The sequence below is a fragment of the Lissotriton vulgaris genome, chromosome 10, assembly GCF_964263255.1.
Source record: "Lissotriton vulgaris chromosome 10, aLisVul1.2, whole genome shotgun sequence".
Classification (NCBI taxonomy): Eukaryota; Metazoa; Chordata; class Amphibia; order Caudata; family Salamandridae; genus Lissotriton; species Lissotriton vulgaris.
The window spans coordinates 702,232,801-703,386,233 of record NC_141698.1 but is presented as its reverse complement, the minus strand read 5'-3'; the positions used below and the strand labels follow the sequence as shown (position 1 = coordinate 703,386,233).

The following is a 1,153,433-nucleotide window of genomic DNA, read 5'->3' as shown; positions in this document are numbered from 1 at the left end:
GCGGCTATTCCGCCGCAATGCTAAGGGGGCGGTTGCGCTATGCTCATGATGGAGCGGTTCCGTCACGGCCCCACCCGCTCAATAGAACGTTCAGCGCAGGTGCGGAATCCGCGCCGCGCAGGCATTCCGAGCGGCCGTAACGTCATCAGCACAGCGCGACCGCGGCTGATGACGGAGTGGTTCCGTCACCAGAAGGGGAGGAGTTAAAGGAAATATGTGGAATGCTTTGTGTGTGCACGTCTGCTTGTTACTTTGTGTGTGTGTGTGCACACTCGAGAATATATAGTATTGTGCCAAGCAACACCAAATAACAGTATGAAACTTCAAATATTATAAAACAAGGAAATGTTAAAACATCACCGCGTTTGGCTTTCGTTAGGAGTTAGCCTATTTTGTTGATAGAAACACACTTCTCGTGTGTTTTGGTACTGCTGCAACTAGTATTGAAGTCAATAAGTTACAGTATGTCTTGCTCTTAGTCCCGCCCCTAGACCCGCCCACTCGTCCCATTTAACTGAGTACCTGCGCTATTTTCTCCCCATTTAAAGCACTGAGAATGAGGGAATGTAAATGAGAATGACACCGCTCCATGGTCTGACCAACTAAGAGGGGACAAGGACTGGAATGTTACTTGAGCATCATACGTAAATACACTGTCTAGAATGTGTTCTGCCTCGTAGGTAGGTGCCAGGATAAGAGGTCTCACCAGAAGAGAGAGACTTTGCTTCCCCTTGCCCCTGGATTGGTATAAACAGGGAAAAAAATTACAACTGTAAATCATAAAGCCAAAAGGGAAGACAAGGCACTCAGCCATTGAGGCTCATAAACTACAGTGCATGCAGCTGAAGCCAACTTAAATCTACCACAGGGAGAGTACAGAGCTTTGAAGGACGGGAAAACAAATCAGGCTAGAGAAGAGACAAGCTCAGCGAAGAACTAAGAGTTGAAGAGCCCCCTTGTGAGCCAATATGAATAACCTAAAAGAGTGGAGAAACACCTAAATCTTGATCATCACACAAAGAGGACAAAAAGTATTATAGGGTAGAACCACATTCCCTATGAAAAAAGAAGCCATTTAGGATTGAAGTTTAGGACTAAAGGCGCCAGAGGTGATGAAGAACCGCAAAAGAAAGCAATCTTTTTTCTTTTTTATATTTAATTTATTTGAATTTGAACATATGATAAGACATCAGCTTCGAAAGGTAATGTAGAGTATAGTTATTGCAGTTCCTAATCACACCACTCACAGTCTGATCTACATAACACTATAACGAACACCGTCTTTGTACACAAAGTTCTCTTGACAAGTTGTAACGGGCGAGGAGTTTCCAAAACTAAACAGAAGCCATGTATTGTCTTCATCATGACCAGATTTGTCGAGGTTTGGCAGAACACCTCCATGGTCTATACACTTCATCTTCTGGCAGGCACAACTATCTGTGCCGCCACAGTATTCAATAATAGTTAGCGGCCTGGCATTCTTCCATTTGTAGGCAAAGTCGCTTTTTGCAATCAAATATTCCAGGCCCATTAAGAATCAAGTACTACGGTTGCCATCCCAACTATCCATAATTTTTGGGGTCTAAGCTGAACACAACCCACACAACTCCCTTGACGATGGTATGTATTCTCAACCAATACTGGGCAATAATCAGGCACCTCCAAACTCTGTATGTGAAAGAGTTCTCATTTTTGTTGCATCACCAATACTCTGCAGAGGGGGGGGACCCACCCGGGGGGACCCACCCATCCACCACAGCCTAGTAGGGTGGTAATACAACCTGTGCGGGTTCTTACATTGTATGATTTGAAGCAGAGAGGAGATAACCAGTGTTCTGGGAGCCATCTTTGCTGTGATACACTCATTCTCCAGGACTCCAGATTCACCCACTCCTTTTCCCCTTAAACTTAACAATGGGTCTAGGGAGTTAATAATAAGAGCCCTGTATATATGCGAGACACCATTTCCTCCTGCTGTTCCATCATTATTTTGCCTCTAGGGAATGGAACACTGAACTGCCTCAAACGTATCAGTGTGTGACTCTGGAGCGTGTCTCAGATGGAGTTATCAAAAAAATTGACTCTTAGTGAGGGTGAAACAGCCTTAATTTGTAAAAACATTATTCCCTGGGCTCTCGTCAGGAGGTCGCTGTAGATTGCACCACACTTTGCCCCCTGCCATGCTGCCATAGTAAGAACACAACTACAAGTGTGAAAATTCAGACTATTTCAAGCTCCAAATCTATAAGATTGGCTTGGGCGGCAGGTAATAGTCATTTTTAAGTGTATTAAATTAATAATTAACTGTTGTTGTGGTCATCTGTAAATTAGTCCGACAGCGCCACCTTGTGGCAGACTGTCGCAAGCGCCCGCATTGACAATTAAGTGCTGGTGTCGAGCACCGTAAACCACTGGCTCAAATTAAGCACTGGGGTGAATTAATTTGTCAGTTACTCGAAGTTTTTCTTTATGTGACCTGCTGCCTTGACATCATCAATGGAGACGCCAATTAGGTCCCAAACATGGAAACCCCAGGGTCCCAACACCTGTTCTGGGCCACCGGGATTTTTCTGTGTCATTGGTCGGTAGAAAGCCTTTGTGTTTTACTGTTGCTTTCCAGAATTTAAGTGTGATTCTGGTAACTGGAGCGAGTGCGTGTGGGACCAAAGCTCTGTACAGTAGGGAAAAAAGATCAAAGGGTTGTAGAGTATTTAATTTCAGGTGCACCGCAGTATATCCTCTGGCAGGAAAAATCCAATAATTCAATGGGATTAGGTGGAATGCCTAGTAGTATAAAATGAAGTTTAAACCCCACCCCCACCACCATGAGAGGTCCCATGTGTACATTAAGCAAAGGAGACTCTTGGGTTCCCAACCGCCTGGAGGAAACGGGACAATGAGGAGGGTATAAACTGGGAGAATTGCTGGGAAAGTGGAAACAGATAATTCTGTATTATATATAGGAAAATGGGCAAGGCAATTATTTTAAAAAGGGCCCCTCTTCTCACTATAGTGAGTGGCAGCTTAGCGCATCTCCCCATGTTATACCTGGTCCTGTGTAGTACCGTCACCATATTTAGATTCCAGCCCAAACTGGACTCACATGTTGTGAGAAGTTGGCCTGGTATATGCTGCCCACTAGTTATAGTGGGCACCTTCTACCAGTCCAAACAACCCTTATTGATGATTATGTTAAAGACAACCTTTATTGAAAGCTATCCTAGTGGTAGCTATGGAGAGCAGCCTTCAGGCTAAGTCTCAAAGGAATGTAAAGCAGCTTGGTTTACCAGATTTGAACCTCATGAATGACCAAATGAAAGGAGAATTACACAAGGTATATATTATATATAAAATATATGTATTTATTACTAAACACTCTCTACTAACCTCTTTATGAGATTAGAGAGCAAGGTACACAATATTAAAGCAATAGAACTACAGTAAATAGCACAATGCACAGCTGGCTCCTGGGGGAGACCGAACCATATATTAAGAAAGTGGTATAACAACCCCAACTTGACTAGACACAGTGCCTAGAGCACGTAGAATCTCTGGGACCCCAAAGAACCACCCAAGGAAGTGACACAGGGGGACACGTGCAGTGTGAGAACACAGCTGCGAGCTCTGGACAATCCTATGGGAAAGTCGCAGTTGGAATTTTAAAGCATAAGGATACTTAGGAGAGGACTTTGAGCAAACCCTTTTAAACTTAGAAGGTTCTATGGCACCCATGTGAGCACCAGAGTGATTGTGTTACCTCACCCCGGGAAGCCGGGTGCATAGGTGTCAAATGGTGTTGGGAATCTTAGCCTTTTTCAATGGCTTGATGCTGCAAAGTGCTGCTGCCATGAAGGAGGAAAGTGTCCGGTGTCATCCAAGCCTGGATCAGGGCTGAGAAGAACCTGAAAGCAGAGGGGACAGAGTCTGGGTCGCTTGCCAGTGACCAGGGGCACGGTAGACAAATGCTCACCGACCTCGAGTGCCTCAGGTGCGAACAGGTAAAGCTTGACTCTGCAGCCACGGGGACCAGGAGACGTCGACGATGACCAAAGTCCGCAGGTGAGCTGTCCCACGAAGGATGTCGAGTGCTGGGGGGCCAGTGTCCGGATTGTAGACCAACAAGCCTTGCTAACAGCAAAGCATGCGGTCCGAGAAAAGATGCTTCGGTGTGGACCAGCAAGGTCCTGTGGACTCCCCAAGCTATGGAGAGTCAAGGCATATCTGGAGCAACCAGGAAAGCCCATGCAAAGTTACATTTCCCTTTTAAGGGACCCGCAGGTCGACGGACCAGGGATCGCGACAGGGCCTCAAGAGGAATCACAAAATACCAGCCCACGGAACACTTGTGGAATGTAGGCTAGTAATCTTCAGTGGAAACACTGCTTGGGGCTTGGACTACAAGTAGCCCAAAGCACAGCCTCAGGGATCGCCAAAAAGCATATGCTGCTGCAAATGTGTACGGTGTTCAGGAGTTCGGGTTGCACGGTCCCCAAGAGGTCTGCGGGTCGCAGGTTTGCTGAGAGCACTTGTCGGCCTCGGGGAAGCTTGGGAACCCACCTCCTGTGTTGCAAAATCTTCGGAGTCCATCGGAGGCTGCATAGATGCAAACTGGTCAGATGTGTTGTGGTGCTTGTCGTGCAGGGGAGTAACTCCTTTACTCCAAAGGAGATTCTTCAGTCATCCAGCAAAACGAAGATCGTCGATGGATACTTGGTTTCTGTAGCAGAGTTTAGTCCAGGTAAAATCTAAAGTCCTGTAGTCAGGGGTTCCTACTTTATACCCAAGGAAGGTGTGGGACAAACTCTGGGGACCCACCTATGGGAGGGTCAGGACAGAGGGATGGCTACACCCAAGTCCTTTGTCCAGTTTCATACCAGAGCAAGGGGCTGATAGCCCCTGCAACTGGCTTGAGCGGGACTATGCACTGGGACACCAAATGTGCCCCCAGTGCAGACTTCAAAGCACTCTTGGAGTGCACCCACCCAGCCCCAATACACTAAAGCCTGTCTGGGAGGTGGTCACACCTCCATGTGACAGGAAACCTACTGTCCAGCCTCCCCTGCCGGAGTTTTGTCTAGCAGCAGGAGGGCAGGCACGTGTTTGTGGCTGGCAGCATCCATCTTGTGATGCCAGGGTCAAGAAAGCTGGATCGGGTGTACTGGTGCTGTCATATTTCTCCCTCTAGGAGGGTGGAATCATACCTCCCACACCAATTACTGGTGTGGAGGTATGATTCCAAGGTATTTGACACCAAATACAACATGTTTCCATGCAGCAGTTTTAAAGTTAACATTTACTGCGAGCTTATAATGTACTTAAGAGTATATGGTTGGCTGCATCACAAACAACCCCGGAATAGAGGTTCCGAAGGCTGCAGAGGGGCTCTGCTCATGCAGGAGCACCCTCTCACATAAAACCCAGCACCCTGCCTTCAGGATTGATAAGGCCTGCAATAGGGGTGACTGATAGGTTTATATGTGCAGTGATATGGATCAATATAGTGAACCTATATCTAAGTAAGGGGTGCATGCACCACTTTACACATGCTGCAGTAGCAGACCTGTTGTGTCATTTTGAATAGTCTCTCAAGGGTAGTATAATACATGCTGCAGCCCCTGGGGGGCCTCTGGGGTACGTATGCCCTGGGTACACTAGGGACTTATAAGGGTACCCCGTAATCCAATCTGGAGTGTACCTAAAGTACATGCAATCAATTTAGAAGAGAAAGCAGCTAGGCTGGGGTCCTGGTTAGCAGGATCCCAGCCAGACTAAGTCGAAAACAGTGAAACGTCAGCAAAAAGAGGGGGTAACTATAAGAAGCAGATCCTACCCTCCTATACATGTATAAACATATCTAGGTATTTGAAGTGTGCCATGGCTATTTCTAATCAAGAGGCATGAAAAGCACTGGGGGCCTCTCCAACTATTGGTATGTATGTTGATTTCTCCCAGTTCATCCGCAGACAAGAGGCATCTTCATAGACTTGCAGTTTATGAAGGATTCTAGCAATGAAGCTATTGGGTCAGATGTATAAGAGGACATTGTCAGCGTACAAACATACTATCCTCCGACCCATCTGCAAAGGGAAGCACTGTTACCCCAAAAGGAGGAGAGACCGGAAAAAGACTCCGGAAATCAAGGGTCCCATAGAGGAATGACCTCAGGAAACTCACTGAGGCACATGATCAAATACAAAAACAGGCCACGAGACACCCATGTACGGCCTCAGCAGTCCAGTTGAGGCGGGAAGAAATTAATGAAGCGATCGGATAATACAAGAGAAAGGGGGCAGACCAAGTATATAGTGGTGATAGAGGTGGTGCCAAACTGTTATTGATGTAACCAAGAAGTGTGTTGGTATATTGCTTAAGTGATGTCTGTAATTTATCTGTTACTTCCAAAATAAAAAGGGTTTGAACAAAAAACAGGCCACGAGACAAATGAACAAGTGACTTACTTTTGTTAACGCTTTATTTGGTAGAAATTCTATCTAGCCAAAGATTCCTTTCCTTAGAATATTCCGCAGGCGGCAGACTGGATCCAGATATTTTTTAGCAATCCCTTTGCACATCTGTAGGTGGTGTTGTTCAGCTCTGCGTGGCGTTGTCAGAGTTGTCTGTGCCAGAAGTCATGTGCACTGTGTGTACATAGGCGCCAACCCATTGTGCTGACTTCAGTTCATGACTGTATTTCCCCACCAGAGAATGGATCCAAACTGAGGTGAAATGACCAGTGTGCCAAGGTGAGGTCCTGAATGATCTCTGTGAGGTGAGAAATACAGTTTGCAGAACGGGGACGAAGGAGGGTCAGTATGAAATCTGTGGCTAGATAGAGTCTCTACCAGATAAGGCATTAGATAAGTAACTTGTTCATCTGATAGAGACTTCTAGTGGCAAGTTCTTTACCTTAAATAGATACCAAAACAATCTCTCCCCGGAGGTGGGTCTGCAGACTGTTGCAATAAAAAGTCCAGGCGGGCCAAATGGGCAAAATGTCCATCTTGCCGGACCTGACTGTTTTAAGCAGTAGTGTTTTACAAATGTGTGCAGCGATTCCCACATAGCTTTTTTTTACATGCATTGATGCCCACATAGCTGGCTGGCAGATGTCCAGAACTGGGACTCCTCGAGCTAGTGAGGTGGTAGCAGCTCTAGCTCTGGTGGAATGAGCTCTCAAGCCCTCAGAAGGTTGTTTCTTCGCCACTGCACAGAGGAAAATCCATCTGGAAATTGTTCTCTTAGTAAGCATTATTCCAACTTAGAGCTGATCAGTAGGCATATGAGTCAGGCCGGAGGCTGCAGCCGTTTTTACGATTGTTTGTATATTTGCACCGGCCGCCCGCCTTTACTTCACTCTCCATCCTGCCGTAATGTATCTCAGTGTTTCATGTCAAGGACACACGCGCTGGCCTACAGCCGGGTGATTGATTCACGAAACTAACAGCAGTTTGCAATCCATATCCATCTCTATGTAGTCTTTTTTATTTATTTAGGGCCAATCGTGTGCGATATATGTATATGTGAATAACCAAGTGTCGCCACGGACGTACAGACCTATGCATGAGATTTTGAGCTTTTTTATTTTCAGCTCATCAATATCGGACACAAGTGGCTATCCATGCCCTATTTCCAACCGACACATCACAAGAATCCAATCTATAGATCCATTTAAGGTAACTATGACCATACTGCAAGGTTCCATCTAACGCAATAGCTTACCTATTATTCATTCCTCATACTGGCTCTGCTCATGGTTCTCTTACTTGTCATCTTACAGGTCCGCCTGTGTTTCTTTTGGTGCTCTGCACCTAGAGGAACCAACTCCACGGTTTTGAAGTGTCCCATAATCCGGCTAATATTTACGGTTCATCCATTTTAGACCTTGGTTTTACACTTTATCAGGTAGTGTAGTATTTGAGCATTTAGACCATATTGGGTGCCTCTCCCATAGTGAACAATGCAATATGTGGATTTGTATATTTTTGTTTTCTTGCATGTTCTAGAATGGCGTCGTGATCTAAACTCCTCATTACTGAAGTCGCCATTTATCATTGTCCTGAAGTTGCCATTTATCCTTGGCTTCATCAGTGGATTGATAACTTCTGGGTAAATATATTATCTGTATGCCCATCCACCTAGCAGCAATGATTTCCATAATCACTCATAATTATTCCTGAATGTATTTCCTTTGTTATTTCTTTTAGTCAAGATTGCTGTCCATATTTAAGACATACCTTTTTTGCGCAATCCTGCGCCAGTTTTTAATTAATTTTTAGGTAAGATTCCACATTGATTTTTAAGACGCCCCCTTGCATGTCCACTGAATGTGATTATTACACCGGGATGCCTGGCTAGATCTATATTCCTCCTGATTTATTCCTGTGTGCACAAATCTATCCTTTGGATCTATTACTTTTTTCATCTACTTTTCACGCAGTTTGGACTCAACATTCTTGGTGATTTTATTATTTTATCACTCTTTATTTCTTCAGCACAAGCCAGCTTTCTCTAACAAATGCCTCCACTATTAAGACATTTTTTCATTCAGCTGCAGTGTACTGTTTTTTTTTTTTTCACAACAAATTTTATTTGTAGGATCGGGCAAGTAATACGCGTGGCTCTCCACAATCAGGAGAACACCACCAAGCATTTTGGTACTGTTTCAGCATAGGACCAAGCGTCCAATCAAGGAGTCAAGAGAAAGCAGTTATAAGAGAACACAGCTACACCCACCCCTACCCCTATCAATCCCAACTACCCAACTCTCCCACACCCTCCTCTGTGCCCCACCCTAACCCCGTGCACGTGTGTACAATTAGCTTCGGTGTTTAATCGTGACATGTTACTCGTGGCGTATTGCAAGGACTTGCATATATCAGGGGACTAAAGATCTTCTAGTTCTGCTGGAGGGTCCAGTGTCAACCCCCTATAATCAGCCCACCTCTTCCACACCTTAAAATGTTTGCGGGGGCACCCTCGTGCTTCAAAGATCGGTCGCTCTAGACCCATACAAAAGTCCATTCCGGCTCTCCATGCACTCAGGGGGGGGGCTCTCACATCTTTCCACGCTCGAGCCAAGTCTCTTTTGGCCACTACCAGCCCCAGGAGCAACAAGTGACGTTTGTATATGTTTCCACCAACCCCCTCTAGGATGTGGAGTAGGCCCAGGCGATGAGTGCGAGGAAGAGTCCAGCCCAGCACCTCCGACAGGCAGCCCCACACACCCCTCCAGAAGCCAACCAGCCTAGGGCACGACCATACCGTGTGGAGCAAAGTGCCCACCGCATCACCACAGAGCAAACATTCCGGGGATCCAATCAAGCCTGCTTTCCACAGACGCTCACGGGTGTAGTAGGCTCTATGGAGAATTTTGAATTGGATTAGTCTAAACCGTATGGCGATGGCTGCCCCCCTAGGGGACTCTAGGGCTTCCCTCCAATCATCTTCATCTAGGGGGCCAATATCGGCTTCCCAAGTCGTCTTTAATGGAAGAAGGGTGGAGGAACAATGAGTGACCATCGTCTGATATATACGAGAGACTTTCTTGTCCCCCAGGTCACCCATAAAGACTTTCGCCTCAATTGGACTAAATTCAGGAAGCGAGTCAATGTTGGCAATACTGGGCATTACTGCGTGTCTGAATTGTAAGTACCTAAAAAATTGGGACTGGGGCATATTCAATTCGGTGCTAAGCGACTGAAAGGACTTGAGCGTTGTCCCGGACATCACATGTCCTAGCTGTGAGATCCCGATCGCGTCCCAGCCGTCGAATCCTGATAAGGCCGACAATTCGGGTAGCAGGCCGTTATGCCATAGCGGTGTCTCAGCGGTCAGTCGACCCCACCAGCCCATGCCGCGCAAGGCCTGTCGCCATACAGCAAAGACGAGTCTTGTGACCCTCGGTAGCTTCCGGCGCAAACGGGCTGAGTAGAGGATTGTGTGGAGCGTATTGTCGCCCATCATTGTGCGTTCCAGGGCATATGCCGGATCCCCGCCGTCGCCATACCACCATTCGTTCAGGATTAGCAGATGAGTGGCTTGGTAATAGGACAGTAGATTCGAGGTGGCCAGTCCTCCGCAGTAAGTGGACAAGAAGCATGTACGCAGTGCTACTCTGGCCGCCCCCACAGCCCATAGAAAGCGGCCCAAAACCGAGTTGATCTGTCGGAACCACCGGGGTGCAATTGGATAGGGATAATTCTGCAATTGGTAGAGGAGACGCGGGAGCGCGACCATCTTAAAAATCGCAGATCTGCCAAATATAGACAGGGGCATCCGAGACCAAGTTTTGACATCCGTCTGAACTCGGTCCCAAACGGGCACTATGTTGCGTTCCCAGGCAACGTTCGCTGACTCCGACAGGAACACCCCCAGATATTTCAGGCCATTCGTAGCCACCTGCAGTCCCGATGTCCAGGGACCCGTTGCGGTGTCCCCACTCAGCACCCATAGCGTAGACTTCCGCAGGTTCAGATAAAGGTCCGAGACGTCCCCAAAGATTCGCATAATTTCCAGTACGCGCGGTCCCGAGCGCTGCAAATCGGTAAGAAAGAAGAGGACACCGTCCGCGTAAAGCGCAATTCTATCCGATAAGTTGTCGTTCCATACAAAGCCCCGCATTTGTGCATCTATACGCACCCAGGCAGCCAGTGGCTCCATGACCAGAGCGAATAGATAGGGGGAGAGTGGGCACCCCTGTCGGGTCCCTCGTCCAATGTGAAACGTCTCCGACACCGCTCCCGCAACACGTACCGAGGCCGTAATGTCTGTGTATAGTAGCCTGATATAGGACAAAAAGACTGGGCCTAGATTGAGACGGGGCAAAAGTGCAAAAAGATATGTCCAACTGACGGAGTCAAAGGCCTTGTTGATATCAGCTAGCAACAGAGCCCCTTGTTCTCCTGTGACTCCCATGGCGTCAATTGCTGCCTGTGCGCGTCGGATGTTATGCTGTGTCGCTCTATGAGGCATGAATCCGGCCTGATCTGGATGCACTAGGTCTGTTATATGCGGGGATAATCGATTCGCCAGGGCCTTAGCCAGGACCTTAGCCTCAATATTGAGTAATGAAATGGGGCGATACGAGTCGTGTCTCTCTGGGGGTCTACCTGGTTTCTGAAATACTACAATCTGGGCATGTCGCCAGTCTCGGGGCAGTGTGCCCTGTTCACGCGCCGTCTCGAGTGCACGGTGATAATGGGACCCCAGTTGTATGTGAAACTTCTTGTAAAACTCACTCGGGTAGCCACTTGGGCCAGGGACCTTCCCGGTATTAAGCTGTCCCAGGGCATCGCCAAGTTCCTTAGCTGTAAGGGGTGCATCGAGGGCCCTCCTGGTCTCATCCGACACCGCCTTAGGGGGCATGCCATCAATAAAGTTAGCCACCTCGTCAGCCGATAGATGGTCGCATGGGGCGTACTGAGTTGTGAAGTATGTGGCAAAACTCGCAGCTAGCTCGACTGTGTGAGAAGGTGGCCTGATATGCAGTGCTCACTATTCTAGTGAACACTATGTATCAGTCCAGCAACCCTTATTGATGATTGGTTGTAAGTCAACCTTATAGACCAGCTATCCTAGTAGCGTGGATACGAGCAGTCTAAGGCTAAAGACTCGAGAGGGCATGTTAAGCCAGCTGTTTAACATACATATACCCCTTGAACACCAAGTGAAAGGACACCACACAAGTGTTATGAAAATAAACAGTTATTTATTAAGAATCACAACAGCCCTGTACTCTTTATGAGGACAGGGTACTAAGCACAAACCAAAACTCTTACAGAAATACTTAAGTTAGCACAGTATATACAAATGCCCGAGGGGCACGGAAAACCATATACTTGAAAAGTGGAATGCGAAATTACTAGCAGGTAAGTACAGTACTAATAGGCTTTGGAATCGCTAGGACTTGACTATAGAATCATTAGATTACTTCTAGGAGACCCAGGGGACTCGGGTGCAGTGTGTGCACTCTCACGCGAGATGCGGGACAAAGTCTATGGTAGCTAGAAATTGCAAAGTTAGTGTTCTCGGGCGAACCCGACCTGGTAGGAGGAAAACGAAAGTAGATTCTGACCCTTGGATACTGAGGCTATGCTGGGGCACCGAAATGCCGAAGTTACCTAGCCCAGGGGCTGCAGCTGCATAGGACTCAAAGGACGTCGGGAATCCTCGTTGACGGACTAGGAGCCTGGAAGAAAGAAGTTGCTGGCAGGCGACCAGTGAAGAAAGTTCGGTGGATCCAAGCCTGGATCGATGGAAGATGACACCTGAAAGCAGAGGGGACCAAGTTCGAGACTACTAGCCAGTAGTCAGTGGGCACCAGGAGGGCACCGGATGGTAGCCACCTCGACTAGGCGAGTGGGTGACGCTGTGCTCGAAGATCTCACGGACCAGGAGGCGTTGTCGGCGACCAGGAAGGAGGATCGAGCTGTCCCACGAAGATAGAAGCTGTCGGCGTCGCTGGACCCAGGATTGGGCAACAAAGCCTTGGCAAATTCAAGCCCACGCGGTGGACCTAAAATGGCGTCTGGAGTGGACCAGGAGGGTCCGGGGTGCCTCTCTTCAAGAAGGAAGCAAGGGCCAGTCTGGAGCAACCAGACCAGCAGCAGTGATGTCGTCGGGCGTCGTTCCGAAGGCCACAAGCCAGCCGGCTAGTAGCCAAACAACGCGGTGCACAGCAAACAGCAGAAGGGCCCCACGCAGATCATGGAGATGCAGGGAGGCTGACCTTGGGTGCTGGAGCTGCACAGGGTCGGGGCTTCTCGGACCCCAAAGCACTCACCAGTGGAGGACACGGTGGGCTTGTTGTAAAGATGTCGTGCAGTCTTGGCGATCGTCGGTCCCTCGAGGTCTCGTCGCACTCACGGTTCTCAGCTTTGCTGTAGAGGTGAGTAGAGGTCAGAGGTGCCAGGGAAGCCGGGTCTCGTCGAGCTGGGTCGTCGGATTCGTGATGAAGGACTTGCAGCAGACCGCAGTGTTCTTTAGGATGGTGCCTGCGGATGCAGGGTGACTACTCCTTAGCCACAAGGGAGAATCTTGATGAAGAAATCTTGAAGTCCTTTCGCAGAAAGTCGTGTCTTGATTCCATAGATGATCTAATTTGAACAGGGGGCCCGCTCCTATCTTTATACTAAAAAAGGGGGCTGACCCGGTGACTAGGTCCTGCCTATGGGTGGGACTAGGAGGGGGGTGGTTACACCCCTCTGCCATGCCGGACTTCCCCAGGCCAGGGGCTGGTGTGCCCCTGGAACTGGTTCAGACCGGCCTATGCGTAGTGAGCACCGGGGTGCCACTCAGCAGTCACCTTCCTGTAAAGCCCTGCCTACCCAGGATACACAAAACGGTAGGGTGTTAAAATATCGATAACAAAAATATAGCTGACATAAATATCGTTGCAAAAATATCGTTTACAAAAATATCGACACCCTATACTTAAACAGGTAAGTACATAAATATCGACTCCAAAATATCGTTGTAATTAATATAGATGTAAAAAATATCGACTTTTTAAAATAATTAAAATTACATTAAATAATAAATAAATATAAGTACTATTAACAAAATACATTACATTACTTTTATTTTTTAACTATTTCAAACAAATTTACTACACTTTTTAATTATAAACTTAATAAATGTGGACATATAAATTAATTTTACACATTACTTTATATAACAACAATAATACATATATATAATTAAAATACCCCTTTACCCAAAAACCCAAAACTGACCCTGAACACTAAAAATACCCCTATACCCAAAAACATTTTCACTAAAAAAATCCTGTACACACACCTAAAATTAATTAAAGAATTAACATAATTAATGACATAATTATTATTCAATTAACTAATTAAAATTAATTAACTATTATTTATTACACTATTTATATTTATTTAAAACATTAATTAATCTATTATTTCATTATATTTAAAAACCCCTTTACCCAAAAACTGAAAACTGACCCTGAACCCAAAAAATACCCCTTTACCCAAAAACTAAAAACTGACCCTGAACCCTAAAAATACCCCTTTACCCAAAAACTGAAAACTGACCCTGAACCCTAAAAATACCCCTTTACCCAAAAACTGAAAACTGACCCTGAACCCTAAAAATACCCCTTTACCCAAAAACTGAAAACTGACCCTGAACCCTAAAAATACCCCTTTACCCAAAAACTGAAAACTGACCCTGAACCCTAAAAATACCCCTTTACCCAAAAACTGAAAACTGACCCTGAACCCTAAAAATACCCCTTTACCCAAAAACTGAAAACTGACCCTGAACTCTAAAAATACCCCTTTACCCAAAAACATTTTCACTAAAAAAATCCTGTACACACACCTAAAAATAATTAAAAAATTAACATAATTAATTACATAATTATTATTCAATTAACTAATTGAAATTAATTAACTATTATTTATTACACTATTTATATTCATTTAAAACATTAATTAATGTATTATTTCATTATATTTAAATTACTTCCCACCCTACTCCCCTATAAACCCACAACCCGCTACGGAACTATTAATACTAAATTCAACTGAAAATACATTATTAAATAATAATATACTACTAAAAATACTACTTTGACTAAAAATAATCATTAAAAACACTACATTACTTATAATTATTTAAAAAACGATATTATTGTAAACTATGTTTTTGTAAACGATATTTATTACAACTATATTAATGTTAACGATATTACTTACCTGTCTGTCGATATTTTGGTCAGACGATATTTTTGTCATCGATATTTCTTCCTGTAGATATTTTTGCGGCGATATTTATGTTAGGCGATATTTTTGCGGCGATATTCCTGCTCTGTACCACACAAAACCATGTCTGGGACGGTGCTAGCACCGCCCCGGACAGGAAACCCTTTGTCCAAGCCTCCCTCGCTGGAAGGACTCCCAGCAGCAGGAGGTCAGACTCGTGTCTGTGGTGGCAGCATCCATTTTGTGGAGCTGAGGTTTTAGTTAACTTTATCCGGGGTTCACAGTTACATACATGTCGTGTCCCTCTAGAAGGGTGGAATGCTAACCCCGTCGCCAGAATTGGCGAGGGGTTAGTATTCCAATTCGTATGACACCTTACTCGACATGTTTTGATAAAGCAATACCAAAGTTAGCATTTAACCGCGAGGATTATAATGCACTTAAGAGTATATGGTATGCGATATCATGGAACAGCTATTAGGACTTGGTTCCGCAAGCTGCAGACGGGCTCAGCTCATGCCAGAGCACCATCTCACACGATTCCAAGCACTCTGCCTTCAGGATTGTCAAGGCCTGCCATAGGAGTGACTGATAGGAATCCGTGTGTCCATTTTAGGGTTAGGTATAGGTATACTACACCTACAGCAAAGGGTGATTACACGACTTTGCCCCAGCTGTCATGCAACCAGTTGTGTCAAATTTAGGAGGCCAGCCAGGGGTGGCATAATACATGCTGCAGCCCCTGGCAGCCCTGGGTACACCTATGCCCTGAGTTACAGGGTCTGGTAAGGTGGCCCAGTACCAATTGGTAAATGCACCTAGGGTACATGTCGTAATTTAGAGAGAGAACAGCCAGGCTGTGGGTCTGATTAGCAGGCCCACAGCCAGAGAAAGTCGTAAACCAGTGAAACAAAAGCAAAAAATCTGGGTGATCATAGGATTGCAGACCCTACTCTCCTACATGACCCCCCCCCCAAACTTTGGGACAATAAGCTAACCTTGACCAGGTGAGTCTTCTTGTTCTAAGTGGAAATATCTGGAGAGCCCATCGGCATTGCCATGATCAGTACCAGGTCTATGTTCCACTGTAAAGTCCATCCCCTGTAGGGAAATGGACCACCTAAGCAGTTTGGGGTTTTCACCCTTCATCTGATTTAGCCACAAGAGGGGCTTATGGTCGGTCTGAATCTTGAAGTGAGTGCCAAACAAGTATGGCCTCAGCTTCTTCGGGGCCCAAACCACAGCAAAGGCCTCCCTCTCAATTGCTGACCAATTCTTCTCTCTGGGGGTCAGCCTTCTGCTTATAAAAGCAATGGGCTGGTCTTGACCATCAAAATTCAGTTGAGAAAGAACAGCTCCCACACCCAACTCAGAAGCATCTGTTTGGACAATGAATGGTTTGGAGTAGTCTGGACTCTTAAGGATAGGTGCTGTGCACGTGGCCTGCTTTAGGTCATCGAATGCTTTTTGACAGCCTGCTGTCCACTGAACCTTTTTTGGCATTTTCTTACTTGTCAGTTCATTTAATGGTGTCACAATGGAACCATAGTTCCTGACAAACTTTCTGTAGTATCCAGTCAGGCCCAAGAAAGCTCGAACCTGAGTCTGGGTGGTTGGAGGAGCCCAGTCCCTGATTGACTGTATTTTGCTCTCTAGTGGCTGAACCTGGCCTCCACCTACAAGGTGGCCCAGGTATACAACCTGTGTCTGCCCTATCTGGCACTTGGTGGCCTTGATAGTGAGGCCTGCTGCTTGCAGAGCCTCTAACACTTTCCTCAGGTGGACCAGGTGATCCTCCCAGGTGGAGCTAAAGACAGCAATATCATCTAGATATGCTGCACAGAAGTCATCCAGCCCAGTAGGGACTTGATTCACCAACCTTTGGAAGGTGGCAGGTGCATTTTTCAGACCAAAGGGCATTACCACAAATTGATAATGCCCACCAGGGGTTGAAAATGCTGTCTTGGGCTTGGCATCCTCAGCTAACCTGATTTGCCAATACCCAGCTGTTAAGTCAAATGTACTTAAGTAGTTGGCAGAAGCCAATCTATCTATAAGTTCATCTGCCCTTGGTATTGGGTGGGCATCAGTCTTAGTGACTGCATTGAGACCCCTGTAGTCTACGCAGAACCTCATCTCTCTCTTACCACCCTGGGTGTGAGGTTTAGGCACTAGAACTACTGGACTAGCCCAAGGGCTATCTGAGGGTTCAATGACTCCCAACTCCAACATTTTCTGCACTTCAGTTTTTATGCAGTCTCTAACATGATCAGGCTGCCTGTAGATTTTACTCTTGACTGGCAGGCTGTCCCCAGTGTCAACCTCATGGGTGCACCAAGTGGTCTGACTGGGTGTCAGAGAGAACATATGTCTGAAAGACTGAAGAACCTGTTTACAGTCTTTCTGTTGATGCTCAGAGAGGCTGCCACAAAAGACAACACCATCTACTGACCCATCATCAGGATTCTGAGTGAGCAGGTCTGGGAGAGGGTCACTCTCTTCCTCCTGTCCCTCATCTATGGCCATGAGCAAGCTCATGTCCTTCCTGTCGACATATGCTTTGAGCCTGTTGACATGGAGTACCCTGTGGGGGCTCCTGGGAGTTCCAAGGTCCACCAGGTAGGTGACCTCTCCCTTTTGCTCAAGAATTGTGTGGGGCCCAGACCATTTGTCTTTGAGTGCTGCTGGGGCCACTGGCTCCAACACCCACACCTTCTGTCCAGGCTGGTAAACAGTCAGGACAGCCTTTTGGTCATGCCAAGCTTTTTGAAGTTCTTGACTGGCCTTAAGGTTTTCAGATGCCTTCTCCATATACTCAGCCATCCTGGAGCGGAGACCAAGTACATAGTCCACTATGTTGGTTGCAGGCTTTTTGAGAGGTCTCTCCCATCCTTCCTTCACCAAACACAGGGGGCCTCTCACAGGATGCCCATACAAAAGTTCAAAAGGGCTGTAGCCAACCCCCTTTTGTGGGACCTCTCTGTAAGCAAACAGAAGGCAGGGAATCAGGACATCCCATCTACGCCTGAGCTTTTCAGGTAGTCCATGAATCATCCCTTTTAGGGTCCTGTTGAACCTTTCAACAAGCCCATTGCATTGTGGATGATAGGGTGTAGTGAACTTGTAGTTGACACCACATTCCTTCCACATAGCAGTTAAGTAGCTTGACATGAAGTTTGCACCTCTGTCAGAGACAACCTCCTTAGGGAAGCCCACTCTGGAGAACACTCCAACTAGGGCCCTTGCCACCACAGGTGCTGTGGTGGTCCTAAGTGGAATAGCTTCAGGATACCTGGTGGCATGATCCACTACCACCAGTATAAACTTGTGCCCTGATGCTGTCTGGGGTTCCATTGGACCAACAATGTCAATCCCCACTCTTTCAAAGGGCACCCCCACCACAGGCATTGGTATAAGGGGGGCCTTTGTTGTGCCACCTGACTTACCACTGGCTTGGCAAGTGACACAGGAGCGACAAAACTCCTTGGTATCCTCATTCATGTGAGGCCAGTGAAAGTGTGAGACAAGCCTGTCCCAAGTCTTTGTCTGGCCTAAGTGACCTGCTAAGGGAATCTCATGGGCCAAGGTAAGTAGGAAACCTCTCAGAGACAAGGGTACAACCAGCCTCCTGGTCATGCCAGGCTTGGGGTCTCTTGACTCAGTGTACAGGAGTCCATCTTCCCAGTATACCTTGTGGGTACCTGTGGCGTTCCCAGCAGCCTCAGCAGCAGCCTGCTGTCTGAGGGGTTCAAGAGAAGGGCAGTCTAACTGGTCCTTCCCCAGGTCTTCCCTTGAGGGTCCCCCTGAACCCAAGAATTCAACTTGATCAAGTTCAAACTCTCTAGGCTCGGTTTCCCTCAATTCCTGTAGGTCAGCCTCCTCTGAGACTTGATCCACAACCTGGGGCAAGGGGGAAGGCACAGCCTTAACCCTACTGCTCTTTTTCTTGGAAGGTGTCTGGTCCATTGTTCCAGGATCCAGCACCTGTTCAGTGGGGCATTTCCTGACCTGTGACCTGGTCACAGCAAACACATGTGCTGGCAAGCCTAACATTTCCATGTGAGTCCTCTGCTCCACTTCTGACCATTGTGATGACTCCAAATCATTGCCCAACAAACAATCCACTGGGAGGTCTGAACTAACTACAACCTTCTTTTGGCCAGTTACCCCTCCCCAGGAGAAAGCTACAATTGCCATACTGTGATTGGTAGTGACATTGCTTGCATTGGTCACCAGGAATTCTGTACCTGGCATGATCTGTCCAGGGTCCACAAAGTTAGGTGTCACCATTGTGACACTGGCACAAGTGTCCCTATAGGCCTGAGCCATTGTTCCATTTATGAAAGGTGTCTGTCTGTATTTGCCCAAATATCCCCTGTACTGACAAGGACAGCCTGAGTGAGTGTACCAACTAAGTTGTCACACCCCTCAGAACCCAGGGTTAACCCTACTAAACCCTTGGGAGGTGCACTACCACTGCTGGCTGTACTAGGGGGCACAGGTGCCTTAGGGGCTGCAGTGGCAGGAGTCTGCCCTCCTCCTTTCTTGGTGCACTCACTAAACCAGTGAGTTTTACTTTTGCAGTATTGGCACCACCTTTTAGATTGGCCTTCTTTCTTCTTTTGGGGAGCCTGACCCCCACCCTCTTTGGGTTGTTGGGGACCTGTCGAAGACTTCTGGTCGTTTTGTTCCCCCTTAGAATCTTTACCCTTCTGGTCTGCTTTCTTCTGACCACCTTGATTCTGGCCCTGGTTCTGTTTAACTCTCGTACAATCACAGGAAGGCTGAAATAGCCGAAAAGTACACTTCAACTATTTCCAAAGTAAGGCTTTGCCGGGCAAGGGATAAATCAAACAAAAGAACTTCAGACAAGGGTGCAGACAGAGGATCAACAGATCCGGAAACACACCAAGCCACAAATGTGCCCCATCAGCAGGTGTAAATTGTATTCGTGGAGTGAGGCCTGGCTGCCAGGTTGATATAATACCCTTCTGGGGGGATCAAATACCCTCGACTGTCAGCGTACAATCTCCATGCATATAGATGGAGAGTGTGCATGTTCGGGTGCAGGACTCTGCCCTGTTGCTGCGACAGGAGATCCTTAAGAAGGGGCAGCCTGATAAGAGGACAGATGCTCAATTCTCAGAAGCTTGGGATACCAGACTATCCTTGCCGAATCAGGAGCCGTTAAGATGACTCAATCCTGTTCTTCTTGTTAATTCTGGACAGGAGTGGTATTAGTGCAAAGGCCACCCAACAGACCCTATTCATTTGGACCCCGCTCACGACAGAAGACATCTTAAAGACCATGAAGAGCATTCACTCCGGAGCACCCTCGGACCCCTGTCCACCCCACATCTTCCACAGGGCTGCAACAGCCACCGCGCCCAAGCTACGCCAAACGATCAACTGCTCCCTCAAAACCGCCACATTCCCTGATGACTGGAAACACGCAGAAGTCAAAACCTTCTGTAGAAACCTGCCACAGACCCAACGGACCAAAAGAACTTCAAGCCCATCTTTCTGCTTCCATTAACAGCCAAGGTCATTGAAAAGGTGATCAAAAAGGGCACCATCACCCAGCTAACAAACTTCATCATAGCCAACAACGTCCTAGAAATAACTCCCAATTCGGATTCCGCAGTAACCACAGCACTGATACCGCCCTTCTCACTGCCCCTGACGACACCTGTACCCTCCTCGGCCAGAGCCAAACGGCAGCCCTCATCCTCCTGGACCTATCAGCTGCCTTTGACACCATCTCCCACCGCACACTTGCCCCCAGACTCCACGATGCAAGCATCCGAGAAAACGCCCTTGACTGGATACGCTCATTCCTCCGAGTCAGAACACAGAGAGTTAGACTCCCGCCCTACCTCTCAGAACCAACAGAGACCAGATGTGGTGTGCCCCAGGGATCCTCCCTCAGCCCGACCCTCTTCAACATCTACATGGCACCATTCGCAACCATCATTAGAAATCACAGGCTCAACATTGTCTCCTATGCCGATTATACCCAGCTCATACTCTCTCTCTCACCAAAGAACCCAACATCACCAGGCACAACTTCCAAGAGGGGATTAAAGCTGTTGCAACCTGGATGAAGAATAGCTGCCTGAAACTCAACTCAGAGAAAAGAGAAGTCCTCGTCCTGGGCTTACACCCCTCAGCTTTGGAGGACAGCTGGTGGCCCCCTCCATCTGAACCCCACCCACCCCAATTGACCATGCACATAATCTCGGCTTCATACTGGACTCATCGCTCACTATGAACCGCCAGATCAACACTGTATACTTGGCCTGCTTCAACACCGTCCACATAATCCGAAAAACATACAAATGGATCCCCTCAGAATCCAGAAAAACAGTCACACACGCCCTCATCACCAGCAGACTGGACTACCGCAACGCCCTCTACGCCGGAATCAACAAAACACTCTTCTGCACGCTCCAGAAAGTCCAGAACGCCACAGCCAGATAAATCCTTAGCATCCCCCGGCACATCCAAAGAAGAATTACATTCAAGCTACTCACGCACGCATACAAGGCCCTCCACAACATCGAACCAGAAACCCTCAACAAATGCTCTCCTTCCACGTCCCCAAGAGAAACCTACGATCAGCGGACCTCTCCCTTGCCACAGTCTCACGCTCCTACAGGACCAGAACGGGCAGAAGGTCATTCTCCTACATCGCAGCCAAGACCCTCTGGCAAATCCCTACACTGCTGAAGTTCAGGAAGGACCTCAAGACCTGGCTCTTCAGATGGCCTCAACGGAGCCACAAACCCCCAATGCACCTTGAGACCCTAACGGGTGAGTGGCTGCGCTTTACAAACCTCTGATTGCTTGATTGACCACCAAGCAGGGGAGGAACTCGTCCTGAATGCAAATGAGCTACAGGTGAACTTTAGAAGCGTTTGTATTACGACAGTGCAACTACTTTGGAAAGCAGAGCCTTGTCGAACACATCAGTATTTATACAAATTGCTGGAAATATGGGCATTGGTCTGATTCCTGCGAGTGAGGTGCTTATGAAACTGGACATTAAGGCAGTAGCGAGAGTAATTATTTAATCATTTTTTAAAACATCACGCAGCTGGCTTGAATTTTCAAATGCACGTCACAGACAAATATGGAGCAAAGAGGACTGAGTAATTTAAGTAGTCTGTGTGACATTTAATCAGCAAGCAATCACAGTGCAGTACAGCTTTTTAAGGCAGAATTAACTATTTGTGTAGATTTCGATCTGTGGGAGATTAAAGTAGTGCGTGAACGCTACCATTTGGCATGATGGAGAAAAACACACAAAGAGATGGCTGCCATGGATAGTGAATACCAGAAAGGCTGGCAGCAGTCCTCTTTTGCGTGAGACTCTCAATTAACCAATAGAAATGTCACAGTTGAATTTACAAGCATTGTTGCAATACCAAATTGTTGGACTGTTATAATTGTGAAATGCGAAAGCCGAAACTTGTTTACTGGCATTAACTGACTACTGAAATGCTATTCCGTGAGTGCTCCGGGGTTTTCCATTGGGATTAAAAAATGCATATATATATATATATATATGTGTATGTGTGCGAGCGTGCGCGCGTGTATGTGTATATATATATATACGTGATTGCCAATAGGTGCGCCTACTAATGAGGGGAGGTGTTCAGTGTCGACCGCAGCACACAGCGAAGCAGAAGTGATGAAGCTAATGCGAGACTTTATTTGGAACACTGGCACTGAGGAAGGCATGGGTTTGCCGAAATGCATTTGCCGCTTCAAATGAATGTTTCTGTGAAATAAATGGCTTCCGAAAGATTCCCCTCTGACCTCCGCGCTTTTCATTTTGGGAAGTGGTTTTTCATATATATATACGGAGAAATTGCGATACAAGTAGTAATTTATGACACATGTAAATACACCCCATATTTCTCTGCGCAACCGGTATGAAAACTAGCAGCAAGATTTTCATGGCCTTATGATTTGCTGAGTATTATCAGCCGTTTTGTATTGGGTTTTGTTATGGTTAAACGCGACACCTAGAACCTGTCACAAAAACTACTGAATCTTCTATGTCTATGTTGATATGTGTATGGACCATGACTCATTGGTAACTATGGTAATGAATAGCCTATCATGATGGAGGGTCTGTTCTTGATGTGTCATCATGTTAAATGTTATATATGCGAATGTCACTCACAGCAGAGTAAGTGAGCAAGGCGGAGGCTTCCGCCGAAACGCGTCTGTGCAGCATGTCGGATTAAATATCTTTCTTGAGTAAAATCCACGGAGTCAGTGCCTTCCTTCTATCGCATGGGAATCGGATTGGTACACAATATATATATATATATATATATATATATATATATATATATATATATATATATATATATATATATATATATATATATATATATTCCAGTGCTCTATCTCACGGAATCCAATCATCAGCAAGGACTCGGATAGACAAACGCGGAACCCATTTTTTCGTGCTTCATTGTTTATTCAGAATTGTTTCGCCACGCATCCGTATGCCGCCATGACGCGTTTCGGTCCGACCTGGACCTTGATCACATGACGCGTTACAACGGACCCAAGCCAAATTTAAAGTGCTTAGTAACCAATAATTGTAAACAGCTGCAACATTACAAATGAAACTAAAAGACAGACTATGCAATGGACACAATGTGAATGGACCAAACTGCCGATAAAGAAAACAATAACGGTCAGTGATATGTACAGTTAAAACCCCACGTATTTACAAGTAATTTTATAAATGTACATTTTAGTTGATAAAAAAATATAAATGTGTTATATACATGGATCAAAATAGAAAAATATATATATATATATACATCCATTAATAGATTTAGGACATCCTGAGTACTCACTCCCTAAGAAGCATTCCTCACATAATCCTCAATATACAATCAACTCATAGGTCCTATTTTGTACAGGGTCCATGCACAGTCTGCAATATGCTGTTTACGTTAATATAGCCCAAGTGGGCAAACACTTTCACAAAATTATGGCAAAAGGATCCTGTATTGGATAGATCGATTTATCAGCTGCCTAAAAATAAGTAGGCGAAAAATTATGTGATAACAAAACCTGTGATTCAGTGAAAAATTACAAATGAAGTTATAACCCAAGGTACTCCATTTGATCACTAAAAAAGCAAAAACCCCTTAGTGTGTTACGTGAATTTAAAAAAAAGACAATGCTAGAGATCATCTTATAGCGCTGATATACATGAGAGAGACATATGTCTAGGCCTTATTTGTTACACTAGATGGAGATTCTGGATAGTGCCTAAAGGTAATTCAATGCATCAGTAATTAAAATCTATTACTTCTCGTAAGGCCTGTCATAGCATAATGTAATTTATGCAATTTTTAACCCAAATCTAGAGACATCATTCATATGCAGGTATATAAATCCTCTGTGGTGTTGAGACCGTTCGGGACCTTAGAATTTAATTCCAGAATGTATTTTGTCTCTAACACTCTCAGGGCACTGTCTCTATTGCCGCCCTTGCGAGTTGGAGGTATGCAGTCAATGGCAAAGTACTGTAGCAGAGTATTATCGCTGTTGTGCTTGGCTTCAAAATGCCGGGCTACCGGATAGGTTTGATCCTTATTGTTGATGGCCCTGAGATGTTGCAGGATCCTCATATGTACCGGTAGTTTAGTACTGCCAATATAACGCAAAGCGCAAGGGCACTCCAACACATAAACGACGTATTCTGTTTTACACGTAATACGTCGCTTGATTTTTGCTGGTTGGGGCAAAAACGGAGTACTATACTCCTTCACATTTTTGGCATTTTTGCAGGCCTTACAGTGGGAGCACTTGAAAAAACCTTTTTGCTTAGAGAGCCAGTTGGACGGGGGTCTGATTTCCGGATTACATCTATCCAAGCTGTTACCCATGGTTCTGGCTTTTCGAAAAGTTATAAGAGGGGTAGGGTTGTCTTTAAGCAAATCATTGCCTATGACAGGGTCTTTCAACAGTAAATCCCAATGCCGTATATATATATATAATAATGAGAGAGCCCAAACCTTTGAGGCGGGTAATCTCAGGAACCACAGCACCAATCACAACACCCAATACAGCGTTGGAAAGGGCAGTTGCTGCAGAAGGACATAGGCTATGAAGACGCCCATCATATACATTTAAAAGGTAAAAGAACCATGCCAGCAAAGTAGTCCCTTGTGGGCGTGTCTGCGTTGTGCTGTGGGTGTGTGCTGGGGGCGTGACAAACGCTGGGGGTGTGTGGTACATTCCGCACTTCATGCCATGTCTCATATCGTGTGCTAATCCCACCCTGCTCCCTTCAAATACCCCTGCACCCCATAATCATAACCCACCCTTACTCCTTAAAATACCCCAACACCCTTAAACACTAACCCATCTTAACCCTATAAATATACCCTGTACCCCGAAACCCAAACCTATCCCTAAACACTAAAAATACCCCTGTACCCCAAAACCCAAACCTAGCCCTTAACCCTAAAAATACCCCTGTACCTCAAAACCCAAACCTACCCCTGAACCCTAAAAATACCCCTGAACCCAAAACCCAAACCTAGCACTGAACCTTAAAAATACCACTTTACCACAAAACCCAAACCTACTGCTGAACCCTAAAATACCCCGGTACCCCAAACCTAGCCCTGAACCCTTAAAATACCCCTGTACCCCAAAACCCGAACCTTCCCCTGAACCCTAAAAATACCCCTGTACCCCAAAACTCAAACCTATCCCTGAACCCTAAAAATAACCCTGTACCCCAAAACCCAAAGCTACCCCTGAATCCTAAAATACCCCTGTACCCCAAAACCTAAACCTAGCCCTGAACCCTAAAAATACCCCTGTACCCCAAAACCCAAACCTAGCCCTGAACCCTTAAAATACCCCTTTACCCCAAAACCCAAACCTACCCCTGAACCCTAAATATACCCTGTACCCCAAAACCCAAACCTATCCCTAAACACTAAAAATACCCCTGTACCCCAAAACCAAAAACCTAGCCCTTAACCCTAAAAATACCCCTGTACCTCAAAACCCAAACCTACCCCAGAACCCTAAAAATACCCCTGAACCCAAAACCCAAACCTAGCACTGAACCTTAAAAATACCACTGTACCCCAAAACCCAAACCTACCCCTGAACCCTAAAATACCCCTGTACCCCAAACCTAGCCCTGAACCCTTAAAATACCCCTGTACCCCAAAACCCGAACCTACCCCTGAACCCTAAAATACCCCTGTACCCCAAAACTCAAATCTATCCCTGAACCCTAAAAAATAACCCTGTACCCCAAAACCCAAAGCTACCCCTGAATCCTAAAATACCCCTGTACCCCAAAACCCAAACCTAGCCCTGAACCCTAAAAATACCCCTGTACCCCAAAACCCAAACCTAGCACTGAACCCTTAAAATACCCCTGTACCCCAAAACCCAAAACTATATCTGAAACCCTTAAAATACCCAAACACCCCAAAACATATACCTCAGTACACCAAAACATATACCCATCTTTACCTTATCCAAACATTAAAAAAAACATGATTTTACCATTCATGCATTTACAACGAATTTCGTTGTAAATGTATGTGTGGTAAAAGCATATAAAATGTAATGCCATGCGTTATAATGGCATTGCAGAGTCATGGTACTTTCGTAATAAAAGTATGCGGAGTGATGGTATGCGGAAAGAAAGTTGCAGTATAACGGGTGTTTACCCTCTCCCGGTAAGTACATTGGTGGCAAGGCGGCCACACATCTCCAGCAACATACTCATATTTTTTCACCACCCATTTGAAAAATGCACAGGTCTCTCTCATTGATGACCAGCACCGACATACACTTTTAGACACACCTCCCGCCACAAGGTCTAGAATTGCGAACTTTAGAGCTGGGGAGCAACGTTCGAATCTCGGCATCAGCTCAACATCCTGTGATTCCAAGCAAATCGCTTTGTCTCCCCGTGCCTACCACAAATGAATGTGTTCTTCTGTAATGTAAATTGTGCTCATGCCATGTTGTCGAGTTCGCGCTATATAATATTGCAAGGAAAAATAAAGTAAGGAAACTCGAGTTCACACACTACTGAACGCGCACTCTTAAGTGCATCAGCAGTGCACTGTGAATCGGGGCGTTTCACAGGCCTGTCACAGATAAGAAATGCTATCAAAACGAAATCCTACAAAACAATATACTACTGGCCTGCAGCAATTCATACCCGGACAACGTCAGGACAGGCTGCTAGTATATATATATATATATATATATATATATATATATATATATATATATATATATATATATATATATATTCACTATTATCAACGCTCTTCAGAGAGGTTTATCTTTGTCCAGACACAATGAAGCACCCAGTATAAGTCAAAACAATAGCCTTTCCGGCATAGAGAGATGAACCTTTCTGAAGAGCTGTAATGATAGCGAAAGATGTTTCAGGGTTGCTTTTATTCGTTTCAGGTTGGCATTTTACTAATTCAAAGCTGTAATACTATGCCTCGAGTGGTAAAAGGCTCTCGTCATGTTGCAGCTCTGCATGGATAGCACTGTGCTAATCCTGTGCTTAAAAACTTTGCTGTTGTAATGGCAAAATACTTTGTCCATACTTAAAGATTTTGAAAAAAAGCAGACATTTGAGGTGAGAAAATTTAGTGTCGCTGGTGTTGAGGGTGCTTTATACAGGAGCTGTCTTCCTAAACTTGTGAACTACCCAGAGTTCTGCTATATATATATATATATATATATATATATATATATATATATATATTACCTACTGGCGATTTCTAGTAGGTAGTTATAGAGTTATAGTTAGGACCTAGTTTCCATAGGAAATCCACAACATTCTATTTGGAATAACTTTGGCGCCTGTTGACGAATCTTCGTGAATGTCTCCAAGAAAATGGCATGCTCGGTGCCGCTACCTCCCTGAAAGTTTGGGGGTGATTCGTCAAGTGGGGGCCGAGAAAAAAGGGGGGTCCCAAAACGTGTTTTCCCCATGCAATTTCCCATAGGGACCTTTAGCCAGGGCTACAGCCCGAACGGCTGAACGGAATTACACGAAATTTGGCAGAGAGGTAGAGTTCGGTTCGCAGATTGTGCTTTTTGTTAAATGGTGTAAATCCATTCAGTAGCTTCTGAGAAAATTGCAAGTAAACTCATAGCGATGTCTAGAGACAGAGTTCAGCACACGTACGGAAATCCGTTCAATTACGAGCGTGAGCTGCATGCTGATTGGCTGTCAACCTCGAAACCAGGAAGTGTTGGCGGCCATCTTGAGTCTTGTGCCGAGTCACAAGAAAACAGTAAAACAAAGTTGAGAAGTAAGGGAAGGGGGCAGGCTAGAAACATTCTGATCCTCTAGGCTAGCTCTGGGGGTCGTATATGGATGTTTAGGCTCTATTTTTTTTTCAAAGAAAAATTGCGGCGCGTACGGAAATCCATACAATTACGAGCACGAGCTGCATGCTGATTGGTTGTCAACTGTCTGTCAGCACTCCAAACCAGGAAGTGTTGGCAGCCATAGTTTATTTTGAAGTATGCGGGGGGTCACGGGTCTCCTACATTCTTCGGGGACCGCCACCTTATTGGGGCAGTAATACTTACAATAGGGGGGTCCGTGATGGCACGGATTTCCCAGCTCCGGGGACCTCCACTTTTCTGGACTTTTTAATGTTGGGAGAGGGTCGCGCGGCCTCCTTACTGGAACCCTTGATGGCCCTGGGGACCATCATTTCCCAGGGCCGGCTATTGCAGTGTCTCGGGCGCCTATCCCCGGGACACTGCTGTTTGCTATGGTAGGGCGGGAGCGCCATGGCACCCACTTTAGCACAGCAAACTGGTTTACTATTTGAAAGAGAGAGCAAGTTAATCAGCTGTGTCTTTCAAGTAGGAAAGCAGATTGCTTTTCCTTAGAGAGAGCAGCATGTAAGCAGTTCTCTCTGAGAAAGCAATGCCGGCTCTCGAAGGATGCAGGGAGCCAGCTGGGACCGTGAGGGCATTGGCGTTCTCTTCACGGTCCCAAATGTTATTTTTTGAGTCCCGGGGATGGGGTCCCTTACTTTTTCTTTATTTTAATTCCGCTTTATTTACAGTATGTTTCTACCTTTCTTCACAATGAGTTCCACAGCGTAGCGTCCGTTGCAGTGTTCTTAGCCTTTTTGTTCATTTGGGGACTCACCAGTTTGTGTTCAAGATTCAGTGACCTATTTGTGTTGCTTTCCTTTGTGTATCTTTTATGCAGCCTTTTTTGTGTATGTTCTTTTGTATCTAACTTTATTTATTCAGTGCTTCATCCAGTGTTCTAAATATAGGAGTACATCTGTAGACATGTAGTTTACTCCTTTCCTTTGCCTCCCTCAACCCTAATTGAGAACGTAATGGGGTGAGTCAAACTAAGGCAGTGCTGTCGTCATTGTTTCAAGTTTGCAAAACAGTAGGAAGTATAAATAAATAAATAAAGCACTTGACACAATGCAGAGTGACGCAAGTGTGCAAATTACCCACTGCTATTCATGGGTAGTAGTTAACAAGAAGGGTCAATGAAGGGCCTGAAGTTTGAATTTCAATTTCAAGAAGAATAATTAACAACGCTAGCGAAGAAAGGCTGCAAATGTGGAAACTTCTACAACAAAAAGGCTTAATAAAGGGCCTTGACTTTGAATCAGAATATGAAATTGAAGAATAATTGATAATCCCAGTCAAGAAAGGCAGTAAGTGTTCACTTTTAGTACAATAAATACATTAGTAGATAGTGCTCAAAGCTTTATTATTTTTCAACAATAAATGTATTCTATTAATATCTCATAATTTATTTCAAGGCTTCGTACAGAATAATAGCATGTACAAGGTGCGGGAGTTGGAGGGGAGACTGACCCATTTCATGTTTTATGATGGGGTAGGGGGCTGAATGTGTTAAGTTGGAATGTAAATGGGTTGGGGGACAACATTAAACGAAGTGTGGTTCTTCAGTTTCTTAAATGCCACGCCCCTGATGTGGTCCTGCTTCAAGAGACGCATTTAGTGGGGAACTCATGCAAGGCGATGCACAGAATGGGGTACCGATTGGTGGCGCATGCGGGATTCACTTCAGGGTCCAGGGTGGTGGGGGATTAGAAAGACGCTCCCGATTGTGATTGACTCAGTTATTGAGGATGATAGGGGCAGATATATAGGGGTGTATGGTCGTTGGGAGGGGCACACCCTCTCCTTGTTGTCGGTCTATGTCCCCCCAGGTTTGCAGGCAACCACTTTCGTAGATTTGAGGAAAATCCTCCTGGACTTCCCAAGGGGTCTATTGATCTTGGGAGGCGACTTTAATGCTGTGGTCTCCGGCACTATAGATAGGCATCCACCTAGAGATACGGGGCGGGCGCAAAGATGGCTTCCTGAGTTTACGGATGCATTAGGTTTGGTCGATGGTTGGAGACTGCTTCATCCGGACCAACGGCAGTACACCTTCCACTCTGGTGCCCATGGTAGTCTTTCACGTATTTTTTACTGTTTGGTGTCGGCGGCTCAAGCATGCTCCATTACGGTAGGGTGTTAAAATATCGATAACAAAAATATAGCTGACATAAATATCGTTGCAAAAATATCGTTTACAAAAATATCGACACCCTATACTTAAACAGGTAAGTACATAAATATCGACTCCAAAATATTGTTGTAATTAATATAGATGTAAAAAATATCGACTTTTTAAAATAATTAAAATTACATTAAATAATAAATAAATATAAGTACTATTAACAAAATACATTACATTACTTTTATTTTTTAACTATTTCAAAAAAATTTACTACACTTTTTAATTATAAACTTAATAAATGTGGACATATAAATTAATTTTACACATTACTTTATATAACAACAATAATACATATATATAATTAAAATACCCCTTTACCCAAAAACCCAAAACTGACCCTGAACCCTAAAAATACCCCTTTACCCAAAAACATTTTCACTAAAAAAATCCTGTACACACACCTAAAATTAATTAAAAAATTAACATAATTAATTACATAATTATTATTCAATTGGTAGGGTGTTAAAATATCGATAACAAAAATATAGCTGACATAAATATCGTTGCAAAAATATCGTTTACAAAAATATCGACACCCTATACTTAAACAGGTAAGTACATAAATATCGACTCCAAAATATCGTTGTAATTAATATAGATGTAAAAAATATCGACTTTTTAAAATAATTAAAATTACATTAAATAATAAATAAATATAAGTACTATTAACAAAATACATTACATTACTTTTATTTTTTAACTATTTCAAAAAAATTTACTACACTTTTTAATTATAAACTTAATAAATGTGGACATATAAATTAATTTTACACATTACTTTATATAACAACAATAATACATATATATAATTAAAATACCCCTTTACCCAAAAACCCAAAACTGACCCTGAACCCTAAAAATACCCCTTTACCCAAAAACATTTTCACTAAAAAAATCCTGTACACACACCTAAAATTAATTAAAAAATTAACATAATTAATTACATAATTATTATTCAATTAACAAATTAAAATTAATTAACTATTATTTATTACACTATTTATATTTATTTAAAACATTAATTAATCTATTATTTCATTATATTAAAAAAAACCTTTACCCAAAAACTGAAAACTGACCCTGAACCCTAAAAATACCCCTTTACCCAAAAACTGAAAACTGACCCTGAACCCTAAAAATACCCTTTTACCCAAAAACTAAAAACTGACCCTGAACCCTAAAAATACCCCTTTACCCAAAAACTAAAAACTGACCCTGAACCCTAAAAATACCCCTTTACCCAAAAACTGAAAACTGACCCTGAACCCTAAAAATACCCCTTTACCCAAAAACTGAAAACTGACCCTGAACCCTAAAAATACCCCTTTACCCAAAAACTGAAAACTGACCCTGAACCCTAAAAATACCCCTTTACCCAAAAACTAAAAACTGACCCTGAACCCTAAAAATACCCCTTTACCCCAAAACTAAAAACTGACCCTGAACCCTAAAAATACCCCTTTACCCAAAAACTGAAAACTGACCCTGAACCCTAAAAATACCCCTTTACCCAAAAACTGAAAACTGACCCTGAACCCTAAAAATACCCCTTTACCCAAAAACTGAAAACTGACCCTGAACCCTAAAAATACCCTTTTACCTAAAAACTGAAAACTGACCCTGAACCCTAAAAATACCCCTTTACCCAAAAACTAAAAACTGACCCTGAACCCTAAAAATACCCCTTTACCCAAAAACATTTTCACTAAAAAAATCCTGTAGACACACCTAAAAATAATTAAAAAATTAACATAATTAATTACATAATTATTATTCAATTAACTAATTGAAATTAATTAACTATTATTTGTTACACTATTTATATTCATTTAAAACATTAATTAATGTATTATTTCATTATATTTAAATTACTTCCCACCCTACTCCCCTATAAACCCACAACCCGCTACGGAACTATTAATACTAAATTCAACTGAAAATACATTATTAAATAATAATATACTACTAAAAATACTACTTTGACTAAAAATAATCATTAAAAACACTACATTACTTATAATTATTTAAAAAACGATATTATTGTAAACTATGTTTTTGTAAACGATATTTATTACAACTATATTAATGTTAACGATATTACTTACCTGTCTGTCGATATTCTGGTCAGACGATATTTTTGTCATCGATATTTCTTCCTGTAGATATTTTTGCAGCGATATTTATGTTAGTCGATATTTTTACGACGATATTCCTGCTCTGTACCATTCAATTAACTAATTAAAATTAATTAACTATTATTTATTACACTATTTATATTTATTTAAAACATTAATTAATCTATTATTTCATTATATTTAAAAACCCCTTTACCCAAAAACTGAAAACTGACCCTGAACCCTAAAAATACCCCTTTACCGAAAAACTGAAAACTGACCCTGAACCCTAAAAATACCCTTTTACCCAAAAACTAAAAACTGACCCTGAACCCTAAAAATACCCCTTTACCCAAAAACTGAAAACTGACCCTGAACCCTAAAAATACCCCTTTACCCAAAAACTGAAAACTGACCCTGAACCCTAAAAATACCCCTTTACCCAAAAACTGAAAACTGACCCTGAACCCTAAAAATACCCTTTTACCCAAAAACTGAAAACTGGCCCTGAACCCTAAAAATACCCCTTTACCCAAAAACTAAAAACTGACCCTGAACCCTAAAAATACCCCTTTACCCAAAAACTAAAAACTGACCCTGAACCCTAAAAATACCCCTTTACCCAAAAACTGAAAACTGACCCTGAACCCTAAAAATACCCCGTTACCCAAAAACTGAAAACTGACCCTGAACCCTAAAAATACCCCTTTACCCAAAAACTGAAAACTGACCCTGAACCCTAAAAATACCCTTTTACCTAAAAACTGAAAACTGACCCTGAACCCTAAAAATACCCCTTTACCCAAAAACTAAAAACTGACCCTGAACCCTAAAAATACCCCTTTACCCAAAAACATTTTCACTAAAAAAATCCTGTAGACACACCTAAAAATAATTAAAAAATTAACATAATTAATTACATAATTATTATTCAATTAACTAATTGAAATTAATTAACTATTATTTATTACACTATTTATATTCATTTAAAACATTAATTAATGTATTATTTCATTATATTTAAATTACTTCCCACCCTACTCCCCTATAAACCCACAACCCGCTACGGAACTATTAATACTAAATTCAACTGAAAATACATTATTAAATAATAATATACTACTAAAAATACTACTTTGACTAAAAATAATCATTAAAAACACTACATTACTTATAATTATTTAAAAAACGATATTATTGTAAACTATGTTTTTGTAAACAATATTTATTACAACTATATTAATGTTAACGATATTACTTACCTGTCTGTCGATATTCTGGTCAGACGATATTTTTGTCATCGATATTTCTTCCTGTAGATATTTTTGCAGCGATATTTATGTTAGTCGATATTTTTACGACGATATTCCTGCTCTGTACCCTCCATTACAGAGGCTACACACCTGGCTAGGGGCATATCGGATCATTTGCCGCTCTGGTTCATATTCGATATAACTTCGGGATCGGGTGGTAGGATAGCCCCCAGTAATCCCTGGTACTTGCGCAATCCTAAAATCCGTAAAGACCTGATGAGGACATTGGAGCATTATTTTCAGGAGAATGAGGGATCGGTGTCATCTCCGCTTTCGCTTTGGGAGGCTTTTAAGGCGGTCATAAGGGGCCAGGCATTGTCACTGATCGCAGGAGCAAAGAAGGATCGGAACGAAGAAATTGTAAAAAGTAGAATCTGAGATAACTTGTATTGAGGCAGAATTGGAGCAGGAGGTGACCCGTGCAAAACTGCATGTCCTGAGTCTCAAACAGCTTGAGTACAGAGCGTTAGTCACTAATAGCACCAGAGCCCTAAGTTGAGAGCAGCAGGGCCGGTTACATGATGTTGGAGATAAGGCCGGGAAGCTCATCGCCTGGTTAGATAAGAAAGATAGAGCAGATCGTGTTGTTCCGGAACTAGAGACGTCTGCGGGTGCGCAAATAACAGACCCCCAGGGTATAGTAGATAGTTTTGCGGAATATTTTCAAACAGTGTACACCTCGGTCGCGGGGCGGCCAGAGGAGGATTCTCACTTGCTATTGCGAGATATCCAACTCCCATGCCTGACTAAGGAAGACTGTGATTTTATGGACAGCGCCCTAACTGAGGATGAAGTGACCCTGGCAGTGCGTTCATTGAACTCTGGTAAGGCACTGGGCCCTAACGGACTCCCGTTCGACTTGTATAAGCTTAGGCCTGATAAGATTGCCCCCTATCTTAGGGGTATGTTTGTTGCAGCACGAGAACAGGGAGTATTACCGTATGATCAGAGAGTGGCATCGATCGTAGTTATCCATAAGGAGGGGAAATCAAAAACCAACTGTGCCTCGTATAGGCCTATTTCGTTAGTAAATGCGAAGCCTAAGATTCTCGCCAAACTATTGTCTAACAGGATTGTTAAGGTGATTAGCGGACTGATACATGTGGATCATTGGGCTTCATTCCCCATAGAAATACGGCTTTAAATCTTCGCAGGTTGCACGGAGTGTTAGCCAGAGCTCATACCCTGAAGGAACAGGTATAGTGGCATCGCTCAACGCAACTATGGCCTTTGACACGCTAGAATGGCCATATTTGTGGGCAGTCTTAGCTAAGTTTGGATTTGGACCGGAGTTTATTAGTTGGGTAGGACTGTTGTATTCTGAACCTCTTGCGCAGGTGGTAGTAAATAACCGAGTTTCGGCAACATTTTGTCTTGGGCGAGGCACCAGACAGCGATGTCTGCTTTCTCCCCTTCTATTTTCACTGGCACTTGAGCCTTTGGCGGCCTGGATCCGCTGGGAGCCCTCAATTCGGGGTATTCGATGGTCCCCTCAGTTAGAGGACCGGATCTCTTTATATGTGGACAACATTCTGCTCTATTTGACCTCATCCAGAAAGTCCCTAAATGTCATCTGTGATGTTTTGGCTTCCTACGGTAGGAACTCGGGGCTTACTATAAATTGGGGAAAATCCTATTTGTTTGTTCTGAGTGGTGACACCCCGATTCCCCCGCGAAACTGTCCGATTCAAATTGCTACTGATGGGTTTAATTACCTGGGGATTTTTATTTTGATGGATCCCAAAGTCCGATTCGAGAGAAACCTCCTTCCCCCTCTGGTTAGATTGAGAAGCGATGCAAACAACTGGAGGAAGCTCTCCCTGTTGGGGCGGGCAGCCTCTTTAAGATGATGTCCTTGCCTCGTTTTCTCTATGCCCTCCCGAATACATTGGATATAGTCCCGGACAGTTATTTCCGAGAGGTGGAGGAGGTGCAGCGTAGTCTGTTATGGGAGGGTAGGCCGCGTATTGCCTTGGCTAAAATGACGTTGCCATGGTATGACGGTGGTATTGCCCTCCCTGACATCAGGAGATACTATTGGGCTTCTCAATTGGCTGCCATAAACCAGGGTACTTATGGGCCGGGTTCAGACCCCGGATATGCGATGGATAGGTGGCTGCTCCCTGGTGGAAATTATAATAGAGCTTTATATGGCAAGTCGGGGGGGGGGGAAATTTGACGGGTAGCGGTGCGGATATGGCACGACGCCACTAACTCTTTGGAATGGAGAGGCCGACTTACGCTGGCTACCCCACTGTTTGGCTCGGACAGATTGGGCAAGCTTTGGAACACGAAGTGCTTCGAAATTTGGTACTTGATAGGGATTGCTACAATTGGAGATATCTGGGTCAAGGTCAGGATTACAACATTTGCTGAATTACAAACTGAATTTGAGTTGAATGGAGCGGAGTATATCCGCTATGCGCAAGTTCAACATGCGCTAAAATCGGCGGTACCAGCGGAAGAAGAGATACCCGAGGCTGCGCCCCTGGAGGATAGACTATTGGATGGGCATTTGCCGGATAGAACTATTTCCCTGATTTATAGGAAATTGATCAACCACAGAGCAAACCTCCTTATTGTTATTGTTATTGTTATTGTTATTATGGGTTTATATAGCGCCGGGTCACCTACAGGTCTCAGGGCACTTTGACCACAGAACATAACATCCAGGAGAGAGAGAGGGTGGGATGCCTAGGCTGGGCTAAACGATGTTCGGAACAAGCTGGTCTTCAGGGCTTTCCTGAAGCGGAGTAGATTCTCCTCCTTTCGGAGTGTTTCAGACAGGGCATTCCAAAGCTTCGGTAATAAAACCGAAAAAGATCTGCCTCCCATTGTGGCCAGCTTAAAGCGAGGACATACAAGGAGTTTGGCATCAGAGGACCTAAGATTTCTTTCTGGTCTGTATATCTCGATCCGTTCCTTGATGTAGGTCGGGGCCTTCCCGTAAATGGCTTTGTGGGCTATGCAGAGGCTTTTGAAAACAGACCTCTGTCCAATTGGTAACCAGTGTAGGTCTTTTAACAATGGAGAGGCATGGGTTCTCCGCGGGAGATTGAAGATAAGTCTAGCGGCGTCATTTAAGACTACCTGAAGTCTGTTTGTTAATGTTTTTGGCAGGCCTAGGTATAGCGCATTGCCGTAATCGAGTCTTGACACTATAGTAGCCGAGACCACTGTGCGTAACATCGATTGGGAAAGAAGAGGGACCAGTTTACGCAGCTGTCTTAAAAGACCTGTACAAATGCCAACCACGGTGGAAACCTGGTTGGTCATTGAGAGGCCACTGTCCAGTTTAATACCCAGACTTTTGACCGTGGCTGCCGGCTGTGGGGTTGGGCCCAGCTCCTGGGGCCAGTACAAGTCACTCCAGGAGGTGCACTTGGATGGTATTATCAGCACCTCTGTCTTTTCCGGGTTGATTTTGAGCTGGTTGATGGACATCCAGTGGACCGTGTATCGGAGTATATCTTGCGCATGCAACTGGGCATGTGTTGTATCATCTATGCCCAGCAGCAGCTGCGTGTCGTCAGCATAGTTAAATACTCGACAGCCCATTCCCGCTAGTGTGTTAATCAGGGGCTGTAGATATATATTAAACAGGAGTGGGGATAGTGCTGAGCCCTGGGGGACACCACAGGTCAGACTTCCCACTCCTGATACACTGTCTCCCATCTGGATTCTCTGCGTTCTTATAGAGTTGAGGGATAAATGGTCGAGGGACGGTATTGAGCTAGATGATGACTGGCAATCGTTCGTGTCCTCCCCGAAGGAGGTAGCGATCCCAGCGTGTTTGAGCCTAGTTCAGATGAAAATACTGCATAGGGTTTACATCACGGGTCCACGTTTGGTCCGGGTGGGACTATCTGAAGAAGGTTTATGCAGGCGAGGATGTGGTCGGTGGGCACGTTCCTCCATATCCTCTGGGAATGTTATTATATAGTGGAGTATTGGAGTGCGATACATGATGTTATGCGAGAGGTACTGGGGGTGACGGTGCTACCAGAGGCGAGGAGATGTCTCCTTAATACCTGGGAACCTACAGATCTAAACACAGCACAGACCAGGTGGGCCACTCTAGGGGCAATGATAGTGAAACGAAATATAGCACAACAGTGGGGATCCAAGAGACCGCCCAAGATTGAGGAATGGAAAGAGATCATGGACTGGTGTATGTTCCGGGAGAAGACTGTCTACCTGGCAAGAGGCCGACCTTGTAAATGGGTAACTGTTTGGGGGTCGTGGAATCGATACAGAGCGGGGATTTGTGTACCACCAGTTGACACTAGTTTGGATATACCTGTATCCCCGTGACCCTTGTAAGTTAAATTATTTCGCCCCCTCCATTCTTGTCCCATCCCCCCAGTTATTATTGATATGATGTAATGCTATGTGGGAATGTTTACCCTCTGTAATACGCACTCATTTTGATGCCTTGATTTAATAAAAAGAAATATAAAAAAAATCTCATAATTTAACTGACATTCCAATGCAACTTCATCAGATATGTTATTCAGATCAATTTCCTCGTGAGCAGTTTCTGATTTAATTTGTACTAAAATTTCAACATAATTTAAAACTGTGCAGTATCTATATGAAAAAGGCTTCAGACAGGGTAGTAGCTACAACCAAAAGGATCGATAAATGGACTACACTTTGAATATGAATATGAAATAGAAGAATAGTTGTTAACCATAGTCAAGAAAGGCAGCAAGTAGGTATGTGTATGTGTAGATGATGATGATGTGTTGAATGAGTGGTAGTTGAATAATGTAAAAAATATGAAAGTGTCCAAATTACCTACTGCCATTCACAGGTAGTAGTTAGCAAGAAGGCCCAATAAAGGGCCTGTACTTTGAATTACAATAACAAGCAGAAGATTTGATAACCATAGACTATACTGGCTCTTTTTTAATATTGTTAGACTTTTAAGCTTTTGTTTATACATGAATGGCAGGAAGTGCGCAAATTACCCACTGCCATTCACGAGTATTATTTGCCAAGAAGGCTCAATAAAGGGCCTGCACTTTGAATTTGAATTATAAGAAGGACGATTGACAACCCCAGCCAAGAATATGTATTATGAATTGGTATCTAGTTGTGAACTCTACAGAGCGCAGAATTGATTGAAGGCAGTTCTCAGCACACACAGTGAAGAGAAATTTACATGGAAAAGTGAATTGAAGTTGTGAACCCTGCTGTCTGTAATGTAGATTGAAGGTACTAATCAATAGATACATTGATGAATGGTATTTTGTACAGTTAACAGAATCTTTGGACAGAGTAGAATTGTATCTGCGTTAAGGAAAACAATGTTGAATGTAATGCTGTCCTTAATGTAAAAGGAAAGCTACATTGAAGGTCTGAATGCAGCTGACCGCAGTGTAGATTGAAGGCAGTTGTTGACACAAAGATCGATGAATGCTATTTTGTATAGTTAACAGAATGTGAGGACACAGTATAATTGTCTCTGCCTTAAGGGAAGGAAGGCTGAATGCAATGCTGTCCTTTATGTAGAAGGAAATCTGAATTCAAGTTGTGAACCCAGCTGTCTGCAGTGTAGATTGAAGGCAGTTGTTGACACAAAGATCGATGAAAGCTATTTTGTCACTGTTTGCATAACCTGAGCACACAGTATAATTGTCTCTGCCTTAAGGAAAGCAAGGCTGAATACAATGCTGTCCCTAATGTAGAAGGAAAGCTGAATTGAAGTTGTGACCTTAGCTGTACGTAGTGTAGATTGAAAGCTCTTGTGACCAGTTAAAGATGAATACGATTTGTGCCATTCTTTTACAAAATCGGAAGACATAAAATCCATTAGTCTCTACCTTAATTAAAGTGAGGCTGAATTCAATGTTTTATAGTAGTGGAGCTCTTGCTATGAAGTTTTAATTTTTACTGACCGCAGAATATATTGAAGGTTGTTGTGAGGACAAATATTGAAGATAATTTTAGTTCTAAAGCTGAGTTGAAGTTGTGAACCCTTCTGTCCGCAGTGTAGATTGAAGGCAGTTGTTGACACAAAGGTCGATGAATGCCATTTAATCACAGATAATAGAATCTCAGGATACAGTATAATTCTCTCTGCCTTAAGGAAAAAAAGGCTGACTGCAATACGGTCCTTAATGTAGAAGGAAAGTTGAGTTGAAGTTGTGAACCCTTCTGTCTGCAGTGTAGATTGAAGGCAGTTGTTCACACAAAGATTGAAGAATGGTATTTAGTTACAAATAACAGAATCTGAGGAGACAGTATAATTGTCTCTGCCTTAAGGAAAAAAAGGCTGAATGCAATACGGTCCTTAATGTAGAAGGAAATCTGAATTCAAGTTGTGAACCCAGCTGTCTGCAGTGTAGATTGAAGGCAGTTGTTGACACAAAGATCGATGAAAGCTATTTTGTCACTGTTTGCATAACCTGAGCACACAGTATAATTGTCTCTGCCTTAAGGAAAGCAAGGCTGAATATAATGCTGTCCCTAATGTAGAAGGAAAGCTGAATTGAAGTTGTGACCTGAGCTGTACGTAGTGTAGATTGAAAGCTCTTGTGACCAGTTAAAGATGAATACGATTTGTGCCATTCTTTTACAAAATCGGAAGACATAAAATCCATTAGTCTCTACCTTAATTAAAGTGAGGCTGAATTCAATGTTTTATAGTAGTGGAGCTCTTGCTATGAAGTTTTAATTTTTACTGACCGCAGAATATATTGAAGGTTGTTGTGAGGACAAATATTGAAGATAATTTTAGTTCTAAAGCTGAGTTGAAGTTGTGAACCCTTCTGTCCGCAGTGTAGATTGAAGGCAGTTGTTGACACAAAGGTCGATGAATGCCATTTAATTACAGATAATAGAATCTCAGGATACAGTATAATTCTCTCTGCCTTAAGGAAAAAAAGGCTGACTGCAATACGGTCCTTAATGTAGAAGGAAAGTTGAGTTGAAGTTGTGAACCCTTCTGTCCGCAGTGTAGATTGAAGGCAGTTGTTCACACAAAGATTGGAGAATGGTATTTAGTTACAAATAACAGAATCTGAGGAGACAGTATAATTGTCTCTGCCTTAAGGAAAAAAAGGCTGAATGCAATACGGTCCTTAATGTAGAAGGAAAGCTGAATTGAAGTTGTGAATACAGGTGTCCCCAGGGTAGATTGAAGGCAGTTGTTGACACAAAGATTGATGAATGCTATTTTATCTTAGTTAACAGAGTCTGTAGTGAGGACACAGTATAATTGTCTCTGCGTTAAGCAAAAAGGAAGGCTGAATATAATGTTGTTCTTAATCTAGAAGGAAAGCTGATTTGAAGTTGTGAACCCAGCTGTCTGGAGTGTAGATTGAAGGAAGTTGTTGACAGAAAGATCTGTCAATGCAAGTTGTACAAGTTAACAGTATCTGTGGACGCAGTATAATTGTGTCTGTCTTAAGGAAAGTAAAGCTCAATACAATGGTGTCCTTAATGTAGAAGGAAAGCTGAATTCAAGTTGTGAACCCAGCTGTCTGCAGTGTAGATTGAAGACAGTTGTTGACACAAAGATCGATGAAAGCTATTTTGTCACTGTTTGCATAACCTGAGGACACATTATAATTGTCTCTGCCTTAAGGAAAGCAAGGCTGAATACAATGCTGTCCTTAATGTAGAAGGAAAGCAGAATTCAAGTTGTGAACTCAGCTGTCTGCAGTGTAGATTGAAGGCAGTTGTTGTCACAAAGATCGATGAAAGCTATTTTGTCACTGTTTGCATAACCTGAGCACACAGTATAATTGTCTCTGCCTTAAGGAAAGCAAGGCTGAATACAATGTTGTCCTTAATGTAGAAGGAAAGCTGAATTGAAGTTGTGAACTGAGCTGTCCGTAGTGTAGATTGAAAGCTCTTGTGAGCAGTTATAGATGAATACGATTTGTGCCATTCTTTTACAAAATCGGAAGACATAAAATCCATTAGTCTCTACCTTAATTAAAGTGAGGCTGAATTCAATGTTTTGTAGTAGTGGAGCTCTTGCTATGAAGTTTTAATTTTTACTGACCCCAGAATATATTGAAGGTTGTTGTGAGGACAGATATTGAAGATAATTTTAGTTCTAAAGCTGAGTTGAAGTTGTGAACCCTCCTGTCCGCAGTGAAGATTGAAGGCAGTTGTTGACACAAAGGTTGATGAATGGCATTTAATCACAGGTAAAAAAATCTCAGGATACAATATGATTGTCTCTGCCTTAAGGAAAGCAAGCAAGAATACAAAGCTGTCCTCAATGTAGAAGGAAAGCTGAATTGAAGTTGTGAACCCGGCTTTCCGCAGTGTAGATTGAAGGCATTTGTTGAGACAAAGATCGAAGAATGCTATTTAGTCACAGATAATAGAATCTAAGGAGGTAGTATAATTGTCTCTGCCTTAAGCAAAGCAAGCAAGAATACAATGCTGTCCTCAAGGTAGAAGGAAAGCTGAATTGAAGTTGTGAACCCAGTTGTCTGCAGTATAGATTGAAGGTAGTTGTTGACAGAAAGATCTGTCAAGGCAAGTTGTGAAAGTTAACAGTATCTGTGGACGCAGTATAATTGTGTCTGTCTTAAGGAAAGTAAAGCTCAATACAATGGTGTCTTTAACGTAGAAGGAAAGCTGAATTGAAGTTGTGAACTGAGCTGTCCGTAGTGTAGATTGAAAGCTCTTGTGAGCAGTTATAGATGAATACTATTTGTGACATTCTTTTACAAAACCGGAAGACATAAAATCCATTAGTCTCTACCTTAAATAGAGCGAGGCTGAATTCAATATTTTCTGTTGTAGTGGAGCTCTTGCTATGAAGTTTTAATTTTTACTGACCGCAGAATATATTGAAGGTTGTTGTAAGGACAGATATTGAAGATAAGTTTAGTTCTAAAGCTGAGTTGAAGTTGTGAACCCTTCTGTCCGCAGTGTAGATTGAAGGCAGTTGTTGACACAAAGGTCGATGAATGCCATTTAATCACAGATAACAGAATCTCAGGATACAGTATAATTCTCTTTGCCTTAAGGAAAGCAAGCAAGAATACAATGCTGTCTTCAATGTAGAATGAAAGCTGAATTGAAGTTGTGAACCCAGCTGCCGCAGTGTAGATTGAAGGTAGTTGTTGACAGAAAGATCGGTCAATGCAAGTAGTGAACGCTGCTGTCCGCAGTGTAGATTGAAGGTAGTTGTTGACAGAAAGATTTGTCCATGCAAGTTGTACAAGTTAGCAGTATCTGTGGACGCAGTATAATTGTGTCTGTCTTAAGGAAAGGAACGCTCAATACAACGGTGTCCTTAATGTAGAAGGAAAGCTGAATTCAAGTTGTGAACCCAGCTGTCTGCAGTGTAGATTGAAGGCAGTTGTTGACACAAAGATCGATGAAAGCTATTTTGTCACTGCTTGCATAACCTGAGGACACAGTATAATTGTCTCTGCCTTAAGGAAAGCAAGGCTGAATACAATGCTGTCCTTAATGTAGAAGGAAAGCTGAATTGAAGTTGTGAACTGAGCTGTCCGTAGTGTAGATTGAAAGCTCTTGTGAGCAGTTATAGATGAATTCTATTTGTGACATTCTTTTACAAAATCGGAAGACATAAAATCCATTAGTCTCTACCTTAAATAAAGCGAGGCTGAATTCAATGTTTTCTGTAGTAGTGGAGCTCTTGCTATGAAGTTTTAATTTTTACTGACCGCAGAATATATTGAAGGTTGTTGTAAGGACAGATATTGAAGATAATTTTAGTTCTAAAGCTGAGTTGAAGTTGTGAACCCTTCTGTCCGCAGTGTAGATTGAAGGCAGTTGTTGACACAAAGGTCGATGAATGCCATTTAATCACAGATAACAGAATCTCAGGATACAGTATAATTCTCTTTGCCTTAAGGAAAGCAAGCAAGAATACAATGCTGTCTTCAATGTAGAATGAAAGCTGAATTGAAGTTGTGAACCCAGCTGCCGCAGTGTAGATTGAAGGTAGTTGTTGACAGAAAGATCGGTCAATGCAAGTAGTGAACGCTGCTGTCCGCAGTGTAGATTGAAGGTAGTTGTTGACAGAAAGATTTGTCCATGCAAGTTGTACAAGTTAGCAGTATCTGTGGACGCAGTATAATTGTGTCTGTCTTAAGGAAAGGAACACTCAATACAACGGTGTCCTTAATGTAGAAGGTAAGCTGAATTCAAGTTGTGAACCCAGCTGTCTGCAGTGTAGATTGAAGGCAGTTGTTGACACAAAGATCGATGAAAGCTATTTTGTCACTGCTTGCATAACCTGAGGACACAGTATAATTGTCTCTGCCTTAAGGAAAGCAAGGCTGAATACAATGCTGTCCTTAATGTAGAAGGAAAGCTGAATTGAAGTTGTGAACTGAGCTGTCCGTAGTGTAGATTGAAAGCTCTTGTGAGCAGTTATAGATGAATTCTATTTGTGACATTCTTTTACAAAATCGGAAGACATAAAATCCATTAGTCTCTACCTTAAATAAAGCGAGGCTGAATTCAATGTTTTCTGTAGTAGTGGAGCTCTTGCTATGAAGTTTTAATTTTTACTGACCGCAGAATATATTGAAGGTTGTTGTAAGGACAGATATTGAAGATAATTTTAGTTCTAAAGCTGAGTTGAAGTTGTGAACCCTTCTGTCTGCAGTGTAGATTGAAGGCAGTTGTTGACACACAGGTCGATGAGTGCCATTTAATCACAGATAATAGAATCTCAGGATACAGTATAATTGTCTCTGCCTTAAGGAAAGCAAGCAAGAATACAATGCTGTCCTCAATGTAGAAGGAAAGCTGAATGAAGTTGTGAACCCAGCTGTCCGCAGTGTAGATTGAAGGTAGTTGTTGACAGAAAGATCGGTCAATGCAAGTAGTGAACGCAGCTGTCCGCAGTGTAGATTGAAGGTAGTTGTTGACAGAAAGATTGGTTTAATGCAAGTGTGAACCCAGCTGTCCGCAGTGTAGATTGAAGGTAGTTGTCGACAGAAAGATAGATGAATGCTATTTTGTCACAGTTAACAGAATGTGAGGATACAGTACAATTGTCTCTGCCTTAAGGAAAGCAAGGCTGAATACAATGCTGTCCTTAATGTAGAAGGAAAACTTAATTGAAGTTGTGAACTGAGCTGTCCGTAATGTAGATTGAAAGCTCTTGTGAGCAGTTATAGATGAATACTATTTGTGACATTCTTTTACAAAATCGGAAGACATAAAATCCATTAGTCTCTACCTTAATTAAAGTGAGGCTGAATTCAATGTTTTCTGTAGTAGTGGAGCTCTTGCTATGAAGTTTTAATTTTTACTGACCACAGAATATATTGAAGGTTGTTGTAAGAACAGATATTGAAGATAATTTTAGTTCTAAAGCTGAGTTGAAGTTGTGAACCCTTCCGTCCGCAGTGTAGATTAAAGGCAGTTGTTGACACAAAGGTCGATGAATGCCATTTAATCACAGATGATAGAATCTCAGGATACAGTATAATTGTCTCTGCCTTAAGGAAAGCAAGCAAGAATACAATGCTGTCCTCAAGTTAGAAGGAAAGCTGAATTGAAGTTGTGAACCCGGCTGTCCGCAGTATAGATTGAAGGCAGTTGTTGAGACAAAGATGGAAGAATGCTATTTAGGCACAGATAATACAATCTAAGGACGTAGTATAATTGTCTCTGCCTTAAGGAAAGCAAGCAAGAATACAATGCTGTTCTCAATGTAGAAGGAAAGCTGAATTGAAGTTGTGTACCCAGCTGTCCGCAGTGTAGATTGAAGGTAGTTGTTGACAGAAAGATCGGTCAATGGAAGTAGTGAACGCAGCTGTCCGCAGTGTAGATTGAAGGTAGTTGTTGACAGAAAGATTGGTTTAATGCAAGCTGTGAACCAAGCTGTCCGCAGTGTATATTGAAGGTAGTTGTTGACAGAAAGATCGATGAATGCTATTTTGTCACAGTTAACAGAATGTGAGGATACAGTACAATTGTCTCTGCCTTAAGGAAAGCAAGGCTGAATACAATGCTGTCCTTAATGTAAAAGGAAACCTGACTTCAAGTTGTTAACCCAGCTGTCCGCAGTGTACATTGAAGGCAGTTGTTGAGACAAAGATCGAAGAATGCTATTTAGTCACAGATAACAGAATCTGAGGACAAAGTATAATAGTCTCTGCCTTAAGGCAAGGAAGAATACAATACTGTCCTTAATGTAGAAGAAAAGCTGAATTGAAGTTGTGAACGCAGCTGTTCGCAGTGTAGATTGACGGCAGTTGTTGACACAAAGATCGATGAATGCTATTTAGTCACAGATAACAGAATCTGAGGACACAGTATAATTGTCTCTGCCTTAAGTAAAGCAAGGCTGGATTCAATGATGCCATTAATGTAGAAAGAAAGCTGAAGTGAAGTTGTGAACCCTTATGTCTGCAATATATATATTTAAGGTGCTACTCAACACAAACATTGATGAATGTTATTTTGTACAGTTAACAGAATCTGAGGACATAGTAGAATTGTCTGTGCCTTAAATAAATTGAGACTAATATGTCATACTCTGTTTTAAGAGTTTGCAACATTCTTAAATGCACAAAGGCAAGCATTAAGCTTGATACCATGCTTATGTCATCAATAATGAGAAGTTTCATTTTCTTCAAGAGTCTTCACAACAAGCTTCTCCAGATATCTTGTGGTATTGTAATTTGTTGTTATGCTCCATAGGTAGTATAAGTAAATGATGTAATGTAGCATTGGTAATGTTAACATCTGGTTATATTTTTAATATAAGGAAGTTATTACAAATATGCAATAAGGAAATGATGCTGAATATGGAACTATTCTACAAGAAATAAGAATTGGCGTACATAAGCACCAAGTTATCGGGGGGATTGGTGGACAGGTGAAAATTGTTATTTTGATAAAATGCTTGTAAATGAGAAGGTGGATGATCTTGAGAAATTTAGGGTAAAATGGGTCAACAGTCTAGGGTATACAGAAGTGGTTGTGGAAGATCTTATTTTGTTGTCTAAAGAAGCTTTAATGTCGGCTAACTTAAAAGCACAATTTTTAAAAACTTTGTTTGATTTATATTATACACCTGAACGTATGTCTAAATGGGGGAGAGTTTTGATGGAAAATGTTGTCGGTGTAAAACTGATCATGCAGATAGTTTACACATTTTTTTCCCTGCCCTAGACTGGCTGGATTCTTAGAAGATATTGAAAAATGTATGTCCTTAGTGCTTAATTTTCGCCTGACGATCACCTCTTCGATGTTGGTGTTGAGGAAAATACCTAATGATAACCCTGCTGACAGATTGTATAGTTTTCGCCACTTTATTTTTTTTACTATGACTGTTGCACGATTGTGCATCGCTACAGAGTGGCTACAGGAAAAGCCACTGTTATTTCAACAATGGCGAGCACGAATGTATAGCTTATATAAATTGGAGTGGGGTCTTTTTTCAGTTTCTGGGTCTAGGAGAAAGAAAAAATGGGTGTGAAAATCTGGGGGGCCTTCTCAGATTACTATGAAGATTAAGTATGTAATGTTATGAAATTTGAAAGGTATCTATATATATTGAAATGTTTTTCCGTGCACATGTATAACTGTGTTTATGGCCTTGTTGTTTTGGATGTATCTAGCCATTCTTCATTCATATATATTAGTTGAATTATTTTTTCTTTTGTATTTTCTGTCTTCTCTTCATTTGTATTGTGGTACTATTTCATTTAATTCTGATCTCGTATTCATGATGTGTATTTATGCTGTGAACCAATAAATATAATAAAAAAAAAAAAGAAATAAGAATTGGAGAAATGACTGAACATGTCAAAGAAGTTTTACAGAGACGATTAGTTTGAAATTTGTTTCCAAAAGAAAATATTGTTGCTAAGCTTGTAGGTACTTTTAAAATAATTGACAACCCCAGTGAAGAAAAGCAGCAAGTGTACAAATTTCCCACTGCCTTCTGCCAGTGCAGTATGTATATGAAAAAGGCTTGATAAAGGGCCTTGACTTTGAATCAGAACATGAAATTGAACAACCATTGATAATCCCAATGAAGAAAGGCAGTAAGTGTCCAAATTTGCAACTGCCTTCGACTGAGGTAGTAGCTACAACAAAAAGGCTCAATAAAGGGCCACAAGTTTGAATCAGAATATGAAATTGAAAACGAATTGATAAGAGCAGCTAAAAAAGGTAGCAAGTTGGTGTGTGTTATGTGTAGATGATGTGTTGATTGAGTGGAAGATAAAAAAAGGTGAAAATATAGAAAGGCTGCAGACGCGCAAACTATCCACTACGTTGTCAGGGAAGTGGATCTTTGGATTTCCAAGTCATTATACGGATAGGGCATCAAATTTTGCAGTGGGAGCATAAGAAATGGCTACGACATTGAAGGAAGCAATGTGAGTGCATTAAGTTACCATTGTGGGGGGTAGGGCTGAAAAATTACAACACCGGGCCTATTTCAGGGACTCTACTTTTAATTAGAATAATACTTGGCAAAGGCTGCAAGAAAGTTAGGTGGTATGTGTGTTTTAGGTAGTGGATGCAGAATAAGGTAAAAAGGAAGAAAGGTAGCAGATGTGGAAACAACCCTCTGCCTTGAAAAAGGAAATGGGTGTTTGGTTTTCCAGTCCATTACAGAGTCGGATTCTGCAGTGGGAGCCTGAGAAACGGGTATCTCATCTAAGGAGTTAAGCAAGTGCATCATGTACACACACTGTGTGGTAGAAAGGGCACAAGAAAGGTCGCAAGTGTGCAAATTACCCACTGCCATTCTCGAGTAATAGTTACCAAGAAGGGTGAATAAAGGGCCTGCACTTTGCATTTGTATTAGAAGAAGGATAATTGATAAACGCAGCGAAAAAAGGCAGCAAGTAGGTGTGTGTATGTGTAGATGATGTGTTGATTGAGTATTCGATGAATAATGTGAAAAATAAGAAAGGCTGCAAGTGTGCAAATTACCTACTGCCATTCACGGGTAGTAGTTACCAAGAAGTCTCAATAAAGGGCCTGTACTTTGAATTACAATAACAAACAGAAGATTTGATAATCAAAGACTATACTGGTTCTTTTTTAATATTGGTAGACTTTTGTTAAGCTTTTTTTTTTAGACAGGAACGGCAGGAAGTGCGCAAATTACCCACTACCATTCATGAGTATTAGTTACCAAGAAGGCTCAATAAAGGGCCTGCACTTTGAATTTGTATTAGAAGAAGGATAATTGATAACCCCAGCCAAGAAAGGCAGCAAGAGTTCAAATTTCCTACTGCCTTCGGCCGGGGTAGTTGATAGAATAAAAAGGGCTTGATAAAGGGACTGCAGTTTGAATAGGAATATGAAATTGCACAATAGTTCATAATCCTGCGAAGAAATGCAGCAAGTGTACAAATTTCCCGCTGCCTTTTGCCAGTGCAGTATCTATATGAAAAAGGTTTGATAAAGAGCCTTGACTTTGAATCAGAATATGAAATTGAACAATAATTGATAATCCCAGTCAAGAAAGGTAATAAGTGTGCAAATTTCCCACTGCTTTCGGCCGGGGTAGTGGGTACAACAAAAAGGCTCGATAAAGGGTCACGAGTTTGAATCAGAATATCAAATTCACGAATAATTGATAACCCCAGCCAAGAAAGGCAGTAAGTGTCCAAATTTACCACTGCCTTTGCCTGGGGTAGTAGGTACAACAAAAAGGCTCAATAAAGGGCCACGAGTTTGAATCAGAATATGAAATTGAAGAGTAACTGATAACCCCAGCCAAGAAAGGCAGCAAGTGTGCAAATTTTTAACTGCGTTCGAACGGGGTAGTTTTTACGACAACACAGCTTGATAAATGTCTAATAACTAATGTTGAGGACAGCGCTGCTCCTGTTTCTTGTTTTTGATGAGGTTGATATAGTGTTTGCATAACACAAACGGTCATCACAATCAATTCATAGAAATGTAAGTTTACGAAACTCAAGATCAATATGTGAGTATGGACTGTTTGCTAAAGATGGTGTTGCAGCTGTTGATGTGCTTGGTGCAGCAGTAAGTGGTTGTCCTGCAATCTCTATGTTGCAGCTCAAGCAAAGTTGTTCGGGTGCAAGTAGTTTATGTGTTTTGTACTATATTTGATGTGCCAAAGGAGTATTTTTTGGATTGATCACACCTTGAAAGAGTTGTTTGGCAAATTTTACAGGTAACTAATGGTTGGTGTGTTCCAGTTAGTATGTGTTTGGTCTTCGCTTGAATGTTTAAGGGACGGATTAGGGATTCCATAATACAGAAATACTTTGTACTTAGTGACATCCAATTCTATTTTATGAAGAACGGTTGAATTCTACATCCACCTCTAGGACTAGTGGGAGGGTAGTATTTCAAAGTGTTTGACAGGTTACACTACATGTTTCTATGTAGCTAAAGAAAAGTTAGCTTGGTTATGGATGGGCATGCTCTCACACAAAACTCAGCACTCAGCATTCAGGATTGTAAAGGCTTACCATAGGAGTGACTGATGAGTTTACAAATGTCAGTTTACAAAAGAGAAAACAAGTACGATTCTTTTACATTAGAGATATACGGACCTGAAAGACTATGCATGTAAATTCATGAAATCTTTTTTGAAGGTTTGGAAGAAAGCAGTGAAAGGGTGTTTAGAAGCAATACTGTCCAGCATAAAAAGTGCATAAGTATTTGGACACTCCTGCAGTCTAGTCTTGTGTCCAAATTATCTTAAAAAGTAATGTTGAGACACACTTTTTTTCACCTGTTACAATTTGCACAATGCTTTTAGAGTTGGAGCAGACTTCGTCTAACATTCCTACTTAATTTTCTTTTTGAAATTGAGTAATTATTTTGTTTATCTGTTGAAATATAAATTTAAATCTTCCTCTTTGAAGGTGAAGAAGCTACACCGCTCCTCTATACATTATTGTTGACTAAAAAGTAGTGGTAATTCCACTATCACCAAGGTAGATATCTGACAATAGAATGAATTATATTTTTATACCACTTTTGCATAGTCCTAATTCAAAAGGTGTGTTCAGACTCAACACAATTGATACATTTTTTACATATACAGGCAGTAAAAGGCAAGTATGATTTACATTTGCTTTTGTGAATTGAAGGGTCTGTCATCTGCTGCATTCGAAACATCGGGCCTGTTGAGAAGAAAGTGAAAAGTATGTTGTAATTAATATTGCATTGTTTAAAGGTGAATAGCTTTTTGAAATAAAAAACTTTATATGTATTTACATGTTAAACATAGTTCCAGGGTCAGAATTGCCTTTTGAGTCTGTGCAAACCCACTAACTTCCATGTTTTATGCGTTTTTAACAACTCTTCTCTAATCTTTTGTCATAGTGAAGAATGTGGGAAATTTCTTCCCGACAATGGCAGACATCAACCTTCTTCTTGAGTTGGGAAAAAAGGTGTTGGAGGAAAAGTGAATTTGTAAACATTCAGATTTTCGCATGAGCAAATCTACACATGCATATTTGCTCATGTTAAAATGTAGTTCACAAATATTTTCTAGGAGTACTATTTCTTGTCCTACTTGTGCACAACTTTTTGGGAATTCACAATAGCTGTATACAGACCCCCCAGGATATAGCGGGATGGATTAGCAAATTTAGCGGCACAAAAATTGAAATTTAGCGGCACAAATATGGAAATTTAGCGACATTTTATTTGGCGTTTTTTCCTACAACAAACACAGATATCTGTGTGTGTTGGTCCCTGGTGTGTCTGTGGTCTGTGTGTGTTGGTCCCTGGTGTGTGTTTGTGGTCTGTGTGTGTTGTTCCCAATGTGTTGGTCTGTAGTGCGTTGACGCCTGTGCCGCCGGGCACTGATGTTTTCCTCTTGTCCTTGAACTATCTGAAGCTGCTGCTGTCTGCAGACACTGAAGTCCCCCTTTGGGCCCTCAGGAGCCGGGGCAGTGCACGTCTCCAAACAAGGGCTCGTCCGGGAGCCAGGAGAGTGAAGGAAGCCCCCAGAAGGGCTGGGGCAGAGTCAGGCTTCCAGCAGGGACGGATCCCCAGGTCTGTGCAGCTGCATTAAATGTTCCTGTAATTACAGACACAGCTTTCTTTGAAAGAGCCATCAGTTTATTTTTTAAAGTTTTATATAGCGCTGGCTAGACCCGGAGGTATCAGAGCGCTTTACATGAGCATCAGATCATAGTTACAGGTTACATCGTTACAAAGGTTACACAATTCTTAGAGCATGGCAACATAGTTACTTGTAAGGTCAAGATAAACAATAAGCACAAATACGTAAGGGGAAAAGAAGGCAAGGTGAGAGATTCAGGGGAGGGGGATGGAGTAGGGGAAGTAGACAGATAATGAAGGCGGGAAAGAGGAGGGGAGGGTGAGAGACACAGCATGGGGAGAGGAGGGGAAGGGTGACGGGGACACAAACCGGTAGACGAGTCAAGGCAACATCAGAAGTCCAGTAGGCTGTGATCCCAGGGGAAGGGGTATCCCTTCCCTATCTCTATTGCGAGAGGCTCCCTTTATGCAGTGGACTCTCCCAGAGGGGTCTCTGAGACTCCAAGGCCTACATAATGGATCCTTCCCCAAAAAGGGGAGAGGCAGTGCTTTGGCAAGGGGTGTCATACCATACCTCAAGTGTGAATGGCTCCCTTGGCACAGTGGACTCACTCAGCGGGTTCGCTGAGACTCCAGAGTATAAATATTGGATCTTTCCCCAGCAAGGGGAGAAGGAGTGCTTAGTCAAAGGGCACAAAGGACAGGGGGGTAGGCAGAGTAGCAGGCAAGGGGAGAGATTCAGGGGAGAGAGGATAGGAGCTAAGGAAGAGACAATAAGGAGATACGAAAAGAAGTCTGCCTAAAGACCGTCTGGGTAGGTGAAGACCAAGGAGGGAATCCACAGCCCATCTCCCCTATAGCTAAACCAGGGAGCTCCATCGGGCATCAGACGAAATAGACTGGTGATACTATTTACGTGCTGTACTTGAATACAATGTGGTCCTATGCTTTGCTCCATGTGCATCCCTGCTTGTGCACCTTACTCTTGGCACCATCATTTGGTGTTGCACCATTAGTGTATGGCAAATTGATGCCATCGATGTGAAGACTTCTTCACTGGCACAGTCCCTCCAGACCATGTTAAGCAAGTTGTTAGTCTGCTGCATTGTATCCAGTTTCTTGAGGCACTCCTCTGTGATGTACTGAATGAATATTTTCCCATCACCTGTTGTAGTTGACATCCGGCTAATTGCTTCCTCTTCATCTTCAGAATCACTTCCTTCTTGTGAGTTTGTATTAGATGCTGAAACTGGTAACTGTGACAGAAAAGTCTGCAGCACCCTCAAATACACAAGTAAACCTTCCTCTGAAAGAGTTTCTAAATATGATTCCCCAACTCTTAAAACAAAATAAAAAAGCCAGGGTGCTTTATCCCTTTTTCTTGAAAGCTGGCTTTCATACGTTAAAAGTGCATTCAGAAAGAATTCATAAGGGAAGGCAATCTGTATATCAGCCAGCCCTGGAATAATGAAATTGAATATCTGATCGGTGAAAGGTGCAGCCTGAACTCCTCTGGAAAGGCAGTGAAGATCTGAATCCTTGAGCCCTCTGGACAAGAACGGTATGAAAAGTGCAGTGGTTTTAAAACATTCTCAAGAAGGATCTTTGCAGTAGGAACTCGAGAAACATCAGTGTATTCAATGCTTGACAGAAGTTTGCAATTTATTAACAAGTAAAAATACCTGTAGTATCCTTTCTTTATCATGTAGTGCAAAATGTGTTCAACTATTGATGCTACGTAGTTGGCATCCTGCAACTTAGGCAAATATGTACTCTCAGATGCAAATATCTCAGTCATTCTCAGTGGAAGTGTTATGTTACCCAGAAGAGCGCCTTCTCTGCTGAATAACATTGGGATCATCAAGTTGGTGCATTCGTGAAAACTACAGATCCCAGAAATCTTAGTGTTATTGAGCCGATGGGAGGTTTCATATGGGAGTCATTTCCTGTCCTCTGTGTCGTATATTCGATCTTGCTTTCAACCGGCAACGGAGTTAGTCAGACTCTGTACTGTGGATTCTTGTTCTTGGAATATAGTAAGCTTCTGGTCTTTCGAATTTGTTTGGTTCTTACAATCGGCAATCCTGCTGATTTTCTGTTTCCGCTGGGTCCTCCGTTGGCGAGTCCTGAATGACTCATGCGGAGGACGGCTGTTTATGAGCGCAAAGGAATTAATCTGATTCCGCATTGCCCTCCGTTGGACGAGCCAGGATCGGCTCATGCGGAGGACGACTCTTATATTTCTTTTGACAAAGATTTTGTTTGCTACATTTGCCCTCCATTGGGGAGTCTGAAGCTAAGGCTCAAGCGGAGGACGAAAACGCTACAACCTCGGAAGCTCATTACCAGGCTTGGTAATTGGTTCTTCTTGTACGGAGTTGGCTTCTTGCGGCCCTGGCAAAGGAACATCGTTTCTGGCGCTACAGCAACACTCATACCTTCCAGTCCCTTGATTAATCTATGGCGACTCGGTATATCTGACATAAGGTACTGTACAGTTCTCCATACTTACTGGGTGAAGTAACCCATTCTGGATTAAGTTCTTAGACAATTAAGACTAACTTCGGACTACTCCTTGATCTCCCCTTCTGAGCTATAGTCTTAGCAAAGGGTGGTGGGAAGTAGCGCTGTCCTTAGTCTTCCAGGCTTTGATGTTGGTGAAGAGCCTTTATCTTCTACAGTACAGCGTCTTTAGTTTCCTTTCCAGGTAGAGTGAGAGAGGGGGTTGATCAGTGGTTTATTTTACATGGTTATATTGTGGATATTCCAGAGAAAGAACTGGTTCAACAATCTTTATTGTTTGTCGTTTCAGATCTCCCTCCCCGCAGTTCCCTTCCTTCTCCGCGGGCTTCATTGCCCTCATCTGATCCTTCCTTAACCCTTGGCTATCACAGCATTCGGGATTTGGACAGATCAGGAGGTGGCCTTAATTTTGCATCATGCTGATCCTGAGGACTAGAAGGATAACAGGAAGTGCGACATTCAAACTGTCTTCATTGCAGTGTTGCAACAATCTGCAACACAGCCCTAGCAACCTCTTTATCTGAATTAGGCATGTCCGTCTGTCGGGACCAGTCAGCTGCTTTAAAAACTGAGCATTCTGATTGATTAAATGTTGACATATCCACATCAAACGTTTAGAATCCTCCTTTTGCCTATAAAAAACAGAAGTTGCAGTACTAAAAGAGTCAGGCTAGTTTCAGGGGTAATGGACACAGTTCCCTCTGATTGTGTCAAAGCAGCACAGCGATCAAATTCACTTCTCTGAATGGAATATTGATGTTTTCTGTCCTTGTAACCTCGTACAAAGGACTGAATAATTATTGAATTTTTTAATCTTCGTCTTCCTTCCTCTCTTTTTCGTCTTTCTTCCTGAGTCCGATGCAGAAGAGATGACTTTTTTTCCTTTCTACTTGCACCGCCAAGTGACACCTTGGGTCTTGTCTTGAAATCTCCTTCAAAGCTAAACATCTTTATTATTTATCCCATCTAGATATGCGGCTCCAAACCCGACGCAGCATGGATACCATTCGCACTTGTCGCCAGTGTCTCCAACTGGCTTTGTGTCTGATTGCTGGCTGACTTAGACAAGAACCATCCCCCCCGCACAGGTCGAATGCTCTCCTTGGAGCCTCCCAAGTTACAATGCGGCTCTCTCTCCCCTCGATCATGCGATCAGCAGAGAGCACCCCTGGAGGGTCCCACAGAGCGGCTCCTCCCCAGGCTTCCCACGGAGGCTGCCACTGCCTCCAGAGGCCTGAGATTGACCAGATGGCTCTTCCATTCCCACCCGGCCCCCACCCCTCCGCAGACTGGCCCCTTCCCCTTGAAAGGGTTCTGGATGTCTAGATTTCGCTGGAACTTTTGTAAAAATCCCGCCATTTTTACAAAAGTGTCGATTTTGCGGGCACCTTTGTAAAAATCACGGCATTTTTACAAAAGTGCCGATTTCGCGGCAAACCGCAAAATCGCAATATCCTGGAGGGTCTGTGTATAGCTGCACTTAATGCTAGGACATATTCCATGGGTGCACTTTTGAGACTTTCATGAATAATTGGGCATTAACTGTGACCTTTTGCGTTTATTACCTCTCTCTCTCTCTCTCTCTCTCTCTCTCTCTCTCTCTCTCTCTCTCTCTCTCTCTCTCTGTTCCCTCTACTCTCATCTACTCTGCTCTCTCTCCTGTCTCTCTCTCTCTCTATCTTTGTATCGGATGGCTTCACTGTGAGTCACAGCATTATGCTGTTTCACAAGTGCCAGTAACTACTGTGGAAGTTTGTGCTTTTTAAAACCAAAAATCTTTTTTTGCTTTTGCCAAAGTTTGTTATAATAGTGAGGGCGCAGCAGCTTACATGCCAATAACGTTTTACAAACACAATGCCAAAACGAGTCACACAATGACAAAAGTAAAAAGGTGACCATCAATTTCAGACCTACTGTGTTTGCCAATGCTTGTTGAATTTTGTTTCCCATAATCTTATTGAAAGTAGTTACAGAGATTTTCAATAATGTATATTTTTGGGAAATACTAGCATGGATTAACACGTTATTAAATGATGCTGCAAAAAAACGGTAACAGAAATGTTATAGTAGTTTAGATTTTTTTTTCCTGCTTTCTCTTTTTTATGAACATTTTATTTTGAAAGCAAAGTATTATCAAACTTGCTTTTAACCTTCTGAAATTATTTGCGTCAAATCGCAGAGTATTCTGGGAGCAGTGTACATAGCCTCATTGTGCTAAACTTTGGAAGTGTGTGTACACTTTTTTTTTCTACAGAAACTGTCAGTAGTGCAGTCAGAGTTTACAACATTTATTAGGAACTGTCACTCTAACTAATAATAATGACTGCATCAATGTTGTATAAGTTTGAAGGTCATTAACATATGGACACAAATATTAACTCAGCAGCAGACATTTCTGATAAGCATACGTGGGTCAGGCGTGTTTCAGAGCTGCACGCTTTTGTATACTGGAGCCACTGACAGTTGTGCACTCAGAGGTTACAACATTTACTTAGAGTGCACGCCTGAGTAATACATGCATTCAATTAATGAACCATAAATACAGGTTTGAACAGCATTAACATATGGGAAAACATATTACGTTAACTACAGACAGTGCCCTTCTCTGACCCATTATGTGGTACTGGTAACTGTCAGCCATCAATCAATCAATCAATCAGTGACACTTGTAAAGCGCGCTACATACCCGTAGGGTCTCAAGGCGCTTGGGGGGGGGGGGGTGCCGCTACTGCTCGAACAGCCAGGTCTTCAGCTTCTTCCTGAAGGAGAGGTGGTCTTGGGTCAGGCGCAGGTCGGGCGGGAGGGAGTTCCAGGTCTTGGCGGCCAGGTAGGAGAAGGACCTTCCTCCTGTAGTCGCTCTTCGGATGCGGGGGACGGCGGCGAGGGCGTGGTTGGCTGATCGGAGGTGGCGTTTGGGAGCGTAGAAGTTGACTCGGCTGTTGAGGTAGCTCGGGCCTTGGTCGTGTAGGGCTTTGTGTGCGTGGGTGAGGAGGCGGAAGGTGATTCTCTTGTTGATGGGGAGCCAGTGGAGGTCTCTCAGATGTCCGGAGATGTGGCTGGATCGTGGGATGTCGAGGATGAGTCTGGCTGAGGCGTTTTGGATCCGCTGGAGCCTCTTCTGGAGCTTGGCGGTGGTCCCGGCGTAGAGGGCGTTGCCGTAGTCCAGTCGGCTGGTGACGAGGGCCTGGGTGACGGTCTTCCTGGTCTCTGTGGGGATCCACCAGAAGATCTTCCGTAGCATGCGTAGGATGTTGAAGCACGCCGAGGAGACGCTGTTGACTTGCCTGGTCATGGAGAGGGAGGAGTCCAGGATGAAGCCCAGGTTTCGTGCATGGTCTGTCGGTTTGGGTGCGGTGCCCAGGGCGGGAGGCCACCAGGAGTCGTCCCAGGCGGAGGGTGAGGAGCCCAGGATGAGGACCTCCGTCTTGTCCGAGTTCAGTTTCAGGCGGCTGGTCGTCATCCACTCGGCAACCTCTCTCATCCCTTCGTGTAGGTTGGCTCTGGCGGCGGCGGGGTCGTTGGTCAGGGAGAGGATCAGCTGGGTGTCGTCGGCGTAGGAGATGATGCTGAGGTGGTGTTTGCGTACGATGGCCGCGAGGGGGCTCATGTAGACGTTGAAGAGGGTGGGGCTCAGGGATGAACCTTGGGGGACGCCGCAGATGACTTCGGAGGCCTCTGACTTGTGCGGTGGTAGGCGGACTCGCTGTGTTCTTCCGTCGAGGAAGGAGCTGATCCATTCCAGCGCCTTGTCCTGGATTCCGATGTTGCTGAGGCGCTGTATTAGGGTGCGGTGGCAGACCGTGTCGAATGCCGCGGAGAGGTCTAGGAGGATGAGGGCCGCTGTTTCTCCGTTGTCCATCAGGGCTCGGATGTCATCGGTGGCGGCGATGAGGGCGGTCTCGGTGCTGTGTTTGGCTCGGAAGCCGGACTGTGAGGGGTCGAGGGATCCATTCGTCTCGAGGAAGGCGGCCATCTGCTTGTTGACGGTCTTCTCGATGACTTTGGCTGGAAACGGGAGAAGCGAGATGGGGCGGTAGTTCTTGAGGTCGGTGGGGTCCGCTGTTGGTTTCTTGAGTAGAGCGCTGAGTTCGGCGTGTTTCCAGCTTTCGGGGAAGATGGCGGTGTCGAAGGATGTGTTGATGATGTCTCGCAGGTGGGGTGCGATGACAGCGTCGGCCTTGTTGAAGATGTGGTGAGGGCAGGGGTCGGTTGGTGATCCGGAGTGGATGGAGTTCATCGTGCGGATGGTGTCTTCGGTGCTGATCGGGGTCCAGGCGTGGAGGGTGGTGGTGGGGGGGGGTGGCTGGTCGGTCGTGGTGTGCGTTGGTTGGTTGTTGAAGCTGCTGTGTATGTCCGTGATCTTGTTGTGGAAGTATGAGGCGAGGGAGTTGCAGAGGTCTTGCGATGGGGTGATGTCGTTGTTTCCTGCGCTGGGGTTGGAGAGCTCTTTCACGATGTTGAAGAGTTCCTTGCTGTTGTGTGCGTTGTTGTCCAACCGGTCCTTGAATGCTGTTCTCTTGGCGGCGCGGATCAGCTGGTGGTGTTTCCGGGTGGCAAGTTTGTAGGAGGTCCTGTTGTCCGGTGTCGGTTCCCTTTTCCAGACTTTCTCGAGGGCTCGGCAGTTCTTCTTGGAGCTCTTGAGTTTGTCGGTGAACCATGGGGCCTTCTTGCTGCCGGGTCTGCTAGGCGGGGTCCTCAGCGGGGCGAGCTCGTCTGCGCAGTTGCTGATCCACTTCGTGATGTTCTCGGCGGCCTGGCTGGGGTTCGCTGAGCTGGCAGGAGGGTGTTGGCTCAGGGAGGTGGCGAGCTGGTCTGTTGTGATCTTGTTCCAGCTTCTGCGGGCGGTGTGTTGCTGGTGTTGGTGGGTCGTCGTTCTCTTGAAGGTGAAGTGGACGCAGCTGTGGTCCGTCCATTGAAGCTCTGTGGCGTGGCTGAAGTCGATGTCTGTGCTGGATGAGAAGACGGCGTCGAGTGTGTGTCCGGCGAGGTGGGTGGGGGTGGACACCAGTTGCTTGAGTCCCAGGTTGGCGAGGTTGTCGAGCAGGGTGCTGGTGTTGTGGTCGTTGTTGTTCTCCAGATGGAAGTTGAGGTCTCCCAGGAGGATGTAGTCAGCGGAGGGGAGGGCATGCGGGCTGATGAAGTCGGCGATGTCCTCGCAGAATTGCGTGCGTGGTCCAGGGGGTCGGTAGATCAGGGTGCCTCTGAGGGTGGTGTTCGGGTTGGTGTGGATCTGGAAATGCAGGTGTTCGGCGCTGGTCAGGGTGTTGTCGGTGCTGGTCGAGAGGCGGATGGTGTTCCTGTGGATGATGGCGATGCCTCCTCCCATCTGGTTGGCGTTTCGGTCCCTCCGGACGATCTTGTAGCCCTCTGGGATAGCGATGGCAATGTCGGGAGCTGACGAGGCGTTCATCCAGGTCTCCGTGAGGAAGGCAACGTCAGGGGCTGTTGTGTCTAGGAGGTTCCAGAGTTCGATGGCGTGTCTGTGGACGGAGCCATAGGGTTTGTGCTGGTGGGAGTTGGGCCTACTTGTGCCAAGGACACAATTCACATGAAAACCTATTGCCCTTGACCTCAAACAATATGTTCTGTGCGTCGGGCTATAGGGATTACACATCCTTGACGGTGCATGGTCAGCTTTCAAATATAGTGCACGCAACTCTTTTTTCTGTATAAGTTGCTGAAGCTTTTTGGTTGCAGACACCACAATACTTTTCAATAGGCTGTAAATGTAAAAAAGATGTATATTAGGGAATCATAATAGCAATGCTAACCATTGAAAAGGTAGTTTGCAAAATAAATGTTATCCTCGAAAACCCTCTTTGGTATTTACGCGTATTTTAAAGAAGTTGCATCAAGCAAAAAAATGGTCGCAAACGGGCAGATTCTCAGAATCTTTCCATTTGTGACCGGTATTTTTGCATTTGGGATGCATTTAAGCAGCCACAGCTCGTGCAGGGCGTTACGCCGGGCGGTGACGTCAGGCAGAGGAGGGGCAGGGTGGGGTTGTAAAATGCGGGATATGGACGATGTCAGGTAAGTACCGAAGAAAAAAAAAACACGAATTTCGTAACCCACGTGGCATCGGCAAATGTGATGCAGCGCGGGCAACGAAATTCGTTGTATTTTTTTTTTCGGGTACTTACCTGACATAGTCCATATCTCGCATTTTACAACCCCCCACCCTGCCCCTCCTCTGCCTGATGTCACTGCCCGGCATAAAGCCCTACACGAGCCATGGCTGCTGACGTCACCGCCCGGCGTAACGTTCTGCACGAGCCGTGGCTGCCAATTACATTCGTTTAGACTTACAAGTATTCGAAAACGAATACAGGCTTGGGATGTCACACGACGCAGTACTAAATATTAAAACTAATGGGAGAATTAGGAGGGAGCAAATACGATGAACCAGAAAGCATATATTCCAGAAAAATAAAGCAAAGCAGAGCTGGGAGGGCCACGTGATGGATTAAAAAAAATAATAGTATTATGAACGCACAATGTATAAGAATACAGGCTAAAGCACGTGACAGTTAAAAAATACGAAACCGAAATTTACGTACGCAGAATTTATAAAAATACAGGTCTGGAGGACTTTGTGACACAGAAAGAAACATTTATACTATATACATACAAAATCATTGAGGGGTAGGAGGGGCACGTGATTCAGAAAAGAATACCATCATGAAGATACAATAAAAAGAACACATTGTAAAGCACGTGACACTTCAAAAAAAGGATACAGAAATTCATGGAAGCTCAATTTATAAAAAAAGGCGTGGGAGTGCTCCGTAAGACAGAAGGAAATATTAGGATCAACAAAGGAAGATCAATAAGAATAAAGGCCTGGGACCAGGGCCGGAGTGGGAACCAAAACCGGCCCTGGCAAAGTGCTCGGCCGCCCCCGGGAGGGGGGGGTTGGGGGTGCAACCGAGCTCTTTGCCGGGCCGGTTTTCGGCCGATTTGGTTACAGGGCCGATTTTGCAGCTATAATGCAAAAACGGCCCTGTAACAAAATCGGCCCCCAGGGGCCCAAAACCGGCCCCCACCCTTGTGGCCCACCAGGGGATTGCCTGTGCCCGCAACAGCCAGTCCAGGCCTGCCTGGGACCACACTCGTTGGCGGCGCCATGTTACAGGGATTCTGCTCATACACAGAACTGTGCACAGAGACTCAGGACCTCAGTGAATTAGGGTGTGCCAAAAACTCACATTAGTACCCAAAATCCCCTACCAGACTAGCAATCAGTGTCACATTAGCTCTTCGTCCTATAGCAAAGAAACCAATGATTAGACAACCTAGAACATGCGACTTAGGACCATCTCAGGAATGGTGGGAAGTGAGAACACTCTTTTGTTATACGCTCATACCAGTCCACAACAGGAGTAAAATAGAGACACAGTAAGGTTAAAATATTTATTTTAACGACATGATCTCAAGCGCAATATTTTAGTCAACATAAGCATACATAGGATTACAATTAATATGGTCAGCATGGTTACAACTCCATAAAATACAAAAGGAGGAATCATATCACAATGATAGTGCAAACAGGTGATGAAAGCGCCTAGTTTAAGCACCCTCCCTATCTAGAAACTATGTATTATAAAACTATAGAAGGTCTCTTGAGCTTTATTAGGGGGACCCCATTTACCTGTCCGCTCAGTAAGTGTAAATTACATCAGGACCGGTTATTCTCTCTGCATGCCTGTAATCTTCCAAGTGTGTTCAATTCTGGCAAGTGTGCTATGATAAAGGAGCCAGAATCGAACTCGGCTTGCAGCTGGCAAATTGTTGTGTCTAGAATGTCTTACAGGGACACGCCGATAAACAGGCTCGCACGTTATGGTAACCTTGGCGGCTCAGCACTCACTGTACAGACTGGGGGCACGATGTATGTCTAGAGATGTTGAAAAACAAACCTTTTATCATGTATAGACCTTCGTGAAATCTAACTCTGCAAAAACAGCTAAGCAGGGTAGTGTGCAAAAAAGCAGCAAAAGGTAAAAGGTAAAATTACATTTAAACTCCTAATAAGCCATGCTAACTTACATGCACAAAAAAGAGGCCCATAAACCACACTACACTTCTTTAATTTCCAACTCAGCACTATGTAATAAACTGTTATGTAGTATTAAAAGTTTAAAAAAATGAAGCTAGATATAGGTTTGAATTCCTGTTTTTTGCATGATTTCTCTGCGAAGATTGTGAAAACATAGCAAACACACATAGATGGGAATATCTTTTTGAAAGAGAGGGAAAGGGTTAACATTACCAGATATTAACCATTCACAAGTGGAGATAGTGTAGTCTAAAATGAAAGACATGATTTAATTTGCTACCTTTCTTATGATCACAGAGTGCAAAGTTGAGGAGGTTGCCATTTTATAGTTGCTTTGTGTGAGAGTGGTGTACCATTCTTGTGCTTAGTGTTTATAAATCCTAACAGTGTCAAAACTATCCACAAAGAGCTAACACAACAATGTAATCTACAAACTAAATTCACTGGGATGTAGATAACTATTTTATCCTTTATCAAAAAAGTATATTAGAAATGTACTCATCCATTCACTCAGGTACTACCCATGCACTCATCCAATCACCCTGGCACTACTCATGCACTCATCCAATCACCCAGGAACAACCCATTCACTCAGGCAATCACCCAGGCACTACCCTCGCAATCATCCATTCACTCAGGCACTACTCATACAGTCATGCAATCAACCAGGCACTACCCATGCACTCATTCAATCACCCAGGCAGTACCCATGCACTCATCCAATCAATCAGGCACTACCCTTGCACTCATCCAATCACCCAGGCACTACCTTTTCCCTCATCCATTCAATGAGGTACTACCCATTCACTCCTCCAATCACCCACGTGCTACTCTTGCACTCATCCACTCCCCCAGGCACTATGTATGCACTCATCCAATTACTCAGGCTCTATACTTCTACGCATCCATTCACTGAGGCACTACTCATGCACTCATCCAATCACCCATGCACTCATCCAATCCCCCACGCACTAACCATGCACTCACCCATGCACACATTCATTCACTAAGGCACTACCCTTGCACTCATCCATTTGCTCAGACACTACCCATGCACTTATCCATTCACCCATGCACTACCCATGCACTCATCCAAGCACCCAGGCACTACCCTTGCATTCATTCACACAGGTACAACGCATGCGCTCATCCATTTACTCATGCACTACCCATGCACTCATCCAATTACCCAAGGACTACCCATTCACCCATGCAATCACCCAGGTACTACCCATGCAGTCATCCATTCACCCAAGCACTACCCATGCCATCATGCAATCAACCAAGCACTACCCATGCACTCATTCAATTACCCAGGCAATACTCTTGCACTCATCTAATCACCCAGTCACTACCCTTGCACTCATCCATTCACCTAGACACCACTCATGCACTCATCAATCAATCAATCAATCAGGGAATTGTAAGCACGCTAATCATTTGTGAGGGTATCAATGCTCCGGGGGGAAGGAGGGGGTCTGCAGATCTGTTTAGCCAAAGAGCCTGGTCTTGAGGGTCTTCCTGAAGATGTTCAGGGAGGGGTGTGTCTGTTGTCTGCCGGTAGCTCGTTCCAGGTCTTGGCCGCAATGTGAGAGAAGGATCTTCCGCTTGCTCTGGCTCTGGATGCTCAGGGTTTTTGGCCAGTGCAAGGTTGGAAGATTGGAGGTTTCTTTTGGGTACGTGGAAGTTGATTCTGTCGTTGAGGTATTTGGGTCAGTTGTTGTGTAGGCATGAGTGAGAATTTTGAAAGTGACTCTTTTCTCCACTGGGAGCCGGTGGAGACTTCGTAGGTGTTGATTCATGTGTTCGTGTCGGGGGATGTCGGGCGGCAGTGCTCTGTATTGTCTGGAGTTTGCAGAGTAAGGACTTGTTGATGCCGTTGGTGCACTTACCCAATCACCCAGGCACTATATGCACTCATCCAATCACCCTGCACTCATCCATTCAATGAGGCGCTACCAATGCACTCATCCAATCTCCCAGGTGCTACTCTTGCACTCATCCAGGCACCCAGGCACTACCCTTGCACTCATCCATTCAAGGAGGTGCCACCGATACACTCATCCAATCACCCAGGTGCTACTCTTGCACTCATCCACTCACCCAGGCACTAAGTATGCACTCATCCAATCAGTCTGGCACTACACTTCTATGCATCCATTCACTGAGGCACTACTCATGCACTCATCCAATCACCCAGGCACTACTCATGCAGTCATCCAATCACCCACGCACTATCCATGCATTCACCCATGCATTCACCCATCTTCAACAAAGCAGACTCCGTCATAGCTCCGCACCTCCAAGACGTCATCAACTGCTCCTTCAACTCCGCTACCTTCCCAGAAGACTGGAAACACGCTGAACTCACCGCCCTTCTGAAAAAACCAACAGCAGACCCCACCGAACTCAAAAACTACCGCCCCATCTTGCTTCTTCCATTCCCGGCAAAAGTCATCGAGAAAGCCGTCAACAACCAGCTCGCCGCCTTCCTCGAAGCCAACAAATCACTCGACCCCTCACAATCTGGCTTCCGAGCCAAACACAGCACTGAGACCGCCCTCATCGCAGCAACAGACGACATTCGAACTCTACTGGACAATGGAGACACAGTCGCCCTCATCCTCCTCGACCTCTCTGCAGCCTTCGACACAGTCTGCCACAGCACCCTTTTACAACGCCTCAGAAACATCGGAATCCAAGGAAAAGCACTGGAATGGATCACCTCGTTCCTCACCGGAAGAACCCAGAGAGTCCGCCTCCCACCATTCAAGTCCGAGGCCCATGAAATCATCTGCGGCGTACCTCAAGGATCCTCACTCAGTCCCACCCTCTTCAACGTATACATGAGCCCCCTCGCGGCCATCGCCCGCCAACACAACCTCAACATCATCTCTTACGCGGATGACACTCAACTGATCCTTTCTCTCACCAAGGACCCCAGCACCGCCAAAACTAACTTACACGAAGGAATGAAAGAAGTCGCCGAATGGATGAAACAAAGCCGTCTGAAACTGAACTCAGACAAAACAGAAGTCCTCATCTTAGGTACATCCCCCTCTGCATGGGACGACTCCTGGTGGCTGGAAGCCCTCGGAAAAGCACCCATCCCGACTGACCACGCACGGAACCTTGGCGTCATCCTGGATTCTTCACTCTCAATGAACAGACAAGTCAGCGCCGTATCCTCTTCCTGCTTTAACATTCTTCGCATGCTCAGAAAAACATTTCGCTGGATCCCCTCCGAAACAAGGAAAACAGTCACCCACGCTCTAGTCACGAGCCGACTGGACTACGGAAACACCCTCTACGCAGGTACCACCGCTAAACTCCAGAAGAAACTACAACGAATCCAAAACGCCTCAGCCAGGCTCATATTAGACATCCCACGCAACGAACACATCTCTGGTCACCTTAAAGACCTCCACTGGCTACCCGTCAATAAGAGGATCACTTTCCGACTGCTTACCCACGCACACAAATCACTCTACGACATCGGACCAGATTGCCTCAACTCTCGACTGTCCTTCTACTCCCCCTCCCGCCAACTTCGCTCTTCCAGCCAAGCCTTCGCCACTGTACCTCGCATCAACAAGACCACCATGGGAGGCAGATCCTTTTCGTACCTGGCTGCCAAAACATGGAACTCACTCCCCGCTTACCTTCGCCTCACCCAGAATCACCTAGCATTCAGAAAGCAGCTTAAAACGTGGATATTTGACAAATAATCATCCTCCCCTTCCTAAGCGCCTTGAAACCCTCTGGGTATGTAGTGCGCTATACAAATTTTATGACTTGACTTGACTTGACCCAATCACCCAGGCACTAACCATGCACTCACAGAATCACACATGCACTACCCTTGCACTCATACATTCACTTAGGCACTACCCTTGCACTCATCCATTTGCTCATGCACTACCCCTGCACTCATCCATTCACAAAGGCACTACACATGTAGTCATCCAATGACCCAGGCACTACCCTTGCAATCATCCATTGACTCAGCACTACCCATGCACTCATCCATTCATCCAGGCCCTAACCATGCACACATCCATTCACTCAGGCACTACCCATGCACTCATCCATTCGACAGGCACTACCCATGTACACATCAAATCATCCAGTCACTATCTTTCCACTCATCAATTCAGTTAGGCAGTTCTGATGCACTCATCCATTCACTCAGGTACTACCCATGCAGTCATCCAGTGACCCAGTCACTACCCTTGCACTCATCCATTCACTCACACCCTACCCATGCACTTATCCATTCACCCAGGCACCAACCATGCACATATCCAATTACCCAGGCACTACTCTTGCACTCATCCATTCATTAAGGCACTACCCCTGCGCTCATCCAGTGACCCAGTCGCTACCCTTGCATTCATCCATTCACTCATGCACTACCCATGCACTCATCCATTCACCCACTAACCATGCACACATCAAATCACCTAGGCACTACCCTTGCACTCACTCAGGCACTACCCATGCACTACTGATACATCCATCCAATTACCCAGGCACTACCCATGCACTCATCCTATCACCCAGGCAATATCCATGCACTCACCCAATCACCGAGGCACTATCCATGCACTCATCCAATCACCCAGGCACTAGCTTTGCACTCATCAATTCCATGAGGCGCTACCTATGCATTCATCTAATCACCAAGGTGCTATTCTTACACTCATCCAGTCACAGAGGCACTACTGATGCACTCATCCAGTCACTCAGACACTATCCATGAACACACACAATCGCCCAGGCATTATACATTCACTCATCCAATCACCCAGTCAATACACTTGCAGCCATCCAATCACTCAGGCACTACCCATACATTTATAAATTCATTCAGCTTATCTTTTTTTTAACCAGCAAAGGCAGTTCTAAAAAGAACAGTTTTTAAAATATTTTTTGGGGTGTTTCTTTCCAAAGAAATGGTAAACAAGGTATAAAAACTAAAACAAGCAGCAAAAACAAGCTGCATAAACTAAGATTTGAAAAATAAAATTAACAATTGTGCTGCTTTGCTGCATCTCTCATAGCTGCAATTAACTGCTCTCCTGCAGTGACTATGGTGTACAATACATGCAGTACATTGCCATACAATAGAATTCTGGAACCAGGTCTACATAACAGCTCTCAATTTCAGATGGGACGTTTTGCCCCTGGAACTGGTGGTGCAGCTGAAGATGATGATGGTCCTGCAGCTTCTCCGTCTTTCCTTGCCCTTTTTAAAGCATTATTATGGTATGTTTTGAGATGGTACAACATAGAAGTTGTACCACGGGAGTACTTCTTGTTTAAACCGCTTGATAATGTTTTCTCACAAGGAGAGCACTTTACCAACTTTCCATCCATCTAGACTCCCCAGATGGGATAGTAGAAAATTCCCAAGCTATACTGCTCTTCTTCAGCTGGGGCTCTTCACCTTCTTCTCCTCCTCCTTCCACCAACTCAATATCCTGTTCTTCCTCCTGTTGGAGCTGGTTCTCCTCTGCACCTCCTGGTGACATTTTCTCTTAAAAAATGAAAAAGCAACCAACCTCCATAATGAGTTCTCCTGTGCATACACACCTGCTCAAAATGATTCCCCAATGAATGGAGCATTGAAAAAAAAGTATGGGTGGGGACTTCCTATTAATATAGTTGAAAACTGTTTTATCCAATCATATAACATTCTTTTCAGGACACGTGATCTTCATGACTACGTACATATTCGCGAACACCGGAAATGGAATGTAAAAGCAGGTTTGAATACAGTACATGTAAAAGCATGACTTTAAAGCTGTGGTATATAAGCACCTACTGTCACACTTACTCTAAAATATGTGTATATACATTTTTAAACTGATCAAAAACTAGCTATGGTCGCAATTATAAATATATTCGCAAAGATCAGCGTCACCGCAAAATTAGAAAAAAAGATTTCAACATTACTTTAAAGCTAAATAACAACAACAACATAAAGTTTAAACAATAAAAAAGTACACATCTACTGTAGAATATGTCGATATGTTTATTTTACACTTTATGACTACGGACGTCACCATAATTATGTCAGTAGTCACAAATATTTTTTTTTTTTTGAAAGGTGGTTTTCTCCTAAATTGATCATAGAAAGAAAAGTTATAAAATATCTTACTAAATATATAGACTTAAATTGTATTTAACAAAATGTCTTTAAGTCTATTTTTCAGAATGTGAAATACATTTACTGATCACATATTCTCCACACTAAGGGGCCGATTATGATCGCGGACGGACTTGCGTCCGTCCGCGATCATTGAGGAGGAGGGGACGTCCGCATGGGCTGCGGAGTCCCCTCCTGTGCGATTAGGATGTGACCGCCACCCTGGCGGTCACATCCTCTATTTTTAACATTGCCGCGGGTGCAGCTTCAAGCTGCACCCGCGGCAATGTTAAAAATGCACGCATTGCATTTGCATGCAGAAAGAGGCAGGCACCGCGCGGTGCCTGCCGCTTTCTGCATGCAAATGCAGGGGGGGTACCATAGGTACCCCCCATGTGCACCCCCCACCCCCCCCCCTTCACCTAGGGGGCCCGCAACGGGCCCCCTAGGTGAAGATCCGTATGCTTTTCCACGGCGGAAAACCCGCCGCGGAAAAGCACTTTTAAAATCCCATCCTGATATGGCGGACGGTGTCTGAGAGACACCGTCACCATATCAGAGCTTTTCCGCCGCGGTTGTAAGCCAGCCGCGGCGGAAAAGCTGCGGACGGAAACCAGGACCCACCAGCCATCCTAATGTGGCGGTGGGTCCTTGGTCAGTCCGCTGCGGTTTTTCCGCATCCTCGGGGCCGGCGGTGGCTTCCGCCGGCCCCGAGGATGCGGAAAAACCGCAATCCTAATGACCCCCTAAAAATGCGACAATGTTGTGCTGACTCACAAAACTGTTAAAAATAAAACCAGTTATTAATGTACTTTCTGTTAAAAGCATACCAAATAAAAAAAAGAGTGGTATATAATATAAATATAATACACAATATCCAATAATAGAATGAAAATATGAAAGTCTTAAAGGTTGTTCCAGGCCCACTCACCAATATCATCAATACTGCAGGAGCGACGATAGTCACACCCACCCCTCCCTAAAGCCTCGACCCTCGAACTCCAAAAGAAGGGTGCAGGGGCGATTCCCCCCGCAAGAAAATTTAAAAAAAAATATATTTATATGTTGGGTTTTACACCACTTTACTGCAAATTTCAGAAAAAATAGGGATCCAAATGTAGCATCTTGAAGCTACAGAAGATGGTAAACAGGGAAATGCTTGTTTTAAGAGCACTGTTTTTAAGTGTTTCCTAGATCGAAAAAAACTACCTACGTGGGGCAAGTCATGTGGGAGAGAGTTCCATAGGACAGGAACTTGTACCGAAAAGCTACTGGCTCCCTTACTTGTCTTTACCAATAAGATTAGGGATATATTTCTCGACTCCTGTCCACAAAGCAAGGACCCATGCCATTCAGGACCTTAAAGCGGATACAACAGGTCTTAAACTGGATCCTGTGTCTGACTGGTGGCGAATGCAGGGACATCAATAAGGCAGTGACATATGTGATCAGTGAGTAGATATCAGACATACACTTTTAGACAACAGAGTCACAAAGTCCTGATGTACATGCAAAAGCTCAGCTTTACAGCTTCTTAAGCTTCACACTAGGTATAGTTTTCTGTGAGAAATTTCAAAGTTGCAAGAAGAAATGTTTGGCAATTCTCAAATCTATAAAGAAAACACTAGACACCATGTAGCACAACAAACCAGAACATAGCACCCAGCAAAGCATATGAACACATCACAGCTCAATACAATATAACAACTCAAGGCATACCGCTGCATCGTATCATAGCTCACTGCAATCCATCATGATATCAGAGCTCAAGGCAACTTGTAACATCATAAGACACACCACACCACCAGAGAGCAGCTCGTCACAGTATCAGAATGTACTGTTTCAGGCTCCATTCTGTTTTTATAAGAATCACAATCATAGTAAGTACTGTACAACAAAACTCATTAGTAAATCAGCATGTCAAGGTAATGTAAATGTAAATGTATTTGAGCTTATATAGCGCACAGCTACCCACAAAGGGTTTCCCAGCGCTTGCTTAGGGAACCCGTCCTGGTATTCCCCTGTGAGATAACCCCAGCAGGGTATCCACAAGGTGAAAGCCAGGCATCCCGCCGCGAGGGGCCGTTGTGGAGATTAAGCAAGCTATTGCCCAGAGTCGCAGAGTGTGAACCCGTGAGTCGAGAAGGCACCGGAGCGAGAATTATCAAGTCCGTGGAATTTTTGAGCCCAAGACCCACCGAGGCAGGGAATTGAACCCCTGGTCCAGGGCCGATCTCAGCTTCCGGGTCTGCCGCCTCTAACCCCTGAGCCACACTTCTCCACTGGTAATGCAAATCAAAACTCAGAATCAATAGTAACATCAAAATATTATTATTCATTATTAGTTAGTGCACAAAAGTATATATTTGGAACGCTTCCACACTACTAAAAACGTAGCGAAACAGCTCATCAAACTTGAAAGCCATTCTTACAAAGGTTGACTGGTAACCCTTCAGCTGATTATTACTCTATTTGTGTGTAATCTGGTACTAATGTGGTCAAACCTCTGCCCAGTATTAACATGTGCATAAAATGACAACAGTATGTAGTAATACTATCAGACAATTTGCCACATTAAGCCACATAATTTGCCTTTTCTTGGCACATAGTTTAGTCAACCCAGCCGCATTATTTAGCCCTCCCCTGTCGCATAATTCCGGGGCCCTTAAATAAAGCCGATTAAGGTGGGAATACCATGCTCTATGTCCCCAAAACAATTTGCTAATTGTGTGCAGTTCTCAATTGTTACCTCCTAGTCATTTCTTATGCACACTGTTGAAGGAAATTGTACACGTGTTAATACAATTCATATTCAATTTTCCTTCATAGTTTTATCCTGGATCGGTTCGCAGAGAAAGCAGATTACAGGCTGTTCAAACAGAAATCACCAGCTGAGAGAGCAGCATTTGACATCAAACCCCCTAGCTCCATGGGCAATAACCCAACAAGAGATCAATTAGAAAGGAAGCATCAGAAATCTTTCTCATAATCTCATTGACATAACCTTGATGTATGGTTTGATATTGCATTGGATTCTTGTTCTGCAGAGACAGCCTTGCAGGTGGCAGGTTTTCTTCTGATTTATTTCATGTCTTGATAGATGGCCACAAGCCTTTGTGGTCTAAGAGGTTATTGCGTTCATGAGGCTGTCACGTTTGATTGATCCATTTGAATGTGGGCCAAACCAGGGGTTAAAAGTGGGTGGAGGCCTCCTTAGAACCATTTTGGGCACCGACACTATGTGTGTTCCACATTAATCACTGCTCTTTGCTCTTCTAGGTCTCAGTAAGAAAACAAAAGTGAGATTACGGAAATATCACACACAAAGGAGATCAGTGCCAGAGCGTGCAGTGACTGCCGGAAGAAAACAACATGCGTCATTACTTTATTCACCTTCACACCACATGTCAGGGAAACAAACTTTCAGAGTCTGGTTGTGGTCACGTAATGAACAACATGAGGGTTCACTCGAGCTGATAATGCAATGCGATGCAGTGGTTGCTTAACCTACAGATCTAATATTCCCTATTTCTTTTAATACTACATTACTACATTCAGCATTTAAAATTGTCTTAAGGTCAAACTTCACATCTCTGGTTGCAAACTGCAGGCCCAATATCTGGATTATCTGAGTGGAAAACTTTGCCTTTCATCTGTCAAAAGTGGATAAAACATTATAGACCCATTTAAAATAAGTAGCAATCACTGAAGTTCTAAGAGACAATTTTTTAAACAATGACATGAAGAGTCACAATGAAGGATGGTAGGAGCACGGTATGCTCTGTAAGCCAATACAGTACACATATAAAACCTAAAATAATAGAACACAGTAAAAGCATAATAACCATCTTATTTATCCTAGACAGATGAACGCTGAAAGCCACCCATCCTCATCACCACTCCCAGAATTGGTTTGCATTATGTTGTAAATCTGATCCCTACTGTACCTTTAAAAAATCTGATTGCTTTGTCTTTGCCTATGCCTCATTTCTATTAAAGTAACTATTTTCTGTGTAAAGCACTCTATCACTGAGCGATGGGTTTCAATGGTGCTATATAAAAACCAATACAATGATTGCCAAACAACTGAGTTGGAAAAATAAATAAGTAAACATGCATTTTTTTTAAATTGTGCATGCGATTCAATGAGCTGTGCCTCAAAGAACTTGTGTTTTAATGTGCTGTGACTTATTCTTGGTTTTCTATTTCTAAGAAACACTAAAGAAAAAAGTGCTTAGTTTAGCTGTGTCGAAGGGCTGCTGCACAACATTGCAAACCAGCGCCTATGGGGCCTACAAACGTGAAACCACAGTAAATTGCACAGATCTAAGGGGACTTTAACGCGGGCTGGAAATGTGTACAGTACAGGGCAAGTACACATGGAATGCGAGGATAAAAAGGCATCAGACACATTATTTAGGCTTTGGCCTATGGTAGCTCGTATTAAGTCTCCACCCCTAACCCTGTGTGCTTCTTTGTGTGCTTATGCAATAAAAATGTCACAACATCGCAAAGATTCTCTGGCCAGTAAAGGCAAGCAACTATTACTTGTTGCTTTACAGGTTTTTGTTTAGTTTTTTTGCAGTTTTATATGGCGTGATATCAACCTGAAAGTATTGTCGCTTTAAATTAACACCAGCTATTACAGAACAACACATTCATTTTTGTAGCCACAGGGAGATTAAGTAATGTGCCCAGACTCACAAGATCTTGATATTGCGCCTAAAATAAACGTGTGAAAAGCAGGTCTACTGTATGGGATTACAACTCCAAATGTGTGAAAATTACCCCCGTTCAAGCCGAATCAGATATGACCTGCAGATAAAACTCCTCCTTTCTGAAAATCAAACAGGCATGGGCCATTAGAACAGGTCCTGAGCCCTCGCCAACCCTACAACAACTCGGGCAATGGGTGAACCTCAACCTGGTCCCACACACCAGAGTTAATAAAAATCGATTCCTTGAGCATTGTTGTGAAGGGCAGCCTTCTGCCAGTAAAACTGAAGCTTGAAGACAGTAAAACTGAAGCTTGGTAAACCATAGGCGGCAATGCAGTAGCCCTGCTTTTCACCCTTCCTGGGGCATGTGGTTCGATCGCAAGGCTCAGAAATGCGGTATGTTATTTAGCAGCAGGCCCTGAAGTAAGTGAAAGAGAGCATTACCTCCTCGTCCTGTCTTCCTCGCCACAGTAATATACATATGAGCCTCCGGCTCCACACAGAACTCCAAGTAAATAAAAGAGCAGCGCTCTAGTCTCCCCTCCCTCCTCCAATAGGGCCCCAGAGGCTTCATCCAATCCTATAAAAGGATACAGAACAACCAGCCCAGCCTGTTCTTTTTTTCTGCACTTCTCCGAGTGCTGTGGTTTCCCTGCTGGTCAGGTGAGTGGGAGGGGGTTCCTGCTTTAGCGGTTTCCCCTTGTCCTGTGGTATCTAGTTGGGGGATGTTAGTTTAATGCCTTATGTTTGGTTTTTACATTGCTTTATCACCTTCGTTTTTCTTAAGTTTTGTTTCCCCCTGCTATTGCCTTGCTACCTCGTGTCCTGCTTAAGCGGACTTGCGTGGTTTGTTTTCCGGCATGGTTTGGTTCTGTTTGGGATCTTCTACGCATGATGCCGTTTTTTTCACATTCCCGGCCGCGCGTCCTGCTGAGCGGACGTTGCACGGCCGGGTGCGGGTTCTCAGGTAGCCGGGGCTTCGTGGTGATACGGTCTGAGGGCTTACCTGATGCCGGCGTTTTCTGCCTCTTCGTTTCCTGCTGAGCGGGAGGCGCGTTTGGGGGATGTTTGGGCTTGGCGCGCTGCGGTCTAGGGCCTTTTCCTACCGCGGCGCGCGGCTCTTCCGGTTGCTTTAATGACATCGGCTTCGGTCCGGGTGGAGTTTGTTCCGCTGCCTAGCAACTGGGATCCTTTTTTCCGGGCTGTTCTTCGTGATGCCTGTGTTTGTTTGATTTCACTGGGCTGTCGATCATGGATTCTTCTGACCGGGATGTTCCTGTTCCTTTGGCCGTGGCTTCCGGTTCGGGGGTGCATGTTCCCTCTATGGCAGTTTTGCAGCAGATGATAAATGCGGCTGTTTCTGCTGCTTTGCAGGGTCATGTTCCTGTCCCTCCTCCTAAAAAGGCGAGGGTTGCTGGCGCTGCTGCTGATGCTGATTCTGAGAATGTGGAGGAGGTTGATGTCAGGGGTCGCCTTGTGCAAGGTGCCGACCTGAAGGAGGTGCTGGGCCACATTCGCGAATACTTGGTGTTCCCTGCTTCTGTGGTGCATCTGGAAGACGATCTGTTTTCGCGATATCGTCGTCCCGAGCCGGATTCTTTGCCTCTCCCTTCCTCTGTCTTGAAGGTCCTGGAGAATGTATGGAAGGATGTGGACAAGGGTTCCTTTCCTCGTTTCTTGAGTAAGAGGTACCCTCTTCGGGTTTGGCGGTGAAATGCCCTGCCTCCGTGAAGGTTGACTCTTTGTTGGCGAGCATGTCTTCGCATGGGTCCGTTGTCTCGGAGGACTCTTCTCCTGCTGACCCGGTTGCCCGTAAGGTGGATGGTGCTGTGAGACGCACTTTGGCGGCTGCCAGTTTTTCTATCAGGGCTGCGGCCTATTCGTCTTACCCGATCCAGTCCTTGCTCAAGGATTTTCAGTCTCTGTCGGAGTTGTTGGACCAGGGGGAGGATGTTTCTTCTACCCTGGCGATGTTGGAGCAGCAGGTTCGTCTGCTGTCCGATGTCTCCTTTGATTCGCTGGGGGCTGCTGATTCTGCGGCCGGTTCCTCTGTGGCTGCGAGGCGTCGGTTGTGGCTCCGCTCCTGGAAGGCTGATGCTGCCCAGAATAACTTGCTTATGTATTTCCCTTTTTCGGGGGTTAAACTTTTTGGTTCGTCTCTTGCCGTCATGGTGAAGAAGCCGGAGGAGGTCCGTTTACTGCTTGCTCCTGACCGTCCTGGCAGGCTACGTGCCTTTGGTTCTCAGAGGTCTTTTGGTACCTCGAAGAGGGGTCGGGCTGGTCAGCCCTTTCGTGGACGGGGGCGTGGCCGGGGTGCTCCCTCCTTTGGTATGTCCCGGTTCTCCGGCGCTTCTGCCTCCTCCGCTCCTGCTTCCGAATCCTGACTGGGTCGCTCCTGGTGTTGGTCCAGTTGGGGGTCGACTCACTTGCTTCCTGGACTCTTGGCGGGAGACTGTGTCAGGCCAATGGGTGCTTCAGGTGATCTCGGAGGGTTTGCGCATTGGATTTGCCCGGACGCCCCCAGACGGTTAAAGGGCCACTCCTTGTCCCAGAGATCCTGTGAAACGTTTGGCGCTTTTGGGCGGCATTGCTTCCCTGGTGGTCAAGATGGCGTTCGTTCCTGTGCCCAGCGATCGGTTGGGAAACGGTGTGTATTCGATACTTTCCTGGTGTCCAAGCGCACTGGGGATCTGCGTCCGGTGATGGACCTGGAGTGGGTGAATACTTTCATCCCTCACCTACGGTTCAAGATTGTTTCCCTTCCCTTGATCCTTCCTCTGATCTCTCAGGGGGATTTCCTTGCATCGATCGACCTGAGGGATGCTTACCTTCATGTTCCTCTTCACCCGGACTTTCCGTAGTTTTTCCGGTTTTGTGTGCAGGGTCGTCATTACCAATTCCGGGTATTGCCTTTTGGGCTCTGCTCTGCTCCCCGGATCTTTACTGAGATTCTGGCTCCTCTTATTGGACATTTGCATGGAGAGGGGGTTGGTGTTTTTCCTCATCTGGACGACATTCTGATTTCTGCTTCTTCTCTTCCTAAGGCGGAGTTGCATGTCCAGAAGGTGTGCCATGTCCTGACGCATCATGGGTTCCTCGTGAATGTGCCGAAGTCCTCCCTGGTTCCTGCACAAGAATTGACTTTCATTGGGGCTCTGTTCACGACTCGGTTGGGGATGGTGTTCCTACCCCCTCCCCGTGTTTTGTCCCTGATGTCTACTGTTCGTTCCCTGTTGGTGGGGGTTTCTCATCCTGTGAGCCTGTGGTTACGTGTTCAGGGTCTGTTGTCGGCTTCATTGTTGACGGTGCCGTGGGCTCGCCTCCATATGTACCCGGTGGTGTCCCACATTTTGTCGCATTGGGACCCCTGTTCCCTCGATATGGATGTTCTGGTTCCTATGTCGGAGGGGGTTCGGGTGGTCCTGGTTTGGTGGTTGGACGTGGGTCTTCTGTCCAAGGGCCGCCCTTTTCTGATTGTTCCCACCCGCGTGGTCACTACTGTTGCCAGCCTGCTGGGATGGGGTGCTACTCTGGGGGTTTCGGCGACTCAAGGGATTTGGCCTCAGTCCGTTTTTGTCGTGTTCCTCCAACTACAAGGAACTTCTGGGTCTGTCGGACTTCTCGGATCTGGTTCGGGGTCGCCACGTGAAAATCCGGACGGACAATCTGGTTGTGATGTCTTATGTGAACCAGCGAGGGGGGTGCAGGGTTTGCTCCCTCAGTTGCCTGGCTCGTCGGATTGGTTCTTGGGCGGAGGTGCATCTGGAGTCCCTGTCTGCCATCTCCCTGCCTGGTGCGGAGAACACTGTGGCGGATTGTCTGAGCCGGGTGTTTCCTTCCATGGGGTCCTTGTCTCTCACGAGGTGGATGTTCAGGAGGTTGCTGGTGATGTTTGGTTGTCCGATTGTGGACCTGTTTGCCTCCCAGGTCAATGCCCGGACCTGTTGTTTTTGCACGATTATGCCTTGCCGGGACGCCTGGAGGGTGGACGCCCTTTCGTTCCCTTGGCCGGAGGGTCTGCTGTATGCATTTCCCCCTGTTCCCCTGCTTCCGGCTGTGCTACAGAAGATCAAGAGGGTGGGGTCGTTGGTGCTTCTGATTGCACCTTGTTAGAAGCGTCGCCCTTGGTTTCCCCTTCTGAGGGTATTGGCGGTGTCTCCGGGGTGGCCCTTGCCGTTCGTGCCGTATCCTCTGATGGGTCCTCTTCTTCCTCTGCCTGTGTTCCGTTCCCTGGGTCTGCGGGCCTGGCTCTTGAGAGGGAATCTCTGATGCGTGAAGGTTGTTCGGTGGCTGTGGCTGGTGTCTTTCAGCAGTCCCGGAGGCCTTCTACGCTTACGTCTTACGCCAAGCATTGGGATCATTTTGCTTCATGGTGTGTTGATCATGGGCTGACGTTGGATTCTTTGGATCCGGCTCGCATTCTGGACTTTCTGGACGATGGGTTTGTGTTGGGTTTGGCCATTTCGACCCTTCGGGCTCAGTGGGCCGCCATTCGGGCTTTTCATGTCCTGCCTTTGGTTTCCATTTCTCCGTTGGTTGCTCGACTTTTTAAGTCTCTTTCTTTCCAGCGACCACGTCCTTTCATGTGTCCTCCTCCTTGGGACCTTCCTTTAGTTTTGCGTTCCTTGCAGTTGGCTCCTTTCGAGCCTTTGGAGTCTGTGGACCTGAAGTTTTTGATGGCGGACCGTGTGGTCTTGCGCCCTCATCCCACCTTTGTTCCTAAAGTGGATTCTTTTTTTTTCACCGGTCTGCCGTGGTGGTTTCTTCCGGTTCTGTGTCCTGATCCCTCCTCGGCTGAGGGGTCCCTTTTGCACCTCTTAGATGTTAGGCGTGCCTTACTGATTTCCATTTCTCGCACTTCTCCCTTTTGTAAGGTTGACTGCTTGTTTGTCAATTATGGTTTGTCGCGTCAGGGTATGAAGCCCTCCCTGTCCACGATCAGTCGGTGGATTAAGGAAGCCATTCTTTTGGCCTATGCTTCGGTATCTGTGGTTCCATCTCTTCCTGTTCTGGGTCATTCCACCAGATCTGTTGCTGTATCCTGGGCTTCTTTCAAAGGGGTGTCTATGGAGGATGTTTGCAGGGCTGCTACGTGGTCTTCTCCGCATACCTTCATGTCCCATTACTGTTTCGTTTGCCTCTTCTGTTTTGACTGCTGGGGTGCCTTAAGAGGTTGTCCATTTTTTGGGTTGTTGTGCCTCTGTATATTGAAATTATGTTTCGCTGCACTGATGGTGTGGTCTTTTTTCCTTACATGAAGCTGATTGCTTTGGTATCGGCTCATATGTATATTACTGTGGCGAGGAAGACAGGACGAGGAGGTAATGCCCTGGTTACTTACCGGTAATCTTCATTACTCCGAGTCCATGTCTTCCTCGCCACAGTATAGTTTCCCTTCCCTCCCGGCCCTGGTGGTGGCTTCATGTCTGCGGCTTGGTTTTTCAGGCTGGGCTGGTTGTTCTGTATCCTTTTATAGGATTGGATGAAGCCTCTGGGGCCCTATTGGAGGAGGGAGGGGAGACCAGAGCGCTGCTCTTTTATTTACTTGGAGTTCTGTGTGGAGCCGGAGGCTCATATGTATATTACTGTGGCGAGGAAGACATGGACTCGGAGTAATGAAGATTACCGGTAAGTAACCGGGGCAAGAAGGGTGTGTTGATGACAGGAAACACATCGAGGCACACAGGAGGAGAGGATTAAAAGAAGGTTTATGCCGATGTCCCGTACCAAGAGAGGTGTAGGAGGAGGGACCCAATTACATATGCCTATAGTTAAGGCAGGTTTGTGCAGGCATAAATTAACCCCAGTAGTCTGCCTACCTATTGTTTCTGCAGCCCAACTGTAACGGGTGACTGTGGCTCAGAGGAAGGCATGTGGAGGCTGGAATGCCCGAGCTGAATGGAGGTTTTGAACATGAACCCCCGCCGCTCTGACAGAAATATGCATCCAGACATCACGTGCGTCCTGGGAATTGTAACGTAACTGGTTCTAATCTATTGTACAGCGCTCGGACACCTTCGGGTAATGTCAGGCTTTATAAAAATGCACTTAATAAATAACAATTGTGGGGAACGAGGCTTTGATGTTTTACTCCATGCCAAAGGCACACAGCTGATTTGAGCCGTACAAGCTGCTAATGACCAACCTACTGCAAAGGTTTGCTTTTCACTCATAACCTGCCCTCGACCAGCAGCATTCTCTCAACCCTCATTATTTGCGTGTTCTAGTTTTGTAAACTGGGAGAGGTTTGTCTTCACTGCAAACGGTTAAAACCCACTCACCACGAAGAAGCTCTCGCTGCATCTAATGGCGGAAAGGATACTTCCCCTCACCGTCCCACAAGTACATGGCAAGGAGAGACACAGCAGATCTCTCTCTGGCGCCGTTCTTTGTCCTCCTCAGCAGCGGCAGTAGCCACAGTAATTCCGCCAACGAACCACGGGCGCAAAATCTGCACGGCGCCACTTTGAGGTACAGGCACTATCTAAGCACAACTTTCACAGTTCACAGCCAGCAGCAATAACTTGAAATGTGCCCTGGCCCGGGCTCCCACAGGCAGTAGGAGGGAACTGACAGACACCGTAATTTGATTGGTCACTGTCAGGGCAGGGTGGGGTTAACACTACAGTGAGGCTTGCTCAGCTATGATTGATGTGTAGCCCTGGTTTTGCGGAGCTGAAGCCGACAGCGCCCAGGGCTAGCTTTATTGGCGGGGGAGGTCCTTCAGCAAAGACTTCAATGGCTTTGCCGAGCTGGTGACGTCACAACCCTCGGGGCTGTGAGCTCCTCAGCCGGCAAATCTGTGTCCCTGGCTAATGCGCAGAGTGCATGATTTGTGCCTGCCGTAAACCTGACTTGCGAACGCTGCTTGAAGTCATCAGACAGCCCGAGTCAGTTTACTGGCACTTTGGCAAAAAGTTGTTTTCACTCGTAAATGTAGTCACAATTGGACAATAAAATAAAAGCACAAATTAGGGGGTAGAAAAAGGACGAGGGCGTAGCCCCTCCGCCCATATAAAGGAACCGCCACTGCTCCGTGGAAGTCTCAGCAGTGTCGCTAGGACGCCGAGGCAGAATACTTCCGGGGGCTGAAAACCGGAAATGAACCCAAGCACTGACATATGGGTAGGCGGCCCTCAAGTACACCTGCTCGCACATTGCGGTTGCACAGAAACAGAACAGCAGCGCAGCCCGCGGGGCAAAGAAAAACAGAAAACCCCACCCCCAAAGGCAAGATAGCAGGAAAACAAAAAGGGAACAGCCCGCTACCAAAAAATAGTCATACCCACACACTCGGAAATAAGGTATGGGGCAAAGATAAGCCTCATACTACAACAGTACCCCCCTCAAAAGACCCCCTACCGGACGGGGCTTGGTAGGATGATGAATATGAAATGAACAAACCAACCGGGGAGCACAAACAAAATCAGCAGGCTACCATGTACGATCCTCAGGGGGATAACCTACCCAATCCACCAGATAAAACAAGTGACCCACTATGCCTTCAAGAATGGCACGCACCTCAAACTCCTCATCATCATCAACCAACAGGGGGGGTGGACAGGGCAAGGGCAAAGAGGTAGAGGAACTGGGTTTAAGAAGGGAGGCATGAAACACAGGATGGATACGATAATCATCAGGCAACACAAGCTCCACAGCCACAGGATTAATTACCTGAAGAACCCGAAAGGGACCCAAAAATCGAGGCTGCAACTTCCGGGGCCCATCCAAATGCAGATTCTTAGAGGACAACCAAACCTGATCCCCAGGGGCATAAGAAGGAGCAGGGAGATGGTGTTATTCAGCATTAGATTTCATTTTGGCCTTAGCAGCCACCATATGGTCATGGGCCGCACGCCAAATGGCAAAAAGTTCTTGACTTAAAGTGTCAACAGTCGGAACCCTACCAGAAGGCTGAATAGGTGTACCCATAGGATGAAATCCCATAGAACAAAAAAAGGAGGAACAACCAATGCCGACTGTAGACAAATTCGGCAATGGGCAATGCCCTCAACCAGGAACTAGTAAGGGAAGAAAGAAGACAACAAAGATACTGCTCCATTGTTTGATTAGTACGCTCCGTCTGCCCATTAGTCTGAGGATGGCACACTGAGGCCAGCCGGTGCTCCACCTTCAGCGAGGAACACAATTCCATCCAGAAATTAGACATAAACTGCGCCACCCCCCCCTGTTCGTAACAATGGCAGTAGGAATGCCATGTAAGCATAACACATGTGTAATAAATACTTTAGCAAGTTTCAGGGCAGTCGGCACCTTTGGCAAGGTCACAAAATGAGCAGTTTTTGTAAACATATCCACCGCAACCAAAATAACAGTACACCCATCATCCAACGGCAAATCTGTGATTAAATTCATACTTATGGTATGCCATGGGGCAGGAGGGACAGGTAGAGGAAGTAAAAGACCCACCGGAAGAATGTGCGAAGCTTTATTAATAGCACACATTGGACAAGAGGACACAAACACCTGAATATTGTGACTTATCGTAGCCCACCAAAACCAACGGAGACAAACCTCCCTGGTGATTCCAGGGTGTCCCATCAATGAAGATGAATGACACCAACCAATAACCTTCCTTCTCAATTCGGGGGATACGAATAACTGCACACCACGAAACAACAACCCATCCTTTAACTGCAACGATGAATCCGTCAACCAGGGAGTCACATCAACAGAGGATAACAGCACCTGGATTTCTTCTTCAAACTCCTTAAAAGAGGTGCAACCAATAATCCTCTCTGTTGGTATCATACACCCATCACCGGAAGGTACCTCCCTACAGAATAGAGACACATGAATGCGAGGCAAGGCATCATATTTTAAGTGCTGGGCAGCAGGCCTATACATGATGGTAAAATTGAATTTGTTAAGAAATGATACCCATCTCATCTGCTGTGGTGTCAAAACCTGTGCCAAGCGAAAGAACTCCAAATTCTCGTGATCCGTATGGATCATAACTGGATGTCTTGCATCCCACAAATGATGTCTCCATTCCTGAAATGCCAGCTTAATAGCGAGCACTTCCCTCTCCGCCACAGTATAATTTTGTTCGGCGGACAACAATTTCTTAGAAAAATAGGCAAGGGGGTGCATGTGACTAGATTTAATATCATGCTGGGACAAAACTCTACCCATCGCATACTGTGAGGCATCTGCCTCTATAAAGAAAGGGCCAGCAGGATCCGGATTATGCAATGTAGGAGCGGAAGTGAATTTCCCAACCAGGGTCTGAAAGACTAACTGAGCAGCCCGTGTCCAATGGAATGCTACACCCTTCCATAACAAGGTGATAGTGGTAACCACGTCTGAAAAATGGCAGATAAAACACCAATAAAAATTGGCAAACCCCATTAGCACCTGTACATCTCTAACACAGGTTGGACTAGGCAAGATGGTAAAGTCCTCAGACTTTTTGGGATCCAGCTGAATACAAATCAGCAGTAATAACAAAACTCAAAAACTCTACCCGAGATGTCTGAAAGGTACATTTCTCCAATTTAACGAACAACTGGTTATCACGCAATCGCTGCAAGACCTGAGCCACATGCAAATCATGTTCCCCAATATCCTTGGAAAATACCAGTATGTCATCGATATATGCGTTGACCCAAATATCCAAGAGATCCCTCAACAGCTCATTAGTAAAAAACTGGAATGCTGGGGGGCGTTACACAACCCAAAGGGCATAACGCAGTATTCGAAGAGACCAAACTTAGTTCTAAAAGCTGTCTTTCATTCGTCCCCTTCACGGACACAAATGAGATGGTAAGCTCCCCGCAGGTCCAGTTTAGTAAAGTAGTAATCAATGTAAATGTAAATGTAAATGTAAGGCCCATTTATACCGCGCTAGCAATCGCTCCAAGGAGCATCTCGGCGCCAATGAGAGGTCAACTTGATGTTAAAGTTGCCTTACTGCTTAAGGAGACCAGGACCGGAGTCACACTAGTGCTCTGGCGGTTATATGTGGAAGATTGTAAATCCAGGTTTTTAATTGTTTGCGGAATTCGGATTCCTTGTCCTGTGCTCTTAAAAGTGGGGGAAGGGCATTCCATGCTTTTGCACCTAGTACCGCTAGGGATTTACCCCCACGAGTTTTAAGTCTGAACCCTGGAACGGTCAGTAGGTTGGCATTTGAGGACCGTAGTGCTCTAGTTGGGCGATACCTTACAAATTTTTTCCTTAGGTATAGAGGGCCTGAATTGTGTACGGCGCGAAAAGTGATTGTCAGTACTTTGTACAGGACCCTTTTTGTTATGGGCAGCCAGTGTAGTACATTGAGGGCTTTGGTTTCTGAGGATTTCCTTGGCCACTTTAAAACCAGCCTTGCTGCCGCATGCTGTACCATCTGGAGTTTATGGGTGACCGCCTTATTGGTACCGGCATACAAGCTGTTGCAATAGTCAATGCGAGATGTAACTAATGCAATAGTGACTGTTTTCCTTGCTTCGAGGGGCAACAAGTCAAAGAACTTCCTGAGCAATTTTATCACCCCAAAGCAAGTGTCTGCCACTTTTGATGCCTGATGTTTAAAGGATAAATCGGCGTCAAATTGTACCCCAAGGTGACGGGCCGAGAAGGTAGTGTTGGGTGGTATTTCTGCCTTCTCAGGCCACCACAGTCTGGGGATAAATTCGTTTTTTGGGCCTATAGGCATGATCTTGGTTTTGCCTGTGTTGCATTTTAGATGGTTTTTCCGCATCCACTCAAAGGTGGCCGTTAGGCAACATTTGAGTTTTTCCTCCCAGACCTGGTTATCTTTGTCCATTACCTGCATCAGTTGAGTATCGTCGGCATATGCTATTACATCTATGCCGTAGGACGATATCAGCTGTATCAGGGGTGCGGTATAGACATTGAATAATGTTGGACTCAGGCTGGAACCTTGAGGTAGTCCCGTCGACAGTGACTTCTCACTGGAACGGAATTCCCCCAAGGTCACCACTTGTCGCCTGTCACTAAGAAAATTCTTTATGTTATGTTATGTTATGTTATATGATTTTGTATAGCGCACGGATGCCGCAGCAAAGTGGCGTCCCGGCGCTTTGGAGAGTAATAACACAACACAACAGAAAAGGGGTAAGGAAGAACAGTGGAGAAGAAATGGGTCTAAGTTGTGGCAAAAAGAAAGGTTTTAAGTGCTTTCCTAAACGGAAACAACTCAGGAATGGAGCGCAATGAAGCAGGCAAAGAATTCCAAAGGGATGCTGCCATCACTGAAAAGGAGCGACCGCCCATCCTAGATTTTTTAAAACGCGGCACCATAGCCAAATTAGCTCCGGCAGAGCGAAGAGCTCTGGCAGGGACATAATGCTGGATAGTATGTGCAAGAATAGGAGGGGAGGCTGCTTTAAGAATTTTAAAAGTCAGGCACAAGGCTTTAAATTTAATTCTCTGCCCCACTGGCAGCCAATGGAGATCCTGAATGGTCCGACGTGCCGAGACAAACTTTGGAAGGCCAACAAGCATCCTGGCCACCGCATTCTGAACCCTCTGAAGGCGAGATAGCTCAGCCTGGTTTAGGCCCAGAAACAGGGAGCTAGCATAGTCCAGTCTGGTAAGAACCAGGGCTTGAACAATAATCTGTCTGGTCTCCGCATCGAAGAACTTAAAGATTGGTCGTAAACATTGCAGAGTGCCGAAACAAGTGCCGGCCACACGTTTTGTGTGGGAAGTGAAAGAAAGCTTATTGTCAAACCACACCCCGAGGTTTCTGACCTCTGTCACAGGGGAGGGGACAGGGCCAAGATCAGAAGGCCACCACTGATCTCCCCATAGTTCACTTTCCCTACCCAAAATAATGACCTCGGTCCTAGAGGCATTAAGTTGGAGCCGATTGTTCGCCATCCAGCCTGCCACAGCTTTTAGAGCTGACTGAAAAGTGGGGGCATCCATATTGGAGTCGCCATTAAGTGCCACCGCCAACTGCGTGTCATCGGCGTATGACACTAAGGAGAGACCAAAACTATGGGCTACCTCCGCTAATGGCTGAACATATAAATTAAACAAGGTAGGGCTTAGGGCTGACCCTTGGGGGACACCCTGGAGTATGGGGCGAGAAGTAGAAACAAAAGGGGGCGTAGAAACCTTGAAGGCACGATCCTTAAGAAAGGAGCGAAACCACTCGAGTGCCACCTCTCCGACTCCCGCTTCCATCAGGCGGTGTAACAGAATCTGGTGAGACACAGTGTCGAATGCGGCACTAAGATCCAGAAGGATCAGTGCCGCCGTCTGACCCAGATCTAACAGATGCCTGATGTGTTCCACCACAGCCAGAAGGGCAGTTTCTGTGCTGTGGCCTGCACGGAACCCGTTTTGGGAGATATCCAAAATATTTGCTTCCTGCAAATGAGAAGGTAAAATAGCATTGGCATGAGCTTCTGCCAGTTTAGCTGGCCAGGGAAGAAGAGATATAGGTCGGTAGTGTTCAGGTTTGGTAGGGTCGAGGGCGGGTTTTTTGAGAATGGGAATGACCGTCGCCTGTTTCCAAGCCTTAGGAACACTACCCGAGCTGAAGGACAAATTAATAAGGCCATGCAGAGCAGGATAGCAGCCTTCAGCAAATTCCCAAAATTGGTTGGGTCTCATGGGGTCGTCTGGGGAGCCGGATTTAACTTTAGTCGTCAGGGCAGTGAATTCATCCAATGTCAGACTAGGAATAGTCAATAATGGTTTGAGAACCAGAGACGTAGGGCTAGTCTCCACAATAGGAAGCTGAGCGAATGACTTGTAAATAGCCTCCACCTTTTCGACAAAAAATGAGGCTAAGTCCTCACAGTGTGTCCTGGAAGGTTGAAGAGCAGCAGTATCAGTCCTTTTACTAGTAAGGTCCTTACACACCCTGAAGATGACCTTGGTAGGGTTGGTGCTGTTCTTTATCTCCTGAGAGTAAAACGCAGCCCTGGCCGTGCATATAGCCCAATGATACACTCTAGTGCAGGCCCTATAGGCTGCCTTGAGGTCAGTATCGTAAGTTTTGCGCCACGCGCGTTCTGCCTTTTTACAGGAGATTTTGAGTGTTTTAAGAGAATCATTGTACCAGGGGTTAGAGGGACTAGATCTAGTCTTGCACCACTTAGCCGGGATAAGTAAGTCTAATGAGTGATTTAGCCACTCACAGAAACTGTTGTAGCCGCTGGAAACTTCAGTAGGGGGTGAAGGATGAAATTTCAACAGGAGCTGATGAAAATGCTCTAGATTTAAGTTTCTCCAGGTGCGTCTAAGGCTAGCAGAAGAGTTATTCTTAGGAAGAGAACAAGAGGTAGTGATACGAAATTCAATAAGATGATGGTCAGTCCAAGCCATAGGTCTGGGATGGAGCATTGAAATATTCGTAGGGATATTCGTCAGAACGGGATCTAATAGATGGCCGCCTGTGTGAGTTGGAAATTGTACCATTTGGGTCAGTTGGAACGCCTCTAAATCAGCCAGCAAGCTATGGACCGAGTTGGAAAGAGGAGCGTCCATATGCAGGTTGAGGTCGCCGATGATCGTGAAGTTAGCAGTTTTTAAAGCCAAGGAGGAAATCACCTCCGGAAGGCTTTGACGAAAGGCGACGTCAGGCCCAGGTGGTCTATAGATTAGAAGTCCCGTGAAGGTAAAATGGGGATTCACTGCGATGTTAAAAAGAGCACTCTCGCAGCCAGCTATGGTGATAGGTTTCCAGATGCAGGAATAGCAGGTTTTTACCGCAACTGCGATACCTCCACCTCTGGTCTTGCGAGGGAGAGAGTGCATAATATAGCCCGCAGGAAGTGCTAGATTAATGACTGCCATGGATTGGTCATGTAACCAAGTTTCCGTTAAGAAAAAGATATCCGGATTGTCATCAGAAATCAAAGAAAAGACTTCTTGGGAGTGACAAGACAGTGATCTAACATTCAAGTGCATCACTTTAAGGGTGGATTGATTAACTGTGCCTTTAATATTGGTAGGTAAGTTGACCGCCGAGGGCTTAGCCTGAAGACTTTTAATGCACAAAGGCATAGGGAGTTTAAAAGGACACGTGGGACATTGAAAAGGGCCACTAAGAGGATCCAGAAAGCCGACACAGGAATCACATACCAAGGCAATGCCTTTAATGCCAGATGTTATTAGCCGGTCTATTAAGATAGCATGTGAGACCGTGTCGAAGGCCGCCGACAGGTCTAATAATATCAGGACGGCCTTCTTGCCTTGATCTAGAGCTGAGCGGATAGTTTCAGTAGTGAACAGGAGAGCTGATTCGGTGGAGTGTTGAGTCCTAAAGCCAGCTTGGTTGGGGTGCCATGCTTCATTGTCTTCCAGAAAGCGTGTCAGCTGTTTATTTACTGTCGACTCAGTGATTTTACACAGTGCCGGGAGCAGTGAGATTGGACGTAGATTTGAAAGTGTGGTGGGGTCGGGAAGTTGTTTTTTATGTAAAGGTTTTACTGCTGCCAGTTTCCACTCTGGGGGGACGTTGGCAGTAGACAGTGAGTTGTTGACGATGTCATTTATGTCTGGGCTCACAATATCAGCGATGAGATGCAGGAGACCTATAGGAGATGGATCAAATGGTGATCCTGACTTGGTTGCCAGAATGGCACGTTTTGTCTCCTCCAGACTAATTGTACGAAAGGCTGTGAGCTGGGTGGCTTCCTGCCTTGTGTTTTCGTCCTCATCCCTAGGACCGATAATAGGAGCCTCAAAATCTTTCGTCAGACCCAGAACTTTTTCTTCAAAAAAGTCTGCGATAGAATCACAAAGCATTTGTGAGGGTGGGATGTCCTGCATTAAACATTTGGGTTTACTAAAACTTCACGATTTTAAAAATCGCTTTCTGTTTACTATTGGCTGTTACTATGGCTGACGTGAAATACTTTGTTTTAGCCTGTTTAATTTGTGCGTGATACGCTCTCTTAATCGTTTTATATTTGCTACGTTCTGTGCTAAGGTAATTTTTCCGCCAGCTACGTTCAGCCCATCTTACCTCCCCCTGTTTATTTTTGAGCTCTCAGTCGAACCAAGGGGCAGATCTCTTCTTTTTCCCGGGTCTAGGCATGCGTCTTCCCTGTCCGGTCATACTTTTTAGTTCAGTCATCCAGTCCCTAAAAGTGTTTAGGTTTGGGGATCCTGCTAACTTAGGTCTACATTCTCTAGCTATGATAGTTAATTCTGGATGTTTCATAGTAGCTTTCCAGTCATCTTGTCTGACCTGGTTGCTTTCACCTGTATGCTTATTTATGGCATTAGTCTCCAGTGTAATCGTAAAAGGTATTAGATCTGTCCATATTTGGGGTTTCAGCTGGTCTGTTGTAAGTTTATCTAAGTTGGTGGCAATGCAGTCAATCGTGTGTCCCGCCTCGTGGGTGGCTAGGGTGTCACATATTTTGAGACCCAGTACATCCATAGTTTCTAAAGGAGGCAGTGGATGCTTCCGTTGTGGACTCTAGATAGATGTTCATATCCCCCAGCATGGTAAAATTAGAATATCTGAGTATCAATGGACTTAGCACATCTCCAATACTCCCTAGAAAACCTGTACAAGTGCCGGGAGGGCGATAGATCAGTGCCCCGGAAAAAGAGAAGTTGTCATGGATTTTAAGACTAAAGCCCATCCGTTCCGCATCCTTTAAATCATGGAGTTCTGTCATCAAGCAACCAAAAGTATCTCTATGTATAATGGCCACTCCCCCCCGTTGTTCATTATCTCTATCGACCCTTTGAATGCCATACCCTAAAGGTAGGGCATGCACCAGATCCGGAGTGCACCAAGGTTTGAGCCAAGTCTCTGTAATAAAGAGACAATCTAGGTTGTCGTTGATTAAGAGGTCCTGTATATGCTGGGCATGTTTTGGCCGAGATCTAGCATTGATTAAGCCAGCCTTTAGGGTATGAGTAGGAACAGTAGATGTGGTGAGGGCGGATACCTGAGACCACGAGAATGTACTGTGGCATTTATGGCAACTCACCGAGCCTGTCCAGTCCGAAGGGTCAAATTTGTGCAGGTCACATTCATAGTCCGGTTTTATGGCTAGTAGTTCCTGCCTACTGTAATTCCCTTTAGTGATCCCAGCAGAGTTCTTAGCCCTGTGCCCGGCCCGTGCGCGGACGGGCGCAGACGGGCTGGACTCTCGCTTGACTCCGGCGCGAGTCTGGCGCGTCCGCTGATCGCGTCCGCTGATCGCGTCCGCTGCGCGGAGTCATGGCTGTCTATTTTTATACCGGTGACTCTCACCCCTAAGGGACGATAGCCCTACCCAAGATGGCCGCCGCAATAGTTCAGCCCTTGCCACCAGGTCGAACAGCCCTGAAATCGGCTGGACCCTCTGGGGGAGGCAGCGCTATGCAGGAAGAGTGCAAACCAATATTAAAATGGTGAGTGTTATTTAAAATAATGTCTCTACCCAAAATCGGCAAAGACACCAAAGCGTCACGATAAATTCGCGCGCTAGTGCAGGGGGGAGAGGACACAGAGGGCAAGTGCAAACAATAAGTTTTTAAAATTGCAGCAAGAGAAAAGAATGACCGCCCGGCTCAAGCCTCAGGCGAAAATAGCAGTGAAGGGTAAAGGATATTTGTTCTTGCCTGTAACCTTATTTAATGCCCTATAGTCTATTCAGGAGTGCAAACCACCGCCCTTCTTTAGTACGAAGAAAAGTGGAGACACCACAGAGGAAGAAGATTGCCCGATAAAACCTGCAGCCAACATCTCATCCAAACATACCCGCAGATGTTGTGTTTCGGGGTTAGACAGGGCATAAATCCGGCTACAGGGCAGAACCCCCCCAGGAACCAAATCAATACGACAATCAAAGTCGGGGTGAGGTGGCAATACACACGACTTGACTACATCAAAAACATCAGCGAACTCCATATACTGTGTCAGGACACTAGGTTTCTCCAAGGACCAACCCATAGTGCAAACCAATGGTGACACCCAATCCAACGCCTCCTGATAACAATGTTTCAAGCAATACACTGAATCCATGGTCACGGTACGTCTCAGCCAATCAATCCGGGGGTTGTGAGTCTGCAAAAAAGGCACCCCTAAAATTATTCCAAAGGTCGGCAGCAATAAGATCGAAACTCACAGCTTCCGAGTGGCCATTGTCACAAATCAAGACAAGAGCCTCCGTCTGTTTCCTGATTAACACCGATGACTACTCAATGCCATCAATCGCCCTCACTGGCTTTGGATGAGTTTTATGAATACAAGGGATCTCATATTTGTTCGCTAGTTGAATATCCATAAAATTACCGGTTGTGCCAAAATCAAGTAAAACTGAAATGAAAATCAAGTACTATTAGATATCACAAGGGTGACTGAGATTGTGAAATGGCGCGGTACCCGGGATACCAGCCATGCCACATCATAGGGATTAATGTCACATATGTTTTCCTGACATACCAATGACTCCCCCTGTCCTACAAGAGCCACAGAATTCCTGGCAGGTACAGTCGAAGGCTTAACCGAACATTCACGTGCAAAATGCCCGCTCTTCCCGCAATATAAGCATAAGTTAAGCCTTCAAAGTCGCTCTTTCTCCTCTTTGGATAGGGGTCCTCGCACACCTATCTGCATAGGCTCAGGCCGATTCTTGTATCCTCCTTTTTCTTTAAGGTCACTACAACTAGTGTATAATCAAGACATGAGCAACCAATATCTCTCATTCCTTCTTTCTTGCAATATGTGGTCCAATTTAACCACAAAATCAATAAATTTGGTACAATCTTCAGGAGGGTTCACAACTTGAGACAACACATCTTTCAACTCTTCTCAGAGTCCCTGGTAAAAAAGCAAAGTCCTTTTCTCAAGAGGCCAGTGCGTCTCAGACACCAAACGGTTAAAGGTGGTGATATACGCCAACAGATCCTGATTATCCTGTCTTAATTTAAGCAACTCTGGTTTGCTCGCCTGCATAAAGGTGTGTTTGGCAAACAGGCGCCGCATTTGTTCCTTAAACACTGGAAAATCGTACAATACACGGTCATCATTATCCACCAAATGCACCGACCACAAAGCTGCTGTACCAGCCAAATATGATATCACAAAAGCCACTTTAGCTGCATCATCTGGAAAAGCAGCAAGTCCTCAACCCCAGCTCCAACATCAACGACATTCTGCCGTTGCAAGCCCTGTGCGACTCCCTCGCCACCTTCTTCCACCGCAAAATAGCAGACATCCACGACAGCTTCAACACCCAGACAGCCCCAACAGACAGCAACACAACAGACCCTCCGTACACCATCGACCAAGACCCCCTGCTAGCCTGTGCCAGCGTGAGCATCAATGACACTATCAAGACCATGTGCTTAATCCACTCCGGCTCTCCGTTAGACCCATTCCCGCACCAAGTCTTCAACAGAGCAAGCAGCACCATGGCACCCCACCTGCACAACGTCATCAATCTCGACCGCGACCTTGTAATGTAATGTAATGTATACTTGTAAAGCGCACTGTTGACAGTCGGCGTCCTGGCGCTGTATAACGCTGGGGAACCCGTCCTGGCTTTCCCTGTGGGATGGTCCCTACTGGGAATCCCCAAGGTGGAGCCAGGCATCCCCGGCATTGATGGGGCAGTTGTGGAGATTAGGCAAGCTAATACCCCGAGTTGCCGAGTGGTTAGAGTAGGCACCGAGGCGAGAATCATCGAGTCCGCTGACCCTGGTCCACAAACCCTGCCGCGTCGGGAATTGAACCCTGGTCCCGGGCTGACTTCTGCTTCCGGGTCTGCCGCCTCTAACCAGTGAGCCACACCACTCCACTTCCCAGATATCTGGAAACACGCCGAGATCAACGCCCTACTAAAAAAACTGAAGGCAGACCCAAGAGACCTCAAGAACTTCCGGCCCATCTCTCTGCTGCCCTTCCCGGCCAAGGTCATCGAGAAAACCGTCAACAGACAGCTAACCCGATACCATGAAGAAAACAGAATCCTGGACCCTTCCCAGTCAGGGCTCCGCAGCAACCACAGCACCGAGACTGCCCTCATCGCCGCCAAAGACAACATCAGGACCCTGCTGGACAACGGTGAGACCGTAGCACTCATCCTCCTAGACCTCTCTGCCGCCTTCGACACTGTCTGCCACCGCACACGACGCGCATGCCTCCACGCCGCAGGGATCCGAGACAAGGCTCTGGATTGGACCAACTCCTTCCTCTCCGGCAGAACCCAGTGAGTCTGCCTCCCCATTCTGTTCCAAAGCCTCCGAGATCATATGCGGCGTACCCCAGGGATCCTCCCTCAGCCCGACGCTGTTCAACATTTACATTGCCCCGCTCGCACACATAGCCCAACAGCACGACCTCCACATAATCTCCTACGCCAACGACAATCAGCTGATCCTCTCCCTCACCAAGGACCCATCACAGCCAAAGCCAACCTCCACGAAGGAATGAAGGCCGTCGCCGACTGGATGAAGACCAGCCGTCTGAAGCTGAACTCGGACAAGACGGAGGTCCTCATTCTCTGCTCCACCCGTTCAGCCTGGGACGACTCCTGGTGGCCGATGGCACTGGGGGCAGCCCCGACACCCAACGAACACGCACGCAACCTGGAAATCATCCTTGACTCAAAGCTCTCAATGACCAAGCAAGTCAACGCCGTCTCCTCCTCCTGCATCCATACCCTCCGCAAGATCTACAGCTTGATCCCAACAGATCCAAAAAGACAGTCACCCAGGCCCTCGTCAGCAGCAGACTTGACTACGGAAACACCCTCTACGCGGGAGCCCCGACCAAGCTCATCAAACGACTACAACGCATCCAAAACGCCTCAGCACGACTGATCCTCGACTTACCACGCCACGGCCACATCACCCCCACCTGAGAAACCTTCACTGGCTCCCCGTCAACAAGTGGATATCCTTCAAGCTCCTTACCCACGCACACAAGGCACTCCACAAGACTGGCCCAGCCTACCTCAACAGACGGCTCTCCTTCTACATCCCCAACCGCCAGCTACGCTCTGACGACCTCTCACTCGCAACCGTCCAGCGCATCTGAAGAACAACCACCGGTGGGAGATCCTTCTCCCACCTCGCCGCCAAAACATAAAACACCCTCCCACTGAGTCTACGACAGACCCAAGACCTGCTGACCTTCAGGAGGATACTCAAGACCTGGCTGTTCAATCAGTAGGACCCCCCCACGCCTCGAGACCCTCGCGGGTATGTAGTGTGCTTTACAAATGATTGATTGATTGATTGAGTGGCACTGATTCATAAATACGTCATACTTATTGCTGTCCCCAGAAAACCTCTCTGGAACAGCCAATGGCACTGGTACCGGTGTATTTACAGTCAAAGAAACAGAAGTACCCCCAGAAACACCAGAGGCACGCTCAAAACGGAAAGTGACTGGTTGTACAAGGGGCGTGTGTGTGGTTTAGATGCCCCTCCCCATTCCTTAGCCTTATAGGCATTCAGTTCAACGTGTTAGGCCTGATTTTCTTGCCACAGGTCTCTCACCTCCTCTTGCAACGAAGAGAGAGCCAAGGCTAGATCACGTAAGGAAGGACCCACCCCCATTACTCCCTGTAAGGGGGCAGCGGCATGCCGTTCAATCCCACTCACCAATATCACCAATACTGCAGGAGTGACGATAGTCCCATCCACCCTTCCCTAATGCCTTGATCCCCCAAGCCAAATATAGAAGCACGAGCGGAATACGCACCAGGGGGAGAGGGGGGGGGGGAATTGGAAGGGAAAAATAACAAGGTGGGACGTAGAAGGATAGAACAGCTACCCTCAGGGGTTCCTCAGGACTGGAGGCATACAGCAAACCATCAACAAGGGCACACTGTAGAAGAAAAGCACATCCGTTAACAGCAGTGAAAACAGGGGATACCAAAAAGGAAAACAGTAAATGTCAAGACAAGACTACAAGAAGAACCCTGCTCACCCCGTACTGTCATGGTATGGCCTCCATAAGAAAAGAAATGCTCAAAAGGTAGTCCCAAACAAAAAGAACAAAAGGGAGAATGAATAAATGCAGTCCACAATGTTCCGAGAAGAATCCAAGCAGGGGTAATGCCAGAAAAGTGGGAAAAAAACGCCTAGCGTAAAAAAAAACACTATAAGAAGGAGGAAAAGCCAAATAAAAGCCGAGTCCAATAACCACTAGGCAATCACCAGTGCACAGGGGTTTAAACAAAATACGACGCTGTGGCACCTCGGGGTTAACCTGTTCGCTAGTGGGGTTCGTGGCGGCAGCTACAGCACCGTCTAACAGACTTACAGACACAGGTACTTTGGGTAACGCTGGTTTTATTGCTTTCAATATACGTTTTCGACGTATTGCTTTCCTGTAATACGGTAACGTTGATTCGGCCTCGTTGGTGAGTCTCTGGTAGCGTTTCTCCACAGCCGTTCGTCGAGTGTCCCGAGGGCTTCTGGGACTGGTGGTCCAGGCGTTCACCTCCACGATGTCGGAAATGACTCCGCCGGGCAGGAAGGAAAAAGAACAGCGTTTTAGACTTACTGGTTTTGGACCATCGCACAGGGTAGGGAGTGAGGTCTCACACGTGCACACTTCTCCGATTAGTGTTGGGTAGTGAGGGGAGGGTAGTGCATAGGGTGAGTGACAGTTTTACTTGCGTGGTTTAACCCACTTAAAACCCGCCCAGCCTGAAAGCCGTGATCGTACCTCTGGTAGCCACACTTCCCTCGATGAAGTGTGGCTGGGCGAAGCGCCTTCCTGTTGGCCTCCTGGCTTGTCGTCTTCTTCTTTACGTCTTCCGTATTCTCTGTTCTTCAGGTCTCCTCCTTGGCTGTTCTCGTCCGACTCTGCAGACCTTTGTTGCTCCGGGGTCTTTTCTCCTGGACTCCTTTCGTCTGCTTCTCGTCCTCGTCCGAAGGGCAGTCCTCGGTTACCAATTCATAAGCCCTGAAGAAGTCCCATGTTGGGACGAAACGCGTCGGCTGTTTGTGCTTTTATACCGATTGAAAAATAAAGATTGAAAGAAGAACTCTAAATATCTCTGAGGAATTTTCTTCTGATGGTTACTTTAATATCGTTTATACCAACTGATTCATTTTTTGTGGTGCACCTTTGCTGTTGTTTGTTTTGCAGTCCTCGGTTACCGTCTTCTTCTCGTCCTCGTCCGAAGGGCAGTCCTCGGTTACCGTCTTCTTCTCGTCCTCGTCCGAAGGGCAGTCCTCGGTTACCGTCTTCTTCTCGTCCTCGTCCGACGTGCAGTACGACGTGCAATCCTCCTTCACCTCCGGGTGTAACACACACCTGTGAGTCGTCCTGGGCGGCTTTTACCGGAACTGAGTGGGCGTAACCAACGTCGTGTTCATTGTCCAACCCCGCCCAGTTAAAGTAGCAGGATTCAACATCGTCCTCTGGTTCCGAGTCGTATGGCTCTTCACTGCGCCGCCATGTCCCAGAATGCTGTTCAAAGAGAGGTGAAACAGGTAAGCCGGAAGAGTCAGAATCCCCGACCCCGTCACACACCTCCCCCCTAGGACTCTCCCGTTCGGGGAGAGGATATCTGGAGAGAAAATCAGCATTGGCATTGTCCTTCCCCTTACGATGTAACACTTGGAAAGAAAAGGGCTGTAATGACAAGAACCACCTCATGACTCTGGGATTATTGGAGGCATTGCGACTCATCCATTGGAGTGGGGCAGGATCAGTGTACAATCGGAAGGTGCGTCCCTCCAGGTAGTATCTCAGTTTATCCACAGCCCATTTGATCGCCAAACATTCTTTCTCGATTGTCGGGTACTTCACCTCCCTGGGAAAAAGTTTTCTGCTAATATACAAGATGGGATGTTCAAATCCCTCTTCCGTTAGTTGGGATAACACAGCTCCAACCCCGAAGTCAGAGGCGTCCGTGTGGAGAATGAATGGTTTGGTAAAGTCCGGTGACGTCAATACGGGACGTGAAGTTATCGCCTTTTTGAGGCTTGCAAAGGCGGTCCTCATCTCCGGTGTGGGATACAAAAAGTCTGTTTTTGAACTGTGCTTCGTTAGAGTGTTGGTAAGAGGAGCTGCAATGTCGGAAAAGGAAGGGATAAATCTCCTGTAATATCCCACTAAACCAAGAAAGGCCCTCATCTCACGAACATTGGAGGGAAATGGGGTGTCCGCAATGGCTTTTACTTTTTCATCTTGAGGTTCAATGAGTCCACGGCCCAGTACATATCCGAGATACTTCACTTTCTGAAATCCAATCCGGGACTTTTTGGAGTTGATGTGCAATCCTGCTTTTGAGAGTTGTCGTAGAATGATCTCTAGATGTCGAAGGTGAGTCTCCCAGTCCGGACTAAAAATGATGATATCGTCCAGGTAAGCAGAACTGTATGCCTGATGTTCTCGCAGAACTTCATTCATTAATCGCTGGAAGGTCGCCAGGGCCCCATGCAATCCAAACGGTAGTACCGTAAATTCAAACAAACCGTCTGGTGTCGAAAACGCGGTTTTCTTGCGGTCTTCCTCGCGTGATGGCACCTGCCAGTACCCTTTGGTGAGATCTAGGGTGGTGATGTACCTGGCTTCTCCTAACTTCTCGATCAGTTCATCTATCCTGGGTATGGGGTAGGCATCAAACGTGGACACAGCGTTGAGGGCGCGGAAATCCATGCAGAATCTGCTACTCCCATCGGGTTTGGGAACCATTACGATCGGCGAGGACCAATCACTCCGTGATGGACGTATGACTCCTAAGCGAAGCATCTCCTTCACTTCCTTGCTGATCGCATCTCTTTTGGCGGCCGGTATCCGGTAGGGCCGTTGTTTTACTATGGTCCCTTTAGGTGTTTCAATCCTGTGTTCGGCCATAGTCGTGGCACCTGGTAAGTCTGAAAATATGTCTGCACAGTTCTGGAGTATTCCTTGTAAGCGTTCTCGTTGTTCCCGGAGTAATTCTTCGTTGATAACCAACTGGGATACTGTGTTTTCTTTTCGGGTTTCGTTCTCTGTAAAGGCTATGAGTGGAGGAGCTCCGAGCCACTTCTTCAGGACATTGATATGAAAAACCTGGGTTCTTCTGTTCGACAGTCTTAGTCGATATGTAGTCTTCCCGATAGTTTCTACGACTTGATACGGTCCTTGCCATTCCGTTTGAAACCGTTTTGTGGTGGAGGGTAATAGAACAAGGGCCCAGTCGTTTAGTTCGAGTTTTCTCCATTTCTTCCCCTTGTCGTAATGACTCTTTTGTTTGGATTGACTTTTCTCTAGCTCTGCAAAGGCGAGTTCCCGGATCTTGCCGATCTGGTTTTTGAGAGTCTGACTATATTCGAGTAAGGTTTTCGTTTCTCCAGTAGGTTCGGCCTCCCAATATTCCTTCGTCATGTCTAAAAGACTCCTTGGCTGTCGTCCATACAACATTTCAAAGGAGGAACATCCAAGACTGCTTTGGGTTTGGCCTCTGATAACATACAAGGCCAGGGGAAGGAGTCGGTCCCAGTCTTTTTGATTGGCTGTGAGCATTTTCTTTAATATGCTTTTCAGGGTCCCATTATAACGTTCCACCAGCCCGTCTGTCTGGGGGTGGTATATGGACGTCTTGATCTGGTGTAGGTCTAACAATTGACAGACTTCTTTCATGACTCGAGACATAAACGGGGTCCCCTGATCCGTTAAAATTTCCTTCGGAAATCCAACACGTGAAAACAATTCAAGGAATTTTTCTGCAATGTTCTTGGAGGTTGGATTCTTCAATGGGAACGCCTCGGGGTATCTGGTGGCATAATCTACAATGACAAGAGCATACTGATTACCCCTACTTGTTCGTGGAAGAGGTCCAATAAGGTCCATTGCAACTCTCTCGAAGGGTGTACCGATTATTGGCAACGGTTGTAACGGGACAGCCGCAGGTTTCTGTAAGTTTTTTCGTTGACAAACATCGCAGATTTGGCAGTGTTTCTTTATGTCTTGATAGACTCCGGGCCAGTAAAAGTTCTTCAAGATATTTTGGGTCATTTTTTCGCTGCCTGTATGTCCCGCTAGGAGATGGGTGTGAGCATAAAACATGATCTGTGCTCTAAAACACACTGGGACTAGTAACTGTTTCGGTTCATTCTCTTTTGCCTGTCTGTACAACAGCTCGTCCTGGATTACGAACCGGGGGTACCTGGGGTTCGGGTTATCTTGATCTGCATGGGCTTGTTCCCAAGCGTTGTGCAAAGTGCTATCGTTGGCTTGGGCAAACTGGAAACTTCGATCCCCCTCCCATGGATCAGGAGCTATCAGCACTGGTTTGAAATTTACATTGTCATTGCTTAGTCTTTTCGAGAATAGATCTAAAAAGTGAGGATTATCAGTTCCCAGTAAGAGTTCTTCTGGCAGATTGTTCATTATTCCGACTTTTACTATTACCTGTCGTCCTCCCTCTAATTCTAAAGGAACACAAGCGACTCGGTAACTTTTCACATCCCCGTGCACACACTTAATGTTAACCAGAGAGTCGGGTATTAACTGCGATTCACACACAAACCTGCCCTGTATTACAGACTGCTTACACCCTGAGTCTAACAGAGCTTTAACGGTTTTGCCATTGACTTGAACACTCATGTGATATGCGCCTCCGAGTTCTGCTGAAAACATGACGGGTCGGGGCAGGTAGCCGACCTCCATGGGTTCCTCTTGCATTCTCTTCTTGGGACAAAATCTGGAAATGTGAACCCATGTGCCACATTCAAATCATTGAGGGCCTCTTACTGGAGAGACCTCTGGATTCGGCGGTCGGGGAATAGGAACCCCGGGAGGTGGTCTTGGTTTCCTGTCAATTCGCACCAGAGCTTTTATATTTTTTTCTGCTTCCGTGGGATGTAGTTTCGGCTGAGCTTGCGCATATGTGGAAGCCATCTCCATGGCTTGCGCGGTGGTCAGATTTGAATGTTGCCGTAGCCAGCGTTGAGTTCCAAACGGCAGAGCCTCGAGATACTGTTCTAAATATATTTTGTCCATTATGGCGTCTTTCGAGCTTTGAGCTGGAGTTAACCATTTGTCAGCAGCGGCCTTTAAACGGAAAAACAGGGTCTTTGGATTTTCGCCTGGGTTTCCTCTCTCCTTCCGGAAGCGGACTCAATACGCTTCTGCGTCCAGCCCCAGGTGGTCTAGGATGATGGTTTTGATTTGTGCATACGGTGTCTGTCCGTTTCCATTGGCTACTTGGTATGCCGCCTGTGCTTCTCCAGTTAACAATGGCGCCAGAAAGAACGGCCATTTCTCCAACGGCCAACCACAAGCTAGTGCAACTCTTTCAAAATTAATTAGGAAGGCGTCCGGGTCTTCTCCGGCTACGTATTTTTGTAGAGAAATTCCCGAAGGCGTAGGGTTTGTTTGTCTTACTTCCCTTACTGGAGTGCCGGTGGTATCGATCCGTATTGGCTGTAACTCCCCGAGGGTTTTTACCACACTATCTCTGAGAGCGTCTCTGTCGGCTTGTGCGGTGGCTAGTTGTTGTTCTACAGCCCAACCCAACTGTTCTTGGCCCTTCACTAGGCGTTGTAGAAGTTCTTCCATCTTTGGTTCACAGATGGCTATCGGCGTGCCCGCATTCTCCACCACTTGTGGCACCTCGGGGTTAACCTGTTCGCTAGTGGGGTTCGTGGCGGCAGCTACAGCACCGTCTAACAGACTTACAGACACAGGTACTTTGGGTAACGCTGGTTTTATTGCTTTCAATATACGTTTTCGACGTATTGCTTTCCTGTAATACGGTAACGTTGATTCGGCCTCGTTGGTGAGTCTCTGGTAGCGTTTCTCCACAACCGTTCGTCGAGTGTCCCGAGGGCTTCTGGGACTGGTGGTCCAGGCGTTCACCTCCACGATGTCGGAAATGACTCCGCCGGGCAGGAAGGAAAAAGAACAGCGTTTTAGACTTACTGGTTTTGGACCATCGCACAGGGTAGGGAGTGAGGTCTCACACGTGCACACTTCTCCGATTAGTGTTGGGTAGTGAGGGGAGGGTAGTGCATAGGGTGAGTGACAGTTTTACTTGCGTGGTTTAACCCACTTAAAACCCGCCCAGCCTGAAAGCCGTGATCGTACCTCTGGTAGCCACACTTCCCTCGATGAAGTGTGGCTGGGCGAAGCGCCTTCCTGTTGGCCTCCTGGCTTGTCGTCTTCTTCTTTATGTCTTCCGTATTCTCTGTTCTTCAGGTCTCCTCCTTGGCTGTTCTCGTCCGGCTCTGTAGACCTTTGTTGCTCCGGGGTCTTTTCTCCTGGACTCCTTTCGTCTGCTTCTCGTCCTCGTCCGAAGGGCAGTCCTCGGTTACTGTCTTCTTCTCGTCCTCGTCCGAAGGGCAGTCCTCGGTTACCGTCTTCTTCTCGTCCTCGTCCGAAGGGCAGTCCTCGGTTACCGTCTTATTCTCGTCCTCGTCCGACGTGCAGTCCGACGTGCAATCCTCCTTCACCTCCGGGTGTAACACACACCTGTGAGTCGTCCTGGGCGGCTTTTACCGGAACTGAGTGGGCGTAACCAACGTCGTGTTCATTGTCCAACTCCGCCCAGTTAAAGTAGCAGGATTCAACATCGTCCTCTGGTTCCGAGTCGTATGACTCTTCACTGCGCCGCCATGTCCCAGAATGCTGTTCAAAGAGAGGTGAAACAGGTAAGCCGGAAGAGTCAGAATCCCCGACCCAGTCACAGATGCCAAGGAGAAAAAACTCCTCGCGCCAAGGAGAAAAAAACTCCTCGTTAACCTGAATACTCCAGTCATCCTCAATAAATACTGGAATGAGGATCTTTACGCGTCTACTCCAGCCGGAATAGACTAAATCCTCAAGGGAACAAGGCAACGTGGTTTCTTGCTGCAGAAGGGAATCCGTCTTTTCCGAATGCATGGACTCTGTCTATTTCCTGCAACAGAATTCCGTGGAAGTCTCAGCAGAAATGCCAGGACGCTGAGGCAGAATACTTCTGGGGGGCGGAAAACCAGAAATGAACCCAAGCACTGACATACGGGGAGGTGGCCCTCAAGTACACCTGCTTGCACATTGCGGCTGCACAGAAACAGAACGGCAGCGCAGTCCGCGGGGCAAGGAAAAACAGAAAACCCCAACCTCAAAGGCGAGATAGCAGGAAACTGAAAAGCGAACAGCCCACCACCAAAAAAAAGCTGGGCGCACACACTGCGATATAAGGTATGGAGCAAAGATAAGCCTCAGACTGCAACAAAGGTTCACTTAAAAAATGGATGTTACGATTAAGAAATAGAATTTTTTAAAAACCTTACAAATTCACTGGAAAAAAAACAAAGGTCAGGCATTAGCATTTAAATAACCTTAGAAATTCACTGAAAAAAACAAAGGTTACAGGGACGTTATAGTTAGGCTCAGGTTCTACTCGTATAAAAACAGTGAAAATCACCAGATATGGTTAGCTAAGCTAACTATAACTTGCACCCCCGCAATGCACTGCTTATAACCTCACATATTATATCACTCATGACATGGGCAGTGCCATCACTCATGTCATCACTGATGGCATCTCGTATATCATCACTGAATACATCATCCACAGATTCTCTCACATACCCACTCACACCCCAATATAACCTTTTAATTTGCCCACTCCAATTTTCATACTACCATTCTCAAAACCATTGACACAACCATACCAGTACATACACACCCACTCACTGATTCATAGGTCTACACACACAACTTTTCCTTACACCCATACAGCCTCTCATACACCAACTCACTCACTAATACAGCCAATTATATATCCACTCATACACCCTTACAGCCACTCACACACTCTCAGTCACCCAAAGAGGTACTCACATACCTACTCACTCATCAATAGAGTCAATCACACATCCACTTACTCAACACACACAAACTCACTTATCCATACAGATACTAACACATACTCACTCACCAATATAGTCACTGACACAAGCACACACTCACCATACGGCCGCTCTCACAATCACTCACTCACACATACAGTCACTTATATATTCCAACACTCACCTATATTGCCTTTCACATATGCAGTTACTCACTCATATACCACTGACACATCTATTCATTCACTGACACAGCCATACACACACTCACTCACCCATACAGCCCCTCAAAGACATACTTGTGAACCATTCAGCCACTGACTCATCCATGCAGGCAGTCACAGACTCCTTCACCCACTCACAAAGACACTCATACACCCATAAAGGTACTCAGACAACCAATCAATAACCCATACAGCCACTCATTTACCTACTCGCCAACCCATACAGCACTTACACACCAACTGACAAACTGATAGACATTCACACAAATTAGTCACTCACTCATACATTCACTGAGACACGTATAATAACACACTTATAGTCATGCACCCACTAAATCATTCATACAGACACTCATACACCCACTAATTCACTCATAAACATTTTAGAAACACTCAGTTACGGGATTATGTTATCAGTGATGTAATGAGTGATGTTATTTGAGATGTCATCAGTGATGTCACTGACCATGTCATGAGTGATGTAATATGTGAGATCATAAGCAGTGCATTGCGGGGGCCTGAGTTAAAGTTAGCTCAGCTAACCATAACTGCTGAATATCACTGGTTGTGTATGAGTCGAACCTGAGCCTAACTTTAACATCCCTGTAACCTTTGCTTTTTCGTGAATTTCTCCAAGAAAATGGCCTGCTTGGTTCTGCTCCTTCCCTGAAAGTTTGGGGGTGATTCATCAAGTGGGGGCTGAGAAAAAAGGGGGATCCCAAAACATGTTTTCCCCATGCAATTTTCCATAAGGACCTTTAGCCAGGGCTACAGCCCGAACGGCTGAACGGAATTACACGAAATTTGGCAGAGAGGTAGAGTTCTGTTCGCAGATTGGGCTTTTTGTTAAATGGTGTAAATCCGTTCAGTAGTTTCTGAGAAACTTGCGTGTAAAATCATAGCGATATCTAGAGACGGAGTTCAGAACGCGTACGGAAATCCGTTCAATTACGAGCGAGAGCTGCATGCTGATGGACTGTGAACTGTCTGTCAACACTCAAAACCAGGAAGTGTTGGCGGCCATCTTGTGCCTTGGTAGAACCGAGTCACAAGAAAACAGTAAAACAAAGTTGAGAAATAAGGGAAGGGAGCAGGCTAGAAACATTCTGAACCTCTAGGCTTGCTCAGGGGGTCGTACATGTATGTTTAGGCTCTTTTTTTTATATAAAGAAAAATCGCGGTGTACGCATACGGAAATCCGTACAATTACGAGCAGGAGCTGGATGTTGATTGGCTGTGAGTACTCCAAACCAGGAAGTGTTGGCAGCCATCTTATTTGTCACGAGAGCCGAGTCACAAGAAAACAGTAAAACAAAGTTGAGAAATAAGGAAAAGGGGCAGGGTAGAAACATTCTGAACCTATAGTGTTGATCCGGGGGTGGTACATGGATCTTTAGGTTCAATTTTTATTTATTTTTTCAAATAAAAAATCGCGGGGTATTCGTCCAGTACTCATACGCGGTGGAAAAGGTGAAAAAAAAACTAGAAGTTTGTTTTATTCATTAGGTCCCAGGAGGCAAATTACGGGGTCAAATATTTTGCATAATGGGGGCTTGTAAGGTGCTTCGAGCACTGAGGAACGGCACTGCTGTGGTTTTATTTTGAAGTATGCGGGGGGTTACGGTCCTACTCCCAGCAGTCTCGGGGAGCGGCACCCCTCGGGTCTTTTTAAAAAAAATTATGTTTTGAGTTCTCCCTCCCTCTATCCCCGTACACATCGCGGGGAACGCCACGCTTTAAGGACAGAAATATGTAAAATGATCTTCCAGCTACAGGTATCTGCACTGTCTGGGTTTTTTTATTAATGTTGGGAGGTTGGGCTTGATAATAAGTCCTTGTTAATTCCCATAGAAGCCCATGTTCTGGTGTTATCATGGGTTTCTATGGGAAATAACAAGGCCGTAATATCAAGGTCATTATCGCCGTTTTATCCGCAGTTTCCTGCCAATAAAACGGCGATAATTTTTACAACGGTCTTTGATAATATGCACCTAAGTTTACTGGTCAGAAAAAGAGCAATGGGGGGGCGAGGCCAAGATGGCGTCCTGACCAGACGTATTTCTCGCGGCTCCCAGGCCCTGAACCCCGTTTTGCCCCTTCCATTAGCCCGCAAACCCCCTACACTGCAGGCTTTTTGACCCCCTTAACGGTGCTGCTCGGCGCTGTGCCCTTGACGCATCTGAGGCAGCTGGAGCGCCTGCCGGAGCCCCGCTTGCCGAGCCGCGAGAGCCTGCCGGGTTACATGGTGTAACGGCAACCGCGGGCTGTGAGCGGCTGCAGTGGTGTTACGGAGACCGGCAACCGTGCGCGATCCCCGTGCTGCACTACAGACCGGCGTTCACTGAGGCAGGGGCCCGAAATAGCTTGGTGGGATCCGGCGGACTTTGAGCAGCGCTGGGGCTCCGAGGTGACAGCGCACTGGTGCAGCCGGCGGGCCGTCACGAAAATCGAGGTCCCGGCTCTGGGCTTGTCCCACGTGGAGCGGTGGGCCCAGGCGCAGCAGTTTTAACTGGCGGAGGCTTGCCACAACGGGTCTCACAGCGGGCACCTCCTGGTGCGGGCGGACACTGGCCTCCACAACTCGCCAGCAACAGGGAACCTGCCACCAGGTAGCTGAGGGCCGCCCACATAGGCAACGTGAAAATCGAGGCCCAGGCTTCTGGCCTGGGAGGGCCTGACCGGCCTGCCTGCAGTGGCGCCGAGGACTGACACCAGGTACAGGCGATACAACCCGCTCGCCGGCCCCTGTCCCCCTTAGGCTACACTCCCGCATGACAGGTAAGAGGGGGCACAACAGGGGTGGAGGGGCCCAGCTACCTGCCCCACAGCGAGACGAAACAGCCCTACAACGTGGAGACCCCTTTAGGCGGCATACACCCTACTGGGCTTGCCTGGTCCCTGCTGGCTTGCCTGTTCCCCTGGGAAGCGTCCAGCCATCCCACCCCGACCAATGGAGAGCACCACCATACCCTGCCCAGTGGGGTCAAGTGACAGAAGCGACATGGCCAACATCGGGCGCAGGGGGGGCTGTACTATAACTGATATGCTGGTCAAGGGCGCCGCAAAGGGGGAGAAAACTCAAACACCCGCCCCTCGCCAACAACGCCGGCCAGGGCCCCTGCGCAAGAGGACGGGGGCCCCTATTACAAAGGCCTTCTTGGAGTCGCTATTTAACACCCTGTGTGACGACTTCCAGGCTTTGAAGCAGGACCTGGCCGGGGAGCAAGTGGCAAGGAGCCCTACACCAGATGCGCTCGCTCCGAGACACTTGCACCTTGCTGGGCATTGAATTTTCAGAGGATGAGCTACCGGGAGGGGCTTCGCCGCGACGCTCACAGGAGGGACCCTCACAGCCCTGACGGGACGGGTGGCAACGAGTGCAAAGATGACGCCCTCCTAAAGGGGACCTTAAACCTGATCCGGCGACCATGGCCCAGGAACAAGGGGCGGCCATCCAAGAGGTGGTCAAGGACACGTTGGGCCCTCACTGAGACAGTGAAGTTGGGGGATTTGCCTTCACCGCATTGACTCCGCAAGGCAGGGGGGAGGGGCGGAGGGGCCGCCGGGGCAGCTACTGCTACACACTCCTCCACGTTGGGACTCCACAGGTCTGGACTACGTTCTGATAGACCTGGGACTATGGTTTGTTCTTGGGGTTGCTCAGTTGGGGTTAGGAAGGGGTGTTGGGGGGTCGGTAGGGGGGATGGCGGGTTGCAGGGGTTGGGGTTTGGAATGGGGAGGGGGGCAGGGGTGGGGGGGTCCTCAGTTGGGGTTGGGACGGGGGCGTCGGGAGGGGTTGAGGGAGGGAACCAGTGTGCCAGGGGGGATTCAACGAGATGGATCAACCGCCTTCCACTTACATCTCGCAATATGGGGTATTACCCTAAAACGGCGCCTTTTTCCACTCGACCTGCGATGACTAACTCAGGTTTGAAGGTATTGACCCTTAGGGTGAAAGGCTTGAACAATCCTGTTAAACGGAGGGCAGTGATCTTGTATCTAGAAAACTCAGGGGCCGAGATTTGTTTAGTCCAAGAGACCCACTGTGGCGCGGTGGAGAAGCAGACCAGGACCAGAGAAGATTGGTTTAAGGAGTGTGTTTTTATTCTGACGTAACACAAGGAATTCTGAAAACTGTAGGCTTTAACACAAGGAATTCTGGGATTTGTAGGCGTAACACAGGGACTTCTGAGAACTGTAGGACTGGTTTTCTTTCTTCCCTTGAGTTGTTGAATGCAGTCTGTGTCCTGAAGTGTTCCTGTTCTGCTCCCAAAGGTCAGGCCGGTGGCTCGGGACATGAAAGAAAAGAAAACGGGTCTTAGGAAGGGCTCTGGAAACGTAGGGATTGGCGCGGGAAGCCAGGGGGTGTCAAAGTGAGGGAGGACCTAATAAGCACACCGCAACCGTCAACAGTGTTATGTGAGCGCTATGCCGAAGTGACTATCAGGCTCGGTTCTAGGCTAAGTCTTTGCTCTCCCTTCACCCCCCCCTTTAGTCTCCCCAGTCACGCTGCCCCAGCGAAGCCCAAAGCGGCCCCGTACCTTGTTTAGCCACATCCCTCCTAGGCCGTGGCTGGCTTCTGCGCGGTACCAGGTTGGGTCTGGCTGCCCGTTTCTTCTTTCTTACGTTTTTTCTCGCTTGGCTCTTCAGTTCTCAGTTCACCGTCGTTCCGGGCTGGCACAAGGAAGGTCTTGACTCGCTTCTCCTCCTCCCAGCTTGTCTGCACGATGGGTCCTGGCGAACGGCTTCCATCTCCAGCGTCTCCGCCTTTGAACCAGTCCTGGTCATGTGACTCCGTCACGTGCTGAGGTAGATCTAGGTCCTTAAAGGCACAGTACTCGGGGACGCTCTGTAAGCAGAGAAGGGAAGAGGGAGAAAGGTAAGGGGGAAACTGTTCCGACTGGGGGTCCATCACTTGCGCATCGTCACACACCCTTACCCCAGTTTGTTCATGTCGGGGAACAATGAAAATCGAGAAAGGAAGTCAGCATTCCCATTGTCAGCACCCTTTCGGTGTCTCACTTCAAAAGAAAAGGGTTGGAGGGAGAGGAACCATCGTAGAATTCTCGGATTATTTCCCTTATTGCGGCTTATCCAAAGCAACGGGGCATGATCGGTATAAAGGAGAAAATGGGTTCCTTCCAAATAATACCTGAGTTTGTCCACTGCCCATTTAATAGCCAGACACTCTTTTTCTATGATGGGGTATCGTTGTTCCCCTGGGAAGAGTTTACGACTAATGAACAGGATGTGATGTTCTACTCCTTCATGGGGAGTCTGAGTAAGGACAGCCCCCAACCCATGTTCTGAGGCATCTGTGTGTAACAAAAAAGGTTTAGAGAAATCAGGGGAGAGTAGGACAGGGGCGCTGGTTTTGGCGAGCTTTTGATCCGTGAAGGCTTTCCCTGCAGCGGGGTTTGCTTGTAGGAAGTCTTTACTCTTTACATTCTTTTGCAGTAGGTCAGTGAGTGGTGTGGCTAGTTCAGAATACTGGGGTATGAACCGCCTATAATATCCAAGAAGTCCTAGGAAGGCTCGTACCTCCTTTTTGGTGCATGGAAAAGGGGCTTCTGTTATGGCTTTTACTTTTTCAGATTGTGGTTCAATGATGCCATTGCCCAACAGATATCCTAAGTATTTTACTTTCTGAAAGGCTACCCTGGATTTTTTTGTATTGACATGTAAGCCTGCGTTTTGAAGGGACAAAACAACCTGGGAACAATGGTGAAGATGGGTTTCCCAATCAAGGCTGAATATGACTATATCGTCAAGGTATGCTGATGAATAGTCTTGATGATGTCTTAGTACCCTGTTCATGAGTCTCTGGAATGTGGCAGGTGCCCCATGCAAGCCAAAGGGCAGGACCGTGAATTCATACAACCCTGTGGGAGTGGCAAAGGCGGTCTTCTCCTGATCCTCTGCTTTCAAAGGCACCTGCCAATAGCCGTGGTCAGATCAAGAGTGGTTATGTACTGGGCTTCTCCTAGTTTTTCGATTAATTCGTCCACTCTAGGAATGGGATATGAGTCACACATCGAGATGGCATTAACAGCGCAAAAGTCAATACAAAAGCAGACTGATCCATCCGGTTTTGGGACTAAAACTATAGGAGAGGACCAGTCGCTTTTTGAGGGTCTGATGACTCCCAGGTCTAACATGCTTTTTACTTCTTGTTCAATAGCATCCCTCCTGGCTGCTGGTATACGGTAAGGCTTTTGCTTTACTATTTTGCCTGGTTGGGTGTCAATCGTATGCTTCGCTAAATCGGTTCTCCCTGGGAGGTCTGAAAAGATTGTTTGGCAGGGGAGCAGTGTATCTTGAAGGGTGCTACCCTGCTCTTTGTTCAGGTCGTGGTTGATAACCAACTGTCCTAGTGTGGTTTGGTTTTGGTTTGTCTTTTCTGCATTATGTACATCTTGGGGAGGGGGCCCTAACCATTTTTTAAGTAGATTGATATGGTAGAGTTGTGTTTTTCTGGGGCTCATTTGGAGTCTGTAGGAAGTTATACCCACTTTCTCTATGACTTTGTACGGCCCTTGCCACCCTGCCTTAGTTTTAGTTATGGCAGAAGGAAGAAGTACCAGCAACCAGTCCCCAATGTCTATTTGTCTCCACCTCTTTCCTCGATTATATATGAGTTGTTGTTTCACCTGGGCTTTCTCCAGATTGGAGTCAGCGAAATCTCTTAACTTCTGTAGTCTAGTACGTAAACTCTGAGTATAATCTAGGAAGGACTTCGTCTCTTCCTCTTTTTCCTGTTCCCATACCTCCTTCGTAATTTCCAAAAGGCTTCGAGGTTCTCTCCCATGAAGGAGCTGCAATGGGGAACACCCTAAGCTGGCTTGTACCTGACTCCTCACCACATATAACGCCAAAGGGAGAAGCATGTCCCACTCCTTTCCTTCCACTGTAAGGAGTTTCTTTAAAGTTAACTTTAAAGTGGCATTATAGCGTTCACATAGTCCATCTGTTTGGGGGTGATATACAGAGGTTTTAATGTGTGAGATGTCTAAGGTTTTACAAATTTGAGCCATTAATCTCAAAACAAAGGGAGTCCCCTGGTCAGTGAGGATTTCTCGAGGAAACCCCACCCTGGAAAAAAGTTCTAGTAATTTTTCTGAAATGTTACGGGTTGTGGGAGTTCTCAATAGAAAGGCCTCGTATATCGAGTGGTGTAATCCACTACAACCAAGGCATAAACATGCCCCTTCTTCATGCGTGGGAGAGGCCCAATAAGGTCCCTCCCAACCCGTTCAAATGGATTGCCTGTGACTGGGAGAGGTTGTAACGGGATAGCAGGGGGGGTATAGGGGTTCTTTTTTTGGCAGACCTCACATTCCTGACAGTACCGAGTAACATGAGAAAATATCCCTGGCCAGTAAAAGTGCTGGAGCAACATTTGAATGGTTTTCTGGGCTCCCCTGTGTCCTGCCAACAGGTGTGAATGGGCAAAAAAGGGACTTGTTCCCTGAAACCTTGTGGTACCACTAGTTGTGGTGCGTCCCCTTGCTTGCCTATCCTGTACAACAATCCGTTTTCTATTTGAAAGGATGGGAACGAAGTTGGAGCTCTCTGGGGATTGTTCTGGGCTTGGTCCCAGGCTGCCTGGAGGGTTGGGACGTTTTTATGAGCATACTTAAAGCTTTTATCTGTTAACCAGGGAGCCTGTGTTAGGAAAGTGGGCTGTGTAGTGGTTGGAACAGGAGAAGTGAGTCCGTGAAGCTTATCCTTCAGCAAAAGCAGAAAAGTGGGGTTGTCCTGTCCTATGATCATCTCTTCAGGTAAAGTGGGAACAACCCCAAGCCTAACATCTATGGACTGTTTGTTTGGTAAGGTCACAGGAAGTCGAATCAAGGGGTATACTTTCACGTCTCCATGCACACACAGTATGGATACTGTCTCCGTGGTTTCACTAGATAACGGGGCTACAAGCGATTGTAGGACCACTGACTGTTTGCAGCCCGAGTCTAGTAATGCCTTCACCCAAACTTCATTTACCCGTACACTTACGTGGAAACTTGGCCCCATTTCCGCTGAGTACAGAATGGAACGGGAAAATGCACCCAATATCCATGGGTTCTTCTTGGGGTTTTTTCCTCGGACCGTTTCTGGCGATATGACCCCACTCACCGCACTCAAAGCACTGGGGGTTGCGAAGAGGAGCGGGTTCCATACGGAAGGGTTTGGGTTTTACCACTTCAAAAGAGGGTTTCACAGTTTTTTTCTCCTGTGTTCCTGGAAGAGCCGGCTGTTTTATGGTTTTGTCATTGTCCCAAGGCAAAGCCCGAGGTTGCGCCCTATAAAAGGTAGTGGCCATTTCTACTGCCTGCTCAGGGCTTAACTGCTTGTGTTGTTTTAGCCACTTTTGTGTAGGGAAGGGAAGAGCCTCAAGGAATTGTTCCAGATATATCATTGCCATGATTTCGACTTTTGATTGAGTCTGGGGTCTCAACCACTTGTCGGCCGCTGCTTTTAGCATAAAGTATAACGTTTTAGGATTGTCTGCTGTTGAGCCGCGCTCTTTTCTGAATTTAACCTTTTATGCCTCTGCCTCCATCCCCATGTGGTCTAGGATCAATTCTTTTATCTCTTTGTAAGGAGTGTTCCCATTCAGATTAGCCACTTGGTAGGCAGCTTGAGCTTCACCTGTGAGAAGGGGGGCTAAGAAAAAAGACCACTTGGCTTCGGGCCACCCTGAAGCCCTTGCTGTCCTTTCGAAGTTGAGGAGAAAGGCGTCAGGGTCTTCGCCTGTCGCATATTTTTGCAGGGAAACGTTAGGACCCGTTCCTGCCCGAATTTGTAATTGTGTAGTCAGCTCGCGGCGATCGTCTGCTACTTTTAACATTTGGTCGGCATGGTTGGCGAGGCTGTCCCTTAAAAGTTCTCGGTTGGCTTGGGCTGATGTCATTTGCTTTTCCACCGCCCACTCTAGCTTCTCCTGGCCCCGTATTAATTGCTGGATCAAATTCTCCATTGTGAGGCGCCCAAGATCCCACTTCTGACACCACGTGTGGCGCGGTGGAAAAGCAGACCAGGACCAGAGAAGATTGGTTTAAGGAGTGTGTTTTTATTCTGACGTAACACAAGGAATTCTGAAAACTGTAGGCTTTAACACAAGGAATTCTGGGATCTGTAGGCATAATACAGGGACTTCTGGGAACTGTAGGACTGGTATTCTTTCTTCCCTTGAGTTGTTGAATGCAGTCTGTGTCCTGAAGTGTTCCTGTTCTGCTCCCAAAGGTCAGGCCGGTGGCTCGGGACATGAAAGAAAAGAAAACGGGTCTTGGGAAGGGCTCTGGAAACGTAGGCATTGACGCGGGAAGCCAGGGGGTGTCAAAGTGAGGGAGGACTTAATAAGCCCACCGCAACCGTCACCAGTGTTATGTGAGCGCTATGCCGAAGTGACTCTCAGGCTCGGTTCTAGGCTAAGTATTTGCTCTCCCTTAACCCCCCCCTTTAGTCTCCCAGTCACGCTGCCCCAACGAAGCCCAAAGCGGCCCCGTACCTTGTTTAGCCACGTCCCTCCTGGGCCGTGGCTGGCTTCTGCGCGGTACCAGGTTGGGTCTGGCTGCCCGTTTCTTCTTTCTTCTGGTTCTTCTCGCTGGGCGGGCTCTTCGGTTCTCGGTTCACCATCGTTCCGGGCTGGCACAAGGAAGGTCTTGACTCACTTCTCCTCCTTCCAGCTTGTCTGCACGATGGGTCCTGGTGAACGGCTTCCATCTCCCGCGTCTCCGCCTTTGAACCAGTCCTGGTCATGTGACTCCGTTTCGTGCTGCGGTAGATCTAGGTCCTTCAAGGCACAGTACTCGGGGACGCTCTGTAAGCAGAGAAGGGAAGAGGGAGAAAGGTAAGGGGGAAACTGTTCCGTCTGGGGGTCCGTCACTTGCGCGTCGTCACACCCACGTACTGGCGAAAGATTGGCAAAGGATGCGCTCCCGCGCCTTCCCCCAGCAGTTTTTTTCCTCTCTCCCGGTGAAAAGGGCAGGGGTAGCCATTCTAGTGTCTAGGCGTTTTCAGGGGCGGGTGGGGGATAAAACGGGGGAGATCAAAGGCAGGCTTCTCGCCTATAGCTTCATGATAGGTGTCCAGCATCTGACAATTGGTTCCCTATACAATCCGAACACAGGGCAGGAAACCTTTCTGAAGGGCGCCATTTCAGAGACACTTCAATCCCCTAACTCTTTAATGCTTCTGGGGGGGGGGGGGCCTTATTCTGGTGAGGGACACTCACATGGATAGATCTGGGCATAGGTACGGGCACCCTCTCCACTGCAGGCAAGGCTTGGCTACACAAACGGGATCTGGTGGACCTCTGGAGAGCCAAACACCCTGGGGCGTCCCAATTCACCTTTTACTCACACGTGCACTGCACCTATGCCAGGCTCGACCACTTCCTTGGCTCCTCTGATTTATTCATGAGCCTTACGGACGTTTGCATTGTACCAGCAGCTCTCTCCAACCATGATTCTGTTGAGCTACCACTCACGATTCCCAAACCTAGCCGTCCCCCTGGGACATGGCGGTTGCGCAAAACTCTCCTGCAGCGCCCGGAGGTCGCTAAGCAACTTCACAAGTGCATTACTAATTACTTAGCCATTAATGACACGCCCGAGATGCCGGCCTCAGCCCTGTGGGGGGCCCTGAAATCGGTGGCCCGAGGCAAACTCATCGTGATTGTGGCGGCGGAAGCGAAGGTCCGTAAAGCGAAACGAGAGGACCTCACCACCAGGTTTCTGAACTTGAGAGGGTTCATAGCCGTACCAGGGCTCCACGGGTGTGGAAGCAATTGAAAGCGGCCAGGGCCCAATTGGCCAGCCTAGACACGGACAGGGAGGAATTCGCTGCTCTCCGCCTCCGCCATGCTTACTATGTTGGGGGGAACAAGATCGGTCGCCTACTTGCCAGCGAGCTGAAAGCAAAGTCCCAGCGCTCAAAGATCTTAGGCCTCAAGGATGGGTACGGCGTTGACATCGAGGGGGAGACACAGGTCGCAGTGGCGTTCGGGATTTCTACGCCTCTTTATACCACGTTGACACTGTTTCGGGCAGGGACATCGATGCATACTTGGAGACTGCGGAGATCACCGCACTTTCCTCAGCGAGTGCAGATGCCCTGGAGGCTCCCATACGTTTGGATGAGGTGATGGCAGCTATATCTCGCCTCCGCCCCCTCATGTCATACTTTCACGTCTCCATGCACACACCGTATGGATACTGTCTCCGTGGTTTCACTAGATAACGGGGCTACAAGCGATTGTAGGACCACTGACTGTTTGCAGCCAGAGTCTAGTAATGCCTTCACCCAAACTTCATTTACCCGTACACTTACGTGGAAACTTGGCCCCATTTCCGCTGAGTACAGAATGGAACGGGAAAATGCATCCAATATCCATTGTTTCTTCTTGGGGTTTTTTCCTCGGACAGTTTCTGGCGATATGACCCCACTCGCCGCACTCAAAGCACTGGGGGTTGCGAAGAGGAGGGGATTCCATACGGAAGGGTTTGGGTTTTACCACCTCAAAAGAGGGTTTCACTGTTTTTTTCTCCTGTTTTCCTGGAAGAGCCGGCTGTTTTATGGTTTTGTCATTGTCCCAAGGCAAAGCCCGAGGTTGCGCCCTATAGAAGGTTGTGCCCATTTCTACTGCCTGAGACACAGGTCGCAGAGGCGTTTCGGGATTTCTACGCCTCTTTATACCACGTCGACACTGTTTCGGGCAGGGACATCGATGCATACTTGGAGACTGCGGAGATCACCGCGCTTTCCTCAGCGAGTGCCGACGCCCTGGAGGCTACCATACGTTTGGATGAGGTGATGGCAGCTATATCTCGCCTCCACCCCCTCATGTCCCCGGGGCCAGACGGCTTCTCAGCCGGTTTTTACGAAACCTTCAGCCCGCTACTCGCTCCTGTCCTCACTCAGCTGCGCATATGTTGGAGGCTGCAATTGTAGTGCTGCCTAAACCTGGCAGAGACCCCACACACTGCTCGGCGTTTCGCCCTATCTCCCTCCTCAATCTGGACCTGAAGCTTTTTACAGGTGTACTGGCTGCACGCCTTGGGCCCTACCTGCCTGGGGTTCTGGAGCACGACCAATCGGGCTTTGTCCCAAACCGCCAATGTAGTGATAACACCAAACGGATACTCCACCTGGTTGACAAGGCCCACTTCCAACAATCAGACTCATCTCTGCTGGCCATTGACGCTGAAAAAGCGTTTGACCGGGTTGACTGGACCTTTCTAGTATTAAATATCTTTTATTGAGTAAGTTAACACAGTGCAGACACCAACCCTCGAGAGTGGTTGCCAATCGTTGCCATAAGAGCTAGGGTTCGACTACAGCAGAAGGGCCAGGACTATGCAATTATCACAGGGCGGGCTTATACACAGCAAGCCGCCTACAACCCAGTATGGGCCCGCCGCGTTTCAAACATTGCAGTCTTATTTCAAGACCGTCCCAATTCCATCCACTGACCCACACCCCCTGTCGCCGACGTGTATCATAGCTCCCTCTCTCTACATGGCCTCGCTATCGGTCAACACACTCTTTGAACAACCAACCCCAACTCCCCCTATCTTAACCGACCTATCCCTCCCCGTGCCCAACACCCCCACTACCCCATTGCCCCAACCCCAACGGTCCCTACCCCCCTCATACCACCCCTCCCTCCCCCCCGTGGTCCACAATCTCGTTCCAGCTGGTGGTACTACTTCACTCAGCCGTCCCCAAGGCGGGTTTGGTGCCCTTCTCCTCCAGGGCAGTCTCTGTCAGCCTCAACAATCTCAGATACCTCTGGCAGGTCACCTCTACAAACTCTGAGGACAGGAGGGCTAGAAACGGCCGCCAAAGCTCAGTATACTTAGCCCCCTCCCCGCCTTATACAATGAAAGTCTTTCCATACCCAGGACCATCCACAGTCGGTGGAGCCAACCTTGATACGTGGGGATAAGGGTAGTGCGCCAGTGTGCTAGGATGTTTTGTAGCGCCGAGCCTAGTGCTATGGCCATCAAGCGTCCCCTTCGTGATCTTAATGGATAGGTCAATGCGTTAGGGAGCCCCAAAAGGACGTAAGAAGGGAAGCGTGGCATTTCAGTGTCAAAATGGTTATCCACGTCATCCAATACCTGACACCAGTAGTCCTGTAGAAATCTACATTCCCAGAGTATGTGCGTGAGAGTGCCCAATTGTCCACAACCCCGCCAGCATAAGGGGTCCTTGCTACTGTCCATTTCGTATAGTCGTTCTGGAGTGTAGTACCAGTAGGTCACCACTTTTGTAAGAGTGTCTGTGAGTCCCATATGGTAAGCGGAGTGTCGCACTCTATAGTATATTCCTTCCCACTCCTTATGTGTAAAGGACCTCCCCATCTCTCTTTCCCAGCGAGCCCTACTCGCGCTGTAGGTGTACTTGTGCTTGTGCGTGAGCCGTTTGTAAAGGTCTGAGATCAGCTGGTTGTCGGATTTGCGCGTGATCAACCAGTATTCGAAATCCGTCAGTCACCTGTCAGCCTCCGATCTCACTGTCCTGTTGAGGGCCCAGTGTCTGACTTGGAAGTAGCGGAGTCGCTCGGACTCCGGGAGGCCGAAGTCTTGGCGTAGTTGTGGAAAGGGGACTATCCCTTCGGGACCATACACCTGGCCAAGGGAGCGACAACCAGCAGACTTCCATCGTTCGAAAGCCTTCCCATCCAGTCCCGGATGAAAGTCGGGGCTATCAAAGAGGGGGGTGAGAGGTGAAGGCAAGCTGGTGAGACCGAGCTCCACCCCAACCTGATCCCAAATCTCCAGCGGGACTCGCGTGATGTAAGACACGTACAGGTTGCGGGGCCTGTGCTCCTTGCGTATAAACGGGATCTCTTGCAGTGTTCTCCCAGCGACCGCCTGGTCCTGGAATAACCAGTGCTTCCCCGACTCCCATTGGACCCATTCCGCCATGAAGCATAATTGCGCCGCTTGGAAGTACATGGCTAGGTTCAGAATCCCGATCCCTCCGTGTTCCGGGGCAAGCATCGCTATCTGAGCTTTCAGGGGCGGCTTCCTCCCGTTAAAATAAATGGAAAGAGCTCTGATTGCATTAATTTAATCCAACCCTTAGGGGGGGGCGAGAGGTATAGTGCGAAAGATGTAAAGAATCTGGGGAAGAATCGTCATCTTGATCGCCGCTACCCTGCCTAACCAGGACAGCGGATAGTGTTTCCACTGTCCCAGCTCCCGTCTAACCTTCTGCCGTAGGTGGGTGTAGTTGGCTTCCACCGTGGTCTGTAGGGAGGCCGCCAGTTTAATGCCTAGGTATGGGACCGCTTCCGTTGCCCACTTCAGAGGAAATTGGTTTTGTAACACAGCGTGTGTGGTCAAGGTCAGGGATAGATCGAGGGCCACTGACTTTGTCAGATTGACCTTAAAGCCCGACACACTGCCAAACCTGTCAAGGGCGGCCATGCAGGCGGGGAGAGAGCTCCGGGGCTCTGCGAGGGACAGCAAGACGTCGTCAGCGTAGAGACTTATAGCATGGACGTCTGCCCCAAATTTAATACCTTTAACGTCCGGGTCAGATCGGATTAGCTGTGCCAGCGGCTCCATGTAGAGGGCGAATAAGAGAGGGGATAGTGGGCACCCCTGTCTGGTGCCCCTTCCGATCTCGAATCGGGGGGAGGACAAACCATTAACCCGGACCGTGGCAGAGGGAAATTTATAGCAGTTCAGCACTCTGGTCCGGAACTTGGGTCCCATACTCGCCTTTAGCAACACCTTCCCGAGATAGGGCCAGTGTGCCTGTCAAAGGCCTTCTCTGCATCGATGGCCAGCATCATGTATTCGCCCCGTGTTTGGTGTTATCGAAGGTCTGTCGCTCCGGAATGAAGTCAGACTGGTCCGGCTGACTGAGACCTCCCATGCAGGGGCCCAGTCTGGAGGCAAGGATCCCTGTATAGAGTTTAAGGTCAACATTTAACAGGGAGATGGGCCTGTATGCCCCACAGTCAGTGTGGTCTTTGTCCGGCTTGGGTATAACTGCAATGGAGGCCTCAAGCAGATCCCAGGAGATCACCCCATCCTGCGCGAATGAGGTAAAGAGTCTGGCCAGCAGCGGAGCGAGCTGACCACAGAAGGTTTTGTAGAAGCACGCCGGGAAACCATCCGGCCCCGGCGCCTTCCCGAGTTTGAGTCGGGAAATCGTCGAGATGACCTCCTCCGGGCGGATGTCCTTCTCCAGGCCCTCCAGTTGCTCCTGGGTCAGAGCTGGCAATGGGATCGCCTCTAGGAAGGCCTCTTCGGCCTCCGGGTCGGGTGTGGCTGCTTCGTAAAGCGTAGCATATAAGTCGCTGAAGGCCCCTGCTATTGCTCGATCACCGGTGATACCTTTTCTGAGAAATCGTCCGGAGCTTATGTGCTAGCAGCCGCCCGCATCTGTCCACCCCGTGTAGTATGCGTGCTTCAGCCGTAAAGCTGCGTACTCCGCCCTGTCGATGTCCAGTGCCGCCAACTGCTGACGAGCCGCCCTTAATTGGCGCCAAATCCTCGGCGCCTCCGTCCTCCTGTGAATGTGCTCTAACTCCCTGGTCTTCTGGGTGAGTTCGTCCCTCTTGACTTGGCGCTCTACATTCTCCGCAGCCGAGATCGATATGAATTCACCCCTGAGCACGGCTTTGAGCGCAGCCCATTGAGTAGCCAGTGCGGTGTCCCTGTTACCGTTGTGGGACAGATAGTCCTCTAGGGCCCCTTGGATTCTGGCGACCGCCTCTTTCCTGTAGAGCAACAAGTCCCGGAGCCGCCATACCCTACCCACGCGCGGTGCCTTTGGCCCTGCAAGGGTGATCGTGACGGGGGCGTGATCTGAGAGGGACACTGTACCGATTTCCGTATTGGTGATAAGCGAATGCGCAGCTGTGGAGACAAGCAGGTAGTCTAGGCGCGCATACATCTTACGCGCTGCTGAGAAGTGCGTGTAGTCAGTTTCACCTGGGTGAAGCTCGCGCCATGTGTCCACAAGCCCAAGATCTTTCAATCGGGCTAGACCTTTTGTCGACAAAGCACCCACCTGGCTAGCGCGCTGGCAAGATCGGTCCAGTGAGTTATCAAGGACCAAATTCAAATCACCCCCAATAGAAAAGTGGTGGTCCATTGTGTCAGTCGCCTCTGTTAGCGCAGTGTGCAGAAACTTCTCTTGACCTTCATTAGGGCCCGTAGATCAAACCAATCGTATAGTGCAGGTCTCCCAATGTGAACCTATAAACCAGCAATCTTCCCTTGATTTGGGCTATTTTCCCCAGTACTTTCCCCCGGAATGTGCGTGCCACCAGGATTGCCACCCCAGCCTTCTTCTCTGTGCAGGAGGAGAAAAATTGCAGCGGAAACTTGCTAGAGTGGAGGCGGTGGCAGCCCCTAGCTAGGAGGTGCGTCTCTTGCAGGAGGCAGATATCCGCCTTGGATTGTTCTAGGAGCAAGAGGACTGCTTTGCGTTTCACTGGATTGTTCAGCCCTCTCACATTCAGAGTGAGAACAACAAAGTCAGTTGGACCCATCTAAGGAGAAAGAATCTGGCAGGTAGCCATTAGCGCTGTGCCCAGATCGCCCCATCCGGTTGAGTCTCCCACCTCATCGAACCGCCACCGCCCCCCCCCCCCTTCCCCCAGGGAAGCCGACACACTACCCCGCCAGCTGACCATGGACCACAGTCCCATCCCCCCTCCCACTGTCCAACCCCTAGGAATTCTCCCCAACTCAAACGGAATCCTCCCCAACTCAAACTCCCCCCCATACCCCCAACTGCAAACTGTCATTGTCGTTCTTGAAAAGTGTCATTGTCTCTCATCCGAAGATGAAAAGGAAATAAGGAGTAAAGTAAGGTAATCTTACTAGTCTATCCGGGAGTTTCCCTCCCGCCAACGGCCTGGTGGCCAGAGCGGACATTCAAATCAATCGGCATCCTGAGTCTCTCATCCTGTGGGACCGGCGCCGCTATCCGTGGCTACAGCATCCACCGCGGCGCACTGTCCTGCTGCGATCTCCTTCGCCGGAGGCTTCTTGACTCGCCTCCGCCTACACTGTTGGGTCCACTGCAGCCTCTTCCCTTCTGTCTCTGGCGCCGTTCCCTGGACCTCCGCTTCCTCTGTCGTCACTTCGATACCTAGCAGAGTGCAGGCTTCTGAGACCGATCAGAGCTGGTACTGTTTATTCTCCAGTCTGAAAACGAGGCGAAAGGGGTGACCCCAGCTGTATGGAATGCCCTTCTGTTGTAGGAAGGAGGTGACTGGCTTGAAGAGCCGGCACTTGTGAAATGGGAGCGCCGCCAGATCCTGAAACAGCAATGGCGAGGTGCCCTGGAACGCTAGCGGGTGCTTCTGGCGTGCCCTCTGTAGTATTTCCTCCTTAGTACGGTAGTCCTGAACGCATACTAAGATGTCGGGAGGAGGCGCCGCAGCCGCACGAGGCGGACCGGTCCTGTGTGCCCTGTCAAGCTGTTGAGGAGAGTCCAGCGGCCTCTCCAGCACGTGGTTGAAGAGCTCCCTGGCATAGTGAAACACATCTTGGGTGGCATCCGAAGTGGCCACATTACGAATGTGAATGTTATGACGCCTGGAGCGATTTTCTAGGTCTTCCAGGTGGAGTTGTAGGTCCACCTGCTGGTCGTGCAGTCGGATAATCTCCTGTTGCTGAGTCGAGAGTTCCGTCTCCCGTTTGTCGCCCTTGGCCTCCAGGTCCGCCACCCGCTCCCCTATGCCATCCATCTCGCGCCGCACTTCTCGGATCTCGCTAGTGAACTCAGTTTTGAAGGTCTGAATATCGTCGCGCAGGGAGGCAAAGAGGGACTCCAAGAAGGCCTTTGTTATGGGCTCCGTACCCTCATCCGGGGGCCGCTCCAGTTTCTTCGGCGTCGGGGCCCCGGCGTCCTTCTGCGGTGGGGATTGAGACTTAGCAAACATGTCCTTCACTGTTTTGCCTCGGGGCGGCCTGCCCGTGAACATCCCTCTTCCCTGACGGGCCAGCCACTCGGAGTCCCGGGACCTTCTTCGGGCACCTGGTCGCGCGTCTCAGTGTGCTTGCAGGCGGGCGACGGGCCCCACCGCGGCCAATGCGCACTCCGGTCCTCACCTGCACGGGTGCCCCACTATAGTTCCAGGTTTGTGTTGCGACGCGCCTCTCTCCCCCTCAGCCCGTCGGGTTGGGCTACGCTTTTCGCAATGTCCAGGCTGTGGGACTCGAGGGAGTCGGGGTGTAGAAATGCCTGAGCCCGTGAGGCCACCTCCCAATGTCACCGCACACCACCGACAACGTGATATGAACAGCCGGGATTTGGGCAGGTATGCTGCCGAATGGTATCTTGAGCCACGTGGGGTGGCCGCCGCGTGACGCCGCGTGACGCGATCGGGCCTTGTGGCTCTTTCGGCGGCCTGCTTCAGCCCGGGGTGGGCAGTCACAGGATGCGATCACCTCATATGTCTGGGAGGGCCCCTGACGCAACCCCTCGGCGGTCGCCTCTTACTGTGAAGGGAGGGAGGCAGACCTGGGTTTCTCCGGTATCGCGGCCACTCATGCCGCCAGCCAGCGGGCCCCACCAACCTCAGTCTCTGCCGGGGGGGGACCTCCCTCCAGGCCCCGGGCGTGGGCTAGACCAATCGAGGAGAAGCAGGTATTCAGGTGTCAAACGCTGGGCCGATATGCCCGCCGAGAGGCCAGCTGCCACAGTTCTCCAAGTGCCGCCCAGGACCAGCCACAGTGCCGCCCGCAGCGCCCAGGATCCGCTCTCACCTCTCGCTGCGGCCTGTCTCCGCCGTCTTCTGTGCCTCGCGGTGTCCCCGTGATGCTTCAACGCCTGTCGGGCTGGCCGCCGACCTACGCCGAGCTCCAGGCGCCTTCCGCTAGTGTTGCAGGCCCCTGGGCAGCCTCCAGAAGCCCATGGGTGGGACCTGCCTCAGGCCGCGTTGGGACGCCGCTTCAGGGCCTCTCCGATCGACCGCGTCCACCGCACCACGCTGGCCTCACTTACAGGACGAAGGGGGGAGGGGCGCCTCGGGCCGCGTTCGTCCGTTGCAGCCGCTCGTGGTGCCATCAGCAGCCCCCACCGGGTCTGCTCCGCTGTATGGACGGTTCCGACAGCCCTGAGCATAGGCTGTAGCTGGAAAAGGTGTCGGAACCGGTGCTGGAATCAGGCCGTTGGCAGGAGCTGTGGCGAGACACGTCCTCTCACTCCGCCATCTTGGCCACGCCCCACTGGACCTTTCTGCAGCGGGTCCTGACACGCTTCCAGTTAGGGGACCGCTTTCAATCTTGGATCGCGAGTTGTTATCACCGTCCCCTAGCTCGGGTTCACTTGGGCGGCTTACGCTCGAGCCCCTGCGAGATCCAACGAGGCACGAGGCAAGGGGGCCCACTCTCGCCTCTCCTATTTGCTCTATATGTAGAACCGCTAGCGCAAAAGATCCGCGATAACCCCAACATCCATGGCAGTACTTTGGTGGGGAACCTCCCTCGACCGGCCTATACGCCGACGACATCATAGCTGCTCTTGACTGCCCGGAACACTCAATTCCTGCGTTTCTGGGGGAACTAGAGTCCTTCGGCGACCTAACCGGCTTCAAAATAAACAGGGGGAAATCACTGATACTGCCCCTAGGAAGAAATGCCCACTCCCTCGCGGGAGCACCAGCGTATAGAAGAGGCCTACAGACGACTACACAACTCCCGTACTTGGGTATCTCCCTCACTTCCTCCACGGACTCGACGGTTGCCCTCAACGACGTGACTCTCACATACCAGATTCGAGCGTACCTTGCGCGGTGGTCCAAACAGCCGCTCTCCCTGTTAGGGCGAGTTGCGACAGTGAAGATGTCAGGCCTGCCTAAGATTTTGTATATCTCTCAAACCATTCCAGTGCTGCCCCCAGCTGCCGCTATAGCAAACCTACAGGCTGCCTTTCACCACTTCATTTGAGGGGGGAAGCGACCACGGTTACACAAACAGCTGGCATATCGGGGCATAGATGAGGGAGGTCTTGGGATCCCCTACCTCCAGCAAAATTTCCAGGCCTCCCAACTCCACTATTTGGTGGAGTGGTATAGACTGGAATCTGAAAAGCGATGGTTGTTTCAAGATAGGGCGATGGCTCAGACATCCCTTTGGAAGGTTCCGTTCCTTCTCCGGCACAACAGACCGCGGTACCTCCAGAGGTCACCCATCACCCGCACCATCATGCGTGTCTGGGACACGGTTGCCGTTAAGAGAGGCCTGACGACCTTTCCCTCCCCACTCACTCCCTTCCTAGACAACCCGGAGTTCCCACCGGGCACTGACCCCCACGCCTTCTCACAGGGCGCGGTACGAGTTGCCAATCTGCGGGTCATCTCTTCGATCTTCAGGGCTTTACTTCCCTCTCCGATCTATCGCAGGGATATGATGTTGTCTCCCCCCACCTATTCCAATACTTTCAAATCTGGCACTGGCTCACGCACCCGGACTATGCTCCCTTAGTTGGCAGACGTATGACAGAGTTCGAGAGGTGGCTAGTGACGAAGGAATCGGACAAACGTCTCATCTCGGAACTCTACAAAATGCTCACACCCCCCACTGCACCGGGTCGAGCGGCGGGACAGAGGCGCTGGGAAGCAGAGTTAGTGAGGACCCTGACAAAACGGGAATGGAGCTACATATAGGGCTTCCCACACCACACGCAACACAGCAGGCAGGGAGGCAGCAGTGAAACTGGCCCTTTACTGGCACCTCACCCCTGTTCGGCTCAACAAAGGGAATCTAACTCGCAGTGCGCTCTGCTGGAGGACTCATCTCCTCTGGGAATGTCGAGAAGTTAGGGACTATTGGAAAGCGGTCTTAGATGACATAGACAGTACATTTGACACTGAAATCTCGAGATTCCCAGCTTATACCATCCTAGGACTTCCCAATGCACTTACATTCCCCCTGAAATCAATCCAAGGACGTCAGATGGGGATCGCCATGCAAGCTGCATCACAACACATTTTGTTACTCTGGGGATCGACCACCAGACCCACTCACACGGGATGGCTGCATAAAATCTGGTTTACACTTGGTATGGAGCGTATTCAGGCTACACTCACACAGTCCGCAGCCACGTTCCGGAAGGTCTGGCTACCATTATTATCCCTCCTCTCAACTGAATTCAACGAAATCACATGTCCTAGATATCTCCGTTTACTAAGCCTTACAGAGACCCCACATGTCCCTCCATGACCTCATGAAGGGATGTGCTAAACGAAATATGGGCACCTTGGCGATTGTCTTACTGGTATGGCACACTGGTTGGGGAGGGAGGGGGGTTGGGGGGGGAGGGGGTTCTTGGTTTCTGTTTCTGAAGTTTTGCTTCTCTACCAGGCTCAGCACTTGCGGTTTTTGCATCGTACTTATGATTTGGCACATGTACCTTGCTTACAGTTTGATTTGTGGAGAAGACATGCATGTCTGTCTCGACCGCTTTCTATATATGATGCCTTTCCATTGCAACATATTGCCTGTCTTTGCTTTTGAAATCAATAAAACACATTTGAATTTAAAAAAAGAGCAATGGGCCATATTATCAACAAAAGACGATACAAATATCGCCCCTTTTATCGGCAGGAGACTGCCGATAAAGTGGTGATAATGGTCTTTATAATATGCCCTTGTGAATTGCCATAGCAGCCCATGTTAATACCAGAACCTGGGCTGCTATGGGAATTTACAAGGGCCTATTATCAAGCCCATTATAGCTGCTTTATCGGCAGTTACTGGCGATAAAAGCGGCGGTAATGTATCGCCTTTTGTTGATAATATGCCACTTGATTTCTATGATAGTATGTAAAACTTTCCTTTTTTATGTGTAGCAGTTGTACTCTCTACGCATGCGCAGCCTCGTTTCGAAGCCCACGTTTTTTTCTTTTTATTCAAGTTCAACAAACAAACTTTTCTTTATTTCAGGTATTAAATTTGCCGCTTTGTTTTCCGGGTTGTGTGTGTCATCCGCTGCTGTACTTTTGTAATATATCAGTAATCGTATTTTATCTAGATTTATTTGGAACGTTGTGCCGAGGCGCCAAACGTTGATCATGTACTCCGTCCAGTGCCATTTTAGTAGTTTTTCACCGTTGTTTTTATTATATCTGTTACTTTCATTTTATCATCCTCGTATTTTCTTTGTGATCGACGAGATTTCGATGTCCTTAAACTCTGATGTTATCAGACTTGGTCACACGTATACCTAAAAACTGATCGTAAGTCACAGGCATTACAACGCGTGTTTGTCAACACAAAGACATTATTAAGATTATGCGTGGTAAATGGATAGTACTTGTAAAAGCATGCGTAGTAAAACTTTAGGGCATATTAGATTATCGCCGCTTTTATCGGCAGAAGAAATCTGCCGATGAAGCGGCGGTAAAGGGCTTGATAACAGGCCCTTGTGAATTCCTATAACAGCCCGAGTTAACACCAGAACCTGGGCTGCTATGGGAATTTCCAAGCCCCTATTATCAAGCCCATTATCGCCGCTTTATCAGCAGTTTCCTGCCGATAAAAGCGTCAATAATGTATCGCCTTTTGTTGATAATATGCCCCTTCGTTCCGTGCCCTGCATCGCATTTTGCGATGCAGGGAGCAGGCTACGAAATTCCTTTTAATAATTTAATTGTTTACTTACCTGTAATCATCCAGATTCCGCTGTCTATGACCCCCCCACCCTGCCGCTCCCCCGCCCCACCTGCCTACCCCACTAAAACTCCCTCCAAAGGCCGCAGCTGAGTCAGTTACTTGTACGTACCGTAAGCATAATAAAAAATAAAAAAATAGATATTATAAAATTATCACCTGTGGTAGATACAAAAAACATAGTTACAATATATATTTTACAACACAAAATAATTTGTAAAACATTTCATTTGCCTTTTTTGCTGTTCTCAGAATATATTGAACTTCACTACAAACAGTGAGTTCAATAGTACTCATCACATAACAGCGGGCAAAAAAAAGACAATCCATAAGGATATCTTAAAAAAAAACAGTCAACATTCTCAATAACAATATAAAAAATAGAAATAAAACATCTTAAATGTTTTTTTCTAAGAGCAATTTCTTACGTAAATATGACACATCTAAAACAATCATAAAATAACAAAACATTATGATTCATTTTCTTACACTGTAAATAATGTTACTTACAAATATATGCTGTCAAACTACACAGCAAAAACTCCTTAATGGTTTCACACACTTTTCCTTACGGCCAAATAGTATGCATCAAGTCCTTTGTTTGGAAGCTGTTCAATAGTAATCCTGAACGTCCGCCTCCCAGCCTTCTGATCCAAAACCACCGACATCATCTACGGGTCCCCCAGGACTCATCCATCAGTCCGACGCTGTTCAACATCTACATGGCCACCCTAACACAAGTAACCCACCATCACAACTTCAACAACATCTCCTACACAAAGAACATCCACTTCATCCTCTTCCTCACCAAGAAGCCACATACCACCAAAAGCAACCTCCACGACACAATGAAGGACGTCACCAACTAAATAAAGAGCAGCACTGTAAACACAAACTGGCACAAGATGAAGGTACTCATCCTCAGACCCACCCCCTCAGCCTCAGACAACTCCTGCTACCTGACTGCACTGTGAATGGAAAGGGAAGACCACTCGGTCCCCCCGAACGTATGGATGGGTGCCCCGATCCCCCCGGGAAACTGTTGTGGGCGGGGGGCGTGTTTCGGCTGGTATGCCCAAAGCGGCGTAGCCGGAGCACGCCCTTCCCGCCCAGAAGGGGTTGTCCTAGACACTCGCCCGGAAGTCCGCGCACGCATGGGCGTACCTGAGGCGGGCCCCCGCCCTCCCGCAGAAGGATAAATAGAGCTGGAATCCAACAAGGCTTCCTCTTGTTCCTGTGCTCTGAAGGCTGCCCCACTCGTCGCTCGTGAGCCCTCGAAGGAACAAGCGGCAATTTTGAGAACTTGTAATCTTTGTTGTTTCTCTTTCAGTGTCAGGCGTGTGGACGATCTAGTACCTTGGGATCAAGTCGGACGGAGTAACCGAAGGCATGTCTGGCAAGAAGGCGGGAAAGAGCTCCGAGATGGAGAAGATGCTACGCACCTTGGTGAACCGAGTAGCGGTGATGGACCGAAGAGTGGGTAAAGTGGATGCGATCGGTAGGGGCTTAGCGGATGTTAAGAAGCAGATTGCAGCCCAGAACAACCTCTCGGGGTGGCCTAAAAAGGTAATAGGGCCGGCCTTGCCGGATGTCGCCCCAGAGGGTATTGGTAAGAGGAATAAGAGAAGGGCGGGTTCCAGGGAGGTCCCAGCCCCAGAGGTGCCCCCAGCGAGCCCGGGCCCCATTAACCCAGTCGCGACGGTGGATAGCCCGGTACCAGGCCCGGACGTGGGTTTACCAATCCCCGTAGTGATAACGCCAGTTGAGCATGACCAGATGCCTCCAGAACTGGCCCATCAGTTAGCTGCTGTGTTACCTTGGCTAAAGAAGAAAACAGGGGGATCAGTGGAGGTCGGGGATCCGGCTGAGGAAGCCAGACTAATCATCGAGCAGTTGCGGCAGTCAAGGGAGGCCGGGACAGCGAATGTACCTTGTATTCCCCCACAGGTAGCAACAGGGGTCACAACGGATGGTCGAGCGAAGACAACGGACACGGCGGCTGAACCCGGTAAGAGACCATTGCCATTGGTAGGGGAGAGTTCAGTGCCTTCAAGGCGGGAACGTTTGTCTCAGCACATTCCAGCGGCCACGAAGGAAATGATATGGGGGGACAAATACATTAATAGGTTTTCACTGTTGACTGACCATCGTGAGGTGGAATATGCAAAGACCCAGAAAGATTTGTGGCACCCCAGCGTATGGCGGGCCAAGATGGCGGAATTTAGGGTCGATGAGACCATGGTGAACTGGGTCAAGGCCTTTTCTATCTTTACGGCAGTAATGGGGGAGCGTAGACCTGAAGTGTTGCCCGATTTATCATGTTACCAGAACAGGATCATGAATTTCTATGCAATGTACGGGGGAAATGAATGGAAGGGTTATGATGTTAACTTTAGAAAAGCAAAAGAGTTTAACGAGGCTCTAACATGGGATTGTCTGGACACGGTGTCATGGCATAATCAGCTGTTGCCGGGACCTGCAGGTACGTCTGTGCCAAGCACGAGCGGGTCTGGGACATTCCAGCAGAGACTAGCACAACCCTTTCGGGCGAACGCCGGGGGGGAATCACATCCCAAGTCCGGCGGGAATGGAGGCAAGCGTGGGGTTTGTTGGGGTTTCAACAAGGGAACCTGTAACAGGCCTCAAGGAACATGTAGGTTCCGGCATGCTTGTTCAGGCTGTGGGAATTCCTCACACCCAGAACTTAGCTGTAGATCTAAGTCCAATGGAGCGGGAGGAAAGGGGGGATCCAAGCAGGATTAAAGTGGTGCCTTGGAAGCAAAAATCTTCACTCATCGATATCTTGGCTTTGACCCCCTGGCTGAACCGATACCCGGATCATGTATCCGCCGGGATTCTGAGGAATGGCTTTTTGTATGGCTTCGAAATCCCGGTGGGAAATTTTCGGGGGAGCCCCTCCTGTAAGAACCAACTATCTATTCAACAGAACTCGGCGGTGGCCGCCAAGAAAATAGCAAAAGAGGTCAGCTTGGGACTGGTAGCGGGGCCGTTTGCATGCCCGCCAGTTGCGGAATTTGTGTGTTCACCTCTAGGAGTGGTCCCGAAGAAGGACCAGGGGGAGTATAGACTCATTCACAATCTGTCGGCCCCGAAGGGGGCCTCGGTGAATGAAGCTATTGACCCTGAGGTATGCTCAGTTCGATACGCATTGTTCGACAATGCCGTCGATCTACTGAATCGCCTGGGCCCCGGTGCATTGATGGCGAAATCAGACATCGAATCGGCATTTAGGTTGCTCCCGGTACACCCTCGGGACCAGCGCTTGCTGGGATTCACCTTCCAAGGGAAGTATTACATGGATAAATGTATGCCCATGGGTTGTTCAATTTCATGTGCCTATTTTGAAATGTTCAGCTCTTTTTTGGAATGGGCGTTCACCGAGGCCACTGGGCATAGACAGGTGATGCACTATTTAGATGACTTCCTTTTTCTAGGTCCGGCAGACACTACGGAATGTGCATAAACACTGCAGGACTTCTGCACACTCATGCGGGAGTTTGGGGTCCCTTTTAGCGCCAGGTACGACGGTGGGGCCATCAACCTCACTTGAATTTCTGGGAATTGAGCTCGCCTCGGTGGAGGGGTTTTTCCGTCTGCCAATTGAGAAGGTGGACAAGTTCAGGGCTTCCTTAATACAATGTCTCAGTAGGGACAAGGTGACCCTACACCAGTTGCAACAGGCAGTGGGCCAGCTTAATTTTGCCCTAAAGGTGATACCGATGGCTCGCCCCTTCTCACGTTCCATTGCACAAGCTATGGTAGGCCTCAAGGAAGGACACCACCGCACAAGACTGTCGGCAGAGATTCGCCAGGACATGCGTATTTGGTTGGCATTCCTGGCGGACTTCAACGGTCGGGTGGCGTGGAACAAACCCCCAGCATGGTCTGACGAACTGGGCTTGTGGACCGACTCAGCTGGGAGTGTGGGATTTGGCGCGATCTTTGGTAACCGATGGTCGGCGCAAGTGTGGCAACATGGTGGCACTCCAGTGGCCTAACAGGTAACATTGGGTTCTTGGAGCTATTTCCCATTTGGGTGGCTCTGTTGGCTTGGCCGGTAGACTTTAGGGACCGTTCAGTGGTGTTTTGGTCAGACAACATGACGGTGGTCGAGTGCATTAATCACCAGGCAGCACGCTGCAAGTGGATCTTGAGACTGTTGAAAGAAATTGTAATGCGATGCATGAGATTGAATGTACAATTCAGGGCAAAACATGTGCCGGGTGTACTGAATAATGCAGCTGATGCACTCTCTCGTTCACACATGCAGGCTTTCAGGGGTTATCTACCCACAGCGGAGCTAGTGCCGGCACCGTTCCCCAAAGCACTATGGCAGATCGGTGCCCCGGATTACAAGACCTCGTGGCAGCCAGCCTAGCGCCCAGGACGAGGAAAGCTTATGAGGGAGCGTTTCGTTCATACTGCGCATTTTTAGGGCCGGTGGGGAGGCATAGCTGGGGACGGGAAGAATCCTTCCTAGGGTTCCTGGTGGCACTTCATAAGGAAGGCCGATCGGCGGCAACTGCCAATAGACATAGGGCAGCCATATCATTCATGGCACAGCTCCATGGGATACGGGACCCGACGGGTTCCTTCTTAGTCAGGAAGGCGCTCCGCGGTTGGCAGCGCCTGGAGGGTCGCAGGCAGGACACAAGGCACCCGATTGGTTTAGAAAGATTGTCCTTGCTGCTAGCAAAGCTGGATGAGACATGCTCCTCCCCTTCCGAAGTAGTTCTGTTCCGAGCGGCTTTCCCATTGGCATTCCATGGGGCCATGCGGGTAAGTGAACTCGTAGCAAGAAACAAGCAGGATGTGGAGGGAGGTTTATGCAGGGATCATGTTCAAATACGAGGTGATTCTATGTTGATCTCGATAGCCAGGTCCAAGACAGACCAGGAAGCTTTGGGGAGTAGTGTTGTGTTGCAGCGCGCCCGAGGGAGCCCCAGTTGTCCCATAAGGTATTTGGAGGACTACCTGGTACAGAGGCCGGCGACATGGGGGGGGGGGGCCTGCTTAGACACAAGGACGGCACACCATTGACGAAATTCCAGTTTCGGAGGGTGCTGGCAATTACGATTGCTGCGGTGGGCTTGAACCTGTGCGATTTTGGGACCCACTCATTCCGAATAGGGGCCGCTACTGAGGCTACGGCTTGGGGTATGGGTGCGGAAAAAGTGAAACAGTTAGGCCGTTGGTCCTCGAACTGTTTTAAGAGGTATGTGCGACTGCACATGTTGTAAAAGACTGATGAAATGCACTCACGCTTGTTGTCTTTTGTTTGGATTACAGTTTCGCAAGCCTGTGACGCGGGGCGGAATTTGGGATCGACCCAACACCAGAGGACCAGCGGTCAAGGATCACCGACTGGAGATCAAGTGGTATGGGTCGTGGGCCACTCATACGTGAGGCGCGCCGGGGACGTATTCATGGCAGGTGACGCGACTCACGCATCTGGGGAATACGGGTTTAGAGTGACCTTCCATGGGAAGGGAGGCCTTTGTTTTGACCAATTTCAAACCTTTGTGGAGGGACTCTTAGGGCGGCAAAGGTCACCGCCATCTGTAATCATAGTGCACCTGGGAGGCAATAACTTGGTAAGACTGGGAAGACGGGTGTTAGTGGAACACATATTGTCGGCAGTCAGCTGGTTGTCTAGGAGGCTCCCGGGGTGTACGATTGCCTGGCCCCACATGATCCCCAGGAGAATCTGGCGGGGGGGTATCTCTGTATCGGCGTTGAACCACTCAGTAAAGAGGGTCAACAACAAGTTGTTTCGCTCCGCGCATTTGCAAAGCATTCCCCATGGGTGTATTCGGGGCGATCACTGTTACTTGAATGATGGGGTTCACCTTTCCAGGGCTGGGAATGATTTACTCATAGGAGACTGCACAGCATGGCTAGCAGGATTAAGGAGACATGACCTTTAGGAGGTGTGGGGGGCCGGATAGTCGGTCAACTATCCGGCCTGTGGCGGTAAGGTCATGATCGGTGAGCAGTGATTTCAAGGTCCCTAGGGGGGGCGCCACCCAGTACGAATGGGAGCGCCTAGGGGGGCCCCCACGACAAGGGAAGTTACAGTTGGCACCGTGAGGGCGGGAATATGGTAGTAGGGATCTGACACCGGTTAAGACCTTGCCGTTGGCCCTTAATGCTTAATGCTAGGATGTACAATTTTATTTTAGAATGTTATGCATTTTCAGGATGTTAGACTCGGCTAGGAAACCTTTGTATTAGAGATCTGTTAAGGTTAGCCAAAAAACTTGTCTTCATCGAAATGTAATGGAAGTAAAATTGTACATAAGTCATGAAACGTTTTAATTTAAAGTTTTAAATTTTGTTTCATATTTTAATAAATACGGCCGGGGGGGGGTAACTCCCCCCCGCCTTCCAAAAGCTCAAACTTGTGTCTGTCTCCTCCCATGGGGAATTGGTGTTGGGAGGGGGTGGCAGGCATCACGGCCCATACAGTACTAACACCTACCAACCATGTCAACAACATAGGATTCAACCTCAACTCCTCCCTCTCCATGTGTAACAAAGTCTACACCGTCTCCTAGTACTGCTATAACACCCTCCACATGCTCTGCAACATTTACAAGTGGATCCTAACCAAAAGAAGAAGAACAAAGACACAGGCCCTCATCAGCAGCAGACTACACTGTGGCAAAACACTACACATGAATTGCAGGCAAACACCTACAACAACTACAAAAAATCCAAAAGACCTCCACCTGAGTGATCATCAATGTCCCCGGCTGATACATCTACACTGCCTCAATATCAACAAAAGGATCACCTTAAAGCTCCTTACCCTCACTTACAAAATACTCTATAACACCAGACTAATCTACCTTAACAGCAGTAATCCTAAAGGGCAAATTTTGATCTTAAAATGTTGCCTTTAAAAATATTAGGTAAGAATTTGGTAACTCTTTGGGCAAACGTTGCTTAAAAACTAATTGAGTATCATTACAATGTATCCAACCTTTCAGACATTTTAAATATACAATGTAATGTCCAGATGTGGTAGAAGATCCATCATGAAAAATATTAGCAACAGCTACAAAAGTTCTTCCTGATATTGAACATTGACCAGCTACAACATTTTTAATTAAAGTTTTCAATTTTCTTCCATCAGCTCTACAACGTTGCAGCATTAAAATAACAAACTGTCCATATCTTTGTATGAGTAATGTTGATGACATTTCTGATTTACATTAGCAACACTCCATGTTTTGCCTTAATCCTCTAATTAGATTGTTAAAAGACACAGTCAGCTAAAGTCAAATATATGAATCTGCCAGTGTCTATGCCAGTGCTACATGTAAACAAACAATTTTGACAGTCATGTTGCCATTTATAAGAAAGGCCAAACAGGTTTTCAATATCTATACGTTCATCTTCCAGTACACCAAGCATAAACATTAAAAATTCCTGACAATCTTGCTGAATATTCTGCGTAAATTGAGTACAACCAGAACATATGTCCAAAACATTTCAAATATCAGAAACACTTTGTATTTTACTTTTATCACTAGTACATTTCTGAAAAACAGAATTCAACAATGAACAGAATCCTTTGTCCCGATTTTCTGCAATTTGCTGTTGCAAACTTTCAAGAAAAAAAACAATATTAACAGCTACATTAGCATAGCAGTTGACACCACAACTATTTTCAAACCTATAACCAACATTCTCTTCAACACTGTCCTTTTTCTTTTTGCTTGCAGGCGCAACTTCATCTTGTTTTTTTTCTGTCTCTAGAGTTTCACAACAGATATTCTGAAATCTTCTTTATCTACCTACTACACACTTTTCAACTACTGGATATTGACCTAAATTGGGTGGATATTCTCTTCTTAACTTATTATACTCTTTCACACAATTTGCATCTGCACCAACCTTTGTCTCATCAAAATCAATCAAGTACAATCCAGATAAACTTATGACTCGAGACAAAGCAACATATGCCACACCTTCTTTAAACACGGTACTTGCAATATTCACTTAAGCACAATCTACACTTAAACCTTGAGATTTATGAATGGTCACCGCATATGCCAAACAAACACGAAACAGTTTTCTGCAGACATACAAATCTTTTACAAGCAAAAAACGAGCTGCACAATGATTAACTTGTTGTACTTCAGCAATTTCATCGAATTTGATTTTCAAAAATTCAATCCCACCTCTATTTACATAATTAACAAAATCAACAATTTTACCCATTGCTCCATTTCCTAAACCTTTTTCCACATTCAAATTACGTCGCAAAATTACCCTACAATTTACACATGCATATAAATTCTTTTCTAAACCAGCAGTTTTACTTATCGATTTCTCGAAACAATCCAATTTCCTCTTCAACTTTTCACTCAAAATAATACTGATTCCTTCATGTTCTATTTTATCAATTGCTTCCAATTTTATAATTTCTTCCTTTTCCAACTTTAACATTCTTCATTGAATATAGAACATTCACGCAGTGTTGGCATTAAGCAGATTACAATTCTCATGTATATTTTCTCTGGGACAATATTTGCATTTGGAAACAAATTGGAAAGTAATCATATCTGTAAAGCTTGTTTGCCATGTTTGGTCAATTTTCCAATTCTTATATCTTGAAGAATAGTTCCATAATCAACATCATTTGCCTGTCGCATATTTGTAGTAAGTTCCTTATACTGAAAATATGACCAAATGTTTACATTGCCAATACTCCCCAAAGACTTTCTAGTATCTTCATGCACCATGCATGTTTTAAACACTGGCTGTCCTTTTACAGGAGTAAGTTGTAGAAGATCTCCAAAAACGATGACGTGTTTTCCTCCGAATAATGCATCATAATCTGTTTTAAGAATTTGCTGCATTCCTAAATGCACAAAGGCAAGCATTAAGTTTGAGACAATGCTTACCTCATCAATAATGAAAAGCTTCATTTTCCTCAACACTCTTGAAACTTCACAAGAAGCTTCTCCTGATAGCTTGTGGTATTCTAATTTGTTGTCATGCTCTTCTGTCGTAATTTGACGATGGCCGGGTTAGCGCTTAGCTTTGCTACACGTTATTCCCCTTAACTTGGCCATATTAGGAAACGCCATTTTGTATGTCATGGCGGCCATTTTAGGGAATGAGCGGCCGCGTGGTCAGCATGCCCTTTAGTCCGTTGTCCGTACCACTGACCACTCGGTTTTGCCCAGCAACAGGCTATTTTTAGTAACGGTCAAGCCTGTACATGCACAGTTCCAACTGACCAGTCACCCCTCAGGAATGTTCCGCCAAACTGACCAGTGGAGTTGTAACCCCTCCCATGAGTTGGCTGTGCTCCAAAAATGACCATATATGTACATAAAGCTCTGTTACTTTGTACCGCCTACCTTTTTATTACCTGTAAATTGTATAAAAGAACGAATCGCACCAATGTTCGGTGTGATACTTCTTGCATTGCCGAAGGGTGCTGTAGGAATGTACCACCACCCCATGGGGTCTTAATAAACTTGTTCTTTGTACTTTTCAGTTTCCGTGCCAACAGTTATTTTGGTGTAAGTGGGTTATCTACGGAGCATGTAGGCCTTGGGAACCCGATACCACACTACTGGTAGCATTAATAAACAATGTAAAGTAATTCCTTTAATATTGTGAGCTGCTAATCCATTTGGAGCAGTGACAACACAAGACAAATATGACTTAGTTCTTTTCTGTAGAAAACGTGTGATTACTTTAATTAAAAAACTTTTTCCTGTTCCAGCTTGTCCACTCACATACAAACGGATAGGTTCAAATGATGTGCAAGAGCATTCTTTCTTCTCATGAAGTAATCCATGGTCAATCTGTTCTCTCACTTGCTCATATATTTCTTTCTGCTCAAGATTTAGTTGAAGTTTCCTAAGTTTGTTTCATCTTCTTGACATTGATACATTGCTGTTTCCACCTCTTCCATAGCAGTAGCTGCTTCATTTAGAACAATTGGTTCTCCTAATGGGTTTTGTCTCAATGGAGCAGAAGTTTGACTGTCTTGAGAACTTATTCTAGCAATCTCAGCTGCAATAGTAGCTTCTTGCTCAATTTCGTCATTCAACATTTTCACATAATTAGCAAAAACCGGACATTCTATAGTATTTTTAGTTGCATTGAAGGAATCTTCATAGCTCTCAAAATCTCCAAGTAATTCCAATTCTGAACGCCATGGCTTGAAAAGTTGCAAAAAAGCTAAATAGTGATATTCCCTTTTGTCAGGTGTTTCGCAACTCAGTTTACGGTGATTAATCAAATGTCCTTTTCTTTGTTTCACCAGACATCTTTCGGAACCAATCACGGCATATATTCCATTATTGATGTTTTCGGTTATATTCTGTTTAAAAATATAGTTTTGCAGCACTTCATAGAGACAAATGTTCTCAAGATGATGACTTCTATTTGGATAATATGTATCCAACATATTTGTTTTCACAATATCTGTACTTTCTGTCTCTTTTTCAGCTAAATATTCAATTTCTTGTACAGATTTAAGAACTCGGTTTCGTGTTGCAGCAAGACCTAGACTCGCCCAAATGATTCTTCTAGATTTAGAGTACAGACTTGCAGATGATAAGTGATCCGAGTATTCATACACTCCAATTTCTCGAGGAGATAACATCTTCAAACTGTAACTGTATAATTTCTTACTTAGACTCTTCTCATGGGAACTCTCTTCCCACATTTCCTTCAATTCCGCCTTTTCTGACTTTGTTATGTACGATGTCACATATCGAGCAACAGCAATGGAATTGTCTGCAACATATTGATTATCAATATTAGCATTCCACATGGATAAAATGACTGGGTTGTAGTCATTTATGTATTTTGACTCTTCATTTGTTCTTAAGTTGTAGGTAATTTTAGGAGACTTTCTTGTGATAGTATGTCGCAAAGATGACATAAAACTGTTCACTCTTCCTTTCGATATTACAGGTTGAGGAAATGCAAAACGGCATTTGCTGTAGAATTTGTCCTTAGATTTGTACTTTCGACGACAGTATTTTCCACAACGATGGCTTTGGAATCGTAAGACTTGTTGTCTTAAGTCCTTATCTCGTGTACTTTTGGGTGCTTCACATGTAGCATATTCTTCGATAAAAGACAACACAGGATCTTTGATCCATAATAGCATATGTATGTGAGGAGCACCTCTTCTTGATACTCCTTTCTCCAAAAGAAATCCAGAACCTCTCCAAGAGGAGGATTTTTTTATTGGTGATAAAAGACATCATAGCTTTGAATCTATGATTGAAATACCTGCATACATTAACAGGATCCAAAGAGCACAGTTCTCCAGGTGTCTTGTATTCAATATTTAGTATATTTGGATTTGCCTCTCGAAGAAATTGAAGTAAATCATCCCAAGCATATTCAGCACAGCTTAGAGTAAGGAACCATGTAGGAGGTCCTAAGTTCCTTAGCATACATTTGAGTTCTCCGTGATGACGGTACCAGTACTCATTAGTACCACGCTGACATGCCATCAGATTAATCAGCTGAGATTCCAAAACATTATCTTTCTGCTGTACTTTATCCATAAATTCCTTTGCCGAAACATTTTGCAGATATATACCTGTTTTCAATATATGGTTTACTGCATAAGAAAGTCCAGACAAATCACTCTCAAACAAAAGTTGAAACAAATACGTAATACATTGTCTAAATCTTGGATCTTCTGCATATAATCTTGATGTCCGGTATTCAGATGCAGGAATCTGCACAGATGGTTCATCATATCGTCCTCCTTTTCCTGTAGGAAACAACTGTGGGAAACAACGAGCTTCCAAGCTTTTTTCCCATACACTAATGGGACTTCCTTTTGCTTCTTTCATTTGAAAATAACTCTATAGCATTCCACATCATTTCTTTGGAATGCAATGGATGAACACTATAATGTTCGTAGATTTCTTCAGTTCTGGACATATCCACTTTTTCAATTTGTCCAGATGGCAAGTCAATATCTTCTTGTACAGTTAATTCTTCATCTCCCACAAACACATTTTTGTAATATTGATTATTTTTTTACCAGATACAACGTTGCCTTTTTAACTTTCCTAACATCCACTAATTCTTGCCAGATTTTCTTACTCTTAGTAGGAACGCCATTAACAAGAATAACTAAAGGTTCCTCCTCTACATTTTCTACAGCAATGGTTTCAATATTTTTCTTTAAATCTAGAGGTAAATATACAACTCTTCCCTTTAATCCTCTCTGTAAATCAGAAGGAGGCAATTTTCCTGTCTTAGGCTCCATACGAACAATAGCCTGAAATGGATGCACACATTGAATAAGAATAGACTCATAGGTATTTAAATCCATCAATTCCGAAGGAATATTTACCAACTCAAGATTATCATGCACAGCTCTAGCAGGCATTTTGTTCTCATCTAATTTGTAATAACAATATTTACAAATACGCTGATCAGAACCCAAATCAAAACAATTCTCTACCAACAAATAAGTTGCAAAATCCTTCCACTCATTATTATTTTCTTTTTCACTTTTTAAATATAGATCAACAGTCCTGGTCTGATTTTTATAATGAATTCGTCGACAACAGATACAAGAAAAAATTGGCCTTTCACCTGAAATCACCTTAAACTGTATAATTTCTTGCTCAAAATTTTCTACACTGCACTGTCCTACATTCTCTTCCACATTTTCTTCCATTAATCTCTCACTTTCTCCACTGTCTTCCTGAGGACCAAAGTAACTAATTTAAATTTCATCACAAACATTTGGTATATCTGATACAGATCCATGCAAAAGAGCACTGTTCAACTTTTTTAACATTAGTGCTGGACTTTTCGCGTTATACAATGTTCTGACTAATATCCTCATTTGAGTTTGATGAACTGCTAACATCCTGAAATGGTGGAAAACACTTCCAAATACTTTTTTAGAAAGACAAGCCAGAGAATGACCTTGCAAACCAGTATTTTCTCTCACGCTGCAAGGGTCTAGTCCTTGAAACATCTTAATCTTTTGTTTAACATTTTTCTTAGTATAATTACGTAAGAAATTGCATAAAAAATCAATAGATTATTGCCGCACACTGCAAATACTACTACAATTCCAAGTGTACACTGGAGCTTTAGGACGTCTCGCGTTATACAATGTTCTGACTAATATCCTCATTTGAGTTTGATGAACTGCTAACATCCTGAAATGGTGGAAAACACTTCCAAATACTTTTTTAGAAAGACAAGCCAGAGAATGACCTTGCAAACCAGTATTTTCTCTCACGCTGCAAGGGTCTAGTCCTTGAAACATCTTAATCTTTTGTTTAACATTTTTCTTAGTATAATTACGTAAGAAATTGCATAAAAAATCAATAGATTATTGCCGCACACTGCAAATACTACTACAATTCCAAGTGTACACTGGAGCTTTAGGACGTCTCCCTAAAACTTCACCAGCTAACACCTCTTCTGCATTTCTAGAAATAATTTTCTCTTTCTCAATAGGACAACCATTTCTAACCTCATAAGCACGACCACTGGTGTGAACTGCATGCAACAAATCATTACTCTGAAGATAACGTTCTTCATTAAAAAAAGGCTCAGAACTTGAACTATGTTTCCATTCACCCAAAAAAACCTCACAAAAATTACTTTTGTTAATTAATCTTCTCCACTTACTTTTGGACTTCATTAAATGGATTCGCTTATCTAGTGATCTAACTCTATTGATTACTAAAATAAACAATTTTCTTTTCAATTCCAAAGCTTTCTCAACTACATTTTCTATAGCTTTCTTCTTCTTATAAAATACTGTTTTTTTCTTACATACCTTAATTTCTTTAATTAAATTTGTTACAAATCTATTATAAAACATTTGTTTCCTAATTTCTATAAATTGATTTTTTCTCCTTTTACTATATACAGTTTTGTCTGCACTTGATTTTCCATTATTCTTTTCTTTATTAGAATTTTTTTCGTTGCTGATACACTAAAAACATTTTTCTCTTTCTGAACACTGCTCTTAGTCTTTAATATTTTCCTTAAAAATATTTTCCTGCTCTTACCAGGCCTTTCTTTCTCTTTGTTAAGACATGTCTCTTCATGTAAATCTTCTTGATGACTTCTCTTCAAATACACACTTTTTTTTCGTTGCTTGCGCTTTTGGAACTTCGTTGGCATCATATAGTATTTTCAGTAGCGATAAACACAACCTATAATAAAAAAAAATATAACATTACAAAAAAATATATCAAATATTCTATTATATTGCTTATAAGAACAGAGGGAGGATTAGGAGGACAAACCTCGAGCTATAAAAATAAAAGGACTTACAACAAAAGAACAAGGAGTATGAAACAAGGAAAATATAATAAAAAATGAGAGTATTAATAGACACTGCAATATAACGGAATAAAGAAACAGCCGCGGCCCGTGGAGGGAGTTGTGATGGGGCAGGCAAGCGTTTCGGGGGAGGGGCAGGGTGAGGAGTGATAAACAACGGAATGTGGACCATTGCAGGTAAGTAAACAATTAAATTAATAAAACGAATTTCTGGACATATTATCAACAAAAGGCGATAGATTATTGCCGCTTTTATCGGCTGGAAAATGCAGATTAAGCGACGATAATGAGCTTGATAATATGCTCTTGATAATCCCATACCAGCCCAGGTTAACACAAGAACCTGGGCTCCTATAGGAATTTACAAGAATATTACCAAGGGGGGCGATAGGCAATTATCGACGATTTAGCGGCCGTTTTTGGCCGCTAAGCGGCGATAATTCTATCGCCCTATTAGCAATCTGTTGCTAACTTATGTTAGCGACAGCTTTTAGGCGATAGCGAGCAGTTTGGGGCCCGCTTTGCATGTCAGCGATGTTTATCGCTAATGACATGCAAAGTGGGGGTACCCAACTAGTTAGCGACTGAAAGCAGTCGCTAACGTCACTATCGCCCATTAGCAAGGCAGGCATAGCGTTGGAAATATTTGCGCTAAGCGCGAATATCTCCAAATACTAACACTTGCCTGGACCAGTTCTTAGCCATGTTATCCAATGGGAGGTGGATAACATGGCTAAGAGCATTTAGTTGCTAATCTGTGAATATCGCTGTATTCTCAGCGGTATTCACGCATTTCTCCGCTATCGCTGGATATTTTAGCACAATGGAGAAAAACGTTGCTAATAGCATGTTTTCTCCGCAAACATATCCAGCGATAGGCAGCGATAAAAAAATCGTCCCCAAGCCTATTTAGCGATAAATATCGCTACTTGTTGGTAATATGCCTCTTATTACCAAGACCATTTTCGCTGTTTTATCTGCAGTTTCCTGCCCATAAAACGTCGATAATTTTAACACCGATCCTTAATAATATGCCCGTCAGTGCCATATTATCAGTAAAGGGCTATACATTATCGCTGCTTTTACCGGCAGGAAACTGCCACTAAAGCTGCGATAATGAGCTTGATAATATATCCTTGTGAATTCCCATAGAAGCCCAGGTGAAGACCTTAACCTGGGCTTCTATGAGAATTCACAAGGATATATTATCGAGCCCATTATCGACGCTTTACCAGCAGTTTCCTGCCAATAAAAGCGGCGATAATGTATCGCCCTTTCTTGATAATATGGCCCATAATCCGTTGATATACAGAGACGGACAAAATTATATTAAACAAAAAAACATAACAGCATGCATTATAGCAAAACACATTTACTACTATAAAACGTTTAACAACGGACGAATATAGGCGATAACGTTATCGCCGCTTTATCAGTAGTTTTCTACCCATAAAGCTGCAATAATATTATCGCCTATCTTGATATACCCCATAATTCCTTAACCCCTTCCGTGCTGATGACGAGTTGAGCTCGTCATGAGGCACGGTGCTCGTGTGCTCATGACGAGCTGAGCTCGTCATGACCACACCCATTTATATTGGTCCTCAGCACAGAAGAAAAATATCTCAAGCAGCGATGGTGTTAATGTACAAAGATGCACCCCACACACTCCCATACAACTTATCAACTCACCTTTCAAATTGATTTGTAGATTAAGAAGAATACCACTCACACAGTGGATATTCTTGTACAGCAGAGTTCTTCAATCTGTGGGGCACGCCCCCCTGGGGGGGCAGGACACCGTCTCAGGGGGGGCGCGCACTCCACACTAAAATCTCACCTTTTTCCTCTAACAAACGGGGCAGAGTGGAGCTGCAGGGGCCCTAAGAAGGGGTGAAAGCCATCAAATCCTCATTAACAAGAAAAGGTCTTTTAAAGACCTTTAAAATACTTGGGCTGTGTGCGCGCTGGGAAGCTGTCTCATCAGGCTGCCACACACTGGGCTGGGGGGTGGGGGGGGGGGCTATCCTGGTTAATTCTTACAGCTGAAATGCTTTAGCTGCAGTGGGAGGCAAGGAGCCCCCTTTGCTAAAACTGAAAGCAACGATTTCATAGCAGAGGAGACCTTGCCTCACACTGCAGATGAAATAAATGTCTGTTACTTATTTTCAGTTTTAGCAGGGAAGGCTTCCTGTCTCCCACTGCAGCTGAAGTATTTCAGCTCTCGGAATTTAACCCCTTCTAGGGAGGGACAGCTCTTCCCAGAAAGGTGACAATGTTGCTTTTTAAATTACACCAGCAGGAGCAATGATCACAGGGCTAAAAGGGTTTTAAGTTGCCAAAAGACAAATCCCAGTCAGTTGTTTAAACAGCCTGCACATTGCTTCTCTTGACACTAAATATGAGTTATAAAGAAGTATGTATTCATTTATGTTACTTTTCTGTCTTTATTCCCTTTTATTATCAGTCATATCATTCAAGCATCCCTAAAACACATTTTAAAGTGCTTTCTATTTATATTTGCTGTTCGGGGTATGCACAGATAAGTGCTGAAAATAGAGCTTTAGGTGACTGCTTTTTTTTTGTACCACGTGGAACATCAAATTAATTAGCTGGCAACCCTAGGGGGCGCTAGAGGGCGCACTGCGAGATGGCTGCCTAGTTAGACAGCTCCGCCGGACGGTTCCGTTTATCTGCATCTATAACGTGTACAAGGTCTCGGAACCTGCTGCCAAGCGGTACCATCGGCCAGCGGAGGATGTGCGGCGCATTTTGATATCCTTCTCGTCGCTCTACGAGCGAGTGGGGCGAAGAAATCCACTTAACAGGTTTTGCTATGGTCCGCGACCTGTGCGGGCAGGATGACGACTGCCTATAAGCGTGTGGGGCAGTGAGCGACGGAGCCTCGTGGCACACACATCACAGAACCGCGCAGCAACCCTGTCACAAACCCGTGAGTACCTCTTGCAATGCGACACGCTGCTGACACCTGCTGATGGGATAACTAGCGCAATCGCAGCTTGTAACGGCGACTTGTCACCAGACCCCTCCCGCTTTATGGGGACTTATCACGTCCTGGACTGTCCACAAACTCACTGAACTACCCACACCATAACGCTGCGAGGGTACTCACTGTTACAACGACCGCTCTTCAGCTGCCCAGCGTTACGGAGATCATTGCGGGGCAGCGCTGCAATACACAGTTAATGGCGCCAAACCTGCCCCCCAACATGGCGGCGCCCGATCAGAGGCAATGTACCGCTGGCGCCTGTTCACATACTGAAAGTCGGCATATGTCTGAGGACGTGCGCACACGGACTGATAAGGAAACCCGTATGCCCCAATGCTGATCACTTGGAAGCGACCTGCGCAACGTTTTATGTTATTGTTCATGCTGATTATGCATATGCGGCGCCTGTGATAAACGTGTCGATGTGCCCAAGTTTGACTGTCACACCACGCTAGCCTGCCAACGGAACTGCTACTGTGTCTGTCACTGCTGTGAATAGACGGCGGCTATCTGTTTATTACATCACATATATGTAAATCGGAGACAGCTCCTTCCAAGATTTTGCTCCATTTACATTTATTGTCATTAACCATGGACTAGTGAAGTGTCAAGCCTCCCGAATCGCTGCAGGTTGTTAACAAAAGTCCATTCATACTGCAAGGGGACACTATCTTACTGCTCAGCACTGTGTTGTACTGCTCTGCCCATGTCTGTGACGGCTCTTTCACGTGATACCCACCACAGTCCACCAGAGTGGTGCCCACCATCCTCCATGTCAGGCCCTGCCTTTCTTACGAGACACTAACGGCTGTGTACGTAACCTCCGCGTCTTCTACACCTACACTGTTTGACCGTTCCAATTGGGCCGAAACCCGATACTGCTGATCTCACCTCTACCAGCTGACTAGACACCGGTGCAAAACGTACCTTCGCTACTGGCCTATACCGGTATCAACACATACAAAGGAACCGATACCCCGCAGGATGGGGAAACCGGACAAACAACAACCAAAGCTCAACTTTGAACAACGTCGGACCGTGAGAGGGTCCCATCCCCACTCAGACACAGAGACTGACTCAGAGCGCACGCCGCCTAAAAGTATGGAGGTCATGTTAAAAGCAATACAAGACAGCCTGCAGGATATGCATGGTAAAATGGACCACCTAACGTCGCGTTTGGATAACATGGCAGCCAAGGTGGATCAACATGGGGAACGACTAGACGAAGCAGAGACGAGATTGTCCGCAGTAGAAAATGCATCACGTGAAAGCACCTCTAAATGTACAGGATTTGAGAAGATCCTAGAAGTTATCAAATCCAAGTCGGAGGATTTGGAAGCGAGGTCGCGTCGCAATAACATACGCGTAGCGGGTGTACCAGAATCAACAAACATTGGTAATATGGAAGCATATGTTGAGGAAATGTGCCTATCCCTGTTTGGCAAAGACAAACTATCCCAAATCTTCATCGTAGAAAGGGCACACAGGACACTAGCACCGCGACCACCCCCGGGTACACCACCGAGGCCCATTGTAGCCCGCATACTCAACTACCGTGATAGAGATGCAATCCTACGTATGGCACGGGAGCAAAAAGATCTTCAATATCAATCTAACAAACTTGCATTCTACCCCGACTATACGCAAGCAGTCCAACAGGCCAGAAGAGGATTTAATGGAGCGAAGTCGAAATTGCGTGAACTCCAGGTGGACTACGCCATGCTCTACCCGGCAAGGCTGAAAGTTAACTGGGAAGGCAAATCCACACTGCTCACCTCACCCAAAGCAGCAAATGAGTTCATAAAGAAAATCACAAGCCACCGGAAACATGACCAACGTAAACAGCAAGATCCAGAGGAAGACTGACAGCAAAGAGAGGATGCGACGTCTTGACTACCCACCTTGCTAGAAAAGGCGCAGCCACACATTGGGGATGGTACGAGCTCCTACCTGATGCGAAAACTGTGCTCAAATATGGCTTCAGCGGGTAAGGATTGCTTGCACCGAAACATTGCTTGCTACTGAAGGTCCTGATCCCCACGTCAGGTATGTAGAACTGTGCGAACTGTCTGGTGTATATGGCGTGCCAAGGTTGGAAAGCAGAGCAGGACACAGGCTTACTGACAGCTCTTCGCTAAATACTGAATTATGCTGTCCACTGGCACCATATGTGACTAACGCACTCTTTGGTGCAAACGTGCATACCCTGATCCAATGTTACTCACCTGCACAATGAGGCACACTCTGGACTTACAGATTTTTCAGTTATAGACAGTGTGGATGTACCAGATGCTTACCATTGTTGATGTGCTAAAGTGCCGAACACTAATGTTCTCCTGCTTCTACTCTGGTATAATATCTCACACAACTATACCATATCAGTGTTCGATCACATAGCCCAGGTAGCACTGTTGTAAATATCGTAGCTTCATACGCTCCGCATTGGGATGCTCCCCCCCCCCCTTTTTTTTTTTTTTCTCTTTCTTGTACCTACACAACCGTAACGAGTTACATGGCGAACATTATCTATGGTAACCCGTATATTGAAAGCTTCACATAGTTACGCTAGACATATAAGAAGATACATGCATGTTATGTTAACTTATGGTTATGCACCTAGTTGCATTTCGGAGTGACTATGTGGGACTGATGATACACATCTATTAGCTCTGGGCATGTATATGGACATTGTGCACTGTTAACCTATTCATGGCAGGTGACCTATGACCTTGAACGTTTAAGCAACCGTCCACGTTCGTTAATTCGGACGGGGATGTGCAGTCCCGGCGGGCCCCCACATGGGTGACCCCCACCACTGTTTGCATATTAATGGGATGTTCATTGAGGGTATGGCCTCAGCAGATTTGGGCTGCTGTTGTGGGGCGGGGGGAGGGGGGTGGGGCTGTTCTTGTTGTTTATGGATCGGACCGCTTGAGATGCATTGCCTGTAACCAGCTGTACCACTTTTATCACCGCAACCATAGAAGCCACTTGCATTACACTTCTAAGCTACTGAACTTCCCCTTAGGCGGGACAAAGAGAGCGTACACATTTATATATGACCCCTATTATGGTTAATCCCACACATCAATCCAGAGTCCTGAACGTCCTCTCATGGAATATTAGAGGCTACGCCAATCCCAAGAAAATTCGACATATATTTGCCTGTCTAAACAGATGGAACATAGACATAGTTATGTTTCAGGAAACGCACGAACCTCCACACACACATTCCCAAGTGGGGCGCAGATGGGCTGAGTCTATGCACTGCTCAAGATACTCAACCTATGCTAGGGGTGTCTCCATTTTGGTTAAAAAAGGCACGAACTTTAAAGTGAGCACGACAAAAATAGATGACGGTGGAAGATATGTCATAGCACAGGGTGACATACGTGGTAAGCACATAACACTAGTTAATACCTACGGACCAAACACGGACACTCCGGAATTCTTCCGGGAAATCTGGCACCACCTAAACACGGCTACTGATCGGACAATACTATGGGGTGGAGATTTTAACATTGCACTGAACGATGCCCTTGACAGATCAGAAGGTACAGTAGAACATCACACACGTGCTAGGACTGAGCTACTAGACATCATGAGAGATCTATCCTTACAAGATATCTGGAGGGCGAGACACCCTGAGATTACCGAAGCAACACACACGTCAGGAGCCCATGCTAGCTGGTCGAGGATAGATTACTGGTTGGGGACAGGGGACATTTTGCTGTGGACACGCACAGTTGATCACATGCCCAAGACATTATCCGACCACAACCCTGTTAAGCTGTCATTTACCATCCCTAATTTCGTGCCACCACCATACAGTTGGCGTTTCAAGTCCCTTGCACTTACAGACCCACTATATGTTGATACCATCGGTAAGGCTATCAAAGATTATTTCAACCTGAATGCAGAAACCACGGAAGACGCGGGGCTTCTATGGGAAGCCTTTAAGGCGACCATACGGGGAGTCTGCATAAGTACAACCGCTGGTATACTGAAAGACATTAGGGCGCAGATTGCACGATGTGAATCTACACTCCGTGCTTTGGAACGACAATACGAACAAACCCCGACACACAGCATACTTAGCGACATTAGAACTACACTCATCGAGCATCAAAACTTTGCTGCTGACGAAATTAAGTATCTAAACAAACGTTGTGTGGCTAGATCATACGGGGAGGGTGGCAGACCGGGAAGGGCCCTAGCTTCCAAAATATGCACAGGACACAAGCAACACATCATCACAAAGACGATTGATGAAGATGGGCAAACTCACACCGACCAGGCAGGCATACTCAAGAGCTTTGTACGCACTTATCAGGACCTATATACCTCACGACCCACGGCCACACAACACGAAACATTACAATATCTTGAGGATATTGCTATTGGCTGGTTGTCGGATAATCAGAGACAATACTTGGCCCGACCACTGACAAAAGAAGAGATTACCGAAGTCATAGCATCTTTACCGAACGGAAAAGCACCGGGGCCAGATGGGTTCACTTGCGAATTCTATAAGACCTTCAGCGAATTACTGTCCCCATACCTAGTAGACATGTTTGGAGAAGCCTTAGAAGCCCAGATCCTCCCAGCAACATTACGAGAGGCTGTGATTATAGCATTATTGAAGCCAGGTAAAGATCCCGAGACCTGTGCTTCCTATCGCCCTCTGTCGCTCTTAAATGTCGATTCAAAGATACTAGCTAAAGTCCTTGCCACCCGATTGCAACCGCTAATGACCTCCCTAGTTCTTCCAGACCAATCGGGATTCATCCCCTCCAGAAACACCACGCACAACACCAGAACATTATTTGCCACCGCACATTATCTTGCACCGTCCACCAAAGCAGCAGCGATCATGCTGGACGCTGCTAAAGCGTTCGACTCTATTGAATGGTCGTACCTTATAACGATATTGCATAGAATGGGCTTCCCACAGCTCTTCGTTCAATGGGTACAATTACTTTACACCAAACCAGTGGCTAGAATCAAGATCAATGGTTACGTGTCGGAGTCTATTGCCATAGAGAGAGGGACGAGACAGGGCTGTCCCCTGTCCCCTCTCCTATTTGCACTGGCGCTGGAACCTCTAGCCTGCATAGTCCGACAGAAACATCACCATCTTGCACTCCAATTCCCGAACAGGCCTCTGCATATATCATTATATGCGGACGACATGTTGCTATACGTCAGAGACCCAGCTGCCAATCTGGACCCACTCCTAAGGGTATACATCCGTTTCGGTGGATACTCAGGATTGCAAATAAATTGGGATAAATCCTCCATCTTTCCACTGACTGACTCCACCCAGCAACATATGACGGAATACCCACTAGAGTGGCAGACGGACCCTATCCAATATTTAGGCATTTGGTTCCACCGAGATCCAGAGGTGGTTATTAGAACCAATTATGGTAGGGCGATCGACACACTTGAAGATAAAATCGCAAGATGGATCCAACTCCCGCTATCGCTGGCCGATAGGATGGCAATCGTGAAAATGGTAGTACTCCCTAAATTGCTTTACCTTTTCAACAACATTCCGATACAACCACCGAGAGAGGTTTTCAAACGCATCACGTCCATGATCTTGACGCTCATTTGGGCAGGGAAAAAAGCACGCATAAAACTAGACACGTTAACTCTACCGGTTCATAAGGGAGGCTGGGGGGTACCAGATTTTTGGTTGTACTATCTGTGCGCACAAGCCCAATTTGCCACCCATTGGTATCACACGACGCCATACTTGACTCATGTCGCAGTGGAGGAGGGAGACGCGGCCCCGATCCCACTGGACGCTATAATAACGCATAACAGACCCCCACTCCATAACAAGGATATTAACACGATAGACACTACCAATGCCGCCTGGAAAACACTAGGCCATATGATGCGCAAGCTCCCACTCTACGCTCCAGCACTGCCACTACATCATCACCCACATCTATCTGTCACCAGCGAAGAAGTGGGCATGGGCCTATTGAAACATGTGGGTTTATGCACAATGGGTGACGTCTACAAGGACGGGGTCTTTCTAACTGATCAGGACTTAGACTTTATTCAAAATCAGACGACCCTCTTCCGCTTCACTTTCTATAGACTCAAACAAGCGATGAAACAACACTTTCCGACATTCCCGAACGAACCCCAGACGATGGACACCCTACAAATGTTGATCACGTCTACGAACACTTCGCATCTGGTCTCGCGACTGTATACACAAGCACAGACGGAATTAGATCATAAAGCTACTAATACACTGGGGAAATGGAATGCGCTTTTAGACACCCCACTTACAGACAAAGAATGGGAGGCTACATGCACACTCACGAAAATGCTAACGCCAAATGGTAACCTACGTATAATCCACTTCAAATATCTCCACCAGGTCTATTACACTCCAGTCAATGAACACAACAAGTCCTAGTTCTCAATGCAATGCTACTTAGTGATGCATAGACGTCACTGGTCGCTAGTAATTCACACCAGGGAGTTCCTTAATCTAGGGATACTCATGACATCTCAATCAATTGCTTAATTAAAAAGCAACCTTACTCTGATCTTGACATTACAAGACAACACAGAACTCACGAACACTTTGGACGAACAATGATGATAACAGGGCCATCCTGGTGAGTACCAGCCAGGGGTCCCATTGGTGGTGCGCCCGTGAGGTGCCATCTTGCTCTTCACACATTTTTTGTTCGTCCAAAGTGTATGCTGCTATTACACTCCAGCCCAGCTATATAGATACGGATTACGTGAAGAAGCAAGGTGTAAAAGATGTGGTTACGACCAAGCAGACTTTATACACCTGGCTTGGAACTGTGTAGCGATACAGGCTTACTGGGCAGCAGTGACCGGTAAACTGACAGACATGGTAGGAGTGCCGATCGCATGTACGATTACCAGCTGTTTATTGGGCCTGCTGCATAATGTGAAGGCGACGCGCCGTAAATTCTGCGTCATAGCACTATTACTAGCCAAACGCAGACTATCAATGTGTTGGGATAGTTCACACACACCCCAAGTTAAATTATGGATGCAAGATATGGCGTATTGCCAAGATACTCTAAGGACATATGAGGAATCTCTACCATTGAGATCTAGACCCAGAGACTACTGGTCTTACTTCACAGCATACTTAAACACACAATTAGAGGACTAAGGGGCCCATGACATCACTGATATTATTTGGTGGCAAGCATGTGTATTATTGTATAGTGGTTTCACATATATCGAGTTATAGACGAGTGGAGCTGGTGTTGGAATGCGGTAGTGGAATGATCAAGTTAAGTTAAAGACATTAGTTCTTTAAATAAAATTAGTCAAAAACTGAGACCAACTGATTTTGTAAACGCGGCCGGCCCACAGTGGTTGTAGGCGACTTGCTGTGTACGTTAACGTATGTTATGCATGCAATCTGCTCATGTTCATCTGCTTCAATAACTTGCCGCCGGCCTTATCCTGTAAGGTTGTGGGCGCTACACTGTGTAACTTGTGTGCATACTGATAATAAAGGTCTTGGAACAAAAAAAAAAAAAAAAAAAAAAAAAATTAGCTGGCAACCCTAATCATAAAACTGGAATTTTGTTGCAAGATCAGCCCAGTATCTATTTTCTCCACCCTTGATCCCTAGTTAATACCGTAATAGCAATAGCAATAGTTTAACATATCTAAAACCCTGCGCTGCCGTCAATAGCATGCTGAGTTACTGCAAGTGTCTGGGAATGCACCCTGCATTCAGACAACTTGCTCCTCATTCTCACCCTTCACTTTCATGCTCACCCTGCACTCTCAGCGATCACAATTCCCTCACACTAACCCCCATGCACTCACACCATTCACCCTGCACTCAGTGATCACTCTGCTCTCACAATGCACTTGCGCGGTTTTCCCTGAACCTCAACCTGCAGCCACTACCAACCCTGAACTCATGTGACACTTCACTCACCTGTCCCATCACTGCTCAATATGCAATCTCTCTTAAACAACCCCATCACTAACCATGCATTAATTAGTCCCACTATGCACTAACATGCACACCCAAATTCATATGGTTTCCTCACCCTGCAGTCACTCCACTTACCCTACTCTCACACTGTCGCATACCTCACTGTGCAATCACATGAGCACTCCTGCCACCCTCACCGCACAGAGGGTTAATGTGCCTGCTACAAAGAAGGTGTACCATGCAGATCAAAGAACTGAGGGGCATATGTTCAAGGAAGTTGCGGAGTGAGGCGTTAGCAGTCATGGGTTAATGCCTCTCTTCACCACTTCAGAAAAAGAAGGCTGCACCATATTTACAACAATATGGTGCAGCCTTGCGTTTCCCCTGCGCTGGCGCTACACTTAGCAGTGTAGCCCCAACGTAGACACCATTGCACCATAGTGCAAGGGTGTCTGGGTGCAGGGAAAAGATTGTTTATGTACAGGAGGGGGACCTTCCTGTACATAAACAATCTTTAAATGACATTTGTCCCACTTACATGTGTGCTGCTTAATGCAGCACACACAGAAATCACAAAATTGATTTTTTTTAAACATTACAAATACAAGTCATTTTGCTTTTTCCATGTGTGCTGCACAAGGCAGCACACATGGATGAAGCAAAAATGCGGAGAAATAATGCATTTCTCCTAGTTTCGCCAGCTTAAGACCAGGTTTTCCCTGTTCTTAATTTTAACGCTGCCTCACTTTTACGCTGCCCTTGTTAATAGGGCACAACATCAAAATCAGTGCGTGTTGCAGTGGAACGCCCACTGCAACAACCACTGCCCACCCTTTCACGCTAAGCATAGCATGAAAGGGGGCCTTATTTACAAGGCAGCATTAACCCAAATTAAGTGGCTTAACTCTGCCTTGTAAATACGGCAATGCCCCTATCGCCACCAAAAAGTCGTAAAAAGTGACAGTGTGGTGTCTATAGGGGCTTGTACATATGCCCCTTAGTATGATGAAACTATGAGTAGCACTATAAAAAAATTATATGTTTGCCAGAAAGGTGTTATAGAGAGATGATGCATTGTTGGTGAGTGGTAGTGAGGGAATTCATGGAGGAGGAAACACTCATTGTTTTGAACATTATTTGCCGGATATGGCCCTGGATATGTGGGTGGCGGTCGATTATGTAGTGTACCAGATTCCAGAAATTTCTGTCAGGTGGTGGGGGGGCCCGACATTTAAAAAAATTCAGCTGGGGGGGGCTCAACCTTCAAAAGTTTGAAGACCTCTGTTGTACAGAATCTCTCTAGTTCCGTGTTTGCAGCAGAACCGTCAAATGGAACATTTTCTCTCTCATTGTACACATACATACATATAAATAACCAATTACAATCCTGTACACATTAATTCAAAATAAAACACACATTTCTATTGGTTTAACATTCCAAACCTTTCCAAGTAACAAAACTTTTAACCCTTACCCCATTCCACAATCTGCCAGTTACCATAGAAACACTTCAGGGAACACCTAACTGAGCACACAGGTGAAAAGTTCATCATACATTGTTGCAAATTGAAACAGCAAGTATGCTTGACTGGAGAATATACCAGATTATTTTATGTAACGTTCTTTTCTATCACTTTTTCTTAACCAATAAAAATAAGACTTTTAACCCCTTGTATGCTGGTGACGAACCCCAGCCGTCATGCACTACGGTGCTCGTGTGCTGATGACGGCTGGGGTTCGTCATGGCCCGCCCCTGTTCATTTGTTTACCGCACAGCGGCAGAAACGGGCCAGCAGCGAAGGGGTTAAAAAACAGAAATATGCAACCTAGTTTTCTGTAAAATGTTGTCAAACAACCAATCATTTCTTTTCTTTTTCAAAACTGCATGTTGTTCACCATTTGGAAAGGGGCGACCACTCGGTCCCCCCGAACGTATGGCGGAGTACCACGATCCCCCCGGGAAGCCATCTTGGGCGGGGAGCGAGTCTCGGCTGGTATGCCCGAAGCGGCGTAGCCGGGGCGCGCTTTTTCCCGCCCTAGAGTGGGCTGGCCTAGACACTGACGCGGCTGGCCACGCCCTTGGGGCAGGCAGGGGCGGGTTTACGCCCGCCCTGAAGACGGATAAAAGGAGAAGCAAGACCAGAAGGCATCCTCTTGTTCCTGTGCTCTGAAGCTGCACCTCCTCGCTGCACGTGAGCTCGAGACGGAACGAAGAGCCAATTTTGAGCGTTTTAATCGTTCTTGTTTGTTTTTCAGATACTCTGTTGGAGAATGCCGAAGAAGGCGGGAAAGCGCATGACTACTGACCAGATGCTGCGCGTTCTCATGAAAGAGATGACCGAATTAAAGAGGCGAATGGATGAAAAAGAGGAAGGGGGGCCGAAACGTCCTTTGGCGGGAGCAGCCCCGGGAGGGAAAAACAAAAGGCCCAGGAGGGGAACAGCTGGGGGAGACATCCCGGGTCCCAGCACCCCGCTCGAGGCACCCACTCCCGTGCCGGAGGGAGGGAATCCGATTCCCGTTGTGGTCAGTCCCGTATCCGGGGAAGATATGCCGCCCGAGTTGGCAGCACAATTAGCAGCGTGGTTGGGGAAAGGTAGTGAGGGCGCCACGGCTGTCGACGCACAGGTGCTGATGAAGCAACTGCGTGAGTCACGGGAAGCTGAGAAGGTGTCCACGCCGGCTGCAGCTGTGGAGAAGCCACAGAGGACGGGTTCAGTAGCAGAGGCAGCGTCCGTTTCAGGTAAGCGGCCATTGCCGATTGCGAGGGATGAGTCAGCACCCTCTCGTAGGGAAAAGTTGGGTCAGCATGTTCCTTTGGCTATTAAAGAGAAGATATGGGCAGGGGAGTACGTAAACATCTTCTCGTTGCTTACTGATCACTATGAGATGGAGCATGTTAAGGGCCAGAAGGATCTCATGCATCCGAGTGTTTGGCGCGCAAAAATGGCCGCCTTTAAGGTAAATGAAAACATTGGCAATTGGGGCAAAGCATGGGGGGTTTTTACGTCGATCTTGGGGGAACGAAGGCCCGAGTTGCTACCCGAATTGCCGACTTATCAGTCACGAATCATGGGGTACTCGATATCACACGAGGGTAATCATTGGTTCTGCTATGATAATCTTTTTAGAAAGGCTAAAGAACATGATAAAAGCTTAACTTGGGATTGTTATGATTCTGTGTCATGGGATAAAATGAAGGAGACTGGTATGTTGAAAGTGCCATTAGTGGGGAGTAACGTTGGCGAATCCTCCCGCCAGTATGCGGGGACGCCTTTTCGATCAGGTGTGGGTACCGACAATTACTCGAGGCCTGCCGGCAATACAGGGAAAAGGGGGTTTTGTTGGAATTTCAACAGGGGTAAATGTACTAGGCTCCAGGGATCGTGCAAATTTAGACACGAATGTAGTGGGTGTGGGTCATCCCATCCTGAGTCCACGTGCAGAGCCAAAACGGGTGATAACGGGGGTAGAGGAGGCGCCAAACAGGTCTAACATAGTCCGAGGGGCGCCTTTACCTACCCCGATTGATACCTTGGCAATGATTCCCTGGCTCAGTGAATACCCGGATCGTACTTCTGCTGGGATGTTGCGGAACGGGTTTTCTTATGGTTTCCGCATCCCAGTAGGGGACTTTCAGGGTGTGGAGAAATGTAAAAATCAACTTTCGGTCCTGCAGCATACGACCGTGGTTCAGGATAAGATCCGGAAGGAGGTTACTCGAGGTCGGGTCGCCGGCCCGTTTAGTGTACCCCCGGTGCATAACTTTGTTTGTTCTCCTCTAGGAGTGGTCCCCAAGAAGGACCCGGGTGAGTTCCGGCTGATACATAATTTATCAGCTCCACGTGGTCTTTCTGTGAACGAAGCGATCAACCCGGAAGTGTGTTCGGTGCGGTACGCATCCTTCGATGAGGCCGTAGCCATTTTGAATCGCCTGGGCCCCGGGGCGCTGATGGCAAAATCGGATATCGAGTCAGCGTTCCGGTTGCTCCCGGTACATCCAGACGATCAGCGTCTCCTGGGTTTCATGTTTCAGGGTCACTATTACATGGATAGGTGTATGCCGATGGGGTGCTCTATATCTTGTGCCTATTTCGAGAAATTCAGTAGTTTTCTACAATGGGTCTTCACAAAGAAGACGGGTTTCCAACATGTAATGCATTACCTCGATGATTTTTTGTTCCTGGGGACAGCCGGGGATCCCGAATGTGGTCAGGCCTTGGCCGAATTTTGTGTCTTAATGAATCAGTTTGGCGTGCCATTGGCACCAGGTAAGACGGTGGGTCCTTCGACTTGCCTCGAGTTTCTGGGGATCGAGTTAGACTCCAGGGAAGGTCGTTTTCGTTTGCCAGCTGACAAAGTGTTAAAGTTCAGGGCAGCCCTGCAAATGTGTATAAGTGGATCTAAGGTTACGCTGCATCAATTACAGCAGTTAGTTGGACAGTTGAATTTTGCCCTGAGGGTGATACCAATGGCCCGCCCCTTTTCCCGTTCGATTGCCCAAGCCATGGTCGGCCTGAAGGAGGGCCATCATCGCACAAGGCTCTCGGCTGAGGTCCGCCAGGACATGCGCATTTGGTTGGCATTTCTGGCGGATTTCAATGGTCGAGTCGTCTGGAACAAACCGGCCGTGTCCTCTGAGGAGCTGGGGCTATGGACAGACTCGGCAGGGAGCATAGGTTTTGGTGCCATCTTCGGCACAAGATGGTCGGCACGAAAGTGGCCGGCATGGTGGCATGACAATGGACTGACAAGTAACATTGCTTTCCTGGAACTTTTCCCCATCTTGGTGGCCCTGAGAACTTGGCCCGAGGGGTTCAAAGATCACTCTGTGGTATTTTGGTCTGACAATATGACCGTGGTCGAGTGTATCAATAGCCAGGCAGCACGATGCAAATTGATTTTGAGACTGCTCAAAGAAATTGTTTTACTGTGTATGCAATTGAATGTGCTATTCAGAGCAAGACATGTCCCGGGGGTAATGAACCAGGCGGCTGATGCACTGTCTCGTTTTCGTATGCAGGCTTTCTGGGGTTTTCTTCCCACAGCGGACCCGGAGCCGGCACCCTTTCCCGAAGCTCTCTGGTCTCTCGGTGCCCCGAACTTCGTAACCTCGTGGGAGAGAGTTTAGCACCCAGGACAAGGAAGGCATATGAAGGGGCGTTCCGGTCCTATTTAGCCTTTTTGGGGAACGCTAGAGAGGAGCTTTGGGGCCAGGAGGAATGGGTAGTGAATTTTCTGATGTCTTTACATCTGGCAGGGAAATCGGTCGCCACGGCCCAGAGGCATCGGGCTGCCATTTCCTTTGTTGCTAGGGCTCATGGGATCCAGGACCCGACAGCGTCTTTTGTTGTACAAAAAGCGCTACGTGGGTGGCAACGCCTTGAGGGTCGCAGAGTAGATGAGAGGCGCCCGATAGGTTTGGATAGGTTGGCCCAGTTGTTATCCACACTCCCTGCTACATGTTCATCTCAGTTTGAGACAGTGTTATTCCGAGCCGCTTTTACGCTGGCATTTCATGGGGCAATGCGGGTAAGCGAACTAGTGGCGAGGAACAAGCAGGATGTGACAGGAGGTTTGTGCCAGGAGCACGTTCAGATCAGAGGGGAGACCATGACTGTCTCATTTGTCAGGTCCAAGACCGATCAAAGTGGGAGGGGTGACTGCATAATCATACGCAGGATTCCCGGGTCCTCCATGTGTCCGGTACAGTGTTTAGAAGATTACCTAGCACGAAGGGTGGCATCATGGGGGGGGACCTTGTTGAGACACGCTGACGCCACCCCACTGACAAGGTTTCAGTTTCAGCGGGTGCTTGCGATGTCGATTGCCGCTGCGGGCTTGAACCTGGGCGAGTTTGGGACCCATTCCTTTCGGATAGGGGCTGCTACAGAAGCTACAGCCAGGGGTCTGAATGTGGAACAAGTTAAACGGGTGGGGCGTTGGTCCTCCAATTGTTATAAAAGGTATGTGCGGTTGCACATGTTGTGAAGCTGTAACGATGTACTCACGCTTCTTGTTTTTGTTTGGTTTTCAGTTGCGCAAGCCTACGAGGCGGGGCGGACTATGCAGTCGACCCAACACCGGGCCAGCGGTCAGACATCACCGGCTGTGAAAAAGGAGGTGTGGGTCGTGGGCCACTCATACGTGAGGCGTGCCGCGGACGTATTCAAGGCAGGTGACATGATTCACGTAGCTGGGGAATACGGGTACAGGGTGTCCTTCTACGGAAGAGGCGGTCTCTGTATTGACCAGTTTCAATCATTTATCGAGGGTTTGTTAGGGCGGACGAGGTCACCGCCGTCTGTAGTCATAGTACATCTTGGGGGCAATGATTTGGTCACCACTGGTAGACGACTTCTCCTTGAGGCGATGCTTTCCACTGTAAGTTGGTTAGCAAGGAGAGTTCCAGGGTGCACAATTGCGTGGTCCCATATGATCCCACGAAAGGTGTGGCGGGGGGCTATTTCTGTTCCCGCTTTGAATCATTCTGTTAGAAAGCTTAATAACAAAGTGAGTAGGTTGTTCCGTTCCAAGTCACTGCATTCTATTTCGCATGGGTGTATTAATGATGACAGTATGTATTTGGGGGATGGAGTGCATTTGTCTCGGGTGGGGAATGAGTTACTCATAGGAGACTTCTTAGCATGGCTAAAAACGTTATAACATGACCTTGAGGTAGGAGTTTTGTGGGGGGTCCGGATAGCCGGTCAACTATCCGGCCTGTGGCGGTAAGGTCATGATCGGTGAGCACTAATTGGAAGATCCCTATGAGTGGGCGTCACCCAACACGGATGGGAGCGCTCGGGGGAGGTGGCCATTGGCCCCTCAACGGGGAGGCGGTCCCTTCTAAGGATGGGTCGCCGAAAGAAAAGGAAAGGCGGTCAAGGCCCCTTCCTGGGTAGGAGGGGTTACAGCCCCCTCCTGTGGAATTTCCCGGGGCCAGGACGTCTGCGACGGCAGACGTGGTAAGTTGTGTGGGGTTTGGGGGGGGGTCTACGCTACCTTCTAGATACCTCACACGAGTCCTCGTACGACCTCTAAGTGGCGTCGAGTTTTAGTGGGGCCCCCGTCAAGTCAAGGGAAATTGGTAATTGCACTTGAGGTACGCCTCTGGGCCGCCCCTCACAGGTGAGGGCGATATTTCTGGGTTAGGGATCTTGACACCGGTTACGACCTTGCCGTTGGCCCTTAAACGTTAGGATGTACAATTTCAAAAGTTCAAGTAAATGTTTTGTAGGATGTTAGTTCGGCTAGGAGAACCTTTGTATTAGAGAATCTGTTAAGGTTAGCCAAACATCGCAATGTGGTAATGAAATTGTACATTAATATGAAACTGTTGATTTAATGTTTTAATTTTGTTTCATATTTTAATAAATACGGCCGGGAGGGTCACTCCCTCCCTCTTCCAAAAACTTCAGAACTGTTTCCGGTTTCCCATCCTTTTGGGGATTGTGTTGAGAGGGGGTGGCGGGTATCTCAGCCATATGGAAAGGGGCGACCACTCGGTCCCCCCGAACGTATGGCGGAGTACCACGATCCCCCCGGGAAGCCATCTTGGGCGGGGAGCGAGTCTCGGCTGGTATGCCCGAAGCGGCGTAGCCGGGGCGCGCTTTTTCCCGCCCTAGAGTGGGCTGGCCTAGACACTGACGCGGCTGGCCACGCCCTTGGGGCAGGCAGGGGCGGGTTTACGCCCGCCCTGAAGACGGATAAAAGGAGAAGCAAGACCAGAAGGCATCCTCTTGTTCCTGTGCTCTGAAGCTGCACCTCCTCGCTGCACGTGAGCTCGAGACGGAACGAAGAGCCAATTTTGACCCACCCACCAGCCCCTGAGGACAGCAAGTGGTTTTGAATAAAGTTGATGGATAACTCTGATTTTCGTTTACAGGTTGTGGTATTATCGTGATGATTTTGAGTATGTAATAAAGAATGGTCGATTTGTGTTATGTTTCGCGAATAAAGAAATTCTGCTTTAGTGTTCATTGGTAAGCATGCTTTTAATACAGTTGTAGTTGCCAATATCTTTGTAGTTTAGTCATTTAGTTAGCATTGTCGTATTTATTTTGGTCGGGCGGTAAGGTCATGATCGGTGAGCACTAATTGGAAGATCCCTATGAGTGGGCGTCACCCAACACGGATGGGAGCGTTCGGGGGAGGTGGCCATTGGCCCCTCAACGGGGAGGCGGTCCCTTCTAAGGATGGGTCGCCGAAAGAAAAGGAAAGGCGGTCAAGGCCCCTTCCTGGGTAGGAGGGGTTACAGCCCCCTCCTGTGGAATTTCCCGGGGCCAGGACGTCTGCGACGGCAGACGTGGTAAGTTGTGTGGGGTTTGGGGGGGGGTCTACGCTACCTTCTAGATACCTCACACGAGTCCTCGTACGACCTCTAAGTGGCGTCGAGTTTTAGTGGGGCCCCCGTCAAGTCAAGGGAAATTGGTAATTGCACTTGAGGTACGCCTCTGGGCCGCCCCTCACAGGTGAGGGCGATATTTCTGGGTTAGGGATCTTGACACCGGTTACGACCTTGCCGTTGGCCCTTAAACGTTAGGATGTACAATTTCAAAAGTTCAAGTAAATGTTTTGTAGGATGTTAGTTCGGCTAGGAGAACCTTTGTATTAGAGAATCTGTTAAGGTTAGCCAAACATCGAAATGTGGTAATGAAATTGTACCTTAATATGAAACTGTTGATTTAATGTTTTAATTTTGTTTCATATTTTAATAAATACGGCCGGGAGGGTCACTCCCTCCCTCTTCCAAAAACTTCAGAACTGTTTCCGGTTTCCCATCCTTTTGGGGATTGTGTTGAGAGGGGGTGGCGGGTATCTCAGCCATATTAGAAAAATCTTACTTTTTAAACTACCATTTCATTTACACACGCCATCAGAGTGCATCCAGACCTCTCTTCAAAATGCTTACAGTGTGGATTTTGGGACACAGCTATATTTTCTGGAGCCAAAGGTACGCACAACAGAAAAGAATTCACAAGGACCTAGGTTTACCAAATGTGGGCATTAAATGGATTGGACAGAGAGGATTAAAGTGTCACCAATTGATGCCATTGGTTAAATCCTTTATGCAACTCCAACACCCTGACCTCATAATTGTGCACTGTGGTGGGAATGACCTAGGCTCTTTGACTGAGGTAGCTCTGGAAATGCTTATGAAGGACACATTTGCACAATTGATGACACTGTTCCCCAAAACTGCCTTTGTGTATTCTAATATATGCCAAAGGCAGAAATGGAAGTGGTCCAACCACTATTGTCCACAGTTTGGAAAAGCTAGGAAACATGTGAATAAATCTGTTTCTGCCTTTCTCCGAGACTACTGAATGGGGTCCATTTACAAAAACAATCTGCGTTTCAATATGCATGGCATCTATAGGAGAGATGGTGTACATTTTACAGATGAGGGGAACAGAGTCTTCCTCATAAACTTAAGATTCTGCATCGGTACTTATTTGTAGGTACTAAAATCTCCCAATAAACACAATGGCTCTTTTTAGAGCCACACAACACATAAACAAATACACTTCATAAATATCTAAAATAATTTTTATTTTTCTTGCTTACGTACGCTTACTTGACGATTTTCAACATTCCAGCTGTACGTCGTCCATACGTGATTGGTACGCGTACAATAAATCTACCACCCCCTAAGCAACAGTATATGTTCAGAATGTTTCTACACTACCCACTTTCCTTATTTCTCAACTTTGTTTTACTGTTTCCTTGTGACTCGGCTGTTGTGACAAATAAGATGGCTGCCAACACTTCCTGGTTTGGAGTATTGACAGCCAATCAGCATTCAGCTCCTGCTCGTAATTGTACGGATTTCTGTACGCGTGCTGCGCGATTTTTCTTAAAAAAAAAAAAAAGAGAGAGTAAACATCCATATACGACCCCCGGAGCAACCGTAAAGGATCAGAATGTTTCTACCCTGCCCCCTTCCCTTATTTCTCAACTTTGTTTTACTGTTTTCTTGTGACTCGGTGCTACTGAGGCACAAGATGGCCACCAACACTTCCTGGTTTCAAGTGTTGATATTATCAAACCCATTATCGCCACTTTAGCGGTACTTTCCTGCAGATAAAGTGGCGATAATTTTGTCACCCAACCTTGATAATATGGCCCAGAGTGCGTAGTGTATAGCAGCTTCTCTGTAAAATCTATAATTACCTTCGAGCAGTGACAACAGATACCTTACAACAGTCTGACAAACAGATCCACAACCGTATTACGCCACTTTTGAGTTACTTTTAACATGGGTAAAGTGACGCAAGGAGCTTGTAAATCTACGTTTCACTTTTCAAGAAAAAATCTCAAATCCAGACTCTGCAAGACAGTTTTAATGTTCTTTTCTCTCTCTTTCGCTCTCTCACTCTCTGTGACATCATTTCTCTTTCTCTCTTAAACTTCTAGACACTGCTGTCCACTTGCACATGTAGAAGAACAGCCCAACTGAAGTTGTGAATTCCACTGTCTGAAGTCTTTGGCCGCAGTCTTTATACAACGGTAAGCACAGAGGCCTAGATCTACAAAGCCTTCATAGCACTGCATTAGAAATAACTCGACATATTTACAATCCCGTTATGCCACTTTTGTGTCAGTAACGCAGTAGGCACTTCCATATAGACACCACTTGAACGCGGCATTATAACAAGTGAAATGTACGAGGCACAGTGCACACGTAAAACCATAGAGTTACCTTGACTTGTAATGGATCAGCTCATTTACTCACATCTACATAATTCTAAACTCTAATTTTCTTTTTTGTTTTCCAGATTACCAATCGGACATCTTATGAAGTCCATTTAACAATTTGCTTATAATATTGTTTGTTATTAAACTTATTTTTCTACTTGTTTGCAATATAGTTATAATAGTTATAATTAAGTTTTGTTTAGTTATTGTTTTACTTAAAGTTAATAATAAAAAAAGTACATACTTCTTTTATTTTGTGGGGGGGAGGGGTGTGTGACGGTCCACAATAGAAATAATGTTGAAATAGTATAGTAAGATATTCAAGACTAGGATTGAAAACTAATGACTTCTATTTCCTCTGAATAGACTACAACTTGGAAAAGAAATCAAAATAATACGAAACAACATGTACCACATTTACAAACCTCTTGCAACATTTTCCCATGCAAACTTACCCCCCTACAAAATTAAATGTTTGGGCCTCAATCATACCCCTCAAACCAAGGAAACAATCACCCCACAAAGATTTCTATATTGTATGAGGAGCTGTGTGGCCCTCCGCCTACTGCCCTGGATGTTAACAAATGGACCAACTTCCACGGGAACGAAGAAGAATCCCTCCACCTCCAGAACACAGAAGCAAGAATGCAATATGAAACACACTCCTGTCTACTGTCCCCTAAAAGTATGAGGGAATAACCCAAGGAGTGTCCACCACTCTCCTCATACGAGGGGGTCAGCTTGCAGTAGGAAGAGTCTCAGGTGGTGGTCCAGGCTAGGAAACAAAACCAGGTTGCACTATGTAATTTACACTCCCACTAGATAATGCTGTAACTTGTAAAACATTGACATGCGTGGTTGTACCAGGTATTCTTACCCCAAATGAAGGTCGGGCTCTCCTTATCGACGAGTTCAGTGAAGAGGGACTTCAGAAGACCCATATAATAGGCAAGAACAGACAGAACTCACGAAGGACTCACACACCAACTCACAAAAGAAACAATAGAGGGAGTGAGGTGTACCACCCGGCTGTATAGGGGTCTGAACAGCGGAGCAGTAACACACTCAGGAGGAGAGAAACCCGGCCCTAAGGGGCATCCAGGGCGGAGCGCTCTCTCTCAGAAGGTATCAAACACAACGGGGTTAAATAAAGGATGCTATTTGTCACAGCACTGGTAGGAAAAGAATAGTGTTGAGCAGAACGCCCGCAAAATGCGTGAGGAAAGGTAGGGAAAGGAGTCGAGCAAGACACCCGCAAAATGCGTGTGAAAAGGTAGGAAAACAAACCAGGCACACGCGCGAATACTGAGAAATGCCGAAGAAAGGCAAGAACTTTCTCACTGAGCACACAGAAGGTGAGACACTGCGGGAAAGGGTCGGTGACCAGCAGCAGGAAAGGAATTCTCCACAGACGCCTAGCGGGATCTGCAGCACGCCAAGAAGGACGCGAACAGGAACCAGGAAGAGGAGAAGGGGGTGTGGTACTGGAACAGTAAGCCAAGCAACGGCTACGTTCCGACGCGTCCCCTTACTCGCATTAGGGAGCGTCAACAAAGTGCAATAGATAAAAGTTAGGGCTCTGGGCGAAATACCGGAATCTTTGCAATCCCACATGTCAATGTTCCTAAATCCTAACAGTACCCCTCCTCTAAGGCCTATTTCCAGGACCCGGCTTGGAGGGATGGAGTCTGTGAAATTGTCTGATTAATCTAGCTGCATGGATATTTTCAGCAGGCTCCCAAGATCTGTCTTCCGTGGGTACCCCACCCAATCTATGAGGTATTGGAGTTTGCCTCTAGATTTCCTGGAATCGACAATTTTACGTACTTCGTATTCCGCTTCACCATAGATTTGTACAGGTGGAGGAGGGATCTCAGGGACAACAGAGAGTAGGTATTTTTTGATCAAGGAACTGTGGAAGACGGGATGTATTTTCATGTATGCGGGTAATTGCAGTTTCAGGTTGACAGGGGATATGATTTTTCTATAGGAAAGGGTCCTATGTATCTGGGTTGGAATTTTTTCGAACCTTCCATCCTAAGGTTTCTAGTGGACAGCCACACTTTCTCCCCTACCGTGTACATGGGCTCTGTCCTTCTGTGTTTATCAGCTTGTTTTTTCATGGCTTCTTTGGCTTTGCCTAGCTCTGTCTTTGCTGATTCCCACACTTCTTGAATGTGTGCATGGTGCTCATCTAGTGCTGGTACGGTTATTTCCTTCTGCTGTAACACAATAGGAAGCATTCTAGGGTGCTGCGCATGCAAAAAAAAAGGGGGATACGTCTGGTGCTGAGTGACTAGAATTGTTGTAAGCAAATTCTGCCAACGGAAGAGCTTGAACCCAAGTAGAGGGGATGGATGTTAATAAACACCGTAGGAACTGCTCTAGGGTCTGATTGATTCTTTCTGTTTGCCCATCGGTTTGGGGGTGATATGAGGTAGAAAGTCTGTGATCAATACCCAGAACGGAACACAGCCCCCGCCAAAATTTCGAGACAAACTGGGGACTTCTATCGGAAATGATGACTGTGGGTAATCCATGCAGTTTTACAATATTGTCCAAGAAGACAGATGATAGTTCTTTAGAGGAAGGCACTTTTTTCAGAGGAATAAAATGACTCATCTTTGACAATAAATTCACTACTACATAAATAGTGGTGTACCCTTGTCAGGAGGGCAGATCCATCATAAAATCCATGCTTATGGTGTGCCAGGGTGATGGAGGAATGGCTAGGTGTCTTAGTAGCCCTTTAGGTGCACAATGCAATGCCTTTTGACGAGCACAGGTGGCGCAAGATTGTACATAGGCTAACACATCTTTGGACATGGATTCCCACCAAAACCATCTGTGGCACAACTCATTTGTTTTACGACTGCCAGGATGTCCTGCCAAGTTGCTGCTATGACACCACTCTATGATCTTTTGTTGAAGAGAGGGAGTAGGGACATACAGTTTGTCCTCATGATAATACAAACCTTCTCTGATGGTATGTAAGGGATTGTGCAACCAGTCTTCTATTGGCATGGCAAGGAGATGTTCCTTGATATCATCAAGGAGTGTGGAGTCTTTTTCTCCCACCCCAAGTATCTTGTTCGCAGGAATAATAGGAAGGGGTTGTTCCTTGTCTGTGCTTTTGTCAAGTCCCAAACGCGACAAAGCATCAGCTTTTCCCTGCTGTGATCCCGGTCGATAGGTGATAAGAAAATCGTATTCACTAAAGAATAACAGCCACCTCATTTGCCTGGGTGTGAGTGCTTTTGCTGATTTAAAAAACTGCAGGTTCTTGTGGTCGGAATAAATGGTGACTACATGAGGAGATCCTAACAAATGGTGTCTCCACTCCTGAAAGGATAGCTTGATGGCCAACAGTTCTCTTTCTCCTATAGTAAAATTTCTCTCAGCAGGTAATAAAGTTTTTGAGAAATATGCTATAGGATGCATTTGTCATGTCTCGGTGTCTCTCTGTGAAAGGATTCCTCCTACAGCATATTGAGAGGCATCCGCCTCCACAAAAAATGGTTGTGTGTTGTCTGCGTGGTGAAGAATGGGCGCAGTGGTGAACTTGTTTTTCAAATCACAGCAAGCTTGTTCTGCTTCAGCCGACCAGACAAAAGGCACCCCTTTTTTCAACAGCTTGGTCATTGGGGAAACAGACTCAGAAAAGCGGTTGATAAATCACCGATAAAAATTGGCGAAGCCTAAAAAAAGACTGTATTTCTTTGATGGAGGTAGGACTCGTCCACTTGACCAAGGCTTCCACCTTCTTGGGATCCATCTGAATGCCTTCAGGCTTGATTATGAAGCCCAGGAAGTCCACTTCGGTAGTGTGAAACACACTTTTATCCAATTTGGCGACCAAGTGGTTTTCCTGCAATTTTCTCAAGATTTTCCGGACATGCTCCACATGATCAATTTTATTCTGTGAGAATATAAGAATGTCGTCGATATAAACGATGACAAAAATATCGATATATTCCCATAAAATGTAATTTATAAAATATTGAAACGCTGCAGGCGCGTTACACAAACCAAACGGCATGACGCAATATTCATAAAGACCGAATCTGGTGCGAAAGGCTGTCTTCCATTCGTTACCCTGCTTGACGCGGATCAAATGGTATGCACCTCTGAGATCGATTTTGGTGAAGATGTTTGCTCCTTTAATTTGATCAAGGAGGACTGGGATCCGAGGAAGGGGGTATTTATTCTTTATGGTGATGTTATTCAATGCTCTGTAATCCAGGCATGCCCTGAGCCCACCTTCCTTCTTATCGATGAAAAACAGAGGGGATGACACAGGTGACGTAGAGGGCATGATAAACCCCTTGTTTTGCATGTCATCCAGATAATCCTTCAGATACTCAGTTTCTGAGGGTGTCAGAGCGTAAATGCGACTGCAGGGCAGGTCTGCCCCGGGTATTAAGTCGATGCGACAATCATAGCTCCGGTGAGGAGGCAACTTAGTGGCTTCTTGTTCACAAAAAACGCCCCTATAATCCAGATACTGGTCAGGTACTCTTAGGTCAGTCCCTGTTTGGACGGCACAATATAAAGCGAGTTCTGGTTCTATGGCTTCTTGGTAACAGTGAGCTCTGCAATATGAGGATATCAAGGTGACAGTTCTTTTTTCCCAGTCTATTAGGGGGTTGTGTACCTGTAACCATGGAACCCCCAAAATAGCACCGAAATTGGGAGCATCTATTAAATCGAAGACCATGCTCTCAGAATGCCCATTGTTAAAGACTATGACCATAGGCCATGTTTGATAACTTATCAACCCCGAGGATAACTCGGACCCGTCTACTGCCCATATGGATTCAGGTTGGGGTTTAGCAACAAAAGACAGACCCAGTTGTTTAGCGAGTTTGATGTCAAAAAAGTTTCCAGTAGCTCCGGAGTCTAAAAGAATAGACATGTTGTACTGTTTTTGATTCATGTACGTGAGGGTGATGGGCAAAGTAAAGTGTTTTATCACTTGGTGTGTTAGTAGTTTATTGGTAGAGATCTGCTAGTGTTTGTAGCTTGAGGAATTGATCTCTCTGTTCCTCAAGCATTCTAGTTTTCCGAACTAGAAAGGCTACTGGCTGCTAGTCTTGGTGTTTTGGGGCGAACTAGGCAATCTTTTGCATAATGGCTCCCTTTTCCTCAATATAGGCATACGTTCAGCTTTCTTCTCTTATCCTTTTCCTCTGTGGATAAAGGACCTCTTATTCCCCCTATTTGCATGGTTCTGGAGTATCTTTAGGGGGGGTTTCTCGAGTCTGGGTAAAACATATCTGGGGACACTACTGCGATTCTTTTCCCCTTTCCTCTCATGCAGTCGATGATCCAGCTTTACGACTAGATCAATGAATGAAGCACAGTCTTCCGGTGGGTTAACTATTTGTGAGAGTAAGTCCTTTAACTCATCACATAACCCACGGTAAAACAAGAAGGTTCTCTTATCTTCGGGCCAATGTGTTTCAGAGACCAGACGATTAAAACTAGTAATATAGGAAAGGAGGTCTTTGGATCCCTGTTTAAGATTTAGTAGAGCAGTATCACCGGCTTGCATATAATTATGTTTAGCGAAGAGGCTTCTCATCGTCACTTGGAACAGGGAGAGATCGTATAGCAAAGGATCATTATTCTGTACCATTGGAACAGCCCATTCAGCTGCATTCCCCGCAAGGTAGGAAATGATGAAAGCTACTTTAGCGGAATCATCTGGGAACGCAGCGGCTTTGCATAAGAATTGGAGCTGGCATTGGTTCTTAAACACATTATATTTGGTGCTATCTCCTGTGAATCTCTCGGGCATGGCTAGTGGAACCGGGCTGGGAGTATGTACTGTGACTTGGACAGGAGATACGGTGGAATCACCGCTAGCCCCTTTTTCAGGTTCTGTGGACCCCAGAGTAAATCTGGCGGGTTGTATGTAGCTCTTGCGGGATTTAGGGATAGTTCCTGGTTCTCTATCAGCTGTTCCTAACTGATGTACCTCTGCCTGTAGTCTTTGATTTTCCACCCCCCAATCTAGCCACCTTTGACTGAAGGGCCACTAATGCAGCAGTGAAATCCTCCATGGTATGGGCCTGGAGGTTAAGGTCAGGAGCACCCAAAGAAGGGTCGGGATTCATCTTCGCTCGGGGGAAAGATATTTCGTGGGCTTGGCTTTCTGTTAACAAATAGACCAACTTCCACGGGAACGAAGAAGAATCCCTCAACCTCCAGGACACAGAAGCAAGAATGCGATATGAAACACACTCCTGTCTACTGTCCCCTAAAAGTATGAGGGAATAACCCAAGGACTGTCCACCACTCTCCTCATACGAGGGGGTCAGCTTGCAGTAGGAAGAGTCTCAGGTGGTGGTCCAGGCTAGGAAACAAAACCAGGTTGCACTATGTAATATACACTCCAACTAGATAATGCTGTAACTTGTAAAACATTGACATGCGTGGTTGTACCAGGTATTCTTACCCCAAATGAAGGTCGGGCTCTCCTTATCGATGAGATCAGGGAAGAGGGACTTCAGAAGACTCATATAATAGGCCAGAACAGACAGAACTCACGAAGGACTCACACACCAACTCACAAAAGAAACAATAGAGGGAGTGAGGTGTACCACCCGGCTGTATAGGGGTCTGAACAGCGGAGCAGTAACACTCTCAGGAGGAGAGACACCCGGCCCTGAGGGGCATCCAGGGCGGAGCGCTCTCTCTCAGAAGGTTCAAACACAACAGGGTTAAATAAAGGATGCTATTTGTCACAGCGCTGGAAGGAAAAGAATAGTGTCGAGCAGAAGGCCCGCAAAATGCGTGAGGAAAGGTAGGGAAAGGAGTCGAGCAAGACGCCTGCAAAATGCGTGTGAAAAGGTAGGGAAACAAACCAGGCACACGCGCAAATACTGAGAAATGCTGAAGACCGGCAAGGACTTTCTCACTGAGCACACGGAAGGTGAGACACTGCGGGAGAGGGTCGGTGACCAGCAGCAGGAAAGGAATTCTCCACAGACGCCTAGCGGGATCTGCAGAACGCCAAGAAGGACGCGAACAGGAACCAGGAAGAGGAGAAGGGGGTGTGGTACTGGAACAGTAAGCCAAGCAAAGGCTACGTTCCGACGCGTCCCCTTACTCGCATTAGGGAGCGTCAACAAAGTGCAATAGATAAAAGTTAGGGCTCTGGGCGAAATACCGGAATCTTTGAAATCCCACATGTCAATGTTCCTAAATCCTAACACTGGAGTCCACGACACCCAGACCAGGTTGGTGCAGTGTTCTGGAGGGAAACAGCCATTACAACGCTGTCATAACCACGCGTGATCGTCACCACGAAGCCATTAGCATGCATTTCGGGCCATATTATGAACAAAATGAGATAGATTATCGCCACTTTCCTGCTGATAAAAGCGGGGATAATGTATCGCCTTTTGTTGATACGCGTTTTGTTGATAATATGGCCCGAAATTCGTTTTATTAATATAATTGTTTACTTACCTGCAATCATCCAGATTCCGTTGTTTATCACCCTTCACCCTGCCCCTCCCCCGCCCCCCCTGCATGCCCCATCGCAAGTCCCTCCACGGGCCGCGGCTGAAAGACGCAGTTGCGATCTAGTCATTTACCACAGAGTTGTGGGGAATCCTTGGTGAGGCGCGCGCTGACTAACGAGTGCGCACTTCACCGAAGATGTTCCGGAGTTCAGACCCGTTTTCAATTGACCTTTAGACATTCCTGAAGAGAAAGTGGAAATATTTCTGTGAGAGTTAAAGAACGTTGTTAGACAAGTTAGTGAGTAAGTAAACTTACCTTACATTATAGACAATATTGAATGTACTCAGTCGATGTATTTTCTCTAACTTAAAACAAGAAACGATAAAATTTGTGTTAAGGAAGGTCTTAAGGGAAAAGAACACATTGAGTTAGGAATAGTAGGAAGACTTTTGAATTAATAAGGAACATTAATGAAAAACATAAGATATTGAAGGATTGAGAGAATAGATAACGAGCAACAGCATAAAGAAAAGTTAGTAGAAGAACATGAGGAAATTAATAACATAAAAATTAGACAATAAACTGAGAGGCCTAGGTTAATGAATGTTACGTAATTATAGTTGTATAATTTTCCAAAGGGCTAAAACTCTACTAATAGAATGTTATTAGATAATAGTAATTATACAGTATTTTTTGTAGGCCAAAATAGGTGAAAACTGTAGTTTTGTATTATATATTACGAAAAGTGATAAAATTAACTGGACAAGATTTACTTGATTACAAGACGCGAAGTTTTTTATAGTGCTTACAAGGCGGGAGGCGCAGCGTGTGCACAGTGAAGTGCACGGCCATTCCAGGAGGCAGCGGGAGGACTCGGGAGGCGGCGGCCACACCCCCTTGCTACCGGGGGATTCAAAAACAGACCTCGCGTCTCCCGCTTCGCGGGAGGCGCAGCGGGTGCACAGTGAAGTGCACGGCCATTCCAGGAGGCAGCGGGAGGACTCGGGAGGCGGCGGCCACACCCCCTTGCTACCGTGGGATTCAAAAACAGACCTCGCGTCTCCCGCTTCGCGGGAGGCGCAGCGGGTGCACAGTGAAGCGCACGGCCATTCCAGGAGGCAGCGGGAGGACTCGGGAGGCGGCGGCCACACCCCCTTGCTACCGGAGCCTATTTCAGTCAGCCCTCACTTCCGGCCCCGTGGGACGCGCGCGCGGACGGGCGCCGGGCTAAGCCCGGGCAAAGGGCGGGCCCTCTACGGCCCTCATCGGACAGAGGAGGACGGGGACGGGCCACTCCTTTTGGCTGTTTGTTGAGGTAATTTACCGACTTGTATTTCATAAACACATGCCCAAGCCCAAAGCAGGTGAAATGCCCAATACAATCCCAGATGATATATTCGCACATTCTCCATCTAACTTCCCATGGCTGGATGACCTAAATAGTCTGTGCAAGGTTAAATATGTTCCAGCAGCATTCTCCCCCACGCGAAAACGCAGCAGCTCACTATCACCTACAAGGGAGCTGAAATCTCCTCCGGATACAAAATCTATACCTTTCAGGGTCACGCCTGCCAAAAGGAAGATCGAGGGGGACAAAGACAATGGGAGTCTTACTAAATCTCAAACATCTGATAAACTTTCTGTAAGTCCAATTCCACCTTTAAAAATTATTTCTCCTTCTACTGTGCCACCTGTTGTTCATCTGGACGATTTGTCACCATCTCCCCATCAGGCCCTTCTGACCATGATCGAGCAATTGCTGAAATCTTTAATACACCCCTTGATGGATAAAATCAATACGCTGGAGAATAAGCTCACGGGGCTGGAGAACTCCATTGAATCTTTCCTGAAACCAACAGCCCACGTCGTAACAACTGATTGCTCGCCGACAACCGCCCTTACAAATCTACCTAACCCGATTACTCCATATGATGCGGCGCCTATTCAATTCTCAACCACCACTTCCTTGTTGCCCATCAATCCCACAGGCCCCCAGAAAGTGACAACACCACGCCACATCCCACCTAAACATGTGCGAACCACCCATATACATTTACCGCCAGAAGCGGCGCCTTTTGTAATAGTTCTATCGGGAGTCCCTGAACTAACAAAAGGCAAAACTGAGAGACCCAATGAACTTATGAATAAGGTCAAGTTCTGGTTATCAAAAAACAGACCTCTGCCTTACCATCTTGATGGCCGTATAATAAGTGTCCGGAGGGTGGGATGGCTTGGACCCCTTAAAAAAGACATCTTGGGGGATTTGATCCTGATACGATTTAGGAGCAGACACATTGTGCCATACTTGCAAACATGGCTACCTCAAAATGGAGATGGTGTTATCTCTATTTGGGATCTATATGATTTTTACCCTTATACGCCCTTTAAGCTTTCACCTAGTACCCGGGGCTTTGTTAACATCCCAGTGGGCAGAGGAACCCATTTAAGTAATGGCAGTAGTTTTTCACTGGCTCCTAACTGTCCCAAACCGTTGTTTTACAGTTCTTTGTGTCGTAATTATTAAATCTTTTAGAATACTGTGACCTATAACGTTGCCTAAAGGTTGTGTAAAGTATGTTTATTGCGTTAACTGTGCAAATCTAAAGCTATTATGAGATTTATTTTAAAATGTTGTTAGAATGTATTGTGGTATTTGTCTGTATGCTTTTATGATTTTAATTCTCAAAATCGAATAAAGCTTTGTGATATGATAACTGTTTATATTTTTATACAAGGAGCAAGAACATAAAGGAAAAATCATGGAAAGAGAACAGCCTCAAACTCAGGAGATTTTGGATATTACTTTGAGTATAATTGAAGAACTAATCCTATCTGTCACAGGCAATGAGAGTGAAGGAGAAATTAGTGCTGCAGACATGAATTGTGATTTTGAAGACGAAAGTTTTGATGGAGATTTTCTGGAAGTTTTAAATCATGTTGAAATGTTAGTACAAATTAAATCAGAAACTGCTGACGAGGAAATTGATCTGAATGACATATATGATAAAGTTACATTGGAATGTCTGTTAAATTATGAGATGTTACAAGAATAAATTTATTGTTGAAAAATAATAAAGGTTTGAGCACTATCTACTAATGTGTTTATTGTACTAAAAGTGAAGCAGTTATAGATTCAGTTATAAATTCTTTAAATATTTGTATTGATTTAAAAGATGCAAATCGGGTTTGAGGGTATCAATTGCTTAAAATCCGTATGGAGTATACATGCAGTCTTGTATGCAGCTGCAAACTTGAGTTTTATGCCTTCAATTGCCCAGTCTGTTTCCTTAGACTTCCTGCAAACACTGTAACACTGCTGTTTTAGTATTGTAGTGAGCCAGTCAGCAGTATGTTCTTTTTCATTGTACCGTGGTAAAACTGAAGCTGTAATAAATTTAGTGAGGCACTTTTTTTGCAGAAGTGTAATGATCCAGTCAGTATTTAGATACTCAAGGATTTAAAGAGGCCTTAGTGCATAGGCTGTTTCAAACCTTTATAGACTGTGCATGCACTGTTCTATGCACCAGAAAACGTATGTTTTATACGTTCAATTCCTCAATGTGTATCCAAATACTTCTAGCAAACATTTTCACACTACTGTTTCAATATTGTAGTGAGCCATTCAGCAGTATGTGTTTATCTGTATACTGTGGTACAACTTAGGCTGTTATAAATTCAATCAGGTTCTTTCCTTGCAGTCTTGTAATCATCCACTCACTATCTAAGTACTCATGCTTTAAAATAGGTTTTAGGGCATAGACTGCTTCAAAACCCTTATAGACGATGTATGCAGTCTTCTATGTACTTGCAAATTTGTGTTCTATTCGTTCAATTTACTAGTTTGTATTGTTTCCAGCAAACACTCTGTCACTGTTGTTTTAGTTTTGTAGTGACTCATTCATCCGTATGTAGTAATCCTATCACTACATTAAAACACTAATGGGCACATATACAATAACTGGCATATCCCCAGGAATATATCAGTTATTGTGCTCCGTGACACCACCACCATGGATGCGCCGTATTTACAATGTGGTGTACCATGGGACAAAAATGGCACATATATGTGATGTATCTGTGTTGTAAAGTTGGTGCATTGTTTGAGTTATGTTGCAAGTGCAACGCATCTCCAGCAATGCTCTGGGGGCCCTATTCTCAGACTGCTGTCTCAATCCTTACACCTGCTTCAAGGTAGTGCAGGGTTTTGACACAGCATGAGCCCAAAAGTGACAAAGTGAAATCTTGTAGTTTTCAGTCAGCCACTTTTAGGAGGTGTTCCTGTGCCGGAACGCCCCTCCCCCCCCCATGTAGGAATGACTCCTTCTGGTACAGGGATTTACAATGTGACGCACCTTCCAGATACGTCACATTGTAAATACCACTACCATGGCGCATTTTTTGCACCACTGCTTCATCAGAAAAGTGATGCAACGGCGGTGTAAAAGAGGAACAAGGGTGTTGTAAATCTTACAAATTCACCCAGGCAGTTTCACTAGCAGTGTATTCTTTATGAATTTACTTTTGTTATTATTTTACATTACAAATATGAAATGTAACTTTAAAAATAAAATAAATATAAGTATTTATAATAAAAATGTAGGTAATTACTATTAAAAGAAAGAAATATAATAATTAGTACATTTTAAAATTATCATTTAAAAACCTTAGAAATTCACTGAAAAAACCATTGGTTTCAGGCACGTTATAGTTTGGAATTAGCATTTAAAAAACCTTAGAAATTCACTGAAAAAACTATAGGTTTCAGCCACATTATAGTTAGGAATTAGCATTTAAAAAACCTTAGAAATTCACAGAAAAAAAACATAGGTTTCACCCGTGTTATAGTTAGCTGGACAAAACCATTGAAATTCCTCCGTTATAGTTAGTTGAGCTAACTATAACTCGTGCGCCCGCAATGCACTACTGATGATGTCACATATTACATCATTCATGACATGGTCAGTGACATCACTGATGACATCACTGATGACATCTCAAATGACATCACTGATGACATCATCGTTGTGAAAGAGTGGCAGACCTCCTGTCAGCGTAATATAACCCTTGATACAGACATTCAAAAATAGAAACTAAAGTTTTCAAAAAATGGAGATGCCAATATCAGTTACAACAACATATTCAGTCATTCTTAAATCTACATACATATCCACTCATTCACTAGCAGTTCTATATAGTCACTCATACATGTACTCACTCATCATATGTTCTCATACACCTATACATCATGTTACACACTGACACTCATCCATAGAGTTACTCACACACTTACTCACACATGCAAATAAACTTTCAAACATCCATTTGCTTGCATATATAGCTATACATACACTGCTACACTTATTTGTACAGAAATATACACATACTAACTCTCTTAAACAATCACTTATAGAAACACATACTTATTAATACAGGAACTCTTCCAAACTCTCACTCTCACATATACTCACATATATACATCAATATTCACTTATACTAGTTTAAAATATATGTAGTTACTCATAAAGATACTATTGAGACAGCCATTCACTCACTAACACCCCATACACACACTCATCTACCCATACAGTCCTGCACACATGTTGTCTTCAAAACACATACAAACAGTGAGTCAGTCATTCATGCATCTATGCGCTAAGTAATACCCCCCACAAAACCATACAGACACTCATACTGATACTCAAAAATCAACTAATAGCCCATATATACATTCATATAGCTACTCACCAACCCATGCAGCCACTTATACACAAAGTGAGACACTGATACAGATATTTATATATTTAAACATTACTCGCTAATACATGTATTCAGTAAGATACACCTAAGTCAGTTATACAATCAATTTTTACCAAAAAAACAATCATTTAGACACTTATTTACCCATTTATTCTTCCATCTACCTTTAGATATACATATATAAAAAATATTTATTTTTCAGAAAGACACACATTCACTGGATGATGTCATCAGTGATGTCATCAGTGATTTCATTTGAGATGTCATCAGTGATGTAATGAGTGATGTTACTGACCATGTCATAAGTGATGTAATATGTGACATCATCAGTAGTGCATTGCAGGTGCCCGAGTTATAGCTAGCTGAACTAACTATAACGGAGGAATTTCAATGGTTTTGTATGAGAGAAATGTCCAGCTAACTATAACATGGGTGAAACCTATGTTTTTTTCAGTGAATTTCTAAGGTTTTTAAAATGCTAATTCCTAACTATAACGTGGCTGAAACCTATGGTTTTTTCAGTGAATTTCTAAGGTTTTTTAAATGCTAATTCCTAACTATAACGTGCCTGAAACCTATGTTTTTTTCAGTGATTATATATATGTATGTATATATACATGCAGGACATCACGAATTTCGCTGCGACATCGTGAATATTGGTAGAAACATTAAAAAAAATATATATATATATATATACACATATACGCACCCTCGCTGGTCACATTCACACACTCACAAACTCACTCAGACACCTATACACCCATTCACCTACCCACTCACACACATATATCAAGTCATATACCAACTCAGATACTTATGCACTCACTCACATACCCATTCAGGTACTTATGCACCCACTTACAAACTCACTTGGAGAGTGATGCAACCATGTACAGACCCACCCAGAGACTCATGAACCTACTGAGTCTCAGTCATAGACTCATGCATACAGTTTCATACCTACGTAGAGACTCTTGCACGCACTCACTCAGAGACTCACGCACCCACTTACAGACCCACTCATACATTCACTCATACACCCACTTACAGATCCACTCATACACCCACTCACCCACCCATACATGCACTCTCACACTTAGTCACAGACTCTCTTAGAGATTTATGGACTCAGTTACTCACTGATATACTCAGAAAGTCACCCACCCACTCACAAGCTCACTCAGATATACACACACCCACTCACTCACCCACTCAAGGCTCATGCATCCACTCACAGACCTACCCAGACACTCGCCCTCCCAGTCACAGTCACAGACACACTCAGACACTCACAGTCACTGATACTTATAATCCAACTCACAGGCCCACTCAGACACTCACACACCCAGTCACTCCACACCCTCTCACAAACCCACTCAGAGACATATGCAGCCACTCACTCATATACTCAGAGACTCACACATGTACTCTAAGTCCCACTTAGAGACCCACGGACCCACTCACAGAGCCACAGAGACACTCACGCTCCCAGTCATAGACCCACTGAGACTCATGTACTTAGTCAAAGACCTACTCAGACATTCATGCACCCACTCACTGACACACTCAGACACCCACTTAGATACTCATGTATCCACTCACAGATCTAGTCAGTTGTGTACTTACTTACAAGTACACAAAGGCACTCATGCACTTACTCACAGATTGACTGAGTCATGCAATGAATCACAGATCCATTGAGTCACTGATGCACCCACTCATAGATGCACTGAGACAGTCATGCAGTTTGTTACAGAAGCATTTATAGATTCATGCACCATGTTACAGATTCAGTGACATTATTATACAGTGAATGACTTACTGATACATGCAGTTATAGATTACACTGAAAAAGTTATGCACTGTGTTTATACAAACTCCCTATAACAATATGACTTTAAACAGTGCATTAATAAACCCCTAGTGTCTAAAATACTGTACAATGGTGGTATATATGGGTTATGCACCCCCTAAAAAAGGGGCAATCCTTGCGGTTAACGAGTCATTGCAACTCTCTGCATAATGGCAAAAATAAGTAGGCTTCAAACGTTTTTTTTCAAAGTTACTACAAAAATGTGTGTACAAACATCCTTTAAGTTAGAAATGTGTGTATTGTAATGGAATTCATTTTTCAAGTAAAAATGTTGGAATGTGTTGGTCGCTGAATATCTGCTTTTGTTTTGCGATTATAAAAAATCTAAAGAAGATTAAAACTACGATTATTAATCCACTGAAGAAAATACAAGCTTGTAAAAATACACCTTATAGAGCCCTTTTAGATAGAAAATACAATTTAAAATCTTCAAAAATGTAATAAAAAAATCCTTGGTTACACTGGCGTTATAGTTGGGAGATCGAATTTGAAAAATCTTAGAAATTAACAAAAAAAAGTTATAGGTAGGAAAAAGAACTTTTTAAAAACATAGAAATTCACTGTAAAAACAAAAGTTACAGGGACTTTATAGTTAGAAATTGACATTTAAAAAACCTTAGAAATTCACTGAAAAAAACAACGGTTACAAGGACGTTATAGTTAGGAAATTGAATTTTAAAAAACGTAGAAATTAACAGAAAAAAACAAAGGTTACTGAGACAATATAGTTAGGTTCAAGTTTCACTTGTGCAAAACTAGAGAAATTCAGTAGTTATAGTTAGCTAAGCTAACTATACCTTGCGTCACCGCAATGCACTGCTTATGACCTCACGTTATATAACTTATGACATGCTCAGTGACAAAACTGATGACATTTCAAATGACATCTCTGATGCACCAACTCACACCCCCATATAGCCTTTCTTACAGCCACTCCAACTTCCACACTACCATTCTCAAAACATTGACACACCCATACCAGTACTTACACACCTTCTCATTGATTCATAGGTCTACATACACATCCACTCAGTCACCCATACAGCTACTCATACACCAACTGACTCACTAATACAGCCATTGATAGATTCATTCTTACACCTATATAGCCACTCATACACTGTCAGTGACTTATAGAGCTACTCGCATACCTCCTCACTCCCCTAGAGTCAATCACACAGTCATTTTCTCACCTACACGGATGCACTAAGACAGGTAAAAAAACACACTGACCACTACTCTTAACAGGAGCGCCTGGCAAAAGGCTCCTGCGGCAGACTATTTTGAGCTAATTATCACTTAATAATTCACCTCATCAGCACTGTTTTTAAACCTTTCATCACTGTATTTTAGCATTATCACTGACAAAGTTGCTCTCACCATTTGCACTTCGCCGGTTCATGAGGTACCGGGTTTTTATGGACCCGGCGGTGCCAGGGGGAACACCCAAAGACCTCTTGAGTCCTTCCTGTTTTGGACCACAGAAACACAGAGTCTTCTAGGTGATGTCAAGGATCGAGTTTATTGGCTGCAACCAGTAACAGGTATCCTAGAAGTACAACGGCATATAGCGCATGTATGTTCTCTCACGAGACTGCTCGTTTTTACAGAACCAGTCTTCTCTCTTTATACTGAATTTCTAGCTTTAGGCAAGAATTCCTTGCTTTACAGTTCGGCCATATAAATATTTCTATTACAAAGAGAAGCAGAGTCATGATGACAATCCCACATTTCAGTTTGTCCAGTTCGTGATAGATTACCCAGCAAGGCCCAGAACTTTCATCAGATATCGACGAACCCCCAATAAAATCGGGCACCTCCTCCTTGTAAAACTAGTCATAAAGAAGAAACAGGGACAGGTGTGTGTGTGATTAAGCGTAGCTTGTATGCGATGAATGGTTTATGACATGTTGTGCTTTGATGCTAATCTCGCTCGGCCATTGGGATGAGGACTGCCCAAACAGGTTTGGCTTGAGGCAGTGGAGTCAGCTCGCCCAGGTCACAGAGGAGTCAGCAAAGGTGTATGTGTCCTTTCAGATCGAATTCGGCCTTGGTCATTTTGACTATGTAAGGGCAATCACAAAATGGATGCCGCTCACAAAATGGAACCCGAGGGTTCAAAACGGAAACTACGGTTTCAGGGTGATTGCGTCACTCAAATATGACGCAAATGGATATGTATAGTAGCCCAATCATTACCGGTCTGCCGATACCAAAATCGTCATGATACGATTATATTTCTGACACGAGTGTAGAGCTTCGGTACCACACAATAGCAGGGTCCAGAATTTTCAGTACCACAGACCCTCCTTTTGCCCTTATATAGGCAATAACCTATACTCATGCTAATCTGAGTCCAGGTCTGTATACATAAAGTCATCGAGATGCTGTTGTAGCATCATCCTGTTACTTAGTTCGTCTCTTGACACAGGCTTCCTTATACATGATGTAGCACAGAGGCCACACATTGCAGGAGCACACTGCACACACAGGCAGAACATGAACAGAATGACTAAGACCATTCCAATGACTATCAGAATCTTCCATCCCCAGGCAGATATCAGTTCCCAGAACCACCCCATTAAGGACCAGTCCCCTTTATCCACGTGGATGGATTCAGAGATTGTATGCAGGTTGGAGATGGCCTGGTATACTGTCGGAGCGTTATCGGGATGAAAATGCAGCAACTGGATTGGATCACTTTACATACCCCACCACGGTCTGCAAGTATGACATCTAGGGCAACCCTGTTCTGAAGAGTCATAAGGCGGCCCGACTGGAGCTCTGCAGTCAAGTTACTAAGGGCACCAGCCGTTTCAATCACGGCGGATTCAACTACCCTCGTCAGTTGGCGAATGTTCCTGCTGTTCACCATAGGCCCCTAAAACGGCAGAAAACCTTTTGCGAAATCCCCAAACTCCTGTTCCGCGGTGTCGTCTTTACTCACAACACCCCTAACTGTCCTTGTCCTATGGTAATCTGCTGCGGCCGTGTAGGTGGGTGGCAACAGGAACGAGATAAAACATGTGCCCGAAAAGTCAGGGGGCAGCCATGTATATGCTCTATCATGGCAGACGAAGAAGGTACCCTTAGCCGCTAAGAATGAAGGGGAGGTCTGAGACGGGAAAACGTACGTTTCGGTACAGACACTCTTCCCTAACTGAGCTCTGGGGTTTTTGCCATTTCCCTGCAGACATAGGTGACCCTGATGGGGAACTATCCAGATTGGGGAGGACATCTTTGCTTGCTGGCTTTCACTCAAGGAAATTCCATATTTTGTTATATTCTATCTACTGTAAGCCTCCAATTCATCTCTGGGAATCGTTCTATATGTGTCGATATCTCTGCTCATATTTCTGATTCCCGCCACTAGTACCTTGTTGCTTGAGTTGCTTCCTGTGGGACGTGGGGGATATGGTTCGATGGCAAATAGGAACATTGTTTGAAATGCCCACAGAGAACCATAGTAGCTAAATTGCAGGACAAAATATGGGATACCCTTATCTGTTGTATGTGGCATAAGTCCACATACCCAACAATTCGTTGTGTTCATTACAACCTGGTGCTGGTGTAAGAGCTGAAGAGAATGAGTTATTTATGAATTCTAATCTTCTGGCAGACTCGTGTTCAGGGAGAGGGTGAAAAGAGTGCGAGGAAACAGTAGGAGGAGGTATGGGTTGTGTAGTGGGTGCAAATGAAACTCGAAAGGTGTGTAAAGCATAGCCAATTAAAAACATCATTATACTACACAACATGAAAATGCATATTATTAAAAATCGTGTTTTTGCCATCACAGTGCATATTCTCGTTTCAAAGTTCGTTGATCTGGCAGGTCTCTCCATCTTGGGAAACACCATCCTCTAAGTTGCTGCCCGCGGGGGGAGATTGTTTCTGCTGAGGAGTGCTTCTGTCAATCCAGGGTAACTCCCTTGAACCAACAGAACTGTCGACCTAACCGTCTCCAGCTGCACTCCAAAGACTGTGGCAACCGCGACCCTAGCAGCAGAATCGGATGGCGGTTCGAAAATCAAAAATGAGCAAGTTTCTTGGATGAGATAGCTGCACAATCAAAAAGAAAAAGTCTTTATTTGTCCATAGTCATAGGTCTTGGCCTCAAATTGTAGCGATTTCGACCAGGTGCTGTGTGGTCTAGAAACAAGAGTTCAGGCTCAGTAGTGTTCAGTCGAATTGACGGAGGCACAGCTTCTTGTAGAATGTTATCGCTTTCCTTTTCAGAAGTAGTTCCTTTCAAACGTGCATCACTAAAGGGTAGGAAGCGAGGCACAGTCTCAGCCTCAGAGTCAGCAATTCCCTCCTGGACCCACCGGTCATAAGGCAGAGGTAACGGGACTCTCTTGCAATGGGTCCCGTGGATCCAGTTTTTCTTTCCTTCCACTCGAACGGACAATCTCGTGGATAGGAGAACTAGGTAGGGACCGGTCCAGCGGGGCTCATCATTCTTTGTCCGCTGGAAGGTCTTGACCAGCACGTTGGATCCAGGGTCGATAGGATGTCCTGGAGCTTCAGAGGCCTGAGGTAGACTGTTGTGGACCTGTTGGTGTAAAACACGCAATTTAGCCGTCAATTCATACAGATAGTCAAGCAGTACAGGATGCTCTATTTCACTGAACCTAGTGGGCCTCGGCACTCCCCATATGTTGGCTGGGCGGCTGAACACAATTTCATGTGGATTAAGTCCCATTCTAGAGTGAACAGTCATTCTTGGTTATAGGAGCGCCAAAGGCAGGGCGTCGGGCCATTTAAGACCTGTACTTGCTTGGATCTTGGCCAGTTTAAGTTTTAACGTGCCATTATAGCACTCTACTAGTCCAGCTGATTGGGGGTGATTTGCAGCGTGGAACTTCTGTTGTATGCCTAGCCCCTCACACACTCTCTTCATCACTCGTCCCACGAATTCACTCCCATTATCACTCCAGACCATTCTAGGAATTCCAAACCTAGGGAAGAACTCTTTGACAAGGGCTTTAGCTGTGGATAAGGCAGTATTGTCCTTAAAGGGATACGCCGCCACCCACCTGGAAAAGGCACAAACAACAACGAGTACGTATTTCAGATTGTTGCACCTTTCCATGTGGATGAAATCTAGCTGCAAAACCTCGAACGGATACGTTGGAGGCGCAAAATGACCAGCTGAAGTTGGGGTTCCCCTACCAGGATTGTACTTCAGACACACCATACAATTCTTGACCACATTCTCTGCACATTTAGGGATTCCACTATTCTGCCATACTGGAGCCAACAACTTACAGATCCCTTTCACACTGATGTGAGCCATTCCATGAGCCATTATCACCACTGCAAGCACATACGCATCGGGTAGCAACCATCTCTGATGCTCTGACAATTCAATCCAACAACCCTTTGCATCCAATTTACCCTTTCTTTCTCTCCATTCATTCAACTCTTTCTCTGTGGCTTCGGCTTGGATGGACTTCACACTCTCAATCGTATCTTCACACATACCCACATCACCAATCCATCTTGTGGGACCTGCAACATACATTCGACTCATTACATTCCTTGCAGTTTCTTTCGCAACTTCATCAGCGAACGCATTCCCACGACCAACATCATCAGTCACCTTTTTGTGTGCACTGCATTTCACAATCGCAACTTGTGATGGCAAGGTCAGTGACTCGAGAAGCTCATTTACTAACTGACCATGTTAGATCTTGGTACCATGCGATGTCAGAAACCCACGTTCACGCCACAATCGTCCAAAACTGTGAGCCACGCCAGAGGCGTATTGGCTGTCCGTGTACACATTCACTCGCTTTCCTTTTGCCAACACACATGCTCTCGTGAGTGCAATCAATTCTGCTGCTTGTGCAGAGTTGTGTGGGATACGTGCAGCTTCAACAATCGTATGCAAAGTTGTCACAGCATATGCTGAAGTCGTATCACCATTTGGCAACTTGAAACATGAACCATCAACCCATAAAGCATTGTCACACTCAGGAAGAGGAGTGTCCTGTAGATCTACTCTCCCTTTTGTCTCTTCTTCTGTCCTAAAACAGCAGTCATGTTGTTCAACCTCATCTGTCTCTACCGGAATGGGCAATAACGTGGCTGGGTTTAGTGCATCACACCTCTTTATGTGTACATGACTTGCTAAGAGTGTCAGCTCATAACTTGACAATCGAGCACTAGTTAAGTGCTGTGTCTTTGTTCTGTTTAACAAAATGTCTACTGCATGTGGGACCTTGACAATCAGTACATTATTCATTACTATCCCAGCAGACTGTTGAATACAGACAGCTGCTGCCACAGTGGCTCTCAAGCAACTTGGCAATGCCTTAGCTACCGGATCTAGAGTTGCTAAAAAGTACGCGCATGGACGCTGTTTGCCCCCAAAAGATTGTGTCCGGACTGATAATGCACAACCTTCTTTCTCATGAACATATAATGTAAAAGGCTTACTGTAGTGAGGGGTACCCAACACAGGAGCCGAACACAATGCATCACGCAATTTGGAAAAACTTCTCTGACACTCCTCAGACCACGCAATGGGTTCCGGTGTATCTTTGCGAGTTAATGCCACCAAAGGTTTGGCCAACAAGGAGAAATTCGGTATCCATTGTCTGCAATATGATGTAATGCCCAAGAAAGCACGCACTTCTCTCTGTGTCCTTGGGACACTCAATTTTGCAATTGCCTGTATTCTTTCTGGGGTCAGTTTCCTTCCCTCCTTCGATAAGATGTGACCTAAGTAGGTCACTTCTTGTCGACAATATTGCAATTTTGAAAGAGAGACTTTGTGGCGCAAATCACATAAATGACGCAACAATGACAACGTGCTTTGTTTGCAAATCTCTTCAGTATCTGCAGCGACCAGTAAATCATCGACGTACTGAATTAGGGTCGCGCCGTCAGGTAGGATAATCGTGTCAAGCTGAGATTTCAGAGCCTGACTGAATATTGATGGACTTTCACAGTAGCCCTGAGGAGCGCGTTTGAAGCGGGAAACTTCGGCCTCCTAAATTGAAGCCAAAAATATCCCTGCTCTCCTCGGCAATCGGGGTGCTGAAGAAAGCATTCTTCAGGTCAATCACTGTGAACCAAGTTGCTGAGGCTGGAATCATAGTCAATAAGGCAGTGATATCAGGAACAACTAGAAATTGTGGCACAACAATCTTATTCACCTCTCCAAGATCAATCACGAACCTATAGACAGGCGGTTGGGAAGGATCAGTACGCTTTAAAACCGGCAGAACAGGACTGTTACAGATGTTCCCTGTTGTCTCTTCAATGACATCTTTCTCAATCAGATCGTAAATGATTGCCAACAACGCCTTTTCACCTTCGCTAGAGATCTTGTATTGGGGAATACGTGGCATTCTAACATTGGCTTTCAATGTTATAACATATGGCGCTATTTCCAAAAGACCCACATCATTAGAGCCAGTGGCCCAAAGTATATCTGGAAGAGAAGACAATTCTGTTGGAACTTTTTCCCTCGACAAATATATTGGAGAAACCACTTTCTTACCCAGTGTAAGTTGTATTCCCGAAGGAGAACAGTACAAAGTCGCATATAATCTCTTTAACAGATCCAGTCCCAACAAGTTTTCACCACAACCTGTTGTAAGAATGAGGGGTGCTTCTAATTCACATGGCCCAACAGAAAGGGACATAGGACTAGAGATCGGGTTCCTAACCGGGGCGCCAGAAAAACCTACTGAAACGTTCATTTCGCCAGACAAAGGTGCGCCAGGAAGTTTTGAGTGCATAATAGAACTCTTTGTAGCACCAGTATCCAACAGAAAAGGCTCTGACACACCTGATGTAATCACCTCAACATAAGGTCCATTCTGATCTACTGGAACTGAAACCACTCCCTCTCTTTGTCCATGGCTGTCCTAGCAATCATTACCCTCATTCTCATTTTCTGCATAGTAGTCATCAGCATAGTACTGAGCTGTCCTCGAAAACGCGTTATTCTGTTGGTCAAAACTATTCATAGAATTCTGAGGCGGAAAAGAAGGAGCATTCTGGGGGAAATTTCCACGACCCCTACCTCTAGGGGCTTGTTGAACACCTCGACCTTTTGCACCAGAGACACCATTCATATGCCGTAACAAAGCCAGACAACTACTCTTGAAATGACCCTCTTCCTTGCAGTACGCACATTGATTTGGACCATATGGTAAACGCTGTTGAGAAGACTCGTTTCTTTGAGAGTTTCTCGAATACTGCTGGGGTTGCTGATAGACGCGCTGACTATTATTACGGGGTGGATAAGCTTGCTGCAGAAGGACTTTAGTTTTCAATTCTTTAGTCTTTTTATCTGCCTTCTCTAGCTCATCTTTACGTCTATTCTCATAGTACTGAGCCGTGACTAGAATCTGCGCTGACGTGGAAACAGCCCATGCACTCTCAGAATCCTTCAACTTATTACACAGTTCAGGAAGCAAATTATGTACAAATTTGTCAACAAACAGTCTTTGGCCACCCTCAGTAGCCCTATCCTGACCACTATGATCGACGAAAGTCTCTTCAAACCGCATGAAAAAGTCAGACACATTCTCATCTCTCTTCTGTTTGCACGCAGACAACTTGTCCCAATTCACACGCAATTCGGGCATTTAAGTCTTCATATATGCAATAATTCTACCAGGAAGTTCTGCTACTAAAGGCTCGGGCTTAGAGCCACCAACTTGTCTAGCATCAGCAGCAGCAATATTAACCCATGTGTCACCTATTTCTTGATCATGATCTGTATGACGAATCTTTCCCCATAAAGGCTGTGGTACGACATTTCCAAACAACATGCCTACATCTGCTATATTCATGATACAGGAGCTGGCAGTTTGTGATAACTCCTAATAATACCCTGCAGGATTTTTACGGGGACCAGGCAACGTCTGTTTTAGCGCTAAAACCTCAGATCTCTTCCAAGGAACATGTACCCATACGCGCTGAAAATGCGGGGAATGGCTGGATTCGCATTTGCATCGCCTTCCCTCCAAACTGGGGGAACCTCTCTCATGGGATACTGTCGCGCCTTTTTCCTACCTGGCATGTCATGCTCAGAAAGTGATCTAGAATTGCTCCCCTTACTCCTATAAGACAACAACATCTCAATTGCTTGTTCAACATCGGCACCCACAATCATGCCTTCTGCGAACTTGAACCGCACACGGAATAATTCAGGCATGTCGTGCTCTGGATCATTTCCTCTCAAATCTTCACGGAGATATACGCACATTTGTTCAAATACATATCTCTGCGTAGATGCTTCCCACTGATGGAAGACTTCCATGACGGACTGAACGTCATATCTTACAGTATCAGTAACCCATTTGCGTGCTAACTCATTTAGTACTTCTCTCTCTTGGTAGTCAGGCAGTCGACTCCGCAACTGTCTTCGTTCTGTGTTAGGAGTCGTATTAGGCGACCCAAAGAAAGGTGAGAAAAGACCAGTAACAGTGTTTGCCACTCTCTGTCGAACAGAGGGAGAGGCTGACGGAAGGGCAGATACTCCAGAAAAGACAGGCTGATGTAAAGTAGAAGTCGAGGCAGTAGCAGAAGGGGTATTAGGATAATCAGTTGGAGCAGTAAGCAAAGTCGTAGAAAAAGCAGATGAAGTATGTAGCAAAGGCGGCGGCCCTTGAAAGGGCTGCGCCGGAGGAGTAGAAACCAGCTGAAGAGGAGCTGGTGATTGTATTAGAACTTGTTGTCCAACAATAGGGGGTTGTACAACCAAAGGTTGCTGTGGTGCTGTAGCACTTTGCGCATATGGAGGTGGTGAACTCAGTAGATGAGACATTAAAGGATCCTTCTCAATTGTCTCTTTTGATCCTTGTCCTTTATTTGGCAGAACTGGGTAGCATTTATCTACTGCTAGCTTCCTACTTTTAAGTGTTTGTTCATTCTCTTGCTCTTCCTCATTATCCCTGAATGCAACGCCAGCTTGTACCATTGACATACCTCGTTTATTTTTCTTTGCTAATTTCATTTCTTTCTGTTTGGCTTCTTTGCGCCATAGGCGAAAGGAGTCAAACATCGCCGGCCGGGCTTTCTTCTTGAAAAGTTTCACCTCTAGATTATCTAAAATCTCTGTGTCAAAGCTACCGTATTGTGGCCATTTTAAAACACCATCGTTTCTGGTGTACCGGATCCATACTTCATTATATGCGATAGGGCCTATGCCATGCTTCACATAGAGCTCATATGTTGGAGTTCCAATCGGAGGAACAGGACACGAGTCCTCCAATCGGGAATCCCTATTACAACCAAGACAAAACAAGTTTCCAAGTCTTCTAAAACCAGGCATCTTCGCTCTCTAGTCTAGCTTCAAACTTCAAAGGATTATCGAATACAGGTTTGATCTACGCTGCAGTTTTGGAACACTGGGAGGGAAGGTCCGTCTCTATCAGAGACGATCTTGGGATGTGTAAGGGGCAAAAGAGGAGGGGGGGAGTTTTTTTGCAGCAGCTGGACCTTTTCCTGAAAAAAATCCACAATGCGGTCACAGAGAGATTGTGAAGGGGGAATCTCTTGTTTGAGTGTCGTGGGGTTTAAAAAGGAGCTCACAATTTTAAAAATAGTTTTTTGATTAGAAGCCTGTTCAAGTATTTCAGTAAAATATGATTTCTTGGTAGTTTTTATAAATTGAAATTGGTACGCTCTGTCGGATTATATTTAAATCTTCATCTGCGTTCCAATTTTCTGCAGTGGCTATGCATTTCTTTTAACTCTTGGGTATACCAAGGGGCCGAGGGCTTCTTTAGCAAGCGGTTCTTTTCAGGACCGGGTGCTGTGAAGTGATCCTTCAGGTTGGTTAACCATGATGTGAATCGTTTGTTGTCTGCAGTTGGGTCCCCTGATAGTATATGCTTGCCTGCTGAGGCTACAATATTAAAAAGAGTCTTCGCAGTTGTGAGGGCTGTTATTAAGTTCCAAAAGAAATTCTCGAGAAAAACGTGTACTTTGTGAAAATTGGGCAGCATTTCTGGTGCTGGACACGTTCCAGACACGGAAGGACACAGACGAGCCTGACTCTGACGTGCCCGCTGCATGCGTCCGCTGCGCCTCAGCGTCATCCCTTGTTTAAATACCGGAAGGGAGGTGCTCAGGGAAGAGATTAGACCGTCTCCTTCCCAAAATGTCGACCACTGATTGCCATACGGAAATAAGGAAACAGAGGTCCAAGTCTTACCTCCACTCACACAGCACAGGAAGCTGGGGTGGACTGGGGAAAATAATGAGAGAGCAGCAACTACTCAGGTAGCGTTTCCAACAGTTAGGAAACAGATACCGGCGTTTTAAAAAAACAAACACATTAAAAATGCATTCTAACAATGTCCAACAGTGCAAGTTTAAATTTAAATCATATTAGACAGGTTCCAAAAGCGATACCTGTCTGCAACTTTTCAGCTGCGTTTCGACGCCATCTCTTGTTTAAATACCGGACGGGGTGTGTTCAGGGAAGAGACTAGACCGTCTCCTTCTCAAAATGTCACCACTGATGGCCACACAGAAGTGAGAAAACAGAGGTCCAAGTCTTCCCTGCACACAAACAGCACAGGAAGTTGCGGTGGACAGGGGAAGATAGCGAGAGAGCAGCAACTACTTAGGTAGCGTTTCCAACAGTTAGGAAACAGATACCATCGTTTAAAAAAACAAACACATTAAAAATGTATTCTAACAATTTCTAATAGTTTAAAAATCAGAGCAAGTTTAAATTTAAAACCGATTAGACCAGTTCCCAAAGTGATACCTGTTTGCAACTTTTCAGCTGCGCGTCGGCACCATCCCTTGTTTAAATACCGGAAGGGAAGTGCTCAGGGAAGAGATTAGACCATCTCCTTCCAAAAATGGTGACCACTGATGGCCACACGGAAGTGAGGAAACAGAGGTCCAAGTCTTTCCTCCATTCAAACAGCACAGGAAGCTTTGTGGACCTGGGAAGATAGCGAGAGAGCAGCAACTACTCAGGTAGTGTTTCCAACAGTTAGGAAACAAACATCGGCATTTTAAAAAACAAACACATTAAAAATGCATTTTAACAATTTCCAGTAGTTTAAAAATCAGGGCAAGTTTAAATTTAAAATAGATTAGACCAGTTCCCAAAGTAATACCTGTCTGCAACGTTTATCTGTATATATGCCATGATAGTCTCACTGCTTTCCTCCATGGTGTGTTGTGTTTCCAGTGCCCATCCTGTCTGCCCTCCATGGTCAGCTTGCTGCTCCTTCCCTGCCTCCTTCCCTCAGTTTTCCGTGTGTAGACTCCTATCTCCTCCCTTCGGCCGTGTGGTCCATTGTCGTGCCCCTGCCCCCTCCCTCCTGCCCTTCATGGTCCATTATGCTGCAACTGTCTGTCCGGTATGGTCAGATTGCTGCTCTAGTATCCGGTATTTTTGTATCCGTTCTTTGTAAAGCGCAAACTAATCACCCACAGGGTTCTTAAGGTGCAGGAGGCAGTTGGGGAGATTAAGGGGCAGATGTATCATCCTTTTTTTTGTCGCAAACGCTGCGAATCGCAAAAAAGCAGCTTTTGCGACAAAAAAAAAATCAGCAAATGCGATGTACCAAACAATCGCACCGCAAAATTAAGGAATCGCAAAATTTGCAATTTCTTTATTTTGCGCAAGCATTTAAGGAATCGCAAATTGCGATTCCTTAAATGCTATGTATGTAGCATTTAAGCTTTGCGAATTTAGGCTAAGAAATCGCAAATTACCACCAACTTGTAGTTAGTGGTAATTTGCGAATTCTTTTAAAAAAGCACTTTTTGAAATTTCTAAAGGTGCCATGTGACGCTCATACATGCCCTTAGGGCATCACATGTCAATTTCAGGGGTGCAGCAGGGTGTCCTTAAGACAACCTTGCACCCTTGAAATTATTCTCAATTTGCGATTAGCAAATGGCAAATAACAAATTGAGAACAACTGTCCTTTCATTCCTATGGGCCTCCTTGCCCATAGAAATGAATGGGAAATTATTCCTTAATAGCAATTAGCAATTTGCTAATCGCAATTAAGGAATTTTAAGAACTCGCAAAAAAAATAGCGAATTTCTAGATACATACCATTTAGCAATTCTCAAATAGCGATCCTTAAAAATTGCTATTTGAGAATCGCTAAAGGGTATCTTGATACATCTGGGCCCAAGTGAGCTATGGTCCGGAGTCACAAGGTGCTGAGCTGAGCTGCTACCGATGATCAAACCGTAAGCCCCGTGCTCCGGAATCAGATGCTCTGGCCGCAGCACCACACCTCTCCCTCCCTTGCCTCTTTCTTCTCTGCTCTCTGTTGTCCATGTGCATGGCCCTGTTCCTATTGCTTTCCATGCTCTGTTGAGCTGTACTGCTGTCCTACTTGCCCTGTGGGAGATTTTGAAAAAAAAACTGGGGAATTGATTTCCCCCTTGACTTACATTGAAAAAGAGATTTTAGGCATTAGACAGATTATACAAAGCCTTTTTGGGCCTAAAAACATTGGCAGTCGCCTGCCTGAATCAAATCTGTTATTATCAAAACAACAAGTGGTCCTGAGCTTACAAGAATGAGGGAAACAGATATATATAGATCACAATGGAATTCTATATAGTTCAGGATTCCTTGACCAGCCGGCCAGGGAATGTTTATTTGTTCAATGAGTATAGGATCTCAGAATGCAACATATAACCCAAAACATACGGGTTACATTAGGGCACAATCCTGTGCCAAGCGAAAGGAAGAGAGGTGAGAAAGTGAAGGCAAGTAAGAGAAAATATCAGGCAAACAGAGTGAGCTTGCAGGTCACTGAATTAAATTCACATTGACAGTGTATCCTGGAGTCATTCATACAAACAGTAATATCAGGGAATTAACTGTATGAATTACTCTACGGTCGTCGACGTTTCGATCCCCAGCTCAGTTACAACGGGATCATCATCAGGACAAGTAAAATAATTTTGCCTGAACAAAAAGTCAATTATAACACCTGTTTTGAATACAAAGGAGAGAAAGAGAACAGAAATATGTACAGTCATTATTAGTCTTGTCAGCGCTCACATTGTAACTATAGACATTGCATGCGTATTCGCAGTATTCGGTGTTGCCGTGAGGCGTGAGTTTTTTGTGAACGGCCTCTGATACTCATGCAATTTTTCAAATTATGTTTCCATGATTTGTGAAGCACCACACATACATTTGTGGTAGTGAGTATTCAATTGGTTGTGAATAGTGAGACTAGTTGTTGGGAAAAATTGGTGAGCCGTGAAGGTTGTGAGGCTTGTGGAGGTGAAACAACAAGGTGTCATCGGGGATAATTGGGCCAGTGCTGGCAGGTCGGGGCGTTTGACAACTGTTGGCTAGTCGAACCTACCAAGTTGGTGGGGTGAAGTACGATTATCTTCAACGGGCAGATCTGTTTTTTATCATCAGCGCGATTTGTTCTGTTGAGAATAAAAATTATATCAGGGGATGTCCTTTTCAGATGGGGAGTGGGGAAGAAAAACTAATCTTGGCCTATTTACCATTATGTGGGAATCTTTCCTTTTTGGTGCAGTCAAAACAGAGATTCTGTGCAGGGGCAGGGATTAGTACAGAATCACGCCTGATCTGTAACAGATATTAAAGTGAATACATGTATTTTACATTAGGAAACACTTTTTCTGTGGCCAAGGTGAGGGAAGTTAAATTACCATTTGCCTTTCAGAGGAGTATGGCACCAAAGGAAACGTCTTGTAAATAGTCAGCCAGGGACTGTAGTACTTAATGATTATCCGGCTGTAGAGATACACAATACAGTTAAATAAGGCAGAATACTGGTCTCAAAGGAAAAGAAATAGGTGGCCGGGGCTGTATTACCATGGTTAAACTTGGAGGTTGCAGTGGTTTGCAGAAGGACTGTTTGGTTGGCGTATAGTTTATACGTCCAACCTCTGTAGAAAAAGAAAATAGAGGTTTGATTTAAAAAAGGTGAGGGGATTGCGGGGACACCAAAAAGTGGCGCGCTAAATTACCGGCAGCTTCTGGGCAGGGTCGCCTTCCTCCAATGCTGTAGATAGCCGGTGGGTTGTGCGGCCAGGCGGATCCCTGGTCCGCTCTAGGGTAAAGTAGAAATTATTAAAAGGAGCCTGTGCAAGGTTTTGGCTTGCTGTCCTGCGTAGGGGCAGTGGTTCTGCAAACTTACCGGGTTTCTATGATCGGTTTTCCTCGGGAGCTGCTCTCGATGGGGCGCTTCCGGGTGTGAGGAGACCTCCCATGTTATTGGTTTCGGTAGGGAGTCACGTGGTTCGGGCTGGGTGGCGCTGGCTCCATCTCATTGGTGGAACGCCGGACCTGTAATCGGTAGCGAGTCACGTGGTACGGGCTTGCTGGTGCTCGTACGATTCTATTGGTGGCCCGCCGGACATGTGATGAGGGGGGGAACACCAAGCCCGAGTGGCTTCATTGTTTAGGCGAGTGGCCATTTTGGGCAGGGAAGACAATCCTCTAGAAGGCGACAATTGAATCCTTCCTTCAGTTCGGGGGAGTAGAATTTGGCATAATTATTTATTGGGGTGTGAGTTTCTGTGTAGTTAAAGTTAAGGTGTTTAAAATAAAAATTGAAAATTGATAAATAAAAATTATAAGTTATAATAATAAAAAAGTGCTCATGATGTGACCAACATCATTTTGGTGATTAAGTATAAGGAAACTTACAAACCTATACACAAGTATAACACAATATGCATAACAACATTTTGCAGATTTTTGCCAGAAAAGACCTTTCTGAATTCTGGCTGTTCTGGGCCAAAGTTTATAATTAAGGGCACTTTGTGGGCTTACAACAGGGTTGTCCAGTCCTCACTTCTGTTGAGCCCTGTGTGGATGGTATCAAATTGTATAATTGTCTTTAGTTCTTCTCGATTAAGGAGTTGAGCCAGGTTGCCTCCTCTTTGTGGAACTTTCACTGTTTTTAACACCGTCCACTTGATGTCATCTGCCGTATGTTTCAATTCTGCATAGTGTTCAACGAGGGGGGCATTTGGCGTTCCACATCGTATACGGCTTCTGTGCTGGCCGATGCGGGTCTTTATTTTCTGGGTAGTTTGGCCAACGTACAATTTTGGACATGGGCACACAATTGCATAAATGACATTGTGGCTATTGCAATTGGTGAAGCTTTTCATTGTCAATGTCACATTATTATGGCTAAAGTTTCGTGCCTCAATAGTGAATTCACACATTGTGCAGCATCCACACTTAACGTGCCCCAGGATAGGAGGGAGACCCCAGTTACTTTCAATTGTGGTAGATGGAGTGGGAGCTGGTAATGCCGCTCTTACTAGGTGGTCTCTCAGATTTTTACTCTTTTTAAAAGCAAATAAAGGCCTCTCTAGATGTATTGGGCCTGCATTCAAAGTGGGCCATTGCTTGAGAATGGACGGCCGTATTTTATTGGAGACAGGGGAAAAGGTGGTTACACAAGCTAAGAGCTCAGTTCTGTCTCTTTGTTTTGGTGTCAAAAGGGCTTCCCGGGGGCAGTACCAGGCCCTTTTAGTGGCTGTTTTAACCAATCTTCTCGGGTAGCCGCGTGCTTTCAATTTGCTCGACAGCACCTCTGCTTCCCTGAAATAATCTGCTTTAACTGAGCAATTTCTTCTGATTCGCAGAAACTGGGAATAAGGTAGGGAGTCCCTTAATGCCCTAGGGTGGTTGCTGTTGTAGCTCAAAAGTGTGTTGCGTTCCGTGGGCTTACGGAAAAGGCGTGTCAATAGTTCATTGTCATGATGGAAAATGGTCAAATCAAGGAAAGCTATCTGGCTTTTGTCATGGGTCAGGGTGAAACTGAGGCCGGCACAGTTGTTGTTCAACCAGTGATTAAAGGAATGCAGTGTAGGTATGTCATGGTTCCATATAAGGAAGATGTCGTCTATATAGCGACGCCATAAGCAAATCCCTGTGTAAAAGGGATTGCTTTCGGTTAAGATGTTGCCAGTCTCTAGGGCATCCATGAATAGGGTTGCCAGGTTGGGGGCAAAAATAGCCCCCATGGAAGTCCCCTTTACTTGTTGGTAGTACGTATTCTCAAACAGGAAATAGGTCCTAGTTAGGCACAGTTCAAGGAGCTGTAGGATGAAGATGGTGGGGACCCTGTGAGGACGTGGTCTTGAGTCTAAGGTTTTTTGGATGACCAGTAAAGCCGCTGTCTGTGGTATATTTGTGTACAACGACTCAACGTCCATTGTACAGAGGGTATGTATCGCTGGGTCGAAAGGGTGATGTTCCACCAAATTGATCATCTGCATACTATCCCTCACGTAACAGATAGTAGATGGAACAAAATCTTTAATGAAGAAATCAACATAAGAACCCAAGGGCTCTAAGATTGAACACCAGGCGGATACTATGGGTCTGCCTGGGGGGCTGTTAATATTCTTATGTACTTTCGGGAGAGTATAGATAACTGGCTGGCGTGGGCTTTTTACATTCAAGAATAGGTGTTCCTTCTTACTCAGGAAGCCCTGGGAAACTGCATCCGTGGTGATCTTAAGTATTGTCTCTTGTACAGTTTTGGTAGGGTTGCCTGGTAGCCTCTGGTAGTGCTCTGTGTTCCCTAACTGCCGTAAGATCTCAAGTTTATAGGAATCGGCGTCTTGGAGGACAATTCCTCCACCCTTGTCGGCGCTCTTGATGACAAGAAGAGAATTGTTCTTTAGTGATTTGATGGCATCTTTTTCTGCCCTAGATATATTATAGTGGACATATAGTTTTTTCTTTTCGATAGCACACAGGTCCTTATGTACCAATTTTTCAAAGGTTCTGACCTCTGAGGGAATCATGCTGGCCGATGGGAGGAATGTGGAAGGTGGACGAAATGGAGTATTAGCATTGGTTGCAGGAGGGGGATGTAGTTGAAAAAAGGCTTTCAGACGAATTAGTCTAAAAAACCTGAGGAGTTCGGTTTGTAACTCCATAAAATCTGGACGAATGGTAGGTACAAAAGAAAGTCCTTTCTTTAGTAAGGCTATCTCTGGGTCCTGCAGTAAGTGTCTAGATAAATTGAAAATTGGTATTAGTTCCAATGTACTGGAGGGGGGGCGCGAGGAATTTGTGGTTCCTGTGTGGCTTACCACTGATAAAAATTGTTCCTTGTCTTGCGTTCCCCCGGAGGGTTGACCCATCTCTGCGGTTTCTTGACCCTGCCTCTTTGCGGAGTGTTGGGCTGGCCCCTCGATAAAAAATTAGTTTGGGCTCCACCCCCGCGTCTTTGATTACTGCCGCCCTCACCTGGGTCAGAGCTTTCAGATGATTCCTCTGAGGTTTCAGAGAAGCCTACTATGTTTTGGCGTCTATTGTACCTGCCCCAGGGTCTGCTGTTAGGATTAAATTGGGGCCTATTGACATAAAAGTCTTTCTGAAGGTAGGGGTAAGTGTTTTCCACGTTATAGTTCTTGATGTCTTTCTTTATGTGTTGGACTTTTTATTCTGTTCAATGCGGTGGAATTCTGCCACCGTCTTTTCTACCTGCTCTAATAGTTTTTTACAATCTGAAGAGGGGTCAGAGTCATTGATTTGTTTCAATAAGTCGCTAATTTCAGTTTCTAGCGTTTTAAGGGTCTCTGAGGCAATATCGATACCTAGGGCTAGCCAATGTCGGGAGCATGTAGTGCCTATGTAGCTAAAGTTGGAGATGTACTTCGGGTTGTCTGTAAAGATCCCCGGTATATTACGGACCTGTAGGCCTACTGGAATTACATCTGCCTTAAGGTAATCTGTCAGCATAAGTACCATGAGTTGTAGTCGTACTTGCTTCTTTTTTAATTTCTCCAATTGCTCAGGTAAAGAAGAGTTGGTAACTGTGGGTACATCAGGGGTATCCGATAGTAAGGATGGTCCAGAACAGAGTTGTTTAAGGTATTCTGCGGTGTACAAGGGAGCATGTGCTGACATAACTATTCAGAGTGAAAGGTACAGGAGAGGTAATGTGATGGCACTAGGGTGCCCAGCCTCGTAGTGACGAGGGTAAAGGTTTCAAGAGAAAACCCCTGCAATCATGCGATTGCGCTTAATTGTTCAAGGAAGGACAAGGGGAACCCATAAAATCGCTCGGGACCATGGGTGACAAGTAATTATCAAAACAACAAGTGGTCCTGAGCTTACAAGAATGAGGGAAACAGATATATATAGATCACAATGGAATTCTATATAGTTCAGGATTCCTTGACCAGCCGGCCAGGGAATGTTTATTTGTTCAATGAGTATAGGATCTCAGAATGCAACATATAACCCAAAACATACGGGTTACATTAGGGCACAATCCTGTGCCAAGCGAAAGGAAGAGAGGTGAGAAAGTGAAGGCAAGTAAGAGAAAATATCAGGCAAACAGAGTGAGCTTGCAGGTCACTGAATTAAATTCACATTGACAGTGTATCCTGGAGTCATTCATACAAACAGTAATATCAGGGAATTAACTGTATGAATTACTCTACGGTCGTCGACGTTTCGATCCCCAGCTCAGTTACAACGGGATCATCATCAGGACAAGTAAAATAATTTTGCCTGAACAAAAAGTCAATTATAACACCTGTTTTGAATACAAAGGAGAGAAAGAGAACAGAAATATGTACAGTCATTATTAGTCTTGTCAGCGCTCACATTGTAACTATAGACATTGCATGCGTATTCGCAGTATTCGGTGTTGCCGTGAGGCGTGAGTTTTTTGTGAACGGCCTCTGATACTCATGCAATTTTTCAAATTATGTTTCCATGATTTGTGAAGCACCACACATACATTTGTGGTAGTGAATATTCAATTGGTTGTGAATAGTGAGACTAGTTGTTAGGAAAAATTGGTGAGCCGTGAAGGTTGTGAGGCTTGTGGAGGTGAAACAACAAGGTGTCATCGGGGATAATTGGGCCAGTGCTGGCAGGTCGGGGCGTTTGACAACTGTTGGCTAGTCGAACCTACCAAGATGGTGGGGTGAAGTACGATTATCTTCAACGGGCAGATCTGTTTTTTATCATCAGCGCGATTTGTTCTGTTGAGAATAAAAATTATATCAGGGGATGTCCTTTTCAGATGGGGAGTGGGGAAGAAAAACTAATCTTGGCCTATTTACCATTATGTGGGAATCTTTCCTTTTTGGTGCAGTCAAAACAGAGATTCTGTGCAGGCGCAGGGATTAGTACAGAATCACGCCTGATCTGTAACAGATATTAAAGTGAATACATGTATTTTACATAAGGAAACACTTTTTCTGTGGCCAAGGTGAGGGAAGTTAAATTACCATTTGCCTTTCAGAGGAGTATGGCACCAAAGGAAACGTCTTGTAAATAGTCAGCCAGGGACTGTAGTACTTAATGATTATCCGGCTGTAGAGATACACAATACAGTTAAATAAGGCAGAATACTGGTCTCAAAGGAAAAGAAATAGGTGGCCGGGGCTGTATTACCATGGTTAAACTTGGAGGTTGCAGTGGTTTGCAGAAAGACTGTTTGGTTGGCGTATAGTTTATACGTCCAACCTCTGTAGAAAAAGAAAATAGAGGTTTGATTTAAAAAAGGTGAGGGGATTGCGGGGACACCAAAAAGTGGCGCGCTAAATTACCGGCAGCTTCTGGGCAGGGTGGCCTTCCTCCAATGCTGTAGATAGCCGGTGTGTCGTGCGGCCAGGCGGATCCCTGGTCCGCTCTAGGGTAAAGTAGAAATTATTAAAAGGAGCCCGTGCAAGGTTTTGGCTTGCTGTCCTGCGTAGGGGCAGTGGTTCTGCAAACTTACCGGGTTTCTATGATCGGTTTTCCTCGGGAGCTGCTCTCGATGGGGCGCTTCCGGGTGTGAGGAGACCTCCCATGTTATTGGTTTCGGTAGGGAGTCACGTGGTTCGGGCTGGGTGGCGCTGGCTCCATCTCATTGGTGGAACGCCGGACCTGTAATCGGTAGCGAGTCACGTGGTACGGGCTTGCTGGTGCTCGTACGATTCTATTGGTGGCCCGCCGGACATGTGATGAGGGGGGGAACACCAAGCCCTAGTGGCTTCATTGTTTAGGCGAGTGGCCATTTTGGGCAGGGAAGACAATCCTCTAGAAGGCGACAATTGAATCCTTCCTTCAGTTCGGGGGAGTAGAATTTGGCATAATTATTTATTGGGGTGTGCAATTGTGTGCCCATGTCCAAAATTGTACGTTGGCCAAACTACCCAGAAAATAAAGACCCGCATCGGCCAGCACAGAAGCCGTATACGATGTGGAACGTCAAATGCACCCCTCGTTGAACACTATGCAGAATTGAAACATACGGCAGATGACATCAAGTGGACGGTGTTAAAAACAGTGAAAGTTCCACAAAGAGGAGGCAACCTGGCTCAACTCCTTAATCGAGAAGAACTAAAGACAATTATACAATTTGATACCATCCACACAGGGCTCAACAGAAGTGAGGACTGGACAACACTGTTGTAAGCCCACAAAGTGCCCTCAATTATAAACTTTGTCCCAGAACAGCCAGAATTCAGAAAGGTCTTTTTTGGCAAAAATCTGCAAAATGTTGTTATGCATATTGTGTTATACTTGTGTATAGGTTTGTAAGTTTCCTTATACTTAATCACCAAAATGATGTTGGTCACATCATGAGCACTTTTTTATTATTATAACTTATAATTTTTATTTATCAATTTTCAATTTTTATTTTAAACACCTTAACTTGAACTACACAGAAACTCACACCCCAATAAATAATTATGCCAAATTCTACTCCCCCGAACTGAAGGAAGGATTCAATTGTCGCCTTCTAGAGGATTGTCTTCCCTGCCCAAAATGGCCACTCGCCTAAACAATGAAGCCACTCGGGCTTGGTGTTCCCCCCCTCATCACATGTCCGGCGGGCCACCAATAGAATCGTACGAGCACCAGCAAGCCCGTACCACGTGACTCGCTACCGATTACAGGTCCGGCGTTCCACCAATGAGATGGAGCCAGCGCCACCCAGCCCGAACCACGTGACTCCCTACCGAAACCAATAACATGGGAGGTCTCCTCACACCCGGAAGCGCCCCATCGAGAGCAGCTCCCGAGGAAAACCGATCATAGAAACCCGGTAAGTTTGCAGAACCACTGCCCCTACGCAGGACAGCAAGCCAAAACCTTGCACGGGCTCCTTTTAATAATTTCTACTTTACCCTAGAGCGGACCAGGGATCCGCCTGGCCGCACGACCCACCGGCTATCTACAGCATTGGAGGAAGGCGACCCTGCCCAGAAGCTGCCGGTAATTTAGCGTGCCACTTTTTGGTGTCCCCGCAATCCCCTCACCTTTTTTAAATCAAACCTCTATTTTCTTTTTCTACAGAGGTTGGACGTATAAACTATACGCCAACCAAACAGTCTTTCTGCAAACCACTGCAACCTCCAAGTTTAACCATGGTAATACAGCCCCGGCCACCTATTTCTTTTCCTTTGAGACCAGTATTCTGCCTTATTTAACTGTATTGTGTATCTCTACAGCCGGATAATCATTAAGTACTACAGTCCCTGGCTGACTATTTACAAGACGTTTCCTTTGGTGCCATACTCCTCTGAAAGGCAAATGGTAATTTAACTTCCCTCACCTTGGCCACAGAAAAAGTGTTTCCTAATGTAAAATACATGTATTCACTTTAATATCTGTTACAGATCAGGCGTGATTCTGTACTAATCCCTGCGCCTGCACAGAATCTCTGTTTTGACTGCACCAAAAAGGAAAGATTCCCACATAATGGTAAATAGGCCAAGATTAGTTTTTCTTCCCCACTCCCCATCTGAAAAGGACATCCCCTGATATAATTTTTATTCTCAACAGAACAAATCGCGCTGATGATAAAAAACAGATCTGCCCGTTGAAGATAATCGTACTTCACCCCACCAACTTGGTAGGTTCGACTAGCCAACAGTTGTCAAACGCCCGACCTGCCAGCACTGGCCCAATTATCCCCGATGACACCTTGTTGTTTCACCTCCACAAGCCTCACAACCTTCACGGCTCACCAATTTTTCCCAACAACTAGTCTCACTATTCACAACCAATTGAATACTCACTACCACAAATGTATGTGTGGTGCTTCACAAATCATGGAAACATAATTTGAAAAATTGCATGAGTATCAGAGGCCGTTCACAAGAAACTCACGCCTCACGGCAACACCGAATACTGCGAATACGCATGCAATGTCTATAGTTACAATGTGAGCGCTGACAAGACTAATAATGACTGTACATATTTCTGTTCTCTTTCTCTCCTTTGTATTCAAAACAGGTGTTATAATTGACTTTTTGTTCAGGCAAAATTATTTTACTTGTCCTGATGATGATCCCGTTGTAACTGAGCTGGGGATCGAAACGTCGACGACCGTAGAGTAATTCATACAGTTAATTCCCTGATATTACTGTTTGTATGAATGACTCCAGGATACACTGTCAATGTGAATTTAATTCAGTGACCTGCAAGCTCACTCTGTTTGCCTGATATTTTCTCTTACTTGCCTTCACTTTCTCACCTCTCTTCCTTTCGCTTGGCACAGGATTGTGCCCTAATGTAACCCGTATGTTTTGGGTTATATGTTGCATTCTGAGATCCTATACTCATTGAACAAATAAACATTCCCTGGCCGGCTGGTCAAGGAATCCTGAACTATATAGAATTCCATTGTGATCTATATATATCTGTTTCCCTCATTCTTGTAAGCTCAGGACCACTTGTTGTTTTGATAATTACTTGTCACCCATGGTCCCAAGCGATTTTATGGGTTCCCCTTGTCCTTCCTTGAACAATTAAGCGCAATTGCATGATTGCAGGGGTTTTCTCTTGAAACCTTTACCCTCGTCACTACGAGGCTGGGCACCCTAGTGCCATCACATTACCTCTCCTGTACCTTTCACTCTGAATAGTTATGTCAGCACATGCTCCCTTGTACACCGCAGAATACCTTAAACAACTCTGTTCTGGACCATCCTTACTATCGGATACCCCTGATGAACCCACAGTTACCAACTCTTCTTTACCTGAGCAATTGGAGAAATTAAAAAAGAAGCAAGTACGACTACAACTCATGGTACTTATGCTGACAGATTACCTTAAGGCAGATGTAATTCCAGTAGGCCTACAGGTCCGTAATATACCGGGGATCTTTACAGACAACCCGAAGTACATCTCCAACTTCAGCTACATAGGCACTACATGCTCCCGACATTGGCTAGCCCTAGGTATCGATATTGCCTCAGAGACCCTTAAAACGCTAGAAACTGAAATTAGCGACTTATTGAAACAAATCAATGAATCTGACCCCTCTTCAGACTGTAAAAAACTATTAGAGCAGGTAGAAAAGACGGTGGCAGAATTCCACCGCATTGAACAGAATAAAAAGTCCAGCAAAATAAAGAAAGACATCAAGAACTATAACGTGGAAAACACTTACCCCTACCTTCAGAAAGACTTTTATGTCAATAGGCCCCAATTTAATCCTAACAGCAGACCCTGGGGCAGGTACAATAGACGCCAAAACATAGTAGGCTTCTCTGAAACCTCAGAGGAATCATCTGAAAGCTCTGACCCAGGTGAGGGCGGCAGTAATCAAAGACGCGGGGGTGGAGCCCAAACTAATTTTTTATCGAGTGGCCAGCCCAACACTCCGCAAAGAGGCAGGGTCAAGAAACCGCAGAGATGGGTCAACCCTCCGGGGGAACGCAAGACAAGGAACAATTTTTATCAGTGGTAAGCCACACAGGAACCACAAATTCCTCGCGCCCCCCCTCCAGTACATTGGAACTAATACCAATTTTCAATTTATCTAGACACTTACTGCAGGACCCAGAGATAGCCTTACTAAAGAAAGGACTTTCTTTTGTACCTACCATTCGTCCAGATTTTATGGAGTTACAAACCGAACTCCTCAGGTTTTTTAGACTAATTCGTCTTAAAGCCTTTTTTCAACTACATCCCCCTCCTGCAACCAATGCTAATACTCCATTTCGTCCACCTTCCATATTCCTCCCATCGGCCAGCATGATTCCCTCAGAGGTCAGAACCTTTGAAAAATTGGTACATAAGGACCTGTGTGCTATCGAAAAGAAAAAACTATATGTCCCCTATAATATATCTAGGGCAGAAAAAGATGCCATCAAATCACTAAAGAACAATTCTCTTCTTGTCATCAAGAGCGCCGACAAGGGCGGAGGAATTGTCCTCCAAGACGCCGATTCCTATAAACTTGAGATCTTACGGCAGTTAGGGAACACAGAGCACTACCAGAGGCTACCAGGCAACCCTACCAAAACTATACAAGAGACAATACTTAAGATCACCACGGATGCAGTTTCCCAGGGCTTCCTGAGTAAGAAGGAACACCTATTCTTGAATGTAAAAAGCCCACGCCAGCCAGTTATCTATACTCTCCCGAAAGTCCATAAGAATATTAACATCCCCCCAGGCAGACCCATAGTATCCGCCTGTGGTTCAATCTTAGAGCCCTTGGGTTCTTATGTTGATTTCTTCATTAAAGATTTTGTTTCATCTACTATCTGTTACGTGAGGGACAGTATGCAGATGATCAATTTGGTGGAACATCACCCTTTCGACCCAGCGATACATACCCTCTGTACAATGGACGTTGAGTCGTTGTACACAAATATACCACAGACAGCGGCTTTACTGGTCATCCAAAAAACCTTAGACTCAAGACCACGTCCTCACAGGGCCCCCACCATCTTCATCCTACAGCTCCTTGAACTGTGCCTAACTAGGAACTATTTCCTGTTTGAGAATACGTACTACCAACAAGTAAAGGGGACTTCCATGGGGGCTATTTTTGCCCCCAACCTGGCAATCCTATTCATGGATGCCCTCGAGACTGGCAACATCTTAACCGAAAGCAATCCCTTTTACACAGGGATTTGCTTATGGCGTCGCTATATATACGACATCTTCCTTATATGGAACCATGACTAACCTACACTGCATTCCTTTAATCACTGGTTGAACAACAACTGTGCCGTACCTCAGTTTCACCCTGACCCATGACAAAAGCCAGATAGCTTTCCTTGATTTGACCATTTTCCATCATGACAATGAACTATTGACACGCCTTTTCCGTAAGCCCACGGAACGCAACACACTTTTGAGCTACAACAGCAACCACCCTAGGGCATTAAGGGACTCCCTACCTTATTCCCAGTTTCTGCGAATCAGAAGAAATTGCTCAGTTAAAGCAGATTATTTCAGGGAAGCAGAGGTGCTGTCGAGCAAATTGAAAGCACGCGGCTACCCGAGAAGATTGGTTAAAACAGCCACTAAAAAGGCCTGGTACTGCCCCCGGGAAGCCCTTTTGACACCAAAACAAAGAGACAGAACTGAGCGCATAGCTTGTGTAACCACCTTTTCCCCTGTCTCCAATAAAATACGGCAGTCCATTCTCAAGCATTGGCCCACTTTGAATGCAGGCCCAATACATCTAGAGAGGCCTTTATTTGCTTTTAAAAAGAGTAAAAATCTGAGAGACCACCTAGTAAGAGCGGCATTACCAGCTCCCACTCCATCTACCACAATTGAAAGTAACTGGGGTCTCCCTCCTATCCTGGGCACGTTAAGTGTGGATGCTGCACAATGTGTGAATTCACTATTGAGGCACGAAACTTTAGCCATAATAATGTGACATTGACAATGAAAAGCTTCACCAAATGCAATAGCCACAATGTCATTTATGCAATTGTGTGCCCATGTCCAAAATTGTACGTTGGCCAAACTACCCAGAACATAAAGACCCGCATCGGCCAGCACAGAAGCCGTATACGATGTGGAACGCCAAATGCACCCCTCGTTGAACACTATGCAGAATTGAAACATACGGCAGATGACATCAAGTGGACGGTGTTAAAAACAGTGAAAGTTCCACAAAGAGGAGGCAACCTGGCTCAACTCCTTAATCGAGAAGAACTAAAGACAATTATACAATTTGATACCATCCACACAGGGCTCAACAGAAGTGAGGACTGGACAACCCTGTTGTAAGCCCACAAAGTGCCCTCAATTATAAACTTTGGCCCAGAACAGCCAGAATTCAGAAAGGTCTTTTTTGGCAAAAATCTGCAAAATGTTGTTATGCATATTGTGTTATACTTGTGTATAGGTTTGTAAGTTTCCTTATACTTAATCACCAAAATGATGTTGGTCACATCATGAGCACTTTTTTATTATTATAACTTTTAATTTTTATTTATCAATTTTCAATTTTTATTTTAAACACCTTAACTTGAATTACACAGAAACTCACACCCCAATAAATAATTATGCCAAATTCTACTCCCCCGAACTGAAGGAAGGATTCAATTGTCGCCTTCTAGAGGATTGTCTTCCCTGCCCAAAATGGCCACTCGCCTAAACAATGAAGCCACTCCGGCTTGGTGTTCCCCCCCTCATCACATGTCCGGCGGGCCACCAATAGAATCGTACGAGCACCAGCAAGCCCGTACCACGTGACTCGCTACCGATTACAGGTCCGGCGTTCCACCAATGAGATGGAGCCAGCGCCACCCAGCCCGAACCACGTGACTCCCTACCGAAACCAATAACATGGGAGGTCTCCTCACACCCGGAAGCGCCCCATCGAGAGCAGCTACCGAGGAAAACCGATCATAGAAACCCGGTAAGTTTGCAGAACCACTGCCCCTACGCAGGACAGCAAGCCAAAACCTTGCACGGGCTCCTTTTAATAATTTCTACTTTACCCTAGAGCGGACCAGGGATCCGCCTGGCCGCACGACCCACCGGCTATCTACAGCATTGGAGGAAGGCGACCCTGCCCAGAAGCTGCCGGTAATTTAGCGCGCCACTTTTTGGTGTCCCCGCAATCCCCTCACCTTTTTTAAATCAAACCTCTATTTTCTTTTTCTACAGAGGTTGGACGTATAAACTATACGCCAACCAAACAGTCTTTCTGCAAACCACTGCAACCTCCAAGTTTAACCATGGTAATACAGCCCCGGCCACCTATTTCTTTTCCTTTGAGACAAGTATTCTGCCTTATTTAACTGTATTGTGTATCTCTACAGCTGGATAATCATTAAGTACTACAGTCCCTGGCTGACTATTTACAAGACGTTTCCTTTGGTGCCATACTCCTCTGAAAGGCAAATGGTAATTTAACTTCCCTCACCTTGGCCACAGAAAAAGTGTTTCCTAATGTAAAATACATGTATTCACTTTAATATCTGTTACAGATCAGGCGTGATTCTGTACTAATCCCTGCGCCTGCACAGAATCTCTGTTTTGACTGCACCAAAAAGGAAAGATTCCCACATAATGGTAAATAGGCCAAGATTAGTTTTTCTTCCCCACTCCCCATCTGAAAAGGACATCCCCTGATATAATTTTTATTCTCAACAGAACAAATCGCGCTGATGATAAAAAACAGATCTGCCCGTTGAAGATAATCGTACTTCACCCCACCAACTTGGTAGGTTCGACTAGCCAACAGTTGTCAAACGCCCCGACCTGCCAGCACTGGCCCAATTATCCCCGATGACACCTTGTTGTTTCACCTCCACAAGCCTCACAACCTTCACGGCTCACCAATTTTTCCCAACAACTAGTCTCACTATTCACAACCAATTGAATACTCACTACCACAAATGTATGTGTGGTGCTTCACAAATCATGGAAACATAATTTGAAAAATTGCATGAGTATCAGAGGCCGTTCACAAAAAACTCACGCCTCACGGCAACACCGAATACTGCGAATACGCATGCAATGTCTATAGTTACAATGTGAGCGCTGACAAGACTAATAATGACTGTACATATTTCTGTTCTCTTTCTCTCCTTTGTATTCAAAACAGGTGTTATAATTGACTTTTTGTTCAGGCAAAATTATTTTACTTGTCCTGATGATGATCCCGTTGTAACTGAGCTGGGGATCGAAACGTCGACGACCGTAGAGTAATTCATACAGTTAATTCCCTGATATTACTGTTTGTATGAATGACTCCAGGATACACTGTCAATGTGAATTTAATTCAGTGACCTGCAAGCTCACTCTGTTTGCCTGATATTTTCTCTCACTTGCCTTCACTTTCTCACCTCTCTTCCTTTCGCTTGGCACAGGATTGTGCCCTAATGTAACCCGTATGTTTTGGGTTATATGTTGCATTCTGAGATCCTATACTCATTGAACAAATAAACATTCCCTGGCCGGCTGGTCAAGGAATCCTGAACTATGTAGAATTCCATTGTGATCTATATATATCTGTTTCCCTCATTCTTGTAAGCTCAGGACCACTTGTTGTTTTGATAATTACTTGTCACCCATGGTCCCGAGCGATTTTATGGGTTCCCCTTGTCCTTCCTTGATGAATCAAATCTGTTGGCATGTATAGTTGTACTGCCACTGCCTTTTCCTTCTTCCCTCAATGGTATGTTATATTGCCACATCCTCTCTTGCCTTTCTTGCAGTGCTGGTTTGTTGCCCCATGCCCCTGCCCTCTATGGTCCGTTGTGCTGCCAGTGCCCCTCCCGCCTTCCCTTCTTGGTCAACTTTTTGCCTCTGCACCCTCCTCCCTGTCCTCAATTATTCGAGTCCGTGCCCCAGAGTTCTGCCTTTCAATAGTAATCTAATGAACAACTAGATTGCTAACATTCTATATTTATGACAAATGTGGGCTCACTTGACATCTTCTTGATGTAATCAAAACAGTAATACCTAAAGCATTTCCTTTAGAAATTATAAAAACGAGAGGGTCTTAATCCCATAGAAATTATGGTTAGTGTTCTAAAAAACAAAAATGAGGACATATTTTCTGAGCTCACAAATAGCTAAAAGGCACTTTTAAATTATGTTATCTTTATTTTTTTTTTTATCCAGTTGATAAATTGGTTATATGGTACACTAGGGGAGAGGATGAGCCGTTACGGCCCATCTGCATAATTTGCAACAGGGGAACCAGGTTCAAGTTTCGCGTCAGCTCGACATCCTGTGATTCTTATTAAATCACTTAATCTCCCCATGCCTAAAACCAAAATGCAGGTGTCCTCGGTAATGTAAATTATGCTCGTGTAAAGCACTCCAGTACCTTTGAGTCAAGTCTGCGCGAAATAATACTGCAAAAAACAAAACATTTTTGCACACTTGTGTTACTGGGCTATACTTTGGCTATATTTAGGTGATATTTGTGCTATATTTGGCCTCCAATTTTCTCTGGTGACTATATTGGGAGACTTATTTGTTATGAAGCTTCCTAAATCTATGTCAGGACCCATAGGCGAGGATTAGGCTGTTCTTTCTTCTTTCATTTAACCAGCAGCCTTTTAAAACAAACAGTAAATCATCAAAAGGCTTCATTTCTCCTGAAGCCTAGAGAAAACCCATCAAGTTCATAACAAGTCCATCAGCCAATCAGGCGCACCCTGGGGTGATAAAAGTCAACAATCCCTGCTGCACCTCCTCTCTTTCTTAGCTGCTGGCAGCCTCCTTCAGTTAACTTCCACTTCCCTCAGTATTTCTATGCTGTGTGGGTTTTGACTTGCTTGGTTCATTGCCATTGTTTCAGGTTGTCAAAGTAGCATCCGTTCCTCATATGCGGCCGCTTGTGCCACGTTTCCTTGGTTTTTGTTGCCTTTATTTTCAGGTTGGGGTTATCAGAGCCTCCGCTCCTAAGACACGGCCGCAGAAACGCTCTGTCGTTCTTACCCGGCCCCAATAGCTGGTTACTTACCCAGCGGGAGTGTGCGGCAGTACGCCGACCACCAGAGGACCCGCCTCCCTTTCTCCTCACAGGCACCTTTCTCCTCAGCGGGACGCGGTCGGAGGTCTCGTCAGTTGCAGCCATCGCTGAGTACCTCCGCCCGCGTCTGTGCTGTTGCGCCTTTTTTCTGCTGACTCAACCTGGAGTTTGAACACCCCTCTAGGGGTAGGATTAGTGTTATCTCTGCCTTAGAGCAGCGCGGATTAACCCAAGTTGCTCCGTTTCTGCCTATGTAAATGTAAGGGCGTGTTGGTATTTTCTGCAAGTTTCAGCCTAGTGTGAGAGACCAATATTAGTAGGTTTGGGCCCCTCTTTTAGACCCGCTTTGCTTGGGGTTAACATCCCTCTTTTGAAACTCTATTTGGGCACCGTCCCAGTCCTTGCTAGCCCTCTCACCTGGTGGGTGGCCACCAAGTCACTTACCTTACTTACCTGACACCTAACTCAGGTCCTCAGCTTCTCCTGTTCTTAGGGGAATGGAGGAGTTTGACTAATATTACGAGGAGGAAGAGGAGAGACAATACTTCCCGCTCACAGATTACATGGCGTCAGGAGCCCTAATACCACCAGAGGTCTTGTCTCATTGGGCCCAAAGGGTGAATATTTTCCTAGGGAATGCAAACTGCGCCATCTCTACTGAGAGGCGCAGGTTGCTTCTCATCAAACTGGATCCGAAACTCGGCGAACTGGCCACCTCAGTGGCGGGTCAGGTGGCTCAGAGAGGCCTGTTCGGGGACCCGTTTGTTAAGGAGCTGAGCAAATTTTACTCAACATTCAACTCCTTGGACAAAGCGCAGTCCACCATTAAGCGTATTTTTAATGCGCAGGTTTTCGGCGGGGCCGGTCATGGAAGAGGGCGCTCGGCAGGCCACTTCTCACAGATAGCCTCTGGTAGAGGACAGCAGTCGCTTAGGGGACAATACCAGGACTCCTCGCGCTTCTGTGGGTTCGATCCCACCAGGGGTCGTTCCTGCCGCAGAGGTCAGCGCAATGGAGCATATGGTGGAGGTGCTCCCACCGCTCACAGTAAGTTATTTTATAACCTCATGTCATTGCTTGTGGGGCAGCCTGGCCTGCTTTATAGACAATTGACAGGCCCTTACAAATGATGTTTGAGTTCTCCAAACTGTGCAGGGTTTTCACATACAGTTTTTTGGCTCTGCCGTCCAGGCCTTCCCGCCGACATCAATCCGGTACTCGGACAGGGAGGCAGCACTGTTACAGCACGAGGTCCAGGAACTCCTGGACAAACTGGCAATTTGCTACGTGTCCCCCCACCCAAGGGCTTTATTAAGCAATCTTTTCCTGGTTCAGAAACAGGATGGGGGTCAACGCCCGGTGATAAACCTCTGAGATTTCAACGAGTGGCTGGTCTCTAACGCCATTTCAATATGGAGGGCATTCACCTTCTCCGAGACTTACTGCTTCCCAACGACTGGAGGGTCCGCTTGGATCTCAAGAACGCCTACCTGACAGTCCATATTTTTCCGCCTCACCGTCGTTTCCTGCAATTCCAGTAGCAGGGCCAAACTTTAGTGTTTACCTCTCTTCCCGTTGACCTGTCGTCAGTACCCTGGTGTTCACCAAGGTCCTGCATCCGGTGGTGGAGAGTTTGAGATCGCAAGGAGTCAGGATGATTGTTTATCCGGACAACATGCTGTTCATGCATCAGTGTCCACGAACGTTGTTGCAACAGTTCCAGTCGGCAGTACTTCTTCTTCATTCACTGGGGTTTGTAATCAACCAGACAAAGTCCTGCCACCTTCGCACTCGCTCGATCCCCTTCCTAGGGTTCTTCATCAACTCCGTGGAAGCAACCCTAAATCTCCATTCCAGGAAGATGGTAAAGATTCACCACAAGATACAGCAAATTCTTTGGTAGCCTCTGACTTCCCTGCGAAGTATCGCCAGGGTGGTCGGGTTGTTGTCAGCCTCGATTCAGGCCATCTTTCGGGGCCCTCCAGAGACTCAAGGTGTATCACCTGCGCTGGGGTTTTTCAAACACTCACTGAGTTCCTCTGTCCGAGGAGGAGCTCCAGTGGTGGATTTCCCACATGGAGGCCTGGAACGGGCGGGCTATCTTCAGATCCCTCCCGGACCTAGTGATCGAGTCGCACGCCAGTGGTTCCGGCAGTTGGGCACGTTGTGAGGAATTCACAACAGGAGGAGGTTGGTCCGCCGCATAGCGTTTCCCTCACAACAACTGCCTAGAGCTCATGGCGGGGTCCTGTGCGGGCCGTTGTCGGACCAGGGACAGAGCTCACTCATGCGTCCTTCTGAAGATGGACAACGTTGCAGCTGTGCGCTACATAAACCACCTTGGTGGGACCCACTCCAAAGCTCTAGTGGGTTTGGCCAAAGACTTCTGAGAATACTGCCTGTCCGACCAGGTGTCGACGATAGCGGAACACCTTCCGGGAGTGGCCAACCAAGTGGCAGATTGTCAATCCTGACATCTTCAAGACTCAAGTCTATGGAAGCTGTTTCCCCTAATGTTCCAGGCCCTTCAGGGTCAGTGGGGTCCTTTCTCTGTCGATCTGTTTGTCTCACGCCTCGACAAGCAGCTTCCTAGGTACTTCAGCTGGAGACTGGACCTGGGGGCGACAACCACCAACGCATTCCTCCAGGATTGGTCACTGGAGCAGGGTTATGCCTTTCACCCCTTCGCCATGATAATGTGGTTGAGAACATATGTCCGTCAGCAGGCGGCAGAGTTGGTTGTTATCACCCCGGTCTGGATGGTTTCTAGTTCTGATGAAACTCTCCTGGGCTTCTCCAATCCGTCTACCCCAGCTCCCTCATCCCCTGCTCGATCCAGCGTGCAACCCTCATCCCCTGATAGTGAACGATTCACTATCCCTGATGGCATGGATGATTACGGGACTTGATTGAAGGTCTCGGGACTTTCGCGACAACGCTGCGGAGCTCCTCTCTCGGGCATGGGCAGACGGTACGGTTAAACGCTACCGGTCAGCCTGGTCTCGGTGGATGGGCTGGTGTCTGCAACGGAGTCTGGATCCCGTGGGGGCAGATATTCTCCACATCCTAAACTTTCTTACTCATCAAGACAGAACTAATTTTTCTGGGCAAGTCTCCTTCACCTTCTTCGGCCCTCTCTTGGCCGCCCTGTCTTGGTACGATGCCTGTCCCACAGCGGTTAAAGAAAAAGGGGTAACCCTGTGTACCTCAGTACCTGGGTAATTTATGGTTAAACAAGAAAGTGGCTCAGTTGGGTAAAACAAAATTACTTCAGGCACTGCTATGAAATGCAATCTAAGACGGACGCTCTCATAACATTGTTTTCAGGAATAAATGTCTAACAAATAAGTCATAAGATCGACTGATAGGTTGTACTGTATCCTTTTATCAGAATTACGTCATTCAATGATATACTACAATACATGGGTAGATTGTCAGCATAAATGGCAAGGTGCACTTCAGTGACAATTGTGTTTTAGTGCTCAAAAGGTGAAAGATATATACAGTGTAGACAATATCATATGTACAGATATATGCAAGGTTTTCAGTGGCCCGCTAACAATTTTCAGCCAAGGATTCCCCATCTTCTTGTTGGAATCCTGGTTATGCTGGACCCTAGGACAAGCGTCGACGTTTCAACCCTATGGTGCCCCAATCGGTGGTCACGGTGGGTCTTTTTCAAGACAGGAATGGGTTGGGTTTGGTGACAGACTGCAATTAAATAAATGCTGTGTATCAGAGAGGCTATAGGGGCACTTAGAGTTGCAACTATCAATCAATCAATCAATCAATCAATCAATCAAAGCATTTATATAGCACACTACTCACCCAGAGGGTCTCAAGGCGCTAGGGGAGGGGGGTCCGCTACTGCTCGAACAGCCAGGTCTTGAGTTGCTTCCTGAAGGCGAGGTGGTCCTGGGTCAGGCGGAGGTGGGTCGGGAGGGAGTTCCATGTCTTGGCGGCGAGGTAGGAGAAGGACCGTCCCCCTGTGGTGGCTCTTCGGATGCGGGGGACGGCAGCGAGGGCGTGGCCGGTCGATCGATCGAAGCTGGGGTTTGGGAGCGTAGAAGTTGAGGCGGCTGTTGAGGTATCCTGGGCCTTGGTTGTGTAGGGCTATGTGTGCGTGGGTGAGGAGTCGGAAGGTGATTCTCTTGTTGACCGGGAGCCAAAGCAGGTCTCTCAGGTGTCCAGAGATGTGGCTGCGACGGGGGATGTCCAGGATGAGTCGTGCTGAGGGATCTATGACAGAATTTCGACAGACAGAATTTCGCCCTACACAAATATCGGCGTAATTATATCGATAGCAAAAATATCGACGCCCTATGTACAACATGGTAAGTACCAAAATATCGAAAAATTAATATCGATGTAAAAAATATCGTTGTTAAATATATCGATTTTTTTTAAATTAAAAATAACATAAAAAAACTGTAAATAATACATAATAATTACTTAAACATATTTAAATATATGTAATAATTGTTAAAAAAAATAATAATACATATTTAATAAAAAAAAAAATAATAAATCATATATAATATATAATTACTTAACAATAATTACTATTCCCACTCCAGTGGGTGCAACAGTAGGGAAAACTGACCCTGAACACTAAAAATACCCCTTTACCCAAAAACCTAAAACTGACCCTGAACCCTAAAAATACCCCTTTACCCATAAACTGAAAACTGACCCTGAACCCTAAAAATACCCCTTTACCCAAAAACTGAAAACTGACCCTGAACCCTAAAAATACCCCTTTACCCAAAAACTGAAAAACTGACCCTGAACCCTAAAAATACCCCTTTGCCCAAAAACTGAAAACTGGCCCTGAACCCTAAAAATACCCCTTTACCCAAAAACTGAAAACTGACCCTGAACCCTAAAAATACCCCTTTACCCAAAATTAATTAATATTACAAATAAATTACTTCCCACCCTATTCCCCTATAAACCCACAACCCGCTCCAGTAGTAAAACATATAATTTAGTTAAAAATACACATAAATTATCAATTAATTAATCAATTAATCAATTAAAATAAATCATTGCCAATTAATATTTAATTGCAAAATAAATTAAGCATTGAAAAATAATTATTTAATTACAAATAAATTACTTCCCACCCTATTCCCCTATAAACCCACAACCCGCTGTGGTAGTAAAACATAATTTAGTTAAAAATATACATAAATTATCAATTAATTAATCAATTAAAATAAATAATTGCCAATTAATATTTAATTGCAAAATAAATTAATCATTGAAAAATAATTATTTAATTACAAATAAATTACTTCCCACCCTATTCCCCTATAAACCCACAACCCGCTGTGGTAGTAAAACATATTATTTACTCTTATATATTTTTAAATTATAAAAACATATTAAACACATATTATAACAATTAATTTAAATACTTAACTTATATTTCTAACACATATTAGTAAATCGAAATTACTTACATCGATATATATGCTATCGATATTAGTAATTTCGATATTACTTACCTTAGGGTCGATATTCTGGCCATCGATATTCTGGACATCGATATTCTGTCCCATCGATATTAGCAACTCGATATAAGTGTAGGTCGAAATTAAAAACTCGATATTTTGACTGTTTACCGTGCTGAGGCGTTCTGGATCCGCTGGAGTCTCATCTGGAGTTTGGCGGTGGTTCCGGCGTAGAGGGAGTTGCCGTAGTCCAGACGGCTGGTGACGAGGGCCTGGGTGACCGTCTTCCTGGTCTCGGTGGGGATCCACCAGAAGATCTTACGTAGCATGCGCAGGATGTTGAAGCACGACGAGGAGACGGCGTTGACTTGTCTGGTCATGGAGAGGGAGGAGTCCAGGATGAAGCCCAGGTTGCGTGCGTGGTCTGGTGGTTTGGGTGCACTGCCTAGGGCGGGGGGCCTCCAGGAGTCGTCCCAGGCGGAGGGTGAGGGTCCCAGGATGAGGACTTCCGTCTTGTCCGAGTTCAGTTTCAGGCGGCTGTTCGTCATCCTTTCGGCTACCTCTTTCATCCCTTCGTGAAGGTTGGCTCTGGCGGTGGCGGGGTCGTTGGTGAGGGAGAGAATCAGCTGGGTGTCGTTGGCGTAGGAGATGATGTTGAGGTTGTGATGGCGTGCGATGTCTGCGAGGGGGCTCATGTAGACGTTGAAGAGGGTTGGACTGAGCGAGGAGCCTTGAGGAACGCCGCAGATGACTTCGGTGGCTTCAGATCTGAACGGGGGGAGGCGGATTCTCTGTGTCCTTCCGGTGAGGAAGGAGATGATCCACTCCAGTGCCTTCTCCTGGATTCCGACATTGCTGAGTCACTGCACTAGTGTAGGGTGGCAGACAGTGTTGAAGGCCGCGGAGAGGTCTAGGAGGATGAGGGCTGCTGTTTCTCCGTTGTCAAGCAGTGCTCGATGCCATCGGTGGCTGCGATCAGGACGGTCTTGGTGCTGTGGTTGGCCCGGAAGCCAGACTGGGAGAGGTCGAGGAATCCGTTTGTCTTGAGGAAGGCGGCCAGATGCTTGTTGATGGTCTTCTCGATGACTTTTGCAGGAAACGGGAGCAGCAAGATGGGGCGGTAGTTCTTGAGGTCGGTGGGTCGGCTGATGGCTTCTTTAGTAGAGCGCTGAGTTCGGCGTGCTTCCAGCTCTCCGGGAAGGTAGCAGTGTCGAAGGAGGTGTTGATGATGTCCCGCAGGTGGGGTGGGATGACGCGTCGGCCTTGTTGAAGACGTGGTGAGGGCAGGGGTCGGTAGGAGATCCGGAGTGGATGGAGTTCATCGTGCGGACGGTGTCTTCAGTGCTGATCGGGGTCCAGGCGCGGAGGGTGGTGGTGGGGGGCGGTGGTTCGGTCGTGGTGTGCGTCGGTTGAGTGCTGAAGCTGTTGTGTATGTCCGCGATCTTGTTGTGGAAGTAGGAGGTGAGGGAGTTGCAGAGGTCTTGCGAAGGGGTGATGTTGTTGTTTCCGACGTTGGGGTTGGAGAGCTCTTTAACGATGTTGAAGAGTTCCTAGCTGTTGTGTGCGTTGTTGTCCAGTCGTTCCTTGAATGCGGTTTTCTTGGTGGCGTGGATGAGTTGGTGGTGTTTTCGGGTGGCGAGCTTGAGGGCAGTCATGTTGTCCGGTGTTGGGTCTCTGCGCCAGGTTCTCTCGAGGGCTCGGCAGTTCTTCTTGGAGCTCTTGAGTTCGTCGGTGAACCATGGGGCTTTCTTGCTACCGGGTCTGCTAGGCGGGGTCTTCAGAGGGGCGAGGTTGTCTGCGCAGTTGCTGATCCACTTCGCGAGGTTGGTGGCCAAAGTGAGTACACATGCTTTCCTCCATTTTAGGTGCAACTCTAAGTGCCCCTATAGCCTCTCTGATACACAGCATTTATTTAATTGCAGACTGTCACCAAACCCAACCCATTTTGTCTTGAAAAAGACCCGCTGTGAACACCGATTGGGGCACCATAGGGTCGAAACGTCGACGCTTGTCCTGGGGTCCAGCATAACCAGGATTCCAACAAGAAGAATAGGAATCCATGGCTAAAAATTGTTAGCTGGCCACTGAAATCCTTGTATATATCTGTACATATGATATTGTCTACACTGCACATATCTTTCACCTTTTGAGCACTAAAACGCAATTGTCACTGAACTGCACCTTGCCACTTATGCTGACAGTCTACCCATGTATTGTAGGATATCATTGAATGACGTAATTCTGATAAAACGATACAGTACAATCTATCCGTCGATCTTATGACTTATTTGTTAAGCATTTATTTCTGAAAACAATGTGTATATGAGAGTGTCCGTCTTAGATTGCATTTCATAGCAGTGCCTAAAGTAATTTTGCCTGTCCCAAAGCACCAAATCAAGAGCCTAGGCATATGGCTCGACAGTTCCCTGGGCTTTAATCATCAAGCCACCAAGCTCTCTGCTACCTGCTTAGGCCTGATGAGGATGTTAAGGAAAATCCTCCTTCTACTTCCCTTCCAGGCCCGAGGATTATGGTGCAAGCTCTCATCTTGTCCTGTTTGGATTACGGGAACGCATTGTATCTGGGCGCTCCGCAGCCACCATTCAAAAACTGCAGGTAATCCAGAACTGTGCGGCCCGCCTACTCCTTGAGATTCCCCGGAGACAATCAGCGAGACCTGCTCTGAGGAAGCTCTGTTGTGAATGTAATTGTGTAAATATTCCTGATTCATGCCCTTATGTGGTTATGATAAATCATGTCCTTATGAAGGCATAAGAATCATACCCATATTTAGTCATAGCCCAAGCAGCCCAAATACGGCAAGGCTGCTTTCCTAAGATTCCTAGAGAGCACAACGAGTTCTTTCAACACACCAAACCTCCAGCAACCTGGGAATTCCCCATGTCTTTGTTTTGATTTGTCATAGAACTCCTGCGAGCACTAAAGGAACAGCCAGTCCTTAGTGACATCTTTTATTGACGTCTTATGTCCAACCTTACGTCAAACACGACACCTTCCAGGTATAAATATACCAACACTTGCCTTAAGCAACACACGGTGGTGTGGAGCAGAGCGGCTATCTACTTATCCGAAGCCCAGCTGATGCGAGAGCCGAAGGAAGCCGTCCCTCCCCTTTGACACACCGGGAAAGAAGCTGCCATTTCTCACGCCGAGAAATCCAGCTCCGGTGTTTCCAGTCACCCTTGCGGGTTACTGGGAGATCGAGTCCTGAGAAACGAGATACAAGACCTCCTTCATTCTATAACCAAGGTACGGAGCTGATTCAAACCTTAGAGAGAATTCTTGATTCAGATTCTTGGCAAAAACCTAACTTAACTAAAAACTGCAACTTACTTACTCCTTCCCACGTATTAGGCTTAGGTCAGGTACACCGGGGTAAACGTATCTTAGAAGCACGAGTTGAGTTCGTTAGTCAAATGTTTTTATGTATGTAAATATTTTATTCATTTTAAGTATCATATGGCTAAGAAACCATATCAATGCTTTTACAGTATTTCATAATACTCCTTTTACTGTACGCACTTTACTTCATAATAAGTATTTCAATTGTGGCAATTCATTTCTCTTGCATGAGAAAGAAGACTGCTCAATAAAATAACACCTTTTATTGAAAACGCCCGTCTCTCTATTTCTCTGCACTCTGGTGAAATTAAGCATGCTCGATTGACTGAGTGAAATAGCTGTCTATTATTTTCACACGACTCTGGAGATATACTCCTTATTCTGGGGGAGCAAAGTTGTCATGTTATATGGTTGTCAGAAGCTAATCCCTTCTTGTCTAAATCAGGGAAGTTAACCCCTCCCTATTCATTCGAGAAAGTTTCTAGTGACCTCTGAGCTAGCTGGCAAAACTAATTAAGTCTAACATAGTCAGTAGAGACCTAGATGACCTCAGTCCTACGTCTACACTGCTGTTTATGTTATTCCAATGCGCAGAGCCTATTGGGAATATAGGAACTACACTACATGGCTCCCAACGTTTGGTAAGGCGATAATCTAACGTAAGATTCTAGAGTAACTCAGTCGTGCTTTTCACACAGACCCCTTTTTCCCGTAAAAACTCCAATAGACGCCTGGAGTGGGTGAAAGGTTAATATCCGCCGAAACTTAGTAGGATGAGAATCCTATGTATTAGTTTACGGTATAGTCAACGTTGAAGGATACAGTGTTCCAAAATATTGTGCACCTAATCTTTGTTTCCTTGAAACTTGATCTACAACAAAAAAAACTTTTGTCAGTAGAAATGACAGAAAGTAAAGAGGAAAGAGACAGGGAGGCTTTAGCAACTCAACTCTTAGCGGATGACACAGTTATCCAAAATGACGACCCGAATGCAATATTCATCCCGGTCAATATAAGAAAAACCATAACTGTAAAACGTATAGAAAATGGGGTATCACCGAGAGGTGGTACAGTTGTATTTGTGGTAGAGGCCCATGAATATCAGCAGACAGAGGTATTCTATTCCTGGATAACTATTCCAGCTGCACACGCTGTGACACGTGAGTTCCACTACTATAAAATAGCAGAATCTCCATAGGAATACTCTCCTTTCGAGGAAATTGAAATTCCACTAACATACCAAGAGCACCTGCTCTTATTTAATGGCGCCCTAAAACATCATAATCACATTACCTGGCTCAGGACGGTTCTAGCCAGCTAAACACCACACCCAGACATTGAAATAATGTCAAACGGAGAACTTTTGGTTCAGATAAAACAACTAATTAAAATTCATAGACACTTGGTCCAATATGTCATGTGGACTTCAACAGTCCAAACTACAATTAAAATACCACAAAAAAACCCTCATCAGGGGAACAGAAATAAAATTACACCACCGAATATACAATCATGTCTTGGTAAAACACCCGCAAAACGGGAACAAATTCCTTTCTGGTTAGCTCAAAAAATCACTCAGATAGAGGCAGTATTTCCTGATACTACCCCTCACGAAAAACACAGAATTCTGACTATCTGTCTCCCAATGGGGATAGCACCACATGTGGAGGACTGTGACACTTGGGGCACGGTCTTTGCTTCTATCCATACAAAAACACATGGTGTTCCGTCAATGGCAGTTATACCAGATGTACTGAGACAGATTCAAAACGAATACGGTCCAGAACCTGCTTTAACTATGGGTATGAAATTACTGAAAGACTTTAAGCAGGTCTCGGCTATATTATTAGCCAACATAAAAGGAGAAGCAGCATGTGTGGCAATCCGCCAAAAATTGAAGGAGACGGATATAGACCAACCTTTTGAGCTTGCTAAAATAATTGAAAAATCCTATGAAGAATTAGGCAGAGATAGTTTGGGTGGTAAACCAGTAAAACCCCAACTAATTGAAAATCCTGAAAAACCTTTATTAAAAACAATCTCAATTCTCAAAAGAAGAAGTGGGAGGGTAATAAACAAACCACTCCTAGAGAAAAACAATTGCAGTCCAGAGGAAGGTCTCCCCAACGGAGAAATAGATCTCCAGAAGGAGGGGGCAAGTCTCCCCAAAGGGAGCCCTCTCATAAAAAGATACAACCTTAGAGATAGGGATAAATTAAGAAAACCTGACAGATATCAAGATATTGATACACGTCCCTCTCGATCTTTTCAGACTTCCTCACAGAAATCGGAAAGAAGAGGACGGTCAGAACACAAGGAAGAGCACGTCAAGTCCAAAGACAAAGAACCTGCTCATCAAAGTATAAAATCACAATTTCCCCGAAAGAAGGTAGCAAGTATTAAAATTAAACATGCTGAGAATCCTGAGGACACAACTGAAAAACGGAGAGTGGGCCCCGTCAATGCTAGACAGCGCAGCAGAAGTGACCATAGCTCGCAAGATCCTGATGAATCTTCTGGAGACAGTGGACACAAATGAATACATTCAGGTGGAAACTACAGACACGCGAGTTAGCGTGCCCCATAAACTATATGAAATAACATTACGTATAGAGGGAGATAAAACTAGGAAAATAAAAGGTCTCTTTTGGGAGAATCTATCTAAAGGCTATGATATCCTGTTCGCTGAAAAAGACTGGCCACCAGAGTTTGTCAGGGAGTGCCCTCATGGCGAAGAAATGATTATGCCAGCCTTCTCAAATCATATCTCAATTCATAAAAAATACACATTTGCAAGAAAATGGGCAGTGGCCCAAGCCCCTGCTTTATATAAAAATCATGTAAGATGGGATGAGGATTCTCCTCCCCACAAAATCCAGTTAAAAAATCAACCCACTGCACAAAGGCAGTACCCAGTTAAACAAGAAGCTAAAAAGCAAGCCAGGGAGATCTTAGATCAACTTGAATATCAAGGGGTGATTGAAACATGCACCTCACAAATGAACAATCCTTTGTTTCCTGTCTCCAAGCCAGACGATTCATATCGTCTAGTTTTGGACTACAGACATCTAAACTCCTACTGTAAAACTTTTGCAGTCCAAAACTCACACAGTGCAGCACTAATGAATAACATTGTGCGCAAAAAATATAAAACGACATTAGATATATCTAATGGATTCTTCTGTAAAAACATTGCACCTGAAAGCAGGTATTTGACCGATTTCTCAATAATGGGGTCGCAAAAACAATTTTGTCGACTCCCACAGGGATTCAAGAATAGCCCGGGATTATTCTCAGCAAGGGTAACAGAATTACTACAAATATATGATGATGAGGTATTATCCTATGTTGATGACATCTATCTTACAGACGATGACCTGGAGACTCACTTCAAAAGAGTGAACACCATAATACTTGGGTTCGCATCGGAAGGTTACAAATTCAACTTTAAAAAGTCAAGAATAGCCTATCTAACTGTCCTGTTTTAGGATACAAATTATCAAGTGAAGGCAAAAGCCTAGCAGACAATTTCTTAGAGAAATGTGCAGTTCTCCAAGCACCAAAAACGCTGAAGAATTTATAATCAATACTAGGTTTCCTGAATTTCGGAAGAACATACATTCTAAATTATGCAGAGAGGGTTAAACCGCTCTACGAATTAATAAAACCTGATTTCAAATCAATTAATTGGACTCAAAAACACAGAAATTTTGAGATCATTACAGACAGACATGTTAACTAAAAACAACAGAGCCCCTGCACTATACAATGTCAATCAATACTTGGTAATCCTGGTGTCAGTTGAGGTGAAAGTTGATTAAGCACATCAAAACTTTCAGGCAAAACTTCGAGAATGAAACAACATCAAATGACATATCAGTTCAAAGAAACGTTCTGTTCTTGGTGTAGTATTTCAGTTTATTGTTCCTTTGCATAGGCCAACACGTGTTTCATCGCAGGGAACAGACTGCGAATCTTCAGGGCTGGATGGAAACATACAAAGTACATTTGCGAAAATGTTCTGTTCGTGAGCATATTATGATAGTGACTTAGTCGTGTAAACCAGGGTGATAGAAAGCATGCCATTCAGTGACTCTGTGTCAATGTGACTCGAGATCACTAGCTTGGTGACATTTGTGAGCTAAAAAGTTTTATGCGGTTGGATAAAACTTACAGAAAATACACACTGGCTGGAAGGAAAGTAAGGTGACAAGGTGAAAAAAAGTGTTGCGTGTTTGAAAAGACGGTATCCCAAGTGACTCAAGTGATATATAAAAAAAGACACCTAAAAGCATGGCAATTGTGACTTGTTCTTTATGCGTTCGACATTGTGCTCATGCTTTAATGGATAACTGCTTCTTTTGACTGAGGAGTATAGTTACATGTTCAGTGCACTTGTTTAGAATGCTAAAGCCTCATTTCTACTTAGAGAGAATCATTTATCATGGATAAAAATAGAGTTATGAATTACAAATCCCTGGGTTTAAATATAATTTAAATTGGATGTCTAAAAATCCGTTGTGCTATGTCAGATAAGTTAGGGGAAACAAGCCGGTCAGTAAGTAGACTCTGTTAAGTGTCTACAAAGGAATTTAGAAAATGTAACTGAAACGAGGACAAAGGAGAAAGAGTAAAAATGGAATTGCCAGGTGTATGACACACAACCTCTGGAATTATTGAACTAGACTGGACAGGCTGGCGGGTATTAAAATACATGAAGGTGTCCGTTAGTCTCAAACTCCTGAAGATACAAAAATCACAAAACACACTCACCCTCATAAATGTTGGGCGAAAGTACGTTAGTAAGAGCACCCGGTTGGGGCGATATATGGAATCCTGTATTCGGATTTCCAAAAACGTAAGTATTCGCTTTCTGCATGATTTTATGACTCTATATGGTGTATATAATCATAAGGACAGAATGTTTATACTTTCAATATTAGAATAGTACATCATCAGACAGGGGAAGCAACAATCCAAAATATGACCTACCTCGATTGTTAGCTCGACATGTTAACTAAAACAAAACTGCAAACACATGCAAATGAACGAAACCTTGTAATCCGAGTCATCCGAGGAAGATGCGGATTCACATACCTGACCTCTAATGAGGGAGAAACTGTACCAATAGCTTACAAATCACATTTGTACACACAAGCTGAAATGAAATTCAGTTCTACAGAAAAAATTCTGTAGCAAAAGAAAGAGCCCTCGCACAAGGTAAACGCATAATAATAGTTACACCTGTACCTGCTTTAGAAGCAGTAACAAGGAGCAACCATTCCAAATGCTAAGGCACTACATCCAAGATGGATACAGTGGGTTAAATCCCTTGCTGCACCAGACGTAGTATACGAATTTGATACTAATTTAAAAACACAAGAATTTCTCCAATATGAATATGAATGTCCTCTTCCTACCGAAATTCTGCCTCTTGAACATTACGGTTGTATAATATATACAGACGGATCAGCACAACCCGCAGTTTGGGGTAAACAAGCATATAGTGCTGCGTGCGCGATTGTTAAAAGGTCGTTGGCACAAAGGAAAATTTAGACCACTGGTCACTAAAACTCAATCTCTAGGAGGTTGTACAGCTCAGCGAGCTGAACTACTGGCTTTTAAGATGGTGCTTGAAAATACCGATCGTGAATTCCCCACACTAATAGTGTGCGATTCATATTACTGCATACAGTCTTACAATGAATACTTGCAGAACTGGGTTCAAAATGGTTTCAAAGATGCAATAGGTGGCACAATCAAGCATAAAACGCTTTGGGAACAAGTAGTTCTTTTACAGAAAGAACTACAAAAGACTCACGTGATACATACACTGAGTCATCAACGTGATGGCGTTCACGTTGCGGGAATTCATTGGCTGATGAAGCAGTGAAGGCAGCTGTGCAAACGGCTTCCGTAGCTGCAATTACCCGGTCAAAAACAAAAATAGACAGCGATATAATGCAAGCTGTCAGTGCTTCAGTAAAAGATGATAGAAAAACACTCCTGAAAGGCTTTCCAGCAAAGTACTCATACATAACTGATGCGAATAATGTTCCTTTTGCTCGAATCCCTGGCGTGGGGGATAGGGCAATTCCAAACATGGAACACAGATTAGGACTAATTTTAGTGGCACACGAAGGGTTCGCTTCTGCACACGCTGGTGTTTCCGCCACATTATCATTATTAAAACAGAGATATTGGTGGCCACGCATGAGAAAACAAACTAGGAATTACGTTCTAGAATGTGAGATATGCCAAAGAATGAAAGTATCAACAGTAAAACGACCAGCACAGACGCCCCTTCTAATCTCAGATAAACCATTAGCATGTGTTTACCTGGACCACTGTGGTCCCTTACAAAGGGATGGCAACTATAAATATATCATGGTCGCAGTGGATTCCTGCACAAGATTCATTTGGATGTGGCCCCAGCGTTCGGCTGACGCCAGAACTGTTATAAAAGATTTGCGAGTCTTTATCGGCACATACGCAATTGGCATACTACATTCTGACCAGGGTCCTGCGTTTAGCTCTCGAGCTTACAAAGAGGCCATGACCAGCATGGGCATTGCATTACGGTACTCTTCTGCCTTCCATCCTGAGGGAAATGCGGTTGTGGAAAGAAAAAACCGTGACATAAAGCAATCTATAACAGCGAGAGTATTAGGTTCGGGTGATTTTTTATTTTTTTTAATTTGTTTTTATTGCAGAATTATAAACAAGACATCTAGGTAGGTCAACCAATACACTCATGACATTGCAAAGCATATCTGCGTCAATAAAAGTTGTACACAGCCATTCAGCCCACATCCCGGAGGCTGGGCGGCGTACCAGTGCGTTCCTGCAAACTGTCACGGTGGTCATCTCACAGAGATGTCTGGGCAACAACACAGTTTAGTATCTGCTTTTATACCCACCAAACTCCCCCCCCCCCCTCTAATCACCGTCAAATGTAGTTAGTCACCCTGCGTGGGCGACGCCAGTATCATCAATGCCCACATTAGCAGGTCCATTCTAGCACCCTTCCTCAGTGGCTATCTTTGGGGTCTATCGATAATTACTCTACGTGAACCCAAAGTGTGCCGCCTGGAGATCCCATTCCTTTAGTGACCAGCCCTGGATCCCTGCTACAGGCACTCTTCCTGATATTACAACGGTACCCTAATAACAACCCTCCAACCTTCCCTCCCCCAACTGCTGCTGATGTGGGTTATAAACGTCGGTTCTGATAGAAGAGGTCGCCACTAGTCGGGTGTTTGCATTCGTCCTTCTAAGCCTCATGGAACCCCTTTTTCCGAATGTAGCTAGTCTTCATCCTCTATCAGGTAGTCTCGCAAAGCCTGCACTATCATCTCCCAAGCCCTCGCCATCTCCAAGCTCTTATCATTATCAGTCTTGGTCGCCTGTCGCATTCTAATCACACTTTCACATCCGGACCATTTCAACAACTCATTCATCCATCTCTTCACCGATGGGCCCTCCTTGGATTTCCAGTGCCAGGTAATCTCTCTCTGGGCCAATATAAGTCCTAGGTCGATAAATTTGCTCGTGATTTTTGTCTTTGCTGTGTGAGGGAACCAAAGCAGCAAACATGCCGCCATGTCAAACTCCACCTCCCGGTCAGTAACTGCGTTCAGAAGCTCTCCCACCTCAGGCCAATATGTCCCTAACTTCGGGCATCCCCACAGCAAGTGATCCAGCTCAACTTCTGGCGCTAAGCACCTTGGGCACGCCGCATTCTGTACCCGAAAGTATCGCCTGATCTTCCCTGGAGTCAGATAGGCCCTGTGTAGTATGAAGAAGTGCACCTGCTGAAAGCGGGCATTTCTGCTACCCTTCCATGTCCGTTTCAAAATAATGCCCCAGACCGTGTCTGGTATAGGTTTACCTATGCTGTCCTCCCATTTCGTCTTTAGCATATGCAGCGGCTCCAGTCCCTCGTGCAACATTCTAGACTGAAGGCAGGTCACCGCTTTAAATGTGCCCGCAGCCATCACCACATACTGGCAGGCCATGGTCACATCTGGTTCCGCCAGCCCTCCCTTCCAGTGCTTTTGAATCGCCGCAACCACCGCTGCATGTAAGAGATAGTGCCCATCCGGGAGACCAAACTGGTCCCGCAATTCCCGGAAGGGAACCAGCACTCCATCTATATACAAGTCCCCCACCATCTGTAACCCCATCTCCTCCCACTCCGACAAAGGGGACCAGTCACCTCCATGCGGCAGCGCCGTCAGCATCCCGAGTGGGATCTCCGGCGCATACGGTCTTGCCACCTTCGCTCTTCTCAGACTCCTGTACCATCACAACCGAAGGGTCTTTTCCTCCATGGTGAGATCTCCCAAATCTAGTTTCTGTTGCATAATTATGTATGATAAGATATGCCGCTGGATACCTGTCCCTCGCTCTTGATCCGGGCCTCTAAATTCTCTGGCAATGCTTTGCGTCAATACCTGCAGTTGAGCCGCTAGGTAATATAGTTCAAAGTCGGGAACCGCCAACCCTCCCTCAAGTTTGGGTCTGATCAGGGTATTCAGTGCCACCCTAGGCCTTCCGTGTCCCCAAAGGAAGTCAATAATCATCGTCCTCAAAGTTTTGAAGATCCGCTGAGGGATCCAGACTGGTAGGGTACGGAAGTAGTACAGCAACCTTGGCAGCGCTACCATCTTCAACAGTGCCACCCGGCCTTGCACTGACAGAGGGAGGGAGGCCCAAAAGGACATACATCCCTTCAACGCCCTTATGCAGCACCCTATATTTCCTTCTAGCAGACTTGCGGCGTCGTGGTAAACGCGGACTCCCAGATAGGTGAAGCATGTGTCCTCCCAGACCACTTTCACTGTGAGGGGGATACGGCGTATCCACCCGCAGCGGAAACACACAGGTCTTATTCCAGTTCACCTTGAGGCCTGATAGCCTACCAAAGCTGGACAACATCTCTACAGCCCCTTCCAGAGCCCTTTCCGTATCCTCCAGGTACAGCAACAGATCATCTGCATACAGTGATATATAATGTGTCTCCTCACCACGTCTAACCCCATTGTACAATGCTCCTGTCCGTGCTTGCCCCGCCAATGGCTCCATCGCTAAAGCAAACAGCAGGGGAGATAGTGAGCAACCCTGCCTTGTCCCTCTACGCACCGGGTAATCGGAGGATATGACAGGCCCCAATCGTACTCTGGCGGTAGCAGAGGAGTAGAGAACTCTCGTCCACCGCCCAAATCCATCCCCGAGGCCGAACTTCTTCAACACCTCATCGAGATACTTCCATTCAAGGCTATCGAAAGCCTTCTCGATATCTACCGATAATACTGCTGGTTTGTGATCCGAGCCCAAGGCGTTGTCTAATATACGGACCAGGCGGCGAATGTTTATGGATGTGTTCCTAGATGGAATAAACCCTGCTTGGTTCCTGTGTATCAGCATGGTCATGTGTGGTAGTAATCTAGTGGCCAGTATATGACTCAAGATCTTATAATCCACCGTCAGCATAGACAGGGGCCTATACGACGTCACATCGGAAGCCTCCCTACCAGGTTTCAGCAGCGGCACCACTAGTGCTTCCCTCATCGATTTGGGCAAATGCCCTAGTACCATGGCCTCAGAGTACACCGCCAGTAGCTTGGGTGCCAAAGTATCGATATATTTCACATAGAATTCAATCGGCAGGCCATCTACACCCGGAGTCTTATTTCTAGCCATCTGCTTAATGGCCACCCGGATCTCCAACAGCGTTATTTGGCCGCCCAAGTCCTTCGCGTCTTTGCCGTCTAGCACTGGGAGATGGACAGTCTCAAGGTATTCGCCTATCGTCGAGACCTCCACCCCAAGCTGACTCTCATACAGTCTCGTATAATACGACTGGAAGCGTCTCAGAACCGCCGTTTGCGAGTAGACTGTATCCCCCGTCTCCTCTTTGATGCTCATGATAGGGCAACCGCTAGGTTCCGGTCTAGCGAGTTTTGCAAGCAGCGTTCCCACCTTATCCGTTTCTGCAGGTACCTTGGTAGTATAAAGCTTATAGTCATAACATCGCAGCCGCTCTGTCGCTACTAATTCCTTCGCCTCTAGCAACCGATCCTGTAGGTCTGGTCGCTCAGGCCTACGCTGCTCTAGATCCCTCAACACGCATTCCGCCTTTTCCAGATCAGCCAAAACCGACGTCCTTGCATTCGAAAATCTGCCCATACAGACACCTCTCACTACCACCTTCATCGCATCCCATTCTATCGATCTCGTGGCAGCTGAACCCTCGTTCTCATCAAAGTAGTGCTCAATGCCCTGTAGGATCGTGTCACTAAACACCAGGTCCTCTAATGTATCAGGCCGCAGTCTCCATGTTGGGACCGCAGACCTCGCCTGCTGCCATTGCACCATCACTAGTAAGGGATTATGATCTGAAATGGTTCTAGCTAGGTACTCCGTGTGTGTTATCATGGCGGCCAACAGGCCACCACAGAGGATTGAGTCTATCCTAACATGTAATGCATGTAGAGCTGAGAAAAAGAAGTAGTCCCTAACATCAGGATGCTGCTCCCTCCATACATCTATAAGGCCCCACCTCTCCTGCCAGTCTTTCCTGTGTGTGGCTAATCTGCGCACTGGGGAGTCGGCTAATGGCGGATGCGACCTATCGAGTGCCACATCAATGATCGAATTGAAGTCACCTCCCAATATGATGGGGCCCGCCAGAAAGTGTGCCAGCGAGCCTGTGAGACTATCGAAAAAACAGGCCTGATCAGCATTGGGGGCATATACACTACATAAGACCACGTCACGGCCGTACAGCCTCCCTTCCACCGCCACATACCGACCCCCAGGGTCCACTAGCTGGTTCGTGGCCTGGAATGGGACCCCCGCTCTCACCCACATCAGCACCCCCCTGGCAAACGCTGAGTACGTGGTGCCAAACACCTGTCCATGCCATCTTCTCTGTAGTGCAGTGCATTCCTGCTTGGTTAGATGAGTCTCTTGCAACAGTGCGATTTGGACGCCTCGCCTCACCAGATAGGCGTGCACCTTGTATCTCCTAGACATTGTTCGAAGTCCACGGACATTCCATGTGAGGCATTTCAAATTAGGTAACGTCCCCATAGTAGCTATCTCCCCACCATTTCAACAGTGTCAATTGGTTACCCACATCATTGCAGCGTGGCCCCCCTTTCAAAACACCCAAAAGAACTTCCCCAACCCCACTCCCCAGAACAGGACCTAATAACACAACATCAGCCCCCATCCAAACCTGTAACACAACACACATTCCACTACTCTGTAGTCGTCACTACAGAAGGCCTTAAGGGCAACGAGAGGGTGATTCAGAGCAAACCCAGGGCAAGCAAGGCCCCCCGCCCCGCACCCATGATCCCATACTGCAATTGCAACACAGTACCTGCCAGTTCGCCAAATGCCAGGGTAAGCTGCCGCAACAGGAGTAGCAAGTGTGGTCCTCGCTCTAAGTGTCATTCGTTAAATAGTCCATCTGCTGTCTGTGGGGTGACCGCCGGCCCAGCAGAGCTATCAGCTTCCGAGACGTCTCCTCCAGATTTTCCTCCGTCGCCTTCAGAGTCCGAGCCCATCGATATCCTCTCTTGTTGTGATCCCGTAATGATCGCCGTTTCAGCTACTGCCCCTTTTCTGTCCGCCGCCATCTGGTCGTCCCGCATCGCTCTCTTGAGTTTGTTTCGCTTGCGGATGCGTTGCGATTTTCGAATCTGAACCGGTTTTTGTTTCTCCTTCTCAACCCTACTCTTGCGGTCCGTACCAGCATGGTACAACTCGAGCCACGACCACACTTCATCAGGGGTCTGAAAAAATTGGGTCTTTCCATCCAGGATCACCCGTAGCTTGGCCGGAAAAAGCAAGGAGTATTGTATGCCCTCCTGCCTCAGTTCTTTTTTGACGGTCAGATAGGATGCCCTGCTCTTTTGGACTTCCTGTGTGTAGTCTGGGAAAACTGTGACCGAGCTATTTTCCACCTGAAAGGGGCCCTCCAAGCGCGCCCTCTGTAGCAATAGATCTCGGTCCTTGAAATGCAATAGTCTGAACACCATTGGCCTGGGTGGGCGGCCCTGCATAGGTGGGCGGGCCGGGACCCTGTGCGCTCTTTCCAGGGAGAAGAAGGGAGAGAGGCCCTCCGGGGCCACAACCGTTTTAAACCAGTTTTCCATGTAGGCCACTGCGTCATCCCCCTCAACTTTTTCCGGCAGGCACACCACCCTCTCGTTGTTTCTTCTGTTGCGGCTTTCGAAATCCTCTGCGCGTTTCTCCAGCGTCGCCAAGCGACCGAGGATATCGGACAGTTTGTGTTCTGTGGTCACCACCGCCGGTTTGAGCTCCTGAAGCAGTAGTTCATTTTCTTTCACTCTGTTAGTAAGTTTAGCATGATCCGCTCTTAGGAGGCCCAGTCCTGTGGCGACCTGCACTATATCTTGATGTAGGGACTCCTTGGTCAGGGTTATGGCCTCCAGTATTCCATCCAGTCGTTTATTCAACCTCTGTTCCTGGGCAGAAGCGTCCGGGGCAGTAGGAGTTCCGCCATCCTTGTCCGGCACATTCGCCTGGTCTTGCCCCTGCTTCATGTTCAGGTCACCTCCCTTAGCGGCCATCTTGGGCGCCGCGTGCACCCTCGTAGATTCGACTCTCGAAATGTTCCGGTCCCAGCTTCCAACTGCGAGAAGTGAAGGCAGTCTCCTGTATCCTCTCGCTGCACAGTAGTTTCAGTGTTCTCCCCCCAGCCGTTGCCTCCACTTCCAGGTGCCAATTTGTCTATGGCACGGGGGCCGCACTACCGAGCTCAAAATGGGCGTCCACTGCTCACCACCTCTTACAGTACTCCAGCAAGCCCCCCGTGGCTCAGGGGTCTCTCCTCACGCAATTTGTTGCTGTCCCCAGTGTGGGCTCACCATGTCCTCTCGACAGAGTCGCGGGGGCCCAATCCCAGCGCGTGGAGGAGCCAATAGTGTGCACCTGGACAAACAGGCAGTCTTCGGCCAGAGCCGGACGTGCAGTCTGTGCTGGGGCGCTGCGTCCTATCAGTCTGGTGCCCCAATCTCCCACTCCGCTCAGTCACTGAACCGCTGCCCCTATTCAACCTTGCAGTGCCAGTATGCTGCCGAAATTCGCTGGCCTTTGGTTGCTGAAGCCAGCCCACAGAGCCCGCCGGGGTCCACTTCCCACTCAGCCCAGTAGTGCCCGTAGCAGCCGATATCCAGCTAGGGGGGGCTACGCCCTTCCAGGGCTCCCACCCGGTGCGAATGGTCAGTCCCGAGGTCGGGTATAATTCCGCCACTCTGCACTCCCTTTCCAGCCCTTAAATGTGGCTGCTCACCGGGTTTCCGTGGTTCGACAGCAGTGGTAGTCATGGGGTGCAGCCATGGAGCGGGACCGTCCTCAAATGGCCGCCATGCTAGGTGATGGGGGATGGGCGCCACGTCCGCCGGTCTCCGAGGTGGCTTAGAGCACTCCCCACCGTTTTGCCCGCCGCGACGCTCTGCGCCATCGGGACCCCACTCTGCTCGCTCCTTCAGGCCGCAGCTCTCACCCCACCTCAGCTGCGGACCGCCGTGCCTCGCAGATCAGCCTCCGTAGTTCCGGGCCGCCGCCATCTTCGCTCTCATGACGCGACACCTCCAGGCTCCGGAATCGGGTCCCAGCGCATCCCCCGGACTCCAGCTGGCCCGCAACCGTAGTCCTCTGTCACCCTGTTGCCTCGCACAGAGTGTCCGCGCCACAATCAGCGCTTGTGAGGAGGTTCCCAGGATAAGTTGCGGGATCAGGCGCGGAGCTGCAGGCTCACGCCGCCATCCCGATCGGCGTCCAAACCACGCCCCCTAGGTTCGGGTGATGGGTGGGTCAAACATCTAACAAGTGTCCAACGTAGTCTTAATAATCTGCCAAGAAATTCTCTAAAGGGTTTCACTCCATATGAACTATTGTTAGGCACTAGAATGAAAATTCAGGATTTAGATTGTCAAACTTCAGTGGTGGAAGAAAAAACCTTTGATATCAAAGATCGTTTGGCTGTTTTACAGGACTTGAATGATAGAAGAAAAAGTCTAAGTATCATAAAGTCTAAGCCAACAACCACTGAAGACCCACCTGTCCCAGCAAGACCTGTCTGGATTCCAAAGATTGGGGATCTGGTCAGAGAGAAGATTGCGGTGAAGAAGGAATTTGGGCCTTCTTACAGAAAAGCAGTACCTGTCTTAGCTGTCAGCGGAACAAGATCAGTAGTACTACTGCCACTTGCTGGTAAAAAGGAGAACAGAGTTGTATCCATCAACCTGGTGAAACCACAATCATGTGGCCAATAATAAGTAGTAGGCCCAGTGGACGCCCAAGAAATAGCAGAAGACCAAATCTTGCTACAATCCAAGAGGTTCAAACTGAAAGATTAATCATTTTCGATAAACCATCAGTGAATAAAAAAGGACTATGCAACAAAACAATGGAACTTGTGCCTCTTGAAACCCAAATTGCAACAGTTCATGAAAAAACACCAGTCTACAACGATGTAGCCTCGGACTATACAAATGTAACAAAAGAAAATGCAAAGATCAATGGAAATCCGGAAGCAATCCCACCAATTGACAGAACTGCATCTGGCTACTTTATCAACTTTGATGATTTTTCCGATGATCCAAGTGAACATAGAGAAAAGTCAGCAACAAAAACTTTCTAAAAGAAAATTACAGAGCTTTTTCATCAACTCAAAGAAACATATCCGATTTCCCCTTGGATTGAACTATGGATTGTGTGAGGTGTACTTATCCTATTACATTGGCTAACCTTAGTTCTATGGTTGGGAAAAAGCATTGATGGAAAATACAGTACAATGGACACAGCAAGTCAGAACATCAACTTGGTCCTGAAACCACACAGATCATCTCACATAGAGAAAATAGAACTATCATCAGTGAACATCACAGCAAAGGCTATACCTGGTGGCATAGCATGGGACAAAACGGACTATGAAATCTATGGCCCGGTAGAGCTCTTGAAGTATCCACACCAATTCAAGATTTCATTAAGTGACTTTGTGACACCAAGTTCTTTCTCTGATGATTGGGACTTTGAAAATATTAATAATATGATGTCAGATTTAGAAATGTCAGTAAAATTTACAGAACATGATTATCTACATGGTTCATCGAATTATGAAGAAATGTATTGTTATAACCACTATGGTCATCATTATCTGCATAAGTCTGCGAATCCTAGAAATGGTTTTACTTATAATCAGTGGGAACATTGTCCAACTCCGCCAATAGGCAGTTCAAAAACATTTTATGAAAAATTCCCATACTTTTCAGGGTTTAATCACACTGATCCAGAAATGTTTTTATTTCAAAATGTTAAATAAGACAGGAGTGAAAAACATGCTGACAAATACTAAATTGATTTATTCTGAAACATTTTATGATAAAATGTCTACATTTGGTTTGAGTTTTGGAAAAACAACATTGAAACAAAAACCATCTGGGGAACAAAAGAATGGCAGGTACTAGGTCTAGAAGCATTATTCAGAGCCTGCATGATTCCAGAACAAATAATGTTCCTGAATGACAGAATTCAGCAAACAACCTGTCTTGGTTTAGCCAAGATAAAAGATTTAAATAACCCGTCTATACCAAAGCCTATGCCTGATAGAAACACCACTACAGATGAGGGGTCAGACGTGTCCTATATTTTTAAACAAAACAGAACAAATCCTGATTGGAAAACATGGTTGATCTGGCCCATAGACACAAATAATTGTCAAAATAGATTCCTGAACAAAACACAGGGGTTCAAACAGAACAGACCAGACCCTAGATATTCCCAGAGACAACATGCAGGGATAGTCACAACATATAGTGTAGGAAAACTATGCCTTGACTGGCTACAGAAATCCACACTTCCCGAAATCAAGCAACACTTAACTTTACTTAAAGAAGGTGCTGACTTGCGAGATTTCATAATGGGACCTCGCAAACAGCGTCAAAAACGTTTCATATACGCCGGTATATACGCAGCTTTCAATGAAGCTTAGAAATTACAACAAATTGAAACTGCAGAAAAAATACGGGAAATTGATCGTATTAATTTGGAGAACTCACTTTCTGTAGTGGACAATGGGTTAACGACTCTGTCCTCCAGAATCTATTCACTGGACAGCATTGTATCATCTGTTATTGATATAATAGAGCAGGACATGCTAATGTTACAACATGGCCAGTCCGAATTACGTTCTATTGTACAGCTAGGCTGGACGTTGCAAAACCTGCGTTCAGGCTATGTGCCATGGCGTTTAATCGATTCAGAAAAGGGGGTGGTGATGAACAGAGTGTCTGAATTAAGCAGACCACTCTTACCCAGTCCAAAGATCAGGGCTTGATCCATCACCGTTATTTAGCTCACTGCACCATCCCAGCTCAGAACCTGGCTATATGCAAATTAGTCTGTCCCTGGCCCAGTGCATCATGGGAACAGGGCAGACCAAACTACCAAGCCAATTCTTATACTGGGAAGGAAACAAGCTTCCGGGGACCGGTTTCTGGCATTTCAGCCGTCTTCGGCCCGGCTTGCTTGAATCCTGATGGTGCAATGAGCAAGGGACTCACATCTGAGTATACCCTTCCACGCTTATGGTGGACAAAAACGATTCAGAAAAGGGGGTGGCTTATTTTGGGACTCGTAGCAGGAATTTTATTTTTGTTCCTTCTGCTCCGATATGGCAAGCCAAGTCACAGACAAAACTCTGGCTACGACGGAAGAAACGATCCTAGCAATACGATACCGAGACCGTATCACTAAGGTCCTCAGATTGGCCCGGCTAAGAGATCTGAATACTATCTGGTTTCTTTCATTCAGAACAATTTAGCAAAATTGCATCTTACCTGTGCTTCGATGTCTGCTATACGGAGAAGAATGTGTGTTGGACGTTTGTCTAAACTACCATCAGCAGTACCAATGGATATCGACGCTTTGCTTTGTCCGGTAACGACTCATGCAACGTGTTGTCCCCAGCGACTACCTATTCTGATGACGGCATTCGTTGAGACTTCACCATTACGATTAAGTGGCGGTGCGGTACGAGATTAAAGCGGCACCACACAGGTACAACCTTCTGTGAACATTGCTGATCCTGACATTGATGATGGCAATGCATCGCACATATGCACTATTTCCACCTTTTCGGAGTTGGAACAACTTTCACCTACTGTTGTAGACGCATTTTTTGCCGGCCTATCAGAAGTAATGTTCTCCCCTAACAACGAGAATAATATTTGAAAAAGCGAACTCACAACGTTCCCTGAACTCTGAATTCGGCCTTCAGTTTTGATAAACAGGACTCTAAAAAGACAGTGAAACTATTTTTTTTTTCTCCTTTCCCGAGAACGAAATTATTTATTCCAAAGTTTCCAAAATATTTACTGTTTTTTGGCACATGGTACTCTGCTTAAAGTAGAACTATTCTTAGAGAACAGAAGTTCTATTTTTAGAGACAATATTTCAAGCCAGCCTCTAGCCTATATACAATCTTGTATAACTATGTGATGGAATGGTCTCGACTTTTTTTTCTGTATTCAGAGCCATTTCATAAATGTAATTTTCGCAATTCATTCAGCCAATATTTATATTTGCATTTCCTGAATGATAACTGTGCTTGAAAACGTACAGTATAATACTCATTTCGTGTATCTATACCACAGCTTTCCAAACTTTTCATGTTGGTGACACACCCTTTTGTGAAAACATTTTCAGGGACACGGTAACGCGAGGAAGCGCAGCGAGCGAGCTCGACCCACCTATGGTGGGTTCGGGCCCCACACCCCACACACACCCCACCCCACACACAACCCCAGACACACCACCCCACACACACACAACCCCCCACACACACAGCCCCACACACCCAACACACACGCCACACACAGAGACTTGAGGGGCACTGTTAAAGGGTACTAGTGAGGTAATCAGTGGCGGAGGTGGCCTTTCCCTTCACCTGTCTCCCTCCATCTGTCTCCCTCCGACTGTCTCCCTCCCTCCCTCTCTGTCTTCCTCCCTCTGTCTCATTCCCTCTCCCTCCGACTGTCTCCCTCCCTCGGTCTCCCTCCCTCCCGCTCTGTCTGTCTCACTCCCTCTCTGTCACACTCCCTCTCTGTCTCACTCCCTCTGTCTCACTCCCTCTCCCTCTGACTGTCTCCCTCCCTCTGTCTCCCTCCCTCTCTGTCTCCCTCCCTCTCTGTCTCCGTCTCACTCCCTTTCCCTCTGACTGTCTCCCTCTGTCTCCCTCCGTCTCCCTCTTTCTCACTCTCTCTGTTTCACTCTGTCTCCCTCCCAGTCTGTCTCCCTCTGTCTCACTCTCTCTCAGTCTCCCTCCCCCTCTGTCTCCCTCCCCCTCTGTCTCCCTCCCCCTCTGTCTCCCTCCCTCTCTGTCTCAATCCCTCTCTGTCTCAATCCCTCTCTGTCTCAATCCCTCTCTGTCTCAATCCCTCTCTGTCTCACTCCTTCTCTGTCTCACTCCTTCTCTGTCTCACTCCTTCTCTGTCTCACTCCTTCTCTGTCTCCCTCCCCCTCTGTCGCCCTCCCTCTCTGTCTCCCTCCCTCTCTGTCTCACTCCCTCTCCCTCTGACTGTCTCCCTCTGTCTCCCTCTGTCTCACTCTCTCTGTTTCACTCTGTCTCCCTCCCTGTCTGTCTCCCTCTGTCTCCCTCTCTGTCTCACTCCCTTTCCCTCTGACTGTCTCCCTCTGTCTCCCTCCGTCTCACTCTCTCCCTCGGTCTCACTCTCTCTATCTCCCTCCCTGTCTGTCTCCCTCTGTCTCACACTCTCTCTGTCTTCCTCCCTCTCTGTCTCACTCCCTCCCTCTCTGTCTCACTCCCTGTCTGTCTCCCTCCCTCCCTCCCTCTGTCTCCCTCCCTCTCTGTCTCACTCCCTCTCTGTCTCACTCCCTTTCCCTCCGACTGTCTCCCTCTGTCTCCCTCTGTCTCACTCTCTCTCTCTCCCTCCATCTCCCTCTGTCTCACTCTCTCTGTCACCCTCCCTGTCTGTCTCCCTCTGTCTCACACTCTCTCTCTGTCTTCCTCCCTCTCTGCCTCACTCCCTCCCTCTCTGTCTCACTCCCTCCCTCTCTGTTTCCCTCACTCCCTATGTCTCACGACCTCCCTCTCCCCCGACCAACATATTCTGTGGGTTCCATAAGGGTCTGTGACAAAGAGGAAAATATGTTGCTTTCATTCTTAAATTGTTTTAATATCTTCCTGTATTGGTGGTGCCCAGGTGCACAGCGCCCCTCCCCACTCCCTCCCCCGCACTCCTCCATGCCCATGGCTCACACGGGCATTCTCCATTGAACTGAATTGTTTTTGTTTTCAGGTTACAAGCTGCAGCGTGCAATGATGTAAATGTGAAAGCTTCTACATAGCTGCCAAGGTTTCAGATTGCTTATGTGTGACATGTTCAAAATGTCATTGTACTTATGAGTGACATTCAGCAACCACGAGTGACACTTTCTCGCAAGCAAAATCAAGTAATGAAGACAAAGGGAACATATATATGTCAGAAATTACATCCATTTGAGGACTGAGAAAGTCTTTAAGAACATCTTAAAACTGCTGCAAAACACCAGGAATGCAAGTGCATTAACTTCGCAAGAGGTCCTCGTTGTGATAAATGGATACCAAATTGCCAGTTTAAGAAAAACAGCTTGCGAAGAGGTGCACCACAGCTGCAGACTCTGGAACCCAAGTCTCCTCATCAGCTCTGTGTAAAAGAAACAGTGCTAGGTGCTTGGCTAGGAGGGGAAATCAAAAACACCTGGAACACCCCCCCCACATACACACACACAGGCTGTACATGTGCTGAGACGAGTGAAATATTGATGTTCTTGTCAGCAAATTAATCTGACCGGTGTAATCTGGGGAGAGGCTGGGGACCGGGTGTAGTAAGTGGAGAGAGCCATATGATTTCTCTCCCCCATGCTGGTAAACGTCCTGCTATAGTCTGGGCCTGCCGGCGTCGGATCTAATGAGTAAGCCTGTGTCCACCCTGGGGCCATCAGTTTGCCGGGCACCGTGTGAGCTTCTGGAACCAACTATCCTTGACCTCAAAATCAGCGCACGTTACCGTGACCAACCAGCTTAAGTGCCATTACCTTCAGATGCAGTGTTGTGCGGAGGCCAAGGGGAGGGGGAGGCGTGAAGTTGTTTAGTAAAATATATTTTGCAGGCTAAGATGCGGTGCTGTTAGGACTGTGAACCTTCTGCCCTCCCAGAACCACTTTATCCATATCTTAACCCACACGGGGAAACTGGGAAACTGATTTTTCACGGTGCACAATAAACCTAAATGGTGTCAAGCTGCTTAACTGTCACAAAGCCGGCTCAAGTGTACGAGGTGCGTCAGCCTTTATTGTATACTGCGGCAACGCGTCTTTGCAGTCTTACCGGTATACACTGTAGTTGGAAGCTGGAGACTGCAGGCTACCAATTGTATATCGATCGCTGTAAACAGTTATTTGGCTGCAATTTGGCTTTTTGGCCGTTGTTCATAATCAGTAGGAATCCATAGCCTTTAGTTTGGCAGCAGTACTGTGAGCTGAAATCACAATTTTGGTCCTCACAATTCCAAAGCGGTTTCTTGCGCACACCAATGCTCCATTGGGCCTCTGCTAGTTTCAGGTAAAAGCGGCAATGGGGCTAAACTGGCGGTGACTGCTGCATGTGCTGCCTTTTACCTTCTGCCTCCACATCGTAGCCGATCGTCTGCAAGGCAGCAGCCAGGCTCTTCAGGTCACGAGCCACTGACCCCCACGGGCGGCAATCATTTTGGTGTGCCACCCTAAGTTCAGGCTGCCCAGTCTAATCAGGACACGAACATAGTGCATACTAGCTGACGCTGAACAAGAGGGTCAGTCACTGACTCTGTGACTGCCACTCTCCCAGGCTCGGCAAGAATTCAATTTGCCTCGGCAGAAGCCATAATTACAGGCATAGCGCTGGCGAGTCGGTTCGAGCAACAGGCAGCGCTGCGAGGCGAATGCACGAGTCCCTTAAATCAGGAGCCTCCTGCCTTTTTCACAAACTTCCTGCTCTGTCAGCAGGACTACCCCCCCACCCACCCCCGTCGTGTGTGGCAGCCCGGGACGGCTCACAGCCACACCCGAGCACTTCACAGGTCGTTAAAGACATTGTGCATGTTAATGGGGCTTTGTTGTTGCTTCGCCCCTTCTAAGAGCCCCAGCAGCTCGACTCTGCCGATGCGACACACCTACATATGGGTCACGACACAGTTTGGAAAGCTGTGATCTATACCATTTCAAATGCATCCATTGTATTTTGGGGTGGGCTGGAAAACACATGTATACCTATATGTTTATATATTGCTTGGTATTTAGTAATGATGGCACATTATACGTAAAGTGGGTGTTGTGAATGTATCTAGGACCCTAATTAAATATTCCTGATTCATGCCCTTATGTGGTTATGCTAAATCATGTCCTTATGAAGGCATAAGAATCATACCCATATTTAGTCATAGCCCACGCAGCCCAAATATGGCAAGGTTACTTCCTTAAGATTCCTAGAGAGCATGAGTTCTTTCGACACACCAAACCTCCAGCAACCTGGGAATTCCCCATGTCTTTGTTTTGATTTGTCAGAACTCATGCGAGCACTAAAGGAACAGCCAGTCCTTAGTGACATCTTTTTTTTTTTTTTTTTTGTTTTTTTTTGAAAACCTTTATTAAGCTCTTTGCACAGTACAAATACGGGCCCACAACCATCCGGCCGGCCACAACACTTCTGAAGCTTGTTAGCAAAGTATACGTCCACTCGGTGGCACGGCAGCACAGAAAAGCATACGACCCATGTTACAATAAATCTACGTGCACCGAGTGGCAGGAGACAGTAAGGTTAATTTTAAAATAATTTTGTATGTAAGGAGATACAGAAGCTAGTACGGATCAGTGCACAGTACAGACGATCATATGATAAATGGGTAACGGCCAACAGGAGAGTCCACTAACAGTAACCACATCTAAAATGGCGGCACGATACTGTAACATCAGGATATAGATACGCAGCGAGATGTGCCACCCAACCACTACCCACCTAACACCAGTCCCCACCACTGACCCTAGAAAAGACATAAGAAAAGGACGGAGAAAGAAAAAGAAGGCCCATAGAAATAAAAACTTACCAAAGATGACCCCCCACCCTACACGCATGCCGAGGCTATGGCCTACCCCCCCCCCTAGCTACGTGTCTGTCGCCCCAGAAGAACCCGAAATGTAGAAGTAAGAAAAGAGAAAGGAAAAAGGACCATAAGATCACGATTGAACCCAGGGAGAAAGGAAGAGTGCATTACCCTACTACTCCCAGGAAAAGGAAAAGCGGGGAGGAGCCCACCCAACAATCGAACTCCCGGACTCCCACGCCGCCCATATATCCTGCGCCAAGTACAATACAGTCTCAATGGACCCCCGTAAACCCGGTGGTCCCGATTCAATACCACCCAGCACCTCAGCACTTCACAAGTCCTCGACCCGGCAGAAAAGGGAAACAGGAGGTGAAATCACAGCGACATGTAGCAAAAACACAGGATATCAAAAAACTACTCAGCCAATATTGCAAAACGTGTGTCAGTCCAAGTCCCCGCCAGCCAGTCCAATCAAAGCGACAACGAGCACGCCTTCACCCCTGTCCGGACCGGGAGATGTGGTTCAGGCCCGTCCATTGCTGCGAGTCACCTTCAGCCAGGACAAAGAGGCAAGATGGCCGCTCTCGAGGAAAGGGGACAATGAAAACGTGTCGCACCGCGGGGTCCCAAACACAGCAGTAACATGCCACAAAAGTTCCATCAATAGGTGCAGCCAGGGTAGCATCAGGCAAGTGACGTGGAAAGTCAGGTCTCGACAGGTAGCTCAGAGGCAAAGTCACAGCATTCAAAACGAAGGGTGTCTCCGCAACTGTATCCGTGTCGGTGGGTTGATGCGATACAATGTAGTCAAGAGGACTCCGCACCGCCGTCCCTCCGCTCTGCAACAGTGTTTCACCTCCAGAAGAATGCATGGGCGGCGGGGGATCCTCCAGCCGGGAACGTCCCGTTGCAGACAGTGCCCCATCGAGTCTTCGGGTCAGCGCCCGGCCGGTACTCTGCATCTCCACTTTCAACGCCACGAGGGCGGCCAATACATCCCCACAGGTCGGGTCTCTCAGTACCAGGCAACGATCCGCACGTTCCCTCTGCTCCCTCGATGTGGCAATCAGCTCCGGGGCACAAGGGCGCGCAGGCACTGTGAAACCAGGGACAGTCCGCGTCCCAGCATGATGAGCAGGCGCCATTGTCATCTCCGATGCGGGCAATGAACAGCAAGTCAAGAAACCGTGTATTTCGGAGACATTAGAATACAGTCCCCAGAAAAGCTCCGTGCGCCACTCGGAAACTGCCCAGGGCGAGAGCGCCCTACGGTTACATGAATGCCAGCAGTTCACCGCGGGAAGACACCTCGAAATGGAGTCCGCTCGCTTCTCGTCAGGGTGGCGGAGAGCTATTGTTAGAGGGCTCCAGCGTCGTCTATGCCGCCGTCAGCGCGAGGGGGAGTCCGACCCGGGTGGAAGGGTCCGATAACAGTCGCACAGCCAGCGTTTACACCCCCGCGATCACCCACAGTGTTTCAGCCCAGCTCGCCGTCCACATCCCTCGGCATCCGGTGGCGGCCATCTACGCGGGGACCAGGGGAAGCGTCGGAGGTCGAGTTAATCACCGAGTCTGCTACCAAACCAGCCGACAAAGGTGTCAGGAGAACGCCGGTCGCTTCAGTGCTGGAAATCCACGGCGGTAGAGCGGCGCAGGACAGGAGAATTGTTCAGGATTATCGAAGAAAGCCGGACGGTCCACGGAGCCGGGAGCTCCAGTGACATCTTTTGTTGACGTCTTATGTCCAACCTTACGTCAAACACGGCACCTTGCAGGTATAAATATACCAACACTTGCCTTAAGTAACACACGGTGGTGTGGAGCAGAGCGGCTATCTACTTATCCGAAGCCCAGCTGATGCGAGAGCCGAAGGAAGCCATCCCTCCCCTTTGACACACCGGGAAAGAAGCTGTCTCTTCTCACGCCGAGAAATCCAGCTCCAGTTTTTCCAGTCACCCTTGCGGGTTACTGGGAGATCGAGTCCTGAGAAACAAGATACAAGACCTCCTTCATTCTATAACCAAGGTACATAGCTGATTCAAACCTTAGAGAGAATTCTTGATTCAGATTCTTGTCAAAAACCTAACTTAACTAAAAACTGCAACTTACTTACTCCTTCCCACGTATTAGGCTTAGGTCAGGTACACCGGGGTAGGTTGTATCTTAGAAGCACCAGTTGAGTTTGTTAGTCAAATGTTTTTATGTATGTAAATATTTTATCAGTTTTAAGTATCATATGGCTAAGAAACCATATCAATGCTTTTACAGTATTATTTCACAATACTCCTTTTACTGTACGCATTTTACTTCATAATAAGTTTTGCAATTATCGCAATTCATTTCTCTTGCATGAGAAAGAAGACTGCTCAATAAAATAACACATTTTATTGAAAACGCCAGTCTCTCTATTTCTCTGCAATCTGGTGAAATTAAGCATGCACGATTGTCTGAGTGAAATAGCTGTCTATTGTTTTCACACGACTCTGGAGATATACTCCTTATTCTGGGGGAGCAAAGTTGTCATGTTATATGGTTGTCAGAAGCTAATCCCTTCTTGTCTAAATCAGGGAAGTTAACCCCTCCCTATTCATTCGAGAAAGTTTCTAGTGACCTCAGCTATTTGGCAAAACTAATTAAGTCTAACATAGTCAGTAGAGACCTAGATGACCTCAGTCCTACGTCTACACTGCTGTTTATGTTATTCCAATGCGCAGAGCCTATTGGGAATATAGGAACTACACTACAGCTCCATTGGCTGCCAGTTCAGTCCAGAGGACGTTTCAAGGCCATGTGCCTGGGCCACAGAGCTATCTTGAAAACTGGACCTGCCATCACCCATCCTCTGGTTACCCTATACTAACCATCCAGGAGTCTTTGTTCCAGTTCCGCCTTCCTCGCGACCACAAGGAAATTTCGTAGATCCAGATGGGGTGGTTGTTCCTTTTCTTGGAATGCCTCCATTCTCTGGAACTCCCTGCCCTCCATTCTTCGCAGGGGACCCAACCTACCGACCTTCCGCCGACTTCACAAAACTCATCCCTTCCCCAACCCTTACTAACCTGTCATGCCTCCTTTGCCCCTGCTTTGTCTGGTCCTAAGTGCTACGAGGCCTCAGGGTAGTAACACGCTTTAAAAGACCTAATTCATTAATTCATTAATTCTGGCTTCAGAAGGCCTTGCATACAGAAGAATTAATAACTTCCGATCCGCAATCTTGGCCGGCCATACAGTGGATACGGATCATCCGGTGGGAGATCATCCGCTGGTAAGGAAGCTCCTTTGCGGCATCCGACATTCTCTTCCCCCAGAACCACAATATTAATTTCTCTGGGATGTAAATAAGGCTTTACGCCTACTATCTGAATGGCCCAGCAACAAGTACTTGATGCGCAAGCAGCTTTCTTCCAAGCTGGCGATTATACTATGTTTGGTGTCCTGTGAATGGGTCTCGGATGTCAGGGATCCAGACATTTCCAGGAGGTCCTTCACCCCAGACGGGGTCACCTTCCATGTGTCCAGACATACCAAAAGTCAGTCTCTGGTTATTTCCTACTCGACCTTACCTGACTCTCCCAAGTTCTGCGTCGTAAGATGCATCAAGACTCACAAGGCCATGATGGATGATGTGTGCCCGAATGGCAAGCGTCAACTCCTATTTGCCTTGAGGAAACCGTTTTGAGCGGTCTTATCCCCGACCATTGCACAATGGGTTCGTTGGTTGATGATGGAGGCCGCATCGAAACCAAGGATTTCGGGGCATACTCAGCGAGAGGCGCCATGGCATCCAAGGCTTTCATGCTAGGAGCTTGCTTGCAGGACATCGTGAATGCGGCGGACTGGTCGTCGGACTCAAGCTTCAAGAGGTTTTACTTCAAACCAGTCTTCTCCATAGTTGCCATAGTAGTAGATAAGCTTTGAACTAGCCTAATCCTCACCTCTGGGTCCCGACATAGAATTAAAAAATTCCTAGCTTTCGTAACAGAAAGTTTCAGTTCTATTAAGGCCATGGAGGCGAGGATTAGCCCTCCCTCAGGAAGTACCTGGACTCACCCAGGTTGATCAGACGTGCGTCAGACGTAAGTAAAGCGTTTTCCTGATCAGTTATGTGTGTTGCTATAACGATGTGTTCGATAGTCTTGTCCACGCAACTTATTATGACTCCTTTTTTCTAACCACAGGGACAGATTCTTCGAAGCAGCTTTAAAGAACTGCTGCAGTCAGTTTTGTCGCAGGAAGAAAGAGGAGGTCCAGCAGGGATCGTTGACTGTTATCGCCCCAGGATGCACCTCATTGTCTGATGGACTTGTTATGAACTTGACCCTTTTTCTCTAGGCTTCATGGGAAATGAAGTCCTTTTGATGCTTACTGTTTGTTTTAAAAGGCTGCTGGTTAAATTAAAGATGAAAGAAAAGCCTAATCCTCGTCTCTGTGTCCTTAATAGAATTGAAACTTTTTGTTACGAAAGCTAGGACATTTTTCATTTCCTTATTTACTGCAGTATCCTCTTAGAAAATGCTTTCAGTTTTCCACTTCGATTCCATCAAGATGGCGTTCAGATGTGCCACACTTTTGGCATATATTCAGAATGTTGCTCATTAGAATACTGTAGTAAAACTGCTGATTACCAGGGAGTACTCTGGCAGTGTGCTGCTGGAGTTGAAAGTGCATATTTCGGTCTGCATTTCAGAATGTTTTAAGGAAATAGAAGAGGAAGATATTTGAGAACTCACTTAAAATGTGTCCTTCTTTTTCTTTCTACGGCACCAACCATAATTTCTATTACAAACTGAACCCCCTAATTGTCTCCCTTTCTAAATTAAATGTTTTAAGTTTTACCAGTTTGATTCAATCAAGATGGTTTCAGGTGTGCCATACTTTTGTCATAAGTAAGAGTGTTGATGTGTTGATGCTCTAGTTGTTCTTTAGAACACTCTGGAAGGCTGTAGTAGAACACAAGGGAATCTACTGACAGACTGCTTCTGTTGGAAGTACATGTTTTTCTGAGAATGTCAGGCTTCATTCTCATATGGCTGAGATAGTGTGTATTTGCAGAACATATGCTATCATTTAAGCTTCTGGAGCACCTTCCATAACCTCTATGGGAAAATCACAAGAAAACAGTTTTCTTTCAAACATGTTCATGAAATTCCAGCAGAAGGCTTTTCCACACTGTAATATCACCTTAGAAATTCCTAAAATGAGTATGGTACCATCAACAAATAATTTATATCCTATCTACAACCTGTTATCATCCTTTTACATTCTCCTTTTTGTGACTCCCAAAACCTGCAGTTCACTACAATGCATGTCAGTGGCTGCTATCATATATGGTGCTCCCTAGATGACTGCCAGCACTTCCTGCTTGAAATGCTGACAGCCAATCAGATCTCACCATGAGATATGTGCTTAGGTTCCGCCCAGATATACATATTTGGATGTACTTTAATTTCTCAAACACTACGAGGCCTCCGGGTTGTTTGCGCTTAACAAAACACAATTAATAATAATAATAATAATACTGAACGGATTTACACCAAATAACACAAAAGTGTGATCTTCAAAACAAAATCTACCTTTCAACTAAATTTGGTGCAATTCTATCCAGCAGTTCACACTGCAGGTAACTCTTTAAATCCCTAGGGGAATTAACATGGGAAACACTTTTTTTTTTTTTACACACCCCATCCCCCCTTTTTCTTGGACCCCGCTTGTTGGATCATCCTGAAACTAACCATGCACAAGACCCAACTTGGCACATTTTTGGGAAAATTTCGTGAACATTCGTCAAACTGGGCCAAAGTTAAAGGCAAGCCAAAAACTTGTTTCTCCTATGGAAACATGGTCCTAGCTATAACTACCTACAGGCAATCCAGTAGGTTATACTTTGAAAGCACTACACAGGGTTTACGGGGATACTTAACCCTTGTGCATCGTGATGACTAAACTAAATTCAGACAAGTAGTTATTTGCTGAAGAAATTGATTCTAACTTTTTATCAAGTGACTCAGCCATAAATGGAATTCCACCTTTCCTTGATATGTGCTATTGAAATAAACAGATTAAGTGAAAGACACAGAGATATTGACTATTTTCTCCTGAGAATTACAAAGCATTCTGGTTGAAGTGGTCGGAGAGACATCAGACAATTAAGCAAAATCAGCGCATTGGCAAACACTTTTTTAAGTGTAACAACATTGTGTCCAACAACAAAGTTAAGGAAATTATGCAAAGATGACACTGCTTTTTTGGCAAAGATACATATTGATTATCGCAATAATTGACCTACTGCCACTTTAACACAATGGTATATGCTGAAAAATAGTAGTTCTATCTCAGTGTTGGTGAATATTTTATCCTTTTTTATAAAAAGAGCAAAACAGATGCACGTACTTACCAGCTGCATATGATTAAGACTCATAAGAGTTGAAACGTGTTATGCTGAATGCTGAACAACTTGCTGAAATAAAGGACTGTCATATAAACACGTATGGATTGGCCTGTCTACACCTACCAAAGAGAATGTGTTTTTCTTCTGGAACATTTACACACACACACACACATATATATATATATATATTTAAAGAAAAAGATTGGATTGATCGATTGAAGCGAACCCCCAGGAGGTCAGTGAGCACAGGGACAGATTTTCAGTTGCCACTGCTCCGACACATTTCAGGCCCACACTCTTCATCAAAGGAGTGCTGCAAAAAGACCACCAACAAGCATGGATTTCCAGTACCTCCCCTTTTAATCATGTGAACATCAACTCAGGTGAGTAAAATAGCGTTCTGGGACTAGAAGTCCTTGATGTGAATCCCAAGTGGGCTGCTGGAGTCTTGCACTTGCATGGTGATTTAAAAATGCGGTTTACCGAACATGATACGGGCCGGCCTCAAACCTCCTGCTCCAAAGTACGCTATCACCACAACAGCAGCGGAATCGCATCCCCGGTGTTGCGCCTCATAACCAGTGCTGGCCATCAATATTTAAAGAAAAAGAGTTACCCCTTGATTGAAGCGCACCCACAGGAGGTCAGTGAGCACGGGGACAGATTTTCAGTTGCCGCTGCTTCGACGAGTTTCGGGCCAACGCCCTTCAACAAAGGAGTGCTGCATGAAGGCCACCAACAAGCATTTCCTGTACCTCCCCTTTTAATCATGTGAACATCAAATCAGGTGAGTAAAATAGCATTCTGGGACTGGAAGATCTTCAAGTGAATCCTAAGTGGGCTGCTGGAGTCTTGCACTTGCACTGTGATTTAAAAATGCGGTTTACCAAACATGACACCGCCCCAGACCTCCTGCTCCAAAGGCCTGCTGTCACCACAACAGCAGCGGAACCGCATACACAGTGGTGCGCCTCATGACCTGGGCTGGGGTATCGAGGGATAACTCTTTTTCTTTAAAAAAAATATATATACATATACACAAACAGATAGATAGATAGGTGAAATGTTCAGTAACAATATAACATTTTAAACTCTAAAAACCACACTAATTCATCAGTTATAGTTATTTCAAGTAATTATAATTCGCGCCCTAAGGTAACTATAACTCGGCCCCCTGCAATGCAGTTTTCTCATCAATAATTTTGTTTAATTTCAAATAATGCAGTAATATTGTCATAAATGATGTCATGAGTGATGTAATATGTGAGGTAATTCAACAGTGCATGGCGAGGGCGCAAGTTATAGTTACCTTAGGGAACGAGTTATAGTTACTTGAAATAGCTATAACTGGTGAATTTCTCAGATTTTTATAGAGTTTAAAACGTTACGTTGTTACTGAACATTTCAACTAACCATAACATTACTTTAACCTTTGTTTTTTCAGAGAATTTCTAGTTTTTTTTAAGGTGAACTAAAAATGTATTAACATATGTACATCGAAGCAGATGCATGCAGTCAACCCCCCAAAGGAAGCAAATTCCACGATGCACCGGGCCTCTGGCTGTGCATGACAGGGGATTGGCCATAGGGCCTGCGGCTAACACCCCACCACCCCACAAGCAGTCAATCTTATGCTACAAAGATTGAGCCCTTGCCACACGGCATAGGATTGGTCTTTGGGCCCGGAATTCCACCCCCCCCGGGCCAAATATAATAAAAAAGGGAATGGAGGCTACGCGGTCCCCCTCCTCAAGCCCTATTACGGATCCGCGAATTTGCGGATTCACAGATTTCCTTAATGGGAGGGGTCTTCTGTGCGGCCGCGACGACGCTCACAATTGTTTTTGGGCTGATGAATGAGTCACTGAATTTGAGCTTCAACTAGTTCCCAGCGACCATGTGTGTGTTACTATGCAATCGCCCCGAAGGGCGCAGGGGTCCCTTGAGTGAGCTGTCACTGTCTCAACCTATAATCCTGTAACTATTTTAGGATGGCGCCGGAAAGCTGCCAGCGCCATCCTAAAATAGTTACTAAATTAGCTTCATCAGGAAGCACTAATAGATCAAATAAAGCAGGTGCTCGAGCACCTGCTTTATTTTATCTATTAGTGCTTCCTGTTGAAGCTAACTTAGTGGGTAAATGGCGGAAGTCAAGGATGCAAAGGCCTCTATCCAGCATCACAGCTGATTTTCGACGGTAGATTTGGGAAGAAGGCACACCTGCCCAGCCTCGACGACGCTCACAATTGTTTTGGGCTGATGAATGAATCACTGAATTTGAGCTTCAACTAGTTCCAGCGACCATGTGTGTTTTACTATGCAATCGCCCCGAAGGGCGCAGTGGTCCCTTGAGTGAGCTGTCACTGTCTCAACCTATAATCCTGTAACTATTTTAGGATGGTGCTCGAGCACCTGCTTTGTTTTATCTATTAGTGCTTCCTGTTGAAGCTAACTTAGTAACTATTTTAGGATGGCGCTGGAAGCTTGCCGGCGCCATCCTAAAATAGTTCCAACTTCAAGCTTTAAGGCGTGAACTTTTGCCCCCCGAATCCGCCGCTCGTGGACTCGTGGATTTTAGGTAAATTCACGGGATTTCGCGGATTGCGGATTTACCGAAAATCCGCGAAATCCGCGAGCGGAACGGATTTTGGGCTCACACCTACTGGGTATGCATTCCCCCAGGGCCACATGACTGTCTTCTCCTAGGGCATTTATTTTCTAAAGGGGAGGGAACCCTGACCCTCATAAGGCCTTGTGTACCCCATTCCCCAGGGCCGCATTTAAAAAAAATGAAAGGTGAGCTAGGCCACATGCCTCCCTCCCCTTTAAAATTCTTTGGCCTGGGGGGATGGGATCCCGGGGCTGAAAAGTGCCTAGGTAGGGGGACAGTGCACCCCCTCCCCTTACAAAATACTTTGGGCCCCAGAAGATGGGGTCCCCGAGGCGGAAAACAGTCTGGTGAGGGGGGGCCACACCACCCCTACCCAAAAAAAACAAATATGTGTCATCCCCCCACGCCCTGGCCCACCTCTGTATGGTTTTAAAAAAGAAGCGCGGGATCCCGCAGTTTATTTTTTTTTAAATTGCCCAGATTGATGGATCCACAGCGAATTTGAGGAAACATTTACAAAAAAAACACATTTGTTACATGTAGGGGTTCTCTCGGACCCCACCACTAGGCCTGATACCCAGCCTTCTTATGTCTGTTTATTTTAACTTTTTTTTCTAGGACTCTGGACTGAGTCCCGAGTCCTAAGATGTCTGTCACTACTTCCTGTATGAGATGGTGGCAACTAATCAGATCTCAGTTTTAGATCGGTCAGCTTCAAGCCTGATAGATACCATTTTTTTAAACTTTAATTTCTCCAACTGACTGAACGCATGTACAACACAACACAATAGGCACTCTTTCCGGACCAAGATCTAGCTTTCTGCCAAATTTGGTGTAAATCCGTTCAGCGGTTTGGGCGGTGAAGGTGGCTAAAGTTCCTATGGAAAAATAAATGGTGAAAAGTGTTTAGGAGTGCCCACTTTTTCTTGGCCCCCGCTTGACAGATCACCCCGAAACTTTTCATGCACTAACTAGTCAAAAAGTAGCATTTTGTTTGAAAGTTTTGAGGAGATTCGTCAAACATGGCCAAAGTTATTAGCAACACTAAATATGCATTGCCTATAGAAACACTATCCTAACTAAAACTAACCAGTGGCAACTGCTACTGGGTTATATATATGCACACTTTTTTTTATTGCTGACTAAAAGGAAAACGGTTTCCATGTTATCCCGGTGTGACCAGGACACTCGCCCTGAGCTTGAATCTCTATAGTACAAATTCAATAAAGAATAGATTTTTCAGTTTTTAGTCATACTAGATTCCCATAGAACAGGTTCTTGTCAAGTTTTGCGAGTCAGGCTGTTCCAATTAAAATCCTGCTCTATATCTGGTGATCAAAACAATTATAGTTAGATCATACAGAGTCTTCAGGGAAGAGGGGAAAGTAACGAGGAAGTGAGAGAGAGAGACATATGTCAAACCCAGGTGGGTACAGTCTGTAAATGCTAAAACAGGAAATGGACAAACAAACAAGGAAACTATCCTGCCTCACCCCACTTCATGAAGGAACCATGCAAGAAAAACACGATTAAGGTGCTGGTATTGAAAACTGTGACAAACTCTCAAACTGGGTAGCCATACGACTATCTGAAATGTTGCTAGCCAGCTACAACATTCTTATTAAAGGCTTATGAGCCCCCCTGCTTACAAAGCCCTGGGAGTGGTAGGTCTGAGCAGGAAACAAGTACACTTCTAGGTTAGCGGTCTATTCTTTCCCCCAAATTTCCAACAAGCCATTCTTAACGTTGTCCATCTCCCTCAAGTTAGGCATCTGGGAATAGTAGTTGCTATTTTCTCTTCTGCTTTCGAACAGTCCTCAAGACCTGCAAAACTGATCATTAGAGTCTTTCTTATACTAACCCTGATACCACTAAACCGATGAACAGTGTCAACAGCATCTATGTGTGCTGCGCAGTATTAACGCTGGGTACTATGTTACCAAGTTACAAGACAGGCAGGTTTGAAACTACTGTCAGATACCCTGATCTGCTAAGGGAAATAGCTGTGGCGCATTTATACTTTTCCTTTTTTATTGGTGAATAATAAAGATAATTTCTTTTGTGGTCTTGCTACAGTCTGTTCCTCTGTCACAAACAGCATTGTATGCAACACTCCTCAGAGCTAATCCTCGCTTATGAAATGAAATGAAATGTAAATTTGTAATTTCAAAACAACAAACAAGGGCTTGGACTCACCTACAGTAAAGCAGAGTCAAGTACTGGAATAAACAAAGAGGGTGCCAATACTGTGTCTATTTCCAAGAAACCAACCCAATTGAATTCAAAACTAACACAGACTCAATTGTTAGTCGAATGTTGAAGTGTATCCATGATTATTTATTTCTTTTTAATAGAAAATGTTTTTAAACAACACAACTACACTAACAAAACTTTTTCTTATATATATGTAAGAGACAAGAGCAAAGGAAACAAATTTGGAGGTAAGACGAACAATCCGTGCAGTGGACAAGTAATACAAAAAGTTCACGGAACACTGAACATGTGACACGGAAGACACACAAGAGGGGCAGAAAAGGTCAATGGCTCAATCAAAAGCAATTCAAAATAACATAGAGAAAGGACTGTTATTCAAAATACTTAATATCAAACAGTTATAAAACAGTGCAGATATATACAATTATTTTGACCATAAACCAAACAAAGAAGGTAAACAAGGTCGACGCGTTTCGAATCGGACCCTTTGTCCGATTCTCATCAGGACCAGAAAATCTGAAAAAAGGAAAAACACATTTCCTTTAGTATGTGGCGGGACTATTTTAACGAGGGAAAAGCAACGACCATACCACAACAAGTATCGCCTCCTACCTGTGTGTGATCAAGAAACGTGAGGTAGCCCCCCTATCTCACGATTGAATTTATTTTCACTGTATATATATATATGTTATTTGTTGTCTGTCTAATATTTTACTAACAAGACATTAGGACGGTAGGACTATGAATGACGGTGACACCTTCGCCTACAGCGAAGATCACATTAAAAAACTGCTCAGCGCCCCACCTGCATTCGCCTCCGCTACCCTAAGTGTTACAGCCAAGACTCAAAACGAATCTGAAAAACTTATCAGACTGAAGAAAAAACAAATCAGGACTGATCTTCACGGACATTTCTTAATCCAACATTTAAGAGCTGGCACTATCCCTGGTGGTCTCCAAATTCGTAACATTCCCATGGTCTTCACTGAGGACCCTGACTATAAAAAAGGTTTTAGCTGTATTGAAACCAAATGCAGCCGTGATCTCATGGTTCTAACTGTTGAAATGGCGTTAAGAATATCAAAAAAACAACTGGAGGAAATAGAGTCTCTGGTATCAGAAATATCTAACAACCAGCAAATTGCTGATTCAAAAACCCTGTAGGAGAAAGTAGATAAAGAAATCCTGGAATTCAAAGACTACACAGTGGCACAAAAATCAAATACATTTGAAACAGACAAAAACAACTACTCACTTGAAAGTAATTATCCTTACCTAAACAAGGACTTCCATACAACAACTAACTCCAGGAGATACCTTCAAAACAACCAGGGGCGATCAAAAAATCGATTTCTGACTTTTTCAGACACTTCCTCCTCGTCAGGCTCTGAAGCTGGCACAAGTGAGCAGGACAACAGCGGCTCTAATAAAAGAGGAGGTCAATCCACTTAATATCAACAAAGAAACAATCAGCAGCCTTTTTTAGGAAGAGGCCAACGGAGATCCAGGGTCAGACCCTGATACAACTCCCAACCATGGGAAATGACAACGAGACGCCAATTTTACAAGAACTAGGCAGCTCGTTGATCTTCAATTTATCTGACAGGGAGTTGACGAAGACAGAGATTCTTGTTTTGGAGAAAGGACTTTCTTTTGTCCCTTCCAGGAGAACTGATTTTGTAAAAATGAAATTAGAAACCCTAGAGTTCTGCAGAAAAATTAGACTAAAAACCTATTTTAAAGACCAAGAAATAGAACCAAATGGAGAAGTTACAGGCTTACGCCGTAAATCAAACTTCTGTCCCCCAGGAAATAAGGTACCTAAGGAGGTCTTAACTTTTGAAAAAACTTTACTATCCGCCATCACTCAAATGGAATCTAAAAAACAATATGTCAAATTCAACCTACCCAAAGATCAAAAAGATGCCATGCTCTCCTTAAAAAATGACCCAACCTTAACAATAAAGCAAGCGGATAAAGGAGGAGCAGTAGTGGTATGGCAAACGGATAAATATAAAACAGAAGTTATGAGCCAATTGAACAATTCAGATTGCTACAGAAAAATCAGAAGTGACCCTACGGCAGACCTACAGGGACAACTGCTCAATATCATACAACTAGGACTTGAACAGGGTTTTCTTGGCCCAAAAGATTCTTCTTTTCTACAGAACAAAAGACCACGCATACCAATCTTTTATGCTCTACCAAAAATCCATAAAAACGAAACAAACCCACCCGGTAGACCCATTATTTCGGGGTGTGAGTCACTTTGGGAACCAGTCTCTAAATACATAGATTTTTTCCTAAAACCATTTATTTCCTCAGTCCCAGCACATCTACAGGACACCACTGCATTTATCAATAGACTGACCAACATCTTGTTTGACCCATCCACACAGCTGTTGGTCACAATGGACGTGGTCGCCTTATATACTCAGATTCCTCAAGAGGAAGCACTTGGGGTCTTGACCTACTTTCTGAACACAAGGGAACAACCAGTAAGAGTACCCACAGACTTCATTATTTCTTTGGCTAAACTAGCATTACAAAAAAAAAATTTTATGTTCGGGCCTGATTTCTTCTACCAAATCAAAGGGGTGGCCATGAGTTGCCCCTTTGCTCCGGAATTGGCTGTCCTTTTCATGGACCTCTTTGAGGCGAAATTCATCATGGACAATAATCCATTCAAGCCACGCATCAGTCCTTACATGCGTTACATCGATGACGCATTTTTTATTTGGAATGGCTCTGAAGAACAGCTCAAAGAATTTCTTGATTGGCTGAATGGACGTACTAAGGACATCAAATTTACTATCAACTACAACAGTCACCAAATCACTTTTCTGGATGTTAAAGTATATTCATTGGAAGGAACACTGGCCACTACTTTATTCAGGAAAGAAACAGATCGAAACCGGGCATTACATTATACCAGCAACCACCCGCGAAACCTCCGCCAAAATCTGCCATTTGGCCAATTCTTACGAATCAGGTGCAACTGCACAGTTAAAGATTAATATTTTGACCATGCTCAAAATCTGTTGGAGCGCCTTATGGTTCGTGGATACCCCAAGAAACTCCTCAAAAATGCCATGCGCAGAGCATGGTGGACCCCACGTGAAGCTCTCCTGGAGAAAAAGGAGAAACCGAACCTCGAAAGAACAGTCTGTGTAACCACTTTCTGCCCACATGCCAACCAACTTAAGAAAATCATTAATCAGAACTGGCATCTAGTTAAGAACCTTGAAGTCAGTCTGCTTCAACCACCCCTTTTCGCGTTCAAAAAAGAAAGGAGTATCGCAAATTTTCTAGTCCGTGCTGCATTACCTCCAAAGGAATCCCCTACATTAAGAAACCTACTTGGTTTACAGCCCATTCGCGGCCACCACAAATGTGGCACTTGTGTCTGTTGCGACAAGACCATTGAGGGGGATGTGTTCTCCTACAATGGCATATTCTGGAAACACTCAACATTCACTAACTGTAAAACCAGAAACGTTGTTTACGGGATCCTCTGTCCCTGCAAAAAATTGTATGTGGGAAAAACATCCCAAGAAATACGCCAGCGCATCAGCCAACATAAGTCGAGAGTTAGAAGAGCTGTAGTTAATGCACCGCTAGTTAATCACTGGACTACAGAAGGTCACACTGAACATGACATAAAATGGACTGTTCTGCCCAAACTGGAAATGGATGTGAGAGGAGGCGATCTGGAAACAAAACTTTGTCAACGTGAGGCAACCCTCATTTTAAAATTTAACACAGTCACCAACGGACTAAATGAACTGTCTGAAGTTTCCCGAGCGTTCTGAACCACTTCACCTGCATTTTTTGCCCTGATTACCAAGAACCACAACTCCCATAAGCCCAGTTGCGATCACATGACTTTGCACAACCAATGTGCTGCCGTGTTATTACTGACTACTTTCGCTTGACGGTCACCGAGACTGAATGCCGGTATGCACGAACCTTGAGCAGTGCCCTGGTCCACGCAGCGGGAAAGACTGAAACGAGGTAATGCCTCACTCAGCGTAGCTGTCCACCCTCATGCGCCCGCTTTTTAGACTCAGAACTAAATCAGGCTCCTTATTTCCACAGCCTGCGGCGAACTTTCGCGGACCTCCCGCCCCATCCTCAGCCCCATTAAACATTAACACGGGGCTGAACACAACCTCCGCCCGGCTTCTTCACAGGTAATTGGCTCTGGCTCATAAACATCGCACCAGTCTGAAATATTACAGCATCAGTCCCTCTGAACCGGTCCGCCTTTCCATTTTTGTATTCCAGCCCCAACAGTGATTGCTTCATCTCGTTGGCCCCCTACTATTTCGCGCTCAATTCACTACCGCTTGGAGATACGTTAACAGCAAAGACTGTGTTCAGGTATTGTCCTCACAAGTTTCTCACTCTTTTCTTTAAGACGACTTTAGGTCCAGTCCTTTGACTAACTCTGAGTTAACCTCTGTTTACAGACATCTGTCCTCTTGTGATTTTTCTACAACCTTGATCACACACAGGTAGGAGGCGATACTTGTTGTGGTATGGTCGTTGCTTTTCCCTCATTAAAATAGTCCCGCCACATACTAAAGGAAATGTGTTTTTCCTTTTTTCAGATTTTCTGGTCCTGATGAGAATCGGACAAAGGGTCCGATTCGAAACGCGTCGACCTTGTTTACCTTCTTTGTTTGGTTTATGGTCAAAAGAATTGTATCTATCTGCACTGTTTTATAACTGTTTGATATCAAGTATTTTGAATAACAGTCCTTTCTCTATATTATTTTGAATTGCTTTTGATTGAGCCATTGACCTTTTCTGCCCCCCTTGTGTGTCTTCCATGTCACATGTTCAGTGTTCCGTGAACTGTAAGGAGTGTGTGTATGAATGTAGAACGGATGTTTTATGAATGACTTTTTTGATTTTTTTGTATTACTTGTCCACTGCATGGATTGTTCGTCTTACCTCCAAATTTGTTTCCTTTGCTCTTGTCTCTTACATATATATAAGAAAAAGTTTTGTTATTGTGGTTGTGTTGTTTAAAAACATTTTCTATTAAAAAGAAATAAATAATCATGGATACACTTCAACATTCGACTAACAATTGAGTCTGTGATAGTTTTGAATTCAATTGGGTTGGTTTCTTGGAAATAGACACAGTATTGGCACCCTCTTTGTTTATTCATGTAAATTTGTAAAGCGCGATTGCTGCCCTGGGGCGTCCAAGCGCTAGCGGCCAGTGTGAGATTGCTTAACAGACGGGAATCACTGAGGAGTTACTGTGGAGCATTAAATAGAAAGGTCTTCAGCTGTTTCCGAAAGGAGGAAAAGTTGGAGTTGGACCTGAGTTGAAAAGGAAGAGAGTTCCATAGCTTGGCGGCATTGTGAGTGAACATCCTGCTGCCAGCTCTTGCCTTTTTTATTCTGGGGACTATGGCCATACAAGCCTGGCTAGAACAAAGGTTTCTGCTAGGTTGATAGTGTGTTATTAGGTCCCGGGCAATAGCCGGTCCTGTGTCCCAAAAGGCTTGGTGGGATATACACATGGCCTTGAAGGCAATTCTTTGTCGTACTGGTAGCCAATGCAGACTGCTCAGTCCAGGTTTGGCTGACGTCCTGCGCAGCAGCTGAAGCAATGTGCGGGCCGCACAATTCTGCACTATCTGTAGCTTGCGCAGTGTGTATTCTGGGGCACCGAGATAGAGGACGTTGTTAAAGTCCAGACGAGACTGGATCAAACCCTGAATGGCCACTTGCTTTGCCTCCATAGGCAGAAGAGGGAGAACTTTCTTCAACATCCTAAGGAGGCCGAAGCAGGTAGCCGAGAGTTTTATAGCCTGGGTGTTAAAAGAAAGGGTTATGTCCAGCCAGACCCCAAGGCTCTTTATATTGTCCTTGGGTGTTGGGGGGTGCCAAGGCAGGGGGGCCACAAGGAGTTAAAAAAAGTAGGGTTTGCGGGGCCCAGGAGCATCAGCTCTGTTTTGTCCCCATTGAGCTTGAGGGAAGAAGAAGTCATCCATCCCTTTACCTCCTCTAAACATTTCATCAGCCCACCTGAGGATGATACTCCAGCTTCCTGCGCCAAGGAGACCACTAGCTGAGTGTCATCCGCATAAGAAATAATTTTAATACCGAACGGAAGGACAACCTCAGCCAGTGGTCTCATGTAGATGTTAAAAAGCTCAGGGCTTAGGGAAGAGCCCTGCGGGACTGCACATCTCAGTGGCCTACTCGTGGTTACTGTGTCTCCATCAAAAATTTGGAAAGACCTATCGCTCAAAAAAGATTTGAGCCATAGCCATGCTCCGCCAGCTATTTCGACATTCGAGAGACGGCTCAGCAAGGTGTCGTGGCTGACCGTTTCGAATGCCGCGCTTAGGTCAAGGAGGATCACTGCCACTGATCCCCCTTGATCCAGGATCTTTCTGGTTTCCTCGGTTACTGCCTGCAGGGCAGTCTCCGTCCCATGTCTAGGTCTAAAGCCCGTCTCGGTGGCATCTAACAGCTGGTTATTCTCGAGAAAGTCCACCAGATGGATATTGATGTGCCTCTCGAGAATTTTTTTGCTTACCCAGGGGAGCAGGGAGATCGGACGGTAGCTGCTGAAGTCACCAGGGTCCAGACTGTTTATTTTTTAGCAGAGCACGAACCATGGCCCGCTTCCAGGCAGGAGGAACGGTACAGGAGGTGATGGAGGCGTTCAGGAGGTTCATGATGGTCGGTAAAATGACCCAAGAAGCCAACATCATGACTTCTGGGGGTGCTGGATCACATGGAGACCCAGATTTTACCTTACAGGCTGTAGACTCCAACGCTTCAGGGTCTAGTAGTGGAAAGTGATCCAAAGTTATCAGGGGTTGAGATGGAGTGTCCCCCAAATTTGTCTGACCCTTAGCTGTGGGATCTGGTGCTATGGAGGGAAAAGAAGAATAGATTTTGTTAACTTTCTGGTGGAAAAATTCTGCCAGGTCATTACAGTGGGCTGTAGTTTTATCCAAATGCGTGCTAGGAGAGGGAAGTTTTGTGAGATTTTTCACTATTTGAAAGATTTCCTTCGGCGTGGACTTAGCTCGCATGATTTTATCAGAAAAGTACATAGATTGGGCAGATTTGACCTCAGCTTTATAGGATTTAATTGCCTCTCTATATTGGGCTTTTTCCTCCGGAGAGTAACCTAAGCGCCACCGTCTTTCTATTCTCCTGCAGTGGCGTTTCTTTTCCCTAAGGGCTTCTGAATACCAGGGGGCGGTTTTTTGAGAGCGTTTCAATGTGATTTTACATAAGGGTAAGGTAGCCTCAAGGGATTGTGCAATCCAGTCTTCATATTCCTGACTGGCCGTACATGGATTCTCGTTATAAGGGGGCTGGTCAGTCATGAGTCTGCTCGACCAGGATTCAACTGGTAGCCGGGCCCAGATTCTAGCCTTCCTTACGATGGATCTAGAGGGGACTGACTTGAATGTAGTCCAGGTGACAGGCACAAGTAGGCGATCAGTCCGTGGGAGGGGAATTAGCAACCCCACCACAAGCTATGTACAGTTGCTGAACACTGGGTCCAATAAGTGACCTTTGATGTGGGTAGGTGCCTTCACTCGTTGGACTAATTGTAGTGCTGCTAGATCATCTGCAAGTGCCAAAGCAGTATGATCCAGGGCAATCTGGGATTAATTCAGGAGTTACTCGACAATGGTATTGCTCTTTATATATAATGGCTAGACCTCCTCCTCTCCCTTCTGGGCGATCTTGCCGAATAATTTGGCAGCCTGATGGAGGGCTGTCGCTATGTCGGGGTCAGAGTCCGTCGTAAGCCACGTTTCTGTGAGAAAGACTGCATCTGGCATACGTTCCTCTAACCGAAGGGCAAGTTCCATCCTATGTTTTGGTAGGGATCTACAGTTTAGTAAGAGCATACAGTAGTCCCGTTTTGCATCCCGTAGCTGCAGGGGCTTAAGGATCTGTTTACACCTCGGACAGATCGCTGGTAGCTCTATAGCATGAAAAGAGTGCGAACAGGATTTGATTCCCAGAGACCTCATACTGAGGAGGGCGCTATAGTGCTTGACATTTAGCGACTGAGATGTAGGGGGTATGGCCCTCGGCCAGGACCAGGCGCGGACGGGCGCAGACGGGCTTGCCTTCGGCGCGCTGCCGGCGCGCCCGCTGCGCCCACCCGCTGCGCGGACGACTGATGGTAGTCATATATAGGGGAAAGAGGGGGCGGGTATCTCCAAACAAGTAGACCGTCACCCCAGACTGGTCCAAGTATGGCGCCTAGGTTCGCGGTGGCAGTGCGGAAGCGAGAAGCACCGCGTGGGGCAAGTGTAGGGATGACACAGTAACACAGTAAAATACGAGGATTAAAAACGAGCACTTAAAAAAAATTAGCAATCAATTTTTTAAAATTAGTAGTACACTCCTAGCTTTCCCGGCTGTGCCTCAGGAAGCGTCTGAATAATCACTAGATGGCTTTCTTGTCAGTCTCAGTCCCTTGCATTTTTTTGGTTGTTTTTCTGTTATTGTCTCTCAGACCTGGGTTTGCTGAGATATGTTGAACTATATCACCAATACAAATTGAATGGTAATCAAAAGAGAAATACATAGCTAAGTTTATAACAACTGTCCCGCTGGTTTGTAAATCGTTAATGGTGTATTAAAAAGCAAGTTAGGTTTCATATGTGTTAAACATAATATGCTGAAGATGTTATTTATGTTTTGAATTCAAAGCCTTGAGAAGGTGGATCTATCCAGCAAAACATGTTGGCTGTCTTCCTAGTCACTTCTGGAGTGGAATCAATCTGGCGGTTACATATTGCATCCAAAGGTGATCGATTTGTGTTATATAGCTACATTAGAATATATATTACATGTATTTCAGTATATGATCATTGACACTTTCATATCATTTTCGAAAAAACGTGTTAAAAGATCCCCGTATGGAAAACTGTCTGTACATTTACAGAACACGTTGTGACCAGTTGTGCAATTTCGAGCACATCTGCCAAGTATCATTGGTCATAAATGATATGTATTAAAAGGTGACCCGTTGTTTGTTTTCAAAATCTGGGCATTTCACAAACGTGCAGGACTATAATTTTGCATCATCAGCAGGACACCGAATGACTTAATTGACAGCGGTCAACAACAAACAAAATGCAACGAGGCACTACGTGGAATTAAGTGTAACCTTTACACACAGTACCATGTGTTAACTAAATTTCTTTCTGCTAAGGGCTGCTAATTTTGCGCTTCAACACATGAAAACTTGCCTGCCTCCGTGTTCAACAGAGCCTCTCTGAAAACCATAATATGTGCTAAATTTACTGTCATTTGGTGGGACAGATGGTGAAAAAAGCAGGGCTGTACTGGCAAATCCAGAACGCCTGGTCACTGTACTAAAAGGGCCCTATTTGGTTGAAGCGTTATGCTATGTCACAGATTGAAAGTTTTGTAAATGATTTAAATTGTAGAGTTGGATAGAGCTTAAAAACAACTTTACTTGATGGGTATAGTCCATATTAAACAAAAGTTTGAAAACATACATTGTAACACATTTGGCCGAAGTAAATGGGCAAAAATTGGTGTAATATCTAAAAACAACTTGAGGGGCTGGTTGTTGCAAATTAGAGCTTCCCCACCCCAGAGTAATTGGTGTTTAAAGCCACTAGAATCTGTAGGGATACTTCTTTCCTCCCTTTCCCCTCTATGTCGCCACACCATGGTATAAAGGGGGTTGATGAAAACTGTGGACATTGCTCCATATAAAAACATTGGCCTATAAAATGCCAGAATGTTTTCCACACACAATTATTATTATTATTTGTGTATTTTGTAAATCGCGCAGCTACCCCAACGGGGTGTCCCGGCGCTAATAGAACAGGCAATAGATGGACGCAGACAGGTGCTTAGGAACCAAAGAGGAAGGTTTTGAGAGATTTGCGAAACTCAAGCTCTGACCGGCTCAAGCGGAGGTACAACGGAAGCTTATTCCAACTCTGTGAGGCACAGACTTCAAATGTTTTCCCTCCCATATGGGATCTTTTGAATCTGGGACTCACAAGCAGAACTTGAGAGTTGGAACGCAAAGTTCTGGAATTGCAGTAAGGACGTAGAGTGGACTTAAGGTGAGCGGGTCCTTTACCCTTCGTGGCTCGATAGGCCAGTGTCAAAGCTTTGAACTCGATTCTTTTCGAGATGGGGAGCCAATGTAATTTGCGGAGGTAAGGGGATATGTGATGCCTGGGTGGAATGCCCTCCACCAGATGAGCCGCCTCATTTTGGACAATCTGAAGCTTATGACACAGACCTGCTGTAAGGCCCAGGTATAAAGCGTTGGCATAGTCCAGATGGGAAGTTATCAGGGCATGACTATGGTTTTTTGATTATCACTGGGCAGATAATTTATCCGTTTTTTTATGGTTCTGATCTTTGAGACAAATAACAAAAACAAACTGGGGGTCTATATAGGAGCTAGCCGAACTCCAAAGATGCGCACACTCCTATATAAGTGAGTGGTGCTTAAGGAGCTAGATAAACCTAGCTCCCTCATAAGGTGTCAAAAAGACAACCTATAAAGTTGGACTCATTGCGATTGTTGATCAGACCCATACAGAGAAATACTGGATTCCCATCAAAGTCAAATGTAGATCAAATATTCTAATTTGGTCATCCGAATGGGGATGGCATGTCTCATGATCATCGAGACTAGTCCATACCCCATACTCATCTGGGTCACATCCTCAGTCGCGTAAAGACCATGAGTTAGTGATTGTGATGGAATTAAGTGCAGGGCAAAAACAATAAAGTGTGGTGAGTTAAAAAAGGATAGAGGATCAATAGGATAAACTTTAATAGAAATTGACCTCTCCCTCAATAAAAACAAGAACAGTGCAAAGAAAGCAGTCTAACCATATAACTGCATATACAGGGCCAACATGTTTCAGCCTAGAGGGAAACAAATCCTGCGGCTTTCTTCAGGGCCACAGTCCTTAACTTTTGCTACTGCGTATCAAAAGTGAAAAATAAATAAATCAATTAAAGGATACTTGTGTGTAATCCAAACGTCATGTTCCTCTGCAACAATCAGCGTCTTTCACATCTGTTCAAAAAAATCACAGTACAACGTGAGTCCTACTCATAGGATGTAATCTGGAAAAGATCCCAAACAGGTGACCAAATTAATTATTTTACTTGTACTCACCTGTATTGTAGAGGGAGTATACCTCACCTCTCCTGGAACCTTGCTCAGGATAAAAGAGGCCCCGCTCTGTGGAAGATAAGGGAGGGGTATCAAAAAGGAGCGATAGGCCAAACTACCCTTTTCATCACCTTATTCCTTAGTCTGTCCCCTCACTTGTTCAAACCTCCCAGAACTTACAAGAAGTCTTTAAAGAAAAAAAAGAAACAGGTCCCATTCTCGGAAACAAGTCCTCGGTCTCTCACTCGCCATATGTAATCAATAGAGGGCTATATATAACTCTCTTGTTAAAATCCAAACTGGGTATCACTCAACCATTTAGTTTAGGAGTCACCCCAAACTGACCTCACGATCTAAGCTCAACCCTCTCCCAAAGCTTGAGACGCCCCAACACCAACCTGTCCGTCGTTGCCTTGCTGTAGGAAACTGAGCTCAGGGGGAGGCAACTTGGACTCTACTATGGCTGTATATAAAGGGGAGGAGCGTAATAGAGGAGGAGCATTCATTTAATCGATGCTCTAACTTATTTAGTGTTCGCAATACATTCCTCACCTTAGCTTAGAAGCCGCTGTAAGCAGAACCTCTGATCTTTGAGAAGCAGGCTGCCGCAACTGCTTGAACCTGGGAACCGAAGGAAAGCTGGTTATCCCATCGTACTCCTGGATTCCTGATCAAATCTTTAGGTGCAGGGGCCTCACTCAAATCTTCCGGCCACCAGAGATTAGATTCCAGGGGGGACGGTAGATTAAAAAACAAAACTTCCGTCTTTTCTGCATTTAGTCTCAGAGAGTTCCGATCCATCCATTTTGCTATGTTCCTGAGGCATGACTTCAGGAGATCAAATGTAGTGGATGAGGGCTCATCAAAAGAAAAGAGGAGCTGAATATCATCAGCATAAGAGGTAAATTTAATACCAGCCTTTGCAATCATTTCAGCCAAAGGGGTGAAATACACATTAAAAAGGAGCGGGCTCAGCGATGAGCCCTGAGGGACTCCCCATTTAATTGGCCTAGCTAATGAGGTGTAAGGAGGGGTATGTACCTGCTGGGTACTGTTAGATAAGAAAGAGGCAATCCACTTTAACACGGTTCCCTGAATGCCTATGGCCCTTAGTCTTCTCAGCAGAATCTTGTGAGAGACGGTGTCAAATGCTGATGAAAGATACAGCAGCAAAAACACCACCCTCGACCCTTGATCCATCGTCCACCGCACAGTCAGCCATTTCGATCAGGGCCGACTCTGTGCTATGGCCTGAACGGAAGCCATGCTGGGAGTCATGCAAAAGCCCCTGGGACTCTATAAAGCTGTCAAGTTGTAAATGCGCCAACTTCTCCAGGATTTTGGCAGAGGCCGGCAAGAGGGAAATCGGCCTGTAATTGCTTGGGTTATCAGGGTCTGCATTGGGCTTTTTCTAAATGGGAACTAGACAGGCATGCTTCCAGATCTCTGGATACCTACCCAATCTCAGTGAGTCGTTCCAGATGGAATTAAGAAAGGGGTTGAGAAGAGTAGCGAATACCTTATATTGTTTCGCTGGCCAGGGGTCCCTAGGAGACCCAGATTTGCATTTAAATAATTCCACAAGGGACACCTCTTCTGAAATTTCTGAGAATTCCGTGAGGGAAGGAATCGAGATGTTCTGATCAGTCAATTCCCCCTCAGAGTCTGCGGTTTCAATGATGGGGAAAGAAGCATATATAAGTGCAATTTTCTCCTCAAAAAACTCCGAAAGTTGATTGCAGAGAGACTGAGAGGCAGGCTGGCGCCGATTCAGCGCCTGTGGGTCCGTAAAGGATCTGACAATGTTAAAAATCTCTCTTGGACCATTTCTGGCTTTATCAATTCTGCTGGCAAGATAGGCTTTTTTATGTTTAACGATTAATTTACGGTATTCTTTAAGAGCTATCCTATACTCAGCCTTACATTCAGGAGAGTACTTTTGTCTCCAGGCCCGTTCTAGGACTTTACAAAAGGCTTTTTTCCGTCGAAGGTCATCCGTATACCAGGGGGCTGCCGGTGCAGTCCGGAAGGTTTTAATGGGTCTTCGGGGGGCCAAGGAGTCAATAGCCTGGCTTATCCAGGCATCCAGATTACCAATGCGAGAATCCAAATCTGTATCAAAGATAGGCTGAGAAACTTTTAAGTAATCATGAAGGGATTCAGGGGTAATTTTGCTCCAATTTCTCCCTGATTGCTTCGGGGTCAGGAAGGGTCTATCATAGAGTGTCATGCCAATCAAAAAAGGGATAAGATGGTGATCTGACCAGATCACCGGTATGGAATTCTCCACCCGAATATCCGCCAGGTTGGAGCAGATTAAATCTAACGTGTGGCCAGCTCTATGAGTGGGTGACTCCACCCTTTGAATGAGACTACATGCCGCCAGAGTGGAGATAAAACTCAGACTAAAAGGACAGGAGACCTCATCCACATGAAGATTAAAATCCCCCAAGGCTGTGAAATTAGCGTATTGTGTACTAGCTTGGATGATATAATCTGCAAGGGCAGGGAGATGCGAGATGCTGGAGTGGGGGGACGGTAAATCAAAAGACCTGAGCAGGAAATTGATGCCGATAGCTTTATACAGAAAGGGAGAGCCTCAATGCAGTCAATATGATCATAAGGAGAGGTGGTAACAGTCCATTTAGATTTATAGATTAGTGCCACTCCTCCCCAGTGCTTGCCATTGAGTGGATTGGCAGAGATAATAGTGTAGCCTTCAGGGATGGCTAGATTTAGGGCTGGATTGGTTGTTTCACTCAGCCACATTTCGGTCAGAAAGAGAAGATCCCAGTCATTATCCAAGACGGACTGCCAGATGTCAAAAGCATGTTTAACCAGTGATCTACAATTTACTAGTGTAGCTTTGAGGGTTATAATAGAATAGAGGCCCCGGGGCGGGGCGGGACAGGACATGTGGAGATAGCTATCGGATGATTTGCAATGTGTTAGCGAAAAGCCGCAACCATTGCATGTACAATCTGAACTGCATATGTCCAATGAGAGTGGAACGCAGTGCGGGCGCAAAGAGGGCCTGAAAGCCAGAATCTCCCTCCGACTATAGGTCATCCCTGCCCCGATGTCCAAACGGGCAGGGGGACCGGCCCCGGTCGCGTCTTGGTCGCGGACGGGCCGCGCCACCGGCGCGCCCGCTGCTCGGCTGAGTAAGAACGGCCATATCTAGCAGGTGAAGGCGGGAGGGGCCAGGCTACTGGACCGCCACCCTATACTACCCCCAAAATGGCGGCTAAGCGTTACTAGACCTCCGCGCCAGCACCTAGTCGGCTGCGCGGTGTCTACAAGAGGTGGAATACGCTGTCAAATGCCAGCAAATAAAGACAGGATTAAAACACAATGTCCAAAAGTAAAATAACAATTTTAAAAAGTTCGCCGCACACTTCCCGGCTTTCCGCCTCAGGAAGGTCTGCTTGTCTGATCTAATGCACGCGATGCCCTGAGCAGGTGAGGGCGGGAGGGGCCAGGCTACTGGACCGCCACCCTATACTACCCCCAAGATGGCGGCTAAGCGTTACTAGACCTCCGCGCTAGCACCTAGTCGGCTGCGTGGTGTCTACAAGAGGTGGAATACGCTGTCAAAATGCCAGCAAGTAAGACAGGATTAAAACACAATGTCCAAAAGTAAAATAACAATTTTAAAAAGTTTGCCGCACACTTCCCGGCTTTCCGCCTCAGGAAGGTCTGCTTGTCTGATCTAATGCGCGCGATACCCTGAGCAGCGCGATTTATGAGCAGGTGAAGGCGGGAGAGGCCAGACTACTGGACGGCCACCCTATACTACCCCCAAGATGGCGGCTAAGCGTTACTAGACCTCCGCGCCAGCACCTAGTCGGCTGCGAGGTGTCTACAAGAGGTCTACACAATGAAAAGGTGTTTCAAACTGGAGGGCTCCCCTTGAATCACTTTGCTCTCAAGAATGCTGTCTATGTGTTACAAGATGCAGCCTATGTTTAGAACGGGTATCTCATGAGCTACCAGTAGCTTTCTAGGTACCTGCGAGTAGCTCTCCTGTGTGCAGCCCAGCCTACGAATATAGAAGCTTTTGATTGGTTTAATTATTGTATGTATACTGTTGTAAACATAGTCCAGTGGCCAAAGTGTAGCTTATAGAAGGTTTATTAGATTTGGTTACAAGTAGGTAAAAGGATAGCTAAGCCAAAGTATAGCCCCACCATGAAGAGCCTCCTTGCTGCTCAGCCCACACACCACCTGACAGTCTCAACCTCACCAGACACTCAAGCATTTCATTACATCACCAACCACTCCAGCATTCTACTACACCACATTCATACTGGCTGAGCTGCACAGACTTGGAACACTGGGGAAGATGCATATAGTTATTACACTTCTCCCCATATATGTATACACACAACTTCTTGCACAACTGACTGGACAAAAGTATCAGGTAAAAACACACCAGGGTACACAACTCCGAAAGGCACACAACTTCTTGCACACCTGACGGGAGCAAAGTCTCAGATAAAAACAATCCAGGGTACACGGCCCTGCAACTCACCATTTCTTGCACACCTGTCAGTTAATTCCCCTACGGCATGACAAGCCAAACAATGAACTGCTCACACAATAAGCTGGCTTGAGAAAATGCCCTGGACTGCAGGCTGTCTGTTGAAATAAACACTGGGGAGGCTGAATCCATGGTGGGTGTATTACTTCTGACAGGCTTCAATTCCTTTGGATCCTTGTTTCTCTGTAGGTACAGTTTCTTTCAGGCTTCTTAGTTTCTTCTGTATTTCTCAGATCTCCATAACCTAATTGGTAGTTCATCACACATGGATTCTTCTCCTACATCATCGCAGGTGTAGTAAACGAAGTCCAGCGGCCGTAGTGTACGTTTTTTATTTATTTTGGTGTAAGAAGTTTATTGCACTTTTCACATTAATAATACACATGTTTGCGCCTACAACCATATCAGGCCGGCTATTCAGTTGCATCTTCCACAAATTAATCTCTTGTTGTACACGGCCTATCAGCCGACATCCATAGGACCGGCGGCGTTGTAGGAGATAGCAGTGAAAACATGGAGCAGTGCTACACATGCAGTCAATCCTGTTTGTTTTCTTACTTTTTTTATACTTTTTTTGGTAAATTAGCAAAACAAATAAAAAACAAAGAACTTTGAAAATAAAGATCACTTTGCCACAGCATCCTCCCCCCCATTACAAGTTGACATTTCAGCATTCCATTAACTCTATTACAGTCCTTGCTATGAGTTATCGTCGTTGCATGTCGTTTCATGTTCTAATAAATAGGTACATAAATATATCCAATAGTCTCTTGGACGTGACCTGATTGGCAACTTTTCCTCATAAGTGGCCACTGTATCCCGGCAATACGTTAAATCTTCCAGCCAGTGCGTAACCTTCGGTCCCCTTTTGCTATTCCAATGCAAAGATACCCTCCGTTTGGCCAGTAACAGTGCCACCACACAAAATTTGCGCCTTTGCGCTCTCAGCTGCGGAACAATACCCAACAAACAAACTTTGGCCGTACATGGTAGTGACGCCCCAAGCATTTCGTTTAGAGCTTGCATCACCTGTTCCCAGAAACCCGCCACCTGGCGACAGTGCCACGCTAAATGTATGAAGTCTGCACCTTCTTGTCTACATCTAACACAGTTGGAGTCATCTCTCAGCCCGTACTTCAGAAGCACTTTATTCGATTATTTTAAAATCATAAAAGTATGCTACAGAACCATTTTCTATTTTACAGACAAGTTATTAAAAACATTTACAAGGTTAAAGATTTACTATACAGAGTAAAAAATGCATATACAAATTCATATAAAAAAACTTCCTTACCATCATATTTACAATAATCACAATCTTATAGGCCTTTAACAGTATACAAAATTTAAAGATAGTACAACTAGGATATTTTTACAATTCTAAAATTAAAATATTAGCAGCCTGAGGGGTGTAGTGCAAAACATGCAATCATAAATTCATATTTGGTATATTTCAAAAGTGCATAAACAGTGGCCCATATTTTAATTCAAGTAGTTATGTTACATTATTTATTTAGTTTCAATCTTGCTTGCTTTGATCGAATTAACATAGTCAGAAAATTAGCTACCCCATACATTACTACTGAAGTTTCCATGAGTTGTAGGTACAATAAGGCTGGTTTAACCTGCACAAAATCTAGACCTCTCAGAATTGTTTTAATGTACCTCTCCCTCCCCTTCTTATAGAAGGGGCAGAAAAACACAAAGTGTAATATATCCTGATCTGAGAAGTTATCACATTTGCAGGGAGCGTTTTCATGAGGCTTGCACCATTTATCAAATTCTCCTAACAGGAAATGTGCTTGATTAAAACGAAATTTAGTAAGGACCCACCTATGATAAGGTTTGTTTACTATCGTCAAGTAAGATTGAATTGTTAACGAAGTAATCATCATGTAGTGAGCCCTAACAGTTGGTTTTAAAATTTCGCTGGCCTCTCTCTCAATTTCCTTTTTTTCTTTAAAATTTTTCTTTACCCAGTCAATGTCCTCTCTCATAATACTCTCGGGGTTTGTGTATAACTCCAGTCGACCTAAATATTCTGCTGTATTCTTAATGTATTGTAGCCAACCGATTTTAGCCGCGTTTTCCCTTCTCATACAATCTCTGATGATCACATGGTTTAAAATTAAAGCTGGATTTAGCCATATCCTAATCCATGACAGGAATGGGGCTAAAGTCAATGAGTCTTCAATGTACCCTATCCCCAATTCCATATGTACGGGAAAGGCAGGGGTGGATTTTGAAAGGCCCAGTAACGATCGCAAAAATAGGTTTTCTTCTCTTTGTATATGGACTAGATTTTTATAGCCCCATATCGTTGCCCCGTACCTTGCAATGGATAGGGTTTTGGCTTTATATATTGCTAATATAGCCTCAGGTGGTTTTCCTCCCAACCTTTTTGCGAAACCTAGGATGGCGGCAGCCGATCTTTTTACTGCTGCAGCTTTATTTTTAATTTGTGGTGCCCATGTCCCGTTCTCATCGAACACCACGCCTAGATATGTAAAAACTTTAACTTTAGAAAGCACTGAGCCATTACAAGTAAGAGTTTTAAAACTTTTCTTGCAACTACCTACTGCCATAACATGGGATTTCTCAATGTTTACTGCTAAATCCAAACTTTGCATAAAAGCCCCAAAGGAATTTAAAAGACGCTGTAAACCATTAGGGGTTCTTGCCAACAAAACCGTATCATCGGCATATAATAAAACCGGCATTAGGGAGTCACCCATACGTGGTACATCAATAGTGGCAGTTTCCAAAGTCTCGCCCAGTGAGTTGATATAAAGTGAGAATAGCATTGGTGCCAAAATGCACCCTTGGCGCACCCCCCTTCCTGATTTAAAAAAGGCAGTACAATTTCCTTCTTGGGACATGCGTATCGTCGCCCTCAAGTCACTATGAAGTTGTGCCAAGAAATTCACCAATGCTTGGTCTAGACCCAATTTTAAAAGTATTGTCCACAGCTTTGACCTATTAACTAGGTCAAAAGCTGTGGACAAATCCATAAAAGCCAAATACATCATCCCCTTTGATGCTACAGTGTATTTACCCAGAGTAAGGTGTAAATTTAGGCACTGTTCTTCTGTGCCTCTCCCGGCTCAAAAGCCATACTGGGCTTCACACAAGATATCATTATTTGTTGCCCAAGTCGAGATTCTTTCCAAAATAACTTTACCCAATATTTTAAAAGAAGAATCTAACAAAGAAATGGGTCTGTAGCATCTAGGGTCTCCCCTTTGACCCTTCTTAAAAATGGGGATTATAACAGACTGTGACTATGATGCCCGTACTTGTACAGCCTCAGGGGGGTATAGTACATTTGATGTAGATACTTATAGTGAATGATCCTCAAGTTCCCATTCGGTGTCAGTATGCCAGTGAGTAGGCAAGTATTTATTTATTATGTTTTGGCTCTCAAAAGAGGGCCACATAAAATTTACAAGATAAAAGCAGAAGACAAATACATATCAAAGTTATGACATTTAAGAAACATATTTAAGTACAAAAATAACATACAATGACAGATCTACAGCAGGTCGCAATGTCAAACATCTCCAGAGGCATATTAATAAATAGCTAAAAAACCTTTAAAAAAGTTAAAAATATGGAAACAGAACATTTCATTAGGAGGCCAATAAAGTGCTTGGAGAAAGCCGTTCAAAGAGGAAATGCCCAGACGGATACAAATAAATTTTAACCATCTGAGACGCAATTTACGGAGCGCAGGGCAGATCAATAAAACATGCATACAATCCTGGGTACTCAATTTACATAAATTGCACATAGAAGAAGAACCGTACCATTTGGATAAAAGTAGGTTTAAAGGTACTAGGTCGTAATGTAGAAGAAACCAAAATCTACGAATACCATGCGGCAGGTTCCATGTAACATAGGGTTGGGCCGACTTCATCACATAGGAATTAAGGAGAAGGTCTACATTCCTTTTTTCACAGATTAACTTTTTATCAGACTGAAAACATAGTTCCCACGAGGCCTGTTTTAAAACGAGTTTTAACTGTAAGGGAGAATACAAAAACAAAGTGTTTTCATCTAATTTTAGAAGGGTTACGGCTTTTCTAAAATTCCTTACAAGTTGTGAAAACTCTTTAAAATTACCCAGTAATTCACTTCTGAGGAGAGCTCTCATCGTCCCTAGTTCAGCTCTAGCCAGGCAGGCCACCCATCTTACTAGGGCACATAGTCCCTGTACCCAACTGCTCCTGAGACCGAAATCGAGCCTACAGGCGGCCAAAGAGCACGCAGTATTTAGAGAAGATAGGGATCTTAAGAGTTTCCCCTCAATCTTATGGCAAAAGTCCCAATATTTCACCTCTATAAGTTCTATACCATACAGTATCGTTGCGGGGATTTTAGACTTCTACACCTCCAATAAACACGAAAAGTGCCTTTTCCCCGTAGCCTGATAGAGGGAGTTTAAACCTTTGCCATGGGCGAGGGCTTTGCGTGAACTATGCTCAATATGAGGCCTCTCACTCAAGTTAGCCGTAATAATTTTCCCCAGGAAGGTATAGGAGTTAACAACCTCCAGTTTTTGGCCGCCGATATACCATCCAAAATTTACAGATCGGCACTTCTTCTTACCGGCTATGCACATGACTTTACTTTTGGATATATTAATCTTCATGCAATGGGCAGCAGCAAAGACATGAAGGGCATGTAGCCGATTTGTAAGTCCTTTAGGGGTCAAGTCTAAAATAAGGACGTCATCGGCATACATCAAGCAGGATATTGGGGTCCGCCTCACCACCGGGGCAATACCCTCTCTGGCAGACAAGGAGGCGGGTAGGTCTACAGTGTATAGGGAGAACAAAAGGGGAGCCAATAAACAGCCTTGTTTAAGGCCATTCAAAGACGGAATTTGGTGGGAGAGCCCCCTTTCGCCCCCTTGCAAGACACTACACCAAGTCTCTGTGTGGAGAGTCTGAACCAGCTCCAAAAGATAAGCTGGAACACCAAGAGCTGCAAATTTTCTCCACAGCGTTCTGCGATCTACTTTATCGAACGCTGTGGAGAAATCAATAAAAGCCGCATACACCACCCCCCATCTCACCTGCACGTATTTATCAGTAACCACATGGAGAGCGGTGAGGTTATCTAAAGTACCATGCCCCCTACGGAAGCAAGTCTGTTCAAAAGGCAAAATATTGTTCTCCTCGACCCAATCGGAGAGGGAATTTAAAAGACATTTCGCAAAGACCTTTCCGATAGAGTCGAGGAGGGCTATCAGACGATAATTGCTGGGACTATCCCTAGTTCCCTTCTTAAAAATAGGGACCAAGATACTTCCCCTCCAGGAGGCAGGTACCGTTTTAAACAAAAAATAGGCTTTAAACAGTGGATACAGGATTTTACTCCACCTTAAAGGATCCTGTTTCAGGACCGTCATGGGGAGTTCGTCAGGACCCATTGCCCCAGAGGCACGCATGTTTTTTATAGCCATCTCAATTTCTTCCTCTGTGGGATAATTAATGAGTCCTGCGGGTGTTACATCTAGGGCAATATCTTCACCTGTAATACCATTCCCTGCATAAAGGTCCCGAATAAAAGTAATCCATACCTCTTCAGCTATAGGGATGGGGGAAGGTCTTATTCGGGTACCACATCCCTTCCCAATTATTGCCCAAAATTCTCTAATCCTACCATGAACAACTGATTCTCTCAAGTTGATCCAAACAGTATCATCCTTTTCCTTTTTTATTTTCGCCTTTAGTCTGCATCTCTTTCTTTTTAGCCTAGAAATTTCTATTTCTCGTTCCATAACTCTATCTAGATATTGCTCACGGACTAGTTTATTTATTTCCTTGTTCAGGATGCGCAGTATACTAGGCACCACTACCCCTTTTCTAGGGCGGGAAGTCTTTTTTACATGTAAGATAATGTTTCGCATGAATTTTTCAAAATTGACTATTTCTTGCCCACGCCACTCATTTAATTCTATTAAAGTTTCACATAATATATCCTGTACCCCATTAATGGCAGAAGGATTCCAGAAACACCTTCCCGTGGAAGCGTGGAAGGCAGCATCACTGCCGTTAAGTGACCATGGCGCAGTGGGCATGGGATTTAGAGAAATAGTTATGAGCAATATACTATGGTCGCTCAGAGATGTAGGAATAATCTTAAAATCCTGAATATAAGGAAACAAGCCATAGTCCGAGATTGCATAATCCAAGATAGAAGACCCAAAAGGAGACTTATGTGTGAATTTGGCAGGCACATCGGACGGGAATCTCCCATTTAATACAAGTCCCTCAACGGCCGCTAGTTCTTTTAGCAGAATCTTCCCTCTTTTATTAGTCACTAACTTATCTGGGAAGAGTGGTTGGGGAACAAAATGCGCCTCTTCTTTAGATTTATTTCTAAAAAGTTTCAGACTAGCATTGGAAATTTTGCAGTTCAGATCTCCTACGAGAATAATTTCAAAAAGGGCAAATGGTAGTGTCATAGTAGGCAAGTAGTTAACCATTCGTCATCTGTGAGTGGCTCTTCTAGTGTAGCATTCCATTTGTCTCTCACCCCCTCAGTGTTCCCTCCTATGTCCCGTTGTAGGCTTGTGTATAACTTCGATACCAAGTGGGAAGCCGCGGGCGTGGTGAGCACCAGCTGAAAGGGTGCCAGAGTCTTAGGTTCTTCCGGGTAGGCTGGGAAATGCTCTTTTATCGCCCTTTGCAGCCTGTAGTAATTAAAACTAAATAGCAGTATCGGATTGCTAATATACTCCAATTTGTCTAATGTCTGAAAGACCCCATCCCTATATAGGTCGCCCAACTTGTCTATCCCAGCACACTTTAGTAAATCCATGCCAACTTGTTCCTGTGTGACTGAGAGTGCCGGATGATGCGCTAGTGGAAGTGCGGGAGCGTAAAGCGGCAAGCTATTGGCAGCTTTTCCCATCAGTCTCCACGCTTCCGTGGTAGTGTTTACTGGGTTAATGTCACGATCATGTAGTTTAAGTTGTCTGTGTGGTAATATGCTGGCTAGTGGGATCGGGTCTGTATCCCCTGCTTCCACCGCCACATGAGTCAGGAAGGGTATTTCGTGGAACCAGTAGTGCGTAAATTGCGCCTGGGCGCATAAGTAATACAGATAGAAATCTGGAACTTTGAAACCCCCCTGAGCAAATGGTAGTGTCATAGTTTGTAATTCCAACCTGGCCTGTTTCCCCGCCCAGAGCAGATTAAGCACCAGCTTTTTAATGTTTCGGAAGACCTCCGCAGGCGGTTTTATTGGGATATTATTGAACAAATAGAGGAACTTCGGCAGGAGCACCATTTTGATTATCGCTACTCTGTCCGCCAGGGACAATGGCAATTTATTCCATCTCGTAACCGTGTCCTCCAAGGACGCTATCGCTCTGCCGTAATTAGTTTGGATGACCAATTCCGGATCCCTGTGGAACCACACACCCAGGTACTTGGTCGGCTCATCTGACCACTCTAGAGGGTAGTTGGGGTGCGTTCCATCGGACAGTGCTAATATAAGGGATTTGGCCCAATTTATCTGTAAACCCGAGTGCTGGCCGAATTTTATATACTCTCTTAACAAGGGGTTGAGGTTCTGTTCCGGATTCTTTAAATACAGCACCATATCATCTTCCTAAAGCGAGATGTGTATGGGGCGTTTCGGGAGCTGAATGGCCGAATAGTGGTGATGTTGTCGGATGTTGCAAGCCAGAGGCTCTAGTATTAGGGCAAAAAGCATCGGTGAGAGTGGGCACCCCTGTCTGGTGCCTCGACAGATCGGAATGGGTTCTGAGACATATTTGTTAATCCTAATGCGTGCTGTTAAGTTCGTATATAGCATTGCGATCCACCCCATGAATATTTGTGGAAAATCCATACGCAACAGAACAGCGTTTAGAAATTGCCAGTCTATTGTGTCGAACGCTTTAGCCGCATCCAGCAATACTGCCACAGCTTTAATGTCTGGCGCCAGGTAGTGGGCTAAAGCAAATAACGTACGCGTGTTATGTGTAGTGGATCTATCAGGTATGAAGCCCGACTGGTCAGGACGTATCAACAAGGGCATCAGCGGTTTAAGTCTGTCTGCTAGTAAGCTTGCTATGATTTTTGTGTCAACGTTCATAAGTGAGAGGGGGCGATAGGACTCGCACTTATCCTTTTCTTTACCCGGCTTCAACAATGAAATAAGCATAGCCTCCCACATGGACACTGGTAGAGTTTGTGCCTCATGCGCCGCTCCATACAATCTCACCAAATATGGGGCTAGTAAGTCCGCGAACATTTTATAGAATTCCGTCACGAACCCATCCGGCCCTGGTGCCTTGCCATTTGGTAGTCGCTTAATAGTATCCGTGACTTCTTCAAATGTTATAGGGCGAGCTAGGTATTCCCTGTGACCATCAGCCAGCCATGCAATTTCCACATCTGCCATGTAGGACATTAGGTCCTCCTGTGGCATTGATGGTCGTGCCTCATAAAGTGCACCATAAAAGGCCATGAATTCGCCTGTTATACCCTTGATGTCCCTCGTGACACCTCCCGTCCGGGTTTGTATGGTTGTTATATTTTGGGGTGTACGTCCTGAGCAAATTTTGTCAGCTAGGGCTCTGCCTGGTCTGCCTCCTTCCCCGTACATTCTAGCAGTTCTACGTTTGGACACGTATTTAAGCTCATCAGCTGCAAGCTGGCGATGTTCAACTAGTAGCGTTTGTATTTCTCCTAATATTTTAGTGTCGCCTGTTTGTGTATATCGTTGTTCCAAAGCGTGTATTGCGCTCTCACGTGTTTGCAGTTGTTGTCTAATGTCCCTCAGTATGCCCGTGGATGTACTTTGCACACCCCTCGGATCGTGGCCTTAAACACTTCCCACTACAGACAAGGGCCCTCAGTCGTGGGGCCATTCAGGTCAAAATAATCTACCATTGCCTTATGTATGGTGTCTACGTACAATGGGTCTCGCAATGCAGCAGCATTAAAACGCCACGTGAAGGGTGGTGGCTCGTGGTTTGGGATATTCATCTCTATGAGCACATGGCTATGTTCCGAAAGTGTTCTTGGGAGATGCTTTATATGAGCGGCCCATGAAATCACATCCTGTGTGCCTAGCCAATAGTCCAGTCTGGACCAGCTGTTGTGTGCTGCGTTAATGTGTGTTGCTACAATCTCCCCCGGGTGATGTGTCCTCCACACATCGGCCATTCTTAAGTCTTTCATAGCATCTTGTAGCATTGCTCTCGCCCTGACATGTGGTTCCAATATGTGTGGGGTCCTATCTAACCCGTCCCGCAGCGCTATGTTGAAATCACCACCCCATATTACATGTTCAACCTGAAGATCATTTATGGTGTGCCACACTTCCCTGAAGAACCCTGGATCGTCCACGTTAGGGCCATAGGTGTTCACCAGTGCCATCTGCCGCTGTCTCACCGTGCCTACCACAATGACACACCTACCCTCAGGGTCTCTGTGTGTTCTCGAGATCTTAAAGTGTACCCCCTTCTGTATCAAGATGCTAACCCCTCTAGAATAAGATGAGTAATTCGAATTAGTGACGGACTCCGCCCATCTAGCGCCCAGACTGGATGTATTGGCAGTTGCTAAATGCGTTTCCTGCAAGAAGGCTATGTCAATGTGTAGTCGATCTAAGTACGCAAATATCTGCCTAATTTTCTTGGGGTTGCCTAGGCCTCTCACGTTCCATGTGATAAGCTTCAAAGCGTGAGTTCGTGTCACGACATTAAGTGTAGCGTGCGCCAGTTTGTGTTAGGGATCACCCATGTGCAAGGTATGCCTGCAGTGTGTCGCACCTCTCGATGTAGGAGTGCGAGTTTGGAATGTAGTATAATATCTGTTGCAATAGTTGTCAAAAATAGGGAGGTCGCCATGCTTCTCAGACACAGTGATTCAACTCGAACAACACCCAGGTCTCCCACCCACCCCCGCCCACTTTAGCGCCCAAACTGTGCCAAAGCCTTCCCCTTATAACAGTTAAACCAGTAGTTGAACCTGAGTTGGGGCGCACCCTCTTGGGGGTGTCACCAGATACACACATCTCCATCCACATAGTGGACGTCGACAGATGCATGTGCTCTAGTCATTAACTCGCAACAATTTCCTTAACACCCTCCGTCCGCCCTACACAATCCCCCAACATCACAATGCAACGTAACTTCTTTGGTTTGCACTTGCCAAATTCTAGTAGTTCAGTACGCTAATTTTCTTGTGTGCCAGTCTATCTCTGCCATTCTGTCCAGTAGGACCGTGGAGCACAGTTCAAGTTTGCAGCCTTGTACACTAGGCCCAATCATGGGAAACCCTCATGCCCACTTAGGTCAGGGAACCCCTCCCAGTGTGGTGCTGCATAGTCCAACGTCAGCCATACCGCTTCTCCCATAAACTTAGTTTCCAATGCACTAACAGTTTACTCACTGCGGATTTTACCTGCTCGTGTTCAGACAGCCAGTGTGGGTCATTGGCACGGTTCATGTGAGTTCCCGCCGCCGTGCAGCGGTGCATTGCAAGTGCAGGCAGCTGGTCCCATGTGAATATTAAATCTGTCCACACAGGCACCATTTTACAGTGCTGTCAAGGTGACACTAGTTCTTTTATGCTCTGTAATGCAGCGCAGATTTCACTCCTTCGACGTGTCAGTCGATATCACTGGTCGGTTCGTCTCGATCCTGCGCCTTTCTCCGCTTCCCCATTTTCTTGATATACTCCTGTGCCGCTTGCACCGTTGGAAGAACCACCGGCTTACCCGCATTCGTGATTTTGAGTTTCGCCGGGTACAGCATGGCGTACTCTAGTCCAAGATCCCGCAGTTTCTTTTTCACCGGGGCGAATTCCTTGCGCGCCATCTGCACAGCCATGGTGTGGTCTGGGTAGAATTCCAGGGTACTCCCTTGGTGTGCGATTTTGCCCATGTCTCTTGCAAGTCTGAGGATCGTGTCCCGGTCCCTATAGTTGAGCAGGCGGGCAATGATCATGCGTGGGGTAGCACCAGGTTTTGTTGCTGGCGCCAGGGAGCGGTGCACCCGCTCTACCAGGAACACCGAGGATAGTTTGTCAGCTCCAAAGATCTCTTTCAGTAATGCCTCTATGTAAGTCTCCATCTTGCCAGTGTTGGTTGATTCCGGCAGGCCGGAAATGCGGACATTATTGCGCCTAGATCTCGCTTCCTGGTCCTCCACCTTGGCCCGAAGGCCCTCCAACGTTTTCTCAAAGCCGCTGCACGCTTTCAACGTGGTTCTGGAGTCGTCTTCCACTTTAGAGATCCTCTGCTCCGCCTCCACTATCCGCTCGTCATGCTTCTCCATCTTCGCCGCCATATTGTCCACTCGCAGCATCACATTGTCCAGATTGCTGTTCATCTCCTGTAGGCTCTGTTGAATTGCCCTCAAGACTGTCTCCATGCCAGTTCCCTCAGGCATCTCTTGCTGCCCTTCTATATCCGAGGTAGCCGCATTGTTCTTGACCTGTTTCCTGGTCTCGAATGGAAGTTTTGACTGTTGTTTATCCGGCTTACCCATAGCGCCGGCGCACGTTGGAGGACTACGCTGTAAGTGGCTCACCGCCGCCGGAGCGCCTGTAGTGGACTGGTTGCGGCGAGCCGGTGTTCTAGTCCCCGACAGGGTGGCTGCTTTATGCATCAGACGTTGTATGAACCTGTGTGTCCCTTTATGATGTTTCAACAGTCTTGTAAGGAAGCAAGCATCAGCACAGTCATAACCTACTGCCTTACTCCAGTTCACAGGCGCCTGTCGCCAGATATAGCTTCAGTGCTTTCTCAGGCTGTGCCGCACATGGCGCCTCCACAGCTGCCTTATCACAAGCATTCCTGCCCTGTATATTCCAATAGATCGGCACTTTGGCAGGGTTTATTGTATCGCCAGTGTTCACATCGCTATTTGCTATTCAGCTCGCCCTCGGTGCACAGTTCGCTATCAGTCACATCGAGCAGGAGCATGCACGTACTCAGTGCCGTAGTCGAATTTGCACGTTGTAGGCATTTACCTCGACCGCTCCGCTGGCATCGCCGGGAACGCACCCCACCTCTCCGAGTGCGTCTCCGTCCGCGCGGCAGTTAGACGCTGAATGTCCACGCTCTCGTTCGTGCCTGCAAATCAGGATCCCTCCACCTCTTGCTTTCTCCCCTGCTTGCCTTCCGCTCCAGCCTCCCTCCGATCGGGTACCTTTCGCACTTGGCTCAGCTCCTCACGGACACACGGCCTCTGCACTCGCCACCTCCGCCGTTGTGTACTTGCGTTCCAGCGCCTCCGCCATTTTGTATACGCTGGAACGCATCTCGTGTAGTCGCGTCCTCCTGTCCCTCAGTCGCCCATGGCAGACTCGTGTCCTTAAGCGGGCAGCGACACAGCATGTCTCTCAGCAGTGCAGGATAAGTCAGTTGCAGGCTCGTAGCCATCCCAATCATCGGCAGCAATGAGCGTCAGGCGCGGACATCTTGAAGCTTCGCTCGTCCCCACTGCAATTTTCGACGTTATCTGTTACAGCTTTCGTTATTTTGGCATATTACCGTCTGGGTGTCGCGAGTTGCATATTCCGACGTCAAGCCTGTGCTTTTTAGTCGCATTTGCGGTGTCCGAAAGGGGTCAAAGGCCGCACTTTCTGCTCCCATCCGGCGGAGCTGACACACTAGCCAGCCATTCCGCAGTGCGCCCTCTAGCGCCCCCACCGTAGTGTAAGTTAAAGGTTTATTAGATCTTGATTACAAGCAAGATGACAGCTAAGCCAAAGGGTAGCCCCACTAGGAGCAGCCTCCTCGCTGTTCAGCCCACACACTGCAATTGACACTCTCAACCTCACCAGACACTCAAGTTTTCTATTACATTACCAAGCACTCCAGCATTCCACTACATCAGATTCATTCTGGCTCAGCAGCAGGGACTTGGAACACTGGGGGGGATGCATAAAGTTATTACATATTCCAAAATTAAAAAACATGTATTTAAGAAAAAAATGTGTGAATTTCCAGAGCCTTAAAGCTGATTGGTGTTTGGAGAAAAACTGTTGAATTTTAAAACTGTCTTTAAAGGTACTATTGAGTTGGAAAGATGTATTAGTATTATTTCCTTGTTGTCAGGGGAATTGCAGGTATGGCTTTTATGTATTACCCATGTACAGTCATTTCAAATTGTCAAAGCTATTTTACATCACTGGAAACCCTGCCCAATGCACTGATGCAATCACTACTGACAATCTTGGAGGAGGTAGTTACTATTACATCACTAATAATAGTAGCTCAGGATGTTTTTCATAGAACATATGTAGCTATTATTACGTGAAAATGTTGGAGATCCATGGCTTTAGAAGTTACAACTAACTGCATATTAACAGAGTTTACAAAAACACTTCAGTCCTGAAGAGTATGGGAATTGTATGCAATGTTCCTCCTTCTCACACTCCAAGTCTCAGATATTCACTGTCCAGAGTTTGGCTAATATCAGCATCTAAGGTCCACTACTGAACAATAGGTGCCAAGAGGCTTAGCTGTCCAGCTTAACCCCTTCACTGCGGCGGCTATTCCGCCGCAGTGCTAGGGGGGCGGGGCGGCCGTGCGGCGGCCGCATGCTGATGACGGAACCGCTCCGTCACCAGCGTCGGTTGACCTGTGCTTGTGACGGAGCGGTTCCGTCATGGCCCGCCCCGCTCAATAGAACGTCAGCACAGGTGCGAAATTCGCGCCGCGCAGTCGCGCCGAGCGGGCCATGACAGAACCGCTCTGTCATCAGCACAGCTCACCCGTAGCTGATGACGGAGCGGTTCCGTCATCAGCACTTAAGGGGTTAAAGTTCCAAAAAGCAGAGCAGGATAGAAGATGTAAAGAGTCAAGTCTTGTGGCCTCAGCTCCCACTCTTTCAACTCACAGGAAACTGCCCCTTTCCTTCTTTACACGTGGATATTTTTTCACACATTCAGCCAAATTTAGCAGCTGATACACTCTCCCACTTTGATCCCAGCTTTTCTTTACCTTCATGGCTGAACATCAATCCCTCGTATTCACTCTAGCCGAGCCCTCTTCCTTCTTGGCAGCTCTTCCTACTCCCCTTCTACTTTACTTTCTTCCTCAGAAGCTCCCCTCACCCACCTAGCTCTTTCCTGCCTTAGAACAACTTGCCCTCCTTCAACCTGCTCCCCTCTCCCGAGTTTACCTTTACCCCCCTCTCCGCAACAGGGGGGGGGGGGGGTAATTGTCTATACTTTACTCAGTTTGACGCACCTGCACTGCTCCAATGATTCAATCTTAGGATACCAACTTAATTTTTAGCCTTCACCGTTATAGAACCTTGTAACATTTGTAATTTTGCTTATTTATATTCTCTTCAATATTTGTTATTATTTAATTTTATAAGCTGTCGTGGACCCATTGAGTAGGGGATGCAGACCCCCAGAGGTCTTCAGGTCCCAGGTTAAGAATCGCTGCTTTAAAGAATAAATAAAATTAGAAAAAGAGAGCTCATAAGTAAATACACTGTGGAGATCTTTTTCCATTGATAGGACACTTCTTGAAGATGTTCACAGTTCTGTAGTCTTGTAATTTTCCAGCACCAAGAAGGTTTCACTGCTGGGAAAGCTGACGCTATCTGGGATCACAAAAGCACTGGGGAGGCACTTCTATTTGAGGTTCCTACAGCACTTACAAAAAACTTTAGGTAAAGGCTCACTGGTAGAATTTTCAGGAACAAAAAGGCACAAATGAATAAAAGCACACACACATGAAGCTCTCTTGACCTCTGAAAGCATTCCTGTTGGAGTTGATGCCACCCTTCTATGCTAAAGCACTGAAAAGTCTCCCTACACCCTGCCCTCCCTCCCTCCCTCTATCCCTCAACTGTTTCTCCTCTCGCCCTAGTTGGTGTCCTCTCCCACCTCACCCCTGCTTTCCTTCCACCTTTGAGCTCTGAGCTTCCTCCGCTTCTATATACAATCTGCCCTCTTCCAGCCTAGCTCCTATTGTCTTCAGTTACCAGTTAACTCGCCCTCTTATAACCCCAGCTCATCTTACCCTCTACAGTCTCACCTTTGCACACCAGGTGTCCTTTACCCAGAACCTCATTTTACCTTTGCCATCTTTCTCAGAAAAAACATACCAGACATGTGTTTATGTTTTGCTTTTCTGGGAGGAACTAGCCTCTTCGCCGCGGCGGACATTCCGCTGTGGTGTGGGCAAAATTGATGCTTGCGCATTCCGCTGTGGTGTGGGTATATTTGATGTGTGCGCAGATTGGACGGACCCGGCTGTCTGATGCACACACCCACAGCGATGTCGGACGGTCCTGGAAGCGGCTAGAGCTGGTAGGTACATTTGCATGCAAGAGCTTCTATATTCAAATGTCAACTATCAATAAGCTAGTTTTAATAATCATTTAGAAATAACTATGTTTTCATCTACTTTTTAGGGGATTTCTTCATGCATTTGGTTTTTAGGTTTACATTTCAAATGGGAAAAATAGCAGACTGAAATAGTGTACATGTAACTGTCCATATGTAACTTGTTTGCGTGTTTAGTCTATCTTGTATACCTTTTGTAAGGTACTTGGTTCTTTTATAAAGCGCTTTGACACTTGTGGGTAAAGTGTGAGCTATATAAAAGTGCATTAAATAAAATAAATAGTTTCCCAGGTAATTTGTAGTAACCATAACATAAAAACAAAGGACAGGCTGCCAACAAATACCCGATTCATAAAAGGGGGTGGTGATGAACAGAGTGTCTGAATTAAGCAGACCACTCTTACCCAGTCCAAAGATCAGGGCTTGATCCATCACCGTTATTTAGCTCACTGCACCATCCCAGCTCAGAACTTGGCTATATGCAAATTAGTCTGTCCCTGGCCCAGTGCATCATGGGAACAGGGCAGACCAAACTACCAAGCCAATTCTTCACCGGAAAGGAGACGAGCTTCCGGGGACCGGTTTCTGGCATTTCAGCCGTCGTCGGCCCGGCTTGCTTGAATTCTGATGGTGCAGTGAGCAAGGGACTCATGTCTGAGTATACCCTGCCACACCTATAGTGGCCAAAAACGATTCAGAAAAGGGGGTGGTGATGAACAGAGTGTCTGAATTAAGCAGACCACTCTTACCCAGTCCAAAGATCAGGGCTTGATCCATCACCGTTATTTAGCTCACTGCACCGGTGGCAGTCCTATTACCTCTGTTCCTCCATTGGGAAAAAGTGACATACTGGCGGCGCAAGGGGCTTGTAAATAAGCTCTAAATGTCTAAGGAAAAAATATATTTCCCTGCAACCTCTGGAGCGAGTCTGTCCTAAAGTACACAAAGCTTCTGAAACATGCAATAGTGTAACTAGGGTGACCAACCGTCCGTAAATTTCACGGACTGCCCGTTATTTGGGCCTCTTGTCCGTTGTCCGTCAGGAAGTCTTTCACGGACGCCTTTTGTCCGTAATTCTGGCCGCTGGTGCAAGCTGTCCCCCCTGCAAGCAGCCTGAGAGTTCTCTAACTCTCACTGCAGGGGGCAGATCGCACTGCTGTGAACTGAAGGGCCTGCAACAGCCCCTCTCGGCACAGATTGCTATCGGCCTTTATCATTCTGTTTGACTGCCTAATTGCTAAACACAGAATGATAATGGGCCCCTCCATTCAGATACAGCATTTGCTGCCTCCTCCTGCCAGAGCTGTTCATACTGTGCGACGCGCCCCCCTAGGGGCTCAGTGACTGCATTCCCAGGGGGGTGCACATGCCATAGCAAAGAAGTGTAAATGAAGACGGCCTGGAAGTGTGGCCTTTTTTTTTATTAGGCGCAATTCCAGGCGGTTTTCATTTACAGACTTGAAGTGTAAAGTACACAAATCGTACTATGGGGGCTGGGGTCATTGAGTGTGGTGATAGGGTCGAAGAGATGGCTGAGAAGACCAAACTATTCTGTAAGGAATTTGTTACATATCCAGTTACAAAGGGAAAAATGTAACCCACACACAATGAAAGAATAAAATAATTCAAATGTAATCATGTTATTCTGGCAAATCCCTTATTATCCGGTGCCTACAAATTAATGTGACCTTGTGTAATGTAATAGGTGCTCATGGCATTCTGGTTTTGTTCTGAAACTAGTGATAAATGAAGGCGTCCAAAGGTATTAACGTAAGACGTCTGATATTTATCAGAAAATACTTCTACTATGTCACACCAGTAGGTACACAGAAAAAAACCTAGAAGGGTTCAGAAATATACAAATGAAAAAAAATCCAAATTGGTATTATACATTATATTTGTGAACAGTGTGGCAAATTCAACAAATGCGTATGCCAGGGTCAGTTCCCCCAAACTGACTTAAGAGTTCCTGGTCGTCTGGATGATGCTGGTGTCTCATTTTCTGCACAAGGGACAGGATTACTCTACATTCATAAAAAGCTGTGCAGCCTGTAATAGATTTACTCAAAACACAGCTTTGATAGAACTAGCTCTAGTCTAACACCACTGAGGTAGTTGAGCCTGTGGATGAGTGTTCTAAAGTAAATTTAAGAAACTTAGAATCTGAGATCAGTTTTTCATTATTCGCCATAGTTCTTTCCCGATGCTGCAGAAGCGCTCCATTTTCCAAATAGTTTCGCCTTAATTTTATTAGGGACTTTTGCCGAAGTGTACACCACACCCGGAGCGAGGAAGGTGTCTCGTTTTTTTTTTAGACTGGGTGGGCTGCCTGCTCTTCTGCCACTGTAAAATGCTGACTCAGCAAATACAGGAGTCAATAACAAAGGTTTTACTGATCCAAACATTGCCCATTTTCACGTTTTGAGCATATATGATTTTAATTTATGGTTGACGACGGTGAGAGTATGCGTGTTTGTGTTGTTTTTGCAACTTCTGAAGTCATTGGATTTATGTGAGTTCCTACTCTGTGCATATGATGTGGCATGTGTGCATGATGGTCTGAGTGTGTATGTGAGGGTGCATCTTTATGTGATTATGTATGATGTAGGGTTACCAACTGTCCATAAATTTCACGGTCCGTCCGTAATTTGGACCTCACATCCGTTGTCCGTGAGGATCCCTTTACGGGCACCTTTTGTCTGTAATTTTGGGCATTGCAGAGAACAGCACTGTTCCCTGCATGAAGCCTCAACTCTCTGATGGGGCAGCCTTGCACTCCTCCTCGGAGCATAAGAGCAGCCCCACCCACCCCTTGTCATTCTGTATGCTGGCTGATTGCCACATGCAGAAAGAACATGGTCCAGTCTAGGCTGGTATCGCATGTGGTGGGTCTCCCCCAGCCTCTGTCTGGGGCAGGGCCTTCTGTCAGACAGAAGAAAGGTTCAAAAATGCCAATTTTGCACCATGAGAATCCAGTTCAAGAAAAGAAGCTGGTGAAAGAAGTTAAATAGAAGGGGCTAGAGTTCTTTCACAGTCTCGTCATTTTTAGAACTGATGCATTTTCAATATTATACTCAAGGAAGCCATGATTGCTACTTTTTTATTTTATGCAACTAACAACCATTGACAAAACCAATAGTTCTGGCTTGTTGCAGGTGTTATGTTACTTGTTGTTATATAGCTGGATACAATGACAGAAGAGGTTAAATACCAGTCAGGCAGCACACTATACTAAGCACAGATGTTTAGCTTAAGTGTTTTAAGCTATGCCTTTAATTACATCGAACACCCCCTTTGGAGAGGCCCCCCCGGTATTTTCATCCCACTTAAAGCCCTGGAAACAAACCATGTCACAGTCACCTCATGGCCTCACACTGTGCATCATGCATGGCTCATGACTCAGATTGCCTATGTACAGGGGCAAAGTGAGCCCTGCCCCACCCCACCCATTGCTTTAGGAACTACAGAAAGGGTGACATTCTTGATGGACCTCTTCTATCTGCAACTCTGCGGATAAAAGGCACAGCTCATAATTCATATGAAAAGGTGGATGAGTAAGTGAAGGGATGGGTGGATGGCTGGATAGATTAGTGAAAGGGTGGATGGATGAATGAAAGGGTTAATGGATGGATAATGAGAAAAAGGATGGATGGATGAGTGAGTGTAAGGAAGGATGAGAGAAACGGTAAAATAATGTATGTATGGGTGGACGGGTAGATCAATGGTTAAAAGGGTGGATGGATGAGTGAACGGATGGATGATGGGTGAGTTAATGGGTGGATGGATGAGTGAAATGATGGATGGATTGATGATTTGATGAGTGAAAGGGTGAATGGATGGATGAGTAAACAGGTGGATGCAAGGATGGATGAGCGAGTGAAAGGGAGGTTAGATGGACAAAGGGATGGATAGATGAGTGAAGGAGTGAAAGGGTGGGTGGATGGATGACTGATCGGGTCAATGGATGGATTCATGAGTAAATGAATAGATGGATGGGTGGAAGGAAGTGAGGATGGCTAAGTGAAAGTGTTGATGGAGAGAGGGAGGGAGGATGGATGGATGAGTGAATGAATGGGTGGAAGGATGAGTGACTGGGTGGATGGATGAGTGAAAGGATAAAAGGCTGTATGGATGAATGATGGATGGAAGTCGATGGATGAGTGTACCGATGGATAGGGTGGATGGATAATGGAAGGATAATTGAAAGGGTAGATTGATGGATGGATGAGTGAAATGATGGATGGAAGGATGCATGAGGGATAGGTTTGCAAATGATTGAATATGTTTGGATATGAATGGGCTTAATTATATTCTATTGCCCGACCTCCTCTGATGTGTCTGTAAAACTTACCTTTTGTCCCGAAGTTTTGTCCTGAATTTTGACCTCCTGTCCTGAATCTTTGTCCTGAATTTTGACCCTTTGTCCTGAATTTTTACACTCCCCGTCCTGAATTTGCACCCATTCCAGTTGGTCACCTTAAATGTAACTAGTATTTAGCAGGTTCTATCGACATGAAAGGATTATGATAAAAGACATTATATATATATATATATATATATATATATATATATATATATATACACAGACGACACGTCATAATTTGTTATTGCTTTGATTTATGCCAATTTGCAAGCAATTAATTGGCTATCGCGCCTCTAAGGTTATTTCGCGGGAACGGCCTGCCGGGCTCACAAAGGTGTGAGCATTCTTTCAAGTTGTGCACGTGCTGCGGCGGTTGAATACGCCCAACCGATTAACATTCGCGTTCCACACGTCGCTCCTGTTTCCATTACTAAATACCGCGCTCGCGTTGCCCAAAGGCCCCCGCTTCTTTTCTTCCCTACCTAACAAGCGCTCTTTCTACTGGGCTCGTGCTGGTGAGCAAAGCGTCGTTCTCTGCGCTGAGGAGGGCGCGCAGACCCCGCCCCGCCGGCATTTTCTCTCCACGCAGAGTCGCATCAGAGCTGACGTGTTGGTTACGTGGGCTGCTTTCGCAGCCATCCGCTCCGCCCGTAATCAGTGACGGGGCCAACTACGTAGTGGCGACTACCGCCTAGTCTGGGTGAGTCGGAGAAGGAGGGAGGCGGGGCAGATGAAACTCTGGGTCACAAAGACGGTTAGCGTGAGCGCATGATGCAGATAGCTTGCACCTCTCTCGCTCAGGCGTGTGTCCCTGAAGTTAAGAGCTAGGCCTGTGCCCCACATACCCCACTTTGTTAGCTTCCGTCGTACACTCTATTCATTGGTATTTAGTGATCCAAATAGTGAATAACTTTTTCGTTACAAATTAAGGCTCGTCTTTATAGTACATCGGCATAAGAGACACTACAACTTCCCGGCAGTTGTTTTCTTGGCCAGCGTGTAGATATTATTACCCGTCAACCTGAATTTACCCATAGCGTAAGTACTACTGCCAGCTTGTACCATTAAACATGCCAACAGACCAGAAATAATTAGGTTTTGAAATAAAACTCACAAGAGAACCGTAGAAAATAGTGATAGCTTGCAGGTATAAAAGGGAAAAGGAAGCCTAGATTCATCAAATGGCGGTCGTTTTCAGTGGTTGACACCATTTTATTAGGGGTGCTGTTGAGACAAATGACTTCGTCTTTCTCTAGGGCACCGATTTTAATATATTCCTGCTGAACAAATATTTAAGTTCTCCCGCTTCACCGTTACTTAAATTGCGCCCAGTGTAAACTTGCACATCTGCTTTGTGGTACTGAACAGGAACTGCTGGGGACCGGGCATTACATCTTATTTCACATCTCCTTTGTTTATTTATAATCCCACAAATGCTGTAAAGTAGTTATTTGCCTTTTGACCTTCTGGGGACACCCACTGGAATCTGGCGATCCCCACCACCCTTGGTCCCTATTCGAATCCAGAGACCCCATTCCAAGCAACTTCGATGATTTGAACTGCAAAACTACACACAAAAATACGGAAACAAACTCTCAAAAAAATGCTCTAATGAAGAAATATTTTATTTAATTTACAAATAAATATAACAAAATCAAAAAGGGAAGTTTGTAGCTTTCCCAAATTGTCTATACTTTATTCTGTTTGACGCACCTGCACTGCTCCAATGATTCAATCTTAGGATACCAACTTAATTTTTAGCCTCAAATTTCCTTCACCGTTATAGAACGTTTTAACATTTATAATTTTGCTTATTTATATTCTCTTCAATAATTGTTATTTAATTTCATAAGCAGGTGTTGACCCATTGATTAGGGGGTGCAGACCATCAGAGGTCTTCAGGCCCCAGGTTAAGAATCGTTGCTTTAAAGAATAAATACAATTAGAAAAAGAGAGCTCATAAGTAAATACACTGTGGAGATCTTTTTCCACTGATAGGACACTTCTTGAAGATGTTCACAGTTCTGTAGGCTTGTAATTTTCCAGCTCCAAGAAGGTTTCACTGCTGGCAAAGCTGACGCTATCTGGGATCACAAAAGCACTGGGGAGGCACTTCTATTTGAGGTTCCTACAGCATTACAAAAAACTTTAGGTAAAAGCTCACTGGTAGAATTTTCAGGAACAAGGCACAAATGAATAAAAGCACACACACATGAAGCTCTCTTGACCTCTGAAAGCATTCCTGTTGGAGTTGATGCCACCCTTCTATGCTGAAGCACTGAAAAGTCTCCCTACACCCTGCCCTCCCTCCCTCCCTCTATCCCTCAACAGTTTCTCCTCTCGCCCTAGTTGGAAAAACTATCTGGCATGCATTGTAAATAAATGTTAAAGAACACTGCACAGCTACTATCCGCTTTATTACAGACAACGGGTAATGCCACAACTGAAATTACTTCTCCCCTTAAATGGTACCTCAGTTTAACCCCAAATCGTTCCTATGATATTTGCACGACGTTTGTTCATTCTTTTCTTGCACCAGAGACCCAGCATTATTAAAACAAAGGAAGGCTTGCTAAGGCATCAGATCAGGACGCCTCTGTGATTAATAGTACTTGGTTTTCTCAATATAGCTAAATACAATTGTTGACATTTGTAAGTACTGTAAATATCTAGTTGTAACTATTACATAAGCAATGGTATTCAATTAATCAACCTCACAAAGATGAAAGGATGGGTTAGCCTTTCCAGATTTCTGGCTTGTGATTTTTTTCACACCGATAGCAGCATGTCCATAATTTGCTGTTTCATCTTGCTCACAATAAATGTGAGGGTTTATTTTGGAGGCTTGGAGCATGCTTTTGGTTGGCTGGTGAGAATGTTAAGCTGGGACACAGGTAATCTCCAAATTTGACAGACAGCAGTTCGTCACAGTGGTGCAGGTGATGTTCCCTGCCACCTGGGAAGAGTATATTGTGTCTGCCAAAACCTAAATTAGGCCCCTAAGTTTTTTACTGTGATTTCATTTCTAAAACAAGACTGTGTTTCGAACAGAGAAACAACCACAATCATCAGAATGCTAATAAAGCAAACACAGAACTGGATCAACTCATCACACCTGGGAATGGGACAGCTTGGGGTCCCCACGGATGTTTTGAGTTCCCTCACACACTGTTAACTGACTTAATTACAGGTAACCTTAATCACATATTTTTAACAAAGGAGAGCTGAGATTTGAGTGTAGGTATCTCAGCTGCAAAGTTTGCAACTTAGCTGCTAGATGTTAGGCCCTCTCAACTTGTGGATATTAACCTCTATCTGCAACCTGCTTTCTAACATTTTATTCAGTTATTTGAAAATAAAAGTGCATATTTTTATTCAGAATTAGGGAATTGTGAGGAAAAGGGCCAGAAACTCAACCCTCCTAAATAGCTATTTGACTTTTATCTACGGAATGTTTAGTCTGTTTGTGCACAGCTCAGTGGAAATGTTTGTTTAAATTATGGTCTGAAATGCAATAAAGCCTGAATTCCAATCCTGTGTCTCCTCTGATCTCGTCACTCAAAAATCTGTGAGGGGTGGGATAAGTCCCCCACAGCCCACTCAATTCAATTCAACTTTATTCGATTCATACAAAGAATCGTAAAAGTTTGCGGTTCAGTACACATTTAAAAGGAGAGTTATTCAGTCAATACACTCATATTAGTAGGTGTCAGATCAATTTTGTTTTATTTAAAGTGAAATGTGTGATTGGGTAGCTAGATACGAATCAATGTACATTACATCTATTCTGTGAGGATATTTTGCATGGATCTTTAACTATCAAATGACAATATGTTTGTATTAGAAGCGTTTACGTTGTCGTTCTGATGTGCTTTGGATGTGTCTGTTTTGCTTGAGATAGATGTTAGATATTTTGGTACACCTGACCTTTCTGCTGCTAGGAGGGTAGCAATGTGTTTAGGTCTGGCTGAACAGATTCTATTTTGTTTTTGTTCGATGGCACTCTGGTATATTTGAAATTGATTGTTAAAAAGGAGCCAGCATATTTAGATCTTATAACAGGGCGTGGTTGGAGCTTCTTGCACAAGTTGGATCAATCCATAAGCCAGAATACATAGAGTGCGACATTGGATTATTCCCTCTCACCCACTAGTTTTATAGCCAGTGTTATATTATTGTTTGTACTGAACAGCCATTTGGTGGTTTGGGTGTTGGGCATTGTGAGTAAAGCCACTTTGCTCCATTATATCAGAGAGTGATAGGTGAAGTATGAGACTCTAGATGCAAGACTATAGAAATCAATGTGTCTGGTTCATCACACAGAGTGCCTTCAAGCAGCAGTTATGGTGTTTGGTACTGGACCAGCATATGAGGTGCACCCTGATGCAGAGTGTCATCCCAACAGTACCTTCCTTACTGCCTTGTGGTGGAGCCCAGGCAAAAAAGTAAAATTCAGAAACATGATTTTTGATTGGCAAGTGTGCGAAAGAGATGCACAGTTGTTTGTGAAATTGCCACCTTTTCACTGGCTCGAAATTGCCTGTCAAACTTTAAATCGGAGCTAAGAGGGAATAAGGAAAGGGTTGCCCTCCACTCTAAACCTGTACTTCAACCACAGACCCAATCCAACGGCGTCAAGGTATATTAGTGACTCAGAAAGAGGGGCAGTCAAAATATACTGCTCCCAGACACTCTCTTATACACTTTATAAGGAGGTGATGCACTGTACTCCGCCCACGTTAAAAGACACACCTGTTCTCCCCGACAGTACCACAGAACAACACAAATTGTGACCCAAAGAAAGTTGGTCGAAGAGTCCACACATAGTGTTGGACTAAGATCTTAATAGAAAAAATGTGCGAGAAGCAAGAGACGCCTCATGGAAACACCACCAACGGGGTAACTGGTATGTAATTTCCAGACAAGTCCCTGTCTCATCATCGGTAGTCACTTGCTTCTCAAAAGAAATAAGAAGAAAGAAAAGAAGTGTCCAAAACAAACAACAAAAATTGTGACAAACAGTGGAGAGCAGAAGAATCTGCTGGTGACAAACACACACATAAACAAGTGCCTAAAAACACAGCACACAAGTCCCTTAACCAACTTTATTCATAGGGAGGTGATTATATGCTGTTTGTATTAAAAAGGCTGGCCTTTTTGATACAAACAGCATATAATCACCTCCCTATGAATAAAGTTGGTTAAGGGACTTGTGTTCCTTGTTTTTAGGCACTTGTTTATGTGTGTGTTTGTCACCAGCAGATTCTTCTGCTCTCCACTGTTTGTCACAATTTTTGTTGTTTGTTTTGAACACTTCTTTTCTTTCTTCTTATTTCTTTTGAGAAGCAAGTGACTACCGATGATGAGACAGGGGCTTGTCTGGAAATTACATACCAGTTACCCCTTTGGTGGTGTTTCCGTGAGGCGTCTCTTGCTTCTCGCACATTTTAATGCCAGGCATTAGGTAATGGTATGCATGAATAGCTACCAGCCTTTTTAATACAAACAGCATATAATCACCTCCCTATGAATAAAGTTGGTTAAGGGACTTGTGTGCTGTGTTTTTAGGCACTTGTTTATGTGTGTGTTTGTCACCAGCAGATTCTTCTGCTCTCCACTGTTTGTCACAATTTTTGTTGTTTGTTTTGGACACTTCTTTTCTTTCTTCTTATTTCTTTTGAGAAGCAAGTGACTACCGATGATGAGACTGGGGCTTGTCTGGAAATTACATACCAGTTACCCCGTTGGTGGTGTTTCCGTGAGGCGTCTCTTGCTTCTCGCACATTTTTTCTTTTAAGATCTTAGTCCAACACTATGTGTGGACTCTTGCGACCAACTTTCTTTGGGTCACAATTTGTGTTGTTCTGTGGTACTGTCGGGGAGAACAGGTGTGTCTTTTAACGTGGGCGGAGTACAGTGCATCACCTCCTTATAAAGTGTATAAGAGAGTGTCTGGGAGCAGTATATTTTGACTGCCCATCTTTCAGAGTCACTGATATACCTTGACGCCGTTGGATTGGGTCTGTGGTTGAAGTACTCGAAATTGCCTGTAACATGAACAAACCTGGTAAGTGGCCAGTAGGGAGCACATAAGAGATGATCTTTCCTTTTTTTGATGTAGTATCACAGTGAAATGAAAATGCGATGGCGGCGTCCTATATTTTGAAACGCCACGCAATGTATTCTCAGGAATAGATAACGTTTTCCAACTCTTAATGCTGATCATGGCGTAATGGCTGTAATTCTTAACATACTATTGATACACAGGCATAATATTGCTTACTCATAGCTAATGCTTGCTCTGGCATAACACGGATAGTTCTTTACATCCTGACACATCATTGACACAGTGGTGACATGCCTGCCGTAATTATTGCACTTGAATGTTTTGGTAATACCATTGTTAAATATTGGGGACAATTTTTATGTTGGATCCATTAATCTATTGCCATATTCTGCATTCAGTTTTCTCTTTGATCTGTATTCTACCTCTGATCTTATTACATTTCATGAATTAATGAAAACTTGACTTTGCTCTTTTAAGCTCTTTGTTACCTCTCTGTTTAATGGAGAGTTGTTTTGTATCAGGACTGTTGTTTAGCGCCAATATATACCTTAGGAGATGAATGTGTGCTTTATAAATGCTATAAATAAAAAGAGATATGAGGGTGTTGCGGTTAGATCAGTCATACATGGGGATTGCTTTGGCATGTTCATATGGATCTTTATTGTGTGTGTGGCTGTAGTTGGATACAAACAGTTGGTTTTCAATAGCGTTTTTCTACGTTCGTTTTTTCTTGAGAAATAATTGACAAAAGGTTGTACTGATAAAAACAATACGCAAATGCGGAACTAATATTTTTACAGTTGAAACAAGTTTAATATGTATAGAAGTGTGTTTACTAATATCATTTAGTTATGCCACATTTATATGAAAAAAACATCTTGGATAACACAGATGCTGTTTTGATGCTGTTTCTATTATTCACTCCTCTTCTCCCCCCTCCTATCTCGTCCCCCTGTGCATCTTCACTCCTTACAAGTTCTGCAGAAACGAAAGCAAGCTGATGTCATAGATTTTTACTATTGTGCTTTAAATGAACTTCCTAATATTCCAAACACTTTCCATTTTCCAAGGCCCTTCCTCTTTAGTTCCATTGCTGGGCCTGATCTTATTCATTGGTGTGAAGCGTCATTGTTGAAATGTTTCATATTAGTTTGAATATCTCTGAGTAGCAATAGCTTTGAAGATACTGGAAGCTTTTTTTAAAATGGGATTGTGCTTATGAACTTAGAATATGACCTGTCTGTTTTTTGATTTTCTAAAAGAGTTGTTACCGGTGATCATACACTAATGATTCTGTTTGGTCTCTAATTTGTTACACAAAACCTCTGTATAAGAACCCCTTGATTCTGGAAGTGAGCCAGATTTTTTTATTAGATCTTTTTCCTGCTAGGGATGCTGCCCTATTTCTTTAAGATGTTTCTGTTCATTTGAGATGTCGGTTAATCTCTGACGTTGCTACTCTGTACAATTTTGTGTTTCAGCCTTCCGGGTGTTTATTCTGAATCGCCCGATTTCTGTAAAAAAAACACCTTTTATCTTTTCATTGGAATGTCCTGAATATTGGGATACAGTTCTGCTGCTACAAATTTGTAGAGGAGGATGGTTACGCATTAAAGAGTACTTTCTCTATCTCAGGGGTCCCCAATAGGTCCTTAATGCCCTGTCCGAAACTAGCAATTTTCTGTAACTTTGCCAACGGTTCTAGTGCTGGAGTTTCTCGGGAGGGGATTTCATTGCGTTCCTGAATGATTTGGAGTCTAAGTATAAATAGGGTGAATTGATTTGTCAGTGTTGTATGTATTTGTGAGGTTCTTAAAGTATGAATTTGATTAGTGGATTGCTATGCCCTTTTGAGATGTTTGGATATGCAATGCTTATGGTGGGTGCAATTGCTGGATTGATAACTGTATTGCTGATGTGTTATTCAGATTTGTGAATATATTTTGTTTATTGTTGGTCGGTTTGGTTTTGGATTCGTCGAAATCCCAACATTTTAAGATAGTGTGCTTTTTCTTGTCTACACAAGGTAGTGTGTAGTGTGTGGCGCTGCATGCACACAGACAGGTGTTTCTGAACTCATACATTTCCTTTCCAGGATTGTGTATCTAATTTGGGGTACTGTACATTGCTCCTATGGACACTAGAGTGAGTTGAGACTTAAAACAATATTCTGAAGGGTGCTGTTTAGCTATTCTGGTTTTCTATCAATTGAGAGTTTGACCCTGCCGTGATTTACTGAATTATTTTTAATTTAGTTTGAGCAGAGAAGGGTTTATTTAATTTAAAATTGAGTTAGAAAGGTTCTGTAATTGTTCCCTGTTCAAGGAGAAGTGGCGCTGTTATTGGTTAGTCAGCCAGGTAGCCTTGCTGGAAATAGTGAGATGTCACCACAAAGCCTCCCTTTCATCGGTCGATTGCTGACGGGTCTGCATTTTGATATTTTGACCTTTGACAGATTCACACTGGGATTGTTTGTTGTTTGCTAGTTTGCTTGTTATGATTTTTTTTAGATAATTTTAAGCGAAAATAATGGGGAACGTAATGAAAAAGCCTAAAGTTTATTTTTTACCTGCAGAGGGCCAGAAATGATCTGCTGAGCGAATGCCAGCAGATAAAATGATGACGGACCATGGGTTCTCTATACATTCACTTGGATTTCTGAACGACATGAATATACTGCATCTAACAAAAAGTTACAGTTTATGTTCGAGGTTACCTTTAACATGAAAAAGCTGGATTTTTTAGGACAAACCATTAATGACATGAAGCCGATGCCCAGAGCTACAGTGTTTCAGGAATTAACGAAATGGGATTTAATGGCAAGAGAGGAAGAGAATTTCTAAGCAGGTAAAGGGTTTATTTAGACAGTGGCCAGACAGTAAATGGAATTGACAAGAGAAATGCCGGAGAGAGGTTATGATGGAAGTTGTACAAGCCTATCCTGCCATAGTTAAAGAAACTAATGATAAAGACAAGACAAGAGGGAGAGAAGCAAACCAGCGATTCTGATGAGGAGGATAATTTCCTAAATGATCTTCTGAATTCGCGATCTCCTTGATATTCAGCTGGAGCAAAGAAGACAAATGATTCTGTTTCGGGACCTGATGGGGGTACAGGCAATAGAACTACTGCTGTAGGAATGGTCCCGAATGCACCAGCTGAGACGGCAATGACAGCACTGCCTAGTTTAAGTAGGGAAACACAACCTGATGCTCCATTTCAAGTTGATTCATCTGTAAATATAGTGATGTTTGAAGAACCTCCTAAAGCAATTAACATTTGCTTTTAAATTTGAACTTTGTGAAATGTTACAGGGAAACATTGATCTAAACACAGCGTTGACATACAATACAGATGAAATGAGATATTTGATCAAAGAAGCCACCAGATATGTAAATGAGGCTGAAAGGAGGCACTTCATAGGTAAGAAGTATGATTTTATTCTTTAAGCCAGCAGGAGCACCATAGCTGAATCTCCAACCCACAACAGTCAACTGCCCACCTTCCAGAATCCCACGACACATTCCACCCAGAGACCAAGCGCGCGACATAGACCTAGCAAAGACACACATAAATTAAAAGAGTTAGCTAGTGAATGTGAGGTGGACATCAGTAGATTGAAAAACGTGAAACAAAATTATAAAATGGATTTGACACATGATGAAATGTAGGAAATGGGCTTAATCACTCTGAGAACCCTTATTAAGGATTTAACTGAAAAAATATAGAAAATGGAGGGATTTGAAGAAATATTGAGAAGTGTGGACAGCAAATAAAAAGAAATTTGAAGGGAGGACAAAGGGAGCAGCAAGTTATTTGAAATCGGTAATAGGAATGGTTTTATAATTTCCTTTAAGGTAAGTGCATTGAAGGAATCTAGTGCATAGGCCATGGACACAAGCTGATCTATATGCTTTTATAACACATTTTTTGAAGTTGCGCCAGAAACCAGAGAAGTGGTACAAAGAAGTGCAGTCTGACTATCATTCTGCGGATGTTGTGGACTGATTTTGAATTCATTATTTGAGATTGTGGTTCCTAGAGATTAGTGGGCAGAGTGTAAAGCGGTAGTTGGATGGACAACCAGCTAGAGTTGCTCCTTAGAATTCTACTTATTAGGAAGTAGCCAATAGGTATAGGCTGGCAATTAAATATTTGAAGAAAAGACTACCTGGAAAGGATATAAATGAGGTAAACATCTTGGGAACTTCAGACAAAATGAAAGTTTCAGCACATTCTTTTTATGAAAGGCTTATGTAAATTTTTAAGAAACACAGCAGAGTCGATCCTGAAGAAGATGGTGGCAGTGATTTTGTTTCTGCTTTCATAATGTATTTGAGGCCAGAGCTTAGTAATCACATGCAGCTGAGTAAATTGTGTTGGCATATGAAATATTGAAGCTGTCGAAATAGACTCTTGATTACTTTGATGTGAAACAGAAAAAGGTTAAAGAGAATCGCATGATTGCCTAACTGAAGCACTGTGAGAGAAGATCCTAAAACCAAATAGTTTCAGATATGAATTTTGTTCAGTCTTGGGTGAATGGAGTGAATCATATGCAAGACCTGCAAATAGGAAATGTAGCGATGCAAGGTTATGGAAGAGGGATGATGAACAATGATGGAGTGAATGTGAATGGTGAAATTATGAAAATAAACACTGCTTGTCATTTCTGTGGGAGGACCCGGCATTGTAAACGTGAATGTCGCCAAAATCCATATAGTAGTCAGGGAGAAGTTGTTTCTCAAATGCAGAAAAATGTGGTGGCTTCGACTATGCCAAATTCTGAGCAGGGTGTGCAGAATCAGAAGTCATATTGAATGTTGATGCCTTCAGCACCAGTGATGCAGTAAAACAAGGGACATAAGATGCCATATAGTGTAGAGGACTAATAGAATCCATTGATTCTGAATGATGATACAGCACGGAACAATTCACAATGGTGGTGCCTGGGGAGGAGGAGTAGGATTGCATACGTGGAGCAGTCCTAGAGGTAGACCCAAGTGACCCATGGGTTGACGGAGAAGTCCATGGCCATTCTGTTTCATATCTTTCATTGATATATATATCTATAGACCTGTTCTACTGTTCTTTGGAAGTTGTAAACCTCGCCCTCTCGGGAAGAGAAGTCTGAGTTGTAGGAAATAATAATAAACCAATTGCTAATCAGGTTGCAGCATAATTTTCTGTTAAGATTGGTCAGATGGAAAACTAACACCAGTTCATTTTGTGTGATTCATGTCCTGTGAATCTATTAAGTAGGGACTTGGTTTGCAAAATGTATTGTGTAGTTAACTACAGGATGATGATGCAATTGAGACAAAAGATGAGGTCTCGGTATTTAAAATAAATGCACAAGACAGAATTCAGTTGTTCCTGGTGTTAACAAAAGAGGACCTACCTCTGGATATAACCCATACTGTTAACAATGAGGTATGGGATTTTTCTTGAAAGGAGATTGTATTGATTAGAAGAGCAAGCAAAGTGAGTTAAAATAAAAGTAAAGGCAGATGCAATTTTCCCTAGAAATAATCGGTACAGACTCACGAAAGGAGCCATGGAGGGAATGATGCCAGTGATTGGAAAAATGATTGAGGAGGGAACACTTCGGGAGGTACTTGGCAGTCTTTGTAACTCTCGTGTGATGGGGATAAAGAAACCAAATGGAAAGTGGAGAATAGTTCAGGATTTACACAAAATGTATAACATTTGTCATCCCATATTGTCATGCGGTACTGAATCCAGCAGTGATTTTTCAGATGCAGAATGGTATACAGCAACCAACTTATGCCAAGCATTCTTTTCTTTTCCCCTTCACAAAGGGACTCAATACTTCTCTGCATTCCAATTTTCTAACGAAGTTCTCGTGGGGTATACAATCCCACAAGGGTATACAGAAAGTCCTTCAATCTTTAATCCTATCCTGAACAAAGATCTAGAAAGCTTGAGGTTGCCTTGTAACTCAGTCTTTGTGCAGTGAATTGATGATTTGCTTGTCACATGTAAGACAAAAGATGACTGTAAACTTAATACAATTACCTTATTAAATCACTTACCTGACAGTGGACATAAGGTATTTCCAACTAAAATACAGAATTGTACTAAGGAAGTGATTTATCTTGGACACCATATTGAAACAGATGTGAGGAAAGTTCTCAAAAGAACATATTAGTGCAATTCTGAAAATGAGCCCCCTAAGCAATCATTTCTGCTTTATTTCGGCCCAAAAGGCCATAAAAGCACATAAAAATATTAACCAGTATAAAACATATGTTAAAATACAATTCTTTAGAGTTCTATTGTTATTAAAATGACAGAGTGTATGTAATTAAAGGACTGTTGATTAATGAGTGCACTGTAGTGAAGGATGTGGAAGGAGAACAGTAGGGTCAAGTATTAGAATCCAACATTGAGCGTAGAATTTGCAGTATATCACGTCACTACATCAACTAGGGGTGGATTTCCAGTTACTATGGAAAGCTTTGCCCTAGTTTTCCTCCTAGCCAGTAGATAACGTGTTAGTGTAAATGTTAATGGCCTACTAAGAATAGTATCCTTAGGCCAACTTTGTATTCTCCAGTGCCTAAGGACTGGCACAGCAATGATATCCAGCATCGGCTACTGCTCTCGTACACCAGGCAGAAAAACAGGACATGATCTAGGGTCACCTTGGGGGCACCACATGACGGGCAGTGCCTCTCATCTGCACTGGTTACTTTAGCCCATCTAGCTGTGACAGACTTGAGGGGAAGCGTCCCGTATCGGAACTACAGGGACAGGTGCTTAACCATAGGAGGTTCGATCTCATCCATTACGTTTTTTCTGCTATAAACCTCCTTAACTATGAGGAATGCTTCGGTCAGGGAACCTCTGCTTTCTTCAGTGTTTGCTGCATTATCTATGTGCCGCCAAATGGCTTTTTTTATGCTGTTCTTGGAGATCCTAGCTGACTCGTTTGGAATGCTCCACATTGTTAAAAACTACATTTTCTCCAAGAGGAACCTTGCATACCAAATCCAGGGAATTTTACAATAGAGCCTGCAAGATCTGAGGATCTCAACTAGGCCTTCCCGGCAATGTTGGAGCTCCGGAGTAGTCCAGACCGCTTCCAGCACAAGATCAGGCGCAAACCAGTTTTAGCAGATAAGGGTCTGCTTTCCAAGGTTGATTCTAAAGGGAAGCTACAGGGTACTAATAGGGACACCTACCAGCTGCCTGATGAATTGGTTTTCAACTAAATCAAGCGAAGTCACTTCCACATGGCCCGGCAGCTCTGCACCATACAAAACGGACCCCAGAGCCTACGATTGATAAACTTGGAGGGCTTGCTGGACAGAACTGTGATCTATATGCCATCTTGGAAATGCCCCCTTGCAATTTGCTGTAGTTTGAGCCTGCGCTGGGGGTTGTGTGCCTACCACCCCATATGTGATTGTAATACCCAGGTGTGTGAATGATTGCACCCTTTCAAGGGGAAACTTTGCTAGAACTGGGTGAGCCCTTGTCTAGTGCCCTGGTTTTAAAATCATGTACTTTGTTTTGCCTATATTGATTTCTAGATCCCGATTCCTGCAAACATTTTGAAAACAATCCAACAGCTGTTGAATGGTAAAACATTTATCCTGTTAAGTTAGCCTCTACTCCTCTTCCATTTTGTCTACCAGCCCCCATTTTTGTGTTTCTAAAAGTACTTTCATAAAGTCAGAAGTTACGTGTTCACTGAAAGCAGGTTGTACAGATAATGCTTGCGTTCAGAGCAAGCAGCCCTGCCCTAGGGCCTCCGTGCACAGCTGTCTAATCTGTTTGCGCACCAACTCCTGTAACCTCCCTTGCCTATCTACAAAGATGTTGTGGGTAGGGGTTTATCAGGATCCAACAGTTCAGCATGTAAGCATTATGTAAAGGGTTGCATAAGGGGTTGTGTAAGCGTTATTTAAAAATGCTAAAAAGGGTCCCCTAAAGTTTGATGTAACCATGACAAAGGGGTTGTTGGTGAATTCCTATGGTACCTAAAATGTATAAAAGGCAGGTTCGGAACTGTTCTAGTTCGTTCCCTCTCAGGCACTTGTAGTGTCTGTATGACGGAGCCATCTCATGAGATATAATAAACTTGTGTTTTATTCCACTCCAGTGTCGATCCTCATTTATGAATACATAGACAAGGGGTGTCCCTGCACCAGTGAGACAGATAAGATATCTCACTTCTACAATTGCCGCCGGCAACTGGGGCCCCATTGAAGGACACAGCTGGGCCAGAAGGAGGTTGTTTCAATGGGACAGAAACACTAAGGGGCTCCCCGCAGACTGAGACTTGCTCTCGCGGCCAAGGTGGGTTTCAGCTTTTCGACCTGACCTTTGTGGTGGCTGTTTGTCTCAACTGGGGCACTTCGGTTGGCATTTTGGAGGTGATCTATTCATCTGAGGATTGGCAGGTGGGAGTTGGAGTACTGCGATCAGGTAGGATCGAATTGGTCGTCTTTTTTGGGTCTTTTGTTAGTAAAAAGTAGTTTGCAAATGTGTTTGACAGGTTATGTGAGACTTTTTTTTCATCTTTTGGTTTTGGTATAGGAGTCTCAACGCTATTGTGAAGAAGTATTTGGTAAAGATGCCTGTTTTGAGCACACTTCGTGCATTATGTTGTTTTTGCAACACAAAAAGTATTTTGAAAGAAAGACAGCCAGCACCTCTAGAAGGCACTCTGAATTATGAAATGTAAATTAAATACAGTATTTCTTCATACGGTTTAGCACATTGTGGAACAAAAATATGAAGGCAGAGGCCAGTTTACAGTGGCCACTTAAATGGTACCTTTGATTTCCATAAACTGCAATTGATAGAAGAGGAGCTCTTTAAGAGAAAAAGTAGTCAGAGTATGTTTGATGCCGTAGGGTTATCGGGAAAACAAATTAAACAGGAATAGATTAAAGAAGAAAAGGATAGGAAGAAATTTGAAGAACAGACTATTGTATAGAAAATTAAAGAATTACAAATAAAAGCACAAGAAGAGAGTGTAGAAAGTGATGAGAGAAGGGTTAGACTTTAAATGCAAAAAATATACGTGACCGGGGCACTCCCTGGTTACCTGAATGCCGTTGCAACAACTGCCATTTCAATCAAACAATCAACAGGACTTGAATTGGATCATAAATTGACGGGTTTTGTTCCCCATTAAGTTAATGTATTATTGAATGAAACTAAGACACAACATTTGATTAGTGCTCGTCTTACCGGATACAAACTCACTTTGTTAGCACCACACATTACACTTAAATGCTGCCTGACATTGAATCCAGCTACTTTGTTGCCATTACCCTCCGAACAGCCTAGTGATATACATGACTGTATTTTTACCACTTAAGAACAAACAAAGGGTCGAGTGGACCTGACTGACATACCCTTGCCTGATGCTCAGGGTGAATTGTATGCAGATGGATCTTGTTTTAGCTACTCGATGGCACCACGACTGCAGCTTATGCTAACACCACACTCCATACAATTGTGGAGACAGCATGGAGAGTTAGTTCAAAATTTGCTGACTGCATTAACATTACTAAAGTGAGTGGCTATTGCCAAGTGTAGTGCGCACCAGAAAGTAGTAGATGATGTTAATTTTCAGATTCCTGATGAGGATGTACATTTTACAATGGCCCACAAGAGACCGCTATAGCAGGAATGTCAGTTGAAAAATTAAATTATGATTTGAAAGAAATAAACACAGAAGTAAGGGAGTTCAGAGAGAAAGATGTCAGATTAATAAAACATGCAGAACATGTCTTATTCAAATTAAAACTAGATGACATGTTCAAGTACACCATAAGTTGCAGAAATTTTACTAATAATTGGAGATAAACTCAGTAAAGGATTTTTAATGAAATTGATTGGAAGTTTATGTAACTTTCTGATCACAGGATCACAGAAACTAAATGAAAAAAACAGAATAATGTAGGAGAGTAGAAGTATAACTTTTCTAGGTTGTCCTATGGTACTGAATCCAGCCAACATATTTTATTAACATTCCATGTGCTGAAGAATGGCTTACTGTTATTGATTTTTGTCAAGTTCATGTCACAGTGCTATTGTACAAGAATAGTTAGGAATACTGTCAAAAAGAAGATGAATGTTGGGACACATAATCAGAAAAGGAGCTAGAAAGTTGTCACCAGAGAGAGTGGAAATAATTCACCAGATGAATCCACCTCAAATTCAGAAAGAATTCGGGATGTTTTTTGGAAATGGTTGGCCGCTATAGTGAGTGGTTACCAGACCTTTCCCTAGTGGCTAAACCTTTACTGAGTCTGACACACAAGGATGTGTCTGATCCGCTTCCGTTGGACAACAATTGCACAAAAGCATTCCTGTAGTTGAAAGAGAAAAAGCGTTGCGCCCCGGCACTAGGAGTGCAAGTTTATTTAAAACAAAATACACCAATTTGCAGTGAGAGGGAGGGCTGCGCACTCTCAATGACTGTTCAGAAACATGAATGTGTTCAAAGGTCTGTGGCGTATTTCCCAATGACCCTTGACCCCAACGTCACAGAAATGCCCAGCTGCCTTAATTTAGTAGCTATGGTAAATGTCAGTCACAAAAGAGTGAGAAAATAATGCCTTGCTTTGTAAAGTTGTTTTGGGATAGTACTATGACTAAGAAATGTCTTAATTCAAATGTATTGAGCTTACAGCCATCAAATCAAATTGTTTGTAATGAAACTGAATCTGAAAGTCTAGGTGTCATGAATCTATGCGTAAAGCCAAGGTTAAACTTTAAGGATGAACGTCTGATTGAGCCCAACAATGTCCATTTTGTAGATTGCCCAGGTTTGAAAGGTAACAATGACAGATTAGGAGCAGCACACGCTGTGCTCTCTATATATTCGTCTGATGATACCCAAATAGTGGTGTCAGTTGCAAGCAATGTGGAAGAAACAGCTGAGCGCTTTAATGACTGTATGACGCAGGTTGCACAATGGATGCAGCTAAACTGCTTGAAGCTGAACGGTGATAAAACTGAAGTCATGCTATTGGGATCAGATGCAGACTTTTGGTCTCCTAAATGGTGGCCGGACAGTTTGGGCGACTGTCCTAAACCAGTGGGCAAAGTTAAAAACCTGAGACTCATATTTGAAGATAAATTGACTTCTGATGCCCAGATAAACAACCTTCTGGTATATTCTAAAAATGCTTAGAAGAGTATGCCCATTTATTCCCCTTGATTCAAGTAAAAATTTGGTTACGGCATTGGCCCTGTCCAGACTGTATTACAGCAATGCCCTTTACGCAGGGATTCAAGTCCAACATTTTTCAAAACTCCAGCGTCTGCAGAATGCAGCTGCACGGTTAGTGCTGGAGTTACTTAGGTCTGAGCCAGTTGCACACAAACTGAGGGCATTCCACTGGTTACTGATGTAAAAAAGATCATGTTTAAATCACTGTGCCTGGCTTATGAGGCCCTGCATGGTTATGGACCAATCTGAGAGATGCTGTGAAATGGAAAGGCCTGTTCTAAATGATTCTGGCAAAGACTGTTGTGAAATGTGGTGGCCTTCTAAATTGGGTGTATGCATCTCACACACTATGGTCCTGTGTCGCAATGAAAATATGCCAGCAGTGGTCAAAAGCCAACAGAAACGGGTCAGTCAAGCTGTAAGGGAACACACACAGTCTGAAGCAGCACTGAAGCAAACTGCACTGGAAAAGCAAAAAGTGAAAACTGACTCAGATGAAAGCGGTGTCAAAGAGGTGAATGAGTCAGGTACAGCCTCTAAAGGAAAAATTAGTTCTCTGGGCCTACCAGTGGAGGGAGAAAAAAAAGCTGGCTGAAAGTGTATCCAAAATGTCTGCAATGGTCCCTTGAAAAATAATTTGCATCCATAGCTGAAACGTCTGAAACGGATCAAAGTGAAAATAAAAGTGAAAAGCTTGGATTGAATACGTGCAAAGGATTGATGGTGCTCTGTCAGAGTTTCTTAGCACCTGGGTGGTCATATTGCATGGAAAAAAAATACAGAATGCTACATTGAATGAACTGTGTAATGCAAAGTTTGAACTGTATGAGCCACCCTGATGGCAAGCTGATAACAAAGAGTCAAGAAATACTGAAATAAATAACTGATAACTGTCAAGAGCTGAAGAGAAAAGAATCTTTGAATGGAAAGAAGAAGATTTGTGGTGCAGAAAACTGCTGATACTATCCTTGGGTACATTACTTTGCTCTGCCCAGGGTTGGAAATAGAATCTGAACTTTCCACCAGTTGGCCCAGAAATATTTCCTGAAATAAAAGGCAATCTATTTAACAATCCGGACGCTGTAGGGATAGAACTTGTGGACAATCTTCTTGAATACTTACTATATTGACTTACTTTTTCATTACGATGGTTTTATTGGACTGCAAGTCTTCAACGATTTTTGTTTTTTTTAGTTTGGACATTTTAAGGTGAAAATGCTGTTTCATTGTTTCAAATGTTTACTTTCTTTATGAAAATTCCCCATTGACTGATGCATGCATTGGACATAAACTATAGAGATTTTTGAAAAAGAAAATGTTTGCGCTTTTGCAAGCCCATGGAGGATTTTGACAGCAAGAGAGTGTGCCAGCAAACATGATGCCAGGAATTCTCATGCTCGACAGTCTAGGGGCATCATTATCAATCTGCCCCAGATAGTGTATAAGGCTGTTGACGTAGGGAAAAGTGAGTTGGGGCTGGTACACAGCCTTGTCTTACCCCTCTACTTATGGGGAAGGGCTCTGACCGCTCACCTGCCTGGCCACACCTCACTTGCGCATGATTGTTCATGTGTTAGATTTGGGGGTCTCTAGTTGCCACAGGTGGTACTTGTGACAAATAGGGACCTTTGCCTCTAGTCAGGGTAAGGATGTTCACTCCTAAACTAACCCCTGCTCACCCCCTTGGTAGCTTGGTACGAGCAGTAAGGCTTATCTCAGAGGTAGTGTGGAAAGCATTTGTGAACACATACAGTAATCAAGTGACACACAACAGATGGACACCACACACGTTTTATATAAAAAATAAGTATATTTTATATAGACTTAACACAAGACCTCAAACAACAAAAATCCACAATACTGTACTTAAAATGGTAGAATTAGCTTAAGATCTTAAAGTGCGACACTTTGAGTCAATGTACCTTAAGATGTGACACACAGGGCAACGAAAGTGTTGCAGGAAAGGTGATGCGGTAGTTCCTTACATGTAAGGATGGTGATGTGTTGAAGATCTGGTGCAAAAAAATAAAGATGGCGCTTTCTCCTTGATGCAACATGCTTCCCGGTGATGCGGTGGCGTCTGCTGCAACGTTGATACTCTTCTCCGGCGATGCGAGATGCTTTACACAATGCGAACCGCAACAGGCCTGGCAACACTTCCCGGTGATGCGGCGGCGTCTGCTGCGACGGCGTCTGCTGCGACATCGATCCTCTTCTCTGGCGATGCGCTCCAACGGGCCTTGCAACACGCTTCTCGGAGATGCGAGGGGCGGCATCTGATGCGACGTCGATCCTCTTGTCCTGCGACATGCTTCCCGGTGATGCGGCGGCGTCTGCTGCGACGTCGATCCTCTTCTTGCGAGGCGCTTCGTGTTGTGAGGCGGCAGCGGTAATTCGCCGACACGCTTCCTGTTCTTGAGTCGCGCTTCCAGCACCTTGCGACACACAAGTCCCCAAAAAGTCCAGCACAACTGCAGGCACTTCAAGAGAACTCTTGGGGAGTTTGTGGGTGAAGTCTGTTGTCCCCGAGACTTCAGCAGGAGGCAAGCTCTGTTCCAAGCCCTTGGAGTTCCTTACAAGTTGATGAAATCACACAAAGTTCCTCTCTCCTTTCTTTGGCAATCAGGCAACCACGGTAGGCCAATCCCCCAAGCAGCATTTCAGCTTAGGAATAGTCTCTCCTCAGTCTCTCTGGTTCCACTTCTCAGCAAAGGTTTCTTCTTGTTGTCCAAAAGTGATCTAAGTTCTTGGGATCAGGGTACCAATACTTATACCCCAAAATCCTTTGTCCTCTGAGGGCAGAGGGTCCTTTGCCTAGTCCATACCAGTTCTGGATCACTCTGTTTACATGATTTCTTCTTTCCTTTCACAGTGCAGGGCAGGAACATCAGACACCCCACAGGAGGTGGAGCCAGCATTGTGGAGGGAAGGCACATCCCTATTCATGTCCCAGGTGCAACTCCTCCCTCCCATCCACATGCAGATCTCTATTCACCATTGGCTGACTCACCCTGTCTTCTGGAATCCCCCAGCCCTGTCACTCAAACTCCAGACAAGAAATACACAACCTAGCAGAGGCAGGCTTGGATAGTTAGACAAGAAAATACCTACTTTCTAAAAGTGGTATTTTCAAACACAGAATGTTAAAACTAACTTCACTAAAAGATGTATTTTATCATTCTAAGTTTAGGCATACTAAACTCGAATTTCTACCATGTTCCCTGAGTCAGTTAGGATTATAAGATGTAATAATCTAACTGCCCATTCTGGCCTATGGAGAACAGGTAGCCTTGCAATAGTGAAAAACGAAAATGGCTATCATTCACTATTGGGACATGCCACACACACCAGGGCATGTCCTACCTTATACTTACAATGCACCCTGTCCTTTGGCCTACCATAGGGGTGTCTGATATGAAGAAAAAGGAAGGTTTAGGGACTGGCAAGTGGGTGCCCTTGCCCAGTCTGCAATCACCAGACTGCACACAGGCTCTGAAATGGCAGACCTTATACACACTTTTACAGGCTGCTTCTGGGGATGGCACACCCAGTGCTGCAAGCCCACTCGCAGCATTTGGTTTACAGGCCCTGGGCAAACTCAGTGCACTGTACTAGGGTCTGACCAGTAAACCAAATCAGCCAATCGTGGAATCACTTATCCATACATCACTTTACAACAGGGAGCACTTGCACTGTGGCACTGGATAGCAGTGGCACAGTGCCCAAAGCATCTAACACCAGCAAAAACACATGAGGCAACAGGAAAAATGGAAGGAAGACCCACGCCAAGGTGCCAGGTCTAACAATGTGCAGCCTCACAATGATGTTTAATAAATCGCTGGGTACTCGCATCTTTTGTAATATCCGCCACATGGTTGATCTGGGGTAAAAATCAAAGGCAAAGCAAAGTTTAACAAACACAACATACAGGCGTCCACCTCCCAGGGTGACCACCTTCCAGTACACTGTCAGGAGCCGGAACACCCCGTCAATCGTGCTTGTTGCCTCTCTGTAGTCTGCCTGAAGGTGGGACAGAATGTAATTTCTAGCCATCCACTCCTGCAGTCTGCCTAGTATGACCCTACAAAACAGCTTTTACGAGCTGTCGATAAGACTTCTGGTCCTATAATTTGATAATTCATTGCGAGGGCCTTTCTTGTAAATTTAATTTTAATTTAATTTAAGGACTTATATAGCACTTGATTCACCCCGAAGGGGTATCTCAACGCTTACGGACGCATAGTGAGAAGGCGGTCACATAGGAGCGAGGGGCTAGAACAGATCCATTTTCAGTGCTTTCCTAAACTGCAGATGGTCTGAGCACTGCCTTGATGAAATGGGGAGCTGATTCCAATAAAGAGGTGCCAAATATGAAAAGGCTTTTCACCCCGTCCTTGACTTCATGATCTTCGGTATTTTAAGGAGGGATTTTGAGCCAGAACGTAGGTCCCGGTGGGGAATGTAATGGTGGAGTATCTCTGCTAAAGCACTGCTTTGTGGGTAATACATCAGACTTTAAATTGTATTTGTGTACATACCGGCAGCCAGTGGAGCTTTTGAAGAAGGGGGCGTGAGGCAGTTCCATAAGGGGCGTTCAGTGTTAGACGGGCGCCGTATTCTGTACCACCTGTAGGCGATTCAGAGAATACTCATTGGTTGGAATCAGCAAAGCGTTACAATAATCCAGTCTTCTCAGCACTAGAGCCTAGATAAGAGACTTCCTTATGGAATCAGGAAGTAAAGGGAAGACTCTTTTTAACAGGCTAAGCACATGGAAGCACGATCCAATCATATGGGTCACATGCTCCTTCATGGTTGGGGTCTGCTCAATACGCACCCCTAATTTTTTTACCATTGTCTTTGGTACTGGTACAGTCCCTTGTTCTATAGCCCACCACTCTGGGGTCCACAACAGTGGAGCCTCTTTAAACAGCATGACCTCTGTCTTTCCTGCGTTTAGTTGTAAAAAGTTGTTATGCATCCATTGAGAGATTGCCAGCATGCCGGAGGAGAAGATGGCTTGAGCCGTCTGTGGGAATTTCTTAAAAGGAAAAGTTAAGTTGAGTGTCATTTGCATAAGATATCGGGATGAATCCATAGTTCCTTAGAAGAGCGGTCAAGGGAGTGATATAGATGTTGAATAAGACCCCTGGGGCACTCCCTTGGTCAGTTCTTTGGACTTAGATCGATACAGTCCCAGGTTCACAGTCTGGGAGCGAATTGTGAGGTAACTTGTCATCCATTGCAGTGCTACACCACGAATACCAGATTCCTCCAGTCTCCTGGGCAAGATCTCATGGTCGACCGTATTGAATGAGGCGGAGAGATCTAATAACAATAGGAGAGTGGAATGACTGCTGTCAAGCGCTACCCTGATGTTATCTGTGACAGCCACCAAGGCTGTTTCGGTATGATTTCGGCCCCAGCCCATGTGGAGCCAAGAGCTTCCCTTTTAGAAAAGCTGTAAATAATAGGGAAAAGTAAGGGCCCCAGATGCCGGCCTCCCTCAGAAATACTTACCCGGGAATTTTGTCTAGACCTTGTGCTTTATTGGGTACTATACTGTGTATGGCTTGACCTATTTATTCCCAGGTCATTGATGGGCACACATTGGGCTGCTGCTTGAAAGATGTTTGCAAAAACCACAGTTGATGGACAGAATGCAGAACAATGTCATACATTCACCCCAGTACAGAGATCTGGGCCTAAATCCATCGTTTTTTTGCATTCCACACCACCCCAGTTCAGACATGGCCATATGCAAATCAGTAGGATTTAGGCCCAGATCTCTGTACTGGGGTGAATGTATGACATTGTTCTGCATTCTGTTCATCAACTGTGGTTTTTGCGCTTGAAAGATGTTCGCCTCCTCTCCTATAACCTGTATTAATCGGCTCCCGATCCCCAATCCCACAAAATCACCAACAGTGGGCATTGTTCTCCCTTCTGCACATACAGGCTTGAATAATGGGCTACCCAGCCACTTGCTGGAATGTTAACATCTGTGGGCCAGGACCCTTTCCTTGTGTCACTAGAAATGAAGTTCCAAAACCAACTGTGATCCTTACAATTAGCAACTTGTAGCAAACTCTCCCATTTGTGACCAGTATTTTTTAGCATCAATAAGCGCCTTTTTATGGATGTGCCTAGCCTCCTGGGTCAAGGACCTGTCCTGCTCCTTTATTGCCTCAACCTGTTTAGACTTGACGTCTCGCAGGTTTTGTTGTACCAGGTTGGAGGTTGCTTATCCTCAGCAATATACCTGGTTTCAATGAAAAATAGGGTCCTTAGCTTCCTACACAGCCCAATGTGAGTCTCAGAAATGGCATCCAGCGACTCTTCCTAACCTTTCAGGAGAAGTGGCACCAGACCCTTCATCCTGAAAAAAAAAATCAGACTTGTGGCCTGTCGCGAGGTCTTCAAGCAACACCATTTATCCCTACGCATATTGCTAGTGATCCTCAATCTCCTGTCCAGTAGCTCGCCACAATGGTCAGCCTGTTCAACTAGGTTTAAATTCAGTGTGAGAACTAGAACATTGTGGTGTTTCAACAGGATAGTGACTACATGCATGTCTTTGAAGTGTGGCTATGATCGAAGGCCCAAAAGAATATAATCAATCAAGTTTGAGTTTGGACGATCAAATGTATGAGCCCCTCATCAATCTGAACTGGTTCTGCTATTACAGGTTCTCCAACCCCGATTTAAGGTAGGGTCATTGATCTTTATTGCCGCTGGAGGCCATTTTCCCAAGGGAGATATTTCTAGGGCTGAGACTGACCATAAATCATCCTCTTCAGCTGAAAGGGATGGGTTATCGAGACACAAAGGCTCGACCTGACAATTGAGGTCATCCTCCACAATTTTTCATGCGTCTGGTGACTGGGGTGATATATGTGCATACTGTTGTTCAAGATCCATTGTTTCCTGGTCCTTTTCCGCCGGTCTACAGTACACATTGTATATTAGGTAGGTTTTACCGTGTGGGGCCTTAAGGCATTTACACAGTAAATCAAGGGAGTCAACCATTCTTTCTTTTATCTTACCCCTCACGGTAGCCCTAACCCCAGTCGTGAGGCCCCCTGAAGGCAGGCCCTTGCCTGCTGTGGTGGCAACCTTGGTACAGCTAGTGTAGCCGACATGGAACCATGTCTCTTGAAAGGCACATATCATACTGTTCAATAAGCTCACACCAGTCTGGATGTACTATTTTGGATCCCAGGACCGCCACATTCCAAGAGATAAGTTAGACCTTCCCTGGGACACCTGGAACAACAAAGACTGGATACAGTGGAAGATTCTCTGGCTGACCTTCAGAGCTATTGGGGTTGTGGGGCAACCTATTGTGAACTATGGTGGGAGACACTTGGTTATCCATTACCTTATTGACTGGAAGTCATTCCATGGCCTCTAGGTCGCTCAGGACAGTGAACCTATTAAAACAGGCAACATGACCGGGTGCGTTCATAGGGCATTGACGTTGTGCTGGAAGGAGTAGAGGTGGCCTGTAAAAGAGTCCAAGAGGGAGAGCAACTGCCTTTGTTTCAGCAGGGTTGAGAAGTGCCTTAGCGTAGTATATTAAAATTTAAAACAGCACAGTCCCTTTCAATATCTTTCTTAGACTTGCCCACCCATGTTATGTTATGTTATATGATTTTTGTATAGCGCACGGATGCCGCAGCAAAGTGGCGTCCCGGCGCTTTGGAGAATAATAACACAACACGACAGAAAAGGTAGAAAAAATGGGCCTAGATTGTGGCAAAAAGGAAGGTTTTAAGTGCCTTCCTAAAAGGAAGCAACTCAGGAATGGAGCGCAAAGGGGCAGGCAGAGAGTTCCAAAGGGTTGCCGCCAACACTGAAAAAGAGCGTCCACCCATCCTAGATTTTTTAAAACGTGGCACAATAGCCAGATTTGATCCGGCAGAGCGAAGAGCTCTGGTAGGGACATAGTGCTGGATAGTCTGTGCAAGGATAGGAGGGGAGGCTGCTTTGAGAATTTTAAAAGTTAAGCAAAGAGCTTTAAACTTAATTCTCTGCCCCACCGGCAGCCAATGGAGATCCTGGATAGTCCGACGGGCCGAGACAAACTTCGGAAGGCCAACAAGCATCCTAGCTGCCGCATTTTGAACTCTCTGAAGGCGAGATAGCTCAGCCTGGTTTAGGCCCAGAAACAGGGAGCTAGCATAATCCAGTCTGGTAAGAACCAGGGCTTGGACAATAATCTGTCTGGTCTCCGCATCGAAGAACTTAAAGATTGGTCGGAGACACTGCAGAGTACCAAAACAAGTGCCGGCCACACGCTTTGTGTGGGAAGTGAAAGAGAGCTTATTGTCGAACCACACCCCGAGGTTTCTAACACTCATCCCACCCTTCTGCCCATTATAATGTCATTTAATCCCCAGGCATTGAAATGCTTATGCCTGGAGAGCCACTAAGCAGACTTGATGCATAGTTTGTCTCAAAACTCATGCTGCTCAACCTTCAGCCGAGGAACCCCAGCCAAAATCAAGACATAGGGACAAGTTATGGGGAAGGCTCAGGTTGTCAGGGCATGGGGCATACTAATAACTAGCAGGGGCTGGTGTGGGCAAAACCGTAATGGGCGGGGCAATGGGGATTGTGTTGATCTGTTGGCGAGCACCAGGTTGAAGTAAACCACTGTCTTGGTGGGCAACAGCTTTGTCTTCTCGGCTGGCTGGATAGGGATATTGGTACCAGTAAGATTTTCGCTAGGAGCTATGTTTGTGAGATACAAGTAATGGGGCAGACCCATGTCCACTTTATAAGTTCATGCAAGGATTTGTGAAAGACTGGCAGCACAATGTTTTCAAGATTATCCAGCCTCCATTACTGTTTTCAGTTTGTCCTCCATGATTTCCCAAATTTGTTGCACAATGCCGCAAGTGTTGGGGAATCCAGGGAGTCCATGAGCTGTATGCTGTCAGTCTGACATTCTGCATTTTGGGGTAACGACATGGGCATTGCTTGAATCCATGTGAGCAGTTGGCTCGTAGGGTTCATCGGGAATTTGGTAGCGGAGGTTGTTACCTCTTGCTGCCCTCATTCTTTCCAGGTTGTCTTTTTTCTCTTGACTGCTATAATAGGGGCCTGTTGCTGCAATGGGGGGGCTGTCAAGTGATGGAGTGCTGTTTCAGGTCTAATAACCAGACCAGTCGTAACTGGAATGGGGGAGACCATCCCATCAGAGTTGCTGGCGCTTGCATTATCTCAGACGAGGCAAGGACCCAACAACACCCTGCAGTCATGGGAAAATCTGCTTTCAATCAATTTGATCTTGTTGCTTACAATTCCAACAACCTGCTCCAGCATGCTATTGATCGAGACAGAAGGGCGGGCAACATTACCACCATCTTTGCGTTTCCCGATGGTTATCTGTCAAAGTGTTCGCCAAGCCCTCAAGCCGCAGACCAGGCTGTAGGAAGGAAGGGAGGAAAGGCCCTACCTTAGCAATGCAGCCAAAAGTCCCAACTGCAGGGAGTAGTCAAGAAGATTAAAGGGACCAATCTGACAACTGATAGTGTATGAAAAATGTCCAGATCTGACATTGTTGGGAAGAAGAGCACAAAAGGTCAGAATCAGCAAATCGAAATGGGCAGAAAGAAATTAACTGCTGAAACTGGAAGTTACCTCCACCCCAATTTTGCCGCCGCCACACCACACGCACCAGCTTAGTTCAAGAAGGTTTGAAGTCTGGAGTGGGTCACCTATTGCCGGACTCAACACTCTGGGCTCAAAACTCTGAATTAGAGTACTCTGGTAGCGCGGGCTTGAATGTGTTATTACTCTTTGTGTCCCTTTGGAAGACCACCTCCAGTCGACTCCGACCAGCAACCAAACTCCTACCTGTTCAACTCCTCTTACAGGCATTGAGCAGGCACAAGTAGGTACTGGGTAGTGGTCACCTCTCCACCCTGCTGTACACCTAGACCTACTCGCCTCCGCAAGGGGGCTAGGTGCAGTGACAGTAAGGGTACCACTGGCGGTACATTCTCCTCCTTGAGGCTCCTCACTCAGGATGCGCTGGGATGCACTGGTATTGACTAGGTTCAGTAGACTCATTCACAGGACGCAGTTCAGGAGAAATAGTCAGGAGTCCTCCCATGCCGCCTGTCCACTGTAGCAGCAGCAGCAGCAATGCAATGCTAGTGGTAGTTGCGGTAATTGAATGGGCTGACCTGGGTACACCTGGAACGTGCAGGCTCAAGGCTCATGACACACAGCTTACAGCATCCCAAACATCCCATCAAAATAAGAGACAGCTAGGCTGCGGTGGGGTGGGGGGGTAAGATGTGCAGACACTGGATGCGGCACGTCCATGGGTCATCTCGCCTCCTCCTCAGCTTCTTTCTGTCTCTTACAGAGCGCATCTCACAGCATGTCTCAGATGGGGTGTGACGCAGTTGTGTGGGCGGGCATAACCGCAACTACTCATTGTCCAAGTATTAATAGGGTAGTGCATCTAGCCTGAAGTGTTGATCTCACCAACCACCTAGAGGCAGGTTTGCATGTTTCTCAGAATCGTTTGGCTGCTGTCATCAGTGGATTCCAAATTTTTCCTTGATTGCAAAGCCTTTAGTAATACCGACCCACAGTGATATACAGAATCCAGCACCATTTGACAAAGAGTGTTCTGAAGCATTCAAGAGTTGAGATTGTCTTTGTCATGCACCAGCAGTTTTAATACCAAATTATTACCTTTTTTCCTATTCTGTCTTGACAGAGGTGGATGTACATTATCAGTTTATAACCGGGAGCATTGTGGGTTGATGCAACTAGTGGCATACATATTAGCTATATTGGAGCCAGTAGCTGCAAGTCTTCCAAGTTGTTTGAAATAGGTTGAAACTGTTTCCATTGCCATTGAACAAAGTGAAGGATTAGCGATGGTGATACTTTATTTGTATTTGACCCACATTCAATGAAGATTGTGTCAACGAGAACTCAACCCATGACAGACAGTAGGCTTACTTGTTATGAGCAAGTTATTCTTGGAGGTGAAAACATTTGTATTAAGAGTTGTAATTTTTTGAACCCAGCAACACTGCTTCCTATTTCAGATTGGAGGCGCAAAGACAGAGGGATTGATTAAATTGATGACGAGTTGGAGCATAACTGTATTGAAAAGAAACTCCTGTGAGCATGACTGATGTGATATTATTTGTTGATGGTTCTTGCTTGAGAGACCAACATGGAGCATTCAGAGCTGCCTATGCGGTATGTTTAATTTCTGAGACTTTGGAATCATCATTTCTGTTGAATGTAACTTCAACTCAAGTGACAGAATTGCTTGCTTTTGCAAGAGCTTGCTGCTTGTCAGAAAATGTGAATATGACAATTATTTTTTTTTAAATTCTTTTTATTATTGTAATTAACATCATACATTGGCCATCATGGCCACACGATAGGGTTGCAAAGGCGTACAGTGGGTCACACAAGGAACAACAAATTACATTGGAGTCATATCAGTGGGACTACAATCCTTCAGGGCATTTAAACATCCTCCTCATGTGTCGATCTTCGAGGGAATATGACAATTATTGAAAGTATACTTTTGGAGCGTGTTGGAAGGTAGAATCTGCTTTTATGGTTACCCCCAATTGTTGCCTTGTGCTAAGCTGTTACTGACTAGTCTGACTGGGATCCTGCTAAACAGGACCCCGGTCTATCTGATTTTTCCCTAAATGGGTTATGTTCAGTACTTGGATACATCCCAGATTGGATACTGGGGTACCCTTATAAGTCCCTAGCATATGATACTAAGGTACCCAGGGCATAGGTACCCCAGAGATCTGCCATGGGCTGAAGCATGCATTATGCCACCCATGGGAGACCATTCAAAATTGAACTACAGGCCTGCCATTGCAGCCTGTGTAAGCTGGTGCTAGCACCACTTACTAAAGATATAGGTTTCCTATATCTAGGGTCACTTCACTTAAAACATATAAGTCACTCCTATAGCAGGCCTTTGCAATCCTGAAGGCAGGGGTCTTGGTTCTAAGTGAGAGGGTGCCAATGCATGAGTAGGACACCCCTACAGCCTACGAAGCCCATTCTCCTGGGATGTCAGTGAAGAAGCCATATACTATATAGAGGGGCACTGCGTGATTACACGATGACCATCTTGAAACTGGCTGCAACTAATCCTATCATTTTTTTAAATTTTTTTTTTTTTTTTTTAAATATATTTTTATTGCAGGAATTAGTGAAAATTACATATCAGACCAGCAAAATAAACGCAATCAGAAACAATTAGGTATTTTCCATAGTCCCCTGGTCAACGACAAGAGTACACAGCCATTCAGCCCACAGCCCAAGGGCCGGGCGGCGAGCACCAAAGGGGATCTGGTATAAGGTCGAAGCTGGTCCGGATGATCTAAAGGTCTTCATCTGCTTTTCTAAATCATCCTACGAAAAGTAAAAGAAGCCCACCCCAACAAACTAGTGGTTCTACTGGTACCCCCCCAAGCCCCGCCATCAGTGTGTGTGGTAGTGTATGTAGTAAAGCCTATGTGAAGTGCCCCGGAGTAGCCAATGGACATCTGAAATAAAGTTAACTATCGGGATCAGAACGTGTCGCATCCTCACTCTCGGAATCGCTGGAAGCACAATCGTCTCTGAGGGCCTGCACTATCGTCTCCCATTCCAGTGCCGATTCTAGCGCTCTCTCGTTTTGCTGTCGCCTAGCCAATTGGTATCGCAGCTTACTCTCGCCCGCCGCCCATTTCAACAGTTCGCCGCGCCACCTAACCTCTGTTGGACCAGACCGTGCCTTCCAATTCCTGGTTACCTCCCGTTTAGCGAGGAGAAGCCCCAGATCAATAAATTTGCTTGAGATTTTATTCTTGGGGGTGTGCGGGAACCAGTGTAGGAGCCCCACCGCCGCGTCGACCGACAAGGACCTCCCTGTCACCCTATTCAGGGTGTCTCCTACTCCAATCCAATAGGAGGACAGTGCCGGGCAAGACCACAGCATATGGAGGAGATCCGCCTCAGACGCCTGGCATCTGGGGCACTCTGCAGAGTCCGCGGCAAAGTACTGTTGGATCTTCGCCGGGGTCAGATAGGCCCTATGGAGCACATAGAAGTGGACCAGTTGGAAGCGGGCATGGCGCGTGCCCTTCCAGGCCCGCCTCATGAGTTGTGACCAGGTCGTTTCCGGTATCTCCTTCCCTATGTCCGCCTCCCATCGGGTCCGTAAAGTGGTGAGGGGGGGCAACCCCTCGCCAATCAATCTGCTATACAGGCATCTGACTGTCTTGACCGTCCCCGCGGACATCATGACGTATTGGCACACCGGGGATGTAGGCGGTTCCTCCAGCCCGCTTTTCCAGTGTGTTTGTATCGCTCGGATCAGAGCCGCGTGCAAAAGGAAATCACCCCGAGGAACGTCAAAGCGGTCTATGATCTCTTGGAAGGGCAATAACGCCCCGTCCTCGTAAAGGTCCCCCACCAGCTGCAGTCCCGCGTCCTCCCAGAGCCCCAGGCGCGACCAGTCTCCCCCGTGAGGGAGGGCCGTCAACATACCCAGTGGTATCTCAGGTGCATAGGGCAACCTCAGCTGTCCCCGGGCGCGGGCCCGGTTCCAACACAAACAAATGGTCTTTTCCTCGAGCGTCAGGTCCTGTAAGGCCAGACGTTGCCGGAGTGTGATGAAGGAGATAACGTGCCTAGGCATCACCGTACCTCTCCCAGTCTCCAGGCCGCGAAATTCTCTCGCAACCTCCTGGGTGAAGGTCTGGAGTTGCGCCGCCAAATAGTATTTCTCGAAATCCGGCACCGCCAGGCCACCCTCAGTCTTGGGCCTCATCAGGGTCTTGAGAGCCACTCTCCGGCGGCCCGAACCCCAGAGAAATCCCACTACCATGGATCGCAATAAGCGAAAGGTGGCCGGCGGGATCCAAATCGGTAATGCCCGAAAGTAGTAGAGCAGCCGGGGGAGTGCCACCATTTTCAACAGTGCGATTCGCCCTGCCACCGAGAGCGGCAAGGTGGCCCAGAAAGTCCATGCTGCCGCGCAACGGGCTATGTTCCCATCCAGGAGGTCAATCGGGTCATGGTATATATAAACCCCTAGGTACTTGAAACAGTCAGGTTCCCATCTAATCCCCCCACTGATGTCCGGACTGGGCGTTCCCCTGCGAACCGGGAACAGACAAGTTTTGGCCCAGTTGACCCGAAGGCCTGAGACCCCTCCGAAAGCTGTCAGCGCCGACGCGGCCCCCCTCAAGGCATCCACCGGGTCCTCCAGGAAGAGCAACAAGTCATCGGCATATAGCGAGATATGGTGCGAGCCGGAAGGCGTCCGCAAACCGTTGTAGTAAACCCCGGACCGGAGCAGCAACGCCAGGGGCTCCACTGCGAGCGCAAAGAGCAGCGGGGACAGTGAGCATCCCTGTCTCGTGCTTCTCTCCACTGGATACTGCGAGGAGATCAGTGGACCCGCCCTCACCCTGGCCGACGCCGAGGCATACAATACGGTGGTCCACCCGACAAAGCCCTCACCCAAGCCGAATCGCAGCAGGACACTGCGCAGGTAGTCCCATTCTAGGCTATCAAAGGCCTTTTCCAGGTCTACTGAAAGAACCACCGGGCACGGGGCGTCTGCATGCAGATGCCCCAATAAACGAAACGGCCTGCGAATGTTCATGGTTGTGTTCCGCTTGGGAATGAAGCCAGCCTGGTCCTCGTGTACCAGTGAGCGCATGTGCCCTAACAGCCTCGTAGCCAATATGCTGCTCAGGATCTTATAATCGACCGTCCACATCGATAGAGGTCGGTAGGACGCCGGGTCAGCCGATTTCTCTCCCAGGCTTAAGGAGGGGAACCACTAAAGCCTCACACATCGAGCTGGGGAGGCGACCCAACCGCTTCGCCTCTCTGTATACTACTAGTAGCCGAGGCGCCAGGAGGTCAACGTAAGCGGAGTAAAACTCAATCGGGAGGCCGTCCAGGCCCGGGGTCTTGTTCCTTGCCATCCCTTTAATGGCACTGCAAATTTCACCCAGTTCAATATCGGAGCCCAGAGCCTTCGCCACGTCCGGCTCCAGCGCTGGCAGCTCAAGGGGCCGCAGGTATTCCTCAATCAGGTCGGGGTCCCGGGCAGAGCCACTGCGGTACAGTTGTTCGTAGTAGCGCAGGTAACAGCCCAGAATCTCCGGCTGAGTGTGTACTTCTGCACCTTCCGCCGTGCGCATGGACGTCGTCAAAGATGTCTGGCGCGTAGGATTGGCCAGCCATGCCAACAACGCGCTCGACCTATCCCTTCCGCGAGCGATCTAGTAGTGTAGGCCTTGTAGTCAAAGCAGCGCAGCCGCTCGACCGCCGCCGCCACCGACTCCCGCGCCGCCGCCGTGCACTCCTGGAGCTCCGGATGACCGGGGCGGCGGAGTTCCATCTCGCGGAGCTTCTTGTCAGCCGTAGCCAGTTCATCAAGGATGACTCGTCGCATGCCCACTTTTTTAGAAATGCAGTAGCCTCTGATCACCACCTTAAAGGCATCCCACTCCAACGCTCTCGATCCCGCAGTACCCCCGTTGGACGCGAAGTACTCCGAGATCCTGTCCCCCAACTCCGCCTTAAAAACTATGTCCTCTAGGATCTCCGGGCGCATTTTCCAGGTGGGCACAGCCGGGACCCCGGGAAACCAACGAAGGTCCATCAGGAGGGGGTTGTGGTCCGATATGGTCCTGGCTAAATATTCAGAACGGACCGCAGCAGAAACCACCTCCGCCGAGCCCAGAAACCCATCCAGCCGCACGTGTAACTCATGCAAGCTGGAGAAAAAGGAGTAGTCCCTTGTGTCTGGGTGCTGTGCCCTCCAAACATCTGTGAGCCCCCAGTGCGACTGCCAGTCCTTCCGCCCCTTCGCCACCCGGCGGACCGGGGAGTCCGGGAGGGGGGGGTGTGAGCGGTCGGCCTCTACGTCCACTACCGAGTTGAAATCGCCACCGAGGAGGAGGGTTCCCGAGAGGAAGTGGGCCAACAAACCCGATAACCTGGAGAGGAAGGCAAGCTGGTCCACATTAGGCGCATAAATGCAGCAAATGTTCAAGTCCCTGCCCCCCAGAGTGCCCAAGAGAGCCACATAGCGACCCTCCGGGTCCACCAGTGACTTAGTAACCTGAAAGGGAACCCCCGCCCTGATCCAAACCAGTGCCCCTCTTGCGTAAGCTGAGTACGAGGTATAGAAGACCTGCCCCCTCCACCTACGCTGGAGCGCCGCCCCCTCCGCCTTGTTAAGATGAGTCTCCTGAAGCAGCGCTATCTGAACCCCTCTACGCACTAGATAAGCGTGAACCTTGTGTCGTCTAGACATAGTGTGAAGCCCTCGTACATTCCAAGTGATGCATTTCACATTAGTAATATCAACCATAGTCCCTTATTGTCCGTTCCGGGCCTCCCCACACAGGCCCCAACGAAAAACTAGCGACAGTCAATGCAACACTGATGGCGGCCATTTTCCCCAACAAAGAAACAACAACTCCCCACCAAAACAAACCCTTACCCGCCCACCCCAGAACAGGACCCAAATACTGCCATCTAGTTCCCATCCAAACCACACTCCCAACAATCCCACAATCCCCGACTAATCCTGCGGTCGCCACCGCAGGAAGGCCTTAAGGGCAAGGTGCGGGCTGGGCGCCGGAAATGGGCCCTCGATTCTCGGACTACCGAGATTAAGTTGAACCCAGGTCAAAATGCTACAGCCCAGCCGGGGTCCCCCCTCCCCCCTCCACCAGGGCCTGTGATCATTCGCCTTTCCTCACCACTCCCGCCCCATACCCCCACCCAAATGGAAGTAGCTCACCCCGTCACCCCTGTCCATCCAGCATGCTCTCAGCCGAGCCCGGAGTAACCACCGGCAAGTGGACACTATCGGTCTCCGACTCTTCCGTGTCCGTTCGGGCCCCCTCGTCCCCAAGTCCAGATTCCTCGATAATGGGGCCACCGTGCGAACCAGATAAAGTAGACACCATCTCCAGCACTCCCCTCCGCTCCGCCAAAGTCTCCACTGTCGAAGGCCTGCCCGGCTTGCCGCGGCGGCTGCGAAGTCTCTTGGAGCGGCGTTGTTGCCCAGGTTCAACTGCCAGTTGGGACGACGAGCCAAAGCCATCTTTGCCAGCTCTATAGAGTTCAAGCCAGTTACAGACGTCCTCCGGGGTATCAAAAAACTGGGTTTTGTCGTCCACTATAATGCGGAGCCGTGCAGGAAAGAGGAGCGAGTATTGGATGCCCTCGCTCCGAAGTTCGCGCTTGATCGCCAAAAAGGAAGCCCGTTTGCGCTGGGTCTCATAAGTATAGTCTGGGAAAATGTTCACCTGGCTATTCTCGACCTGATAAGGGCCATTGTGTCTGGCGGCATTGAGGATGAGGTCTCTGTCCCGAAAGTGTAGCAAACGCGCCACCACCAGTCGCGGGGCGCGGACCTGTTGCGGTGGCCTCGCCGGCACTCTATGCGCCCGTTCCAGGGTGTAGAAGGAGGACAGGCCCTTTGGGGCTATTGTGTCCCGGAGCCAAGCTTCCAAGTAGGCCACCATGTCGCCATCCTCAATCTTTTCCGGCAGGCCCACCACCCGAATGTTGTTCCGTCTATTACGTCCTTCGGCATCCTCCGCCCGTCTCTCCAAGACCTCAATCCGGGACAGGGCATCCTTCGTTGTCGCGGCAAGGGTCCTCTGTGCCGGCTCCAAGACCCTCACTGAGCCCTCCACCTCCTTGACTCTATCCGAGAGCTTACCGTGGTCCGCTCTGAGAAGGCCCAGACTCGTCGCGACCTGGGCGATGTCTTGCTGTAAGGCCGAGCGCGTGGTTGCGATCGCCTCCAGGGCCCGGTCAAATTGTTGCTGCAGATGGGGACTACCAGAGCTCTCCGGGTCTCCTCGGTCATCCTTATCCGGCGCGTCCGTATCTGAGGTGGCTGGAGTAGTCCCCTTGGCCCCTTTCGGTTTTCCCATGGTGGCGGGGCCCCGTGGAGGAAAGTTCGTCAAAGGCACCACCGAGTGCTGGTGTCGTGCAAGTCGCCCCTGGCACTCAGTTGTCGCGACGAGGGTCGCCGATCGTCGTCTCCAGGGCCCGCTGCGTTTCCGAAACCTTGGGCCGTGCCACCGCTGTGTCTTCGGAGGCCAATGAGGAGGAGGCGGGGACGACTGGCGCCAGGTCGGACGGGCCCGCCAAGCCAAAGAGGATCCGGAATGAGTGTCACCAATATTGCTTGAGACTCTGCGGCGCCAGGGCGCTGTGCCGCCCATCGAGTTCAGCCACTCGGTGGGGGTAGCCGGGAGCGGCTTACTGGGCCGTCTTCATGAACTGGGTTGCCGGCCGATCATGTCCTGGATCCGACCAGAATTCAACCAGCCGTCTATCTGGGGACGGTCGCCGTGTCCGGACCCTTCCTAGGTGGCCTCCAGGTTAACGTTCCACTGGGTGAAAGGATTAGAGCGGATGCTCTGTGTCCAGCTATGCCCTCACGGATCCAGGGTCCCGGCCAAGAAATCGGGGAGGCCCGAGCGCCATCTTGGGTCTCACTCCGCGAACCCCTGAACTTCGGTTTTTCGTCGGAACCACCGGTTTTCAAGTATCACCGGGCGGCCCAGCAGGTCTCCACCGGTGCACCCATCGGTTTGCGGGGGTCGGGGTGCCCCGCGGGCTCCGATCTACAGGATCAATGTGGGTTCAGTCCCGGAGCCGAGCTCTCAGGCGACCATCGCCATCGGCGTCCAAGCCACGCCCCTGCAACTAATCCTATCATGTTTGCTATCAAACATGTTGGAATGATACCCTCATACTGTAAACGGTGTGGGAGGTATGATTCTAAGCATTGAAGAGCCCTCCGTTAGGCTCTCCATGTCCCCGGTACCAGTCTTCCAGACCCGGACAGTACAAAATGGTTGCTGCTGACCAGAGACACAATTCTGCCCTCCTGCTGCTGAGCCAAGCTTGAGCAGGGGAAGGCAGAACAATAGGCATCCTGTCACAGGGAGGTGTGATCACCTCCCAGACAGGATTTAGTGTAGTAGGGCAGGGTGCGCTTGCCAGCGCTACTCAGTCTGCATGTGGGGCATATTTACTGTCCCCATGCATAGTCCAGATCAAACCATTCCTGGGAGCCATTGGCTCCCGCTCTGGCGCGAAACTGGTCAAAGGACATGGGAGTAACCTTTCCACTGTCCAGACCCTCCCCTGGGAGGGTCCCCTTAATCTTGCCCCAGTATTGGAACTTGATGACGATCAGGACTCATATGGTTATGCAAACAGTCCATCTCAGCTTCTGGTTAAATGCCAGTAGACGGATTCCGAAGGGGAGTACCAGCAGGAATGTGGATATCATCATTCTTCCCAGCCACAACAGTATTCGAGACAAGACATGGTGTCTGTACCATCTTCTCTCTTGCAGGATCTCCACAACATGCTGCAGGATTACAAATCTAGATGTTCACAGCCTGCTGTTGTTCCGACTACGCAAGCCCTGCCTGACCCTGCGGCTCTTGCAATAGCTTCTCCAGAATTGTCGGCTCAGGTGACATCTCAGCCGCAGACACCGGTTCCACAGGTGCCTTCGATACCACTGGACACTCATGATGATTCCTCGGATGAGGATCAAAACTTTGATGGCAGACCTGATCAAGGTGTAGAATGGGACGAGTATGTCATCCCAGACCCAGCGTCACCATGTCCGGATCCGGTGGACTCCCCGCCTGTTAATATAGGAGGTTTCCATAAGCTGATGGAGAGAGCAGCTGGCAGATTCAAGCTACCAATGCCTTCTGTTGCCACCGATTGTTTTTATATGACTTTAAAGAGCCTTATAAAAAGACGACTAGATCTATACCTATTGTCCAACATGTTTTGGAGGAAGGCCTTAAGGCAATGAAGAATCCAGCGACGGTGGTCTCTGTACTACTGCGCCTCGACAAAAAATACAAAGCACCTGACGATGTTCCAACGTCTTTGACGGGACACCCAAAACCGGACTCGGTAATTTCGCAAGCGGGACAGAGAAAGTCACGCAACCCTTCAGCTCCTTTGACAACTCCTCCGGATAAAGAAGGCAGGAGGTTAGAAAACGCCGGGAAGAGGTTCTCTTCAATGGCTAGTCTTTTGGTTCGGGCAGCAAATGCCTTGGCAATATTAGGCAGGTACGATCGCTAACTATGGTGTGACGTTTCGCCACATTTGAATCAACTTCCTCCAGAATCAAAAACGGAGGCGAAGAAGATTTTACAAGAAGGGCAAGCAACATCAATGGAAATTATAGACTGTGCCATGACATCGCCACAACAGCCTTTCGTTCATTGGCTGGTGCTGCAGTCCTTCGTCGCCAGGGATGGCTCAAGGTGACTTGGTTCAGACCTAAAATCCAGAATATGATCCTGGAGCTACCTTTCGATGGAGAGGCATTGTTGAGAAAGTTTATAAATGACACTCTCCAGGATATTAAAAAGGACACTGAGACAGCTAAGTCTCTGGGTACGCTTCAGTACATAAAGCTCCTTTCAGAGGTTCCAGAGACAAGAGTACCACATAGAGAGGCTCTTACCAGCAGTAACGGTACTCATCGTATGGCTCAGGTTCGCAACAGTACTGCCAGCCTTATCAGCAAAGACAAGGCCATTCCTTGAATTTCTCAAGATCGAATAATTGAGGAAAGCAAACTCGCCAAGGACGTGAAACGTCCAAGAGACAATAGCGGCCTCCTGGCTCTTCCTACTGTGCCCACCTCCGCAAGATCATCAGTAGGAGGCAGGGTATCTCAATACCTTCAGAATTGGTCCAAGATAACATCAGACCGTTGGGTGCTAAATATCATTTGAAAGGGCCATACTTTGGAATTTACACAAATTCCACAATCCAAGCCCCCGGCCACCATACCATCGAAACATCTGCGTCTTCTACGGCTCGAAGTTCATCAGATGCTCCTGAAAGGTGCTATAGAGCTGGTCCCCTCCGCTCAAAGAGGAGAAGGATTCTATTCCAGGTTCTTCCTGATAAGGAAGACGCTAGAGAAATGGCGCCCCATTTTAGATCTCGGGGAGCTCAACACCTATCTCATCTCCCTGTCTTTCCGGTTGGTCTCACTTCAAGATATACTATGTCTCATCAATCCAGGGGATTTCATGGCCACTCTCGATCTCGAAGATGCGTACTTTCACATACCGATTCAACCGGCACACAGAAGGTTTCTACGATTTACAGTAGCCAAGAGCCACTTTCAATTCAGGGTTTTAGCCTTTGGTCTTCGCTCAGCCCCAAGAATCTTCACTAAGGTGCTGGCACCTGTTGCAGCGTTTCTGCGGAAGAATCACTTTCAGGTATTCCCTTACCTGGACGACTGGTTGCTGAAGGCTCCGTCCAGGGAGGCCGCGAGGGAAGCGGTCGAAGCATGTACAAACCTTTTTCAGAATTTGGGTCTCACTTTAAACAAGGGCAAATCATCTCTGGTTCCGTCCAGGACTGCACGCTTCCTGGGGGCCATCTTGGACTCGAATCTCAAAAAAGCTTTCCCAACCTTGGAGTGGCAGGGAAAACTGCAAACCATGGCGTTAGCCTTAAGAAGAAGAAGGTATATTTCAGTACACCGTTACAAATCTCTTCTAGGAGTAATCTCTTCATGCATTCCTCTGATTCCACACTGCAGATTGAGGATGCGTCCTCTTCAGGAGCAGCTGGGCATCCAGTGGAGGCAGATTCACGGTTCGTTCGACGACAAAGTGACCATCACCTCTGCAATGAAAAAAAGCTGCTTTTTAGTGGACAAACTATTCAAAAAAGGGGGTGGTGATGAACAGAGTGTCTGAATTAAGCAGACCACTCTTACCCAGTCCAAAGATCAGGGCTTGATCCATCACCGTTATTTAGCTCACTGCACCATCCCAGCTCAGAACCTGGCTATATGCAAATTAGTCTGTCCCTGGCCCATTGCATCATGGGAACAGGGCAGACCAAACTACCAAGCCAATTCTTCACGGGAAAGGAGACAAGCTTCCGGGGACCGGTTTCTGGCACTTCAGCCGTCGTCGGCCCGGCTTGCTTGAATCCTGATGGTGTAGTGAGCAAGGGACTCATGTCTGAGTATACCCTGCCACACCTATAGTGGCCAAAAATGATTAAAAAAAGGGGGTGGTGATGAACAGAGTGTCTGAATTAAGCAGACCACTCTTACCCAGTCCAAAGATCAGGGCTTGATCCATCACCGTTATTTAGCTCACTGCACCATCCCAGCTTTGGTGGACAAAGCAGGAGAACTTACCCCAAGGTCTATCCTTCGTAAGCAATCCGTCTCCTCAGGTTGTGATGACGGATGCGTCATTAGACGGCTGGGGGGCAGTACTGCAAGATCTGCCTGTCAGCGGACATTGGTCACCTCAGAACCGTCTGCTTCACATCAATCTCTTAAAACTCAGGGCAATCAAACTGGCTCTTCAAGCTTTTCTCCCTCGACTAGGAGGTTCGAAGGTTCTCATCCAGACGGACAACACCACTGCCATGGATTACATAAACAAAGAAGGAGGAACCAGGTCTCTCCCGTTATTTGAGGAAGCTCAAGAAATCTGGGAATGGGCGATCCTTCACGGGATTTCACTGCAGGCGGAACATCTGACAGGGATCTTAAACGAAAATGCCGACAGACTAAGCAGGCTATCCTCAGTCGGTCACGAGTGGGAACTGAGCCAGCGAGTTCTGGACAAGATTTTCCAACAGTGGGGCAAGCCTTCGATAGATCTATTTGCCACACCGACCAACAAGAAATGCCGGTCTTATGCAAGCAGACTTCACCATCAAGGATCATTGGGGAATGCACTTTCAATAGCCTGGTGAGGGACATTTGTTTCCGCCTTTCCCCCATTCCAATGATGCAGAGACTTATAAGGAAAATCAAGGTGGAATCATGCAAGATGATCTTGATAGCCCCTGCTTTGCCAGGACAGTTCTGGTTTACGGAACTCCATCTGTTGTCGCTTGTTCCTCCTCTTCCCTTGCGAACCATTCCGGACCTTCTCACAATGTCCGAGGGGCAAATTTGGCATCCGGATCCAGCTTCATTGCACCTGACAGCATGGCTCCTGAGCAGCGCGAATTCATGAAACTTCCCATCTCAAATCGAATGAGAGACGTTCTCTCCCAGGCTAGAGCTCCTTCCACGAAAAAGACTTACCGTCGCAAATGGAAAAGATTTAGCATTTGGTGCAGGAAAGAGGGTGTTGACCCTTTCTCTTCTCATTCTCATCAACTTCTGCCTTATCTTTTGTCCTTAGCTAAGACGGGACTGGCCCATTCATCCATAAAAGTTCACTTGGCAGCAATTTCTCGGTACAGACGTTCGACGTCTGGACCTTCTCTTTGGTCTTCTAGAATAATTAAACAGTTTCTTAAAGGATTGTTCCGTGTCCATCCCCCAATGAGGCCTCCGCCTCTGTAATGGCAGAGTTTTTGGCTTTATTTAGCAGTGATATAGATCATTAGTCTTGCTCGCATCTAGTATAGGTATTCTTAGCCTGTGTTGGCCCTTTTAAGCCCTTTTTCCAGATCTAGAAGAGGATAGCTGCTTAATATGCCTTTATTCTTGACTTTAACCTGTCTATTGCCTATTGGCTTTGACATATTAGACACATTGGTATGGTTTATGTAGGTATTCTGACAGAGCTAAGGAGCATTTCACCCCTTTCAGGCCTACAGGCCTAGAGCTAGAGGGACTCCATCTTGATGAAGCTGAGAGGCTTTTCAGGGCAAAGGCAAAGTTTATAGTTAAGGCTGTTGTTCGCTTGGAGAGAACCGGTTCAGGCTGGCCCTTATCGAAGGAATGTATTTTTCTCCACTCCGAAGACACAACTTCAGGCTGGCCAGCTGGGAACGTGTCCTTGGTACGGGGAGGTACAAGAATTTGGTGGGCGGCAGGTTACTGGCCGTAACTTTCCATGAAAGGACAAGCTTCCATATTGGTGAGCTACAGGAGAGGAGGTGGTCAGTTCAGTTCAGTTTGGTGTTCAGTTCAGTTTGGAGGTCAGTCCAGCGTGGTGTGCAGTTCAGCGTGGTGCTCAGAACAGCTTGGAGCACAGAACTGCTGGGAGCTCAGAACAGCTTGGAGCTCAGAACAGCTTGCAGAGAGAGAGAGGATGTCTGCTGGAGCTGCAAAATAGAGTGCAGTTCTTGAATGGAGAAAGAAGGCAGACGATTGCTGAAGATGAGGAGAGAGAAAGCAGTGCAGAGAGCATCAAAGAAGGCTGTCAGCTGGAGCAACTGAACCAGAGGCGTGGTGATGTGGTGAAGGAGGGAGAGACAGAGAGAGCCCTAATCCCACCAGAGGCAGAGAGAGAGCCCTAATCCCACCAGAGGCAGAGAGAGAAATCTTCCTTCTAATAGGTGAGGTAGTCTGAATTAGTTACACTTACACTTTATGTCTAATCTTTTCCCTTTCAGCGGAGTGTTCCTGTTATGTTTAATCTTCTCTCTTTCAAGCGGTGTGTTCTACCTATAGTCTTTGTCAGTTCTGTGTAAAGGTTTATATTGTACTAATAATAAATGACCCCATTAATTAGTGTGCATGAGTTCTTTTATGATAAAGTTATCCTGGCTTCAAGCCAGTTGCTGTTGAGCCACTGATGGATCAAAAAGGGGGGTAGGAGCGCTTAAATCAAGAAATAACTCAGTCACATAGTGTGTATATCTTTATCCCCATACAGTGAGGTTAATCACTCCTGGTAAGTATTACTGTTTGAACAGATGCTACCCCTGATCAGGTAAGTAATAGTGAGGGAGAGAGGAGACTTGCAACCAAGGGACTAAGTTAGTACACCATCCCATAATATTATTGTAGTAGCAGACCCTTAGTGAAGAGACTTCCCAATATATATATATATGTATAGGTGTTCATAGGAATGTGGTCGTCGTTGATATGCGGCGTTAATGAGAGCACTGAGTATGAGACCAGTGTGGATACCCACTGGATTGTGGCTTGAGTAAATGAGAGCACTAGGTGGTCGAACTAGTGTGTAGTTTCGCAGGATTGCGAACAGTTTGGAAAAGGGAGCATTGGGTTCTGCAGGCCCGTGTGTAGACGCACCGGATTGTGCGTCATATCTGCCCTGGGGTAGAACGGTCTGGGTCGGGGTGGCCGCGAGACCAACTGATGTGAATAAGTGTGGTGTAGGGTATGGATATCCCTAGTAATCAGTGAGTATTCTTAGTATCCCTATAGATTTAGTGGTGTTTTTAATAATATGAGCTTGTATATTGCGAGTTCCCCATCCTCAGGTAGGTACCAGGTGCCTGGATAGAGGAGTCCTGAGGAGGGAAGGTGAGTACGTTCTGGCTGGGTTGGAGGGGCCCCTGGGGGCTGATCCCACCTACTCAGAAAATCAAGACATTACATCTGGCGTAGTCGAACAGTTTACGAAACCTGTGTGCCTGGCCATGTGCTTAGATTGTTTCCCATGTGTTGTGTGGGAGTGCCCTGAGCGCCAGACATTACATCTGGCGTAGTCGTCATCTTACGAAGCCTGTGTGCCTGGCCATGTGCTTAGATTGTTTCCCATGTGTTCTGAGGGAGTGCCCTGAACGCTGGTTCCATCTGGCGTAATGTTGCAGTTTATGTAGCCTGTTAGACATATGGGCTTGAACAGTTGCAGCGTGAGGAGATTGCATTACATCATGGCATTTGGTTTATTCAGGGTGGAAGGAATGGTTTTCATCTTGGTGTTTAAACTGTCAGAGTTGAAGGATGGCATTACATGAGAAAGCCAGTTACATCTATGTGATGGTCCAATTGTATAAATGTGTGTAAAAAATGCTTTTAAATTGCCCATTAAATTGCTTGCTGCATCTGCTTATGCTGTGCAATGTGAAATGTGTTCATTGTAATAATATAGCTCCTTGCAAATATGGCTTGTGAATAGCGCCATATTATTGTGGCTTGTGAGGTGCAGGTTCTCATGTTGATCTATTGTGTTCCTTGTGCATTGCGCCTTGGATACATTGTTTGTGAAAAGCTTGTCTTGTAAATATGGCTTGTGAATAGCGCCATATTATTGTGGCTTGTGAGGTGCATGTTCTCATGTTGATCTGCTGTGTTCCTTGTGCATTGCGCCTTGGAAATGTTGTTTGTGAAAAGTTTGTCTTGTAAATATGGCTTGTGAATAGCGCCATGTGGTCATGGCTTGGACAGGGCATGTTATCATTATGTTAGGCAGGAGAGAGCTGGATCTCTCTCGGGTGCTTGGGGATAACGTTTTGAAAATACGTGTACGTGTCATCTGTAAACGTGAAGAAATGTGCTAATGATTTTCCCATGTATCTGCAGTCGTTGGGAAATGATTCTGCTTGAGCTGCCAAAGGGTTAATATCTTGAGTTGAGATGGCAGTCTTTATTTTTTACATGCTGTCAACATGCATGGTTATCTGACCTGACTATAAAAGTCAGTGGACTATTTGATGGTTTGATTTTGACTTTTTTTTTTTGTTTGATTCCTTGGTCTGCCTATGTGTTTTGTCAGTTTCTTGACGGGAAGGTAACATCTTGTGTTTTGCGAAGGGTTCTGTTCATTTCACATTCCTTTTGAAATGCGTCTACGAATTTGTGTGGGTTTGCCTTGGAACTGATGTGGTTATAAATCAACCAGTCGGATTACGGAGAAAGCTGTGTTCTTTTAAAATGAGTGAAATGTTAAAAAGATGGCCCGTTAGAGTGCACGCTACGGAGCTGTTTTCATTAATTATTTCTGTGAGGGGTTTCCATCTAGACAGGAATGTGCTGGTTGCAATAATGATAGGTTCAGAATAATCAATCTTGCCCGACAGTGCATGGTAACATGTGCTTTTAATTAGTGGAAGGCAACCATGTGCCTTTGAAAGAAAAAAATGTTAAAATGTAACATTATTATTTTCCCAAATGTAAATTAAAATGTATGCTTTTATAAATGTGTCAGCAAAACCTTAAATTAAATACAATGTTGAAATGTATCTGCATTTTAATTAGTTTTTTTTCTCAAATGCAGAATGTATAATATTGTGTGCAAAAGGTAGTTGCCCCTTTCTAAATAAGTGCCCATATTTTAAGTGTCTTGCCTTTAGCTGAATTAGTTGGACTAAAGTCTTTTTAAAAACTGGAGCTTTTTTAATTGGCAGTACACTGTAACAGAATTGTTTTTTTTTTTAAATGCTAGCTTCTGTTAGTTAGAAAATCAGGCATGAGAACAGGCAAAAGGTATTTGTTTGTCGACCTTGGCAGACCAGCTGGTTTGTGCAGACGAGTTTTTTTTCCTTCATTCTGCAAGTTTCGATCACGTCCCTGTTCGTTATGATTGGCTACAATCCAATTTTCTTCCGCGGATGGCTTGTTTATTTAAGGGAGGGGCTGGTTTAGAGAGGCTCATCATATTGCAGTGTTTCAAAGTAGCTTCCCACTGTAGCATGGCTCCTGCTCTGAAGGGAGGGGCTGGCTTAGTAAGGATTAGGGTATGTTAGGCCCTGCTAATGTTATTAAAAGTTAAATTTTGAATGTTTTTAATTAATTAGGATATTTTCTTTTCAATAATGAAAGGCACCCGGGGTGCTTTTTAAATGGAAAATTTTATTTTGCAAGAATAATGATACTTGTTCTCTTGTTTCTAGGATTGCTGAAGTTGTGGTTGTGCGTGGGTCCCTCCCCCTTCCACTTCTTTTCTTGTTTTAGCTTTTTACTTTCATGTTTTTATTTTAGTTTATTATTTTTGGATGATGGAACCAGACCAGACCAGACCAGACCGGAAGGGTGATGGATGGCCGCATTGGAGGAAGTGTCCGGATACCGAGGATGCAGGGTGGTGGCCTACACTGAAGACTTTTGGACTAAGTTATTTAATTCCTTAGCCTGCATTTTTTTGTTGACATCACTAAGAGCAGGCCCCACTTAAAAAACAAAAACCCCACGAACATGTTTTATTTGTTACAGAATTTTAAAAGGATTTGATGCATAATCCCTTGGACAAGCAGGCCCCACTTTTAAAGCAAAAAATATGTCACCTATTATAGTTTTTCTGTTTTCTTCAAAACAGTTTTTGCCAATGAAGGACTTTTTTTTGAATGGTGGTGCCCACATGTGTTCCACAGTGTGATTTAAAAGCTTGATGTTACACCAGCTATCTTGTAGAAATGGGGTTGTTTTTTTTTTACTGTTCTTGCATTTTCACCTTGATTGATCAAAGGGTGGTTACCTTAAAATTTGGATTGTTCTGGGTGGTGTGTCTTTTAGTATGATTATGTATTAATGTTTGCCCAAACCTTGACACAGTTTATCATGTCTACTTCTCAGATTTCACCAAAATGTTAGCTTAGGTTAACTAAAGTAGGTAGGCCTCATTTAGGTCCATTGTTATTTTCATCTCACATACTAGCCCCTACACCAATAGTTTCATGAGTCATCATTAGCTTAAGTTGCCTATAGTACGTAGGGCTCATTTAGGCCCTTTCTTGTTCTCTCATTAGGAGTTGAAACACATTTAGTTCTTAAGTTGACAATAGTAGGTAGGCCTCATTTAGGCTTAAGTTGTCCGAAGTAGGCCCCATTTACGTCCCTTGCTGTTTTCATTCAACACATAAGTCCCTACATCACTAGATTTCACCAGTTATCATTAGAAGTTGAGGCACATTTAGTTTGAGGATGCTTTGGTTAGTTTCTGTTGTTATCAGATATGTTTCAGCATTCAAGTCAAGGGTGCTTTGATTTGTTTTTAGGTTTGTATTCCCTACAATTGAGTTTCAGGTGGAATTTCCTTCAGTTGTCATTGTTTTTAGGGAGTTTTTTAGGTTTTGATTTGTTGATAGATTGTGTTGATGTTTGTTTATCTAGATGTTATTGTTTATAAGATGTTCGCAAGATAAGGATCTAAGGGTGGATGGCAGAGATATTTAGCAGTGATATAGATCTTAATCTTGCTCACATCTAGGATAGGTATTCTTAGCCTATGTTGGATAGATTATGTTGATGTTTGTTTAGATGGTTGTTGTTGTTTACTGATGCTCGCAAGATAAGGATCTAGGGGTGCAATGTAATGGCAGAGTTTTTGGCTTTATTTAGCAGTGATATAGATCATTAGTCTTGCTCGCATCTAGTATAGGTATTCTTAGCCTGTGTTGGCCCTTTTAAGCCCTTTTTCCAGATCTAGAAGAGGATAGCTGCTTAATATGCCTTTATTCTTGACTTTAACCTGTCTATTGCCTATTGGCTTTGACATATTAGACACATTGGTATGGTTTATGTAGGTATTCTGACAGAGCTAAGGAGCATTTCACCCCTTTCAGGCCTACAGGCCTAGAGCTAGAGGGACTCCATCTTGATGAAGCTGAGAGGCTTTTCAGGGCAAAGGCAAAGTTTATAGTTAAGGCTGTTGTTCGCTTGGAGAGAACCGGTTCAGGCTGGCCCTTATCGAAGGAATGTATTTTTCTCCACTCCGAAGACACAACTTCAGGCTGGCCAGCTGGGAACGTGTCCTTGGTACGGGGAGGTACAAGAATTTGGTGGGCGGCAGGTTACTGGCCGTAACTTTCCATGAAAGGACAAGCTTCCATATTAGTGAGCTACAGGAGAGGAGGTGGTCAGTTCAGTTCAGTTTGGTGTTCAGTTCAGTTTGGAGGTCAGTTCAGCGTGGTGTGCAGTTCAGCGTGGTGCTCAGAACAGCTTGGAGCACAGAACTGCTGGGAGCTCAGAACAGCTTGGAGCTCAGAACAGCTTGCAGAGAGAGAGAGGATGTCTGCTGGAGCTGCAAAATAGAGTGCAGTTCTTGAATGGAGAAAGAAGGCAGACGATTGCTGAAGATGAGGAGAGAGAAAGCAGTGCAGAGAGCATCAAAGAAGGCTGTCAGCTGGAGCAACTGAACCAGAGGCGTGGTGATGTGGTGAAGGAGGGAGAGACAGAGAGAGCCCTAATCCCACCAGAGGCAGAGAGAGAGCCCTAATCCCACCAGAGGCAGAGAGAGAAATCTTCCTTCTAATAGGTGAGGTAGTCTGAATTAGTTACACTTACACTTTATGTCTAATCTTTTCCCTTTCAGCGGAGTGTTCCTGTTATGTTTAATCTTCTCTCTTTCAAGCGGTGTGTTCTACCTATAGTCTTTGTCAGTTCTGTGTAAAGGTTTATATTGTACTAATAATAAATGACCCCATTAATTAGTGAATTAGTGTGCATGAGTTCTTTTATGATAAAGTTATCCTGGCTTCAAGCCAGTTGCTGTTGAGCCACTGATGGATCAAAAAGGGGGGTAGGAGCGCTTAAATCAAGAAATAACTCAGTCACATAGTGTGTATATCTTTATCCCCATACAGTGAGGTTAATCACTCCTGGTAAGTATTACTGTTTGAACAGATGCTACCCCTGATCAGGTAAGTAATAGTGAGGGAGAGAGGAGACTTGCAACCAAGGGACTAAGTTAGTACACCATCCCATAATATTATTGTAGTAGCAGACCCTTAGTGAAGAGACTTCCCAATATATATATATATGTATAGGTGTTCATAGGAATGTGGTCGTCGTTGATATGCGGCGTTAATGAGAGCACTGAGTATGAGACCAGTGTGGATACCCACTGGATTGTGGCTTGAGTAAATGAGAGCACTAGGTGGTCGAACTAGTGTGTAGTTTCGCAGGATTGCGAACAGTTTGGAAAAGGGAGCATTGGGTTCTGCAGGCCCGTGTGTAGACGCACCGGATTGTGCGTCATATCTGCCCTGGGGTAGAACGGTCTGGGTCGGGGTGGCCGCGAGACCAACTGATGTGAATAAGTGTGGTGTAGGGTATGGATATCCCTAGTAATCAGTGAGTATTCTTAGTATCCCTATAGATTTAGTGGTGTTTTTAATAATATGAGCTTGTATATTGCGAGTTCCCCATCCTCAGGTAGGTACCAGGTGCCTGGATAGAGGAGTCCTGAGGAGGGAAGGTGAGTGCGTTCTGGCTGGGTTGGAGGGGCCCCTGGGGGCTGATCCCACCTACTCAGAAAATCCAGCCATTACAGCCTCCTACTTGGCAACTGAATTTGGTCCTCACACAGCTCATGAAAGACCCATTTGAACCAATACATCGAACGAACATGAAATTCCTTTCATGGAAATTGGCCCTCCTTCTTGCCCTCACATCGGCAAGACGCATTGGGGAGTTGCAGTCTCTCACAATTCAGGAACCGTTTCTCCAATTCAAAAGGAATACAGTAATCTTAAGAACTAATCCGAGATTCATACCCAAAGTGCCATCGGACTTTCACTTGAATGAGCCAGTTATTCTAAAATCTTTCTTTCCTCACCCTGCCACACCAGCGGAGAGGTCACTGCATTCTCTGGATGTACAACGGTGCTTAAAATTTTATTTGGATCGCACCAAAGGATTCCGTAAATCTTCCCAATTGTTCACTGCTTTTGGGGGTCCTCGCAAGGGCCTCCCTCTTTCAAAACAAAGTATTGCGAGATGGATTTCCAGTGCCATTCTCCATTGCCATTCGACAGCGGGTAAGCCGCTGACCAGCAGAATTAGAGCGCATTCCGCAAGATCGGTGGCTTCTACGCCAGCTCTCTTCGCGGGGTACACATCAGAGACATTTGCGGGGCTGCGACTTGGAGCAGCGTGCACACCTTTACAAAGCATTACTGCTTGGAATCCTTGACACAGGAGGACACGGCTGTGGGCCAGGCAGTCCTGAGGAACCTCTTCCACTAATTGGTGATTATTCCTTTCTATCCCACCTTCCTTTTTTCTGCACATTTTGTATCTATCATGTACTGATGGCTATTGCAATGTATGTTTATGCCACAAAATGTGTTTTATTGCTGACTGCTTGCTACTCTAATACAAAAGCATGGGAATCTATGAAAGTTCCAATACTGGGGCAAGAAAACAAGTTACTTACCTGTAACTTTGGTTCCCCAGTATTGGTAACTTTCATAGATTCCCATACTCCCACCCACCTCCCAGAGGAAAGCTCAGCCTTCAGCAGATGTGGTGACTGTTACACAACAGCTACGAAAATCTGAGGCTTCTTAAGGAGGGTTCTATGGGGTGAGGCTCTTCAGATTGGCTGATGCTTAGTTTGGTCTCTTTTACAAAAAGAGGCGGATATGCTACAAAAGGGAATGAGGCCTAGGCCTTTTTCTTTCTCTTTTGTACCTACTGCTATGTTATTTTGTTGACGAGACTCCCATTTCGACGACGGGGAATGATACAAAAGCATGGGAATCTATGAAAGGTACCAATATTGGGGAACCAAAGTTACAGGTAAGTAACTTGTTTTCTTCCCTACTTTTTTCCTAGGGTACTGATGGGCTTACCTCGGTGTAGGTCCCTAGACTGGTCATGGGATAAGATTCAGATCAGACACCACTTCTACTTCTACCGTCTGGGCGCTCTGGACTTCGCTGGACTTCTTCTGGGCCTGACTTCATCTCCCTTCCAGTCTGCTGCATTGTCTGTGCCTGTGCATCATACAGAAACCTTCCAAGACCTGTGAAGCATCAAAGACTCTTGAAGGAATCTCCGTTGGAGTAAAGGAGTCATTCTCCTGCATCCGCAGGCACCGCAACTAAGTCGACCGGTCTGCTGATCCTGAGCTCCTCCAGACTCCGAACAGCTCTGCAACACAGGTGGTGGTTTTCCACAGCTCCCGAGGCCTGCTCTACCATCGCGACCAAGTTTGAGGCCAGCATCCCTCATGGGGGGTTCAATAACCGGACCCCTGTGCACTGCGTCAACTTGCAGTTGCTAAGGCGGCATCTAAACTTCAGGCGGCACCGTTCGCTGACATCGGGAATCGTATCCAGGCTCAAACTAAGAGTGAATATTACCACATGGGTTTCGTGTAAAATGGACATCATCTTTTAAGCACAGTGAAAGTGACTCCGCAGGGCAGACTGTTGAAACACAGGCACCCTGGAACGCGGAATCCAGAAGTTTAAAATTGCATGAAATTAGAGTGTCGCTCCCGACAAGGTGCTAGCTCATTATTGAACAACTCTAAATAGTCAGAACAGTTCTTCTTGAATATCACGGGTTTCCACACATAAATACATCCCCTGACGAAGGGCCGTGGGGCCCGAAATGCATAGGGCAACTGGGCATTCTTGAAAGAAACAATGGATTGTTAAAGGAATGTATTGTAAATGTAAACTGAATATTATGAAATTGAATAATGTTCTGATCAACTGTATACTTTTAGTAAAAAAGTGTTGACAAAAACCAAATGTTGAGTATTTTGCGAAATGTTATGAAAGAAATTTGATTAGCTTTTTTTTTAAGATACTCCCAGCAGGGATAAGCAACAGTGCACAGAGGGCAAGCGGTTCCGCTTGGTTGGTTGACCAATACTGGGGAACTAAAGTTACAGGTGAGTAACTTGTTTTCTTCCCTACTTTTTTCTTAGGGTACTGAAGGGCTTACCTCGGTATAGGTCCCTAGACTGGTCATAGGATAAGATTCAGATCAGACACCACTTCTACTTCTACCGTCTGGGTGCTCTGGACTTCGCTGGACTTCTTCTGGGCCTGACTTCATCTCCCTTCCAGTCTGCTGCATTGTCTGTGCCAGTGCATCAAACAGAAACCTTCCAAGACCTGTGAAGCATCAAAGACTCTTAAAGGAATCTCCCTTGGAGTAAAGGAGTCATTCTCCTGCATTAGCTGTCTCCGCAACTAAGTCGACCGGTCTGCTGATCCTGAGCTCCTCCGGACTCCGAACAGCTCTGCAACACAGGTGGTGGTTTTCCACAGCTCCCGAGGCCTGCTCTACCATCGCGACCAAGTTTGAGGCCAACATCCCTCATGGGGGGTTCAATAACCGGACCCCTGTGCACCGCGTCAACTTGCAGTTGCTAAGGCTTGTTGACCTCTCCAAAAAGATCTTCAGGCTCAAAGTAGCCCCAACCTCGAGCATCTCCTGTGACCAGAATCTTCAGCCACACCGTATTGTGTGCATCGTGGCCTACATCTTTTGGTAAGCTGCTTGAGTTCTTCTCTTGACTCCAGTGCCTCCGGCCTGTGGGTCCATTTGAGTGTCACCTTTACTTCTCGTGTGCTCCCCTGATTGCTCAGGGCATGACCTGACTCCCCTGCTTCTGGTGAGTTCCCTGGACCTTGCTGGTCCCGACATTGCACTTTCGTCGACTTCTGCATGGGTTGCATTTGCCAAGGCTTGTTGATGCTCCCGCTGGGCACCTTTCCCTCTGCAATCGACATCCGACATGGGACACCTCGTGAACGGCTCCTGGACTTCCTCAACGTTGCCTGCTCCTCACAGCTGCAGAGTCGAGGTCCTCGCCAACTCTCCGGCAATACTCGAAATCCGAGAGCATTCGTCTTCCAAGTCTCCTGGTCACTCCTGAGTGACATAGACTAAATTTATCCCGGTGGGAACACACCCTAACATCGACCTCTTTAAGGATGGGATTACACAGTTTCCAAAAGCTTTTGGAACATCCTGACCCTTGTCACAAGTTTTTTTCTTTTTTGAAATTTTTTTTTTATTGTAGGGTTACAATTCACACAGCTCTCAGCCTACAACCCTGGGGCCAGCAGCATATATAGTATGGCTTCAACCTGCTGTAACACAACTGATATGCCGACATCCCGGGGGCCCGGCAGTGATCTAAAAAAACTGATACATTGAACTTGAGAGTATGATACTGTGAGGACACGGACTCTCTGGAGACACATTCGGGGCACTTTTCCCCTCACTGTTCTCCCCTTCTGTATTCACAGAACGTCCCCAGGGAGTACGGCCCCTTTAAGTCCGCTGCTTGGGCCGGTCATGTGACGGGATCACATGGTGCAGATGCGTTGAAAACTGGAGACGCGGAGGAAGTTTGGCGTTCGGCAGGACCCGCCTGTGAGGAGAAGACTCTGGTGACGACCTTCGAAGTCTTTCCCTGGAACAAGGACTCGTCGTTAGCGGAGGATGCAGACCCGGTTGCTGGCGAAGACGTCTTGCTACTGGGAGGATCGGACGACCGACAAGAAGGGCAGACAGACCCTAGCTGGCAACGCGCTGACGCCCACCACGGCCCAGGAGAAGGGTCGTGGCTCCACAAGGTACGGGGACGCCTTGGGCTAGTGTAGGGAGGTGACAGGGTGGAGCGTAAGAGTGGAAGGGGGGAGCAAACCTAGAGGCGCGTTCTCCACTGCACCAGCGCTACACTGGTGACAGTAGTGGTGGCTTCCCTGCACTTTCCCCGGTACACCCGCGACCTAGAAAGGAAGGAACCCCCTTCCTAACTGCTCTCTTCTGTTTTCTTCTTTCCCTGGGGTCCAACTCGCCAAACCACGGAGCAACCACTGAAGGAAGAGGCTGCCACAAGACACAGAGGTGTTGGCCTACTAACCCAAAGACACAACCGGACTACAACTCCCATAATCATCTACTCGGGAAACAATTGAAGACTTTTTGATAGCCCAATTTTGGGAGAACATTTCCATACCCTCTAAGTTTGTTTGCCCTAATAAAACTCACCTTAGTGAACAACAACCCACTTTGTCCTGGTCTGCTTCACGCCCACGTTACACGAACTCAAAATTGGAGATGAACAACAATCCATTATGTGTCATGTAAGTGCCACAAAACCCAACAACCACCCCTTACCCTCCCCGCTTATCCTGCCTTCCGCAAATGCAAGTCAATGATAAAGATGATCAAACGACCAACTTATAAACTTTAGGTGTAGTCTTCCGCTTCTCCATTCGAATATTAGTGTCATATCAATATCACTCATCTTGGCAACACACATTTATATCAATATATCCATCTGGTTGATGCAGTCTATCAACCTTTGCCGGACATATAATGTTTATGCTGAGTCATCATTTCGAACGTCTGCCCCCCTGAGCCCAACCAATTCATAAAGGGACCCCAGATGTCTTGAGGTCTGGACCTACTTGGCATCAATTCCCAGTCATTCGTTAACTGGTCTTTACAGTATGAAGCTAAATTGAGCCATCCGGCTATCGTTGGAGGATGGTGCTTCTTCCAATGTATAGCTACTTGGCACTTCGCTAATAACAACAGCATAGCTGTGAGTTTCCAGGAACTCTTAGGGATCTCTAATACAAATCCTAATAGGGCCACCAGTGGTGAAAGCTGTAGTTGTTGTTCAGTGATGCTCCCAATGTGTCTACCAACCTCCCCCCAGAACTGCGCTATTGGCCTGCAATACCAGGCCAAATGTATAAAAGTTGCATCTAGTGATCCGCAACGCCAGCATCTCGTGTCAGGGTGCAGACCCATGCAATGTAATTGAGGCTGTGTACGATACACTCTGTGTAAAAAATTGAAGTGTATTGGCCTCAGCCTATAGTTTGGTGAAAGATGCTCCAATTGTGAGTAACAGAATTGCCACTGTTTGCCAGTAATTGAGGAGTCTGACTCCCTTTCCCAATGTGCTTTCGACTCGTTCATAATGATAGGGGATGCTTCCTGCGTTGTGTTATAAATACGGGTAATAAGCTTTCGAGGAGATGGGTTCGATAAAACGTTTTCTAAAGCCGGCATGGTGGAAGGAGCTTGAGGGAAGCATTTATACGTTGGCCTGCTTGCCGCTCTGATATGGTAATACAACAACATGTCTTATGCTGAGGGTGTTTGTTGGTTACACATCTGTTGTAAGGTTAGGAATTCATCATCGGGATACGGATCACTACCCCTTGTTAGATCTCGGGCTCTTGCTCTCAGTGTGGTAGCAGCATCTATCAGTGGCGGCAAGAATGGATTACCCCCCAACGGCATGGGCGGTGCATACAGCTCGTCCTGACCCGCTCTCTTGGCAATGTTTTTCCACGCCCATCTCGTTGTTTCCACCGTGTCTATTTCCATATGTGGTCTTTTGTATGGTTTATATACTACCACGTTCAACGGGAGAGGTGCAACTATATTTCTAGCGCTACGTGCGGTTGGTATGGTGTTGGGTGATGCCAAAAGTGCAGATATTGTGCCTGTGTGCTATATGCATAAAGTTCAGAGTCTGGGGCTCCTAGTCCTCCCTGGGCAAACAATAACGTTAGCAAATTCCATGAGACACCAGACCAATGACGATCGTGTGGAGACACTTAAAAAAAAGCATATTCAGTGGCATTGGTATATTCACAAACAAATATAAACATTTGCGTAGGATAACCATTTTTGCGATTGCTATACGTCCCATCAAGGATAATGGAGGTTGTTTCCAACGCTGGACCCTACTTTCAATCCAGTCAATCACTTTACTATAGTTTGACAGCCATATTTACTGAACGGACCTGCTAACCCAGATACCCAAGTAGCGTACCTCACCATCTTCCCATTGTATAAGAAACTATGTATCGCATGGGGCTGTTTCATCTGTGAGCGGCTGCATTGTGGATTTTGCCCTGTTAACCCGCCATATCGGACCATTTCCCTCATAATGACATCAAAATTATCTTTGGGATTTACCAGGTAAATCGTCGTATCGTCCACATACATGGATATCAGTAGACCCCTAGATGTAAACCCTATGCTCCTCTGTGTGTGGTGCTGCCGGAGCCTGGCCGCCAGCGGTTCGGTAGGGATAGCAAATAGTAGCGGCGATAGTGGAAATCCTTGTCTCGTCCCTCTCGTTATTTGAAACTGTTCCGACACGTGCCCGTTCACCCTCACTCTTGCCATCGGGGTATTATATATATGAGTCAAATTTGTTTAATGAACAAGGGGCTTAGGCCCATTCAGGTCAAAAGGGAGAAAAGGTACTTCCATTCTAAAGAATCGAACGCCTTTGTAGTGTCGAATAGTGCAGCGACTGCCTTGACATGTGGCGCCAAGTAATGCAGTAAACCAAATATGGTCCGTAGATTATGTGCCGTTGAACGACCTGGGATAAACCCAGACTGGTCTGGTAAATCAATCTGTGGCAACATTGGCTGTAACCTATTGGCGAGTAATTTGGCGTAAATCTTAGCATCTAGATTTATTAACAACATTGGTCGATATGAATCAGGTTTAGAGGGATCTTTATCGGGTTTTATTAAAAAGATTATTGTGGCCTCTCTAGGGGCCAGATGTAGGTAGCCAAATACCGGTCGGTAACGGCCGATTTCGGCCGTTACCGACCGGTATTTGGCTTTTGAGTTGTAGGTAGGTCAGAATTTACAGAATCGGTATATTTACAGATTCTGTAAATTTACCACTTCGGTATTTTACTGAATCAGTAAATATACAGATTCTGTAAATCCATATGTAGGTGGCCCAGTTTGCAGTGCCACAGGCGCTTAGGATTTCTTATTTTACCACCCAACCCTATTGGGTGGTAAAATACCGAATTCCAGTGTACATGCACATCTGTGCATGTACACCTATGCCATGTGACACACAGACATGCCCTTAGGGCATGTATGTGTGCCACATGGCACACAAGCCTGCATTTGGGGTGCTACAGGGTGTCAAAGTGACACCCCGTTCCCCCTGCCAGGATTCGGTATTTACCGATTCTGTAAATACCGAATCTGTATTTCACATTGATTCCTATGGGCTTCAAGGCCCATAGGAATCAATGGGAAATACAGATTCGGTATTTACAGAATTGGTAAATACCGACTCTTACAGAATCGGTAATTTTTTACCTACATCTGCCTCCTTCCAATTTACCGACTCTTAAATACCGATTCGGTATGAGTTGGTATTTAAGAGTCGGTAAATCGGAATTACCTACATCTGGCCCTTAGCGTGGGGGCAAAATACCAGTGTCCATCGCCTCCATATGTACCTGTAATAAATGAGCTAGAATATCAACGTATTCTTTATGGAAGACCGCAGTAAGACCATCTGCACCTGGGGATTTATCTGCCGGCATGCCGCTTATCAAATGTCTGACGTCATCAACTGTAATCGGTAAGTCCATGTATTCCTGAGCACCCCTGTTTAACAAAGCCAAGGCCACAGTATCTAGGTAAACAATAATGTCTGATTGCGTTGGGTTTGTGTGGGAGGTGTATAGCTGTTGGTAAAAAGCAGTCATCACTTTTAGTATACTCGCGGTGGCTTAGCCATTTCGCCATTATCCGTCCGTCTTTCTGTAATATAATTAGACCCTCTCGGGGAACGGAGGAGTCCAGCCAATGTTTTGCCTGCACTATCCCCTTCTCCATATCTCCTAGCCTAGTATTTGCACATATACGCTGTTTCCTTCCCCGCCTCTGTCTGAAACTCTGTAAATTTAGTTCTGAGCTGGGCCTTATTAGCAGATGATGGAGATAATTGGATCGAACGCTCTAGCTCTTCGATTTCGCGTTTCAATCTGACTAGAGTAGTGCTTATATCGCTAAACCCCCCGAACGCTTCCCATAACACCCCTGGTGAGTAGACCGTCCCCTCGTTTAACGTAAAGTATTCAAGTTTTTCCCTTCATTCTTCCTGAAATACTTGATCCAATAATGCACCTGTCCGAAATCGCCAGGTAAATGGTTGCCTATATGGTGGTGGAATTAACAGTCGTATCTGAGCAGGTGCGTGATACGAAAAAGTTTGCGAGTGGTGTGTAGCCCCCTCCATCCAGGAATGAAGGTCTTTAGTGACAAGCCAGTAGTCCAAGCTGGACCATGCGTTAGGATGGTGCCATGCATGTGCCCTCTCTAACCGTCGGGTGGCGCTCCCTTCATGAGTCCATTAAGCCGAGGTCCTCCACAATCCCCACCAACATTTCAGCCACCTTCGGATGGAGGTCGCGAGCCGCTCCCTGTCTGTCCAGCAGAGGTAACATTACTATATTGAAATCTCCACCCCATAAAATTGCCGTATCTCCCAATGTATGGATCCTTTGTCTGACACGTTGAAAGAAGGTAGGATTATCAGTGTTTGGACCATATAGGTTTACAATCGCCACAGGAGCATTGTACAGTGTGGCCTGTAAGATAATGTATCTCCCTTCAGCATCTATTATCTTATGATGCATTTTCCATTGTAGTCCCCAACGAATTTAGAATTGCCACCCCTCTAGAATAGAAGAGTATCTAGCTTCCACCACCTCCTCCCATCTGTTATGTTTAAGCGTGTTGGCAGCGCTGACGTTAGGTGGGTCTCCTGGAGTAAGCAGAGGTCCACTGCATGTCTGAAAAGATAAGAGTGGATCAGCCAGGCCTTTCTGCGATCATTTAGGCCCCTAACATTCCAAGAAAGGCAATTGAGTGTTGTCATATGGAGTGACAACGATGCGTATGTACGTGGTTTGCTACGATCTCATATGTGCCCACTGTGCAATCCAGTGTGAGTAGTGCGAGTAGCATCATTCTACTACTCTTATCTAGGTAGACACCTAAAAAGTGTTGCATTTGACTAGGCAGGCTAAGTAAACAAAATATAACCCAGCTCCCCCCTCCCACCCCCCCAGGTTGTGAATCACCCTCCCACTTTCCCCGGAACTGCAAACATTTGGTCCACAGTCGTGAACTCACATGAGTTTTCCTGCAACACTCCCCTGCACACAGGCACGGTAGCTGAACGTATGACCCACGGCCACAGACCACGGGAACAGTTCTTCACATAGATCAACAGACCAACATAGATGCTTATAAAATAACTTGTTCTCTAATCTCTTATATACGTACTAAGTCTGTCATGGCGACCCGCTACCAGTAACAATAATGCATTGTTGCACATAGTTCAGCAGATAATACTTATCTGGATACTTGGCTCCCTGGTTCAGATCCATCAATCATTATCACTCACATTGGTGTTGGTATGTGAGTCCCTGGCCGTCACTTGCTGCTTGTGTTCCCTGGCCAACTGTTTCGCGTAGGTAAGCGCAGCTTTCGCGTCAGTGAAAGCAGTGTGTTTTCCGGGCCCCTAGACTCTCAATTTGGCTGGGTATATTACAGCATATTTAGTTCCTATTTGCTGAAAAATGTTCATAGTGGCAATGAATTCTCTCCGAGCTGCCTGCACCTGGAGTGTAAAATCTGGGTAGAGCGCTGTGTTATTCCCTTTGTACTGTATCTCTCCTTTTCCCCTAGCCATCCGTAGTATAGTGTCTCGATCCCTGTAGTTCAGTACTCTGGCCAATATTGGCCGTGCAGGTGCGCCCAGACGGGGCCTAGAGTGCGTTGGACGGGGGCCCAGAGTGCGTTTTGCTCGCTCTATTAGGAACATGGAGTACAAGTCCGGTCCAAAGAGGTCCGTCATCATAGTCTCCACATACTTCTCCATGTTCTGGATGCCCTTTGTCTCCGCAATTCCTGTAATTCGTATGTTGTTCCTTCCAGACCTAGCTTCCAAATCCTCATTCTTCTGTTGTATGGCATACAGCACGCCTTCCATGCCTCGCAGCTTCTTGTCCATTTCCGTCTGGCCTTCTTCCGTTTCCGTCACTTTGGTTTCCAACACACCGAGGTGGCACTCCTGTTTTTCTAATGGCTGTCCATCCTTTCCGCCAATGAATCCATCTTCGTATCCAGGCCTTGAAGACTAGATTCAACATCTTTAAACATTTGTCTGATGTCTTCCACTGGTGGCTGACCCGCTGTATGGTTGTCAGTCTGCTCTTGGTGGCACGCCTCACCTTCTGCTCCTTTGGCAGCTTTTTTGTCAAAGTTCAGTCGTGGTTGTCTTGAATCCGGCTTGCCCATGACTGCACACAGTTGTCACTCGCGCGTTAGGTTCAGTTAATATGACCCAATACCAATATGCCCCTGTATACAGCGGATCACTTACACAGGCCAGTGTTCATCCGTATATCACCGCTAACGGCTGAGCGTCAATCAAGTAGCCTGTGCAGAATGGTTGCGCACTCTTCCACAGCTCTATTTCTTGGCAATCATTTGAAGGCGGCTATAATACTGTCATCAGCCAAATGTCTCCAGATCTCTGCTGTACAACCTTCCAGGCCACTCAGGCACTGTGGCACCCTCTGCCACCACTTTCACGACACGCAGCGCTTCCGTTTGTGTCGCTAGTTGCACAGTTTGAGCAAGCGCTTCTAGAAGTCAACAGTGTGTCTCCGCAGTAAATCCCTCCTTTGTCTCCCAGTGTTAGCCGCCGTTTTCTATCTGCAGTTTCTGCACAGTAGGGGCATGATATTGGCAGCACCGTAATGTGTGCCCCACGCAGAGATGGCACTATTAGTGTATGGCGAGCTTGCGTTTTGCCCCTTCTTTATTGTGCCTGGAAGTACATGTTTCTTAACTGTATTTTGACTTTGGATCGCCGCACAGTTGCGAACACTCTTGGGGCCCACCTGCCGAGTGATTGGTCTTCTGCGCTCCCGCTGCGTCTGCACCGATGGGAAGTAAGCACTCTCTGTGTCACAGCTCTGTGTTTACCACGCTGCGGTGGTACGCTGCCATTGTGTCTCCTCTTGCCCCAGCCACTCGTCCATCCCACCTTATGAGCCTTCCCTTGCCTCAATCGCTCCAGCACTGGTGGGATTGTCCGCTCTACCAGCTGTACACATGCGGGAAGAGTGCCTTAGGCTACTCAAGATGGCAGTTGCGGCACCTCCGCCCCCAACTATCACCGGGCAGTTCATTGGGGGGCCATTAATTGCCAACCACCATGGCAGTTTGCAGAGTGTGAAATGCGTTCGCTCCATACACTTCCCGGGGTCCCGTGAGTCTCATCTGCCCCAGCCCGGGCCTCACTACACAGCGTTATCTGCACTCTAACAGCATCGGCCGACTTCCGTAGGACGATATGCTCCACTGGGGCTCCATGCACCTACACCCACAGCACAGGGTCACGTTCTAGTTGCGGAGTCTCCCGTCCAATCTTCCCCTCCACTCACTGCATCCAAGGCCCCGGCCCCGTCCAGCGGCGATCGTCTACTCTGCTGCAGGCCAACGCCGAAATCTAGGTCCCGGCTTCAGGGTGCCACATCGTGACCAGGCCTCATCTCCGCTCTGGAACTCCTCCTGCCAATATCCACACTTTTTCCTCGAGCCCGGGTTTCTTCAAGTCGCAGGCCAGATCTTATAATTACTCCCCGTGTTCATCCAGTGGTATCTTGCTTTTTTAACTGATAGATGCCGGATTAATAACGCTCGGCCGGCGGAGCCGCTTTAGTGTGCGGCCAATCCGCTGCACGGCCAAGCCACGCCACCCTTGTCACAATGTCAATCACAATCTCTCATGGGCAGAAAACAAGGCCCTGAGGGATCTTAGATGTGACTCCTCTATAGTCATTAGAGAGGCAGACAAGGGAGGGAATGTTGTTGTTATGGACAAGGTGAGCTATATGCCGGAAATTGATCGCCAGCTAGAAGATAGATCTTGTTACACTAAACTCCCGGGTAATCCAACTGGGAAACTTAGTACTTACATCAACATGAGATTAGTTGAATGGTGGGAGAGTGGCCTAATAAGTTATACAGAATACAATTATTTGACAGTTAGGGAACCCTTCTTTCGTTGCATTTACATCTTGCCAAAATGACACAAGGGGGGCCGTTCCCACCAAAAAAACAGTCGGAATATGTGGATCAATATTTACAGCCCTTGGTCCGAAATCTACCTGCCTATATTAAGGACAGTAAGGACATCCTAGTCAAATTTGAAGGACTGACAGGGCCTGACTCTCTGTTGTTTGTCACACTGAACGTCACCAGCGTACACACTAGTATTAAGAAAGATTTTGGTGTAAAATTGCTAGAATTTTTCTTGGGACAGAGAACAGCAGTCCACTATTTGCACAATGAGATACTTATGCAAATGACAGACATCATCTTGTCAGAAAAAAGAATTCTTGATGACTCACAATGGTACCACCAGAATCAAGGCACAGCAATGGGCTCCGGGTTTGCTCCTGCCTATTCCGGGACACTTTATGGGCTGGTTTGAGCCGGGGCATGCCTAGGGCCGTCATGCTGCCAGATGGATGGAATGCATGGTTTTCTTTTCTGAGGCAGATACATTAACAATGTTATTATGCTCTGGAATGGACCTGCCTCGGACCTGTTGGAATACCATGCATTCCTTAACGATAATTCCTATAATATACAGTTCACTATCAGCTACAGCAGGAAAGAAATGCATTTTTTGGACATTAAGTTTTTTGTCCGAAATAAGGTCGTACAGAGTACTACTCATTGTAAGAGCCCAGCGTGCAATAGTACCCAACACTTTAGCAGTGCACACCCTAGCCGTGTTATAAATAACCTCTCATGAGAAGGAATTGTAGTACAGACTACATTTTCTCTAGGAACATCAAGGAAACAAAACAACGTTTCCTTGCAAGAGGGTACCCTACAAATAGCATGTAAAAAGCTGACAGGAGAATCAGTAACAAGGCCAGAGAATCCACGTTAAAACCGAGAAGTGTTACAAAAAAGAGGAAGGTCCCAGTTACATTTACAATACAGTACAATGACCATAGCAGTAGGGTGTACAACATCCTTAAGAAACACTGGCAACTCCTCACTACTATACCAAGCCTAGGAGAAACAGTAACACGTAGGCCGAAAGTTACATACAGGAGGGGTAAGACCCTCGGAAACCTTCTCTGTCCCAGCTATGTGACCACCTCAAAGCTAATAACTTGGTTACCCCACAATTCCAAAGGCTTCTATACATGTGGGAACTGTAATATCTGTGTACTGGATAAAAACAGAACCAAGACATTTAGCTTTAATACGGGCTGAAAATATAACATCTCGCACATGTTTAAGACAAAATATGTGACATACATATTGGGCTGTTCGTGCAACAAGATTTACTTGAGCAGCACCAAAAGACCTCTAAAGATTAGAGTTCAGGAACATCTAAGGGCCCTATGCAACAGTGATCTAAGATACCCTCTGACTTAACATATGCAAAAAAATCATGGCAATGGTGAGGATTTTTGGTTCATGGGGATTGATCACAGCCCACATAATCCAAGAGGAGGGGACAGGGAGCTATCCCTGAAAAGAAATGAGGCAGGCTGGATGTGCATATTACGGAGTGTGGAATTGGGACACAACACTGAGGAGGAATTACACTATTTTCTGTAATGTTGGGATCTTCCCCCCTCTCAGTAGGTTGCACACTTGTTTCCGCCCTTACTTTCGCCCCTGAAAGAGACAGCCTAAGGCACATATATAAAACATTTTTTTTTCTTTTTTTTCATTTTTTAAAATTTTATTTTAGAATTTTAGATAAGTTACAACCAGTACAGCAAGACTTCAAATCCCCCCCTCCCACCTCCCCCTACGGGCCAGAAGTACAGCACAATATAGAACACTTTTCCACAGATTTCGCATGTAGTTACACAGCCATTTAGCCAACAACCCTGTGATTAGGGCAGGCGGCGTCTTAAGGGCACTAAAGTGTTGATACGCACAAAGCCTAGAACGCAGGGCGACCGCTACCGGATTTCCCACCTCCCAGACTCCGGAAGCCGACATGTGATTCGGTTGTCACTGCACTTTTTGCACTACACCGTCTCCCCTTGGGATTCCTGCATCCCCTCCTCCAGATCCGAGTCTGCGCAGGCTGTTAGATATGTTAGGTATAGACCCCTGAAATTCTTTGGCCTGCTGGTGGGGGGCAGCAATTCGCTATATATCTCAGATTGCGTACAGGAATAAAGCATATCATGTGCCCACCATTTATTAGTCGGCTTCGGACTCCTCATCCAGCAGCATGCAACAACCCTGCGCGCAAGTAGGAGCCCCATGTCCGCTAATCTGCGAATTGCTTTTGGCAAGCTCTTGGTTTACTCTATCAAGGCCATCGCAGGGTCCGGGGGGACAGCCACCTTTGTGATGGTGCTAAGTTCTGCAAAGATTTTGTGCCAAAAATCATTAACACTCGGGCAGTCCCACGCTGAGTGGAGAAAGTCGGCGTCTGGGAAACGACACCTGTCACACTCCGCAGTGGGTCTGAGACCATACCTGTGGAGCCTGGATGGGGTGTAGTAAGTTCTGTTAAGAAATTTGAAGTGGACAAGCCTGTGCCGTCCATTCAGAGATATGCTCCTTGTGTTGGTGCAACAGTATTTCCAAATGTCATCGCCCAGGGTCATTTGTAAGTCCACCTGCCAGGCCAATCTAGCTTTAGTGTACATGTTTTCCCTGTGTGATATTGCCAAGTAGTAGAGGTGAGTGAGTAATTTTTGAGGGGTTGTGACCTTCGTGATGTACTTGAGTTCCTTCATTTCCGGCGGCTCTGCCATGTCTCCCCCTAGGAGTTCTAAGCATGCATGTCGCACTCTGAAGAAGTGGAATCTCATCAGTAGGGACGGGTCCTCCTGGTCCATCCGTGCCAATTCCCAAGTTTTTACCACCCCATCACTAAATAAGTCTCCTGCAGTTTCAATCCCTCGTTTCCGCATAGCGTCAAGCACCCCCTTTTTGCGCAGAGGGGGCAACCAGCATGCCCAATCCATAGGCATGCTGGGGGTGTATAGTAGCGCACCATTAGGCCTCTGCAGGAGGTTATTCAACGCATGTGTCGCAGCCGCTATTGAATCAAGGATTCCCGTGCGGCGATCGGCAGGTTCGAATATCATGTGTGGAAGGGATAGCGGGAGAGCAAATAGGGTCTCCATCTTCAAGTGGGGAATGTCTTTATGTCCGTGTGCCCAAGTGTGAAGGTGTGCCGCCTGTGCCACTCTGTAGTATAATTCCAGGTCCGGAGCTCCCAGTCCCCCCATGCTGTATGGCAATGTAAGGATCGACCACTTCGCCCGTGGTTGTCTGCCTGCCCAAGCAAGCCTAGTGAGCTCCTGCTGTAGTCTTTGAAAGAATGTTTTGGGGAGCACCATCGGGATGGCTGTGAATAAGAAGAGGAATCTGGGGAGCACCACCATTTTCATGATAGCTATTCGCCCAATGAGGGAGAGTGGAAGCTTACACCATGCTGTCACGTCATCCTCCAGTCTACTAAAGGCCGTGCCGTAATTCGCTCGAAAGAGGATCTCGGGATCCGTATGGAGGTGAATCCCGAGGTATCTGATCGCGTCAGTTGTCCATGTGAGCGGGTATTCCATTGCCGTGGGTCGTGTCGCTGGGGTCAGGGGAAAGGCTAACGATTTCGACCAGTTTACTCGGAGGCCTGACAGTGCACCGAAACGTACCACCTCCCTCAGCACAGATGCCAAATTGTTTTCTGGGTCTCTAACGTAGAGCAGGGTGTTGTCTGCATACATTGAGACCACTATCTTATAGTTAGGGAAGCAGATACCCTCATTGCCGTGCTATTCCCGGAGGGCACAAGCTAATGGCTCTGCCACTAATGCGTATAGTAGGGGAGAGAGTGGGCAACCCTGTTGAGTGCCTCTGGTGATAGAGAATGGGTCTGTCACTAGGTCATTAATACGTAGTCTGGCGGGCGGTCCGTGGTACAATGCCCCTATCATTTGTAAAAACGGTTGACGCTGCAGCACCTGTCTCATGAATGGCCACTCCACAGAGTCAAAGGCCTTCTCCATGTCGAGGAATACTGCCAGCGCAGATCTGTCCTGTCGTGTGTGTTGAATAGTGCCTAATACAGTGCGGATATTGTATGTTAGGTTCCTGCTTGGGATGAAGCCTGCTTGCTCCGGGGGCCACCAGCTGAGGGGCCAATAAGGCTAGTCTAGTCGCCAGGACCTTAGCGTAGAGTTATGCGTCCACATTGAGGAGGGACAGGGGACGATACGAGCTACATACATCACTCGGTTTCCCAGGTTTCAGGATAGTAACTAGCAGTGCCTCTCATCGAGTCTGGCATCTTGGCCTCTGTACAAATTTCGTCAAACAGAGACGACAGGTGTGGGATCAATTGCTCTGCGAAGGTTTTATAAAAGCCTGCCGTGAGACCATCAGAACCAGGCGCACTGCCAGACCTCATGCTCATTAGGGCTTCAGTGATTTCGTCCTTTTCTATCGGTTGCATTAGGAATTCCCTATCGGAGTCAGGCAGACAAGGGAGATCTATATGCCCTAGATAATCTTCAATGCCCTCATCCATATCCCCTCCCTGAGCTGTGTAAAGAGCAGTGTAATAGGTTTTAAATGCTTGAGCTATATCTACTGGATCAGTCAGGGAGTCCCCTATAGGTGATTTAACCTCAGTTATTATCTGGCGTTTCCTCCCTCCTCCGATAATCCTGGCCAAGAGTGTGCCGGGTCTATCTCGTTCACCGTACATTCTAGCAGTAGCGTACGTTCCCATGTGTTTGACTTCCCTGTCTGCTTCGTCATGATACTCCTCGAGCAAGAGTTTAATTTCGTTGCTCAAGTCGCAGTCTGCACTGTCTCTCTGCCTTTTTTCCAGGGCACCCAGCCGTTTCTCAAGGGCCTCTAGTCGTGCCCGGATCGTCTTCAGAACTCCCGAGTGTTTGGGGATCGCAACCCCCGGATGTAAACTTTAAATGCCTCCCAGACAGTCTGGAAGCTGTCCACTGAACCTATATTGGTCCCAAAGAACAGATCAATGGCTGCGGCCACCTCTCCCCTGAATATCTGGGCCAGTAATGAATATGGTGGGAGCCTCCACGTAAAAGGTGGGATAGGCGAGTTTTGGTTTACTAACTCCAGGAGCACTGGAGAGTGGTCTGAAAGGGTTCTGGGAAGGACCTCACAACTCGTAATCGTGCCAGATCTAGCCTCTGGGACCAACCAGTAGTTGATTCTAGTGTGGATATTATGATAGGCGGAGTAGTGGGTGTAGCCCCCCAGTGTCGGGTTTAGGGAGCGCCAGACATCACAGCGTCGAACCGCGTCATAACCCCCTGCAGTTCTGCTGCTGCGGCCGGCTTGCGATGCGAACCTGCAGATCTGTCCAGTGTGGGGTCCAGAGTGAGGTACATGTCTCCCCCCCACCAGAGGTCATCAGGGTGGTAGTGTCTGAGTTTACTTGCTAGGCTCTTGTAAAAATCGGGGAGTCGAAGTTGGGACCGTATGTAGTAACCACTACGAATGACGTTCCCCGACCAGTGCATCTAAATATTACATAACGTCCCTCCGGGTCTGTTTCCAGTGTTTGTTGCGTGAGTTTGGATCTAGGGTTCACCCATGTCATCACCCCTCTGGCGTGTGTGGTGAATCCGGAAGTCGCTACATTTCCCTCCAGTCCCCTATGGTGCAAGATTCTGCTGTCCACAGGGAGGTGTCTCCTGTATCAAGGCCAGATCTATGTTGTGTCTCTGCAAATAGCTAAGCACCTTCCGTACTTTTCTGTGATCATTGAGGCCGCGCACGTTCCAAGTGAGCGTCCTAATCTTGTCAGTACGCATGTTGTTCATATCATTCGCCATTGCTTCAAGTGTGTCTCGCATTCGCTCTCTAGGTGTGTGTCATCTGTGCATTCACTTTGTGTCTCGTCTGTGTGCCCTGGGTGTACTACTTGGTGTTCCCTGCTGTGAGTGCTAAGTAGCGCATGAGCTAGAGTGTCCACTTTAGCGCCGTCTATAACTGGCCCAATGCCTCCCCTTTCAAATGCAACCTCCCACAGCAGACCATCCCCAACTTGGCCCAGCCTGAAATTACTCCCCCCATCCGAACTCCCCGATTGTCCCATATAGGTCCCAACAGGAACCCGTTGTGCTGATAGCGCTGGGGCAGAGGTCGCCAGAATTAGAACAGGTAACATTGGCAATTAAACAGTTTCTACTATTCGGCTCCCCGCCTCATTACCCATTACATATCATTTAACAGCTCTCCATATCCGAATGTCTGTATATGTAGGCTAGCATCCTCTGCCGGGACATAAACATCAACCTTTCGATGACCGGCAATCCCCAATTCTGTCAGTCTAAATCAGGGGCATTTGCCCGAAGCCCCCAGGCCAGCAGGAGTAAAGGATAAAGAATCAAAAAAGTATAACATTTTCATGGAACATTCTCACCATGTCTCGGAGTCTCTGGTCTCTCACAAATAACCCTCAGGTCTCGCCATCAGCACTGTCTGCAAAACCAGGGAAGCCAATGTTCAACGCTCTAATCCGATCTCGTCACCACGATTTGTCACTTGTCATAATTGCCCGAGATGGTTCAGGGGGCACAATGCGGTCATTCTTGTTCATCCAATCCACTGGTAGGGTCCTGTTCGTCCAATTGTCCCCTAGGGCTGTTCCGTTGTTCTTTGGACCAGGTCTTAGGTGCCTTTTGTAGGTCTTTCGGGTCAGTGAAAAAGTGGGAATGATCTCGTCGATTTATTCTCCGCTTCGCTGGGTACAGTATGGCGTAGTCCAAGCCAAGATCCCGGAGCTGTTGTTTATACGGAGCAAAGTGTCGCCGCTCTTCTTGCACCTTAGCGCTGAAGTCTGGATACAGGGAGATGTTTGAGCCCTCGAACTGCAGCTGACCCTTCTCCCTGGCCACTCGCAGCGCCGAGTCCCTGTCTCTATAGTTCAGGAGTTTAGCTATTATGGGCCTTGGGGGAGCTCCCGGGCGCGGCCTTGGACCCAACGTGCGGTGTGCCCTCTCCACTATAAACATGGGTGAAAATATGCCATCACCCAGCAAGGTGGTCAGAAGTTTCTCAACAAATAGCTCCATCTTGCCCGTTTGAGTCCTTTCAGGGACCCCCGTAATTCGTATGTTGGATCTCCTGGAACGGGCTTCCAAATCCTCCGATTTGTCCTGAATCACCTGTAAAATCTTAGCTATGTGCTTGCGATCTTTATCTAGTTCCATTTGCCCCTCCTCCACTTCGGTGATCCGTCTTTCAGACATGTTGAGGCGTTCCGCATGCTTATCGACCCTTTCAGACATCCTGTCCATACGGTAAGTGAGAGCGTCGATCTTCGTTCCTATCGACGCCATGCTGTCCTGTAGGCCCTTTTCCATGATAACTAGCAACTCCTTGATTTCGGTGTAGATCGATTTATCTTGCGTTGCAGGAGGTTGACCGGTTTCTGGTTCTCTTGAGTCCGGGGCCTTAGTGCGCCGCTGTTCGAAAGGCAATTTGGACTGCGTTTTATCACCTTTCCCCATCGTGCAGCGCTGTTTTTCCGTAAGTACGCTCTGCGTAGAACAGCTCCGGGGGAGGGAAGGTCTCAATGGCCGTCGTGGCACTGCTACTGTCAAGGCACCTGGGGTTCTCAGCAGGTCCCCCGGTACAGCAGCCACTCTTGTCTAGTAGGCGAGGCAGGTGCGACCAGGTCGCTGCGGAGGGGGCACCTCAGGATAGGTCCGGGCGGCGTTCAGCGATTCTGCCACAGTAGGTCACGTAGGGCCTAATATGTCGCCGCTTCTGGCCTCAGGTGAGGGATCCGCACACCGCTTAGGTTATCTCCTTGTTAGTGGGTGAGGAGGAGGCTAGAATAAGTCTTCATGGCGTGCTGCCGTTAGGTGCGTCAGGCCCTGATCCACCTCAGATCCACTGTGGCTGCCGCAATATGCTGCCCCGGGCCTCGCCACTCTCACCGCCCGTGCAGGCTACTAATGTTAATTGCGCCAAGCTGCTCTACTGTATGGGGGGGGATGAACCCCAACGGGTGGGAACCAGCTCTCTGGCAGAAAGCGGGAAGTTCCCAGCAGGTCGCAGTCCTCGACCGCGCAGTTTGGGTGCTTAGCGCTGTCGAGAGTCGCACTCCAGCTCTAGGAGGCGCGGTCAGCCCTCCAATGTCGCCAAGTCTTCACCACGATCCCCCGTCTGCTCAAGTAAGGCACCCACTCCTGGCTCGTAACTTCGCAGCACGCCTTTGCGGGCACCAGAGTCAGGCGGGCCGCCCGCTCTCCGTTGCAATCGGGGCCCCAGAGGTCACTGCGGGTGACTCCTCTCTCCGTCCGCTGCACACAGTAGGGTCCGGCACTCACCACTGTCTCCGTCTGCAGTCTTGCTTGCAGCACCGGGACCCGAGTTCCTGGCCTTTGCAGTCACCGGGCACGTAGTTAAGTGAGTGCCGCACGTCGAGTGACGCACTCCGGGGGCAGCTCTACGCAAGGTCGAGGCTTCGAGGCCCTCACCCCGATGTGTTAGGCCACCCTTTCCCCCTCCAGAAGTGTTGGGCGTCTCCCGCTCTGAGCGCCGAGGGTTCCGGTGGTATCTAGGGGCCATACGCTGTCCTCGCCAGTCGGCAGTCGCCGTTATATCAGGATTATTTCAGGATTGTTAGGGTGATTTGGCGGAGCTCAGCTCTCAAGCGTCCGCCATCGACGCTAGCAAGCTCCGCCCCCCACATATATAAAACATATTAGTAAAACACAGGACTTAGAAATGTTGTTGAGGACATTTGTAACAGGTATATAACAAATCAAAGAAACAATCAAGGTAAGAAGACACTAACTCTGATAAATCATATTGGCAAATCAAAAGGTCTATTTACAAGACCCCAGGCAGACTTTGTAGAGATGCCATCTTGCAATAGTTTGAAATGCATCTTGGTCATTGTGTGCTTGTTTTCAACATGGGTCAAAACCTATCCCACCTGGAAATCAGATAGCCTTACAGTTGCCAAATTGTTGTTGAAGGAGTTTATAGGAGGCTTGCTTAGTATATGGTGTACACTAATTTAAGGGAATCACTTTGGACTAATCAAAGCAACCCTTATGGTGGTTTTAGTGGTCTTAGTCAGCAATAGAAAGCTCTCTGAGTGGTAGCTGCGGAGAGCAGCCCTCAAGCTTAGTCCATAAGGAGTGTTAAGCAGCTTGTTATACCAGATATGATCATGTAGTGTTGGTTAAAAGAAAAAGAACCACACAGTGAATGTATAAAAATTTCTATTTATTACACTACACTAACATATTGGTATATCTCCAAGCCGGAGATATAGGCACAAATACACAGTAATATATCAATTGTAAACAGGTAAGTAAGCACAAAATACAGTGGTCTCCAGGGGAGACCAAACCATATACTAAAAAAGTGGAATGCGAACTGCGACCAAAGTCAGGATTTGGACCAGTGTACTCAGAGGAACTGGGGACACAAAGAACCATCCAAGGTAGGTACCCAGGAACTCTACGAAGGCTGTTTGCAGAGTGGAAATGCAGCCACTTGTCCAATAGAAGTCAACAGGGAAGTCGTGGTTGCAGTTTTGGAGAAGAAAGATCGCTCCCAAGTTTGGAGTCTCACCCCACCTGTGGATTCCTCCGGAAGCAGGATACCTACACCAGGGAAGCCGAACGCATAGGTGCGAAGTGATGTCGGACACCGCTGTAGACCACATTGGAGGACAATAGAGGTCTTCATGAGCGATGCAGCTGGAGAAGACTTTGTCAGAATCGGGTGGAATCCAAGGGTGGATTCTCGAAGAGCAGAACCTGCAAGCAGAGGGAACAAAGTCTATGCCACTCGGAGGAGACCAGAAGGCACGGAAGAGCAAATCCCACTGAAATCAATTGGTTCAGGAGAGTTGACTGTGACCTTGATGCTGCAGCTGTGGGGAGAAGGCGACACTGAGGAAGACAAGGAATCGTGCACGAGCTGTACCATGTTGGAAGGCGTGAACCAGGGGATCGGTGTCCGGTGGGAACACCAATAAGCCTTGGCAGCTGCAACAGGTGTGGGACGTGAAGGAGGAACCAACAAGGCCCAAGGGACTCACCACAAGCAGGAGAGTCGGAGCAGGCCCCCGTTCAAGCAGGGAAGCCCACTGACGCAGGAGAAGACCCTCAAGAGGACCTACAGGCCAAGGGCACAGGAGTCACATGAGAACCTCGAGCAGCTCACCAAAGATGAAGGCCCACGGTGCAGCGAATGCGGTGAGGATGCTGATCTTGGCAGGAAGAGAGGCTGGAGGGTCTTGTAGTTAGAAGCGCTCTGGAGTGCAGAGCCAACAAGCCTTCAATCAATCAATCTGTATTTGTTAAGCGCAACTACTTACCAGCAAGGGTCTCAAGGTGCTGGGGCAATGGCAAGTCGACACGGTGCTCAGGGGTTTGGCCCTAGTGGTTCTGACCAGGGATACTGGCCTCAAACATGCTGAGAGGACAGGTCAGGCCTGAAGGGAGTTGCAGAACTACCATCTGTTTTGCTGAGCCTTTCGAAGTCCATGGGACGTCAGGAGCAGCAGAACGGTCAGCTTTGTTGCGGTGCCTGCAGATGCAGGGGAGTGAGTCCTTCACTCCAAGGGAGATTTCTTCCGGTGTCCTTGAAGCTCACAGATCTCTTAAAGATCCTGGCATAAGCACAGACACAGAACAAAGAGATCAGGATCAGCAGGAATTTTTTCTCACGATGCAGTCCAAGTGTCTAGACTGTTGAAGAGCGACATGGTTTCAGGCTTGAGTCTTGTCCCTCAACACTTTCCACTTGGACGCCAGCAGCACTTTGCAGCAGATCACCATTGAAAACGACGATGAAACCTGACACCAAAAGACACCTATGCACCCGGCTTTCCTGGGTGAGGTAACTCGAGTACTCTGGTGCACTCGTGGGTGTTGGCTCTAGAACCTCCTAGTTCTAAGGGGTTTGCTCCAAGTCTTCTTCTAGGTGGCCTTTATCTGTAATATTCCAACAGCGACTTTCCCCATTGAAGTTAATGGTGATTCGCAGCTGTGCTCACACACTGCCTTTTCCCCCTGGGTCCCCTGTGTTACTTCTTTTCAAAAATTGCCGTGCTGTTCCTTGAGAGAGAGAGGGGATTGGTACAGTCTGGGATGCGAAGGATTATGGCAGGGTGACTGAAAGGTAACCCTGCGAATCCATTTTGTTGGATTTAATGCTAATGTGGATACAACAACACTAAGGGGTGAAGGGAGAACACTACTATATTACCATTCTTCTATTGTAACACTATCCGGATCCAGCGGCGAGGGGTAGGTGCGTGAAGTGCAGCTCAGGGATTACCAATCTTGCAGTGGAAGATCTACCTGAAGCTTTACCCGCTGGATACTGTTGTTATCTGACTGTTAATAACTTTAGGTATTGGCAGTTGCAATAGAAGAAGGGTAATATAGTAGTGTTCTCCCTTCACCCCTTAGTGTTGTTGTATCCACATTAGCATACATACATTACACATTAGGGAATTAGAGTAGACAGTTTTTTCACTTTTAGATACTTGCTAAATAGTCATCTGGGTCCTGAAGAATCGCTTGTTAAATTCACGTCAGCGAGAAACATGTTGACCGGACTATAACAAATTCTGGAGGATTTCTGGAAACATAATTCTCCAGCACTCTCCTCTAGAAAACCGTTTTTAATTAAAGCAGTGGACCTTCTGAATAAATCATTCCCGGTACCACTAGCTTTATTTCAATTCACTCCTCCACGTCTACCCTCTATTCTGGCCTCATACCCGCACTTCATCCAAACGGCTGTTGCAAAAATATCTCCGCCAAAGAGCCCCTCTATGAGGTGTTGCCTGTTGTGTATTGCACCGCCGACCCAACGAGGAACAGGCCCAAATGATGAAGCATGACACCTGAAAGGGTGTGTGAGGGCATTAAATCCAACAAAATGGATTCCCAGGGTTACCTTTCAGTCACCCTGCCATAATCATTTGCATCCCAGACTGTACCAATCCTCCTCTCTCTCCAAAGGAACAGCACAGCAATTTTTGAAAAGACTTATCCTTTTGGGCACGCTGTGGCTGGACCTTCTACTCATACCGAGTAGTAATAGCCCATTACTACTCCTTCTTTGATACCAGATCCCCTGGTTTATTACTATGTTGGTTGGTTTCTGGTTGCCCCAGTGGTTCTACAGGCTCTAGGCCTCGTAGTTATGCAAGTCGTGGTTCTTATACCACTTTCTTAATATATGGTTTGGTACGCCCCTAGGGCTCAATGTATATTGTGCTAATTTACTGTGTGATATTACGTTTACCGCTTGTACTTTTGCCACTAGCCTCATAAAGAGACTAGTGGGATGTGTTCAGAATAAATACATACATTTTATATATATACCTGGTGTGGTTCTCCTTTCATTTGGTCATACACGGGATTATAAACTGGTAAAACAAGCTGCTCTACATTCCTCCAAGACTTAGCCTGAAGGCTGCTCTCCACAGCTACCACTAGGATAGCTTTCTATAAAGGTTGTCTTTAACCTACCATCAATGAGGGGTCGTTTGGACTGGTGCATGGTGCCACTAGACTAGTGGACATCATATGCCAGGCCAACTTCTTACAGCCACTATATGTATATAAAATGGCTGGCCACACTTAAAAAAAGCCGGGCGAATCGACTCTGGGGTTTGTAGGGGTATCCTGCTCATGCAGGGGCACCCTCACACTTATAACCCAGCACCCTGCCTTTAGGACCTGAAGCCCTCCCTTAGGGGGGAGTTATAGGTTTCAAGTTTAGTGACCTCAGATATAAGAAAACCAATATCTGCCCTCAGTGGTGCTAGCACCAATGTACACAGGCTGCAATGGCTGGCCTATAGTCACAGATTGAGTGGTCTCTCATGGGTGGCACAATACATGCTGCATCCCATGGAAGACACCTGGTGTACCTATGCTCTGGGTACCTTAGTACTGTGTACTAGGGACGTATAAGGGTACACCAGTAGCAAAAAGTACTTACCATAGTCAATTTAGGGAGGAAGCACTGTGACTAGGGTCCTGATTAGCAGGGTCCCAGTCAGACTGGTCAAAAAACATACTGACATCAGAAAAAAGTAGAGGTAACCATGAGAGCAGATTCTGCTTTCCTACAGAGTTTATACCACATTTCGGATTCCCATAATCTGCAGTGATAGTCAGACGAACTGGACATTTCATTGTAGTTATCGTCCAGTTTTCAGGTGTTGTCAGGAGAACTAATGAAACTCTGAAGAATAAACTGGCCAACGTATGTGCAAATAGTCAAAAGTAGCTTTACACACTTATCTTGTTTTGACGAGCATGATAAATACTCTGGGCAGAAATACTGGTTTGTCGCCCCAGGAGGTGATCATGGGAACAGCAATGAAACTTGTCTACATTCCTTCAGCTGCATTAGTTTTAATAACTGATGACATCATGCTAGATTACACCGAGGCAGCAAAGGACATTCCCAGTCATGGTCTAAATCCAGGAGTCAGGGTAGTGATCATGCCTTGATGGGAGGTGGCGTGGGTCCTGCTATGTAATATTGACGATGAACATTGCAGTAAACTGTGCCAGAATGCCACAGTGGAGCAGCAGAAAATTGAAGAATCAGCCACTTAATCAGATATAGAAACACCAACTCAAGTACAAGGTGAAATTCAAGATCAAGCTCATGTTCGCAGCGTTGATCCAGAGGAGGCTGAAACTTTTGAAACTAGTGAAGAAAGCAATGCAGTTGTGAAATTTTAGGTCAGTGAAAGGCCAGTTTAAAAGCTGGTATCAGCATGAAGCGATATTGCAGTGCAAAACTCAAAAGCATGAGTGGCAGTAAGAAGAGGTGGTTTCTGATCTAATCAATGAGAAAGTACAGTTGAAAATAGAAGTCGCAAAAAACTTCAGAGGAAGAATGCAGTTTGCAGGAAACCTAGCTAATCATGGTTCAAGTCTAAGGGCCTCCCATTACAATGACGGTCGGATCACAGTGGGATCGAGACCACCCAACAAGTAGTCTGCAGTGTCACCCACCATACTTTGATAAGACTGCCATGCAGGCAGTCGGAAACTGCCTTTTCCTACTGCAACTTGTGCGGTGGCCCGGAAAAGGCCACAGTAGAAAAAGGCATGTTTACAAACATCCATGCACTGTTTGCCAGGCACCATCTGATGCCTGGCACACAGTGCATGTTTTTTTGGAAGGGCACCACATGTGCCCGCCGGCCACTGAGAAGTGGCCCTGCTTAGGGCCCCCAAAGTACCTTTTCATCTGCCTTTACATGGTGGTGGGACCGCCATGTAAAGGCTGATGTAAAGGGATTTTTTACTCCGTACCGCAGCACTGACACTTGCTTCCATCTTACTTGCCTCTGCCAATTTCGCCTGCCAGCTTTTGGACTTCCTAATCCATTTTCAGGCTAAATCTGGAAGTACTCCTTCTTGTACATATTTTACTGATGCAAGAATCCCTCCTTTTGGTTTCATCTTCTGCGAGCCCTTTCTCTTGTTTGACTTCCTTGCTCCTTTGGTCCTGGCTTGCCTTGTGTGCGTGTATTCTAGTCCACATTTTCCTGATTTATTAATGCACATTTCATTTAGTATTAATTGCACGTGTACATCATATAACCTTTTGCTTTACTATATGTTAATAATGCTTCTTTTGCCCATATATATGTATTAGTGTGATTAATTACGTTTAGTATCCTAGTTAATGTGCAGCAGAATTCACGTGGTAATTCTTGCATTTTACATCATTCCCTATGAGTTCTGAGCTTTTTATATTAATCAGAAAAGGGTTTTGAAGGCTGGAGCAGAAATGTATTTGGGGAGATATAGCTTCAGGTTTTCTAGGAGCTTCGTTCGTGCTTTGTATTGCAAACGTCTTCAGTGTAGGCCACTAGCTCCCCGGAGTCAGGCCCTTATCTGCATATTTCTCAGCTTGTGATCACTATAACTAAGACTGATTGTGACCTTCTCTATGTACAGAAGCTAACAGAAAATAATTCTTTATTAGCATGAATACATTAAGTAATTCACTGCTATTGTTAACCACTTTTGTTGTGACACAAAGGAACTCCAGGCTGCTCTGCTGTGAATACAGCTTTTGTAGTAGAGGGCACGGAGAGTGGTAGAGGTATGTGGCACAAGGCCAGGTTTTTAAAAACAATTTGGGACAGGGAGAAGAGGCCATTACTTCTCTGCCCCCCTGTAGCAGATGAAAGCAGGGCCAGATGATTTTGGGAGCCATATATAAAATACAGTAATAGATTAGTAAAAAGTAAATTGCAAGGATATTTTTCACCTCGAGATTCTGAATGGCTTCATGAACCACTCTTGTTGTCTATTTGATTCCAGTCAAAACCTCTTTGTGAAAAACATCCCCATAATTCACTGTTACCCATCTATAATCCAGTATATTCAGCAGCAATATGGGAGTTAGAGGTTGCCTCAGGAACTTAGAAAACACTTTGGTGACACTGTATAGCAAGGGACTAGAAGCAAATGGGTTGGAAGACTGGTTTCATCATTTAATGCTGGAATTTCATTAATACCATCAACAATGTTGCAATACCTTTTCAATATACTGTTTATTAATGCCTTAGTTGCAGAGGATTTGTCAACCAAGTGCTGAGCCCTTTTTTGATGTTTAGGGTACTTTGCCCTTCTGACTTTATAACTTTTTTCCACAAAAGGTATCAAGACCAAATGGGCATTCTGTTTTTTCCCACAGTTTGGGGATTCTAAAAGTATCCAGGGTTTGTGGATTTCCATGGAGGAAACCAAGAAAATATTGATATTTTGATATTTTTTTAACAAATTGGAAAAAATGCTTGACAAAATGTGACATGCAGACATTACATATTTGGCATGAAACATAACCTTTTTGGTGAAATGGGTAGCTGTAAAATTTGGACCAGGGTTTTGCCACCACCCAGAGGAACAACCAATCCCAGACATTTAGACAAACTAGACACTGGGGTAGTCCAGAGTATTTTGATTAGCGTGGATCCCACAATCTTTTCTTACCCACAATGGTCTGAAAACCTCAACCTTTGTGGCCCATTCCTCAGTCATTCTGAGCATATCTACATTTGAACACTTAACTCCTTGCGTGCCAACGGGAGCACTACCTCCCCAGTGCGACTACGCCCCACCCACCCTTTAAAACGCCCGCACCGTGGTGGAAAAACCGCAGCGGTTAAGGCGTTAAGGTAAAAATGCAGGGGTAGACTTACCCCCAGATGCATCAAGCATCTATTTTGTGATTCCTTATTAGCGAAAAATAAGGAATCGCTAATAAGGAATAGCAAAATGCTATGCAAGAAGAACTCGCTCAAAAATAGCAAATTCTTAAAATTCCTTAATTGCAACTCGCAAATTGCGACTCGCAATTAAGGAATTCCTCCCCATTCATTCCTATGGGCCTAGAGGCCCATAGGAATGAATGGGAAGACATTCTCAATTTGCGAATCGCAATTAGCGAATCGCAAATTGAGAATGCGATTTCAAGGGTACAGGGGTGTCCAAAGGACACCCTGTTGCACCCCTGAAATTGATCTGTGCACATGTGTTAAGCACACACATGCCCTTACGGCAGAGGTCTTCAAACTTTTGTTGGTTGAGCCACCCCAGCTGATTTTTATATTACATGTCGGGCCCCCCCCCCCCCCCCACCACCTGTCAAATTTCTGGAATCTCGTACACCACGTAATCTACCGCCACCCTCATATCCCGGGCCATATCCCGGCAAATAATGTCCATCACAATAAGTGTGTTTAGTTAACTGCAGGTTTGTGAGTGGGTGTGGTTAAATGAGAAAGGCTTATTACACAGCTCAAAACTCAATCTTCCAGCAGGTACATTAGTCACCAGACCCTGGTGAACCATACCTGAATATAATTGATGCCGCTTTTATTATTGCCTAAAAAATGCTGGATATACAAGGAACTTTGCAGTGTCAGCCCCTATTTAACTGTTGCCCTCAAGAACACACTTCTGTTTCTCAAAAACGACCGCCATGCTAGCACAAGCATTTTAAGAACTTCTGTTAGCGTATTTGTTGGCAGAGTGGTAGTCCGCAGGACTGGTCCAGCTGTTCGTATGCCACAACGAGGTTCCTGCCCCACTGGAACATCCCTCATGTGCCCAGGTGCAGTGTGCAGGCACTAATAGATGTGGGTAGGTGGCGTCCTGTGTGCTGTTCCATGGTAGAGAGGCCCATCGGAAATTGGAATGTAGCTGCCGCACAGGTAAGAGCAGTGAGGTAATGGCAGGGTGGAAGTTGACAGATGACAGGATAAGTAATATCAAATATATAAATAAATGAAACCACTTTGCGCTCGTGGCATCACCGATGCGGCAAGTGCAAAGCAAGTGTTTTTATTTATTTTTTATTTGATATTACTTATCCCGTTGTCTGTCAACTTCAACCATCCCCGCGCTACCACTCTTACCTGTGCGAGCCGCCACTGAAATTGGAAAGTCATTTACCCCACGACTGTGCAGAGCTTCAAATACCTCACTACAGGGGCAGTCAGCAATTTATTTAGTAAGAACGACCTTGCTAAGAGCAAGTAGCAGAGGTTAAAGGGACCATAGCATAACACAGTTTCCAGACTCCACAGTCAGTCAGGAAAAGCAAAGATACGCTCGGCCTGCCCCTTCAGAATATGGCCAAGACACAAACCGGGCAATGCACTGTGCATCTGAAGTTATACTAACACTGACCCTTCGAATAACACATGATACAAATTTACTTCAGAGCACTTATTAATAAATACATAAATAAATAAGTGTTATTTATCTAATTAGTACTCCTTTAAAAAAAGAAATAAAAGAAATACTGGTTTAACATGCGTATCCCAGTGACCTGCCTTATAAGGATGGAACTTGTTACGCCAGAATCTCTGCAACAGCATCATTAACAACTGAACCTGCATATTACATGAAGGCACCATAACCTTACAAGTTATGTTGTGATCATTCATACTGGTAAACCAGCAGACTACACACAGCTCTCTGCAGCAAGCACATTAACCCACTAAGCTACCCTACCACATGGTCTGTCTCAGCAAACACATATACCAAAGCAGCATTACTAGCGCATTCCCCTTCTCGACAATTTCTTTGGGCGGTACCATTTGGAAAAATAATGATGCTACCTGCTATTAGAATATTGGTTTACTGTCGTGCTTTCACCCCTCAAGACTCTGCCTTTTCTCATTTCTGCTGCCATCCCTAATTTGTGGGTTTCTGGAGCACGTGTTTACTATTTTCAGTTTCATTGAATGTGCTAGATTCTGAAAAATAAGCATTCAAAAACGTGAGGGCTTTCAGATGATTTCCCTTGAAATTATAAAAGTATGGGCACGTCATGACCCATCCATTTCCCCTCCAACCCTCCGTGGCCGCTGAACCCCCTCCATGTCCCCCCCACGGACTTGCGACGTGGGAAACGATGTAAAGAGTTTAGGATGGAGTGTGCGCCCCCCCTAAGATGGCGGCTCGCCCCCCAGGGGGGCGCTCCCCACAGATTGAAGAACACTGCCTTTAGGCCATGTGTGTGCACCACATGAAACTTTGAAAAATGCACAAAAGTGCATTTTTCAAAGTTTTTGCAAATTACCATGAAGTTGAACTTCATGGTAATTTGCCACTCCTATTAGCGAAATCGCAAATTTTTTTACTTTGATGCATTGCATTTAAGGAATCTCAATTTGAGATTCTTTAAATGCAAGTAATCGCAATTTAGCGAATTCTTAATTTGCGATTTTTACATTTGAGATGATGCATCCCAAATGCAAAAATACCGGTCGCAAAGGGGCAGATTCTCAGAATCTGCCCCTTTGCGAGGGGATTTTACCTTGATGCATCTGGGCCTAAGGGCCTTAGCATTTGGCACGCAAGGTATTTTGTCAACACATGGTGGATGACCTGTAATCCGATATGTTCAGTGCATTGACTGTTATGCACTTGTAATACAGCGGACAAAATACTGCCACATTTCAATTTAGGATGAAGGTGGCAAGTAGGTTACAATTATGATCTATGTGAGTTTTGGGGAGTGCAGTGATCTGTGGGTCACTCCTACCTTGGCCATCTGCATTTTACCTATTCAGCTTCTTGGATAATATCTGGTGTTATTGAAATTGGTGGCATTCTTGATATTTTTGTTTGTTTGGTAATAAGCAAAATAGGATTTTTGATAATATAATTGCGGATTAGCATTCCAGTGTTCTTTGGTTTGTGCATAATAATCTTCATTATAGCAAGTTGCTTTTATAGATCCAGTTTCATCTGCTAGAGCCATATGATACAAGACTTTGTTTTCTTGTTTGGCATTTCGATAATAGGTCTTGGCTGAATATTTAAGAATGTTGACACGTACTGCCTTTTGCTATGGCTTTGCATCTTCGTTTCATATCTTTTTTAATTATTGGATGGAAATCATCTGTAATATAAATGCAGTAGTTAATAAACATTATAGTTATAATTTTTTTTAACTGGTTTAGTAAACAGATTTTTAGTATAATACATTATACTTAAATAGCTAGCCATATTGGTTTGTGATCACTGTAATATGATTCTAATGTTCCATAATATGGTAAATGTGTGTTTGTGAAAATATGATCTAACAAAGAATTGTAGTCTGTTGTAGGTGTGTTTATTTTTTGTATGCAGTTAAAGTGTTCTGTCATGTAGTTTAATAACACATTGCTTTTGTGTGTTGCTATTTGTAAATGTATAGTAAATTCACCCATTATGATATATATTTATAATTGGGAAACATATTTAATCTGTTAGTTAGAACATGTAATAATGTTTGGATTGTGACTTTTGGTGGTTTGTATAAAATGATCATAACTTATTGTGTGTTATTTATAAGTTTTGTAAATTGTAAGATGTCAATTTGTTGTTCATTTGTAAATATTGGCTGTATTATGTGACTTAAAAAAATATATATTGCAATGCCATGCTTTGTATGTTTGTAAGTATATTTATCAAATAACATTAAATGGTAATGGTCAATTTGAAATGTTTGTGAATTTGCTCTTCGTGTAGTATTTATTTCTGTTAAACATAATATATCAGCATTTAATATATAGTGTCAGCTGTCATTGCTTTGAAATATATTTGTGATGATCGTATATTGTGTACTATAATTGTAAAGTGGTTATTATATTCAATTTGTGGTATAGATATTTGTAATAACATATGTTCTTAAGCGTAGCATTTCTTCATGGACTTTTGGGTGTATTAGTATTTTAGATTCAGCAACATTTTTAATGTATATATTTTTTAAGGATTTTGCTCTACTGATAGCTACATCATGTAAATGGTGTATTTTTGAATTATTTAAATGTATATATAAAGGTTTGATTGTTTCACCTTGTGTTCTATGTGTAGTGCGTGCAGATGATTGTCGCAATGGAAATTGTTTCTGGATTATTGTGATATATTTTTTGGTGAATTGGAAATTTCTTTATATAGGTAGGATTGGTGTCCCAATTGTGTGAAATTTTAATATGGCATATGTGTTTGTTTTGTTGTTTAGTTTGTTTGCCTTTTTTGGGATTATCAAAATGTACCCATACTACAATTGGTGTGTCATTAGCAGTATCTACATATTCAATTATACCTGTTGCACCATTAGTTAAGCCATCATTTACATTATTATCAGATGTCAAATCATAATGTAGTTTAATTGCAATATGCCATATATTTGGTAAACCCATAGTTTTTGTTGAGTCTGCTGGTATTTGTTTTAATATTGCTTGCTTTACTTCTTCTGTTAAGTTTCTTGCAACTGCATCTATTGAAGTTGTTGAATAAACTTCATTGTGTTGTATATGGCCCATTGATATGTTATTATTTATTTAATTTACTTCTTTGTTTGTAGACATTATATATGGTATAGTTTGTATAATACTTGGGTGAGGGTCTATTGCAATTTTATGTTTGCAATATCAGCCTGTGTATGTTTACCTATTATCAATCTATTAAGCATTTCTGCAAACGGTAAGTCATTTAGTTGTCTCATTATTTTTGCTAGTTCATATAATTTAAAATGTGTTTGCCATAAGTTTGTGCTTAATGGTCTATACAAATGTTTTGAATTTTCAAATATGTATGTATCGAATACAGAGAAATCTCCAATTGCTAATATAGATATGCCTCCAAAAGGTTGATTAGATGTTTTTCCTGCAATCTATTATGTATAAAATTAAACATATTTGCATCTACCTTTTGATATTCCATCTATTAGCACTTTTAAATGCTTACGTTGGTTTTTTAGGGCACCTCTGTTTTCATGTGTTTACTGTTTATATGATAATTTTTGTGATATTGGTATTTTAAATGTACTATGTAATGTTTTTCCATTTACATTATGTGCTGCTTTTCCTGTTGGAGCTGTAATATATGAATGTTATCTGGATTCTCTCCTACTTTAGTATTGTAGTATCGAAATAAAGTTTGATAAAGTGCAGTTATAAGAAAACCTTTACCTACTCCTTCACCACCAGTACAAAAAGTATAACAAGGCGTGTTTTGTGTTTTAATCCATGTTAAGCGGTGATATATAAAGTTAAGTTGTTCATGTGTTAAATTTTGCATTATGTTATTATATTCATCTTGTGTTAGTATATTATTTATTAGTATTTATTCTTCTGTAGTACTTTTAATTCCTAAATCTAATGATATGTCATATTGTAGTTGTTGTTGTTGATATTCTTGTGTGTTACTGTCTATATTCTCTATTGATAGTTCTGCTATAGGTGATATTGGAGGTGTGAGTGTATCGTCATTATTTGTTGATATATTACAATTGTTAACTATTTTTGATCGTTTATTGTATAAATAATGATTTTCAACAACTTGTTTCTGTACTTGTAAGTATTTTTTATAGTATGTGTTTTTTGGGATAATGATATTGCTTTCAATTTTCCATGGATAATAAAGCATTAATAGTTCTCTGTAATAATTCGCAGAGTCATTTACTTTGCTAAATCTACAATAACGGATATTTTTTTTGCTATTTTTGCTTGGTATATATTATGCTGCTTATTTGAGTAAGTAAGTCATCTATTGCAAGTACTTCTTCATCTGAGCAATAAAAGTTTGTTTCTAAAAGTAAACTATCATAGTTATTTTCAATGTTTTCAGCTAATGTACATTATTATAATGCTTTTGGGCGCTTGCTGTATTTAACAATTATATTGTCAAATTGTATCTCGTATCTCATTTGAGGTATCTGGTAATTAGTGTATTGTGTTTATTGCTTTCATCAAGTATGTTCGTTTATCTGGCATATTGGTGTTAATAAATACAAATGCCCTTGAACTTTCCCTTAATTGGATTTGCAATATGAGATAGACTGCTGCTTGTGCACTAATTACAGTACAATTTAGGAATTTGTTACCAATATGCTTTAATTGTTCTTTAATGTTCGGATTATGATGTACTTCTTTTAAAGCTTGTGCAATTATTCTACTTAATCCATGTTGCAAATTACTAATATATGATGCAATATATACGGCACAAGCATATTCGTCTAAAATATATTGTATATCTATGTTAGCTTGCAATATTATATTTTTGTAGTTATTGTTAAAACATTCAGCTTGTGTTCTTTTTAAAACTATAGTTTTTTCTAAAAGTGATTGTATGCATGTTATATATTGTTCAGTTAAATTCATATGCTCTAGAAATTGTGCAAATGTATTATCATTAAAGTGTTGTGTATTCATTGTTATATGTATTATTTCTATGTGTTGCTTTAAGATATTATCGGTTTTTTCTAATTGTAATGGTTCTAGTATAGCAGTATATGGCTTAGGATATTTAGGATATTGATATTTACATGTTCTCTTATGTTTTATGCGACAATGTTTGTTATGGCCATGTTTTTGTAATGGTAAAAAAGGTTCTATACATGTATCATTTGTTTTACAACATGTTATGTGTTTGTCAATGAAATATAGAACTTCTTCATCTGTTGCTTTGCCATATTATGGAGCATTATTTATCCATAGCAATGCATGTATATGTGGTGACCCTCTTTGTTGAAATTCAATTCTGTTTAAAAAATCAACAATTTTGCCTATTGGATGACTTTTGTGTAATAATATGCAATTAATAGGATGCATAATTCTCTACGGGCCAACAGAATCCGATTTAAAAATAGGCCAGTCTGTGTTCTAGATAGGCAGCTTTCCAATAAAGAGTTTAAACCAAAGATAACCAGTGTTGGGTCTAAATTAACTGTGCATTCAAATATACCCGTTAGGGCAAATTCCACATTCTGCCAGTACCTTTTTATTTGAGAACATTCATAAAACATGTGCAAATCATCTGCCTTAGGAATTTGACATTTGGGGCACCTAGGGGTTGGGTTACTGACAAACTTGGCAATTCTATAGGGGGTGTAATATATCCTATTGATAGTAAAAAAGTGCACCTGAATATGAGAAATGGCTCCGGGTAGCATTTGCAATGGCAAGACTTTATTGTACAGAAGGTAACATTTGGGCACCCTAGGTGTGCAGGGGGAAGGCACTAAGGTTGATATAAGATTGTCCAAGGATTACACTAAGCCTCGTACAAAGAAGCAGGCCTGGCGGCCTGTAGCGAATGCAGGAACATGGACCAGGGTGCCCAGGATCAAAGGGGTCTAACATGTTACGATTGCAGACGCTTACGGTGGTATGAGGACAATAAAAAAAATATATATATACAATTAAATAATTGCCTAACTTGATAATCAAAATGCCGTGCACATGTTCTAGGGTTTTGCTGTATTAATGTGCATTTTGTTTCCCAGGACATTCTTTGAAACTCCTCTTTAGTGCATTCATTTTTCTTGTTAATGCCTAATAATATATTTGTTAAATGATAACATTTTGTTTTTGCTGCTGACAAAGTCAAGAAAAATGTGGGTATTCCTAATTGTTTTATTATTGCAAAAAAATCTCTTTTGCAATTTTCCCAGTATGGAGGGGAGCTGCGAATAGTTTTTAATATTTTGTATCCTTCTTTGTATTGTAGTATGCCTTCTAAATTGTCTTTTATATCTTTTACTGTAATAACTTTACCAGTATTAAAATGCTTTTTTAGTGAAATAAATATTTTGTCTTGTATTTGTTTTACATGTAATTTTTTTAGCTTAAAATATGTTGATACAATTAGCTACTCTTCTGTCATAACTTCTTAATTCCCATTGGCATATTGTACTGTAATGTACTGGTATATGTCTATCTTTATTAGATGATCTAGGTTCCCCTCAAAATATTGTTTGAAATGCTAAATATTCAGAATCTTTGTCTTCATATAAACCATGTGGCGTGTTATGTTCTGCAGGGGCTAGACTTATAATATTTATGTTATCAGTTATTGTTTCATTAGTTAATAATGTATCTAAATTGCCTACTCTTGGTGACACTAATCTTTCTTCTAGACTATGCAAATGTAGTTCAGGTGGTATGTCAGGGAACCCCATACCATTATAAACAGAACATGGTGGTATTTTGTCCTTGCTGATATATTTGTAGCATGTAGTGCATATATAGCATGTTGTATGTTTGCTAATGTTACATAATATAAACGTTTTTGGGTTATTCATATTTTGGGTTCCCTTTACTGTTTGTTTGTGCCACATTTGGTTACATATAGTACAAACATATTCTGGGCCATATTGTATTTCTGTATGAAATTTATTAATATACTTTTGTGTTGTTATTTGTATTCTTGTATTACTAGTAATATCTGTAATAATATTTTCAATAGAAGGGACACTTTGATTATGTTGTTTTTGTAAAGGCGTTGATTTAATTGGTTCCATAAGGTGTATATCATTCATTGTGTTAGTATTACTTATATTATGTGTTATTTGGCTTTTGCTTTTTTGATGTGTATTGATATGATTTTTTGTATAGTTTTTGGCAATATAATTGTATTGGTACTGGTTAATTGTTTAGTAGAATGCACATACATATGTTTTGCACCTTTTACAGTCTCTTTCAAATGGCTCTTTTTTTGTGCTGTTTTAAATGATTTTTGTTTAATTTTATTTACAGTAATTGGTGTTATTGTTAATAGCATTACATTTATATTATGGGGTATTTTATTAATTGCAAGTTCTTTTATATGTTGTGTAAGGTTTTTAAAGTTGTTTATTTTCATAGCTATACTTTTACAATTTTTATATAATGTTTCTTTGGTGTTTATTGTACATGAATGAAATTTAAAATATTCGTCATTACTTTTGCTAATGGAAATTATGTCTGTATGTAGGCATATAATAGAATTATGTGTAGTTAATGCAGTATGCAATGCTGCTTTTATATCTTTTTCTAACGTATTAGGTATTGCTCTACTACTTGTACATTGCTTTTTCATTTTAATTGTATATATTGTATTATTGTGTTCTATATAAGTAGGTATATCTTTCAATTCTATGTTTTGTTTGTTATAAAAATTCATTAATTCTATATACACTGTGTTGCCTAGTTGCATCATATCATGTACATCTTGTGCAGTCCATATAGATGCACTTTTATACTGATTATAAATAATAGCTAATACATTATTGCAAATGTATGTATTGTCTTTTACATTTTGTTGTAATTCTTTGTGTTGTATTATGAAATTTGCTTCTATTATTAAGTTACTGTTTTGCTTTGCATTATTAAGATTTTGTTTTTCGACACCAAGTGATTTTTATTGTATGTTGTTTTATTGTATTAATATATTCAGTTTTTGTTGTATCTTTGTTTATATGATGTGTAATATTTGTAAGTGTTTTTGTTGTATGTAGTTCATCTATTGTTGTGTTTGTTGTATGTGTTTGTCTATAGAAGTATCTTTATAATCCATTTGTATTGTCTGTACATCCGCTGTTACTAAATTAGTTTGTGTGGGTATTTTGTATTACATATATTACTTGTATAACTACATGGTTTTATATATTTTTTTAATGGCGTAGAATGTTTACTCTTTTTAAGTGTTTCATAGTGAAGTATTTTTGTATTGTGCCTTTTTTATTAGTTTTTTTTGTATAGCAATCTTTTGTGGTGTATTCAATGATGAAGTTGATGCTTGTGCATCATTTGTGGCATTAGTATTTGTTTCATCTAACTGTGGTGTTGTTGTTTGTTTAGCACAGTAGTTTAAATTACTATTACCTTTTGTTAAAAGTTTTGTATTATGCACAAAAATATAATAGCTTTACCTGGTAGTTTTTTTCTTGTTTATGTTTTTTGAGCTTTTTGAAAGGATTTTGGAAAAAATTATATTTATGTCTATTACTGTTCCTTCAAATGGAACATCATCTGCATTATGTTTTAAATTATAAATGTAGTTCATGAGATCTTGAAAAGTTTTTTTCCGAAGGATAATACAGGTTCCATTTGGAGTAGGCATTCCTTTGCTATCACGACTGTGAATCAAAAATTAAATATTTATCTTCATTTTTGATTATTGAAAGAACATATATATCCATGCATAGTAAAACTCCAGAATGTGTTAACAATAGAGTTAATGCTTCTTGTATATCAGGATATGATAAGTCAAAACGTTTAAATATGTTTCCATAGTATGGTTGATTAAGTTCGATAGAATATATATTGTTTGTATATTTTGGTAAATCATCAGGATGCATAAGATCTTGTTTAATAATAGAGGGAATTTCTGCATATAGAGCATCTCCTAGGTCCATTATATAATGTAAGTCTTCTACATCCCATATATGTGCTGGTTTGTTATAATTGTGAATAATAGCAAAAGTGCTATTTGGTAAACATTGCTTACCTCTAGAAGTCGCTGAGAATTTTTTATGCCCTTGGTGGTAATTGGCTTGAATGCTTGAATAATATTATGCATTTTATATGGTTGTATAAAGATGCATTTTTTTTAAATATTGGTACCTGTATTTGTATATTTATATTTTGCCTTTTATAGGTCTATAGCTTCTTATATGTGTTTATATATACATGTATTTTTATTTCACGTATGCAAATATGATTTGTATTGTTTTTGTAGTTCGTATTAAAACTGATAATATTCTTTAGTAGTACTATAGCATTATGATACATATAAACACTCTATATATAAATGACAATTTATTTTTATTGTAGCATAAATCTTACCTTACAAATATTTTCTTTCTTTTGCAGATATCTAAAAATAAAAACTCATGTTAGAAGATAGTACTTATGGATGATATTTGCATACAAACAGTTTATATTTTTTTACAAATTGAATAAGAACAGCAGCACATATACTTTATTATAATGCACAAATAACAATTTATGTTTTTATATATAGTTTAGCAAAATATAATATGCTGTAGAATAAGTTACTTTAAATATTGGTATATTAATGTGATATAGATTAATATGGTACAGAGTTATTGGATAATGTATTGATATATTAATGTAATATATGTTAACATGGTACAGAGTTATCAGAAAGTCATATTGTTTAGAAAGGTGTAGATAAAGTATTTAATTATTTTGATAATGGTAGTACATATTTGACAGTATTATCTTGGTGTATTTTTTATGACATCAAATAGGCTGCTATCAAAATGTAATAATTAATGCTCTGCAAAATGAATATGCAGTTGTATAGTGATAATATATTATAGTGTATAGTTGTAAGTTATGCTTTTTAAAGCTAGAGAAAAAACAGATATGAGTTTTATCATTATATTTTCAATGTATTATTTACACTAGGCTTTATAAAGCGATATTAATAATGAAACAAATGGCTATGAACAAAAAGCTACTTTAGCAAGATTTTTAGAAAGCTTTTAGTATCTATTTTGGAAAATAGGTATTCTAATTTTAGATAAATGATAGTGTAAGGCAAAATTATACTATAGTCTATAAGATGTAGCGAGGATTATAAGGAATTTGTTTGTTATTTGTTAGTAAGTGTATGCTTTATATAGAACATTTAAAATAAGTATGGTATAGGGTAGCAGGATGGGGACAAGATGTAAATGCAAGACAAAAGGTTTTTTTTGGAAAGAAAAAGAATGAAAAGTGAGGAAAAGCATATTTATGAAAAAGAAACAGGAAGTAGTGAGTGATAGATTTTGTATATAAAAATTAACTGTGAAGACTTTAATTGTAAGAATACTGTGTTATTGTAGAGACTAATTTATTGAAGTGTTTATTAGGCTGAGAGATTTTGATATATATGTTATTAAAGATTTATGGACAGAGATGGTGCATTTTTATGGACCTTATTATGCTTTACTGCTTCTTAGTGAAAACAATATTAAATATGGACATGCAGTAGGACAACACATAAGACTTGTAGTGTCATGCATGAAAAGACAATGCAAAGCCTTTATTGTACACCCTTATGCAATACAAAGTTTTACTCATGAAAGAACTTAACTCTATGTTAATTGTTTTTATATTAAAATATATAAATGTTTTTATTTAAAACGAACAGGTATCGAAATATACTTATTTGAATATGTAGAGTTTAAGTAATTATTTAGTAGAAAGGCTATAGACTTTGTAATTTTAATAGCTACAGTGAATACAAGAGGCAATTGAATTGTAAACACAAGTTAACAATGAGCTGAATACATTTATTTTATATAAATGCAGTTGATCATTTAAGAATTTATGTTTTTAACCACATGTCTGGATCTTTAATTTAGTCCTGAGATATAAATTGTAAAAGTTAAGTAAAAGTGTATTGATTATAGTTGTAATTTTTAAAAGAATATACAGGTTTTTTAAGTTGGCACTTTTTAGTAAAAGAAATTAGCAATGTTATCTTATGGAACAAAATTCAAGTTATAGGTAAAGTTTGTTTCCACTACTTTTGTAATCTAATATGGGACTTTTAAGTTCATCTAAAATCTATCTATGCAGGATAGTATCTATGCAGGATAGTAATTATGTTTCACTATTTAGTACAATTTTTAAAGAATATTTCTAGTTCGCAATATTAACATTTTTAAGAAATTTTAGAGAATAACTGTTAACAGTTTCCTATGTAAGTAAATTGAAGTTACTGGTAAGTATAGTTGGGATTACTTTTGTAGTCCACTACAGGGCCAATATGTCTATCATTAACTACTTTCCTGATTACAGGTGAGTATTTCTGTTTATGGTATACGTGTGATTGTTGAAGAATATTTAGTGTTGAAGCCGCAGAGTTAGTAGGTATTTAGCGAAAACTAGTGAATGTTAGCGTATAAAAGGTAAGTGAGTTATTGGCTTTTAGATAAGTACTTGTCTGCTAAAGTTAAGGTTTTGGGTACTCATGGATTTTGAGGTCTTCCAGGTTTGGATAGGTACTGTTGGTACACCCTTAGTAATAAAGCTGGAGCAGCTGGGTGTAGAGGTTGTTAGGTCTAATATTATTGAATGAGATGCAGGGGGGCTCTGGTTGGTGGGTGTTAGCTAGCAGGCTATGCAGCTGGAAGAGCTGGACTTCTGGTTAGTTGCTGAGAGAAATTGGGAATTAAAATATGTCAAAGGTTGCACTGTTAGAAGCATTTGGGCGACTAGATGTATGGTGCTTTTGAGTTGCAATGCATTTAATGCTATATAATGGAGATCTTCAAAAAGGATCAAAGACTGCAGGCTTGGGGTGGAGTATCTTTTCGACTGGCAAACATTTTTAAGTATAAGTTGGGATTTTGCACGATAGGTTGTTACTTATGAGCTGGGCACAGTAGACTGCAATTAACTATTTACTTGTAAATATTGCTTTTTTTAAATACTTCTGAAAAAATACATGTTTAAAGTATACATGTATATGAAATAAATAGTAACATTACAGAATAAACATGTGAATTGTCTTTGCATAATGTGTATATATATATATATATATATATATATTCACTGAAAAAACCATAGGTTATAGACCATATATAGTTAGGAATTAGCATTTACAAAACCTTGAAAATTCACTGAAAAAACCATAGGTTATAGACCATATATAGTTAGGAATTCGCATTTACAAAACCTTATTTTACTCACACAAAACCATTGAAATTCCATATATAGTTAGTTGCACTAACTATATATCGCGCACCCGCAATCCACTGCTGATGATGTCACATATTACATCATTCAGGACATGGTCAGTGACATCACTGATGACAACTCAAATGACATCACTGATGACATCTCAAATGACATCACTGATGACATCTCATTTGACATTACTGATCACATCACTGATGATATAATTCATGTGATAATACGATGAACCTCTTCAGACTCTAATATAACCTTAGATACAATCAGTGTAAACAGACACTCACAGACTGTCACTCATCCATGGAGTTACTCACACACCTAGTCAGTCATGCAAAGAATCAATCACACCTCCATTTCCTCAACTATACAGTTATACAAACTTTACTTATTCAAACATATACTAACACATATTTACTCTCTTATACAATCCCTGATACAAGTTCACAATGAACCATACAGCCACTCACACATTCACTGGCTCTTATGCACAGTTATTTATATATGTCAACTCTCACATGTACTGTGTTTTACATATGTACTTACTTTGACATGTAGCACTGAGATATCCATTCACTCACCAATACACTCATGCACACAGTCAACTGCCCATACAGCTGTTTCCACATGCACTTTTGAAACCATACATCTAGTGAATCAACTGCTCACACATCTATGAACAGAGTCATACACCTCCCAGCCACCCACACACACACACTCAGTCTCCCATACAAATACTTGTGCAACCATTCAATAACCCATATAGTTACTCATATAGCTACTGATTTAAACATGCAACAGTTTACAGAACAACAGACATAATGATGCACAAATTAGACAGTTTAGTCACTAACCCATGCACTCAGTGAGACACATTTAATCACTCACTCATACAGTCAGTCATGCACCTACTAAATCCTTCATCCAGACACTTATACATCCACTCATTCTTCAATATGTAAGACATATTTTAACTTTACAGAAACATACAGTCACTGGATGTTGTCATCAGTGATGTCATCAGTGATGTCATTTGAGATGTCATCAGTGATGTCACTGCACATGTCATGAATGATGTAATATGTGACATCATCAGCAGTGGATTGCGGGTGCGCGATATATAGTTAGTGCAACTAACTATATATGGAATTTCAATGGTTTTGTGTGAGTAAAATAAGGTTTTGTAAATGCGAATTCCTAACTATATATGGTCTATAACCTATGTTTTTTTCAGTGAATTTTCAAGGTTTTGTAAATGCTAATTCCTAACTATATATGGTCTATAACCTATGGTTTTTTCAGTGAATTTTCAAGGTTTTGTAAATGCTAATTCCTAACTATATATGGTCTATAGCCTATGTTTTTTTCAGTGAATATATATATATATATATATATATATATATATATATATATATATATATATATATATATATATATATATATATATATACATACATATATAAACATATATCATCTGTATATCTATATAAATACAAACATAAATGCATGCATACATATACTTATATGCATACAGATGCATGTTATTTACATGAAAGTTGAAAAAACACTAATAAAAGCAAAGCTAAAAAGCCACCTCATTACAAACAGAATGGCTTTAACTTAAACGAGGGCGAGATCTATTGCATTTTCAATGCTTGTTTACTTTGGTTCCATCAAGAAGGCATTCAGATGTGTCACACATTTGCCATAAATTCTGAATGTTAGCACTCTAGTTGCACATTAGATCACTGTAGTAAAGCTACTGCTCACCAGGGACGTCTGCTGCTGGTATTCAAAGTGCATGTTTCAGTCTGCATGTCAGAATTTTTTTAATGAAATAGAAGAGGATTTGAGAAGTCACTCAAAATGATCCCTAATTTTTCTTTCTGAAGCACTAATCATACTTTCTATGGCAAAATTAACCCCCTCATGTTGTTCCTTTTTAAATTGAGTGTTTTCAGACTTACCACTTCATTCCAATCAAGATGGCTTCTGGTGTGCCATACTTTTGTCATAAGTAAGACTGTTAGCGCTCTAGTTGTTCTTTAGAACACTCTGGGACATTCTGTCATTGGGGTATACTTGGGGTACATCTGGGTGATATTTGGGCTACATTTAGGCTCTTTTGTCTCTGGTGGCCATCTTGGGAGACTGTATGTCAGAATTTTTTAATGAAATTGAAGAGGGTTTGAGAAGTCACTCAAAATGTGCCCTAATTTTTCTTTCTGCAGCACTAATCATAATTCATATGGCAAAATATACCCCCTCATTTTGTTCCTTTTTAAATTAAATGTTTTAAGAGTTACCACTTTATTCCAATCAAGATGGCTTCAGGTGTGCCATACCTTTGTAATAAGTAGGACTGTTAGCGCTCTAGTTGTTCTTTAGAACACTCTGGGACATTCTGTCATTGGGCTATACTTGGGCTACATCTGGGTGATATTTGGGCTACATTTGGGCTCTTTTGTCTCTGGTGGCCATTTTGGGAGACTGCATGTCAGAATGTTTTAATGAAATAGAAAAGGATTTGAGAAGTCACTCAAAATGTGCCCTAATTTTTCATTCTGCAGCACTAATCATACTTTCTATGGCAAAATATACCCCCTCATGTTGTTTCTTTTTAAATTAAATGTTTTAAGAGTTACCACTTTATTCCAATCAAGATGGCTTCAGGTGTGCCATACCTTTGTAATAAGTAGGACTGTTAGCGCTCTAGTTGTTCTTTAGAACACTCTAGGAGGCTGCAGTAGAACACAAAGGAATCAACTGACAGTCTCTGTCCTTGTTGGATGTACATGTTTTACTGAGAATGTCAGACTTCATTTTCACATGACTGAGAAAGATATTGTGAATTTACAGAAAATATGCTTTCAGTTTAGCTTATAGATCCCCTTCCAAACCACTGTGGGAAAATCATGAGATATTAGTTTTCTTTCAAACAATATTCATGATATCACAGCAGAAGGTTTTTTCACATGGTAAAATCACCTTAGAACCCACCACAATTCCTAAAACGAGTATGGTACCATCAACAAATGATTTATAATGTAACTAAAGTCCTAAAACCCTCTATTAACTACAATGCTTTTTAATTAGGTGCTATCATGTATATTGGTCCCAAGATGGCTGCCAACACTTCTTGGATGAAGTGCTGACAGCCAATCAGATCAGATGTGTGGTTAGGCTCCGCCCAGATATATATCTTTTTTTTTAACCTAAATTACTCAAAATCCACTGGAGCACATATATTGAGACCTAGCAAAGGCACATCGGGCTAACAGTCCCTACAATTTTGCCAAGTTTCGTGCAAATCCATTCAGCCGTTCGAGCTAAAAGTGAGGCCAACCGCCCTATGGAAATTAACATGGGAAAAACGCGTTTTGGGACCCCCCTTTTTTCTCGGCCCCCCCTTGATGAAACCCCCCCAAATTGTCAGGGGCTGCTCAGAAACACAATGTTCAATTTTCCTGAACATTTCAGCCAATTCCGTCCTCAAACGCCAAAGTTATTAGACATAGAATTTTCAAAAATCCCATAGAGAAAAAATCCTAACTATATATACCTACTGGCGACCGCCAGTAGGTAATATATATATATTCCATTACGCTGCCACAGTTGGAGGTGCACGCAATGACAGGCGAACTCGGCCACCACAGTTAAGTCCTTTATTGAGGCACAACGGGACACATCGCTGGATATTTCATAAAGCCCCAACGCGTTTCGGAGCTCCTTATGCTCCTTGCTCACAGGGCGGACATGCAGCGGCAGACGTCGGAAGAGAACAAGTCCCTGGTTCGTCCTGTTTCATAGCAATTATTGCTGACGTCGTCTTCGGACTTATGGGATTCGTAGTCCTCCAACCACCATATGACCCATGTTGGGCTCTGCCTCTTGCAAGATAAAATCAAACCCTTAGTCGGGCCTCCAAATCCGTGTCCGTTGAAAGTTATATGCACAAGATCTGTCATTCTGCAATACGGTTTCTCAATTTATCGAATCCTGCAGCCCTCAAACATTTTCGTGATGTTGTTACATCCCCGACCTGGCTCGGCCGGTAAATATGTTCCATTACGGTGCTCCTTATGCCCCTTGGAGGCCCGACTAAGGGTTTGATTTTACAGACAGGACAGCATGGACGCGTTGCGTACGGGGAGACTTTCACTCGCATTCATTATGGCAGTGTTTCGTGCGAGTAGATTCTCACTGCTGCACGTAGTGTTGTACAGCCTTTGACGGACAGCTTGTTCTGCGGTTTAGATTTCACTGCGCAAAGTAGTCACTTCCGGCACCCAGCTAACAGACAGGACAACGTGGCAGTGCTGCGTGCGTGGAAACTTGCAGTGCTGCATGTATTGCTGTGCAGGCGTAGGAATACACCTAGTTTACGTCTCCGGGCATACCAGCGCGGACTTGTTACCCCCGGCGCTTGGCTCATGTATACGATAGCATGGCAGTGCTGCGTGTGTGGAAACTTGCAATGCTGCATGTAATGCTGTGCAGATGTAGGCACACACCTAGTTCGACGTCTCAGGGCATACCAGCGCGGACCTGTTACCCTAGGCGCTTAGCTTATAGACATGATAACATGGCAGTGCTACATGTGGTGAGACTTGAACTGCTGCATGTAGTGTTGTGTGGCCGTTGAAGAACAACTACTTCTGCGGTTTAGGGTTCAACGCCATGGACCCGTTACCTCCGGCAGTTGGCTTACAGGCAAGACAGAGCTTGCCATAGCTAGAAGTGGCAGCTGCAGCTACAATCACTGGATTGGACTAATAGTACTATATTGTTGTTGAAGTTACAGACAAACAGTAAGTATTACTAATGTAATTTTCTATTCACTGTGTAAGTGAGCCTGCCGCCATTTAAACTGTAGTGTGTTGTTACAGCGTAAGTGTTGTTCTGTTTAATATCACGGTGACGCAGTCTTTTACATTGCTGACAAATTACAGGAAAGAGCACAAGGGTTAACACTTTTGCATGGGTGGTGCTCTGCAGCTATTTTTGAACTTCTTGGAGTTTGCTTAAATGATTTTCATTTCTGATATTACGAAGTTAAACTTGTCTTCAGTGTCTGTTTTTTGCTCATAAGAAGTGCCAGTTATACTCACTGAATTAGCACTTATAATTTCACTGCAATTGTAAAAATGTCACACATGATATTTTGAAACATCTACAGCTATGTAAATGCATTTATAAAGTTGTGGAAACTAAGCTATAACATATTGCAATGCAATCACTAGCAGTGATCAAGATTTGATTTTTATGCAACAAAGCATTAACCTTATTAGTGTTGCAAGGTACAGGAGCTAGCTAAACACATGCTGCCAGTAACAATGTATATTAATGCGTTGTTATAATCGGGTACATGAGTGAACTAGTATGGCAAGCAACACAAATGTGCAGTCTTAGTGATCACGAACACATTATAGGCCTAGTATGGCACCAAGCGGCAGCTAAATATATGCTATTGTATAATAATGCATTCTAACGTGTCTTTATAGGCTCGTTTACAAGTTGATTTTTATAGCAAGCCACAGAAAGCAGCAATCTTGTTATCATGAACGCATTATTAGCATATTATAGAGCCAAGTGGCAGCTAAATATGTGCTATTTTTTGATTATGTATTGTAATGTGTTTTTATATGCACGCTTCCAAGTTGACTTTTTTAGTAAGTTATAGAAAGCAATAGTGTTAGCAATCACAAATACATTACATTTCTCCTGCTCTGCAGCTGTTTAAGAACTTTTAGGATGTTTTGTTTCTTAACCCCTTAAATGCTTGTGACGGAACGGTTCCGTCACGAGCGCCGGTTGGGCTGTGCTTATGACGGAACCTTTCCGTCACGGCCACGCCTGTTTCTTAGAACCTTCAGCACAGCGCGAAAATTCGCGCAGTGCTGAAGGTGTTAAATGGTTCTTATTTTGATATAACAAAGTTAAACTCTTTTTTTTTTATTGCATGGTTTTTGCTTGCAAGAAATCATATTGCATACTCACTAAAATGTCACTTATAATTAGGGCTCCCGGTTTTATGGTATTTAATATTTGGGCATTTCCGTCTGTATTTATCCATATTTATTTTTTGCACATTTTTTCTATGTGTATTCATTTTTATTTTGGGTTTTATGGAAAAATTATGCTAAAATTAGTATATTTTCCCATTTATGTAACCTGTAAATATGCACTCATTCTTGAATGCCTCCCAGGTTTCAATGCAGTAAACACCCACAGAAGATAAATCAATGCACATACAAGAAAATATGCAAATTTCAGTGTCAACCTTGTGCAGATCTACTGCTGTTAAAGCCTCTTTACTAAAATGTCTTTCTTTTTTAGCCCCCTTATCTATCAATCCACACAGCTAGTGGCCTGGCAGTAATGATAAACAGAAGTTAGAATTGCTCAAAAAGCAATCCAATTTCCGTTTTTATCCACATTTAAAAATAGATATAGACAAGTAAATAAATGTTTTCTGTCCGTATTTATCTGTAAAAATCAGTAAAAACCGAAAACGGGGAGCCGTACTTATAATTTTACTGCAATTGTGAAAATGGCACACATGACATTTTAAAACTTTGGCAGCTATGTAAATGCATTTATAAAGTTGATTAATGAAGCTATAACATATCGCAATGCAATTACTGGTCGTCATCAACATTACAATCTTTATGCAGCAGAGTGGCAACCTATTTAGCATAACATGCAACAAGAGCTAGCTAAACACGTGCTGTTGTTAATAATGTATTGTAATGCGTTGTTTTGTACACGTACACGAGCTAACTAGTATAGCAGGCAATAAAAAGCAGCAGTTTTAACGATAACGAACACATTATAGGAGTAGAATGGCGCCAAATGGCAGCTATATATTTGGTATTATGTAATAATGTATTCTAACCCGTATTTATAAGCTTGTCCACAAGTTGACCTTTGTAGCATGCTACAAAAAGTAGCCGTCTTACTGATAACGTAAGCATTATAAGCGTAGCATGGCGCTAAGCGGCTGCTAAATATGTGCTATTGTTTAATAATGTATTCTAACGTGTGTTTATAAATACGTCCAGAAGTTGACTTTTGTAGCAGGACACAAAAAGCAGCAATGTTAGCGATTACTAATGCATTATAGGCGTAGCATGGCGCCAAGCAGCAGCTAAATATGTGCTATTGTGTAATAATGTATTCTAACATGTTTTTATAAGTTCGTTGACAAGTTGCCTTTTCTGGCAGGCCAAAGAAAGCAATAGTGTTAGCGATTACGAACGCATTATTAGTTTAGCATGACGCCAAGTGGCAGCTAAATATTTGCTATTATTTAATAATGTATTGTAATGCCTCTTTATAAGCTTGTTCACAAGTTGACTTTTTCGGCAGGCCACATTAAGCAACAGTCTTAGCGATGACAATTGCATTATTAGTTTAGCATGGCGCCAAGCGACGGCTAAATATGTGCTATTGTTTAAGAATGTATTCTAATGCCTCGTTCCCAAGTTGAGTTTTTGGTCAGGCTACAGAAAGCAACACGGTTAGCAATGTTTCTTTCGCAAAAGCAACAAACAAATGCATTTAAATTTACTGTTCTATTTATATTTATTTGCGTATTAACTTGTAAATGCATCCAACTGCGATGTCCGTTGTAATGCGATAGTAGCGATAATGAGAATAGAGCAAAGGGCTACAATATGGCAGTGTGATATATGGCTGAGATACCCGCCACCCCCTCTCAACACAATCCCCAAGGATGGGAAACCGGAAACAGTTCTGAACTTTTGGAAGACGGGAGGGAGTGACCCTCCCGGCCGTATTTATTAAAATATGAAACAAAATTAAAACATTAAAATAACAGTTTCATATTATGTACAATTTCATTACCACATTGCGATGTTTGGCTAACCTTAACATATTCTCTAATACAAAGGTTCTCCTAGCCGAACTAACATCCTACAAAACATTTACTTGAAATTTTGAAATTGTACATCCTAACGTTTAAGGGCCAACGGCAAGGTCGTAACCGGTGTCAAGATCCCTAAACCAGAAATATCCCCCTCACTTGTGAGGGGCGACCGCACAGAGGCGTACCTCGAGTGCAACTACCAATTTCCCTTGACTTGACGGGGGCCCCAATAAAACTCGACGCCACTTAAAGGTCGTCCGAGGACTCGTGTGAGGTATCTAGAAGGTAGCGTAGACCCTCCCCCCCAAACCCCACACAACTTACCACATCTGCCGTCGCAGACGTCCTGGCCCCGGGAAATTCCCCAGGAGGGGGCTGTAGCCCCTCCTACCCAGGAAGGGGCCTTGACCGCCTTTCCTTTCCTTTCGGCGGCCCATCCTTAGAAGGGACCGCCTCCCCGTTGAGGGGCCAATGGCCACCTCCCTCGAGCGCTCCCATCCGTAATGGGTGACGCCCACTCATAGGGATCTTCCAATTAGTGCTCACCGATCATGACCTTACCGCCCGACCAAAATAAATACGACAATGCTAACTAAATTACTAAATGACTAAATTACTTAAAAGATAGTAACAACAACAACTTTATTAAAAGCATGCTTACTGATGAACACTAAAGCAGGATTACTTTATTTGCAAAACATACCACAAATTGACCATTCTTTATTGCATATTCAAAGTTATCACGATAATAATCACAACCTGTAAACGAAAATTAGAGTTACCACATCAAACTTTATTCAAAAACCACTTGCTGTCCTCAGGGGCTGGTGGGTGGGTCAAAATTGGCTCTTCGTTCCGTCTCGAGCTCACGTGCAGCGAGGAGGTGCAGCTTCAGAGCACAGGAACAAGAGGATGCTTTCTTGGCTTGTTGCTCCTTTTATCCGTCTTCAGGGCGGGCGTAAACCCGGCCCTGCCTGCCCCAAGGGCGTGGCCGGCCGCGTCAGTGTCTAGGCCAGCCCACTCCAGGGCGGGAAAAAGGCGCGCCCCGGCTACGCCGCTTCGGGCATACCAGCCGAGACTCGCCTCCCGCCCAAGATGGCTTCCCGGGGGGATCGTGGTACTCCGCCATACGTTCGGGGGGACCGAATGGTCGCCCCTTTCCATATGGCTGAGATACCCGCCACCCCCTCTCAACACAATCCCCAAGGATGGGAAACTGGAAACAGTTCTGAACTTTTGGAAGACGGGAGGGAGTGACCCTCCCGGCCGTATTTATTAAAATATGAAACAAAATTAAAACATTAAAATAACAGTTTCATATTATGTACAATTTCATTACCACATTGCGATGTTTGGCTAACCTTAACATATTCTCTAATACAAAGGTTCTCCTAGCCGAACTAACATCCTACAAAACATTTACTTGAAATTTTGAAATTGTACATCCTAACGTTTAAGGGCCAACGGCAAGGTCGTAACCGGTGTCAAGATCCCTAAACCAGAAATATCCCCCTCACTTGTGAGGGGCGACCGCACAGAGGCGTACCTCGAGTGCAACTACCACTTTCCCTTGACTTGACGGGGGCCCCAATAAAACTCGACGCCACGTAAAGGTCGTCCGAGGACTCGTGTGAGGTATCTAGAAGGTAGCGTAGATCCCCCCCCAAACCCCACACAACTTACCACATCTGCCGTCGCAGACGTCCTGGCCCCGGGAAATTCCCCAGGAGGGGGCTGTAGCCCCTCCTACCCAGGAAGGGGCCTTGACCGCCTTTCCTTTCCTTTCGGCGGCCCATCCTTAGAAGGGACCGCCTCCCCGTTGAGGGGCCAATGGCCACCTCCCTCGAGCGCTCCCATCCCTAATGGGTGACGCCCACTCATAGGGATCTTCCAATTAGTGCTCACCGATCATGACCTTACCGCCACAGGCCGGATAGTTGACCGGCTATCCGGACCCCCCACAACACTCCTACCTAAAGGTCATGTTTTAAAGTCTTTAGCCAAGCTATCAAGTCTCCTATGAGTAACTCGTTCCCCACCCGGGACAAATGAACACCATCCCCCAAATACATACTGTCACCATTAATACAACCATGCAAAATAGAATGCAGTGTATTGGAACGGAACAATCTACTCACTTTGTTATTAATTTTTCTTACTGAATGATTTAGAGCAGAAACAGAAATAGCCCCCCGCCACACTTTTCGTGGGATCATATGGGACCATGCAATTGTGCACCCTGGAACTCTCCTCGCTAACCAACTTACAGTGGAAAGCATCGCCTCAAGAAGAAGTCGTCTACCAGTGGTGACCAAATCATTGCCCCCAAGATGTACTATGACTATAGACGGCGGTGACCTCGTCCGCCCTAGCAAACCCTCGAAAAATGATTGAAACTGGTCAATACAGAGTCCGCCCCTTCCGTAGAAGGACACACTGTACCCGTATTCCCCAGCCACGTGAATCATGTCACCTGCTTTGAATACGTCCGCGGCACGCCTCACGTATGAGTGGCCCACGACCCACACCTCCTTTTTCACAGCCGGTGATGTCTGACCGCTGGCCCGGTGTTGGGTCGACTGCATAGTCCGCCCCGCCTCGTAGGCTTGCGCAACTGAAAAACCAAACAAAAACAAGAAGCGTGAGTACATCATTACAGCTTCACAACATGTGCAACCGCACATACCTTTTATAACAGTTGGAGGACCAACGCCCCACACGTTTAACTTGTTCGACATTCAGACCCCTGGCTGTAGCCTCTGTAGCCGCCCCTATCCGAAAGGAATGGGTCCCAAACTCGCCCGGGTTCAAGCCCGCAGCGGTAATCGACATCGCAAGCACCCGCTGAAACTGAAACCTCGTCAGTGGGGTGGCGTCAGCGTGTCTCAACAAGGTCCCCCCCCATGATGCCACCCTTTGTGGTAAATAATCCTCGACACAATTCACCGGGCACATGGAGGACCCGGGAATCCTTCGTATGATTATGCAATCACCCATCGCACCCTGATCGGTCTTGGACCTGACAAACGAGACAGTCATTGTCTCCCCTCTGATCTGAACGTGCTCTTGGCACAGTCCCCCATCACGTCCTGCTTGTTCCTCGCCACTAGTTCGCTTACCCGCATAGCCCCATGAAATGCCAGCGTAAAAGCGGCTCGGAATAACACTGTCTCATACTGGGATGAACACGTTGCAGGGAGTCTGGATAATAACAGGGCCAACCTATCCAAACCTATCGGGCGCCTTTCATCTACTCTGCGACCCTCAAGGCGTTGCCACCCACGTAGCGCTTTTTGCACAACGAAAGACGCTGTCGGGTCCTGGATCCCATGAGCCCTAGCAACAAAGGAAATGGCAGCCCGATGCCTCTGGGCCGTAGCCACCGATTTCCCTGCCTGACGTAAAGACATCAGAAATTTCACTACCCACTCCTCCTGGCCCCAAAGCTCCCCTCTAGTAGCCCCCAAAAAGGCCCAATAGGAACGGAACGCCCCTTCATATGCCTTCCTCGTCCTGGGTGCTAAACTCTCTCCCACGAGGTTACGAAGTTCGGGGCACCGAGAGACCAGAGAGCTTCGGGAAAGGGTGCCGCCACCGGGTCCGCTGTGGGCAGAAAACCCCAGAAGGCCTGCATACGAAAACGAGAAAGCGCATCAGCCGCCTGGTTCATCACCCCCGGGACATGTCTTGCCTTAAATAGCACATTCAATTGCATACACAGTAATACGATTTCCTTGAGCAGTCTCAAAATCCACTTGCATCGTGCTGCCTGGCTATTGATACACTCAACCACGGTCATGTTATCAGACCAGAATACCACAGAGTGATCTCTGAACCCCTCGGGCCACGTTCTCAGGGCCACCAGAATGGGGAAAAGTTCCAGGAAAGCAATGTTACTTGTCAGTCCACTATCATGCCACCATGACGGCCATTTTTGTGCCGACCACTGAGTGCCGAATATGGCACCAAAACCAATGCTCCCTGCCGAATCTGTCCACAGCCCCAGCTCCTCAGAGGACACGGCCGGTTTGTTCCAGACAACTCGACCATTGAAATCCGCCAGAAATGCCAACCAAATGCGCATGTCCTGGCGAACCTCTGCCGAGAGCCTTGTGCGATGATGACCCTCCTTCAGGCCGACCATGGCTTGAGCGATCGAGCGGGAAAAGGGGCGGGCCATCGGTATAACTCTTAGGGCAAAATTCAACTGTCCCACCAATTGTTGTAATTGATGTAGCTTAACCTTAGACTCACTTATACACATTTGCAGGGATGCCCTGAATCTTAACACTTTGTCACCTGGTAAACGAAAACAACCTTCTTCGGAGTCGAGCTCGATCCCCAGAAACTCGAGGAAAGTCGAGGGACCCACAGTCTTACCTGGTGCCAATGGCACGCCAAACTGATTCATCAAGACACAAAATGCATCCAAAGCCTGCCCACATTCCGGATCCCCGGCTGCCCCCAGGAACAAAAAGTCATCGAGATAATGCATAACATGTTGAAACCCCGTCTTCTTTGTGAAGACCCATTGCAGGAAACAACTGAATTTTTCGAAATAGGCACAAGATATAGAGCACCCCATCGGCATACACCTATCCATGTAATAGTGACCCTGAAACATGAAACCAAGGAGACGCTGATTGTCTGGATGTACCGGGAGCAACCGGAACGCTGACTCGATATCAGATTTTGCCATCAGCGCACCGGGCCCCAGGCGATTCAAAATGGCTACGGCCTCATCGAAGGATGCGTACCGCACCGAACACACTTCCGGGTCTATCGCATCGTTTACGGAAAGACCACGTGGGGCTGATAAATTATGTATCAGCCGAAACTCACCCGGGTCCTTCTTGGGGACCACCCCTAAGGGGGAACAAACAAAGTTAGCAACTGGCGGCACGTTAAATGGACCGGCGACTCGACCTCGAGTAACCTCTTTCCCAATCTTTTCCTGTACCACGGTCGTATGCTGTAAGACCGATATCTGGTTTTTACATTTTGCTATACCCTGAAAGTCCCCCACTGGGATGCGGAAACCATATGAAAACCCGTTCCGCAACACCCCAGCGGAAGCGCGATCCGGGTATTCGCTGAGCCAGGGAATCATTGCCATGGTATCAATCGGGGTAGGTAAAGGCGCCCCTCGGACTATGTCAGACCTGTTTGGCGCCTCCTCTACCCCCGTTATCACCCGTTTTGGCTCTGCACATGGACTCAGGATGGGATGATTGCCCACACCCACCACATTCGTGCCTAAATTTGCATGACCCCTGGGGCCTAGTACATTTACCCCTGTTAAAGTTCCAACAAACCCCCCTTTTACCTGCGTTGCCGGTTGGCCTCGAGTGGTTGTCGTTACTCGTACCTGATCGAAAGGGCGTCCCCGCATATTGGCGGGAGGATTCACCAACGTTACTCCCTACCAATGGCAACTTCAACATACCAGTATCCTCCATTTTGGACCAGGACACAGAATCATAACAATCCCAAGTTAAGTTTTTATCATGTTCTTTCGCTTTTCTGAAAATATTATCGTAACAGAACCAATGATTGCCCTCGTGTGATACAGAATACCCCATGATCCTTGACTGATAAATCTGCAATTCGGACAGCAATTCGGGCCTACGTTCACCCAAGATGGATGTAAAAATCCCCCATGCTTTGCCCCAATTGCCAATGTTTTCATTTACCTTAAAGGCGGCCATCTTTGCGCGCCAAACACTCGGATGCATGAGCTCCTTCTGGCTCTTAACATGCTCCATCTCGTAATGATCGGTAAGCAACGAGAAGATGTTTATATACTCCCCTGCCCATATCTTCTCTTTGATAGCCAGAGGGACATGTTGACCCAACTTTTCCCTTCGAGAGGGTGCCGACTCATCCCTCGCAATCGGCAATGGCCGCTTACCTGAACCGGAAGCTGTATCTGCGACTGGACCTGTCCCCTGTGGTTTCTCTACTGCCGCAGCCGGCGATGGTGCCTTCGTCGCTTCCCTTGTTTCACGCAGTTGCTTCATCAACACCTGCGCGTCGACAGCCGTGGCGCCCCCGCTACCTTTACCCAACCACGCTGCTAATTGTGCTGCCAGCTCGGGCGGCATATCCTCCCCGGACACGGGGGTGACCACAACGGGAATCGGATTCCCTTCCTCCAGCACGGGAGTGGGTGCTTCGAGTGGGGTACTGGGAACCGGGATGTCTCCCCCAGCTGCTCCCCTTCTGGGCCTCTTGCCTTTTCCTCCTGGAGCTGCTCCTGCCAAAGGACGTTTCGGCCCCCCTTCCTCGTCTTTATCCGCCATTCGCCTTTTTAGGTCGGTCACCTCCTTCATGAGAACACGCAGCATCTGGTCGGTAGTCATTCGCTTTCCCGCCTTCTTAGGCATTCTGCGACAGAGTATCTGCAAAACAAACAAGAAAGATTACAACGCTCAAAATTGGCTCTTCGTTCCGTCTCGAGCTCACGTGCAGCGAGGAGGTGCAGCTTCAGAGCACAGGAACAAGAGGATGCTTTCTTGGCTTGTTGCTCCTTTTATCCGTCTTCAGGGCGGGCGTAAACCCGCCCCCGCCTGCCCCAAGGGCGTGGCCGGCCGCGTCAGTGTCTAGGCCAGCCCACTCCAGGGCGGGAAAAAGGCGCGCCCCGGCTACGCCGCTTCGGGCATACCAGCCGAGACTCGCCTCCCGCCCAAGATGGCTTCCCGGGGGGATCGTGGTACTCTGCCATACGTTCGGGGGGACCGAATGGTCGCCCCTTTCCAAGAGTACATTTTGGGTATAAGCAAACAAACGTATAACATATATATATATATATATATATATATATATATATATATATATATATATATATATATATATATATATATATATATATATATATATATATATATATTTTTTTATTTTTTTTACTTTTTATTGGCATTTTTAATCAACATAGGCATCATTGGCAAATCAGAGTAGATTTTCCACACCACCAAGCACCCCCGCCCCCCCACCCTCCATCCACCCCAACAGTATCCCAATCAGCAATTCGACATTGTCTGTCCCAGTTCCACCGAGCACCAGATCGTCATATGTTCTCGTCTTCTATGGAGGCTTAGCTAGTACCAGCCTCTTAACTAACAGGCCATGAACAAGGGGCAACATCCCGATCAGCGTGGTTATGAGCATGTCAGTAATTCCCCAGGCCTACGTCCAAACCATGGTATTTCCTCCATTTCCCCAATATCTTGCGAAACGTTCGAGGACAGCCCCTAGCTTTGTAAGTCACACTCTCAGCCCCCATGTATAAATCCATTCCCCTCCTCCATTCTCCCACCCTAGGGGGTAACAGTGCTCTCCATGCTCGTGCAAAATCTCTCTAGGGCAAATATCAGGTGTGGGCGACTCAAATCCACCTCTGTAGATATTCCCAGCAACACAAACTTAGGGTCCAGTGAAAGCGTCACCTGTAGAATTTTACTCAACTCTCCTAAACTATACGTCCAGTAAGCGTTAATGGTAGGGCATTCCCATAAAGTGTGGAAGAAGGTTCCCTGTGGGTGTCCGCATCTCAAACAGCAGGGATCTCTAGCTCTGCCCATGCGGTGCATTCTGGCCCTGTCATAATAGATCCTATGCAATATTTTATACTGTATAAGACATAGTCTGGTTTTGATCGCAACCTCTCTATGATGCATCAGGGCCGCTTCTCAGTCTACGGTGTCCAGGCGGCCCACATCCTGTTCCCAGACTGCCTTCAGTTTCCCCAATCCATCTGGGGCAATATTGTTCAGTGTTTTATATGTTAGGGATACCAATTTATTGGAAACATGTTCCTGCAGCTGGGGTCAACCCATACTCCGCCCTTAGAGACTCATACGTCTTAAGCTCCCCTCTCGCCATTTCGTCCCCCTACGTTAAGATCCCTATGGCATCCCACCCACCAAAGCCCGTGAGCTGATGCAGTTCTCTCAGCCACGTGCAAGACCATTTCGGTGTCTGCTTGGTCGGTTTGTGTGTCCACCCCATCATCCTCGTCGCCCTGTCCCATACTTCTATGGTAATTTGTGTGGCCGGTAGTAGCCGTTGCTTCCCAACTCCCCCGTATAAATAGTGCAGTCTAGTGCGACGTTCCATAGTGGCCTTTCTAGCCTATAGGTCGGGTGATCAGCGGGCGCATGGAGCCTTTCATTTATCGGTGCAAGATGTTCGGCCCAATAATAGGCCTCCACGTCCGGCAGGGAGATCCCCCCCCCATTATATTGATTCTGTTGGAGTGTAGGAGTGTAGCAAGGGCTATTCTGGTTTGCTTTCCTAGCCATAAAAGGGCATGCAGCTCTGCGTTTATTGACTGGAATGTCTGCCTAGGCAAGGGGAAGTATTCATTCTGCAAAGCATATAGGAAGCGGGGCAATGTAATCATTTTAAACATCGCCACTCGGCCCAGGAGCGTAAGGGGGAGGGACTTCCTCAAAGTTCTTAATCACCCTGTGGACATTGTTTTGATAAAAGATTTGTTTGTTGGTTGTCAGATAAATCCCCAAGTATTTAAACCCTGACTGGGTAACCTGTAGGGCTCCTGGCATCGAGATCCAGTCTTCCTCCATGCGCGGGCAGTATAAATTTGATTTATGCCAGTTTATCGTGTAGCCTGAAAAGGAGCCATACCTGTCTAAAAGTTTGAACAACGCCGGTACAGTGGTCGCCGGCTGTGTCACCTACAGGAGGATATCGTCCGCGTAAAGCGAGATCTTCTCCTCCTGTAGGTCTGCCTGCGTGATACGGAAGCCGTGCACCTCTATAACATATATTTTTGACCGACATTGCAAAAAGATTACTTTTTGCAAAAGAATACATCAGCAATATCTGTAAACATAACGTAAAGTTAATTTATAAACTGTGATAGCATCGATGGTAGGAATACAGGTAAGAAATATAATATAATATAGCGTAGAATAGTACTGCTGATATGTATTTACGCTAGGTACCACAATAGAAATTTGTTTTTAACCCGTTGGCTGCGCCGCCGATTTTTGCGGAAGTGCAGCACTTTTGCAAAACGGGCGGGGCCGCGTCGGCCATTGGCCGACGGCAGCACCAGCGAGGTAGTGCTGCCGTCGGCCCACGGCAGCATGGAAGGGGTTAAAAGACAACAATATATTTCTAAATACAACGTACACAAAATTTATACACAGTAATAAAATTTGATTATAAGCCTGTACATCTGCTATACGCTAGTGCACATTAGTATTTTAGCAATAGCTTTTATGTTATTCCTTGCAATATTAGCTATGCTTTTTTAGCAGAAGGCTGCTTTTGAAGAGAAAGAGGAGTCACTGGTGCAGTCTGTTGCTTTACTCAACACAGTAGTGTTAAGCATGGCACTAGTATGTGTTGGTTGTAGGTGTACAATGTGTAGGAAACATTCATATTGCATGAGGACTGTTTATTAGGAAAGTAAGAAAAGAGCAAAGGGGTACAATAATGTACTGTATTAAGTAAAAATGGCAGTACAGCGTAGTGTTTGGTGCTGCGGTGTAATAGCAGTAACACTGAGTGTAAATGGATAAGGCATGGTGTTATATTGCTATAGCAGAGATATTAAGATATATGATATGGGCACAGGTGCATAATATGAAAGCAGATATAGCGGGAATGTAGCCAAAAAACTCGATGTTGTAGTGTAATAATAGGGATTGTTGGAGTAGAGCACAGTAGCACTGTGTAGTGGCGTGATAGTTCCGTTGGCAAGCATACAAAAATAGTACGATGTAGTACTGGGATATTAGTAATGGTTGCTAATGTAGCATTATATGTAAAAGATTTAATATTGCTATTGTTATTAAAATATGTAATTCATATAAGCTGAGTATGTTTAGCAGAAGGCGGTTTTAAAAGATGGGAAGGAGTATTGTATTGGTGTCTTTTGTTTGCGTATGCAACAGGAAAAGTTAGGCATGGCGCTAGTGCGTGCTGTTTGTGGGCATACGGCAAGCAAGAGTAATATTGGTACTTTAGCATTGCTGCTGTAATCAAGAAATAAGAGCAAAGAGGCATGATAATAATGCAATAACGACTGACTGCTATACAGCGATGCATTTGTTGCTGCAGTTTGATAGCATGAGACAAACTGTTAAGTGAAAAAGGCGGTATTATAGTGCGATAGCATTGATACTGGAATACATTATAGGGGTACGAGCTTATAGTATGATAACAGAGACGGTAAGAATGTAACTCAGGAACATGAAGCTGTATTGCGGTGCAATGGCGAGATAGAAGTGTTGGGAAGTATAGAAACAGAGCATGATGTATTGGTATGGCAGTAATAAACGGTAATGTACCACTATATTTAGAAAATAAATGATCGCAAATGTAATAAAAATCTGTTATTTTACATAAGCTGAGCAAATTAGGCAGAAGCCTGTTTTAAAGGATGGGAGGTAGTTAGTAATGTTTCGTCTGTTTTGCAACAGGAAAGTTAGCCATGGCACTAGTTCATGTTGTTTGTGGACGCACAATAAGTAAGATAAAATTAATACGTGAACACTGTTGCTGCAATAGAAGTATAATAGGAAAGGTGCACGACAATAGTGTAATAGTACTAATGACGGCAACATAGCGATGCTTTCTGTATTGCAGTTTAATAACAGCATACAAAATGTAAAGGGTGTAGGTATGGTATTGCAGCAGAATAGTACTGATAAGTAAGTAACATGGTGTTACAGCGTAAATGTAAGATGGCGGGATTATAGCAGAAACACACTGTGTAATGGCGCAATAGTAAGTTTAACATGTGTACAACGAAAGTAGGATGTGGTACTGGAATAGTAGTAAATGACGATGTAGTACTGGAATAGTAAAAACGGTGGTAATGGAGCATCATATGTATAATATAAAGCTATTGCTGCTTTAATAAAAATATCTTACTAACAGTTAAAAAGTAATTGCTTTAGGTATGCTATAGATCTGTCAGAACACTCCATCTTTATGATAGAATGTCTAGAGCTTATTCTAAAGAATAATATTTTTCTATTCAAGGAAAACATGTACAGACAAACAAAAGGGACCAGCATCGGGGCCACCTGTGCTCCCAGCTTGGCGTGTCTGTACGTAGCGGATTTTGAGACCAAACACATTTTTAACCCAATGGCGCCATTTTATGAAAATATTTCAAAATGGTCAAGATTTATCGATGACCTCTTTTTTATATGGCAAGGGAATGAGGAAGGTCTGCTTTATTTTATATGGCTTAACCTTGGAGATGAGAACCTGAAATTCACGTCCTCATACAGCAATGAAGAGTGTAAGTTTTTAGACATCAAAATAAAACACGTGGAAGGCCATCTGGAGGTGGAATTGTTTACGAAACCATCGGATCGTAACACCATGCTCCATTTTAAAAGTCATCACCCAGCTACACAAAAAAATAATATACCGTTCGGACAATTTCTAAGGGTACGGCGAAACTGTACTTCTAAAAAAGAATACGATAAACATGCAAATGTTTTAATAAACAAATTTGTAGAGAGAGGATACCCGAAAAAGATGGTAAAAAAAGCCTACAAACGGGCTAAGTACTTTAACAGAGAGAGTCTTTTTGTACCAAAAACCAGACAAGAGAAGGAAACTAAACCATGGTTTTTGTGACAAATTTCTCGTGTATATCTAATAAACTGAAAAACTGCATCAACAGAAATTGTATGCTGATAAATGACCCTGGCGAAGTGCCCATTCCGAAACCAATTTTCGCCTTCAGACGGAATCGGACAATTAGGAACTGTTTGGTTCAAACCTACCCGGATAGAAACAAAAGAAATCTGATCAGAACCATAGATGGTTCAACACCAACAGGCAATTTTGCCTGTGGACACTGTAAGAACTGCCCTCTGATAATATCAGGTCCAACTATAGATTACGGCAGAATAACACATACACATAAGGCCCTGTTTAATTGCCGCACTCAAAATGTCATCTACATGATCAAGTGCCCGTGCAGAAAAGCATACATAGGCGAAACCCAGAGGGAAATACGAGTCAGAATAAATGAGCACAAGTCAGCCATCCACACCAAAAAAACAACAGCCCCCTTGGTGACACATTGGATTGAGATGAATCACAAAGTGGAGGATCTGCGATGGTGTATATTAGAAACTGTAAACCTAAACAAGAGGAGGTGACTCAACCAGAAAACGAAAACAAAGGGAACAATACTATATGTCCAAATTCAGTACCTACAAAACAGGATTAAATAATAAAGAAGACTGGGAAAGAATCCTTTAATATGAACCTGAAGGGAATTAAATCTGATCAGAATAATTCAAAATGTAGAGATTAGTTTACATCCACAGACCGTCTAGTCAACCGAAACTATTACCATCACCTGAGTACCTATGATACTAAATAAATGTCCATGAAATAAAAACTCTTTTTATTATTTTGAGTAAATAAATACCTACCATTTGTGGAAATAACAATCCCATAATTGACAAGAGAAAAACGATAATTGAAAATTGTATTGTCATGATACTAGAGAGATGGAAAAATTAAAATAAATATCAGAGGCAACCATCCCTTCACCCTTCCCAAACCAAAATGGCGCGCTATAGGTATAAACACAATGAGCGCTGCCCATCAGGGGATACTGGGGTTCTGTATTGATTTAAAACAATACTGATGAACAACGAACTTCATGTACAGAACACCTGAAATATTTAGATGTCTAAATAGAGTTGAACAATTGCCGCGATCAAAGAAAGGCCGATTGCCCGATCCAAGATGGCAGCCGTAATCACCTAGTGCTACATCTTGAGTTAATAATATAACCATCAAATTGACATTTGGGACATAACAATTCTATAATTATTAAGAGGTCCCAATAAAGAACTTTAATTGAATTTTGTCTTTTGTAGACACCAGAAACAATAAGAAAATACAAGAGAGAACCATCGTTTCATCTTTCCCAAACTAAAATGGCGCGACATACATGTAAATATAACGAGCGCTGCCCATTGTGGGATACTGGGGTGTAACATGTATTTGTAATAATACGGATTAAACAACGAGATTTGAGCATATTACAACTAAAAAATATCTTGATCTACATTTAGTAAATAATCGCCATGATCGAAGAAAGATCGATTACCCGATCCAAAATGGCGGCTGTGAGTGAAGTCCGTTTCGGTAAACTGGGCTCACGAAAATGCCCCATGTAACAAGGTGGTAGTAAATCTTAATGTTAAATGCGCAAATTTGGAAATAAACACAACAACAAAAGGAGATGACTATTTAGATAAAGCCCATTCGAAAGAAGAATGATGTTCAGGAGATGATCAACGACCAGAAATCTAGCCCATATAAATAGGATCTGATGATTAAAAATCGTTAAAAATATTAAATTGTGGGTAGAAGGTAAGCAATATAGACTAAACAGTCTGGCTGGAACCACAAATGTAAATAAATGGACACATTACAAGATGGCAGCCCTAGAATCCATAACAAACTAACTAGCTAATAACAAGGAGACTCCAGGTGGAAGGAATGAACCAATTAACAAAGGTATATAAACTGAAGACAGGATGTGGGGAAACTAGATGCAAAATATCCTGAGGAGAGGAAGGCGCCACGCAGTTCAGCTACCACTGTCAAGTAAGTAGGACAAAAAGAGGGGGCTCTACTTAGAAAGGGAATAGGCACAATATAATTTTCCCTATTCTTTTATCTATTTGTATTCCTAGAGTTGTCAGCTAATTTTAAAAAAAAGCTCCAACTGAGACACTGCAGAATCTAAGGAATTGGACAAACACAGAGAGTGAACTAAACAGAAAGTAACTCCTTGTCTAACCAGAGAGGTAAGATTGTCACTGTAAACACAAGATATAGTACCAGGTGTCCAGGAAAGACCTAGATTAAAACTTGAATTGCCTCTTAGATAAAGCAGCTAAAAAGACAGAAGACAAAGAAAAGGTAGCTCCCAGAGGCGTTCTTCCCACCACGCAAAGGGATATGAAAAGAGGACCGGTAAGAACTGAGAATAGCAATATGTCTGACTGATGTAAAGAAAAGTGTAGTATTACATAAGTACGTCTTTTCCCAATTAGGATTAAAGTGGGTCCCTTCCATATAAACAGAGTGAAAACCCGAAATAACCAACATATAAGGTAAAAACCAGAACCATAAGTTTTCTTACGAATAACCACATAAGTTAAAACCATAATCATATGGAAAAGTTGTTTTTATTGTCTAGCACAAACAAAGATACAGTTTAAAGAGCGGATAGAAACAGGCTCATAGACATCAGATCCAGGACATTAAATCACCTGGGTAAGTCAACATGTGGGGGGGGACTGCAGAGTTAATAAAGCAAATAGTCCCTGATGTTAATTAAATAAACATCCAACATGTATCTAGAGTGCAAAACTATGATATATGTCCTCAATATAAATTCTTAAGAGAATATGCAGTAAACTAGAGATGCATTAGAACAATATAAATGAACTTTGGATTGTAATGTGTGAGGGTTACCAAATACTAGGGCAAAATTGAATAGATGTAGCAAACTAAGTGCATTTGATGTTCTAATGGAATGGGACCTAATGAAATGTACTGTGATCTTTGTAGATGTGACAATACAGGGAACGAGTCCTGAAGAAGGTGCAAGAATAAAACAAAGGGCACCGAAACGCCGCGTCAACAGTTTGTTCCTTTATCATTGTTTGACCATAAATGTGATGTTTTAATATGTTGATGTAGACAGTGCTATAATAGCATTTTTTAAACTTATAACTCTTATTAACATTTGAGTGTATATTTTTGCAAAAATTGAAAGTGTATTTCTTGTTGTTTCATATAACATGTTCAATGTTACTATGAATTTTTAACTTTTATCAAATAAATAAATGAATGATATTTTACATAAACTTTTGTCCGTGTACATGAGGTTTCTATAGTACTTGTGGGTCCAACAGATTGTTTTAGTTGTAAATTTGGTAACCCGTACAGTACTGCAAATCCCTTGTTGTCCAATGAAAACGTCCCCCTAGGGATGGATTTTATTCAAGATTCACTAAATCCAGGAGAAGGAGTTCTGTATTTTGTATGATTGTTGACCCAATCCTTTTCCTGTTAGAAAGGGTAGCTCCCTACTCTAAACTTTTTAGGTATGCTAAAACATGTTATTGTTTACTTACCAGTATGTACGATGTAGTAGTACGTAAACCGATAGTAGGCAAGGAAGTCCTGGATTCGTAGTTTTGATATATTGTAATGTGGTGTGTCCTGTAACTTAATGGAAAGTATTACAATATAGCCAAGTTTAAAGACATCACACGTGGAATTATTTAGGTATACAAAGCTTATAAAGCTTATAAAGAAACGCTTTTGTAATGGCTCCCTCCTTAAAGCACTAAAATACAATATATATTTTAAATAATGCTATGTTATAATTAATGCATGTGTTTAAGAAACTTTTAAGCTGCATGTTATAAGATATCTTCTGCATAAGAATTACCATTTTAAATTAGTACAATTTATAACGTATTTCTTTGGGAAGAAGCTTTCTATAAGGTGCCGTGTTAAAAAACGCTGCGTCTTAATGTCTGTTTTTGTACAGTGAATGTTACAATACTTTTATAAAAGCAATATATTTACAATAACACAATTTTTTCAGAGCAACATATCGCGTAAATAATTGCGAAAGTAATAGTAAATATAAACATAACATGTAAAAACATGGGTAAATAACTAATAAAAAAGAACGCTAAATTTTAAATGTATTTGAAAGCAAAGGCAAAGTATAATAAAGTAAATAGGAAACAAAAAAGTTAGGAAAAGTTTGTAGAACTCACTGTAATACAATAGTACGTCTTTGAATATGTAGCTCCTACAATGTATGCCACAGGTTCGTTGAGAGCATCACGTGTAAATAGAGCATTAGAAGCACAATAGGTATCAGTAAGAGCCATAAAATAGGGAAACAAATGGTAAAGGAAATGCATGGCGATGGTGGGAAGATAGGTAGGTGTTACTATGCAGCATGTGGTGATCGTAAATGCTCGAATCTAGTCCCTTACTCCGATGCAATTTAACAAAATACGTTTTTTGGTTATAAAGCTAAAACATTTGTTAAACGTTGCAGGATATGCAAAACTTACGAAAAGCTTAAAGTAAAAACGCTTTATATGTAGTCGGATGGCATAAGAGGTGTTTCACAATAGGTTTGCGTATTTTTAAATACGCACTGAACAAAAGGTGCACTTTTCTGGAGCTTTTTCATGTAATAACAGCAATGGCGACAGTACTACGAAAAATGCACAACATTTTTTTTATGCAGTAGTTGTAAAGCAAAGTTACTTATGTTATGAAGGTACCGTAGTATAATACCAATGACTACGGAGGTGTAACATAGGTGCACGCTGTGGCAATGCAATTGCAATTATTATAGGGAAAAAGCTAAGAAGTAATATTGCAATGCAATAGCACTAATGGTAGGTTTAGAGCTAAGTGACATGGTGTTATAATCTGATAACATTAATAAAGGGAAAAAAGCAGAAGAGCAGGATGTTTAGTTGTAGAATGATAGTAGTAGCGAGACATAGTTTAGGAGTTATTCAATTGGGTTAGGCACGGTTCTAGTAAAAGGTTGGTTATGGATAAAGGCTGTGTAGGAGGCAAATACTTCTAGTAAAGGCATCTTTAGTTTGTTTATGTTCTTGGTATCTAGTGAGTACACGTAGCTGAGTATTTGTGGCAGAAGGCAGCTTTAAAAGATGGATAAAAGACTCGAGTTGAGTATTTTTGGGCAGAAGGAGGCTTTGGAAGATGTAGGGAAGTTGCTGGTAATCTTTATTTGTGTATGCAACACAGTGGTTAGGCACGGCGGTATGGGAGGTTGTTTGTGGACAAAGAAGATATAGGAGTTGTTGGTACACAGAGAGGGCCCTTTTTTAATTATGGTACAGCTTGACAAACACCAAAAGTAGCAGGAACACTGACAACATGGGAAACATGCTAAATGTATCAATAAAGTAAACAAAATAAAACTGGACCATTATTAGGAGTTGTAAATGCTATAATTGGTAAGCAGTAGTAAAGCAAATTGGCATGAAGTTCTACTGCAGTAGTAAAATGTTAGGAATGAAACCGAAAATAACAATTTGTAGGGAAATTATTTGCATACTTAATTAATTTGGGCGCCATTATGAAGTTAGGCATGATGGTAATGAAGCGTTAAGCACGAGGACCTACTGCAGTAGTTAAATGTTAGGATTTAAACAGAAAGTAACAGTATTGTAGGCAAAAAACTGGTGCAATTTATTGACATGGGCAACATTACAGAGTTAGGCATTCTATTAATGGGGCGTTGGTTCTTGGCAAACGACGTATAAGAACCAGTAATATGTATAATACGGGCATCTGTACAGTTTCTTAATGATTTAGACACGAACAGATGTGCACTTTGATTCACAGTGCATTTTGCAAGACACTACAAGCAGCAACAATATAGACATCACTAGCTGATGCAGATTCAATGTATGAATTGTAACACAATGTAACTGTAACCTATCATAATTTTGTATTTGTTATACACCATTGCTACACAAGTGTGCAAAGTTGAATATTTGTAGCAAAAGATAACTTTGAAAGATGGAGGGCAAACTACATATAGGAGCAGAATGGGCATCGTACGGGCAGCTACATAATTTGTTAATGCTGCTGGCGTACAAAGAGGAAGCATTTTGAATCAAAATGAAGTTTGACAAACACCACAATCAGAGGCAATACTGACAATACCAACACGAGGTGAATGTATTAATAAAGTGTAAAAAAATTAATATAAGCCTGCTATGGTATTTGTATTAGGAGTAGCTTGTACGTGATCATGTTGCAATATGAATAAAGATCTTTGGCCAAAGACATTTTGGCAAAATAAGAAAAGCCGCTAGTGTGTTTTGTTTCTTGCGCAATACAGCAGGATTAAGCATAACTTTAAGGAATGATTCTTCAGGGCAGACAAACGGCAATATATTTTGTTTTTTTAATTTATTTTTTTCAATCACACCAGACCGCAAAATGAGCAGTTTAGTTACAGTATACATACTTTTTCGTACAGAGCTCTACAACTCACGCTTTCCTTTTCATTCAATGACGACTTATACATGAAATAGTGATCATGGTTGGCATTATTATTATTATGTTTCTTATATAGCGCCTGAATCGACCCACGAAGGGGTATCTCCGCGCTTGCCTTGGGAACCCATCCTGGCTTTTCCCTGTGAGATAGCCCCTATAGGGCATCCCCAAGGTGAAAGCCAGGCATCCCGCCGCGGGGGGCCGTTGTGGAGATTAAGCAAGCTTAATGCCCAGAGTTGCAGAGTGTGAACCCATGATTAGGTCAGGCACCGAAGCGAGAATTATCGAGTCCATGGACATTTGAGCTCAAGACCCTGCCGCGTCAGGAATTGAACCCTGGTCCCGGGTCTGACCTCTGCTTCAGGGTCTGCCTGCTCTAACCAGTGAGCAACACTTCTCCACATTCACATATTAAACAGTGTTTCTTCAGGTACATTGCTATTTCAGGCTAACTGACATTGATTACATATACAATACTTCGGTGGAACAGTCACATATGAATTTTTGGTTTTTTTCCCCTCATGCAACCATCAGGCCCAGCCCTCTGTTTCAGTTCAGACTGTCTTTTCTCGGTACATATTAAGATCCATTATGCTATTGTTAAAAATAGTCCACTAAAGGTTGCCAGAAATCTTTTGGTCTGGAGGCCTGGGGAAGTACCTCCTCATATCTACCCAGAGTTTCCCTACAGTAGATCAAGTCAGTCAACCAATCTTTGAATCTGGGCGGGCGTTTACTACCCCAGCAGTTTCCTTCTTCTAAACTGTTTGAGTCTATAGATACCCAAACGGCACTCTAGTGGTGTATTCGGGATTTGGTCAGGTAACGTGTGTGAGTACGACAGTAACGTCTTGCCAATATTTGTTTAGGGTAGGGCAGGCCCATGCCATGTGTAGAAAATCAGCTTGTGGCCTCAAGCATCGCTGACAATTATCTGCTCTAAGTCCGTATTTGTCAAACTTGACCTGGGTGTAATATCTCTGATGTAAAAATTTAAAATGGATAATACGTAAATTACAATTCAGTGTAAGTAAGACACAACTGTGCGCAGCTAAAACTCCATTCTTCTTCCGATATAGGTATTTCTGTCTGCTCCTCCCATCTCTTAAGTGAGCTATTAGGGGTTTCAGTTTGTTCGTTTTGGGATGCAGTGTATAGTCTAGTGACCAGTTTCGAGCGCAATGGCGCTGTTAACAATATTTGTAGAGCCTGTAATGACGGGGGTTCAGCTGGAAATGTGTCATACAGCTCCTTAATGGCAGCCCTTAACCTATAATGAGCGAACATTTTTAGCGGTGTTTGGTGGGCACATAGGGATGGGCTCTGAAGGGGAATACATTTATTGTGCTGGAACAACGATCCCATCGTCAAGAATCCCACGTCTCTTAGTATCTGTCTCATTTTCTTTTCGTGTGAGACCAACAATTTCGGATGATTTGCAGCGAAAGTGCCGGAGCATAAAGTGGTAACTTCTGTGCTCTCGAAGCTAAAGTATGCCACTCTCTGGATGTGCACCTAACAGGTTGTATTTGATCATTCGGATAATAACCGATCGGGTCTGCTACGTATTGTGTCAGTTGGTTTGGGTGGATACTGTCTGTTTCCACCGCTATGTGCGGTATATGTGCGTGTGGTTGTAGCCAGTAGTGTGCATGCTGTGCTTGTGCACAATAATATTAAAGTTGTAGTCAGGGGCAGCAAACCCTCCCTGATGGTAGGGCTTTGTGAGTGTCCTCCAGCTTTCCAGCCCATGTGAGTCGCTGAAGCACGGAGCGCAGTTTGCTGAAGAATGCATTTGTGAGCCAAATGGGGACATTTCAGAACAAGTACAGGAATTGAGGCAGCACTATCATTTTCTGGAGGGCAATTCTGTCCGCCAGCGACAGCGGCAGTTTAATCCACTTCTCTACTGTTTCTTCCAATTTGGTTATGGCTCCCCCATAATTTTCTTTAAGGACTGCTTCCGGATCTCGATGGACCCAGACACCTAAATATTTTACGGGTCCAGTCTCCCATTTAAGCGGATAATCTAGCGTGGGCTGTAGGGTCTCCGCCGTTAAGGGTATCACCACTGACTTGTCCCAACGTATACTTAGACCAGAGTATTGTTCGTATCGTAAATATTCCCTAATCAGTGGGTTCAAATTTTTATCCGGATATCTTGTATACAGCACCATATCATCTGCATATAGCGAGATGCTTACGGGCCGAAGGTTAAATTGTAGCGCCGTCTCTGGATGCTTCTGCCTAATTTTGCAAGCTAGTGGTTCTAACGTCAGCGCAAATAGTATCGGGGATAGTGGACATCCCTGTCTTGTTCCACGACTGATATTAATTTGGTGGGAAGTGTTGCCATTAATTCGAACTCTAGATCTGGGTTCCTTATACAGTAGAGCAATCCATTTCAGGAACGGTGGCGGAAACCCCATTCTCGTCAGCACAGTTAACATGAACTCTCACTCCACCGAATCAAACGCTTTTGCTGCGTCTAACAGTGCCGCAGCAGCCGGCAGTTCAGGGTTCAAGCTGTGATACATTGTAAAGATAGTGCGTACATTTTGTGTTGTGGACCTAGTTGGGACGAAACCCGCTTGGTCTGGTAATACGAGGGATCCAAGCAACAGTTGTATTCTCGTAGCTAGTATCTTTGCAAGGATTTTAACATCTATGTTGATAAGGGAGAGAGGGCGAAAGGAGTCACATCTCCTGAGATCCTTGCCAGGTTTCGGGAGGGCTATCAACAGTTATTCTCGCAATGTCACTGGCAGAGCTCCTGTCTCGTATGCCTCATCAAACATCTGGGCTAAGTGTGGTAGCAAGAAATCTATAAATTCCTTATAAAATTCGCCTGGTAGACCATCAATGCCCGGGGCTTTGTTATTTGGTAGGGAGTTAATGGCGTCCTTGAATTCATCTGCCGTTAAGTGATGTCCAAGGAATGCCCTATGTGTGTCCAAAAGCCAGGCTAGTCCGATATCTTCTAGGTAGTCATTTATCTCTTGCCTCGATTATGAGATCTGTGTGGTGTATAGTTTAGAATAGAACCTCAGGAATCCATCTAGAATGGACGGGGTCTCATAAACCAGTTCCCCCTTCTCATCCAAGATGTGAGTTATTAGCGTACTACCTTGCGCAGCTTTGATCTTCTGCGATAGCACTCTACCTGGTCTGCCTCCCTCACTGTATGCCCTAGCCTTGTATTGTTTTGATAGGTATTTTATTTCCGTGTCTGCGAATTTGTGGTATGTGTCTACCTTACAGCGTATGTCTGCTAAAATGGAATCTTGTAATGTATCCCCGTATTCTGCTTCAAGCTCTTGGATCTCCTTTTCAACTTTGATTAGCTGTTGCCTAATATCTCGAAGTATCCCGAAATGCTTCCCAATGCAGTATCTTATGATGGTGACCTTAAATGCCTCCCACAGTGTGCCTGCACTATCTACCGATCCCATATTGGTCTGGAAAAAATCTATTATGGTTTGGCACAATTCACGTGGAATACCTGATCTTTCAATGCTGACTGCTGAAGTCGCCATGTGAATTGCTTCGGAGTATGAGTGGGCACAGCCAATTCTATCCGCAAGGGAGAGTGGTCAGACAGTGTTTTAGGCAGATGTTCCACCGCCTTTACCCAAGTGCTGACGCCTTGTGTAGTCAACCAGAAATCTAGCCTCGACCAAGTGCTATGTGTCAGCGATGTACATGTGCCTTCTCTGCGTCCAGGGTGTCGCAGTCGCCATATATCCACCAATGCCCATTCATCCATTCCGTCTAGCAATGACCTAGCTGCTCTTCTGCCATGCCTATCTGTACCAGCCGACCTGTCCAGTAAAGGGTCCAGGCATGTGTTAAAATCACCCCCATATATTATAGCCGTCGGCTGGATCTCCCTCACTTTAGCCCAAATGTTCTCATAAAAATGTGGATCATCGGTATTAGGCCCATATACGGAAATCAGTGTGATATCGGTTCCCCCAAAATTTCCTCGCAAAGGCACATATCTGCCCTTATCATCGGTGATCGTGTCAATGAGAGTAAAGGGAGTATTTCTCCTAATCAGTATCAGCACCCCTCTAGCGTAGTTTGAATAGGAAGATGCCACTCGGAACTGAGCCCATCTGTAGCCGGTTCTACATTCCCGTTGAGGTGCAATGTGGGTTTCTTGCAGACAGGCTACGTCTACTTTGTGTCTGTCTAGATACGCTAGTACTTTTCTAATCTTACGTGGACCCTGAAGACCCCTCACATTCCATGTCAGGAAAGTCAATGTCCTAGCTTGTCTCAATTTGGTCGCCAAAGGTAATATTCAAAGGAAAAGCAATCCTACAATATTGCATTTTAACAAATCGCATATGATAGTAATCTCTGACCGTGGAACCGTACATTGCTGTCAGGTGAGTTTTGTTCTTACCCCCCCATCTCTCCCCCGCCCACTCCTTCGTGCTCCCTTCAACGAAGACATTACCCTCAACATTCCCCTGCGTCTGAACCTCCAACCCTTCATTTACTCCCAAAACTTCCCGAACTAAAAACAATTGTGAACTACACAGGTGGGCAGGAGCTGCGGAAACTCTACCCCTCGCTATCCCATGCTGAGGGGGGGGGGGGCATACATTAACATAGGAATGCACTTTAACGGTAAATCTCACACTCTACCCATATCAGAATGGGCATATCATAGCTTCTCCAGTATTAGGGGTGTCTTTCATAGATTCACATGCTTGAATATTCCCCGTCTTCGAAGTGGGAGTCCCACGGTACATAAAATAGCAGTAATGTATGCATATATAAATAAAAAATTACCATAATTATATATATATATATACATGCATAAAATACAGTAAAATATCCAAAGAACTCAAAAGTACCATAGAACAGAATAGGCCCATAGAAAGCCTAAGGGAGAAACTAAACTTAGTAACATATCAGTGTCATTGTGTTATGGTCCACATTCCAGCCAATCAGGCTGTAGTTCCCTCTAGAACCTTCTCCTCAGAAGCCCAAGTCCTCAGATTTTCTACTGCAGGTCGTGTGAAGGGAGTCTCCCTGAGCTCTGCTCAGTTTTTCATTTTACTTAGCTGTTTTTACTTCTCAAATGTCTTCTTCAAGGAAATCTTTGTTCAGACCTTATCCATCCTGTGGAAAATTGCGTCTCTTTCATGAAGATCCACACAGTAAATGTATTTACTGCCTCTACCCAGACCATGAACTGAAGACCTGTAAGTACTGCCGTACTTTTCCACCTAAAACTTTGAGGGACAGAAAGGCCCATCTCCTTCTGTGGCTTCAGAAGTTGAAGACAACGGACACAGTGGTCTCGGAGGATGAGAGTGTCTCTTCTTTCCAGTCAAAGACCTCTCAAAAGCGTGGGTCAGAGTCAGAGATGCCTTCTCCTTTTCTTAAGAAAAAGAGACATGTAGAAATCTCTAAAGTTTTCTCCCCACAGGATTTACCTCCAATTGAGCCTACGAGACCTGGCTCTCTGGCGTCATTGTCCAAAGCCATGCCTTCTTCCTCAAAAACGGGCACTGGCTCGTCGACAGGCTCGTGGACAGGCTCGTCGACGCGTCCGTCGACAACATCGACGACGACTAAATCCGTTGCTGCGGTCTCCCCGTTGACGACGACATGTTCAATTTCTTCGAGAACTACGTCGACGACGTCCACCTCGTCGACGACAACACACGAAGTGAGACCCATTACCTCTGTCTTAAAGATCTCGTCGACGGCTATCAAATCCACCTCGTCGACGAAGAAACAACAGTCAACGCGCCATTCGTCGACGGGACCTGCCTCTTCGACGACTCCTTCGTCGACGGTTGCCACCTCGTCGACGGTCCATCCTTCGTCGACTGGACCATCTTCGTCGATGAGCAAGTCTATTCCCTCGTCGACGGCGAAAAAATCTTCGTCGACGAAGACTAAATCACATCCGTCAACGGATTCCTTGCCTGTGGACACAGTGTAGACGCCTCAACCTGCTTTTGACTCTTCCACCACCACGTCGACGGGCTCGTCGACGCTGCACCATTCTTTGGCCACAGCTACCACCTTCACAGTGGTCACTGCTTCCACGCTGAAACAAGTACCTCTAATACAGTTGAGTCCTATAAAGAGTGGTTCTACTCTTCCTGACAAATTATTTCAGTCTGCGGAGGAGGATTCCAATGATGATTCAGAACTGGATAATGTCTTTGGACAAGCGACTAGTCCATCCGAGCTACACATCAAGTGCCAGGATTATGATGAGGAGGAGGAAGAGAACGTCGAAGATGGGACAGATCTATTTCCTGTAGATAGGTCAGAGGCACCTATGTCAGAACAAACGACACAGATACCGCTGTCTTTGGTAATGAATCTGCAGCACATGCTAGATGATTATAATCGCAGATTCCCACCGTCTAGGCCTGTTTCTCCAGTGCCGCAACCTCCTCCACAACCACAGGCCTCTGCACCAGTTCCGTCAAGGTCACCGGTGCGTACCCAGCATGATACGGACAATGAGGATCCAGATCCTCACAATACGGATCCGAATGATGATGATGACAATGGCCTTCAAGAGTGGGATGATTACAGGGCTCACACACCTTCAACTGCACCAACGTCGCCATTATCTTCGCCTCCTGTGGACATTGCAGCTTCCACAACTTGATGGTCCGCGCTGCTAAGAGATTTCATCTCACTCTAGATGTCCAACAGACTGACTGTTTTCTTTACGATTTTAAAGACTTACCTCAAAGGCAAGCTCACACTATTCCAATAATCGACCACATTTGGAATGAAGGTCTCAAATTGATGGAGCGACCAAATTCGATCCCGGCTGTCTTACCAAGACTCGATAAAAAATATAAAGCGCCAGCAGATTCTCCGACATGCTTAGTGTCACAACCTAAGGCGGATTCCGTCATTACTCAGGCAGCCAAAAAAAGGTCTCGCAATCCTTCCACACCTCTCACTTCTCCTCCATATCAGGAAGGCCGAAAGCTGGATTCCATAGGAAAAATGTTTACCACCATGGCAGCCACCACTGTAAGGGCGGCTAATTCCTTGACTATTCTAGGGCAGTATGACCGCCAAATGTGGTCCGAAATTGCAGCATTGCTTCCACAATTACCGGATGCCATCCGTGCGGGAGCACAAGCCATCATTCAGGAGGGTGAAAAGATCTCCTCAGAGATCTTTGACTGCGCCATTGATATCTCCTCTACGGGGTTCAGGCAATTGGCGGGGGCTGCTGTTTTGAGGCGTCAAGGCTGGTTAAAATCGGCAGCATTTCGCCCTGAAGTTCAAGCTAAAGTCCTCGATCTACCTTATGATGGTGAATCGCTCTTCGGCAAACATGTCGATGAGGTCCTGGAATCGATCAAAAAGGATACGGATACGGCCAAGGCGTTATGATCTCTCCAATATAGAAAACGGCCATTTCGAGGAGCACGTGGTAGAGGTGGCAACTCTTCCATTTTTCGTGGATCAAACCAATATCGCTCCTACAATGACAACCGGCAAAGACAAACTTACCAGTCCCAGAATCGACAGACATCCTCCAGACCATACCAGAGGAAAACCACCTACAGAGGTGGTTCAAATACAAAGAAACAGTGACAGTCCCAGCGTCAATTTTCCACCGACTGTAAGAATTGGAGGTCGAATCTCAAATTACATCTTGAATTGGTCCAACATTACTTCCGATCAATGGGTCCTAGATGTGATTTCAAAAGGACATACCTTGGAGTTTACAAAATGTCCTCCCAATCGCCCCCCTACTGGCCCACCTCCTCCCCATTTCAAAGAACTATTGGCTCAAGTCAAAATTATGATCAGAAAAGGTGCTATCGAGGTCGTACCTCAAGGCCAGCAGGGCAAGGGGTTTTACTCCCGCTTTTTTCTAGTCAAGAAAAAGTCGGGAGAGTGGCAGCCCATTTTGGATTTAAGGGCCCTGAACAAATTCATCACGTCAAAAACATTTCAAATGTTGACCTTGCTCCAGATTTTAAATGATCTCAATCCCGGAGAGTTCTTTTCCACGATCGACCTCCAGGACGCATACTTTCATGTGCCGATTCACCCCAGGCACAGAAAGTATCTCCTTTTTACAGTCGGACACCTACACTTCCAATTCAGAGTTCTGCCGTTCGGCCTACGTTCAGCACCAAGGGTCTTTACCAAGATCATGGCCCCGGTAGCTGCTTTTCTGCAACTACAAGGCATTCAATTTTATCCATACCTGGACGATTGTTTTATAAAGGCTCCGAACCTCCAGTTGGCAATCCAGCACACTCAGTCTTGCATCTCTCTTTTTCGAAAATTGGGCCTTTCCATCAATTGCCAGAAGTCATACTTTCACCCGTCACAGCGGCGAGATTTTCTAGGAGCCTCACTAGATTCTCGGCTGGCAACGGTTTTTGTCTCCCAGGAGAGACAAGACCGCATGCTCAAGATGGTACGATTCTTGCAGTCAAAACTGTTCGTTTCAGTCCGGATGTTGAAATCATTCCTAGGCATGGCTTCCTGGGCCATACAGTTGATGCCCCACTGCAGGCTGCATATGAGGGTCGTGCAAGAGGAATTAGACAAGCAGTGGAAACAGATCTCAGGATCATTCAACGACAGGATCCTTCTCACGCCCCGCATTCAGGTGGCACTGGAGTGGTGGGCTCACCCTCCGAACATATCAATGGGTCGGTCTTTTCAAGACGCTACTCCGACTCTGATGCTTACAACCAATGCGTCCCTGGAGGGCTGGGGAGCGCATCTCGAAGGAATGTCAGTAAAAGGAAAGTGGACTGCAATCCAACGCACTTGGCATATAAACCGCCTATAGCTTCTTGCGATCTTCATTGCCCTGAAATCTTTTCAACGGATAGTACAGGGCCAATCTCTGCTGGTGAGGACTGACTACACCACCAGCATGCATTACCTAAACAAACAGGGCGGCAGAAGGTCCCTTCTGCTTTCCCACAAGCACAGGAGATATGGGAATGGGCGATTTGTCATCAAATTCATCTTGCAGCCATTCATGTGCCGGGTGTTTCCAATGTTCTGGCGGATTCACTCAGCAGGTCTCTCTCGGACAATCACGAGTGGGAACTCAACCAACCAACTCTCGAGTTCATTTTCCGTCAGTGGGGCCAGCCGCAGATGGATCTCTTTGCGACTGCCGCCAACAGGAAATGCCAACGTTTCGCAAGTCTTCATCCCCACAGAGAATCGAGCGGAAATGCATTTTCGATCAGCTGGTTGAACGAATTCATCTACGCTTTCCCTCAGCTTCCTCTGATTCCCCGCCAGTTGCACAGGATGAGGCTTCAACCCTGTCATGTCATCCTGATCGCACCCAAGTGGCCGCGACGCCCATGGTTCTTGGACCTGCTCTTGTTGTCCCAGAACGAGCCAATATCGCTTCATTCTCTGCCTCACCTCTTCACGATGCAGCAAGGGCAGATTTGCCACCCAGATCCGGCATACCTCCAGCTCCATGCCTAGAACCTGAACACAATGAATTTGCGCGTCTAACCATCGACGCTGATTGCAGAGAGGTGTTAGCGCACGCTCGCGCTCCATCCACCATTAAAACCTATCAGTTGAAGTGGAAGCGTTTCTGTGTCTGGTGCCACACCAAAGCCTTGGATCCAATGACCGCCAAACCAGAACAGATCCTGCCTTTCTTCCTATCCCTTGCAAAGTCAGGACTTTCCCACTCCACTCTTAAGGTGTTTTTGGCAGCACTTTCCCACTTCCGTCATGATGGTTCCACCTCGCTGTATTCATCTAGAATCATCCAACAATTTTTCAAAGGCATCTTCCGTATGTTTCCACCCATTCGTCGTCCTCCACCTGCTTGGCGCCTAAATCTGGTTTTGTCTCAGCTCCTCCTACCTCCTTTGGAGCCCATCCACTGAGCAAGCTTAAAATTCCTCACGTGGAAAGTTGCTCTATTGCTTGACATCATCTAGGCGTGTCAGTGACATTCAGGCATTCACAATTCAGCCTCCTTTTCTCCAGTTCTCCAAGGAGGCTGTTATGCTATGTACTAATCCTAAATTTATTCCGAAAGTCCCCAGCGATTTCCATCTCAATGAACCAGTCATTTTAAAGACTTTCATTCCTGATCCACAAACTCCTGCGGAACGTTCATTGCATTCCTTGGATTTGAAATGGTGTCTCAAGTTTTACATTCAGCGTACTGCATCATTCAGGAAATCGGATCAATTATTCGTGATATATGGCCCGATCTGCAAAGGACAACCTGTTACCAAACAGACTATTACTAGGTGGATTTCTTCTAACATTACTTTTTATCATCAACGGGCTGGCAAGCCTCTTCCGGCTCCAGTTCGTGCTCATTCAACTAGAGCTGTGTCAGCTTCTACTGCCCTCTTTGCGGGGTACCTCTGCGGCACATTTGCAGAGCTGCTACGTGGTCGAGCAGCCATGCTTTTGCGAAGCACTACTGTCTGCAATCAACAGATGCCGCAGATGCAGCGGTGGGACAAGCAGTGCTGCGGAATCTTTTCCAATAAAGGTGACCCTCTGTTGCTACCCGCCTCCAGTCATAAAGGTTTTTTCTCTTGAATATTGATATATTACATAGTTATGATATGTTCTTGTATGCTTGAAGTTTAGTGTTAACTTTATGACTTATATGATGATTTACTGCTTTCTACTCTTATTCAAGCATGTGAATCTATGAAAGACACCCCTAATACTGGAGAAGAACATAAGTTACTTACCTGTAAACTGTGGTTCTCCAGTATTGGTGTCTTTCATAGATTCACATGCGACCCTCCCTTCCTCCCCTCAGAGGCTCTCTTCTCCTCAGGCACTTTTGGTTACTTTGTGCTTCGAAAATCTGAGGACTTGGGCTTCTCAAGAGAAGGTTCTAGAGGGAACTACAGCCTGATTGGCTGGAATGTGGACCAAAACATAATGACACTGATATGTTACTAAGTTGAGTTTCTCCCATAGGCTTTCTATGGGCCTATTCTGTTCTATGGTACTTTTGAGTTCTTTGGATACTTTACTGTATTTTATGTATGTATATATATATATATAATTATGGTAATGTTTTATTTAAATATGCATATATCACTGCTATTTTATGTACCGTGGGACTCCCACTTCGACGACGGGGAATATTCAAGCATGTGGATCTATGAAAGACACCAATACTGGAGAACCACAGTTTACAGGTAAGTAACTTATGTTCATAATCACAAACACTGTTGTTAATGTAAAATATGCTTTTACAACTATAGTATAACATTTCAGGAACGTTTATTCGTCAATATGAACTTATCTGAGCATCTGGAACAATTTCCTACTCAGAGTGTTATGTCCGTGCCTCTTAGCATCGCAGGTCCATATGCTTCGCCAGAGGTATGTGTTCGCCAGTCTAATGGTTAGTATTGCAATCGCCTCTGACCTAGCAAACACCAACGATCCCCTGCCAATGTGGCATTCAATGAAATGTCTAGACGTCCGCGTGCAATCGTGGGTCATCACTCTACATCCGACATAGCGTCTCGATCTTGAGCTCTGTGCCACGGTGAACGTCTGCGCTCCCCTTTCGGTTTCCGCAGTTGCATGTATTTCATAATGTCTTTAGGTTCTCTGAAGATCTTTGTCGTCCCTTCGTCAGTTATTTTGAGTCGTGCGGGGTACAGCATGGCATAAGGGATCTGTAATTCGCCAAGTTTTTGATTTGCCACTCCATATTTCTTTCTCGTTTCCTGTACTGATTGGGTGAAGTCAGGATATAAGGCTATGTCCATGCCCTCATGTCGCAATGCACCCATTTCTCTTGTTTTTCTCAGCGCTGCATCTCTGTCTGTCAATACCAGATTGTTTAGTTGACATTTGGTTGTTTGCGTCTTCCACATCCGATATTCTAAGGTCAGGCAAGTCAATCCGTTCTGTATGGCGATCCAGCCGTTCGGACATTCGATCTACCCTATGGGTGAGCGAGTCTATCTTGCTGTCAATATTTGTCAGCGCGGTCTGTATCGTGGTGAACATTGACTGTATGTTATCCGCAGGGATCCCGCCCGTGTGTGATGTTGCCGGTGGGGGCGCCTGTTCTTCCAGACTGGAGTGTTTAGGCATTTTCTTTGTGTTGTCGAAGTTTATCTTAGGCTGGTTCTTATCTGGTTTGCCCATAGTGACCTTAGATTTGTATCCGGTGTACCACTGGTACAAGGTGGGTCGCCCGCTGTGCGAATGAAATAAGCGTCACAGCAGCTCTGGATTGATCTCCCTTGAGTTGGCTTATGGCAGGTCTTATGCCACTTTTGTATGCAGAGTCCTCGGGGATAGTTGGCAGTGTCAATCCACGCTCCTCTTGTCCATCCTGCTTCCCACTTGCGTCTCAGTCTGGGTCTCCCGCTTCACCTATGGGCACCAGAGAGTGTATGAGCACCCCTTCTAGGCAGCAGCACCAGGGGATTACGTTACTCCTGAATCTTCGAGTGATGCAGCTCTCACCTATGTGTCTCACCCAATTAGCGGTCTAGGCCGCGATCGTAGGCACCTCACCCCCAGCACCATCCAGTATATGCCACTACCTATCCGCTTTGAGGGATTACTCGCACTTTCTGCTCTCAGCTCAAAACGTTTTTTCTTTCAGCCGATATCCGCCACCACAAACAGGGAAATGATGCGTTTTACCTGCTCTTCTGCTGACTGTTTTCTTTTCCAGCAGGCCCGATAGTCCTGATTTGCGGCAAGCTTCTCACTCCCGAATGGTCTCAGGGCATAGGTTGGGCTGCATTACATTCGCCAGTCTGATCGTTATGCATTGACACACCTTGTAAGTGTCCAGACGCCTGTGAGCAGTCTACGTTGGTATCCGCAAGGCCCACCACGATTACGTCCGCTTTTCTCTGCCACCGCGCCTCGCGCTTCCTATGCACGCAAAGGCTCCTCCACAGCCCGGTATTACTTCAGGAGGTGTCCTCTCCGTTCCTTTTGTTTTCCCACCGCATGCGGTGAGGCCGGCACAGGGACCCGATTCAATTTAGTAGTCGCGGGACCTCACCTCCGATGTGCGGTTGCCAGGACCTCTGCGATCTGATGTGCGCGCTGTGCTGTGCGTCTCGGCCTCCGCGAGTACTCCAGGCCGCTGTTTCGATCGTTTCCGTCACCAGCAGGCCGCCACAGCATTCCAGGATGTATAGTCGTTTGCCATGGAGTCAGCTGCCCAAAACTTTCACCGAGTGTGGGCCATACTATTATTAAACAGCGGAGCTTGTTTGGTGGGGTGAGAACCCCGAAATTAGTGCAGGATTTGGATGTTGTTTGTGGCCTCCCTGAGGAGCTCGCTTAATGTGCGGCCATTTCGTGTTCCGGCTAGCTCCGCCCCCCAAGATAAGAATATATATTGTACAAGCAGTTGTAGAGTTGGTTTTTAAGTATGAGCATCAATTTATAAATGCTGATACAATCTCACTAGACAATTGTGCACTATGAATTAGCACTGTTTGTAATATCAGCTAACAATTAATAGCAAAAGGAGCTTCAAAACATGGCGCCAGTGAGACGGCCACTTATGTCCTCACAACAAAGCCAGTAGGTAAAAAGCTACTTAACACGGCATGCCGCCAGGAGCTATCTAAACACATGGTAAATGCTAGTGCGTCTTCAGGAGCATGTTCACACTCCTGGCTGGAGGCTAATTAACGCGTTGCGACACGCCATGACGCCAAACACCAGCTGCAAACACTTTAGAAGCAAGCACGAGTAACGCTATTGTACAAAAATTATTAGTGTCTTTAGTTTTTGTTGTGCAACACAGTGCAGCTATGCATGGTGCTCGCTAACAGAATTTTACTAAAGCATGTGTATGTTTTTAATTAGTACACACTACTGCTATGCAACCACAGTAAGTGTTTATTTGTTATACTATTGCTGCACGAGTTTGTGACAGTGATTTAATAGTTAGTTGTTGCAATATGACCTGATTATTTGTTGCACAGAAGGAAACTTGTAAGATGCAGGGAAGTTACTGCTGCCCTTAATTTGCTCGCAAGACAGTGCTTTATAAACATTATGCAAACTAAATGTATAAACGCCAACAGAATTTTAGTAAAGTGTGTATGTTTTTATATAGTGCACACTATTGCTATGCAATTACGGGAAGTGTCTTTTTGTCGCACGCTATTGACACACAAGCTTTTAACAGCGATTTATTAGTTAGTTTGTGCAATATGAGCTGGGTATTTGTGGCAGAAGGAGTTTTGTAAAATGTAGAAAAGTTACTGATGCCCTTAATTTGTATGTGCAAAACGTTCGGCACGGTGGTACTGGAAGTTGGGTGTGCGAACAGACACCACAAGCAGCAATACTGACAACACTAACACCAGGTAAATGTATAAATACAGTAAACAAACTTTAATATAAGCCTGCATATGGTATTTGTGTTAGGAGTAGCTTGTATGTAATCACCTTGCAATAATACTAAAGGTCTTTGACAAAAATACATTTTAGCAAAAAAAGAGAAAAGGTGCTAGTCTTGTTTGTTGCGCAATATGGCAGGCTAAAGCATAACTTCAATGAATGATTAGTTCAGGGCAGACAAACAGAGATGGAAATGTATATTGTAAGAGCAGCAAGAGAAGTTGCTGGTAAGTATCAGGAGCACTTTATAAATGCTGACACAATTCCACTATAATTAAAAAACATTCGTGACAAGAATTTTCAATTCTATTAAGGACACGGAGGCGAGGATTATGCTTTCTCGATTTCTTTACTACCAACAGCAGCCAATAGGAACATAGTAAAGAAAAAAGCAGACTACAAATCCCATGAGCACTTAGGCAACCATAGAGACTACATCCTATATAAACAACCATAGAGGACAACACTTCCTCTTTCTTTGTCCAGGAAATTGAAAACCGTCAAAAGTCATTGGAGAGATACCGCTGAACAGCTTGAGGGAAAAGAGCCAAAGGCAACTGCAAAAGGACCAACAGGAGACACGTAATCATCCAAGGGCGAAGAGGCCGTAGCAGGAAACACAGCATATCCAAAATCCAACCTGGTGGAAACGATGCAGGAGAGACCACGACGAAGAATCACTTCTGGTCTGAACCTGAAAGAAAATCAGAGCCGTAATACACAATCTCAAAACCCTGGAAGGTAGCATCATATAGGGTAGGGAAAAAACAATGCAAGAAACATTTCAGAGTCATAGCAAAGCAAAGATGCAAACATAAGCAATGCAGTAGAATACATTTGGGTGGGATAATCCTCGCCTCCGTGTCCTTAATAGAATTGAAAATTCTTGTCACGAATGTTTGCAAATTTTTAATTCTATGGCAGGACAGGAGGCTCAGATTATGCTTGTTCAAAGCTGGTCCACCACAACAGATGCAATATCCACAATGGGTTTGAAATAATATGTTTTAAACACAGTATCGGAAGACCAATCAGTGGTCTTCACAATGTCTTGCAAACTCACACCAACATGAAAAGCCTTAGAGGCCATGGCACCCCGCGCGGAATGAGCTCCAAAAATGGAGACATCAATTGCTGCTTCAGACATAAGCCAGCGCACCCAACGAGCCAGGGTAGCTGGCGCCACAGGCTGAAAAGGCTTTTGCAAAGCAATCAACAACTGTCCAGACAAATCTTGAGGAAAAGGAGCAGTACTCACCTCATAATCTTTTATGCACAGGACCACACATAACTGTGGGTTCTGAGGAAAAGCCGGATAAGTCACAGTAGACCGATTAGTCTTGGTGCGCGGGAAACCGTAAAAGTAACCCCTTCCGGGGAAAAGAACGGCCCGCGAGGTCTAACGCACGTACATCCGAAATGAGTATACAAGACACCAAACACAAGAGCATCGTCAACTTCGCTGAAAGTTGATTACGAGACAGAGAAGAATTGGGAGGCCAAGCCTCCAGAAAACATAAGACAATGGAGACATCCCAAAGAGCCACATACTTCGGACAAGGCGTCTTAGCCATCCGAATGCCACGAAGCAATTTAGAAATTAGATGATGTTCCCCAATAGGCTTCCCGTCAACAAAATCGTGGCCCGCAGAGACATCTGAGTGAAAAGAATTGACTGTCCTATAAGCAGAACCAGAAGAAGCGATGGAAGCAAGAAAATTAACAACTAAAGCAACATCCGCTGAAGCGGGATCCAAGTCTCGTTCAGAACACCAACCACACCATCGTCGCCAAGCTGATGCATAACGCTTGCACGTGTTTGGGGCCCAAGCCTCACCGATAAATCTCTCAGCGTCTCCAGATAAGCCAGGGATTTTCCAGCGTTCCCTGAAAGAAGCCACACAACCAGTCGGAGCTGGCCCGACAGAACCAGAGGATGTGGATGGAGCAGAGGATCCAACAACAGGTTCCACTTCTGTGGAAGCAGGAACGGAGTCGAACAACTCATCTCCAGAAGGTCCGGAAAACATGCTTGAGCCCTCCAAAGAGGAGCTATCAGAATGATCTCTGATTGGAAGTGCTTCGTTCTGGCCAAGCCTCGCGGAATCATTGCGAATAGGGGAAACGCATAGCAAAGATGAGGGGGCCAAGTCTGGAGAAAGGCATCCGTGGCAAGAGCCTCCAGATCCGGACGCCAGCTGTAAAACTTGGGCAACTGAGCATTGAGGCGAGAGGCGAAAAGATCGATCCAAGGCCGACCCCAGAGGCGAGACAGATTCCGAAATATACGGGGGTGAAGCCGCCAGTCGCTGAAATCCAGCAGATGGCGAGAGTTCCAGTCGGCCACTTGATTCTGGCGACCCGGGAGATACTCTGCAATAAGAGTGATCTTCCTTTGAAGGCAGAAGTGCCAGAAATCCTTCGCAATCTCCGCCAACAGTTTCGACCGCGTTCCCCCCAGTTTGTTCACACACCTCACCGCAGAGATGTTGTCCATGCGGAGCAGTATGCAACAGCTGGTGGCCTGAGGAGCAAGGCTGCGCATCGCAAAAGATCCCGCCAGAAGCTCCAGACAATTGATGTGAAGGGTTAGTTCGTCCTGTGACCAACGGCCGCCCGTCGTCACATCCCCGCATCGGGCTCCCCAGCCCCAAAGACTCGCATCCGACTCCAGCACCACATCCGGAGTCGAGCCAAACAGGGCTTTCCCGTTCCAAGCCTCCATGTGATGGAGCCACCACAGCATCTCCGACTTCGCGTCCTGTGACAGAGGAACAAGGTCGGAATAACGAAGACCCTTCTGCAAATGCCGGATCTTGAGACGTTGCAGGGCCTGATAATGTAAGGGACCTGGAAAGATCGCTTGAATGGATGAGGACAACAGTCTGACAATCCGAGCGATCGACCGTAAAGATACATTCGGTGTGGACAACAGTAACCTCAATTCCCTCTTGAAAGACCTGACTTTCTGGGAGGGTAAGAGCAGCTGGCAAGATATTGAGTCGACTAGGAAACCCAGGAACTCGATCGACTGAGTGGGATGTAAATGAGATTTTTGAGGATTCACTAGAAACCCGAGAGACTGCAACAGATCGATCGTCCATGTCAAATGGGAACGTAGTTGTAGTGGACACTGAGCCGTCAACAAAATGTCGTCCAGATACACGATCAGACGCACCCCGCGCGCTCGCAACGATTCCATGACCGGTCTCAGGAGCTTCGTGAAGCACCACAGAGCGGACGAGAGGCCGAACGGGAGGACCGTGTACTCGAACCACTCCCCTTACCAGTGGAACTGAAGAAAGCGGCGATGAGGCGGAAAGATGGGGACGGACAAGTAAGCGTTCTTCAAATCCAGGCGAACCATCCAGTCGCCCTTGCGAAGAAGATCCCTGAGAAGATGGATGCCCTCCATCTTGAAGTGGCGATAGACCACCCCGTTGTTGAACTCCTTGAGATTGAGCACAAGGCGAGAACTCCCCCTTTCTTCTCCACCAGAAACACATTGCTGACGAACCCCTGAGGATGCAGGGACATCCGCACAATGGCCCCTTTGAGCAGAAGAGATGCGATTTCCCTGGACATCACCTCCCGATCTCGTTGGGGAAAAAACAAGGGGAGGAGGGACGTGACTTTGAAGGGGAGGGTGATAAAATTCGGTGTGATACCCTTGAACTGTTTGTAATATCCATGCATCGTTTGAGATTGTGCGCCAATTTTGCAGAAAAAATTGCACCCTGCCCCCCAGAACAACACTGTCGTAGGGAATCAAGCTCACCTGTAGAGGAGAAATCCTGGCGACCTCCCTGGTTTCCACCATAGCCTCCTTTGTTGCCTTGACCACGAACTTTACTGGAGGGATAGAAAGTAGTTTCGGAACCTGAATAGGATGACTGTTGTTGTTGTTGTCCTCCTCCCTGGTGGGACTGCTGGCCACGCTGCTGGCCAGAACCTCGGCCGAACGAACGTCCCCTGGATCGTCCGGCCCTGCTAAAAACCGGGCGGATCGCCCTGCGTAATGAAGACTGCGCCTTGTCAAGGCCGCTAAAGGTAGCCACGAACTTAGTCAACTCCTTTAAGAACGGTTGACCAAACAGGAGACCCTGAGCCAGGGGACCCGATTCAGACGTAGCAAGTTAAGATAACCTGGGGTCCATTTTCAACAAGATGAAACGCCTACGCTCGGTGGATAGGGCACAGTTTGCGTTCCCCAGTTGACAGATAGCCCGTTGGGCCCAACCAATAAGCTCATCCGGGTCGATGCCAGATGCAGACCCTTGAGCCTGATAACCTAAATCCAAAATCTTCGTCAGGGGGCCAAGAAGATCTAGCAACTTATCCTGACACAGGCGCCAAAAGTGGTCAATTCCCTTTTTGGGATCCTTGGTGTATTTCTTGAGGTAGGTCAGAATAGTCGGATCCACCTCCGGGGTGTCTGCCAATTTATCCGCCAACTCCGGGCTAGGGCACTCGGAGCACAACCGAGAGCGCACCTCCTGATCGAAGGGCTCACTGATGTGTGCCTGGATATATTCAGCAACCTCTGGTGCAGGGAGCCAAGACTTGGAATTTGGGTGAACTATATCAGTTGGCTCAAAGGACAGGACCGGCGGATGTGAAGAAGCGTCAACAAAATATTATTTTCTAGATCTTTTAGCAGGGGGAGGACCAGAGGGACCTGAAGAAGAAGAAGAGGAGGAGGTGTCATCCGTGTCCGGGGGAGGTGGATGAGACTGTTTGGACACAGTGGAGGCAGACAAAGACTTGGCTAATTTCACAAAGTCAGACTTATGTGGGTTTTTTGGCGACTTAGAGGAGTGCTTGCCAGAAGAGGACGGTATCCAGCCTTGTTGCTGAGCATAGTCTGTCAAATGGCGTTTTAACGGTCCAATAGCGCGGACCAGCGCAGTATTGACCGAATGCTGGACCCCTTGGTCAATGGCGTCGACCAAATCGTATTCAAAAGACTCCTCCGGCTCCTCATCATAATAGTATTCCTCAGAATCGTCATAACCAGCCATGGTGCAAGAAATGACAGCACAGAAGAGAGGAAAATATATATAAAAAAAAAAAATATATATATATATATATATATATATATATATATATATATATATATATACACCCACTAAACAATAAAGCAAAGGTCAAGTGGTAAACACAAGCGACCCTGTCAGGGGGAGTGACAGCCCCAAGCAAGCCAAAAAGGCAGAGCAAGACTCAACCAAAAAACACTAAATTCAAGAGTGGAGGGACACGCTTGCAGTACAAATAAATTATATATTGTATATTGCCTCTATAAATTATACATCCTAAAACCTTATTTGAGATAAAGGGCGTCACGAGGGACTCTCCGGCAGGCAGTGGGCTGAGGCTCAGGAGAAAACGCCGCCTCTCAGCGTGTCTGGGCTCTGTGAGAACACGGAGCGTAAACAAAACCAACGCGCATGCGCGGAGGCTCGCCTGAAAATCCGGAAGAAGAGCAACGCGCGACACTAGCGCACGAGCTCCCGAGTCCCGGTCCCGCTCCCGAGTTCCGGTCCCGGTCTCGCTCCACACAAAAAAATATACGGGCACAAAAGCGCCTGATACTGCAAGAGAGGCGACCCGCGCTCTCTACGATAACAAACCAAGACGGACAAAAACGGAACCGAAACACGCCAAAGGCAAGGCAGCAAAACCACACGGGGAAGCGGCAGTATTGGCAAACAAGCAGCAGATAAGCGGCGTTCACAATGCAAGTAAGCACAAATACAATCTATGAACATGCAAGTAGTACAAGAAGCATAGAAAAAGACTTAACTGGCTGCGAAGCAACAAAGAAAGAGGAAGTGTTGTCCTCTATGGTTGTTTATATAGGATGTAGTCTCTATGGTTGCATAAGTGCTCATGGGATTTGTAGTCTACTTTTTTTTACTATGTTCCTATTGGCTGTTGTTGGTAGTAAAGAAATCGAGAAAGCATAATCTGAGCCTCCTGTCCTGCCATAGAATTGTGTGCACTATTAATTAGCATTATTTGTAATATCAGCCAAGAATCAATGGCAAAAGAAGCTTCCAGAACATGGCGCCAGTGAGACGGCCGCTTATGTCCTCACAACAAAGCCAGTAAGCAAAAAGCTTCTTAACACGGCATGCCGCCAGGCGCTATCTAAACACATGTTAAATGCTAGTTCGTCTTCCGGAGCTCGTTCACAATCCTGCCTGGAGCCTGGAGGCTAATTAAGCGCCGCACCACACCATGCCGCCAAACACCAGCTGCACACACTTTAGAAGCAAGCACGAGTAACGCTATTGTACAAAAATTATTAGTGTCTTTAGATTTTATTGCGCAACACAGTGCAGCTATGCATGGTGCTCGCTAACAAAATTTTACTAAAGCATGTGTATGTTTTTAATTAGTACACACTATCACTATGCAACCACAGAAAGTATTTATTTGTTGTACTATTGCTGCACGAGTTTGTAACAGTGATTTAATAGTTGTTGCAATATGACCTGATTATTTATTACACAGAATGAAACTTGTAAGATGCAGGGAAGTTACTGCTGCCCTAAATTTGCACGCACGAAAGTGCTTTATAAACATTATACAAATTAAATGTATAAACGCTAGCAAAGTTTGTGTATGTTTTTATATAGTGCACACTATTGCTATGCAATTACGGGAAGTGTTTATTTGTCGCAAGCTATTGACACACAAGCTTTTAACAGTGATTTATTAGTTAGTTTGTGCAATATGAGCTGAGTATTTCTGGCAGAAGGAGTTTTTGTAAGATGTAGAAAGGTTACAGATGCCCTTAATTTGTATGCGCAAACATTAGTTAGGCACGGCGGTAGTGGAGGTTGGTTGTTTGAAAGATCGTGTAGGAGTAAAATAGATATTGTACAAATCGAGGGTGCCCTTAATTTGGCTGCGCAACATAATGGTTAAGCACGGTGGTAATGAAAGTTAGTTGTGGGCAAAGGATGTATAGGAGCAAAATAGATAAAGGTTAGGCACGGTGGTAGTGGAGGTTGGTTATGGGGAAAAGATGTATAGGACAAAATAGATATTGTACAAGCAGCTGCATAGTTTCTTTATGGTTTTTGTACATAAAAAGTTCCCGTTTCGAATTACGGTACAGCTTGAAAAACAACTTAAGCACAGCTTTACCAACACCATAAGCAGCAACAGGTTACGCATAACTGTAATGAGTGATTTGTTCAGGACTAACAAACTGCAACCTAAAAATGTATATTGTACGAGCAGCAGCAGAGTTTGTTAAAAGTATTAGTAGCACTTTAGAAATGCTGATAAAATTCCACTAAAAGCTTGTGCACTATGAATGTCACCTAAGAATGAATGTCAAAAGTAGCCTCAAGGACATTGGCGCCAGTGAGACGGCTGCTCATGCCTTTACAACAAAGCCGGAAAACTAAAAGCTAATTATTTCGGCATGCGGCCAGGCGCCCCACATGTAGCTGAATGCTAGCGCGTCTTCCGGAGCGCGTTCACACTGTTGCCTCAACCCTAATTAAGGCGCACCAGCTGTACACACTTTAGAAGCAAGCACGTCTTCACAAGCACGTCCACAGACCACAATCGCAAAAGCCCTGCACATGCCCCGGTCTGTACCACTTTGCAGGCAAGTCGCTGACAACAGACCTCGCTGGCGACAGCTCTTTCGCACTGCATCGCCAGGCGAGACCCAAAACGGTGTCAGGAATGTTTATAAATAACCATAGTGTTACAAGTTTGTGCGCTTTTCACCACATTTCTAAAGACTGACGACTCCCTGTGCCTAATCCTATTTTGGAACCACTAACATGCTGATTAGGCTAGGGGAAAATTCACCATCCTAGTAAACCTGTGTGTGATCGTAGCAAGAAATGTTTTAAATCCTGTTTATGTAATTAAGTATTTATACTCCTATACTGTTGACGTTGACTTTCTGGCCCATACTTACTACAGCAGGCCTGCCAGTTTTAGAAACCACATTAGTCGAGTCACAGTTCCCATGTGACCTTATACTACAGAGACACAGCCATCACGATCCACCCATCAGGCATCTCCATGCAAACCAGGCAGTCTTAGCAATCAGAACTAAAATCCATTATGTTAATGGAACCTGTGTATCAGTTTGACTTAAATGCACAGGCATGAACCCATCAACAATAAACCGCATCTGTTTTGAGATGATGATTATGAAAACTTAAACTATGACATCTAATAACATCACTTATTAGGTTCATAAAATACTATAAAGTAGTTTATTCATTTACTGGTTGTATTGAAAAATATCTTATTTGATAGTTATTAACCACATTGTTACTTTTAAGAAGGATTTCCTACCTACATGCTATTGCTAAAATGCACTTGTAACTCTTAAATATCACTGAATAGATTATTTAAATCTATCAAGTCAGGCAATTCAGCCTAATTATATCCTCTCTCAGTCGGCCGAAGAAAATTCTCGGTCTCAGTGATGTGTAGCCTATGCTCTTTCTAAGAAATTGATAATCACTGCAGGTTTTGATAACTTTTAGAAGACTAACTCAATATAAGATGCAATTATGTTTTTCAGAGTCTCAAAGTCTCGATCTTCAGATAGCAGTGATAAAGACGTCGTCTGTGGATGACTGAAAACTAATCCATGATTGCATTTAATATTTATGGAGTCCATTGACAAGTATTATTAGCTTTGGGATTGTTTAATTGAACCAAAATTGCTTTCAAGAATCCTTTCTACCGGATTGCTAGTCGTTTAGACTGCATTCTTTCTTTGCACTACATGCAGTAACAATAATAAGATGTGAAGAGAAAGCTAATCAGGCAGATGACTTGTATTGTAGATTCCCACATATCCTGCCAACGTTCTAGTTTAATTACCTTCATAGACTCTGATGTCCTTTGGAATAAAATGGAAACAGTGTTACTACTGTTATCTTTGTGATAACATAAGGTTATTTTCAAGTGTCCCTTCCCTTTTCCTTCCCCCTCCTTCCTTTTCCTTCCCTTATAATTTCTTATGTGATATACAGAAGTGATGTGCGCTTTACCTATATAGCTGCCACCCGGACGCAAAGACGTAAGTTAATTCCTTTTTTCGTACTAGATAGAGGTGATCCAGTTAGAGCTACTCTATGTCGTTGCTTTACTGGCTCTTTCTCGACTTTTGTCAACACTGTTTTCAGAGATTTTATCTTGTGGTGTGACAGGATGTCCCCTAAGAAACCAGCTGGTTTCAAACTATGTGGTGCCTGTCACGGCAGATGTCTGTGACAGACCCACACTGGCTGTGTTTTTTGGTGCTCGAAGAGGGGCCACGTCTCTAAGACCTGCGAGGACTGCCACGCTGTGCACTCGAATGCGCTGAGGAAGAGATTCATTAAGCTTCTCACCGACTGACGTAGGATGACCCAGGGATGTTTAAGATCCCGGTCGTGTGGAAGGTCCTTGGATTGCTTACAGAGTCGCACACGCCAAGTGTCCTCACACTAGAAGTCATCTGGTAAGTCCCACAAACACAAGAAGTCAAAAATGTTGAAGAGGTCTTCAACTTCGCCGCACCTGTTGAATTTTTCTGTTGAGGTGCATGAGCATCTGCTGCCCGGGCCCTGTGCTTCGGTGGTGGTTGAGTCAATATCAGCTACGTGCTTTCCTCACTTTCCTGAAGCGACCCCCGCCCAGCTTACTGAGACCACTCTCCTCCTATTTGGGTAGCCTGCCCCCCTCTGTGGCACCCTTGGGCCCGCGGGCTCAGGAGGGGCCCCCACTGGATCTTCGCTAGTGGGTTCGCCCATGCCGAAAGACGGGCCCTGTGGATTCCATGTTGGATCTGGAGCGGAGGCACTGGTGAGACACAGGCCTTCCTCGGTGTCCACGTCAGTGCTGAACCCTTTGGCTCCGTTGAATGCACACGGCAGTGCCATTCCCATCTTCATTTATGACTCAGATTCAAAGCCAGATGGGAATTACTCAACATCAGTTTCCGTGCCATCCAGGACCATGCACTCCGGATCCAAGCCTGTGACTTTTGGATTTTGACTGGGTTGGAGAGGTAGACAAAGGGGAGGGATACCAGCATCCTCTAGATGAGAATGAGGAGAACTGGTAGGAGGAACTGACAGAGGCCAGTGGTTTAGTCACTTCACCTGACACTAGGTTTGTCTCTCATACTGTGGCTGAGAACTGAGAACGGATCCTTTTTCGCTATGGTGGTGCGTAGGGCAGCTCAGGTCTTGAACCTTCTCCTACCCTCAGTGGCAGTCAAGATGAATGTCTTGATTGAGGTGCTTTAGCTAGCAGTAGCCCCTTCTGAACTTTTGCACCCCTTTAATGAAGCCCCTACCGGCATCCTTCTCAAAGCCTGGTCCAAGCCCTACACAGGGGCTCCTGTGCACAGGACAAATTGTCCACCGTCATTGCCCTCCTTTGGGAGACACCAGTTTTCTTACCCAGCACCTCACCCTGGACAGCTTCACCTCTAGGACCAACCCTGGCACATTCCCTATGACTGCACCGCAAAGGAAATCTAAGAAGCTGGATACCTTTGACAAGAGAATGTTCTCTTCCGCCAGCCTTGCTCTTAGGTCGGTGAACACTGCATGCGTTTTACTCCGATTTTCTCATCTGATCTGGGATTTGGTTGTGCAAATGCTGCCAGTGGTCTCATAGGAGGCCCAGCCATGCTCTCTCATGCAATTGCTGATGGGAGAGACGCAGCATATTTCACCATACAATGTGAACTGTACTCTAACAACTCAGGTAGAGTGATGGAATCTTTAGTGGCCTTGTGGTGCCACACCTGTATGAGAATCATTGGCTTTTCAGGGGATGTCAAAGCCTTCCTTATGGATGGCTCTTGTCTTTTTGGAGAGTCAGTAGCGCTGGAATGCATTGTGGACAGTATAGCTATGGCTAGGTCCTTGGGCTTGGCCATGGCCCCTCCTCACCCCCAGTACACCTTCTGCCCCTTTCATGTCCACGGAAGGGGTGCCCAACAGTGTCCCTACCCTCCCAGCAACCACAGGCAACAGGCAACATCCTTCTCAGCCTTTTTGTGGCCGAGGACACAGGCCCCAGAGACCACCTGGGACAGGTAGCCAGAGGTAGGCCAGTTCGCCACCCCACCGTCAGTAGCCGCAGCCTCCAAATCCCTTTAGTTTGCTCTCCGACCATTTTGGGTATCCAGTGGGGGGAAGGATATGTCATTGCTTGCAACACTCATGAAGGTAACATTGTACTGTTGGATTTTGCAAATGATCCAAAGGGGCTACTCCCTATCCGTCCTTTTCATCAGAGCCGTTCTGGACACAGTGCTGTTTTGGGCCTATCCTTATGAGCAGCAGTTTCAGGCTATGGTACTGATGTTTCCGCCTCTATCCTGGATTTCAATGAGATTGACTCTGAGGTTGTTGGGCCTCATGACCTCCTGCATCCTGCTTGTAACTCATACTCACTGGCATACACAGGCTCTGCAGTGGAACCAGAAATTCCAGAGGGTGCAGCATCAGGGGACTTTCTCCAACATGATCCAGATGGCAAAGGGAAATGCAAAATATCTGCAGTGGTGCCTGACGAATCGCGATTGCGTCCGTGGCAGACCCTCTCCCTTCCTCAACCAGAGCTGACTGTGGTGACAAATGCGTCACTTCTGAGGTGCAACAGTAGTCTGGGAGAGGTAGAGATCGGAGAACTCGGGTCTCGGAAGCAGTCCGGATTCCACCTCAACCTGTTGGAGCTTCAGGCGATTCGCTTGGCATTGAAAGCCTTACTTCCAAAGGAAAGTTGGTGCTGCTGTTCAAGGACAACCCCACCGCCATGTGGTACTACAACTAACAGGCAGGGTGGGGTTACGTACTCTTTGTCAAGAGGCTCTGTGTCTCTGGACATGGCTGGAATGCCAGGGCATTTTACTTTTGGTTCAACACATGGCGTGGTCTCTGAACGTCAATACGGACAAACTCAGCAGAAGATCTTAGCAAATCACAAATGGCATCTCTGCCCGGAGGTGTTGCAAGGCCTCAGCAGGTTGAACATTAGTTTCCAAGTTGACTCTTGCTTGGAGACGATTTTAATCTGGAGTGGAGCTCCAGCCTCCTGTACGCCTTTCCGCCTATACTACTCCTGCCCAGAGTTCTCTAGAATATCAGGAACGGTCGGGCCCAACTTTTTCTTGTGGCTCCAGATTGGGCACTTAGAGTCTGGTATCCCAAGCTGTTGAACATGACCATCGCCCCCCCCCCCCCCCCCCCCCCCAATGAGGCTGCCTATTTAAGAGTGTTTCTGTCACAGCTACAGGGAGGGTTCAGCACCCGAACCTATGCATCCTCTACCTTCATGCGTGGAGATTGAGTGACAACAGTAGACAACTTTCAACCTTCCTTCCGAAATCTGTGATGTTATTCCGCCAGCCAGGCATCCCTCCACCAAGTCTGTATATGCCTGCCGTCGGGATATGTTTGTGACTTGGTGTGATTCTCACAACATCGACCCTCTTCATGCACCTTTCTCTAAGGTTCTTCTATTTGCTCAGTCATTGGCCCAGCAGGGTTCTGCTCCAGGTACAGTTAAAGGTTATCTGTCATCCATTTAGGCATGTTGGCAGTTGCTGAACCAATCTTCTTTATTCAAGTCACCTGTTGTGGCTAGGATTTTCAAAAGCATGCAGCACCCCCTCGCCCCCGGCCATTCATCAGTGGTATCTAAATCTTTTTTTTTTTATCCCGCCAACCTCTACATGTCCACCCCAGATTCTCTGTATTTCCGCCAGGGTGCCCACATTCTCTTCCATTTTTTAGCCACCCCCCCCTACTTTAGTACACAGTTCCTTTGGCCCTTTGGCACCAGTCAAGGTCCCGCTTCCATTCCTCCAGTTGTGGGGGTGTCGCGCCCCCCGTTCCCTAGCAATATTGCGTTTCGCAATTCCCGCAGCCAGGACCAACCATATTTTCATGTACCTAGACCAATCAGTGTCGCCTTTAATCATCAGCAAGAGCCGCCATGGCTCCATCGAGACCGTCCCCCCACCACCCTAGACATGGTATCAGTGACCCTCTTCCAGCAGTGAATGATCTCTGGGCATTCCCACAGAATGTGGAAGAAAGGGCCCTCTTGCTGATTTCCCCTAACACAACGCTGACTGAATCCTGCCCCATGTGTAAAGGTGCGTGCGGGCATAGTAAGTACGGTGTAGGATCTTTAGCTGCACTAGTCTAAATCGAGAGCGGATTGCGATCTCTCTAGGGCTCTGCAGTGCATCCTGCCAATCCTCATCGTCTATGCTTCCTAGGTCTTTGACCCTAGCTTCTCTGAGATTGATTAGGGGGTCAGGTACGTTGTTTATTAGTTTGCGGTAGAACGTGGAGATCGGCTTCTCTGTGATGGGGTCGAACAACAACCTATCCTCCAGCGGGGAGTATTCTGTAATAGGCGTATCAATAGGTATATGTGTTCGTAAGGCAATCAAGAGTCAAATATGATGGTATCTCTGTGACTGGTGAAGGTTGTATTCCCTTTGGAGATACTCGAGTGAGCGGGAGAATCCCCTTTCCAGACATCTCCTAAGTAATGGATCCCTATCAGTTTCCACCCCTTGAAGCCAGTTAAAGCAGCCACTTCCTGCAATTGGTCACCCAACCACAACGGGGTTCTACCGGTCAGTTTCCCCGCCCACCCTAGGAGTTTATTTACCTCTCTCCAACACTGCAGAACCACTTTGGTGTCTTCAGGCCACCCGGGATGTGACCTCTGGGGATATAGGAGAGGTTCACAGTTTCCTCCAGGCATCCTATCTACCCTGTAGGCTGGTTCACTACTGTCCACATATACCCAATCATTTATCAACTGAAGCTGCGAGGCCCAGTAATATAACTTGACATCCGGAATCGGTAGACCTCCATCGTACACCAGCTTTTGCAGCTTGTGTAGTGCAATTCTCTGGGACCCTCCCTCCCACAATAAGGTTCTTACCACCTGTGCTATTCGTTAGTGGGATCTAAATCTTGTTCTCACCTTCTTGATCTGTGCACCCTTGAGCCTCTGCACAATTGCCTCCCTAGGCTATTGACCATCAAAAATGCCTTTCTAGTGGGGGCTAGCCCCCAGAACTGGACATCTGCTCACAACTGTGGTATGTACGGGGTCAGCTTGGGAAAAATTAAAGAAGCAGCCGAACAAGCCATTACTCTACTCTCCATTGCTACCCTTGCCGTACCACCCACATATCCCAGTTACGCACGAAGCAGCCTGTAGATCCATGTTACACAGTAGGGGGTTACAGAATGGGGCAATCTTTATCAGGATGGCGAGTTTAAAGATCGCACACAGTTCTTCAGCGACAAGCCATACACTCCACTTGAGGCGTTTCTGTATATTAGCATCAGACAGGATGTCAAAACAGCTTCACCTATGTTCCCAAAGGCACCCCCTATATTCAAGACACTGCATATACTACTACAATATCCGAGTCCTATCCATACAGTGTCTCACTTGTATAATGGGGCGGCACAATTAGAACGTCAAACAGAAACAAGGGGGACATGGGAGGGGTGGGACTCTGAATTGGACGCCCTGCTAACGGATAAACAGTGTATATATTGCTGTAATCAAACAGAGGCCGTTTCAGCTAGCAGCCATCTTAGAATGATACACTATAAATATGTGCAAAGGGTTTACCACACCCCAGTTAAGCTGTTCAAATATTAGTTGCGACAAGATGACAGATGCGCACACTGTTGTGAAGGGGTGGGTTTCTTTCATACAGTTTGGGAATATAGGTCCATACATGAGTTCTGTCTGAACAACATATAGTCACAGACTCCATAATCGCTCTGCTAAGTTACACAGAGGAGATAGATGCACTGCATAGGAAGCTCATATCATTCGGTCTATTGTTAGCAAAAAGACTAGTGGCATGTAGATGGGGAAGAGGGCAAGCCCCCAAATTCAAGGAATGGTTCCATGATGTGACCCACTGCAGAGATCAACTATGCTGAGGTGCTGCCACTCACTTCGATACCCCGAGATATCAGGGAGTCGCTGCGGCGTTACTTGTTAGAACAGGACATTGCTGCTGCAAACACTGACACAAATTAGAACACCATGAACAATAAACAGTCATGGGACAACAGGGCACAGAAATGAAAACACTGGGAGAGCTCGGCAGAGTCATGTAGGAGGGAGCACAGACCTACACAGGAAGATTAATAAGTGCTGACGGTCTCTGGAACGATAAGATAGTACAATGTAACGTTAACTGAATGTTGTACACTGTAAAATTGATAAATAAATTTTTTTAATGCCTTTCTAGTGGTTAAAACATCGTACAGTAGGGTCCGCGAATTCCAGGCACTCTTGGCGCACCCTCCCTACCTGGACAAGCTGGTGCTCCGAACATGTGCACCCTTTACTCTGAAAATTGTAACTCCCATCCATGTAGGCCAGAACATCACTCTGACTACTTTCTTTGCTCCTCCTCCCCCCTCCAAAGAAGGACTCCACCATCTGAACCCAAAAAGAGAGTTGTGATTCTACTTCGATCGCACAAAAGAATTCCTGGTGGACTTTCAACTCTTTGTGGGGTTCATAGGAGCTAAGAAAAGGAAGGCTGTGCAGAAACGGTCCATCTCAAGATGGATAGTGTTCTGCATCAAGATCTGCTGCACATTGGCCAAGAAGCTACCCCCTGAAGAATTGCGTTCTCATTCCACCAGAGCTAAGGCTGAGATCACCTTGTTAGCCCACGGAGTACCTATTCTGGACATTTGCCAGGCAACAACATCAGCTTCTTTGCATATGTTTACCACACTCTCTCTCTGGACAGTCAAGTCCATTGTGACGGGCATTTAGACTGTTCAGTGTTGTAGGACGTTTTGGTTTAAATTGGCTTTACAGACCCAACTCCGGGGAGGCATTGCTTGGGTATCTATTCTAAGGTAAGGAATCTCCGGCTAGAAATCTTTATCAGATGAGCAAGTTACTTATCTTCGGTAACTCCTTATCTGGTAGAGACTCTATCCAGTTGCAGATTCTTTACCAACCCATCCTCCCTGTTTTGTAAGTTGATTGCAGTGCAGGGAACACCCTTCTCAGGACCTTGGTATTTCATACCAGTGGTCAGTTCTCATTGTGATTCTGTGCTCCTGGTGTGGAAAGTTGCAAAAGTAACTGACATTAGCATGCGGGGTGGTACCTATAGAGTTATCGCAGACGTCAGTTCCAGCGTGGATGATGCTGAAATAGAGCTGAAAAATGCCACATACCAGCGCTTATGTGTGCTGCCTAAAAACGTCCGTATCTAGTCTGACGCCTGAGGAATATTGCAGCTAGATAGAGTCTCTACCATACAAGGCGTTACCGAAGGTAAGTAACTTGTTCTTTGATGTTGTAAAAACCTGGATTAGTAACACCGTTGATCAAAGCGTAGCATACTTTCTTGTTCTATTGAGAATATTAAATACAAACTGATATTTCATTGGCCCTCTTCACAGACTAGTTTCAATCTGTTTTGGAGACATTTTTGCCTATAGTTTTCAACCAAATTGACTGACCAATCTTTCCGTTTTTGCACTCAGGGCCAGAAACATCAAGCATAAAAGAAAAGGAGCTGGATTAGGATGTTGCCACCATGAACGAAGGTCACCTTTTGCCTTATTTTCTGATGAGAAATGCCTAATTGTTTTGGTGGCTATATTTATTGACCATTTATTGCACTCTTAACCCGTTAAGCGCTGCGAACGTTCGGCGGACGTCGCGTGCACTACCTCGCTAGTGCTGCGCACGTCCGCTGAACGTCCCGATTCCGCCTGCGCAATGGAACGTCCGCACCGGGGTGGAATTTGCGGCGCGCTTAACGGGTTAATTGAGTTAATTGAAAGGTTACTTTGTAAAAGATATCTTTCCGTTCTGTTTTTGAATTGCGTTTTATTCTCGCAACAGTTATGCAACCCTACAGGCTCTTGAGAGGGCAATCAAAATATCAATCAAAGACAACCAACAAACCACGTTTAATAAACCACATAAATCATTCTTTTCTTGGCAATATGCTTTAAAGGCGTGAGTAGAATGCAACTTTTTGCTTTTTTTGCAAGTATACTTTTTTGATCCTGATTACTTTCCAAGCACTATTTGAATAGTAATATTTTGCTTATTTCTAGAGCAGTTTATAACCAGCTCAATGTCTTAAGATGCAGTCGAGCATTTCTCGCAAGGTTTCTTTTGACTCATAGTGATATATTCCAGTGTGTTTATTTTCCTTGGGTTTTAAACTTGTATGTTGTGAACACTTGTCTGACTTTTCCAGTGGTTTTGGAAGCTATTAGCTTTAATATAACTGTTCCTAGGGCGGAGCTTGCCTGGTTAAAAAATGGCCACTTCCTAAGCGAGCTCCTTCGGCATGCGAATCTATCCTGAAACATCCTGCGCCATAGCAAATCGCAGCGCCTTCTGTCACCCGTTCTGGTGTGCCTGAGTGGATCCAGCACGACTGAGGGGTAGAAATCTATACCGTAGCACCGTAGACTGTGCAACATCGGAGGCCGTAACTGGGCAGGCTGGGGAGAGGCAGCGCCGGCTGGTGAATCAGGGAGCATGCTCCTCGCAGAGGAGGAGGAGGCGACAGCTGCTAGTGGGTGGTGTGCTCCCCCAGATCATCGCTCGCGGGTGCGATCCCGTGACCCAATGGATGGAACCTCCACAGACCCCGTGGAAGCCGGCATTGGAGTTGGGCGTGCCGGACCGCGACATCGTGGGCCCTTTGCCCTGAGCTGGGGAATGCAGGTGGCCCGCTGTGGAACTCTGTGCTGGGCTGGCGGTTTTGACTGTCGCTGTCTACGCTTTAGGAGCCCTTGTGACCGAGGTGGTGGGGTGGCGCCCCTCCCCATCCTGGCCTGTCTGCCGCAGGGCCTGGATCGCCTTCATCGCTGAAGAGCCGGCGCATTGTTTATAACTGCGGGGAGGGCTTGAAGGCCTGATAGCGGCCCGTGATGCCTGCTGCTCTGCCCTGCGCACACATTGCTCTGCACTAACGACCAGGCGGGTTGCTCTGCACCTGCCAGAACCATCGCTGGTCTCCTGGAATGAGACCACTGTTAACCTCTCAAAAACAATTGAAGGAGCTCCGGGCCTACCTTTCGATTGCGTAGCTGCAGTGGACCTGCAACCAAAACCGTGCCGACTTCACCACAGATCATCATCATTTGACCTGGCTCTGGGATTGATATTATACGAGCTGGATTGGGTGTGGGAACATTGCAGACAGATCCTATCTGGGTTCCTGCGTGGGCACTCATAATTAACACTTTGAGCCTCCCATCGGGCCACTTAGTGGAGGCACTGCTGACTGGTCTGTTGTGTCTCTGAGGGCCATTGGAAGCGGGTATCTACTTCTCTCACACACCCTCCCTGTACCATGCGAATAGAGCAATGGGGAAAACGGATAAAATGTGGTCAAGGCTACACTTTGAGCAGCACAAGTGGCAGCGGCCGGGAAGTGAGAACCAGGCGACAATGGGTGCGGGCCGGAGTTCCAGGAACCCAGGAATCCGGGATCGGAGGGGGATCTGCACCAGATCCTCTCTGCAATACAGGTCACTCTGACGGCCATTGATGGGAAACTGGACGCTCTTGCATATCGCGTGGATAGACTGTCGGAGAGAATGGACAAACACGCAGAGCGTCTAGACACTGTGGAGCGCAGGGTGTCCGATTCGGAAGACACAAAGGGAACCGCTGCAGAGACCTAAAAGAAGATGGAGGGAGTTTTGGAATCGCTCCACACAAAGGCCGAGGGCCTGGAGGCACCCTCCAGATGCAGCAACCTCAGAATGGCTGCAATTGCCGAGTCCACAAATACACGCAATAAGGAGCGATTCATAGAAAAGCTATTCGCTGACATATTAGGGCGGAATGCCTTTTCAGACATATTTGTAGTAGAGCGGGTTCACCAATCGCTTGTGCCCCAGCCGCTGCCTGGGGCAATGTCTCGCCCCATTATAGTGAGGATCCTGAACTACAGAAATCATGGTGTGGCATTGCGCCACTTCAGGGAATTACGGATCCTCAGATATGAGGGCGAGGAAATCTCCATCTACCCAGGTCCAAGAGGCACAAAAGAATTTTCTACCAGTAAAGAGGAAGCTCCAAGAAATGAATATCGCCTATACCCTATTCGCCTCAAGATAACAAAAGGAGGCGCGCTAAAGGTCTTCAGAGATCCAAAAAGTCTACAACAATTCATACAGCAGCAAGAGATGACAGGCAATAGACGGAAATCTCCCAGGGGGGGACGCTGGCGAACAGGTACCTCCCTCCGGCCTAGATGACCCGAACTAACACTACTTTGTTCAGCATGGTCCCATAATATACTGTGACTCTGCGTACAATCCATAGACTGTCCACATATTGCTGGGCGGGACAGTGAGCTGTCTGCTGGTAACTGATATTTCTGCCCAGTGCCTCCCTTGTCGGGTTGGGCCAGGAATATTCCTAGAGATCTTATTGCAAAAGAGAAGCGTGTTATGGTTTTCATATGGATGCTATGTTATGGGCACACTGATTATCACTTCTGGGCGGCCCCCTTCTGTATGTGTCACACTGTGGGGGTATCCGGCATGCCATTTCTGCCCCCATGTGTGCACCACATGTGTGCACCACACTCTTTCTATAAAGTTGAGTTGTTTGTAGGGGGTGAGGGGTGGGTTTTTCTGGAGGAGCTTGTCTAGGTAAAGGTAATGTCTCCGACACAAGTGGGGTGTTGGAGTGGGAGGGGGGTGGGTACATGTTTGGGTCAAAACTTGTTTTCAATGACATCAATAGAACTGACACAACAGTTACACTGCTTGATATTGCATATTTCATCCTGTGCTACTTTCTAAGATGCTATACCAGGATACACTATGGTGCCGGCATTAAGACCTTTGACCCTATCTACATGGAACATTAGAGGACTGAACAACCTGTGTTAGACTAGACAGGTTGTGCCCTATTTGGACCGCCACAGTGTGCAAGTAGCGTTCCTCCAGGAAACACACCTCACTCAACACACAGAACTAAACGTGGGTGCTAGATGGCCATCCATACGCATAGCCTTCTCCTACTCTACATATGCCAGCGGGGCTCTTTTACTGGTTAACAAAAGGGACCCCTTTTACAGTATTACACACGACTGTTGACACAGAAAGCTGTTATGTTGTTGTGCAGGGGAAATTTAGTGGTACCATCCTGACATTAGTTAATGTTTATGGACCGAACACTGATGTCCCTGCATTTTATGCACAGATCAGGCAGAGACTTAAATACCTGCATTGACCCAGCAATGGGCAGCTTAACCCATACTTACTGGTATGACAAACTAGCAGCCAAGGTACTCGGGGATAGTATGGCAGAGCAAGATTTGATTGATCTTTGGAGACTGCGTCACCCAGGCAGACGAGAGGGCACTTATTCCTCATCCACACATAACGCATGGTCTAGGATAGATTATTGGTTAGCTATCCGTGAGGTAAGTACCTGGACGGATACAATAGAACACATATAGAATACTTATGCCCACTCGCACACTCTGACAATTCACAAGGTGCCTTCCGACAGCAGTAATTATGGACCAGGTCTTCAGGGATGAAATAAGACATGCCATTGTTGAATACTTTGAGTATCATGCAGGTAACAGTGGTGAATATACAAACACTGTGGGAGGCCTTTAAGGTAACAGTGCTTGTAGTTTGTATCAGCAAATAAACAAGTGTTTTACATTGCATCCACCTGCCGCTCACTATGCTTGAAAACACTTATCCAAGCATTAGAGAGGGAACATGAACAAACACTAGATGCCACACTACTAGCCACGGTTAGAGAGAAGAGGTATTAATATACTATTATTCACAATTATAATCCACATGCCTTACTGCTTCTGTCGATAAGATCGCAGACTATTTAAAAGACATTGCCCTGACCTGGCTGTCTGATGGGCATAGGGAATGCTTTATGCAGCTTGTCACTGAGGATGACGTCTGGGCACGATCTGCTCCCTGCCAAACGGCAAGCCCATCAGAACAGATGGCTGGCTGGGCGAATTTTACAAGGAGTTCAGCGACTTGTTAGTCTCACATCTGCTTGCAATGTTTGCGGAAGCCTTTGAGCAAGGTGTTCTTTCCCCAACTCTCCAGGAGGCTTTGTTAGTAACATTACTCAAACCAGATAAGAATCCAGATCATCTTACTGACCTTTCTCACTTATCAACACCAACGCTAAAATCTTCTAAAAAATATTAGCCACCAGACTACAACCCCTGATGCAATACTAAGTTTTACCTGATCAATCCCGACACATAACCTGCGCACGATATTAGCTCTGTTTCATCAGCTGGACCCTGATTGCCTGCAGCGGCTGCATTATTAGATGCTGCCAAAGCATTCAGCTCTGCGTAGTGGGGAATTCATGTTTTCTGTCCTGCGTAAAATGGGGTTCCAACACACCTTGCTTCGCTGAATCCATCTATTATATACTGAACCGGCTGCCAGAATTCGCATATATGGTAACACAGCGGACCCATTACGCATTTAGAGAGGTACACCGCAGGGCAACCCCTTATAACTGTGTTTTCGATTGCTGCCTATAAGCATCTCCTATATGCAGACAATATGGTCCTTTATGTTTGCAACCGGGCAGATAATCTAACACCACTGATAAGGGAGTTTATTTGTATAGAACGATACTCCGGTTTGAGTATAAACTGGGCTAAATCAGTAGTTATCCCACTAATGCCCTGCACTCAACAATTCTCTGTGGAATTTCTTCTGCTCTGGTGAAGAGACCCGGTTAAATACCTAGGGATCAGGGTGCACCGTGAACCAGAACTGGTGGTTCGCGAGAACTATGGGAGAGCACTGTCCAAACTGGAAGATCAGGTGTCCTGTTTGGTCCGGTTGTCAATGTCTCTGGCAGACTGCATAGTGCCTCCGAAAATTATATTACTGCCACGCTTCTTGCATCTATTCCTCAACATATCTATCACCCTGACCCAGCACTTCATACTGAAATTGCGATCTTATTTGAGTACGCTTACGTGGGCGGGCCGACAGCCAAGAGTCGGCTGGAGGGAGCTCACACGTCCGTATGCACAAGGAGGCTTTGGGGCCCGGATCTCCATCTCTTTTACCTCTATGCTCAAGTGCATTTTGCCCATTACTGGCTACACCCACTCAACCATCTTCCTCACATCGATATATAGTCAGACAAAGCACATCCAATCCCACTGTCTGCCCTTATACCACAGAAGAGATCAGGCACCCCCTCTCTGCGATAAACATGACCCAGAGTACCACTATAGCATAGCGCAAAATAGGGCAACATGCTGACAAAGTGCCACTCTACTCTCCTGCCCTCCCACTGTCACACCAGGCACATATATCTGTGACACAAGATCAGACAGCACAGGAGATTCTGGTCACATTCTGGCTTCACACCAATGGCAACATATTCCGAGTGGGATCATTTGTTAACTCCTCAGCCATCCTTCCTGACACCTCTCTCACCCCACTACTGCTCTTTACATACTTGTGTCTGTTACTAGCAATCAAAAACCTTCATCCATCCTTCCCTCAGAAACCCCCAACACTTCATTCACTATAGATGCTGCTTACCGCACCCTCGCGTATACATCTCATAACTAAACTAAAATACAGCTCAACATGAGCAGTATAGAAATTCTGAACAGGCGACTGAGAACATTTACGAAGATGCTCACACCAAACTGTTTTTTACATAATTCATTTTAAATTCCCACAACAAATATACTATACGCCGACACAACTACATAAATATGGATTGCGGGGAGGTGCCAAATATATACGCCGTGGAGGCCTCCAGGCTGACATTTTGCACAGTATGTAGAATAGGACCTTTCAGTAAACACACGGACACATAATTCGAGTGATTTGCACAACATCTCATTGGACATCAGTAAGTTTGGTTACTGAATAATAATGATGCTTTGCCACACTGGCCTCGGGTTGCTTGGCAACATTCATTTCCTCGATACCGAATTACTCGTGTTCTCTTGAACCAGAGGCATTAATATGCACATGGGACGCGATATAATTAAGGAGAAAGATACGCTGCTTAAACTTAAAGTCTTAAGTCCAAGAAGCACTGCGTTATTCTCACAATGACCTAAAGAATGTTACTGCCGCATTGCTTAGCAACACCACACGCCGTGATGTCATCCCGCATCAGCGTAGGGTTGCCTGGCAACCAGAACGTCCACGAGACGAAATGCGGAATTGAAATACAACGCGGTATTTCGCTCGCGTTCAATGACTGAAGCCGCATAGCTGAGCGGACGCGCATTGGGAATCCGATCCGAGATAGTTAACTCCTTCGTGATGGTGAGTGGAAACGATACCATTCAGGCTTGTCGTGTTCCCATTAGAATAATAATCATCTAAACCCACGAGGTATTTGGCACTGATTGTCCCCTCATTTAACTTTTAGATCGCATAAATCACCAGATTATGCACGGATAGCCACATAAGAGGAAACGAGGCATCAGTGCTCAATCTAAACGGAGACATCACTAGAGCCTTATATTAATGGTGAGTGAAAAGCTGATGAGGTTGTCAGGAATAAATTATAGAACTCCAATATAAACTAAACACAATATATTGATGATACATATGAACTGTTTAATTACAGAATATTGGAAAACATTACAAAGGGATCCTGATATTTTAAAACATTCGCCAGTGAATAGGAATACACATGGAATAATGCCAAAGGTTATTTTCAAAAAGGTGAGTGTTCCACCTCAGGAGGATTGAAATAGAGCTCCTCTTGATTCCAAATTGGTATAAATTTTGACAACTATGTTTGGTCACAGATATTCATCAAATATAAAAGAAGACCCCCTGACCGAATAGAACATCAGGATGTATGACTCTTGAAGATCTGGTAAAAACAAAATTTTTCATCCCCATTACCAGTTTGCTGATAAATGTAAATTTAGTGCAAAAATCCAAACCTGATGGTTTTTAATGTAATTTTTAATTGAACCAACAGGCGCAATTATCCTTACCTGCCCCCGTCCTGAAGAAGACCCGCTAGAGACCCACAAATAAGGTGTCCAAGGGTCGAAACGTCGACAGACTCTCACAAAGGACCAGCTAACCATGTCCAACATACCACATCTATTCAATATAGTTTGTTGGTTTTGAGTGTCAGCAAAATAAGAATCGGCCTTTCTAACTCTTTCTCTTCCCTCTAATATTTCCTCACGCACGTGTATATAGATCACTTGTTACCATGTCACTGTGTCACATTTATTTCACATTATGTCACTTTGCTCACTAAATTGAATTGTTGCGCCGTATTTTGTAAATTTTAATGCATATTCAAAGGTGTCAGTTGATAAGAACAAACAAAACAATGAATGAAAAATAATTCAATAATTAAAATATCGTACTGACCCTTTTCAGTGTTTGGTTTTGCACTTCTATGGCCTAACAGAGGCAGCATAATAAGTAGGAATGTTATGCTTATATTTCAGTTAAAGATAAATACATGATTTAAAGTAATTGTGTTCATACCCGACGGAGCCATTGTTGAAACTACTGACATTTTGCATGTAGCATGGGCATATCCTCTGGTTATGGCCGTACTGGGGGGAAGTGACAAACACTCTGGGAACTATGCTATCAGAACTGATCCCCCAGTAGCCCCACAGATTTGTCTACTGGGTCTGGTGAAATTCCAGAGACCGTCCAAGCGCAGATTACTAGGTGTAACCCTTTTACTGGCCAAAAGATGTATTGCCATGAGATGGGGTAGCAGACAAACTCCGAACAACAAAATGTTGGATATCTGACATGGTATACTGCAAGGAACAATAAGAAGCATATGCAGAGTAGCTACCTGCTGCCTCACGACGGAAAGACATTTGGGGTTCATTGGTTCAATTCCTACCGTCACAGTCCAACACACCAACAAAAGATGGGGAGGGTCGGGAGTTAGCAGCATGATAAACTACAGGATGGGACTCGGATGTAGATGTTACAACACCTTGACAAAAGCTGTAGAAGAAAGTGAACTATTAAATTTGTGCCAAAATGCTTAATATTGATCTGATTTGCATGATTGTACTCTATACCAAATGAATGTCCTTGATGTAGCATACTTTGCACTTATTGATTCTCACCTCTATTGAGGACCAGCGCGTGGCCTGGTGTATAGGTGGTGTTTTCCAGTTTGCTCATGTTAACCTTTAAGTGTTAGAGTTTCTGATGGATACATCTGCCAGTGGATTCCTCACCTTGTGAATATCCCCTGCGCCATCAGCATTCGGAAAGTTTTCGCAGCTCTCCACGCCGACGATGACTTCACAGAAGCATGGCTCCGCTCACGGCTCCGCTGACGTCACTGGAGCCTTAAGAGAGCCTCGTCGGCGTGATGACGTCAGTTCCCTTTTTTCCGAGCCATTAACGCTCACGGTTTTCTGGGACTCTCCGTGGTTTTGTTGCTATATTGTGTTTTTGGCTTGCTTCTCTTGCTTCTTTTTAGAAGATGTCTTCAAAGAAGTCAGGTTACTTGCCCTGTAGGGAGTGTGGGGGCCATATGTCCATCTCTGACCCAAATGAGGATTGTGTCTGGTGCCTGTCGTCGGATAACGATGTTGAGGTTTGTGCTTGCTGTCGCAAGATGAACCGAAAGCGTTAAGGAGAGAGAGGCCAAGCTATTCATGGCGAAGATGAGAGAGGAGAAGAGAGGTCGAAGGAGATCAAGGTCCAGGTCAATGTCGAGGTCGGGTCCGAAATCTACGTCGGGTCATGCTTCGAAGTCAAAGAAGCACAAGAAAAAGAAGAGGCACGGCTCTCGACGCCGTTCAGATAAGGACGCAGCTCTGAAGTCGACTTCTCCAGCCTCTCGGCATCATAAGGATTATGTCTCTCCATCTCCTTCAGGCTCAAATCAGGGCACTGCTCGGTTGGCTTCACCTGAAGCTTCAGCGGCGCGCTCTTTGATGCCAGCTCGTTCTCCGGTGCTTTTTCAGTCTCCTGCTCCGGTGGAAGATGCTCTAGTACCTAGCAAATCTTCGGCTCCATGGGCTCCACCGTCGGCGGTGGTTGGCCCGAGTCCGGTCATGCCTCAGCCTGCGTCTGTATCCGGGGCTTACCCACCTTTTCCTGGCCCAGGTCAAGATCCATCACATTACTTTCATGCAATGTATGGAGTTTTTGCAAGAGCTATGTACCCCTCTGGAGCGCCTTCGGGTCCCATGGGTCCTATGGCCTTTAATCTGGGAGTTCCTCAGACTTATGCTCAGGCTCACTTTATGCTGTTTCTTCCAGCGGCGCCGTCCTGGCATTTCCCGGCGCTGAGGACATCAACGCCGTTTCCTTCATCTCCGGCGCCGTCAGCTCAACCTCGCTAGACTCAGGCTGTGCCTCCGGATCCATATTCGTCGCCGGTTCCGGATCCGTCAGTCGTGTCTGGCTCCGCCGATGCCGGTTCCGAGGATGAGGTCCAGGCGAGAGGCGCAAAGCGTTTTCGAGGAGCAACGTTCTCGTGTAGAGGAAGAAATGGAGGAAGGTGAACTTGAAGAGTCAGAGGACTCCTTTGAGGGGTTGAAGGAAGCAAGTGGTCTGGATATGTCCCTGGAGTGGTAGCTTTCTCCTCATTCAGATGCTCCTTCTAAGGACGTGGCTCCTTACCACACAGTTATAAGGAAGGCAGCGGAGCTTTTGGATCTACAGCTTCCAACAGCTGAGTTGAAGTCTAATATTTTGACTGAGGTTCTACATTCTCCCTCCACTGTGATAGAGCCTCTATTGCCTTTTAATGACGCCATTACTGAACCGGTTTTGGAGGTCTGGCGTAAGCCCTTTTCAGCTCCAGCAGTTTCTAAGTCTGTCGCTAGGAGGTATAGGGCGGCTCCTGGAGATCCGGACTTCCTTACACCTCATTGTTTTCCTGAGAGCCTGGTGGTTCAAGCTGCCTGTTCTAAGAAATCTTCTGGGGCTTTTCCTCAAGTCCCCGGAGATAGACTCTAAAAGGCTTGATCAATCGGCTAAAAAGGTTTTCTCCTCAGCAAGTATGGCCTTTAAGTTGACAAATGCCACCTGTCTTTTGGGACGTTACATTCATGACTAATGGTCTCTGCAAAACAGCTTGCTTCTAAATTGTCTGAGGAGGACAGACATAATTTTAATGAGGTCTTGGCAGACACTCAAGCAGCTGCATGCCAGGTTATTCAGAGTGGTCTGGACACTGCGGACTCTGTTGCTAGGATTATGGGATCTTCGGTTGCCACGAGGAGAAGTGCTTGGCTCAAGTCATCGGAGTTCTCTCCGGATGTGCAGGCGACGCTTCTTGACCTCCCTTTCGATGGTTCTGGGCTGTTTGGTAAAAAAGCAGATGCAGCCTTGGAGAGGTTCAAGGACAGCAAGGCCACCGCTAAGTCTCTGGGCCTTTAGGCGCAGCCTAAAGGTTCCAGTTACAGAAGATACAGAGGTTTTGGAAGGTCATCCTTTCGGACCTACAGGCAACCTCCGCAGCAGCAAAATACCCTGAATAAATCATATAGAGGCAAGAACAGGGGTCTTCCTCGAGGTCGTCAGCCCTCCTCCCCCTCTACCACCCCCCTCTTGTCACAGCAGAGCAGCCCTAGATCCACCTTTCTGGATCATGTGGGTCCTGTGGGGGTTCAGCTTTACCCATTTTCTACAAGATTGGGAATCGGTCACTACGGACCTTTGGGTTCTATTTCTTGTGGAAAATGGGTATGCTCTTCCCTTTCAGGAATTCTCTCCAAATTACCCATTCTGCCGAAGCACACTCATCAGAGGATGAAGAGCGAGAGGAAGGTGAAGTAGATGAGAGGTCTTTGTTGTCGGAGTGGGATGAATATCAAATCCAGACACCTTCTTCTTCACCTCCAGTTCCTGCCGATTCACCTCCAGTGGACATTGGAGGCTTTCACCTTCTTATGGAGAGAGCAACTCAACATTTCCTTATCCCTATGGAAACTAAGAAAGAGGAATGCTTTCTCTATGACTTTAAAGACCAGCCAAGGAGACAAGTGCGGGCTATTCCAATTATAGATTTTATATGGAAAGAGGGACTAAAGGTGATGTTGAATCCTGCATCTATTCCTCCAGTCTTGCCACGTCTAGACAAAAAATATAAAGCGCCGGACAAGTCTCCAGCTTGCCTTATAGGACACCCAAAGGCATATTCTGTGATCGTGCAAGCTGCCCAAAGACGGGCTAGAAATCCATCATCCCCAATCACAGCCCCACCTGACAGTGACAGTAGGTGACAGGACTCGATTGGGAAACGAGTCTCTACGATGGCAGCGACAACGGTCCGTGCGGCCAATTCTCTAGCCATTCTGGGTGGGTACGACCAACAAATGTGGTTGGATATCTCACCATACATCGACATGCTTCCGGAGCCTTCAAAATCTGAAGCTCTGAAGATACTGCAAGATGGAGAACGGACCTCGGTAGAAATTATCGACTCTGCAGTGGATGTGGCTTCCACTGGTTTCAGGCAGCTAGCGGGGGCTGCTGTCTTATGCCGGCAAGACTGGTTAAAGGCTACGTCGTATGCCAGGAGGTGCAAGCTAAGATTCTGGATATGCCATTCGATGGGGAAGCTTTGTTTGGCCCACATGTAAAAGAAACTTTGCAAACCATTAAAAAGGACACAGAAACAGCCAGATCTCTTGGCACCTTGCAGTTTCGAAAGCCACACTTTCGGGTTGCGAGAGGACGTGGATCGTCCTCTAATCGAGGAACTATAGTCAGCAATCTTCCTACAGATCTTATCAAGGGAATCAGCGCTACCAATTGCAACGTTATCAATCTTAGGGCCAGCGCAACACATATTATACCCAGAATAAGAAGAAACCTTCCTACCGCGGAAAGGATTCCAAGAAAAGGCAATGAGTATCATCACTTCCAGCTCATCTCAAGGAGATGTTTTCCCAGATAAATTTGATGTTGCAAAAAGGAGCGATCGAAAAAGTCCCTCAGGGGCAGAGAGGAACAGGATTCTATTCACCGTTCTTTCTAATAAAGAAAAAATCCGTAGAATGGCGTCCAATTCTAGACCTTCGTTCCCTCAACAAGTATTGAAAGAAACTGTCATTTCGGATGTTATCGCTTCAGGAAATACTTCATCTTCTGTCGGCAGGGGATCACATGGCCACCCTTGACCTTCAAGATGCGTACTTCGCGTTCCCATTTTACCCTGTCACAGAAAGTTCATGCGTTTCAGAGTGGCTGGCTGGGATTTTCAGTTCAAGGTCCTTCTCTTTGGACTACGATCGGCACCCAGAGTGTTAACGAAGGTCCTAGCTCCAGTAGCAGCACACTTCCGGCTGGAGGGGATTCAAATATTTCCTTACCTGGACGATTGCCTTATCAAGGCGATTTCTTTCTCAGACACAAACATCCATGTCCAAAGATGTCTGTCTCCCTTCCAATCGCTGGGTCTTTATATAAATCTCGACAAGTCACATCTTGTTCCGTCACAAAGAGAAACGTTCTTAGGAACAACCTTAGACACACAACTAGTTCAAGCTTTGGTATAGGACGAGAGACAAAAGAGAATCCAAAACATAGCTCACATGTTACTATCAAAAAGGTCTGTTTCAGTCCGACAGTTCAACTCCTTTCTAGGAATGCTCTCTTCTTGCATCCCGTTGATACCAAATTGCCGCCTCACAATGAGGCCCCTTCAAGAGGAACTCAACCTGCAATGGTTACAAGTCTCAGGTTCATTCGAAGATCTCATTCAAATCACTCCTTGGATGCGGGAGGCTTTTCTCTGGTGGGACCAATAAAGAAATCTAAAGAAAGGGTGTGCGTTCCTTCAAGAGACGCCGAATTACATTATCACCACAGACTCATCCCTCGAGGGTTGGGGAGCACATCTTCAAGGTGTCAGCGGAAAATGGAGCCCTCAACAAAGGACATAGCACATCAGTCTGCTAGAGCTAAGAGTCATCTTTTTAGCCCTCAAGTCCTTTCGTACAATCATTCTAGGGGCCACAGTATTGGTTCGTACAGACAATACTACAAGTATGCATTACTTAAACAAACAGGGAGGAACGAGGTCAGTTCTTCTGTCTCAGGAAGCCCAAGAAATTTGGGCTTGGGCGATATGACACAGGATCAATCTCTTGGCAGTCCATGTGCCGGGAGTTTCAAATGTTCTGGCGGACAGCCTCAGCAGGTCCACGGTGTCCACCCACAAATGGTAACTGCATCAGCCAACGGTGGATCGAATCTTCCAGCAGTGGGGTAAACCCGATCTGGACCTCTTTGCCACCAAGAAGAACAGCAAATTCCTGTTCTTTGCAAGCTGGCTTCCCCACAAAGACTCTTAGGGGAATGTGTTTTCGATCAACTGGTCTCAAATATATGCTTACGCCTTTCCTCCGATACCGTTGGTTCCCAGGGTTCTCCGGAAAATGAAGAAAGAACCTTGTTGTTTAATTCACATCGCTCCCAGATGGCCTCACCAATTCTGGTTCACCGAACTTCTTATCCTATCTGAGTGCGATCCAATTCAGTTTCGACCAATACCAAATCTCCTGTCCATTCAGAACGGTCAAATTTGCCATCCGGATCCTGCTTCTCTGAAATTAGCAGCTTGGCGCCTGAGCACCTTGAATTCGCTCATCTAAATATTCTTGCGGATTGTAAGGAGGTACTGGCTAACGTGTGAGCACCTGCTACAATAAAGACATACAGACTTAAATGGAAAAGATTCTGCATGTGGTGTCAATCTGCTGGGGTTCCCCTGTTTCACGCAACGCTGGAACAGATATTACCTTTTTTCTTGCATTTAGCGAGATCAGGCCTATCTCATGCAACGTTAAAGGTCTTTTTGGCAGCCATTTCGAGGTACAGACAGGATGGATCCAACTCTCTTTATTCATCAAGAATATTACACCAGTTTTTTAAGGAACTATTCTGAATGTTTCCTCCTGTACGTCGTCCGCCTCCATCATGGCATCTTAATGTGGTATTAGCGCAGCTCATGCACCACCAATTTGAACCAATTCACAAAGTGGATTTTAAATTTCTAACCTGGAACGTTTCTCTGTTGCTGGCATTGACTTCATCTAGAAGAGTCAGCGATGTTCAAGCTTTCACCGTCACTTCACATTTCTTGCAATTCATGTCCAATTCGGGGGTGCTGCGTACCAACCCTAAATTTATGCCTAAGGTGCCTTCAGATTTTCACCTGAACGAACCAGTCATCTTAAAGACATTTTTTCCTAATCCGCAATCTCCTGTAGAGAGGGCATTGCATACCCTTGACATCAGAAGATGTCTAAAATTCTATTTACAAAGGACCTCTACCATTCGCAAATAAGATCAACTGTTTGTTGCCTATGGGAAGATACGGCAAGGACAAGCAGTGTCTAAACAGACCATAGCCAGATGGATTTCTGCAGCTATTGACTTTTGCCATCTGCAAGCTAGAAGACCTTTGCAGACTACTCCAAGAGCACACTCTACTAGGGCGGTTTCCTCATCAAATGCTCTCTTCACTGGTGTACCTCTGCAGCAGATCTGTAGAGCAGCAACTTGGTCCAGCAGACATACTTTCACGAAGCATTACTGTTTGGAAGCTGCCAGCGATGCTGATTCCTCAGTGGGGCAAGAGGTTCTCTGCAATCTTTTCAGATAAGGTGAGCCTCTGTTTTCCCTCCTCCTCTTTACTGCTTTTCAGACTCTTATCATTTTGCCTGTGTTCAGTACATGTTCATGTGACTGCAAATTTTCATATATGTTTATGCATATACCATTTCTTTTATGTGATTGCAAATGCCTGCTATAAGCAGATAGTCTTGCAAATAGTGTCTTCCAAGCATTATTGGGGTACTGCTATCTACTCTGTTTCGGGCATGTGAATCTATGAAAGACACCCCAATACTGGAGAAGAACAATAGTTACTTAACCTGTAATCTGTGGTTCTCCAGTATTGGTGTCTTTCATAGATTCACATGCAACCCACCCACCTCCCCTCAGAGGCTACTTTATGCTCTTATCTCCTTATTACACTCTTGTGCGAGAAAATCTGAGAGCCTGAGCCTCTGAGGAGAACTTTCTTCTGGGTGCTGTCGCCTGATTGGCTGCAGTTTGGACTATGTATAATTACTATGATAGTCATACATGTGGAACTTTTTTCTTGGCAGCTTTGGGCTACTTTACTTCCTGGTTTCTTATTACCAAGGTTTTTTGGTTGTTATGGGCATATTTATTGCTTTTTTGTATACCGTGGGACTCCCACTCCGACGATGGGGAATGATTCAGGCATATGAATCTATGAAAGACACCAATACTGGAGAACCACAGATTACAGGTAAGTAACTATTGTTCTTCATTGTCGTCGGCGTGGAGAGCTACGAAACATTTCCGAATGCTGCTGGCACAGGGGATATTCACAAGGTGAGGAATCCACAGGCAGACACTGTATCCACCAGAAAAAGCGTTACCGAAGGTAAGTAACTTGTTCTTTTGTACTCTTCAAGGTACATACCTCAAGGTTTAAACAGGCAAATTATACATATTTTTCTACATGCCCAAGGTTTTACTTTTATGCATTACAATGTGGATATTTGTTTAAACGAAGATGATGTTAGGGTAAATGTAAAGTTATTAATCATTAGATCTTCATAAAATGTATCACTGTTCGAATATTCTGATTGTTCCACGGATCCTATTACACTTTTAAAATACATTTCTCAAAAAAATATGTTTAAAAATGTAACTTTACTGTCTCTTTTCTGCAGAAAGAGACTCAAAATCTGCTAAGAGATTTAGGTTTTGTTAAAATATTAGTAAGGGTTCCAGAAAACTGGGAGTATTTATAGAATGTATTATTTTTCTGCTTAGGTTGCTTTTTCTGTTTTACTGACCCCATGAGATGGGTGATTGTAAACATTCCAAGGCAGTGTGGAAACTTATTTTTTTGTCTTAAGACTTTGACCAAGAGCAAACGATAATAAGTAGAATAGGGAAGAAAATGGTGAGAAAGATAGGAAAATAGTGAGAAAAAAAGAAAGCAGGGTGTAAAAGATCCCACAAGAGTAAGAGCAGGTAGGAAGGGTGATGGAAGAAAGAGGCATGAGATGGAATTAAGACTAGCCTGCCTTAATATTAAGCAACCACAGCATTTGGTGACATCAGGAGTGTACTCTTAAAGACCTTGAGTATCCTGAAGGTAGGTATCTTCAAGCAAAGTGAACCCTTAAGCAAGATGTGCTCACATAGCCCTGTTGCTTCATCTGAGGTGAGGAAAGGAGAGAGGACAACACCTCATTGACCTAAACTCAGATGCCTTGCAGGGTCCCTCTGGAATGGCAACCTCTTTATCTGCTTTGATCAGAGCGCCTCAAAAAAAATCTTGAACACATTTATGTTTTTTATTGCAACTTTTGGATTCAATCAAAAACTTTGGCGACTTGATGATATAATTCCAGCAACTATTAGACAGCCCAGCCTCCTCAACTTTCAATGGAAATTCTAATCTCCCATCGGATGAAGGTCTTCCTATTCAAGAACTGAGGCTTCTCAGTGCTGTTCTCTCAAGCCATTGAGTTACCGGAAACGCATTGCAGATGTTATAGTGACAGTCGGACCCCCAGCCCAAAGAGGGAAAGCAGACACAGATGTACTACTCTTCAGCAAATAGACATGGACTTCTGTTCATCACACACGCCTTATCTTGTGCTTTCTCTGAGTCTATCCCATCTAAAATTTCTTCGTTTGATGGCATCATCCATTACCATAAGCTGTTAAATGGAGCACCAAGGAAATGTTATATTCTGACCCCCACTGAAGTTAGCACATTAGTCATCTCTGAAAACATCCAAAGTCAAAAGCATAACCTATTGTACCTATGGTTCCTGAGCTCTTAAGACCAATGATGGGCAGGTCTGTGAATTCATAATCTGAATGTCCAGTGATAAAGACCTTGGAGAAGTAGTTCACACCTAATGATTCTGATCCTACATTAAAGGGAACTATCCAGCACAATCTTTGCATGTGACATCAGTGATCCCTTTTGGAGTCTTTGAATCGAATTTAATCAATTTCCTACATTCCTACCAAAAGATAAAAGAAAGACTTTTTAGCAGATTCTGAAGTAAAGTTTAACCTTGCCACTGCAAACATCTTAATGGTACTTCTGTTTCCTTCTTCATGACTGTAGCTTAGAGCTTTAACTCAAGAGATGCAAGAGAAAATACTAAGTTGCCCTTTATTTGTTCAACCTTATTGGACCCTAAGTAGAAGGAGATCCAATAAATGAAGACGGGAGCAGAGACCTTAAGCACTGTGGAATGCCAAATTCATGAAAATAAACAAAAGTATGGGTGGAGATGTATTCCTCTCCCTGAGCTTAATTTTCTATGGAGTCCTCTGTGCAAAGGCACACTTTTTGTTTTATATGGGAAAACCATATTCCCCATGAAGAAAGCACTTCCTCTATTCCCTCTTCAAATCTGCGGGTGATCAGTTCCCATTCTCAACCCAGAAATTGAGTTACTCTAGCTAAGTGCTGAAGTAAATCTCTCATCATTTCTATGGTGGAAAGAAGATGGACAAAAGTCTGAGTTTGCTTACAAATGTACATGGTTGTTATTTTTGCCAAACTTGCAAGGCAAATAATTTCTTGGAACACCCTCTTCCTATCTCATGCTAGCCAATCAGTGCTAGATCAAACTTTTATTTTTTTAATAACCATTATTGATCCAAACAAAAAAAAATCCACATTCTGAACAATATATGCCATAACAAAATATCATAACCAAGCTTTCCATGACTGGTCATGCAGAAAATGCCATACTGTGGTTATAAAACAGCAATAACCTCTCCTCAAGCTCTTTGTAGAGACTTATTGATCCGATGAGGATCCTATCACCCATCTGTTTCATGTAGGAATAGTCTCAATGTGTAACTAATTTACCAAGAAATCTGTATATGTATAATATATATATGGTAGAACCATTGTATCCTAACACAGTTCAGAATAAAACTTTGGTCTAGTAATGAGTTCAAACCACTCCAGGTGTTAGAACTGTCTGATGCTCAGCAGCTAGTGCCCACTGTGTTTTTAACCCATGTGTAGCTCCGGATCTTGGTATGGAGTGGGTTTAAGGACGGGTTCCCGTATAGCCTCAAACATCCCTTTTTGGTCATTGACTTTATGAATCATCTGTTCACAATCCACTGCCCTGGATAGTTAGGTTAGCCGTTTCGAGAGGGAAGGAAGAAAGGGCTGTCTCCAAGATCTTAGAATGCATATTTTGGCAGCTACCAAGGCAGTTGCCAGCCACGCTGGCTGTTTGTTTGACACTAAGCAATCAATGAGCTGTATTGAAGGTTCACTCTGCACCCTCTTGAGGGTCGCCCAGATAGAAGTCCAATAAAGGGTATGTACAGTGTAGTGCCTTAGTACATGCCTTGGGTGACAATCTATTGTCCTGCATCTCCAACAAAAATCATAGGGGATGAAACCCAATCTATGAAGAACCATGGGTGTCCAGTACTTGTTAAGTAGCTCCTTGAAGTCATTTAATTTATTCTGATAAACTGATTCCCCAGTCCAAATATGTTTAGGACTATGAACAGGTATGACCATTCCCCTCTGTGAAAGGCTCACTCCACATCGAGTGAAACAGCCAGAGTTTACTGTTCTAAATCTTTCAAGGCTCACAGAAGATGTGCCAGTGTCCTCAGGTGAATTCTAAAGGAGGGACCAGGAACAAAATCCAGCTGCGTGGGATGGATAGGGGATGGAATTACTTTGCGTAGTTTGGTTACTAAGATTTTTGCCAGAATTTTAATGTCCACATTGATGAGAGATATGGGCCTATAACTCCCAAATTCTAGTGGATCATTGCCATCCTTCAGTAGAAGATTAATGATTGCCTTGTTGGAAATAGTTGCCAGAGGATTTGAGATTTCCTCCTCTTTGAAGACCTCATGTAACATTGTGGAAACCTTAAGTCTACAAGCCTTATAAAATCCTTCAGGTAACCTATCCTCACCAGGTGCTTTGCAGGTGGGTTGTTTGGAAATGGCTTCATTTATTTCTTCTAGTTTTAGTTCCTCCTCTAGCAAGGTCCTGTCTTTTTCCGTGATGGACGGTAAATGGAGTGAATCCAGAAACTGGTCTTCCTCCACGTGGTCAGTCGAGTTCGATAATGAGTACAAAGATGTATAGTAAGAGGCAAAGGCCTCTGTGATGTACTCATGGTGCGTAAGAATCTTCCCACTAAAATGTCTGATAGCTGGACTAGCTAATTGGGTTTCTTCTTGCTGCAGCTGGAGTGTAAGCAGTCTGCTGCCATTTGCCCTCCTTCATTTAGTTTCAAATACTTTATGTTGGCAGACAGTGCCATAAAACCTTTTGCAAATTTGTACAGTACATACATAAATATATGAAAAGCTAAAAACATTAAAACATACAGTCATGAAAGGGTTATTTATCCATCGGATCATAGCTGGAGGATAGTATTCAGCCTAGTTTACAAGTCAATGTGAGCCTTTCAAATCCAACAGCAATACTTAACTCACAATTGTGAATGCTAACAATAGCATGGACCTGTCTCTGCACCAATTCGATTTACCTTACATAATATATTTGTATGATATATAAAACTAGATTTGTAATCCTAAACCAAATACATAAAATACTATTGCAATCACACACAGTATAACCACAGCAGGTCAAGGCAGGTAAACAAAATTTTGAGCAACTTCAAGCATTGTTAGACCTTCATCAACTGGTCTTATAGGGCCTTACTTCTAATGAGCCACATGCATCCCAATAATTGGCAGAGGAGCAGGCATAATGGGGTCTGTTTTGAATATCCTCAGGGCAGATATATAGCAGCGTATGTTTAATTACCTGCAGACAGGCTTAATCCACCCTGAACGCAGACCAGAAGATGCATGGCAAGCAAATAGGACGTATGCTACTGTTTCATTTACAAAGTTACATCCAGGGCAAAGGGTGAATGCTGCACTACTTGCTGCCCATTTTGCCAAGAATCTTTTCAGGGAGAGAGAGACATGTCTAAATTGAATATACAGTTTTCTATCCAAGGGAACTGTGATAAAATCCAAGTACAAGCTCAAGTGCACGTACAGGCTTTAAATCTAAGAACGTGTTTGTCAAAGACCCTCTTGAGGGGGATACAGACTCAGTCTGTGCTACCCATGCCCAGTAATGTTTCTTCATTTGGGCCTTCGAGGGGATAGGTTTCGGGGGGGGGGGGTAGTGTTCCATGCTGCTTGCAAGCCCATGGAGGTTAGCAGCTTCTTGACATAACTAAACCAAGGTATGTTATGGAAATATCAATGTTAACTGCATCCTGGAATGCTTCAGCATAGAGAGCTAGTTCTTGGGTGGACATCCGCCTTCTCCAGTATATTAATTCTAGGGGGGTGAATTGGAGTACTGGGCGGCATGTGTACAAGATTTCTTAAAAACGTATGTTCCATCTTAGACATCTCTGCTATACTTGAAAAGCTTCTATTTTGAGACATATAGTGGTACCATATAGGGCTACTCCGTCCAACCCTTTCATCTATATCATGAAAACAGGAGTTTTGTGAAGGAGTTTTCTCTGTGTATTAAACTCTATAAAAATTGTTTAATATAAGTTTACTGGCTATCTTTTTCACTTCAGGATAAAGTCGTGGCCGGTGTAGCCTAGTTAGTTAGGCTGCTTTATTGTCTTTTCTATCTCTGAAGTGTCTTTGCAGGCCTTCCTGAAGAAAGGCTAAAAATATCCACTTAAGAAGATCTATCTAAGGAAGTGTGCTACGGGGTCCTCTCACATGGGCGGGACTATTCAAGTGCTTATGACTATACATGGAAATCCCCTACAAGAGAATCATTTTATCTACATGAGGCTGCAATGTCATATTTACTATCAATGTCTTTACAAGGTACTCAAAGATGTCCACGCTCTCAAGGGCCTCTCCCCCTAGAGAAAGCTTCCCCTTCTATGTCTTGTGAGGATTTATTGCCATATACTTAGTTTTAGTGACATTTAACTCCAACACCCTGATCACACAGAACTCTTCGAAGCGATTTAGTAGTAGCTGCAGACCTTCAGGTGTTTTTGCCACCATTAAAGTATCTTCTGTGAAGAGAAGTGTAGCTATTTGAGACTTTTCAATAGATGGAGCACCATCCGGATAGATGGAGAGAACGTGTACTACCTCATTCACATATAATGAAAACAATGTGGGGGCTAGCACACAGCCCTGCCAGATGACTTTGCTAATTAAAACTGGATCAGTCTTCTGTTCCTGCTCCCCCCACTGGATTGTTGCAAAGTTGCCCTCGTGCAGGCGAATCATCATAGAAAGAATTTCTAACGGCATTCCCATATCATGTAGCACATGCCTCCGTTTATGCTGCAGGATCAGATTTAAAGCATTTCTTAAATGGACAAATGAAACATAAATGCTGCCCTTGCAGATTACAAAAGTTTTCCAATGTAGGAGCATGAAGCAAAATACCTGGTCTATGGTGCTAATTTGGGCCCTGAAGACTGCCTGGTAAGGTGTTAAAATTATCTCTTCATCGATCCATTTGTGCACTTTGGCGAAAACTGCGCAGCTGAATACTTTCTGTATAGCTTCGATGGGACTATTTAGTCTATAGTTATTGAGTGATTTCCTATCACCCTTGTTAAAGACTGCCACCACTTCTGCACTTTTCCAAGAGCTGGGGATATGTGCACCCCTCGCTATCTTGCTAGCTAGCGCTAGGATGTATTTTGCCCAGTTCTCTTTATCATGTTTGAATAGGTGTAGGAAAGTAGGATCTGCTTTCATGGTTACTCTTACTTTTTAATGGTGTTATTCTTTTTATGCCTAATCTCTCTGGGATCCTGCTAATCAGGACTCCAGTCACTGTGCTTTCCCTCTAAATTTGACAATGGTAAGTGCTTTGGTACCTTCCCAATTGGCTACTGGTGTACCGTTCTAAGTCCCTAGTATATGGTACTGAGGGAATAGGTGTACCAGGGGTCTCCCCTGGGCTGCAGCAGGTATTGTGCCACCCATAGGAGTCTACTTAAACTGTGACTACAGGCCTGCCATTGCAGCCTATGTGAGTTGGTAGTTGCATCTCTCATAGCAGATATAAGGTTCCTTATATCTGAGGTCATTACCCTTAAAACTTTAAGTCACCCCTATAGCAGGCTCTTAAGTCTTGAGGGCAGGGTGCCTGGTTATAAAGTTGAGGGGGCCCCTGCATGAGCAGGACATCCGTACAAATCCTGGAGTCGATTCACCGGGCTTTGTAAGTGTGGTCATCCATTTTATACACATAGTGGACATCAAGTCATTTACGAAATGTCAACTATATATTGGCTTCCCTGAAACCGGTCATCTTTGGTATCAAACATGTTGGAATCCTCCCCCAACACCAATTCTAGTGTAGGATCCCATGTAGTGGGGGCTTCCCTATGATGGACCCCTGTATTCCGGCAGCAGCCTTTCAGGGTCTAATAGCAAGCTAGTCCTGCTGCCAACCCCAGACACGTTTGTGCCCTCCTCCTGCTGCTGAACTGAGCTCGAGCAGGGCAAGGTAGAACAATAGTTTTCCTGTCACAGGGAGGTGTGACCACCTCCCAAACAGGACTTAGTGTATTGGGCTGGGGTGGGGATGCTTGCCAGCACCATCAGACTTCTTTGAAGGGCTCATTTGGTGCCCTCCTTGCATACTCAAGTTTGAGCCAGTTCAGGGAGCCATTGGCTCTCGCTTTGGCACGAAAATGGACTAAGCACATGGGAGTATCCTCCCCTCTGTCCAGCCCCTCCTCTGGGAGGGACCCCTGAATTTTTCCAACACTTTTCCTAAGGTATTCAAGGGCTTACCTGTGGGTGGCTCTTCACATTCATCGGAGTATACCCCTCTGTCCAGCCCCTCCTCTGGGAGGGACCCCTGAATTGTTCCAACCCTTTTCCCAGGGTACTTATGAGCTTACTTGTGGGTTGCTCTTCAGATTCATCGTGGGGCAAGATTCAAACCCAAAACCACTTCAACTTCAATCGCCTGGGTTCCTGGACTTCTCCTGGAACAGAGAGTGGACCAAGGAAGACTCAGGCTGTCCCTAGTCTTGCTGTTCTGCAAGTCTTCTTCATTGTCTGTGCCTGTGCTTCTTCCAGGTTCCTCCTCAGGCCTGTGGGCATAAAGGACACCCCGAAGTAATCTCCCTTGGATTAAAGGAGTCAGTCCGCTGCATCTGCAGGCACCACAACAAAGCTGACCGGTCTGCTGCTCCTGACGTCCCACGGACTTCGAAAGGCTCAGCAACACAGGTAGTGGTTCTACAACTCCCTCGAGCCCTGACCTGTCCTCTCTACAATTTCGAGGCCAGTATCCCTCATAGGAACTGTTGGGACCGAACCCCTGTGCCCACGTCAACTTGATGTTGCCAAGACTTGCTGGCTCTGTACACCAAAAGTAGTGCTGAAATCGCCCTCTAAGATTAAGTGGTGGGAAGACGGCCTCTTGTCCAAATGATCCTCAAGAGTCTGTAGTGTGTGTGACTGTAGACCTCCCTTATACCTGTTACATAGATTATGTCAAAGATATCTACAGGAACATTTGAGCTACTTTTCACTCTAATTCCTAGAATGTCCTGACTGGCTGTGGGTAACATGCTAATAGAGCACTTTAATGAGATCTTAGCCCAGATCTGTAGGCCTCCTGGCACCCTCCCTGCAAATTAGACCTTCCTTACTATAATTACAGATATTAAATAATTCCTGGGAGATCTTTAAAACCTTGGCTGCTAGGGATATTTTTCTCCAGCGCTGGATTCTCAGATTTATCATTGTTCATGACGAGCTCAGCTCGTCATCAGCACAGCTCAACTGTGCCTCATGACGAGCTGAGCTCGTCATGAGCATCGAAGGGGTTAATGTTGCAAATTGTTTGGTGGCGGCAGTTAGACATAGGAAGAAAGAGTGCTAGAAATTTTAAATTGTTGATTGATTTTATATATTGATATAATAGTTTTTATTGCTTGATTAATGAATTGCAAGTCACCTCTTTTTACCGGTATTCTTTTATTGTTTGTATGTGGTTTCTTTTATTAAATTCAAAATGTATTAATATGATCTTATGTACTCTTGGTATGAAAATTGTTGTTTGTGGTGTACTTTTTTGGCTTTTGCTAGCAGAATAAAGTGGTTTGAACTAAACTGCATCTGGTGGGGTATGAGCAGTGTAGATTGGTCCCGGGGAGGTGTTCATATATGAACCTTAGATGACTGGCTCATGTGATGCATACGATGCGGGAGTTCCCCTTTGAGGCTGCATTGGGGTCATTGGATATTGAAAAGGCCTTTGACACCCTTGCATGGCCATTTCTGTGGGAAGTCCTGAGGCATATGGGGTTGGGTTCCCGGTGTGTGTTGTGGGTCCGGCTGCTCTATACTCTTTGCCCACGGCGAGAGTGCGATTAGGATCCAAGGTATCGGAACCAATCGGTATTGAGAGGGTCACTCGTCCGAGCTGCCCCTTGTCCCCACTATTGTTTACGCTTGCTATGGAGCCACTTGCTTTATTCCTCAGGAATCAGCTGTCGGGTTGTAGTATTTTAATAGGGGGAAGGTCATCATGTAGTCTCCATGTACGTGGAATGACAGGCTTGTATACGCGAAGGACCAGGCTGAATCCGTCCCGTTCCTGATGCGACTGCTGGAGCAGTTTGGCGCGGTGTTTGGGTTGAGAGTTAACCGTAATAAGACGGTTCTTTACCCTCTGGCCAGATTGGAGGGTAGGGAGCTATTGTGTCTTCTGGATGTACCAATGGCGTGGGAAATGCATAATTTTCAGTATTTAGATATCCCGATTACCCATGGTAGGGGACTACAGTATGTCTGAACATGGGGAAAATATTGGAGGGATCTGACCATTCTGTCCGTTTTGGACCACATTCCCATTATCGGTCATGGGTAGGGTGGCCCTGTGAAAAATGGTCCTTCTCACCTGCTGCCTCTATTTGATGCAGAATTCCTTCTGCTCATTGCCCTCCAGCATGTTTAAATGACTTGATAAACTACCAGTGCAATTGGTGCGGGCAGGGAAGAGGAGCCGAGTGAGGCAGGACGCGCTAAAATTAGATTTGAACGAGCGTGGACTTTGGCTTCTTGATCTGTATTTGTATTATTTGGCTGGCCTTCTACAGTATGCAGTGATGTGGTGCAATGCCGAACCTAACTGGGAGAAAATCTTGTTAGAGAGGACTGCGGTTGCTGATCGGTTTCCCAAATTGCTGGTGTGCCCCCTTCTGTTTTGCGTATGTGACTAGGGTGTGAGACACGGTGGTTCAGCCGGTTATTAAGAGGGTGCCCTATGACCCACTCCTGCTGCTATGGTGATTGTGCCCCTTTGGGCATCCACATGAGGTCATGAATGTTGAGGGCTTTATCATGGGAGGATGCGAGAATGCTCGTGATCTGTATATGAATGCTAGCTTCCTGGACTTAGCAGAGATGGGGACCCAATACGGGGTAGATGACCGACAGTTCCTACAATATGCAAGCGTCTTGGCTCAGTGATCACATGCCCTTGGGCGTTCCTAGTCCCGGGGTCCTATAAAGGTGTCATTTCTAGACTGAATGTGGCAGTGAAGGCGGATGGAGCGACTGTCGTGGCCAGGGGACTGGAGACCCGGGACAGAGATGGAGGTTCCGATGACAGAAGGAGAGTGGTGTAGGGTGCGTGCGCACTTGTGCAAAGTAGCGAACAATGCACGCTTTAAACAAGTGCATTTTTTTTATCAGGCTTATCTTACCCCGGCTTGACTACATAGAGCACACCTTGCAAGATCACCGGGCTGCATTAGATGTGGAACGACACCCACAGATTTTTGACATGTGGCTTGGTGTTGTGCACAGCTTCTGCCATACTGGGCTGAGATGAGTGGGGAAGTGTAGAGTGACCAGAGTAGCAGTGGTCGTTATAGATAATGGGGTAACCCAATAAGTCATGACGGACCTGGGTACAATGCGGGAATATAAAGGTAGTCCGTGACCAATTAGTCATGAATTGAATTCAATTATGAACAGTCTGTGTTGTGTAGAATACTACAACACTGATAATCAATATCACAATGACCTTTCTCATGCATGCAATCAAAACCTATGTATGAATACATGTAATGAGAATCAACAAAACATTTTATTAGTTGATTGGGAAACCAGTTCAATGACTGAATTGCAATAGGTTGCGCACAGGAAAGGAGGAAAAGTAGGGGAGTGGTGGTGATGGGTCGTGGGAGTGCAAATCACAGGAATAAGTTAAACACAATTAGATGCTTTCTAAAAATTACTGGTAATTCAAACCAGTCACAGAAGACCTCTCTGATGTATAGCATTCATTTAGTTGTAATCTGTAAATTTACAACGTGCATTCAATGCATTTTCAAGGGTATATCGGATAGGAAGCAGGAACATGTCTTGGAAAGTAAAGGGTGTCGACGTTTCGACTCGGCTGATGCATAGATGGAAGTTTGGGCCTCAGCAGCGAGTCTTCATCAGGACGGGTTGGCCCGCCAACGAGACGAACAACATGACTGAACGGCGCTCTCCCTCTTGAAGGACAGTGATTTACATCACTCACAGCATTAATGGATATACGCTTTGGTTGGTGTTGAATTGACTAAACACCCCTGTATCCTGTACCTCTGGCGTAAATGGGCCATTGGTCTTCGATATTGGATATCAGACCTGAGTAGCCAGGCTTGGCACCAGGAGTTGCCCCAACCCGTCCTGATGAAGACTCGCTGCTGAGGCCCAAACTTCCGTCTATGCATCAGCCAAGTCGAAACGTCAACGCCCTCTACTTTACAAGACCTGAACTTGTTTTCTATGCGATATACCCTTTCCTGCTTTCCTGAGCGCAACCTATTTCAATTCAGTAATTGAACTGTTTTCCCAATCAACTAATAAAATGTTTTGTGAATAATTTTGGTTTGGTTGGCACTACTATCTGAGTGAATTCTCATTACATGTATTAATAAATAGGTCTTCATTTCATGCATGAGAAATGTAATTGTGATATTGATTATCAATGTTGTAGTATTCTACACAACACAGACTGTTCATAATTGAATTCAATTCATGACTAATTGGTCACGGACTACCTTTATATTCCCGCAGTGTAGCAGTGGAGCGGACAGTTCATCATTGCCTGCTGGGTTTGCCGCCCACCCCTGGAAGGGGCTTAACATGAAGGTATAAATTTGCCCTGCTTGGCCTTCTATTGGCATGTCCCCGTATAGCTATAAGCTGGGCTAGCCCCGTACCCCCGGCGCTCCTTAAGTGGAAGGCAGACCTGAGTGAGTGGCCTGTGGCTGAGGAATGCAGACTGACAAAGGTACGAACGGATGAGCACAAAGAGATGGTCCTAGAGTTTTAGTTTTATATGTTGGCTGTAATGGATGATAACAGTGGGCAACGGGATGAAGAAGAGGGCAGTGTGGGAGCGGGCAGGAGAGTGATGCCAATGCGACAAGTAATAGTGCAAGTAGAGGTGGATCAGATTAACACACGTCTCTTATTGAGATACAGGGTGAGGTTGGGCTGGAGACTGCCAGTTGCCCCACATTTCTTTAATTGTGAACGTGGACTGTATGCAAATGCTGTTCCCATCAATTTTTCCATCCTGCACATATGTCACTCTGCAGGAGTGCTTTTCACAAAAAGGCTAGATCCTAACCACAACCCTCCCTTGGACCAAGGCAAAACCCAGCACGTCCCCAAGGCGAGGTAATAACACCAATCCAAATGTATGGAATATAACACGTAAAACTCTATTAATACACTACTTCAACAAAGGCAGGCCGAATTAATTATTCATGGCCGACTCCCAAGTAACAAATAGATAATTGGAAAAAACAATCAAAATGGGATGCAATATATATATACCGCCTCTAATGTCTGAGGGCCATCTGGAGAAACAGGAAATGCTTCTAAGTCTCCAGACCATGGATTACCAGCTGGCTTTGTAAAAAGACTGCGATTGATGTCGAGGACCCACTGGAGGGTTGTAAAATGGACAAAATTATGCAAAGGGACTGAGCCTACTAAAGGTAATACTGTGAGAAAGACAATTTAAATGTTACTAAAACTTCATTGACTTCCATTACCAGCATGCAGCATTCTGCAATTATCGAATGTGGCCAATTGAAGAGCTTGAAGAAGTCATGTGTGGTAAATACTTGTTTAAATAATCTGCCCCTTTGCATGTCCAAGTGCCTGTGACTAATGGTACAGGAGTCCCGAAACGAGTAAGGCTATGAAATCATCTTGAACATTAATAAATGCAGCTCTGCCTGGGAAAATTGATGGTGTTGGAGTGCGCTTTCATCTCGAGGATGCTTTGATTTTAATATATATTAATGAATGGAAAAGAATAAGAAAAGAGTTGCAAAGAATAGAAAGAAATAAGAAAAAGGTTTGGCTTAGGAACACCTCACCGACTGATTCAGCACCATCCTGCCAGCCCAAGCTGAGGGGAGCCCGGTTCTGCAGCCTCTACAGGGGTTCAATCCAGACACAAATTTCTTTGCCGTCCACAGCAATACGTCTATTCTGTGGTGAACTTCTGTCTGGCCCGCTGAGCCCCTCGCTTAAATACCATTTCTAACGTGAAATGAAGCTTCTAGAAAGCCTCGTCCCTTTCTCATTGGAAAACCGGGCTCGCTCGTACCAGTCCGCGTCAAGGTCAAGACAGTGGCTGGCAAGCCTCTGTATTTTGGCTTTGAGGCGGAGTTTGTACATTCCACAGACAATATCCAGTTCGCTCTGGTCAGTGAAATGCGAAAAACAACTGAGGAGCAAAACATGCCCTCCCCACCTTGTCAAGCACAGAAAATTTCGACAGTCGAGAAAATGGAGTCAGTTATGCAAGCGCTAGCATGCACATAAAGACGCTTAAAGCAGAGCAAAATTAGTAAGCAAGGTGGCATAAGGTCATGTCAAAGCCAATAGCAAGCACTGCCGTTAAGCAAGATAAAGTTAGAGCAAGATTGACATGAAGCCATGCCAAAGTCAATTGTAAGAGCTCATATCGAAAGGTACTATTCTACATAATTGTTCTCACTAGGCAGTAAGTAAATCGTTTATTTGTACATGATTAATTAAAATCATTACAAAGCTATAAAACATTACTAACAATTATTTAGAAAGTTCATTTGTGCACAATCTCCTCAAATTAAAAGTTTGATTAATATCAGTTCATGATTGTCCATAAAATCTTTCAATGTTCATCACGGGCTCTTGTATCTTTTTTCTGCTAAATCCAAAAACTATACGACCTGGCAGCTTAATTTGGTGTTGCTGTGGTTAAAACACAGTTTAACAGCCTGCCTGCATGTCCGAACGCCGTATAATTTGAAAGAGGACCGTAATAAATTGTACCTCAAATCCTTTAGTTTGGGGCAAATACAAATCGCGTGGACAATGTCTTCCTTGTCATCTTTGCACAGGCGGCACTGCTGAAAAAAGTTTTTTCTTACCCAGGATGGTAGATGTGGAATTACTGGAATTACGCCGAAGCGTAATTTTAAAAACTTTTCTTTAGTTTTTAGGCTCATGCCAATGTTGAGGCATGCTTGTGGTTGCGTTCTTCCTTAGTCAGTGAGCGTGATCCAGCCATGCACTCTTTTTGCTAATGCCTCCTTGTCCTCAATAGCTGAAATAATACGTGCTGATTTTTTCACAACTTTTTTGAAGGACAAGAGGTCTGTTGGGACGTCCCAGACGTCAGACAGACCTAGGACTTGAAGTGAGTCAAGTAGGTAGTCTCTGGCTGAGGATTTATGATGTTGAAGCAGCTCTTCCCATACGTTGGAACTTAAAGAGCCAACCTCAGCAGTGCGAATCTTATGCCAACTGGTAACATACGCACTCCCCCTTTCTAGTGTTTGTTTGAGAATACCGAATTGTAGCCGGATCTGTGCAGGCGAGACGTATCTTGGCAGGTTAAACATAGCCCTGAGTTATCTATGACTATGTCCAGTAATGCGGCGTCCTTCCCTTGAAGGGATTCACTCCCATATGTGAGAGTCGGCTGTAACTTTGCACGCAGGATCTGGAGGAGAGGGTTGAGCGTTAGGTCATGGAGTTTGGCCTTTAAGGATTTTATAACCAGGTAGGTCATGGTTCCCTTTTCTCCTAAGGAGTCTAATTGAGGTTTAAACATATTCTGAGGGTCCAGAATTACACCCAAGTACTTGTAGGTAGGTACCAGGTCCAGTCTTTCTCCATTTAAGTGCCAATTAATTTTCCTTTTTTTTTTTAATTCACAGCCATGACCTTTGATTTGTTGAAATTTATTTGCAGGGCATTCTTTACTGAAAAGAAGTGGGCTACATTCAGGAGATGCTGGAGGCCCATAGGTGTCCAGCTTATCAGCACCAAGTCATCCGCATATAGCAGATTGGACAGGGGAATTCTCCCTAGTTTAGGTGCATGCCTAAGGCATTTATCGAGTTCTCCTGGTAGATCAGCAAGGAAAAGATTGAATAAAATTGGTGCTAGCACACACCCCTGTTTTAACCCTTTTGTTTTCCGGATGGGTTTAGAGAAGTCTGTGCCCGCTCCTAGTTTGACTTTAATCCAGGTGTTTGAGTGGAGTAGTATCAGCACATCTAGGAGGTGTTTAGGTATTCCCCAGTTATTCAATTTCTGCCAAAGTTTGTTGCGATCGACATGGTCGAATGCAGCAGTATAGTCAATGAAGGAGAGGTATAGGGGTTTTTTGATCTCTTTTGCTGCTTTCATCAGCAGGGTCGGTGCCATAATGTTGGTTGTGATCCCTTGGCCCCTGCAGAACCCCGTTTGGTTGATCGGGATTACTGAGTTTTCAGATGCCCATAACTTTTACTCCTCCAGAATGGTTCCTGCAAAATACTTAGCCTCCACATCTGTGAGGGCGATAAGCCGATAATTGTTTGGGTGTTTCTTGTTGCCATGCTTAAAAATTGGGCTGATAACTGACCCATGCCAGGACTCAGGAAGAGTCTGGATGTTCTTTATGCTATTAAATATTGTTGTTAGTGCTGCGCTCCAGAATTCCGTGTCTCATTTATACAACATTGGTGGAATGCCATTTGTCCCGGGGGCTCCTGTCGATCCATCCCTTGCTATTTGCCTTTTGAGGTCAGCTGGCACGGTCATCAGTAGTCCAAACTCGGTGTGGTAAGAAGAACTTGCTTCAGGCATTAGTTTGTCAGATCTAGGTAGGAGCATGGCCTCATTCTCACGTGTTTCTTGGGTCCTTGTCGCCGTGTAGCATTTGTCTGTTTTTTCCCTCAGAGCTTCTTTACTGAGTTTTTTTGTCACCACCTCTACAAGGCTGTCCTCATTGTTAAAGTGCTTGAATAAATGTTTTGTCCATACCTCCTCCGATATGTTTGAATTTAGACCGAGATGTTCTGGGTTCTTTATTATTTTAATCATTTGCCAGAACCTTGAGCTATTTTTCCGTTTTCCTTCATGAAGAAGTTTCGCCCATAGGTCGTCATTTCTTTGTTTCTGTTTTTCCCATTTCTTCCGTTTTAGCAGTTTTTTCGCTTTCCATAAGACAGTTTGCAAGTCGCATCTGCCTCAATGTTTAGTTTATTAACCGTTTTTTCATTTTCATTTCTGGAGTAGATTGTAATTTGTTTGAAGTTTCCTTCCCTTGATGTAAGCAATTTGGCGAAATTTTGAATTAAATTTTGCCAAACTTCTGATAACTTAGTTGTAGAGTTAGCAGTTTGAGTGAAAAGAGTTTTCGCTGCAAGGCTTATGGAGTCGATGTTATCGGCATTACACCGAAGCCGCCTTAGATTTGAAGTCACTTCAATGTCAATGCCTATGTGTGGATCAGTTTCCGGTTGTAAGTTGACTTTTATTGTGACTTCTTGGGGCAGGTGTATATATACCTATCATTCTACAATAAGGCCAGAATCAAATAACACGCTAAAGCCAGTTTAAGATGGTGATGGTTGATGGTCATCATCAATTACCCGACCACAAGAGTGGCTCATTCATAACATTCCATCCCATGACCATCGACCAACACCATCAGAATAAAACAAAAATAACATAGTAAGGGTTTATAATAGTCCATCCCTTGACCAACGGCTACTATAACATTTTGGTCTAAAATCAACTACCTGGGGACGGAGCATAGATAAGAGATTAGGCACACACTGAATACAGCAACATAAAAGAAACTAGAATAGATATTGCTAATACTTTACCATGTAGAATAGAGCGAAGAAAACCAAAATCTGGCAACCATCCAAACAACCAATCCCACAACCCCTTTCCGACATCCTGCTTGACTTCTTTAGCTAACTTGTGCAAAGCATCGATGTGGGACTGAATTGACTTAGTACTATCAGAAAGGTTAAAGCAACACATCCCCTTAAAATCAGAACATCCATGATCATGTTTCAAAAGTAGGTAATCAGTAGTGGTTCTATTCTGCAAAATTTCTTTTTTTGCCCCTCAAACGTCTAATAAGAATTCAGTTAACGCAATCTTTCTATGATTAATATTTTTAACCATAAGACACGCTAATTCACTAAAATCTCGAGTTATAAATTGCTAGGCCTGGAATTCCTACTATTGAAGCTGCTAAACTAATGTATTCAGATTTCGATAATAAATGCAATTCAGAGTTACAACGTTCATTAAGCTGAACAGCTTCTCTCACAGTCCGAGCATGAGATGATGGATCTAACAGGAACATCATCAAACTTAATGTAGTAAAAGCACCTGGTCCGCCTATGATATTCGCTGGGATATATGTGTAGGTTACATTTCCACAGAAAAACAACCACCCTACAGGTAACTTGACATGTCTGAAATGACTCGAAGCAGATACTATATTTTTGCACACCATATTGTTCTGCACATTAGCACACCCATTGTTGTGTCTATATTGGCATAAAAGTTTTTCTTGCCAAGACATAGCTGATGAACTTTTGTTAAGTCGAAGTTAAGCAAATTTGCCGATAAAAGTTGGGTTGCAAGTTAAATGATAACTAAAATCACCTTCAGTTATTTTATATGTCGGGACCTGCGTCATACTTTTTCTGTCATTGTCAGTAGCTTTGGGACAGAATCTACAAAACTCATAGGGTGATAGATGGGATCTCACATCATGTCCCTCCAAAGCCCCGTCTGCATTTGTGACATTGAAAGTCTGTAGTAATACGTGGACAGGGGTAAGCACAGTTACAAGGCACGTAGAAACCACGTCAAGTGTACTCCTCATATTGGACATACAAAAGTATGATCTGTTGAGCACCATTTGCGCTAAATATGTCCAGAAGTTAGTCTTCAGAGTCAACCTCGCTGTCAGTCTGCATGGTCAGCTGGCCACTCCGCGGTAAAGGGCTTCTTGTCCTCCCGGCTCCATGCGTAAGCGGCCAAAAGGAATCCAGTGAGTGCACACAGAGCACAAACACGCCACACAGTGATCTAAAAGAACGGGAACAAAACAGGTATTACTCATTCTCACAAAAAAAAATTGTCAGCCGGCACATTTTCCCATTTTTTGTTGTCCTGGCTTCATAATCAGGATGACATTGTCATTTCCAGTTGCACTGATTTCTGCCTGTTTGGGGGTCTATTTGGGGACTCTACCCACACTTCGGCTCCTGGGTTTTGATCCGTCGAGCCAAACCCTCCTTTCCCCAAGTACAGTGAGGAGGGCTGAGGCAGTCCCTTTCTTCATTACCCCTCCGTATACTGGCATAATCACCATTTGAGCCACTCTGTCTCCAGGTTGTATCACTAAATCAGCATCTCCACTTTTAAGGAGGATGACTTTAAGTTCTCCTTGGTAGTCTGCATCGATTATGCCTCCCAGCACTTGGATGCCCTTGAGTGCCAATCCAGATCGAGGAGCAATTAACCCAAAGTGCTCTGGGGGTATTTGAATTCCCACTCCTGTCTCAATGAGTGTAATGTCTCTGGGTTTCAATCTGTATAATTTCAAAGCATTCAGGTCAAGATCTGCAGCCTCTGGTGTCGCTTTGTACGGAGCCAAAGCTCCAGAAACTGTCTCCCAATAAATTACAGTATTAGTAGCCACATGAGGCTGAATCTGCAAAGCTGGAGTTAACATTCACATTAAAGGCGTTTCTCCATTTACTAAAGGTCTGTTATTCAAAATCTGTAAAGCATCGTTCAAATAATATCACCAGTTTTTCAAGGAACCACTTGACAACTTTTTCAGTTGATCTTTCAACAATGCATTCATGCTCACAATCAAACCTGCAGCCTGTGGGTAATGCGGGATGTGAAGAATCTACTCAATATTGTGCTGTACACTATATTCCTGCACCAATCTACCTTTGAAATGACTTCTGTTGCACTTTGAATCTGTAATGGAATTCATAGCACAAAATCAGCAAGTCTAGTGTTTTCAATGTATTCAACTGGGTAGCACGTTTACATGGAAAAGCTATCAAATATCCAGAGTATGTGTCCACAGCCGTGCACACATATGGACATCCTCTACTCAGTGGCAGCGGCCCGATATAATTGATTTGCCAAATCCGCGCTGGTAACTTTTCTCTACCTAGCTGACCTCTCACTATCTGTGGGACTGATCTGTGTCGAGCATGCTGACAAACAGGACACTGCAAAATCATGGTCTTAATCAAGTCTAAGGGAATGTGTACCCCTCTATTTTCTGCACACCTGCTTGCAATCTGCTCTCTAAAATGTCCGCACTTCTGATGTGCCCACTTCACAACCCCAACGAAGTCAGAATCCTGTGTTTCCACTTCTGCCTCTGAAATCTTCGCTTTCTCATCTGTGAGGGAATTAAACCAGCGATGAAGTGAGTCAATAGAACAATGAGCATCAACATAGTATACAGTAACTGTACTTTGTGTCAACATGGTCCAGATCTCTTTCCACTACTCCTTGCCCCACACCTCTTTTGCATTTACCATCCAACTATGAGCATGCCATGTGGGAAGCCAAGTTGCTAACCCATTGGCCGTGGACCACGAATATGACATTTTCCTGGCAGTTCTTGTTTCAAAGCTTGATACACAGCATAAAGTTCTGTGAATTGGCTACTCTTTCCTTCTCCAGTAGTAGTCAACAATTTCTGGGTCACGGAATTGTACGACACCGCCTTCCTATGCCTCTTAGCTCCTACATACCTGGCTGAACCATCAGTAAACCACACATGCTTCTTGTCCTCCACGGACAAGTCGCCAAATGGCTTACCCCACTTTACAGGAGATTCCTGTATCTCAGGTACATCATGCAACACCTCTGTCTCTTCCATTAGCGCCTGCGCTACCTACTCATGTAACACTGCAGTGCCTTTGGAAACTACTCGGGCCCTATCCTGGATATACCACTTCCATTTGATTACACCGGCTTCCTGTGCATGTCCTATTCTATAAGTTTTAGGGGAACTCATCACCCACTGCATTATGGGAATCTCAGGTCTCAAAATCACATCGTGCCTTAGGGTCAATTGCTCAGTATCCACTAGAACCCAATAGCTTGCAAGTAACTGTTTTTCAAAAGGAGTGTAACGCTCTCCACCATCTGGCAGTTTCTTTGTCCAGGTAATAGAAATTTTCAGGTAGCTAATGTGTCCCCCACTCACACCCTATCCATGCACCCATGTTCCATGTATGTTGTGTAACTTCTGTTCTGTACATGCTAGAAAGACGCAAATACATTTGCGTCCATCCTTAACATGTTAGCTATCCAGTCATGCAAAGAAATCCCGTTAATTAGACTTCTAGGCATATGGTGCCAACGTCTTTACATGGTGCACTTCTGAATTTCGCACACGTTTTCTCCATGTTTCCTGGCCCAGTCGAGCTAGGCCCTTAAACGAGGCCTCTTTGCCTCATCTCTCATCTCTCCTGTCTCCGAAAGCTGTACGCATCCCTGACCCCTGCCTTACTTCCTGCCAGCAGAGCGGTGCCCGGCTCGGCCTGGACTGCCTGCCAAATTCATGTTTTGCCTACAGTTATCTGCTCAGCCTCCTCGAAAACACATTCCAGTCTAGTGAAATAGGTAAACATATTCCCGGCTGCAGAGCAAAGGGCCCGGCCTTTCTGTCCTCCTTGCAAGTGATTTACTGAATCCGTTACCATGGTAGGCCCATGGCTCCGCACGTTGAACCAAGACATGTATGCACGCACTAGCATTCAGTATTGAATGGCCTCTGCCCGAGAGACCTTTTACTTCAGACACTACATCCTCCAAACATGAGATATCAGATATGCTATAGGTACAGCTTGCCCTGACATTCCAGACACCAGTCTCCTCCACTAGTGCTAAAGTCAAAGCCCCCAGTTCTCCCCAGTTACACGTCATGCCAGTTGCGCGCGCATACAGGTCAAGGGTTTCTGCTGATCCTGCAACTTTCTCTATGCATCCACCCATATGTGACGTATCTTGTGACGTTTCTCTGACATGTACAGTGCACGCCCATGTGTACGCCCTTTTACACGCCTCCTATTACGCACATGTGTTCTTATCTCTCTCTTTTCACCTGTTACGCCTACTGTATTGGTTTCAATTGTGACATTTTACTATATATAATGTGTAATGCTAATAAAACGTTGAATGTCCCTTCCTGAACCTTAGAGGTGATGGAACATGATATCCCATCCTCGAGGATCATTGTCCATTAAAGCCTGTATGACTCAGATACCACGGACTCTGCCTCTCATTTAAATGAGCTGTCTTGTATTGATAATTATATGGAAAAATGCATCGGTAAAATTTATTTACCACATAATTTGGCGCCCGAACAGGGACCCCCCCCCTTCCCCACTCGCCGGTGAAGTCACGCGGCCTTTGACCACTTCTACAGCCCCGACGGAAACCGTGCACGTTTGCGGGTTTTCCTGCTATCTTCCCTCGGACCCACGAGGGAGACGGAGACTGCGGTCCGGCGTCCAGACGAGGTGGTGAGGAATGCGGAGGATCCCGACCAGAGCCTAGTCAAGAGAGCAAGGTCCGAGGTGTCCGGAGGTCCACCTGTTCCGAAGCGCATGCGTGGTAGCATGATGCATCACAGTCAGATGTCGTAGCAGTCCAGTCCAGTCCAGTTTCCGAGGCCTTCAGTTTCTTGCTTCCCGGTGAGTACCGTTGTTGGGAACACATCTAGACGGTTTCATTAATTTGTGCCCGGTCCAGACAGGTTTGGGTACACAGATCTGGTCCTGACGTGTTCGCTTAGGTGAATACGGTCCGACGTGTCTCTTTATGGGACCGGTATTGTCTGTACTGTTTTAGCAGTGCATCTAGTTATTCAGTATTATCTCGAGATTTTTCAGAATATGTGTTTTCTGTGTTCCAGGTAATTTCAGTCCGACATGTTTTAATGTGTTTTTATGTTGTGGGGTGAATGATTGTTTACTGTTTATTACTGTGTTTATTGTGTTCACGTCCGAATAACTCCAGTCATGCCGCTGTTTTCGAAATTACGTCAGATAGGTACTAGGAAAGGGATACTCGAAGAAGCAGTTCCTGTCCCGCCTAGGGACACTCCAGGATATTTTATGTACCACAAACACGGCTTAGATGCTGTGCTGTATTTAGACTTATGGGTGGATTACACCAAGGATCTGGAAGAGAAGTTTAGATGGCCCGTCTCAGGAACATGGGATGCTGAATGCATCATGAGAGTAGAAGAAGCATTGTGGAAAAAGAAAGCCAGACAATCTCAGAAAGACGCCATAGAATTGTGGCGTAAAGAATCACATAGAAGAACAGAAAAAGCAATCAGAAAAACAGAGAAAAGTAGAGAAGAATCCGAAAAAGCTAGAGAAAAAGAGTTACTAGAAGAAGGAGAACAGGTCAGATTAGAACAATTAGACCGCCAAAGAAATGCACTCATTACAGGCATGTATCCAGTTCTTGCCGAGGGCCTGCCCAAGGCGACCCCGGAAGTACCCCATAACTTGCCACCACCATTGGTTCCGACTAAACTCCGTCACAAACAGACCGCAGCAGACATTTTCCTTTCTTCCTATTTAGATGACGTAGCTCTAGCATATACCAATGTACCCGTACCACCCGCTAATAATGTACAGCAGCCTGTTCCGGCTGTTCAAGCCACGACCCCTCCACGCCAAGACTCGCTTCCCGCACCTGTTGTCACTTCCCCTACTGCTACTGCTACTGGTCCCCCTACTATTGGTCCTCTCAATCCTTTTTCAACAGATACAACCCAGAGTCCGTCCTCGTTACATGTACCTTTACTACCCGCCATGACGTAAGGTCATGCCCTCGCTTCTGCTTCAGGAGGTGCCGTAGGAGGCCACCCTCGCACCCCGCCACAAGTACACCGAATGACTATCAGAGAATTAGCAACGTAGCGTACTCCGAAAGCGATGACATATGAAAAGCTTAGACAGTATATTACGGATTGTAGATATGATCCAGTACCTGGCAAGAAAGGAGACATGATGTTAGCCTCGTTACGTCTACGACGTGTTACAGATTATTTGATGTTATTACCAGAAATGCCAGACCATCTAGACAAAATATATCATTTTATTAGAATGGGGGAGAGACGAGAATGTATTCGTGAGACCATGGCATATCAGAAAGCTGAGACACAAGGGTTAATATTACGATTCTTAATTAATTGTTTGATAAGGGAACAAGATCGGCCAGGTGTTGTTCAAGAAGAGATGGATGTACTGACAAAATGGAGTCAAAATATTGCAGATTGTAAACATGATAAACAGAATTGTATAGATGCGATGTCCAGAAAGATCCGTAAAGAAATAGTAGCAATACATACCCGACAGAGGGCTGAAAAGGAAGCCGAGTCAGACAAGAATGAATCCTCGGAGGAGGAAGAAACAGAGACTCCAGTAGAGAATGAGGATAAAATAGCGTACGTAGGTAGAGTGAAACGCCCTAAACAGTATTCTTTTGATAGACCTTTTGACAGACCCATTCGCCTAGAAAACAAGAAACATTTCCTTTCCCCGATACCAGAGCGATGTTCTCTTGAACATGTGTTTCAAGTTACTGATAAAATACTGAAAGAAAGAATAGGTTATCATGAACTAAATACCTTACGTGATCAGGAACTAGCCCGGTCAGCAGTCCAATGGGCTGGAAATGACAGTATATATAAAGATGATTCAGTAGCGCAAACATTTTTGAGCCTTACTCCAGAAGAACAGCGACTAGCTGGTATATACATGATCCAACATCTCATTACATTATATGAAAATCAGCAATCTGATCCAGGTCCATTGTATAATTTATTGCAAGACTTACTCCTGAGAAGATGGAGAGGCCTAGGTACCGATTTAATTGATACCATTCTAGAACAACGTCACAAATACAGAACTTTCCTGACTCCACATTTTGTTTCTGTTCCACCCCCAGTAAGACAGCCATATCACCTAGACAGACAGAATCCTTTACGAGAAGTTCATCCCGTTCTGAATACAGGGGGTACGCTTGAACGCGTATTCGTATACACTCCTTTGACCAAAATGGAATTATTGGAAATGAAGAAAATAGTACCTTGTCACAATAAAGATCCTGCAGGATTCCACTGTGAATTAAAAGACATGTTACTTATGGGAGATTACACGTATTCCGACATTCTTAAAATGCTGAAAGTATTGTTGCCAGCAGGGATTTACGAAAAACTGAAAGAAAAAGAATGGGAGGTGGGAGATAAAAAGATTATTTGGACTGAATTAGAAGACGAGGAAAATAGACGTACCCCAGGTTTAGGTCTTGGGGACAAAACTAAAGCACTACCAGGATTATTAGTACAGGTTTTGCCTAGATTATTGACAGTTAAAAAGGAAGACTGGGATGCAATCTCAGTCTGCAAACAGAAACAAGACGAAGACACTAGTGATTTTTATTCCCGATTCGAGAAATGTTTCATTATTAATAGTGGCCTGAAAACAAGTAGCGAGTCGTATCCACATCTTTTTGTAACCAAATTAGTCGAGAATTCCTTACCCCAGGTTAAGAACAGAGTATTGAAAGTCGAAAGTACATGGCAAGCTAATACGCCTTCCCAAATGTTACAGATGTTACAGTACCACCAGAACAGAATTAGAGAGGAACACGATCATGAACAGAGACGTATGAAAGACACGAAAATGAAAGTACTAGTTGCCCAGTCTGTTCCAGCAGATGGTCAGAAGAGGGGTAACACGCAGAACACCCAGACTAATCATTCTGCAGCTCCTGTTAAAGGGAATTGCAATTACTGCAAACAGCCAGGTCACTTCATAAATGAATGTGCCGTTCTCAGACACAATATTGCTACAGGCAAAATGAAAGAAAGACCACGTCCGCCTAGACCAGAACACGTTCAACAGAATATTCCACAGAATCCGCAACCTCCACAGAATGCACAGCAACAGACAGTAGCTGTACCCCAACCCCAACCCCAACCCATTGCCGCAACACAACACGTCACACAGCAAATGTACCAGTATGCACAGTCCGATTACCCCGATTATCAGCAGTACACATGAAACAGCCTAGAGAGGGAGGTTGGCTTGCCCCTTATCGAGGTTCCTGTAGATCAAGATGGTCCCTATGTACATAGTCAGGTATTAGGGAAAGACAGAAAATTTTTGATTGACACGGGGGCGAGCAGAACTACCATTAGTCATGACGAGGTTCCAGGGGCACCCCTCTCAGGCTCACAGAATGTTTCCCTTGGATTTTCAGGAAAGCCTATTGTTAACGAAGTATCACAGCCAGTTCCCCTTGCAGTTGGTCCATTGTCCCGTACTACAGATTTATTGCTTACGAAATCATGTCCTGAAAACTTGCTTGGTATTAAAACGCTGAAAGCTCTAGGAGCTGTTATATGTTGTTCTCCTGAAGGAGTGAGATTATTCCTTCGTGATTTTAAGGGTCATTATGTGGTGAGAGATTTTGATGCAAGATTGAAAAATGTTCCACAGCATTTATGGGCGCAAGGTCCAACTGATGTAGGTTGTATGCACATTACTCCTTATTGTGTCACACTCAAGCAAGGTGTTGTACTGCTCCGTATCCGACAATACAAATTGCCCCCCGAGGCTGTGGCAGCCTTACTGAAAATTATAGAAGAACTCATTACCCAAGGAGTTGTTGTAGAAACTGACTCCAATGTATGTAATTCTCCTATCATTCCGATTCTTAAACGAACTGACCCAAATGCACCTCCAGTCTATCGACTGGTGATCGATCTTCGAGAACTCAATAAATGCATGGTACCACAGTACCCAGTAGTCCCAGATATTTCGTCACTATTGACTGCCATTTATTCCGAAGCTGCGTTCTTTACTGTAATTGATCTGAAGAACGCCTTCTTTAGCGTATCCATTCATCCCAATAGCCAATACCTTTTCGGATTCTGTTTAAATGGCCGAAGTTTCAAATTTGCATGTGCACCTCAAGGGTTCACGGAAAGTCCTAGTATTTACAGCCAAGCCCTGAAAAGACAACTAGACAGTATTCACATGCCTACTGACACTGCTCTACTACAGTATGTTGATGATCTACTGATCACAGCACGGACCGAACGTGACTGCGAGCGCGCGTCACTGACAGTCTTGTATTTTCTGGCCGAAAAGGGGCACAAGATGTCCCCTTCGAAGCTCCAATTCTGTGACCAGCAAGTGGTATACCTTGGACACTTGCTGTCCAAGAGGGGTAGACAGTTGACACCAGATCGTATCCAGTTAATTGCACATCTGCCACAACCCAAGACACAAAAGGAAGTACGGGCTTTTATTGGCCTCACTTCGTACTGCAGACAATGGATTCCCCAATATGCATTTCTAGCCAAGCCACTCATACAGTTGACAACACAGGAGGCAGCGACTTCGACTGTCCTCCCTTGGACTCAGGAACATACACAAGCTTTTAATGACTTGAAGAAAGCTTTATGTCAAGCACCAGTTTTAGCGACACCATGTTACAGTAAACCTATTACACTTTTTGTCACAGAACGTGACGGCACTGCATTATCTGTTCTCACACAAGATCAAGCAGGACACCATAAGCCTTGTGCTTATTTTTCTAGTACATTGGATCCAGTAGCCCAGGCTCTGCCTGGGTGCTTAAAATCAGTTGCAGCAACAGCTCTAGCTATCAGACAAAGCGATTCAATAGTGTTAGGACATCCCTTGACAGTACAGGTTCCACATTCCGTGGAAGTTCTTCTGAACCGTACCCAGACTCAGCATTTGACCATAGCACGATTGACAGGTTATGAATTGACACTGTTCCAGCCACACATAGAAATCAGACGCTGCAACATTCTAAACCCGGCCACATTGTTACCCTCGGGTACAACCGATCCAGCACCACATGACTGTGTAGAAGTCATTAATACAGCGACAAAGCCCCGACAAGACTTGACAGATATTGCATTGACCGATCCAGACCTGACACTTTACGTGGATGGTTCATGTATGAGATCAAGTACAGGAGAGTTAGTGGCCGCCTATGCAGTGACCACTGAAACTGAAGTCATAGAAACACACCGTATTGACACACTATCTGCTCAAGCTGCAGAGCTCATTGCTCTGACTCAAGCCTGTATATTAGCCAAGAACAAGAAAGTTAACATATACACGGATTCACAGTATGCATTCGGAGTCGTTCACGACTTCGGAGTCCTTTGGGAAGAGAGAGGTTTTTTAACTTCTCACGGTACCAAGATCCAGCATGGTCCCCTCATTCAAGCCCTGTTAGAAGCAATACACTTGCCTACAGCCATAGCCATTATGAAATGCAAAGCACATACTAAAGTCACCGACAATATTTCCCAGGGTAACGACCTGGCAGATCGTACAGCCAAACTCACAGCTCAGACAGACATTCCGACTGACATGACAAAGACTGATGTAACTACACTGACACATTGCCTGACAGTTAAGGATCCCATTCTAGATGTACTCGACATACAGACACATGCAACACCCGACGAAATCAAGAAATGGACTGAACAAGGAGGGATCCAAACCGATCAGGGGTGGATGACGAAGGGAAGGGCCACATGGTTCCTCCCCGACTCTATGGTTCAAATCATCATTAACACAGCACATAGTCCAGCACACTTAGGAGAGAAAGCCATGTTAGACAGTTTACAGAATCTCTGGTTCAACAAACATTTATGCGCAGCAGCGAAACAGAAAGTGCGTACTTGCATGATATGTTGTCAGTTCAATCCAGGAAAAGGTGTCCCCGTGGAACAGGGTGGATTTCATCCTCCTGACCATCCTTTTGAAGTCCTCCAGATGGATTATATCCAGATGGACAGATGCCGAGGATTCAAGTATGTCCTCGTAGTCGTATGTGCTCTTTCCCGATGGACAGAGGCATATCCAGTCTCCGATTACACTGCTGCAACCACTGCCAAACAGTTGGTACGTGAGTTCTTCCCACGGTACGGTTTGCCCCGTGTCGTGTATTCTGATAATGGACAGCCATTCTCGTCCGAGCTCATGAAACAGGTATCACTCCTGTTAGGTTACCAATGGAAATTCCACTGTGTCCGACATCCTGAAGCCGCAGGTCTCGTAGAGAGACATAATCAGACCCTGAAAACACGCCTAGCAAAAATATGTGCCGAGAAAGGTGTAGATTGGATAGTTGCCTTGCCAGTTGCACTCTTTTACATGCGAATGGTAGCCCATTCTAGGACAGGATTGTCTCCTTACGAGGTTATTTTTGGTTGTCCCCCGAATATGTGGGGTACGCCTATGCCAAGACGTATAACCGATATTGAAAGTACTATGTTGACAGATTACCTGGCCTCCTTGATGTCTGCACTACAATCTTGTCGTTCACAGGTCGCGGCTGCCTTTCCAGACAACACCCAAGTAAAAGCGCACGACGACATTCCTGGTGATCTCGTCTACGTACGCAATTTCGACAGGAAGAGTGCGCTGGAACCCAGATGGAAACAGCCAAAATTGGTTTTATTGTCAACAAGGACTGCAGTCAAGCTGGAAGGAAGAAAAGGCTGGCTGCATTCGAGCCATGTGAAAAAAGTTCACGGACTGTGTCCAGAAGTTCCGTTTAAGGACTGCCCACTTTCTGACTCTAAACTCCCCCTGCTAGAGAAAACTCCCCAAGAGGAGTACCGTTCCAAGCTAAGGTCTAGTAAGTCAGACAGCGTTTAATTGTTTAAGTCCCCCTCGGGTGAAGCGGTTAGACAGGTTTCTGACAATGTATAAGATAGACCCAAGTAGTCAGAGAGATAGGCGTAACGAGAAAAGAAAAAAGCACTGTAAAGTTTTGCACAGCGGATGCATAATCGCATTGTTTTCCATGTTTCTTCTGAGTCTTACGATAATCTGCATAAGTTTACTGTTACACTTTTTTTCCCTCTTGATTCACATGTACATGCTTCCTCTAATGACACTGTGGAGCACACTTTTAGTAACCTGCCCCCTCATGAATTGTCCTATCGTTTAGCCATGCGCAACAATACATTCATCCGTATGTTACACCATTCTCACCAAACCAGCAATGCCACCAATTGCTGGGTATGTGGCCGACTCCCTCCCTATCAGAAGTACAAGGGAGCTCTGCCCCTCTTTCCTTATCCGTTCACACATAATGGTTCGTGTGGTGCATGGTTTACTTTAATGTCCTCCCTAGGTAGTAAGTCCACGGTTTCCCAAGGCAATTGGATATGGGGGAACCTGAATACAGTCATGAATAAAATATGTTTCCCAGACGAAGAAGGTCTTCCCCAAAGGACAGGGACCGATCTAGAAAATGAAGTGTATGGATTAGGTAATTTTACACTTAACCTCATGATCCTGAATGTGCAGTCTGAGACTAATTTGGACTTGCCGTTTATTACAGTTCTGCCAGTGAAAGGTGAATTATGCGTCAGAAAGAATGGTTCAGTACATCTAGGACACAGTGATTGTAATACTGTTGTCGAATTCAGTGATAAAGGAAAGTCTACTTTCAAAGCTTCCCGCCATTCTTATTTTATATGTGGTCAGACAGCCTATGTACGTCTGCCATTGGATTGGGATGGGACGTGCTATATTGCGTTCCTATTGCCACCTGTTTTTCTAGCCCCGCCTGATTATCACAGAAATCCAAACCTTGTACACGTAAGACATAGAAGGGAGATCAAGACCCCGATTGTCGACCAGACTGAAACTACATGGGAGCAATATACAGATTTCAATAAAGGATTCTTTTTCTTTGTAGGTCCTGTCCAGAATAGTAAATTGATACGCAAATTGACCAGAACTTTAGAGGCAGTAGTGAACGAGACTACTTTTGCCTTAGGTAACCTGACAGAGGAACAGTCTGCTATGAGACTTGTTGTTCTTCAAAATCGCCTTGTCCTTGACGTCATCCTGGCAGATAGGGGCGGGGCTTGTAGAGTCATCGGATTCAGTTGTTGCGTGTTTATTCCTAATAACGCTCCATCCGTGTATAAGGCCATAACTCGGCTTCATGAAATAGCTCACCTGATACACCAGAATCCAGGCTCCTGGACTTGGTCCGGTTGGTTCTGGAGTGTAATATCCGCCTGGGGATGGAAATTGTTATCATTCCTAGGAATAATATTGGTCATAGTATTCAGTTGTTGTCTCTGTCTGCAATGTGGGCCAGCGATTTGCGGCTTGTGCGCCACAGCTTGTATTCCCCGTCCAAGTACACGTTCCAGTTCCCGAATAAAGAAAGATGAACAAATGATGCTTTATGAACAGATAGATGGTCTCATGAATATAGATATATCCTAAAGGGTGTAGTAGAGTCCAAGGAGGGAATGAGGTAATAGAAATTTTCAGGTAGCTAATGTGTCCCCCACTCGCACCCTATCCATGCACCCATGTTCCATGTATGTTGTGTAACTTCTGTTCTGTACATGCTAGAAAGACGCAAATACATTTGCGTCCATCCTTAACATGTTAGCTATCCAGTCATGCAAAGAAATCCCGTTAATTAGACTTCTAGGCATATGGTGCCAACGTCTTTACACTTCTGAATTTCGCACACGTTTTCTCCATGTTTCCTGGCCCAGTCGAGCTAGGCCCTTAAACGAGGCCTCTTTGCCTCATCTCTCATCTCTCCTGTCTCCGAAAGCTGTACGCATCCCTGACCCCTGCCTTACTTCCTGCCAGCAGAGCGGTGCCCGGCTCGGCCTGGACTGCCTGCCAAATTCATGTTTTGCCTACAGTTATCTGCTCAGCCTCCTCGAAAACACATTCCAGTCTAGTGAAATAGGTAAACATATTCCCGGCTGCAGAGCAAAGGGCCCGGCCTTTCTGTCCTCCTTGCAAGTGATTTACTGAATCCGTTACCATGGTAGGCCCATGGCTCTGCACGTTGCACCAAGACATGTATGCACGCACTAGCATTCAGTATTGAATGGCCGCTGCCCGAGAGACCTTTTACTTCAGACACTACATCCTCCAAACATGAGATATCAGATATGCTATAGGTACAGGTTGCCCTGACATTCCAGACACCAGTCTCCTCCACTAGTGCTAAAGTCAAAGCCCCCAGTTCTCCCCAGTTACACGTCATGCCAGTTGCGCGCGCATACAGGTCAAGGGTTTCTGCTGATCCTGCAACTTTCTCTATGCATCCACCCATATGTGACGTATCTTGTGACGTTTCTCTGACATGTACAGTGCACGCCCATGTGTACGCCCTTTTACACGCCTCCTATTACGCACATGTGTTCTTATCTCTCTCTTTTCACCTGTTACGCCTACTGTATTGGTTTCAATTGTGACATTTTACTATATATAATGTGTAATGCTAATAAAACGTTGAATGTCCCTTCCTGAACCTTAGAGGTGATGGAACATGATATCCCATCCTCGAGGATCATTGTCCATTAAAGCCCGTATGACTCAGATACCACGGACTCTGCCTCTCATTTAAATGAGCTGTCTTGTATTGATAATTATATGGAAAAATGCATCGGTAAAATTTATTTACCACACTTTCATTCTTCCCTGCTTCTGCCACAAACTCCAAATAGCGTACAGTACTTGCCCTGACACGTTTAGATCAACATCTCCCTCTCGTACTGGCCATAAATCTAAAGCATGTTGAATAGCCTCTTTAGATAATTCAAATGTGGTCTGCTGCTGCTTTCCCCATTCAAATGCATTTTTCTTTTCGTAACTTTGTACAAAGGGGCCAAAATCTGACTCAAGTGAGGAATGTGTTGTCTTCAAAAACCCAACAAACCAATGAACCTCTGAGCTTCCTTTCTGTTTCGTGGGTCTGGAAATTCTCTAATCTTTTGTCTCAGTTGGGGCACCACCTCTCTATGTCCCTGGTGCCATTGGATACCCAAAAACTTCACACACTAAGAGGGTCCTTGTAATTTTACAGGAATGATCTCCCATCCCTTACTCTGCAAATGCTCCACAATCCTGTTCAACTAAGGTTTCACCTGTTCTTGTGTCTCTCCCTGTATCATCACATCATCAATGTAAGGACAAAGCTGTACTCCAGGAATAACTGCTTCTTCGTCTAAACGCTCTGCCGCCAGCTGGTGACAGATCGTGGGACTATGCAAGTACCCTTGAGGTAAATTCTTAAATGTAATTTGTCTACTATTCCATGAAAAACTAAATTGTTCTCGACATTCAGGGGCTATTGGTATTGAAAAGAAAGCATTGGCAATATCAACAGTCGCATACCAAGTCTCAGGGTATTTCTGTATATTCTCAATTAAGGTAACTGTGGGGCACATGTAGGTAATTTCCATTTTGCGATTCTCAAATAGCGATTTTTTAGGAATCGCTATTTAAGAATTGCAAAATGGAATGTAGGTAAAAAATCTCAATTATTTTGCAAATTGCTAACATTCCTTAATTGCGATATGAGAAAATCGCAATTTGAGAATCGCAATTCCAAGGGTGCCAGGTTGTCCAAAGGACACCTGTTGCACCCCTGGAATGTGCCTGTAAGTACATGTGGCGCACATACATGCCCTAAGGGCATGTCTGTGCACCACATGGCACTTTGAATTAAAAAAAAAATGCATTTTGACAGGAAATCGCAAAATACCATCTACTTGGAGTAGGTGGTATTTTACGATTCCCTAAGCCAAAATCGCAATTTAAAAGGCACCCCTACATAGCATTTAAGGAATTGCAAAATTGTGATTCCCTAAATGCTTGAGCAAAATAAGGAATCTCAATTTTTGCGATTCCTTATTTTGCTATGTGGCACCTACAATCCAAAACTCCTTCCTACTTTTGCCTCTGTATCTGGGACAGCGGCAGTCAACAGAGGTGTATGCTTGTTCAATTCACAATAATCAACTGTCATGTGCCAAGAATTATCGCTTTTGCACACAGGTCACACAGGTTTATTCCAAGCAGCATTGATTGGGGTCACCACCCCTGCCTCTATCAAGTCCTGAATAGTTGCACTAATCCTTAATGCCCACGTGGAATTCTGTACTGTTTCAAAAGAATGACCTTTGTAGCCTGTGGCAACTTCACTAGGGGGATTTTCAAATGGCCTACACTCACAGCGCTAACTGAAATGTACTTCTTTGATCCAAATTGTTAGTACCCGTCTTCCAAATACAAAGACATTCCTTTCAAAATATCAATTCTAATAATATATTCAGAAAGGGACACAATCAATACAGTGTATTCTCTTTTTTGTATTCTCCCTATTTTCAGGTGGACGTTTGTCTGCACTGCCGGTGTCTCTTTACCACCTAAACCTGTAATGGTGAAATACTGTCCTTTAAACTTTTTGGGATTTCCATATATCAAAGTGGCCTCCACTGAGGTATCTATTATGGCTCAGGCCCTCTGAATATCACAATGTTTCCAGTGAATTTCTATATCAACTTAAGGTCTATTATCTTTGTGAGCCCATCCCTGCTTGACCTATTTCCTAATCTTCCTTGTATCTGTTTCTCGCCCAAGTCAAATCCTGATACATTCCTTAATATCTTTTAGTAATGAAGTCCTCCTCTCTCCTTTCCTCAATAAGCCAGTCGCTTTCTGAGTCTTTCTTAAACTTCCTGCCTGAGCGGGCAGGTATCTCCCCCTCCCCTCCTTCTCCTTCTCCTGCTCTTGGCTCTCGACCTCGTATGACTGTCTTTGCTCTTTATTTTGTTTATTCACTCTCTGGCTTCCTTCCTTTTTATCCAGACCTTTTTTTTCGGTACATCTGCCACATACTTGTGGTAGTTATTCCATCTATCTGTTCTTTCTCCACACCATCTTTAAACAGAGCCATAAACATATCTCGACAGCTTGTTATTGTCTGTACGAGTCTCGAACCTAGAAGTTATTTCTGTTTTCATCCATTCCCCCAATTCTCCTAATTCAAGGTCTGCCTCAACCGCTTGCGCCAAGGTATTACCAGTCTGATTGATCAGTAAAGTCATCATCACCAGTTTGTAAGCAGGAGGAGCAGTATGAATTATCCTGTTTTGCACAGATGCATTCAACATCCCATCCATCAACCTATGTGCGTGATCTAGAAAGATAGAAGTTTTCATCACTTCCTCCTTAAGCCTCCGTATAGCATCTCTCAAAGTATACCAAGGTTTATCATTTGCTGGCCAATCTGACTCTGTCTGGTAATTATGACTACATCCAACTGTAACAGGAATTCTGCTCAAACACAGAACTGGGCACAGAGACTTAGGACCTCAGTGAATTAGGGTGTGACAAAACTCACCTTAGTACCCAAAATCCCCTACCAGACTAGCAATCAGTGTCACATTAGCTCTTCGTCCTATAGCAAAGTAACCAATGATTAGACAACCTAGAACATGCGACTTAGGACCATCTCAGGAATGGTGGGAAGTGAGAACACTCTTTTGTTATTCGCTCATACCAGTCCACAACAGGTGTAAAATAGAGACACAGTAAGGTTAAAATGTTTATTTTAACGACGTGATCTCAAGTGCAGTATTTTAATCAACATAAGCATACATATTATTAAAAATAATATGATCAGCATGGTTACAATTCCATAAAATGCAAAAGGAGGAATCATGTTACAATGATAGTGCAAACAGGTGATAAAAGCGCCTATTTAAAGCACCCTCCCTATCTCGGAACTATGTATTATAAAACTTTAGAAGGTCTCTTGAGCTTTCTTAGGGGGACCCCATTTACCTGTCCGCTCAGTAAGTGTAAATTACATCAGGACCGGTAGTCTCTCTGCATGCCTGGAATCTTCCAAGTGTATTCAATTCTGGCGAGTGTGCTATGATAAAGGCTCCATAATCCTACTCGGCTTGCAGCTGCCAAATTGTTGTGTCTAGAATGTGTTACACGAACATGCCAATAAACAGGCTCGCACGTTATGATAACCTTGTCCGCTCAGCACTCACTATACAGACTGGGGACATGATGTATGTCTAGAGAGGTCGTAAAACAAACCTTTTCTCATATATAGACCTTTGTGAAAGCTAACTCAGCAACAACAGCTAAGCAGTGTCGTGTGCAAAAAGTAGCAAAAAGGAAAAATGGTGTTTAAACTTCTAATAAGCCATGCTAACTTAACATGCACGCAGAAAGAGGCCCATCAACCATACTACCCCCCATCCCCCCCATATTCAGGGAACACACAGCACTCAGGGCAAACATTATAGAACACAGAGTTCAAGTTCGAGGGAGACAGAACCAAGTTCAGAAAATTTCCCAAAGTTGTAATTTAGGATTGAAAATTTAAAGAATTCAAACAGTGGATACAAAGACACGTGGCAATTGTGTGTTAAAATACCTCAAATATGTAATTTAGAAAGCAAGACAAAAATTTAAAAATATTCACAAGCCAAGCACGTGTTTATGAAGCAAAAAAACAATGTAATACTTCAGTCCAACAACGTGTAAGCATCAAACGTTGCAACTTCTTCCAACAAGAAGTCGTTGTTTTCATCCATGAACATTTCAGCCATCCAATTAAGCAAAGGGTAAGAACCTACATTTTCCTCGATTGCCGGAGCCTCTAGCATCATCAGAGGACAACTCAATCTTACTTCAAGATAACTGCGATCCAGAAAGTCATTGGCTGCAGTCCAAATGTTCCAATTGCCTAGAACCCCATGTGCCGCTGCGCAGGCTATAATCCTGGTACTAGAACAGTCTATTTGATGAGCAACTAAGGGATTCATTAGTAGATCAAAATCCAGATCAGGAGACACCGTGTTGCAGAAACACAAATCCAGGACCCATTCAAATTTACAATCCAGGCAATGAAAAACAGACTGCACGCAAGTGAGGAAAGAGAACCGAAAGGATAAACCATATTCCACACTAAGAGTTGCCAAAGGCAGCGCTCCATAGTATTCTAGCATCCTGTCATGCAGGTGGAGCAGCTGGGACTGTACGTTGAGGGGCACATACTGTACATCCATTTTGCAGTAAACAAAATAAAAGCAGAATGCCGCCGCCCAAAGCCAGAAGCAAGGGGAAACCTCCAAAGATGCTCGAAAAAAATCAAATGAAAAAATGCAGGGATCAAACCGAATATAGTCTGAAACGAGGTAACAAGGCCAGAGCATACTACTTTAAAAAAAATTGCCAAGCCAGTAGTCGACGAGGCATTTAAGATTGTGTGGATCAAAGCACCGAAGTGCAAGGGCAGGTCTGTGTTTAATAAGGCATTTACTTCAGTACGAGTATTTGCAACGTGAAAGACGAATGTCTCACACGCAGATGTAAGGGAAGCTTCCTTCTGGGACAAAAGAGCTCTTATTCTGCTCATCTTGTTGAACTCTGCTTTCAAGGTCGGAATCGAGGGCTAGATGGAATCATCAAGCCTGCCATGCAGAGGAGGGAGCAGCACATTCTTGCAACAAGTAACACGCTGGGAAACGGTAACATTGTAAGCACTACCGGCGTGCAACCCACAACACTCTTCATTATTTAATAATAAATAACTACTATTAGCAAACAGTGTGAATGTAGGTGTAATGGCTGGGACTGGGGTGCCTTTAAAAAAAAACGCTAAATTTGGTGCAAGCACATTACATGAGCCGTGCAACGGAAGATTTTTGCATGTTAATTAATGATCTGGTGTAGAGACGCAATCTTCACCATTCAAAACACTTCTTTACCATTCCTCAAACATCTGTAAGTTAATAGGAGGTTCCAAACTTCATGAAGATGCGCTCCACCCAGGGGCTCAAATCTGCCTGTAGCATAATCTTTCATGCAATTCTCAAATTTAAATATAGAGAAAGGTAAGGTTATTAACCCGTGCATAAGCCAAACAGCCGAATTGGCCTCTGCCACAGAAAAAGGCAAGTGTTCTAATTTTTCAATATGCAACAAGGAAAACGTGGCATCTTTCATTGACATAAATTTCTGTTTCAAAGTCAAATTAAAAGGCAGGAATAACAAGCTTGTGTTCATGTAATCCCATGGAACGTGACCATTTTGTAACGTTTGCAAAGTCCAGGCGTACTGCATAACAGAACGTAATTGATTTTGCCCATGCTATAACACTGCAACATCTTCTTGTACAATATCAACCACAGATGACACAATATTATCTAAAGTGTAAATTCAAGAAGAAAGGGTGTTAATGCTATTATCTACAACAGCATGCACTTTTTCTAAATTGGCTTGGTCTATAGCTCCAAGCCTAGAAGCAGCTTCAATTTGGGATAGTTTCCAAACTTCATTGTCAGCAGCATATATCCATCTTTTCGCTCTGCCACACGCACGGCCTTTCACAAAATCTTTTAAATCGACAGTGTCAGTGAGTTTGGACAAATGCGACTTGACAGACGCTAAGGATGAATGTCTGAGCCAACTCTGGCCCAACTTGCCAACAGAATAGATGGTGAGTTTGAAAATGGGGATCAACTCTAGCCGCCGTATAGCCAGGGGTCTGACCCAGAAAGCGGTGCTGGCAGGAATCTGCACTTTTTTGCCACAGCAACCACCCTTCGGGATTAATGCTGGAAACATTAAATGAAGAATTACTAAACAGTGCCTGTATTTCACTCAGGGGGGTACTGGTAAAATTATTCCAATGGGGGTATTCACCCAAATCAGGAAAGGATGGAGCATTTATTTTTTTAGAAGTAGCCAATCCAAAGCATGTTGTTTGTGAAATAGTAGCATTCAGAAACAACATATGGTTTGGGATGAGACATGCACGATGCAAAGCCTCAGTGCCTTGCACTTGCCAACTTTTAGAACCCCAAACAGATTTAAGATCAATAGTATCTCTCCACAGTTCATAGCCCCCAACAGCCAACTGGTCAATAAAGGACTTCGAATAAAGTAATTTGGTGTGGGTAAGTCTAACCTTGGAAAATGACTCTCCAGTCAATTTAAAATAAAATGCATTAGGGTTGGATTGATCAAAATCAGTAAAATAGGGGGAAAAAATCAGAAACTTTCTGGGGCTGCCTTCCACTGGTGCGGGACAATGTTCCCACTGTGTGAAATTAACCATGCTTCTGAATGAGCTAGTCTTATGCAGAAAGTGATTGCCAAAATGTTGGTAACAGTACAAATACCCATAATTGGCAGACTCTAAATATAAATCTTCAGCATCGAAGGCAGCATAATATTTCAAATCAGTAAATAAAGCTTCAGCCGCTTTTACATCCCAATCATCAGAGCGAATATATTGCTTAACCACATCCCCCATAGTACATTGAGAACATTAATAACCTCTGCGGGACCATGAATCTGGAACTTTACAGCATCACATACAATCCCATCTAAAATGGGCCAAGCAGTTATATTAACAAAAGTCTGGTCCCTCTTCATGATGTGCGAAGAGGAGTGGGGAGCCAAAGGTCCATCAATCACTCGAATTGACGTTCTTTCTTCAACGTAGTGTCCATTGATAAAACGAAAAAAATATACCACAAATCCTATGGACATGAACAAAAAAATTGCAATCCACACTAGCCAAATGTAAATCCAAGGTGGGATAAAAAAACATTTTTAAACCAGGTAACAAAAATTGAAACTTTTGAAGGGGTCTTTGATGTGGATGAGTCAGTGTCAAATGAAAAAATGGATTGATTAGCCACACGGGTCTCGAAATCAGGCATAGATAAATCAGTTGGGTATGTATATTCAGTGTCATTAAGAGGATCACCAGCAGGTAGATTCAATATAGGATTTGTAAGTTGGCTCATTTCAATGGCAACATCAGGTCCGATGGCAAGATCCGGGGCCAAAACAGAGTGTGGCACCATTGCTGGATACGAAACCGCAGGCGTCATACTATACAGTATCGGCCACCCTGTGTGGTTTGACATTGTCAATCGAAATGTACCTGTTCCCCTTTTGCCCAGGAAGAGGAGGTAAAATTGTCCTTGTACCCTGCACACCAAGCACGGCAACTGGAGCTCGATAGGAAGGACCAAATTCTTTCTTGTTGTCGATCTTCTTTCGGACCAGTTCTCCAACCTGGGGTAGCTAGCCAACTACAAGAATCTGCAGCGCAGCTTCAGACGTGGAGGGCAAGTGTTCCTTTGCAAGACTGTCTCTGGTCTTTTGTAGATTCTGCAAAACATTAGAATGTTCGTATACGTCAAAGGATGCGGCTCCCGCCGCCATGTCTAGACCATCAAGGTCCGGAACAAACATCTTGATGCCAAAGAGCATTTTGTATGGGGTCTGCCCACCCAGAGACCTTCTAGGGAGATTATTAAATCCTTGTTGTACGCTATTCAAGTGGGTGAGCCATTCTCTACCAGCACCTAGCACCTTCGCTGTCAATGATTGCTTTAAGTCACAGTTCAACCGCTTCACAACACTATTGTCCTCAGGCCTGTATGGAGACGAAAATTTGACTTGGACCCTCAATGAACCCATGGCATCCTTGTACGCCTTAGAGGCGAACGCTGGACCCTGGTTTGAATGGAAGGTGCCATATGCAAAAAATCCCCCAAAGGCACGCAAATCTCTTATGACAGTTCTGACATCAGCGCTTCTTTGAGGCCACACCCACACAAAGCGCGTGCAAGAGTCAACTGCTACTTAGATGTACTTATACACAGTATCAGAGGAGAAAGGACCGCAGTGATCTAAATAAACACACGCAAGTGGCTTATTAGATATGTACAACTGGGTTTGGGGCGGGCGTGTAGCAGAAGAGGGCTTAATTTGCTGACAAATGCCACATTGAAGGACAAAATGATGTGTCTGTTTATACAAACCCCGCCACAAGTATTGTTGTTGAAGAAGAGATACAGTAGCTGATACGCCGGCATGCGCCAAAGCCATCCTGGCATGGGCTGCTGTAATCAAAGCCTGTCTGCGGTCAGCGTTGGGAATCAGTCTGTCACCAACGTCGTTAATTCTCACATAAGGAACTTTATCGGGACTTAAATGATAAGAGTACTTTGAAGGGAAACCCTTAGGATAATTACCTCCCTTCTCAGTCGTGGCAATAGCTGCCAAGATGTCATCATCAATCTTACTTTTGGAACCAGTAACCACTGTCCCTGCAAATGTGGCTACTACTGTCTTCGCAGCCTCGTCTGCAAGACAGTTGCCAACAGCGTGAACTCCCACACGCTGATGACCCAGAGTATGAATCACAAAAACGACCGGGAGACGTTCTTTAAGCTCCGCTACTCGAACCCAGATCATTTTATGTTTTATTGTGCGACCTTTTAAGTCATGATAATCATTTTGAGTCCAAAAGGGTAGATTGTCATTGAAAGACTGTGCACTGTAATAAGAATCACTCACAATAAGAGTAGTCACACTGGAGTCTGCATACTCCAATGCAAGCATCAGAGCACGTAGTTCTGCTAACTGGGCGGTACAGTCCCCTAATGTCTGTGTATGTACGACATCGTACTTGAATTCACCATCCACCATCGTACCAACCACAATTGCACAGGTCCCGTAATACGCGTGTCTAGAAACCGTAGCCGCTTGCACACTACCATCATTGTAAATGATACAACGAAAATCCTCAAGTGGGCGCATAGTCAGTGGAGCAGGATGAACAAACTCCTACTGCAAAAACTCTTGAGGCTGCAGAGAGAAATCGAAAATGACCGTAACATCCGGGGATGTCAAGGATGTAGCCCATTGTATCCACCAAGGGTGCAAAGCTTTGGAATTCGGTACACTGGCCTTCGTCACTGCCTCCAAGGCAGGGTACGGAGTAACAACCTGTGGAACGGAACCGTCCCCTACCTCCCTTATTATTATTATTATGTTTCTTATATAGCGCCAGAATCGACCCCCGAAGGGGTATCTCCGCGCTTGCCTTGGGAACCCGTCCTGGCTTTTCCCTGTGAGATAGCCCCTACAGGGCATCCCCAAGGTGAAAGCCAGGCATCCCGCCGCGGGGGGCCGTTGTGGAGATTAAGCAAGCTTAATGCCCAGAGTTGCAGAGTGTGAACCCATGATTAGGTCAGGCACCGAAGCGAGAATTATCGAGTCCAAGGACATTTGAGCTCAAGACCCTGCCGCGTCGGGAATTGAACCCTGGTCCTGGGTCTGACCTCTGCTTCAGGGTCTGCCTGCTCTAACCAGTGAGCCACACTTCTCCTTAGGCGATGGCTCAGTACGAACTCTCTGGGCTCCGATAGCGATCCTACAGCGTCCCTGGCAACACGGTCTCCTCCCCTTTCTCTTCCCGTGCAGGAGCCAATCGCGATAGACGGAAGACCGGAAGGACCTTACGCTGACCCCAGAAGTCCCGCCTACGATCCCGGCCCGGAACCCGGAAAAGGCGACTGCGGCGAAGGAGGAGCGTTCATGACGGCGGACTCGTGGCAGGAGACAGCATACAGAGAACCGGAGGCGGAGGACGGAGATAGCGGAGGCACAGGAGAAGAGAAGACCGGAGGCGAGGACGAGGAGATCTGGAACGAGGACTGGTGGAGTCCCCAGGAGGTGGCTGGAGAGCGGCCGCAACTCTGAGGAGAGTTGCGGTGGGGCATGGCCTCCGGACCAATCGCAAGGAAGAAGACGTACAGCCAGAACCCCTCCCGGACCTTTCCTCACCTGACGACTGCATCCAAGAACTCTTCCTCCATCACTACCTTCTGTTTCTCTACCTTCCACAACCCTGACTTTGTGTTTGACAATAAAGAAAGCTAAGACATAGCTCACTACATCCGGCCTCCACGCCTGTTATTCCGGTCCGCCCAAACCCCTAGCCCACAGTTGGTGTCAGAAGTGGGATATACCGGAAGCATGGAGGCGGCAGTAAAAAAGCTGGCTGAATCCCAGGAGCAGATGGGGAAGTTAATGGAACAATTCCTTAAGACTGCAGAGGAGGATCGGGGGCAGTTACATGACGTCCTGAAAGGCCAAGGCACAGCGCAAGACCAGGCCTTAGGAAAATTAACCGATGTGTTGGGCCAACAGAGACCAGTCACCTCCCTTCCGTCAGTAGTACTACAGAAGTATGTCCCGGGGGAAGACCCGGACTTCTTCTTTACAAATTTCGAGCGCCTGGCCCAAGCTGCTGCTTGGCCACTTGACCGTTGGGGCCACTATCTGGGTCCCCTGCTGACCGGTGAATTACAGGCGGCCTACCAGCAAGCAAACATACAGGGACAAACCCCGTATAATGAGATAAAGACCTGTATTCTAGAGCGTCTGGGGATCGACGAGGAAACATACAGGATTCGTCTCCGACAAGCAAAGGAAGGGCCACAGGAGAATCCCAGGGCTCTCTCGTTTCGTATCCAGGATCTGGCTAATCGTTGGCTGAAGCCCGCCACCTCCTCCAAAGAAGACATCCTGGCGAAAATATATTTAGAACAATTTCTGGCTTCCTTACACCCATCCACCCAGAAGTGGGTACGCCAACACGCCCGCCTGACACTGGACACGGCGGTGGAAATTGCCAGTGCTTTCATCGTGCCCAGGAGAACCAGAAGATAAAAGAAGAACACCTACCCCGAGGCCATCATGCCAATCACATCCGACCCCAAAGGCTGTCCCTACCCAGAAAACCAGACCCCGTCCCCCTTTTTCCCTATCTGGTCCTACCCCGACAACCGCCCTCTGGACCTCAGTGCTATCATTGTGGGGGTTATGGTCCTATTGCCCGAGTATGCCCGCAGAAAGAGGAACCCATGGAGGTGGGACTGGTTCGCAACCTTGTTTGTGATACTTCAGAGTTGGATCCTCCTCACTTTCACTGTCCGGTGAGGATTAACGGACAACCACTAAGGGCTCTTGCCGATTCGGGGTGCCGGCAAAGTGTATTACGCCCACAGGAGATTCCGACCCGCATAGGTCCGGTGACCGGTACGGTTGCCATCCAATGTGTACACGGCGACACCAAGAGCTATCCCACCGCCAGGGTACGGGTACAACACCCTACAGATCAAGGAAGCCTACTGACTGTAGGTTTGGTACCCAATTTGCCGGAACAAGTAATCCTGGGTAGTGATTACAGTGGACTCCCTCACCTCCTCCACAAAACGACCGACTCACTGGAAAAATAGTGGGCGGAAGCCCCTTTTCCCCGGACCAGTACCAGCCCGGAGATGCCCATCAAGCCCTACAAGACCAAGAGTCATCAAAAGAAGGAGAAACGAAACCACGCTACCGCATATCCAATACAGCTGAATGAACATCCTTGGGAAACCGATAGGGAATTCCGTGCGGCTCAACAGGAAAACCCCACATTACAGAACGCATGGAGTCGGGCTCTGGATAACGAAGACCCTCTTCAAGTAGGTCCATATTTCTTTAAACGGAAGGAACTATTGTATAGAAAGGGCGGGCCTCAGCAGGCCTCACAGTTGTTAATCCCTGGCCCATTTCAGGAGAAGGTGCTGTTCCTGGCCCACAGCCACTTGTTAGGGGGACACTTTGGCGATGGAAAAACAGGACAATCCATCCTCGATCGGTTCTATTGGCCGGGGGTGTATCAGCAGATAAAACGATACTGCCGAGAGTGTGTAGGTTTCCCTAGAGAGATCCTATCCGATCAAGGGACACCCTTTGTCTCCTCCCTCATGAAACAAGTATGTTCCCACCTTGGCGTCAAACAGATAAGGACCTCTGCTTACCACCCCCAGACCGACGGACTAGTCGAGCGCTACAATGCCACACTAAAGACCACCCTAAAGAAACTGTTAGCCTTAGAGAGTAAAAGATGGGAAGAGATGTTACCCCTAGCCCTGTTTGCAATCCGCTGCAAGGTCCAAAGCAGCACTGGTTTCTCCCCCTACGAACTGTTATATGGGCGGGCTCCCCGAACCCTGTTGGACATGGCACGAGAAGCCTGGGAGGCCGAGCCTGACCGCACCAAACCCCTCCCGGAATATGTTGCTAATTTAAAAACACACTTAGGACAGATAAGGGAAGTCGTGCGACAAAACCTATTGACGGCTCAAACCTCCCAGAGACGTCAATATGACAAAGGAACTAAGCCCCGTTCCTTCGTCCCTGGTGATCTCGTACTCCTCCTCCTACCTTCTTCAGACCACAAACTACTGGGTCAGTGGCAGGGCCCTTTTGTCGTCCTACGACAGGTAACCCCAGTGACCTACGAAATAGAACTAAAACCTAAACGAGGTGTCACCCAGATTTACCATGTAAATCTCCTGAAAAAATGGGAAGGACCCCGACCTGTTCTGTCCAGTGTCACAACACAGGTACCCCTCCCTTGCGAGGTCTGTTTTGATCCCGATCTACGGGAACCACACAAAGAAGACCTTCGAACTGCCTTGACCTCCCTACAACAGGTGTTTTCCTCCCTACCAGGCCATACCACGGTCATAGAGCATGCTATCCTAACCGATCCCGGAAAAACCGTGAGACAACGTCCCTATCGGGTTCTGGAGGCTCGCAGGGCGGTTATTAAGGAGGAAACTGACATGATGCTGAGAATGGACATCATAGAGCCGTCCATTAGCAATTGGAATTCCCCTATTGTTTTGGTGCCGAAGCCGGATGGCTCCGTACGATTTTGTATAGACTTCAGGGAGGTCAACAAAATCTCATGTTTTGACACATACCCGTTGCCCCGAGTGGATGAAATGGTGGAACGCATAGGCAAGGCCAAGTACATCAGTACCCTTGACCTATGCAAGGGTTATTGGCAAATCCCCCTCCGCACGGAGGATAAAAAGAAAACCGCCTTTTCAACACCCGATGGCCTGTTTCAGTTTAAGGTAATGCCCTTTGGGCTTCACGGAGCTCCGGCCACCTTCCAGAGGGCCATGAATCAGGTCCTACAACCCCATTCCCAATACGCAGGAGCCTACCTAGATGACATTATCATCTGTAGCGACGATTGGGAGCAACACCTACAACATTTACAGAAAGTCATTGCCTCTCTGGGGGGCCATGGGTTCACCATAAACCCTTCCAAGACCACCCTGGCCGCCCAAACAGTGAAATATCTAGGATTCTTACTAGGCGAGGGAGTCATCAGACCACAGAACAAAAAAATAACTGCCATACAGTCCATCCCCTTTCCACAGACATGCAAAGAATTACGGGCTTTTCTGGGCCTCCTGGGCTACTACAGGAGGTTCATACCCAACTTCTCCCAGACTGCTGCTCCCTTAACCGACCTCCTCAAAAAGGCCACAAAGGCCGAAAAGGCCTTACGACATCCAACACCAGTGTTGTTACAAGCATTCACCAGACTTAAGCAGTCCCTTGTTTCCGAACCCGTCCTTGTTAGCCCCGACTACACCAGGCCATTCATCCTCCAAACTGATGCTTCGGATCAGGGTCTAGGGGCAGTACTATCCCAGAAAGACCGAAATGGGGATGAAAAACCAATCCTCTACCTTAGCCGGAAACTCTTTCCCAGGGAGATGAACTATGCGGTGATCGAAAAGGAGGCATTGGCTATTAAGTGGGCAGTAGAAAGCCTATGGTATTATCTGGATGGACGCGAATTCATCTTGTATACGGACCATGCGCCATTAGAATGGATGGCCAGAAACAAAGGACACAATGACCGTGTTCTGCAATGGTTCCTTACCCTACAACCCTACAGGTTTAAAAGCCTACATCGAAAAGGGGTGGAGCAGGGAAACGCAGACTACCTATCCCGATACCCTCCCCCAACAAACGCTAGTAGAAAGATTGCTAGGGGAAGGGGATGTGGAACGGAACCGTCCCCTACCTCTCTTACGCGATGGCTCAGTACGAACATTCTGGGCTCCGATAGCGATCCTACAGCGTCCCTGGCAACACGGTCTCCTCCCCTTTCTCTTCCCGTGCAGGAGCCAATCGCGATAGACGGAAGACCAGAAGGACCTTACGCTGACCCCGGAAGTCCCACCTACGATCCCGGTCCGGAACCCGGAAAAGGCGACTGCGGCGAAGGAGGAGCGTTCCTGACGGCGGACTCGTGGCAGGAGACAGCATACAGAGAACCGGAGGCGGAGGACGGAGATAGCGGAGGCACAGGAGAAGAGAAGACCGGAGGCGAGGACGAGGAGATCTGGAACGAGGACTGGTGGAGTCCCCAGGAGGTGGCTGGAGAGCGGCCGCAACTCTGAGGAGAGTTGCGGCGGGGCATGGCCTCCGGACCAACCGCAAGGAAGAAGAAGACGTACAGCCAGAACCCCTCCCGGACCTTTCCTCACCTGACGACTGCATCCAAGAACTCTTCCTCCATCACTACCCTCTGTTTCTCTACCTTCCACAACCCTGACTTTGTGTTTGACAATAAAGAAAGCTAAGACATAGCTCACTACATCCGGCCTCCACGCCTGTTATTCCGGTCCGCCCAAACCCCTAGCCCACACAACCACAATGCCTTTTCCCTGCGACAGTGCACGTTCCTTAAGAATCGCCATTTGCACTGCTGTCAAAACTTTTTCCACAGTGGAAAACCGCAACTCGGCCGAAGTGTACAGGTGTGACTTGTAAGCAATAGGAACTGTGTCTCCCTCATTAAAAGTGAGGTACGTGAAACCCACCCCGATTCTATTCACCAGGTTTGTGTGATTATCACGAGTCGACAAGAACTTAGACTCAAGTAGGTCAGCCTGCAAAGATTGCAAGACGGCTGAATGTCTGGCAGTAGGTTGTGTCAATGCTTAAAGTGGCTTGATACGCTGGGCCTATTCCGGAATGTATGTACGTCCAAAATTTAGAAAGCCCAGTAAGGATTGTAGCTTTTTCAGCGTTGTGGGAGCGTGCAAAAGTTTGCATTTCACCAAGAAGTGAGGAGCCAAGCCTCTACCTTCATTGTTGAGCTCGTAGCCCAGGAAGAACACTGTGTATTCTGCAATGTTTGATTTTGCAATGTTGAATTTATAGCCAAAGTCCGCAAAACTGCAAATTATGGGTTCAACACGGCACAGATGCGGCCATAATTCGTCTGTGAGATAAATGTCATCCACATACGAACATGCATCTGTGTTGAGCCTCTCAAGCAGAGAGACTGTACGAGCAGCAAAAATGCCTGGACTGTTCTTGTAGCCCATGGCCAAACGAAGAAATTGGCATTGCTTGCCGCCACAGGTAAAACTCGTCCACTGATTACTAAGTGGGGACAAGTTATGGGCAAATAAGCCATTGGAAGTGTCAAGTGTGGTTTTGTACCTTTTACGCACAAGACTATCCACTAGAGCAGAGCTGTGAGTATTCTGCACTGCACACGTACTACAATGTGAGTTTAAGTGGCGGTAATCCAATACCAAACGGTACGAGCCATCTGGCTTGAGCACAGTAAAAAAGTGGGTTACTCATCGGAGACACAGACGTTTCAATTACACCTTGATATTCCAGTTGTTCAAGGATTTCGGCTACAGAGGCTTTCGCCTCACGCCGTAGGGGTATTGGTGTTGTGGCTGTGGCATGGACTGCAAAGGGATCTCATGTCGAGGGGAACATTTGTCCCATCCACAGTGAGTACGGTACAATGCCGGCGCGAGCGCCTTAGCCCAATCTTCTGCAAACTGCAGTGCCTTCTCCTTCGGCACAGTGTGCGCGAAAGCGGGGAGGATCACCTGCTCCCCTTGCGGAGCAGCCAAGAAAAACGGTGGGGGCCAGTCGGCCTCCGCAAACAAAATATCATAAGTAGTCGTTAGATTTTCCCCCCAAAAAACTTTTATGGTACGTTCTGTGTCACCTTCAATTATGAGGACTATTTCATAAAGTCTTTCAAGGGGAGCCACTCTAGTGTCTGCTGTCTCAACTACAACAAAGGTGTCAGTCGCTGTCACCTTCAGTAATGGACGCAGCGCCTTCGAATGATGGTAATCTCCGCCGCACTGTCCAGCAGGGTCAGAACCCATGTCAGATTCCGAAGCTGCATTCTCACTATCTGTGGCATATCTGGCTGTTACAGCAGCAACCTTCTTCTTCTGAAACTGGGGTCCTTGACTTGGCGACTCGTCCTGCTTGCCTTTTCTGTCAGCCTTACGAGGCTGCTCATGGCTCTGTTGGGCACCTTAACCTCTGCCGCCGCCGCCTCCTCCACCGGTGGTTGTTACCGATGTTTCCTGCAAAGAGCAAGGAGAACGTTGTTCAGGAACCTTAATAGTACTGCGGTCGCGCAAATCATATTTACGCTCAACAGGGGCAGGTGTAGGCGAAGCTGGATGGGAACCCTGTTTCTGCTGCTGCTGCTTCACCTGTTTTTTGTTCTTACTCCAATTTGTATCTGAACCTTTGGGCGGTCATCCTTATCAGACGACCCTCGCTGAGTTTGCTGTTGCTTTTCTTTTTTTGCAAAAGGCTTAACACCTAAACTATTCCGGCCCACGGTCTTATAAGCCTCCGTAATAATTCTCAGCAACTGACGGGGCTTGTCGGCGTCGGGTACCTCGGGCAGAGCATTAGAAACTTGGAAACTTACAGCATCCCCCTTGACATTAGCAAGGACGAGATCACGTACCATATCAAACGCTCCCACGAGGCGCATTCCCAACTCCACTGCTGCCTCTGGTCCGTGCTCATCCTGAACACGCTTGATCACAGTGGGCAAAACAGTCATTGACTGGGTGCCAAAGCACCTAGTATAGACTGCAGCAAAAATCACCCCCCAAGTTGTACACTCAGTTACGTCAGGCACTAAGTCTTTCTGCAAACTCACGGTGAGAATCCTGTGCTTCTCAACAGGACTAATATTTGGGAACACTGCCTCCGGTTGGTCAAATTTTTCGGCAAGCCAAAAAGGTATTTCTTCCTTATCCTGGGGACGCTTGCCCATGACCGCATTAACCATGACGGGACTAAGTTTGAGTCCGCCACCGCCAACTGGATGCGCTGCACCAGCCGGGGCCCCACCCGTGAGGTTGCGAGTAATGTAGTGAACCAGACCCCCAATAACTGCTACTGAAGAGGCATATAGGGGTCGCAGTTGTTGGGCTGTCAAAGCACCCGCCTGAGGATGCGGAGTGTAAGCAGCCAACATAGGCCAAGTATCTCCTGGAATGGACAACGGTCCTTGTCTGACCGCTCTAACAACGTGTGGGAGGGCGCCATTAAACCAAACGGCATGCTGCCAAACAGAAATTGGCATTTCTACTGTCCGATATGGAGCGTACACTGCAGGAGCATCAGCGGGGGTATACAAGTGAAAAACACCAGAAACAGCATCCACTGCGGGAAATGTGACCCATGAGTAATACAACTCAAACGGGTACGCCACGTCAGCAGAGACTACAAAAACCACCGCCTGTCCCTCAAGAGAAACGAGGTATTCCTGCAAATAATTACGCACAGCTACACGACTGTAAGCCGGGATATCAATTGCAGTCATATTGAAACAGTAATAGAGAAGTACAAGACAATACTAGAACGCACAACTGGGTTGTAATTCAAAGAAGAAACCTTTGAGAATTAACAAGCCTGAAACAACCTATGTAAACATAGGTAGGTTTTTTATCTGTCACTACCGTCAACCGGAAACGATAGTGAGGGGGTCGTAAACTGATATAAGCACTACTCAAGTGTCTCACAATAAGACCACACTCGTTGGCGGCGCCATGTAACACGGATTCTGCACAAACACAGAACTGTGCACAGAGACTTAGGACCTCAGTGAATTAGGGTGTGCCAAAACTCACCTTAGTACCCAAAATCCCCTACCAGACTAGCAATCAGTGTCACATTAGCTCTTCGTCCTATAGCAAAGAAACCAATGATTAGACAACCTAGAACATGCGATTTAGGACCATCTCAGGAATGGCGGGAAGTGAGAACACTCTTTTGTTATACGCTCATACCAATCCACAACAGAAGTAAAATAGAGACACAGTAAGGTTAAAATGTTTATTTTAACGACGTAATCTCAAGCGCAGTATTTTAATCAACATAAGCATACATATGATTAAAAATAATACTGTCAGCATGGTTACAATTCCATAAAATACAAAAGGAAGAATCATGTTACAATGATAGTGCAAACAGGTGATAAAAGCGCCTATTTAAAGCACCCTCCCTATCTAGGAACTATGTATTATAAAACTATAGAAGGTCTCTTGAGCTTTCTTGGGGGGACCCCATTTACCTGTCCGCTCAGTAAGTGTAAATTACATCAGGACAGGTTAGTCTCTCTGCATGCCTGGAATCTTCCAAGTGTATTCAATTCTGGCAAGTGTGCTATGATAAAGGCACCAGAATCCTTCTCCGCTTGCAGCTGCCAAATTGTTGTGTCTAGAATGTGTTACACGGGCACGCCGATAAACAGGGCCGCACGTTATGATAACCTTGTCGGCTCAGCACTCACTGTACAGACTGGCGACAAGATGTATGTCTAGAGATGTCGAAGAAAAAAACATTTTCTCATGTATAGACCTTCGTGAAAGCTAACTCAGCAACAACAGCCAAGCAGTGTCATGTGCAAAAAGCAGCAAAAAGGAAAAATGGCGTTTAAACTTCTAATAAGCCATGCCAACTTAACATGCACGCAGAAAGAGGCCCATAAACTATACTACACAACCACAGCCAACTGCAACAAGATAATTTGATCATTGTCACTGTAATTCCTAAACTGCTCCTGCACTGTAGAATCTGAACTAAGTGTACAGAATTTCACTGCATCTCCATGGTCTAACATCACACCAGCAGCACCCAGATCAAACAACCGAACCATCCACGTAAGTAGAGATTCTCCAGGTTTCTGCCAAAATCTGTCTGAAATGTCCTTAATCTCCTGCTGAGTAAAATCCTCCATACTGTCCATCAAAACCCCCTGTGGGAAATTTGGGCTACCCTGTATTTTTTTGATAAATGGGTTGCGCTTCAACCACTTTGCGTCCCACTGACACACCCTGCTTCTCAGCCTGGTTACACTCGTCAACTTTATCACATTCTCCACTAGAGTCCGAATACTCAGAGGAATCCCAAATATTTTCATTCCACGTTTCAGGGTCCCAGTCAATTCCAACCTTTGCAGTAGCTAAGCGCACTTTTTTCCTATTAACCCTTCCTCTTCTTTTCCAATGCTTATACTTTGCAATACGAACTGCAGCTTTTTCAGCTACAGTCTGATAGGTTTCCATCTTGTCTAGCTATAATTTATTCTGACAAGTTAACATTGTAGAGGTATTCCTGGTTTCAACACACTCTTTCTCTAATTTCTCACACTCACTTTGCAGCTGCACATACTTCTCATCCATAATTCTATAAGGCTTTAAGAGAATCCAACCCGTCCTTCCTAATGTAGATAGTTCTTATCAGGTATTGGGGTACCTTTCAAAGATTCACATTCCTGAATCATTTCTCGTCGTCGAGGTGGGAGTCCCACGGTAAATTACTAAAGTAGTGCCATAGGTAAATAATAGTAGTAGGCTAAATGAAAAAAGCCTGGGGCCTAAATCTTAGCCTATCTACCTCATAATAGTAGAAAAACAACCAAAAGTCGTCTCCAAAAAATCAGCTACCAGCACCCTCTAGAACACTCAGCAGAGCCAGTTCTCCTCAGATTTTCACTACACGTCATGTGGAAGGAAGTCTCCCTGACTGCCACTCAGTTTTTTTCCCTTCAACTTCATGATGTCTGACAGGAAGCTCTTTTCAAGCCCTGCAGGACCTGTGATAAGAAGAGGGTCATGTTGATGACCAACATAAGGACTGCATTATTGCCTCTATCCGAAGCATGAGGCAAAGTATTTCAAAATCTGCTGTACCTTCCCTACTAAAACTCTTAGGGATAGAGAGGCGAGATTGCCTTTGTGGCTCAAATCGTTCTTTGGCTGAGGAGGATGACTGAGCCACAACATCTAGCAAAAGGGCTAGATGCCATGACAGCTCTTCAAGTGAGGGAAGAAAACACCATAAATCTTCCCATACTGTTTCTGACCCTCACAGAGGTCACCTATGATTTCTTCTGGGTCAACGCTGTCTCCTCCTTCTTCATCTCTCAAGGAGTCTAAGAAGGTGTCTACTTCTAAAACTGTGAGTAAAAGCCTTGTAAAATCTGTCATTTTGACTCCATCGTCGACGATTTCTGTGACTTCTGCCCCATCGTCGACGACTACTGTCTCAATGACGGCAATAACTTCGCCTATTCTGTCTACAAGAATAACTATCACTTCCAAGAAGCCTTTTGTTGAGGAATCGTTGATGGAGGAATCATCGACGAAGTCACCGTCAACGTCGGTTCCGTCGAAGCCCTCACCTTCGACAAAGATATCATCATCGACGAAGTCAGTCCCGTCGACAATGTCACCGTTGACGACTTCAGGGCTCGACAGATCCACTCGACCGCTCGCATTTGCAAGGTAAATTTTATGAGGTCAAGCTATTTTTAGGTACTACTCGCCCTTTCTGGCGAGTAGGAAAATATACTAACTTTTGTCCTCCGTCTTTGAAAACGGAGCAAATGTGGCAAGAGAACAAGATTTAAAGGCCTTTTTATTGCTCACAAAGCAAATGAGCACTAAACATGCCTTTAAATCTTGTTATCTTGTCACATTTGCTCCGCTTTCAGAGACAAGGGTCAAGTAGGTTACTGTTAGGTCGAGGAGATTTTTCAAGGTACTCAACCTGCAGGACTAGTACCATTTTTCAGATTTGCCGAGCCCTGGACTCCATCTAAGACCGTCCCATCGACGATGGCACCATCATTGAAAATACCATTGACGAAGAGCCTGTCGATGACAATCCTGTCGACGACGATCCAATTGACTTCGACCCTGTCGACGAAGAGCCCGTTGACGAGGAGCCCGTCGACAACGGATTTACCTGTTCAAACTAATATATCAACGATGATAGCCGTTCCTACACAGTCAACACCTATATTATCTGGGCTTTTCCAGCTCAAGATCTTTCAGAGACAGGATTACAGCAAGATTTTCCCGTTTATGCCTTCGCATCTCCTAGAACTTACGTTCAGGATGATGATTATGAGGACGAGGACGATGAGGGACCTTTTTTGGCATAGCTCACCATTCTTCTGAGCTCGATGACGACAATGAATATTACGAGGAACAATATTATCAGTAGGAACTTATGGTTCCACACCATAGAGTTCATCGTAGAGAGTCTTGCCAGCGTGAAATGAGTCATCTACCTTCTACGCTCATACAGGATCTACATGCCATGCTGGCTTATTACCGGCAAAGGTTTCCCCCGCAACAGGCTGTTCCAGAAAATCCACCCCTACCAGTGGTGGTTCCAGATCTTTTACCTCAATCTGACATTGCTGTTGCACGGGCTCAGCCTTCAGGCCCTCCTCAACAAGGACAAGACACTACCTCCTCTGAAAATGAGGTTGAAGAGGGCAAATTGCCCGATAATACTCATACTACAGATCCTTGGGACGAGTACATTGTACCAATGTCTTCTCCGCCTCTTCCCCTACCATCTGATTTGCCCCCGAAGGATATAGGGGGCTTTCACAATTTAGTGCAGCGGGTGGCAGCCAGATTCTAATTGCCTGTAACTGTTGAACAGACCGAATGCTTCCTGCATGATTTCAAGGAAGAGTCCAGGAAGATCACAAGAGCTCTTCCTATCATTGACTTAATCTGCAATGAAGGAGTTAAAATTATGAAGACGCCTGCATCTATTCCAGCAGTGCTTCCCCGCATAGAAAAGAAATATTGTGCCCCTGCTAACAGCCCATCTTGTCTGATTGGCCATCTACGACGAGATTCAGTCATTTCTCAAGCCGCCCAACAGAGATCTAAAAATTCGGCAACACTCATCACCGCCTGACATGGAAGGACGTCGTCTTGATCTTATAGGCAAAAAAAAAATCTACCATGGCATCGGCCTCTATTAGAGCTGCTAATTCCCTATCTGTTATCGACCGTTATGACCGTCAAATGTGGTCAGATATGGCTGGGCTTATTGACCTCATTCCTGAAGACCCAATGCAGGAAGCAAGGAAAATTTTGATAGAAGTAGAACGTGCCGCATCTAAGACTATAGATTGCACACTGAACATTGTTAATACCAACTTTCGTCAACTTGCAGGTGCGGCAGTACTCAGACGTCAAGGTTGGCTTAAAGCCACCACTTTCAGGCCTGAAGTGCAAACAAAGATTTTAGACATGCCCTATGACGGTGAATCGTTGTTTGGTAAACACATTGATTAAGCCCTCTTAGCAATACAAACTGACAAGGATACCACTAGATCGTTAGGCGCTCTTCAATACAAGTGTGGACCTTTATGAGGCGCAAGAGGATGTGGTTGTTCATCAAGAGGAGGATAACAAAACCAACAAAACAGGCACTACCAACTCCAGTATAGACAAACTTACAACCAGTCATCTTACAGGCAATCCAATACAGCTGGATTCTCCTGTCAGGGTGGTCGAAAGCGATCACCAAATCAAGGTTGAGACACTAACAGGAAACGGTGATCTCCGCAGGGCACCAACCAAATTACCTTCCATACCCGTGGGAGCGAAAATTTCAGCTTCTGTAGACAAGTGGCAGGAAATTACTTCAGATCGATAGGTTCTGGACCTAGTAACCAACGGTCACACCCTGGAATTTATCAAGAAGCCACCTACTACTTGCCCAAGGGTCACCCTCCTCCTCCTTGTCGTCACTTATTATTTAAAGAAGCCTTAACAATACTCCTCAAGAATGCAGTAGAGAAAGTTCCATCATCTCAGAAACAAACAGGTTTCTATTCTCGTTTCTTCCTGATCCAAAAGAAGTCAGGGGAATGGCGACCGATTCTAGACCTTAGCAAGCTAAACAAATTCCTCAAAAAGCAAAGTTCCAGGATGGTCACGCTTTCCAAGATTCTAGGTTGTTTAAACGCAGGAGATTTTATGGCTTCTCTGGATATGGAAGACGCGTACTTCCACATACCAATCCACCCCAAACATCGTAAATATCTCCGCTTCACAGTGGCTGACGCCCACTATCAGTTCAAAGTGCTCCCGTTTGGACTTAAATCGGCACCAAGAATCTTCACGAAGTGCTTGGCACCTGTGGCAGCAGCTTTAAGATCTTGAGGAATCCAAGTATTCCCTTATTTAGACAATTGGCTGCTCAAAGGTCCTTCAGATCACGCAGCCAAGGTTGCCACAATAACATCTCTTCATCTCTTTGCTTTTTTGGGGCTGACTATCAACAAGACCAAATCACAGTTCCGTCCACTACTAGTCCTTCCTTTTCTCGGAGCACTACTAGACACGGTCCAGTGCAAAGCATTCTTGTCTCACGAACGACAAGTACGTCTTCAAAAACTGGCAACTCTAATTTCAAGAAAAAGGTCAGTTTTTGTCTGGATGTTTGCTTCACTCCTGGGGATGTGCTCTTCTACAATAAATCTAATACCCTTGGCAAGGCTCAAAATGAGACCTCTTCAAGAGGAGCTATACCTTCAATGGCAACAAGCTGTGTGTTCGTTAGGCGATACCATCAGGGTCACACCACGCATGATAGACTCTCTGCATTGGCAGTCGCAGATAACAAATTTAGCCCAAGGTCTCACATTCCTTCAAACCATTCCAGACTTTTTTTTAATGACAGAGGCCTCCATGGTGGGATGGGGAGGTCATCTGCAAGATTTACAGATTCAGGGAAAATGGTCTCAAGTACACAAATAACAGCATATCAACAGTCTGGAGCTACACACCATCTTTCTGTCTCTTTAAGCATTCCTTCCAAGGATTGCGGGTTCCTCAATGCTGGTCCGCACTGACAATACAACAAGCATATATTACATAAACAAACAAGGAGGAACAAAATCAGCAACGCTTTCGCAGGAAACTCGAGAATTGTGGGAATGGGTCACACTCCACAACATAACCCTGAGAGCAGAGCACGTCAGGGGTCTTCACAATACCCTGACGGACACATTAAGCAGGCCACAATCGAACTGTCATGAGTGGGAACTGGAACAGGACCAAGCGAACAGAGTGCTCCATGCTTGGGGCAAGCCAGCACTGGATTTATTCGCAACCAGAGAGAACAAGAAATGCCGACATTATGCCAGCAGGTTCCCTCAACAGGGATTCAGGGGGAATGCCCTTTTCACACGATGGTCAGGGATTTGTGCATACGCTTTTCCCCCAATACCACTATCCTGAGAGTACTCCGCAAGGTGAAGCTGGAGGGTTGCGGCCTGATCCTGATTGCACCCCAGTGGCCACGGCAGTACTGGTTCCAGGAACTTCTGTTACTATCTCAGGACAAGCGGATTTGCCTTCTTCCAACGCCCACAATGTTGTCGAGGGTCAAAGTTTAGGTAGTTCACCCGGACCCACAGTCTCTACATTTGCACGCATGGCTCCTGATTTCTTAGCGTCCAAGGACCTTAACATTTCATAAGACTGTTGTGTAATCTTAGCAAAATCTCGAGCCCAGAGCACAATCAAGACTTAGCGTCTAAATGGAAGCGTTTATGCTGTTGGCGTGAGGCGAATAACATTCACCCAGTTCAAGCTCCTGAGTAGTAAATTATCCCTTATTTGCCATCTCTGGCCAAGTCTGGACTTACCTTGTTATCGGTCATCTAGCTGTACTCTCCAGATTCAGAAAAGGCGACAAGCTTCTCTCTGTTTGTCTTCATTAGTCAAGCGATTTATAAAAAGGACTTTTCCGAGCCTTCCCTCCAGTACGAGCTGCTCCTCCAGAGTGGGAACTCAACACTGTGCAAGTGCAATTAATGAAACATCCATTTGAGCCGATCCACAAAGCTGAGCTCAAATTCCTCACTTGGAAGGTCTCCCTGCTAATGACTCTTACGTCCGCAAGAAGGGTTAGTGAAATCCAGCTTTCACTATCACAGAACTGTTTCTTCATTTTACTCAAGACTACGTAACCCTTCGAACAAATCCTACATTCGTCACCAAAGTACCCTCACAATTTCATTTGAATGAACCGGTGAGATTAAGAACTTTATTTCCCAATCCATCCACTCCAGTGGAAAGAGCTTTGCACTCTCTGGATATTAAGCGCTGTTTAAAATTCTACCTACAAAAAACTAAATACATCAGACAATCCACTCAACTGTTCGTGGCCTAAGGCCAAGCAACACTTGGAAATGTAGTCTCAAAAGCAACAATTGCCAGATGGCTGGCATCAACAATTCATTTCTGCCATGACAAGGCCAACAAATCTTTACTAACAAAAGCCAAAGCTCATTCTACAAGAACCATGGCAGCTTCTACAGCTTTGTTTGGTGGAGTGACTCTGAAACATCTATCGTGCTGCGACAAAGAATGTCCACAAGTTCACAAAGCATTACTGTCTTCAATCTGCACAACAAGATGATGCAGCGGTTGAACATGCTGTCCTACGCCATCTAATTCTTTAAGGTCCGATTCAGGTACCTCTTCTCTTTTATATGCTGTTCTATGGCTGTCAATATCTATATATCTATATGTATATATATATATATATATATATATATATATATATATATATATATATATATATCCATATGTTGATATTTGTCTGCACGTTTCGTTTGATGATGTATTCTAACCTAGCTTTTCATTTCTTAAAGGCTTGGGGGCAGATTATCAAAATACCTATTTGCGATTCACAAATTGCGATTTTTTTAGAATCGCTATTTGAGAATTGCAAAATGGTATGTATCTAAAAAAATCGCAATTTTTTAGCGATTCCTTAATATCCCTTATTTGCGAATAGCAAATTGCAAATTCTCAATTAAAGAATAATTTCCCATTCATTTCTATGGGCCAGGAGGCCCATAGGAATGAATGGGAACTATTCTCAATTTGCGATTCTCAGTTTGCGAATCGCAAATTGAGAATAATTTCAAGGGTGCAAGGGTGTCATAAGGACACCCTGATGCACCCCTGAAATTTACATGTGTGCGCATATGGCACACATACATGCCCTAAGGGCATGTATGTGCGCCACAAGGCACCTTCACAAATGGCAAAAAGTGCATTTGTGAAAGAAATCGTAAATTACCACCAACCTTAAGTTGGTGGTAATTTGCGATTTCTTAATTAGGAATCGCACAACTTGGGTGCTTCATACATAGCATTTAAGGTATCGCAATTTGCGATTCCTTAAATGCTGATGCAAAGTTAAGGAATTTCAAATTTTGCAATTCCTTAATTTTGCGATGCGATTTCAATACATCGCATTTTCTGGTTTTTTTTTCGCAAATGCTGCTATTTTGCGAATCGCAGCGTTTGCAACAAAAAATCTTTGATACATCTGCCCCTTGGTATTTTAAAATTTCTCAACCATTGTGGATGCAGTTTGGGAGTTTATGAACACTTGTCTCTCTCCATCTGCAAACAACAGTATTTTTGGTATACTGCTTGCTACTCTGATTCAGGCATGTGAATCTATGAAATATACCCTAATGCTGGATAAAAAAACAAGTCACTTACCTGTAACTACAGTTATCCAGTATTGGTATCTTTCATAGATTCACATGCACCCACCCTCCTCCCCGGCAAGTCAGTTCTCTATAATTTTGGATACTTACTTCCCACTTGTGCTAAGGAAAATCTGAGGAGAACTGACTCTGCAGAGAGTGTTCTAGAGGGTGCTTGTAGCTGACTTTTGGCTCTTTTTTACTATAATGAGGTAGATAGGCTACTAAGATTTAGGCCTCAGGCTTTTTTCTTTTAGCCCTCTACTATTATTTACCTATGGCACTACTTTTGTAATTTACAGTGGGACTCCCGCCTCAGCGACTCGGATTGATTCAGGAATGAGAATCTATGAAAAATACCAATACTGAATTACTGTAGTTACAGGTAAGTAACTTGTTTTCTTCTTCTTTCACTGGCACTTTTTGCACTTGGGCTGGTTCAGCGTCAGCCAAATACGCACTCCAATTCTCACTCAATCAGAACAATTAGCCCACTTGTGGGCAAGCAGCCCAATTGGGGCCATTTCCCATCGGGGAATCTCAATTGGTATCTGGGAGTCCGCCTTTGATTTCCTAGAAAACATATTTCATCCCCTTAAATACAACCTTTCGAATCCTGTGAGAATGACACCAAGATGTTGTGAATATGCTTTTCACAAAAAGGACAGATTCTAACCACAACCCTCCCTTGGACCAAGGCAAAACCCAGCACGTCCCCAAGGCAAAGTAATAATACCAATCCAAATGTATGGAATATAACATGTATAACTCTAGTAATACATTACTTCAACAAAGGCAGGCCGAATGCATTAGTCAGGGCAGACTCCTAAGTAATAAATGGATAATTGGAATAAACGATCAAAATGGGATGCAATATATATATATATATATATATATCAATGAATGGAAAAGAATAAGAAAAGAGTGACAAAGAATAGAAAGAAATACTAAAAAGGTTTGGCTTAGGAACACCTCACGATTGATTCAGCACCATCCTGCCAGCCCAAGCTGAGGGGAGTCCGGTTTTGCAGCCTCAACAGGGATTCTGTCAGGACACAAACTCCTTTGCCGTCCACAGCAATATGTCTATTCTGTGGTGAACTTTCGTCTGCCCCGCGGAGGCCTCTCGCTTTAATACCATTTCTAAAGTGATACGAAGCTTCTATAAAGCCTCGCCCCTTTCTCATTGGAAAACTGGGCTGTCTCGTACTAGTCCGCATCAAGGTCAAGACAGTGGCTGGCCAAGACTCTGTATTTTTGCTTCGAGGTGGAATTTTTACATTCCACAGATAATATCCAGTTCGCTCTGGTCAGTGAGGTGCGAAAAACAAGTGAGGAGCAAAACATGCCCTCCCCACCTTGTGAAGCACAGAAAATGGCGACAGTTGAGAAAATGGAGTCAGTTTTGCAAGCGCTGTCATGCACATAAAGAAGCTTAAAGCAGAGCAAAATTAGTAAGCAAGGTGACATAAGGTCATGTCAAAGCCGATAACAAGCACTGCTGTGAAGCAAGGTAAAGTTAAAGAGCAAGATGTCAAAGTCAATGGTAAGAACTCATATTGAAAGGTACTACTCTACATAATTGTTCTCACTAGGCAGGTATATATGTATATACACCTATCGTTCTACATTAAGGCTAAAATAAAATAACATGCTAAAGTCAGTTTAAGATGGTGATGGTTGATGGTCATCATCAGGTACCCGACCCAAGAGTGGCTCATTCATAACAGCATGAGACTTGCCTTTGCCCCACTACCCACCTTATTTATTTATTTATTTATTTATTTATGTATATCATTTATAGAGCGCCTGAATCACCCCGGTGGGGTATCTCCACGCTGAGAACGTGAAGAGGAGAGGACCAGGAGCTAGAAAAGTGATGTCTTGAGTTTTTTCCTGGAGGTCAAGTAATTAGTGCATTGTCGGATCTCTAGGGGAAGTTGGTTCCAGATTTGAGGGCCTATGTAGGAGAATGGTTTGCCTCCTAGTCTGGTTTGTTTTATCCGTGGTATGGTGAGAAGACCTTTCCCTTCAGAGTGGAGGGAACGTGTAGGGGAGTGCCTGACCAGTTTGTCCGACAGATATGTGGGGCCCACCTGATTAAGGCCTTTGAACACCAGACAGCATATTTTAAATTGTATTCTCTTACGTATGGGAAGCCAGTGCAACTTGTGAAGAAGGGGGAGTGAGGGGGTACGAGGAGGGGCACTGGTTACAAGGCGCGCTGCTGTGGTCTGTACCACTTGTAGACTATTTAACGAAGTTTCTTTGGCAGAGATCAGCAAGGCATTGCTGAAATTTAGGCGACTGAGTACCAGGGCGTGTACCAGGGTTTTGTGTGTGGAGGAAGGGAGGAAGTGGAAGACTTTCCGAAGCGGGCTGAGTGCATGGAAGCAGGCCTATTTGGCTTCGGTTATGTGCTCATCCAGGTTTAGTTTGTTATCTATTAGTACTCCGAGACTCTTGACCACAGTCTCTGGAAAAGGGGTAGGCCCTAGTTCCTCTGGCCACCTGTTGGGAGAACAGCTGGTGGAGGCGTTTTTAAATAGCATTATTTCTGTTTTGTCAGCGTTCAACTGGAGGAAGTTGCTACTCATCCAAGATGTTATTGTTTTCATGCCTACTGAAAAGATATTGCCGATGTTAGGGGTGTTTTTGTCAAAGGTGAGAAGAAGTTGCGTATCGTCCGCATAGGAGATGGGGGTAAACCCCATTTTCCTTAGAAGTGCTGATAGAGGGGCGACATAAATGTTGGACAACAAGGGGCTCAGACAGGAACCCTGAGGTACACCCTTGGATACCATTGTGGTCTTAGATTTAAATGGACCAAGGTTAACCGTTTGGGTTCTTCCCTCGAGTAAGTCCATCAGCCATTTAAGGGTTGATTCCTGAATGCCTATGGTACGTAACCTTTCCAGTAGGATCTTGTTTGAGATAGTGTTGAATGCTGTGGACAGGTCGAGCAGTATGAGAATTACTGCTCGGCCAGCGTGCGTGTGCATTCGGATGTCATCTATGACATTTATCAAGGCTGATTCTGTACTGTACCTAGGGCGGAATCCTGACTGTGAAGCAGTTGGCGGATTCAACGAATATGGAGAGGTGAGTGTTAATGTGCTTTTCCAACAATTTGATGTAGAGAGGGAGGCGTGAGATGGGTGATCACGTATGGGGACAGTTTGGTGTTTTTCCTAATGGGCATGATCTGGGCGGCTTTCTATTCCTTTGGGAGCTTACCTTCTATGATGGAGCTATTTAAGATGGAGCACAATGGAGCGGCCCGCTCGGCTGCGAGAGTTTTAGCTATTTTTGCTGGAATGAGGTCTTTAGGAGATCCAGATTTGGAGGTGGATAATAGGGATTTTGTTTCCTGGATGGTGAGCAAAGGGAATGTTTTTAAGGGCTGGGTAGGGTAGGGGTAGGATCAGAGATTGTAATGTGACCTGAATTTGCAGTGGAGGAAGTTATCTTATTTTAGATATTATCAATCTTTTGTGAAAGGAAACCTGCGATATTGTCGCAGAGAGACTGATTTGGTGCATCTACTGGGTTACAGGCTTTAGGATTGATAAGGGTGTTGAGTACTTGGAAAAGGACTTTGGGGGTGTTGTCAGTTTGTTCCAGTAGGCTGGCTATGTGCTTTTTCTGGGCGCCCTTTATGTTTTTGTGGTAAGAGTTTAAGGATGTTTTATACCTTTCTTTATCTAAAGGTGCCTGTGTTCGGTGCCATTGCCGCTCTATCTTTTTGCATTGGCTTTTCTCTGTCCGAAGTGTTGTAGAGTACCATGGGGTCTGGGGACGTTTCGGAGCTGCGGATGATCTTTTTGATGGAATGAGAATGTCTATGGTAGATTTTACTGCGTCTCGAAAGACCGTTAAGCATTCCTCTACTGTGTCAGTGGGGGTAAATTGAGGAGAGATGAAGGCATCACCGAAAAGTGTGGGTGTTAGTTTGTGCCATTATATGTAGTCACATATAATAGGTGTTTTCTTAACTGTGTGCTCAGGAGGCCCCTGTAGACTGATTTTGACGATAGAGTGATCTGACCATGTAAGGGTACTGGTGGCTTTGTATAGTACATCTGTTGAGTTGGAGAGAATCAGGTCCAGGGTGTGGCTTGCGATATGCGTGGGTGCGTCATTTAATTTTTTAAGTTCCTGTGTTGCCAGCTCGGTCAGAAAAGAGGAGGCCTCAGGGTCCTTTGGGTTCTCACTGTGGACATTGAAGTCACCCAGTAGGAGGAATCTGTTCGATGATATCACATGAGGGGCGATCAAATTTAAGAACGACTGTTAAAGTCCGAAAGAGGCCCGGGGGGCGGTATACAAGTGATCCTTTCCAGCTTAACTGCGAGTGGAGATCAATTCTAGAAATTAAGATTTCAGGTTGTCACTGTTGAATTGGTCTAGTATAGAGGCTTTTATTGGGTCTCTGTATAGGTCGGCTACCCCACCTCCTGTTTTGCGCGGTCTGTCAAGTTTGAGGATGCGGTATCCGTCGGGTAAGGCCATATCGATAGCTGGCGCAGAGGAGGCCTTCAACCATGTCTCAGTAAGGAAACCGATGTCAGGGAGCGAGGAGGAGAGTAGGTCCCAGATATTTATTGTGTGTTTTGGGAGGGAACGAACATTAGTCAATAAGCAGTTCCAGCTTGCTCCTTCTTTGCCGGATTTGCCCGGGTGAGATTTGTTAGGAGCGTCGGTAAGTTGTGGGGGGGGGGGGGGGATGCTCTGAAAACCGCAGAATAGGCATGTCAGAGGACCTTCTATTGATGCTGTGAATTTAGCTGTGCAGGAGAGCATCGCTTTACATGAGTCTGGATGTTGTGTGATGTCCCTGATGTGTACTAGCTCTTGTTTGGTGTATTTGGTCAATAGGTCGGGGCAGACTGCCTTACTTACAGCAAAACCGGCAGGGATTCCGGTTCCCGGCGACAGTCTGGCGCGGACAGGCGTAGACAGTCTTGACTTTGGCGCGCCCGCTGCGCGTTGTCCAGGGCATGCGATTTTGTAGTTCCAGGCCGCTAGCCAATTGACCTGGAAGCTCTGCGTCACTTCTGGGTGGTGCAGCACTCCCTCCACTCAAGCGGAACGTTCCGTGGAGGACCGGGGAGGCACCGCCCTGTGACCTTGCTCAGTGAATGGTAGGTAAGAACAATAAAATTGTGTCATACAATTCAGTGCAAGCGTGAGTTTAAAATAGATACTGTCGTTTTAAAAATTAAATTAGATTAGCATTCTTTTTAAAAAACAGCACAGAGTGGCCTGCGAGCTGGCAGGAGGAAAGCAGAGTGTGGAGCCCTCACCATGCGCTCCTGCGGGTGTAACTCGTACCTTCGAGAGTCAATGAATCATAAATCAAAATGCCAGGTGCCTGCCTCCTAGCGCGTCCGCTACACTTTGTCCAGGGCATGCGATTTTGTAGTTCCAGGCCACTAGCCAGTTGACCTGGAAGCTCTGCGTCACTTCCGGGTGATGCAGCACTCTCTCCACTCAAGCGGAACTTTCCGTGGTGGACCGGGGAGGCACCGCCCTGTGACCTTGCTCAGTGAATGGTAGGTAAGAAGAATAAAATTGTGACATACAATTCAGTGTAAGAATTGGCTTTTGTAGTTTGGTTTGCCCTGTTCCCATCATGCACTGGGACAGGAACAGACTAATTTGCATACAGCCAGGTTCTGAAACTGGGATGGTGCAGTGAGCTAAAAAACGGTGTTGGATCTAGCCCTGATCTCTTGACTGGGTGAGAGCTTTCTGTTTAATTCAGAGACTCTGTCCCTCACCACCCCTTGTTGTAAATATTTTTGTCCACCCTAAGCGTGGAAGGATATTCTCAGATGTGAGACCCTTGCTCATTGCACCATCAGGATTCAAGCAAACCGGGCCGAAGACGGCTGTAATGCCAGAAACCGGTCCCCGGGAGCTTGTTTCCTTCCCAGTGTAAGAATTGGCTTTTGTAGTTTGGTTTGCCCTGTTCCCATCATGCACTGGGACAGGAACAGACTAATTTGCATACAGCCAGGTTCTGAAACTGGGATGGTGCAGTGAGCTAAAAAACGGTGTTGGATCTAGCCCTGATCTCTTGACTGGGTGAGAGCTTTCTGTTTAATTCAGAGACTCTGTCCCTCACCACCCCTTGTTGTAAATATTTTTGTCCACCCTAAGCGTGGAAGGATATTCTCAGATGTGAGACCCTTGCTCATTGCACCATCAGGATTCAAGCAAACCGGGCCGAAGACGGCTGTAATGCCAGAAACCGGTCCCCGGGAGCTTGTTTCCTTCCCAGTGTAAGAATTGGCTTTTGTAGTTTGGTTTGCCCTGTTCCCATCATGCACTGGGACAGGAACAGACTAATTTGCATACAGCCAGGTTCTGAAACTGGGATGGTGCAGTGAGCTAAAAAACGGTGTTGGATCTAGCCCTGATCTCTTGACTGGGTGAGAGCTTTCTGTTTAATTCAGAGACTCTGTCCCTCACCACCCCTTGTTGTAAATATTTTTGTCCACCCTAAGCGTGGAAGGATATTCTCAGATGTGAGACCCTTGCTCATTGCACCATCAGGATTCAAGCAAACCGGGCCGAAGACGGCTGTAATGCCAGAAACCGGTCCCCGGGAGCTTGTTTCCTTCCCAGTGTAAGAATTGGCTTTTGTAGTTTGGTTTGCCCTGTTCCCATCATGCACTGGGACAGGAACAGACTAATTTGCATACAGCCAGGTTCTGAAACTGGGATGGTGCAGTGAGCTAAAAAACGGTGTTGGATCTAGCCCTGATCTCTTGACTGGGTGAGAGCTTTCTGTTTAATTCAGAGACTCTGTCCCTCACCACCCCTTGTTGTAAATATACAATTCAGTGCAAGCGTGAGTTTAAAATAGATACTGTCGTTTTAAAAATTAAATTTGATTGTGCTGTTTTTTAAAAAGAATGCTAGAGTGGCCTGCGAGCTGGGGAGGAGGAAAGCAGAGTGTGGAGCCCTCACCAGGCGCTCCTGCTGGTGTAACTCGTACCTTCGAGAGTCAATGAATCATAATCATAATGGAGTTCCCTGTCATTTTGTACATGAAAAACTTGAATAAGCAAAGTAAAAAATTTAAAAAAATCATCATAGTTCCAAAATGTTCCTGGCAATTCTGGTACAAAGTGCTTTTCCTTCTCTCGGAGCAGCATCACATTCCTCTGACAACAATTCCCACTTCACTCTCCATGAACAGGGACTAGGTACTTCATCCCAATGCAACTTCTCTCCATTTGTCAGCCTTGCTCCTGATTACCATGAGCTCAAAACCTTATATATCCCCAGAGACTGCAAACAAATCCTCTCTAAAGCTCAAGCGGATTCCACTAACCAGTCATACCAGCTAAAGTGTAAACGTTTCTGTGTATGGTATCAAGAAAAAGAGTTACATCCGTTCCTCTCTACACCAGAGCAGATCTTGCCATGTTTTCTTCGGCTTGCCAAGTCTGGCTTTGCACATTTATCAACAAAAGTACACTTAGCAGGGACTTCTCACTTTAGGAGATCGGGAAAGTCATCCTCTCTTTGGTCCGCAAGGATCATTAAGCAGTTCCTCAAGGGACCCTGTAGTACTTTTCCACCTGTGAAGGTACCTCCTCCTTCATGGCATCTCAATATGTTAGTATCAGCTAATGAAATCCTTGTTTGAGCCAATCCACAAGGCAGATTTGAAATAGCTTTCTTGGAAGACAGTGTAACTATTGGCATTAACATCAGCTAGAAGAGTTAGTGAATTTAAAGCATGCACTATAAAACAACCATTCATGTAATTCAAAAAGGACTAAGTGATATTAAGGACTAACTCCAAATTCATTCCAGAAATACCTTGGGATTTCCACCTTAGCAAACCTATTGTTTTAAAGACATTTTTTTTAAACCCACAGACTGTTGCAGAAAGGTCTCTGCACACCTTAGATGTTTAAGGTTGTATTACGTTTTATTTGCAAAGAACAAAGCAGTTCCATAAATCTGGTCTGTTATTTATCGCCTATGGCAATTTGCGTAAAGGAGTGCCAGTCTCCAAATCTTCTGTTGTAAGATGGATTGCAACAGTCACTCAATTCTCCCATAACGCAAAAGGACGACCCCTAAATACTCAAGTTAAGGCTATTCAACTAGAGCTGTTTCTACATCCAAGGCTCTGTTTGCTGGTGTGCCGAGTCAGCAAATCTGCAGAGTGGCGACTTGGTCCACCAGGCATACCTTTACCCAGCATTACAGTCTGGATGCTGCAGGCAAAGTTAAAGCAGCTGTGGGTAAAGCTATATTGCGCCATCTATTTCAGTAAGGTGAGCCTTTTATCAGTTTCTTTTACTCACCATTCACTATTATTAATATTATTATAATTATTATTATTCTCATTATTAGTAGTTGCATTATTATTATTTTCTTGTGTTTACTGCTAACTATTCTGATTCAGAAGTGGGGTGAAACCTCGAAACTGGTCCTAGGATGCTTTTTTCCAGTCCAGGGAGGACCTGGCTTGGCAGTTCGGGCTAGACTGTTCCCATGAGGCCAAGTCTGAAATGGAGTGGCTTGGTGAGCAAAAGAATGATGGATTTAATCCAGATCTCTTGACTGGCGGTGCATTCCGTCCATCAATTGTATGTCTTTTGCTTTATTGCCCTAAGTGCGCCAGGTATGCCCAGACATGGTTCCCGGGCTCACTGTGCCACTGGATTCAAGCTATACTGGCTGATGAGGGGTGAAACCCCAAAACCGGTCCTTGGATGCTTGTTTCTGGTCCAGTGAGGACCTGGCTTGGCAGTTCAGGCTGAACTATTCCCATGAGGCACAGGATCAAGACTGATTTGCATATGGCCAGGTCTGAACTGGGGTGGCATAGTGAGCAAAATAATGATGGATTTAACCAAGATCTCTTGACTGGGGGTGAATGGTTTGATTTGTTCTCCAGTATTGGTATCTTTCATAGATTCACATGCGACCCTCCCTCCTCCCCTAGAGGCTCCTTCTTATACTTTGGGAAAATATTATTCCCACTTGTGCTCAGAAATCTGAGGGATTTCATTTCTGTGGGAAGTGTTCAAGAGGGTGCTTTAATCGGGTCAAGTTTGGTCCTTTTTAGGTCCAGCTAGAGTACGCATGCTTGCATGCGTCTAGCTCGACAACTATAGCCGCCCGCCTCCTGGGAATTTGAGACGGGGGTCGGGCACGAGCGTCGACTTCACCTCATGGGCGCGCACGTCCAGGCCGGCGCCGTGCCCATCCCCTGCCTCAGATTCCCCGCAAACACACACACACACACACACGCAGGCATTCACACAGACACACACACGCAGACAGGCAGGCAGGCATGCATACACACACACAGGCAGGCAGGCACTCACACACGCGCATGCACGCACGCACACACACACACACACGCATGCATGCATTCACGCACGCACACACACACACACACACACACACACACACACGCATGCACTCACGCACGCACACACACACACACACACACACACACACACGCACGCGGAGGGAGGGTGGAATCTGCGTATATAGAACTGGGAAGCGCTGCAGGGAAAGCGCTGTACGTGATAAGATCACCGCTCCTGGCCCGAGGTTCTTATGGTGTGAGAACTTACCCCCCAACTTCACCGCCGTGTGAGAGTGCATCAACATTGCCATTAGAAGCACCGCCAGCAGCCCGGGAACCTCGGGACGCCGTTGCCTGCTTCACCTATGTCACCTCCCTGCTGCGCTGTGGTTGGCTCAAAGTTTCAGCCATTCCCGCTGCGTCATCAGAGGTCTGCGCCGGGATTGGCTGCAGCTCTCCAGGACTTCAGTGACATCAGCCTCTCCTCCAGAGAATAATGCAGTGCAGGCGTTCTGCTTGTTTTTGTTTAGTTTCCTTAATTGAAGAAAATGCCGAAATTTTTACTTTCGGGCCACTGTCTTAGTACATGGCGAGGAAGCCTGCTTTCTTTTGTTGTTTTTTTTCCTCTTTCGTACTGCCTGCATTGGTGGAGGAGGGGGAGGAAGTTCTCGGAGGAGGGCGTGATAAAGAGTTCAAATAACCGATCAATGCTGCTGAACGTCCCGTGATTCTTGGCCACCCTCTTAATCTCCTGTAACCCCCACCCTCATCCCCCAAAAGAAATCAACCCAACCTTGTCTACTGTAACCGTCAGGGTCCCAGTGTGAGGCGCTTTGAGTTTGCACTATAGAAATATAAACAATAACTCGTGACCATCTGGCCCTGGCGCTGGCACTGCACAGCAGGCATCTCTCACTGTCTTAAAGGTCCGTGTGAGTAGATGAGTAGCTTTCCGGCCTCTTATCTGCCAGGCACTATTTACCGCTGAGCAGCCTGCGCCTGCCACTTGCAGCTACACAAGGGAACACGCATAGGATAAGAAGCCACAAACAAACCTCGGGCTGTTAGCGTGGCAGTCTTTACAGCTTGAATGAACATGCTGCAGCTGTATGCAGACCGGACAGCTTAGGAGCTAAGATTGTAAGGCAAGGGAAAACACAAAGTCAGAATTTAAAACATACTATAGTGCTTTTAAATGTACTGCGTTTGTAAGTATTTTAAATTTTTCGCCTTTTAAAGGTGCAACTGTGAGATTTGGTAAATGTAAAGTATAAACAGTAGCAAGCACTGAACGTCAAGCTATGTAACCTACCAGTATTATTGTTTGTCCATTCTTATTGGCTGATTGAAATTGTAATCCTTGCGTCATTGTAATGAATTCTTTCGTGAAGGACATAAACCGGTCACTACAAGGTGCGCAAAATGATCTTATCGAGGTGAAAACTGCCGAAAGATATGATTGAGGTAGCCTTTTATTTCACACCAACTGCTGTCTATTGTATCGGAGAAGCTTCCATTCGTGCGGCAGGTGCTGTAGCCCAGAGCAGGGGCGCAACTAAGTCTTAATTTCGGGGAGGGGGCTAACATGGCAAATGAAGGGGCGTGGCTATTGTTAATCAATGGGGCGGGGCTAAAATGGCAGATAATCAGGATCGAATAATGCTCAGGTCAAGCGGAGAAAACATGTGATGAATTCTGCATTTGAAACTGGACAACAATTAGAGCACACATTTGCTAGTCAAACAATGGGCATGGGATGCTCTATATTATTCTTTATGTTTTGCAGGTAACCTCCTCTAGCTCCAATAGCTCACACTTACAGTAATGCAAAACCTATTGCATTACAAATGCTTGTTTTAAAAAGGCATCAAAGTATAACATATCATATACAGTGATGAAAAGCTATTGGGGGAATTGCTGTGAGCTCTACTTCATGCAAAGGATGTTGTTTGACTACAATGAGCATGTAGTCAAACAGCTTCACAAGCCCGAGGATGAATGCTGTAAGAAAAAAAGTATGTCTTGTTATGTAACATGGCACAGTTCCTTTTGCAAGTATGTGGTTCTCTCCCCTGGCAGAATGACACACTTTGAGCCCAATTATGATGTTGGTCGGAGTTACCTCCAACGGACAACATCGCGGATTTGGGACTGACAGACCTCCAGTTGGCAGTCCCGACCGCATAATTACGATGCGACCACACATGGTGCGGCCACATACTCCCATTTCTCTATGGGAGCTTGTGCTGTGGCCGTAAACCTGACGTAGCACAAGCTCCCATAAAGAAATTGGAGTTTGTGCAAATCCCTGAACCGAGTGGCTGGCACCTCCCGGCAAATCCCTGCACCAAAAGGTGCCTGCCACACGGTGCAGGGATTTACAGGCCGCTATACCAAGCAGACTCTGGCCACAAGGTCAGGCCCTTGGGTCTTTCACTGATCCCAAAGTAACTTTAGTCATATCATCAATGATGTTAATAGAGACTTTATATATTGTATCATTGAGGATGTATTTGTGCTGTAATGTGTCAGGTCATGAGGAATGCATTTCAGGGGTGGGAGGTAAAATAGTGTGGGTTCCTTTAAAGGAGAATTCCAAGCGTTTTGGATTTTGTGCCATATATGTTAAGTCAAGACAAGCTGATTGCTTATGTTGTCAGTCTACATTTAACACATCCTTAACCTTAACAATGTTTTTACTTTTTTACGAATGTCTATAGTTTTTGCAGGGTATACTCTTTTATGAGCCCACTTAATCCACTGGGCAGGACCTTTGTTCTGAACCTACTGTGTAGGGCCTTTCGGCATGCGCAGCAGGCCCTGGATGTCAGATGTTGCCTTGTTTGAGTGCAGAGGCCATTGCAAAGAGGGTATGATTTTCGGCCCCCTTTATTGATTCACAAAAAAGGAGCTCAGCAAATATACACAAAAGCATAAAAAAGAACTTTCTTTTTTATTTGTGTGTTTGCACTGATCAGAGCAAATGTAGGTAGAAGCTCAATAGGGTAGTTGGGAGAAACAGTAGGAAAAAGGTGGACATTCGTTTGGGTGTCTATATGTACATGCCTGTGTTTATCACAGGACCACCTGTGCAGGCCTACAGCCCTTACACTACATTTGCAAACAGCTCAGATGCGCATTCTCCTACAGCTTTTCATATTTTGAAGTAACACTCACCACATTTTCGAAATTTACAGAGCAGGTGTCTCTGACATAGCAGTATGAACTGTCAATATATTTTACAGCTTTACTATGATTAAAGACACTTTGCATGCTGGGCCTCGAGGACACATAAGTAGAAAACTAAAGCTGCAGGACCGATAATTATTCTGTAGCTGGCTTAAAGCTGGGAAAGGCTACGGTGACCCTCATGACAAGGGGATAGGCAGCTACGGCTACCCACGTGCTGTGCTGCAACAGTACGCACTGCCAGAAAGAAATATAAATGGCTTCTACCTTTTCAGGTAAAAAGACGCTGAAACCTAGATTAAGAGCGAGAATTTTACCGTCTCACCCACAGGAAAGCAAACCCGTGCATACATTTAGTTTGGAGACTAATATTTGTGGGCATGATGGTTTGACATAACATAGGATGCTTTAGTAAAGTTTTTTTTTTTGTTCAAAATGTTTTATTAAATTTTACAGCAGAGATATACAGTGGTAAACAAAATAAATATACAGCTTTCGTAAAGTTTTGGGTTTTGATTATTCGTATCCGGCTTTGCTTTCATAGATTCCCAATTTAATATTTAAAGTAATGGTTGTCTCTGCACCACAGTCATTCCACTAGGTCCAAGATTGGGTAGACTTTGTTTCAAGCAGTGAGATTCTGAGAATGTTTTTAAAGAATACTGTCGATTTGGAAGGCAGATTAACAGACGGATTATATCTAAATAAATTTGCCCCCTCAAATTGTGAGATGAGTATTCCTCAGTGATATCTGTACAAACTACAATCGAGAAATTCGTACATGGACATTTCATTTTCCTAACCTGCAAAGTTACTAGCACTGCTATCTGAAGGATCAGGATGGAAGAGTACGTAACATCTGTAGAAATTGTGTTGAGTCAGTGTAAAGTGTGAAAAGTCTATTCTGCTGGATTACTCTGGCTAGTTAAGCATTAAAAAGGATAGATGTGGGGACTTCATTACTTGTTAGGCTCTTTCCCAGGATGTGGAGAGGGTTCAATAGTTGTGTAATGCAGAGCGTTTGCACGTCATTAGTGTGTTACATGCATAAATGTGCATATGTTGTTTGAGCCCAAGCCACATCTCTAGCCATATGCTTGCCACTTTCCTTTAATTTAAAAAAGAGCCAATCAGTGTTTCTGACAGATGGAACAGGGGACGGCGGGATGTCGTTAATAATGGGAACAAGCCTATGGACTAAGGGGCAGACCACTTTATTCATTTAAAAAGAACCAAACGCCAACTAATCAGCAGAATGCATTGATAAGCTTAGTCGTATTTGCAGGACTTCCAATAGACGGAGGAAGTCCAAAACTGCCACAGAGTTAGAGTTTGGTTCTTTTCAAATGATGGGAACAGGTAACATAAGTGGAAACGTTTACAGCCTAAGGGCTATGTTTAACATTAGACTTTATTGTAATGATACTGTGGGACTCCAAGCTCGACGATGGGGAAGGTTCAAACAAGTGAATCCATGAAAGATCCAATACTGGAGAACTGTCCACACAGAGGTATCTGCATCTGGGACCAAAGGCAGAGATGGTACCCTGTATCAGGACAGTGATACCAATTGAGTCCGCTGCCCTGGGACCAAAGGATGATCTCAGGAGTTGCATGGGTGACTACGAGAGTTGCACCAAGGAAAGTGGGAGTTACCAGGTGCTGTGACAGTTTATTGGGCCAAGGGGTGTCTCCCAGCCTTTCAAATTTGCATACAAAGCATTCAGGAAGAAATCTGTGAAGGATGACGGCATACAGGCAAATCCTGCAGCTGGATCAAGGAGAAACAGGAAGTGTTGAAGCAGCAGCTACTTGCTGTCTGAGGGTTAAAATAATCTGGTTGGTCTGCCATGGAGTCCACTGCCCTTGAAGAAGGGATTGCTGCTGGTGACTGTGTCCTGATGCAACAGGCTGCAAATTCCAGATAAGACTCCTGAGAGGCAAATTATTGTGCAGTGTTGGTGTCTGCTCCTCAAGGAAGTGGACCAATGAAGTAGATTGTGCGGTCACGTACACTTTGGTGCATTGCTCCTCTAGTGTCAGGGCAACTTCTAAGCAGGACTGCAACTGAGCTTTCAGACATGGCAGTGCCTCCAAGTGCTTACGTTTTGTGCCTTCTGTACCTTGATTGGGTACTGGGTGTGTCTGAGCACTGTGAGAGGCCTGCCTTCTGCACTGATTGCTGGCTTCCTGGGATGAACTCTTCTCAACAATCATTTGCCCAGGACAGAAGTTGGGTTAAACCACAGGGCAGAGGCGGGTCAGGAGAAGGGATTATGCTAGACTAGGATTGCTAGAGAGCCTGCATTTATGAGGAGCGAGGCTCAACTACCCGACCTTCGGACCATGGAGCGCCAGACCACTGTGATCCCAAGTACACACTCAGGGAGTGAGATGGACTCAATGAGGGATATGGAGTCAGTAACTCAGTGCAGTGTGCCTGGGAGGTGCTTTTGGGAGGGACTGGCTCTATCTTTTAGTGCAGCAATTGCTTATTGCTGAAAGCATAAGAGGCATAGAAAGAGAACATGAGTCTGCAAGGCGCAAGTGAGAGCCACAAGAAAAAGCTAGAAAGGATAGTGATTGTGGCCCTAACCTCCAGTATAGTAGAGTTTGTGGCCCCCACTGTTTTAGCTTCTAAACTGGAATGAAGGGGGCAATGGGAGAAAAGTAAAAAGAGGAGCAGCAGAAATGTATCTATACAGGTTTGTGATGTTGGAGAGAAATATTAGCAAGTGATATTTTGTGTGTGTGAGAATGAATCCATTTGGTTCCCTAATCCAATTGCCAACATTCCGCCTATTTAGAGACCTGGTGTATCTCTCTCTCTTCTCCCCCTCTCGCCCTTCTCTCTCTCTCACCCTATCTTTCTCTCTCTCTCTTTGACTTCCCTCCCTCTCCCCCCCCCCCCACCTTCCTCCCAGATACCTGGACGTGCATCAAATTGATTTAGTGCTTTGAAGCCACGTGGATGCTCCAGTACAGATACCAGTGTGCACTTCGACATGTGCACGCAAACATAACTCCACTGCCATCGCTGCCTGTAATTAGTTCCTGCGAAAGTCCCTATGCTGACACAATGTCACCCGAATACAACCTCTTCTTAACACAAACATTCATTTCCAAGCCTAATACCACACCCATGTCTATTTTCAACATCACAACAATGACATCACAACTGCTCAGCCACAGACCTCATTAGTCGTGTCGGCTTAAGCAGCACACCTCAGTGGAGCGTCAACTCTTTGCCCCTGGCCTTCGGGCTATGCTTAAATTACTCTTGGATGAGACGTCTGTCCCCATTGCATCCACTAACCTGGGCCCCAGCAGCAGAGGAAGGCAGCTGGGTAAAGCACAACTCGCTGCTCAGACACTCTAATCAGATGACAAGAGGTGGGGGCAGGGGGTTCACTGAAACTGTTCAGAGCAGAGGCGCAACTAGAGCCAAATTTCGGGGGGGGGGCAAGGGGGGCTAAGAAAAAATTTCGGGGGGGGCTGAGCCTTTAATCAGTAGGCAGAGTGGAGCTGCAGGCGCTCTTAGAAGGGGTGAAACAACTGCAAGGCCTAATTAACATTCAAATGGTCTTTTAAAGACCTGTGAAACGTTCGGTTGCGGCTCTGTGTGTGCCCGGGATCTGTCTCATCCCGGGCTGTCACACACGACGGGGGGGGGGGGGGGGGGGGGGGGGGGGGGGGGGGGGGGGGGCTGAAGCCCGGTGAGTCCAATGGGTGTTGCGCGCCTGGTTCAGAGGCTGGCTGGCTCCGGCTGCTGGGCCTCTCAGAAAGCATCATGAAAATGACTTTCTCGGCTCCGATGCGCAGCCCTCTTTCATCATTTCAGTGCGTGTCAAATTAGCCCGGGCTGGAGAAGACGAGGGGGGGGTTCTCACCGGGGGCTGAAGCCCGGTGAGCCCAATGGGTGTTGCCCGCCTGGCCCAGAGGACTATGGCTTTCCCTTCCTTCTTTGCTGTACAGCAGCGAGGATCGTCAACGAGTGGCAGCCATGAGAAACAGCTATTAAGCAGGCTTCCCTTCAGTGCAACCCAGGGACCAATGACCGGATTCATGCATCCAGCACCATCCGGGACCCCACAAGCAAGGATCAGATTCCTGCAGCTGGGCCCCCATCCATCAAGCATCGTTGAGGACTGGATTCCTGCAGCTACTGGACTCTCCACCCATGCAACGCCTGCTGCACAGATCTTCAGAGGATTAAAAAGGTAAGTTGGACTTATCACTTTCAGCAAGGTTAATGCTGGTGCTCAATGAGCACAATCTCACATATTATTGTCCGGCGTATTTTTCAAGTGTGTTTTTTTAAAACATTTATGTCGAGTTGTTAGTGAACCCCCGGCTCCCCAAAAAGCACGATGCAGTTAAGAAGGTGAAAGAGCAACAAGATGCATGTTTTTCTCTTGCCACAGAGGTCGAATGTCAGGTGATACATCTGACAAATTGCTGCTTAGTCTTTTGACATGGAGTTTGATGTTTACTTTTATTTCTCTGCAGAGTGAGAGTCTTTTTTGAAAGTATTTAAGATGTCATTTTTTGCTAACACAGAACAAAATGTAAAACTTATCAATTAACTAGATGCAGCAAAAAGTTCTGTAATTTGCTGAAGCCGATTCAAAATATGTTCAGAGGTACACAAGGAAGGGCCATTTGCAGTTTTCGGCAACTAAATATCAGATTAAAGCCGAAAAGGACACCCAACTAAATACTGCATGAGGTAAAGGACACATGCTGGGGCGGGGTGGGGGTATGACGTCTGTGGGCACAAGGATGATACTCTCTATTTTGGTACTTTAATTCTGGTTTCTTAGCCCTTCCATGTATATTTTTCTAAGAAGGAGGTACGTACTATTGCTGCTTCCCCTGAGCTGTTTGTAGACACACTGCGCACTCACACACTTCACACTCACACACACACACTGCGCACTCACACACACACACTGCACACTCACACACTGCACCCTCACACTACTTTAGGCCACACACAATGCGTACTCACACACTGCGCACTCACACACAGCACACTCACACACAGCACACTCACACACTGTGCACTCACCCACTCTGCACCCTCACACACTCTGCACCTTCATACACACTGCACCCTCACACTACTTTAGGCCACACACACTGCGCCCTCACACTACTTTACGCCACACAGACTGCGCCCTCACACTACTTTAGGCCACCCACACTGTGCCCTCACACTTAGGCCATGCACACTGCACTCTCGCACTTCTTTAGGCCACGCACACTGCACCCTCACACACTCTGCACCCTCACACACTCTGCACCCTCCTACACACTTCACCCTCACACTACTTTAGGCCACACAAACTGCACCCTCACACTACTTTAAGCCACACAGACTGCGCCCTCACACTACTTTAGGCCACACACACTGCACCCTCACACTATTGTAAGGCACGCACAATGCACCCTCACACTACTTTAGGTCACACACACTGCGCCCTCACGCTACTTTAGGCTACACACTCTGCACCCTCACACACTCTGCATCCTCACACACACTGCACCCTCACACTACTTCAGGCCACAAACACTGCGCCCTCCCACTACTTTAGGCCCCACGCACTGCACCCTCACACTACTTTAGGCCACGCACACTGCACCCTCCCACTACTTTAGGCCACGCACACTGTGCCCTCACACTACTTTAGGCCACACACACTGCGCCCTCACACTATTTTAGGCCACGCTCGCTGCGCCCTCGCACTACTTTAGGCCACACACACTGCGCCCTCGCACTACTTTATGCCACACACTCTGCACCCTCACACAGTCTGCACCCTCACACACACTGCACCCTCACACTACTTAAGGCCACACACTGCGCCCTCACACTACTTTAGGCCACACACACTGCGCCCTCACACAACCTGCGCCCTCACACTACTTTAGGCCACACACACTGCACCCTCACACTACTTTAGGCCACACACTGTGCCCTCACACTACTTTAGGCCACGCACACTGTACCCTCACACACTCTGCCCCCTCACACACTCTGCACCCACACACACTGTGCACCCTCAATGCAAAATACACTCCAAATACCACTCAGTGCCACATAATTACACGCCACATAATTACACTACATTCCATGCAACAAACACTCCAAATACCACTCAGTGCCACATAATTACACGCCACATAATTACACTGCACTCACTGTAATATACACTCCAAATACCACTCAGTGCCACAAAATTGCACGCCACATAATTGCACTGCGCTCAACGCAACATACACTCCAAAAACCACTCAGTGCCACAAAATTACACTGCACTCAATGCAACATACATGCCAAATACTACTCAGTGCCACATAATTACATGCCACATAATTACACTCTACTGAATGCAACACACACTCCACACAATTACACTCTACTCAATGCAACATACACTCCAAATACTACTCAGTGCCACATAATTACACTGCACTCAATGCAACATGCACGCCAAATACCACTCAGTGCCACATAATTACACTGCACTCAATGCAACATACACGCCAAATACTACTCAGTGCCACATAATTACATGCCACATAATTACACTCTACTGAATGCAACACACACTCCACACAATACCACTCAGTGCCACTTAAGTAAATGCTACCTAATTACAGGGCGCTCAACGCAACATACACTACAAATACCACTCTGTGCCACATAGTTACACACCACGTAATTACACTCTACTTAATACAACATACACTCCACACAATGCCACTCAGTGCCACATAATTATATGCTACATAATTACACTGCGCTCAACACAACATACACTACAAATACCACTCTGTGCCACATAGTTACACACCATGTAATTAACCTCTACTGAATGCAACACACACTCCACACAATACCACTCAGTACCACATAATTATATGCCACATAATTACACTGCACTAAATGCAAAATACACTCCAAATACCACTCAGTGCCACATAATTACACACCACACAATTACACTCTACTGAATACAACATACACTCCTCATAATATCACTCAGTGCCACATAATTATATGCTACATAATTACACTGCGCTCAACGCAACATACACTCCAAATACCACTCAGTGCCACATAATTACATGCCACATATTTACACTGCACTAAATGCAACATACACTCCAAATACCACTCAGTGCCACATAATTACACGCCACATAATTACTCTATCACCCTTATTCTATCTATCTATCCATCTATCTATCGCCCTCACACTATCTTTCAATCTTTCGCCCTCACTCTATCTATCGCCCTCACTCTATCTGTCGCCCTCAATCTATCTATCTGTCTATCTATCTATTGCCCTCACTCAATCTATCGCCCTCACTCTGTCTATCTGTCTATCGCCCTCACTCTGTCTATTTGTCTATCGCCCTCACTCTGTCTATCTGTCTATCGCCCTCACTCTGTCTATCTGTCTATCGCCCTCACTCTATCTATCTATCTGTCTATCTATCGCCCTCACTCTATCTGTCTATCACCCTCATTCTATCTATCCATCTATCACCCTCTCTATCTATCGCCCTCCCTCTATCGCCCTCCCTCTATCTATGGCCCTCTATCTATCTATTGCCCTCCCTCTATCTATCTATCGCCCTCACTCTATCTATCGCTCGCACTCACTCTATCTATCGCTCGCACTCACTCTATCTATCTATCGCATCACCACAGCATCACTCAGCACCACAACAGCATCACTCAGGGGCACCACAACATCACTATGCGCTACCACAGCATCACTGAACACCACAGCATCACTGAACGCCACTGCATCACTGAACGCCACTGCATCACTCGTCGACACCACAACCTCACTCAGTGCCACCACAGCATCAATCTGTGCAACCATTCATCTACAACTGTTTCAAATATGTTCTATCAATGTTTCAAGCTTTATTACAAATGTCACAAAAGATGTTGATATTTCACTTCTGTTTTTGGATTTTCGTCACAATAAAATACACTGAACATAATCTCCACAAAAGTTATTTACAAAAGTTTAAGCTATTGCTATTATAAATTACAATAACTTTCATTTAAGGATTATTAGAAAAAATTAAAAGCAATTGTTGGTTGTAATATCAATACATCTAAGTCACGTAAATACAACACACATTGCATTACAAAAGCTATAGGTGTCACATTTGCGAAAGTTATAACTATTGGTATTGTAAATGACAAAGCTATTAATTTCGCTATTTTCAAAGCCAACACATAAATAAAAAAATTGTCATTTACAATACCAATAGCTCAAACTTTCCTAATGCGAGACCTATTGCATTGCACATGCTTGTTTAAAAAGGACATAGGCTATGAAATTCATGGCCTAGTGCTTTTATAGCCTATGCTTGCGAAACGTATTTGTTTATTATAGTACTGTGGGACTCCCACTTCGACAGGGAATTGATTCAAGCATGTATATCTATGAAAGATGCCCATAATGGAGAACTACAGTCCACAAGGCTGTACATTGTAGAACAATGTACAATGTGCAATGTCTCAAAATATTCACTGAACGTCTGGAGATAAATATGTGTGTCTTATAAATCTTAGAACTTATCAGTAGTACTGTATGAGAACTCTTTAACATCAGGATGTGCCCAGGAATCCACAGGTAATTAATGTATTATAAAGAGAAGCTATAGTTTTTCTCACATATTTTGTTAAATCCATAAACTATTTGCAATGTATATCTGCACTAACACTAGTGTGCTGACTCTTTACCTTGTTTACAAAATTAGCACTCACACTTAAAACTTTCCTGGTAGCTAACCTGTGCACCTACGTTTTACCATACTGAAACCGACTTGTCTCCAGAAATACATTAATTCTCTTCTGCACATGCACATATGTACGTATATTCAATGTATTCTGTATGTCATTTTGAGCACTTTACTGCCAACTTTGTTTTTTAAAATGATACATCGCTTTAGAGTTATTTGAGGATAGTTAGCTTGGATGATATAAATTATGTAATTTGAGATGTAATCAGTGCTTTCATCGATGTCATTTAACATGCCTTGATTGATGTATGTAAGAAGTTAACAGCAGTGCATGAAGCTGTCATAAGTTATAATTGTTTTACTGAACAATTACTGGCGAATTTAATAGTTTTTCAGCTTTTAAGTATTACGTTTTGTGTAAATTCATAAGTCAACCTTTTAACATCATTTTAACCTTTGTTTTTTTTCCCCGTGAATTTCTGTATTTTTTTAACATGAGTTTAGGTCTTTTATTCCATACCTAACTATAACATCACTTTAACCTTTATATTTTTCAGTAAATTTCTGTAACGTAACATTTTAAAACGTCACTTTTTAGTTTTTAATTACATTTTTTAACAGTTTTACAAATTTCTTTCTGCTGCTCCTTCATATATAGTTGTAGCGCTATGGAGAAAGCTATTTATTATTTCTCCCTTGACGATAATCTTTTTTACAGAGAGGGAAGAAGATTGTACGCTATTGCATAAAAGAGTGACCCTTTTCTTCTGACTCCGGTAGAACCTCAGGTAGTACTCTTTCCTCTTCTTCATCTACAACATCCCTTTGTCTTTCGGGTGTACCGGTAAAAAATATTCCTTTGGGACTTCAAGCATAAAGAAGCTATTAAAGCTATTGAATGTGCGACACATTAATCAATAACATGCTGTAAAAAGAAGACGTGAGGAGGAAAAAGAGGGTGTGGGCAGAATAGTGCACTCTGTGACTGCCAGATGCCACACATAGCTGGAGAGTTGTCGCTAAGAGGGAGGGGACCTGGTAACCTATTGGCTAGTGACTGCTTCATCCCCCAGGGCACTTTTGTGGGAATTAAGATGACACCCCTGGCACCCTGAACGTCGGATCATGTGGGAACTGGAACAAGGATCGAAGGAGGACTGCACTGCAAGACCCTAGGGCTGCTCAGAAAGGCTGCCCCATCTGCTGCTCTGCACCTACTTTACTTTGGGCTAGCGAAGAGAGGACTCTCCCAGGTTCCTTGCTCGAGTAAAATTTGTGCCTCGACATCAAACCAAAGAAGTGACTTTAAGGGTCAGCAGACTGGCCTCCTGGAACAAGCAACAGGGTCGCCAAAGGCAAAGTAGCCCACCTCAGCAAGTCAGTAGCCACTTCAAGAGAATCTCCTCTGACTGCTGCTGGGTGCCCTAAGTGGAGAAGTGTGGCTCAATGATTAGAGCGGCAGACCCTGATGCAGAGGTCTAGCCCGGGACCAGGGTTCAATTACCCGCCTCGGCGGGTCTTGGGCTCAAAATTCCACGGACCTGATAATTCTCGCCTTGGTGCCTATTCCAATCATGGAGTCCCACTCTGCAACTCTGGGCAATATGTTATGTTATGTGGGTGTTTTATATAGCGCTCAGCTACTCCAAAGGAGTGTCCCAGCGCTTTCAACCCACGGATCAGACACTAACACACAACACAACAGTAGAATGAACCAGAAAAAAAAAATAACAGAAAGCTAGAGACAAAACAACCAAGTCTTTAGACCCTTCCTAAAGGCAAGCAAATTGGCAGTGCTGCGGAGTGACAAGGGAAGGGTGTTCCAGAGCTGAGGCGCCAGACGCCTAAAAGAGCGTCCACCAGTCCGGGCCTTCTTCACCACAGGCACACCGCAAGAGGAAGGGTTTCAGATCTGAGAGCCCTAGCAGGTTTATAGAAGGCCAACCTTTTCTGAATATAGGTAGCTCCAGTGGCATACAGTGCTTTGTGGGCCAACGTAAGGGCCTTAAAAACAATCCGCTTCCAGACAGGAAGCCAGTGCAGGGTAATTAAAAGGTCAGAAGTGCTAGCACGACGGGGAAGACCATAAATAGCCCGGGCCGCCGAGTTCTGGACTACCTGAAGTCTTTGCAACAGATACTCGGGCAAACCCAGGTAGAGAACGTTCGAGTAATCTAGCCTCGAACCAATGAGGGCATGGACGGTAATCTTGCGATGGTCCAATGAAAGCAGAGGAAGAAACCTCCGGAGCATCCTAAGCAGACCGAAGCAGACGCCCACAAGACCAAGAACTTGGGCTTTCATAGTCAGCCCATTATCAATTTTGAACCCCATGTTTTTAGCCACAGTGGAGGAAGACGCCGGAGGAAACATGTCGTGCGGCCACCATGCTTGCCAACTCAGGTCAGATTTACACCCGAAGAAGAGCACCACAGATTTGCCCGGATTACACTTGAGACTGTTGCCCTGGAACCATTCAAAGACAGCTCCAAGACAACCACGAATCCTCTCTCCATCAAACTCAGCCCCCTTTGCACACGTAAAAAGGAGCTGAGTATCGTCGGCGTATGATATTATCTGGGCCCCAAAGGACTCAGCCAGCACCGCCAATGGGGTCAGAAAGATATTAAAAAGAGTCGGGCTCAGAACGGAGCCCTGCGGGGCTCCAACCTCCAGAGGCGGCACTTCGGCTGAGTAGGGGGGGGCCCAGACCACCTGCCGGCGACCAGCCAGGTAAGATTGAAATCACCTCAACACCGTCCCTCGCAGACCGATCTCATAAAGTCTGCGAAGAAGACCTTCATGAGGGACGGTGTCGAAGTCCGCCGACAGATCAAGCATGACCAACATGGCCCTACCACCTGAATCCAGCACTTCCTTGATAGCTTCACTGACTTCTAAAAGCGCAGTTTCAGTGCTAAAGTTGGTTCGGAAGCCAGACTGAGTGGGATGCAGCAAGCTATGTGTCTCAAGGAAAACCTAGAGGACCTTGTGGACATGCTTCTCAACGATTTTGGCAAAAGCAGGTAGGAGAGAGATCGGGCGATAGTTAACATGAAGGACGGGATCGAGGCCCGGCTTTTTGAGAAGCGGAACCACCATCGCCTCTTTCCAGACGCCAGGAACAAAGCCACTGGTCAAAGAACAATTCAGCTCAGGATTCACAAGAGGATTGACCACCTCCGCCATCCTCGCCAAGAACCTGGCAGGGCACGGGTCAGCAGGTGAACCTGATTTAAGCTGAGATAACAAATCCAGCGACGCAGGGATCGACAGAGGAGGAAATTCCGACAGAGTACGCTCCGAATCCTCCGCCAGACTCCAAAAATCCTCCTGGCACACCATCGTCTTAGAGACAGGGGCTGAGAAGGAGTCCTGGATTAACTTGATCTTATCATGAAAAAAACTGGCCAGTGCAATCACCCACGGTTCAGAGAAAGCCGTTTTTCCCGCAGAATATCAGCATGATAGACCTTAGTAGCTGCCCTGTATTCAGTCTTGGCCACATCCTCATACCTATGGCGCCACCGTCTTTCAGCACTCTTACAAGCGCGTCTGGACGAGGCCAAGGCCTCTGTGAACCAAGGTGCAGAGGTCCGCCTGGGAGTTTTAAGAGGAGAGGACTCAGGAACAAGTTCATTGAGCCGCTCCCTAAACCAGTCTTGCAACTAGGCAAGGTCGGACTCCAGATTTCCCGACAGCAGGCAGGGATTATCCATAAAAGCCTGTCCCAAATCTTCAAGCGAAATCTTATGATAGGCCCGACAGGGTTGCCCCGATGGAGGAGGGACGGCACACACAGGCTTACCGACCCCAACAATCTGAAAGGATATCAGAAAGTGGTCCGACCAGAGCACTGGGACCGGGCTAGCCATAATGAGAGGCAGGGTAGAAAACACCTGATCAAGGGTGTGACCTCTATTATGGGTCGGTACAGCCAGGTAGGGGATAAGACAGAGAGGGGCGGTGACCTCCAAGATTTTAATAGTGTCTCCCTCACCTCCTTGGTCCATATGAATGTTGAGATCACCCAAGACCATACGATGTTTAGCCTTCAAACATAGCTCAATGGCCCTTGCCTGTAAATCCTCATGGAATGAACCCAGGGGCCCCGGGGGACGATAGACAAGAAGGCCCACGAAGGATTGGTGGGCAGATAAGGTTATTGAAAAAGCCAGGGCCTCACAGCCCGGAAGGGGTTCCATCGGAACCACAACACAAGAAGCTGAGCGCCTGACCACAATCGCCACACCACCACCTCTCCCTTTCATTCTATCTTGCCGGAAGATGACATAATCAGACGGGATGGCGGCTGCAAGATCAGGATTGGATGTTTCCCCCAACCAAGTTTCGGTCAACATCAGACATAGCGGCCTCTCTGATACGAGGAGCGCATATATGTCAAGCGCATGCCCGCCCAAAGATCGAGTGTTGAGCAGCAAACACAGATGACTGGTAGTGACCTCCGGGACAGCAAGTATCCCTACGCGTATATTGCTAGGCAGCCAACCACATCCAGCGCAACGCCGTTTCCCCCTATGACGACCTGGGAAAACCGTTCGACATACTCCCCTCCCCGCCCTTAAGGCAAGAAGCTCACCTGCCGAATATACTATCCTAGAGTCAGCACCTCCCGCCGCCCCGTCCGCCTCCAGGACGCTGACGGGCGCAGACGGGCTTTTCTCTGGCGCTCCTCCGGCGCGCCGCTGTGCGCGTGCACTGCGCGCTTGCATAACTAGTCTTTAAGTAGTAAATGGCAGACACATCCAGAAAGACTATACCGCTAACCGGAGAGGCATCTAGATGGCGTTTTAAGTCCCCACACCCAAAATGGCGGTCAGCAGTGAGGCGGAGAGAAATAGCCCCGAATGGAGTTACTGGGGTTATAAATGTGAGTGCGGGCAAAGGGAAATAGCAGCAATGTTGATTAGGAAATACTAATAATAAAATACACAGAATAAACCACACAACAATCGATAAAAAAAACAAAGAGCAGGAGGCTCAATCGAGTTTAAAATAGCAGCAATAATTAAGAGCAGCGTTTCAGGTCAGTTCTGATGAGTAGGTTAGGTGCAACACGAGTTCTCCAGTATTAGGGGTGTCTTTCATAGATTCACATGCTTGAATATTCCCCGTCGTCGAAGTGGGAGTCCCACGGTACATAAAATAGCAATAATGCTAATATATATATATGTAATAACATAATACATAATAAAACAGATATAATATACACTGAAAAACATCAACAATGGTTCCTACATAGGAATGCATTAGAGAGAGAAAACTCATTTGCAACATATCAGAGTCATTATGTTATTCCAAACTGCAGCCAATCAGGCTCAAGCACCCTCTAGAACCTTCTCCCCAGAAGCTCAAGCCCTCAGATTTTCTACCGCACGTCGTGTGAAGGGAGTCTCCCTGAGCTCTGCTCAGTTTTCTTCATTCTACTCTTCTACTCAGTGTTTTCTCAAGATGTCAAGTAAGAAGTCTTTGTTTAGGCCTTGCTCTTCCTGTGGGAAACTGCGTTTGTTTGAGAAGGACCCCCACCAAAAGTGTATATACTGCTTATATCCAGAACACAAGGTGGCTGACTGCAAGTTCTGTAGAACTTTTCCTGCTAAGACCCTCAGAGACAGGGAGGGTCGTCTTCTTTTATGGTTGAAGCGCCTTCAGGACAAAGACGCAGTTTTGTCAGACGCAGAAAGTTTCCAGTCAGGTCCTTCAACTGCTGCTTCCAAGCGTGGCAGTGTTCAGGAGTTACCATCTCCTTTTCTGAAGAAGAAAAAGCTGGCCTTGACTGTAGCTCCAGTAAACCCTACTGCTACTATGACTTCTGTGTCTACGCCCATGAGACCTGGCTCTCAGGCGTCTTTTCCAGCCTCTATAAGTGTTGTTACACTTATGACAGCGCGGTCGTCGACGGGCTCGTTGACGACCATTCCATCGACGAGATTGGCTGCTGTGGCTTCGTCGACGACTACTGTGACAACGACGTCGGCTTCGTCGTCGTCGACGAGGTTTTCGTCGACGGCTTTCACGACTACGAAAGCCTCTACCTCTTCAGTCTCGTCGACGATTCCTATTATATCGTCGACGAAGAAGCTTCCGTCGACGAAGAAGTCATCGTCGACGATGCATGTCCCGTCGAAGATCCCGTAGACGGCAAGGATCCCGTCGACGGCAAGGATCCCGTCGACGTCGAAGACCCCGTCGACGGCGAAGACCCCGTCGACGGCGAAGCTCCCGTCGACCAGCTCGTCGACGGCTATAATCCCGTTGACGAAGGCTTCGTCGACGGCGAAGACACTATCCAAGGATTCGACGACGTTGTTTCCGTCGACGAAAACTCCGTCGACGGCTGGGTCAAAGCATTCGTCGTTGACGAATACATCCAAATCATCACCGTCTCTGACGACTGTTTCCAAATCATCGTCGTCGACAGCTGCTCCGGTGCAAACATCTACATCGACGGCTAAGTCGACAACGGCTTTACCTTTACCTTCAGGTACACAGCAAGAGGACGCAGCATCCACTTCAGGATCACTGTCCTTCGCCAATATGCCCTTAGTGCCTTTGGACATTTCAGCCCCTGCTGTTGTTACAGAGTCTTCTATCAGCAATATTCAGGACTCTGATCTCCAATTGCCAACTCCTACTCTTCAGCCACCTTCGCCATTGTTGGTGACAGACCATGAAACGGAATCCGTTGCAGACGACAATGGTTTTGGTGATGCTCAAAGTCCATCGGATTTGATTATCAAGTGTGAGGACACTAGTTCTGAAGAGGACGAGGAAGAGGTTGATGAACAACAGGAGGAACAATATGTGCAAGTTCTTATGGCGACTTTTACGGTATCGTTATTTTCCAACCTCCAACATATGTTGGATGATTACAATAGGAGATTTCCTCCTACATTCTTCGCATGCTCAAAAAGACATTTCGCTGGATCCCCACCGAAACCAGAAAAACAGTCACCCATGCTCTGGTCACGAGCCGACTGGACTACGGAAACACCCTCTACGCAGGCACTACCGCTAAACTCCAGAAGAAACTCCAACGAATCCAAAACGCCTCAGCCAGGATCATATTAGACATCCCGCGCAACGAACACATCTCTGGTCACCTGAAAGACCTCCACTGGCTACCCGTCAATAAGAGGATCACTTTCCGACTGCTAACCCACGCACACAAATCACTCTACGACATCGGACCAGAATGCCTCAACTCACGACTGTCCTTCTACACCCCCTCCCGCCAACTACGTTCATCCAGCCAAGCCCTCGCCACTGTACCTCGCATCAACAAGACCACCATGGGAGGCAGATCCTTCTCATACCTGGCTGCTAAAACATGGAACTCACTCCCCACTTACCTTCGCCTTACCCAGAACCACCTAGCATTCAGAAAGCAACTTAAAACGTGGATATTTGACAAGTAATCCTCCTCCCCTCCCTAAGCGCCTTGAGACCCTCTGGGTATGTAGTGCGCTATATAAATTCTTTGACTTGACTTGACTTGACTACGCCCCAGGGTACCCCGGGACATGTACCTCTGAGACCACAGGGCCTTTTCAACCTCAGCAAACTCCTCTGAGACAGGCTGCTCCATAAGAAGAGCCACGTCCAGCTATCCCAACTAATTCTCAACAAGATGTGGATGAAGAGTCGGAGCCGGAAAGAGAGGAAGGAGAAGTTCCTCAGGATTCAGATGATGAACAGGACCCGGATATGGCAGAATTCGATGACTATCGAATACAGACGCCCTCTCCACAACAGGGCGATTCCAGTGATTCACCTCCGGTTGACATCGCTGGCTTCCATAAATTGATGGACAAGGCGGCAGGCCACTTCAAATTGCCTAGAATGCAGCAAGAGGAAGACTGCTTTCTCTATGACTTTAAGAACCAGCCTTATAAGCAGGTCCACACCATACCAATTATCGAGTTTGTGTGGAAGGAGGGAATGAAAATCATGCAGGCTCCTAACTCCTTGCCTGCTCAAATACCTCGATTAGAAAAGAAATATAAGGCCCCGACTGGCTCGCCTGCTTGTTTGCTCTCGCATCCTAAGCCAGAGTCCGTGGTGACTCAGGCAGCGCAGCGTCGGGCGCGTAACCCTGCAGCTCCTATCACTTCCTCTCCTGATAGAGAGGGTCGACGTTTGGATGCAATTGGGAAGAAATTTTCATCCATGGCATCTACTTCAGCCCGTGCCGCTAATGCTTTAGCCATTTTAGGTCGTTTCGACAGACAAATGTGGTCAGACATTTCTGCGCTGGTTCCGTTCATTCCGGAAACATCCAGAGCGGAAGCGCACCAGATCCTTCAAGACGGGAAACGGGCTTCAGAAGAAATAATTGACTGTGCTGTGGACGTTGCAGGTACTGCTTTCCGTATCCTTGCCAGTGCTGCGGCGCTCCGGCGCCAGGGTTGGCTGAAATCCACGTCGTTTCGACAAGAGATCCAGTCGAAGATTCTTGACATGCCGTATGACGGAGAGTCGCTGTTCGGTTCTCACATCGATGAGGCATTGGAATCGATAAAGAAGGATACCGACACGGCAAAGTCGCTTGGTTCCTTGCAGTTCAAGAAGCAGCCTTTTCGTGGAGCGCGTGGACGAGGCACCTCGTCCAGTTTTTCCCGAGGAGGGCATTCCCAGTACCACCAGTACAATCAAGGGAACCAGCGTTACTCCAACCAGCAATCTTCTCGTCAGCAGCAGTCCAAGCCCTATTGAGGAAAGTCTAACTATAGAGGCTCCAACACCAACAAACGTCAATGACTTTCAAGTTCAGCAGAGAGTTGGAGGGCGAATCTCGCAGTTTTACTCCCAGTGGTCTTTGATAACATCAGACCAATGGGTTTTAGACATTGTGTGCAAGGGTCATGCCTTGGAGTTCACAGAGATTCCTCCACATTCTCCACCTTCAGGCCCGCCACCTCCCCATCTAGAGGAACTAAAACATCAGGTTCTTCTTCTATTAGAAAAGGGTGCAGTCAAAGTGGTTCCTGTATCTCAGCGAGGGAAAGGTTTCTACTCAAGGTTTTTCCTTATTCTCAAAAAGACGGGGGAATGGCGACCCATTATGGACTTGAGAGCTCTCAATCTGTTCCTCAAACAACAATCTTTCCGCATGCTGACGTTATCGGAAGTCTTACGACTTCTCTGCAGCTTAGATGTCTTAACAACAATAGACCTGCAAGACGCCTATTTTCATGTGCCAATTATCCATCGACATCGGCAATACTTGAGGTTCAAGGTGGGTCCCGTTCACTATCAGTTCAGAGCCCTACCTTTTGGCCTACGATCAGCACCTCGTGTCTTCACGAAAGTTCTGGCTCCGGTCATGGCTCATCTGCGTCTTCAGGGAGTTCAGATTTTTCCTTATCTGGACGATTGTCTTCTAAAATCCCAATCTTCGCAACAGCTGGCTCACGACACACGTTTATGCCAACAAATGTTCAAGGCTCTAGGGTTATGTGGAGAAGTCACACTTCACTCCGCTACGAAGAAGAAACTTCCTCGGAGCAATCCTAGACACAAACCTATCAAAAGCCTTCATCTCCCTCGAACGACATCAGAAGATAATTCGTCTGGTCTCAATCATCAGATCAAAACAGTCAGTTTCTGTGCGAATGTTAAAGTCGTTTCTGGGGATGGCATCATCTTGTATCGCACTGATCCCAAATTGCAGGGTACGTACCCGTCCTATACAGGAGGAATTGGACCTGCAATGGCATCAAGTGTCTGGGTCGTTCAACGATCAGGTGACGGTCACACCGCGCATGAAGACCAGTTTGCTCTGGTGGGAACAACCAGCCAATCTAGATGAAGGGGTGTCTTTCCTAGTCCAGTCTCCGGATCTGACGTTGACTACGGATGCGTCCATGGAGGGCTGGGGCGCTCATCTCCTGGACCTTTCCATCAAGGGCAAATGGATGGCGACACAACGAACCTGGCATATCAATCGGCTGGAGTTGATGGCAATCTTCCTAGCGCTCAAATCATTCTTGCCCATAGTGCAGGGGGAGTCGGTGCTGGTTCAAACAGACAACGCCACCAGCATGCACTACATGAACAAACAGGGCGGCACAAGATCTCAGCCACTGTCTCGTCTAGCTCAAAGGATTTGGGATTGGGCACTTCGTCACCAAATTTCTTTGACGGCAGTCCATCTGCCGGGGGTATCCAACATCCTTGCAGATTCCCTGAGCAGGTCCGCGTCATCCACTCACGAGTGGGAGTTACATCAACCGACTCTAGCCTCGTGTTCCGCCGTTGGGGTTGTCCCAAGATAGACCTTTTTGCAACCCCAGTGAATCGGAAGTGCCAATCTTTCGCAAGTTGGCATCCTCATCCAGAGTCCAGCGGAAATGCCCTACTCCTAGATTGGAGCGGACTGTTTGCTTATGCATTTCCACCGATCCCGTTGGTGCCGAGGACGTTGTGGAAGATGCGCAGGCAACCCTGCAGCTTAATACTGATCGCCCCGCGTTGGCCCAGGCAGGCTTGGTTTTCGGAACTGCTTCTGCTGTCACAATGCACACCCATTCATCTGCATCCACGTCCAGACCTCTTGACGATGGACGACGGTCAAATTTGCCATCCAGACCCATCCACGCTCAATTATCGGCATGGAACCTGAGTACGTTGAATTTGCCACCTTAAATATGTCCCAAGAATGCAGAGACATTCTAGCGTCTGCTAGAGCTCCATCAACCATCAAGACATATAAGCTAAAGTGGAAGCGTTTTTGTCATTGGTGCGCTGCATCCAATATCCACCCAATTGACTCAACTCCGGAACAGCTTTTGCCTTTCTTTCTGAGCCTTGCTCAGTCTGGTCTCTCTCATGCCACCTTGAGAGTTTTTCTGGCGGCTATCTCATGTACCGGCATGATGGCTCAACGTCTCTCTGTTCGTCCAGAATCATCCGGCAGTTCTTTAAAGGACTTTTCAGGAAGTTTCCTCCGATAAGGCGCCCCTCTCCGGCATGGCACCTCAACGTGGTATTGTCACAGCTTATGAAGCCTCCATTTGAACCGATCCACAGAGCACACATCAAGTATCTTACCTGGAAGGTTGCTTTACTTTTGGCTTGAACATCGTCTCGTCATGTAAGTGACCTTCACGCTTTCACGATCAAGCCTCCGTATTTACAGTTTAAACCCGATGGAGTGTCACTTCGTACCAATCCTTCTTTTTTGCCGAAAGTACCTACTGACTTCCATTTGAACGAACCTGTCTTCTTAAAAACTTTTTTCCCGGATCCAAAATCTCCGGCAGAACAACGACTACATTGTTTAGACATCAAGCGTTGTCTGAAATTCTACATTTCAAGGACCACCCCTTTCCGTAAATCCGATCAACTGTTTGTAGCATATGGACAGATGCGGAAGGGGCATGCAGTGACGAAACAGACAGTTGCAAGATGGCTCTCAACAGCCATATCCTTTTGTCACCAGCAAGCTGGGAAGCCTTTACAACGTCCAGTGAAGGCACATTCAACGAGAGCGATGGCGTCATCCACCGCTTTGTTTGCTGGGGTGCCTCTACACCAGATTTGTCGGGCAGCGACATGGTCCAGCAGGCACACCTTTACCAGACATTACTGTTTGGAAGCTATCAACGAAGCGGATACCGCAGTGGGACAAGCAGTGCTTCGTCATTTTTTTAAATAAGGTGAGCCTCAGTTCCCTCCTCCTTTTCCTTTTGAGATTGCTATATGCTTTTAAGCCATATGTTCTTGTTTTAAAGTTTTAAGAATTCTGCAATCTCCGCTTCTGGAGGTTACTGCTATCTATTCTATCCAAGCATGTGAATCTATGAAAGACATCCCTAATACTGGAGAAGAACAATTGTTACTTACCTGTAAACAGGTGGTTCTCCAGTATTGGTGTCTTTCATAGATTCACATGCGACCCTCCCTCCTCCGCTCAGGGGCTCTTTTCTCCTCATACGCTCTTAGTGATTTTATGTCTTCCCTTGACCTTGTGGTCAATAACGCCAAATCTCACGTTATGGTGTTTGGGGCAGGAAAAAATAACACTAGATCTTTTTACTGTAAAGGGGAAGCGATAACTAACGTAAAGGTTTTCACTTACCTTGGTGTAATTTTTGATACCAAGGGCAGTTGGATCCCGCAGATAACAGCTAAGACCAAAGCAGTAAGGAGCTCTGTTAATGCTATTCTGAGTTTCTCAAAGAGACTTGGGGGGGAAACCAAGTGGTGCACTGCTAGCTTTGTATAGGGCAAAATCACTGGCTATAGCTAGGTACGGAGCTGGGATATGGGGATTTGTTAAAACTGAATCCATCCAAACAGAGGTAAATAAGTTCTTCTGTTCAATATTGGGACTCCCCTTTTCAACACCAACCTTCTCTGTCCATCAGGAGCTTGGAGTAGGATACATCACTGATATCCTCTCGATGGCACCCATTCTTTTGTGGATAAGAATCTGGATTAACGAAAATTTAGGCCTTAACCATAAAATTTTGATGGATTGTCTAAAACTTGATAAATTCAAAGACATCCCTTGGCTGGCGTACATACAAAAGTGCTCTGTAGAACTTGGACGGCCGGAGATTTTCTCCTCCCCGCTTGACCTAAGAAAAGTAGATCTAGCTTGGGTCAAGGAAAACTTTTATAAACTTAAGTTTTTGGAGAGAGAACAAGTCCAGTTAACAAAACCCATAGTCGGAGCACATTATATGACAATCACTTGTGTAGCCATCCAACCATATCTTGTCTTAGTCAACATTCCGTTCCACAGGTGGCTCCTGGTTAAGTTTAGATTCAACCAGATTTATCTGGTACTTTCTGACAGACAGGGGTGGTTTAAGCCTGAGGATGCGCCTGTATGCAAGTGTGATAATTTCACAACACAAGATAATATGCACCTTATGTTATTCTGCCCTTTTTATCATGTACCTAAGCAAAAGTATTTGATACCGTTGTTGAAAGAGAAAGCATTTACACAAGCAAAACCTGCTCTTCTGTTTTTACAAATGCTTGAGTCACCCTTGGTAATGTTTAGTGTAGCAAATTACCTCGTTGCCGCGGTGCGGATTAGGAAGAGGAAATTACAAACTTAGTAGTGGGGTCAGTGAAGAACGTGGTATATACTGCTTTTTTGCACATGATGATAGCTTATTTGCACATGATGAGTTCATTTAATCTGATTGTTTTATTGTTTTTAACTGTAATGCACTGTATGAAATATTTTTTACTGTAATTGGATTGTTTTTAATTACTGTAGTATGCTTTTATGATTTTTAACAAAATCGAATAAAGTGGTTTTTGACTTGACTTGACTTGACTCCTCATACGCTCTTATTACTTGTGCTACGAAAATCTGAGGGCTTGAGCTTCTGAGGAGAAGGTTCTAGAGGGTGCTTGAGCCTGATTGGCTGCAGTTTGGACTAACATAATGACTCTGATATGTTGCAAATGTGTTTTCTCTCTCTAATGCATTCCTATGTAGGAACCATTGTTGAGGTTTTTCAGTGTATATTATATCTGTTTTATTATGTATTATGTTATTACATATATATATATATATCAGCATTATTGCTATTTTATGTACCGTGGGACTCCCACTTCGACGACGGGGAATATTCAAGCATGTGAATCTATGAAAGACACCAATACTGGAGAACCACCTGTTTACAGGTAAGTAACAATTGTTCTTAAATTGTCCCACTAAATAGTCTCTTGCCAGACACACCCAGAAAGACTATACCGCTAACCGGAGAGGCATCTAGATGGCGTTTGAAGCCCCACACCCAAAATGGCGGTCGGCAGTGAAAGCGGCGAGAAATAGCCCCGAACGGAGTTACTGGGGTTATAAATGTGAGTGCGGGCAAAGGGAAATAGCAGCAATGTTGATTAGGAAATACTAATAATAAAATACACAGAATAAACCACACAACAATCGATAAAAAAAAAACAAAGAGCAGGAGGCTCAATAGAGTTTAAAATAGCAGCAATAATTAAGAGCAGCGTTTCAAGGTCAGTTCTGATGAGTAGGCTAGGTGCAACACGAATGAAATTGGCCCACTAAATAGTCTCTTGCCAGACACACCCAGAAAGACTATACCGCTAACCGGAGAGGCATCTAGATGGCGTTTGAAGCCCCCACACCCAAAATGGCGGTCGGCAGTGAGGCGGCGAGAAATAGCCCCGAATGGAGTTACTGGGGTTCTAAATGTGAGTGCTTAATAGCTTGCTTAATCTCCACAACGGCCCCCACAATGCTAAGGATGCCTGGCCTCCACCTTGGGGGTGCCCAGGAGTGGACGCCTCACAGGGAAAGCCAGGATGGGTTCCACAGCGGTATTCGTACAAGCGCCTTGAGACCCTTGCGGGTGAGTAGTGCGCTATACAAGTATCAATTTACAAATGTACATTCACTAAGAGACCAAGCATCAACAGCCAAACATTGCTCCTGTGCCAGCCGTACCTTGGAGTATCATTCAAGTCCAAATTGGTCACCAAAGTAAAACATCAGCCTCCACCAAAGGATATCGGTGGGACCTCGGTGTACTGAGACCAGTAGTCCAGCAGCAGCTGGCCTGCCACTGTCTTCAAGAACAGTTTGAGGGACCATAACCTCTGTGGCCAAAGTCACCCCACCTGACCAGTGGCTCAAGAAATAACTGCAAAGGCACCCTCATTGACCACACAGCATCCAGAGCATCTTTTAGCATCTTCCATCTCCAGCATCTGCTGCATCAGACCACTCCATTGAAGTCTTTGGCATTCGTGCTACAAAGCGTGTAACTGGACTGGAAAATACTCTAGTGACCAGGTAACTGCAAAATATTCTTGAATTGCCCCCCAGCCCTTCTCCCTATCAGATTTGGTCACACAAGCCGAGCCGGAATATCCAAACTCAACTCTTGCAAACTTTTAAAAGTTTACCAACTTTACCGTTACCAGTACTTGTTTGCAGTTGAATTAAAAATTAAGTTTTCGGCATGGCCAAGATGGCGGACGAGTAGGACGTGCCTGTTCGTTGCTCCTTCCTACCGTCTGGGCCATGCCGTTATAGCATTGTGTAGTACGCCAGGAGGACTGCCAAAGCTCATGACTTAGCCCCCCTCACTTCTGGCAATATATTGGAGCCGTTGTCGGCCGCAGCAGAGAGGTGGGGAAATTGGGCCTTCCCGAGCAGTACGGCTGGCCAGAGTAACGACGGGCCTGGGATCAGCGAGAGGGCGGTGCTCAACTGGCTCCCTGGTAGCAGATGCGGCCGCTCCCAGTGGCAACTTTCCCAGAATGAGTAGGGGGCCCTGGTGCGTAGGACGGCCCGAGTGGAAGAGCGGTGATATATCGGAGCCCTCGTAGGCCGCAGCAGGGAGGTGGGGGAATCGGCGACTGCCCGACCAGTCTGATGGCCCAGAGATGAAGAGCGGGCAACGATCGAGCTGCCAGCGGAAGCACCAAGAGGCGAAGGGTCTCCTGGTAGAGGGAGATGCAATCGTCTCCTAGGTCGAGGAGAGAGCACTGAGCGCCTTGCGGACCGAAGCGTGCCTGTGCCTGTGGAGGGTCCGGATGGCCATTCCAGGATTCCAGGGGAGGTGAGTGTTGTTTCCTCCCCCTGGCCACACACTGGTATATGCCCCCACCTAGAGGCCCAGACTTTCTGTTAGGCCTCGAGGTCTTGTGAGGCCTGGCCCGGACGCCGGCTGGGAGGTCCTTTCCTCCCGCCTCTAACTCAAATCGGCAAAGCGCTCGCAACACTCCCAAGTTGTCCGGCTGGTGAACCAATGGCCAGGCACCCAGATATTGGGCCGGCCGCGAAGGTGTGGATATGCCGAAGAGTGCACCCTAACTTGCACTCTGCAGTGGGGGCTGACTCCACTTGGGAGGAAAGGGGCAGCGAAGTCCGGCCCACAGCTGGAGTTGGATGGACACCTGCAAGTGCTGGGACACCGACAGGCCATCAAGATTGCATATAGAGACTTGGGCCCTGGGTTCAAGTATAGACGCATAGGAGCAAGAAGAACACTTCCCCACGCAGGCCAGGAACCAAATAGGAGGGCAGAGTTAGAGGCCCCCCATTCCGGAGGCCATAACTGAGTTGCATCCATGGCCACTAGAGCCATCTCGCCTTCACAGACTGGTCGAGTAGGGTCCCCCTACGAATTAGCTGACTTAGAAGACCGAATAGCTGCCACACAAACCCCGGTACAAAAGGGGTGGTGATGGACGGAGCATCTGAATCAATCAAACACTCACACCCAGTCAAAAGATCTGGGTTTCATCCATCACCGTTCTTTAGCCCACTCTGCCACCCCAGTTCAGACATGCTATATGCAAATCAGTCTGACCCTCTGCCTCATGGGAACAGTCCAGCCCGAACTGCCAAACCATGTCTTCCCTGGAACGGAAACAAGCTTCCGAGGAGCCGGTTTCTGGCATTCCAGCCATCTCCAGCCCGGCTTGCTTGAATCCAGTGGCAAAGTGAGCAAGGGACTCACGTCTGAGCATACCCTGCCACACTTAGAGTGGCCAAAAGCGGTACAAAAGGGGTGGTAATGGACGCTTTTGGCCGCCATTAGTGTGGCAGGGTATGCTCAGACGTAAGTCCCTTTGCCACTGGATTCAAGCAAGCCTGGCTCAAGACGGCTGGAATGCCAGAAACTGGTCCTCGGAAGCTTGTTTCCGGTCCAGGGAGTACTGGGCTGGCAGTTCGGGCTGGACTGTTCCCATGAGGCACAGGGTCACACTGATTTGCATATAGCCATGTCTGAACTGGGGTGGCAGAGTGGGCTAAAGAACGGTGATGGATTAAACCTAGATCTTTTGACTGGGTGTGAGTGTTTGATTGATTCAGATGCTCCGTCCATCACCACCCCCTTTTGTACCGCCACACAAACCCCAGCGGAGCTGAAGTTTGCTCTTTCGAGGAAGGCTGCAGAAACCGAGCTTCCCCTGGGTGGTTGATCATGAGCAAGAGCTCGGGAGACAGAAGAGACCTGGGCTGGAGTGAACCAGGAGAATCATGCTGAATATTGATCGACATTGAGAGAGTACCTCACCTAACTAAGCAAAAGACACTGTCTAACTTTGAAATGGCTACAAATAAAAATAAGAAGAAGCGCACTGTCAAGGATCTCCTCCTTAAGTCCAGTGCTGGCAGCACAGATGTGACGCCGTCTCCATCCAGAGGCCCCGTATGCCCAGAGATGGGGGAAACAGAAGCCCCTGTGACACATGCTTTTCTCGAGACTATGCTTGCCTCTCTGAGAGAAGACTTCCACACCGTGAAAAAGGAACTGGCCCAGGAGATTCGGAGGGACCTGGAGTCGGTGGGTGACCGGGTGGACACACTGGAGACACAGGCATCCACTAGGGACAAAGAAATACATCAGCTCCAACAGGAAGTCCTCCGCCTACAAGATAAGCATCTGGATCTCCAGGCGTATGCGGAGGACCTGGAAAACCGTTCTCGTCAAAATAACATCCGAATCCAAGCAGTTCCTCTGGGAGCGGAGGGGTCAGACCTTGAAGCATACGAGGTAGGTCCGGCAAGAGCGGCACCAGCCCCACTCCCGGATATTCTCACATGTATCCACGATTTTCAACACCAAGAATGAAACCTACATGCGGCCTGAGACATGCAACCCATTGAATTCCGGGTCTCTCGCCGCCTCTTATTCCAAGACCTAGCAGCCGCTACACCACAGAAGAGGAGGGAGTTCAGGCCAATCACTGCCCGCCTGCAATCCAACGATGTTTCGTTCTCCTTGGGTCATCCCTTCCGATTAATCTTCAAATGGGAAGGTAAAACACACCATATCAGATCAATGCAGGAGGCCAGGCAGCTGCTGAACTTGACAGAGGATGACCCAGGGGCTTCCGCTCAGTGAGACTCTAAAAATAGACCTCAGAGAGCAGGAAGGTGGCAGAGTGTGGGTCAGACCCCGCTTTTTTTATTTTTTTTTATTAACTTTATACTTTATTGCACATCCAAGTTTAACACAGCTCTTATCGCCTACAACCCGGAGGCCGGCAGCAATCCAACTCGTCACGTCATTCCAGGTAGGACATATCTTACACAGCCTGCATGCCAGCATCCCGGAGGCCTGGCGGCAAATCGGGTGATAGTAGTAATATAAAGCATACCATGGGGGCACATCAAGGAACCCCGCTACCCCATTGAGTGTACAGGAGGAGGGAACCTTCCCCCGCCCATGCTATCGCTTGCCATGCATTACATCCGACCTCCTTGGCTGAGTGGCCAGAAATAGTACAGTTTCAGAAACATTACAACCTACCCACCCCCCAAACTACCCCCCCCCACCCCAACAGCCTCCCCCCAACCAAACGTGTGCCTGCTATCCTAGTGTGTGCTACCTACTCGTACAACGCCTATGCGTCGGGGGAACAATTACCGCAGTCCAAATAACTACAATTGTCAGGGTTGGGGCAGGTCACCCGAGTGACACATCCCCCCACCTCTAAGTAGAACTCGTGTCTCGACAAGTAGTCCCAACTGTTGCGTACCACCAGTCAGTCTGTGTCCAGAGTCAGGGCCATACACCCGGGGCATCCCTAAATGTCTGCAGCATCACACCCCAGATGGTCCGCAACCCCGTCTAGAGTTCCATCTTCCCCTGCATTTTCAAGGTCAGATCCAGAGTCTGAGCAATCTCGAGTGTCCAGATAGGCCCTGTACAGACCCCAGAAATTCTTGGGGTGATTCCTGGTAGGAAGCAGTTCGCTGTATGTCTCCGACTGTGTACAGCAGTATAGTAAGTCCGTCTCCCATCTTTTTTTCGTCGGTAGTGGCCCCCTCATCCAACACACCGCTACCGTACGTTTGGCAGTCAACAGGGTCAAGTCGGCCAGTCTCCGCAACGCCACCGGTAGTGGTTTGGAGTACCCCAGCAGTGCCATGGCCGGGTCGGGCAGGACGTCCGTCGCTAGAATCCGGCTCAGTTCAGAAAATACCTCCGTCCAGAATCTTTGTATTCCAGGGCAGGACCACACCATGTGCAGGAAGTCCGCACTCGGGTGATGGCAGCGTTCGCACTCCGCGAAGCCTCTCAGACCGTACCTATGCAGTCTCTCCGGGTTGTAATATACACGCTGCAAGTACTTAAAGTGAATGAGCCTGTGCCTGCTATTATAAGATATTTTTCTAGTCCTTATGCAACAATAACTCCACATCTCGTCAGTGATCTGTGTCTGGAGATCTACCTGCGAAGCCGCTCTCGCCCCAGATTGTGGTCCACACCTGTGGCGGTCCCCCATTTTTTTTAGGTCTGGACACCAGTTTACTCGAGGCCGGGGTCTTAATAACATAAGTGAGTTCCGGCACCTCCCTGTCTCGTGCCCCTACGCGTGTACTACTGTAGTATTTTGTTTCGTCTCATTATCACGTGAGCGGAACGTTAGCGTATAGGAAGAGCTTTCTCTAGTAACCATGACAACCGTCCGTTATGGAGGTGTAGTGAACGTCGATTGAAACGCCAAGAACACGCGAAGCAGGTTAGTTAACGCAAACCTCAACTGAACAAACCGCTTTAGTCCTAGAACTTTAGTCATGATAACAGAACCTTGAGAGGACCAATTGCTTATACGGGCTTTTGGATATTTTGTGTTTTTCAGATTATGACGCAACTATAAAGAACAGTGGCACGTAAGTGAATATAGGTGAAAGCACATGAAGTGAAAGCACTCTGAACAAGTCCAGGATAATAACTATGGGACTTTTAAAGTAATGGTATAGGTTTTGAACTAACTCGTAGATACTGCTCTGGAATATTAATTTTGTCATTATTTGATTTTTTATAGTATGGATTCCCTGATGAAGGGCGATTTGGTACGCCCGAAATGCATTGGAATGTAAATGAATCATTGCCACTGATGTTGAAATGATGATGAAATCGCTGTAAAATATTCATGAAATGAGCATAATGAAAACAAATCATCCAAAAACATAAAATAAAAACTTCTTCACCAAGGAACAAAAACGTGTGGAATCCTCTGATTGAAAGGGAGGAGAACTAGGTGTGCCCAAGGGGATATCCGTAATGGTCCATTAGGGATACATCATAGAATCTATCATTAGGCTCCCAGGGACGTTGGTCGCCACCCACGGAAGCACCCAAACACTTTTAAGGAAATACAGAAATTTAAGCTGTGCACTCATCCAACTGTCTATACATTATGTGAAGGTAACTCATCACTTTTCTAAGCTTGCGATAGTCATTTAAACCCCGCACATTCCAGGTTAACACCCTCAGTAGATCAGGACGTCCGTCGCCAGTTAGATCCTCATTGTCCTCCATCTAGTTTCAATACAAGCGGGTGGTGCACCGCAGAATCACTCGAACCCCCAGCATTGTAGGCAGTACCAAAGGAGCAGCAACAAATAGCACAACACCAGTCTCTACAAACCCCTGAAGCTGAACTTCCCATTGTTCCAGACAACACCCCCACCCGTGTCCATTTCACAGTCACCCTCCCCCCGCCCACAGCCGACCACCCCCAACCTGGTCAGACAGAGTCCCATGTCCCCTTCCATCCCCCTCTGAAAAAAACAACTGAAATAAACCCTTAACGTGCTCTCTCCAGAGCTCAAGTGCCGAAAGCGCAGGGGCAGACGTTGCCAGCCAAAAGCAGTTATCTATCAGTTTGAGACTGCAATGCCAAAGCAACCCAGCGCCCCGCCCCTTCTGTGCATTTAGTGCCAACATGAGTCCCACGGTCGAGAAAAGCACGTTTCCACCCCCCCTCCCCGTCTCGTGGCTCAACGCGCATCACAAGTCTACCTGCAACCCGCAGCAGAGAACCAATCAAACATATCCCTTAGGCGAATGGCTACAGCCCATATTGGGAGGCAACCCCTGGCATCTCATGACATAGAAGAAAATCGGAAAGTTCTCACCCAGCAGGGTAACTCCAGGGCATCGTCATGGCTCCACCGCACAGGAGCAGACTCCGCTCGGCCTCCATGCAGTTCATAACAATGTCAAAGTCTGAGCAAGCCCAGGGGGGGGGAGCGACCCAATCCGCACTATGGTCTATCCAAAGCAAACAGCCATCCAGTGATCATTCCTGTTCGTCCAATTGCGATGAGGCGTTGCCGTTGTCTCGGTCGCTCCTCGGGCTGTTCCTGCGCTCCCTGGACCATTCCTTCAGGGACTTTTGCAGCTCCCGGGGATCAGTAAAGAAATGTGAATGCCCCTGCCTGTTTATCCGGAGCTTCGCAGGGTACATCATGGCATAATCCAACCCAAGTTCTCGCAGTTGCTTTTTGTATGGAGCGAATTGCCTCCTTTCCTCCTGCACTTTTGCGGTAAAATCCGGATAGAGAGAGATATCCATTCCCTCATATTACAGTTTGCCTTTGTCTCTGGCTAAACGTAGTGCTGTGTCTCTATCCCTATAATTAAGAAGCTTCGCAATTATAGGTCGCGGGTTCGCACCCGGTTTCGGCCTGGGCCCTAGTGTGCGGTGGGCCCTTTCTACTATAAACATTGGGGAGAACACCTCGTCACCAAGCAGTGTTTTCAATAGTTTCTCCACGAACAGCTCCATCTTGCCAGTTTGCGTGGTCTCCGCTGTGAGAAGTTGGCCTGATATATAATGTTCACTATTCTAGTGAGCACTTTGTATCGGTCCAAACAACCCTTATGGTGATTGGTTGTAAGTCAACCTTATAGACCAGCTATCCTAGTAGCGTGGATACGAGCAGTCTTCGGGCTAAACTCTAGAGGGCGTGTTAAGCCAGCTGTTATACCATCACATATACCCCTTGAACACCAAGTGAAAGGACACCACACAAGTGTTATGAAAATAAACAATGTTTTTATTTAGATCACAACAGCCCTGTACTCTTTATGAGGACAGGGTACTAAGCACACAACAAAACTCTTACGAAAATACTTTAAGTTGCACCATTTACACAAATGCCCGAGGGGCACGAAAAACCATATACTCTGAAAGTGGAATGCAAACTTACTAGCAGGTAAGTACTGGACTAATAGGCTTTGGAATCGCTAGGACTACGTTACTGAACCTTCAGATTACTAGTAGGAGGCCTAGTGGACTCTGGTGCAGAGTGTGCACTCTCACGCGGGATGCGGGACAAAGTCTATGGAAGCTAGTAAAGGCAAAATTGGTGTTCTCGGGCGAACCCGATAAGGTAGGTCGAAAACGACAGTGGATCTGGACCCTTAGATAGTGAGGCTATGCTGGGGCACCAAAATGCCGAAGTTACCTAGCCCAGGGGCTGCAGCTGCATAGGTCTGAAAAGACGTCGGGAATCCTCGTTGACGAACCAGGAGCCTGAAGAAAGAAGTTGCTGGCAGGCGATTAGTGAAGATTGTTCGAGTGATCCAAGCCTGGATCGAAGATGGATGACACCTGAAAGCAGAGGGGACCATAGTTCTTAATCACTAGCCAGTGATTGTGTGGGCACCAGGATGGCACCGGGCGAAGTCACCTCGACCAGGTGAGTGGGCGACGCTGGGCTCTGCAGTCTCACGGACCAGGAGGCGTTGTCGGCGACCAGGATGGAGGTGCGAGCTGTCCCACGATGGTTGATGCTGTCGACGTCGCTGGACCCAAGATTGGGGCAACAAGTCTTGGCAAATTCAAGCCCACGCGGTGGACCTAAAATGGCGTCTGGAGTGGACCAGGAGGGTCCGGGGTGCTCCTCTTTTGGAAGGGAGCAAAGGCCAGTCTGGAGCAACCAGACCAGCAGTGTTGTCGTCGTTGATCGTCGTCGGGAAGGCCACAAGCCAGCGGGCTAGTAGCCAGACAACGCGGTGAGCAGCAAAAAGCAGAAGGGCCCCACGCAGATCGTGGAGATGCTGGGGGGCTGGACTTCGGTGCTGGAGCTGCTCAGGGTCGGGGCTTCTCGGACCCCAAAGCACTCACCAGAGGATCCCTCGGCGGTCGTGCTGAATAGAAGTCGTGCAGTTCTGAGGATGGCCGGTCCCTCGAGGTCTCGTCGCACCTACGGTTCTCAGCTTAGCTGTAGAGGTAGGTAGAGGTCAGAGGTGCCAGGGAAGCCGGGTCTTGTCGTGCTGGTTGGTCGGATTCCTGAGGAAGGACGTGCAGCAAACCGCAGAGTTCTTAGATCGTGCCTGCGATGCAGGGTGACTACTCCTTAGCCACAAGGGAGCAATCTTGAGAAGAAGTCGAGAGTTCCTTTCGTAGAAAGTAGTTTCTTGATTCAAAGATGATCTAATTTGGAAGGGTCCCCGCTCCTGCCTTTATCCTAAAGAAAGGGGTGAGTACGCGACTAGGTCCTGCCCTAGGGGTGGGACCAGGAAGGGGGGTGGTTACACCCCTCTCCCATGCCGGACTTTCCCCAGGCATGGGGCTGGTGTGCCCCTGGAACTGGTTCTAACCGGCAGATGCGTAGTGAGCACCGGGGTGCCACTTGCAGTCACCTTCCTGTAAAGCCCTGCCTACCCAGGATACACAAAACCCTGTCTGGGATGGTGCTAGCACTGCCCCTGACAGGAAACCCTTTGTCCAAGCTCTCCTCGCTGGAAGGACTCCCAGCAGCAGGAGGTCAGACTCGTGTCTGTGGTGGCAGCATCCATTTTGTGGAGCTGAGGCTTCAGTTAACTTTAACCGGGGTTCACAGTTACATACATGTCGTGTCCCTCTAAAAGGGTGGAATGCTAACCCCGTCGCCAGAATTGGCAAGGGGTTAGTATTCCAATTCGTATGACACCTTACTCGACATGTTTTGATAAAGCAATACCAAAGATAGCATTTAACCGCGAGGATTATAATGCACTTAAGAGTATATGGTATGCGTTATCATGGAACAGCTATTAGGACTTGGTTCCGCAAACTGCAAACGGGCTCAGCTCATGCCAGAGCACCATCTCACACGATTCCATGCACTCTGCCTTCAGGATTGTCAAGGCCTGCCATAGGAGTGACTGATAGGAATCCGTGTGTCCATTTTTAGGGTTAGATATAGGTATACTATATCTAAAGCAAGGGGTGATTACACCACCTTGCCCCAGCTGTCGTGCAGCCAGTTGTGTCAGATTTAGATGGCCATCCAGGGGTGGCATAATACATGCTTCAGCCCCTGGTAGGCCCTGGGTACACCTATGCCCTGAGTTACAGGGTCCGATAAGGTGGCCCAGTACCAATTGGATAATGCACCTAAGGCACATATGTCAATTTAGTGAGAGAACAGCTAGGCTGTGGGTCTGATTGGCAGGCCCACAGCCAGAGAAAGTCGTAAACCAGTGAAACAAAAGCAAAAAATCTGTGTGATCATAGGATTGCAGACCCTACTCTCCTACATGACCCCCCCCCCCCCCCAAACGTTGGGACAATAAACTAACCTTGACCAGGTGAGTCTTCTTGCTCTAAGTGGAAATACCTGGAGAGCCCATCTGCATTGCCATGATCAGTGCCAGGTCTATGCTCCACTGTAAAATCCATCCCCTGTAGGGAAATGGACCACCTAAGCAGTTTGGGGTTTTCACCCTTCATCTGATTTAGCCACAAGAGGGGATTATGGTCGGTCTGAACCTTGAAATGAGTGCCAAACAAGTATGGCCTCAATTTCTTCAGGGCCCAAACCACAGCAAAGGCCTCCCTCTCAATAGCTGACCAATTTTTCTCTCTGGGGGTCAGCCTTCTGCTTATAAAAGCAATGGGCTGGTCTTGACCATCAAAATTCAGTTGAGATAGAACAGCTCCCACACCCAACTCAGAAGCATCTGTTTGGACAATGAATGGTTTGGAGTAGTCTGGACTCTTGAGGATAGGTGCTGTGCACATGGCCTGCTTTAGGTCATCAAATGCTTTTTGACAGCCTGCTGTCCACTGAACCTTTTTTGGAATTTTCTTACTTGTCAGTTCATTAAGTGGAGTCACAATTGATCCATAATTCCTGACAAACTTTCTGTAGTAACCAGTCAGGCCCAAGAAAGCTCGAACCTGAGTCTGGGTGGTTGGAGGAGCCCAGTCCCTGATTGACTGTATCTTGCTCTCCAGTAGCTGACCTTGGCCTCCACCTACAAGGTGGCCCAAGTATACAACCTGTGTCTGCCCTATCTGGCACTTGGTGGCCTTGATAGTGAGACCTGCTGCTTGCAGTGCCCCTAACACTTTCCTCAGGTGGACCAGGTGATCCTCCCAGGTGGAGCTAAAGACAGCAATATCATCAAGATATGCTGCACAGAAGTCATCCAGCCCAGTGAGAACATGATTCACCAGCCTTTGGAAGGTGACAGGTGCATTTTTCAGACCAAAGGGCATTACCACAAATTGATAATGTCCACCAGGGGTTGAAAATGCTGTCTTGGCATCCTCAGCTAACCTGATTTGCCAGTACCCAGCTGTCAGGTCAAATGTACTAAAGTAGTTGGCAGAAGCCAATATATCTATAAGTTCATCTGCCCTTGGTATTGGGCGGGCATCAGTCTTAGTGACTGCATTGAGACCCCTGTAGTCTACGCAAAACCTCATCTCTTTCTTACCACCCTGGGTGTGAGGCCTTGGCACTAGAACTACTGGACTAGCCCAAGGGCTATCTGAGGGTTCAATGACTCCCAACTCCAACATTTTCTGCACTTCTGTTTTGATGCAGTCTCTAACATGATCAGGCTGCCTGTAGATTTTACTCTTAACTGGCAAGCTGTCACCAGTGTCAACCTCATGGGTACACCAATTGGTTTGACTGGGTGTTAGAGAGAACATATGCCTGAAGGATTGAAGAACTTGTTTGCAATCCTTCTGTTGATGTTCAGAGAGGCTGCCACAAAAGACAACACCATCTACTGATCCATCATCAGGATTCTGAGTGAGTAGGTCTGGGAGAGGGTCACTCTCTTCCTCCTGTCCCTCATCTATGGCCATGAGCAAGCTCATGTCCTTCCTGTCGACATATGCTTTGAGCCTGTTGACATGGAGCACCCTGTGGGGGCTCCTGGGAGTTCCAAGGTCCACCAGGTAGGTGACCTCTCCCTTTTGCTCAAGAATTGTGTGGGGCCCAGACCATTTGTCTTTGAGTGCTGCTGGGGCCACTGGCTCCAACACCCACACCTTCTGTCCAGGCTGATAAACAGTCAGGACAGCCTTTTGGTCATGCCAAGCTTTTTGAAGTTCTTGACTGGCCTTAAGGTTTTCAGATGCCTTCTCCATATACTCAGCCATCCTGGAGCGGAGACCAAGTACATAGTCCACTATGCTGGTTGCAGGCTTTTTGAGAGGTCTCTCCCATCCTTCCTTAACCAAACACAGGGGTCCTCTCACAGGATGCCCATACAGAAGTTCAAAAGGGCTGAAGCCAACCCCCTTCTGTGGGACCTCTCTGTAAGCAAACAAAAGGCAGGGAATCAGGACATCCCATCTACGCCTGAGCTTTTCAGGTAGTCCATGAATCATCCCTTTTAGGGTCCTGTTGAACCTTTCAACAAGCCCATTGCATTGTGGATGATAGGGTGTAGTGAACTTGTAGTTGACACCACATTCCTTCCACATAACAGTTAAGTAGCTTGACATGAAGTTTGCACCTCTGTCAGAGACAACCTCCTTAGGGAAGCCCACTCTGGAGAACACTCCAACTAGGGCTCTTGCTACAACAGGTGCTGTAGTGGTCCTAAGGGGAATAGCTTCAGGATACCTGGTGGCATGACCACTACCACCAGTATAAACTTGTGCCCTGATGCTGTCTGGGGTTCCATTGGACCAACAAAGTCAATCCCCACTCTTTCAAAGGGCACCCCCACCACAGGCATTGGTATAAGGGGGGCATTTGTTGTGCCACCTGACTTACCACTGGCTTGTCAAGTGACACAGGAGCGACAAAACTCCTTGGTATCCTCATTCATGTGAGGCCAGTGAAAGTGTGAGACAAGCCTCTCCCAAGTCTTTGTCTGGCCTAAGTGTCCTGCTAAGGGAATCTCATGGGCCAAGGTAAGAAGGAAACCTCTCTGAGACAAGGGGATAACCAGCCTCCTTGCCATGCCAGGCTTGGGGTCTCTTGCCTCAGTGTACAGGAGTCCATCATCCCAGTATACCTTGTGGGTACCTGTGGCGTTCCCAGCAGCCTCAGCAGAAGCCTGCTGTCTGAGGGGTTCAAGGGAAGGGCAGTCTAATTGTTCCTTCCCCAGGTCTTCCCTTGAGGGTCCCCCTGAGCCCAGAAATTCAACTTGATCAAGTTCAAATTCTTTAGGCTCAGTTTCCCTCAATTCCTGTAGGTCAGCCTCCTCTGAGACTTGATCCTCAACCTGGGGCAAGGGGGAAGGCAATGCCTTAACCCTACTGCTCTTCTTCTTGGAAGGTGGCTGGTCCATTGTTCCAGGATCCAGCACCTGTTCAGTGGGGCATTTTCTGGCCTGTGACCTAGTCACAGCAAGCACATGTGCTGGCAAGCCTAACATCTCCATGTGAGTCCTCTGCTCCACTTCTGACCATTGTGATGACTCCAAATCATTGCCCAACAAACAATCCACTGGGAGGTCTGCACTAACTACAACCTTCTTTTGGCCAATTACCCCTCCCCAGGAGAAAGCAACAATTGCCATACTATGACTGGTAGTGACATTGCTTGCATTGGTCACCAGGAAATCTGTACCTGGCATGATCTGTCCAGGGTCCACAAAGTTAGGTGTCACCATGGTGACACTGGCACAAGTGTCCCTATAGGCCTGAGCCATTTTGCCATTGATAAAATGTGTCTGCCTGTATTTGCCCAAAGTATTGGGACTGACATCAGGGGATATATCCACATCCCCTGTACAGACAAGAACAGCCTGAGTGAGTGTGCCAACTAGGTTGTCATACCCCTCAGAACCCAAGGTTAACCCAACTAAACCCTTGGGAGGTGCACTACTACTGCTGGCTGTACTAGGGGGCACAGGTGCCTTAGGGGCTGCAGTAGTAGGAGTCTGCCCTCCTTTCTTGGTGCACTCACTAAACCAGTGAGTTTTACTTTTACAGTACTGGCACCACCTTTTAGACTGGCCTTCTTGAGTCTTCTTCTTCTGGGAAGCCTGACCCCCACCCTCTTTGGATTGTTGGGGACCTGTCGAAGACTTCTGGCCATTTTGTTCACCTTTAGTATCTTTACCCTTCTGGTCTGCTTTCTTCTGACCACCCTAGTTCTGGCCCTGGTTCTGCTTAACTCTTGTTCTGACCCATCTGTCTGCCTTCTTTCCCAATTCTTGGGGAGAGGTCAGATCTGAGTCAACAAGATGCTGATGCAACAACTGGTTCTGACAATTGTTTAAAATCTGTTCCCTCATGATCAGATTATACAATCCTGTGTAATCAGTAACCTTACTGCCCAGCAACCAGCCCTCCAAAGCCTTAGTGGCACAATCTACAAAGTCAGACCAATCCTGAGACTGAGTTTTCTGGGTATCCCTGAACAGCAACCTGGACTGCTCAGTGGTCAGGCCAAACCCATCTATCAGTGTATTTTTCAGGACTTGGTAATCATTAGCATCCTCAGCTCTAGTAGTGAGGAGCTCGTCTCTACCTTTACCTTCAAAGGAGAGACACAAGATAGCTGCCCACTGACTCTGGGGGACACACTGTACAGTGCAAGCCCTCTCCAAAGCAGTTATCCATTTGTGGATATCATCCCCTTGTTTAAAGGGGGGCACTATCTTATTCAGGTGCCTAGTATCTAAACTCCTGTTTTCCCTTGGGGGAATGCTGCCACCAGTGGAATCTAGTCCACTTAACTTTTGCTCTCTAGCAAAGGCAAGTCTCTCTTTGGCCAGGGCAAGTTCTTCCCTTTCAATCCTCAGATTGACTTCCCTCACTTTGGCCTCATACACTCTCCTCTTAGGGGATGTCATCCCTCTGTGAGAAGAGGCCTGAGAGCCATTGGTTTGAATGGATCTGTTAGAGCCTCTGGATAGAGACCTAACTCGCCCATTCCCAATGTTAAGCTGGCCTGAGAGGGGCCCCAGGGGTCTCCTAGTACCATTCTCATGCCTGCTTAAGTTGTCCCTAGTTAGCTGGCTAACTACTTCTGGACCTTTGTCTGCCTCGTCCTCAGATGGCTCTAGATCCTCATCCTCCTCTTCTCCTTCTGCAGAGAGATGGATAAGGTCAGGGTCGCCTAAGGTTCCCTCTAGGGGAGGCATGTTCCCATCTGGATTAGAAGGGTCTGGGTTACCAGCCCTCCTGGCATCATAAGTCTCTAAGAGACCAATCAGGAATGGGATTGTGGGGTTAGACCCCTGTTTTAGTTTCCTGGAGGTACACACTTGTCTCATCTCATGGAAGCTAAGAGCAGCATATCTGGAAGCGACCTGTGGAGGGTCCACTGACACAAGGGGAGACTCAGAGTTTCCTCCTTTGTCTGACATGCTGATTCTAGTGTGGTGTAAGTGATGCACCTACCTACACTATTTGTTTGCCTACTGATCCCTTGCTAAGAGTTGTAGCCAAGGTGTGCTAAGCCTTGAGGAGCTACAACAGCTGGTTCAGTAGAACTCAGAGTATTCTAAGCTAAGTTATATGTACCTGGAGTACTTATGTGATCTTTCACAAGATATTCTTAGGATACGTGTGGTAAAACAACAGCAAGCTCAAATCCCACCGCTGCCACCAATGTGAGAAGTTGGCCTGATATATAATGTTCACTATTCTAGTGAGCACTTTGTATCAGTCCAAACAACCCTTATGGTGATTGGTTGTAAGTCAACCTTATAGACCAGCTATCCTAGTAGCGTGGATACGAGCAGTCTTCGGGCTAAACTCTAGAGGGCGTGTTAAGCCAGCTGTTATACCATCACATATACCCCTTGAACACCAAGTGAAAGGACACCATCAAGTGTTATGAAAATAAACAATGTATTTATTTAGATCACAACAGCCCTGTACTCTTTATGAGGACAGGGTACTAAGCACACAACAAAACTCTTACGAAAATACTTTAAGTTGCACCATTTACACAAATGCCCGAGGGGCACGAAAAACCATATACTCTGAAAGTGGAATGCAAACTTACTAGCAGGTAAGTACTGGACTAATAGGCTTTGGAATCGCTAGGACTACGTTACTTGATTCTTCAGATTACTGTTAGGAGTCCTAGTGGACTCGGGTGCAGAGTGTGCACTCTCACGTGGGATGCGGGACAAAGTCTATGGAAGCTAGTAAAGGCAAAGTTAGTGTTCTCGGGCGAACCCGATAGGGTAGGTCGAAAACGACAGTGGATCTGGACCCTTAGATAGTGAGGCTATGCTGGGGCACCGAAATGCCGAAGTTACCTAGCCCAGGGGCTGCAGCTGCATAGGTCTGAAAAGACGTCGGGAATCCTCGTTGACGAACCAGGAGCCTGAAGAAAGAAGTTGCTGGCAGGCGACCAGTGAAGATTGTTCGAGTGATCCAAGCCTGGATCGAAGATGGATGACACCTGAAAGCAGAGGGGACCAAGTTCTTAATCACTAGCCAGTGATTGTGTGGGCACCAGGATGGCACCGGGCGAAGTCACCTCGACCAGGTGAGTTGGCGACGCTGGGCTCTGCAGTCTCACGGACCAGGAGGCGTTGCCGGCGACCAGGATGGCGGTGCGAGCTGTCCCACGATGGTTGATGCTGTCGACGTCGCTGGACCCAAGATTGGGGCAACAAGTCTTGGCAAATTCAAGCCCACGCGGTGGACTTAAAATGGCGTCTAGAGTAGACCAGGAGGGTCCGGGGTGCTCCTCTTTTGGAAGGGAGCAAAGGCCAGTCTGGAGCAACCAGACCAGCAGTGTTGTCGTCGTTGATCGTCGTCGGGAAGGCCACAAGCCAGCGGGCTAGTAGCCAGACAACGCGGTGAGCAGCAAAAAGCAGAAGGGCCCCACGCAGATCGTGGAGATGCTGGGGGGCTGGACTTCGGTGCTGGAGCTGCTCAGGGTCGGGGCTTCTCGGACCCCAAAGCACTCACCAGAGGATCCCTCGGCGGTCGTGCTGGATAGAAGTCGTGCAGTTCTGATGATGGCCGGTCCCTCGAGGTCTCGTCGCACCTACGGTTCTCAGCTTAGCTGTAGAGGTCAGAGGTGCCAGGGAAGCCGGGTCTCGTCGTGCTGGTCGGTCGGATTCCTGAGGAAGGACGTGCAGCAAACCACAGAGTTCTTAGATGGTGTCTGCGGATGCAGGGTGACTACTCCTTAGCCACAAGGGAGAAATCTTGAGAAGAAATCGAGAGTTCCTTTCGTAGAAAGTAGTTTCTTGATTCAAAGATGATCTAATTTGGAAGGGTCCCCGCTCCTGCCTTTATTCTAAAGAAAGGGGTGGGTACGCGACTAGGTCCTGCCCTAGGGGTGGGACCAGGAAGGGGGGTGGTTACAACCCTCTCCCATGCCGGACTTTCCCCAGGCCAGGGGCTGGTGTGCCCCTGGAACTGGTTCTAGCTGGCAGATGCGTAGTGAGCACCGGGGTGCCACTTGCAGTCACCTTCCTGTAAAGCCCTGCCTACCCAGGATACACAAAACCCTGTCTGGGATGGTGCTAGCACCGCCCCTGACAGGAAACCCTTTGTCCAAGCTCTCCTCGCTGGAAGGACTCCCAGCAGCAGGAGGTCAGACTCGTGTCTGTGGTGGCAGAATCCATTTTGTGGAGCTGAGGCTTCAGTTAACTTTAACCGGGGTTCACAGTTACATACATGTCGTGTCCCTCTAGAAGGGTGGAATGCTAACCCCGTCGCCAGCATTGGCGAGGGGTTAGTATTCCAATTCGTATGACACCTTACTCGACATGTTTTGATAAAGCAATACCAAAGATAGCATTTAACCGCGAGGATTATAATGCACTTAAGAGTATATGGTATGCGTTATCATGGAACAGCTATTAGGACTTGGTTCCGCAAGCTGCAAACGGGCTCAGCTCATGCCAGAGCACCATCTCACACGATTCCATGCACTCTGCCTTCAGGATTGTCCAGGCCTGCCATAGGAGTGACTGATAGGAATCCGTGTGTCCATTTTTAGGGTTAGATATAGGTATAATATATCTAAAGCAAGGGGTGATTACACCACCTTGCCCCAGCTGTCGTGCAGCCAGTTGTGTCAGATTTAGATGGCCATCCAGGGGTGGCATAATACATGCTTCAGCCCCTGGTAGGCCCTGGGTACACCTATGCCCTGAGTTACAGGGTCTGATAAGGTGGCCCAGTACCAATTGGATAATGCACCTAAGGCACATATGTCAATTTAGTGAGAGAACAGCTAGGCTGTGGGTCTGATTGGCAGGCCCACAGCCAGAGAAAGTCGTAAACCAGTGAAACAAAAGCGAAAAATCTGGGTGATCATAGGATTGCAGACCCTACTCCCCTACATCCGCCACACCCGTGATGCGAATGTTGGATCTCCGCGATCTCGCCTCCAAATCCTCTGACTTGTCTTGGATCACCTGCAGGAGTCTGCCAAACTGCTTGCGGTCTTTGTCCCACTCCGACTGTGCCTCCTCCGCTTCCGTCAGCCGCCTCTCCGCCATGTCGAGCCGCTCGGTGTGTTTGTCCACACGTTCCGACATGCGGTCCATACGGTATGTTAGGGCATCAATTTTGGTACCAATGGATGCAATGCTGTCTTGCAGCCCTTTTTCCATTGAGATCAGTAAGTCTCGGATGTCCGCTCCCGTCGAAGCGACAGGCACCTCTGTCCCCTTGGTGCGTCGCTGCTCGAAGGACAGTTTGGCCTGCGTTTTGTCGTTCTTGCCCATTGTGGCCCTGCTGGACATCGAAAAGGCACTTCCCTCAAGATCCCAAGGCCAGTGTGAGCAGGCCAGCGACGACTCACAGAATGGCGTGTGTCGCAAGCACCGAGTCCCAAGAAAAATGCGTCACCCACAGGCGTGCTCGCAGGTGCGCGGTCAGCCGGTCCTGCAATCCAGTGTGTCACACTCCACAACAGTGACCGTTCTAGGACACGGCCCCACTGCGCCAACTCCTAGTTACCAGGGTCTCAGGGGTCCCGGCGGCAACAGGTATCCAAGTCTGTAACCACCCTCTGCAGCACAAGTATCCCAGAGTCCACTGTCAGGGCTCACAAACACTTGCCTCGACAAGGCCCGTGCAAAGCAGGAACCACCCACTGCGTCGATAGCGTCTCATCCACTACTCCATGTCACAGTAGCAGGCTGCGGTGGTGTAGCAAATGGCCGACATCAAGGCAGGCCGGGCCCCGAAATGGCGCCAACCAGGGGGTAACTCGCAGTGGCGTCCACAGTACTGTACTTGCTGCGGACTCACCCGGTGTCTCCTGTCTCCGCAAGGGGCTCGTGGCTGGGGCCTGAAGCAATAATGAATACACTTACAGGCTTCGCGCAGGCTCCTGGGCCCAATTGGCACTCCCCGATGGCGCTTCGGTCCTCAGCCGGAGCAGCGCTTCTCCTTCGCGGTCCAGTAGCAAGCCGCTATGCCTAGGGTCCCGCCAAAACAACAGGGCCCCCCACAGCACCGCAAGTCTCACAGCAGATATCCCCGCAGACAGCTGCAGGCGCCCAGTTTCACAGTCCAGCAGAATGGCCAACCGAGGCACAGTGCACAGCCGATTGCCGCACTCAGGATACCTTCCTCCGCAGATGGGTTTGCGAGCTCCCCAGCTCCAGGGCAGCCCAAGGGCAGTAGCGCACTGCCGGCACTTCCGGCGCCACGCAGGCCGCACGTTGAGTGACGCCTCTCGGGCACCTTCACAGGCAAGGCCGGGGATGCAGGCCTGGTCCGCCACCATCGGATCCCCCCAGCGAGGATGTCCCAGTACCGCAGCGTACGGGGCCCCGCGCCTCCATAACTCACTCCCGGGGGCCGCGGGGGGTCAATAGCAGGCAGTGGAGTATTTCAGGCACTTCGCAGGATAAGTTTGCAGGATATATTCGGGGCAAAGGCTAGGAGCTCCTCGCTCACACGTCCACCATGGACGCCGGCAAGCTCCGCCCCCCCCGGACGCCGCTTTTTCTCCGGCCGACCTTGAGACTATTGCCAAAGACAGCAAGGCGGTCATGGCCACCCTGGAAGATGTCACCCTTAATGCAGACCAATACCTGCCTGATCTTGCCGCTGGGGGGGGAACCTGGGGTCTTGAGAACCTAAATTACACCTCCTCCTTCTTCAAAGTGCTGGGGCCCAGGTGAGACGGAGGGATGGAATGGGTCCTGCTGACATCTCACACCTACTCATTGGGTCTTCCACCCAAGACTACAACATACAACGCACCACCTCTTTGAATTACACGTTATTACTATGACATATACAGGACTGCCTCAGCAGATGGAGACCACATTTATTATCTTGGTTAGGCCCCATAGCAGCGGTTAAGATGATAATCTCACCAAAGATAATATTTTGATTCCAGACCCTCCCACTGGCCCACTCCATGCAACGCGAATTAAAGTGCTTTATCTGGTGCAATCAACAACCTGGGCTGCATCGGAAACTATGTTACAACCCCCCAGCAGAAGGGGGTCTGGGGATTCCAAATCTACAGGATTACTACTGGGCAGTACAATTGAGGCCTCTAGTAGAGTGGTCAAGGCCAGAATCGGAGAAGCACTTGCTGTTCATGGACAGAGCCTTAGCTAGACCGCCCCTATGGGGGGAACATCCTTTACAACGCAGATGTTACCCCGCAGTGCAGTTACGACGCGTCTTTTACAACGCAAGTCGTAACCACGACTTGCTCTGGAGGGCGCTCTAGGCTAAGGAATAGTAGATTTACTATTCCAACACCTTCCCTACTGTACGTACATAGGCTGGTGTTGGAATAGTAAATTTAACTATTCCTAAGTCCAGCACCCCTACAGCGCAAGTTGTGTTAACGACTTGCATTGTAAAAGACGCGTTGTAAAGTACCGCGATGTAATACATCGCGTGGTAACAACGTACATTCGCCTATGGGGAGTCCCCGCTCGTACAAAATCGGAGTGGCCGTGCAACTTATACTTATCAAAGGTTGCGCACTCAGCGCTTTCAGCCTGGGACAGCGTGGACTTACGACATTCCCCTCCCCTATCACGCCCACTGCTCACAACCCTGCGTTCACCCCCGGTCTCGCCACAACTGCATTTGATCAGTGGACTAAAGCGGGCCAACGGCAGGTCATTTCTTTGATGTGGAGGGGCCTTTATCATTTACTGACTTCAGCACACAACAGAATCTTCCAGAGAAAGAAAGTTTCCGCTATCAACAAATTCGGCACTGGGTTATGCAGACAAAAGTACGGGAAGGGGCACAAATGGCTTTTACAATAATTGAGAAATTGTTAGTGACGAAACACAGTTCAGCCTGACGACAGAACTTTATAGATTTTTCAGATGAACCCCCGGGACAGATAAATCTCCCGGACAGCTAAGATGGGAGGGGGAGCTAGGATGCTCTCGCAGAAAGAGTGTTCGTACATATATTATAGAGCCCGTCACATGGCACGTAATGTGGCGAGCACAGAGACCGCAATGAAAATAACAACCTATTGGTACCTTACTCCACCAACGCGCCATAGAGGTAATCCGACTCGAACCCCTCAGTGTTGGAGAGCATGTGGTTTGTTGGGTACCTTAACCCCTTGCTATGGGTATTCCCTCAAATATATAGTTACTGGTCGCAAGTGTTAGATGGCATTGACATCCACTTTGACACTCAGCTTCCTCGTTTTCCTGCCTACACTGTGCTGGGGCTTCCCAACCCCCTTACCTTTCCACTTAGATCCCGGAGGGGTCGACACATTTCATTAGCGTTAGGAACGGCTCTCCAAAATATCCAATCTCACTGGGGGACGACTACCCTGCCCACATACCTCGGTTGGCTTCACAGGCTCTGGGGTATTCTGGGCATGAAAAGAATCTCTCTCTCACTCTCTAATGCAGGGGCCTCATTCCAGGATCTCAGGACACCTTTTCTGTCGCTCTTAACCTCGGAATTTAAAGAACTTACCTGCCCAAGGTACTTGAGGCTATTTTGCCTAGCAGACCTACCTCTCACAACACCACAAGAAGAAGGGACACAATAGCAGTTGCAGATTACAATGGGCTAGAGGACGCTAGCCGGGGTGCAAGTCTAGGTGGGTATAATGTGGGGTTCTTTATCAAAGAGGGAAGGGGGGTCTGTTAATTTTATTTTCTTGTATTCAAGCCAGCCCACATAATGGGGCTTATTACAATATCCACAGAATGCAATGCATTGTGGATTGTTTCTGGTTATCTTTAAAAGTCAATAAAGAGATTTAAATATAAAAATTAAGTTTTCTTTAAAAATTCAAGTCTCTTGACCCATCCGGAGACTTTTGCTCATCTTGGACTCTAACAAATAATAAAAATATTTGTAAAAAATGTAATTGGTGTTGGATTTCTTTTGTGGTGTGGCTTTCAATTTTGTTGCTTGGTGCGGCTTTACAATAGTTCCTTTGTTTAAGCCTTGCTGCTTGTAGACCATAGTTCCCCAGGATTGAGTTTATGGTTTTACAAACGAGCCTGACTGGACCCAAGACAGTTGTTGCAAGTGTATTACACGGTAGGGCTGCACAGCCATGCCATATAATACACCTAAATCCACACATCAGCGCAGATTCGGAAAGAGCAACCTCTAGTCAAATTAATTGGTAGCAGAGCAAGCATCGTAATAAAATGAAATACAATCACAGACAGCCGACAAAAACATAGGCAGCCCAACTGGACTGGGTGTAGCGATCAAATAATACTGTACATGTACAAGTTTTAGTCGGACCCTCAGGCAGGTAACAAATTGAACCATTTACCCCACACTTTACCAAAGAGTTCGGGGCAACCCCGGGCCTCGAAGAGGGGCTCCTCCTGTGCTCCACACCAATCCACCCCTCTCTTCCATTTCCGCACAGTCGGAGCCTTAGCCTGGGACCAGAGCACAGCTATGTCCCTCTTCGCCACCACGACTGCAGTCACCATGAAACGCTTGTCCGCCCTGGAGCCATCAAGGCCGTCGAACACCCCAACAGAAAGCGCTTCGGTTCATGGGGAACCTCCCACCCTAGGGCCTGCGTGAGCTCGAGTTCCACCCCTCTCCAGAACGGCGCCAGAGCTGCCATACCATGTGATAGAAATCTGCTGGAGCGGACTCGCAGCGCACGTAGGCCGGGGAGGATCGCATACGGGCCCGGAAAAGGCGTTGCCGGAGTGAGGTATGCTGCATGGAGGTAGTAAAGTTGGACCAGACTTAACTTGTAAGAAGTTGTCAAGGTTTTGGGTTCCATAAGGGCATCCCTCCAATCCGCCTCCTCCAGGGGACCCAACCACCTCTCCCAGCGAACCCGGAGCTGGTCCAGGGACGCAGGACTGTTGTTCACCAGTGACCAATATATTCGGGACAACCCCCCCCTCCCTTCCCTAAGTTCCCCATCATCACCTGGGCTTCCAAGGGACTGAATTCCGAGAGAGAGGTGGGAGATGGAATGTGGGTGTGGAGGGCTTGTCTGAGTTGTAGGTACTTATAGAATTGGGAGGGAAGGAGGGCGTGGCGTTGTTGTAAGTCCACAAAAGATCGAATGTGGTCTCCCTCCCACACGTCCCCGAGTAGCGATAACCCCACGAGGTCCCAGCGACGGAAATCACGCAAGGACGAGACCTCCCGCAGCCATGCACCACTCCACAGCAGCGTTTACCTGGTGAGCCTCCGGTCCCACTGCACCTGGCGAAGGGCTGTACCCCATGCCATGAGCACCGTCCTAGTGACAGGGGGTAGAGCCTGCGGCACTGGGCTGCCATATAGAAACGCCTGGATCTGTGTGAATTCCATTGCCCTGAGATCCACCCGGTACGCTGGGTTGGACCAGCCGCCCGCAAACCAGTCGTGGATCACAATAAGTCTTGGGGCCAGGTAGTAAAGGTGGAGATTGGTCACCCCCATTCCTCTGTCGAAGGGGGGGGGATACGACAGTGTGCCAGGGACATTCGCGGCCTCCCTCCTCCCCACAGAAACCGGGTGAGAGTGCCGTCAAATTACCGGAACCAGCTACCTGGGAGGTGGATGGTGATATTTGTGAAAAATGTAGAGGAAGCTGGGGAGGATCTTCATTTTAAAGAGCGCACTCCTGCCCAGGGGAAGGGGGAGGGTCTGCCATTTTTTTGAGGTCCGTCTTCATCCTACTGACCAAGGGTGCGACATTCAGGGCCCATTCAAGCTCTGGCAGGAGGGTAACCCACACACCTAGATACTTGAATGATTGTCTACAGAGGGGGATGCTCGCCTGCCAGTCAAAGCACGCCCGAGAGGGATGCAAAGGGACCAGGGTTGATTTTGCCGGGTTAAGTCGAAACCCGAGACCCGCTTGAAAGCGGAAAGGGCCTCTAGGCATCTGGGGCCGGAACGGTCAGGGTCCACCAGAAAAAGCAGGACATCGTCCCATAGAGGGCTATCTTATCAATCTGATTCTGGTTCCAGGCCCAACCCCGGATGAGAGGGTCTTGGTGAATGAGCGCCGCCAGGGGCTCCAACGCGAATAAGAGCGGCGAGAGCGGGCACCCCTGACGGGTGCCCCTCTGGATTGGGAACGTCTCAGATAGCTTGCCGTAAATGAGGACACGAGCCCTGGGGTTACTATGAAGGACCCTGATCAGGCGGAGGAAGGGAAGGCCAAATCCCATCCATTCCAGCACGCCCTCAAGGTAGCTCCAGTCCACCGTTTAGAAAGCTTTCTGGAAATAGATGAAAAGCAGCGCCATGTACGGGGTCAGGTGATGACGGTGGGCCATAGCCAGGTGGAGGTGACGAATGCAATGACGGGTACCCCTGACAGGCATGAACCCACACTGGTCGGGATGGACCAAGTCCTCCAGGAGTGGACGGAGCCGCTGGGCTATCGCTGTGGCAAAAATCTTTACCTCCGTATTTATCAAAGATATTGGGCGGTAGTCCACTCAATCTAGGAAAGGCGGTTGCATCTTTGGAATTACTACATCTGAAAGAAACTGGTTAGTATTAGATTCCTTACCTTAGAATATCCAAAGGCGTCAGACTGGATCCAGAAACTTTTGTGTAGCAGTACCCCTGCGTGTTGGTAGGCATCGCCTGCGGCTCCGCGGCCGTCGTCGGCGTCGGGATGACGTCGCCGGAGTACTTAGACGCCGCCCTCGAGCGCTGACGTCAGTTCTTCTTTTTTCACCGCCAGCAAGCGCAGATCCGTTTTCGATCATTTTTGATCCTTTTCGAAGTCTAACGACTCCGACAGTGCCGGTAGGGATGCCCGGGTTTAAACCCTGCGCCGACTGCGACCGACTGATGTCGGTTACTGACCCCCATCGCCGTTGTCTTCATTGCCTGAGCCTCGACAACAAGGCCTGCTCCGACTGCCGGGCCCTGATGTCTAAAGCTAGGCGGGAGCGGTCCCGCAAGCGACTCGAGCTCCGGCAGTCGGCCCCGCGCCGCTCTAGGTCCCGGTCCGCGAGGAGGTCGAGGGACCGGTCGCAGGGCCGGAGCCACCATAGCTCTGGGAGTCGTCCTCGGTCTTTGGGCTCGAAGTCATCAGGTAAGCACAAGAAGTCAAAGAGACGTCATCGCTCTTCCGACTCCCTCCCGACGCTCGCGTGACGCGGCCGGGGGTTAGGGCGACACCGCCCTCGCGGCTCTGCCGGAACCGCGTCGCGGCCTGCTTCATACCCGTTGGTCCCTGGGCAGAACGCGACGCCGGAGGAGATAGAGGTCTTCCTCACGGCCATGAGTTCGATCACTGCTCCGTCTGGCTCCGCGGCGCCTTCGGGCCCAGCGGCCCGACTGGGGGCTTCAGCGGGTCGGGTGCTTCGGCCCCGACGCCGTCGGGTGCTTCGGTCCCGAAGCCGCCGGTGACCTCAGGCTCCTGCAGGATCCGGGTCGTCGCCGGTCGGCATTACGACCTCGCCGGCGCCGGCCTCCAGGGTGTCGCCGGCGGCGCCGTCCCTGATCCCTCCCTCAATTCGGGTCCGGCGCCTTCTATTACCTGACCCCATCCTTTGGTCCTGAGTCTCAGGAGATGGGTGGCGAGGGGGATTGGGAGGGGTCTGAGGACCCTCTGGCACAGGAGTGTCAGTCTTATCAGGACTGGACAGGTGAGCAAGGGGAGGCCAGTGGTCTGGACACCTCGTCGGATACTGGTTTTGTCTCCCCTCCTACCATGGCTACGGAGGAGGGGGGTGCCTATAATGTGGTGCTGATGCGGGCGGCCAAGGCCTTGGACCTGGAGCTCCCCGTTGCGGCCGTGAGGACTAACCTCCTCACTGAGGTCCTTAAACCGCACCTCTGAGCGGGGTGACACCACTTTCTGAGTTTTGTGGATTTGGTCCCCCCTAATGTGAGCAGAACACGCTGCAGTTCCTTTCCTGCTTAAATGCGACTCTGAATGATTCGAGTCCCCGGGTGGTTATTGATTGACCACTTTGTCACCCTAGCAGAGCTCAATTGAAGCCCTACTTTCCCAGTGAATACGGCGGATTGGTCCTCCGTTGCCCCTATATACGTGCTCACACAGTCCTGAACAAGACCCCACCTCAAGGACCATAAACATCCTGAATCTAGGGGTCGAAACGTCGACTACACTCCAAATATAAACTCTAGGGACACAGCATATAATAAAATTTTGATTCCGTTTGAGTTATGTATTATTTTGGGAACAGTCTTATCATGTATGGAAATGTACATAGAAACTTGTTTTGATGTACCTATGTCACTCTATCCTTTCCATGTCCCCCCTTCCCACACTTGAACACTCCATCTCCATTCCTTCCTTTCCTGACCACCAAGAGCACTGTGAATATTATTACACTTTTGTCTAACTGTGCAGATACAAGGCGCATATCTGTGGAATACTATGAATTGTTTTGTTCCAGATATTGCTTGGATAATACCAAATTTGAATAGTGGATATTAACCACATCTCAACCTGTGTTGTCTATCTTTCTTTGTGCTACTATGATTTTTGTTGAGATTAATTGTTCCACTGCCAAGACCACATTTTTTGATACTGTATTTCACTGACCCTGGTCAGGTAGTATATATGGGTCGAACCCCTTTGTTTACAACACTGGGCACTATCAAGGGCTACCTTCTGCCCTTTTCGCCTTCTTAAGGCTACCTGATCAGCCTTCTTTGTTCAAGTCCCCGGTTCCTTTCGTGATGCCTCAGTGGGACTTCAACCTTGTACTTAATTTTCTGTCTGCGCTCCCTTCGAGCCACTTCATAACTGTCCTCTCCATCTTCTTACCCTTAAGACTGCTTTCCTGGTTGCCACCACCTCTGCCAGGCGAGTGAGTGAGCTCCAGGCTCTTTCATCCAAGCCTCCCTTCCTTTCTGTCCATCCGGACAAGGTTGTGTTGCGGACAAGACTCTCTTTCCTGCCCAAGGTAGTCACGGCCTTCCACATCGCGCAGTCCATCACCTTGCCCACCTTCTTTCCGCTTCCGCATCCCTCTAAGGAGGAAGAGCGGCTCCACCATCTGGACCCAAAACGTGCGCTCACTTTCTATTTGGATCGCACACGCCAGTTCCAGGTGGATGACCAACTCTTTGTTCGTTACGTGGGCGCTAAGAAGGGACGGGCGGTGCACAAACTGGCCATCTCTCGGTGGGTCATATTGTGTGTCAAGACATGCTACTCTTTAGCTATGAAGGAGCCTCTTGTTGGGCTGAGGGCCCATTCCACTCGGGCCATGGCGGCTACTTCTGCCCTGGGCCGGGGAGTCCCCTTGCAGGACATCTGTCAGGCAGCTACGTGGGCCTCGCTGCACACGTTCGCAAGACATTACTGCCTGGACAGCCAAGGCCGGATGGATGGCTTCTTTGGCCGTTCCGTCCTCCAGGACTTTCTGGTGTGATTATTGGTTCGCAGACCCACCACCGGGGTTGGTATTGCTGGGGTGTCTATTCTAAGGTATGGAATCTAATACTAACCTGTTTCTTTCAGATGCACAAGTTACTTACCTTCGGTACGATATATCTGTAAGAAACAGTAGTTAGTATTAGATTCCTTACCGCCCCACCCATCCTCCCTGTTCTGCGAACCGATATCTAGGGTTAAGGTCATCCCCTTTCAGGGCCCTAGTTTCATGGCACCAGCGTTGGTTTGTATCTTGGCTCTGCGTTTCTGGCGCGGAAAAGCTATGTATAAGAACTGACATCAGCGCGCGACATCGGCGTCTAAGTACTCCGGCGACGTCATCCCGGCGCCGAAGACTGACGCAGAGCCGCAGACAACGCCTACCGACGCGCACGGGTACTGCTACGCAAAAGTTTCCGGATCCAGTCTGACGCCTGGGGATATTCAAAGGTAAGGAATCTAATACTAACTACTGTTTCTTACAGATATAACGTTACCGAAGGTAAGTAACTTGTGCGATAGTGGCCACATCAGTTTCAGGTGGAAAGGACCCCTCTTCCACCCCGTGATTAAATAGCTCCACCAAATGGGGAACCAAATCATCGCGGAAGGTTGCATAGTACTCCTGGGGGTAGCCTTCAGGCCCGGGCGTCTTGCCTGGCTGTAACATTGAAATTGCCCCGTGTATTTCCTCTGGGGTAAAGGGGTGGTCCAGGGTATCAGCGACTGCCTGGGGGAGACATGACAGTTGAGTACCGGTCTCCTCCAGCAAGTCTGCCAGAGGAGTGCAAGGAGGGCAAGCGTCGTATAGGGTCGCATAGTAGCCAGCGAAAGTTTGCGCAATGGCAGTGGACGTTACATGGTGAATCCCAGTGTCCGTCCGAATCTCGGGAATAATGCGGTTAACTTTGGGATAGGACACTAGGTTGTGGAGAAGTTTGCCATTTTTATCGCTCCATCCATAAATACGTGCCACCGGAGAGCGCCAGAGCATTTTAGCGGACTCCAGCGAGATCCGACAAATCTCGTCGCGGACCATTGCAAGCTGTCGAGAGGAGTCATTGCTGCCAGCGGTCAATTGGATTCTTTCCAACCGCGCTGCCTGGGCCTCCAGCTGCACGAGCTGGGCGGCCTGCCCTACTTGTTTCGCGTGGACCAGCCCTCTGGCCACACCCTGAACGACAGCCTTGCCGGCCTCCCACAGCGTCCCTGGTGAGGGAACTGAGCCCAAATTAGTTGAGAAGTAGTGTCACAGTTCCTGCCCGAGGGACTCTACCACCGAAGAGTCCTGCAGGTACCAGACGTTCAGCCTCCAAGTCGCCTGTGGGCCAGCAGGGGAAGTTCTGATGCGGAGGGAGACGGTGGAGTGGTCTGAGATCCCCCTGGGCAATATAGCGGCCCCAGACATCATTTGGCAGTCCGTTGCGGGCACCAGGAGCAGGTCTACAAGGGAGTGGGTATGGTGAGCCGCCGAGGTGTGGATGTATTGTTCTTTGCAGGGGTTCCACACCCTCCAGACGTCGCAAAGGCCCAGGGTCGATGACCAACCAGACAGGCCCCTCGCAGTGGCAAGACGATGTGCTGACTGGGTGCCCGTCCATCGTGTGAAGGCTGCAGGATGGCGTTAAAGTCCCCCCCAACAACAGTCAGGCCTTTGTCAAGGAGGAAATCACCAGCGTGAGGCGAGGAAGGGTGGAGGTAATGATTGCGGGGGGAACATAAGTGCACAGGAGGTTCAGAGGGTATCCCTCAATCGTCCCCGACATGGCCACATAGAGGCCCTGCATATCAGTCTCAGCTCTAGCCAGGGTAAAGGGAAGCCCCTTCCTGAGTAAAATGACCACCCCTCTGCAAACCAGCGCAAAACCAGAATACCAGACCCTGTCACATCCATAGCAGGCCAGGAAATTGCATTGTGAGCCCAAAAGGTGCGTTTCCTGGAGAAACAGAATGTCAGGCGTGTGGCAGTGGTCAGTGCGGAGGATGGTCGTGCGCTTGATTCGTTCGAGGAGGCCATTTACATTCCAGGAGAGGATGTGGAGAGTCCTATTGAGGGTGTAGGACATCTAGAGGAGTGATATGTGGAAGGGCGGTTGCACTCGTGGGGCTGTCCGTAACCCAAGGGAGACACCCACCCGGGGCCCGGGGCCTTGAGATGAGGTATGGGGAGTAGTGATCTGCTTGTCGTCGGCAGAAACATCTATGTGCGCACGGCTACCAATGAGAACGGAACACAGTGGCCCTAAGGCGGCTAAAAACAACAAACTGTACAGAGATAACGGTCTTCCCCTCCTCCCTCGCCCCCCAACTCTCCCCACCCTACACTTCTGAAGTGGAAGCATCTGTCGCCCTAAAGAATTCCCAACCATCAACTACCCTACAGTGAGGTGAACCGCTAATCTAAAATGGTTAGGAAACAAGCAAGGACATGGCTGAGCTGGACCCCCTCCATGTATTCGGATGAAATGCCAACAGCTGAAAACATGAGATGATAATCGTGCAACCAGTAGAATGTATCAGTCCAGGGACTGCTATGAAGATCCAGACCCCAACCGGACCACTCAGTAGAGCTGGATCAGCCCCAGCCCATGGGGTCAGGAACAGTCACGTTGCAAAGACTCCCAAAGGGTGCGCATCTTGTGACGCCGGTCATACACCCTCCTCCCCACCAGATCCACGGACCACAGGGCTCCTGGACAGGTCCAAGTCCGACACGGCCCTCTGCAGAGTTTCATCAGGCCCTGGGATACTGCCCATATCAATCAGAAAAGTAGCCAGGTAGGAGGAGGCGGATAGCGGATCCAGAGTCTGGGCCGGAGAGCGCTGGGTCTGTGCAGCCGGCGAGCGGGACTCCCCTCCTCGACGGTTGCCCCTCCTCCGAGACCCGGTCCGGCGCCACTGGGACTTGGGCGCATCCTGGTTCGGTTGCGCCGGGATCCTCGGGGCAGGAGAAAGGGACGCTCCAGGTAGGAGGGGCCCGCTCCTCCGTGAGCCAGGTCCACGCCGCCGGGGGGGTGTCAGAGATGAATCTCTTTTCGTGGAAAATCACCTTGAATCGAGCCGGGAAAAGCTGACCATAGAGAAGGCCCATAGCCCTGAGTTTTTGTTCAACTTCGTCGTAGGGTCGGCGCTGAGTCTGCACCTCCCTGGAATAGTCCGGGAAGACCATAATTCTGGAGTTCTGGAACTGCAGCGGCCCCTGCACCCTGGCCACCCCCAGAATAGTGTCCCTGTTCCGGAAGTTGAAGATTCTGAGGGTAATGGGACGAGCAGGAGCTCCAGGCGGAGGCTTGGGAGCGAGAGAGCGGTGAGGTAGCTCCACAGCAAAACAGGGGGAAAGTTTCTCTTTGGGCATCCAGGAGCGAACCCAGGTCTCTATAAATGTGCTGCACTCTTTCAGGAAAACCCAGGAGGCGCAGGTTGTTCCTTCGTGCCCTATTTTCGGCATCTTCTGCCCTGCCATGTAGCTCTGAGGTCTGTGTCTGAAGGCGGGCCACCTGGGATTTGAGGTAACCTATATCATCTTCCGCCGTGGAGATACGGGATTCCGCCTCCGTGATGTGCGCCATGGCGTTGCGTAGGTCTTGGCGAATAAGGGCCACATCCACCCGCACCTCGCCCATTTTGCTCTCCACAGAGGCCTGCGATGTACGTATCGCCTGTAGGATGGTGGAGAGATCCCCCCCCGGCAACTCCAGGCGTGAACGGAGCCCGTCCGCCTGGATCCCGGTCTGATGTGGTGAATTGGTCCATTTTAGTTTGGGTTGGGGGAACTGAGGTTTGTGTGGTGCGGGTTCTGCCCATTCTCCTGGAGAAGCAAACCTAATATGTCCAGAGGGGGAGGGGCAGGCCGGCGCCACCGCCACACCTCCCGCCACCTGGTGTAGTGTCCGAGCCCCAATCCCGCTCACAGCCCACAGACACCGAAGAAAGGAAGCTCCGCTCCACCAGGGCACAGCCCACAGGGGATCAATCCTCTCCTGCACCCCGGCCGCGCACCCAACTGTCCACCTCACCTCAGAGTCACACCGTGGGACAGGCTCCAGAAGGGCAGCAGGCGTCCTCAGCCCGCACAGACCAGCCCCACCGAGGAGCACAACGTTGGCCGGAGGGCAGCTGGTCCACGGGGCTCCAGAGGCAGGTCAGGCAGCGGAGGGGGGGCCGCAATGTCTGAGGAGGCAGGGACCCCCGGCAGGACAAACTCGCTTCTCCCCCAGGCTCTGTGATGTAAGAGTAGCAGGAGGGCAGCCAGATCGCTGAAGGCAGGCGAAGGGCCTCGGGCATCCGGCCCAGTCCAGGGGAAAGGGGTGTCTGCAGCCCCAAGGAAGGAGGAGGCGGTCTCCCAGGCAGCACCGGTGGCAACCGAGACCGCGGAGCCCTCCCAACGGCCCCAGCAATGAAGCCCCGGGTATCCAGGGGGGGGCACTACCCGATACGGTGGCCGACGCGCCCCTCTGCACCGGGCAGAGAAGCAGCAACCAGCGGCCTAGTCGGGCAGTCAAGGCGGGCCCCCGCACCAGTGTTTCCGGGGTGGCTGGCGATACCCCCGAGGCGTCACAGGATGGGACGCTCGACTGCACACAGTGCCCCGCAGGGGCTGGGGATGGCAGAAAGGCACTTCAGCGGTCCGCCGGTGTAGGTCCCGGGAACTAGCAGCCCCCGAAGAGGAGACGAGGTCCCTGCTCTGTCACGAAGCAGGGAGGGGAGGAAGGCCCAGCTCAGGCCGGAACAGGTTCCAAGTGCCACTCCAAGGGTCGAAGGCTGAGTCTCTCCTGGAGCCGGCAGCCGCGGCGCTGCACGGCCAAAGCACAGTGTCCAGACGGTCTTCACCCCTCCTCCCCTGGACCGGGGAGACCGCCTCGCGAGGGCCGGAAGGAGGCCCGACACCTCGCCCCCCCCACCCGGCAGCAGTATCCAAGTTCGGCAGCCCACACTCACTGGCCGTACGTTGCTGAAGGGGTCCTGGGCCGCTCCCCTATCCGGAGGCAGGCAGGCGCTGGATACAGGGTGGAGTCGCCTCCCCTCGCCTCTCTCTGGCCCCGTCCACACGGGAGGCAAACTCCCCACCACAGCTCCGGGCTCCAAGGCGCCACGGCCGGCCGCCGGCACAGTCCACGACCGCAGGGTGAGTCACAAGCAGCAGGGGAAAACTGAGCGCCGGGCCGTCAGGGCATAGACATCGGGCTCAGAGACAGTACGGCAGGGAGGCCGCCATCTTTAGAGTCCAAGGCCTCAGGAGGGAGGGGTCCAACGGCGTCAGTAGATGCACCGATTAGCCCGCAAAAGGAACCAGGCAATGCTGGTGGGGTGGAGTGCCCCAGCGGGTAGATGGAGGGATTCGATGACAGCTGAAAGCGGGTGGATACGAGGCGGATTACGGAGGGTGTCCGTAGCACTCTTAGAGTGCGACCGCCATCTTGGCGCCTCAGGCCACACCCCTCTAGTCAATTTTTTACTGACTGTGTTGGATGTTGTGTGCCTTTTTTGTGACTTTGTTACCCAGTGCGACAAGGATGTCCCTTAAAAAACAGTGGGGTTTAAGCCCTGTGGTTCCTACAGACTCCCATCTGGTTTGCCTTCGGTGCTTGGAGTCGGACCATGACTCCAATACTTTTGAGGACTGCTCCGCCATAAACAACAAGGCATAGAGGGAGCGCTCCTTGAAGCTCTTTGTTGCCTGACACCAGTAGGCTTCATGACGCTCCAGGTCCCAATCGCAAGGAAGGGTCCAGGCCTGTTTGCGGAGTCCTTCCAGCAGCTCGTCATCGCGTGCAAAGTTGTCGTAAGTCTCACCACACTCTTCGACTTTACTGGGCAGTTCCAAATCTTCATACACAGCATGAAAATGACATCCCTCTATGTCCAACTTATATGCGGAGCCTATCTCTCGGTCCCTTCTACACTTCCTTGTGTTTCCTGGAGCTGAACCTGCCCCCGCTCAACTCTGAAAATGTTATGAGACCATGCATCTAATTTTTGGACGAGTAGACCCTTCTGCAGTCTGGACACCATGGGTTCGGCAGGTGCCCCTATTGGATTCCCACCAGTGGGTCTGCCCTGGGTGCCAGTTGGTACTAGGAGGAGGGGGTCCCAGTGTGAGAATAATATAATGTATACAAATCAAAAATTATTTTACACAAACACTGAATGGATCCACATTGTTTTATTCACAATGGGACTAAGTATATTGAATATACAAACAATTGATCAAAAATTCTAAACGGTTGTATAGTGCCCCAGGGGGGAAAAAGGGGGGAGGGAAGTGGTGATCAGGTGAGGATGTGGTGATGGAAGGAATTTGTAACAGTAAAATCAGCCAGTTAACAAAACTATATTGACGAATTATATACAGAACAAAAGGACCAATAGTTTGGCGTTTAAATCAAAACATCATACTTCACATAATACAATGAATGTAAAAATGGTGGCGTTAAGTTGACAATCAAATAGGTTATTGTCGACGTTTCGACCCTCAGAGATACGCAGGGATTAGTTGTGCCCTTGCTGTGGAGTCTTCTTCAGGACCAGATAGGGGGCCGGCAACCTAGTTAATGTATATAAAATAAAGAATTATTCATGGGGCTTGGACATGTAACGTAGTTCCATAAGTAAGATCAATATAGGCACACAAAGGTCGATAGGGGAGTTATCGCTCTTGGTATAAATTATTAGCTTCGCAAGCGTAACCGTGCAGTACCGCCTGCTGGAGGAAGTTCTGTGATAGAATAATGCAGTCGAGGGAACAATTAAAGAGTGGATTGAAATCATGCTGGCGCATTGGAGCGTGAGTCTATTGATTTAAATAGAGCGTTAGGATCTGAGAACTGGCACGGGGGAGGGGGGTGGCCATCTCTAGAACAGGACATAAAATGCGGTGTACCTTAGTTTGTAGACTGGCACAGGGTCAAGGATTGACATCACAAAGGGTCCCTTCACATAGTGCGTGTCTGAAACAGAACACCTGAAATGAGTGATATAAGGACCATTTACACTATGATAGCCCCTTGGGAGTGAAATAAAGCAGGCTTACCCAATAGGTGAATTCACAAAGGCACCTCATTGTGGGATCTGCCCCCAGTAGTTGGCCATTTTAAATGCGGCCACTGTAAAGCTTGTGACTCTGCAATCCAAACTAAGGAATTCCAACATCGTCAACACAAAATCAGGCTAAAGACACACAGCAACTGTAACTCCTCCAATATTATCTATGCTATAACATGCCCGTGCCAAAAGATCTATATTGGTCAAACTCAACAAAAAGCCAAAGCTAGGATTCTACAGCACATGAGCAGGATCAGATGCGAGGTCCAGGGTGCACCCTTAGTTGACCACTTTAAGTTGGCAGCACATCCCCCAGATAGCCTTGGATGGGTGGTAATAGAAAAAGCTGTTCTGGGATCCCGTGGGGGCAACATCTCAAGTATCCTCAACACACGCGAACTGAAGTGGATGTACTACTTTGATTCCATTGACACAGGCCTTAATGCGCATGACAGCTCTTTTTCACAACTAGCTACATTACCTTGAGTCCCCTCAGTACTCAATACGCAATGTACACTGTGTTTACATTGGCCTTACCCTCTTGGGAGTGGTACGCCATATTATTTATGACCATGGATACATACCAATACCAGCATTAACTAAACTGGCCTTTATCCTCATGTGAGAGGTACTCCATGGCAACTATAACTGTGTTATAACTAGTGTTATGGCCTTTACCCCTGTGTGGGAGGTACGCCATACAGATTGTTTTTATTCAACATCATGCAATAATAACGTTGCCACCTGCTGACATTGTTATGGCCCCACTATTTTTCACCTTACATTGATAAGTATTCGGTATTTACCACTCTTATATGTCTATAGCCTGTGATTTTTGTTTTATTGTGCACTTACATGATATTGCTTATCGAGTATTCTTTTACTGATGTAATCTGTCGATCACCACCCCCTTTTCTGAATCGTTTTGTCCACCACAAGCGTGGAAGGGTATGTTCAGACATGAATCCCTTGCTCACTGCACCATCAGGATTCAAGCAAGCCGGGCCGAAGACGGCTGTAATGCCAGAAACCGGTCCCCGGAAGCTTGTTTCCTTTCCAGTAAAAGAATTGGCTTGGTAGTTTGGTCTGCCCTGTTCCCATGATGCACTGGGTCAGGGACAGACTAATTTGCATGTAGCCAGGTTCTGAGCTGGGATGGTGCAGTGAGCTAAAAAACGGTGATGGATCAAGCCCTGATCTGTTGACTGGGTACGAGTGTTCTTCTTAATTCAGATACTCTGTCCATCACCACCCCCTTTTCTGAATCCTTTTGTTCACCAGAAGCGTGGAAGGGTATGCTCAGACATGAGTCCCTTGCTCACTGCACCATCAGGATTCAAGCAAGCTGGGCCGAAGACGGCTGTAATGCCAGAAACTGGTCCCCGGAAGCTTGTTTCCTTTCCAGTAAAAGAATTGGCTTGGTAGTTTGGTCTGCCCTGTTCCCATGATGCACTGGGCCAGGGACAGACTAATTTGCATGTAGCCAGGTTCTGAGCTGGGATGGTGCAGTGAGCTAAAAAACGGTGATGGATCAAGCCCTGATCTGTTGACTGGGTACGAGTGTTCTGCTTAATTCGGATACTCTGTCCATCACCACCCCCTTTTCTGAATCGTTTTGTCCACCACAAGCGTGGAAGGGGATGCTCAGACATGAGTCCCTTGCTCACTGCACCATCAGGATTCAAGCAAGCCGGGCCGAAGACGGCTGTAATGCCAGAAACCGGTCCCCGGAAGCTTGTTTCCTTTCCAGTAAAAGAATTGGCTTGGTAGTTTGGTCTGCCCTGTTCCCATGATGCACTGGGCCAGGGACAGACTAATTTGCATGTAGCCAGGTTCTGAGCTGGGATGGTGCAGTGAGCTAAAAAACGGTGATGGATCAAGCCCTGATCTGTTGACTGGGTATGAGTGTTCTGCTTAATTCAGATACTCTGTCTATCCCCACCCTCTTTTCTGAATCGTTTTGTCCACCACAAGCGTGGAAGGGTATGCTCAGACATGAGTCCCTTGCTCACTGCACCATCAGGATTCAAACAAGCCGGGCCGAAGACGGCTGTAATGCCAGAAACCGGTCCCCGGAAGCTTGTTTCTTTTCCAGCAAAAGAATTGGCTTGGTAGTTTGGTCTGCCCTGTTCCCATGATGCACTGGGCCAGGGACAGACTAATTTGCATGTAGCCAGGTTCTGAGCTGGGATGGTGCAGTGAGCTAAAAACCGGTGATGGATCAAACCCTGATCTGTTGACTGGATATGAGTGTTGTGCTTAATTCAGATACTCTGTCCATCACCACCCCCTTTTCTGAATCGTCCTCAGTAACCGTCAAGACAAATGTCTTGACACAGATGTTTGAACTGGGAGTTGTGTCCCCAGACCCCATTCTCTCTTTTAACGAATCCCTCACTGAGGCCCTGCCTAGAGCCTGGGCCAAGCCCTGCACAGGGCCACCAGTGCATTGGACATTTGCCTGCCGACATCCCTCCCTCCTGAGGACCCATCTTTCCTCACACAACATCCCACCCTGTAGACTCTGGTTATCCATACCTCCACATTCAAAGTCAACCCTAGCATGTCCCCTACCACTCCACAGAATATGGAATATAAGAGGCTGAACACTTTTGGCAAGAGGATGTTCTGTGGTAGGGGATCTCTGTGCATAGTCATAATCCAGTGAATAGTCCCGCTCATGTGCGGGGACCCCGGAGCAATCAAAAATAATCTCTTACGCGGTCTTCTTTGCAGTACTGCATAGACACTTAAGAGAAAATTAAAGACAAATAATGCAGCCTATGCATGCAAGGCTACACTGTCCAGTACTTCAACTAGAAATGCAAGAATATTCCAGAAATATCCCACTTTAGACCTGTCTGCCAGGTTTAACCATGGAAAACACTTCCCCCCCTTCACCAAATCCTTGGAATGATAGAGAGGAAGGACAGAACAGACAAGCCCCCATAGGCTGCCATTATGTGGTTTAAAAAGGGATACTGTGCCTTTAAGGAAACTTTCCAGAACTCTCCTGGTATCCCAGAATGCACAGCAACTCCCTCCACTTTCAGTTTTTTTTCCGTCTCCTGCTAGCAGGACCCTGGAGCATTGAGCTCTCCCTTTTTTGGGTTTATTTATACTAATTGTGCACTTTTAAAATGTTAGAGTGTGTTCACTCGACATGTTTTTGCCTTGTTTACATCTGACTGGAGTTTCTCTGCTGTTTTAGCTGTTCTTTTTATCAAATATGCCTGCATTATTTGATAAATATCCTGAGTGCTCCAGGAAAAAGGCAAAATCGGATCCTTACAGGGTGTGCATCCTGTGCCTGCCTTCTTCTCATGTTCCTGAGTAGTGTGATATCTGTCTGCAGTTCCCTAAAAGGACCCTCAAGGACAGGGAGAAGACCAGGCTCCAAGGCTTGGAGATGAGAAGGCAGCAAGGACAAGATGGGTCTGGGCATGAAGGGGCTTCTTCCTCTGCCCGTGCGTCGGCTTCTTGGGGACTCCCCAGGAAAGAAAAGGCCAGAAAACGCCACTGGTCTCCGTCGACGTCGATAGCCTCGACGTCGGCGTCAAAAGGAATGACCACAGTCTGTTCTCCATTTCGAAGCGACGTCGACGTTCAACGTCGAGGGGACTGACTTCGAGATCTCAGTCGAGGTCGACGTCGAGGACTGGTTCGTCGTCGAGCTATCATTGACGTTGAGAGGGGTCAAGACGCCGGCGCTCGCCGACGAGGCGACACCGCCGGTCACAGTCGACGTCGACACGTAAGTCTGCGACGTCGAGACGAAGATCAGCGTCGAGACGGAGGTAGTCGACGCCGAAGAGATCGCCGTCGTTGAGGAAACGGTCGACGTCGAGACATCGCTAGTCGAAGTTGAAGAGACGGTCATCGACGTCGAGACGACGTTCGTCGACGTCAAGGGGATGTTCGTTGACGTCGAAGGGACGCTCAGTGTCGAGGAGGAAGACTAGATGTTCTAGGACTAGGACGGAGTCCTCGGCTTCAGCGAGCACACGGTCACGGTAGCGCCGTCGCTCGCCCCCAAGGGGGAGGGCCTCTAGATCTCCCCCCTCTGGTCAGAAGAAGAAGAAAAGGAGAGTGGGACGGTCTCCGGACTCGGAATACTCTCAAGTCTACGCACCCGCCAAACTGAAGTCGCCTACACCTCCTCCTTTACCCGTGGGTCCTTCTCTGCGGACCCCGACTCCTCCTCCACAACCGCCTACGCCTCCATTACCTCCGATTCCTCCTCACCGTCTGGCTCCGCCAAGGTCTGCCTCGCTACCTCATTTGCCGACGCCACCTACGGGGCTTCCACAGCTTAGGCTCCCAGCTCGGCCTCCACAGCGGCCTCCTTTCTGGCCCGCAGACCCCCGAGGCCGCGGCGATCGAGGTCTCGCTCACGGCAGAGAGATAGGTCCAGGAGTCGCCATCGCTCTTCTAAGAGGTCCAGACGACGCCATAGGAGGGACAGATCTAGATCCCGCTACAGGGACTCGTCCAGTGCCAGGGACTACTCGCCAACCCTGTCGGACTCCCCTCGGACGAGGGTGTCCCCGATAGACGATATTGTCTCCATCCAGGAGGTGTTGCTGTGAGGTGCAGCTAAGCTAGGCATCACGCTCACTACGCCCACACCTTGACTCCCGTTATTTTCGAGACCCTTCACAAGAAGTAATTGTCTTGCCCATTGTTACCAATGGTACCAGGGCTGGTGGAACCCGCAATGTAGCTCTTCCTCACCCCTGCGGTCACTAAAGCAGCACCGTCCAGGCTGCAGAAGAAGTATCGAGCCCCTGACAAGGATCCTGCGTTCCTTCGCTTGGACCCTGCGCCGGATTCGGTAATTGTGACGGCGGCGAGGAAGCAGCATGCAACCACCCTGTCATCGACAGTGCCTCCTGACAAGGAGAACCGCTGGATAGATTCGGCAGGCAGGAAGGTCTGCGGGACGGCAGCCACGTCTATGAAGGCCGCGAGTGCCTCAGCCTTGTTGGGACGTTATGATCGGTCCCTCTGGGAGTCCCTAACACAGTTCGTGGATCATCTTCCACAGGAGGATAGGGAAGATTTCCAAGAAATACTTAATGAAGAACTGATGGTCTCCAACCAGGTGATCAGTTCCGCTGCGGATTCCTCCCTCCTGGCAGCGCACTGATACTGCCATGAGGTCAACCTGAGGCGCCACGCCTGGCTGCGTCTGACGTCCTTGAAGCCCGAGGCGCAGCAGAGGGTGGCCAATCCACCCTTCTCTGGTGAGACCCTGTTTGGAAAACACGCAGACGAAGAGATTGCCCGTATGAAAGCGGAGACGGAGACCTTGACGGCTGTCGGATTGGAACAGCTGAAGGAACAGAAGAAGACCTTCCGCTCGTTCCAGAGACGGTACGGGGCGCAAGGTAGAGCGCAAGGTCGCCAGGCTGGACAACGACAACAACAGCAGCAACAGCAGCAGTTCCAGCGGCGCCCGTTCCAAAAGCGCCAGAGGGGCCATGGTGGTCAGCAGACATCATCCGCGACCAAAGGCCGGGCTGGGTCTAGGCCCTGAGCTGTTGCTTCCCTTTCATCTGTTACCCGCTCCGGTGGGGGGAAGCATTCAACGTTACCTGGCAGAGTAGAGGAACATTACTCCGGACAAGTGGGTGCTGAATATTGTTTGCAATGGATACAGTCTTCGTTTCACCAGCCCGCCTCCAGCAATTCCACCGGTCGGCTCGCAGTTCCAACTGCGCGAGCGCCAGGCGGAGGCCGATACCCTGTTAAGAAAAAGGGGAAAGGGTCTTTAATCACGCTTCTTCCTAGTCCAGAAGAAGGACAAGAACGAGTTCAGGCCCATTCTGGATTTGGGACAAGCAAACAAGTGGATTCGCAGGGAAAAGTTTTGCATTCTGTCCTTGCACCAGATCTATCCTCAGCTGCACAGTGGAGACTGGCTGTGCGCGATAGATCTGCGAGATGCGTACTTCCATGTGCCCACTGCACGGAAACATCAGAAGTTCCTGCGCTTCCTAGTCGGCACCAATCACTATCAATACACCGTACTACCATTTGGACTGAAGTCTGCACCCAGGACTATTTCAAAATGCATGACTGTGGTAGCAGCGCACCTGAGAAAGAACAAGGTGTTTGTCTACCCGTACCTGGATGATTGGTTGATCAAAGCCTCCACCTTCCAGGAAGCGCAGTTGCACTTCAACAGGACGGCTGTCCGGCTGAACAGTCTGGGTTTGCACATAAATCTGTCCAAGTCTGTCCCGATTCCTGTGCTGTGCCTGCAGTACTTGGGAGCCTCCATCAATACGTTGTCAGCAAGCTTGTCTCCTTCGGAGGTGAGATGCTTATCCATCCTTCCGAAGGCTCAGGCTCTCATAGCTGCTCCATCTACAACAGTGAGGACAGTGTCTTCTCTACTGAGATCGAAGGCCTCTTGAATCTTTCTCACTCCACCCGTGCGCCTACACATGAGGCCACTACAGGAATGTTTGGAGGACTAGTGGGACCAGAGGAAAGGGTGTTGGGACGACCGGATTCAGCTGTCTCTTCACGCCCAACAGTCCCTGAGATGGTGGTGCTCGGCAGAGAATCTACTCAGAGGGGTTCCTTTCCACAAGGAGATCCTGACTCAGACTATCGTAACAGATGCGTCTCTCCGGGGCTGGGGAGCGCATTCAGACCATCTGCAGATCAAAGGACAGTGGTCTCCGGCGGAGTCCACGTATCACATCAATTTCTTGGAACTCAAAGCTGTTCACTTGGCACTGAAGGCCTTTCTTCCGTCCTTCCAGACCAGCTCCTTGCTTGTACAGACCGACAATACGACCACGATGTATTACCTCAACAAGCAGGGGGGCTCGAGATCGAGCACACTGTCACAGGAGGCGCAGACGATCTGGTACTGGCTGCTAGCCAGAGGATTGACGATAACGGCGAGTCATCTGCCCGGTGTACAGAATGTTCAGGCGGATGCCCTCAGCAGGTTGCTGCAAGAAAACCACGAGTGGGTCATAAACGATGAAGTGCTCGAAAACATCTTCGCCGTGTGGGGCACTCCAGATGGGGATCTGTTCGCCACCGCCGAAAACAGCAAATGCCGCGACTTCGCCTCGAGGTATTACCAACCGGGGACTCTGGGGAACGCGTTATGGATCAACTGGTCGAACAGTTTTCTGTATGCTTTTCCACCCATTCCCCTGATTCCGGCAGTGCTCATCAAGCTGGCCCAGTCCCGGGCGCGGATGATCCTCATTGCTCCGGAATGGCCCAGGCAGTGGTGGTTCACGGACCTGCTTCATCGCTCGCATCTGCCTCATCAGCGGCTGCCGTGTCGGCCGGACCTCCTCACGAAGTTCGGGTGGAAGATGGTGCACCCCAACCTCTCGTCGTTGAGTTTGGCGGCATGGCTCCTGAGATAGTGCAATATGGCCACTTAAATCTTCCTGAGGATTGCATGGACATATTTAAGGAGGCTAAGAGGCCGTCTACTAGGGCCTCTTATGCTTACAAATGGAAGAGATTCTGCATCTGATGCATGTCTAAGAACTATGATCCTACGACCTGCAAGGAGGATGTCCTTCCATACCTTCTGCATCTGGCTCAGTCTGGCCTTAATTTCCATTCCATTAAGGTTCATCTGACTGCATTGACTGCTTACAGGAGATGTCCTTCGCAGATGTCCTTCTTCCAGATACCTATGATTAAGGATTTTTTGGAAGGATTGAAGAAGGTGTTCCCTCCTTTTCGACTTCCTTCGCCGGCATAGGAACTGAATTTGGTGCTGTCCAGACTGATGAAGGAACCTTTCGAGCCTATTCACAAGGCTTCGCTGCATCACCTGTCTTGGAAGGCGGCGTTCCTCGTGGCCATTACATCGGCCCGTAGGGTGAGTGAGATTCAGGCATTGTTTTGCCAAGAACCTTATACTGTGTTTCATGCTGCTAAGGTTGTTATGCGTACTCACCCTAAGTTCCTTCCCAAGGTGATTTCTGATTTTCATGTTAATCAGACGATCACTTTACCAACTTTTTTCCAGAATCCTTCCACTCCAGCGGAAAGGTCTCTTCATTCCCTGGATGTTAGAAGGGTGTTGAAATTCTATCTGGATAAGACCAAAGAAATTCGCAGGTCCGACCAATTGTTTGTCAACTATGGGTCGGTTAGGACTGGTCTGGCTACTTCGAAGCAATCCATCTCGAGGTGGATTGTGTCGTGTATCCAGCTTTGTTATCAGAAAACCTTAGGGGGTTAGCCTAAGGCTCATTCCACCAGGGGCAAAGCGACCGCAACTGCTTTGCTTCGTAATGTTCCCATTGCAGAGATCTGCAAGGCTGCCACTTGGAAGTCGGTCCATACCTTTGCTAAACATTTCTGTCTGGACTCTGATGCCAGGGCAGATGCTCAGGTCGGACAGGCTTCGCTGCGAAATCTGTTCGCATAATAGTGGTGTTGTCTTTTTCTCCACCGCCGGGTTGTATTTGAATGGGCTTGCCATTCTATTCACTAGATTATGACTAAACACAGAGATTCCCTACTACAGAAGGAGTAGTTTCTTACCTGTAACTCCAGTTCTGTAGTATGGGTATCTCTGTTATAGTCATAAGCAAGCGTCCGCCCTCCTCCCTGGTGGAGAAAGTGATGAAATGATGAATGCTTTAGGTCTAGCTGATACACCTCCAAAAAGAACTGAAAGTGGAGGGAGTTGCTGTGCATTCTGGGATACCAGGAGAGTTCTGGAAAGTTTCATTAAAGGCACGGTATCCCTTTTTAAGCCACATAATGGCAGCCTATGGGGGCTTGTCTGTTCTGCCCTTCCTCTCTATCATTCCAAGGATTTTGTGAAGGGGGGAAGTGTTTTCCATGGTTAAACCTGGCAGACCGGTCTAAAGTGGGATATTTTTGGAATACCCTTGCAGTACTGGACAGTGTAGCCTTGCATGTATAGGCTGCATTATTTGTTTTTAATTTTCTCTTAAGTGTCTATGCAGTACTGCAAAGAAGACCGCTTAAGAGGTTATTTTTGATTGCTCCGTGGTCCCCGCACATGAGCAGGACTATTCACTAGATTATGACTATAACAGAGATACCCCTACTACAGAACTGGAGTTACAGGTAAGAAACTACTCCTTCTCTTCTGCCGGCCTTGCATTGCGGTCGGTTGTGCAGGGGCTGGTCTCGGAAGAGGCCCGTGCCATAATGTCACAGGCTATGGCAGATGGCAGTAATGCAGCAAAATTCACAATTTTCTGCAAACTGGATACTACCGACACGCTAGGTATAGCGATTGCGTTGTCAGTGGCACTCAGACACCACACTTGACTGAGATCAGTTGACTTTTTGGGGGATGTCCAGGCATCCCTTATAGACATGCCCTTCAAAGGCACCATCCTCTTCTGAGACAAGGCAGATTCAGCGCTAGAGCGCTTTAAGGGCAGCCAAACTACTCCCAGGTCCTTGGGCCTCTACATAGCCCTACACCAACTCTATTCTGCCGTTTGCTGCTTCTGTAGGAAGGGCTACCGTCCGTGTCCATTCCTGCCCACCCACCACGGCCAACAGACTCCCCAGTCCTTTTGTGGCCTTGGATGGGGTTCTCACAAGCCATGTGGGACACCCAGTCACTGGTCCACCCAGTTAGACTCCCCCACCCTGCCCCCGCGAGCTGCAGCCTCAAAACCACTTTAGTTTATCCTTGTACCTTCACAGGCCCCCAATTAGTGGCAGGATCTGTTATCACTTGCCACACAGAAGGTCCATAATATCGGACAAGTGGGTATTACAAATAGTTCAGTGGGGTTACTCCAGCCCTCTGCTAACAACCCTGCCACTATCCCCTTACCAACTGACAGAGGACTACCTCTCCCTGCTCAGTCTGGAAGTTTAGGTTATTTTGGCCAAGGAAGCTATAGGGAGGATGCCGGCATCCGCAGTAGAACATGGTTGCTATTCCCTCAATTATTTTGCCTGGACACTGGAGACCGGAAGGTAGCGTTGAACTTGCAGGACGCGTACTTTCGCATTCCCATCTTGCCTTCTCACAGATGTTACTTGTGGTTCATGGTGGGCCGCAAACATTTTCATTCCGATGTGCTCCCTTTTGGCCTCACCAATGCCCCTTGGGTGTTCACCAAGGGGATGGTGGTGGTTGAAGCATATCTACAGAGGTTGGTGATTCCAGTCTTTCCCTACCTCGACGATTGGCTGTGGAAGGCGGGCTCCCCCAAGCAGTCTCTGACCTCCAGACTATGGTGGACCTCCTCCACTTGCTGGGGTTTGTTATAAACGTGCCAAAGTCAGACCTGTCTCCCTCTCAGATGCTCCGTTTCATTGGAGCTGTTCTGGATACATTGCAGTTTGGGGCCTATCCACCAGAAAATTTGGTCACGGATATTCAGGCTTTGATTCTGATGTTTCAGCTTCTGTCCTGGAATTTGGTGAGACTGACTTGAGGCTCTTGGCCCTGATGGCCTCCTGCATACTTCTGGTGACTCATGCCCACAGGCATATGCCAGTTTTGCAGTGGGACCTGAAGTGCCATGGATGCAGCATCCAGGGAAACTTTCCAACCTAATCCAGTTATCGGAGGGAATTGCAAAAGACCTGCAGTAGTGGTCAGATGAGTCTCTCCTGGGCTGATTTGGGAGAGGGGGAGATTAGAGGACTCTGGTCTCCAGTAGCGTTTTAGCTCCACATAAACCTGTTGGAGCTGAGAGTGATTTGTCTGCCATTAAAAGGCTTTCTTCCTTCCATCAAGAGAAGGCTGGTTCAGGTGTTCAAAGACAACACCACAGCCACATGGTATTGCAACAAGCAGGGCGCTGTGGGGTCATGGACCCGTGTCAAGGGTCTCTGTAACTCTGGACATGGCTGGAATGTCAGGGCATTTCCCTGGTGGTTCAACATCTGGCAGGCTCTCTGAACACCAGAGGGGAAAAATCAGCCTGCTAGCGGATCATAAATGGCGATTCCATCCGGAGGTGGTACAAGGTGTCTTCAGAGATTAGGGAGAACCTTGATTTAATTTAATTTAATTTAATTGCGGGTTTATATAGCGCTAGGAATCGACTCCCGGAGGAGTATCTCCGCGCTTCGACCGCTGGGGAACCCGTCCTGGCTCACCCTGAGAGATGGTCCCTAATGGGTATCTCTAAGGTGCGACCAAGCATCCCCGGCGGTCTGGGGGGGCCATTGTGAAGATGAGGCAAGCTAATGCCCAGAGTTGCCGAGTGTGGTCCCTGACTGGAGTAGGCACCGAGGCGAGAATTATCGAGCCCGCTGACCCTGGTCCACGACCCTGCCGCGTCTGGAATCGAACTCTGGTCCCGGGCCGTCCTCTGCTTACGGGTCTGCCGCCTCTAACCAGTGAGCCACACCACTCCACTCCACTGGGTAAATCTATTCACCATTGCCGAGATAGCGCAGTGTCAGTACTTCTGTGTGCCGGATTTTCCAAGGCAACTCTTGCTCGGAGATGCCTTTTATCTCAAGTGGAGCTAAGGCCTCCTGTACACCTTTCCGCCGATACCACTCCAGCCCAAAGTTTTCAAAAAGATCAGGAATGATGAAGTCCAAGTTATTCTCCTGGTCCAGGCGTGAGCACAGAGAGCATGGTATCCTTAACTCCTGAGCATTTACATTTGTCTTGTCATCAGGATGCCCTCTCGGGAGGACCTACTGTCACAGCAACAGGGCAGTCTTCTAAGCGAACCTGCTCACGCTTCGCCTTCATGCATGGAGATTGCTTGTTGGCAATGACAGTTTTCAGCCTTCCTGATAACGTTTGTGATTTCATTCTGGCAGTCAGGCATCCCTCAACTAAGACTGTATACGCCTGCTGTTTGGCAAATGTGTGGTTTGGTGTACTAAAAAAATGTTTGATCCCCTTTCTGCACCTCTGTTAGTTATTGTTGTTACTTGTTCTTTCATTAGCCCGGCAAGGCTTTGCTTTGGGCACAGTTAAAGACTATCTTTCTGCCAAATTGACCTTCTTCCGGTTGCCGCATTAGCCCTCCTTGTTTAAGTCATCTCTTGTAACTCTATTCCTGGAAGATCAACAATATCTGTTCCTTTCAAAACCCTTCATTCAAGACTTTCCACAACTGCTCTTTTTGACTTCTGACCATAGACACTGTCTTTTTAGTGGCCATGACATTAGCCAGGAGGGTTAGCGAACTGCAGGAACCCACCAGATTCCAATTTTTTTCCAGACAAACTGTTTCTGAGAACATGTGCCTCTCTCCTGACGAAAATGGTTACACCCTTCCACATCAACCAGACCATCAAACTGCTGACCTTCTTTTCTCTGCCTCACCCTTCTAAATAGGAGGAGAGACTCCATCGACTGGACCCACAAACAGCATTTTCTTTCTACAGTGATTGTACTAACGAACACCAGGTGGACAATTAACTTTTCATTGGGTTCGCCGAAGCAAAGAAAAGAAAGGCTATTAAGAAAAGGACCATCTTGCGATGGATTGTACTTTGTATACCATCTGCTATTCACTGGCCATGATTCAACCCCTGAGGGCTTGCATGCTCATTCCACCAGAGCTAAAGCTGTGATTACTGTGCTAGCTTGCGGAGTCCCTGTCCTGGACATCTGTCAAGCTGCATCGTGGGCATCAGGGCACCTGTTTACCAAGCGCTACTGCCTGGATAGTCATATCTGTGTTGCTGGACACTTTGCCTGTTTGGTCCTCTAGGACGTCTTGTTCTAAAGCTGTTCTCAAAACCACCTCTGAAGTAGTTTTGCTTGGGTAACTATTCTAAGGTAAGGAATCTGCAGCCAGAAGTGTCTATCAGATGAACAAGTTACTTACATTTGGAAACACCTTATCTGGTAGAGACTCCATCTTGTCACAGATTCCTTACCGATTGTAGGAGGCTGGCTTAGTATATGGTGCATACTTACTTAAGTGAAGCACCTTGCTCAAATCCAGACAACCCTTATGGTGATTTTAGTGGTCCTAGACAACCATACAAAGCTTTCTAAGTGGTAGCTATGGAGAGTAGCCTTCAGGCTTTTCTTGAAGAAGTGTTAAGCAGCTTCTTTCACCAGATCTAATCATGTAGCGTAGGTCAAATGAAAAAGCCTCACACTGTGTATATATAAAATAGTTCTATTTATTACACAACACTCACTAACACTTTGGCATATCTCCTACCAGGAGATATCAACACAAATACACAACAATACTTCAATTTCAAACAGGTAAATAAGCACAATACACAGTGGTCTCCAGGGGAGACCAAACCATATGCTACAAAAGTGGAATGCGAACAGCAACCGAAGTTGGGACTTGGACCAGGAGACTCAAAAGAGCTGGGGACACAATGAACCACCCAAGGTAAGTACCCAGGAACCCACGGAGACTGTGTGCAGAGTGGAACCACAGCTGTTTACTCAATAGAAGTCAATGGGAAGTTCATGGTTGCAGTTTTGAAGAAGATGGACCCTTCTTAGTGGACCCCGGAGAAACCCCGTAGAAGACAGAAGGTTGGAGAGTCACCCCACCTGTGGATACCGCAGGAACCAGGAAACCTACACCAGGGAAGCTGGGTGCATAGGTGCGAAGTGACGTCGGAAACCACCGTAGACCACAATGGAGGACTTCAGTAAAGAAGCCTCTGAAGAAGACTAAGCAAGAGTCCGGAGGAATCCAAGGGTGTATTCTTGAAGAGAAGAACCTGCAAAAAAGAGGGGATAGAGTCTATGCCACTTGAGGTGACCAGGAGGCACAGAAGAGCAATGTCCACCGATGTCAGAAGATGCAGGAGGGATGACAGTGACCATGTCGCTGCAGCTGGGAGGACCAGGTGATGCTGAAGATGACCAAGGGCTGTGCACGAGCTCTCCCACGTCAGTATATGAGAACCAGAGGGTGAGTATTCGGCTGGAGCACCAACAACCCTGGCAGCTGAAACAGGCGCGGAAAACGAAGAAGGAGCAACGTTAGGACCAGCAAGGTCCGAGGGACTCACCAAGTAGGAAAGTCAGAGCAGGCCCTGAGCAAGCAGGGGAGCCCACTGATGCAGGAGAAGACCCTCGAGAGGACCTACAGGCCAATGGCATAGGAGTCGCAAGAGGAGCTCGAGAAGCTCACCAAGCATGAAGGGCCACAGTGCAGAGGATGCGGTGAGGACGATGATCTTGGCAGGAAGAGTTGTTGGAGGCTGGAGCTTCTTGTAGCCTAAAGATCTCTGGAGTGCAGAGCCAACAAGCCTTGGCAACTGTGTACAGGTGTTCAGTCCCAGCGGTCCAGACGAGGGATACTGGCCTCAAAATTGCAGAGAGGACAGGTTATTCCGCGAGGAAGTTGCAGAACCACCACCTATGTTGCTGAGGCTTTTGAAGTCCGTGGGACGTCAGGAGCAGCAGACCAGTCAGAATCGTTGCGGTGCCTATAGATGCAGGGGATTGACTCCTTCACTCCAAGGGAGTTTACTTCAGGTGTCCCTGAGGCCCACAGGTCTGTTGAAGATCCTGAATGAAGCACAAACACAGACAAAGAAGACTTGCGGAACAGCGAGACCAGGAGCAGCAGGAGTTTTCTGTGATGCAGTCTTGGTTCCAGGCGAAGTTCAAGTGTCCAGACGGTCAGAGAGTGAGGTGGTTTCATGCTTGAGTCTTGTCCCACATCGAATCTGAGGACACACCCTCAGGTAAGCCTTTAATTACCCTAGGAAAGTGTTTTTACTGCTCAGGGATCCTCCCTTAGGATGGACTGGACAGAGGGAAGGATACTCCCCTGCCCTTTGTCCAGTTTCGCACCAGAGCGGGAGCCAAGAGCTCCCTGAACTGGATCAAACCGGACTATGCAAGGAGGGCGCAAATAGTGCCCTTCGAAGCCGTCTGGTGGTTCAGGCAAGCATCCCCGCCCCAGCCCAATACACTAAGTCCTGCCTGGGAGGTGGTCACACCTCAATGTGACAGGAAACCTATTGTTTTACCTTCCACTGCTTGAGCTCAGCTCAGCAGCAGGAGAGCAGAATTGTGTCTGGGGTCGGCAGTAAACACTAGCTTGCTGGCAGACCCTGGAAGGCTGTTACCAGGAGCACTTGGGGCTTCCCGGATGAGCTCTTCAGTGCATGGAATCATACCTCCAACACAGGTAACGGTGTTGGGGTATTATTCAAATATGTTTGATATCAAGGTTCGGCACAGCCACCATATAGTTAGACATCGCATAGTGACGGATGGCCGCTATATGTTTCAAAATGGCTGACCGCAGTTACTACTCAGTAAGGGGCACCTACACATTTAAGACCCAGCACCCTGCCTTCAGGATTGAAAGGCCTGCCTTAGGGATGACTTATAGTTTTCAGGTGTAGTGACCTCAGATACAAGAAAACGTACATTTGCAGTGCAAGGTGCTAGCACTAGCTTACACAGACTGCAGTAGGCCTATAGTCACAGTTCGAGTGGCCTCTCATGGGTGGCACAATATATGCTGCAGCCCAGGGGAGATCCCTGATGTACCTATGCTCAGTACCACATACTAGGGACATGCAGCCAGATTCATCAAACTAAAATCGGCTCGCAAAGGGCCAGATTCTGAGAATCTTGCCCTTTGCAAGCGCTATTTTTGCATTTGGGATTCATTATCCCAAATGCAAAAATATCTATTCTAGAAATCGCTAAATCGCGATAAATTGCATTTAATGAATCTCTATTTGAGATTCCTTAAATGCAATTCATGAACCATTTTAAAATTGCGAATTCGCAATCTGGGGCCGCTATTTAAAGCGAAGTCTAACTACGTGGTGAATAGAAAAAACTTAGAAAAATCCACTAAAGGGCATGTGTGTGCGCAACATATGTGCACACATCAATTTCAGGGGTGCAACAGGGTGTCCTTTGGACACCCCTGCACCCTTCAAATCGCAATCTCAATTTGCGAATCGCTAATTGCGATTAGCAAATTAAGATTGTCTTCCCATTCATTCCTATGGGCCTCTAGGCCCATAGGAATGAATGGGGAAATATTCTTTAATTGCAAGTCGCAATTTGCGAGTCGCAATTAAGGAAATATTAGAAAACGCTATTTTTGAAGTGATTTCTTGATGAATAACATTTTGCTATTCCTTAATAGCGAATCAGTATTTTTCGCTATTTAGGAATAGCAAAATGTGTTCTTGATGAATCTGGGGGTTATAGAGGTACACCAGTAGCCAATTGAGGACGTACAAAAGTACTTACCAAGTCAGATTTAGGGAGGAATCAGAGTGATTGGGCTCCTGATTAGCAGGATCCTAGTCACACTAGTCAAAAAACACATATTGACCCGAGCAAAAAGTGGGGATAACCATGAAAGCGGATTCTACTTTCCTACACCGATCCTCCCATCTTTTCCAGACTGCGAATGGATTTTTCTGGACAGGGTAACTATGAAGTCGTTAGTATCTGTACACTGGTACATAAACAACCTTCATGGCTCTGCTCTTATGACTGAGAAAAGTAACTGATGTCATCGCACTCAGGGTGGCGCCTATATAGGCACCCCGCATGACACTTTCGACGTGGATCTAAACAACGCCAAATGAGGTACTACTCAAAGTTTCCAGATCCAGTCTGATGCCTGAGGATTATTCTAAGGTGATGAATCTGGGACTTGATAGATGCTCTCAAAGACAATGTGTTACCGAAGGTAAGGAACATTATCTTCCATGCAATCACTTGTAGTTTCTGATGCAAATTTGTATCTACTAATATTGATAGTCAAGGATCTGTACCACAAGTGTATGTGTCCATGAAGCAGGTGTAATTGTGGAGCAAGTTTTAAATCTGTCCACATGTTTGCATGTGTGCTACACTGAAATCACACACAGAAAGTGGGAAAACATTAAAGTTTTTTTTTTTTTAACAGGAAGGGTGCACTTACAGTATAAACCTATGATTGATAGAGCACAGCCACCCTTGTTTTATTGTGCAAGAGTGTTTGCTTTGGCATATGCGGTGTTCTACTGCTGCTTCATCACAGTGGTCTAATAAGTAACTAGAGCACTAAGATTATTTATACATCAATGATGGACATTTTGTCTTTATTTAACAGAAGTGTCTCAAAAAACAGCTTAGTACAAACGTTGATTTTCCATAGCTTCATTTTGCATATTTTCGCTGGTTACCAACAGTGTGTTCCAGATAACCTCTCCATGAGTTAAACTGATGTTTCTACTTCTTGAGGTGTAATATTTGTATAGCAAAATCATGTGCAATGGACAAGGAAGCTATAAAATTAGTTTTCAGGCATCTTTCCAAATGTAACTCTTACTGCTTGGTTAGGCCTAAGCAGCAGGTCACTTTCCAGACAATTTATAAAGGTAGTCTCTAGGGGATTCCTCGTGGGCCGAGCTCCAATTTCTTTTTAGGTCTCGGCTGTCGATAGCAGCACACGTGTGCTGCTCTCGGCATTCGAGAGCTTCTTGAAATCGATAGTTTCCAAAGTGTGCTTTCGGCTCCGTCCTTATTCTGGTTGGTTCGCGTCATAATGTATGCTCAATGGAGTGTGATGATTGTAAGTGAGGCTTTTTAGCCCTTCTTGGTTACCACCCTGTCCACTTTTAGCCCCGCCCACAGGGACTGGATGGTTTACTGGCGGAGTTACACAGGCTTCTTGAAGCCTGGAAGCACTCTTTTTTTTTCATTGTCATCGCAGTAAGCTTCAATTGCACAAGCGTTTCGCATTTATTCACTTCATTGAACGAGCGCGGTCCATTTCGGACGCGTTTGTAATGCTTTTTTACATGTTTGTTCACTTCATTGCACGAGTGCGGTCGTTTCGGGCTTGCTTGTAATACTTATTTACATGTTTATTCACTTCATTGCACGAGCGTGGTCCGTTTCGGTCATGCTTGTAATGCTTATTTACATTTTTATTCACTTCATTGCACGAGCGCGGTCTGTTTCGGCCGCGCTTGTAATGCTTATTTACATGTTTATTCACTTCATTGCGCTTGTTTCCCTTTTGAAATGACAAAGTGCAGTTTGAAACTTTACTGCTGTCTTAGCAGTGGAGGTTGGTGTGATAGTACTTTGTTGTCACTTAAATATGTATGCCAAAAACAGATGCTCAAATGCAAAGAAAACTTTCACTGTTGAGCTGTCGGGGGGACACAGCATGCTCCACACCGCTTCACGGGGGACACAGCACGCCACGCCGCTTTCACTTTCAGAAGGGCTGCCCCCACCGCTTTCACTTTAAGAAAGGCCTGCCCCCCCCGCTTTCACTTTAAGAAAGGCCTGCCCCCACCCCCGCACACGCAGGATGTCAGCTTTGGCGGCCGCTTCTTCTTTTCAATGGGCTTTTAATTTGTTGCTTTGCACTGTGTTGCCCATAAACTGTTTTGGGGAGCTTCAATTAACACTCATGTGTGAACGCATTGTAATTGTGGGACATAAAAGGGCCCAAAAGCATATGTGAGCATTTAAAACTTTTCTCCCACCTCCTTCTTCCTGTGTAGCTTACTCTGGCCAAAAATCACTCCCTACCGCGTCATTTGCTTTATATCCCCACTGCAATACGTTTCGTGAGGATGCCGATGCTGCCCTGTTTCATGATCAAGCCACTCCCAGGAAAACACTGCCTCTGCCTTTCCCCTACCTCCTCCCTCACAGATGCCAAGCTGAGTCTTCAATGGGAGGAGGGGAAACAAATAAGCATTTGCAATGCAATAGATCTCGCACTAGGAAAGTGTGAGCTATTGGTATTGTAAATTACACATTTTTTTAATGTGTGTTGGCATTGAAAATATATAAATTAATAGCATAGTTATTCACAAAGCCAATAGCGTTCACTTTCCTAATGCGATTCCTATTAGCTATGACAATGCTTGTTTGTAGCAAGCAAGGACAGTGCTGTTGTGGTGCTGAGTGATGATGTGGTTGGGCTGAGTGATGTGGTGGTGTCCCAGAGTGATGTGGTGGTGCCCCAGAGTAATGTGGTGGTGCTCCGGAGTAATGTGGTGGTGTCCCTGAGTAATGTGGTGGTGCCCCTGAGTAATGTGGTGGTGCCCTTGAGTGGTGCCCCTGAGTGATGTGGTGGTGCCCCTGAGTGATGTGGTGGTGCCCCTGAGTGATGTGGTGGTGTCCCCGAGTGATTTGGTGGTGTCCCCGAGTGATGTGGTGGTGTCCCAGAGTGATGTGGTGGTGTTCCCGAGTGATGTGGTGGTGCCCCTGAGTGAAGTGATGGTGTCCCTGAGTGATGTGATGGGTCCCTGAGTGATGTGGTGGTGTCCCGAGTGATGTGGTGGTGTCCCTGAGTGATGTGGTGGTGTCCCAGAGTGATGTGGTGATGTCCCTGAGGGATGTGCTGGTGTCCCCTAGTGATGTGGTGGTATCCCCGAGTGATGTGGTGGTATCCCCGAGTGATGTGGTGGTATCCCCGAGTGATTTGGTGGTGTCCCCGAGTGACGTGGTGGTCCCCGAGTGATGTGATAGTGTTCCCAGAGTGATGTGGTGGTGTTCCCGAGTGATGTGGTGTTCCCGAGTGGTGTAGTGGTGTTCCCGAGTTGTGTGGTGGTGTTCCCGAGTTGTGTGGTGGTGTTCCCGAGTGATGTGGTGGTGTTCCCGAGTGATGTGGTGGTGTTCCCGAGTGATGTGGTGGTGTCCCCGAGTGATGTGGTGTTCCCGAGTGGTGTAGTGGTGTTCCCGAGTTGTGTGGTGGTGTTCCCGAGTTGTGTGGTGGTGTTCCCGAGTGATGTGGTGGTGTTCCCGAGTGATGTGGTGGTGTCCCCGAGTGACGTGGTGGTCCCCGAGTGATGTGATGGTGTTCCCAGAGTGATGTGATGGTGTTCCCGAGTGATGTGGTGATCCCGAGTGGTGTAGTGGTGTTCCCGAGTTGTGATGTGGTGGTGCCCCTGAGTTGTGTGGTGGTGTTCCCGAGTGATGTGGTGGTGCCCCCGAGTGATGTGGTGGTGCCCCCGAGTGATGTGGTGGTGCCCCCGAGTGAGGTGGTGGTGCCCCCGAGTGATGTGGTGGTGCCCCTGAGTGATGTGGTGGTGCCCCGAGTGATGTGGTGCAACGCAGCCCCCGGGCGTGTTTGCAGAGGAGGAACTAATTCCCCTTGCATACTGGGGTCCTTGGGGGGCAACTAGCCCACCAGGAGCCTCCAGTATGCGCCAAGGGGCTGCTTTGCTTTGCCCCGGAGGGCGGCGGTCCCCGGGGCAGTGTGGGGGGGTTGGGCACCCCCCCACTTCTTTATCACTATTTTTTTTTTTTAAACCTTTATTTGGAGATAAGCCAGAGAAAAAGGCAGTGCAATCATGATACATACAGTCGTTCATGGATAATACAAAAGGACGATACAATCAGCGAGTCAGGAATACAGGTCGACATATAATACAGTGCAGTCAGCAATGGATAAGGCAAGTAGCGATCACAAACGGGCATTACATAGTACATCCGAACAGAATGGCATACAATGGCAGGAGCAGAAGCTGTCAGAACACAAACCCAAAGGAAAGGGAGAGTCCCAACCTACCAGCGGAAAAGTCCCCCTCCAAGCATGATGTAGTCCACGCAGGCCCACCCCCCGTTCGCCAACAGTAATCAGACAAGCATCGGACCACCATCGCAGTCACAGGAGTGTCACAGAAAGGCATACAGATCCCCCATCTCAGCAGAAGAAGGAGATAATCCACCCCCCAACCAACGCCAGAGGACCAGCAAATGCAGTGAAATATCTCAAACTCTGCGCCGGTTTCAACCAACCCCAACCCGGTCCTCACTTTCAGATTCAGAGTCCTGCACCTCTCTAGTGAGGAGGTACACCTGTAACGGGCTCCAAAAATCCTTGGGCCTACACCTCACGGGCATCAGCTCTGCATAGACATTATATTGGTCCTGACAATAAATGAGATCACGTAGCCAATCCTTGAACTGTGGCACCCTGCCACGACCCCAACAACAGGCAACTCTACGTTTAGCCAACAACAATGCCACGTCGGCAAATCCAAGGTGGAGGGCAGGTACGTCCCTGGTATATCCCAGCAGTAGCACCAAGGGGTCGAACAACACTCCATCATCAGTCATAATCTGTAGAGCCGCATGGACCTGAACCCAATATTCCAGAACACCCGCACATCCCCACGCCAAATGCAGAAAGTCGGCACCCTCTGCTCGGCACCTAGCACATCTGTCATCTTCCGCTAAATGAAACCGAAGTTTCCTCGCCGGGGTGTAATAAAACCTTTGGACGAATTTGTAATGTATGATTTTCAGACGGCAACTGGAGGAGACATTGGCGGTAAGACCACAGCAGTACGTCCATTGCTCGTCAGTAATAGTGACGCCCAGCTCAGCATCCCATTGCTCCCGCACCTGGCTGGTCGGGACAGACCGTTGCCGCCGAATGGCCCCATACAACTTCGAAACTAAATGACGACCATCTGAAACCAAGAGCACATGGAGAGGAAGGGTCACCTCCGGCTCCGAAGGGAAATCCGGCAACAAGGTACGTAGGCCCTGTCTCAGACGAACATAATAAAACAGCTCCAAAGGGGAACAGTCGGCAGATCCAAAAAACTGAGCCTGTGTACGGAAAGCACCCTCATGAAAAATGCCCCCCCATGTAAGGACACCAAGCCGCTTACAAAGACGCTGAAACCCCATCTCCTGCAAAAGAGATAGAGCCGGGTGATAGGCTAGGGGCAGTGCAGGCGAGTAGAGAAAGGAAACACCCAACAATCGCGCCACCCGTTTCCAAGCGTCCACTGTGCATGTCACCGTCGTTTGAGGCGTGTCCACATCGGACACATTGCCCAGAACCATTCCCTCCAGTGGGAGCGGATGGGCAACCCAATGTTCAGCCGCGAGTTGTGGCATAAATGGCGTGGGGCGCATCCAATGGTAGGCATAGTGCGTTTGAGGACTAAGATAATAAAGCTCGAAATCAGGGACATCAAAGCCCCCATCAGCATAGGGTAATGTAAGGGTAGTCCACGCCACTCGTGGCTGTTTGCCCCCCCAGAACAATCGGATGAGCTCCGAACGTAGCCTACGAAAAAAGTAAGCCCCAGAGTGATATGGAATATTTTGAAAAAGATACAGAAACCGGGTTAGGACCACCATTTTGATAAGGGACGCCGGACCAGCCATGGAAAGAGGCAACGACATCCATCTAGTGACGTCATCCGCTAGTTTAGTGATAGCCACGCCGTAGTTAAGCCTGACAGTCTCTCCCCTGTCCAATGACACAACAATGTCGAGGTACCGCAGCTCCGAATCACACCACTCCAAAGGGAAATCAAGAGAAAATCTATGAACCGCCGCGGTGAGCGGGAAGAGTTGGGACTTCTGCCAGTTAATGTGTATCCCAGAGACACCCCCGAAAGCCACCAGCTCACGCAGGAGCGCATTAAGGTTGTTCTGTGGATCCTTAACATAGAGCGTGACATCATCCGCATATAAAGAGATCCCGACCTGGCGTTGAAAACAATTGAACGCGCTCTGCTGGTGTCTCTGGCGAATCCTGCAAGCCAAGGGCTCTATGGCAATGGCAAATGGGAGGGGCGAAAGGGGACATCCCTGTCGGGTTCCTCTAGTAAGAGGAAATTGGGGGGAAAGCACACCATTTACCACCACTCTTGCCACCGGGTCGGTATACAGGAGCTTGACCCAAGATATAAAGTTCCGAGGAAACCCCATCCGGCAGAGGACATCAATAAGGTAACCCCACTCCACCGAATCAAACGCCTTAGTAGCGTCTAGGAAGATGGCGGCGACCGGAAGCTCAGGAGCAATAGTCGGGATAAGGGGAAACAAAGTCCGAAGATTGTGGGAAGTGGCGCGGCCAGGCACAAACCCCGACTGGTCCGGCAAGACAATAACAGGCATGAGCTCAGACAATCTGACCGCCAAAACCTTCGCAAGTATCTTGACATCACAATTAAGTAATTAGAGGGGCCTATAGGAGCCCACGTCCAGGGGATCCTTACCCGGCTTGAGTAACGAGGTAATAGCAACTTCTCTCATGGAGCCCGGCAGCCGTCCCTCCTCCAGGGACTCCTCAAAAACCTCGCGGAGAACGGGGGCCATAATATCCACATAACATTTATAGAATTCAGCAGGAAGGCCGTCCAGCCCTGTGGCCTTCCCGTTATTCAAAGACATGATGGCACCCCTGATCTCCTCTACCTCAAGAGGTCTACCCAAGAACGCCCGATGATCGTCCGACAACCAACAGAGCGCCAAATCATCCAAGAAACCGCCATATCGTGTCTCCCCTGACTGCTGTGTTGTGTACAGTTGGGTGTAATGGTGAATAAATGTACGCTGAATCTCCGCAGTGTCCCGACAGCGAGTGCCATCCGGCAAAACCAATTCCAGCACGTCCGAACCATACCTTTGATGCCTAGTAAGCGCAGCAAGGACCTTCCCCGGCCTCTCTCCTTCACAGTATCTCCTCGCCGTCCAGTACTTCCCCCTATGTTTAGCCTCCCTGGCAGCCTCTTCCTCATATTCGGAGAGCTTGGTGCGGAACTGGCACAATAGATCGGGATCAGAACCAGCCTGCAATCTGCACTCCAAGTCTCGTAAATCACCCTCCAAGCCCTCGAGAGTTTGAACTATCAATTTAAGCATCCCACAACTCTTGGATATAGTGACACCCCGGATCGTAACCTTAAAAGCCTCCCATATCACCTCGACGCTATCAACAGAGCCTTTGTTCCTCAGGAAGAATGCTTCCACCTCCTCGCCAAGCTCCGCTTTAAACACAGGGTCCAGCAGGGCAGTCGGGAAAAGTCGCCAAGGTGGGCGCGGTCTGTGCAGCCCGGGCACAGAAAGCACAACCCTCACCGGACAGTGGTCCGAGTATGTCCGAGCCAGATGTACCGCCTCCCGCAGACCGGCTACCAGCCCCCTGGAGAGAAAGACATAGTCAAGCCTCGCCCATGAGCGTGCATGCGCAGTGTAATGCGTGCCCTCCCTAGTGGCAGGATGAGCATACCTCCAACAGTCAATCAATCCAGCTTCTTCAACAATGCCCCGCAATACATCCCTAGCTTGCACATTGTACTGAGGGCATCCTTCCGACCTATCCATCAGAGCTTGAAATGCAAAATTGAAATCACCCCCCCACATAATATGGGAGGCATCGACAGCAAGAACATGGCCCCACAGGGTAAGGAAGAAAGCTAGTGTATCAACATTAGGAGCATAGCAATTGACAAACAGCACAGTGACTTGCCCAAGCCGCCCCCATAACAGCACATAGCGCCCCTCAGGATCCTCCACAGACCCCAGTTCTTGAAAGGCGAGTGATCTTTTAACAAGAATAACAGCCCCACGAGCATACGAGGAGTACGATGCAAATACCCTAACCGCAGCCCACCGCCCACCAAACCTAGGAGCAGGCCCACGCCGCAGATGCGTCTCCTGCAGGAGGGCCACATGAATAGCATGCCTATCCAAATACTGTAGCACATTTCGACATTTTCTGGCATCATTAAGACCCCGTACATTCCAGGACAATATCGATATCTTGTCTATAGTTTCAGTCGACATCAGCCATGATCCGGACACCATAGGACCCAGTGATGCGGGGCAGTGTAACAGACTTTCGATGTCAAACAACAACAATTCACCCGCCCACCCCACATCCGCCCCACTACATACACTCCACAATCATCCCAGCTATCTCCAAGCCAACCAACTAGAAACCCACCGCCCATCCCCAAACAGCACCATACGTGCAACAGGCACGCAAGAAGTGCAACACTCAATGCGCAGTATACACATCTCTCCCGGTCCTCAACACGCATGCGCGTTCCCCATGTAGCAAGCTCACGTCCATCCAGCCAACGGAGATAGCGGCCATGACACTCCGGTCTAGGGATCACGGAGGCAAAAGTCATAGAACCAATAAGGGCCAGTAGGCCAAAGTAGCAGAAATGCGGCCGTATCCGCGCAAGCACACAGCAAAAGCAAAAATCACCACAATCAAAAGGACCGGGCCGACCTCGTGTCAACCATATGGTCCCCTCCCCCACCTCCCACCTGATGAATCCCCAACTATCAGGACACACAAACACCCACCCCCCACCAACCCCAAACATCCATCCAGTCAACCAACAAAGGACTAGAATCCCAAACAAAGGCAATAGTGGGGGACACCCTATGGGGTACCCACTAGAGGTGCACAGCACCACTCCCACACACCACGCCAGTATATGAGCCAACGAGTCTCACACGGCCCAGGCGCAGTGCGGGGGTGGGTGCCCGGAGCACAAAAACAGGCGCCAACCATCGTTCCCATGCTGTCCCCAAGGAGCGATAGTCAAACACAGAGCAGCAATCCAACATGATTATCCTCCACAGTACTAGGCAAGGCAGCGCCGAGGCCACAGAAGCAGCCGGCACCATCACCGTCTCATGAATGTAAAATCACCCCATTCAAGCGACCTCCTCCTCAGCCGCCGAATGATCGCTGCCGGGGTCCCGGTCATCTCCCCGGTCCGCAGCAGATCGTTCTCGCTTGAGACGCTGAACAAAGTCCTCAGCATGCTGCGGGTTAGTGAAAAAGTGTTGCTTTGCCTGATGGTTCACCCTCAGCTTAGCAGGATAAAGCAAAGCGTAGTCCACTTGAAGGTCTCGAAGCTTCTTCTTTACCCCTAGGAATTTACAACGCTGGTCCTGCACCATCGGCGTGAAATCCGGGTACACGGTAAAGTTAACCCCATCAAAGGACAGGGTACGATTAGTGCGGGCCGCTCTGAGGGCAGCGTCCCGGTCGCGGTAATTCAGCAGCCGTGCAATTATAGGGCGCGGCGCAGCCCCAGAGGCCGGTCTAGGCCCAAGCGAGCGGTGCGCCCTCTCAACGATGAACTGCGACGAGAAGGCCTCCGTACCAATGGCACCGACAGGGAGTCTCTCCACATATGTCTCCATTTTCCCAACATTCGTCGTCTCCGGCACACCTACTATACGTACGTTGTTGCGCCGACTCCTCGCCTCCAACTCCTCATTCTTAGCGGCAATCACCCGCAATATATTGTCCATTCTCGCCAACTGGGTGGTATGGGTGGCAGCAGTATCGTCGTGATCAGAGATGCGCTGTTCCGCCGATGTTAGGCGTTCCTCATGCACATCCAGTTTCTGCACCACCGCATCCATGCGCGACGACAGTTTGTCCACTTTGTCCACTATAGTGGCAAATCCTTGCCTCATCTCCTGCATCAACTGCTGAAAGTCCGGGGCCTGCGGCCACGGCTCCGTGTCAGCGACAGGCGGAGGGGGAGACTGTGAACTCCCGGCCTCCTGCACCAGGCGCGTACCTCTCCTGGCCGCCCCCGAGTCAAAGGATAATTTGGACTGCTTAGTGTCCGGTTTCCCCATGACAAACAGCTACCAGCTTGAGGGGGCAAATAAATCGACAAAGACCAAATCGTAGGCAGTTTCCACCACTCGATCACTCACCGCAGTCGGGGGCACGAGCAGGCATGGATACCCCGCCACTCCCGATGAAACAATGGCCGCCGCTCCACTTAGGCCAAGGGCTCGTCTCCTTCGCGCCTAAACGTCAGGCCGCGGCGTCTCCGCTATTTCACAGCTCCGGTACAGCTAGAAGTGGAGACCGTCACCCAGTCTCGTCCCGAGGGAGCGCTCCACAGCGCGCTTAGTCGGCAATCAGGTCCGGAGGAGGGAGGGGGGCTCGGGCCTCCACCCCACGTGCGAAGCCTCGGGCTAGAGTAGAAAGTGACGCCGGGCTATGAAGCACCCGACATCCAGAGCGCAAGTCGGGGAAAACTTGGAGTCCTCGTAACTTCGGCTAGCAAGCACCGATCAGCACAGGAGTTGGACCGTGGGTGCCCAGCAGGTATATCAGCAGAGATCCGGGGTCAGATCAGGGAGCAGTGATGGTCAGCAGGATCAATAAACGGATAATAGCTCCGGGCAGCAGGAGCCTCACGGCAGTGCGGCCATTCTGCAGTGCGCCCTCTAGCGCCCCTCCCCACTTCTTTATCACTATGCCCCCGCGATTTGGTCCCCCTGGGGGGTAATTTTTAAATGAACATACCGGGTTTTTTAAAAAAAAACATTTTTGGCCTTGGGGGTCCTTGTGGGAGCTCCTGAGCAGGCCTAGGGGGTCAGGGTGCTTCTACCCTACCCCCTTTTTTTCGACACGTTTGTTTTTCTGCTTTCTTGTGCCTCAGTCTACCGAGGCACAAGATGGCTGCCAACAATTTCTGTTTTAGAGTGTTGACAGACATTGGCAGCCAATCAGAATGCAGCTTGCGCACGCGAAGGTCCGCGCACGTACGTGTAGCGTACGGTGCGCGCTTATAGATATATACATTTTTCCAAATTCGATTTTTTCAACAACTACTGGAAGGATTTACACCATTTAAACAAAAGGGCGATCTGCGAACCGTCTACCTCTCTGCTAAATTTGGTGTAATTCCGTTCAGCCGTTCGGGCTGTAGCCGTGTCTAATCGTCCTATGGAAAATAACATGGGGAAAACACGTTTTGGGACCCCCTTTTTTCTCTGCTCCCACTTGACGAATCCCCCCAAAACTTTTCAGGGAAGGGGCGGGATATCTTCTTTGAGAAATTCGCGAAGATTCATCAACCAGCGCCAAAGTTATTCCCAGTAGAATATGGAAACTAGGTCCTAACTATATATACCTACTGGCGACCGCCAGTAGAATATATATATATATATATATATATTAAAACACAAATTGCCCTGAAGCATTTGAGAACGCACACGACAGCGCTCTTACCATCCGGTTTAAACTTGCAGCCTGACTTCCCACTTCACTTTTGTTAATGTGCCAACGCGTTTCAAAGTTTCACCACTTCTTCTTCGGGGCTGCAAACAAACGACATCTGAGGCTTGTGAACAACATTGGGCTTTTATTTCTATGCGTCATCAACCCACTGGGCGTTTCTTTACCACAATTTTCATAGTGCCTCCTGGGATTTGAAGTGCCAGCCACAAGCGTAAAATGTTCACTGAAGGTCAGTTCAAATGTTCGTTTGTAATTATTTTGGTTTTGCAATGTTTTTTACCTTGAGTAGGTTATGAGGTGATCAGGCAGGCTCATTTGCATCAAGAACGCTGTGCCGGTAATTGCCGAAGGTTCAGATTACGGCCTCAACTCTCCGGTGACTGTTCTCATCCAGATAGTGATGGTGCAGTTCTCCACGGCCAGGCTGCCGTGCAGTAATAGTAAAACACAAATTGCCCTGAAGCATTTGAGAACGCACACGACAGCGCTCTTACCATCCGGTTTAAACTTGCAGCCTGACTTCCCACTTCACTTTTGTTAATGTGCCAACGCGTTTCAAAGTTTCACCACTTCTTCTTCGGGGCTGCAAACAAACGACATCTGAGGCTTGTGAACAACATTGGGCTTTTATTTCTATGCGTCATCAACCCACTGGGCGTTTCTTTACCACAATTTTCATAGTGCCTCCTGGGATTTGAAGTGCCAGCCACAAGCGTAAAATGTTCACTGAAGGTCAGTTCAAATGTTCGTTTGTAATTATTTTGGTTTTGCAATGTTTTTTACCTTGAGTAGGTTATGAGGTGATCAGGCAGGCTCATTTGCATCAAGAACGCTGTGCCGGTAATTGCCGAAGGTTCAGATTACGGCCTCAACTCTCCGGTGACTGTTCTCATCCAGATAGTGATGGTGCAGTTCTCCACGGCCAGGCTGCCGTGCAGTAATAGTAAAACACAAATTGCCCTGAAGCATTTGAGAACGCACACGACAGCGCTCTTACCATCCGGTTTAAACTTGCAGCCTGACTTCCCACTTCACTTTTGTTAATGTGCCAACGCGTTTCAAAGTTTCACCACTTCTTCTTCGGGGCTGCAAACAAACGACATCTGAGGCTTGTGAACAACATTGGGCTTTTATTTCTATGCGTCATCAACCCACTGGGCGTTTCTTTACCACAATTTTCATAGTGCCTCCTGGGATTTGAAGTGCCAGCCACAAGCGTAAAATGTTCACTGAAGGTCAGTTCAAATGTTCGTTTGTAATTATTTTGGTTTTGCAATGTTTTTTACCTTGAGTAGGTTATGAGGTGATCAGGCAGGCTCATTTGCATCAAGAACGCTGTGCCGGTAATTGCCGAAGGTTCAGATTACGGCCTCAACTCTCCGGTGACTGTTCTCATCCAGATAGTGATGGTGCAGTTCTCCACGGCCAGGCTGCCGTGCAGTAATAGTAAAACACAAATTGCCCTGAAGCATTTGAGAACGCACACGACAGCGCTCTTACCATCCGGTTTAAACTTGCAGCCTGACTTCCCACTTCACTTTTGTTAATGTGCCAACGCGTTTCAAAGTTTCACCACTTCTTCTTCGGGGCTGCAAACAAACGACATCTGAGGCTTGTGAACAACATTGGGCTTTTATTTCTATGCGTCATCAACCCACTGGGCGTTTCTTTACCACAATTTTCATAGTGCCTCCTGGGATTTGAAGTGCCAGCCACAAGCGTAAAATGTTCACTGAAGGTCAGTTCAAATGTTCGTTTGTAATTATTTTGGTTTTGCAATGTTTTTTACCTTGAGTAGGTTATGAGGTGATCAGGCAGGCTCATTTGCATCAAGAACGCTGTGCCGGTAATTGCCGAAGGTTCAGATTACGGCCTCAACTCTCCGGTGACTGTTCTCATCCAGATAGTGATGGTGCAGTTCTCCACGGCCAGGCTGCCGTGCAGTAATAGTAAAACACAAATTGCCCTGAAGCATTTGAGAACGCACACGACAGCGCTCTTACCATCCGGTTTAAACTTGCAGCCTGACTTCCCACTTCACTTTTGTTAATGTGCCAACGCGTTTCAAAGTTTCACCACTTCTTCTTCGGGGCTGCAAACAAACGACATCTGAGGCTTGTGAACAACATTGGGCTTTTATTTCTATGCGTCATCAACCCACTGGGCGTTTCTTTACCACAATTTTCATAGTGCCTCCTGGGATTTGAGGTGCCAGCCACAAGCGTAAAATGTTCACTGAAGGTCAGTTCAAATGTTCGTTTGTAATTATTTTGGTTTTGCAATGTTTTTTACCTTGAGTAGGTTATGAGGTGATCAGGCAGGCTCATTTGCATCAAGAACGCTGTGCCGGTAATTGCCGAAGGTTCAGATTACGGCCTCAACTCTCCGGTGACTGTTCTCATCCAGATAGTGATGGTGCAGTTCTCCACGGCCAGGCTGCCGTGCAGTAATAGTAAAACACAAATTGCCCGTCGTGTGCGTTCTCAAATGCTTCAGGGCAATTTGTGTTTTAATATATATATATATATATATATATATATATATATATATATATATATATATATATATATATATATATATATATATATATATATATATTTAACACTCCTCCGCCACTTGAACGAAAGCAATGGCGCACTCCCTTTAAGTTCCACAAATTGGTTTATTACAATCCTTCAGCAATGATGATAGCAATGATAACAAACTCGATCTACGCGTTTCAGTGCTTCCAACACCTTGCTCACGATCACTTTCACAAGTTTTTTTCACAACATTTAAAGCGCCCTTAGTGTTTGATGTTACATCACATCCTGTTGTAATTCGCTAGGCATTCTGGTATTTGTGGTTTTTTAGCAATCTAATTTTATTAAAAAAGGAGTTTCTCTAAGTGAAATTAAACCATTTAGCTAGAGAAATCAATCAAACTTTTGCCTCAACCTTATATTTATAGTAATGTTGGCTGACATTATAATTATGCATCATTATTTTTTGTCACTTATTTTTGCCAACTTTTTTACAATCCCTCCAGTGGGATTAGTTCACTGTTCATGACACATAAGATAGTGGTTGACATTTAATTTTCATGTCACATTTGTCCCAAAATCCCCCCAAAACTTTCAGGGAAGGAGCGGGATATCTTCTTTGAGAAATTCGCGAAGATTCATCAACCAGTGCCAAAGTTATACCCAGTAGAATATGGAAACTAGGTCCTAACTACATATACCTAGAGTTTATTTTCAGGTTAACACGCTAGCTAGGTAGCGTGTTAACCTGAAAATAAACTCTATATGCTAATTGTGGATTCCTGAGTGCGCATTTGTCTATTGCCGTGAAGCAATTCCTGGATTATATGGTATCGGCTTTTGTGGTCCGCCGATCTTCATGCGCCACCTGGCCCGGGAGAAGAATCCCAGCAGGACCCTGTGCTTTGTTTGGAATATATATATATATATATATATATATATATATATATATATATATATATATATATATATATATATATATATATATATATATATATCTCCATCCTACTGGCGGTCGCCAGTAGGTAGTTATAGTTAGGATTATTTTCAATAGGAAAATCGCAACATTCTATTGGGAATAACTTTGGCGCCGGTTGAGGAATCTGCCTGAAAATTTCTTCACATTTGCCTCGCGGCGCTCCGGTCCTTCCCTGAAAGTTTGGGGGAGATTCGTCAGGCGGGGGCCGAGAAAAAAGGGGGGTCCCAAAACGTGTTTTCCCCATGTTAATTTCCATAGGGCGGTCGACCTCACTTTTAGCCCGAACGGCTGAATGGATTTCCACCAAACTTGGCAAATTTGTAGGGACTGGTAGCCCGATGTGCCTTTGCTATGTCTCAAGATATGTGCTCCAGTGGATTTTGAGTAATTTAGGTTAAAAAAATATATATATCTGTAAGCGCGCCCCGGTACGCGCACCGGGGCGCGAACCAGCGCTCTACGCGAGTTCGCGCGCAGAAAGCTGATTGGCTCTTGGGTGTCTGTAAACATTCCAAACAGTCCGGTGCGCCTGCCATCTTGAGGTGGCAAAAACAAAGAAAGGAAATGACCAAAAGGGGGCAGGGTAGACCCCCCTGACCCCCTAGGTTTGATGTGAGGGCCATAAAAGGGCCCTGCGGGACAAAAATACTTTTTTTTTCGATTTGCGCAGGAGGAGCGCCCGGTACACACACCGGGAAGCGTACCATGGGGAAAAAAGAATGACAGAGTTTTAAAAAAATGTAGCCTTTTTTTATAAATTGGAGGTAGTTCTAAAAAGAACTGTTTTTTTCTTCTTTTTGTTGTTTTATATTTTTTTTGTTTTTTGGAACATTTTTTACTTTTTTGGGCTTTTCTGAACAGTTTAAATTTTTTTTGTATTTTTCATGGGGAGAAACAATAAACGGAATTATAAATGGCTCACCTGGAGCAAAAAAAAAAACAGGAAAAAAATTAGGGTTTCTTCGGGCACTTGTGGTTATCACCAGCAATGTTGATGAGGGTAATACTCTTCTCACCATAAGTAATGGTTTTGCCACAATATATGCAAACGATTTTGAAACCACCAAACTTAGTTTGTATATTTGGAACCATCTGACTTGCTTCTGGACCCGATGGAGTGGGTTCTTTGGTTGTTTAGGTGCTGGCAGACGATTGTGGAAGGTTTCTGCACAGTTCTCTCACCTCTGCTGCAGAATAGTTATTGGGCTGCAATCGTTGCATGTGCCGAATCATTGTGTGGTTTCCAAATGAATATTTTTTTGCAGGGTTCCCCCTGGATAGTACAGCGCCACAGATGAGACAAGTCACCTTTGCAGCGTTTACCTTCTTTGCACCCCTTGGGATTTCAAAAAACTCCCATATAAAGTGCTCCTTAGGTTTATATGGGGCTTTGTCTTCAGGCAGGAAATTCCTAGTCTGCCTTCTCTCCTCTTCCTCCTCCTCCTCTTCTTCTTGACCACCAATGTGATGTTGTGGTGGTCCTTGTGGTGGTGGTGGTGGTGCAGATGCTCCAGCTGCTGCTGCTACTGTAGCCATTTTAATGTTCAAAATATTAGTCTCAGATCTCCAAACAGGTCTTCCTCAGTCAAAGGACAAAGTCAGAATAAGGAAAAAAGGTGGGGGCTTTCATCATTTGGAAACCAAAAGTGTTCTGAACCAATGAAAAGTGTTACTTTCAGGTCACATGACCTGACGTGCTTACGCTACGCGCCCTGGGGCGCGCCCGGGGGCACGTAGCGTAATCGCGTTAGGGCGCGCCCTGGGGCGCTTACGTAGCGCGATCGTATGTGCTCCGGCGCTTCCAGGTGCGCTTATGCCATGCGTCATAACACGCATCACGCGGCTACGCGATATGTCACGATGATGTTTTTGTTCGCGGCAATAGCGCAAACGGTACTCGAACCGGTGCGCGGCAAAACTGCGCTTATCGGTAAGTGTATCGGTACGCGCCCCGGGAGCTCTCCGGGGCAAAAAAAAAAAAACTAATATTACATAAATATACAATATAGGATTCATTTTAAAAAATATTACATTTCATAGCTATAGAAATTTGCTATTAAAAAAACTTTGAAATTCACTGAAAAAACCATCGGTTTCACACCAGTTATAGTTAGGAATTAGCATTTAAAAAACCATAGGTTTCACACCAGTTATAGTTAGCTGGAAATTTTACTGACATAAAACCATTGAAATTCCCACGTTATAGTTAGTTGGACTTGCTATAACTTGCGCGTGCAATGCACTGCTGATGATGTCACATATTACATCACTCATGACATGGTCAGTGACATCACTCATCACATCACTGATGACACCATCCTTGTGACAGAGTGACAGACCTCCTTTCACTGTAATGTAACCCTTGAAACACATATTCAAAAATAGAAACATTTGTTTTAAAAATGGAGATACCCATATCAGTTACAACAACCAATTCAGTAATTCCACCATCTATATACACATCTACTCATTCACAAACAGTTCTATATAGTCACTCATACATATACTCACTCATCAAATGTAGTGATACACCTATACATCCTGTTACACACCGACAGTCATCCAAAAGTTACTCACACACATACTCACACATGCAAATAAACTATTGAACATCAATTTATTTGCATATAGAGCTATACACACAGTACCATCTTACTGAAATTTACACATATTTATTCTCTTAAACAATCACTTATAGAAACACATACTTATTTAAACAGGAACTCTTATAATCTCTTACTCTCACATATACTCACTTATATACATCAATATTCACATATACTAGATTAAAACCTATGTAGTTACTGATAAAGACACTAGTAAGACAGACATTCACTCACTAAAATACACATATACACACTCATCCACCCATACAGTCCTGCACATATGCTGTCTTCAAAACACATACAAACAGAGAGTCAGTCACTCATGCATCTATGTGCTAAGTAATACCCCCACCAAACCATATAGACACTCATACTGATACTAAGAAAAACATCTAATAACCCATATACATACACATGTAGCTACTCACCAACCCATGCAGCCACTTATACACAAAGTGAAACACTAATACATATATTTAAATATTTAAACATTACTCACTAATATTTATTTTTCAGAAAGACACACATTCACTGGATGGTGTCATCAGTGATGTCATGAGTGATGTCACTGACCAGGTCATGAGTGATGTAATATGTGACGTCATCAGCAGTGTATTGCACGCGCAAGTTATAGTGAGTCCAACTAACTATAACGTTGGAATTTCAACGGTTTTATGTCAGTAAAATTTCCAGCTAACTATAACTGGTGTGAAACTTTTGTTTTTTTCAGTGAATTTAATAGGTTTTTTAAATGCTAATTCCTAACTATAACTGGTGTGAAACCTATGGTTTTTTTCAGAAAATATATATATATATAGATATATATTTATAGATAGATATACATACATACACATATATTATCACTTGAGCCTAATCCTTCCAACAACAAGGCGAGGGCTATAGAAGCTGGAATCTTGGCCGTAGTGGGAACAGAACAATTACTCGGAAGGGGTTGCAGGGTCTCTTTTCAGATTGCAGCATGCTGCAGCCCTATATTTAGTATTCATTTATATGTAAACTATTTAGTGAGTGTGAAAACAAAAGAACGTTCTTTTCCATGAGGGTAAGCACTGGGCTGTGCAATATTTCAATGTGCTGTTGGTTGTGTGCTGAGTTATTAGCAGTTGCCCCCACACTATCTGTCTGCGAAGTGGGTGAATGTAAGCCTGTGCTAGGGAGGGACGGGGAAGGTAGAGAGAAAGCGAACTGGGAGGGAGAAGAGAGGAGAGAATGGAGGGATGGAAAGAAAGGAATTGTGTGAGGAAACGAAGGCAGTGGGGCGGGTTCCAGCATTTTCCTGGGTTGCTTTTGGATCAACAATCCGGCACGGAGTACAACAGTTATCAGCGACCGACTCTCCTAGGCTCTGACTGATAAATAAAAGCTGAAAAGTGCATATACATACTGATTATGTGTTGAGCTCTTTCAATGGAGTACGCACTTTAAACAATCAACTGCTGTTATACATTCCTTTAATTTACATACGCCCAAACTTTCTGAATTACTTGCAGAAACAATTTGTTTTAAAGAATGTGGGAAGGGTAGTAATTGCTGGTTCATGTTATAAATCGAGAGGACATGTAAGCAGATATCTTTTGTGACTGAGCCTGTCAGCGTTGGTCTGCCTTGACACAAAGGCGTTGGGGAGGTTGAGGAGAAAGGATATCTTTAGCACAAATCGAGAGCAAGCGGTTTGAGGCAGCTGGTAAAACAAGCTCTCGGCATTGCGTGGCAGGGGCGGGGGAGCAGGGGAGCGGCGTTCCTTTGAAGTCGGAAGGGTGGGAGGGAACGAGCATATGGGGTGTGAGCGATAACAAAAGTAAGAGGGGAGCAGGAAGTGAGGCCGAGCGCGCGTTGGCAAAGCTTTGCGCTTCAATGCCTCACATGCACTGGGCGTAATCCGCACTCCAAAACCCTCTTGGTAGGTTTTGCTGGTGGCCCTCTATATGTCTCGCCAGCCACGCGCAAGCGCATTAGCAGGTCGAGACCTAAAAAGGTAAACAAGTGCTCCAGCTACTCTTTTGTCCCTCCCTCCCAGTCAGGGGCTATCCTCCAACCATGGTGTAAATACACTGATGGCCTTCTGTCCAACCCCAGGGGTCAGATTTTCCACGTCCCTCACAGTTCATCCCTTTGTTTGGTGCTGCTTGTTTTTTTCATTGAAGGTTCTTGTGCTTCAAATTTGCTGGTCACTTTATTTTTCTTCCTGCGCTTTATCTTTAACAATGGCGGACGCGTGCCTTTATATTGTTCTGCGCTGCTCACCAAACTCAACTTTTAAAACAATTCTGTTTTATTTTTTTTGCAGTGCGCCACATTTTAGTGCCAACATTGGCCCAGACCCCCAGCCCTCCCACAACAATTACTGAATAACAGACACAACACAATTGTTTGGTGGAGAAAGTTGTTGCAGTTTTATTTGCATTACAATATGCCAACATGTTGTGTTATCTTGCGGGCGATCCAGGGTAAGGCAGCCCCTCACCATCTGCCCACCTGATGAGCCATAAACCCCAGTGGTATTAACCGCGGGGTATTGTCAAATTGGGGGAAGGTCTAGCCCCTCCCACCGGCGGACCTCCAGTCTACCCCTTGCTCATGCCCCTCCCCGTTACTGAGGGGTGGAGAGTTGCAGGCAACCCCCGGTTGCTCAGGTTCACAACCGCCCGTAGGACTAATGGGGAGCCGTTGCTCCTCCAGGATCCCCACGTGAGGACCTCCCTGGGGATAATTGGCTTTCGCACCCTTACTGTGCTCCTGTAGAGGGTACCCTTCTGTACCTTATAGCCTTTGGATCGCCCTGTAACTCCGCCATGGCTCTGGGTGTGGCACCCGCCGCCCCAGAGCCCCCCCACCTTATACTGTCCTTTCACTTACAACCTGCTGCTACCAATGCCTCTGCCAAATCTAGCAGGAATAGGTCCATCCCCACTTTGGATAGGTGGAAGCCATCGTCTTCAAGCGCCCTGTGCATTTCGCATGTAGCAACCCATGCCTGACAAAACCAAATCCTCTTTGCCTCCTGAATTTGCGCATCACGCTGTTCACACGCCTGCGCGAGGTCTCCATGGCATCCCCTGAACTTGCGCTCCGCCAAAACAGCCTTGGTGTAATTTCGGACCACCATATCTCACAGGCCCCCAACATGTTGCTCAATTCGCACAAAGTGCCCCTCATCATGTGCAGCAGGTCCCTGCGTCCTAGGTGAACCAAATCATCACCACCTAGGTGTATTACTAATGAATTGGGAGGTGATTCCTCCCCGCCCAGTCTCTGAAGAATCTTTTTCCCGATTGTTCCCAGCCAAATTATCCTTGTTGCTGTGAACCTGTGCTTCCATTTTCTGCTATCAGCCCACTGAGATACCCTCAGGATTTTGGAATCTCCCGTCACCCAGACCGTTTTACGTGGTAAATAAAGATGCAGAGACCAAAATCCCCTATCAGTTCTGCCGCTCCACATGACTGTGAACTGTATCAGTAATGTCCCTGAACGTCTCAACTATCACTGCAAACTATGCTTTGGAGATGTCCCTATTAGTGCTCCATCCCCTCCCTTTCAGCACTGTCAAGGCCAATCGCACCCTCCTGGGAATGGCTCACTCACGCCCCCTACACAAAGAAAGGCCTATTTATGTGTAGCCCATAACCTTGCATTTATTCCAGACAGTGTATCAGGGCTCTGTTGAGACATAGATTGCTTGACTGCTGAGTGCACATTGCTCCGTCCCGGATATTATTTTTCTCTACTCCGTTTCCGACTGCCAAGCTGCTGACCTTGCCCGCCCCAACCCTGGGTGAACTGAAAGAGGCTATACTGCTATCCATATAAGCTGCTGCTGTTGCTAATGATGGTCCCATACAGAACTGGTAAACTAGGTGCTGTACTATATCACTTACTCATGGTCCAGCACCCCTTGGCCCATCACATCCACTTTACAAACCCAGGAGCAAGCCAGAGCTTGCTACCCCAGGGCCATGCTGCACACGCCTTACTCTAAGGAGCTCCACCCCACGGAGCATATGTCCCACAGAACTGACCCATTTGTATCCCACAGCAGTGTGTCAAAAGAAGCGAACCAGGCCTCCTTACGGCTAAAAGGATGCCGAAAGCTATTGTCCCTCATGATCTTGGCGGGCCCTAGCTGCTCTTACGGAAGTCCCGACTTGATGATACCGTTGCCCCTGACCACCTAGACAGGCCCTCTCCCCTGCTGTGTGCAAACCCTATAGTGTGACATAAGTACTGACCTTCAGATAAGTACTGGAGAAGACCCCTGGGCACCCCCCTAATGAAAACCATACCAGTCTTCTGCCCCTCTACCCTTGTGGTTACCCCTCCTGTGACCTATGAGCTGAGGCCAGCAGTTGCATAAGGTACTTGAGCACAACTGGGGCTGATGTGTAAGGGGGCAAGGTAATTGCACAACCGCTACACTTAACACTGCGTCTACTCTCCCCTACAAGAAGTCAGAACCGGGTTGTCACCTAGCCCCCCAAGAGCACTTAACCAGGAACAGCATTCAGGCTCCAAGCCCAGAGCACCCCTGGCCATTCCTGCTTCCGTTCCCACCTGTCCTTCTCAGAGTGGTGTCTGTGTACTTGATCCGATTGTCCTGAAATTAGAAAACAAGTTACACTCCAATCATGGACGTGCTGACCCAGAACCCCACACACTGGCCCCAGTGTGTTCTTCCCCTGCTCCTGCTCTGAGCCCTGGCAGGCCAGCCTGCTAGGCGTGGTTTGACCATTATAGAACGAAACCCGTGTGTTTCTGGAAGAAATAACAAATCCATGAAAACAGCCCCTAACCAGCGTTGACAGGTAAGCCTATTGCTCGCTCGATTGCCAGGATCAGAGCACCTTACTTGTGCACCAGTTGCTGTACAAAAGTATACATTCCCTTATTGCACATGGGATGCATGATATGCCCAGATACATCAGTTGTTTAAAAGAAAACGCATTTCATTTTTTGCCACAGGGAATGCATGATTTGCCCACACTCTGCCCCTGCTTACAGAGAGAACACCCCAATTATTGCCCAGTAAAACAACAAATTGCCCATACGCATTAGTTGTTTTTACTAGATATAACATTGAATTATTGCACAGGGGCTACCTACTATGCACAGACTCACCAGTTAACTACCAATGTAATACTTCCATGGGGTGTAACCTGCGCCCCCCACAACAGGGACAGTAATGACACCTGGGGAGAACCTGGGAATTTCAGACCCTAGCATACTGCCCCCAGTGTGCTATGACACTTCTACCTGTTGCTAGTTCAGGTGGCCCCCCATGTGAGTAGGGCGGTTCTCCAGCTCGGTTCCTGCATTTGAGACATAAAACATCCATTAGAAGCAATGCCCCCCTCATATACCAAATGGATTCTCTCCAATGAGACCGGGACCATTCATGCCCCCCACGCAACCAAGGCCAAGCCTGTTTGTCGGTTACGAGAACTAGTTTGCTAACTCGATCGCCAGGATCAGAGCCCCTTACTAGCGCACCAGTTGCCATACAAAAGAACACATTCCATTATTGCACATGGGCTGCATGATATGCCCAGACACAAGACATGTGTAAAAGAAAATGCATTTCAATTTTGTCACCGGGCATGCATGATTTGCCCACAGTCTCCCACTGATTACCAACAGAATACCCCAAACATAGCCCAGTAAATCCACAAATTGCCCAGGTTCATCCGATGTTTTACAAGAGAAAACATCTAATTATTGTACAGGAGCTACCTGCTAAGTTCAGATTCACCAGTTGACTATGAATGTAATACTTCCATGGGGTGTAACCTGTGTGCCCCACAACAGGGACAGTCCTGACACCTGGGGAGGACCTGGGTGTCCCAGACCCTAGCACACTGCCACCAGTGTGCTATGACCCTTATACCTGTTGATAGTTCAGGTGGACCCCCATGTGAGTAGGGCAGTTCTCCAGCGCGGTTCCTGCATTTGAGACATAAAACATCCATTAGAAGCCCTGCCCTCCTCTGTATAGCAATATAGATTCTCTGCAATGAGACAGGGCCATCAATGCCCCCCACGCCACCGAGGCCACGCTTGTTTGTCAGTTACGAGAACTAGTATGCCCACAATTCATTCTCGTAAGGAGTTGGGTGGGGCATATACTTGCGTACCTCCAGCTCCTGATGCAGAAGGGTAGAGCCTTGAAAGTATGTCAAATATTCACATGCTAAGTCTGATAATGACCCTGGCACTTTGGAGTGTGTGATTTAGAGTCACTTCTTAACTTGTCCCCTTACAATTCTTCTCAGAAACACCTCCTCCCAGGCCTTCAAAACTGCCCTCAAAGTTCTCCTCCTTCAAAGACACCTCCAAAATTAATTAATGCCCTCTCTATCTGATGGAAGACCTGTTCATATATATAATTCTATTCTCCTTGACTATGGAAGTGTCCTCCCAGTGTGTTCTTGTGGTTTGAGAGTCTGCCATTTATGAAGTATTATCCTTCTACCTGTGTTTGGTATTCTATTGTAACATGCACACGTCACTTTTCTCTTGTAACACACTGTTTGCTACGTCTTACATTGTGTTTGGTTCCGGTACTTGCCCAAGTGCCACCATTGCCTACGCAACGTTTGTTCTTGTGTTTGAGTGTCCTCCATTTATTGTAGCATTATACCTCTATTTGTACTTTGTACGCTTATGTAACATGCACACATGTGACTTTTCCTCCTGTAATGCACCGTTTGTTACCTCTTGTATTGTTTGATCCGAGTCAAATTGTCCACGGGCCCGTCCATGGGCGAACAAATAACTCCACAAACTACCAAATGTAGGAAAAGCTCTATACAGTCACCATTAATTGGACAATATATGCAACACCAAGCTCTTTTCCTGTGCTGTGGTTTAAAATATTGCATATTCCTGGGGGTAGCTTGACGCCTACACCATTAGAACCACAGGGACTCAAAAGGTTATGACCCTGCACACACTCGCAGTGATGGTATCTAAAGATGGTATATAAAACACATCTGTGACACACAAATGCTGCGCATTCACGCACAGTGGTGACGTGCCAAGAGATACCAAACGCTCCCCATGGCACATTGCTGTCACACAAACCCCCCCACACACCGCCAGTTCGCAAACAGTAGTGGCGCACTCAACCAAAAGCAGAGGCTGCCGCTGGCACACCTTGCTGTCATACACACACCTCACATTCCCACTTAACAGAGCTGTACATAGTCACTCACACAAGCTGTGCCGGAACCGCACCGCATTGTGTGTACGACCATAGCATCCAGCCTCCTAGTCCCAGCACAACCCGGCTGCGGGCCCTAGACCCATGACGCCCTAGCCCTAATAAACTAAGACTCAGTTTACACGCAAAATACATGTAGGCAGCTGACAGGTACGCAAGCCCTAACTCGGTCGTCCGTATCCAAGCCCCAATACGTTAGCACCAGTTGCTTTACAAGGGGGCATCTAATTTATGACACTGGAAGAACAGGATTACCCCCGAATCACAGGATGTATGCGTGTCGTTTGCCGGGCATCGAACCTGATGCTTCCCCTGCAGGTACCCTCAGGCCCAAGAGCGACAGCTCCAATGGTGCCCCATTTTATAGAGAGAAGCCACACATAATCAGAGTTCACTTGGACTGTCCGCTGGCACCAGCCCGGCCCAACTCCTGCCGCACAAGCCCGGGCCTCCGTGACTGCCTTAACCCCATACCTGGCAGCAACTACGTGGTCCACCCCGAACCATATTTGGTGCCTACTATTATCCGCATGACTTGCAACCATTCTAATCGATGTGCCAAACCTCCTCACCAATATTAGCAACAAAACACACAGGAGGGGCAGCTAAACAGATTAACAGAGGCCATTACGCGAGCATCAGATGCTTTACAAGGTGAGATAAAATTATGGCACAAGGAGATTCATGAATTCCACAGAAACACATGACGCTTACTGTCGGTGGCGGGGCGCGAACCAGGCGCTTCCCGCTCTTAAGCAGGCGCTCTACTTGTTCTGCTGGGTGGCAGAACGGCACGGTTACAACCTAACAGTCCTTCCACCTTGGCACTGATGAAACCCGTGGGGAGGAGGGGGGGGGGTCACCATGCTAACATACTGGTGCCTAAAGCACGGCACCGTGGCGGCCCCGCATGCCTGTTGCTGCGCACACTGCATCGCAATCCTCGTGATGCCCGAGGCAGCCCATTAGTTCCCGCACCGTACAAATCGCAGGGGGAGAGCGCACGCTCGCGCCCCCCGACACCCACACACAGGGGATGTGTGCGCCAAGAGATGACTCGGTAGTACTGAAAGCAGACTGTCCGAGTAAAGGCAGTATCACTAGGTAACTGCCGGGGCGGGCTGCCAACCAGCATGACCATACCCCCATGCGACAAAACAAGACAACTGTGCCCAGGACTAGACCAAACGCCTCCCGACTATCGGGCTGAGCATCAGATTGCTCATCTACTGAAAAGAAACAGCCTAACAACCCGATGACGCGATGAGCGGCAGCACCGAGCAACTCCCACCACACCTACATCAGGCCCCCCTGGCTAGACGATGAACAAACGACGTGGCCCGACATCCCGCCCAGGTGTGTGGTGGGGACATAATGCCCCGCACTCAGTGTTCCGTCACCGACACTAGTGGCATTGTAAAGGCAAACCAGACCTGCTAATGCTCCCGCACCCGCAGTCTAACAAAAGAAAGCCGTGAGCATGAGCTGCACTAAGATACACGTCCCCCTGTGTCAAGTACTCCTTTTCCCGCGCAGATGCAAGAAAGGGGGGGGCGTGCAGGATGCTAGGGCGAGACGAACAGCCCCAAGCATGAGTAGGACAGCACCCTTGCAGTCCACGCCTAACACAGTGCCTCTGAAACCGCCCCCCCCCCCCACACAGACGACAAACGTGCTGGCCAGCGAGGCGTCTATCGCCAACAGCATCGCCCCAGGGGCCCAACAGGCGCAGAGTTGGGGTGGGGGAGGGGCGTGCCGATGCTAGGGAGAGGAGCGAACTCGCTCCTCAACAATGGCTGGCCGGAAGCTGAAACCCCCTGCGTGGTGGGACCCAGGGTATGGGGGACGCACACAACCAAAAGCACAACCATGCTCCCAACTACATCGGCAAAGAATGCCCTGCACCACACTGGGCCCTCCCGGCCTTGCACAACTCTCGGCGCCCTTTGCCATATCACACCGCTCCATGAAACTCTTGCTTCCATATGCCCTCCTCCCGAGCCCCTGCCAGGAGACCGTGACCAACAAGGCTGGTCTCACCATACGCAGACAGCCTCGAGGACTGGACGCCATAAACACTCACCTGGTAACCCGGGGTCACCAAAATCCGATGCGAGTCCAGGACCAAAACAGTGTTCGGGCAGCTCCGGCTAGGCAGGAGGAGGGGGGACTGCCCTCCTTCGTCAGCGACCCGGAACCAAAGAGGGCGCTTGGAGGATGGCCCAGATACAAATACCTCAGCTGGCCCCTCCCTCGCCGGAAGTGATGTCACGCGGGGACCCACCCAGGTCCCCAAGACTCAAATGCTGACTGGTGTCTTTGCCATCGTGTGGCACTAAGGATGCTGCCCTCTTAGCGCCCCCTGCGGTGACCTGGGGCAGCCTGGTATATCTTCAAGTATACTGGCTGTACCTTTCTAATGTTTAACATGGCGCAGCTCGTACACCTCTGCTCTGCTTAAAAACACACATACACTTTGGTGTTCCCGGCAGCTAATGCTCATGAGGGGAGATAACTTGCACTGAATCCTGCCCCCCGCAGCTAATAACCATTGGTGGACCTGACTCGCTCTTCAGCACTCCCCCATGTCGCTTTCTAAATCCTGCCCCCAGCAGCTAATAGTCGGCAGGGCTGACTCGCTCTGCAGTACTCCACTGTGTCGCTTTGTAAATCCTGTTCCCGTCCCTCACCTGTCTAGAACTCCAGGGCTCACCTCAGCGCCACAATTGCCTGCGTCGGCACAGTCTGCATAATAAAGATGGGAACTGAGGGTTTGGTGGAAACAAAAACGCAAGTGCTGGGGCGGGGATATGCTGTTTACCACAATGCGTTATTTGTGCAATCAAATGATGCATTTCTTTGCCCACTGCAGGTTGGTTTTACGTTTCTCAAAGGAAAACCAATCAAAGCAGTGAACATTGGCAGTTACAGCTCTAGACAAAAATGTATATTCAGAGACCCTTTAGGCAAGCACAAGCCGTAAAACATTATTTCTGGTCTGCCCCGGAGCTGGATTTTCGTTTCCTCATCTCATCCCAAATCGGAGCTTTCACTTAGTTGCCCTGCTGGTACCCCACCCTCCTTTTAACGGGGCATAACAAATTCTGCACCCACACCTAACGCATCGTTTACCACACCTACTATAGCCCCGCTCCCGCACGTCTTGTATGCTTTTGCACCTCGCCTTTCATTAAGTTAAAGCCATTTGCTTTGCTATACAATACCACTAGCAGCCCGTCCCAACGTTGTCCAGGTATGAATTGCTGCCGGCCAGTAGTATATTGTTTTGTAGGATTTCGTTTTGATAGCATTTTTTTATCTGTGGCAGGCCTGTGAAACGCTCCGATTCACAGTGCCCTTCTGATGCACTTAAGAGTGCCCGTTCAGTAGTGTGTGAACTCGAGTTTCCCTACTCTATTTTTCCTTGCAATAAATTATAGAGCGAACTCGACAACATGGCATGAGCACAGTTTACATTACAGAAGAACACATTCATTTGTGGTAGGCGCGGGGAGACAAAGCGATTTGCCTGGAATCACAGAATGTTGAGCTGATGCCGAGATTCGAACGTAGCTCCCCAGCTCTAAAGTTCGCAATTCTAGAACTTGTGGCGGGAGGTGTGTCTAAAAGTGTATGTCGGTGCTGCCCATCAATGGGAGAGACCTGTGCATTTTTCAAATGGGTGGTGAAAAAATATGAGTATGTTGCTGGAGATGTGGGCCGCCGTGCCACCAATGTACTTACCGGGGGAGGGTAAACACCCATTATTCTTCAACTTTCTTTCCGCATACCATCACTCTGCACACTTTCATTACGAAAGTACCATGACTCCGCAATGCCATTATAACGCATGGCATTACATTTTATATGTTTTTACCACACATACATTTACAACGAAATTCGTTGTAAATGCATGAATGGTAAAAGCATGTTTTGTTTAATGTTTGGATAAGGTAAGTATGGGTATAGGGGTATATGTGTTGGGGTACTGAGGTATATGTTTTGGGGTGTTTGGGTATTTTAATGGTTCAGATATAGTTTTGGGGTACAGGGGTAGTTTTTAGTTAGGGATAGTTATGGCTTTTAGGGTGCAGGGGTATTTTTAGGGTTCAGGGCTAGGTTTGGGTTTTGGGGTATTTTTAGGGTTCAGGGGTAGGTTTGGGTTTGGGTTTTGGGGGTACATGGGTATTTCAAGGGTTCAGGGCTAGGTTTGGGTTTTGGTGTACAGGAGTATTTTTAGGGTTCAGGGCTAGGTTTGGGTTTTGGGGTTACCGGGGTAATTTAGGGTCCAGGGGTAGGTTTGGGTTTTGGGGTACAGGGTTATTTTTAGGGTTCAGGGCTAGGTTTGGGTTACAGTGGTATTTTTAGGGTTCAGGGGTAGGTTTGGGGTACAGGGGTATGTTAAGGGTTCAGGGCTAGTTTTGGGTTTTGGGGTACAGTGGTATTTTAGGGTTCAGGGGTAGGTTTGGGGGTACAGGGGTATTTTTAGGGTTCAGGGGTAGGTTTGGGTTTTGGGGTACAGTGGTATTTATAGGGTTCAGGGCTAGGTTTGGGTTTTGGGGTACAGGGGTATTTGTAGGGTTTAGGATAGGTTTGGGTTTTGGGGTACAGGGTATATTCATATGGTTAAGATGTGTTGGTGTTTAAGGGTGTTGGGGTATTTTAAGGAGCAAGGGTGGGTTATGATCATGGGTTGCAGGGGTATTTAAAGGGAGCAGGGTGGGATAAGCACACGATCTGAGACATGGCATGAAGGGCGGAACGTACCACATGCCCCCAGCGTTTGTCACGCCCCCAGCACAACACAGACACGCCCACAAGGGACTACTTTGCTGGCACGGTTCTTTTACCTTTTAAATGTATATGGTGGGCGTCTGCATAGCCTATGTCCTTCTGCTGCAACTGCCCTTTCCAACGCTGTATTGGTTGTTGTGATTGGTGCTGTGGTTCCTGAGACTACCCGCCTCAAAGGTTTGGGCTCTCTATCTATTATATTATTAGGGATTATGGATTAGCAAAGCAAATGGCTTTAATTTAATCAAAGACGAGCCCTGTTTCATTTGGAATGCTTGTTTCAGAATGTAAGAGAGAAAAGTAAAAATGTCTCTAGGAGGAAACAGGGGCAAGTTACTTCAGTGTGAGTTTGGATTTTCCTTCGTCATGAACTCCAGTTTTCACAAAGACCATACGCAGGTAAGGCTCTGTAGCTCTTTACAGATTAAATGATTTTTAGTACTTTTCAAGCCCAGTTTATTTCTTCGTTTTGCATATTTTCAGGGGTTATTATTGTAGTATACCACATACTGTTACCCCAGGTTAAGCTGCTGTTTCTCCTTCTTGAAATGTACTTGTATTTTACAGTCTTTTTCAGTGGATGAGGATGTTGCTGTGGTACACGTTGTCCTAGCCTACTTTTTGGATAATTTGTTAACGCTGTTTCCAAGATGTTCCTCGCTGACTGAGCTCCAGTTTCCTTCCCAGGATCCAAGAGAGGACAATAAATATATCTAGAGTTGTAGTATTTTGCAGCTGCCTCACAGCTGACCCCAAGCCATGCTGACTATAATGTGCAGTTTACCACCTTATGGCCTATACTGTTATACTCTGTTTGACTCTGAGCTTTCAGGTGCATTTGTTTGGAACCAGGGACGAGTACTTCAGTTTGAGTTTTGATGTGCTTTTGTCACCAACTTCAGTCATCACGTAGACTATAAAAAGCTCAGACTCTTCTGATCTTTACCAATTACAATTTTTAAATACTTTTTCCTACTTTAAGATTTCATGCTGCATTTTTTCATGGGTTACTAATGTAGTATTTCACCTACTTGTACCCGAGTTGAACTGCTGTTTCTCCTTGAGTTGCTATCCTAGATTCATGTTTAGTGGAGGAGGAAGGTGGAAAGTGAATTTTTAGTCCATTTTCTGAAGACCATTCTTTCCCCTTCGTTACACATAGAAGCAGCCCACTTTTCAGACCTTTTGAGAAGGCTGTTTCCAATGAGTGGCATGTCGGTTGAGTACCGATTCTCTTCTAAAGATGTAAGCAAGGAAAGTAAAGATGTATTTTATTATTATTATTATTAACAGAGTTTTGTTAAGCGCAAACAACCCAGAGGCCTCGTAGCGCTATATTGTCTGAATCAAGAGAGGGTCAGAGAACCAAGTTAGATAAAAAGGAGCGTTTTCAAGTGTTTCCGGAACTTCAGCAGGTTAGATTTGCCGCGAAGGGTATCCGGCAAGGCGCTCCAAGCCTTGGCGGCATTCCAAGAAAAGGAACGCCCGCCCCATCTGGCCCGTTTGATTCTGTTTACAGTGGCCAAGAAAGCTGAACTAGATCTCAAGGATCTGTAAGGAAGATAAGGGGTTGCCAGAGAACAGATCGTGGATGGAGCGGTCCTCCACATGGCCTTGTGCATAATGCACATAGATTTGAACAAAACTCTGGCCATGATGGGCAGCCAGTGCAGTTCCTTCAGAGCTGCTGTACCAGATTCTCGCCGGCTCAGGCCTAAAAGGAGGCGAGCAGCTGCATTTTGGGTGATCTGGAGTTTCCTTGTGGTGGAAATAGGAGCTCCCAAATATAGAGAGTTTCCATAGTCCAATCGAGATAGAATAATGGCTTGCACCATGATTCTGCGTGCTTGGAAGGGTAGAAGTGGCAGCACTTTTCTAAGCATCCGCATCAGGCCAAAGCAGGTGGCGGACAGGACAGTAGCTTGTTGCTTGAAATTTAGCTTTGTGTCCAGCCACATGCCCAGACTCTTTATTTGGGTTTTAGGTTGAGGCGGGTTTCCCATGCTAGGGGGCCATTCTAACATAGGACCAGGAGAGAGTGAGTTGCCCAAGATCATAAGCTCAGTTTTCTCGCCATTGAGCTTTAGGTGTGAGGAGGTCATCCACTGATTTACTGCTACTAAACATTTAGTGAGGTTAGGGGGGGAGGTATTAGGCTGGTTCATAGATACAACCAGTTGTGTATCGTCGGCGTAGGTTACAATGTCTAGACCAAACGAATGCACAATGTCAGCGAGGGGTTGGAGATACACATTAAATAGGGTAGGGCTCAAAGACGAGCCCTGTGGTACGCCTTGATCAAGGGGCCAGATTTTTGAGTGGGCATTGCTCTCAACTACTTCAAACGAACGATTCTCCAAAAAAGATTGGAGCCAAAGTATGGCCTTCCCTGAGATTCCTATTTGGCGTAGGCGGTGGAGAAGAATGCTGGTATTGATGGTGTCGAAGGTGGCACTAAGATCAAGCAACATGATTGCTACAGTGCCGCCTCGATCCATCTGTTTCCTTGCCACCTCAGTCACTGTCAGAAGGGCAGCTTCCGTTCCTAACTTTGGGCGGAATCCTGCTTGGGACTCATGAAGCAGGAGGTTGTCTTCCAGGTATTGAGTAATGGAGGCATTAAGATGTTTCTCCAACAGTTTGCTGACCCAGGGGAGAAGTGAGATTGGACGATAATTGGCCATGTTATCTGGGTCCAGGGTGTTTTTTATTTTTTCTCTCTTTTTGTCTCTAGATGTGAAATTTTGAGAATGCGTCACACCCAACTCTGAAGAATGCTGACTTTCTAGAATACACAGTTTCTCATTTTATTATCTATGCTGATGTGCCTGTTCCATTATGAGTTTTGAGAAACAGGTGATAGGAAGTAGGCATGTGTTACTTCACTTTGAGGTTCGAATTTCCTTTGTCACCTCCTTCACTCATCCAGACAAGAAGAAGTTAAAGATCTAAAGCTGGTTACAGAATAAATGTTATTCAGTACTTTTAGGCCTAGTGTCAGAATTAATGTTGCTTGTTTTTATCGGTTACTAACTGAGTATTCCACATACTTGTCCCCGTGTTAAACTGTTGTTTCTGCTTCTTTGAATGTTAAATGTTAGTACTTGTATACCGCAGTCATGTATAGTGGACAATGAAGGTGGAAAGTCAGTTTTCAGCCCACCTTCTAAATATAATTCTTACTCCTTCAGCAGGCCTAGGAGCAGCCCTCTCTGAAGGGTGTTCCAAGGCTTTGGACATGGCTTGATCTCTAATTTCTTTATAAGGATGCAAGTGAAGAAAGTAAACCTGTTTGTAGTTGGGAAATTTTCAAGCTGCCTCACTCCCAACCAGACCCTGTTGATTTTCACAGGCCTCGAAAAATCCAGAAAATATTACTTAACCCAACTGTAATGCACTTGACTCATGTACTCGTTTCAAATTGTGCTACCCTAGTCAATTATTTTACTTCACTGAGTTGCCTTTTTCTTCATTATGACTTATAAGAACATCTTTAAATATGTGATTTCGGCATGTCTGCTGTACAAAAACTCCTTTGTTTGATTTAATAGCCAAAACCTTTGCACCATGTTTAATAAGACTATTTCTCACATATAGGGTACATATGACCACTGACATGCCTCTTAGTTCACTAATTGCAATGCCTTCATGGCGAAGGCAGTAATGTTTCTTAGTTCATATTTAAAAATCGCACTTTTAATAAATATGTTACTAAAGCATAATGTAGTAGCACAATGGCATTTCCAGACAGACATTTTCAATTCAAATGCCCACAAACTTTCCCACTGACATGCAGCTTTACGGATAAAACTATATAGCATACTAACGATAATGTGTGGAAATTAGGTTTCTGCAGATTTCTATCATTTGCACATTACGATGTAAAGTATTCTGATTTCTTTTTCTCCAATTAAGATATTTATTTCCACCTCACCTCAGAGTTACAAAAAAAGGGCGTTCCTAACTACTGAAATTTTTTTTGTACTGAATTAATTTGCAAGCTATTTACATGTTGTGTGCCTAGCACAATTGTCAGACAGTTCACTTTATAACATCCTCTAATTGTGGAGTCCGAGAAACACACGTAAATTCCCATCACAGGGTTAAAATAATCAGCAATTTGTAAGAAGACATATGTTGACGTCTGACCACTGTCTTTGAACTCCCAGTAAATTTGACAAGTAAAAACAAGATCAAAAGGCATAATTTTGGCCAATAGCTTTCAGAATTAATAGAACGCCTGTTCTGTTGCCAGCTGGAGCTCTATCGCCGGATTGTGCCAGTAGGCCCTAAAGCGTAGCTCTCGCTGATCAAATCTGGCTCGCTATAGCGAATGTCCAAGTAGATTTCTCACGGTCTCTTCTGTAATATGCAGCTTCTCACCCTAATGGTCTATGTTGGTGTGTTCTGATTGATTATTACTTTTCATGTGATTGCATTAGGAAGCACAGTCGAGTTACTTGAGTTTGAGATAGAATTTGCCACGTAGTTAAGGCTTTGCAAGTGTTTATAGAGTGAATCATTTTCAGTACTTTTTGGATTTAAGATTCAATTCGACATACGTTTCCCTGGATTAAACAATGTTTCTACTACATGAGATATGCTTCTTCTGTACCACTCTCGTGTTCAGTAGAGGTCCTCCAATTTCTTTCTCAAGATGCAAGAGAAAAAAGTAAAGATCTCTTAAGATCTGAAATGTTGCAGCTGCCTCATACCTGACTCAAAAGCATGCCTGTTTCTAGAATGTGCACTTTCTCCATTTAACACCTATGCTGGTGTGCACTGTTTAATTGTGAGTTTTCAAACAGATTTGTTAGAAACCAGATATGAATTTACTATCATTTTATCATAGAACAATGTAATATTTAATTCACCAAATAGTGGACATCTGCACCTTATATGGTGAGAAAAAGAACAGTTCAGGTAGCAAGTGTCCTTTATGTTGTCTTTTCTTTTAAAATATTTACAGTAACTGCTCCCTTTTTTCACTGCTTTCCACAACTTTCATGTTATTTGCCAATTTTAATTATCAATGTGTAGTTAAAGAAATCTTTACATTGCAATTCTACTTTAAAAGAAAAGCACTCATAAAAATGCAAGGAATCTTTCACATTCAACCAACACTGAACCCTCCCCCACTACTTTGCACCAATGTAAGATAACATTGGAAGCTTTGTCCCCAGTTCAAAAGTTCACCAACCAGATTGTTCTCAAAATATTATGATAGGCAGAACTTTATTTCTGCTGCTGAGTTTAAAACAATTTAGGGAACCGAAAGGGTCTTGGCTCCTAACTACAGCAAGGCTGAACCAATATACTACGTAATAAACACTACACTTGCCAGTGCTGGGGGACTTGTTTAATACACACTATTCAACTATATAGTGTACATGACAAAGACATACACACCTGCTTTATGAATTGCAGTTTTTTTTATTAGTTTCTTTTGTTGCCTAATTTTTTAGGTCTGCATCATTTTTTAGTTTTATGCATGGGAATACAAAACATTCTATATACATATATATACAAACAAAAAACAAAGTATACAAGTGATTGGGTATGTACAATTAATCAACAACTTCCATACAACTCATTCATGGCCTTCCATTCATACAAAACATACACACTGGTCCCAGTGTCAAGAAAATCTTTAAGTTCAACAAATGTAAAGTCCGTTTTTAGTCTACTTCAGATTGAATTGTAACCTTTTAGAACAAAAAAGAAAACAAAGCAGTCTTTTATAGGAAGATGAAGGAGTGAGAATCAGCGTGGCATATTTCCCAAGCGGCATTTAACAAATGACCACGAACTACTTGAACAACGTCACCGGGAGTTTAGACTCCGGCAGGAGCAGCAGCCGACTTGTTCATTAACGCGGAGTTCCACTCTGTTACGGATTAAATACGACAGTTAGAACCTTCCTAGAACAGCCCTCCCTCCATCCCACTCTTTCTGCATTACGGAATACCTTTTTTGGAGCCATGACCCAAATTAGAGTTATTGTTTGGTCCTGAAGAGAACCCTGACAATTACAGGGCTCGAAACGCGTCGACCGACCAGGTCCCAGGTCATTTCCTAGAGTCCTCTCCAAGGAAACCCCTAGGGGAACACGATAAAAGACTGCTTTGTTTTCTTTTTTGTTCTAAAAGGTTACAATTCAATCTGAAGTAGACTAAAAATGGACTTTACATTTGTTGAACTTAAAGATTTTCTTGACACTGTTTTGTTGAATAGTGTGTATTAAACAAGTCCCCCAGCACTGGCAAGTGTAGTGTTTATTACGGAGTTTAAAACAATAGCAGCAAATTCCATACTTATCTCTCCCTCTTTTCCAATCACAGTTGGCGGTTACTTGCTGCATTAATTACTGTTCTACCTCACTAACTGCAACCAATCCCAAACATAGAACTTTAAAAGACTGTTTTCATCTTCAAATGACATACTCTCCAGAATATGTCTCAGTGTTACTCATCCAGAACATGTTTCAGTGTTGCATTCGGATACCATCATCATGGTTTGTATTTGGATTGTGGGCAGATCCATACCATGCTTGTGTCTTTTGGGCTCACAAGTATGCCAAAAATTGCGGCATTCCCAATACAGTTAGCCAAAGAAGTCATTACTCGGATTCCCACAGAGAAATAAAATGGCATCAACTATTGCCCATTGTGAAAAACAATCTAATTGTCAGCATGCTAATTTCATGATTGTGTACTTGTGAGAGGCAAGGGCGGAAAAGGAATCGAGGAGGTCTTATGCGTGGATCAATGATGGCGTGAATTTATTGACACAGAACAACACACGGTAAATATGTAATAGACTGGGTTGGTTGGTGTTCTTCTTTCTTCCTTTTCCGTTTTTTCCCCTCCAGACGAGTGGTGGCAACGTCCCTGGGAACCAAAGAAGAGAAGAGATTGTAGGCGGTAAGTGTTTATGTCCAATAAGTAACAGGTTGATGAAAGGAAAGATTACAATCACCAAGGACAAGGGAATAGAACACCCCGAGTGCACGTAATGGATGATAGTGCAGTTTGAACTGAAACAGGAAACAACCCTGAAAAGAATCATATATAGCATCTGCCCCTTACGTTCAGATGGCTGAGGTTTGTAAATCTTTTTAATGGACGACACAGTATAAGTAAGCCATTCCTAATTCCTCAAATCAAAATAATGACCACTGGCCTGCCTCGTAATGCGTATGTGTCAAGCTTACCCTCAAGCACAAAAGAAACAATACCAATTTGGCATTTTCCCGGGTGCCCACATGCAATAAAGCCCACCCTCACCCACAGTACAACAAAAATACGAGACCCGATCCCCTAGGATATTGGCGCACAATTAATCCCTCCCTTCATTCCCATTTCCCCGGTCCATGTACCACGGGAGCCATAACTCTCCAGAGTTACGACGCCATGAAGGCGTCCTATGGGGGCGTCCACTAGTCCTCCGTCCAGGTATCTGGTTCAGCGTCTCCTTCGTCGACTATGCTGGTTCCTGATCCGCTGTCCGGTTGTTCCGCTAGGTAGGGATGTCTCTCCTCGGTCCTCTCCAGGCTTCCTTCTTCTGGTCCCCTTGCACCGCTCTCCCTGACATGTTCCCCTTCCTCCTTTGAGGGGCTGGCCCGCCTCTCTCCTTACTGGAAGCTCTTCCAATTGGCTCTTCTCCTCCTCGCGTCATTCCTCGTCCTGTATAGGAGAGGAAGCCGGGTTAGTTAATCCTTGTGGAACCGAGGGAGTCCTGTCAGCGCGTGACCGACAATCTGAGAGGCAGAGGTTAGGGGTCACAATAGGGGTGAAGGCAGGATCCTCCTCACAGTACTGCAGAGAACACCTGCACCCCGTGAATGGCCAGCTCCTCACTGCACCTGGCCAAACTGCTCTCAACCCCTCGACCGTACGCAGTAAGTAAATATTTATTTGTATATGATTAATTAAAATGTTTACAAAATTGAAAAGTGTCCATAGTAATTGTTACTTAAACGTAACAAAACAAAAGAGAAAGAAATAAAAAGTTGGGGTGCATAAAATTACAGTGATATTAACAGTTATATGGTTAACATCGTAGGATTAAAAAGTTCATCTAGCATGGTTAAATCTCTTTCTTATTAGTTCAAAGAACTTCACAACTTGACAGTTCAATTTAGTGTCGCTAGTAGAAAAGCACAATATGGCTGCCTGTCTGCAGGTCCGGACGGCGTAAAGGTTAAAAAAAGGACGTAAGAGATTAAACCTCAGGTCCTTTATGCTAGGGCAGATGCAAATCACATGAATTATGTCTTCCTTGCCGGTTTTGCACATGCAACACTGTTGTGAAGGGTTATTTCTCTCCCAAGGTGGAAGATGTGGAAGTATGGGAATTACACCAAGTCGTAATTTTAGAAATTTTTCTCTAACATGTATTTTCATGCCGATACTAAAGTACGCTTGTGGCCGCAATTTTTCATAGGCTCCCACCGTTAGCCATCCAGGTGCTCGGTTTGCTAGGTCTTTCTTATCTTCTATCGCTGAGATGATGCTAGCTGATTTTTTAGCTACTTTTTTAAAGGACAAGAGATCCATTGATGTTTCCCAGGTTTCAGTCAGGCCTAGAACTTTGAGCGATTCATATAAGTAGGCTCTTGGCGCGAGGTTGCGGTGCCGAAGTAGTTCTTCCCATAGGTTTGCACATAGAGATCCAGCATCTGCATTGCGAATTTTGTGCCAGATTGTTACATACACGCTCCGCCTCTCTAGAGTTTGTTTCAGGATACCGAATTCTAATCGAATCTGAGCAGGAGAAACGTACTTGGGAAGATTGAAAATAGCCCTGTATGAATTGGCAATGAGTGTGTCCAGTAACGCCGCATCCTTACTGTGGTGTGATTCACTACCGTATGTGAGAGTCGGTTTTAATTTGGCACTCAATAGATCGAGAAGAGGTTTAAGTGTCAGATCGGGTAGTTTGCCCTTCAGTGATTTTAGAGCCATATAAGTTATTGTAGCCTTCCCTCGCAAAGATTTAAACTGCGCCCTCGAGGTGTTATTTGAGTCCAGGATTACTCCCAGGTACTTATATGTGGTGATCTGGTCAAGTTTTTCGCCATTCAAATACCAGCAAGGGTTCTTTTCTTTCTTATAGTTCACAGTCATCACCTTTGACTTGTTGAGGTTTATTTGTAGTGCATTTTTTTCTGAAAAGGCATTGGTTATGTTCAAAAGATGTTGGAGGCCCATTGGAGTCCGACTTATCAACAACAGGTCATCTGCATATAACAGGTTTGAGAGGATGATTTTCCCTAGTTTCGGTGCGTGGTTGGAGCATTTGTCTAGTTGCCCAGGTAAGTCGGCTAAAGAAAGATTGAATAGGATTGGTGCAAGTAGACATCCCTGTTTCAGTCCTTTTGTTGTCGTTATGGGTTTTGAAAGATGAGTTCCAGCCCCAAGTTTAACTTTAATCCAGGTGTTTGTGTGGAGCAGTATTAGGATGTCTAATAGGTTTTTAGGTATTCCCAATTTGTCCAGTTTCATCCAAAGTTTGTTGAGGTCCACGTGGTCGAATGCAGCGGTATAATCAATAAATGAAAAGAATAGAGATGACTTAGTATCTTTTGCTGCTTCCATCAGCAGTGATAGTGCCATTAAATTGGTTGTGGTCCCTTGGCCTTTACAGAAACCCGTTTGGTTGATTGGCATGATGGAATTCTCAGTTGCCCATGATGTTAACTCCTCCAGGATAAGGCCAGCAAAGTATTTTGCCTCCACGTCTATGAGAGCAATAAGGCGGTAGTTGTTTGGAAGCCTCTTGCTACCTTGTTTATGTATCGGGCTAATGATTGAACCGTGCCAGGACTCAGGAAGGGTCTGTGTGAGTCTGATACTTTTAAACACTGGTGCCAAGGCTGCGCTCTAAAATTCGGCATCTGATTTGTAGAGCATAGGTGGTAAGCCGTTCGGCCCAGGAGCTCCGGTTGGTCGCCCCCTTGATATTTGTCGTTGGATGTCTGATGGGCGAATTGGGTTGGGCCCTGACTCAGGAGCTTTTGTTAAGTTTTTATCCAATTTAAGTTTATCAATTTTTAGTGTATTCGTGACAGTGTGTTCCCCCATTTCACGGGGGTTTGTGGGGGTATAGTGGTTGAGGTTTACTTTTTTGTTAAGCTTTGTAAATGTTAAAGAAGGTTTATTTATAGTAACTTTGTCTATGGTCCCGTCGTTGTTGAAGTGGTCCAGTAGGTATTTCGACCATACTTCTTCAGTTATGTGCGAGTTCTGACCTGGAAGGTCAGGATTCTGTATTCTTTTAACCATTTGCCAGAATCTGGAGCTGTTCTTCTGCTTCCGCTCGTGCACTAGTTTCACCCATAGATCTTCGTTCCTTCGCTGCTGATTGCCCCATTTTGTCCGTTTCAATTTTGTTTTAGCTTCCCGTAGGGCAGTTTGCAAGCTATGATTTGAAGAGTCCTTTCGCAACTGTCTCAGTAATTGATTTACTAATCTTTTTTGTGGTTTCATTTCTGGACATGAGTGAATCCCACGAAGGGGCAACTGTTGATGATGTAGCTTGGTGGGAACCTTTTTTGCCATTTGCTCCCTAATGGTTTTGATGAAAGTGTCCCAGACGTCCGATCCCTTGAATGCATAGCTGGTGGCTTGGGAGAAGAGATTTTTCACCATGGAGCTAATTGAATCGATGTTCTCGGCGGTACAGCGAAGCCGCCTTAAATTTGGGGCAATGTCTGTGTCGAGGCCTGTGAATGTTTCGAGTCCCAGATAGGAAGTGGCATTTATTGTGGCCTCTTGTGGCAGGTGATCACTGAGGTCGGTCGTACCTATTCTAAAGGACTTTACCCGGCAAAGCATGTTTAGGGAGATGAACATGTAGTCGAGATGGGAGGATTGATTATTCGCATGAAAGGTGGCAACTGGTGGATCATCACCAGGGTAGCGGCCATTCAGGGCCCTTAAGTTCAGTTGTTCCAAATGACGAAGTAGAAGTTTTGAGTGCTTCGGTGCATTCTTGTTTTTTGTGTGGCCTTGTGTTGGCACGGCCCATGCAACGTTCAGGTCCCGGGTAAGGTCGCTAGGTTGCTCTTTATTAATTAGAAGCATGTTGAAGTCCCCTGTCAGGATGAATGAGTCGGACTCGCTTTCCTCCATTGTTTTTTTCATCAGTTTGGCTAGGTCTTTTGCACCTTTTTGTTTGTTTTTAGGATGGAGGTATGTATTAATTATGGTTACAGCTTGAGGCTGCTTTTTTAACCAAAGTGAGATCTTTACCACCTGAATGACACTTGGGAGAGGGATATGAAGATCCATTGCCTCGATTTCACCTATTATCGATATTGATGCAAAAAGCATCAGACCGCCTGATCTTCGGCCAAAGGTTGAGTTTTTATTTGCTGGAATACAGCAGGATGTGAACCCTTGGAGCTCGAATGCTTTATCTTCCCAAGTCTCTTGGAGCAAAATAAGGTCAAATGTAGTTAGATATTCTAGAAACTCAGGGTAATTTCTTTTGGACGCCAAACCGTTGATGTTCCAAGAGCAAATTCTAATGTCCATATTTCCCTCTGATGGGTTGGTGAGCTCTTTCCCTTTCTGTCAGTTATTGATAGTAGAATTTGTGAATGTGCGTTGAATTAAGTTCCAATTATAACCAGTTTTACGTGGTGAGCAGCTGACCGTACGCAGTAGGAAATTAGCTGCAGTTTCTCCATTTAATCCCCGCTGGATCCCATCCTTGCGCAGATGGTCTTTCATAGACTCACATGCTTGACTCATTCCATGTCGTTGAAGTGGGAGTCCCACAGTACCATAATCAAGCAGGATGTAGCAGTATCGTAGGCTATAATGGCAATGAAAAAGTCAGTTTAATAGCCGATCTATGTCCTTTAAAAAAAAAGACTAAACTTGAACTATAACCAATCACGCAACAGCCCCCTCTAGAACGCTCCCAACAGAGGCTGAGTCCCTCAGATTTTTTGATACAAATCTTTTTTATTTCAAGAAGAACCAGAAGGAGTTCCCTCATGTACACAGCGTACCTCCTACAACCCTGTGAAGGGCCAGTCGCGTAAGTTAAACAGGTATGCAAAATCGGTTGGACAGTATCAATATAATTGGCACACATCTGGTTGCCTACAACCCAGAACGGGTCGGCCGTGTAATAAGGCAAGTATAAGCATTGGGCTCAGTTATGAGGATCTTTCAATCAAGAGGAGTAAGAAACAACAGAGAAAAAGGGAAAAAAAGAAATCCAGATAGAGAAATGAACTTAGAGAGGCGTTCAGGAAGAGAACAGATGATAGATGAACCTTAAAAAGCTGGAAAGAGGGGGAGTCTAGGACGGAGAGGCTGGAAACAAATAGAGGAATATTGAGGGACAATGCCTACTTGGCTATCCATTCCGGGGTGCAGATCCCAGGATTGTATCTAAGAGAACAAAGGGCTAGTGAAAAAAGAAAAGAGGAGGATGTTGGGGGGGGTCGAAGCAGGGGTATATAATAAGCGATGCACCCACAATGTGCACAGGCCAGGCTGCAAGGGGGACTCAATTGTGACCCGTAGAAGATCACTCACGGCCTGGGAGATAAACAGCATCCTCAAAGAAGCGTAGGGCCCGAAGCTTCGGAGGTTGGAGTCGAGCATGCTCCATTCTACAAAGGTAGGTAACTAGTGGCTGCCATATTTTGATGTATTGGGGATCTCGGGCCTGCAGGCGCAGGAGCAGTTCTAGGCTCAAAGTCTGGAGGGGTCTCTGCTTTCTTCCAATAAATGGCAATAAGTTGCTTAGCCGCGCCCAACATGTGAAGGGCAATATGCCAGTCGCTGCGGGTTAATGCGCGTAGGCCGTCGGGCTTAAGGCCTAGGAGTACTGTAGCTGGAGTATCAGGCAGGGGGAAACCAAGTACCTTTTTAACATGGCTAAGGACCTCTATCCAGTATAAAGTTAAGAGCGGACAGGTCCACCAGATATGGAGAAAGTCACCTGGGGAGTTCAAGCATCTCCAACAGAGGGGGGAGGTGGCATGGAACATCTTATGCAGTCTGGTGGGGGTGTAATACCAGCGGGTCATTACCTTATATACAGTTTTGCGCTGAGAAATGCTACAGTAAACTTTCCGGATGTCGCACCACAGGCATTTCCACTGAGCTGGGGTGATTTCAGGAGAGGTATCCGACTGCCAGTGACGCTGATACGGGTGAAGGACAGCGGGCGGAAGGTGCTGCAAAACACAGTAGGTCCGGGATATTAGCCCTTTAGAGTTGTCAAAGGAACACACTAGGCGTTCAAAAGGAGTGAGTGCTCGGGAGGCGGCCTGAGCCAGAGAGGAGATGTGTATCCAATGACGACGCTGTGTATATTGTAATCGGGCTCCCTCCGACAAGTGAAACTCTTCCTTACAATGATCAAAAGTCTTAAGGGTATCTCCCAGGAACATATGCGTACTACAGCCACACTCCAGCCGCTCAGACAACACGTGGGGGTTGGTGGCAGGCGGGAATTGGGAATTCCCAATGATGGGGGTGTGTGGGGACGGAAAGGTGTAAGCCCCTTCGAGATGGCCACTTTGTCCTTGATATCAAGCACCATCCTGGTGGGAAGAGCAATATACGCACTGCATGAACATGATGCCCGTGGCAGCCAAAGGAGGTCCCAGATAGTTTCCCCGTCACCGCTCTGTCCATATGGAACCAGACCTTCTCGCTCTCCTGTGCCGTCCATTCAGAGATGAAGCATAAATGAGAGGCCCAGTAGTAATCCAGCAAGTTGGGGCGGGCCAGCCCACCCCTGTCCCTAGGTAGCATAAGGATTTTGCTAGAGAAACGTGGCCGGCGGCGACCCCAGATGAAGTTTGTGATTTCGCGTTAGAGGCTTTTGATCTGATGTTGTGGGATAGGAGTAGGGAGACATTGAAATAAATATAAGATTTTGAGGAGCACCAACATTTTGATTGCATGTAGATGTCCCAACCAGGAGATGGTGAGGGACTTCCAGACTCGTAAATCCTCCAGGACCGCGCCCCCCTGCAGTCCTGCCAATTGATTTGAGACCATGTGTCGAGAGTGGGGATTAGGTGGAGCCCCAAGTATCGAATAGATTTGGTGACCCATTGGTAAGGGACAAGAGATTGAAGCGTTGAGATTTCATCTCGAGGGATCGTGAGGTTCAGTGCCCAGGATTTCTCATGGTTAATTTTGAGTCCAGAGGCCAATTCAAAGGACCGTTACAAGTTTAGAAGGGCCAGGATTGAAGTTTGTGGACGTGACAGCGTCAGGAGAAGATCATCTGCAAAAAGAGCCACTTTTTGCTGCTGACCACCGAGAGAGATACCATGAAGGTCCGGGGCTTGTCGATCAACATGGCCAGGGGTTCCATCACAAGGGAGAACAACAGGGAGGAGAGTGGGCACCCCTGCTGCGTGCCTCTAGAGATGGAGATTGGGTTTGTGAATTGACCATTCACCCGCACTTGAGCCTGTGGGGAGAGATAGGGGGCCATGATCCGGGCTATCATTAACGGACCCAACCCGGTTTTAAGCAACACTTCCTGAAGAAAGGTCCAGTCCACCCGGTTGAACGCTTTCTCCGCGTCGAGGGACAGTAGACAGGCAGGAATGCTCCAGTGATGGGCTTTGCCTACCAGGTGTGCTATGCGACGCACATTGTCCATGCCCTGGCGATGGTGGATGAAACCGACCTGAGCAGGCTCGATAAGGCCTGGAAGGTGGGGGTCAAGTCTTTTGGCCAATATTTTGGCATACATTTTAAGGTCCGTGTTCAAGAGAGCAATGGGGCGAAAGGATGAGCATAGAGTAGGTTCTTTGCCCGGTTTGGGGATGAGGGCAATTTTCGCCATTCCCATATCGGAAGAAGGTCCAGCTGTGTTGGTAAAAGAGTTGAAGAGGCGCAGTAGATGCGTCTGAAGCTGTGGCAAGAAGATGCGGTAGAAGGATAAGGTGAGGCCATCCGCACCGGGGACTTCCCGACGGGGAGGCCTTTCAGGGCACTCCCAAGCTCTTCGCAAGAGATCCGAGCCTCCAACTGTTGGGCTGATATTGACTAAGCGGGGTTCAGGAACATTCTTTCAGGATAGCCTGTACCTGATCTGGAGCTGGTGTGGCTTTAGCATAGAGTGACAAATATTATGTATGAAAAGCGGTGCGTTTGGCTGCTTCCGTAGTAGCTCACATGCCATCGTCACACTGGACACTGGCTATGTGTGCATTGGCTGGCCGAGCCCGCAGGTGCCTAACCAGGACCGTGCCTACCTGGTCCCCCCTTCATAGAAGCGTTGCTTCAACGCTAAGAGGGCTCGCTCAGCCTTATTAGTTTTAAGGGTGTGCAGCTGACCCCGGAGTACCACCAGGCGTTGTTTGTTAGCGGCTAAAGGGCGCTGTTGTTCCAATGTTTCAAGGGCCTTTATGTCACCCAATAGGTTGTTCTCCAGGAGGCGCACCTCACGCGCTCGCGCAATCGCAATGGAGGAGATATGGCCAGGAATCTTAGCCTTGAAGGCGTCCCACACCACATGGAAAGGAGTATCAGGCGTGTCCTTAGTTTCAAATGACGACCCAATGGCAGCACGCAAATCCACTACATCAACAGGGTCCCGGAGGATTTAGGGGGTAGGTGCCAACGAGGTGCTTGGGGGGCACTTGTGGATCGGTGTCGTACTAAAAGTTCAAGATGGGCATGATCAGAGATGGAAATGGCAGTCATGGAGGCCGATATCGTCTCGCCGATGAGAGCATGAGAAACAAAGAGAGGCGGTCGATACGTGAATAGGAACGGTGCACCTGGCAGTAGTACGAATAGTCTCGTCTGTCAGGAGAGTGGTATCGCCAAGAATCGAGGAGTCCAAGGTCTGAGATCTGTCTCTTGAGGGCGGAAAACATGGCTCCCGTTCCGTGGAAAGAGCCCTCGCTGGGATCAACATTAGCGTCCCACACCATGTTGAAATCACCCCCTTTGATAAGTGAAGGGTCCGCCTGTGGTACATGATCCCTCAAAGTTGTCCGGAGATAGGAGTCTTGCGCCTGATTAGGTGCATATATTTTGCACAAGGTAAGAGTCCAATGTCTGATCCGAACCCCCACCTTAAGGAAACTACCATCTGGGATGCGTAAGGCTTTGGGTTCCCCCTGCTGTATCCCAGGTCGTATACGATGGCCTCAACCAACTCGTCTACGACTGCCTCATCTACGATGGTTCTCTACGACAGCTTCATCTATTATTGCCAGTCTATGACTATCATCTACGATGATGGCGTCATGTACGATAACCTTGTCTACGACGACCTAGTCTACAACGGGCTCATCTATGACTTCATCGTCTACAATGCAGCCGTATATTGAGAGGCAATATGTGAAGAGATTTCACCACTTCCCTCTGCTTCCAACTTCAGAGGATGGGTCAGGTCCATGAATCTCTAGTGCTAGACCTAAACAGCATGTTACAGAATTACTACACACACTTTCCCGAACCTGCAAGGTCACATTGTGTCTGATATGTCACTCCAAGGATTATACCAGTTTCAAATATTGCTATGCTTCTCAGGAATGGCCTGTTCTCATCAGGTGTTGATAGAGATAGGGACTACAACTGGTGGGTTCCCCACCAAATGGTTTTTGGTGTTTTCCATACCCTTAGGGAACTAGCAGCCAAACACTTCCAACTTCCAATAGCAAATAAGCAGTCAGTTTGGTTTATTTATGATTTTACATTGAAAAGCTGTGAGACCTATTCCAATTGTTGATATATCCAGGTGGAAATACAATCATGCAAAACCCTGTTACTTATAACCCCACCGGACCAGCAAGGAGACGCTCAGCTACGTCTGGTGCTACTGTATGGACTGGCAAAACAGGGCAGGTATAACCACCAGATGTGGTTAGACATTGCCACATGCATAAAATGTCTGCTAGAAGACAGAAACAAGGCTTGACTGGGAACTGAAAGCAGCCCTGGGCATTTTTCCAGACCAGCCTCTGTCCGGTACGTAGCAAGTGAGAGTAGCCAGCGAGCCTGACCAGTACTAGGGAGATTTGGCGGGAGGGTTCTTACCCCCAACAAAATTTTGGAAAAAGACCGACTAAATTAGTGTATTTTACAGCACATTTTTCATTACATGTTTAATTGTATTAACTTTCACAACACAGTAAATAGTAGATGTTGACCTTAAAGAGCAAAAGGTTGCCCAGTTAAATGTCCTCAGACATTCTTACAAAGAGCACCAAAATAGACACAAGAGTAGTGAATCAAAGAGCACAAATTAGAAGTGAGACCAGCCCCCATACGGTGTGTAGCGAGCACGCGCAGTGAGCGACCACTACTAGGGAGAGTTTGGGGATTCTCCCCCAAGACAATTTTGGTGACAGAAACCAAACAGTAACCAAAGTTGCTTGAGTAGCCTCAGCTGCTTGTGAGTAGGACTCCAGGAGTCAGAGCGTAAGATTGGAAACTGGCATCTAAAAAGCTCTAGTGCTAAGGAGTACAGGGGTCTGAGTGGGAGCAGAGACAAACAAATGTAGGGGATAGGTTGTGGAAAAGTTACATGTGTGTAGGGGCCCTTCCATAGCAGACATTTTCAATCTCTTTTAAGCAATCCTGGAAATCGGAGCACACCTGTGGCATGGTTTGCCCTCTGAATACATGCATCAATCTAGGTAGGATGGTAGTTATACACCGACTGATTGTCACATATTTGAAATGACACTCATAATTACGCTGAAATCATCAAAATGCCTCACATGGCAACCTGAAAACTTTGCAGCTATGCTGTTGGTGAACATTGGAGATGGCAGCTGCTTGCACAGTGGTCATGAGAGAAATATACTAACTCACTCATGTGAAAAAACATTACGTACACTTGCAGCAGGGCTTTAAGTGTTCCGGGTCGCACCGGTGCTGAGCACTAGCAGTTTTTCAAAGTAGGCCTCAAAACAAGTCTCTATCGGGCTCTGTTTTGTGCCCTGGCACAGGCTGTCCATTTTTTTACGGACTGCAGTGACAGCAGGCACATCAATGTGAGCGTGCTTACACTGCTCACTTCTCACAAGTGGGGCAGTTACAGCATGACATCATGCCAGGTGAGCATTGTAGGGGAAGGGAAATCCTTTAAATAGAGATATTTTCTCTCTGGATTTCCCTTCTCTTTTTGAAACTCAGGAGCAGCAAAATTGTTGTGGTGTTACCAGGGCTTTAGTGGAAGCTTTTTCTAGATCATATGCAAGCCATAGTTGCTGGTTATTTATCTTATGCAACTAACAAACATTGACAAAGGCACTAGTCCTGACTTGTAGGTATGATGTTACTTGTTATATCATATAGCCGGATGCAATAACAGAAACAGCAAAATACAAGTAGGCGGCACACTATACTAAGCAAAGATTTTTAGCTTATGTGTTTTTAAGCCACGCCCTTAATGGCATTGGCCACGCCCTTTTGTGAGGACCCCCCTCTTTTTTCATCCCACTTAAAGCCCTGACTGGTAGTGTATGGAACGTTTTTTTTTTTTTTTATATTTCTTTTTATTAATGAAGTACAAGAAAAACAATTGGCAGACGCCTTACACTACGGAGTAAGCAACAATTATATAAACAAGTGGTGGGTAACGTACGGAAAATCCCCAAGGTGAAAGCTGAATATCAAGCTACACTGGCCTGCGATTGTTCAAACACAGGAAATATCATTTCAACCAGTTCGACATTGTTCATAAGTCCACCACCCTTAGGAACAGGGTTTTTAGGAAGAAAGAGAAACTGAAAGTACGAGTGGCAGTCAGGTTTAACATGATTGAACCATAGCAAAACAACGATCACTCCCCGTTTGCAGCACTTGAAGGCAAGACATTATAAAAGATCTCGTGCACACCACCACCCCTAGGGCCCGTCTACCCACCAATCAATACAACCCCTCAGGAAGGCATCTAATAAGGACAATACAACAAACCCCAGCCCCCCACCCTGCACCCCTGCATATGGCTTCCGCCCAACTCCAACTAGCAGTGTGCCTGTCGCCCCAACGAACTGTTTACTAAACGTAGAAAAGAAAAGTGGGGGTGGAAATCAACATACAGGCTCCCGGTCCCCCCTTCCCCCGCCAGAGACAAACGACCCCAGAATTATAACCAAAACAATCAGGATATTTAATCAGAGCAAACAGGGGAGGTTATAAACACCGCCCAACTCTCCGCAGGAATAGTGGTAGCAAATCCATGTCCATTGAAGGCACGTTACAATCCCCTTTCAGTCAATCTCAACCTTGGCCCTTACGGTCTGCAATGCGAACTCCCACCAGTGGAACCACTCCCTCAACAGGATAAATGAGATGGGAAAAGAGGGCAAGAATGTTCAGTCCGGATAAAGTCAATAGTAGTAGACCATCAAAAACTCCAGTCGCACATAAGCACCCCATCTCCGACAGTAAGTCCCGATACTGTTTCCTCCGAGAACATGATGAAACTGCCAGGAGGGAAGAGAATATTGTTACAGTTCGAAAGTGATTGAAAAGGGACTCTGGGAACGGAGAGCCGAATGGTTCCACCTTCATCAGAAGTGATTTCAGTTGTGGCAATGCACTCGCGATTCCAAGGTTACAATCAGGTATGCTCTCATCAACCAAGGGTTCCAATACTGCATCCAGCACGAGGCCATCATCCACTGACGACCCATTCACCGTGGGAGGCCGGGCTCGTATGAGATCTTGAAATGGAGCAGAGTCCGGTCTCAAGCGCTCAGTCCCAGCTGCACAAGCGGACATCTTGTTGATCAACACCTCCACATGGGAATGTAGGGCCCCAATGGCAGTCAGGACGGTCCTCAGTGACGGAAAATCAGGATATATGACAGGATGGTCCGGCAGGAGACGGAGGTTGGCGGAGCCGGGAGCCTAAGCGGCCATCTTGTTTGCAAGCGTAGCTCCTCCCTGTAATGTGTCATATGGAACGTTTTTAACACAGGTCTGAGTGGTCTCCAAAAATGTTTTGCTTTTTATGCCGGCCTGCCTACCTTCTTTAAGCAGGGCAGTTGAGTGCAAAGTTAACCGGCCAGGGAACTATCTTCTCTCTACTCCCAGCAGGCTTTGGCGCTGGCAGGCAAACTTGGGGAGAGGGGCGCAGATCATTGGTCAGACGCACATCGTGACCCTGCCTACATTAAAGTGGGTCAGGTCAGATGCCTCATTTTCTGGTCACGAGTGTTGGTAGCAGCCTTGGCAGTGGCGCTGAAAGTGTAAGAGCAGCGGCCTCCGCGCACCCTGCGCAGTGCCCACACAGGCACAGTGTAGTACTTGGTTAACTTTGGTTGAATTTAGTAGTACTTGTGTGATGCACACGCACTACTAAATTTAACCCAACTACTGCACTCTGATCTCTCTCTGTGCGGGTAAAAAGCACCACTGCCATTCGTGAAATGAGGTTACCTCACCAATGACAGTTGTGCTTTTTTTACCCGCACAGTCGTAATGCACTGACTGTGCAGAGCAGAGAGACTAACTCAGTCACTCATACTCGGAGACAAGTCTGACAGCCTTCTGATTTTGTTGCTGGGTTCCGATTTTAAAAAAATTGGCCCACAGTAACAAAACTGGCACCCTGTGGAAAAACCGTCCCCCACCCCTTCCAGCCTCCCTGGGGATAGCCCATGTCCAGCATCACCAATCCGGCCCTAGACAGAAAGGGCAGAACAAAACCCAAAGATTCTGGGGGGAAGGGGGTTGAAGCATCCTCATCAGAAAACAAAGATTGCTCTGTACATATAGCCACAATATGATTCCTACAACTGGCAGGGTCAGTGGTCCATAGGCGCCAAGGTTGGGTCAAGGCCACAACAGTTGGAACCTGAGGCGCAAATATCTAATATATTTACCTTACAATTGTGACGCACTGTTTGGCAGGCATGTCGGCGACTTCTTGCAGGCAGTCAGGGCTGACATTGACACCGCAAAATCTTTTGGCACATTACAATTTTGAAAGATACACCCTTTATAGGGACCCGCGAAAGGGACACTACTTCGTATCAAGGAGGATACCAGAGGTATGGGACTTATCAACCCTCTCAGTAGCCCATAGGCTAGTTTACCTACAGTGTTCTGCTGCCGCTTACGCCATCCTGTGGGAGAAATAATTCCAAAATGTTGTCATCTACAATGAAAAATAGCATCAGGCAAATATGTCCTGTATCTCATCACATATGGTCAGACGTTAGAGTTCACCCAGATTCCGCCCATTACTCCACCAAAATGAGGGACCCCACCTCCATCGACATTGGAAGGGAGTGCTAGCCATGCTGACCAACGGTTCCATACAGAAAGGCTCAAACCTCAGCAATGAACGAACTTCTATTCTTGTGTTTTCCTCATAGACACGAAAACTGATGAGTCGTGATTTCATCATAGAACTTCAGAACTTAAACAAGTATTTACGGAAACAATTCTTTTACGTGGTCACCCTCTCCTTCAGCACATCACAGCTCTGAATTTATAGGATTCATACGTCCGGATTCCCACCCATGCATCAAAGTTTTCCCATTTTGCTTTAAATCCGCTTCCAGCAGTTTTACCTACTGCTTCGCCCCTGTGGCAACATTTTTTAGGAAGGAGGGTCATCAGCTGTTCCCCTACCTTGACAACTGATTGTTAAAAGTCCCAACTACATTTCAAACATCCAAGGCCACAGAGGCTTGCCTAAAGTTGCTTCACAAAGTAGGTCTCCAAGACAGAGATTCTGGTTTTTTGGCTCCCCCACCACTACTGGGGGGAGGTGAGGTTTGGCACAGTTCTTCTCCTCCCCCACCATCCTCTTCAACAGTGGTTAGGAATTTAGTTGTTAAATGTGACAGCAACCTCTCCTTTAAACCGCAAGTGGAGAGTGTAGTCGGGTCACGCTTTGGCCTTCTCTGGATGTTGAGGACGTTTCTGTTCGCCGAACCTCCTGTTTGTCAGAAGCTGGTTATAACATCATGGCTGGATTATTCCAATGCTCTCTACTGGGGCCTGCCGGAGTACCTCCTAAAGAGACTCCAGCTGGTAAAGAATGATTTAGATCAACTTCTGCTTAGTATTTCTAAATATACCTCTATTCGAAGACATCTCAGGGAACTGCACTGGCTACCCTTTTAGGCGAGAGTGACGTTTAAATGAGTGATGTTGGCACACAAAATGTACTATGGACTTGAACTTAAATATCTATGTAAAAAGCTCCTGCAATATCAGCCTTCCAAAGCTCTTTGTTCCGCAGATAGTCTTTTGACTGTTGTGCCCAAAACTAAGAAGAAAAGATGGGGTGACTACTCTTTTTCTGTTTTGGCAATGAGGGGGATGGAACTCTCTGCCCAGACATCTTCAGGCGGTCAAAGATGTAGGATCTTTTAAACGTAATTTGAAAATGTGGCTTTTTAATTCAGCATTTTAAGCCACCCATCAGCATTCACACTTCCTGTAGCGCCTGGGCACTCTTTTTGAGTATGTGTGTGCTCTGTAAATGCAGATGATTGAATGTGAATTATCAAAGATCATCAGCTCCTCCATCCAAGACGAAACTGTTCCTGGGCCGCAACACTGGGTTCTGTCTAAGACTCAAGACTTTCTATCCCGATAGACACAACTAAGGCTCTAGGAACTGGTAGTCTAACTTTAAACAAAAAAAACATTTCAGTACATCTGTTCAATCAGCTTCTGGGCATTATATCCTCAGCGATCCATATCATCCCTCTTGCATGCTTGAAAATGAAAGCCTTACAGAGAGCTGGGTTGGTCATCTACATAACCTGCAAATTCAAGGAAAGTGGTCTCTTATCCAAAAGGGCATACATATAAATCGCCTAGACCTCAAAGCCATCTAACTCTGAGTCCAAGCTTTCCTGCCAATGATTACAGTGTCTTCAGTATTTGTTCACACAAACAATACCACCACCCTGCAATATGTGAATAACAAAGCAGCACAGGATCACTAGTGCTGTCCAAGGAAGATCAGGAAATCTGGAGCCGGCTAATAACACACAGAATAACTCTTCAGGCCGAACATGTTCCCAGGACCAGCTGTCGCTTAGCAGCCATGCTGAACAGAACTAGAATCAGCCTCCATGATTGGGAGTTTGATCAGTAAGCGCTAAATATGAGCTTCTCATTCTGGGGCAAACCGGCTCTACTTCTCTTTACAACAAACAAACTGCAAATGCCAGTTCTATGCAAGTTGGCATCCACATCCAGGATCAATGGGGAATGGCTTTCGACAGATGGTCCAGGATCTATGCCTACCTTTTCCCCCGATACTTTTAATGCCAAAGGTTCTCAGCAAGAGGAAAGTGGAGCAATGTCATCTCATCCTGAAAGCCCCCCAAGTGGCGCACACAGCATTGGTTCACAGAGCTTCCCCTGCTATCAGAATATAATAACATTCACCTGTCAACATCCCATTAAATTTCGACGATTAACAAAGGCCAGATCCCTCATCCTGACCCAACCGATCTCCTCTTATGCACACAGCTCCTAAATTGCATGAATTCACAGATTTCAGTATTCCTCAGGACTGCAGGTAGATTTTTTCCAAGTCAAGTAAGAAGCCACAATAGACTCTGCTCTGTCCATCATCTCTTTGTTTGTCCTATGTTGGCAGGGTATGCCGAGACGTGAGTCCCTTGCTCACTTTGCCACTGGATTCACGCTAGCCTGGCTGATAAGGGGTGTTACCCAGAAACCGGTCCGAGGATGCTTGTTGCCGGTCATTGGAAGACCTGGCTTGGGACTGGACTGGATTATGAGGAACACTATCAAGACTGATTTGCATATGGCAGAGTCTGTACTGGGGCGGCGAAGTGAGATAAAAAACGATAATGGATTCAACCCAGATCTGAGACTGGGGTTGAGCGGCAGAAATGTTTCAGCGCTCCGTACATCATCTCTTTGTGTTTGCTTTGTTTGCCCTAAGTTGGTAGGGTATGCCCAGACGTGGTCCCCTTGCTCATTTTGCCACTGGATCCAAGCTAGACTGGCTGATGAGGGGTGTTACCCTGAAACCGGTCCCAGGATGCTCGTTTTCGGTCCAGGGAATACCTGGCTTGGTAGTCCGGGCTGGACTGTTCACAGGGGAAACAGGGTCAAGACTGATTTGCATGTGGCTGGTCTGAACTGAGGTGGCGAAGTGAGCTAAAGAACGATGATGTATTCAACCCAGATCTGTGACTGGGGGTGAGTGCCTGAAAAGTTGTAGCTTTCCGTCCTTGATCTCTTAATGTTTGCTGTGTCCCTAGGAGAATCAGGGACACCACAAAACATTTTCCTGATGTTTGTGGGGGGGGGGGAGCTGCAGAGAGTGCAGCAGGCGTCCCTCAACATTAAAAAACAAACATGAAATCTCCTGGGACATTGAATCCCTGCCCCAGAGAGCTTACCATATTTTTTTTAAAGCACTCCAAGCTGGAGCTCTGTGCTCTTCCGCTGGAGAGCAGAGCCCCCTTTTGGTCGGTTCTGTGACTGCACTTTATAGTTAAAATAAAATAAACTCAGAAGTTGATTTTTTAAATAAAGCTTTATTCGTTTTTTAATGATCACTTTTATTAAACATTGAACAGTGTGAATTAATGAAATATTAATTTCAATAGAATTATTGGTCATTTACAGTCAGTAGCTCTACGTTACTTAAATTGACACCCATTGTATTCAGCCATATGCACCTGCAGGAGTTTGGGCACCAGGCATCAGGCCTTTTGCGCAGCCCGCAGCTACCCAAGGCTTGTGAGCAGCAGGGGGGTCGGGCACCTTTGGGATTGGATGCCGGGCATGGGCCGTGGCCAACCACACATTTTGTGCGACTCGGGTTGACTGCCCACTGGGAGTTGGAAGTACAGCCCGGCCCTGTAGCCAATCCCACTCTGAGCACGCCCTTTGGCAGTGTGCAGCATGGGGTTGGCTGCCTATCGTTTGTTCTCTTTCCATGTATAATGCACAATTAAATTGGAACATTAAATTGAAAAAGCGCTAAATGAAAAGATGTAAACTAAATACAAGTCATAAGTTTTTCAACTGAGCAAAAATAATGTCCCCCACCCCCACAATTATATTTGCCCTAACTCTCAAACCAATATATCTATCCAAGGGATTAACAGATCAGAGAAAGCAGGCAGGGGTGTCACCAGTCTTCAAATGTGCATAGTGCACCTGGTGTATCAGTGTAGCGATCAACTCAGATCCTTCTCAATACACTTATAAGGTAATTGTCTTACTGATGATCCCCTTCTTTCTCTGAGCATTCATAAACATTCACAAGTAGATATTTTCTAAATCTTTTTTTAAAACTAAACTAGACACTAGGAAATATGTTATGGTTTTAGCACATATTAACACAGATATTGTTTGGAAATATGAACGGGAAAATGGAGCCTAACCTTTTATTCTGGAAGCCTGCAGCTAACTTTGTTATATTGCTAAAAATGTAAACATCCACTCCCATCATATCTGTCCAGCGGCAGCAATACTTCCTTAACAGTCATTATTCAAGGTCCATGCACACAAACTGCAAGACTGTTCATTGTAGAGTCCCAGGATATAGTGTTGCCTTCCTACATGCTCAGTGACTGTTAATATACATTTTTCTTTGTACATCAACTCACAAGGAAAAAGTTAATCTAATATAAGGCAATGTGCAAATTGTATGCCATCAGTACATGTGACAGAGCACAACAGCAGTATTTCTGTTAATAGTATTCTTTCAGTAAAACATTAGTAAGGTCAACCCTATTATTCGTTACAACCAAATCAAGGGTTATAACTCATTGAAAACTATCACTTTCTCTAAATAACCATTTAATGTAACCCCCTCAGTCATAAATGGTTTGGAAAAAAAATCTTTGTACATGATGTTCTTTATTGATGCCCTACAATCCTACAGAGAGTCTGTGGTTAGATACAAATTATATCATGTGGATATAAATATTTTGCTTATAAAAGGAACTTTTTTCAATTGTGTGCTAACTTGATATAATTTTCTTTGTTTTTAGAAAGACGACAATGGAAACAGTACAATCTCAACAGGGTATCAATGCAATAGATTCTGTGGCAGAGAGCGATGTTATCCACATACAAACCCAGCCCGGACAACCTCCAATTCCTTCTATAAAGCCGGTAATGAACTTGTCTTTCGCTCTATTGTCTGTACAGGAATAGATATTCAGGATTCTAGTGCTAGATAATTGCAACATGGTCAGCATGAATCTATAATTGGGACTCATGGTTCACAATATTTCTGTAGAAAATTACTGTGGAACTGAAAAGAGCATTTCTATTTGTGGTACTAGTAACAAATATAACCCTGGGCAAAGCACTACGCTACGCTCCTGAAGTTTGCGCTTCTTCGCACTACGCAAATTGCACATAGCACAGTGCAAACATGCGTGGCGTAGTGCAGCGGTCATTTTTGGCTTGCTTGCGGTCCTCAGCGTCAAGTTGTAGACCGCGAGCAAGCAAAATGACATCCCGGCAAGACTTTTTCCTCGTTTGCGATCAGCAACATCAAGTTGGAAAATAAACCTCCCGGCGAGATTCTCAACGCGGGGAGGTCTGGTTTCTCATTGTGAGTGGTCGCGTATGCTCGCGACCGCTCGCGATGAGAAACTACCAATCCGCGTTGAGAAAGCTGCCGCTCGAGTAAAAATCTACTCAAGCAGCAGAAAACTACAGCTCGCACTGTGCAAGATGCCGTTTTCAATGACGGCACAGTGCCAGATGCTTGTCCGCACTGTGCAATTATTGAAAACGGCATCTTGCACAGTGCGAACAGGCTACTACGCAGTTCGTGTAGTGCTATGCGTAGCTCGCGTATTGCGAAGTGCACTTCACGTAGCTACGCTTAGCGCTACTTTGCGAACTACGCCCAGGGTTAAGCAAATACAGACGATTGCAGGCCCATGAAAGAGTACTAGTAGGTGGTAAACCCAAGTAACAGTACTAGTCATTTCTCCAATCTTTCTATGAGCAGAAACAGCAGGTCACAGCCATTAACCCCTCCCCTGCTGATGACGGAACCGCTCGGTGGCGCTGTGCTGATGACGGAGGGGTTCCGCATGGCCCACCCGATGCTCCTGCGCGGTGCGAATTCCGCGCCTGCGCTGAGCGTTCTATTGAGCGGGCGGGGCCATGACGGAACCGCTCTGTCATAAGCACAGCGCAACCGACGCTGGTGACGGAGCGGTTCCGTCACCAGCATGCGGCCGCCGTATTTCCGCCCCGCCCTCTTAGCACAGCGGCGGAATAGCTGCCGCAGTGAAGGGGTTAAAGTTCCCTTAAGTTTCCCAGTTGCCTTTTTCCTCTATGTGCCAATCTAGAATTTGGCTTTGCCATTTTCTTTTATTTTAATCAAGCAAGAACAGAAGGGTATACAGTACATTTGTTGCCCCTCCCTTTTTTTGCTACAAATATCATTAGGAGTGCACCATTCATAAATAAAAGTATCCAGCACATGGGACTGTATGACAGAAAGTGCCCTGGGGCGCAACAGGCATGTGTACCCCCTTTCTCATCCCACAGGACACTCTTCTGTTATTAGAAAAGGGACTACTGAACTTTGTGCAGCCCCTTCTAAAATTTAGGTCCCACAGTCGGTGCACCCCTTAAGGATGCCCCTAAAAAGGGGGCAAAGGAGACTCCATGGAGACCCTAATAAATCCTCTGCAGGTGGGTGCATTAACCCACTGCTACCGCCTGCATGGGGATGTCTGTTCCCTCTTGTAAATCAAGCTGGGTGCCTCCTCCACTTTAAAAGAGAGAGCTGCTGCTTTAAACAGCCACTGCGCCTTTCACAGACATAATATCCTAAAATCTAACTGGCCTATTTTAAAAACGGATATTACTTTGGCACCACTACTTAGTGAGGTTCCTTGTATTACTTTCCGAAGGGCGCCCTCGATGAGGGATTACCTTGTTAAGACCAGTCCCGAGGTAGCGAAAGCAGGCAATTGGCTCTCCAATCGTACAGGTTTTTTTAAATGCACTTCATGCAGGGCTTTCAATTTCGGAGTTAATAAGAAGGAATATCATGATGCTTTTAGTGAAGAGGCAATTTAGATCAATGGCATGTTTACTTGTAAGACAGACTATGCAGTATATGTTTTAAGATGTACTTGCAACTTACAATATATTGGGAGCACGAAGCTCCACGTCTATAACCGGATCTTACAACATTTAAGAGCCATTGTCAACTCCGATCCAAATTATCCAGTGGCACGCCATTTCAAACTAGTGCATCAGAACAATTCCTAAGGTTTTAAGTTATTATGTTCTTGATGCTGTTCCGAGCTCGAAGCGAGGTAGGGACAGAGAACGCAAAGTTAACTAAGGCAAATGGAGAGCCACTACATTTTACTACTCGATACAAAAATGCCGAATGGGCTGAATACGGGGGCCGATCTTGACAATTTTTTTGTGACTTTTCTATGAATGGTTTATGAAACTTGTTAGGAATATTTATAGATTGTTTATAATTATTTATTGTATCTCTGTAACTAATTTTGAATCTGACGTAATAGGTACCAATTTGGTTGCCTTATGATCTATGCACTTTATCCAACCTTTATCAATTTGGACATAAATAATATCTGATAACATTTCTATTTTTGGCTGAAGTATTTCATATTTGTATCATTATGATTTGACTATATTTATGATGGGGATTAGTGTTATTATATTGACTGTAAATGATTGTTGTGTACCTCTAATCTGCTGTCTTTTAGGAAAGGCTTAAAAACTTGGCTTTTTACCCTTTAGTTATGTTATCTTGCTCTTCTGAATGTTTTTCATCTGCTATGTTTTCTTTTTATGAGCTGCTAATACAAAGCGCCGGGACACTCCGTTGGAGTAGCCGTGCGCTATAGAAATAAAATATAACATAACATAACATATTGAATAGTTGATTATATTAATCATTGTGGATTTTTATCTATTGGGCATAGTTTTATTCTTGGATTTAACCATATATTTGATATGTAATGAATTTTTCTATTTTTCTATTTTTTCACTTGTTGGGATTTTATATCACTTAGGTCGTTTTAGGTTATGTACCCGTATTTAGGCTCTTTGCACTTTAAATATGGTTCATTGGACATACGCTATATGAATATTTGAGTATCCATTTTTTACTCAGATTTTAACTCACTTTTTGCACTATATTGTTATATGCACATTCTCCAAACCTCCATGGACTTTGAAGACTACATGAACACCTTTATACATTAAGGGAATTGTTTAAATTAGATTAGATGTGGGCACTTGCCCTATACTCTCTTATCATCTTATCTTTTCTCTAAATTACATTTCATTGAGTGTGATTATGTGATTGATTACAATAAATTACACATTTTATTGTTGTGATATTTATCCATTCTCTGTATTGTTATTTAATGCATATACTTTACCTTTATGTATTATTCAAAGGTAGGACAACAAAATATTTGGTTAAATAGGAGTATGTCTTCCCTTTTTATGCTTGTGGAGGTGGAGCTTGTGTGTACACTCTGCACTTAAAAACTTGTTGATCTAAAAAAACAAACAAACAAAAAAAAACTTGTTGATCTCTGTGAGCACCGTGTGATCAAGACCGGGTTGCACCGGTCGAAATGCGTCATGCTGCCGGAGTGAAAGAGGAATAAAGCACTTTAAAACTTACACGGAGTGGTTCGTGCCTGTTTGCTGTCGGAGGATTCGACATCAGGATTCTTTCTTCAGATATATATATATATATATATATATATATATATATATATATATATATATATATATATATATATTTATATTAAGGGCAAAAAAATTGTGGATTTGCTATTTTGATTTGCACATCAACCGTAGTTCTCAATAGTCATATATCAAAAACAAAATACAATATGCACACTGTACAATATGGAGTGCTACTTGGCGTTGGATGCACATCCACCTCGGGCATCAAACCACGACCCCCTTCCCAAAGTTCATTTGGAATGGAAGTCCTTACAATATGAGAAGACACACCCGTGCACCTCCAAGATAGTCTCTTTGATCCCTTAGCTTATTTAGCATTTCCTCTGTATTCCCTATCCTTGGTCAAACAGCCAATTTCATCACACCAGACGTTGAAAGGAATTCAAGTCTTTATTTTTCAAACTTTATGGTCCACAGCCGACGCGCGTTTCACCCCCTTTGGGCTTTTTCAAGGCTGTCAATCATACATGTAACAAGAAAAGAAAGGTACAAATACTAAGATCTATGTATTGGCTTAAGCGCATAAGCACTAAATATACCATCTTTTACATCTTATTCATGTAACATGCTTAACGTAATGACCATCTTAAAAATTCACCATGTGAGTTTGTTGTATATTTATCAATAGCCCCATAGTATAGAACCATTAGATAAATCACATAAATTGTGCTATTTGGAAGAAAAGAGAGGAGCCATGCAATCCAAAAAGTCCAGCCAAGTTTTCCTTAATCTCGTGCTCGCCGAAGTGCGTAGTTGTGCACCCACAAAAAGAGAATCACTCGGTTTTTGAACCATATAATGTCACCTTTGTGAAAACATGCCCGTTCAGTGTCCAGCTTAAAAAGCATTTCTAAACTTGCACCTATGTGCCAACAATGCTTTATATTCACACCTCACCATGTAATTAAATCGAACCTGCGCAATTCCGCTCACCTTTGCAATTTGTAGAAAAGACTCAGTTACAACACAATGTTCCTTACAAAGCAATATATATAAAATAATCTATCCCAATCTATTAAAAACCAACTTGATACAACACGCCTCAGTTCAACTTCATATATTTACTAGTTAAAAGGTTCCTACCTTAAGAGCAATCATGAATACTGATGCAGGATACTATTGATTCTTCAAATTGTGATATCAATTTTTCTCAATTCAGGTTATAGTTGTGGAGCCATGTTATGTTCCACAATCTGAGAAATAAAGATTGCACCTATTTAGACCACAGCATCCAAGTCTAATACTACAATGCTCTGTTAATTTCTAACCTTAGTTCTATCATTTGACAAATTAAACAATTGGCCTTCATATTTATCTGTCCTCTTATGTTGACCACTTTTCAATCCCCATGTTTATCTCATTATCAAACATTGTAGTACCGAGTGGTGTGCCTGATTTCAGATAGTTATTTTTTCATTAGAGAATTTAAATATCCGCATGTTTGCCCACATTTGCGATACAAGCCTTTTTATGTTATTTAAAAGATAATTAATTATTGTGCTCGGACATGATTTACCGCTCATTATCAATTTGTACCTGTGCCATTTGAGTCCGTGGACCCGTACTTAAAACCCAATACTACCTCCCATGGTCGCAGAGATTAGCAAGACCCCAAGTTCGACGCCCGCATATTTACACGCATTACGGTGCATCCCATTCTCTGCCTTTAGTTATTAACCCAACAAAGTCCCTGTATCTGTATCTATTGCTACACAAAACCTCTCGTGGCTATCTATGATTATTTTAACTGCCCATCTTTCCTTCGCACAAGTCCTAGTCCACTGTGTACGCCGTCCCTGCAACCCGGCGGCATCGATTTCCGCAATACTCACGGCTGGTTATGTTTTCCCCGCCTTGACCGTCATAGAGATTGAGAGAGGACTCTCAAGCTTCTGTTAGCTAGATCTCCAGTGCATTACGGTGGCCATCTTTTACTATGTTTCTAAACGTGTTTGTGGTCTAAAACATATCGCTACTTTCCTTTAGTGACCCATTTGGTTGGAATTTGTTTGGAATTGCACAGCAACCCCCTTGGCTCCAAAATTATATCATCATTGGTTATTTCCAAATTAATTAGCAGAAATGAGTTTGGCAACTTTTTGTGTAGTCTCGATTTGAATGTCACTTGTGTGTCCTGTTTGACATCTTAAATATATTGTGTAGTGTCCAGAGGTTATATTAACTCCTTCATGAAATAAGATTGCTATAGTTGTGAAAGTTCTTTTTGAGATGGAAATTTGTGCAGCTATAAAGTTAGTAATTTCAGTTCCTAATTTTGTACCATCCACTCTGCATCATTATAGCATGACTATGACATATTTTCCATACCTCTGTAGAAACAACATTGACCTAGGTTTTGATCTGCAGTTTGGAAGGGTCATATCTTGATGGGCATTTGTAGTTAAATCTTCAAACGGCACAGCTTCACAATCTGATAATGTCAAGTACAGGAGTCGTTCTGAATTGATTTCAATGCTAGACGTAAATTCACAATCATCACAGTTATGGGTCCATTTATAACTTAACCCAAATAAATCATCAATATTCACATCTTCTTCATCTATAAGTCCTAGTATTACCATTAGAAATTCTTGAGCATCCTGCTGAAGATTTTGTGAGAACACTACTAATTCTGTATAGTCATTGGTGAGTTTTCTTATTTCAGTAGCAGCATGTATAATACTTCGTAACGTCTTAATTCTTCAAGTAAACTACACAGTTGTGAAGACATTCTTTTATCTACCTTTTCTTTAATATAATTTATAAGATGATGCAAATACAATTGTCCATTTAACACTATATTTGCAGAATAGTTCACTCCAGATTTATTATCATGATAGCCTTGTAATTCCCTATTGTATCTAGTTTTCTTTTCTTTCCTCCTTGTTAATTTTCTTTTGGTTCATCTTTCTGTTTAACTTTGATAGATTGTTTAGATATTTTCTGCTTGCAACCCAGTTTTGCTTTTTGTACCACAGGGCACTGTCCAAAATGAGGTGCAAATTGAACTCTTAACCAATTATACTCCGTTACACAGAAATAAAGCTAACATTTTTCGAATTTGCGACAAAGCAACATATGACATTCCTTCTTTGAATACACTAATACCATTATTAACAAGACCTGTATATACACTCAAACCTTGGGATTTATGCGCTTTCACTGGACATACAAGTCTTTCACAAGTAGGAAACATACAATGCATCTACCAATCTGCTTAACTTCAGCAATATCATCAAATTTTATGGCTAAGTATTCCACATCATTTCTGTTTGGATATTTAACAAATTACATAACTTTACCCATTGCTCCATTTACTAGCCCTTCTTCAAAATTTAAATTACAACGTAAGATTACACAATAATTATTACAGATACATAACTGTTTTTCTAATCCAGCAGTTTTCGGCACAGACTTTTCCAAACTATCCAATTTCGATTGCAGTTTTTTCTGTTAGTTGCTCTGTAACTCCTTCATGTTCCATTTTATCATTTGCTCTAATTTCGACAACCTCTTCTTTTCCAAGTTGCAATAATTGTCATTAAATTTACTACATTCCTCAAGAGTTGGAATCAAACAAACAATACACTTCTCTTCATTAGCAATATTGTTCCTTACTTCAGCAGCTGAAACATTACTTGGAAACACATTTTTGATGAGGCGGGTTTGTAATACTGTCTTTACCTCTTTTGTGAGGACTCCCCTCTATATCCTTTAGTATATCTGCATAATGCATATCTGACTCTGTGTATTGAAAACTTTCCCAAATATTTACATTTCCAATACTTCCTAGTGAATTCCTTGTTTCATTATGTAGTTGTTTCTTGAATACAGGTTTTCCTTTTATGGAAGTTAGTTGTAGCAGGTCTCCAAAGACTTTTAAGTGTTCTTATCCAAAAAGTACACCGTAGTCAGTTTTTAATATTTGCTGCATTCTTAACACCTTGGCTGCGGCACAAATTCCGTTGCGATGCTGGACATACCAATCGCGGGCGTGGCTCGGACAGTCTCCGGCCGTCGTGTGCACACGCCCACCATGACTCATGACGGCATTGAAGGGTTTAAATGTATAAAAGCTAGCATTAGGTTAGACACCATACTGACTTCATCAATAATTAGTAGCTTTAATTTCTTTAATACTCTTGCCAACTTACCTTAAATGTGTTGTATTGGCATGCATTTTTAAATGCATATTCGCTGTAAAAATATTTGCACTAAAAAATGCGCTGTAAAGGCTTAACGAGGTTAAAACCTCATTATAAAGGCGGTTTCCCGTAACTTGTCAGATCTTTAATCAAGAAGCTTTTTTCCAAGTCCAGCCTGACCACTTTTGTACAATAGAACTGGTTTATATGTAGAACATCAACTCTTCTAAGGTGTGTGTGTTAATACATACATTCAAATAGGATCCCATAAGTCTTTTGGCCTGGAGGAAGCTGGGATGAGCTTGGCATATGTGAGAGATTGCTCCTGCCACAGTATAAGGTCTTGGATCCAGTCCTTACATTTCGGTACCCTGCCCCGCCCCCACCTACAAGCTACCCTTCTCTTCACCAACAAAAGCCCCAATGTGGTAAATTGCCTATAGGTGGCCTCAACATCTTCAGTATATCCCAGCAGGGCCATAATGGGGGACCTCAGCACGATGTCCCTACCATTCTCTGAGCTCCTCCAGGATCTGCCGCCAGTAAGCCATACTGCGGAAGGCGCCTTTCAGTGGCCTTGTGTCTGTACGCAGTTCTACTGTAGTGTAGTTCCTATATTCCCAATAGGCTCTGCGCATTGGAATAACATAAACAGCAGTGTAGACGTAGGACTGAGGCCATCCTGTTCCTGGGCACGTCTCACCGACTCCACGGAACCTGCCATCTCCCAATCTGCAGTAGTCAGCCAGCTTTCTGCTGCAACTGGGGCCTCAGGCAGTCTCGCGGATGCTTCGTTCCACGTCTGCTGTAGAGATCTGGGGGCAGTGATATTTCTCCACGGTCTCTCCGATTGTACAGTTCTTGTGGCAGGTGCCTCCCCCCTAGCTCCATGGCGCGGCATAGGCCGTGACGAGTCCACTAAGCATCCAATGCCGCTCATGCTATTTTCCGTCACCAGAGAGGATTACGGCTTACTGGTGGTCACTCCCTCCCAGGTCTCCATTTAACGGGGCATTTCTTTGTCGCCTCAGGCTTCTAGCAGTGGTAGACTGGCAGCAGGATATTTTACTGATTTAGCATCTGGGCTGCACGAGCTTCCCAGCCGTGCAGCCATCATGCCTATGCGAAACTAGCACCCTCCAAATTTTATTCCAAGTGTTCATCTTTTCCTTGATTTTTTTCCAAAAGGTATCTTGCTAATATATTATGAAAATTAACCACTGTTTTTAGAATACGATTCACAGCTGATGAGAGGCCAGACAAGTCCATCTCGAATAATAGATAAAATATATATGAAATACACTGACAAAATGTTGGATCTTCTGCATAAAGTCTACTACATCTATACGCAGCTGCACGTATTTGCATAGGCCGCTCGTCATACCTGCCACCTACTCCAGTAGGAAAAAGATGTGTGAAACACCAAGCTTCTAAACTTTTTTCCCATACACTTAATGGAGCTCCTTTTGTTTCCTACATTTGAAACAGCTAAAATTGCATCACCAATAACCTCTTTAGAATGCAAAGGGTGGTTGATATAATGTTCATACATTTCTTCTCTTCTGGAATTATCAAATTTCTCAATCTGACCTGTTGATGGAAATGTCTGATCCTCCACATGTGTCATAACGTGCAGGATTTCCACATCTCTGTTGTAAACATTGTTTTGTACCAGATATAAAGTTGCTTTTTAACTTTGGTAACATCTACTAACTCCTGCCATATCTTCTTGTTCTTGGTAGGCACACCATTTACAAGAATTACTAACCCTTCCTCTAAATCTCAATCTACCCCTACTGTTTCAATGTTTTTCTTCACATCTAATGGAAAATTCACGACTCTACCTTTTAGACCTTTTTACAGCTCTGTTGGGGTTACCTTGCCTGTTTTTGGCACCTTACATACTACAGCCTGAAATGGATGTATAGTTCGGATAAGAATGGACTAAATATTTAAACCTTGAAGTGCTTCTGGAATGGGAACCAATTCTAACTTTTTATGCACAGCTCTAGCAGGCAGTTTTCTGTTATCCTCTAATTTTTTCCAGCAGTACTTGCATATAACTTGTCGTGTGGACAAGTCAAATCTTTCTTCTACAAATAAGTACAGTGCAAACTTTTGCCAGTTATCCTTTTTCTCTATTTCACTTTTTAAACACAAGTAAACAGATAGCCCTTGATTCTTGTAGTGAGTGATTCGACAGCATATACAAACATACTTTGGTTTTTCAGCACATGCTGTCTTAAATTTTGTAATCTCTTCTCCAAAACTATAAACTGTAGTACCTATATCCTGTTCTACAACTACTCCTGTTATCAAATCTTCAATTTCCCTACAGTCGTATTCTGGACCAAAGTAACAAAACTGCATATCATCTCAAACCTTTTCTACCTCTGCCACAGAACCATGCAAAAGTGCCTTATTTATTTCTCCTAAACATAAAGCAGGAGCTTTCACATAATACAGCCTCTTAACTAAAGTCTGCATTGTTGATTGCTGTACAGGTAACATCCTAAAATTATGAAAGGTGCTTTGGCACACTTTCTTTAATAAACAAGCAGTGAGTGTCCCTTCAAATTTGTATGCTTTCTCAGATTGCAAGGATCCAAACCTTGTAAAATACTTATATTGTGTTTTAAACGTCACCCTGAAAATATATGCAGGAATTTCCTTAATATATAAATGGATTGCTGTCTAATACTACACACACTACTACAATTCCATTTGTATACAGGGAACTGACTACACCTCCTTTGTACCTCTTCTGCAATTAATTATTCTGCATTTCAAGGTATCATCACCTCTTGATATGCAGGACGCGCTCCAAGATTTTTTCAATACAAATTGGCAAACTACTAGCACTTGCGGTGCAGAATGGGGGGCACTCAAGGTGGTTGCCAGAGGTGCGAGCCTTGGTAAGACAAATGGCATCAGGAGGAAGCTAGAACAGGAGTTTGGAGAAAGGGAGGAACAACAATCGGGACTGCAACATCAAACTCCGGGTCAGGAGGTGGGCAAGGAATCACTAGCAGAGGCGCATAGGATGGTGGCTAAAGTCTGGGAGAGACTGGACTGCCTTGTCCGAAAAGATTACAGGTAGCGCCTTTGTAGAGAGGGCGATAGATCAGGTTGAATGTTGACTTGCTTACTCAAAAGGGAACGCCGACCACCAATAAATCTGGAACTTCGTGGGCCAAATGGTTCGATGGTTATGGGTCAGATGGCCATTACCCTACTATTACGTGATCATCTCTCTGAGTTATATAGTACTCCACCACATGTGGAGGCTCCCGGGGGGACGGATCGGGTGGTTGTTACCCAGCTGACGGTGGCCCAGGCGGAGGGTCTTGGGGAGGTCATAACCTTGGAGAAGCTGGGTTAAGCGCTTTTTGCCATGGAAAGGGGTAAATGTCCTGGACCAGATTGGCTCCCAGTTGAGTATTATCAGGCTGACTCCGCCACCCTACTCCCAGTACTTCTGGTGACCCTTCTGGAGCACGCTAGCTCAGCGAGTTCCAACACATGCTGGAAGCTGTTATAATTATGCTTCCAGCCGGGCAAGGACCCCGTGAAGCAGGGATTATACAGACTGCTTTCTATGTTGAACATGGACATCAAGCTGGTCGCTAAGGTTTTGGCACTCAGGTTGGGTCGGGTTATCATGTACTTAGTGTGAAAGGATGAGTGCAGCTTCATACTGGGGAGAGGCACCCACATGAATTTGCATCAACTGTCACCCATGATCATGAAACCCGGGCTTTCAAATTTGGTGCAGCTTAGATGGCCTTGGATATAGAGAAGGCGTTTGACCCCCTGTCCTGGTCTTACCTCTGAGAAGTCGCATGGGACTGGGAGCTGAGTTCCTGACATGGGTACAGCTACTGTATAAATCGCCTACTGCGAGAATGCTGTTAGAAACTGAAGTGTCTGAAGCCTTTTGTGTCAAGAGGGGTACGCAGCTGGACTGCCGATTGCCACCGCTCCTGTTCGCATTTGCAATGGAGCTATTGGCAATATATCTCAGGGATCAACTGTGGGATTTGGTCGTTCAATTGGGGGACAACACTCATGTTGTGTCCATGTATGCAGACAACACAATATATGTGAAGACCCTGAGTGCTCCGATCCTCTTCTCTTGCAGCTTATGGCACACTTTGGCATGGTGTCAGTACTCTGCGTCAATTGCCACAAGACTGTGCTCTACCCCCCTGGCAGCCTGTGACGACGCGCAAGCCTCGGACCCCCAGGCGGAACAGTTTCCCCCTTACCTTTCTCCGTCTTCCCTTCTCTGTTTACAGAGCGTCCCCGAGTACTGTGTCTTTAAGGACCCAGGTCTACCGCATCACGTGAAGGAGTCACATGACCAGGACTGGTTCAAAGGCGGAGACGCGGAAGAAGGAAGCCGTTCATCAGGACCCATCGTGCAGACAAGCTGGGAGGAAGAGAAGCGAGTCAGGACCTTCCTTGTGCCAGCCCGGAACGACGGTAAACCTAGAGCCGAAGACCCCGCCCAGCGAGCAGAACCGGAGAGACTCGACATCGTGGGAGCTGAGGAAGAAAGAAGAAACGGGCATCCAGACCCTACCTGGCACCGCGAAGACGCCAGCCACGGCCCAGGAGGGACGTGGCTAAGCAAGGTACGGGGCCGCTTTGGGCTTCGCTGGGGCAGCATAACTGGGGAGAATAGAGGAGGGGGTGAAGGGAGAGCAAAGCCTTAGCTCGTAAGGGAGCTTGAGTATCACTTCGGCATAGCGCTCACAAAACACTGGTGAAGGTTGCGGTGTACTTACTAAGTCCTCCCTCACTTTGTCACCCCCTGGCTTCCTGCGTCATTCCCTACGGTTCCAGAGCCCTTCTTAAGATCCGTTTTCTTTTATTTTATGTTCCGAGCCACCAACCAGACTTTTGGGAGCAGAACAGGAACACTCCAGGACCCAGACTACATTCGACACCTCAAAGGAAGAAAGAATATGAGTCCTACAGTTCCCAGAATTCCTTGTGTTAAGCCTACAGTTCCCAGTATTCCTTATGTTAAGCCAGAATAAACTGCACTCCTTAAACTAAACTCGTCTGGTCCTTGTCTGCTCGCCACCGCGCCATATGTGGTATCAGAAGTGAGATCTTGGGCGCCTCACAATGGAGAATTTGATCCAGCAATTAATACGGGGCCAGGAGAAGCTGGAATGGGCGATGGAAAAACAAATGACATCAGCCCAAGCCGACCGTGAACTTCTAAGGGACAGCCTCGCCAACCATGCCGACCAAATGTTAAAAGTAGCGGACGATCGCCGCGAGCTGACCACACAATTACAAATTCGGGCAGGAACAGGCCCTAATGTTTCCCTGCAAAAATATGCGACATGTGACGACCCGGACGCCTCTCTCCTCAACTTCGAAAGGGCAGCAAGGGCTTCAGGGTGGCCCGAAGTTAAGTGGCCTTTTTTTTTAGCTCCCCTTCTCACAGGTGAAGCTCAAGCCACCTACCAGGTGGCTAATCCTAATGGAAACACTCCTTACTAAGAGATAAAAGAATTGATCCTAGACCACATGGGGATGGACGCAGAGGCATATAGGGTTAAGTTCAGAAAAGAGCGCGGCACAACAGCAGACAACCCTAAAATGTTATAGATAAAGCTCAAAGCAGCGGCCGACAAGTGGTTGACACCCCAGACTCAATCAAAAGACGAAATCATGGCGATTATATATCTGGAACAATTCCTTGAGGCTCTTCCCTACCCTATACAAAGATGGCTAAAACAACACAAGCACTTCAGCCCTGAGCAGGCAGTAGAAATGGCCACTACCTTTTATAGGGCGCAACCCCGGGCTTTGCCCTGGGACAATGACGAAACCGTAAAACAGTCAGCTCTTCCAGGAAAACAGGAGAAAAAAACAGTGAAACCCTCTTTGGACGTGGTAAAACCCAAACCTTTTCGTATGTAAACCCCTCCTCTTCGCAACCCACAGTGCTTTGAGTGCGGTGAGTGGGGTCATATCGCCAGAAACTGTCCGAGGAAAAAACCCCAAGAAGAACCCATGGATATTGGGTGCATTCCCCGTTCCATTCTGTACTCAGAGGAAATGGGGCCAAGTTTCCACGTAAGTGTACGGGTAAACGAAGTTTGGGTGACGGCATTACTAGACTCGGGCTGCAAGCAGTCAGTGGTCCTGCAATCGCTTGTAGCCCCGTTATGTAGTGAAACCAGGGAGACAGTATCCATAAGGTGTGTGCATGGGGACGTTAAAGTATACCCCTTGGTTCGACTTCCTGTGACCCTACCAAATAAACAGTCCATAGATGTTAGGCTTGGGGTTGTTCCCACTTTGCCCGAATAGATGATCATATGTCAGGACAACCCCACTTTTCTGCTTATGCTGAAGGACAAGGTTCACGGACTCACTTCTCCTATTCCAACCGCTACACAACCCACTTTCCTAACACAGGCTCCCTGGTTAACAGATAAAAGCTTCAAGTATCCTCAGAAAAACGACCCAACCCTCCAGGCAGCCTGGGACCAAGCCCAGAACAACCCCCAAATAGCTCCAACTTCATTCCCATCCTTTCAAATAGAAAACGATTGTTGTACAGGATAGGCAAGCCAGGGGACGCACCATAACTAGTGGTACCACAAGCTTTCAGGGAACAGGTACTTTTCTTTGCCCATTCGCACCTTTTGGCAGGACACAGGGGAGCCCAGAAAACCATTCAAATGTTGCTCCAGCACTATTACTGGTCTGGGATATTTTCTCTTGTTACCCGGTACTGTCAGGAATGCGAGGTCTGCCAAAAAAAGAACCCCTATACCCCCCTGCTATCCTGTTACAACCTCTCCCAGTTATAGGCAGTCCATTTGAAAGGGTCGGGATGGACCTTATTGGGCCTCTCCCACGCACGAAGAAGGGGCATGTCTATGCCTTGGTCGTGGTGGATTACGCCACTCGATATCCTGAGGCCTTCCCATTGAGGACTCCCACAAACCGTTACATTTCAGAAAAATTACTAGAACTGTTTTCCAGGGTGGGGTTTCCTCGAGAAATCCTCACTGACCAGGGGACTCCCTTTGTTTCGAGATTAGTGGCTCAAATATGTAAAACCTTAGATATCTCACACATTAAAACCTCTGTATATCACCCCCAAACAGATGGACTATGTGAGCGCTATAATGCCACTTTAAAGTTAACTTTAAAGAAACTTCTTACAGTGGAAGGAAAGGAGTGGGACATGCTTCTCCCTTTGGCGTTATATGTGGTGAGGAGTCGGGTACAAGCCAGCTTAGGGTGTTCCCCATTCCAGCTCCTTTATGGGAGAGAACCCCGAAGCCTTTTGGAAATTACGAAGGAGGTATGGGAACAGGAAAAAGAGGAAGAGACAAAATCCTTCCTAGATTATACCCAGAGTTTACGTACTAGACTACAGAAGTTAAGAGATTTTGCCGACTCCAATCTGGAGAAAGCCCAAGCGAAACAACAACTCATATATAACCGAGGAAAGAGGTGGAGACAATTAGACGTTGGGGACTGGGTGCTGGTACTCCTTTCTTCTGCCATAACTAAAACTAAGGCAGGGTGGCAAGGGCCATACAAAGTCTTAGAGAAAGTGGGTATAACCTCCTACAGACTCAAAATGAGCCCCAGAAAAACACAACTCTACCATATCAATCTACTAAAAGAATGGTTAGGGCCCCCTCACCAAGATGTACACAATGTAGAAAAGGCACCCCAAAACCAAACCACACTAGGACAGTTGGTTATTAACCCCGACTTGAGCAAAGAGCAGTGCAGCACCCTTCAAGATACACTGCTCCCCTTCTAAACAACCTTTTCAGACCTCCCGGGGAGAACTAATTTAGCAGAGCATTCGATTGACACCCAACCAGGTAAAATAGTAAAGCAGAAACCCTACCGTATACCAGCGGCCAGGAGGGATGCTATCGAACAAGAAGTAAAAAGCATGTTAGACCTGAGAGTCATAAGGCCCTCAAAAAGCGACTGGTCCTCTCCTATAGTATTAGTCCAGTCCCAAAACCGGACCGATCAGTCCGCTTTTGTATTGACTTGCTCGCTGTTAATTCCATCTCGAAGTGTGACTCCTATCCCATTCCTAGAGTGGACGAATTAATCGAAAAACTAGGAGAAGCCCAGTTCATAACCACTCTGGATCTGACCCAAGGTTATTGGCAGGAGCCTTTGAAAGTGGAGGATCAGGAGAAGACCGCCTTTGCCACTCCCACAGGGTTGTATGAGTTCACGGTCCTACCCTTTGGCTTGCATGGGGCACCTGGCACGTTCCAGAGACTCATGAACAGGGTGCTAAGACAACATCAAGACTATTCGTCAGCATACCTTGACGATATAGTCATATTCAGCCCTGACTGGGAAACCCATCTTCAGCATTGTTCCCAGGTTCTTTTGTCCCTTCAAAATGCAGGCTTACATGTTAATGCAATAAAATCCAGGGTAGCCTTTCAGAAAGTAAAATACATAGGATATCTATTGGGCAATGGCATCATTGAACCGCAATCTGAAAAAGTAAAAGCCATAACAGAAGCCCCTTTTCTATGAACCAAAAAGGAAGTAGGAGCCTTCCTAGGACTTCTTGGATATTACAGGCGGTTCATACCCCAGTATTCCGAATTAGCCACACCACTCACTGACCTACTTCAAAAGAATGTAAGGAGTAAGGACTTCCTTCGACCCAACCCCGCTGCAAGGAAAGCCTTCACAGATCTAAAGCTCGCTATAACCAGCGCCCCTGTCCTACTCTCCCCTGATCTCTCTAAACGTTTTTTGTTACACACGGATGCCTCAGAACATGGGTTGGGGGCTGTCCTTTCTCAGGCTTCCCTTGAAGGTGTAGAACATACCATCTTGTTCATTAGTCGTAAACTCTTTCCGCGGGAACAACGATAACCCATCATAGAGAAAGAGTGGCTGGCTATTAAATGGGCAGTGGACAAACTCGGGTATTATTTGGAAGGAACCCATTTTCTCCTTTATACCGATCATGCCCCATTGCTTTGGATGAGCCGCAATAAGGGAAATATTCCGAGAATACTACGATGGTTCCTATCCCTCCAACCCTTTTCTTTTGAAGTGAGACACCGAAAGGGTGCCAACAATGGGAACGCTGACTTCCACGATCGTGAACAAACTGGGGTAAGGGTGTGTGATGATGCGCAAACCTCGGACCCCCAGACGGAACAGTTTCCCCCTTACCTTTCTCCGTCTTCCCTTCTCTGTTTACAGAGCATCCCCGAGTACTGTGTCTTTAAGGTCCCAGATCTACCGCACCATGTGACGGAGTCACATGACCAGGGCTGGTTCAAAGGCGGAGACGCGGAAGAAGGAAGCCGTTCGTCAGGACCCATCGTGCAGACAAGCTGGGAGGAGGAGAAGCGAGTCAGGACCTTCCTTGTGCCAGCCCGGAATGACGGTGAACCTAGAACCGAAGACCCTGCCCAGCGAGCAGAACCGGAGAGACTCAACATCGCGGGAGCTGTGGAAGAAAGAAGAAACGGGCAGCCAGACCCTACCTGGCACCGCGAAGACGCCAGCCACGGCCCAGGAGGGACGTGGCTAAGCAAGGTACGGGCCGCTTTGGGCTTCGCTGGGGCAGCGTAACTGGGGAGAATAGAGGAGGGGGTGAAGGGAGAGCAAAGCCTTAGCTCGTAAGGGCGCTTGAGTATCACTTCGGCATAGCGCTCACAAAACACTGGTGAAGGTTGCAGTGTACTTACTAAATCCTCCCTCACTTTGTCACCCCCTGGCTTCCCGCGTCATTCCCTACGGTTCCAGAGCCCTTCTTAAGACCCGTTTTCTTTTCTTTTATGTTCCGAGCCACCGACCAGACTTTTGGGAGCAGAACAGGAACACTCCAGGACCCAGACTACATTCGAGACCTCAAAGGAAGAAAGACTACGAGTCCTACAGTTCCCAGAATTCCTTGTGTTAAGCCTACAGTTCCCAGAATTCCTTGTGTTAAGCCAGAATAAACTACACTCCTTAAATCAGAATGATCGAGGAGGGTAACTGCTCTGCAAAATTTAGAGTCAGTGAGAGGGGTACGCCAAGGGTGTATACTTGCCCCAATTTTATTCACACTGTATATCAACTCTCTGGAAGAATCGCTGGGGAAGGCCACGCTTGATATTCCGCGTATGGGAGGTACGCCGACACCTGTACTCCTGTACGCGGACGATACCGTCCTTCTAGCCCGGACACCTCTGGGCCTCCAAAGGCTATTAAACTCCTTTGGTGAGTTTATGAAGTCTTTGGACCTAGTGGTCAACGTGGGAAAATCACATGTGATGACAGTGGGAGCTAGAAAGTATAGTACAACCAGCTTCCACTGTAATGGTAATGTGATTACCAGAGTTAAGGTTTTTACATATTTGGGTGTAGTATTTGATGACAGAGGTGCTTGGGTCCCCCAAATCAAGTTTAAAGTTAATTCTGTTAGAAGATCTTCTGCTGCAATCTTGGGCTTTGCAAAGCGATTAGGTGGAAAACCCTGCGAAGCAATTCTGGCCATCTCTAGAGCAAAAACAATCGCCATTGCCAGATACGGGGCAGCAATTTGGGGTTATAAAAACTCTGAGTTAATCCAAAATGAAGAAAACAAATGTATGCGTGCCCTACTTGGCTTACTCCAATCTTCAGCCACCTTCTCAATCCCCCAGGAGTTAGGTATGGGTTACATTGTTGATATGACTAATCTGGCACCCATCCTATTACGGGTAAAACTCTGGTTGAATCCCAATCTCACACTGAACCACCTTATACTGCGGGATTGCATGAGCCTAGAGAAAGCCAGGGACATCCAGTGGCTATCTTACATTAAAACAACCACCGAGGACATGGGTCGACCAGAAATCTTCACAAATCCTGAGGCCCTGGTAAAAGCAGACCTAAAATGGATCAAAGTTAATTTTATTAAAGTTAGAGAGCAGGAGCGAGAGATGGAACAAGTAAGAAAACCTACGGTTAGGGGGCACTATTTACTGATCTCGACTTTGTCTATCCAACCTTATCTTACTATAGTAACGATTCCGTTCCATCGTTGGGTTTTGACAAAGTTTAGATTTAATCAGTTGCATAGATTATTTACTGATTGTAAAACATGGTGTAACCCAATGGATGCCCCCCTTGCAGGTGAGACAGCTTTTCACTGTAGGACACTAGTCTCTTTATGTTCTTTTGCCCTTTGTATAGATTACCCAGAAGAAAGTTTATTGTTCCATTGTTAAAGGAAAAGGGATTCCTGCAAGTTAAACCAGCGCTACTTTATTTGCAGCTATTGGAATCCCCAGTAATTATGTTTGGAGTGGCTAATTTTATAGTAGCTTCTATTCGTTGTAAAAAACTGAACATGAGAGATTAACTGACATTGTTTTATACATTTATTACATCAAATGAAATATGTTTTTTTTTAAAAGAAAACTAAAATTGCACATGTATATATATTTTGTTTTAAACATTTTTATCCGTGTTAATGTAATTCTTCTATCCTGTATTGTGACTTTTATGACTTTTATTAATCGATTAAAGTGGTTTTGAACTTGAACTAAACTCCTCTGGTTTTGGTCTGCTTCGCCACCGCGCCACACAGCCATAGCAGAAGGGTATGAAATTGATCTCCCAGCGGTGGGCATGCCATGCCAGGCTTGGAGTGTTCAGTATTTTGTTCTGCAGATCACTCATGACCAGAGTCTCCAATATGATCCGAACATAGGCAGTGTACTGGAAGACCTCACGACCTCTATGCGTTACTGGACTATATTGCCCCTATCAGTGATGGGCAGGATAGCTTTGAGCAAATGGTTCTCAAATGGTCCTGCCGTCTGAGAAGTTCCTTCAGATAGATAAGCTACTAGTAAATCTGATTTGGGTGGGCAAGAGGTGTAGGGTTTGTCTGGAGATCCTGAAATTGGGCCTCATTGAGGGTTGTCTTGGACTACCCGATCTTCAGCTGTATTATTTAGCGAGTTTCTTATAGTATGATGTGGTGTGAAGATGGCCCTAAATGGGAAAAGGGATTGCTTTCTGGATCCACTGGGACACATGACCTTTGCAAACTACTGATGAACGGTAATAAGCTCCTAAGGGAAATACCATTTATTATTACTCAGGTGGGACGAGCATGGGAAATGGCTGTCACAAAAGATATAAAGTGGGTTCCCTATGATCAGCTTCTCCCGCTTTGGTGGTTGCGTACCTTCTTACATGTTTGTGATTACATGGATGTTACAGGTTGGGTAGATGGGGATTGGCAGAATGCAGGAATATGTTTCTGAACGGCAAATTTATGACCATGGAGAAAATAGAGATGCACCATGGCATGGATCATAGACCATTTGTGCAGTATGCGAGCATATCCCGTACAGTCTGTGAGATGTGGACCACCTTCCTTGGGGAAGCGGAGCAGTCTCAGGTCCTGCTGGTAATACTGGACTCCAGCTCCTTCAAGGGTATAATATCTCAGATAAATTTAGCTCTAAAATCCGATAGACTTACGAATATCACCTTAAAAGCAGTAGCCTGAGATAGAGAGCTATGGACTCCTCTTTTGAGAAGAGAGTGACATAGAACTCAAGCACAAGTGTGCGAATTGGCTAATAACGTCCACTTTAAGCTGGTGCAGTTTTATTTGCTTTATCAAGCATATCTGACACCAGGTCGTCAACACAGGTCATACCCAACACTATCAGCGGGCTGCACTCGATGCAGGGTAATATCTACAGATTTGTTGTCGTGTTGCATGGAAGTGTACATAGCTACAAACATATTGGAGTAAAGTGCACAGAGAGTTGAGCAGAGTGACAGGGGTATCTGTGGAGCTCTCAATATGCCAATGCCTGCTGGTGCTGGTACCTCTTACCAAGAAGGGGAGAAAGGTGCTGTACAAATTTGCCCAATTAGCCCTCCTGCTAGTGAGATGCTGCATAGCCATACATTGGGCCATACATTGGGCCAGTCCTGCCTTGTCAACACTCTTAGTGGAGGACTGCCAACTCCAAAAAGTACGCACTGACGATCATGGGGAAAGAGATGTCAAAGACTGCTGGAGTATGCAGGGCACACTGGGTGAAAAAATGGCGGAGTTGGGAGGCAAAGCGGATCCGGCCGTGGAGGGGCGACACTGCCTCCACTTGGGAGCTAGGCTTAGGGACTGTACCGGCTGGGCGTATATCGTTTGAGAATAGACACTTGTTGGCTCCTCATGAACCCAATGGATCCACTTTGGCATAGAAGCTAATCAGGTCTGATGCGCAACTGTCTAGGACTCTCACATTAGTATACATGGAGTTCTGATTATCGATTGAATTATTGAATTTTCGGTCTCCTGTCTATTTGCTCACCTTCTCATGGAATTATCTTGCTCCTGCTTCGGCACTCACAGCATATTGACAATATTAATGTACTTGATTGTACTATGCTGCATTGTTGCATATATTTCTTTGAAAATTGAACAAACAAATAAAAAATAAATATATATATATGTATAATATAGATTAAAAAAATGTAAAACACAATTTTTGATTTTAAAATATTACAGTGTCTACAACCAGTATATGGCAGTGTATGACACCATAGCAATTGTTGAAGCAAGGAGAACAAAATGAACATTACATGTATTGTAACCATTATCCGTGGTTACCAGTGACATCGTCTATCAACTTTTGGCACATAACCGCAGATGTATCGCATGTTCCTCTCACAATCATTGTTCTTGTCCGTATAACGTGCTATAGTTACAATAAAACTAATCAGTCCGTTCTCCTTCATTGTTAATCCTAACACAACTATATTCGTAACCCCCACCCCCTCCCTGCAGACTCAATTCCCCTTTCACATGCTTTTATCCGTCATTCGACTTATGAAGGACAGTTATCATTTGAGATGCAATTTTAATATGAGTTTTACAACATGTTATGGAAATACAATATTCGGATGAGGGTGTCAATATGTGCTGTGCTCTGTATTTAGTGAATACATTACAAAGTCTAAGAGGTCCTCACATCTCGTGCTATAAAATCCTCCAGTATCACATTCCATTCCATGGAAATAGGCTTTTTCCGTAGTCCCCTATGTTCTTCCCTTTTTAGTTCAGCACTCTCTGCCCTGCCCCATCGAGCCACCTCATTGTACCAGTTCAATACTGACGTAGCCCTTGCAGTCTTCCATCTCATGTTTTTTTTTATACTTTCTTTATTGCAGTTTTCTGGTATACTTCACATATTTAAACATGTACATCTCACGGACCACCCTGAACAATAGGCAGTACAATCCCCGGTCAGAGGCTGTTGATCCAATGTGGGTTTCCATTGAAGTAGTTACCAAACTGACAATCTGCAAGAACATTATCATTATTAATCACTGTAAATTGTAACTGAACACCCCCCCCCCCACCGGGCCCACCCACCTAGAGGTCCATCTAACAGTAGTTCAATCAGGGGTATCCTGTCATCTCTCCTCTCGTCAGGGGGATTCCATTCCATCGTGACTATCCCCTTTCGCCCCATCTGTGTAGAACTAGGGGAGCTTCCTCCTATCTCCTGGACCACTAGCCCCATTCCTGCAATACCTCTGGGAGTTTAGCATCCCTTCTAGTACTACGTATGTGCCCCTACTCCGACAGTGCCCATTCCTTCAGGTCCTTCTTTACAGCTCGCTATTAGCGGCCCATGTTGTGCCTGCCAGTGGATTGCTATTCGCCGCCTAGCAGTCACCAGCCCCAATACCAGGAACTTCCTGCTGGGTTTGCGTGTAGGGTCTCGGGGAATCAATCCAAGGATACAAGTATGCACCTCTAGGGCAATACTCCATCCCGTTATTCTATGCAGGTCCTCTAGGATGGCTGTCCAAAATACCTGGATCGTCGGACATGACCAAACCATGTGTGGGAAATCTGCCCGTTCGTAGTGACATCTGGGGCACCTCGGGTCTCTCGAACTGTCAATAGTAAGTAGGCGCTTGGGTGACAGGTATGTCGTGTGAACCATATTGTATTGTATCTGCTTAAATCTATTGGAGACCACCACCTTGCAAACTCCCTCATGAATTTTCTCACACTCCTGTCGTGTAATCTCCTGCGGGCTCACCTCCTGCCATCTACCTTCCACTTTAAGAGGTGCGCCTTTTCTGTCTTCCCTTAAAGCCTTATACAAGTGTGTGACAAGTTTCCACCCTCCCGCCATGGTAATATTCGCGACCAGGGTACGTGTGTGTTCCGGGGCTTCCGGGAATGTAGGCTGTCGTGCCGTTGCCGCTATTTTCGCATATTGCAACAATTGCCCCGATCCCAACTCAAGAGTCTATTGCCTCCTGGTATGTTATGAACCGCTGTTCCGGGTATAGGTCCGATAGCATAAGACAGCCTCCCGCCTTCCATTTGTCAGTAGACATGACTCGCTCAATGAGCGCAAAAGGCGGCATCAGCCAAAAGTCACCCTAGCCCAGATGGCAGCTAACAATCCACCCAATGGGGGACATTGCTTCTGGTGTCCTTTCGTGTGCCATAAAAGCGCGCCCAGCTGTCGGTCCCCATATGTGTCAGCAAGGAGCGAACGTTCCCTTTGAAGGGTCTGTGTCGAGCCAAGCCACTGCGTGCTGTAATTGGGACGCAAAATAATAAAGTTCTAGGACAGGGATTTTTAAACCGCCCCTACCCGAGTTGCATTTCATGACTTCCAGGCTCACCCATAAACGTTTGCCATTCCAGAGTATTTGTAGGGGCAGTGCATCGAGGTCCTTGAAGACCTGGTGTGGAAGCTTAAAGAAGGAGCCCTGCATTGTGTAAAGACATCGGGGTAACACCACCATTTTAATCAGGGCGCTCTTCTCCATCAATTAGAGCTTTAGCGGGTTCAAGAAATCAATACTGCCTCGGAGACCTCTAAGGATCCTCCCCATATTATGCTGATAAAAAACTTCTCTGTCCCTACTTATCCAGATCCCAAGATACCGCAACACATCGGTCACCCAAGGGATCCCCATCTCGGGGAGTTAGACCCCACCCCGTCTAGCCTCCAACCCCACCGGGTATAGTTGTGATTTGGCATTATTGAGACTGAGTCCAGAAACCTTGGCAAACTGGCCCAAAGCCGCCATCAATATTGGCAGCAAGTGGATTGGCTTTCGCAGGTACACCAGCTCGTCGTCCTCATACAGTGATACAATATGTTCCAGGTGTCAAATCCAAATACCCTGCCCCTGGAGGACCCCACAAAGATGACATGGTAATGCCTCCATCGCCAGGGCGAACAGCAAGGGGGAGAGCAGACACCCCTGTCACGTCCCCCTGGCTATGGATATTGCATCCGAGACATAACGTCCAGTACGGACCCCTGCCACCAGCCGAGTATAGAGGAGTTTCACCCAGTTCACAAACCCCTCACCGATCCCCATTTTCAATAGCACCTGCCACAGATATTCCCACCTGAGCGAATCGAACGCCTGTTCGATGTCCAGGAATACCAGGGTATTCTGCTCGGCTCCACCCTCTAGCGATTGCATGAAATGGGCCAGGCGACGGATATTCCGCATCGTGTTCCTTCTTGGAATAAACCGGACTGGTCGTCATGCACCAGTCGTCTATGATACGGAAGCAGTCTCTTAGCCAATACCTGACTAATGATCTTAAGGTCGACATTGAGCATAGAGATTGGCCTATAGGAGGCCGGGGGCAAGGGGTCCTTCTCCGGCTTGAGGATCATCACAATCAGCGCTTCACGCATGGAGGCAGATAATATGCCCGTCTCCCCGGCTTCCATAACAATATCCAGGAGCCTAGGAACCAGGGTTCCCCCAAATTCTTTATATAGCTCTGCCGCCAGTCCATCCGTGCCAGGGGATTTAGCTGTTTTCAAATGAGCGATCGCCCCTCTTACCTCCTCTCCTCTAAAGGGCGCCCCCAGGGACTCCTGACTTCTGGGTCAAAGCAAGGCAGGTCCATCTCGGCAAGGTGGGCCTCCAGGGCCTGTGGGGCAGCATTGGGATTGGGCTCGGAATATATATTTTTGAAGGTGTGTGGCGAATACCACATTTATCTCATGCTGGCTATAGACCAACTGACCCTGAGCAGATTTAAGGGCCAGTATCTGGGTAGGCTGAGTCTCTTCCCTAATCAGGCGCGCCAGTAGGCCTTTTTACAAGAGTCACATCTCTGAGGGGATTGCCTGAAATATATCCAAAAGCGGTGGAGGGGCCAGTTTTTTGTGACCTCCTACTAGGGGTTTGCCAGGGGGGCACTTATATGGGTGGTGCCTGGGGTCCCCTTTAAAGTTTTGAAATGTAGTCCAGACTCAGAGGGCCGCTACGTGGTGGTAGAGGAGACATTGAATGGGAGGCACATGTGTTTAGTGAACGTTTATGCCTCAAACACCAACGATGGGGAGTTTTTGGGTACTGTCCTGGGGACACTAGATTTGGCACCCGATGGGGAACTGATCATAGCTGGAGACTTTAATTGTACCTTTAATGGGGAACAGGATAGACACCCTCCAAAAGTAGATGCTAAACCCAGGACTCGCGAAGCCCTGCGGCAAATGCTTAATAATTACCACTTGCTGGATATTTGGCGGCACCGCAACCCGGCTAGCCGGGTGTACTCCTGTTATACTCCAACAGCTAATACAAACAGCAGGCTGGACTACTGTTTTGTGCAGGAAATGGCGGCCTGTCGGACTCTAGAGACACAGTACCTGTCCCGCTATCTGTCCGATCACTCTCCCCTGCTGGTGGCCTACACATTGGGCTGCTCGCACAAAAAAATACAGTTGTGGAGACTTAACACCGAGGCTTTGACAGACCCGGTTTATAAGGATCCAATCGCGGCAGGGTTAGAAGGCTATTTTGAGGAGAACCGGACGTGGCCAGTTTGAGGACGTTTCAATGGGACGCAATGAAAGTGGTGCTGAGGGGAATATGTGTGTTCACAGAGGTGGGAGTGAGGAGAGTGCTAGAACGGGACCTAACACATCAGGAGGACCACTTAAAAGTTTTAAAGTCAGGCCACAGCCTCAATGAGGTCCGTACTCAGTGTCTTATGTAGTCCTGTCGACCAACAGTCCCTCACATGGCAGTCCTCTTACTCCTATTTAGGCGGCTCAGGAACCGCCCTCAATTGGGTCGACAGTGCCTTCCGGTTCAGACTGAGTTTCCTGGATGAGGCACAATGGGGAAAACTGATTTTGTGTCAGTATGCCCCCCAACTCTTCCCTCGGAGTGCCATCCGGCCCCACCAGGATGCAACCTCCTTCTGGCTCCCCCTGTGACCCGAATCTCTGTCCACCAGTGCGGCTATGCTGATTCCGTTGCCGACCGCTCCGTCTCCTCTGCTCTTGCCATCCGTGCTGTAGATCCTGCCCTGCCAGGCCCAATGAATACTTCCATTCTGCAGCCTCTTGCGGGGTATTGAAGAAGTGGACCCTGTCTGTGTATTGTACTCTGAGCTGGGCCGGAAACATTGGGTTGTACTTTATATTAAGATCTCGCAGCCTCCGCTTGACTCTCAGAAAGTCGTTCCGCTGGTCTTGCACTTTTTTTGTGTAGTCCGGGTAAATATGGATCTCTTGGTTTTCAACCTGGGGGGACCATTCTTGTGGATGAACTGCAGGATCTTGTCCCAGTCCCTAAAGTTAAACAAGCGAGCAATCGGAGTTCTAGGCGGCAACCCTGGTTTCGGGGGGGACCAAGGGAGCGGTGGGCCCTTTTCACAGCAAACATCTTGGATAGTTGAAGACCCGGGAGGGCGGAACCAATCAATTCTTCCAGAAATAAGTCAGCCGCCCGTCACCCCACCTTCTCCGGAAAGCCCAAAAAGCGGAGGTTGTTCCTCCTTGAGTGCCCCTCAGTTTCTTCTGCCCTGTCCTCGAGGCAAGAGGTATGCTCCTTAAGTGCAGATACCGTTGCTTGCAAGTGTTGGACCTCCGTCCGCAAGGAGGTCAGGTCCCCCTCCGTGGTAGTGACACGATCCGCCACCTTCCGTAGGTCCAGGCAAAAGTGATTTATGTCTATGGCCATTACGTCCATTTTTGATTGCAGTGCCGCTTGCGAGTCTCTAATGGCCTCTAGGATGTCAGCCGTATCTTGGTCCGCTGATCCCTGTGGCGGTCCCTGCGTAGGATTCATTCTGGTCGGCTCCAACGATGTCGGACCTGGTACCGTATACTGCATAATCTTGTTGGCTTGTGCTCATCTAAGGGATCTGTCCTTCCCCATCTCCAGTGTGGGTCAGACAAAGGTTGTCTCTGGGGCTTTCCACTCCACTACCCCAGGCTCAGAAATCGGTTACAGGTCAGTCCGGGCCCAAGAGGCATATGTGTGGGCCTCCTACGACTCCCCAGTCCGCCGGTCTGCCGGGTGTCGCACGCAGAAGTATTCCGCTGAGCTCTCAACGCCAGGCCCCAAGGCCACCGAGGGCCATCGCAGGAATCGCCGTCCAGCAGGGGCCCAGCTGTGGCCCCCGCATTTTCTTATTGTGCACCTAGGGTGATCCCCTCACCAGTCTCCAGGGCGGCACCCACCACTAAAGGCCGTCCCAGGAGCGTAGGAATCGCCCCCCTCGGGAACTCATCGACAAGCAGAGGTCCAATCCCCTGTAGCCGGCAGCCTGTCCACGTATACCAAATAGGGCAGTCAACTGTCCTCGGAGGTGAGCGCACAGCCGGAGCAGGCCAAGACCGGCCCTTCCCAGGTCCTTTGCCTGCGTGTAGCGCGCCCTCGGGAGCCGTCAGCAGCACTAGGCCCGCAAGTTGTCCCGGCTCACTCCTCTGACTAACTGACCCCTCTGGATCCTTCACTCCAGGTCTCGTGCCTCCGCCGCGCCAGTGTTCTCAGTAAGGCCCTGTCCCCGCCAATCTCGAGGCGCAAGGCCCTCGCCTCTCTATGAAGGGGTCCCACGCGGGTATTCAGGGTGTTTGGCAATCCGCCCTCGTGGACCGCTCCACTACATCCGTTGACCTCACAGGAAGGAGCTCCGTCGAAATGGGCCTACCTCGGCCCTCCCGAATCCCGGAGGTCCCGTGGGATCCGCCCCCGGGCACCTCGTCAGGCAGAAGCAGGCAGGCAGTTGCGGGACCTCACCTTCAGCTTAGCGCCCCCAAGGGCCCTCCTCAATGCGGCAGGATCTTTGGACCGCAAGCGGCCCGCCACCCAGGTCTATGCGGCGAGGCCGACCCAGCACAGGCGTCCAGAGGCAGGCAGTCAGGCCGGCGCTATCCACGCTGCCATTTTGCGTGGAGTGAGGTCGCCACCACACCAGGGAAAAAATGCCAGTTTCCAGGCCCGCCAGCAAGCGGAGTCGCCCTCAGTCCGGAGTCTCTGGACCAGGGGGGGTTCCGACCCCCTTTTGTGTGGGGATGGGCACGATTCCGCCAGGATATAGGTAGGATTTCGTCTTACGGGGCAGGAGCTGCTCTAACCCACGTCTAGCCCGCCATGCATCCAAGCCATCCTTCCTTCCATCTCATGTTTATTGTTCTTTTAGCTAGTAGCAGAGCCAAGTTTGCAAATCTAGTTGTGGGGCTGTTTTTTTTTCACCCAGCATTTAGCTCCAAATGGCAGTACTCCAACTGTCCTCCTCCCTTCCCTGGAGCGACCTCACCTACTATATTTTGTACCAGTGACCAGTAATGAGTTAACCGTGGGCAATCCCAAATCATGTGTTTGCATCAGTAGCTTGACACCGAGGGCATACATCTGCTGTATTTAGAAACATCTTGTGTATCCTGAGGGGAGTCAAGTAGGCGTGATGTACTATCATTAGCTGTATAAACTTAAATTTCGGGTTTTTGTATAATATAGTTACATAAAGGGCCTTTGAGTCACATCTCTTCATTCATTGGCTTGTTCTTGTGCCATTCACATTTTGCTTCTGCCTCCTACAGCATGGGGCAAGCCATCAACAGCCAATAGCTAACTTTAGTGTGAGTGACTTCTTTTAGCCTTTCACAAGGAATATATGTGAACACAAGGTAGTTCCATTTATAACCACTGTTTCTCTTTTTTCTTTATTATTACTTTAGTCTTACCTTTGTTTGTAGAGCTAACAAATGAGAGCAAATTGCACATTCCAGCTTTATCAGTTTGTCTCTTGCCAGTGCTGTTGTAAATTCCTTTTAAATTGGCTTTGTTCATTTATCTTGGCTGCTACTTTTTCACCCCATACCAGCAGCACACATAAACTCTGAATATAGGCTCTATCTATACATGCTTTCCTTTTGTTATTTCCTGTTTCTGTGTAAATGCGCCCTGTGGCCGTTTTAAGTTGGGAAATTAAGTCCCCTTGGGTCCCTAGGGTCAAACTAGCCCACTAGGTGCCTCGAGTGAGCACCACAGACCTGCGTTGGAGAGAGGTGTAAAAAGGGGAGTGGCCTCTGAACACCTCTCTGCAACCCAGCTCCCTGGCGCATACTGGAGGTACCTGGTGGGCTAGTTGGCCCTCAGGAACCCTCAGTATTGAAGGGGAATTAATTCCCCAACTTACAACTCGCCAAGGGGTGCATTTGCACAATGGTGAAAGGAGGGGGCGGGCCTGAGATGACATATCTACAAACACGCTTTGTGGCACGTTTTAAGTTGGGGAATTAATTCCTCTTCAATCTTGAGGGTCCCTTGGGGCCAAGTAGCCCACCAGGTACCTCCAGTATGCGCCATCGTATCCCGCGATTTAAAAAAAAACCCGAAACATTTTTTGGCGTGGGGGGGGGGGGCGGGGGTAGCGGAGGGGGGGTGTAGGGTGGTCAGGGTGTTTCTACCCTGCCCCCTTTTTCTTGTGTTTTGAGTTTTCTTTTTCTGTTTTCTTGTGCCTCTGTTCTACCGAGGTCGTGGTCGGGATGGTCCGCGGATCCACCATGGCCATAGATATCACTATTTTGTTCAATTCGATTTTCTTAGCAACTACTAACCCGATTTACTCTATTTAACCAAAAGAGTTGTTTCTGAACCAAGGGCTGTCTTTTTGCCAAATTTGGTGTAATTCTGTTCAGCAGTCCGGGCTGTAGCCGCGGCTAAAATTCCGATGGAAATTGCATGGGAAAACGTGTTTTGGGACCCCCTTTTTTTCTCGGCCCCCGATTGCCGAATCTCCCCGAAACTTTCAAGATTGGAGCGGGCCACAAGTTTCGAAACTTTTGCGCGCATGCGTCAATCGGTGCCAAAGTTATTGGGAATAGAATGTTGCGATTTTCCTATGGTAACTAGGTACTAACTATAACTAGGTAATATGACACATATATATATAAGCTGTTGTGGAATCGAGGTATCGGTAGTTCCCTGTACCGCCCCAGGAACGAGCAGGCTCAGTGGCCGCTGCCAGTGGTAGACCGTGACTACACGGGGAGGCGGGTTGAATCCCTCCCGCCTTACGGTCCGACTTGTTCTATTTTCGAGGCGAAGGTGTTCGGGACCTGAGGGAGCCCTGGGCACATGAAATACGGGCTCGCCTGCCACAACACGGCCCCTCTTTAGCGGGACACACAGCGCTCACACGAGCATGATCCGGCTGCCACACGGACTACTTCTGGTGCATGCTGGGAGAGGTAGTTGGACATTGCAATGCCTCTTCCCGAACTACAACAGGATCAGCTGATCTCCCACCTGTGGGAGTGTCCGAGGAGTTCTAAAGAGAGAGAAGGCGTCACCTGGCGGTCACCAGCATCTGAAGAAGGCAAAATCGCCGAAATGCATTATGCTGTATACTGCAGTGAATAAAGGGCTCCTGAAACTTACCCCGTTGTGTCCTAGGATTACTTGGTTGCAAGTGGTCGAGTGGAGAAATTTTGTGCGTCTGCCAGGAACGCAGTACTAGGACCCGCCTTACAAGAGTCCAGGGAACATTGCTGGCAAGCTGTTGTGGAATCGAGGTATCGGTAGTTCCCTGTACCGCCCCAGGAACGAGCAGGCTCAGTGGCCGCTGCCAGTGGTAGACCGTGACTACACGGGGAGGCGGGTTGAATCCCTCCCGCCTTACGGTCCGACTTGTTCTATTTTCGAGGCGAAGGTGTTCGGGACCTGAGGGAGCCCTGGGCACATGAAATACGGGCTCGCCTGCCACAACACGGCCCCTCTTTAGCGGGACACACAGCGCTCACACGAGCATGATCCGGCTGCCACACGGACTACTTCTGGTGCATGCTGGGAGAGGTAGTTGGACATTGCAATGCCTCTTCCCGAACTACAACAGGATCAGCTGATCTCCCACCTGTGGGAGTGTCCGAGGAGTTCTAAAGAGAGAGAAGGCGTCACCTGGCGGTCACCAGCATCTGAAGAAGGCAAAATCGCCGAAATGCATTATGCTGTATACTGCAGTGAATAAAGGGCTCCTGAAACTTACCCCGTTGTGTCCTAGGATTACTTGGTTGCAAGTGGTCGAGTGGAGAAATTTTGTGCGTCTGCCAGGAACGCAGTACTAGGACCCGCCTTACAAGAGTCCAGGGAACATTGCTGGCAAGCTGTTGTGGAATCGAGGTATCGGTAGTTCCCTGTACCGCCCCAGGAACGAGCAGGCTCAGTGGCCGCTGCCAGTGGTAGACCGTGACTACACGGGGAGGCGGGTTGAATCCCTCCCGCCTTACGGTCCGACTTGTTCTATTTTCGAGGCGAAGGTGTTCGGGACCTGAGGGAGCCCTGGGCACATGAAATACGGGCTCGCCTGCCACAACACGGCCCCTCTTTAGCGGGACACACAGCGCTCACACGAGCATGATCCGGCTGCCACGCGGACTACTTCTGGTGCATGCTGGGAGAGGTAGTTGGACATTGCAATGCCTCTTCCCGAACTACAACAGGATCAGCTGATCTCCCACCTGTGGGAGTGTCCGAGGAGTTCTAAAGAGAGAGAAGGCGTCACCTGGCGGTCACCAGCATCTGAAGAAGGCAAAATCGCCGAAATGCATTATGCTGTATACTGCAGTGAATAAAGGGCTCCTGAAACTTACCCCGTTGTGTCCTAGGATTACTTGGTTGCAAGTGGTCGAGTGGAGAAATTTTGTGCGTCTGCCAGGAACGCAGTACTAGGACCCGCCTTACAAGAGTCCAGGGAACATTGCTGGCAAGCTGTTGTGGAATCGAGGTATCAGTAGTTCCCTGTACCGCCCCAGGAACGAGCAGGCTCAGTGGCCGCTGCCAGTGGTAGACCGTGACTACACGGGGAGGCGGGTTGAATCCCTCCCGCCTTACGGTCCGACTTGTTCTATTTTCGAGGCGAAGGTGTTCGGGACCTGAGGGAGCCCTGGGCACATGAAATACGGGCTCGCCTGCCACAACACGGCCCCTCTTTAGCGGGACACACAGCGCTCACACGAGCATGATCCGGCTGCCACACGGACTACTTCTGGTGCATGCTGGGAGAGGTAGTTGGACATTGCAATGCCTCTTCCCGAACTACAACAGGATCAGCTGATCTCCCACCTGTGGGAGTGTCCGAGGAGTTCTAAAGAGAGAGAAGGCGTCACCTGGCGGTCACCAGCATCTGAAGAAGGCAAAATCGCCGAAATGCATTATGCTGTATACTGCAGTGAATAAAGGGCTCCTGAAACTTACCCCGTTGTGTCCTAGGATTACTTGGTTGCAAGTGGTCGAGTGGAGAAATTTTGTGCGTCTGCCAGGAACGCAGTACTAGGACCCGCCTTACAAGAGTCCAGGGAACATTGCTGGCAAGCTGTTGTGGAATCGAGGTATCGGTAGTTCCCTGTACCGCCCCAGGAACGAGCAGGCTCAGTGGCCGCTGCCAGTGGTAGACCGTGACTACACGGGGAGGCGGGTTGAATCCCTCCCGCCTTACGGTCCGACTTGTTCTATTTTCGAGGCGAAGGTGTTCGGGACCTGAGGGAGCACTGGGCACATGAAATACGGGCTCGCCTGCCACAACACGGCCCCTCTTTAGCGGGACACACAGCGCTCACACGAGCATGATCCGGCTGCCACACGGACTACTTCTGGTGCATGCTGGGAGAGGTAGTTGGACATTGCAATGCCTCTTCCCGAACTACAACAGGATCAGCTGATCTCCCACCTGTGGGAGTGTCCGAGGAGTTCTAAAGAGAGAGAAGGCGTCACCTGGCGGTCACCAGCATCTGAAGAAGGCAAAATCGCCGAAATGCATTATGCTGTATACTGCAGTGAATAAAGGGCTCCTGAAACTTACCCCGTTGTGTCCTAGGATTACTTGGTTGCAAGTGGTCGAGTGGAGAAATTTTGTGCGTCTGCCAGGAACGCAGTACTAGGACCCGCCTTACAAGAGTCCAGGGAACATTGCTGGCAAGCTGTTGTGGAATCGAGGTATCAGTAGTTCCCTGTACCGCCCCAGGAACGAGCAGGCTCAGTGGCCGCTGCCAGTGGTAGACCGTGACTACACGGGGAGGCGGGTTGAATCCCTCCCGCCTTACGGTCCGACTTGTTCTATTTTCGAGGCGAAGGTGTTCGGGACCTGAGGGAGCCCTGGGCACATGAAATACGGGCTCGCCTGCCACAACACGGCCCCTCTTTAGCGGGACACACAGCGCTCACACGAGCATGATCCGGCTGCCACACGGACTACTTCTGGTGCATGCTGGGAGAGGTAGTTGGACATTGCAATGCCTCTTCCCGAACTACAACAGGATCAGCTGATCTCCCACCTGTGGGAGTGTCCGAGGAGTTCTAAAGAGAGAGAAGGCGTCACCTGGCGGTCACCAGCATCTGAAGAAGGCAAAATCGCCGAAATGCATTATGCTGTATACTGCAGTGAATAAAGGGCTCCTGAAACTTACCCCGTTGTGTCCTAGGATTACTTGGTTGCAAGTGGTCGAGTGGAGAAATTTTGTGCGTCTGCCAGGAACGCAGTACTAGGACCCGCCTTACAAGAGTCCAGGGAACATTGCTGGCAAGCTGTTGTGGAATCGAGGTATCGGTAGTTCCCTGTACCGCCCCAGGAACGAGCAGGCTCAGTGGCCGCTGCCAGTGGTAGACCGTGACTACACGGGGAGGCGGGTTGAATCCCTCCCGCCTTACGGTCCGACTTGTTCTATTTTCGAGGCGAAGGTGTTCGGGACCTGAGGGAGCACTGGGCACATGAAATACGGGCTCGCCTGCCACAACACGGCCCCTCTTTAGCGGGACACACAGCGCTCACACGAGCATGATCCGGCTGCCACACGGACTACTTCTGGTGCATGCTGGGAGAGGTAGTTGGACATTGCAATGCCTCTTCCCGAACTACAACAGGATCAGCTGATCTCCCACCTGTGGGAGTGTCCGAGGAGTTCTAAAGAGAGAGAAGGCGTCACCTGGCGGTCACCAGCATCTGAAGAAGGCAAAATCGCCGAAATGCATTATGCTGTATACTGCAGTGAATAAAGGGCTCCTGAAACTTACCCCGTTGTGTCCTAGGATTACTTGGTTGCAAGTGGTCGAGTGGATATATATATATATATATATATATATATATGTATGTATAGGTTATAGACCATATATAGTTAGGAATTAGCATTTACAAAACCTTGAAAATTCACTGAAAAAGCCATGGGTTATAGACCATATATAGTTAAGAATTAGCATTTACAAAACCTTATTTTACTCACACAAAACCATTGAAATTCCATATATAGTTAGTTGCACTAACTATATATCGCGCACCCGCAATCCACTGCTGATGATGTCACATATTACATTATTCATGACATGGTCAGTGACATCACTGATGACATCACTGATGACAACTCAAATGACATCACTGATGACATTATCCAATGACTGTATGTTTCTGTAAAGTTAAAATATGTCTTACATATTGAAGAATGAGTGGATGTATAAGTGTCTGGATGAAGGATTTAGTAGGTGCATGACTGACTGTATGAGAGAGTGATTAAATGTGTCTCACTGAGTGCATGGGTTAGTGATTAAACTGTCTTAATTTGTGCATCATTATGTCTGTTGTTCTGTAAACTGCTGAATGTGTTAATCAGTAGCTATATGAGTAACTATATGGGTTATTCATTGGTTGCCCCAGTATTTGTATGGGAGACTGAGTATGTGTGTGAGTGGCTGGGAGGTGTATGACTCTGTGCATAGATGTGTGAGCAGTTGATTCACTAGATGTATGCGTTCAAAAGTGCATGTGGAAACAGCTGCATGGGCAGTTGACTGTGTGCATGAGTGTATTGGTGAGTGAATGGATATCTCAGTGCTACATGTCAAAGTAAGTAGATATGTAAAACACAGTACATATGAGAGTGGACATATATAAATAACTGTGCATAAGAGTCAGTGAATGTGTGAGGAGGGGCTGTATGGATCATTGTGAACTTGTATCAGGGATTGTATTGGAGAGTAAATATGTGTTAGAATATGTTTGAATTAGTAAGGTGTGTATAACTGTATAGTTGAGGAAATGAGGTGTGATTGATTCTTTGCATGACTGACTAGATGTATGAGTAACTCCATGGATGAGTGACAATCTGTGAGTGTCTGTTTACACTGATTGTATCTAAGGTTATATTAGAGTCTGAAGAGGTTCATTGTATTATCACATGAATTATATTATCAGTGATGTTGTCAGTGATGTCATTTGAGTTGTCATCAGTGATGTCACTGACCATGTCATGAATGATGTAATATGTGACATCATCAGCAGTGGATTGCGGGTGCACGATATATAGTTAGTGCAACTAACTATATATGGAATTTCAATGGTTTTGTGTGAGTAAAATAAGGTTTTGTAAATGCTAATTCCTAATTATATATGGTCTATAACCCATGTTTTTTTCAGTGAATTTTCAAGGTTTTGTAAATGCTAATTCCTAACTATATATGGTCTATAACCTATGGTTTTTTCAGTGAATTTCAATGATTTTTTAATAGCAAATATCAAAAGCTGTAAAATGTCAAGTACGTGGTAGGTAAAAACATTTTCGTGTCTATGCACGCTGATGTGCTTTGAACGCTGCCCCCCCCCCCTCGTTTCTTTTAGGAGTATTCTCTCTTTGCAGATAGTGAAGGGTAGGTAACGCAGGCCTTTGCCCCCGTTGTAATTCGTTGTGCCTGCTTCCCTCTCCATTTGATTGATTGTTATCCAAGCATTTACTGTTTTGGAATTGGTTCTCTTTGGTTCATTCTCTATTTACAAACAAGCACAGAGTCGCAATACTCTGTTTAGTCTTTGCAGATAGTGAAAAATCGTTAGAAAAAACAAAAGGAATCAAGCAAAATCAGTAGGCCACTAATGGGATCTCTTTTTGACCTCGCTAAAATAGAAACATTAGGAACAACCCCTCATGAGAAATATGAAACTAGTGAGAGGAACTGAGCTCGACGCCATGATGGCTGCAGGACAGCTCGACTCCGCCGCCCACCCCGCCCAAAACAACGACAAACCCTATGCAAATATTATAAATATATACAACACACCAGCAAAGTAACAGGGTAAAACGTTTTATTAAATAACTATTTACATGGCAGCCTGCTGCAACATCGATCCAAATGCATGCCGCCGTTCCCGGGATTTCTCCCCGACTACTCTGCGGCCTACGAGATGGAGAGGCCGGGGCATTGACTAGGCGGGGCCTCCGGCCGCAACCACAGCGCCAACGATCGCTGCTGACGGAGGGAAGCCTTGCCGGTGACAGCCACTGATCTGAAGAACCGCTGCCTGCGGTGCCTCCCTGAGCCGCTTGACGGAGGCCCCCGAGGGGAGGTGTGCTGGTGCGGACTCGGAGGGGTGCTTGACTCCTGCCCCCTCCCCAAGTCTTGTTGCCCTGGTGTGGCCTGAGATCGCCCCCGACATAGGCGGTCGGCTCCCGGGGTCAGGCGGAACTTGTTGCCTTTTGGTGACTCCTCCATTCTGGACCTTGTCCCACAATCCGTTTGACCTGAAGACACGTCCTGCGGTGCCCTGGTCCAACCATCACATATACCTGCGCCAGGAGACGGCGTGGGGTGCACTGGAAGGGAGAGGCGGCGCAAACGAGCCTCCCCCACCTCCCCAGGTGGAGGTTTCTCAGCTACACCCCAGCGCTTCACTCGGCCACCTGAGTTGCGCCCGCTCCTGCGGCACAGGGCCTCGCTCGGCCAGCTGAATTGCGCCTGCTCTTGTTATTACAGCGTCTCACCCGCCATCCGGATGAATTGCACCCACTCTTGCGGTACAGCGACAGTCGGCTGCCACGGAGCTCAGGAAATGCCGGTCGGCTCCACAGACTTGGGCCTGGCCTGCAAGGATGGCTCTGGGCAACCCTGGAATTCGGACGCTTGACTGCTAGGGCATGGGCCCCATTCCCAAAAGCGTCCCCTCAGCCTTGAAGATTCTACAAGAGTCACCAGGGCCCCCGACTCCCGCAGACTTCCGGTGGGGAGCGACTGCCATGATTGCTCGCGGAATGGTCACGACGTAGCCACGGAATGCTCTCATGCTGACGCCAGCTTCAGTCTAAAACATCCAGAAACACTGTAGACTACCAATTCGATCAGTTCCGGTGGAGCCCCAACGTGACCCGGTAGAGAAGAACTTGCCCTCCCCTCTTTGACTGATGGTTCTTGTTGCCTGCCCCTTCTGTCATATGACGTGCCGCGTTAGCACACCCGGAAGTGTTCCGGTGCGCGAGGCGCGAAGCGCAGCTTCCCGGAAGCGATCCGGGGCGCGGCGCGGAGCGCGTAACGTAAGCATAACAGGTCATGTGACTTGTTAATAAAACTTTTCATTGGTTCATTTCACTTTTGGGTTCCTAATGATGTAAGATTAGGTCATGTGACCTAAAAATAACACTTTTCATTGGTTCGGACTGGGAGGGGGCGCTTAGCTCCTGCCCCCTCCCCAAGTCTCTCTCGGCCAGATGAGTTGCGCCTGCTCTTGCTATTACAGCGTCTCATCCGCCATCCGGCTAAATTTCACCCACTCTTGTGATACAGCGACTCTTCCATTCTGGACCTTGTCCCACAATCCGTTTGACCTGAAGACACGTCCTGCGGTGCCCTCGCAATGCGGCCTGGTCCCTGAATGTGTGCAGGGGGACGGTATTTCTCGCTCGGCCAGCAGAGTTGCGACCACTCTTGCGGCCTACGACATGGAGAGGCCGGGGCGTTGACTAGGCGGGGCTTCCGGCCGCAACCACAGCGCCAACGATTGCTGCTGACGGAGGGGAGCCTTGCCGGTGAGAGCCACTGATCTGAAGAACGGCTGCCTGCGGTGCCTCCCTGAGCCACTTGACGAAGGCCCCCCAGGGGCGGTGTGGAAGCGCGGACTGGGAGGGGGCGCTTAGCTCCTGCCCAAGTCTCTCTCGGCCAGCTGAGTTGCCCCTGCTCTTGCTATTACAGCGTCTCACCCGCCATCCGGCTAAATTTCACCCACTCTTGCGATACAGCGACTCTTCCATTCTGGACCTTGTCCCACAATCCGTTTGACCTGAAGACACGTCCTGCGGTGCCCTCGCAATGCGGCCTGGTCCCTGAATGTGTGCAGGGGGACGGTATTTCTCGCTCGGCCAGCAGAGTTGCGACCACTCTTGCGGCCTACGACATGGAGAGGCCGGGGCGTTGACTAGGCGGGGCCTCCAGCCGCAACCACAGCGCCAACGATCGCTGCTAACGGAGGGGAGCCTTACCGGTGAGAGCTACTGATCTGAAGAACAGCTGCCTGCGGTGCCTCCCTGAACCGCTTGACGGAGGCCCCCGAGGGGCAGTGTGGTAGCGCGGACTTGGAGGGGGCGCTTGGCTCCTGCCCCCTCCCCAAGTCTTGTTGCCCTGGTGTGGCCTGAGATCGCCCCCGACATAGGCGGCCGGCTCCCGGAGTCCAGCGGAACTTTTTGCCTTTTGGTGACTCTTCCATTCTGGACCTTGTCCCACAATCCGTTTGATCTGAAGACACGTCCTGCGGCCTGGTCCCTGAATGTGTGCAAGGGGACGGTATTGATTGGATCAAGATGGCGGCTTCACACAAAGCTGACTCAAGTGTTGCTGCTGATGCTATGCAGACAAAAACTGGTTTTCAGTTTGTACATTCTTCAGGATTTTTCGATCCAAGGCTGGTTGAGAGTTTGTAGAACGATGGCTTCAGATTTTCAACATACTACTCTTCAACATTCTTCATAAATGTAATTCTGGTCCTGCCGCTACTTATTGGAGACATTAAACTATACTCTGGACCTGCCTGGCCTCGACCAAAATGGCGCCAGTATAGGAGCGGCTTGCAACTCCTTATGACGTTCTAGTTACTTAGCCTTGACGTTATGGGGGATGTATGTGGTCTTTGTGCACATGGCGGGCGGGGAAGGGTACTGACTGGGAATACGGACAACCCTATTGATGTCGATTTTTCATTATTGATTATTGTATTAATAAAGCTTCGAAGTAATGTTACCCATGATACTCGCCCATGGTGTGCGTATGGACGATTTTGTTGTAACTGATCCTGTTATACTTTCAATTAAAAAATCAACCTTCACTGATCCTGCAACCGTTTGTCACGTTTAGTTTTTTCAATTAAATGACTCGCTTGTTACATACTCCTATACCCCTGGCTTTTGAAAGACACCATCTTGTAGAATAAAGGGCTGCGTCAAGGGTGGTTTTGCCCAGAATGTCTTGTTTTCTAGTGCTCGTAATAACGAAGCCAGAACTGCCGAAAGGGATTCTGGTCCTGCCGCTACTTATTGGAGACATTAAACTATACTCTGGACCTGCCTGGCCTCGACCAAAATGGCGCCAGTATGGGAGCGACTTGCATCTCCTTATGACGTTCTAGTTACTTAGCCTTGACGTTATGGGGGATGTATGCGGTCTTTGTGCACATGGCGGGCGGGGAAGGGTACTGACTGGGAATACGGACAACCCTATTGATGTCGATTTTTCATTATTGATTATTGTATTAATAAAGCTTCGAAGTAATGTAACCCATGATACTCGCCCATGGTGTGCGTATGGACGATTTTATTGTAACTGATCCTGTTATACTTTCAATTAAAAAATCAACCTTCACTGGTCCTACAACCGTTTGTCACGTTTAGTTTTTTCAATTAAATGGCTCGCTTGTTACATACTCCTATACCCCTGGATTTTGACCCTTTCCTACGCGCGGTCTGTACTACCACCCTTGGGCGATCTATGTAATGAACAGACTACCATTGCCGAAACACAAGGGAATGCATCTCAGAGAGATAAGTCAAGTACGTGGTAGATAAAAACATTTTCGTGTTTATACACGCTGATGTGCTTTGAACGATGCCCCCCCCCCCCCCGCGTCAAGTACGCGAACCGGAGCGCTACCCGGAGCGCTGTCACAGATATATATATTTTTTTGAACGTTGATTTATCAAAATCCACTGGAGCACATATATTGAGACCTAGCAAAGGCACATCGGGCTAACAGTCCCTACAATTTTGCCAAGTTTCATGCAAATCCATTCAGCCGTTCGAGCTAAAAGTGAGGCCAACCGCCCTATGGAAATTAACATGGGAAAAACGCATTTTGGGACCCCCTTTTTTCTCGGCCCCCCCTTGACGAACCCCCCCCCCCCCCCAAAATTTTCAGGGGCTGCTCAGAAACAAAATGTGCCATTTTCCAGAAAATTTCAGCCAATTCCGTCCAGAAACGCCAAAGTTATTAGACATAGAATTTTCAAAAATCCCATAGAGAAAAAATCCTAACTATATATACCTACTGGCGACCGCCAGTAGGTAATATGTATATATATATATATATATATGGGAGCTAGGCTTAGGGACTGTACCGGCTGGGCGTATATCGTTTGAGAATAGACACTTGTTGGCTCCTCATGAACCCAATGGATCCACTTTGGCATAGAAGCTAATCAGGTCTGATGCGCAACTGTCTAGGACTCTCACATTAGTATACATGGAGTTCTGATTATCGATTGAATTATTGAATTTTCGGTCTCCTGTCTATTTGCTCACCTTCTCATGGAATTATCTTGCTCCTGCTTCGGCACTCACAGCATATTGACAATATTAATGTACTTGATTGTACTATGCTGCATTGTTGCATATATTTCTTTGAAAATTGAACAAACAAATAAAAAATAATATATATATATGTATAATATAGATTAAAAAAATGTAAAACACAATTTTTGATTTTAAAATATTACAGTGTCTACAACCAGTATATGGCAGTGTATGACACCATAGCAATTGTTGAAGCAAGGAGAACAAAATGAACATTACATGTATTGTAACCATTATCCGTGGTTACCAGTGACATCGTCTATCAACTTTTGGCACATAACCGCAGATGTATCGCATGTTCCTCTCACAATCATTGTTCTTGTCCGTATAACGTGCTATAGTTACAATAAAACTAATCAGTCCGTTCTCCTTCATTGTTAATCCTAACACAACTATATTCGTAACCCCCACCCCCTCCCTGCAGACTCAATTCCCCTTTCACATGCTTTTATCCGTCATTCGACTTATGAAGGACAGTTATCATTTGAGATGCAATTTTAATATGAGTTTTACAACATGTTATGGAAATACAATATTCGGATGAGGGTGTCAATATGTGCTGTGCTCTGTATTTAGTGAATACATTACAAAGTCTAAGAGGTCCTCACATCTCGTGCTATAAAATCCTCCAGTATCACATTCCATTCCATGGAAATAGGCTTTTTCCGTAGTCCCCTATGTTCTTCCCTTTTTAGTTCAGCACTCTCTGCCCTGCCCCATCGAGCCACCTCATTGTACCAGTTCAATACTGACGTAGCCCTTGCAGTCTTCCATCTCATGTTTTTTTTTATACTTTCTTTATTGCAGTTTTCTGGTATACTTCACATATTTAAACATGTACATCTCACGGACCACCCTGAACAATAGGCAGTACAATCCCCGGTCAGAGGCTGTTGATCCAATGTGGGTTTCCATTGAAGTAGTTACCAAACTGACAATCTGCAAGAACATTATCATTATTAATCACTGTAAATTGTAACTGAACACCCCCCCCCCCCCACCGGGCCCACCCACCTAGAGGTCCATCTAACAGTAGTTCAATCAGGGGTATCCTGTCATCTCTCCTCTCGTCAGGGGGATTCCATTCCATCGTGACTATCCCCTTTCGCCCCATCTGTGTAGAACTAGGGGAGCTTCCTCCTATCTCCTGGACCACTAGCCCCATTCCTGCAATACCTCTGGGAGTTTAGCATCCCTTCTAGTACTACGTATGTGCCCCTACTCCGACAGTGCCCATTCCTTCAGGTCCTTCTTTACAGCTCGCTATTAGCGGCCCATGTTGTGCCTGCCAGTGGATTGCTATTCGCCGCCTAGCAGTCACCAGCCCCAATACCAGGAACTTCCTGCTGGGTTTGCGTGTAGGGTCTCGGGGAATCAATCCAAGGATACAAGTATGCACCTCTAGGGCAATACTCCATCCCGTTATTCTATGCAGGTCCTCTAGGATGGCTGTCCAAAATACCTGGATCGTCGGACATGACCAAACCATGTGTGGGAAATCTGCCCGTTCGTAGTGACATCTGGGGCACCTCGGGTCTCTCGAACTGTCAATAGTAAGTAGGCGCTTTGGGTGACAGGTATGTCGTGTGAACCATATTGTATTGTATCTGCTTAAATCTATTGGAGACCACCACCTTGCAAACTCCCTCATGAATTTTCTCACACTCCTGTCGTGTAATCTCCTGCGGGCTCACCTCCTGCCATCTACCTTCCACTTTAAGAGGTGCGCCTTTTCTGTCTTCCCTTAAAGCCTTATACAAGTGTGTGACAAGTTTCCACCCTCCCGCCATGGTAATATTCGCGACCAGGGTACGTGTGTGTTCCGGGGCTTCCGGGAATGTAGGCTGTCGTGCCGTTGCCGCTATTTTCGCATATTGCAACAATTGCCCCGATCCCAACTCAAGAGTCTATTGCCTCCTGGTATGTTATGAACCGCTGTTCCGGGTATAGGTCCGATAGCATAAGACAGCCTCCCGCCTTCCATTTGTCAGTAGACATGACTCGCTCAATGAGCGCAAAAGGCGGCATCAGCCAAAAGTCACCCTAGCCCAGATGGCAGCTAACAATCCACCCAATGGGGGACATTGCTTCTGGTGTCCTTTCGTGTGCCATAAAAGCGCGCCCAGCTGTCGGTCCCCATATGTGTCAGCAAGGAGCGAACGTTCCCCTTGAAGGGTCTGTGTCGAGCCAAGCCACTGCGTGCTGTAATTGGGACGCAAAATAATAAAGTTCTAGGACAGGGATTTTTAAACCGCCCCTACCCGAGTTGCATTTCATGACTTCCAGGCTCACCCATAAACGTTTGCCATTCCAGAGTATTTGTAGGGGCAGTGCATCGAGGTCCTTGAAGACCTGGTGTGGAAGCTTAAAGAAGGAGCCCTGCATTGTGTAAAGACATCGGGGTAACACCACCATTTTAATCAGGGCGCTCTTCTCCATCAATTAGAGCTTTAGCGGGTTCAAGAAATCAATACTGCCTCGGAGACCTCTAAGGATCCTCCCCATATTATGCTGATAAAAAACTTCTCTGTCCCTACTTATCCAGATCCCAAGATACCGCAACACATCGGTCACCCAAGGGATCCCCATCTCGGGGAGTTAGACCCCACCCCGTCTAGCCTCCAACCCCACCGGGTATAGTTGTGATTTGGCATTATTGAGACTGAGTCCAGAAACCTTGGCAAACTGGCCCAAAGCCGCCATCAATATTGGCAGCAAGTGGATTGGCTTTCGCAGGTACACCAGCTCGTTGTCCTCATACAGTGATACAATATGTTCCAGGTGTCAAATCCAAATACCCTGCCCCTGGAGGACCCCACAAAGATGACATGGTAATGGCTCCATCGCCAGGGCGAACAGCAAGGGGGAGAGCAGACACCCCTGTCACGTCCCCCTGGCTATGGATATTGCATCCGAGACATAACGTCCAGTACGGACCCCTGCCACCAGCCGAGTATAGAGGAGTTTCACCCAGTTCACAAACCCCTCACCGATCCCCATTTTCAATAGCACCTGCCACAGATATTCCCACCTGAGCAAATCGAACGCCTGTTCGATGTCCAGGAATACCAGGGTATTCTGCTCGGCTCCACCCTCTAGCGATTGCATGAAATGGGCCAGGCGACGGATATTCCGCATCGTGTTCCTTCTTGGAATAAACCGGACTGGTCGTCATGCACCAGTCGTCTATGATACGGAAGCAGTCTCTTAGCCAATACCTGACTAATGATCTTAAGGTCGACATTGAGCATAGAGATTGGCCTATAGGAGGCCGGGGGCAAGGGGTCCTTCTCCGGCTTGAGGATCATCACAATCAGCGTTTCACGCATGGAGGCAGATAATATGCCCGTCTCCCCGGCTTCCATAACAATATCCAGGAGCCTAGGAACCAGGGTTCCCCCAAATTCTTTATATAGCTCTGCCGCCAGTCCATCCGTGCCAGGGGATTTAGCTGTTTTCAAATGAGCGATCGCCCCTCTTACCTCCTCTCCTCTAAAGGGCGCCCCCAGGGACTCCTGACTTCTGGGTCAAAGCAAGGCAGGTCCATCTCGGCAAGGTGGGCCTCCAGGGCCTGTGGGGCAGCATTGGGATTGGGCTCGGAATATATATTTTTGAAGGTGTGTGGCGAATACCACATTTATCTCATGCTGGCTATAGACCAACTGACCCTGAGCAGATTTAAGGGCCAGTATCTGGGTAGGCTGAGTCTCTTCCCTAATCAGGCGCGCCAGTAGGCCTTTTTACAAGAGTCACATCTCTGAGGGGATTGCCTGAAATATATCCAAAAGCGGTGGAGGGGCCAGTTTTTTGTGACCTCCTACTAGGGGTTTGCCAGGGGGGCACTTATATGGGTGGTGCCTGGGGTCCCCTTTAAAGTTTTGAAATGTAGTCCAGACTCAGAGGGCCGCTACGTGGTGGTAGAGGAGACATTGAATGGGAGGCACATGTGTTTAGTGAACGTTTATGCCTCAAACACCAACGATGGGGAGTTTTTGGGTACTGTCCTGGGGACACTAGATTTGGCACCCGATGGGGAACTGATCATAGCTGGAGACTTTAATTGTACCTTTAATGGGGAACAGGATAGACACCCTCCAAAAGTAGATGCTAAACCCAGGACTCGCGAAGCCCTGCGGCAAATGCTTAATAATTACCACTTGCTGGATATTTGGCGGCACCGCAACCCGGCTAGCCGGGTGTACTCCTGTTATACTCCAACAGCTAATACAAACAGCAGGCTGGACTACTGTTTTGTGCAGGAAATGGCGGCCTGTCGGACTCTAGAGACACAGTACCTGTCCCGCTATCTGTCCGATCACTCTCCCCTGCTGGTGGCCTACACATTGGGCTGCTCGCACAAAAAAATACAGTTGTGGAGACTTAACACCGAGGCTTTGACAGACCCGGTTTATAAGGATCCAATCGCGGCAGGGTTAGAAGGCTATTTTGAGGAGAACCGGAACGTGGCCAGTTTGAGGACGTTTCAATGGGACGCAATGAAAGTGGTGCTGAGGGGAATATGTGTGTTCACAGAGGTGGGAGTGAGGAGAGTGCTAGAACGGGACCTAACACATCAGGAGGACCACTTAAAAGTTTTAAAGTCAGGCCACAGCCTCAATGAGGTCCGTACTCAGTGTCTTATGTAGTCCTGTCGACCAACAGTCCCTCACATGGCAGTCCTCTTACTCCTATTTAGGCGGCTCAGGAACCGCCCTCAATTGGGTCGACAGTGCCTTCCGGTTCAGACTGAGTTTCCTGGATGAGGCACAATGGGGAAAACTGATTTTGTGTCAGTATGCCCCCCAACTCTTCCCTCGGAGTGCCATCCGGCCCCACCAGGATGCAACCTCCTTCTGGCTCCCCCTGTGACCCGAATCTCTGTCCACCAGTGCGGCTATGCTGATTCCGTTGCCGACCGCTCCGTCTCCTCTGCTCTTGCCATCCGTGCTGTAGATCCTGCCCTGCCAGGCCCAATGAATACTTCCATTCTGCAGCCTCTTGCGGGGTATTGAAGAAGTGGACCCTGTCTGTGTATTGTACTCTGAGCTGGGCCGGAAACATTGGGTTGTACTTTATATTAAGATCTCGCAGCCTCCGCTTGACTCTCAGAAAGTCGTTCCGCTGGTCTTGCACTTTTTTTGTGTAGTCCGGGTAAATATGGATCTCTTGGTTTTCAACCTGGGGGGACCATTCTTGTGGATGAACTGCAGGATCTTGTCCCAGTCCCTAAAGTTAAACAAGCGAGCAATCGGAGTTCTAGGCGGCAACCCTGGTTTCGGGGGGGACCAAGGGAGCGGTGGGCCCTTTTCACAGCAAACATCTTGGATAGTTGAAGACCCGGGAGGGCGGAACCAATCAATTCTTCCAGAAATAAGTCAGCCGCCCGTCACCCCACCTTCTCCGGAAAGCCCAAAAAGCGGAGGTTGTTCCTCCTTGAGTGCCCCTCAGTTTCTTCTGCCCTGTCCTCGAGGCAAGAGGTATGCTCCTTAAGTGCAGATACCGTTGCTTGCAAGTGTTGGACCTCCGTCCGCAAGGAGGTCAGGTCCCCCTCCGTGGTAGTGACACGATCCGCCACCTTCCGTAGGTCCAGGCAAAAGTGATTTATGTCTATGGCCATTACGTCCATTTTTGATTGCAGTGCCGCTTGCGAGTCTCTAATGGCCTCTAGGATGTCAGCCGTATCTTGGTCCGCTGATCCCTGTGGCGGTCCCTGCGTAGGATTCATTCTGGTTGGCTCCAACGATGTCGGACCTGGTACCGTATACTGCATAATCTTGTTGGCTTGTGCTCATCTAAGGGATCTGTCCTTCCCCATCTCCAGTGTGGGTCAGACAAAGGTTGTCTCTGGGGCTTTCCACTCCACTACCCCAGGCTCAGAAATCGGTTACAGGTCAGTCCGGGCCCAAGAGGCATATGTGTGGGCCTCCTACGACTCCCCAGTCCGCCGGTCTGCCGGGTGTCGCACGCAGAAGTATTCCGCTGAGCTCTCAACGCCAGGCCCCAAGGCCACCGAGGGCCATCGCAGGAATCGCCGTCCAGCAGGGGCCCAGCTGTGGCCCCCGCATTTTCTTATTGTGCACCTAGGGTGATCCCCTCACCAGTCTCCAGGGCGGCACCCACCACTAAAGGCCGTCCCAGGAGCGTAGGAATCGCCCCCCTCGGGAACTCATCGACAAGCAGAGGTCCAATCCCCTGTAGCCGGCAGCCTGTCCACGTATACCAAATAGGGCAGTCAACTGTCCTCGGAGGTGAGCGCACAGCCGGAGCAGGCCAAGACCGGCCCTTCCCAGGTCCTTTGCCTGCGTGTAGCGCGCCCTCGGGAGCCGTCAGCAGCACTAGGCCCGCAAGTTGTCCCGGCTCACTCCTCTGACTAACTGACCCCTCTGGATCCTTCACTCCAGGTCTCGTGCCTCCGCCGCGCCAGTGTTCTCAGTAAGGCCCTGTCCCCGCCAATCTCGAGGCGCAAGGCCCTCGCCTCTCTATGAAGGGGTCCCACGCGGGTATTCAGGGTGTTTGGCAATCCGCCCTCGTGGACCGCTCCACTACATCCGTTGACCTCACAGGAAGGAGCTCCGTCGAAATGGGCCTACCTCGGCCCTCCCGAATCCCGGAGGTCCCGTGGGATCCGCCCCCGGGCACCTCGTCAGGCAGAAGCAGGCAGGCAGTTGCGGGACCTCACCTTCAGCTTAGCGCCCCCAAGGGCCCTCCTCAATGCGGCAGGATCTTTGGACCGCAAGCGGCCCGCCACCCAGGTCTATGCGGCGAGGCCGACCCAGCACAGGCGTCCAGAGGCAGGCAGTCAGGCCGGCGCTATCCACGCTGCCATTTTGCGTGGAGTGAGGTCGCCACCACACCAGGGAAAAAATGCCAGTTTCCAGGCCCGCCAGCAAGCGGAGTCGCCCTCAGTCCGGAGTCTCTGGACCAGGGGGCGTTCCGACCCCCTTTTGTGTGGGGATGGGCACGATTCCGCCAGGATATAGGTAGGATTTCGTCTTACGGGGCAGGAGCTGCTCTAACCCACGTCTAGCCCGCCATGCATCCAAGCCATCCTTCCTTCCATCTCATGTTTATTGTTCTTTTAGCTAGTAGCAGAGCCAAGTTTGCAAATCTAGTTGTGGGGCTGTTTTTTTTTCACCCAGCATTTAGCTCCAAATGGCAGTACTCCAACTGTCCTCCTCCCTTCCCTGGAGCGACCTCACCTACTATATTTTGTACCAGTGACCAGTAATGAGTTAACCGTGGGCAATCCCAAATCATGTGTTTGCATCAGTAGCTTGACACCGAGGGCATACATCTGCTGTATTTAGAAACATCTTGTGTATCCTGAGGGGAGTCAAGTAGGCGTGATGTACTATCATTAGCTGTATAAACTTAAATTTCGGGTTTTTGTATAATATAGTTACATAAAGGGCCTTTGAGTCACATCTCTTCATTCATTGGCTTGTTCTTGTGCCATTCACATTTTTCTTCTGCCTCCTACAGCATGGGGCAAGCCATCAACAGCCAATAGCTAACTTTAGTGTGAGTGACTTCTTTTAGCCTTTCACAAGGAATATATGTGAACACAAGGTAGTTCCATTTATAACCACTGTTTCTCTTTTTTCTTTATTATTACTTTAGTCTTACCTTTGTTTGTAGAGCTAACAAATGAGAGCAAATTGCACATTCCAGCTTTATCAGTTTGTCTCTTGCCAGTGCTGTTGTAAATTCCTTTTAAATTGGCTTTGTTCATTTATCTTGGCTGCTACTTTTTCACCCCATACCAGCAGCACACATAAACTCTGAATATAGGCTCTATCTATACATGCTTTCCTTTTGTTATTTCCTGTTTCTGTGTAAATGCGCCCTGTGGCCGTTTTAAGTTGGGAAATTAAGTCCCCTTGGGTCCCTAGGGTCAAACTAGCCCACTAGGTGCCTCGAGTGAGCACCACAGACCTGCGTTGGAGAGAGGTGTAAAAAGGGGAGTGGCCTCTGAACACCTCTCTGCAACCCAGCTCCCTGGCGCATACTGGAGGTACCTGGTGGGCTAGTTGGCCCTCAGGAACCCTCAGTATTGAAGGGGAATTAATTCCCCAACTTACAACTCGCCAAGGGGTGCATTTGCACAATGGTGAAAGGAGGGGGCGGGCCTGAGATGACATATCTACAAACACGCTTTGTGGCACGTTTTAAGTTGGGGAATTAATTCCTCTTCAATCTTGAGGGTCCCTTGGGGCCAAGTAGCCCACCAGGTACCTCCAGTATGCGCCATCGTATCCCGCGATTTAAAAAAAAACCCGAAACATTTTTTGGCGTGGGGGGGGGGGGCGGGGGTAGCGGAGGGGGGGTGTAGGGTGGTCAGGGTGTTTCTACCCTGCCCCCTTTTTCTTGTGTTTTGAGTTTTCTTTTTCTGTTTTCTTGTGCCTCTGTTCTACCGAGGTCGTGGTCGGGATGGTCCGCGGATCCACCATGGCCATAGATATCACTATTTTGTTCAATTCGATTTTCTTAGCAACTACTAACCCGATTTACTCTATTTAACCAAAAGAGTTGTTTCTGAACCAAGGGCTGTCTTTTTGGCAAATTTGGTGTAATTCTGTTCAGCAGTCCGGGCTGTAGCCGCGGCTAAAATTCCAATGGAAATTGCATGGGAAAACGTGTTTTGGGACCCCCTTTTTTTCTCGGCCCCCGATTGCCGAATCTCCCCGAAACTTTCAAGATTGGAGCGGGCCACAAGTTTCGAAACTTTTGCGCGCATGCGTCAATCGGTGCCAAAGTTATTGGGAATAGAATGTTGCGATTTTCCTATGGTAACTAGGTACTAACTATAACTAGGTAATATGACACATATATATATATATATATATATATATATATATATATATATATATATATATATATATATATATATATATATATATATATATATATATATATTATATGTATATGTATGTATAGGTTATAGACCATATATAGTTAGGAATTAGCATTTACAAAACCTTGAAAATTCACTGAAAAAGCCATGGGTTATAGACCATATATAGTTAAGAATTAGCATTTACAAAACCTTATTTTACTCACACAAAACCATTGAAATTCCATATATAGTTAGTTGCACTAACTATATATCGCGCACCCGCAATCCACTGCTGATGATGTCACATATTACATTATTCATGACATGGTCAGTGACATCACTGATGACATCACTGATGACAACTCAAATGACATCACTGATGACATTATCCAATGACTGTATGTTTCTGTAAAGTTAAAATATGTCTTACATATTGAAGAATGAGTGGATGTATAAGTGTCTGGATGAAGGATTTAGTAGGTGCATGACTGACTGTATGAGAGAGTGATTAAATGTGTCTCACTGAGTGCATGGGTTAGTGATTAAACTGTCTTAATTTGTGCATCATTATGTCTGTTGTTCTGTAAACTGCTGAATGTGTTAATCAGTAGCTATATGAGTAACTATATGGGTTATTCATTGGTTGCCCCAGTATTTGTATGGGAGACTGAGTATGTGTGTGAGTGGCTGGGAGGTGTATGACTCTGTGCATAGATGTGTGAGCAGTTGATTCACTAGATGTATGCGTTCAAAAGTGCATGTGGAAACAGCTGCATGGGCAGTTGACTGTGTGCATGAGTGTATTGGTGAGTGAATGGATATCTCAGTGCTACATGTCAAAGTAAGTAGATATGTAAAACACAGTACATATGAGAGTGGACATATATAAATAACTGTGCATAAGAGTCAGTGAATGTGTGAGGAGGGGCTGTATGGATCATTGTGAACTTGTATCAGGGATTGTATTGGAGAGTAAATATGTGTTAGAATATGTTTGAATTAGTAAGGTGTGTATAACTGTATAGTTGAGGAAATGAGGTGTGATTGATTCTTTGCATGACTGACTAGATGTATGAGTAGCTCCATGGATGAGTGACAATCTGTGAGTGTCTGTTTACACTGATTGCATCTAAGGTTATATTAGAGTCTGAAGAGGTTCATTGTATTATCACATGAATTATATTATCAGTGATGTTGTCAGTGATGTCATTTGAGTTGTCATCAGTGATGTCACTGACCATGTCATGAATGATGTAATATGTGACATCATCAGCAGTGGATTGCGGGTGCACGATATATAGTTAGTGCAACTAACTATATATGGAATTTCAATGGTTTTGTGTGAGTAAAATAAGGTTTTGTAAATGCTAATTCCTAATTATATATGGTCTATAACCCATGTTTTTTTCAGTGAATTTTCAAGGTTTTGTAAATGCTAATTCCTAACTATATATGGTCTATAACCTATGGTTTTTTCAGTGAATTTCAATGATTTTTTAATAGCAAATATCAAAAGCTGTAAAATGTCAAGTACGTGGTAGGTAAAAACATTTTCGTGTCTATGCACGCTGATGTGCTTTGAACGCTGCCCCCCCCCTCTTTTCTTTTAGGAGTATTCTCTCTTTGCAGATAGTGAAGGGTAGGTAACGCAGGCCTTTGCCCCCGTTGTAATTCGTTGTGCCTGCTTCCCTCTCCATTTGATTGATTGTTATCCAAGCATTTACTGTTTTGGAATTGGTTCTCTTTGGTTCATTCTCTATTTACAAACAAGCACAGAGTCGCAATACTCTGTTTAGTCTTTGCAGATAGTGAAAAATCGTTAGAAAAAACAAAAGGAATCAAGCAAAATCAGTAGGCCACTAATGGGATCTCTTTTTGACCTCGCCAAAATAGAAACATTAGGAACAACCCCTCATGAGAAATATGAAACTAGTGAGAGGAACTGAGCTCGACGCCATGATGGCTGCAGGACAGCTCGACTCCGCCGCCCACCCCGCCCAAAACAACGACAAACCCTATGCAAATATTATAAATATATACAACACACCAGCAAAGTAACAGGGTAAAACGTTTTATTAAATAACTATTTACATGGCAGCCTGCTGCAACATCGATCCAAATGCATGCCGCCGTTCCCGGGATTTCTCCCCGACTACTCTGCGGCCTACGAGATGGAGAGGCCGGGGCATTGACTAGGCGGGGCCTCCGGCCGCAACCACAGCGCCAACGATCGCTGCTGACGGAGGGAAGCCTTGCCGGTGACAGCCACTGATCTGAAGAACCGCTGCCTGCGGTGCCTCCCTGAGCCGCTTGACGGAGGCCCCCGAGGGGAGGTGTGCTGGTGCGGACTCGGAGGGGTGCTTGACTCCTGCCCCCTCCCCAAGTCTTGTTGCCCTGGTGTGGCCTGAGATCGCCCCCGACATAGGCGGTCGGCTCCCGGGGTCAGGCGGAACTTGTTGCCTTTTGGTGACTCCTCCATTCTGGACCTTGTCCCACAATCCGTTTGACCTGAAGACACGTCCTGCGGTGCCCTGGTCCAACCATCACATATACCTGCGCCAGGAGACGGCGTGGGGTGCACTGGAAGGGAGAGGCGGCGCAAACGAGCCTCCCCCACCTCCCCAGGTGGAGGTTTCTCAGCTACACCCCAGCGCTTCACTCGGCCACCTGAGTTGCGCCCGCTCCTGCGGCACAGGGCCTCGCTCGGCCAGCTGAATTGCGCCTGCTCTTGTTATTACAGCGTCTCACCCGCCATCCGGATGAATTGCACCCACTCTTGCGGTACAGCGACAGTCGGCTGCCACGGAGCTCAGGAAATGCCGGTCGGCTCCACAGACTTGGGCCTGGCCTGCAAGGATGGCTCTGGGCAACCCTGGAATTCGGACGCTTGACTGCTAGGGCATGGGCCCCATTCCCAAAAGCGTCCCCTCAGCCTTGAAGATTCTACAAGAGTCACCAGGGCCCCCGACTCCCGCAGACTTCCGGTGGGGAGCGACTGCCATGATTGCTCGCGGAATGGTCACGACGTAGCCACGGAATGCTCTCATGCTGACGCCAGCTTCAGTCTAAAACATCCAGAAACACTGTAGACTACCAATTCGATCAGTTCCGGTGGAGCCCCAACGTGACCCGGTAGAGAAGAACTTGCCCTCCCCTCTTTGACTGATGGTTCTTGTTGCCTGCCCCTTCTGTCATATGACGTGCCGCGTTAGCACACCCGGAAGTGTTCCGGTGCGCGAGGCGCGAAGCGCAGCTTCCCGGAAGCGATCCGGGGCGCGGCGCGGAGCGCGTAACGTAAGCATAACAGGTCATGTGACTTGTTAATAAAACTTTTCATTGGTTCATTTCACTTTTGGGTTCCTAATGATGTAAGATTAGGTCATGTGACCTAAAAATAACACTTTTCATTGTTTCGGACTGGGAGGGGGCGCTTAGCTCCTGCCCCCTCCCCAAGTCTCTCTCGGCCAGATGAGTTGCGCCTGCTCTTGCTATTACAGCGTCTCATCCGCCATCCGGCTAAATTTCACCCACTCTTGTGATACAGCGACTCTTCCATTCTGGACCTTGTCCCACAATCCGTTTGACCTGAAGACACGTCCTGCGGTGCCCTCGCAATGCGGCCTGGTCCCTGAATGTGTGCAGGGGGACGGTATTTCTCGCTCGGCCAGCAGAGTTGCGACCACTCTTGCGGCCTACGACATGGAGAGGCCGGGGCGTTGACTAGGCGGGGCCTCCGGCCGCAACCACAGCGCCAACGATTGCTGCTGACGGAGGGGAGCCTTGCCGGTGAGAGCCACTGATCTGAAGAACGGCTGCCTGCGGTGCCTCCCTGAGCCACTTGACGAAGGCCCCCCAGGGGCGGTGTGGAAGCGCGGACTGGGAGGGGGCGCTTAGCTCCTGCCCAAGTCTCTCTCGGCCAGCTGAGTTGCCCCTGCTCTTGCTATTACAGCGTCTCACCCGCCATCCGGCTAAATTTCACCCACTCTTGCGATACAGCGACTCTTCCATTCTGGACCTCGTCCCACAATCCGTTTGACCTGAAGACACGTCCTGCGGTGCCCTCGCAATGCGGCCTGGTCCCTGAATGTGTGCAGGGGGACGGTATTTCTCGCTCGGCCAGCAGAGTTGCGACCACTCTTGCGGCCTACGACATGGAGAGGCCGGGGCGTTGACTAGGCGGGGCCTCCAGCCGCAACCACAGCGCCAACGATCGCTGCTAACGGAGGGGAGCCTTACCGGTGAGAGCTACTGATCTGAAGAACAGCTGCCTGCGGTGCCTCCCTGAACCGCTTGACGGAGGCCCCCCGAGGGGCAGTGTGGTAGCGCGGACTTGGAGGGGGCGCTTGGCTCCTGCCCCCTCCCCAAGTCTTGTTGCCCTGGTGTGGCCTGAGATCGCCCCCGACATAGGCGGCCGGCTCCCGGAGTCCAGCGGAACTTTTTGCCTTTTGGTGACTCTTCCATTCTGGACCTTGTCCCACAATCCGTTTGATCTGAAGACACGTCCTGCGGCCTGGTCCCTGAATGTGTGCAAGGGGACGGTATTGATTGGATCAAGATGGCGGCTTCACACAAAGCTGACTCAAGTGTTGCTGCTGATGCTATGCAGACAAAAACTGGTTTTCAGTTTGTACATTCTTCAGGATTTTTCGATCCAAGGCTGGTTGAGAGTTTGTAGAACGATGGCTTCAGATTTTCAACATACTACTCTTCAACATTCTTCATAAATGTAATTCTGGTCCTGCCGCTACTTATTGGAGACATTAAACTATACTCTGGACCTGCCTGGCCTCGACCAAAATGGCGCCAGTATAGGAGCGGCTTGCAACTCCTTATGACGTTCTAGTTACTTAGCCTTGACGTTATGGGGGATGTATGTGGTCTTTGTGCACATGGCGGGCGGGGAAGGGTACTGACTGGGAATACGGACAACCCTATTGATGTCGATTTTTCATTATTGATTATTGTATTAATAAAGCTTCGAAGTAATGTTACCCATGATACTCGCCCATGGTGTGCGTATGGACGATTTTGTTGTAACTGATCCTGTTATACTTTCAATTAAAAAATCAACCTTCACTGATCCTGCAACCGTTTGTCACGTTTAGTTTTTTCAATTAAATGACTCGCTTGTTACATACTCCTATACCCCTGGCTTTTGAAAGACACCATCTTGTAGAATAAAGGGCTGCGTCAAGGGTGGTTTTGCCCAGAATGTCTTGTTTTCTAGTGCTCGTAATAACGAAGCCAGAACTGCCGAAAGGGATTCTGGTCCTGCCGCTACTTATTGGAGACATTAAACTATACTCTGGACCTGCCTGGCCTCGACCAAAATGGCGCCAGTATGGGAGCGACTTGCATCTCCTTATGACGTTCTAGTTACTTAGCCTTGACGTTATGGGGGATGTATGCGGTCTTTGTGCACATGGCGGGCGGGGAAGGGTACTGACTGGGAATACGGACAACCCTATTGATGTCGATTTTTCATTATTGATTATTGTATTAATAAAGCTTCGAAGTAATGTAACCCATGATACTCGCCCATGGTGTGCGTATGGACGATTTTATTGTAACTGATCCTGTTATACTTTCAATTAAAAAATCAACCTTCACTGGTCCTACAACCGTTTGTCACGTTTAGTTTTTTCAATTAAATGGCTCGCTTGTTACATACTCCTATACCCCTGGATTTTGACCCTTTCCTACGCGCGGTCTGTACTACCACCCTTGGGCGATCTATGTAATGAACAGACTACCATTGCCGAAACACAAGGGAATGCATCTCAGAGAGATAAGTCAAGTACGTGGTAGATAAAAACATTTTCGTGTTTATACACGCTGATGTGCTTTGAACGATGCCCCCCCCCCCCCTGCGTCAGGTACGCGAACCGGAGCGCTACCCGGAGCGCTGTCACAGATATATATATTTTTTTGAACGTTGATTTATCAAAATCCACTGGAGCACATATATTGAGACCTAGCAAAGGCACATCGGGCTAACAGTCCCTACAATTTTGCCAAGTTTCATGCAAATCCATTCAGCCGTTCGAGCTAAAAGTGAGGCCAACCGCCCTATGGAAATTAACATGGGAAAAACGCATTTTGGGACCCCCTTTTTTCTCGGCCCCCCCTTGACGAACCCCCCCCCCCCCCAAAATTTTCAGGGGCTGCTCAGAAACAAAATGTGCCATTTTCCAGAAAATTTCAGCCAATTCCGTCCAGAAACGCCAAAGTTATTAGACATAGAATTTTCAAAAATCCCATAGAGAAAAAATCCTAACTATATATACCTACTGGCGACTGCCAGTAGGTAATATGTATATATATATATATATATATATATATATATATATATATATATATATGTATGTATGTATGTATGTATATATATATATATATATATATATATATATATATATATATGTATGTATATATATATATATATATATATATATATATCACAAATCCTTCGTATTTTCTTTAGAAAGAACCGAGCCCAAACTCCATAAGCGTGTAAATTATTTTAATTAAGTTCCATCATCGGCAAATATAGATAGATAGATAGATATGATATATATATATATATATATATATATTTATCTCGAAGCCAGAAGGGTCCTTCCAGGATCGGCTCCCTCGTCAGGTGGCGCGTAAAACGGCGTACCCAAGCCGTTCAATTTCCATTCCATTTGTTACATGACACACAAAACGGTATGAAATCGAATACTGTTTGCACTTGCTTATGTCGTTGTATGTTTTGCTACCAGTAGTATGAATTACTGAATGAACTAAACATTGCATTCTCAGTATTTCTTAACCTTTAGTTTAAGTTTGACCACTTAATAATGGCTGCCATTCTTAATGTCACGTGACACGCAAAATGCAGGACCTCGTCAGTGTGGATTATTTAAATGTGTTGGTTCTGAGTGTATGGTTATTGTGTGATCAAGCCATTTGTTTGGGCAAAACGCATAACGTTACCTTAGAATAAAATACTTTTTGGCAAAGATTAACCCCTGAGTGCATAAGGCCTGGTTGTTTTTGTCTTTTTGACAGCACAGTTTTTTCAAACAAACACTTGGAATCTTTTTTTTGGTGATTTTTTCAACACTGGTTATTTATTCAAGCACTTTAAAAATCTTTTTTCTCTTGGGGTTAGACAACCCTTTGATGCAGATGGTTCCTATATAATCATGATTTTGGACACATGAATAATGTATAGACGTACATATACCATGTCGTATATAGGAAATGGGGATTATATTTTGTTTACAATTGTATAATACACCTAGGTGCTGTTTTGGTGTTTTAAGTCAATATGTGTAACGGTTACAAACAACAAATTATAGTGCATTACTGTGATTTTAATCAATCATTATACATTGCTATGACACATCTTCTTATGAAGTTGCATGTATTCTATATTGCAGTCGTACAGATTATTATGTTCTGATTAATCCTGATATAAGGGTTTTTCTCGCATTCATGCGGTCATTTTTAAATCCTCATACAAAATGAAACGGTTTACATAAATATCTTGCACGCAACCAATACTGTAAATCAATGCGATTAACAATAAGCATTTACGCTGCTTATGTGTCTAAATCATCTGCTATAATGAATATTCACGCATTCATGCGGTTATTTTTAATATTCAGTTCAAATGCCATTATGTATATATATATATATATATATATATATATATATATATATATATATATATATATAATATAGAGTGGTTATATGACCTTGTGTGTATGTGGTAGAGACATTTAGGTTTAAAAAAAGAAAGAAAGAAAGAAAATCAGAGAAAGGTAGAAAAGATGTGGTTTTTCATCCTTTCTCGCTTCCATTGGTGTTTGAGCTCTTTCAAGAATTTTAGTTAGTATTCAGTCAATTGCACTATGGCATTTAAGACTGTATGGAGGCTAGCTTTATATGTTCTGTCTACTGGTGATAATGTTTGGCCAGTTAAAATTCAATGAATTGTTAGGTCAATTGAAGTATCTGTGATGCATTTATGTTCGTACATATTTTTTTTGTCTGTATATGCATCTTTGTCAAGATGTTATACAATCGGTGCGTGGAATGAATATGAATATTCTTTTTTTTGGGTTGAATTATTTATACCAAGGCGGTATTGTCGTTCTGTAAGTCCTGTTTTGGGATTTTATCCGGACAGATTAATTTATGGTTAATGTTGTAATGACTAATGCAGATTATAGAACTTTGTTATTGTCCTGATCCTTTTTGGTCTTTGTGTTTTCTTTTTTTCCTTTGAGGGACAGAGGTTCATGTCTGTTCTAAGTCAGATGATTTTTCTGGACGTTTCTTCCCTCTCCCTTTATTCCTTCATGGGCCGATTCTCTCGGTCCCGTAAGGTTGTTTTAATTTATATGTGGATTCTGTAGGAATCAAGTCCTGGTTCTGCTATTCCTATATACACTTGGCCAGTTGTTAATTTGACGGCTTAATTCTCTACTTTCATAGGACTAGATCGCAGACCCTCCTCCAGTGGGGGATAGCTATGGTATTTAATTCAACGTTAAGGATTCTGCAGCTAGATGTCTCTTGTCAGATGAAAAAGTTACTTACCTTTGGTAACGGTATACCTGGTAGAGACACAGTCTAGCTGCAGAGTCCTTAACGCCCTGCCCATCCTGCCTGCTCTGCAAATGGTTCTTGAAGCGAGTTTATACCCTTTCAGTCCTGGGCTTATATACCAGTGATCACTGAATCAATCTGTTAGGGGTAAACAGGATGCTTGGCCTGTCCTCTTGGCTTTTGTTCATAGGTGCAATACTGTCCATTTCTGAATTTGTTTGGTTGGTAGAATGGATGTGTTCTCTCTTGCTTGCCGGTTGTCACACTGGAGAGCAGTATTAACTTGTTGTTCTTTCTTTGAAAGATTTCTTGTTATCGTCATACCTTGGCGTCTGTATTGTTAATATATCAGGTGATGGCGTAAGTTAACACACAGCTTAGTGCTGCTGTTGTAGACCCTGTTGGACTATTGCCATGCCATTCATGACCATTGATGTATGGTGCATAGAGGGGAAGGTATTTTCCCCTCATAGGGAAATTATTCACCAGGGCACACAGATTCATGTAGCCCTGTATTAAGTTGTTTTTATTGGAGATTTTCTCTAAAATCCTTGTCTGGTATTTTCATACCATTTGATGTTTATTTTCTAATGATGTTTTTTAAAAGAATGTTTATATTCTTTTGGCACACTGTTTCCGCATCCAGTTTCTATGGTGGCTCCGCTTCTGGTGCGGAAAGTTTCACAGAAGAAACTGACATCAGCGTGCCTGGGGGGACTTAGATGGCTTCACTGACACCATGTCAAGAGACAATGTCACTGTGGAGTCGTACAATGCCGTTTACTAGCGTGCAGAGGTACTACTGAAAAAGAAAAAAATTCCGAATCAAGACTGGCTCCTGGGGAGAATTCAAAGTTAAGGAATCTGCGGCTAGACTGTGTCTTTACCAGATATAGCGTTGATGACGATAAGTAACTTTTACTTCACTAAACTAGCAAAGTATGTGAACTAGCGCCAAGCGGTGAAGAAAGAGTAGTGGCTGAAGTACATTTCAAGGCATGAAATGGGGTATACTTTCACCAAATGTAATTTTTTTGACTAGCTAAAGCACTGTAAAAAGAAACCGTCAAAGGGTAGGAGGTTGCATCTCTGAAAGATATATTAAGGGGGATGGGATATCAAAAGGCCTTAGGATCCTGATCTTTCTACCAGTCAAAACAGAAAATCCAGATCAAATTAAGGTAAATGGGAAACCAACTTGAAAGGAGCATCTAACTATTGGATTAAATAATCTATAGACAGAGCAGAAAAGGAACGTGACCAATTCAAGGCAGAAGTGGACAGCCTTACCAAAAAAATCGATGACGTAAACTGGGGAGAGATCACAATAAAAATTACAAGATACTAAACAAGGTAATAGACGAGAACTAGGAGAATCTAATAAAGAGGAAAAACAGAAAATGCTTTAGGGACCAACTAGATTACGAATTGGGACGAATTTACACTTTGACCAAATGCTACAATAATATCACTTAGACTACTAGCGATAATATCACTAAGCCGACCGGCGAATCAGTACACACTAAATGCACAACCTAACAGGAAACAAGCATGACCTAGACTCACCACGGCATGAAATAGAAGCCACAACTTTCAAAATACTGTATGGAATTCAGATTATTTAACATAAAGTGTTATTTCTTGAAAAGGCAGCATCTCAATTGATGTTGACTCTTGCAGGTTTCTTTAAAAAAGACAGCATTGATTGGAACATTTGGAACTGTAGAAATTACAGCACCAGATCTCTTCATGTAATCTGGTGTAAATCTGGACACACAGAAGGCTTGTTCTTAGAATAGCACACTCAAGCATCCCACTAGCAATGACACTGTATATTTGAAAGTGTTTATTTCAACAGTATTATTATGTTCCTTAGTACATGAATAATACAGAGTATAATTAAAACAGCACTTGTGCATGCTGCTAGCAGCAAAAACAAAATGAACAGTTCTAACACGTTTTAGAATGTTCATAGTATCCTAACAGCATAATGCTACTTCTGTGCACTACACTATGAAAGCATGGAATAGCTAACTTGCCTCTAGAGTTTCTTGGGGCCTTGTGCACTGCATACCTGTTTACAACACATCAGCTGTATTGTATCAGACTTCAACTAGGAAGAGAGTGTGCCCTCAGAAGTAAAACAGAGTATCGGCTGGGCTCAGTTGCTCTCCTCACTGGATCGACTTGTGGCATAAGAGTGAATGTTATGGCAGTCTGGTGGGACTTTGTGTGATAACATGGCATTTAAGGCGACGCCTCCTCAGTGGTCAGTTGGAGGGGTTTATAGAGAATATTGACCACTAACTTTTAGCTTGCATTGCACAATCTGGTGGGGTTTTTGCAAAATTCAGGATGCAGTCGGTCTAAACCAGCATGATGAAAATACGTGAACTCTAACTACATATTTACTTTCCATATCTACTGTTAAACCCTGAGATGTAGATATCAAGGAGTTTGTATCAGACTTGTGTCGCTTGATGTTATAACAAATCAGTATTTATATTAAAATGACACTGTCATAAGTTCTGCTAAAAATAATGGATCCTGGCTTGAAGGTTCACAACAGGCTGTTTTTCCAATGTGCACATTTTTCAAATTGTTTTTTCCAATGTGTTTTTTGTGTAATTCATATTCTTCTGTCGTGTGATGTGCGCCCTTGAGCAGCACATTTGGCCTCTTACAGCAAGTCCCAGATTCTTTTTGCCTTTTATTCTGTTTTTTTTCTTCTTTTTATTTACGTATGTTCTCTTCCAGGAGATCATTATCAATAAACAAGTACTGAATGGTCCCACCCTTGCACGGGACCTCGGAATACTTACAAAATACATGTATGCTTATATACATATATATATATATTACCGACTGGCGGTCGTCAGTAGGTAGTTATAGTTAGGACCTACTTTCCATAGGAAATCCACAATATTCTATTCGGAATAACTTTGGCGCCGGTGGACGAATCTTTGTGAATTTCTCCAAGAAAATTGCCTGCTCGGTTCCGCTCCTTCCCTAAAAGTTTGGGGGTGATTCGTCAAGTGGGGGCCGAGAAAAAAGGGGGGTCCCAAAACGTGTTTTCCCCATGCAATTTTCCATAGGGACCTTTAGCCAAGGCTACAGCCCGAACGGCTAAACGGAATTACACGAAATGTGGCAGAGAGGCAGAGTTCTGTTCGCAGATTGTGCTTTTTGTTAAATGGTGTAAATCTGTTCAGTAGTTTCTGAGAAAAACGCAAGTAAAATCATAGCGATATGTAGAGACGGAGTTCAGCCCGCGTACGGAAATCTGTTCAATTATGAGCGCGAGCTGCATGCTAATTGGCTGTGAACTGTCTGTCAACACTCGAAACCAGGAAGTGTTTGCGGCCATCTTGTGCCTCGCTAGAACCGAGTCACAAGAAAACAGTAATGCAAAGTTGAGAAATAAGGGAAGGGGTAGGCTAGAAACATTCTGACCCTCTAGGCTTGCTCAGGGGGTCGTACATGGATGTTTAGGCTCTATTTTTTATTTTTATTTTTTTAAAGGAAAATCAAGACGTACTGCATGCTGCATGCTGATTGGTTGTCAATACTCCAGAACAGGAAATGTTGGCAGCCATCTTGTTTGTCGCGAGAGCCGAGTCACAAGAAAACAGTAAAACAAAGTTGAGAAATAAGGAAAGGGGGCAGGGTAGAAACATTCTGACCCTATAGTCTTGGTCAGGGGGGTGGTACATGGATCTTTAGGCTCAATTTTTATTTAAAAAAAAATAAAAAATTTCGAGGTACTCGTGCAGTACTTGTACGCGGTGGAAAAGGTGAAAAAAAACTAGAAGTCCGTTTTGTTTATTAGGTCTCGGGGGGCAAATTACGGGGGCAATTTTTAGAGCTATATTTTGCTGCATCAGTTGTACTCTCTACGCATGCGCAGCCTTGTTTGCAAGTGCTCTTTTTTTCTTTTTCTTCAAGTTCGCCAAACAAACCTCTCCTGATTTTAGGTATTAAATTTGCCGCTTTCTTTTCCTGGGTCATGTGTGTTATCCGGTGCTATACTTTTGTAATATATTAATAAACATATTGTATGTATATTTATTTGAAATGTAGTGTCGAGGCGCCAAACGTTGATTACATACTCCATCCAACCGCCATTTTAGTAGTTTTCTTTGGCCTCCGATCTTATCAGACTTGGTCACACGTATACCTAGAAAATAATTGAAGGACGTAAGGCACAGGCATTACAACACGTGTTGGTCAACAAAAAACCATTATTAAGATTATGCATTTATCATGTGTGGTAAATGCATACTAGTTGTAAAAGCATGTGTGGAAAAGCGATATGCATGCTAATGGTTTTGTGGTGACGATCACGCGTGCTTATGAACCGTCTGGATGTGGTGGAGTCTAGGGTACCAGGCGGAGGGGCATGCAGCTGCACTCATACAATATAGAAGTAATATAAGACTTTTAAAACTTACAAAAAAATTATTCCATAATTATCCTAGATTGAGTTTTCTGTTAGTATGTTCATTAAATACATGAATATATGTTTTTAAACAATTAAAAACATTTGCGTCTTTTTTTGTACGGGGCGCCGTACATGACGTCACACGGAAGCTTTGATGCGACGCGTAACCTCGAAGCGTATTCGTAGCGTATGCTGAGAATGATTAGCAGTACAAACTATGGTGCAATCACTCTCTCACTGTCAAATCAGAGCACAGGGCGCACTATGAGAATGGTTAGAAGTGGTCACTCATTGGAGATCCTATTCAGGTGTGTGGCTTATCCACAGTATCATAACGTTATTTTTTAACCTGGTTAAGTTTAAGGTTTGCATGAAATACTGTGCTATAGGCAGATATGGATGTTTAGGGAGCGGTTATCTCCATTAAGCTTGGTTATTATCATTTACATATAGGTGTCTGAGGGAGGGAAAAGAAGTCTATGTGAATGGCGAGGATTGCACAATAGTACCAGATCCCCCCTTAATTTGTAGACACATACAATTGCCTGGCTCTTGTATACAGGATGCGCCTAATTTGGACCGAGTTTTGAAAGGTAGTCCGACACCTGCTATCATAACAACGTTCAGTTTACTGGAAACTGGCGTTATTTACTTTGAAATAATGGAGATTGTTGTGCAATGTTAGCAGGCATCGCTTACATGATTACGGTAACTGAGCGTGTGGTTTGATTAAAAAAAAGTTGTGTTAACTCCTCTGCATGGGAAGCTGGATGTTTCCATCTGGCTGTCGATTTCGACCTTGAAAGCAGAGTCAACCATGAGTCGTATAAGAGCGCTATTGTCTCAAAAAGAGGTCGCTCTTATATCTGGTATAGAAACATTTGTCCTTTATGTAGCAAACACCCACACAGAAGTGCATGATTTATTAAATACAGACGTGCTCTTGAATGTTGGGGAGTTAATTTAGAGAATCTTTAATGTGTCCGTGACTACGGGGTTACCTTATTTTTTTAAAGTTAGAAGCAGTGGCCTTGTGACTTATGTAGAAAGTATATTTGGTGTCTTTTTGGGATTTTTTCATTCGATTTTCCCAGCATCTTTGGTGGATTGCGCTTAATACTCGCATTAGTTGCCGGTGTGCTTTTATTAATTTGTTTTCCTAAATATGGATGCACATCCTGCAGCAGACGATAATGTCCCGGCTGTTGCTGCTCCGCAACCGAATGCTCAGTTACTTTGGAGCGCTGCCTTTGGCTACTTTGAGTGCAGCTTATGGATTATCTTTTCGATTTTCCTTTTTCACATACATTCAACCTGTGTTCCATTGCCTGAGCTGTGATTTCGACTGGGCCCTGGATGTGTGTCTCTGCAGTATGGTGTCTCCCAACGTGGATTATGTCCAGCTGATGAGCCCTTTACTGGTTGATGACGTGGTCTGTTCTGGTGGCGGGATTATAGCCTTAGCAGCGACACATGGAATAATGGGACGTTGGAATGTTTTTGCAGCGGTGCTTGAGTTCTTGGCACGTAGGTACATTGAAGTTGACCCGAGTTTTCCTCCGATGGTGATAGAGGCTCCGGTTCTTGAGGAACATGTATGTTCATTCCCACTATTGAATTGGATGGCTGAAATTTTTCAGATGAGAAGAATGACTTCCTCTTGGAGGCTGTTGCTACATACTGTGCTTATACGCTGTTGGATAAGACACTTTGATTTTTCTACGTATTCTTTATTATTTAGTTACAGTTTTCTATCAAAGAATGACTAACTTTTTTTTTGGAAATGTGAACTTGACTCTGCTTTTTAGGCTTGGACTCTACGTTCCTAATTCGCCCACATTTATATCACGTGCTTTGATCAAGAAAGGGTGCCGTGGGGCTGAGCGTTGCACTCACACCCTGTTAAATTAGCATGGGTTTATTAGAAGCTTACACGCTATTTTTGCTTTCCTGCTCTGCTTTGCACACGACACGTACTTGTGATATTGTTTAGAGAAGGCTGAGTATTTTGCTTTATATGAGAATAATTTGGTATGCTAGATTTGTAAACTGCCTCGCTAGTTTTTTGTGTATAGTGAGAGCATGGAACATCAAGTTTATCTTGAATACTGTGTCTGTTATTCAGAATGATCCTCGCACGTTCGAGCCATAATACATATGGAGCTGTGGCCACCTCTGATACTTGAGCGTTTCATAATACATTGTGGAAGCAAAGTTACACACAGTTGGAGAACATTCGTATCTTGACAGTTTATGAAGCACTGAATGTGATCCACTACTGCTGAGTACCAGAGGTATGGGTCTGCCCATGTAATCCTATGAGACTTTCTGTAGTTATAAACTAATCTGCTAGGTAGGGAGGTGAAATGTAGGTATATTTTAAAAGTGTTTACCTTTAGCATTATAGGATGCTTTTTCCGTTTGTATTTCATAGAATAGTAACAATGCTGACAACCTTGTTTCTGATAATATGTTTGGTTGTATTTTCTAAGGTACTGTGCTTGAGATTATGGCGTTAGAAATAAACATTTCAAAGTTGCACGTGTCTTTATTTACAACTTGTTTTTGACTGGTGTAAGAGTATATTGAAAGAGTGTTTTTGTTATCCACTTTACTTCATGTAATCTAAGTCGCATGTTCTGGGTTGACTATTCATTGGTGTTTTTGCTCTAGGGCGAAGAACCGATGAGCCACTGATTGCTAGTTTGGTAGGGAGTTTGTGTAGTAAGGTGGGTTTTGGTACACCTTATTCACTGAGGTCCTACGTCTTTATGCACAGTTCTGTGTATGAGCAGAATTCCTGGAACAGTAGTTACAACAAAAAGTCTCGATAAAGGGCTTGCACTTTGAATATGAATATAAAATAGAAGAAATAGAAGAAATGTTGATAATCACAGCTGAGGAATGCAGCAATTAGATGTGTGTATGTATGGATGATGTGTAGATTGAGTGGAAGATGAAAAACGTGAAAAATAAGAAAGGTTGGAGAGACGCAAACTACCCACTGCATTGTCAGTGAAGTGGATATTTATATTTCCAGGTCATTACACAGATAGGGTGTTGGATTCCACAGTAGGAGCAAGAGAAACTAGTACAACAACTAAGGAAGAAAGCTGGGGCATAAAGTACACACAGTTGGGCAGATTTACAAGGTCTTGGGAAAATGTATGCAAAAGTGGCGCAAGGGGCTTGTAAACCAGTGCATATATATATTCACTGAAAAAACCATAGGTTTCAGGCAGGTTATAGTATAGGAATTAGCATTTAAAAACCTTAGAAATTCACTGAAAAAACCATAGGTTTCACCCATGTTATAGTTAGCTGGACATTTCTCTAATACAAAACCATTGAAATTCCCCCGTTATAGTTAGTTCAGCTAACTATAACTTGCGCGCCCGCAATGCACTGCTGATGACGTCACATATTACATCACTCATGACATGGTCCGTGACATCACTCATCACATCACTGATGACATCTCAAATGACACCACTGATGACCTCACTGATGACATCATCCATTTACTTGCCTATACAGCTATACACACACCACTACACTTACTTCTACAGAAAAGTACACATACTTACTCTCTTAAACAATCACTTACAGAAACACATACTTATTTATACAGGAACTCCTCCAATCTCTCACTCTCACATATACTCACTTATATACATCAATACTCACATATACTAGTTTTAAACATATGTAGCTACTCATAAAGATACTATTGAGACAGTCATTCACTCACTAACACACCCATACACACACTCATCCACCCATACAGTCCTGCACACATTCTGTCTTCAAAACACATACAAACAGTGGGTCAGTCATTCATGCATCTGTGCGCTAAGTAATACCCCCCACCAAACCATAAAGACACTTATTCTGATACTCAAAAAACAACTAATAACCCATATAGACACTCATGTAGCTACTCACCAACCCATGCAGTCACTTATATACAAAGTGAGACACTGATACAGATATTTACATATTTAAACATTTCTCGCTAATACATGTATTCACTAAGGTATACTTAATAAGTCAGTTATACAATCAATTTTACAAAAAAAACATCCATTTAGACACTTATTTACCCATTTATTCTTCCATCAACCTTTAGAAATACATATATAAAAAATATTTATTTTTCAGAAAAACACACATTCACTTAATGATGTCATCAGTGAGGTCATCAGTGATGTCATTTGAGATGTCATCAGTGATGTGATGAGTGATGTCACTGACCATGTCATGAGAGATGTAATATGTGACGTCATCAGCAGTGCATTGCGGGCGCGCAAGTTATAGTTAGCTGAACTAACTATAACGGGGGAATTTCAATGGATTTGTGTGAGAGAAATATCCAGCTAACTATAACATGGGTGAAACCTATGGTTTTTTCAGTGAATTTCTAAGGTTTTTATTAAATGCTTATTCCTAATTATACCTTGGCTGAAACCTATGGTTTTTTCAGTCATATATGTCTCAAAATTATTTACACTCACAATTGCAGTACATAAGCAGACTTAGAAGTCCAAGTTTTATTTTCATTTTCAAAAGAAAAACATTTACTTTTATATAAGTCACTATAGAGTAAAGATGAACATATCAAACCTTTCACAAGCTTTCTTTAAAAGGTAAAAAAAAATGAAGGACAGAATTAGCCAATACGCTGCAAATAATATATTTAGGTAATGCAACTCGCACCGTGCCTTTAAATACCTCACTGTGCCCTCAGTATCCCATCATGCCTCATGTTAAGTCAGTTCATTTTTCCGGCTACTGGAAACTGGATCCTGGGGCCCTGAGCTTTGCCTTTTTTGGCAAATACCCTGAGAAAAGATTTACAACTGCTTTTTTTCCAGGTTTTTACTTAATGTCATTTTAGGACTAGAGTAACCGAACACCTTTTTTTCTGGCTAAAAGTGTTGATTTTCCTGTCTGAATGCCTTCCCTTTTTGTGAAGTGCCCATTCTGTAGTAAGAGGATAGCTCAAACAGATCCATACAGGGTCTGTATCACATCCCTGCCAGAAGATCACCATCCTAGGTCGTGCAGACACTGGCAAAACTCTTCAGAAGAACATTGAGAAATAGAGAAAAAATCAGACCATGGACTATAGGAGAAATAGCAAGAAAAACAACAGGAGAAGACTGCTGGTTCCTCAAGAAGCCATGGTGAAGGACAGCCTACTACCATAGCACTTTCCTCCTGCTCCAAGGTCTCCCCTAGAGGCAGATCCAAGTAGAGAAGGCACCAAGGGGAAAGATAGCAGTCACAATTGTTGTCAAGGAGTATGACGTTGAGGAGCCTGCCTACCTATTCGCCTTTGTTAGAAATAGGGTCTCTAGTTGGCAGTGGTTTGCACCCTGTCCAAGTAGGGAGCCTCACTCTAGTCAGAGTAAGAGAGTCACACAACTAAGATAACCCCTGCTCACCCCCCTTTGTAGCTGGGCACAAGCAGTCTCAGAGGCAATATGTAAAGCATTTGTACATACACACACAGTAGCACTGTGGAAAATCTACAAAATGAGTCCACACCAGTTTAAAAACATAGCCACTATTTATCGGAAAGAAACAAGACCAAAACATCAACATACACAATTCAAGATATCACTTTTAAAAAGTTAAATCAGTTTAGTCCAGAGAAATCTATGGATGTGTCATTCTTAGCACAAAGTACCTTGAATGCATCAAAAGTCAAAGACAGTGCGAGGCGCAGCAGAGGTGATGTGCTGGAAAAACAAGTCGATGCATGGATTTGCTCCCTCAGATCACCAGATTCTACATCCAAGGAACCAGGAACTGGATTTGGCACCACTTCTCCAAGACTGTTAGTCGTAGCTACAGCTGCTCCGTCTCCAGTTAGTTAGGCAGCCCCTCCAAGGAGACTGAGAGCACTGAGGAGGAGGCATCAAACTCGCTCTAGATCTAAAAGACCATCTACTACAGGCTCTATATCTTCTCATTCAAAACAATCAGGTCGACGATCAGCAAGGTCTCAATCTCACCATATGAGATATTCACCTTCAACTACCTAAAGATCTTCTATAACAGATTACTCTCCAACACTGATGGGCTCTCCTCTCCTTCAGCTAGACCCTCTCCAGTAGATGATTTCTCCGCCTTCAATGATTTATTCATGAGAAGGGCTACAAAATTGACAATCACGATACCTACCACAAATACTTTGACTTCAGTGATCTTTGAAACTTTCCACCAAAGAGCCACTTCTAGACCTCTATTGCCTTTGGCCACAGGTGTTTTAGAGCTTGCAGTGCAGCTATTCTTGACACCTTCATTGATTAGTTCTGTTCCTTCAAAACTTCTAAAGAACTACAGGCTGCCGGATCAGAGCCCCCCTTTTTCAAGCCAAGATCACATACTTCTAAAGCCCCACCAGAAAAAGAGAGCAAAAGGATGTACTCCTTGGGGAAAAAAATGTTTGGAATGTCTTCAACAAATAAAAAGACAGCTCTTTTGGGAAGATATCATCTTTCCCTGTGGGACTCCTTACAAAAATACACTGACAAACTCCCAAAGTAAGATAGACAAGACTTCCAGGAGATACTTAATAAAGGAATGCTAGTCTCTGATCAAATCTTTGTGACAGCAGCAGATTCATCCGACCTGGCAGCGCCTGGGTACTGCCAGGGCATCTCCTCAAGGCGCAACTCTTGGTTAAGAATGACCGGCCTAAAACCTGAGGCGCAACATAGGGTTGCTGATTTACTATTCTCAGGCTCAACATTATTCAGCTCGCATTTGGATGATGAAATGCCAATTTAGCTGTATTTTGGCTAATTTCTGGGTCCCCTCCAGGGGAATCCACAAACCCTGGGTACCTTTAGAATCCCCATGATGTTGGAAGAAAAGGACGCAAATTTGGCGTGGATACCTTATGTGGTCAAAAAGTTACAGAGGCCTAAGCGGAACTATCCCAAATAGCCAAAAAAAGGCTTAGCACGGGGGGGAAAGGCCTAGCAGCTAAGGGGTTAATTGTCATGTTGAAGTGTTGTTACTTTACCTGTTTCATCTAGCATATTCTAATTTACAGTACTTCTCTTTAAAGTGTTGCCATAACCTGTGGTTTAGGATTTCTTAGAGGGTATTAAGAAAGTTTTTCCTCCAGTTAGCACTCCCGCTCCCCACTGGGAGCTTAACATAGTTCGATCTAAATTTATGGGGTCTCCTTTTGACACTATTATTCACAAGGCTTCTTTGCAACAGCTTTCTTAGTCACAATTATTTCAGTGCGCAGAGTAAGCGAAATCCATGCGCTGTGTGCAGAACTCTTCCTAGGATTTCCACATGAATCGGACTATTTTTTGCCCACTTTTTCCTAAATCCTTCAATTTGTATCCGCCCTCTAAGGGATGGGCTTGCCATTCTGTTCAGTGCTTATGACTATTGATGGGGATCCCCTAGAAGAGAAGGAATATTGCTTACCTGTAAACTGAGGCCTACTCATCAAAGTCATAAGCAGCCCTGTTGCCTACCCCGGTTAAGAAATGCTACAGTGCTCATTACATTTTACCCAAGTTTCTATTTTGTCCCATAATAGGGACCTGACCGAGCAGTCACCTGTGGGGCACAATGAGAAACTGAGGGTACTCTGAGGTTCTTAAAGGCACAGTGCCAGTTGCATTAGCTGAATGTATTGCTTGCAGCCTATTAGCTAATTCCGTCTTTCATGTCTTTCTCTTTTAAGGAAAGCTTGTGAAAGGATTGACATGTTCACCTTTACTCCATAGTGACCTATATGAAAGTAAATGTTTTTCTTTTTAAAACAAAAATACAATTTAGATTTTTTAGCCTGTTTATAGTCTGCAGTTATTGTGAGTGTAAATATTTTTTTTAACACACACACGTCTATCTATTTATTTTATAAGTGCTCCGGGGTCTCTGTTGCGGGGCTGAACTATTTAGTGCTTATGACTTACCCCTGGAAGAGAACTAGTTTTACAGGTAAGTAGCTTTTTCCCTATGTTATTTCATTTGTATAAATATGGCTTATGAGCAAAAGTGTTTGCCACTTTTTTCGATGTAGTTTTCAAGATCATATTGTGACCTCTTTGCATATATTTTTGAACATAGTGCATGATAGCTTTCCCATAGGGCATCACCCGAGTCTTTTTTTTAATTTCATTTAGTCTTATATTATAAATGAACATTTCCTCCTATACTTTTTAGTTGCATACCTTTCGTAGCACAAACACAATGACTTAAATTTCCCTTTATGGGAATGGTTTTCTCACATAGCAAAATGAGGCTGTTCTTCATAATTCAGGATGCATACTGACACAGTGGCACCCACTTTCCATGTATTAATTTGACATATGCACATACTTTGCCAGCTTTTCTTGTGTCTGATGGCAGACAGCTGAACGTTTGGTAAGCTCTCTATTCTGCCACTTGGGAACGCCACACTTGTGAGATATTCACAGTGCTCATGATGTGCTGTCAATACAGTACTCGGAGGTAGGTTCCATTAAGACCCAATAGCAAAGCATGAAACTGTGCACCCAAACACAATGCAATTCAATATGTGTTTATAGAGAGCTGGTATTTCAACAGGGCATCCTTATTTGTCCAAACGCATCCCACTTAGAAGTCTAGTTTGCCCCTTCTCATTAATCCAATGTAGTCTGTAGCCCGTCGCTTCACTCTAATGACTGAGGCTTGAGACCTAACCTTCCCTGGGGAACTCACAGGCTACCACTCACAGCACGGCTTTCTCAAGCAGGTGTGAACACCAACAGGCACCAACATGTTACCACTGCTTTCAGTGGCACAGCTTCATACACCTCTCCAACCAGAATGGGCTCTGGCTCCCATGCTATTGCAGTCTTGAGAAGACTGCAAGGCTGACGCCAATCCTAATGCGGTACTCTAGGACACCATCATTGTTGAGGTGCTTTGGGGCTCTTCCAACTGCTGTATACAGTTTGTAGTGGCTCTTGGACACCACTTTCTGTGCTATTTCTCCATTTACGTATTTTCAATTGGTTGATGAGTGCAAACAAATCTTGATTAGAGTAAACATGCTCAAAGCTTTAGCAAGTAATGAATCTTTCTTCTCCCTACGATCTGCTTGCTGCGGTCTCAATTATGAGCTTCTTGGAGTCATATCCTTAGATACCATTCAGGACAACTTCAAGTGGCTCTGTATTTCTAGAACCAGGAGCTGGAGGGCAGACGCACAGTCTGGCTGTCTACCACTCAGACACCATGAGGGGGAGACAATATGCCTGACCCCACCTACTCCCCCAGGGGAGCCACCAACCTCCCCACCCCCACATAGCCTCCGGGTCACACACCCACATCCCCCAAGGCCCCCACCTCCATAGATATTTACAACCTGTGGAAATATTTGTGTTAGACTCCTTAGAAACTGGGAAAGCCACCACTAAACGATGCAGTAATTCCAGTATCCAGCAGGTTATTCCTAATTCCATAGACTTTACCTTGTGAGCCTCATTCTGTGATGCTGAAATGCTGGCTGAAATGGTATCTTTTTGCAGAGGTATCCTAGTGCTCCTAATAGAGGCTTATATGGAGGCACATTCATTTGAAACATTTTATAAAACCACTCTGAATCTGTCTTTTCTTCAATTGTTTTTAAAGTGTGGGTGGGATTGTAATACGGCAATAAAATATTCATCTCTCTTACTTGTAAGTGCATAACGTGAAAATCACTTTTGCTAGGTATGTATTTAATATCGTATGCCACCTGCATCATCATCATCAAAAATCTTTACTCGGATTAAAATTAATCTATAAAATAAAAAAAAAACAATCAGCTAAAAACTGATTACATTTGCAGCAAATCCTGTATTAAAAGTCAACATCTTATCATAATTAAGTTAGATACAAGTTCCTGTGATCTAACGTTCATAATATACATGATATGCTACATATTGTGCTAAACAGTAAATTGTACAAAAGTGTGAGACATTTATAGAGTTGACAAGATATATTATGAAAGGTTTTTAAAAATCAACTTCTTATAATCATATTTGGAACCAGTTCCATATCATTCTAAAGTGCATAATAAACATGATATACTATATATTTTGCAAAACATTCAGTTGTTCAAAAATGCAGGAACGTTATACAAGTAACAAGATATATAATGAATGAAGGTTTAAATATCCCAAGAATGTGTGCAATATTCTTCCTCGTAGGTTAGACTTTCTAGATATGAAATGCACCACCTCCTCTTAATTGCCAGTGAGAGAAATGAGAATACAGCTAGCAGGTTGTAGCACTTCCAGTTTACATAAAAATCGTTTAGATTCTCAATAAATTGTATTGATAAAAATAGTGGCTGCAAAAAACGCGTTCTTATATCTTTATAAAATGTGCAAAATAAGATAAAGCGCAATGTGGATTGAATCATTTTCCACCACACGGGCATATGTGTGCTTTTTCATCCCAGACCCCCAATTTGAGGGAGGCACCGAAATAGTGTATAATGGCTAATTGTAATCTGGTAAAATAGAACCAGTTTTGTACTTTGAATACAGTAATCAGCTACCTTTGAATGCCTTGTCAATGTGTCCTGAGCAATATCTACGTACAGTATTTTAGACTTTTCTCTAGTTTCTCCTTTAACTTCTCTTTTCCCTATGAGGATAATTTTCAGCTTTTTATTATTATATTGCAGGATACTGGTGGAATTCTCTATGCTGACTGTTTTATCAATCTCTTTTAAGAGTTTACTTATGTGGCTGGCCAAGGAATTTTGACATACTGCGCAAGTGATAGGCAATCTTGTATTATTTCCTGTGTGAACTTTGTACCTATTTTACTCTTAAAACTGTGGCAAGTAATACTGGTTTATCTGTATTGTGTCATCTAAATAGGGTACATCTAGTTCCTTATGTATAATATAGGTCGATGTTGATTGTGGCACTGCCAAAAGTCTATGCAAGAAAAGATTCTCCTGCGTCTGCAGTTCCATACTATTTGTCTTACCCCATAATGCACCCCCATATTAACTCCTGACAAGCATTTAGTTTTAAATAGTTTCAGCATTTCTCCTATGGATTTACTCCCTATTTTTCGGGCAAATCGTAAAAAGGCTTCGGATGTCCTCAAAAATGTTCATTTTGCATTTCTCAACTGAGGGCCCCATTGTCCACCTCGGGGGAATTGAATACCCAGATACATCAAGTTCTTTGTTTCAACTAAATATGTTCCCCCTAATACAGTGGGTTATTTTCTTTGGTTTTCCATTCCTGCATACCATTGTAAATATTTTCGATACGTTGCTTGTGGTGCTGAGAGAAGAGGACATAGGAGATGTGTGCGTCGACGGAGAAGGTGAGTTTATTTTACTTATTTTTTCCAGCCTCCCGCTGCACCATCCCTGTTGTGAGGCAGCCGTCACTGGCATTTACCTTTTGCAAAGAGCTGTCTACTCCATTTATATATAGGAAAAACAAAAAAGGGGCAAGGACCTTGTCTGATACCTCTTGTGGCCCTAAATATTGGCCTGCATTCCCTATTTGTAACATATCGTACTTGTGCTGTAAGAGAGTCATACAACTGTCACAAGTCCGAACTGATGTCCAAAGGTGCACCCATTTTTACCATGGTTTGTCACAGCTTAGCATGATAACAAGATCGAAAGCACTGCTAAGATCTGCAAAACAGAGATGCATGTGACTTTCCTTGGCTATTGTGTATTTACTGATAAGGAGGTTTAGATTAATGCATTGTTCCGTCGTGCCAAGGTCACTCCTGAACCTATACTGTGACTCAGTCAGCACCAGGTTATCCGTTGCCCAGGTTTCAATTCTTTCCAGACTTGTTCTTCCCATAAGCTTAGCAGATGAGTTCCGCAGGGATATTGGTCATAACATATTGAACCCCCCATCACCTTTCTTAAATATCGGCACTATAATGCTATCTGACCATATTGGAGGGAAACACCCTTCTGGCGCTACATTACCCAACTGGGTCAGAATTGGCCCACAGAGTGTGCCCATGGATTTAAACACATCCACTGGGACCCCGTCAGGTCCGGAGGTATCTTTTTTCAATTGCAGTGCTCATTTCCTCTACACTCACTGGCTTTAGATGTAACAATACAGCTGGTTGATTAGATTCTAAGTGAAATTCTACCCTTTCATTCTTGGAGTTAAAGATCCCTCCAACGTGGCTGATCCAGTCTGTTGTGGATAAGTAGAGCCTCAACCTTGGGTGCTAGGTTGACCCTAAGAAATGGCATATTAATAGTTTTGCAAAACAGCAATCTTTTGTTTATGCTGCTTGTTCTAAGTTAGCCCAGGCCTGTTCCTGTAATTCTTTTTTCCTATTGTTCACTGTTTGCTTGTAGGTAAGCCTTAGTGCTTCAAGGTATTCCCTATTTCTGTGTATTGATTGGAATGCTTTTCTAAGGTTTTGATTGGCCTGTGTGCAATGGTGATCAAACCACCCAGTATACTTTTTGTTGGTACCCTTGTTTGCACTCCTAGTCTATCGGCAATTGCAGAGGTTAATTTGCAGAAGGCTGTCAATATCTTACATGGGTCAACATACTATTCTCTACAGGTAACTAATCAGTCTACATTCTCTTTTACAACCCTATTTAAAAAGGCTGTTTTATTTACCCCTGTCCATTTAAGGCCAGATGGTTCAATGTTTTCTCTAATGTTGGCCCTTCTGTATGTTCAGTTTTTATGTTAAGAACAAGTATTAAGGGAAAGTGGTCACTAAAGGTACTTGAGTCACCCCTTAATGATTTAAATACCCCTCTACCATTTACTAAGAGTAATATATGATCAATGGTGGAACATCTACCAATCCCTCGATAAGATAATAAAGAAGCCTTATTATTATCAGTGGTGTGTTCCAATAGTACAAGATTATACTTGAATTTGAGCTCATTTATAGTCTCACCATATGGGTCATGCTGAAAATGCAATGAAGGTCTGTCAGTATATCCACAGACCTCCATTGGTGTAAATGGGCATTTAGTTATGTTGAAGCCTCCCACCCATATATAAACACAGTCTGCCCCATATCCTCTCATGAAATATTCCAGTTCATTTGCGAAGTCAATTTTTACCTTATTTCAGGTTTTATTAAATGGATTGTTATATTAATTTATCAGTGCAAAATTCTGTTTCCCATCAATTTGAAAAAGTAAAAACTGAAAAAAGAGTGATTTGATATAAGATTTCCTTATCGTTAATGGTGCTATTGTTGATATTTACATCACCATGCCTCACTTAGCCCATCTGCTATTTGATGGTATTGAGACAATGGATGCAAAGCCTTCAACATTAAAACCTCCCAGGTTTCCTGTAGGAATGCTAACTGTGAGGTGTTTGTAATGCTCAGCCGTTCTTAATTCTGGCCACGTTTCACAATGTAACAACTAGTGTGTTATCAGATGCCTCCAGACGAACGCATTTTGTCCTCCCTCTTTTCATTTCTTTTTATTTCCCCCAATATCTTATGGTGAGACCCTGGCTCTTTGTCCTCAAGTTGTCAATTCAACTTACTGCAGCTGTATAGTGAGGCAAATCTGTTAGAGGTGGCCAGGCTCATATCCGTTGTAGCCATTTGTTCCCATCTTATTATACGAGGATAGAGCAAAGGCCCTTGATACTGGATAGCTGGTACTGGGGGTTTATAAAAGAACTCCAGTGGGACAGCTGTTATCTTTCCATCCTGGATATCAAGGGGCTTTTGCCTTCGGTAAAATTTAGACAGTAGAGACTTTGCCACGTCCAGGTGAATGAAATTAGCAGTAGTGCAGTCATCATGGACTAGTTTTCAAGAATACCAGATCCAGTTTACCCTTCTCACCATTATTATTTTATTATATAACAAGTTAATATTACAGGTGCGATCTGCCATCCAGTGCACAGCTTTGTTTACCTGGTCCCGCCAATTTTCTGTCACACTTTATTCTAGTTTGGGCATATCCTTTAAAATGATTACATAAAGGGTGCCATCTGGCAAATATGTAAAGTATCTGGTACGGTCACAGTTGTCCCCATATTTGCTTTGCCAAATTGCTGCGAAGTTACAACCTCCTGTGGAGTTGATGAAATAGGGGGTTGAGCCTCATGCGTGCCTCTGGTTGGATTTACACTTTGCGTATCCTTGGGTAGCAACATATTGATGATCCCTTTTGAGGGCCTGGTAGGTACTGGATATTCTATTTTAACAGGGACATTCTTTACAGTTGACTTAGATAGATTACTTATTCTATCACCATTCTGTATTATACCTGGCATTTTCTTTACAACTAACTCAAGCGATATAAAGCTTTTCTTAACTTCACTACTTTCAAGTAGGAGTTTCTTTTCTATATTGTCCAGTTTTGCATGGGCCTTTTTAATATTCAATTATATCACAAAAGACGGTTTTAGGAAGTCTAAAGACCTACAAGGATAGGCTCCCATTCCAAATATATCAAAATACAAAATGGAACCCTTGTCGCCTAGCTGAGAAACTAACCGTCATGGAATGTCCCTTTTATAGGACGGTTTCCCTCACCCACCGAAGGTGGGATGCTTCACAAACGGAAACCTTGTATCGGGATGCCTAGTCACAATAAGGGCTACAGCCTTCTCAATGAGAGGGAGCAGCTCAGGGATGTTTTTGTACGAAGAGAGGTATACTAAATACCAGATTGAGGAGCTCAGGGTGGTGAAGGCAGCAGAGCAGGTGAAAATGATGGTTAAAACTAACTACAGGATTCGTAAAAACTTTATTATGGTGACCCTGGGCTAGGTTAAAAAGCAACTTGGCACTGAGGGGGTGATTAGACCAGCTTTTGTGTCACAAAAAGGTCTGCATGTTTCAGACTATGACCCAGAAGGTGTTGAGGCTTTCTTCAGGACCTATAAGTGCTGCTTCCATGACGTTTAAGTTCTCAACCAGGCAACGGCTTTCTTCATGACCTATAAGTGCCACTTCCATGACGGTTAAGTTCTCAACTAGGCAACAAATGTGCATAGACCCAAGGGTTCCATTTTATGTTTTGACCTTTTTCATAAATTTCTTAATATTCTTTGTTGGGGCAGGGTCCTGTTCTTTGTTGGATCCATTAGAAGAATTACCATGCTAGCTTATACCTGGGGCCCTGCTGGTCTGCTTGAACTTGGTACTCATTATTCTAGTTGGCTGTCTACTCTTTATCGCGGGTTGTGACTTTAGTTCATGATCTCGCTATTGATTAAGCCTATTGTATCAATAACATAATTAGTTATAATGTTTGCGGCTTTACAGTTTTTTCCAGCAGGGCCTTGGGCTAATTTCCGTTTTCCCATGTTTGAATTATCCTCCTATCCCAAGCCCAGTCACTTTAATTTGTTTTTTTTTTTGGTTACAAAAGAAAGGAAAATCTTACAGGGATTCTCGTATGTCCTGGGATTCCTCAGGTCAAGAGGGGTGGCCTGGCCCCAACTTGTTCAGGTACAGACCGGCCCAGTCTTGGCCTGGTTTTCGCCCGGGTGCATCTCGCACACGTCACATGCAGCGGGATGCTCCCAACGTTTATAAACACGTGAATGCAGCAGGACTTGCTGAGGGATGCAGTTCCACTCCAGCAGAGTCTCTCCTGGCCAAGGATTTGGGCAGAAATACGGCCAAAGTCAGCCCCAGCGCAGCCGGACACCCCCAGTGCTTATGAGCGTGTTCTTATGGCAGGGCCTGCTGGGGGTTGTGGTCCTACCCCAGCTCGCGGCCAAGGATGCGGGCCGAAATGCGGCCAAAGTCAGTTTAGTGTATTTTAGGGTAAATGGTTTGCAAAATAAAGATGCAGTTTTAGCCTATTTAACATCTAAACAATGTCTAACAAGGGCACATGTCATGTGGACATACCAATGTTTGTATGCTTTAGCACATTAAAACCCAAACAATTGGTTTTGCCAATGCTTGTTTAATTTAAACGCACTTAGTGGTGGTGCGCATACACACTCTAGAGCAGGCACCCATCGTATACCATAACAAAGCATTTGCATACATGGACATAAACAAAATATTAATACAGCCATAGAATTGTTTGGTTATGCCACTAGCAGGTCGGGATTCCCGCAAGCTGAATTGGGAAAGGACCAACAAACTAGAATGAATAGAATCACCATAAAGGTTTCTTTATCCTTATCGGGCAGATGGTGGGAAGACTACGGCCTTACAAACCTGCCTCGAGGTACAACCCCTAATGCTGAAGGCCTACCACAAGACACTTGAGGAATGGGGTATGGTGGTGGGGTGGGGAGGGGTCGGTGTGATTTCCTCAGGATTTTTACAATGTTAATGTGCTTGTGTATTTGAAAACCAATAAAAAACATTTTACATAAAAGTTTATCTTTTTCAGTGATAATCATTGTATAGTAATAAGCTGATTAGAGGATATCTAAATATAAATGCATCAAACGGAATATTACATTTTAGAAATTTAAATTTTACAGGTAGCAACAATTGCAGAACCTGATGAGTCCACAGATACAACAGATGTTGTGACTAATTCTCAAAAGCGCAGAGAGATTGTTTCAAGAAGACCTTATCGGTGAGATCAAAAGAAGGGGTAACACTATTGCTTTACAGAGGAAAATTGTTCACCTCCTCCATGTTTTATATAAAGTTACCGGGGACTAATACTGATTCATCCACCATGTCTTACACACTCCATCAATACTATACAATTGTGGTATGGTTTATGCACATAATATAATGCAATCCTAATTCACATAAACCAGTTTCATGCAAAGGTAAAAGAGATGTTACTAATACAGATGCCTAAATCAGATACTGAAGCCAAGCACTGAATTGTCTCTCAAACATAACAAACCATCAAATAGATTTTAAGTATGACTTCTGTGTAGCGAATGTATTAGATTAGGGCGGGGGTTGGATAATATTTACATTTCCATGCTTGAAGATTAGTAACCTCAGTACTTTCTTACTCACAGCTTTCCAGGAACCAGCAACTATAGGCCTGTTCACTGGCAAGTGCAACCTAGACCCCCTCTAAATCTGGAGAGTGTCTGTCTATTTGCCAACCAGCATTCCTTGGTTCCTTCATTAGTTTCCAGACTTCCTCCTCTCTGTCTGCAGTACTTTTTTAATGGTTCCTCTGCTGTTGCCCCCAACTATCCAGCTAGTTTCCAGCATTGCAAGCCAGCAAGTCTAACATGTCTTTTTCCTTTCTGTCCCCCACTGTTTAAACCAATGTTAGCCATAATTCATATGAAGTTTTGGAATAGCCTTTTATTTAATATCACAATGTATGTTATTTCCCCTTCTCATTTATGTGGTCATCGAGAGAGGGGTACGTGGGAAATCATTAGTATACTACAAATATCCACCTCTGCCACAAATACTGTTACCCAATTTATTTATCGTTGGGGGAACCATTATGTTGCCTATCATTATATTTGCTCTGATATTAATACATAGAACCTCTCTGCATACCTCCTAGATCTCCAGAACACAATTGTAAAAGATTTTTAATTAGAAACATGAAACACTCACAGTTAAAGGGTACTTCGTGGTCTTACAGTTTCCAGATCAGCCCTTGTTAATTAAATCACTTGTTGTGATGCATCGAATGCAGCTCACAGAGAAAGAAGCATCTTCTTGATGAATGTGTGACAATAGAAGAGATCCCACTCCAGTGAGACCAGTGGAGCTTTATTCCCTAAACTACACAGCTTATTCCAAAAGACTGGTAGTAATAAAACTTTTCTTGCCTTTTGAACTTACTGAGCGGGTGTGCTGACTGCAATGGGGTACTGGTTTACCCTGATGAATGTCAGAGATCCCTTATTCGGATATCAAAGGAGCCGAAACATGTTGTTAGAAAGGACGACTGAGATATATCTTAACACATCTAACTGATTTCTTTAACCCCCTGCATACTGCGAGCATTTTCACGCTGTGAGGGCGATTTAAATAGTGGGTCGGATTCCGACGGCCCCCGGCCGTCCTCCGTACACGCCCCCCTTGACGAATGACGGCCGGGGGCTTTTTGATGCATGCAAGTGGTTAACCCTGACCGGTGTACTCTTGAAATAAAGGTATTTCCTTCTGGGTTTACACTGAGGTAGCTTTAGCTGAATAATATAGATCTCTCACCTATTCAGGACCATTGTTTTGGATTTCCCTCATCCTGAGGTTGAGAACACCTTGGTTGTAATATCCTACCAAGGTGGGGCAAAATTGCCTAAGATGAAGCATACCACAATGATGTGGGTGAGGCTTTTCCATCTAACATATTTGGTATGGTCTCTTTAGGACAAGGGCACTCTCCCAGTAGGTACAACATGTTTATCTCTATTGTATCCTTTGTGGTTGCTCAAATATATGTGCAAAAGACAGGGTGGAATTTGGTATCCTCTTTCTTTCTGCTTGTGGTGTACACTTAGATGGGTGATCCCGGCCCATTGAAGTTCACCTGTCAATGAAAGTTGTCTATTGTGTGGTTTTCGGAAGGAATTTCACACCTCATTAGAGGTAGTGCAGCAGCTTCAGAATACAGCTAATTAGCCTAACCTGGCTATAAACTGTATATAAAGTTATATTTCCCAAATTGTTGAAAAATAATCTGACTTTAGCAATGAATTTTATTTTTAAAAACCGTAAACATTCTTAAACGTTTTCTGTAAATATTTCCTTCAGTATAATTTAGAAATAGTAATGTATTCTGCTTTAACAGTATTCCCTACGGGAGCAGAAAAACCCAATACTGTGAAAATAGGTTTTGGTGATTAATTCGCTGTAGGCAGACTAACATTTATTTTGACATGTACCACTTCTAGGCGCTATGCATCCTACTTAATGGGTAAAAAGATATTTTTAGGGGTGTTATTTAACACATAGAAGCAGTTTTTTCATTCTGTTAATACGTTTATTTTTACATGTCTACTGTAAACATGAGAACCTTCAGGCGGCAGGGGACTCACACTCAGGGGAGTCCTGTGACATGTTATCAGGGTCACAAAGTGGATGGCACAATATGATGCTTCAGTACACAGGTAACATTTAATTTTATATGCTGTATGTGTAGTTGTTGCAGCATGTACAAAGGTCTTCTGGAAAATAAGTAAATACGCTAAATGTGGTTTTAAGCCAAGTGCAATTTTGCTTTTGGGGGTCGGGCATTGGATAGCAGTGTCCAGTATTAAAGTAAATAATTATCAGCAGGTGAGTTCCCAAAAAATGAAAAACTCGGGTGTCCGCCCAAGAAGGGGTTACTTTGTTGTCCCAAGTACAACACTGCATATGGTGCCACTTCAACAATGTCTTGAGGGTCAATGGCCTCAGTGGAAAAAAATATTGAAACAAGCATCATCTCTTCATAGCAGCAAAAAAGTCTCTTTTATGTTGGTTCCAGAAGTGCAATCTTCTACATGCATGCCTTCCCAGCAGGATCTTCTTGTGCAGACTGTAATCACAGTCCCATCCTTGCCTGGCGGTGAGCCCTTTTAGGAAATCTTTTGGTGCAAGGTCTGAAGTCAAAACGGGAGAATCACAGTTATATCAACTATTTAGAGCTCAGACCAGTCCAGCTAGCTCTCAATGCTTTCCTTCCATCTATGACAATGAACAGCGTTCTCATTTAAACAGACAAGACCACGATGATGCAGTGCCTAAAAAAACACAAAGGAACAAGATTGAAACCCTTCTGCCTGCTGGCATAGCAATCTGGTTGTTGGTTCTAGCAAGAGGTCTGACTCTAAAGGCAAGCCATCTCCTAAGAGAACAAAATTAACAAGCAGGCTTCATCGGCGAGGTTTTACAAAAAAAAAGAAAATTGGTTTAAAAGTATGCAAGCCATCTCTAAATAACAAAATGCCAAGATCTTGTGTCCCGGATTTGGGAGCAAGGCTTGCTGTACAATGCCCTTTCGATAACTGCTCAAAACATTACTATATTCCTTACTGACTATTCCACTGATCCCTGAAGTCCTCGTGAAGCTTCGGCAACAATGCAACAGTGATCCTGATTGCCTCCAAGTGGTCAGGCAGTGATGGTTCTCGGATCTTCTACAGATGTCAGTAAAGCGGAACAAGAGGTTGCCATGCAAACTGAACGTATTGACCAGATTGCATGATCCATGGTGTCACCTAAAAAGAGCCTCTATTCAATCAAATGGAATAGATAATGTTTGACTTTGGGCACGTTGAGTACGCCGAAAAACGAGGAAGTGGAGAAGGTGGCAATGAGGATGCGGCGGCAAGGAGGACACGGCGAGGAAGCCGCAGTGGGTGCTGTTCACAGCTGTAGGAACTGTTTTTGCGACTTGCTCTGACATTTTGCTGCTCAGCCACCCTGCTGCTGCCGCCTGGGGGTGGTGAGCCTCAACATCAAAAGGAATTGTAGGGCTCCCCCTTGCTTCTAAACGCCAGGTGGCTCTTTGGTTGGAGTGCCAGTCGGCGCTATTGGCAGCAACACAATCTGCATTCCCTCGAGGCAGTAAAGTCGTTTGCAGCTGGGCCTCAGCCCTTTCTGCCTTTGTTGTCTTTCGGCCACTACCTGGAGCCCCGGAGATGTACCCCTGTGGACGCCCACAAAGGCCCCGGTTATAAGGTTGCAGTTCCAGCTGGGGACTTTACAGCAGGTAGCGGGCAGTTGGTCAGTATCTTCTGTTTGGAGTGTGAAACGAGAAACAACAGATAAGTGACGAGGGCGGTGAGGGAGGGGGTCGAAGCAGGCCAGAAGTATTTGGTCAAGATTGGGGTCTTCAAATATTACGGCTAATACTAGGGCTATGCGAGTGCCTGGTATTAGTTACGTGGCATAGAGGGATAGGCTCATCCCTGTGGAGGTAGACTGGCTAGGTCCAGGTGCGGTCTGTGCGGACTTCTGCCGGCGTGGCTCTCTTTTACCAAAATATGGCACATTACAGCCCTCCCGGAATTTTAATATCTAAAACACAAATTTTATCTTAGAGATACAAAGAGTTTTCAAAGAAGGGAGGCACGAAGGCAGCCCTAGCCTATATTGTGCGCCATTTGATTTTTTTTACATCTACCCAGTCATTGGTCCTGAGCTATTGTGGGGACTTCGGTCTCCAAAAATTAGAAGACACTAACAAGAATGAGGCGCAGGCCCCAGTGTGTGAAGTCTTTAAAGTTACCAGAATGAATAATGACTGCAAGAAAGCTGTGATCGGGTCACCTGCTTCAGGGTAGGGCCTATGCAAAGACGAAATCAAATCCTCTCTGGAATAAAGATGCCCCTGTTACGATGTTCAAAGGAAAAAAATCTGATATTTAGCTTGTGGGAAAAGGAAAACCTATCGCAAGAGTAACTGAATGCGTTTGTATGACTGAACGAGGGGTCTAATGGTAATGCAAATTTACATCCTACCGGTGATGTAAGGGGGGAGAGCTGCCTACATTGCAGAAGGATCCTATACAGCTTTCAGGGGGTAGATCTAATCTACCCCTCACTAGTTTATCTTCCCATTTGGCCTCCTCAGGTCCCCCTTTATCAGTTTTGTTGACTGTAACTGCCAACCCTCGCATAACTTCTCACGAAGTTCTTTGTCTTTCTACAGTGGTAGATGCTCAGGACGAGGATCTTGCCTCACCAGATCTGGATATAGATCTTTGTATGAGATGCGGCTTACAAAACAATAGTAAGATTGTGGAGGCCGTAGCTACTCCTCCTGCGACGGAACCCACAGGATTTAATCTTTTTAGTTGTACGCCTCCAAATAATTTTTTATCTTTGATATCTCATCTTTCTGTAGCACCTGATCTTGATGTAAGTGGGATACAGTTTTTTCATCCTCCTAATGAAGAGGTAAAAGTATCAGCTTCCTTTGCGTGGTTAGAAAGCATTTTTCTTCTCATTCTTAAAGTTATTAGAACAATGTGTTGGTGGTTCTGATTGTTTTCTTAACAGAAATATTAAGGGAGCTGTTACACAATAAAAAAGAAAAAGATCCAGGTCAGGGAGACCCAGTTGAAATTGAAGGAGTCCTTATGTCTAGCAAGGAGAATGATCAGATAGATGTGAGTGGTCAAATTTACTTTTGTTCCCAGGCTGGTAAATCTCAATGTGAGAAGTCTCTTAAAAAATGTTTTACACTCCAAGAGTCCAGTAGAATTCAGAAAATAAATTTTGAATACTATTCTTAATAGGTAGATTTATTACAGAAACTCTCAGGTTGTTGAACAGGATGTGTTTCCAATTTTTAAACTGCAGCCTAGACAGGAAATCAATGAAGGTGAATTAAGTGCTCACCTAACAAAGGTGGTGGAGAGGAAGGAAAAGTGAAGAGGAGAGAAGAAATAACCCATCCATCATGCCACAGTCCTTGATAGTAGTCTTGCTAATGTTTCGACCAAGGGACGGATTTATTCCTAAATAGGTCCACATTGCTCAAATTTTTTTTCGTAGATCAAGAATTTGAAGCTTATCCAAGATAGTGATATTGATTTGGTCTCCTTTTTACCTTCTGAAGCTGGTGTTAAATCAAGGGTAATGTTTTATTCTAAACTTACCGCAAATTTGATCTTAAGTTTGTCCGAAAGCCTGCAAAGTAGCGGGATTGATGTTATTCCAATTTGAAAGAGAATGGAATTGTGTGTTGTGGATAAAAGGACTCCGCTCCACTAATCTTCCTCTGTTAGTGGCGAGCCTGTGACTGATTTAAAGGGGATAAAAATCCATCTAGATAAACATGGTTGACAAGCGTTTATCAGAGAATCTTCTGCTCTCTCTTGCTAGCCTAGGAATTCCCAAAGCTAACCCACCTCCAATGGAATTGGTTACCTGATGTATTTTCCAGCGTTTCTCAGACTAGTCACTTTCTACGACCCTCTTATTAGCATTAAGTTAAAAAAGATATCCTGGAGTGCGGCAGGGATGAAGAGTAGTAGGGAGAAACTATATTTTTTAAGTTTATTAGAGGCACATGTGATTTGCCTCCAGGAGACTTGGTGTGTGGAGGATTTGATTTCTGATGATTATATTATCTTAGACTGTAAAGCAACACCTTCAAGGAGGGGACATGCAAAGGAAGGGATGGCATGTTTGCTGTCCAATAAAAAACAGTGAAGGTATGAATGTTATAAAGATTCAAGTAATTTATTTTTGTCAGTAACATTCTTCAATTCTGGTACACACCTGAGAACTCCCCCTCTAATGTTAAAAAATATCCATATTCCCCCTGATACCACATATGAAGTCCTCTTAAATGAGGTCTTATATTAAAAAAAGTGTCTGATAAGGAGGTTCCCCCACATATCATTTTGGTTGGGAATTTGAATTGCTAAATATCCAACTCTGCCTTAGATCAACTGCAAGAGCTAGAAAAAGAGGAAGCTTTGCAGATACCACCAGCCCTTTTGCCTTCAAACAAGAGAGGAAAAATGTTAGCGGCTTAGCTGAAAACAGTTGATGGGGCGATAGCGAACGGGAAATTACCTTCTGATTCCCCTGTGGCATATACACATAAAGCTCCAGGTGGAGTATCAGTTTTGGACTATGTTGTGGTGGGACGTGCTTCCATTTGTTTATAGGGTGAATTAAAGGTCACTGATTCCGCTCTTAGCGACCATAATCTCCTACCAATTTCTGTTAATTTTTATACATCTCCTATTGGTTCTTGGAGGTTTGATGTTCAGTCTTCTAGGTTTAATAGGAAAACAGGGAGAACTCTTTGGGACTTTAGGGAAATTTCAAGCCTCCGAGATACCCTAGAGGCTATCCTAGATAAGTTGCCTGGTTAGTCTGGAAAAGAAATAAAAAGTTATAATATTCTTATGCATCAGTTTGTTAAAGCAGTTAAAAAAGTAAATCCACTATAAGTTTGGAAGGGATTCCCCGTCCCCTTCTCTTGTTAAAATGTGAAATAAATGCTCTAGTTAGGGAGCAATATTTGGATAATATCCCTGAAAGATATACTAGGGTGTTGTTATTAAAAAGGAGGCGGAGGCGGTTGAAGGCTTGTTTAAGAGAAGAAGTGGAGGATAGTTTATGGATAAAAGTTAGAGAAGCAGTACTAAAAGGTCAGGCAGGGGCTTTCTGGGCTCTTGTAGCAGAGGGTTGTGTAGCTAGATCATTCCCTGTTGTTGTTGAGATGGGTTAATTACATCCAGGGTCTCTATTCTATAACTGAGGGTGCTGTAAAGAAGCTTATAGTAAAGTATGACTCCTCTCTGTATGATCCGCCATCTGAAAAAGAGATAAAACTTAAAATTAGGGCAATGGGTACTTTGGCAGCGATGGACCATGATGAAATACCAATTACTGTTATAAAACAAAATTGACCCCTTTCGAGTAAAATCATCTGCCCGGTTTCTAAATGTTGCCATGAGGGAGACCGTAAGCTGCCAAAAAAGTCTTGTCAGATAGCCCTACTTACCGCGGTTGGTACAGTCTTTGCTAAATGCTTGCTGACCCAGATAAGTGAATGAGTAGTAGATCATGAAATTATTCCCATGGTGCAGTCTGGGTTCAGGATTAAGCATGGAATAATCGATAAGTTATGAACAAAAAATATGGTGAAGTTAGAGGGGGAAGGGTTTACATGTCTTTTATAGTTTTCTCCACAGCATTTGATAAAGTATATCGTTCTTTGCTGTTAAGTAAGCTTTTAAGTTTGGGTATGCCAGGAACCCTTTTAGCATTATTTTGTACCATCCACACTGATATTGGTGTAGAGTTATCTTGGGAAGGGATAAGGGTTTATCTCAAGCAATCCCTACTCCAAACGAGTTAAAAGAAGGATGTTTGCTCGCCCCTCTTCTCTTTTCCCTATATATTTCTGACCTCTCCAATATTTTGGTCTGGAGTAAGGATGTTGCCCCAATATTTGCAGGACGGCCTGTTGTGTGCCTACTTTATGAATACTAGATTTATCCTTTATTAATCTTGGTTCATAAAAACATTCTTGTTGGCGCGGCGTCTGTCGCACTGTGTCTTTCAGTGCCTTTATATACTGGAAGGATGCGTGACAAGAGAATCTTATCACATAGGCGTGCGCTCGTTTTACTGGAAACAATATTGTTTCTTCACAATAGGGATCAATATTTCATGATGTCCAGTCGAGTTCATGATTCATTATTCTTTTATTTCAATTCAATCTTTTAGTTCCAACGATCAATTACATTCATAATTTTCTTGATTCTTATGGTTGACTATAATTCCCAATGCATTTCGGGTCAATGGGAAAACGACCCTTCCTCAGGGGTCTGAAAACAGAATAACACAGGACCAGTTCAGTCACTCGTAAAAACAAATTATTTACAGTGATCGCATTACTTTTGCATTCCAGAGATCAAAAAATGTAAAGGAAATATTGAATACCCAAAAAGCAGCGATTACAAAACACAAAGGAATGTCTAGATGCCAAAACTGTGTCCACTGCAATAACGTGATGACAGGAAACATTTTGATGCACCCTACGAAAGGACACAAAATAGAGCTTCTCCATTCTAGCACATGCGACACTAAAAACTTGATCTACGCAATCAAATGCCCATGTGGCAAGATTTATGTGGGCCAAACTGAGAGGAAAATTAAAATATGCGTGACAGAACATAAGAGTAATATTAGATTGAAAAACTTTAAATCTATTGTGGCAACCCATTGGATAGAGACCAATCACCAAATATCTCAACTTAAATTCACAATACTTGAGGTAGTGCCACAACACTGCGATATGGATCCATCAAAAGCAAGAATGATGTCGGAATTTTACTGGATAAAAAAACTTAATTCCCTACATCCATCAGGGATGAATGATAGGGTAGAATATTTGTGTTTTTTGTAAATATTCCTATATGTCAGACATTGGCGGATTTCCTACTCAGATCCCCAAATGACATAATTAATTCAACCCTTTTTTGTATTCTACTGTTTATCAGCATTCTATTGCACATCTGTGATTTCCATTTTGTATACACATGGATGAAACAGGCGAGCTTTGAACCCATTTTTTGTTAATTTCACATTTGCAAATATATGCCTCTCTTTTAGCTTTATTCCACCTTCGCATTTTATGCTTTTCTTTTGCATACTTATTGTTCTTTTCCAGTGCATTCATCCATTGTGCGGTGCACTATCACGGCTCTGTTCATGCCACCATCGGTAATTGAGTATTCATTCCAAGAGTGACCGCGGTTCACGCATACCACGTGACTCTGGTTGCCAGGCAACATTGTTTAGCAAGGAAAGCTTTCCATCACATGATTGAAGCAGCCTCAGACTGCTTCACCCTGTAGCGAGTGACCCCAATCACGTGACCAGCGTCACGGCTCATTTCACAGCAGTGTATCGGCTGCAAGCTCGTTCCCTAATCCACGCCCCATTCGAACTGTTTCGTTTTGAAGTCGAGTATTCGTATCAATTGACACGCGTCACGGTCTAGAAAACAGAAGCGTATTGGCTGCTTTCTGTTATCCCATGCCGCCACAGAACCCGGAAGAAGCGTCAGTTTTCGCAATTCCACACGCCGACTTGTGTTCACTATACAAGTAAGTGTCGAACGGCCGTTTCAATTTGTTTAATTTGTTTATATTCCATGGTCACTTAAATGCGACCCGGTTGCGTTTTAATTCTACAAATCTTGCTTTGCACTTTTCGCTGAAGCACCACACTTTGTTTACCTTTCAGCTGTTTACCGTGTCTTAAGTTTTTTGGCACTCGTTTTGTTTTCATGAACCTTCTTAGAATGCTAAGACATGTATATTGATCAGTACAACCCCCACAATCGCATGAATAAGATCATATCATGTACATTGCAGTTTATTTAAGTTACAACATATTGAGCACACATCGTATGTATGCAATGTATGGATTTATGTTGATGTTTTTGTTTTTACGAGTGACTGAACTGGTCTTGTGTTATTCTGTTTTCAGACCCCTGAGGAAGGGTCGTTTTCCCATTGACCCGAAATGCTTCGGGTATTATAGTCAACCATAAGAATCAAGAAAATTATGAATGTAATTGATCGTTGGAACTAAAAGATTGAATTGAAATAAAAGAATAATGAATCATGAACTCGACTGGACATTCATGAAATATTGATCACTATTGTGAAGAAACAATATGGTTTCAAATAAAACGAGCGCACGCCTATGTGATAAGATTCTTTTGTCACGCATCCTTCCACTACTTTATGCAGATAACATATACAATTTGATCTTACCCCGAAAGGTAATCTGCAGGCACCTCAACAATTTGCTGAGACTCATTAGTTAAAGCTCAATGTATCTAGAAGCAAAGTTATGTGTGTGCATGGGAGAAAGAAGCTGAACTACAGTAATTTTGAATTGTCTCTGGGCGGTCAAAAGCTGGAAATTGTAAAATTGGATATACTTTTTTGGGGGAAAATAGTATGTGGAAATTTAAGTGAAAAAGATCATATAGAAAATGATATGTCTAAAGCCACCTCCCAGACTAAATGGCTGGTTTCCTTTCATAGGGCCACCGGGAGAAGGCATTTTGCACCTTTATTGGAGTTCTATTGCTCTAAGATTCCTGCTTTTTTGTTATATGGCATAGAATTGATTGACATCTCGAAATGGAGTTTCTTAAATGCAATAAAAGGTTGAGCCCTTTAAAGCTTCACCTCAGTTAATACAGCTTTTTCAGTGGCGGTTTTAAGACTAGAATTTGAACTGAGAAGTACCTTTGTTCAGGGCTTTGCAGGGGTAGTGCGTTGGTCCCTGAGCTTAGCAAAGAGCGATCATGGTACACTTTTGGTTAAGAAAATAAATCCTAGACGGCCCAAAGGAAAATTCCCTATGCTATAGAAATTTTATGGCAGTGGCAATTTTGCTGCAATTAGATCCTTCTCTGGTCCTTACTTCAACGCCACAATTAAAACATACCTTAAAACAAGCAAGTTGGTCCCTGAGTTTTCGTATGGAAAGTGAGGCCTGTATCTTAAAGAGGGGTCACCATACTACTATTGATTCCTGTTTGATAAACAAAGCACAGGCTTATATTTTTGGGATTCTGCCCCATGGAGTACTTCTGATACAGAGCATTCTCCATTTCAATCCCCTCCTGGCTAAATGGTATGGTTTATCAGCGATTTGTCACTTGTGCAAAATTGGTTTACAAGATCTTAACCATGTTTTGTTTCTCTGCCCTGCCCTGTCATTATGTCGGTAGAATTGTTTGATGCCGATATGCTTGCAGTTGTCTATCCTATCAGCTTCAGCACTATTACAGGCACTTTATGTACCACTGAATGAAATGTTTTGTGATAGAATTTGTAACTTTTTAAAGTGTTTTTTAAATTTGTATCAAGATGTATTAACCTTGATAACATAGAGGTTGATAGTGCTCTTGAGCAGGCATTTTGTCCTTCTATACATTCGTTTTTTGAATTTCACTATTTAAAAAAAAAAAAGTCCTCATTTGTTTCTAGCCCTTTTGTAATTAGGAGTATTTGAAACAGAGCAATGCAAAAAATCAGTGGTGGCCAGAGTTTTCTTATTGCCTACACCCAGGTACTCCAGGGTAGAGACCCCCGATCACTCTGTTTACAGAGGAGATGTGAATTACCTTCACACACCGGGCCCTCATTCCCCCCAAGCCTCGCATTTCTGCATGCCCCCTTTCAATTTTACTCCACTCTTAGAAGTCCTGCAGAAATCTCTGCCCCAGGAATTTCAGTCCAACCCACGGGAGGCTTTTCCTGGCCTGTACGGCTACCAACATAATCATAGGACTCCAAAAAAAAAAAAAAAAAAAAAAGGGAAAAAGAAAGAGACCCAAACCAAACTTAAAGATATACTAGCACTTACTCCTGCTCTTATAAATATCTTTAGACAATTATGTTATTATCTCTATTACACCATTCATCCCAAATCTTCCAGAATGCAGTTTTCTTCGTGTCGCTTATAGCTCTATCTAATTTTGCAAATCTATGTATTGAGTTAACCCATTCACACTCTAATGGGGAGACAGGGGAAATCCATTTAATGCATAATTCCCTACGTGCCAGTAAAAAAAGCACAAACATTAAAATTTTGTAATTCTTAGATATCTGGACTTCCTCATCAGGGGTCATGCCGAAAATTACTTAAGGAAGCCTCACCTTAACTTCATACCCCACAATGCTGGAAATCGTTACACCTACTTTATTCCAAAAGCCTTGTATTGATGGACATCTCCAGAACATGTGCACGTCATCCGCATCTGCTTCCCCACACTTTTGACAGATCGCATTTTTAGAGCCCATCTTAGATAATCTTCTCGGGGTCCAGTACGCTTTATGGAGATTAAATAAATGATTTTAAAGCAGCCTTAACATTCTGCCATAGAACCGCAAAAGACACTTGCCATATGGTTTCCCGATCATAGTTTGGCAGCTCTCTCCTCCAGATCGCATTAAACCACTGCTGAGATTCTTCCAGAGGCTGAATTAACATCCTGTACCATGCGGCTATTTCTTTACCTCCAGTGACTGTGGTGGCTGCCTTATTTTCAAAAAGTTCATTGCCCTTGCCAAGATTTTTAAGAGATTTGGCCCAACTTGCTAATTGGTAGTATTTGAATTTAGAAACAGTCCCTCTTGTGATATCCTGAAGTTTCTGCCAGGAAATTAGGTCCGACCCCTCCAACAGCTCGCCCCATCTTGCTATGCCGTTTGCTTGAATTGGAACTGCTAGAGAATCTTGAAGACACCTTGGTGTGCCTGGTGAGCTCCAAATAGGGGCATGTGTACTGTAATAGTGTATACCGGGCTTGGTCCTGAAAGCCTGTAGTCAAAGCTTTAAATAAAGGTGTATAAGAAATGGAGTCCCCTAACAATTGCCTGAAATTTTTTAAGTGGAATGCTTTTTGATATTGCAGAAGGTCCGGTGTGGCTACCCCCCATCCTCCTTTCTCTTCCTGAGCTTTCGCCAAGCTATCCGGGTTTCTTTTTTTTCCCATATAAAACTTGAAAACAGGCCTCGAATCTTAGCTATCCATTCTTTCCTGAATTCCAGGGGTATAGAATTTAAGATAAAAGTGTATTTAGGAAGAATTGCCATTTTTAGCAAATTCGATCTACCTAAGAAGGATAGGGGCAGTGAATCCCATTTTTGAAGTTGAGACTTTTAGATGTTATTTTGTCAAAATGTACTTCCGCAATTAAATCTATGTTCTGCACTACTTCTACCCCCGGAGATCTAATACTTTGTCGGATCTGATCACAGGTATAATGTGTGTTCCATTGCATCACTTCTGTCTTAGATTGGTTAACTGCGTATCCAGAAATCTCCCCAAAATTATTTAGGGTATCCCATATGGAATTTATTGAATCTTGCAGATGACCTGTGAAGATCATTAGATCATCCACATATAGACCTAATTTTTTTTCCTACCCATTACATTGAAAGGGACTAATATCATGGCATTGCCTCAGTTTTATGGCTAACGGCTCGATGTACATTTTGAAGAGCAAAGGTGAAAGGGGGCACCCCTGCCTGGTACCCCTCCCAATTATAATCTGTGGAGAAGGGGAGCCATTTACCAAGACTTGTGCCACCGGATTTTTATAGGGTGATTTAATTGCCCGCAGAAAATAACTACCTAAATTAAAATGGAGAATAATTTCTTGAAGGAAAACCCAATTAACACGGTTGAACGCTTTAGCCGCATCACATGTCATTATTGTTAACGGTAAAGCATTGGTAGTAGCCATATCAATTGTTCCAAGTAATTCATGTGTAAGGTCATGCAAGTGCCTTCCCTTAATGAAGCCTTTCTGATCCTCATGAATCAAATGACCGATCACCCTCTCCAACCGCTTAGTGATTAATTGTGTGAAGATTTTATAATCTGAATTGAGGAGGGAGATCGGCCTATATGATTCACAAAGCTTTGGATCCTTATTAGGCTTCAACAAAACAATTATAGTTGCTGCTCGCCAGGACTCAGGCAAGTCTCTTCCCTCGATATAGATAGTATTAAACAGATCTAGCAAAATCGGGATTAGTTCTTGTTCTAGCGCGGAATAAATTTCATTGGGGAGAGCGTCCGGACCTGCGGCTTTCCCTTTCTTTAAATTATTGATAACTTTGTGAATCTCCTCCATTGCGATAGGGGCTGATATCTCCTACTTAAGCTGATCAGTAAGGTGTGAGAGATCCAAGTCTTGTAAAAAGGCGGCTATTTGTTCCTCGCTCTGGGTCACATTTTCCGTGTATAGCTCTTCGAAAAAAGCCGTAAATGCTAGCTTGATCCCTGGTTCATCTGTAACAGTCAGACCGGTGTCTTGGGATTTCATTTCTTTGATTATATTCCTTGCATAGTCAGCCCTTGTTTTCCAGGCTAACATTTTGCCGCAGCCTTCACCGTACTCGTGATTCGCGAATTTGCTCGCTTCTCATCTTTTCCTTACTTTAACCTCCAAATAGTCCGCTAAGTCGTTTTTAGCCTTTGTTAGCCCTGTTTCATTGTTTATATTCTGAACTTGAGCTAACTTTCCCTGTACTAATCTGATCGCATCTTCTAACGCCCGTAAATCTGTCTTCTCTTTCTTGTTAGAAAACGCACTGATACCTATTATGCTTCCTCTAAAATGTGCTTTAAATGCATCCCAGACTTTATCTAGAGGTGCTGAATTAAGGTTGAATGAGAAAAACTCGGTCACAGACTTCTTTGGGTTTTCTATTATTGTACTATCCAATTAAAGAGATCTGTTTAATGTCCATCTTTTCCCCTCTGAATTCCTACTTAATTCTAGGTGTAATAGAACCGCTGAGTGGTCAGAGAGGTGTTCTGGTATGTGAGAAACCTTACTGATATGATTACTGATTGAAGCTGATATTAAAAGAAAGTCTATTCTTGACCTGTGACCATGCTTTTTATTATGAAAAGTATAGCTATCTGCGACAGTTCCAGATTTAACCCCTTTTATAGACCAGCTATCCACTAGCCTTAGTCAGTCATTAGTTGCTTTGCTACGGCCCTCATTTTTGGGACTGCAGTCATTCGCCTCTTAAATGTAGAATCTTGTGTTGAACTCAAAATCCCCCCCCCAATATGATTGGTGCATTAAATTCAACTAAATGCAAAAATACATTTTTTAGTGGTCCTGGGTCGTCTAAATTGGGGCCATAGTAGCCAGCAAATACTATCCGTCTTCCCTGGAAATTTATCTTTGCGATTACCCATCTGCCTGATGGATCAACCTGTGTTTCCTCTAATATGCCATTTGAGGATTTCCTAATCAAAACTGCCACTCCCTTTATTGTAACCATTTGTGACATACATATACAGTGATCCACCCATGGTTGGTATCTTATTATTTCTAGCCATTCTTCTTTGGTTAAGTGAGATTCCTGAATAATTATAACATCTACAACAGAAAGCTTAAGGTACTCTAGAATTTTTTGTCTCCTCAAAGAAACCCTCAAACCATTGACATTCCATGTCATAACCCTCGGGCAATTAATTCTTGTTTGTAATGCCATGCTTTAAGATTAAAAAAAAACAAAGAAAAACTGCTACTTTGACTGTTACTTTTAAGTCACAAAAGAAAATAAGGCTATAACTATTGAGGACACTTTTTGGTTTTTTTTTTTCCCCCAATGCTCCCCCACCCTTTGTGAAAATTAAGGTTTTAGTGTTTCCCACACATTCTAGTTTTTTCTCTGTGACCCCCCCATCCCTCCCCACCCTCCCTGGGAACCCTCCCATTCTTCTTGAGGTGTGATTACACCTCCATTTGAACTCTCTCTACTGTGGGGCTTTAATAATACTTCGCTTATTTTTATGACTGAGCCTTTAACTCATCCAGAAAACTTCTCACTTCATTAGGATCCCGAAAGTTGTGCATTTTAATATTCAGCATGACTCTTAGTGAAGCGGGGAATCAAATTTTTGTTGTGGCGCCAAGGTCTGAATTCTGTAATAAATGTTCCCAATTCCCATTGGCGGTCAAGTGTAGTACGCGAGATGTCTGACCTTATGCGGTACTGCCAATCGTCTTTTTTATATGAGCCTGCTTTTAATGCCCCGGTAAGTATCATTTCTTTCAGTGTATATGATTTGAAATTCACCAAGATTCTTCTCGCAGCCTTCCTGCCAGGACGAATAACAAAAGGATCGCGATGGACTCGCTGTATGTCCTCCTCAAGGGAAACTTGGTCAATGTCAGTATTCTGCTCCAAAATAAGCTTGGTGACACATGTTTTAATATCCCCTCCTTCCACTCCTTCTGGGACATTCAATATTCTAATATTGTTGCGTCTTGCATTATTCTCAAGTTGTTCTATCTTGTCTCCCAGTTCCTGCTCATTTTTCTGGAGTTTGTTAATTCCCAACTGGTTAACCACTACTTTTGCAGCACTCTCCCCATACGCAGTCTCCATAGTTGTAACCCTTTCCACTAGACCATTGAGCTTCTCTTCCATAATCCCACAGTGGTCTTGAATTTTTTTTTATTCTCCTCCGAGGTTTCAAACCAATGTCTAATCTCAGTAAGCATTGTCACCATTAGCTTCCCCAGATCTTGCGGTTCCACCTGTATAGACAGTGGTTCTCCTGCAGTGCTTTTTTCAATGACTTTTTCGGTAAGATGAGGGGGAAGATGGAAACTTAGAGTTTGTCCCCTTTGAGGACTTTTAGGGCCTTGGGCAATTAAAACCCTTGGCCCCATCGTTTCTGAGCCAGTATCCTCTCCCATGCCCACCAGTGGGTCGAAGCTATTTTTAGTTGGAATTTGGGCAATAATATCCTCGTGTGTTCTGGGCTCTGGGGACAGACTCATTTTCCTGCCAGCTATCTGTGACACCAGTGGCTCTATGCTCGTTGAATTCATTTCATTGTGCGGGTGAGAATCAGAATTACTAAGTAGCAGAACTTGTGACTGTACTTTAAAGTATGATCGTAGAGAGGGGTTGATTCTGACTCTTTTAGCTTTTTTATTTCTCTTTCCCTTTCCCTTTCTCTCGCACTTCCAATTTTAGAGATGCTTTTTTAATTGTTTTTTGTGTGGGGCCAAGGTTACTATCCTGCTCTATTTTATTCTGAGTTATTGATACAGATGTAGCGGTCGAGGAGCAAGTTCCCTCTGCGTTGTACTCCTTTAACTCTTTGGGGGAGATTATCCGCACCTCTGGTTTAACTCTTGCGCTTTTCAAACTTGCTGTTGGATCCTCTTTACCCCAAATCTCTCTACTCCTCAGCGTATATCTGTTAATGGTAGTAGTTCTCTTCTCCTTTCCCAACTTTTCTGTTGTACCGTCTTGGGAGCCCTCTTCTTTCTATTTACCTCTACCTTTACTCCTCTTTCTGGCTACCAAGCCTCTAGTGGTGGAGCCCCCCTCCTCTACAGCTTTCTTTGTATTCTTTAATTCCTGAGATACACCCCTCTTTTGCCTCCTTACCGGGCTCATAGATCCTTCCTTTGAGTGCCTTCTTGCATTCTTCTTCTCTTCCCAAGAATTAAACTTGTCCAATGCCAAAGAGGAAAGTACCTGTGGTGTATTACTGGCTCTTTCCTGCCCTAGAATCCCTATACGGGATCGGAGATAGTGCGCTTTACCTCCTGGTGCTCGATGGGGATCTCCCACTCTTGCTGCGGCAGTGCGGCTCCTTCTAAACCGTGCTGCTGCTACTGCCCAGATTCCTTCTAAAACTGCTGTTGTTAACCTCTATTTTTCCAGGCTACCCACAACTTTCGAGGGGTGCCCGATTCCAGAGAGAAGGTGAGAAAAACCAGTATAGCTATAGTAGCTACCGTAGGGCACCACCACCGCTCTCGGCTGTTCCCCGTTGTTTTTTGCCGTGACTCAAGGATATAGACGTGCCCACACTCTGAACAGTAAGGCACTGTGACACAGCTCAGGGCACCTCAAAGCTCCTCAGTCACCCCCCCCCCTAGAAAGGAGAAAGTATCTGCTGTACTTCCTGTACTCCCTTTTCATCGCGGCCGCTCAGGAATCACAAAAAAAATTCTACAGAATACCGCAACCCAAAGGAACCGGAGTACGTGTCTCTGCCACAGCTCCGCAGCCTCACCGTTCCTCGCCGCTCTCTTCCGCTTGGAGTCCGGAGTAACGGTAGGATGGTGTGTCGGCTCCCTCGACTCTCCTCAATCTCGCTGTTCCCGCTCAGAATCCTGATTGCCGGTGAGTTAGCGATCCAGCTGTCACACCGCTACGCAGCCACACAACCTCGCTGTTCTCGCTGCTCTCCGGAGTGCCGGTGTGCCCTCAGTCCCTCAGTCTCCCCTCCACTCAAAATCGGTGGTTTACCGGTATGCTGATATGTCTGCCGCCTCAGCTCTCCGCAGACTCACTGTTCTCCCTCCGCATGTCGGCTCAGCGTATTGGCTACCACAGCTCTAGGCTATCTCATTGTTCTTGCCGCTCTCCTCCGCTCAGGAATCACGCCTCTCAGTCACAAACATTACTAGGAACGCCCTGCAGCCCTACAGCCGGCTAGAGAGCTCACGACCGCCCCTGCATGACGGCCGCCATGTTCCCCATCCACCTTGAATTTCACTATTGTAATTCTGATGCATTTAAAGTATTTTTTTGTCTTTTTATGGATTAGTGTCAACAGAAAGTCACAGTCCTATCAGTTGCTAGCAGTCTGTGGGTCGACTCCCCAGTGATCTATTGTAGCATTACCACAGAGTTCTAATGAACTTCTAGATTGCTAACATTAAGTATTCAGGAAAAAAGTGAGGACTCAAAAACAATACTTAAATTGGCACTGTTAAGTTTAAAGCCTTTCCTGAGGAGCAAGTTAAGTTAAATGGGCATGGATGTATTAATGCAAACATGAAACCAGCTGGCTCCAAAATTTGAGGGGATGTATAGGGTTTAGTTATTTGAGGCATACTATTTGTGGAGTGGTTAAAATAGTTTTAAAAAACTTCTCTTGGGGGCGTGTCCAAGATGGCGATGGAGTAGGACGTGCTTTCTGTCCCTCCGCCGCCGTGATTTTCCTAGCCATGTTTAGCGCCTTCCCCGAGCCCTGCTGATCACCCCCAGCCCTGCCGCGACGCCGCCATAGTCACCGTCGGAGTTCCGAAGCTTTCCGCGGCTCCGGTGGTGTAGGTGTGGCCCCGCTGACGATGCGGAGGCCTGTGGCGAGGCCGCGTAGCAGAGCCGGGGACTTGCGTGCTGTGCTGCCGGAGAGGCTGCGTCCGGCCACGCAGCTGAGGAGACGCTCGCTGGCGGAGGAACCGGCCGGGAATTCCACGAGGAGCGGCCCGGCAATAGGAGCGCTGCGGAGCCCAAGGAGGAGCCGACGGTGAGCGGGGAAAGCCTGGTGGCTGGCGTGCGCCTGCCGCACTCAAGGCCGGGGATCAGGGGCCTATGCCCGACCCGGCGCAGAAGACGCCGGTTCATGGAGTGTGGCGGCGCTGGCCTGTAGCCGAAGTGGAGACAGCTGCTGCCCTGATTCCTGCGGCTGAGGCTACTAGACTTTGCGGGGGACCTCCTGGGCCGGGCAGTGCTCTGCCAGTACCTCTGGACTGTGCTGGCCTCGGTGGCGGGCTGCTGGCGGTGGGCCGTGGCCCCCCGGAGGCCGCCGATCTCGCTTTTTGGCCCGAGCGAACAGGAGGGCCCTGAGAAGCAGCGGAGCAACCCTGAATAGCTCGGGGCAGGGAGGTGTACTGCTCTACGGCAGAGAGGCCTGCGGGGGACAAGGCCTGGGCTGCGTCCATGCTAGGGACGGACTGGAGAGGCTCCTGGGAGTGTCCTCGGGCCGATAGCAGTGAAGAGCGGTGCGGAGGGATCGTCATTTCGAGGAGGTGGAGGATCGTCGCAGTGGCCCCGGGCCTGCAGCGGAGCAGCGTGTGGAGCGGAGGTGAGGTCGCTTGCCCCGGGGGGAACATATTGGAGGGCGCACCCCAGGTGGCAGTAGTTGTGCTGAGGGAGCTGGGCGAGTTCGGATGGCTCAACGGAATCGCAAGGACAAGCCGGGCAAGGATGGGCCTCCAAAGGGTACACAAGCGGCGGGGTCCCCTAGCACCAGCTCGTCTCCCCGGCTGCGGGACGATGAAGCTCCGGCCACCAAAGCTGGAACTTTTCTCCGCCATCAAAGAGGACATCTCGGAGCTCCGGTCACAGCTTGCCTCTGATCTCAGGGAGGTTAGGAGAGATGTTGATGGCATTGGCGAAAGAGTCGCGACGTTGAAGGAACACGATCGGGGCCTAGCAGAGGATGTGCACCAGCTTCAGCAGGATGTGATCAGGCTGACGGAGCAGAACTTGGATCTTCAGACACACGCAGAAGACCTGGAGAACCGCTCTCGCCGAAATAACATTCGCCTTCACGCGGTGCCATGGGGCGGAGAGGCGGGGGACCTGCGCAGCTACGTAGAGGCACTCTTTCTACAGGTCCTGGAGGAGGATGACCTTCATGAATGGACAGGGTGCACAGGGTCGGACTGCCGAGAGGCACGGGGGCCCCGCCTCCGGACATATTGGTTTGCATTCATGACTTTCAACTTAAGGAGCGGATCCTTCAGAAAGCGAGAGGTATCACGGATTTGCAGTTTAGAGATCACCGCCCCCAGCTCTTCCAGGACTTGGCTGCTTCGACTCTACAAAAGAGACGCAACTTCAAACCAGTGACATCATTCCTGCAGGAGCGTGGTGTGGCATACTCTTGGGGTCATCCCTTCCGCCTCATCTTCAGGTGGCAGAAGAGGCTGGTCCAGGTCCGCTCCTTGCAGGCTGCCAAAGAGCTTCTGGGTATGGACGACGCGGCCCCCTCCCCGAGTGATGGGTAATCACCAACGCGACGAAGGCGGCGTTCTTCCTCTTGGCAGAGAGTGGGGTGCCCGGTAACGCAGAATAGGCCGGATCCCTCGGCCAGCCAACAGGAGAGAAACGGAGCTGTGGCTTCTGTGGCGAGCGCAACGGTGTCGCCATCTCCAGAAAGTTCGGGGGCAGCGTGATCAAGAAGGGAAGGCTGTTTGGCGGCGGGGGGACCGCCCCCCTCCGCTCAGGTACTGTGGTCACCATGTACTTTTGGGGAAGACGACCCGGTCCAGGGAACGTGTGGGTCACTGACTTGTTCCTCACCCGCCGTTCCTCAGGGGTTCCTGTGAACACCCCTATGGTGGTTCTTTATTTTTCTCTTTTTTTTATTTTTTTTTCTAGCCCCCTTGGGGCCTTTGCAGTTGTGGGCAGGAGAGGCACTCCTGTTGAGGTTTTCCGGTCCTGAGGAGGTGGGGGGGGGGAAGCGGCGTGGGGGGGGTTTGGGGGGAGGGGGACGGGCAGGGGGAGGGGGGGTTGGTGGTGGCGTGAGTGTCCATGGCGATATGTTGTAGTACCTGCGCTTTGTTCTGGGAGGGGTTGCTACTCCCCAGGAGGATGGGCATGCTGTCCCGAGACCTGGCTGGATGATTGGAGTCGAAGGGTTGAGTGGGAGGTGGTGCGCTGGGGAGGCGGGCACGGATCCCCGAGAATGGGGGGCCCGCTGGCAGGTCCTGAGAGAGGGCTGGGTCTGCTGGGAGGCCAGGGCTGTTGGATGAAGTGGTATTTACTATTCATGGAATGGGGGGATGCTGAGCTGAGTGAGGGTTTCTATCTGTGATGCAGATTACTGTGGGTACGTGGAATGTTAAGGGGTTAAACTCCCCTCAAAAACGGCAAAAAGTGTGGAAATACATTATAGACCATAGCATGGATGTGGTGGGTCTCCAGGAGACACATCTGGCGAGGAAGGATGAAGCCCGCCTCAAGCATAGACATTACCCGCTTATATATAGGTCCTCTGCCCTCACTAAGCACAGAGGGGTGGCCCTTATGTTCAGCTCAGCGATGCGGTTTCAATCACTGGGGGTTAGAAGAGATAAGGAGGGTAGGTGGATCTTGGTCAAGGGTATGCTCCGTGCAAGCTATGCACTTTTCTGGTACTGTACGCACCCAATGCGGGACAGAATAGGTTCCTCCAGGATCTGCTGACTACTGTGGAGGACTTTGTTGAGGGGGCACTCTTTGTGCTAGGGGATTTCAATCTGGTGTGGGATCGTGATCTGGACTGCTCTCGCCCTCAAAGGGCTGACGCTGGGGTCTTTTCAGCTGAGACGCATAGGCGATTTGCAGACCTGGGGCTGATCGATGTGTGGCGCGCCTTGCATCCCCTTATGAAGGACTACACCTATTATTCCCATGTCCACCATACTTATTCCCGCCTAGATTATGGATTCCTGAGCCAGTCCCTTCAGGGTTCCCTACGTGGTGCTACGATTTTCCCCCTGTCAGTCTCCGATCACAGTCTGATGGCCCTCTGTGTACACTGGGCACCGGACTCTTCTGGAACACGCAAGTGGTATTTCCCAGCCTCACTGGTTAGAGACGATACCTCCTGTAAGGCACTACGGGTAGCAATCCGAGACTTTTTTGACCTTAATCCAGTAGAGGACACCTCGATCTTTGTCACCTGGGATGCCTTAAAGGCATCGTTCAGAGGTAGTTGCATGTCTCTCAACGCAGCCCTTAATAGAATGCGGCGAGAGGAGAGGGAAGGATTGGAGGAGGAGTTGGGCCGTTTGGAACAGACCCATAAACAAAACCCCACCAGACAAACGCTCCGCGCGATGACGGCAGTCCGGGGTAAACTCAGAAACCACTATAGCAACAGAGCGGAATTCACCCTCCTTAAACTGCGCCGACTCTCTTATTCGCAGGGTAACAAGATTGGGAAGCACCTTGCGCGTCAGTTGAGGGCCAAGCGAGAGAAGGAATACATCAGAGGCATCCAGGATTCCGGGGGGGAACTGAAGCATCGCGACGAGGACAAGGCGGAACTCTTTGGGGAGTTTTATGCGGCACTATACTCGGGGGACGCCCTAGACCCGGAGGCCCAACGTGCTTATCTTAATGAGCTCCCGCTCCCTCGCGGTTCCCCCGAGTGGAATGAGCTGCTTGAGGGTCCCTCCACTAGGGAGGAGGTTCTGGCGGCGATTAAGAATTTGAAACCCAACAAGGCACCCGGTGCGGACAGCTACACAGCACTCTTTTACCGGACCTTTGCTGCGGAGGTGTATGATTCTCTAGTGCTCCTCTTTAACGCTATGGCGGAATCGGGTACGACCATGGGCTCCATGGCGGAGGCGGTTATCTCAATCATCCCCAAGCCAGGGAAGAATCCCACCATATGTGCCTCATATAGGCCTATAGCCCTGCTGAATATAGATGTCGAGCTGTATTCTGGTATATTGGCGTCCCGGTTACAGGACCTCATGCCCGCTATCATCCACCCCGACCAATCCGGTTTCATAAAGGGGCGTCAGACCCACGATAACACTCGCCGAGTAGTCCACCTCATTGAGAAGGCTACTCGCTTCCGTATCCCTGCTGTCCTGGTGGGAGTGGACGCGGAGAAAGCCTTTGATCGGGTGGACTGGGGGTTTCTGTTCCAGACCCTAGCGGCCTTTGGCTTCTCACCCAGATTCCTATCTACGGTGGGAGCAAATTACAGCTGCCCTCGTTCCAGGGTCTCGGTCAACGGCCACCTGTCGACCTTCTTTTCACACTCCCGTGGCACGAGACAGGGGTGCCCACTCTCTCCCCTGCTCTTCGCCCTGAGTATAGAGCCACTGGCGATCGCGGTGCGGGAGCACCCAGACATCAGGGGCCTGCCTTTCACAGGCAAACAGCATAAAATCGCTTTATTCGTGGATGACGTCCTATTATCCCTATCGGACCCCGCGACTTCCCTCCCTCATGTTCAGACCGAACTGGCGCATTTTGAGGTGGTGGCGGGCTTTAAAGTCAACTACGACAAGTCTGTTATCTTAAACCTCACGCTCTCCCTGGCAGAAGTAGGCAGCCTCCGCCCGCTGTCCCCCTTGCCGTGGACCCTTTCTTCCCTTTTGTATCTAGGAGTCCACCTTACCCCCACAGTTGGGAAGCTGTATGCTGCCAATTTCCCTCCCCTGCTGGCACGTATTCGCTCAGATCTGAGGCGATGGCTACCCCTGTACATCTCGTGGTTAGGGAGGATACACACAATCAAAATGACACTCCTTCCTAAGTTGCTATATCTCCTCCAGGCGCTGCCCATAGTCGTGGACGCTGACTTCTTTCGCTGTGTTAAAACCCTTATGCTCCGATTTATTTGGCAAGGTGGGCGAGCTCGCTTTTCCTTTGTCTCTCTTAGGCGCCCGAGAGGAGGGGGGGGCTTGGCCTCCCGGATGTACTTCTCTATTACAAAGCAGCGCAGCTCAGGGTGATGGTAGAATGGTCTCAGCCTCTGTCGGAAAAACACTGGCTGCATATGGACAGGAGTGTGGCGGGACGTTCGATATGGGACTTAGCTTTGAAGCCTAAGGGGGACAGACCCAAAAATGCGTTATATTAGCACTCCCACCGGCACCACCCTGAAGGTGTGGGGCTCGGTCGCCGGGGATGAGAGATGGACAACGTTCCCCTCCTGTTTTACGCCCATCCATTTCAACCCGGCGTTCCCTCCTGCCTTACTCGAGGGGCCCTTTGATGAATGGAGAAAGGGGGGTTGCTTCGCCCTTACTCATTTGTTCTATGGAGAGGCTCCGCTTACATTTGATAACTGTAGACGGGACTATGAGGTCCTACCAACGGAGCGATACCATCACGCCCAGTTGTTACACTGGGCGCTCTCCGCCGCTGTTCGCGACGCGGCCACTAGAACGCTTACCCCTTTTGAGGCCTTCATTTCCCGGACCACTGGCATGCGGGGAGGCATCTCCTTCCTATACCGTCACCTCTTGTCCATGGCGGCCTCCCCCAGACCACGATACATGGGCCTCTGGGAAGAATTGTTGAACTGCGGGATATCTGATATCCAGTGGTCACAATTGTGGAGAGACTTGGCAAAACACAATCATTCTATTGAACTTCGTGAGGCCCATCTTAAGACTATGATGGACTGGTATCTCCCCCCGCTAAACTGCATCACGTGTTTCCCGGCACTTCTGACAGATGCTGGCAGGGCTGTGGCATGTTAGGTGATTTTCGCCACATCTGATGGGATTGCCCCACTATCCGCCCCTACTGGGAGGAAATTCTTTCCCACATTAAGGACATCCTGGGCTACCCCGTGGCTGACTCAATGGCACATGTATTACTAGGACTCCGAGACCCTCTGCTGGAACATCAAACCCGGGCGGATAAGAAAATCCTTTGGTTGTGCATTGAGGCAGCGAAGACCACCCTAGCGGCTGCATGGCAAAAGAAGGGGGCCCCAGCAATCTTTCTGTGGTATGCTAGATTGTGGAGATTGTTAAGCATGGAACGCATGGCTGAGGTTTTTCTAGGCGATTTTAAGAATTTTGCCTTTCGTTGGGGTCCTCTGGTTCGATTCCAATCTAGGGTATTACCATCAGCAGTATACCCGCCTACGTTGCGGAGCCTACATCTCTTCCAAGTATGAATGCTGGTGCAAGGTTGGGTGTGAATGAGAAGGATGCCACCACCGGGGTGGGGGGGGGTTGGGGGTGGGGGTGGGTGAGGGAAGTTATAGTTTGGTTTGGACTTTTTTGCCATGCCTGTGGCGGAGGCACTCAGCTGTTCGCCCACAAGGACTTATGCCGGTTGCAGTTCTTCGCAACTAAAGTGATCCTATGGAGTCATGTTTATAAACTGGTGCGCACCTCTGGGCTATAGCTATGGTGACTGTTTAACTTAAGAGCCCTAGTGGCCCCGATGGATGGGTTGCCCATAATTTTCAGTTCCTCCCGCCTGCTTTGTTTAACCCCCTGCGAGGGATGTTGTGCGAGATTGTCGCAAGATTTTTTTTGTTTTTTTTCCCAATAAAATACACCTTTGACAAACAAAAACTGCTCTTACCACATCTGTTTAATCAGGCTACCCATCTTCTATGTCACTTAATACCTCCATGGTTTTAAAATAATACCATTTTGGTAGATATCAATGGTTTTTTCTTTTATATTTAAATGTATTTGAGTAGATTTTTTTTAGAAGTAGAGAAAGCTATGTACAGACAGATCAATTTAAAATTAATACATTTGTGTTCCAGTAGCTAGTGGAACCCTCCAAAGGAGTTGCTGTTTGTACATTTAATGTTTTCATTTTACTTTTTCATCACTTCCTCTTGGCAGTAGTTCCAAGTCCATGCAGAAATGTGCACTAGCTTCAAAATATTTTTTATTGTGGCTTAAATATGAGAACATGATAAGACATATTAAAAAAAGGTATGTGTATTGTCTATCTTTATAACTTATAAACTACTATATTCAAAGATAACAAAAACTAATTTTTAAATATTTAACATTATAAAGTAGACAAAATAATGATGGTGTTACTTTACAACCCAACATAAACTGTCATAATCCAAACAATTTTCACAGATTGGAAAACCTTAGACATTTAATATAAGCACATGGTAAGGAATGTTTCTGACTTGACTCAAAGAAACTTTAGTCGATCCATTTTAAAATAAAGATAATAAAAGTACAAAAAGGAAAAAAAGAAACATTTTTAAATCCAAGTCAATTTGCACAGTTCCAGTTTAGCTTTTGGCACCAAGCATGTTAAAAAACAATACAAATTAATTTAATAAATACTATTTACAAATATCCACATCACATTTGAGTTAATAAGGCTAAAACCACTTCATCTACATTCACATGGGATGTAGATAGAGATTAGGCGAGCACTGGATATAAAATGCATATTAAATTGAAATTAATAAGTCTGATGGAATAGCAGTTTCATCTCTAGTGCCAGGGCGTATTCGATACACAGACTATCTCATAATGATTTCAATCTGTCATTACATCATTCTTTAAATAGGCAATTATTACCATGCACGATATGCCTCCTCACCCCTATTCAGAGCTGATCTCTAGAGTTTTCCTTCTACTTAGATATGGCAGTGAAAAACATACAAATGGATCCAAGAGTTTCTTTAAAATAATATCATGCAAGACGGCATTGTTTAAAATTCATTTTCTTTCAAATTGACGTAAAGATCTAATTCGTTCTTTTTTATGAAACCCACAGAAAAACTGTATAGGGAGATCAGACTGCTCCGATCCACTGTCACAAGGACAAGGTACCAAGTCATCATGTCTAAACCTCCTCACGGGGAAGCCTAGCATGAGGATTACATTCAGCCGAAATCTAATCAAGATAAATCTGTGCTGCGAATTTCTTATATGCTGTAAATATGAATAACCCCCAAATGGTATAGTCGGGGAGTTATGGTACAACATCACTGTAGCCTTAGGGTAATTTGCATTTTGGTCCTCATGTGTCAATTTTGCTAAAAATGTAGAACTTAATTTTTCCTTTGTTATGGTTTAACGAAGACTCAGGGTAATGACAAATTCTTCCAATCCAAGTGCCAACAGTGAAGATCTCACATACCCGAGCCAGGGAATTTTACCAGTGTTAACCAGAGCTCGACAGTTTTTTGATTATTGCCTGGGTCAGGTTCACTGTATCCCTGCGCCAGATCAAATGCCACAGGAGTACCGGGGCAATCTGGATATTATCGATCAAATAAGGGATTTCCAATTCAAGATTGTAGTTGTAATTTGAATATGAAAAAGGGACGGCAAACAATTTTTGTAAAATCTATCCTCCAAAGTTTGTAGTTGGATTGCCGGGTCCATCCCCCATACCCCTGCCCCATAAGTTACTGCTGTTACTATCATATCCTGGTATATCTTTTTTATTGTTGGTACTGCTTTCGATCCTAGTCTTTTTGCAAAGGTTCAGATTGCTTCCATTCCCCGCTCCTCTGCTAACGCCTTGTTATTCACCATACATGCCCATGAATGTTTTGTCGAAGTGAACCCCTAAATCTGAAAGAAACAGTTAGTTATAGATTCATTACCTTCGAATTACCCCCAGGCATCAGACTGGATCGCAAAAGTTTTTTCGTCAATAGTATCCCTGCATGTCGGACAATGGCTTCGGTCAACTCCACATTCGTCGCTGGCATCGCCGTAGCTACATGGATGCCGCCCTTGTGCGCTGACTTCAGTTCCAGAGAGATCGATACCTCCAGTCACTTTTTGACTTACTTTCTCGACTTTTGTCGACATTGTTTTTTGAGTCCATCTACTCCTGGTGCACAAGGGATGCCTGGCTTCAAGGCTTGTGGTTCCTGTAACCGACTGATGTCAGTGATGGATCTTCACCTCATGTGCCTCTACTGCCTGGAGCGCAATCACGACTCCAAGTCGTGTTCGACTGACGAACCATGGTCCGACGTATATGCGTGAACGGTCCCGAAAGCTACTCAAGGCCCTGCAGTCGGCTCCTCGTCGCTCGATGTCCCGTTCACGTAGGAGGTGGAGGGACCGGCCGCGGAGCCACCATCATTCTTCATCCAAGTTTTTGCACTCGGGGTCAGGTAAGTTGAAGCACAAGAAGAAGCTAAAGAAGTATTGTCGCTCTTCGACTTCTCCCCGTCGTCAGCCGACGCGACGAGGGATGCGGGCGGTGCCCCTCCCACAGCTCCGCGTGTGGAGCCCGAAGGGTCGGCTCCAGTGTTTCCCCGCCTTCCTGAGACTGGGAGCGACCCCTGCCCAGCTTCGTCAGGTTTATGAAGAGATGCACGCCATGTTTGGGCAGCCCAACTCCACCAGGGTGCCTTTGGGTCCCGCGGACTCGGCTGGGAGCCCTGTTCCTTCGATGCCGGCTGCTCTGGCCTCAGCGCCGCAGGGTCCCCTTGAAACCAGGCCTGGATCCAGATCAGTGCTGGTCGACCTTGTTACGCCTGCCTCAATTCCACCGGCACCATGTCCACAGCGGCATCAGTTGTGTCACCAGCCGATGCCGACCCCAGTCTCCAACTCGAGGTAGACACGGAGCTGGAACTCCGTCGACCAACGCCAAATTCAGCACCAATGGGTACTTTTGTGCCCCTATTCTTCCCTGGCTCTTTGAGATCAGATTGGCAGCCAGAAGAGGGTGAGTAGGACTGGGAGGGGTCTGGGGACCCTTTGACCAACCAGTTAGGTTATGACCCAGACTGGAGAGAGGATCTGGGTGAAGCCATTGGTCTAGTTACCTCCCCAGACTTTGGCATGTTGTCTCCTTTTACCGTGGCTACGGAGGAGGGAGTGTCATACGCAGTGGTGTTGCGTAGGGCGGCCGAGGCTCTCCACCTCGAGCTACCTACAGTGGTAGTCAGGACTAACCTCCTGATAGAGGTGCTTCAACCGGCAGCAAACTCTTCGGAGCCCCTGCTACCGTTTAATGAATCCCTCAGAGACGTCCTTTTGGGCACCTGGTCCAGGCCTAACACAGGGGCTACTGTGGACAGGATGATTGCCTGACACCACGCCTACCCCCGGGCGACCCCACTCACCTCTCTTAACACCCCACCCCTGAGAGCTTGGTGGTCCAAGCCTCCACGTCCAAGGGCGCATTCCCTAACACACCACCCGATAGGGAATCCAAAAAGTTGGACCACCTTGGGAAGAAGAAGTTTTCTCCCTCCAGCTTGGGACTGCGGTTGGTAAGCACTGCATGTCTGTTGGGCCGTTACACCCACTCTGTGTGGAATACGGTAGTGCAGGTGCCGCCCCAGTGCCCGGAGGAGGCTCGGGCCCTGCTCTTCTGTGCAGTCGCAGAGGTGAGAGATGCAGCGAAGTTTACCATCCGCTGTGGGCTGTATACCGCCGATTTCCACTTCGGAAGCCCTTCGACACTACGCCTGGTTGAGGTCGACTGGTTTTTCGTGGTATGTCTAATCCACTCTTATTGACATGCCTTTTGATGACCGTCGCCTTTTCAGGGACAAGGCAGACAACGCGCTAGAGCGCTTTAAGGACTCTCGACCTACGGCCAGGTCCTTGGGCCTCCCCACCACCCACCCTGCGCAGTCTGCCTTTTGCCCCTTTCGTGGCTATGGAAAGCGTGCCCCGCCATGTCCCGCCCAGAGCCACAAGCCGGTGCAAGCTGTTTAGTCTCTGCTCGGCCGGATATGGGGAACCAGCGCCTTAGTTCTAGGGGCCAGCGGGCGGACCTGTCCACCACAGCCCCCTCTGCTGCAGCCTCCAGACCCTCCTAGTCTGACGTTTCAGGGCCATCAAACGCCAGTGCGCATCAGGATTCGCCATCACCTCCCCCACTGGCGCATCATCAAGTCAGACAGGTGGGTTTTGCAGATAGTCCAAAGGGGCTACTCCTTCCCCTTCGAGACTGCCCCTCCATCCATGACACCTCAGTACCATCGCATGTCGGAGGATCATCTGGCCAAGGGAGCCATCGAGCGCGTTCCTGTCCCAGAAGTAGTTTGTGGTTGTTATTCCCACTACTTTCCGGTGCCCAAGAAGGACAAAGGCCTGCGTCCTATCTTGGATCTCAGGAACGGCAACCTCTTCCTCCAGAAAGAGAAGTTTAAAATGTTGACGCTCGCTCAGGTCCTGTCTGCCCTCGACCCTGGAGACTGGATGGTAGTGTTGGACTTGCAGGACGCTCACTTTCACATCCCCGTCCTGCCAGCCCACCGGCGCTATCTGCGGTTCACGGTAGGCCACAAGCATTTTCAGTTTATCGTGCTCCCCTTTGGCCTTACCAGCGCTCCTCCGGTGTTCACGAAAATGATGGCAGTGATCACAGCTCATCTGCGCATATCAGGGGTCCAGTCTTCCCCTATCTCGACGACTGGCTGTTGAAGGCGAGCTCGCCACAGGCTGTCGAATCCCACCTCCAGACTACGGCCGACCTCTTGCATTCACTGAGGTTCACCATCAATGTGACAAAGTCATACCTTAGTCCCTCTCAGAAGCTCCTTTTCATCGGAGCGATTCTGGACACAGCTCAGTTTCGGGCTTATCCTCACGAGCAGCAAGTCCAAGATATTCAGGCTATGATTCCGATCTTTTAGACTCTATCCCGGGTTTCGGTCAGAATGACCCTGAGGCTACTATGCCTCATGGCCTACTGCATCCTGCTGGTGGCATATGTGAGCTCTGCAGTGGGACCTGAAGTTCCAGTGGGCACAGCATCAGGGGAATCTTTCCGATTGTGTCCAGATCTCGGAGGGCACTGTACGTCATTTGCAGTGGTGGCTAACAAACTGGGATTAGGTCAACAGCAGATCCTCTTTCTTCCCCAGCCAGAGTTCACAATGGTGACAAATGCATCACTGCTGGGGTGGGGCGGCCACATGGGAGAGGCGGAGATTAGAGGCCCCTGGTCTCCAGCGGAGTTCGGACTCCATTTCAACATCCTGGAGCTTCGTGCGATTCATCTTGTACTAAAGGCATTCCTTCCCTCTGTCAGCGGAAGAGTAGTGCAGGTGTTCACGAACAACACCACCGCCATGTGGTACTGCAACAAACAGGGCGGGGTGGGGTCATGGACCCTATGTCAAGAGGTTCTCTGCCTTTGGAGATGGCTGGAACATCGGGGCCTATCTCTGGTGGTTCAACACCTGGCAGGTTCTCTGAATGCCAGGGCGGATGAGCTCAGCCGCAGGTGCATGATGGATCACGAATGGTGTCTTCACTCGGAGGTGGTGCAAGGTCTCTTTCAGCAGTGGGGAGAGCCTTGGTTAGATCTATTCGCCACCAAAGAGAAAGTGCAATGTCAGCAGTTCTGCGCGTTGGAATTTCCAAGGCGGCACTCGCTGGGCGACACTTTTCGTCGCGAGTGGAGTTGCGGTCTTCTATACACCTTTCTGCCTATACCACTTCTGCCCAGAGTGCTGAAGAAGATCAAGCGTGACCGGGCCCAAGTCATTCTTGTGGCCCCGGATTGGGCACAAAGAATCTGGTATCCCGAGCTACTGCACATGGCCATCGATCCTCCGATCAGACTGCCTCTTCGGGAGGATCTTCAGTCGCAGCAGCAGGGGATGGTCCTCCACCCAAACCTGTCCAGCCTCCACCTCCTTGCTTGGAGACTGAGCGGCGACAGTTGACAGCTTTCGATCTTCCTCCCGAAGTCTGTAATGTTATCTTGGTAGCCAGGTGTCCCTCCACCAAAACAGTGTACGACTGTAGATGTGGCATGGTGCCCAGCAAAGGCTGTGGATCCCCTTTCTGCCCCATTTCAGAGGTTCTTCTCTTCATTCTTTCTTTGGCCCAACAGGGCTCTGCTCTGAGCACTCTCAAAGGCTATCTTTCAGCTATTTTGGCCTTCTTTCGACTGCCTGACTAGCCTTCTCTTTTCAAGCCCCTATTGTAAATCGCTTCCTTAAGGGTATTACTCACTTGTTTCCTCCAACTCCTTTTGTGATGCCCCAGTGGGACTTGCACCTGGTTCTTATTTATCTTTATGTGTGCTCCTTTCGAGCCGCTCCATAACTGTCCTCTCAGACTCCTGACCCTTGAAACTGCCAATCTGGTTGCCATCAACTCTGGTCGCCGGGTGAGTGAGCTACAAGTCATTTCTTCTAAGCCTCCTTTCCTGGCTGTTCATCCGCACAAAGTTGTACTCCCCACTAGGTCTTCTTTTCTTCCCAAAGTGGTTACATCTTTCCATATAGGACAGACCTTCACTTTGCCCACCTTCTTTCGGCCTCCGCATCCTTCTAAAGAGGCTCCACCGTCTGTATCCAAAATGTGCGCTTTCGTTCTATCTGGATCGTACAATACAATTTCGGGTGGATGGCCGGCTCTTTGTTGGTTACATAGGCGCCAAGAAGGTCAGGTCCTGCAAAAACGAACCATCTCCCGATGGGTTGTTCTTTGCATCGAAATCTGCTATTCCTTAGTGAAAAAGGAACCTCCAGTGGAGTTTCGTGCCCATTCCACAAGGGCGACTGCAGCCACTACTGCTTTGGGACATGGAGTCCCCCTTCGTGACATCTGCCAGGTAGCTATGTGGGCTTCACTGCACACCTTTACCAAACACTACTGCCTGGACAGCCAAGTCCGGAGAGAAGGCTTTTTCGGCCGTTCAGTTCTTCAGGATTTTCTGGTGTGAACTTGGTTTGCAGACCCACCACCGGGGTTGGTATTGCTGCGGTATCTATTTTGAGGTATTCATAACTAATTGTTTCTTTCAGATGAACAAGTTACATACCTTCGGTAACAATATATCTGTAAGAGACATAGATTAGTTATGAATTCCTCACCACCCCACCCATCCTCCCCGTTCTGCGAACTGACTTCTAGGGTAAGGGACTTTCCTTTCAGGACCCTAGTTTTTGTGCACCAGTGGTCAGTGTCTTGCATGGCTCTGCACTTCTGGTTTGGAATGTTGTGTAAAGAACTGATGTCAGCGCGCAAGGGCGGCATCTAAGTAGATATTGTGATGTCATTCCAGCGACCACAACGCCAACAACGAACGCGGAGTCGACCGACGCCACCTATTGATGCGCAGGGGTATCCCTGAGAATTCTCAGGATCCAGTCTGATGCCTGGGGGTAATTCTAAGGTGGAGAATCCATAACTGATCTATGTCTCTAACAGATATATTGTTACTGAACGTAAGTAACTTCTTCTTTAAGGTGGTCCGCAGCTGATTGCATTTTGCCTTTTCCAGCTGTTTCTGATTAGCTTGAAAAGCGATGAACTCTCCCCTGAAAAAGATTTTGATGCTTCCCATACCGCGAAATAGGGAGCCAAATTAATTGAGAGTGTGACACATCTATTCTATCCAGCTCTCCATAGTTCTGAATGTTTTCTTGAAGATCCATTTGGATCTGTGCGACTCAGGTGCTGGTCAACAAATATCTACGGTAATTACCGAATGATCTGTGAATGCATTGACCATTATTTTGGTCTGAGCTCTAGAAAATGTTTGAGATTTTAAAAAGAAGTCTCTACGAATTGTATCTTTTGGAATGACAAGTGTATTGTCTTGTTTTTGGATGGTCGTTATGTCAGGGATCTACCAGTGCTAAATCTTGTTTTTTTAGATGAAATATCTTAATGATTTAAGGTTGATGTTCATCAACGCGAGATGAATCTAAGGCAATATTTGACAATAATTTGAAATTGCTGCCTAACACTAGAGAACCAGGCGGTTTTTTTGCAATACTGTATATGGCTTCAAATGCTGAGGGTGAATCCTTGATAGGACCATAGTTGCTCACAAAATATATTAACTGCTCTTGAATCAGAGTTTTCACCCAGATCCATGCCTGGATCAATTATTATCCCAAGTATCTCACATGGTAGCTCTTTGCCAATCAGAATTGCTATGCCTCTAGTTGCAATCTGTGATGAAGCAAAAAAAAGAGCTTTGAATGTAGCCTGGTGTAGCTAAGGAAGAATTATTGGCTTTAAGGTGCATTTCCTGCAATAGTATTACACTTGCTTTTAATGATTGAAACACGCTAACATCTCCCAAAGTTGAAACCTAGTATTTAAACCATTCTCATTGCCTGATATAATTCATTAATAATCTAGAAGCCATATCTTACTGTTTGAAAAAACATTTTGATAAATTGTCTGCTTAATACGAAATCCATCAACTCTGCTACATATTTTTTGATGCCTTCTAAAGGCCTCGCCCCCTCCCTTCCCCTCCCACCAAGCCCTAGCTCAGTATCCCTCCTCTCTCAAGAACCAAAACCCTGAGAGTCTCACCCGTCTCTGACTTTATGCAGGGAACTGCCATTTAGAATGGCATAGTTATACAACTGCACTAACTTTATGCTAGAGTGTCCCCCCCAAAAAAGAGTAGAAAAAAGGGTAAATAGGAGAAGAAAAAAAGAGGGAAAAATTTGCAAAAAAGAAAATTTGTGAAGGAAAACATTTAATTTCCTATTTATATTTCTTTGCAGTGTCATTGCTTTTGGAAGGTATTCTTAAGACTTCTTAGGAATACCCTTTATCTCTCCGCTTCTGAATAACGAATTAGAGAAGTTCATTGGCTTGTTTCACTGATGAGAAGGTACAAAAATGTCCCTCAAACATTACTTTGAGTTTGAATTGCTGGATCAAAGCGGCCTGTATTCCCTGTTTGAAGGAAACAATAAAAGATCCCAGTTTTTGGTGACGATGTGCTGTGGCCGCTGACATATCGAAAAAAATATTGAATGCAAAATTGTCCACTGTCTGATAACCATTATTTTGTAAAGTTTTTGAAAGAATCTTCTCTTTTAATCAATAGTCTCCCAAATTGACCACAAACGTACTGGGATACCTAGCATTTGGGGAATGGAAAGAAGGAACTCGATCCACACGCATGATAGAAAGGTCATCCATGTTATCTTGATGCCCAGGAATTACATATTGTTTAAGTAGATCAGAAATTAATTTATTCATGTCCTGGCCCCTCTCCCTTCCTTCTGGAACCCCCACAAGTCATAGGATTGAGCGGCAAGCTCTGTTTTCCATGTCTTCTAGCTTAATCTCTAGTTCAGATATTTTAACTTTATCTTTTGTAACAAAGGAATCCATATTGATATGACAATCTTCAATATTAGAGATCCTCTGCTCAGCCTGATTCAATCTGATATTAAGCTGTTGGATATTATCATTAATTTAATTAGGTTGTTGATGGAGATCCTTGCGGGCTCTGGCTTGAGAATCTTTCATTTCCTTATGTACTCCGAAAATATGCTGTAATATTCCAGCCAAATATGGAGAGTGATCCACTGCAACCGTATCCACATGGTCATCTATTGAGCTCTCATTACCAAAGGAAATCTAAGAATGTAACCAAAGGCAGTGCAGGATGTATAAAGAATGCTTGAGAATTATCACCCTCGCGCTGAATGTTTTCTCCATTAGGAAAGACTGAGGAGATTAATTCCTTTACCATAGTAACCACATTTTTCTGAGAATTTATGGGAGGTAAGATAGTAGTCTGTAACAACTGTAACAGCGTCTAATTTTTTCTGCAGGCCGAAATTGTTTTATTTACCCTTCCGACACTGATGGAGAGAACAGTGGATAGATCAAGGTTGGGAATGAGCTTTTATCACAGACTGGGCCAAACCTCCACATCTGATGAGTTTTAGCGATTTGTGAAGAATCCTGCTTCTTCTAAGGAAAGATTTATTTCCTGAAGAGTCAGCATTGAATCTGGGGAATGGGCTAATCAGGCAAGATTCTGATGAGCAGGGCTGTCCGGGATAGCTCCTTTTCGAACCTTTGTCTCCCCTCTCCTGAGGGAGAGTAACAAAATCCAATTCAAGATTGTGAGTTTCTGACAGGGAGGAAGCAACTATCACTTTTGGGTTGGCTGTCTTCTCTTTCCATGGTCTTCAAACCACCTGCGACCCCTTGATAGTTACGAGTCCAAAAAGCCTTGACGGACTTAGGTGGAGCTCGGGTTTTGCTTGTTGCCTTGCGAATGGATTACTCCTTCATTGGATCAGAAATTAAGGGGGGTTGTTGGGAGGATGGGGAGAGCTCGCAGCTTTTAGACCATAGAATAAAGTTCTTCAAGAGAGCGATTGACTATGTGTGACCTGTGCAGTATAAGTTATCTTGGCACCTCAATGATTGGCAGAAGCAAAGGAAGCCACAAACCGCACCCAACTCTATGTGGGCCGTCTCCGCTGCCGCCAACGTTGCTGCCGCCTTCTGGGGTGCCTAATGTACCTTCCTGAAGTTGCCTCGATGATTCAGCCCCATGTCCGTCTAGGGCGCTCAAGAATCTGCAGTGCTTGTGTGTTTTCCAGACAGTGCTCTGGTGTTTTGAATTGAAAGAAACCCCCAGGTATATAATCATTGATGTGGTCACTGGCGTAAGAATAGCCCCTGCAGTGCAGAGGGGCCGGTTGCTCCAGGGATCCCTTCCAGTACTATGCAAAGGCGTGACTGAGAGCCCCTGACTGGGTCTGGAGCGTGTGGGGCTTCGTGCACTTTGCAGAGGGGCCCCTGCCAGTTTTGTTACGCTACTGGATGTGGTTTTAGAGCTTATTGTGAAGTCTGTGCTCACTTAGAAGGGTTTGTTGCACAAGATTCTCAGGCTTCCCCTCTCCCCCTTCCATGTGCCCTTTATTGGCAGATAGAATCGCAGGCTTTTACTTGCTTGTGGAAATGTTTGTGTGAAAGCATCTGAATTCAGTAGCGTCAAAATGCGGAAGAGGTGGACTGGCAAATGTTTCATGCCTGTCTTGGATGTTTCATAAAGACGCTGTGTCCGCTGCTCTTCTTTCCCTACATGTATGAAAACAACAGGAGAGAACCCATAAACCACGTTGGGATGGGTGCAATATGTAGATAAGAACAATTCCCAACAGGTATTATGCAGAGACAGTTTTAAAGATGTATGCAATAAGCATTACAAAGAAAGGAATAGCCAAGGAGTCAAAAAGTTTTTCATAGAAAGTGGTATTATTTCCAAGGTGGTTGAGGGTCAATACAGTTAAAGCAGCACTGTACAGAGTGGATCGTGTGACAACCCGGTGACACTTGGTGCAGGTGCTATATACAATCAGTGACATGTGAGTGTGCAAGTGTTTTAAAATAACAGCAGTGGCGACGCATTAAACAGAATTCACAACATCAAATAATGGCCCCGGTAGAGACAAGTAATCGTTACTCGAAACAAAGTTATTAGGATGGGAGCACAAGATGTGGAATGCTTCGTTAAATTCAAGCTGTCTAGTCGACGGCGTTTCGATCCCTGTTGTTCGGGATCCTCATCAGGACGGGGTTGTCGATGAGAACAGTGCTGTGGGTATAAAGGGGAGTTTGAGCGCGTGGACTGGGGAAGGAGAGCGCGCAGGGGAAGGGGTGCAAGATTGTGAAGTTCGGACTGATTTGCGAACTAAGACGTGTCTTGAAGTGGGGAGTGAAGGACCGGACCGTGACAGGGGTTTAGTGGTTTTAGGGGGTGTCTAGGGTATGGTACACTATGGGGTAAACTATCCGTTTTACACTGGTTGAGTCATGGTCGCGCCATGCGGATGACTGTAAAAACTTACATTCTAGCTTTCCTAGGATGGCATAGTCCAAGTCCTGGTTGAAAACTCAGTCTTTCAAGGTTACTAAGGGTTTAAAATGATACGGCAGAGTTTTAGAAAGAGACTGCCTACATTAGTGGCGGTCAGTTGCCTTGGTAGAGGTAATTACCTGGATGATTCTTCCGTCTGGGCAGCGAGCGGTGTTGGCGAGTCCTGGAAGGGCCAAGGGGAGAAATGGAGGGAAATTATTTAACGGATTGCCCAAGGCGGCAAAAATAAGTCAGTTAGACTTCTGAGTTTTCCGAGCGTGCTCAAGGCATGCTCCAGAGTGTCCATTACCTGACTGAATCAGGGAGGATGGCCGTAACCGGGGTCTGCTGTCACAGCGGGTTGCAGGCAATGAATGCACTAGCTATCCGCGGTAGTGAACCTGCTTAAGAAGTCAGGAGAGGAGCGGCCAATGGGGTGGAGTCACGTGGTATTTAGAGGTGGGGCAGGGGAGTGTCCCGGTGAGCCATAGGCTGTCCCGGGGCCGAGTCTCTGGTAGGAGTGAGGGAGGCCTCTGGGTAGTTTACTAGGTTACCTAAGAGATGCTCGAGAGGAATGAATAAGCAGTTTCTTGGAGCGAGCGCGCATGATGCGGTGGGCGGGCAGGGTGGGACTAATTACGTACAGGTATTGGCGTAATTGGGGCTGGTTTACGTTGTGATCAACAGACATCGTGCTCTGTAATACATTTGTGACAGTATACAATATACATCTGTGAATCTAAGGAAAAAGCATTTCATAAAAACAATTTCACATAAGTTCACATAGTCACGGAAGCACTTGTAGAAGAAAGGAACGGACATATAGTTAGAGACAGAGTTAGGAGGGATTAGATGGAGATGGTACTTGTCCATTCATCAAGGGTATTGAGCCCTCGGTTTACTGAGTCCACTTTAGCTATCCATTTGCATTCTGCCCTGTTGAGAAGGATGGCCATGTTGCCGCCCCTGATAGGCAGAGTAGGTTTTTCAATGACTAACCATTTAAGGTCAGTGTCTGAATGTGATTTCTCCAGGAAGTGTTGGACCAAAGGAGCTGTAAGAACTTTACAATTAATTCTACTTTTGTGTTGAATTATTCTTTGCTTGACCATTTGTGTGGTCTGGCCAATATAGATTAGTCCACATGGGCAACGGATGGCATATATGACGTTTTGAGTCTTACAGTTCGAATGGTGAGTGAGTTGGTGGGTCTGTCCATTGTAGACAAATTCCTTGGTGTTGTAGGTGAGTTCACAAACGCTGCATGATTGGCATTTGAAGTGTCCTTTCACTGGTGGCATTCCCCAGGCTGCAGTGATGCTTTGTTTGTCCGTGGAGGTAGTGGGCCATGTGATTGCCCGGACCAGATGGTTTGCGATGTTGTTACCTCTCTGGTATGAGAACAGTGGTGGTTCACGGAATTGTTCATCAAACCTCAGTATTGTCCAGTTTTTTTTGATTATCTTTGCAATCCTGTTGCTGTCCGGGTTGAAGACAGAGACAAATGGGATTCTGTTCATGGTTTTACGGTTTTGGTTTGGAACCAGTAGATTTTCGCGATGGTTGTACCATGCGCGTTTCTTGGCTTGGTTGATTAGGCGGCGTGGATAGCCCCTGTTGATGAGTTTGGTGGCCAGGATGTCAGCTTCTCTGAAGTAATCTTTGCGCCATTTGCAATTGCGCCGGATTCGGAGGAATTGGCCAAACGGGAGACCATCTCGTAGGCCTCTTGGGTGGTTGCTCGTGTAATGTAGCAAGGTGTTGCGTTCTGTGGGTTTTCGGAAGAGCGAGGTTCCCAGTTTTCCTTCTTCCGCGTGTATGATCACATCAAGAAATGGAAGGTCATTTGTTTTGGTTTCACTGGTGAATTTGAGGTGTTCCTGTGATGAATTAAGCCAGGTCATGAAAGGTTGCAAGGATTCAGCAGTTCCATTCCAAATCAAGAGAATGTCGTCAATGTAACGACGCCACAAATGGATTTGTGGTTGATATGGATTAATGGGGTTCAGAATCAGTGTTTTCTCTAGGTTGTGGACATACAGAATGGCAAAGTTCGGGGCAAAGCAAGCGCCCATAGATACTCCCTTAATTTGGAGGTAGTATGTGTTCTTATACAAGAAGTAGTTGTTTTGTAGTGCCACCTTCAGCAGGTTCATGATGAATTCCGTAGGAATTTTAGCTGGTTGGGGTCTAGAGTTTAATAGGTTCTTGATTACCTCTAGACCTTCATCATGAGGTATATTCGTATAAAGGGACTCGATGTCCAGACTGGCCATGGTTTGGGCGTCTAGCTCAAAGGGTTTGTCCTCTATGGTGTTGATGAGGTCCATTGTGTCTCGTATGTAAGTGTCCGTAATCGGTACAAACTCCTTGATCACAGCATCCAGATATTTGCCAAGGGGTTCCAAAATGGAGCCACAACCTGATATGATGGGGCGTCCAGGTGGGTTGTTGGCGTCCTTATGGATCTTAGGCAGGACGTACAGGACCGGTGTTCGAGGGTGGGGATTGTTCAGGAATTCAAATTCCTTTTTAGTAATGGTGTTCATATCTTTGGCTGAGGTGGTGATGTCAAGGATCTTTTGTCTGATATCGGCCAAAGGGTCTTTGGAGAGAGCCCGATAGTGAAAGACTGAGTTTTCAACCAGGACTTGGACTATGCCATCCTAGGAAAGCTAGAATGTAAGTTTTTACAGTCATCCGCATGGCGCGACCATGACTCAACCAGTGTAAAACGGATAGTTTACCCCATAGTGTACCATACCCTAGACACCCCCTAAAACCACTAAACCCCTGTCACGGTCCGGCCCTTCACTCCCCACTTCAAGACACGTCTTAGTTCGCAAATCAGTCCGAACTTCACAATCTTGCACCCCTTCCCCTGCGCGCTCTCCTTCCCCAGTCCACGCGCTCAAACTCCCCTTTATACCCACAGCACTGTTCTCATCGACAACCCCGTCCTGATGAGGATCCCGAACAACAGGGATCGAAACGCCGTCGACTAGACAGCTTGAATTTAACGACGCATTCCACATCTTGTGCTCCCATCCTAATAACTTTGTTTCGAGTAACGATTACTTGTCTCTACCGGGGCCATTATTTGATGTTGTGAATTCTGTTTAATGCGTCACCACTGCTGTTATTTTAAAACACTTGCACACTCACATGTCACTGATTGTATATAGCACCTGCACCAAGTGTCACCGGGTTGTCACACGATCCACTCTGTACAGTGCTGCTTTAACTGTATTGACCCTCAACCACCTTGGAAATAATACCACTTTCTATGAAAAACTTTTTGACTCCTTGGCTTTTCCTTTCTTTGTAATGCTTATTGCATACATCTTTAAAACTGTCTCTGCATAATACCTGTTGGGAATTGTTCTTATCTACTTCTTTCCCTACAGCCATTAGATTGGCGTGAGCGCGGCAGCTGTTACTGGGAAGCAGTTTAGACGAGGAGCATGACGGGAGATCCCTTGCTTTCCTCGTACCCAGTAGGATACTGCCATTATCAATTCAGTGATTTATCATCAGATTTGCGCTTTTCACATTATTAGTATTGCTTAAAATGTGCAGAGTAGTGGTTCCTACCCATCTCAAGAGTAAGCATCCAGATAATATATTAACTGGAAAAAACAGTATTGTTTGGTGCTGCACAGAAGCCAAATCACCCCATTTAATAAATACTTTGAGTGGAGAAACAATACTCCTGTTAATCTAAAGTCCAGCTTGCACTATTGGAATAAGCACTGTTTATACCACTTGATTGAGGAAACAACTTTAGGTAGTTGCTGCTTACAGACTATTGGCTGGCCGCTGGCGCCTGCCAAGAAGACTATTGTGGGCAAAGTGGACAAGTGTTAATAGGTGGATTTTTGTTAAGAAAGCAGTATCGTTTATCTTGCAACAAACATGCAGCAGAGTCACTATAACAACAGAATTTTGAACTTTTGTACCTTTTAGATGGATTTCAATTGATTTCAATAAAAGACAAGCAGCAACTTTGGCCATTAGTTTAACTTAAATTGGCTTTATGCTGTTGACTCACTTCATCTTAAGTTTTTTTAAAAAAGACTATGAGGTTAATTAAGTGCTTAGCAGGCTACCTGCCAGCCCACTGACTTGGCAGAGGTCCTGGCCTCCTCCTACCATGCCTTGGACACCCTGCTGTGCTGTGTAACTAAATCAAAATAGTAGTAATGACAGCTGATTTCTATGTCAGGGATGTAGTCTTTATTTTCTATATTGGAAAAATAAACCCCCAAATCTAGGTCTTATGTTTGCGAAAGACAATATTAACGGTCCTGACATGCAGGGTAATGTTTTCTTGTGCGTAGGAGACCTTGACTCTTTTTCTTGCCTTTCAGTGCATTTACACGGTGGCCCTATGACGCCATTGGAAACCTAGCGATTCTTCCTCCGCTAAATGAATTGTTGAAATTGCAGGTTTGTTGGGGAGTAAGCTTTAAAACATGACTCCTTCTGCGCCAAACTATAAATAACCTCCCATGTCTTCTTTGAACTTGACTATGAACTGAGGTTTACTGGAGAATTAAGAGATAACTCAAAATCTCTGACTGCTGCTTTGATTTGGTCACTCTTAATTTAATATCAGATGTGGATACCACTGCAAAGATGAAAAGGGTTGGGGATAGCAGGATTCACACTGATAGAACATGACAACTAAGAGCACTACATATTAAGAAAAATACTCCGTTATCCACGCTTTACTGGTAAGTGTAACAGCTAGTCTCCACGTCTTCTGTACTAAGCACTTTTTAGTTCTACTACAGAAAGACATGCAGACTAAAAACATCATCTTGTCATTTCCTGTATTCAGTTCTATTGGAGTCTGCTATTTTGGTAGGAATTACAAATATAACTATAATTCTGCATTTTAGAAAACATTTGAATGATCTGTCTTCTGATGTTGCTGGAGTTCCAAAGATTGAAGAAGAAAAGTCTGAAGAAGAAGGACCTCAATCTGCTATCACTACCATGGCTGTGCCAACATCCATCTATCAGACTAGCACTGGTCAATACAGTATGTAATTTAATGTAATAGAGAATAATTAAATTACTCCTCACTGAACACCCCTCTTAGATTCTTAAGCTTTGACTAATTATCCATCCCCAGAGAGTATCCTGACATTCTCTTTTCAATACTGACATTTTAAAAATAAACTGTTTTCTTGTTTATACATACATGTATGCATTGCCGTCGCCTCGCGCTACTCCAGCACAAGAAAAAAGTCGCACTCAGAATTTACGATTCGTGGAAAAATGTGTATTTATTGACTTTGACGCGTTTCGGCAACACAGTCTTTGTCAAAAAGTCATACAATGACCCTGGGAGTGAGCTTATGAACACTTCCTGCATGTTGATAGACATAGAAACAAAGTGCATGTTAATGGTACATCTTAACATTAGGAAAACAGACTTCAAAAATATCTCCCTACAAGTATACATACATACAAGTAAAAAAAATGAAAACCCCATTGTGGAAACTAAAAAATACAATATTTTATCTCGGAATGGTGAACATTGCCAGCTCCACGGACTCCTACTGTGGTTGGTACATATGGAGTTTTGTTTTTGTTAATTTTAGAAAAGTTAATTACGTTTTGGAAAAACAATCATAAGAGTGATATGCACTTAATATCAATACCTCCACTTTTAAAAGTATTTTGATCAGTGTGTTTACAGGATGAAATGTAACAAATGTAACCTACAACATCTAACAATGGAAGGAGAGTAATAGGGTGGTAAGAGAGAGGGGAAAAAAGACTAAAGAAGAATAAAGAGATCAATGTGTCTGACAGCAAGGTGTTTATGCATACATATCAATATATTTTACTATATGACAGTTTGATTGCTAAAACACAGTCAAAAAGTACAAAGTCATGGAGGTTGAACTTTTTACTAGAAAGCTTTCTAACTTTTTCCCCAAACAGGCTGTGTCTTGGGTTTCCATAAGAAATGTTGGAGAGTGATGTTATATGACCCTCTTTTATAAATTAGCAATTCTTTACATGCTTGGAATGAGACTTTACCTCTCCAATTGTTTAAAATGATTTTACATTCAAGGGTGAGAATTATGTCCAAAAGTTATCTATCATTTATGTCTGCAATGAGTGGATCATGGGGGTCAATTAGTAGGTAAGCAAAACAAAAGTTAGTTTTGATTTGTATTGCATCCTCAGCAACTTTAAAGATTTATTTCCAGAATTCTTTAACTAAATGATAATAAAACATAATAGGGTCTCCCGTTGTTACATTATAATTCCTTCATAAAAGGTCATCTCATAGCTTTATTTCATATTGACATTGTGGGGTGGGAAATGTTCTGTGGAGTCGATGAAATTTGGTTTGAGATAAAGAGGGTGTGATTTTATTCTTAAAAACTGACATCCAGATTTCCTACCAGGGGAGGTCAATTTTACTTGGGATGTTTTTTATTTCCCATTTGGATTATGTATGTCTGTGTGGTTTCGGTAGGAGTAGGGAATTCAAGGAAGAAGTAGAATTCTATGTCGGGACCGGAGGCTCCGATTATGCTATTCTCTCTTCGCTTTATTCATATTACAAACTCCACAGCAGCTTTATTAACATCATAACAGAACCTTTATCCCAATAGGGAAAAAGCTGTCCACAGGAAACAAAATACTCTCCTTCCTAGCTGTCCCTCCTCTTTCTTTGCTGCTCCGCAATGCCAGATAAGTCTCCTTCCCTTCTCTCGGGGTGTTGGGAGCGGGGGCTTTGGTTTACTGCCGTTGTGATTGTTGTGGGCAGCGGACCCGTGTTTTCACTTTTGCGGGACCCTGATCCGCCTTGTGGGGCTTGTGTAGGATTGAAACAGTTCCTATACAGGTCCCCTGCCGCAGGAGCGGGTTCGCTCCTTTCGCGGCTGCACATCTGGAGTGCGGACCGCTATTTTGGCCGCCAGGGGGAGCTCCCACGTCTTGTTGGTCGCAGCGGCGCGTCTCCTCAGTGAGGGGACGCGCCGCGAGACCAACGGACCGGAGAGCCTTTGTCCCCTACCGCCACACCTGAACGCCTCCGAGGGGGGGTCCGTACTCCCGGCATATTTTATAACCTGAACGCCCCGGCAGGGGTCGGTAACAAGCGGTGCTGCCGCTTGAACGCCTGAAGGTGAGTGCTCATTTTCGAAGGCTGCAGCCTTTAGCGCGTTGGGTGGCGGTTGGCCGGGTCAGGGTTTCCTGAGGGCAAAAGCGCGCTAAGGGCCTGAGCAACCCCTATCCGTTTCACCTCGCCTGAAGTTTTTGCATCCTGCCAGGTTGCCCATAATACAGAAGGGGTCCCCCCTTTTATCTTGTTCTGTGCAAAACTTCCGTGGTGTGAGGGGGGTGTTCTTGCCTAGGGGTCTAGGTTTTCTTGACTGGAGACTTTATTTCCTTGACTGGTGATTGTTTCCTTAGAGCGTCAGGCTCCCTGGTGGTCGCTTTTGTGTCTAGGTATTGTGCTGTGGTTGTCAGAATGAGTCACGAGCAATTTTATGAGGAAGAACAGGTCCAGTACTTACCTGTAGACGACCAGTTGTTCGAGGCAGTGGATGAATCCATATTTAAGTGCGTGAGTGATGTGGTGGGTCCAATGGAGGAACGCCTGTCAAATCGCATTATAGTGGAGTGTGCCAAGTTGGCTTTCGCTCACTTGGATCCCCCTGGCCCGGTACCTACCTAGCCTCCAGGGGAGGGTCCCTCAGTTCCTAAGAAAGATCGCATGGAGGAGGACCCGGGGGGTCCCAGGGGGTGGATTTAGACGCCATTGGCCGTCTTAGGAGCGCCTTTCTCGCTAAGGCTGCCATTCCGCCTCCGGCGCCTACTCCGGCCCTGCCTCCCGCGGAATCTGTCGGCCCAGACTCTTCATTCTTGGATGGTGGTTCCCCAGTGGATTCAGATGATGATGCTGGGTCTTCGCGGTCTTGGCGCCCGGCCAGTTCTGGTGCGGCATTGCCCCAGGATGATTCGGGGTTGCTTGACCCGGATGAGATTATTCATCCGCGGTCGGCGGCCTGGGCACCTTGGGACAAGGTGACTAAGTTAGTGGGGGGCCGCCTCTGCAAGCCCTTAGAGAAGGAGGCGAGGAGTGCTTAAGAACGGAGTGTCCTCGCCCGACCTTGGACGGGAAGGTGGAATGCACACCGGAGCTTGACTCCAAGATGGACACCTTCCTGACCAAGTACATGAAGGATCCGCGTAAAGGGATAGACCGGTCTTGGCGCTCCTGTCAAGATAAGCTTCTTGACGCGGTGGGGCCCATGACCAAAATCTTAGATATGGCAGAGGAGGCGAAGGTGTCGGGTTCTGCCATTCCCCCGAGGTCCTCTCCAATTGGGCTCAGCGAGCTATTATTTTCTTGGGGAACGCTAATTGCGCTCTGTCAACCGAGCGGAGGCGCTCCCTCCTTATCAAATTGGACCCGAAGCTCGGTAGCTTGTCGTCCTCAGAGGCAGGAGCAGTGGCTCAAGGGGGCTGTTCGGGTACCCCTTCGTGAAAGAGCTAGGGAAATTTGTAGCTTCTTTCACCAGACTGGACAAGGGGGCCGGTCGTGGTAGGGGCCGCGCGACCGGCTGCGGTGGACAGCACAATCCCGGTAGGGGACAAGGCTCCAGGCGGGGTCAATACAATTCCATTGCCAATTATACCAACTTTTACCCGACAAGAGGACAGAATTTCCGTGGCCGCGGAGGTTACAAGAACAACGCAGGAGGACCTGCTCCCGGCGGTGAGTCTGATTTCTCCTTCTCAAGTCTGAATTGGGGGTCGCCTGGCATCCTTTCTGGGGGCTTGGAAGGCCATCACAAACGATGTTCGGGTACTGCAGACAGTTCAAGGGTTTCACATCGAGTTTTAGGATTTACCCCATCAAGAGGTGTCCCCTCATCCCATTTCCTTCTCAGTGGCAGACGCCCTTCTGGTCGACGAGGAAGTGTCCGAGCTGCTCCGCAAAGGGGCGATTTGTCAGACGGTTTTGCACCCCCAAGGGTTCCTGAGCAATGTCTTCCTGGTGGAGAAGACCGACGGGGGGCGCCGTCCGGTCATCAATCTGAAAGAATTCAACGGGTGGTTGGTATACCGGCATTTCAAAATGGAGGGGATCCACCTCCTCCGGGATGTCCTTCTTCCAGGCGACTGGATGGCGAGATTGGATCTCAAAGATGCTTATCTGGTCGTTCCAATCTATTCCCCACATCGTTGTTTTCTACAGTTCCAATGCCGAGGCCTCCTGTACGAATTTTACGCCCTTCCGTTAGGACTTTCCTCGGCACCCTGCTGCTTTACCAAGGTCCTCCTTCCAGCAGTGAAGTTCCTTCTGAGTCAGGGTGTTAGGATGATCGTCTACTTGGACAACATCCTTCTCATGGCCCAATGTCCTCAGAAATCGCCGGGCCAAGTGCGTCAGACGGTATCCCTGCTGCAAGGTTTGGGGTTCATTATCAACGGGGACAAGTCAGTTATTACCCCGACGCAAACCATAGTGTTCTTGGGGTTTGTCGTGGACTCGATTCACACGTCCTTGAGTCTTCCGTCCCGGAAGATGGCCAAGATTCGGCATCTGTTACCCCAGACCATCTCAAAAACACATGTCTACCTCCGTTAGATTGCCCGGGTGGTAGGGCTACTGTCGTCATCCATCCAGGCAATCTTTCCGGGGCCCCTGCACTACCGTACGCTGCAGCGCCTCAAGGCACACCACCTCAGAAGGGGTTTGGCATATGACCAGCTGGTTCCTCTGTCCGTCGAGGTCAAAGAGGAAATGTCCTGGTGGCTTTCCCACATGGACGCCTGGAATGGCAGGGCCATTTTCGGGGCAGCCCCCGATGTCGTCATAGAATCCGACATCAGCAGGTCGGGATGGGGAGCCCTCTGCTGCGATTTTTCTACTGGAGGCGCTTGGTCGTTTGGCGAGCAAGAGCTTCATATCAATTGCCTGGAGCTTTTAGCGTGATCATTTGCGGTCCAATGCTGGACCAAGGACAGAGTGCGCTTCTTCTGAGAATGGACAACGTCTCCGCGGTGCGTTACAACAACCACCTAGGAGGTTCTCACTCTCAGGCCCTGGCGATTTAGGCAAAGAAGTTCTGGGGTATTTGCTTGGCGCACCACGTTTCGGTGACGGCGGAATACTTGCCAGGCTAGTCCAACCAGGTCGCAGATTGGCACACCCGACACTTATGGGACTTGAGTCGGTGGAAGCTGGAGACCCAGGTCTTCCGGTGGTTGTCCACCACCTGGGGCCCCTTCTTTGTGGACCTATTCGCGTACCGCTTCGACCACCAGCTTCCGAGATTCTTCAGCCAGAGACCGGACCCTCTGGCGCAGGCAACAGATGCGTTCCTGGGATGGGGTTATGGGTTCCCTCCGTTCTCCATGATTGTGCGGTTGGCGGCCCAGCTTCACCGGCAGTGGGCGGAGGTGGTGCTGGTGACACCGCTTTGGAGGTATCAAGTCTGGTTTCCAGTTCTTCTGGAACTTTCTTGGGATTCTCCAATCCTACTCCCCCTATTTCCTCACATTCTTCAGAACTCAGCCGGAGAGCAGCATCACCTGATTACCCAGGGCTCTCTCCACCTCATGGCCTGGCGTCTTTCGGGCGACGCTGGTCGCTACCAGGTCTTTCGGGATCGGCTGAGTCTCTATTCTCAAAGGCTTGGGCCAGCAGCACCTCGAAGAGGTATCGTTCCGCCTGGACGAGGTGGCTACATTGGTGTCTTCGACGGGATCTGGATCATGTGGTCGCAGGAATCGTTCCCATCCTGAATTTTTGGGCGGAGTTGGCGAATGACGGCCTATCGTACCGGACCATCAACGCTAGTTTGGCTATTTCAGCGGGTCACGCCCGATCGAAAATGCTCCAGTGGGGGAGCACCTGTTTGTTTGCAGACTCTTGAGGGGCATCTGGCTGTCACTACCTCCAGTACCGCGTTATTCTGTCTTGTGGGACGTTAATATGGTCCTCAATCTGTTTCTGTCTTGGCAGCCTAACAGATACCTTTCTTTGAAAGAGTTATCGGCAAAGTTAGCCATGTTGTTATGTTTAGTTTCTTGCCGCAGGGTCTCGGATGTTAGGGCACTGGACGTTTCGGCACGTGTGTTCTCCCCGGAGGGGGTGACTTTCACGATCGGGCGGCGTACAAAATATGCTTCTAGGTCAATTTCATATCCGACCTTTACCGACATGCCCAAACTCTGTGTAGTGCAGTGCCTTAAGGCCTACGAGGACCTCAACTCCTTATTGCATTAAGGAAGCCGCATAAGGCAGTCTCTTCCCCCACCATCGCTAGGTGGGTGCGTTGGGTCATGCAAGAAGCGGGTATTAACACAAACAGTTTGGTGCGCACTCAGCCAGAGGTGCTATGGCGTCGAAAGCGTTCTCGCTGGGCGCTCGCTTGGAGGATTTGATGCGAGTCGCAGATTGGTCTTCAGATTCCACCTTTAAACGGTTTTATTTTAAACCAGTGGTGGATATTGCACATTTGGTGGTAAGTAAGCTTTAAACTAGCATAATCGGAGCCTCCGGTCCTGACATAGAATCGAAATTTGCCTAGCTTAGTAACAATAAGTTTCAGTTCTATTAAGGACACGGAGGCGAGGATTATCCTTCCCACGGCAGGGTTGTGCAAATTTGCCCGTGTGGCGGTAAGTAGCCTTTTTTCTCTGATGACTTTCACTGATATTCGTCTGAGTACTGTTGCAATTTTGTGGTGGTGGCGCTTGATGCTCAGGCTTTATCAGTTTCTTTACACGATGTGTTTTTGTTTTAGGACATGATGGTTCCAAGCAAGACCAGTGATTCTGTGACGTACGCGCGAAGAAAGAGGATGGACAGCTAGGAAGGAGAGTCTTTCTATGGCTTACGGACACTGAGAAAGGACTATAAGGGTGTTGTTACATGGACTCGTGGGCTTTGTAGTTTGGCTCAGCCCTGTTCGAACTTTGTTTCCTGTGGACAGCTTGCTCCCTGTTAGGATAAAGGTTCTGTTATGATGTTAATAAAGCTGCTGTGGAGTTTGTAATATGAATAAAGCGAAGAGAGAATAGCATAATCCTCGCCTCCTTGTCCTTAATAGAATTGAAACTTACCGTTACTAAGCTAGGCAAATTTCGATTCTACATTATGTAGCTTGTAAGTATTTTATAGATTGGAGAAAGAAATTGGTACATGTTTTGAACCTTGTTGTTTCAAGAAATAGATAACTTTAGATGGTCAATCGTTCCAATCTATGGGTGAATCTTCGATTATAATATTGTTCCTTTTCAAGACTAAGTTAGTGACTGATTTTGAAGCGAAATACAGGATTGTTTTTTTTTTAAGCTATGGAAGATAGTGTTAGAGTGGGGAAGTACACCTTGGAGGATGTAAGCAATGAGGTCAATCTGGAATACTGTAAAATCTGTTTCTCTTTCTCCAGCCAGGTAGGTTGATACTGGTCTGTTTGGGTTAGCCTTCTGAAGCTTGTTTAAATATAAAGGCTGATTGGTATAATTTAAAGTTAGCCATTTCAATCACACTCAGAATTTTGGGTAGTTTTCATTTTTTCAGGGAAATCCTTAGGATTGTGTTTAAAATTATGTTTTGTTTGGGCAAGAAGTCATTGTAATCATGGTCAGTAAATAGTTTATCATAGGTTGGAACATCATTTCGAATGTTTTCATTCTCTTCAAACAAGTTAAACATTGTAGCGACAACCCTTTCAATAAGTATAGTACATTTTTAGGGAAATGTTTTCATTATGTTCAATAGATAAAGCAAAGTCATCATAAAATTCAGTGTCAATATATTTTATATATTTAGTTTGCCAGGATAGGCCTGAATCATCTAGCAATTCTTTACCTCCTAATGTATTTAATGCAATTACTTTGATTTGTCCCTATTTAAGGTATAACCCAATACTTAGGAAAAGGTATAAATGGTGTTAAGTAGAGCTTGGATAGATTATTCTGCCTTTTCTGTAACAATTAAGAGGTCCTCTGTGTATGTGTCCGCTTACGCAGTTGTATTACCACATGTTCTCTTCCATGGGATACTCATTAATAGTCATAAGCACTGAATAATCTCCGCCCATGAGCGGGAACCCGGAACATATAACATAATACATATATATGTGTAACTAGTAGAAAAGGAGTACATAGTACGAGAAAATTATACACATATACATGTATAAACCAATATTGTGCAGCCCTAAACATATCTAATAGGCTAAGAAAGCCCGAAGTACATGCATTTCTCCGCAAAACAACCTTTTATTTTCATCAAAGAAAACAGGTAATGAAAGGCCATTAGCCTAAGAAAGGCTGCATAAACAAATAACATCCCAGTACAGAAAAGGAAACTGGCACCTCTTCTTTAAGGCCTCAGGGAATCTGAACACTTTGCCTTTAAGGCCTCCAGGGGAACACTGCTCCCATCAGGCACCACAGGTGACAGTTAGGTCAGTTCTTTTTCCCGGCTCTTTCTGAGAGGAACCTGGAGCTTGAGCTAAACTGATTTTGGCTTTCTTTAGTCAGAATTTGTATTCTACCTACTTTTTTCGATATTTCCTGTTGCTGGTGGTATTTTTCTATATTTTCTGACTAATTGGTCATTCTTTTTTAGTCAGATATGCCACCTTTATTTTACAATTGTCCTTCCTGTGGGAAGAAGATGTTTAAAACCGATCCTCATTCGGTCTGTGTAGTGTGTTTGCCTTCTTCTCACGACACAGAGACATGTTACCAATGTCTTCAGCTTTCAAGAAGAACTTTGAAGGAAAGAGAGAAGATCAGGCTTCCTGGCTTAATGGAGAGAGGAAAACATCAGGAAAAGGGCCCAGGCAGTCATCATCCATCTGGAAGGCCCCCCACTCCTTGAAAACGGCGAAGATCTGCTTCTCTGGAAGCTAGAAGTAAGAAAAAGCTTCATGGCGCGTCGTCGACGTCGACCAGCTAATAATGTGAGGTCGACGTCGAAGACCGGATCGCCGTTGAAGAGCAAGTCGACGTCAAGACCGGCAAGATCAAGATCGCCGTCGGAAAGTCAGTCGACGTCGAGACCGGTGACGTCAACGCCAGTGAGATCGACGTCGAAGACCAGGTCGCCGGCTAGAAGTAGAAAGAATTCGAGACCTGACAAGCGAAAGAGGTCGAGGTCGTCGTCGAGGCATAAGTCGACATCGAAGAGACCAGCGAAGTCCAGAAGATCGACGTTGAGATCTCCGCCACCTGTCTCAAAGTCGGCGTCGAGGCGCTCAAGATCAGCCTCTCGGACCTGTCAGAGGTCTTTGTCGAGGTCAGAATCAACGTTGAGGATGCTGCGTGAGCAGCGGTTGGCGTCGAAGGTGCCGCGTAGAGGACTTCGTCCCATAGATCTCCGTCTTCCAGAGTGTCACCTCCACGGTCGTCGTCGATGGTGACTCATTTTGGGTCAACGTCGAGGAATAAGACGTCGAGGGACAGACAAGTTATCCCAGTAGGAGAGGTGGAAAGACCAGTTTCCTGACCTCAGCTTATGACGTTGAGGGATTCTTCTTCCTCGCTGGGGATAAGTATTGTCCATGTTACACTAGAGGGCTCTCCGGTAGACAAATGACCTGCTATTAATATGTCCCCTAGATGGATGGAGAACATTTGACACTGGAAGATACAACCCAGGCCTAATGAGAGGTCTATTAATATGGAGTGCTCAAGATCTCCTGCTAGTAAGTCCCCGAGGCGTTCCAGATCACCATTAAGGCGGCGTTCACGCTCAAGAGAGCGCTCCAGATCACGCCGATCTCATACTCCAAGGAAAAGGCAGAGGGCTCCTGCATCGACCACGTCAACAAGGTCGTCATACAGAGACTATTCTTCTACTATTTCATCGACTCCACCTTCCAGGGTCTCCCCGGTTCATGATCTTGGGACATTCAGTGAGGTGTTATGTAGAGGTGCCATCAAGTTCAACATAACCATGTCTGTACCTCAAGTTGCCTCATCTTTTATTTTCGAGACTTTTCACCATAAGTTTTTGGCAAAATCTCTACTACCTTTGGTGCCAGGGTTACTGGAGCCTGCAATGAAGACTTTCTTGACACCTGCCACAGTGGGCTCGGGCCCCTCAAGGATTTCAAAGAAATATAAGGCTCCAGACCAGGATCCCTTGTTCCTATGTACCAACCCTCCACCAGATTTGCTTATAGTTGCTGCTGCCAGGAAAGCACATCATGCTACATCTATTTCATCTGCTCCCCCAGAGAAGGATAGCAAGAACATGGACTCCTTGGGGCGGAGGATGTGTAATACGACAGGGTCTGTGATGAGAGTGGCTAGTGCAGCCGCTCTACTGGCTTGATATGACCGATCGTTATGGGATTCCATGACAAAATTTGCGGAGAAATTACCCAAGGAAGACTTCTTGTAGATTGTGCAAGAAGGAGGCCTGGTTGCTAATCAGATTATCAGTACAGCAGCTGATTCCGCTGATTTAGCAGCACATGGATATGCTCTTGGCATCTGTTCTCGGTGATCAGCGTGGCTTCGCCTCACAGGCCTAAAACCTGACGCTCAAAGGAAAATTGTTAATTTGCCCTTTAATGGATCGGCGTTGTTAGGGTCCCATGCAGACGACGAAATGGCTAAGATGAAGACTGAGTTAGATACTCTTAAGGCCATAGGCCTTGAAAAGAAGAAAGAGTTTCGTCGTCGCTTTCGCCCCTATGACCAGCAGTCTTTTCAGCAGAGAGGGCAAGCTTCTAATTGGTCGTCACAGAACCAGGACCAAACCCAACAAAGGTCCCACTTTCAGCAACGCCGGCCTGGACGGGGCAGAGGCGGTAACAGACAACAGTCTACAGCGCCAAAGCAACCACAGAAACCATGAGATGTGTCTTCCTCCAAAGCTGTAGAAGGAAGTGTTTCATGACATCTGGAGGAGTGGAAGCGTCTAACAAAAGACAGATGGGTCATCGACATTGTTCAGAACGGATGTCTGCTAAAATTCAAGACCCCTCCTCCATCGGTACCTCCGAAAGGCATCTCTCACTGCGACCTAAGATCGTTGCAAAAGGAGGTGAACACCTTATTAAGCAAAAATGCTACAGAAAAAGTTTCAGCTCTGCTGAAAAATCAAGGGCTCTGCTCTCGATTCTTCCTTGTACAAAAAAGAGGTCTCACCACAGAATACAGACCAATACTGGATCTGAGACTGTTGAACGGATTCATTCGCAGAGAGAAATTTCGGATGTTAGCACTCCATCAAATTTTTCTTCGGCTTCACCAGGGCTATTGGATGTGTTCCACCGATCTGCAGGACGCATACTTCCACATACCGATATCAAAGAAACATCACAAATTTCTACGGTTTCGAGTGCCTGTCCAGCATTACCAGTATGCAGTTCTTCCGTTCGGGCTAAAGTCAGCTCCCCGAACATTCTCCAAGTGTATGGCTGTGGTGGCTGCTCTCCTGAGCAAGCAGAAGATATTCATGTATCCTTACTTGGACGACTGGCTCCTGAAAAGCTCGTCTCCAGCTCTGTTGCTCGACCATCTCTCGACCTGCCTTCAACTGCTACACAAATTGGGCCTTCACGTCAATTAAAAAAATTCCATACTAAATCCGATGCAAAATATCCACTATCTTGGTTCCTGTCTGGACACAGAAAAAAGTAAACATGTGCCCTTCAGAGGAGAGGTGGTTATCAATTTGAGAAAAATGCCTGACTCTTCTACACACGCAATTCCCGATGGTTCGTCAGGTGTCGTCTCTACTGGGGTCAATGGCATTGTGCATCTTTATAGTGTCGAACGCACGATTACACATGGTTCCACTACAGCAATGTTTAGAGAACCAATGGATGCAAATTTCAGGGTGCTGGGAGTATCAGATAATTATCCATCCGGCAGCCAAAGATTCCATCCGGTGGTGGATGAAGAGATCGCACCTGATGAAAGGAGTCCCGTTCCACCAGGACCCTCCAGCTCAGACTCTAGTCACGGACGCTTCTCTCCAGGGCTCGGGTGCTCATATAGACCCTCTGCAAGTACAAGATCTTTGGTCCGACTCCGAAAGGGGTTACCACATCAATCTGCTAGAGTTAAGAGCTGTACATCTAGCTCTCAAGTCCCTCTTTCCGTCGTTCAACTCTCGGTCCATTCTAATACAAACAGACAATACAACAACAATGTATTATTTGAACAAGCAGGGAGGTACCCGATCAAGAACCCTCTCCATAGAGGTTCAAGCCTTATGGAACTGGCTACTGGCAAGAGACTTGTAACTAGCGGCTGTTCATCTGCCTTGCTCCCTCAAATCTCAGGCGGACTTCCTCAGCAGAGACTTCGTCGAAGCACACAAAGAGGTCGCACGCAGTATCTTTCAAGCATGGGGAACTCCAGACATCGACCTGTTTGCAGAAGCGGAAAACGCAAAATGCCCCGTCTTTGCATCCAGGTTTCCCCAGAGAGGATCTCAAGGGAATGCCCTTTTGATCGAATGGTATCAGAACTTACTGTACGCTTTTCCACCAACCCCATTGATACCAGTAGTAATCAACAAGTTGTACAGGGCCAACTCCAGGGTGATCCATATAGCCCCGGAGTGGCCTCGCCAATGGTGGTTTCCGGATCTCCTTCAAGTATCGGAAGTGCCACATAAGAGGTTGCCATGTCGCCCGAATCTTCTATCCAAGCAGGCAGGGAGTGTATTCCGCCCCAATCTGTCCTTCCTCCAGTTGACAGCATGGCTCCTGAAGTCATCCAATATGGTCATCTACACTTGAATTCAGACTGTATGGATATTCCTAAAGAAGCAAAACGTCCTTCCACGAGGAAGTCCTATGCCTTCAAATTGAAACGATTCTTCCTCTGGTGTGTGAACAATGGACACGACCCTATCCGTGGTCAGGAACAGGTGATTTTACCTTATTTGCTGCATTTGGCCAAGTCTGGGCTTCAGTTTGCTTCTGTTAAAGTTCACCTTGCAACATTGACGGCCTAGGGAAAGTCCCCCAACCAGACTTCTTCCTTTAGAATTCCAGTGGTAAAGGATTTTCTGGAAGGCTTCAGAAAGGTGTACCCATCAGTTAGATCTCCCTCTCCTCCATGGGAGCTTAACATTGTGTTGACAAAGTTGATGGGGGCTCCTTTTGAGCCGATTCATAAAGCTTCCTTACAACATTTAACATGGAAAAGCGCGTTCCTAGTGGCCATTACTTCAGCTCGCAGGGTGGGCGAGATCCAGGCTGTTTGTTATAAGGAACCTTTTACTGTGCTTCATGCTAACCGGGTGGTTCTCTGAACACATCCTCATTTTTTGCCTAAGGTAATTTCGGATTTTCACATTAACCAGACTATAACTTTGCCTACTTTCTTTCCAAATCCTGCGATTCCTCCAGAAAGATCTTTGCATTCCCTAGATCTCAAGAGGGTTCTTCAGTTTTATCTGGATAGAACAAAGACACTGAGGAAGTCAGACCGTTTGTTAACTATGGTCCTGTTAATACAGGTTCTGCAGCTTCCATTTCTAGATGGATTGTTTTGTGTATTCTCCTGTCCTACCAGTTGGCCAACAGATCTCTAACAGGGAGACCAAGGGCACATTCCACTAGGGAAACAGCTTCTACCACTGCTCTCCGAAGGAATGTCCCCTTGGCAGAAATTTGTAAAGCAGCTACATGGCGAACAGTTCATACTTTTACTCGCCATTACTGTCTTGATACGGAAACGCAGGCAGATGCTCAGGTTGGGCAAGCCTCATTGAGAAACGTGATTGCTAATACTGTTTAAATTGTATATGCCGAGATAGTTTTCTGTTTTTTGCCCGTCCGCTCGGAAGTGGGTATGAGCTTGCTACTCTATTCAGTGCTATGACTATTGATGAGTATCCCTGGAAGAGAAGCATAAGTTACTTACCTGTAATCCTAGTTCTCTTCCAGGGGTATAGTCATCAAAGTCATAAGCACCCTCCCGCCCCCCCGGACGAACAGGAACAGTTTACTGTTTATTCTTGCATCTTGTATGCAGGTTCCTACAGGTTTCTTATACCGTACAAAAGAACTTACCTAACTGTCACCTGTGGTGCATGATGGGAGCAGAGTTCCCCTGGAAGCCTTAAAGGCAAAGTGTTCAGATTCTCTGAGGCCTTAAAGGTGAGGTGGCAGTTTCCTTTTGTGTACAGGGATGTTATTTGTTTATTCAGCCTTTCTTAGGCTAATGGCCTTTAATTACCTGTTTTCTTTAATGAAAATAAAAGGTTGTTTTGGGGAATGCAATTGCTGTACATGTCATTCTCTTATAGTATATGTTATCGGCTATTTTCATACCAGAGAAATGCATGTAATTCGGGCTTTCTTAGCCTATTAGATACTTTTAGGGCTTCATATTATTGGTTTATACATGTATATGTGTATAATTTTCTCATACTATGTACTCCTTTTCTACTAGTTACACATATATATGTATTATGTTATATGTACCGGGTTCCCGCTCATGGGCGGAGATTATTCAGTGCTTATGACTTTGATGAGTATACCCCTGGAAGAGAACTAGGATTACAGGTAAGTAACGTATCCTTATTCTTACTATGTCTTTGTTTTCTCTTATTAACTGTAATAATGGTTTGATAACTGGTAGAAGCAGGTCAATTGAAAGTGGGAAGCCTTGATCCGTACCTTGTTTTAACTTGAAGTAGTCCGGGCGTGTCTCATTTAGTCTAACTCTAGCTTTTGCTTTAGCATATAAAGCCATTACCATCCTGATGATATCTTCCCCCAAGTTATGTTTAGAAAGAGCTACATTCAAAAGCATCCAGGCCACCTTGTCAAAAGCCTTTTTGTCTTTAAGGGCAATTGCAACTATTGGAGAGTCAGTCAATAATGTGGCATTATAATATGGTATTGTGACTAGACAGTCTGTTTTTTGGAAAATGTGCTTGAGTGGGATTTTTGAATTTAGGTATTACTTTTTCTAGACAAGTGGCAAGACTTTTTAGCATATATAGTGCTGTCTATGTTAATTAATGAAATTGTGCTATAATTGTGCTGTTGGGGAAACAAGCGATCTTTTCAATCTTCCGGAATAAATGCTATCACTGTTTCAGCAGCAGGGCAAATAATTTCTCCAGTGGAAGAAAAGTGCTGGTTTAACAATGGAGATTCCAGTTCAGGCCAGGATGATTTATAAAATAAAGCTGTGTATCTGGGGGCTTATTACATTTTAGTTTTTCTAAATGAATTCCCCTATTCCTTTGAACGTGATGGCACCAAAATAATTTCTCCTCAATAGAAATGAATGTTAGATTTAGATTCTCAAGGAAATCTCTACATTTTATTGGGTTAGTATTGTCGTTGTCATGGTGAGCTATATAGAACACCCTCAAAAATTCAATTATGCAGTCTGGGTTTAATTGTGCATTATTGACCATAATTACGCACTAAGGTGCCTACCAGAGTGCCCAGGATTTGTCCTTACCCCCTGTAAGGCTCACATTGCTTTCATATTAAACGCACCTTTTGGACCTGGAAGGTGACTTCCTGCGCACCTATTTAACAGAATGCCTACCTTACCCAGTTTAATTTCACTCACCTTGGAGTGCAGCGGTTTTTCTACATTGTATTTAATTGTGCATTGCCATCTTTATCTTTTATGTTTGGGGTGAAGAATTCATTTTTTTAATTTTCAAATATGATACCAACATCCTACCGGCTTTATTAGCTTCAGATAGTGTAGTACTTTTCTGTTTCGGGGTACCTGCTTTTGTGCTTAATATTGTGTTAAACTCATATTTTTATTATTTAGGTTTGCCAATAGGCAATTGTTGAATGTCTGTGTTTTTTAATTCCTTTCTCCAGTTTGTACAGTGATTCATTTGTTGCGTTGTTCATGTAAGCTCTGATGCTAATGAGGGAACCTCCACTGGTGGCTTTTAATGTTTCCTGTCTAGAGAGAGTTGACCTGTAATTAATAGGGTTATTATCAATAAAGTTTAACATTTATTTCTGTATTTTACTTTTGTGCTCTCTATTATTGATAATTTCATCATTAAGTCTCCAAGGTTGTGTTAGTTTACAGGAACGCCCCATGTACGCGATCATGTGATACAGGGGCAATCAGATATATATTTTGGTACTTGTAATATCAATGTATTGTGTTTGATTGCATAAGATCATTAGGTAGTTTATCCTAGAATAGGAGAGATTGGGAGGTGAAAAGAATGTAAAGTCAGAAGTGTCTTGAAGTTGTTGTCTCTATGAGACTTTTAAATTGTGATTTGAACATACGTTTTTCAGGTGTTTGTGGATCCGAATGGCCTATTTTTGTGTGAGAAGGACCAATCTAAAGGACAATCCATCTGAAAGTTTAAATCTTCACCTGGTAGTACGATTGCATCATCTGAGATGTAACTCATATTTTGAGACACTTCTTTCCAGAATTGTTGTTTATCTTTGGTGCATGTTGACTATAAATATCGTTTTCCTCTCTTTGTTCATGTCCGGGATTATCCATGTACCTTCTTTATCTATGTTATTAAAGGTTATAGAGGTATTTGCTCTAATAGGTACCAAGGTTAGTACTCCATTTATTCCCTGCTTCTGTAGACCAAGCTACCTCAATTGTCCATTTACTTATAAAGGAGACAGCCTCGTTTGCTACAATTTTACATTTTTTGAGTAAAATAATGTCTCTTTTTAATTTATACAGATAATCATTATGTCTCTTAACTGGGAGATCCAACTTCCTTGTATTGAGTAAAATAATATTTAGAGTATTTTTATAATGAACCATCTACTATTTTAACAGTACCTAATTTGTGCATTTGTCAAAATTTAATTGTGTAAGATCAAAAGGTTTATGTAAACTGTATATCTTACACTTCCTAAAAGGAAAAATGTGGTACATGTAAAGTGGAAGTTGTTGTAGTATGACTAAGTGAGAATGTATTCCTATATGAGGAGAAATAGAGTGTAGCGCTATAAGTATGAAAACACTAGCGTGAGAAGTGTACAACCGTCTTTGTGACGTAGGGTAGTCTTGTTGGTAACTCACATTGAGCACTAGCAAGGACCGTATGAGGAAACATTAAACAAAACCTCATGTGCCCAAGTGACCTGCCCACCCTCCCACCACAACATTTGCCAGGCCTGTGGGGAAGAGGAAATTATATTTCCCCAGGTAGTGAAAGAGGGTTATAACATTTACTGTTGTCATAAATATTTAAGTATGGAGGATAGACAAAAGTAAAGTTGTAGTCCTGCAAATATTCATCTATCTTGTGCACTTGCAATGTAATGAGAAAAAGATTTTAAGGCAGAAGTTTCAATTTCTGATTTGTTTAATTCATCTAGAATGGTTTTCAATTCTTTATAGTTTAGAAACATATACGATGAGCTGTTGAGTGAGCCACAGTATTATGATGGACCTGCAAAACAAAACTCTAGATTTCAGGCTCTCGGTATATGTTGAATGGCCAAAAAGGCTTTCGTGATGTCCACATTGTTTTTGAATAGTTCTGAGAAATTTATATTTTTTGCTTTTCCAGAGAATATGATTATTATTCCTCATAAAGTTCAGTATTAGCTCAGTATGTTGGAGTTTGAGGGGTTTACAGTCTATTGGTCTGAGTTTTCTAATGTGGAGTAGCCCCTGATGGTACTCAGCTACCCCTTCCAGTTCAGAGCTTTTCTTAAAGGGTAGACCATTTGATTGAGGAATCCAGGATTCTAAGAATGTGAGACAAGCATTGACATCTTGGCCTTCTGAGCCCTCTGGTAGTCCAAAAAACAGCAGATTACCCCTTCTGCTATGATCTTTTAAGTCTGAGACTTCTCTTTGTAGGGAAAGTATTATATCTATGAGGTTAGGGAGATCTTTCATGTGCTGTTTCTTTATCTTCTAGATTTTTCATTTAATTATCTGCTTCAGATAGTCTGCTGTGGATCTGTTTGTTTTTGTTCCTTATTCTGGTTTCGTAGCATCTGTATTGACCTTGGTAGATTTAGCCTGGTCATGTACTTTTTTCATAGGGCAGTCGATTCTATTTTTATTTTTGGTAGATAAGTCTGGTACTGGATATTCTGCTTTTCATTCCTGGTTTCTGTTCTTTTTGTTATTTGTCTGTCATGATGTGGACTATTCTAGTTTCTGTGTGAGAAACTATTTTAATCCCAAGGTCTGAGCAATTGGGATATCATAGGCATGTCATTTGCATCAACATTTACAGCACAGGTAACTAAAGATCAGGAGTAGGCATATTGTAGCCTGTTTGTGTCTGATTTCAAAAGGTCACCCTTCTATACCATCAGATATGATTTGTTTAAAAACCCTCCTGCGTTTGAAATGTCTTTTAGGCCTTTGAATATTGTAATAATGTTTAAACTATATCCTTGTCATATAGGTTCTAGCATCATGATGTTGTTTCTTGCATACACATGTCCATTAGATTTAATATGTAGGCATATAGGTTAAACTCACTGCATTGTTATTCTTAGAAATAGATAGATCTGAAAAAATATAAGTTGGATGAAGTTTTTATTTTAGTATAATTTAGTTGCCCATAGACTCCCACTTAGCCCAATCATGGTGAAAGTTTCACCTTCTTGCTTGGTAGGTTGGAATATAGATGGTTTCATTACAGATTATTTCACTGAAAAAACACTTCTTTTGATTAATATATGTGCAGGTTTTGATTACTTATGTGACTTTCATGAAGCACAATTTTCTTACATGCCAGTAATGTTGGATCAGAGCACCATCCTAGAGATGTAGGAGCGCCTTATTTCCTCTATTTCAAGGCTCCTATCTTTCTGTTAGGTGGAGGATATAGGCAGCCCAGGACTCTGTTGGGCTGCTTGATGTATGATAAATGAAAATGCTTAATTGACCTTATGCCATGTGGTGGTCGCACTTCCCTCTACTCCTCCTCCTTCACTTAGTCGTCATTTTCAGGATACATGGCCAGTCATATTTGAGTCTCAGATCTGTGGATTATGGTGTAAGGAGGTTCTCAAAAACACTCCATCCAAGCAATCTCGCAATGGTTTTCCGCAAATTGGGTCAGACCGCTCATGTGGTCCCCATTTCTCCCCACAGTCGGAGCTGCTGATCTAGGTGGCCATCTTTGTCTGCAACTTGCGCATGTCCCCCAGTACAAACGGAAAGCATGCATTCTATTCCAGACTTTGTATGTATTGCTGTTACTGGGTATTTTTAGAGAGCAGCCTTCACCAAAAAATGTCTCTTGGCTCTAAAAACTAAAGGCCTGATGTAGCTTTCGGCAAACGGCTTACTCTATAATAAACTTGACAGATATCCCATCCGCACTATTTGCATTGTATCCAGTGACACTTGTTTTTTGGCGGATGGAAAATGTGACGGAGTTACCCATCCGCTGAACTCTTGTTCAGGCCCTAACTCTGTAAAGAAACAGCTCAAGTATATCCTGGAAAAAAGCAGTTTTTTTAAATGTTCCTAAAAAGAGCAAAAGAAGAGTTTTTTTTGTTTTATAGAAAGGAGATTCCAAAAGCCTGGCGTCAAGATCGAAACATCTTTGCAACCCAAACTGGATTTTTTAAAAGAAGGTTGTCCAAGAAGGAAAGCATAGAAATAACACATGGACAAAGTGGGGCTTTATTTTGTTTTTCAAAAATTCAGGTGCTAAATCATGTAGATATTTTTACACATTATAGAGACTATTAAAATAGATTCTGCTTTGAATCGGGAGCCTTAGTGACTAGGAAAAGTGATTCTCCAGTTCTTTCACAGATTCACATGCTTGAATCTTCCCCAGAGGCATGGTGGGAGCACCACTGTATTTAAAACAAGCAGTACCATTTAAGTACAGTCAAAGACATAAAGAAAGCAAGTGACATTGTTAACCAGGTCACATTGTTTTAATAGACCCAAATTTCAACCAATCAGAGGCAAGAACCAGAACCACTCTTCCCCTGCAAAACCTCCATAGCTCAGATTTCTAACCACATTTCGTGTGTGACGGATTCTCCCAAAGATCTCCTCGGTTGGTTACAGTTTGTGAACTTTTGATCCTTCCTGCTCTCTCAAGGAATGAAACATTGGACTGCTTTAGCTCTGAGGTACTGTTTTTTCTCAGAATTACCTACAATATGTCAGAGGTATCTAAGAAAGGGCTTTTCAGGCCATGCAGGTCTTGTGGAAAGCAACAACTTTTCTAAGAAGGTCCCCATAAGGAGTGCCTATATTGTTTGCATCCTAACCATAAGCCTAAGCAATGTAAACACTGCAGAACATTTTCTGCCAAGACTCTAACACCCACATGCATCAAGCGATTTTGGAGTCGCAAACGGTGCGAATCGCAAAATTCGTCCGTTTGCGATTCCAAAATCACTTTTTGGGATGCATTAAACAATTGTGTAGAAATCTCAATTTTTTTCGATTTCAAAAAATGCGATTGCATTTAAGGAATCGCATTTTTGCGATTCCTTAAATGCAATGCATGAATGTTTTAAAAAATGCGAATTCGCAAATAGGGGGAGCAAATTAACACGAGGGTGAACCTCGTGTTAATTTGCGAAATCTTTCAAAAATGCACAAAAATGCATTTTTGAAAGTGTCATGTTACACACACACATGTCCTTTGGACATGTGTGTGTGAAACTTGCACTTACAAAAACATTTCAAGGGTGCAGGGGGGGGGTCCTTTGGACCCCCCTCAGCACCCTTGAAATGCATTAACAAATTGCGATTCGCAAAATGAAAATCGCAATATGTTAATGCCTTCCCATTGATTCCTATGGGCCTTTTGGCCCATAGGAATCAACGGGAAGGTTTTCCTTAATTGCGATTCGCAAAATGTGAATCGCAATTAAGGAAAATTAAGAAATCGTTAAAATATTTGCGAATTATTCATGCATTGCCGTTTGCGATTTCTAAATTGCGATTCCCTAATTTTCGCAATTTAGGGATCGCAAACGGGTGCAATGATACATGTGGGTGTAAAGGACAGAGAAGCCAGACTTCCACTATGGCTCCAAAATAAAATGTCCATATCAGAATCTGGTTCTGATGAGGAGGAGGGCCCAAGTTGCTGTCCACAGGGCTTGGATTTCGCGTACTCTGCACGATGAAGTAATTGCAACTAAGGAAGCTGTTTTCCATGTAAGGTGTTGTGGAGAGGTCTTCTGAATAGGGTAAAAAGGAGGCACCATTAATTAATATAGAACAATGTTAAGCTATCATTGGGGAGATGGAGTTCTAACCGGAGGGGAAACTTTCTTAATACTTTCTAAGAAATCCTTAACCACAGGAATTTAAAAAAATGAAGTTTGTGAGGGGGATTTTCTATAGGATGGTTATGATTGCAAGGTGTACCTTAACCCTTTCGATGCTCATGACGAGCTCAGCTCGTCATGAGGCACGGTTGAGCTGTGCTTATGACGAGCTGAGCTCGTCATAAAACCATAATAATCAAAAAAGTCAGCACAGGAGGGGAAAACACCTAGCAGCCAAGGTGTTAATAAGGAGTACTATAAATTAGACTTTGCTAGATGAAGCAGGTAAGGTAACAACACTTCAACATGACAATTAAATGGATCAGAAGTGTTTTGAATCACCAAATACAAAATCCCTTCCCCCTAGAGGCATAGGATTTTTTTGTGGAAGGGCGCTTGAACTATCTCAAAATGTCCACACAATCTTGTGATAGCTTTAGATTGCCATATTGTAAGAATTCGGGAGCCAAGCAATCAATCATAGCGATGGAAGACAGGGATAGAGAATCTGACCTCCCAACTTGTAAAGGAGATCCTGTCTGCATGGTAACTTCTTGTGTGGGTGCACGAAGAGGTGACGGTCTGTGTACCACCACTGACAAGAACATTCTAGTGCTGTTAGTATCATTCTGGTTTTGGATTTGTACAGCTTGATCACAACTGCGGGATTAGAAAGATTGGTGGAAAAGCATGGCAATATGTTCTTGATCAATTAAAACAATAGGGCATTGCCCTTTGACCCCGGTTGGTAAAATCTGGAAGCATAGTCTTGGCATATTTTGTTTTCTGCATCCGCAAAGATGTCTATTTGGGGACAGCCCCATTTTTGAAAAGTTTCCTCCAATACTTCGTGGTTTGATACCCAGTTGTGGTTGTCTTGAATATTCCGACTGAGGGAATCTGCTTCTGTATTTCGAACACCAGGACCCATATTATACATTGTGGCCCGGGGCTGCAACAGGTGTGTGCACCGGCTTTGAGCACCTCGGGGCACAATATGGTATTTCAGAAGGAAATGCAGACGCTTGTGTGTACCCTTCTGTAATACAGATAGCGCTAGTGCACGTCTTGCGCCAGCATTATCATAAGAGAGTGTTTCTCAATTTCATAGAGGCATGGCCCCATGCAAATGAGGGAATCACCTTGCCTCTGTTCCATATTACCGGGGGTAGAGGCAAAGATGTCTTTAAGAGGCACACTGAAAGTGCGCCACAAAAAGGTGGCGCACTTTAAGTTGGATGTGGTCTCACGGCTAAGGCAGCCTATCTTTAAAACCTGGGGAACCGGGTTCGAGTCTCAGCAATGACGCTGAACAACCTGTGAGTCTGGGCAAATCCCTTAATCTCCTAGTGCCTAACAAAAATTAATGTGTCCTTGTGTAACGCATCTAGTGATCATGTAAAGCGCTCTGATAGTGATACCTTCGGGTCAAGTTCAAGCTATATTAAACTACGGTAAAAAAAGTGCCACCACTAAAGGCAGTACTCTTGGGGGGGGAGAAACATCCCACTGCAGGCAGGTGCAGTCACTCACTACTCCCACCTGCACGGGATTCTCTTAGTCCCCTAAAAATTGCAGGCAGGCTGCTGACTGCATAGGGAAACATGGAGCAGCTTTTAAACAGATGTTCCATATTTCACTTGAATGCCTTGTTCCCAGGGCATCTGGAGTTCGCGGCAACTCTGGGGGCAGTGCATTTATTTGAATATGATGCGCTTCCCTTGTTTGGCTAGAGTGCACCTTTTGAAAGGTGCGCCATGGTGCAAACAAGGAAAGTTGCGAGATATTAATAATACTGCTTGTAAGGCGTACTGCTGTAATTGTTTGGTTTCTCGCAATGATCCATTTCCTTATGGCCTGTGATTCGAGTGACAGAGGTCTGGAATGTTTTCCTCCCTGTTTGTTCATGTTATGCAACGTTGTAGTATAGTCTGTCTGAACTAACCGGGAGTTCATCTTTATCAAAGGAAGGGGGGACTTCGATGCTAGATGAACCCCTCTCAGTTCTAGTATATTGAAATGGTAAGACTTTCTCCGACCATATTGCTTGAATCTGTAAATGACCCATGTGAGCACCCCATCTTTTAAGGGAAACATCTGTGACAAGAGTTTGCTTTGGGAGATCCTGATGGAAGGTGATGTTATAGCATTGTCTTGTGTAGTCTGGCATAGGGAACTATGAATAATGAAGATGCCAATGATCCCAGTAGCAGTGATATCTGTTGTGCTGAAGGATGATGAGTTTGTAACTGAGTGAGCCATTTCAGGTGGATAAATGAGTCTCTCCTCCAAAGGATACACATTTGCAGCTTGGGTCTCCAGAATAGCACCCAAATAGTGTATCTTATGGACAGGATGTACTATTTATTTGTTTATGTTTAACTTGAATACCTAGTAGTGAGAACTTGTCCAGACATCTGGAAACTCTGTATGGTAGGCTCTTTATTAACCAATTGAATGGATAGGGATAGACAAATATCTTTGCCTTTCTTAGATGTGCTGCTACGACAACCATGCTTTTCGAAAATGTCCTGGGTGATGACTTCAACTCAAATTGAAGAACTGTGAGTTGAAGATGTTTGTGGCCTACCACAAATCGTAGAAATGTTCAATCTTTCTGTAAGACCGATATGTGAAAATATGCATCTTGTAGGTCTATAGCACACACCAGTCTCCTTGTTGTAGTGGGGGTATATTTAGTGTAATGCCATCATCTTGAACTTTTCTTTTTTTTATGAATGTGTTTAGAGTTCTCAATTCTAGTATGGGTCTGAGTTCTTGTTTGGGTCCCTTCTTCCGAACCAGAAAGTACCTGGAGTAAACACCCAATCCTTTTTGATAGTATGGACCCTCCTCCACTGCATTTTTTCAGCTTCAATGTGTTGACGTCTTTCAGCAGTAGATCTATCTGATAGTCTGATGGTTTGGTTGGTGGTGCTGAAGGAGAAGGGGATCTGAAGTGTAGAGAATGTCCATTCTGCAAAATACTCAAGACCCATTTGTCTATGGTTATTTGGTGGCACTTTTAGACATAATTGCTTATACTGCTTTGTACTGAAGTAGGCGACCGAGAAGGAGGAAGGAGAAAACCATTGTTTTGCAGGAGCAGATCGCGGTTGGTGGAGTACTCCTTTCCCTGTAGAAGATTTCCTGTGGGGGTGCGGTTGCTGTAGTTGCTGCTGCTTTTGGTGTAACCATTGAGGGGTTTGAACCCTCTGAGGGAAATAACGGCTGTCATAAGACATGTATTGCCTTCTGAACTCTTTTCTCTTCTCAGGGCCAACTGCTTTTAAATTGTCTATTTCGGACTCCATTCATAACATTTCGTCATTCGCATGTGAGCCAAATAATGTTGAGCCTGAGAATGGTAAATTGGCAGTCCTTTGTTGCGCTTTCGTTTTAAGGTCGGTCAGTCTTAACCAAGAGTTGCATCTTGTGGAGATGCCATAGCAATTCCCATGCACTGCTAAGTTGGACAAAACTGCATCTGTCACAATGGTTTGATTTAAGACTAGCATCCCATCATTTGTTGCAATCGGATCTAGGACCCTATTTAAATATTTCCGATTCATGCCCTTATGCGGTTATAACAAATCATATCCTTATAAAGGCATAAGAATCATATCCATATTTAGTCAAAGCCAATGCGGTCCAAATACAGCAAGGTTACTCCCATAGACTCCTAGAAAGTACAACGCGTTCTTAAACAAACCAAGCCTCCAGCAGCCCGGGAATTCCCCCTGCTTTTGTTTTGATTTGTCCTAGAACTCCTGAGACCCCTGAAAGAACTGCCAGTTCTTAGTGACGTCTTATGTCCAACCTTACGTCAAACTCGGCACCTTCCAGGTATAAATATACCAGCATCTGCCTTAAGCAAGGACACAGTGGTTTGGAGCAGATCGGCTATCTACTTATCCGAAGCCCAGCTGATGCGAGTGCTGAAGGAAGCCGACCCTCCCATTGAAGCACTGAGGTAGACGCTGTCTTTTCTCCTGCCGAGAAATCCAGCTCCAGCGTTTCCAGTCACCCTCGCAGGTTGCTGGGAGATCGAGTCCTGAGAAAGAGATACAAGACCTCCTTTATTCTATAACCAAGGTACGGAGCTGATGAGATCCTCATAGAATTCTTGATTCAGATTCTTGGTAAAAACTAACTTAACTTAAACTGCAGCTCACTTACTCCTTCCCACATACTAGGCTTAGGTTAGGTACACCGGGGTAGGCGTATCTTAGAAGCACCAGTTGAGCACGTTTAGTCAATGATTTTAAGTACGTATATATTTTATCCATTTTAAGTATCTTATGGCTAAGAAACCATATAAATGCTTTTACAGTATTATTTCATAATACTCCTTTTACTGTATGCACTTTACTTCATGATAAGTATTGCAATTGTGGCAATTCATTTCTCTTGCATGAGAAAGAAGACTGCTCAATAAATAATAACAACTTTTATTGAAAACACCCGTCTCTCTATTTCTCTGCACTCCTGGTGAAACTAAGCATGCACGATTGACTGAGTAAAATAGCTGTCTATTGTTTTCACAGAACTCTGGAGATATACTCCTTGTTCTAGGGGGAGCAAAGTTGTCATGTTTATGCGGTTTACAGAAACTAATCCCTTCAACTCCTTCCTGTTCACTCGAGAAAGTTTCTAGTGTCCTCTGAGCTAGCTGGCATACCTAATTAAGTCTAACATATTCAGTAGAGACCTAGTCGACCTCAGTCCTACGTCTAAACTATCGTTTATGTTATTCCAATGCGCAGAGCCTATTGGGAATATAGGAACTACACTACCTGGCACCCAACGTTTGGTAAGGCGATAATCTAACGCAAGATACTAGAGTAACTCAGTTGTGCTTTTCACACAGACCCCATTTCCCCTAAAAACTCCAATAGACGTCTGGAGTGGGTAAAAGGTTAATATCCACCAGAACTTAGTAGGAAGAGATTCCTATGTATTAGTTTTTGGTTTAGTCAACGTTGAAGGATACAGTGTTCCAAAATATTGTGCACCTAATCTTTGTTTTCTTGAAACTTGCTCTGCACACTTTCATTAAACAATGTCAACTAACGGCGACCTCAACGAAACCGGTGGAGCTGCAGTAGATGCGAATCAACCGGGTTCAGACGTTACAGGGTTTAATGAAAATGAACAGGATGCTATCATCATCCCGGTCAATATAAGAAAAACAATTACTATGAAACTTATAAAAAACTGAATATCACCAAGAGGTGGTACAGTCATATTTGTGGTAAAGGCCCATGAATATCGGCAGACAGAGGTATTCTATTCCTGGATACATTTTCCAGCAGCACATGAAATTCCATTAACATACCAAGAGCACAAGCTCTGGTTTAAAGGTGCCCTAAAACATCTAAATCACATTACCAGGCTCGGTCCACTAGGTAGACCAGGAGCCACATGGCCGGTTCTAGCCAGCTATACACCACATCCCGACATTGAAAAAATGTCAGACCGAGAACTTTTAGTTCAGCTAAAACAACTAATTAAAATACATAGACAATTTGTCCAATATGTCATACGGACTTCAACAGTCCAACCAACAATTAGCATTCCACAGCAGACCCCTCATCATGGGAACACAAATAAAATTACACCACAGACTATTCAATCAGTCATTGGTAAAATACCCGCAAAACGGGAATAAATTCCGTTCTGGTTAGCTCAAAAAATTTCTCAGATAGAGGCAGTATTTCCTGATACTACCCCTCATGACAAACACAGAATTCTGACTATCTGTCTTCCAATGGGGATCGCACCACATGTGGAGGATTGTGACACTTGGGGCACAGTCTTTGCTTCAATATACACAAAAACACATGTTGTTCCGTCTATGGCGGTTATACCAGACATACTAAGACAGATTCAAAATGAATACGGTCCAGAACCTGCTTTAACTCTAGGTATGAAATTACTGAAAGACTTTAAGCAGGTCTCGGCTATATTACTAGCCAACATAAAAGGAGAAGCAGCATCTGTGGCGATCCGCCAAAAATTGAAAGAAACAGACATAGCAGACCAACCTTTTGAACTTGCCAGAATAATTGAAAAATCCTATAAAGAACTAGGTAGAGATAGTTTGGGTGGGAAACAACTAAAACCCCAACTAACTGAAAACCCTTTAAAGACTTTCATTAAAAATAATCTCAATACTCCAAAAAAGAGGTGGGAGGGTAATAAACAAACCAGTCCCAGAGAAAAACAGTTTCAGTCCAGAGGAAGGTCTCCTCAACGAAGAGATAGATCTCCAGAACGAGGAGGCAAGTCTCCCCAAAGGGAGCCCTCTGAATAACGATACAACCTTAATAATAGGTACAATTTGAGAAAACCTGACAGATATCAAGATATTGATACACGTCCCTCCCGATCTTTTCAGAATTCCTCACAGAAATCGGAAAGAAGAGTACGGTCAGAACACAAAGAAGAGCACGTCGAGTCCAAAGACAAGGAACCTGCTCATCAAAGTAAAAAAATTACAATTACCAAAAAAGAAGGTAGCTAGTATTAAATATAAAACATGCCGAGGATCCTGAGGATACAACTGAAAAACGGAGAGTGGGCCCAGACAATGCTAGACAGGGCAGCAGAAGTGACCATAGCTCGCAAGATCCTGATGAATCTTCTGGAGACAGTGGACACGAATGAATACATTAAAGTTAAAACTGCAGACACCAGAGTTAGCATACCCCATAAATTATATGAAATAACTGTATATAGAGGGGGACAAAACTAGGAAAATAAGAGGTCTCTTTTGGGATAACTTATCTAAAAGCTATGATATCCTTTTAGCTGAGAAAGACTGTCCACCAGAGTTTGTCAGGGAGTGCCCACATGGCGAATAAATGATTATGCCTGCCTTCTCAAATCACATTCCGATTCATAGAAAATACACATTTGCTAGAAAATGGGCAGTGGCCCAAACCCCTGCATTATATAAAAAAATCATGTAGGATGGGATGAGGATTCTCCTCACCATAAAATTCAGTTAAAAAATCAACCTACTGCTCAGAGGCAGTATCCTGTTAAGCAAGAAGCTAAAAAACAAGTCAGAGAGATCTTAGATCAACTTGAATATCAGCTCTCGGGCTTTCAAGGAGGCCCTGGCCAGCATGGGCATTGCATTGCAGTTCTCTAGTCCATTCCATCCCGAGGGAAATGCGGTAGTGGAGAGAAAAAACCGTGACATAAAGCAATCTATACCAGCGAGGGTATTAGGTTCGGGTGATGGGTGGGTCAAACATTTAATAAGTGCCCAACGTAGTCTTAATAACCTGCCAAGAAATTCTCTAGAAGGTATCAGTCCGTACGGACTTTTGTTTGGTACTAGAATGATCATCCAGGACCTGGATTGTCACACTTCAGTGGTGAAACAAAAAACCTTTGATATCAAAGATCGTTTGGCTGTTTTACAGGAGTTAAATGCAACAAGAAGAAGTCTAAGTAACGAAAAACTAAAGCCAACAACCCCAGAAGAAAAACCACCTGTCCCAGCAAGACCTGTCTGGATTCCATAGATTGGGGATCTGGTCAGAGAAAAGATCGCGGTGAAGAAGGAATTTGGGCCTTCTTACAGAAAAGCAGTACCTGTCTTAGATGTCAGCGGAACAAGATCAGTAGTACTACCGCCCCTTACTGGTAAAAAGGAGAACCGAGTTGTATCAATCGACCTAGTAAAACCACAACCATGTGGCCAATAATAAGTAGTAGGCCCAGTGGACTCCCAAGAAGTAGCAGAAGACCAAATTTTGCTACAATCCAAGAGGTTCAAACTGAAAGACTAATCACTTTTGATAAACCTGCAGTGAATACAAAATGACTATGCAACAAAGCCATGGAACTTGTGCCTCTTGAAACCCAAAATGCAACAGTTCGTCAAGAAACACCTGTCTACAACGATGTAGCCTGTGACTATACTAATGTAACAGAATCAAATCGGAAGATTAATAACAATCCTAATGCCATCCAAACAATTGACAGAACTGCATCTGGTTACTTTATCAATTTCGATGACTTTTCCGATGATCCAAGTGAACATGGAGACAAGCCATCAACAACAACTTTCAAAGAAAAAATTGCAGAACTCTTTCATCAACTTGGAGAAACATATCTGATTTCACCTTGGATTGAACTATGGATTGTGTTAGGTGTACTTTTCCTCCTTCTGTGGCTCATCTTGGTTTTAAGTTTGGGTAGATTTATTGATGGAAAATATAGTACAACGGACACAGCAAGTCAGAACATCAACTTGGTGCTAAAACCACATAGATCTTATTACATCGAAAAAAGAGAACTATCATCAGTGAACATCACAGCCATTCCTATACCTGGTGGTGTAGCTTGGGACAAAACTGACTATGAAATCTATGGCCCGGTTGAGCACCTGAAATATCCACATCAATTCAACATTTCTGTAAGTGACTTTGTATCACCTAGTACTTTCTCTGATGATTGGGACTTTGAAAATATTAATAATATGATGTCAGATTTAGAAATATCAGCAAAATGTACAGAACATGATTATTTACAGGGTTCTTCGAATTATGAAGAAATGTATTGCTTCAATCACTTTGGGCATCATTATTTGCATAAATCTGCTAATCCTAGAAATGTTTTTACTTATAACCAATGGGAACATTGTGCAACTCCGCCAAAAGGCAGTTCAAAAACATTTTATGAGAAATTCCCATACTTCTCAGGGTTTAATATCAATGATCCAGAAACGTTTTATTTTAAAATTGCGAATAAGACAGGAGTGAAAAACATGTTGACAAATACTAAATTGATTTATTCTGAAAAGTTTTATGAAAAAATGTCTACATTTGGTTTTGAATTTTGGAAAAACAACATTGAGACAAAAACTATCTGGGGTACAAAAGAATGGCAGGTACCAGGTTTAGAATCATTATTTAGAGCCTGCATGATTCCAGAAACAAATAATGTTCCTGAATGACACCATTCAGAAAACAACCTGTCTTGGCCTAGCCAAGATAATATTTAAACAACCTGTCTATACCAAAGCCTATGCCTGATAGAAAGACCACTACAGATGAGGGGTTAGACGTGTCCTATATTTTAAAACAAAACAGAACTATTCCTGATTGGAACAAATGGTTGATCTGGCCCACAGACACTAATAACTGTCAAGATAGATTCCTGAACAAAATACAGGGGTTAAAACAGAATAGGCCAGACCCAAGATATTCCCAGAGACAACATCCAGGGATTATAACAACATACAGTGTAGGAAAACTATGCCTCGAATGGCTACAGAAATCCACACTACCTGAAATTAAGCAACACTTGACTTTACTTAAAGAAAGTACTGACTTGCGAGATTTCTTAATGGGACCTCGCAAACCGCGTCAAAAACGTTTCATATACGCCGGTATATACGCAACTTACAACGAAGCTTGGAAAATAACACAAATTGAAACTGCAGGAAAAATACAAGAAATTGATCGTATTGATTTGGAAAAATCACTTTCTGTAGTTGACAGTGGGTTAACGACTCTGTCCTCTAGAATTTATTCACTGGACAGCATTGTATCATCTGCTATTGATATAATAGAACAGGATATGCTAATGTTACAACATGGCCAGTCCCAATTACGTTCTATTGTACAGCTAGGTTGGATGTTACAAAATCTGCATTCAGGCAATGTGCCATGGCATCTAATCAACACAACGTCATTATTTTCTATCTGTAACCTTACTGATAGACAAATCTCTTTGGCACGAAGAGGAGCAGACTATACGGTGCTGAGCATTGAAAAACTAGAAAAATTGCCATTGACAATGTCAGAACGACCAGTCATTGAATGGATAATACATGGCACCATTACAATCCCAATAACAACTTTTCAGTTTCAATACTGCCAAAAGTATATACCAGCAGGCCTGTATGAAAGGTTGGGTAAAGGATACATCAAGTTAACCTAGAATTTGCCTTATACACATAGATGTTGGAGTGGGGGAAAGAAAGAAGTATTTCTTAGTGGACACAACTGTAAAAATTCACTAAGCGGTACACTTCTGTGTCAAGGAATTAACTTGCATGGAGCCTGCGAAGGTTCATCAAACAACCTTTCATGTCACCTGCACGGCACCCCTGCTACACAGATATAGCCTTTTTTCAGACAGCTTTCCAACAGCAGCTACGTTATAATAAATGACCGCAGCTGTTGTGGCATGGTGCCAGGAAAAGCCTTTCTCGTGAGAGTTACTTCCATGGTCACTTGTTGTATGCAAGTATTGTATCCAAACAGCAATCCAGACATGGAGGCGGCAATATGGCCTTCTTTGAATATCTCTTCTATTCGAATTGATACTTTAAGCAGAATGAAGTCTATTCTTTTACAGGCAACTGTCCCTTTAACCTCGTCCAAAGAGACGTATGATCTGCAAGTTGCAAGGACAGCAGCAGAGATACATACCCTATTATCGACAAATTGCCCCGTGCATTTCGTAGAAATGTTAAGTGAAATCTCAAACATGTCTGATACCAGTGGCATCGCACATGTATTTAAGACAATTTTTTCGGGACTGCTAACACCCTTCGAAGCAGTTCTTGGCATCTTCCCGAATTTTGTGCATTCTGTATTCGGCGGCCTGCCTCTTCTTTTGGGACTCGTAGCAGGAATTTTATTTTTGTTCCTTCTGCTCCGATATGGCAAGCCAAGCCACAGATAAAACTCATGCAACAATGGAAGAAACGATCCTAGCAATACGATACCGAGAACGGATCACAAAAGTCCTCGGATTGGCCCGGCTAAGAGATCTGAATACTGTCTGGTTTCTTTCATTCAGACCAATCTGGCAAGATTGTATCTTACCTGTGCTTCAATGTCTTCTATGCAGAAAAGAATGCGTGTTGGACGTCTGTCTTACACTACCATCAGCAGTACCTATGGATATCAATACTTTGCTTGGTTCGGTAACGGCTCATGCAACATGTTGTCCCCAGCGGCTACCTATTCTGAAGACGGCATTCGTTGAGACTTCACCATTACTATTAGGTGGCGGTGAAGTACGAGATGAAAGCGGCACCACACAGGTACAACCTTCTGTGAGCATTGCTGATGTAGAAATCGATGATGGCAATGATTCTCACATATGCACTATTTCAGCTTTTTCTGATCTGGTCCAACTTTCACCTACTGTTGTAGACAAATTTTTTACCAGCCTATCTGAGCTAATGTTCTCTCCTAACAACGAGAATATCTTTTGAAATAGCAAGCACACAGCGTTCCCTGAACTTTGATTTCGATCTTCTGTTGATAAACAGAACTCTAAAAAACATTGGAACTATTTTTTTTTCTCCCTTCCCGAGAGGAAAATTATTTTTCTCCAGTTCCCAAACTATTTACCCATTTTTGGCACATGGTACTCTGCTTAAAGTAGAACTATTCTTAGAGAACAGAACTTCTATTTTTAGGAACGCTAGAGGCAATATTTTGACTTAGCCTCTAGCACTTGTACAGTACTGCATAAATATGTAATGAAATGGTCTCGACCTTCTCTTCTGTATTAAGAGCCATTTCATAAATGTAAATTTCGTGTGATGAAATGGTCTCGACCTTCTCTTCTGTATTAAGAGCCATTTCATAAATGTAATTTTCGCAAATCATCTAGCCAACGTACCATATATGAATTATCTGAATGTTACCTCTGCTTGAAAACTTACAGTATGATACTCATTTTTCGTGTACATACCATTTCAAATGCATTTTATGTATTTTGGGGTGGGTTGGAAAACACATGCATCGTTATATGTTTAGTATTGCTTAGTATTTAGTAATGATGGACATTATACGCTGAGTGGGTGTTGTAATCGGATCTAGGACCCTATTTAAATATTCCCGATTCATGCCCTTAGGCGGTTATAACAAATCATATCCTTATAAAGGCATAAGAATCATATCCATATTTAGTCATAGCCAATGCAGTCCACATACGGCAAGGTTACTCCCATAGACTCCTAGAAAGTACAACGCGTTCTTAAACAAACCAAGCCTCCAGCAGCCCGGGAATTCCCCCTGCTTTTGTTTTGATTTGTCCTAGAACTCCGGAGAGGCCTGAAAGAACTGTCAGTTCTTAGTGACGTCTTATGTCCAACCTTACGTCAAACTCGGCACCTTCCAGGTATAAATATCCCAGCATCTGCCTTAAGCAAGGACACGGTGGTTTGGAGCAGATCGGCTATCTACTTATCCGAAGCCCTGCTGATGCGAGTGCTGAAGGAAGCCGTCCCTCCCATTGACGCCCTGAGAGAGATGCTGTCTTTTCTCCTGCTGAGAAATCCAGCTCCAGTGTTTCCAGTCACCCTCGCGGGTTGCTGGGAGATCGAGTCCTGAGAAAGAGATACAAGATCTCCTTTATTCTATAACCAAGGTACGGAGCTGATTAGATCCTCAGAGAATTCTTGATTCAGATTCTTGGCAAAAACTAACTTAACTTAAACTGCAGCTCACTTACTCCTTCCCACGTACTAGGCTTAGGTTAGGTACACCGGGGTAGGCGTATCTTAGAAGCACCAGTTGAGCATGTTTAGTCAATGATTTTAAGTATGTATATATTTATCCATTTTAAGTATCTTATGGCTAAGAAACCATATAAATGCTTTTACAGTATTATTTCATAATACTCCTTTTACTGTACGCGCTTTACTTCATAATAAGTATTGCAATTGTGGCAATTCATTTTTCTTGCATGAGAAAGAAGACTGCTTAATAAATAACAACTTTTATTGAAAACGCCTGTCTCTCTATTTCTCTGCACTCCTGGTGAAACTAAGCATGCACGATTGACTGAGTGAAATAGCTGTCTATTGTTTTCACACTACTCTGGAGATATACTCCTTGTTCTAGGGGGAGCAAGGTTGTCATGTTTATGTGGTTGTCAGAAACGAATCCCTTCTTGTATATTCAGGAAAGTTAACTCCTTCCTGTTCACTTGAGAAAGTTTCTAGTGACCTCTGAGCTAGCTGGCATACCTAATTAAGTCTAACATATTCAGTAGAGACCTAGTCGACCTCAGTCCTACGTCTAAACTATCGTTTATGTTATTCCAATGCGCAGAGCCTATTGGGAATATAGGGACTACACTACACATTTAGGATCTCTTGGCAGTCTTGTCTATCTTCTTTGGTAGGATTGTCAGAGTATTGTTGTAAACAGTTCCACAGGGAAATATCATCTTCCCAAGAGAGCTTTGCTCTGCACCTTTTGCTGCCCAAGGAGTTGATCCTTTTGCTCTCTTTGTCTGGTGAGCCAGTAGAAGTAGGAACAATTGTATATAATTTTTTTGCTGCAGCTACAATCACTGAATCAGGTGTTGGATCTTACCTTAAAAAAGGGGGTCCTTGTCCCGTGGTTTGTACATCTTTAGAAGTCTGGAAGGAACACTGAAGTCAAAGTAGTTGTGGTGGGCATCTTGATGTTCAATTTCGTTACCCCCATCACAAATACACCATTAAATGTGGAGAGATCATTTACTGGAGAGACTAGCTGGAGGAGTATCCGTCAGTGTTTTAGGTTTGACAAACCCTATTCTCATTATATACTTGTTTCGTGCCATAGTAGGTTAGCAGTGTACGGCTAAATTAGATCTCATTTGTATTCACGTTATGCAACCCACTGAGTTATCCTTGTAATGCATGAGTTACAGTTAGCGAGTGTGACTCCATTTTATATTTTGCAATTCCCATTAGGCTGTGTCTGAACTAGGCCCCGTTATTCATTTTGCTTGCCTCAGCCGAACACTGCATTTAGATATTATTTTCTCTTCTGTTCAAGGTTGCCTTCTGACTTACTAATGAATAGGCAATTCCTCCTTTTTATACCTATCCATGTGTGTAGCCCAGCTCCCACATTAGAAGACGCTGAGACCCGGCACGGCAACCTTGAAACTGTAATAGTGTGTACCCATCTAGCAGGTGGTAGCCCATCCTTCTGTGCCTCCTTTGTTCACGCTCGGCCTGAGCCGGTAACTTTACACTGTGGGCGTGGTTAGGGGATTCCTGGAGGAATGGTTATTGCAGACTGTTGTAGGGGCAAGTCCCTCGGCAGACATCTTAGGGTGCAAGTCAGATTGGACTCCTCTGCAAAATATTGCTAATAAATGCTTGTTTGTATTCTCTACTGTCTGACCGACTCTTCATTACTTGGGAAGGCTTAGCAGTTGGTTTGCAGTAACCCGGGTGACTCTTTCGGGTCACTTCCTTCAGTTGGTTCCCGAACAGGAACCCCGCAAGGTGACCTGACTCTCCTGTAATCGGGTTGTGGGGTTGGGGTTGTGTCCGGGCGGGCGGGCAGGAGCACAGTTCTCTTGGCTGCCCTCCAGTCTGTTCGGGCGACTCCTTGTCTAGTGGTCACCGGCTGGGGTCCTGAGAAGGCGAAACCTTGGATTTAACCGTTTGGTCCGAAGAGTTGGCAGTGGAGAATAACCTTGCTTAACCTGAGTGCACCAGGTGAGTGATTTGATTTTTGGAAAAATGGCGACATGCTTGAACGGCACAAGCCTATGGGCTGTGTCTTGGTACAGTCTCCGGACTGTCTTGGTGCAGTTTTCAGACTGCCTTGCTTGAACGGCTCGAGCCTACGCACTGTGTTTTGGTACGGTCTTCTGGATGTCTTGGTTTGAACTTGGTGGGTTTGCGGACCCTTAAAAGACACAGAGTGTTTGCGAACAATCTGCTAGGCCAACTGGAAATTCGGCTTACTCTTGAAAAGGTCTGGGGCTGGAGCCTGACATATTGAACTTGGTGCAGTCTCCAGACTGTAGGGTGCGGTCCTCAGACCGTTTGGTTTGGTTCTCAAACATTTTTATTTGTTGATGTTATATTTGTCCGTTGGGGACAGCGCATGTGTCTTATATTAAGATTCCTTGTCTAAGTAAGCTGGGGTGTTTTAGATGTTGGTGTTCTTCTGAGGCTCGACTATAAGAGCCAGCCTGCGCCTCCGGAGGGCACCCCAAATTTTGATGTACAGGTCAAGCATGGCATTGGCCCTATAATGTTTAGCACGTTGTGAAATAAATATACGAGGGACAATGCTGATTTACAGTAGCTGCTTACTGGCACATTTGATGAACAAAAGTTGAATTTCTTGCAGGACAAATTGTTTGCCAAAAACAGCAGGCAGTCGATGTTTGATTCTTTAAGAGTATGGCAGAAGGAAGCAAAGCAACGGCGTATGAGAGCAGAGAAAGAAGCCCGGACGAGACAGACACAAACAATAATGCAGAAAGCTGTGGCCTATGATAGAGAGAAGATAGAGAAAGGCATAGAATGCCCAGATAGGAAGTTTTGTTTGCAGAATGATAAATGTTATGTTACTAGAGAGGAAGGTGATGTTTTCGTTGAGGAGTTATTATTCTCGACCCCCACCTCCTTATGCCCCTGTGCGGATATATTCAACAGTTCCGACATCTCAGTCTTCGTCCCCTGGTGCCGTCCTCCCTAGTATTTCTGTTTCTAGCCCTACACCTTTGGCTCCGCCCAACTGCTTCTTCTTTAATTACGCAAGTCACATGGGCGGGATCTGTTAGCTCTCCTATTCAGTCTACTGGCTCCGTATCTGCTGCTACGCCCCCTTTTACTCCTACAACACAGTCTCCATTCATGATGGTACCTGTCTCTTCCTCTGCTCTTTCTCCCTTAAGTGTGACACCTCAAACACTGCAAAATGGCGAGACACCTGTGCTTGAGGTGCATGAAGCCAATTAGGCAGCAATGCAAGACCGAATAGAGAAAGTGTTGGTGCGCTCTGCTGTGGGTTTATTTATTAATTTATTTAAAAGGTTTTATATAGCGCTACCTGGACCCAAGAGTATCAGAGAGCTTTACAGGATTATTTAAACATCGGGAACAGGTCAAACAGAGAACAATTGTTAACATAAAATAAGGCATTTGAGCTTTCAGAGTGAATACAGATAAAGAAGTTCAAGAAGCATGTAGCTAATTGAGGATAGTAGATCAGGAAGATAGAGAAGAATGATATAGTTAGTCTGAGGATGGAAGAAGGTGAGAGATTTTAGGAAAAGTTGTGGAAGTGATGGCTGAAGTGAGTAAAGGTAGAGCAAGGAGTAAATGGCCAGAGAGGACAGTATAATTAAGAACCCCAATATTTGTTGAGAAGAAGCAGCTTGAGGATTTTTTTTGAAGAGGGGGTGAGATGGGTTACAGCGAAGACTTTGGGAAGAGTATTCCAAATAGAAGGGGCATTACCAGAGAATGAACAAGATTCAATCAATCAATCAATCAATCACTGTATTTATAAAGCGCGCTACATACCTGTGAGGGTCTCAAGGCGCTGGGGGGAGGGAGGGCCAAGCTACTGATCGAAGAGCCAGGTCTTCCAAAGTCTTCTGAGCAAGTTCGCGGTCTGTCGTAGGCTGGTAGGGAGAGTGTTCCAGGTCTTGGCGGCGAGGTTGGAGAAAGATCTACCGCCGGCGGTGGCTTTCCGGATGCGAGGGACTGTGGCGAGGGCGAGGTTGGCTGAGCGGAGGCTTCGGGTGTGGAAGCTGAGTCGGTTGTTGAGGTATGTAGGTCCGTGTTGTGTAGTGCTTTGTGGGTGTGGATGAGGAGTTTGAAGGTGATCCTCTTGTTGACGGGGAGCCAGTGCAGGCCTCTTAGGTTGGGTGTGATGTGGCTGCGTCGGGGGACGTCCAGGATAAGTCGGGCCGAGGCGTTCTGGATTCGTTGCAGTCGTCTCAGGAGCTTGGTTGTTGTTCCTGCGTAGAGGGCGTTCCCGTAGTCGAGTCTACTGGTGATGAGGGCCTGCGTGACGGATTTTCTCGTGTCGAAGGGGATCCATTTGAATATCCTGCGGAGCATTCTGAGGGTGTTGAAGCAGGACGCGGAGACGGCGTTGACTTGCCAGGTTGCGTGCGTTGTCTGTGGGTTCCGGGGCCGTGCCTAGCGATGTGGGCCACCAGGAGTCGTCCCAGGCTGATGGGGTGGGTCCGAGAATGAGGACCTCCGTCTTGTCTGAATTCAGCTGCAGTCTGCTGTCCTTCATCCAGTCGGCTACGGCCTTCATTCCTCTGTGGAGGTTGACTTTGGTGGTGTGGGGGTCTTCGGTTAGGGATATGATCACCTGGGTGTCGTCGGCGTAGGAGATGATGTTGAGGTTATGTTGTCGTGCGACGTGGGCGAGCAGTGCCATGTAGATGTTGAACAGCGTCGGGCTGAGGGAGGATCCCTGTGGAACGCCGCAGATGATCTTGGTGGTTCTTGAGCAGAAGGGTGGGAGAAGAACGCTCTGGGTTCGGCCGGAGAGGAAGGATGTGGTCCAGGCCAGTGCCTTCTCTTGGATTCCGGCGTCATGGAGGCCTGCTGATAGGGTGCGGTGGCAGACTGTGTCAAAGGCTGCTGATAGGTCCAGGAGAATGAGGGTGGCTGTCTCTCCATTGTCAGTCAGGATCCTGAAGTTGTCTGTGGCGGCGATGAGGGCGGTCTAGGTGCTGTGGTTGCTGCAAAAACCGGATTGGGAAGGGTCCAGGATGTTGTTGTCTTCGAGGTTGTGGGTTAGCTGTTTGTTGACAATCTTCTCTGTCACTTTTGCCAGAAACGGGAGCAGGAGATGGGCCGGAAGTTCTTGAGGTCTTTGGGGTCTGCCTTGGGCTTCTTCAGAAGGGCGTTGATCTTGGCGTGCTTCCAACTTTCCGGGAAGGTCGCTCTCTCAAATGAACTGTTGATTGTTTTCTGGAGGTGGGGTGCGATGGTTGTGCTGGCTTTGTTGGAGATGTGGTGAGGGCAGGGGTCGGATGGGGATCCGGAGTGGATGGAGTTAATGGTTTCGATGGTGTCTTCGTCGCTGACGTAGGACCAGGTGGTCAGGCGGCTGCTGCGGGTGGAGGTCGCAGGGGTGGTGGTCTCGGTGGTGGGTGTGGGGGTGTCTGAGTTGAAGCTGTCATGGATGTCGGTGATCTTGCGGTGAAAAAAGGTGGCCAGGGAGTCGTACAGGTCTTGTGATGGTGGGATGTCGTTGGTGTTGGCGCTGGGGTTATAGAGTTCTTTCACGATGCTGAAGAGCTCTTTGGTGTTGTATGCGTTGTTGTCTAAGCGGTTCTTTAAGGCGGTCCTCTTGGCGGTCCTGATGAGTTGGTGGTGTCTGCGGGTGGCGCTCTTTTGAGCTGTGTGGCTGTCTGGTGTTCGGTCGTGGAGCCATTTCTTCTCCAGCTTCCGACAGGTGCGCTTGGAGAACCGGAGGTCTTCTGTGAACCAGGCAGCTTTCTTGTTGGTTTGGTTGGCTGTGGAGATCTTGAGAGGGGTGAGGGTGTTGGCACAGTCGCTTATCCACAGTTTGAGGTTGGTCGTGGCGGTGTCTGGGTCGGTGGAGTCGGCGGGTGGTCTCAGGGCGTGGGTGGTATCCAGTTGGTCCTTGGTGACCTTGCCCCAGCAGCGGTGTGGTAGTTGTTGGGTGCGGCGGTGTGTGGTGGGTTTCCTGAAGGTGAAGTGGACGCATCTGTGGTCGGTCCAGTTGGGTTCGGTAGTGTGGTTGAAGGAGATGTGGGGGCTTGTGGAGAAGATGGGGTCCAGCATGTGTCCAGCGGTGTGGGCGGGTGTCGCCATGAGATGTTTGAGTCCGAGGTTGTCGATCAGGGCGGTGGAGTTGGCGTTGTTGTTGTTCTCGAGGTGGAAGTTCAGGTCCCCGAGGAGGATGTAGTCCGTAGAGGCGAGGGCGTGGGCGAGGGCGTGGGTGCTGACGAGGTCGGCGATGGTTTCGCTGAACTGTGGTCGTAGTCCGGGTGGTCTGTAGACGAGTGTTCCTCGGAGGGTGGTGTTGGGGTTGGTGTGGATCTGGAAGTGTATGTGCTCGGCAGTGGTGAGGGTGTCGTCGGTGTTGGTCGAAACTCTGAGGGTGTCCTTGTGGATGATGGTGATCCCCCCTCCAACTCCGTTGGTGCGGTCTCTGCAGGAGATCTTGTAGCCCTGTGGGATGGCTATGGCGATGTCTGGTGCTGAGGTGGCGTTCAGCCAGGTCTCCGTCAGGAAGGCGACGTCGGGGCGGTGGAGTCCGGGAGGTCCCAGAGTTCGATGGCGTGCTTGCGAGCGGAGCGGGTGTTGAGGAGGATGCATCGGAGGTGGTTGGATTCTCTGGCTGGTGGTTTGGTGGGCTGGATGCTGGTGAATCTGCAGTTTCGGCAGGCGAAGGGCCCTTGGGTGCGCTTTCGGAGTGGCCCGGTAGCAGGGGTGGTCTCGTCCGATGTTGAGTGCGTGGAGGGTGCTGGAGTCGTAGTGCAGTCTGGTGTTGCGGGGGGCGTGAGGTCCAGGGGTTCTGCCACTGGGCGCGGTCCAGGCGCAGACAGGCTTGCCTTTGGGCCGCCTGGACCTCCATAAGAGGCGAAGTGGGAGGGAGGAGCTGCTGGGAGGTGGGAGCAGGGCGGCCAATGGGCGAGGGCAGGGAGACAGAAGGCAAAAGGGGGCGGGTCCGCAGGAGAGCAGCGGCGGGAAGCGGGGAGCGGGGGGGGCCCAGGGGCAGTGGCGCAAGAAGGAGCGCCTAGGCAGAGAGACAAAAATCCAAAACAAAAGGCAAGATTACAATGATAAAAACACTTGTGGGAGAAATAACAAAAAGAAGTTAGTAGTGCAGCCAGGCAGTCACCAGGGGCGGCGAACCCTCAGCAGCAGCGGGAGGGACACGAGACACGGGCACCCAGGAGGAGCCGTGCGGCGTGAGGAGGGACCCGGGTCAGGTCAGGAGATTGAGTTCCTTTCTTTTTAAGATGAGGGATTAGGACAAGAGCGTTAGTGCTCCTCAGAGATCTAGTATACCCAGCTTTTTGTAGTTTGTCCGAAAGGGGTTTGTGTGTGAAGCAGGTAATCTTGTAAGTGGATCTGCCTTCGATTGGAAGCCATTTGAGGTTTTTGAGGACAGCGGAGATGTGGTTGTATCGCTTACAGTCAGAGATAAGTCTGGCTGCGGGGTTGAGAATAGATTTAATAGGGGCTAGGTGGACTTTGGGGGTGCCAGCAAGGGTGGCGTTGCCATAATGTATTCTGGAACGGACCAGTGATTGTACAACTGATTTAAAGTCATCTGCTGGAATGAAGGGTTTAATTTTTTTAAGGTGATGTAGAGTGAAGAGAGCGCCTTTTGCCGAGTTTTTTATATGAGGGGTGAGATTGAGATTCTGATAGGCGCTAATGGCGAGGGATTTGACCGAGTTAGAGATGGTGAGAGAGCAGTTGAGTGCTTTAATGTCCGAGATCCAGTGTTGGATAGGGAGCGAGTTGTTTTTGGGAGAGAATAGGATGATTTCTGTTTTTTGGGGTTTAGTTTGAGGTGGTTTTGAATAATCCACAATTGGATCTTAGTCACGGCATCGTGGCGAATCAGGCGGCTCAGTGGGCTCAGAACTCAATCTATAGTGTAGAAGATATGTGGAGTGTGATGAAAGATTATGAGCCATTCAGACAGCAGCATGCTCTTAAGCATATGTCGTCTACAGTGATAGGACGGTGGGAGCAGTGTTTTCATGGTGTTGCAGACGATAGTGACACAGTGTCCTATGAGGGAGGTCCATCCCATTTACCATCCTGAAATACCAGAACTTCTCAATGCCACAAATACTGTAACTAGACCACAAGTCGATGCTCGGTTTTAGGAACAGTGGATTTATACTCCTTGGGAGAGGAGTGAGGTAATATCCCTTAAAAGCTCAGTTGCCGGAACCTCCGAAAAATCTGACTGCCTACTACAAAGAGTTGAGAGAGGCGGCCGCCTCCACAGTGATGACGTCAGCTGATATTGAGTTGTTCTTTGGCCTATTGGTACCGGTAGACATATGGAGGCAAGTGCATACACAAGGTCATGTAGTGGAATTGGGTGGAACATGGGATCAGATTAGGACGTGGGAAAAGGAACTCAAGCCCGGCGAGAAGTCGAAGGCAGAGTTATTTGCATTGCCGGGTCGCATTATCACTTATATGCATTCCCTTATCCCGGTGAGATGAATGGATTAGGGCAAGTTGACTGCATGTCGTCAGAAGAAGGACGAGAGTGTGTCTGATTTCTTTACTAGGTTTAAAGAGGTGTTTCTAGACTTTAGTGGTCAGGATCTGTCGATGAAGGGTGGTGTTCGGTTGTTTGTCAGCAGGTTTGTTAATAACTTGCTTCCCGAGATTGCGACTAGGTTGCAGGCTTCGGAAAGTACTTGGAGCACCCTCCCCCAATCAGTAATATTGAGTAAGGCACAGTACTATGAGCATAGGGAGAATGAGGAGAAAGAAAATGCTGAAAAAGTCAAAGGAATTGAAGACGGGGGTGTTGATGCAGCAAGTAGCGAGAGGTAGTGGACGAGGCAGAGGTTCGGGTTCGGCCCAGCGGCTACCCTGGCCTAACAGGGGTGGTGCTTCCGGTGCGCCTATTGGGCTCAACCAATGTGAGTATTGTAAGCAGGAGGGACGAGGGACATTGGCGGAATGAGTGTCCGGAGGTATTGCAGAAAGGTGAGGCCCCAAGAGGTCAGGGTTTTAGAGGTTGTGGAAGAAGAGTAGGCAGCCGAGGAGAGATACAGTCGGAGAATACATTGTATACTCGCCAGAGCGGGAACTATTTTAACGACCCTCGAGGAAGGCAGTACTATCATGCTGACTATGACATGGACAAAGTGACGGGGATGTCCCACAGCCAGGATAGCCAGGGACAGGGCGAGGGACTAGTTCTCCAGTATTGGGGTGTCTTTCATAGATTCACAGGCCAGAATCATTCCCCGTTGTCGGAGTGGGAGTCCCACGGTACATAAAAAAGCAATAATATGCATATAATAACCAAAAAACCTTGGTAATAACCAAGCAGGAATAAAAGTAGCCCTAAGCTACTAGAGCAAAAACTTCCACACTTATGACTATCCTAGTCATTTTGTATAGACCAAACTTCAGCCAATCAGGTGACAGCACCCACTAGAATGTTCTCCCCAGAGGCTCAGACTCTCAGATTTTCTACCGCAAGTCGTGTGAAGGGAGTCTCCCTGAGCTCTGATCAGTACTTCTCCACTTGGCTGTTTTTTACCTACTTTAAAGATGTTATATTCTAAATCTCTCTTCAGGCCTTGTGCATCTTGTGGGAAGCTTTGGCTTTTTAAGGAAGATCCCCACAAGAAATGCATTTATTGCCTGTATCCAGACCATGAGGTAAAGGATTGTAAGATCTGCAGAACCTTTCCTCAGAAGACCCTCAGAGACAGGGAAGGTCATCTTCTCCTGTGGCTGCAGAAGATCAAGGACCAGGACAACCCATTATCTGAGGGAGGAAGTGTGGCTTTGGGGTCAACTATGTCCTCTAGAAAGAGGAAGATTGAGGAAGAGGTATCTTCTCCTGGGGCTAAGATGTCCCAAAAAGCTCAATCCACAAAGGATTCTAACTTGACTTCCTCCTCTACCGCAAAAAAGGCTTCTCCACCTTCAAGATCTGGACGTACTACGCCCCCAAGAAAGTCTGGAAAGTCTTTGCCATCAAAAAGACTGTCACAGAAAGTTTTACCTCAGAAAACGACCTCGTCAACGACAGCGACGTCGACGGCTCCTCCGTCGACAATCACCATCTCTGACGCTTCCTCAACGTCGACGGTCACCTTTTCATCGCCGAGGCCTAAAATGATAATGTATTCGGCTTCTTCCCCGTTGACAATGGTCTCAGTTTCAATTCGACCCATCTCGTTGACGAAGATAATGCCTTCAATCGTCGATGCTCCATCATCGACGAAGAGTAAGAAGGTCCCGTTGACTAGCGCATTGTCGACGAAGAACACCTCGACGTCACCTATCCCGTCGACGAAGATCACCTTGCTGTCGACGACCTCACCGTCGACGAGATTTCCATCGTCGTCGACGGCCGCATCGTCGTCAAAGACTGCCTTGTCGTCGAAGACATCGTCAATGAAGATTGCCTCGTCGTCGAAAACATCGTCGACGATGATTGCCCTGTCGACGAAGTTCACTGTCACGTCGGTGGCCACAGTCCATACGGCACCGTCGACGGGCGAACCGTCGACGCCTCTTCTTTCATTGTGTAGGGAACTACAGGTTTGGTCTGCTGCACCGTCTGCAGCCTCCTTTGCCTCGCCGTCTACAGCGGCTTCTTTATTGGAAAGACAGGGCTCTTCCTTAGCGGCTCTCTCCCCATTGAAGTTGCCTGAACAACTTCTGGACTCAGAAGAAAATGACGAACAATCTGATGTGGATGAGATGTTCCGCACAGCCAGAAGTCCATCCGAGCTGTTTATTAAGTTTCAAGACGAAGATCATGAAGAAGAGCAGTTTCCTGAGCCTACAGGTCAGGTTCCGGCCACGGTGCCAACAGCACAGATGCCGTTAGCTCTCCTCACCAACTTGCAGTATATGTTGGACGACTACTATCGCCGGTTACCTCCATCTGAATCGGCAGAGTCGCTCCCTTTGACGCCCAAGCCTCGAGCACCTGCATCAACGTTTAGACCCCCAAGACAATCTTCTCCAATATCAGCACCCAAAGACAATCCACAGTTCCACCTTCTCCGGCACAATCCCACCATACTCAGGAGGCTGTAACCACTGATGATGACAGAGAAGAAGGAGAAGTGGATGATAAATCTGTACTGTCGGAGTGGGATGACTACCAAACGCAAACCCCATCACCTTCTGCTCCTCATACCGTGGACTCTCCGCCTGTAGATATTGGAGGATTCCATCTCATAATGGAAAGATTAATGAAAAGGTTCTTAATTTACATGGAAACGAAACAGGATTGACTGTTTCTTATATGATTTTAAAGATCAACCGCAAAGACAGGTGAAGACGATTCCAATAATAGACTTTATCTTGAAGGAGAGACTTAAAATCATGTCAACTCCAAATTCTTTACCTGCAGTCTTGCCTCGTGTAGACAAAAAGTATAAGGCACCTCTCACCTCACCTGCATGCCTTTTAGGACAATCACAGACTGAGTCAGTCGTCACCCAAGCGGCCCAGAGACGGGCCAGAAACCCATCTTCACAAGTAACCTCTCCACCTGACTGGGATGGCAGACGTCTGGACTCCATTGGCAAAAAAGTTTCAACGACAGCTGCAACTACTGTCCGTGCTGCAAACTCCCTAGCAATATTGGGGAGATACGATAGACAAATGTGGTCGGATATCTCACCATATATTAAAAAGCTTCCAGAGCCTGAAAGATCAGAAGCTAGAAAAATATTGCATGAAGGAAAGTGCACTTCTGCAGAGATGATTGACACAGCAGTAGATGTGGCATCTACAGGCTTCCGGCAATTGGCGGGCGTAGCAGTGCTGAGAAGGCAGGGTTGGCTGAAGTCAACATCCTAAGATCATCCTAAGATCATCGATATGCCTTATGATGGGGAGTTTCTCTTTGGCCAGCATATTGATGAGGCCCTGCAGGCCATAAAGAAGGATACAGAAACTGCAAGATCGCTGGGAAGCCTGCAATTTCGTAAATCGTTCTTTCGTGGGGCCAAAGGACGTGGATCTTTTTCCAGTAGAGGGGGCTACTCTCAGCAACGCTCGTACAAGTCCTCGCAAGGTAACCAGCGGTATCAACCGTATAAACAGCAAACCTACGGACAGCCAGGTAACATTTACTCGCAAGGGAATAGGAAGCATTCTTACCGGGGACAAGATTCCCCCAGGAAGCAATGAGACATACCACCTGCCAACACCTCTGCCCATCCCAAGGTCGAAAGTTGAGGGAAGAATATCCCATTTCTTTTCAAATTGGTCCAAAATTACTACGGACAGGTGGGTCCTGGATGTAGTGGCCGGCCAACCTGCGTGCCCTCAACAAATACCTCAAAAAATGATCCTTCTGGATGTTAACACTACAAGAAATCCTCCAGCTTCTTTCGAAAGGGGATCGCATGGCCACCCTCGACCTTCAGGGTGCTTATTTTCATGTATTAATCCTTCCCAGGCACAGAACGTTCTTAAGATTGAGTGGCTGTCAGGGATTTTCAATTCAAGGTTCTCCCATTTGGACTTCGTTCAGCGCCTTGTGTGTTCACCCAAATGTTAGCTCCAGTGGCGGCGCATCTTCGCTTGGAAGGCATTAAAATGTTTCCATACTTGGACGATTGCCTCATCAAGGCCAATTCTTTAGGAAAAGCAAGAGTGCATGTTCAAAGATGCCTGTCAATATTCCAATCTCTGGGTCTCTCAATCAATCTCTAAATATCCCATCTAACTCCGTCACAAAGAAAGTCATTTCTGGGAGCCACACTAGACACTCAGCTCCCTCAGGCTTTCGTCTCAAAAGAAAGGCAGCTCAAGATTTGCAAGATGGCTCTCCTCTTACAACAAAAAGAGTACGTTTCAGTTCGGATGTTCAAATCATTTCTAGGGATGATCTCATCCTGCATCCCTCTGATACCCAACTGTCGTCTCCGAATGAGACCTTTACAAGAGGAACTCAGCCTCCTGGGTGCAGGTTTCGGGGTCGTTCGACAACAGGATCAGCATAACTTACAGTCTGAAAGAGGCCTTTCACTGGTGGATTCAAAAGAAAATTTGCAAGAAGGATGTACATTCCTGACAGAAGTGCCAAGTTATACCATCACCATGGATGCTTCCCTCGAAGGATGGGGGGCACACCTTCAGGGAATGACTGTCAATGGAAAGTGAAATATGCAACAAAAGAAATGGCACATAAATCTGCTAGAGCTGAGAGCTATTTTTCTGGCCTTGAAGTCCTTTTGAGCAGTAATCAAGGGGTCCACAGTTCTAATCAGGACAGACAATACAAGAAGTATGCATTACCTAAACAAGCAAGGGGATACAAAACCGGCTCTTGTTTTTCAGCAAGCCCAGGAGATTTGGGATTGGGCTCTGAATCACAAGATAAATCTTTCAGCAGTTCACGTTCCAGGGAAGTTCAATGTATTTGCGGATTCTCTCAGCAGATCTGAAATATCCAATCACGAATGGGAGATCAACCAACTCTGGACCGAGTCTTTCGAGAGTGGGGTCACCCCGACCTGGACTTGTTTGCAACAATTCAGAACCTAAAATGCCCACACTTTGCAAGCTGGATTCCCCACAAGGACTCATGTGGGGATGCGCTTTCGATGAACTGGTCTCAGATATATGCAAACGCCTGTCCTCCGATTCCTATGGTTTCCAGAGTCCTCGGAAAATGAAGAGACAGCCGCGTCGCCTCCTTCTCATTGCGCCCAGGTGGCCTCGCCAATATTGGTTCACCGAGCTTCTCCTCCTCTCGGAGTACGATCCCATTCCGCTTCCATCAATACTGAATCTTCTGACCATGCAAGGGGGTCAAATTTGGCACCTGGACCCAGCTTCCTTGAAATTAGCAGCTTGGCTCCTCAACACATTGAATTCACCCATTTAGATATCCCTGAGGATTGTCAAGAGGTTTTAGCCAATGCTAGAGCGCCTGCCACTATTAAGACATACAAACTTAAATGGAAAAGGTTCTGTACCTCGTGTCACTCTGCCAATTTACATCCAATTCATGCAAAACCAGAACAGATCTTGCTGTTCTTTCTTCATTTGGCTAGATCAGGCTTATCTCATTCCACACTGAAGGTGTTTTTGGCAGCCATTTCCAGATTTCATTAATATGGCTCTAACTCTCTTTATTCTGCTAGAATAATCCAGCAATTCTTTAAAGGTCTATTCCGAATGTTTCCTCCTATTCGATGTCCACCTCCATCCTGGTTTTTAAATGTGGTGCTCGCCCAGCTCATGCGTCACCCCTTTGAACCTATTCATAAAGTGGATCTCAAGTTCCTTTCATAGAAGGTTTCTCTACTTTTGGTACTGAATTAGTCACGTAGGGTCAGCGACATTCAGGCGTTCACCATCAAGTCTCCTTTTTTACAATTCTCTTCAAATTCAGTAGTGCTTCGTACCAATCCATGTTACATGCCTAAAGTTCCCTCTGACTTTCATCTTAATGAGCCAGTGATTCTATGACATTTTTTCCTAATCCTCAAACCGTGGCGGAAAAAGCCTTGCATTCCCTAGACATCAGGAGATGTCTCAAATTCTATCTCCAACGAACTGCAACATTGTAAAAAACAGATCAATTATTTGTAGCATACAGAAGGCTACGGCAAGGAGACGATAGCCCGCTGGGTCTCCTCAGCAATCAGTCTGTGTCATCAGTCTGTGTCATCAACGAGCGGGAAGACCTCTACAATGAGCGGTCTCCTATTCTACAGCTCTTTTTGCTGGTGTACCTCTCCATCAGATCTGCAGAGCGGCAACTTGGTCCAGCAGGCATACGTTCACCAGGCATTACTGTTTGGATGCTGCAAGTGATGTAGATACTTCAGTGGGACGAGCAGTTCTTCGCAATCTTTTCAAATGAGGTGAGCCTCTGTCCTCCCTCCTCCTCTGTGCTCTTTTTAGACGCTTATTTTACATGTTATTCTCTTTTGCAAAGCATGCATATGTACTATTATTCAAGGGGCGTCTATTAGCATTATGATTTGTACTGCTATCTACTCTGATTCAGGCATGTGAATCTATGAAAGACTCCCCAATACTGGAGAAGAACAATAGTTTCTTACCTGTAATCTGTGGTTCTCCAGTATTGGTGTCTTTCATAGATTCACATGCACCCGCCCACCTCCCCTCAGAGGCTCCTCAGGCGATTATGTTGAATGCACTCCTGTGCGACAAAATCTGGGAGCCTGAGCCTCTGGGGAGAACATTCTAGTGGGTGCTGTCGCCTGATTGGCTGCAGTTTGGTCTATACAAAATGACTAGGATAGTTATAAGTTTGGAAGTTTTTGCTCTAGTAGCTTAGGGCTACTTTACTTCCTGGTTGGTTATTACCAAGGTTTTTTGGTTATTATATGCATATTATTGCTTTTTTATGTACTGTGGGACTCCCACTCCGATGATGGGGAATGATTCAGGCATGTGAATCTATGAAAGACTCCAATATTGGAGAACCACAGATTACAGGTAAGTAACTATTGTTCTTCCGGTGCCTGTAGATCAACGTGGACCCTATGTCACAGCGGATCTGCAAGGCACGGCTAAGACACTTTTGATTGAAACGGGTGCTATGAATAGCTCTGTTTCTCATTCGCTGGTCCCAGGGGCAGCTCTGTTTGGCCAAAATAATGTGTCTGTAGGTTTTTCAGGCATATCGGTTGTTAGCCCCATTTCTAAACCTCTTGCCAAACTATTGGCCCCTTTATGGTTGATTCGTTATTTTTTTTTAACGTTAAATTGTGGGGAGAATTTGATGGGCTTGGATTTGTTAAAAAGGTTACATGCGACAATTTTTTGTTCTCCAGAAGGTGTTTACTTAACTATTGGGCCACAGGTGGCCCGTGCAAAACAATGCTTTGCAAAAGATGCCCCCCTCCCTGTTGAGTTTAAATATGTGCCACGCACATTGTGGGCTACAAGAGACACGGATGTGGGGTTACTCTGGATCCCATACGTCCCGATCAAGACAATGCCGCATTGCCCCGTATTCCGAGAAAAGGCCTTATTTCAAATAATACAGGATTTGATTAAGTCTGGTGTGGTTGAGAAGACAGTGGCAAATGTGTGCAATAGCTTAATTCTTCCTATTCTTAAAAACACACCCTTGGATTCTCCTGATGCTCATCCTGATGTTTACAGCTTCGTAATTGACCTTAGAGAGGTTAACAATAAGGTAGTTCCCCAGTATCCTGTAGTTCCAGACATTACCACTATCTTGACAATGATTCCCCCATCACCACTATCTTGACAAAGATTACCCCATCAGCAAAATTCTTTTATGTGATCGATTTGAAGAATCCTTTCTTCAGCATCCCAAACCATACAGATAGCAGATATCTGTTTGTATTTGCCATAGCCGGCAGGAGCTTTAGATTCTGTCATGCTCCACAAGGCTATACAGAAAGCCCTACTATCTATAGTCAAGCTTTAAAAAATCAATTGGATTCTTTGGAACTTCCCCCTGGTAATGTGCTGTTGCAGTACGTTGACGACCTCCTTGTGGCTTCTGATACTGAGGATGGTTGTAAAGATGCCACAGTTAAATTGCTGTTGCATTTAGCACACCATGGACACAAGGTGTCTCTTTCAAAATGTCAATATTGTCAACAGGAGGTCACCTATTGTTGTAGGAGGGTCGCAGACTAACACCTGAGTGTATAGCCGCTATCACTAATATGCCTGCTCCCAGGATCGAAAGCGAAGTACGCATGTTTATCGGCATTATCTCGTATTATGGATCCCCAATTATTCCCTACTAACAAAACCCCTCCTTTACCTGACCACCAAAGAAGTTCATGAACCCTTGCCTTGGACATCTGCATGCCAGCAAGCTTTTGAGCAATTAAAGGTTGCGCTTTGCTCTGCTCCTGTGCTTGGTACTCCTGACTACCAGAAGCCTCTTGTGCTCTACGTACACAAAACAGATGGTTGCACGCTCTATGTTCTAACCCAGGGTTTCGGTGGTAAGCAGAGACCCTGCGCTAATTTCTGTGCTATTTTTGATAACGTTGCCAGAGCCCTTCCGAGCTGCCTAAGAGCTGCTGCGGCGGTGGCAGTTTCTATCAGACAATCGGCAGGGCTCGTCCTTGATACTGATCTTACAGTAATGGTACCTCATGCTGTGGATACGCTTTTGAATAAGACAAAGTCACAGCGCCTTACTAGTGCACGTCTGAATGGATATGAATTGACACTGTTTGCCTTCAAACGATGTGCTACTCTGAACCCAGCCACGTTACTACCCCTCCCTTTGGAAGAAAAGGACAATGATGTCCATGATTGTTTATTTCAGACTGAAGAAGAAACTAAGGGATGGGTAGACCTGGCTGATATTCCTTTACCTGACCCCCAAGGGGAACTATATGTTGATGGCTCTTGTTTGAAACTCCCAGATGGCACTACCACTGCAGTGTACGCAATCATGTTACACACTGTAGTTGAGACATCCCGTATCCCATAACAATCAGCCCAAGCTGCAGAGTTGGTTGCCCTCCAAGGGCTTGTGATTTGAGTGAGGGATGACTGTCAATGTCTATACCGACAGCCACTATGCCTTTGGGGTGGCCCATAATTTTGTGCGCCTCTGGCCGGAGAGAGGGTTCTTGACCTCGTATGGATTGCGAATACAGAGTGGCCCATTGATACATAGACTGTCGTCAGCATTGACACTTCCTGATAAGTTGGCAATAATAAAATGTAGTGCCTGCAAAGCCATAACAGATGATGTTGGGAGGGGAAATACGTTTGCAGATCAGATAACTAAGGAGACAGCTAGATCGAAGATGAAAAAGATGTTCGTGGCAGGTCCCACTAGGTGGGTCCCAGACAATGGAATGTTTGAGGACTCATTAGAAAATGTCAGGGAAATACAGGGTGAGGCGACCCTAGACGGATTAGCAATATGGGAGGAGAGTACAGGGTGTTTGAATGAGGATGGGTGCTGGAATGACCTGTCCGGAAAACAGAGACGGTTGCTTCTGTAGTGTAGTTCCTATATCCCTGATAGGCTGTGCGCATTCCAATAATATACACTATAGTTTTGCCATAGGACTGAGGTCAGTATGTCTCTATCGAATACATTAAACTTAATTACTTGTGTGTGCCAGCTAACTAGGGTGAACAGGAGTCCCGAATTTGCCTGGACAGTCCCTGTTTTTCGCCTGATGTCTGGGCAAATTTCAGGAAATTTAGCTCCTGTCCTGGTTTTTAGAGAGGGGCAACTGAAAACTGTGGGAGGTGCTTTTTTTTTTGTTTTACAGAGCAGGGATACTTAGCAGTTGTTTCAAGAAAGCAATCTAATCAACAGGCAAACTTCTAGGTTTAATAATTGCATTTTATTTATGTTCTAGCTGCCTGTTCTGTAATACTCTGCTGAGGAGCGCTGTCATTCGGTGCGCTCGTATGAAATAAAACTGTAGTCCTTCTTCTATTTTCGTGAAATGTCCCGGGTTTTGGCTTTAAAATTCTGGTCACCCTATAGCTAACTCAGAGGTCACTAGAAACTTCTCGAATGAACAAAAAGGGATTAATTTCTGACAACTGCATAAACATGACAACTTTGTTTCCCGAAGGAGTGCTTCATAGCACCGTCGTTGATGAACAATAGGAGTCTACCAGTGAGGCTCTGAAGAACACTGGGTAACTTGTGCCCCTCTGGCTCTGTTGTAGTATTGGTGGCTCCAGTTTGTGATATTTCCTCATAAATATGTTTGTCCTGAGATTTTATAAATGTATCCATTTGGTCGAGATGTTATATGAGAAGAACAGCCCCTAGCCGCCCCACCATTAGGGCAGAATAGTCCTGATTGGTCTAGCTGTTCCACTCCACTTTCGTATGAACAACATTACTAAATCCTAAACATGCTAAACATATCTAAAATATAGCTACACACGAAGTGCTAAAAGCATGTCTAATATACATATTTCTAAAGAAGCATTTATAAATGTTGCTATGCATAAAATTCAATGGTGCTGTACATATTAAAGCAATGTTTCATTCTAAGCATATGAATGCTACATGAATGAATCATAAATATATATACATATATATATATATATATATATATGTATGATGAAATGGCTCGTAAATACAGAAGAAAAAAGGCCGAAACCATTTCATGTCAGATTACATAAATCAATTGTCGGTGACAAGGTGACATATTGTTTCTGGTAGTTTTTCAAAGAATTCTGTTCTCTATGAATAGTTCTACTATAAGCAGATAACTACGCCAAAAATGAAAAATACAAATTTGGGAGAAAAAAAAATTAATCATAGGAAAAAAGTTCCAAAGTTAGTCTCTGTTTTGAAAAATGAAGGTCAGATTCAGAGTTTTCACAGTACGCTGTGTGCCAAATCAAAAGTCAGTGTTCAGGCTTGGTGAAAACATGAAATCTTCTATTTCTGTTGACAAAGTCATCTATCGTTGAGGGTGAAAGTTGGAATACCTCGTTTAGAAGATTAACCGCACGAGGATGTGAACTATCGCCCTCAGCATTGGTAGCATCAGCAATGTTCGTATCGGATGTTACCTGTGTGTCTGTGTTTCCTCTCATACCTCAGCAGTAGCAATTTACGTCTGTGAGATCTCAATAAATGTATCATCAGGATTGGTAGCCGCTGGGGACAACACAGAGCATGGGCTGTTACAGGGTCCTGCAGAGTATCAACATCCGTAGGCATGACTGATGGGAGTGTTAGACAGATGTATAGCACGCACTCTTCACTGCAAAGCAGGCAGCGTAGAACAGATAAGATGCAGTCTTGCCAGATTGGTCTGAAGGACAGAAACCATGTGGTATTTAATTCTCGTAGACGAGGTAAACCCAAAATTTGGACGATGCGCTCACAACACTTGCACAAAGTTCAGGATGATTCCGAAGACTGCTTGAAAAGGTGCTAATAGTCCTAAACACATGTTCTTAAATACATGTACAATAACGCTTGTATCAGACACATTTAAGCTACGTTACAACTTTTATGATTAATATATAGGGGCGTCTGTATTCAAAAGGGAATGTATCACGGCAGAAGTCCTTGCAACTTGTAGATCATAGGTTTCTCTGGCCAAGGTCAGTGGCACTATTTAGTGCAAAAGAATGGCTTTCATTTTGCTTAGAGTATCAATTCGTATAGAAGTGATGTTCAGTGAAGGCCATAAAGGCGACTCCCTGACTGTGTCTATTTGTGGAAACAAGACTTGCATTCAGCAAGTGACCCTGGATGTAACTGTTACTAGATATGGGATACCTGGCAACATTTAAAAATCAATTGAGGAGAATGGATCACTTGAAACTACGTAGCCAGGGTTTTTTATGGTGTTGGATGACCCTCGTAAAAAACCCTCATACACGCACGTAGATGGTAGGGCGGTATATCTTGGTTCTCCGCTGGTATACGTTGCGTTAGTGCATCATCATAGGGTTTTTTCTTGTTGTATGCTAACCTCCACCCGGAGGTAACCACTGGATACGTTGCAGTGTCCAGAAAAATTAAGTGCTCGAAAAATAGTGAGTTAAAATTCTTTGAATCATCACAAAAACAATATTTATTAGAAGAAAGTAATTCAAGAAATTAAAAAACTTGCAGTGTAGGTATGGATCTAGTTACTGGATCCTCTATACAATAAAACAATTAGGCCGACATGTTTCAGCCCCACTGTGCCCAGCCGGGTCTATGGGGCTTTCTTTAGGACCAATATAGAAGAAGTTGTACTCACACAACCTGTGTAGCACCTAGAGGTGGCTCTGTACTTCACTCTTACGAAGCTGAGGCCAATAGTACCTCAGAGTCTGGGGTTCTTTACTTTTTCGGGGAACCAGAGAAAGTTTCTCGGTCTTCAGCAAATCGGAAAGTTCCTTGCTTGTGCTTGCCCTGCCCACAGGGGCAAAAATTGATTTTTGAATATATAGCTTGGAAGCTGAATGGATCTCTACTTCTACCTCCCCCCACTTTGATTGAAAACCAATACCTGGCAACATGCCACAGCAGCTGTGATCATTCAACATAAGGTAACTTCCATTTGAAAGTTGGCCAAAAATTGGTTTAATCACTGCAGCTGGTGAGCCCTGCAGGTGACAGGATAAGTTTGTAGTGAAACCATCAAAGGCTCGTGTAAGTTAATACCCTGTCAAAGGAGAGAACCGCTTACTGCGTTTTCACGGTTAGTACCGCTAAAAACACTTCATGCTCCCCACTCCAACATCTGTGTGTGTAAGGTAAATCCCAGGATGTCTTGATGTATTCTTTACCCAACCTTTCATATTTGCATCTGGTATATGTTTTAGGCAATACTGAAAATTGTAACAGGCAGAGTAATTTTACCATGTATGATCCACTCAGTAGCTGGTTTTTCTGCTACTGTGAATGGTAATTTTTCCAGTTCTTCAATGCTCAGCACTGTATAGTCTGCTCCCCTTTGTGCCAGTTTGATCTGTTTATCAGTGAGATTGAATTCTGAAAACAGTGACGTAGTGTTGATTAAACACCAAGGCACATAGCCTGAACTCAAGCTTTGGAGCGTCCACCCTAATAGCATGATAGAACTAAGCCGAGACTGACCATATTGCAACATGACCAAGTCTTGTTCCATGATGTCTATGGCAGAAGACACAAAGCTGTCCAATGAATATATCCTGTATGACAGAGTCGTTAACCCATTGTCTACTACAGAGAGAGATTTCTCTAAATTAATACGATCAATTTCTCGTATTCATTCTGCAGTCTCTGCTTTGGTAATCTTCCATATTTCCTTATAAGCAGCATAGATACAGCATATATGAAGCGTTTTTTATGTGGTTTTCTTGGTCCTAGCAAGAATTCCCTAAGGTCTGCGCCTTCTTTAAGTAAAGATAAGTGTTGTTTTACATCCTGTAGTGTAGCTTTTTGTAGCCAATCAAGGCAAAGTTTTCCTACACTGTATGTTGTTTCTACTAGTCCCCGGATGCTGACTTTGAACATAGCGTGGGTCTGGCCTATTGATCGCGAAACCCTGTGTTTTGTTCAGGAATTGATCTTGACAGTTGTTTGTGTCTGTGGGCCAGAGCAACCATTTATTCCAATCTGGATCTGATCTGTTGTGATGCAAAATATTATGTACGTCGACCTCCCCCTGTGAAGTGCTATTACTTGCAGGTGCAGGTATAGACAGAGTGTTCGTGTCTTTCATCTTGGCTAACCCAAGGCAAGACGTTGGTTGGACAGTGTCATTCAAAAAACATAATTTGCTCAGGGATGAAACAGGCTCTAAACAAAGCTTCTACCCCTGCACTTGCCAATCCTTCGTACCCCAGACAGATTTTGTCTCAATGTTGTCTTTCCAAAAGTTGAAACCCTGTCTAGTCAATTGGGCAATAAATTTGTTTTGTATTGGTTAACATATTTTTTTGTTCTTGCCCTGTTCACATTTTTAAAGTAAAATTATTCAGCATTGAATACATTGAAATATCCAATTCAAATAAGGATCAAAAACATATTCATCATCAGTTGCAGCAAGAGAATTAACCCATTGTATCCATCTCGGATCTAAAGCTTTAGCATTCGGAATGCTCGCTTTTGTAACTGCCTTTAGGGCTGGTACAGGTGTCATGACTATAATGCGTTTTCCCTGTGCTAGGGCTCTTTCTTTTGCTACAGCAGTTTGAACTGCTGTCAGAATTATTTCTGTTGATGTAAATTTCATTTCTGCTTGTGTGTACAAATGTGATTTGTATGCAATTAGTACTTTTTCACCTTCATTAAAAGTTAAGTAGGTGAATACGTATTGACCCGGAATGATTCGGATCACTAAGTTGCGTACGTTTATGCGTGTTTTTAAGTGATTTGTTGCTAACATGTCAGCTTGAAGTGAACGCAGGATATCTGTGTGTTCCTGTGTCCAATGTGTGATTTTATATTCAGGTTTGATTAATTTGTAGAGAGGTTTAACCCTTTCTGCGTTGTTTAGAATGTAAGTTCTTCCAAAATTCAGGAAACTTAGTATTGACTGTAAGTTTTTCAGCGTTTTTGGAGGTTGGAGCAGCGCACACTTTTCTAAAAAGTTGGCTGCCAGGCTTTTGCCTTCACTTGATAGTTCATATCCTAGGAAAAGTACATTGAGATGGGCAATTCTGGAGTTTTTTTTTAAATTGAATGTATAAACCTCAGAGGTGAAACCCAGTATAATGGTGTTCACCCTGTTCAAGTGCCTATCCAGGTCATCGTCTGTCAGATAGATATCATCGACATATGGCAATGCCTCTTCATCATAAGTTTGTAGTAACTCTGTTACCCTTGCTCAGAATAGCCCCGGGTTATGCTGGAATCCCTGAGGGAGTCGACAAAATTGACGCTAGGTCCCCATTATTGAGAAAGCTGTCAAATACCTGCTTTCAGGTGCGATGTTTTGACAAAAGAAATCGTTAGAAATGTCTAGTGTGGTTTTATATTTTTTACGCACAATGTTATTCATTAATGCTGTAATGTGTGCATTTTGTACTGCAAATGTTTTACAATAAGAGTTTAGGTGTCTGTAATCCAAAACTAGACGATATGTATTGTCTGGTTTGCAAACAGGAAACAAAGGACTGTTCATTGATGAGGTGCATGTTTCAATCACCCCTTGGTATTCAAGTTATTCTAAAATCTCCCTGACCTGTTTTTTAGCTTCTTGCTTAATTGGATACTCCCTTTGCAGTTGGTTGATTTTTTTAAATGGATCTTATGATGAGGTGAATCATCATCCCATCCTACATGATTTTTGTATAATGCTGGGGCTTGGACAACTGCCCATTTCCTGGCATAAGTATCTTTTATATGTACTGGAATATGGTTGGAGAAAGCTGGCCTAATGATGTCTTCACAGTGAACCAATGGAGGTAATGGATCCTACAACTGGCCAGCCCGTATCTCAGCAATTAAATAAACAGAGAAAGTTGGCTGATCAGGATAGTATTCAAGCGAAAATCTAGATCCGCGCAGCCAAGATGTACTACATGGTCAACAGTTAATATTCCAAAAGAATTTATTTTCATTTGCAATTAAATTGTGATGTTTTCACAAAAAATGGCATAAAGGGAAAACTGTCAGCACAGTCAGTTCAAAAACATGCAATTGTGTGTACAATATATACAAAATATACAAATATACAGATATACAAACACTGAAGGTGAAGAATCAAAATCAACATATCATGACACCAAGAAAAGGTTTTGGTACAACAAATGACATTTCAAACCAATTGCAAAGTGAGACGACCTTTACACAGAACACGTTATTTACGCGTTTACAAAATACCAGTCCTATACAATAGAATCCAGTGGACAGGCGGAGCTAAGATGGAGAAAAGTTGCCTGCCTGTCTCACAACACCTGTGATCGAATGTTTTTAGGATTTAACAGCGAGGGCCCACAGAGGTGGCATGATTAACTCCCTAGCTGCACCCTTCGTTGTTGCCACAGGCTGGGTGTCAACGCGTTTCAAACCGTAGGTATTACAGGTTCTCCTCAGGACAGGGACTGGGTGGGGTTTTTTTTCCTGGAAAGAAATTAAGGGAGGGTGTCATAAATATACACAGTTACATTAAGGCACCTTCTCTATCTCTACATGGTGACGTGAAAGCAAATTACCTGCACAGCGAGCACAAGGGCTGCCGGAGTGTAGGTCTACCGCAAATCAAAAAGAATGTCTGGAAAAGTAAATAGAAAAATGCACGGAAGCGATAAGAACCAATGTATTTACAAGGCGGCGTGCAGCCACAGTTCAGACAGCCACAGATAAATCAGGCATGTTGTGAAAAGGTAGATCAAATTCATACCTGTGCTGGGCAAGATAATTGGCGAAAGATACGGTGCCCGCAAGGCGGTGCGCACTCAGTTGTGGGAGCGGCTCACATGCTTAGTTCATGTGGTGGTGGCTACAATTGGCAACAAGGTGAGAGAGAAGCAAAAAAAAACTTGTAAGTACCCCTGGCCTCACATTCCAAGAAATGGGTGTGGGTGTGTATGTTCTGTAATGAAATAGGAAAGTGGCTCCTACCTGCATTACAAATTCGGGGCAGGAGGACGGCTAGTCGGAAAGACGAAATCAGGCGTACACGCGGGTATAATTCAGCCGCGAACCGCTGCAGGAAAACGGGTGCAAGTTAGTGTCTTGCTACTAAAGTGCTCTCCATGCAAACTGACTCATGTACAAAACGGGAAACACTTACTCGCGCTGCGAAGGGATTCCTCTTTGATGCCGCACCTGGGGACACAGAACCAGCCGTGGATCCGCGGCGGTATTTAATAACAAAGGGGCAGGATTTTTAGAAAGGCAGAAATGAAAAAAGGACATATAACTAGTCCTAAGAATGCTGGTACTTGTAGTTGTAACGGAACAGAGAAGAGAAAAGCATTGACCCCAGTCTGTATGTGTGAAGAACGGGACACGCAATGTTAATTAAGGATGAATGCCCCTGAGCAAAGGTATTCATTTGGCACAGAAAAAAAGAGAGACGTGTCAAGTAGTATTAATCACAAACTGTTCGAGTTGGAATGGAAACACATGGAGTGTCCTAAGCAAAAGGCTCGTGTCAAGCGGTTAGTACAATCGTTTAGCATCATACGTATTGGGCGTAGCTGACAGGGCCGTCTTCAAAAGAAAATGAAACACAGGGGTAACACAAAATCTCTGTAGACAAGCCTGATTGGCACAATAGCCTGACATCACACTTTTAAATCGTCAGAAAAGATGTCTCATACCTAAAACAACAGCTTTTAAGAAAACATGATTAGCACAGTAGCATGTCGCACATTAGGTGAATAAATGTCTTTCACAATTAGATTATCTCACGGATGTTATTACCCAGCCATCTGGAACAGAATTGGGAGAAGTAAAATAGTAAAACACAACCTTTTTTGACAAACAGAATTGACACATTAGCCCAACTTTACACTTGATAAATCATCAATCAATCAGTCAATCGTGCATGCTTGATTTCTACAGAGATTACACAGAAATAGATTGATAAAAAGGGTTTATTGAATAGTTTTATTTCTCGTGCAATAGATATGAACTACTACAATCGTGAGACAGAATGCGAAGTATAACATATACAGTGTTAACAGTAAGATTAAATAATACTGCAATAGCATGGTTTGTAGCTATGACATATATTCATAAAAATACATACATAAATAACACAGGCTAAAATGAAAATACTCATCTGGTGCTTCTAGACAGTTCTACCCCCAGTGTACCTAACCTAAGTGTAGTACGAGGTAAGAAGTAGGTGCTGTTTTTCTATAGTCTAGTTTAGCTATAGTTTAGATTGGTGTTGCCAAGATTTGCCAAAAGTCCCTCTAGGTTCTAGTCAGGTCCATACCTTAGAATGAGAGAGGTTGGAATCTCTTCCGGGGCTTGATCTCTAACACCCCGCAAGGGGAGTCAGAAACACTGGAGCTGGATTCTCTGCGAGGAGAATGACAGTGTCTGTCCAGTGCGTCGGGCAGGGACTCGATCTCCTTCCGAACTTGCCGTGGCATACCGCGTCATGCAAGTATGCAGCTGGACCGTACCGTGCACCGTAGTTTGACAGGGCAAGTGAAGGTATATTTAAACCTTGAAGGTGTTTTAGGAATGCCAGTATTGACGTAAAAGTCGGGCATAGGAACGTCATGAATGAACCCCTAAGAAATAGATGTTCATGCATAATAAATGAGTTCTTGGAGAAATCAATAATCCAAGCAAGGGGAAGTCCTACAGGCTTAAGAGTCTGGTTTTCCAAGAACTTGTTGTGACATGGTTGGACGGATGTAGGTGACCATGCCTGTATTTGGTTAGCATGGACAATGCCTAAATAAGGGTTGGATTGTTGTGCCTAAATAAGGGCAATGGGAATTGTGCCTATATAAGAGCATAAATCCGGAAACCTATATTCGGTATCTAAATCGACACACAACTCTGCCTAACGCCTAGGTACTCCCTGTTGTTACTATGCCCCAAGGCCCAGCACACATTAGTGCTAATGGAATTTGTTAGCTACTGGACCCAGTATGGCAGAACGATAATATCTCTAAGGTAGCCACGCAGCTAATGAAACACTGCATTATTTATATGAGGTATAATCCTGGGAAAGGCACTCCTACGCCCTCAGGTAACTTTGCACCGCCCTACTTCCCTATCAAGCTCCTCCAAATGGATTTAATCGAAATGGAACCAGTGAACAATTTCAAGTACGTGCTGGTTGTGATTTGTGCATTCAGTAAATGGATTGAAACTTACCCAACTAAAGAAAACACTTTGTGGCGAAGGCACTCCTAAAAGAGTTCTTCCCGCGCTTCGGATTGCCACGTTTGATTTGGAGTGACAACAGAAGTCACTTCATTTCAAAGGTCATCAAATTAGTGTGTGAGGGTCTGCACATTAAACAAAAGTTCCATGCAGCCAACCACCCCCAGTCGGCGGGTCTCGTGGAGATATACAACGGGACTCCTATACTGAAGTTAGCAAAGATACAAGAAAGTTCAGGTTTGTGTCGGCCAGATGCTCTACCTTTGGATGTGTTATCTTCCAGAACGACAGCGCATTCTAGAACAGGGTTGCTCCGTACAAAGTGGTCTTCGGGCACCCTGCTAATATCTGGCGCGCTTCAAGAACCAAGGGCTTCTCTGAGATATAGTAGCCCCTGTTTGTGGATTATATGTATGAAATGACTAAAGATCTTCGTTCTATCCATCAACAGATTCAAGAAACACTGCGGCCAGTACCAGATAGGCTCGGGCATCAGCTACAGCCCGGTGACTACGTGCTCACAAAAAACTTCAAGAGGAAGAGCTGCTTGAAGCCTCATTCGACCTCCAACTTTTGGGGGAAAAGGCAAGTCATTGTCGTTTAGAGGAAGATCCTCTATATGCAGACTTTCTTCGATAGGATTTGGAGGACTGCTGCCGGGAGGACTGCTGCTGCTGGGAAGAGTAGCGCTGATTACCCTGGTTATAGGAGTATGTTTGACAAGATCCTCCACAAAAATTGGAGTTGGTGCCGCGTCCACATGCGCCACAAAAAGGTTGTTTTCAGAATTGTAAGGTCCCTAAAGAGCGAGCAGTGTCGGTGTCCTTTTTAATGGCTTGGAGAGCCTCATCGACATGTGCCCCAAAGAGTGACTCTCCAACGTACGGCATATCAAGGATCTTTGCCTGAACCTCTTGACGAAATGAAGTGAAGCGGAGCCATCCCTGTCGCCTCAACACAGCTGCCCCTGCAAACTGTCGGAAACCAGTCGATGCGATGTCTACTGAGCAGTCTATGATCTCCTCAGCTGCTCTCTCTCCGTCCTGCAACATTTTCAAGGCTTCAGCCCTGGAGGGCTCCGGGATGAGGGCTACAAGGGCAGCCATGTCAGACCACATCTGACGATCGTATCGCCCTAGAATAGCTCAAGCATTCACTGCTCTCACCGTGGTAGAGGCCATTGATGAATAATAGGTGATGCTGGGTTCCTTGAGCGTCGCTGAGCAGCTTGAGTGACCACTGAATCAGGCTTCAGCTGTGAAATTAGGCACGCAGGGGAACCAATGGGTGCCTTATATTTCTTTTCTAGGCGAGGCATTTGTGCAGGGTTGGTATTTGGTGGCTGCAAAAGTTCCAACCCTTCGTTCCATATGAAATCAATATTGGGGGCTGTATGGACCTGCTTAAATGGCTGATTCTTAAAATCATACAGAAAACAGTCATCTTCTCTCTGGACTCTTGGCAGTTTAAAGCGCTGAGCCGCTCTGTCCATTAACTGATAGAAGCTGACAATGTCCACTGGCGGGGAATCCCAGGTTGCACTGGGGGAGGGGAGGGTGTCTGGATGTGGTAGTCGTCCCAATCGGCCATGGTGTTGTTGTCGTTGTCATCATCCTGGACTTCGCCCTCTTCAGGATCAGGGCGAACGTCATCCTCGTCATCGGCATAGACAGTAGTGTGTATCCGAACTGACATCTGGATTTGCGGGGACGGTGCAGAAGGTGGTGGTAACAGATCTACAGGAGGAGGTACTACCGGCACAGGTGCTGCTGCTACAGGCGAACCCTGATTGGATGGGGGAAATCGCCTGTTATAATCCTCCAACATATGTTGTAGGTTAGAAAGGAGAGACAGAGGCAGTGTCGCTGTTGGAACCTGCACCGCTTGTTCTTCATCCTGAAAATAATTTTCTTCAGGGTCCTCACCATAGTCCTGGCACTTAATGACTAACTCTGAAGGACTGTTTGCCGCCCCAAAAGGGTCACCGTCTTCCTCTTCTGAACCAGAGTACTCTTCAGAGCCAGTGGCAAACAATGGCGAAGGTGGCTGCTTGTCGACTGGAATAGACAACTGGTCTACCGGAACCTGGCGACGTTGGTGTAGTGGGCCGAAGTTGGAAAGACCAGAACCTGATGCTGGAAGTGGCAGCAATGGCAATGATGCAAAAGAGGAGGTAGTCACCGTCGACGAAGTCATCGTCGACTTTGCTGATGACGACGGCAGAAGCGTTGACGAAGAGGCAGATGAGGATTCTGTTGTCGACGGGTCTGGCGTCGACGAGGTCTTCAACGTCGACGACGAAGTGGCCGTCGACTGAGTCGTCGGCGATGATGAAGATGCAGCCGTCGGCGAAGCACTCGTCAAAGGGATCGACGACGAAGATTTAACAGCTCTCGTCGATGAAGATGTCGCGACGACGAGAGAATTTTCTTTTTCTTTTTCGTCGACGAGAGGATAGGTATCGTCGAGGAGATAGGTCTAGAGCACATGGATACCTTTGTCGACATAGATGACATCGACATAACCGTCGTCGACAAGCCAGCAGCAGATGTCGTCACAGTCGCTGTCGACGAGCCGGGGACGGCAGATCTCGTCGATGAGGCGATCGCCGACGATTTAACATGTTTCTTGGTGGAAACATGACTGGAAGAAGCAGAAGACGCCTTAGAGTCATATCTCGTGGGCGTGGGCGAAGCTGGAGGAGGTGAAGACACCGCAGGAGCTATAGAAAGAGAGTTTCTTTTTCTTTAAAAATGCAGAAGGCAAATCCTGCACACTGCTACACTTACTGGCTGCTTTAGAAGTACTAGACATAAGGCTGTCTTCGTCAGAAAGTGGGTTATCCTTGTCCTTAAGTCTCTGTAACCAGAGGAGGAGACGACCTTCCCTGTCTTTAAGGGTCTTAGTAGAAAAGGTCCTGCAGAATTTACAATTTGCCCACCTCATGGTTCGGGTAAAGACAATATATACACACTTGCTGTGGGGATCTTCAGAGTATACGTGCAGCTTCCCACAGGAAGAACAGGGTCTTAATAAAGACTTCTTACTTGAAGACATGTCCAACATTAGAATCCAGAAGAAAAATTGAGAAAAACTGAGCAGAGTTCAGGGAGACTTGCGTTAGAAAATCTGAGGGACTGAGCTCTGAGGAGAAGGTTCTGGAGGCGTGCTTGCGCCTGATTGGCTGCAGTTTGGACTAACATAATGACATGGATATGTTGCAACTGTTTTTTCTCTCTGCCATGTATTCCTATGTAGGAATTATGTCTTGGTATTTCTATGCATTTCTACTGTGTATTTGTATGTGTTATGATTTTACATACTTATGTTATTAGCATCTTATTGCTATGATATTCACTGTGGGACTCCCACTTCGACGACGGGGAATATTCAAGCATGTGAATCTATGAAAGACACCAATACTGGAGAACCACCTGTTTACAGGTAAGTAACAATTGTTAATTCCCACCATTCCTGACTATAACCTAAGTCTCATGTTCTGTGTTGTCTAATCAATGTATCTTTGCTATAGGACGAAGAGCTAATGTGACACTGATGCTAGTCGGTTAGGGGTTCTAGGTACTGAGGTGAGTTTTTTGGTCCACCATCATTCACTGATGTCCTGGGTCTCTGTGCACAGTTCGGAGTCTGAGCAGAATCCCTGCAACACCACCAGGTATAATCTGCGCCCTCAGTGGAGGGACAGTGCATCAGAGGGACAGTCTAGGAGCTAGGGAAGGACTTGAGACCAGGTTGTAGGTACCCTGTCTACCAGTGATAGAGTTGGGAAAAGAGATTGGTGCACTGGCCTGGACACTGGACAGGATTAGTTGAGGGTGTCTTCTCAGGAGGGAGGGGGCCGTAACCTGAAAGAAGAGGATTTGTTTTTTAGCAAGGGCTGCGATTGCGCAGCTCCCCCGAGGGAATGCTTCATAGCACTGTCGTTGATGAACAATAGGAGTTTACCAGTGAGGCTCTGAAGGACACAGGGTAACTTGTGCCCCTCTGGCTCTGTTGTAGTATTGGTGGCTCCAGTTCGTGATTTTTCCTCTGATAAATATAAGTTCCTCCTGAGATTTTATAAATGTATCCATTTGGTCGTGCTGTTATAGGAGAAGAACAGCTCCTAGCGGCCCCACCACTAGGGCAGAGTAGTCCTGGTTGGTCTAGCTGGTCCACTAGGAGTAGGATAGTGGTAGTGATTTTCTTTCTCATACTCTTTATCAGAATGTTTGGGGTCGTATGGTATTTAGAAGAACACCACACAGCACACACTCTGATAGGGATTACCCCGGTTCCACCTGAGCATCTGTTTGCTACATTGGCTCCGCACAAGGAGAGACATAGACATGAATACGCTGAGAATGCGTTCGTGCAAATGCTTCATCAGGTACACAACACAACCAATGCCACAAATTGCTGTGTGTGTGGGTTATTCCCCTCTGTCGTACACAAGAATGATTTACTGGTGTCTTTACCCTTTTTGTACCTAGGTAGCTGCGAGGCATGGTTCTTGTTGCTTTCTATGGTGTATATTCATTATCATGCTGATGCTATGGATATGACGGAGTCTGATTATCAAGCAGCATTCGAGTATGTAGTGGTACACCAGCGTTATGCTCTCATTATAGGCGGAAAGGAGGGTATTTTACGTCCAGATGCTTGCATAAACGTATTCGAGAATAATAGAAATGTCACATGGCTGCAAGATGAAATGCTGGACTTCCAGGGATTCAATGTTACTGAATACTTTAATTTTGTTTCCATGCATGAAATATCACTGAAAATGAAATTATGCCCGTACCTGTCATCCATACCGCAGCTAGTTTCTGTGTTGAAGGGTCTGGGAAAATTCCAGTGAAATTAAGCAGCTGTAATTCTATGTCAGGACCGGAGGCGAGGATTATGCTTTACTTTCTCCACTTTAATAACAAGCAGCCTTTTAAAGAACTAGTAAAAACTAATATTCCCATGAGCCATAGGGAATGGAATAGAGTTTTTTAACAATAAAGTATGCAGTCCATGTACAGAGTGTCCATGGGAATCCACCAATCACAGGGCTTCCAACATCACATAGTCCTCTTTCAGCCTCTACTCCCCCTCTTTCTTCGCTGCTTGCAGCCAGATAAGTGCCTTCCTTTTTCTATCAGTGAATGTTTCTGTGTCAATGGTTTTGAGATTGCTCATTGTTTATTTCAAGGTTATTGAGAATGTTAATGTTCATTCTATGTCTCTGTGTATTATTGTTGGTCATATCTTAAGGATAGTGCGGCCTTGTATTGCCTCCTTGTGAGGTGTTCTCGCTATTGCTGTTTCCTGCTGCGCAATCTTTTTTCCATTCAGCGGTGTCAGACGTTCGCACGAACGCGCGAGCGGGATTGTTTACTTTCAACGCTGCGGGTTCATCTGAGGCTTTATTCTGTGTTTGCTTTTTCCCTGACAGGTCTTTGTTTATGAGCACACCCGCTACTCGGGCTGCTTTGTTACGGCTGTGGGAGCGCTGTTTCCCTAACGGCCGAGGCTGGTGCTGGCTCGCGGTCCGCTCCTCTGGCCTCTAGAGGGAGCATTGGTGCTCTCTCCCGCGGCGTGCACTCTAACAGCATTTTGCGCATTCTGCGCATTCCTCAGTCGAAGAGCAGCGCCGCGGTGGAGCCTTGGTCTGCCTCACGCTCACTTGGGTCTGTACTCTGCCATTAGGCAGCATTTGTTTGGTGTGCATGCCACTCCTTATGCACATTTTTCCTCGGGTCTGTATTCTGCCAATAGGCAGTTGTTGTTGCTACCTGAGGGCTCTGTAGTAGGCCGATTTTTTTTTTCTGTCTACACTCCTGGGGAGTCTGTCTGGTGGAATTTTAGGATTCCAAGGGCCCTCTTATTTTAGGCAGACTGCCCATTAATATTCTTCTTGCACCTGGGCTGTTGGGTCCTGGGCTGTAACCCTATTTAAATGCAGGCTCTGCTTGCCTAAAGTGTAGGCTGACACCCAGCCCCCCCATAACTGACCTACTGGTCTTCTGAATTGCCCACTTACCTTTCAGAGGGTTTGTCTGCCTAGTGTCCTAGACCCTGTTCAGGTGACTTACCAGGATGATCAGTGGAAGGAGGAGCCCCTTAATGCCCTTCCTTGGGATGATTCTTTCTATGACGCAGTGGACAACTCCATCCACACTGCAGTCGCAGAGGCAATGGCGCTGTTAGAGGCCCACCTGACATGTAAGATTGATAAAGCTTGTGATCTATTAGCCAAAGCTGCACAGCTTGCGCCAAACCCTACTCCGGGAAATGCCATGGCTGATGCACAGCCCCGCCTTCTAAAAGGCCCGAGACTTGGGCGTGGACACTGATGCGTTTAGTCGGCTTAAGCAGAAATTCCTGGCTAATTCTCAGGCGCCCACAACTCCTGTTGCAGCAACCCCTGCTGCTGTGTCATCTGCTACCCAGGAGGCAGATGATCAGTACGAAGATAATCAAGGGGATGCTGTTGATGACGTTGGTCCCTCTCGCCCCTGACGCCCTACTCGCCCGACCCCAGACTCTGGTGATCAGGGCCTATGTGCCGATATGTTGAATCCTGATGACATCCTACATCCTCGGTCATCGGACTGGGCCCCTTCAGAAAAGGTAGCCCAATATGTGGCCAGCCAGAATCGGTGGCTGTTGGAGCTGAGAGCCCGTAATTGCCTCCGGGCGGAGTGCCCTCGCCCATCCCTGGAGGGGAAGATGGCTGCCACCCCAGATATAGATCCCCGCATGGCCACCTTCTTACAGAAGTTTGTGAAAGATACAAAAAAGGGCATAGACAGGTCTTGGCGAGCATGCCGAGACAAGCTGCTTGACTCACTGGGCCCTGCCACCAAAATTTTGGACATGGCGGAGGAGGCTAAAGTCTCCGGTTCCCTAATTTCCCCTGATCACCTCTTCTCTTGGGCACAGAGGGTGGTTGGTTTTCTCGGGAATGCCAATTGCCCCCTGTCTACTGAGCGGCGGAGGTCCCTGCTCTTTAAGATAGACCCTAAACTAGGGGACCTCGCTGACTATGAAGCTGGCCAGGTCGCCCAGGGCGGCCTGTTTGGGGTGCCATTCATCAAGGAGCTGGAACGGTTTGTTAACCGTTTTATGTCGTTAGACAAAGCCCAGTCTTCAATTAAGAAATTGTATCACCCCCAGATTTTACCGCGGGCCGGACGAGGTGGGGCCGCTCGTCCGGCCGTCCCTATAACAACAGGGGACAGGGTTCCAGCCAAGGCTCCAACCAAGGCCGTTACCAGGACCAGGCTAGGTTTGGGAACTTCTACCCCACAAGAGGTCGGCGGGGCATAGGTCGAGACGGTAGAGGCGGTGTGCCTCCAACTCTTCCGGTGAGTGTTATCCCCGTCTATGTGTGGGGTGCCGTCTGGTGCATTTTTTCCAGGCTTGGACTTCCATCACCGGAGATAGAAGTGAGGGATAAAAACGAGTGAAAAAAGAGAGAAAAAGTGGAGCGAGAGAATGGAGACAGAGGTCCACTAGACCACCAGGGATTAGGCGCAGGTGAAACCTGTGAGTGGAGAGAAGGCCTCACTTAATGGTGGAGCTGCGAGGGTAGGAGAACAATTTCAATGGTAATGAGTCAGACTGGTACTACTTTACAGCAATTCATGGATGCCATGAAGGGTATTCTGCCTTTCTAGGGACCCATGCCTAATAGTCTTAATATTTGTCACCTCACCAGAGTTGTGGAAGGGGTTATCAACACCACAGCAGGTATACTCACAAACATTACAGCTGAGCTCCAGGCTACCAGACTTGTTGCTCTTCAAAATCAGATGGTTTTAGACGTCATCCTTGCAGATGACAATGGTTCATGGTCTTCGACAGGGTGTTTTTTTGGTCTGAAAAGATCCTGGGGTTGGAAGATACTTCTTTTTCTAGTAGCTATAGCAGGTGTCATCTTTATGTACTGTCTCTGTGTCAACTTCCCTTCAGCATGCTGTACCTATTGTGTGAGCAAGCTCACCCCTACCCCTAAATTGCCAGAGCGAGATAATACAATTTTCACTATGATAATGGAAGACATACAGGATATGATTACTAACACGAATTTGGCGATGTTGGGGTTGCTAGATTGGTCACACTACAGGGCAATTTTGCAAAATAGTATCTAGTGATTACGCTCAACCCCCTTCAGAGGTACCGCCAGCCTCCCCACAAACAAGTTAAATTTGAAAAAATTAGGAAGGAGCGTACTAATCATACATGCACAAAACAAAATGTATTTGACAAAAATTCACAGTAATTCTTATTCCAGAGAGACGTCTTCTCAGTTTTTCATTGATTTCTTTTATTCTTTTAGACAGATTTTCATAATGCACAATATAATTTCTACAGCCGACGCGTTTCGTCCCGTGATGAGACGTCCCATCACGGGACGAAAGTCGTCGGCTGTAGAAATTGTACTTTTTATTCATTTTGCTTGCCTCAGCCAAACACTATATTTAGTTATTATTTTTTCTTCTGTTCAAGGTTGCCTTCTGACTTACTAATGAATAGGCCATTTCGCCTTTGCATACCTATCCATGTGTGTAGCTCTGCTCCCACGATGCCGAGACCCGGCACAGCAACCTTGAAACTGTTTTAGTGTGTAGCCATCCAGCTGGTGGTAGACCATCCTTCTGTGCCTCCTTTGTTGACGCTCGGCCTCAGCCGGTAACATTCCACTGTGGTTGTCGTTGGGGGATTCCTGGAGGAATGGTTATGCGTTGCAGACTGCTGGGGGGCCAGTCCCACAGCAGACTTCTTAGGGTGCAGGTCAGATTGGACTCCTCTGCAGAGTATTGCTAATACATGCTTGTTTGTATTATCTACTGTCTGACAGACTCTTCATTACTTGAGAAGGCATAGCATGTGGTTTTCAGAAACCCGGGTGACTCTTTCAGGTCACTTCCTTCAGTGTTTGAGAGTAGTCTCTTATAGAAGATCGTAACGTAGTTGAAGGTGAATATCTCCTATGTGGAGATTGAGACCATGCCGATCTTCTACCTGATTGTCTTGAATGAGAAGAGGTAGATCTTGTTGTAGATGGTCTTCTAGATGTAGTTCTAGATCTGGAGCGAGTTTGATGCCTCCTTCTCTGTGGTCTGTCTCCGTGGAGGGGATGTCTGTATGACTGGAGATGGAGCAGAATTAGCTTCTCCTTATGGTCTTGGAAATGAGACTGGCCCATAAGACAACAAGATAGAACATGCCCTTGGTGTGTTCCTTGAGGGCTAATATGTGTGATAATAATCCAAACCAGGAGTACCACTTCTCTGCTTACTTAAGCTTTGCAACCATTTTGGTGACCAGTGGTTTGATGGAGATCTAGATATTGACGTCACAGGGGATTTTCTTGACCTCGACTGATGCAACAGTGAAGTCTATGACGTTGACAGAAGAGGACAAGACCTCTACAGAACATGCTGTGTTGCAATTGGCGGTGTCTTCGACGTTGACGGTGGCTTCTTTGACATCAACCTTGGTGATTTCCTCGATGGAGGGAGTCTTGACGTCTACGGTAGTTGCTTTGCTGTTGACAGGGGTGGCTTTCATGCCATCAGTGGTTGCCTTGACATCGACCTTGCTAATTTTTGTCGACAGAGGGGGACTCAACATCGATGGTAGTGGTCTTGCCATTGATGGAGGGGTCCTCAAATTTGCCACTTGCCTTGACTTTGATTGACTGTGTGATGGTGAATGTTGAATGTTGACAGCTTCATGTCATGGTCCTCGGCGTCATATTCCTCTAAGTCAATCAGGACTGATATCTCTCCCCTTGATCCTTTTTCTCCTTGGATCTGCCTCTAGGGGAGTCCTTGGAGTGGGAGGAAAGCACTTTGGTGGGAGACTGACTTTCAGCATGGTTTATTGAGGAACCAGCAGTCTTCTCTTGTTGTTATTATTCTTGTTTCTCCTGTAGTCTATGCAGGCTAATTTTTTCTCTATCTCTCAGTGTTCTTCTGGAGAGAATTTTTACAGCATTTGCACGAATTAGAATGGTGATCTTCTGGAAGGCAGAATATATAGACCATGTATGGATCTGTTTTCAGCCATCTTCTTCCCACAGGATGGGCACTCCCCAAAAAGTGAAGGTATTCTGACTGAAAAATCCCCACTTTTAGTTAGAAAAAAAGAGGTTAAGATACTCTAGTCCTAAAACGACTTTGAGTAAAATCCTGAAAACAAGTTGTTAATAAACTTTTCTCTGGATATTTGAGAAAAAAGGCAGAGCTCAGTGCCATAAGATCCTGTTTCTAGGAGCCGAAAAAATGAACTGGTTTGTCTGTCTCTGTCTCTCTCTCTCTCTCTCTCTCCCTCTCACGACTTTGAGCCTACTAGAGGAGGATTAAAGTGGGACTCTTTTTACGGGACTTTAACATCCATAATGCAACAGTTATGATGCACGAGGCAAAAGCCAATTAGGCAGATGGTGGGGGCACGGTCGAGTGCTCTTTCAATGCTGAGAGCATCTTTGAAATACCATATATATAATATATAATATATATATATATATATATATATATATATATATATATATCACTCGAGCCCACATGATCAAGATTTGCAGATATTATTTTTCAATTTTCAGACAAGGACAACACGTTTCGTCCATGGTCTTGGTCACATGACCTCCGCCTCCATAACAGTGGTATTTAAAAGTACAGTTAAGTGACACACTTATGAAAATAAAGGAAATACTAAATGCTAATGCACATATAAATTATAAAGGTGATAAACGGTTAAAAAACATGACTGGCAAATAGGCAGATGTTGCAGCAATAGTGTGTACTTATTTTTGTTTGAATCTAAAGTTAGTGCCATGATTGCTGGTTATTGCGTCTTGGACTGGATATGCTAGCATGGGCTCAATGTTGTGTCTCCTGATGCCTTCTGAGTTGGTCAGTACTTTGTTTGGTGTTATGAGATAACGTGTCTAGTGCCCCTATGAGTACTTGTGAGTCAATTGGTCTGTCTTAGAAGATACTTCTGATAGTGCCATAGATTTATTGGGATGTTCAGAAAATCTATTGTCAACCAAAGATCCCCAAAGCATTAAGACGCACTCAGCAGCAGATCATAATTTATGGCAAAACCGGCATAGTCACAGCTTAATTTGTCAAGCCTTACACATTTCAGACCTCCTGGTCCTTGGTCACAGGCTGGGATTCAACTTTGCAGTGCCACGTGATTAGCTTCTTTTTGTTACCTCCCAGTGGGGCCTCACAGGTGAGTACAATTAGTATTGCATTGTGGGATATGTGGTATTTCCCCTTTATATTGAAGCCTTACTCTGTACTGCGCGGTTGCTCCCAAAGTGTAATTTATAGGAGGGCTGAGAACAATAAATTACACTTTGGGAGCAACAGAGGTGGTGGTCCCCGGGGCTCGGGGGTCTGTAACGGACCCCCGCATTTAAAGTTTTAGTGCCCCGGGGAGGTGGTGGTCCCTGGGGCCTGTGGGCATGCCGTGTGCCGCAAGGTTATTTGTAAAATCCCCAGGGACCCCACCACGCATTTTTTAACAGCCCCAGGGAGGTGGCTGCCCCGGGGCTGCGGGGGCCCTGTGGACTCCCGCTAATACATTTATAGTACCCCTTGACCTAGCCCACCGGGGGCTTTTTTTAAACGAAGCCTATGCTTCTGTTTTTTTAAAAAATAGTTTCAGCGGGATTCGCGACCCTATCGCGATTTCCGCCAAAATTATAAACAAAAAAAGCTTTTTTTGGCCCTGGGAGTCCTTGTGGGACCCCTGAGCAGGCCTAGGGGGTCAGGGTGTGTTTACCCTGCCCCCTTTTCTTCTTTTTTTCTACTGTTTTCTTGTGACTCAGTGCTACCGAGTCACAAAATGGCTTTCAACGCTTCCTGGTTTGGAGTGTTGGTAGCCAATTAGAACAAAGCTGGTGGTCGGGAGGGTTCGTGGACCCACTGCTGCCATAGATATCAACACTTTTTCTTTTTCCAATTTCTTAGGAACTACTGAATGGATTTACACCATTTAACAAAAAGGACTCTTTCTGAACCAAGGGCTACCTTTTTTCCAAATTTGTTGTAATTCCGTTCAGCAGTTCGGGCTGTAGCTTTGTCTAAAGTTTCCTATGGAAAATGACATGGGGAAAACGCGTTTAGGGACCTCCTTTTTTCTCGAACCCTGCTTAGCAAATCACCCCGAAACTTTCAGGACAGGAGCTGACTGGAGCGCCCCACTAGTTTAGAAAATTTTGCGAAGATTCATCAACTGGCGCCAAATTTATTGGGAAAACAAAAAGCCTTTTCCTGTGGAAATTAGGTCCTAACTATAACTACCTGCTTGCGACCCCAGTAGGTAATATATAACACAAACTCTTGTTTTTCAGAGCAATTTTGATCACTGCTAACATGTTTCAACCTTGTGGTTCCCGTCACAGCCTGAAATTACTCATGTGCACAACCACCTTTAAACAAATCAACAAACAATAGACAAGGAAAACATATACCACGTGCACATCAGACACAAGCAACCCTACAATTGGGTGGAAAACAGACTCCTGTTTACATGTACATTTCAGGGTGTTTAACAATATATAAAGTAAATAATGTCATGCTGACTCTCTTCATTTTAAATGAAGAAATGTTTACGCTAATAATATTTAAATTAGTATTTTCAGTGTTTCACTATTGCAAGGTCATGTGACCTAATCTTAATAGGTCAATATCTGCCCTTCCAAAGTGGCCTAACGATTGCATATTCCATCATACCATGAGTACATATCATAATTCTTATTGGTAGCAAAGTATACGGTAAAGTATATTGAGAAATAATAGTAGATTAGCACATTAGAAAAGGGAAATTCTGCTTGCAATCTTCACAGAACGTAAATAATGGATTTTCACATAAGCAATTTGACAGGAGGAGACCTCCAACTAAGAAACAATAGAAAGTATAATTGTAGAGAATCATCATCAAAAAGAGTCAACTAACAAGTCTCAATGTATAAGTACAAAGTGTACTCATCCAATGTACACAAATAGTTCCTTGTCCACATTCAAACCTCCTAGAGATTTGCTGTTGAGGAGAATGATTAACTTGAATTTGGGAGCAGGTGGAGGCGGGGGGGGGGAGTTGCAATGGGCTTTGTATCTATGGATCCTTGAATTTGGCCCAAAATGTTTTTGGGGCCAATTACATGCCAATGAGGTGTTCCTAAAGGACCCTTCCATGTGTTCTATGGGGTTAGGGCACCCATATATATATTTTATAGGTGCCCGGGCTCCCCCCACGTGGGCGGTACTATTTTGTGCATGGAAATTGATGAGGATCCCCTGGAAGAGAAATATATTTCTCAACCAAAAAAGACCAGCTTCACTAGAGAACATTGAAGGACGGTTGAGTACACCACTTAAAAAAAAAAAAACGATAGCCTGAGTGACATTAATAAGGTTACCTGAAAAAGTAAGCAAAGAATTCCTGCGTCGCTCGATGACAGGTCAGGGATTTACAAATCTGGGGAAACACCACTAAAGCTAATAAATTACACAAAACACAATGGTCATAGTCAAAACGTTAAAAAGTAAGAGGGAAATTCAAAAACGTACGAAATGTGACTGCAGCAAATGACAGGCATAACATCACTATAAATTCCTGGCACAGGACACACACTGGCACAAATTCCAAAAGCTGACCTGTGTTAGGGAAACGCAGAATATCACAGATGGAAATTATTAAAGCGACAGCCTGCCTGGAAAAAGGCTGCTCGCAGGGCCATGAGAGATTAGGAACCAGTGATGTGAAATATCATATTGTAAACAGGGACTCTGCAGCAAGAAAATGCAAGCGTTGGCTGTGGCATAAGACCCGAGGGTGTGTCAGCAGACATTATGCAACAAAGTACAATAATAAGTAGTAATTGTACTTACTATTGTACCATATTGCGTAATGGTATGTCAATTCTTTATTAAGTTAACCAAGTGATTGGTCAAGTGATGGGGGTACTTTTCTGGTGTACTGGGGTTTCGTGTGTTTGTATGGCTGCAGGGTATTTGTAATCCGCATAGTGTCTATCAATCATTGTGGTGGAGTTGACACCCCCTACATCTTTTGGATTTCTTACAACAGGATCCCTTACATTGGTCAAGTATGCCATCTTTTCATGCACCTTCTGGGTTGCTCACAATTAATCAATCAATCAGGAAATTGTGAAGTGTGCTACTCACCCGGGAGTGTCTCAAGGCGCTCGGGGGGGTGGGGGGGGGGGGGGGGGATGGAGCAGCTCCAGTCATTCGAAGAGCCGGGTCTTGAGGGTCTTTCTGAAGATGTGCAGAAAGGGGGCGCATCTGATGACTATCTGGAGCTCGTTCCAGGTCTTGGTCGCAATGTAGGAGAAGGTTCTTCCACCCGTTATTGCTCTGCGGATGTGCAGGGCTTCGGCGGGGGCGAAATAAGGAGCTTCTTTCGTTTAGGTATGTGGAAGGAGATTCTTTTGTTGAGATATTGGGGTCCAGTGTTGTGGAGACATTTGTGGGGTGAGTAGCTTGAGAGTTACTCTCTTCTCGACGGGGAGCCAGTGGAGGTTTCACAGGTATTGGGTGATGTGTTTGTGTCGAGGAATGCCAAGGACGAGTCTGCGGTGTTCAGTATGGTCTGGAGTTTGCGGAGCAGAGACTTGTTGATCCTGACGTAGAGGGCATTTCCGTAGTCCAGTCTGCTGGTTATGAGTGCTTGGGTGGCGTTCTTTCTTGAATCAGGGGGGGATCCATTTGAAGGTCTTCCGAAGGATGCAGAGGGTGTTGAAACGGGTGGAGGCGATGACGTTGATCTGTTGGGTCATGGAGAGGGAGGAGTCTAATATGATGCTGAGGTTCCGGGCGTGGTCTGCGGGGGGTGGGGGGGTGCCGAGGGCGGTGGGCCACCGGGTGTTGTCCCATTCAGCAGAGGAGGGTCCGAGGACGAGGACCTCTGTCTCCTCAGAGTTGAGCTTCTGGTAGCTGCTGCTCATCCAGGATGTGACGTCATTCATTCCTTCGTGGAAGCAGAGTCTGGTGGTGATAAGGTCCTTGGTGATGGGGTTGTTGTTCCTTCTGGGGTTGAGTGTGAGGATGGCATCTGAGTCGTAGCGGTGGGTGGTTGGAGAATCAGGATCCCTGGCCCTGGTAACGGACAGGCGCAGATGGGCTTGCCTTTGGCGCGACAGCAGCGCATCCTCTGTTTGGCCACACAGCGGCCACCATAAAATAGGGAAGGGGAAGTGAAGCACAACTGGGAGGCAGGAGCGGGAAACAGAAGGGGGAAGGGCCGCAGGGCAGCAGCAGTGGGAAAAGTGCGTGGAAAACAGGCACGGAGGACTAGGGCACGGGTACAAGAGACAGTCAAAACAGGAAAAGACAGAGCTACCGAAAATACAGGTACAAATACAATACAGTACAAATATAAAGGCACAATAACAAAAAGACAGAAAACAGGGACAGGGCACAAAACACAAAGACAGACAACAGTGGACCAGCGGAAGAGCAAGGCTCTCCCACTGGACCACTAGGGAAGAGGAGCAGGTAGGAGCCTGAGGTTGGAGGAGGGCCTCGAACACCTAACTTCACAGGGCAGCGGCACAACAGCGGAGCTGCTGGAGAGAGAGCAGGTCTCTGACTAGTGTTGTAATTGTGACCTGAGCATCCTCTCTATGCAGTGGGAATCTATCTTACCTGGTTGTATGGCTCTCTTCAACTTATTCCTACTCAGCCTTCGGTTTCTAGACGAAAAGGCCTGGGATTGGAAAAAAACCTTCAGCCTTGCTGGAAAGAGCTGTATGCATCATAAGTTCATTGCTCTAAATCTTTTTCTTCTTTAAAAGGTGTGTGCTGCTGCTGTACTAGCTTGGTGTAGTCTGTTAAGATCGTTTTATGGTGGGCTCTGTTTTTAACCTTTTCCAAGCTCCTCTTTACTGTAAAACTTTCATTGCAATCTTTATATTTTAAGAAGTTTGCAACTAAGAGTCGAGGTAGTATGACTAGGGTTTGGAGATTTGTTTGAGCTCCAGTGTTTCTGCTCAACCACAAAACACACCAAAAATTGTGTATTTAGGAATTACATATAACATAACATATAACATGTCATAGATTGTCATAGATTGTTTAGTCTGGCATGTCCCATTGAATCTTCAGCCGGTCCTTCCAACACCCTAGTTGACTCCCGCAAGTGGGCCACCTTATCTTGTAGCGCTGATACCTGGTATTCGGGATCTGAGATTTTAGTTTCCAAGGCTTTGTCTCAGCAGGTACGAATGCTCTTGTCTCAGTTGGCAATTCTGAGTTGTCTACTTCTCTCATTTGGCAGAGGGGAGCTGTCTAGGATTTTCAGAGTGGTTTCTGAATTAATGTAAGGTGGTATGCTCCTGTCCGGGCCTCTTCTATTTCCTTCTCCCAGCAGATTCAGCTGTGCACCTGGAGGACGCTGTCAGCTGCGAATTACCAGACTCTGAGCAGGGCAGTGTTTCATCCCACGCCTTCCCACCTCACTGCTGGGAAGACCAGCCAGGTTTGGATGTGGTATGTGCTTGCTGCTCCTGCCAGATGGAGTGGAATACGTCTCTGGGGTCGACCCTGCATGTACTCTTTGACACCATTCACTTTCAACTTTGGCGCCATCACAGTTCGGCCCTCTGCAACAGGGAACGGTTCTCTCCGATAATTGCAGTGCACTTTCTTTTGGGCTGCTGCTGGTCACCCTTGCCTTGGGGTGGCAGCGCAACAGTCATCTCTCATGTGTGTGCCTTGGTTTTCTATTTCACACCATCTCCTGCCGGATGCGAACTCTCTTGTGACCCGAGGAAACCAGCAACCTCCTTCTGCTGCTCTACCCCTTCATTGCTTCCACTTGAATTATTTCAACTCAACAGGGCCTATTTTCTGGGCCACACCACCTGGTTTTTACTCTGGGTTTATGTGCTGCACTAAGTCAGCCTAGTTAGCTGTAACACAGCACTACCTTGTGGACCTCGGTGATGAGGATCAGTGGTCTCCGTTCCATCTCTACGATGTGGTATGTCCCACTTACCAACTTGCCTGAAACAAGAATATCAAATTTCTCAGCACGCTGCCTTTACCGGCTGCTGTCCTAAAAAGATGGGAGTTCCGATTTCCCATAGCATAGTCAACCACTGTACCACTGGTCTAAGGGTCGGCAACGAGATTTTTTGCTAGGATGGTGCACTATGTCTAGGCGGACAATGGAGCAGCACTAGTTAGCATCCGCCGTATTGGCCTGCCAGCCCACGCCCACTGTGGATATTTCTTCAACCTTTTATCCTTCCTTAAAATTTGTAAACCTTAACAAGAGAGACATGATGCTGTATTATTTCTTGGTTCTCAAGACCCTAGGGGTTTTCTTCATGATAATTTAGTCTTCAAAGAAATTGCTCCTCAAAGCCTGTAACTCTTGTAAGAAAAAGAAGTAAATCAACAATCTGTGTATTTTGGGGCAGATAAACTAATTTCACCCAACGCAGAGCAGCAGCTAATGTTTTTTATTTATTTTATTTATTTTAAAGGTTTTATATAGTGCTGGCTAGACTCGGAGGTATCAGAGCACTTTACATGAGCATCAGATCATAGCTACAGCTTACATCGTTACAAAGGTTACACAGTTATTAGAGCATGGCAACATAGTTACTTGAAAGGTAGAGATAAACAATAAGCACAAATACGTAAGGGTAAAAGCAGGCAGGGGGAAACGTTCAGGGGAGGGGGAAGGAGCTGGGGAATTAGAAAGGTAATAAAGGCAGGAAATAGGAGGGGAGGTGAAGGACACTGTGTAGGAAGGTGGATACCTGACTATGGTTGCCCCCCAATTTTTGCCTAGTGTTTAGCTGGTTTTTGACTGAGTTGGCCTGGGATCCTGCTATTCAGGACCCCAGACTGCAAGGTGTGTCCCGCTGCATTGGTTCTGCCCAAAAGACCACAACTCGGTTGGTGGAGTACCTTCAGGCCCACTTCCAAGGGTCCAGTACAGGGGTGGCACCACGTGGGTGAACAAGACTCACAGTAGGCAGAGTCTAGGTGTAGGGTTCAAGGTGGTCGAAGCTTTTTATTTACCTAAGGCTCTGATCAAAAGGCCAGCCAACTAACCCTTGGTGTCACTGAGGTGGTCCTGTGTTCAGTAAGCAGGTCCAGTCCTTCTCACTCACTCAGCAGGGAAGAGAGTAACAGTCCTTCTTACAGCAGAGCAGCAAAGCACTTCTTCTGAGTCTGTTCTGAAGAGTTGGGTCTGAGGGTCTAATATTTATACTTGGTGCCAGCTTTGAAGTAGGAGAAGACTCTGGAGGTTTCTACCCCCAGAGGTGTTTGCAATTTCCTGTCTCCATGCCCTCGCCCAAGATGTCAAGGGACACACAAGACTAGTTTGTACTCTTTGGGAGTGTGCTGAGGTACAGCCTTTCTGATGTGTAAGTGTGGTAGGTGACCGCTTCTCTCCCCTGTCAAGTTAGAAATGTTAGTAAGTGGGGGCGTGGCCAAGCAGCATGGCCGACAGGACGTGAGCTCCACCAGCTCCGTCCCGAAGACCGACAAAATCCTGTAAATTACTCCTGCCCGGGCTGTCTCGCTAGCAGAGAAGCGTGTCGGAAGGTGATTTAGCCCGACTGACACCCCTGAGCCGAAGAAGAGGTCCCGAATCCCTCCGTGAGCGGTGACGAACATACTGCTGGAGGTGGCGGCGGCGCGCTGACTCACGCGACGCCGCGGTCTGGGCCTATACTGTGGAGCCGGGCTGCGGGCGGACCACCCACAGCTGACGAACTGAGCGGGCCCCTGGTGGGCTCCGGCGATTTCTCCGTGACTCCCAGGGAGGAGGTGGAGAGGCGGAGAGCAGCGGCTCGGAGACCCTGATGATTGGGGGTAAGGGTGGAGATGGGACGGAGGTGCCGTCCATCTTGAATTGCGCTCCCGCGGCGGAGCTCTGATCCCTACACTGATGCTGCCGGGGACTGCTTACCTGGCCTTCGGAGAACCTGCAACCAACAGCGGAGGGCGTGAGTGCTGATGCCCTAACCCCTGCTCGAGGCGTGTGGTGAGTGCGGAGATCCTGGGTTGCTGGGTGCTTGACCGGGCCTGGCCCCTTCGCTGTCCCCTGCGGGAGCTAAGTGCTTGCTTCCCTCCTCCCCCCCGGACTATGGACTGCATTCCGGTCCTGCCTTTAATCACCCTGCTACCCTCGGGGGGAAACGGGGAGCAACATCGCTGGAGCTACGTTCGTTCTGCGCCCCTCCCCCACTCGCCCGCCATTTTGACTACTGTATTAGGCGGCCCTCCAGTGGAGCAGCGGACGATTGTGGCAGAGCGCTCCTCTGTCACTACCTGCCCTGATCTTTAGGGCCTGAGAACTGCCCTGCTGCTGACTGGAGGTGGAGGGAGTCGCGGAGCAAGGAGGTGGTTGTACCCGCGGTCCCGCTTGACCTGATCCCTGTTACCTCTGGGGGGTGCTGGATTCTGGTCTCCACTGCGCTCCCAGTGTTGGGGGGAGACGGATGCGCACTGCTCCCGTTCTGCCCTGATTGCTGGATCAGCTGGACTGTCTTGGGCACTGCCTGCGCTGCATTACCTGTGGGCCCGGGTGTGGCCTCGCTGCATCTGCTGTCCCAGGCCGGGTCAATGGGCCCTCTCTGACCGGCGAGGCTTAGGGTGCACACCTTGGAACATACTGAATTGCACCAGTCGATATGGCGGCCCGCAAAGATCGTGGCTCGAAGGCCTCTCAGCCTAATACAATCGTGCAGTACACTCCCCTCGTCTGCAGCCACAAAGGTTCACGCGGCAGACGGGACCTGACGACAGGGGTGAAGATCCTGTGGAACCATCCAGAGCTGAAATCCTCAAGGCTATTCAGGGTTCCCACTCTGCCCTGGAACGTCAGATAGAGACGGTCTCTATAGATGTTAACCTTCTGCGGACGGACCTCCGCAAAGTGGCAGACAAGGTTTCAGACGCAGAGGGCAATATCACTCAACTGCAGGCTGCAGGGAGAGGTTGCCTCTCCGCAAAAACTTACCTCTACTACCCGTGCATTGGAAAGGCGTGCCGAGGATGTGGAAGGGAGAGCGCCTCGGAGCAACATAAGGGTCCTGGGAGTACCGGAACGATTGGAGGCGAGGAACCCTGAACGCTTCCTAGAGACTTGGATCCGCACACACCTATGCCCGACTGGATTGTCCACCTCTTCATAGTGGAGCGGGCACATAGAGCCCTGGTGCCCCCTCCGCGACTGGGGGAAGCTCCTAGAGCCCTCATCACAAAGATTCTGAACTACAAAGACCGCGACTGTAACCTCAGAGCAGCGAGAGAAACAGGGCCCCTCATGATTGAGAACAGTAGCGTGTCAATTTACCCTGACTATACTCAACAAGTACAGGAACAAAGGAAATCCTACTTGGGAGTTAAACAAAAACTCCATGACATGAAGCTTCAGTATATGCTTTTATATTCTGCCAAGCTCAAGGTACTTTCCCAGGGCCGTGCGCATTTCTTTGAGACACCAGCGGAGGTGTGGGAGTGGCTTGAGATCAGGGGGGATGACCTACCCCCGGGTGAGCGAGGGGGCCCACGTGAAACTTGGGGGACCAGGCCACAGAGGAGGCGCCGTGGTAGAAGAGGACGCCGTTCTGGGTCCCGTGGATCTCCTGAGGCTCGGCCTACGGCGGGGGCAGATGGAGCTATTCATATGGAAGCCTCGCCGACGAGGGCAAGCTCTAGTTCGGCCGGGGCTCCTGCTCCTGGTGAGATTTTGGTACCAGACACTTTGCAGGAAACACCGCTGAACACAGACTCTATGGCTCCGGTGGTCCCTGCATCGGGGTTGGAATAATTTCTTGCCTTGACTTGAATGTGCCTTCTGTAAAGCTGTCCTCCAATTGCGTGACCCTACACTAACTAACAATTTGATGGGCTATCACATACCATCCTTGTCGTTGGGGCTTTTTCAAATAATGGATAGTGCCAGAGGACTGGCGCTCTTGTGGCCTGAGATGCGGGGGAGGAGGGTGGGGCTGACTATAGTGATGAGTAATATCGTGTCCACACTGCTGGCAGAGTTGAGAAGACATGCCCGGGTATTTTTCTTAGGATCATTAGGTCTTTCGGGGAGCTGGGAGGGAGGGTGGGTGGGGTTGCTTTGTTGTGTGTGTGTGTTGAGTGTGTTGTATGGGGTGCCTGTGCACGTCCTGGCACTGGCGGGGGAAGGGCGGGGTGGCGTTTCTGTTTGTTGCTATCCTATTGCTCGTGGGTGGGGGGGTGAGGGTGTTCTTGCAAAAGTTCCGTGTTTTGGGATTGTTGGGGGGTGGGGTGGGGTTCATGACAAAGGTGATACTGGCATCATGTGCATATTGTTTCCGGTTTGTGGGGAGCTCATCCCGAGAGCTGCACCCCCAGATTCACATATAGTGGGGGCCATGTGGAGGCGGTTCAGGTTGCACCTACACTGTAGCCCAAATGAGCGTAATCATTGGCCATGGGTTTTAAGTTTTTAACGTGGAATGTGCGTGGCTTGGGCACTTGCACCAAGAGACACAGGGTCCTCACCTTCCTTAAACGCCATGGGGTCTCAGTTGCTTGTTTACAGGAGACCCATCTAGACGACGACGGCGCACAGCGGCTGTCCAGGAAATGGAGAGGCCTGATTTTCCATTCCTCCTACTCTACATATGCTAGGGGTGTCCTCATTTGGGTGGCCCCAGGGATTCCTTGTGCTGTTCAATATGAAGATGCAGATGTGGAAGGCAGGTATATATTAGTGAGGCTCAGATTAGACAACAAAGAACTCCTGCTCCTTAACACGTATGCCCCGAACACTGATGACCCGGCCTTCTTTTCTCAGATACAGGACCTTGTGGCTCCGAGTCTGGACGCACCCCTCCTCTGGTTTGGGGATTTCAATTGCATACTGCATCATGAGCTGGACCGTCACCCGCCCAGAGCGGGCACTAAGCCCTGTATGACGGCGCGCTTACAGGAAGTGATGCACAATCTCGGGGCAATAGACGTGTGGCATACCTGCCACCCCGCTCAGAAGCTTTACACATGTTACACTCCGACGCACGGCACGCATAGTAGACTAGACCGAGTTCTTGCTGCTAACCTTACCTCTTCTCTTACATTGACGGTTACTCATCAGGCCCGATAACTGTCGGACCATGGCCCAGTAACATGCGTGGTGCAGTGGCCTGATCGCGATGCACGTCAACGCACACGTGGAGAATGCCGGCTGACCTGCTTCAGGATCAGGTGGCCAGAGAACATGTGGCGATGTCGCTGTCAAACTACTTGGAACTCAACTGGGGGGGAGATGAACTACCCTACTCCACCAAGTGAGAGGCACTAAAGGCAGTAGTGCGTGGCGCGTGTATGAGCCTGTCGTACGGGGTCAGGAAACAATTGTTGTCTGACTTACAAGATGCGGAAGCTGCGCTCCAACGCACCCAATCTCGATCAGATCCGGACGCGTTGGATCAACAGGCGGAGAAAGATGCCTTGGTATCGATACACGACATACTCACGCTGCTTGACAAATTTATACTGGGCCAGTACAGGCAACGTCTCCATCGTGAAGGGGATAAGTCTGGCCGCTTGTTAGCCTGGATACTTCGTCGAGAGTCCGCACCTGAAAGGATAGTAGCCCTACGGAACCCCAGTGGCGTTATGGTCCACTCTGAAACTGATGTCCTCGCAGTCCTTCGAGGCCATCTGCAAACCGTATATGAGGCTGACCCATTGATATCCGAGGATATCTATCACTCGTATCTTGAAGACCTCCACCTTCAGACCCTACCGGAAGCTGTGGTGAAGGAACTTGATGCAAAACTGACACTGGATGAGATTACTGTGGCGATAGCCGCCCTCCCCCGTGCTAAGACCCCTGGCGGGGATGGATATCCGGCTGAGTTTTATCATACCTTCGGACATGTCCTGGCCCCCCCCTCTTACAAGTCTACAATGAGGCTTTGCGTACTGGCACCCTTCCACCCACCATGAATCAGGGAGAGGTATGCATGATCTTGAAGCCAGGCGGTGACAAAACAGACCCGCAGCATATCGCCCTATCACGTTGATAAATACGGATGCAATAATCCTTACTAAATTACTAGCCACTCGCCTTGCCCCACTCATGACTCGGCTCGTCCACTCCGACCAGTGCGGATTTATCCCGGGTCGTAACACAAGGATGAATTTGCGTCGCCTAAATCACATATTGCATGAGGTGCGGGGACGGGAGGGTCCTCACGTGTTGGTCTCAGTTGATTTGGCAAAACCCTTTGATACGGTGCACTGGGGTTATCTAATGCAAGTGCTCCGGAAAATGGGGTTCGGACCTGGATTTCGCAATTGGATTCGGGTGCTCTACGGGGCCCCCCGAGCCAGGGTGCGCCTGGGATCGGCCCGTTCCGACGAGTGGTCATTGGGGAGGGGCACCCGGCAGGGCTGTCCTATCTCCCCCCTCCTATTTGCTCTTGCGATTGAGCCCCTGGCCATTTCTGCCCGCACTGAACTACAGGACTGGGGTATAGTGGCGGGTGACACTACCAATGTAGTCTCCCTCTACGCCAATGATGCGCATTTCTATCTCACTTCCCCAGTGGAGGCCCTCCCCGCCTTGTTGCGGCTCTTGGACCGATTTGGCGCAGCCTCTGGGCTGCGTATAAATCTCAACAAGTCTCTAGTATTTCCGCTGACGGACACTGTCCCGGACCCAGATGCGGATCCCCACCATTTGGGCCTCTGTTACGAGCAACTGGCATTCCGGTACTTGGGCATTCAGGTGGCCACCTCTGAAGAGACTCTCCTGACTCACAATGTCGACAGAGTACTCGCGGCCCTCTGTAAATCTATTGCCTTTTGGAACACCCTTCCTCTCTCTCTCATGGGGCGATTGGCAGTTGCCAAAATGGTGATGCTCCCTAGGATCCTCTATGTGTTGCAGAACACCCTATGCCTGTTACCCCCCGAGTGTTCCGCACGTTGAACTCACTCCTCACCGCCCTACTTTGGGTGGGTGGGCCAGCAGAGTCGCTTTACACACTGTGAGGAGATGTTGGGACGAAGGCGGCCTCGAGGCCCCGAGGTTTGACCTGTATTACTATGCAGCGCAGCTTCTCCCGGCCGCCAGGTGGTTCGCCGAAGACGAGAATTGGGAACTGGCACTGTTGGCTGGTACCGGAAATGATAAGTACCTGCAGGAGGCCTTGATGCAAGGTTGCGGCGCCGACAGCACTCTACCATATGTGGTGCGACACACAGCTAGCATTTGGCAGCGGTTTGTCGAGAAGGTGCTACGATGCGCGCCGTTCCATAGGGAGCTTCCAATTTGGATATTGGCCCCGATACTCAGGCTGGAGGAAAATATGTCCTTTTGGGAGTGGCGCTTAGGCGGTTGCGAGACCCTTGCGGATCTCTACCCAAATGACTCCTTCGTGTCCTTTGAGGGTGCCATGGAGTCCTTTGACCTAGGCGAGGGGCAATACCTGCACTACGGAAGTCTTCAAGATGTGGCCAGGACAACATGGCCTCAATTCCCAGAGGCGCCCCCGCTCTCCAACACCCTCGACATCATTATATCCCGTGGGAGAGGTAAGCGCCTGATCTCCCTCCTTTACTCTGCCATGCGCAGAGACTCGATCCCCCCGATAGCACCGGCCTGGGTGGCTTGGGAGGCGGATCTGGGGGTGGAGCTGGACCCTGCCCAGCGGAGGCGGATTGGACTGTTGATTCGCAAGGTCTCCTGCAATGCGCGTTTTAAACTTATACACTTTAACCTTGTCCACCGCACGCACATGACACCTGTCTCCCTTCATCGTATATCTACAGATAGACGTCATAATTGCCCTAGATGTGGGGTGGAGAGGGCGGGTTTCCTACATTTAGCGTGGGAATGTCCTTTAGTCAGGAATTCTGGCGGAGGGTGGTGGTGTACATTGCCCGAGCCACGCAACTTAGGCTTCTTCTAGACCCACTCCACTGTCTGCTGGCGTTAGTGCCCAAGCCTAAAAAGAAGGGACTATCCTATAAATTACTGCAACTCTTACTGGTTCTGGCAAGGAGACGAGTGGCTATCACTTGGATGGGTCAGAGGGCGCCTGCGATTTCTCATTGGCTAAGGGACGCAAAGGAATGGGCCTTAGCGGAGGAGACACACATGCAACGCACTCGCAAAGATGGGAAGCTCCAGGATGATTTGCTCGCCTGGAGGACACTGTGCATGGAGGGGCTGGAGGAGGATGATTCGGATGCCACCAGCGCTGAGTTGTTTTCTTCTGCGTCCTCGGAGTCTAACTGTGAGGGGGAGGGGGCTGATGTGGGGTGTTTAGAGGCAGTGTAGAGGTCCCTTGTGGTCACGCCGATATTCCTTAATAGATATGCCTGTATCTAGCTGTGATTCCCATAGGTCCAAACTGAATTTTAATGACTGCGACCTAGCTGCCCCTCGCATCAATCTCCTACTTTATTCAGAACAGCACTAGAAATGCCATTCATGGGGTAATTAGTTATTGTTAAACTGTTACGTAGTAGAGGAGTGCGAAATAAGAAAACTGGCGAAGACACTGATAAGTTTTTAACATACTTGGAGCACAAATGCAATTTTCCCTACTATCATACATGCTTTATTCCTCCGGGATGTGGGCCATCTATGGCTGTGTATTGACAATGGGACTGCTTGTTCCTACCGTTTACATATCAACAGTGTTGATGACTGTATGCCTTGTGCCTCTTTAATATCTTCGCTGTAATAAAAATATGTTTTAAAAAAAAAAGAAATGTTAGAAAGTTAGAAATGGCCATTCCTGCCAACACCTATTCCCCCTTTGTCTCACTGTCTGGAAGTTATACCCAAAGACAACTGCCAGCTCCACCTAGTCATGTTAACCAGGATGGAGGCTTGAGACCTGTTTAAAAAACTACTTAAGTGGGTGCCACAATTACGGTTGCAGGCTTACTAGTAGCATTTCATTTTCAGGCTCTGGGAACAAGTAGTACCACATGACTAGGGACTTACGTGTCAGTTTATTGTGCTAATTGGGTGTAGGCCAATGTTAAAAAGTTTTAGGGAGTGAGCACGCACTCTAGCACTGGTTAGCAGCCAACAAAAACTAATTCCGAAAATAGGAGGCGGAAGGCAAAAATTTGGAGGATGACCCTGCAGAAGTGGGCAAGTCCAACATTGCTGTACATTGCAGCACCCATGCTAAGTTTGGAGAAAAAAATATTTTCTCCTACTTGCCGCATTGTTAAGGCATGGATATATTTTGAAAGCAACGTTATGTCTACAAATGTTAGTAGATAGGGCTATGTATCATAAACCTTGGGTGATTTAAAGAGAACGCCCATGTACCACTCATGGAACTCCCCCCTTGGCGTGAACTATCTCAAAGTATTGCAGGCTCTATTTGCTTCACGTTTAGACAACTTTTAGCACAATAAAGGCTTTGCGCTGGAAAGCAAATAGTTTATCAAGACTTTACATTGGTTTACATCACATTTTGTGCCTTCGCACTGATGCAAAGCCATCAGAAATCTGCCTCTTTGTGTGTTGTCTTCAACTTCAGTTCCAGCTGCACACATTAGCCCTTCATGGATGGCTTCATCTGATAGGAGCCTTCTTCTGTGCCACCACTTTGCAAGAGGGCTTGTCTGGAGGAACCAGACACCAGCCTGTTGACCTGTATTGATTAACGTGGGGATCTATGACCATGCAAAGGCTACCATATTTTTATAGCAAAGATTTTGGGTAGCTGTTCATTGAAACCCTGGTGCCAAAGCAGGAGAATAATAGTATCTGAAAGAAATAGGTTAGTATTAGATTGCTTACCTTAGAATATCCCCAGGCGTCACCCTGGATCCGGATATTTTTTGCGTAGCAGTACCTCTGCACGTCGGTAGGCCTCGTCTGCGGCTCCGCGACCATCGTCGGCGTTGTTGGCGCCGGGATGACGCCGCCGGAGTACTTAGACGCCGCCCTCACGCGCTGACATTTGTTCTTCTTTTTTCCGCGCCAGCAAACAACATTTCAGAAAAAGTGGTACCCTTAGCCATTTTTTGACTAAACTTTTTCTATCTTTTTTATCTGTTTTTTGAGTCGAACGACTCCATCGGTGCGGTTAGGGATGCCCGGGTTCAAACCCTGTGCCGACTGCAAATGATTGTTGTCGGTTACTGACCCCCATCGCTGGTGCCTGCATTGCTTGGGGCCCGACCACGATGCCAAGTCATGCCATGACTGCCGGGCCTTGACGTCAAAAGCTAGGCGGGAGCGTTCCCGTAAGCGCCTCAAGCTCCGGCAGTCGGTCCCGCACCAATCGAGGTCCCGGCCCGTGAGGAGTTCGAGGGACCGGTCGCGGGGCCGGAGTCATCACAGGTCGGCGAGGCGACACCACTCCTGGTGCTCCAAGTCCTCAGGTAAGAGGCAGAAGAAGTCAAAGAGGCGAAACCACTCTTCTGACTCGCCCCGACACTCGCGCAATGCGGCCAGGGGTTCAGGCGACACCGCCCACGCGGCTCCGCCGCAGGTGCCGTGGCCAGCTCCATACCTGCTGGTCCCTGGGCTGAACGCGACGCCGAAGGAGATCGACGCATTCCTTGTGGCCATGAGGAATCGATCTCCTTTGACGGGCCCTACGGAGGTGCCTTCGGGCCCCGGGGGTTTGTCTGGAGGCCCTAGTGGGCCGGCGGCTTCGGCCCCGGCGCCGTCTGGTGCTTCGGCGCCGTCGGCAACTTCGGTCCCGACGCTGCAGGGCCCCACTGGATCCAGGTCGCCGCTGGTCGACCTCACGACCCCTCCGCCGGCGTCGACCTCCAGGGTGTCGCCCCCGACGCCGTCCCCGGACAACGTCATCCCCGATCCCCCCCCTCCATCCGGTTCCGACGTCGGAATGGCGTCGATCGATGCCGCATTCGACGTCGAGAGAAGAACATTTCTTATATGATCCGGCCCCATCATTTGAACCTGAGTACCAGGAGATGGAGGGCGAGGCGGATTGGCAGGGGTCTGAGGACCCTCTGGCACATAAGTGCCAGTCATTTCAGGCCAGTGGTTTGGGCACTTCGCCCGACACTGGATTTGTCTCCCCTCCTACCTTGGCTACGGAGGAGGGGGCTGCCTATAGTGTGGTGCTGACGAGGCCATGAGGACTAACCTCCTCACTGAGGTCCTTAAACCGCAGGCAAGCTCTTCGGAGTCTCTACTGCCGTTTAATGAGGCCTTAACTGATATTCTTTTGGGCACTTGGTCCAGGCCCGCTACAGGTCCCCCTGTAGATAGGAACGTGGCCAGACGCCACCGCCCGGCCCCGGGCGACCCTAGTTTCCTGTCCACCCACCCCACCCCTAGAGCATGGTTATTCAGGCCTCTAATTCCCCGACCGCATTCCCGACGGCTCCCCCTGATCGGGAATCCAAAAGGTACGAACAATATGATAAAAAGATGTTCTCCTCACTAATTTTGGGGTTGCGGTCAGTCAACACTGCGTGCCTTTTGGGCCGTTATACCCACTCTCTGTGGGACACGGTCGCGGACGTGCTGCCACAATGCCCGGAGGAGGCCTGGGCTAAACTCAGCCAAGCTCTTGTTTGTGGAGGGTCGAGATGCAGCACGATATTCCATCCGATGTGGGCTGGATACAACGGACTCGCTAGGCAAGGCAATTGCAACGACGGTGGAGGTTCGCTGCCACGCCTGGCTGAGGTCCGCCAACTTTTCGGCTGATGTCCAGAACACCCTTATGGACATGCCGTTTGATGGCCTTCGCCTTTTTGGCAACAAGGCAGACCGTGCGCTTGAGCGCTTTAAGGACTCCAGGGCTATGGCCAAGTTCTTGGGCCTGTTGGCCCCGCGCCAGCAAACTGCTGCCTGTCACTCCTTTTGTGGCCAAGGAAGGGGCGCTCCCACACGTCCTGCCAGCCACGGGCTGCAGACTAGCATCCAGCGCGGTGGCGAACGTGGTAATCGCTGTGGCGGTGCCAGGGGACAACGGCGAGGCCAGTCCACATCCACCCCGCAGCATCCACCTCAAAGCCCTCCTAGTCTGAGCTTTCAGGCCCATTTGACGCCAGTGGGGGGCAGGGTTCGCCATCACCTTACCCACTGGCGCAACATCACGTTGGACAGGTGGGTGCTGCAAATCGTCCGAAGGGGCTACTCCCTCCCCTTTGTGGCGACCCCTCCAGCCATTCTACCGCAATACCACCGCGTGTCGGGGGATCAATTGCAACATCTGCAAGAGGAAGTTACGGCCCTCTTGGCCCAGGGGGCCATCGAGCACGTTCCTGGGCCAGAAGTAGGGTGTGGTTGTTACTCCCACTACTTTCTGGTTCCCAAGAAGGGCAAAGGGGCCTACGCCCTACCTTGGACCTGCGGAACGTCAACGGCTACCTCCAGAAGGAGAAGGTCAACATGCTGACTCTGGCTCAGGTCTTAGCTGCCCTAGACCCGGGAGACTGGATGGTAGCGTTGGACTTGCAGGACGCTTATTTTCACATCCCCGTCCTGCCGGCCCACCGGCGCTACCTGCGGTTCACGGTAGGCCACAAGCACTTTCAGTTTACCGTGCTCCCCTTCGGCCTTACCAGCGCCCCTCGGGTGTTCACGAAAGTGATGCCAGTGTTCGCAGCTCATCTGCGCAGATTAGGGGTGTCAGTCTTCCCCTATCTCGACGACTGGTTGTTGAAGGCGGACTCGCCCCAGACAGTCGTCAGCCACCTCCAGACTACGGCCGACCTTCCTGCCCCTGCTGGGGTTCTACATCAATGTGCCGAAGTCACACCTGTGTCCCTCTCAGAAGCTCCTCTTCATCGGAGAAGTTCTAGACTCGGTGCAGTTTCGGGTTTATCCTACCGAACAGCGGGTTCGGGATATTCAGGCTCTGATTCCGATCTTTCAGCCTTTTTCCCGAGTCTCGGTCAGGTTGATGCTGCAGCTTCTCGGGCTGATGGCCTCCTGCATCCTTCTGGTGCATCACGCCAGGTGGCGGATGCGGGCTCTGCAGTGGGACCTGAAGTTTCAGTGGGCCCAGCATCAAGGCAACTTGTCTGACCATGTCTTGATCTCGGAGGGCACCGCAAGACAGTTGCAGTGGTGGCTCACAGACCGCGATTGGGTCAGCGGCAGATTCCTACCCCAACCGGAGCACGTAGTTGTGACGGATGCGTCCCTCTTGGGCTGGGGGGGGGCACATGGGAGAGGCGGAGATCAGAGGCCTTTGGTCTCGGGCGGAGTCCCAGCTCCACATTAACCTTCTGGAGCTGCGGGCGATCCTGCTTGCACTGAAAGCATTCCCTCCCTCTGTCCGGGGGAGTGTAGTGTAGGTGTTCACGGACAACACCACCGCCATGTGGTACTCCAACAAACAGGGCACGGTGGGGTCGTGGACCCTGTGCCAGGAGGCTCTGCCCCTCTGGCAATGGCTGGAACATCAGGGCGTGACCCTGGTGATTCAACACCTGGCAGGTTCCCTGCACGCCAGGGCCGACTGACTCAGCCCTCGGTGCATGATGGATCACGAATGGCGTCTGAACTCGGATGTGGCGCAAGGCCCTTTTAGCATTGGGGAGAGCCTTGGTGAGATCTATTTGTCACAGAAGAGAACGCGCAATGTCATCAGTTCTGCGCGTTCACTCGCTCGGATACGCTTTTGGTCGCAAGTGGAGCTGCGGTCTGTTGTACGCCTTTCCGCCTATACCACTTCTGCCCAGAGTGCTGAAGATCAGGCACGCCCGGGCCCAAGTCATCCTTGTGGGTCCGGCCTGGGCACGAAGAATCTGGTAGCCCAAGCTACTCAGCATGTCAGTCGATCCCCTGATTCGTCTGCCTCTTCAGGAAGACCTTCTGTCGCAGCAGCAGGGGACGGTCCTCCACCCGAACCTGTCCAGCCTCCTCCTACATGCGTGGAGATTGAGCAGCGACGGTTGAGGCCATTTGACTTACCTCCTGAAGTCTGCGATGTGATTCTGGCAGCCAGGCGTCACTCCACAAAATCGGTATACGCCTGCAGGTGGAACAAATTTGTGGCATGGTGCACAGCAAAGGCTGTGGATCTGCTCTCTGCCCCCCTTTCGGAGGTTCTCCTCTTTCTTCCTTCTCTCTGGGCACTCTTAAGGGCTACCTCTCTGCCATTTCTGCCTTCTTAAGGCTCCCTGATCAGCCCTCTCTTTTCAAGTCCCCAGTTGTAAATAGGTTATTGAAGGGCATCACTCATTTGTTTTCCCCTGTTCCTTTTGTGATGCCTCAGTGGGACTTGAATCTTGTTCTGACTTATCTGATGTGCGCTCCCTTTGAGCCACTTCAAAACTGTCCACTTTGTCTCCTCACTCTTAAGACTGCATTCCTGGTTGCCATCACCTCTGGCAGGAGAGTGAGTGAGCTCCAGGCTCTTTCTTCACAACCTCCTTTCCTTTCTGTCCCTCCGGACAAAGTTGTGTTGCGGACGCGACCCTCTTTCCTGCCCAAGGTAGTCACAGCCTTCCACATCGGGCAGTCCATCACCTTGCCCACCTTCTTTTCGCCTCCGCATCCCTCGAAAGAGGGAGAGAGGCTCCACCGTCTGGACCCAAAACGTGCTTTCTCATACTATCTGGATCGCACAGGCCAATTCCGGGTGGATGTCCAACTCTTTGTTGGTTACGTGGACGCTAAGAAGAGACGGGCGGTGCACAAACGGACCATTTCTCGATGGGTTGTTTTGTGCATCAAGGCTTGTTATTCACTGGCTAAAAAGGAGCCTCCTTTGGGGCTGCGGGCCCATTCCACTCTGGTCACAGCGAATACTACTGCCCTGGGTTGGGGATTCCCCTTGCACGACATCTGTCAGGCAGCTACGTGGGTCTCCCTGCACACCTTAGCGAGAGACAACTGCCTGGACAGCCAAGTCCGGAGAGATGGCTTTTTCGGCCGTTCCGTTCTCCAGGACTTTCTGGTGTGATTATTGGTTCGCAGACCCACCACCGGGGTTGGTATTGCTGGGGTATCTATTCTAAGGTAAGGAATGTAATACTAACCTGTTTATTTCAGATGCACAAGTTACTTACCTTCGGTAACAATATATCTGTAAGAAACAGTAGTTAGTATTAGATTCCTTACCGCCCAGCCCACCCTCACCGTTCTGCGAACCGATATCTAGGGTTAAGGTCATCCCTTTTCAGGACTTTAGTTTCATGGCACCAGTGTTGGTTTTTATCATGGCTCTGCGTTTCTGGCGCGGAAAAGCTGTGTATAAGAACTGACGTCAGCGCGCGAGGGCGGCGTCTAAGTACTTCGACGTCATCCCGCGCCGACGACAGACGCGGAGCTACAGATGACACCCAGGGGTACTGCTACGCAAACAATTTCCAGATCCAGAATGACTGGGATATTCTAAGGTAAGGAATCTAATACTAACTACTGTTTCTTACAGATATATTGGTACCAAAGGTAAGTAACTTGTGCATTTATGCCCTGCTTGCATCGACACCATCTCATCGATTCTAGATTTGGCTATAGAATCTAAGGTTCTCAGGTTTGTGAGATTTGGACAAAGTCTTTCCATGAGGCTGTCATCTCAAAATCCTGTGCCAACAAGAATCAGGCACCCAAGTAAAGTTCAGTCTGTAGTGGTGATGGTAGCTTTCCTTTAGGATTGAGTGATGTCTTCCCACGTGGTCAAGGAGACGTGTCTTGAAATACATGGGAAAAATATGTGTTAGTATGGGTTTGCAAGTGTAAGTTTCTCTTACCCGGCAGAGGACAGCACTGGTAAATGACTGAAAATCGCACACAACATTACCCGTTACACCTCCATGTTCCAAGACAATGGCTCTGAGGTGTATGCAAAGAAAGCTGTAAACAGAAGCTGCTCATGTCCAGTGATCTCATCGACATGGCTTTCAAGACCAGGAACTCTGGTCTGACCATATGTTGGCAGTCGTGGCCTTGTATGTGAAGCCAGAGTCCCAGGAAACCTTCTTTGGTAAAACCTGTTTAATTCCTTGCAAGATGGTATACGCTGGAAGTGTTAGGTTGCCTCTCACTCCCATCCAGATAGTCAAATAAACATGCATCTATTTATAGTAAAAAAACATTTGCTTTACATCTGCCACAGTTTCCAGGCAGCATTGCATGAACCTCCTCAGGAATTCGAAAGTCTCCTAGTTTTAAAAGCAATCAAGCGGGTCCTGTGACCAGAAAGTGGTTTGGGCTACAACGACCTCTGTTGTATTGTAAGTAAAAAAGAAAGTGGTCTCCATTCCATAATAGATCTTCACAGTCAAAGCCAGTCGGTACAAAAAGTTTTATTGTTAATATTAATTTTGATAAATAATTCATAATGTATTAATGCCTTTGAAATATACTTTTATTTATTTGTAAAGGTTTCAACAATTATACATGTTCATATTGTGTTTTATTGGTTATTATAGATTCATGTTATATTTTTATGTAAATTGTTTTTTTATTTGTACAATACATTAAATCTACTTTCGAATTGAATTACTTCTTTATTATTTGATACAATTAGTTTAAAGTTATGTATACAAATTGTTTTTGATTTGAATTGTTTATATTGTATTTTTTATTTTATGTTTTTAAAATTGGAAATTAAAAAACGAATGTAACTTTTATTTTCTTTATTTTTTAAAGTATTTTTTTCTGTGAAACAACAGATGGCATATAGCATCACGTTTATCGAAAGTGCTACTTTGGGATTCAATGTGCAGTTTTGTATCAGTACAATGCTGTGGTACAGAAACAGTATATCTCCCACTGTGGAGGTTAAGTGTGGCAGGGGCCCCTTGCTTCACATGCTCACTGTATCGGAGATATAATTATTGGGGCTGCTCATCTCTCTCCCCCTGCTTCCCAACATTATAATCCCTGAGCCAGGGGTCCCAACATTTATGGAATTTCTTAGTGGCAACCTCAAGCCTTTTAAGTCACCGTTTCAGCCACCATCTAGAGGTAAATTCAACTTTTCCATTCTTTCAGAGTGGGTGGCTCGAGGACTCCCCAATGTCTAGCTACATCACGTTTTGCTACCACAAGCCCCAAGTTACAAAAGTGGAGTTTACTTCTGGGTACATCTACATCAGTGGGTATCCCCAGCAGAATACATTTAGGATCAACGGGTAGGCTGACGACAAGGATGTTGTTGAGTTCCTCAATCACAATTGACTAATATACATTTATCACAGAGTATGACCACAGCGTATGTATGAATGTCCCATTCCCGTCTCCAAATTGTATGCAGGTTGGTGACTCTGCCCTATCAAATGTATGTAGGCCAGCCCTGTCATAATAAACTTTGTGGAGGACCTTAAATTAAATTAGGCATAGGCGAGACTTAGTCACCACCTCCCTTGTGTGCATCAATGCTGCCTCCCAGTCTGTGTTGTTTAGTTCTCCTACTTCACCCTCCATTTCCTCTAAGCTTCCCCAAGGTGTCCCTGACCTTGTTAATGATCAACTTATATGTCTAGGAGACCGTTTTCCCAGCTATCTCTTCCTGGAGGAGCTGTCCCTCCAGAGGTTCATATTCTGGTAGGTTGCATACTCTATCGGCTCTGGCTGTCAGGCGTGCTGTATCTGCAAGTATTGAAAGGATTTCTTGAAGCAACAATATCAACTGCATAGTTGATATTGTTGCTGCAGGGAATTAAAGGTCATTAGTGTACCCTCTTTATGGAAAATGTGTCAGACAATTCATCATCCACCCTAACCCTAGTGATCAGGTGTGTGAATAAGAGATCAATCCATGCAATAAATTTGGGGCCAAATTTAAGCCTCCAGTACTTCATAAAAGGCCAATGGACCGTGTCAAATGCCTTTTTGGCATCTAAGTACAAAATTATGTGAGCGTCTTTCCTATTCTGAACCATCGTAGACCAGTTGTAAAGTTGATGGAGATTGAACCTGGTTGATCCTTTGGGCATAAAGCCTGATTGGTCCCGAGGTATTAACCCTTTCGCTGCTAGGCCTTTTCACCGCCCCCCTCCGTGCTAAGCCTTTTTTTGGCTATTTGGGGTAGTTCGCGCTTAGGCCCCTGTAACTTTTTGTCCACATAAGGTAGCAATACCAAATGTGAGCCCTTTTCTTCCAACATCATAGGGATTTTAAAGGTACCCAGGGTTTGTGGATTCCCCTGGAGGGGACCCAGAAATTAGCCAAAATACAGCTAAATTTGTTTTTTGGAGGGAAAATGGGGCGAAGTGCGGCAGAAGAAAGCGTGTGGTTTTCCCTGCAAATGCTATTAATACCGGGTTTGTGGTGCTGAAATCATCATCTTCCCAGTTTTCAGGGTCAGTAATGGATCCCAGAAAGCTATACATTATGAAAAGTTATTTACTTATGTGTATTTAATTTAATTTCAGAATTACTATCCCCTGATGAAGAGCTACCCTAGCCCGAAATGCATTGGGACGAGATGATTTAAGACTTGATTGTCATTGTTGAGAAATATGAGAGAACTGATTACATTTCCGAACAAGGTGGAATTATAAACCGGAAATACCACCTTTGAAAAATGTAAATATTTAAACGTTAAAATGTGATGACTATTGGAGTTATTTGGTTTAAGATTCCCTCGGAAAAGAGGGGCATTCGGCTGTGCTTAAGTGGACGAACCCCAGATGGGGAACGCTATTTTTCATTTATATGTTTTCCACTTAATGATCAGAGAGTGCACCCTTTATGCATGCTTCAAACTGAATACCATTTGATAAAGGATTGGAATACTTGGGAGTGCATGAGCCATTATATTAGTGGAACTGCCAAATCCACACATTACTGGAAACTAGACACCTGGGGGAGTCCAGCGAGGTGTGGCTTTTGTGGACTGAAACAAATTTCCTACCACCCAGTGTTCCCCCAGGTCTTCCGATAACAATGGTACCTCCTCGCGTGGATGGGTCCAGTACCCGCGACAGGCAAGGCAAGGGCCCAAAACATATTGTAGAGACATCAAAATTACCTATCACAAAACAACCTGGTTTTGGAAGGGGAAACCTGGGTTTTTGGCCATCTAGAGAAACCTACCAAACCCACACATTTCTGAAAACTAGACACACGGGGGAATCCAGGGAGGTCTGGCTTGCGTGGACCCCCCAAAGTTTTCCTACCCAGAATCCGCTGTAAACCTCAAATGTAGCTAAAAAGTCACTTTTTTCTCAAATTTCTGTGTGGGAAAGTTTTAGGATCACCGGGCTGGCACAAATGTCCTACCACCCAGCGTTCCCCCAGGTCTCTTGATAAAAATGATACCTCACTTGTGTGGATGGCCCAAGTACCCGCAACAGGCAAGGGCCCAAAACTTATTAAGGAGACTTCAAAATGACCTATCACAAATTGACCTGGTTTTGCAAGGAGGCACCTGGGTTTTTGGCCCTGGGCTCAGCGGCCATCTGGGGAAACTCACCAAACCCACACATTTCTGAAAACTAGACACACAGGGAGACAGGGATGTATGGCTTGTGTGGATCCCCCATAGTTTTCCTACCTAGAATCCCCTGTAAACCTCTAAATTTGCTGAAAAAAACACATTTTCCTCATACTTTTGTGTGGGATCCCCGTGCTGGCACAAATGTCCTACCACCCAGTGTTCCCCCAGGTCTCTTGATAAAAATGATACCTCACTCGTATGGGTGGCCCAAGTACCCGCGACAAGCAAGGGCCCAAAACGTATTAAGGAGACTTCAAAATGACCTATCACAAAATGACCTGGTTTTGCAAGGGGGCACCTGGGTATTTGGCCCTGGGCTCTGCTGCCATCTTGAGAAACTTCCGAACCTACACGTTTCTGAAAACTAGACACATGGGGGAGTCCAGGGATGTATGGCTTGTGTGGTTTCCCCATAGTTTTCCTACCCAGAATCCCCTGTAAACCTCAAAATTTGCTGAAAAAAACAAATTTTCCACATACTTTTGTGTGGGAACCCCGTGCTGGCACAAATGTCCTACCACACAGCGTTCCCGTGAGGTAGCCCCCTGAGCACTTAGCAAGCAAAACTGAAATGAGCCTCTCGGCTCATTTCAGTTTCGGTTTCACTGAAATGACGTCAGCCCGATGTGCATGCTGATCGTCATTTCAGGGAAACCAAGCAAACATCCTCAGGAGCTGGGGAAGCTCTTCCCCCACTCCAGAGGCTGTTGGGGGTAGGGAGAAGAGGACGCCTGGGAGCCGTCCTGCGCACATGCCCACCGTGGGAGCCGTCCTGAGCAACGAAGGGGGTTACGTTGCTTATGACCGGAAGGAGTCTAGTGGCTAGTATAGTAGCTAAAATGTTTGGTTCGATGTTCATGAGGGAGATCAGATGGTATGAACTGCATTGTGTTGATGGTTTGCTTGCTTTATGGATCACTGCTATGGTGGCGCTATTGAGGGCCAGTGGGAGTGCACCTGTTTCCTTGACTTTAGTGAACATCTTTAGCAGATAGGGACCTTAGAGCCCTGCGTTCTTCTTAAAAAGTTAAACAGGATACCATTGGGATCTGGGTTTTTCCCTATTTTTAAGTTATCAATAGCTGCCAGGACCTCTGCTAGGTCTACCTCTTCTCTAAGGTCTGTCATTCATCCCTTGTCAGAGTTGGACGTCGCATCTCTCCCAGGTATGAAGCTATGTGGGCAGCATCAGACAACGGCCGGGCCTTTTAGTAAGCTGCATAGTATACCTTGCAAATTTGTCTACAATAGTCTTTGGTGTAACTGGAGAGACCCCGTCATCTCCCACATTCTCCTTTATCCAATTGACCTCTGCTGCCTTCCTATCGAGCCAAGCTAGCAGTCGCCCATCCTTGTCGCCTGCGTCATATGAACGATGTTGCACAGATAGCCCTAGCTTCCTGATATGCCAGTGGCTGGTATTCTCCATGGGTTATCTCTATCTCTTGCAGTACCTCCAGGTCCAAGTGGGCCCCCGGTCTGCCTTCTAGCTCTGGAAGTGTCTGCTGAAATTCCTATATTTTCTGCAATTCCCTTTTTTCGCTGTGGGCTATGATATTTTGCACCCTGTCTCTGAGTACTACTTTATAGTTCTCCCACAAAACCAGGACGGACGTCATAGAGTTCTTTTTTTCATTAAAATACTGTTTATCTATACAGATTTTCCTAACCAACTTTTCATCTTGCAGTTCCCAGGTATTCCGCTTCCAAGTCTGTGTCTCCTTGTGTGGCTGTGCCCCACAGGTTATCCAAAGCTGGGAGTGGTCAGACAGTCCCCTGGCCATAGATTCAGCTCTTTCTACCCCTTTTACTTCTCCAGCCGGTGTGAAGATGTAGTCCAATCTGGAAAACACCCTGTGTGCGCCTGATTAGTAAGAGTATGTACGATCAGTGGTTTGATACAGCCCCAAAGGTCTGTAAGCCCCATGGTGCCTTTGAAACCCACCAGGATTGTTATTCTCTGAACCTTTTACTGGGTTAGTGCGGTCTAGAGATTGATTCTTGACATCGTTAAAATCACCCCAAATGATATGGACCGATGAGCTGGTCTCCAACAATACCCCTGCCACTGTTTCTAAGTTTGGTCTCTGGAGTCGAAGGGGGGCATACACACTGACCACGGTAACATTTCGCCGGCAGCAGATACCCTTTACTACTACATACGTCCCATTTGAGTCTACACATGTTTTCTTAATGTGGAAGGGTGGTGTTCTCCTCACCAGGATAACCACTCCCCGGGATCCTGTAGTAAAACCTGCATTTGTCAATGTTAAATATGCATCTCTCTCTAGGAAACTAGTCTCCTAATATCTCCAGCCACTAGTCCCCTCTTAATCTTGTTACCCAGCATGTTTACATTCCAGGACAAAACAGAATATTTCCCCTCACTTAGCGCACCTGGGCCTGGCATCTACCTAGTTGTTTAAAAATTCGTCCTCTCCACAGTAGGCTCCACCTCCTGCATAAGTACCTGTCAACTACATGTCCCACTTATAACAATAACATACTTAACTCATCTACGTCCCACCAACTCCATCCCCCTCACTCTCCGCTGCCACTGACACATTTCCCCCAACTTGCCAGCTTGGCACCCAGGTCACTTGCAAAGCAAGAGAGGTCTGTAGCCCTCCACCCTATTACACAAACCCCCCTACAACTTCAGTTAGTCCCTCAGATGGTCGATAAATCGTTTGTTTGAGACCTGTGGGGAGAATAAAACATTAAAACAGTAACAACAGTAGGTAATAGAACCACATTGTCTCCGTCTCACTGTTCGTTGGAGCCCTCAAAGAGGGGGTGAAGGGAATCTCCCATGTGGCGTGTCGAGAGTTTTCCTTTGGCAATCTCGCCGGCTCACCCTGCCCTTCAGGGACCTTCCTTGTCGAGAGTTGAGTCTGTTGCCGGGTCTGGAGAGACCCCAGTCGCCGTTTACGTTTTTAAACTAGTTATGGTATCCAATAGCAGGTGATGATCATTGGAATCCGTTGAGCCCTCATGATCAAATTGGTCCGACATGGCATTGTGTTATGAATTGCCTTGTTTATCCTTCTTTTTAGGTTGCCTGTGGGCTTGCACCCCTTCCTGTCATTTGAGAGTCCAAATTTTGAGATACATCTTCTCTGTGGAAGAGGGCTCTTCACTTTTCTTTTGGTACCAGCCCTTCTGCAAAGGTGACTCCCCAACCCCTGTGTTTTAGGTTTGGCCCTCTCTCTGGTTGAGCCAAACTGCATCTCACGTTTGTCCCTTTCTCTGTGCCAAATTGGGCGCTCCTCTAGCCAGGCCCATATTTCTTCCGGGGTCTGAAAAAAGCATGTCTTTCCCTCAAACATAACCTTGATTTTAGCTGGGAACAGCAACATATATTGTATATTCAGGGCTCTCAGTTTCTGTTTGGCTGAATCAAAGGTTCACCTCTGTTTTTGTACTTCCCGCAAGTAGTGTGGGAAAACCATGATTTTAAATTGCGCCTTACGAACCTTGCCCAGTTTTCCATACCTCCATCAGCATCATGTCACGTTCTTTGTATTTTAAAAAACAGGCTATGCAGGTCTCGGCGGAGACCCAATCAGGGGGTTTGCATTCAGGGCTCTGTGGGCTCTTTTAATTACAAAGCACAAAGAAAATTGTGCCTGAGGAAGGGTGTCCCGCAGCCATTCATCTAAGAAGGTCCCCATGTTAGGGTCCTCAACTCCTTCTGGGAACCCAACAAAGAGAGCAGATTGTCCCAGCTCGCCTTTTTTTCAGCATTAGCTACCTTCCCGGCCACGTCTTTGAGGGAGTTGTGAAGCTCCCTGACCTCCCAGGACATATCTTTAGATGAGTCCTCCATTTCCGAGATTCTGTTTTCAGCATGTGTTAATCATTCTGAGAGGTTGCGAAGATCCTGGCGTAGTAGGGAGATCTCTGACTGGACCTCCCCTATTTTCCCTTCCAAGGTATCTCTGGACTGATTAATCGCTTGGAGGAGCGCTGCATTGTCATGCATGCTAGTCAGCCCCCCAATATGCTCTCGGGTCGCCCTCCAGAGAGAAGGGGCAGTTCTCAGCCTCTCGTCCCTGATCCCACCAGCCCACAGGAGTGTTGATGGGTAAACATGCCCCAGAGGCGTAGGCTGTGCTCTGGGTTGTACCAGGCGCGACTGGGCTAGAGCTCTTTCTTTCAGCCCCGCAGCGCTAGGCCTCCAGGCTGCTCACCGGGTCTCCAGGCTCCACCTCTCTGAGTCACACAGAGGCCCGGGCACTCACCTTCGTTTCTTCGGGGCTCTTTCTTGCTCGGGGCGCCCACCGCTAGTAGTTCCCTGTGCTCGGCCGAGACTTCTCACAGTCTCATCCAGGGGGAAAAAGGCCTCAGCAGCCTCCAGTCTGGGTCTTGAATGGGACAGCCCACTGCCTTGCCTGGCCATGTGCCTAGGCTGCGCCGCCAAAATCACTGTGCCCCACTCCGCAGGTCCGGGAGCAGCGAGGTCCTGTTGTGTAAATGTTCAGCACGGGGAGCGAGCTGTAGTGTCGTTCCTACATTCCCAATAGGCTCTGCGCATTGGAATAGTAAATCCTATAGATATGACGTAGGTCTCTATCGAATATACTAAACTTAATAGTGAGTGCCAGCTAGCTCAGAGGTCACTAGAAACTTTCTCCATTACACAAGAAGGGATTCATTTCTGATAACCGCATAAACATGACAACTTTGTTTCCCTAGGACTGGAATAATTATCTTCAGAATCATGGAAACAATAGATAAGTATTTTACTCAGTTAATCGTGCATGCTTCGTTACTACAGAGTTGCAGAGAAACAGTGAGACAGGCGTTTTCAATAAAAGGTTTATTGAACAGTCTTCTTTCTCATGCAAGAGAGGTGAACTGTTACAATCGTTAGGCAGAATGCAAAGTATAATGCGTACAGTGTAAACAGTAATATGAAATAATACTGTAAGAGCATTGTATGGTTTCTAAGCCATATAAAAATACATAAATAACACAGGATAAAATACTCAACTGGTGCTTCTAAAATACGCCTAACCTAGGTCTAGTACGAGGGAAGAAGTAAGTATGGTCTTTAGCATAGGTTTAGTTTTGCCAAGAATTTGCCAAAGGTTTCTCTAGGTTCTAATCAGCTCCATACCTTAGAATGAAGGAGGTCTGGTATCTCTGTCTCTGGACTCGATTTCCCAACACAAGGGGATTCAGAAACACTGGAGCTGGATTCTCGGCAGAGGAGGGAAGCTTCCTGATCTGTGCGACAGCTGGAGAGTCGGCTTCCTTCGGCACTTGCCGTAGCGAGCTGCGTCGGGCAAGTAGGTCGTCGAACTGCACCGAACCACCGTGTTTTGCCACAGCAAGCGAAGGTATATTTATACCTTGAAGGTGTTTAGGAATGCCACGTTTGACGTAAAGTCGGGCATATGAACGTCATGAAGAAACCCCTACGGAATAGATGTTCATTGTAAACTAACTGAGTTCTTGGAGAAATCAATATTCAACATGGGGAAGTCCCTAACGGCTTAAGTTGGTTTTCCAAGAAATCGAAGTGACGTTTGGGGAACGGATAGAAGTAGCCATGCCTGTATTTGGGCTGCATGGGCTATGCCTAAATAAGGGCTTGATTTCTCTGCCTATATAAGGGCAATGTGAATTGTACTTATATAAGGGCATGATTCGGAAAAATCCATTCGAAATCTAAAACGCCATACAACACCCACTCCACTTTCTTATGTACAACTTCTAATAAATGCTAAGTTCTAAACATGAATAAATGTACCTAGATACTATCTATACAAGTGTTTCAAACCCACCCAAAATACATAAAAACTGCATTGGGAATGGTTGTACACTTTCGACAATTGGTGCTGTACACATTCACAGCACTGTTTCATTCAAAGCAAATAGTTAACATTTTGAAAATGCTATCTTGAATGAATCTCGAAAATACATTTATGAAATGGCTCGTAGATACAGAAAAAAAGGTGCCAAAACCATTTCATATTACATATAACTGTTGTTATGAAGACAAGGTCAAATATTGCCTCTGGAAGTTTTTCAAAGAATTCTAGTTTTCTATGTATAGTTCTACTTTAAGCAGATTACTTTGTGCCAAGAACCAAAAATACAAATTTGGAAAAAGTAATAATCATAGAAAAAAAAGAGTCCCAAAGTCAGAACTTTGTTTTGAAAAAATGAAGGTCGAATTCAGAGTCTCTCTGAACACTGTGTGCCAAATCAAAAGTAACATGTTTGTGGCAGGAGAAAACATCAAATCTTCCAAGTCTGTAAAAAATGTGTCTACCATTGTATGTGAAAGTTGGATTACCTTGTTAACAAGATCAACCACACATAGATATGAAGCATCGCCGTCAGCATTGGTTGCATTAGCAATGTTCAGGTCAGAAGGTACCTGTGTGCCTGTCGTTTCTCGTACCTCAACAGTAGCATTTTGCGTCTGTCACATCTCAACAAATGTGGTCATCAGAATTGGTAGCCGCTGGGGACAACACAGTGCATGGGCCATTACTGGTTCAAGCAAAGTATCAACATCCGTAGGCATGACTGATGGGAGTGTGAGGCACAAGTCCAACACGCATTCTATTCCGCACAGCAGACAGCGTAGAACAGGTAAGATGCAATCTTGCCAAATTGGTCTGAATGACAGAAACCATGTGGTATTTAATTCTCTTAGACGAGTTAGGCCCAAAATTTGGACGATGCGCTCACAACACTTCATCGCCAGTATAGTGGTCTGCACGGTGAACTAGGTGTCGCTGGTGAATTGACTTGCCATTTCGCAGCAGTAGGAGCAAAAATAGTATCCCTGCAGCGAGTCCCAAAATGAGAGGCAATCCGCCAAACACAAAGTTTGGAAATATTCCTAGGACTTCTTCAAAAGGTGCTAACAGTCCAGAAAATACTGTCTTAAATACATGTAAAATACCGGTTGTATCAGACATGTTTAAGATACGACTTAACATTTCCGAGAAATGCATAGGGCAGTTTGTAGTTAAGAGGGCATGTATCTCTGCAGAAGTCCTTGCGACTTGCAGATCATAGGTTTCTTTGGCCGAGGTCAGTGGCACAGTTTTTTGTAAAAGATTGGCTTTTATTCTGCTTAAAGTATCAATTCGTATAGAAGAGATGTTCAGTGAAGGCCATAAAGGCGACTCCCGGTCTGTCTTCGTTTTAGGAAACAATACTTGCATACAGCAAGTGACCCTGGCTGACACAGTTACTAGATATGGTATTCCTGGCAACATGCCACAGCAGCTGTGATCGTTCAACATAATGTAACTTCCATTTGAAAGTTGTCCAAAAAGTGGATCAATCTCCGCAGCCGGAGAACCTTGCAGGTGGCAGGATAAGTTGTTAGAGGAACCATTGCAGGCCCCGTGTAGGCTTATATATACCCTGACTAAGGAGGGAACCACTTAGTGCATTTTCACAGTTTTTCCCCTAAGAAACACTTCGCCACCCCCACTCCAACATATGTGTGTGTATGGTAATTCCCAGGATGTCTTGATGTATTCTTTACCCAAACTTTCATATGTGCCTGCTGGTATGTATTTTTGTTTTGTTTAAATCATTTTTTTAAAATTTTGTGACATCAAACATATGACATGACGGCAAAGGAGTCGTGCAAAGGTCCCCCCAAGCTTCCACCCGGCCATCCTCCCCTCCCGCCCGAGGACAAGCCTCACATCGATGCAGGAGAATGTGTCCATGAAGGTGGGTGAGGGCCCGAATCCGGCCGACAATGTCGTTAATCAACCCCATCAACCATCAACTTCCCCTCTTCTCCCAACGTTCCCACCCCCTTGCCGCCCGTATCCCTCCCCCCGGTGTGGTCAGTAAGCAGCCGTTAAGCGTTCTAAGGTATATATACAGTGTGAGGTTTATGTTGAGGTCTCTGTGTCCTTCCTGAATTCGTCTGGCAGGCGAAGCACCCTGAGGTATTTTGGGCATGTGAGTTCGTTAAATTCGTCCGACAGGAGAGAGACCAAAGGTTGCCACGTGTCCAGGAATGTGTCCCGTGTCTGAGTGAGGGATACTTGTATCCTTTCCATCCCCATTATGTACCATAGCCTGTGGAGCCACCCCGTTTGCGTGGGTGTTCTCTTGGTGCCCCATAGTGATAGGATATGTTGTGTGGCAGCCCCCATTGCCAGCCCCATCTGCTTCCCTCTGAGTGACTTGAGGGGGAATGTGATTGCATTGGGAAGACCTAACAGTGCATATGCTGGAAATCGGGGATCTCCGTCTGCTTATCTATGTCGCGTAGCACCTGTTCCCAGTACTCCTTCACGTCCACACATTCCCACAGTATGTGAGTGAGTGTTCCTATATGGCCATACCCTCTCCAGCATTTCGGATCCCTGCTCGGATTGCTGTGATGTAATCGTGCAGGTGTCAGGTGCCAGTAGTATGCTATTTTTACCGCTGATTCTCTGCTAGCTACGTTACGGGCAGTGTGGTGGGCCCTGAAGTAAATGTCCTGCCACTCTTTGTCCGTAAAGGAGCGATCCAGTTCTCGCTCCCATCGTTTTTGGCCTACGGAGCGCGAGGTGGAAGGGGGTGGGCCGAGCAATTTGTACAGGTCCTTGATCACCTGTTTATCTGTTCTTTTCGTGTGTAGCCACTTTTCATAAGCTGTGATATGTCTGCTCACATGGGGCAACACCTCTCTCGCGGTCAGCCAGTGCCTGATCTGGAAATATTGGAAACGCTGAATCTGGGGGGAGCGTGTAGTAATCTTTTAGGGTGTGTATTTGCATGAAGCCATCAGGGTCAAAGAGATCACCAGCCGACTTGCACTCCGATGACCTCCATTGTGGGAACGACCCGGGGACCATGCCCGGCTGAAAGGCCGGATTGTCAAACAGGGGCGTCATCTGGAATGGAAATGTGGTGAGGCCATGTGTAACCGCTGCCTTGTCACATACCTGCATCACTGTCTGTGTGATGGGTGATCTTTTAAGGTACATGGGCCTATCGGTGCGTTTCACAAATGGAACCTTCCACAAGGACATGTGGCCTATTGCTCGTCCTGAAATAGCCATCTTTTTTCCGATTCAGGTCGACTCCACTCCAGAAGGTACCGGAGTTGCGTCGCTTGGAAGTAGCGATGCAGGTCAGGGACCCCCAGGCCGCCCTCCGACAAGGCATGCGCGTTCAGGTCCCTGCAAAGTCGCGGTCGTTTACCAGCCCAAACAAATTGCCTTATGCTGTCTTGTAGTTTCTTTAGTAGTCCTATCGGCGGTGCCCCGGGATGGTTTGAAACAAGTACAAGACTTTTGGCAACAATGACATTTTGATTGCCGCCACTCGCCCCAGCCAGGAGAGTGGCTGTCGAAGCCAACGTGTCGGATCACTCTGCAGTTCAGCGAGCAGTGCCGTGTAATTTTGTTCGACCGTTTGGGCCGTGCTCGGTGTCAGGGAGATACCCAGGTATGGCAGCGACATCCGGGACGAAAGGCACCCGTAGCGCCGCGGATCATGCTTAGCCGTGCGGGCGTTCCGCCCCAATGGTAGGATCACCGATTTCTCGACGTTCATCTTGAAACCCAACACTTTTCCAAACGCCTCCATCTCCCGTCAGGAATGCCGGTACTGACCAAGAGGGATCTTCTACAGCTGCGAGGATATCATCCGCATAAAGACTTATGGTCTGCGGCTCCCCGCCGAACGTAATACGGACAATGGCCGGGTTATCCCTGGCCCTCTGCGCGAATGGCTCGATGTATAACGCAAACAGTAGGGGCAAGAGTGGGCATCCCTGTCTGGTGCCCCTTTGGATGTCAAATGGCCGGGAGCGCACCCCGTTAACGCTGATCGGCGCTTGAGGGGCCGTGTAGCAGCTAGCGACCCATGTGCGGAATCGATCCCCCATCCCGAACCGCGCCAAGACTGCATCAAGATACCCCAGTCCACCCTATCGAACGCTTTTTACGCATCTACAGATAGGAGGGCTGCATCCGAGTCGTTGAAGTGGGCCTTGTCGATGACGTGAAGCAGGTGCTTGGTATTGTCCGCACATTGCCTGTTTGGGGTGAAACCCGCCTGGTCTGGCTCGATGATACCTGGCAAACAGGGACCCAGTCGCGCCGCCAGTATGCTGGTGAATAGTTTGAGGTCCAGGTTGAGGAGCGAAATGGGCCTGTAGGCCGAGCATTGAGACCGGTACAATGTCGGCCTCTAGCATATCCTGGGGAATAGAGCCCTTACCCTGGAATGAATTAAACAGTCTGGCTAATAGTGGCGCCAATAAGGGGCAAAAGGCTTTATAAAAGCCCACCAAGAAGCCATCGGGTCCCGGAGCTTTGAGCGGCTTAAGGTGCGCGATCGCAGAGATAGCTTCTTCCGTCCTGATAGGCGCATCTAGAGATCCCCGATTAGCCTCATTGAGAGGTGTGATTGCCGCCACTTCTAGGTAGGCCCCAGCAACCCCCTGTTCGGGGGGTGGCTCTACCGCGTACAGGGAGGCATAAAATGCCCGGAACACCTCCGCGTTCTGGTCGTCCCCTTGAGTTATGTGCCCCTCTCGGGTTTGAATGGAGGAGACTTTGGCGCAGAGTATTGGCCTTCAGGCGGCTCGCAAGTAAGCGCCCAGGTTCTATCGCCACCTACGTAATACGTGTGGTGTAAGCGAAGAGACGCGTATTCTGCTCTGTCCAAGTCTAGGCTCGCGAGCTGGGCCCTAACTGCTTTGAGTTGGCGCCAGATCCTAGGGGCCCCAGTTCGACTGTAAGCCTGTTCTAGCTCAAGCGCCTGCGCGGAAAGGGATTGTCGCTTGTCTCTCTGTTCCCTGGCTTCCAAAGCGGCCACAGCGATTAAGTCTCCCCTCACCACTGCCTTAAGCACTCCCCACACCGCTGTCAGTGGGACCTCAGGGTTATCATTCTTGCGCAGGTATTCAGTAATGCTGTTGCTTGACCCCTGTGCGCTGCAAGAGGGCTTCTTTGAGGCGCCATCTGCCTTTCTGCATCGTGATTCGTGGGACTCGCATGTGTGTCATGAGAGCGTTGTGATCAAATAGTGTTGCCGGAAGAATCTCGATGTCATCAACCAGAAGGGCCAATTCAGTGTTTCTAAAGAAGTGATCAATTCGAGCATATGTGTTGTGTACGTGTGAATAAAAAGTGTAGCCCAGGGTGGGGGGGATGTCTTCTCCACAGGTCCACAAACCCCCTGTCCGCTAGCCACTGGCCCCCTTCCACAGAGATCACACCTGCAAACCCAAATCGTTGGCCCGACCTGTTCCTGCTGGAGTCCATCACCAAGTTAGTGTCTCCACCCACCAGTATGGATTTCGTATTGGATGCTAGTGCGTCTGCCAGGGCTCCTTTAAGATATGGTTCTTGTTTAGAGTTTGGAGCATAAAGTGACCCCACGACCACCGCTATCCCACCTATCTGGAGGTTGTAAGCTAGGAATCTCCCTTTAATTTCTGCCACCGTATCTCCTACCTGCCCTTTGAAGTGTTGCGCCACCAGAAGGGCCACCCCTGCCTTTTTCTCAGGTGTTGAAGAGTAGTATTGGAACGGGAAGGCCCTGGAGCTCATCCTGTGCCAATCTTTGGGGAGCAGGTGAGTTTCTTGAAGTAGGCACACTTCTGTCTTAGAGTTCTCTAGGTAGGACAGGACGGCCCTACGTTTGATGGGGTTGTTAAGCCCCTTAACATTCAAGGTAAGAACCTTAAACGTGGAGTCCGCCATACATGGAAGGTGTAAGGATTGCAGTATGTGTCAGGAGGTCTCCGGACTCGCAGACCCATGTTACCCTGCCTCGGATGAACCACACTGGGAGCTCCCCCCTTTCCCCAGAACCGGCCCTCCCGAACCCCCTTTTTCCCCCCTTCCACCCTCCCAGCAACCCCCTTCCCCAACCCCAACTGAGTAAATCCCAACCAAAAAATAGTCCTCGGCCTATCCAATCACAGTTCAGGCCTCCGGAGTCCTTAAGTATTGGAGTCTGTGGCGGTGGCATCCTTCGTGGCTCCCCCCCTCCCCTCCCCAGACCCTTGGAGTTTGAAGCAAAGGATAAGAACCCCCCCGTACTGACTTGCAATGAGGGAGGCATCCAAGGCAGCCCAGTGTCCCATGTTCTCAGTCGATAGGCGCCGTGTCCCTGAAGACCTCCACGATGGCCTCCGCCTTCGCTTGCGCCACTGCTGTTGGATCTGGCTTGAGGGACAGCTTCGGTGAGCGACGTCGACCCACCCGCTGCCATCCGCCGTTGGAGGACCTCGGCGAGTCCCCGCTCGAAGGGTGGTCTGGAGGATCTCCCGAATTCTTATCTTCTTCTTTGTCCATGCCCAGCACGGCGCACGTGTCGCTGAAGGTGCGAAGTTGCTGGAGAACACTGTTCCACCTAAAGATTAATCGGAATGAGTGGCCCCAGGAGTAGGGGATTCCCTTTTCTCGCAGCAGGGCAGTAGCCGGCCTGAATGTCTTGGGCTTCTGCAGGGTAATCGCTGAGAGATCTTGGTAGAGGGCGAGTTGGTGACCCTGGTAGCAGAGGGGTTGTTTCTTCGGGCCGCCTGGAGGATGCGTTCCTTTAGGGGAAAGTCTGGAAGGAACGCCAGAATTTCTGGCGGGGGGGCGGGCACTCGGCGAGCCAGGCCCACCCTGTGCACCCTGTCAATGCGTACTTCAAAATCCTCCCCCTCGTCCAGGACATTGCGGAAAAGGCCTTGCAAGAAGAGGGAGATATTTTTCCCTTCTGCCTGAAGCGGCACGCCCCGGACCCATATGTTATTTCTGCGGGAGCGGTTCTCCAGGTCTTCTGCGTGCGCTTGTAAGTCTACTTGTTGGTCTCGGAGACGAACCACCTCCTGCTGTAGCTGATCTATCTCTTCACTCCTAGTGTGGTCAGCCTCTTCCACGGCGGCCACTCGTTTGCCCAGGCCGTCCACCTCTTTCCGTATGTCCCTAAATTCGCTCGCCATGTCCTGCTTAGGGTGTGGAAATCGTCCCTCAGCTTGTTGAAAAGAGACTCTAAAAACGACTTAGTGATGGGGGTTTCGTCCTCCTCTCGCCCGCGGCGCTTTTCGCCAGCGCAATGGTCCCCGGACTCTTTTCACCTTTCTGGGCGCCTTTTGTCAACATGTCTGTGATTGTCCGGTCCCCTCTTCGTGGCCCTGGGGACATGCTGAGTGGGTCCGCCGACCCCGAGGGCCACAGGCACTCTCACCCATCAAGAAGCAATCCGTGCAGACTCAGCCACCTGGCCGCTTGTGGACGCCGGAGAGGCTGCGCGGTTCCCCTCGGGCGAAGATATGTAGTCCTCCAATGCTTTTAGGGACCGGGCTTCGTCGCTGACCTGCGCTGCAAAGTCTGTGATATTGGCAGGATAGGTATGCGGCCAGAGAAACAGACCCAAGCTGTGTGGTCCCGGTGCGTCAGACCCGTGGCCTGTGCCAATACTGCCACTTCCGAAGCCCCTGACCCGTGCCCAACTGACCGTCGGTGCCTCCAGCCTCTGCACTATGTGTTGCTGATTGCTTGCAGGACCTGCAGCCCGACGCTTTCCTTGCAGGGGTGGCTCAGCACCGTCGCATCAAGGTCCTCCCCCGGCAGGCCGGGAATCCCGGGGCTAAATTTCGGGACTCGCGGCCACGTGGTCCCCAGGATGTCACCCCGCCGCCGGACGCCAGTACGTCATGCCCTCGCCCCCGGATGAGGCCTGTAGTGTTGAGCCGCCGCCTTGGGATGTTGGCGGGAGCCGGTCCGTTTGTGGCCGCAGCCCGTATCTCTCAGGGTTGGGATCGGAGCTCCACAGGTAGGCCCCAGGCCTGGGGCTCGATTTCCGCCTCCCTGCCGCTCGGCCTGACTCTTCGCCGTTGTGGCCTATGGGCCTCCACGCCTGCCTCCCCCTCCTCGCAGAGCTCTCCTGTCTCCCCCCGTGCAGCCGCAGGTCGCAGAGCGGCAGGGGTCTATGTGCGGGGCAGAGACTCACTGCGGGTCCGAGCGCCGGGCTCTCTGCCGTGTGTTCTCCGAGTGGGCGCCTCCACCCGGGTGCTGTGGAAACCCCCTGCTGATCGGCCGCTCTCCAGGCACCGCCGCTGCCGCTTCCAGGCTCTCCGCCATCCCCACACCTCCGGGAAGGATCAGCGTCTGCTACTCCGTGACCGCGGCCGCCATTTTCTGAAGGGCAGGCCGCGGCGAGATCCAGCGGCGCTCCGCAGCCTCGGGAAACTGTTACCGGCCTCTCCCGCCGGACCAGGTCATGTAGTCCGGTTTCACCAGGGCCCCGCTGATTTGCTTGGGGGTTCTTGAGTGCTATTGAAGGGCCTGGGAGAGGAATCAGGACGGGAGCTCCACTAACACACGTCAATCCCAGTCGCCATCTTGGCCACGCCCCCGCTGGTATGTGTTTTAGGCAATATTGAAAATGGAAAATTGTAACAGGCAGAGTGATTGTTCAGTGTATAATCCATTCTGTAGCTGGCTTTTCAGCGACAGTAAATGGCAATCTTTCCAGTTTTTCCATGCTCAGCACCGTATTGTCTGCCCTCTTCTGTGCCAGATTGATCTATTTTTCAGTGAGATTGAATTCTGAAAACAGTGACGTAGTATTGATTAAACGCCAAGGCACATAGCTTGAATGAAGGTTTTGCAACGTCCAGCCTAATAGCATGATAAAACGTAATTGCAACTGACCATGTTGCAACATGACCAAGTCCTGTTCCATGATGTCTATGGCAGAAGGTACTATGCTGTCCAAAGAATATATGCTGGACAACAGAGTTGTTAACCCATTGTCAACCACGGAGAGAGTTTTCTCTAAATTAGTACAATCAATTTCTCGTATTCTTTCTGCGGTCTCTGCTTGTGTAATCTTCCATGCTTCATTATAAGCAGCATAGATGCCAGCATATATAAAACGTTTATGACGCGATGTTCTTGGACCTAGCAAGAATTCTCTAAGATCAGTGCAATCTTTAAGTAAAGTTAAGTGTTGTTTAACATCCTTAAGTGTAGATCTATGTAGCCATTCTAGGCACAGCTTCCCCACACTGTATGTTGTTACTATTCCTGGATGCTGTCTCTGAACGTATCTTGCATCTGGCCTAGTGAATGTGAACCCCTGTGTCTTATTTAGGAATCTATCCTGAAAGATGTTTGTGTCTGTGGGCCAGATTAACCATTTTTTCCAATCTGAATCTGTTCTGTTGTGAAGCAAAATAGTATGTACGTCAACCTCCCCCTCTGAAGTGTCACTATCAGGTGTAGGTGTCGGTATGGGCGGATTGTTCAGGTCTTTTATTTTGGCTAACCGAAGACAAGATGCAGGCTCTAAATAAAGCTTCTATCCCCTGCACTTGCATAAAAGGCTGCAGAATACATTTGTTTGGTATTTGTCAACATACTTTTGATTCCTGTCTTGTTAACATTTTCAAAGTAAAATTATTCTGGATTGGATACATTAAAACCTGAAAAGTATGGAGATTTTCCATTAAATGTTTTTGAGCTACCCTTTGGTGGCGTAGGACAGTGTTCCCATTGTTTATACATAAATACATTTCTAGGGTTTTCAGATTTGTGCAAGATATGATGACCATAATGATTATAACAATACATTTGTTCATAGTCCGAGGAACCTTCTAAGTATTCATGCTTTGTAAAAACAGCAGACATTTCTAAGTCTGACATCATAATATTAATAGTCTCGAAGTCCCAATCATCAGAAAAGGTACTAGATTAAACAGTCATTCAAAGAAATCTTGAACTGGTGTGGAATCTTCAACTGCTCCGCTGGGCCAAAAATGTCATAATCAGTTATGTCCCAAGCTATACTCCCTGGTATAGAATTGGCTGTGATATTCACTGATGACAAGTCTCTTTGTTCACGATGAGATGATTTGTGTGGCTTGAGGAGTAAGTTGATGTTCTTACTTGCTGTGCCCATTTTTACATATCTTCCATTTATCAGCATTCCCAAAGTTATCACCAGAGTCAACCAAATTAGAAGAAAGAGCACACCCAACACAATCCAAAATTCAATCCATGGTGAAACCAGATAAGTCTTTTCCAGGTGATGTAAAAGGTCCGTTGCTTGTTCTTTGAAAGTTCTTTTTGCTGGTTCATTTTCAGGTTCGCTCGAATCCTCGGAAAACGTATCAAAGTTAATGAAAAAGCCAGAGGCAGTTCTGTCAATTGTAGGGATTGCATCAGTATTCATTGAAATCGCTGGAACCACTCGATCACTTGTTACATTTGTATAGTCAGATGCTAGTTCGTTGTAGACATGTGTTTCTTGACACACTGTTATTTGGATCTCCAGAGGTACAAGTTCCATAGCTTTGTTGCTTAGTCCTTCATTTCGCACTGCAGATTCTTCAAAGGTGATGAGTCTCTCAGTTTGAACCTCTTGGATAGTAGCCATATTAGGGCATCTGCTACATTGGCGGAGTCCACTTGGCCTACTGCTTATGATCGGCCACATGATGTGGTTTGATCAGGTCGATGGGCACAAACCTGTTCTCCTTTTTACCAGCAAGGGGTGGCAGTAATACTGTTCTTGATCCGTGGATTGCTAGGACAGGTACTGGTTGTCTGTAAGAAGGCCCAAATTCATTCTTGTCTGCGATCATCTCTCTGACTAGATCACCAAGCTTTGGGATCCAGAAAGGCCTTGCTGAGACGGTCGGTTTCTCTTCAGTGGTGGTTGGATTCAGGAACACGTTACTTTATTTCGTTCTTATTTCATTTAAGTCCTGTAAAAAAGCCAAACGTTCTTGGATATCAAAGGGTTTTTGGTCTACCACTGAAGTCTGACAATCGGGGTCCAATATTAACATTCTGGTCCCAAAAAGGACTTCATAGAGAACTAGAGAACTTCTTGGCAGATTGTTAAGACTAAGTTGTTCACTTATTAGATGTTTGACCCACCCGTCACCCAAACCTAATACCCTAGCTGTTATAGATTGTTTTATGGCCCGTTTTTTTCTCTCCACTACCGAATTTCCCTCAGGATGGAATGGACTAGAGTACCGCAATGCAACACCCAATTTGACCATGGCCTTTTTGTTAGCTCAGGAGCTAAACGCAGGACCCTGGTCAGAATGTAGCGTGCCGACTGCGTATGTGCCGACAAAGGCTCGCAAATCTTTTATAACAGTTTGAGTGTCAGCCGAACGCTGAGGCCACATCCAAATGAATCTTGAACATGAGTCCACTGCAACCATGATATATTTATAGTTACTGTTAGATCTGGGGGTCTCTAGTTGGCATTGGTATTCACCTTTGTCCAAATAGGGACCCTTAGTTCTAAGTCAGGATAAGGGGATTACACTCCTTAATAACCCCTGCTCACCCCCTTGGTAGCTTGGCACGAGCAGATAGGCTTATCTCAGAGGCAGTGTGTTAAGCATTTGTGAATATACACAGTAATACAGTGATAACACTACAGATGGACACAACACAGGTTTTATAAAAATAAGTATTCTTTATATAGACTTAGCACAAGACCACAGACGACAAAAATCCACAATACTACACTTAAGATTGCTTAATAGATGATAAAAGTCTCTTAGTTCATGTTGATGGTAAATGCGACACAGTTCTCAACAAAGTACCTGGATGCGTGACACAAAGTAAACAAAAGACTCGCAGAAGGGGCAATGCGTCGGTTCCGTGACCCGGGTGAACGGTTGCATCCTTCCTCTATGCTTGCGCAGAGTAGGGGACTCGTCATGAGCCTTACCGGTGCAGAGGTGTTGCGTAGATTCTCGGCCTGCGGGCCCGTTGCAGTGCGCAAGATGGCGTCTTGATGCAATGCGAGAAGATGGCGCCCTTGATGCGGCGATGACGATGCAATGCCGCCCTGGCAGCCTTGCGATGACTCTGTACTTTGGAGCCGCGACAGGCCCTGCAACGCGCTTCTCCGGTGATGCAATGACGACTCTCTCGATGGGCCGCGCTTCTCCGGCGATGCGACAGCAGACAGCTTCGATGAATACACGCTTCCAGGGAGATGCGGCGAAAGCTCGTTTCTCCGGCGATGTGATCATTTCAGCTGCGGCGGCGACACGCTTCTTCTTGGTGCATCGCACTTCCAGCGGCACGCAAGTGACTGGAGTCAGAATTCCCAGCAAGGAAATTCTGGAGGGAGCAGGAGGTGAAGTCTTTTGGCCCTTAGACTTCAGCAGGAGGCAAGCACAGTTCAAGCCCTTGGAGAATATTCTGTAGATAAATTAAAGTCCTTAAAAATTCCTTCTTCTTTCCCTTGGCAATGAAGCAACCACTGCAGCCCAACCCAGCAAGCAGCACACTGGAAGAGGGGCAGTCCAAACTCCTGCAGCTTCCTAGGTACTTCTTATTGGCAGAAAGGTTTCTTGCTCCAGAAGTGATCTAATGTCTGTGGGACTGGGCCCTAATATTTATACCCCAGAATCCTATGTTCTCTGAAAAGAGAGAGGCCTCTGCCTAGTTCAAACCAGTTCCTGAGCACTATGTTTACATGACTCTTCTCTTCCTTTCACTGTGCAGGGCAGAAACATCAGACGCCCCACAGGAGGTGGAGCCAGCACAGGGGAGGAAAGATGCAGCTCTGGAGCACTCTGTTGACATGATTCCTCTTCTTCTTTCACAGTGCAGGGCAGAGACATCAGACAAACCCCAGGGGCTGGAGCCAGCAATGTAGAGGGAATGCCCAGCCCTATTCAGGTCCCAGGTGCCACTCCCCCCTCCCATCTGGGTGCTGATCTCTCTATTCACCACTGGGCTGCCCCAGCCTGTCTCCTGCACAAACCCAGACAAGGAATACACAAGTCAGCAGAGGCGGGCTCAAATGGTTAGGCAAGCGAATACCTACTTTCTAAATGTGGTATTTGCAAACACAGAATATTAAAATAAACTTTACTAAAAGATGTATTTTTTTATCCTGAGTTCAGGCATACTAAACTCGAATTTCTACCATGTTCCCTGAGTCAGTTAGGATTGTAGGAATGTAACAAGCTTAACTGCCCATTCTGGCCTATGAGAACAGGTAGCCTTCAATAGTGAAAAACGAAAATGGCTGTAATTCACTATTAGGACATGCTACACTCACCAGAGCATGTCCTACCTTATACTTACAATGCACCCTGCCCTTGGGCCTACCATAGGGGTTTCTAATATGAAGCAAAGGAAAGGTTTAGGGACTGGAAAGTATGTGCACTTGGCCAAGTCGACATGATAGTCACAGACTACCCACAGGCCTTGCAATGGCAGGCCTGAGACACACTTTACAGCTGCTTCTGTGGGTGGCACAACCAGTGCTGCAAGCCCACCAGCAGCATTTGATCTACAAGCCCTTGGCACACATGGTGCACTGTACTAGGGGCAAACAGTAAATCAAATAACCCAATCATGGAATGACCAATTAGTACATTAATTTAACATAGGGAGCACTTGCACTGTGGCACTGATTAGCAGTGGCACAGGGCCCAAAACATATACCAGCAAAAACATATCAAAACAGAGGAGGCAATCCGTCAAAAAATGGAAGGGAGACTCACGCCAATGATGTCCGGTCTAACAGTTACCATCCCTCTGAAAGGGACCGCAGTGGTCCAGGTAAACGCAAGCTAATGGTTTATCTGAAATTAACAGGGGCATCTGTGCAGGACGTTTCACAGTAGAGACTTTCATTTTTTGGAATATTTCACATTCCAAAACGTAGATTCTGGTTTGTTTCCTCATGAGTGGCCACCAGTATCTTTGTTTTAATAATGACACTCTGCTGTAAACACCTGCATGTGCAGAGGAAAGTCCTTCATGTGCTGCTAAAATTAGTCCTAATCTATGTTCCATGTTTGGAATTACTGTATCCCCAACTCCAGGGATTCGAGCAAACGGAACATAATTCGCATCAGTTATGTATGAGTATTTGAGTGGAAACCCTTTAGGTAATTTTTTACCACTGTCTTTGCTTGTGGCATTGACAACTTGCATTATTTCGCCGTCTATTTTTTTGAATGAGTGATTGCAGCTACGGAAGCCGTTTGCACAGCTGCATTTGCGGCTTCATCAGCCAATGAATCTCTGCAACGTGAACGCCATCACGTTGATGACTCAGTGTATGTATCACGTGAGTGTTTTGTAGTGCTTGTCGTAACTGAACTACTTACTCCCAAATCAACTTATGCTTGATTGTGCCACCTTTTGCGTCTTTGTAACCGTTTTGAATACAGTTTTGCAAGTATTCATTGTAAGATTGAACACAATAATACAAATCGCACACTATGAGTGTGGGGAATTCACGGTCCGTATTCTCAAGTGCCATCTTGAATGCTTGTAGTTCAGCTTGCTGAGCTGTACAATCTCGTAAATATTGAGTTTTATTGACCATTGGTCGGAATTTGCCATCGCGCCAGCGACCTTTAACGATCGTGCACGCCACACTATAGGCTTGCTTATCCCTCTGTAGCAGGTTGAGCTGATCAGTCAGTATAAATTATAATTTCATACTGCTCTAGAGGCAAAATTTCAGTAGGCAGAGGACATTCTTGTTCATATTGTAGAAATGCTTGTGTTTTCAAATATGGATCAAAAGCGTATTCAACGTCTGTTGCAGCAAGAGAATTAACCCATTGTATCCATCTTGGATGTAAAGCTTTAGCATTAGGAATGCTCGCTTTTGTCACTGCCTCTAAGGCAGGTACAGGTGTAACGACCATTATGCGCTTTCCCTGTGCGAGGGCTCTCTCTTGTGCTACAGCAGTCTGAACCGCTGTCAGAATTTTTTCTGTTCAAGTAAACTTCATTTCTGCTAAATTTCCATATTTGCCATAGAAGGAACACCGTGTGTTTTAGTGTAGATTGCAGCAAAGACTTTACCCCAAGTGTCGCAGTCCTCCAGATGTGGTGCGATCCCCATTGGTAGACAGATTGTTAAAATTCTGTGTTTTTCATGAGGGGTAGTATTAGGAAATACTGCTTTGATTTGAGTGATTTTTTGAGCTATCCAGAATGGAATTTGTTCTAGTTTTCCTGGTAATTTTCCAACGACTAAATGTAAAGTCTTTGGTGTAATTTTATTTGTGTTCCCCTGGTGAGGGGGGGTGATGTGGAATCATTATTGCTGGTTGGACTGTAAAAGTCTGCATGACATATTGAACCAATTGTCTATAGATTTTGATTAGCTCTTTGGGTTGAGCTCGTAGTTCCACATCTGTCATTTAATTAATATCAGGATGTGGTGTATAGCTGGCTAAATTCGGCCATGTTGCTCCTGGTCTACCTAGTGGACCGAGCCTAGTAATGTGATTTATATGTTTTAGGGCGCCTTTAAACCAGAGCGCATGCTCCTGGTATGTTAGTGGGATTTCAATGTCCTCGAAGGGAATGTATTCCATTGGTGGTTCATCTTTTTTGTAAAAGTGAAACACATTTCTCTTGGATCCGCTTCAGGGAAGATTATCCATGAGTAGAATACCTCTGTCTGGTGATATTCATGTGCCTCTATCACAAAAACTGCCCTACCACCTCTTGCTGATAGGCCATTTTTTATAAGTTTTATAGTGATGACTCTCCTTAAATTTGGAGGAATAATTATAGCATCATCGTCGGTTTCTTGGAAACCTGAATAGTCTAAAGCTCCAGTGGCTGGATCAGCCGTAGCTCTACTGGCCCAGGGAAGTACTTCGTCAGCCATTTTGTTTGACTGAAAGTTTGCAAAGCAAGTTTTAACGAAACAAAGATAAGGTGCACAATATTTTGGAACACTGTATCCTTCAACGTTGAATAAACCAAAAAGCTAATACATAGGATTTTTCGTCCTACTCAGCTGTGGCGGATATTTTCCTTTTACCCACTCAAGACGTCTATTGGAGTTTTTTACGGGAAAAAGGGGTCTCTGAGAAAAGCATGACTGAGTTACTTTAGTATCTAGCGTTAAACTGGTGCCTTACCAAATGTTGGGCGCCATGTAGTGTAGTTCCTATATTCCCAATAGGCTCTGCGTATTGGAATAGTATATTCTATAGATATGACCTAGGACTTAGGTCACTAGGTTTCTATCGAATATACCAAACTTAATAGTGAGTGCCAGCTAGCTCAGAGGTCACTAGAAACTTTCTCGAGTACTCAAGAAGGGATTCGTTTCTGACAACCGCATAAACATGACAACTTTGTTTCCCTAGGATTGGAATAATTATCTTCAGAGTCGTGGAAAAATATATAAGTATTTCACTCAGTCAATCGTGCATGCTTAGTTTCTACAGAGTTGCAGAGAAATAGTGAGACAGGCGTTTTCAATAAAAGGTTTATTGAACAGTCTTCTTTTTCAGGCAAGAGCGGTGAACTGCTACAATTGTTAGGCAGAATGCAAAGTATAATGCGTACAGTGTAAACAGTAATATGAAATACTACTGTAAGAGCATTGTATGGTTTTTAAGCCATATAAAAATACATACATAAATAACACAGGCTAACATACTCAACTGGTGCTTCTAAAATACGCCTACCCCAATGTACCTAACCTAGCTCTAGTACGAGGGAAGAAGTAAGTATGGTCTTTAGCATAGGTTTATTTTTGCCAAGAATTTCCCAAAGGTTTCTCTAGGTTCTAATCAGCTCCATACCTTAGAATGAATGAGGTCTGGTATCTCTGTTTCGGGACTCGATTTCCCAACACCCCGCAAGGGGAGTCAGAAACACTGGAGCTGCATTCTCCCCAGAGGAGGGCAGCTTCCTGATCAGTGCGTCAGCTGGAGAGTCGGCTTCCTTCGGTACTTGCTATAGCGAGCTGCGTTGGGCAAGTAGGTTGTCGAATGCACCGAACCACCGCGCATTGCCATAGCAAGTGAAGGTATATTTATACCTTGAAGGTGTTTAGGAATGCCATGTTTGACGTAAAGTCGGGCATATGAACATCATGAAGGAACCCCTAAGGAATAGTAAACTAACTGAGTTCATGGAGAAATCAATATTCAAGCAGGGGGAAGTCCCTAACGGCTTGATTTATCTGCCTATGCAAGGGCAACGTGAATTGTACCTATATAAGGGCATGAATCAGGAAAATACATTCAGAATCCTAAAACACCATACAACACAGCCTAGCATTGCTCTCATTGCAGCCGTGCAGTCCCCTTGACTCATGACTGTTGTGCGCCTTGCCTCTGGGGGCATGGCTCCAAGTCAGGCTAGCTCTCCGTCGCCCCCACGGGTATGCTCACCAGCCTTCCCAGCCGACCTGCCCCAGACAGGAACAGCTGGGTCCAGGCAGCACCAAGGGCTCCCAAGCTGTAGGGGACACAAATCACCACTCTCCAGAGGCAGGGCAGGTTGTTTGATGGTGCAGCATGGGCCGGATAAAAGTAGGATTTCGATGTGAGCTTGCGGAGCCGGCAAGGAAAGCTGTTAGTCGGCCATCTTGTTGGCCAGTCTTTTAACTTTTATTTTATAACAGTAATGTTAATAAAATGTACTTAAATGTGTTTACTAATTTAATGTCGATATTTTGGACCTCAATATATTGATAGTCTCTGCATTATAAGCATGTAACATTGATATTTTGCTACTTGATATTTTTACAATGATATTGTTTTTTCCCCATGTAAGATACAATGTAATTTAGTTGTCCCAATGTTACAGTAATTGTCATTGCTCAATGATATAAAGTCGAAATCACAGACTTATCAATCATACATGTGTGCATTGACCAGTCCAAAGTATTCCTACCTCATACCCCACTCTTTAGTGTGTTAACAGGGGTAGCAGTAGGCACAATAGATTGGTTCTTCTAGTTTTGTGACCAGCGTATGGCTGCCTTATGTGTTGAGAAGTCGGAAGAATGTCCTGAGTTTGCTGGCTATGTCTCTTTTTAAAAAAAAATATGTTTTTATTATATTTAGTCAACATATAGGCAATAGTGACAGTAAGCAGAAAATCATACAGTACGGTTAGGTTACATAGTTCCGAATATAGTGCCGTTATGAAATCAATAGTGACTGTAGAGTCTGTAGTAGTCCCTTCGGCAGATCAGTCCCTATAAGGCTTCCCACCCCACCCTTAGTCCTCATCCGAGCTATCCACATCAAACTCTTTTAGCGGGTCACAGATGTCCCCCCCCCCGAAAAGTATTCCAGGCCGCCCAAATTTTAGTCCATTTTCGGGGGCTTCCCCGAGTAGCATATACTGTCCGTTCTGTGACCAGTGCAAGATCCATGTCCCTACACCAGGCCGCCAACGAGGGCAACTCCAGGGCACCCCATTTCTGTGCAATATTCCATTTTGCAACCATGAGTCACAACGTGACCCATGTCTGTCCGTGGCGCGTGAGATCATTGGGCTCCCACATGTTGAGTAAGCATCTGCGCGGTTCTGGTAGAAGGAACACCTCCATTGCCTGTGATATTTTATGAAGTACCTGTCGCCAGTAGTCTGCTATTGCTGAACACTCCCATATTGTGTGTATAAAAGTACCTCTTCCCCGCACCCTCTGAGGCAATATGGATGTGGTGCCCTTTGTAATCTATGTAAGGTGGTTCTGGTGTAATCTATTCGATGCAGGATCTTAAGCTGTACTAGACGAAGCCTTGCGAGGATTCCCACCTCCTTGGGTGACACCAGGGCTTCCTGCCACTCTGAGCCATCTATGTCTCCCACTTCCGTCACCAATTTACCCCATAGAGACACTGTCGGGTCTGGTAGATTGTTAAGCAACTTCCTGTACGTGAGAGATGTAGCGCGTTTTAGCATGTAGTCAGTAAGTAGCGGGTCTTCCAGCGGGGCGGCATCGGGGACCTCAGTATCTGGCAGGATCACTGCCAACAACGCATGTCTTATTTGCGCATACCTGTAGGTCTCAGACGGGCCCAAGTCATATTGCTGCTGGAGTTGGGCAAAAGGTATCACCGTCCCTCTGGCCCTTAAATCCCCCACCGTGGAGATGCCTATATTGTCCCATTGTGTTAAATCCCTTGCTGTGTCGCAGTTGCCCTAGTTTTTTGGTGTCCCAGAGCGGGGTAAGTTTAGTTATAACCCCCCTCCATTCCAACCTTGCCTGCGCTGTGTGCCACAACATGGCTGTATGTTTTGTGGAACCCTCTAGTTTCAGTGTCAACCCTTTGTTATAAAGGATTGCAAGCATGTTAATCGTGCCCAATTGGGCTCTATCTGCACTATATGCTGGGTCATCCCCAGGTGCATGGATCCATTGGTTAATGACCTTAAGATGTGCCGCCCAATAGTACAACTGTATGTCAGGGAGCGCTAACCTGCCATCGTACCAACTTTTATGTAGTTTCGCCTGCGCTATGCGAGCAGGTTGGTGGCCCCAGAGAAGCACTGCAACCTGACCCGCTATTTGTTTAAAGTACCAGAATGGGACCTGGAAGGGTGTATTGCCAAGGGCGTAAAGAAACCGGGGTAGGGCCATCATCTTATATAACGCTGCCTTACCTAGGAGCGTGAGGGGCAGGGACGCCCAATGTATCACGTCTCGCCGTAGGCGCTCCAGAGGGGGTGCTAGATTTCTGGAGAAGAAGTCTGTTGCATCCTTTGTAATATGTATACCTAAGTATTTAAAGGAGTCCCCAGCAACCACAAGCGGGCAATCGGTAGAGAGTTGCGGTGCAGGCCCCTTCAATATGTATAGGACAGACTTGGACCAATTTATTGAGTACCCTGACATTTTCCCGAAGTTATCGCAGATGTCAAGGAGCTCTGGTATCGAGTGCTCTGGATCTGTGAGATATACTAGTATGTCGTCAGCGTATAAAGAGAGACGGTCTTCCCAGCCCTCCCTCCACCGGATTCCTTTTAGCAACGGGGTCCCTCTAATCAGTGTTTCCAGAGGCTCTAGTACCAGTGCGAATAGGAGCGGCGACAGAGGGCAGCCCTGGCGTGTCCCTCTCGCCAACGGTATCTCATCCGATATGTGCCCATTGTCCGTCACACGAGCCAGAGGTTTCGCGTATAGGAGCCGTATCCACACACAAAATTTAGGACCAAATCCCAAATGTGGAAGGACCGCAAAGAGGTACTTCCATTCTACCATATCGAAGGCGATCTTTGCATCTAAGGATAATATCACCACCGGTTCTGACAGCGAGGGAGCCTTTGCCAGCGCTCCATGTAAGCGTCTAAGGTTAAGGGCCGTGTTCCTATTCGGCATCAATCCCGATTGGTCTGGGTGTATTAAGTGTAGTAAGTGGGTCATCAATCTGTTGGCTAACAGTTTTGCTAAAATCTTAGCTTCTGCATTTAGCAGTGATATAGGGCGGTATGAGGTGCACTCGGTCAGGGGTTTACCAGGTTTTGGGATTGCCACTATTGTTGCTATTCGTTGGTCTAGTGGTAGTTCGCCCTTCTCCAAACTTTTGTTGTACATTGCCAACAGTCTCTGCCAGTTGTTTATACCATTCTATCGGGATCCCGTTGGGTCCCAATGCTTTACCTGATTGTATCGAACGGATTGCGGATTGCAACTCGTCAATCGTTAGGTCTGCCTCCAGTTCCTGGGAAGCTTCTTGTGTTAGTGTTGGCATTTCTATATTTAGTGGGGATTCCGCAACCTCCGCCTCTGTCGCCACCGAAGTCGTTATGTAAACTTCCCGGAAATAATTTGCTAGTGTGTGTACTATGTCTTCTGGGTCCGTTGTGAGTTGTCCCCACCACTTTACGTATTTGTCGTATACCTCTAGTGCTGCTCTCTCGCCTATTGAGCCTCAGCATTTTACCCGCTTTGTCTCCTACGTTGTATAGTTTATGCCTCGTCGCAGCCAGGCTAGCCACTGTCTTTTCTTGTAAATAGTCCCTGTGTTGTTGTTGTCTGAGGTGCAGGGTGTGTGCCGTTTCTGGTGTGGGATCTGCTGAGTGGTCTGTGTCAGCTGCTTGTAGTGCTATTTCTAATCTCTTTAGTTCCCTCTGTTTTGTCCGCATGTGCCCCGTGATAGATGCTATTGCTTGTCCTCTAAGGACGGTTTGGTACGCTTCCCACACTATTGATGGCGAAGTAACCGATGCAGTGTTTTTGTTTTGTGGCTTTTCGGAGTTCTTTTTTGACTGCAGGAAGGATTAGTTACTTACCTGTAATCCTAGTTCTCTTCCAGGGGTATCCTCATCAAAGTCATAAGCATTAGAATATTCCCGCCCATGCGCGGGACCCCGGAAACAATATATTATATGTGCACCACATATATATAGACATATATATATAAATATATATATATATAAAAATAAGCAATAGCAGCCAAATAAAACAGTAGAGCTGGAATATGCTGTGAAGAATTTCCACCATACATGTATATTTGCATTAGAAACATGAGAAACAACACCAATGCTTGTTTAGAAACTGTTTTAATGCTTAGAAAGCAGTAGAAATTCTTATAACACACTGTAAGCATATACAGCTCCCAGGCTGCATTGCAAATACCCAGTCTAAAAAGACTGAAAAGCTAACCTGTAGCTGAATGTACTAAAACTGACGCTGTGCCTTTAAGGCACCTCTGCCCCTAGCTTCCCATCATGCCTCAGGGGTTACAGTTAGGTCAGTTGTTCTTTTCGGAGACTGAAAAACCAAACCATGGTAATAACAGGTTAAAACATCTCCTACTTAATAAACAAAGTCCTTTGCCCGGGGAGGCGGGAGGGTTGCTTATGACTTTGATGAGGATACCCCTGGAAGAGAACTTGGATTACAGGTAAGTAACTAATCCTTCTCTTCCAGGGGATCCTCATCAATAGTCATAAGCATTAGAATAGAGTAGCGAGCCTCACCTCATCCCTGCGGGCAAAGGAATCAACAGATAACATTCATATTCTTAGGCCCAAACAGTAGGCCTTATTCTACCCAAATAGGTTTCTCAAGGAGGCTTGCCCTACTTGTGACTCCGCTCTGGAATCAGACTCTAGGCAATAATGCCTTGTAAAGGTATGGACTGATTTCCATGTTGCAGCCTTGCATATTTCTGACATAGGAATGTCATGTAAAAACGCTATTGTGGCTGCTTTTCCTCTAGTGGAATGAGCTTTGGGTGATTGTAACAAAGGTTTGCCAGCCAGCTGGTATGCTAGCCTGATACAGGAGACAATCCATCTGGAGATGGATCTTTTGTTTGCTGCAAACCCCGTCCTCATTGAACCATAATTGACAAAGAGTTGGTCTGTCTTTCTGGTGTCCTTCGTCTTTTCTAGGTAAAACTTTAGTACCCGTTTAAGATCTAACGAGTGCAACGACCTCTCAGCTGGGGTCGATGGGTTAGGAAAGAACGAAGGAAGGGTAATCGTTTGATTTATATGAAAATCCGAGACCACCTTTGGAAGGAAAGATGGATGAGCCCTCATTACTACTCTGTTGTGGTGAAACATAGTGTAAGGTTCCTTGGTGCAGAGTGCTTGTATCTCGCTAACCCTGCGAGCAGAGGTTATTGCCACCAAGAAGGCCGCCTTCCAAGTGAGATGCTGCAAGGAGGCCTTGTGTATAGGCTCAAACGGTGTAGACATCAGCCTGGAGAGAACCAGGTTCAACTCCCAGGGAGGAGAAGGATTTCTCACAGGGGGATAGACCTTCTTTAACCCCTGAAGGAAATCCTTAACCACTGGGACTTGAAAAAACGATGTTTGTGTAGGTGATTTCCTGTACGCTACTATGGCGGATAGATGAACCCTAATAGAAGCGTATTTCAACCCTCATGTAGCCAAATAAAGGAGGTATGGAAGGACTACCTCTTCTTGACCTTTGGTGGGGTCAAAGCCATGGTCCTTACACCAAATGAAAAATCTTTTCCACTTGAACGCATAAGACGCCCTTGTGGAAGGTCTCTTTGCCTCTTTTAAAATATGCATACATTCCGGAGGCAGATTTAAGTATCCATATTGCAAGACCTCAGGAGCCATGCAGTCAGGTTCAGCGACGGGAGGTTGGGATGCAGGATCCTCCCGTTCATTTTGCTCAACAGGTCTGGCCTGCACGGCAGGCGTCTGTGTGGACACAGCAACAGATGTAACAGGTCTGGATACCACCATTGTCGCGGCCAATCCGGAGCAATCAGGATCATGTCCATGCTCGATCTGATGAGCTTGGCCACCACCTTCGGAATCAGTGCCATAGGAGGAAACGCATAGGAGAACATTCCTGTCCACTCCAGCAGGAGAGCGTTCCCTTGCGTCCCTGGCCGGTGGAACCTGGACGCGAAGGCGTGGCATTTGGCGTTTTCGACGTCCGCAAATAAGTCTATGTCTGGACGACCCCAGCAACGGAAGAGTTCTTCGACTACTTCGTCGTTTAGCACCCAGTCTGGCTGATCCTCGAAGTGCCTGCTGAGTGCGTCTGCTTTTGTGTTTAGCTCGCCTGGGAGGTGCACTGCCACCACCGACAGTCCCCGAGCCAGAAGCCAGTGCCAGATTGTCTGGGACTCCAGAGACAGAGGGCGAGATAGAGTTCCTCCCTGCTTGTTCAGATAGAACATAGTTGTAGTGTTGTCCGTCTGAACCAGGATTTTGTCCGTTGTTATTGCTGGAAGGAACGCTTTGAGCGCCAGATGAACTGCTCGAAGCTCCAGCATGTTGATGTGGTATGTCTGGAGGTTGGTCGACCAGCGACCTTGAATCTGAAGATGACCCATGTGAGCACCCCAGCCTTCTAGAGATGCGTCCATTACCACAGACAGCGAAGGAAGAGGTTGCTGAAAAGGGACTCCCTGCAGGACATTCCGAGGGCGAGTCCACCACTGTATTGAGGTCAGTGCTGCTTGAGACAGGATGATTCGATCCTCCCAATCTGCTGTCGCTTGGTCCCACTGATCTTCCACAGACTCTTGTAGAGACCGCATCCTCAACCTGGCGTTCGGTATTAGGAAGATGCAGGACGCCATGGAGCCCAACAGAGACGCTACTTCTCGCACCTTTGGACGAGGAAACTGAAGTCACTTTTTGCATTTCTGCCCCATGGAAGATAGTCTCTCCTGCGAAGGAAACGCTCTTCCTAACTTTGTGTCTAGAACTGCTCCCAGATAGTGGATAGTTTGCGTGGGCTGCAGGACCGACTTTTCTGTGTTCACGTGGAGGCCGAGCCTGTGTAGTTGTTGGAGACACAGGTGACAGTCTTTGGTGGCTTGACGAGGGGACGGACTCTTCAGGAGCCAGTCGTCTAGATATGGGTACACAAAGAGACCTTTTTTGTGTAGACATGCCGCTACCACTGCCATGCACTTGGTGAATACCCTTGGTGCGGATTTGAGTCCGAAGGGAAGCACTTTGTACTGGTAATGCTTGTTCCCTACCAGAAATCTCAAGTACTTCCGATGACCTGGTGTTATAGGAATGTGGAAGTACGCGTCCTGTAAATCCACCGAACACATCCAATCTCCAATTTGTAGATGAGGACATATCTGATGAAGTGCCAGCATGCGAAACTTCTCTTTGACCACCACCACCTTGTTGAGGGTTCGAAGATCCAAAATCGGTCTGAACTTGTCCTCTTGGTCTCTTTTGGGGACTAGAAAATACCTTGAATACACTCCTCTCCCCCTTTGGGATGGGGGTACCTCTTCGATTGCGTTTTTCTTTAAGAGGACGTTCACCTCCCTTTTGAGGAGTTTTAGATGGTACGAGCAAGTCTTTTTTGGAGGAATCGGTTGTGGTCTCTTCCGGAAACGTAGCGCATATCCATTGCGCAGTATATTCAGCACCCACCGATCATTTGTGATGCTGACCCACTCTGCCAGGTGTTGCGAAGCACTTCCTCCCACTGGAGTGGGTAACAGCGCCAGAGGAAGCCACTGCTCAGGCCTTGCCTCCTCTAGGCGTGGAAGAGGACTGATGATGTCCGCCTCTGCCTCTGCCCGATTTTCCTCCTCTGTATTGCGCCTTCCCTTGTGGCTTGTTTTGAGACCATTGAGGGGTTTGAACCCTCTGTTGGCCTCCCCGGTTCTTGTTGGTCTTGAAGCGTCGTTTGAACGGCTCTTTCTTTTTCTCCAGACCAACCGCCTTCACTGTGTCCAACTCTGTCTTCATGCGGGTCATTTCCTGATCGGCATGCTCCCCGAAGAGTGAAGATCCTGAAAAAGATAGATTGAGGATGCGCTGCTGGGCATCTGGTTTGAGACCAGTTAAACGCAGCCAAGATCTCCTCGCACATACTCCATGTGAGTAGGCATGTCCTGCTAGAAGGGCGTTATCTGCAGATGAACTAATCATTTGGTTCGCCACCAAACAGCCCTCCGTCACTGTCTCCTCAAAGTCCTTCTGGTCCTCCTTGGGCAATTTCTCTTTGAATCGTTCCATGGAGTCCGATAGGGCTCTATCGTACCTTTTGTTTGCTGCAAACCCCGTCCTCATTGAACCATAATTGACAAAGAGTTGGTCTGTCTTTCTGGTGTTCTTCGTCTTTTCTAGGTAAAACTTTATTACCCGTTTAAGATCTAACGAGTGCAACGACCTCTCAGCTGGGGTCGATGGGTTAGGAAAGAACGAAGGAAGGGTAATCGTTTGATTTATATGAAAATCCGAGACCACCTTTGGAAGGAAAGATGGATGAGCCCTCATTACTACTCTGTTGTGGTGAAACACAGTGTAAGGTTCCTTGGTGCAGAGTGCTTGTATCTCGCTAACCCTGCGAGCAGAGGTTATTGCCACCAAGAAGGCCGCCTTTCAAGTGAGATGCTGCAAGGAGGCCTTGTGTATAGGCTCAAACGGTGTAGACATCAGCCTGGAGAGAACCAGGTTCAACTCCTAGGGAGGAGAAGGATTTCTCACAGGGGGATAGACCTTCTTTAACCCCTGAAGGAAATCCTTAACCACTGGGACTTGAAAAAACGATGTTTGTGTAGGTGATTTCCTGTACGCTACTATGGCGGATAGATGAACCCTAATAGAAGCGTATTTCAACCCTCATGTAGCCAAATAAAGGAGGTATGGAAGGACTACCTCTTCTTGACCTTTGGTGGGGTCAAAGCCATGGTCCTTACACCAAATGAAAAATCTTTTCCACTTGAACGCATAAGACGCCCTTGTGGAAGGTCTCTTTGCCTCTTTTAAAATATGCATACATTCCGGAGGCAGATTTAAGTATCCATATTGCAAGACCTCAGGAGCCATGCAGTCAGGTTCAGCGACGGGAGGTTGGGATGCAGGATCCTCCCGTTCATTTTGCTCAACAGGTCTGGCCTGCACGGCAGGCGTCTGTGTGGACACAGCGACAGATGTAACAGGTCTGGATACCACCATTGTCGCGGCCAATCCGGAGCAATCAGGATCATGTCCATGCTCGATCTGATGAGCTTGGCCACCACCTTCGGAATCGGTGCCAGAGGAGGAAACGCATAGGCGAACATTCCTGTCCACTCCAGCAGGAGAGCGTTCCCTTGCGTCCCTGGCCGGTGGAACCTGGACGCGAAGGCGTGGCATTTGGCGTTTTCGTCGTCCGCAAATAAGTCTATGTCTGGACGACCCCAGCAACGGAAGAGTTCTTCGACTACTTCGTCGTTTAGCACCCAGTCTGGCTGATCCTCGAAGTGCCTGCTGAGTGCGTCTGCTTTTGTGTTTAGCTCGCCTGGGAGGTGCACTGCCATCACCGACAGTCCCCGAGCCAGAAGCCAGTGCCAGATTGTCTGGGACTCCAGAGACAGAGGGCGAGATCGAGTTCCTCCCTGCTTGTTCAGATAGAACATAGTTGTAGTGTTGTCTGTCTGAACCAGGATTTCGTCCGTTGTTATTGCTGGAAGGAACGCTTTGAGCGCCAGATGAACTGCTCGAAGCTCCAGCATGTTGATGTGGTATGTCTGGAGGTTGGTCGACCAGCGACCCTGAATCTGAAGATGACCCATGTGAGCACCCCAGCCTTCTAGAGATGCGTCCGTTACCACAGACAGCGAAGGAAGAGGTTGCTGAAAAGGGACTCCCTGCAGGACATTCCGAGGGCGAGTCCACCACTGTATTGAGGTCAGTGCTGCTTGAGACAGGATGATTTGATCCTCCCAATCTCCTGTCGCTTGGTCCCACTGATCTTCCACAGACTCTTGTAGAGACCGCATCCTCAACCTGGCGTTCGGTATTAGGAAGATGCAGGACGCCATGGAGCCCAACAGAGACGCTACTTCTCGCACCTTTGGACGAGGAAACTGAAGTAACTTTTTGCATTTCTGCCCCATGGAAGATAGTCTCTCCTGCGAAGGAAACGCTCTTCCTAACTTTGTGTCTAGAACTGCTCCCAGATAGTGGATAGTTTGCGTGGGCTGCAGGACCGACTTTTCTGTGTTCACGTGGAGGCCGAGCCTGTGTAGTTGTTGGAGACACAGGTGACAGTCTTTGGTGGCTTGACGAGGGGACGGACTCTTCAGGAGCCAGTCGTCTAGATATGGGTACACAAAGAGACCTTTTTTGTGTAGACATGCCGCTACCACTGCCATGCACTTGGTGAATACCCTTGGTGCGGATTTGAGTCCGAAGGGAAGCCCTTTGTACTGGTAATGCTTGTTCCCTACCAGAAATCTCAAGTACTTCCGATGACCTGGTGTTATAGGAATGTGGAAGTACGCGTCCTGTAAATCCACCGAACACATCCAATCTCCAATTTGTGGATGAGGACATATCTGATGAAGTGCCAGCATGCGAAACTTCTCATTGACCACCACCACCTTGTTGAGGGTTCGAAGATCCAAAATCGGTCTGAACTTGTCCTCTTGGTCTCTTTTGGGGACTAGAAAATACCTTGAATACACTCCTCTCCCCCTTTGGGATGGGGGTACCTCTTCGATTGCGTTTTTCTTTAAGAGGACGTTCACCTCCCTTTTGAGGAGTTTTAGATGGTACGAGCGAGTCTTTTTTGGAGGAATCGGTTGTGGTCTCTTCCGGAAACGTAGCGCATATCCATTGCGCAGTATATTCAGCACCCACCGATCATTTGTGATGCTGACCCACTCTGCCAGGTGTTGCGAAGCACTTCCTCCCACTGGAGTGGGTAACGGCGCCAGAGGAAGCCACTGCTCAGGCCTTGCCTCCTCTAGGCGTGGAAGAGGACTGATGATGTCCGCCTCTGCCTCTGCCCGATTTTCCTCCTCTGTATTGCGCCTTCCCTTGTGGCTTGTTTTGTGACCATTGAGGGGTTTGAACCCTCTGTTGGCCTCCCCGGTTCTTGTTGGTCTTGAAGCGTCGTTTGAACGGCTCTTTCTTTTTCTCCAGACCAATCGCCTTCACTGTGTCCAACTCTGTCTTCATGCGGGTCATTTCCTGATCGGCATGCTCCCCGAAGAGTGAAGATCCTGAAAAAGGTAGATTGAGGATGCGCTGCTGGGCATCTGGTTTGAGACCAGTTAAACGCAGCCAAGATCTCCTCGCACATACTCCATGTGAGTAGGCATGTCCTGCTAGAAGGGCGTTATCTGCAGATGAACTAATCATTTGGTTCGCCACCAAACAGCCCTCCGTCACTGTCTCCTCAAAGTCCTTCTGGTCCTCCTTGGGCAATTTCTCTTTGAATCGTTCCATGGAGTCCGATAGGGCTCTATCGTACCTTTTGTTTGCTGCAAACCCCGTCCTCATTGAACCATAATTGACAAAGAGTTGGTCTGTCTTTCTGGTGTTCTTCGTCTTTTCTAGGTAAAACTTTAGTACCCGTTTAAGATCTAACGAGTGCAACGACCTCTCAGCTGGGGTCGATGGGTTAGGAAAGAACGAAGGAAGGGTAATCGTTTGATTTATATGAAAATCCGAGACCACCTTTGGAAGGAAAGATGGATGAGCCCTCATTACTACTCTGTTGTGGTGAAACACAGTGTAAGGTTCCTTGGTGCAGAGTGCTTGTATCTCGCTAACCCTGCGAGCAGAGGTTATTGCCACCAAGAAGGCCGCCTTTCAAGTGAGATGCTGCAAGGAGGCCTTGTGTATAGGCTCAAACGGTGTAGACATCAGCCTGGAGAGAACCAGGTTCAACTCCCAGGCAGGAGAAGGATTTCTCACAGGGGGATAGACCTTCTTTAACCCCTGAAGGAAATCCTTAACCACTGGGACTTGAAAAAACGATGTTTGTGTAGGTGATTTCCTGTACGCTACTATGGCGGATAGATGAACCCTAATAGAAGCGTATTTCAACCCTCATGTAGCCAAATAAAGGAGGTATGGAAGGACTACCTCTTCTTGACCTTTGGTGGGGTCAAAGCCATGGTCCTTACACCAAATGAAAAATCTTTTCCACTTGAACGCATAAGACGCCCTTGTGGAAGGTCTCTTTGCCTCTTTTAAAATATGCATACATTCCGGAGGCAGATTTAAGTATCCATATTGCAAGACCTCAGGAGCCATGCAGTCAGGTTTAGCGACGGGAGGTTGGGATGCAGGATCCTCCCGTTCATTTTGCTCAACAGGTCTGGCCTGCACGGCAGGCGTCTGTGTGGACACAGCGACAGATGTAACAGGTCTGGATACCACCATTGTCGCGGCCAATCCGGAGCAATCAGGATCATGTCCATGCTCGATCTGATGAGCTTGGCCACCACCTTCGGAATCAGTGCCAGAGGAGGAAACGCATAGGCGAACATTCCTGTCCACTCCAGCAGGAGAGCGTTCCCTTGCGTCCCTGGCCGGTGGAACCTGGACGCGAAGGCGTGGCATTTGGCGTTTTTGTCGTCCGCAAATAAGTCTATGTCTGGACGACCCCAGCAACGGAAGAGTTCTTCGACTACTTCGTCGTTTAGCACCCAGTCTGGCTGATCCTCGAAGTGCCTGCTGAGTGCGTCTGCTTTTGTGTTTAGCTCGCCTGGGAGGTGCACTGCCACCACCGACAGTCCCCGAGCCAGAAGCCAGTGCCAGATTGTCTGGGACTCCAGAGACAGAGGGCGAGATCGAGTTCCTCCCTGCTTGTTCAGATAGAACATAGTTGTAGTGTTGTCTGTCTGAACCAGGATTTTGTCCGTTGTTATTGCTGGAAGGAACGCTTTGAGCGCCAGATGAACTGCTCGAAGCTCCAGCATGTTGATGTGGTATGTCTGGAGGTTGGTCGACCAGCGACCCTGAATCTGAAGATGACCCATGTGAGCACCCCAGCCTTCTAGAGATGCGTCCGTTACCACAGACAGCGAAGGAAGAGGTTGCTGAAAAGGGACTCCCTGCAGGACATTCCGAGGGCGAGTCCACCACTGTATTGAGGTCAGTGCTGCTTGAGACAGGATGATTCGATCCTCCCAATCTCCTGTCGCTTGGTCCCACTGATCTTCCACAGACTCTTGTAGAGACCGCATCCTCAACCTGGCGTTCGGTATTAGGAAGATGCAGGACGCCATGGAGCCCAACAGAGACGCTACTTCTCGCACCTTTGGACGAGGAAACTGAAGTAACTTTTTGCATTTCTGCCCGATGGAAGATAGTCTCTCCTGCGAAGGAAACGCTCTTCCTAACTTTGTGTCTAGAACTGCTCCCAGATAGTGGATAGTTTGCGTGGGCTGCAGGACCGACTTTTCTGTGTTCAGGTGGAGGCCGAGCCTGTGTAGTTGTTGGAGACACAGGTGACAGTCTTTGGTGGCTTGACGAGGGGACGGACTCTTCAGGAGCCAGTCGTCTAGATATGGGTACACAAAGAGACCTTTTTTGTGTAGACATGCCGCTACCACTGCCATGCACTTGGTGAATACCCTTGGTGCGGATTTGAGTCCGAAGGGAAGCCCTTTGTACTGGTAATGCTTGTTCCCTACCAGAAATCTCAAGTACTTCCGATGACCTGGTGTTATAGGAATGTGGAAGTACGCGTCCTGTAAATCCACCGAACACATCCAATCTCCAATTTGTGGATGAGGACATATCTGATGAAGTGCCAGCATGCGAAACTTCTCTTTGACCACCACCTTGTTGAGGGTTCGAAGATCCAAAATCGGTCTGAACTTGTTCTCTTGGTCTCTTTTGGGGACTAGAAAATACCTTGAATACACTCCTCTCCCCCTTTGGGATGGGGGTACCTCTTCGATTGCGTTTTTCTTTAAGAGGACGTTCACCTCCCTTTTGAGGAGTTTTAGATGGTACGAGCGAGTCTTTTTTGGAGGAATCGGTTGTGGTCTCTTCCGGAAACGTAGCGCATATCCATTGCGCAGTATATTCAGCACCCACCGATCTTTTGTGATGCTGACCCACTCTGCCAGGTGTTGCGAAGCACTTCCTCCCACTGGAGTGGGTAACGGCGCCAGAGGAAGCCACTGCTCAGGCCTTGCCTCCTCTAGGCGTGGAAGAGGACTGATGATGTCCGCCTCTGCCCGATTTTCCTCCTCTGTATTGCGCCTTCCCTTGTGGCTTGTTTTGAGACCATTGAGGGGTTTGAACCCTCTGTTGGCCTCCCCGGTTCTTGTTGGTCTTGAAGCGTCGTTTGAACGGCTCTTTCTTTTTCTCCAGACCAACCGCCTTCACTGTGTCCAACTCTGTCTTCATGCGGGTCATTTCCTGATCGGCATGCTCCCCGAAGAGTGAAGATCCTGAAAAAGGTAGATTGAGGATGCGCTGCTGGGCATCTGGTTTGAGACCAGTTAAACGCAGCCAAGAAGATCTCCTCGCACATACTCCATGTGAGTAGGCATGTCCTGCTAGAAGGGCGTTATCTGCAGATGAACTAATCATTTGGTTCGCCACCAAACAGCCCTCCGTCACTATCTCCTCAAAGTCCTCTGGTCCTCCTTGGGCAATTTCTCTTTGAATCGTTCCATGGAGTCCCATAGGGCTCTATCGTACCTTTCAAGACGGGCTGATGCACTAGAGACTTTCAGGGATGAAGCTGCTGTGCTGCATACCCTGCGTCCCCAAGAATCTTGCGTCTTGCTGTCTTTGTCAGGAGGAACTGAAGAAGAAGGAGCGACTGTGTGATTCTTCTTAGCTGAGGCTACTATAACTGAGTCCGCCGCAGGCTCTCCCTTAACAAAGATAGGATCTGAGTCGGCCGGCCTATATTTCTTTTGGATACGTGCCGGTACCGCCCTGATCGTTGCTGGCGTGAGGAAAACCTCTTTGATTGGGTCCATTATCCCTGGAACCAATGGGAGCAAAGGCCATGTATATGATTTGTGACGAAGGGTCTCAAAAATCACAGTAGTGGAAACCTCTGGAACAGCCATCTCTATATTAAGTTTGTGAGCCCCCCTTTGTAAGATGTCCAGATACGTGTTGACGTCGTCAAGCGGGGAAGCTCTGGAGCGAGGGCTGTCTGCCAGCGTTGGAGAGTAATCCCCTTTAGAAGATCTAGATGAAGATGAAGAGGAGGATGATGGAGTTCTCCTTCTCCTGTGGTGAGATTTCTCCTTCCTCACTGGTGATCTTCTCGGTCGTTCTTCCCTTCGAGGAGAACGTGATTCTCTCTGATGCTCCCTTCGTGGAGATCTCGATCTCTCAGTCCATACCTCCCTTTTCGGTGTTCAAGATCTGGGTTGCTCCCTCCTTGGTGATCGGGAGACCCTGGGGGTATGCGACCTGTCCGCTCTCCTCTCTCGTGAGCGTGATCGGTGACTGGTAGGACTCTGTCTGTCTGCCTCTTCTGCCAGCTGCTGAAGAGGGGACCTGTGGTCTGGACTTAAGTACCTTCGTAATCTCTCCGTCGCTCCAGAATCCTTCCATCTACTCAACGGACCATACCATCTTGGCGAGAGTCTTGCCTGTGTGATATACCGTCGCTGGGGTGTCTTTTGCACCGGACTCCTACTCCTAGAAGAGGACCTCGATGAACCAGAGGTACTTAAGGAGGAATGGTGAGAAGCAGATTTTGTCACTAGGACTGTCGAAGGCACTGAAGGAGATTTTCGTCTCACCGGTGTTGGAGGACGTCTCAAAAGTCTTTCCCTTGACTTCGAACGCCTCTGCGGCGTCGACAGAGTGATAACCTTCGACGTCGAACGCTTCGACGTTGACCTGTGGTCCCTTGACGTCGATCGGCGATGATGAGCCGACGACGGAGTCTTCTCCCTCGACGTCGAACGGCGTCGTCCTGCCTTCGACAGAGGTCTCGACGTCGAACGGCGTTGCCTTGCCGTCGACCGAGGTCTCGACGTCGACCGACATTGGTCTGTCGGCGACGGAGATGTCAATCGACGTTGTCCTGTCGTCGACGATGCCCTCGATGTCGACTTGACATGTGGCGACGGCGGAGGATCGGACATCCTCGATGTCGAGCGCCGAAGCGCCGTCGACAAAGTCCCCTTCCTCGACGGCGAGCGTCCGAGGGGGCTCTTGTTCCTCGACGCCGAGCGCCACCGTGGAGACGTCGGCGGAGGTGTCACACTCTTAGAAGCCTGTCGACGTTGAGACGACGGCGAGTGTGATCTGTCCCTCGACGCCGATCGTCGCCTGGTTGACGACGGCGGAGGTGACTTATGTCTTGACGTCGATCTTCTCGTCGACGGTGATCTCGTGGCTTCTCTCGACGCCGATCGTCGCCTAGTTGACGACAGCGGAGCTTTCTTCGTCATCGGTGAACTTCTTTTCGACGACGATTTCCTCATCGACGCCGGTCCCGACATTGACGGAGTTTTTTCTCTCGAACTGTCCATCAGATGTTGTTTTTTCAGCGCCGAGCCCGGTGCTGAGGCTGATGGACGCTCTGACTTGCCTTTGGAGGGAGTTCTGGGTCTCTTTGAACTCTTCCTCTCTGTAGATCTTCCCCTCATGGATCTCTGGGCCAGACCATAGAGCCTGTTCCTCTCTCTGTCTTTAAGAGTCCTGTCAGACAGATTTTTACAATGTGAACAGTCTTTAGGATCATGATCCTCTGGCAAGCATAAAATACAGACCTCATGAGAGTCCGTTTTTGCCTTCTTGTGGCCACAAGAAGGGCAATCATCAAATAATGAGGGCATCCTGACAGGAAAACCTCACAAAAAAATCGACTGCTAAGCAGTTATTTACTTGAACCAGATGTTAAAAGTCAAAGTAAATCAGAAAATTGTTCTTTAGAAGATTTTCTGACTGAAAAAGGCAGAAAAGTGTGGAGCTTTGTATCCAGGGTCCTTCCTGAAGGAGCCGGAAAGAACAACTGACCTAACTGTAACCCCTGAGGCATGATGGGAAGCTAGGGGCAGAGGTGCCTTAAAGGCACAGCGTCAGTTTTAGTACATTCAGCTACAGGTTAGCTTTTCAGTCTTTTTAGACTGGGTATCTGCAATGCAGCCTGGGAGCTGTATATGCTTACTGTGTGTTATAAGAATTTCTACTGCTTTCTAAGCATTAAAACAGTTTCTAAACAAGCATTGGTGTTGTTTCTCATGTTTCTAATGCAAATATACATGTATGGTGGAAATTCTTCACAGCATATTCCAGCTCTACTGTTTTATTTGGCTGCTATTGCTTATTTTTATATATATATATATATATTTATATATATATGTCTATATATATGTGGGGCACATATAATATATTGTTTCCGGGGTCCCGCGCATGGGCGGGAATATTCTAATGCTTATGACTATTGATGAGGATCCCCTGGAAGAGAACACAGAGATATCCGGGATAAATAGGGTATATCCTCCGGCGAGACCTCTGGCGGTAGGAGAAAGTTAGTATCACTGGGGAGTGATCCGAGATGCCCCTGGGCTTGATTTCTATCTCTTCAGTGTTTTGTAGTCTGGCTCCCAGCATCATAAAATAGTTTAACCTGGACAGACTATTATGCACAGTGGAGTGGTACGTGTACTGGCAAGCTGTGGGATGTGTGTGTCTCCAAACATCTACGAGCCCCATTGCCTCTGCAAAACTCTGGGCGTGTGAGACTTAGTCGGGAACTTGTCTATGGTGGTGTCCATTATAGCATTGTAGACCCCCCAATGATAAGGTCCCCCTCCGGTAGTGCGAGGAGGAAGTCGCTGAGTGCTGGGAGTGCCACTGCATGAAGTGCCGCTGCGATGGATACCGATACTACATTCAGGAGTCTGCCTTCCCACTGACCCTGTAGTGCTGCAAACTGTCCCTGGTCGTCCGTCTTAGTCTGGATAACTATGAAGGGAGAGTTTTTCCTCACCAAGATGCCTGTCCCCCTGGACCCCGAGGAGAACTCGGAGTGTACTGCCACTTTATACCCCCATCTGTCCAATGCCTTACATGCCGTCCCTGTGAGATGCGTCTCCTGCAGCAGCGCTAACATGGGGCCGTGGAGTTTTAGGGCCTGCAGTACCAGACCCCTCTTTATCTTGTCGCCCAGACCTCGGACGTTCCACGTTACAAATTTTAGAGGGGTTGCTTGAGTTTCCTGGGTTGCAATCTGGGTACAGTCAGGTCGTGAGCCTAATGCCATGGGTGTGGTGTATAGATTCCCGGTAACTGCTGCCTCATCAACTCAATTAAGGATCTGCTGTTCCATCGATTCTCCGCTTCATTATCAGTGCCATTACAAACTAGAACAATACTAAACAGAATCTGAACTCCCCCCCCCCACACTGTCCCTTCCTCCCACCCTGCCTCCCTGCTAAACAAACTTAAAACGGCCCGCCACCCCAACTCAGCAGAGTGCTTCTTCCAACCCCAATCATAGTACTTGCTTGACGGGGTAAAGAGTCCAGAGGAGGCCTCAGTCCTTCCACCCCTCCAGGGTCTGCTTCAGTCCAGTGTCCAAAGTCGGCACCACCGTGGCTTTGCATGCATGGGAGCTCTCTCCCAGGTATCATCGGGGCTAGTAGGTCTATCCTTGACCGATCTCCTCTGCTTCCGATCGTGGCGAGCGGTCCGAGTCTTGGCATCGTGTTGCTTGGTTGTCTGTGTCATCCTCCTCACCCCGGCGTTGGCGGTCTCTGTTCCCGCGGTGCGGTAATCCACTTGTCGCCAACCTTCTAGCCAGTCATGAGCCTCTTCTGGAGTTTCGAAGAACCACGTCTTGCCTTCTGCTACTACTCTGAGCCGTGCAGGAAACAGCATGGAATAGGGCAATTCTTGCTTTCGTAGAGCTTTTTTCACTTCCAGAAAACTCAGTCTACGCTGGGAGACTGCTGCAGTATAGTCCGAGAAAAAGGCTACTGTTGAATTGTGGATCCGAATCGGTGGGGAGACTCTCGCCGTTTGCAGGATGGCGTCCCTATCCCGAAAATTGAATAGCCTAGCGAGCACCGGTCTGGGGGGCGCTCCCGGTTTTGGCCTTCCACCCGGAACCCTTTGTGCTCTCTCCACTGAGAAGAAACTGGAGAGGCCCTTGGGCTGCAGCCGAGTTTTCACCAGTTCTTCAACATATAGGTCCATAGCTTGAGCACCTTTGCTTTCTGGAATCCCAAGAATGCGTACGTTGTTCCGGCGGGAGCGCCCTTTTTGGTCATCGAGCTTCTCCGTTAGCAGTTTGTTTTCTACCTCAAGTTGGGATAGGGCTTTCTGCATCTCCGTGGTATCAGTCACCAAGTCCTTGGTGACTATCTCGACTTCTTTAACTCTGTCCGCCATTTTCTGAAAGTCCGCTCTGAGTAGAGTGACATCTGTCGAGATCGTCCCCACTGTAGTTTGGACGCTTGAAAGGGCTGCCATGATGTCCTCCAGTGTTACCTTTTTCGTCCCTTCACCATCCGTTCCTTTGTCCGAGGAGGCGCGCCCCTCCGGAAGTAGCGGAAAGCCTTTGTCGTAGGCGTATTTGTCCAGCTTGGCTTATGTGGTCTGGGTCCTTGGACCCCTGCCCGACATTGTGTCATCACCGGTGGGTTGCGTACTATTCTATACAGCTTTGTTCGCCTCTTTGTTATATGGGCCCTGCAGGTTGTTAGGCGTGGAGTCCTATATTAGCACTGGTAAGTCGAGCGATGATGGAGCGTGCGGGCGTTCTGTTGCTGCCGGGTTTCCAGAACCCCAAGGCTTGCGTCTAGTTTTTGCTGCGGGTGCGGCCTCCAGCCTGTATCTCTCGCTCCCTTGACTGCGTTGTCCTAGCCGGTACCACAATGGCCAGTCACTGGGGTTGTCAGGGGCGAGTAATGTCCCCAAGTTTGCCGCGTTGCCAAAGCACCACCCTCTGTTGGTGGGGGTGTGGGGGGGCAGCTCCTCTTGGCACGATGGGTGCCCTCCCAGCTGCTACTAATTGCAGATCCTCCGCTCCCTCCAGGCCGACAGCAATCACGACCTTCCGCAAATAGGCTCCTGGTCGCTCCCCAGTCTCCAGGCCTCTCCGCATTGTTGCCTCTCCCCCCGCAGTATTTCCCCTATCACTAGTAACTTCAGGGACCCCAGGGAGGGTCCTGGGTGTGGCAAGGCGTGCTGGTGCAGGACGTGTCTTTTGCCTCCGGATCTGCACTCTCCTCACTCTGCCGTCTCCCCGCCGCAATCTCGGACCTCAAATCACTTTAGGCCCCGGTATCTGCCCGGATGGTAGGCCGCCACAGGTCTCGCACCGTTCCTTCTGTTCCCCGATGCCGGATTCCCCACAGAGTTTTTCCGATCAGCGCCGCTTGGACCCGGACCTCAGCTCAGGCCCTTGGAGCACCGTGAATCACTGGATAAGTGGCTGGATTTATGTGAAGGGCTTTACCTTCCCCGGTGCTCTTCGACTAAGCAGCCATCTTGCTTGGTTGTTAGCCACGCGCCCCCCCCGGCTATGTCTCTTTTAACCAATAAGGTGGCAATACCCACTAAAGCGCGTTTTCTTAGCAGGCCTCTGAAGTGTACCAGAATACCTAGTAGCGCAATCTTCTGGGTCAGAACCACATTTCCTTGTAGCACTCAGGATCGACTAGTCTCAATAGACTTCCAGTACCTCCATATGATAGGACCTCGCCCCACTACGTGATCAAACTCTACCTGAGTGTTGAAGCATCGGGAGTAATTCAGATGACGTCAGTTTGTTCACTTTCCACAGTCTCTGATGTGTACAGTAAGTAGCGTGTAGGTAGTTAGGATGGATACGTTTTAGTCGGAACAAGATTGCGAAGGTGCAGGGGAATATTTGTTCATCTCTCCAGTCTGCTTCATCTAATTGCCCTACCCATGTTTCCCTTTTTTCTTTAAGAGCAGCTAACCTATCTGGCAGGTTAATCACAAGAAATGTGTAAATTTGTAATATCCCTTTCCTCCCCGGTTCTCCCATGAGAAGCATAGCCTCTAAGGGGCTAAGTTCCGGTGGCTACATAATATAAGTTTGATAATATGCTAACGTGAGGCATAATTGTAATTATTTGAGAAATTGGGTGGTGGAAAGGACAAACTGAGATTGCAGCTCTTAGAAGGATCTCAACGATGTCCCTTGTCATACATCTCCCAGGTAGGTGATGCCAATGTTTTCCCGTTATTTAAAGCCCTCCAAATGGACTGTGCATCACAGCCATTGTCTCTTCCACAGCAGTGTGTGCTGCGTTCGCATCCTGTCCCAACCAATCATTAGCATTGCCGCTCACCAAGTCAGGAAGACCACTGTAGTGGGTTCAGGATGGGAATGGGTACACCATACAGAATCTGTAGTATGTTTTCAAGGCCTAACAATGACAACTCTAGGCTGGTTGGATATCTACATCCGCCACTTAGCCATTCAGTTGATCACCAGGAGTTCCGATGCCCATTAGAATAGCTATATATCAGCCATGTCCATACCTCCATCGAAGGTCGATTGGCAGCATTTGTCTAGGACAATGCGTGGTTTGAATAGCGTCCTGCTCAGAGGAAGGTACGTATTCTTGTTGCAAGGCTGTTAAACCAGATGCCGGAATAGTGAGTGGGAAGTTCTGCAGCATGTAGAGAAATCTTGGAAGAACCAGCATTTTAAAGATCGCCACTCTTCAAAACACGTGCAAGGGGAGTTGGCTAAAATTGTGAAAATCCTACTGCATTCGAGCCACAAGGGGAGAAAGATTACACCTCCAGGCGAAGTTATGTTCTACTGCTATGTGGATGTCCAAATTGCGTAAACTCAGTTACTTATTGGGATCTGCGTTTGCCAGCTAATCACAGTTAAATCTCCTCTGATCAGGATCAGCAATAATGTGGTCCGCTTAGCCCATAGACCTGACTCTTCTCCGTAGGAGGGCCATGATATGTAATATGTGTGGTCCTGATTCGTGAGGTTTAGACAACTATTGGAAGACGTTATCAACATACAAAGCGATTTTATCTTATTCGTGCCCGCCCCAATTACAGCCACTGATTTGAGCATCACACCTAAGTATTCAGGCTAAAGTTTCAGTGGCTAGGGATAAAAGAAGAGGTGACAGAGGACACCCCTGTCTGGTGCCCCTGTGAATCGGGAAGGGTTCTGAGAGTTCTCCATTAAAGCGCACTCCGGCTGAAGGGCTTGCATACAGGAGACTCACTTATCGGCATAATCTTGTTTCGAATCCTATATGTTCTAGTATACTGTTGAGGAAGGACCAATGTACAGAATTAAAGGCATTCTCAAAGTCTATAAGAAGAAGGGTTTGGCAGTTCTTAGTGGCATGGAGACGCCGGATGTAATGTGTACTGTGCCCCGTGATAAATCCACACTGGTTTGGGTGACCAAGTCTGGAAGTACTCTGATCAGTCTACACTCAAGCATTGTTCCGAAGATGTGGAGAACCACTAAGGTGGCTTGATCCAACTCAGTAGGAAATGCCCCCATTTCTACAGCTTTTTAATGTGGTTCAAAAGGGGGGGGGGGTGCTAAGTTTGATCCGAACTTTTCAATAATATTCAATGGAAACCACGCTGGGTAAGAAGTTTTACCTGATTTCATTTCAGAGAGTGCCTCGCCAATGGTCTCAACTTCGAGCGGTAGACCCAAGTCTCTCTGCATCGATGTGGAAAGAGAGAGCAAATCCCTATCTAGGGACAAGTGGCGTTGGAGCGTTACTTATGATATTGCCTGACATTCCTTCTCTTGCGCTAATATCCATGTCTTCAGTTCAGTCCTTTGAGTTAATTTGTCTTTAACTGTAAACGCTTTGTCACTCCTAGCACTCCCAGCTGCCCAAAGTATGGCCCTGGAGGAAACAGAGCCTTGATTGATAGCAAAATAGGATTGGATTGCTGTGGTCAAGAAGGCAGTAAATTCAGTACATGCTGAGGTGTGTGTATAAGTATTGGCTTGTGGGTGCCTTTCCCTCCAGGTGTCACAAAGACCCAGAGATGGCATCCAAGATGTCAGACATTTTGCAGTATCTAACCTATGTGCCTTAAGGGCGGCTGTAGTGTCTTTTGTAGGATCAGGTACATCGTAGAAGTCACCCACAACAATCTTTACTCCTGTTGGAAAGCCGAGTAAGGCGGAGGGGCACGTTTCCAGGGTTTGTTTTAGTGCTGTGGTGGGATATATATCTGCTCGTGAAGTTGTGTTGAGTACTCTCTAGAGTCCCTGTGACCTCCACATACCGACCCTGAGCGTCAGAGTCAGATGCAGTGACCACCAGGGAAAATGTCTATGAAGTAGGCTGGCAACACACCTCGAACCTCTGTAGAAGCCAGCATGAAAGACTCGGCCATAGCCATATTGGCTCAGTACCTGGCATTTAGTATTTCGTGCCCATTAAATGAGTTTCTTGGAGCATCAGCACTAACAATAATTTCCCCATGGCATACCAGAGGACCTTGATTCGATCTAGGAGGCCATTCACATTCCGGGAGTGGACCTTGTAGTTAGTGATGACTGGTATCTGGTGGAAGTGAGTCCCTGCCCTGGAGCTTCCCCCTGGGGAACATGTGTTTGTGGTGTGATAGTGGGATAAGATCAACAAGGCACCCCAGTGGAAGACTGGACTTCAAGTTGAGAGATTTCTGTGATTTGTGGGATGATGACGTATGTATTGCAAGACAACAAACAAGCCCTGTGCTGCCCAAATTCCCCCATTCCCATACTTCTCCCCCAGAAGCATCTTTTTCCCCCAAACTGCCCTTAATACACACCAACATCAACGTATTGTTAGGGCATTAGTGGCTGCTGACCTCCACAATCAAGAGAGAGTAACGTGTTCGCAGTATATAGGTCACTTGAAAGGGTTGCCTCAATCTCCAGGCTAAGAGAGGGGCTGAGGTTAGGGATCAGTCACTGGTGGGCTTTTTTGTATACCAATGTAAAAATCTGACAGGGCTCCTCAATCCTGGCGATGCTCTAATAGAGTAGACCGCATCCGGCTCCGGTCTACACAGGAGGATTTAAGGAATCGATGTGAGCGGCCTCTGCCCCAGCAAGATTGCGAAAGTTAAAGATTCCGGGCAATGATAGATTTCGGTGGGGCACAGGATGGAGCTCGGGTGGCCAGAGATCTATGGGCCGTTCGATCAGAAACCATTGGGATACTGCCTCTTTCCCTATCCATGAAAGCAAATTTGTCCTTGTTGGTGGCATCTACTCCCACTGGGAAGCCTACCTAGTCTGAAGTTATTATGACAGCAGCTGTTTGTGGCATGTTCTGCTCTGGATTCCAAATGTTTTGTAAAGGAGAGGAGTTTTGAGACTGTAGTTTTAAGGAAGTTAACCTCATCTTCCATTGCGGATATATGCCCCTCGGTCTGCTGAGATCTTGACAAAGCAGGGTCATATCCAATTTGACTTCCCCCACTTTTGCTTCAACTGCTTCTTGTGAGGCTTGGATAGCTTTTAATATTGCTTTGGTGTCTGATGAGGTTTGATTTGACTCATTGTCAAGTACAGATTTACTTGCTCTGAGCAGAGGGGTCGTAAAAACAGTCCATCTTGAATCTGAGCCGAAGTTGACACACCTTTATCTTTCCCCATGGTGATACGAAGGAATAATTGTTGTTTGTATGCTCTCAGAGCCTTTGTGTTAGGCCTTTGTGCTAGACTTCCTCAAGCTCCAGGATGTGTGTTCCCTACTTGGCTGCTTGTCCTTTCTTGGTACCAATTAATGCTCTCCTGAAGAATAAGGGGGCAGCAGGAGCAGTCAGCGTGGTTGTTTAATTTGTGTTGCATTGAATTGCACACAGGTTTGGTGAAGGTCTGGCCCTGGATTGTAGTCCCTGTTTTTTACCTGGTGTTCTGTTTTTCCCATCTATGTCAAATGTGACCCCTAGGCGATCCTCTCCCACCCAGAAGGATCTGTGTATGAAACTCAGGTATCCCTGTTTGGTATTTATGGATGGTGCGGCACTGAAGGTCCTTGAGCATGTGCCATGTAGTTAGATTCCTCCTTGGGGATGTTCCCATACAGAGTAGGTGTTGGGGTCTTGGTCGCCTTCCCAATTAGGGCATTTGTATTACTCTGTAGTTTATTGAGCACTGTGGCAGTCCAGAGCAGATAATTCTTTCTTTCTAAGAGCCCAATAGGAAGCGCGCTGGCTGTGCACCACTCAGCTCAGTGTGCCGCCGACTTTGCTTTCAGACTTTGTCTCCGCCACTTGTAGCGGTTGGCAGGCGGCACCAGCCTGCTTGGCTGCCACAATGACATCCCTGCAGTGCTGCCGGTGCCAGGCCAATCAATCAAGTTCCAGGTCCAGGCTGGGGCCTCCTGGGTATAGGCTGCAGAGCTAACTTGCGCCCTGGACAGCACAGCCCACATTGGTGCCCTAGCGAGTCACAACCCTGGGCACGGCTACCGAATCACCCCAATCAGTGGTAGCACAGGCTTGGATTGGCCTCTCTGGTGTTCTCCCTGCCAGCGCCACCAACACTGGGGCTAAGCAAGCAGGGTCAGGACGCGCTTCAAGGCGTCACAGTTAGTAAATTGCGTGTTTCCGTCCTGGTCCCAAGACAGCACGATCAGCGAGTGGTAATCTGCAGCGCCGAGAACTGTCTCTGGCCACTTGGTCGCAGCAGCTGATCTGGGATTCTTCTGCCCAGCATTCTGGAGGACCGCCACAGAAGTCGAGCAGGAATTTGCTCTGAAGGATGTTGCAGGATATGTACAGAGGTCCGGGAGCCGGAATAAATTGTGTCCGCCACCTTGGCTGCATCAACCCGGCCCCAAAAGGATTCACTTTTTTACGGCTATTCTGGACTTCTCTGGCAAAGACTTATTCTCCTCCAAAGTAGGTAAAAGACATCTGTCAGGCAGTGGTTCACTTTTTGACCAGTGAGATAACTATGATATCCTAGCGGTTCTCCAGTTTTGAATCTGTCATAGATTTACATGCTTGAATCTTCCCCGTCATCATGGTGGGAGTCTCACACTATCTTTAAATAGCAGTATACAAAGAAGTACATAGAACTCAATGCAAATGGAACAGAACCTTTGTTAACCCACTGTCCTCTTTATAAAGACCAAACTTCAACCAAAGAGACACCAGCCTTGAGACCAGAAGCCCCAGCAGAGCCACTATACCGCAGATTTCTAATCGCACGTCGTGTGAGAAGGTGTCTCTCTGAGCTCTGTTCAGTTTTCTTCATCTGGTGAACTTTTTACCTTAATATTTCATGTTCAGAATTCTCTGAAAGGAAAAGGTATTTTGCTTGGCTTCATTCTTGTATTTTTTTTACTTGAACATGTCTGAAGGATTTAAGAAGAGATTATGTAGACCTTGCAGGTCTTGTGGGAAGGCAAGACTTTTCTCTGAGGATGCTCATAAAGACTGCCTTTACTGCTTACATCCCAACTATGCATCGAGGGATTGTAAATACTGCCGGACTTTCTCTGCTAAAACATTAAAACACAGAGAGGCAAGACTACTATTGTGATTACAGAAGAGGAAGTCCAGATCTAAATCTGGCTCTGATATTGAAGAGGATCGCTCTACTCCTGAACGTAAAAGGAAACATGAGCCTTCATCCTCATCTAAGGCTGATCCCAAGGCAAGAGTGAGTAAAACTCCTGAAAAAGCAGCCTCTTTCAAACTCTCTACCAGCTCTTCTCATAAGAAGGCTCCAACTTCTTCCTCACTGCCTCATACTCCTAAAAAACCTGCTTTGGCAAAAAATACCCCATTGACTAACCCGTCGACGACAGCCCCGTCGGCGAGAGCAGCGACATCTCCCTTGCTGGCGACGATGGCAGTCAGTTCCGCACTGACGAAGTCCTTGATAACAGTGTGTTTTCATTGCACCTATCAGATAACCCAGAATCTTCCACAAGGTAGCCAAACACCCGGCGCAGTCAAAACACTTTAACACAGCACCTTAGAAAAGGGTTTTATTTTGCAAAAAGCAAGGACTCTCTCTCTTTTGAATAAGGCTTGGGGTTTATTTTACACAATTCTCTGTAACAGAAAGGCTTTCCCAGATGTCAAATGCAGAAGGTTCAAATATACAAAGAGATATATATGTTAATATGCAAGCAATAATCTAAATGCATGAATAATACTTATTAATAAACAAACAGCAAATAATTTGAAATGAGACTCAAGCAAATATACTGGATGTCCTGCAAGAGATCAAAAAGATATATGTGTATATACATAAGATGATTACTTTGGATATGCACCTCAACTCACTCCTACATCACAAAGAAAACACCTCAAATGATCAAAACCACTGGCCAAACATCACAATGGCAATAACCAAAATTCAATGCATCACCTGGTGCAAGACACCTTATTTCAGACTGGGGAAGTAAACAGCCGTGGTTTGAGAGCCTCAGCAACCAGGGTCCACTCTCCGAGATAGATGCGTCTGTCCTCGCTCGGATTCCAAACTCGCGGTTTGCAAGTCCACAACCCTCTGCTTTAAACACACTAGAAGGTTCGAGAAAGACCTCCCCCTGGGCCAGAGCAATCTTACCAGAACTAGCGAGGTTCCAAGCAAGCATTCCCATGGCAGGAAGGAGCTCTCACGTTCCCTTCTCCAAATCCCACATGTTCCAACCTTTATCTTGACGAAGCTCACAGCTCACAAAGCTTTTCAGAATACATAAACAATCTCACCAAAACAGAAAGACCTTGAACGTGAATAACCCAAGCATTTTGCCAGCGCTGCTGTGCATGCAGAAAAGCTGAAGCAAAGCAAAGTCAGAATAGAAAACAAGATGACATGAGGCCATGTCAAAGCTAGTAGTAAGCACTTCATAATTCTCATATAACACCGAGCACATGTGTGCATCACAGCCTACAACATTGTACTTCGAAACCAAAGAGTACGTTCCACATCTCTCTCGCCCTTTCATGCTTTCAAATGCACATCCCACATGCTCTGCTCTTGGCAAGGCTATTCTACTCCGTGACAGATTCCACTGAAAGACAGCAAGATTACAAGAACGAAAGAAGAGAAGCAGGTATATGCAGGACATCGACTGCAAAGAATAGGGGCCCCCTGGTACTAATGTGAAGTTCACCTAGACAGGAAAATACATATTGTAAATAATCTATGGCAACTTCAAGACAAAAGAACTCTCAGAAAATGTCAAAAATAAAAATAGTGACACTAGTGTTTAGAAAAATACAAAAGCAATTTATTCAAGATTCATAATTCTATTGAGATTTAAAAACATGGTAAATCTAGTCTTACAGAGACCATAATTTGTATTGAAGTTGCTCTAGATTATTTACAATATGCAGGACATCATACATCCAGGATAAGATGAAATAACACACTAAAGTCAGTGAAAATAATGGCAGTCAAAGGTCATCACAGGGTCTCAAACCACAAGAGTGCCTTTGGCTCTACACAGTGAAAACTAAGGCAGGCATCATCAACGAGAGGAATGGTGACAAAAACTTCAACTACGGCGGTTGCCGCATCGACAGCGACATCGTCGACGGGGGTCCCAGCGACAATATAGTCGACGGCTGCTCTGAGGTCGACCTCGTTGATGACTTGGTCGACGACAGTTCCGTCGACAACAGTGTTTAAGTCTCCTAAAATGCAGAGATCGTCGATGACCATAACAATTAAACGCATTCCCATCGGGGGTTTCCAAGAACAGTTAGAAAGAGCCTCAAAGAGATTTGACCTGCCTCTCCTGGTGAAACAAGCAGATTGTTTTCTTTATGATTTTGAAGATTCCACTCGGAAGTCTATAAGAGCCATCCCTATGGTGAACTATATTTGGGAAGAGGGCCTAACGCTTATGAAAAATCCTGCTTCGGTACCCCTGCGATCCCGAGGATGGACAAAAAATATAAAGCCCCGGAGTCTTCTCCAGCATGCCTAATCGGACATCCAAGGTCAGAGTCAGTGGTCATGCAAGCATCCCAGAGGTGGTCCAGAAACCCCATTGCTCCCTGTTCAGCTCCTCCCAATAGAGATGGTAGAAGGATAGATGGTACAGGCAAAATATTTGCAGTGATGGCGGCCACCTCCTTCAAGGCGTCAAACGCCTTAGCCATATTCCGGCATTATGACCGCCAGATGTGGCCCGACTTTGCACCCTTCCTGGAACATCTCCCCAATGATAAAAAAGAAGAGCCTACCCAGATCCTGCAGGAGGGAGCTAGAGCAGCATCAGAGATGATCGACATTGCGATGGCATTCAGGCAAATGGCAGGGGCTGTTGCTCTCCGCAGGCAGGGTTGGCTAAAGACTACCTATTTCTGCCCGGGTATTCAGGCAAAGATTTTAGACATGCCGTTCGATGGAGAAAGTTTCTTGGGCAAGCACATTGACGATGCCCTACAGGGTATAAAGACCGATACAGAGATGGCACGGTCCCTCAGGACCCTCCAACAGCAAAGTTTCCAGTCTTTTCGAGGAGGTAGGGAAAGGGGTCAGTTCCAACAGAAAGCTTCCTATCAGTCATACAGATACCAGCCCTACCATCAACATGGATAGAGTTTGTATGCAGGTCAGCAAAAGTTTCAGACGTCTAATGAGTTTTACCAGCAGCAGACGGCCCGAAGGCGACCCCCGTCTACGGGAAAGTCACAGGATAACTCCAGACGTCAGTGACAGTCTGATTGCACCACCCACCTCGTACTGGCACAAACTTTCTCAGAACCTCTGCCTATTACCAACAATGGCTAAAGATAACTATGGACAAATGAGTGTTGGACATTATTCATTAAGGAGACACCCTTCATACCGTCCATAAGCCTCCGGCACTCCCTCCTGTCTCGAGGAAACACCAAAATCATGCCCTGTTGAACCAAGAAATTGTGAACCTGCTTCTAAAAGGGGCGCTAGAAGAGGTTCCAAAACAACATTGCAGGAATGGATTCTACTGAAATTCTTTCCTAATAAAAAAGAAACAGAGTACCAAATAGAGAGAGGTAATGGATCTCAGGGGTTTGAACAAATATATCAAAAAACAACCCTTCTGGATGCTATTGTTGCAGAAGCTCCTTTTAATGATTAACAAAGGAGATTTTCATGACATCTCTAGATCTCTTGGATGCATGAGACCGCTTCCGGAACAACTGAATATGCAATGGATACAGGCTCAGTGCTCATTCGAGGATCTCATAACCATCACTCTAGAAATTCGAAAACCTCTGACATGGTGGAAAATAAGAACAGCAAACTCCCAGCTTTGTAACGACCACAGACGCATCCCTACAAGGGTGGAAGCCACATCTGCAAGAGCTGGAGATTTGGGGACAATGGAACACGCAAGAGGCACTAACGCACATCAATTCCTTCTAACTGAAGTTAGTCTTTCTAGGATTACAGGCCTTTCTACCCAAAATCCGCGATTCTAGTGGTAGGGGCCCGATGTAGGTAAATCCCATTTACAGATTTTGAAATACCGAATTTTACCGATTCGGTATTTCAAAATCGGTAAATGGGATGTAGGTCCCAACATCTGGATTCGTTTCCGAATCCTTACCAATTCATTAATTACCGATTCGGTAAATACCGAATCGGTAATGCCCATTCATTCCTATGGGTTTTGAAGCCCATAGGAATGATTAGGCATTACCGATTTGGTATTTACCGAATCGGTAATTAATGAATTCACAAGGGTGCAGGGGGTGTCACTTTGACACCCTCTAGCACCCCCAAAACGGGCATGTGTGCAATGTGGCACACAGACATGCCCTAAGGGCACGTCTGTCTGTCACATGGCACATGTGTGCATGCACAGATGTGCATGTACACAGGAATCGGTATTTTACCATGGATTTGTATTCCATGGTAAAATACCGATTCTGTAAGCCATGTGCCAATGGAAAATTGGCTACCCACATAGCATTTTTGGTAATTTTACCGAATCGGTAAATATTACCGATTCGGTAATTATTACCGAATCGGTAATTATTACCGATTCGGTAATAATAACGATTCGGTAAAATTACCGAATATGTGCACCTACATCTCCCTAGCCCTTTACCGATCGGAAACGGCCGAAAATTGGTATTTTCGGCCGATTCCGATCGGTAAAGGGCTACCTACATCTGGCCCCTAGTGAGAACAGACAGCACTATTACAATGTTTTATCTGCTCAAGCAGGGAGGAACAAGATGGCAGATACTTTCCTCTCAGGCTCAAGCAATCTGGCAGTAGCTTATAAAGCACAACATCACTCTTCAAGTGGAGCAAGTTCCCGGTGTCCCCAACACATGGGCAGACTCTCTCAGCAGGTCCTCAAGTCAATGCCACATATGGGAGTTAATCATCAAGGGATCTCCCAAGTCTTCAAAAGATAAAACACCCCAAAGTGGCACCTGTTTGCAACTTTGGAAAACAAAAAATGCAAGAGGGTTTCAAGCAGATTCCCACAGAAGGGCTCGTGGGGGAATGCTCTTCAGCTTCGTTGGACAGGAATGTTTTCATATGCATTCCAACCTATCCCTCTCATACCAAGAGTGCTGCACAAGATGAAATCTGAGCCGTGTCATCTGATTCTAATAGCTCCAGCATGGTCAAGGCAATTTTGGTTCTCTGAACTTCTGCCAATGTCAGTATCTCCTCACACCAGGTTCCCACTGATTCACAAACTGATATCCATGAACGAGGGGCAGGTGGTACACACGCAGATGGACTCTCTGAATTTGTCCGCATTGAACCTCATGACCAGGAGTTTGAATCCCTGAACCTTCCACAAGACTGTTGAGACATCCTGAGTAATTTTAGAGCAGGTTTTTTTTGTTTAAATTTGTTTATTGGGTTTTTGTTTGCATTTTTCCACCAACATGACAGTGATTATACGGTACAGTAGTGCATGACCATAGGTACATAGTTCCAGAAAAAAACGCTTAGTAGTCTTCCCCGTTCAGTAATCCCGTGTCCCTCGACCACACCTAACTGTGTGATCCAGTAGCATTTACCTCATGGTCCCCTGCAGGGTCGGTTGTTCACCCCTGAGGAGAGCAAAGACTGTCCGTGGTGAGCGGTCTGCTATTTTCGGCGGGGTAATGACCTAATGGTGTGTTAACTGTTATTTGGTCGTCACAAATAACACCGACCATGTCGGCATGATCCGTATCTGCATATGTTGTCGTGACCTCGTTATCTATAGGTTTTCCCAATGAACCATTGGTAGAGGGGAAGTACCCCCTCCAATCTAAACTTTCTAACTCTTTCAAAACTTAGGGGTAAACTTGGGGGAGGGGGGAGTCTGGAGGGGGGAGCGGGGGTGAGCCGCTGCGCTGGGGTGCAGTGTCGTTGCTCCTGAGTTATAGGGTACAACAGCGTGTGGGGATTTAGTGGCGCGCGTCAAGTTACAAAGGTTGCGGCTTCCTGCGATGTTCGGGTAGTGGTAGTGGCTGTGTCATTGAGGTGCGGGGGCTGGTGTGGCTATTCGTGTCTGGGATTGCGAGGCCATAAGTGACTCTGGGGGGCGTGTTGCCTGTGTAAATTTGTACATTAACTGAGCCCAGCCCAACTGGGGTGCTTGCGGTGTCCCCTCACTTCATCCTCCCGGAGTATCTCCTCCTCCGCCTTGTCCCACTTATGCATCGCTCCTATCCACGCCGCTTCCGGTGGTCCCGTGGGGGACCTCCAATGCATAGCTATTCCCCGTTTTGCCAAAAGAATGGCTAGTGAGAGGAAACGATACTGTACTTTCTCGGTTTTCCGCCTGCAGAAGATCCCGAGCGCGCCTGCTTCCCATGTGGACATGGTTGTGATGACAGTAAACTCTTCAATGGTACGATGGACAGTGTCCCAGAATCCTCGGAGTGTGGGACAATCCTAGAACGTATGCCTGAAATCCGCTCCCGGGGTTTGACATCGGGGGCACTCAAAGTGTGTGTCCGGAAAGAAGCGCTGCAGTCGGTGTGGTGTGAGGTAGGCTCTATGGAGGACGTTAAATTGTATATTGCGGAGTCTAGCGTTTCTGGATACTTTTTTGGGGTATTCCAGGGCCGTGCTCCATTCTTTATCGTGGACCACTCTGCCGATGTCCGTCTCCCACTTCTGGCACAAGGGTTGAAGAGATGGGAGGAGTAGTGTACGTACCGCCTTATAAAGCCAAGTTACCAGGTGTCGCCCCACTCCCATGTGTAAGATCGTGTGTATCACTGGGTGTGGCGTGGGTTCCGCTGTGTCAGGATTCCAGTGCCTACGACTGCTGTCTATTAATTGCCTATGGGGTAAGAATTGCCCGGGGGGGGGGGTCATATTGCTCCATCATCTGATCGAAAGTTTTCAGCTGTACCTCTTCAAATAATGAGATTCTACCTCCGTGACTGACAATTCTGTCCAGACTCAAAGTGTTCCCTGTGTATAATATGTGTCTCCTCGTGGGAAGCCCACCAGTGGTAGCAGGGGCGAGTACGGCGGTTGTGTTTTGGACATTCGGTGGATGCGCATCATGCATGTGCGGGCAATGGACAGTTGTAGGGGACGAGCCTGTATAGGTTTAGTGCCCGGCAGAGTAATTCGAGAGCAGTTAACACTAATAAAACATATGCCGTGAAATGGAAGACATTCTGTCTTTGGTGCAAAGATCACTCGATACTCCTTTACAGACAACACCGGAGCACATACTGCCTTATTTACTAAGCGGGTTTGGCTCATTCCTCAATAAAGGTGCATTTAGCAGCAATCTCAAGATAGTGGAGGAAACCAGGTCAGATATCACTTTGGTCTTCCAGAGTGAAGAAAGAATTCATGAAGGGGTTCTTCAGAGTATTTCCACCAATAAAGCATCCAGTGATATCCTGGCAGTTAAATACAGTTCTAGCTCAAATGAAGAAGTCACCATTCGAGCCTATCCATAAAGCAGACATTACATTTGTAGCTTGGAAGACTGCTCTATTGTTGGCATTGACATCAGCCAGGAGGGTAAACAAAATACAAGCATTCTCAATCATGGAACCTTTTATCCAATTCAAAGAGGACAGAGTGGTCTTGAGGACAAATATGAAATTCAAACCGAGGGTTCTTAATTTGTACCATATAAATGAGCCTGTCATATTGCAAACATACTTTAGAGAGCCATCATCCCAGGAGGAAAGGTCTCTCCACAAGCTAGATGTCAGACGCTGCTTAAGATTTTATATTGAAAGGACAAAAACATTTCGAAAATCAAACCAATTACTCATCGCCTTTGCTCCTCCCAGGAAAGGATATGCTTTGTCTAGATGTAGCATATCCCGTTGGATTTCTTCAGCTATTCCATGTTTCCACATTAAGGTGGGAAAACCGCTGACTTCAGGAGTGACAGTCCACTCAACAAGGAAAATGGCTACCTCCGCAGCGCTATTCGCTGGAGTATCGTTCCCAGACATTTGTAGAGCAGCGACATGGTTGAATGCCCATACCTTTACAAAGCGCTACTGTTTGGATACAGCATGGAAAGGAGATGCGGCGGTTGGACAGGCAGTGCTCCGTCGACTATTCTATTAAGGTACCCCTTTTCCTCTTTGAATATAGGTATATGTTTATGCTGTATCGATATATGAATGTGTTGGCTTTATATATATATTCTGTACCTTGTGACAAATAGTGTGTATCTATCTATATATATATATATATATATATATATATATATATCACCCCCTATTAAGGGAGGAATATATACATATATTATATATATATATATATATATTTTATTACCTACTAGTGGTCACCAGTAGGTAGTTATAGTTAGGAGGTGGACAAAGGGGTCATGACTTGTGTTCACCTCTCAATAGTCCCTCTGTGTGGGGCTTACTGGAGGTAACAGGTAAGCTAGTTGGCCCCTAAGGACCACCAGCAGCAAAGGGGGCTTCAATACCCATCTAAGAGCACACCAGGGAGTGCGTTTTCAGAGTGGTGGGGAAAAGGGGGTGTGGCCTGTTATAAGAATTTAGCAATCCTGCTGTGTGGGACTTATTGGAGGTAATAGGAGGGGTAGTTGGCTCCCATGGATGTCCTTGGGGACCAACTACCCCTCTTGTTACCTCCAGTAAGTCCAACACAGTGGGATTGCTAAGAGGTCTTCAGAGGCCCGCCCCCCCTTCACCACCACTCTGCAAATGTGCCTCCTGGCACACTACTGGTTAGGGGATGAAGTCCACTTTGCTGCTGAGGGACTTTGGGGGCCAATAGATAGGCCCTCCTAGTGCCTCCTTTAAGTGCTATGCAGTGGAATTCCTGAGCCCTGTTCAGAGGCCCAGCCCCCCTTTCTCCACCACTTTGTAAACACTACTACTAGTTAAAGAAGCATTTGCAATGTAATAGGTCTCGCATTTGCGAAAGTTAGGGCTATTGGCGTTGTAAATGTAAACGTTTTTTACTAATGTTTGGAGTTGAGTGGATGTACGGTGTGAGTTGTGGAATTATGTGGTATGTTGTGCAGTGAAAGTATGTGGTATTTAGTGTATAGTGTATAGGAATTACATAGAGTGGGATTATGTGTTATGTAGAGTAATAATGTGGTATGGTAATCTGTGCTGTGCAATGGTAATCTCAGGTTTAGTCTTCTTAATTTCCATAGAAGCTAAACTATAAACTCAATGAGACAAAAAAAGAAGGAACCACTGAGGAGCACTTCTGGACCTAGTCGGAGGTATGAGCTGGGCTACTGGAATTATGCGACTGTTCGGCTGCACCGATTTTCGCATTATTAGACATTTTCCGCATGTGCCACATAATCCATTATGTGCTGCATAATCTGTAGATTTGAGCAAAAAAACGTGTTTCTAGCTCAAGCGGCTCAAACGTTACCAAAAATGCAGCAACAAGTGTTACAGTGTGGTGGAAGGCCTTTAGCAAATCTGGAATGGTCACCTGTTACTTATTGCTAAATGTGGGTCTTGAATTAGTACTAATGGTTGCAAACCATTCTTGCTTCTTTCTGTGCCTCTCTTGCCTCTTTCTATATTTTTCTTGCTTCTTTGTGTACCTGCCTTTTGTTTTCTGCCCTTCTCTTGCCTCTTCCTGCACCTCTCTTGCTTCTTTCTGCACCTCTCTTGCTTCTTTCTGCACCTCTCTTGCGTCTTTCTTCTTCACCCTTTTCCCTCTTTCTGCACATCTCTTGCCTCTTTCTGCACCTCACTTACTTCTTTCTGCACTTGCCTTGCTTCTTTCTGCAACTCTGTTGCTACTTTCGGCACCTCTTTTACCTTTCTGCACCCCTCTAACCTCTTTTTGCACCTCTTTTGCCTCTGTCTGCACCCCTGTTCTCTCTTTATGTACCTGTTTTGCCTTGTTCTGCAACTCTCATGCCTCTTTCTGCAGTTCGCGTGCCTCTTCGTGCACATCTCTTGCCTCTTTATGCAGTTCTCTTGCTTCCTTCTGTGCCCTTCTTCCTCTTTCTGTACATGTTCTAACTATGTAGGCATAGTAAGAAATTAGCATTGAAAAACCTTAGAAATTCACTGAAAAAAACACAGGTTTCAGGGACGTTATAGTTGGGATTAGCATTTCAAAAACCTTAGAAATTCACTGAAAAAAACACAGGTTTCCGGGATGTTATAGTTGGGGATTAGCTTTTAAAGAACCTTAGAATTCATTGAAAAAAACACAGGTTTCAGGGACGTTATAGTTAGGCTGACATTTCACTTGTACAAAAACAGAGAAATTTGGCCATTCTAGTTAGCTGAGCTAACTATAACTCATGCCCTCGCAATACACTGCTGATATCATCACATATTACATCACTCATGACATGGTTAGTGACATCACTCATGACATCTCAAATGACATCACTGATGACATCATCCACTTAATATCTGATGTACCTCCTCACACCCTAATATAATCTTTGATACACCCACTCTAAAATACATTCTCAAAACCATAGACACACCAATACCAGTTAGTACATACCCACTCGCTGATTCATAGGTGTGCACACAAATCCACTCAATAACCCATACAGTCACTCATACACATAGTCACTCATCAATACAGCCACTGATATATGCACTCATACACCTATACAGACACTCACACACTGCCACTCACCCATAGAGTTACTCAAACACCTAGTCAGTCACCAAAAGAATCAATCACACTGCCATTTACTCAGTTATACAGTTATACACAAACACCACCTCACTTATTCATACAGATAGTAACACATACTTACTCTCTTCTACAATCAGACACAAGCACACACTCATCCATACAGCCACTCTCACAATCACTCTCTCACATATAGTCACTTATATACGCCAACATTCACATATACTACCATTCACATATGTAGTTACTTACACATATACCACTGAGACATCCATTCACTCACCCATACAGCTCCTTGCAGATGCACTTATGAGCCCATACACCCAGTAAATTACCCACTCACATATCCATGTAGGTATTGACACACCCCTACCCACCCTCACAGTCAGGATCACATACAGGTACTCAGACAACCAATCATTAACCCATATAGACACTCATGTAGCTACTCGCCACTTGCACACCAACTGACAGGCTGATAGACATTCACACAGTTTAGTCATTCACCCATGCATTCACTAAAACATGTTTAATCCCTCACTTACTCAGTCAGTCACACACCCTTTAAATCATCTATTAAGACACTCATAACCCCACTCATTCTTCAATACACCTTGGCCTATATATATATATAAAATTCTTAAACTTTTTTAAAACACTCAGTCACTGGATGATGTAGTTAGTGATGTCATTTGAGATGTCATCAGTGATGTAATATGTGACGTCATCAGCAGTGCATTGCGGGGACACGAGTTATAGTTAGCTACGCTAACTAGGCAACAGTATTTCTTTGGTTTTGTACGAGTGAAATGTCAGCCTAAATATAACATCCATGAAACGTGTGTTTTTTTCTATTCATTTCTAAGGATTTTAAATGCTAATCCCTAACTATAACGTCCCTGAAACCTAAGGCTTTTCTGTGGAAAAAATTTTTTTAAAACATTATATGTTCCGTGGCCTGCTCCGGTCACGAGGAAGCCCCCCCACTGAGGCGGCGGGTCTGGTTGCTCGAAGAGGACAGCAACCGCGAAAGAACAGTGCTGCTTATTCAGAAGGCATAAGAAAGACAATGAAGAACGGCATTTCAGAGATGCTGCAAGCCCAAAGGTGAATATTCAAGGTACAGAAATCGCTGCTGCCACCTCGGCGAAACTGATGTAACTACTAAGACCACAATGCAAAGCGAAGACACACAACAATGGGCGGGTTGAATACTACTTAAGAGCATCAGAATGTAAGGCAGCCGTTTCTACCTACCATTAGCCAGCCATTGAGTAGGGGACACAGAAGTCAAGAAACGCGTCGGCAAAGGCTATACAATGAACATTGAATAGACCTGTACGCTGTTTGAAAATTGTCGCCTACTGAATAAAGAGGTATAAGCAAGACACTGTGTGGGCTGCTCAACCGTAAGAGCAAACTGGTTTGGATGTTACGTGGCCTGCTCCGGTCACGAGGAAGCCCCTGCTGAGGCCATGGGTCTGGTTGCTCGAAGAGGACAGCAACCGCGAAAGAACAGTGCTGCCTATTCAGAAGGCACGAGAAAGACAATGAAGAACTGCATTTCAGAGATGCTGCAAGCCCAAAGGTGAATATTCAAGGTACAAAAATCGCTGCTGCCACCTCGGCGAAACTGATGTAACTACTAAGACCACAATGCAAAGCGAAGACACACCCCAATGGGCGGGTTAAATACTACTTCAGAGCATCAGAATGTAAGGCAGCCGTTTCTATCTACCATTAGCCAGCCATTGAGTAAGGGACACAGAAGTCCAGAAACGCATCGGCAAAGGCTATACAATGAACATTGCATCGACCTGTACGCTGTTTGGAAATTGTTGCCGACTGAATAAAGAGGTATAAGCAAGACACTGTGTGGGCTCCTCAAGCGTAAGAGCAAACTGGTTGGGATGTTACGTGGCCTCCTCCGGTCACAAGGAAGCCCCCCCGCTGAGGCCGCGGGTCTGGTTGCTCGAAGAGGACAGCAACCGCGAAAGAAAAGTGCTGCCTATTCAGAAGGCACAAGAAAGACAATGAAGAACGGTATTTTAGAGATGCTGCAAGCCCAAAGGTGAATAATCAAGGTACAGAAATCGCTGCTGCCACCTCGGCGAAACTGATGTAACTACTAAGACCACAATGCAAAGCGAAGACACACCCCAATGGGCGGGTTGAATACTACTTAAGAGCATTAGAATGTAAGGCAGCCGTTTCTACCTACCATTAGCCAGCCATTGAGTAAGGGACACAGAAGTCCAGAAACGCGTCGGCAAAGGCTATACAATGAACATTGAATCGACCTGTACGCTGTTTGGAAATTGTCGCCGACTGAATAAAGAGGTATAAGCAAGACACTGTGTGGGCTCCTCAAGCGTAAGAGCAAACTGGTTTGGATGTTACTTGGCCTGTTCCGGTCACGAGGAAGCCCCCCCGCTGAGGCCGCGGGTCTGGTTGCTCGAAGAGGACAGCAACCGCGAAGGAACAGTGCTGCCTGTTCAGAAGGCACGAGAAAGACAATGAAGAACGGCATTTCAGAGATGCTGCAAGCCCAAAGGTGAATATTCAAGGTACAGAAATCGCTGCTGCCACCTCGGCGAAACTGATGTAACTACTAAGACCGCAAAGCGAAGACACACCCCAATGGGCGGATTGAATACTACTTAAGAGCATCAGAATGTAAGGCAGCCGCTTCTACCTACCATTAGCCAGCCATTGAGTAGGGGACACAGAAGTCAAGAAACGCCTCGGCAAAGGCTATACAATGAACATTGAATAGACCTGTACGCTGCTTGGAAATTGTCGCCGACTGAATAAAGAGGTATAAGCAAGACACTGTGTGGGCTCCTCAAGCGTAAGAGCAAACTGGTTTGGATATATCCAAACCAGTTTGCTCTTACGCTTGATATATATATATACATATATATATATATATATATATATATCAAAATATATATGCCAGGAACTTCGTCTGCATATCATTTTGCTGGATATAAAGAACGAACCGGACCCAATCAGGTGAATTTTCTGGTTTTTATTAGTGCAACCTCTCGTCCGCCATGACGCATTTCGGGCTCCCAAGCCCTTGATCACATATATATATATATAATTATTTTATTAATTATGATGAGGAATTCCATTCATGCCTATGAACATGCAAATACTGATGAACACAAGTTTGTCAGTGACAGGTAGAATAAGTGCACTTGCAGCAAAATTCGGTCCAAAATGATGATTTCTTATAAATTGTAGGCTCTGCGATGCTAGGTAACTATACCGTGCATAGTTTAATGGCACTTGTAATTTGTAGCATATCCAGCGCGAAACATGAGCACTTTGAAGTCATCTATAATGGTGAAAATAGTTGAATGGTTAAATATATAACATGTTTGATAGAACTTGTAATGATGCCAAGCTTCTACAGTTTTGTTTAATGTATGTGTAACCTCTTTTTGCCAGGAGAATGGTTATTTAACTTTTCAGCCTATAAACTGAGTAAAATGTAATCAGTTACGGGCAGCGAGAAAAGCAGGGTGAGTCTGTTCTCGCTGCAGTTGAACCACATGGTATGTAAAGGCCATTGACGAGAGATGCGGTATAAGCTGTGTGAATAAGGCCGCCTTGACGGCAGAAACGTGTCATGGCCGACTTGTAGGAAAAAAAAAAGTTATTCAATTTTGCATCTGAAGTTGGCTTTGTCTTTTGTTGGAGAAATAGGTGAAGCGTGTGTATATATGTATATATATATATATATATATATATATATATATATTACTCAGGAAGTCAGCCTCACGTTCTGTAGAAGGGTGACAGCGGACCCAGGAATTTTCAGGTGCAATCTTTATTATGTGCAAAAGCGCCCCCGCACCATAGCCATGACGCGTTTCGGGTCTTCTTCGACCCTTGATCACATGACAGCGCTTAGGAGGTGAAATTCAAACTTTAAAGTGGCAGTGCGCAAGGCTCCACCGGTGCAGGGGGAAACACAAACAGAGGCAAGTATCAGAACACGCTACCTTCGTTGCACTCGTAACAAGGGAAGGGGAGTGAGGGAAACCGTAAGTGCAAGTTCTGTCGGGTCGTGAAGGGGGTATAGTGAGGGGCTCCCAGGGAACGAAGTGGATCTTCTAAGGGATGCTTTTGCCTTTACGTTTCACCCAACCCACGATACGAGTACGCACCACTGATAGCCACACCCCTCCTGGTGTGCGGCTAGGCGAAACACGGTGTTGGCCTCCTGGCTTTCTCCTTTCCTCTGCGTGACTCTCGTCCTCTTCTGTAGGTTCCTTCGTTTTGGTTGGGGCTCGTTGGACACACGCCTCGGGCTCCCCGCGTATCTCCTCCTTCTCCCTCGCTGTCCCGCTCTCTCCATTGCACGACACCGCTCCATGGCTCCACGCCTCTCCACTGCTCCACGCCTCTCCGCTGCTTCCCGTCTCTCCACTGCTCCATGCCTCTCCGCTGCTTCCTGCCTCTCCACTCTTCCACTCACTGTCCGCTCCTCCGGTGTAGTAACACACCTGGGGATTCTCACTGCAGTCATTTATCGGAGTACGAGACTCCTCCTCCTCCATTCGGCTTCCCATCCACTTAAAGAGCCCGCTCTCGTCCTCCTCGTCACAGCTGTATTTCTCCTCGCCGGTCCACCCCGGGAGCTGCGGTAGCTGTGAAGATAAGATGGGGGGGTCACACGTTACATGTTCTCGCCCGGCATTGGGGCGAGGAGGGTCCCCCTGGTTACAATAACACACACATATAGAGATAGATAGATAAGGTTTATGTACTGCTTACTATTCAGATTCAAGCATGTGAGTCTATGAAAGATTCAATTCTGGAGAAAAAACAAGTTACTTACCTGTACACTGTGGTTCTCCAGTATTGACATCTTTCATAAATTCACATGCTGCCTGCCCGCCACCCCGTTTATGGCTGGCCACTTTTACCTCAGGACGCTAGCTGCAACTCACACTTGTGCTTGAAATCTGAGGTATGGTGGCTCTGCTGGGGCTTCTGGTCTCAGGGCTGGCGTCTCATTGGTTGAAGTTTGGTCCTTATAAAGAGGACAGTGGGTTAACAAAGGTTTCTGCTCCTTTTGCATTGAGTTCTGTGTATTTCTAATACTGCTATTTAAAATTACTGTGAGACTCCCACCATGACAACGGGGAAGATTCAAGCATGTGAATCTATGAAAGATGTCAATACTAAAGAACCACAGTGTACAGGTAAGTATCTTGTTTATTTCTGAGGCTTTTGGGACTAAAAGTGTCTCGCATAGGAATGGAACTGCATGCTGTGCAGTTGCATTTGCTGTAACTCCATCTGGTAGAACATAGGGACCATCTCTGGGTCTACTAGTTGAGGTTCATCACTGTCCATCTGTCCTAAGTTCCAACCTTGGAATTTGAATCAAACACTTCTAACCTTGTGGAGGAATTCCCCTTCTACCTACCCTGTGGTGGTGACTATTATTCTCAAGCAACTTATTAACAAACTGATGAGGGACACCCAGATTCAGTGCCTTGTAGGGCAGAGCAGATACATCTCTGCACTTAAGTATATTTGCACTGATGGCAGTCTTATAGGTGTTCATGGCTTTCATAGGGATGCTGTTCTCCTGGGTGTTAATGGTCCACACATGCAATATACATTTTTTACTTTAGGGAGCAGAGTGCCACTCATGGTCCAACAGAATATATGATGTTACAACGCATGCTTTTACAATGCAGTCTTTACATCGCAACTACCATTACATTGCATGATTTTGCAACTCATGCCATTACAACACATTTTTTAAAACTACCATTACAACGCATACCATTACAACACGTAATACTTTTAAGGCAACAGTAGGGTAAGTGTTGGATAGTGTAGTGGTAAACACTACTAGTCCCACTCCAGTGAGTGCAACAGTAGGTTAAGTGTTTGATAGTATAGGGGTAAAAATACTAAGTGCTGGATAGTGTAGGGGTAAAAATTACTATTCACAATCTAGTGAGTGCAACAGTAGGGAAAGTGTTGGATAGTGTAGGGGTATAAATTACTATTCCCATTTACCCCAACTCCCATACCCACCCTAATACTAAAAAAATCTCTATTACTTACCTTATAATGCGTTGTAATGGTATGCGTTGCAATGGCATGCGTTGTAGTGACATGCGTTGTAGTGACGTGTTGTAATGGAATGCATTGTAATGGCATGCAATGCAAAGTCAGTTGCAGGGTAACAGTTGCGTTGTAAAGGTAGGTCGTTGTAATGACTGTGTTATAATGGATGTTTCCCGGTCCACCACCGTGTTAGCTCGCAGTGGCACTGTCAGAGGGCATTGTACCAAGGAATGTTGCGGCTCAGACTCAAGCAAAAATTGTCATTACCAGAGTGAACATCCTGAGCAGGCACCTCCACATGATGCATGAAAAGGACATAATCTAAAAGTCCTGAACTCCATCTTATAGGCCTAGAGTCAGTGGTGTTAGGTGAACTTGCAAAGTGGTGCGGTGTAAATTCTTTTTTCAAATTTGAACAAGCAAGAATACAAAGTTAGGGAATACAACCTACTGCACGGGTTCTCAGCTGCAAACATTTTGTAAAAATTATAGACACATTGTTAATTTTGGACCCCAATCTCCACATAAATTAGTTTGAAATCTAGAGGTTTTGAAAAGATACTTGTAACATATTTAAATATTTTTGTGATTTGCCAGGCAAACCTTGCCTTTACTGTGTATATTAGAACTCATCTGCTACATTTGGTTGCACTAAATGCATCACTCTACCTTTTTGACCTTTATTATTCACTAGGTCGAGTTATAGCAGGACTGAGTTGGCCCTTCGTCTGTCTGAGGATGTAACAATGGCTGTTGTACATTGAGTCAGAAGACATCCCTTTTAGGGCCGTGCTGGGAAATAGTAAAAACTACAGAAAAGAAAAGAATAAATCCTCTCCTACCTTCTCCAGCTGCTGTGGTTTATAGTAGGGAAATCCCTGTGTTTCCCCAGTGGCGGTTTCAGCATTGGACGTTTCTGTGAGGTGAGGAGGTCGAGGGGTGGGTTTTGCCGAGACTGGCTGCTCTGGCTTCTGAGGTGTTGGCGGATGTCTGCGGATCTCCTGGTGTTGTCCGTGGCGCTGGGTGACAGTCTCTTGTGCTAGTTGACGGATAAGAGCATTTGTCGTCGGACGAGCTCTTTCCTCAATCAACTCCAGGGACAAGTGATGACGTGTTGGAATCTGTAAGGGGATTCGGCGATCTGGCTACGCGTCATCCAATCAGCAGCGCAAACTTTCTTGTCACGTCGGTGGTTTCGAATCTGCAAGGGGATTTGGCGAACTGACTACACGTCATTCTATCAACAGTGCGAGCCTTCCTGTCACGTCGTTGTGCTAGGGTGTTGCGTGTCTGACGTGTAGAGGTTGTGCTTTCCATTTTATCGACTGGGAGGTGAAAGCTGATTCTTGGAAAATGACACCGTCTGTTAAGTAAGGAGTCTATCGATTGTTTACTTCAGGACCTCAAAAAGTACTAAAACTGTAAACCGGTGAACTGCTTTTTTATTTTATTATATTTTTGCGTGCACGCTGTACAGCACTTCTTTTGGGTTGCTGTTGCCATACTTATATTTTTTCTTAGTGCCTTCTTGAGTGTTCATTTTTGCTATTTTGGTTAGGGCAACCACATGTTCTGAACCACTATGCAATCTGAATCAACCTCCTCCTTTTCTGGAAAGTCCTGGCACACCACAGACACAATGGAGGCAGTGGTTTGACGCTTTTGAGCATATATTGGTGCTATAGGTGCATCACGATATAGAGCTGAAAGAAAAAAATATTTGCTTTTGAACTGTTTGGGATTTGAAGAAAGGGAGGTGTACAAACATTTACCTGATTTAGTCCTAGGTGAAGGAGAAGTTCTTGATGAATATCAGGAAACTGTTAAGAAACTTGTTATTAAGTTTGATGTACAGCCAAGTTTGGTCGTGCTAAGACACAAATATTTTAAGAGAGCACAACTTCAAAGTGAGGATGTTGATTCGTACTTAAGTGCCTTGCGCAAGTTGTGTGCTGAATGTCAATTTGGGGAATTTCGTGATCAGTTGGTTAGAGATCAATTCATTGCTCATTGCTGTGACAAGCATATACAGCAAAAGTTACTCATGATGGGTAATCCCACACTTGATGAGATAAAAGTAGCAAAGAGTCTTGAACTTGCTCTGACTTCAATCAAGGAATTAAGTGCGGCTAGTGTAAACAAAGAAAATGTAAATGTTGTAGTTTCCTCTGTGTCTAAAGTTAGCAATGCTAGGAGAGATAAGAGTAATGAGAAAGCTGTTTTTAAAAAAAATAATATTTGCTACAGATGTGGTTATTCTCCACATAGTAAAGAAAATAGGTTTTGTCCTGGGAAGAATGCCGATTGTTACAAGTGTGGCAAGATTGGTCACTTGGCGAAAGTTTGCCAATCTAATATGAATAAGGCTGAAAACGTTAATTGTGTTGTGGATGACGAGCATGTTTCTGAGAATGATATTGTTCGAAATTTCAAGGATATGATCGTTACTCTCACGGATGATGGAGTGGTGTCGGGTGATCCTGCTGAATGCGTAGATCCCTATGTTGATATTTTGGTTGGTGATGTGTGTTTAAAGCTTCTTGTGGATTCAGGAGCTAGGATAACTATGATTACTTTTGATTTGTTCAAGGAATCTTGGCAGGATAGAAAATTGTTTTCTCCGAATAGAGCACCTGTTTCTTATGAGGGAAGCAAGATTGATTTGGAAGGTTACATCGAAGACGTTTTAGAATTTAAGGAAAGGAAGATACATGGTAAAATCTATGTAGCGGTACGTGGCCTGAACATACTAGGTTGGTACCATCAGGGACTATTTGGCATGGTGTTGAGACCTGGGGCTAGAGAGCAGGTGTTAGTTGTGCAGGATATGCCTGATCTGCTGTGTCTTGAAAAGGAGTTTCCTGGTGTTTTCTCTGATTCCCTTGGTAAAATTGTTGGTTTCAAACATAGGATCAAAGTCAAGGGTAATGCGGTGCCGGTGAAACACAAAGTTAGGTCTGTTCCTTTCAGTTTAAGGGCAGATCTTAAAGGTGAATTGGAAAGGTTGGAGAAAAGTGTAATTATTGAGCCTGTCGAGTCTAGCTTGTGGCTTAGTCCCTTGGTGGTTGCACGAAAAAGGAATGGCGAGATTCGTCTATACATTAATCTCAGGAGTCTTAATAAGGAGATTTGGGTGGATGCTTCCAAAAATAGGAGACCTACTAGAAGAGTTGAGAGATGCTCAGTGGTTTTTGAAGATCGATTTAGCCTTGGCATACCACCAAATCTTGTTGGATGATGAATCAAAATGCTATACTGCCTTCAATTCTCAGTTTGGAACTTTCCAATTTTGTAGGATGCCTTTCGGGCTTGCTTCGGCGGCCTCGGTGTTCCAAAGGGTAAAGCAGTGTGTACTTAATGACATTAAGGGAGTGGTTATATTCCAAGATGATGTTTTGATTTTTGACAAGTATTTAGAACAACATGATTTCACTCTCAAGTCAGTTCTTAAGAAGTTTGAAGAGAAAGGGATTGTAGTGAAGAAGAACAAGTGTGAGTTTTGGAAGAGGGAAGTGGAGTTTTTAGGACACCTGGTTTCTGGTGATGGTGTTTCTCCCAGACCTGGTGTAATAAAGGCTGTATTAGAATGTCCCATTCCTAAGAATAAAGATGTGCTACGTTCGTTTCTGGGCTTATGTGAATTTTATTCACGATTCATTCCTGATTACGCTACAAAAATAAAGTCTCTTTCTAACATGCTCAAGTCAAGTGTTTCTTTTGCGTGGGATGAAATTTGTCAGCAAACCTTTGATTTAGTCAAGTCAGAGAGGGTCAATGCTAAGACCTTAAAAGCTATGACTCTAATGTTAGTTGTACCATCACGGTTGATGTAAGAAATTATGGATTACGGGCGGTACTTACCCAGAAATCTGATGATAAAGAAGTCACCATCAGTTACGCCTCCAGAGTGTTAAGAGATCCCGAAGTTAATTACTCGGTGATCGAAAAGGAATTATTAGCCTGTTATTGGGCGTGTGAGAAGTTTAGGACCTATATCTGGGGTAGAAAATTCATCATACAGACTGATCACAAACCTTTGGTTTATATTTTAAGTGGTGATCGGATTAAGTATGCCACTCCTGGTATTGCGCGTCTCACTACCAAATTATTGCAATATGATTTTGGAATTAAACATATTCCTGGAAAAGAGAATGTCACCGCAGATATGCTCTCTAGACTTCCTTTGGAAGATGATGAGCCTTTGGATTTGGATGAAGATGGAGAGGACTGTTTTATAGCTGCAATTGATGCTGTAGAAAATGTGGCGTGCAGCGAGAATGAATGGAAGGATGCGGTAAATGCTGATGCCACTCTTAGTAAAGTCAAAGAGTACATGGTGGGCGGTTGGCCAAAGGAAAAAAATGTGCCTTTCAATATCCAACCCTTTTGGAAGGTTTCAGAAGATTTATCCATAGAAGATGGTGTTGTCATGAGAGAGGGCAGGTGTATTCCCCCTATCAAGTTACGCATAAAATTGATAGATTGTGCGCATGACGGTCATCTTGGAGTTACAATGACCAAAAGGCGATTGAGATTACATTATTGGTGGCCGTCCATGGATAGTGATGTTGATGAAAGAGTCAAGGAGTGTTGTGTTTGTTCTGGTGCGGAAATGGATTTAAAGGTTATTACACCTCCTTTACAACCTATTCCGTTTCCTTCTAAACCATGGCTGAAGGTGGGTATAGATCAGGTAGGAGCGTTCAATTTTCTTCTTTGTCATCTTCGTTTTGCTTTTGTTTTAATGGATTTCCATAGTAAATGGCCAGAAGTAAAGTTTTGTGCAAATCCCACGGCCAACAGTACCATTTCATTTTTAAGAGAAATTTTCACGAGGGAAGGGTTTCCTGAAGCGTTAGTTTCTGATAATGGAGTTCAATTTGTTAATCATGAGATGTGTACGTTTTTGTCTAAATCTGGTGTGAAACATTTGAGTAGTTCTGTTGGACATCCTCAAACAAACGGTCTTGTTGAGAGAATGAACCGTGTGATTGTGGAATTCATTAAATGGGTCAAGAATAACAACTTTGATGTGGAAATGCAGTAATATCAATGTTATGGTTTTATCGGACGACTCCGCACTCCATTACTAAAATTGCTCAGTTTGTTTCTCTCAGGGGTAGGTTACCTACTTTGACTCTCTATCCGGCTTGGTTGTTGAGAACGGTTTCTCAAAAAATTTCTTGTGGGATTGACCATTCAGTGTTAGAAACACGTGTTAAGAATGCTCAGGATAAAATGGCTGTCAGATTCAATGGAAAATAAATCGACAAAAGTAATTGATATTTTGCCTGGTGATATGGTTCGTATCAAGAATTATAGGTTGGTTAAGAAAGGTTGTGATACTTTTGGTGAAGCGGTTCGTGTTGAGAATGTTTGTGGTAATGCTGTCATGGTTGAAGGTGGACATTGGTGGAATGTTGCTAAAATTGTCAAGGTGAAAGGAAGAAATGACAATTTTACATGTTTGAATAGTTCTATTTTGAAAGGTGCTCAAGCTATGCGTTCCAAAGGTTGTGGGTCACTTGTTGTTCCTCCTGCGAGTGTGAAGAACAATCCTGTTGTGAGAAATCCTCCTGCGTGTGAAATGAACAATCCTGTGGTGAGAAAATCTGCACGTGTGACCCGTCTTCCTTGGAAGCTACCTTGATTATTTTTCTCTATGCATTTCTGGTACTATGTGAATTAATGTCCTTTATTTTGTTTTTTTTCTATGTTCTTTTGTTTTTATTTTCTTGTTCATCTCTTTTATAGTTTAGTATTTTCATTAATTAAAAAAAGAGGTAATGTTGTATTTAGCTATGCTTGTTTGTTGCACAACTTACAGAACTTCGCTGTTGTCATGGGGCTGGTGGTGTTCTAGTTCTCTGTTTTACAGTTGGTACCTCTCTGGCTTAGCGAGAGGAGTGGTGGCTCGTTTATCCTACAATAAACATAAGAACCTACATTTGGAAGTTCTTCGAGTTTGATTTCATGAAGATACTACACTAAACTAGAACGAAAATGAAATAGGCTTAGTTAGCTCTCTATGCAGGTTAAGTGGGGTCACGTAACTGCAGACTCTATTACACATTACATCGAAAAGGAAAAGAAAAGCAACTTTTAACTGGACTTCATGTACTTTTCGTGCGCCCTATCGTTGAAGAATTTTTTTTAAATGAGCTGAAATTAAACCTGACAACTAACCCAAACGCCACCTTTCCAGTCAACTTACGAGGGCCAGCTTCTTCATAGATCCTTTCCTCTGCTTCTATGGGCCATATTAAGCTATGCATCTCAAAACCAGGAGCTGAATGCTGACTGCCAGATTGGAAGGCAGGATATGACTTGGAGCTGACCCTTAACTCCGGTTTATAATGGTATATGACGGGGAATGGGACAACTATGTCAAACACACGTCACTGCCCATGCAGAATTCAATCTTAGACGTACTGCACTGTATTAGGCATGCACAGCGTGTCTAATACCTTGGCAATGTGAGACTGGAGCTGAAATGAAAAGTGCCCCTCACATGCGCAGTCCATCTGGACACCTGCTCTCTCCTGCCCTGTGCTTGGGGTGCTCCTCCAACGCCCCTCTATGGACCAACTACCTGTGCCTGGAGTCATCCACACATAAAGGGTTTTTTAGCAACACATCCGAAAGCCAACTGCAACCACTTTGTTTCTGAGATGAGCAGTTCCAACTCCTCTGATTCAAATAGTTCTGTAAAACATTAAGGAAGAAGTGTGGCTCTGCGGCCTGGGTGCCTGACTTCAGACCACAGGGTTCACGGTTCGATCCCTGGCTCCGCCTGCAGGTTAGCCCAGCACCATGTGACTCTGGGCAATAGCTTGCTTAATGTTCCCGATGGCCCCCGTGCCAGGACACCTCCGTTGGAGGTAGCTGTGCACTTTACAAATACTGACAATTTGTTGTCATGACGGCTCCACCCAGGCCTCATTTAGTTATATAGGTGTACCTACTCCATCTACTGCAGAGTAACTGCTTTCAATTTGAACAGAGGAACGCCAGGGATTTCTCCCTTGGAACCCGTTATAAAACTGTACACACCTGAAGTTCTGATACTGATCTTTAACAAAAATGTTCGATCAGCTTACATTCTCCTTTGATGATGTGATTGTTTTTGCATGTTGGACAGTCTTGGGAAATTCTTCTCCACAGCCAGTGACGGTGTGAGATATCTTATGGGCCTACTGCTTTTGTTCCTTCCAGAAATGTATCTTGCTTTCCCTGAGGATTGAACCTCGAACCGACCAGGCGATTTTGCAAGCCTTTTGAATGATTGACCTATTTCAACATAAAACTCCTTTTGTGGAGAAAAGTCTTCTTCTACAGTATTGAATCCTTTATACATTCACTTGCTTGAATCTTCCCGGTCTGCGAGGTGGGGTTCCCACTGTAATTATAACAAGCAGTATATAGGAAATCATTGCCTATCAAGCTGAAACAAGTGGCATTTCACAGTATTTTAATAAGAACCCAAATTCAGACAATCAGGAAGCAGTCCCTGAAGCACTCCTCCCCTTGAGAGACACCATACTTCACATTTCTTACTGCACACTGTGTGAAGGGAGTCTCCTTGAGCTCTGCTCAGTTTATTTAATTTATAGCAGATGTTTGCCAACTTTTGACATTTCCTTGGATTTCATCTGGTTATATCTCCAGGATAACATCTACTGGGTTTTAATTCTGACTGAAACAAATGTTAGCAGCCTTTACAAAAAGGTATTTTTAGAACTTGTTGATCTAGTGATAAGCTCAGACTCTACTCTGAGGACTCCCCAAGGAATGCCTCTATTGTCTTCATCCTCACTGTACACAAAAAGACCGTAAGTACTGTCATTCTTTCTCATCAAAGATCCAAAAGGATAGAGAGGGCAGGCTCCTACTTTAGCTCCAGGAAAGAAGCCAAAATAGAATCTATCTTAAGGAGATAAAGGTGAGGATCGTTTTTCTCATCAAAAATACCCTTAAGGGCCAAGAAAAGAGTCCTTCAAATTAGAGTCCTCCTTCAGAGGTAGAAAATCATAACGGATAAAAAAAAAATATCCATCTTCTTCAGGGAGGCCATAAAAGATCAGGTCTGAGCTTTCCACACTTTTGATAAAGGTGCTGACAAGGTCTGGGGTAAAGAAGGTGCTGATAGACCCGTTGTCAACAAAATGTACATATCAAAGAAGCTGTTAATGAGAACACAGACTGTGACAACAGTATTATTTCTTTTTTCACAACATAATTTTATTGTTGACAGGTTAGACAAAGATGATGCCTCACTGGGCATCAGCAAAAAGAATACAAGGTGACCTATACTGATATCAAAATGTTCAACAATAGTATGATGTTGTTCATACAAAGAATAAGTTGCGAGGGAAAACTAAAGAAAAACAAACAACGGTGCCATATTACATGTGTTTGAAAGGTAAAAACGTCTCATATATAGGGAGAGTTTTAACCACCCATAACCACATCCAACATGTGTACTATGTATGTTCCAAGCCAGTATATTCATATCAACTGTCTTCAGTAGTAGATGGGGGGGGGGGAGGAAGCTCCAGATATAGCCCCCTATAATCTGTCCACCTTTTCCAAATTTCGAAATATTTCTGAGGGCATCCTCTTGCTTCAAACACCAGGATTTCTAGGCCCATACAAAAGTCTAAACCCTTCTTCCATACCCCAACCCGCGGTTTGGATTCATCCTTCCAGGCCCGGGCAATGTCTCTTTTCGCCAACATGAGGCCAAGAAACAACAGGTGACACTTGTACCTGTTACCACACAGACCCTCCGTGATATGTAGCATGGCTAATTTCGGAGAGGATGGAATGTTCCATCCCAGAACCTCAGATAGACATGTAAACACCCTCCTCGAGAACCACAACAGTGTAGGGCAGGACCACACAATATGTAGGAAGGTACCCTCTATAGACCCACATGGTAAACAATGCGGGGAAGCAATTAATCCAGCACACCACAGCCTGTGCCTGGTCTAGTAGGCTCTATGTAGATATTTAAACTGGATAAGATGTAGAAGGGCCACTATCACTGCACTACGCGGGGATTCCAGAGCCTCTACCCAGTCATCTTCCTCTAAGGGTCCCAGGTCCTGCTGCCATGTCTCTCTAGCTTTATGTAATGTTGCAGGAGTGTTATTAATAAGTGTATAATAGATTTTGGTTATTTTATGGTCCCCCAACTCGCCCATAAAGACCTTTGCCTCAACAGGGTTAAATTCAGGTACTTCTGTTAGGTGTGATAGGTATGGAGTGAAAGCATTTCTAAATTGAAGATATCGATAGAATTGTGTGCGGAGCATATCGTACTCCGTTTGAATTTTGAGAAAAGGCTTGAGGGGGAAGCCACGTACAACAGCCCCCATTGTGACCATCCCGATAGCTTCCCAGCCCCGAAAGTCGGTCAATCGTACCAGTTGTGGTAGCTGCCTGGTATTCCACAGCGGAGTTTCCCTGGTAAGCCTCCCCCACCAACCCATCAGACGAAGTGCAGACTTGAATGAATGAATGAATGAATACCTTCTTCTATAGCGCATGGCTACTCTTAAGCATCCCAGCGCTGTAAGACCAAGGGACCAGAAAGACACTATTGAAACAGGTGTGTCTTTAAACGCTTCCTGAAAGCGAGGTGGTTAGACTCGTGCCTGATATCATCTGGGAGTGCGTTCCATTCTTTAGCTGCATGCACAGAGAGCCTGCGGCCACCCATCCGGGCCAGCTTTATCCTGGGGACTACCAACAAGTTCCGCTGGTTGGATCTCAGAGATCTCACTGATTGATGGCGACAGAAGAGGGGATCCAGAATCGGCGGGCCAGCACCATGGATGGACTTATGCGCCAAACACAGGGTTTTGAAAATAATCCTTCCCTTGATGGGTAGCCAGTGGAGATATTAAAGTGCGGCTTTCGCTGAGCATCTTTTGGGGACTTTCATAAGCAACCGAGCAGCACAGTTCTGCACCGATTGCAGGATTGTTATGGTGCCGACTGGGGCCCCCATATAGACGGCATTTGCATAATCCAGCCGCGACATAATCAGCGACTGGACCAGCAATCGTCTGGCTTCGAATGGCAAGAGGTCTAGCACTTTTTTTAAGACTCTCAGCAGCCCGTAACAAGTTGCGGCTACCTTTTTAGCCTGATAGTGAAAACTAAGGGAGGAATCTAGCCAGATCCCTAGGCTTTTTATATGGGTCTTAGGTGCTGGGGGGGGTCCTAAGCAGTGAAGCCACCAAGGGTCCAAGTTAATTGGGGCTTTATAGCCCAGAAGCATGATGTCTGTTTTGGTCCCATTTAACTTCAAAAAGGAGGAGGTCATCCATTCCAGAACCTTGGTGAGACACGGGGTCAGATTGTTGATCCCCTGATTTAAGGCATCGTTCCTCACCAAGGATACAACCAGCTGCGTGTCATCGGCGTAGGTAACAAGTTGGATTCCCCAGGGAAGAACCACCTCAGCCAAAGGTCTCATATAGATATTAAATAGAGTAGGGCTGAGGGAAGATCCCTGGGGAACGCCGTGATTCAGTTGCAGCTGGCTGGATGACACCTCTCCCTCAAAGACGGAGAAGCTTCTTTCTGATAGAAAATAATGGAACCATTTAATGGCCACTCCGGAGACCCCTGCAAGATGCAGCCGATGCAGCAAGAGAGAGTGGTTTACTGTATCGAAGGCTGCGCTGAGGTCCAACAGGACCACCGCAGCACAGCCTCCTGCATCCACAATGTCCCTAACTGCCTCCACTACCGCCACCAGAGCTGTCTCTGTTCCTTGTTTTGCTCTGAACCCTGTCTGGGTGGAGTGTAATCCATCCGTGGATTCAATAAAGGACGAGAGAACCTGGTTGACATGTTTTTCAGCTATTTTGCTGATGGTCGGTAGAAGAGAAATGGGCCTGTAGTTGGCCAGGTCTTCAGGATCCAAGCTAGGTTTCTTTAGCAAGGCTCTGACCTTAGCCTTCTTCCAATTGGGGGGCACAACACCGGAGGCCAGAGACGCATTGATGACCTGCATTATCACAGGGCAAACTGTCCCTTATACCTGTTTCAGAACTGCCGGGGGTGCAGCATCTACCGGAGAGCCAGATTTAAGATTGCCAAGGAGACTATCCACTCCAGCCAGATCCAGTGGCGGGAAGACTTTGAGACCTGCAGATGGATTGGGGTCTACTTCCCAGTCCCCCTTGTTTCCGCTCTCCCAATTATCTGGGGAATCTGTCACTGGTGCAAAGCCAGAATAGATATTCGACACCTTGGATGCGAAGAAGATAGCTAACTCCTCACAGTGTTTCTGTGGGTTCAAAACAGGGCTAATAGTCCTGGGTGTGGTAGCTAGGGATTGAAAGATTTTAAAGATTTCCCTGGGGGCGTTAGCTGCTTCCGCAATTTTGCTCTGGTAGTAGGCAGCCTGTGTGGTTTTTAATAGGTTTTTATAGGATCTCAGGGATGACCTGTATTCATTTTTCGCGGCCGCTGAGTAGTTCTTTCTCCACTTCCTTTCCGCACGTTTACACAGTTGTTTGTGTTCCTTAAGTTCCCTGGTGTACCAAGGTTGTTTGTTGGAACCCTCTCTGTGCAGTAGATCTTTTTTTGGCAGAATAGGGTCTAGTGTGGAGTTGATCCACTGATCAAAGGCTTCATTGGCTACAACCGGATCCTCATGGGGAGCGGGCGGGCAACTTTTCAGGGCTGCCTCCCAGTTTTCAGCTGGTAGTCTAGACCATACTCGACTAACCTTCTTTAGAATGGCGGCCTTGTGGGTCTGTGTTACTGGGGACCACATAAAGGACAGTAGTGCATGGTCTGACCATGGTACAAAGCTAGGCTGACCACACTCTATGTTTCCAAGATTAGTAAAAAAGTGGTCTAATAAATGGCCGCCTATGTGAGTGGGACTAGCCACAATTTGTTCCAGATGCACCACTCTCAGGGTATCCAGCAGACATTGCGATGACACGGCATTAACTTCATCCAGGTGAATATTAAGATCACCCAAGATGGTAAAATTGGGGGTACTACTGATGGAGAGAGAAATCTTATCTAAAAGATTATTGCAGAAGTCATGAGAATCACCTGGGGGTCTATAAACCAGGATCCCAGAAAAGGTGCAGGTGGGCGAAAAGGTTATAGAGAAGCCAATGCTCTCATAGTCCATAAGTGGACTATCCGAGGTTCTACATCGGAGATTGTTTTTATAAATAATCGCCACACCTCCTCCTCGACCTGACATGCGGTCCTGTCTTGCGATGGAGTACTTGGGTGGAAGAGCTTGCACTATATAAGGGTCTGAGTCGTCATTCAGCCATGTCTCAGTTAAAAATAGAGCGTCAAAATCTCGTTCCTCTAGGAGCAAGTTGATTTCAGTGGTATGCCTCGGAAGGGAGCGACAGTTAATCAGAGCAAGTGAAAAGCTATCTAAGTTGCAGCTCGTGGGGTTTATGGGCTTACAGTAGGAACATGGGACTGCTACCTCCTCTAAGAGTGTCTCTCCAGGGCAGATATCTTTAGCCCTTACTCTCAATGCTCTGAGCAATTCACCACTGTAACTGACGCTAGGATGAGGGGGAGAATCCATGGATCTTACCCACTAGCCACGTCCTGGCCCGGCCTGGCACGGACAGGCACAGACGGGCTCTCCTTAGGCACTCCTTTGGCGCGGTAGGGCGCGTCCGCAAACGCGTACGCTAGCGCGTAGAATAACCGTTTCAATATATGCGCTTCCGCGCCGCGTGACCAGCCCTGCCTCGCGAACACTAGCGCGGCAACCTCGTCCTCGCTTAAGATGGCCGCTAAATTGAGTCGGCCCCTGTGGGTCTCGTGGACACAATGCCCAACTTGGCTCAGTGGGAGCTGTGAGTCCCTGGGCGAGCGAGGCGCGAGGTAGGACAATGCAGAATGCCTCAAGAGGGGTCTAATGTAAAATCCAAATTATTAAAACTGGTAAAATCGATGTGCAAGTTTTAGACAGAGCAATACTATTTTAAAAGCAACAACAGATTTTCAATACAGCAATTCATAGACTAGCTCCCGGCATCCGCCTCAGGAGCGCTAAAATCCCTAGGTCTTACCCGAGCGCGCTATTCTGCTCAATATATGCGCTTCCGCGCTGCGTGACCAGCCCTGCCTTGCGAACACTAGCGCGGCAACCTCGTCCTCGCTCAAGATGGCCGCTAAATTGAGTCGGCCCCTGTGGGTCTCGTGGACACAATGCCCAACTCGGCTCAGTGGGAGCTGTGAGTCCCTGGGCGAGCGAGGCGCGAGGTAGGACAATGCAGAATGCCTCAAGAGGGGTCTAATGTAAAATCCAAATTATTAAAACTGGTAAAATCGATGTGCAAGTTTTAGACAGAGCGATACTGACTTCTAGACTTAAAGATCGTAGCGGTAGCGGGCGGCAGCCCCCTAAGCAGTGCCATCAAATAGAAAGCCGTGTGCAGGGCATTGTCTCCCAGCAGACAACGCTCCACAGCATACGCTGGGTCTCTGCGGTCGCCGTACCACCAGTCGTTGAGGAAGAGAAGGTGTGCGGCCATGTAGTACGCCTGGACGTCTGGGGTGGCCACTCTGCCAGAATATGTAGATTGGAAGCATGTCCTCAGAGCTACTCTTGACGCACCGCCTCCCCCCCCAAAGAAAGTGGGCTAGAATATCAACAACTCCCTGGCTCAAGGGATTGTTCCTAATCTCTTTAAACTGGCCGAGGTTGTTCCCATCTTAAAGAAACCCAGCCTAGACCCGCTGGTACCGGGCAACTATCGCCCCATTTCCCTGCTGCCCTATTTGAGTAAGGTTATGGAAGCCCACGTCGCCAACAGCCTTAGCTCGTTTGTTGAAGGAACATGCTATCTGGACCCCCACCAAGCAGGTTTTAGACCTGAACACTCCACTGAAACTGTAGTTTTATCAGTTTTGGACGAGCTACGGAGGGGAGCGGACCTGGGCACCACTGAGGCCCTGGTACTTCTTGACCTGTCAGCTGCCTTTGACATGGTCGACCATCAGATCCTGGTCGACCGTGTCAATAGTGCTGGGCTCCACGGCCTTTCTCTAGGATGGATTTCCTCCTTTCTTAGTAACCGCTTTCAATCGGTTCGCCTGGCTGGTTTCAGTGCGGAACAAACTAAATTGATGTGCGGGGTCCAACAGGGCTGTGCTCTGTCACCACTTCTTTTTAATCTGTACATCCTCCCCTTGATCACTGCCTTGCGCAAGAGGAAGGTTGTGGTGTTCAACTATGCTGATGATCTTCAGCTGATCTTTAACATCGATCCATCCACCTCATCGATCTCCAATTTCCAAACTATAATGCTTTTCATCAGCGACTGGATGAATGCTATGAATGCTAACCAATTGAAATTAAATCCAGACAAAACAGAGCTGATTCTTACGGGCAGCGTGGCCAACCCGTGGAATTCGAACTTCTGGCCCTCCTCATTAGGGAGTCCCCCAGCCCTGGCACTGTCAGTGAAAAACTTGGGGATCTTGATCAGCTGTGATCTTACCATAAAGGCTCAGGTTAGCTCGGTGGTCTCAGCATGCTTTTATCATCTGCGTAAAATTAGGAAAATCAGCAGGTTCCTTCCCACAGAAGCCTTGACCCAGGTGGTCCTTGCACTAGTCATTTCGCGTGTGGGCATTCCTGCTTATCAAGCACTCCGCCTGCAACGTGCTCAGAATCAGGTGGCAAGACTCCTCTTTGGACAGCATTGTATCAAACTTTGAAAAGCACCGCTTAAGGATTTAAATCTCCACCATATGTGGGTGATAGGATTTGTAATCAGGAATGTTCCAAATGAAAAACGCTGAATCCGTAATTGCAAAAAAGTTCAAGGTTCTTTTTAATAGTCCATTTGAGATACCAGCCAACGCGTTTCGTTCCGTCAAGCGGAACTTCTTCAGGACGCAATAGATGTCATGAACCTTATGTATGTTTCGAGGAAAAGCGTCTGGTTGGAATATATCTGTTCCCTCTATGTGGGTGATGGAAAATGAAGTGGATCCCAAATAAAGGTTTTCCTCAAAACCTGTTTCTTGCCGATTATTTCGAATAGTATAAGGATGTGATATTTGCCTTGCTATTTCGAAGAATATATTTCTCGCAAAGACGTTCCTATTTCTTCATCTTAGCTTCGAATATGCTGCATGATTCACCGTGGGATATTAACCTTTAATAATATAACGTGCACGTTTTGCACCGTTGAGTAGTCAAATTCCATAAACTTCGGTTAACACACACAATTTTGCAGTCACTTTGAGGTAGTCACCTGTCGGGGTCGGTCCCGATACCCCCAGTTGGCGTCTCGACAGTCCACACGCCAAGTTCTTTCCGGCAAGTAGTAGTACTTATTCGAAGCTAAGATGAAGAAATAGGAACGTCTTTGCGAGAAATATATTCTTCGAAATAGCAAGGCAAATATCACATCCTTATACTATTCGAAATAATCGGCAAGAAACAGGTTTTGAGGAAAACCTTTATTTGGGATCCACTTCATTTTCCATCACCCACATAGAGGGAACAGATATATTCCAACCAGACGCTTTTCCTCGAAACATACATACGGTTCATGACATCTATTGCGCCCTGAAGAAGTTCCGCTTGACGGAACGAAACGCGTTGGCTGGTATCTCTAATGGACTATTAAAAAGAACCTTGAACTTTTTTGCAATTACGGATTCAGCGTTTTTCATTTGGAACATTCCTGATTACAAATCCTATCACCCACATAGGGTGGAGATTTAAATCCTTAAGCGGGGCTTTTCAAAGTTTGATACAATATTGATTTTTCCCAAAGGTTTGGGATATACTCCTAGGACAGGGAGTATCTTGAAAATTGTACGCAATTCTAATGAAAACTACATACAAATATTGGTGATATGTGGGTTGGTGCTTTGAGTGTGTAAATGTGGTCCACTGTCCACATTTTGTTGTACAAAATCCTCTTTGGACAGCCTAAACATTTCCATGTGAAGCCCTTACTGAAAAGTATACATTGGCTTCCTATTCTCCAATTCTGCTTGTTTAAACTGGGCTGTACCATTCATAAAGCCCTGTCAGGACGCGGCCCTGCCTATATTTCCCTAAACATCCAGCGGTACCTTCCATCTCGCGATCTACGCTCCTCTAATAAAAATCTTTTGGTGTCCCATGCCTTTAAGTGGAAGAAACACGGCGGCCTCAGATACACGACCTTGGCCCCTCAATTTTGGAGTACTCTTCCCCCTAACCTGCGCATGACAGACTTGTATACCCAATTCAGGAAATTACTCAAAACCTGGCTTTTCTCCCATGCATGACTGATACTCACTCTCTGCTCAGCACTAAGTTCGGTCCTGACCATAGCACCAAGAAACCGTTTGGTGAACGTGCGCTCAAGAAATACAGTTTACCATAACATAGAGTAGCATTTAGATGGCAGAACCATGTTGGCTTTATTGGATAAGGATGGTTTTGCTGTTGATATAGAGGACGGGGTAAGGAGATCATTTTAAAGATGGCAGACCTGCCAAAGAGAGATAGAGGCATGTGAGACCATGCGTGTGTCTGATCACTCACCTGTATCCACAGGGGGGTGAGATTCTTGTCCCACGCCATTGTCTGAGATGTCAAAAGAAAAACGCCCAAATACTTAAAGCCGTCTGGGACTACCACTACCTCCGGTGACCAGTCCCCCAGTCGATCCCCGCCCGCAGCGGCCATAAAAAGGATTTTCCCCGGTTAATATATAGCTTGGAGGTCTCGCCAAAGATTTGCATAATACGAAGGAGATGCGGACCAGTCTGGTCAAGATTTGTGAGAAAAAATAACACATCATCCGCATATAGCACTATGCGATCGGACAACTCCTGATGCCCATTCGAAGCCGAGCTTCTGCGCGTCTATTTGTATCCAAGCTGCGAACGGCTACATGGCTAGAGCAAAAAGATAAGGAGAGAGTGGGCAGCCCTGGAGTGTCCCTCGCCCGATGGGACAATGTCTGGAAGCTGAGTCGGCCACCCGGACCTATGCAGTTATGTCTGTAAATAACAGGCGGCTAAGATTCCGCAGACGAGGTCCAATGTTTAGGCGGCCAAGCAAGGCAAAGAGAGAAGCCCAGCTAAGGGAATCGAAAGCCTTATTCATATCTGCCAGGAGGAGCACCGCTGGGCTCCCAAATCTATCGACTGCAGCCCATAGCATTGTGTGCACATCTGACATTATGCCAAGTGGCACGGCCAGGCATAAACCCTGCCTGATCAGGATGAACCAGATTTGTAATATGTGGAACCAGGCGATGAGCAATCACCTTGGTCAAAAGTTTGACCTCCACATTGAGCAAAGAGATCGGGTGATATGACAAGTATTGTTCCGGGGATCGACCTGGCTTTAAAAACACAACAATCTCTGCATGTCTTTAATCTAGCAGGAAACTACCACTTTCCGTGGAAGCCTTGAGAGCTGCTAAGTAGGGTTTTAACAATTGTGGGTGATATTTCTGGAAAAACTCGCAGGGGAAGCCATTCGGACCCAGCACCATTCCCGCTCGCATATCGAGCAGTGCACTCAGTAGTTCTTCCACCGATAAGGGTGCATCTAACACCTCTTGCGCCTCATCGGATAGGGCCTGAGGGGAAAATCATCAATGATTTTCTGAACTAGTTCCCCAGGGATAGTTTCTCGGGGAGCATACAAGTCTTCAAAATACGAGGCAAAGCAATCAGCAAAAGCTGGTGGGTCTGTAGGAGTAATCCCATCTGGACCTCGTATACTCGAGTGTCTGAGGGTGTAGCGTCTGTTGGCACAGACCATGCAACAAGGCACTAGATTTGTCCCCCTCTGATATATCCGGCTATGGGTGGTGAGTCAACAAAGCAGGGCCTCGCCTAGGAACTCCCATGCGTATGTCTGTTGCACGCTCAACAGTTGCCTGCGTGCAATATGTCCCTCTGTGTCTCTAGTCGCGCGCTCCAGAACGAGCAGCAGGGCCTCAATTTTCAACAATTTGTCACAGCCCTGCCAGCGTCTCGCAGTACAAAAGGCAGTATCTGATCCTCTAAGAGTGGGCTTCATCGCCTCCCATAAAGTAACTGGGGAGTCTACCGTACCTGTGTTTTGTAAAAGATAGTCCACTAGGGATCCATGGATATGCGATCTATATTTATCATCATGTAAAAGCCATGGCGATAGACACCACCAGAACTGGGAGCTCCTGGGATCCAAAGACAAGAGTGGATACCGGTGGATGGTCTGATAAGCCCCTAGGGAGAATTTCGGCCTCAGACAATCTATGGGTGTGCGCCACTGAGAGGGAAATGTAATCAAGGCAAGAGAAGGACTCATGAGCTCCAAAGAAGTAAGTGTATGCACGTGCGATGGGGTGTAGAGTCCTCCACCAGTCAACCCACCCCAGTCCCTGAACCTGGGGCAGAAATTTAGAGTCCTGAGTCCCTGCTAACTGCACTGTGGTACGCCACCTATCTTGTTATACTGTGACAGGCACATAACATCGTTCCAACCTCCCCCAACCAAGGTCAACCCCAATGGAAGTTCAGTGCAGAGCGTTTTCAATCGCTCCACAAGAGACCATGAAAGAGGGGGTTGGGGCGTAGATACTACCCAGGACAATGGGTTCCCCGTACAATGTTGCATGTATCACAATGTCTCCTCAAGCCATTGGAACACCTTCTCCGGGGACTCGAAAAAGTAGGTGCGTGACTGGTATGCCACCCGCAGGCAAGCCAGGTACAACAGAGAGTATTATAGCTTGAGACCCCGAAGGTGAGCTTTAGCCTCAAGAAAGGACTGTGCGCTGCTGTACAAGCCTGGTGTAGTCCGGAAATATTAGGATGCTCCGAGAATCGTAGGTAAGGTAGTTCTTTGCTCTTGCCTGTTGTAGGATTACATATCTGTCTCTATAATTAAGGACACGGGCAATGATAGGGCGAGGACGGGCACCCGGCGGCGGCTTCTACAGCAGCGCACAGTGAATGCGCTCCAGCACAAAACATGGAGAAAGTGCATCGGGTGCGTGCCATCCGTTGAGCCACGTGGCAATAAATCCCTCCGCATTATTTCCTTCGCATCCAGCCATCTGCATCCTCTACTCGTGTCGCCTCTACTTGTGCTTCAAGGGTAGTCACTTTTTTTGTCAATATGCCCACTCTGTCCTCCACGTTCGAAATGCGGGACTCTATTTCTGCGATACGTTGCACTGCATTCCGGAAATCCTGCCGAAGCAACATAACATCTGTGCCCACCGCACCTATCTTGGTCTACAGTGTTTCCCTCGACTGCGTGATCGCTGCTAGCAGCACCGCATTATCTGGCATAAGTGCCTCCGTACCGCCCAGCGAGGGTCCTGAAGCTACTGTTCCAGCATATTTGTCTATGTTGCATTGTTCAGAGGATGCACCAGGCGGCTTAACCTTGGCTATTGTAGAGCCCCAAGGGCCAAAGAGGGTTTTCCAGCAGTCGGGACACAGCAATCACCTACTGCTCTTGTAGGAAGGTTGCGGGCGGCAAGTACCAGGTATTTCACCCTCAGCGGGGGAGGGCCAGACCAGGTGGGGCCATCGCACCAACAAGCTGCACCAAACCTCGTTTGGCCGCCTCAGCAAGTTAGGCACCCCAGCCTTCCCCAATGGGCGTCAAGGCAAAGCTCGCAGTCTACAATGCAGCAATATGTAGGCAGTATGTCAGGGCTCCCCCACCACCAGCACCAGGCACAGCACTCAGGAGGGGAGTAGGGCAGCAGCATGCCTCGCAGGGCGATGGGAAGCATAAAGGACACAGCAATCGTGCTCCACATTATCAACCAAGCAGGGCCCCAAAGGTACACGCAAGGTGGGCTGCGATGTCAGCCTGTCTATCAAGTGTCAGTATTGTCATTCACAGCAGGCATGGGTTCCAATAAGTGCCCCTTGTGTCTTGGAGAAGAGGTATAGCTGCTCTCTCTTCAAATCAGGCCCATGCCACCAGTCATGGATCCTAAACGCGGTCCGGCCAAGATGCTGATGCGCCCATTAATAGGCCGGGACCCAGAGTCTGCATGCGTCACACCTCCGCACTAAAGAGGCCCGCCTAGCGTGGTCGGATTAGAACAATCACGGCCTCCCTCCCTGGGCTCTCGGCTATGTTGCTGCCACTGCGCAGTTCGGGACAACGGCCTACACTGCCACCCCACAGCCTCCACTCACCGGGTCAGTGGATGATGTCCTGGTAGGGTTTGCCAGGCTCCGCTGGATGGCCAGCATGGGGGCACTTGCGGTACCTCCCACGGCACCACACAGGAGCCTCAGGCCTCACCCGCGCGACCGCAGCGGGGAGACCCCTCGGCAGGTAATCGTCCGCAGTAAGCCCCGAAGGCGAGCGGGGTTCGGTCCGGACCCCACGCCACCACCCGATCAGGTCCTCCGGGTCACAACTGCTCGTGGCTCACAGCCGCGGCGGCCCGCTGCACCAGGCATTGAAACACAGCTAACGAGCGGGCGCTGAAAAGGCAGTCAGCGCGTCTCGCAGTCACCAGGCCGCCACGCTGCTGGGTCCCCACCTCCAAATCCCAACAGGGCGGTCCCAGAGGATCTTCTGTCACTGCGGTGCAGTGTCGCTAGGCATTCGCAAGCTTCAAGGCAGGAGGATTAATGGCAGGCTGCAGGAGTTTCGCTAAAGCACGTCTGCCATGTTAGACGGCTAAGCCACGCCCCCCGACAACAGCATTATTAATGGTGATAACGACCCCAACATTATCGTCATCGAAAATGACAACAATGTTAGCATTGTTTACAACAACATCAACAGCGATTTCAGCTACTGAGAAAATACAGTCTGTTAGGAAAACTTCATCAACTGCACAAACTTTGACAACTTCATCATCTGAGCTGACAGCATTCTTCAAATATCGAAAAGAACAATTGACGGCACTGGCGTTGGAACAATTGATGGACCAGTCAATGAAGGAAGAAAATATCGATTTGATTACTGATAAGGAAATACCAATTTCTATCATGCCAGAGCAAGCTTTCCCCAGTAAGGTCTCTCCTGTTATACCCACTCACTTGTTGGATGTTGAAGAGTGCAAGAACAACGTTACTTTTGGCCCTGCATGTAGTCCCAAGCAGCTCCCTGTCCAATATCAGACAATGCTGATGATCCATACTTGGAGGGTGACTTCTCTTTTCATGACCGACCAGCAGCAAGATCTATCGAAGCCTTTGATGAATGATAGACTTATGACACATATAACGAACAAGGCAAATATCTGGAACAAATAATAAAAGTATCCACAGTTCTTGTCACAGATCTACCCCAGATGCTGTCAGATTACCATAAGAGTTTTCTAGATCAGGTGGCCTTCTCATACAACTGCTGCTCTTAAACATTCTGTTTCTCCTCATACTCCTCACCCATTTCAGACCTTAAGAAGTCCTGGTTCTCATTCAGGACAATAACCATCGCCCAGAACACTTCCCCTCACATTACCATACAGAATGATGATGAACTAACGTAGAATGAGCTAACTCAAGACCCACCTCCTGATTCCTTATTGGAATGGGATGATTATGTGGCACTGCTATCAGCCATGTCTACTTCACCTGTGGCTAGCTCCTATCTGGATGACATAGGAGAGGGTCACTCTTTTTTGGAGATAGCTTCCAAGAGATTTGCTCTCCCAATCCCCATAAAACATACAGTTTTTTTTATTACTTTAAGGAATCGGTATGCAAGTCAGTAAAAGATATACCGATGGTAGACTACATATGAGCTGAGGGTTTAAAGCAAATTAGAAATCCAGTAGCAGTGGTTGTGGTTCACCTTGATAAAAAAATATAAGGCCCCAGGCAAATTGCGGCTTGCCTTATAAGACACCCGTGACCAGATTCAGCTGATATGGAGGCGGCCCATTAGGCGGTCTTTCTATACCTTGCTCCACTCCACCTGACAAGGAAGGAAGTAGCCTAGAATATGTGGGCAAACTTTTTTTTGTGATGGCTACCACCTTCCTTAATAGTCTCTTCAGAGCATATCTCCCAATCAAAAAAACTTCATTTTCTTGTAAGTTAAATACTGTCCTCTTCCAACTGGTGAGGAACCTATTCATAAAGCAGATCTCAAATACTTATCTTGGAAAATGACATTATTGTTGTCTTTAACAACGGCTAGGAGATTAGTGAAATTCAGGCTTTAACTATAAAGGAAGTATATATGCAGTTCAGAGAGAAAAGAGTTATATTGAGGGCTAGCCCTTGTTTCATCCCAGGGGTTCCAATAGACTTTCATCTAAATTAACCAATAGACCTTCAAACCTTTTTCAGAAATCCTTCTAATGCAGCAAAAAAGTGCTTCATACTCTTGACATTACTAAGACATTCAGAAAGACCGATCAGCTTCTAGTAGTCTACGGCCCTTCAAGGAATACTTTTCTGTCATCAAAAGGATGGCTGTCCTTCAGATATGAAAGTTAGAGCACACTCCAGAAGAGTAGTATCTAATTCTACTGCTCAGTTCACCGATTATACATACCAGGCGTGGAGAGCCAGTAAATGGAGTAACAGGCATACACTTGCATGTAATTACCGTTTGGATGCCTGGGTGAATTATGATGAGGCCGCAGGTCAAGCAGTTCCTCTCCATCTATTTCAAGCAGTTCTTCTCCATCTATTTCAAAGAGATAAATTCCCCTTTTTTTTAAAGATTTCTTTTTATGTTTTCTTCTCACCTCCGCGTACAGGATTTTCTGTAAGTTAATAACCGCTTGGATTTCAGATTCAAACATATGAAAGACTTAATACTGAAGAAACAACAAATTACTTACCTGTACTCTGTAGATCTCCAGTATTGATATCTTTAATAGATTCTCATGCAACCCTCTCTCCTCCGACAGGAGCTTGGTGCATTAATATATCATACTAATTACCTTTACACTTGTGCTGAGAAATCTGAGGAATGATGACCCTTGAGGGGAAGAGTGCTTCAGGGGCTCACTTCCTGAGTGACTGAAGTTTGGTTAAAATATGGCTTTGTGGGCCCGGCGAGATTCAGAGTCTTGATACAAGGGGTGCCGCAAATATTTACCGACCTGATGCATCTGAAGAAATTTCTTGATGGCCCGGATGAGTCTTCAATGGACATTGCTACTTCGAGTGCCGCTGGTGATAACACTTAGAACTTGTTGTCAATATAATGGCTCACTAGCAAGTCTATTAATAATCCTTCTTGTGCAGTTAAATACTTCTTGGTCGTTCTTCTGGCGACCGTGGGTCGCAGTTACCCTGTGATCCGGTCATGTTCCATAGTATGGTAAGATGCACTTTTAGAAGTGGTATGGCTGAACCAGACATTAGGACCATTCCTTTGAGCAGTATATGTTTACTGATTCTGATTAATGCTTGTTAAGCTTTATGTGATATCCCCATGATAGGCTTATGGTCCTTATTACGCCAGTAGTCTCGCCCTTAACAGCGATAAGCAGGAGGAACCCTGTTGTTGTCATCGACCCAATCTCAGTTATTTTGGCGATTTAAGTCGCAGTTGCACTATGTTCCATAATGTGTTATGCAGTGCGGTAGGACGCACTTTCAGAAGTGTCATGTTTGAATCAGATGTTTCTGACATTCTTTAATGTGAAATAGGAGTATTACTTCCAGTTACTGTTCGTTAACCTGTATGCGATTTTCCCAAGATATGTACATGGTACTTATTAGCTTTCGTAGTTCAGAATTCTATACTGAATGAGCAGGATAAATCCTGTTGTTGTCACGGGGGGAAGAATTGTTGTTGCTTCTTTCTCCCTGGTCACCATGTCCTTGGATAACTTGTGGGGTGGGGAGGGTGGGAATGGGGAGAGGGGGTTTGGGAAGGGGTCTTTATATGGTTATTTGTCCCTCTTTTGTTCTTATTTTCTCATTTGACTTTGTGCTTAAGTAGCTACTCTTTATACATCAGTGTGACAGATCCCGACTTGTGTACCTTGTGTACCTTACCACATATGGTGGAATATCAGAATTATGCCACGTCATTGCCTCCACTTCTTATCAATATGCGCCCAAGCCTGAACTCTTTTGCCCTATACAGCACACGCACCTGACATTTAGGGTAACACTTGGTTCCCTTAACGTGTTGAACTATCAGACACACTCCTTCTCATCTCATGGCCCCAAATAATAAATCTATCAAAATTGTATCGCTGAACGTCAAGGGCATCAACCACCCTATTAAGAAGAGGAAAATACTTGACTACATATACAAGCAAAAAGGCGATATTATATTGCTCCAAGAAACTAAAATTGATTCGTCACAATTTAATTCTATGAAAAACAGAACGTATAGTGAGGCAATTGGTTCTGACACCCTCTGAAAAAGAAACGGGGTATTGACTTTAATTGCAAAAAAATCCAATATAGATGTTTTACAGAGCACTGCTGACACCAAGGGTAGATACGTCTCTACAAAACTGCTGAAAAATAACAAGGAGTTTTATGTAACTAATGTATATGCCCCCAATAAGGATGATCTAGGTTTTTGGGAAGAGTTGAGCAACCACATTAATACGATTCCAGACAATGAAACACACATCTTAGGTGGCAACCTTAATCTTCCTTAAGACCATCTGTTAGATAGAGTCTCCCGCTGTCCTTTCCGTCCAAATAACTTGCATAAAGCACTCATTAATCTCTGCACCCGCTACAATTTGATTGACTCCTGGAGACTGATGAATCCTACAGGGAGAGACTATACCTTTTACTCACCTCCCCATCAGTCATACTCGCGTATAGATTACATCCTCACTTCTGGCCACTCCTCTGTCGATATTGAAGAAACTTCTATAGAACCGCGTGTAATCTCTGACCACTCCTGCATCACGATGACACTAGCAGTTCATAATGAGATTAAAAGGACAAATCTATGGAGGTTCAATAACACGGTTTTGAAGAAAGACGCGAATAGGCTAACCATTGAAACAGCCATAATAGAGTACCTTACATATAATAAAAGAGACAATACCAATTATCTTACTAGGTGGGAGGCCCTTAAGAGTACTGTCAGAGGGGTAATAATTAAGATCCGTGCTGCCATGAACAAAGATGCCAACAACAATCTGACACGTTTAGAACCAGAGATTTTTACACTAGAAAAGAGACATATACAGCCACATGCATCAAGCGATTTTGGAGTCGCAAACGGTGCGAATCGCAAAATTCGGCCGTTTGCAATTCCAAAATCACTGTTTGGGATGCATTAAACAATTGTGTAGAAATCGCAACTTTTTGCGATTTCTAAAAATGCGATTGCATTTAAGGAATCGCATTTTTGCGATTCCTTAAATGCAATGCATGAATGTTTTAAAAAATGCGAATTCGCAAATAGGGGGAGCAAATTAACACGAGGTTAAACCTCGTGTTAATTTGCGAAATCTTTCAAAAATGCTCAAAAATGCATTTTTGAAAGTGTCATGTTACACACACACATGTCCTTTGGAGATGTGTGTGTGAAACTTGCACTTACAAAAACATTTCAAGGGTGCAGGAGGGGGGTCTCTTGGACCCCCCTCAGCACCCTTGAAATGCATTAACAAATTGCGATTCGCAAAATGAAAATCGCAAATTGTTAATGCCTTCCCATTGATTCCTATGGGCCTTTTGGCACATAGGAATCAATGGGAAGGTTTTCCTTAATTGCGATTCGCAAAATGTGAATCGCAATTAAGGAAAATTAAGAAATCGCAAAAATATTTGTGAATAATTCATACATTGCCGTTTGCGATTTCTAAATTGCGATTCCCTAATTTTCGCAATTTAGGAATCGCAAACGGGTGCAATGATGCATGTGGCTGATAATCTCTAAAGACCCTCTTATCTTGAACGACATAATGAATAAAAAATACGAGTATAACAAAATAGTGAGCGAGAGGGCGGGAATTTGGCTTAAGACTCAAAAGAACTTCAGGCTATGTAACGCTAATAAAGCCGGTAAGAGCCTTGCATCTTATTTGAAATTTAAGTTGCAACAGACAGCTATTAAAAGTTTGATAGATAAATCCGGGACGCTGCACTCTGATCCCACTAAAATTGCTGACATCTTTAAGGACTTCTATAGCGATTTGTATAGCAAAAACGGAGAACTTGATAGCTCAAAAATAGGAAGGTACCTGGAAAAATGTTCTCTCCCTTCTCTCTCTCTACAGGACCAAGCCGAGCTCAATCTCCCCATATCCACTGAAGATATTGAACAAGCGATCAAAACTCTTAAAACCGGGAAAGCACCGGGCCCGGATGGGTTTAGCGCTATGTTCTACAAGAGCTTCTCCTCAACCCTGGTCGAACCCCTCAGAGACCGGTACATGGATTTTGCTGATAGTGGTCAAGTCAATGGTACCCGGCAGAGGCTATTATAGCAGTAATTCCAAAGGATGGGAAAGATCCGACCTCCCCGAAGAATTACAGACCTATCTCATTGATCAATCTTGATTGTAAGATCTACGCCATGATATTGGCCAAACGGGTTCAGAAAGTCCTACCCAAACTTATTCACCCGTCGCAGGTAGGGTTTCTTAAAAACAGATTATCTAGCGACAACACACGTACCCTTGCACATATAATAGAAAAGGCAAAGTTGTCTGCCTCACCAACTGTTGCAGTTACCTTAGACGCGGAGAAAGCCTTTGATAAGGTCGACTGGTCTTACTTGGAAGCTGTTCTACACAAATTTAAATTGGGAACAGATTTTATTCGTATGGTGATGGCTTTGTATTCTAACCCCTCAGCAAGGGTGAGAGCAGGTGGATGCCTTTCGTCCTCATTTAAACTGGAACAAGGCACGAGGCAGGGCTGTCCCCTTTCCCCCTCCTTTCCTTCTCGCCATAGAACCCTTCCTTTTTCATCTTCGGTCTAATGATCAGATCAAAGGTATTGGCTTTGACGGGTACACAAAATAACGGCTTATGCGGACGACGTCCTAGTAGTGTCTGAAGATGCAGAGTTGGCAATCTCGACCCTCATGTTCTCTATAGCGGACTTCTCCAGGGTGTCAGGATACAAGTTAAATAGAGATAAAACGGAAGTGAAGCTCCTCAATAATATAGGGGACAAAAGCATTATGGGCAACTCTGTCCTGTTCTTGGCAGACTAAAAGCTTTAAATACCTTGGTCTGGAATTTGAAAAGGATCTGATTAGCACCCTTAAAATTAATGAGCATGTCCTATACAAGAAAATATCATCCCTTTTGGACGTCTGGACCCCGAAATTTCTGTCATGGTGGGGAAGGGCAGAAACTTTGAAAATGATGATTACACCCCTTATCAATTACCTTATAAGTATGCTGCCTATGCTGCTCTCTGATGAATTCCTAAAAAAGATATACAAACTCTTCAATACCTTTCTGTGGCAGAGCAAGAAACCGAGGATCTCTTTACGGAAACTCCAACTGCCGAAAGATAAGGGAGGCATAGGTCTGCCAAACTTTAGGTGCTTCCAGACGGCTTACTTATTTAACAGGGAGTGAACTGGTTCCAACCTCAATCAGATTATACTCCTGTATGGGTTCACATTGAGAAGTCGATCATCAACGACTTGCCACTATCCGCAATAATGACAACAGATACCACTGTCTTTCCTCAATCTAGATATATATTGCTCAACACTAAAAGGGCCCTCCTAACTCTAGAAAGACACTGTAAGGTCAAAGTCAAACTAAACAGATCCAACTTAACCTCGTTGTGGTTTAATCCGATCATAAAAGAGGAAAGTAAATACCTTTACTGGGAACATTGATCTAAAAAAGGAGTAAACTTAATAAAAGATCTTTATATGGGTTCTTCGCCTCTACCCTTCGCCAATTTGCAATCCCAATTGGACCTTCAACCTCTTGACTTCTACAGGTTCTTGCGCCTTAAATCTTTAATATCTACTAGAGTTATATCCCAGAACGACCCTACAATATGCGGCAAGCTATCTCAACTCATGTCTTTGGGTCACATGGTAACCAAGATTTACAAAATCCTCTCCCCAAACCCCCAAAAACGCACAGGAAGTGTGAACTTTCGTGGGAAAAAGTGTGTAACTCCACTAATATGACATTTGACTGGGCAAAGATACACCTCACCCCTTTCTCTAATAAGATTTTTCTGATACTCTCTCAAACCAAGTTAATGCTAATAAATAGAACGTATTGGTCACCAGAAAAACTTTTTAAACTTCAGCTCCTTGATAGCCCATTATGTTGGAATTGCAAATCTCAGGTGGGCAAGCGCATATGCTCTTTCACTGTCCGTTGCTACAAAACCTTTGGGATAGGATCTATGATTCCATTCAAAGAACTTTCCATTACCGCCCTGAAAGAGAATTCGCCTATGTCATACTGGGGGCCATAGACCCGAGGTTAGTGAACGACCATGATCGACACTTAATGGATCTTATGCTTACACTTGCATGTAAAGTTGTTTTAAGCAAATGGAAGAGCGCTTCTGAAGTGTCATTTAAAATTTAGCAGGAATGGTTGGCCTCTTTAAGTGGTGCGGACAATGATGCACTTCATTCTTCTCTGTGGCGCAAGTCGCACAGCAAATTCTGGAGTTCACTCGATTCACTTGAATTTGGTTATGACCCGCCATAGGCCTTGAATAGTTGATATTATTCTGTGTTACATACCCTGATTCTGTCAAGCCAGAGGGGCACAAGCATACACTCTTATATTTCACTGTCGCTGTTATGGTTACTTCGCATGATTCTATGCTAGCTACTACGATTTATTCTGTAGCTTCGTCGTTTTCTATTCTTCTTAGCACACCTCTATCTTTTCTTTTCTTTCTTTCCACTCTCTTTTTTCCTTTTTTGACATCTCCTTATATTGCGCCCATTCTATCAATTATTGTCATTATGCGAATATGAACCATGCCCAATGCCTTGTTTATGATTAACTTTATGTTTGAATGGTTATGCTTCTACCAAGCTTGTTTACTCAGGTTACATTTTATTTATGATTGTCCTTTATTGTATCTTCCTTTTTTGTATTGTCACCCCCTGTATTTCTTAATAAAAATGATTTGAACAAAAAAAAATGGTGACTTGGCTAACAATGTCACGTCTTTAGGCTTGCTGTACAATGCTTTCCTTTATACTGCTTGTCATAATTACTTAGGGACATCCAACTTGATGGCTGGGAAGATTCAAGCATGTGAATCTATGAAAGATACTGGAGAACTACACTGGAGAACTACAGTGTGCAGTTTATTGACATTTGAATTTCTCTCCGTTTTTGGCTCCAAAATGTAGGCCGTTGTGCAAGAAAGAACTCAGTTTACAAAGTGTCCTCTGGATAACAGGAGAGTATGCGTGACCTGTACATATAGAGCTCTACATGTAACCTCTATTCCTAAACTGAGTATCATGGACACATTTAAAAAGTGCATAGGTTACTCCTGATTGCCCCCTCCCCAATTCTGCACCCGCCAGCTCTTCGAGGATCTTCTCTACTCCGTGCTGCTGAACCTTAACCATGAGTTGCCCAATCCCATCTTGGGAGAAAAATCGCTACTCTCCCCAAGCTCCCAATGGGGGCCCTAACGGTTTCTCTCCGCGAAGCACAGCTGTTTATTCTCCTTCCCAACTCCCCTCCCAAACTTCCCCCTCTCCTCCCTCTTCCTTTCTACCCCGTCCTCTTTCTCCTTTGCTCCTCTATCTTTTCAACCTTCTTTGCCTTCGTTTCCCCTGTCCCTGCTCCCTTGATAGCGCATGCGTGCTCACCCTATAACACCTCTGACTCCTTTCTCCTCCTCCTTTGCCCAGTTATTAAGTTAAATTGAGTAAAGTGTTTGTCAGCTCCTTCTACCATAGTCATTATTTTCTCATTTTATTACGTCTCTGTGCTCGGTCTTTAAGAGGCTAGATATATACGGCAAGCTGCTGATTGCTCTCGATCACTCTCCTGTTTAACAATGTACAGATTATCACCAGCTTCTGCCTGCTATATGCCGTGTACTATGGTATGTGTTTATGTTCTATCATAGTAATAAAAACAGACCTGAAGTAAAAAACAAAAGTGCATAGGTTTCCTTCATACCTATTTTTCAGTCATTGGATTTTACCACATGTACTGCTGCATGATTGGTACACAATTAACTATCACTATAAGCTGTAGCTCAGTTGTTGGCTCTGGGTATCACATGTTTTTGGACAACCAACCATATATCAGTCAGACCGTCCGAATGAGAGTCTACAACCTTAACCACTAGGCCACAGTCACTCTTTTTTTCTTAATTCGTTTTTTACATAAACACGTATAATACAATCTATTCAAGGTTAAAACCGCAAGCAGCAAAGTTTCAGTTAAAAATACTTAAGAGCGTTCAGGCCTGGACTAAAATGCAAAATGCAATAGATTCCAAGTAGGAACGCAAAAGTTGAGTACAATCATTAGTCAAATCAATAATACAATTCAGGGAGCAGAGCTAAAATGCATATAAACAATGAATTTCTAAGATGCAAGTGCAAAACATGAGGTATAACCCATTGGCAACAGGAATCCAGTCCACAACCTGGCTCTTGGTTATAGGTTTTTACATCTTAAGCACCAGGCATGTCCGAGGTATTTAGATTAGCCATTCTGTACAATCTCTTCTTAGGGTTCTAATAGTAGTCTTCAAGTGTCCCATGAAAAGATTACGACAAATCAGGATAAGCCAAGTTCTCCTAATAGCAGTGTATTTTGGGCCAAAGAATTAAAAAAATTCTGTTTCACAGACAACCTCTCACGCTGGAAATTTTGGGGAAATATTGCAAACATTCCATCTTTTGCAAAACCCATTTACTGGCAAAATACCATATCTGAATTTCAGATACAGAGACTTTGCCAGAGGGGGTTCTATTCGGTTTAAAAATTCATCACATTGCATTTGGTGTTTAAAATGCATGAACCTCCCTGTTAACTCCCCAACGGTACTGTGATTCAACCGAAGATCATTAATTAAAAGCCAATATCTTGATTTGAGGTAATTTACCATATTCCTTTGGATACGGCCAGGGTTAGACCATAAGTCACTGAAGCCCAGTCTGAAAAGCCATTGTTTAACATATTTAAACCAGGGTATACTCCCTTTAGTATCAAGTGCAAGCACCTCAGAAACAGATTGCCTTCGTGGGAGTGGTGAGTTATAGGCTAGCGTTCTAAAAGCTACCACTTGCATTATATTTTTACGGCCAAGGTCTAATCGGATAGGAATTAGTGGTGAATTTCTAGGTAGTCCAAGGACCGATTTCTTTAAAATATTCTCTAATTTTTTAATGTCCCCTACCTTATTATATCCCCAAATCGCTGCACCGTACAGTGCAGCTTCCATACCTTTGGCCTTGTAGATCCCAATAGCTGGAGTAACTGGCCTGAATTCAGATCATTTCAACTTTTTCACTAGGGATGAGTTTGTGTTTAAGTGACAACTGACTCTTTGAGATTTGCGGACCCCAAGATAGTGTGTTTGTAAACCTGACCCCCAAATAATCAAATTTATTTACTTGTTCTAGAGGGGTGTTGGCCAATATGACCTTTTTTAAAAAAAAATTAAAATATTTTGGTAGTGCAAACTTGACCCGAAGATATCAGAGCACTTAACATGAGCATCAGTTATGGTACAAAAGGACACATTTATTTGTGTTAGGCACGGGGAGATTAAGTGATTTGCCCAGAATCACAGAATGTTTAGCGTCATTGCTGAGACTCAAACTCGGTTCCCCAGATTTGAGATAGACTGTTATAGCCCGTGCGGTCCACATCCTTTTCCCCTTGCCTTTAAATGTCTTATGCAGGTTTAATGTCATAAAGTTGGTCTTAGCGACATTCACTTCCAATACAAATTTCCCCAATGCTACCACAAATTGATCCAAAAAATTCTGTAATCCCCTTGGTGTCCTGGAAACAAGTAGTGTATCATCAGCGAATAGCAAGGACGCAGCGGGTGGCCAGCAATCTTAGGGGGGGTCGGCTTACAATCAGCTATGATTTCAATCAAGCCATGTAGATGGTGAACAGATTAGGAGCCAATACGCATCCTTGCCTCACCCCTCTGTTCACCTTTATCAGTTCTGTTAATTTCCCCCCTCGTCCCCATCTAATCTGGACATATTTATCCCTGTGGAGCCTAATTATAATGTCTAATAAATTCTTCTGAACCCCTAATTGCTCCAAAACTGCTCACATTTCATCTCTGGGAATAAGATCCTAAATAATTGGCCGATAGTGCTAGTGTTCTCCCTAAACCCTGCCTGTTGGGGTGATAATATCTGGCCCTCACTAACCAATCCTGTAGTCTTAACAACAGATGCCTGTAAAATAACTTCTGTGACGTATCAATCAGACTCATTGGGCTATAATTAGATGGTTACTTTTTGTCAGCTTTCTTAAATACATGTACAACCTCTGCTCCAGTGGCGTAACGAAACCCCCCCCCCCCCCCCCCCTCCTGACTTACTCCGGAATTCCCAGGCCAGGTACTGCTCTGAGGGGACCCCCTTGAGCTCAGGGGTTTGCGAGGCCATTGTTACGCCACTGCTCTGCCCACTGCCAGGAGTCTGGTTCCACAGCACCCTTTAAAATGTCATTAAAACATTGGTTAAGAATGACACTCCTATATCAAGCTCAGAAAGAAAACGATCACTTGAGATTTTATCTATTCCCAGCTCTTTATCCCTTTGTAGAGACATAAGGGCTAGCTTAGTTTCCTCAAGACTAAAATGTGCATCCTGTGTGTCTAGTGGGCTGCTCCAATTGTCTCTATCTCATTGCCTGCCTGACTGGTGTAGAGTAAACTAAAATGATTTACCCAAGACTGGGGCTGAATATAAAAATCATCGTCAGCAATTCGGCTCTTTGACCCCTTCGCTAATATGTGCCAATACTGCATACTGTCTATTTTTGGCCGCAACAGTAAGGTTCCTCCAGAACCCTATTTCCAAATCGCTTTTGCCCTACATTTGAATTGCTTTGTTTTGTTTCCTTTTCAACGCCACAATAGTCTTACATCCATTTATTGTAGCACACATCAACTCCGCTCCTGCTGCCTTACAACGATCATCAAACCATTCTACTTTTTGTTTATGTACACCTTACTTTTCCCAGCCTTATAAAATATTGTTTAAACCGTGCACATAAGTTTTATTTATTTATTTATTAATGCGTTTTTATATAGCGCAAACTTTACCCGAAGGCGTCAGAGAGCTTCACAATAGAAATAGAAAATTACAAAAGCAGACGATAAGTTACATGAGGTAAAACTGACAATTGTGAGCAAACAAAATACATGAGGTAGCAAACAGTGCAATAAAGGAGGAAAGAGTGACACGTGTGCAGGTTACAAGAGAAAACAAAGTACAATTAGAGGTATAATACTGCAATATATGCTAGCCACAGAGGCACAAGAACAAACGTTACGTAGGCAATGGTGGCACTTGTGCAAGTATCAACAGCAAACAAAATGTGAGAGGTAGCAAAACAGTGTGTTACAAGAGAAAACTGACGTGTGCAAGTTACAAAAGGGTACCATACACAGGTACAAGGATAATACTGCAATAAATGGTAAACACTCAAACTACCAGAACACACTGGGAAGGCACGACCATAGTCATTGAGACTAGTTTTCAGTGATGGGAGGTCTTCCTTCAGATAATAGAGAGGGAGTGAATTACTTTAGGAGGTGTCTTTGGAGGAGGAGAACTTTGAGGTTTTGAAGACCTGGGAGGAGGTGGTGGTCCGGGGCTGAGGCAGAAGTGAGTTCCATATTCTCACTGCGTTGCCTGAAAAGGATTGGGTTCACAGAACATGTTTGGGATTGGTTCGACCTCATTTGTGTGATTATTAAGGTCTTCAAGTGAATCTGTAAATTATAGAGTATATTTGTACAAGAATATCTTGATTCCTCTCAATCACAAGACACTTAACCCTCCTTCTATTATTACTAAGGACAGCTGGATGGATTAATTTACCCTCTGGTTGGGACTGTGAGGAGAGGAGCGAATGGTCCAGCTCTTATATCAAGGCATTGTGATCACTATCTAATCTGTTGGTTACCCTCGTATCAACCAGGTATCTCCAAAGAGATAGATCCAGTAATATATATTCTATCCTGGTTCTACAATTAGCTCTTTGGTAGGTGTGTCTTAGTTCATTATCTGAAATTGAACACTCATTGCAGGCTCGCAAACCTTATTTAAAAGTAAGTGAGGCTTCTTGAAAGGCTACTTTCGTGTTCCTGGCAGTTACGTTGTGACATAAACCAGGAACTCCCCATTCCTCATCCTCATCAGTAACATTTGAGATTACTTCAAGGGGTTCATAAGTAATGTACAGGTCCTTTGTGAGTTGTAGTTATTTGCCGCCCTCTGCACATTCCAAGCAATCGTCTAGGGCTATGATAGGGGAGCCCAGGTTCTGCGAAGAGAATCTGTTGTAGATTTTAATCAGTAGAACCGGTTGTTTAATGTTTGGACTCTTAAGGCTCACGGCTAGTATGTCCCTAGAGTTTAAGTCAAGCTTTTTAAGAGTGCAATTCAGCTGTATATTGACCCAAAAATGTAATCCCCCTGATGGGCGACCAGAACATGACAGAGAGGGTTCTATATTAAAGTTAATAAACCCCACCTTATGGACTATATCAGTAACTCATGCCTCCTGTAAAATACATATATCAAAATTGTCTATAAACCCCCCCCCCCATTCCTCACTAATCAATTTGGCTTTTTGGCTCGCCCCATTCTAGGATCATATCCTCAATTTTTAATGATCCCCTGGTATTGCACACGCCTCAAATTAGTTTGTTTGGCGGAGAAATCTGTCATTAGACTGAAGATAAGGATGCTTATTGATGGACAACTGGGGTGTCAACCAAACTATAGGAGGGGTGTACTGCTGGAGCGAGGATCCTAAGGGGTCTATAGAAGTAGCCCAGTGAAACAATCATAATGGTCCTAAACAAAATGGGGGTATTTGAGCAGATATAAAGGATCTTCTCAACTAGGGCGTGTGCGCGGAAATTGATTACAATGCAATCCTCGTTCTGTGACTTATCACCATTCCCACCAAGTTGATCTGTTTATTTTTTATTTATTTGAGTTTTATATAGTGCTGGTTAGACCCGGAGGTATCAGAGCGCTTTACATAAGGAAACTAGAATAAACAAAAGAAGTGCAAATACTGTGGTTGATTTACCAGACCATCACCAACTGAATTGGAACCCAGACTAACAATGACTCAATTGCTAGTCGGTTTTAGAAGTATATCAATTGTATTTATTTTTATATTCAGAAATACCTTATTTTTATAAACGAACAAAAATTGGCAAAAGACTTTTTACATTTTATATATATATATACAAAAGAGACAGATAGGGATGAGTGATATAAATTACAGTGTAGGACAGGCAGTCAGTACATGAAGACCGGCGAGCACAAAGAGACGCCACCGATCTACGCTGCGAAAGGAGTTCAGATAAGCTAGCGGCTTTGAACTGCTGATCGGCTCCATCCAAACAATCTACAACCGCACCTCGAGCAACTCGTTACGCTCCAGAGCCCTCGTTGCAAAAGCGCCCGTTCACGATGGCTCCCTGACGACCCCGACTCCATGCAGCCCGTTTTAAACATTTGATGTTTAAATCACTTGATACAGCTACCCCCGTGACTTAACACTGAACACACACAGATTCTCTGGTCCTGATGAGAATCGGACAAAGGGTCCGATTCGAAACGCGTCGACCTTGTGTACCTTTAGTTGTTAGGTTTTGGTCAATAAGGAATACATATTACGTTTGTCATACAACTGTTGTGATATTAAGTATCTTTTCAACATTTTAAGTGTTTTTTCCCCGATCTGTTCTTGATTTTGCTTACTTGACCACCCCCTCCCCCCTTGTTCTACCTCTTCTCACATGCACAATGTTTGTTATGGTATGGAAGGAATACGAGTGCGAATGTGGAATGACTGATGTGTGAAAGTCGTATGCTCAACGCACTGACTGCCTGTCCTACACTGTAATTTATATCACTCATCCCTATCTGTCTCTTTTGTATATATATATATAAAATGTAAAAAGTATTTTGCCAATTTTTGTTCGTTTATAAAAATAAGGTATTTCTGAATATAAAAATAAATACAATTGATATACTTCTAAAACCGACTAGCAATTGAGTCATTGTTAGTCTGGGTTCCAATTCAGTTGGTGATGGTCTGGTAAATCAACCACAGTATTTGCACTTCTTTTGTTTATTCTAGTATTGGACTCTGCGTTACTGTGAATGAGTCAAAGCCCTTCTTTGTTGTTTCTTACATAAGGAAACAGCATGTTACATGTTACAAATCCTTCACATTAGTTACAGCATGATTACGTAGTCAAGACAGGAATTACAAGCTAGCAAGAAAATCAAGACCCAACAAAAGACCAAGGAGAGTTGGGAGACCACAGCAAGGAGACAGGAGCAGAAAAACTAACGTGACATATGTCTGAAGTCCAGCTGGGTAGCTGACAGCCATAGCAGTGTGCCAGAGCCAATCTCCCCTATAGCTGTCGGAGCAGCTCCACCGGGAATCAGCCATGTGATTCATGCTCAGCCAGCTTAGTGTGAAGATCAGTTACTAGCGAACAAGAAAATGAAGACCCAAAAAGTACCAAGGAGAGTTGTGAGACCACAGGAAGGAGACAGCAGCGGAGAAACTGATGAGGCAAATGTCCAAAGTCTGTCTGGGTAGGTGACGGCCATAGCGGTGTGCCAGGGCCAATCTCCCCAATAGCTGTCAGAGCAGCTCCACTGGGAATCGCCCATGTTATTCGTGCCAGTGGAGAAGTGTGGCTCAATGGTTAGAGCGGCAGACCCTGATGCAGATGTCTGGCCCGGGACCAGGGTTCAATTCTCGCCTCGGCGGTCTTGGGCTTGATGGAGCAAGGTGAAGAACATGATTTTGTTCAAACTTGTGAAGTTAATCTCCCATAACAAGTAATTAAATTAATACGCTTGTGGTGAAATTACTAATCAACTTAGTTTAAGAATACATTCATCCATACACGCGGGATAAACTAATGTGCTTTATGTTGCAAACGCAAAGAAAAATAATAAACTAACTTTGTCTATTGTCTTTGTCAGTATTAAATGCGGCAGTTAAATTAATGGCATGTGCTTATTTTGTGTGCTTAAGTTATGTTTTTTCTGTGATGAAGAGCTCATGGAGTTCGTGCTGTTTAAAAAGGAAAAGTAATTATAATGCTGCTTGATTGTGCTTTTTGCTAGGTAACATAATTAACAGGATTAATTGGTAAAGGGGGAGGGTAACAGAATGTGTCTCAATTCTTTAATTAATTGATGTCTTGTGTTTGTTTAATAATAGTTTCCAAAGGGAGGCCTAAAGGTGGTTCAGAAAATATGGCTGACAGAGCTGCAGATGCACAAGCTTGTCCAGAGTGAACTCTTTACTCTTTACACATGCGTAGCTGTGAAGAATTTTACTGCATTGTCATCGTTAATTGAAAAAGCAGTTCTTTGGTCGCGTTGAACGTGCTCATGGAGAGAAGGCTCAAGGACAGGAACTTAAAGTGTCTGCCAAGGCTAGGAAGTAAATGTTTGAAACTCGAGGAAAAAGTAACTTTCTTGAGGAAGCTGAAAGATGTGGAAATGAAAGACAATAGGGCTTATTTGAAGCTTGGACTTGGTCAAGAGTCAGAGATGACCTAATAATTTTACCATGGACTGACACAGGACAGCCAATGAAAAGCTCGGATTTGCTTAAAAGAATGTAAAATGTAGAAAGTTTAGCTAGAGAGAAAGGTATAAAGTCTGACACTATGAGCAAGGAAAAAACTCTTAAACTCTTACTTTCCGATTCCTGAATGACGTGACATGCTGATGGACCTTTCGCGCATGTAAAGACAGCAGACTTTAAATGATTTTTCCTTTTTAGGTGAAGTGAGAAATAGTCAGGGAAATAGACTTAGGGAATGGAAACTGTTATTCTGCTAGTATTTCATGTTTCTGAGCTTGCTTTGAAAATGTCAGTTTTAAATTCATTTCCTTCTTAAAATGCTGCTTTCTTATTTGCTTATAAAATAAAGATTCTAAAACGTAAATGCTTTTTCTTTATGAATAATAAAGTTAATTAATTAGATTTGAAAAGACAAGCTGGTCTTGTTTATTCATGGTCTAGTTTCCATCAGTTGAACCAATCGCCTTAGTGGTCTGATTAATAAATAATAAATGTTTAAAACCATGGTAAAGAAAGATAAACTGCAGTTGTATATAATAATGTAAATAATATGTGAGTAGTTTTGATTAGTAATACCACCTGATTCAGTTGCTCAAAAATTGTCTCATTGGTGTTATGGTCCTTTATATGTGTTGCATAATTAATGGTGAGTATTGAGGTGATAGGTAGCGATTATGAGACAGTTTTTCAATCAGAGCGCTGCATCAGGCTCAATTTCCTCAAACCTGTTAATTCTCGCCTCAGTGCCTATTCTAATCATGGGTCCCACTCTGCAACTCTGGGCAATAGCTTGCTTAATCTCCACAATGGCCCCAACAACGCTAGGATGCCTAGCTTCACCTTGGGGGTGCCCAGGAGTGGGCACTTCACAGGGAAAGGCCAGGAAGGGTTCCTCAGCGGTATTCGTACAAGCGCAGAGATGCCTCCGGGTTGTCGTGGGCTATACAAGTACCTCTACATTTACATTTACATTTACATTTGGTCAGCCGGCTTAGTGTGAAGATCAGGAAGTGACCAAAGGTCATTGAGTCCAGAGACGGGCGAGGGTAGAAGACAAGGGTGGCAAGATAGGAAAGGGAATGAGGATAGGCTGCCATGTCAGGCAAGTTGAGTCAGATTGATCTCATGGGGGCCAACATGGAGTCAGGCAAGAGAATCTGCCCCTGGTGTTCCATTCGACCGGTCCCCAGTCTCAGGTGGGCATCTGCATCTTTCCGTGGTTCTCAAAGCTGGAATGTTTTACGTAGTGTGACAGGGCTATGGCCTGCTGAAGGCTCAAATGGAGCGCCCTCCGGGGAAAAGGAGACGCCTCCTCCCGCCGCTACCCTAGAGGGACTGGCTGGTGAGAGGGTCCGGAGTTATATCGAGGCATTATGTCTGTCACAGGCACCATTTTGAAGTCAGGCAGCGTCGATTCCAGTTTGAATCGGAGATCGGTGGAATATATACATTGCCCTGGCAATTCATGCCCGTATTTGTGCCTGCCGCCGCCCCCAGATAGCCATTGCAGTGCCTTCCTGGGTAGCCTGCACCTCTCCCCACACTGTGCAGCATCGAGGGGAAAATGGTGGCTGCTCCTTCGCCTGCTTTGCGCCGATGTCACTCACTGGGCCGTTGGGTACCACTGTCTTCCCCGTTCCCCCAGGAGTAGTTTGCATCAAGTCAGGTGCTCTCCCAATTGGATTTGTCTGCAGCAGCTCCCGCTCGAGGATATTTGTGATGAAGTAGGTCACCGGTCACAGACGCTCCCGCACTGAGCCAGCATTAATACTACTTTTCACTTAAAAACATTGTCATAACAATACATCAATCATAAAACGAATGAAGAGATGCATTTTGACAACTACGCAGACCAGGCATGGTATTGTAATGGGCCAAATAAAAAAAATGCAGCTTGATAAAAAATGTAAGAAAAAAGATAGTTGAAAACTTTCTTTCATTCAGCATTGAATATCTGTCCATTTTCCTGATCATATTGCAGGACAACCAACTCTAGTTGTTGATAGAATTTGTTTCCACTGCAAAAAGTTCACAGGCAGCATATAAATGATCAATTAGATGAATTAGTGTTGTAGGAGGGGCACCAGCTGCTTGTGAAGGTAATGGACAAGAACACTAGAACAGAATTCATGGTTCCAGAGCGTTCATAAGATGGTGAAAATGCTTCAATCCGTGTCTCAAATGACAACAGAGGTACAAGCCGATCATGCGGAAGTGATTCAAAGGCAGTAGCGGACAGTGTTTACAACAAGTGGTGAGGCAGGCGGTGGTGTGTGAGGGGGGCATAGAGGTCGCAAAGGAAGGGGGGAATAAGAAATAATAATAATTTTTATAAACGTACCTTCAGCCGGCCGCATCCCGCTCCTCTGCTCCTTCCTTTTCTTCCTGTCTAACCATGATCACATTTTGATACAGGTCATTGGACATGCTCACCCTACAACACAACCATTGTAGACATTTGTTTTTGAGCTCACTTCATGATTCGGACTGGTTTCCTTGAAGGGGGAGGCCCCTACCATAACTAACACATACTGAGCTGAGGTAGGTCTGGGTTGACCGTAAAAAATGTAATGGAATCATCTGACTGGGATTGGAACTGGATGCTTATGATGCTTACAAAATGTGGCTGTAGCTGGGATTGTCACTGTGACTGGACTAAGTGGCTAGAGGGCCTGAGAGAGTTCCTACTGAGTCCCAAGTCTCAGGCCCTTGTAGTTCGCAGTGAGTATATGAGCTAGGAAGTCAATTGTCCTGCTCTAAAGGAGGATCTGAGGAAGGGGTGTAAGGTGATGTGGTCTTTCAGTCTCCCTTTGGGCCTTGACATGGGAGCGGGCACCCTTTGATGCCTTCAACTTCTCAATTTTACCTTCCAGGATTAATACAACCTGTGTCATGTCTCTGACATCACCTCTCAACCACCTCAATTGCACCCATATGTTTTCTAATATTGATTTGCTTGGGAGCTCAAGTAATGGGGTCGCCAGACTCTATCTCTACCCCACGCCTGCCTTCATCCAGAGACCAGAGGATGGAGAACCTGTTCTTGCATAGCATATCAGGGTTGACCATTCAGTGGACATTAAGATTAGTGCAGTTAGCATTTATACTTCTATTCGATGAGATTCTCTCCATAGTGGTACAAGGTGGTGCAACCAGGTTCTTTTTCTTTGTATTTATTGGTTGATTACTTAAAATCATGAAAATTAAAAAGAACACTTCTTAAATGCAAAAAAGTTAAAAAGCAAATCATTGATAAAAAATGGTTTAAAAAGAAAGCGGTGAAATTGCTAAAAGTTCATTGGGGCGAGATGTCCCTGATGTTAAATGTTCAAAATTGTCCAAATATCTAATCTAAGATATGGGCTAACTAGAGCACTTTCATTGTTGTTGTGAACAAAAAAAGAGGACCAAACATTAACATTAAAAAAGATAGTATGGGGAGAAGTGAAACAATAAAAACAGAAGCGGCATTTGAGGATTGGCACAGAATGTTGTTCAAGGGTTCGTTAAAGGCTCAACTGGCATCACGGGTGCGCAGGTTGAGGCAGGATTGCTGGCAGGCCTGCCATTCTAAGATTTTTGTCTGCTCTTGGGACAAATTTGGTGAACCGGATGTTGAGCATCGTGTTTTCTGGGTTCATAGCAGCTATGATGGCTTGTCCGCACGATGGAACTCTGTGTTTGTTACATTCGCCCCTCAACAAGATCCTTCTGTCGTTAAGAAATGTGGGACAGACATAGACCACTTGCTCAATCGATTTCGGGTGATTCCCGCAACCCCTGCACTCGGTGATATCACTTGAACATCGCCATTCAGGTAAGTGACTTTCCTCAGTGCCATAAACCTTTTCTTCCTTGAAAGTGCATCGGTGCTTGATGAATAGGTACCTCTGACCCGGGCTTGAACTCCAAAATAACTGTCAAGGCATGTTTTCTTCTAGACAATTGTGCCCTATCTGAATGAAAGGACCAAAGTTGAACACTTCTTTTAATGGAAAGATTTAATGCCTGCTGGGGCGGGTTTGTTTCCCAGTATTCCTTCACATAAAGCAGTTGCATTGAGTGTTTAAGGTGGCATCGATGTTTTTGACCGATTTGGCCAGCCGATATTTCTTGCCACAGCCTGACCTCCAGACTACCGTCCCGAGAGTCACGCAATCTGTTACACAGCTTGATAAATGCGCCGGCCTCGACGCATCTGTGATCTAATAGCTCAAACTCCAGCCTTATCTGGGCTGGCGATGAAGATTTTGGGAGGTGCCATACTCGCTTGAAGATTGTATTTGTTATTTTGTTCAGTATGTTAAAGTTAGACTCCAGCATGATCTCTTGATCATATGTTAAAAAGTTTGTGATCTTGGCTTTCATTACTGTTAGTAGCGGAGTTAAGCTTGGTCCGAATAGCTGTCTCGCGAGCTTCATTAGTGCAGCCTCAAGTGACGGGGCTTTTGCCTGAACCACTTCTTTCTGTTTTAGAAAGTTTCTCTTAGATTCCATGTGGATCCCCAAATAATGATAGGATGTCACTGCTTCAATGTTTTTGCCATTGAAGAGCCACCTGCCACTCGCCTGCTTATGCTTCCCAAAGGTGATTGACTTTGTTTTCAACAGATTTAATTCCAGGACCTTACTTCTTGTGTAGGGAAGCAGCTGGTCAAGTAGTCTCTGTAGTCCGACCCCTGGGTGGCTGAGTGAAACAAGGTCATTGGCATATAACAAATTACTGATGAAGGATCCGTCTAGTTGAAGTTAATGGGAATTAAAAGTGTCCATTAACTGAGATAAATCTGAGATAAAAAGGAGGGGGCCAGCACACACCCTTGTTTGACGCCACAGGAAGTCTGTATTTTTCTAGAGATGTGGGATCCCTCTCCCAACTTTATACGTATCCAGGTATTTGAGAGAGGTTGAATTAAGGCCCTTAAAAGGACGGGGGTATTCCCCATTTCTGCAATTTGTGCCATAGCAGGCCCCTGGACTCCCGATCGAACACCACTTTAAAGTAAACAAAGCAACATTATAGTCCCGATCTTTGGGCCGCAGCTTTCTCCATCAATACAGATAGTACGAGTAAGTTACTAGTGGTTCCTGATTTGGCCACAAAGCCAGTCTGGTTAAAAGGTAAATGCTGGGTATTTTGTGCAAAAAACACAGTAGATGGACAGAATGCAGAACAATGTCTTACATTCACCCCAGTACAAAGATCTGGGCCTAAATCCATCGTTTTTTTGCACTCCACACCACCCTAGGTCAGACACTGGCTATATGCAAATCAGCCTTGACCCTGTGCCTCATGGGAACAGTCCAGCCCGAACTACCAAGCCATGTCTTTCCTAGACCGGAATCAAGCATCCAAGAACCGGTTTCTGGCTATCAGCCTTCTTCAGCCTGGATAGCTTGACTCCAGTGATGTGGAGAGCCTGGGACTCACGTCTGAGCATACCCTGCCCACTCGGGGTGAAAATTGCAAAAAACACAGTAGATGGACAGAATGCAGAACAATGTCTTACATTCACCCCAGTACAAAGATCTGGGCCTAAATCCATCGTTTTTTTGCACTCCACACCACCCTAGGTCAGACACTGGCTATATGCAAATCAGCCTTGACCCTGTGCCTCATGGGAACAGTCCAGCTCGAACTACCAAGCCATGTCTTTCCTAGACCGGAATCAAGCATCCAAGGACCGGTTTCTGGCTATCAGCCTTCTTCAGCCTGGATAGCTTGACTCCAGTGATGTGGAGAGCCTGGGACTCACGTCTGAGCATACCCAGCCCACTCGGGCAGAAAATAGCAAAAAACACAGTAGATGGACAGAATGCAGAACAATGTCTTACATTCACCCCAGTACAAAGATCTGGGCCTAAATCCATCGTTTTTTTGCACTCCACACCACCCTAGGTCAGACACTGGCTATATGCAAATCAGCCTTGACCCTGTGCCTCATGGGAACAGTCCAGCCCGAACTACCGAGCCATGTCTTTCCTAGACCGGAATCAAGCATCCAAGGACCGGTTTCTGGCCATCAGCCTTCTTCAGCCTAGATAGCTTGACTCCAGTGATGTGGAGAGCCTGGGACTCACGTCTGAGCATACCCAGCCCACTCGGGGTGAAAATTGCAAAAAACACAGTAGATGGACAGAATGCAGAACAATGTCTTACATTCACCCCAGTACAAAGATCTGGGCATAAATCCATCGTTTTTTTGCACTCCACACCACCCTATGTCAGACACTGGCTATATGCAAATATTTTGTGCCCAGGACGACAGTTCTTCAAGCAATAGGCTAGCATGGTGTTTGGATTCAACGTCCAAGAGAGCTATCATCCTATAGTTTTTAGGGTCGTCTCTCTCACCTCCTTTGTGAAAAGGGTGAATTATGGCTCCTTTCCCTGACTCAGGTATGTTAAGATTGAGTTCAGACCACAGTTTAGAGTCTGCTTTGAACAGGGCATGGGGGAGACCATTGGGCCCGGGGGCCCCGTCTGACCGGGCTTTACTGATGCTACAAGTGATATTATTTCTCAGAGCTTCTGGAGCCATCCAGGTCTTTGACAGAAAATCGTCTTGCTGGTTCACAGTATCAATGGTGATGGCGGCCGGAGCATGGGTGGCCGATTTTATTTGACGGTTGGCACACCATTGCTTGTTGTATCTAATAATAGCTGCACTGGTTCAGATGATGACTAAATACAGGGTCGATCGTCTCCGATTATATGTTCTTAGAAGTGGTCTGTTAGAAAGAGGACCCATTCGGCTTCGCTTATATTTGCTCTGCCTTCCCTGTTTGCGCCCCGTGACCTATCCAAAATAGCTTTGAGTTGGAGTTTTTGCTAGTGTGTACTAATATCAACCAAAACTGGTCAACAGCTTTTTGTTTATCTCTGTAGAATGATAGCCTAAATGCTTTTTGAGGTTGCTTGTAGTTGTTAAATACATGAGCAGTGCCCGAGCACTTCCTGGTGTGACGTAGAGCAGTGTTCCGTTGGGTTTTTAATTTTTGGGTCTCCATTGAGATACGTAATTGATGGAAGGTTGGTGGATTTCGTGAAGAAGACGGAAATTCACTGAGTAGGTGATTTGCTAGAAGCTCCCAAGCATCTATTGGTGCAGCGTCCACATCGCTCCATGCACGTAGGAGAGCTCTTCATTTTTCCATGGTTGCGGGGATTGAGCAGTCTGTCCAATTCAGTCTTTTTAGTTCTCTGTGTGGGTACCAGTTGTTGTATGGAAGATCACCGAATGGTAGACGACGTTGAAGAAAAGGCTTATTATTTGAGGACGGTGATTGCTCTCACCCGATGATTCGATACAGTAATCCTCTATCGGAGGAAGCATTTCGTTATTGCTTAAAGTGAAATCCAGGAATGAGTGAGTGTGGTAATTTGTTCTTCTCCATGCAGGTGGAGTGTCCTTGGGAAAAAGGCCATTCAATATGGTATAACCCACGCTGCTGATTGAAGCACTATTTACTCTCTCAATTTACTTGGCCTGTTACCTGCGGGTATCGATTGGGCTGCAAGGTACATTGGAACCACTTTAAGTGTGTCATTGTAGTCCTCGATGGCGATTTGGTAGATGTTTGTGTTAGTCGCCTGAGATTAGGCAGGGTTTACCGCCATGTTTGTTTATTAAATTGTACATGATTTCAATCAGACAATCTAATTTGGCCTTTTTCTCACTGGTGTGAGGAGAAATATAAATGTTGAGCAAAAGTAGCTGTCTGGCCGAATTGGGGCTTCTAATTCTAATGCTGGTGATCCAATCTTCATCGAATTCTAGCTGGTTGATGTTTAGAGATAGTTTACAGGCAGCATAGATCGAAAGCCCACCTCACAGTTTGCCAAGCTTGTGCAGTCTTGAGGTGGGAGACCTGAATTCCAGATAGCCTTCTTTTGGAATGCTAGTCGCCGACCATGTTTCCTCATGAATTTTTTTTTAGAAATTCAATTGTGTCAAATGATTGAGATTTTGTGGAAAAGCTGTTGATGTTCCAAGACCATATTGTTATATCTGGATTGGTGTTGTTTCAATCTGTCAGGCCCCGAGACAGAGCTGCTGGCAGCCAGGTCCAATCGCCCCTTGTAGTGGATTGTCATTCTGCTACTGAATCATTATTTCCAGCTGGGGAGCAGCTTCTGGCAGATTTCAATATAGAAAAATGTACATTTCCTGAATGGCTAGGAAGGGCCAGGGGGATTGCTAGTATTGAAGGATACCGAAGATCACTGGGCGTTGTCAATTTGATGCCCCAGTTGTTGAATTGGTCTACCTTTGATTGTACCAATTTCTTTATTGCCTTGGAGGCTAAAGTAATTAGGGTTATTTCAGGTATTCGATTGCTATCACTAGGTTTGAATTCGATTGAAGTTATATCATTGGATTCCAGGTTGCATAATTCTAGGATTGATTTGAAAAGTCAGAGAATGTTACAGCGATTTGAGATGTCGGGCGGGCCTTGGGAAGTGTACTCTAGGATTAGCAACAATTTGGACTGAGAGCGGTTTATGGCCGGGTTGTGCTCTATTGCAATAACAGAGGGCTTGATTGATTTTGAAGTTGGAACCATTCTCCGTTGGAATGTGGATGGACATTGCTGAGGGGCTACTTGGTCACTGGTGGAGTTTAGGGTTGCTTTATTTGAAACTGTTTTGCACATGATCTCCGGGTCGGGTCACTTAGGTAGTGTTGTCGAAAGCCTTTCCTCAACGCCTTTGTTTGAGTTACCCGTAAGGTTTTCTGAAATCTCTGATCTCTGCACTGATCTAGACTTGCCCGCTGGTGCTGAAAGGGAGATTTTGATACCAGGGCTTGCTGCTGGATAATTCACTGCCGGGCTCGCTCCTGAACAGCTTTGTGGACCACGTTGGGTTGAGGTTGGCCATTCCATGGTATCACTGGAGGGGGGGGGGGGTTGACCGTTGGCAGCTGACTTGAGTCAGTCTGTGAGAGTAGTACTGATGGTAGATTATTTATTGGGGTTGGTATTTGAAGCATAAGTTGTTGATAGACCGGTGATAGTCTGCTGATAGGACTAGGTGTAGTAATCAAACCCAGTGGTGTGGTGGGTTTGTTTTTTGTAAAGTGTTTGCTGATTGGGTTTCGGGTTTCGATAGTGTATCAATTACAATTTTTCCAAAGTCTTTTTTTCCCTGCTTGCTCAACCTATAAACTTGCAGCAGGTTGGTTATTGTACCAGTGTCCAGATTAGCGTATTCTGTTGCCGAGTTGCCTATTGAAAGAGAATGTTTGTGCACTGTCGTCTGGTTTGGTCCTGGAGCATTCAAGTACACATTAACTAGTATGTGTTGATGGTTAAGGAAATTCTTTGAGATGGCACTTTGATTTTCAAGGGTGGAGTTAATAACTGGGAGAACTGTTTGCTTGACTGACGTTGAAAGATCGAGTGGGGCTTGACAATTGGTAGAACCTTTCTTCCTATTATGTTCCTTCTAGGCATCCAGTTCTGGAGCATCTATCAAATGAAGATCCTGTTGCAGGATGTAAGCCAGCCTCGATAACGGTAGCTTCCTAACTTCAGTTAAGACTGACAAAAGAAATGGGGTAACGAGGACAGAGAGTCAATTATTGGAGAGCAGCAACATACCGCTTGTGCTAATTGAACTTTAAGTTGTGCTTTTTTCATCAGCCTGTTGAGAGCCTCTAGTTTTTTTTATCAATCCCAGAGGTGTACACGGCAAGTGTATTTACGAGGTCAACCTATAAGTCCAATGTGTCATAATGGTGATTTAGCACTTTTACCGTTGATTGGAGGGTTTGCAGAAGTTGTGAACAAAACACATTCATACTGATCAGGCGGCGACCTTCCCGGCCTACAGACTTAAAATCTGTGGTAAAAAAAAGATAGGTCTAGGGAGGTGTTGATGTTACCGTCCCCACCTGAGTGGGCTGTGTGATTGTACTGATTGGTTGGGTTTGATAAGGTTGTTGGGGTCAGCCATTTGATTTTGATTGAGGGGGAACGTGCCCCTTGCACAGCCTGAGGGCTGGGTGATTGTTTTGCTCCCTGCATTGTCGTCTATATTAGTTTGCAATTTAGATGATGAGGGCGAAAATGAGCTTGGGTTAGAAATAAACTAAGAGTACTCACTTAAGATGGTGATTGGCGAGGATAACAGCACAGCGTATGGATGCGTGCCTAGTCGATCATAAGAGAATTCTTGGAGACCATGCAGTGATGGGTAACCTTCAGCAACTTCTTGGACGGAATGTTCAACGTTTGTTGTGCCAAACAGAGGTGGGCTATAACTTGGCCCTCTGGGAGTGTCGTGGATCATGGCCTGGACCCGTGTTTGAGGCAAATCTAAGGCCAGGCTTGCCTGAGTGGTGTCCGAGCTCTCTGTATGTGTGCTTGATCTTGGCTTTAGGGCTGCAGCAGTATTCCTGAAGTAATCTCTCAATGTCGCCATTTTTGTAGTGGATACTACAGAAGCTGACGTTTCAAGGTTTGACTCATGGGAGTTAGAACTAGAGGATGATAACACTCCGATGGTGTTTGTAAGGCTGGTATGCCATGGTGGGGTCTGGGGCTGGTTAAAGGGTTGCTGCTCTTGTCTCTGTGTTACGCTGGATTGTGTTGAATCTAGCTGTGATGAGGACACCACCGTGTCCAGGATGTCATGGTTAGACTCTGTCCTTGAGTTTTTGTTTTTGTTTTTGACTGGTTCCTTCCATACTCTCCCTGGCCTCTTTGCGGGCTGAGTTTAGTAAGTGGGCTGTTAACAGCAGGCAGAGTACTATGTGCGCCTTCCGTGGTGTGGACAGTTTGCAGGCAGAGAACTGAATGCTGTCCTAGGAGGTGTCCTAGGCCGTTTTTTGACTCCCGCTAGGCTATCTGGGCTGTTATGACTGATGCCCTTTCACCTGGTGTGAATACTTGTGAGGTGAGGTGGAGATCCTTTGCAGGTGGGGGCGAGTGGCTGGCCAGCAGCGATCCCACAATGCCCGCTGTTCATATGGTTACCCCATAACCCCGTACACACACTCATGGATTCGACGCTGCAGCGCCTTCATAGGCTCTTGGTGGGCGTCTGCTGGCTACCAGTAAATGGCAATGCGGCTGGCCGGGCAAGTTCCGGGGTCTGTTGTTCCCCACCTGGTGGCTCTTGGATGTGGTGCTGGAGCCGCTGGACGCTTGACGCACCACTAGGGGGCACGCTCAAGAAGACGCGTGTTCCCTGGGGCAAGCGGGGGCACTCCAAGGAGCTACAAACCGCACCCTGTCTAACAGGGCTGTTTCCACGGCACCTGGGACCCACACTTCGTGGCAGCCTGCTGCGGCTGCCGCACTTGCTCACTCTCTTGCTGCTCGCGGCACACTACAGCCTCTGCGATACGCAGCCCGCTGAAAAGGATGATGGAGTTGGGGGATATGGGGGGGGGGGGGGGCAGGAGGCCTCAGCTCGTTCCCCTCAAAACGGCACAGCCCAAGCCCCGATGGCTCCAGTGGCTCCAAGGGCACCGAGTTCTCCAGGCTCTTCTGCGTCTTGCATGGTGCGTGCAAGCCTAGAAAGGTGGAGAATCTTAAACGTTAGTCAAAAACTGGTGAACCCTTCATCCATCACGCCTACAATACTCTCTTTTTCGATCTTTTTTTCTTTGTCTGAGTAGTTCTTGTATTCAGTTGGGCAATATCCTCGGGGTGACAGAGTCAGCAGGAGGACTTAAAATCTCTTCTACTTCTTCTAGGAAGTTGTCTATTCAGTCCATAATACAATTCCCCCCAGCTGATTTCTCTCTTTTTTGCCAGGTAGGGACCATTTGCCACATCTGCCACCTTCCTCTTACCCATTATTCAACCTATACCAATAAGAAGTAGAGGGAAGTAAGCTAGGGATCAACAACTCCTGATGGAGAGAAGATGAAAAGGAGTTAACAATCTTTGGGCTTGATGTAAGAAAACACAAGCGACACAAGGACACAGCCCAGTTCAGCCCAAAGGAGGTGACTCCAACGGGTTCTAATGGATTCAGCAGGGTCAAAAGATAAGTTATTTTTTTTTTCTTCTTGTAGGTGCCGCCCTCTGCTCCCACCTTCAAGAACTTAATGAACAAGAACGAGTAACCTCCTTCACTCAATCAAAAGGCTAGTTGGGCCTATGCATGGTTAAGGTTGAGGTTGAGGTTGAAGTTAAGATCTATTCATGCAAGAATAGTCCGAGAAGAGGACAGTGCCAGCATTGAGATTGTCAACAATGGCCTCCAGTTACCTCCTCCCCTGGTCCTTACTGATGTCTGCCGCTGCCTCCACCCACAGGTGCATGTAAGCATTTGACTGTGATTAGATGTGCTTACAACACTCTAGGGCACTTGACAGTCTCTGGCTCTGATCTCAAGTGTCACACAAGTCCCTCGCCGTGGAGATAGAGCGTATAGAGCAAAGTTTATGAGCAAGTTTTTAAGTCAATGAACGCGCAGGTGAATGCTCAAAAGTCCTTCCAACAGGCTTTGTCAAACATTCATTTCCCCCTTGAGGGCAAAGCATACACAAAAAGGATCCAAGAAGACATCAACTTTGCCCCCTCGGCCCCCACAAACGATTTAAAGCTGCTGGTAGCCACAAGTAACCTCCAACCTGCCTGCCTTGCTGCGCACCCGTACTCACTATGCTCCCTGTGTGAGAGGGATGCAGTGGTGGCGGCAGTGGCAGCAATTAATGAAATAAGAGACCCTCATTCCCTCCCAAAGGACCATGGCAAGAACAGCTTAGAGGCAACGTGGAACGGCGTGGGCGGTTAAGCAGCAAGCCGCAGCGCCCACCATGGATTCCAACTGCTGCGATGCGCTCGATACTCTGCAAACCATTCTATGACTGGCATGAGCGTGGCAACAAGGGCAGTCAGTACTCCATTTCTGGGTTACTGAACATCACTGTACTAACCATATATCTCTGCGATCAGAAGGGTCTGACAGACGTAAGGGTATATTACTTTTGTAAATCAGCCATTGGAGAAAAGAAAATACAGTTGGTCGCCTATTTGTATTTGTTCTATGATTTTTTTATTTCAATTATTAGTTTGTTTAGGAAACCATAAGCGAGATATGCAAATGACTCCTTGTAGAATTTCAAAATGTGTCTACTATTCCGAAATGTATTGCTTTCTGGGTTCACCCATGAGCTTCACACCTGTTTCCACCACAAACGGCAAGTAGATAGAAACTACCTAAAAAAATATACATCGTGGACAACCATGCAGGAAAATGAAAATAGTGGTAAAAACACAATGTTTCTATACCTCTGCCTAGTCCTGAAAGCTGGGAAGATGATGATCTCAGCATATTCATAATTTTGTTGATGCCATGTTTTGACAAAAACTTTTCTAAATTGTTACTTTTTTCTCAGTTGCCTTCAGGGGATTCCACAAACTGTGATTACCTTTAGAATCTCCAACATGTGTGAAGAAGGATGCACATTTGGCCTTTATGCCTTTTGTGATGCATCTAAGGGGCTAAGAATAGATGTTGGCAATAATTTCTTGAGATCATAAAATGTGCAATTTTATTTTGCAGTTCTTGTACAGACATTTATATATTTTTTAATTATGCTTTTCTTGTTTCCCTTCTGTTCAAAGTTGCAATTGCCCAGGGTGGAACTATTCAGATTGCCAATCCAGCATCTGATGGTGTTCAAGGACTGCAGACATTAACCATGACAAACTCGGGAACTCCTCAGCCAGGTGCAACCATTGTCCAATATGCAGCACAAACAGCTGATGGTACACAGCAGTTCTTTGTACCAGGCAGCCAGGTTGTTGTTCAAGGTAAGGGAATGTAATCTATTTTATTTAATATTTTGGGATGCAATTCTATTTACTAGTCTCTATTTTTCACATTTCTTTCTTTCAAACCATGCTATTGTGCTTCAACCATTCAAAATGTTTGTACTTGTTACTTGCTACTATGAATAGTTATTTTTGAGCTAACAAATGTTAGCGGGTTAAGCACTGTTTGTTCTAAACTTTGATGTAGCACTCTCAAAACTCTCTAAAATGACCCTAGTTATCATGGCAAAAGACTTTCAAGATGAAAGTTTCTTCACTTCTGAAATATTGTAAGCATCTTGTAGGTTATGCATCATTTTGTTGGATCAACAATGGACCTGTGTGGTCTTGACAGCCTCACCAGTGTCTTTATCAACAGTATATTTAATCAGAATTTTAATTACCAAAATGTCTCTCACAATGATCTCTTGACTTTCACAAAGAGGTACTTGCTGTACCCATGATTATAGCGACCTGTTGCACATCATTTTTGTCAGGAATGTCAAATTGAAACACCACTCACCTTCAGGATCCGAACAGCAGGGTCGATGTTCATGAAGCCTGTCCAACCGTCCTGTCCCCCCCCCCTTGAGTTATCCTGCAAGAGCGGAAATATACCTCTAGCCACACAGGGGGAAGAGGAATGATACAAGTTAATAAAAGCTGCTGAAGATATGTGGAAGGCCTCGTCTGCAGTGTTATCAATAGGAATAGAAATGTCTATCCTCCGGGTAGAGCCAACCTTGTGTGTGTTGCCCTGTATATGAGAAGGGAAACAGCAGGGTATGTCGGCCACCTCCTGTAATCCCATTCAACATGAATTATATACACTCTTCCCCCATCATGGTGTGTAGTGTAGTTCCTATTTTCCCTATAGGTCCTGCGCATTGGAATAACATAAACAGCAGTGTAGACGTAGGAGTGCGGTCTTCTAGGTCTCTACTGACTATGTTAGACTTAATTTAGGTTTGCCCCAGCTAGCTCAGAGGTCACTGGAAACTTTCTTGAGTGAATAGGAAGTGATCAGCTTCCCTGGCTCAGATAAGAAGGGATTCAGCTTCCGACAACCGCATTAACATGACAACTTTGCTCCTCAGAATAAGAGTCAATCTCTAGAGTCGTGTGAAACAATAGACAGCTATTTCACTCAGTCAGTTGTGCAAAAGTACTTTCACCAGTATGCAGAGAATAGAGAGATGGGCGTTTTCAATAAAAGATATTATTTATTGAGCAGTCTTCCTTCTCATGCAAGAGAAATGAATTGCCACAATTGCAAGACTTGTTATTATAAAAAGTGCGTACAGTAAAAGGAGTATTACGAAATAATACTGTAAAAGCATTGATATGGTTTCTTAGCCATACGATAGTTAAAATGAATAAAATATATACATTCATATATACATTTGGCTAAAGTCCTTAACTGGTGCTTCTAACTACGCCTACCCCGGTGTACCTGACCTAAGCCTAATACATGGGAGGGAGTAAGTAAGTAGCAGTTTAAGTTAAGTTGGTTTTGCCAAGGGTTTGCTTCAAGAATTCTCTCTAAGGGTCTAGTCAGCACTGTACCTCTGGAATAGAATGTTAGAGGTCTGGTATCTCCTCTCAGGACTCGATATTCCAGTTACCCGCAAGGGCAGGCTGGAAACGCCGGAGCTGGATTTTCTCGGCAGGAGAAAAGACAGCGTCTTTCTCAGCGCGTCAAGGAGGAGGAGGGGCAGCGTCCGTGGGCTTCTCGCATCTGCTGGGCTCTGCAAGGGACAGCTGTTCTGCTCCAGTATTTACCACCACCATCGTGTTTGCTTAAGGCAACATTGGTATTATTTATACCTGAAAGGTGCCGAGTTTGACGTAAGTTTTTGGACATAAGACGTCAATAAAGATGTCACTAAGAACTGGTCGTTCTTACAGTGCTCGCAAGAGTTCTATTACTAATCAAAACAAAGCAAGCGGGGCTTTCCCAGGTTGCTGGGGGTTTGAGCTGTCGAAAGAACTTGGTGTGTTATCTAGGAATCTAAGGAAGTGGCTTCTGCTGTGTCATGTACTGTAATGAGCTGCAGAGACGAGTTACTGAAATATGGCTCTGATCGTTTATGCCATCATAGGGATATGTATTGATTATAGCCGTATAGGGGCATAAGGTCACAATATTGATCGGGGTCCTAGATAGAACACAACACCCACTCCACGAATTTATGTCCATCAAATTACTAAAAACTAAAGCAATAAGATGCGCGTGTATTCCTACCCACCCCAAAATACATAATGCATTTGAAATGGCGTATATGAAATACATGAAAATATAGGTACTGTACGTTTTTAAGCATAGAAATCATTCAAAAATTATTGCATATGTAATCAGTTGAACGATTTTGCGAAAAATGACACATGAAATGTCTCTTAATACAGAAAAGAAGGGCGAGACTATTTCATCACATATAAATACAATTGCTGTGATTTGTTCTAGAGGCCGAGGTAAAGTATTTGTCTCTAGATCTACTAAAAATAGAAGTTCTGTTCTTTATAAATAGTTCTACTTTAAGCAAAAGTATTTGTGCCAAAAAAAGTTAATATTTTGAAAAATGTCTGATTCAAAAATATTTCATGGTGAACGGGGAAATAGAGTTCCAAACGCTTTTCAGTAGTTTTTGTTTATCAAAACTGAAGGCCGAATCCAGAGTTCATGGGAACGCTGTACGCCGGAATGTTATTCCAAAAAGTTATTGTTTCTGTTCAGGGGAGAACATCATATCAGACAAGCTCTCAAAGAATAGGTCTACATATTCAGGTGACAGTTCGACCAGGTTCGATAGTGCAGTAACCTGGCAGTTGTGAGAATGATTGCTATCATCGATGTCTGGATCAGCAATGCTCACAGAAGGCCGTACCTGGGTGATGTTGCTTTCATTTACTGCTTCACTGCCGCCACCTAGTCGTAGCGCAGGAGTCTCAACGAATGCCGTCATCAGGATTGGTAGCCGCTGGGGACAACACTTTGCATGAGCCGTTACAGGACTTAGCAAAGTGTCACTATCCATTGGTACTGCTGATGGTAGTGCAAGACAGGTGTCTAACACGCATTCTTCTCCGCATAGCATACATCGAAGCACAGTGTCAAGAATTCCCGTCAGGAAAGGGTAACCAGCACCAGAAAACACGGACTACAAATCCCAGGATGCTTAGCGACTAAGAATGTTATGTAAACGGGAGAGCCGTTACATAACTCAAGGAAACACGCCCTATAAAAGGAGGAACCCGGAGGAAGAACACTGTCGGATATTGTGTTTCCACCGACATACCTGCTTCGTGAAGAGCAGCGTTCCGGAGTGGTACTCCAGTCAGGCAAGAACGGAGGTAGGTCGAGCCGTTTCTCCCTGGGCCGTGTCTTGCCAAGCGTAACCTGTGTCTGACCCGGAAGCTCTACCGGACAACTATTGAGCTTCGCCTTGACTCGGCTGAGTCTAGGCGCCTTGACACTTGCGCTGGTAGGAGCCGTAGCTCCCAGCCCGACCCGAGATACAGGGACTACCAGCTGTAACGCACACCGGGAAGTGTTTGCCGCGTTACAGACTAGGAAGCTCTCGGTTCCGTTATCTCACTTTGATTTGGGCATCGGTGACGCATCACCAGGAGGTGACTTTGCGTCCCGGTGCAATACGAGGAAGAGGTTGAGCGGCTGCTCCCTTCAGGTAGAGACCCCGGCTGGGTGTTTCCCTGACTCCTCGGTTCTCCCCTTCACTCTTCGTGCCCCTCACAGCCTACCGATTGGCATTGTCGGCCATTACTTATCTGCCCTCTGTTGGCATACGCCGGGACCGGCGTATATGCAGAGGACGGTTAGGACCATCCGGGCTGTGGGTTGGTAACGTAGAAAGACTGGAGGATTCCAGTGACTATATCTTTTGATTACTTATTGTATGATTTATACCTTCATTAAAATAACTAACCATACACAAGTGGTTGCGTCCTCATTGTCGTGTCTGTAAACGATCCTGAGACGTTCAGGACGTTACACACAGGTAAGGTGCAGGTCTGCCATGTAGGTCTGAATGAAAGAAACCAGGTCATGGTCAGATCTTTCAGCCGGGCCAATCCAAGGACTGTAGTTATGCGGTCCAGGTAGCATATTGCTAGTATCGTTTCTTCCATCCTTGCCGGAGTCATGTCTGTGTTTTGGCTTGCCATATCGGAGCAGGAGGGTCAAAAATAAAATGCCTGCTACAAGTCCCAAAAGTAGTGGTAGGCCGCCAAAGACTGAATGGGCAAAATTGGGAATAATTCCCAGAACTGCTTTGAATGGTGTTAACAGTCCCGAAAAAATCGTCTTAAATGCGTTTGAGATACCAATGGCATCCGACATATTTAGGATTTGGCTTAGCATTTCTGTGAAATGCACGGGGCAATTTGTTGATAAAAGTTCATGTATCTCCAATGTTGTCCTTGCAACTTGGAGATCATACGTCTCTTTTGATGACGTGATGGGCACTGTTGTCTGTAAAAGCACAGACTTCATTCTGCTTAAAGTATCAATTCGTATAGAAGAGATATTTAAAGGAGGCCAAATCGGCGTCTCTGAATCTCCAGGGCCGTTTGGAAACAATGCTTGCATACAGCAAGTGACCATGGAAGTCACGCTTACGAGATATGCTTTCCCTGGCACCAAGCCACAACAGCTGTGATCCGTTATTAGAATGTAACTCCCGTTAGAAAGTTGCCTAAAGAAAGGCTCTATCTGCGTTGCAGGTGTGACGTGCTGGTGGCATGAAAGGTTGTTTGAAGTCCCTTCACAGGCCCCATGTAAATTAATACCCTGGCACAAAAGTATACTGCTTAGTGAATGTTTGCAATTTTCACCACTAAGAAATACATTTTTGTCGTTGTCACTATAGCATGTGTGTGTATATGGTAATTTCCATGATGACTTAATGTACCCTTTACCCAATCGTACATACTGGCCTGTCGGTATATACTCAAGGCAATTTTTAAATCGGAAAGTTGTTATTGGAATTGTGATAATCCTGTGTATTATCCATTCAATGACAGGTCTTTCTGACATTGTCAATGGTAATCTTTCAAGTTTTTCGATGCTCAGGATTGTATAGCCTGCTCCTTTCTGTGCCAAACTGATTTGTTTATCAGTAAGGTTAAAGATGGAAAACAATGACGTTGTGTTGATTAGACGCCATGGCACATAGCCTGAACGAGGATTTTGCAGCGTCCAGCCTAGCTGTACAATAGAACGTAATTGGGACTGGCCATGTTGTAACATTAGCAAGTCTTTATCTATTATATCGATGGCAGATGATACAATACTGTCCAGTGAATATATTCTGGAGGACAGAGTCATTAACCCATTGTCCACAACAGAAAGTGATTTTTCCAAATGAATACGATCAATTTCTCGTATTTTTTCTGCTGTTTCAATTTGCATTACTTTCCATGCCTCGTTGTATGCCGCATATACACTTGCCGCTATGAAACGTTTTTGACGCTGTTTGCGTGGTCCCATAATGAAATCGCTCAAATCAGCACCATCTTAAAGTAAAGATAAATTTTGCTTAATTTCTGCCAGTATGGATGATTCTAGCCATTCAAGGCACAGTTTCCCTACACTGTATGTTGTTACTATCCCTGGATGTTGTCTCTTGGAGTATCTAGGGTCTGGTCTGGTCATTTTTAACCCCTGTGTTTTGTTCAGGAATCTATCTTGGCATTTATTAGTGTCTTCTTGCCAGATTAACCACTTTTTCCAATCAGGATGTGTTCTGTTTAGATGTAAAATTTTGGATATGTCTATTTCAATATCTGTGGTTGCATTATCAGGTATTGGCTTTGGAATAGACGGTTTGTTAAGGTCTTTAATCTTAGCTAGGCCAAGACAGGTTGTTTGGTGAATTGTGTCATTTAAGAACATTATTTGTTCTGGGATCATGCAGGCTCGAAATAATGCTTCTAGACCTTGTACCTGCCATTCTTTTGTACCCCAGATGGTTTTTGTTTTAATGTTGTTTTTCCAGAAATCAAAACCAAATGTCATCATTTTTTCATAAAATGCTTCTGAATATATCAATTTAGTATTTGTCAGCATGGTTTTCGTCCCTGTTTTATCCAACAGTTTATAATAAAATGTTTCTGCATCACTTGTGTTAAACCCTGAGAAGTATTGGAATTTCTCAAAAAATGTTTTTGAACTACTTTTAGGTGGAGTAGCACAACCTGCTCCCTGGTGCGAGAGGCGTGAGGCACGAGAGGTGCGAGAGCTGCCGGGGCCGGTGCAGTGCGGTTTCCTAGCGCGGCTTCTAGATTTCTTTTGATTCCTTCGTGGGACTGCTCGAGGGACTGCTCGAGGCTGCGGAGGTGCAACGGGGTCATCGCGGTAGGTTGCCGGACCGGCTCCTGGTGTAGCCTTTGGAATTCTCTGTGACCGCCCGGACTGCAGAGGCTCAGCAGAGCAGTGTAGCAGTATTGAGGCCAAGAACTCGATAGCGGCAGGCAACACGGAAAACACAGTGGAAACGCCTTTTTAAAAAAAAAAAGTTGATCGGCTGATTGCTTTCCTCCGCGATTTGTGTCAGTGTGAGACTGAGTCTCGCGCCGGGATGTCCTTGTGCACCGGGATTCCTACGGGTGAAGGCTGTGGTTGCCGTGTGAGGCTTGAACAGTGTTGAAAACAGTGCCTTGCTCCTCATTGTTCCCACCTGTGAAAACCAGTGAAAACCTGCAAAACCGAAAACAATTGTGAGTGCGGGCTGAGTTGGAGCGGGGGAGCAGAGTTGGAAACTAGAGCTGGAGCGGGAGTAAGCTGGCACTAAATTACTTGGCTACATTGCACCCTGTTCAGGAGCTTTACGGCCACTTGGAATCTGTTTTGTGGCCACTGTCCTGTCCCGCATTCAAGCACGAGTGGGTGCAGAAGTGTTTTCCTGTCAGCAAAGGGACCCGCGCTGACGCCTGGAGCCGAGTAACCTTTCCCCCCCCCCCCCCCTCCCCCCCCGCCACAGCCTGTACATCGCGCGGCCGCCTAGTGGGGGGAGCAGAACAGGACTACATCTCCCAGGATTCCCTGAGTGGGCAATGCCCCCCCACCCAGCCGCTTCCGCGCCCGGAGGCGCTATAATTAAGGCGGCTTTCTCCGCGTCGCGGGACGCGCACGCGGGAGCGCCCGGGGCTAAGCCCGGGCAAAGGGCGGGCCGGCTGTGGCCGTCCGGGGACGGTGGAGGATGGGACGGGCCACCCCCTTTTCGCCCACAGGAGTCCCTAAGGCTGGTGTAAGGTAGGACTACTCCACCATGTCACCAACCAGCGATAAATCTGCATCTGCGGGGGGCAGTAAAGGAACTCTTGAGAATTACTTTACTAGGGCTGCATTGGACTTGGACAAGGAAAATGAGATGGTGGAGCGTAGGATTGAGCGTCGCCGCTCTATCGAAAGCTTGAAGAATAGACCCTTGCTGGACACGGTGCCTGTACCCGTTCTACCAGACTCCATCTCGGATATTATAAGTGAAGATCCTTTGTCTCTTGATAAGTTCCCTATACTCTTTAGAGACACTCCTCCGCCACCTGTAACTGTAAATATTGTATCCTCTCCTAATGTGTTGTCTCCGGGTATCTCCAATACAGTACCCGACGTTATTAATGGGCCTTCTCTTGCAGCCAGGGATCTACAAAAAAGGAAGGGCAAGAATCTTTATGCACCCAAAGCTCTTGGCCCTCCACCACCAAAAAAGAGAAGGGGGAGGGCACCCCAGAGGCCCAAGCTCAGTCATTCTGAGTTTGGTAAATCCCTTAAAGCTAATGCTCCAGCTGTTCCTACGATCAAGGCCCCAGTAACATCTGTTATGGCGCCATTGGCTTCTGCGGTTCCAGACACTAGCATCCTAGTCCCGGTCTCCGATTTATTAAGAGAAGTGAGGTTAGCAACTCCCCCACTAGAGGAAGCCTTGCTGTCTGGTACTCCCCGGGATTCCATTGAGCACCAACTAAGATCTTTTATGCTCCCAATACTTGATATCCTGAAGAGGGTGGAACATCGGCTTGGGAATATTGAGTCTTCGTTTTGTAATATTGTAGGGGTTGGGCTTCCAATGAACTCCGTAAAGCCAGTCCCTCCACTGTCGGTGACTGCTCAGCCCCCAATCCCCCCTGTCCCTACCTCGGCTGTCCCCAAGGGTTCTAATAAGGGCAACATTAAAGTAAATAAACGCCCTGTTGTCACCCAATTGAGTGTTCAGCACCTCAGCAAGCCCTACAACAGCTCCCTCAGGCGCCTGTAGTGAAGTCATTTGCTCAAGCTGTTAGCGATCCCCGGAAGGGAGGGAGGGGAAGGTTGAGTCAACCCACGAATGATATATTACAGGGCTCTCATGTGGAATTACCACCTCATGCAGTGCCCTTTGTGGTCGTGCTTACAGGAGTCCCCACCCTAGAGGTTGGCAAAAGGGAGGGGTACTCCCAGTTAAAAAATAAAATTATGCATTGGCTGGGACAAAATAGACCACTGCCTTATCATATTAATGTTGAGATCATTCACGTCAGGCTCCTCCCCTGGCTGGGCAGCAAGGAAAAAAATATAAATGGTGACCTTGTTGTAATAAATTTTAGGGACCCAGAGGCTGTTAGATTTATACTGAATGGGTCCTCGGGGAACAGGAGTAATACCATAGTCCCTTATGACCTAACATATTTCTACCCAAGATCCCTAGTGAACCCCCCATTCTATCCTGGAGCCCTAGCTGTTCCACAGTGTAACATGTATATGCCATCCAATAACAGTTACACGGGGCATGTTTCTAGACCATTGCCTATTGGGAACGATCTTGGGTGGAATACGGTCCCAGCTAGACGCTATGGCATGCTTCACGGGAGGTTCGACCATTTACATGGGAACAGGAGAATGGATCATCTGATTCCATTTACCCCGCTAGAAATGTCTAACAGATTCAACATTTTCTCCTGTTTCGATGATTGCGACTGACAGCTGGGGTACTCTGACGATAGCCCATTGGGTATAGCGATTCTAGCACCAAACTCTTTATTACATCCCGCACTTAATACTTTGCAATCTGTGCATTTCACTGAGTCTGAAATTGAACCCCCCTCTGGTGAATGTTGCGCTGTGCCAGCAGGGTCTTCTCAGGGGTTACCAGTTGGTTTATCTTCTAATAAAGCCCCCCAAGGCGATTCACCATTGTTAGTCTCACCTGTAAGCTCTCTGTTATCTGCCACTGGTAATAGTCCAGCTCCCTGCTCAACTAGCCCTGCCGTAATTAGTGCGGCTGGAGGTGGGAAGGAGGCCTCTGACCGGTGTGTACCTTTGCTGAAGATGTCTTCCTGGAATATAGCTGGCCTTGAATCGAAGTTCGACTTGCCTGATTGGGGTAGCTTTATAGACCATTCTGACATTTGGTCCTTCCAGGAGACCTGGGCCATTCAGCCTTTATTTCGCGCTGGCTTTTAAAATTTTTCTAGACCAGCCGTGAAAGGTGTCAGGGACAGACCAGTTGGAGGCTTGGCTATCTGGGTACGTCAACATGTGGGTGTTTCAGTGGAGGAGCTCCCGATGGACAATCCTGATTTGCTGGCATTACGAGTAACCTTGTCTTCGGGGCTGAATGTGGTGATTGTTAATGTTTATATGCGGGGTATTCAAGGTGGAAAATGTTCGCCTGTTGCACTAGTGTTGGAGGGCCTTTTAAATTCACTGTCGGTGAATACTAACAGGGTGGTAATGGGGGACTTTAATACCTGTTTCGAACCCTTGGGGCTGGATGATGGAATAATCACGGAGGACGAGGATAGTCTATGGGGCATTCCTGGTTTAGAATTGCAACTCATTAAGAAGTGGTCACAATCAGCCCTATATCTGAAGGGACTCTGTCTGAATCTAGGAATGCATGCAGTCAATGGGAGATTGAAGTCTGATAGGATGGGGGCATCGACTTTCGATAATGGTAGATCTGGCTCCCGCATTGATTATATCCTGGTGAACCTGGAAATGTGGCCCACTTTACTGGATATGGTGGTAGTAAGTAGACCCGAGAGCGACCACAATCCCCTGGTTCTATCGATTAAAGAAAGCACCTTTGCTGAGCTCTCTGTGGCAGAGGTCTGTTGCCCCAGGTTTCTCTATCTAATAATGAAAGAAGGGTTAGTTGGCCTAAACTAGCCCTAGATGAGGAGGCCATGTTAAGGATTAGAAGTTTGCTTAGGGACACAATGACTCAAATCAGTGGATCTGGGCAAGAGTCGGCTCTTTTGGACAATATTACCACAGTACGCAGGGATCTTTTTTTAAACCTCAAAACTCTATTTGTTAAGTGCACTGGTCACAGAAGAACTAGGTCGAAACCCCTTACCTGGTTCGACAGAACATGTAGGGAATCACAAAAGGCGCTGCACGCAGCTTTAAAGACGAGAGTACAGAGCTCTATCCGCAGTTGTAGGGCTATCTATAAAAATGCGCAGGCCATTGCCAAAGAACTGGGATGTGGCTCGTTGGAGGGAATTGCTGGAGGCCTGTCAGAGTAACAACATGATCACATTTTGGCGGCAGCTTAAATGGGGCAATCGCCCACAGGATACAGTCCCCTCAAACCGTGTTGAGCCAAGGGAGTGGGTTGAGTACTATGGTAACCAATTTAAAGCGAATGTTACTAGTTCTGCCACACTGCTGCCTATTTCTTTCGACGATGCCCTGGTCTTTACTGCTTCCAAAGTGAGGGCGGTGTTAAGGGTTGTCCCGGGAGGTAAAGCACCAGTCCCTGACTGCATTCCAGCGGATCTGTTTAAGCAGGAACAGGATCTATGGGTCCCTTATATTGTTCTATTAGCCAATGCTCTGGCAAGGGGTGCTAAAGTCCCTGATTCGTGGCTGGGGGCGGAGATCCTCCCAATTTATAAGAAGGGCGATCGCTCAGTAACGGCTAATTATCGACCTATTAGCCTAATTGATGCTGTACAAAAGATTGTGGCGCGCCTTCTTTTGGGTAGGATCCAGAGCTGGATCTCTGATTATGATGTTTTAAGTCCTCTCCAGGCAGGTTTTCGGCCACATATGGGGACCCTGGAGCAAGTATTTAGATTTATGTTACTTTATTGGAAGGTGGTCTTCCTAGGGGGGGGGGCCTTCTGTTTGCGGCTTTTGTGGACCTTAGGTCCGCGTTTGACTTAGTGCCTAGGAATAAGCTCTGGGAAGTCTTGATGGATCTGGGCATGCCTAAAGAGCAGGTGGCCCTGCTCATCAATTTGCATTCAAACACCTATGCAAAAGTAAGATGGGGGGCACCCAGTGAGACTACTGATAGCTTTAAAATCGACAAGGGGGTTAGACAAGGGTGTGTGTTGGCCCCCGCCCTTTTCTCTTTGTTTATTAATGGGGTGACTAAGTACTTTTCCAACTTTCCAACTGACGCCCCCTCCCTTGCTGGAAGGAAAATTCCCCTCCTCATATTTGCAGACGACACTCTTATCATCTCTAAAACGAGGCAGGGCCTACAGTCTGCGCTGGCCCGCTTTGAGTGTTTCTGCAGCGAGCATGAGTTAGAGGTGAATGTCAGCAAGACCAAATTCATGGTTCTGCGAGGCCCCAAGGCTGTAAAGGCCAAGGTGTCGATGAGTGGAGCTATACTGGATCAAACGGAGGTGTTTACATATTTGGGTGTCACACTAAGTGAGAATATGAGCTGGAAACCTCAACTGGATCTTATGGCCCTGAAAGATGTCCAACTGGGGGGAGCCATATTGAAGGAGCATGCAAAATCTCTGACTAAACCTCTGGCCCCGCTGGTCAAAATTTATGGCTCCAAGATAATCCCTGCAATTATCTATGGTGCAGAACTGTGGGGTTATAGTGATCTATCCACTCTGAGGGTGGCACAGAATAGGTTCCTCAGAATGGCAACTGGGCTCCCACAATCAACACCTTCCATACCCCTACAGCTCGACTTAGGTGTTAAACCCATTGAGGATGTGGCACGGTATAGACCACTGGCGTTTTAGGCATCGTCTGTGGACTACACCCGAATTATCTTTGTTTGCCGAGGCTATCCTTGAAGTGAGGGGGCTTGAAGGGGCCCATCGGGTACCCTGGTTCTCTCATCTTAGAGAGCTCCTGATAAACCTGAGCTTGGAGGTGCTATGGGTTGATCCAGCTAGTGCTACCTTCCCATCAAAAAAGGGTCTTAAAGATATCTACTGGCACTGGATCGGAGAGAGGAGTTCTACTTTGGTTGTTGGCCCTACTATGTCTTTGGAATTTTTGGTTATTAAGGATGCTCCCAGATACGAGGCCTATTGGGACTTAATAACCAAGCCGAAAGATCGTAAATTGTACCATCAATTACGAGTTGGCTCGTTACCAGTGCGGGTGCTAACGCATTCTTGGTCCTTGGGTTGCAGTGATAAATGTCCTTTCTGTGTGGCAGCAGTAGAGAACATCGAACACATATTCTTCTGCTGCCCCATGTATTTGGTACCCAGAAAAATTTGGCTTTCACCGGTCTGCCGCTCACTGGGTACTAGATCTGCTATTGCAGCTACTAGGATCTTAAAAACTGATACTACTCCCCTTATCGTCATTGGTGTAGCAAAATTCCTGAGCTGGGCCTGGTCCCTCCATAGTCGCAATCTTGGAAAATGAAGTTTCTATGTTATTCGCTTTTATGTGTTTTTAACTGCAACATAGTATTACTTATAGGTCACCATGGGTCTTCTTACATCATTGTTTATATTTAATACTTTTTTAACCTGGTTTTAAACTGTAAAGTATTTATTATCTTATATACTAATCTGTATGAACTGTATTTTTATGTACATTGTCTTTTATGATGTAAATCGAATAAAGACCTGTTTGACTTGACTTGAGTAGCACAATGTTCCCATTGGTTATATTTAAAAACATTTCTAGGTTGAGCAGATTTATGTAAGTAATGATCTGCGTAATGTGAAAAACAGTACATCTGTTCATAATTAGATGAACCTTGTAAATAATCATGTTCTGTAAATTTTGCTGACAACACTAAATCCAACATCATATTATTTATACTTTCAAAATCCCAATCATCAGAGAATGTACTTGGTTTTACAAAGTCACTTAATGAAACCTTGAACTGGTGAGGATATTTCAAGATCTCGACCGGGCCATATATTTCATAGTCAGTCTTGTCCCACACTACCCCGCCGGGTATTGGAATGGCTGTGACATTTACTGTTGATAGTTCTCTTTTCTTCACGTGGGATGATCTGTGTGGTTTCAGAACTAAGTTGATGTTCTGACTTGCTGTGTCCATTGAACTGTATTTTCCCTCAATGTTTTTCCCAAACAAAGTATCATGATGAGCCAAAGCAGGAGGAAAAATACACCTAGCGCAAACCAAAACTCTAACCATGGAGAAATAAGATAAGTTTCCTTGAGTTGATGAAAGAGTTCTGTTGCCTTTTCTTTAAAAGTCTTTGTTTCTGGCGTCACTTCAGGGCCGCTTTGATCTTCAGAAAAGTTATCGAAATTGATGAAGTAGCCAGATGCAGTTCTGTCGATTGTTGGAATTGTTTTCTCAATCTGCTTTTCATTAGCACATTCTGATGCCACATCATTGTAGACTGGAGTTTCATGACGAACTGTTTCAATCTGTGTTTCAAGAGGCATGAGTTCCATGGCATTATTGCATAGTCCTTCTCTGTGCACTGCAGATTTATCAAATGTGATTAGTCTTTCAGTTTGAACCTCTTGGATTGTTGCAAATTTGGGTATTCTGTTATTTCTTGGGAGTCCACTTGGCCTACTGTTGATTATAGGCCACATGATTGTGGTTTTACCAGGTCGATTGATACAACTCGGTTCTCCTTTTTACCAGCAAGGGGCGGTAGTACTACTGATCTTGTTCCGTTGATTGCTTAGACAGGTACTGCTTTTCTGTAAGAAGGCCCAAATTCCTTCTTCACCGCTATTTTCTCTCTGACCAGATCCCCAATTTCTGGAATCCAGACAGGTCTTGCTGGGACAGGTGGTGTGTCTTCAGTGGTAGTTGGCTGTTGCTTTATTTTTATGTTGCTTAAGAATTTTCTTGTTTCATTCAAGTCCTGTAAAACAGCCAAACGATCTTTGATGTCAAAGTCGTTATTCTTATCTTTTACCACTGAAGCCTGACTATCAAGGTCCTGAACATGCATTCTAGTTTCGAACAATATGTCGTACGGGCTGAAACCTTTTAGAGAATTTCTTGGCAAATTATTAAGACTACGTTGGACACTTATTAAATGTTTGACCCACCCATCACCCGAACCTAATACCTTCGCTGTTATAGATTGCTTTATGTCTCGGTTTTTTCTTTCCACTACACTGTTTCCCTCAGGGTGAAATGGACAAGAGAATCGCAACCCAATGCCCATACTGGCCATGGCCTCCCTATAAGCTCGAGAGCTAAAAGCAGGACCCTGGTCAGAATGAAACATGGCAATTGAGTATGTGCCGATAAAGACTCGCAGATCTTTTATAACAGTTTTGGCGTCAGCCGATCGCTGGAGCCACACTTTTAAAGGGAATGTAGTCTTAAAAAATTAATAGGACGCTGGATTGCATATGGACAGCATTATGCTACCTACATACAAGGCCATGGCATTACTCCGCTTGATTCGTTACTGCGGTCTCTGTCACAGTCTGGACAGCTCTTTACAAATTTATAATGGTGCAGGCTTATCTCCGGCCACCAGTATACTGCTTGTAATTCAGTCAGAGATTCCTTCATCTGTCTGTGCCTTGGACCTTCACCCATGTGTGCGTCTGCTATTAATAACTTTCTCCAGTTCGTGTTTGGAATTACCCTATCCCCCACTCCAGGGATTCGAGCAAAAGGAACGGAGTTTGCATCAATTACATATGTATAATTGAGTGGATAGTTCACGGGTAGTGCTGCACAGTTGCCTTTTAAGGACGTTTTTACTGCCAGCATGGTTTCCCAGTCTATGTATTTTTCTGAACGCTTTTTTGTGGCTACGGAAGCCGGTTTAGTTGCTTCCGCTATGGCTGTATTAGCCAATAAATTCCCTGCAACGTGAACGCCATCACGTTGATGACTCAGAGTGTGTATCACGTGAGTCTATTGTAGTTCTTTCTGTAAAAGAACTACTTGTTCCCAAAGCATTTTATGCTTGATTGTGGCACCTGTGTCATCTTTGTAATCATTTTGAATCCAGTTCTGCAACTCATTATTGTAAGAGTTGACGCAAAAATGCGAATCGCACACGATTAGTGTCGGGAATTCACGTTCGGCATTTTCAAGCGCCATCTTTAAAGATCTGATTTCAGCTCGCTGAGCCGAACATTTTCTCAGTGATTCAGTTTTTGTTATTTTCGGTCTGAATTTACCGCAGAGCCAGCGACCTTTAACAATCGCACAGGCTGCATCGTAGGATTTATTTTCTACATTGTAATGCTGTACAAATCTGTCTGTATAGATTATACAGGAGTACTGTTGTAGAGGAAGAACTTCGATTGGCAGAGGATATTCTTTTTCATAAGTTAAATCATTCAGTTTTTTCATGTGCGGGGCGAAATAGTATTTCACGTCTTCCGCAGCAAGAGAATTTTCCCACTGTATCCATTTCGGATCCAGTGACACTGTAGGCAGGTTTACTGGGCTGAATAGTGCCTCGAAGGCAGATTCTGCTGTGAGAACAGTGATCCTTTTGCCTTGTGCTAGTTCTCGTTCTTTCGCTATAGCAGTCTGCACTGCTTTCACAGTATTTTCTGTGAGACTGAATTTTTTTTCTGCTTGTGTGTACAAGTGAGATTTGTAAGCTATTGGTACCGTTTCTCCCTCATTAGAGGTCAGGTACGTGAATCCGCATCTTCCTGGGATGACTCGGATTACAAGGTTGCGTGTATTGTCACGTGTTTCTAATTTTGTTTTTGCTAACATGTCTGTTTGCAATGATCTCAAAATTTCTGTGTGTTTTTGAGTCCAATTGATTGTTTTAAAATCAGGTTTTATTAATTCATAGAGAGGTTTAACCCTCTCTGCATAATTTAGAATGTAAGTTCTTCCGAAATTAAGAAAGCCTAGTATCGATTGTAAGTTCTTCAGCGTTTTTGGTGCTTGGAGTACAGCACACTTCTCTAAGAAGTTGTCCGCTAGGCTTTTTCCTTCACTTGATAATTCGTATCCTAAAAATAAGACTGTCAGATGGGCAATCCTTGACTTTTTAAAGTTGAATTTGTAACCCTCTGCTGCGAACCCAAGTATTATGGTGTTCACCCTTTTCAAGTGAGTATCCAAGTTGTCGTCTGTGAGATAGATGTCATCGACATAAGATAATGCCTCGTCATCATATATTTGTAGTAGCTCTGTTACTCTGGCTGAGAATAGTCCTGGGCTGTTCTTGAATCCCTGTGGGAGCCTACAGAAATTTTTCTGTGACCCCATTATTGAGAAAGCGGTCAAGTACCTGCTTTCTGGTGCAATATTTTGACAAAAGAACCCATTAGATATGTCTAATGTCGTTTTGTATTTTTTTCGAACTGTGTTATTCATTAGTGCAGCACTATGCGAATTTTGTACTGCAAATGTTTTGCAACATGAGTTAAGGTGTCTGTAGTCCAAGACTAGACGATATGAATCGTCCGGTTTGGAGACAGGAAACAAAAGATTGTTCATTTGAGAGGTGCATGTTTCAATCACCCCCTGGTATTCAAGTTGATCTAAAATCTCCCTGACCTGTTTTTTAGCTTCTTGCTTAATTGGGTACTGCCTTTGTGCAGTCGGTCGACTTTTTATCTGGATTTTGTGAGGAGGAGAGTCCTCATCCCATCCTACATGATTCTTATTTAATGCTGGTGCCTGGGCTACTGCCCATTTCCTTGCATATATATATTTAGTGTGAATTGGAATGTGATTTGAGAAGGCAGGCATAATCATTTCTTCGCCATGAGGGCACTCCCTGACAAACTCTGGGGGCCAATCTTTCTCAGCTAACAGGATGTCATAGCATTTTGAGAGGTTATCCCAAAATAGACCCCTTATTTTCCTAGTCTTATCTCCCTCTATACGCAGTGTTATTTCGTATATCTTATGAGATTCGCTAACTCTGGTGTCTGCAGTTTCTACCTGAATGTATTCATTCATGTCCACTGTCTCCAGATGACTCATCAGGATCTTGTGAGCTATGGTGATTTCTGCTGCACTGTCTAGCATTGTCTGTGTCCTCAGTATTCTCGGCATGTTCGATTACTCTAATACTGGCTACCTTCTTTCTTGGAAATTGTAATTTTTTTACTTTGAGCAGGTTCCTTGTCTTTGGACTTGGTGTGCTCTCCTGGCTCTGACCGTCCTCTTCTTTCCGATTTCTGCGAAAAAGATCGAGAGGGACGTGTATCAATACTTTGATATCTATCAGGCTTTTTCAAGTTATCCCTATTTCTAAGGTTATATCTTTTCTCAGAGTGCTCCCTCGGGGAGACTGGTGTTCTCGAGTCGGAGTTCTTTCCCTCTGTCGAGGAGACCTTCCTCTGACTGGAAAACTTTTTCTTTGAGAGTGGATTGTTTATTTCCATCCCAGCTTTTTATAGGAGTGTTTAGATTATTTTTAATAAATAATTTTTCAGGATTTTCGAGTAGTTGGGGTTTTACAGGTTTCCCTCCCAAACTATCTCTACCTAATTCTTCATAGCATTTTTCTATAATTCTGGCAAGCTCAATTGGTTGATCTGTTATATCTGTTTCTTTCAATTTCTGGCGGATCGCCACAGATGCTGCTTCTCCTTTTATGTTGGCTAGTAATATAGCCGAGACCTGCTTGAAGTCTTTCAGTAATTTCATACCAAGAGTTAAAGCAGGTTCTGGACCGTATTCATTCGGAATTTGTTTTAGCACATCTGGTATTACCGCCATGGACGGAACACCATGTGTTTTTGTGTACATGGAAGCAAAGACTGTACCCCAAGTGTCACAGTCCTCCACATGTGGTGCGACCCCCATTGGAAGGCAGATAGTCAGAATTCTGTGTTTCCCAATAGGGGTAGTATTCGGAAATACTGCCTCTATTTGAGTAATTTTCTGCGCTAACCAGAAAGGAATTTGTTCCCGTTTTATGGGTGTTTTACCAAGACATGATTGTATGTTTTGTGGTGTAATCTTATTTGTGTTCCCCTGATGAGGGGTCAGCTGTGGAACATTAACAGCGGTTTGGACCGTTGCAGTCCACATTACATATTGGACTAACTGTCTATGTATTTTAATTAATGTTTTTAGCTGTGCTAACAGTTCTTCCCGAGACATTTTTTCAATGTCCGGATGTGGTGTGTAGCTGGCTAGACCCGGCCACGTTGCTCCTGGTCTACCTAATGGACCGAGCCTGGTAATATGATCATTGTGTTTTATGGCGCCTTTAAACCAGAGCAGGTGCTCTTGGTATTTTAATGGGATTTCAATCTCTTCGAAAGGAGCGTACTCTTCCGGTGGATCCTCTATTTTGTAATAGTGGAACTCGTGTTTTGTAGCGTTTGCCGCTGGAAATTTTATCCAAGAATAGAATACCTCTGTCTGCCGATATTCGTGTGCCTCTATCACGAAAACGACGGTACCACCTTGTGAGGTCAGTCCGTTTTCTATAAGTTTTAACGTTATAGTTTTTCTTATGTTGACCGGGATGATAATCGCATCCCGTTCATTCATTCCTGTATCATCGGGACCCAGCTGAGTCGCATTTACTGTGGCATCAGCGGTCCCGTTGTCCCCGCCTTCTCCTGGCATTTTACTGTCCGGAAGATCTTGTTGCAGATCAGGTTTTCAACAAGACAAAGATTAGGTGCACAATATTTTGGAACACTGTATCCTTCAACGTTGAATAAACCAGAAACTCTACATAGGAATCTCTTCCTACTAAGTTCAGGCGGATTTTAACCTTTCACCCACTCCAGACGTCTATTGGAGTATTTACGGGAGAAAGGGTCTGTGTGAAAAAGCACGACTGAGTTACTCTAACGTCTTGCATTAGTTTTATCGCCTTACCAAACGTTGGGCGCCATGTAGTGTAGTTCCTATTTTCCCTATAGGCCCTGCGCATTGGAAAAACATAAACAGCAGTGTAGACGTAGGAATGCGGTCTTCTAGGTCTCTACTGACTATGTTAGACTTAATTTCGGTTTGCGCCAGCTAGCTCAGAGGTCACTGGAAACTTTCTTGACTGAATAGGAAGTGATCAGCTTCCCTGGCTCAGACAAGAAGGGATTCAGCTTCCGACAACCGCATTAACATGACAACGTTGCTCCTCAGAATAAGAGTCAATCTCTAGAGTCGTGTGAAACAATAGACAGCTATTTCACTCAGTCAGTTGTGCAAAAGTACTTTCACCAGTATGCAGAGAATAGAGAGACGGGCGTTTTCAATAAAAGATATCATTTATTGAGCAGTCTTCCTTCTCATGCAAGAGAAATGAATTGCCACAATTGCAAGACTTGTTATTATAAAAAGTGCGTACAGTAAAAGGAGTATTACGAAATAATACTGTAAAAGCATTGATATGGTTTCTTAGCCATACGATAGTTAAAATGAATAAAATATATACATTCATATATACATTTGGCTAACGTCCTCAACTGGTGCTTCTAACTACGCCTACCCCAGTGTACCTGACCTAAGCCTAATACATGGGAGGGAGTAAGTAAGTAGCAGTTTAAGTTAAGTTGGTTTTGCCAAGGGTTTGCTTCAAGAATTCTCTCTAAGGGTCTAGTCAGCACCGTACCTATGGAATAGAATGTTGGAGGTCTGGTATCTCCTCTCAGGACTTGATATTCCAGTTACCCGCAAGGGCAGGCTGAAAACACCGGAGCTGGATTTTCTCGGCAGAAGAAAAGACAGCGTCTTTCTCAGCGCGTCAAGGAGGAGGAGGGGCAGCGTCCGTGGGCTTCTCGCATCTGCTGGGCTCTGCAAGGGACAGCTGTTCTGCTCCAGTATTCACCACCACCATCGTGTTTGCTTAAGGCAACGTTGGTATTATTTATACCTGAAAGGTGCCGTGTTTGACGTAAGTTTTTGGACATAAGACGTCAATAAAGATGTCACTAAGAACTGGTCGTTCTTACAGTGCTCGCAAGAGTTCTATTACTAATCAAAACAAAGCAAGCGGGACTTTCCCAGGTTGCTGGGGGATTGAGCTGTCGAAAGAACTCGGTGTGTTATCTAGGAATCTAAGGAAGTGGCTTCTGTTGTGTCATGTACTGTAATGAGCTGCAGAGACAAGTTACTGAAATATGGCTCTGATCGTTTATGCCATCATAGGGATATGTATTGATTATAGCCGTATAGGGGCATAAGGTCACAATATTGATCGGGGTCCTAGATAGAACACAACAGGTGAATACTCACAGCACACTCCTCATTCAGCTGCAGGAAGGTAAAGCACAAGAACAGAGTCCAAATTCCACTTAGTTCCAACGCAAAATTCAAAGGTAAGCAAATGTATTCTGTAGTTTAAACTTTAGAAAGTCCCCTGCAGTACTGAAAACCTACATATCCTGTACTTCAGAGAAGAAACGTTCTATCTGGGAATTATGCCAAATGCAGTCAATAATACACAAAAAGGAACTTAGTGCGAGGAGCGCGCACTGCGGGATACTCAGCTGCCAGATAGTCCAGTTTCCTCTCTCTCTGCTTGCAGCACAGTGAAGAGAAAGTTAATCTGGAAGGTTCCTCTACTTCGCTTGATGTCGCAACAGTGGCGCAGATAGGGGGGTGCGGGGTGGCAGGCGGTGAGAGGTCCAACCCAGGCAGCACTGTTTTTGGGGGCAGCAGAGGTGAGCAAGTCGCGTCTGTTGACTACCACCATCTCCCAACCCCGAGAACAAGTCATCTGACTGCCGCCGCCCTCCCCTCCCCCATCTTACCTGTACCAGGTGCAAACTTCTAGCTACCCCACAGCGTTGCAATCCTCTGCGGCCCAGCGAAAAGTCAGAATGTTAACAAGGAGCTTACAGATCAACTCCGTGATTCAGGAAAGATCTGGCGTCTGTTACGCATCCGGCAACCACCAACAAGCAAGAACGCCCAAACCACGGACATAACCGGCATCCCCCCTAGTGGGACGAGAACTCGAAGTAAGCCTATGGAAGCTTGCAACGATTGATTTTGATTTCGGATAGGGTTCCAAGTCGCGCACAGTTCCACCTCCAAACGGATTGTCAAGCACTGGACAATCTCAGAAGTGTGGTCTTCATACATCTTGACAACTACATGGCTGCTGAATTAAGTGCCTTTTCTGACAGCCATGATGTCTTTTGAAACTTGTAGTTCTGTTTACTTCTGGTGATTGGTTTGCCTACAGTCAACATTCGTACCCCAGTCATACAGTGATATACTAGTGGTTTGAGCCTAAGTTTTGGATGTTTATATGTGCCACCTTGCCCAAGACCCATCTTACGGTACACCACCATAACAATTTTACCCTGAGACAACTTGCTATCAGAAAATCTGTTAGACTATCAATTTATGCGGGCCACAAGTAGAAATTTGTGCTATGGTGTGGGTTAGATGGCTGGGATCTCTTTAGTAGTAACAATATGAGAGTGAGGGAAAGGGACAACCTCAATCCCCCGGGCAATCTCAGTCAAACAACAAGAGAGTGTCAAAAAAATATAAGCACAAAACCAGAGAAGAAATTCTTTCTATAGGATTCAAATTGGAAATCACTAGGAATTTTCTTAGAAGCCCTCACTCACCACCCTGGGTGGTGACATGCTTCATCATCGGGCCCACCAGGAGAAGTCGAGATCCTCCCTGGTGTGCTACAACGCCAGAATACTGCGGAGCTGGATTTTTTGTGACAGTGATGTGAAAAAATGCGTGATATTAAATTTGTTAAAGGACTGTACCATAAAGAAAACAATTTTATTCAATGGTCAGCCTGGCAAGGTTAAAATATGTGTAGGGAAATGTGCCAATTAATGTATTGGTTATTTCCACTTAAAGTGGGACCATATGCAATAGACAAGAAGAGAGTGCTCCTGCCAGTCCCTTTTGATAGGTCCCAATTCTTACTAAGGGCCTGATTACGATCTTGGCGAACAGGGTGACTCTGTTACAAATGTGACAGATATCCCATCTGCCAAATTACAATTTTATTATATCCTACGATACTTGTAATATGGCAGGCAGAATATTCGTCACATTTGTGACGGAGTAGTCCATCCGCCAAGATCGTAATCAGGCCCTTAGATTCTATGGATGCTTGATGGATGATCAAAAATCTGGACTGTGATGGCATCTCGAGCTAGTTCCAAGGCTGTACCTCAAGGCAACTTATGCATGGGTAATTTGGTTAAGAAACATTTGATGAGTCCTGAAAAGTAGTATCTTTTGAGAGTGACTGATTGGATTCACTACGTGACTGGCTGTGAAGATTGAGGCTAGTTTTCTCAAGTCGAATTATTGCAACTCTCAGAAACTTCAGAAATCTAATCAGAAGCTGTACATCTGTTCCGTGCAGGTAGTCGTGTTGAGATAGTTTGCTGGTTCAGATTCCTAGGCGAATTAAACAAGGATGCAATAATTTTCCTCTGAGGTCTAAGAAAAGGGGGCAACGGCAAATTAGGTACTTTAACAATTCTAATCTACTGCCACATCACCTACAGCATGAACAGGTTTCTTTAAATTCCCAGGGTTGGAGGGTCTTTATTGGAAATAATAAATGTCTGCATCTGATCAATTTGAGACGTGCCTAGTGTTTTAAATTGATAGATAATTATGGTTGATGAATAGATGATGCAAAAAATGGCAATAGTGAATGTGCTCTTTTTAGTTTTCCAAAGGCCTCAAATTTGTTTACAAAGCAAACGCCATTAGCGGCTACTTTGGCCGTTGTTTTGAAAATGGCTTAGTCTGGTATAGACTCCCACAAGTCCTTTTAGTGGAGATTATTCAAGATCTTCTTGGGGTGGCATATCGCGTTAGTTTGATGGGTTTTGGGAAAAGTTATTAGTTCTTTCCAAATTAGGCTTTTTAGGATCTCACCGGGTGTAGTTCATGAAGCCAAGATCAACTAATAAAGTTATATTCAATAGGCCAAACTCCAGCCTCACTTGACTAACGACATAGTTTTCGGCAGAACAAGTAGAGCCCTAATTGCTCCTGCGTTAAGTCTCTAAATGCTCTTATGAAGATGCGGAGCCCAGATGGGACAACCATAAGAGTGCTGGGAACACCTTAGCTTTGAATGCATACAAAATATAAGAGGCTTTCAGGCAGTTAAGTTGTTCAGAGATGCGCCGCAGTTGGTTTTGCAAGAAAGAGCAGCGAGCAGACAAGGCTTTGAGTCAGTGATTAAATATATTTTTTGTCGAACCAAGCCCCTAAATAATATGCCTCAGTTGTCGATATGGTTTGAATGTTGACACTCCATGAGTATCTGGTCTTACCGGAGCTGACTTTCACAATTTTTGTTTTTGCCAGATTTAGTTTTAGCTCATTCTTGATGTAATAGGTGTTGAGGCCTATTTTTGTTTGGTCAAGTAATACGGTGTCATTGGCATACTGTAATACGGTCACGTGCTGACCACTTACTCTCGGCGGATAAGTCCTCAGGTTGGTAAGAGATGGTAATAGGTCAGCATTGTAGAGGTTGTAAAGAGCTGGAGGCAATACACAGCTTTCTTCAAGCCCCGGTTGGTTGGAATTTTCTTTGAGATTGTGGAGTCAGTACCCAGCTTGATACTGACCCAAATGTCCATGTAAAGCAATCTCATTGCGTCACATAGCAAGTCGGGAATACCCCATGCTTGCAATTTCGTCCAAAGGATGCCACGATTCACATTTTCAAATGCTACACGGTTTTCCAGGAAGCAGTCTTAGAGAGATGAGTTTTGTTTCAAGACCTTGTTTGCGATTGGCTGATTGCTAAAATATTGTTGAGCGTTTCACAGCTTTCCTAAACGTATTCTGGAGTTTCGGGAGAATATACTGATTGAGGGCCGAGTCTTCTATTTCTTCTAATAATAGCCTAGCAAAGGCTTTTACCTCGATGTCTAATAGGGCGATGGTTGTAAAGTTTTGTGGTTCAGGATAATATGCCTGAGTCAAGAGTTAAATGTAAAGCAAGCCAACAAGCTGTGCCTTACTTGAACGCTGCCATTGGACTCCATTTGGGCAAGGAACCCTTTATGTGTTTAAGCCCATAATCGCTGTTATCACTTTATCACTGGGGGATAAAAAATGCAGAATTTTGAATGCGTTGCTGCTTGGATCATGTTTGGGAGCTGTCGGACGAGCTCAAATCTATATTTAGAAATTCGGAAGATGGCATTTATCTGCAGTTATTTGTAGATGATTCCACATAATAGGTTAGTCAGATAAACATCCCAGGTTCATTCATCAATTGAGTTGACTGACTGCTTGGATGAGATTAGGTTTTGAATTAGGCACCAAAATGCAGAGATGTCTTTGGTATGGTTCCTTTTATTATTGTCAAACCATCTCTGAGCTTCAAATTTGGTTTTCATGTTCCAACATTTAGCTATACATGTTTTTGTTAACTGTTGGAAGCAAGTTTTTACTGCATTGTTTGTTTCTTTGACTCGTGAGTGCCTTTTTAGTTCATTTATTGCTCTCCGAAGATCTTTTAGCTCATGTAAATACCAAGTGGTGGCTGTAACATTCTTAATTTTCTCCCACTTGCTCCAGAGTGTTGGGGGTTATTTGTTGGCAGACGCTATGATGATAATCAACCATAGATTTATGGATATGAAATAAACAATAAATCCTGAGCTAAAAAAGTTCATCAATATCAAAAAGACAAATGTTGAGCCCCAGATTTCAAATTCTCTTCATTATTCTTCATTTATTGTCATTTTCAATAGAATCCAACCTTCATCATAAAGAGGAAAACAACCGCTGCCAACACGTGTTTCGTCTAGGTCGTAAATAAATATGATCATAATTCCAATCCACTTGAATTATATGACATCAACAGCATATAAATTGTAAAACAAAGTGGCGTCAAATTTACAGTTAAAGCTTTGCTAGGTGTGATGATTTAAAACAGTAAAGGAGGGGTCTTGCAAAATTAATCCTCCAAGGAGGAGCTACGACACCAACCAAGATGGCCGCATAGTCTCCCGGCTCCGCTGACCTCTGTCCTTTGCTCTATCATCCTGTTGCTCATCCTGATTACCTGCACCGGATCGGTGTGTGTGATCCGACCCGCACTCGGTTGGTGCAATCCCGGAGTTTCTCCGCCGTTGTGAAGCGGAGCTACGTCGATGGTCGGATTGAGGCCTAACCCAGCAGAGAAGCCGGGGACTCGAGTGCTGGCTCTGCCGGGTCCCAGTTGAATAACAACGGACTGCTGAAGGTGGTTGGGTCCGGTCTCTGGAACACTCGGACTTTTTTGATTGTTTTGTTGCCATCAGCTGCCTGGTGCCCTACAGAAGGTGAGGTGACGGGTGACGCACGGTGCTGTGTCGCGGGGGTCCTTTCCTTCAACGGCTGCGGGACGCCAGCAGTCTTTTCCAGCGCGGCTCCCCCGGGTTGATATAAACGGACACATCGGTACCGTTTAGATACCAGATAGCAGCACGGCTATATATTTTCCATTGGCCGACTAATGACGGCAGACTAAAAGTACCGCTTCTATTTATTTCATCCATATGCAGACGGCATCCACACGTATTTTACTTTTCCGTACCGCAAGGGATTTTATTCATTCCCCATTGTTTGGAAGCTGACACAAACAAGATTGGACAATATCTACGTCCCTCGTTTGTTGATGCCAGAACGTAAAACGTCCACCTTTACTGGGTTTCTTTGATATATACACTTGAAGACCAATTGGTCGGATAGAAAAGTTACTACCATGACCACAATCAAAGAGGTTCTTCTAATATGAAAGGCCAGTAAAGACTTATTTTGAAATCCATATTTTAGATGGTACACCACGGACATTGACTCACAAAGGAAGATAAGCATATGCTCTTCAAACTCAACGTCTTGTGGTATTGATATTACTGTGGCTCCTGAAAAAGGCGTTCCGAAAAACGCCGAAACGCGCGTCGAATAGTATTATATTGTTTGCCACTAGTAGAAGCTATGTTGTATGCACTTTTTATGTATTATACATTGATTGAGTAATTTTGTTGTTTGCATAACAGATTTATATTATGTACTTTTATGAATTGTTTTTAACCGTTAAGATTTATTAATATATTAAATGAAATCTAATTTTTTAATTACTTAGTTTGGTGTCTTTCTTACGATTTCTCCCTTGATACATGTTAATAATATGCCATATTGTTTACACTGCCAACATTTAGCTATACATGTTTTTGTTAACTGTTGGAAGCAAGTTTTTACTGCATTGTTTGTTTCTTTGACTCGTGAGTGCCTTTTTAGTTCATTTATTGCTCTCCGAAGATCTTTTAGCTCATGTAAATACCAAGTGGTGGCTGTAACATTCTTAATTTTCTCCCACTTGCTCCAGAGTGTTGGGGGTTATTTGTTGGCAGACGCTATGATGATAATCAACCATAGATTTATGGATATGAAATAAACAATAAATCCTGAGCTAAAAAAGTTCATCAATATCAAAAAGACAAATGTTGAGCCCCAGATTTCAAATTCTCTTCATTATTCTTCATTTATTGTCATTTTCAATAGAATCCAATCTTCATCATAAAGAGGAAAACAACCGCTGCCAACACGTGTTTCGTTTCGGTCGTAAAGACCAAAGACTTCGTCAGGGCTGTAAATGTTACAATAAATATGATCATAATTCCAATCCACTTGAATTATATGACATCAGCAGCATATAAATTGTAAAACAAAGTGGCGTCAAATTTACAGTTAAAGCTTTGCTAGGTGTGGTGATTTAAAACAGTAAAGGAGGGGTCTTGCAAAATTAATCCTCCAAGGAGGAGCTACGACACCAACCAAGATGGCCGCATAGTCTCCCGGCTCCGCTGACCTCCGTCCTTTGCTCTATCATCCTGTTGCTCATCCTGATTACCTGCACCGGATCGGTGTGTGTGATCCGACCCGCACTCCAGTGGTGCAATCCCGGAGTTTCTCCACCATTGTGAAGCGGAGCTACGTCGATGGCCGCATTGAGGCCTAACCCAGCAGAGAAGCCGGGGACTCGAGTGCTGGCTCTGCCGGATCCGAGTTGAATAACAATGGACTGCTGAAGGTGGTTGGGTCCGGTCTCTGGAACACTCGGACTTTTTTGATTGTTTTGTTGCCATCAGCTGCCTGGTGCCCTACAGAAGGTGAGGTGACGGGTGACGCACGGTGCTGTGTCGCGGGGGTCCCTGACCGGGGGTCCGGTATTCACATCATCGTTCCCCCGGGTCGGTGCCTCGCTGCGTACTACTACTCGCTAACCGTCAGTCCCTCATGGCTTACTCCTGCTCCGCTTAATTTTGCCCCAGAGAAGGCGCCTCTCCGTGGGGTCCACCATGTTGGAGGACGAAACGAATCTAGCGGAACAGGCTCGAAATGGCCCGTCACTGCGTACGGTGCTGGAGGCACTCACGGCACTTAAGGGAACTATTGAAGTCCAGACTTGTAGTTTACAGGCTCGAAATGGCCCGTCACTGCGTACGGTGCTGGAGGCACTCACGGCACTTAAGGGAACTATTGAAGTCCAGACTTGCAGTTTGTTGTCTGCGACGGATGGACTCCCAGGCATGAGACCTGATCCTGACTCGACGCCCGCGACCCGCAGCCAGCCCGCTTTTCAATGGATGTCTCGGAGGTGTATTTTGACCCGGCGCTGGAAGCAGTGTTTGCCCCTATTGAAGTGGCTCTACCTGACTGTACTGTGCCTGGTCATCCCACAGAACCGTTGGAACCCCGATTGTGTATCCCCCGGAACATTTACATGTCATCCCCATTTTGAAACCTTCTACTTTCTATCCTTTGTTGTTTCGGACCGTGTCGACCCCCCTCCCCTGTCGGTCTTTCAAGATGGCGGATGGGGTGAAGCTTGGCTTCGGAGGCAGGGAGGGTCAACATTGTTACCAGCCATATACATCAGGACCTGCCGTTCTTTTCTCATCTGTGTATTCCTGTTCGTTAGACTTTGGCAGTACTTTGTGGGAAGTGCTTTCCTTAATTGATGACTTCAGTGCATTTGATCGACGGGGCCAGGGTTGAGATTCTTCTCCGAGTCTCTCATTGTGACACTATGTTTAACGGGATTGTTTTTATTGACCTAACGGAGTCCGGGGCGGGGCTGGCTACGACGGGGGAAGGAGACCGGGAGCCCGTAGAACTATGCCCTCCTCCGATTTCCCTCATTGTGTGGGGTTCTTTGCCTTTTCCTTTCTTTCCCTTTCTACTATATTTCGGGTTCTGGTTACTGGGCGACAGGCACGCTGCAAGGGGGGTGGCCGTAGTCATCAGCAGGGGTGCAGGGTGGGCGGTGTGGGGGTGGGTGTTTCGTTTTTATTTTTGTTCTATGGCCTCTTTTCTTCCTTCTCCTTCCTCGCCTTTTCTTCCTTTTCCTTTTCCGGGTTAGTGTAGTGGGTCCGGCTTTCCTTACATCCTTGTTTCTACATCTGTACCTTGACTTTTCTGAGGTTTTGGTGCTGTGGGGCGGACAATAATGATGGCGTAGACGAATAATAATGTGCTACTTATCCTGATTTCGTATGTCTTAACGCCGCTGACCTACATGATAGCGAACTTATTTTGGACACGTTGTTCTTTTGCTCGCCCCCTTTTCTGATCCGAGACACTGTACGACACCTGATCCTTTCAACTTATTATATGTAAAATGAAAACCTCTTATCCTGTTTCCGAATTGAACTGCATTTGCAACCGATGCGCTTTGTGGATGGAGTTCCTATGCTCCCCAGGGAGGCTGGGTCTGAGGTTGTATTGTAATAATGTACTGAAATGCTTAGCGGCCAGCCCTGGGGGGTTGTAGGCCTGTGTCTGTATTTGATTGCAAATGTTAAATAAAGGTTTTCTAAAAAAAAAAAAAAATCCTCCAAGACTACCACACATAATATATCAGTTTACAGAAAGACTGCAACTATATTCACTACTTTGTCATTATATACATTGGAAGTTTTTATAACAATCCTTTACAAATTAGATAAAACCAAGAGTCAATGAAGTAGGGTAAAGGGAAGTGCTAGGAATCCGAAAAGGAGATAGTGTTGTAGTCAATAAGACATAGTGGTATAAAGTGAGAGTATATTAGTCTACATAGGACACGAGCAAAATGATGTAAAGTTGTGGAGATAAATACACGACAAAACCATCACCCAAGCATAAGTGATAACACCAAACCGAAATAGTAGTGCGTCAGTAACAGAACCGGAACCACTGTCATTCATCAGATCGTGATGAGCTAGTATAGTCGCCAAGTGAATAAAGACAGCGTATATTTAAAAAAGTCGCTCACCATGTAGGTCAAAAAGGAAGAGTTGCGTAGAGATAATGAGAGGAATGTTTTAGTCCATAGTCAGCAACAACTCGTACTGAAAAAAGGGGGGGGGGTTTAGAGGGTCACTGTTTAACACATAAGTGAGACCCTCCCAGATAAAGATTAAGTCTTGAAGTGCCACGATAACCAAACATGATAATAAACCATCATTGAGGTACCCCAATATCAATAACGAATGTATATCACACTCACTCCTTTCAAAAGTGTTCCAAGTTCATAAGTATATATTTTCAAAACGCCCAGTCCTTATTGTCGAATAGGCCGTGTCCAAATCACTATGGTGAAAAATTAACGGGTATACTCTTGTCCTGAAAGCCAAAACTGAAAAATATTCACTGTCAATAGTTGTCCTCAAGGGGAAAATATAATTTCCACCAATTAATAATAAACTTATCAAGTTAAGTCATACATAGAAGCCTCTGTCCATGGAATCCGACATAAGAGGAGTACCGATTATAGATCGTAACTGCTATTAGTTCAAAATAAGCATAATGAGAGTTACAAGATCCAAGTCAGTAAAATCGTTCAAAAGCCAGAAACATCGACCCCCACCTTTACACTCATACAAAATAATCTTTGTTAATAAACGATAAAAAATTTTAAAAAAGGGGTCACACGTTGTTCCGAATAAACACAGCATATCTCCGAGTACAGAGCCATCAAGAAAAGGGGTTACACACGTTGTTCCAAAAGAGCACAACATACCTCCGAGTGCAGAGCCATGAGACAGTATTCCGATATTCAGCAGCGTGCAGCAACAGCGCCATGTTTGTGCGGCTCTATAACAACGAGGCGCGCTGTCATGGTAACAAAAGAAGGACTACTAAAAACGTAGTAAAAATGCCGCCATCTCGTAGTGAGCATAAATTACATGAAAAGGATCAGATAAACATCGTAATAAAGAGTAAAGCCGCATGTTATGTCAGGAGATTACCTGGTTAAATACAAAATAATTAAACCAAAATTGGTCATAATTAAACCACCCAAGGTTTGTAAAGGATGAGGTAGTTTTAACCGTCGAGGCTGATTAGCACTAATAAGCGAACATGGACAGGTGAGTCCCAGACATATATGAAAAGGTCATCTATTTGTCAGTGAGGCAAAAACATAACCTGTTGGTGTGTAATCCCGATCAAACCATAAAGACAGGATTAAGTGTCAAGGACAAGAGTGAAAATCTGGTGAAAAAATATATATCTAAAGTTAGATACAAAGAAAAGAAGGGGAACAGTATTAGTAAGGTAGACAGAAAACAGAAGGTTACAAAACCTAGGACAACTATTGACAGTGAATATTTTTCCGTTTTGGCTTTCAGGACAAGAGTATACCCGTTAATTTTTCACCATAGTGATTTGGACATGGCCTATTCGACAATAAGGACTGGGCGTTTTGAAAAGATATACTTATGAACTTGGAACACTTTTGAAAGGAGTGAGTGTGATATACATTCGTTATTGATATTGGGGTACCTCAATGATGGTTTAGTTATCGTGGCACTTCAAGACTTAATCTTTATCTGGGAGGGTCTCACTTATGTGTTGAACAGTGACCTTCTAAACCCCCCCCCCCCTGTTTTTTCAGTACGAGTTGTTGCTGACTATGGACTAAAACCTTCCTCTCATTATCTCTACGCAACTCTTCCTTTTTGACCTACATGGTGAGCGACTTTTTTAAATATACGCTGTCTTTATTCACTTGGCGACTATACTAGCTCATCACGATCTGATGAATGACAGTGGTTCCGGTTCTGTTACTGACGACTACTATTTCGTTTTGGTGTTATCACTTATGCTTGGGTGATGGTTTTGTCGTGTATTCATCTCCACAACTTTACATCATTTTGCTCGTGTCCTATGTAGACTAATATACTCTCACTTTATACCACTATGTCTTATGGACTACAGCACTATCTCCTTTTCGGATTCCTGGCACTTCCCTTTACCCTACTTCATTGACTCTTGGTTTTATCTAATTTGTAAAGGATTGTTATAAAAACTTCCAATGTATATAATGACAAAGTAGCGAATATAGTTGCAGTCTTTCTGTAAACTGATATATTATGTGTGGTAGTCTTGGATGATTAATTTTGTAAGACCCCTCCTTTCCTGTTTTAAATCACCACACCTAGCAAAGCTTTAACTGTAAATTTGACGCCACTTTGTTTTACAATTTATATGCTGTTGATGTGATATAATCCAAGTGGAATGGAATTATGATCATATTTATTGTAACATTTACAGCCCTGACGAAGTCTTTGGTCTTTACGACCTAGACGAAACACGTGTTGGCAGCGGTTGTTTTCCTCTTTATTGATGAAGATAGAATTCTATTGAAAATGACAATAAATGAAGATTAATGAAGAGAATTTGAAATCTGGGACTCAACATTTGTCTTTTTGATATTGATGAACTTTTTTAGCTCAGGATTTATTGTTTATTTCATAGCTTTACATTTGTGGCCTGTTTAAAGTCGCATTGTTTGATTCTGGCTGGGTGACCGGAATCTAATCCTTTGAGCTTGCCAGATATTGTACTATACTACCATTATTTCCTCTCAGCGCAAATTACCCTCACTCACTTGTTCTCTTTGTTTTTATTGCATGGATTTATGGATTTTCATAGATGTAGACCAACTGTGGCTGATAAAGTCTGTTACATTCTGTTGGGCACAGGTGGCAATCAAGTTATTGACTTACACTTGCCTCCTTTGTTTGTATTTAAATTAGGAATGTATATTCGCTTTTACTTTGTACTGGCAAGTGATATTTTTCCCTGAAGAAATTGTTTTGTAAGTGTCATTGAGCTTTGGTTTCCATTACATTTTTAGTACTTGATGAAAGTAGTCCTTTTTGTCACTGTACAATTTTAAATTATTCAGTTGATGCTAGGAAATGTGGAGTGAACTGGATATAGTCCAGAAATGTAGCTAAGTGTGTTGTTACATGAGTAACTATTGCAGGAATGTCCGGTTTAAAGCTGCCATTTAGGTTTATCAGGCCCTGGCCGAATAATAGTGACCAGAAGAGCTTGCCTTTGCTGCTTTGCTTATTTGGAGCTACAGATGTACGTGGAATGTAGTGCAGAGTGGTTAGCTCAGTGAGAACTTGCGATTGTAATGCTTCAGGGGTCAATATCTCATTTATGTCTCCTGTTACAAGCACTTCATGGTCCGGAGATATTGATTGGTAAGCTCCAAGATGCTGTAATAAAATGTTCTGGGTGATTCTTTTTTTAATGGAATCTATGGCAATATACAAATTGTAATGCACTCCTGGCATATTGTGTAAGGTTATTTCAGAAAACAGAATGTAATTTGATGGAATCGAGACTGCAGACCAGGTAAATTTCAAATGTAACTAAATATAAGCTGCTAGTCCTTCGAGGGGAGACCGTGTGCAGATAGACATCCTGCTGGTTTTCCCATAGAACAAAAGCTAGGTTGGGAAATCTCATCCCTGCCCGAAGTATCCTGCAAACAAATTGCAGAGAAGCTTGTAGACTAACCCGTCAGATTCATATTGTTTGTGAGTTTATGAGCCCCTGACAAATTCCAAGAGACCATTGAGAGACATTGTGCTGTGACATCCATACTGTCCCTGCCTAGATGTAGTTGGCACATGCGGGAAGCAGAAAGGATGCCGGGCAGCCAGCTCAACTCCTTTGGGTGTACTCTATGCTGGCATCATCCAGAAACTCCTCAAGAAACTGCAAAACATCCAGAATGCTTCTGCCAGGTCCGTCCTCAACATCCCCGACTGCAACCACATCACCAGCCACCTAAGAGACCTCCACTGGCTCCCAGGCAACAAAAGAATCACCTTCAAGATTCTCACACAAGCCTACAAAGCCCAATACTATCCGGAATAAGTGTACCTAATCCACCGCCTTGCATTCCACATTCCCACCGGAGACCTCTGCTCCGCCCAACCAGCCCAGACCACCGTCCAACGTATCTGCAAAACCACAGCCGGAGGAAGATCCTTCTCCTACCTCGCAGCGAAGACCTGGAACACCCTGCCTCTCCACCTCAGGCAATCCCCATCACTGTCTCAATTCAGGAAGGACCTCAAGACCTGTCTCTTCGACTGACCCACAACGCCTTGACGGACCTAAAGCTCCCATCCTTCCCCCCAGCGCCTTGAGACCCATAATGGTGAGTATTCGCTTTTTACATGCCTTTGATTGATTGAATCTCAGTCTTGGACGTTGTATTGCAAGGCTGTGTCCAAGAAGCAAAGTCAAAGAGCTATCCCTGGAAGGGTTGATGTAACGGAATATTACCACCTAATTTACAGTGTTCCTATCTCACTCATTCACAACATGTACTCAAATTATTGCTCAAATCACTGGTCACAAACTAGTTTATAACGTTCACAGTCTTTTTTATTTAAGAACATATTTGTTAAAATTTCAGTATAGAGTCAATTGGATTCTACTGAAAACATTTGGCCTAAAAACATCTCATAATGTAAAACAGATTATTAAAAAAACATGGTAAAATTACATTTGTACAGCATATTAAATAAAGAGAAAATACATTCTATAAATCATCAAAAATAATCATACAGTAAATAACAGGTAAATGGACAAAAGAAACCCCCTACTATGAATAGAGCCCCTATTGCTGCTACAGATTATCAGATTCAATAGCCTTTACATAAATTCATTCGGATTTCCAGTATTACAATATGCAAAATATCTAGAATCTCCTGGGCTTGAAATCTATTTTGAAAAACAGGCGTTGACGCGTTTCGGTGTTAGAACCCGTGGATGTGGTCACACCTTCATCAGGACAGATTAAATTTGCTTGGGGTCGTCAGGTTCATTTGACCGGTATCCTTTCTGTATGTTAGAAAAGTATCAGTCAAAATATTTTAATGTTTATATAATAACACCATAGTCTAGCATCACTCTCAACAGTCTAGCATATAAATATAACAATTTATACAATGGATGAGTGCATTGGGACATTAGTTTCTCCACCGGTGCTAGTATATTTCATCATTCTGGCAAAGGTTCCATCTTGTTTATATATCTCGTGTTCCTTATTGCCTATAGGGTCTGTATCTTATTGAACATGTTAGGTTGTTGGTCCCTCCGTTACAATGTAGTCAGTGACCAGCTCTAACTATATCAATCATACCACTCCCTCGTGTGTACTGACCTTTCAGTTTTGGATTATAGTTCTTCCAGTCTTGGTATTGGTCAATTTCCACATACAGCCAGAAATTGGGCAATACTACAAAAAGACGCAAACAACAAGAACAGTGGTATATAATAAAATTCAACACAATCAAAAACGGTCTGAATACTAGAGAGGACTGGGATGCCTTGATCTTAAGAATAGATATGGGCCCTACATAAACAAACTAGTACTTGTCTTTCTGATATGAATCCCCATGAAACAAAGAACAATGGATAGCCCAGTTTTAAGACACCTATGTGGGCTCGATAATAATAATTATGCAACCTGTGTGTTTATAATAAAATTTGACACAATCAATAATGGTCTAAATACCAGATAGGATGTGGGCCATATACAAATAAAACAGTACTTTTAGACATGAATCCCCATGTAACAAATAACAACGGTTTGCCTAGTTTTAAGACACCTACGTGGGCTCTACAATAATAATTATGCAATTGTGTGAATGTGATCTGGTCCCGTTGTCACCCCCGCCAGGACTGTGCCCCCCTGAAACCTTACCGCTGCCTGGGGCCCCACGCCCAAGTACTTTCCGCCAACCTCCTCGGGTCCGTAGTATTGCCGGAGCGAAAACCATGACCCACAGTTCCCCGCCCCTCTCTCTATTCCAGGAGTAATCAGCGACCAGCAGCAACCGGAAGTACTTCGCCGTGACCCCCGAAGTCCCACCCCGGAGGCAGCGGCAGAACAAGTGAAAAGCGGAAGCAACATCGAGGACATGGTCGGAGCATTGTGGCAGGATACTCAGACTGGTGTTGGAGAGCGTGAAGAGGAACAACCCGAAGAAGACGAGTGGTCGGAGGACTGGTGGAGTCCTTAAGGAGGTGGCTGAAGAGCGGCCGTGGCTCACTGGAGAGCTACGGCGGACCGCGTGAGTAGCGTAAACCTCCCCGTGAGCAAGCTAGGTGCTCAGTGTACATACTGTATAGATCTCTTACCCTTAGGCACTTATCATGTATTAGAAACACTGTGAATATCGTAAAGCACTCTCACCATAAGACGCCCTTCTTCCCATCACGCTCACCCTGACACCCTTGCTATATTCTATTTTCTTTAACCATCCGTTCTTTCCTCCTCCCCGAACCTCCCTCCCTCACTACTCGTTCCTTTCTGTCCCCCTCACGTCCCGGTGTCGGTGGCGGCATACGTATTGAGTCCCTGTTCGGACTAACGGTCCCTTCTTTCTCTTGTTGCCCTCCGAGGTACCTCCCCAGCGACGGAGACAGAGCCCAGCCGTGGACCATTCAAGCGGAGGCTAGCCGACCCGGAAGAACTACCCGACCCAACTGGAATACTCTGTACTGACTCTTCTGTTGACTCTTGTAACAATAAAACCCCACTATAGCCCACTACATTCGGCCTCCTTGCCTGATTTTCCGGCCCGCGACACCCCCACGACCACAGTGAAAGATGTGAACCCCTTGCTAAATAAAATTGGGGGGGGAACGACAAAAAAACAACCAGTACAACATAGAACTAAGTACTGCCCGAATATGGGCTATTGGTTCAACAGAGCGCATCCTTACACCATACTTTAAGTAGATGTAAGATGGCAGAGTGTAAAACATCGTTAAACTACTTTTAAACTAAAAATCTAGTGGGTAACGCCTAAATAAGTGATGCAGTAGATAAACGGAGAACCTATATAAAAAATACAGGATGAAACCAAGGAGAAAACTATACATATTAAGCGTAGCCCCCATATATAAATGTTAATTGTCTGAGGGTTCGCTAAAACTGAAATTTCAGGTGAACCCATTGTTGAGGAATAAACAGAGATATGTATATACGATTTACTCTGTAAGATGAATTCCAAGACTTGAACATACTTCTATAAAATGGCCGCTGCAGTAACAGGAAAAAGAATACCATTTGCGCATGCGCTGCCCGAGATCGCGAGTGTAGCAACACAGCTATTAAACATCTATTACGGTGTATATATACGAAACCGGGTTTCATTCAAACCAAACAAGAAAAACGAAGCCTGCCGTACCCGTGTCTGCTAAAGGACGTAGAAGAAAGAGGTAAGAGAGGGAAGGAATAGAGGTTTCAAAACCCTTAGATAATCGTCCGCCATAGGGATAGGGATAAGGGTACAGAGAATGCCAGATACCGGCCCCGGGGAGACTATTGGGATGCAAGACCGAGTTAAATTCACTGCTACAGTAATTGCCGTGTAACTTTTAAACGATATTCTTAAACTAGAGGTTTAGAATTAGAAAAGATAGGAAAAAGATTATAAAATGGTGAATATTGAATGGCCCATACAATGGAGAGACAGGGCAGTCCCCGATGTAAATAAATGCTGAGGGAGGGGAGGCACTCTAATATACAAATATTCATCGCGCTAATGAGAAAATTTCGATAGACATACGCTGTAGTAGAACCGGGACCACTAAAAGAACAGCAGGACGGAAGTGTGATATTAGATCAGAGGTAAAAGTGGCTTTCGAATATGGTAAACGACATAATTCACTTCCCCCACAGAACAAATCAAGTTCCTACAATCGTTATCAAGACGCGATTGGTGGTCCATCAGCAGAGGGAAACCACGGGGAACGAAGTACCTTGAATAATACGAGGTAACGTATAAAAGAGATTTATTGTCTAGGGAGTACATAGGCTTAAAATAAGGAATATAATGCAAGGAGTTCTCTTATATCGATTTATACTAGGGGCCGTAAAATGAAACAGAGGATTGATACCAACCAGAGCTTTTAAACCCGTTTCCAATTGATGAAGAAAAAAGAAAAAAGAAACGAATGAAAAAACCTACTCATACAATCCCGCTTTAAGAAAAATGGTAATATGAAATACCTCTCCGCATATATACACATAAAAATTAGGCGATAGGACTCCATACCAAGTCTTACCCATACACTTATCTATTCCGCCATTAGATCTAACAGCAAGTCCACCAAATATTTGACCAGTTATCCCCAGTGTTTGGCTGTATGTGGAAATTGACCAATACCAAGACTGGAAGAACTATAATCCTAAACTGAAAGGTCAGTACACACGAGGGAGTGGTATGATTGATATAGTTAGAGCTGGTTACTGACTACATTGTAACGGAGGGACCAACAACCTAACATGTTCAATAAGATACAGACCCTATAGGCAATTAGGAACACAAGATATATAAACAAGATGGAACCTTTGCCAGAATGATGAAATATACTAGCACCGGTGGAGAAACTAATGTCCCAATGCACTCATCCATTGTATAAATTGTTATATTTATATGCTAGACTGTTGATAGTGATGCTAGACTATGGTGTTATTATATAAACATTAAAATATTTTGACTGATACTTTTCTAACATACAGAAAGGATACCGGTCAAATGAACCTGACGACCCCAAGCAAATTTAATCTGTCCTGATGAAGGTGTGACCACATCCACGGGTTCCAACACCGAAACGCGTCGACGCCTTTTTTTCAAAATAGAATTCAAGCCCAGGAGATTCTAGATATTTTGCATATTGTAATACTGGAAATCCGAATGAATTTATGTAAAGGCTATTGAATCAGATAATCTGTAGCAGCAATAGGTGCTCTATTCATAGTAGGGGGTTTCTTTTGTCTATTTACCTGTTATTTACTGTATGATTTTTTGGATGATTTATAGAATGTATTTTCTCTTTATTTAATATGCTGTACAAATGTAATTTTACCATTTTTTTTAATAATCTGTTTTACATTATGAGATGTTTTTAGGCCAAATGTTTTCAGTAGAATCCAATTGACTCTATACTGAAATTTTAACAAATATGTTCTTAAATAAAAAAGACTGTGAATGTTATAAACTAGTTTGTGACCAGTGATTTGAGCAATAATTTGAGTACATGTTGTGAATCAGTGAGATAGGAACACTGTAAATTAGGTGGTAATATTCCGTCACACCAACCCTTCCAGGGATAGCCCTTTGACTTTGTATTGTCTTAACCCCTTCGCTGCTGATGACGAGCTCAGCTCGTCAATAGCCACGGTGGTCGTGTGTGGATGACGAGCTGAGCTCGTCAGGTAAAGCTGCTTTTCAAAATGTGCCGCACACAGCGGGAAAAGCTGCCGCAGCGATGCGGTTAAGTACCCTGTTCCCTGGAACCTGTGGGGTCTTTTCTCATTTTCTTTACTCATGTGTCCAAGAAGCTCCATTTACTGGTGTTAAGTTGCATTGTATTTTAGCGACCATAGCTTGTGTGTTTTGATGCAAGTAATGGATTGGTGGGCTGCCCATCTTGAGGACCATCAACGTTCTCCTTACCCTTGGCTCCAGTTAAGCAGACGTCATTGCTATATGATTTATCCATTTAGAAGAGATTGTCAAGATTGTGGATAAAGCTCACTTTTTCAGCCACAGAGCAAAGTGTTGCTTGTGATCGCACAGAGTAGGTGGAGAAATGCACTATTGGTTGGAAACCCATGGTGTGTTGTCGGATTTGGTTGTGTAGCTTGGAAGTTGGTTATCCTTCCATAAGCCTTTGGAGACCTTCTTCAGGGTTTTATCTCCTGATACGGTAGGCTTCTCTGTTTTGACGGTGAAAAATGTTGCAATATTACTATTAGGTTTGCTTTTGTCCTTTTAAAGAGTTTTTACAGTCTCTTTTTTTTACAGTCGCCAGAGCACTTCTGTAAAATATGCAATTCCTGTAATGCTAGGTTATTCACCAAAACCTTGGTGTTCTTCGAGTTTGGCCAATTCGGGCAAGACTCCTCTTCCGGGTATTTGGTGCCATAACCACTAAGCTGGTGGGTATTGATAGTGGTAGCAGCTACATTGGGGGCTTATCTTCTGCCATTTTGGTAGGTGAGCTTGATGACAAGCCAGCTGGATTGGGTGTCTGAATGTCAGAAGAGCTAACAATGCATGTTTCATGTGTACTATGGGGATTGGGGACATATTTGTCCAGGCCCTGATTTGAAGGAATATGGGCCGTTGCGTTTAGCCTAATTTCTTTTTCAATCTGCATTCAAGCAGTGATCATTGTACGTAGGATGCTAGGTAGTGTACCCAATTTCTCAATGATGTCTCCACAGAAACAGTGTGCAGTGGAGGGAGTGACTTGTCATGGGGCAAAACACCTTTTCATTAAAACCTTGCAGCTGTGTTGTAATTCTTGAGAGAATGTCGATTTGTAGCTCCATCTTAAAGGACTACAGATTCAGGGCTTCCACTATAGTAGTCAATAGTGTGGCCATAGAGCTCAATGTGCTAACTTAAGAGGCTGTAGCTGAGGACTCGGAGGTGCTATGTGCCTCTTCAAAGGGCACTGAGATAATTGTCCTAAAGGTTGAATGTTATTGAGGTGTTTGCTTTTCTTTTGTGGCTTGATCACGGTCTTCTATTTTGGGTGGTGACCCGGTCTGTGTGATTGGAGTCGGCCCAGTTATTAATCACTGTTCTGCCTTAAGTGAGAGGTTTTTCTTTATTGTCCCTACCTAGTTGAAGCTCAGAGTTATAGTTATATTTAAAGTTGAGTTGAGTTGGTGAGTGGACTGAAGAGCTGAGATTAAGATTTGAATCTGATTTTTCCCAATGAATTTCAGCCTTTGTTGTTCTGTAGCTCCCAAATCTGGTCGAAATAGGCCATGACCCAGAGAGCTCTAGGTGTGCTTGTTGCATTTTGTTAGTTTCAAAGGGCAGTACTATTGGCGAGCTGTGTAAGCATATTGTAATTTCATCTGTGTGAGTTGCGTCACCATTACTGTATTGCACCTTTCCAGGTGTCATGTAGGCCTTCATTTCCCTGATTATACTGGTTGTGCTGCCGGATTTTATGGAAGTACATTTCCTGCAGTTTTTCAATGAAGACTTTGTGGCATTGAGCCTTGTTGTCCTATTCCCTGCCCTTTGAAGCTTTGTCCGTTCTCTTATTTGTCTCATCCTGCTTAAAGGTGGGGGTGAGGATGCAGAAGGGAGGCTTGTGTAGAAGTATATGAGGGAAAGTTAAGGATGTTGTAGAGCCTTTATCTGTTTTTTGGCTTGGCCTCTACTCAGTGTATGCGTGGAATTGCATTGTGTACCGGCAATGCACTCTAAAAGCTTATACGGGAATATACAACCTTGATGAGGAATTTGAACCTCAACCTAACCAGGGACATTGTAAAAGAGTGCCTGGAATTAGAAAGGGCACTTAAAATACGGTGGTTAAATATATCCAGTCCAATTAGGAAGCCATCACCCATCACCCTTGGAGAGCTATTTACAGACCCCGTATTATGCGTGGCATTTCCAAGAACAGAACTGAAATCTAAATTATTGGATAGACTGAGCAGAGATAGATGGGAGAAGAATCGCAAAATGTTTATGGTTAATCAGTACCTCCTAACACAGAGTATAGACGATTCTACGTTTTCATATTTAACATCAGTTTCTAATTATCAACACAGATATGTCCTACTGCGATTCTGTCTGCAATATGCTAATATATAATCTATTAATGCACTGCCACTTTGTCCATGCGATTATCAATCCCCCCATAACGACTTCCATGTCATGTTCTTCTGTAATTTATACGTGGACGAAAGGAAAAGATATATTTTAACAATCGTGTAAACTAAATTTTAGCCAATGTCGCCCAGCATTGTGTTATCTTCAATTATTGTCACATCTCTTTGTCTGTTATTGTATAGTCTCATTCTTCCTGTCCGCCATAAGAAGAAAATTAACTCTCATGGATTATTGTATGTTTACATAGAGAGAGGTGTAATGTAAATGACAAATGTCTTGATGAGATTTATTTTACTGTTTGTACGATTTTAATTATACTTTCTAACCCTTTTATATGAGATTTGTTATTTTTAATATTTTAAAATGTAATTGATTGATTGTCTTCTTTTAAAAAACTTTTTATGCCACATGCAGTGGCGAAATAAAGTTATTATGACTGACTAGCATTGTGTACTTGAGATCATTGAGATGGTTATTGATCATTATTAGTTTATCTAAAATTGTAATCGGAGAAGATGCTTTGTTTATTTTGAATAGTTCTTGATTGCTGATTATAGATTGTTGAATGCCGAAGCCGCTGTACTCTGAAAGGCCACAGTCTATCTCAGGGGCATATTCGCTGTGACAAAAGCTTTCTGCAGTTCTATTTGAATCACTCGTTGGACTTCTGTGTTTTCTGCCTTGTACCTTGTGCTTGCTAGTTTAAGCTCGCTACTTTTGTGCTTAAGTGGGAGGCACATTGATATGCACGTTGTATGACGATGGCGGAGGATGATGCTGAGGAAACAGGTTTTCAAGTAGACTGGGCAGGTGGCCAGCAAGACCAGGGACCCAAGCCACACCCATCTCTAAGTTGCCCTTTTCTGTGAAACTCTGCCTTGGGCCTCCAGCGGAACCGAGGCCTAACGCCTACAGTAGGGCTGCCCCTGGTCTACTCCTTCCCTAATCTGCTCCTCCAAGTCGCCAAGTTGTCAACCCAGCCCTGCACAGCCTTGCTGATACTCCTCACCTCCGCCCCTCCCCGCTTCCCAGCCTCAAGGCCCCCTGAATCTCCCTAAGGCTCAGCTTCCCTCCGCCTGTGCCCAAGAAAGAGGCGGAGGTACCGCAAGAAAGGGTACAGTTTGCTGAGTGAGTCGTAAGGTGGCCGAAAGATACACAGCTCCCTACGCACAATCAGAACCGCAGGTGGCGTCTTGGGGTGGAGGCCCGCTCACTGTTCTTGATTTGGGGCTCTTGGCTCAGGCTAGTGGCTTCAGGGCTTTGGCTTTGAAGGCTAGCGACTTGGTGGCTCGTTAGCTCAGCTGCCCCATGGCTAGAATGGCTAGAGTGGTTTCAAGCTCTGTGCTGCTCCTCTTCTCCTCAGCACAACTTCTCCCCCTTGCACTCAAGGAAGGAAAGGTTCAATAAATCAGAAAGTGCTCTGCTCTATCCCTGTACTGTAGGTTTCCAGGAACACATATATCCAGCGCAGTAACTGCTCTTGTGCTGCGCAGCACTGATGTAGGCCAAAGGTGAGTTAAGCACACAGCAGCAGAAGTTTACAAATGCTGAGTGAGCAGTAGGCCTCACTCCAGTGACACAGGTTAAGAAGGGCCTGGTCACTTGTACTGATCACTAGATGGTATGCTACCACCCCCGCACTTGTTCTGCTGAGCTCCTGGTGAATAAACAAAACAGTGATGGGTGGAATGCTTAAATTAATCTCAGCCTCTGGTAATCACTTGAGGCCGCCCCCAATCCATTGTAATTTTGCACACTATGCCACCTCAATTTGGACCCACTATGCCACCTCAGTTTTGACCCACTATGCCACCTCAGTTTGGACTCAGCTGTATGCAAATCTGTCTTAACCCTACTCCAATACGAATAGTCCAGCGCAAACTGCCAAGCCATGTCTTCACTAGACCAGAACACAGGCAACCCAGGACTGGTTTCACCCTAGTTATATGCTCATCAGCCAAGTACAGCTTGGTTCCAGTGACACAGTATGCACAGGATCCCTGAGTAATTCCATAACTTTTTTGTGTACTTTATAACTCCTGATGAAAGCAGGAACCTTCTACCACTATGCAGCTAACGCATGGGCATCCCTCTCAGGCCTAGGAGTCCGCAATGCGTGAGTCAAGCCTAGAACTAGGCGCACACGCATGATCCGTGTTTGGCTACAACAATAAAATCAGCGTTAGCGATCCAGGCAACAGTACAATTAGGCACTCAGGTAAGGGTACACATTCATAACCATGCTGAGGTTTTTTGATTCCCAACAGCAGATTACGAGCTCCTGGATGGAGTAGTTTTAACTAGTCCCCAGGATCCCCTGAAAACCAACACAGAAACGGAATTGAGTCTAGTAATGCCTGCAATGTAAGAGACCTAGAAGGGTGAAAACAACAAGCTGCACACGCTAAATGACTTCAGAAATGGGTGGGAAAACTGGTCTAAATATAACAGAGAATGGAAAACAAAAGTGAGTGACTGTAAGAGGGAGGACTTACCTATAGCTGAGAGTCTGCGATGGATATATCAAGGGGCAGAAAGCTGGAAAACAAAAAAAGATTACACATCCATCTCTGAGGAGGAAACGGGTGAGGAGCCAGACTAATAGTGCGAATATTGGTCGCTGCTTCCAGGGATAGCTGACACAGATGGGACCATCAGAATCTTGTAGGATTGTGGCCAAGCTAGCTTGTTGTTTGGGGACCAAGAGGGCATCGGTAAACTCTTGCATGGATCCTGCTCTCCAGGACCGACTTTGGAGAACACTGGCCTAAATCAAAAAGGTTGCCAAGCATGCACTGTTCTGTAAAGTGGCAGAATCCATCTCTTAAAAGCACGATAATTCTCTTTTTCAGTATCGTTTTAGACTTGGCTTTTTCACCACACTACTATTTTTCAAAAACATTCATATATGTATACATAGGTAAAATTACTTCATTGTGCTTGCGTCCACATCAGCATCATCCATGTGTTATATGGCGTTAGGGTCGTTCTCCACATTGCCAAGTTAGCATGAGCTCTCCTGCCATGATGCTGCTTTTGCGCACATTACTACATGACTTTATTTTGCAAGACTCTGTTTGTGCCTTTCACATGAGAACGGTCTGCTTTCTGTGTTCTCTGGTGTTCCTGGAGTTTTGTCTGAACACGATGTGCAATGTTGATAAACATCCCCCTTGTTATTCTGTTCTGGTCAGTCTCTATTACCTAGACAAAACATGCTGCACTGCTGGGTAGCTCGTGCTTTGATATTATGGGAATGCATGTTGTTCACACACACTTGGAGGGAAACCTTTCCTTGGAGAAGAGCTATGCTGTTCCTATGATGTAAAGCTACCATTTAGGCTTTAAGGTATGGGGTCTGCTGACAAAGCCCAGAGATCTTCCTTTATATAATAAACCTTAACTTACCAAGGGGAGGGTGGTTAGGCCTTATAGTCCTTTATTCCACTGTCTGTATATAATGACATCCCTCTTCATATTCTATGGTATTGTAACAATGCTTACTGTTCTAGGTTTATGCATGTTGCTGCTGGTAGTGACTCGTGTACTGCATTTAGAGCATGATAGTTAAAATAAACATTTTGAACTATACAGTGACTGACAATTATTATTGTGGACAAGTACGAGTGAGTGAGGGAAAGGGTATGTCTCGCTACCACGATTCATGAGAGAGTCGGGAGTGTTGTGTTCTGGGTTGTCTTATCATTTGTAGCTTTGTGATTATGTAGGAGAACGAATGAGACCCTATAGCTAGTCGGTTTTGGGATTTGGGGCACTAAGGTGGTAGGAAGGTATAACCCCTATACTCTGAGGTCCTGTTTTCCTGCGCATAGTACTGTGTATGTGCAGAATCTCTAAAAAGCACGATAATTCTCTTTTTGAATATCATTTTAGACTTGGCTGTTTCACCACACTACTATTTTTCAAAAACATTCATACGTATACCTAGGTAAAAATTACTTCATCGTGCTTACTTCCACATCAGCATACTCCATGAGGTAGTTAAAATATTCTCTTTTTCTTCAGTGACAAAACGGGTTCAAATTTAAAAACAGCTGTTTAGTTTATTTTGCCTGCACTTCCCAGATCCTATTAATCACGTTGCTGGTACAAAGTGTTTAAGTGACTTGTTAGCTCCTATGATCTCAGAGCCTGGTTATGTGGTGACATGTAGCGGCCACGTTTAGGTAGCAGCATATTTTCTTCTTTTAATTTCGTGGCATTTCCTTGCTATCAAAAATAATAAAATAACCACTGCGCCTGCAGTCAGTGCCAAACTATTTGTCCTTGCCAATGCTTGTTTCAATGCAGTTTCAATGCAGTTTCATCACTGAAAACGTTTTTGTAAAACACGCCCTCAGTAAATTATATTAGTCATCGCAAACGTGCTTTGTGATTTGCACACAGTAATTATCAGTTGTCTGCCAGCAACTGCCCCAGTCATCGCTCACGTTAGCAGCACGAGCAGTGATGTCACTATGAGGTCAGCATTAAAACTAACCCTTTAGGTGATGACTGGTTTGGAGCCGTTTGTTTGAAACTGGGGACTGGGAGAGTTCAGGGTTTGTTATTATGGCGAATGCAGCTGTAAAAGTGAGCGAAGAAGGCAGGGCGCCATTTACGTCTGTCTTCGCTGAGCTATTTTATAATAATGTTTAGTTATGTTTTTTCTGCTTTTTTAGCAGCGTCCAGAATATAAAACATTGCTGTATAATGATGTATTTATTGTCTGGTGTCCTTTCTTTGCTTGGATTGCCGAACTCTGGTGGTAATGTTGTTTGCGCAGCATACTATGCAACGCCGATAATACTCTGTGAATGGAGCACACATTAATTCAATGAACTTTGTGCAATCAGAGCCTGTTGCTGATGCAAACTACAGAGCTGCTCGGATTCCAGAGCGAGTTCCGCAATGACTTTTGAGATTTTAAAGTAACATCGTAATAATGTATCGAAACCTAAAAGGTAAGCAGTGCCTTGTGGTGGAATTGTCGAAAGCCTGCTCGCTATCGCCTCCCCGTAAAAATGGTTTATTCCAAGCTAATTGTGTTGAAAATGCTGACGTCACTGGATTTCCTGGAATCATGTTACAGCAGGCAAATGGAAATGTTAAACTCCAAACAAGCTGCACATTGACGTCAGCGCAGCTTCGTGCTGTGCTTGAGTCAGTTCCTTTCTGATTCACCACGTACCGCTGACAGTGGGGAGTGCCAGCTCGCTCGCAGTCCGTCTCCGCGAGCATACACCCTTGGCTGTAACGTATATTTTTACTTTTTAAATAAGGTTTTAGACTGTTGAGATGTTAGAAATATAGTGCTATTGTATGCTTCTAACTGAAGAGCTGCTGCTGAGAATACATTGGTTTGTGGCTTGCCAGAGATTTCTGCTGTTGCGATAACATGTGGGGTGAGTTTGAGCAGAGAGATCTTAGTGGTTCGCGTGGAAAGCATTAAAGTACATTGGGCAGTGCTCTGACAGGTGCTTAGAACTGTACGTTAGTTGTTGAAATGTTATTTTATTCGCTGCGTTCTGCTCTACATGATAAACTTTTACCTTTTAAGATGTTGGACGGATGTGTGCGCCTTGAAGCTTTTTTGCCCAGCGTTTTGTTTACTCTCTTGCACTGTACGGTGTATATGCTAATCACGAAGGCAAATGATTACCTAAATTCATAACATTTTTGTTTTGGAAGGTCAAAGTTCCCCTTGTGTGTGCCTGGTTTCTCAGACGTGATGCAATCTAGAAACACCCGCCTTTGCTTGTTAACTAGCCTTGATCGCGTATTCTGTTATTTTTATTGTGTGGGATTCTGTCAATTAACCGTAACCTTGAGAAATGAAAAGAAAACACATGACTGCACAGCATATGTTGTGTGTTTATATCTGCTTGCCTAATTGTTTCTAACGTTCAGTTGTGAGCTCTGTTGGTGACCGCATTAGACATGTAGTTTTACCGAAGTTTCGTCACACGCAACACTCCCCTTAGCACTGTTTTCGTACTTAAGGCAATGGAACACCAAGGGAGCCATGTTTGAACACAGCCCGTGGCCAAATAGACTTCCGTTATGCAGCTGTTTATTGTGGAGTAAGGTATTTGTGTGGAGGGAGGTGGTTCTCTGGGGCTTTTCTGCTTCTTAATGGAATGACAGTGCAGACAGATTGTGTGCATGCAGCAGTGGGTTAAACGGAGACTTATTCACTTCAGAGTTAAGCAAGTGTGTGTGCTTGCCTGTTCATTTTAATTTACACTTCTTGACTTTACAGTGTTCTTTAACTCAGACGGCGTAGGTTAGCATTGTAGTTGCAGACCCTGGCTGATGTAACGAGTGGAACAATAAATAGCCTTCCCTTGACTAGGGTGAACCCCATCCATATTAACCCCAGCAGATCACAAATGATGATCTTCGGGAAGATTTCTACACAGTTGTGGCAAGATTCCTACATAGTTCAGGTGGAGATTGGGGATCGATTGTCCTGGCAAATTTTCAAATTTATGTACATGGGCGTTTGATTATTGACAACAAAGTAATGTGGAAAGAGGATAAGCTGCTTGCTAGGGAATGTTATTATGAATCACGAGAGCCCACAGTACCGTGTACCATTCAAGGAGAAACTTGACTCTGCTTTGGCATACTGGACCATAACGTGGTTCTTGCAGTCCAGGTGTAGTTTTTAGGTTTTATAATTGGCTCTGGAAAAAGGTTTTGAAGTTGCAGAAGTAGGTATCAAGTAGTGAGATGATTAGGCTAGACATTCGACTGATGTCTTGTGATGTGCTAGCAGTCCAGACTATACAAGGTACCTAATGCAGTTTGACCTAGGTTCCCAGTTAACTTTCTTCTTTGGGTGCTGAACAGGTTTTTTCATTCTGAAAAAAATTGCAGGAGGAGGGGGAGTATCTGTTCTACATATATAGATAATGGTTGGACTCATAAGAGCGTCCACATTATTATGATGACCCAAGAACAGTTGAAATCTGACTTCAAAAGTTTGATAAAGAACAGAGTTAAGCAATACTCTATTGAAACGAGTGAGGCTTTTTGTTGGGAAAACATACTTAGTAGTCTTAATTCATTAGAGCCCCTTGACCAGGTACCATAGTCAAAATTGTGCAAGCGCTTTTGCCCTTAATTTTGTGGGCATTTTCTTAATTTCAGACTTAATACATTCTCGGAAGTAGACGACCCATGGGCTACCATTCCAGATGCAAGAAGCTTCTTGGGTTTATAGAAATTGGCATATTTTATGGGAATATGATGAATTCGAGGCAGCTTGTCTCAGTTTTTTATCTTGTATCCTTGAGGTGTGTGGGTTGTTAATTCGCATGCATCAGTAATATAACTTTTCATGTCAGCTACTTTAATACCATTTTATAAATATGGTGACAATTTTGAGAGACTTTGAGCACACCTTGAGACACTTGATGTAACTATGCAATTGTTTTTTTCACAATGTAGAGGTTGCATTTTATTACTGGAGGCGTTTCTGGTGTATTTGTCACGCTTGATAACATATATTTGTGAAAAGTAAGGTAAAGAAATTACAATTATTAAGTTTTAGTTTAGACGTCAGCAGAAGGCATTGTAGGTTGGTTATTTAAAGCAATATTGTCCAAAAACATGTTAAAATAAATGGTCGCCAGCAGTTATTTTAAACTGTTGAAAAGTATTTACACAGCATGCGCCTATCTACATTCCACCAAGAGAAGTGTTGTAGGCTGAGAATGCTGTTGCCACACTGCAGTCTCCATATTTGATATCATAGTCAGCCATTAGAATGTAAACAAACCAGATGACAGTATTAACGTGGAGATAAAAAAAGATTGCTTAACTTTCAATATGTTTATTTTTGTTCTTGTGTACCCGTTGAGTTCCAAGCTATTAAACCTAAAAAATAAAGTTTTAAAACACATATTTGGCATGCATTCCACAGGGTTGTTTTTCACATTTAAATGTTTTGTGAAAATACTCTGTATGCAGAGACCTACACTTTTTGGGCCTGATTCATAGAGTTCAATTTGTAGTACGTAAAGTAGTAGTACTACTTACTACAAAATGCAGTTCACAAACTAACAAATGTGACTCTCCACTTCCACTTCCACCTCTCCTATCTTTTCCATGAAGAGAACATCACACATGCAAATTTACTACTTATCGGTAAATGTAGAAGGGATCAATGGGAAGAGGCCGGAAAAAGAGGCATACTTACTACAAAATGGAAGTGTTTTGGAAAGGAGAAAGGAGGGGATTAGGGATTACTAAAGAGGGGATTATAGAGGGACAGACAACCACCTACAAAAGAGTAAGCCCATTACTATTCACAAACGACACTAATAAAGTTACTACCGCCAAAAAGGAATGTGCTACGTAAGGGTTTTTCTGTTAGGGGAAATTTGCTAGGCGCTCTGCTAACTGTTGACGCAAATGATGTAGATCAAAGAAAGATTAGGGTGTGGTGCTATTGAGTGAGGGGATAAGCCATTTAACCCCCCGAGTGTGTGATGGAAAAAACCACCGCACTGTAGAAACAAAACAAATCCCCAATGCACACAACAAAAAATAATTGTACCTGAATGTAGACACATATGAATCTCAAAGCAAAGCTGTCAGAAATACACAAACATTTCTTTGTTGTATAAAAAGGTTTAGTCTCTTTTAATTTCTTAAGCAAGCCAGCCGACACGTGTTACGTCGCACATGGAAAAGTTTTTCCGCGACTCCTCAGGGCTGTGTAGAAAGTCAAATGTGAAGTGGATAGTCGTTCTGCCTGTGATAATTCCGATCGAGCAGGGCTCGAGACTATTGCAGGTTCGCCACTAGCGTGGAAAGAAAATCGGATAAAAGGGAAACCTTAGTGAAGGTCTTGGACGTCAAGGAAAGAGCTACAGTAATACACGGTGTAAATCTGTCAGTAGCCAGGTATGGCTCGTATGGGTGTAACCGCGATGCATGTCTTCAAATGCGAAGATCCCCGCAGGATGAATGAAATGCAAAATGGAGGGGATAACTCCTCAAAGGGCTACAACTTGTCAGTGTGAGCCAGAGCAGGACCAGACGGAGTACCAGCAGAGATTTTTAAACATAATTTAGAATTCTGAGCCCCTTTGCTTACAAATGTTTTCAGGTCTATATTAATTGGGGGGACGATTAAGTTGTGGAGGCAGTCAGTTGCAGCCCCTACATACAACAAGCATTGGCATAGCTAATAGGTCACGCTTTTGGGACCTTATAAGTATTTAGTTATGCAGCACAATGTCCTTATGCAACAACATCAACTGTTGCATGGCTAACCACTTATAATGTCCCAAAGGCGAAACCTATTAGTTATGCCAATACTTGTTTAACAAATATATTCAAAACATTACTTCATTGTTGTTTTCATAGACGCTCGGGGACTTCATTTGCATTTATGTGTTATCCAGTAACTTCTTCTCGCCTGAAACAATGATCATGTCCTCTATAGATCTATGCTATAGAAAACAAAATCTTACCTTTAAAAGGGAACCTCAGGGTAAGATGGTGCTATAAAACCTAGAGCGACTGCGCAAATGGCATATTCATATGTTCGGCAAATTCAAATTTAATTGCATTGCACATTTTAAATATTAGCAGAGAAAACAAGAAAATAGGGGTTCATGTCTAAAATATTTCATATTTCCAATCGTATAGCATGTACTATTTCCTATTGCAGAATGGTTACATTTAACACGTCAATATTAACTTAAAGTAGATTTGACCACTAGGTGGTTTAAAACACGAATCGTGTCCCTGTCTAGTTCTCAGCAGAAACAAAAAGCTCTCGGGTTAAACATGTTCTCTTTTATTACGAACTGTAGCAAAATAAGCACCAGGGGGAAAAAAACATTTTATTGACTGTAACATACACAAGCACTGCCACATAATTGAGGAAAGTAACCGCACACAAAGAATGTTGAATTTACAATAGGTCCATACATGGGCTTCCGTGCATTTCCTGTTGAATGCCAATAAATCGAACATTGAAAGTCTACATTTTTAGAATAAACCCAAAGCAAATGTTGGCATAAAAGTTTGAAAAAGTTACATTTGGGAAGATGACGGGCTCTGTGCAACAGAGTCCGCTTTGTGAAGCGATGCCACCAAACGCACAATAGATTTAATGGGGAAATTGCAAACAATTGTAATGATGAAAAGATTCTCTTTTAAAATGACAGCCACAATTGCATATATGCAGTTTACTAGAATTTAAAATTTCCGAATCTGTATGCTCTTACAAGAACATTTAAAAATATATTTAAACTGAGAACCACTTGACTTCCCGGAGGCCAACCAATAGTACAAAATGTATATTTGGCTATACAGTGTCTTTGTGGATTCCAAGACTGTTGAGGTTTAAAGGCCAGTCAAACGTTGTCTTTAGCTTTTTCTTGAATGTAATAACGTATACCGCATATTCTTGAATTGAATTATTTAATTCTTGGCATACTTCCAGGACATGGAATGTTACATGTTGCCAATATTTGCGTAGTCGATTTTCTGGCTACAATGTTTTTGCTGCCGGATATTTTTGTGCTCTATATTCTGGCAAGCAACCTTTCGCACCAATCGCATCAGTTTACACAGAGTAAACCATAAGGAGGCGGGTTAATGGTTTACAAATGCTCTGTAGAGTGACACTCCCTTTAATCACTACTTTGTGCTTGCAGTTTTTTAATATCTTCCTTTCCCGGAAGTCTTAGGAGGTTTACTAGCATGATGGGATGCGTTAATTAAGACTTCTTTTCTGAACAGTCAAAGGCCCACGTTCAGGGTGCGTGAGGTGAAAGACTTAAGGGGCGCTGTGAAAGGCGACGCACAGGCTGCGGAGGAAAGGAGGGCGCGCAACCAGGTCTTGGAGGGGGCTTTTCAAGGTTCTACCTTCAGCAATCAATACACTGCAGGTTTCTCACCAGCACAGCGCTGGAGTGTCAGAACACGCAATATTATGCTAATTGGGATGGTATTTCAAACTCTGCACTTTGTACAATCCATCTGTTGACAATAGTTTCATTAGTACGGCATGCAACACCCAGATGAGCCTCAAAACACTTTTAGCGGAAACGCAGACCATGTTGCACGAACATTCGAGAAAACACTTCAAGAAGCAGAGCTTTTGTAGAAATAGGAGCAGGGGGGTGGGGGGAGTTGGGGGGTAGTTATCCAGTTATCCTTCTATAAGATATAGGGACTTGCACAATGGATGCCAACCCAAGCAAGCCCTTCAATTTTACTTGGCTGGCAAGACGCAGGAGCTTATTGTCTCCTCAGCATGAAATCTCCTATGTATGCACTTGAATCACGACCCATGTGTGCACATACAGCAGGATGGAGCAGCCAAGTTTTTTATTTATCACTCAAAGATGGCAGGCGTCCACCCTAGGTGTATATTTAAAAAAAGGAATCAAAGCCAGTGAAAGTATAATTAGTAAGTGTAATTCCTTGGTAACAACTTGCAGCTTTTGGGCCCTCCAAAAAAAGGGTAAAAAGTTAAATAAGTAAAAAGGGATGAGAGGAGCAGGGAGGCATTTGCAAATACCAGATGTGAGAACAGCGAGAATGTTATTATTTTGTATATTAAGAAAGTGAGTCGTATACAGGAGACAATAAAAAATGGACTTTAAGAAAGTCTGGAGTGTACATGAGACGAAGAAAAATAATGGTCGAGTAGGGGGCTATTTTTAAGCTGGCGCCCTGGACATACTGGTATTCAGAGGACATTGAAAACTGGCACTGGGCACGATATTGTTATCTGTACTCATGCTTGTAGAAAAGGGTTCTAGAAGTAACAAAGTGAGGACGCCCGGAAAAAAGTAAAGCTGCCCTAAAGAAAATCTCAGTGGAAGGCAAATATCTTGAAACCGCACGCGAGGAGCGGAGGCAATGGGGAGAAGCATACGGACGAGCCAAAAACACAGGGGAGAGGAAGACAGCTAAACAACTCGACGCGTCCGTGAAAGCGATCACGATCGCTGGGATGCTCTAAGTGGTCGGGGAGGGGTGGATCAAAGCACGCTGCATTGGAGGGGCGGAGTGAGGCGCGCGCGCGCTTGTGCGCGTAATCGCAAGCTGGTGGCCGGGAAAAGCAGCCTTTGGTAGCACTTCGAAAAGCCCCTGACTAAATGTCTCAGACAGACAGCGCAAGCGCTCGATCAGGCGAGACCTAAAAAATGAGACTAGATTGCACTGCTAGATTCGTTTGGGAAAATCTTTGGTAGGGTCATTTTTGGGGAAGTTTGTAGCCTGGGATTGGGCACCACTGAACAAGCTTTTAATCTTTCCTTAATGTTGGGTAAATACGTCAAGGCCAGGAGAGGTACATATGGCTTTCATGGACTTCTCCTGTGCCTTCAACTTAGTGGACAGAAATAAATTGCGGGACAGTATGGGACATGCAGAAGTGGATTTATCTTGATTGAGTATGCTAAAAAGTCTAAATCAAAACACGAATATGAGAGGTTGTTATTCTCAGGCAGGCAAACAGACTCCCCCTATCCAAGTTACACATAGGTTGAGACAAGGTTGTATTTTGGAGCCTTTTTTATTTCTTTTTTATGGTTCGTGTTCAGGTCCTGTGTTACTATACTCAGAAGATGCTGTTCTTTTGGCCTGCACTGCTTATTGTCTGCAAGCACTTTTTTGTGGGTTTTATAGTTTTATCCAGGGGCGGAATCTTAAGATAAATAATGAGAAATCCTATATTTTAACATGTGGGCCAAAGACAACCCATTCAAAGAAGTGTTTTAGTGGGAATACACCCACAATGAAAACACTGAATTTTTGTTACTTAGTTACTTCAGCATTAGTGCCAGTCTGAGATTGCATAATTTGTTTAATTACCCAAAAGGCCCATTCAATGGAGGCGGTATATGAATCTCTGTCAGATTTGCGAAACCTTTGGGACATAAACCTCCCAAAAACTGACCATGCTATATAGAAGTAAATGTCAGTCTGTGTGCACATATGGTGCTGGAGTGTGGGGGCATACATCTGTAAGGACCCTTCAGGCAGCATAAAATACGTTTTTAACAAGGTTGTTAGGACTCCACAGATCCGCATCAAGTTTTATCACTCACAGAGAAGTGGGTCTAGATGTTTTTAGAAGATACGGTGTGCTTGGCACCCATCTTGCTGTGGGTTAATATTTGGTTCACCCTGGAGTTAAGTTTCACTCAGGGTATAGTGGAGTATTGCCTGCAACAGACTAATACGTTGGGTATCCCATGGATTAAGTGTATTAAAAACACCCTTCAAGACCTGGTATTATCTAGTTTCTTCGAGGATACTAGTGAGATTAGCTCACACACGAAGGACTCTGTAAAGGACACATATCATGCCCACATAGATCAGATTAAATTTGAGAAAGGTTTGATATGGTTACTGTCCATTCATATATTTCATTGCCAACCTGTGAAAGCATGGCGCCCTATCTATCATAGATAAAGGCACCAGAACAAAGATTCTATTTAACTCACCTTCGAGTAAATATGAATAATTTTAGTGGCTTTTCTTCTTACTGGGACTTGGTCTGCTTCTTTACCCTGTTGTTCATGTGACGGAGTGTCCATACAGTTCACTAAGCACAAAATGTTTTTTTTGCACTTTATTCTCTGTTTTTAGAACCTGTTTTTTATGTCCAATTATTTCTGGAACATTTCTTAAAACGCATCAAATGGATTTACTAGTTCTACAACGTTGTGAGTCCTCAACAATCTGTTTTGAAGTGTTACATTTTAGTACCCAGGCGATGAGTTTAAGGAAAAAATATGCCTCATAATCCAGCTATGATGATATAGAAGGCCAATGATGATGTATATTTTGGGAACTGAAATTTGTGATACTGATTTGTGTGATCTGTTTGTACTTGTTTTTAATATGTGCTCTTTTTTAATGGTTATTCTGCTGACTGAATAAAGATTATTTGAACCTTGAACCTTGATATTAAATAATATTGTAAATTAATTTAAAACAATTATTAAAAAATAATATTTAAACAGAATTTTATTGAATTGAAATATAGCAGCACTTTCAATTTGTAAGTTATGTTCTAATGCTCCCAAGCATTTATCAGTACAAATAAAAGGAACATAAAGAGTCAAAAATGAAAAAATGTGAGGTACGAAGCATATATATGACATTATAACAACAATCCAAGGCATATGTATATGAGCAAGAATGTTGTTAGTGTTATAGCTGTGTGTATCATGACATATGGAGCTAGCACATTTGAATAAACTAATAAAAAGTGATCAAACACTCAAACCCAAAACCCCCCTCCCGCAGTATCTCTAACCCCCCCCCCCCCCCCCCCCCCGCCCCCTCCTCCATTTTCCACCCTCTGGAAAATCCCAAAGTTATCAGGCCATAGTGGTATAAATTATAATTTCTTAAAGAATATTATGTGAAAGTAGCAGGGCTCAACATGTAATTGCAGTAATGATATAGGGGCACCTCACGAAGCGTCAGGAACTCGAATATCAGAGAACAGAGAGCCTAATAGGAAGGGCGCGTCTAGGGGGACCATCAGTCAGTGGATTCATCTTCGCACTCAGTCCCTTCACCCCGAAAAACTGCCAGAATTACATCCCAAGCCGCCTCCTCTTCCAAGGGATGCCTGAAATTGTGGGCCTCGACAGCAAAGCGATACCCTCCCATATTGCCCAACGTATTACTTCTGGTTGAAAACTTTCAACTCTGGGACCCTCAGCATTCTTCACATCATAGTAATCTTAGGTTGGCCAGTAATAAGGCCAGGTCAATGAAACGGTTGGTTTGGCAAGAGGAGGATAGATAACCAGGAGGCAAAATTGGAGTGAAGAGGTTAAAGTGTGGTCAGTGGCTTTGGGCAGAAAACGCTCAACCTCAGACCAATAATGGGTTAAATGGGGGCATCCCCATAGCATATGGAGGATATCTCTTGTGACAACTCTGCAGCGCGGTCAATCAGTTTAGGTAAGGGGAAAATTTATACTAAGCTGCAAAGGCTTGAGATATGCTCAGTGGAGGTCATAGTAATGAATTAGTTTAAAGCCAGCTTTGCGTGAATTTGTAAGCGCCATTTTCCACATATTCGCCTAGTCCCCATAAGAAATGGGGCCTCCCAAGTCTTCCTCCCATCGTCCCCGTAGCACCACGAGGGGGGAACATAAAGGCCCGAGACCAGACGACGGACGTTGGAGGTGTTACAGAGGAAGTGACAGCTGGGAAGAGGTTTGGGTTCCACACCAATTCGGCCCCATATTATGTGCATAGACGCCGTCAGCGTTCCATACAGTAGAAATTGTCCCACTGGAATACCATAGTCGGCAGATAGGTTTTCGAATAGCCGCAGTACACCAACAGGACACAGTGCACCCACTGTGTCCAACTTCTCCATCTCCCATTCCAACAAGCGACCCTTCAGTTGGGTAAATGATGCCCACAGCGGCAAATTTATGGATTATGTTGATATCCCATGCGCCCTAGTAAGAACACATATCCAACATGACCGGAGGACTATTAGGTCATGGCGCCACATATGAGTGAGTCACCTTTGGTTGAGCATCATGACCCAAACTTGTTATGAATCAGGGAGCCCTGGTAAGCGTAACAATCCCAGAGCATCCCATCCAGGAAACCAGCCTGTTCACCACTGCAATTTGGCTGCTAAGTAATATAAATAGAAGTTAGATGCGTTCAGCCTCCCATCTGCAGTTGCAATTCTGTTAAGGCCAATCCACAGCAACCTTTGTTCCATATAAGGATAGAGTCTAGTTCATCTCACGTGGTTTGTGGGATCACTAGAGGGAGCACCGCAAAGGAGTACAGGAGAAGAGGTAGTGCCATCATCTTGGCCACCACGATGCAGCCCACAACAGAAAGGGGCAAGGTTTTTCAGAACATAACGCTTTGAAGCATGACATTGACCGCCACACCTATATTATCCTCAAAGAGATCAGGGAGAGTCCATTCCATTCGATAACTTTATTTCGGTGACCAGGGACCATAAAAGTACATGTAAAAATACAACATAAAAACAATAAAAGTGGTTATATACCATTAGACACTACACACAGTCAAGATCATATATATATACACAAATTATTCAAACTGTAAAATTAGCAAATTGTTCATCAGTTAAAACCGCATTAAACATTAAGAAAGTTATCGAAGAAGTTCATTGCATACAATACATATATTCCTCCTGGACAATCAAGTTATTAAAAAACTCCTACGTTTATGCCACATTCCATGAAGGAAGCGTGAAACAGCAAAACAATTGGAGGATGGATATCGTATCTTAGGACTTGAAGAGCTTGAGCACAGATTCTAAGTCCTAAATTTCTACAAATTGGTAGCACCCAACGTCTCCTTGCAACCTGGTAGGCAGGGCAGGAAAAAAGGACATGGATTTCATTTTCGAGATTATGATTACAAGCTGGGCACACGGTGCCCTTAGTCGTGTCCCATTTGCTGGTAAAAACCCTAAGCGGAAGATTACCCATCATAAATTGTATATATAGCTTTCTCACTAATGCAGGGTAAACTATATCTAAGAAATCTTCCTTTATGTAGCCTTCCTTTTCTTGGAGAAACTCAATGGTTAATCTTCCCACCGAGGAACTTGCATGCAAGGACGATAGATTATAATACCTGTAGTGGGAAAGCAAGTCCGCCCCACTTAACGCTGGGCAGGCTACATCAGGTCTTTCCCAGAGTTCCGGCAACCCGATCTTTAGCATAGTTGCCTTAATATGGATTAGCCATGGGATTTTCTTTGTATTCAGTGCTGCCCAAACCTCACTAAAATTCATTTTTATAGGAAACTAATTATGGGACTGACCATAATCGTCTACAGTACAAGAGTGGTCGTAGTGCCACTTCCTCTTCAATGGGGAGTAACCCAAGGTCCATACGAAGAGGAACCAACGGAGTACTCATCGGTAGACCCAATATATTCCTCATAAATGTGTGTTCTACCTTCATCAGGCTAGATGGCTTTTGATGCCCCCACAATTCTGCCCCGTACAACAACGCTGCTCTGGCCTGTTATTTATAAATTTCAATGACTGTGGCAGCTGGTTTGAACTCAAACACTCTATGCATTTTCTGAATACCCCCCGCCACTTGGTTTAACTTGAGCGCAGCCTTTTTTAGTTGAGTGTCCCAATCCATGTGTTCTGAAAGGGTAATGCCCAGATAGTCAAAAATCTTTACCCTCTCCAATGGGACTCCATCCAGGACAGGGTTAGGGCGAGTCTGCCTAGGAGGATTAAATATCATAAACTTGGTTTTTGATAAATTTATTTCCAAACCCCTCCCAGCACAGAAATTAGCAAAGCCATCCAAAGCCCTTTGGATGCCCGTTGATGTTTTGGACAACGGCAAAGTGTCATCCGCGAACATCAACGCGGGCACCCGGCCTGTGGCTAGCCTCGGCGCGTCCAAGTCCCTAACTTCAAGCAAGTGGTCAATGAGACCATTAATATAAAAGCAAAACAGGATCGGGCCAGAACGCACCCCTGGCACACACCATGTTTGACAGGGAAATGGGCTGACAGCTCTCCATGCTTTCCACACCTGACTTGAGCGTAAGTTTCAGCATGGCGCCTTTTTAACACATCTAGGAGATACAGTGGTAAACCCAGATCAGACAGGACCCTCCACAGTTTATCCCTGGGTACCAGGTCAAAAGCAGACCTCAGGTCAACAAAAATGAGGTAGAGGCTCCCACCCTCCACACTCACTGTTTTCCAATATAGTACCTGAAGTCTGAAAATCTGGTCCACCGTCGAAGTACACATCCTGAAACCAGCCTGAAGAGGACTCAGGATCTCACTCTCCTCTATCCAGCCCTGGATTCTATCTAGGATAATCTGACTCATTAGTTTCTGAGTAATATCTATCAAACTAATGGGCCTGTAGTTGGATGGCTGTAGCGGACAATAAACCTGGATTGATCAGGGTAGATCAGTCCAGACATGTGAGAGAGTGGGTGGGGGTGTAAGCAGACTGCTAAGAATTTTATAGTCCACGTTGGGCATGGACAAGGGTCAGTAGGCGGACACGTCTGTGACAGGTTTCCCTGGTTTGAGAAGAGGAATGAGAAGGGCCTCACGTTACGTGGGGGGCAGTTTCCCGGCAGTGAGGGTGCTCTTTTATAGGTCCGACAGCCAGGGGGCAAGAATGTCCTGGCACATGGCATAAAATTCCATTAGTAAACAATCTGTTCCCGTTGCCTTCCCATGGAGCCATGTGTTGGATCTCAGCCCGGATTTCCTCTTCGGTGATGTCGTCTCCCAGTGTATCCACATTCTCATGGGTCAGTCATCACCTCGGTAGAGCGGCAAGCCACTCCTCGATAATGTGATCCTGTGGGGCTGGTCGAGATGAACACAAATGGGAATAGTAATCTACAAAGAGTTATTTATATCACCCTGAGTGTATAGGTGAGTATTGTTGAGAGTGAGCAATCCTAGTGCTGGAGATCCGTGACATGTGGGATTGGCCAGTCAGGCTAGCTATGGGCCATATTTGTCCCCCTTCGTATGTGCCCCTGACAATGTAAACCTTGTGGTCGAAGCAGCAGTGCTGCCCCACATGCTCAGCCACTTTCTCCTTGGCTTCCAGCAGATGCTACTACAGTTCCGGATGAGCAGGGCGCCGGCGTTCCAGATCTCTAAGTGCCCGTTCATGGACAACAATATCCTGCAGTAGCGACTTTAAGATTCCTGCAGATTCGGATAAGCAGTGTCCCCAAATTACTACATTGAAGGTGTCCCATTTCACAAGTGGGGAGGTAGCCGTACCAGTGTTCTTGGCAAAATAGTTCTGAATACCCTCCCGAATTAAATCATGAAACATGGGGTCCTCCAAGCTCGCCACCCTTAACCGCCAACTAGGAATACAGGTACATGCCCTGTCCCATTGCAGCCCCATCATCGGGGGGGATTATGATCAAGATAGTGCAGACGTGATATTCAATAGAGGAAAATAGCCCAGAGCATGTCTGGGGAGCAACAAAAGGAGTCCAGGCGCACATGGAGACCATGGACTGTCGAATGGAAGGAGTAATCTTGCTCCAGAGGGTGGCGATGTCGCCATCCGTTGAGCAGGCCCAAGTGAACTCGCCAGGCATTAAACTTCCAGACCAGTCGGCCCGCAGGAGAATTTCAGAATGGGGTGTGTGAGTAATCTAAATCAGTATTGGCAAGGCAATTGAAATCCCCTCCGATTAAGAGCACATGCAGTAGTAAAGGGGCCAGCACCCAGGACAATGTGTCTAGAAATACAATTTTGTCTGTCTTAGATCGACTGCCAGTATATTTGCAGGATCGGACATTCCCATATAAGATGGTAAAAGGAACCTCCTGCACCACATCCCATGTGACGGAGAGCATGTTTGCATCTCCCCATACGGTGTAAGACCGACCTGGGGTAATACACTCTATGTAGCACTTTCAGCTGTATAAGTCTAAAGTGTGACCTTCTTGCATACTCCCTCGGGCCCTGGAGCACCTGGATCCATTCTTCATCATCCAGTGCGCCCATATCTTATTCCCAGGCCACCCGTAGTGTGCCAAGTGGGTCTGGGGTGTTATTTATACTTTTTTTTTTTTTATAAAAGAGGGAAACGGTTTTGACCTGTATGTGCTCAGTCAAGACCCTGTCTTCCAGAGGTGATGAGAGTTCCAACCCGCCACCCTCTCTCATGTAATTCCTCACTGCATGACCCAGTTGTAGGCATTTGAGCCACTCCCCTTTACCTAAGTCATATTCTGCCAGTAAGTCTGCCAACGTTATGTATGCCCCTCTTCTCAGGGTCCAATTCTCTTGCTATCATCTTTATCTTTTATATGGAATTCCTTTTAACACGATTCATCTTTTCCAGCAGGTTTAGACTTTTGTGAATAACAATACAATTCTGCAAAAAAAATACAGATTAAATATTTATCTGCAACAATCAGGTTTATGTGTGATTGTGACACTTACTGACATATATTCAGAATGTAATATTTCCTAGAGTGTCCAACATTGCTTACACATTTTTACTCGTACGTAAATGGCGTTGAGTACATGAACACTTTTGCGCAGTTCGCCAAATTTTTGCTCTTCACAGTTGGTATTTTGACCTGTGCCGTGGTGACCTGCTCACAATGTCAAGCCACTGTGTTTTATGTCTAAATTTGACATAACTACTAGTCTTTTAAGTCGGCCCTCTTTGTGTAGCATCCCTGTGCAGCTAGACAGAGTACAGGCATTGGATGTAGGGTTGAAGGCTATATTTGTCCAACCTTCTTATGAAACATAACATGCTTTTAGATAGCATATTGAGCTGGCAGCCTCTGTTGCAGCATGTAAAAATATTCTCTGCTATATTGCATGTAATGTGGCATTTAATCTGTACTTTGATTAGAAAATACAATCATAACCAAAATAGCAGTGTAAAAGTAACCTGAGCAGAAAAACCAGTGGTGGATTTAAATTCCTATTCTTCCTGAGCGCAGCCGATATTCCTTTCAGTTACTTTACTGACCTAGACACATTGTCCTCTGTGTTAGTCCTTATCTCTTTGCTCCTAGACCGGTAGTTTTCTTTGTGTGTTTTTTCAGGTTTAGTGTGGGGACAGAACACTACCTGGTCTTTAAATATCAGTCCCTAGGACCCTATTTGAAAATAATGTGTTAAGTTGACTGGACGATATCCCCTGAGACCACCAAATAGAACATCTGTCACTGAATGGAATCAATGGCACCTCTCCTCATTCAGAGGTCAAAGAGACACAGTGCAGTCATTATAAGCATGCACATGGGCAGCAGATTTCCTTTATAGCTCGGAAGGCTGAACTGGACAGGCTAGGTGTGCACTTAGGAAGAAGAACCCCGCACAGCTGGCGCAGAATATACCATTTTATGTACAAGGAGTACAAAGCAGGCAGACACAAAGTTGCTTCAAAACTGAGCTGCAAAACTGGGAATGGGAAGGCTGGTAATATTATTAGGAAGGGTCTAATTGTATGTAGGAAGTTTAGGATAGACGTCTTGCAAGTGAAGCCTCTTTTTACTTGTTGACCTTCACCCTAGTACTTGAAGTGAAAGAAGGTCTTTGACTGAAGAAACTTTTACTTGTCTGTGACAATTCCTTCAGACCAGTTAGCATTTGATATTTCTTGTGGGCTTGGAAAGTGAGCTGTGAGTACCACCCACAACTATAGAACGTAGAATGCACTTTAAGAGCCAGCTCTAAATATTTGAGGACTCTTTTTCAAGGTAACAGTGCCACCAGAAGGAAAAAAGTGAGTGTCTGTAAAGAATGTTCTCTAAGATGCTATGGGATATGGGGTAGCTCTCCTGCTCTACCAAAGATAAACACAAGCTTGGTGACCTACACTTTTTTAAAGTATATTTTTATTGCCTTTTCTGAAAGGGCCTCACATAGTTTTGCTGGATATTGGTACGTTTATAAGCAGACTACATGCAATAATATACTTTTTTTGCAAAGTAAAAACAGTTAACTCTTGCTGGAGAGAGAGGTGGAAATTATACCATATACATTCTCGCCTGCCCATTAGGGGCTAGTACGATCTGCAGTCCTCACAAAGGTCAGGGCATCACTCAAACTCTTATGACCGAGCACACCACACGAATGCTATACTAAGTAGGGTATCAACTTAACACACTCGACTGTCATTTTTCAAAGTGGGCGTTCATCTGGGGAAACCTTATTTCCCTTGTCAGTTCACATCAGAGATCCAGATCTTCTGGGAGCTTAGGATCAGTCTGGAACAGCTGCTTTCGAACACTTCAGTCAGTACTTCTCAGTAGTTTACACTTTGCGGTTTTTCCCACGTTGTGTGGGAAGTTTGATGCTACGACACCCTGCACCTTTTTGTCCTGTTCCGTTAGTTGTGGCGCTGGGAACATGCTACAGAAGTGACCAAGTCTTTCATAGACACTGTGAAGACTTTAATTTGCTACCCTTTTCACTTCTCTTCTTCTACTTTCTCTTTCATCTGCTATTTTCCTCACTTATTCCTACACACTCCTATTTTCTGCTTTAAAAAGAAAACTCCTATTTTGACTCATCCTTTAATAATTGCTCAATCTCTCTTTCTATGCTGTTTGATCTTCTGTATTTTTTCACCCAAGAAAAGGTTGATGGCATTGCACTTTTCTGCGGAGTAAGGAGTTGTTGGGTCTGGCTGGGAATTGATGCAGTGCTTGATTGTCTTGAAAAAGGTTCGGCCTCTGTTGGTGGATTTATTGATGGTGTTGGAATCATTCTTTGCATTTGGTGATGTAATGAGCTGTCTGCATGCTACATGGAGCATGTGCATGCTGCATGGTGCATGCAACATGCTCCATGCAGCATGCAGACAGGAATTTAAATTGTACTGTTAGACCTGACATCCTTGGCGTGGGTTTCCCCTAGCATTTTGCCCTCAGACCTCCTGTTTTGATGATTTAGTTTTTGTGGCTTAAGGACTTTGCATGCTTTACCAGTGCTAGCTAGTGCTAAGCTGCCTCTGCTCTCCTTTCAAAACATGGTAGAATTGGCTTATACCCAGTTGGCGCATTTATTTACCTGTAAGTCCCTTGTAGAGTGGCAATACCTGTGCCCAGGGCCTATACATTAAATGCTACTAGGAGACCTACAATCCTGCTTGTGCCACCACCTAAGTAGCACTTTAAACACGTCTCAGGTCTGCCATTGCAGCCTGTGTGTGCAGTTTGTAAACTGCCATTTCGAACTGGCAAAATTCACCTGTCTTCAGGCTCCAACCTTCCTTTTTAATACATACAAGTCTCCTCTAGAGTAGCCCTGGACAGCCCATAGGGCAGCGTGCAATGTATTTAAAAAGTTGAACATGCACTTTTTAGTTTTACATGTCTTGATAGTGAAAATCTCTTAAATTAGTTTTTCATTATTGCAAGGTGTATGTATACCTCTCCCATAGGATAGCTTTGGAGTTACCTTGTTACATTTAATAAGATGTAACTTTCAAATGGAAGCAGACATCAATTCAGGCTTTGTGTCTTTGGAATTGTAATGGAAAATCCTAACTTATGGTGAATCTGGAACTTAAACTACAATTTTGAATAAGCCACTGTTAAGAAGTTGGCATTTTCCTGCCTTAAGCATTTGGTGCCTGTAGCACATCTCTTAGTCACACGACTGGTGTAGCTGACAGTTGTGCTTAGTGTATTCCTCCTAGACAGCCACTCAGTAGGGATCGTAGGTATGTCTTGATGGCCATCAATAGGGATCTTAGGTGTGCCTTGATGGGACATCACTTGCAGGATGGGACTGAGGAGTTGGGCCCAGCCCCACTTAAACTTGAACAGGCTGTGTCCTGCCTCTACACTCAGTCAGTCAATACATCTTTATTTCGGTTAATAAAAACCATAAAAGCAATGCAATACAAAAATTCATTATATACACATTACAATTTGTACAGAAATAGAATATACACATGATTGCAGTTCAAACAATCTAAAACAGTTAAAATCTTTGATAGAAAGAGAAAAGGGACAAAATCTGTATCACAAATATAAAGCCCAACCCTATTTTCAGACAATCCTCATTCAGTTATGTGTCCTCCTGATAGTGAATTCATTAGGGCGAGTCTGATTTTATTTATACGCGCTGCCGCTACCAAAAAACTGGCTACACTATGCGTAACCTGCATAGAATCAAGCATTTGTAAATGTAGGAGGGCAGGCCTCACCTGGACGAATTTTAGTTCCTTCAGAACAGGGTATAAAAATTATTTACGGGCTACCAGAAAATGCGCGCAAAACATCACCAAGTGGAGCGTGTCCTGTGTAGAGAAACTATCACAGGTGCAGCCTCTACACAAAGGGCTGTATTTAGTCGGGAGGAAGGGCAGGGATGGCAGGGCACCTGGGCACTTAAAAGGATTGCCTCTAGAAGCTTCTCCCCACTTCAAAAGCACAACTAGGTATAAATACTGGACCTCCGACACCAACTCTCCAATACACTTGTGGACCTGTCGATACTCTTCTAGGAAGACGGACTGCTATGCCACTCTGCTGGACTGCTTCTCTAAAGGACTGCTGTGCTGCCCTGATGCCCTCTTCCCTGTGTGAGTAGGACCTGGCCTGCCTCTGTTAAACCCAGGGTCACCAGAGTGATTTCAAGGGTTAATTGGCTGGCCTCCTGACTTGAGCCTCGACTTGAAGGCTCCCACAACATTGACACCAGCACCTGGCCTCTGCTAACTGTGAGTCTACCCTTCCTAGGGGTGCCACCCCAGTCCTGGTCCTTTGGAAGTGGGCCTAAGGTGCTCTACCAGCATCTGTAGATCCAACGGAACCAATGCATCACAGCTGCTACGTGGAATTTTGAACCGCCACTGCGTGATGCATCCTCAGTGCAGGCCCTCACGTCTCTCGTCAACTGCAGCCTTGCCAACAATGCCAGACTACAGGTTGCAGCCTCATAGCCCCTCAGAACAGATCCATCGCCCCAACTGCGCGACACATCCTTGATGCTGGACATCCCATCGCAAGCCCTCATCGACTGGATCCTCCGCGATGACGTAGGACCTCAGATCGCTAGCTCACCGCATCTCAGAACCAACTTATCACCTCAGCTGTGCAATGCTTCTTCAACGTGGATCCTCGCAATGCTTCGCAAACAAGGATTTAAGGTACTTTGTTCAGTGTGCCTAACTGGGTCATTATAGCCGGCCCACACTCCATCGTAGTCGGCCTGAACTTGTGATTTTGTCCCAGTCCTGTGCTACCATAGCCACAGTTGGTGCTTTGTGCTTTTTGCCGCTACTTTCACTAACATCTTTAAAATTGCATATCTCCTGTTCTAATGATTGGATTTTTGTTATTTTGCTCATCTTTTATTCATTAAAAAATCACTCTATAGTTCTAACTTGATGTGGGATCCTTTTTGTGTGGTGTTTTTCACTTTATTACTCATTGAAGTGTTGCACAAATACTTAACACATTGCCTTTAAGGTAAACCTGACTGCTATGTGCCAAGCTTCCAGAGGGTTGAGCACAGGTTAGTTTAGGGTTGGCCTGTGCCTTACTCTGGGAAGAAGGGAGGCTGCTGCTTGACCAGGGCTCCAACACCAGTCATCAAACAACCCAATTTCTTACACGTACCATGAGGTCATCAGGAGTTCTATTTTTTCTTTCATTTTGTTTCCTGTCTACGATTGGATCATTTATTGTCAGCAAGATCTTTAGAGTACCAGGATGCTGAAAGCTTCGGCTTGTTCTTGCAGGTTTTATTTAGGGCATGGATTTTCACATAATTTTCCAAAAAGTCTTGAAGTTGTTCAGAAGGGTGTTGGCATCGGACATGGAGTTGGTAGGGTGAGAGATGAGTTCAAGAATTAGATTATTTTAGGGCAAGTCTTTGAAGGATCTGAAGGTTTGATCTTCGTTTTTTTGTTGACCTTGGTCTGGTGGGAGGAATCTAAGCAGGGAGATAGGGATGGCAAAGTGGCCATTACAATCCAGGGATATGGGTGGATTCCATTTTATTGTTGGTTAAGTTGAAAAAATAATGTCGAGAATATGGTTGTTAGAGTATGTTAGTTGTGTGACATGCTGTACTACGTTGACTGTGTTGAGGATGGAGAGAGTATCCCTTTTTGTTTTGGCTTGTGTTGTCTGGGAAGTTTAAGTCACCCAAGAGGATAGTGTGGGCATGTCAGAACGAGGCGGCGGTGAGGAGATCTGAGATCTGTTATGTATTCCATTGGGAATTATACATTTTTGGTAAATCAGCAGTTTCATTCCAATCTATATTGCATTTCATAAGGACTTCTTCCTAGTAGAGTGCCAAATTCAGTTAATTACACTTTTGTCAGTTGAGATTTAACCTCTTATTAAAAGTGCTTCAGAATACTGTGCAAGTGGGCTGACTCAGTGCTAATCAAAATTTGTGAAGAGCCTTTGATGAAGAACCAGGACTACAAGTAATTTACATTTCCATGCTGTCAGTCATTTTTCAAACTACACCGAAATCCAAATTTCTTTAACTGTCTCTTGCATTATTTCCCCTTTGTGCCTTTCTTGAATATTTAACTGTGTAGACTAAAGACTACAGTGTTAGAAATGCTACTTGGTGGGTGTACCACGTGGGTCTCCACTGCACCAGACCTATGCATTTAAACATTAAAATGATAACAAATGCAGAGTCCTTTTTACATGTATCTATAAAGTTGTTACAGCAACTAATAATACATATTTAGCTAATTAACAATTAGCCTATTACAACCCATAAAATTATTTTCAGTCAGGCCTCAAAGTTTCTTATGTGACCAAAAAAACATTTTGTTTGGAAGTTACCTAAGTTGCTTTCTACAAGATATGGTAATAAAAGCACATGGAGCTGTATACTACACTGCTGATCTTGAATCTCACAATACATGTGTTTAACTGTATCAGTTATTTGCTGAATACCCTTTCATGCATTATTACTTGAATACATATTATGGAAAACTAACATCTATTTTGTATTTACAGCTGCCACAGGAGACATGCCAACGTACCAAATAAGAACTCCTTCAAGTGGATTGCCACAAGGTGTCGTAATGGCTGCATCACCAGGAACAATGCACAGTCCCCAGCAATTAGCAGAAGAGGCTACACGCAAAAGAGAACTAAGACTTATGAAAAATAGGTACAAATATTTATATCACTCAAGCATTTGTAATTTGTTCAAGTCTACTTTACATCTTCTTTTTATGGACGTGCAGACTTATATATATTCTTGCGGGCAGGCTGGCAGCCCTTCAGAGGGTTGGTGGCACGCCTCTGCACTCTGTGTTGCACTTTGCCCACCATAATTAGAATTATCTGCCATGTCAGGTGGTGAAATTGCTACCACCAATGATGAAGAATAACATTTGTCAAAAGAATTGCGCCAGGTCATTGAGCATGTCATTGATTTGTATGTGGCTGAATACAAACTCAGTGGACATGGTGGACAAAAAACGATAGATGGAGATGTGGTCCGAGCATTTGCCAGTGGCTAACAATAATTCAAGAATTCCATCCATCAACTTGATTTTGATGCTCTAAGTGTGACAGGCATGTCCAGACTTGAGTCCCAAGCTCATTGTGCCACTGGAACCAAGCTATACATGGCTGATGAGCCCTAATAAGAGTGAAACTAGTCCTGGGTTGCTTGTGTCCAGTTCAGGGAGGATCTGGCCTGACCATGTTGGGTGGACTGTTCCTATTGGAGCAGGGCCAAGACTGACTTGCATATTGCGGGATTGGTGAAAGACGATGGATCGCGCGCAATTGCGAGCGATGACTCAGATTAATTCAAGCATTCCAACCATCACCTTGTTTTTTATGCCCATGTCATTTAGCATCATTTCTGTATCAGTTCATATTGTAGAAGTCACCAGTTTTCTTCCAGGGGATCCTCATCAATAGTCATAAGCACTGAATATTCCCGTCTACATAAGGGGACCCCGGAGTACAATTAAAAAAAAAGATATACATATATATCCAGTGGATTGCATACCTACAGTGCCATTCCGTTCCCTGCAACACATACCTGGTTTACTGCATTCTGGGATCTGCAGTTTGTTTCCAGGCTGCAGTGAGTTGCTTACACATGACCTGTGGTCATGCGGACTACCGCCAATGGGAATAATGCTGGACGATTTAAAAGTGGGGAGGGAAGTATTTCCCTGCATTCAGCGGCATCTGAGGAAGGCGAGATAGCCGAAATGCATTATGCTGAGCTGATCAAATAAAGATTGTCCTGAAGTTTCCCCGAGAGACCTCCGCCTGTTTTTTGAAGCGGGCCCACCTTGCAATATTTCGCGCTGGCCAGAGGCGCGTTGGAGGCCCCGTTCTACCAAGTGGCTGAAGCATCCCTGGCACACGCTGTTGGCGCAGCTTCCTGCTTCGAGGTATCGAATGGCTTCTGAGTCCACCTGACACTGCACGTCCTGCTCGAGTTTCTGCAGTGCAGTTCGTTACTAAACGAAGGGACAGAGGCACTGTCCTTGCTGTCTCATGACCCGACGGACACTGGCTGTGTTGGGGAGAACGTATCAGGGGGACCTGAAGGACATCTCCGTTTCAATTTTCGCAGGACTTCCTGATTTCAATATTCCCCGCTTTTCCAGTGGATTGCATACCTACAGTGCCATTCCGTTCCCTGCAACACATACCTGGTTTACTGCATTCTGGGATCTGCAGTTTGTTTCCAGGCTGCAGTGAGTTGCTTACACGTGACCTGTGGTCATGCGGACTACCGCCAATGGGAATAATGCTGGACGATTTAAAAGTGGGGAGGGAAGTATTTCCCTGCATTCAGCGGCATATGAGGAAGGCGAGATAGCCGAAATGCATTATGCTGAGCTGATCAAATAAAGATTGTCCTGAAGTTTCCCCGAGAGACCTCCGCCTGTTTTTTGAAGCGGGCCCACCTTGCAATATATATATATATATATATATATATATATATATATATATATATATATATATATATATATATATATTCAATGAACAAAACATAGGTTTCAGGGACGTTATAGTTAGACATTTCACTCGTACAAAACCAGAGAAATTCTGCCATTATAATTAGTTGAGCTAACTATAACTCGTGCCCTCACAATGCACTCCTGATGACGTCATATATTGCCTCATTCATGACATAGTCACTGACATCTCCAATGACATCACTGATGACATCATCCAGTGACTGTGTGTTTCAGTAAAGTTGAAATATGTTTTATAAATATATATATGCGAATGTGTATTGAAGTATGAGTGGGCGTTTGAGTGTCTGAATAGACGATTTAGTAGGTGCATGACTGACTGTATAAGTGAGTGATTAAACGTGTCTGACTGAATGCATCGGTTAGTGACTAAACTGTGTAAATGTCTTTTCCATCTGTCAGTTGGTGTGTAAGCGGCTGCATGGATTGGTGAGTAGCTACATGAGTGTCTATATGGGTTATTGATTGGTTGTCAGAGTATCTGTATGGGTGCCTGAGTGTCTGTGTGTTGTGTGACTCTGTGCATAGATGTGAGTGGGTGCTTCACTGGGTGTATGGGTTCAAGAGTGCACCTGTGAAGCACCGTATGGGTGGGTGTGTGTATGGGTGTGTTGGTGAGGGAATGGATGTCTCAGTGGTACATGTGTGAGTAACTGCATATGTGAAAGGCAGTATATGTGAGCGTTGGGGTACATAAATGACTATATGTGAGAGTGAGTGATTGTGAGAGTGGCTGTATGGATGATTGTGTGCTTGTATCATTGACTGTGTAAGTATGTGTTATTATATGTATGAATAAGTCAGGTAATGCTTATATAACTCTGTAAGTGAGTAAATGGGAGTGTGATTGATTCTTTGCATGACTGACTAGGTGTGTGAGTAACTCTATGGATGAGTGGCGGTGTGTGTGTCTATAGGTATATGAGTGCAACTGATAGTGCTGTATTGATGAGTGACTGTTTGGGTGAATGAGTGGGTGTGTGGAGACCTAGGAATCAGTGAGGGGGTATGTAGTAACTGGTATTGGTGTGTCTATGTTTTAAAAAATGGTAGTCTGTGTTTTAGAGTGGGAGTATCAAAGGTTATATTAGGGTGTGAGGAGGTGCATGAGATTATCACCTGGATGATGTCATCAGTAATGTCACTGACCATGTCATGAATGATGTAATATGTGACGTCATCAGCAGTGCATTGCGGGGGCACGAGTTATAGTTAGCTCAACTAACTATAACGTCCCTGAAACCTATGGTTTTTTCAGTGAATTTCTATGTTTTTTAAATGCTATTTCTAACTATAACATAGCAGTTGTGTTTGCAGAGTGGTGGAGAAAGGTGAGCGTGGCCTCCAAACACCTTAGCAATCCCACTGTGTGGGATTTACTGGATGTAACAGATGGGGCAGTTAGCCCAAAGTCAACTTTGGGGCCCAACTACCCATTTTATTACCTCCAGTAAGTCCCACACAGCAGGATTGCTAACATGTTATATCAGGTCCGCCCGCTCCATGCACCGCTGTGCAAACATGCCCCCTGGCGCATTGTAAGTTGGGGGATTAAGTCCCCTTGAATCCTGAGGGTCCCTGGGGGCCAACTAGCCCACCAGCTACCTCCAGTAAGTGCCACAGAGCTGAGTTGCAGAGAGGTGTTCTGAGGCCATGCCACTTTTTACACCACGCTGCAAACGAAGGTGTCGGCATTACTTTTGATGCAGCTCCCCTTGCTCAAAAGCAATCATGCTTTGCTTCACTGAAGCGAGAGCAGGTTTTCCTGCTATCACTTGAATCAAGCAAAGCAGAGTTTGCTATGACAGGGCGAGAGCCGAGGTGCCCCCGCCCATAAATCATAAAGCCCTGGAGAAGGTGGCAGTCCCTGGGGCTGTGGACGCCCCCACGGGCCCCCACACCATAAATAGTATTGCCCCCGGGTCCTGGCCCACCCGGGGGCTTTTTAACAAGTTCGTTATTTTTTTAAAAATAATTTCGTACGGATTCGCGCACCCAGCGCGAATTCGGCCGCAATTATATTAAAAAATGCTTTTTTGTGGCCCTGGTGGTCATTGTGGGACCTCCTCATTAGGCCTAGGGGGTCAGGGTGTTTCTACCCTACTCCCTTTTCTTGTTTTTCACCTTATTATTTTATTCTTTCCTTGTAACTTGGTTCTAAAACTAAATTCCATAAAATAAGACAATGCGGCCTTAATGAAAATCAAAGCTAAACAATGCATCTATAATTTGTATTAATAAACCTGTATTCTATTGTTAACTGTCTTACATACACTCGTAGGGAGAAAGATAAGGAAAACAAAGAGGCACTCAAATCTCTTTATATAACTGCACAAACTGCCTTGTAAAAGGACAGGCATTTTTAGCCCATAGGCTGCATTGTAAAAACACATAACAGATAGAGAATGAAAGAAAAAAACTGGCACCGTGCCTTAAGGCAGCCATGACCCGTTAGCCTCCCATCATGCCTCATGTTTGACAGTTAGGTCAGTTGTTCTTTCTGGCTCTTTCAGTCAGGACTCTGGAGTTTTCAGCTTTTTATCAAAAAAATCCTTTTTAAAACTTGCAAGTTCCTTTTCACTCAACGGCTTTCACCTGTTGGAGTGAGGAGCTAGTATTTCCTGACTGAATTTTACTTTTTTTTCTGTCAAAATATGCATTCTCTATTTGATCCTTGCCCTTCTTGTGGCTCAAATAAGGAAGGCTAAAACAGATTATCATTCTGTTTGTATTCTCCGTCTCCCTGAGGCACATGCTCCTGAGACCTGCCAGCATTGCTAAACCCTTTCCAGGTGCACTTTCAAGGATAGAGCGAAATTTGCCTATATGGCCTAGAAGTCGACTGCATCCAGATGAATATCTTCCTCGAGGCATAAGAAGAGGAGAACCAGATCTACCACCAGAAGTAAGATCCCCATCTGTTCTCTTGTGTCGTAGGGCTCTGTGTAAAAAATGCCTCCAGCAACAAAGTAAAGCAGGCCAACTTCGTAGGTCACGCCGTCGACGTTACCCCCGCCCTTGACGGTGTTGTAAACAACAGCACAGCACTGCTTGTCGTCAGACTACTTTGTCGAAAACAGCGGAAAGGTCGACTTCTACCCATCGCCAGTGCTCACTGACGAAGCAAGACAGATCAGGACCATCAGTGTCGGATCAGCACCCTCCGTTGATGTTAACCCGGGGGCGGTCAACGTTGTGGATTCGATCTCTGTTGTTGCAGACATGGCGATTCTCAACGTTGAGGCATCAGTCTCCATTGGAGTCAACAAGGAGATGTTCAACATCGAGACTAAGCCCTCCATTGACGTCAACCCGGTGGCGTTAAACGTCGAGTCCTTGGTCCACATTAATGGCGTTCTCCATCGACGTTACTTCGCACGACGTCGAAGGCCTGGGTCTCTGTCGGCCACACCACACCCGACGTCTAAGCACCAGTCTTCGTCCGTGACATCACCCCCCTCGTTGAAGTACCATATATATATATGTGCGTGTATATATGTATATTTATAAATATTTTTAATGTACTCCAGGGTCCCTGCACGTAGGCAGGAATATTCAGTGCTTATGACTTTGATGAAGATACTCCTTGAAGAGAACTAGGATTACCGGTAATTAATTTATTCAACACCAAAATGGCAATATCGGACCATATTACATAGTTACCTGTTATGTATTATTTATGTTATATTTATTTTGGGGTAGGTAGTGTGACAAAAAGGGGGAACATTTATTGGAAATAGTGAAATACTAAACTGTACTACTTGTTTGTCTACTATGAAAAGAAGAAAACAATTCTTATTTATAAGGTTAACTATGTAGAGTACTGATGGCTACTTCTAGCTGTAGATTCCTCCCCTTTTTAAGTACTCTCCGGGCGCCAGATTGGATTTGGAAGTTTTAACAGAAGTGCTGCTATGCACCGCTAGGAGGGTCATCTAGCTCCACATTAGCCTTTATCTGCCCCAGAAGTAATGGAGCAGAGCTACATATGTGCGCTGGCGGCAGTTCCTATCTTTCTGAGCCTTCGAACACGTATATGGAGAGCCACTCCCTTTTTTATCAGTTGACAAATCCTTTCAATTCTCTTTTTCCAGCGTGAAGGAAACAATGTCCCCACCAAAGCCTACAGGGTTCAAACCGTGCAGTGACTGTTGGAAACAAATATCAGTGACGGATCCTCATGAGGGAAATGTAGTGCTTATATAGCGCACGAATCACCCCCCAAGGGGTCTCAAGGCGCTGTACACATACCGGTGTGGAACCCTTCCTGGCCTTTCCCTGTGAAGTGCCCACTCCTGTGCACCCCCAAGGTGAAGCCAGGCATCCTAGCGCTGTTGGGGCTGTTGTGGAGATTAAGCAAGCTATTGCCCAGAGTTGCAGAGTGGGACCCATGATTAGAATAGGCACTGAGGCGAGAATGATCAGGTCCGGGGAAATTGAACCCAAGACCCGCCGAGGCGGGAATTGAACCCTGGTCCGGGCCAGACCTCTGCATCAGGGTCTGCCGCTCTAACCATTGACGAATCTTCTCCACTTGAGGTCTGCCTCTGGTTTTCAAGCTCAGGCACTACTCAAAGTATGTGCCCTCATGCACACGAAGACCAGTTGGGACTGGGAACAAAGCTGTATGTCAATGAACACATGGACCTTGCTTAAGTCTTGCTCCTGATTCAAGTTGAGTGTATGGACCCATTTCCACACTCAAAGCCGTTCCAGTGTCTGGACTTCTTCAAGGTCGAAGTCCAAATTGAAGTAGAAGCATAAGAAGTCAAAACAAGACTTGACCCTATCCGCCTCCCTCTGTCTGAAAAGAAGTTGTCAGGTTGTTAAGGTGGCAAATAATATTGTTCTCTAGCTCCGCTTGAGTAACCAATTCCACATCTAGGCCTGCAGCGCCCCAAATTCCCCGGGCCAGCTTAGAAGCCACAGCAGGTCAAGACATTTAAAGAAGCCATGCTGTCAATTTCTGGCTGCCTTCAATTTCCCTCAGGCATGATTTTTGGTTTCTAAGGACCTGCAGCAGCCTCCACTGTTACCGTTGGCTGATCTGTCTTTGGCTCGGTCTGAACCCCTGGAACCTGCCTAAGGTTCTGCACTGACTGCAGTGCTGACTTCTATTCTATTTCTATAGCTGCATTGGTCCCTTCATCAGTGATGCCGATCCCACTGACACTGGATGTTGAGCACCTGCTGACTCAGGGTTTTGAACCCGGCCCAAGGTTGCACTTGCTGGTTCCTGTGTGTTCTGATGGAGACAAAGCACTTCCTCTCTTACGAAGTCTTCCTCAGGGGCACATTTATAATTTTAGCTTGGATTCTGACCAGTTTGCTGCCACCTGATAATAATTATGGGGATGAGGGTGGATGATTTACTCCTGCAGTACGATGAGGACAGTATATTCATGAATTGGAGGAGGCCAGTGGCCTGGATACTACCCCTGATACAGAGTTAGTTTCACACCTTGGAACCCCAATGGAGGTGAATGCTGCAGTGATTATACGTGCTGCTTAGGTCCCATATCTACAACTGCCTACTGTTGAACTCAAGACAAATGTCCTTGCTTAGGTTTCGCACACTGGTACAGCCTCATCTGAGCCCTTACTTGGCCAAGCCTTACTTTTGCCGATCAGTGAAATGGCAAGTGGTCAGACTCCGCAGGAGGGATGGGTTGGGAGAAATATGGGGAGTAGGTTTTGACAAACTAGCATTACAAAAAATGTTAAATGGCTTTGAAAGAGATAAAAAGTTCGAGATTTATAGAGCACTGATTCACTGATCCTCCATATTTGTCTGTTGAAAATATTTAGGCACACTATTGGACAAGGAATCTTTTCCTCCCGTCGTCCATTGTGGATTTGCTAATCCGCTGTTCTCTGATTTTCTGTCTGTTACAGAAGAATTTCAGGTGCACCTTCCATTACCCAAAACGGTGAACCAAGCAGTGTGTTGGGCAAAAACAAAAGGGCAAAACAGACAGGGTATGCCTAACCCAATCCCCAGCTGCTTGTGTGGACGCCCCAAAGGTACCCTAGGCTTTAAAATAAATATTTCCAAAATCCTTTTTATCAGAGGATTTGCACATCCTGTGCCCTATTTGTAATCCTTGACTCTCCAAGGTTCTAGGGCACACTGTGGGTGTCTTAGGATTCGGAATTCCAGCACTTGATTCACATATCCAGGGAAAGAATTATTTGGTGCACTACAGCTGGACTTAGCCAGCCCATGAGCAGTGGTTGGTCACTCCTGAATTGAGTGGGTGCAGGTTCTGACCTTTGGCCTACTCCTGCAGCCAACTTCTTACTGTGCACAGCCAAATGCTTTGTTCAGCAGAGGTTGGCTGCCTGAGGATGTGGGCACAGGGTCTGTTCAAAGGACAGGCACTCCATCCAGCCCCCACTGTATACAGCTGAGGGCTGTGCAAAGCAATGTTTAGCTGTCCAAAGGCCAGGCCCTGCAAAACTTAACAGAAGGATGTGCGCAGGCAGAGTTGGCCACGTGAGGGGGAGTGGTTGCAGGACATGGATGATGGCCAGATATTACGACTAACCCCTGCTGTACATAGCTGAATTCTGTGGGCGGTAGGGGTTAGCCACATGAAAGGACCTGGCCGCAGTGCCTGGTCGAACAGCAGGCCTTACAGCGAATCCTTGCTGAACCCAGCCAAAAGATGTGCACATTAAAAAAAAAAAATGTTTTAAACATAGTTTTATTATAAGGTTGATTTACAATACATCACGGGGTAAAGTACCCCACACAGTCTGAACTTATCAGTATGGGACACATTTTTCGCAATAATACAGACCGTATGTTAATCCACCGTTTACAACATTGATCCCAATATGACATTCTTGTATCGTACAGCTGTTCAAATAGTACTGCACCAGCATGCCACCCTACATTAGAGTTTTTAGAAAAACCAAACATCCAACAACTTCCCCTCCCTCTCCCTCCCCCCTTAGGCTCATCGAGTAAAATGTGTACATCTCTATACATATTCCAGATCAGCATATTGACTCTTTGTTATATACAGGTGTTGATAAGATGACTTACAGTAACCACCCCTTTTCTTTTGTAGTTTGTGAGGTCCACAGAGTCCCAACTCCCCTGCAGCAACGCCCATCCCAGTTTCTATCAAATCACATTTTAGGGGCAATACTCGAGTATGTCTATAGCACCAAGCTCTTCCAACAACATATTCCATTCCATAGATATAGGCATCTTACGCAGTCCCTTCTGTTCCTCCCTCTTCAATTCCGCACCCAGCCAAAAGATGTGCACATAAGGGTTGTCTACCTGTGCAGATTGATGTTTGGAAGAAGCATATCGTCAAACATCACAGAAATTCACTGAAAAAGTACAATTAAATTGAAGTTATGTTTAGAATATGTTTTTTTAACATCTGAACATATGTTTAAAAAAAGCAACTCTGAAATCCCTTGAAAAATCATTGCTAAAGTATGGTTCTGGTTAGGAATTAAAATGAAAAAACCCTCAAGTTCACAAATTTTGGTTCTGCAATCCATAACACGCACAGCAGACATGCCAACCATAGCTAGTGCACTAAATGCATTGCACACAACCTCATCCTTAATAGAAGAGATGCAATTTAACATTTTCTAGATGATCTTTGAGTTCATATTACAAATTATATTACCATAACACTGTCAATCAAACAACTATGAATATCATATTACTTACGAGTTTAAGTTTGTGTTGTTATTTAACTACATTGTGCTTTTAGGTATTGTTACTTATTGCCATTAAAACACATAGGTTACATGCATTGATTTTGTGTGGGAGATATGGTTACATGGCCATTGTGTAACTTTTAGATTGTGAAGCTAAGTGGCTTTGCCAACATTCCAAAGATGGTGCACACAGGGATATAGAGCTCTGCTAACCTGAGCATCAAGCCACGTCCATCCGGTTGCTGGTGAACTCCAGAGGAGCAGCCTCCCAGTATTTTCGCTGTGTGCACAGCATAGCAACTGTGGTTACTGAATGTGCAACACTCCCGGCAAGGCAGGAGAGAGAAAATAGGGCGGATCTGGAGCAAAAACACTGCCACCAGGAGGACCATACCACCTCTCTTTTTCGCAACCTGCTGAGAATCTTGGATTGCCCTTGGGTAAATTGCAGTTGTCAGGCTGCAGATGCCTAACAAGCTGCAACTCGGGGCATGGGAAGAAGCCTAGACATAGGGCTGCAGGACAGCACACTCCTTTGACTGTTGCCCGTTTAGAGTAGTCCACCCCACTCTGGGGATAGAGTACCACTTGGAGGAGGTACTCCTTTAGGGGGTTACAACAGCCTCTCTCCCCTATCCCATTTAGTGGACTCTTTAATGAGGTTTGTGGGAGTGCACCTTGGGACCTGGAGTGAGACCAAGATAAGGGCCTTCAGGACATCACTCATTGTGGACTGCTGCCTAGTGGGTGCGACCACCCCTCCCCAAGATTGGTCTGCCTCTGATGGTTTCCTGTGGGAGTGACAAGACAGCCTTTAGGAAGAGAGTATCACTTGTGGGCGTGCTGCGCTTGGGAGGCGGTAGCGGTCCATCTCTGCTTCCAAAGCCTTGGATGCTCTGCTGGTGCCTCAGGGTATGTGGTACATCAGAGGCTGGTAAGAGCTAAGACAGCATTCAGCCCACCCTGCACAGCTGCACAGTGGGGGTAACCTCTCCCTCACCTACATGTAGAGATTGCTGTTAGCTGAGCTGCCCAGCCGGAGAATGCGGGTTTACCTTCCTGTGCCTACTCTTCTGACTCTCAAGGCTCAAGGGCAGAACAGTTAGGAGCTCACCCCATAGGGCATGACTGAGTCTTGAACACATGAAACAGACATTAGAGAGTTCACAATTACTTTGCTCGGAAGAATAAGAATCATAAAATCTCATTGCCTACAGCCGAATATACTGGCCTATAGCACAGGGCCCACCAAATTCTTGAGCCACGTAAGTGGCCATCAGTACTTCAGATGGTAATACAACAAATGACATAACGTTAATCCACGTGGGAACTCATCGCTGCTGACCTAGTCTGGTGTGCTGCATCCTCATCCCCTCCTAAAGCTCCTTCTCCCATGTCCTCCCTCCCCCCACGAGGCAGTAAGTTTACCAGCTTAATTGCTCTCCACCAAGTTCCTCTGGGGACAGACTAGGAAGAGGGTTGCAGGGAATGAGCACGACATGGGAACCCCATCTCCACCATTCAGAGCATGAATATGTGCAATCACCAGGACCTCTGGCACCCACTGATGGATCCCATTTTCACAATTTTCGAGGCTGTGAAAGACGACGCCCAATTTGAAATTATTTGATACATCATCTAGCTTTTCTCTTTTAAACCCCATGTTACATAAGACACTAGTTCAAGCTAAAACTCAAAGTACACTAATTTAAAGACAAAAGTCCAACTGGCACAAGATCAAAAACAATTAACTTTCAGCTTAAATTTCTCAATTAACACACCGATCTATTGATGATATAAAGTACCATTTGAGTAGCCTTGATTCTTAGATTCTTGATGTCAAGGCACTCTTGAAATCAAGTATCTTAATGAATAATAGTTATATGGCTCAGAATAAGTGGTTCTGAATCAACTTAATTGTCTTAATGTGGAAGTGGATTTAGCAGATAGCCCTTGACGCTCCCTGTATTGCACTGATAGCAGATCTTAATTTTAAAAGCTGTTGTGCTTTAGAAAGAGCTAATAAAAGTCACAAAAACTGCATATTGAGTTAGATAATACCCAAAGGAGACAAATAAATGTTCTGATGGATACTTCTAACCACAGATCTCACACTTGGGAATTCTCCCCAGGCATCAGACTGGATCTGGCAACTTTTCAGCAGCATCTCTGCCTACTGGTGGGTGACTTTGTGCGGCTTCACACTGACATTATTCTGCTCCGTATATGTTACATGTGGAGCTGCATATAAGAGCTAACCATGAGCTCAGCCATCAGTTTTTTTCTTTCGACGCATTCAGATGCACACTGGATAATCTGTGAGTAAAACTCTAGTTAAAATACCAGGGAGAAGCTCAGGCTAAGAGGGGAGCCAGACATTACATATGCTTTTTGGTAGGGATTCAGAGAAAGACAACTATGAAGAAGGGAAAGTTTGTCTTCCCCATTATGATGACAGCAATTGAAGAGCTACAGGATGCCAGTGGGTTTGAAACTTTGTCTGATACTGGGCTTGGGTCTTCCCGCAGGTCCTGCTTTAGAAGAAAGTGCCTCTTTTACTGTTTTGATGCAAAGGGCAGCAGAAGTACTAGACTTGCAACTACCAACCATGGATGTCAAAATTAATGTCCTAACCAAAGTATTGCAACCTGGTCAAGCTCCCACTGAGTCACTGTTGCCCTTTACTAAGACTCTTAGTGACTCCCTTTTCAGCAATTGAGCTAAACCTTGTTCGAGGCTGCCTGTCAGTCAACGGGTTGCCCATCACCATCGCCCGGGGTCTGGGGAACCCTCCCTTTCTAATACAGCATATCACTCCAGAGAGTCTGATTGCCCAAGGTTCAGCCAGCAGGGCCAATACAAATGCTTTCCCTACCACTTATCCCAAACTATTGTAAATCTAAGCAAATTGAGACTTTTGGCACAGGATATTCTCCTCCATGAGTCTTGCTCTAAGATTGGTCTTTGTCAGCCCTCTCTTTGGCTGTCATTCTGCCGCCCTATGGGACATAGTGCTCCAAGTTATACCGGCTGATCCAAATAACATTCATGCATCTCTCATGTAGGATATTCAGGATCATTGCGATTTGGCAAAATTTATAATACTCCCAGGACTGGACACGACTGATTGCTTGGGATGTGCCATGGGATACCAGTGTGGCTCTCTGTCGTCATGCCTAAATGAGATCCGCATGATTCTTTGGGTATGTCCAGGCTTCTTTAATGGTCATGTCCTTCAACTAACCCACTTTTTGGGGATAAAGCAAACTCATCATTGGAGTGTTTTAAAGAGAGCAGAGCCATAGCGCATTCCTTGGGACTCGCTTCTCTCGTAAGGCAGTTCCACCAGTGATTTTGACCTCTTTGTGGCTACATTCTTCAACACTAGACTCCTCCTCCAGTATGCCTGGCTGTTCAGTCTTTGTGTAGCCTAGGCCACGGTTCCCAGAGACAAAAAGGTCAGCAGGGGCACCACGTTGCTCAGTCCCCCACCCCTTCAGCGCCCGCAAAACCCCTTTAGTTTGTCATTGCCTGCACAGAGCACCCTGTCTGAAGCAGGATCTAGATTTTCGAGACATGTGGGTCCTTCAAATTGTCTGTTTCTTCCATTAATTTCTGCTCATCCGCTCTGGCCTCCTTTCTACCAGAAGCTCCACCATATCTCTTTAAGGAAGAAGAGAGAGACTCCATCGTTTGGACACTGAAAGAGCTTTGATTTTTATATTGATCATTTGAGGAAACACTTATTGGACAATCAACTGTGTGTTGGGTTTTCTAGAGCAATAAACGGCAAAGCAGTGCAAAATGGACCTTTTCTTGAAGGATTGTTCTCTGCATAAAGAAAAAACTGCACTGACGCAAAATAGCCTCAAGAGGGTTGAGGGGCTCATCACGAGGGTCAAAGCTGTTATCACTGTGCTAGCACACAGACTGTTTGTCCTGGACATCTATTAGGCAGCCATGTGGGCTGCGGTGCTCACTTTCATGAAGCAATACTGCCTCAACAGTCAAGTTCATTGAGAGGGGCATTTTGCTCATGAGGTCCTGCAGAACATTTTGGCATGAGTGTTGTCATGGTATCTATTCTTAAGGTGAGAAATCTGTGGTTGGTAGTATCCATCAGAAGTAAAAGTTATGTTAAGTTTCGGTATGGATCTCTCTGGTGGATACTCTAACTGCATATTCCTCACCAACCCTCCGATCTCACAGTTTTTTTAACTGGACTCTCTTCTTTCTAAAAAGATCCTAATCTAGAGATATGCACACAGGCCATACTCATTTGCTGATGTGCTCTGCATCAGAGGGCAAAGACAGCCTAGAAAGCAGCTGTCAGCACATACTGGTGGCGCTTATATGTGGCTCTGGATGTCACTGCCACCTACTGGCTCTCAGGTGTACTGCTGAATAGATTCTGGATCCAGTCTGACCAATGGAGAGTATTCATAAGGTGAGGAACCAGCAGTTAGACAGAGTATCTATCCATCAGAAAGATTGCTACCGAATGCAAGTGATTTGTTCTTTATGGTCATTTCTGATTTAATCAAATATGATTTTAACTCCCTTTTGATTCAGATTCTAAATGCAACCTCAAAAGAAATATTTGAAAAGCTTTGAAATTAGGTTTTGGAGAAAATACATACGATTTGAATGAAGATTAAAGCTGAACTGTTGTTTGAAGCTTCTAACGACAGATCAGTGGTCAGTCACCAGTATGCCTACTTCTTCCTCTTTTCAGTCTATTACTGTTGAAGCATGGTGTAACAGTATATTTTCTGCTAAACCATCTTGACCCTTGTCCCCTAGGTGTAGTTCAGGGACTGGCCCCGGGACTAGCTCCTCTAATTGCAATACTGCTTAATCTCTTTCTGTCTGTGGCATCCTAGCGCACTGTAAGCAATAATTTTTCAAAAGGTATTTTCTAAACCCAGAGTGAGGCAACGCAGCAGTGATCTAGAAAGAATACAAAACAATCTTTACCTACTTTCAAGGTATTCTTCTTGTTGCATTGTAATGTTGCACCATGAAGGACTTCTTGAAAGTATGAAAACATTGTGTTCGAGGCATATGAGCTGCTGATTACACACTGTGTATAGATGGCCACCTAGTGTTGGGCTCGGATGTTTGCAGTTTGTTTTGTTGTAGAAAAGTCTTTGGAAGTCACGGGATAGGTGACTCCTTATTTGGATGATACTGCGCATGGGCATCGGCTCCATCCCCCGATTGTTTTTTTCTGCCACCGGGCTCGGATGTGTTTCCAGCGCTCCGTGTTGGAACCGATTTCCTTTGGGTCGCAATCCTCACCAACTTACAGAAAATCAGTTTCAAATGCTTCCCCAGTCAACGCTACTCTACAACACCGAAGATTTCGATTCCGGTCATCATCGATGGCCTTCGGGCCTAACTAGGCCTCGACTCCAGCTCATGGAAGGGACGCCATTTAAAAAGTGTCCTCAATGTGGGTCGAAGTTTCCCCTCACCGACCTTCATGAAGTGTGTAACCTTTGCCTCTCCCCGGAGCACCAGGCCAGAGACGGTTCAGTTTGTGCCTCTTTCCGCTCCAAAAAGACTATCCGGGACCGAAGAGCTAGGAGAACAATGGCTCGATCTTCAGCTCCGATTCCAGACGACATCTTTGAATAAGGCGTCGATGTCCCAGAACAACACGACGTCGACAGCAACTCCAAGGCAGAAGATTCAGACGTCGAGGACATCACTCCAGCACAGCCGGTCGTAAGTAAGACCGTCGACCCCGACCTTTCCTCGACAATCCAAAGAAGGACCCGGTCACACTCTCGCTCTCGGGCTCGGGTGAACACCGACGCACTGCTTCTACTGCCCCACCTTCGGGCCCAGCTAAGAAGCTAACTAAGCCTTCAGGTGACTCGGGCTCGATTCGGCCTTCCCACGGTGTCGGCACACACTACCAGCACCGAAAAAGACAACATCACCGGCCCTGTCAACATCCAAACCACTGGCGCCTAAGCCTACCGCTACTTCTTCGGCACCGAAACCACGGTCGGAACCAAGCAAACCCGCTTCAGATTAAAACAGACCACCGGGACCGAAAAAACCATTGGATCCCAAAAATATACCGGAGCCGAAAAAATCATCGGAGCCGAAAAAGACTCCTGCTTCTCCGGTTAAGGACATTGCCAAAAAAACGAAAGAAACCGCTTTGGTGCCGAAGCCTCCCTCCGCACCAAAAGATCGGCCTCCTGCAGAGGACTTATTTCATCCAGACCCTGCACAAAAAGACTCTAGCTAAAGACCCAATCACTGGACAGCTAATTTTATCTTCAAAAATCGACCACTGAATTACACCAGTGCCCGCCAGCTCCTCATTCAAAGAAAAAGGATATATACCCCTCAAGACCTTCCCCACCAGAAGACACTATGGGTTTTAATCAGTTGATACACAGCCGCGCAATATCATGGAGTAGATATGCATACAGACCCTGTAGATGAAGACTTTCTAATGGATACCTTTGATAATGCAAAAGGTCCTCATCCATTTTACCAATGCTTAAAGCAGTGAATAAGCATGCTCCTGAAGTCTTCAAGGACCCAGTCAGAACTCGGGTCATTAACCCTCGAATAGAGAAAAAGTATAAAGCTGCCCCTTTAGACCCAGCATATATCAAAGGTCCAATACCACTAGACTCACTTGTAGTTTCCAACGCACGCAAGAGAGCAAACTCACAAACATCAGGTGAAGCTGCACCACCAGATAAAGAGTCTAAGCTACTTGACGCATCAGGGAAAAGAACTGCGTCTCAAGCAGCAAACATGTGGCGTATTGCCAATACACAAGCATTATTGGCCAGATATGACAGGGCCCATTATGACGAATTAGAATCACTAATGCGACACCTCCCTGATAAATACAAAGATAGAGCAAATGAGCTTATTCAAGAAGGGAAAAATATTACAAACACCTCTATTCGGTGTGCACTTGATGCAGCGGACACCGCCTCCAGGGCTGTTAACACCAGTGTTTTATTATGTAGACATGCCTGGCTACGCATATCAGGGTTCAAACCTGAAGTCCAAAGTGCTATACTTAATCAACCCTTCCATGAGCAACACTTATTCGGACCCAATGTAGATGTATCACTTGAAAAAATGAAAAAGGCTACAGATACAGCCAAATCTATGTGAGCCCTGCAGTCGCAGGCTCCCAGACGTTCATTTTGCCGCTCATCTTATCGAGGCACCACCAGGGGATACTCCTCAGACACACCTTCTACCTCATACAAATCCCCTACACAAACAAAGGGGAGGTTACAGGGGTAACAATAACAAAGGCAGAGGTAAAAACAACAACTCCCGCTCTGCCTCTACCCCTGCCCAATGACTCCCAGTCCCTTCCCCCGTCCCATTTCACTCCTGTTGGGGGAAGACTACAACAATACCTACCAGCCTGGTAAAACATCACATCAGACAGGTGGGTGCTTCAAATAATTCAATCAGGTTACTGTCTAGAGCTAACATCCACCCCCTCAAACATACCACCCAAGCAACGTCAAATGTCACAAGAACATTTAACACTGCTCAGACAGGAAGTAATATCCCTCCTGCAGAAAAATGCAATAGAAATAGTCCCAAAGCATCAGAAAAACAAAGGAGTATACTCCCTATATTTTCTAATCCCAAAGAAGGACGGATCTCTAAGACCTATCCTAGACCTCAGACCTCTAAACATTTACATACAGTCGGATCATTTTCATATGGTCACACTCCAACAAATCCTTCCACTCCTGTTACAAAACGTTAATTTGATAACTTACAAAACAACTTCCTTGTTACTCTAGATGTCAAGGACGCCTACTTCCACATTCCCATCCACACAGCGCACAGAAAATATCTCAGATTTGTGCTAGGCGGGCAGCACTAACAATTCAAAGTGCTCTCATTCGGAGTCACAACAGCCCCAAGGGTGTTTACCAAATGCCTAGCAGTAGTAGCAGCACACTTAAGAAGACAACATATTCACGTCTTCCCATACCTAGATGATTGGCTCATAAAAGCCAGCTCATACAGCCAGTGTGTACAACACTCTCAGGCTACTATTCAACTGCTTCACGACTTGGGATTCACAGTAAATCACACCAAGTCACATCTGCAACCTTCACACATACAACAATATCTCGGCGCTACAATACACACCCAACTAACACTAGCCTATCCCTCTCCAAACAGGATAATAAGTGTACAAACTCTCCTAACAAAATTCAAACTGCAACACGTGCTTCCAGCTCGAGTGTTCATGCAGCTCATAGGATTGATGGCATCTTGCATATTTATAGTGCCTCACGCAAGACTGCAAATGCGTCCACTTCAAGAGTGCCTAGCACGCCAATGGAACCAGGCTCGTGGTCAATTAACAGACCTAGTGTTGGTAGACAGTCTGACTCATCGCTCTCTGTAATGGTGGAGCACCAAAAACCTTTCAAAGGGCCGACCGTTCCTAGAGCCAGTTCCTCAGATAATCCTGACAGCGGACGCATCGCTCTCCGGCTGGGGAGCTCACCTACTGCATCACACCATGCAAGGCAGGTGGACACCGCAACAAAAGTTACTCCACTTCAAACACTTGGAGTTACTATCTGTTTTCCTAGTCCTAAAAGCATTCCAAAAACAAGTATCAGGCAAAGCCGTCTTAGTCCGCACAGATAATATGACAGCCATGCACTACATAAACAAACTAGGGTAAACACACTCTCTGCAGCTCTCTTAGTTAGCTCAGCAGATATGGAGATGGGCTATACCACTAAAAATCTTCCTCTTGCCCAAAAAGTTCCAGGAGTACAAAACACCATGGCAGATCTGCTAAGTCGACAGACACAGCAGATCCACGAGTGGGAACTTCATCCACAAGTTCTTCAACCGTTGTTTTAAATGTGGAGACAACCTCAGATAGACCTCTTCGCAACCCACGAAAACGCAAAATGCCCAAACTTCCCTGCCAGATATTCACACCCGCTGTCCAAAGGCAATGCGATATGGATGAACTGGTCCGGAAAATTTGCGTACGCTTTTCCTCCTTTCCAACTACTTCCGTTAGTGATACGCAAGCTACAGCAACATTCCCTAACACTCATTCTAATAGCTCCAACTTAGGCCAGACAACCGTGGTACACCACACTGCTGCAACTATCGGTGGTACCACACCAAAAACTAAGCCTATCTCCACGTCTCTTGACACAGAACCATGGAGGGATCAGACACCCGGACCCAGCTCAGCTCAACCTAGCGATCTGGCTCCTGAAGTCATAGAGTTCGGTTATCTCAACCTTCCTCCAGAATGCATGAACGTTATTAAAGAAGCCAGATGTCCCGCTACGAGAGCATGTTATGCTGCTAAGTGGTAACGATTTGTAATATACTGTCAAAACAACCACATAAATCCATTTGGTTGTGTCTATTCAACACATCATAGGATTCCTATTACACCTTCAAAAGTGTAATTTAGCTTACACGTCTATCAGACTACACCTTGCTGCCATTGCAGCATATTTACAAAATAGACAACATCTATCTCTGTTTAGAGTACCTGCTATAAAAGCTTTCATGGAAGGACTCAAAAGAATAATCCCTCCCAGAACACCACCTTCACCAGTGTGGAACTTAAACATTATTCTTACACGGTTAATGGGACCTCCCTTTGAACCGTTACATAAACGCGAATTACAATTCCTAACTTGGAAAGTAGCTTTCTTAGTAGCTATTACTTCTCTCAGAAGAGTCAGTGAACTACAAGCATTTGCGATTCACGAACCCTTTTTGCAAATGCATCATAACAATGTGCTTCTACGCACGAATCCTAAATTCCTTCCAAAAGTCATTTCACCATTTCATCTAAATCAATCTGTTGAACTGCCCGTTTTTTTCGCGCAGCCACAAACAGTCGCAGAAAGAGCTCTACACACCTTAGACGTCAAAAGAGCATTACTGTACTACATTGAAAGGACACAAACTTTTCGTAAAACTAAACAACTTTTTGTATCTTTTTCACCACCACAGAAAGGCAACCCCATATCAAAACCGGGGTAGCTAGGTGGATTGTTAAATGCATACAACTATGTTACCAGAAAGCCAAACGTACATTAACAATTCCTCCAAAAGCCCATTCTACAAGGAAAATGGGGGCTTCAATGGTATTCTTAGGGAACATTCCCCTAGATGATATATGCAAAGCAGCTACATGGTCTACACCGCACACATTCACAAAACATTATTGTGTAGATGTGCAAACTAAACAACAAGCCAATGTGGGCCAGGCTGTACTAAAAACTCTGTTTCAAACTACTGCAACGGATACTGATGGTCGCCGCTAGGTGTGGGTACTGCTATACAATCTATGCACAGTGTGTAATCTGCAGCTCATATGCCTCGAATGGAAAATGCTACTTACCAGTATGCATCTGTTCTTGGCATGTAGAGCTGCAGAGTTACACACGCCCACCCGGCTCCTCGCCTACCTGTATCCGTTCCAGTATTATCTTAATTAAATCACAAGGAAATCACTAATTCTTGTATAACTCCATCACTTCCCTAATGGCGAAAAACAATTTGGGGATGGAGCCGATGCCAATGCGCAGTATCATCAAAAGGAGGACTCACCTCTCCTGTGACTTCCAAAGACTTTTCTTCAACAAAACAAACTGCAAACATCCGGGCCCAACACTAGGTGGCCATCTATGCACAGTGTGTAACTCTGCAGCTCTACATGCCAAGAACATACTGGTAAGTAGCATTTTCCTTTCTGTACTTTGAAAGATTGCTGGTCACCGCTGTTAGCTGTGCCTATGCTGACACAATTTAAAAATGTCTGGCATTGGCAAAGCAAGAGCAATTATCTTTGCCATTAGTTGTTTTTAGTTTGTATTGTTTACTAGACAAAATATTCAATTTTATTAGATTTTTAAAATGATTATATGCTTTGGTAATACAGCCTGTAAGACAAAAGTTCTTTAAAAGTCATATTTATTCACATATATGTTGCCTGTTGAAATAAATTCAGACTTTACAAAATTCTCAGCGATGTCCTTGGATGCTCATAGGAAGTTATAGATGCAGCTTCAAAGAATTAAACTTATTCATGAGTTACAAGTTACTTATGTGTAAAAACATTCTTGTCTAAATTTAAGATGTATACATTTCTGCAAATGTTAATGTTTAGCCAAGTGGAATTCTGTGTCTTTTTATAGGAAATATTATTCACTGTGGAGAAAACCTTTCCCTGTACCTCCACAATTTTGTTCAGTGTTCCCTCCTCATCCCGGTTGTTGATAGAGATGTACTTATGCTCTTGACAGAAGTTAAAGCTCCAGGGCAGTGGTGTCCCTCCAATAATATAATTAATTGACCACAGACTTGCATATTTTTGTATGTCGTTTCCTCTATTATGTCATCATTGAAATTTCCGCAACACACCTCCTGAAGCAGAAAGATTTTAACAGGCTTAGCGTTACACTATACTAGTGTATTATTAGATGTGAACATTTACAAGTGTATATTCATGTTTTGCTAATAAAAATGTGAGTTTTTCACAAAAAAATTAACGTATTTGTGCACCCTTGTTTAACTTAGGTGTGCAAATAACTTTCAGAATCAGGCCTGTAGGTTTTCGATTAAATGCTGATTTTCTTTCATGAATATGAGCCATGTAAACATACCTGTGTTGTAGATGAAGATCCCGCTTTCTTGCTTTCTGCATGTAATATATCATCCTGCATGATCTAATTTATTGATTGTTAGCATGCTTTTCCATTGCCTCTGCAGCATTGCTTTCCTCTCATGCCTCTTCAGGTTACTTCTGCTTCATTTTGCATTTTGATATTAACAAGTAAATCATCTGTGCTTGGACTTACGAGTAGTCGCTTTTCTCTTTCAGTAGATTTTCCTTAAAGTGATCTTTGTAAATGATTATGACTTGAATTAGAGAGTGCTGAATTGTGTGCATTAAATATACACTCAGGAATGAGAAAGGAATTGGCGTTTTTGCTACGATCACAATATGAATCCGTTTTCATGTAGTAGAGACGCAGTAAGAGATACAGTATGTATACATACTTTTGAGAATTTACATGAAATAATATATATTTAGGGACGTCAGGACTTGCACTATTGTTTTTAAAATTGTATAGCATTTTCTTGGTGTATATGTTCGAGCTGACCAGCCTATATGTATGATAGCTGACCATTATAACGTGTCTTTAAACTGATGTGGTGAAGTTTAAGAGTAATATATTTAGGACAGGTATCTGTTGAGGATGCGTCTCATATTTGGCAAGTAAAAGATTTGCATTTTGGACACATTTTCTCTTTACACGTATTGTGATGAAAGTCGTTTTTGGTAGTCATTTGCCTTGTGTTGCTTCCAGGGAAGCTGCTCGGGAATGTCGCAAGAAGAAGAAAGAGTACGTCAAGTGTCTTGAAAACCGGGTGGCTGTACTTGAAAACCAAAACAAGACTCTAATTGAGGAACTAAAGGCACTTAAAGATCTTTACTGTCGTAAAGCAGAATAGATGCCTTTGGAGGGACTTTTTTTAAACTTTGAACTTTGATTAAGTAAGGCATGAGAGGAGGCAATTGCTGTGTGGACTTCAAGATGGAGTTTTGTTCTTGGAATAATAACATTTTCAGTGTTCAGTACAAGGAGGAGTTTAATTCCAACTGTCCACAATCATGAACATACAGAATAGCTCTACATGGTCTTAATCATATATTTTATTGGCATGTCAATTGTTTTCATTTTTGTTTGCCTTTTCTGCTTCTGCTTTCTGTAGGGAAGCTGCAAAAGAGTGTAGACGTCGGAAGAAAGAGTATGTCAAATGTCTGGAAAGTCGTGTTGCAGTACTAGAAGTTCAAAACAAGAAACTTATAGAAGAGCTTGAATCTTTAAAAGATATATACTCTCCTAAAACAGATTAGAGCTAATATTTGCTTTGACATAGTAGAAACATCCAAACACGCACTGAAGGTATAACTTGTAAAAATTACTGTATTGCTTTTTCCATTTCTTTGTTTTTCTGACCTGTAACATTCCGGAATTGCTCTACTGTAATTTTTAATAATCAGCTCAAACATTAACTCTTTTAAAATAACAAAAAATGTAAACGTATGTGTATAACGTTAAAGTTTAACATTTATGACATGTAAAAATTGTTCCATGGCCGTACATTTGCTTATCACATTTTTGAATTTGTTATTGATACAGTGCCCTAAGTGAGACTTTGTTTTGTAGGTCTTTTAAGAGGTAATCAGAGCTGATACTGTACATTTCTTAACAAAAACATAATTACTCACTCAGAGTATCTCAGGCAACAATTTATATGTAAAGTATGTTTATTACGGCATACATATAAAACATACTGTTAATTTATAAATGAATTTATAACTTACCCTGTATATTTTTGTATCAATTGCTTTGTGAAATTAGTCTTGCATTTCTGTCATTGAATGCTATAGTTGCACAAAGATTTTAATAGAACCATGTTGGTTACATTTTGTGACGTCTGTTATTTATATTATTACTTTCTGTAACAAATTTGAGAAATGTATTGATTTGGACCTGCAATCAGCTTTTAAATTATTAAACCCCCGAAACTGTTGTTTAGTTTCTGGGTAGCTGATGCCCACCGAGGAGCATTTGCATAGAGAAAAAAAACGAAGCTGTAGCATCTTCTTTCAAGTAGTTTTTACTGAGGATGTTGGTATCTTTAACATGGTCTGTCATTATATAGTCATTTAGTTGGAGTCTAAAGAAATGATTCCAACTTGAAACCTCTCTAAAATCTAATGTAGAACTTAGGGAAAATCAGCTATGAAAATAAGGCACTTGCGGTCGGATAGTCTGCATTGCACTTAATAGATCTTAGGGGATATACAGCTATGACAGTTTCTTTTACCGTACTCTATCCCCTTTTAGTGTGCTCTCCATCTTAACTTCTGTCCCCTTCTCCTCTTCCTCTTTCATCATGAAAGTCTCTGATCTAACAAAAGGATCGGATATTGGTTTCATATAGACTAAAAACATATGACAGTAATAATAAAATACATTATATTGCATTGCAGGTTAAGTGCAAATTCTTGAGCTACAAATCTCTCCCATATTTCTATTCTACAGAACCCATCATCAAAGAATTCCTGTGAAGGGAGTCCGTATTTAGATTTTGTATTTATTTGTACTTTCATATTGTACAGAATCTGCGCCAAACTGTGTAGAATGGCTTTCCCATTCTGTATGAATTACTCCGTTCTAGACCCCTATTTTTAGCATGTTATTGAATTTATAAACAAAAAATGTACTTGGTTCCATTTCCTATTTGAGTGAATTCTTCATTGGAACTCTTTTTCCATATTTGCCTATTAGGAAATATTGGATATGCAGCATTTAGAGGCAGACACGTTCCAACTGTTCTTTTGAGGAAGGGCACTCTACCAGGATGCTTTCATGCTTTTTTAGTATTTCCAAACAATTGGAAATTATTTACTCAACATCTTTTAGGTGTTTGTATGTGTTGTGGTATTTACTCATAGGAAATTCTTTTATTTTTCTTCAAAATGCTTTTTTGTTCATGAAGTGCCTGTAATGTGATAGAAAGAAGGGTGAAGTGGTTGATCTCTGCATCACAAGGAATGCCTTTTTGATCTCCGAAAATGAAGTTTCTGCCATTCTATCAATTACCCTGATAATGTTAGATGTAGTCAAGCTGACCTACTCCAAACCCAGTTTCGTCCTGAAAGCTCCCAAGTGACGTTCTCTGGCCAAGTTTGGGTTTGTTATTGAAATAAAATACATCCTGCATCCATTACTGCTCATAAGAAATGTCATTCACAAACCTCCTTTTCATGGTCCCAGTTAATATCCACCTTGAAGGGATTGAAACATATTTCCACCAGTCAGGGGGAATTCCCTGAAAATTCAATGGTGTCTTCTCAAAACTCTTGGGGCCTCCACTACAGCCAATCCACAAAGGTGAATTGAGACACCTCTTGTGGCAGGCTGCCTTCCTTTTACCGATCACTTTAGCACGTGGGATAGTGAGTTTCAAGATATGTGCTTCCATGAATCCCGCTTGGCTATAGTCAGTAATAATAAGGCACATATTTAAGTTAAATTCACAAGGTTGTGTTTGAGTTCAATGTTAGTCAGTTCATTTCAACCAAAAGGCTTTTTTAGGTACCCTTCCTCTCTGGCAGAATGGTTGTCATCCAGGGGTATACTCATCAAAGTCATAATCTATGAATAATCCCTGCCCATGTGTGGGATCCCGGATCATATATAGAATATATATATGTATATATATATATATATATATATATATATATATATATATATATACACACACACACACACACACATACACACGAGAGGGAAATCCTTTTTGTTCATGGCGCTGCAGAGGCATTCATTTAAGCAGGCGTAGTCCCATTCGGAAGCTCACTGAAGGGCTTTACAAACTTTCCTGAATTGTGTGTGAGTACCCGGAACGAGAAAGTATAACAAATGAACTGAATCTCCCAGCGTGTATGAGGAAAAGCATTTCATTGTAATGGCACGCGTGAGGCCAATCCAATTATTGATCAAATAACAACACAGCTGTCAGTACTGGACACGATTTCTTACTTTTTGTGCAATGACCTTTTATGAACAAAACATACCGGTCTCTTTTTACTTACGTCACTAGTTTATTAAGTCATTTTTGCTTACTAGTCCGAATTTCATTTTTTCTCAAGAAAGTTTTTTTGGTGCATAAACAAAATATGTACAAATATATACAATATTAACAATGTAGAACAAAATTATTACAAATTAACACCACATCCACAACAGCTCACTGCCTGCTGTTACTGGCCTCTGATGAGAAGCCAAAGCTTCGAAACGCGTCAGGCCTGGGGACTTAATATTGGGATGTGAAGCTGCATACCTGCGAAGGAAAATGGTTTTGTTAAACTTACTGGCTGTGGAGTGCCGTCCTACAGCTGGGGACTTTTTGTGTGAATACAAACGCGGCGCTTCCAGGCCGCGAGGACGACGCACCATCTGAAAGCAACAGACCCCCAAGAGTGAATCATCACCCCTTGATGGGCGCAGCAGGGAAACAATGAAGGTATGCAAAATCGCATTCTGAAGCCTAATGGAGGGCTTTGAAAAGTGTCCTTTGAAATCACGTAACAGCAGACAAACCCACTGGAGGGTTCAATTAGGCAGTAAAAGACTCCAATTCCCGTAATGCACCAGTGATTTAATTATCAACATAAAGGCACACCGGAAGCCATATCACTGAGGAAATCATTTTGGTGGAAAAAGGAGAGCCGCAGAGCACTGCCTGCTGTTACTGGCCTCTGATGAGAAGCCAAAGCTTCGAAACGCGTCAGGCCTGGGGACTTAATATTGGGATGTGAAGCTGCATACCTGCGAAGGAAAATGGTTTTGTTAAACTTACTGGCTGTGGAGTGCGGTCCTACAGCTGGGGACTTTTTGTGTGAATATATATATATATATATACATATGTGAAAACATATACATGCAGCCTAGAATGTTTACAACATGGCAAAAATGCCGAAATTACACAGCTTTGCATTGTAAGAACAATACCCTCCTAACCCATAAGGAAAAGAGGAAGCAGTGAGAAATTGTCATATAACAATGCTTTATTGCCTTAGGAAAGCTTGTAATTGCAGGCAGTTGCCTGTAGGCTGCATAGCAGAGCAATAAAACACAGAAAAAACTGACACCTTCCCTTTAAGGCTTTCAAGGGTTAGGGTACCGTGCCTTTAAGACCTGCAGTACACCCGCTGCTCACATAATACACCACAGGTGACAGTTAGGTCAGTTCTTTTTTCCGGCTCCTTATGTGAGGATCCTGTAGTTTGAGTTCTTAATTTTTTTTTTTTACTGAAAGTGTGTTATTTGATATTTTTTCCGAAAATTCAACATTTTCTGATTCCTAGAGGCTTATTCTACTGGTTTTTGGTATTTTCCATATTTTTTTCCATTCAGAATTCCTGCTTTATTTCGGAAATGTCCTTCCTGTGGCAAGAAAATGGCACTGTCAGACCCACACTCCGTGTGTATTGTGTGTCTTCCAACTTCACACAACCCTGACCAGTGTTCGCATTGCCAGAAGATTTCAAGACGGACTCTGCGCGACAGAGAACGAATCCAGCTTCATGCCCAGCTGGAGAATGACAGAAGACATCATGGAGGTGACCATGGAGACTTCAGAGCACCTTCTTCAAGTTAGCAACACCGAAAACGGCGTTGTTCCACCTCCCCTGAGTCCAGGAAGAAGAAGGTGACTGAAAGTTCGCCGTCAACGTCGAGATTGCCGTCAAAGAGGCTGACTCACTCTTCAGCATCAAGGGAGAAGTCATCGTCTCGACGTCGAGACTCTCCGCCGCATACAAGTAAGTCGGCGTCGAGGCACAGCACTTCGGGCTCGATGGCTGTGGGTCCAGAGCGACCTGAGAAAGCTCCGTCAACGTCAAGACTTCCATCGACGTTGAGGCACTCTCCGCCACCCTCGAGGGGGTCGGCGTCGAGACACAACGGCAAAAACCATGCCGCGAAGGGACATATCGACGTCGAAAGCGTAGTTGAAGTCCCATCATTCGATGTCGAGGCGATCGACGCCAGCACGATGTCAAGGGATGTCGAGGTTCCCCCATCGTCGTCGAAAGTCGATGTCAAGGTCCCCACAACGTCGTAGGCGATCGACATCGAGATCAATTGCGAGGACAGGACGGCGTTCCCATAGCAGAATGCTGCGCAAAACGACACTGAAGGTGAAGCAGACCTCATCGACGTCGAGGCGTTCAACGTCGAGGGACAAAATTGCAGAGGCCACTAAGGAGGCCTGGCGCAAGTTAACGTTGAGGTCCCGATTGACTTCAAGAGCCAAGTCATCATCGCCAGGGCTGCATATTGTGCAGATTTCTCCAGAGAGATCTCCTAGAGCTGACAAGAAGAGGGCCTACGGTCTGTCACCCCGATGGCTGGAGGGCGTCGGAACAGGTGACCGCAGAATTCCGGGCTCGGACATACTCACCATCCAGAACCTCTCCAGATAGAAGTGCTCCTGCAAAGCCTTCCAAGTCACCCCCCCAGTAGACCAAGGTCGCCTTCCACACGCCAATCAAGGTCAAGGGGTCGTCACAGCTTGCACCTCGAACGTCCACACAAGAAGAGAGACAGAAGACTATCCACCTGGTCTTCTTCCACAAGGGCTTCTGTTCGGGACTATTCGCCCACTTTTTCATTGACTCCACCATCAAGGGTATCTCCCATCTGAACTTTCTCTGACGTACTGTGTAGAGGAGCAAAGAAGCTGAATATCACCGTGCATACTCCTGTAATCCCTACGTCAATTATTTTTGACACATTGCACCACCGGGCAGCTCCCAGACCGCTGCTGCCAGGTTTTTTAGAACCAGCCATGGCCTCATTCCTCACCCCTGCCTCAGTGGGGTCAGTTCCGTTGAGGATCGCTAAGAAGTACAAGGTTCCAACTGAAGATCCCTTGTTTCTTAGGTCTGATCCCCCAGCAAACTCCGTCATTGTGGCATTCGCCATGAGATCGCACTCTGCATCCTCGTCAGCTTCAGTTCCTCCTGAAAAGGACAGTAAGCAGATGGACTCTTATGGCAATGCAATACTTCTGCATCATCTATGAAGATTGCAGGTGCCTCAGCCCTTCTAGGGCGATATGACAGATCCCTTTGGGACTCCCTGGCAAGGTTTACGGACAAGCTCCCCAAAGAGGATCGGCAGGACTTCCATGAGATCCTGCAGGAGGGGGGTCTAGTAGCCAATCAAGTCATTAGCCTGGCAGCGGACGCCTCAGATCTTGCCGCTCATGGCTACTCACATGGAATCTGTTCACGGCGCTCAGCGTGGTTATGCCTTACAGGTCTTAAGCCGGACGCACAGTGGAAGATCCTGAACCTTCCGTTTAACGGATCCTCCTTATTCGGAGCTCATGCCAATGAGGAGATGAACAAGATGAAGACCGAGCTGTATACGGCCAAAGCAGTTGGGCTGGAAAAACTGAAGGAGTTCTGCAAGCGTTTTCGTCAGAACGACAAACGGCCCTTCCAATAGAGGGTTCAAACCCCTCAATGGTCATCCCAGAACCAACAGAGGTCTCCATTCCAGCAAAAGCGTCCTGGCAGAGGAAGGGGGGACAAAAAACAACAGCAGTCCTCCTCCAAGCAGCCTCCCAAGCAGTGAGGCATTGCTTCCTCCGCACCCGCTCGCCACGGTAGGAGAGAGTATCGTTTTTCAACTGGAAGAGTGTGAAACCATAACAAAAGACAGATGGGTGCTAAATGTTGTGCAATATGGTTACTGCTGAGGTTCATGTCTCCCCCCGCAAGTTCAACAGCAATTGAAGGGCCTTCCTTGACAACACAATCTGCTGTGGAAGTGACAATCCTCCTCTCCAAGAAGGCCATAGAAGAGGTCCCACCTCACCAGCGAAACCAGCCAAAGAGTACAGACCTATACTCGACCTGCTGCACAGGTTTATAAAAAAGGAGATATTTCGAATGCTAGCCCTGCACCAGATTTTCCCCCATCTTCACCAGGGAGACTGGATGTGTGCCATCGACCTGCAGGACACCTACTTTCACATTCCTGTGTCAGTGAAGCATCAAAAATTCCTCAGGTTCAAGGTTTCTCGCCAGCACTACCAGTACCGAGTACTTCAGTTCGGGCTCAAATCAGCCCCCGGACGTTCTCCAAGTGCATAGCGGTGATGGCTGCCTTCCTCCGCAGGCGGAAGATCTTAGTCTATCACTACCTAGATGACTGGCTCCTAAAAAGTTCCACACCGACACTACTCCAGAACCACCTCTCGTATTGTCTCAATCCGTTTTCATCAGGTTCCTCCAACCCAGACATTGGTGACAGATGCCTCACTGCAGGGTTGGGGAGCTCACATGGACCAGCTTCAGGTACAAGGTCTCTGGTCCAAGACAGAGAGAAGTTATCACATCAACTTCTTCGAATTTAGGGCAGTCCATCTTGCTCTCAAGTCTCTGCACCCGTCCCTACAGTCCAGATACATTCAGATTCAGACAGAATATATACAACAGCAATGTTTTATCTGAACAAGCAGGGAGGCACCAAGTCACGGGTCCTGTCTCTGGAGGCCCAGACCATATCGAAGTGGCTTCTGGCGAGGAATCTCACGATCGTAGCCGTTCCATCTTCCAGGAACATTGAACGTGCAGGCAGATGTTCTCAGCAGAGACTACATAGAAGCGCACGACTGGGTACTCAACGACGAAGTCGCTCAGGACGTCTTTCAGCAATGGGGAGTGCCAGACATCGACCTGTTCACAGACGCAGCAAATTCAAAATGCCCCGTCTTCGCGTCCAGATTACCTCAGCGAGGATCAGAGGGGAAGGCACTTTTGATCAGCTTGTCACAGACATTGCTGTACTCTTTTCCGCCCCTCCCTCTAATTCCGGCGGTCATACCGAAGTTTTACGGGGCCAACACCAGAATGATCCTGATAGCACCAGAGTGGCCGCGGCAGTGGTGGTATCCGGATCTCCTGCAGCTGTCAGAAGCTCCACACCAGAGGCTGCCCTGCAAGCTAGGCTTCCTGACCAAGAACGAGGGGAGAGTGTTTCATCCCAACCTCCTGTCTCTGCGATTGACTGCATGGCTCCTGAAGTCATCCAGTACAGACTTCTAGACCTCTCTGCCGACTGTATGCACATTCTCAGGGAAGCAAAAAGACCCTCCACCAGAAAGTCTTATGCTTTCAAGTGGAAGGGGGTCTATCTGTGGTGTATGTACAACACATTTGATCTGACAAAGGGTCAGGAGCAAGTGATCCTCCTCTACTTACTGTACTTGGCAAAGTCAGGCCTGAAATACCCCTCCATCAGGGTCCACCTAGCTGCTATTACAGCTTACAGAAAGTCTGCTACCCAGACTTCATTCTTCCAAATGCCAGTAGTCAAGGACTTTCTGGAGGGGCTCAGGGTATATCCACCGGTGAGATCCCCTTCTCCACCTTAGGAATTTAACATTGTCCTTACCAAACTAATGAGTGCTCCGTTCAAGCCTATTCAGAAGGTGTCTTTGCAGCATTTATCGTGGAAAGCTGTGTTTTTAGTAGCCATCACTTCCGCCCGCAGGGTGAGTGAGATTCAGGTGCTGTGCTGCAAAGAGCCTTACACTGTGTTTTATGCCGATAGAGTGGCGCTGTGAACACATCCGAGCTTCCTTCCTAAGGTAGTCTCGGATTTTCACATCAATCAAGTGATTACTCTGCCCACTTTCTTTCCTCAGCCATCCTCTCCCCCAGAGAGATCATTACACTCTTTAGATCTCCGGAGGGTATTGAAGCTTTACCTGGCAAAAACTCTTCCGCTTAGGAAATCTGACCGTCTCTTTATCAACTACGGTTCCACGAACACCAGTCTAGCTGCATCTGAAAGATCTATTTCTCGATGGATCGTCTCTTGTATAGCTCTATCCTACCAGTTAGCTAACAAGACCTTACAAGGCAGACCAAAAGCACACTCTACCAGAGGGAAAGCTTCTACCACAGCTCTTCTTCGCAACGTTCCTATGTCTGAAATCTGGAAGGCAGCTACATGGCGTTCAGTGCATACCTGTAGTCGCCATTACTGTCTAGATTCTGATGCTCAAGCTGATGCCCAGGTTGGGCAGGCTTCTTTAAGGAATTTGTTTGCATGATTGCAATTTGAATGTGATGTTATTTCATGTTCTGTATACTTTATTGCTCGTCCGCGAGACTTTGGGTATGGGCTTGCTACTCTATTCATAGATTATGACTATTGATGAGTATCCCCTGGATGAGAAGGATTAGTTACCTGTAATCCTAGTTCTCATCCAGGGGTATACTTATCAAAGCCATAACCCTCTTCGCTTTGGTGCTGAGTGGTCGCTCCCCAGTGTCTCTGGCGACATCTGGTATCGTTGTGCCGCGCTTTAACGCTAAACTGCCTCTTAATTAATTGCCTGCAGTCTGCCTTGGTTGACGCTTCGCTCTATTTGCTTTTCATATTTGCACTGTAACTTTTACTTTGTATGCGCGATCTCCCCCGGCGCTCTGCTTTGATCACCCCTCCGCTGCCATTTTGTTTGTTGTTGTCGTCCTCTTAAGCCCGCCCGCCTCCCAGCTGAGCACCGCCCTCCCACAGAGTACATACAGCGCTACCATACCTGGAAGCGCTGTGACTCCCTCTTCGCTTTGGTGCTGAGTGGTCGCTCCCCAGTGTCTCTGGCGACATCTGGTATCGCTGTGCCGCGCTTTAACGCTAAACTGCCTCTTAATTAATTGCCTGCAGTCTGCCTTGGTTGACGCTTCGCTCTATTTGCTTTTCATATTTGCACTGTAACTTTTACTTTGTATGCGCGATCTCCCCCGGCGCTCTGCTTTGATCACCCCTCCGCTGCCATTTTGTTTGTTGTTGTCGTCCTCTTAAGCCCGCCCCGCCTCCCAGCTGAGCCGCCCTCCCACAGAGTACATACAGCGCTACCATACCTGGAAGCGCTGTGACTCCCTCTTCGCTTTGGTGCTGAGTGGTCGCTCCCCAGTGTCTCTGGCGACATCTGGTATTGTTGTGCCGCGCTTTAACGCTAAACTGCCTCTTAATTAATTGCCTGCAGTCTGCCTTGCTGCCTTGGTTGACGCTTCGCTCTATTTGCTTTTCATATTTGCACTGTAACTTTTACTTTGTATGCGCGATCTCCCCCGGCGCTCTGCTTTGATCACCCCTCCGCTGCCATTTTGTTTGTTGTTGTCGTCCTCTTAAGCCCGCCCCGCCTCCCAGCTGAGCCGCCCTCGCCCCTCCCCCTCCACTATCCATATATGACAGATGCTCTTTCGCGCAGCGTTCACGCGCAGCGCTCGCGCCCCAGTCGCGCCGAAGGTGCGCCAAAGGTAAGCCCGTCTACGCCCGTCCGCGCCTGGACCGCGCCCAGCGCCAGTCCCCCTGGTCCTCGCACTGCCCAGCCCTCCCGCATTACATACGATGCCACCACCCTCCTAGCCCTTAACCCCGGCCGCTCCCCCAACTGCGTCCAAGCCGCTCCTGGACACACCCATGGACCCTTCTCCTGCAACTCCTGCAAGTTCGACGGCACCAAAACCAACTCCTCATCCACCGACACCAAGCAGAGACCCGACACCAACCACCTAAAATGCATCCTGCTCAACACCCGCTCTGTCCACAGACACGCCATCGAACTCTGGAATCTACTAGACACCATCTCTCCCGACGTCGCCTTCCTGACAGAAACATGGATGAACGCCTCATCTGCCCCTGACATCACCATTGCCATCCCGGAAGGATACAAGATCATCCGTAAGGATCGCATCGACCAAACAGGAGGAGGCATCGCTATCGTCCATAAGAACTCCATCCGCATCTCAACCAGCTCAGACGTCAACCTAGCTAGCGCCGAACACCTTCACTTCCAGATCCACACCGACTCCAAGACCACACTCAGAGGCACCCTCCTTTACAGGCCACCAGGACCCCGTGCAAAATTCAGCGACGTTATCACCGACTTCATCACCCCACACGCCCTCTCCTCCGAGGAATACATCCTACTGGGAGACCTCAACTTCCACCTGGAAAAGAGCAACGACTGCAACACCACCTCCCTTCGGGACAACCTCGCGAACCTCTGACTCAAACAACTTGTCTCTACGCCCACCCACATCGCAGGTCACACACTCGACCCCATCTTCACCTCCAGCAAACATGTCTCCTTCAGTCACACCACTACCCTCCAGTGGACGGACCACAGCTGCGTACACTTTTTCTACAATAAAACCACCTCCCACAACCGACTTCAACCTACCCTACGAAGAAACTGGAACAAAATCACCATCGACCAGATCTCCTCCTCGCTCCTTCAAAACCCACCTACCCACTCCTCAAACCCCGACCAAGCAGCACTTAACTTCACCCAATGGCTATCCAACAGCCCCGACACCCTAGCACCGCCAAAAAAACGTCTAATCAAACTTGGCAGCAAAAACGCCTCCTGGTTCAACGATGATCTTAAGAAATCCAAGAAACTCTGTCGCTCCCTGGAGAAGGCCTGGAAAAAAGACCCAAACACCAGCACCAGGGACGCCTTCAAAAACGCTACCCGCATACACCACCAACTGATCCGGTCTGCCAAGAAAGCCGCATTCAAAGACCGACTAGACAACAACGCCCACAACAGCAAGGAACTATTCAACATCGTCAAAGAATTCACCAACCCCTCAGCCAACTCCAACGACATCACCCCCTCGCAAGCCCTCTGCGATTCCCTAGCCTCATTCTTCCACAACAAAATTGCAGACATCCACAACAGCTTCGACATCCAACCCGGAGACCATCCCACCCAATCTCCTGCCGTACCTGCAACCCCCTCGAACATCCTCAACAACTGGAACCCAATCTCCACCGAGGACACCATCCGCCTGATGAAATCCATCCACTCAGGATCCCCCACAGACCCATGTCCGCACCACAATTTCAACAAAGCAGACTCCATCATAGCACCACACCTCCGAGACGTCATCAACTGCTCCCTCAACTCCGCCACCTTCCCGGAAAACTGGAAACACGCCGAACTCAGCGCCCTTCTGAAAAAACCCACAGCGGATCCCACCGAACTCAAAAACTACCGCCCCATCTCGCTCCTACCATTCCCGGCCAAAGTCATCGAGAAAGCCGTCAACATCCAGCTCGCCGCCTTCCTCGAAAGCAACAAATCCCTCGACTCCTCACAGTCCGGCTTCCGAGCCAAACACAGCACGGAGACCGCTCTCATCGCAGCAACAGACGACATTCGAACTCTACTAGACAACGGAGACACAGTCGCCCTCATCCTCCTCGACCTCTCCGCAGCCTTCGACACAGTTTGCCATAGCACTCTCCTACAGCGCCTCAATAACATCGGGATCCAAGGAAAAGCACTGGATTGGATCACCTCATTCCTCACCGGAAGAACCCAGAGAGTCCGCCTCCCACCATTCCAGTCTGAGGCCACTGAAGTCATCTGCGGCGTACCCCAGGGTTCCTCACTCAGCCCCACCCTCTTCAACGTATACATGAGCCCCCTCGCAACCATCGCTCGCCAACACAACCTCAACATCCTACGCAGACGACACCCAACTGATCCTATCACTCACCAAAGACCCCAACACCGCCAAAACCAACCTACATGAAGGCATGAAAGAAGTAGCAGAGTGGATGAAGCACAGCCGTCTAAAACTGAACTCAGACAAAACAGAAGTCCTTATCTTAGGCACCTCCCCCTCCGCTTGGGACGACTCTTGGTGGCCAGAGGCCCTTGGAAAAGCACCCATCCCGACGGACCACGCACGAAACCTGGGCGTCATCCTGGACTCCTCTCTCTCGATGAACAGACAAGTCAACGCAGTCTCATCTTCTTGCTTCAACATTCTCCGCATGCTCAAAAAAACATTTTGCTGGATCCCCACCGAAACCAGAAAGACAGTCACCCATGCATTGGTTACAAGTCGCCTGGACTACGGAAACACCCTATACGCCGGTATCACCGCAAAACTCCAGAAAAAACTACAACGCATCCAGAACGCATCAGCCAGACTCATACTTGACATCCCACGCAAAGACCATATCTCTAGCCACCTGAAAAACCTCCACTGGCTCCCCGTCAATAAGAGGATTACTTTCCGACTCCTAACCCACGCCCACAAAGCACTCTACGAACTTGGACCCGAATGCCTCAACACACGACTTTCCTTCTACACCCCCCCTCGCCAGCTTCGATCTTCCAACCAAGCCCTTGCCACCATTCCTCGCATCAATAAAACCACCATGGGAGGTAGATCCTTCTCCTACCTCGCAGCGAAAACCTGGAACTCACTCCCCACCCACCTACGTCTCACACAGAACCACCTAGCATTCAGAAAGCAACTTAAAACCTGGATATTCGACAAGTAACTCCCTCCCCTCCTCAAGCGCCTTGAGACCCTCTGGGTATGTAGTGCGCTATATAAATTTCTGACTTGACTTGACTTGACTCCCTCCTCCCCGGAAGAGCCTTTCCCTCCTCCCCGGAAGAGCATTATTGGAGTTGTTTTAAATTCATTGCAGGTCTACTCAGGTGTCTGTACATAGTACACCGTAAAAAAGGAATGACCTAACTGTCACCTGTGGTGCATCATGAGAGCAGGGGGTCTCCTGTAGGTCTTAAGGGCACGGTACCCTAACCCTTGAAAGCCTTAAAGGGAAGGTGTCAGTTTTTGTTCTTTGTTTCATTGCTCTGCTATGCAGCCTACAGGCAACTGCCTGCAATTACAAGCTTTCCTAAGGCAATAAAGCATTATTGTATGACAATTTCTCACTGCTTCCTCTTTTCCTTATGAGTTAGGAGGGTATTGTTCGTACAATACAAACCTATGTAATTTCAGCATTTTTGCCATGTTGTAAACATTCTTGGCTGTATGTATATGTTTTCACACACATATATATATATATATATATATGTATTTTCTATATGCTCCGTAATCCTGCACATGGGAGGGGATTATTCATAGATTATGACTTTAATGAGTATATCCCTGGATGAGAACTAGGATTACAGGTAAGTAAATAATCCTTCTCAAACACACCCTATAATTGGGTATAAAAATCGTATTACTATTTCCCTTCAATAAATAAATATACTTGATACCACTATGCATTTGGGGGATTTTAGAGGAAGTGTTACAAGTTACACAACAACCATTTTCCTACATATGTGGGCTCTGGAAAGGTAAACTGAGTTTGGGCAACCTGTCACAATCACTGTTGCTGGTATCAGCAAAGAAGGGCAAGAAATGGTTCCTACTCCGCAGCCTTGTTTGGTCATTCCTTGAAATTGCATCTAATTCTATCTTAAAATTGCAGCTAGAAATACATGTTCAATGCCATTTGATCTAACAGCCTGGTGACAAAGTAATGACTAAGTACAATCAAACAAAAACGACCATCCACACTCATGTTTGGGCTTTAGTGTATCCACATGGCTACTTGTAGCCAGAAAAGGAAATGTTATAGATTACAAACTACAAAAGGCAAAATGCTGGGCCAAAACTGATACCAAACTTATGCTTGTACAGTACTATTTTATTGCTTAAATTTTACTCTTGACAAAGCCTTTCTCCCTCTGTATATGTCCAGAAATGCTGCTGAGCATGATGTTAGTGGAAGGTTGCGCCAGTCATCTAGAGCAGCAGTTAAGAATAAGATAGCATTGAGTCCACAATATTTCACTTCCTTATTACATATATTTTAAGTAATCGTAATTTAATGTATTTTATTTTTTAAACCTGAATTATTATTATCCTTGTCACGTTAACTAAGTATATACTTCCCTTGACACCTTCCTTTTTGCCTTTACACCTTCCCCTTCTTTCGTTTGACCTAGCTGTGGCACCCCCCTTTATAATGGAAATCATTCTATTCTAGGCTTGCCATTTGCTGAAGTTGACAAGCCTTAGTAAACTAGAGTCATGAGAATTGATAATAACAGCATATTATTTAGGATTTTCTCCTTCTTCCTCTTTAGAACCTAACTCTGACGACAAGGAAAATTAGGCTGTACAGGGGCACACCAACACTGTTTCGTATGGACTAGCTTGTCAAACTAATGAATGTTGCTGCTTTCTCCCTTATGAGCCTTCAAAAGAACATTTCATCTTGTCTGTCAATGTTGTTATAATTAGCCAGGAGGTGCTCTTTGTGACCCACCATACACCCCTTAAGACTCCTCTTCTGATGCATCACTTGCTGCATTGCACTGGAAGTGTCCAGCATCTTGCGTAGCTCATCACTAGGTCACAGTGACTTCTTTGTGGAGTGTCTGCTTCGAAATGCTTGTTCCTGCACAGAACTTAAAGGCACAGGAAATGAAAGAGGACTCCCATTCTAACTACAATCTAACACGAAGTAAACTAAAATATACTTTTTCTGTCTTTGAAGCAGTTTTGTTTTCTGGTTTGGAAAAACTTGTATCCATATTTTATTTGAAAATGAATTGTAGCCGTTGGTCTCACTGCTGTCTGCATGCTCTCATAGTACACCTTTGAAGTTTAAATACAATAGTGTTGCAGTAAAAATACCACATGTGGAACAGTATAATTTATCTTAAACATTCTTTTCCATCGGAACTCAATTGGTTTGGTACTTTGTTGTTGTAAAGTCTCCTTTAGGGTACCATATATTGCCCATATCAAATTGTTTTAATTTTGTTTACTTCTGCTTTCATGCTATCCTTTATACATTTCTCCCTCTACCTGTTTTGCTGTGACCCTGGCAAGCTCCATTATGGCAGCTGCCAGCTCATCAACCCTCCCTCCTTCTTAATTGATGTAGTAGAACCCACACTACCCTGGACACAGTAGATTCAGTTGTTTGAGGGTTACATTGAATACACAACTTACCTGGAGGTCCAATTTAGGATCAAAAAGTAGCAAAGTCTATAAGGATTTGCCTGACCCAACCAGTGGTAATGGAGATGGAATGAATGCACCACTAGATGTGTTCCATATGACATTTGAGAAACTAGAAAATATTTTAAAGAAAACATTTACATTGTTTTGGAGACTCATAAACTCTTTCGAAGAGTGCAAGGAAAAAATTAGAAAGTGACTAGCTACATTGCTTTATAGAAGGGTTCTATCAAACTCCTGAGAACTTAATGTGCTGTGTGACTCCTTGACTTGAGACCAATTAGTGAAGTGTAAAATTATCTGTGAATCCAGGCGAAACCTTTTCAATACAGACTTGAAAGAAGCCATGCTCATTGATAAGGGCATTGAGCATGAAGTGGTTTGAGCCAAAGAAACGAAGTCACCAGAAAATTAAGTTTGTGAGGTTAAAGAAAAAAATGAAGTGAGTAAAGTGAAAGAACTTTAACCCTCTACATTGAAATAAAATAGTAACACTGCCAAAAAATGACAATGTTGTGTGAATGGTGGGCATTTAGAAAACAGTCCTAACTCCCTGGCTATAAATTCCACCTCCATATAGTAGGTGTGTTAAAATTGGCCATTTAGCCATGACGTGTAATAAAATTGGGTTAGGCAGATACACACCGTAAAAAGTTCGGAAGATGAGCAGCAGCAGGTTTTTATGTAAATATTGAGGATATCAACTTAAAAGTTGTGATATTGCTCTTGATGACCAGGTGATCTGGGTATTTTTAGATCCATGTTCACCTTTTATTCTGAGTGACAGCAACCTGGATAAACAAACTTTTGGCAAAGATAGTTCTCCAGTATTGAATCTTTAATAGATTCACATGCTTGCCTCTTCCCTGTTGTCATTGTGGGAGGCCCATGGTAATAACAAGATTTGCTAAACATTGAAAGCCATGGGATGTCAAGTGACATTGGCAACCAATTCACATTGTTTTGGTAGAACCAAACCAATAGATTCAGCCAATCAGAGAGAACCCAGACCCATAAGGAATTTTCCCCTCCAGGGCTACTATACCTCCGATTTCTAACCGCATGTCGTGGGTGAGGGAGTCTCCCTAAGCTATGCTCAGTTACTGTGTTTCAGTCACTTTTTGACCATTTCATTCTGTCAGAAGTGAGGCATTTGACACTTCAAGCAACCCAGAGGTAAAATTGTTGAATTGTTTCACTTATAACACCATGTCAGAGTGATCTAAAAAAGTCTTTTCAGGCCTTGTAAATCTTGTTAAACCCCAAGGCTATTCGCTGAGGGTCCCCATGTGCCTTAATTGCTTGCATCCTCCTAAACCTAAGGATTAAACCATTGCAGAACCTTTTCTGGTAAGACTTTGAAAGATTGTGAGGCCAGGCTGCTCCTATGGTTCCAAAAGAAGAAGACTCATTCAGAGTACAGCTCTGAAGACGAGGGGCAGAGTCATTTCCCAGCAGGGAGCAAACTTAAAAATGAGGGTCCAAACTCATATGTCAAAGATCCTTAAAACTCAAAATCTCACATCAAGGACTCTGAGTCAGTTAGGTCTTTCAGTAAAGAAGACTCTAGTCCATCGTCCTTTCACAGAAAGTCTTCATCTTCTTCCTCAGTGCCTGTGACCCCTTTTAGGGAGCCCTCGTCGACAAAAATCTGCTTCTCAACAGATCCGTCATTGACAGTCATTTCATCTACAGCTACTGTGTTGACGACAAAGCAACGCACCTTGCCAGTAACGACGATAGCGTCAGTAACTCTGATGAGGGCAAAACCAACTACGCCATCTTCTCTGACGAAGAAACTGATGATAAATACTTTGATGACACCACCAATGGGAATTTTTACATCTATGACGACAAGACCAAAATCACTCCCACTAGGTGGTTTGCAAAGAATAGACTCTTTCTTAGTTGTTAGCACCATTGTTAACAAGCCCGTCGATGGCTCAAACAGAGATTGTGTATATATCAGAGGAAGGGGTTCAAACATCCCCAAGTAAAGTGTATCCTCTGCCTCCTGTTGTGTAGATTCCAACCTACGGTAGGAACTGCGGGCTTGTGGATGGCATAACCGTGCCAGACTGATTCTATGCACCCCTTCAAGATATGTTGTTCTATTGACCAGCTAGCTCTCAGTACCACTGTAAGTTCCTCTAAACCTAAGCTGGGAGCACATGGTTCTGGCAACCCTTGATCCAATAGATGTAGAACCCTTTTTCTAAGTAACTCATGCTCTCTTATTCTCAGAAAAATATTCAAAGAATACATAATGGGACATTTTCAATGTTTATTGAACAAACGTGATTCTTGTACAAAATATATGTGTTGCAGTGATCAGTAGACCAAAGAAGTACCAAGGCAGAGAACATAATAAAAAATTCCACCATCGTGGAGGGGGAGGGGTTTTGGGTTAGGGTTTCTTCATGATTCCTTTTATATGTATCGCTCTCCATTTTCCTTAATTTACTTGGGTAAAAAGTCAGGCATAATAATGTATCTTTATTATGCAGAGGTTTCTGGGTTACAGAGCTCTGCTGCATATATACTATTTGACGACTAAAATATGTTATAAAAAAAATCCACCGTTGTGCTGAAGCAATGTATATATGAAGGCATATCACACAATATAGAAATCTGGCATGCTCTTACTGTGCAGTTCATAACCTAAGTGCCTAGGATGTGTGTGTTCCACCAAGAATTCCCGTACTGGATGATCCAAACTTGGTTACCTGAAGGGAAAGAATGTAAGTCCCTGTCTTGGTCACGAGCTGGACAACCTTGCAGAGATATCAGCAAGCTGCTGGGCCAAAGCTTCAGTGTGTAGAGACCACGCCAATTTTAGCAAAGCGCTCTTCTAACTAAACCCAGAAACACTTGTTTATTTATAATGAAAAGCATCCTTGTGAGTCCAGTGCAAGCTTGCATTGTTACCCTCTATATATAGCTGTATCTCCTTGTGGATGGAAAATAGAACAACAATTGTACAATGTATGTCAAGGCCTTGTACATGGTGTTCAAGGAGCCGTGATAATGTTAAGCGAAGCAGAATTTGTAAGCGAAGCAGTTTCGGAGCAACTAATCTAACATTGTCACACACTCAAATGTGCGTAAAAGGTTATTGTGTGAAAGGTAAGGCAACTTAGGAAAAGTGTTCATGATGAAAGATGGCATTACTTCGACGTGGACCTAACTTAGACACATGAGACGGGGACAACCAATTAGCTGTCTAAAACAGTGGCACATAAAAGCCAAGATATTAAATTGTCTAAAACTAATGCTAAAAAAGGCAATAATGCAATTTGACAGTCAAAGCACACAGAAAGCAACTTGCTTTAAATTATTAAATATATACATGTCGGCTTTGCCCTTCGTATCAGACATGTTATACATATGATGGACCAGCTCCCCAAAAAATCAGTGGGAAGTCAGTATGAAGTAGTGCCTGTAACCGAAGAGGACCTTGCAACCTGGACATCAAACGTCTCTTTAGCGGATGTTAAGGCCACAACTTGTTGAAGCAACATGGCTTTCAGTTTGCTCAGAGCCTCAAAGTTGAAAACATTAATTGAAGGCCATAGCGCTGCCTCCATAACTGTGCAGGCATTAGAAATAGAACTTTAGTACAACAAGTAACTATGGATTTCTTCATCACCAGATAAATAATGCCGGCGTACATTCCTTAGCAGCTTTGTTTGTTAAGCATCAAATAGCTCCAAGTAGAGAGCAATCTGAAAGCCAGACGAATCATGGCTGCCAAGGAACCTCTCAGGTAATAGGACGAGTTTCCCACAGACTCATTACAAGCCCTCTGAAGTGAAATGTCCTTGCAGACGAAGGGCCCACTTAAAGTGTTCCCCCAGTCGGAACCGCTGAGAAAGACTTCACTTTCCCCATTTCTACATCAAAACTTGATAGGCAGTTCCCAATACTCTTGTACAAACCCATCCCCTAATGCTTCATATTTGCCTACTTGGTGGGGTTGCAGACAATATTGGAAATGTAATATAGAAATTGGCAAAGTAATATAACCATGGATTATCCAATCCGTGGACGGCGTTTCCACAACCGTGAAAGGTAACTTCTCTTGCTTTTCAGTGTGTAACATATGGTGTATTTTGCATCTTTACGCACCTTGAGTATCTGCTGTTCTGTCAGGTGATATGGAGAAGACAGGCTCGTGGCAATAATATGTTGCCATGGCATGTGGCCAGAACGTAGTGCTTAAAGTGTCCAGCTCAATAACATAATAGACCTAAGTTGTGATGGCCCATGTTGTAATGCGGACATATCCTGTTGTTTAATGACTATTGCAGATGACACCATGTTGCATGTTGCCCAAAGAGTATTTTCTAGAGGATAGGGTGGTCATAATGTTATCAACCACTGCCAAAGCCTTTTCTAAATTAACCCTGTCAATTTTGTGCAGTCTTGCAGCAGCATCCTGCTGAGAAACATTCCATAATTCATTGTATATGGCATACAAGAAACGCTTTTGAGATGGCTTCCGAGGAACCAATAAAAAGGTCCCTGAGATCCTGGTCATCAGACAAAAGGGACAAGTGTTTCACCTGAAACAGTGTCAAGATTTTTAGCCAATTGAAGCACAACTTCCCAACACTGAAAGTTGTCACCACCCGAGTGTTCATACTGCACATAATGCCAGTCAGGTCTAATAATCTTGAAACCCTCGGTGTTACCCAGGAATCGCGCTTGACACCTGTTAGTGTCCAATGGCCAAACTAACCTTCCCTTCCAATTGGGGTCAGAAGAATTGTATGTGACATTACACACTATGGTATCCAATCTGTCCTCACTGTAATGTGTAAATTGTTGCCAACTTTCATAATGTGCAAATGTGGTAATTTGTGGTGTGTTCAAATCTTTTAACTTGGCTGTTCCAAGACATGTTGTTTGTTGCACAGTTTTGTTCAGGAAAATCATTTTTGCAGTATCAAGCATGCTCTGAACAAAGCCTCAGTTACCTGAAGCTGCCAGTCTTTTGTCCCCCAAATAGATCTGTAGTGTCCCTACAAAAGTCAAAACGCTGTACAAACAGCTGGGAAAGAAAGGAAGCAGAATATATCAGCTTGGTGTCAGCATATTTTTCTTTGCAGGTGTTGGTGCAAACCTATGAAAATATGAGGCTCGTTCAGATGTGTCATAACTTGTATAATAAGCAAACATATTTGCAAATGTTTTTGATCTACCACGAAGGGGTAAAGGGCAATGTTTCCATTGAGTGTAAGTGTAAATAGTACGTGGAACACTTGCTTTATGCAGGACATGATGGCCGTAATGTTGGAAACAAAACATGTCATCCTAGTTAGATGTACCACCATACAATTCATCAGAGGAAAATGCAGTTCATACACCGTATCAGTGTCTTAATCATCAGATACAGTACTTGGGGTAATGATATCATTCAAAGAAATTTTGAACAAATGTGGAATTTGTAATAAGTCAGTGGGACATTACACATCATACGACACCCTATTCCAAATAATACTCTTGTGAACTGGAGCAGGTGAAATGTTCACCAGGGATAGTTCTCTATGTTCACGGTGTGATGATGCAAGTTCACCAGTTGTACTGCAGAGCGTTCTGGAAGATAATGTCCATTCAGAAACAGGGAAAAGACCGTACCCAAACCAATCCAGAGGACCCGAAAAAGTAACCCAGTTGTAGTCCAAAGATGTAACCAAGGAGATATGTCCTTTTCAGCCAAAGATAGAAAACATGCACTTTCAACCTGAAAGGGAGAGGCAGGTGTTGTGTTGGTAGATCCGATGCATCAGAAAAGAAGTAATCAAAGTCAATGAAGTAGCCAGAGGCAGTCCGATCAATCTTTGGCAGGTGTTGTAAAACTGGGGGTTGGTGGTACAATGACGAAGACCTTATTCTTGTCTTTATTCCGAATTGAGATCTGAGTTTCTGCACTAATTGACTGTACAGTAGTGTTGTAGGTTACAGGTAGAAGAGATACTTCATTGTTGTTGTTTGTTGTCTCCCATTGGAGAGAGGATGCTTCTTCAGTTATTAAAGTTTCTATCTGAACTTCCTATATAGGTAGCGAGAGGATGCAGGTAGCTACCAAGGAGACCATGTGGCTTACTGTTGCGAATTGGCCTCATAGTTTGGTTTGATCAGATCAATGAAGAAAAATTTTTTGTCTTTGCGACGGGCAAGGTGCGGAAGAAGTACGGTTCTGCAACCTTCAACAGCGAGCAAGGACAGGCACAGGCACTCTGTAGGATGGCCAAAACTCTTTATTGTCCACAATTTTCTCCCTGACCAGATCCCGAACCTTCGGGACCCAGACAGACCTTGCCGGCACAATCTTCACTTGTCCAGTGGCAGTGCTCTTTCCTTGGACATTGCTATGTTCATCCCGGAATTCGTTCACTTCCTGTAAAAGAGCAAACGTTAATTGAAGTCAAATGGTGTTTTGGCCACCATTGTGCTGGATTTGTCGAGGTCTGGGTCCCACATCTTTACCCCAAACAGTATCTCATAGTCTGACCATCCAGGGATTTTCTTGATATGTTTTTGAGTGCCCTCTGGGCCCCAAATGGAGATGGATACACGTTTTTACTTCTCCAGTACAGAGTTTCCATTAGGATGATAGATGGAAGAGTAACACCCAAACTTCCCATGGCCACTTTGTAAGCCCGAGAGCTTAAATGCCGGTCCCTGGTCAGAGTGTAATGTGCCAACTGCATATGTCTCGATAAAAAATTGCAGATCCTTTATAACAGTTTGGGCCATACCCACAGGAATCGAGAGCAGGAATCCACTGCCACCAAGATGTACTTGTGAGGCCCATTGGATTATAGAGGGCCACAGTGATCCAAATAGACACATGCCAATGGCTTGTTTGAAATCAGTAGAGGTTTCTGTGGTCGATGCGCTACTGTGGAGCCCTCCATCTGCTTGAAGGTGTCATATTTAAGGACAAAATCCTTGGTCTGTTTATGAAGGCCTGGCAACCACTAGTGCAGCAGCAATATTTAAATTGTAGCAGCCACCCCCGCATGTTCAGAAGCCAGACGCTCATGTGCAGCTCGTATCAACCCCAGCCTCGATCTGTGTTTAGTATTACTCTCTCCCCACTCCATGAATGTGAGCATATTGTATGTTTTGTACATTTAACTTGTAGGGGTACTTGATTAGAAAGCCTTCAGAATGGTGGGTGCCGTCGCGTTCAGCATTGACAGCCATCATGATGTCTCTGTGCATCCTCATGATATAATGAGTGATTGCAGCAACTACAGCAGTGCAAGCTGTTTGTTTTGCGGCTTCATCAGCTATGGAATTCCCTGCAACGTGAACGTCAATACATTAATGACTCACTGTGTGTATTACATGAGTCTGTGGCAAGTAATCTTGCAACGTTGCCACCTTCTCCTTAAGAAACGTAGCTTTTTTTGCAACCCTTTGAATCTTTATATCCATTCTGGCTACAATAGTGTAGGTATTCTTTATAGGAGTGGACACAGTAATACGAATCACGCACTATGTGCGTGGGGAATCCATGATTTGTATTTTCTAGTGCTAGAATCAGAGCCTTTAGTTCTGCCAGCTGCGCTGTGCAGTCACCGACTGACCGTGTAGGTTTTCTAAGGATGGAATTCTCCATTGTGCATGCACCCTTTATTGATTGCACACGGAGCTGAGTATTGTTGCTTAGTCCATACTGGGCAGACCAATCAGTATATATGATGTATTCATAATGATATAAAGGCATTATTTCATTAGGCAGAGGATACTCTTGTTCATACGGCAGTAAGGCTTGTGTTTGTGGTGTAGAATCAAATCTGTAGGCTACATCTGTTGCAGTGAGTGAGTTAGCCCATTGTATCCATCGTGGATGTAAAGCCTCAGCCTTCGGAAAGCTTGCTTTGGTGACAGCCTCTAAGGTCACCACCGGGCTCACAAAAATTACGTGTTTACCCTGAGCCAGGGCTCGCTCTCTCTCTCTACAATAGTAAATTAATTTCAGCATTGGTGTATAAATGCGATTTTTATTCATTGAACATGATGTTAGTGTTCCCTGATGTTGCAGCGAAATGACGCGGATCACCAGGTTCGTTGTGTTCACACTTGTTTGGAAGCTATCATGTCAGCTTGTACATAACATAACATTTGTGCCGCTCGTGATTGCTTCGGGACTGCGAGGACCTTACCCTACCTGAGGAGTGTTGGAGGTCTCTGTACCTTGGGACCTAGTTGCTGTTTGCTGTGCTGTGCCTGCAGAGGAGAGAGGCGCGGAGACCGGGACTGCGAGGACCAGCATTCCGCAGAAGACCTACAGCTGGTTCCTCTTCCCGGCCCTGCCGCGCCCCACTCAGTGACACGCCCCCTATTGAGTATAATTCTGACTGCCCCTCGCGAATCGCGGGACGCTCGCGGGACTCAGCCCGGGGCTAAGCCCGGGCAAAGGGCGGGCCGTTGTGTGGCCGTTAGGTGGCTGTAGGAGGCTGGGCTGGGGCATCTCCCTTTCATCCCTCGCTTATTTGTATTCCGCTGTATCATATGTTGTGATTATATTGCCACCCGCTACAGCATTTATTTATCCGCCCCACCACCTGTACCTTGCTGCCCTGCCGCTGGAGCACTACTTGCAGTTTTTCTTTAAGGCTCTACTTTGGGCTTAGGAGGCTCTGCTTAACAGCCACTATTATGGACTCACCTACGCTGAGCAGTGTGGGGGGCAACATTAACAAAGGCACCCTAGACAAATATTTCAAAAAATCCACCTCTGAGATAGATAGGGAAAATGCACTGGCTGATCGAAGGGTAGAGCGTCGTCGCTCCATAGAAGGGATTAAAGCCAGACTTTCCTCATCGATAGCACCCCAGACCCTAACTTCTGGTCTAGTCGTGGCCCCAGTTAGTGAGGATCCCCTTGCCACCCAGGGTATTCCTGCACTTTTTCGGGACACCCCCCTCACCTCCTTCAATACCCGTCTCAAATAGCATACCTATTAGTATCACATTACCATCAGGAACTACTGGTGCAGGGCAAGAAGTTTCAACTGTTATCCCGCGTATAGCTAAAATGACTGCTAGGAACATACCAAGAAAAGTGGAAGTCCCAAAAGCATACGGCCCGCCCCCAAAAAAAAGACGTAGGAGGGGGGGTTCTCTTCAGAAAGGTAGGACCAGCCATTCTGACGTTGGTAAGGGTAAAGGGGTGAACCCACCTTCTCCTCTCAAACCAAAGGATGCTCCTACATCTGTAGAAATCCTAATGGACCCTCAAAAAATAATACCACCTCCCGTATCGTCTACCCCAACAACTGGCTCAGCATCTCTGAGTGGTGGACTGATGGACTCTCAGTCATCTGTCCCCTCTCTTGACATTCTTGAGCACTTATTCAGCACATATACTCTCCCAATCCTAGAAAAGTTATTGGGGATAGAGCATCGATTGGGGCAACTGGAAATGGCAATCTCCAATAAAAGTGACCACCAAAAAGATCTTGGCAATCCAACTGCAACCCCTCTCGCCGCAGCTATATCTCTCAATACTACATCTGACAAGGCCTTTTTTGGCCAGCTACCTGCAGATTGCAAGATAGTGATGGGTGGTGACTTTAATTGCCATTTTGAACCACTAGATGGGCTGAGGGAGGGTGCACTCACTGCAGAAGATGATTTCTGGGGCGTTCCGGTGTGCCAATCTCCCCATCCCAAATCATGGTCCCCACTTGCGGTACAAATTATGTCTTTGACGCTTAATTTAGCGTTAAGGGCATGTAATGGACGAACAACTTTAGATACCCCCTCACAATGTACCTTTAATAGGAAAGACCGCGAGTCGCGTCTGGACTATATTTTTGTAGACATTAGCTTGTGGCCCAAGGTCGAGGATTTTAAAGTAGTTGCACGTACGGACAGTGATCATAATGCACTTTTACTACACTTGGTGCATTCTGTAATAGCACCCGGCCCCCAGCCCGCAAAGATCAGGGAGGATTCATGTAATTTGGTACTCACCTCTAATTTGGCGTAGGGTTAAATGGGAGAAACTGGCAAATTCAAAAGATTGCACTAGGAAATTGTATGAGCTAGCACTCCCCAAGTTAGAGGATCTAGACAATTTAATTAACCAACCCAGAACTCAGGACTTTAACAATAGATTAACCCAAATCCACGAGGAGTTGGTGGGTGCTTTGAGTGAGGTCCTCTACCCGGAGGTAGTGCAGCGCAAGCAAAAGACTCTAACCTCTTCCTGGTACACCTCAGCCTGTAAAAAGGCCAAGACGGAACTAATAACAGCAATAAAAGCAGGTACAAACAGGACTAGGGTGGCTGAGCTTAGGCGTGAATACAAGGATGTAATGGCCCGGGCAAGGTCAGACTGGGACTGGGATAGATGGCAGGATCTCTCTTGTGCCCTTGAAATGAGGGACTCTAGGAGATTCTGGTCATTGGTAAACATTGGCGCAGGTGAACCAAAAGCTGCAGTAGAGCCCAATATTGCAGCTTCAGTGTGGGAAGCCCACTTTGGTAATCTTTATGAAGATAGCTTTGGTGATACCAATGATGTGGTCGCTGCCTTTCTATCCCAACCTAGCGATAAGTTGGAGTTCAGTCTTGGGGAGGTGGCCAGTGCAATAGACAGGCTGGCGATGGGCAAAGCACCGGGACTCGACAAGCTGCCTGGTGATCTCTTTAGGTCCTATCCTGAAATCTGGGCCCCGTACCTCCATATTCTTTTCAATTCCATTGCAGGAGGCATGGAGATCCCCTGTACTTGGCTGGGGTCGGAGATAGTACCCATTTTCAAAAAGGGCTGTCCTCTCCTCCCAGTCAATTACAGGCCGATCAGCCTTATAGACGTGCCTCAAAAGCTCTTTTCCCGCCTTATATTGGACCATCTCCAGGACTGGATGGAGGATAGAGATATCCTAAGTCCTCTTCAGGCTGGCTTCAGGAAAAACACGTCCACCATGGACCAGATCTTCCGCCTTGTCCTCCTCTACTGGAAAACCGTGAGGATTGAGGGGGGGAGGCTGTATATGGTGTTCGTGGGCCTGAGGTCAGCATTTGACCTGGTCCCCCGAAAAAAAACTCTGAAGGTTTTAAATGAGATGGGAGTCCCTGTGCATCTCTTACAGGCCATAATCAGACTTCATGAAGGTAATTTTGCTCAGGTCCAGTGTGGGAGGGGTGGAGTTTTGTCAAATAAATTTCCTGTCCATAGGGGGGTAAGGCAGGGTTGCGTCTTGGCGCCAACCCTGTTTTGCCTATATGTTAATAACGTTTTATTCCATCTTAGTAACGTTAAGGACAATGATGCCCCATTTTTGGCGGGCAGGAGGGTGCCGGCCATCATGTTTGCCGACGATACCCTCCTGCTCTCCAAATCTCCGATGGGGATACAGCGGACCCTGGATGGATTTGGTCTTTTCTGTAGACAGTACGGTCTAGAGATCAATACAGGGAAGACCAAATTCATGATTTTCAACCACGCCCCTAAGACAAGACCAAATCCTTCACTAAGTTCTGTAAGCCTGGAGAGGGTAAGAACATTTCAGTACCTAGGGGTAACCCTGCATGAGAACTTAGCATGAGAACCACAGATTGCAAGTTCTCGGATTAGGCTGTCTCAATTGTCTGGGGCGATTTTGAAGGTTACGAACACCTCTACCTTCAAACCTATTGCCCCGGCAATTGAAATGTACAAAACACAAGCTAAGGCGGCTGCAGTATATGGCAGTGAGTTGTGGGGGCACAAGGCTGGGAAAGCGTTGACGAGCGTAGAAAATAATTTCATGAGACGCCTTCTGGCCCTCCCCCGTGGTACACCCCTGACTCCTTTAAGATTAGATATGGGCCTCTCCCCCATAGGGAAGGATCTTGAATCAAAGCCATTAAGATTTTGGCATAGGCTTTGGACCACCATTGAGCTCAAACACTACAGGCAAGATCTAATCCACGTATTGAACCTAAATCAATGTGACAAAATTCCGTGGTTAGCTTTTGTAAAGAAAGAACTGTATCGTTTGAGCCTCCATGAGCTCTGGGAGGCCCCTGAGATAGGTTGTCAAAAAGTTTCCCGGAAAAGACTCATTGAAGTTTATAAAGAAAGAAGTCTTGCTTCCATTGTGCTTGCACCCCACAATGGGATTTTAATTCAACGTTTCCTGGAGTCCAAAAATTCTTATTGCTTTGAAAGTTTTATGGATATTATTTTCCCACTACTGGCTAGAAAGCTATTCATTCAATGGAGGCTTGGCACTTTGCCCATCAAATCTTTCATGTGTAAATGGGCCAAGGGGGAAGATAAAACATGTCCCGGTTGTGATCTCTGTGATGAGGAGGAAATTCATGTCCTGTTCTTCTGCCCAGCCTACAACAAACCCAGGAAACACTGGCTAGCGCCTCTGTGTAGGAATTTGGGCATAAGGAGCTATGTGATTTCGCACAGAATATTGAAAACCAATACTTCCCCTCACATAGTATTTGCAATTGCAAACTTTTTAATGGCCATGTGGCACATCAGGAGGAAATTACTAAAAGCCTGATCATCTAAGGATGGTTCTGTCATACCAACAGTGTTGCCAATGTATCTCCTGACTACCACCTGGGAATTGGTTGTTGTTTTACTTATCCTTCTAAAGTATGTTTTAACCCAAATGTTTTATAAATATGTATTTCCTGTAATGTATGTTTCTATATGTATCTTTTATGGCCTAAACGGCCGAAATAAAGAATTTTTGGATTGGATTGGATAACATTTTTGTGTGTTCCCGTGTCCAATGTGTGCTCCAGAAGTCTGGACTTATCAAGTTGTAGAATGGTTTAACCCATTCTGTGTAATCTGGAATGTATGTTCTGCTAAAATTTAGGAATCCCATATGGCCTTTTTAATGTTGTTGGAGGTTGAAGCAGCGCACATTTCTCTAGGAACTGTTGCTATGCTTTTGCCTTCACTTGACAGCTCATATCCCCAAAAAAGGACATTGAGGTGGCCAATTTCAGATTTAACTTTTTTTTAATTTGTAGCCCATGTGAACAAATCCCAAGATTATGCAATCCACTCTTTTTGAGTGTTCCATAAGTCTGTCAAATAAATGTCTTCGACATAGGACGCCTGTTTGTCAAAACATTCTGTTTCTCTGGCTGAAAATAGCCTGGAGCTATTCTTATACCCCTCAGGCAATCAGCAGAATTGCCCTAAGAGCCTAGCGCACCGAAGGCAGTCAAATATCTGCTTTCAGGCTCTATATTTTGGCAGAAAAATCCTTTTGAGATATCAAGTGTTGTTTTGTATTTCTTCCGCACAATATTGTTCATGAGTGCAGCACTGTATGCATTGTGTACTGCAAATGTGCGAGTTGCTGTGTTTAAATGTCTGTAGTCTAATACTTGACAATAGGAATGGTCTGGTTTTATTCATGGAAGGAAAGGATTATTCATAGATGAGGTGCAACTTTCCATTACACCGTGTTACTCTGGTTGTTCTAGAATTTCCCGGATTTGTTTTTTAGCTTCATATTTTATTGTATATTGTCGTTGAGGTTGTGGGGTCGGTCTCATTGGGATCTCATTATAAGAGTAGCCGTAATCTCACCCAACATGGTTGCGGTATAAGGCTGGGGCTAGCGCTAATGCCCACTCCTTGGCATATGAATGTTTAACTGATTCTGGAATGAGGTCGGAGAAAGCACGTAAAATTACTGTTTCCCCATTTGGGCACTCCATCACAAAACCGGGTGGGCAGCCTTTTTCAGCCAAAAGAATATCGTAACCGTAAGTCACTCAGAACCTGACCCCCTACTGCCCTTCCAGAACACTGCGTTCCTCCAGCTCCTTTGACCTGGTGGTCCCCCGAACCAAAACGGTCCATTGGGGTGACAGACGATTTCTTGTAGCGGCACCGAAGTTGTGGAACACTCTCCCTCTCTCTATCAAGGCCAGCACCTCCCTCTGGTCTTTCCGAAAAAATCTGAAAACCTGGCTTTTTAACTTATGATCCTGACTCTTGACCTCAGCACCCCTTGTGGGTTAAACATTTTCAGTTATCAGCGCCGAGATGCCCTAGGGCCTTCGTTCGCGCTCTACAAATGTTGTTATAAATAAATAAATAAATAAATAAATAAGTCATCCCAAAAGAGAACATTGATGTATGTGGGTATGTCCCCCTTCAATTAGAAGGGGGACATACCCACGCTCCCTGCTCTACTTTTGGTATCGTTGGGCTGCGCTCTTTGCTCTCATCTGATCATTTTAAATTCGCTGTCTGCTGACTGTCATAGCTGTTTGTCATAGCGCTGCATTGCCGAGTACTAGAAATAATTATAGCGCTTTAGCTGACTCAAGCACGGTGTTATTCATTTGCGCAGTCCCTGTTGTAGTGCTCGCTGTGTTGCTCTGATTGGAAAGTGCATTACTTGTCTTGTGCATAGATTTTTGTAGCGCTTTATTCACAGATTGTCTAAGCTGTTTTATTTGTCTTTGTGCCCCAGCCTCTCTCTAGTTTCACTTTTGCTGCTGCCATTTTGTTGTTGTTGTGCCTCGGAGCCCGTCCTCTACACCTCGCCCCCGCCTCCCAGCTGATCCTCCCTCCCACTGACTGCATAGCCCTGCTCCCGCCCTCGGAAGCGCTGTGTCCGTCCTGACGCTCTCAGTAGCGGTCGCTCCCCACGCTCCCTGCTCTACTTTTGGTATTGTTGGGCTGCGCTCTTTGCTCTCATCTGATCATTTTAAATTCGCTGGCTGCTGTCTGTCATAGCTGTCTGTCATAGCGCTGCATTGCCGAGTACTAGAAATAATTATAGCGCTTTAGCTGACTCAAGCACGGTGTTATTCATTTGCGCAGCCCACGTTGTAGCGCTCGCTGTGTTGCTCTGATTGGAAAGTGCATTGCTTGTCTTGTGCATAGATTTTTGTAGCGCTTTATTCACAGATTGTCTAAGCTGTTTTATTTGTCTTTGTGCCCCAGCCTCTCTCTAGTTTCACTTTTGCTGCTGCCCTTTTGTTGTTGTTGTGCCTCGGAGCCCGTCCTCTACACCTCGCCCCTGCCTCCCAGCTGATCCTCCCTCGCCCCTCCCCCCTCCCCTTCTCCACTTATGACAGATGCATTTGCGCGCAGCGTTCATGCGCAGCGGTCGCGCCCCATGCGCGCCGAAGGTGGCCAAAGGTAAGCCCGTCTACGCCCGTCCGCGCCTGGACCACGCCCAGCGCCAGACCCCCTGGCCCCCGCAAAATCCCTCCACCCGCATAACGTATGACGCCGCCACCCTCTTTGCCCTCAACCCCGGGCGCACACCACAATGCTGCGAAGCTGCCCCAGGACACACCCACGGACCCTTCGCCTGCCACTCCTGCAAGTTCGCCTGCATCAAGACCCACACCAAATCCACTAACTCCAAACACAGCTCCGACTCTAACAACCTGAAGTGCATCCTGCTGAACACCCGCTCGGTCCACAGACACGCCACTGAACTCTGGGACCTACTCGACACTGCATCACCGGACGTTGCCTTCCTTACAGAAACCTGGATGAACACCTCATCCGCGCCCGACATCGCCATAGCCATCCCGGACGCTTACAAGATCATCCGAAAAGACCGCACCAACCAAACAGGAGGAGGCATCGCCATCGTCCATAAGAACACCATTCGAATCACGACCAGCTCCGACGTTAACCTCGCTACCGCCGAACACCTCCACTTCCAGATCCACACCGACCCCAAGACCACACTTAGAGGCACCCTCATCTATAGACCACCAGGAACCCGCACACAATTCAACGAAGACATCACTGACTTCATCAGCCCACATGCCCTCAACTCCGAGAACTACATCCTACTGGGAGACCTCAACTTCCACCTGGAAAAGAAAAACGACAGCAACACCACCACCCTTCTGGACAACCTGGCCAATCTCGGACTCAAACAACTTGTTGACACCCCCACCCACCTTGCCGGACACACGCTCGACCCTATCTTCACCTCCAGCAAACACTTCTTCTTCGACCACACCACAGCTCTCCATTGGACGGACCACAGCTGCGTTCACTTCAACTACAAAAAGACCTTGACCCACAACCCCCCACAACTTGTTCCTCGAAGGAATTGGAACAAAATCACCACCGACCAACTCTTCACATCGCTTAACCAAAACCCTCCTGCCATGTCATTGGATCCAAACCAAGCTGCCACCAAACTCACACAATGGATCACCCACAGCGCTGACGAACTAGCGCCCTTAAAAAAACACCAGATCAAAGAAGGTAGCAAAAAGGCCCCCTGGTTCAACGATGACCTTAACATATCCAAGAAGCTATGCCGTACTCTCGAGAAAACCTGGAGAAAAAACCCAACCACTAACAACCTGTCCACCTTCAAGGCCGCCACCCGCAAACACCACCAATTGATCCGATCCACCAAGAAATCAGCATTCAAGGATCGACTCGACAACAGCGCCCACAACAGCAAGGAACTATTCAACATCGTCAAATAATTTACCAATCCCACCGCCGGCTCAAACAACATTACTCCCTCCCAAGACCTCTGCGACTCGTTATCCTCTTACTTCCACAACAAAATCGCCGACATACATAACAGCTTTGAAAACCTGTCCAAAGAACAGTCCACCCCACCCACCTCCGAACCAAAACCGCACTCTAACAACCTTAGCGCCTGGAACCCAATCACCACTGAAGACACCATCCGCCTGATGAATTCCATCCACTCAGGATCGCCAACCGACCCATGTCCCCACCACATTTTCAACAAAGCAGACTCCATCATCGCACCCCATCTCCGTGATGTCATCAACTGCTCCTTCAACTCCGCTACCTTCCCAGATAGCTGGAAACACGCCGAACTCAGCGCCCTTCTGAGGAAACCCACAGCTGACCCCTCTGAACTTAAGAACTACCGCCCCATTTCTCTCCTCCCATTCCCTGCCAAAGTCATTGAGAAAGTCGTCAATAGTCAGCTCGCCGCCTTCCTTGAATCCAACAATTCCCTCGACACATCACAGTCCGGCTTCCGAGCCAAACACAGCACCGAAACCGCCCTCATCGCAGCTACAGACGACATCCGAACGCTACTGGACAACGGAGAAACAGTTGCCCTCATCCTACTTGACCTCCGCCGCCTTCGACGCAGTCTGTCATAGCACCCTCATACAACGCCTCAGCAACGTCGGCATACAAGGAAAAGCTTTGGACTGGATCATCTCGTTCCTCGCCGGGAGAACCCAGAGAGTCCGCCTCCCCCCATTCAAATCAGAGGCCACCAAAGTCATCTGATGAGTACCGCAAGGATCATCACTCAGTCCCACCCTCTTCAATGTTTACATGAGTCCCCTCGCATCCATCGCGCGACAACACAACCTCAACATCATCTCCTACGCTGACGACACTCAGCTGATCCTCTCCCTCACCAAAGACCCTAACACCGCCAAAACCAATCTACACGAAGGCATGAAAGAAGTAGCCGAATGGATGAAGAACAGCCGCCTAAAACTAAACTCGGACAAAACGGAAGTCCTCATCCTAGGATCATCCCCATCTGCCTGGGACGACTCATGGTGGCCACCGGCCCTGGGCACAGCACCCATACCTACAGACCATGCACGTAACCTGGGCTTCATCCTAGACTCCTCTCTCTCGATGACCAGACAAGTCAACGCCGTCTCATCCTCATGCTTCAACGTACTTCACATGCTCAAAAAAATCTTCGGTTGGATCCCCACCGAAACAAGAAAGACTGTCACCCATGCACTGATCACTAGCCGACTGGACTATGGAAACACCCTCTACGCCGGAACCACAGCCAAACTACAGAAAAAACTCCAACGCATCCAAAACGCATCAGCCAGACTCATATTGGACATCCCTCGTCAAGCTCACATTACTGGTCACCTGAAAGACCTCCACTGGCTTCCCGTCAACAAAAGAATAACGTTCCGTCTCCTCACCCACGCACACAAGGCCCTCTACAACCTAGGACCCGAATGCCTCAACACACGACTGTCCTTCTACACACCCACCCGCCAAGTACGATCCTCCAATCAAGCCCTCGCCGCAATTCCGCGCCTCCACAGATCCACCATGGGAGGAAGATCCTTCTCCTACTTAGCGACCAAATCCTGGAAATCTGAAAGAAACACGTTAGTGTTAGATTCTTTACCTTAGAATATCCCCAGGCGTCAGTCTGGATCCGGAAACTTTTGCGTAGCAGTACCCCTGCGCGTCGGTAGGCGTCGTCTGCAGGCGTCCCCTGCGGCTCCGCGTCCGTCGTCGGCGTCGTGCGCCGTGATGACGTCGCTGGAGTATATAGACGCCGCCTCCGCGCGCTGACGTCAGTTCTTCTTTTTTCCGCGCCAGCAAGCGCAGATCCGAAGAGCAGTACTCCGGTCTTTTGACCAACTTTGTTCAACTCTATTACTCTTTTTGTGCCTGGTAGGATGCCCGGTTTCAAGAATTGTGACGGGTGTGACCGCACGATGTCGGTCACGGACCATCACCGACTCTCTCTCCGGTGCCTGGGCCCCGACCACGACGTGGACGCCTGCGTCGACTGCCGGGCCCTCACTAACGAGGCTAGACGGGAGCGGTCCCGCAAGCTGCTTGAGCTCCGGGTGTCGGCCCCGCGTCTGGAACGGTCTCGGTCCGGCCGGAGGTCCAGGGAGCGTTCGAGGGAGCGGTCGCGGAGCCGCGCCGAGCGCTCCGGAAGTCGTCACCATTCGTCGGGCTCATCAGGTAAGAAACACAAGAAGTCGGGGCGTCGTCATCGTACCCCCGACTCCCCCCGACGCTCGCGTCGCGACGCGGCCAGGGGTTCGGGTGACCCCAACTCCGCGGCTCCGTGTGAGTCGCCGGCGCGACCTGCCCCATACCCTCCGGTCCCTGGGCACGGTGCGACGCCTGAGGAGATTGAGGCGTTCCTCATGGCCATGAGAGCGCTCAGTTCTCCGACGGGGCCTACGGCGCCTTCGGGCCCAGTGGTACCGTCCGAGGGCCCTGGCGGGTCGGGTGTCCCTGGCTCGACGCCATCGGGTGCTCCGGGCCCGGCGCCGCAAGGGCCTTCGGGGTCGACGCCGGCTGGCCTGCCGGCTGGTTCGGCGCCGATTCCATCGGGGTTACCCCCGACGCCGCCCCCGCGCGGCGCCGGTTCTCCTGTGCCGGCTTCGGCCGGCGCCGGCTCCGGGCGGCGCCATCCCCATGCCCTCCCCGAATCCGGACGCGGAGTCGGACCGGCGTCGATCGACGCCGGGTTCGACGCCGATGGGGCCTGTGAACCCCGAGGAGCCGGTCTACATCGTTGACTCCGAGTATGGAGATGATGAAGAATACGGGGAAGGTTGGGAGGGGTCTGAGGACCCTCTGTCACGTGAGTGCCAGTATGACCCGGACTGGACAGGTGATTTGGGGGATGCCAGTGGTCTGGACGATTCTCCTAACCCTGGTTTTATCTCTCCTCCTTCTGTGGAGTCGGTGGAGGGAGCTGCATATTCAGTGGTGCTGATGAGGGCTGCCAAGGCCTTACACCTTGAGCTCCCCGTCGCGGCCGTGAGGCCTAACATCCTCACTGAGGTCTTCAAACCGCAGTCATGCCCACAGGAGCCTCTGCTGCCGTTTAACGAAGCCTTGTCAGACGTTCTGTTTGGCACGTGGTCCAGGCCCGCTTCAGGTTCGCCTGTTGATCGGAACGTGCCCAGACGCCACCGTCCTTGTCCGGACGACCCCAAATTCCTGTCCGCCCATCCCACTCCCGAGAGTCTGGTGATCCAGGCCTCTACCTCCCAGTCCGCATTCCCGTCAGCCCCGCCCGATCGGGAATCCAAGAGGTATGACCAATATGGCAAGAAGGTCTTCTCGTCCCTGAGTCTGGGACTGCGGTCTTGCAACACCGCATGCCTCTTGGGCCGCTACACCCACTCTGTGTGGGACACGGTCGCGGAAGTGCTGCCAGAATGCCCCATGGAGGTGCGGGCGAAGCTCAGCAAGGCTGTGGCTGAGGGCCGAGACGCAGCTAAATATTCAATACGGTGTGGTCTTGATACGACCGACTCGCTGGGCAGAGCTATGTCAACGACGGTGGCGATTCGTCGCCACGCCTGGCTGAGATCCGCCAACTTTTCGGCCGATGTCCAAAATGCCTTGATGGACATGCCGTTCGATGGCTGTCGCCTCTTTGGTGACAAGGCGGACCACGCGCTGGAACGCTTCAAGGACTCCAGGGTCACGGCCAAGTCATTGGGTCTTTCGACCCAGCGCCAGTAAACGGGTTCGTTTCGCTCCTTTCGTGGCCAAGGAAGGGGCGTCCCCACACGTGCTGCCAGCCACGCGCCGCAACGGTCCTTTCAACGCGGTGGCGGCCGTGGAAACCGCCGTGGCGGCGGTCGGGGTCAACGGCGGGGTCAGGCCACACCTCCCCCGCAGCATCTGCCTCCAAATCCTCCTAGTCCGTGCTTTCGGCCCCATGTGACGCCAGTGGGTGGCAGGGTTCGCCATCACCACGCTCACTGGCGCACAATCACGTCGGACAGGTGGGTGCTGCAACTCGTCCGAAGGGGCTACTCCCTCCCCTTCGAGACCACTCCTCCAGCCATGCCACCGCAGAACCACCGTGACACTTCTGCAGGAGAAAGTTACGGCCCTCTTGGCCAAGGGGGCCATCGAGCGCGTTCCTGGGCCAGAAGTAGGGCGTGGTTGCTATTCCCACTACTTTCTGGTACCCAAGAAGGACAAGGGGGGCCTACGTCCTATCTTGGATCTAAGGAACGTCAACGGCTTCCTCCGGAAGGAGAAGTTCAAGATGTTGACGTTAGCTCAGGTCTTGGCTGCTCTAGACCCACAAGACTGGATGGTAGCGTTGGACTTGCAGGATGCCTATTTTCACATCCCCGTCCTGCCGGCCCACCGGCGTTACCTGCGGTTCACGGTAGGCCAGGAGCACTTTCAGTTTATCGTGCTTCCCTTCGGCCTTACCTACGCCCCACGGGTGTTCACAAAGGTGATGGCGGTGGTCGCAGCCCATCTGCGCAGGTTGGGGGTTTCAGTCTTCCCCTACCTAGACGACTGGTTGTTGAAGGCGGGCTCGCCCCAGACAGTCGTCCACCACCTTCAGATGACGGCAGACCTCTTGCACGACCTGGGGTTCTCCATCAATGTGCCGAAATCACACCTGTGTCCCTCTCAAAAGCTCCTTTTCATCGGAGCGGTTCTGGCCTCGGCGCAGTTTCGGGTTTATCCTCCGGAACGGCGGGTCCGGGATGTACAGGCTTTGATTCCCATCTTTCAGCCGCTATCCCGGGTTTCGGTCCGGTTGACGCTGCGGCTGCTGGGACTGATGGCTTCCTGCATCCTTCTGGTGCATCACGCCCGGTGGCGGATGCGGGCTCTGCAGTGGGACCTGAAGTTTCAGTGGGCCCAGCATCAGGGCAACTTGTCCGACCACGTCTTGATCTCGGAGGGCACTGCGAGACAACTGCAGTGGTGGCTTACGGACCGCGATTGGGTCAGAGGCAGATCCCTCTCCCTTCCCCAACCGGAGCACGTTGTCGTGACGGACGCGTCCCTCCAGGGCTGTGGTGGCCACTTGGGAGAGGCGGAGATCAGAGGCATCTGGTCTCCGGCGGAGTCCCGGCTCCATATCAACCTGTTGGAGCTGCGGGCGATTCGTCTAGCACTAAAGGCATTCCTCCCCTTTGTCAACGGGAGTGTAGTGCAGGTGTTCACCGACAACACCACCGCCACGTGGTACTGCAACAAACAGGGCGGAGTGGGGTCGTGGACCCTTTGCCAGGAGGCTCTGCGCCTTTGGCAGTGGCTGGAACGTCAAGGCGTGACCTTGACGGTTCAACACCTGGCAGGCTCTCTGAACGCCAGGGCGGACAAACTCAGCCGTCGGTGCTCGATGGATCACGAATGGCGTCTGAACTCGGACGTGGCGCAAGGCATCTTTCTGCAATGGGGAGAGCCTTGGTTAGATCTATTCGCCACAGAAGAGAACGCGCAATGTCATCAGTTCTGCGCGTTGGAGTTTCCAAGACGGCACTCGCACGGCGACGCCTTTCGGCGCGAGTGGAGTTGCGGTCTGTTATACGCCTTTCCGCCTATACCACTTCTGCCCAGAGTGCTGAAGAAGATCAGGCGCGACCGGGCCCAAGTTATCCTTGTGGCTCCGGACTGGGCTCGAAGGTACTGGTATCCCGAGCTACTCAGCATGTCAGTCGGTCCCCCGATCCGCCTGCCCCTTCAGGAGGACCTTCTGTCGCAGCAACAGGGGACGGTCCTCCACCCGAACCTGTCCAGTCTCCACCTCCATGCTTGGAGATTGAGCGGCGGCAGTTGAGGCCATTTGACTTGCCTCCTGAAGTCTGTGACGTAATTCTGGCAGCCAGGCGTCCCTCCACTAAGTCGGTATACGCCTGTCGGTGGAACAGATTTGTGGCATGGTGCACAGCAAAGGCTGTGGATCCTCTTTCTGCCCCTCTTTCCGAGGTTCTTCTGTTTCTTCTTTCTCTTGCCCAGCAGGGCTCTGCTCTGGGCACTATCAAGGGCTACCTTTCTGCCCTTTCAGCCTTTCTGAGGCTTCCTGATCAGCCTTCTTTGTTCAAGTCCCCGATTGTAACGAGATTCTTGAAGGGCATCACACACATGTATCCACCTGTTCCGTTTGTGATGCCTCAGTGGGACTTGAACCTGGTTCTTACCTTTCTGATGTGTGCTCCCTTTGAGCCCCTTCATTCTTGTCCTCTTCGTCTCCTGACTTTGAAGACGGCTTTCCTGGTTGCCATCACCTCTGCCAGGAGAGTGAGTGAGCTCCAGGCCCTTTCTGTCCAACCTCCTTTCCTGTCCATTCATCCTGACAAGGTGGTTCTAAGGACTAGACCTTCTTTCCTGCCCAAAGTAGTTTCTGCTTTTCACATCGGGCAGTCCATCACCCTCCCCTCCTTCTTCCCGCCTCCGCATCCTTCAAAGGATGAAGAGCAGCTCCATCGTCTGGACCCAAAACGTCCGCTTTCATTTTATATGGATCGCACACGCCAGTTCCGGGTGGATGACCAACTGTTTGTTGGCTACGTGGGTGCGAAGAAGGGACGGGCGGTGTGTAAACGAACCATCTCTCGGTGGGTCGTTCTGTGCATCAAAGCGTGCTACTCTTTGGCTCGGAAGGAGCCTCCTGTTGGGCTGAGGGCCCATTCCACTCGGGCCACGGCTGCTACTACTGCCCTGGGCCGGGGAGTCCCTTTGCAGGACATTTGCCAAGCGGCTACGTGGGCCTCGCTGCATACCTTTGCGAGGCACTACTGCCTGGACAGTCAAGTCCGGAGGGATGGCTTCTTTGGCCGTTCTGTCCTCCAGGACTTTCTGGTGTAGGAATGTATTGGTTCGCAGACCCACCACCGGGGTTGGTATTGCTGGGGTATCTATTCTAAGGTAAGGAATCTAACACTAACGTGTTTCTTTCAGATGAACAAGTTACTTACCTTCGGTAACGATATATCTGTAAGAAACATTAGTTAGTGTTAGATTCCTTACCGAACCCACCCATCCTCCCCGTTCTGCGAACTGATACCTAGGGTTAAGGTCATCCCTTTCAGGGCCCTAGTTTCAAATGGCACCAGTGTTGGTTCTCTCATGGCTCTGCGTTTTCTGGCGCGGAAAAGCTGTGTGCAAAGAACTGACGTCAGCGCGCGGAGGCGGCGTCTATATACTCCAGCGACGTCATCACGGCGCACGGCGCCGACGACGGACGCGGAGCCGCAGGGGACGCCTGCAGACGACGCCTACCGACGCGCAGGGGTACTGGTACGCAAAAGTTTCCGGATCCAGACTGACGCCTAGGGATATTCTAAGGTAAGGAATCTAACACTAACTAATGTTTCTTACAGATATATCGTTACCGAAGGTAAGTAACTTGTTCTTCTCTCCCCACTCACCTCCGCCTTACACAGAACCACATTTCCTTCAGAAAGCAACTTAAAACCTGGCTATTCGATAAGTAATGCACCCCCCCCGACCCCCAAGCGCCTTGAGACCCTCTGGGTGAGTAGTGCGCTATACAAATCCCTGAACTTGAACTTGAACTTAGTATCAGGTGTTTCAACGTGAATTGCTCACTCAGCGCTATTCCCACCAGACAATCCATCAAGTTCGGGCAAACCATTGTGACTTCTGCTGCGTTGTCTAGCATTGTCATTGCCCATTCCTCGCTAAGAAGTAGAGTCCTCAATATCCAGGGCATGCCTGCTCTTCAGTCCGGCTATCTTCTGTTTGAATTGATGTTTGAAACTTTTCGGTTTATTTTCCTGTTTTATTATGTAGTTAGATGAGCGTTGTAAGTCCTTCTTTTGTTTCATGCGCCCCTCCCATATGCGCTCTGACCGTCCACCTCTCTCCAAATGTTTATCGTATGACCCCTGAAAGGAACGAGACGTACGTGTGTCAGTATCTTGATACCTGTCAGGCGGTCTAATATCACAGTTTCGGAGATTGTTGTTTTTCAGTGGCTTCCTGTTGAGGACACCCACCCTGTGATTTTGTCTTGTCTTTATTATTTTTTGTCCCTCTTCTTATTTGTTGAAGTCGGGTGCTTGCCTATAGTTATCCATTTCAGAATTCGGTTTGGATCCCAAATTATCTCTACCTAGCGTGGCATAGGTTTCTTTGATACATTTAAGTAATTTGCGCTCCTGCTGTGCCAGCGTCAAATTTTGTAGGTATTGGCGTGTAGTCAATGCTGCTTCCTCCACTTTTTTTTTTTTAATTTGTTTCATTTTCGTATAAAGAACAAGGAGAGGGCCTAGATATACACAGCGCAGGGCCTACACCGGACTGGACGCACAAATCAGAGGATACTATGGTGATTCCAAAGAAGTCTACCGATGTAGACTGTACACAGCATGTCGTCTACAAACCAGTGGGCCGGCCGCGTAGTGCATGGGTCATAACATTAGATTGCATTCGTGCGAGAATTTCAAGACCCAAAGTTAACATATGTAACATCATAACGAGAAATAAGGAAGAAGGGGTCGGCAAGAGACCTACAGAAAGACAGCAGCAAAGAGTGAACTGGTAAAGAACGGCGAGGGAGTAAAGAGATCAGGGGAAAGAAAGGAGTCCGTGACAAGGGGTTGTATAAGACGATGGTGCTGGGCAAAATACTGGCTGACAGGGAAGGGAGTGAGAGGAACAATCATAGTACCCTAAACAGGCCAGGGATCGGTGCATGCGTCATGTCTATCAATGGGCAGGGCCGTTATGGTTGCGCAAGCAGTCTGTCGGGCTCAGATGGAATTACAGCATCTTCAAATAGGCGTAAGGCCCGGACTTTTGGGGGCAGGAGACGCGCATGTTCTATCTTGCAGAGGTATGTAACTAATGGTTGCCAGATTTTGGTGATTCGGGTGTCTAGGAACTGCAGGCGCTCTGTGAAGAGATTTCATAGTCACTACGTGCCATATGCACACGAACCTAGCGGCAATGGACAGGGGGGTTTCTGGCTTCTTCCAATATAGCGCTATGAGTTGCTGAGCGGCCCCTAGCATATGAAGAGCAATGTGCCAGTCACTACAGGTGAGTGCTCGTAAGTTGTCGGGGTTAGGGCCTGGAAGGATTGTGGCTGTGGATTCAGGCAAAGGGAAGCCAAGTACCTCCTTGATATGACTAAGAACTTCTTTCTCATAACAGGGTCAGGAGAGGGCACGCCCACCAGATGTGAATAAAATCCCCAGACGCGTTCGAGCATCTCCAGCACTGCAGGGAGGACGTGGGGAACATCCTGTGCAATTGCAAAGGTGTATAGTACCACTGTGTCATGATCTTGTACGCGGTTTCTCATTGTGATGTGCTACGATACACCTTCGGTATGTCCCGCCACTGTCGGCTCCACTGAACATGCGTAATTTCTGTAGGGGACATAGATTGCCATTGACGTTGGTACGGGGGAGTGGCTATCAGCGGGGGGTGTTGCAGGATCTGATAAGTCCAGGAAATAAGACCCTTCAACTCATCAAAGGAGCGTACCAGCCGCTCAAAAGGGGTAAATGGGCAGGTAGCAGCCTGTTGCATCTCGGGCGTGGACAACCAATGCCGCGGCTGTGCATACTGGAGCCTAGCTCTCTCTAAGAGTTGGAACTCCTCCTTGCATTGGGCAAAGATTTTGAGTGAGTCCCCGATCGTTCTACATCTACCGTCCAGCCATTTTGAGAATGCTTGCTGATTGAGGGCCGGCGGGAATAGCGGGTTACCTGCAATGGGGGTATGAGGGGAAGGAAAGGTCGTGAGCCCCTTGGACACGGCCACTCTGTCTCATATATCTAGCACCATCTTAGTGGGCACTGCAATACAGGCGCTACGGGAGCGTGCATTCTGATGGAGCCAGGAAAGATTCCAAATGGTACGTCCGGTTACCGCCCTGTCCATATGGAACCAGACCTTCTCACTCTCAAACGCTGTCCACTCCAAAACAATGCGAAGGTGAGAGGCCCAGTAGTAGTCTAGTAGGTTGGGCCATGCCAGCTCTCCTCTATCCTGCGTGCGGAAGCATGAGAACTTTGTTGGATAAGCAAGGTCTATGTCCGCCCCAGAGGAAGTCGGTGATATCTCACTGAAGACTCTGAATCTGGTGTTGCGGATGGGAGTGGGCAGGCATTGGAACAGGTACAGAATTTTCGGGAGCACCGACATTTTAATAGCGTTCAAGCGGCCCAGCCAGGAAAGGGTCAGGGATTTCCAACCCCTCAGGTCTTCAAAGACGGCATTCCTACATTCCCGCCAATTCGCTAGGGTCCATGTGGCAAGAGAGGGAGTCAACTGAAGCCCTAAATATCGAATGGAGTTGGTGGCCTACTGGTAGGGGACGAGTGCTCGCAGGGTCGGTATCTCCTCTTCGGGGACCGTAAGGTTCAAGGCCCAGGATTTTCCATGATTTATTTTAAGACCAGAGGCCAGCTCAAAAGATTGCAGTAAGTGTAGCACTGGAAGGGAGACATGCGGGCGAGATAACATAAAGATAAGATAGTCAGCAAAGAGTGCCACTTTGTTCTGCTAACCCGCCAGGAAGAGGCCATGTATGTCCAAGGCCTGTCTAAGCATCATAGCTAGAGGCTCTACCACAAGAGCAAACAACAAAGGGGACAGGGGGCAGCCCTTTCGCGGGCCCCTGTATATGGAGATAGGGTTTGTGAGTTGGCCATTGACTCGTACCCGAGCCTGCGGGGAGAGATAAGGGGCCATAATCCTAGCTATCATGTTTTGGCCAAGTCCGATTTTCGTCATCACCGCTCGGAGGAAGGTCCGGTCGACCCGATCGCCTTTCCCTCTTCAAGTGATTAAAGGCATGCCGGTATATTCCAATGTTGCGCCTTTCCCACAAGATGGGCAATTCTACGTATATTGTCTGCTCCCTGGCGATTACGGATAAAGCCGACCTGGTCCGGCTCTATAAGGCTGGGCATGTGTGGATCAAGGCATTTGGCCAGCATTTTGGTATAGATTTGAAGGTCTGTGTTTAAAAGGGCTATGAGATAGTAGGATGAGCACAAGGTGAGGTCCTTTCCTTGGGGATAAGGGCTATTTCTGCCATTCCCATAGAAGACGACGGCCCCTCCTTGTCGGAGAAGGAGTTGAACAGCCTTAGGAGGTAGGGTTGGAGTTGCGGTAGTAGCAGGCGATAGAAGGCCAATGGGAGGCCATGCGGGCCCGGTGATTTCCCAAGGGGGAGGTCTTTCAGCGCACTCGCCAGCTCCTCTTTTGTTAGTGGTTCCTCCAACTGCTTGGAATGGTAGGAACTAAGTGGAGTCCAGGGGCAGTGATCTAGGATATCCTTGACCTGATCTGGTGATGGGGCTGAGTAATATGCCTGAAACGCCTCGCGTTTAGCCCGTTCTGTGGTGGCCCTCTCACCATTAGCGTGCTGGATGTTAGCTATGTGCGCATTGGAAGTGCGCGCTCGCAGGCGTCTCGCTAATACCTTACCCATGTTGTCTCCCCCCTCAAAATGTCACTGCTTCAACTTTAGTAGGGCTCTCTCAGCCGTGTTAGTGTGGAGAGAACGGAGTTGCCCCCTGAGGTTAGCGAAGCGGCATTTACGGGTGAATGTGGGGTGTTCCTGGTCTTGGCTCTCTAAATCCATAATGTCTTTAGAGAAGTTATTCTCCAAGAGACGAGGCTCACGCGCCCTTGCAATTGCCAGAGATGTGATGTGGCTGCGGATCGCGGCCTTGAATGCATCCCATACCACGGGAAAGGGAGTTTCGGGAATATCATTGGTCGTGAAGTACGAGTCAATAGCAGTCCGGATGCTCTCCACATCCACTGGGTCCCGCAGAATGTGTAGTGGTTAACGCCATTGTGGAGTACGGAAGGGACAAGCGGCCGGATCTTGTAGAGGAGTACAACATACGTGTGGTCGGAGAGCGAGATGGCAGACATGGTGGCCAAGAGCATGTCGCGGACCAGGGTGCGCAAATACGAGCGATGTACGTGTGAGTAATACGAAAGTTGCGCGTCTTGGGGGAGTTTTAACACCAGGAGTCCAGTAAACCAAGGTCCGCTATTTGTCTCCAAAGGGTCAAGGCCATAGCCCTGGTCCTGTGCGAGGGTGCCTCACTGCGGTCCATATTATGGTCCCATGCCATATAGAAATCACCTCCTAAGATTAGCGAGGGGTCGTCCTGTGGGACATGCTCCCGCAAGGTCATCTGAAGATAGGAGTCCTGCATCTGGTTGGGTGCATACACAGTGCACAGTGGCGTTGTCCAATCTGGACCCCAGCCCTGATGAAGCGGCCATCCAAGCTACGGAAGACCCTAGATTCCCCCTGCCTGATGCCAGCCCTGCAAAGGGTTGCCACCTCAGCCGTTTTAGTGGGTGCCGAAGCCCAGAGTTGGAGGGGGATATTGTGGATGGGCCATTTGAGGGACATCGGCGTTTAACAGGTGTGTTTCTTGATGCCCTTGGGCTAAGTTGCACCCTATAAATTGCTTTTCATTCATTCATTCATTCGAAGGATAATGTCTGAGTTGTGTTGCAGAAGATAGCGCCATGTTTGATGTTGTTTGTTGGCGGAGCTAAGTCCCTTAACATTAAGGGATAAGATCTTCAGGGGGCAGGATGCAGCCATATTTGTGTTAATATCGGCGGTAGTCCTTCAAGCCACTGTAGAGAGCAAGATGGGGTGGTGGGAGGGAGGTGCAAGGATTTGTCAATCTTGTCAAGAGGAGGGCACCATCCGGGGGTGGGTGCGGGGGGAGTTCCCCGCCCGCCATTACGAAAGGTATAGAAGAAGAGGTAAGAGAGAGAAAAGTGAGTACAGATAAGTATAAGCAAAGAGGAAATAACCAACATTGGCCAGCCGGGCCACATTGTCCTGTTCCAGTTGCGGGTCAGCCCAGACATGAAGGCTAGGGTGATACCCGAGATGTCACTCTCTCAAGAACAGGTATGGGGCTGGTTGGCAGTTGCATGCGGGATCGTCTGGGTGGGTAGTCCACTACCTGCATCACTGCAGATAGGGAGCTGGGGTATGTCCAGTTCCAGATGGTGAGCGCCAACCTCGATGGGGTCTGAGACAATTTCCGAGGTCCGCAGGTTCGTGCATTTGTGGAGGCGAGTTTTCAATCAATCAAGGAGACGAAGTTCGGGAGCTTGGTGTAGATCTTTCCCCCTCCAGGGACCGGATATGTTGGATAATGTCATTCCTGGCTTGCGAGGATGATTGCTCGTCAGGTTGCAGTGAGCGCCTGTGATGGCGTACAGTGGACCATGAGGGCTTGGCGGGTGCCCGCGCGATGGGCGGGAGACTTGTAGGGCTAGGAGGTGGCATTGAGTAGAGGTGGATAAGCTGTGCGGCTTCTTTAAAAGACCTTACCATCCGGCGCGTGGACTCCCATTGAAAAATAAGAGTGAATGGGTGTCTGCCAGCGGGGCCGGTAACACGATGGGCCCGGTCTAGGGCCGGTGGAGAGGCATCATCTCCCCAGACCTCATGCAGGAGCTGCGCTACGTAAGTCATAATGCTTTTCCCCTCCGCCCAAGGGGAACCCCCCCGGATGCGGAGGTTGTTCCGGCGACTACGATTTTCTAACTCTTCTTGCTTCAGTTGCAGCTCTATGTGTTGCTCCTCCAGGGTGGCCTGGCACTTCCAAAGTTGTTCCTGGTCTTCGGTTCGGGTATCTACAGTCTTTTCCAGGCCATCCACTCTTTCCCCGAGGTCCGTGACCTCCTTTTTCAGCTCCCGTACACGTGTGGACCTCGGTACGCAGGGAACCTATTTCCGTTTTAAGCTCTGTCATAAAGGTTGCCATAAAAGCCTGCGTGACAGGGGATGAGTCCCCTTCAGTCTGTGAGGCCGCTTCTCCAGGCGTTGACGTGCCCGCCTTACCCCACATCGTGGCAACAGGATTGTCTTTTGGGGGTGCTGCTGAGTCCTTCCCCACCTTGGTATGTGTCATCTCTGAGGTGTGACTGCCTCTCATCAGCACCTGGCGTTGGAACTAGTGGGTGGTTGAAGAGCCATTAAAGAGTAGGTTTGGTTGCCGAGTGTACCTGTATCGTCTCAGTTGGTGGAGGTCAGAATGCGTCACACCGGGCTCAACAGCTAGTAGTGCGACGAGTGCCAGGAGGGGTAGGTAGGATTTCCGTACACAGGAATGCTCTCATCTCCACTCCCCACCTGTTCAAGAGGCTCGTTGTTGTCCAGGAAGCCAGCTGGGAGCAGGATACCAGGGGCAAAGGGGAGCGTGGGGTCGCACCCAGCCACACACACCTGCTAGGCCGGGAGATGGCCACTCAGGGGCTGGGGCCCCGCAGGCTGATCCAGCCTCACCAAAGACTGGCCGCTCCCAGCCGCCTCCGCCAGCCCTCTAGATCCACCGGTGTTGGCTAGTGTATGCTGCGCTGCCGAAACACCGTGAGGGCAGGTTGCGTAGAGATCCCAGCGCCCAAGTAGGAGAGGCAGGTAACGGGGACCAAGCCAGAGGGAGCCCCAGTGGTCGTAGGCCCCGCACCAACTTTCGGGGAATGTCGCTGTGCCTCGAGTGTCTTTAAGAGAGTGAGTGGGTAATGCGGGCAGCTCAGGGGAGGCTGTGTGGTCCAACCTCACCAGCAGTCGCAGTGGATCCAACAATGGCAGGGAAGCCAGTTACCAAGGGGTTCCCTGTCGTCAGGTCGATCGAGCCGCCAGTTGCCTCTAGATCAGTTCGCCAAGGTAGGCCTCAGGCAGCCACGGAACAGCAGGGCTGCGCAGGGTCCATGAGGTGCAGGGGCCTGGGGGTGTGACGTGAGGTGGAAATGCAGCAGGAGGTGCCCCCACCCTATACACCTCACCTGAGTCGTGTTGCAGAGCTGTCAGGGCCCTGTACCAGAGCCTGGGGGTCTGGCGCCTAGGATCAAGGCCACAGGCCTACCAGGCCAGGGAGCCGCCTCTTCCAGGCCAGATCGCTCCCCAGGGCACCGCTGCATCCTCCCAGCGCCTACGTTCATAATGTGGGCCCCCGCCTTGTCCCGCCGCTCAGTCAGCCAATTTGGGTCAGGCCGTCACCTCAGGAGTCTCCGCTCCCCGCCACAAGCCAGCTCCAGGGGGGAGTGACAGGCCCAGAACGACAGTCTCACCAACCCTTGATGTCTGCAATTCAGCTGCAACCTGCTGGTCACAACAGTTGCCCACCACACCTGACGGCCCGGGACCGCCGTGGACAAGATGGCGGCCGCCTCCAATTGCAGCCCCAGGAGTAGGGAGCCCACGCTCCCAGATGAATCAATCCCAGTCACCTCCTGCACAGTCTCGGGCGGTGCATTCACCCAGCTGCTCCAGTCGGGGGGGGGGGCAATCCGCAGCACACACCGCCGGAGGTAGCCCAGGTCTCAATAGCTATAATGGCAACCCGAGTCCGGAATCCACACTGCGTTTCAGGACCTATCATGAACGCAGTCTGGTCCCGCAGAAGTGCCCCAGCCACTCCGCCATCAGTCTGGAAACTGCGCAGCACCAGGAGGCTCCAAAGGGTCTCAGGACAGCTTGCCACGTCCACCGGGGTGACCTGGGCCCGAGCGCCTCTAAATGGCGGCCGGTAAGGGCCCTCTGAAGCGGCCCCTATGAGCCCCCAGCTCCGCAATAATTGCTTTAAAAAGCAGCGAGTGGCTGGAGCTCCCGCAGCTTGCGTCTCACTGCATTCCTAGAGAGACCACGCCCCTGCTTTCTCCACTTTTATGTTATTTAATATAAAGGCAGATACTGCAGCAAATTTGCCCATCAGTTTAATCACCAAGTCCTGGGCAGGTGTTGCCCCATATTCATACTGAAGCTGTTTCAGCACTTTTGGCAAAACAACCAAGGAAGGGGTACAAAGCGTTCCAGATATACTGCAGCAAAGACTGTGCCCCAGGTGGTGCAGTCTTCCACAGGGTGAGCCATCCCCATTGACAAGCAGATAGTTAATAGTCTGTGTTTTTCCTGAGGGCCTGTATGGGGAAACACTGCTTCAATCTGGCTTGTTTTTGTGCAATCCAGAACGGAGCCTTCTCCCGTCTGACACAAACTTTTCCAATGACTGTATTTAGCTTTTATGGGCTGATTCCAGAGGTAGCCAATTGTGATTGTGCTTCAGCAGCCCACTCCGGGTTAAGGTCAATGTTCACATAATAAACTGTTTAAGACTTTTATATATTGTTACTAAATCTTTGTATAATGTTCGCACCTCTGCTGCTGGTAAATTATCAAGATTAGGATGCGGTCTCTATCCAAGACTGGCCATGCCGCTCCGTCATTGCTGAGCGGAGCTAGTCTTATGTTTTCTGATGTGTGTACTCCTGTTTGCGTGCATTTAAACCAATTCATGTGTTCTTGGTAAGTGAGAGGAACTTCTGTAGCCTCATAAGGAATGTAGAAAGCTGGTGTTTCATCATCAGTGTAGGTGTGAAACACTTGTTTTGTGTTGTCTGCAGCCTGTAATATAACCTAAGAATAGAACACCTCAGTCCTTAATGCTTCATGTTGTGCAACCACAAAGGTAACATCTCCAACCCTGGCTGAGAGACCAAGGTGCAATAGTTTCAGAGTAACTGCATGTCTGCAGTTCTCTGCCGTATTTAAAGCCCGGGGAACTTCGTCTCCAGACATGATAGGAGATGAATTACAGAGTGGGTATGAACACTGGGAGTTTAATCCTTTAAAAGTTTAAGCTTGAACTGCCTATAGCTAATGCATAGGGGTTACCTACTCAGCTGAGGATTTTCCCTAACACCCTGGATGTCTCGTGTTTGGAGGTAAGTAGGGGGTCTCTGAGAAGGCACGATAGAACTACTCAGGGAATCCATTAAAATAAATACCTAGCCAGCGTTGGTGGGGCCATGTCTTGTAGTTTCCACCCTACGGTATGATCTACACATTTATGGCATTCATAATCATTGGGATTGTTATATTCCATAAAGGTACCCTATATAGGCGCAGGTAACACTGCAACCTTTCACCTATATTCTTTCCTACATTACATACATAACGGTTCATAGGGACTGACCTTTTACCTACATATGACACTGCATTCAGAACGCGGGGTTTTCCCTAGTTCGAAACTCGTACATTACGCATGAGGCTTCTTGGAAGCACAATAGGACTGACAGAAGGACGGACATCTCCTGTATAATATCTCTGTATAAAGTTCAGGCCAGACGTCATCCTTTAGGCCGACACAGTAACACAGCAAGCTAGGACCCCTGTGGAGACCTGTGGGTATATATACATCACATCTTGCTTTAGAAAGACAGAGGAGACTGTGAATTCCCGGCTGACACACTGACCATAGACGCTGAGGTTCCTGCATGCAGACACTCCAGCTCGCAGTGGTCTAACATCCCTCATGGAGTGTCCAATTCGAGACCAGGATGGGGTTCCATATTCTCTCATTCTCAGGTAATGGGATTGACAAGATCCTAGAGGCATAACACCTCCATAGATACTAGGTACATATACAGGAGTTTGCATTTTTATCATGTGTTTTATATACCTGTATGTATTCATGATTATTGCAAAATCGTAGAACTGTACCAATCCTTTACTTTCGTAGTACTGCTAATCATATATCTCTGCTACCGTCTAATGGTTGTTACACCTCATCTATTCTACACTAGAATAACAACTGTTCAATACATTCTTATTGAAACGCCCAGACTGTTTATTTAGTGTATCTCTGAGACCAACTAAGTGAGCACGAATGACTGAGCGAAAGGTAGTAGATTATTTCCACGATTCAATCTGAGGGATCAGGGTTGTCTTGTTCTGAGGTTGCCAGAAGCTGTTCTCTCCCCAATAAGAGGAGATTCTAGAGGCACTGTGAGCTAACTGATACAGACAGGCTAACATATCAGGTGGGGGTGCTCGGAACCAGTCTGCCACCAATTCCACCGTTTGTTATCCAAACGCGCAGATTCTGTATAGGATATATAGGAACTACACGACAGGATTGTGCCAGACGTATTCTATGTACCCCCTCAGGAGATGTTGTCTTATAGACCAACTAGCTCACAGTTCCACCATAAGTACCCCTAAACCTAGGCAGGGAGCAAATGATTCTGGCAACCACTGAACATGACAACCCTGATTCCCCATGGATCGTGAAAACAGATCTAGAACCCTTTTGCTCAGCCACTCGTGCTCTCTTATTCTGAGAGAAATATACAAGGAATGCACAAGGAGATGTTTTCAGTGTTTCTGAACTAACGTGATTCTTGTATAAAGTATGTGTTGCAATGATCAATAGACAGAAGCAGATGAAAGTTATTAGAAGTACCAAGACAGTGAACAGAATAAAAAGTTCCAGCATAGTGCTGAACCACTGTATATATGCAGGCATATAACACAATAAAGAAATCTTACTACTCTTACTATAAAGTCCTTAACCTAAGTGTCTAGGGTGTGTGTTCTTCCAAGAATCCCCGTACTGTATGATCCAACCCTGGTTACCTTAACCGAAAGAATGTAAGTCCCTGTCTTGGCCACAAGGTATACATCCTTGCAGAGATGTCAGCAATGTCACTAATGTCAGCAAAGCGCTCATCTAACTAAACCCAGAAATGCTTGTTTATTTATAATGAAAAGCATCCTTGCGAGTCCTGGGATGCCTGCATTGTTATAGACAATAGTTAGCCGTGTAGAACATTTGCATGATGTGTGTCGAGGCCTTGTACAGGTTGTTACAGTAGTTGTGACAATGTTACGGGAAGCATAATCTGTAAGCAAAGCAGTTTCATAGAAACTAATCCTTCTGTGTCATGTACGCAATCGTGTGTAAAAGTTTATTGTGTGTAAGGGAAGGCAACTTAAACGTGTTCTTGATGAAAGATGGCAAAGTTTGTACGGTAAACAGACAAAATATCGACTTAAAAATATCGAATGGACAAAATATCGACTTCAAAATATAGAATGGACAAAATATCGAATGGACAGAATATAGTCATCAAAAATATAGTTTTTAAGGTAAGTAATGTAATATCGAATTTTAAAAATATAGAAAGTCAAAATATCGAAGTATATAATATAGGTTATTGAAATTATCGAATTTTTAATATCACATTTTTTATAGTTTTTTTTCATGTTATTATATGTGTGAAAAGTGTGTATTTATGTGATAATTTATTTTAGTTAATGAATTTTAAGTTATTTAATTTTTGTGTAATTTAATTCTGTAGCGGGTTGTGGGTTTATAGGGGAATAGGGTGTGAGGTAATTTAGTTATAATTAATCAAATATGTATATTTATTGGTATTTATTTTGAATTGTTAATGAATTTTTATTTGGTAATTAATAAAATTTTAGTTGTCAATTAATTTTATTTAACTGATTAATTGATATTTATGTTAATTGTACTAATTTATTTTCTGTAGTGGCTTTTGGGTTTATAGGGGAATAGGGTGGGAAGTAATTTAATTATAATTAATTAAATATGTACATTTATTTATTGGTATTTTTTTATTAATTGTTATTAATTTTAATTTGGTAATTAATTAAATTTTAATTGCCAATTAATTTTATTTAATTGATTAATTGATATTTATGTTAATTTTACTAATTTATTTTCTGTAGCGGGTTGTGGGTTTATAGGGGAATAGGGTGGGAAGTAATTTAATCATAATTAATCAAATAATTTAATTTATTTATTTTGAATTGATTGTTAATTAATTTTTAATTGCTAATTAATTAATTGTTAATTTGTAATTAACTTGCATTAATAGGTAATTAATTGTAATAATTAATTTTAAAATTTGTATTTTTAATTGATTAATTATTATATTATTTTAAATTGGTAATTACTTTTAATAAATGTTTTATAGATATTAATATATATATTTTTTTAAATAATATATGAAGTATTTACTTTCCCTACTGTTGCACTCACTGAAGTGGGAATAGTCATTTTTACCCCTACGCTATCCAACGCTTTCCCTACTGTTGCACTCTCTGGAGTGGGAATAGTACATTTTTACCCCTACGCTATCCAATGCTTTCCCTACTTTTGCACTCACTGGAGTGGGAATAGTAATTTTTACCCCTACGCTATCCAACGCTTTCCCTACTGTTGCACTCACTGGAGTGGGAATAGTAATTTTTACCCCTACGCTATCCAAAACTTTCCCTACTGTTGCACTCTCTGGAGTGGGAATAGTAATTTTTACCCCTACGCTATCCAACGCTTTCTCTACTGTTGCACTCTCTGGAGTGGGAATAGTCATTTTTACCTCTACTCTAGCCAACGCTTTCCCTACTGTGGCACTCACTGGAGTGGGAATAATAATGTTTACCCCTACGCTATCCAACGCTTTCCCTACTGTTGCACTCACTGGAGTGGGAATAGTAATTTTTACTCCTACGCTATCCAAAGCTTTCCCTACTGTTGCACTCACTGGAGTGGGAATAGTAATTTTTACCCCTACGCTATCCAACGCTTTCCCTACTGTTGCACTCTCTGGAGTGGGAATAATAATTTTTACACTCCCGCTATCCTACGGTAATAATATTGTATATTTTTTAATAATATTATGTTAATAGATATATATGTTTTAACAAATAATTTTTTTTATTTTTTTATATCTTAAATTAATTATGTAATAATTTTAAGGTTATTTAAGTATTATTAAGTATATTTTAGTTATTTATTTTTAATATTTTTTTAATTTTACATTATTTGTAAGAAATTCAATATTTTTACAAAGTATATATTTTTAAACGATATTTTGGAGTCAATATTTGTGACTTACCTGTTTGTAGATAGGATTTCGATATTTTGTCTGTCGATATTTTGGCATCGATATTTTTAGTAGTCTGTATTTTGTCCCTCGATATTATATCAGTGATCCGTTTATACATGGGCCTAACTAAGACACATGACACGCCTGTATGTCTCCTTGAGATGGAAAAGTCTGATGGCGAGGGACCCTTTGGACAATCTTACAGTCCCACACAACTGAATGTAAAATAATGTCATGACACCGATGGAGATGACCTTGGAAAAGAAACTTCCACATATTTGGCAGGAGATTTCTCTTTTCAAGATAGACAGCAGTCAGCAGCTCAAAGCTACAACTGTTTCTAGGAGCACTACCCATGTAAGGAGCCATTAGAATAGCACTAGAGCTCACATGGCAACACAATTCCTCTACCTATTTCCTTGGTAACAGACGTATGCCTTATAATAAATGACTATTATAAGCGGTTTCCTGAATCAAATGCTCCATTGTCACATACTCCAGGGTGTTCTTATAAACCTGGTGCATCCTCTCTTCCTTAAAGGGCTTTAGGCCTTCAATCACAAAAAGAAAAACATATCTGAAAGAAACAGTTGGTTCTAGATTCCTTTCCTTAGAATTACCCCTAGGCGTCAGACTGGATCCGGAAAGTTTTTTCGTCAGCAGTACCCCTGCACGTCGGAAGGTGGCATCGGCCGACTCCGCTTTCGTCGTTGTCGTAGCCGGGATGACATCGCGATAGCTACTAAGACGCCGCCCCCGCGTGCTGACGTAGTTCTTTCTTTTTCTTCGACAGCAAGTGCAGATCCGGAGAGTGCGGTACCTCTAGTCACTTTTTGACTGACTTTTTCTTGACTTTTGTCAACTTTTTTTTTTAGTCCATTGACTCCTGGTGCACGAGGGATGCCCGGCTTCAAGGCTTCGGTTCCTGTAACCGACTGATCCGTACCGCGTGTGCCTCCACTGCCCGGAGTGCAACCACGACCCCAGGTCGTGCTCCCACAGCCGGACTATGGCCCCAAAGTCTGCGGGAGCGGTCCCGAAAGCTACTTTAGGCCTGGTAATCGGCTACGCGCCGCTTGAGGTCCCATTCACGTAGGAGGTCAAGGGACCAGTCGCGGAGCCACCACCATTCTTCTTCGAAGTCTTGTCACTCTGGGTCAGGTAAGTCAATCACAAGAAGTTGAAGAAGCACCGTCGCTCTTCGACTTCTCCCCATCCGTTGGCCGACGCGACGAGAGACGCAGGTGGTGCCCCTCCTTTGACTCCACATTTGGAGCCCGTAGGGTCAGCCAGAGCTTCCCTCCCTTCCTGGAACCGAGAGCAACTCCTGCCCAGCTTCAAGCTTCCTACGAAGCAATGCATGCCATCTTTGGGCAGCCCGACTCCGCCGGCGCGCCTTCGGGCCCCGTGGACTCAGCTGACGGCCCTGGGCCTTTACCAGCGGTGGCTCCGGCCTCAGCACTGCAGGGTCCCCTTGGACCCTGCGGTGCCTGGATCCGGATCAGCGCCGGTCGACCTCGTAACACCTCCACTGGCGCCGATTTCACCGGCACCTCGTCCGCAACCGGCGTCGTCTGTGTCCCCAGCCAGCGTTGACCCCGGCCTCCACCTTGAGGTAGACACGGAACCGGACTGGCATTGACGGGTACTTTTGTGCCTCTGTTCTACCCTGGCTCTTTGAGACCAGATTGGCAGCCAGAGAAAGGTGAGGAGGACTAGGAGGGGTCTGGGGACCCTTCTACCGACCAGCTAGATCATGAACCAGACTGGCGAGAGGAACTGGGGGAAGCCAGTGGTCTGGATACCTAACCAGACATTGGCATGTTGTCTCCCACTACCGTGGCTACAGAGGAGGGAGCGTCATACGCAGTGGTGTTGCGTAGGGCGGCCGAGGCTCTCCACTTCGAGCTACCTACGGTGGCTGTTAGGACTAAGCTCCTGACAGAGGTGCTTCAACCGGTAGCAAGCTCTTCGGAGCCCCTGCTGCTGTTTAATGAAGCCCTCACGGACATCCTTTTGGGCAGCTGGTCCAGGCCCAACACTGGGGCTTCTGTGGACTGGATGATTGCCCGACGCCACTGCCCGGCTCTGGACGACCTCACTTTCTTCTCTCAACACCCCACCCCTGAGAGCTTGATGGTTCAAGCCTCCACCTCCAAGGGCGCATTCTCTACTGATCCAACCTGATACAGAATCCAAAAAGCTGGACCATCTTGGAAAGAAGATGTTTTCTTCCTCCAGCTTGGGCTGCGGTCGGTAAACACTGCATGTCTGTTGGGCCGTTACTCCCACTCTGTGTGGGATACGGTTGCGCAAGTGCTGCCTCAGTGCCGGGAGGAGGCCCGGGCCTTACTCTCTCCCGAGCAGTTGCCGAAGGGAGAGATGCAGCGAAGTTTACCATCTGCTGTGGGCTGGATACCGTCGACTCACTAGGCAGGACGATTCCCACGTCAGTAGCCCTTCGCCTCTATGCCTGGTTGAGGTCGACTGGTTTTTCAGGGCATGTCCAATCCACTCTTATGGACATGCCCTTTGATGGCTGTCGGCGACAAGGCAGAAACCGCGCTGGAGCGTTTTAAGGACTCTCGGGCTATGGCCAAGTCCTTGGGCCTCTCCACCACCTCCCTGCGCAGTCTGCTTTTTGTCCCTTTCATGGCTACGGAAGGGGTGCCCCACCACGTCCCACTCAGGGCCAAAGGCCGGTGCAAGCTTTTCAGACCCTGCGCGGCCCCGGATGTGGGAACCAACGCTGAGGTTCTGGGGGCCAGCGAGCAGGCCAGTCCACCACAGCCCCCTCTGCAGCAGCCTCCAAACCCTCCTAGTCCGACCTTTCAGGGTCACCAAATTCCAGTGGGCGGCAGGATTCGCCATCACCTCCCCCACTGGCGCACCATCACGTCCGACAGGTGGGTTTTTCAGTTAGTCCAAAGGGGCTACTCCCGCCCTTACGAGACTGCTCCTCCATTAATGCCACCTCAGTACCATTGCATGACGTAGAGTCATCTGGGGCTTCTCCAACAGGAAGTTTTGGCACTCTTGGCCAAGGGAGCCATCGAGCACGTTCCTGTCACAGAAGTAGGTCATGGTTGCTATTCCCACTACTTTCTGGTGCCCAAGAAGGACAAAGACCTGCGTCCTATCTCAGGAATGTCAACTGCTTCCTCCGGAAGAAAAAGTTCAAAATGTTGACTCTCACTCAGTGGCGGTGCTGAAGGGGGGTGGGGCCGCGCCAGCAAAGGGTTTGAGTGACAGGCAGGCAGCTGGCAGCAGCAGAGTGCGCATGCTTGAGTTAGGGCTAATCCTTTTTATTCCTAGCTCAAACATGCGCACTGTCAGCCGCCATACTACTCCCCTTAGGAGAGCCACAGAGCCAGGGACTCGACCAGCAGCCCGAGGAGAGGGGGGGGGGGGGCAGAGAGCACACCTGCTCTAGCCAATCCTGGCGCTGCTAATGCAGTGCGTGGATTGGCTGAAACACAGCGCAGCCTTGAGCCTGAGGGCAGGCATAAAAAGTATTGGGTGACGGGTCCACGCGTGGGTGGTTAAAACTGTTATGGCCAATCACTGTGGCTTATACGAATGCAAGCAGACAGTGATTGGACATTTTGTTTGTGACGTGCCCACTGCCTCGCGATCGCTTGTGTGACGCAACAGCAGCCTGCAGACATCAATGTGCGGCTCCAGAGAGACCTGTGTGGGTGCTGGTGGTGACGTTCATGGCACTTCTTCGAAGTTCGGATCATCATCACATCATTGATCATCATCTGAATTGTTTGATGAGATCATCGTTCGGGTTCGACGAGAGAGAGAGTTAAAGTAAGAGAACTGAGAAAGTCAGTCACTGTCTGAGAGCCACAATGGTCAATTGATTGGTCGAAAGTGAGCCAGAGAAGCAAAGAGTCTTGTTTGTTTTGCTCGTAGATAGGCATAGGACATGTTTTCGAGTTGTGTGTTATTAATAGGAAAAGCTCAAATCCCGTCAGAAAGTGCTGAAAACAAGAATCCGGAGTCCGCCGCTCGGCTGGGTGGGGGAGGCGTGGGCCCTTAATTAAGTTTATAAATTATTTTCCTGGTAGTTTAGGGTAGGGCCTAGGGCGATTCACTAATTTGCGGTGAATAATCTGAGTGCAAACTGTGCAGCGCACCCAGTGCGCACCCATCTATGCAGTTACCTACACAGGCCTCACTCAGCCTGGCAGGAGACCGCTTGTTGAACCCATTCATTGCTGTGGGGAAAAATGATAAAAAATACTATTTTTTTTAATCATTTTTCCCCACAGCAATGGTTGGGTTCAACGAGCGTTCTGCTGCCAGGCTGAGGCACAGGCCTTAATTGTAAGCACCGCCGACTGCAGAACAGCTACATTCTGGAGGTTGCAGTGGCACTGCAAAAAGTGGTGACGTTCAGCCAGGGCGATTCATTGCGGTGAATAATCTGAGTGCGCACTGCGCACCTATGCCAATCAGGCGCCACCAGAGCCCAGAACGGACCTCAACACCTCCTGCTGCTGCTGGCTGCCGGTGCCAGGCCTGGCTGTAAGTTACCGAAAACGTCTCATGTTTGTGACTAAGTAGATACTTAAACATAACAAAGGCAGCTTGCAGTCCCTGTAAACTCTCATTTGCTTAGCGGTAAAAGTGGTATAAGTAAACTATGCAGCCTTGAAGTTTCGTATTAGGCTTGATATGAATAGACGTGCACTGACTGTCCTCCATGACAAGGGTCGTTTTACATGTCAGACATTTACCTATCATGGTGGAATTAACGTGGAAAGTTCTGTGCAGTGTACAAAGATAAACAGCGCTACTTTATACATTAATTTTGTTTGTGTATTCCCAGAGACACGTTCATCAGCACGGATGGCACAAGTGACTCCTTGTGAGGCACTGTCAGCCAGTAAAACCTTTTAACCAATATGACTTTGCAAGCTGAGTTGTTTAGTTATCGTATTGACATTCTAAGTATATGATTACATTTTCCACACACAATATGTTGTTGACTAAAAAGACAGACCTGCCTCAAGGTGTGACAAGCAACAAAGGTCCACTTGGCAGCTGCAGTGAATTGAAGTGTGGGGCACATTTTTGGCTTGGTGTTTTATAAGGACATCATCTTTGTACTATGCTCCTCCAATTTATTGTGCTCTGGACAGCTATAATTTGATCTTTGGATTAGCTGACGCCTGCTAATCAGATCCTGCTACCTATGCTCTGCCTTGAAATAAATATTTAGCTGTGAAGTCGCATAATTGACATCATGGTAGTCAATTGCAATTGTGTGGAAAAGTTTTGTGCAAATGGATAACGTCCCTGGTATCAGTTGTGGTCAGAGTTTCAATGTAGTGCCTATATAGACACTAACAGGCAAAGCCAGTGGGCATTACATTTGGGACCTTCTGGCTTTGCCAAACGTTTGTTGTGCTGTTTTTTTGTTTTATTAGCGATCCGAGATTGGTTGAAAAAGAATCAGTATCATGAACGTTTTTATTTTCCATTAATCTTAAAACTGAGCACCAGACAGGGAAGCAGCAAGACGGGGTGCCAGGTGGGCAGAGAGAACAACATGAATCAAAGCAGCTCAACAGGTGGGGTGCTGGAGGGAAGAGACACAAAGGGTGATAGAGGAGAAGCAAACCATAGAGAACAACATGGGTAAGAGCGAGCAATGTGGAGCACGTGTGGGAGAGAGAAGCACATGGGAGAGCAACACTGAGAGGGCCAAGGCAAAGAAGCACTCGGGGAGAGGAATGTGAGCGCGGGGGCATACATGATTAATCATATTGCTTTATTAACCTTCCTGCTTCCTCAAATTTGCTTAAAAATGTGCCGTTTGTCCACTCTGTTTTTCCAAAAATGTCTCTGAGTGAGAACCCCACCCAAACCCCCATAGGTTGTTTGGGCTCGCTCGCCGCAGTGCAGTTACGCCCTACCACTTTCAAATGTCACCAGCCACCACTGCTCTCCCTCCGGTCCTGTCTGCCCTCGATCCTGGAGACTGGATGGTAGCGGTGGACTTGCAGTACGCTTACTTCCTCTTCCCTGTCCTGCCGGCCCACTGCTGCTACCTGTTGTTCAAGGTGGGCCATGAGCATTTTCAGTTTACTGTGCTCCCCTTTGGCCTTAGCAATGCCCGTCGGGTGGGTGCAGATCAGGGGTTCCAGTCTTCCCCCCTATCTCGACGACTGGCTGTTTAAGGCGGGCTCACCCCAGGCTGTTGTCTCCCACCTCCAGACTACGGCCGGCCTCCTGCATTTGCAGGGATTTTTTCCATCAATGTGCCGAAGTCACACCTGATTCCTTCTCAGAAGCTCCTCTTCATTGGAGCGGTTCTGGACACCACTCAGTTTTGGGTCTGTCCTCCCAAACAGCGAGTCCGGGATATTCGGGCTATGATTCCGATCTTTAAGCCCCTATCCCGGGTTATGGTCAGGATGACCCTCAGGCTACTGGGTCTGATGGCCTCCTGCATCCTGCTGGCGAATCATGCCAGAAGGCATATGAGGGCTCTGCATTGCGACCTGAAGTTCCAGTGGGCCCAACATCAGGGAGACCTGTTCGATTGCATCCAGATTTTGGAGGGCACTAAACACCAATTGCAGTGGTGGCTAACAAACCAGGATTGGCTCAACAGCAGATCCCTCTCCCTTCCTCAACCAGAGTTCACAGTGGTGGCCGATGCATCACTTCTGGGTTGGGGCCGCTGTGAGAAAGTGGCTCTGTATATACTGTTCCCAAATAGGTACATAGAGTCCACAGACCCCAGAGGTTTGGCAGAGGCTAAAGTTAGATATAACCTTACTCTCTAAAGTGGTAGCTTGGTCGAGCAGTAAGGCAGTATCAGAGGACAGTGTAAAGCATTGGTTGTACACACTCTGTCAGCAAATGGTGTCACACACTCAAAACTGAACTCTAGGCCAATGGTTTGTATAAAAAAATATATACTTGTTTTATTTTAGAACCAACAATAGGTATTAAAATATACTTTCTCAGGTTCAGTTACTCTCAAATACATACTTTCAATAGGCAATAGACTTTGGAATAGGATAGTTACAGTTGCCATAGGCAACACAATTTCAAACACAATAACACATTGAACTCAATGGGAATTTTTAAAAGAAGGCAATAGATTACTTCTAGGATTACTTTTCTAACTGCCGGACTGGATCCTAGATTCAGTCCTGGGACATGTATTGTAAAGAGTTGAGCAAAATTGATTAAGTCACAGTAGTGATTTTTAAGCTATATATATATATTTGTTTTAGTTGCCACTTAGAAGAAATTTCACAGAAAAACAGTCAATGATTTCCTATGGAAGAAATTCACTTAGCAGGTAAGTGGAGTTATGGGTACTCTTTCTAACTCAGGGAGGGATCCTAGATCCAGCACTGGTGCACCACCTGTAACCAGTTGAAAGATTGTGTTTTTGTTATACAGGTGATTTTTAACGAATATTTGTAAGTTTGCAAAATCGACACGTAGAAACTTTTTCAGCCAAAACCATGCAATGTTATCCTATGGAAGGAAATTCAGATTGCAGGTAAAGTATGTTTGCTTTACTTTTGTAATCCAGTGCTGGGTGCCTAGGTTCAGCACTGGGACACCTATCTTAAACAGGTAAGTAATTACGCTTTCGTAGTTTATACGATTTTTAAGTAATATTTGTAATTTGCAAAAGTCGACACAAGAAATTTCCCAGAAAAACAGTCAATGATTTTCTATGGAAGAAAATTGAGTTAGCGGTAAGTACGGTTTTAATTACTTTTCAGGGTCAGTGCTGGGCACCAAGATCCAGCACTGAGTTCTCTCCTGATAGCAGGTGAGTAAATCGGAATTCGTGGTTCGGATGATTTTAGACGAATATTTAAAAGTTTCAAAACTCCACACTTAGAAGAATTTTCAAGTGAAACCAGTCCATGTTACCCTATGGCAGAAAAGTGAGTTATCGGCTTTTGGGTAAGTACTCGACTGGCAGAGTTAAGGTTCTGGGCATAGACTCAGGGGTCTCCCAAGGTCAGGTAAATACAGTTGTTACAACCTCAGCGGCCCAGGGGCAGACGGGTGAAGAGTGAGTTAGGCCCAATGTTATCCTATGGAAGGCAGAGGGCTCTTGGTTGGTGACTGCTGGTTAGCTGGCCACGCGGCTGTGGGAGCTGGGCTCCTGGTCCCTTACTCAGGACAAGTGGGGAAGTGAGATAGGATAGAGGTTGCACTCCCAGGGCACTCGGGCGGCTGGTTGCAGGGTGCTTTTGAGCCGTCGGGCGCTCTGTTTTATTCAATGGAGATCTTGGAAAGTGAACAAAGACTGCAGGATCGGGGACGGAGACTCTTCAGGTGCGACCACCACTTCGAGAGGTAAGTTGGGAAGCCGGAGGAGGGGTGGACACCCAGGAGTTGGGCACAGGAGGCCATGGGGCGCTGGGTGCAGGGGTGTCTTTTGCTGTCAGGAAATCTTGCCCTCAGCTGGTCGCGGTATGGGGGGTCCCTGGTTCTGAAGCTGCAGGCATCGTCTGGTTCGTCGAGGGGGGTCTTTGGGCACTGGACTTTGGGTCCCAGTCACCGGGGGGATGTCCTCTTGGTCTTGATTCACTCCAGCACAGGCCAGGCTTGGCGGGTGCAGAGTGTGCAGGGTTTGCGGTTCTGGGCTGATGCCAGGGCTTGTTACTTGCTTTGAGCTGTGCCACTGCTCGTGGGAGACCCAGGTAGTCAGAGTCACAAGGCAGTCAGGTCCTCTGGGATTTTTGAGGTTGCTGACCACTGGAGGCACCAGGGTTTAGCAGGAGCAGGTTCGAGGGTCGACAGGCCAGTAGGGCTGGGGCCAAATCAGTTGGTGTCTTCCTCTTTTTAGCAGCTGCACCGCAGGTCTTCTTGTTCCTTCTTCTTCTTTCTTGTTTCGGAATCTGGATCTGAGGAAGAAAGGTTCAGGGTGCCCCTAAATACTAAATTTAGGGGCGGTGCAGGTAGGGTGAGGGCAGGGACCAATAGGTCCCTGTCCTGGGGTGCTAACCTGCTCCTCTCCTGGGGGAGGGGGGCAGGAGCCTAGCTGTGAGCTACTGCCATCCTCAAGATGGCGGTATCCCAGAGACGTGCTTCACCTCGCCTCGACCTGAGGGGTGGAGTTGGCACAGGCTGGCACACCCCCTAATCCAGTCTTCCCGCCAGAGTGGGGGTCAGAACTGGTGGGGGCCCATTGCTGAGTACAGCTAGTGGCCCGGAGAAGCTCACAAAGGTGAATTGCCTTTGAAGCTTCCCCTGCCCATCCTGGGGGAGGAGACCTAGCACCTCGCCCAGGATCTGCATTATTGCAGGCCCAGGAGAGCGGGGGGCTCTCCATCCAGGGGTCCGGCAACATGTCTGCTATGTGGCATCATCAGCAGGCTCTCAGACAAGACGTGGATTGTAGGTTAGGTTTCAGGGGGCATCTCTAAGATGCCCTCTGTAGTGCATTTTTACATTAAATCTCACACTGGCATCAGTGTGGGTTTAACGTGCTGAGAAGTTTGATATCAAACTTGTCAGTCTTCAGTGTAGCCATTATGGTGCTGTGGAGCTCGTAATGACAAGCTCTCAGCACCACATACTCTTAATGGCATCACTGCACTTACAGTGCCCAGGAATGACCCTGGGTACTGTAGGGGCACAGGGCTCATGCACCGGTGCCCAAACCACTGGCATAGGGAACCCAGCTAGAGGGGTGGCTGATGTATGCCAGGGCAGTGGAGCTGTGGGCATGGCACACAGGGATGTGTGCCATGTCGACTCTTTGTTTAGTTCTGCACCAGGACACTCAGCCTGCAAAGGCAGTGTGTGTGTGTCAGGGTACAGGGCCCCTAAGGGTGGCACAATAAATGCTGCTGCCCTTAGGGGTCTTCTCTGGTCACAATGCCCTGGGTACCTAGGGTACCATTTACCAGGGGCTGACATGTGGCCAGAGATGCCAATTGGCTTCAGGCATTAGTACAGTTTTTAGGGAAGGAACACAGGCCCTGGGTACCTGATTGGCAGGGACCCTGGGCACACCAATGAAAAGTGCATCAGATTTCAGGCAACAAGTGGTGGTGTTACTGCAACAGAAACCCACTTCCTTACAGCTGCCACCTGGGGGAGGCGGAGATTAGAGGCCTCTAGTCTCCGGTGGAGTCCGGGCTCCTCATCAACCTTCTGGAGCTTGGGTGATTCGTCTTGCACTGAAAGCATTCCTCCCCTCTGTCCGGGGAAGAGTAGTGCAGGTGTTCACAGACACCACCGCCATGTGGTACTGCAACAAACAGGGTGGACGAGATCAGCCACAGGTGTATGATGTATCACGAATGGCGTCTTTACTCGGAGGTGGTGCAAGGTCTCTTTCAGCAGTGGGGAGAGGCTTTGTTAGATCTATTTGCCACCGAAGAGAACGAGCAATGTCAGCAGTTCTCCCGGTTGGAATTTGCAAGGTGGCACTCGCTAGGCGACGCTTTTCGTCGTGAGTGGAGTTGCGGTCTTCTATACGCCTTTCCGCCTATACCACTTCTGCCCAGATTGCTGAAGAAGATCAAGCGCGACCGGGCCCAAGTCATTCTTGTGGCTCCAGATTGGGCATGAAGATTCTGGTATCCTGAGCTGCTCAACATGGTCATCGATCCTCCGATCCGACTGCCTCTTCGGGAGGATCGTCTGTCTCAGCAGCAGGGGATGGTCCTCCACCCGAACCTGTCCAGCGTCCACCTCCTTATGTGGATATTGAGCAGCAGTAGTTGACATGGTTTGACCTGCCTCCCCAAGTCTGCGATGATATCTTGGCAGCCAGGAGTCTCTCCACTAAGACGGTATACGCCTACAGATGGAACAAATTTGAGGCATGGTGCACAGCAAAGGCTGTGGACCCCCTTTCCGCCCCTCTTTCTGAGGTTCTCTTGTTCCTCCGTTCTTTGGGATAGCAGGGCTCTCCCCAGGGCACTCTAAATGGCTACCTCTCTGCCATTTCAGCCTTCCTTAGACTTCCCGATCAGCCTTCTCTTTTCAAGTACTCATCTTTTTCCTCCTGTTCCCTTGGTAATGCCCTAGTGGGACTTGAACTTGGTTCTTACATATCTTATGTGCGCTCCCTTTGAGCCGTTGTATAACTGTCCTCTCAGACTTCTCACTTTGAAAACTGCTATTCTGGTGGCCATCACCTCTCAAGTAGGGTGAGTGAGCTACAAGCTCTTTCTTCCAAGCCTCCCTTTCTGGCTGTCCATCCGGACAAGGTCGTCTTTAGAACTAGATCTTCTTTTCTTCCCAAGGTGGTTACTTCTTTCCACATTGGCCAAACCATCACTTTGCCCACCTACTTTTTGCCTCTGCATCCTTCGAAAGAAGAAGATAAGCTCTACCGTCTGGATCCAAAATGTGTGCTTTCCTTCTACTTGGATTGCACCAAACAATTCTGGGTGGGTGACCAGCTCTTTGTTGGTTACGTGGGCGCTAAGAAAGGTCGGGCCGTGCACAAATGGACCATCTCCAGGTAGGTCATTCTGTGCATCAAAGCCTGCTATTCCTTGGCAAAGAAGGAGCCTCCAGTGGGGCTGCGCGCCCATTCCACCAGGGCGACTTCAGCTACTACTGCTTTGGGATGAGGAGTCCCCCTAAATGACATCTGTCAGGAAGCTACGTGGGCATCGCTGCCCACGTTCACCAAATACTACTGTCTGGACAGCCAAGTTCAGAGAGACGATTCAGAAAAGGGGGTGTGATGAACAGAGTGTCTGAATTAAGCAGACCACTCTTACCAAGTCCAAAGATCAGGGCTTGATCCATCACCGTTATTTATCTCACTGCACCATCCCAGCTCAGAACCTGGCTATATGCAAATCAGTCTGTCCCTGGCCCAGTGCATCATGGGAACAGGGCAGACTAAACTACCAAGCCAATTCTTCACCAGAAAGGAGACAAGCTACCGGGGACCGGTTTCTGGCATTTCAGCCGTCTTCGGCCCGGCTTGCTTGAATCCTGATTGTGCAGTGAGAAAGGGACTCATGTCTGAGTATACCCTGCCACACCTATAGTGGCCAAAAACGATTCAGAAAAGGGGGTGGTGATGAACAGAGTGTCTGAATTAAGCAGACCACTCTTACCCAGTTCAAAGATCAGGGCTTGATCCATCACCGTTATTTATCTCACTGCACCATCCCAGCTCAGAACCTGGCTATATGCAAATCAGTCTGTCTGTGGTTCCATGATTTCGAATTGGGTTCGATAGTGATGAAACCCGATTTCTAAAGAGCGTCATAAATGGACGATTTTGGTGTCAGCAGACCGCAAATGACGAGTCTAACGTGTCTGAGTGTTTTCGTATGAATCGATATAGGAGAACACTCTGTATTTGAGGATTTAGTTTGAACCCTCGGGTTCCATTTTGTAATATGGCAGCCATCTTGTATGGTTGCCCTAACGTAGGCCCTATGATTGTGGCCGAACGAGTCCTTGACACGTACGCCTCAGCTGACTTCTGGTTGACCTGGTCGAACTGACTCCTCGCCTGGGGCGAATCCTGCTGAGCCAGTTCCTTGGTTAGCAGCTGCACTGATAAAGATCAAAGAACAGGACGTGGTCCGATTTTATGGCCCACTGTTCCCACTCCTCTATCTCCTTTCCATCTGTTTCTGCCTTTCCTTTACGACATGTTCATCGATCTGGGTTGAAGGTTTTATGATGGGTTTGTCCGGCCTGATCGAAAAGGAAACTAACATGTGTGCGATCGTTTTCGTGGGCTGGACAACGGAAAGTGGCATTAACTTTGACTGTCATGATTCGCTACTTTTTGAAATGCGACTTGTTCATTGGTTTGTTTTGTATGCACCGAATACAAATTGTGATGTTGCCAGAAGCGTAATTTTCAGCATAAAAGACCGAGTTTTGTTCATTGAGTTGGTGCAGTCTCTTTCGAACTACCCGTGTGTACTTCGTAGACCTCTGTCCCTGGTTGCAACCATTAAACTTTGGTCTTTGACGTCATCGAGAAGTATCCCGTGTCTCTGTTTGCCAAGACAGGGGAATCCGGGGTCTTTGGGTGTTGCCCTGACACCGCTGGGTTTTTGTATTAGTATTGGTTCCGAGAAAACCCAGTACCTCATTTGGCGCCCAACGTGGAGCGACTTCAGCGGTACCGGTCCAAGCCAGAGGTTCGTGAGGAGTGTGGTGTGAAAATTCCGGAGGTTGGCCAGCCACTTCAGCGACCCCTGTATGTCGACGTGGTTCCGAAGGTCTTTGCTGCGAGGCTTCCCGCGTCCCGACGGCTACGAAGGACTGCTGCCCTGACTGTCGCCCTGTTTTGGAGCCTTAGACGTTTGTAGAGCGAGACGATTGACGGGTCTTCTGGTGACGCCATCGACAATTCAGTTAAGTATAAAGGGAGTGTCTCCTAGTTCTTAGTTCTTAGTTTGGTTTTGTATCCTTTAGTGGATAGCTTTGATTTGGTACCTGCAGGCCCCAAAGCCAAGGGATTCGTGTATTCACGAGTTTATCGATTTTAGATTACCCTTGTTGTTTGAAGCTAGACTAGTGAGCAAGATGCCTGGTTTTAGCAGTCTTAGGAATTTGTTTAGTTGTGGTACTATGAGGGATTCCCGGTTAGAGGATTCGTGTCCGGTTCCTCCGATCGGAACTCCTACATTCTAGTTATATGTGAAGCATGGAGTAGGTCCTGTTAGCTATAATGAGATTTGGGTAAAATACACGAAGAACGACGGTGTCCTACAGTGGCCCCGTTATGGTAGTTTCGAGACAGAAGTCTTAGATAATCTTGAAGTGAAATTGTTCAAGGAGAAAGCCCGGCCGGCGATGTTTGACTCTTTCCGCATATGGGGCAAGGAAGCCAAACAGAAAGAAATTAAGTTAGCGAAGAAGAATAGAAAGGGTATGTCAATGGTGCAAGCCGCCGTTGCGTACAGAAATGATGAAGAAGAAAGAGACAGTGAGCAGATGCTTAGAGTGAGGAAGTTAGCGGTAGACAGATGTTACCCAGTCTTGCCGGCTACAGAGCAGAAAGACGAAAAGTATCTTGTGAAAGACCCTTTGATGTCGCATTTGCTAAATTCACCACCACCTTATATGCAGAATGCTACGGCACCACCACAGCCTATTGTGGCCGCGCAAGCTCCTATTGCTTTGCCTCCTGTTATTCCTCCACAGCCAGCTCCTCCGTTGGTTGTTGTTCCTAATGCGCAGCCTTCTCAAGGGTTGCCCACTTTGCCTCTTTCTACTACTGCTGTCTCTATGCCTGTTCCGACTATGGATCCTACTACTACTGTTTCGTCTCCTCTTGTCCTTCCGACTGTTCCTTCTCCTAGACAGCGGATGAGCGCTGCCTTTTCTAATTTCCTAACTCCTATTTTGGGACAAATGGGTATGTCTCCTATGAATGAGCGTAGCCAATTGCGTAGTCAATTGCCCGATACAGATGAGCGAGTGGTTCTAGACCATATGACACGTAGATGGGTGACGTATAAGTCCCAGTATGATCTAGAAGGTATTATGGATGTTTTCCGACAATGGGAAGCACCAAGAAACCGCTGGTATACGTGCGCTTTAGAAATAATTTTAAATCAAATCAAATCAAAGCAGCGTTACGTCTTTAAGCTTATGTGTGCATTCCTCCATGAACAATGGATGGATGAAGTGGGTAGAGTTCCTGTAGAATTGTCCCGATTGCGTTCGGAGTTTGCCAAAGGAACGATTGTGAGTCTACCCAATGTTGAGAAAGCGGTTTCAACGTTACTGTGGCTCCGTAGCGACGTTCCTATTGAACAGTTGTTTGAGCCAGATTCGTCAGTTAGGAGAAAAGCGCGTCAATATCCGATGCGAGAGGTTCCTCCAGTATGGAGACCTGCTGATCCTAATGCTGCTCCACCTGTTTTAGCTCATTTCCAGCGAGTGTGGGTACATGTACCATGGAAGCGAGTAGAAGTTCTAGCGCTTAAGCAGACTACCAGATCCGCGGAAGAATCCTGCAGGATATTATAAAGAACTTGCGCAAACTGTGAGTTTGTGCGTTATGAATTTTGCGGACATAGATATGCTTTTTGGGAATGTTGTTCCACAGCCCATCTGGAATGTCATTCGTCATACAGATCATGATAATGAATTGGGCGATTCGTGGGTGAATCTCGCTGCAGCAAATGATAGACAAGTTGGAGGTGCTAAGCCTGAAGATGTTATTACTGAACTTCCTGGTAGGATTATTACTTTCATGAAGACTTTAATGCCTGAAGTCCGTGTTAATTGGGATAAATTGTCAGCCTGTAAGCAGAAGAAAGAAGAGTCTTTTCAGACTTTTTCTCGCGTTTCGAGGAACTGTTTGTAGATCATAGTGGTCAGGATATGGCTACAGAAGGTGGCCAGAGATTGTTTGTTGATAAATTCGTGCACAATCTTCTTCCTGAGTTGTGTACTAAGTTGAAAGATTCTGAGAGTTCTTGGCCCGTTTCTACTTCGGCGCAGATTCTTGCTACGGCTCAGTACTACGAGAATAGGCGTAAGGATGAGTTAGAGAAAGCGGATAAGAAGACTAAGGAATTGAAGACTAAGGTCCTTCTACAACAAGCTTATCCACCTCGTGTTAATAATCAGCGTGACTATCAGCAGCCTCAACAGTATTCGAGGAACTCGCAAAGAGACGAGACTCCTCAACAACAGCGTATTCCGTATGGGCCTAATCAGTGTGCATATTGTAGAGAAGAGGGTCATTATAAGAATAGTTGTCCCGTTCTGTTGCAACGTGCAAATAGTGCTCCTGGTGTTAGAGGTAGAGGTGCTCAGCAAGTGCCTAGAGGTAGAGGTCTCGGACAGAACGCGCGCCCTTTGCCTCCGCAAAATTCAATGAACAGTTTTGATCAACAGCAGAATTCTTCTGGTAGGTCTACACAGTACTACGTAGATGATTACTATGTTGAAGGCGATGGAGAGCAAGGTAATGATTATTAGGACAGCCATGGACAAAGAGAGGGAGTTGTTTCAGTTCCGGTAGATCAGAGTGGACCTTACGTGGAAGTGATTGCATCAGGTGTGTCAGAGTCTTTTCTGCTAGACACTGGTGCTACGATGAGTTCTATTATGCATTCGAAACTCCCTGGCGCACCTTTGTCTGGCTTAAATAATGTTTCTATAGGTTTTCCTGGCGCCCCTGTTATGAATCCGATTTCCGTTCCATTGCCTCTTTCTGTTGGTCCTCGTAGACTTGAAGCACCCCTTCTTTTGACAACAGGTTGTAATGAGAACTTACTAGGCCTTGACTTGTTGAAAAGATTGTATGCAACTTTGTACTGTTCTCCGTCAGGAGTACATCTTACGTTAGGTGAGAATGTGATTTCTCCGATATATGTCTCAAAAGATTGTCTTCCATCTGAATTGTCTTCTCTACCAGACTCGTTGTGGGCTACGGGTCCAAATGATGTGGGCCTGTTAGACATTCCTCCATATGTTGTGATGTTGAAGGCGAATGCTCAATTACCTCGTATTCCGCAATATCGTATTTCAAGTGATGGTGAACGAGCGCTTTTAGCGATCATTTATGATCTGATTGATAAAGATGTTATTGAAGAGACTCGAGGTAATGTGTGTAATAGTCCGGTTTTGCCTGTTCTAAAGAGAACTGATTCTTCACAGCCTCCTGTATATAGGTTTGTTATTGATCTCCGTGAAGTGAACAAGATTGTTGTTCCGCAATTCCCTGTTGTATCCGACATTACTGCGTTACTGACACTGATTCCAGCTTCTGCTACTTGGTTTTCGGTGATCGACTTGAAGAATGCCTTCTTCAGCATCCCGATTGCCATAGAGAGTAGAGATATCTTTGGATTCTCTTTAGGAGGACGAAGTTTCCGCTTTAAGCGCGCTCCTCAAGGTTATTGTGAGAGTCCATCAATTTATAGTCAAGCTCTGAAGACACAACTTGACTTGTTGGCCTTACCGGAAGGTGCAGCCCTTATCCAGTATGTTGATGATTTGTTAGTCGCTGCCGATACTGAAGAGATATGTAAGGATGCCACTGTGTCCTTGTTGTCTCATTTGTCTGAATGCCATCATAAAGTTTCTCTTTCCAAACTACAATTTTGTCGCCAAGAAGTTACCTACTTAGGTCACCTCTTATCGAAGGAGGGAAGGAAACTGACCCCAGAAAGAATCCAGACCATTGCGAAAATGAGTGTCCCTACGACACAGAGAGAAGTACGTGCGTTTTTGGGTATTACGTCATACTGTAGACAGTGGATCCCAAATTTTTCCCTTTTAGCGAAACCTTTGATAGCTCTTACGGTTAAGGATACTCCAACTCCGATTCCTTGGACTGAGGAATGCCAAAAGAGTTTTTCTGAACTATGTAATGCACTGTGTTCGGCTCCTGTGTTGGGTACTCCCGACTACAGCAAGCCTTTCACATTGTATGTCCATGAAAAGGAAGGATGTGCATTGTCGGTTTTGACTCAACAATTTGGCGGGAAGCAACGCCCATGTGCGTACTTTTCGTCAACATTACATCCTGTGGCTAGAGCGTTGCCGAGTTGCCTGCGAGCGACTGCAGCAGCGGCTGTTTCGATTCGACAATCTGCTGGTTTGGTTATGGATAATACGCTAGTGGTTATGGTTCCACATGCAGTGGATACCTTGTTGAATCGGACGAAGACACAGCACTTAACTAGTGCTCGGTTGTCAGGGTATGAGCTTACGTTGTTAGCAAGCCATGTGCACATCAAGAGGTGCAATACCCTAAACCCGGCTACATTGTTGCCGATTTCGCTTGAGACAGATGATGATAGCGAAGAGCAACACGATTGTTTCTTGAGAACTGAAGAAGAGACGAAAGGGAGGATAGATCTGAGAGATACTCCTCTCCCTGATTGTAATGATGCCTTGTGGGTTGACGGCTCGTGTTTTAAATTACCGAATGGCGATACCACTGCAGCATATGCCGTGACGACTTTATATACAGTTGTCGAAGCTGCACGTATTCCGTATAATTCTGCTCAAGCAGCGGAATTGATCGCACTTACGAGAGCATGTGTGTTGGCGAAAGGGAAAAGAGTGAATGTGTATACTGATAGTCAGTATGCGTTTGGAGTGGCCCATAGCTTTGGACGATTGTGGCGTGAACGTGGATTTTTGACATCGCATGGGACGAAAATCCAGCATGGGCAACTGGTGAATGAACTTCTTGAATCTCTTACGTTACCTTTGCAGATAACGATTGTGAAATGCAGTGCCCATAGAAAGATCACAGATGATGTTGGTCGTGGTAATGCGTTTGCGGATGAGGTTGCGAAAGAAACTGCTAGGAATGTAGCGAGTCGAATGTATGTTGTGGGACCAGCGAGATGGGTTCCGGAGAAAGGCATGTGTGAAGACACCATTGAGAGCGTGAAGATTATCCAGAGTGAGGCTTCGGAGAAAGAGTTGGATGAATGGAGAGAGAGTAAGGGTAGGTTGGATTCGAATGGTTGTTGGACTGATTTGTCCGAACATCAAAGATGGTTGCTGCCAAATGCGTATGTGCTTCCAGTTGTTACAATGGCACATGGATTGGCACACATTAGTGTGAAAGGGATTTGCAAGTTGTTGGCTCCGGTTTGGCAGAATGTGGGAATACCCAGATGTGCAGAGAACTTGGTTAAGAATTGTATGGTGTGTTTGATGCATAATCCTGGCAAGGGAACTCCAACACCAGCTGGTCTTTTTGCTCCTCCTACGTATCCGTTCGAGGCTTTGCAGCTAGATTTTATCCATATGGAAAGATGCAACAACTTGAAGTATGTGTTGGTAGTTGTTTGCTCTTTTTCTAGATGGGTAGAAGCTTACCCCCTTAAGGACAACACTGCTTTGTCCACTGCCAAGGTTTTGATAAAATAATTTTTCCCTAGATTTGGATTGCCAAGAATCATTTGGAGTGATAACGGAAGTGAGTTTGTGGGACGAGTGATGAAGAGAGTGTGTGATGGTCTCGGGATCAAGTAGAAATTTCATGCTGCAAATCATCCCCAATCAGCTGGTTTAGTCGAGTGCTATAATGGCACTTTGAAGTTAAAATTAGCCAAAATTCAAGAGAGCACTGGTTTACAATGGCCAGATGCTTTGCCATTAGCACTTTTGTCCACCGGAATGACTGTGCACTCGCGAATGGGTTTGAGTCCGTATGAGGTTGTGTTTGGTCGCCCGGCGAATATTTGGGGCGTACCAAGACCAACGAGATTTAGCGAACTTGAGTACCCTGTTTTGCTTGATTACTTGCGTGAATTGACAACTAAAATGAGTGTTTTACGCCAACAGGTGCACAACTCTCTTCCACAAGCTGCAGAAGATCCAGGTCACATTATCGAACCTGGTTCCTGGATTTCTGTGAGGAACTTTCAACGTACTAAAAACGAACAACCCCGTTGGACTGGACCCTACCAGGTCCTGTTGTCGACGAGATCTGCGGTGCGAGTTCGTGGGAAGCGCCACTGGATTCACGGCTCCCACACGAAGAAAGCACCCTTACCTTTGCCGTACGACAAGTGGGTTCAGGATGGTCTTGCAGATTCAGAAACGGAGACAGTTCCAAAATTTGTTGCATTCAGTGATGCCCGTTTGATTGGGACTAATTCAGAACTGGAGAGCGATCGTCTTTTGCAAGCAGCAATACCTCCTGCAAAGCGGTTGGACACTACCGAGCCTCATCTTTTGTTCACTGATCAAGAAGTACCTGGAAGAGACAGATACAATTTGAGATCGAGAACTAAGGACAAATAAAGCTTAATAAAGTTGATTTTTTTTACTGTTTGCAGGTTAACTCTCCACCAAGGATCTACGTATTTTTGTTTTTCTGAACTGCCATCCGGTTCTTGCTGCTAGGGTCGCGGTTGCTACCAGTCTTGGGAGTGCAAGCCTGAGACACTAGGTCTTGGGTTCTGTTGGTCCGAGGCAGTCTTCCTGGGTTCAGCGGAGGCCCTCTCAAGCATAATCAACCAACCACCGCGGACAGCAACTTTAGTTTAGGATGGATTTCTTTGAGTTGGAGAGACCTGTGCAGACACTGACTTTTAGAGAACGCATTTGCAAAATAATGTCCAAGAAATGTTTTTTGATTCCGTGCATACTTTTACTACTGAGTTTTGTAATTTTCATAATTGGTTATGTAGCATTTGTTTTTAAAGTGACGTCTAATTCCACTGTGCAATCTACACCTTCACCTACTATTTCCTCTCATTCTTTCCACCCTTTGCCTGAATATGAGGTAGTCAGACGTAAGGAATTTGCTAATAATTCCTTCATACAGCTTTTACACCAGCACCAGTTAGTGATCAATACAACGAACTGCTGGATTTGTGGTTTAATGCCTCATACAGCCGATAAAGGAATTCCTTATTTGGTTCTGCCTTTTAGTTTGAATGGCTCGATCCGAGCTTACAGAACCATGTTCATATATGCCCACAGTGTTGACCCTTTACGTTCACCGAGAGATAATCCGAAGAATAGTCCTATAGCTAGAGGTATAGTCGACATGATTTAAGGGACTAATGCAGTAGAGACTATTCCGAAAGACGAGAGGCTACCATATAGTGGTTGGAGCGTAAATGGATATGGAGTAAGTCTGAGTATTAACTAGCGTGCGAAAAGTCCTCTACCGATCTGGCTAGTGCCCCATAAGGGTTACTATTGTCTGCAGGGCAACGGTAAGAATCCGAGAGCTCAGTTAGGGAAGAGCGTTTGCACCGAGACTTACGTGTTTCCGTCTTAGTCTTCCCCAGCGTTCTTAGCTGCCAAGGGTACTCATTTTGTTTGCTACGACAAAGCATACACATGGTTGCCCCATGATTTTTCGGGCACATGTTTTGTTTCCTTTCTGTTACCCCCCACTTTTACAGCTGCGGCAGATTATCACAAGATGAGAATTGCTAGAGGTGTCTTTAGCCAAGAAGACACTGCAGGACAAGAATTGGGTGATTTCTTTAAGGGTTTTCTGCCGTTTTGGGGACCTATGGCTAACAGTAGGAATATTCGTCAGCTTACGAGAGTGGTTGAGTCCACCATAGTTGAGACTGCCGGTGCCCTTGGTAACCTGACTGCTGAGCTCCAGTCGGATAGACTTATGACACTTCAGAATAGAGTTGCCCTAGACGTTATTCTAGCGGATCGAGGGGGACTTTGTAGATTGATTCAATCGAGCTGCTGCGTTTTTATTCCAGCTAATGCTCCGTCAGTCTTCCAGGCCATTTCCAAATTGCATAAAATATCCGATTCTGTCCATCTGGACAAAGGGGATTGGTCTTTGATGGGATGGTTATGGGGATTGATATCCACTTGGGGTTGGAAGATTTTGATGGTCATTGGGATGGTCTTAGCGATTCTGTTTGTGTTCTGTCTCTGTGTACAGTGTGCTCCGGCTATTTGTGGCCTTTGTGCTACTTTGTGCGCACGGAAGCCTGTCCGGAGAGAGATGCATAGTAATAAGATGATGCTACAGAAGCATATCGATGACCTGATGAATATAGATCCGGATTCAGATTAAAATGGGTCTGGGTTTATTGCCTATGATAGGGCAAAAGGAGGGTCTGTGGTTCCGTGATTTCGAATTGGGTTCGATAGTGATGAAACCCGATTTATAAAGATTGTCGGAAATGGACGATTTTGGTGTCAGCAGACCGCAAATGACGAGTCTAACGTGTCTGAGTGTTTTCATATGAATCGATATAGGAGAACACTCTGTATTTGAGGATTTAGTTTGAACCCTCGGGTTCCATTTTGTAATATGGCAGCCATCTTGTATGGTTGCCCTAACATAGGCCCTATGATTGTGGCCGAACGAGTCCTTGACACGTACGCCTTAGCTGACTTCTGGTTGACCTGGCCGAACTGACTCCTCGCCTGGGGCGAATCCTGCTGAGCCAGTTCCTTGGTTAGCAGCTGCACTGATAAAGATCAAAGAACAGGACGTGGTCCGATTTTATGGCCCACCGTTCCCACTCCTCTATCTCCTTTCCATCTGTTTCTGCCTTTCCTTTACGACATGTTCATCGATCTGGGTTGAAGGTTTTATGATGGTTTTGTCCGGCCTGATCGAACAGGAAACTAACATGTGTGCGATCGTTTTGGTGGGCTGGACAACGGAAAGTGGGATTAACTTTGACTGTCATGATTCGCTACTTTTTGAAAGGCTACTTGTTCATTGGTTCGTTTTGTATGCATCGAATACAAATTGTGATGTTGCCAGAAGCGTAATTTTCGGCATAAAAGACCGAGTTTTGTTCATTGAGTTGGTGCAGTCTCTTTCGAACTACCCGTGTGTACTTCGTAGACGTCTGTCCCTGGTTGCAACCATTAAACTTTGGTCTTTGACATCATCGAGAAGTATCCCGTGTCTCTGTTTGCCAAGACAGGGGAATCCGGGGTCTTTGGGTAATGTTCTGACACCGCTGGGTTTTTGTATTAGTATTGGTTCCGAGAAAACCCAGTACCTCATGTCCCTGGCCCAGTGCATCATGGGAACAGGGCAGACTAAACTACCAAGCCAATTCTTCACCAGAAAGGAGACAAGCTACCGGGGACCGGTTTCTGGCATTTCAGCCGTCTTCGGCCCGGCTTGCTTGAATCCTGATGGTGCAGTGAGAAAGGGACTCATGTCTGAGTATACCCTGCCACACCTATAGTGGCCAAAAACGATTCAGAAAAGGGGGTGGTGATGAACAGAGTGTCTGAATTAAGCAGACCACTCTTACCCAGTCCAAAGATCAGGGCTTGATCCATCACCGTTATTTATCTCACTGCACCATCCCAGCTCAGAACCTGGCTATATGTAAATCAGTCTGTCCCTGGCCCAGTGCATCATGGGAACAGGGCAGACTAAACTACCAAGCCAATTCTTCACCAGAAAGGAGACAAGCTACCGGGGACCGGTTTCTGGCATTTCAGCCGTCTTCGGCCCGGCTTGCTTGAATCCTGATGGTGCAGTGAGAAAGGGACTCATGTCTGAGTATACCCTACCACACCTATAGTGGCCAAAAACGATTCAGAAAAGGGGGTGGTGATGAACAGAGTGTCTGAATTAAGCAGACCACTCTTACCCAGTCCAAAGATCAGGGCTTGATCCATCACCGTTATTTATCTCACTGCACCATCCCAGCTCAGAACCTGGCTATATGCAAATCAGTCTGTCCCTGGCCCAGTGCATCATGGGAACAGGGCAGACTAAACTACCAAGCCAATTCTTCACCAGAAAGGAGACAAGCTACCGGGGACCGGTTTCTGGCATTTCAGCCGTCTTCGGCCCAGCTTGCTTGAATCCTGATTGTGCAGTGAGAAAGGGACTCATGTCTGAGTATACCCTGCCACACCTATAGTGGCCAAAAACGATTCAGAAAAGGGGGTGGTGATGAACAGAGTGTCTGAATTAAGCAGACCACTCTTACCCAGTCCAAAGATCAGGGCTTGATCCATCACCGTTATTTATCTCACTGCACCATCCCAGCTCAGAACCTGGCTATATGCAAATCAGTCTGTCCCTGGCCCAGTGCATCATGGGAACAGGTCAGACTAAACTGCCAAGCCAATTCTTCACCAGAAAGGAGACAAGCTACCGGGGACCGGTTTCTGGCATTTCAGCCGTCTTCGGCCCGGCTTGCTTGAATCCTGATGGTGCAGTGAGAAAGGGACTCATGTCTGAGTATACCCTGCCACACCTATAGTGGCCAAAAACGATTCAGAAAAGGGGGTGGTGATGAACAGAGTGTCTGAATTAAGCAGACCACTCTTACCCAGTCCAAAGATCAGGGCTTGATCCATCACCGTTATTTATCTCACTGCACCATCCCAGCTCAGAACCTGGCTAAATGCAAATCAGTCTGTCCCTGACCCAGTGCGTAGAAGTCAGTTTGCAGAATGGGGAGGATGGGTGGGGTGGTAAGGAATCTATAACTAACCGATGTTTCTTACAGATATATTGCTACTGAAGGTAAGTAACTTGTTCATATGAAAGAAACAGTAAGTTAAAAATTCCTTACCTTAGAATAGATACCCTAGCAATGCCAACCCAGGAGGTGGGTCTGTGAACTAAGTTCACAGCAGAAAGTCCTGGAGAACAGAACGGCCAAAGAAGCCGTCTCTCTGAACTTGATTCAGAAAAGAGGGTGGTGATGAACAGAGTGTCTGAATTAACAGACTCTCATCGGCAACATATAGGTAAACATTTCTCCAAATTTTAAGATCGTTGGAAGGGCATCTCTTCAGAGAAGTAGGTGCAAGGTGCAATACAGCATGGTTACATTGTTGAATTTGTTCAAAAGCCTCCAAATCCTCCTCCTTGCAAGACGTCTCGTCATCATCTAACCCTGTAAAGCAGGAAATACACTCACTTATCTCCAAGGGTGACATAGAGGAAGTCCGCTTATATATCGCAACAAGGACTTCTACTCTAATTTCTAAGGTCTTGAGGAGTCTTCTGAAGGCCAGTAGGTCTTGGGTCTCCCGCAGGTTGGTGGGGAGGGTGTTCCAGGTCTTGGCGGGAGAAGGATCTGCCGCTGGCAGTCGTTCTTCGGATGCAGGGGTCTGAGGCGAGGGCGGCAGAGCAAAGCTGGCGGGTGGGGGTATAGAAGCAGAGTCGTCTGTTCAGGTAGGCTGGTCCGGCGTTGTGGAATGCTTGGCGTGCGTGGGTGAGGAACTTGAAGGTGATCCTCTTGTCAACGGGGAGCCAGTGTAGGTCTCTCAGGTGAGGGGTGATGTGACTACGGCGTGGGACGTTGACGATCAGTCGGGCGGAGGCGTTTTGGATGAGTTGTAGTCATCGTAGGTGTTTGACTGGGATTCCTGCATAGAGCGCGTTGCCGTAGTCCAGTCTGCTGCTGACCAGGGCCTGTGTCACCGTTCTACTTGTTTCAGTCGGGATCCACTTGTAGATCCTGCGGAGCATGCGGAGGATGTTGTAGCAGGAGGAGGAGACGGCGTTGACCTGCTTAGACATGGAGAGGGAGGAGTCTAGGATGAAACCTAGGTTGCGTGCATGGTCGGTGGGTGTTGGTGCTGTTCCCAGTGTGGTCGGCCACCAGGAGTCGTCCCAGGCTCAGGGGGTGGGTCCGAGGATGAGGACCTCCGTCTTGTCCGAGTTTAGCTTCAGACGGCTGCTCCTCATGCAATCGGCGACGGCTTTCCTTCCCTTGTGGAGGTTGGTTTTGGTGGTGTGTGGGTCCTTGGTGAGGAAGAGGATGAGCTG

The 1,153,433-nt window shown here is 45.8% G+C and overlaps 1 protein-coding gene across 6 annotated transcripts; it reads left to right on the top strand.

Annotated features, from left to right (window-relative positions):
• Positions 1-284,773: 284,773 nt before the first annotated feature.
• On the top strand, positions 284,774-1,076,067 carry CREM (cAMP responsive element modulator). 6 transcript variants are annotated; one of them, XM_086941525.1, is made up of 8 exons: positions 284,921-284,975; positions 431,849-431,911; positions 647,941-648,064; positions 727,073-727,170; positions 770,249-770,391; positions 985,081-985,269; positions 1,052,866-1,053,022; positions 1,074,941-1,076,067. In XM_086941525.1, the coding sequence occupies exons 3-8, from the start codon at positions 647,951-647,953 to the stop codon at positions 1,075,083-1,075,085; spliced, it is 846 nt and encodes a 281-aa protein (XP_086797651.1). In that variant the 5' UTR covers positions 284,921-284,975; positions 431,849-431,911; positions 647,941-647,950; the 3' UTR covers positions 1,075,086-1,076,067. The 6 variants fall into 6 exon arrangements, with proteins under 6 accessions (XP_086797652.1, XP_086797651.1, XP_086797655.1 ...); XM_086941526.1 differs by lacking the exon at positions 770,249-770,391 and having other exon boundaries at positions 284,774-284,975; XM_086941529.1 differs by lacking the exons at positions 284,921-284,975; positions 431,849-431,911; positions 647,941-648,064; ... (1 more) ...; positions 770,249-770,391; positions 985,081-985,269 and adding an exon at positions 1,029,658-1,029,707.
• Positions 1,076,068-1,153,433: the final 77,366 nt, after the last annotated feature.

Coding starts and splice junctions, on each gene's coding strand:
- CREM (XM_086941525.1), top strand. CDS start 647,951: ATGGAAACAGTACAATCTCAACAGGGTATCAATGCAATAGATTCTGTG. Junction 727,171..770,248: donor GTTTCAAGAAGACCTTATCG/GTGAGATCAAAA, acceptor TCTGCATTTTAG/AAAACATTTGAATGATCTGT. Junction 1,053,023..1,074,940: donor CTAAGACTTATGAAAAATAG/GTACAAATATTT, acceptor TGTTGCTTCCAG/GGAAGCTGCTCGGGAATGTC.